Source organism: Peromyscus leucopus, chromosome 13 (genome assembly GCF_004664715.2).
Source record: "Peromyscus leucopus breed LL Stock chromosome 13, UCI_PerLeu_2.1, whole genome shotgun sequence".
In the NCBI taxonomy this organism is placed as follows: domain Eukaryota; kingdom Metazoa; phylum Chordata; class Mammalia; order Rodentia; family Cricetidae; genus Peromyscus; species Peromyscus leucopus.
In genome coordinates this window covers 25,873,938-26,978,310 of record NC_051074.1, presented here as the reverse complement: position 1 = coordinate 26,978,310, position 1,104,373 = coordinate 25,873,938, and the positions used below count along the sequence as shown (strand labels likewise).

The following is a 1,104,373-nucleotide window of genomic DNA, read 5'->3' as shown; positions in this document are numbered from 1 at the left end:
TCTCGGGTCACTTGGTGAGAGTCACCGTTCTGTCTTACTAACTCCAATGCTCACAGTCCTAGAGCCGAGGACTGCAGAAAGCCAAAAAGGCCCACACATTTCCATTTCACGGAATTCAGAATTCAGTAGTCACTGTGGACATGTAAAATCATCTTGCAGTAAGACAATTACTTGGGAAATTTTTCAGAAGGGAGGAAACAGAAGACAAAGATGAACAGGCTGGGGTGTGGGTTGGTGGGAGTCCTGTGTTCAGTCCTCGGTGGGAAGATGAGAGGGAGAACATTACAAGCAATTGTAGATGTACTTAAAGACAGTTGCAGTGGAGACCTAGGGAAGGAGAGAAAGGCAGACTGTTCAAAGCGCTTGAGAGAGGAAGTTCCGTGACAGTGGCATCTATTTTTCCTTCTAGACACGTTGCTCAAAATCCGCATGCGCACTGCTCACTGCTTGGCTTGTAGCTTGGTGCGGCGCTCTGGTCTGCTGTCTCTGGCTGTCCTTTGACTAAGAGCGCTCCTCTCTTCTTTAAAGGAGACAGTGTTCGGCTCAGGTGGACGTGAACGTTGTTCTGCGGTCAGATCAGCATTCGCACTCTGCCAAAGGAGAAATGACTACTACCGCTCCCTGACAGAAGTTGAGAAAAGCCCAAGCTCCCATCCAGGACCATGATGAGTCCCGAGCATTCCATTTAGAACCTCAAAAGTCCCCAGGAAGTGTCACAAAACCAAGGGAATTGTCATGTAGGTAAGGCAAGGCGGAAATCGACACCAGGCCATTTATCCTGTACCTGTTACCCAACAAGCTCTTGTGTTGCTGGCTGAAGGCCAAGATAGGCAGGGAAGACAAGGCCACTGGTCTTGCAAGGCTCAGATTCTAGGCAGAGGCATGATGAATAGCAGCACATAAATACTGTGTGGTGGTAAAGATGGCAGAGCATGGCCAGGCCGGGGTGAGACTCAGGAGACAGCTCTTAAGGCACAGTGGCAGTAATAGGGGAACACGAAGATGCTCTCAACTCAAGGATGTCATCGATGGAGAGCCTAGGAGGGGAATCCCATGGCTTTAGGTAGGGAAATAGCATGGTTTATGTTTGAAAAACTTGTTGCTGTACATAGAATTGAGTGACTGAAGAAGCAAGGCCAGCTAGGGAGCTATAGCCAGCACGCGGAGGAGATGCAGCCACTTGGCTTGGGCCAATGGGGACATGGCTGTCCTTGGCCCCCTGACTAGCTGTGCCTTGTTATGATCGTCTATAAGTCATTACTGCTAAAAAGCAGATTGGAAAGACTTGGTGTAGGGTACCAGGAGGTAGCAAATCAGTGTCCAGTAAATAACCCTTGGTGTTGAATCCAACATCATTCTCTGAGAACTATGTCGATCCTTGGCCATTGGAATGTGTGTGTATAAACCTCTTAAATGGCATGGAGGGGCCTGAGGATGTAGCTCATTGGTAAAGGTCTTGCCTAGTATTTATACATGAAGCCCCAGCTTCCATCTCCAACACCGCATAAAAACAAGAGTGTCAGCTCAGGTCTGTGATCCCAGCACTGGGGTGATCCCAACACTGGGGTGATCCCAACACTGGGGAGGTGAAGGCAGAAGGGTCAGAAGTTCAAGGTCATCTTGGATACATTGTGTTTGAGGCCAGCCTGGGCTACATGAGGCCCTGCCTCAATAAACAAAATGTACTGAGCATTTTTCGATTGTTACAGGAAAGAATAAAATCTACATCAAGCTGTCTTTTTAATTAAGAATTTTTTAATTCATTTTACATATCAACCACAGATCCCCCTCTCTTTCCTCCTCCTGTCCCCCAGCCTTCCCTCCCAAGCACTCCCCCATTCCCTCCTCCCAAGAGGTCAGGTAAGACCTCCCATTGGGAGTCGGCAGAGCCTGGTACATTCAGTTGGGGCAGGTCCAAGCCCCTCCCCCTGCCTCAAGGCTGTGCATGGTGGTGGACTCCAAAATTTGTCTCCTGTCTTTAAGAGTTAATCAAGCATGCTGGAGAGATGGTTAAGAGTGCTTGCTATTCTCATGGAGGAACGGGGTCCCAGCACCCACATCAGGCAGCTCACAGCTGCCTGTAACTCCAGCTTCAGGGGATCCAATACCCACTTTTGGCTTCCGTGGGCATATGTACACACAGACACATAAATAAAGTAAGTCTCAATGAGGAAAAAAGTTAACCCAGAGTCAGTGTGATGTCAAAGGCCTTCAATCCCAGCACTCAGGAGGCAGAAAGGCAGTAGGATTACTTCAAATCCCAGTCCAGCCTGGTCTACATAGCCACTTCCAAGCAAGCCTGGGCTATAGTGAGACCCTATCTCAAACAAACAATGGTTAATCCAATTGGGCAGGTCAATCACTTGTGCCAGGGCAGGTCCACCCTACGCTATGCTGAAGAGGTAGGAGAATAACCATCCCTTCAGTGAGCTACTGTTCTCCTGTCCTGGATGCCCTCCCTCTGCTGCTGCTCATGAGCTGTGGGGAGGCTCTCTTGGGTCTGCCCACTTTTCTCAGTCCTGACTCTCAGAAAGGCTTCTTTTTCTTTTCTTCTGCCTTTCTTTTGGGTGCCGCCAGAACCTAGATGTGCTTTTTCTGGGGCTTTGGGCTTCCTTACTCTTTCTCCAAAGCTGCTCTCTCGGCCACGTGACTGCTAGTCAGCCATGCGGCTCATCTCTGTGCAGTCTTAACCCACACAGCATAGCTTCTCTTTCTCTGCTCCATCCTCTTCCAGGCAGCTGCCGGGGTTTGTTTCTCTTGGGGGTTTTTATTTTAAACCCCAATAAAGTTGTCCTTAAGCTCCCCTATGATCTGTTCTTAAGTCATCTTACTAATGGAACTGAGAACCCCTAGAAGGGACCCGGCTTCTTTGATATCACTCTGTCCTAAGTGTGATAAACAACTGCCTCCAGGAGTGGCCCAGGGAAGTGATGATCAGAAACGATACCACTAGCTTGTTATCCTTGTACAGAAGTTATAAAGGCCTTAGTCATTGCATTTGTTCCCAGGACTCTAGGACATGGGTAATGTAGGCATTGTTAGCTCATTTTATAGGTAAGAATACTGAACTACAGAAGTTACCTGGTTTACTCAACTTTACTCATTAGACAGAGTCTAGCTTCTAAGCTTTTTGACCAAAACATTAAGCCTAAGCCAGGCAGTTTTGGTGCACACCTTTAATCCCAGCACTTGGAGGCAGAGCCAGGCAGATCTCTGTGAGTTCGAGGCCAGCCTGGTCTACAAAGCAAGATCCAGGGCAGGCACCAAAACTACACAGAGAAACCCTGTCTCAAAAAACAAAACAAAACAAAACAAAAAACATTAAGCCTATAATTTCCTAGTTAAATAATTGGTACCTATAGGTCGATCAAGATGCTTTCTGGTTAGAAGGGAGTTAAAATTTCCCTCTACTCTTTAAAACTCAATAACGTGACTAACGGGGTGTCTTAGATAGGTTTCTATTGCTGCGGTGAAGCACATCTCAAGGAGGAAAGTGTTTATTTCACTCATAGTTTCTTATAACAGTTCATCATCAAAAGTAGTGAGGGCTGGAACTAATGCAGGGCAGGAACCTAGAGACTGGAGCTGACGCAAAAGCCATGGAGTGGCGCTGCTTACTGGCTTGCTCATCGTGACTTGCTCAGCCTGTTTTCTTATAGAACCCAGGACCACTATCCCAAGGATAGCACCACCCACAATAGTCTGTGTCCTTCATTAGTCACAATTTAGGAAAATGCTCTACAGCTGGATCTTATGGAGACATTTTCTCAATTGAGATTCCCTTCTTTCCGGTGACTCTAGTGATGTGGGATATTTTATCACACTGTGAAACTCCAAGACTGTGTTAATAAAATTAACCTTGGATCACGGGGTGGAGCCAGTGACTAATTGACAGGAATTAGCCATAGAGAGGAGGGAGAAGCCAGGAGTGTGGATGGAGAGACAGACAGGAAGGAGGAGGGAGGGACTTAGTGATCACGGTCTTTTTGGTTTGGGACAGATGGAAAAATACTCTCTTGCTGGGTCTCTGGTCAAAAGGGAAGGTCAGCTGGTTGCTGCTAGGCTTCTCTGATCTAGCAGGTTTTCACCCCAACATCTGACTCCTGAGTCTTTATTGGTAAATAGAACAACTGAGATTAAAAACAACACTCTAGCTTGTATAAAGTTGACATAAAACTAGGCAGGACATTGGGTTAGATCAACAATAGGAAACGTGTAAAAATCTATCTGCAGGCGCCTTTACGGCCCCACAGGCGACTCAAGGCCAGGTGTTTGTCATCTAGTCCGAATAGGGGCTGAGGCTTGGGAGCGAGCAGCGAGGTGCTGACAGGTTTTTGGAAGGCTGCAGGGAAGAAATCTATGGCGACAAAAATCGTCTTGTTATACAGATAAACTCTCCCAGGGAGCAGCCTCTAGAGGTCACAGGTCACAGCCTGGGGCAGAAGCTGCTCTGGGCTCGGTATGGACCTTTGGTCTCTTTTCCTGGACTCAGATCTTGCCTAGAATGCTTGTTAGGCTTTTTTTTTTTTCCTTTCCCCAGAGCAAACCTCAGCTTGCCTCTGCCTTTTCATGATCTACTCACATTCTTAAGCAGTACACAGCAGGGTATTTATTACTTTTCTGAGCCCTAACATAATCAATATGTACATTACTGTCTAGACTGATAAGTAATTCTATCAATATTATGCCTTACAGGGGGTGGGGAGATGGCTCAGCAGTTAAGAGTGTTTGTAGCTCTTGCAGAAGATCCGGGTTTGCTTCCTGTACCATACAGAAGCTTATAACCAGTTGGGACTCCAGTTCCAAGTGACCCTACTCCCTCTTCTGCCCTCCTTGGGCACCAGATGAACAGATATACATGCAGACAAAACATCCATACGTGTAAGTAAAATAATACTAAATTTTTTATTTTAAAAAAAAGTTATGTCCTACTATAGAAGCACAATCCTTAAAATATGAACATAGGAAGACCTGGTGTGGAGAGATCCCACGAGAATGTAACCTGGGAGACTGGTTGAGGATGTGAGAGTTTATCACATACTTCAGTCTTGAAGAAGGGGTCCTAGGGTTGAAAAATGGTGACACTCACAGATGACACACATCTCCTTTGTCTAAGTGGCTCTTTCTTTTAAAAAGTTGTCAAGTTCAATGGTTTAGAGACAGTAACTGGGAGTGCCACTAGGTGGCACTATTGTTCCTGGTACTGGAGTAAACCAAGCCTTTGCCGGATGATGGCTGCAGTCTTCAGAGTCCCAGGCAGAGTTCTTCACAGAGAACAGGAAATGCATGCATCCACACATTCCAAATTTAAGGGGTAGTTTCTGGGATTCGTTTTTTACAAATACCCATAGCAAGACCCTCCTTCCCACCCTCCCTCCGTCCAGCCAGCCATCATTAATTCACGTATAAATATTTGTTTAGTGATTGGAAAGTTCCAGAATATTCAGCTCTCTCTCTCCATCTCCCTCTCTCCCTCTCTCTCTCTCTCTCTCTCTCTCTCTCTCTCTCTCTCTCTCTCTCTCTGTCTCTCTCTGTCTCTCTCCCTGTCTGTCTCTCTCTCTCTCTCTCTCTCTCTCTCTCTCTCTCTCTCTCTCTCTCTCTCCTCTTTCTGTCTCTCCCTCTCTCTCTCTTTTATGGACTTGCATCAAATTCCTGGCTCAAACTATCCTCTGACCTTACTCTCTCAAGTAGCCGGGGCTTACAGACACCACCTCACTCAGTTCCACTTCCTTGGTCATATGAGCATTTGAACAGGACATTATTGCTGTTATCATGTCTATTTAAGAGAGAGGAAGACTAAGGCTGTAGCCAGCCGAGGTGTATAAAGTTTACTATGACAACACAATTAGCGTATGAGACAGCTTCTTCCTGTTGCTATTCCCTGCCCCATCTCCTGGAACTATCATCAGAATAATAGCAGGAAAATGACAAATGAATGGAAGACTCGAAGCGCTTGGCAAAAGGGGCCTAGAAATATTTTATGGGATGCACATGAGTCGGTAGGTTTAAATATAAGAAATCGTTTGACATACCTTCAGGAAGCCCCCCTAATCCCTCCGGTCTTGCTTCTGCTGTCTTGGGTTCTAGGGGCACAATGCTTCCTTTCAGACCCCACTTCCAAAGGAGCATGATGAAGTCTATTTCCTCCTGGACTTTGGTAGCTAGCACTGCGAAAATACACCCCGAATGCTTTCCTGCGCTCACTTTTCTAATTGTCTCGGGGCAAACTAACTTTGGCTGTGCTGACTATCCATTCTCAAATTATCTTTTTCCATGCTTTGCTTGCCCAGTTCTCACTAATGAAGTTTTTGTTATAGTCAGGTGTTAACTGCAATACAAAAACTGACCCTTCTCTCTGGAAGCAGCATAGCACTGGCCCTTTAGGGTTGGGATGTAGCTGAGTGGTAAAATACTAGGTTAGCATGTCGGGGCTCTGGGTTCAATCACACACACACACACACACACACACACACACACACACACTACTTCTTTGTCTAGTACAGTGTAGTAAATGTCAGCTCTCTTGTTTATTAGCATGAAAGACAGCTGTTGTTGAGCTACAGTGTGTAACACCCCAGGAGGCTGTCAAAGCTAGTTTTTAAAACCTGCCTGCTGGAGAAGGACACTTATTTCCTCTGCAGTCCCATGGCTGGCCTTCATGCTGGTCAGTTACCTCAGCAACACTAAGAACTCAACCAGACTCGTAACAAAGGAAAGCCGTAGATTGGATTTCCATCATAGACCCAGTTTTTGAAATGTCTGTGATATTCCTTGTCCACGCTGGGGGGCAGGGTCCATTTGCTAAAGGCATTTTGGGAGAACAACTCCTACTTCTCAGGGTAGAAGATGAACAGTCCAGTGGCCCCTATTCTCCCTTGTGATGTCATAGCCAGTTGTAGCGGAAGCGTCTCTTGCTCCAGGCTCTTCCTCGGCCCCTGTGCTTTCCACCTTCTCAGTCTATTGGGAGGTGGGATTGGCCTGCCTACCCAACTCCAGAGCTTGGTGGTGGTGGTGGTGGTGGTGGTGGTGGTGGCGGTGGTGGTGATGAAACTATCCTTGAGTTCCACACTTAGGTTGCAAAAAAAAAAAAGTGTTTTCACACCTTTTAGATCTATGTTAATTCTTTTTGTGTGTCTATAACCAAAGTTTCTGAGAGAACAAATCTAAGGAGAAAGGACATGTTTGGAGTCATAGTTTCAGAGAGCTCGCTCTGTGGTTGCTTGGTCCTATACACGGGATAAGAATAGCATGTGGAGAAAAACGTTCACCACATGGTGGGTAGAAAGCAGAGAGCCCTAAGGAGGGACCAAGTATCACCTTCAAATCCACGCCCCAGTGATATGCTTCCTCAAGATACCATATTCTAGAGCTCCTAGAACCTTCCAGAATAGCCCCCACCAGCTGGGAGCCAAGCCTTCATCACAGGAGCCTGTGGGGGACATTGACTATCTGAAAACCAGGACAGAGCCCAAACCTTGAATGTAAGAAAAGACAAGAGCCGGGCGGTGGTGGCGCACGCCTTTAATCCCAGCACTCGGGAGGCAGAGGCAGGCGGATCCCTGTGAGTTCGAGGCCAGCCTGGGCTACCAAGTGAGTTCCAGGAAAGGCGCAAAGCTACACAGAGAAACCCTGTCTCGAAAAAAAAAGAAAAAAAAAAAAAAAAAAAAAAAAAGAAAAGACAAGAATTTCCAAACACGGAGACAAACGGGAAACAGTGCCTGCTTCTGTCTGTATAAAGAGAGCAATCTTAGAAAATCGTTATGCCAGCCAGCTTTAATCAGTGATTCCGAGAAACTCCTCCCAAACCCCAAAGGTTTGTTGTGTCTGAATCTCTTTCCTTCCTCACTTGTGTATGTTAGTTCTTGACTAAAAGAGCACCCGGGGATTTTTTACTTATATTTTTTATTTTGCAACATACTCCTTAAACTGTACCATATTTGGATTTTTTTTTCCCCACCTTGCTCATGAGTTTGTTAAAAGACAACCGGGTCTCCAGTCCCATCTCTCCACAGAACATTAACCCCTTCTGCCTCACGGGCTTGCCGATCAGAGCAGGCAATGCAGACACACCAGCTGTCTAGAAGTCCGTGACGTGCTGCTGAGAGGCGGGAAAGGAGGAGAGGAGGAAGGATGAAGGAAGGGAGAGGGAGGGGACGCAGACGGAGGGGGCACAACCCATGGCTAGTCTGAGATGGCTGCCTTGGGAAGACCTACAGATGGAGCCGGTCCCTCACGGCGGCAGGCTGGGCCAGGGGTGAATGAACGCAAAGACATATGGATGCAATCAAATAGTCACAAAGAGGAAACAGACTGAAATTTTAAAGAAACCACAAATAAGCATTCCTACACTCTCCACAGTTATGAAGACTAGGGGCGCTAGTATCCTTGCTCATCTCCTCCCATATATATTCATTCTCTTAGTATATGGTGTTGGTTGTAAGTCCTCCACATGGCTGTCACCTCCACATGGCTGTCACCTCCACCACTTGGCTACTTGACCAGAATATAATCAGAATGGATCTCAATTTTAAAACTCTTGGTGGCATAGTTTTCTTTGAAAAGATGCTATGGATTTAGAAAATACAAAGACATTGTCCAACTTCCTTCACTGCTGGGCTGAACCCCAGGGATGTAACAAAATGGATTATCTCCTGATGGGTGGCATGCTTCAAGGACGCTCAGTGGGGCTGGCAGATAACAGCGGGGTGGGCTAGGCCAGGCCAAGGGCATCTCCCTCCTTTGGGCTTCCTGTACTACCGAGATCAGAAATGACAGCGAGATATGGAAACCTGTGGCCACATGTTAAAACAGAGTCCAGTTAGAGCCCATATGGCATTGGAGGAGCCGCTGTGTACTATGAATGTTCTCTCTCTCTCTCTGCCATAGCATGCATGTGGATAAGGGGTAAGTTTTCTTCTATCATATGGGTCCAGGGGATCCAACTCAGGTCATCAGATTTTCAATTTAAAAATTTGCAAGTCATGCTTGCATTTCTCAATTTAAAAAAAAAAATTCCATAATCACCCTAACAAAACAACATATTTCACAAGACTAGGTCAGTTTGAAAGACATTCTTTAGAGGAGTTCATCCCTTTACACAGAGCAGTGAAATCTCCTTTCTCACTTCAGTTTGAGGGAAGGAAATGGAGCAGGCCCATGCATTCTGGTTTTACTATTGTGATGTTGAAGTACAGGTGTCCGTGTATGTGCCAGATGGTTCTGGAACAGCATGGGTTTGGAACTCCTGATGGCAAAGCTGGGGAAAACACAGTAAGAATTTGGGGGGGGGGGCGCTGAAAGCCACCTTCCTGACCCTGTCAACGGGACACTTACATGTTTGAAAAGATGTGGACTAAGTAAGGTTGGAGTTTCAGAGTTGAAAATAAACAAGCCGGGCTGGAAGGGTGGCTCAGAGGTTAAGAGCACTGACTCCTCTTCCAGGGGTCCTGAGTTCAATTCCCTGAGTTCAATTCCCAGCACCCACATGGTGGCTCACAGCCACCTGTAATGAGATCTGGCGCCCTCTTCTGGCTTGCAGGCAGGACACTGTATACATAATAAATAAATCTTTAAAAATAAAAATAAAAGAAAGAAAGAAAATAAACAAGCCACGGGAAGATAATCAAGAAGTAGATGGGCGGTGCACCCCCTGGGAGCCACCTCTGCTTACCCGCCTCAGGCACCCAGAACAAGCGGGAAGAGGCTTATTGTAGCTCACGATTCCAGGCTATAGTCAATTATGGCAGGAACTTGAAGCAAATCACGTCATACCCACGATCAACAGCAGAGAGCAATAAACACATGTATGCTTAATGCCTAGCTAGCGTTCACCCCGTACAGTCCAGGACCCCAAACCAGGGATTGCGCCTCCCACTTCCAGGCTGGGTCTTCCCCCATCAGGGAATTCAAACAAGACAGTCCCCCACAGACATGCCCGCAGGACAACCTGGGGTAGACAACCCATCGCTAAGACTTTCTTCCCTGTGTTTCTAGGTGGTATCAAGTTGACGGTCAAAACTAATCATCAGACTGAGTAAATTTAAGATACACAGCAGCAGGAAAAAGAAAGAAATGGCACAGGTGGTCACCCTGAAGAAAGGATGTGAGCCGATGAGAGAGCCGCAGAGTTCCTCCTGATGGTGCGGTCTGCTGTGTCGGGGTGGGGGTGGGGGTGGGGGTGGGGGATGGGGGGTGGGAGGGTGTCAGAGTGGAGGGTAAATAAGGAGTCTCAGCAGACTGACCAACACACAAGCTTCCCTTTCAAAGAAATGGAAAGTCAAGTGGCCTGCGTGCAACTGGTACCTCTCAATCACGCTGAGGTCACATGGGACAAGAATAGCTGTCACCAGTTGGCGTCCGACTTAGGGATGGTCCAGTCGCCATTTTTGTCAGATCTGTAGGGGATCTGTGATTGACTGATGCCTTAGGTTGACTCAGCTCCTTGTCCTTTCTCAACCCTGAGTGGCACTCCCTGTTGCTCTGCTTTATTTAGGTCAGTCAAACATGCTCATGTGAAATGTTTAACCCAAAGGCTTTCTTCTTTCTATTTTCTCTATTTTCTTTCTTGTTGTTGTTGTTTTCCAGACAGGGTTTCTCTGTGTGTAGCCTGGCTGTCCTGGAACTCACTCTGTAGACCAGGCTGGCCTCGAACTCACAGAGATTCGCCTGCCTCTGCCTCCCGAGTGCTGGGATTTTGTATCGTGTGTGTGTGTGTGTGTGTGTGTGTGTGTGTGTGTGTGTGTGTGTGTGTGTGTGTACATATATATTTGAGACAGGGTCTCACTATAAAATCCTTGCTGACCTGGGATTTGCTATATAGACCAGATGGCCTCAAACTCAGAGTTCTATCTGCCTCTACCTTCCAAGTGCTGGGATTAAATGTGTGTGCCACCAACCCCACCTAGTAAGTGTTTGTTTAACATTTATTTTCATGTGTGTCTGTGTGCTTGCACACACCAGTGCATGCTTGTGGCAGTCAGAGGACAACTGTTTTCTTTTTTTCAAAATAATTTATTTAACTTTATTTTATGCACATTGGTGTGAGGGTGTCAGATGTCCTGGAACTGGAGTTACAGACAATTGTGAGCTGGCATGTGGGTGCTGGGAATTGATCCCGGGTCCTCTGGAAGAGCAGCCGATGCTCCTAACCCCTGAGCCATCTCCCCAGTCCTGAGAGAACAACTTTTAAGTGTTGATTCTTTCATCCACCTTGTGGCTTTCAGGGATTAAACTCAGGTGCTTGGACTTGGTAGTGGCGAGTGTCCCACTGAGCCCCCTTGCCAGCCCTTCATTCTGTTAATAAGTATTAAAAGTATTAAAGCAGTTATCTCTAAAAGACAAGGCTTTCTTCCTTTTCAAACATAACCACAAACTATTACTTTATTGTAAAAAAATTATCAGGAATGGGGATATAGTTCAGTGGGAGAGGCCTTGCCTAGTATGGACAAGGCCCCAAGTTCAATGCCCAGTACTACACAAAAAATTAACTGGGGCTGGAGAGATGGCTCAGTAGCAAAGAGTACTTGCTGCTCTTGTGGAAGAACCCAGTTCAGTTCCCAGCACACACATGGGGTGGCTCAAAGATGCCTATAATCCAGATGCAAGGAATTTGATACCCTCTTTTGTCCTCCAAGGACACTTACACATACATATAAATATAATTTTTAAAAATTAACTGTGACGGGGGGCTGGAGAGATGGCTCAGAGGTTAAGAGCACTGCTTGTTCTTCCAAAGGTCCTGAGTTCAATTCCCAGCAACCACATGGTGGCTCACAACCATCTGTAGTGAGATCTGGTGCCCTCTTCTGGCCTGCAGGGGTGTGTGCAGACAGAACACTGTATACATAATAAATAAATAAATCTTTTAAAAAAAATAACTGTGACTGTTGTGGGATATTTGTACATTGTGTGAAGATATATTGCTGTGATTAGTGTAATAAAGAGCTGAATGGCCAATAGCTAGGTATAGGTGGGACTTCTAGGGACAGAAAGGACTCTGGGAAGAGAAAGATGGAGATAACCAGGAGACACAGAGCAAGCAGGATGTGCAGGAAGAGAGGTAACAGTCAGTAATCACATGACATAACATAGATAAATATAAATGGATAATTTAAGTTAAAAGAGCTAGTTAGGAACAAGCCTAAGCTATTGGCTAAGCTTCCATAATTAAAAAGAAGTCTCTATGTCATTATTTGGGAGCTGGTGGGACAAAGAAAGACTCTTTACATGTGACTTCATTTATTTATTGGTTTTTTTGTTTGTTTGGTTTGGTTTGGTTTTTGGTTTTTTTCAAGACAGAATTTCTCTGTGTAGACCTGGCTGTCCTGGAACTAGCTTTGTAGACCAGACTGGCCTCGAACTCAGAGATTTGCCTGCCTCTGCCTCCTGAGTGCTGGGATTAAAGGCATGCATCACCACTGCCCAGCTATTTATTGCATTTTTAACCGATTCACAAGACATAAATGTATATATATGTGTGTGTGTGTGTGTGTGTGTGTGTGTGTGTGTGTGTATCAATGTGGTACCATGTAATTAATGTCTACGTGTATAATGTTCTAGTCAGTTTAAGCATATTTTTTCCTCAACCATTTATAACTTCTTCGTGATAAAAGCATTCAAAATCACCCCTTCCAGCTCTTAGAAATGTCCAGCCTGTGATTGTCATTTATGGCTCTCTGAAATGAAGCCATACTCTAGAGCCAATCTCACTGTGGCTTAGATTTCCATTTTCGTAATGACCGGTGAGGTTGAACATCTTTGTCCATTTATATTTCATCTTTTGAAAAGTGTCTATTTAGAGTGATAAGATTTTTGTTTGTTTGCTAGTGAATATTTGTAGGTCCTTATATATTTCATATATCAAATTTTGTTTCCTTATTTTCCCCCCAACATAATATACCTATTGATTATTTGGGAATTTCATACAATGCACCCCGATCACACCTACTTCCCATTCCCCCCAGGCTCACCCTCCCACTTGTGCACCACCCCCTCAAAAGAAAAAAAGAATATGTTGAGTCCAGTTTGTGTTGTCCATATACTCATTGGGTCATGGTCAAACTCCCAGCTGCCAACCCCTTCCCCACCACACACATCAGAAGTCTTCAAGTGCGAAGAGCTACACTTCAGCACCTTTGTCACAGTTTATAAGGACTCTCTTCAATGGCTTCCTGTACGGACTGTTTCTTCTTTTTTGGGGGGTGTGGTGGCGGTTGTCACAGAAGCCTTCATGTCTCTCATTCTCAGTTATGAATCTGCCATCATTGACACCACCACAAAAGAAGCTCTCCTTGCCCATAAAATCCAGCAGCAGCACGGTTCATGGACTTCCATATGGTTTCCTATAGCTGCATGGACCACGGACCTCAACATGGTTCCCAGTGGCAGCACGGATCATAGCCATCAACATGGCCTCCAACAGGAGAACAGACCATAGACGTCTATTGTTCGAATCTTAGATGGTCTTTAATAAAAAACCCAGAGCCAGATATCAGGGTGAAAGCTGAAAGATCAGAGAAACAGTGCAGCCAGCCACTAGTTCTTACCTCTATGAAATCCTTAGCCTAAAGACAGTGAGTTCCTGTTTCCTCACACCTTACATACCTTTCTGCGGCCTGCCATCACTTCCTGGGATTAAAGGTGTGTGCCACCACTGCCTGACTCTGTTCCCAGTGTGGCCTTGAACTCACAGAGAGATAGGATTAAAGGTGTGTGTCACCACTGTCTGACCTCTATGTCTGATCTAGTGGCTGGCTCTGATCCTCAGGCAAGCTTTATTAGGGTACACAGTATATCATCACCACAGATGTCAACATGGTCTCAGGCATCTATATAGACCATGGACATTGTGGTCCCCCCAGTGGCAACATGGATCACGGCCATCGACGTGGCCTCCAGTGAGAGAATGGACCACAGACACCAACATGGCCTCAGGCAGCAGCATGGACCATGGAGGTCGTTTGAAAAAGCTTAATCCAGAAAATTAACCATTCTTCATCTCAGATATCTCGTTGTTGCTCAGAGCCAGGGCGATGGTGTGGCTGAGCCCCACATTCAGGAGCAGAGGATGCTCGAGCTCCGGGCTGTTGCACACCACCCTACCTCCCTTCTTGGCAATGACACGCTCCTTTGTCCATCTCAGCCATGCTCCCATACCTGTTGTTGCCACCGCCGCTGCCGCGGAGTGTCTGGTTTTGCTGCTCTCCACCACGTTTGATGTGATATCAACTTTTTTAAATGAATTTTTTATTAGTTTTAATTATGTGCACGTGTTAGTCTGCGTGTGGGTATGTGCATGTCAGTGTGGGTGCCTACAGCGCGGTCCAGAAGAGGGTGTCAGAGCCCCTAGAGCTGGAGTTACAGGTGTTTGTGAGCCTCCTGGTGTGGGTGCTGGGAACCGAACTCAGGTCCTCTGCAGGAGCAGTGTGGGCTTCTAACTGCTGAGCCATCACTAGCTCCTTAGACAGCAACTGTCCGTTTGCATTGCCAACATTCCATGCCATTCTGTAGGATATTTCTGCACTTTGATGTTTTCTCTGCCCTGCAAGAGCTTGCTTTGTTGCATGTGTGTATGTGTTTGCATGTGTGTGGGTTCGCATGTGTGTACAGCTGCAGGTATACATGTGTGAACATGTGTATGGATGGATATGTGAAGTTGATGTTATATGTCTTCTTCCATTGCTCTCCACTTCGTTTATTGAGGCAGAGTCTCATTGAACCTGGAGCTCACGGATTCATTCAGCAAGTCTGGCCAGCACTTTGACCCTGTGATTCTCTGTTTTTGCCTCCTGGATGCTGGTGTTACAGGCGGCCACCACACCTGCCTGTATTTTCATGCATTCTGAGCTTAGGAACTCTGACCCTCATGCTTGGTCCCCAGAAGCTTTTTGTTAACTGACTTCTTAATAATACGTGTGTGTCTGTCTGTGTGTGTGTGCGCGCGCGCGCACACACACACACACACACACACACACACAGGCTCTCTCTTGCGTGCTCACAGCTGTGTCTATATATCTGCAAGTATACACGCATATGTGGGCATGTTCAAGTGAGGCCAGAGGACAACCTTAGGAGCTGCCTACCTTTTGTTTTTGAGACAAGGCCTTCCACGGACCTGAAATTTGTCAAGTAGACTAGGCTGGTTCACCAGTGAAACCCTGGGATTCACTAGTCTCTGACTTCAAGGGTTACAAGGGTATGCAACCACACTCAGACTTTTTTTTTTAACATGGGTTCTGTGGGTTGAAAGTCATCAGACTTAGTAGCAAGCACCCTTAACCACTGAGCCATCCCGGTAATCCTCTTTTATTCTTTACACCTCCTTTTCTTACTGTTGCTCTCAATTTTCTTGAACACCTGGTATCTTCTCTGGTTAGAATAATGAGTCTTAAACTTTAAATGACTCACCAATTACCTGGACCTCGTGTTTAAAAAGCAGATTCTGCTTTAGTCAGCTGATGAGGAGTGCTATATAAGATGTGCTTCTGACAAGTCCCCAGGCAACCCTGTAATGGTTCCTTTGTCAACTTGACTACATCTGGAACTAACTAAAACCCATGCAGCTGGGTACATCTGTGAGGAATTTCTTTTCATAATTAAATCATTTGAAGTGGGAAGACCCACTTTTAATTTGGATCTTCTGAGGTGGGAAGATACAACTTTAATCTAGACTTTTTTGCGGTAGGATGATCTACCATTAACCTGGGCCACACCTTCTGCTGGCAGCCTGTATAAAAGACAGGGAAGGAAGCTTGCTCTCTTTGCCTGCTTGCTCCCCTCTCACTGGCAAGTCCGTTCCTTCATTGGAGCATACTTCTGAAGACCAGCTGAGACATCCAGCCTCATGGACTGAACAACTACTGGATTCTTGGACCTTCCATTGATAAACAGCCATTGTTGGACTAGCTAGACCATAGCCTGCAAGTCACTCTAATAAATCCCGTATATATTCATATATATTTCCATACTTATATATATATATATACATGAATATATATATGTATATACACACACACACATACATATATATATTCTATCAATTCGCCCAGTGCTTCTGGTCCATGGATCACAGATTCAGGAAAACTAACTCTAGAGCTTCCTAGAGTCTGGATTTTGATGGTTGTATCCTTAGGGTGTCATGGCTATATCTCTTTGTCCCCTCTGAACTGCTCATTAGATCTTCTACACTGAGTGGAAGCAGCCTTCTCTCATGCCAATTTTGTATTCTCTCACTAGAATGTACAGTAAAAGCAGTGTGAAAGTTTTCACCATTATCTTGGGAGTTCTTGCAATTCTTTGCAGTAGTCCTTCTGGACATAAAATTTAGGCCCAGGATTTCGGGACACAGTTCAGTGACTGAGCATGTGCTTAGTTTATATGCAAGGCACCAAGTTTGAGCTCCAGTACTTCAAAAAGAAAAACAGTTAAAACTAAAAATAAATTTGAATTTAAATCTATAACAATTATATTCCATATAAATAATTTTTAGGTCAATGAGAGAATATATCTAGTGTTTGTAACATTAGAAGGCGGGTCAGTATGACCTGGAAGAAGACTTATTGTGGGTTAAAGACAAAAGCAGATGCTGCCATAAGCTTTGCTGGGGTTGAAGGAGGAGTCCTTGGGCAGGGGATGGGGACAAGAGAGTGCTGGCTGCTACATTGGGGGCGGAGACTGTGGAGGTCAACTGTATACAGTAATTATCCTAAGCCTTCCAAAATCTTCTTCACCTGCGTACTTGGCAGGCCTGTGAAAGACTGAGTCCTGCTCTAACCACCTCCCCACGCCCCACCAAAATCAGACTTTCTGGAGAAAACCCTGGACTGTGCTTGGCAAATGTTCCTTAGAAGCCCTGCTGCAGGATATCCAGAAACCACTGACTCACATCCATCCCACACAGTGTTCCGGTCTGCAGCTCACACTCATACGTGGTGGACACTCGCTCTTCGCAAGCATGAGCTCATTTACTGGTGGAGTCGTGAACACACCCAAGAGAATGAAACACTCTGGGGGTGTTTGGCCTACACAGCACCATTCATACTGTGATTGTGCTGCATTTTCAGATTCGTGAGAGAAACTCAGAGGCCAAGCTCTGAAGAAATTGGATCTTGAACAAGAAAAATGGAAACAGAGTCGTAAATGATTTATAAGGGTCAGTGTTTGGCTTTCAGTCATAAACCCGGGCCAAGGAAGAGGAGGAAGAGGAAGGAGGGTGGGACGGGATGACAGAAGAACGTATGAACCCTGTGAAGCCAATGGCCAGAGCTAGGACACCATGCATGAAGCCAGGGCTTCTGATCTCCTCCTAGGCCTGGCTATCTCACATGGTCCAGCTGTTTGCCCCAAACCACAGCTTGGTTGTGCTTATTACCTTCATGCAGGCATTGTTCATTCAGAAGGTACCCATTGCCTTTAAGGATTTAATGGAAGCTTCCTGCTTAGAATTTGGCCTATTTCCCCTTTCCAGGTGCACACGCCCCTTCATACTCCCAGCATGGACTCCTCCTCAGCTCCAACACTCTTTACTTTCTTCTCATCTAGCCCTATTGCGAGTGCCCACCACAACATGCATGTGAAGACCAGAGGACAACTTTCAGGAGTTGCTTCTCTTCTCCTGTATCAGTTCCAGAATTAAATGTAGGTCATAGGGCTTAGCAGCAAGCATCTTAACGTGCTGAGCCATATCACTGAGCCTTAAAAAATTTTAAGCCTAATTGTTATCCCCAGAAAAAACGCAGAAGATATTAGTTCACCTCTCAGAGGGGTCCCCTGGCTGCTGGCTGTTGTGACCCATAGCAAATTTGTCACCTCATGTCTGGATCCTTACAGACACTCAAGACTTGCCAGTTCTTTTTCTTCAAGGCATGTTGACAAATATTCTGCCTTGGAACACTTTATATCATTAAATGTGAAGTCTTTTTTTTTTTTTTATTTTAAAAAATGTGTTGAGGAATAGGACCAGAGCGATAAGAGGAAATGAATTACACAATCAATGAGTTAAATCAACCCTTTCCCTGCCTTTCCATATTATTTAGACAAATGAGCTTTTTATATATGACAGGTACAGACTTGGGACACGTGGATAGATATTGGAGGATGATCTTGTGGTGGCTGTCCTTGTTCCAAAGTGTAACTGACTAAGTGTCACTACCTGATGTAAGAGTTGCTTCATGTAAGAGTTGTCACAAGGACATTTCAGAAGGTCTGCTGCTCTTAATTGCAAGTTTAAAAGGGCAAATACACCGGGATTTAGAGCACAAGCCTTTAATCTCAGCACTCAGGAGAGATAAGTGGATCTCTGTAAATTTGAGGCCAGTCTACATGCCTACATAGCAAGTTCCAGGCCAAGCAGCCAGGATCACACAGTGAGACATTGCCCCGCCCCCCCCCCAAAAAAAGCCACATGACACAGGAATAAGTATTTGGTACAGAGCAGCAAGCTTTTGTCTGTTGGCTTGTTTAGTGGCACTGGGGATGGAACCGGAGGTCTTGTGCCCTACAGCTGAGCACTGTCCCCAGCTCCCATGCTGCAAACTTTATAATTTCATTCAGGGAAGAAGTGTTCTTTGACTTTGTTTTTATTTATTTATTTATTTATTTATTTATTTATTTATTTATTTATTTATTTTTGGTTTTTCGAGACAGGGTTTCTCTTGTGTAGCTTTGCACCTTTCCTGGAACTCACTTGGTAGCCCAGGCTGGCCTCGAACTCACAGAGATCCGCCTGGCTCTGCCTCCCGAGTGCTGGGACTAAAGGCGTGCGCCACCACCGCCCGGCATTTGACTTTGTTTTTAAGTAATAAATAGGGCCAGAGATGTGGATCTGTGGGTAGAGTGTTTGCCTAGTGTGGGGAAAGCCCTGGGTTCCATCCCCAGTACAAAGTGTACTGGAAGGGGTAAGTGGGTGGGAGTTTGGGGGTGAGGTAGGTGGGTAAGGGGTGTCTCTAACAGGGTTTGCTGTGCACCTCCTCTTTTGTTCACTTAATTTAACAGAATGTTTTGTGACCTGGCTCTAAAGTGTTTCATCTTATCCTCTTCAAAAGTCCCTAAAAATAACATGGGATGTTAAGTTGGGAGGACAAATTCGGGAGAATAACAAAGCCCATGCCCCCTCTATTTTAAGGCAGATTTTACATGGATTCCTGGCTGGCCTTGAACTCACAGAGACCTACCTGCCCCTGCCTCCTGAGTGCTGTGATTAACGACATGAGCCACAACGTCCAGCATGAAGAACCTGTAGCTTTAGTGCCTCCTGTGTTCTTCTGGTGGAATCTGACCTGTGATGAGTCTCAGCTGTCTGATGACATATGCATTTTCTTTGGTGTCTGCTGGGAGGTGGCATGTAGTGAGTGTGAGCATGTGTGTGCACATGTGTACAGAGGCTAGAAACTAGCATCAGATGTCATCTTTCATCATCCTTACCTTGTTTGTTTGTTTGTTTGTTTTTGAGACTGAGTGTTTCACTGAACCTGAAGATCTTCAATTTGGCTAGGCCAGCTGGCCTACGAGCTTCAGGGAACTACATGCCTCTGCCCATCCAGTGCTGGGGTCTCAGGTGACTGCCACCATGATAAGCTTTTTACTTGGGTTCTGGGGGTGTGAACTCAGGTCTGTATGCTTGTATGGATAGTGCTTTACAGACTGAGCCATCTGGTCAACCTGAGCTAAAAGTTGATTAGTGGCTTTTTACTAAGAAGGGGCCGACCTGTCATGGCTATGTTGCTAGCTATTTCTTAGCTCCTAACTGAGCTCATGCTGTGTGTTTTTCTCCTTAGGCAGCTGTCTCCTAATATATATATATATATATATTCAAACTGGTCTATAATAGCAGTCTAGATCATTTGAAAATCTTGCTTGGCATGAATAATAAATAATAAGAAGTGTTATAAGTGGCATTGATGGAACTTTTCCAATGATAGCCTGACTTGAGTTCCTGTAGAGTGCTACTCCTCCATGCCCCCGCCTTCCTCTGTTTTAATAGACACTTGTGCTGTAGGTGTTCATAATTGCCTCCTCAAATATCATCTTGAGTCCAGTCTCCAGGGCCTTCATTCCATGCCTGTTTCCCAGTTCCTTTACTAACTACTGTTGGGTAACAGCCTGAAATGTCACTGACATAGTTGTTTAGTTTCCTGGGAGGGCGGGGAGGCTGTGTGGGCGTGTGTGTGTGTGTGTGTGTGTGTGTGTGTGTGTGTGTGTGTTTCAATCCAACTATTGGATATATAGAGGCAGGCAGAGATTTTTGTCAGAAAAATGTGTCATGGTATTAGCACTTGTTTTTTTTAATTATTGTTTTAAATCACTTATTTATTTACTTACAGTCATGTGCCGTGGCTCATATTCGAAGGCCAGAGGATAACTTGCTGGTGTCAGTTCTCTCCTTCCATCGTATGGGTTCTGAAGATGGGATCCATATTGTTAGTTCTGGCAGCTAGTGCCTTCACCCTCTGAGATATCATGCCAGCCATGGCAAGTGGCTCCCATGTAAAATCCTGCCATGGTCAAGAGGGGTGAGCTCTGCTCTTTGCTTCACTGTGTCACAGAAACCCCGACTTAAACAGGAAATCAGACGGAATCAGAAATCGTGAGTGTGGCACCAGTTGACTAATGTGAGCTTTGCCACGGTCCTTCTTTCTCATGGGAGTCTCCCACTCCTGTGAGCTTCAGAACCGGAGGGGATTCTGCCCTGTGATGGTTCCAGGTCTCTGCAGCTAGGCTGCTCAACATCAGCCTCTTGTCTGCTATCTCTCTCCTCCCGGGTGTCTTGGTTAGGGTTTTATTGCTGTGACCACAGCAACATTTAACTGGGGCTGGCTTACAGTCCAGAGGTTTAGTTCCATTATTGCCATGGCAGGAAGCATGCAGGCAGATGTGGTGCTAGAGAGATAGCTGAGAGTTCAACATCTGGATCTGCAGGCAGCAGGACGTGAACTGCCTTGAGCTTCTGAGACTTCAAAGCCCACCCCCTAATGACACACCTCCCCCAACAAGGCCACACCTCCTAATACAAACACATGAGTCTATGGGGGCCATTCCCATTCAAACCACCACCCTGGGTGACACCATGTTTTGTCATTCTAAGGCAGCAGTTCTTAACCTTCCTAATGCTGCGACCCTTTAATACAGCTCCTCACGTTGTGGTGACACCCGCCCCCCCCAGCCATAAAATTACTTTTGTTGCTACCCTATAACTATAATTTTGGTACTGTTAGGAATCATAATGTAAACACCTGTGTTTTCCAATGGTCTTAGGTGACCCCTGTGAAAGGGTCATTTGACACCCCCAGAAAGAGTCATGACTGGCTGAGAACCACTTTTAAGGGTTTACCACTAAGTGGGGTTTGCTTGGACTGTTCCTAGCACGTGTATTCATTGTTAATCAGTCAAGATACTTGGAGGGGATAGGTTAAAGGACAAGTATGATGTGGTGAGACAGTCGAGACCCAAAGTAAATACTCGTTTTTATTTCTGCTTCTACATTGTGGACATCTGGTGAGGAGCACTAATGTAATGTCACACCCCACCTGACACTGTCTGCTGTGACACAAAATGAAGTTTGTACAGATTGCTTTCGAAGGCTTTGAATCCATGTTCCAACTCTTTGACCATATTGCCAGGTCAGGGCTGCCGTCCGTAGGGGCTGGGCTGTTCTTGCCGTTGCCAACTCCAGACTCCTGAAGGCTGCTTCTCAGTGTCTCCTGATACACCTGTAAGGGATTGGACTGAAATTCTCATTCCCCACAGACAACAGCAGCGGTAGATGGGGTATCCCCATGAAGTTAGCTCATGGCCAAGCTGGAACCCTGAGCTGGGTGTGCCAGGTTAGAAGCTGTCCTTAAGAACACTGATTTGGGACTCTACCCAAATCAGACCTTTGCAAGAAGTTCAAATTCGGGGAATCTTTAAGTTGGTACTTTGGCCCTCTACTAATTCCCCTAAATCTAAACAAAATCCATTCAGGACTTGCCTCCTCAGGGTCTCTATGCTCAAACTCTGCAATCTCCCTGCACTTATACTTTCTTTCTTTTTTAAAAAATAAGCTTATTTTTATTTTATTTATGTGTATAAAGTGTTCGGTCTGCATGTAGGTCTGTGTACCATGTGTATGCAGTACCCATAGAGGCCAGGGGAGGGTGTCAGATCCTCTGGAACTGAAGTTACAGGCAGTTGTGAGCCACCATGTGGGTGTTGGGAACAGAACCCAGGTCTTCTGCAAGAGCAAATGTGCTCTGAAACACTGAGCATCTCTCCAACACCACCCTGCATTTGTTCTTAAATGTCAAATAAGCAGGAATATTCTGAGACACAAGACACACATTTCCGTGACTTTGCAGAGCTACAGACCAATGCTGAGGAAAGGGGATGACGACTAGAACAGGAGGGAAAAGCAGAACTTAGACAAAAAGAAAAAAGTCAAAATCCTTCTCTAATTCATTTCCTCGTTCCACCTCGTTAAGTTTTCTCCAATCTCTAGAGCATGCCAAAAGTTCAAGCATAAATAAATCATAAAGAGATAAGCCTTAGAAAAATTCTTCTTTAAAAGAGATGTATTAAATCTGATATCTTTTGCATAATAGTTTTTAAAAAGAACACGGTGAGCTCAGAAGATAAGAGGTGGTGAGAGGTGTTCTTGAAAGGATAAAATAGATTAAAACACATTTGCCCCCCTTTGCTTAAGCAGCCTTGCTCTGCATGGCTTTTATTTTAACAATAAAAGGGCCCGGGAGATGGTGGGTAAACTTGACAACCTGAGTTCAATCTAGGATCCACCAGGAGAAAGGGGAGGACACAGTCCTGCAAGTTGTCCTCTGACTTCCACCTGCACACGCCCACATAGACTCTCTCTCTCTCTCTCTCTCTCTCTCTCTCTCTCTCTCTCTCTCTCTCTCTCTTTCACACACACACACACACACACACACACACACACACACACACACACACACACTCACAGATGAGTAAAAATAGAATAAGAATAAAAAAATAAATTTTTTGTGTTAAAGTCCAGGATAGTAGCCACCTCTGTTGTGTATTTATTCTGAGTGGCACAGGAAGTCTGCTGGGTGCTTGATCTGGGTAGAGGCCAAGGCCTGGTATGAGGTGTTTGTGTGTGTGAAGATTTGAGCTGAACACTGTGACTCAGCACATTACTAAATGCAAGTTACACTTCAACAAATAAGACTTGGAAATGAGTGAAGGGTTTACTGACCTCCATTTATTAAGGAGTCCATTTCTAGTTGCCCTGGGGCAGTGGTATGATTTTCACAACAGGGTTTCTCTGTGTAGCCCTAGCTGTTCTGGAACTCACTCTGTAGACTAGGCTAGCCTCAGAGATCTGCCTCCCTTTGCCTCCCAAGAGCTGGGATTAAAGTCATATGCTGCCATGCCTAGCTGATCTCAATTTTCTTATGAAGGTCTCAACTTGTACATTATGAGACTCTAACAGTTTGGATTTGATCAACTCATTTGAATGTATCAGACATTTGACTGTGCTCATTGAGTGAGGTAATCTTTTTTTTTTTTTAAGAAAAAACAAGAAATATAGATGGTTGCTGGGCAGTAGTGGTGTATGCCTTTAATCCTAGCAGTTGGGAGACAGAGGCAGACAGATCTCTGTGAGTTCAAGGCCAGCCTTGTCTACAAACTGAGTTCCAGAACAGTCAGAGCTACACAGAGAAAACTGCTGTGCGATGTCTTTCTGTATATTGTGAATATGTATTGCTCTTACTGGTTGATAAATAAAACTGCATTGGCCTATGGCAGGGTAGGATGGAGCCAGGCAGGAAAATCCAAGAGAGATGGTGGGAGGAGAAAGGAAAGTGAAGCACAGGCTGCCAGCCACTGCCAGGAGAAGCAAGATGTAAAGTACCGGTAAGCCACAAGTCACGTGGCAAAGTATAGATTGATAGAAATGGGTTAATTTAAGATATAAAAGCTAGCTAGCAAGAAGCCTGCCATGGCCATAGTTTAAAAATAATATAAGCCTCTATGGGTTTATTTGAGTCTGAGTGGCTGCGGGACAGGGTAGGACACAGGAAAACTTCCAACTACAGAAACCCTGCCTGGGGAGGAAAAAAACCAGAAAGAAAAAAAAAGGAAAGAAAAAGAAAAAGATGGTAGAACTATCTCAAGCAGTACAAAAAGGTATTGCTATGGTTTGAATCTGAGCTGTCTGTCACAGACTTGTGTCTTGTTTCTTGGCTGGTGGCACTATTGGATAGGTTGTGGAACCTTCAAGAGGTGGGGTTTATCTGGCAGAAGCAGGTCACTGGGTATGGGTCTTACTATGTAGCTCTGGATGTCCTGGAACTCGCTCTGCAGACCAGGCTGGCCTTGAACTCACAGAGATCTGCCTGCCTCTGCCTCCCAAGTGCCGGGACTAAAGGTGTGTACTGCCATTCTTGGCTGGTTATGAAATTTTCAAGAGATGTGGTTTTGCTGGCAAAAGTGGGTTGATTTCAGGAATGTCTTGAAGGTTATGGCCAAGCCCTACTTATGGCCTGAGCTCTCTGATTCCTGATATGTGGAGACATGAGGAAGCTACACCACAATTTATTTGACTGATTCCCAAATAAGCATGCTTGGGGTGACTTCTAAAACATTATTATTAATAATGTTTTTTTCTGTATATGAGTACTCTACTTGCATATATGCCTGCATGACAGAAGAGGGCATTGGATCCCACTATAGATGGTTGTGAGCCACCATGTGGTTGCTGGGAATTGAACTCAGGACCTCTGGAAGAGCAGTCAGTGCTCTTAGCTACTGCGCCATCTCTCCAGCCCTATTATTAATGCTTAATGAACATCTTTATGCTTACAGTAAGGCATGCTTTTGTAATGACATCCCATTTATAAGTCACAGTAGAACTAGTGAATCAAATAATAAGTACATTTTAAATTTTGGTAGAGTTTGTTTCATTATCCCTCTGTTGTAGTTAGCCTCAAGTGTTGGTATAATAGAGCCTAGAGTCATCTCAGAAGAAAGCCTCCGTTGAGGAATTGCCCAGCTCAGCTCAGTCTGTGGACATTTCTGTTGGGGACTGTCTTGACTATTAAGTGATGCAGAATGGTCCAGACCATGTGGGTGGCACCATCCCTCAGCAGGTGGTCCTAGGCTATCTAAGAAGGCTAGGTATGTATGGGTCTGTGAGTGAGTCAGAAAGTAAGGCTGCAAGCATCATTTCTCTATGGTTCCTGCCTTGAGTTCCTGCCCTGACTTCTCTTGATAACGGGCTGTGACCTGGAAGTGTAAGCCGAGTTGCTTTTGATTAGAGTATTTTATCACAGCAAGGAAAAAGTCAAACTAGAACACATTCCAAAGAGCTTGTCAGTTTATCATCCTACTGATCATGTATCAAAGGGCTTATTCTCTTCTCCTATTGCCAGTGCTGGGCATGATCAATCTTTTACATTTCTTGTTAATAACAGATAAGTTATTGGTGAGGGGCGGGTCTTAAGATCACAGTTACATGGTGTAAGACTTGGCTCCTACTGTATCCCCTTGCATTTGGCCTGACAGAGCAGCTCCTCTCCTCCCTGTCTGCCTAGTGTTCTCATTATTGGTTTATCAATCAGCTTGTTCCATGATAACTTGGATGTTTAACAATTAACCGATTTGCTTCTGCGACTCAAGAAAATCACAACTCACCTTAACCTTGGCTTCACATTTTAGTGCTGTGTTTTGTTTAATGAAATTTCCCCTAACGGGTACATCCTCTGTGACTGAACTGATGTTAAAGAGAACACTATGCACACTTCGTTGGATGTTTGGTTCATGAGAGGATCCCTGAGCGAGTGGGTAAAAGGGGAAAAACAGGCCATGCTCTACAGAACGCGAACAGTTTCCTTGGATGATCTCATGGTGGACTTTTCCTCTGATCTGGTTCCATTCATCCTAACAGCAACCTGCTAATCCTTCCAGAAGGGCAGAGTGCATTACCTTTCTTTAAACTGCTTCAGGCAGAAATGTCATAGTTGAATATCAACTAAGTTCTGTTATGTATCCGGCTTCCCCGACTACCATGAGCAGATCGTGTAGGAACATGTTTATTTACAGCCATAGGTGATAAATATAAAACACCCCCCCCATTAGAACATACCTAAAATGCAGTGTCAGACTTTTAAAACTGATCACACAAGGTACTGGGAATGTAGCTCAATTAGGTGAAGGCTTACCTAGCATTTGTAATGACTGGACTCAGGTCCAAATGCTGCATAAAACTGAATGTTGCATGTATGCCTGCAATCACAGTACTTGGGAGATGCAAGCAGGAGAATCAGAGGTTCAAGGTCATCCTCAGCTATGTTGCTAGTTTGAGGTTAACCTGAGCTACATGAGAGCCAGTCTAAATAAACAAATTAAAAAAATAATAATAACTATACACGACCTATTTCACTATTCCCATAAGGAAACGCTAATGATCACTAGCTATCTTTGCAATTGGTCATTAAGCTACAAAAATCAGTATCTATCGCCAGGAATAAATCTTCAGAGTTTGCTTACTTTTGTTGTATTTGTTGTATATTGTTGAGTATTTGTTGCCCAAGCCCTCTAAAAAGTAGCTGGGGGTATTATCTTAGGGTTTCTATTGCTCTGAAGAGACACCATGACCACGGCAACTCTTATAAAGGAAAACATTTAATTGGAGCTGGCTTACAATTTCAGAGGATTAATCCATTCTCATCATGGCAGGGAGCATGGTGGCATGTGCAGGCATGGTGCTGGAGAAGTAGCTGAGAGTTCGACCTCCAAATGCTCAGGCAGCAGGAAGAGAGGAACATTGGGCCTGGCTTTGTAGGCCCAGAAACCCAAAGCCAATCCCTAGAGACACACTTCTGTAGGAGAATATTCTAAGGTATGTTACTTTTGTTTATGTTGCATTTGTATAACTCTGTGAAGCTGTGTTACTGTGCCTGTCTAACATACCTGATGGTCTAATAAAAAGCTGAACAGCCAATAGTGAGGCAGGAGAAAAAAATAGATGGGGCTGGCAGGCAGAGAGAATATATAGAAGGAGAAAACTGGGAAGAGGATCGAGCTAGCAGCCAGAGTAGGAGAACTCCAGGGTCCAGCTACCCAGCTGCATAGCAAGCCACAGAGTAAGAGTAAGATTTATAGAAGAAAGGGAACAGGAAAAGCCCAGAGGCAAAAGGTAGATGGGGATAAGTTAAGTAAAGCTAGCAAGAAAGAAGCCAAGCTAAGGCCAGGCATTTATAAGTAAGAATAAGCCTCCATGTGTGGTTTATTTGGGAGCTGGGCAGCGCCCCCCCCCAAAAAAAAGAGTAAAAAAACACCACCAACACATTTCATCCAATAAGGTCATACCCCCTAATCTCTCTCAAGTAGTACCATTCCAAGCATATTGATGACCATGCATGCAAATATATGAGCCTATGGGGGTCATTCTTATTCAAACCACCACAGGGAAGAAAGGGTTTATTTGATTTCCATGTCCATCATCAATCAAGGAATGCCCGGGCAGGAACTCAAGCAGGAACCTGGAGGTAGGAACCAAACCAGAGACCATGGAGGAATGCTGCTTACTGGCTTGCCCTCATGGTTTGCTCTCCATGGCTTAGTTGACCTGCTTTCTTCTACAACCCAGAACCAGCTGCTCAAAGGTGGCACAATTCACGGTGTTCTGGTCCCTTCCACATTAATCATTTATCAAGAAAATGGCCCACAGACCTGCCCACAGGCAGTATGATGGAGGCATTTTCTCAGCAGAGGTTTCCATCCTTCACAGATGACCTGAGCTTATGGCACATTGACAAAAACTAAGCAGTGCATGTGCACCTACAATACAGAGACTCCTCAGTGTACAGCAAAGCTATGCTCTTATAATCCCATTGTATATTTAAAGTATCAAAAATGTATTTACCACCTGAGCATTGTGGAGCAGGCCTGTGATACCAATATTTGGAAGGCTAAAAGCAGGTGAATCATGAATTCCAGGCCAGCCTGGACTACACAGGGAGACTATCTCACCAAAACAAACCATTTTTTTGAGACATCCCCCCCCTTCACTGTCCTTTGCATAACATAGGGCAGGGTGGGCATGTGTTTACTATACCTAACTATTAAATAGCATAGCTTAGATTAGCCTACCTTAAACATGTCAGAACACGTACAGCAGCTTCCAGGTGGGCACTGCAGTTTTCTACTGCTTACTGTTAGGCAAGAAAAAGATAAAATTCAAAATGCCAAGCACAGCTCCCCCAGGACATCCATTTCCCTTTTTCTTTTATGTATATGGCTGTTTTTACGGTGTATATTTCTGTGCATCACTTGTATGCCTGGTACCAAGGAAGCCAGAAGAGGGAGTTGGGTCCTCTGGAACTTGATTAACGGATTGTCTGGTGGGAATGGAACTTAGGTCCTCTGGAAGAACAGCCAGTGCTCTAACCTCGCCGGGGTCGCCTCTCCACCTCCTGTGTTTTTCTTTTGCTCTATTGAAATGTTGAAAAGTAACAAGTTAAACTATCACAAATTACTTTACATGCTAAAACCACGGGGGGAAATATATGCTTCACGAAACATGGATGTACTTTGCTTTATCCCTCCCATTAACTACAATGCTAATCCCTAAGGACAATACATAAGACACAGAGCGAAACTCTGACATGTAGAGAGAAAAGGCAGGCAGCAAGGGACCTTGAGATACAGGGAAGAAGACAGTGACTCCCTAGGCTTGCCTCTGCCTCCTCCGGCCAATGCCCTGAGGAAGCCAGCAACCCGGAAGTTCCAACTGACACAGACAAAACAACAGAGCCTGCTCTCTCTAGACAAGGGCTCCAGGGAAGGGCCACCTAGCCACCGACTCTACCCTAACACCACGCTTATCTGCAAAACCAGATGTGGAGCTTAGCTCTCTCCAACTGTGACAAGAGCCCCAAATACCCGACCTGGTTGTCGTCAGAGAATACCCACTAGGGAGTCAGGACTCTTGCTTGTGGAAGCACCTCTGTCACCCTCTGTTGTCAGCAGAGATCCTCTTGGGGCGTGAGTGAGACACTCACATTCAAGAGGGTGGTTCCAGAGGATATTTTTGTGATGCCCCACAACTCCCTTCACTGTTCAGCAGAAATGAGAAGTCTGACATCCTCTTCTGGACTTCATGGGCACTCACATATAAATGGCATACATTCAAACAAATATGTACATAAGTAAAAAATAAATCATTTTTTAAAAGAGTTTAAGACCAGCCTGGACTATTTAGCAAGACCTTGTTTCAAAAAACAAAACAGGTTGGAGAGTTGGTTCAGTGATTAAGAGCATTTCTTGCTGTTGCAAAGGACCTGGGTTCGATTCCCAGGCCCCACATGGAGGCTTACTACCTCCTTGAGCAGCACCACACACGAATGTGGCACACAGATACATGCTGGCAAAACACTCATACATATAAAATAGTAAAAATGAATCTAAAAAATAAGACAAAAAACAAACCAAAGAAACAGGGTGGTGGTGGCACACGCCTTTGATCCCAGCAATCAGGAGGCAGAGGCAGATAGATGGATCTCTGAGTTTGAGGCCAGGCTGGTCTATAGAGCAAGATCAATGAAAGCCAGGGAGGGCTACACAGAGAAACCATGTCTTAAAAAAAAAAAACAAAAAAAACCTGAAATCCTCCAAACACAAAAAACCCAAGAGAAAGAAAGAGAGAAAAATGAAATTTAAAGCAGAAATCAATGAAAAAAAAAAAACAACAAAAAAAACAGGAAATTAATATAGGAAATCAACCAAAGAAATAGCTGAAAATATAAATAAAATCAAGATGTCTCTATTCAGCCTGACTGGGTGGGGCTGGAGGAAACAAGCAAACAGTGAGACCACCCCATGTCATCAAAAGGCTAATTAAGAACTTCTGCCAGGACTATAGTGATAGACAACTCAGTGGTTAAGAGCACTGCCTATTTTTCCAGGGGGCCTGGGTTTGGTTCGGAGGCCCCTCATGGTGGTTCATAACCATCTGTAACTCCAGCTCCAAGGGATCTGACACCCTCTTCTGACTGCCACAGGTATTGGGCACATACGTGATGCACATACATAAAATTAAATTGGAAATAGCCCGATTGCTCACACAGCATACCCTACCATAATTCATTCAATCTAAAACAGATATGTTGTTTGAATCTTAGATGGTCTTATAAAAAAAAAAAAAAAACTTGGAGCCAGATATTGGGGTGAAAGCTGAAAGATCAGAGACGCAGAGCAAGCCACAGTCAACCTATTACCTCACCAACTCCACAAATTTTCTGACTGAAATCCTCCGAGTCCTCACCTGAAAGGATCTCAGCTGAACTGCTTTAGTTCCTGTTTCCTCACGCTTTATATATTTTCTTCACCCAGCCATGTCACTTCCAGGGATTAAAGGCGTGTGTGCTTCCCAGTATTGGGATTAAGGGTGTGTGCCACCACTGTCTGGCCTCTATGTCTAATCTAGTGGCTGGCTCTGTCCTCCCATCCCCAGGCAAGTTTATTAGGGTACACAATATATTATTGCTACACATGTAACATTGTAAGAGATTGGTATTGGCTCAGGACCAAGTTCTCAGCACAAAGGAGATTTATTTACCCCAGAGGGACAGAGGGCAGGGATAAGGGACGAAGACAGAGGATAGAGGAAGAGGAAGAAGGGGAAGGGGACAAGAGGGGAGGGAAGGGGTATTTGTCCTGGAGGGGGACAAAGGACTGCCTCTGGATAGAGAGAGAGAGACCTAGCCCATAGGAAAATGGCGGTTCATAAAGATAAAAGGAGACCCACCTCCCCCCCACCCCACCCCCACCCCCGTCACCACCACCACCACCTTAGGATGAAGTGTTTCATTTTAATTGGACAGGTTAATTAGGCGAGCCAAAGGGGGCTTTTGATTGCTGGACTTCAATACTTTGATAGCTAGACCTTGGTGGTCTCCAGAGCAGTGGCCAAATAAGGGAACAGGCCTTGGTGGCTAACTTTTGGGATGTAATCTATGAGCTTTTAGCAAGGCAGAGGGAATGAAAGAGAATGGCCAGACCTACCAGAACCATGCTCACCATGCTCAAGTTGGCTAGAGCTCCTGCATTGAAATTGAATTTGTATTTTATATTTTTGGTTGTGAGCCTTTAACACCTGAGCTATCCCTCCAGCCCGAATTTATATTTTGAAACTCCCAGAAAAGGGATTCATCAGGACCAGACGATTTTACTAAAAGGATTTGCCAAATGTTAAAATAATTAACACTACTTCTACACAGCTTCCAGAAGGTAGAGAAGCACAGTGCTTTAATGTGCAAAGCTGGTGTTGCCTTAATGCTGAAGCCAAAGACAGAAGCAAAACAAATACCCACCGACCAAACAGAGAGCCTTCTGCTCAGTACTGCTCGTGAACAGAAAAGTGAGAGCCTTCAACGAAACACCAGAGAGTGGAATTTAACAATAGATGCTGACAACAGGAAAAAGTCGAGGGAAAAGCAATCCATGGAATTAAACGTTCCACAAGGGCAGGTGAGGGACCTCAAGATTACGGAGTGCTAAAATGTTGCAGACCAGAGCCAAATGATCTTGGGCCATTTTTTTTTTCCAGTCCCTTTCATTGCCTTCCCATGTCTGACCTAACATCCTGTCACTATCAAAAATCTTTAAAATGTAATTTATGATATTTTTGAGACAGAGTCCTGCTATGTAGCCTCAGCTGACTTGGAGATTTTGATGCAGACCAAGCTGGCCTCCAACTCACCGAGATGCCGCATCTTAGAATGTCGTCAGGTAGCAGCTAAAACCCGCAGGTGATGCTCCCCATTTTTCCTCATGCGGCTTTGCTGTAGTGGCCCATCTGAGGCTCCTGCCAATGTGTTTGATAAGTGCTTTGATTTATGATTCTCTTCGTTCTGCAACTAATAAAATCTCAGGTAACTGTGGGGTGTAGTAGCGCACACCTTTAATCCCAGCACTCGGGAGGCAGAAGCAGGCGGATCTCTATGAGTTCAAGGCCAGCCTGGTTTACACAGTGAGTTCCAGAACAGTCAGGGATACATAGTGAGACCCTGCCCTACCCCCAACAACAACAACAACAACCAACCAACCAAACATCTCAGGTAACCACTTCCACAGTGGAATATGGAATTTGAGGCGACAGGAATGTGCGTTCCTGGATCATGATCACTCATATTTGGCTCTAAAATAAACTATCTTTTATTGTGTTTTTGTATTCAGAATATGAAGAATTGGACGCAAAAGACTAGATACTGTATAATTTTATTTATATGAAAATTTGGAATAAACAAGACTAAAGTATATTTTTAAGGATGAACAGTTAAGTGGAAACAGACTGAAGCAAAGCATAGATGTGGTTTCCATAAAAGTAAAAAAAAATGGCTATTTCTAGTATGGGCCAGGGGTATTATATAGGTATAGAATATAGTGAGACAGGAATTGGGTGCTGGCAGGATTTTATTTCTTACGGTCATGGGCAGCTTTTGTTATATATTTATATTTTGTGTGCTTCTCTGTATATAGTTGCATTTCTTCTTAAACATTTTATTACATGATATTTATTTATGTATTTATTTACTCTGTGTGTGTGCATGTGTGTACATTCATGTTGAGGAGCATCCCGAAATGCTGGTATGAAGGTCAGAGAGCAATTTGCAGGAGTCAGTCCTTTCCTTCTGCCTGGAGGTCCCAGGAATTGAGCTCAGGTTGTCAGTATGTAAGAGTTTAGTCCATTATCATCATGGTGGGGAGCATGGCAGCATGCAGGCAGATGTGGTGCTGGAGGAGTAGCCAAGAGTCTTGAAGGTAACAGGAAGTCATCTTAAACAATGGGTGGTGTCCTGAGCATGGGAAACCTCAAAGCCCGCCCCCACTATGACACACTTCCTTCAACAAGGCCATACCCACTCCAACAAAGCCACACCTCCAAATAGTGCCACTCCCTCTAAGATTATGGGGGCCAATTACACTTAAACTACCACAGCCAACTATCAAAATTCACTATCACAGATGCAGAAATAAGTTTTGCTCAGGATTTTGAAGTGAGGTATAACTCTTCAGTGAAGATTTTTCACATGCTATTCCAAAGCCTAGAGGAAAAGTCTAGGCTGCAGATGGAGATATGGAAGACATTAGGGTATAAACTGTTGATGCCTATGACTCTTCCCAAGAAGTAGGACATACCCCTTCAGGCTAATTAAATATAAGGTCCTCTATGAAAACCCCACTGATACTCACTTTCAACACTAACTAGCCTTTCTCCAGCGATTCTACAGTTGTTTGGAAGTAGCTTTTCTATAGCCTTTCCATACAATAATGTTATTTATTTACATGCCTGTCTTACCCAGCAAAATGCGAAGTAACCTGAGTTGGGATTGTATCTTACACTTCCTAAGTGTAGTGCTTTGGATGAGAAATGTCCCCTAGAGGCACATGTACATGAACAGAGTCCCTAGAAAGTGACGCTGTTTAGGGCAGTTATGGAATCTATAAGGTGGGAAGCCTTGATGGACAAAGTCATTCCTGAGGGCAGGGCTCAAGGGCCGACTTCCTGCTTGCTCTCTCTGCTTCCTGTGTATAGTTGAGATGTGATCTATCAACTGCTGCCTGCTGCTGCTGCTGCTGCTACATTGTCCCCATAGTTATAGACATCTAGCCCTCTGGAACTGTGAGCCAAAATAAACTAAACCTTCCTTAAGCTGCTTTGGTCACGGTGTTTTATCACAACAACAACAACAAAGAAAAAGCAAACAAGACTCTAATTCACTCGTAACGAGTGCAGATACAATAGGAGATTGAATAAACAAATGAGGAAATGAATAACTCAAACCTTAGACAGGTAAACACAAAAACACCTAAAAACGTGAAAACCCCTATGTATTTATGCTAAAATCTTATTGGTAGGATATTTCTTTTAAAGTATTTTATTTTATAGTTTAATTATGTGCATGTGCGTTTGGGATGGGGGTATTAAAATTCTGTACATGTGCACCTGAGGAAGCCAGAGGCATCAGATCCAGCTAGAGCTGCAGTTACACTGATCTGAACCACCTGATGTCGGTGCTGGGGCCAGAACTCAGGTCCTCTGCAAGAGCAGCATGCGCTGTGACTGCTGAACCATCTGCCCAAGTAGACTAAAACTTGAAAACAGTTCAGTATGTGATAAACATAAGACTGAAAAGAATGTTTTCTATAAATATGTTTTCCACCCTTCATCTGGACTTACGTCTGTCTAGAGACTATTTCTAAATACATAAATTTATCTTTGTGGTATTTGGACCAGGGGAGATTTTGCAAGTTATATTTGGAAGAGGCCCAGTTGTATGGCTTGAGTAGCTAGTAAAAGAAAAAGAAAGGAGCAGACAATGCCTTGAGATCTTGCGACTTACAAAGTTTAATGGATTTTTCTTTTTGACCCACTCAATAAGGGATTGCATATAAATTAGTTAAATAGCTTCAGGCACCTCTTCGACTATCTTAGGAAGTTAAGAAAATCCTCTAAAACCTTTGATTTTTATACCAGTGTACTTTATTTAATCCAATAAAGCAAAATTAATTTATTTAGACTTTAGAAGAGTCAGTGTAAGGACTTAAACACTATGCCCAGAGGCTACCCTATAATTTTAGTTTCCCAGCCTTTCGGCGAGTGAAGAAAACAGCTGTGTTTACCCATTTGTGGCTGACAAGATCCATTTGTTGGTACTGTGCTATCAAAGTTGCTTTTAGAAATGCAAAATCTGGCAGTAATTTAATTTCAAATTATCCCGTGTGCCTGAATGGATCATCAGAGGGAACACTGCCAGTTTTGAAGGGCTACTGAAGGTACTAAAATATTCATCAGACTAGAAGACTGCCAAGAGCTTCAGGAGTCCAACCGCTCCCTCCGATGACCCAACAGACCGAAGAGGTGGGGAACGTGCACAAGATGAGAATGTTAGTTGCTTAGATACCTTGGTTGAAATCTGAACTGTTGAAATTAAATGGAGAGTAGCTCACCCCACCCAAGGTTAGGAGCGGATGAGAAAGTGTCCTTCTAAATCAAACAAAACTGTGACTGGTCCTGCGGTCCCTATCACTGCGCAGTTAGCCAGACTTGACCAGAGGGTTGCACAAACAGAGAACCTGGTGAGGATTCTAAAGACTGCTTTAGAAGTATTGCCGTTTATAAAAGCACTGGGCTCCTGAATCACACATCCATTCAACACATAAAGGTTAAGTGTTGTGGTTGCTAATGTAACTGTTGCCGTGGGTGGTCTCTTTAATTAGCAACAGGAATAAGGAGGGCTGGGTGAGACTGGAGAAAACTTCCAACTACACCGCACAGTGTAGTTTACTGTCCATGATAATACTCGTAACTCCTGCCTCTTCCCATCCCAAACTAGTGTCCCCTTTGTGCTCCCTGGTCTTACAATATGCTCTTTAGATTTATTTAAAGTGTATGTGCGCATGTGCACGTGCTCACACACACGTATTTGCACACACACACACACACACACGCTCACACCAATGCACACATGCACATGGGCCTGTAGAGACCACAAGTGGGCACCTGATCCCTTGGAGCTGGAGTAACAGGTGGTTGTGAGCCATCAGACATGAATACTGGGACCTGAATTCCAGCCCCACCCCCAGAAGAGCAGCAAGCACTCCTAATGACTGAGTCATCTCTCCAACCCCCCCCCATATTCCCTTTTAAATATTTGAGTCTTAGATCAGTGATTCTCAATTATTTTTTCTCTCTACACAGGGTCTTACTATGTTGTCCTTCAACTTAAATTTTCCTGCTCACTGTCCTGAGTGGGGATTACAAGTATATACCCCCATGTCCATTCCATTGACTTCTAACCCAACTGGACTGTTAGACTCCCACATGAGAAGTTTTTAGACCTGCAGTGGGAGCCACCCTTAGAGATTCTAACTCAAATCCTCAGGGAGAGGTCCAAGCATGATAAGATTTTTTTTTTTTTTTAAATCTGCATGTGGATTGCTTGAGATCCCAGCCTCTACGGCAGACCTTGCAGTGTAGACCAAAGGCTGAGATACTGAGGCTGGGGGACATCCAGCGTTAGATCCAACTGCTGAGCTGCACTCCCCAAACATCTCTGTAGTCCAGTGTGACACTCTGGGAATAACAATCACTAAAATAGCTCTGCACACAGCATTGCTGCAAGATACTTCTGTAGACCTTTTCTTCCATCCTCATCACAATGGTATTTACCAAACGCTAAAAATACCATCTTTTCAGTTAAAGAAACTGCTACTAAAGCCCTGTGTGACTACTCCAGATTTGCAGCAATTCTGTAAGAAGTGCAAACTCTCAGGTCAAGGAAGTTGCCCAAAGACGTGTGGCTAGAAGCACATGGAGTCCAGCTCTGCCCTCATCTAAATGTTCAGGAAGCATTGTCTATTGGATTTAAATGACATCCTGTGCCAGCGAGACTGCGTTGTCTGCAGATGAAGAAGACCACAACTCTGAGCCATACAGACAATAAAGACGTGCGTTATTTTCCATGCAAGGTGTCCAAGGCTAGGGTTGGCTCAGGGGTTAAAGTGTAAAGACTCTGTCCTTCTGAGTGAGTGGGGTCCCCTCACTGGGTGGTCACCGCTCATCACACCCAGACGCAACCACTGCTCCTTTTCTAGGGGATGAAATGAGAGCTGGAGGCCTGCGGGGATTTGGATGAGAAATATCCCCATTAAGTGAATGTATTTGAACATTCGGTCCTCAGTTGCTGTTTGAGTTGTTGGAGGTGAAACCTTGTTGGAAAAAGCGCATCGTTGGCTATGGGCCTTAAAGTTGTATAGCCTGACTTCCTGTTCTCTTCCTCTGTTTTCTGATTGTGGATGAGAATGTGATCAACCAGCTTTCCATTCCCGTCGCCATGCCGTCTCTGCCTGTTGCTGTGTCTTGCCCACTGTGAAGAACTGTATCCATCTGGAACTTTGAACCAAAATAAACCTGTTTCTCTTCTAAGCTTCATGAAAAGCTCACCGCTATTCCCATCCCCCCAATAAGGGCATGTTTGAGTTCTCAGAATCCTTTCCTGGCAGTTCACCCTTTTAATAGTTCACCCCAGAAATCTATGTGAAACATATGGTGTTAGTTACCCTCACCTATTGTCTGTAGGGAAAAGATTGAATTAATTAAGTTAATTAATTAAAAATAAAGCTTTTGTGGTGCTAAAGATTGACTCCAAGGCCTTGCATATGCAGGCAAGGAATCTACCACTGAACTATGTCCTCAGCCCTAAAATGTTTTAATTTTACTAATACACCATATACTAAAGTACAAATCTTACAACTCAATGCCTTCTTAGGCTTTTAAGTTCTGTTTATTAATTCTGTTTTTATAAGCCCAATAGACTCAGTAACTATTTTAGGGAGGCCTTTGTTTTAGTTTGTTTTGAGAAAGTTCAACGGGCCTTGAGCTTTCAACCTTCCTATCCCAGCCTCCTGCATGCCGGGATTGTATGTGTACTCGACCATACCAGTCTGAAGAGATGCTGGGATTGTATGTGTACTCTACCATACCAGTCTGAAGAGATTCTGGGATTATATGTGTACTCTACCATACCCAGTCTGAAGAGATGCTGGGATTGTATGTGTACTCTACCATACCTAGTCTGAAGTGATACTGGGATTATATGTGTACTCTACCATACCAATCTGAAGAGATACTGGGATTATATGTATACTCTACCATACCAGTCTGAAGAGATGCTGGGATTATATGTGTAACTCTACCATACCAGTCTGAAGAGGTGCTGGGATTATATATGTACTCTACCATAGCCAGTCTGAAGAGATTCTGGGATTATATGTGTAATCTACCATACCTAGTCTGAAGAGAATGTTGATCAAAGCTTGGTCCTATTTGTAAGCAAAATTAAATATTTTAAGAGCTTTTATATTTTACTTATTAGTATATGTCTGATTTTATTACATAGTATCATAAATCAAAGCTTCCTGAGCACTAAGTCATTCTAAATCTGATATATTAAATCCCACTTACAATAATTTGGACGTGAAGTTCTCTTAAATTCTTCATTCCTGAATATGAACTTGAATATACCTAGATCAATTATCTCAATGGACACTTGCACATTTGCAAAGCACCTATTCTAATATGTCAATCATACTCAAACACACCAATTTTTTAAATTAATTTTTTAATCAAGGAATTTTTTATTCATTTTACGTACCAACTAAAGATTCTCCTCTCTTCCCTCCTCCCACCCTTCCAGTCTTCTCTCCCCCAACCCACCCCCATTCACTCCTCCAACAAGGTATGGCCTCCCATTGGGAGTCAGCAGAGCCTGGCACATTCAGTAGAGGCAGGTCCAAGCCCCCTCCCCTACATCAAGGCTGTGCAAGGTATCCCACCATAGGTAGTAGGCTCCAAAATAGATCCTGATCCTACTGCCAGGGAGCCCCTTAAGCAGATCAAGCTACACAACTGTTTTGACTATACAGAAGGCCTAGTCCAGTCCCATGGAGACTCCACAGCAGTTGATTTAAAGTTCATGAGTTCCCACTAGTTTGGTTTGGTTGTCTCTGTAGGTCTCTCCATCATGATTTTGATGTCCCTTGCTCATAGAATCCCTCTTGTCTCTCATCAGTTGGCCTCCCATAGCTCTGCCTGGTGCTTGGCTATGGATCTCTGCATCTGCTTCCATCAGTTATTGGATGAAGGCTCTACAATGACAGGGTATTCACCGATCTGATTACTGGTGTAAGCCAGTTCAGGCACCCTCTCCGCTATTGCTAGTAGAATAAGGTGGGGTCATCCTTGGGGATTCCTGGCAACTTCCCTAGCACCCAGTTTCTTTCTATCCCCATGATATCTCCCTCTATCATGGTATGTCTTTCATTGCTCTCCCACTCCGTCCCTGTTCCAGCTCGACCATCCCCTTCCCTTATGTTCTCATCCCCCATCCCCTACCCACCATTGCCCACCCCATCCTCAGTTTACTCATGAAGATCTCATCTATTTCTCATTCCTAGGGTGGTCCATGCATCCCTCTTTAGTGTCCTCCTTGTTTCCTAGCTTCTCTGGAGCCATGGGTGGTAGACAGGTTATCCTTTGCTTTGCATCTGATATCCACTTATGAGTGAGTACATACCATGTTTGTCCTTCTGGGTCTGGGTTACCTCACTCAGGATGATATTTTCTAGTTCCATCTATTTGCCTGCAGATTTCATAGTCATTGTTTTTTTTTACTGCTAAATAGTACTCCATTGTGTATATGTACCACATTTTCTTTATCCAGTCTTTGGTTGAAGGGCATCTAGGTTGTTTTCAGGTTCTGGCTACTATGAATAATGCTGCTATGAGCATAGCTGTGCATGTGCCCTTGTGGTATGATTGAGCATTCCTTGGGTATATTCCCAAGAGTGGTATAGCTGGGTTTTGAAGAAGATTGATTCCCAATTTTCTGAGAAACTGCCATTGTTTCTATTGTATGGAACAATTTGAAGAGTATTGGTATGAGCTCTTCTTTGAAATCTGGTAGAATTCTGCACTGAAACCATCTGATCCCGTTTTGTTTTTTTGTTTGTTTTTTTGGTTGGGAGACTTTTAATGACTCTTTCTGTTTTCTTAGGGGTTATAGGTCTATTTATATTGTTTATCTGGTCTTGGTTTAATTTTAGTATGTGGTACCTATCCAGAGAATTGTCCATTTCTTTTAGATTTTCCAGTTTTGTAGAGAACAGGTTTTTGAAGTATGACTGATGATTCTCTGCATTTTCTCATTGTCTGTTGTTATGTCTCCCTTTTCTTTTTTTTTTTTTTTTTTTTTTTTTTTTTTTTTTTTGGTTTTTCGAGACAGGGTTTCTCTGTGTAGCTTTGCGCCTTTCCTGGGACTCACTTGGTAGCCCAGGCTGGCCTCGAACTCACAGAGATCCGCCTGGCTCAGCCTCCTGAATGCTGGAATTAAAGGAGTGCGCCACCACCGCCCGGCTCCCTTTTCATTTCTGATTTTGTTAATTTGAATGTTCTCTCTATGCCTTTTTGTTAGTTTGGATAAAGGCTTGTCTATCTTGTTGATTTCCTCAAAGAACCAACTCTTTGTTTCATTGATTCTTTGTATTGTTTTCGTTTCTATTTTATTGATTTCAGCTCTCAATTTGATTATTTCCTGGTGTCTATTCATCCTGGGTGAGTTTGCTTTTTTTTTGTTGTTGTTGTTGTTCTAGAGCTTTCAGGTGTGCTGTTAAGTCACTAGTGTGAGATTTCTCCAGCTTCTTTATGTGGGCATTTAGTGCTATGAATTTTCCTCTTAGCACTGCTTTCAGAGTGTCCCATAAGTTTGGGTATGTTGTACATTCATTTTCATTGAATTCTAAGAAGTCTTTAATTTCTTTCTTTATTTAACCCATTGGTGATTCAGTTGAGCATTATTTAGTTTCCATGAGATTGTAGGCTTTCTGTAACTTTTGTTGTTATTGAAATCTAACTTTAAGCCATGGTGGTCCGATAAAATACAGGAGGTTATTCCAATTTATTTTGTATCTGTTGAGATTTGCTTTGTGGCCAAGTATGTGGTCGATTTTATAGAAGGTTCCATGGGGTGCTGAGAAGAAGGTATATTCTTTTGTGTTAGGGTGGAATGTTCTGTAGTTATCTATTAAGTCCATTTGAGTCTGTTAGATAGATCCCTTATTTCTCTGTTAAGTTTCTGTCTGGCAGATCTGTTCATTGGTGAGAGTGGAGTGTTGAAGTCTCCTACTACTAGTTTATGGGGTTTGATTGTGATTTAAGCTTCAGTAATGTTTCTTTTACATATGTGGGTGCCCTTGCATTTGGGGCATAAATGTTCAGAATTGAGACTTCACCTTGATGGATTTTTCCCGTGATGAATATGTAATGTCCTTCCTGATCTCTTTTGACTGATTTTAGTTTAAAGTCTATTTTGCAAACACAACAATTTTTATAACACAGAGTATTTACAAATTCCTTGACCCCCAAATGCAAATGCAATTTGGTTTAGTTCCATCATATTGTGCTGAGGTTATAAGTAAGAGACTTCCCAGTCGTCCTGCCAATCTCCCATGTAATTATGGCTTGAGGTTGTACAGCCAGCAAAGGTTCCAGCCAGGATGCTAACTGAAGTCCTTGGTGACTAGTGAATGCCATTTGTAGTTGCTAAGTCAATTCTTCTTAATTGAAGGAGGAGGATGTGGTGTAACTCAAGACTGAGACCCTTCTGATCCTCCTGCCAAGACTCTGTTTCTTCTGCATCACTTTGTTGGGCTTTTTGCATTTCTCTGCTGCTGTGGAATAATCCTCTTGTACACTGTAAAGATTTATCACTCGAATTGGTTTAATAAAAGGCTGATTGGCCAGTAGCCAGGCAGGAAATATAGATGGGGCAACCAAACTAAGGATGATGGGAAGGAGAAGGGTGGAGTCAGAGAGTTGCCATCAAACTCAGAGAAGCAGGATGAGAATGCTATCTGCATCCCACACCTTAAATCAGACCTCGATCAAGCAATAGGAGGAGAAAACAAATGGCACAGAGTGAGCATGCTGCCTGTCCAGCTGAAAGGGGAATTGATACACTCGTGGGTCACACAGTGAGTGATAGAGAATGCTCTTCCTAGCTGGGTGGCAGTGGTGCACGCCTTTAATCCCAGCACTCGGGAGGCAGAGCCAGGCGGATCTCTGTGAGTTCGAGGCCAGCCTGGGCTACCAAGTGAGTCCCAGGAAAGGTGCAAAGCTACACAGAGAAACCCTGTCTCGAAAAAGGAGAAGGAGAAGGAGAAGAGGAAGGAAGGAAGGAAGGAAGGGAGGAAGGAAGGAAGGAAGGAAGACCTTCCTGTGTGTGCTTCTAATCTATCTTCACTAAAATGGAGTGGAAGCGTAGGACTTGAGGTATACCAACCAGGTTACCCTTACCTGATGAGGCTTTTTAAAACTGTCCATGCTCAGCACCTGCCACTGGGCAGGCTGAACATCCACCATTATGCTGAGGACCCGAGAAGTCACAAACGACCTCTGTTGTTTGAGGCAGGATCCATCCCAGATGCCCCTGTACACCTCCTCCCCTAATCCAGTGGTTCAGAGTTTTTGCCAGGATGAGCATTTCATTCATCTTGATAGCCAAACACTAGAGAGGGAGGGACACGAGGCCAGAAGTTCAAGGTCATCCTCAGCTACCTATGGAGTTCTAGACCCTGTGTCAAAAATGCAAACAAACCCAAAGCAAAGAAACCAAACTAAAAGGTATAAACCAGGCGGGAAAGTCCAGATGTTTCCTCAGAAAGTTTCTGTCTTGGGGATGCCTGTGGGGACCTGACGACTCAGCGGTCCAGTCCTGGAAAGTCTTGATTGGATCGAGAGACTCCTGGGAGGTTAGGGAAGCCCATTTCTGGGTGCGTCGGTGTGGGCATCTCCAGGGATGACTGGCATGTGGGTCAGAAATTGAGGGAAAACCTTCTCTGAATGGAGCTAGCACCACCCAACATGCTGGAGGCCTGAATGGAACAGGAGGATGCCTGCCAGTGGAGGCCTGTCTGTCTCTGCCTCCTGTCCATCATGAGATGAGGCACTTTGTTCCATCATACACGCCATCTCCGCCATGAAGTTCCATCTCGTCACACAAAGGCCCAGAGGCAATAGAACCAAGTGGCCGTGGACTAAAGAGCCAAAATAAATCTCGCCTCCTTTATTTACCTTTTTCAGGTAATTTGTCAGAGTAATGGATATCAACACGTCTTTGACATATTAGCGCTATGTTTTAGAGCCTCAGATTAAATTGTCCCCAATTGCTTAGTGCTGTAATAATATCATGTAGGGGAGAAAGAGAAGAATACAGGACAAATTCTAAGGGTCTTGCCTGGACACCCTGTCCTGGTGGCCAGAACAGAACCATCGCTCCGTAGCTTGGGTGCCTCCACACTTCTGAGTCTCGTGTGTCCTTGTTACCCAGAAAAACGATCACATTCAAAAGGGTTGCTTTCTCTCCCCTCATATCTTTCTTTGTGACTCACAGAAAAAAGCCTGTGGATTTTTTTTTTTTTCCCAAGCGTCCGTCCCTGTAAACAATGTATTTTCGCCTCCAAGAACAGCTGCCTTCTCTCAGAATTTTCCCTTGCTTGAATGTCTGGTCCCCAGCTGGGGCTGCTGCTTTTAGGGGGATGTAGAACCTTTGGTATGTGACAGGCAGGGTCCGCTAGGAGCCCTTGGGAGGCCGCATCCACTTGAAGATCTAGCCTAGGTCTGCCTCCCTGACTGGCTGTCACCGAGCCACTCTGTGCACCCTCCCCTCACCACTGAGCTGCTCTGCCACGCCGCCCCCTCACGCAACCATGGTGAGCGTTTTGCCGCAGCAGTAAGAACTGTAATACACTGCCCATGCTGTCTCTCGCCTGGCCCAGGTGTTGGAAACAATACCAGAAAGGAAGGATAAAAGTCTCGCTTGCTAAGGCACTTCCCCTTACACAGCTCGCACCTCCCAGTGGGAGACAGTGGACAATCCACGGACCGAACGCCAAAGAAAGTGCTTTTGAATGAAAACTATTCTAAGGGTTGAAACTCCAGCCAAAGATATTCAAAGCAGAATTTGGAAGTGAGGCACTAAGTCTGTTCCCCAAGTCTGGAGCAGCGTGTGGTATTATTCCTCCAGTCCACCGTGAAGAGACCCCAGGACGAAGAAAAGAAGAAGTCATCAGGTTCACATAGCTTTATACACACACACACACACACACACACACACGCACGCACGCACGCACGCACGCACGCACGCACGCACGCTAGTCTTGCCACTAACTAAGCCACAGGAGGGCCAGGCTTATTCCTCTGGGCCGACCCCTCGCCCCAAAGGGCTGCCAGTGCCAGCAAACAGACAGGTCACCAGTAGAACTTGAATTCGGGGTGAATAATGAATACATTTTCTTTTTAAGAACGCCCCCATTGTTATTTGATTGAAATTTAACAAGCCGTCCTGTGTTTTATCTGGCAACCCTTCTCCCAGCACTTAAAAAAAAAGGGGGGGGGGGATCAGTATAGTAGAGTTAGAGTAAACTTGGAGAAGCCATGGAGGTCAGGCACGTAACTCAACAGGGAGGGCACACCTAGCATGTGTAAGGCTGTGGTCTTGGCTCCGGCACTGCACATGCACAAGAAGAAAGATGGCTGTGAGGTGGAGCGGGGCACTTGAACTTGACTGACTTCCATCAGGCTGAGTTCCGACAGCCGTGCAAAGGGGTGGGTTCGCTGGTCGATTTCTCCCCTGGTTGAAACAACCGTGGAAAGTGTGTAAGAACGGCAGGAAGAACAGTGAGCAGAAAGGAGGTGCAGCTTTGCTGTGCCCGACTAATTGTCTGACGTTCTCCTTTGTCCACCTCTGAACTCAGACCCTGGCGAAAATCACTCACATTTTTCCTATGTGGCGGCATAGCTGAAGAGGAACTACACAGAAGAGGGCCGGGAGGAGGGTTTGCATGTGCCCGAGTGACAAGTCGGAACAAAATCGGAGCTTTCTATTTTAACACCCACATTTATTGAGTGAACACACAATGAGGTGTTTTATGCGTTGCCTCCATCACACACCTGTACGTTGTCTGCCCTGAAGAGTGAGCTGGGAGGATTTGGGGCCACCCAGGTCATCCTTGTGTTTCTTCCCAGCCTCAGACATCTTTCTGAGGGTCAGATTCCTGGTATGTGACCAGGCAGGGCTGGATAAACGTCTAAGGGCTCTTCCTGTTCTTCTGAGTTAGTTGACAGCCCCTTAATGGGCTTTTGTGGGCCACAGGAATTTCATAACTCAGAAAAGAACAAGTCTGCCAGTGTTTTTCGAGTTTCAGCTAGGGGGACGAAGCAGCTTCAGCTTTACAACTGAGGAACATCCATAAAACAGCAAGGGCTGAACTTTATTAGGAGGGGTGTGTGTGTGTGTGTGTGTGTGTATGTGTGTGTGTGTGTGTGTGTGTGTGTGTGTGTGGAGAGAGAGAGAGAGAGAGAGAGAGAGAGAGAGAGAGAGAGAGAGAGAGAGAGAGAGAGAAAGAGAGAGAGAGAGAGAGTCAGTCCAAGGAGCAGTTGTTCAAAGGCTGCTGCCTCCAGGCCTTCACTCTCAAGCCTTCTGGAAAAACATTAACCCCCTTTGAGTCATGACATAGCACATTCATACGTTTAGTCACAAAAGAGTACGAAAGTGTAATGATAAACTTTCTACCCCAACTGTTTAAGCTGGGTCCAAAGATTCTGGAATTTCTTCTCTTTGGGCCATTTCCTGTGGGAGAAATCTGCTTTTCCTTTCTTCCTCACTACCATTGGCTACAGGAGTTCCCCAGGTTTGGGTGTCTCACCCCTGCCAGCAAGATCCTTAAGAAGATGGCTGACCCTGGTTGGGAGCTCATAATTCCTATTTATTTTCTATGAGTATAAGGGAATGTAATAGCTATGTAAATGTGTCGTGTGTGTGTGTGTGTGTGTGTGTGTGTGTGTGTGTCTGTCTGTCTGTGTGTATGTATGTATGTATGTATGTATGTATGTATGTGTACATGCATGTGTGTTTGCAGAGAGAGGCTTACATGTGAGCGTCCAATGTGCCCTTAGATGCCCGATCTCCCCGAGCTGGAGTTAGAGGCAGCTGTGAGCAGCCTGATGTGTGTGCTAGGAACCAAACTTGGGCCCTCTTCAAAAGCAGTTTGTGTTCTTAACTCCTGAGCTGTCTCTGTGTCATTCCCACTCACCCTCATCCCTGCTTTTCTTGAAATTTTTTTCTCTCTCTCTTTTGTTAAATTTCCCAGACCTGGAGTTTTCTTTGTTTGTTTTGGGGGCAGTGCTGAGACAGGGTCTTTCTACGGAGCCCTGGTTGTCCTGGAACTCTATGTAGACCAGATTGACCTTGAACTCACAGAGATCATCAATACAACAGTAAAAATAGCCACTGCCATCCGGAGCATGGCTCATGGGCCTCTTCGTGGTTTCTGTTAGTAGCACAGACCATGAACGGCCCTTGGCTGCTGTAGAGCCACAGACCCAGACCAGGTCCTCAGAGGCAGCCTAGATCATGGACATCAACATGACCTCAAGTAGCAGCACAGGCCACCCACATCAATATGATCCCCCAGTGGCAGCACAGCCCAAGACATCAACATGGTTTCAGGCTGCAGTATAGACCATAAACATCCACATGGCCTTTACCAAACATGGGCCATGGACATCAACACAGACCTGGGCTGCAGCAGGACCATAGACCCACATGTGGCTCTTGGTGGCAGCAGAGATCTGGACATCACCATGGCCTCAGGTGGCAACACAGGACACTTACATCAATATGGCCCCCAGTGGCATCATGGCCCCCAGACATCAACATGGCTTTAGTCAGCAGCATAGACCTCAAATGTCCACATGGATCTCGGGCTTTTTCATGACCTGGGGCAACAGCATGGACCATAGATACCAACATGGCCTCCGGTGGCATCTCAGGCCACGGCGGTGGTCCATTGAGGAGGAGGTCCAATCCAGAAAGTGAACACCATTCCTGATCTCAGGCATTGTTGTCCAGAGGCAAGGCCATGCCTTGGCCAAGCAATGTGTAGTAGGGGGCTGCATCTGTGTAAACTCCAGGCTTCTGCACACTACCTGCTGACCCTACCGGACAACGACATATTCCACTGTGACCTCAGCTCTCTCTTATGCCTGTCACCACCATCGGTCTCCAGTTCTGCCTGTCTCCACAGTGCGCATACCACTCCGTTTTTCTATCTTTCCAACCTCTCCATCATGTATTTGTTCATCGTATTAGCACCCTACCTCATGAGGCAGGGCAGCATGGCTGGCTTCTGCCACTCCAGGCTCTTTTCTTAGGCTCTCCTATAGAGGATATGATGAGACCAAGTTCAAGTCAGTGATGTCAGTGGCCCTAGGAAGTACCTTTGGGAGACTGTCTTCTAATTAAGATTCATTTATTTATTTTTTTTATGTGCATGAGTGTTTTGCCTGTGTGTATGTTTGTGTATCACATGTGTGCAGTGCCCACAGACACCAGAAGAGGGATTGGATCCCCTGAATTGATGGGAACAGGCAGGAACTAACATGTCTGCCTGCAGAGGTGTTTGGCTAATTGCTGTATGCAGTTGCTCATTGAAAGGTGTGTGTGTGTGTGTGTGTGTGTGTGTGTGTGTGTGTGTGTGTGTGTGTACATAATAAGTTTTACCACTGTGGTGGTTTGAAAGAAAAGAGCCCCCAAAGGGAGCGACACTATCAGGAGGCATGGACTTGTTGGAGGAAGTGTGTCACTGTGGGGGTGGGCTCTGAGGTCTTTTTCTCAAACTTCAGTCAGTGTGACAGTCGACTTCCTGTTGTCCCTGAGTCAAGATGTAGGACTCTCAGCTCCAACACCATGTCTGCCTGCATGCCACTGTGCATCCCATCCTGATAATAATAGACCGAACCTCTGAAACTGTGAGTTATCCAAATTAAATGTTTTCTTTGTAAGAGTTGCCATGGTCATGTTGTCTCTTCACAGCAATAAAAACCTAAACCAAGACAACCAGACAGATCTCTGTGTCTTTGAGGTCAGCCTAGTCTACATAGAAAGTTCCAGGCTAGCCAGAGCTCCAAAGAGACACTTTGTCTCAAGTAAATAAATAGATATAAATAAATAAAATACCATGACCAAGAAGGGGTTTATTGGGGCTACTGGTTCCAGAGGGACAGAGTCCATCGCAGTGGGGGAAACATAGCAACAGACCAGGAAGCCTGGCCTGCAGGAGCAGGAAGCTGGCTCATTGCTTTTTTATCAATACACAGGAAGTGAAATGAGGTTATAAATCCTCAAAGCCCACCCACGGTGATTCATTTCCCCCAGTAGGTCTCCACCTCCTAAAGGTTCCACAACCTCCCCAAAACTACACCACCAACCAGGGACTAAATATTCAAATATATGAACATATGAGGGAGATTTCTCATCCATACCACCACGTGTGCAAATATATATGTGTTTGTGTGTATGTGTATATCAAGACGAGTGCATTAGAATGCCTTGTTTCACACTTTAATGTATCTAGTTTTTTTTTTAAAAAAAAAGAGTAAGAAAATAATAGTGATTTCTTTCCAATTTTCTATATGTGTGACATAACAAAAATACATTGAATTTTGTTGATGAAACATTTAAAAAGTCATTTGGTTTTTTAAAAGGAGGTATTTCCCTCCAAACTCTCCTGTGTACCCCAACCCCTTGGCTTCTTTCAATTTTATGTCCTCTTTTTCTTTTTCTTTAGTTGTTGGTGTGTATGTGTGTATGTATGTGGTGTGTGTGTGTATGGTGTGTGTGGTGTGTGTATGCTGTGTGTGTGTGGTGTGTGTATGCTGTGTGTGTGTGTGTGTGAGTGTGTGGTGTGTGTATGGTGTGTGGTGTGTGTGTGGTGTGTGGGTGTAGGGATGTATGGGGGATGTGTGTGTGTGTTCCTAAATAGTACGTGCAGCTTGCTGCTTGCTCTGTTATGATAATTTTACTCCCTTGTCCTTTTAAACTGGGGTTCCCGGAGCAGACACCAGGAAAGGAAGGACCCTGGTGCTGCACTCGCAAGCAGATAAAGGACGCTGATATCTGCCTGCCCCACCGAGGCTCTGTTACAAATGAGCTCAGATTTGGGGAATCTGTGCTAATGCCCAACAGTCAGCACATTCTTGAATAAACGCACAAGAATTCCTTTAATCTTCCATTCAAACCTTCACTGAACTTAGCCAGTGCACAGACCTGCAGGTTGGGCGGGAATCTGGAACGCGTTTGCTCGTCTCCCAGAGTTCTCATGTCCCTGAGTTCTCCGGTTGGACCGTCCTGTGATCACATCTGTTAGTTCTTTGAGGGTGTTGGGCGCCATTAATCTAAGTCAACAGCCAGCCTTGCCCTGGTCTTCCACCCTGAGACACTCCCTTCCCATCTGCCTCCGAGAGGAAACAAAGCCTCATCACCCCTCCTGTCTTATCACAGGCCATCACAGGCATCACACATTTTTTATTTACATTGACTTCTTTTTGTCTTCCCTGGTTCTATCGGGGGGGGGGGGGGGGGGAAGTTGTATTTGCTGTTAAACACATCCTTTATACTAAATTTTCATAGTAGGTCCACCAAACGACAGGATATACTGTCCGGAGCTGTAATGACTCCCATACCAGCTGTAGGACCCATGAACATGATACACTACTTTGCACTATAATAAATACACTAAGGGGCTGGCCATAGGTGTTTAAGCCAATTCCTTTAAGTTTTCAGCTAATCTGGAATCTCTGTCATGTGTCGCACTGTTTCTACAAGTATCACACACTAAACCACAGCTGTGTAATCGCCGTTAAATGGAAGGGCATATTTCTTTCCCTCCACAATTTTCCTGTCAAGTGCACATATCTTCCTACGGCCTAGACTCCGCTCAGGGACTGACTCATCCATCACCTCCCTGAGACCCCAGGCAAGGTCTGTAAAACCTTACACGTTGACCTCTTGCAGGACCGAGCCAACTGGAAACCCATCCTACTCCCCCAAGTCCTTCGAGTTGGTGCTGATGCCGAGGGCTACTGCAGCCAGGGAAGGCCTCTGTCACTTCCCAAACTGCCCAGCACTCACTGCAAGCAACATGGCCTGGGAGGACAGGGCAGGACCTTCTTAAGAGGGCAAAAAGGAAAGAAACTGCTGTGTGCTCTTCTGTCCTTTCTCACCTTCCGCACATCTTTGCAAGAAGATTAATGGAAGAGAGGCTCCTTTCTCACCTCTTTACCTATCTCCTCCATCACCACACACACAAAAGTTCCACTATGTAGTCTAGGCTGGCCTCAAACTTGCAATCTTCTTGCCTCAGTGCTGGGATTGCAGATGTGCACTGTCCCACCCAGGAAAAGGTTCCCTTTCTAGGCTCAACTTAAGGAAATACAAAATGCATTGAGATTTAGACACACACACACACACACACACACACACAGTTTATTTATTTATTTGTTTGTTTGTTTGTTTGTTTGTTTTTGTCAGATTTGATTGCAGGAAACGCTCCAGTGTGATTTACAGTAAACGGCTCTGGAGGTTACTCACACTCACCCCCACTTAAAGTTGGCAGGTTTAATAAGTGAAGGATGACAGAAATGCATCCAAGAGGAACAGAAGCAATGAAATGAGGGGAGTTACTTGCTATTTAGCCTCTGAAGAGCAGAATTCCCCCTTCACCTTTGGATCTGGAGTTCTTTAGAGGGAAAGAGGTTTAGTTAAGTTCCCTTCGTAGCTTTGCGAGAGTTGCAGCCGGAGGGAACAGATTCCCCCCAGCTACGGTCCTTGGAGCTTCACTGCTGCTGGTGTAGCCGTGGAGTTGAAGATGATTCAGACAACTGGGGCTTAAAAGGCAGCACCCATTTAAAAAAAAAGACACGTCTCAGATCGCAGGCGTTATGAATGAAGCTCAATTTTAATAGTTTTCAAGTGTGGAAAAGCAATCCATGTGTACACCCCCCAAAGAGACCCGACACCTGTAAGAGCTCTGGTCTAGGGTACAGTAAGAAAAAGGCTGAGCCCACGTCTACCAGGTTGCTCTGTTCTCACTAGGGAGAAGTGAACCTCAATGAGCCCCTTTTTCCTGAACCACTTGTTCAGTACTTTCCTGGAAACTGTGATTTCCTTTATACAGTTAAGAAAAATTCCTGGAGCTGGGGACATGGTTCAGTCAGTAGCGTTTGCCTGACATGAACAGGCTCTGGTACTCGACTTTAATCCTAGCACTTAAGGGCAAAAAGATCTGAAGTCCAGAGACCTCCTCAGCTACAGTAGGAAGTTTGAAGCCAGCCTGAGTTATGTAAGACCTGTCTAGAGAGAAAGGAAAAGAGAGGGAGGGAGGAAATGAGAGACGTAAGGAGGAAAGAAAAAAGGAAGGAAGAAAATTACCAGGCGTACTCACCAATCTTGAAGAGGGAAAAGATGCACTCTGCATTTAACCAACCATGAATTGAAGCTATTTGAGGGTAAAAATGATTTTTCATTGAATATTTATGGACTTTGGGGTCATTAATCCTTGAGCAATACAGTATAATAATTGCATGGCATTGATATTGCATTCAATATTCTAAGTAATCTGTGTTATTTAAGTAGGGAGGACTGAGTGAGCTACATGCAAATAAAGTGCTATTTTATAAGAGACTTGGCCATCCACAGATGTGGGTATCTGTAGGGGACCTGAAACCATTCCCCTATGAATCCCGAAAGATGGCTAACGTAGGCGATACAAAACCCTGTGTAACTTGAAATCCCGACTTTGTTTGACTTAGAAGATGCCAAGTCTTGTGTTCCTGGCACTGTGGGTGGAGGACTTCCTGTGTGCCAGGACACTAACACAAGATGCATTAGCCCATAGCTTTAGGAATTGCAGATTTCTTGGCACCAGGGGATGATGAATAACACTCTCCACTCCCCTTGACTAATAGAAGCCTCTTCAAATACTTCTGGGCCTCGCCTCTCTCTACCACCTGGTAAGAAGTTAGGCTCTCAGGCGATGCTCACTGAAGTCCTGGTTGGAGCAAGTTGTTTCCATCAACAATGGCTCTGATCTTCTGTGACTTGGCTGCAGACCACCTGGTAAAACGCACTGATGGAGGGGGACTGACCTGTTTATGAAAGACACAGGACATAGCTCATCATACACTAAATGTCATTGACAGATATGAAAATTAGCCGGGGAGATAACTCAGTTGGCAAAGTACTTGTTGGGGAGTCAGGAGGACCCGATTTCAATCCCCATCACCCACATAAAAACAAACAAACAAAAACCAGGTATGGTGGCAGACCCTTGTAATCCCAATACTGTGGAGGTGGAGATATCCCTGGGGTTTGCTGGTCAGACAGCCGAGCTTAGCTGGGGAACATCAGGTCCTAGAAAGAAACCTGGTCTCAGAAAATGAGAGAGAAGTCTCCTGAGGCTGACCCCTGATGTGACACATGTATACAACATGCATGCACACACACATGTTCACGAACACACACATACACACAAAGATGTAACACTCAAAGGTTTTTGAGACAAAACACTGAATCACTGGACAGAAAAAGAGTGATAAAAGACCCACATCTTGCATTTCAATTTCCCCTTAGCAGTTAATCACTGAGGAATGAAACTTTAGAGTCGCATGGTTATTTTTCACTTGTGAGATGCAGCATCGATGGCAGTCACACATTGCTTCACAGAAGGGATGTGTTCTGAGCAATCCGTCACTAGGTGATGTCCCTGTGTAAGCATCACAGAACACGCTTACCTAAACCATTTTCAAAGTCACCAGTCAGTACACTGCAGGGTCTCCATGTCAGGAGCGGCCCATCCTTGACCAAAATGCTGCTGTGCGGTGCATATTTCAATGTCTGATTGGGACAGGAGGAAACAGAATCCCTTAGTGTCCTTCCCTGATTGCTAAGTTCTCACATCTAAAGGGACTGTTCTCTTGTGGCCTTCAATCAGTAGTTTAGAAATGATTTGAGGCACACTTGCTGGGTTTTCATGGGTGGCGATTGCTCAGCAAAGCTTGGGCGCAATCTGCATTTTGAAGTTTGGCCTCGTGCTCCCCAATAGCTTTTTTTTTCAACTCCCCTGACTCAGTTCATATTTCTCCTTTCTGAGCTTCATTCCTATGAGCATCTCCTTCACCCCCAAACTTGGCTGTTGATCAACCTTTCTAGCAGAAAACGTTCTCCTCAGCAGGACCCTGGGTTTGGAGCAGAGCAGAAATTGTCGTCCCCCCCCTCCTACAGAGCTCCGTGTACAGTCATGGTACAAAAACATCTGCTGTGTGAATCCATGAATATATAAATGCAGATGTACAGGCAGCCACGGTACCTTCACTAGGGCAATCGCCTCTCTAGGGGGAAAGAGTCATATGTCACAGAAATACTGCATTTAGATTCAGAAGAAGTGGCCCTCTCCTTCTCAGCATGTAACCTGTAAACCAGTGCCAGCCAATGAAAATGCAGCACAGCTCATAAATGCATGCTAACTACCTGTTTCTATTTAGTAGCTCTAGTTTTCAAAGTAGTAAAGAACAGGTGAAATTAATTTTAAAATGACATTTTATCTAACCCGATGTATCTAGAATATTTTATCACATAATGAATATACACTTAAACACTTAAACTTTTAAGTTTTTATTTACTTAATTTTTTTTTTTAAGAGACGTTCTTACAATATAGTTCTGGCTGGCCCAGAACTTACTGTTTAGACCAGGCTGGCCTCCAATTCACAAAGATCCACCTGAGTGCTGGGATTAAAGATAGGAGTTACTACACCTGGCTGTTATTTTTAATCATGTGTGTGTGTGTGGGGGGGGGGGGTTGTGTGCCTGAATGCAGTGCCAGAGGAGGCCAGAAGGGAGCACCGAGTCCTCTGGTGCTTGAGTTACAGGGGTTTGTCAGCCTCTTGATGCAGGTGTGGGCAATCAAACTCCAGTCCTCTGCGAAAACATCGCCGGCTCTAACCACTGAGCCATCTCTCCGGCTCCCCGATAGACACGGCTTTCATTGTGCCAGGGACTAAACTCAGTGCCTTGTGTGTGTAAACACGTGCTCTACCACTGAGTTACACCCTGGAGTCTGATACGTTACTAATGAGATACTTTGCATTCTCTTCTCATACTGTTTTTCACCCTGATCTGTGGTTCACACTGACACGGCCCCCCACCCCAGCTCAATTAATTTGAGCTAGTTACTAGTTAATAAAACTAGTAACAGCTCACTAGTTACACGCGGCGTGGTTCTGGAGTTGTGTTAGCCACAGACAAAGGCTGATTTCCTTCTTTGTGACTGTGGGATAATACCTACCCCATCAGGTTCTATAAGGATAAAATGAACAATAGAGTGTGGAGGTGGATGGTGGCGTGTGCCTTGAAGGTTTGTTTCTTGCTACGCCTTCAAGAAAGGTTGCCTGGGGCCTCTGCTCACTCCTGCTGCATCTTCTACATTAGGGGAAGCAAAGAAAGTCATTTAGTCACCAAAATGTCAGTGGGAATGGAGAGCTGTAATCCTCCCATGCATGTGCAGAGGGCGGAAAGGAAGAAATATTTGCTGAGCTCATTGGGTTGAAGATACTTTCGCCAGTCTGAATTGGATTTATGTTGTTTTAGTCATGTGGTGGCTAATTTGGTGGTGGGGGTGGGGTGTTGACATGATCAAGCGATGCGTAAAGGTAGAGTGTACTTCACTTCTGGGCGTGTTAGTGAGCGAGTTTCCGGAGAGTGAGCCAACTGAGTGGAAAAGAACTGTGTGGACAAGGCTGGGCCCGGGAAGAAACAGCGATCCTCTCTGAGTTAGCCATCTTCTGCCGCTCTCCATCCTCAGGCTCTAGGAGCCTTGGTCTTTAGGGTCTGGGATTCCCACTAGTGCCCATTGGTGCTTTAGGTCTTTGGCTTCTGCCGGTGGGCTGCATCCTTGCCTCTTGGGTTGAGGCTTCCCGCTTCTTAGATTGAGTCACACTTCTGGCTTCTGGAGTGGAGCTTTTTACATCTGCGGTCTTGCAAGCCAATCCACTAAGTCCAAACACAATTGTAAGTATATACACGATTACTCCTAGGTTCAGACTGTTACAAGAAGAAGCCCGAGTAAGGGCAGGGTCTCATGAATTTCAGGCTGGCCTCAAATTCCTTGTCCTCCTGTGTCTGCCTCCCAAGGGCCAAGATTACAGATGTATACTGTCACACCCAATGCCCAATATCCAAATTTGCCTGAGGTTGGACCCATTTTTAGATGTCAAAGTTCTAGAAGATTCTTTAAAATTTCAATTTCTGCATTACTTTGGATTGAGACTAGGGTTTTAATCTGTTACTAAGTCAATGCACTCTAAGGATCAACTACTATGGGTCTCCTGTCTTACCTGGGGTTTAGCTAACGTACAAGCCCCTCTGATTGTCCACGTCTAGGTCTTTCTTTAGCTCTGAACCTTCTCTGGGGACCCAGAACTAAACTCCTCTTGAGTTTGTTCTTTGTGGGTTTGGGGTTTTTGTTTGTTCCTTTGCTTTGATTCAGTCTTTCTGCAGAGCTCCGGCTGGCCTGGAGCTCCCGATTCTGCTGCTTCCCGGTGGCGGGGATTACAGGCGTGGGCCCACGCACTGCTATTAAACTCATTTGCAGGAGCTCTCTTGTTGCTGCCTGCCTCCTCAGCCTGTACAGAGTGCAGACACTCTCTGCCCCTGCTTGCCCCAGCACCTCCAAAGGCAGGGTTAGGGTGGGACGGATGACTCACACTGGCCTTTTCAAGCTGGGGAATTCAGGTTGGGCCCCAGGGCCACTCTGGAAGGAAGAGCCACAGACAGACAGACAGACCTCCCCCGTTCCGCGTTCCAGTTCCATGGCAGCCCCTAGAACACTGGAGAGTGCTGCCCGCACTGGGGCAGCTCTCTACGTCCATAGCATGTCATCTCATCCCATCAACCCACGGCACAGGTGTACACTGCCTTCCTTGCCTTGCAGGCTGGTGGGGTCCATGAAGATCCCCTCTTGAGTTCTCTCTGTAAAGGCCCGTGCTGACTAGAAGTCATTTCTCATAAAATTCACCTTTATGATGTTTCTTTATCGCATTTAAGGGTCCCAAATAACAAACACAAGATTTTTATAACTTTCTCACTGTACTTTATCAGTGAGGACACTTTATGGAATAAAACCTAAGTATGTAGGTTTCTCGGAGGCTATGACCTGGGCTCCATAAAGTGAGTGTAGACTTCTAATTGTCCTTTCACCTGTGAGATGACCTGACCCAGAGAGCTGAAGGAACTTGTTCAGGGTCATTACATTAAATCTGTTTACTTGAACATGATAATGGAAGCAGCGGGTTTTCTTCCACCCAGGACGCCTGCCTTTGAAGAAATCGTCTCTGTCTCTCAACTCTGCGTGATGACTCTGTGCCTGAGCTGGAGCACCAGCTCTGCAAGTGACCTGGGAGCAAGGGTGCGGGCACCTGTTGTGAGGAGTGTGCATGAAGCTGCATCACATCGCCGGACAGAGCTGATGCAGACTGATTGGTTCGATGTTTCTTTCTGGTGCTCGTTCCTTAGTTGCACTTCTCACTTCCAGTCTCTGCAGGAATATTTCTGGGGATTTAGGACACATCGCTGTTGGGTTTAGAGACTTGGTTCTTTTAAATGGAAAATGAGGTATGAAGCCAGGCACGGTGCACACCTTTAATCCCAGCACTGAGGAAGCAGAGGCACATGGACCTCTGTGAGTTCGAGGCCAGCCTGGTCTACATAGTGAGTTCAAGGACAACTAGGACTACATAGTAAGACCCTGTCTCAAAAACAAGTAAATGTGGGAGTCTGTTGGAGTCAGACCTGCTCTGACCTGCCAAAGTGTTCTTGGGGGAAGGAGAGAGGAATGAGGAAGTATTAAATAGAAATATAGATGTAGACGGAGAGAAAGACAGAGACACAGGATGGCTTTGGGAGGGCCCTGGGTCAATACACAGCTGTCTCGAGGTTTATTCAAAGGGGCTTTTTATACACTACCAAGGGAAGAGGCAAGAGACCTCCCCCTTTCAAGATCAAAGCACAATGTACAGCCAAGTGTAGACCCTTCAAAATACCTGATAACCACACCCATGGTCAAATCATCCTATTATGCAGCCCTGCTGGGTAAAGCAAGCTCAGATTCTCTGACCCTGAGCAAGGTCTTACTAGGGAGCCTCTGTGGGCCCCCACAAATAAATAAGTAAATAGAAGAGGAGATTGCTTGGTTTTAACAACCAAGTCTTACTATCTGTAAATAACATTAATATCTCAGTGTAAATAATACCTGAAAATGAGTCTAATTATGCAACCCCCAAATATACCACTTTGGCAAAAGGATTATTTTGAGCCAAAGACAACTGGGAATCAACAGACCCATCAGCTGGACCTCCCCTTTGTGAAGGTATTTAACAGTAACTTCTCCATTATCTGCTGATCTCACTAGTCCTGCTATGTGCCGTTTTAAACACTTCAAAACATCTTTGTCACTTCCAAAGGACTCCAAACCCATCAAGCAAGTGTCCTCCAGTGCCACCTCCTCCTCTAAACCCTTGGCCACCACAAGTCTGCCCAAAGTCTGCATCAATTTACCGTTCTGGAAAAAATCCCATGAATAGAATCATACAACACATGGCATTTTATGCCTTGCTTCTTTTACTTAGCCTAAAGTTCATTTTGCTACAACAAGTATCAGAACTTCATTAGTTTTGGTGGGCAGATTAATGTTCACACACACACACACACACACACACACACACACACACACACACAAGGGGTCGGGTGCACACGACAGTTGCTTTATCTGTTCATTTGTTGATGAGCATTGACTTCTTTACACACGCTTTTCTCACATCCTGTGTTAATGTGCTGCTGGTTAAATGCTGGATGTTGTATTGCCCTTGCATTCCGGGGATAAAGTCCCGTTGATCATGTTGTTTAATCCTTTCATAGATGGTTGGATTGAGCTTGCTACTTTTTTTGTGGAGGGTTTTTGTACTTTGTTGTTTTACAAGCCAGTTTGAACCTATTGTTTTTTCTTGTGTCCTGGGCACACAGGATCTGACTCAAGGGAATAGTGTAAGGTAGGTAATAGATGTCATGCCTGGAACTGAGTGAGACTGACACATTTTGGAGAGGACAATTCTGCTAGCACAGGTTTAGTCTGACTGCCCTTAATTGCTACAAAACGCTCAGTATCTTAATCATATATTCTTTAAAAAAAATTTTCAGGGTCTAGAGTGACGGCTCAGTGGTTAGGGGTGCTCACTGCTCTTGCAGAAACCCAGGCTCAGTTCCCAGCACCCACAACAAAGGGCTCACAACCTCCTATAACTCCAGTTCCAGGGGACACACAAATTTACACACACACACATACACATAAATAGAAATAAGTAAAATAGTTCAAGTATCTAAATCACTGTTTAAGATTTCCATTTTAATATACTTTTAGCATTTTGCTTTTCTCATAATGAGTGATCATTACAAACCTGTCACCTTTGTAACTGTAGTTCTCTATTTTTCTTGAGGATTGTTGAAATAAATTAGCATTTTTATGACTTTTAATTCCCTTAAAATTGTTTTCTAAAATCGATTGCTGATTTCACATCTGTGTCGGGTACATTGGGATATCACTCCACTAGCCCCTTGTTAAAATTGATTTTTCTCGGGGCTGGAGAGATGGCTCCGAGGTTAAGAGCAGGGACTGCTCTTCCAGAGGTCCTGAGTTCAATTCCCAGCAACCACATGGTGGCTCCCAACCACCTGTAATGAGATCTGGCGCCCCCTTCTGGCCTGCAGTGCAGGCATGCGTGCAGGCAGAACACTACTGTATACATGATAAATAAATAAATTTAAAAAACAAAAAACAAAAACAAAACTGGTTTTTCTCTCCAGGGGACATATTGATGTGGGTGATCTACACTACTTACCTGAGGACAAGTTGATGTCCACGGCCCAGGCTGCCTCTGAGGGCCTAGCCTGGGTCTGTGGTCTGTGCTGTAGCCAGAAACCACGTGGAAGCCCGTGATCCATGCTCCTGCTGACTGCACAGAGCAAGGAGCTACTCCAGCACGATATGGATGACTGCAGACGCACAGCTGAGAACGAGGGGCATAGAAGGCTTCTGTGACAACCCTATCCTCACCCCCCCCCCAAAAAAAAAAACAGTCCCCAAAGGAAGCCACCAAAGAGAAATAGTGTGACGAGGATGTTGAGGTTAGCTCTCCGCACTTCATGGCTTCTTGGGGGTGGTGGGAGGGGAAGGACTCAGCGCTATTTAAGGGGCAGGCCACTGGGATTCCAGAGGACCCGGGTTCAATTCCCGGCAGGCAACGACATGGAGGATCACAACCACCTGTAATGAGATCTGGCGCCCTCTTCTGGCCGGCAGTGCAGGCATGCGTACAGGCAGAACACTGTATACATAATACATACATACATACATACATAAATAAATAAATACATAAATAAATCTTAAAAAAAATCAGAGATCCACCTGCCTCTGTAGGCACCAGGCACACATGTGATATACATACACACAAAACACACAGACAAAACACTTAACAAGATTTAAAATTTAAAAATTTTAATTTAAAATCATATTTTTATTTTTATTTATGCTATGTGTATACAGATTCCTGTGGAGACTGGAAGCATATGTCGAATCCCGTGAAGCCGAGGCTACAAGCAGTTGAGTCCTCTGGGACAGAGGCATGCACTCTTGACTTCTGAGTCATCTCTGTGACCCCCACTTGTAAAAAGCTTTGGACATCTATTTTTATGTGAGTTTATGACAAAACGTAGCTTCTCTGTCAGGTTTCCTGACTGTATCATCTGTTCTCACAAGAACAGTGCCTACTAAGAAGGTGTGTATGTTTTTGATAGTTTGTTTGCTGTAGGTCCCTGGGTGGTCTCGAACTACCAACCTGGCCTCAGACTTGAGTCATTTCTCCTGCCTGTGCTTCCTAAGTGCGAGCATTACCAGCGTGGGCCACCACACCTAGCAAGAAGGGATGCTTTATATCTTGTTGTATTTTCCTGTTCCGTATTGAAACTGTCTTCCTCCATTTGTGATGACCCGAACGCAAACAAACCTCAACAAGGAAAGGCCCCAAACCTCCAGCCTCCCACTCTCTACTGCATAACAGTGGGCAAGTGTTTAATGCCAATGAACCCTTAAACCTGGGCATGAGCGGCGAAAATGGAAACTCTCATTAAGTATATTTAACATACATGCACAATCACGCACAAGAACACACACACAGGCCTGAGGGTGCACCTCAGTGGTAGAGCACATACCAGCATGCATGGTGAGCCCGCGGGTTCAAATATCCCCTCTTGCCGATACACCAAAATGCAAACAAATATTAAAAGTTTAAGTGGATAAGCGTTCTAGATTCACAAACATCTCTGACCAAGATGAACGTTCCAGAGCTCTAAAAAGTTGACCGATATTATGTCTCCAACAAATGTTATTAATCTTGATGGCAGTTTTTTATATTCTTCTAATATCTCTATGCATTAGGGAATCAAAACACTAGTTTGGCAGCACACACCTGAAGTCCAAGCACTCTGGAGGTGGAGGCAAGACTATCAGGAGTTCAAGACCAGCCTTGGCTGCATTAAGAAAAAAGAAAGATAGAAATAAAAACTTTCCCAGTCCCTATTCTTCACAAGAAATGACCCAATTTCTGAAATATTATTGCTCAATGTCCAAACAGACCATGAAAATGAAAAAACAAAGAGTTTACACACAACTGCTCCTGTGACTGAGAACTTAGGCAGCATCTCCCATGAGTCTCATACAGCTGTCACTCCGTGAGCCATAAAACCACAGGGCAACAGAAATAGTTATCTCATGTGTCACAGCCAGTGAGTCATTCAGTTAGATAAACAGCAAGATTCCAGTAGAGGTCACTGCCACTCACTTCAACACCAGAAGGAGGTGGTGATGTTTTAATAGTGTGTGTGTGTGTGTGTGTGTGTGTGCACATGCTCACAAGCGTGCATCCATGTAAATGCAAACTCAGAAGAGGGTGTTGATCCCCTAGAGCTGGAGTCACAGATAAGTGTGAACCACCTAATATGGGTCCTGGGAACACAGCTTGCTTAGGCTCTCAGAATGAGGGGCACGTGCTCTTACCCTCCTGGTAAGGTGTTTTATTTTTATTATGTGTGTTACCCTCCACCCTGTGTGCACACACATGAGTGCTGGCACCTGTGTGGGTCTCAGATCTCCTGGCCTTAGAATCACAGGCAGTTGTGAGTCACCTGATGTGGGTTCTGGGGACTGAACTCAGATGCTGTGGAAGAATAGTCAGTGCTCTTAACCACTGAGCCACCTCTCCAGCCTTGATTTCGTTCTGAAACAAGGTCTCATGTACCCCAGGCCAACCTTAAACTTGTGATGTAGCCAAGCTGGCCTTCGGTTTCTGACCTTCCTTCCTCTATGGACTTCCTAAATGCTGAGATTACTGTTCATCACCATGCCTGGTTTTAAAATCATGAATTGGCTGAGAAGAAAATGTGAATGGCGTGTACTAAGATTGTTTTGAAAACCAATTATTTCTTTCAAGACATCTACTGTATCTCATTACTCTGAATCAATTTTAAGTCTTGTGAACCAATGCTTTATCAAATGTACATAGATTATTTTAAGGATAACATATGACTGATGATAATTTTTTAAATGTAGTGAAATTATTCCTATATATCAATATCATCATTGAAATGGTAGATAGTGGGGTAGATGGGATAAATTATGACAATTCCTACATTATTCAAAAGTGGGGCTTTTTTGCTCTGTGTCTGTGTGTGTGTGTGTGTGTAACTCTGTCCTGTAACTCACTGTGCAGACCAGCCTCCTTGAACTCATAGAGATCTACCTGCCTCTGCCTTTGAAGTGCTGAGATTAAAGGCATGTATCCCAATGAAAGTACTAGTTTGTGAACATAAAATACTTTCTACTAAAACACATTCATTTAAGTGTCATCTCTGCCAAAAAAATAATTAGGGCTCCCTGAACAAATGACTGGTTTTAGGTTAGAAGCAGGCCTGTATCATTATTGTTCCAGGAGGTAAGAATGTGTTCAAACACACATCTGGGGAGCAGTTTGATGGCCCAGTGGGTGGAGGCACCTGCTGCTGAGCTTGATGGCCTGAGTTCAACCCCAGGAATCCATGTGGTAGGAGAAAACTGGTCCCTTTACATACACATGTATTCTGTGGCATAAACATTCCCCATCTCCCCCCACACACAAAGTAAACATAATTAAATTTTTTTAAGTAAATGCCAAATTCTTTAAAAATAACAGAAAATACATAGAACAAGTAAAAAGCAGGGGTCTACAAGAATAGTCTCTGGATGAACAAATTTAGAATGATTTAAGCATGTACCAAACAATAAAAATGAGAACAGTAGCCAGGCATGGTGGAGCACGCCTTGATCCCAAAATTTGGGAGGCAGAGGCAGGCAGATCTCTGGGAGTTTGAGGCCAGCCAGGGCTACATAGTAAGACTCTGTCTGCAAAAAAATTAAAAATAAAATAAAAAACAATAGTTTAAAATTCTGAAGGATGTGTGTTTTAAATCAGGGTTTTGTCTGTGTGATGAAATATCTAAGCAAAATACCTTCTAAAGGAAGATTCTGCCTCATGGCTCCAGAGTTCCCAGAGTTTCCTCCGATCATGGCTAAGAGAACAGGATGGAGCAGAACTGTTCATGTCACGGTGGTCAGGAGTCAGCACTAGCGAGATTTTGTTTTCCGTTCTCAATTTTCCCCATCCATTCTGTCCAGGCCGGCAGCCTGCAGGGTGGTGCCGCCCACTTTCAGAGCAGGCCTCCCCTCTCTTAAAATGTCCTCACAGACACACACAGAGGGACGTTCTACCGATCTCCCAGGGGCCTTCAGTCCCATCAAGTGAACTGTCAAGTTTCAGTATCATCATTTCACAGAAGTGACTGAGTGTCTGCGCTTGTGGTGTCCAAGGTCTTGGGATAAATGGTCCTTTCTGAGGGACATGTGCATTCAAATGGAATAATATAGGAAGCTCACTCTATTTAATATAAGTATAGACTCTACACTCCCAACACAAAGATAAGGCTCCTGGTGGGACATCATTAAAATTAAGTAACAAAAAAAAGATTAAAAGTACTTTCTTTTATTAATTTCATAATACTTTAAAAAAAATCTGAGTCATATTGAATGCTATCTTAGATGTGTTACCTTAAAAAATAAGTAAACCTGTTGGCTATGACTATATTCTATCAGTAATAAATATCCTAATATTGAACTATCTCATAGCTTTTTTTTTTAAATAAAAGATGGCCAGAGACGTATCAGGCTTTCCAATGTTGAATTATCTTATAACTTTTGACATAAAGGAAAAGATGGATAGAGTTATCACGTGATCTGAAATGAAGCAAACAAACATAGTTCACAATTGTACCGGGTGGTTTTGTGTGTCAACTTGACACAAGCTGGAGTCATCAGAGGAAGGAGCCTCAGTTGAGGAAATGCCTCCATGAGATCCAGATGTAGGGCATTTTCTCAATTAGTGATCAATGGGGGAGGGCCAGCCCATGGTGAGTGGGGCCATCCCTGGGCTGGTGGCCCTGGGTTCTATAAGAAGGTGGGCTGAGCAAGCCAGGGGAAGCAAGCCAGTGAGCAGCACTCCTCCGTGGCCTCTGCATCAGCTCCTGCCTCCGGGATCCTGCCCTGTGCTGTGGGATGATCCTCCTGTACACTGTGGGTATGTATTGCTCTCACTGGTTGATAGTAAAGCTGTTTTAGCCTATGACAAGGCAGGATAAGATTAGGTGGAACAGTCAAACTAAGGACTCGGAGGAAGAGGGGTGGAGTCGAGAGAGACTGGAGCCAGCTGCCCAAGAAACAAGATGCCAGAGGACCAGTAAAGCCACAGACCACATGGCAATACATAGATGAATAAAAATGGGTTAATTTAAATGTAAGAGCTAGTTAGTAATAAGCCTGTGCCATCAGCCAAGCATCCTGTAATTAATATCAGTGTTTGTGTGTTTATTTGAGATCGGGCAGACAAGACAAAAAGCACCTCCTCTGATTACAGCCCTGTTTGAGTTCCTGTCCTGACTTCCTTCAGTGATGAACAGCAACGCTGACGTGTAAGCCTAATAAATCCTTTCCTCCCCAACTTGCTCTTTGGTCATGGTGGGTTTCATCACAGCCATAGAAACCCTAAGACAATGTAACATCACATTGCTAATGTATTGTTATGTTATTGTTAATGTAATGAAATCAGGGCCAATGCCTTAAACAGGTACAGTACAGGTGAATATTGATTTTTAATTAAATTTAAATGGAAGCAGAGGAATGAGAATCAGGAGTTCAAGACCAGCCTCAGCTACATAACAAGTTCAAGGCCAATCTGGGTCACAGAATCTCCTCTTAAAAAAAAAAAGAAAGAAAGAAAAGAAAAGAAAAGGAAGGAAGGAAGCAAGCTACATGTACTGGTTGGGAAGCAGAAATAATCCAAAAAAAATTTTAATTAAAAGCTTTGCCGTAAACCAACCTGCTTCTGAAAGGAAACTGCTATTAATTGAGTTAATAAAGATTACACTTCATGTCCCTGGGAAACATAAAAGCCAGAGAAACAGAAATGAACTGTGCACCACACTTTAACAACATTTACCTTTGACAAAAGGCAGAGGCAACAAATAAAACGGGCTGTGGAGGCTACAATAATCTAATAAACCAATTTACAAGGCAGAATGCACATTATCCCCAATGTCAATAGAAAATAGTGATCAGACGCCAGGCTGCCTAAGGAGGAGTGAACTAGCCCAGGCTGGGAAATAACGACAACATTTAAATTATATAGAGTACATTCTCTGACTATAATGCCTCAAGACAGAAATCAGTAATGAGATTTTAAATTCTAACTTTTTAAACGTGTATGGGTGTTTTGCCTGCATGCACATCCATGTGCTAAATGCAGACCTGGTGCACGGTGAGGCCAGAAGAGAACCCTGGGTCCCTTAGAATTGGAGATACAGGCAGTTGTAAGCTGCCATGTATGTGCTGGGAACTGAGTCTGGGTCCTCTGGAAGAGCAGCCAGTGTTCTGTTACATCATTTCTCCAGCACCTGAGATGTCAAAGTCTAAATAACCAGAATTTAGCAATTTAACTACAAATGCACGTGAGCATTAAGTTAAATTGCATGTAGGCAAAACATCCAGATTCTAGTAGTAACTTCCTGCAACCGTTTTCTTCATGCATGGCTATATACTTGCACACACAGATTACAAATTGAGTCCTATTGTGCAGGAAAATGATGAAGAAAGTAACATATAAACTGTTACTAACCTTCATGAATTGACAGAGGTGGAGCTTTAGTGAGCCTGCTATTCTGGAAGAGATGTGATAGTCTCATAAACTCATCACCCCCCCCACCCCCCCCACCCCACCCCCCACTCCCCGCCAGCCCAGCTTTATCATTGTCATAACCACTGAAATTAAGAAAAAGAGCCAGGCGGTGGTGGCACACGCCTTTAATCCCGGCACTCCGGAGGCAGAGGCAGGCGGATCTCTGTGAGTTTGAGGCCAGCCTGGTCTCCAAAGCCAGTTCCAGGAAAGGCGCAAAGCTATACAGAGAAACCCTGTCTTGAAAAACCAAAAAAAAAAAAAAAAGGAAAAGAAAAAAAGAAAAAAAACATTTTCAGGTCATAGTGGTGTACTCCTTTAATCAGAGGGAGGCAGAGGCAGGCAGATCTCTGTGAGTTCAAGGCCAGCCTGGTCTACATAGTAAGTTCCAGGACAGCCAGGGTTATGTGTCCAAAAAAAAGAGAGAAAGGAAAAAAAAGAAAAGAAAAAGAAAGAGAACAATTTGAAGATAGCAAGTACTTTACTCATGAAGTAAATATCAGACGTAGGCATGACAGGTGAAAAACTGAACTAAATCATCCTTCTGACTTCGGATTCCAAAGAGGCCAGGGACTGCGCTTCTGCCTCGCCACGCCCCTTGTGGCTTCACCCTCTTTCCCCATGGCACACCGCAGCAGCGTGTTCTGTAACTGGCAGCCAGTCAGCTGGGGATTTGCTCTCTCCTGGTGACAAAGCCAGGCTGTGCTGTCAGCTTCCGCTCCTGCTGGTAGCTCTCGGTCTCCACTGCTACCAAGGAAACATCCTGCCCCGAGGACCTGAAATTAAGTAGAGGATTGTTGGTTTAGTTGTGACTCATTCTCAGAATTTTCTCCTTCGAAGGTTGAGGCCAGAGGCCTCTACACTGCGCCTTCAAATGAAACACCGGAGAATATATATACACATGTACATGGAACTGATAAAAATCAAAATGAGATGAATGGGAAAACCCTCCATTGCTAATAGTTGAAGTGTTAGTACTTTGTTGCATTTTTTCCTTTATTTTTTGTGTAAACTTCTACAAAGTATTTTTCTTTGCTTATTTTTGAGATAGGGTTTCTCTGTGTAGCTCTGGCAGTCCTGGAACTCACTCTGTAGACCAGGCTGGCTTCGAACTCAGCGATCTGCCTGCCTCTACCTCACAAGCCTGGGATTAAAGGTGTGCGCCACCACTGCCTGGCTCTTCCTACAAAGTTTTAATAAAATAAGGAACAGTTTTAGCTGGACAGTGGTGGCCTTTAATCCTAGCACTCAGAGGCAGGGATAGGTGGATTTCTGTGAGTTCGAGGCCAGCCTGGTCTATAGAGTGAGTTTCAGGACCACCAGAGCTACACAGAGAAACCCTGTCTGGGGGTTTAGGGGGAAAGACCTAAAATTTAAAAGACAAGTTGTCTGAATTATTCCTGCCCTCAGCCTCAATTTCCAGGAACAATTTTTAAGACTTTTATGAGTTCTGTTTTTTCTGGTGACTATAGTGAACAGTTTCCAATTATGTGTCTATGTCTCCCTTACCTCTTAACTAATTTGCATTAACATTTTAAACATTTACATGACGTTCCATAATTACGATTAAGTGTTTTGTGCTTTGGCATTGAATTATTCCTGGATGTTTTAACCAAAACATTTTTAGCCAGTCACTGTGTCTATACTATTTGTTGGAGACTCAGATAGGGACTTGCAGGGAAAATGGAATTCTATGTCACAAAGGCCCTTTCCCTCTTTAGAAGAAATGGTCTCAATACCCTTAGTCCCATAGATGCCTGTGGTGGTTTGAATGAAAATGTCCCCCATAGTTTCGGGCATTTGACACTTGGTCCCCAGATGGTGGTCCTGTTTGGGTATGTTTAGAATGATAGTCTTGTTGGAGGAAGTATGTCCCTGGAGGCAAGCTTTGAGGAATCAAGAACTATATGGCACTCCCTATTAGCCCTTCTTGTTGTTAGATTTTCTTTTACTCTAGCCCCATGTTGGAACACCAAATTGTTGTTGGTTATTTCCACTCTTTTGGGGGGTCTGCCATCCAGCTCCCAAATAAATCACACATGGAGGTTTATTCTTAATTATAAAGCCTTAGCTTGGCTTGTTTCTTGCCTGTAGCTAGAGTTTTCCTGCCTTGCCTACAGTCAGGACAAATCTCTGTCACCCGCCAGTCCCACAGCCACTCAGACCCAACCAAGTAAACACAGAGATTTATATTGCTTACAAACTGTATGGCCATGGCAGGCTTCTTGCTAACTATTCTTATATCTTAAATTAATCCATTTCCATAAATCTATACCTTGCCACGTGGCTCATGGCTTACTGGTGTCTTCACATGCTACTTGTCATGGCGGTGGCTGGCAGTGTCTCCCTCCGCCTTCCTGTTCTTTCTTTTCTCCTCTCTGTTAGTCCCGCCTATACTTCCTGCCTAGCCACTGGCCAATCAGTGTTTTATTTATTGACCAATCAGAGCATTTGACATACAGACCATCCCACAGCACTTGCCAGCTTTTCGTAACTTTAAATTATCCCTTCTACCTTTTGCCTCTGGGCTTTTCTCTTCCTTTTACTTATGTATATTTTACTTTCACTATTACTCTGTGTCTGGCTGTGTGGCTGTGTGGCTGTGTGGCTGGCCCCTAGCATCCTCCTCTCCTTGTTCTCTTGCTCTTTCTTCCTCTTTCTCCTCCCACATTTCTCCTCCTATTTATTCTCTCTGCCTGCCAGCCCTGCCTGTTTCTCTCTCCTGCCTCCCTATTGGCCGTTCAGCTCTTAATTAGAACCATCAGGTGGTTCTAGACAGGCAAAGTAACACAGCTTCACAGAGTTAAACAAATGCAACATAAACAAGTAACACACCTTAAAATAATATTCAACGATACATTCTGCTTTGTATGTGTAGTTCAAGATGTGAGCCTCAACTCTCAGCTTCCAGTTCCAGTGACCATGTCTAGCTACATGCTTCCCAGCTCCCTGTCAAGACGGCGACAGACTTATCCCTCTGGAGCCATAAGCCCCAAATAAAGCCTTCTTTAAATTGACTTGGCCATAGTGTTTTATCCCAGCAGCAGAAAGTAACTAATACGATGCTTTTTCTTGCTTTCTTGTTTTCACAGACTTATTCCAAATCCGCCACTGTTTTTTTTATTAAAAACATAAAATATTAACTTGCCGGACGGTGGTGGCACACGCCTTTAATCCCAGCACTCGGGAGGCAGAGGCAGGCGGATCTCTGTGAGTTCGAGGCCAGCCTGGGCTACCAAGTGAGTTCCAGGAAAAGCTATGCAGAGAAACCCTGTCTCGAAAAACCAAAAAAAAAAAAAAAAAAAAAACCACAAAAAAAACCCATAAAATATTAATTTAATATTAGTGGTTTGGTGGTGCTGGCTGTTGAACCTGGTATCACATGGGATAGGTGAATAACTAACATTATGCCCCCAGCCCTTGTTTATATTTTTTTAATTGCCCTTTTCCTTTTATAGGAAAAAAAAATCCTCATACCAAGTTGAATTTTTGTGATTCCTCATATCAGGAAATACCTCCCCCATCTCTTCTCACTGTGATGCTAGGCAAGGAATAGAAATCAAGCGTCAGGGTTGGGGTGTGGCTCAGTTGGTAGCAAGCTTGTCTAGCGTACACCAGGGCCTGGCGTCAATCCCCGGGACTGAATAAAATGGTGTGGTGATGCACACATGTAATCCCAGTGCTTCCCAGAGAGGAAGATTTCAAGTTCAAAGCCCTTGCTGTATAGTGGATTTGAAGCTATCCTGAGCTACATGAGCTCCTTTCTCCAAAAATGAAAAAACTGTCGAAAATACTTACAAAATCTCCTTAGAAGAAGATGGGGGAGGGTTGGTGAGAAGAAGGAAAGGCTCAAAGGAGATTCTTTCATTAGCTTTGGTTGCCCCTGGGCCCTTGCTCTGGTTATTTATTGTTATTTAACAGTCCTAAACTCGGTGGTCAAAAGCAACACCCATTTTATTATTGCCAATGATTCCATGTGTTTACTGGGTCTGTTGGGCCAGCTCTTAGCTGTATGTGATGTGGGCTGTGGCTGTGTTCATCTGGGCATGTGGCTGGGCGGGGCCGTCTCAGTCACCCCTTCCCATGGCTGCCAGGGACAGAGGCTGGCAGCTGGCCGCTCAGCAGGGCTGTTGGCTGGACACGCACTTGGCCTGTCCGTGTGGCTTGTGCTTTTCACAGCATGGCAGCTGAGTTCCCAATGTCCCCAGAGAAGTAGGCAGACACTGCCAGACCTCCTCTCTTCCAAGCGGGGTCTACAGAGCTTGGGCCTCCCTGGGAAGGCCGCATTGCCTGCCATTGGCCATCTTTGTGGTCCTGAAAAGGCTCCCGTCTCCTCCAGCATCACATTCACCCTGGCTCGGCTTGCTTTCCTGGCTCTGCTGTGCTCTCGCCCTTTCATTGTCTTGGGGTTTTTGTTGGTTTGATTTTTTTTTTTTTTTTTAAATTTTGAATCTTTCATCCATGGAACCTTGAAGAAGGAGAATTATGATCGTCAGGTAGTGGTGTTCTTTTGGGAAGGCTATGGAATCTTTGGGAGGAAGAACCGTACTGGAGGAAGTGGATCACTCAGGGTGGGTCTTGAGACTTAATGGTCCTGCCCACGTTCTGTTTACTTTCTGATTTCTAACACAATGCGGCTCCTGCCACGATGCCTTCCCGCCATGATATGGTGTACCCACATAAAATACAAGCCAAAACAAACCCTTCAGCCCTTAAGCTGTTTGCTGTCAGGTATTTTGTTACAGAGTCCAGAAAGTAACTAAGGGCCAGGCGTGGCATGCATGTCTTTAACAGAAGTACTCAGGAGACGGGGGCAGGTAGATCTTTGATCTTGGTGAGATTGAGCCCAGCCATGCAGCCATGGGTATACAATGATACTCTGGGGTTTTGTTTTGTTTTGGTTTGGTTTTGGTTTTTTATTTTTGCCGTTCCCCCCCCCCCAAGGGGTGAGGGGGAGCTAGTACAGCTACTTATCAAGTAACAATGGGTGTGTTTGCCTCATAGTTTTTGAGATCCAGGTTTAAGACTGGGTGAGTCCACTGCTTTGGGCCTTTGGTGAGGATGGCCAATGGCTGTGCAGCAGAGAGAGACAGCATGGATCAGGTCCCACAACCCCCCTCAGTGGTCTTCTTTCAGTCTCCTAAAGACCTCCCACTAGACCTCACCCGAGGAGTTCACAGCGTCTTCCAAGGCACCATCCTAGGACACCAAGTGCTACCCACATGCCAACCATAGCAGGAGTGTGTCCACCGTCATCATCTAGCGCCAAAGCCTCGGGCTTTTGTGGGTGTGTCCTGGAACTTTTATCTCAGTATATTACTGACCAAGTAGTTTCATACCATGAAATAATACAATTTTTCTGTTTGTTTTTTGAGTTTTGAGACACGGTCACAGTATGTATATTTGGTTGTCCTAGAACTCACTATGTAGACCACACTGGCCCTGAACTCAGAGAGATCCACCTGCCTCTGCCTTCAGAGTGCTAGGATTAAAGGTGTATATATGCCATCACACCTGGCTTTTATTATTATTAGTAGTAGTAGTTTATTTTTATTTTATGTGTGTCTTACAGTTTTTATTGCTGTGAAGAGACACCATGACCAGAGCAACTCTTATAAGAAAAATATTTTAATTGAGGGGGCTCACTTACAGTTTCAGAGGTTCGGTTTATTATCATCATGATGGGGAGCGTGGCAGCATGCAGGCAGATGTGGTCCTTGAACTGAGCATCCTACATCTTGCAGGCAACAGGAAGTAGACTGAGACACTGGACAGTATCCTGAACATAGGAAACCTCAAAACCTGCCCCCATAGTGACACACTTCCTCCAACAAGGTCATACCACTCCAACAAAGCCATACCTCCTAATAGTGCCACTCCCTGTGGGATTATGGGGGTCATAAACAAACTACATTCAAACTGCTACATTGTATGGATGACTTGTTGTAAACTGTCATGTGGGTGCTGGGAACTGGACCCATCTCTCCAGGCACCCAAAATACTCTCTTGCAGACGTCATTAAAATCACAGTATTGAGAAGTAATAGACAATAGATACAACAATGATAACTATTTATCCCTATGTTTGATTGAATAAAATATGTGCTGCTGATTTCTATTATAACTCCTCCAATTGATTAAAAAAAAAAAAAAAGACAGGGTCTTAAAATGTAGCCCTGGCTCATCTGGCATGAGGTTGTAGCCCACACTGGCCTCAAACTCATGGAGGTGTGTGCCACTACACCCAGCTCTCTCTTTTTATTCAGTGAGGGACCAAGCTCATGGTTGCTGCTGCCAGTTGGAGTGGCTATTCTCGCATCAGTTAACCTAATCTTGAAATGCTGGAGCTGATGAAATGGTTCAGAGGGTAAAGGAACTTGCCATGAAGCCTGGTGTCTCTCTCAGTCTACTCCAAGAACCTGCATGGTGGAAGACGACAACTGACTCTTGATCTATAGATTTGCATCGTGGCATGAGGGCAGGACAATACACATACAAACAAACAAACAAATAAATGTAATTTTTTTGTTTTATTTAAGAAATCTAGAGATATAACCCAGAGACTTGTCCCCTGGGTGGTTCTAGACATTATCAGTTTGACAATCAATAATCAATATTGACTTTCAGGATCCTTTTTAAATTTTATTTATTTTTATTTTATGTGCATTGGTGTTTTGCCATGGGTGTCGGGTCCCCTGGAACTGGAGTTACAGACAGTTGTGAGCTGCCATGTGGGTGCTGGTAATTGAACCTGGGTCCTTTGGAAGAACAGTTGGTGCTTTTAACCGCTGGGCCATCTCTCCAGCCCCCTTAATTGGTTATCTTAAGGGGGTCCATTCCAGGACCTATAAAAGACCAAAGACCTCAAATTTTTAATTAAGCCTGCTTTGTTTTCACTTGTTTAAAAACTGGTTTTACTGAGTCCAGATAGAGGGCTCAGCCGTTTAAAGCTCTTGTTGCTCTTCCAGAGGACCTGGGTTGGTTCCCAGCACCTGCATTAGGCACCCCACAGCTGTCCCTAACTCCAGCTCTAGAGATTTGATGCCCTCCTTAGGCATCTGTGGGCACTGAATGCACATAATGCACAGACACACAGGCAGGCCAACACTCATACACACAAAATAAATCTTTCTTTTAAAATTTGGCTTTACTGGGCTGGAGAGATGGCTCAGAGGTTAAGAGCACCAACTGCTCTTCCAGAGGCCCTGAGTTCAATTCCCAGCACCCACACAGTGGCTCACAACTATCTGTAATGAGATCTGGCACCCTCTTCTGTATATATAATAAATAAATAAATAAATCTTTTATAAAAAAATTGGTTTTACCAAGAAGCCAACCGACAAATATACCGTTGGTCTTTGGTCTTTTTAAGAGAACCAGCCACCCAGCTCTCGAATAAATCACACATGAAGGCTTATTATTACTTATAAATGCCCGGCCTTAGCTTGGCTTAGTTTCTAACCAGCTTTTCTTAATCTAAATTAACCTGTCTATCTTTTGCTTCTAGGCTTTTCCTGTTCTCTAACTTCTATAAATCTTACTCTTACTCCATGGCTTGCCGTGTGGCTGGGTGGCTGGCCCCTGGAGTCCTCTTCCTCTGGCTGCTCGATCTTTGCCCCTCCATCGATTTTCTTCCTCTATTTATTCTCTCTGCCTGACAGCCCCGCCTAGCCTTTCTCCTGCCTTGCTATTGGCTGGTTCTTTATTAGACCATCAGGTGTTTTACACAGGCACAGTAACACAGCTTCATAGAGTTAGACAAACGCAACATAAACAAAAGTAACGCACCTTAAAATATTCGACTACACAAATATTTGGTGATTTTTTTTTTCTTTTAACTTCAATTTACCTAAGATGTGAGGGTTTGTGGCATTCTACTCTGCCTCCTCTCTCCACTCCTTCTCTCTCTGGGCCACCCTTCCTACTCTGCTCTCCATCATGAATGGTCACTCCTGTCCAAATTCTCCTTGTATATCAAGAAGTTAAGTTTCCTTTCTTTCAACCTTTATACTATGTGTGGTGGTTTGAAAGAAAATGGTCCCCAAAAGGAGAGGTGTTATTAGGAGGTGTGGCCTTGTTGGAGGAACTGTGTCACTGTGGGGGCGGGCTTTGAGGACTCTTTTGCTTCAGCTGACCTCCTGTTCCTTGCAGGACTCTCAGCTACTCCTCCAGCACCATGTCTGCCTGAACGCCACCATGCTCCCGGCCATGATAATGGACTGAGCTTCTGAAACTGTAAGTGAGCCACTTCAATGTTTTCCTTAAAAGAGTTGCCGAGGCCATGGTGTCTCTTCACAGTAATAGAAACCCTAAGACACCATGGGACTGCAGAAAAGTCTCAGTAGTTAAGAGCATACATTACTCTTGTGGAAGACCCGAGTTCAGTTCCCAGCCCCCACGTTGGGTTGCTCACAGCTGCTTGTACCATCAGTAACTGCTCCAGGGAGATCTGACCCCTCTGGCCTTCATGAGAAACACACACACACACACACACACACACACACACACACACACACACACACACACACACAACTAAACGTAAATCTTTTAAATAATAAAACAAAAAACTCTCACACTCACTAAGCCTGGAGCTGGGGATGAGGTGGGGGTGGGGAACTCCGAACTCAGTTTCTGCCTGTCCAATCTGCTTAACCAAACAAAGGCTTTAGTCACAGGTGAATTCAGGTGCTTAAATGATGTCACCAAGATTGTATTTCCCACTCTTCCTCTCAGGTTTGTTTGTCTCTGTTGCTCTTCGCGTGTTCGCCCCGGTCTTATAAATAGTCTATGATTCATGCTTAGAGAGTGAGACCCCTCCCCAGCTTTCCCAGTGTGTCACACAGCAAATCTCTTGGAAGAAATGTGATTGGACTTGCTTGGGACAATGCCCGGTTGCCCTGTGTAAACATGGCTGGGTTGGCATGATTGGATGGGGCGGATTGTGTAGCCAGTCCCGTGGGGATCATTCAGGATCTGGGAAGGCCAATTCTCTGGAGCAAAGAGGGAGGCTTTGTTGAGAAGACAAAGGCCACAGCTGCCCACACCTCACACTCTTTGGGATGGAAATGTGCCCTGGCAGTATCCCTGCCCTCCTCTGGCTCATGCCTCGGGTTGAGGGTTAGCTGAAGGACCTTTACACTTCAAATGCCTATCGGGATGGGAATGCTGTGAAAAGATGAGGCTGTCTTGTGGCCTGGCTTTTCGTTTCCTTTTTTCCCTTAGTGATTAGAAAGGAGCAACAGTTACAAGTTACTTCATGAAAAGCCCTCGGCTTGTTTTTATTTTGCTTGCCTGTGAGCCACGGCTGAAACTGAAAAGCCTGTGAGAGTAAATAAGAATAGCGGGGAAAGACTAAAGGGGAAAATTACCTCATAAACCCCAGGCTTTCCAAATGAAATCATGGCTGCTGTGGTGACTTCACGCTCAAGGGCTCGGTGAATTACAACAGAACAGGGCAACTGGATGTGCAAAAGTGCTCAGTCAACTGGGTAACGGTGGTCCTGGGGCTAGGGGGATGCTGGGTAACCCAGTGGTCCTGGGGTCAGGGGAATGCTGGGTAACCCGGTGGTCCTGGGGTCAGGGGAATGCTGGGTAACCCGGTGGTCCTGGGGTCAGGGGAATGCTGGGTAACCCAGTGGTGCTGGAGTCAGGGGAATGCCTCGCTTTGAAGCTATTCACAGAAAGCAAAGTGACTGAGTACTGGGGGTCTGCCAGTCACAGTGCTGAGTACTAAGCACAATCATGAGTACTTCGACAGACAGAGTCGGCTTATATCTGATTTTGTGTTGCATGGATCTTTTATTTCCTCCACACGCTCCATTCTTTATGGTAAGTGGTGATTTTTAAAGGTTCTGCTTCCTTTATTTCCATTTGAAGAAGACGTAAAGGTCTGGGGATGTGCCTCAGTTGGTGGAGCGCTTGCCTGGTTTGCACGGAGGCCCAGGTCCCGTCCCCAGCGCGCATAAACCAGGCACGGTGGGACCCTAGAAGTGGAACCAGGAGGCTCAGAAGTCCGAGGGGGTTGGAAAGATGGCTCAGCAGTTGGGAGCAAGTACTGCCCTTGCAGAGGACTCAAGTTCAGCTCCCAGCACCCACATCAGAAGGTTCACAACTGTCTGTAACTCCAGCTCCAGAAGATCTGATTCCTCTGGCTTCCTCTGATACCCATTCTCACATGCACAAACCCACACACAGACACATAAACGTAATTAAAATAATCTTTTAAATGTCTTTTTATAAAGAAATTCAAGGTCATCCTTGGTTATGTAGTGGGTTTAAAGCCAGCCTGCCTGGGACCCATGGTCTAAAAAAAATAAATAGAAAATACAAAATAAAGTTCTATTAGGTTGCATACACTTACGTGACATATAATATCTTGAATCCTTCTAAAAACCCTGAGGTAAGTATGATTATCTTCAATTTAAGAACACTGACTGCTCTTCCAGAGGACTGAGGTTCGAGCCCCAGTACCCATATGGCAGCTCTCAGCAGTTTGCCTCCAGTTCCAGAAAGGAGATTTAAAAGAATTAAAGATCAGTCCAGGAAAGATTAAGGTGTCTCAATGAGACACCTTGTTGGAGAATATTATAACATGTATTACATTTATTTTTGCTGTGGAACATTTGTTTCATGATGCAGAGATGTGTTGCATTCTTTTATGCTGCATTTGTTTAACTCTGTGTTAATAAAGCTGTGTTATTGTGCCTGTCTAAAACACCTCATGGTCTAATAAAGAGCTGAATGGCCAATATTGAGGCAGGAGGGAAAAATAGGTGGGGTAGCCAGGCAGAGAGAATAAATAGAAGGAGAAATCTGGGAGGAGGAGAAGGAGAAGCAAGAGAGATCAAGGAATAAGAAAAGAAGGGGCGGGCCACCCAGCCACCCAGCCAGCCACGGAGTAAGATTGAAAGTAAGATTACAGAAGTAAGAAAAGGAAAAAGCCCAGAGGCAAAAGGTACATAGGATAATTTAAGAAAAGCTGGCAAGAAACAAGCCAAGCTAAGGCTGGGTATTAATAATTAAGAATAAACCTCCATGTGTGATTTATTTGGGAGCTGAGGGGCGGGGCCCCCCAAAGGAGCCAAAAAGAGCAAAAGAGTAAAAACAAAACAAACAAAAAACAGTAACACCTGTACCCATTTCTCACCACACCACATACAGGAAACAACCTCTGTGTGTGTGTCCACAGGTGAATGGACAAAAGGGTGCTACCCACATGCAACAGAGAACTATTCAACACTTGGAAGTCCTGGCAACGTGAGTGAACCTGTCCGTGGAGGAAGCCAGGGTCAGAAGTGCTGCACGGTTTCATTTATATGTGGACAACAGCAGAGTGGAACTCGTAACGGGGAAGTAAATGGTGGTTTCCAGGACCTGGGGCTTGGTGCAGTGGGGAGATGCAGGTCAAGAGGTGTGAGCTTTCAGACGTTGTGTTTGTATAGTGTGTGGAGATGGATAGCTGAGATTGAGGTAATAAAGAGCTGAACGTCCAGTAGCCAGGCAGGAGAGAATAGGTGGGACTTCCGGGGAGAGAGACGGCTGTGGGAAGAGGAGAGCTGGGGAGACACCATCAAGATGTAGGGGAAATAGGACAGGCAGTATGGAGATGAGGAATCGAGCCACATGGCAGAACGGAGATGAAAAAATACAGGTTAAGGTATAAGAGCTAGTTGGAAACAAACGTAGGCTAAAAGCCAAGCTTTCATAATTAATAATAAGTCTCCATGTCATTATTTGCAGGCTGGTAGTCCCGGTGAGAAAGTACTACTATGTTCAGTTATAAGATGAATCGATTCTGGAGATCCAACGTGTAACCCCATGAATGGCACACAGTGGGAAGGTGCTAAGAGAGACCATCTGAAATGCTCTTGATTCGCTAGGAGAGCAAACCTTTTTTTTTAAAAAAAAAATTGTGTTATTTTAAAATATTTATTTTATCTGCATGTGCACACAGGCGCGTGTATGTGTCCGGAATAGGGTGTCAGATCCCCTGGAGCTAGAGTTACAGATGCTTGTGAGCCACCAAAAATGGGCCCTGAGAACAGAACGTGGGTCCTCTGACAGAGTAGCAAGTGCTCTTAACCCTTGATCAGTGTCTCCAGTCATGGTTATTTTTAATTATTTGAATATGTGTATCTGTGAATGTACACATGTTAAGTGCAGATGCCCTCAGAGCCCCAGTCCAGGGGCTGCAGTTATAGGGAAATGTGAGCTATAAGCCATAGAAATTGTTGTTCCATCTGCTAGAGTGAACCTTTTTTTTCTTCCTTCCTTCCTTCCTTCCTTCCTTCCTTCCTTCCTTCCTTCCTTCCTTTCTTTCTTTAGATACGATCTCTCCACATAGCCCTAGATGTCCTGGAGCTCAAGATGTAGACCAAATTGGCCTTAAATTTACAGCGCTCTGCCTGCCCCTGCCTTGAGTGCTAGGATTAAAGGCTTGCTCCACCACACCCAGAGAGTAAATCAGTGTACACAAAGACACACACACAGTTGGAAACAATGTCAGATGACGACTATGTTAATTGGCATAATTTCATGATGTATGTGTATATCAAAACATTATACACCTTAAATATACACACATTTTAGTTGTCAAGTTGGGCTCAATTAACATGGGGTGAGTCTAAACCTAGTGGGGGAGCCCATCTAGGAGGGCAAATCTCCAGTTTTCCCCCCTGCAATGATATCATCTCACTCAAGGCTTTTATTTATACCTATTTTTTTGCCTTCCCTGGGTAAGTGCCTCGTGTGCCATTTCCCAGTTTGACACAGCTTATCTTTGTCCACTGCTGATTCATATCAGCATCTCTGGCTGGTCCTAGATCAGGTAGCTACGCCTGCCCTGACTGATCACCTGTGGGGGAGGCAGGAGGGCAGAGTTCCCTAAATGGTGTGAGTATTCATAAAGGTGACCAGCCTAGCCTTGAACATAGGCACTCCCAAATGCACCATTTTAAATCTATTAATAGCTGGCAGCCGCTGACATTTTAATCACAGGCGGTGCTGGAGAGGAACAATCCAGAGATGAAAGGAGGCATCAGCTAAGTGGTAGCAGGACCTAACTTGAAACATTAAATAACCACCAAGGGTTGAGTTTTCAGTTCTCCTGTAAGCAGCCTGAGGTGGCCTGGGGAAAATGGTTCACTGCTCTCGCAGCTGAGAAAAGCCAACCCAACCAGGCACATTTAGAGGATCAAATCTCCTTGTTCATTCTCTGTTCGTAAAGGTGTCCAAGCCATCAAGGATGTGTCTACCATAAAAGTCACCAAAGACCTGACAGATGTCACTTACAGAAGCAGTGTGAGCCGTGTACCCCGGGGCCAAGTGGGTCTGGTCCCAGAGCCAGTGGACCCAAATGAATGCTGTTTTTTTTTTTTTTTTTTTTAATTACATTTATTTCTGACTCACTGTGTCTCCGACTCTGTGTGTGTGCGCCATGGTGCATGTATAAAGGTCAGAGGACAACTTGCCTTCATGCATGACAATTTGGTTTTCTCTTCCCACCATATGAGTCGTGGGACTTGAACTTAAGCCGTGAGGCTTGGCAGCAGTCACCTTCACTCTCTGAGCCATTTACTTCGCCCACCCAAAAGCTGAACTTTTACTTTATATGCTTAAAATGCAAAGTAATGCTGAACTTGAGGATGTAGACCCTGATGCTCTGGATAATGGGCATCTCCAGAGGAACAAAAGCTGCAGCCATGTGCTGATGACAGAGCTCGGTCAGGCTAGCCCTCCTACATGCTCCCTTGCCTCAGAGATGATCCTCACTGCAAAACAAGGAACACATTGTCTCTGAAACAGAAGAGGAGACTACACAGAAAAAAAAAAAAAAAGATATCCCAGAGGACACCGAGGAGACAAAAACTTATGGCATGGGAATGTATCCAGCACAAAATAAATGCAAATAAACATGAAAAAGGGAGTTATGTTTTCAAAAGATTTTCATAACATGAGACGGGGCTAAAATACACCAAGTGGAAACAAAGGCATGTGTGATAAAATGTCTTCATACATAACGCAGTAAGTGAACTCATCGTGCATTTTAAGTAGGCAGAGGACAATGTCAAGCTAAAAGGAGGAGAGTAGAGGGAATTTGAGAAGCTGGAAAGCAAAAGAAAACAAAAGAAAGAAAAGAAAGAAAGAAAACATAAGTTTCCCCACACTGGTACCAGAGGAGGCAGCAAGATCTCAGGATGAGTACATTACAGGCTCTTGTGTTCTGGGGAAGAAAAACTTGGTAGCAGAGTTAGCATCCTTTGTTGGGTTTTTACAGAGCTGGTTTGTGACTCTGCTGCCTTTGCGAGTAGCTTTCTTTTCTGAGAACATTTCCCCTATTGGCCAGAATCCTGGGCTAGCCATTTAGCTCACAAAGCAGCCCCTGTCTAGATAGTGAGACAGTTCCTCGGCGTTCACCGCAAAAGCTCTGAAACTTGGCACAGAGAAAGCAAACGCTGGACTGTGTGTGATTGCCTCCCTGCAGCAAAAAGACACCAAACAGGTTCAACCTGAAATCGCCCGCAACCTTGCCGGTGCTCACTCCAAAGTCCTGAGATCATTCGACCGGAGCGCCAGCTCTCCACATCTAAGCCTGAAGTAGAGGTTGATGTTCTGGGGTCTACAGCTTACGAATGAGCTCCAGGACACAGGACCTCCTCTGTTTGTCTCTGACTCACACCCACGTGTGTTTCGGTGCTTGGAGGAAGGTTCTTTTTTGTGGATTAGGAAGAAGTAAACTGGTTAGATGAAACCAGGGAGAAAACATTGGGTGCGTGGGAGGGTAGATCACAAGCTTCATATATCAACAAAGCAATCGAATGCACACACACGCTTTGTGACTGACTGTTCAGTGATATCATTGTTTATAAAATAATTTCCTGTCTTCCTCTGTCCCTATCTAGTGAAGGCAAGGGGAACTCCAGAGAAAGCCACGCTGGTGGCATGGAGTCTAGAAACAGATTGGAAGAATGTGAATAAAAACAAAGATGTTTGGCTGGAGAGATGGCTCAGTGGGTAAGAGTATGTACTGCCCTTGCAAAGGACTTGAGTTCAAATCCCAGCACCCGTGCCAGGTGGCCCATAACCCGCAGTAACCCTGGCTCCAGAGAATCAGACACCCGCTTCTGGCTGCCCCAGTGTGGTGGTTTGAATGCTTGGCCCATTGGGAGTGGCTCTGTTAGGAGGTGTGGCCTTGTGGAGTAGGTGTGGCCTTGTGCCACTGTGGAAAGGGGCTTTGAGGTCCCAGATGCTCAAGCTAGGTCTAGTGTCACAGTCACTTCCTGCTGCTTGCAGATCAAGATGTAGATCTCTCAGCTCCTTCTCCAGTCTTGTCTGCCTGCATGCTGCCATGTTTCCTGCCATGACGGTAATGGACTAAATCTCTAAAACTGTAAGCCAGCCCCAATTCAATGTTTTCCTTTATAAGAGTTGCCAAGAGTGTGGTGGCGCATGCCTTTAATCCCAGCACTTGGGAGGTAGAGACAGGCTGATCTCTGTGAGTTGGAGGCCAGCCTGGTCTACAGAGCTAGTTCCAGGACAGCCAGAGTTATTAGACAGAGAAACCCTGTCTCGAAAAGACAAAAAGCAAACAACAACAACAAACAGAGTTGTCGTGGTCATGGTGTCTCGTCACAGCCATAGAATCCCTAACTAAGACACCCAGGCACCTGCACTCACATGCACATACACAGACACACATATACAAAAATAAATATCTTTAAAAAAAGAAAAAGAAAAAAACAACAACTATGCAAGTGTTTTGTAGAAATGCAATAGTGACCGGTGAGCTTGAGTTTCCCTGAAGAAACAGTAAGGAGAAATGGGAAGAGAATGGCCATAGGGTGACCCCAAGGTGCAGTTGTGAAGCACAAGTTTTACATCAAGTCTTCAGAACAGAAGGTCTTCTGCAGTCTGGCATAAGTCTCCCCCAGCTGTATCCTGGGACTATTCAGGCACAGCAATGATTAACGTTATTTATATGGTGCCATTTGCACCTCCAAGGTCCTTACCTTTTTAAAAAAAATAGCTCCCCCCCAAAAAAATAGCTTGTTTAACACTCATAGGAGCACCATGAAATGAACACTGTTGCAGGCTCATTTTACAAATGAAGAAACTGAGGGACTGAACCATTAACTCTTCTGGCGAAGATTGTCACTGATAGTGTCATGCATGATAAAGTAAGGAAATGCGAGCGCTCCCGGGTCCAGCTGTTCCAGTTTTCATACAGACACATCCAGCTGTAGAGCTCACTTAGGATTGTGATAGCTTCGTGTGCCACAGGGTGCCCCGAGTAGGTGTGTTAAGGTGCTTCTGGGGAGATTAGCATTTCAACAGTGCAGGTGGTAAAGCCGATCGCTCTCTCCAGGGCAGCTGGGGATCAGCCTGGCCATCTCGGGCCTGAAGGCCACAAAAGGTGTAAGGAGGGGGAGTCTGATGATGTGGGGGCCTCCGCTCCTTGGGCCCTCAGACTGGGATTAACGTCTCTGGCTGTTTCCCCGCCCTCCCTTACCTTGCTCCCATTTCTCTTCAATGCACAATTTGCAAGAGGATAATGTGTGTGTGTGTGTGTGTGTGTGTGTGTGTGTGTGTGTGTGTGTCTGGGTGTGTGCATGCGTGCGTGGGGTGGGGGAGGGTCCGTTCTCTTCTTCCACCATGTGGGTTCTGGGACAGAACTCAGGATTTCAGGCCAGCACCCTTACCCACTGAGCCACCTTGCCTGCCCTCTCTGATCACTTTCTCTTCCCCCACTTTGAGTCCATCCACTCGCCCTGCATAGGATGGTACTGCTCATGCTGAGGGGCCTTCCCACCCTCAGTTCATTTCTCTGGTGTGCCTCACCAGTCTCCTGGGAAGTTTATAATTCAAACTGGTAAAATTAGCTATCCTGCCATCCATGCATTCAACTCATCCACTGTGGGTTTGAAAGTATTTGAGGGGGACTGGAGAGATGGCTCCTCGCTTAAGAGCACATACCGCTCTTTCTTCCGGAGGACCTGAGCTCAAGTCCCAGCACTTACATCAGGTGGCTCACAAACCACCTGTAACTCCAGGTCCAGGGGCATCTGACTCCTCTGGTCTCTGGGGGCACCTGCACTCACATACACAGACACATCCTTAAGATAATAACAATATATTTTTTAAAGTATTTAAGTCAGATGTTACCTATGATTTTTATCCTTATGCTCAGGGACTAAAGCAGGAGGATGAGGAGTTTGAGGCTGCCCTGAGCTGAATAACAAGCTCCAGTTCCACTCTCTCTCCAAAAACAAGCAACGAACTTATTAAAAAATAGTGGTAGATGCCCTAGAGCAGTGGTTCTCAACCTTCCTAATGCTGGAACCCTTTAATACAGTTCTTTATGTTGTAGTGACCCCAACAATAAAATTATTTTCATTGCTACCTTATAACTGTATGTTTATTATTATTATAAATCATAATGTAAATATCTGATATGTGACCCCGTCCAAGGGTCATGGCCCACAGGTTGAGAACCAATGGAGTGATGATTTGATTAAAAGCATGGGTTGCTCTTATAGAAGACCCTGGTTTGATTTCCAGTGCCCACATGGCAGCTCACACCAATCTGTAACTCCAGTTCCAGGGAATTCAATGTCCCTTTCTGGCCTCTGTAGACACCAGGCATGTACAAGATGCACACACATACATCCATATGCGTAAAATAAAAATAACAATCTTTTAAAAACAGTAAAATCAGGGGTTGGGGATTTAGCTCAGTGGTAAAGCACTTGCCTAGCAAGCGCAAGGCCCTGGGTTTGGTCCTCAGCTCTGGAAAAAAAAAAAAAAACACAGTAAAATCAGCCGGGCGGTGGTGGCGCATGCCTTTAATCCCAGCACTCGGGAGGCAGAGCCAGGTGGAGGATCTCTGTGAGTTCGAGACCAGCCTGGGCTACCAAGTGAGTTCCAGGGAAAGGTACAAAGCTACACAGAGAAACCCTGTCTTGAAAAAACAAAACAAAGCAAAAAAAAAAAATAAAATAAAAAAAACAAACAAACACAAAAACAGTAAAATCATGTTACATTGTCCCTGCTATATACTATGTAGTTAGGCCTATTTATATAGCATTTACTTGTGTTATATACTACAACATATAATATAGAAGTGATTTAATGTATACAGAGACACATGGGAAACACACATGGGACCTGAGCATCTTCAGGTTTGGGTGTGGGTGTGTGGGTCCTGGAATCCAGACCCTGCAAGACCCACGGGTAACTTCATATCTTCTTGGATTTATTTCTCCAGAAAAAAAAAAATCTAATATCCAAATCTTTCCAGGAGTCCAGCAAAACTTTGAGGTCCAGGGAGCAAAAAGATATTATGAATGACTTTGTATTAGAAAAGAGCCCTTTCAGGGACCAATTAGATGGCTCAGAGGGTAAGTAAGGTCACTTGCCACCAAGCCTAACAACCTGAGTTTGATTCTCAGGACCCATATCGTGAAAAGTAGAAACCCAGCTCCCCCCAATTGTCTAAGCACTGTGTGGGACATGCACACCCTGACCCCAGCCGTACATTAAAAAAATCTTTTAGCCCTTGTATTAGTTACTTTCCGATCCCTGTGATCAAACAGCTTCCAGAGAGATAGGAGTCCATCACCACCACCATCATGGAGGGCAAGCATGGCGACTTGGCAGCTGGAGCAGCAAGCCGAGAGCACCCTGGGAACGGCCTGAGCCTCTGAAACCTCAAAGCCCACCCCAAGTGATATACTTCCTCCCAACAAGGACACATGTCATCACTCTCCATCTTGAGACCAAGTTGATAAGTTGGATCCCCAGTCATTCCTCCAATGATGTAGTAGGCCAATCAAGCCGAATTAATAAAATCCAGGTTTAATAAACAGAGCAATGCAACTCCCGGGGGACTCTCGGGGGAGGTAGGCGGGAGCACGAGGTGGAGGCAGGTCTGGTGACCAGGTCTTAAATAGCCTGTAGGAGTGGTCTTGAGCAGCCCTGGGGGAGGAGCTGACCCTTGGCGGGCTTTCTTTGGGGGGGGAGGAGAGAGGTGGGGCCCAGGTAGGGCTTCCACCTAAACATCCCAGACTCCTTGGCTCTATAATGCTGATAGGGCTTCCACCTAAACACAAGTATCAAAATGTCTGAAACTATGGGAAATCTCTCTTTCAAGCCATCACAGCTCCCAACTGGCTTCTATTAATATCCAGCAATATCCGGGGATACATAACAGAATACTCTCACAATTTGCACATCAGAAGAATGCTGTAGAACGAGCTAAGATATCTGGTGTTACAGCAGTGCACATTTAGAGTTCAAAACATTTAAAGATGTGTGTGTGTGTGTGTGTGTGTGTGTGTGTGTGTGTGTGTGTGTGCTTATTCCCTTGAAGCTGGAGTTACAGGTGGTTGTGAGTCACCTGATGTGGGTGCTGCAAGAGCAGTGTGGTGATCTGAAAAGAAATGGCCCCAAAGGGAGTGGCACTATTGTGGGGGGATATTCGATCACACTGTGAACTCGGAGTTCGCATTTTCATTAATTAAATAAAATGAACCTTGGGTCAGGAGGCTGTGTTAGCCACTAGTTGACCCTCCGAAGGCCTCCGGGAGAGGCAGAGAGACACCGGGAGTAGTGGGGTGTGGTTTGGAGTGACACAGACTTTTCTGGTTTGGCAAAGTGGAAGTACAGGTCTTCTGTGGATGCCAGCAAGGAGAAAGGATTGGCTAGTTGCTACTCCGCCTCTCTGAGCTCACAGGTTTCCACCCCAGCCTTTGCATCTTGAGTCTCATTCGTAATTAGAACGATAGAGATTTAGTTAAAGCTACTTTTAGCAGCAACAACAGGGCCAGGGCCTGTGGGAGCAGAATTCTTGCCATGCTGCGACCTGGTTGACCAGGCCACTGCTTGAAGCAGGCTGGGAACTGTGGAATCGCAATTGCTGGCTGAGATAGCAGTAGAGGAAGGCGCAGCCACTGTGCTGATGTTAAAACAACACGCTACTAGGAGGCGTGGCCTTGTTGGAGTAGATGAGGTCTTGTTGAAGGAAATGTGTAGCAGGAATCTTAGAGAGTCTCGTTAATAAAATCAAACCTGAGGCCAGGTATTGGGGTGAACTGGAAGATCAGAGAGCCAGAACAAGCCACAGCTATCTCACCTCGCTGGACCCTCAGCAGCTGGTCTTGCTTCCTCAGACTGGAGGCCTCTGAGTCCTCATCCAGAATGGGTCTCAGCTGAATTGCTGCTCAAAAGCCTGAATGCTTAACCAGGCCAAATGCTTAACCAGCCAAAATGCTTCTAGTTTCTGGTCCTCAGCCTTATATACCTTTCTGCTTTCTATCATCACTCCCTGGGATTAAAGGCTCGGTTTCTGGGATTAAAGGCGTGACGAGTCACCATGCCTGGCTGTATTCTTGAACACATGGATTTCTGCCTCTGGAATGCTAGGATTAAAGGCGTGTGCTACCACTGCCTATCCTCTATGGTTAATATTGTGGCTGTTCTGTCTCTGACCCCAGATAAGTTTATTAGCATGCACAATATTTGGGGGAATACACCCCAGGTAAGTTTATTAGCATGCACAATATTTGGGGGAATACAATACCTCAGAAATGTGTTGCTGTGAGGGTGGGCTTTGAGGTCTCATATATGCTCAAGTCATTCCCAATGTTTCAGATCAGTTCCTGTCACCTGCAAATCAAGATGTAGGACTCTCAGCTACTTCTCCAGCACCATGTCTGTCTGCACACCACCATGTTGTGCCATGATGATAATGGACTGAACCTCTGAAATGTAAGCTATCCCAATGGAATGTTTTCTTTATAAGAGTTGCCGTGGTCATGGTGTCTCTTCACAGCAACAGGAACCCTAACTGAGACAAGCGGCAAGTACTCTTAACCACTGAGCCATCTCTCCAGCCTTTACAGACCACTTTATACGGTGTTTGGTTTTCCTTTCTTCTCTTTTTTTCTTCCTATACTAACCCAGGGTCTTGTGCACGCCAAGGTCATGCCAAGCACATGTTGTTCCACTAAGCTACACCATAGCCCCTACGTCTTCATTACAAATTCTTTCATTTACTCTTCATTAAATCATGGAGGCTGATAACATTCTCCTTCTATGTGTGAAATAGTTCTGAGGGGTCAGGTGACTTGTCCAAGGCCATATGTCAACCCACCACAAAAGCAGGACCAGAATTAGGGACTGTTTCCTGGGTGGGAGAGGCCAGGGAAAGCCTTATTCTTTGGGATCTCTCATACAACCAGTGTGGCCATAAATAACTAAGAAGTGAATGTGGTTGAAAGGTTTTGGTATCAGGAAGAACTAATGTGGTGATGTATTGTGTCCCCGCACCCCAGTAAAATTCATCTGAGGATCAGAGGAAAAAGCCACACTATATAGAAGTCAGGCAATGATAGCACACGCCTTTAATCCTATCACTTGGGAGGCAGGGATCTGTCTGGATCTCTGTGAGTTCAAGGCCACACTGAGTAGCAGAGCCAAGTGTGGTGACACACACCTTTAATGCCAGCACTAACCATAGAGGTCTGGAGGTCTGTACAGACAGACCGGAAGTGACAGGACTGGGCAGGAAGAGGAAGTGATGTAGCTGGGCTGAGAGAGCCAATGAAAGAACAGAAAGGCATATAGGCACGGGTATACAGGAAGTGACTCTCTTTGGAGACTGAGATGTCAGTGAGGTGAGGTTAGCTTGTGGCTTTCCCTATTCCCCTGATCTCTCTCCCCTGATCTCTTTTCACCGCTGTATCTGGCTCCATGTTGTTTCATTTAATAAGACCTTCTAAGATTCGTCTACAAACTTGTAAGTGCCCATTGAAATCTGGAGCGGTGCCTGTACTAGGAGGAAAGAGCTTACAAGAAACGTGTACTTAGTTTAGTGAGTTCTTTTTAAGATTTGTTCATCTTAATGAGTGTGAGTGTTTTGCTTGCGTGAGTGCATGTGTACAACATGCATGTGCCTGGTGCCCTCGGAGGCCAGAAGTGGGCATCAGATCCCCTGGAACTGGAGTTACAGATGGTTGCCCACTGCCATGTCAGTGCTGGGAACTGAAACTTGGTCTTCTTCAAGTGCAACAAATGCTCTCAACCGCTGAGCCCTCTCTCCAGAAAGGCACACCTTTCACCTGGAGATGGTGAACGCTGTTTAACAATGCCTCGTTGTTCGTAGTGTGCCTTCCAGTAACGGGGAAGCGTCTATGTTTTAAACAGAGATTTGCTTTGTTATAGCCCTCAGCTCTCTGCTCCCTCGACCTGACGACCGGCCGTGATAGTGAGAAGGAGGAACTAGGCTCCAGCAACACCAGGGTAGACTAAGAGCAGACAGGAAACACATATGACTGGACCTGAAAGGATGTGACCCAGAAATGCCACCGCTGGCGACCAGTCTCAAGTTTCCATTTTCTTCAGCGTAACACCCTTGGGTTCACTTCAAACCCTGGTAACATCTGTTCAGCGTGGAAGCCTTGCCTTCCTCTGCTTGAGAAATATGGTAGAGGGTTTCACACTGGGTGAGAGGCACAGCAGCCGGCCAAGAAGCAGTTCTGAAACCGCCAGAAGGAAGCATCAGAGAAGCCCCTAGGTGTGGGGCATGGAGGAAGTAGATCACCTTGTGGAAAGAAGCTCACTGAGCCCAGGAGGCTCAGGTTCTTGGGGAGGCTTGATTCCCTGCAGACAAGCAGGACTGGAGTTTATAGGGCTTCCTAGGGCCTTTAAAAGGCAGTGTTTTCGGGGCAGTCATACATATGCTCCTAAGCACCCTTGAAAGCTGGGGGCTGGGAGGGTTCATGTAAAACTCTGGGCTGGAGAAATGGCTCAGCAGTTAAAAGCACTGGCTGCTCTCACAGGGGACCTGAGTTCAGCATCCACATGTTGACTAAAAACCATCTGGAATTCCAGTTCTGGGGGATCTGACACCCTCTGGCCTCCCCAGGCACTGCATTCATGTGGTACATAGACATAAGATGCAAGCAAAACACCCAGACACATTTTAAAAAAAAAGAGAGAAAAGCGTGAACTGCCCTATGTCCTGACAACTAGAAGACCCATACCTGTGGATATCTGAAAAGTGCCCTTAGTTTCCACCTTCGTGTGTCTGTGGATATGTGGGCATAACTGACAGAATATGGAGGGAAATGCAACCACAGAAGTACAACTAGGAGAAAAAGTATTTAGGTGAGCCACATATAAGTGTGCACCAGCAACAGACGAGGCCTTGTGGTGACTTCAGACAGCTGAAAGGGAACCTGTGCTCTAGCCACACAGATCCGGTTTCAGCTGGTGGAATCTAGCTGCTGTTGACCCTCCTTTATATAAAGAAGGGAGTAAGGGTCTGAGCCACCCCCAAACAGCCGTGGTTATTAGCAAGTACGAAATCATCCTTGTATATACTCGATGTCATCTGTCTTCTAGGGAAGGAACTCAGACACAGTGCACATTAGGTACAGCTATGTCATACTGGGTATCTAAGAGTCTCTCAACAGCTATGAGGTATTAACACTGTAAACATTCAGTAACAGTTCTGAAAACTGGCCCTAGAGGAGCCCTGCACCCACCCGAGTCACAGTTTTGATTCAGCTTCTAAGAAAAGGACATTGATGGGGCTGGAGAGATGGCTCAAGTGGTTAAGAGCACTGTCTGCTCTTCCAGAGGACCCGAGTTCAGTTCCCAGCACCCACACAATGGCTCACTACTGTCTATAGCTCCAGTTCTAGAGGACCTGACACCCTCACACGGACATACATGCAGACAAAACACTAATACACATAAAATAAAAAGAGATAAGAAAGAAAAGGGCATTGCTTTGCAAGGACCTTTACATTTTAGAAAGATCTATTTTACCCTTTTACCCATGATGCATTGCCATCCCCTGGAATCGCTTTCACATTCTGTCTCATTGCTATGGGATCCTTTTTTTTTTTTTTGAGACAGAATCTCATATAGCCCAGGCTAGCCTCAACTTCACTATGTTGCCAAGGATAACTTTGAACTTCCTTTTTAAGTAGTTTATTTATGATGATCAGTGACATGTTTGTAGAGGAGAGGGCAAACCAAAACCAAGAGAATTCATAAATACAGGAAAGATTAGGCATATAGGAGGTTCCAAAGAAATATTAAGTTGTGGGTTGGGATATAGTTTGGTGGCAGAGCACTTACTAGTATGAGGCCCTGGGTTCAATCCCTAGCAATGCGTACACACACACACACACACACACACACACACACACACACACACAGTACTTGTATCCTTTAAACCTCAGCTCTTTTGGGTTTTTTTGTTTTTTGTTTTTTTTGAGACAGGGTTTCTCTGTGTAGCCCTGTCTGTTCTGGAACTCACTATGTAGATCAGGCTGGTCTTGAACTCACACAGATCCACCTACCTCTGCCTCTCAAGTCCTCGGATTAAAGGTGTGCATGAGCCACCACCGCCCAGCAACCTCAACTCATTTAAGTAACACAATAAGACAATTTCACGTTGTGATGGTTTGAATGAGCCCCCAAAGCCCATGTATTTGAATACTGGGTCCCCGTTTGGTGGGACTGTCTGGAAGGATTAGGAGGTGTGATCTTGTTGGAGGAAGTGTCTGACTGGGGATCAGCCTTTGTGGTTTCTAAAGTCTCACACCATTCCCACACCAACCACTAAGCCTGGTTGATGGTTTTTTAGCAGCACTCTTACCCCCAAGGAAAAGTCAGGAAACAACAGAAGCCACCGACAAGAGTTTTATCACGACAAGGAGAAAGGGATAGATGTGACCAGGCCTGTGGAAGGACACATGTGAGAAAGAGGGTGAGGGAACACAGGGCCGCCTTATAAAGGCCAGGACACACCTGCACACACAGACCCACGTGGCTGTTCCACGCATGCACATCGACCACGTGGTCATGTCAGCGCGATTATGTGACCACGTAACCATGGGGCATGGGTTATGTGGGACAGAAGACCTGGAAATGAGTAGTCTAAGTGTCCTGCCAGGCATGCACGACCATGGAGGCGTGGTTGGAATTCCTATCACTGGTTAACTTTCTTTTCAATAATTAAAAAAAAAAAAAACTGGATTATAATTGGTATTAAAAGAGAATAAGCTTAAAGTTCAAAGTGTAGAAATGACATTATTTAGACAGAAGCACACATCTGTAAGCTCAGCACTGAGACAGAAGGATTGCCTACAGAGTTTGTGGTCAGTCTAGGTAGGCTAGCCTGGGCTACAGTGTGAGACTCTGTTTTAAAAGAAGCCAAACATGAGCTGGGTGCACCTTTAATCCCAGGACTCAGGAGGCAGAGAGAGGTAGATGGATCTCTGTGAATTCAAGGCCAGCCTGTTCTACACAGTGAGTTTCAGGACAGCCTACACTGAGAAACCCTGTCTCAAAACAAAACAAAACACAAAAGAAGGGGCAGCAGCAGCAGCAAACACAAAAACAAATAAAACATGGTATTTAGTGATTTTTTTTCTCCTGTGACCCTATTAAAATGCTAGTGAAAAAAAAATTAAGAGCACAAGTGAAGGGTAAAGAAGAATTGAAAGAAGCAGAAGGAACCATCAGTTAGTTATCTTAACTTTCCAGTAATTATTTGGAAGTGTGGCTTGTGACACAGTAAGGCTCTCTGGGCAGAGAGGCTTCAGCTGACAGGTCAGTGAAGTGGCCATGCCACTTCATCCAATGTTTAACTTTTCCTCTGGTTCTGTCTCATTTATTCAAAAGCTCTCCTCAAAATAGCAGATTTCCCAGTCTTCCTTCAATGTTTCTATCTAACATGAGGGGATCCCAAAGAAGACACCTGCGGTAGTTTGAATCTAAGTGGACCCCATAAGCTCATAAGGAGTGGCATTATTGGGAGGTGTGGCCTTGTTGGAGGAAGTATGTCACTATGGGGCCAGGCTTTGAGGTTTTCCATGCTCAGGACACGTTCCAGGGAGTCAGTTGACTTCCTGTTACCTCTAAGTCAAGATTTGGACTCTCAGCTCCAGCACGTCTGCCTGCACGCTGCCAGGCTCCTCACCGTGATGATGATGGACTGAACCTCTGAAGCTGTAAGCAGAGCCCCCTCAAATAAATGTTTTCTTTATAAGAGTTGCTGTGGTCATGGTGTCTCTTCACAGCAATAAAAATCTTAAGTAAGAGAAAAGTTGGTACCAGGGACTGAGATGTTGTTGTGATAGGCCTGACCATGCTTTGGTTTGGAGTAATATGTACTTTGGGGACTGGGGTTAGGAAAGCAGTGGAATACTTTAAGCACTGCTTACTGAGACATACTGAATGTGATTTGATGAACTGTGGGGGGCTACCTCAAGAGGTTTTGTTAGCTTTATGTGGCGCTGTTTACCCTTCGAGGAAAGTCATGAGGCACAACAAAACCCACTATGAGAGTTTACTAGAAGGGAGGGACAGGAAAGGGTGTACTTAGGCCTATTTGAGAGACATGTGCAAAAGAGAGGGGAGGGTACGTGGGATTCCCCTTTTATGGACTCCCCCACGCATGCGCATATGGGCCTACATAGCTACGCTACGCATGTGCATGTGCATAGATGACGCGATCATGCTGCGCATGTGACCACGCAGCACACAGCTTATGTAGGACGTTCAGCCCAGGAAATGACTAAGTGTCTCGCCAGTGCATGCGCAGTCATAGGGGCATGGCTAGAATTCCTATTAGATTTCAGAGGAGAAGAATTTTAGTATGTTGCCTAGAAATCATTCTTAGGCTATTTTGGTGAAGGAAGCGGCTGCTTTTTGCCCTTGTCCAAAAAGTTTGCCCGACTAAAGTGAAGAATTTTAGATTAATTCTATTGGCAGAAGAAATCTCAATACAGCCTAATATAGACTCATGTGGTTTTTGGTGGTAACTCTAATTAAACTATATAATGAAAAGGAACTAAAAAGCCTTTAGTTGAGCCAGGTGAGATGGTGCACACCTGTAGTCCCAGCACTCGTGAGGCAGAGGCAGGCAGATCCCACACAGCTAAATTTCCAACTTGTGAAAAGGAATTTAAGAAAAGCTTAGAGCCAGGTGTGGTGGTACACACTTTTAATCCCAGCACTGGGAAAGTAGAGGCTAGTGGATCTCTGAATTTGAGGCCAGCCTGGTCTACAGAGCAAGTTCAAGAACAGCCAAGCGTAGTCAGTGAAGGTGGAAAACAGAAAGCTGGTGAAGATGTAGTTGAATGAGAGGGCCATGTTCCAGCCCCAGCAAGCGGCAGAACTTTGCAGGTTCATCCACGTGGTTCTAGCTTTAGAGTTAAGGATAGAAGAAAAGGATTATGGAAATTGTCTCTGTGGCTAAGGAAAGCTGCTGAGGCCTGGCATGTGTCAGGGGTTCCCTGAATGGAGGCCTGGTAGAAAGGCCATTATGTGAAGTTGAAGTCTAGATTGCCTTGGAGAACTCAAGATGCTAGAGATGCCAGAGTTGTGGGATATTTACTGAGGAGGGCTGCTAACAGGGAGAGGAACCAGCCCAAGGGAAAGAAGTGTGCTGCAGTCAACAAAGCTGAACAGAGTTAGAGATCTGAAGAGCATGTCTATGCAGAGTTAAGAGTTTGCCCAGCTGGCTTTTGGTCTTGCTTTGGTCCAGTATTTCCTCACTGTGCTCCCTCCCCTACATTTTGGAATGGTGATGTACATCCTATGCCATTACATGCTGGAAGTATGTGATCTGCTTTTCAATTTGATTTTACAGTGAATTATAGATCACATGAATCTCAAAAAAGACTTGGAACTTTGAAACAGTGTTGAGACTGCGAAAGACTATGGGGAATTTTGAGGTCAGACTAAATGCATTTCGCATTATGATATTGTTAAAGGTTTATGGGGGCCAGGGAGTAGAATATGGTAGTTTGAATGTATTTGGCTTCCATAAGCTCATAGAGTGGCACTACATGGAGATGTGGCTTTGTTGGAATAGGTGTGACCTTGTTGGAGGACATGTGTCACTGTGCGGGCAGGCTTTGAGGTTTCCTATGCTCAGGATACCACCCAGCGAATCAGTCAACTTCCTGTTGCTACTGAGTCAAGATGTAGGACTCTCAGCTCCAACACCATGTCTGACTGAATGCTGCCATGCTCCTCACCATGATAATAATGGACTGAACCTCTGAAACTGTAAATGAACCCCCGCCGTTAAATGTTTTCATTTATAAGAGTTGCTGTGGTCATGGTGTCTCTTTCACAGCAACAAAAACCTAACTAAAACAACACCATTCTGGAAAACTTTCCAAAATTCCCCAGCAGACATCCTATCCTGTCCCCTGATGGAAACTGAGTCCATGGCATGTCTGAGAATGGGGTCACGCAGCAGAGGTGGGTCATTACCCCACTCACTCATTGCTCTCTCCTTCTTTGCCATGATAAAACTCCCTGAATTACACCTGGACACATGACCAACAGGATAGAAGCATCCCCTCCCAGCCTCCCTTGCACTTCATCATCACGTGACTCCATTCTGGCCAATTAGATGTGATTGGAAAGTTTGGAAGCAAATTGTGGATTGATCCTTTAAATTCTCTGTGCTCTCTGCTGTCTTGCTTCCTCCTGGCCAGCATGAAGGTCTATGGTATAGGTCAGTATCAGTCACTCCCACAGATGACAGAGACCTAAGTAGAAGAAACCCAGGACCCAAATCTCTCTCATCAAGAAATTTCTTTACATGGCTTTCTAGTCTGAAATAAAGTTTGAAATTCTATTTATTTTCAGTCATTATTAAAGCAACATATCCTAATTACTGAGAGGGCCAAGCTTCACATAGATTAGTGGTTCTCAACAAGGTTCCCGCATTACCCGGGTGCTTGTTGGACATGCAAGTCACTGGATTGTACGTCTAGATTAATCAAGTTAGAATGCCTGAGTCTAGTGCAGATACCCATGGTGTCAATAGTCTTCCAGGTCATCCTGTTGCACGCTCAAGTTTAAAAAGCAGGTTACTCATAAGCCCCAGGGGTGAGCTTACTACTATTCTTTTGCTAAATGGACAATGTATCAACCTGCCCTCTGAATTACTCTCTATACCCACAGATTAGTGTGGCTCTCAGAACGGATCAGGGTTTTTTTTGTGCAGTGGACAGTGGTTCATACAGAAACTCACAGCTATGAAAAGTGCAGACCAAGTGTCAGTGGTGTGCATTATTTATTAAGTGGTGCTGTTTACCATACAAGAGAAGACGCAAGGCACAAGAAAACCCACTGTAAGAGTTTATTAAGGGAAGGGAAAGAAGGGGTGTGCATAGGCCTATGGAATGACCATGCAGGAAGAGAGAGAAGGAATAGGTAGAACCCACTTTTATAGATTCCCCCTGACACACACACATGCACATTTGGACTTATGCAGCTATTCCACACATGCGCATAGATTGTGTGTGTTCATGCAGCACACGGATTACATAGGACATTAGTCCCTGGGATGACTAAGCATCTTGCCTGACTACAGGACAGCACATGCTCGGTCATGTAGCTGGGGGTGTGGCTAGAAATTCTAACAGTGTGGTCAGCTACAAATGTAACCTCTGTATCAACAACCCACCAAAGCCTCAGGGACCAGTGCAGAAGACGGGACAGAAGGATTGTAAGTCGAGAGGTTGTGGAGGACCAGAGCGAAACTGTGTCCTCCGAACATGACAAGACCACTCCACTCATAAGCTCTCAGTAGCTGTGGTAGCGCAAGACCAGCACTAGGTCGAGCCAATCATCAGTCTACCACAAAGGGAGGAGGGGCTTGTGGGCCCCACCCCCAACTGAGGAGCTGTTGACAGTGGATGGTTTCTGTAGAAAAGAGAGCCAGTTTTCATGAAGGGTGTGGCTCCTGGAAAGTTGACCATGCTCCAGTAGATGACTCCAAATCCATGAATATTCAGGTGGCACAAACTGTTTTTTTTTTTTTTAAAGGGCACTAGGTGTGTTGACACAAGCCTTTAATACCAGTACTCAAGAAGTAGAGGCAGGTGGATCTCTATGAGTTCAAGGACAGTCTGGACTATATAGTAAGTTCCAGGCTGGCCAAAGCTACATAATGAAACCCTGTCTCAAAATACAAACAAAAATGCGTGCAACAAGTTGGGAAAAGAGCTGTTGGGGTGGATCTAGAAAGAGTTGGGGGGGTGAATATGATCTAAATTCGTTGTATGAAATTCTCAAAGAATTAATAAAAATCATATATAGTTATGCCAATTAACTAGGCATGATGGCACACACCTTTAATCCTAACACTTGGGAGGGAGAAGCAGGCAGGTTTCTGTGAGTTCAAGCACAGCCTGATCTACGTATCAAATTCTAGGACAACCAATACTACATAGAAAGACCCTGTCTCAAATAAAAAAAAAAAAAAAGTCACCAATTAGTCCATGATGGATTCACTTTTTCTCACTAAGAATGTAGATAGGCTTCTAAAGTTTATGGCCACATAGAAACTATGGGGCTTTGTTAGGACAGAATGGAGACTAGCGAGGCTACATTTAGCCTTTGCCTGATATAATCGGTACAGCTCATCTTTTCACCCTCTAGAATCAACACAGAGATAGGTGTTTACCTATGGTTTCAGAACAGAATTGAGAGGTGTTGACCTTTTAAAGTGTTGGTGCCAGGCTGGGTAATAGACATGAAAAGGAGAGGAGAGGACAGAATGGGAAGGGCACTGGTGCTGGGGATGTCTCTCTGTACACTGTGAATATACGTTCTTCCCATTGGTTAACAAATAAGCTGCTTTGGCCTATGGCAAGGCAGTTTAGAGGCAGATGGGAAGGGAGAGAGATAGGAAGAAGAAAGGCAGAGGCAGGGGAGGCGCCAGCTGCCACCAAAGGGGAAGCAAGATGCCAGTAGACTGGTCAAGCCACAGAACACGTGGCAAAACATAGATTAATAGAAATGGGTTAACTTAAGACATAAGAGCTAGCTAGCAAGAGGCCTGCCATAGGCCATACAGTTTGTAATTAATATAAGCCTATGTGTGTTTGCTTGGGTCTGAGCGGCTGTAGGACCAGGCGGGACCGGAGAAACGTTCTGACTACACGTGGGAGCAAAAGAATCTTCCTGCTGTCTCTGAAGGCTGCTAACATAAGCCTGCTGAGATAAGAGTGAACAGGAGAGGCAAACAGGCTCACTGACCAAGTACCCAGTCCTCCAGTGCAGTGTTCTGAATAAGAATAGTCCCCACAGGCTCGTGTGCTTGAATACTTGGTTCCCCAGTTGGAACTGTTTGGTAAGGATTAGGAAGTGAGGATTTGTTGGAGGCGGTGACATAGGTTGCCTTGGCCATGGTGTTTTGTCATGGTGATAGAAAAGTAACTAAGATGCCCAGTGACAGCCAAAAGCTTATTTGCAGGGGAGAGGAGGAGGAGGAAGATGTGAATTTTAGGGGAGATGAATGAGTCTGAAGAAAGGACCACAGCCTGGGTGAAAGTTCATTGTACTCTGGCAGGGCATCAATGGTAGTCATCCCTCCTGCCATGTGTACCGATTTCTCCCAGATGGTGTGATTACCTGGGGAAATTTCACAAGCTGTAGGGCCCCCGGCCCCCCATTTTGGGTAGCTGTTGCCTTGCTTGCCGACCTTGACCAGATGTCCTCCCTATGCTGATTCCCTGCCGGTTTTCCTTCCTCCTGAACGCTCACCGGGGGGGGTTCCTTGTTTGTGTATCCTGCATATTGGGTGTAAACAGCTTAGATGTAAGATTGTAAAACATCAGAACTTCTGCCCTCGGGGGTTCTCCCATTGTGCTGTAAGCCTGTATTTAAGGTTTCCTCCCTCTTTCAATAAACGGCATTCTGCTGAGGCAAATGACCCACTGTCTCTTGTCTCTGTTGTTTGATCCACAGCCCCTCGCTAGGACTTGGTGAATGGGTAGTGGTAGCATGGCCACTACCGCAGCCAGTGAGAAGCCAGGTGCTCTGTTTGGTGTTCAAAGAGGCATTTTGGTGATGCTTGTTATCTGTTGGCATTCAGAACCCCACCCCTTGAGGACCGGTCTTGACCACGTCATTTTATGTAAAGTCCCCTTTAAGAAAAACAAAACCCTTTTTCCAGTGGTGGCACTGCGTGGTGAGGAGCTTTGCGGTCCGAGGGTCGGCTGCTGTCCGTGCCGGTCTCTGGATGCAAGAATAGGGGGCCACAGCTGTGGCTCACTGCAAGGGAAACCGGCTCATCCAGGTGAACCCGGCGTCCCCTGGAGATGATTGAGCCCCTTCTGCTGCTGGGCAAGGAGCGATTTGCTGTAAAGGGTGGTGGTCATGTGGCCCAAATTTATGCTATCCGACAGTCCATCTCCAAAGCCTGGTGTGGACAAGACCTCTAAGAAAGAGATCAAAGATATCCTCATCCAGTATGACAGGACCCTGCTTGTAGCTGATCCCTGTCACTGTGAATCCAAGAGGTTTGGAGGTCCTGTTGCCCGTGCTGGATACCAGAAATCCTACCAATAAGCGCGTCTCAAGGTTCAGAGGTTTACCTTTGCAATAAACATCCCAGGGTAATGTTAAAAAGAAAGGAAGGAAGAAAGGAAGGAAGGAAGGAAGGAAGGAAGGAAGGAAGGAAGGAAGGAAGGAAGGAAGGAAGAGGGAGGGAGGGAGGGAGGGAGGGAGGGAGGGAGGGAGGGAGGGAGGGAGGAAGGAAGAAAGAAAGAAAGACTCTCCCCTCTTTCTCCCTTCTCCTTTTCTCCCTCTCGCCATGAGGTATTGCTTTCTCTCTTTCCCTTTCTTTCTCTCCCTTTCTCCCTTTCTCTCTCTCTCTCTCTCTCCTCTCTATTCCCTCTTTCCTCCCCCTTTAATAATAAAACTTTTCACATGAATGCCGCGTCTGCATGGTGTGAGTAACTTTCCATCGCGACCGCGGCCACCCATGTGCCCCTTGGCTCCACGCACTAAGCCCCCTGTTGGTTTTATTGTGGCACTCTTACCTGCGAGGAAAAGTCACGAGGCACAACAAACCCACTATCAGAGTTTTATTAGGAGGGAGGGAGGGACAGGACAGAATGTGTGGTCAGGCTTGCTGAAAAGACATGTGTGGAGGGTACACGGGACCCACCTTTTATGGACTACCCTGTGCATGTGCACATGGGCCCACATGGTGACTCCACGCATGCACATAGATTACGTGATCACGCTGCACGCAAATTACGTGACAACATAGCGCACGGATTACACAGGACGTTCGGCCTGGTAATGACTAGGCAGAAATGACTGAATGTCTCCGGATCCAGGGCATTCACGATCATGAGGCGGGGTTAGAATTCCTATGGCTCTCACCAGCCATTTTACATAATTGTTTGTTTTTCAACCCCAGCAGTACAGCCTTCAATTAGACAGGAGGAATACACCTTTAAATCTTGATTAACAGTAATCTGAAAGCTGGGAGGTGGTGGTGGCGCATGCCTTTAATCCCAGCCCCGGGAGGCAGAGGCAGGTGGATCTCTGAGTTCAAGGCCAGCCTGATTTGCAGAATGAGTTCCGGGACCGCCAGGGCTACACAGAGAAACTCTTCCTCAAAAAACCAAAAACAAATAAACAAAAAACAAAATAGTAATGTGACATTGCTAAGAAAGTAAACTACAGGTATCCTCAACACACACAGACACACACACACACACTAAGGATGTGAGGAGATGTCTGTTAACTAGTTTGTTTTAACGGTTCCATATTATTTACGTCCATCAAAATATCACATTGTACCTCATAAACATATGCAATCATAATTCACCAATAAAAAGTCAAATTTTTAAAACTGAAAAGAAATGGGGAAGAACAGTGGTAATTTAGTAGTTGGTGTGATAAGAAATGAAGTAATTTGATTGAAAATTATAAATGCAACCAAAACTCAAAATAAGAACAACTATTAGCAGAAGGGCTGAGTATATATAAACTAATCTTTTTGACATTATATTTATTTATTTACTGTGTACATTTGTTGGGGGGGGGCATCATGGACATGTGAGGCTCAGAAGACAACTTGGAGTCAGTTCTCTTCTACTACATGGGGCATGGGGATCGAACCCAGGTCTTCAGGCTTGGTGGTAAGTGTCTTTTATCCTCCAGGCCATCTTGTTGGCCCATATAACTTAAATTTTCATTCCTCATAGCAGGAAGTTATTAGATAATTGCAGAAAATACTGTATCAAGGAGCATCATCCTTGTTAGTACATTATTTAATAAGACAACAACCAGAAGAATAAGAACAGGCAATTAAAATAGAACCCTAGAAACACACAGTAATGCAGTGGGGGGGTGGGGGGCTGGGGGTGGGGGTACTTGTTTTCTTTATTACCCTCTTCTTCCTGCTTGAGTTTTTGTTTAACCTAGGGTGTGTATACACCTGGTTGCTGTCCATAAGGCCTGACAACAATCTATGATAGCTGTACTTCAGTTTCAAATGAAGCTCTAACAAGCAAAACTTAAAAAGATGATACAAAGTAACAGATAGGTAGCAAATGCATAACAAAACATCCCCAGGTGGGGTCCTCACACCACCCTATAGAGGTGATTAAAGTAACCTAATTGGGAGTGGGCCAACCAAGGTAATCATCAAAGTGTGTGGGGGGAGGAGGTGGGGGGCCATTTACAACATCCACCAGAAATAGACTAGGGAAGAATTTGTGTGCAGGAGCTGCGGATTAAGATTCTCTCCAGTGCAGGCATTTTCATTCCACGGGATAAACAGTTGGCTCACTTTTCAGCTGTTCACCAAGCTGCAATGTTTTTAACACCCTTAGCTGTTTTTCTTTCCTACTGTCAGAGCTAGGGAGAGGACAGCCTGGGCCAGAACAGGGAGTTTTGGAAGGCAGCTGGAAATAAACATGCTTGAGGGCTCTGAGGTGTCTCAGTGGGTCAAGTCAGTTGTGCCAAGCCTGATGGCGTGTGCTCCGTCCCTGGAACCCACATGGCTCCAGCAAATTGTCCTCTGATCTCCACACGGATGCCTGTTGCCCAAGTGCCCGTCTCTCCCAGCCTCGCCCCTCATAAAGAAATGAATTTTTTTTTAAAAGTGCATGAGGAGGGCTCCTGGAGTCTGCTTAAGTTGCACATGAAGTACTTATGATGACAGAAATTTTGCTGTCAAATATTTAAAATTAAACCACCAGAGAGAGGCTGTACACAATGTGGGGGATGGATTTTCCAACTCTAAAAGCTTCTCTGCGATGCCCTGCTTTACCCAGAAGCCACCAGAACATCTTTCAGAGCCTCAGCTCCTCCAGTCTCTGGAAGCAGCTTTGAGAGTGACTGAATGGGGCGGGACTTCTGACAAAGGACCCTCGTTCATTGGCATAATCCTCTGGAGAGCCCTGCAGCAACGCCTGTGGCCAAGCCATGGGAACCGGCTGGGGGCAGCCTGGTGGCAGCCTGGTGGCTGTCACCCTCTGTAACATAGCCTCAGTCAGCTGCTTTCTCATTCCAGCAGAGAACACACTGTCTTGAAGAATCATGGATGCTTTTGGCTGGAGAATACTCGTTAGCCACTCTGCTCTGGGCCTGCAGGTGAACATTCACATCCCTGAAGTCATGGATATTTCAACCATCCCTGGCCTCAGCTCTTGTTCAGACCGCTACAGTAGATACAATGTTATGAGAACAACAGGGAAACGTGGTCTGTCTTTTAATTCAGCTGGCATGCTTCCTCTTCACACAGCACCGCTGTCAGTTGTTTTTTTTTTTTTTTTTTTTTTAAACAATATAAATGCTTTATTTAATAGTTGCAGGTCATCATGGGCCAAGTGTTGTCAGTTTTTAAGTCTACTCTGTGCCCCAAAGTAGATGTCAGGATCTCTGCTTTCGGCGACAAATAATCCTGTTGGGAGATGGGCAAGGTTGAAGAAGAGCCCTGCAGCAGGGACGTGCTTTGGAGGTGTTCCTTTGAGTGGGACGTCACATACTCTGATAGACAATTAGGCTCTATTACCTAATTATATAGTAACTCCTTGAAAACAACTGGCCCTCTTAGGACGTTGACCAGGGCTTGATCTGGTTTCTCATCTACTTGACAGGTCTGCAACCGTGAGCAATTCAAGTGACTCCCCTGACTCAGTTTCTTTGGTGATAGTGTCTTCTTCATCTTTACCACAAGACTTAACTAACTGTAAAGCCTTCTGCTTCCCTCTTTACAGGAAGTACTTAAGTGACCCATCCTGTAGCACGGATCTTAACAGGTCTTATTAAGGAAAACAAACCTGGGAGCCAGGTACCGGGGTCAACGCTGGAAGATCAGAGAAGCAGAACAAGCCACAGCTTCCTCACCTCGCCAATTCCTCAGCTGATTCTGTTTGCTCAGACTGGAAGCTGTCTGAGTCCTCATGCAAACAGATCTCAGCTGAACTGCTTCTCGAAAGCCTGAAAGCGTAACCAGCTCTAGTTCCTGGTCCTCACGCTTTATATACCTTTCTGCTTTCTGCCATCACTTCCTAGGATTAAAAACTCACTTCCTGGGATTAAAGGCATGAGCCACCATGCCTGGCTGTTTCCAGTGTGGCTTTAAACTCACAGAGATCCAGATGGATCTCTGCCTCCCAAGTGATAGGATTAAAGGCATGTGTGCCATCATTTTCTGGTCTCTATGTCTATCTAGTGGCTGTTCTGTTCTCTGACCCCAGATAAGTTTATTAGAGTGCACAATATTTTGGAGAACACAATACCACCACATTCACTTTGGAGTTGGTTTATTTCTGTGTTCCCCATTCTTCTCTGTCTCTCAAGCCGACCTCCTAGTCAGCTTGTTAAAACACTCACTCTCTCAGTCTGCTTTGGGGACTAAAGCTTTGCTAGATTCAGGAATTGCAAATAAGAGTCAATTGAGGTATTTAAACTAATTTTTTTTTTTTCATTCTAAAAAAACTTTCTGAGCCAGGCGGTGGTAGCATACACTTTTGATTCCAGTACTCGGAACCCACATGTATGTAAGTGTACCGTGTGAGTCCGTAGTACTATCAGAGGCCAGCAGAGGGATTGGACCTCATGACTGGAGTTACAGATGGCTGTGACCTGCCTGGGAACTGAACTGAGGTCCTCTACAAGAGCAGATAGTGCTCTTAACCGTTGATCCATCTCTCCAGGACCTAGATTTGGTTGCTTTTAGTAATATTTCCATGTCTTCCCATTAATTCAAGCTTATTTCAGAGCAAACATTTGACCCATTCATAATTCACTTGCTACTAGGGCCAACTAATACCTTAATCTGGTTGAGTAAATTACCTTAGATAAAATCCATACTCTATTCCTTAAATTCACTCTCCACCTCTTCCAGGAAAATGGAACTTAGTATGTCCTGGTCAGGCCTGGGATAAAAAACTTCTTGAATGGTACAGTGTCTTGGGTCTCATCTGACCTTTTCCAGCCTCAGAGGTGGCTGCCCCATGTCAGCTTGGGCCGCTGCTTGTCCTGTGGGTGAAACTGGTCTATGAAGTAATTCATGGCTTGGCCAGTGCCTTGCAGACTGGCACCTTCAGTTTGTCTGAACTCATGCCACAGCCACATCCTCCCTCACACAGCAGGCCCCACCAAGTCCCTTCTCTCAAGTCTCTTACCCTTGTCTCCTTGGGACCCCACAAAGTTTCGGTTCTCAAGGCAATCGCCTCTGTGTCTTCTCCAGTCTATGAGACAAGCTTCCGGGCCTGGTGACTTTGAGAAATGATACTGTCTGCCTTGACCATGCTTCATGACCTCATCTCAACCCAGAAAGAGAAGTTGGGAATGGCTGGCTAATTGGTATCCCCTCTCTTCCTTCTGTCTTCAACAACCCTAGGAAGAAGGCCCAGGCTTCTTCCTGTCTGAAAGAGCATTTCCCTTCATCATATCCTCCCTCTCCGGGAGGTGATTATTGCCCTCACCCTAGGATAGAAGGACTCAGGAAACAGAAGTTAGCTTATCATCAGGAAACATAGGGATCTTTCAAAGACGTTGTATCTGTTATAAGGGGGAAAGGGGTGTGTAGGACCACAGTGATTTGCCTCTGATCAGCAAAAGCCAGGGCCTTGTGGGAGAGACTAGCTACAGAGAAGGTGGCAAAGAGCCAGGATACTCTCTGAGCACTGGGTACTCTTGGAGTTGGCTACTAGAATGGTTTCACGGGGCAGGGAAGCCGGTGTCTGCTGTGTGTGGCACGTGGCTCTCTCTGTCCTTGTCCTTGCTCTTGCAGTCAGAAGCACCAGGTAGCCCCACTGATAAAGACTCCCATCCAGGTAGGAGAAGGCTGTAGCCTCATCCTACTCATTTCTAGTTCCCAGAGTCTAGCCAAGGATGTGGTTCATCAAAGACTCACTGGGAATGCCAGCATTGACTGAAGGAACTGATTCTGGCTCTTGCTATTGACTCACCCTTTGACTTGTTGAATTTTGATAAAGTCTGGGTTTTCCTCCATAAAATATGTCTGATCATAAATAAACGGATACTCAGATATTTACAATGTACAACAGTAGGTTTCACATTGCCTTTGTCAGGGGTGGCTAGGGGTTGTCGGAGTCATGGCTAAGGCCTTGAATATGCTAAGGAACTGCCGCATCATTGAGCTTAACCCTAGCTCTTGTTTTCTGAGATTGGGTCTTGCTATGTAAGGTATTGGTAAAAAAACACAAAACACAGGGCTCCAAAAAGGTAGGAACTTTTTCCCCTCCCATGTTACAGTGAAGCTGAATCCAAAGTTAGGCAACAATCCAGAGTCCTCTCCTCTTGTGTTACCTCCAGGTTGGTGTCCTAGCCACATGATAGAAGCTAGCTGACCTCCACATTCTTGCCTATACAAGAGTCCAGTTTCTTTGTCTTTAAAGAAATCACTTGAGTTGGGCAGAGGCAGGTGAGTTCAAGGTGAACTCTGTGAGTTCAAGGCCAGCATGGTCTACAGAGTGAGCTCCAAAGCTACACAGAGAAATCCTGTCTCAAAAAAACAAGAAAGAAAGAAAGAAAGAAAGGAAGGAAGGAAGGAAGGAAGAAAGAAAGAAAGAAAGAAAGAAAGAAAGAAAGAAAGAAAGAAAGAAAGAAAGAAAGAAAAATTACTTGAAAGTCACCCACCTCATTTTCACTCACCACTGGCTTAAATAATCACATGACCACACTGGTTTGCAAGGTGAGAAGGAAGAAGTTGGGGCTGGGAAAATGGCTCAGTTGGTTGTTACGTTTGATCCCTAAAACTCGTGAAATGTCGAGACAGAAATGGGTGGGTCCCTGGACCTTTCTGGCCAGCCAGTCTAGTTGATTTGGTGAGCCCCAGATTTCGTGAGAAATCCTAGCTTGAAAAAGAAGGTGAAGGAGCTGGAGAGATGGCTCATTGCTAGTGTGTCCTTGGCTTTCATGAAGACCAGAGATCAGATCCCCAGTACATAGTAAGTCACAGGAAAGCCCTGTACTGTCAACTCCAAAGGACCTACTGCCCTCTTCTGGGGCATGTATTACACAGTTTATACACATGAGAACATACGTTCACAGAGACACACATGCACAGACACATACACACATAAGTAAAATAAATATTTTTTTAAATAAAAAAATAAGGGTGGGGAGTGATTGAGGAAGGCATTGGATGTTGATCCTATATAGACACAGACATACATACAGACAGACAGACAGACACACACACACACACACACACACACACACACACACACACACACACACAAGCTCTTTAGTCAATATCTGTTGTCACTTTGGGGTTTTTGACAGTGGCCATGTGCTAGAGGAAGAGAAGAGAATGCACACAGAGGGACAAGAACTCTAAAGCAAAGCTCCAACCAGCTACTGCAACGTTAAATCCAACTCCGGTGACTGGGAGAGAGGCGCCCTCCTCATTTGAGGTTCCTCCTCACAAGACCTTTGAAAGATGTGGTACCTGTCCTCCCCACTTCTACCCACCGAAAGGAGAGTGACGGCCCAGACCCAGAAACACACTAATAAGAATACAGTTAGAGGAAGATGAAGACAAGGCAGTCGCTGGCTTACTACAATGGGGAAACATCGTGTGAGCTACATTTATACACATTTCACCCTGGCCATTGCCAAGAATGATGGCCCTAACTCTGCCAAGGATTCTCTCTTGTCCTCTGTGTTTTGTATGTGTTTGTATGTCTTTCTAGAAATTTCTTCCAACAGCCACATCTGGAATGCTGTTAAGGATTCTGCTGCCCTACAGTTCTACTTGGGGCGTGCTAGCTATTGCTTTAAGAGGTAGACTTTGAGTATTAAGGTTCCTCATTCTTTTGTTTTGTTTTTGTTTTTGTGAGGCAGGGTCTCTCTCTATAGCCTTGGCTGTCCAGGAACTCACCATGTGGATCAGGCAGGCCGCAGACTCCTAGCTTCGCAAACCACTCCAGGTTTTCCCCTCCTATCTCTTAAGCATTGCTTAAATGAGCCTATCTCCTGAGGAGTGGTCTCTTAGCCAAGTGACTGACCAGCCCAACTGGATTAACTCTTTTGTTTCAGGCCATTTTGTTCAGTCTCCACCCAGGTCAGAGAAATGGCTTTCCCTAATGCGCCTCCACAGATCCCTGACCAAGCTTTCTGTAACAGGAGACCCAAGTCTTTATTTCTTAGACTCTTTAGCTGCCTGACCTGACCTATGACTCAGTTCTAATTAAGAGGCTGTGGTAAAAATCATAGACCAGGGGCTGGAGAGATGGCTCAGCAGTTAAGGGCACTTGTTGCTCTCCAAAGGACCAGGGTTCGGTTCCCAGCAGCCATGTGGTAGTTCACTACTATCCATAACTTCAGTTTGAGGAGATCCTACAACCTCCTTCTGATCTCCTTAGGCATGAGGCACACACGTGGTGCACATACATATATTTAGGCAAAACATTCATTCATACACATAAAAGAAAATAAATCTAAAAAAAAAATTAAAAAAAAAAAAAAGAATTATAAACCAGGCATGGTGGCATACGCCTTTAATCCCAGTACTCGGGAGGCACAGGCAGGCGGATCTCTGTGAGTTCCAGGCCAGCTCGGTCTGCAGAGCAAGTTCCAGGTCAGCCAGGACTACCTAGATAAACCCTGTGTAAAAAGGAAAAAGAAAAGAAAAAGGAAAAAGATATCTACGAGGTCACTTAGTAACATAAGTTTACAAGCCTCGGTCACATACGTGGCCTGGTTTTGACTGGATTGTTGCTGCGTGGCACAGGCATGCCTTGTTCCTTTCATCCCCACCCATGGCGGAGAAGTTGAGGTAGTGAGAAGTAAGAGCTCAGTGGTGGAGCATTCGCTTAAGGAGTGCGAGGCCTGGGTTTCATCTCTAGAACTGCAGATAAAAAGACGGGGTGAGGGGGGAAGAGCAGCTGGCCAGAGAACAACCATGCAGAGAACACGAGTCTCCAACAAACCCCCGGCTAAGGAGCGGCATGGAAGGCTTATGGTAGATGGAGACATGGAAACAAAATCTTCCAAGCCGTAGCCTAGTTTACATACATACCTCATTGTAACTATTGGTGTTAATCATGATTCTCTCCCCTCAGTGCTGGAGGTCAATCCAGGGCTTGGTTTTTGTTATACTCTACCACTGAGCTGTATCCAGCCCATTTAAAAAAGTGTGTGTGTGTGTGTGTGTCTGTGTCTGTGTGTGTGTCTGTGTGTGTGTCTGTGTGTGTCTGTGTGTGTGTGTGTGCATACACAGTGCCTATGGAGGCCAGAAGAAGCTGTCCAGTCCCGTGGAGCTGGAATTGCAGATAACTGTGAATCATCTGACTCCCTCTTAACAGCTGAGCCATTGCGCTCCACCTGCCCGGTGATCAGTAATCATAACAGCGCCATGTGAACAATAACATGTAGTAAATCTTTACTGCCTGGGGGCTGGAAGTCCAGCTAGTCCTTGCAGGATCTGGGTCAGGAAATGAGGAAGTCACCAGTAAAGGAGGTTGTTTCTATGTCTGTGAGCTGGATGTCTCTAGTGTGACACAGTGAAATAGACATCTGACCTTCATTCCCTGGCATACAACTACGAGAAGAAAAGCCCTTGGACTCGCCAAAGGATAAGAAATAGGGTAGCGCGCTGGTGTCAGCAATAGGGTGAGCTTTTCTCCGGGGAAAAAGATGTCCGTCAGTATCGACAACTTGTTTCATAGACCTGGAAGCAAAAGTAAAGACAGCGATTGTCGGCGAAGGGCAGGACCACACCTAGTGACTGGGACTGTTTCACGATGCCCTTGTCCTCTGTTTAAGTCTAAGCCTATGCCAGGACCCCCAAGATGAGCTTGGGGTAGGAGGGGAGTTGACTACGTCTCTTTGTTTTTTCCCTAACGTAGCAACATGAACTAAATTAGTTTTCCCTTTCACTACTATAAGTTTCTTTACTTGGCTTCCTGAGACAGGTAGCAGCTGAGCCTTGCTGGTTAAGGGCTTCCCAGCTTTGACCCTAACAGCTCTGGGACTGATGCCTCCTCCAGCGAGTATGGAAGGTCATTGTATGGGCTGAGCTCCGATACCAGGGTCCAACATAACTGTTTCCAGAATTTTAGGGTAACAGTACTCGGGCTGCCGCGCCCCCCCACCAACCCCCAACCAGCTGTGCTCACCCAACCCTCTCCTCCCCCGTGGCCGATCAAACAAGACATGGTGGAAGGCAGAGGACGAGTGCAGCCACCTTGCTCTGAGGCGCTGACTGACTGGAGCTTCAGGTTTAAACAGAGGGAGACTAGAGACACAAGAAGTATGTCATTAGAGTCCTGGTCTTGTTGACCTTTGTCGCCCGGGGGACCTAAGTGAGTCCTTGTTGCTTGAGGGGACAGGGGGGGCAGCCTCACCTTCACGGAGAACTGCCCTCTTCTGGGGAAAAGGAGTGCTCTGTCGGGGGCGGGTCTGATGTTTCTAGAATACAAAGGGACACAGGTGGAGAACTTAAGGACAATGACTCATCCTGGTGCCTTCAGCAACAAAAGCAAAGGCGGCCAGCGAGAGTGGGAGGGATTTCACCTGCTCTTCCTCCCCCGGGGCTCAGGGCAGGGGTCACTGCGTTTTAGCGAAAGTGACTTCTAGGTGCCTTGGTTCCACAGCGGACCAAACCAGAGTTGAGCCACTCACTCATCCTCACCCGAACCGAAACCGTAAAGAAGCCGTTTCCCTGACGGACCAGTTTCTCCCTTAAGATCGGAGGTTCCAGTCAGCTCCACAAGGAAGTGCTTTCCAGTCAGCCCTCCCAAAACAGGGATCTGGTCGGACCTGATGGTAATCAGGTGTTCTTGTTTTTCTGTTTCCTTGTTCCCAAACCTCACAAACCCCAGTGTTGTGCAGGGCCCAGGGGAGTGGGGGAAGGGGCTTCTCATGCCTTTCAGGAAAATAGAGACTGTCCCATTCATGAATCTCAAATGAAAGTCAGTTATACCTGTGACTAAATCCATTGTAGTTTTGTTTTTGACAGTACACAGCCTGCAGAAAACCGAATGGGGCAGGGTTCTGGGGTGCGGGGCTTTGGGGGGGGAGGCAGTGCGTCCAGAGAGGGAGAGGCTTTGAACCCTTTCTGATAGAGGACAGAGGATACCAGAAACTTCATATACATTATTTTAGTTGATTACAAGCTCAGAAAATAGCTTTTCTTTTTTTGGAGACAGGGTTTAATGTAGCCCACAAACTCACTACGTAGCCCAGTTTGACCTTGAACTTCCTATCCTTCTGCCTTTGCCTTTCTGATGCAGGTATGTGCTACCAACCTGATTACAGGTATATACTAGCGACCAAACTCTTTTCTTTATAGATGCAAGACAAAAACTACCCACTGAGACACACCCCTAGCCTAGAAGCTCCCCCCACCAACCCAAGTTTGTTCTAGTGTGTGTATATGTGTAGACTAATTTGTGGGAGTTGACTCTCTCCTTCTACCAGGTGAGTTCTGGGGATCTAACTCAGGCGTCAGTCTTGGAGCAGGTACTCATGCCCACTGAGCCATCTCAAATGGGCACTAGTGCCATGTACTTAGTTTTGACAAAGCAATGTCACAAGAGGTCTTTCCAAAGACGTGCTTGCAGAGATATGAAAATGCCTGTGAATGTGATTGTTCACTATAGCACTGTTTATTTTATTTTGTGTTTTGTTTTGTGGTTTTTTTTGTTTGTTTGTTTTTGTTTTTGTTTTGTTTTGTTTGAGACAGGGTTTCTCTGTGTAGCTTTGGAGCCTGTCCTGGAACTCGCTTTGTAGACCAGGCTGGCCTCGAACTCACAGAGATGCGCCTGTCTCTGCCTCCCGAGTGCTGGGATGGACGGTGACAGCACTGTTGATAACTGCAGTCCAAACGTTCAGAGGTAAGAAAGAATTAAACTGTGGTCCGCTGAGGCGGTGGAGTACTGTAACCTCACTGGAAGGAGTGAAGATATTCTAAAGAGACACTCGAGCCCTTTCCTTTAGCTGACAACAGAGACAACAGATCCCAAAGAACTGGAATTTCCCTGGGAATCTTGCCTTAGGAGGACGGTGACGCCTGAGGCCAGCCAGAGGAAGAAGAACTTGTATCCCAGGAAGAAATTCCACAACTGGACTGCTTGTCAACCCACCTTGCAAGACAGATTGGAGCCAAGACAGAGATGGACCGACTGATTTGAGAGGCACACCCTGACCAGGAATACTTAGGTACACAGTCCTCCTGCCCTCTGTTTAAGCCTCAGCTCTGTCAATAACCTGAAGATGGACCTAAGGAGCTATTGGACCTCTTTGTTTATTCCTTTTCCCAATGTAGCTACTTGAATAAATATGCTCTCTCTGTTTCTCACTCTCTGCATTTGGCTTATGGTAGACAGGTGGCCAAGCCTAGCTTATTAGGATTGCCAGGGCCCAGGCTTTGACACTTAAAATTCTGGTAAAATTAATATGCAACTGTAAAAATAAGTAAGACTTCAATACCATGATATAAACATTTTCTAATATAATTTTTCTTATCTTTACTGCCAAAAAATATGGAACCCTAAACACAAATCCAAAATCCAGAACACACACACACACACACACACACACACACACACACATTTTTTATTGTATGTATATTGGTGTCTTGCCCGCAGGTATGTCTGTATGAGGGCATCAGATCCCCTGGGACAGGAGTTACAGACAGCTGTGAGCTGTCATGTGGTTGCTGGGAATAGAACCTGGGTCCTCTGCAAGAGCAGTCAATGCTCTTAACCGCTGAGCCATCTCTCCAGCCCAAACACTCTTTTTTTTTAAGACAAGATCTCATATAGCCCAGACTGGCCTCCAACCCTCTTTGTAGCTGAGCATGACCTTGAATTCATAATCCTCCTGCTTCCAGCAGTGACCTACAGGGTTGGCAGAATCTGTGGGTTTGACAGCTGGGCGAACCTTTCACTTAGTGAAGGCTGCTAAGTTGTGCTAAATGTACAAATGCAAAAGAAAAATTGTAGAGTCAGAAGAATGATGGGGAGGCACAACATGGAATACAAATTAAAAAAAAAAAAACTTCAACGTCTTTCAAAAGAGTCACCATCAGTTGACGAGCATGGAAGGCAGAGTTGACTGAAGTGAGTTTAGGTAGGGGTATTTGATTTTAAACCCTCAGGCCAAAGGGAGGAAACAAACAGGAGTTAATTATCAGTGGCAGGGTTGCTCTCTGCAGGGACCTGCCCGCCACATTCTAGGACTAAGTACTCATTATCGGAGGGAGTGGGAAGCAGGTTTCTCACTGTTAGAAAAGAGAGGCACAGATACCAGAAGTGGGGAATGGAAGGAAGTGGGAAATGGAAGGAAGTGCTGCTGTCCCTGTCGGTGGTGTTGGGCTGAAACTGGAAGTATCAGAATAAATGTTTGCCACACATGCATATTTTATTTTTCAGACTGTTTGGACACAGACTCTTGCCTGTGCAGCCGAAAATGATCTCAAACTCCCAATCCCCGTGCCTCAGTCTTCTAAGTACTGGAATTATAACTGTATACCTCTTTACCATCATACCCTGCTTGAATTCCTGATTTTCAACATATGAAGAAGGTGTGTGTGTGTGTGTGTGTGTTAGCTCTGCTGAGAAACCCAGAGGCCATGATAGCCCAGTTGGAAGGCACCAGCCCAGAGCCCAACTTGGTGTCTAAAAAAAAAACGAGTCCCTTTACCATTGAGGATAGTCAGGACTTGCTGGGTAAATGACCGATTCCAGGGCTTAGGGGCTGGAGCAGGGAAAATGTAACATGCCTCTGGCACATATTGCTGTACAATAAGACAATCTAAGAATGGTAGACATGATAAGGAAACCAGTTTGGGGAACTATTGGCTCCTGGATGCCACTGGGGAAGAGGGAAGCCACCCTGCTCACTCCTGTGCCCACTGGTGGGTCTACCAGTGTCTGTGAGTAGTTCCTTTGCCCAAGGTCGAATGAACCACTGTGATTAAACTCAGTGGGTCACAAAACAAAAAGGCAGGAAGGGGCTGGAGGGATGGCTCAGAGGTGAAGAGCATTCCCTGCGGACCCAGGTTCCCTTCTTAACCCTCACACAGTGGCCCATAGTCATCCTAGCTGTGGTTCCAAGGGATTCAATGCCCTCTTCTGGCCTCTGCGGGTACCAGGCACACAGGGAACACATGCACATGTTCAGGCAAAACACTCGTACACATAACATTTTAAAATCTTAAAAAAAAAAAAAAGACATGAACGCGACAAAAGCATTTGTAGGGAAAAGGAGGGATTGGAGGAGGTAAGAGGAGTTGATGAGAGGGAGGGGAGAATAATCAGAATGCATTGTATATATGAAATTGTCAAAGAATAAATTTAATTAATAGTAAAAACAGTTTGAGGAACTCCCTCTGGGTAAATCTGAACATTTTTACAATGATAATAGGAACGGATTATTAACATACTGAATGAACCAGGATTCCAAACATCCATGCTCCTGTAAGTAAACAAAGCAGTACCAGCTCCTGGAGGGGACGCTCTCCCCACAGCAGGACACAGCAGAAAAATGAAGAAGGGGTGATGGAGTACGGAGGCGCAGGCTGAAGGTTTGAAGGACAGGACAGCCTCCTATTTTGATACATTTGATAGATTTATCAACCACAGAGGTAAAAATAATCCCCATAGTGGAGAGCTTTGGGAGACATCGTCTCAGCCATGTGACCAAGGTTAACAAAGGAAGCCAATGCTGAAATCATTACTTGACACTTTCACTGAGAAGGGCATAAGGTCACTTTTGAAGTGTGACTGTCAAAAATGCACAGCTTCAATCTAAGTGTGAGAAGACGTCAGATGATGCGGAGCTGGAAGGGGAAACTCTAAAACAGCAGGCCTTTACTTTGAAAAAAATGCCAAGGTTATAAAAGACAAATACAAAGTAGCCCAGGTTTAAAAAAAAAAAAAGCCAGAGAAGTTAGACGGTGGTGGAGCATACCTTTAACCCCAGCGCTTGGGAGGCAGAGGCAGGTGGATCTCTGAGTGGAGGCTAGCCTGGGCTACAAAGCAAGTTCCAGGGCAGCCAGAAGAAAGCCTGTCTCAAAGTAAGAAAGGATAAATAGAAGGAAAGAAGAAGGAAGAAAGGAAGGAAGGAAGGAAGGAGGGAAGGAAGGAAGGAAGGAAAGCCAACCAGCCAGAGAGGTTAACCAAACACAACCAATATCTGATCCTCATTTGAATTTAGGAAAGTTTGTTTCTGATAAAGGACGTTATCTGACTGGTAGAGAAATACAAAGGGAAGGTGTGTTAGATAACAGTTTCACAGCAATGTCCATGTCCCAAGTTCGTGACCTAAGGAGATGCCCTTGTTCTTAGGACACACGCTGAGGTCTCCAGGGGCCAATGGGCTATGTATCTGCAACACACTATCATAAAATTCAAGGAAAATAAAATATATACGTGTGAAGGAGGATTGTGTAGGGGGTCCGATGGTTGACAGAACTTGTTTCTTTTCTAGAGGACTCAGGTTCAGTTCCCAGCACTCACATTGGGTGGCTCACAATGGCTTATGATGCCAGCACTACTGGATCGGATGCCCTCTCTTGGCCTCCTCAGGCCTGCCCATGCCTGCACATGCAAATAAACAATACATCTTTTTTAAAGTGAGGAAGAGGAGAAATTCCTCCTTTGGACAGGCTTACTCTAGATATTCATTTCCATTCTTTCTGCTGGCACCCAACACGGCACATGCCTGTTTTGCTCTGATGTTTGGTGTATGCATATACGTCCATGTATGCGTATGTGGAAAACCATGAACCAAACTATAGAATCCGGGTGGTAAAGAGCATATGGGATTTCTTTGTACCATTCGTAAATTTCTCTGTAAGGCTGAAATTATATTAAAGTTAAAAATTATGAGCCAGAGTTCAGGCACGGTGGTGCACATCTTTAATTGTAGTAACCATAAGCAGTGGCAGGTAGAGGATCTCTGTGAGTTCCAGGCCAGCCAGGGCTGTACAGTGAGACCCTGTCTCCAAAGAGTAAAAATTGAAAAAAAAAAACAATTACAGACTAACAGTCTACACTTTGGCATAAGCCTGGCCTGAAGTGGTTTCATTTTCTTATTGACACACGACTCACTACAGAATAAGCAACGGCTATGGTGAATACCACACACAAGTCACACATACAAGGCACAGCCAAGCCTGTATTATTTGTCATTTCTTTCCATTTAATGAAGATGCCCTCCTGAGATGGGGAGATAGCATGATGGGCAAAAGTACTTGGTGCACAAGTCTGACCTGAGTTTAATCCCCAGAACCCACCCCAATGCAGAGGTGTGCGGCTGTCATCCCAGCACGCTTGCGAAGAGATGGAAGATGGAGAATCAGCCCAAAGCCTGTAGACCGCCAGCCTGGAGTTCTCAGTGCAGAAGTAACGGAGAGATTCGGCCCCGGAGTCAAGGTGGAGGGAGAGAAAAGATTGGCGGAAGTTGTACCCCCTCCCGCCTCCGCATGCCTGAAGGACTCCCCTCTCCGTGTGTGGGCGCGCGCGTGTGTGCATGCATGTGGGGGAGGGGCACGGGCGTGCGGGTGTGTTTTACAGAAAAAGGAAGGACGGGTGGGAGAGAGGAAAAATAAAGGCTTTTGTCTTTTTTGAAGCATTTATTATTTTGTTTTTATTTATTTTATTTTTTTGGTTTTTCCGAGACAGGGTTTCTCTGTGTAGCTTTGTGCCTTTCCTGAATCTCGCTCTGTAGCCCAGGCTGGCCTCGAACTCACAGAGATCTGCCTGCCTCTGCTGGGATTTAAGGCGTGCGCTGCTGCTGCCGCCACCGCCGCCCAGCGAAGCATTTATTTGAGGGGTGCTCATGCCCACTTAAACATGAGACAAAAATCGGCTTTTCTTCCCTGATTGCTTCCCGTGGAGCCCTTGGTCACAGTGACTATCCAAGTCCCAGCACAAGAAAAAAAAAATTTTGTTTCATCAACCAAACAACAGAGCAAAACAGAACAAAATGGGCACATAGTGTGTCGGGTGCCCGCAGAAAGAATGGAAACGAGTGTCTAAGAATAAGCCTGTCCAAAGGAGGAATTTTATCTCTTTATTGACCTAATGGGCTACTCGAACTAAAAAGCATGAAAGCACCAACTAAGGACAAAATGTGATTGTTCTCCCCAAAGAAAACGTCTAACCCTAGAAGCAGAAAGCGCCTAGGAAAAGACAATGGCGTGCACGATTCTGGGACTACCCAGCCCTGTCTGTAAGTCATCTTGGCGACAGAGGTCAGCGCTACTCATCAGGCACGCTAGAACGTTCATCATAGATACCGATCCACAAGTGATATGATGTCTGGGATTTATATCAAATAATAAAAGTAAGAAGACAGCTCGATGGTCAACAGCTCTTGGACTGGTCGTGTTGCTCAGTGGGTAGAGCACTCGCACAAAGCCCTGTGTTCGGTTCCTACCTCAGCAGGTAGAGAGCTAGGTGTGATGTTACATGCCTGTGACCCCTGCAGGCCCAGGCAGGAGGACTGTCATGAGTTCAAGGCCAGTGTCTGTCTGGGTTACGTACTGAATTCCCACACCATCCTGAGCTATAGAGTGAAAAAAAGAAAAATAATAAAAAATAAATAAAAGTTTAAAAGCAAACAAAAACACCCTGGAAATGACAAAGTCATTGTATCTGAGATCACTCATCTATCTTTAGGATTTCCTAAAGATAAGATGGATGATTGGCTAGGGAAACGGCTCAGCAGAAGAGGAGGGAAAGATTCCCAGCTCCCACATGGAAACCAGCTATAGCCCCAGTTCCAGAGACCCAAAGTCCTCTTCTGGCCTCCGCGGGCCTCAGGCACACATGTGATACACGGGCATACATGCAGGCGAGACACCCATATACATAAAAAAACAACGTTTCAATTTACAAAAAGGTTTTGGGCTGGAGGGGTGGTTCAGTGGTTCCCTGGCCAAGACTGTACTACTCTTGAAGAGGTTCCAAGTTCAGTTCCCGCAGACATATCTTGGGAGGCTCGTGACTGCCATCTCCGAGGACACCTTCACTCTTGTGCATGTACCCACAGGCAAACACATAAGCACATAATTTAAAAAAAAGAAATGTAACTTACTTAGTAAAGCGCTTGCCTCCCATGCAGGAAGTCCTGAACTTGATCCCTAGTTCCACATTAAAAAGAAATAGGCACAGGTTTGGCGCCCTAGTGCTTGGGAGGTGGAGGCAGGAGGATCAGAAGTTTAAGGCCACCCTCAGCTACCTAGGGAGTGTCAGGCCAGCCTGGGCTACATGAAAATCTGTCTCTGAAGAAAAAGAAAAAAAAAATGAAAAGGATTTCTTCTCTTTCAGAAGAGAACACATGTATGTTATGTACTTTTTAAATATGTTAGAGGGCTTTCAAAATGTAAAACTAAAATGGAATATACCAATCTTTGTACATCAAGTACAGTAAATAGTATATAATAGATGCCAGAGTTTTAAAATCAAGTTTTAAGGTTGAAGTGTAGCTCAATGGTCAGTGTTTGCCTAGCCTCGGGGGACGTCCTGGATTCAGCCCCCAACACTGAATTACAATAAATAAGTAATTAAATAAATATAAAAAAACACACTTATTCACGTAGCTTGGAAGGGAATAAGCATTCCTGTCTTTCAAGAAAATATGAAGGGCTGGATTGCGGTGGTGCACACCTTTGATCCCAACAATCAGGAGCCAGAGGCAGGCGCATCTCTGTGAGTTTGAGGCCAGCCTAGTTTGACAGAGTGAGTTCCAGGACAGCCAGGGCTACACAGAGAAACTCTGTCTTGAAACAACAAAAGGAAAAAAAAAAGGAAAGAAAGAAAAAAATGTGAAGGCATTTCCTTGGCTCCTACAGGACACTCTGTGGAGACAATTGATCACTCTCATTTACACACACATCACTGGACTGGAAAGCCTTCAATTAACTAAGTTTCTGCCTTTGGAGGAGCACACTGACTTACCCTCTCATTAGTTCATTTCTGATGAAAATGACGAAGCCCTGTTTCACACATCATGATGCTCGGTCTAAAGAGATGACAATGTTTTTCATTTTTTTCACATCTGGTCACCGACTCCCAGGCTACGACAGCATTTGTTCTCAGAATAGTTCCCAGTGCCATTAGGGGTTCACAGCGGCTAACGATTAACCACCACGGGCTCTTGGACAGAGAATCTGACCAGAGAGCCTTAAACACAGCAGACCCTCACTTCAGATCTTCGCTCAGGAGATTGTACGGATCGAACACAAGACCCGGACTCATACACTAGTAGAGACTGGTTCGTAACGTGTAATCCATAGGAGGATAACTACTCAGTCGTTACAATGGCATGATGGTATGTTATAGGCCTCACTCCAGCCTTCCGTCTCATGGCACCTCCGGAGGTAGCCACCTTTAATATTTTCTTGAGAATCATTCCAAAATATGCAGGCATTCAAAGATGTTTATGAAAAATGACTTTGTACTGTTTTTACAGTGTGTTCACGTTTGTGTGTACAGTCATGGGCCAGATGGTGTGTTTCATAAGAGTGAACAGCCTTGCCAGGTGTGGTGGGTGGTACACACCTTTAGTCCCAGCACCTGGAAAGACAGAGGAGGATGTATTTCTGTGAGTTCCAGACCAGCCTGGCCTATGTAGTGAGTTCTAGACCACCCAGGAGTACATGGGGTGATCTGTTCTTTAAAAAAAAAAAAAAAAAAAAGTGACCTAGTGACGTCATGCCCATTTTGGATAAGGACACTGCATGATGTCCGCATAATGAAATCACCTAACCACCTGTTTTCAGCAGGTGTTACTATTGTTAATTGATGATCAGGCTGACTTCCTCTACCTTGTGATACATCCACAGCAAATTATGTCTTTCCTCATTTTTTTTTTTTTTTTTGTTATTTGGGTTCTTTTTGTTAATTTTTTTTTTTGTAAACTTCTAACCTGTAGATTCACTTGTCAAACTTTAAATGTATTTGTGTGTGTACACAAGCATGTGCCTGAGGAGGCAGAGGGCATCAGATCCCGTGGAGCTGGACTTCGGTGGTTTTGAGCCTTCTGATAAAGGTGCTAAGAACTGAACCAGGTCCTCTTCTAGCGCAGAAGGGCCCTCGCACTCCCGGTCATCTCCCCAGCCCTCCTCACTTAACAGCAGGTTGTTCTTAGAGCTACGTGAGCTCCTCTTGAACAAAGTCTGTGTCTCCCATGTCTGTAACCATTTACTCTGGCTTTCTTGCATTTGAGAAAATGAACAAACAAAAATGCTTTTTGACAAGGTCTCAAAAAGAAAAAAAGACAAAATAACAAAAAAAGGGGGGGTTGGGGACTTAGCTCAGTGGTAGAGCCCAGGCCCTGGGTTCGGTCCTCAGCTCTGAAGGGAAAAAAAAGTCCACGCTGCCCTAAAGCCCCCTTGCTAGTTTACAGGAGCTGTAACACTGGTTGTCGGTTGAAATACAAAACGGAAAAATAACTTATTTTATGGAATTTGCTTTGAATTTAAGGAGGACTCGGGGAGAGCAAATGTCACATATTCTTCACTGTCGGAACCTCACCGGGAAAAGTTGCCTCTCTCCTCCCGTCTCCCTTCGTGATCCTCAATAGGGCCTTCATAGTAAACCTTGGGCACACTTCCTGTTAATTTTATTCCTAGATTTTTCGACTTATTATAAAATGGTCCACTCTACAGCTTTGGGCAGCAATAATGTGATAAAAACGTGAATGGATTAACCTTCGGTGAGAAGAAAGGACGAAGTTAAAGACTCTTGGGGATGGTTCAGTGGCTGAAAACACTTGCTGTGTACACATGAGGACTCACCCATGTAAAAGCCAGGTATGGTTGTGGGTGCCTGTAACCCCGGAGCTGATGGGTGGATCCAGAGAGCCTGGTTGCAGAACCCTCAAGGTTCAAGTTCAGGAAGGGACCCTGTCTCAAGGGACTAAGGCTAAAAGAGAGAGAGGACGACACTGCTCTGGCTTCCCAACATGAAGCATGTGCACCCCCACCCCCACGTACACACACGGAAAAGTGAACAGAAAAAGCACCTGGGATAAAAAAAATCTAGTAACTTCCAGCATGGAGATCTTGGTGTCTCTGATCTTAGGTCAAACTTGGACCTTCCAGAATGACAGGATTTCCTTGACAGCCAGGCAGTCCATGCCCAATACCTTGTTTTATGTCTTTTAGCTACATCATACTTGAATGTGTTGTTCGAGTTATCTTGGCTTTAAGAAAAATATAATTTGGATATTAAATGAGAGCATTTAAATGTTTCAGAAGCTATGAAGCACAATGAAGATACCAGATGTTGAAAGTAGCCGGGCGGTGGTGGCCCACGTCTTTAATCCCAGCACTCAGGAGGCAGGGGCAGGTCGATCGATCTCTGAGTTGGAGGCCAGCCTGGGCTACAGAGTGAGTTCCAGGACAGCCAGGGCCACACAGGGAAACCCTGTCTCAAAACAAACATGTTGAAAGCAAAGGATAAAGACTGGGCTCAATGAGTTAGTTTTTTTGTCTGTCCCCTAGATTCTGAGGGCCATCATCGTCGGAGGAAAAGCATCGATCTCGTACCAGAGGTGGTAAGAGATTATCTGAGCCGAAAGTGACCATGGCCCGGGGAACCTGAATTTGGGGGGGACCTCAGAGACATGCTCCGCCATGGCGTTGTCACAAACTAAGCTATAAATGAATGCACCAGACACTTTGGGGGGGCTGAAGGGAGGAAGGTTAGAGCAGCACCCGCAAAGTCTCCCACACGGATGGCGTCCGTGGCCGCTGAGTTGGTGGAAGCTGCTGGTCTAAGTCTGTACCTTCTCAAGATTTTTAACTGAGAGTCAAAAGTAGGGTAGGCGATAAATGGCTATGGATGGAACTTGAGATAGATGAGGATAATTTGGCTCTGGATCTGTATCATTCCAACTCTCCCCAACCAGGACGTTTTAATCGGACCACCAGTCCACAGAAACAACACCGTGTGGCTTTTTCAGGGAACTTCTGTCTCCATCACCCAGGTAAATAAAATTGACTTCTACTGTGGGAAAAGAAGGGGGGGAGGGGTTGGGGGTTGTGCTGACTGGTAGAAAGCCACCAAAAACAAACGCAGCCCGGCCGGCTATTTAAATTCATACTTGAAGAGAATTATCCTGATAATGTTGATAAACTCACCCGCAAGATGGCTGACTGGGGTCACCCTCCTGGTGGTGGTGGTGGGGCTTGAAAAGACAATGGTTAGCAGCCAGAGCTCCTCAGACCTGAGATGTGACAAGATGATATTACAGGTCCCCAGTGCGGTGTTTGAAGCCCAGCAGCCTGCATATTTTATAAATAATACCCTTGCTGCTGAGCTGCAAGCAGAAGAGATCCGATGACTAGGTGAGTCAGCCTTCCCCCCCACCCCCCCACCCCGCCGGGCCCAGCACCTGATGGCAATCAAACCTAAGCAGCTGTCCAGATGAAACAAACCCCTCCCTCCATCGTTTGGCAGGCCTGGTACCAATAGTAACAATTACACTTAAACGGCTACCGGCCTCTTCTCTCGGCCTCCCCAAGTCTGTGTCCTTTGAAATCTCCCTGCCTGCTCAGGGTCTGCAGACCGCGACAATTAACTTGTCTTTTTTTCTTTTAAACAACTCTGCTTGGCTTAAGGCACCAAACGGGACTGCGTGTATCGCAAAGAAAATAAAAAAAAATAACAAATACATACTGATGGGGAACGTTTATCGCTAGGTAGTTGAGAGCACAGGGCCACCTCTCGGTTGAACTTCAGCAATTCGATGGAGAGGCGTTTTAAGAATCCAGTAAATAACACGTGGCAACAGCAACTAACCCCAAGTCAATGGAATCAGTGACGCGGAGAAGGCCCCGAGACGTTGAGAGGGACAGAAGTGAAGCTTGTTTTTCTGCGGTGCAGACAGCGGATGTAAAAATACTGCGGGTGTTACGAGCTCGCGTTGGGGGGTCGTCTCCCTGTCCTGGCGCGCTGTGCAGAGCGGGCGCCCAGTCCTGCAGGAATGCCAGGCTCCTAACGAGCTCGGCTCCGGCCTCAGGGGTGGGGTGGGGTGGGGTGGGGTGGGGGAGGGGCACGGCTCCAGCTGATCACAGAATCCGGCCAGCGCGTTCCCGCTTCCTAACGGCCTCGAAATGATTTACACCAGCAGAAGGTGTGCACTGGCGGGGTCCAGCTGGCCTTCGCGTCACGGTGAGTTTTATTCTGCAGTTTTTTTTCCCCTCCCCTCCTCTCCTCCCCCTCCTGGTTTGAAAGCGGCGTCTGCTTCCCTCTCCACCCCTCCCCGCTCGCCCTGTAAAAGTTTGTTTTCAAACCGTCAACCCCGGTTTCCATCTCTGTGGCCGGAGGATCGCCTTCGTGAGCCAGGCATACTTGGGAGAAAAGAAAAGCTACCTTGTGTACATAATGAGAGGCACCGCGTGGCCGCGGATAACCGCCGCCGGGGAAGGAACGTTTCGGCCTCGCGCCGCCGCGGCTGGGTTTAGCCGACCCGAGGCGGGTTCCGTCCAGTGGCCCCGAAGCCACGGTCCCAAGTTAGCAAACAAAGCGACTAAGCAAGCAAGCAGTCACCGCCGGGCCCGGGACGGGACTCCTGCCACTCACACGGCCCAGCTCCTCCTCCTCCTCCTCGCGTCTCTCCTCCCTCCTCTCCGGAGTCCCCCCAACGGATGTGAGCCACCAATCCCAGCCACAAACAACCCTTCAAAAGCAGAGAGAGGCGGCCCTCCAACGGGCGCCCCCTCCCCGCACCACATCAATCCCGCACCCGGGCGGAGCGGCTGAGTCATCGCCAGCCAGGTCCCGGAAAGCGCTGCGCCCCGGGGCGGTGGGTTCTCCCCTGGACACGGTCCTGCAACCGCCTCCTGCGCCGATTTCCGCGTGTGCACTCTGCAAACCACCGGGGGCGCGCGCCGGGTGGGGGTGGCTCTTAAGGTTCCTGCATTACGGGGACGCTTCCCGCAGTTGGTTCATTTGTGGGGGGGAGAAAAACAAACCACCCAAGCTTCTTTAACGCTGCGTTTTTAAACGCGCTCCCCGAGGGGTTGTCTTTGGGAAGGGGGCGCGGCGAAGGCTTGCTTTAATTTCCAACGTCATCGTAAACAGACTCCAAAGTCTAGCGGGTCATCCTGTGGCCGCCTTGGTGTGACTCGGCTTTAACCTTGTTTTCACCGGGATGTCTCCTGCCGGATCTCCACCGAGGTCACAAAACCAGAACAGCCACAGAGCCGAAACTGGAGACAGCCAGCGGCGCTGACGTCGCTGCTCGGCTTATTTACGTTTGGGGTTTTTCTTCTTCTTTTTTTTAAGTAGTGGGGAAAGTCTTCTGTGACATGTGACAGTTGCTTTTTTTTTTTTTTTTTTTTAACAATCGGGCATAAGTGAAAACTAGACCCATAAGTGCGGGCATGCGCATCTTGAAGTCAGCCAAAACAGCATCTGGGTTGTATTTGGGGAGGGGGTTATTCATCGTGGAACTCCTATTGGAGCTCCCCTCGCAAGCAAAATAAACCAATAGGAACGAGTGTGTACTTAATGGCTAGTTTCTGTTTGAAATACTGAAGGGTGGAGGAGGGTATCCTCTGGTGTGGACTGCAGTCCACAAAGTAGACACTGTTTACCGAAACGGACGAGCATGCTCGCTCCGGCGTGATCCCCCCTCTAATATAAAGGCGTAGCTGCGGGGGGGGGGGAGGCGGGGTGGTGGTCGCAGCGGGGCGCAAACTGTGCGCCCCGGGTCATCCTCCAGCCGAGACATTTAAAGAGCATGTGAGCATGACAAGTGTCTCTCCGCAACGTGTTAGATTTCGAAACTGCCTTGCAATCCAATCCGGAACTCAGAGCCCGGGGGAACAGACATTCGCCTAGTATGCCTGTGTCTGTGTCTCATCCTCCCCCCGCACCTCACCCCCCCACCCCCCACACACACCTCCCACTGTCAAGAAAGAGTCCACGCGGAGAAGGGTGCGCCGCGCCGCGCCCGCGTGTCAATGGCAGCTGCGCCTTCTGGAAGAAGTTGGTTCTTGTCCGGAATACTTTTCCTCTGGTGCCCCACCCCTTGAATCAGAAGCCGCTGCCTCTTGCGGCTGGAGCCGGGACAAGTGGAGTTTGGGGCAGCTGTCAAAAACAAGGCTGGGGGTGTCTTTTCTTTCCCGGGGTGGACAAAGGGGGGGTGGGAGGAAGGGGTGTCTTTAACCCTCTCCCCATCTGTTGCAAACTAAAGGCACTCTTCACCCGGGAGGAAAGGCCTCCCTAAGGAGACGCCGGTGTGGCCGCCGAGGGCTGAGGGATGTGGACCGTACTAGTGCTACAGGCAGGCGGGCATGACCCTGTTTGTGGGCTCCGCCACCCCCCGAGAGGGACCGGTGACCGCGGCCCCCCGGACCCGGGCTGTTGAGCTGGAAGGTGCGGGGGAGGGGCAGAGGAGCGGCTGGGCGGGCGGGCGGGGGACTGGGCGGGCGGCTGGGGGCGGAGGCAGGACCTCCTGTACCTTCCCTCTGCTCTCTCACTCTGACAGCGCCGAGGTGCGCGGAGTGGAGCGGGAAACAAAGGAGTTGAGGAGGGAGGGGAGTGAGTTGGGCCAGGGAGAGCCCCCGGCTGGCTGCCAGAAGATCCTGGCTGGAGGAAGCCCAAGTGTCACTTGAATTCCAACCCTGGGAGCCAGCGCCTGGGACCCAAGCACCTTGTTTAGCAATAGTGGCTGGAATACTCTCCTGTAAGTTCCCCGAGCGCCTGTAAAGGAGGATCATCGCCCGCACCCCCCCGCCGCCACTCCGACTGCTGGCCCCTAGGAACCCCAGCTTCACCTCTCGCTGGGACGGGAGTTCCAGAATGAAAAGCAAAAAGGGTAAGGCTGCGGGCGGGCTGTGAGCCCCCGAGGCACCAGTGCGGGACATGTGCGGGCCGCGCCGGAGCGGGGGACACTGACTCGGTGGACTTTTCCGCCCGGTGGCACCCGGGCTTGGAGAGGTGGCCGTTCTCTTTGTTGAGGCTCTGTCTCCAATGGCAGTTGCTGTTCCTTTCCTTCTAGACACAACACGAGGGGCTGTTGTGGGGAGACAGCCTCACCACGCTGCTGGCACGTTGTCAAGAAACACGCTCAGCGCCTTGTTTGTGCGCCTCCAAGTTTCATTGTCTTCGCTGACACCCCATGCTCGGCCCAGCCGCGTGGTTTCTAGTGCTGTTTCTGGGACAGGGTCGTGGGGTGGGTGTTTAAGGAGACCCTCACACCTCGCTTTTCCCTGTGGGGGGTCGTTGGCGCATTCCAGCCGCCTTACCTTTTGTCTAAAAGTTCGGTTCCGGGTGCTCTCACTGCTCACCAGACCCTGGTACTGTTTTTAGGGATGTGTTTTTTTTTTTTTTTTCACTGTCAAAGGAATGTGATCCCGGACCCACACATGGTCTTAGGGTGAGCATAGCCTTGGAAAGCTGGACTTTTAAAATTACTAGCTTCTAAAAGTTTTCCCACGATGAATTTAGGACGGCGTGAGCTGTTAGAATACCAGTACCATGCAGTCAGAATGTGTCCAAGTGTGACAAGCAGGCTTGGTTGTAAGTGCAAAGAGCGAGACTGTCATTGTTTCCACCAAGCTTTACAACTCAAACTTGCCGTCAGTCTGATTTAAAAACAAAATACACAGGGGAGGGGGAAAAAAAAAACCCCGAAAGGTCAAAAGCCTGTGAAGTCCCTTTTGAAGCTAACTTTGGAGTCCCTGACTGGGAGGTCCCTCGAGTGTTCAGCCGTGGACTAGAGTTGGCTTTTCTGTTGTGATTTATGTGGAGTGGTTCAAAACAGAAGTTAATCGCTTGGGGAAGCTGGCGAGGGGAGGGGGGGCGCTGCTGCGCATGCCCAAGAGCTTCCTCGAGTTTGTTACTCCACATTCTTTCAGACCCCGACCGCGGCTGCAGTTCCAACGACTGCAGTTCCAACGGAACACGGTTGCGCTGGCCACCGCCGCACACACACACACCCCTCGGGGTTCCTCCCCGCTCTCTGCCCTGTAGAGTTGTGCCGATGTAGTTCCGTGGGAGACCCTGAAACTACGGAACTCGGGAGCTCATGAAGACCCCGGGTACTTGGTTAAGTAGGCCTCCTTGCCCACCTCCATCCTGGGACAGGGAGAGCCTGGGCGCTTAGAGTTGGGAAGAGTTTGTTTAACTGAGCCCTGGGGAAGGCTTGGGGATCCTCTGCAGAGCCCTGTCACCCTTTGACTGACAGATCTAGACCGGGTGGGAGGCGTCCTGTCCCGACGGCACCTACATGAGGCTGTTTCGGTTTTGAGTGAAAACGCAAAGCTGCGTTTCCGTGGGCGGGGAGGGGGGCTGACTACAAGCCTCCTACTCAGGTACCACCCTCCCGGGTGTCCCCTTCCACGGATGCAAGGTCTGGGGAAAACATCAGAGGTCCCCAGCCCAGGGCGCGTGGGTCCCGCAAGTCAATCCCCAACTCGTGGAAACAATGAACGGTGACGTGTTGGAGGGGAAACTTTGCTGCCGCCGCCTCGGAGCTTCTGGTGGGGAGAGAGCGGAGACTGCGGAGGTTGCCCGGGCTCCTTTCCCTTTTTAGGCTTCCCCCAGCACATGGTCTGGGACGGGGGCAGACCCCCGAGGCTGCAGTGAGCCGCAGCACCGCCCCGTTTCGAGTTCCTTAGGGACCACGGTCCAGCTCAGTTGCTAACTTGAACGGTTAGCAAAGCGGGCTTCAGTCAGGGTTGAAGAACTCCAAAGAACAAAAGCTGCTTGCTCTCTCTCCTCGGGCTCCTCCCTCTCCTGCGAGCCTCCACAGCCCTGCCTCCTCCTGCCGGAGACTACCTGGGAGGGGAGGGCAAGCTTCCCTGTCCTTGGGCCAGGACTGCGTAAACCTGTCCCGCCTATTGTCCGCCGTTGGAAAGTCTGAACATCCTTTCAACTTTGCTTAGAACAAAGACTGGTCTGATAATCAAGTGCCTTCATAGAAAGCCGAGACGGCCCGAAAGAGCTCCAAAAATGGCTTCGGAACAGGCTGGAAGAAGGCTCGCCTGGGAAAACCCCCAAGTGTCCTCGCGGGGGCTCCAAGCCTGTTGAATCAGCTTAGGGCTGCGCTGCGCTGTGGATTTAGGGACTTGGGTGTGAAGTTCCATCCGAGTTACTTGTCCAAAGGGGACACTTGTTAAGTTTGTTTTTTTCTTAAACTTTTCCTTTGATCTTTCCCCCATATTCTTTTTCTGGTCTCCACTAGGGCTCTAAAATCCAAGCTCTCCCACCCACAACCTCGATGTTTCAGGGCTTCAGAAAAAGAAAGTGAAGAAGCAAGATTTGCTTCTTAGAGCCATGGGATCCACAGGCCATCTTGTGGCTTTCTGAACAACATTTCCTTGTATGTGGGTAGAGTAAGAGGCTTGTGATTCTGTCCCACACCCACCCCTCTCCCTCCCCAACCGCATTTTTTTTTTTTTTTCAAAGTGTAAGCAAAGCAAGACTATTGGAAACAAGTCCTGACCGGGAAACTTTTAAAAAGCTCCGTTACAGTAGGAAATGAGTAACGAGGAAAAAAGCCTTTGTTTTTCCAAGTCGAGCCACAATCGGGTCGGGAGGGAGTTTTAATGGAAGCAGCCCTGACAGTAGCAAACGTGGTCTAGCAGAGCTGAACACATCAGCTGGCGCGCCCAGGGCACCGAGTCTCAACTTCCTGTTCCTTCAGCCTTTGTGCATGCTTTGGAAATACTTGTGAAGAGGGCCTTGGCTGGCTCGCTCTCTCCCCCTCCTCCCTCCTTCCCTCCCCTCTCTTCCTCCTTTCCATCCATCCATCCTCCCTTCCTTCCTTTCTTTTTTTTTCTCTCTCAAATGAACAGGGGTGGCAGTTTGATGCGGCCTAACTGAAACCTGTTTTGTGTCCCTAAACCTATTCTGAAAGATCGCCCTTCTTGTCACACCCGAGGGATCAGATCAAAGGCCAGACTTTAGGGGTTTTTTGTTTCAAGCACTTTGTTATTGCCAATTTACAGTTGGGAATTAACTGTTCAATGAGCAAATTTTCACACTTTTCCCCTCCTAGATTTAAAAGGAGGGGGCAGGGAATAGAGTGTCTGGCTTTTCTGAAGTTGGGGGAGTTGTAGCAAATTGCTTTATTCAAATGCTTTTAGTTACCCAATTAACCTGGCATGTTTAAAAGTGAGATTTCCTTGGTTATCAAAGCAAATGTGAAACAGGAACTCATTTATAATCCAAGAGCTTTTTTTTTTTCAAATGGTTTTTCACCCAAATTTCAATATGGGACTTTTAAAATTGCTCAGATTCTGTACAAGGATATCACTTTCGGTTTTAAAATTGCCCTTTCTTTAGACTTTTTCTTTCTCGAAATACTAATTGCATCTTTAGGAAGGGACCTTCAATTGTGTGGCAGTTAAAAATGGAGGGTTCATGTGGTTATTTCTGGCAGTTTGTTAAGCCTTAAGCTACAGTGAATTTGCAAAATCATCTGCCTCTTTTGTTAGAACTTGCTTTTACTTTGTCTTTGTTGGATTTGGGCTTTTCCTGTAGGAATGCCTTCTAGCATCTTCTGCCCCCTGCAGTCCAAAGCTAAAAATGTGTCAACAAAGTCAGTCTGCTCCAGGTTGTAAAAAAAAATTCTTTAAAAATTCATGGAGTTGGTGTATCACTCTGAAGAATATTCTGTTTTTATTTCCTGGATCAGTAAAGGGACTCAATTAAGATTGAATAAAAAGCTATACCAAAGCTTTAAAAATATACATCTTTGAAAACTTTCCCCTCAACCAGAAACACAGTTTCATAGATTATAAAGTTTACTTTGCCCGACTTGTAGGAGTTAACGGCATTTGTTAGATAAAATGTTTTAAAGTTCAAAATATGTTAAAATGTCTGCAAAAGTCAAGCTGGCTTGAATTTTCATTGCACTCTGATTTAAATACTCTGTAGGGTTTGGGAATTCTTAGCATTTCTGATAGGATTAAAGTATTTACCACCAAAATGGCTTCCTTTGTGAGTTGCATATTCAATTTTCTTTTGTCATGTAAGAATTAAAGACTGGGTAGGGTAGCATTCGAAGTTCATATCTAATTGACAGCTTAAGGGAACATCCAAGTATATAAAAATGCACGGTGCTTGTTTTCATAGCGAACCTTTCATGAAAGGAAGAAAATGTACTTATTCACTGGAGTATTGTCTCTAGTTAGCAGTGACCTTAAAGACAGGGTAGTGAGGTACATTCCCGCACTGCCCAGCACTCTTCCTGTTTCGAGTGTGATGACTTACTCCCTTCAAGTGCAATTTGTCTTTTCTAAGCATCATGTTTAAAAAAAAAAGTTATATCTCAGTTGCCAACAGCAAGAAAGACTGGGAATGAAGTGGGTGAGTGTCTACAGTCTGACTACTCCCCAGGCCTTTCTATGGAGACCCTGCCCAGACTGAGAACTTCACACTCCGTGGTTGAGAAAACACAAGGGCATGGAGTAGTCTAAACAAATGAGCTTTGAGATGCTTCCCCTGCTGATACAAGTGAGTGACAGTGGGCCCTTGTCCTTTCTCAGGCATTGTTGCAGCATCCGGCAGTGAGACTGAGGATGAGGACAGCATGGATATTCCCCTGGACCTTTCCTCTTCAGCGGCCTCTGGCAAGAGAAGGAGGAGAGGCAATCTGCCCAAGGAGTCTGTCCAGATCCTGCGGGACTGGCTGTATGAACACAGATACAATGCCTATCCCTCCGAGCAAGAGAAAGCACTGCTCTCCCAGCAAACACACCTGTCCACACTGCAGGTAAGGGGAAAGCCAAAGGTTAGTGCCAGAACTGCACCCCTGTGGTGCCGGAGTTCCACCACCATGGTGTGTCCCTAGCGTACAGATATGCTTTTTTCCCTTACCCTTAGACGGTTGATAGCATTCCTGTGTGTCATTAAGCTCTTCCCTAGCCTCCTAGTCCAGAGAGAGAGAAACAGGATCTTTCCATTTGAAGCTTTATAGTGTGAAAAGCTAATAATTGGCTATTTATAGAGGACAGAAACACTTGACACTCATCTGTCAGGAAGCATTTCCTTCGGTGCCTGAAAGCCCCTGTGCAAGGTGTATTGGAAAGGAGGTTAAACCTTACTCTATTGCCCAGGAAACTGGTTTGATATTTAAACAAGGACAGAACCTCAGTGAGGTAATTCGTGTTATGTCTGTTGACACAGTCATTTGAACTGAGAGAAATCAGTTACTGGGGGGTGTGGCCTCTTTTATACAGGAAAAGCTTCCCTGTAGTTGATTAACTTAAATGCTAGGGCAGTAGGTAGGAGGTTGAAGCAGACTTAAAGGTGAACCTTCCTTAAAGTTATTTGCAAGTATTTGAGATTTTATACCTTTTCCCTGCATCCGTGACACATCCAAAGCAAATTTGTACTTGTGACGGGCTGACTTGGCTTAAATGCCTCGCAATAACTTGTCCGTCCAGAAGCTTTTTCTTTCCTTTCTTTAATCATTTGCTGTTGTTGAGCCCCTGGCATGCTAGGCAAATGTTCTACCATTGATTGAACTGCTTCCTCAGTCTCAGATAAGCCCTTTATGCCTCCTTGAATTCAGAGAGGGAGGTCAGGTAGGCACCCTACATAGGATGTGTTCAGAACCTGTTTGTCAAGTGCACAGGACAAAGTGTTGAAGCAGATCCCTGTGATTTCAGGTCTGTAACTGGTTCATCAACGCCCGCCGCAGGCTCCTCCCTGACATGCTGAGAAAGGATGGCAAAGATCCAAATCAGTTCACGATTTCCCGCCGTGGGGCCAAGATTTCAGAAGCTAGCCCTGTGGAAGCTGCGATGGGCATCAAAAACTTCATGCCAACTCTAGAAGAGAGCCCGTTCCATTCCTGCACAGCTGGACCCAACCCAACCCTAGGGAGGCCAGTGTCTCCCAAGCCTTCCTCCCCGGCATCCATGCTGGCTCGCCCGTCAGTGATCTGCCATACCACTGTGACTGCGTTGAAAGATGGGCCCTTCTCTCTCTGCCAGCCGGTCGGTGTGGGACAGAGCACAGATGTACAGCAAATAACAGCCGGCAACTTTACAGACACCTCTCTCGTGTACCCAGAGGACGCTTGCAAATCTGGACCGAGTCCAAACCCTCAGAGCGGTCTTTTCAACACTCCTCCCCCTACCCCGCCGGACCTCAACCAGGATTTTAGCGGCTTCCAGCTTCTCGTGGATGTTGCACTCAAACGGGCGGCCGAGATGGAGCTCCAGGCCAAACTCACAGCTTAACCCTTTCTCAGACAAAACAGTGCTCCAAAATAGGGTCCTGATGGTCAGGGTGATGGCAAGAGATGCATTATTTTATATATTTTTCTATTAATATTTGCACATGGGATTGCTCATACGAAGCTTCCTGTTACTGAGATGTCTTCAATGGAATACAGTCATTCCAAGAACTACAAACTAAAGCTACTGTAGAAACAAAGGGTTTTCTTTTTAAAAATGTTTCTTGGTAGGTTTTTCATAATGTGAGATGGTTCCCAATATCATGTGATCTTCTCCCCACTCCTTTTTTTGATGTTTTTTTTTTTCAGACTGTGCAATACTTAGAAGCCGTAGTGTCTTTCTATTTCCATGTGGAACAGGATGCCCACATACAGTCTAATGAATAAACATTCAGTTTTTTTTTTTTTAGATTCAAGCAAGTATGAATCTAGTTGTTGGATATCTTTTTTTCATGATGTAATAAAGTATTTTCTTTAAAAGTTATTGCAATGAAGAGTATTTTCTTGAAGGAAGCACTTAGGAACATAGTACACCCATGAGCAGGAAGTTGGGGGCAGAGAGGAGTGTGACTTAGGAGTGTGTCACTGCTTTGAAGAGCTGTGGACAACAAACCAGTATGAATAAACAGGATGTGTGATATTTACTCTTGAGGGGAGGGGGAGCTGGCCCTTCAGTCTCTGCTTGGAGATGAATGGCGAATTGCAGTGAGGTCTCATCGTCCCCTCAGTAATAGGCTGCCGCGGCTTTCAGACAGGCCAATGTTAAGTGAAAGGCTTCAAGCCACTGTTTGTAGGTTAAATTTTCACGAGTAAACAGTACGAGCAATTTTCATACGTCTTTCTAAGGTTTGTTCTGGTGGTAAAGGTGGTATAGGCTTTTGCATGTGAGTGCCGCACTCATTTGTAGAGAAATCACCTTTGATACACTTTGAAAGCATGTTCCAGAACGATAGCATGACCAGGAAAGTACCATCTATGATGACATTCTGAGTTTATTAAACTTTCCAAGGTCATAAGTTTGAAAAAATTGGTGCCACATCCAAGTGGCGTTTGTTGGGATAGGAAATTACTTACAAAGTCGTGTTCTTTTCTCTTGTCGCATGCCACAGAAGCATTCTTACAGAGTCATGCTTAGTGTGGAGTCCCTTTGTTGTTAAAGCCCTGTCCTCTGTATCCCACGGCACCGACTGTCCAAAGTTTGAGGGCGCATCACAGCTTCTGTGTGCCCATTTTAGCCAGTAGCAAATTCTCACACAGTGAAGTTGACCTACGTGAGAAAGCGGCCACTGTAGAAAAAGATACACTCCAACAGTTCCCTTGTAAGTGAAACAGAAAAATCGACGGTGAACACCCAGAAGGGTAACAAGATGAAGGGAAAGTCTGTCAGATGGTTGCCTGACCATAGTACAAATGAAATGAAGGTGGTTAAGGAATTGTGCTTACGTCAAAGCTGGGTCAAAGGTCACTAACTTTGCTTTAAATCTGACCGCCTATCCACGTTAAGGTGTTACTCACATTAAAAGACAGTGAAAAGAACCCCAAAAATATAAAGCTGGGAGGGAGGTAACTCAGGCCTAAAGGGATGCATGAGGTCCTGGCAAAAAAAGAAAAAAAAAAAAAAGGAACAAGGTTAAGTGTCAGTGAGACCCAAAGCCCATGTTTTATGCAGTTTTCCTTATTTGAGATCCTAGTTATCAGTAGCTGATACAGAGTAAACACAAGCCATTATGTTGAAACATGTCATTCAAAAGCTGTCATATCAGCTGGGCATGGTGGCACACCTGTGATCCCAGCACTGAAGAAGCAGGAGAATCCTAAGGTTGAAGCCATCCTGGGCTACTTTTTGTTGTTTTTGTTTTTGGGTTTCTCTGCATGACAGTCTTGGTTGTCCTGGAACTCAGACCAAGCTGGCCTGAAACACACAGAAATCCGCCTACCTCTGCCTCCCAAGTGCTGGGATTAAAGGCATGCGCCACCACTGCCCAGTTACCTGGGCTACTTTTTGAGACCCAGATTTACAACAAAATTATTTATGGGACTGAGGAGTAATTTAGTGTGCAGGGTGCTTGTCTAACGTGCAGACGACCCTGGGTTCTGTCTCCCATGACATAGACTGAGCAAGATGGCACATGAGAGTCAACCCAGTCTATATTCAAAGTTATACTCTGCTACGTGGGTACGTGGGGAACTTGGCCAGCCTGGGCAACTTAAGACCGCGGCCCCCCCGCGGGGGGGGGCCGTCTCAAACTATTTTAAAAACCAAATAGAGAAACAAAACAAATAGAAATGATTCTTCTGCGTCTACTGTTTACGTGGTACAGGTTTTCATTTGTTTACTTTTACCATTTCATTGGGTCTTTAATTTAGTCTGCCTTTGAATCAATGTGTTTGGTCACTTTACACCTAATCTCTTTCCAGCACCATGCCCAACCATCTGTTGATAGATTTGTAGTCTCTCTGTGTGTTTGTTTTTTCCCTCCTTTGTATGACTTCATTTTTGCGTTATTTCAGTTTAATTAGTATTATCTAGTATTTTGTCTTTAGTTTTTTTTGTTGGTTGTCAGTCATGAACTATACTGTTAGTTTATTTGCTGTGTTTTTTGGAGACAGTCACACTAAGTAGACCAGGCTGGCCTTGAACACATAGATATCCACCTGCCTCTGCCTCTGCCTCCCAAGTTCTGGAATCAAAGGCGTGCACCCCTGCACCCAGCTGTACTGCCAGTTTCGAGGGGTTGTTGTGGGGATTACAATGTGCATCTTTAGTTTATTGAAGTCTCTGGTAAGTTCTGTTCACCTAATCTCCCGCTCTGCTTTCCTGTGTCTGTAAACAGGCATCTGTACACAGTGAGCTCGAGGATCCAGATAGAAGTTTTAAAACAAACCAAAACCTTGAGCTTGGTCTGGCTTGGTAGAATATGCCTTTAGTCCTGGCACTAGAGAGGCAGAGGCAGGGGGATCATTGTGAGTTCCAAGCCAGCCAAGGCTGCATAGTGAGACCCACTCTCAAAAGGAGGGAACAAAACATGAGCTTTGTGGGAGACAAAGCATAATAATACTGGTTTAGCATTTCCAGTGTCTTCCATTCTTCCTGTAGATTCAAGTGACGTCTAGTGTCATTCCTTCTAAACTGGAGGATGCTCTCCTACAGGAGTGGAGTGTGAAATGGATCAATTCTCAGCCTCCCCCCGAGAGAATATTTTATTTTTCAGTCAACTGAACATCATTTCACTTCTGTCTTGGAAGGGTACTTTCACTGATGGAGAATTTTAGGTTGGTCTTTGTTTTCCTTTGGCGTGCATAAGGCACAACCTCCATCCCCATTGTTTTGGAGGAGACACTTGCTTCCTTTTGTCTTTTCCATTAATGGAGTGCATTTCCCTGGCTGGGTTGTTTCGCCAGTGGAACCTTGATATGACTAGGTGGGATTTTCTTTTGTTTTCATTCATTTTTGTTTGCTTGCTTTGCCTTGGAGTTCACTGGACATCTTGGATGTATAAATCAGGGAAGTTTCGGCCATTTGTTTTTTGTTTTGTTTAAGACAGGGTTTCTCCTGTAGCCTTGGCTGGCCATTCGTTTTTAAAATACAGCCAGGCAGTGGTGGCGCACGCCTTTAATCCCAGCACTTGGGAGGCAGAGGCAGGCGGATCTCTGTGAATTCGAGGCCAGCCTGGTCTACAGAGCGAGATCCAGGAAAGGTGCAAAGCTACACAGAGAAACCCTGTCTCAAAAAAAAATACATTTTCTATTTTCTTCTCTCCTAAAATGCCAATAAACTTATATTAGATCACCTGAGGTTGCCTTACATGTTTATAAGGTTTATATATTCACTCTATTTCAAATTCAGTAGTTCATCTAATTATCAGCTTACTCTTTGTCTTCAGTCTGCTGTTGGGTCTATCTGGAGTCATTTTGTTATACTACATATAATTTTATATGTATAATATAAAATTTATATATATAAATATATATATTTATATATAGATTCCCATTTGCTAGAAATAGAGCCCAGGGCCTCACCCATGCTCTGCTGGTCCTTCACCATTGAGCTGCCCCAGACTCCCATCTGATGCTTTGTTTTACAAGGTCTCACCTTGTAGACCAGGCTGGCCCTGAACTTGAAGTGATTATCCTGCTTTTGTTTCCTGCACGCTGGTTAAAAAGGAGTCCACCACCACACCCAGCTTTATTCTTGTTTTTGAAAAGTCATGTCCGTTCTATTGTGATCACTGGCTTATTAATTATGTATTAGTCCTGTGTAAGCTCTCTCTCTCCTATTTGTGATGTGTATGTAGGCTGGAGAATGACATTAAGTGTCCTCAATCACTTTCCATTTTATTTACTGAGCAGGGTTTTTTCCTGAACCCGGAACCTCACAGGCACTGCCCTGAGGATCACCAAGCCCGAGTGCTTGGATTACAAGTGGGCTGCTATGCCCACCTAGCTTTTACGGTGGTTGCTGGGGTTCTGAATTTCAGTTCTCACATTTGCATGGCGAAGCTTTATCCAGAGCCATCGTCCTCCGCGTCCCTCACAGGCTATTTATGATTAACAGCCTTAAAGCACTTGTCTGCCAATTGTGATATGTCATGAGAGTTTCTGTTGGCAGCCTTTTACTTCAGTAAGGGGTCAACTTTGGGGGCCAGTAACTTTTTCTTTAACTGTACACCAGACATTGTGGATGGGACATGAGTAATGAGTCAGTTCGATGACATTCCTCTAAAGAATTAATTTTTGTCTTCAGCCAGTTCTCCTGGTTGGATTAAACATCATGTTGTAGCTGAGGTCTGAACCTACTCTTTCTGGAGAGCAGTGCTCTCCCCTACACAGACTGAGACGCCCCTGCCGCTTCAGCATTTCCCAAGATCTTCCTAACTCTTCTCTTTTGTCCACCCCGTCTTTCCACGACATCTTTTAAAAAAAACCATATTTTTAGAATTAACTTACTTTATATCCCTGAGTGTTTTGCCTGCATGGATGTAGATTCTGGATGAGCCCTGGTCCTCTGGAGACCTGAGCCATCATCCCTCCATCCTCTTTCCGTAACATCTGGTGTCCTGACTCCCTAGCCTTAAATTCACCATCCTGCTTCCAAGGCTAGGATTATACAGGCTTGTGCCAGCATGCCTGACTCAATTAAATCTTTGTTAAATATTTTGTTCCTAGTTTGTAATTGTTAACCTTGAATGCCATTAGTCTAGAAAAGACTACATTATTACTGGAAATTAGAATGTTACTGTCCCTTTAAACTCAAAATCAGCGAGGAGAGGAAGGGGTGGGGCTGGGTTGAATATTCCAAGCTGGCTTAGACAAATTCCCCTGTCTCAGACTCTTATTACAGTTGTTCATCACCCCAACCAAGCTTAAATCTTTTTTTTTTCCTTTTTTTTTTAAATTTTTCTTTAATTTATTTTATGTGCACTGGTGTTTTGTCTGCATGTATGTCTGTTTAAGGATGCCAGATCTGAAGTTACAGACAGTTGTGAGCTGCCATGTGGGTGCTGGGAATTGAACCCAAGTCCTCTGGAAAAACAGCCAATGCTCTTAACCGCTGAGCCATCTCTCCAGCCCTTTTTTTTTCTTTTTTAAAGATTTATTTTATAAATAATCTGCCTATATATGCAGTGTCCAAGGGTTTCAGAAAAGGGTGTCGGATCCCCTAGAACTGGAGTTAACAGACAACAGTAAGACACCATGTGGGTGCTGGGAACTGAACTCAGGTCCTCTGCAAGAGCAGCAAGTGCCTGCTGGGCAGTGGTGGTGCACTGCTTTAATCCCAGCACTTGGGAGGCAGAGGCAGGCAGATCTCTGCGAGTTCCAGGACAGGCTCCAAAGCTACACAGAGCTGTCTCAAAAAACTAGGGGGGAAAAAAGGAACAGCAAGTGCCCTTAACTGCTGAGCTGTCTCTCTGGACCCCTTAGATCCTTTATTTTTCTGGGGGGTGGGGGGTGGGATGTTGGTGTTCGGACAGGGTTTCTCTATGTAGCCTTGGCTGTCTTGAAATTCACTATGTAGAATGGGCTGACCTCACACTCTCAGAGTCCGCCTGTCTCTGCTTCTGGGATTAAAGACATGGGCCATGACTCCCGGCCACTTAAGTCACTTCCTTGAATATTAAAATCACCTTGAAAGTTTTAAAAACTATTGTGGCCAGGGGCTGGGAACTTTTTTTTTTTTTTTTTTTTTTAACTTTCTATTGATTATATCTTATAGCTGAGTCTGGGAAACCTCTGCCCTGAATAATTCCTAAATTAGCCTTCGTTTCTTGAGATAGTATTACATGTAGCCTAGATTGGTTTGGCATGGAAGAGACAGGTTCATCCTGAAGTCCCGATTCTCCTGGGTTCCCTCCCTCCTTTTTTTCTCTCTAGTTCTCTTCCGATCCAGTGCTCAGGACCAAACCTGGAGCCTTGTGTTGATTCTGCGGTGTTCTTCTGCTGAGCCCAAGTCCCACACCTTGTTTCTCTCAGGAGTTGTCTGTACTCTTGGGTCTGGCTTGGTAGCACATACTTTTAACCTGGTACTCTGGAGGCAGGGGGAAGAGGCATCTGTGAATTCAAGGCCAACCTGGTTGGATAGTGAATTCCAGGCCAGCCAGGGCAGGGATACACTACAAGAAGCTGTCTATAAAGGGGAAAAAAAGGTTGGCTCTTCTCTTTCCAAGCTACTTTTTAAAATGCACTTTAGACAATAGACAATTTTGAAAAAAAATATATAATTTGATGTAAAATTATTTTGTAACCCAAGTCAGTGTTTTTCCTTTCTTCTTTCCTTCCTTCAACTTCCTTCCTTTCCTTCTTTCCTTCTTTCTTTCTTTCTTTCTTTCTTTCCTTCCTTCCTTCCTTCCTTCCTTCCTTCCTTCCTTCTTTCTTTCTTTCTTTCTTTCTTTCTTTCTTTCTTTCTTTCTTTCTTTCTTTCTTTCGTTTTTCGAGTTTTTCGTGACAGGGTTTCCCTCACTGTCCTAGAACTCCCTCTGTAGACCAGGCTGGCCTCGAATTTAGAGATCCACCTGCTTCTGCCTCCCTAGTGCTGGGATTAAAAGTGTGTGCCACCACTGCCTGGCTAGTTTTTCAATTAAAGTTTCAATATAAATTTGCTATTTGGCACTGGACTCATGAGACAGGATTCACATGGTTGTTACTGCCTAAGAAGCCAAGCCCCTATTAACCCTGAAACCACTGGGAGAAGGTAAACATTCATTTTTATCTGACCCCACCCCCCCAAATGAATATGTATCTCTGGAACGTGGCAAGAGAACAAAAAATAGTATGTAGAGATGGAGTTTTAGATTTTATTAAGCTCATTAACGGGAGAATGTGTTGAGTCTTGACCTCTCAAAATCATGACCTGTAATTAAAAATAGACTGCCCTGTGGGCTGCATTTTATGATTCAGAGGCTGAGAAGAGAATGCTCAACAACTGTGTGGCAGATGAAGGAAAGGAGGTAGCTTAGGCCAGTGGTCACAGCAGCAGAGCCGACAGACAAGGGAGATATGATACATGGACGAGTAAGAATAGCAAGTCTGACAGAGATTTAACAAATGTCAAGGAAAGAGGACTTCTGAATGAAGTGTTTTATAGACACCGATAGCCCGTGCAACCCTGGAGGTAGCGTGTGGGTGACTTGCACATGACTCAGATCCCATGATGGAAATTTACTCAGCTTTAGGAGACTGTTGTAGGCAGACATTTAGCAAACAGCATTTACAGGTAAGTAAAACGAAACCGTGGGGAGGTCTCTGAAGACAATTGTCACCCTAGGAAGCATGACCAGCTTGCTTTCTGCGTTAGAAAAAAAAATTTCAAGCTCCATTTCACTACCTTCAATTTTTTTTAATGTGGTGTGTGTGTGTGTGTGTGTGTGTGTGTGTGTCTGTGTGGGCCACCCCACATATATGGGGATCAGAGGACAAATTGTGGGAGTCAGCTCTTTCTTTCTAATGAAACCTGGGTCATAAGGCTTGGTGAGGAGAGCTTTTACTCACCTACCATCTCACTGGCTCACTATTTATAAATAAAATTACTGAAACTTCAATGTGTTGACATTTGATAACATCATTCTAATTTATGGTATTGGGATAAATTCAGCTCTTGTCTGAAATTACTGCATATACACATATGCCATAATTGATAGGATATATATATCCAAAAGGTATGAATTCTCATATAAATTTTAATGTGAAGTCATAAATTGAAATAAAACAAAGACAGTTGCTATTCTAATTTTGTTTGTCTATTGTCACCTGGCCTAATCATATTTTATTGCTTTAAGTTCTTTCTAATGAATTTCAGTTTGAAATTTGATTTTGTAAAAAGCAGATCTATACTATTGTTTCCCTTTATCTACCTTTCCTAGGGTTTCAGTTACTCACGGCCAAACAAGGACCTAGACTATTACATGGAAAATTCAAGAAATAAGCAACTCATGTTTTAAATTCTGTGCTGTTCTAAGGAGCATGACAAAATCTCGTGCAATCTTACTCTGTGACTCATCTCCCTTTTCTATACAAGGGCTACGAGGCCTGCCTGTCAGTCACTTGGCAGCCACATTACTCACTGAATGGACTCATGGCATCCAGCGCTAGTGTTCATAAGGCAAAGATGCAAGTGTAGTGAGCCATGATGGCAATTAACATATGCCAGAGAGCGGTTTACACAGATCTTTCCGTAAGTGAAAAAGTGAAAGTTCCCAGTAAGGTTAGAAAAAAAATCATATCCTGTAGTTGGTCAGATCTAAGGGAGATCAGATCTACCTGTGACATTGTGAGGAAGGAAACAGAAGTTCATGCTAATTCTGACTGTTTAACCTCAAACTGCACATGGTCCATGACAAGTACTTAGTTAAGATAATGTGTAGTGGGTAGCCATTCCAGCTTTGATCTGGAAGTTCCAACCCCCATTGAGGCTTAGATAACTGTCACGCCTACAAGGCGGGGCCAAGGGAGGACCCTGAAGACCTGAGATCCAGATGCGCTGGCTCTCTTGGTTCCTGGACCCTGGACGCTGGATGTAGACCGAGCAGAGTTCTTTCCCAGATCCTGTTACCTATCCCTTCACTTGTAAGTTACCTCACAAAATAAACCTCCTTTTTAACTACATGGAGTAGCCTTAATAATTTCACCAATATAAAGGGTGATACTTGTGTGCACATGATTTGGAAAAAGCAATTATATGTGATAGGATTGGGTACTATTGGTGATTTGAGGTATCCAACAGGTGTCTTGGAATGTACACACCTCAAGGACACTACTTTAGGATGGCTGCCATTTCATGATGGTTAATTGGCAGTTTTTGACCTCTCCATGATCTGAAAGCAGTCGACTCATACTTCTGATCCTGATGGTTTCCCAGGCTGGTGAGGACACTGTCATGCTGAGCAGCCACGGTGAGTCACAGCTCTCCCTTAGATCATGAGGGTAAACAAATGGTACCTTGATGTGCAGCACTGTATTGATAGACAGGTTTCGGACACAGGTGCTTGGGACGTTCAACACATTATAGCCTAGGTTTATGGCCCCGTCTCAAAAAACAAAAGGTGCTGGAAATGTAGTTGAGTTTGAAGGGCAAGGCCTTGGCTTCCCTCCCCAGTAAGTACAAATAACCAAAACACCACAAAAGAACAAAAAAGATAGGCCATACTAAACTAGATAAGTGGGGGCTGGAGAGATGGCTCAGTGGTTAAGAGCACTGACCTGGGTTCAATCCCCAGCACCCACATGGGAGCTAACTGTTGACTCTAACTCCAGTTCGAAGGGGACCCGACACCCTCTACATACTGGCAAAACACGCATACATATAAATAAAGTAAATCTCTGAACTAAATAAGTGTATTAAATCCCTTTTGGAATTAGAATATTTTCAATTTATAGCAGATTCACCTGGTTGTAATATCACTATAAGTCAAGGAGATAAGTATTACACAGCCAGTGTTTTACCCCCAAGACCATGTGTACAGCAAACTACACAATCCAGAACATCATTTATTTAATATTTTCCAATGAACAATCGATATGTTAATTAGCTCAATCCAATCATTTCACAATTTATACCATAGATCAAGATGCCGCAAAAAAATGGTTTTTTTCCTCACAAGTTTTGTAAGGCCTTTCTAAACTTCAAAATAACTTTTAATTGTAGAATTTTTCTAGTATCTTCTGTAAATCCAGGATAGCAGTGAAATGTCAGATTAAGAGTTGGGGGTGTGGCTCAGTGATCCTGCACTTGCATAGGTCCCAAGCTCAATTCCCAATACTACATATATTAAACGTCGAAACAAAGTCAGATTAATTTATAAGCAATAGTATACTATTTATTGAACACCTTATGTTGCCATTTATTACATTACTGTATTTTATTGAGTACTTTATGGACACGTCGTTTAGACTTCACAGTTTAGTGGGAGGTGTTACTACTGTACAGGGGGAGGAAGCCGACTCCCTTGAGCTTAGCTTGTCTGTGGCAGCTGGCTGTAACTGAGACCTCATTCACAGCGGATTCTGCAGATTCATGCTGTGTGTGCACCGTGCCGGAAATCAAACGACTTGCCGAGAGAAAAACAAAACCAACAAACAAAACCCTACCCTACACTCTCAAAGATTTTGGAGTTGCCTTGGCAAAGATCGTTTACAAATTTTATTTTCTAAACACCTCTATTTTTTTTTTTTTTTTGGTTATCTATCAAATGACCCCCTCTCCATTTCCTTTTGGCCACACCTGCTTCTTGAGCAGACTCTCCGGAGGCACTGATACATCCCCTGGGTTTCCTAAGTCTCATGAACTATGTAGTCTGGCAAAATAAAGTCCCTCACTGCTCTTTGCACTCATCCAACTCAACCGCTCAATACTTTTTCTTTCCTAGGTCTCAGCTCTCTGAGCCCACAACCTTTTTTTCCTCTCAGTAAGTTTCTGTTTTTATTCTGACCCTTTAATTCTACTCACTTTTTCTGTCAATACTGCGGCTTTTAGTAGAGTTGAGACAGCGGTGCATTAGAAGGGCCCCACGAGAGTTTATGATAACGCCGCTCCTCTCTCTCCCAACCCCACCGCATCCACCTACTTTTGAAAAGGGGGATGTGCGTTACTTAGAGCCAGGGGGGGGGCTCAAGTGATGTACAGACCAACTTCAAAAATAAATAAATACCTCCGCGCAAAGAAAACAGACCACGCCTTTCCCCTTCGACCCAGACAGTCCCGGAGCCATCAGCCTGGGCAAGCTTTCTGAAAGGCTCACCTCCGGACAGGATGAGCCGGTTTGCGGCGGGCCGCGCGGCTCTCCGCGGGCAGGTGCTGCGCGCCTCGCCAGCTCCCTGTTAATTTGAGCCCGCCGCCGCCGAGGGACCTTTGATCCGCGCGCTCGCTCGCAGCCTGTAGGCTTCCCGAGCTGGCTCCGGCGACTTCAAAAGAGCTGTAAAGCGGACTGTAATCTCGGCCTTCCTGTTTCTGCGCCTGCCCCCTGGGTGCTCACACAAACGCCCGGCTTCCCACAGGACCATTGTCCTCCGGTCCTGCTCTGTGCAGCCGCGGCAAACCCTGGATGTATGTGCGCGCGCTCTTGCAGGGGGCTGGGCCGCTCTGTGACTCAGATTTCGGGCCAGAGGAGGACCCGGTTCAGGTTCATTTGCTGGGAAGTGGAGGTGGGCATGTTACTACTTGATGCTCGCTGGCCGGAAGCTGGATGTGAAAAGGCATCAGTTTGGGGAACTCTCTACCAGGGAGGAAGCTATTTTAAGTGCAGTGTACTTACTTCTACAGACTGGCAGTGGGCAGAAATTTTGATCCATAAATTACAACAAAACTCCTGACCAACACAGTCAGTCAGTCAGTCAGTCTGTCTGTCTGTCTGTCTACCTATCTACCTACCTACCTCTCTATCCATCCATCCATCCATCCATCCATCCATCCATCCATCCATCCATCCATCCATCCATCCACCCACCTACCTGTCGATCATCTGTATCATCCCTGTGTATTTTTAGACAAAGTTTCCCTTTATAGTCCTAGCTGGCCTCAAACTCTACATCCTCCCTCTCTCTTCTCCACTTCCGGTGGCGCATCCTTTTTCCTCTCGAATATTAGCCCCCACTTGCCTTTGGACGTTCATTCTCTCTCAGGGCCCACATAATTTGGGGTTCTGGGATCTTAACTGTATTTGGGATTAAAAAAAAAATGACTTTTTAAAACTGAACATTGGCCGGGCAGTGGTGGCTCACGCCTTTAATCCCAGCACTCGGGAGGCAGAGCCAGGCGGATCTCTGTGAGTTCGAGGCCAGCCTGGGCTACCAAGTGAGCTCCAGGAAAGGCGCAAAACTACGCAGAGAAACCCTGTCTCGAAAAACCAAAAAAAAAAAAAAAAAACTGAACATTGATTTTGTGTGTCAAGTGGGCATACCTTGGCAAGTGCATAGAGGTCAGAGGACAACTTGAAAGAGTTCTCATCTCCTTTAGGGCACTGAACTCGGGTCCTTGGGCGTGGCAGCAGCAGGTGCGGCTACCTTCGGCTGTCTCCCTGGCCCTGATCTATGGCTTATATTACAATAGCACAGAGGAAAAGGAGAACCAGACTAGCGTGGCTTAAGCAAGCTTTTGGTTGTGTTTTTACAGTACCAGGGCTTAAACTCAGGACTTGACTGGCGTGAGGCAAAGCTTTTCCTGCTGGACTACAATAGAGTCTTCTAAGTAAACTATTTAGAATCTTTGAAAAGCTTGATTTCTTTATCTTCCATTTGGCATTTATTTTTATTTATTTGTTTATTTATTTTTGTTTTTGAGACAAGGTTTCTCTGTGCAACCGCCCTGACTGCCCTGGAACTTGATCTGGAGACTACAATTTGGTATTTAAAACACTATCCCTTTCCCCTACCTACAAAAAAAAAAAAACCACTAAACTTCAAAGTTGTTGAAAAATCATAGAAGGTAAACTGAGGTCTCTTCTGAGTATCCCACCTACGCTGGCCAAAAAGAGAAGGTGAAAGCAAATTAGAGGTTCTGCCATGGAGTGGCCCACCCTTGAGTAATTAAGAACTGGGGTAGGGGGCTGGAGAGATGGCTCAGTGGTTAAAAGCATTGGACCCAAGGACCGGTACCCACACTGCAGCTAACAAGTGACTGTAACATCAGGTCCCAGGGATGCAACGCCGTCTTCTGACCTGTGCACACACATGCAGACAAAAAACTGGTACCCATAGAATAAATACAAGAGCTGGCTTTGATCTGGGGCCAAACTCAGGTAAAGCTCTGGCTTAGCATGTAAAAGGCCCCATGGTAGGTCCCAGCACCAAAAAGGCCCCAAACAAAACACACAAAACCCTTAGCCTGAGAGATGCTGGTCACTCTGTCCTCACTGAAGTAGTCACGGCTCCCTTGAGCTTGTGGCCATCTTTGAGGCCCTCACCCTGCTTCCTCCTAGGAAGTCCTAAGGAGACAGGGAAGTAAGGACAGCTTTGCTGTCAACAGAAACTGGAGAAGGGCAGGCTGGGGGGATGAGCAAATCAGAGCCAGACGCGAGCCAAAAGGCAGAAGCAAGGCCAGCACGCTCGCCCACAGACAAGCAAGAGGAAGCAGGATTTTGGCCCCAATCCAGGGAAGGTCACTGGACAATTTGACGGTTTGCTGCCCGCTCCGTTTTGCACTGAAGAACTTGCGCAGGCCTTTATGCTAGCATTTGGGAGGCAGAGGCAGGCAGATCTCTGTGAACTGAAATCCAGTCTGGTCTAAATAGTGAATTCCAGGACAGCCAGAGCTACATAGGGAGAGACCCTGTCTAGAAACAAACAAAAAATGCAAAAAAAAAAAAAAAGAACTTGCTCTTTGTAACTTCACGTGTGTGTGTGTGTGTGTGTGTGTGTGTGTGTGTGTGTGTGTGTGTTGTCTTAATCTGATTTCTGGTGCTGTGATAAAACACTGGCCAAAACCAATCCGGGGGAGGCAAGGGTTTATTTGGCTTACACTTCCTCATCACAACCCATCTCTAAGGGAAGTGGGGGGGCGGGGAACAGGGACTCAAGGAAGGGCCTTGGAGGTAGGAACTGAAGTAGAGGCCCATGCCCTGCTCCTCCCGGCATGCTCAGCCTGCTCTCTTATGCCACTCAGGACCACCTGGCCAGAGGTGGTACTGCCCACAGTGGGCTGGGCCCCCCTACATCAAGCATTAATAAAGAAAAATGCCCCACAGATGTACCCATAGGCCAATCTGATGGAGGCAATTTTTCAATGGAGGCTCCCCCTTTCCACTAACTTGTGTTGAGTTGACAAAAGCTAACCAGCATAGGAGCAATGATAGGATGTATGTCTTGGGACAAAACCATCAAAAGGACCATTGCAAACTTCAGGGTTGACACCTTAGGGAAAAGAACAATCTATGTTAAAACCTTAAATTTGACAGTCAGGTTTTATGTTTCAGGTGGGAGGGATCAGGGTACAGAAGCGGGGTGCCCTGAAACAGTAGGTAGAGAGGAGTGAAGGGTCAAGGGGAGGTCAGAATAGGGACAGGAAGAGGGGTGTGCTGTGGTCTGGTGGCAGACCTCTGTTCCACAAAACCAGAGATCCAGGCAAGTCCTGCCAAGTACAGGCAAATTGTCCTGTACTGGAGGTAGGAGAGGAAGATCATAAAAGACTACAATGTTTCTTTCTTTTTCCTTTTCTTCCCTTCCTTTCTCCCTCCCTCTCTCCATGCCTTCTTCCCTTCCTTTCTTTCTTAGGTGCTTAGGGATTAAACCCAGGATCTTGTACATCTTATGCACACACCCCACCACTGAGCCACACTCCCAGTCCCCCTAATTTTCTGACACCCAACAGAGCTCCTGTAAAACATGTAGCCAATTGGGGATGGATGGCTTCTGGATTGTACCAATGTAATCTTCCAGCAAGAAACCAGAGGAAGACCTGGAGGCTGGTGAGGAAAGAGCCCCATGACTGCAAGAGATAAAAAGACACAGTCCTAAAGTCAGCACTGGGCAACTGCATCTTCAAAAGGACATCTTACTGGAGAGGGAGCAGCGGGAGAGACAAGGCTGGTCAGAGCCGGAACAACAGCCCAGGTCGGAGGAGGCTGGGTAAGTGTTGGGGTCAGATAAGAATCAAACTCTGAGAAGCCTTGAAACACACCGATGCCCAGAGCTTGCAAGCCACATACCTCGCTTGAACTCTCCAGTACTCATGTCTGCACACAGCCAGCCCTCACCATTTTCTGGAGCCTGCAGATGCCAGTGCAAAATACACATGTAGAGCCCCTGCCTTCCAAAAGGACCACCAGGGCGGGCAAGATGGCTTAGCATGTTAACGTCCTTGCTGCCAATCCTAATCACCTGAGTTTGATCCCCAGGACCCAGGTGGTAGAAGGAGCGGACTTACTTCAAGTAGTCCTCTGACCTCCACATTTACAGAGCGGTATGAGTCCGTTCCACCCTTCACAGATAAATAAATTGTAATTTTGAAAGAGAATCATGGGAGGTATTTAGGTGCTGGGTACATACTTTACAGGTACTTGGATGGCCGAGGAAGGAGACTTAGTTGAGCCCAGGTGTTCAAAGTTAACCTAGACAACACGGCAAGACTCCTGTCTCAAGAAACAAACAAAACAAAACAAATCAAAGCCACAATCAAAATGCAAACAACAAAAGAGGAAGCAAGGGGTCAAGAGTTCAAGGTCACCTTCAGTGGTGCACAGAGTTGGAGGTCAGCTGAAAATACATTTAACCTTGTCTCAGAAACACAAAACAAAGCAAGGTATCCAGGTGTCCTCTTCCCCTCTGGGCTGGCACACTGTGACCTCCACTTACGCTATCCCGTGTGCAGGAAAGAAGATCGACAAACCCATAGCATGGATCCTCTTGGACGCTGCCAGCTTTAAATGGAAACATAAGAGCATTTCATCGTATGCGGAGTCTCCCAAACTACAAACTTCAATTTCACCACTTGTAGGAGCATTTGGCCTCGTACGTACCTCGTTCTTACAAATAGCTGCACCAAGCAGTCAAACTGTTTAGTTTTGCTTTTTTTTTTTTCCCTCTTCTGGTCTTAACCGGCTCATATCTCACTAACACACTCCAAGTCACGCAGAAGGGAGAGTCAGAGGCGTCATGGTGACCCCGTCTTGCCCTTGCCTTCCTGATCATTGTTGGGACAGTCACAGGAGCAGGAAAGAATGTGACCGGGTTCCTTGTTCATTCATGTTTCTCAAATATCAGCTTTGTTTTTTTTTTCTTTCTTCTGCCTTGAATGAAAAGCATTCCCTTTCTGGACTATAACTACCATCTCTGGTTACTCAGGTGCACCTGTAACGGGTTTATCTGACACCCACTCACTGCAAAGCCTCTCATGCACATGTGAGCTGACTTTGGGGTTGTGGCTGCGTGTGGACGAGATATCGAGGAAAATGACAATGTATGGTCAAGGCCTGAGAACCGAGCTGGATGTGTTGCCAAGGGAGACACTGCACACTTGATCCCAGAACTCCATGGACCAGGCCCGTAGGAGTCAGCACACAGTAATGTCGGAACACAGTCCAAGAGCAGAGTCAGGTGAGGAGAATTCAGGGTGCTTGTGAGAAGACTCCAAGAAAACAAGACCAGAAACCCGGCAGTAGCGGTGCAAACACCTTTGATCCCAGCATTCAGGAGGCAGAGGCAGTGGGATCTCTGAGTTCGAGACCAGCCTGGTTCCAGGATAGCCAGGGCTACACAGAGACACCCTGTTTCCAAAAAACGAAACGACCTCAGTTTCTTCAGAATACAGAATTATTTTTGGAATATGTTTTCATGCTCCTCCCAGGTGTAGCGGACAGGAGTGAGTTTATTTCACATTATTTATTACAACTGGCTATTGCTATTTGTTTATATGCCTCTATGGGAAAACATACTTTTGCCGCATGCCGCATGCCGCAGCGTGCAGCCTGGCCACCATGCTCAGCCTTTAAGGGCTCTAGCAGGACTGAATGAACATGGCAAACACAGGCCCAAGCATGGCAAACATGGCACCGATAGGTTTTGCCTTTACCCTGCCACCCTTGCTAAAAACCATTAGATTACATTCCTAAAGCTAGCGGGTAAGGTCTATCCCTTTATTATGCCATGACTCATTCTAGAGACAAAACACTGAGGCCCAACCATTAAAATTCATTCTTTGGCTAACGAGTCCAATCAGGATTTACCAACTCACCCTAGCACAGACTCTCCCTTTTCTCCTTGAAAACCAACAAAAAGTGTTTGATTGCGGCGGCTGCTGCGGTCCACCCTTCCCTCCTTGCTGGAGTAATACTTCTCCTTTGTGCTGAAAATGTGATGTCTGGGTGTGTCCTGTACAGACCCTGAGGGGGCCCAACCGCATGCCACTGCAGCCTGACGGCCTCGAGGACAGGTGATCGTGTACTTCACTCTTCCTAACCCTCGGAATACAAATGGTCTGATGCTCTGAATAAAGCTTGCTGTTGCATGAGACTATCGGGCCTCATTCATAGGCTCCAAGAGGAGACAATTCATGCTTCTGCCATAGACACATCCTGACTCTCCTTCCAAGAGCAAGGGTTTTCCATCTGTAGAAATGTATGGCTTAGGCATACGTTTAGGTCTCAAATCCTGGACAAATCACTGAGGTGCCTATTTTACATATCAAAGCTGACCTGACCTCCAGGTTCTCCCAGCATCCCTCAGTCCCTCCCTGTCACGGGGTAGGTGGTTAGCATACCCTGCCTTCCACTCTGAACTCTCGCAGGGGCTGGGCTGCCCTAACTCTTCCCTATATAATCCAGCCATTTTGGTTACCCACGCCTTTGTGCCTTTGGGCATTCTGGCTGCTGTACCTGGTTCCCCTTCCTTTCCCTTCCACATGGCCCAGTTCAGTCTGGTCACGTCCACCCTGGACTCTCCCAGATGTCCCTGCCTCTACCTGTGCTCCCCCTTTTCTCTATTGAAAGGAATGGTATCGGCTGGGGGGGGGGCCCCAAGACCAAGCAAGTCTCAGCACAAAGGAGACTTAGTTGAACCAGGGGGACAGAGGGCAGGGAATAAGAGACAAAGACAGGAGATAGAGGACACGGGAGAGAGGAAAGGAATATTTGTCCTGGGGGGACAGGGGACTGCCTCTGGATGGAGAGGAGACAGTTGTGGCTCCTAGGAAAACGGCGCTTTATAAAGGTAAAAGGAGAACCTCCCCCACCCCGTGTTAGGTAATGTGGTGTTTCATTTTTTTTAAATTTTTATTTATTTATTTATTATCTATACAGAAGAGGGTGCCAGATCTCATTACAGATGGTTGTGAGCCACCATGTGGTTGCTGGGAGTTGAACTCAGGACCTTTGGAAGAGCAGTCGGTGCTCTTAACCTCTGAGCCATCTCTCCAGCCCCGAGGTGTTTCATTTTAATTGGACAGGTTAATTAGGTAGCCAAAGGGGGCTTTTGATTGCTGGACTTCAATACTTTGGGAGCTGGACCTTGGTAGTCAGCTTCAGGAGGAGGAGGAAGTGGCCAAATAAGGGACTAGACTTGGTGGCTAGCTTTAGGAATGCCATCTAACGGTTCTTAGCAAGGCGGAGGGAGGGGGGGAGGGGCTGCCAGAGCTATGCTTGCCGTGTTCGAGCTGGCTAGAGTCTTTTCATCTCAATTAACTTTCTCCTCCACCAGAACCAGGAGCAGCCATGTCAATTCCTTTTTATTTCTTTTTTTTTCACTCATTTATAAGTACCAATTAAAATTTATTTCATTGTTTCATCGATGTCTAGTGACCTGGCAGCGAACTGGCTGCATCTGAATGATTGTACCACATCTGGTAAGACAGCCTCCCTTGTCCACAGTCCTGTTCCGCGTGTCACCTGCCGCCAACCACAGCCTGAAAATGTTGCCATAGTCCAAGGAAGAATTAAGGTATTTTGAGAGTGTGGCGGCTCACTCCTGTAGCCCAGCATGACGGAAGGTAAAGCCAGAGCCTGGGGCTAACCTGGGCTGTGTAGTAAAATCCTACCTCAACCGTGTCTGTGTACATGGGCAAAAGCCTGAGGCCAACCTGGGCTGTGTATTGAAACCCTACTTCAAAAAAATTTTTTGAGAAAGTTCATATTTACATATATTTTAAAATGATGATTTACTTTGATGATGATGATGATGATTGTTTTTTTTCAAGACAGGGTTTCTCTGTGTAGTTTTGGTGCCTGTCCTGGATCTCGCTCTGTAGCCCAGGCTGGCCTTGAACTCACAGAGATCTGCCTGGCTCTGCCTCCCGAGTGCTGGGATTAAAGGCATGTGCCACCACCGCCTGGCTCCTTTGATTATTTTTAACTCTCTGTCTCTATCTCTGTGTGTGAACATGAACAACACACATTTAGAGATTGGAGGACAGCCCTGAGTCTCAGTCTTCGTCTTTCACTTGGTTTGAGACAGTGTCTTTTGTTGTTTTTCAGCTACATGCTCCAGAGTAACTGGTTGGCAAGCCTCTGAGGACCCTCCTTCCAGCTCCCATCTCCTGGGGATGATGTAATTCTGGGGTCACAGACAACTGTGCTGCGGGCGGGTGTGGTCTGTATGATTTGTGGGGACTGATCGGCCCTCAGTTTGTTCAGCCAATGCTTTTGCACACTGATCTAACCCAAATTGCTGTTGTCTTTGTGTTTATAGGGTTTACCTCTCAGTTAGGCTTTTTCCAGAGAGTCAATAGTACTGACTATATCCAAGATAACTATGGGAGCCCACAGAGGTTTCCTAGTGAGACCTGAGCTTGCTTTACCAGCAGGGCTGCATAAGAGGATGATTGGACCACGGGCCTGGGTACCAGGTGTTTGGAAGGGTCTGCACTTGGCTGTATCTAGCAAGGGGGAGGTCTTTTGCTCCACCCCTTGGCATTGTTATAAATAAAAGTCCTTTGAATAAAGTTCTGGGCCAGTGATCCAGGCCTTCCCGAGGCTATCCTGTCTTTCTGTCTTTCTTCTTCTCAGCTAGACCTATAATTCTACTTAATATTCATTATTCCTCTCTCCTCCTCATAGGAACCCATTAAAAGGTAGGGGCTGGTCCCCCACAGATAAGCGACTGCATGGTCAGCTGCTTTCTAGATCCTGGGATTATATGAAATATAGGAACGTGATTGATAACTGTCATTTAGGTGATTCTTCTTAAAATGCTGACTCTCGCTGGGTGGCGATGGCACCTTTCATCCCAGCACTTGGGAGGCAGAAGCAGGCAGATTCCTATATGAGTTTGAGGCCAGTTTGGTCTACAGAGCAAGTTCCAGAACAGTCAGGGATACACAGAGGAACCCTACCTCCAAAAGCCAAAGGGGGGCGGGCAGGGGAGAAGGCTGATTCACTGTGCCAGGTGACCGACTACAGAAATGTGTATACAACAATTGAGTCACTTTTTACAGCAAAGCATATTTTAGAAAGTCAACAGATACATTCTAACTTGTCAATAGAAATACTTCTACAGCGCTGAGCTTTCTGTTTCTGTGTTTGTACTTTCAGAATGTCATCAAAGAGGCAGACTAATGGAGATGGATGGAAACCTCACTCCACACTGGTGGACTCACGGATGCCCCCCACAGATGCTCCTTAAGTGTATGTAAAAAAAAAAATTATAATTGTGCCCTGGGCCATCAAAAGAGGGTGCGTGCTGCTTCACCTTCTCACAGTGGCTGCGCTTTAAACTACCAGCTGCCCGGCTACTAAGGCCGTAGCCTGGGAGGAATTCTGTTCCTCTAGACAATGGCTTTGTTGCTGCTGCTAAAGGTAGCTTTAACTCAATCTCTATCATTCTAATAAAACCCGAGATTCAAAGACTAGGGTGAAAACCCATGAGCTTAGAAAGTTAGAGCAGCAAGTGGCTAACTTTCTCTCTCAGCTGGCATCCTCAGAAGCCCCCTCCTTCCACAGCACCGCAACTGAAAACCCTACTCTATGTTCCTCCCTGCTACGTCCTGTCAGCTAGTTGCTAACCCCACCTCTCTGAACCCAGATTAAATTTATTTAATTAACACAAATGCAACACATCGTTAAACAAATGCAGCATAAACAAATGTAACACATCTTTGCCTACTTAAACAAATATTCCACAACATTTCCCCCTTTTGGTCTAAATAAAAAGGAAGGTTTTAACTTTAACATAGTAAAACTATATACAATAAGAACAGTTGTCAGGTAAAAATCACATTTTTTTTTTTTTCGAGACAGGGTTTTTCTGTGTAGCTTTGCACCTTTCCTGGAACTCACTTGGTAGCCCAGGCTGGCCTTGAACTCACAGAGATCCGCCTGGCTCTGCCTCCTAAGTGTTGGGATTAAAAGGCATGCGCCACTACCACCCGGCAAAAATCACATTTCTAATATCCCTTTGCATTTGGCAAATTTGGAGAAATCACTCTATTATTGATCCCATCTCGAGGAGTCCAAAGCTCTGTACCCTAATTTACCTTCTATCATAACTAAGTAAAACTGTAACTATAACTATCTAGTCTTCAACTCCATCAAAGTTCCAGAAGGATATAATATTACCTGAGTATACAGGAAGCACAGAGCAAGCAAAACTAAAACTATGGAAATGACAGAGACATCTGGCTGCCTGGACAATCACCCCAGGTTCCTCTGCAATGTTGGGGCGTCCATCTTCAGCAGTCACTTTCCTTTGTGTCCTGGCAGAGTTTTCTATGAAGCAGAAAATTTGAAGGACTGTCCTGCCTTGTCTTGGCCAAGTTTGGCAGTCCTTTTCCTGTGTGTCCCACTTGTCCAGGTTGTACAGCATACTGTCAGCAGTTGAGCAAGGGCAGTTTCTTTCCCAAATGGCTAGCTTTGCCACAGTGAAAGCAAACTCCATATGGAGGTTCGTTGACACACATCATCCTTTTATGAAGTAGATTGGTGCTGTCAGGAGCAGATGTGTCTAACTGTCATGAAAAGCCCTCAGTTAACAAGACATTTTAAATGCCATATTCTGTAGGTCTTTGAAGTGTTTGAAGATCATTTATTTATCTAAAATATATCTCTGTATGATATTGAAAACATGCCTAACATAACTACAAGTTTGACTGTTATAGATGATTAACTACTAACCTACATTTCATAATCATCTCAAATGGTTTATAATAATAGCTTTCAAGGACTAGAACTTTATTTTTTTAGGTGAACTGCATAGGTACAATACTTTAAACAAGAGTATAAATGTATATACATTTATATATGTATGTAGGTTATAATAAAAATAACCTGAAATTTGAATCAATGTAAAAAATCCCTTAAACAAGAGTAGACACACATATATAGAATGTTATAACAAAAATAACCCTAAATTTGCATCAATATACAGAAATCCAAACCAATGTAAAATATTTGAACTTAATAGTTGCTTTTTACTTCAAAGTAGATTCAATAATCTACCCTTTTATCCTATCACTTCTTTATCTCCTTTTCCTTTCCAGAAAAAGATCCTTGAAACTTAACCTCCCTTGCTTAGTTTCTTCCCTTACTATTACCAATAACAATTTGCAATCCACACCCCTAAATGAGGACAAATATCCATAACCCACCAAATGACCAAAAACCACCTACCCCACCTCTTGGAAATGTGGGCATCATGTTTTTAAAATTACTTGCTGCTGTCTGGGAGTGATGGTATCTTTAGAGGACCCTAAGAAAATTGAGATAATGGTCAAGTCCTGAGGGAGCTAGCTGTATCTTTTCTGTTCAGTCTCTGAATAATGGGATAGTTCAAGGCTTATCTAAAGTCCTGGCTAAAGTAGTTTGTAAGGCTAGACCCTCTCAGTTAGCAGCTTTGAAGTTGTCCTGAGCAGTTTGTAGTCTGAAACTGATCTTTGGGTGGTGGTTGTCAGCTTAATGGCATTATCACATCCATAAGGAATCGTCTTTGTGGGGCCCCATCATCTTTTTAGAGACTTCAAAGGTCATTGTTAGGAATGGTTATGGTTCATTGCAGAAAACTTAAACATTGTCAGTTATATGTAGCAGATCTCAGAGAGGTTAAAGGACCAAAATCTGTTAAGTATACCTGGTGTGCACAAATGTAATTTCTAGTTACCTGCTTCAAACTCAAGTCCGAAATCATGTACAAGAAGCTAGGCGAAGCCTATTTCTAGAATTAGTTACTATGACCAGTAATAGCACAACAGGAAGTTTAAACATATATATATATATATATATAAAATCTTATAATTTTAGAGCTAATATTTATACCTTAGAGATTAGTGACAAGAGAGTAGTCCCTAATATTTTTTTTTTTTTCTGTCCCATACCAGGTGGTTCTTCTGACATGGGACAGAGATTTTGGATTTTTCTTTAACAAATATGCTTGGGTTTAGAGAGGGACAGAGCCATGCTCCAACTCCAAAGCCAGCTCCAAATTTTAATTGAATTGGGACCACCAAAGACCATTGCCTTTTATTTTGTAAAGAGTAACAGAAACAACTATTTGGGAAGATTTGTGAAACTTTATCCGGTTGGAAATATGCTATACCATTAGGCCAATTTTACTCCTTTTTGGGACATTTTTCTAAGGATAATTCATCCTTCTTCTTCAGATGTATCATTTGTCCAGTGGTCTTCAGATTCCTTAATTGGATGCTTTCATTCTCCTGGAAAGACAAAAACAAAACCCTTGCCCAACCTTAATTTTGGGGAGTTCCTTTTCTGTCAGATTATATCTTTGTTAAGACAAAATGTTTTATAGCAACAGAAAAAGCGTTACTTTTATTAATAAAAATTATTATTATTATTATTATTATTATTATTATTATTATCAATATCCTCATCAAATGAAAGGCATTTGTTAGTCTTAAAAGTTAGTTTGGATTGAATGACCAAACTGTTTTATGAACTATTGCCTCTCCTCATTACAGAATCAGCCTTTTCAGAACTTAAAGCACTGACCCATTGACATCCTAAATATTTTTAGCCTTGGTCTTTGTTGAATTATAGAAGTTTGCCAAAATACTTGCTTTATGGTTTCTCCTGAAAATCTTGTTTTATCTATTGATGCTTTTCTGGCATTGATAGCAGTATGGGTTTTAACAACAGCATTCAATCTTTTAATTGCTGTGTGGAGGGGTTTCCCCAATGCTGGCAGGGAATGATTGAACCAAATTTGATATTGGGACCCACAGGAGGCCCTTTCAGGGCTTTTCCCTGATGGCAAAGGGTTATTTTGCCTGTCCCTTGTTGATGTGCATTCATTAGTTCAATGCCAGCCTTTTGTCACACCTTTTGCATACTCCAGAAGGCTGGGACCTTCTATTTGGATTATTTCTAGAATAAACATTGTTTCTAGGAGCACCTTGCCTACAATCCCCTTTCAGATGACCTTGTCTACCACAACTAAAACATCTAGCATTTTTATTTTTCTTGATATTTTTAGAAAGCAGTGCTCCTATTAAAATATCACTAGAAGTGTAGGATCCAATATCAACTGTATTTCAGATCTCTTCTTCTATGGGTGTTGATCTTGTCTTTAAAGGCCTAATAACCTTTTGCATTCTAAATTACCATTTTCAAAAGCCAAAGATTCAATTAATATTTGTGCAACATCTAGATCTGATATCATTCTATTTACAGCTGATATGAATCTTTGTTTAAAAAAATCAATGAAAGCTTCTTTTGGGCCTTGTATAATTTTAGTAAACGACCAGTCCTCTTTCTGGATTCTTCAACCCTGTTCCAAGCTTTCAAAGTTGCTACACAGCATTAGAACCAAGGTATGAGCATCAAATATAGCCTGTCATTGCAAATCAGCATACTGACCCTCACTGAGAATTTGGTCTTGGGAAATCTCATGACCTCTAGCCCTACCTCATTGTTCCACAGCTGTAGCTTCCTCTCTCCATCATGGTCTTCATTGTAACTGAGGGCCAGCTTTCAATACTGCTGTAACTACATTCTTCCAGGCTTCTGGAATAATTTTGTTCCTAGTTGCCTATGAATTTAACATTTGTTTTACAAAGGGTAAATGCATACCACATGAAATGACTGTTTCCTTAAATCTTCTCAAATCTAACATTTCTATGGGATTCCAATTAAATTCTTCATAATCTTGGGGCCTCCTATCATCTGGTGATCATTCTTGTATGGTAACTGGATATATTAAGGTTGGTGTTCTAATAACCTTAGGCCACTCCTCTTCAGTTTCATAATGCAATGGTGCAGTAGGTTTTACTCTAGATTCCTCTCTCTGTGTGGACATTTTTCTTATTTTCATTAGTAGGTCTTTCTAAGGCTCGGATCTTACCAATCAAATTACCATATTTGGCACAAATATGAAACCATTTTTTAAAGGAGAAAATAGTAATTACCATCGACATTATGTCAATCCCAACTAGGTCATTTATCCCCTCATTTACATTTTCCATCAAACTATCCATAGTCGCTCTATACAGGGTCCTAGCACCCTGCAATGTGATGCTCCCCATTCTTTTTTTGTTTTTGTTTTTTGTTTTTTTCAAGACAGGGTTTCTCTGTATAGCTTTGTGCCTTTCCTGGAACTCACTTTGTAGACCAGGCTGGCCTCGAACTCACAGAGATCCCGCCTGCCTCTGCCTCCTGAGTGCTGGGATTAAAGGCGTGCGGCACCACCGCCCGGCCCCGTGTTCTTAATGTGGGAAAGAACTCTCCTAAAGGATTTCCCAGGTATCTCACCAAATATACTGCTGACTTATCCCTTTGTCAAGCCCCTCCTGCACTTTCCAAACTCAAGCCTGCTTTCTGGAGTCCTGGCAAGCATCAGCTACCTGCCGTAAATGCTGGATCGGAGAGGCCCAGATCACAACTGCAGCAGAGCCAGCTGGAGTGACCTCTCCATCTTTGTGGTTGTGCCACAGCTGGAGCACCAAAATGCTGTTTTACCTCCACTAAGGTGGCTGCACTTTAAACTCCTAGCGGACCGGCTACTAAGGCCACTAAGACCACAGCCTGGGAGGAACTCTGTTCCCCCAGACAATGGCTCTGTTGCTGCCGCTGAAGGTAGCTTTAACTAAAGCTCTATTGTTTTAATAGAACTCGAGATTCAAAGGCTAAGGTGAAAACCTGCAGAGCTTGGAGAGTTAGACTAACAGCTTGCTACTTTCTCTCTCAGCGGGCATCCCCAGAACCTCTCTCCTTACACACTGCCCCACCTAGAAAAACCCACACTAAACGCCCGCCTCCTGCTTCCTGTCAACCGGTCACTAACCCTGCCTTTCTGAGCCCAGGTTAATTTTATTTAATTAACTCAAATGCGACTCAGCTTGACATAATTAAACACATGCAGCATAAACAAATGTAACACAGCTTTGCCCAGTTAAACAAGTAGTCCACATCAGCTGTGTGTGTGTGTGTGTGTGATAAGCCTTGGCGTAAGGTTGTGAGGGTAGATTCTTCATGTCCATAGTATTCTAGTTCTGACTTGACCCTGCTCTGGCACAAGTTGAAATACAACCTGTGCGGTGAGCTTGTCTTTCTAGTCAGGTCTGTTACCTGCGACTCAGTCAGCTTCCACACGCTGCCATATTTCCTTTAGGTTCAAATACTAAAATTAGAGTTCGAACCTGAGCTGCAGGAAAATATTCCCAGCAACAATGCTGCCTTTGCCCTCCTTGTTAAGCCCTGCCCAGCATCTAATGTAACTGATCTTTCATGCAGAGTTTTGTTCTGCCTCAGTATTGGGGATCAAACTCAGGGCCTCGTGGATGCCAGGCAAGTATTCTTCTGCTGAGCTAAGACCAGCAGGCCTGTGGCAGGTTTTGCAAAGCTGTCCGAGCTAAAAACCACAACAGACAGCAGTTTCTTGTAGCACAAATTCTAATTGGTCTTAATAATTAAAACCTGGAGTCAGATATGGGGGTAAATGCTGAACGATCAGAGAAGAACAGCCAAAGTCATCTCTGACCTCCAGGACTTCTCAGACTGAAAAGGGCCTAGCTGCTGTCTCCTCCCTGCCTTATCACTTTCTCTCTCTGCCCAGCCATATCACTTCCTGTCTGTTGTCTATACAGACCTCCAGACCTCTGTGGTTAGCTAATGGCTAGCTCCACCCTCTGCTTCTCAGGCAAGCTTTATTTGTTAGAGCACAAACAAAATATTAACACGGTTTCTCTGGTGTTCTGGGCACTGGTATTTGCTTCAACAAGATGTTTGTTAGACATGCAGGTGGCCCTTCAGAACAGTCTTCCCACTCAGGATCTGCAGGGTAAGGGGCTAGCCCAAGAGATCATTAGAATGTCTGTGTTGGATAATTGTGATCCCCGGGGCCACTGTAAGCCTGTAGGTCAAGCCTGCTTCGTTCACAAGTGCCTTTACCTACTTCCACCGCTATGTATGGCTTCATGTATCTGTTGCAGTGTTTTGTAAAGGGCAAAATAGTGTGATTATTTTCAGGTTTGTTTGTCCTTTTTGAGACAGAGTCCTGACTGGATAGTATACTTGCAAACCTTTCTTAACCTCCTGAGTGCTGGGATTGCAGGGATTAGGTGAGCTACCGTTTTTCAAATTTTTACATTTCCCCCCTCCCTCTCTCTCCTTCTCTCTCTCTCTCCCTCCCTTTTTTCCTTTCCTTTAAGACAGGGTCTCACTATGTAGCTCTGGCTGTCCTGGAACTCACTATGGCAGCCCTCAAACTCCTGCCTCTGCCTCCCGAGTGCTGGAATTAAAGGCATGCACCCCATGCCTGGCTCAAGGGGTGTTTTGTTTGTTTGTTTGTTTGTTTTTCGAGACAGGGTTCCTCTGTGTAGCTTTGCACCTTTCCTGGAACTCACTCTGTAGCCCAGGCTGGCCTTGAACTCAAAGAGATCCTCCTGCCTCTGCCTCTGGAGTGCTGGCATTAAAGGCGTGCGCCACCACTGCCTGGCGATTTTGTTTTGTTTCTCACTATAAATTTTTAGTTGTTACGTATGAGTGTTTGGCCTGCGTGTATGTATGTACACGCACAGTGTGTATGCCTGGTGCCCAAGGAAGCTAGAGGAGAATATCAGATCTCCTGGAACTGGGGTCACAGTTGGTTGTGAGCCATCCACGCGGGCTCTGGGAATCAAATCTGGGTCACGTGTTCTCAACCACAGAGCCATCGCTCTCCATTCCCACATCTTCAAGTATTATTTGGTTTGTGTCTAACACATCCGTGGCGTATATCCTTTCCTTCTCTCTGTCCACCCCTTCTGAACTATAGAATATAGCTAGGGTATGAGTCATTGGTAGAATGCTTGCCTGGTATGTTAAAGACAAAAATGAAGAGAACCCTAAGAAAGATAAGAAGGAAGGGAGAACAAGAGAGAGAAGGGACACCAGTCCAATTTCAGTGTGGAAGCATAGTCTTTCCAGGTTACATACTGGGATGAGCCACAACCTCTGGCTTCCAACCAGCAAGGGACAGTGAAGACTTCAGGCACAAAGGGCGGCAGCACATGGACACACAGAGGGGTAGGGTGGCTGGGTGGGGTGGGATGGGGTGAAAAGTTTCTGATCATGATGACTACGTCCCAAAAGTCACAGGGTCTGCAAAGGACCCCTTTGGGACAGGAAACCCAGAATTTCTTATCTTATCATCAGGTCTGCGTTAAGAGCGAAGGAGCAATACCTCACCCCAAGCCGGCTTTGAGACAAACATTCTTGGGTTGAACTCCAAATGATTTGAGAGTTTTCAAGGATATCAGAAGTTTACCACCCTCAGACCATTTGTTGGCTATGAACCCAAAAGGACTTGAACTAGTTAAGTACAAGAAGTGTATCGTAAAGACAATGGTCGCCTTCATTCTTTCAGGCCACTTGTGATAGGCAAAGTAGCATGGCCACCATGAGCTCACACTTAGGACTGTGGTGTCTGTGTCTGCAGAATCATCCTGGGAGCACTTTGAGCATAGAAAGGACATTTACACTTTTGGTGTCTCCAAATGGACTGAAAATTTAAAATTCTGGATAACTTGCCCTGGCTCCCCGAAAACCCAGGGAGAGATTTGTATTATTACAGCTGAGATCCTGGGAGCTTGGTAATCTATTGACTTCTTTTCTCTCTCTATTCATTTAAAATGTTGCTGCTAGGTCTGTGGGTTATAGCTCAGTAGTAGAAGGTTTATTTAATAGTTCCCTGTCCTCTGGTCAATCTCCAGCAATATGAAAAAGAAATATTGTTCAGTTTTATGTTTTAATTGCAGAAGTCATATTGAAGTCCTTTCAGTGGAGTTTGGGAGGTCAGGGAAGTGGCTCAGGCAGTCAGTTTGCTTGCTACACAGCATGAGGATTTGGATTGGATCCCCAGCACCCACGTAAAAAGCCATCACACACACACACACACACACACACAGAAGATTAACAATAATTTTAAAAATAACTGCCAAGTGTACAAATTACCATAAGTCTACAAGCCCTCACAGTTCCCAGTTCCCCCCCATCTGAATTCTTAGTCGTCATGTGAGGTGGGTGCCAACAGTCCCGATTTCCTGATGGGTTCACATCTAGGGATAAAATTATACTTATTCTTCTCTTCACTTCTGACTGCTTTGTCCTGGGAATTACAGAAGAAATTGCATTCACATCACAGCCACATTTGCAGAAATTTGTGTGTGTGTGTGTGTGTGTGTGTGTGTGTGTGTGTGTGTGTGTGTGTTCCATTGAAATTCTGCTAGGATATGCCACATCTTTTATTAGTGTGTCTGATCGAGTCCCTCTTGGTCTCAGATTCCTGTTGCTGCTGTGGCTAGAACTCAGAGCACGCCAGCTAGCTCTCTGTGAACTATGTTCCACCTCCTGAATTTACTTTCTGAATGCTTTGTTTCATTGTTTATAAAAGTAGGTGCTACAATGCACAAATACGTGTTTGGCTGAGTGAAAAAATCAATGCAGGCCTTAAAACACTGCATGTCTAGGCTGAAGAGCTTGCTCAGAGGTTAAGAGGTAATGTTGCTCTTATAGAGGACTGGAGTTGGGCTCCACCCATTCACGTCAGGAGGTTCACAACTGCCTGTAACTAACTCCAGCTCCAGGGGATTCAATATCTTCTGGCCTCCAGGGGAGCTGCATTCACATGCACACACACACACACACACACACACACACACACACACACATATATATACATATTTGAAAATAAAATGAAAATCTAAAAGAAAAATACATGTCCATTGGTCTAGAGATATATTCTGCAGATATACTTACATAAATTATATAGAAGTATATCTGCATATAATACATGGTAAAATAATTTTACTTCAATTTACTTAATTTTATTTTATTTGAGACAGGGTCTCTCTATGTATACCTGGCTGTCCTAGAACTCATGGTCCTGGAACTCACTATGTAGGCCACGCCAGCCTCCCATTTACAGAGATCCACCTGCCTCTGCCTCCCAAGTGCTGGGATTAAAGGCGTGCGCCCCGCCTACCTCCGCTAACTTTGGTTTACTTTTGATCACAGCAAATGATGGAAATAGCTCAAAAGTCCAACATAAGAGGACTTAATAGTAGATCATGAACCAAGTTTGGTGATGCATGTCTTTAATCCCAGCACTCGGGACGCAGAGGCAGGCGGATCTCTGAGTTTGAGGGCAGTCTGGTGAATTCCAGGACAGCCAGGGCTACATAGAGAAACCGTGTCTTGAAAAACCAAACAACAACAACAACAACAAAAGTCTATCATGGCTCATGCATAAAAGGGAACACCGTGAAACCGGTCAGGAAAGTAGGTGGGTCACAGTGCTCTGGAATGGAATAAGAGGTTACTAAGTAAAACAGGGGTATGTGGAGTATGCTGCCACAGTCAAAAACCCACAGATGAGTGCTGGAAGGCTATGCACACACTAAACTGTCCAACTGTGTTGACTCGCACATGGAAGAGCTGCAGTGAACAGACGGCCTCATACGGAGCTTACTCTTTCCATCTTGAAATTCTCGTACGTGTTCATTTTTAGCCTTAAAACCACAACTTTGTTCTGCACAAATCACATCCACGAACAAAGGACTCAGTGTCAGCCTGCATTCAAACACACTGTAGGTCCATTTTAAGAATGAGCAACACCCCCCGATCTATTTTCATGTGAAGGGTTACTTTCTCACATCACCATGATTTACAAAGTGTTCAATGTTCATTCAAATTCAGTTTGGAAATCCCATTCTTCTGTGCCGGGCCCCTCCACTGTTTGAGCTTTCGAAACAATTGACCAGACTTTCCACTCTCTGAGATTTCACAGATTCCCCTGCCTATTCATGGCATTCACTGTGGGCACCTACCCAAGACGGGATGCAAAGATGCCAGCTCATATGGAAAGGGCCCTTCAGTCTTTTCGCTCACTACCTTGCTAACGTCAACAAACAGGCTCTGTGTTAGAAGTGGCAGGTTTGGGCTGGAGAGATGGCTCAGCGGTTAAGAGCACTGACTGCTCTTCCAGAGGTCCTGAGTTCAATTCCCAGCACCCACATGGCAGCTAACAACTGTCTGTAACTCCAAGATCCGACACCCTCACACAGACATACATACAGGCAAAACACTAGTGTATATAAAAGAATAATAAATAAAAATTAAAAAAAGTGGCAGGTTCACCAAAATTCCCTGCAGACCAAGCCGCAGAGAAGACAAACAGCGAACCTCTATGCTCCACCCAGTGTAGACAGACTCTTTTTCCCTGAACATGCTGGGAGCTGGGGGGAGAGGGGATGTCTCCCCAAGAAATGTGTTGGGTTAAACTATAAAGGAATCCAAGACAGAATCATTCAAATGATTCATGTATACCTTTGTCCAAGAGCAGCCTTTGGGATCAGCCTCCTTGCTCACTTGGCCACACGACCTCAAACTGTGAAACACTGGAGAGTTTTAGTTTGGAAAGAAAACAATGGGAGAAATCTGGTACCTTTAAGAGTCAGGTATAGCCGGGCGGTGGTGGCGCACGCCTTTAATCCCAGCACTCAGGAGGCAGAGGCAGGCGGATCTCTGTGAGTTCGAGGCCAGCCTGGGCTACCAAGTGAGTTCCAGGAAAGGTGCAAAGCTACACAGAGAAACCCTGTCTCGAAAAAAAAAAAAAAAAAAAAGAGTCAGGTATAGAAGTGAATGCTTTCTATAGCAAGAGGTTCCTCTCTAACAAGACGAGTAACAACTCCACCCCTTTAAGTAGACTAAAATGTTCAGTTAGTAGAACATGTATTTTAAAAGATATACCCATTTCTATTTTATGTGTTCTGCATATGTGTATGTGCGCCTTGTGTGCAGTGCCCTTGGAGGCCAAAAGAAGGTATCAAATCCTATGAGCCTAGTTACAGTTACTAGTTACTAGTGGATTTGTGAGCCACTACCAATGCTGGGAACCAAACCCAGGCCATCTGGAAAATCAGCATGCACTCTTACCCATGATTCCATCTCTGCAGCCCCAGTTAGCAGAATATTTTTTCTTTCTTTCTCTCTCTCTCTTCCTTTCTCTCTCTCTTTCTTTCTTTCTTGGTTTTTTTTTTTTTTTTTTTTTTTTTTTTTTTTTTTTTTTTTTTTTTTTTTTTGAGACAGGGTTTCTCTGTGTAGCTTTGCGCCTTTCCTGGAACTCACTCTTGTAGCCCAGGCTGGCCTTGAACTCACAGAGATCCACCTGCCTCTGCCTCTGGAGTGCTGGGATTTAAAGGCGGCTCAGGATATTTTTATTTTAATCTAAGTAGATGTATTCTTGCCTGGATGGGGCCATATCTAGTATCACCTAACCCCTTCTATCTTCTGCATCATCGAAACTGTTGGTAGGCCTTGCACTCCGAACCCCTAGAAAAAGGCAGTGTCCATCAACCAGTCATCTCACAGTATCTATGAGTGACAGGTTCCAAAGCCTTAGATACCAGAACCTGTGGATGCTCTCATATAAAATGATATAAAATTTGGGCTGGAGAGATGGCTCAGAGGTTAAGAGCATTGACTGCTCTTCCAGAGGTCCTGAGTTCAATTCCCAGCAACCACATGATGGCTCACAACCATCTATAATGAGATCTGATGCCCTTTTCTGGCGTGACATGCAGACAGAACACTGTATACATAGTAAATGAATAAATAAAATAAATCTTTAAAAAAATGATATAAAATTTACACGCCACCTGAGCACATCCTGCTGCGTCCTCGTCTCTGGCTTCTTACAATACAATGGCTATGTAAGAGGTTGTTGTAGTAAATTATTTAGAAAATAATGAAAAGAAACATTTATACATGCTCAGTATAGATACTTTTTTCCAAATATATATGTTAAAAAATATTATTATATTTCTTAATGTGTGTGTGTATGTGTGCCAAGGTTTGTCGGTGGAGATCAGAGGACAACTTGTAGGAGTTGGATCTCTCCTTCCGCCATGTTGGTACTGAGGACTGAATTCAAGTTGTCCGACTTGATGGCAAGCGTTTTTCCCTGCTCAGCTATCTTGCCAGCCCCTCCAAGTACGACTGATTCACAGTTGGCTGAATGTGGGCATGTGGAACCCAGGGGTAAGGAGCGCCGACTGTGAGATCCTAGCTATGCTGGGATGTTTTCTCTGTGGAGTGTTAGCGCCTGAAGCATTCAAGGTGTCAGGGTGTGAGACTACGGAAAACAGGTGTTGTCATTAATGACCTCCTTGAAGAGCCACTGGGAAGACTGCATCCCCCCCCCCCTTGGTATCCGGGGATACAGCGCTCTATCTGCTTCCCTCTCCAAGGTGAAAGTCTCTCAATTGAAGAGTCCTCAGTGAGATCTCAGAAGATGATGCCTGGCGACACCGGTTTACCCATCAGGTTTCCAGGTGGAACTGACATCTGCTGGTCCAAAACAGGGACAAGAAAGAGGAACACTCTCCGTAGGTGATATGGAGAACATTCTGTGCCACTGACAACAGTATATGGTCTGTGATGGGACAGACCTTGGTTTTTGCCATTTATTAAAATGTCCCCTGCTTCCTGCCTTGTTCACTCTAAGTTCAGGCCTTCGCTCCTTTGTTTAGAAGACCTATGGAGCTAATCCCCTGGCCTTTTAACCAAGGCACTGGATGACATCGGGGCTTCCCACTCTTGGGATTTTCACAGGGAAGACTGGTGTACCTGGAGTAGTCCCGCTCTCTCCCCTCAGCTTCGTGGGAGACAATGAGTGACTTAAGGGGAATTTAAGACCGATTTTGCAAACTTAAAAATTAGTTAGAAGCCAAGGAGGGATTTCAGACAGGGTCATCGGTTTCTGTTTGCAAAGGGAATTGATCGGGTCTTGGTTTCGCGGCCAAAAGTCAAGCAGCATATTGAACAAACAAAAGGAAAACTTTAGCACTCAGACACCGTAATTTTAATACACATGTCATTTATTTAAACCATAAAATTCAGTTTATGCTTTCCAAGAGTGGGTTTCAAAGATTTAAAAAAAAAAAAAAGTCATGTGCTTAACAAACTCCCCGCCCCCCCCAATTTCTGTTAAAAAAAAACCAAAACAAAAACAAAACTAAATTACATTTTCCAGGAGGGGTTAGACCCTGACATGGGAAACTGCTTCGCTAAAATAACCTCCTTCTCCCTCTCCTGCATCTCTTTCTCCTCCTCCTGCATCTCTTTCTCCTCCTTCTTCTCATTCTCCTCCTTCTCTTTCTTTTCCTTCATTTTTCTAGGCAGGTTCTCTCCATGTAGCCCAGGCTAGACTTGAATTCTTGATCCTCCTGCCTCCGCCAGAGTTCTTCAACTTCCGATCCCTACATTGGGATTGGCTGGAATGTTTAAGGAGCCTGGATGAGATAAAACTGATGGGTGAGAAGGCAAGAAATGTGAGCAGATTAGGGGAGTAGTGTGTGCTCATCCAGGTCCTGAGACCTTTGTGGCCTCCAGGGATTCGGTCAGTTGATCATTTTGCTTCTCAAGTTTCAACGGCATATTGTGTTATTTGGTGACTGGCACAGAAATCAGAAAAGATGCCTCTCTGTACACTCCTTGCCAAGTCTGCTGCATATAGATGGATGGATTTTGCCGAGAAGCTGGAGGAAACCGGGAAGGAGGTACTGTGGACACAGCTGTCAGACTTTTTCAGTCAGCTGATGAGTGCAAGTCCACTTTGTAAGCATAAAACCCAGGCGAAAGGGACAGTGGTAAATAATTGACCAGCATGAACTATGCAAAGAAGACAGAGGTGGTACTGAAGACACTCAACACAGGCCTGCATTTTAGATTCAAATCCATCCCTTAGTAATTGTGTTGCATTGGTAGGTAATTAAACTGTGACCAAAATTTTTCCCCCTTTCTTCGTGGTACTAAGGATTAGATCCAGGGTCTCACACATGTTAAATACATTCTCTGTCACTGACATACACAGTTTCTATTACTGTGAGGATGGAATAAACACACACACACACACACACACACACACACACAAAGCAGAACGCTGATTTTATCCTTGAGAACTATGTGGGAAACACAATGGGGGACACGCAGGCAAAGAAATCAAAGTGGTTAAAATATGTACGCGTGAGGGGCTTATAGGGTCACTCCTAATCTGTGCCTGTTGGATAACTCGGTGGTAGGAGCCCCTGAATCCAAACTCCAAGCATAGGAGACCGTCAGAATAAAAGACTTCAGTGCTTTAGGTCTGAAATCCTCTAGACAGGATCTACCAGAACCTGTGCAGCCGTGGGTAGGGAGCTTAGTGTGTCATTACAGTAAGAGTGAGAAGGATGATGTGCCCCTTGGTGGCCAAGCTACCCCCTTCCAAAGACAGCCACTTAGATTCTGGAAGACTCGGGGCTTCAGTAAAAACACGCAAGCCTGAAAGCAGTGCATTGATTATTTTATTAATTCCTTCTTTTTACATTATGGGAAACATTCATGTATTTACAGGTTGGTTTTTGTTTTTTGTTTTGTTGGGTTTTTTTTTTGTCCACACACAATCTAGGTAAATAAGCCTATGAAATTCCAATTCAGAAAGCCATAAAAACTTCCCCACCCCTCCATCTGAAGGCTTTCTCAAATGAATCTTTTTTTTTTCCCCAAACCAAAATACTTTTTAAAAATTACATTAGGGAATTCAGATATGCTAATGATTTACATTCCAGTTATTTAAAATATGCATCTAGACATGTTCTTAAAAAAGAAATGGTAAATTCACAAGGATAAGGCTTAAATTAAAGCAGGTACTGCACAGTAAAACATTAAGGGAACATCTATAAATAACAGAAATATATTACAAATAAATTAGCTCTATTTACCATTTCAAATATTAAAAATCTTTAATCCATTTCTTCATCTCTCTTTACAAAAAGGTTATGTGAATTATATGGAAACATCTGCAAAAAATATAATAAATACTTAATTTCTTTGAACGTATTTTTTTTTGTTTGTTTTTGATGAGGGAGACAAATTTCTTTTGTAATCCCCCCCTCCCCCGCCCCAAGAAAATGCCCAACACCTTTATACCAAAGTTAAACAAAATAAGTCATTTTTCAGGGTACATACACTGTTCATTATGAACTAAAAAACATCTCTACAAATTACATCAAAAAGAATAACGCAACAGAGGTTATGCTCACGGATGTTAGTTCCGGGTTCCAGTGGATAATGAGCTGTATTGTGTGTGGGGGGTCATGTCCTAACATCAATAATTAGCTTTTTTTATAAAGTGTTTGTACAGTTTAAACTGTGTTTTTCAGGAAGGCAAAGGTTGTGATGCCCTGCAGGCGTTCAGCTAAAAGATTTAAAATTCTTACCAAAAATAGCTTATGAATATACAAATGCCATTCCCTTAGACAAGATAAATACTATGCCTTCTCTTATCCCTCTTTAAAATATAGCCTGGGCTAAATCAGTTTCCAAAGAAAACACTGTAGGAGAATCTGGAATCACGTTAGAAACTGAACTCTACCTCAGGGCACAGAGCTGTAGCAGTGTGAGTGGGGCTGGAATGGACGCTGCTGCTTCCTGTGAATTCCACGTCTTTCTTGGATGAATGTGACCATGGACTACCCAAGGTGACAGTTGGCCTTACTCCTGCTGCTCCATTGTAAAGAAAAAGCGTGTCTGAGCAAATACTTGAAGCTCAAAAATCTCTGCCCCAGTTTGAGAAAGCACTGACTTTGTCTGCCCTAGTTAAGTTGGTTTTTGTTTTTGTTTTTTTTTTTTAAATAAGTTAGTAGCCCTTTTCTTGTAAACCACAGCAGTAAACATTTGTGCCCTGTTGTTAAAGGTAGCTCAAAGCATCAACAGCTCTGAGAGGTAGCGAATTCTCCAGTGGTTTTCGAATACGTCTGAAAATATTGAAAGTTGCCAGAACCCATCGCTTCTCTTAATTTTGTAAAGAAAATTAAATTAGCACCTGGCTATGAGAGTGTATTTGTTTTTTGTTTTGTTTTGTTTTAAGCATCTCTGGTGCAAGCAGGTTTTTTTTAGACTTTTTTTTTTTTTTAAAGACTTTCATTTTTCAATGGCAAATTTCTAATTCTTTAGGTTGCAAGCTTGCCATAATAGATGCCTGACCCTTTCGGACTGCCGCATTCTGAATGTTTAAACTGCTACAAGTAAGGGCATTTGAAGACTTCAGCAGGCTGCCAGCGCACACAGCCCATCGGCCTCGGACTAAACTACAAGCCAAAGGAAGCCTGGAGTCCAACCAAACACTTGGGTTTCTATCAGCGTGTATGGATACCTACTTTCCTTGCTCCTCATAGCTCTTGGCCCCCCGAGTAATTGGATGACTTCTCTCACTAGCTGGAACTTCAGGATCATAATGACCGCTCTTTGGAAGGAGGCAGCATGTCAAGTGGGGTAGAAAACCTTTTATTTTATTCATTTGATATAGGACAAAAAATCCTGTGCTGGAGGACACGTGAACCCTGTGTTGGAGTGAGAGGAGACCCCTGAAATGTGACGTGCTGGGCTAAACTAGACAGATGTGTAGCATTCAAAGGGGTGGCAGAGAACCGGAACTCTTCTCTGGAAATGGCCTTGCGGTCTTTGAGAAGCAGAAGTGTTCTTACGTGTGTGTGTGTGTGTGTGCATGCGCGTGCGTGCATGTGTGTGTGTGTGTGTGTGTGTGTGTGTGTGAAATCTTAAGTGGGCCCACCCGAATGGACACTAAATTAACAGAGCCAACTCTTTCTCCCCACCCCCACCCCCCATTTAAAAACCACTGCCATGACATTATAATACACAGAGTACAAGAAAAGTTGATAAAACATTTCAGGTCTAAATTTTCTTAATAATAAGATAAATAAATAGATTCCTTATATAGGATCTTAAACCATCGGAGTTTCCTTTGCCTTAACTTTCCTCGTTTTATTGCCTTTCAGAATAGATTAATTTCCCTGAAAGAGCGAATTGACAATCTTCTGCTGATTGAAACATTTGAAGCTGTGATTGATGGAGTACCAGTGAGGCAGTTTGTACAGCTGCGAAGGTACAGACGCAGGGTACCTGCACACTTTGCCCTGCTCCCCTACACACCCAGGCCCCCCCACCCCAGGCCAGCTTCATCCCCCTCTCTTGGTCACCACTGATTCCGACGAGATGGTGTGATTTCTGAGATTAGAAATAAAGCGCTCTGTCTGCTTGTAAAAATAACCGTTTTGGGGGCAAATAAAGGGAATCGGAGCCCTCGTTTCTTTCACGTGGAAGACGGTTAAGTCTCAAAGGATCACCCTGTGTGATACTGGGTTTCTGAAATACCCTATGGTTTTATATTGCTGAGTTCTAGGGACACGCTAGCTTGAAAGAACTGAGGAGGGTGAGTGACCTACAGGGGTCTTTTCTACACAGGTGGGTTTGTTTGTCCCCGAAAAAGAAAGGGTTTGGATGTCTGCATGAGGCTTCAGGACAGGGGAGCGAAGCTCGGTGGAGAAGATGGGCAAAGTGGTCCAGGAAGCGGGGTGGGGCGGCTTGGGGACGGCTCCTGCGAGGTGGACAACTAGGGCCACGACGAGGGTGGCGGTCACTGAGCTCAGAGACGGAGGGGACGGGGAGGCGGCCGCGGGGAGGGCGGCGGGACGGTCCTCGGCGGCGGCGGCGGCGGCGGCGGCGGCGCTCAGAGCCGGGTCTGCGCCTCCGGGATGTAGATCTCGATGCTCTCCGCGCTCTCGGTGGCCGAGTTCTGGCGGACCGACGCGGCGCGCTTGGCGGCCATCAGGCGCTTGCGGGCCTCCTGGCGCTGTGAGCTCTCCAGCGAGCGCTCCCGGATCAGCGGCGCGGGGCCCTTCGCCGGCTTCTTTGGCACTGGAGGAGGGGCCCTTCGCTCCTGATCAAAGCAGAAGGTTCAGGACATTACACAGCTTCTCAGGACAAGCTTGGGAAAGACTGGGATAGGTCAGTAGTTCGAAAACATACACACACACACTTCTGCCTTTTTTTTTTTTTTTAAACCTACGGATGGTTAGTTCTGATCTGCACACTGTATATATGATTTCTCTTCATTGCTCTGGCTTGGGTATTCCAAAGATGCAAGGAAAACAAAAACAAAAACAAAAAAACCAAAATTGACAACATGTAATCTCTTACGCTGAAGGCCGAGGGAGGGTAAAGCTGGATCGCAGAACTAGGTCTTTCCGTAGCAGGGTATGGGCATTCAAAATGCACCCCTGCAAAAGGCTCTCTGAGCCTCACAGTGAGGGTGGCTCTTTCTGCATACTCCAGATTCTTCCTGGTGCTAGGAATGGGCCAGGAGCTCTCAACAGCTACAGAATGATAAATCTGAAGAACTCTAAGATGTATGTCTCTGAGGCACCAGGTAGGAGCTTGGGTTAGAGAGCAAAACCCTCCCTACCCTCTCCCTGCGCCTTCACCCTGCGTCTACCCAGCCTCCTCCTCTATCCATTCCTAAGTAGCCAGATATTATACGATTGCGTTTCTAGGCTTCGATGGTGCCACTGGACTTACACCCTTTTTGCACATCACACAGGAACACACAGCCATAGATCGTAGAGGGTCACTGAGTGGGTAGACTCTGGCATTCCCTACTCTGGGGAAGATTTTTTCCAGCACATCAATCAGTCCCTACGGGTTCCAGCATGCTTGTGAAGGCCCAGAAGACAATCCCAACTTTGATATCAAACGTTGAACACAGGACTGGGAAAGGCCGTCCCTCTTATCAGCAAACTCTGAAATGGTATCAGCTCTTTTCTAATCTACAGCCCCTCATGTCTTTACGATAACCGTACAGGGGGGGGGGGGGGAAGGCATCTAAAACCACAAAGGATGCTTTTAGGAGGAAGATGTTGAGCTTTCAGGCTGTGGAAGGGTCCACACAAACCCCACATTGCCATTTCAATAAAACACCCTGCATCCTTATGAAGTCACACATGAAGTTCATCGTGAAGGTACCGAGTACCCGGCTTAACACTGGCGCCCCTCCCCCCTTGCCAGGGAGAAAGGCAGAGTTCAGCAGTATTGCACTTGGACTTGGCCCACGGTTGTTTAAAGTGGAGCCTGTGTTTCCGAAAGGACAAAAAAGGGAGAAGACAGCGTGCAGTCTCCTGCCACCTCTGTCCCTTCATTATTTGTTTTCCTGTCAGGTTCATGAGGATGAAAAAACTCTGATCATAACCAAAGTGCATTAAAAAAAAACTTAAAAATTAAGCTAATAATTTATTATTAGGTCACATACCAATAAATCACATGCAACAATTTCTTTGCATCACTTCTTCGGGACATTTAAAATCTTCATTGTGGGGTAATGGTATATATTTTTAAAAGTAGGAATATTGGAAACTTTTTAGTCATTTTTCTTTCTTTGCACACTTTATTTTTTTTAACAATAATATTAAAGAATCAGTAGGTGAGAAATTAGATGGAGCAGTACTAAAATTCCAGCGTGTGTACACGTGTGTATACTTAAGACCAATTTGCCAGCAGATAGTTTCACACATAAAGAAAACTAGATGAAGCACAATGTTTGGCTTCTCAAAGTAGAGGCCACACACACACATCAATGGTACCTCAAGCTTGGTTCTAAACCCCCCAGTTGGATGGTCATAGAATTGGAGACAGTGGATAGTAGTAACAGCATTGGACTCCTTATAGATAGTCCTTTGGGACTGGGTATGTCCTGGGTGCCCACTGACCCCATACCCCTAAAAATGATGGGCAACAGTGGATTACTGTTAGCCTGTGATGGGTCAGGAGACCCAAAAGGGCAGGGCTCTCACTGCTGAGGGAATAGCCATCCCTCATTTTCAGAGGTGTATCTTTGACCTCAGATCATAGAAGAACAAAAGTTACTTAAAAAAAAAAACAAAAAAAAAAAACAAACTCATACAGGACAGATCAGCCTGGGAAGGCAGACATTAGATACTTGTAGAAGCCTGATTACTGTAGAATCACAGTAATCAAATATGCAATTATTATAGATTAATTAAAATAATTTAAGTCTTTATTTCTAAACTGTCTCAGGAAGATCCCAGGGAACAATGTCCCCCCAGGCAAATCAAATTTGAAAAATAATTAGAAAAAAAACCAATCCCAACGTTCATGATGACTGTAAGCCTCCTATTTAGAATGGAGAATATTTACGAGATGATTGTCAGCCAGTTACTTCTCAGGTTTTCCTGTGTTTTCTCAGAAACACAGCCTGAGGGTGTAAGGAAGCTGAACTCTTGCTCTATGGAACCAGGCTCTGAAGAGGTCATTTATTTTAGCTTAGAAAGCAAAACTGGAGGCACTTCCTTCCAGGGTCTAAAGTGGTTTAACTTAAAGTTTAATTAACAAGGGAAGAAAAGAAAAAAGAAAGAAAGAAAAAGAAGAGGGGGGAAAGGTAAAGAAAAGCCACATTCCCACTTTCCAATTCACAAAGACAGGTGTTTTTTTTTTCTTCAAAAATATGCCTAAAACATATTACAGATAATATCCCAAGTGATTAGAATGTAAACATTGTCATTACAATGAAATGAATATGATACCAGCTCCATTTCACATTGTAAACAGCAGGACTGGATGCAGAAGCCTATTTAGACTGTCCAGTGTTTGTGCAGGTTTTTAAATGAACCATACAAAATCTACATTGTTCTACCTTCTTGTCAAGAGGATCCATCTGTTTCCAGTTATTGGCCTTTAACTGATGAAGTTCATCAAATTTCATACTAATATTTTCTATGGACAACTGCAGCATGTCCCAAAACCCCGCCAAATCCTGGGAAGTGGGTCTTGGATGAGCATTGGGATTCTGTGCAAAAGAGAGAAAAAAATATTGATGCTTTAGAGGCAATATGACAGCAAGCAGGGCCCAAAAAGGCATTTTCAAACATTTCAAAGAACCCAAGGAGGCTGAGTTCCTTTTGGTTGTTAGATAAGAGATAAAAGTGAGGCTACAAATGGTAATTTTATACATGCCCCCATTCCAGTCTCTGATTTTCAAATGTCAAGGTTGCAAAATTCCTCTGTCCTTACAACAGAATGCTTGTTTCAGTTTGATAAGTGGAGAGAGTCTAAACATTTGAAAATAAATCCCAGTATGTGTTATCTCTTACTGGATGCATTTTAAAACAATGTGTTTAAATGAAAACACTATCTTTGAAAAAAAATTACATATAATTTCATGCCACACAGCTTATTCAGAGAACAGATGAGAATTCTAAAATGAGATTAGTTTTAGGACTCAAGTTGAGCAAAATACTAGAATGCAGAATTGATAAGCAATAAGGAATTTTCAAAGTACTTTGCTTGATGTGGCTTCTTTGATGCTAAAGACTGAGCCCAGAGTTTGTATATTGGAAGCAAATGATCAACCATGGATACACATACCTAGTCCCTGAAACAATTATGTGTTCAGTAATTGAGATGTTACTGATATATATAATAAAGAATCATTTCATCAGATGACCTATTGGAAATTACCTAGTTTTAAATATAGGAAATGTCAGAAAACATTATCTTTACATGTACATATGTATGTTGGTAATAATCCCCTTTTCAGAATAGCAAATATCTTTCAGTGTTTAAGAACTGACTTTTTGCCAACCAGTGGTAGTGTTTGCCTTTAAGCCCAGCACTCAGGAGGCAGAGAGAGGTGTATCTTTGAGTGACAAGGCCAGCCTGGTCTACAGAGTGAGTCCCAGGATGTCCAAAGCTACACAGTGAAACCCTGTCTCGAAAAACCAAACTACCAACAATAACAACAAAACAGCAACAAAAAATTTTTAAAGAATCATTTAAAATTTTTATTATTATCAGTAAGGCATAGTGGTGCATGCCTTTAATCCCAGCACTTGGGAGGCAGAGGCAGGTAGATCTCTCCGAATTCCAGGGCCAGCCTGGTCTACAGAGTGAGTTCCAGGATACCCAGAGTTACATAGTAAGACCCTGTCTAGAAGAAAACTTAAAACAAAACAAAACAAAAACAACAAACAAAAACTATTATTATCTTGTGTGTGTGTGTGAGTGTGTGAGTATGTGCATGTGTGCATGTGTGAGTGTGTGTGCACCCTATAACATGGGTGTGGAGGTCAGAGGACAACTTCATTGAGTTGGCTCTCTCCTTTCACCTTTGTGTGGATTCCAGGAATTGAACTCAGGTCATCAGGCTTGAGAAACAAGCAACACTGAAGCAGGCCGAGAATTGAATTTGGTTGGGTTGTTTGCTTGAGAGCTTGGTGTAATTTAGGCCGGCCTGCAAATCTCCAACCTTCTACCTCAGCCTCCTGAGCGGAAAGACTACCAGAGCACATTATCACATCTGGCTCAAGAGTTGACTTTCTTGGTCTCTGTAATGTGTTATCAAGGTCATTGCCAGTCACCATCTGCAAAAGCAGCTGAAGGCGTTACCGTCAGACAAGAGTCTTCCTTCCCTACTGTGTCAGGGGCTTCTGGCCAGTGCCATTTCTCATTATTTCTTAGGTTTATGAACAACTGTAAATCCCCATGTCCTAGGATGGCTGACACCAGCTTGATTATTCCAAATTAACCCCAAGAAAATGGTTATCATCAGCATTTCAGACCGTGTAGAGGTTGTTGATCATCTGACTGTTTAAAGGTTGGAAACAACATTTGCATCTGCGGATGAGCTAGTGCGACTGGCCTCGTTCAAAATCAATGCAAATGAAGAAGCACTGATGTGTCTAGAGTTCTGAAACTACTCACAGCCATGAGATTCTTCGGAATAAATAAACTTTAGAGTTTTCAAGTGCTAGGTTCAGCATGAAAATCTATTCTAGGGATGAGAGTGAGTGTGGCTTAGTGTTACATGCCCAAGGCCTTGGGTTCAATCTTTAGCACCTACCTAAAACAAATAAAAATAAAATAGATTCGACAAAACATAAAAAAGATTCTAAAGACACTCGAATGAACCAAGGGCGTTCTTTGTAATAGCTTGACATAGTAAACAGCAACTGTTATAGAAGAGCCTCAGGGCGTGTGGTGGCAATATCAATTATCCTACCCCGAGGTAAGCTGAAACAAGAACACCTTAAGTTTGAGGCTACATTGCAAGCAACAAAAGACCAAAAGGGATAAAACAAACAAACCAAAAACAACCCCTCAACATTCAGAATGGTTAGTAGATGTGACAAAGCACTTCTCAATAGTTCATGATTTCACAATGTACTTAGCCTTATCCATAATGGGAAACTAAACAGTTCATAATTTGGAGTGCAGTGACATTTTCTGGGTCACAAGTTTTACTGTTGTTTTAGCACCAGTGAAAGAAATAATACAGATTGAGTGTCTTATCCGAAGCCCTTGGGACCAGATGTCGAGATGTTGGTGTCCATAGGATTTGGAAATGTTTGCCTATCCATAGTGAGATATCTTAGAGACAGAATGCAAGTCTTAATGTGAAATTCATGTACATGTCACATACACCTTGTACACACAGTCTGAAGGTCGTATGTACATTTTTAACGTGCCTGCATTTTGACTGTGACATGTTATATGAGGTCAGATGTGTATTTAGTAGCAATGCTTTGGTGTCCCCAAAGTTTTAGATTTTAGAGAATTTCTGGTTTTGGATTTTTTTGGGTTTGAGCACAGTCACCCTACAGTTCAGCAGCCTAAGCTTATCTAAGTCGTTCCTTAGATGTGCCTAGCTCTGTATCATGGGCAACGTGGTCTTGTCCCCAAAGGAATCTCTTTGCCCCATGTTGTCAAAAAGACAAATGAGGAAATAGAGTGTAAGTATTTCTCTAACTCAGCAGTCATACGAGAGTATGAATCATAAGGTAGTATGGCTGAGTCTAAACCATATCATCTCTGAGATTTGAGGGAGAGTCAGGGGGTGTCCTCCCCCCCCCAGGTTTAGTTATGCTGGAAAAAAAAAACAAATTTCATCCATTCACTGTAAACTTGAGAATCTAGTCTGGAATAAATATGTTTTCAAACTATCTTTTTTTTTCCTAAAAGGAAGAGAAACTAAAGAAAGAACAGCTGTACCTGGCTCTGACTGGCCCTAAAGTCACTTTTAAACACACACACACACACACACACACACACACACACACACACACACACACATTTATTTATCGTGTGTATGTGCTGGGGGTGGTGCCAGGGTAAGTAGGTGGCGGTCAGGTGACAACTGGTAGGAGCTGCTTTTCTCTTTCCATCTTATGGGTACTAGGGACCAAACTTGGGTCATCCTCCAACTTGGCAGCAAGCTCCTTTACCTACTGAGCCATCTTGCTGCCCCTTAGGATCACTTTCCTACAGTTGTAGTGCTAAGCGGAACTACCCATCAGGCCATACTGTTTCCTGGGATGATTCCCTTCTGCAAAGGTGAGGGCAGAATTCACAGCCTGTCTGGGATTTATGGCAATGGAGCCTGAACAGAGGAGGGTTTGATTCTTGACGCTGCTTTTGCCGTGGTCTGGTAGCGAAGTTTCTTAATTTTTTGTGCCCATCTATCCCACCTGGAAGTCATAAAAATAATGCCACCAGTAACTCCAAATGCCCATTCTGAGGAGTTACCCAGGCATCTGTCATGCTCCGTGCTGGACTTGTTCTTCAGAGGCCTGGTTTGAGCAGTACCAATGACCTTCCTCTGTTGCTGTGGTATTACCATAAATAGGGACTTTCTCAAGTGGCCACAGGAGCCACTGTGAGGAATGACAAGATGTCAAAAGCTGGCTTTCATGAACTTGATAATTTCTAGAAATCAGCACACATTAAAAAAAAAAAAAAAAGGCCCATTCTCTCCCCTATAAGCCAATCACCGTTAACTGTGAACATGCCCATTTTTAAGCAGTTTTGGGTTCAGAGTCTATTTGGAAACCCAAACCTTCAGCTCACTGCTTAATTGAACATTAAATTTTATGATTCTGTTTTGCCCTATATGTTCACCATTGTATTTAAATATCTTCTATTTTTTTTAATTTCAACAATAAAAGGGTCAAGAGGGGGGAAAAAGGCATCTGCAATTTTATCTTTAAAATGTGCATAATATTTATGTTCTTTTTGTAGTATACCTGGGAACTTGCTCATCAATTCTGTTTTTACATTTATTCAGTGTGAGGGTGGGTGGGTGAGGGTGGGGTTGGTGCACGTGCCACAGTGTGTGTGTGTGTGTGTGTGTGTGTGTGTGTGTGTGTGTGTGTGTAAGTTGGGCCTCTGTGAGTCCACCACGTGAGTATGCAGATTGAACATCAGGCTTGTCAGCAAGCCCCTTTACCCAGACACCATCTTGCTTGCCCTGGACTAGATTCCTTTGAGGAGAAAACGCAGTACCCAGGACACAGAGTTAAACCTCTGAAGCCCTATCTGGGTCATTTAGATGTCAATCATGTTTTCACTTTCCACACATCAATGAGCTGCTTTTCCTTGGCTTTGTTTTAGAGTCAGCCTGACCAACAACAGTTGTATTAGTGAGGTCACTCTTGGAGGATGGAAGCCTTCTTTACGGCCTCCTTGAAAAGGCTCTTGACCCGTATTTCACCATCAAATTTGCAAATGCTATTGCTGTTATTGCTGCTATTATCCGAAGAGGGTTTTCCTTCCTTTTTTTTTTTTTTTTTTTTTTTTTTTTGTATGTCAGAGGTAGGTGGAGCACTCACTTGTCTCAGGGTGTCTAATCTACATTTTGTGATACCCTCAGCCTCTGGCCTCTGAATTAAAACAAAACTCTGATCAGGAGACACGGTCACTGACAGCTATTTTAGAAAGAGAGTCATGAGCCAAAACAGTTATCTTTGTAACAGTTTTTAGGAAACATCGGTTGCTTCATATTTTAATAAGAATAAGAAAATCAAAAGCATCATACAAAATCCAGGAAAACGGAAAGTTTTCAATACAAAAAAAAAAAAAAATCAGGACATGGAATTTCTGCTTAATTCTGCCCCTAAGATTATTTAAGTGTAGAATAAAGTGGGTTTTTTTTTTTTTGGTCTGTTTTATTTAATGAAAATCGGGAAGCCAGATTCATCTGTTAAAAGACTCCAATACTTGGTTCAATCTGAGTTTTGCTTTGGCTGGGCCAGTCTTGAGGACAAGGTCTCTCTGGGCTGTGCTAGCAAGGAGTCGCGGTGATGTGGATGGTACCTACCAGGTTCTCTTCACACAGTTCTCTGAACTGGTAGAATTTCTGCGCCATGAGAAGTTGGGCGCTGCCCACCGCGGTTCGGATTTTCCCTAGAACTGAAAAGAACAGACACAGAAGTTTACAGGATGCCTCAGCGTTGAGACTTAGTCTGGTCAAGTGAAAAGTTACGCAGTCACGGCTTGGAAAAACAGCACACACCGCGTACCCACACCCTTCCGGGGCTATGAAACCCGGGCTACGTGGTTCAAGTATAAAGTCAACTTGAGAAGCACATGTGTATCGCTCCTGTTTCTTGGGAGAACTGGAGTTTTCCATACTGCACTGTGCTGTACCACAAGGAGAGACAAATAGCGTTCCTTTCATGGTCCCGACAAATGTTACACGTGTTTCCCGGTGTAGTTTTGGGTTTATGGAGTCAGGATCCCAATAATGCTGGCTTGATTTTCTAATTCGGATTTCTAATTCAAACACAAGAGAAGCAATGCTAGCCGGGCGGGAGGAATCTCCTAGTCACCCTAACCAGTCCACAATCCAGCATTTTCCCAGAGCTCAGCCACTGGCGTTTCCTGACGAGCGACTTTGCTAGGGAGTGATAGGGTTCAACCTGTTGCCTAGGGCACAGCAGCCCTGGCTTTCCACTTTGCAGACCTTTCCATATTAATGTTGGTTTGGTGTGGAACCTTCTCCGTAGCAGTAACCGCCTTTGAGTGCCTCTGCAGGGGCCCGGGTCTGAGTGTCCCCAGGGATCCCCCTGAACCCGCGTCCCTTACAGCTGCTCCTGCTGGAGTTCTGCCATGCAGTAAACCGCCCTCCTGTACCTGAGTGGACAGAAACCTCCCACAATGGAAGACTAGAGAGAACTCAGACCCCCTGAGGCTTGGCTAGGCTGGGAATTCTGCCTGGAAGAGACAATATGGGATTCAAGCAATCTCACTGTTGGCTTCCCCGTCTAAAGAATTCACACTCCTTTTCTCAACCACAAGGTCAGGAGAAAACAAAGGAAGCAACGGGCATTGCCCAGGGCTTTCTAGTAATTTGATGTACCGGATTTACAATGCCAGGCTAGACCTGAGTTCATGATGCACACTCTACCTAGGATCTGCTTAAATATTGCAGCATCCACACCTGTAAGTCATAGCATTTCTGAATTCATACGTCCCCAGTCATGCCAGACTGCTTGGGGACACACATTCGTAGCTCTATCAAGTCATAGCAACCCCCTGACTTGATGTTCTAAGCCTTTACGTAGGTAGGCGTGTTTACTTTTTTCCAATGTGCTGGAAATCAGTTGAGTGAGGTTTCTCCTTTTTTATTTTTAACTATCATCATCATCATCATCATCATCATCATCATTTTTAGACAGGGTCTCACTACATAGCCCTGGCTGTCCTGGAACTCACTATGTAGACCGGGCTGCCCTCATACTCACAGAGATCCACCTGCCTCTATCTCCAGAGTGCTGGGACTAAAGGTGTGCGCCACCATGTCCTGCTTGCTATCTATCCTTTTCATGATACCTCAAAGTAAAGTGGAGAGCTTATCTCCACACAGGGTGAGCTTAAAGTTCAGAGGTCAGGCCTCTTGGAGCTACTACAGTGGACAAGTCAAAACTCAGTCATACCCAAATGCCTGTACTATGTCAGACTACCATAAAAGGAATACCCCCTCCTCAAAAGAGAGAGAGAGAGAGAGAGAGAGAGAGAGAGAGAGAGAGAGAGAGAGAGAGAGAGAGAGAGAGAAGAGAAAAAAAGAAAGAGAAAAAGAAAAAAGAGGTCTCCTGTAGCCCAGGATGATCTCCAATTCACAATGTAGGCAGGGATGAATCTGAATTCCTGATCCACCTTGCCTCTACTTCTCCAGTGCAGGGATTATAATTGTATCCCGCCACACCTGGTCAGAAAGTATCACACACTCCTTGAGGAATAATACTAGCAGAAGTTAAGAAGTAAAAAAGCAAAAGGCCAAAAGTTGACTATGAAAGGAGAAAGAGGAGAAAGATACATCTGGCTAATGTTTGGATTCTACTCGGTAATGTCCCAGGTCAAACCTCAATGGGGTAGGAAGCAGAAACCCTTCTGTTGGGTTTTAAGGAATCAAATGAAACACTGGAAAGTTCACAGACAAGCCTACACAGAAGGCATCTTTCCAGGGTCACTCTTGAATTCACTATTGTTCTGCGACAAGGTAGTGATTAACCTTGAAGCAGCTAGCCCGGCGCTCAAGGCCAAAGCCAAGGCCAGCAAAGGGCAGAGGAGCCTGAAAGGAGTTGTGGAATCCAGTCACGGGGATGGGATCTGTGTATTCATTCACTCTGTCAGCAAATATTAGTGAGGGTACCGCACAGCAGGTATAGGACAGTGTTTAGCAAGACAAAGCCCCTGATAGAGAGCACAAGGAAGAGGCAGAGGAGCAGACCCGTTCAGTGGAGGTAGAAAGCACCGAGCGTTCTTCCTGTCTCCTAGAAACGGAAAACAAATGAACAACAAACATACCCTGGGGTTTCAGCTACAACATGCAAGTTGGCTCTGGCTTAAACAGTTTGTCTTGATAGCCACCACTTTATAACACTGCGGCTTTTTATTTAGTGAGTTTATTTACCTCATTAAATCTGTGCACATCATTTATTGTGTGTATGTGTGTGTGTGCACACACATGTGTATCACGGTGCCTGTGTGGAGTTCAGAGGACAACTTGTAAGAGGTGTGTTCTCTCTTTGGGTGGTAAGAGTCCTGTGGGTCCTGAGGATTGAATTCAGGTCGTTAGGCTTGGGAGCAGGCACCTTCAATGCTGAGCTCCCTTTTTATTTATTTATTAATTTTTTGCCACTATTTTTAAATTTGGAAACAAAATTAAAGCACTTTCAGGGACTTGATAATTTTCCATTCAAAGAAAGTGAATATTCATTTATATGCTCTCACCAAAGGAACCGATTTTCTTTTCTTTTCCCCTTCAGATCTTTTCCCCCTTCACAGTCCTATAGGCCAAGTGTGGCTTCTTCCTTCCTGACCCATGCATTCTCCTTCCTCCCCAGAAGAAAGCCGTAGAGTAGACAGAAAGTAGAGAGGGGTTCTTCCAGCATATTACTGATGTCACTGAGGTACCCTCTGGAAAGATAAGAACTAAGAGCCCTTTAAAGTGCACACAAAGGGGCGGCGGCGGTGCACGCCTTTAATCCCAGCACTTGGGAGGCAGAGGCAGGCGGATCTCTGTGAGTTCGAGGCCAGCCTGGGCTACCAAGTGAGCTCCAGGAAAGGCACAAAGCTACACAGAGAAACCCTGTCTCGAAAAACCAAATAAATAAATAAAATAAAATAAAATAAATAAATAAAAATAAAGTGCACACAAAGGGCTGGAAATGGTGGCCATACATTTGATCCCAGCATTTACAGCAGAAGGTGGATCTTGGTGAGTTTGAAGCCAGCCTGGTCTACACAGTAAATTTCAGGATAGCCAGGGTGACACAGTGAGACCCTGTCTCAATAAATAAATATATAATTTATTATTTTTTTTATTTTATGTTCATTGGTGTTTTGTCTACATGTATGTCTGTGTGAGGGTGTCAGAAATCCTGGAACTGGAGCTACAGACAGTTGTGAGCTGCCATGTGGGTGCCAGGCATTGAACCCAGGTCTTCTGGAAGAGCAGCCAATGCTCTTAACTGCTGAGCCATCTCTCCAGCCCCATCAATACATAAATGGGAAAAAAAAAATACACACCGAAGAACACTGGATTTGATCCATCTCACTAACACTGGTTCTAAACGAGATACTGAGGGCTGAAGCAACAGATTTTCTCTGAATGTTCAAATGGGAGGTCTGAAGACTCTGTGGGTCTAGAATGAGTTTTGCTCCGGGCGTTCTGGCTAGTTGACCTAGTTGACCTCCATTACATGCAGGCTCATGTAACTTTTCTAGACTGTCCAACCAATTACGGTGCTATCATCGACACACTGAATGTCCCCGGGAGGCTTATGAATTAAAATGTTGTTCACTAGCCTATGGGGCTACTGGAAGTAGTAGACACTTGGGAAGTGGGGCCTTAGTGGAAGAAACTCAAGCTGCTAGGAGGTACCCGAGAAAGGGACACTGGTACTCCAGTCCTTTCCCCTCTCTCTCACTTCTCAGCTGCCATGAGGTGAGCAGTCTCCTCAGCCATGACCTACTGCGTCACGGAGGGCTCCAGGCAACAAGGTTAAGTGACCATGATTGAACATTTTCTTTTCTTTTTGTTTTGTGTTTTTGTTTATTTTTTTGTTTTGTTTTCCAGACAGGGTTTCTCTGTGTAGCCCTGGCTCTCCTGGGACTCATTCTGGAGACCAGGCTGGCCTCAAACTCACAGAGATCCACCTGCCTCTGCCTTCCCAGTGCTGGGATTAAAGGTGTGTGCCACCACCGCCCGGCTTGTTGTTCCATTTTTAAAAATTGACTTCTTTTTTTATTTTATGTGTATATATGTGTGCCTGAATGTATATATGCACATCATGTGTGTACAGGTACCCGTGGAGGCCGGAATAGGGTATCAGATCTCTTGTTTCCTAGAGTGGGTGTTGGGAATGAATGGAACCTGGGTCCTGTGCAGGAACAGCAAGTGTGCTTAACCACTGAGCCATCTCTCCAGCCCTTGTTTCTTTTTTGTCTTTCTTTTCTGCCCTTTTTAAATTTTTTTAAATTTTGTTTTTAGAGACAGGATCTCTTTTGGTAGTCCTCATGTCCGGAAGCTCGCTCTGTAGACCAGACTGGCTTTGAACTTAGAGAGATTTCCCTGCCTTTGCCCCGAGTATTAGGATTAAAGGTGTGTGCAGTACCATGCCCAGCTCCTTGTTCTATCTTTTCTTTTTTCTTTCTTTCCTCTTCTTCTTTTTTTTTTTTTTTTTTTTTTTTTGGTTTTTCAAGACAGGGTTTCTCTGTGCAGCTTTGTGCCTTTCCTAGAACTTGCTTTGGAGACCAGGCTGGCCTCGAACTCACAGAGATCCGCCTGCCTCTGCCTCCCGAGTGCTGGGATTAAAGGCGAGCGCCACCACCGCCCGGCTTGTTCTATCTTTTCTATCTTTTGAGATAGGGTCTCTCCTTACATTCTGCTCTTTGACTCACTCTATGAATTTGCCTTATTTATTTTATTATTGCTTTGTTTAGAACCAGGGTCTTACCGCATCGCCCAGGTGGTCTCAACTTCCCTAACCCAGCCAGTCCTCCCTACCTCAGTCTCCAGAGCATCTGGGCTCGCAGTTGTGTGTCGCTGCGCCAAGTTTTGAATTTCCCTGCTTTATGCACTTCATGTGAGTAGAAGCATTCAGTGTTTACCTTTCAGTGACGGGCTGATTTCACTTAACAAAGGGCCCTTAAGTCATCCATGTTGTCACACAGGACCTTCTTCTTTTTAGGCTCTCAGTAACATTCCATGGTGTCCATGATTAGCATTTAAAAATCTGTGAGCTGGGCGGTGGTGGCGCACGCCTTCAATCCCAGCACTCGGGAGGCAGAGCCAGGCAGATCTCTGTAAGTTCCAGGCCAGCCTGGTCTACAGAGTGAGTTCCAGGACAGGCACCAAAACAACACAGAGAAACCCTGTCTCGAAAAACAAAACAAACAAACAAACAAATCTGCGGAGTGTCATTACCAACACTTTCTAGAACCAGATGTGGTAGTACATCTTCAGGAGGCTAAGGCAGGAGGATTCTGAGTTTAAGACTATACCAAGCCCCTTAGTGAGACCTTGTCTCAAAATAGAGAAGCAAAGCAAAACCAAACCAAATAGTCACCTTCTAGCCAGTGCCATCGGAGAGCAGGATGGGGTATAAGGAGTCACTGTGGGAATCTGAAGATGAGCACAAAACAGACCTAGTCGCCGTGGCTGAGCGCAAGGTCATGTCAGCTGTGAAGAAAGTGGAGATCTGGGGCTAACTCTATAGAGATGGTTAGAGTAAACTACAAGCCCCGTGTTTTCTTTAAAGACTCAGTGTCATAATGAGAAGCAGAGGAAGACTTCTGTGAGGAGAAGCATCTATGAAAACTATGCTTTGAAACCCCCTGGCTATAATGAATTAAAGACCAAGGCGTTTAGACAAGAGCGGATCTCCTCTTTTCCCACTTGCCTGTGTGGGATATGGTTTTTATTTTGGGAACATAGAGTGGTATACAAGACACAGGAGTAAAAGAATGAGCAATCTCTTTTAACCCTCCAGGGGAATCCATGGCTGCTACAATGAATTTCTGTGTGCTGGTGCCCGTGAGCCAAATCCAAGACCAGTTCCCTTGGGAATATGCCTGGCTTTTTGCTGAGTCAAAATTTCAGGGCTAAAGATATAGCTCATCATGTATGAAGCTCTGGACTCAATCCCTAGCACCTAAAACACAAACAAGTAAACACACATAACAGATGAGCATCCAAACCCTTAAGCACAGCAACCCTAAGTACCTTTCCATATCCCAGGAGAATTAGGTCTCTAGATCTGAAAAGTCAGGAGACTGGCTTCTCTGGCTTCTTTTAATTCCTGTCTTTTCTTTCTTTTTTTCCTTTTCTTCTTTTTTTTTTTTTAATTTAAATTTTAATTTTTGAGGCAGAGTCTTGTTATACAGGCTTGGCTGACTTGAAACTTACTATGTAGCCTGAGCTGGCTTCAGACTCTCAAGAGATCCACCTGCCTCTGCCTCCATGAATCCCAAGTGCTAGGATTGAAGCCACTATGGCTGGCTTGCTCTCAGCTCTGCCCAGTTCCACAGCCACCACACCTCCACATTAGGGCCTCAGACACCGGAAAGAACATACACACAGCCTCAAACTTGTTATGCAGACAGAGACAACCTCCAACTCATGATTCTCCTGCCTGCACCTCCCGGGTGCTAAGGATTATATGAGCCACCCTGCCTGGGTTATGCAAAGCTAGGATTGAACCCAGGGCCTTGTGAACATTAGGTAAACACTCCTACCAACTGAACTACATCCCCAGCCCAAACAAACATTTTTTTTCATGTCATTAGTTTATTTACAATCATATCTAGCATAGGAATTCAAGAGTTTAATCTGTTTCTCATCGATTGCATTTCCTCAACATTCTCCCTAGCTGTTAAAGAGATGAATGAAACATCCCCATTTCTTACTTAGTCACCTAGGAAGAAAGGAGCCACAGATCCAGATCTCTAAGTTCACAGCCGTGATAGCCAGTGACCGCCACCTGTTTTCCACTGGGACTTCCTCACAATGGCTGCCACAAGCACAGAGGTGGTGAACGCTGGACACCCTGGCCTACCTGGTGCTGCTAGAAGCTCTGTAAGGGGTGCAGAAGCGCATGTGGAGGAAATGAATGGCTGCCGCCCCATTGCCCTTCCTCACCACCTTGCTATCTGAATCACAGAGGGGAAGAGGAGAACCACAGACATATTCCTTACACCTTTTATGTAGTCCCGGAAGACTGGAAACTACGGATCACCACGCAGGAGTCGCTCTCCTCTCACGGCGAAGGGACCACCATCAGTGAGCAAGCCAGGGAGAAATTTTCAAATGGCCTGCCATCTCCACTGCAGTGTGTCTACTGGGCTCCTTTCCTCCACCACTTTCCTTGACATACAGGCAGCAGGTTCAAGAACAGGCGGCTTCCTCACTATGTGAATGTTCGTCTTGGGAGCATTTATCACAACTCTTCCTCCTCATTTGCCCTTAAATTCCTAGGCATAGCTGCCTCTGCCATTTGCTCGTCCTTCCAGCTCAGGGTGGCTGTCTGTATATTTGATTTCCAATGAGACAGACCACAAGCTCCTTGACTGCACTGCATGGGTCCACGAACCCACACAATCCCTGAAGGAATTCACTGAAGGAATAAGTTTGGAAATGACTGAATCAGCTATGGACTCTGTCACCCCCAACACACAACACACATACACACACACACACACACACACACACACACACACACACACACACATGCAACAACAACAACAACATTAATAGCAACAGTCTGGACTATATTTTGACTCTTTTCTGTTTTGTCTTACACCTCCCTTTAAGTTACTGTTGAGTAGTTAATTGGCACAGTCTGAGCTAGGCTTATTTATTTATTTATTTATTTAGTTAGTTAGTTAGTTAGTTAGTTTTTTCAAGACAGGGTTTCTCTGTGTAGCTTTGCACCTTTCCTGGATCTCGCTCTGTAGACCAGGCTGGCCTCGAACTCACAAAGATCCGCCTGCCTCTGCCTCCCGAGTGCTGGGATCCCGAGTGCTGGGATTAAAGGCGTGCACCGCCACCCCCCAGCTAGGCTTATTTATTTTTGAGATAAGGTCTCCCTGCATAGCTTTGGCTGTCTTGGAGCTCACTAAGTAGTCCAGGCTGGCCTTGAACTCACAGAGATCCACCTGCCTCTGACTCCTGAGTGCTGGGATTAAAGTCTACCACCACAACTGGCCTCTACTTCACTAGATATCTCAAGTAGCCTTTGAATTTGCCATCCTCCTGCTTCTCTGTCCCAAGTGCTGGGATTACCTTCCTGTCCCTGCACATCCACCCTGAAAGTGTCAGGCCATGTGGGATAGGTTGAACATGTCTGTGGATGAGTTAAATTATCTCATGGGGATGCTCCTCTGTTATGTCCCCATAAGCTCATCCAAAATGGAAAAGGCAGTTAAGTTCCTATCTACTAACCTTTCAATCTTGACAAAGCACCCCTGTGCAGACTCAGTTGCCCCCCTTCCTGACCTAGAAGCTGTTGGGAGCAGGCGGCTGCCACTGTTCACTTTAACTAGAGAGGTTGCTACCAGCATGTGGCCAGGAAAAGGCAAAACTCAGAATCCCGAAGTGGCGTGGAGTGAATGTCTATCACTGGAACACCTGCCGCTGTAAACTAGGGGTTATCTGCACCCAAGTTGGGGCTTCTCCTTAACCATCTGGCTTTCTTCTTTTCATTCTGTAGACTTTTGGGGTGAAGGAGGGGAAGAGTGGGGGAGAATGTGGGCCCATCTTCCTACTTTAAAGCCACGTGGATCTGTCATCATCCCAAATCTGTATGAGGGGCTGGAGAGAAGGTTCAGCGGTTAAGAGTGCTGACTCTTTTTCCAGGGGACCTGAGTTCAATACCTAGCATCCACATGGCAGCTCACACCTGTCTATAACTCCAGTTTCAGGGGACCCCCGACACCCACGGCAAAAACACAAATGCACATAAAAATAAAATAAAATATTAAAAAAAATCTGTATGAGAACGTCCATGTATCGAAGAATGCATCTTTGTGGCAGGTTCTCCAATCTGTGGCCCGGAGGTCACTTCTCATATGCGTACAGATCAGAGGGCTGAACATAAAGCACGTATATTACACACAATTTGCTTTTCCTGACTGTCACTTCCTGTGGTCGAGAACTAGTTTCAGGTTAGTCAGAACTTATAAAACAGACCACATGCTCTCTCTTTGTTTCTCTCTGTCTCTGGCCGTGTGTGTGTGTGTGTGTGTGTGTGTGTGTGTGTGTGTGTGTGTGTGTTGGGATAGGAGAAAGTCTTTTGAAGGCTCACTTTAAAAGTAAGATGAGAACTAAAACTGAAAGCAGCCAGGATGCACCTGCAGCTCCCCATTTAGCCTCGTACCCAGGGCCGATGAATGGCGGGCCTCACAGAGGGCAGCTTTGTCCACCACCTACCAGCCGATGAGCTGTGCAGATTCAGCAGAGGCAGCCCTGGACAGAAACCCAGCGATCACGCCGATAGCTGGTTACAATAACGACCACGCACAGCTTCTGTAACCAAACCGGAGAGCAGGTAGAGCTCACTCACGTAGGGTTTCAGCAGCAGCAGCCTCAAGTTCCCTGCCCAAACTCACAAGCCGTCTGTGGGGGATGCTATCCATCCAGTACCCTGGGTGCTACTGCCGGGTGAAATTAAGGTGGAATGAATCTGCCTCCTGCACAAGCTGTTTATCTGTGTCTTTCGGATAAAGCCTGAAAATTCCACATAGAAGTTGTCCACCATTGAGGAGGCAAAGACAGATTATCAATGACAACACACTGGTACTTTATCCTTGAGCCAATGAAACCTGAGCCTGCTTTTCCCCCCACAGCCGGAGACTGCGTTCCTAGTGAGAAGGGCTCAGTTCCATCTGGTTGGTTCTTTCCCCGGTTAGATAATCCCAGACGTATCCATGTAACATGCCAGCCGCTGTCAAATAGCGCTGAGCCATCTCCCCGGGACAGCTGGTCCACACAAGGGCTGCATTGTCTGAGGAGAGCTGGTATCACTTTCCTTCAAGTGCTCGGGAGACTCTGTCAGCTGCCTTGGCTCGGAGAGAGCCTCGCCCACAGCAGACGGCCATTATTCTGTTATCTGGCCTCAGACCACTACAGACTGGGAGGGTTGAAGACCCGAGTCAAGAATCAAAGTCTTTGTTCTGCCTCGATTTTTATCAGGGGAAGTAATAGCTCCACACACCCAAAGAATGTGTGGTCTGACCCTTCCCAAGCTGCTGGCTTGTTCTCTCTCTTCCCTGGGCTCCAGGTAACCTGGAAAGAGTTGTCCAGTCTGGGAACGCAAAAAAAAAAAAAAAAAAAACTGTTTTGCAGAGGGGAGCCGTCAGAGTTAGGATGATAACTGTTGACCAAAGAAGCACTTACAATGAGATGGGTCTCTCCTTCTCTAGTATAGATGACTCTAACTATGCGCCCCCCAAACGTCTGTTTTGCTTCAAGTCGTAATCCAGCAAACAAATTCCTTACCACACTCTCTTTCCTTTGCTCCCCTCACCCTCTCCTTTCCTCTTCTCTTTCTCTCTCTCTGTTGTGGACGGTGGACATCTGTGTTGTGAACTCAGAAAAATGCCCTACATTCTTATGACAGCTTCAGGGACTGTAGCCTTCGAGGCAGGTGTGCGTGTTGTTGGGAATTTCATCTCAAGACTTGTATAGGACAGGCTAGCTGCCAGCCACTTACCTATAGCCCAAGCTCACCTGTGGGGGTCAGAGGTCAACTTGTAGGCGTGGGTTCTCCCCTTTACCATGTGGTTTCTGGGACTGAATTTAGATTGTCTGGATTCGTGGCAAGTACCTTTGAGTGCTGAGCCATCTCATCCCCTCCTGCCATTTTTAAATGTATACCAGGGAGGCATTAAACCCATGCATCAAACATTTAAAATATTTAAAAATTGGGATAACTCTGAACCTTGTTCCAAACCCCTACCCTATCTAAAATCTAACATAGCTGGTCGGTAAGATTTTAGACAAAAACAAACAAACAAACAAAAAAAACCCCTAACCTAATACCTAATCTGAACCCTAACTGTAACTCTAATAATACTCATCTTAACACTCTGACTAATTATAATCCTAACCCTAACCCTGACCTTAGACCTAACACTTTTTTGTTGTTGTTTTTCGAGACATGGTTTCTCTGTATAGCCCTGGCTATCCTGGAACTCATCTGTAGACCAGGCTGGCCTCACACATAGAGCCTTTCTCTGCCTCCCTAACCCTGAGTCCTGGGGTTAAAGGCATGTGCCACCAGCAAACTTAGCACTTTTCAAAACCCTGACCCTAATATAAACAAACAAACAAACAAATAAATAAATAAAAACAAACAGGCAAACAAAAAGTTGGGATAATTTGGGGACTTCAGAGGAAAACCAGGCGAGTGTTGTATTCAGAATTTCCCTTTCCCTCACTATGTATCTGTGAATGATGGCTATAAATGCCGGGTCTCCTGGGACATTTTTGCTAATTCCTCTTTTTGTTTTCAAGAAAAAGAACATATGAAATGCATACCTTAACTAAAGTGTAGGGGTACTGGACTACAAAAGACACTTACCCTGATCCCTGAAGAGATGTCTTCTTTGCATAGGAAGCAAAGAACACATCATCTGACCTGCACAACCTAGAAGAAGCTGCTTGACTTTTTTTTTTTTTTTTTTTTTTGCTATCCACAGATTAAAACAAACAAGAGTTGGTGGCTTAGAATTCAGCTCTTCTCTGAAAACTGGGGTTGACTTGTTTTCCTCACTGCTCTTCTTTGAAAGAAGAGAAAGAAAGGAACAAGAGAAGAAAGAAGAAAGGTTGAATCAGAAGATTTGGGACACAGTCATCAGAATAGAGGGACAATTGCCAAGGAGCCAGGGGCAAATACGTGTGGCGAGCTTTCCTGAGGGTCTTGCCAAGCAACACACAGTGTCATTATCTTGTCAACTGCTGCGTCTGTCCTGTCACACGCTTCTGTGTTCTGTGACCTCAGACAAGACACCACCAGAGAGCTGTTTGGAGGACAAACAAAACAGCCCCTGTCGTCAAAGGCTCCAGTCCACTCTTGGGGGGGGGGGGGGTAAGGACACAGCAGGTTCTCCTAGGGCTTCTTGCCACAGAAGGCTGGATTCCCACTAACCTGGATTTGCCTCATTTGAAATTGGCAATGTTTTGTGGAGGCACGTTTTAAGTGTTTGTGTGATAAAATTGTATCTTAGAAGCTGGACAGGAACTACAGGGCTCACCCAGCTTTCCACCTGGTTCTCTCACCCCTGCCAAACCTATCCCCTAATCCAAGGAGGCCATATTGCACAAGGGGACGGTCCTTGACACTTTTATTGGAACAAGAACTGCTAGTTACTTGCTGTGATCTGAATGTTCATACCCCTACAAAATTCCATGTTGACACTCTTCACTGAAGAGGGAGCCTAGAAGAGATAATTAGGAGCCAGGCGGTGGTGTGGCATGCCTTTGATCCCAGCACTTGAGAGGCAGAGACAGGCGGATCTCTGAATTCAAGGCCAGCCTGGTATACAGAGTTCCAGGACAGCCACTGCTGTTATACAGAGAAATCTTGTCTCAAAAGAAAAGAAAGGGAGGGAGGGAGGGAGGGAGGGAGGAGGGAGAGAGAGAGAGAGAGAGAAAGAGAGAAAGAAAGAAAGGAAGGAAGGAAGGAAGGAAGGAAGGAAGGAAGAAAGAAAGAAAGAAAGAAAGAAAGAAAGAAAGAAAGAAAGAAAGAAAGAAAGAAAGAAAGAGGAAGGAAGAAAGAAAGCTGGGCGGTGGTGGTGCACGCCTTTAATCCCAGCACTCGGGAGGCAGAGCCAGGTGGATCTTTGTAGTTTGAGGCCAGCCTGGTCTACGGATCGAGATCTAGGAAAGGTGCAAAGCTACACAGAGAAACCCTGTCTCGAAAAACCAAAAAAAAAAAAAAAAAAAAAAAAAAAAAAAAAAGAAAAAAGAAAAAGAAAAAGAAAAAAGAAAGAAAGAAAGAAAAGATGATTAGGTCATAGGGGTGGGATTCTCATGAACAAGATTAGTGACTTCCTGAGGGAGCTTCTGTAACCTTTCTACCACCTGAGAATGCTTCAGGAAGGTTCCATGTGGGCAGCAGAAGGTGGGCCCGGTCAGTGCCTTGATCTGAGACTCCCCAGTCCAGCCTGACCAGATGAAGGCTGTACTTACCAAGTACTTTTTGATTAAGTAGGAAGAAAGTTATTGCTAAGTTAAAAAAACAAAACAAAACACAAGCCTGGAGAGATGGCTCAGTGGTTAACCACATTGGCTGTTGTTGCAGAAGACCTGGGTTTGATTCCCAGCACCCACATGGCGGCTCACAACCAGTCTCAGGGGATTCAACCCCCTCTTCTGGCATCTGAGGGCACCAGGCATGCACATGGTACACAGACATACATGCAGACAAAACACTCATACATGTAAATACATGAATTTTTAAAAAGTTTTATAAGATTAAATATTTCAAAGATTTAAATGTATACTTAATGATTCCATCTTCAATGGTAGAGAGGCTAGATATGTAAAGGAGAATAAGACAAGAATAACTTCTCGCTGGGCTGTGGTGGTGCACACCTTTGATCCCCACAACTCGGGGAGGCAGAGCCAGGCGGATCTCTGTGAGTCTGAGGCCAGCCTGGTCTACAGAGTGATAGCCAAGGCAACAGAGAGAAACCTTGTCTCAAGAAATAAAAACCAAGCCGGGCGTTGGTGGCGCACGCCTTTAATCCCAGCACTTGGGAGGCAGAGCCAGGTGGATCTCTGTGAGTTCGAGGCCAGCCTGGGCTACCAAGTGAGCTCCAGGAAAGGCACAAAGCTACACAGAGAAACCCTGTCTCGAAAAACCAAAAATAAATAAATAAATAAATAAATAAATAAATAAATAAATAAATAAATAAAAACCAGGGCTGGAGAGATGGCTCAGAGGTTAAGAGCACCGACTGCTCTTCCAGAGGTCCTGAGTTCAATTCCCAGCAACCACATGGTAGCTCACAACCATCTGTAATGAGATCTGGCGCCCTCCTCTGTATATATAATAAATAAATAAATCTTAAAAAGAAAGAAAGAAAGAAAGAAAAACCAAAACCAAAAAAACTTCTTGATGGAAACTGTGGCACTCGCCTTTAATCCCAACATTCGGGAGGCAGAAGCAGTTGGATCTCTGTGAGTTCAAGGGCAGACTGGGCTGTGTAAAGAGACACTGTCTCAAAAACCAAAAAAGAAAATGAAAAACTTCTAACTTTATGAAGCTTTCCTCCTGAAACTGAGAATGCAGACTATCATAAAATCAAGTTAGAAGGACCTAAGAGTGGTTAGGCATCCCCGAAATCCTGGCAGCCACGCCCTGTGCACCCTAACAACAAACTCAGCTTGGAACAAAAAATGGTCCAGCTGTTCCTTCAGAGGCACCATTTTGAAATGACCTAGAGTTTGACTCTCTTCCTTTCTTCCTTCTTCTCTCCCTCCCACCCTTTCACTTTTGGGTGGTTTTTTTTTTTTTTTTTTTTTTTTCATTTTTGGTTATTTTTGAAGTTGTATTTTAATTACAACATGTCTCCCTCCCCTTTCTCCCTCTAAACCTCCCATATACCTCTCCCTGCTCTCCTTCAAATTCATGACTTCCTTTTCCATCAACTGTTACTGCATGCACACATGTATATAAATATATATTCCTAAATATAACCTGTTGAGTTCATATAATGTTACTTTCTTTGTGTAGGGTTGAGGTCTTGTGGGCTTTCTTTTCTTTTCTTCCTTTCTTTTATATATATATATATATATATATTTTTAGAGAGTCCCACTGTTCTGTTGGAGTCTCCAGCTTGCTCCTACACGATCCAGAAAGTCCCGCTCCTCTCTCTCCAAGCCCAGCCTGCTCAGAGAGTCTCCACACAAAGGAAAGGCACCAAAGAGCCCGGTCCCGAATTCTTGTGGCTGTTATAGCCCCAACCCTCAAGTTACGAGCTGTCCGAACCCCACCTAAGTGCTCAGCTTTTGACCATACTTGGGCACAAACCGAGCTGTGGCAGACACATCATCACCCCTCACCTACAACCTATAAAATCTCCCTGCTTTAGTCCAGGGGCGTGACTTTTCTGACCTCTATCTCTGGGACTGGAGAATCTGACTCACTGTGTGGGCGGAGAAACTTCTTCTGGGTTTATTATTATTTTATTATTTTATTTTTATATTATTATTATTATTAAGTAAAAAGCCTATTACTCACTATGTAATCTTGGCTGGCCTGAAATTCTCCTTGTAGACCAGGCTGGTTTTGAACTCATAGAGATCATATCTACCCATAGCTCCAGAGTGCTGGGATCAAAGGTGTGCATCACCAGGACCCAGCATGGATCCAATATGTTTTTAAAAGATTTGTTTTTAATTATGTACATGCAAGGCTGTCTCTATGTGGGTAGGTACATGTGAGTGCAAGTGCCCTTAGAGGTCAGAGGTCAGAGACCCCTGGAACCTAGAGTTACAGACAATTGTGGGCAGCCTGATGTGGGTACTGGAAAGAGGATCTAAGAAAACATTATTGTGGGGGCTGGAGAAATGGTTCCATGGTAAGAGCACTGGCTGCTCTTCTAGAGGACCTGGGTTTGACTCCAGACTCACATGGTCCATTACAACGATCTGTAGCCGAGGCCTTCTTCTGGTCTCTTCCATCACATGCACACCTTCTTTGATCATGCATACATTCAGACAAAACCCTCATACACATAGAACAAAAATAAATGTCTTTAAAAAAAGAAAAAAGAAATTGTGAGCTGGATGTGGGGTTATGTACCTGTCATTCCAGCTACTCGGAAAGCTGAGGCAGGAGGATCACTTGAGCCCAGTAGTGGACAATATAGCAGACCCTGTTCCCATTCCCAAAGGAAAATAATTAATTTTGTTAGGAATGACAATGCCCGGTTATGTTTAATTAATGTTTTCGCCATGGTGAACTTCGTAAACAAAGTGACATCAGGTCCAGGTTCTCTCTACTGTGGCAGAAATTAACACCTACAGCAATAGAGAACGAGGTTGGTGGGTGTGGCCTGCTGACCCATTACAGAGGGGAAAAAAAGAAAGGAAAACTGCCTGGATAGATGAAGGCAGTGCACTCGGGAGGTGGCAGAGGCAAGTGGATTTCTGTGAGTTCGAGGCCAGCCTGGTCTACAGAGATAGTTCCAGAACAGCCAGGGCTACACAGAGAAACCCTGTCTCAAAAAAAAAAAAAAAAAAAAAAAAAATAGAGAAAAAAAAAAATAAACCATTTTTATGTATACTTGGGATTTGTTCACTATCAAAGCTAAGTGGTTAAGAAATGAGCACAAAGACTACATACGACAGTATTCTTCTAGATGGTTCCCACACAAAATGAAGCAGGCTTTATGCCTAAATTTCTTTGATTCAAAGCTGTCACCAGGGATGGGGATCTGGGTCGGTTGGTAGAGTGTTGACTTCCCATGGAGGGAGCTGGGGTTCCTAACAGGCTGTGGAGGCACACGCCTATCCTTCCAGCATTTGGAGTGCGGGTGGGAAGGAGGATCAACAGTTTAAGGCCATCTCAGATGCGGCGAGTTAGAGGCTAGCCTGGGATCTGAAAGACCCAATCTTAAAATAGCCACAGCAACAAAGACCTCACCACCACCAAAACAAAACCCCAGTTACTGGGAGAACAAGAAACACAGGAGGTCAGCACAGGACGCCAAACCTTATGCCAATTTCAGAAATCCCGTAAACGTGTAACATGTGGCCCAGACTAAAGGTCTACTATGGCCATACTCTTTTTTTCTTTTCTTTCTTTCTTTTTTTCTTTTCTTTCTTTCTTTCTTTCTTTCTTTCTTTCTTTCTTTCTTTCTTTCTTTCTTTCTTTCTTTCTTTCTTTCTTTCTTTCTTTCTTTCTTTGTTTATTTTTGGATTTTTTTCAAAACAGGGTTTCTTTGTGCAGCCTTGGCTGTCCCGGATCTCACTCTGTAGCCCAGGCTGGCCTCGAACTCACAGAGACCCACCTGCCTCTGCCTCCTGAGTGCTGGGATCAATGGCGCGCACCACCACAGCTGGGCAAGATTTCCGGTTTCCATTAGTGTACAGCTGAGTTAAGTTTGGCCTAAAGCTGCCTCCTACCTAATGTTATGTTTACCCTAACGGATACTTGGTGCATAGGGATAGTAACCTAACTGGATGTGTCAACAGACTGGTTAAAAAAATTAAAAAAAAAAAAAGTTTCGTTTCAATCAATCAGAAGTGGCCAGAGGGGGACTGGGGAGATGGTTCAGCAGTCGAATGCACTTATTGTTTTTGCAGAGAACCTGGGTTTGGTTCCCAGCACCTATTTGGAGGTTATCAATCATTCCTAACTCCAGTACTAGGGGGTTTGATGCTTTCTTCTGACCTCTATGGGTACCAGATATTCATGTGGTACACATGACATGCACAAAGGCAAAGCATTCATACACACAAAAATTAAAAAACAAGTCTTTAACATTTTTTAAAAATTTTATGTACATTGGTGTTTTGCCTGCATGTATGTCTGTCTGTTTGAGGGTGTCAGATCCCATGGAACAGGAACTACAGACAGTTGTGAGCTGTCATGTGGGTGCTGGGAATTGAATTCAAGTCTTCCCAAGGAGCAGTCAGGGCTCCCAACCTCTGAGCCATCTCTCCAGCCATAGATAAAGTCTTCAACCACAACAACAAAAAAAAGACAGTTAGCTGGCCAAGCATGGTGGCACACACCTTTAATTCCATCACCCAGGAGTCAGAAGCAGATGGATCACTGATCACTGTAAACTTGAGGACAACCTGGTCTACATATAAGTTCCAGGCCAGCCAGAGCCATGCAGTGAAGCCCTGTCTCAAAAGGAAAACAAAACAACCAAATAAACTGGGCAGCTGCTCCTGCATGGTGGTGCATGCCTATAACACCATAACTTAGGAGTCTGACACACACCTATAATCCCGGCACCTGGGAGGTAGAAGTGGGAAGATCAAAAATATAAAGTTATCTTTTGCTACTGAGCGCCACGCTAGCCTAGGTTATAAAAAGACCCTGTCTCAAGGAACAAACAGGCTGAAAAATGCAATAAGCAGGTTTTCCATTGGCCTATACATTATTTTAGTATTGTATGTTAATAAGACTAATAAAACTATAAAGATTATAATTACCCAACACATACATATACACACACATTGTGATGGCTATTAGTGTTAATTATCAACCTGACAAAATCTAGACTCATCAACAGGAAGATGAGCCTATATGTATGATTGAGAGATTATGTTAATTATGTTTTAACAGAGGTGGGAAGACCTGCCCACTGCGGATGGCATCATTCCCTGGGCAGGGGATCCTGAGATATACATGAGGAAAAAGCAAGCTGAGCACTAATATGTATATATTTATTATTGTTTTCTCTGGATTGGTGGGACATAATGTGACCAGCTGCTTCAAACTCCTGCTGCCGAGACTTTCCCCTAAAACAGCAGACTGTGAGCTGAAAAAAGCCCTTTCTCCCTCAAATTGCTTGTGTTGTGGATCTTACTACAGGAACAGAAAAGAAACTAAGACATCCATGGACCTTGTGCTGGAAGGAGCCTCAATTAAGAAAACGCCTTCATAAGATCATGTTGTAGGCAAGCCTGTAGGGCATTTTATGAATTAGTGATTGATGGGGGCGGGGGTGTCAGCCCGTTGTGGGTGGTTCCATTCCTGGGCTGGTGATTCTGCGTTCTATAAGAAAGCAGACTGAACAAACCTATGTGGAGCAAGCCAGTAAGCAGCACCTCTCCATGGCCTTTTCATCAGTTCCTGCCTGCAGGTTTCTATCCTGTTTGAGCTCCTGTCTTGAGTTCCTTCAGTGATAAAGAATGATGTGGAAGTGAAAACCAAATAAGCCATTTCCTCACCAACTTGCTTTTGCTGGTGGTGTTTCATCATAGCAAAAGTAACCCTGACTAAGGCAGACCTTAAAACTAGTAATAATAATAATAATAATAATAGTAATAATAACAATAATAATTATTATTTGATTTGTTGAAACAGGGTTTCTCTGTATAGCCCTGGCTGTCCTGGAACTCTGTAGCCCAGGCTGGCCTCAAACTCACAGAGATTCTCCTGTCTCTGTCTCCTGAGTGCTGGGATTAAAGATGTGCATCACCACCACCACCACCACCACCACCACCACCACCACCACCACCACCACCACCACCCAGCTAGTTGGAATTATTTTTAATCCCTTGGGATCAGACACATTTCAAGATCATCTTCGGGGAAGTGGGGATCCTGGGAGAGCGTGAGACCACTGCCATGCTGACCTTGAATGTGTTTAGATAAAGAAGGAAGCTACAGATCTTAGGGATGGAGGGTGTGGCATCTGCTCAGTGGCTTTCTTTTTTATAGTGCAGTGTAGCAGTGTCTGGTCTTTCAATAGAATTGCCCAGCTCTTCCAGGAGTTTGGGTTTGGGGTGTAAAACAGAAGGTTACACAAGCTGAACCGGCGGGAACGCAAACAGGAAAGCCTCCAAATACAAACCCGTGGGGCACGGCCCCCGGCGCAGTCACAGACACGAGTGGCGTCGCTACTTACTGTCCTCGGGGAGGTTGTTCTCCCGCTCTTCTCTCTCCATCTGCTGGCACCAGCCTTCCATGCGGTCTCGCTCTGCCTGGAGAAGCTTCAGGAACCAGTGGCCATCCCGGTGGTACACAGACCTTTGAACAGCCTCCAGAGGGTCTTCTGTGATAGAGTCAATCCAGGGGTCCGGAGGAGGCAGGATGGAGGGGTCAAAATCCGTGTCAAAGTCATCGTCGGCGGCACAGGCATGGTAATGGTTTCCTGAACCCTGGATGCTGACGGTGGATGTGCTGGCATCCCGGGAGAACTGCCTGGCCATTGGGCCGGGACATGAATTGTCCTCTATGGATTCCAGAGAATTTTCCAGGTTGTCATGGAAGTCCAGGTCAGCCTGCACTGCAGTGGTCACGCTGTTGGACCGAGTAAACCTGCGGAAGCTTGGGAGAGAAGGGAGATGAGGATTAGTTCCCGGGTATTCATTGAAATGCAACTACATCCTGTTTGTTTGTGGATCTGACACGGGGTGTTGTCGAATCCTCTCGGTGTTTGGAGGCACAGTTGGGGGGTGACCTTTGAGTTGAATATGCTGGTTGTCACGGGTCTAAATCTTTGTTAAATATGGGATAATAATGCATAGGCAGAGTAATTGTATAGGTAGGACAAAACATAGAGCTACTGAAGTCACTATGATGTCCAGTGTCTGAGTTCTTCCCCAGATCGGGGGCGGCTTTCAGACGGCTACTGGAGAAGCAAAACGTTTCAATTAGATTTCTATGTAATTTGCTAAGAGATGGGGAGGAGAATGCAACCTAGGCTTGATCAAGACTGTCATAATTCCTGCATTTTCCCAGGCACAACTCTTAGGAAGGAAATTTCCTAAAATGCTTGTTAGGTTTCCCTTACAATTAAAACCTTGTTGCTTGGTAAGCATTCACCTGACAGTCCTGTAGGTCCACGTAATAACATGGTTCCAAGTCTTCAGGAGAAAGAATAACTTACAGTTCTAGAGTTCTCCAGGACTACCCTCCTCTGCACCTTTGCTTTGCTTTTCCACAATTATCCATCAAAGGTGGCCAGACTTCTTATTAACAGGTTCAGTTTTGGCATTTCTCTCTCTCTCTCATTTTTTTATTTTTTAATTTTGTTCTTCGAGACAGGGTTTCTTTGTGGAGCCCTGGCTGTCCTAGAACTTCCTCTGTAGACCAGGCTGGCCTGGAACTTACAGAGATCTGTCTGTCTCTACCTCCCAAGTGCTGGGATTAAAGGTGTGCACCACCACTGCCTGGCTAGTTTGGGCATTTCTATATGGATATTCATGGGGACAAGTTTTTTTTTTTTTTTTTTTTTTCTGAGTACCTCTTGCTTACTCTTATAATGAATGTGAGGACATGTGGACTGTCAGAGGGTTGTGATGGATTCAAGTATCAATTTCTCTATATCCCATCAACAACACCTCTTGTTCTCTAGTTGGGGTGTGTGTGTGTGTGTGTGTGTGTGTGTGTGTGTGTGTGTGTGTGTATGGGGGCTGTTGTGTGTGGTGTCCAAGTTTGAAAGTCACGTTAAGAAGTCTCTTTGTGTTAACAAGGAAGGGCAGAAATTCGGGTAAAATGTTCCTTCCAGTGAACACTCACTTCTTGGCTGTTTCTGTATTTCTTCCACTTTGTCCCTAAATGCTAAATGTCACTTCCTGATGCTGAGCTTTCTCACCAGCTGTCTGAGTGTGACTTGGAGGGCATTCATCACCACGGCTGACATATTGGCTGTTCCACTAACACGAAACTGCAGAAATCTTTAGGCGCCTTTCCCCGAGACCTCCGACTACCAGGGGATCATATTTCCAAATTTCCTCATCCCCCTTGTGTTCCAGCAGCTCCCGGGAGAGACCAGTGGCTGACTTTCCCCTGTTTTCAGCCACACGGGGACCTGTCCCACCAGCATTCCTAAGAGCCGTCTCCCGGCTGTGGGCTGGGTAATGTATCCACCTTCTTAAGAAAAATGACTTGGCCGTACATTAATAGAAGTTTGCAGTTTAGCCGCCCAGAAAGAAATCAAAGTTAAGCGAAACGAAAATGGTTTGGGATTAAAAGCGGTGCCTTTGAACTCCAGCAATCCTGCACAAGCTGTGCCTTCTGCACCTCAAAACTGCTCTGTGTCTTTCAAGCGCAGAGGCCCTTGTGGGCGAAGGGCGTGATCAAGCTGTGACGGTGTTAAAGTTGTGGATGCCAAGACAGGAGAGGGTCCGATAAGATTAATCTCTGTGTATGGGGGTAACCCTAACCGCTGGGCCTGAGCTGGCTGCTCCCAGACCCACACTTCCCAGTCCTGAAGCTCCCTTCCTTCCTGCGTGCCCTGCAGGCACGGTGTATAATGATTACAGAGCTGAACAAGGCCAGCCAGTACTCCGGCCTAGGCTGCAGAGAAGCAGCGAAGAGAGACTGGATCAACCAGTGCAGAGGACAAAGCCCTGTGTGTTCGGAAGAGTGAGCGAGCGACAAGTCCCCGACTAGCAGTCCCTGCCGGGGACCTGGTGCCTGAGAAACAAGTGGGTGTTTCTGATGAAAGGACTTCCGATGTTTCTCTATGGAACATGTTACAAATGAACATACGGGTTCCTGTGCTACAGTTTAAAAAAAAAAAAAAAAAAAAAAAAAAAGGAGTGACAGCTAAGCACAATTGCCATCTGCAGTATGTGTGTGTGTGTGTGTGTAAGGGCTCGCTCAGGCTTGAACCCAGGGCCATGCACATGCTAGGCAAGCGCCCGCCTACAGAGCTACACTCCCATCCTGACATCTCTCTGTTAATGGTCTGGACCTGCTTGACCTTCAACTGTTGACATTCAAGTCACGTGGGGTTTTAGGGAGAGTAATTCAGTCATTCCACGGCAGAGCCCCCGAGTCTCTGGTGACCCTCCTTATCTCTCTGTTTGAGTAACAGTTGCCTTTCAGAACTAAATCTGGCCACAAAAGTTGGGAGTACGAATCTCAGGCTGCTCTTTCTTCTTAGGAATCCTCAGCCTTCCCACATAAGCCTTTCACCAAGCTCCTGTCAAGGCTTAGGTGGGATCTGAAAACGCGTTCCTCAGTGCGACACCCATCTTGGTGCTTTGTGAACTGGATCAGAAATGATCAAGACCCAACATAACTCATTATACAAAATTAAAGTAAAAAGGGAAGGGGTGGGAGGTCACGACTCCTCTAAAAATGCACTCTTTAGTCAGAGATTCCAAGTGAAAACGGAACACAGCAGAAAACAGCCGAGACGAAGCCCTCACTCAGAGAACTCCCCGGTCACCATGTGAACAAAGCTAGCGCTGTTCTATCTAGTCTGCAAAGCTGTTCACAGGAAGCATCCATTGCTCATTTGAACTCCGTGGACATCATTTTTTTGCAAGAGATCTCTTTAAGACAAAGAAAAAGGAGCGGGATTCCAACATGAAGACTCTCGCTCCATGCTCATTACAGGAGAGGCACTGGCAGACAAAGGCAGAGGATGGGAAGTAAGAACTATGGGTTAGGTAACACCCAACAGCTTTTGAGAGGGCCCACATGTTACTGGTCTTCTTTTAGGATGAGCTGGGGAGCTGCTGATATCCCTGATGGCTGTCACTACGGGAAAGTTGGTTCTATCTCTTGAAAGGGAAGAACTTGCTTTGCTTCCAGAACTGGAGCTGAGCCAGTCCTTGGCCACTGACTCGAGGTAGCTAACAGAGGTGTGAGAAGTCTCACTAACAATTAAAAAAGTTTATTTTATGCTGGTGGGTGTTTGCTGGTGTGTATGTATGTGTACTACCTGCATGCAGTACCTAAGGAGGCCAGAAGAAGGTGTCGGATCCCTTGGAACAGACAGTGGCTAATACCCAAGTGGGTGCTGGGAAACCAACCCAGGTTCTCTCCAGGAACAGCAAATGCTCTTAACGGCTGAGCCGTCACTTCAGCCCCACTAACACATTTTAACACAGCTTTGGCTAAATGAAAGTCATAGTGAGTTGTTATGGATATCATTCTGAGGTCTTTGATGTAGTTAAAGCTAGATAGTTACAATTTTCCTTAGTTATGATAAAACATAAGTTAGATATAAAACCTTAAACTCACAAATATAAGATAGGATATCTTCTTTAATATTGTAACTGTAATTCTTCCTCAATAATTGTTTTGTTATATGTAATTTTACTATGTTAAAGTTAAAACCTTCCTTTTTTTAAAAAAAAGGGGGGGGGGAGTGCTGTGGATATCACTCTGTATAAATAAAACACTGATTGGCCAGTGGCCAGGCAGGAAGTATAGGCGGGACAAGCAGAGTAGAGAATTCTGAGAAGTGGAAGGCTGAGGGAGGAGACACTGCCAGCCGCCGCCATGACAAGCCGCATGTGAAGATGCCGGTAAGCCACAAGCCACGTGGCAAGGTACAGATTTATAGAAATGGGTTAATTTAAGATATAAGAACAGTTAGCAAGAAGCCTGCCACGGCCATACAGTTTATAAATTATAAGCATCTGTGTGTTTATTTTATAAGTGGGCTGTTGGACCCCCCCAAAAAAACTCCAACTACAGTGAGTTGGTCTTTTTCTCTGTTAATTAAATGATCTTAAAAAAAAAAAAAAAAAACAGGCAAAATGGAAGAAAGAGGAAGAGGGAAGGAAGAAGGGAAAGAAGAAAGGAAGAGAATAAAGGGAAGGGAAAAGAAAGGAAGGAAGGAAGGAAGAAAGGAAGAGAATAAAGGGAAGGAAAAAGAAAGGAAGGAAGGAAGGAAGGAAGGAAGGAAGGAAGGAAGGAAGGAAGGAAAGGAAGGAAGAAAGAAAGGAAAGGAAAGGTTGGGGGTGTGTGGGGGGGTGCCACATGCTTGTGATCCCAGAAATAAGGGCTATAAATCTGAGGCTGGCTTGGATTTAGGTTAAGTTTCAGGCATTTGAAATTTGAACCCCCCAAAAGCCACACCCTTAAAGCTCAGGTGCACAGGTAGGAACTATTTGATTAGGTTACATCATTGTTAAGCAAAGGAAAGAGATTGTGAAGGGTGGATGCTGGCCAGGGAGTTCTTCAAGGAGACAGTGAGAGGTGGGGTGAATCCAGAATTTCTAGGTGGGCAAAACAGGATGTAGCCCTACGCTTAAAGTGACTGTCTCTCTAGGCCCGTCGATTTTGACTTAAAAAAAATTTCTTTTTAGTTGGAATCACTACAAGCCCAAATATTTAGACTCTGGAGTCACTTGGGATCAAAGGAGGACGCTTTATAGTGGCTGTCATTGTGGTCAGAGAACAGCGTGGTTTTTCTATAGCTTGCTCTGTCCAGCTATGAGTCTGCTGTGAGCTCTTTCTTTTGTTTTGAAATACAGGGTCTTGGGATGGGTGAGGTGGCTCACCTGCTACCACCCCGGTGGCCTAAGTTGAACCCCTGGGACCCGTGCAGTGAAGGAGAGAACCAACCGGCTGCTGCAAGCTTTCCTCTGACTGCCACACCTGCATCTGCCCACTGAACAAACAAACATGCAGGTCATGTGCAGCCCAGGCATGTCTCAAGCTTGCTGTGTAGCCCAGGACAACCCTGAACTCCTGATCCTCCTGCCTCCATTTCCCAAATGCTAGGATTACAGGTGTGTGCCACACACCTGCCTCTGAGCCTGTAAGCGTTGCTGTTTGAAGGAAGAAGGGAAGTCTTTGAAACTCAGAACTAGGTTGCCCCTGGAAATGCTAATGAAATAGAGGTGATTTTGATGGAAAACCAAAGGTATAAGAATTCTGTTCATTAACCCAATGGGGGTGATGCGTGTCTTTAAAGCCAACAGAGGCAGGTGGATCTCTGAGTTTGAGGTCAGCCTGGACTACAGGGTGAAATCCAGGACAGCAGGGCTACACAGAGAAACCTTGTCTCATAAAACAAAACAAAACAAAACAAATAAACAAAAAACCAACCAATCAACAACAACAACTGATAAAGAATTCCGTTCTCTGAAGCTTTTGTTTCTGGAGATGGGGAACAGCTCTCCTCACTAGTGGGTAGTGCATTCTTCAATGCCTGTGACTCAGTCTGTATTTGCAGATCTGCTGGAATGGCAGGAGTCATTTGGAAGCATGTTTTATTTTTTTGATAGAAGATCTAATGGTGTAGTTCAAGCTGGTCTCAAATTCATAATCCCCCTGTGTGAGCTGACATCTACCACATCCAGTTCTCAAGTACATTTTAATGCCGGGACATCTTCCTTGTTTATAGTCAGTGAACTCTTGAGGTCTAGGTATCGAGCACAGTGGAAAAGGTGTGGTAGGAGAAGCAGGGAAGGGGCCTCCAGAAGTGGGAGGTCAAGTAAAGCAGAGAATTGTTTTTTTTTTTTTTGGGGGGGGGGGGCGGGAAGTCAAAGTATCTCTCTGTCCCAATTCTCTTCCCACCAACATACAGGAAAAGATGCTGCCTTTCCCTTAAAGTGAGCGCTCACAGTCTAAATTCACAAAGCAGTCACAGTTAACCAAGGGGCATGGTTTGACCCTGTGCTGGATGCCTCATCCTTGGCAGGTGGAACTGCTTTGGGAGTGGTGGAAACTCCAGGAATTGGGGTCCTGCTAGAGGTCAGGGTCATTGGGGGCATGTCACCGAAGGTATTTTTTGTTTCCTCCATTCTCTGATTCCTTTCTGTCGTGAGCTGAAGAACCTCATCACGTGTTCACGCTATAGTGATACGCTGCCTAAGCACATGGGACCAAGAGGCCATGAGAACTGATTCCCCTGAAACCATAACACAAAATACACCTGAAGCTGCTTTCTGAGATATTTTGCTCACAGCAGCACAAATAAACCAGCAGACATAAGTAATGCCGAAAACTGGTTCCAGAAGTGGGGTCACTTCCGTGACTAAAATCTGACCATGTAGTTCTACAGCCCTTGAAACTTGTTTGAAGGAAGAATTTGAAAGAGTATGGACTTGAAACCTAGAGAATCCTCACAATTATCAGAAGAAGAGTCAAACAGGCGATTCTGGTAAAAATTCAGAAGACCAGAATGTTGACAGAAATGTGGACAGTCAACATTTATATCTTGATATTTCAGATGGGAACCAAGATTCTGTTGGGAACTAGACCAGAAGCTCTTCATGGTATACACTAGCAAAGAACTTGTCTATATTTTGTCCTTGTCCCAACTCTTTGTGGAAGCTCGGTAGACTAGTGGCTCATGCTTGTGATCCCAGTACTGAGGAGGTAGGAAGACAGTCACAAGTTCAAGTCTATTCATTAGCCACAAGTTCAGGGCTAGAGAGTAAGATCCTACCTCAATAAAACTAAAAGTATTTGGTTTCTGAAGTCCAGTGTCATTAAAAAGAAGCCAGATGCATTTGCTCTGGGACAATAAGAGAGATATCCTGGAGGACATTTTAGGAATTGACCAGCCCTCAGCCATGGCATATTCAAGAGACAAAAACTGTAGTCATTTGAAAAGTTTTTCCCTTGAGAAGAGAGTGCCTTCACCATATCCTGTTTGCACAGGGCTGCCTCAGAAGTGATTTATTAGGGATTTATTTCACTATGCACAGTCGCCCAGGCACTCCAAACCCAATGTTGCCTTGCTCACAGAGAGAGGCTATGTGGCCTGTGAATGAAAAGGCCACAGAGGTGGGGCTGTTCAAGCCTACTGGAGCTCCATCAGGTCAACATGTTTTAGACATGGAGCTACAGGACTTAGTGTTTGCTCTGTTGGGGTTTTGCTTTGATTTCATGAATCTTTTCTGTATTTTTCCTTAGGATATTATATATTGGAGGCATGTAACCTGCTCATCTATCTATCTGTCTGTCTATCTGTCTGTCTATCTATCTATCTATCTATCTACCTACCTATCCATCCATCTATTTTTGAGACATGGTTTCTTTGTGTAGCTTTGCCTGTCCTGCAACTCGCTCTTTAGACCAGGCTGGCCTTGAACTCACAGAGATCCACCTGCTTCTGCCTCCCAGTGCTGGGATTAAAGGTGTGTACCACTACAGTCCAGGTCAAGTTAACATTAAAAAAAAAATCAGATGGTGTGGTGGTGCATGATTTTAATCCTAGCACTCAGGAGGCAGAAGCAGGAAGACCTCGGTGAGCTCAAGGTCAATCTATCTACAAAGTGAGCTTCAGGACAGCCAACACTACATAGTATGACTCTGTCTCCCCTCTCACCTCCTGCCCAAACAAACAAATGTATTTATTTATTTATTAAAAATGTGTATTACTTTTATTTAATGTGTATATGTGAGTGCCTGCCTGTATGTACGTGCACCATATTTGTGCCTGGTACTCTCAAAGACTGGAAGATGGTGGTGCCACATCTCCTGGAGCTGGAGTCACAGGTAAAGATGCCATGTGGGTGCCGGTGTCCTCTGCAAGAACAGCAGGTGCTCTTTACCACTGAGCTACCTCTCTGCCTTCCCTCCAATAATTAAACAAGCCAGTGAATTAGCTAGTTGGATAGCCACACGAAAAAGAATAATTTTGCAACTTTACCTCATATATATATATATATATACACATATATTAGCTCAAAATGAACCAAAGGTTAAATTAAGATCTAAGGCTATGAGAGTCTTAGAAGAATATATACAGCCAAATCTTGACCTTGGGTTTGGTAATAATTTTTTTAAATTAATTATTAGTTTATTTTTATGTGCATGGGTGTTTTGTCTGCATGTATGTCTGTGTACCACTTCCGTGGCTGGTGCCCAGGGAGGCCAGAAAAGGCCATTGGATCTCCTGGGACTAGCATTACAAATGGTTCTGAGCTGCAATGTCAATGCTAAGAATTAAATCAGGGTTCTCTGGAAGAGCAACCAGTGCTCTTAATTGTAGTGTGTAGGTGTTCTAGCTATGACCTTGAAGCATCTTCCCTAGTGAGGCAGCAGGTAACTGTTACACCTGCCTATGACTTTAAAGTACATGCCCCTGGGGCGTGGCTGCTGTTGGGGGGACCCTTAAGACCTGAGATGTACTTATGAGGCTCTCTCTGTTTCCTTGTGGGACTTGGATACTGGGATGATCTCAGGCAGAAAAACAGCGTGGGACCATGCCTCACCCTTCCAGGATCCTGTAATAATTTCTCTGTTCTGTATCCTGAGTCTTTTTTCTCTAAATAATCCCTTTGCCCTTTAAGCAGACTCCATGGAATGCTAGCAATATTTTCCCCATTATCTGATGCCCCTGAGCCATCTCTCCATCCCCTTGGTAATGGTTTCTTAAGCAGGACACTGAAAATATAAGCAACAGAACAAAGATACAAAGCTGGGCTTTTTCAAAATTAAAAACTCTGGTGCCTCAAATGACCCTATATAGAGAGTGGGAAGCCAGATTATAGAATGTGGGGAAGTGATACATTTTAAATTTGATAAAGATCTGTTGTGTAGAATATGCAAATAATTCTTAAAATATTGACTAACAAAAGAACGAACAACCCAATGTATATATAAAAAAAGGCCAACAACTTGAATACTCTCCAAAGAGATATACAACTGTCCAATAGACACATGAAAAAATAACCAACACCATTTTTCATTAGAGACATTCAAATGAAAGCTCTAACGAGGTACCACTGTACATCTACCAAGAGGGCACAGAAGGAAAGAAAAAGGCATTAACAGTCTCTGAACTCACGATGTAGACCAGGCTGGCCTCAAACTCACAGAGATCCTCTCGCCTCTGTCTCTAGAGTGCTGGGATCAAAGGTGTGTACTAGCTAGCAAGTTGTAGCTTTTAGTTTGTAAACATTTACTTATTTTGTATGTGTATATTACATAGACGTGGTGTGTGCATATGCCCCAGCATGCATATGGAGGTCAGAGGACCACTTATGGACCTCGGTTCTTTCTACCATAGGGGTCCCAGGGATCAAACTCAAGTCTTCAGGCTCTGTAGCTGGTGCTGAGCTATCTGGCGTGAGTTCTCCATAACACAGAGAAAACTTAGGTTGGGATGTTTTTATTATTTTATGTGTATGGGTGTTTTCCCTGCATGTACGCCTTCAGAGATCAGAAGAGGGTATCGGATCCCCTGGGACTGTAGTTACAGCAATTGTGAGCTGCCCACATGAGTGCTGGGAATCGAACCCACGGCTGCCAGCAAGGCCATTGCTCTGACTTGCTGAGCTATCTCTCCAGCCCCTGCTTCTCTTAGTATTAGCTGAATTATTCAATAGTACACAATCCTTATTTAAAAGGACAGTGTAAAGAGAATACGGGCACATACAGACACAGGTGGTTTTTGTTTTTCCAATTACTCTGCTGCCCATCAGTTATAAATTGCTACCACATCACTCTATCTAGGGCTCTGAGTAAATCTGCATAGTCCTTTTATCAGGAAGGCGGTAATCACCTCTCTTTTTGTGTCCACTGCTGGGGTCAGAATCACCAGTGGGTCCCGTAACAAAGGGCAGTTTAAAGTCACTGGGCTAATACAATCATTATTAGGGAAAGGGGCCCCCCTAGGAGTCTCTGGCTTTCTCACCTTAGTCAACAGAAAGGATTACTTTCCCGGAGTTGTTAATTATCAGCTTGAAAAGCCTAGAAGACTTCTTAGGAATTCCTGAGAACAGCCAAAAGGATGGGACAGCCCTAGGAGGCCTTGCACCCAGGACTGAGGAGGAGGCATTGTGTGTGGTGTCTGCTGCTTTGCTAAGAACCCACCCTTCCTGTCAGCAAATTGGATCCTGTGGATCGCGCGCTGCTAGCTGGCCAGCAGAGCCGGGCAGGAACTGGCGGACAGCTGATGTTGACAAAGGTGATGAGTGGTTGGGGAACAGGCTCCTTGCAAAATGACTCAGGGCATTTTATACAAGCGGCCTTTGGACAGCATTCCTCGGTGCATGGTCCCTCCTGGGATGCTGCCCAGGAGAGGGGACCCGGCACATCTGCTATCCACGATAGTCTGAGGATGTCCTAGCTGCCTGCAAATTCTGCGGCATTCCACGCCCCTGCCTCTTCTTGGAGCTGATTTCTGCCTGGTATTATCTTGTTTATGTATCTCTTTATCCATAGCTTATGAACTGTTTAAATTCAGAACTCTGAAGTCTCCTGCTCAGTAAACAGTAGGGTCAGGTGGGTTTTTAGGCTGGTTGTTACCTAAACTGTGACCTTTCAAAAAGGCTAGGAGCCTCCTGGCCTCTTACATACTCAGTTCTTTCTTTCTTCTGGCTCTATTTTCTTCCTTTTCTCACTTTTTGTGAGGTTGCCTCTTCTTATCCATCAGTCTGTTTGGGGAAGGAAGCCTGGATTATCATCAGATATTCAGTGTGAAAACAGCTGCCTCCTCATTAACACCACATAATTGGTGTGTGTGTGTGTGTGTGTGTGTGTGTGTGTGTGTGTGTGTGTGTGTGTGTGTGTCCAGTCATCAGGAAGGAATCTCAACTGCCCAATTTTGCTTTGTAAGACGGTATCTAAATGAACTGCCACCAGCCGAATTATAAAAAGGAATTGTAAGAGAAGATGAAAGCAAGCCCTTTAGTCTGGTAATGGCTTTCTTTCAGAGACTGCCATTGACATCTATGTAAAGGCTTATTTACCGCTCAGAAAGGCCAACTCCAAAGTGGCCTGTGCAGGAATATTCTAGAAGGTTAAGCACTAAAATTACTGTCAGCCCTGCTAGGGGATTAATTAACTTGTTTATTCATTTAGTTGTTTGTGTTTTGAGACAGGGTCTCACTATATAGCCTTGGCTGTCCTGGAGTTCACTATTGTAGCCTAGTCTGGCTTCAATTCACAGAGATCCACCTACTTTGTCTCTAGAATGCTGGGATTCAAGGAGTACACCATCATGCCCAGCACTGTTAATAATTTTTCAAAAAAGTATTAGGAAGGCTCAGCAGTTGAGAGCTCATAATACTCTGCCAGAGGACCCGATTTCCAGTTCCCAGACCCAAGTCAGATGGCTCACAACTCCAGCTCCAGATTGATGGCTCTGGTCTCTGTGTGTATGTGAATGCGTGCGTGCGTGCGTGTGTGTGTGTGTGTGTGTGTGTGTGTGTGCTTGGCTTGTTAAGGTCAGAGGAGACAGCTCTCTCTACTTTTAGGTTGGTTTCAAGGAACTCAGGTCATCAGGTTTATGTGGCAAAGTGCCTTTTCCTATCAAGGCCTATTGCCCTGCATCAGCAGACATTCTTATAGACGGATGAGTATCAGGGTATCAATTTAGGAAGACAGATTGCTTGACTAGGGGGGAAGTTTTGAAGAAAAATGTAAGATTGAGATGATCTTCTCTCTTTCTATTTCTTTCTTTGTTTTTCAAGACAGGGTTTCTCTGTGTAACAGTCCTGGGTGTCCTGAAACTCACTCTGTAGACCAGGCTAGCCTTGAACTCACAGAGATCCGCCTGCTTCTGCCTCTGAAGTGTAGGGCTCAAAACAAGCACCACCACCTACTTGGGGACCTTTTCTTTTTAAATTACTATTTTACTTTATGTGTATGGGTGTTTGGCCTGCATGGATGTCTGTGCACCATGTATGTCCCTGTTGCCCATAAAGGCCAGAGTAGGGCATCAGATCCCCCTGGAAATGGAGTCACAGACTATTGTGAGCTGCCATGTAGGTGCTGGCAACTGAACCCAGGTCCTTCTGAAGAACAACTGGTGCTCTTTACGTCTGAGCCTTCTCTCCAGCCCCTTTCTCTTGTTTTTGAAGAAAAGGTTATACTATTGCTTTTTAAAAAGTTTTGTATTCCTATGTGCATGTGTGTCCCATGTGGACGTCGGAGGACCACGTTTGGAGTCAGCTATTTCTTTGGATCGTGACCTCAGGCTAGGTGTTGGGTTACTTTATGTACCAAGTTATCTCACCAGCCCTGCTCCCTTACACTGTAGTCTTTACAGCTATTCTATGTGGCACTATGCTAGCAAAAGCGAGGAGAGCATTCTAGATGCCAGGCACTGCTCTGAACGTTTTCACATGTCAAAAGACACACCCCGGGACATCCACTGATGTTGACATTACCATCCACCCTCTCTTTCACAATCAGTAAGTGTAAGTTTTGGGAGGAACGGCTTGGAGTTCATAGCAAAATTCTATAAAATGTAGAGTTCCCATGAACCCCCTCTTCATTTAGATATACAGCACCCTATTGTGATTAAATCGCTACCAATCCACAGAAATAGCTTAATGATTATAGGAATTTATTGGGGGGCGGTTAACTCACAATACAGGAAACTCACAATACAGGAAATAGGGATTAAGGCATGGTCCAGCGCTGTTCTCTAGAGAGCTCTGTCCTGATCTGCGCCAACATGCAAGACCAAGAGGTAGCAAAAAGGGGCAAGCATTATGCATCTCAGGTCTTAAAGGGACCTGTCTCAGCCACACCCCAGGGGCAGGTCATAGGCAGGTGTGGCAGTTACTTCTTGCCACACTAGGGGCAGGGCTTTGAGGCCAAAGCTGGAGCAGCTACCCACTAGAGCACCCCTATCAAAATCTTCCACCAGAACGTTATATTTGGGGCAATTGATCCTGAGGTAAAGTTCATTTACACATTGTTTGATTCAATTTCCTAATTATATATACATACATATATATATACATATACACATATACATATATACACATACACACACACACACACACACACACACATATATTGTTTGTTTTTGAGATAAGGTTTCTCTGTGTAGCCCTGGCTGTCCTGGAACTAACTCTTTAGAACAGGCTGGCCTCGAACTCAAAGAGATTCGACTGCCTCTGCCTCCTGACTGTTAGGATTAAAGGTGCGCGCGCCACCGCTGCCCAGCAATTTCCTACTATTTTGTTGGAGATTTGTATGTCTATGTTCATGAGAGACATTTATTTGAAGTTTTCTTATGTTTTGGATTTGGAGAGCACGATCTTGCTGATCTTGTGGGATGAGTTTGGGAACACTCGTGATGCTTCTATATTGTGGAAAAGACAGTAGAAAGTTTCTATAATTTATGTAATGTGGGAGCTACAAATGAAACCCAGTTCCTCTGCAAGAGCAGGTTGCACTCTTCACTTGGAGCCATTCTATCCCTCCCGTCCCTAGGCGAAGCCTCTCTTTATCCCTGATAACATTCATTGATCTGCTGTTGCTGCTTTAACCTAACACAGCTGCTCCTGCATTCTCTCTATGAGTCTTCGAGGGTGGCTCTTTCTCCCTCTTTTTTTTTAGATTCATTTATTTTATTTGCCCACATGTATGTCTGTGCACCATGTGTGTAGTACCCGTGGGAGTCAGAAAAGGGTGTTGGATCTAGAATTGGAATTACAGAGACTTGTGAGTTGCCATGTGGGTGCTAGGCATTGAACCTGACTCCTCTGTAAGAGCAACAAGGGCCCTTAACCCCTGAGCATTAATTAATTAATTTGTTTATTTGCAGGGATGGGGAGGGGAAGGGTCTCACTATCTAACCTTGGCTGGCTTAGAACTCCCTATGTAGGTAGATAAGGCTGGCCTCAACTCATAGAGATCTAGCTGTCTCTAGCTCCTGAACGCTGGAATTAAAGGTCCAGACCATCAGGATATAAGCTCCCTCAAACTTGTTTACATTGGCCTTGAATTTACCCAGTAGCACAGGCAGGCCTTTAACTTGCCATCCACATGAATCAGACCTCCAGGTAGCTGGGATTATTATTGGCCTGTGCCAAATGGCCTGGCTTAACTTTACGAGATGATTTCATAGAGTACAGAAGTCCGAGTTGGTGATGATTTCTCTCCCACCTTAAACACTTAATTCCATCTCTTGTCTGGCATTCTTGGTGATTATTGAATCTGTAGTTTGATGTCTGACATCACTTTGGGACAATTTCTTAGTTGTTCTTGCTTCCAATGCCATTTCTGCCCCCTTCTCCTGGTGTTGCCCTGTGTACACATGTGTACATGTTATGCTTTGTGGTTGTCCTGCTGTGGTCAGATAGTCTGCTGTGTGTTCTCAGCCTTTCTGTCTCCTTGCTTGTGTTTTGGAGATTGACTCAGTCTAGGAGAGAAACAGAGCCAGGCAGTGGTGGCACACACCTCTAATCCCAGTACTTGGGAGTCACATGCCTTTAATCCCAGCACTAGGAAGGAAGTGATATGGCTGGCGGAGAAAGGTGTAAAAGACAAGAGGAGACAGGAACTAAAGGCTTTTCGGCTAGAAGCCCTTTCAGCTTGAGGACTCAGAGGATTTCAGTCAGAGGATTCATGGAGATGGGCTAAGGCGTTGGTGAGGTGAGAAGTGGCTGTGGCTTGTTCCTTTGTCTCTCTGATCTTTTAGCATTTACCCCAATATCTGGCTTGGGGTTTTTTATTATAAGACCTATTAGATTTCATGTAACAGAAGGGCATAGCTCTCTTGTTTAAAACTTGAATATTTTTTAATTGTGTGTGTGTGTGTGTGCTCGAGAGCTGGAGTTTCAGGCAACAGGCCAAGGGTTGTAGGTTCTGAGAACGAAAACTGGATCCCCCATATTCTTTAATCTTAGCTCTGTGGCAACAGGGCATCTGAGCCCATGGGATCATAGAATCTTATTTATTTGTTTGTTTGTTTATTTATTATTTATCTATTTATTTTTGGTTTTTCAAGGCAGGGTTTCTCTGTGTAACAGTCCTGGGTGTCCTGGAACTCACTTTGTAGACCAGAGTAGAATCTTTTTGGGGGGTGGGGGGTGGGGGGCGGTTTAGAGACAGGGTTTCTCTGTGTAGTTCTGGAGCCTATCCTGGAATTCACTCTGTAGACCAGGCTGGCCTCGAACTCACAGAGATCTGCCTGCCTCTGCCTCCCAAGTGCTGGGATTAAAGGCATGCACCACCACTGCCTGGCATAGAATTTTATTTATAAAATGAAAATACTGACATTGGTAGTCTGTTCCAGCAATGGGATTTCGTGATATTATGAAACTCTAAATTTCCCACTTTCTGGACACTAAGATTCTACAGTAAGTTTGCTTTAAACATCAGTGTATATAAAGTTGAGCCATGTGTACTTTAAAAACATTTTTGTAATGTTTATATGTGTGTGTGTGTGTGTGTGTAAGTGCACCTGTACTCCCAAGCACATACCTACACACAGAAAAATACACAATTAAAATAAAATCACATGGCTGGGCATGGTGGTGCACACCTTTAATCCCAGCATTCAGAAGACAGAGGCAGACCAAACTTTGTGCATTGGAGGCCAGCTTGGTTTAGAGTTCCAGGTCAGCCAGGGATACACAGTACAACTCTGTCTTAGCAACAACAACAATGTAATTGCTGTGGATATCGCTCTGTATAAATAAAATGCTGATTAGCCAGTAGCCAGGCAGGAAGTATAGGCGGGACAAGCGGAGAAGAGAATTCTGTGAAGAGGAAGGCTGAGACAGATGCTGCCAACCACTGCCATGAGTACCAACATGTAAGATACTGGTAAGCCACGAGCCATGTGGCAAAGTATAGATTTATAGAAATGGGTTAATTTAAGATAGAAGAACTAGATAACTAGAAGCCTGAGCCACTAGGCCAAACAGTTAAAATAATATAAGAGCCTGTGTGTTTACTTTATAAGTGGGCTACAGGACTGCTGGGCTTGGCTGGAGCTGGAGATACAGTTTATAAGCAATATAAGTCTCTGTGTTTACTCGGTTGGGTCTGAGCAGCTGTAGGGCTGGTGGGTGAGAGAGATTTGTCCTGACTGTCGGCCAGGCAGGACTGGAGAAAACTTCAGCTACACATAATAATAATAATAACAACAACAATAATAAATAAAACTCATATAAAATGGCTGCAAAGTTTTCTGAAGAGGGGCCTTTGGCAGTCCCCTATTTGCATCCAGGGTTCATGTGAACGTGACACTCTTCAGCTACGGCTGTGACCAAAGCTCAAACGGTGTGCTCCCCGGGATCACAGCACAGGAGAGGAGCAGCTAGTGTTGACTGACGCTTTTAAGTACCCCCTAACCTAGTGGAAGGAAGAGCAGGCTTGTCATGGGATGAGCACGTTCACCACCCTGGCCGACCTCCAGACAGGAAGGACAAAAGCTGTGGACTCACCACTTCTCTTCCTCCACTTGGACTCCCACGGACTGGAACTTACTGGGCGCCTTATTCTCCCCCGTTTTCTCGGGCTCTTCAGCATCATCCACCTGAAGAAATCATCAAGCAAACAGAGTTGATCCTTTTCCATGGCCTCACTTGAGAAACAAACGTGCGCTCATCTCAGGTATCTGTGATATGATGGGGATGTTCTGTGATTTATAACCTCACTGATTCACATTTGTGTATTTGATACCAGCAATTATGACATTATTAGCATGCTCTGAGTTTGCTAAGATTTTCTAAAAAGTGTGTGTGTGTGTGTGTGTGTGTGTGTGTGTGTGTGTGTGTGTGTGTGCAAGTGCCTGGGGAGGCCAGAAGAGGGCGATAGATCCTCTGAAACTGGAGTTACAGGCAGTTGTGAGCCACTAGGTCGGTGCTGGAACTGAATCCTCTGCCAAAGCAACAAATGCTCTTAACCACGGAGCCATCTCTTTAGCCCCCAACTCTGCTGATTTTAATAAACTGCAGCTTTACTTACTCCCAAAGCTGACAAACATCTACAATCCCTCTACAGACTTAACAAGCACAGTCACTGTAAGGTAAAAGGGCCAGCCAAAGAAACCCACCCTGGCCCTGAAACCAGAGCCAAAGAAACACACTTTGGTCCTGGAACCAGAGCCAACTCTGCCCCTTGACCAACTGAACACTAAACCAAACAATTCCTGAGCAGGAAAACCAACCAATCCCTGAGAAGAGATCTTCTCCTTGAAAAAACTCTGTCCCTAAGAAGCCCCATAAAAGCACCTCTGCCTGTGGGCTGTCTGTCCTTCTCCATCCTGGCAGAGGCAGCCACTTTTCAGGATTTATCCTTCCCAAATAAATCTCTCTCTCTCTTTTTTTTTTTTTTTTTTTTTTTTGGTTTTTCGAGACAGGGTTTCTCTATGTATCTTTGGTGCCTGTCCTGGATTTCGCTCTGTAAACCAGGCTGGCCTCAAACTCACAGAGATCCTCCTGGCTCTGCCTCCTGAGTGCTGGGATTAAAGGCGTGCACCACCACTGCCCAGCTGTAAATCTCTTTCTTAAAAGAATTTTGGGTGGTGGAGATCTTCCTTTGCCAGCAGGTAGCAGAATCTGGTAGCAGAATCTTTGCTGAGATATTCCCTTAGGGGGTGCTGAGCAAGAAGAATAAGAAGTAACAACTTGTTACTGGAGCCGGAAGAGATTGCTACATTTCTGCAGGGGTTTCCCCTTGAGCAGAGTGAAGCAGAAGCAGATACCTGTGCTGGGACAGTTCCCTTAGGGGAAAAGAACAGAAGAATCAAATACCTCTGCTGGGGAAACTCCCTTAGGCCGGTGGAGCAGAGCTCAGCTGTAAAAGGTCTCTTTTGGAGAGGAGCAGGATTGCTACATCCTGCAGGGAGACCATCCCCCCCACACCCCAGCTTCAGGTATAGCCTGACTTCCCCACAAATCAGGATATCTTCCTCCTCACAGCTGTAGATATCCAGGATACCTTCCTTCACAGCTGTAGATATCCAGGATACCTTCCTTCACAGCTGTAGGTATCCAGGATACCTTCCTTCACAGCTGTAACTCTTGCCGTCACTCATTGGTATCCACAGGAACTGGTTCTAAGATCACCATAGATATCCACAACCAAGAACGCTCAGATCTCTTACATGAGATGATGCAGTACCTGCCTACTACGACACCCATCCGGCCTGTATGTTGCCATATCCAGAGCATTTCTACTTAATACTATTTACATGATGTGCAGAGTTGCATACTGTATAGAATAATGAAAGGGCATTGTCTGCACAGGTTCAATACAGGTCCAATTTTCTAAAGATTTATACTTATTTATGTGTCTCTGTGTGTATACATATATATATGTCATGTGTGCAGCTCCTCATGGGAGCCAGAAGATGGTGTTGAATCTGCTGGAGCTTGTATTAGAGGCAGCTATGAGCCATTCCCCCACTGGGAGTGCTGGGAACCAAACCCAGGTCCTCTGGAAGAGGAGCAAGTTCTCTGAACTACTGAGCTATCTCCCCCGACCCCAGGGGCAGGTTGATCGAGTCTGTGTATACCAAACACACGGATCTAGAGGGGTAACTGTAATTTCTTGTGAGTACTCTATTAGAAGGGAGTGTCACAAACAAATATGTTCTTGGAAGTTCTAAATTGGCAGTGAAGATACAAAAGGGGGGTGGAGAGGTACCTCAGTTGGCAGATTGCTTGCCTAGCACGTGTGTAGCCCTGGGTTGGATCCTTAGCATCACATCAACTGGGTGTGGTGGTGTACATCTGTAATCCCAGCACTTGGGGAGCAGAGGTGGGAGGACCAGAAGTTTAATTTACAGAGCAAGTTGGAGGGCAGCTGATGTGACCTGACACCCTATCTCACCCCACATTGAAGACATAGTAAATGAAAAAGGGTGGGCTGCGGGGCAGTGGTGGCGCACGCCTTTAATCCCAGCACTGGGGAGGCAGAGACAGGTGGATCTCTGTGAGTTCGAGGCCAGCCTGGTCTACAAAGTGAGATCCAAGGTTACACAGAGGAACCCTGTCCTGAAAAAAAATAATAATAACAAAGAAAGAGAGCAAAGGTGGGCTGATGAGATGGCTCAGCAGATAAAACCACATGTTCTGAAGCCTGACAACTGGGATTCAATCTCTAGAAAGAGAGAACCGGCTCCTTCCCACAGCTTGTCCTGACTTCCACAAGCAAGCCATGGCACAAGTAAAGCCCCCCCCCATACACACACACACATACACACACACACACATATGCGTGCACACATGTGCACACACACACAATAAATAAGCAAATGTAATAAAAGAAGAAAATTTAAAGCAAAGTATAGACTATTGTATGCTAAATATCAGGGCAAAACATAAGGAGTAAGTAAAACATGTATTTGCTAGAATATTCACAAAGTATCAGTATATGCAAATATTGAGCGTGTTGAATTCTCTCCAAAAGAGAACTGATAGGCTATTGATCACAACGTGTAGAGGAGTCTTGTCATAATAGTTGGGGCTGGGTGGGTGCTGGAGAGAGAGCTCTGAGGTTAGGAGCACTTTCTACTCTGGCAGGGGATCCATGCACATGGCGGCTCACAACTATCTGTAACGCCAGTTCCAAGGGATCCAGTGTCCTCTTTTTTTTTTTTTTTTTTTTTTTTTTTTTTTTTTTTTTTTTTACCTCTGCAAACTCCTGCATGCACGTGGTGCACAGACATGCACTCAGGCAGAGTCGCATGCAGACGCACATAAAGTAAGTAAACAAAATCTAAACAATGTTTCTAAACAAAGACACATTAGCTATTGAAACGAATATAAAACGAAGAAGGAAAAAGAAAGAACTAAACATTGAGGAAATAAGAGCAAGCTATCATTCCATGGCACTAATTGAGTGCCAGATAGACAGGCAGATATTTGAATCACCATAGCGAAGTGTGTGTAACATAAACTTTCCCACTGTAACCATGGCGATGTGCATGGCTGAGTGGCACTGAGCTGTGCGGTCACCACCAACAGCCACGGCAGCATTGTTCAGCATCCCAGAGACCTGTGTCCGCTCAACAAGCACTCCCGCGGGAATCTAGAGTGTGTATGTCTGTGGTATGGGGCGAGGTGGGGTGCCTGCAGGGGTATTCCTCTGGAGTTTGGAGGACAACTCTCGGGAGTTGGTTCTCAGCTTCTGTCATGGGCTCTGGGACTCCAGCTCAGATGGTCAGGCTTGTACGGCAAGAGCTTTTACCCTCTGAGCCATCTTATGGGCCTGGAATTTAGAGTTTAAAAAACCCCATTCTTGATTTGCCCGGGCAGTGGTGGCACGCGCCTTTAATCCCAGCACTCGGGAGGCAGAGCCAGGCAGATCTCTGTGAGTTTGAGGCCAGCCTGGGCTACCAAGTGAGTTCCAGGAAAGGCTCAATGCTACACAGAGAAACCCTGTCTCGAAAAACCAAAAACCAACCAACCAAACAACAACAAAAAAAACATTCTTGGGTGAGCAAGATGGCTCACTGGGAAAAGGCATGCTGCCAAGCCTGTCAAGCTGAATCAGACCCTGGGGCCCACATAATGCAAGGAGAGAGCCCATTCTTGTAAGTTCTTTTCTGACTTCTACATGTATGCCATGGCGCATATTCCCCCTTCTCCTCTTGTGTATATATATATATATATATATATATATATATATATATATATATATATATATATATGCTAAAAAATTCATTTTTATTTTATGTGCACTGGTGTTTTGCCTGCATGTATGTCTGTGTGAGAGTGTTAGGTCCCCTAGAATTGGAGTTACAGACAGTTGTGAGCCGCCACGTGGGTGATGGGAAATGAACCAGGGTCCTCTGGAAGAGCAGCCATCTTAACCACTGAGTCATCTCTCCAGCCGCCACCGTCCCCCACTCCTCTTCTGCACACACAATAAATAAATTAAAAATCTTCGCTCTTTCCTAGTGCTGGTGATGTATGCCTGTAATCTCATTTGATAGGTAAAGGCAGGAGGGTTAGATCCCTTAGTGATGGAAGGGAAATTTAACTTCCAGCGGGAACCGGGGAATGTGGGCAGGGGGCTGGCTTGCACTCTTGACTCCTACACTGTCATCTGCTCCCAAGATTCAGTGCGGCAAGCTCTTTGGGAGACCCGACCGCTGGCGCCATGGTAACCCAGAGGTTAGAGGAGGGCACCTGACTCCCCTCGATGAGGGAAGGGTTAATGGTACGTTAAAGGTGACCTTGGCAGAATGGTCCATGAAAATACAACAATAGAGTGAAAATTTAGCCATGCCTGGCTTTCGGATGTGCCAAGAGTGGGTTCAGTGCGTCTACGACTCATGGTCTGCTTTGTAGAGGAATGACTACCCAACAGACACCTGCAGACAGCACCAGAGACACGAATGTGTCTTAGGGTCACCCAGACGAGTGTGAAAGACAAAGGACGGGCTGGTGAGATGGCTCAGTGGGTAACACACCTACTGCTAAGCCTTATGACTTGAGTTTGATGCCCAGGACCCGCACGGTAGAAGGAAGAGAATCAAGTCCTGAAAATTGACCTCTGACCTCCACGTGTGTGCATGCGCACACAATAAATAAAATGTGATAAAAAAAGAAAACAAAAAAAACCAGAGCCAGATCAGATGGGTGTTAGTTTAGAAAACTTACAACACAGTCAAACATTTCCATGATATTTCCCCTGTGGAGCATGAGTTGGGAAAAAAGGAAAGAGAGCAAAGAGCTGAGAAGTCTCTGAGCTGGCTGGGTATTTTCATGAAACGCATGATTAAATACCCAACAATGACCCTGAGACTGACCACATTCCTTCCTTGTGATGCTGGGTGAGTTGTTGCTTTCCACATTAGCAGTTGCTTTGCCCTCGGTCTCCTAGGTCTGTGAGTGACGAATCACATTTTGTTCTCAAATGGCACTTCAGCAGGGTCAGGCATCAGGCGACCTGATGATGACCTCCGCAGCACTTGGATAGGCTCTCCACAGCAAATTTTGGTATCGCGCGCGCGCGCGCGCGCAAATCGAACCAGGCAGGCTAAAGCGCATATGTGTGTGATTGTGTGATGTGGATGTGTGATGTACATGTGTAGTACTGAAATATGAGTGTGTGAGTGTTTGAATGTATTGATTGTCTGTATTGTGTAGTGTATTATGGGTGGAGATGTGTGTGTAACATGTCCTGGGTGTTGCATGGATATACTTGTAGATGAGGTTAATTGTAAGAAATGCTGCTAGGGGTATTTTTTTATGTTTGAGTGAGGCAGGTGTGGTGTGAAGTAGTGTGCACTCCGTGAGTATTTAGTGCTATCCTTTTCAACCCTATGTGAGTAATGTTAGTCGTGAGTGCGCATGTGGGTGTGAGGTATGTTGTGTGGTGTAGGTATTATGTAAGATTGTGTGTGAGTGCATGTGAGTTATGTGTATATAATATGTGAGTGTGTGTGAGTGCATGTGGGTGAGTATGTGTGAGTGTATATATATAGTACGTGTTGTGTGTGTGAGAGAGTAGATGAGGGGGTGGTGTGGGGAGAATGTCTGTGAGCATGGGCATGTTGTGTATCCTAAACACTCGCACTGGAGGGGTGAGGGGACAGCTGACGGCAAGGTGTTGGGTCTCCTCACACTCTCACTGACAGGTGTGATACAAATATTTCTGATGTACTGAACTCACACTGGTCACAGGCTTGGCAGAAAGCACCTGGACCAGCACTCAGATTATCTCGCCCCACGCTCTTTTGAATAGAAGACACCAGGAAACAATGCCTTCCAGACACAACAGACTGGCGCACATAGGAACTCGCTGTTCGTCCAGGGCCTGCCTGCATGGTTCTGAAGCCTGATGGGGGGGGCCAGTGCTGAGAGGTGCCCGGAAGCTAGCTCAGTGGAAACAACCACTGGCAAAGGAAAAATTCACTTTCCTCAGTGTCGTACTGTCGCTGGTATTGGTATACAAACCACACTCATAAGCCCAGGCCTCCCAAAAGCCCAGGCACTAAACTAACTTCACTGAGGTTTTGGAGGTTTTTGTCCGTAACGCTTTACTCCTATGGATTTGTCTTCGTTTTTTAAACCTTACATTGTGATGTTTTTCTGATTTTGTATCCTGTGTGGTGAGCTCAGTGTGTGTGATGTGTGTGGTAAGTATTCTACATCTGTATATACTTCTTGTACTTTTCTTTGGCTCTTTTTTTTTTTCAATTTGTTTGTTTTGTCCTGTTTCCGGTTTGTTTATTTCTATTTATTTCTTTTTATGTGCTTGTCTGTTTTCTACTGGGAGAGAAAAAGGCAAGTGGATTTGGGGCAGGGAGGCAGGGAGGATCTGGAGGATTGGGTGAGGGGAAACCATGATCAGAAACACAGTTTGGAAAAAAAAAAAAAACAAAACCAAGAACTACTTTGCAATGAAAAAAAAAGGTTATATTTATTCTCTATTATAATATTATGACGTGTCCGCTTTGCTGCCTGTACCGACCTGTGTGTGCACCGTGTGTAATTACTGCCCCTAAGCGAGGCCAAGAGGGAGTATTGTGATCCCAGTGTATAACTTGGAATTAGGTACTGCTGGTCTGCTGAGTCGCATCGTTATCTAGATGCTGAATTTAAACCAAGGAACCAGACATGTGGTGGACTTACACAAAAGCAGCATAGCTGTGTCACAAATTATAGGCCAGGGATACACCTACTTTGACTCATCTCTCCAGCTCCTGAACTCTTATACTAATGAGAATGTACATGAGAGTGAAAGGTTGCGTTAAAGTTAGGTTATAAAGATAGACCACGCTATTCGGCAGTGTTTTTATTATATTTTCTGTGTTGGTTTTGTTTTGTTGGATTGTGGGTTTTTTAATTTGTGGTTCTCTGTATTTTGGTTTGATTTTGGGTTTTAGAATGGAAGAAATGCATAAACTGTCCCAAATGTCCTTGAACTTGTGACCCTCCTTTGTTTGTTTTTTGAGACAGAACCTTACCATGTTAACCCAGGTTGGCTTTGAACTCACAGAGCCTGGCCTGCCTCCTGTCTCCTAGTGCTGGTTCTAAAGGTCTGTACCGCTGCGCTGGCCTCAGTCTTCAGTTTGCAACCTTGTTGCCTCTGCTTCCTGAGAGCTGAGATTACAGGCATGCACCACACCGCCCCAGCCACACTTTCTGTTACAGCAGCTAAGAAGTACAGATCAAACACTTCATGACTTTGATCCCTTTTTTTTTTTTTTTTTCGATACAGGTTTCTTCTTGTTCTTTGCGCCTTTCCTGGACTTGAAACCAGGCTTGGCCTCGAACTCACAGAGATCCATCTGGCTCTGTCTCCCGAGTGCTGGGATTAAAGGTGTGTGCCACCACCGTCGCTGGGCGACTTTGATCCCATTTAACAAAGTTAAAAAAAAAAAAAAAAAAAAAAAATCCAGCACTAAAATAATTTGAAATTCTGCCCTCACTGCATAGCTATCTCATTTCCAAAGGCAAATGGTGATCTGGAAAAAACAAAACCAAACACACACACACACATACACTCTCTCTGTCTTTCTCTCTCTCTCTTACACACACACACACACACACACACACACAGACATACACACACAGACACAGATACAGACATACACACACACACACACACATACACACAACACAGGAAGTAGTAGCTGGGTTGTGTTTTCAAGGGTACAGGAGCCGTTACCTGTATCCCAATAGACAGGCATCGGTTTTTTCTTAAAGTCTTTCTTCCTGTCCTCAGTGGTGACAGTGGTTATGGTGGTGGTGGTGGTGACAGCAGCATTATTGCCCATGTGTTGACTTGCTGGGCCGTGGATCTGGGCATTTGCGGCCTCGATGGCAGCTGTCAGAGCCTTCATACTGTCCAGACTTTCGGTGGAGTTGCTGAGGCCAGACTGGCTGATCATGTCTCCACGCTGGCCTTGTCCGTCCATGTAGGCCATCCTCAGCGCAGACTCTGTGCTGCTCTGGGCTGTGATAGAAATGAAAGGTTTCGTGGTAGTTCTGGGTGGGACTGGAGGTGGTGTCTTCTTATATGTTGTAATGCAAGATGACACTGAAAGACAGCGAGAACAGAGACACTGTGACTTCTGCAGGGGCTTCGGCATCGGATAGCGTCAGTGACGGCCATTTGGAGATCGGGGCACACGGAACACTCTCAGACACTGAACATGAAAACGAGTTCACGGGCAGAGTTAAGTGAGGTCTTTGATGGGGTCGGGGGAGGTCATAGAGGTACTGCCTATGGGGCTCACACACCACAAAAGCGAGAGAGGAAAAGACTGGAACGCACCCACCTTTGAAAGGGAAGTTATCAAGTGACATGAACTAGGTAGGATTGGTCAACTGCAGAAACTCTCGGGTAGCAAGGGAGAAAGTGAGGGGAAGCTCAGACCAGTACCTACAGCTAATGCCAAACAAAGCAGCCTGTTAAGAGATGCATCTGGTGGCTGGTAATTAACAGAGAAAGAAAGGAGAGGTTGTGAGCGTGTGCAGGCTGATCCTAGTGAGCGTGACAAGCTTGGGCCACGTCAGCCCCCGTAGCGCCCAGAATACACCTGCCAACACTGAGTTCCTCCCCGCCTCTTAATGCCTTTTTTTTCATCCTCTACGGTTCTGTCTGTTTTCCTACCTATCTGCCTTCCCTGCTCTGCCCCTCCCAGCCTTGTTTTCTTTTTTTTTGGATAGGTGCTCACTTTATAAACTTCTGTTCAGAAACTTTGTTTGCTGGGCACAACAACTCACTAAGTGGAACCCCCCCACTCCTGCCCCAACACACACAATATCCCCTCGTTTACCAATGGACTCTGAGCGTCTGAGGGTGTCTTTAATGCCACTCCTAGAAGTGCCAACCTAAGCCTTCCTTTAGGGCGACTTCATCAAGTCAAGTGTCTGAATGCGGTCACCCTAGGCTGCTGTTTGCCCAGGTCCTCTCTGAGGCTCCAGTGGAAGCAGCCCCCAGCCTCCTCTCCTCACATCTGGCCACAGTTTTCAGCATCCTGGAGAACGGCGGCTGCTTCTCGGCTTTCCATCTGTGGCGCACGATTCAGAAAAAGGCAGATTTAAAAAAAAAAAAGTCCAAACAGGACCTTCTGTGAGTAAAGAGCAAGTCCTGGGTCGTTGTTTTCTGAACTCTGTTCCCACCGTCTCTCCATTCTCCTTCCATACTTCCCCATGTATACATGGCTGGTACCTCTGTGGTTAGAGCAAACTCACACAACTCCAACTTGTTGCCTTGGGTCCTCACTACCACTTGGATTATCTCACCTAATAAAATACTTCTGTATTGCCCATGCTTCCCCAGGCCACTGGGGAATAAAATATAATAAATAAATAAATAAATAAATAAATAAATAAATAAATAATCCAATGCTGAATCATAAACAAGAGGGTCCTATTCTGCCATCCTCTCTCTGATGCCCTGTGACTGGAGTAATTTCCTTAACCGTAAAAGAAAGAGTAACAACAGCAATGATGTTTCCCCCAGGGATTGCCTGAGAAGCAAAGGAAGAAGCCATGCATTGTCATGTTACAGTATCACATGCTCAGGAAGAGGATGTGAGTAAATAATATGACGGGGTCTCCTTAGTTATGCGGTCAGATGATCAGCAAATCCTACACGAAACCTTCCACATACGCTCACTGCCAGGATCTCCTTAGGATTTGAACGGTGAATGATAAGCAATTCAGTTCAACTTCCTTGTTTTTTTTTTTTTTTTTTGCTAATGCTCCTGAGAAATAAGTCCAGTAGTAGAAGATCCCACTGGAAGAAGTCCCCAGTGCCTTCAGGGTCAGAGCAAGAGCCTATCTAGACTCGGGTTCAGTCTCCCACTAAGTCATGTAAACCTGGAGGGGACCGCTACATCGTCTCACTCTACTCCTTACCGCTGTGATGCTGCCTCCCACAAGGAGGTCAAGGTAGCAGCTGGGTCTGTGACCCCACTGTCTCAGTCATCCATCTGAAGGCCCAGAGAGGTTCAAGACGGGCGAGCGCCATAATTAGGCTATCCACTCCCACCCGAACCTAATGACATCAGATCAGGACATGACTTCTAAGGCAAGTGTCTACTATGTGAACTCACTATTTCACTCAGAACCTATTCTCAGGACATTCAGCCCACTCATTTTCCAAAGAAACGGAATGATGCTTCCAGGCACACAGTGTCTGCTCTCCTAGGTTATTTATTTACTGCGTCCTCTGAACTTTTCTGCCTTCTCCTTGTTACGCCGATCGTCAAGCTGTCTGTCTGTCTAACGTTGGTTTGACTCCAGAAACTACTAAAATGTTCTCTAAGTAACACGAAACCCCCAGACTGGTGCAGAAGAAAAATCATTTCATGTTCTGTAATATACAGAAAAGGCCCTGCTAGGGTTCCATCCCAACGCAATGGCTGGCTTTGCCTCCTGCAAGGCCCACGAACTTCCCGGGCCAGTCGCAATTTTCCGAGAGTCAGGTCGGACAGGGGCAACACTGGGGACACGCTGCCACAGTTCCTAACTCAAAGGTGATCAGAATTTGAGACTGTCCTACTTTAAGAAAGAGGGTCAGCAGCACTGCTGGGACTTGCTGGCCTCCTGCCTACCTCCATGTTCAGGGAGAGACCCTGTCTCAAAGGAATGAAGTGGAGAGTCATGGAGCAGGCAGGCCAGCCAGTGTCCTCTCTGGCCTCTGTGTATATGGGTAGTTTGTACCTGCAGACACATCTGTGAATACAATACACACAGAGACTGAGATAGACAGATGATAGGTAGATGATAGACAGATGACAGATATGTGATAGATAGATGATAGATGGGAGATAGATAGATAGATGATAGATGGGAGATAGATAAATAGATAGATGACAGATAGATGATAAATATGTGAGAGATAAATAGATGATAGATGGTAGATTAGACGATAGATGATAGAGAGATAGATGATAGTAGATGATAGACAGATGACAGATATGTGATAGATAGATGAAAGATGGTTGATAGATAGATGATAGATGATAGGTAGATGATAGACAGATGATAGATATGTGAGATAGATGATATAGATGGTAGATAGATTATAGATAGATGATAGATAAATAGATGATAGATGGTAGATAGATAGATGATAGATGATATATAAATAGATAGATGATAGATATGTGATAGATAGACAATAGATGGTCGATAGATAAATAGATGATAGATATCAATAGATGATAGATATGTGATAGATAGATGATAGATGATAAGTAGATAAATAGGTGATAGATGATAGATCATAGATGGTAGATAGACGATAGATAAATGATAGATGATAGAGAGGAGAGTCAGAGAGTCAAATCAGGACTTTACAAACAACAGATTCTCATCATTTCAGTCAGATTTTTTTGTTTTTGTTTGTTTTTGTTTTTGTTTTTTCGAGACAGGGTTTCTCTGTGTAGCTTTGCACCTTTCCTGGAGCTCACTTGGTAGCCCGGGCTGGCCTCGAACTCACAGAGATCCGCCTGGCTCTGCCTCCCAAGTGCTGAGATTAAAGGCGTGCGCCACCACCGCCCGGCCCATTTCAGTCAGATTTTTAACACTGACTATTTTTTTTTCTTCTACAGCATCTCTTGTGGATGGGAATGGCCTTGTATTTGCTTTGGGGCCAGCCTTGGACTCTTGATCCTTCTGCTCCAGTGTGCCAGTAGTACAAGTGTGGACTGTGGCTCAAGGTTGTCTACATTCTAAGTGAAACACAGTGCCAGTGTGGCAAGCCTCAGGAGGGGCTGGGCCAGGAGAAGGCTTTCTGGAAGAAGATGTAGACGTCTCTCATTCTGGCCGTCCTCTGTGAGCTCCTCAGCACAGACGGCAGGTGGCCCCTGAATACACACGCAAGCAGGGGCAGGAACACTCTTTGAATTGGTTTCTTTACCCCCCCCCACTAACATTTATTTCAAATTATGTATAGAAGTGTATGGCTGTGCTATAAGTACAGGTGCCTGCAGAGGCCAGAGGCACTGGATGCCCTGGAGCTGGAGTTCCAGGTACTTGTGTCTTTAGATCATGGGTGCTGGGAACCAAATTCAGGTCATTTGTAACAGTACACTGAACCATTTCTCCAGCTACCCCTACCCCCATATCGTTCTCTTAATAAGGCTTTGTTGTTGTTGTTGTTATTTTGAGACAGGGTTTCTCTGTGTAGCCATGGCTGACCTAGAACTTGCTCTGTAGACCTCCTGTGGTTTTTTTTTTTTTTTCTGGCTAAGCTAATGGGTCATGTAGCCATCAAGTCCTATGGGGAAACTGCTTAGCAGTTCTTGCTTACTGTGATTGTAAAAGTTCTTCCTGATATTGTACCTGGCCTCTCTGGAGAGAATGAATGTCTAAAGAGACACGTGTACTCTCCTCTTTGGCTATAGAGTAACCAGAGTATTGAAAGGAAGGCCCCTGAGATGTTAGGGTTCCCCCAGCAATCTCTCTATGGGAGAGCTGAAACCCTTGGCCACCCAGAGGAAGGATTTGTCTCCCTGACAAGGACTGACTGGTTAGCTGACCTTGCAGGGGAGGCCTGGAGCCATTGCTGTCGTGGGCTGGGCACCATACCTTTTGGAACTGCGTATCTCTTGCTTTCTAGTTAACCCTCCACTCATGTCAGGACCCCCAAAAGATGGACTGGTGGAAGTTGCTGGACCTCTTTGTCTCTCTCCCCTACATGGCCACACTGAATGACTCCACTTTTTCACTTTTTACTATCGATTGGTTTACTGAGGATGGGTGGCAAAACCTGACTTCTTGGGGCACAGGCTGTGACCCCTAAGTGCAGTAACAATATAAGAGCAAGCCCCTCGGGGGTTACAATAAAAACATAAGGGAGGGGTCGGGTGAGAGGGCTGTGCAGCTAACAGCACTTGTTGCTCTTGCATAGGACCAGGGTTCAGTTCCCAGCACCCACATGGTAGCTAACACCCATTCCGGAGGACCCAACCCCTCTTCCGGTCTCTGGGGGGGGCACTACACATATGTGATGTGCAGACACATACAGGCAGACACCCATCATATAATGAACAAAACAAAAACCCACCACCTATCTACCTAGCGATACTCAGTCATTCGGACGAGGTGACGGCGCATATTCTCAGCATTGCCAAGGTGGAGGTAGGAGATCGTAAGCCCGTAATGTAGCTCAACAGTGAGTCTGAGCTACATGAGACCCTGTATGAGAAAGAAAACAAAACAAAAACACCCCTCCCCCCAAAGCAGTTATACAGTAGTCAAAGCGTGTTTTTGTATGTAAACACATTATCTTCAGGGACTTTTATTGGTGGCGCTTTTGTGGCGCTAGATCTCGGAACCCACGGCCACAAGCTTGCTCACCAAGTGTTTTGCCCCTGAGCCCCAGCCTGCTACCACCCTGGACTTGTATCTAAGCTGTTATTAAGCAAGTCCCAACCTGTTCAGCCTGAAACCACATGGTAGGAGAGAACCGAGTCCTGCAAGTTGTCCTCTGACCTTCATGTGTGCATGCTAACGCAATTCATGAAAGAAATGAAAATCCAAAACTAACACGGTCCATCCGTGAGATGGCTGAATGGTAAAGAACGCCATCTGCCGGCCCTTACAGCCTGAGTGGGTTCCCAGGACCCCCACGGTGGAAGATGAGAACTGACTCCCAGAAGCTGTTCTCTGTTGTCCACATGCACACCATGGCACGCATGTGCCCATACACATACAGAGACGCGCAAAATAAATAAATGCACAACCACCACCACCACAAAAAGCCAGGCTTGGTGGTTAATGCCAACGCTAGAGAGGCAGGCAGGTCTCTGTAAGGTTGAGGCCATCCTCATCTACACAGTGAGCTCTAGACAAGCCAAAGCTACATAATAAGACCCTGTCTTGAGAAAACAAACAAACAAACAAGCAAATAAATAAATAAAAACAAAAACTCCAAAAATATATAGTCCTGAGTTGTTCATACATGGAAGGAAAGGACCTTGTTCTAAAGGAAGGGCCCAGTTCCTGGGAGTGTACAAACACCCATCAGTCAACTTTCTTTCCCTCTTTTTAAGGTATTTTATTTTATGTGCGTGATTCTTGCCTTCATGTATGTCTACACACCACACCCCTGCCTGTTGTCTGTGGGGATCAGCAGAGTGCCTTGGACACCCTGGTGCCAGAGTTTGGATGGTTGGAAGCCATCATGTGGGTGCTGGGAATTGAACTCACGTCCTCTGCAGATGCTCTGAACCTCTGCCTGACCCATCCTCTCTCCAGCCCCAGATCAGTCCATTTTCAGGGGTGGGAAGATATAGGAATTGTATCAGCATTTGACAGATGGATGAGCTTGTTCAAAGGATTGTGTTTCTCTTAAAAAAATGGAGCTTTCTGAGTGGGTGAAATCTAGAAAAGCATTTTGGGAAGTACAGTCCTATTAAAGGAGGAAGCCACCGGCCACACTGTTTGGTAGCGAGGCTTTGGTAGCGAGGCGTCCCAGAAAAGCATCCTGGCATGGAGGAGGACACAGTGTTAAGAGAGATGTTTGCCGCCACTGTTCCTAGGCAGGGAGCCCGGAGCAGTGTACCTGGCCATGAATTTTAGTGGTCACGCAGTTTACAGTGGTGTGCTCGGGCAGGCAGAACCCCATCTGGTGCCAGGAAAATCTGGTCCTTCACTGGGGAAAAGCACAAACCCGGGAGATAGCAAAGAAGCCAAGATAAAGAGTGAGTAGAGATTTTCCTAATCACAGACGGTAACATTGGACACTGCTAAAAACTTGACAGGGTCTCATGTAGGAGGAAGAGCCCAATGTCTCCTCTCCATTTGATCCATGGAAACACTAATGCTCAAAGCAGGGGATGGCCGTCCTTCTGTCACACAGCTGTTAGATCTCAGAACACTCAGAGGCCCACATTCTATTTCTTTGCCCTTCCTTTTTTCTTTCTTCCTTTTGTTTTTTTTGGTCAGGGTCTCACTATGCAGCTGTCCTGGAACCTGCTATGTAGACCAGGCTGGCCTCAAAACCACAGAGGTCTACCTGCCTCAGCCTCCCGAGTACTGAGATTAAAGGTGTGTGATTTATTTATTTTACATATATGGATATTTTGCTTACATGTATATCTGCACACCAGAAGAGGGCATAGGATCCCATACAGTTATAGACGGTTGTGAGCTGCCCTGTGGGTGCTAGGAATTGAACTTGGGAGTTCTAGAAGAGCAGCCAGTGCTCTTAACTGCTGAGCCATCTCTCCAGCCCTGCCTTTTCTCTCTCTCTCTCTCTCTCTCTCTCTCTCTCTCTCTCTCTCTCTCTCTCTCTTAAAGACAGAGTCTAGGCCAGGCAAGAGACTGGTGGCACATGCCTTTATTCATCTTTATTTTACGTGTATTGGTGTTTTGCCATGGATGTTGTTGGGTCCCCTGGAATGGGAGTTAGAGACATCTGTGAGCTGCCATGTGGGTGCTGGGAATTGAACCCAGGTTCTCTGGGTGAGCAGACAGTGCTCTTAACTGCTGAGCCATCTCTCTAGCCTCCTGGCACATGCCTTTAATTCCAGCATTCAGAGGAAGGCAGACCTCTGAGTGTGAGGCCAGCGTGGTCTACCGAGCAAGTTCCAGGACAGCCAGGGCTACACAGAGAAATCCTATCTCCAAAAAAAAAAAAAAAAAAAAAAAAAAAGTCTCCAAGTAACTGGGGTTGCAGGCACACCAGGCTGAACTAAATCAAAGTTCATGACTCTCTCTTGGGAACCGTTTCAAACTTATTCACTCACTAAACCTATAAGGAGTTCCTGCAAGGTGCAGAGGGCTATACGGGCAGAAATCTCTCCCAGCATTGGGGAGATTGTTTTGTGGAGGTGTCCTGGGGATGAATAAAAATATTTTAAGCCAGGCAGTGGTGACCCACACCTTTAATCCCAGCACTTGGGAGGCAGAGGCAAGAGGATCTCTGTGAGTTTGAGGCTAGCCTGGTCTATAGAGCTAGTGTCAGAATACCCAGGGCTATGCAGAGACCCTCTTGTCTCAGAAAGGCCTGCCTTCAATCCTCAAACTACCAAAATAAAGAAATAAATAATAATAAAATAAAAAAATAAAAGGAGAGAGAATAAAATACCCAAGTATATATAAATGCTAAAAAGTTAACAAAACGTTACAGAAACTCTACCCAACAGACTCCACATGGAAAAGTTACTGCCCTGTTTCAAAAATATTTACAGCTTCCTCCTTTCCAGGCCACCCAGAGAGATAGGGTGGCTTGTGGTGAGAGGCAGGGACCAGGCACGCTGGCCTGCCAGCCCACCTCTGGGAGGTACAGGGCACTACACAGTAGCCTCCCCGAAGTGGTCACGTGAGAATGACTTCCACTCAAGGCATCCTCCACGGAAAACACTTCTCCCTGTCACTGAAGAGAAAAAAAAAAAAAAAGCAAGCGGCTGTTGTGAGTGCCGGGGGGTGGGGAGGAGCTGGTAATAACTCTTGCAGTCATCCACACCCTCGCCAGTTGGTGGTTACCAAGATCCCAGACACTTCCTAATGCCAGACAAATGCCCCAAGCCTCGGCATGTCTGGCTTGGAGATCTATTCAACTGATAGCCCCCGCCTTTCCTAGGGAGAGCCCCACTACCCGGCTAATCAAACAAAACATTGTTCTCAGAAGGCAGAACGAAAGGCTTGTCTCTGGGCCACGACGGCGACGACGACGTTTGGGGTTTATTTAATATCTATATGCTCCCAACTAAAAGGTTGCTACAAAACTTGGGCTTCCTGAGACGAGGTTGTTTTGCACAGAGCGTGCACTGTATAAAAATTCCGGGAGGGGAGGAATCAGAAAGTTAGGAACCATTAAAAAAAAAAAAAAAAAAGCCCCAGGCACTTGATGCCTGGAAATGATGTAAGACGCAGCCACTCCTCTGTTAGACCTACAACCCAACCAAACGGCGCTCACATCCACCGCAGCCGCTCTCCAAATGTCAGCACCAGCGCTGGGCAAAGCTTGAAACCCACCAGGCTTCAGGAAGGTTTGCCATCCACATTTTTCCCCCGAGCACTTTCAGGAACCTGGCAACAGGTAACGTGGCAACCTTTGACTTCTAAAACGGCGAGTGGGATAATTTCAGGGAGCAAATGGATTGTTTCCCAGCCAGCTGCATCTCTCCTACCGCCCCCGCACCCGACTTCCTCCCTCCCCAATCCAAAGTCTGGGAAAACAAACTCAGGGCTGCGGGCTACCCTGCTCTTGGGCGTCCCCTGGTGGCCGAGACCGGAACGACACGCACGTGCTCGGAGCTCCGCGGCAATTCCTGCTGGTAAGTGGCATTGTGGAAGCGGGCTGTTGGCCCTGCGGACTTGTTTCCGGTAAAGAGCTGGAATCCATCCAGAATATCTTCATTTTTTTTTTGTTTTTGTTTTCGAGACTGGGTTTCTCTGTGTGGCCTTAGCTGTCCTGGCACTCACTCTGTAGCCCAGGCTGCCCTAGAACTCAGCCTCTGGCTCCCGAGTGCTAGGATTAAAGGGGTGTACCTCCACGCCCAGCTCCAGAACGTCTTTATTTTTTATCTAAGCACATTAACAATTTTCCCACCTATATGCTGAGTAGACCCTCTGGACTAGGACCTAGAATCAATGAGGGTAAACACTGGGCATTCTGAGAGATGCATGGCAGGTCGCACAGGGCTGTGATTCCTTCCTCCTGAGGCTGATGAGGGAGGATCAGGGTTCAAGACCAGCCTGGGCTCCCTAGTCAGACTCGGTCTTGAAAACGCATCAACAAAAATGGGATTCCTGCTGTGACGACTCCCATTCCCCCCCCCCCCCCATCCCTCGTTTGTCTTAAAGTGTATTCTGCATGCAGACACCTTTTGGGCCTGCAGCGTTCCTAATCAGCCCTGTTGGGTTCCTATCTGCAAGGATTACTGAAGATTTCCACACTGCCAGACCAGCTTCCCAGACAGCAGCCTCCAAGCTCCAGCTACACCCAGGAAAATGCCAGTGGCAGTGTTTTTAGGCCGTCTGATCCGCGCAGACACTGCCCCACCCCTTCTGCTGGGCAGGAATGGAGACCCACCGTTGTGGGCTGCTGTTAGCCCCAGGACCTGGTACTTCTTGGTTCTGCATCTGGAAATGGTACCCGGAAACTGAGAGGTTCAGATCAAAGTAATCGTTCTTTTTCAGAAACTTCCATTAATTAACTAAATTAGAGGACACTGAATGATGCTGGGGGTGGAGGTGTTTCTGTAGAAGGCTCAGGTCCAGGGGTTATGGTCTGAGCCCTGTAATACAGACTTTTAATGAAGTTTGACAGTCAATTAAATAACACTAGAAGCTGAAAAGTTACCATATGTGAAAACAGCCCATGCCTGTAAACCATAGACATTGGAATAGTATTTGCCCAGACCATTTAAGGTCAAAGATTAAAGCTTGGGAGTCTGAGTAAGCATAGTTTGGCCCCTGGCTAATGTGAATGGCAGCCTGTTGAGAGGCCAGGGCACCTGTGTTGAAATCTGGATATTTCAATCTTCAGGCTTACTAATTTCCAAGGCGGGAGTGTTGTTCTCAGTTGGGAATTTGATCTGGACTTCACACTTGATTTTCCCAGCTTTGCTAACAGGTGCTGTTGAGTCATCCGGGCACACAGATGACTGCCCTGGACGTTTCATCACGGCGAAGATTTCATTTCCATTTGCCCCATGACTTTGTGGAGTGATTTCTACCATTGACCCAGATCACTTCCTCTTAGACTTAGGGGATTGTTTTTTGTTTTTTTTTTTTCCTTCTTCAGCATTTGTAATCATGTGTGTGTGTTTTTCAAAATAACGTCCCAGCCTGGCTCACAGGTCTTCCTGAGTTGAATGGACTGTTTACAGAAAGGGAAGATTCAGGGCCCAAGGTCAGGGTTACAGAATTATATAAGGTTTCCTGTTTGGGCAGCTGGTCTACCAACCCTTCAGTTAGGCCGGACTGAGTTTTGATGAAAGACGGCATGCCAGCTGGGTGTGGTGGCATACACCTGTGACTTAGCACGCGGGAATATCAGAAGTCCAAAGTCAGGCCACCCAAAGCTGTGTATAAAAACTCAGAACTACTAGGAGACGAGTGTGGAAATGATGCCAGGAACAAGAAAAGTGATGTCTTTGACATTCTTATCAGCCAGCCAGCTTTCATTTGTCTTCAGATGCTGATTCTCGGCCATTTGGCTGGCTCTATATTCTATCCACTTTTTCTTTTTTCCTGGCCAGATTGAGAGAAGGACATTCACTAAGGAGGTAGGGAGCACACAGCCAGGTATTCTTATCTGTCTCACCCACGGATGACACCGCAGTTCTTAGAACAGGTATGTCACAGTCATGCCATAGTAAATATTTGTCACATGAAAGGATGACTGAGAACAGGAAGACACTTCCTGGAGAAAAAGGAAACGGGACTGTGACAGCAAAGTCATTCTGTGTGGCCTTGGGCCTCCCAGTCCAGCCCTCTCTGGAGCTTCAAGGTCGGCACCTATGGGTTCCACGCACCCTGAATGGAAAGCATCTGCAAGTGCGAACTGAGCCTGCACCGAACACGCACAGACATTTATTTGTTATTCTCTATGTATAGTATAACAACGGTTTGCTTGGTGTACGTCCACACAATCCTAGCATGCAGGAGGCTGAGGCAGGGGGATTGCAAATGGAAAGCCAGCCTGGGCTACAAGTTGAATACTTGTCTCAAAAAACTAACATCTAGCCAGGCAGGTTGGCACACACTTTTAAGCCCAGGACTTGGGAGGGAGAGGCAGGCAGGTCTCTGTGTGAAGCTTCCCCTGTCTACAGAGCAAGTTCTTGGCCATCCAGAGTTACAAAGTGAGACCTGGTCTTAAATATATATATGAGTCTTTATCAGTGTTCTTAGCTGGCATGGGGCAGGCCCTGAGCTTGATGATCTTTAGATCCACCAAAATAAAAAACAATAGTTACAAAGCATTTGTATTAGGTATTGGAAGTAATCTCAAAATGGCTTTCAGTACGTTGTACACAGGTTATGTGCAAATACTGTACGAGAGACTAGAGTAGCTGAGTATTCCTGTAAACATGCAGGGCAAGAGTGTGTTCCAGAATCAACCCTCCAAGGCTACCAAAGGACAACAACATAGTCTGTTGTCGCCAGTACTCACTTCTGTTGGCACGAGTCCAGTGCTGGCCAACTTCGGCTATGAATAGCCAACTTTCTCCATGGAGCTAGTAGCTCAAACCTGTGTCATGAGGTTGAGGTGATTGCTCAGTGGTAGTGCCTGGCATGTTTGAGGTCTGGAGTCCCAGTCCCAGCATCTTCAAAATGAAAAATGTAGTTCCCGCTCTCACCTGTGACTTATCCACCAAACATCCTTTGTTTCTGCTGGGTGTCACACTCAGGTCCTGATTGGCCGCCGAGTGGCCCGGGATGCCGAGCACCCCCTATCTGTGTGAATGTCTTTCTTCCCCTTAGTTCTTTACACTCATCATTACTAGGCTTTTGTCTCCTGTAGCCTAGGCTAGCCTGGAACTCACAATGTAGTTGATGCTGACCCTGAACTCCTGACCCTGCAGCCTCAACTTTCCAAGTGTTGGGATTACAGACATGCCATTGCATCTGCCTTCTCTTCCCAGACCTTTGCTCTTCTGTCTTTACTTATTTGGAAATTTTTCTTATTATTTATTTTATTCATTCATTTGGTAAGGTCTCATGCAGCTTGGGACTTGAGGATAACCTTGAGTTTCTGACCTTCCTGCCTTCACCTTCTAAGGGGGTAGGGTTATAGGTATGGACCACTAAGCCCTTTTTACATAGTATTGGGGACTGAAGCCACTACTTTGTACATGCCAGTCAAGCACTCTATCAATTTAGCTACATCTTCAGTTCCAGATTGAAGATACTTTTATTTATTTTTTTAGGTTGGCATACATGGTTCGGGTTTTATCATGGCATTTCTCCAAGAACCCTTTCTCTACCTCATCTCAAGAGACTTAGCTTAGATTCACGAATACGACAACTAACCCGAATGGAACTCACAAACAGCTACCTGCTTGGTTCTGGTAAACAGACTGCAGCTGACTGGGCTCACCCGAGGCCATAGATGTGGAGAGGATTCCCGTACTGGAGGAGAGTATCAAGCACACGGTATTTGTTTGTGTCCCTTCAGGAAGTGAGGAGCCTGTTTACAAATCAGAATACATTTACATCTAAGGGAGCCCAGGCCTGGTAATTCCTAAGTGACTCGGGTGAGGCTTTATTGGGAGCCCTTGACAGCCCCTCAGCCTAGGCACTGAGAGCAGCCTGGAGAATGTATTGGGAAGCCTTGTACCTTGGAAAACAGGATTTGTGCTTAAGTGAAGAAAGGAAACCCATTTCCCCTTCTTACTGGTTTCTGGAAGGCGGGGTCTGTGGGAGGTGCCAGCAGCCCCAGGCGATGTAGATAAGCTTTTAATTAACCATCTACTTTCTTCCTTCCTCCTAGAAACCCTCCTTTTTCAAAGGGAAAATTATTCTGTTAATCTGTATTGGACTCTGTGGTCCAGAAAGGATGCCTGTTCCTCACCCATACTCAGATAGCATGATCGGCCCTGAGAATGACAAGAGTCTCTCTGCCTGTGTCACTGACAGCTGAGGACACAAATCTAAGAAATTGCTCACGTGACCCTCAGGGCTCTTTCCCACTGTAGGACTATTTAACGTATCCCTCAAAGGCTTCTCTGGTCACCCTCGGGTATAGCTCGGTGGCCGAGCACACGCCTAGCATGTACAGGGATCTATTTCTAGCATGGGAAAAAAGGACAGGAGGAACTGGTGCTTGGCATTTGCCAGATTTCAGTTAAAACCCTTTTGAAGTTAAGATTAAAACTGGTATCAAGTTACTCCCACCTCTCGCCTGCCTGCTCATTGACGGAGTGTTAATGAACCTAAGGCTGTAGCTGGTCTCATTAAATCCCAAAAACAACCCTGCAGAGGAGGGGATGGCCTGCAGATAAAAATGAGGCCAAGAAAGAGGTTGCTTTGCTCTAATTCTCCCAGGACAGAGCTGGCTGGGAAGTTGTTCATCTCCTCACAGACACCTACTTAGTTTTCAAAGACATGCTGCTGTATCTGCTGGTTATGGTGGGTGAACACTTGTAATCCCCGAACTGGAGAGGTAGAGGCAGAAGGATCGGGTTCAAGGCTAGCTTCAGCTACACTGCGATTTCAAGGCCGGCCTGGGCTACACGAGACACTGTCTCAATACAATAATGGCAAAAAGATTCTGCCTTTGGATTTTGGCGAGGGCAGCGCTACCAGAAGCTCATGTTGGAAACTCAGCCAACAATCCCTGGAATGCATGGATCGCAGACAGCTGATATGTAGTGATCCAATACTTGATCGAGGCTCTGAAACTCTTGGTGTAGTCATACTGTTAGCAGTTTCGGAGGCGTCAGGGAATAGCCTGCAGGGGTACCCACTTTCTGTACTGGACCACCCCTAGAAGGTAGTTTGTGTAAAGTTTAATATTTCAGTTTTATTTTGTTTATTTATTTTGAGACAGTGTTTCCCTGTGTAGTTTGTAGCCCTGGCTGTCCTAGAACTCTGAAGACCAGGTTAGTCTTGAAAGAGAGTTGCCTTGCTGGGCGGTGATATCCCACACATTTAGTCCCAGCACTCAGGAAGCAGAGACAGGTGGATCTCTGTGAGTTTGAGGCCAACCTGGTCTACAGAGCGAGTTCCAGGACAGCCAGGGCTACATAGAGAAATCCTTTCTGGGAAAAAAAAAAGAAAAAAACAAAAAAACCCAAACCCAAACGAGATCTGTCTGCCTCTGCTTCCTGAGTACTGGGATTAAAGGCATGAATCATCACACCGAGTTTAGGCTGGTCTGGAACTCCTGATCCTCTTCCCCTGGCTTCTCTGCAGGGCTTACTGGTGTGCAGTCTGGTTTGATAAGAGCGTCTCTCTCGCCTCCCTGTGGAGTTCTGGGTGTCCATTGGTTTACCAGTGCATAGTACCCTGCACATGAGACATACTTGTTAGTTTTTGTTGTAGTGGTAGGGGTTGCCTGGAGGGCCTTTTAACTGTCTTCTTTCCACGGGTTAGGGTGATGTCTGAATAGCAAATGGTACCTCATGCTGTGTTCTTTGAGATAAACATTGCATATCTATAAGGTTGAGCTGTCCGCCCCTACTTCTCCCCCTCCCTACTCCCAGGCCAACTTCATAGACAGCAAAACAAAGTAGCCTTTTTTTTTTTTTTTGGAGTGACAGGAGGGGGGGAGGGTCCACAGTAGGCTCTGTTTCGGGATCTTCTGGCTATAGATTATCTGCATAAGTTCTACACAGTAAACATGGTCTGGAGATCATTTTTAAATGCCCGGCTCTATGCTCTAGTTTAAACTCAGGTAATGACTGAGATAATCATTGTCACACAAGCTTGAATTACAGAATAAACCGAGGTGGGGTACATAGCTTGTGGTATAGCACCTGCCTAGCATATGGGGATCTCCACCCCCTGGCACTGCCAAAACAATCCTTCCAAGCTGATGTGTGGGTAGACAGATATATCAGTGAACCGCACAGGCGACTGATCAAAGACATTTTTATGACCCCAACAGGCCCTGTGCTTACTTCCTGGTGTGGATTATGTTCTTGTTTTTAAAATGAACTATAAAAACGAAGGGCAATAAAATCTTGTTGGGTTTTTTTTTTTTCCTTTTGGATTTCTATTATCGTAGGTCAGATTTTATTAAATGATAGCTTTGGGCTGACAAGATAGCTCAATGGGTAGAACACACTTGCTGCTAAGCCTGATAACCTGAGTTCAATCCTTGGAAACCCCCAGGGCAGGACAAAAAGACCTTTAGCAAGTGACCTCTATGCTTGGTCCCCCCTTTCTCCATAAAGAAATGAATGTAAAAAAAAAAAAAATCCAGAAGGCAACCATGAACATTGAAAAACTCTCCTGAGCATGCTAGAAATCCTTGGTGTTGTGGGTCAGGGGCCTTGACAGAACTGGCTCACGGTGGCGGCTGACTTCTCTCATACCTGGAATGGGAATGCGGAAAAAACCTGCGGCAGGTAAGGGCTAGTGTGGGGATGTAAATTAACTACCAATAAAACCGTGGAGAAGAGAACCTTTTTGATGGCCGCTGCCCCGAGGTTCAGCCCGTTTGAGGTGCTGATAACCTTGTCAGGCCCGAAGATAAAGGCCAGTCTTGTCACCCCGGGCACCTGGCTGAGAGGTAATAAACAGCATAATCTCCCAAGGGTGGACCCGGGCCAAGCTGGGCCTGCGGTAATTACAGCTCTAGAATTGCCATCCTCTTCTGAGGAACGGGGATGGGAAGGGCAGCGAGGAGAGGAGTGGTGGAGGGCAGGAAATTGTGTTTGTTTCTGTCCTTGGATTTACAAGAGAAAGCAAGCCGTTCTCTGGGGTGTGAGAAAAACAGCCAGGGGTTAGGCTCCCCCTCACCCGGGGTTAACTGGCTTGCTGACGTGTCAAGCAGGGAGGCTCAGCTGCTGAGAACAATCCCGGAGACTTTAAGTGGAGCCTTCCCTTCTAAATGTAAATAGCAGAGTCATTGCTTTGCTAAGCGGGGGAAGGAAGTTACCGGAGCACCGAGTGACTCATTTGTCGCCGCCGTTCACCCGGGCTGTTGGAAAAAAAAGTTTACCCAAAGCAAGAAATCGGCTTTAAGTCCCAGCTCTGTAAGGGAATTCCTCTCTGGCGGGATGAATACCATCCACACAAAAGAGCCCCTGTTGACATCTCATTTACAATCTCCCCTAGGACACAGACAAGACCGCCTCAATAAACCCAGTTCAGAAACACCCATTGTTCAAAATCTTCCATTAGCAACAGGCTACCCTCACCCTAAGGCTTTGCAAAAGAAAAGACTGGGGTCGGAGGAAGCCTGGGACTGGGGAACCGAAAAGGCAGGAAAACATCCTTTGAGCCTGGCCGGCCAAGTGTGCATGCGGAATAAAGTTAATGGTATTTCCATATTTTTTTTTTCTTCTAAGAGATGCCTGGGAGAGTCCAAATGAGTGATTGTGAACTCTAAGTTTGATGTCAGCTCTATACAGAAACTTCTGTTAACATGATTGCTAAATAAAGAGACCACACTCTACCTAACTTACCTATTCTCAGGCTTGGGAAACCTGATACTGCCCCAGCAGAGCGCCGCGGAGTCTTTAAGAGGCATTGTTTGCTTCCGAGAAGAACTCAAACCTACTCTTGTCCACAGAGTTCTTGATCACTTCCACCATTTTGGTCCCTCTCTCAGTAAAGCTTGAAAGTTCCTGGAATTATATACTAATGTTCTTTGGATACACTTTAAATTACAGAATACATTTGCATTTACCAAAAACGGAAGTGGGATTTAAAAAACAAACAAGCAAACCCCATTATCTTTACCCTCCTAAGTGACTTTCCAGTTAACACGTCTTGCCCCAAACCCACTGTTCAGGCTAGAATTCTGGCCCTCATCTTTCTGGTCCTCTGCTCTGAGGTCATTCTGGAATCATTCTGTGTCCTGCTTGACCCTTTCTCGGTCTCTAGATCTTTCTATTTATTAACCTGTCTCCGGAGTGTCACAGCCATTTCCTACCTCAGGTTTCTACAGCTCCAGGTTGTGATTTATTAATGAGTCATGAGATCAACGGCGGTGAGTCATGCAGTTTCACTCTTTAGAAAGGAAAACGTTTAAACAGAAAATACCAGAGTGCCTCATGGTTAGGAGAAGTATTGTTGCGTGAAGTGTGTTTGTCCGGATCTGTGTACAGAGTAGGCGACAGGCTGAATGCTGTTGTTTGTCAAAAGTATTTTCTAATTGGTCATCCTGTGGGTCTTGTCCCTGTTTCCAAACTGTTGTGTGTACTTAGAACCACAGTGAAAATGTGGAACATACAGCCTGTCCCTTACAAATGCCCCTCAGAGGAAGGTGTCCCGTCTGGGGTTGAGGAAACTCCTGCTCCCCAATTCTGTAACCTTCAGACCCCTCTTCCTGACCAATCATACTTTAGTTATTCAGGCAATCAAGTTTCCTCACTTTGCCGTGGGATTCCTACTGTGGAGATGCTTCCTTCTCCCTCCTGGTCCAGGAACAGTGAAGGTGTCACCCACCTCCTGGAAGACATCTGCTCTGTCCTTTCAAAGGCCCCTCTCCCTGCTCTTCCGGCCTGACAGAGGAGTTACTGTATCCTGTGATCTTTTCAGTTCCTTCTGAGTTCAAGCCCCCAAGCGGGCATTCCATTAGCAGGTGTGTTGCCTTGAGGGCTGCCTAGGCGAATGGCTCCCTTTCCACCCCACTCTGATCTTGCCTTCCTCTGTAGAGAAGAGGTCTTTTTCTGCCAGAAGTCCCTCCCTCTTCAGGTGAGCTGGTCAGAGCGGATTGGATCTGATATGCAGCCCGAGTGACTAGAGAAAGCCTTCTGCAGGCTGAATGACACACGTCCTCCACAGTCATGGCATTTGTCAGCTGCTGTGGCAACAACAGGGGTGTGTGTGTGGGGGGGGGGGGGAGGAACGACAGTAAGAGGCAACACCCAAGTTCCCTGAGAAGTACAACCTTCAGTCACCCCCAGAACAGACACGGATGGATGTTCCTCTATATTAACTTGTTCTTTCTCTCACTGGGCTTTAACCTCCCAACCCCCAAGGACCGAAAAGTTGATTTTCATCACTCATCTTTCTTGTCCTTGGACCAGGATGAAAGGCTCCTCTACCACTCTACTGATGTCTAGGACAGGCTTGGTGCCTGCAAGCTGATGCAGGTGCAGAGCTGCCACACAGTAAGATGCCCGTAGGAGTAAACTCGAGACCGCTCAAAACCAGCTGGGACCAGCATGGCCAGAGGTGGCAGCTGACTGTCCCTTGTTACGGCGTCTCCATAGCAACAGTCTTGCAAAATTCCTATTGTTACCATCCATCTGGCGCCATGATACATTTCCCAAACGCCATATAAGGACGGAAGAGAGATGTAAACCCTCTTCTAGGAATCCCTACCCTGCCAGCCATGACTTTTAATCTTCCCTATATTATAGGGTGCCTGGTTAGTTTCGAGGGTCGGCCATCAGACTAGCAGTTCCGATGTTCAGTCATCAGACTTGCACCCCCCTCTATTTTTCCTCCCACTTTTGAAATTACTTTGTTTAGCCGGAGTGCAGGGGCCAGGACTGTGAAAAGACACAAAAGCCTTGCTCTCACGCTGGGTGTAGGAGCACTGAGAAGTGGGGACTGGAAGATCAACAGTTCAGAACCGATCTGGGCTACGACATGGCGAATTTGAGGCCCATCTGGGCTTCAGAGGATTGAGAGATGAAGAGACCTTCCCAAGGCCAAATAGCTTTTTAGGAGTAGGAAATTAACGATGTGTAGACTTTAATTAATTGACTTAGGAGTGCTGGGGATTAGATCCAGGGTGTGGGACACGCTAGGCAAGGACTCTACAGCTGGTGGCAAGTGATGGTTCAGCTGGCAAAAGCCCTTGTTCGGTTGGATCCTGGAAGACCTGGTGGAAGGAGACAACACACGCCACCAACTTGACCTCTGACCTCCACAAATTCACTGTGGCACATGTGCATCCTAACAATAGACAATGCAATAAAAATTTAAGAAGCTCTATAAACTGGGCTATATCCCATCTCTCTATAGATTTCAATATTTATGTAAAGACAAGATTCCTTTATGCAGTTCAGGTTGGCCTGGAACTCAAGATACTCTTGCCTCAGGCTCTCAAGGGTCAGGGTTATGGACATACATCACTACATCAGCCCTCTCAAGGTTTTAAAAAGCAAGCTGAAAGGCTGGGGTGATAGCTCAGTGGTAAGAGTTTGCCTGTCGGGCTGGAGAGAAGGCTCAGAGGTTAAGAGCACTGAGTGCTCTTCCAGAGGTCCCGAGTTCAATTCCCAGCAACCACGTGGTGGCTCACAACCATCTGTGATGAGATCTGGTGCCCTCTTCTGGCCTGCAAGCATATATGCAGGCAGAACACTGTATAAATAATAAATAAATAAATAAATAAATAAATAAATAAATAAATAAATGAATGAATAGTTTGCCTGTCATTGTTAAAGACCTAGGTTCAGGCTCTAGTACCAATGGGAAGGGGGGGGGGACCCAGGAAACTGAATACCATTATTGTGTTTATATGAAATAATCCATAATTAATATAATCACTATAATATAGTAAATCAATAAATAACATAATAATTAATACTAATAAATACTATAATTAGTTTATAAAATTAAAGAAAAGATGGGCTCAAAAAACATGTCATGGTGGTGCACACCTGCAATCCCACCACTCCAGAGGCTGAGGCAGGAGGATGGTGACTGTGAGAACTGCTTGGGTTACATAGCCAGTTCCAGGCTAGCCTGGGCTACAGGATGTATACCTATTGGTAGAATAGGCATACCTATTTGTTTACATATTAAATATAATTGTGCCAAAGCAATTGGCAACAATGACAGAACCTGAATATTCTTACTACACACACACACACACACACACACACACACACACACACACACACACACACACACACAGGACAGGGAGGGCAATGAAATCAGTTTTTATTAAAGAGCCAGCTAGACTGGAGAAGATATAGACACTATCATCCTCAAAGTAGAAACTTGAGCACAAAGGGCTTTTATGGAGAAGGGAAGGAGAGAGTCAGGAACTCTAGGCTGAGTGATTGCGTTATCCAGGTCATGCCTATCCTTCTCTTCCCTGGCCAGCGTACGCCGTGGACCTTGACCCTCAGCGCTGGTTCTATAGTCCATTGCACAGATTACTTCTCTGGAAATTACACCCCACAGAACCTTACACGCTGAGTTACTAATGCACAGAACTAAAATAATAACAATAAAGAGTACATTCTGGTGTTAGCTGGCTGTCTTCATATGGTTTGGGGACTAAAAATCTAAAGATTCTGTAGCATTGAGCATCTTAATCACTCAGGTGTGGTTTTAAAACTTAAAAGTGCCAGGCAAAAGGAGGGAGGCAGCCTTGCCAAGGACTGTTTTCAAAGGAATGCCAGCACACACCCAAAAGGAGTGATTTCTCTTTTATATTGTGGGTTATCTAAACCCACACTAGAGAGTAAATAACATAGTCTGACCCTGACCACGGGGAATTCTTTTCTGTTGTAGACATGGGAAGGGAGAAGCAGAGAAGGATCATGTGAACCAAACTTACAGCTTTCTCTCCAAGTGGCTACTGGTCAATGAGCTGGACTTGGTCTGATGACTCAGTTGGCCAATTTTTATTCTAGAATCTTACTGTTTCCCATCAGGAATGAAGTATGAAGGACGCATGAGTTACTGGTCTCAGGTTCTGTCTCTTAACACCACTACCCTACCTCACTCCCACCTCTGCAACCTATACACACACAGAGTGAAGTCTTATACATATTACCTTGAATGTAGGAAGATTTGTAATTTGTAACCAAGACAGTTGGAAGATACACTACATGGCTTGTAATGCCAGAGCAGAACATGCAATGTAAATTCTAGCAGTCCTGTGGTCCTGAGGCCATCCTGCTGTTAGAAAGCCCAGGTCAGCCTGTGAGAAAGATCATGTGGGGAAGCCCTGAGTCTACAAAGTGGGAGAATCTTAGCCCCCAGATGTTCTAGATCCCATTGACTGTAAGATCAAAAGAGACCCTGAACCAGGACTACCCAGCCAAAGCCCTCCCCAAATTCCCGGTTCTCAGTCACTGATAAAATGTTCGCTGTTAATCCCAGCACTCGGGAGGCAGAGGCAGGTGGATCTTTATGAGTTTGAGGCCAGCCTGTTCTACAAAGCCAGATCCAGGAAAGGCACAAAGGTACACAGAGAAACCCTGTCTCGAAAAAAAAAAAGTTCACTGTTGTTTCACATTGCCAAGTTTGAGGTTGAATTGTTACATAGAAATATACACCTTGGGGCTGGAGAGATGGCTCAGAGGTTAAGAGCACTGACTGTTCTTCCAGAGGTCCTGAGTTCAATTCCCGGCAACCACATGGTGGCTCACAACCACCTGTAATGAGATCTGGTGTCCTCGACTGGCATGCAGGCAGAACACTGTATATATAATAAATAAATCTTAAAATATATATATTTTGTAGTCCAAACCTAGTTGCTATGATGGTGCAAGGCAGTGCATGGGTTCCTCCATCTTTTTTTTTTTTTAAATTTAAGATTTATTTATTTATTATACATACAATGTTCTGCCTGCATGTATGCCTGCAGGCCAGAAGAGGGCACCAGATCTCATTACAGATGGTTGTGAGCCACCATGTGGTTGCTGGGAATTGAACTCACGACTTCTGGAAGAGCAGTCAGTGCTCATAACCACTGAGCCATCTGTCCAGCGGGGGGGGGGGAGCATCTTTTATTTTTGCTGAGAATTTGATCTCCTGGATGGAGAATTCCATGGAAAATTACCCAGCTTTATTCTAGGAACCCAAGGTCAAGCTGCTCCAACTAGCTTATCTTAGCTTCTGTTAAAGTGCCTGCTTGTGTAGACCATGCTCCCCCACCCCCATCTCCAGCCAACTACTTAACTTTTGTTGAACTGCTTGTTTGTGCAAAACTTCTCCCTCTAGCTGCCAAGCAAAATACCAGGATATGGTTTTTGTTTTTAAAAACCCCTTATCATAAATACTTGGTTTTACACTTGGGTCCTGAATACCAGAATGTAGTTTTAGCCACGCAGAATAAAGACTTTCAATTGACTATAAACTGTGTTTGAGTGGTCATCTTTGGTGGGCTCCCTGGAACATTTGTGGAAGCCCCAGCGAGATGTCCCAGAGACTGGACCCAGACACTTAGGGGCCTCAGGACCCCCAGAAGCAGGGAAGAGTGTGCCAGTTGGAGACGACTTCTTGGAGAGCCAGCCCTGAGACTATACTCACTGATAGCTGTTAGCTGCCAAGTGCTCTACAGATTACCTGATGCTGCCACCCAAAAGAAGGTAAATCCCAAGTCATCTGGTCTGAACACCTCAGGAGGTGAGTTTGGTCTGTAGGAGGTACCATCTGATTAGGACACAAGAGGGGAGATTGGATGTGACCAAAGAGCCAGTGTTCAGGATCCATGTGATACATCACTGGAATCCCCTGGTCTGTTTGAGTGTCCGAATGTGTGGTAACCACCCCTGGTTGTATTTATTATGTGTCTTTCTGCATGACTCTGTCTCCCTGTGTGTCTCTTGGTGGGTTTCTGTCAGTTTTATTGGTTGGGAAAACATCCAAAATGGAAGGAGGAGTGAGTCATTCTGAGATGGCAGCTGCCACTGCCCCCCCTCCCCCAAATAGTGCAGAATTTCCTGCAGGCTAGGACCATCCGGGTACTTGCACTGTCACACCTGTAGAGGGCAAGAGGTCCTTGTGCACACTGCCAAACACTGGGGACACCAGGGAAAATTAAACATGCAAGCTAGTCTCCTCAAGGGAAGGAAACATTTACCTGTCTTCCCCTGGGAATGCTGGGAATAGATGTAGTTTACGACCTGGTGATCTTTTGCTATCTGAGGGGCCAGGCCTCATCCCAATCATCCTTAGGAGAAATGTCACTTGTAATTTACAACCTAGTTAACTTTTGTGTTATCTTAGGGCCAGGCCAATCCTGACCCTCACAGGCATTATGTTTACCTCAGTCGTTCTCCCTACGCCCTTATCCTGAGGATCATTTCTAAGTCAACAGAACCCACCTTTATGGACATGCCATATGGACTTTGTAGAGAATCTTAAGAGTAAATAAGTCTTAAGCTTTGCTGTACATGCGGGATTGAGTTAATTGTCATCAGGAAACCTCCCCCCCCCAAAAAAAAATTGTGTTGTGCTTAAATTTGTCTAAAATAAACCACCTGGTGTCAGGTTCTAGAAGTGTGAACCAGCCCCAGCTAACTAAGTCTTGTTGAACTGGATCTCCTTCTTGCCTCTTGTGGATGTTTCTCGGTCAGCTGTAGCATTTGTAGAGACTCCCACAGACACCCCCCTTCTGTGGTGGCTGCCTACCAGAGTTGCTACAGAGGTGCCTGTGGCTTCCTGAGCTACAGTGGTGGCCACCATTTTCCCTGAAATAACCGATAGCTTTCTTTGGGGCAAGACCCTCCCCGCTTGGCTTAAGATCTGTGCCCTATTGTGGAGGACTCTCTTTTTGGCCCAGTCAGGTTGCCCAGAGAAACCTAAAACCAACAACCCCCACCCCGCCCTGCCCCTTCCCCCACCCCTACTCCCCCACCCTGCCCCCTTCCCCCACCCCTACCCTCCACCCCGTCCCCTTCCTCAGCACTGTCACAGAATTCCTCCTTGTGGTCTCAGGTCCCCATCCTGGGTCCTGTTCCCTGTGTGGAGGTGGGGAGGGGCCGGGTCTTTCCTCCAGGGGCTCCCTGCCTTCTCAGGAGAGTGCACGCAGGGAGGAGGATGTAGCTCCTGGAGCTGCACACTCTCTTTGCCCCTTCCTCTGCCTGCTCTAAGCCACTGGCGGTGCCTCAGGAAGGAGAAAGTAGTTCCTCCAGTAGCTGCCCTGCCGGTGGGGTGGGGGAGTAGTTCAACTTCTTCCCTGTTCATGGTTTATGTCCCCTTCTCTACCAGTGACATATAATTGGAAGACCCTCAAGTCCTCCATTTTCAGAGAAGCCACAGCTTATCAGCCTGTTGGAAACTCTTTTAAGGCCAGAGAACACTGGATGATCTTTGACTAGACATGATTAGGAGGATTACCAGCTTATCCAAGGTAAGTCCAGCTACTCCAGGACCTGATGAGTTGTGTACTGGGTTTCTGGAAAGGCTGTATGAAACATGTCGGGTATTTACTCCCCTAGACCAGGATGCCTCCAAAGACCAAGAAACCAATATTATTGCCTTTGTCACACAGTTGGCCCCAGACATAAGGTGAAAGCTCCAGAAATTAGAGGGATTTGAAGTGGATGAATAGGTCTCAACTTCTGGAAATTGCTGAGAAAGTTTACAATAGCCAAGATTCAGCTGAAGATGGATGGGGAAACTCTCTGTGTGGTGATCTCTGCACTTAGAGTAACAGACCAAGAGAAAGGGGTAAAAAACTCACCAGTCCAGATCTGTTGGATTTATGGAAAATATCCATAAAGCACCCTGCTCCAGTACGCAGATGACTTCTTCACAGCTACAACCACTAAGCAGGAGTGTGTGTGTGTGTGTGTGTGTGTGTGTGTGTGTGTGTGTGTGTGGTATGCATGTGTGTGTTTGTGGAGTGTGTGGTATGTGTGAGTGTGGCATGTGTGTGTGGTATGTGTGTATATGGAGTATGTGTGGTGCGTGTGTGGTGTGTGTATGTAGTGTTTGTGTGTCTGTGGTGTGTTGTTTGGTATGTGTGTATGTATATGTGGTATGTGTGGAGTATGTGTGGTGTGTGTATGTGGTATGTGTGGCATGTGTGGTATGTGTATGTAATGTGTGTGTGTGTGTGTCTGTGGTGTTTGGTATGTGTGTGTATGCATGTATATATGTAAGGTATGTGGTATTATGTGGTGTGTTATGGGTGTGATATGTGTGTGTGTGTGTGGTATGTGTGTTTGTATGAGTGTGTATAGTTTGTGTATGTATGTGTGTGGTGTGTGTATGAATGTGGTGTGTGTGTATGTGTGTGTGTGGTGTGTTGGGTACATGTGTTCCTATTGGATATACAGTTAAACAGCTTGTTTCAGGATTTATGGTTGCCTTGGAATTTGAGAAGACAAGGCCAGAGTTATTTTTCTCAAGGATGGGCTCAGGAGGGAGAGCATCCACAGTCTCTGCCCTCTTCCCTGTGTCTTCACCTTGTTAGTCAGATTCCATCCTAGTGACAGCCCCACCCTGTGCCGGATCTGTCCCAGCAGGCCAGGCAGAAGGGACATTTCCTCTCAACTGTTCCCTCTCCCTCCTGCCTGATGCAATCACTGCCTGGCTGGTTGGAAAGATACCACACTCACTTTCAACACCCGCATGAGGTCATCCCTTTGGCCCTGGCTTGGAGGCTGGGTCACACAGGCATTGATTTGAATATTTGCACTAGCTGCTTCACGTCAGCTGGGTGATGCCAGGTGCTTAGGCTCCGTGTTCTCATTCATACGGTGGGGCACGCCGAAAGTGCTGCCCTGATGGAGGGTTACATGGGCACTCTCTGAGAAAGCTCTTCTGTGCGAGGCTTAGAGAGGAGAGGTTAACACTATTGTAAGTAGCTATAGTTAGTAACTATTCTTGTACAGGCCAAGACTAGTCCTCAATTCCCAAGCTTCGTATGAATCCATAATCCCTACAGATATATACATAAGGGATCTAATATTCTTTTCTCTCTCTCTTCCCCTCTCCCTTTCTTTCCCCTCTCTTCCTCCTTCTTTTCTGTAATGCTGACCTCCAAAAGCCTTGCACCTGCCAGGCAAACGAGCCACAGCCCCTAACCCTAGAGACTCCGAAGCTCACACATGTATAAAGAAACTCAGTATTAGCAGCTAAAACACATCAGGGCCCCGATGCAGAAGGCCTTGGCTTCCACCTAACGGAGCTTTCTTCAGTAAGGTGGAATGCAACTGGACCTGGGTGGGCAGCCATTGAGACCGACAGTCTCCTCACGACTCACTCCACCCCTCTGACGCCAAGGGTTGGTACTTTTCCTCCCTCTACCTCGGCTGGGCCTCCACCTCACCACGGTGACAGCTGCTGCCACATTCCACGGTTCCAGCAGCGGAATTAAGGCAGGCCGAGGTCTTTCTGGGTGAGGGACAGTGTTTGAGATGAAGCCAATGCCAGTGCTGGGGACAACAGCCTCCTCTGAGTCACCTCTGTTCCCACCTTTCTCAGGACACACAGCGAAGCCTGTTGACCCCTGGCCTGTGTCATAGTGCGTCAGCCTTGGGCTGTCCAGACGGCGGGCTCTCGTAACCTGGTAGCAATAAGCGAGCCAGCCTGCACCCGGGCACCGCCTCCGTGCGTCCTCGACTTTGGGGCTCAGCCTGGCCTGTGCATGTCTTTGTACAGGTCGTTTTTTGTTTCTCTGTCCCCTGGTGGAGGATGAGGGTCTCTGTCCCCTGGTGGAGGATGAGGGTTACTCCAGCTTCCCCACGGATGTTGCAGGGCTCTTCCTCGGCCACCACATGACAGGGATGGGGAAGGAGGACCCTCCCCTGCCTCCCCCCTCCCCCACAAGGACAGCATTCCAGGAAACCGGAAGGGCTGGGCAGGCCTCTGGGATTTCAAAGTTGACAGCTTGGCCCAGCTGGCAGGTTCCATTCTGCTGTGTCATTTTCTCTTGAGCTATAGGGCACTTTTGCAGGAAACTCACCACCCTGACCTCACAGACTTTAAGACTCACCCTCTGCCTTACTAGGAAATAACCTTTTAAATCTTGTGATACTTATTTATTTATCTGTGTGTCTGAGTGTTCTGTCTGCGTGTATGTGTGTGTGCACCATGCGCATGCCTGATGCCCACAGAGGTCGGCAGAGGGCGCTGGATCTCCTGCAGTTACGGAGGTTCTAAGCCACGATGTGGGTGCTGGGAACCCAACCCAGGTCCTCTGCAAGAGCAGCGAATAAACGCTCTTAACCACTGAGCCACCTCTCCGGCCCCCTCGGAAAGTATCTTTAAGGTGACCAGTTCATTTCTTTGTTTCCTTCAGCCCTGTTCTGCTCACTGGATTACTTCCGCTCCGGGGAAGGAAGCTTGCTGCCCTGACTGTAGAATCGAAACTAAAGCCAAATAAAAATGTTTTAAATTGAACGGCAGTTTCCTCATCTGACAGGTTGTTTCCAGTGTTTTGGACGCTGGGACAGTGCTCGAAGACAATGGATACCGCCTGTGTCCTGGCACAGGAGAAAACGATTTTCTAGGGAGTTTCTGGATGGCGGGTTGTGAGTTTCTTCACAATGCCAGGAGATTTTCCCAAGAATGCTTCTATCAAGTTCTACTTCCAGCGGAGGGTGTGGCCGTCCCCGCCACTGTCCCATTCAGTGGTCTGCTGACTGGGAGTAAAGGAATTTCACTGTGGTTTCAATGAACTGTCTGAATTACTGCTGACATGAGTACTTTTCCTTCTTGTTAGTTATTTTTTAATGTGTGTAGGGGGTGTTTGTGTGTGTGTGTGTGGGGGGGGTTTGGTGGGTGTGAGTGTTAGATGCACATGTGTGTGGGTCTGTGCACAACCTGTCCAGATAAGAGGAGGGACCAAAGGAGACATCAAGTATCATCAGAAAGTTGACCTCTGACCTCTACGTACACACCATAGCATGTTTACACACACACACACACACACACACACACACACACACACACACACACACACGCCAACAAACCTCTATGTGACTGGCTGAGGTGGGACATCAGTTTTTCCAGCCTTTGGACTCAGCAGAAACATTGACTTTTCTTGTGTGTGGAGCCTGGAGCTGGTCAGATTAGAACTACCATTACCTCTCCTTTTTTCCCCCAGGCTTTTGGACTCAGAGCCCCACTGTATACTGGCCCACACGGCTTCCCTAGCTGAAGCTGTCTCAGCCTCTAAATGTGTGAGCCAATTCCTTATAGTTTGTCCTCCTCCCTCACACCCTCCCTGCCTCCCTTTCCTCCTCTCTTCTCCTCATGCCTCCTTTCCCTCTCTCTCTCTCTCTCTCTCTCTCTCTCTCTCTCTCTCTCTCTCTCTCTTTCTCTCTCTCTCTCTCTCTCTCTTTCTCTTTCTCTTTGTTTTTTCGAGACAGGGTTTCTCTGTGTATCTTTGCACCTTTCCTGGAACTCACTCTGTAGTCCAGGCGGGCCTCGAACTCACAGAGATCCACCTGGCTCTGCCTCCCGAGTGGTGGGATTAAAGGCATGAGCCACCACCGGCCGCCCCCATCCTTTCTTATCTTCTATCTGTTTCTGCTTCTCTGGAGAATCTGGAGTCCCATCTAACTTCCTTCCCTCATTCCTTCCTTTCTGTCCTCCGGTCTTTGGTCTTTGTCAAAGCAGCTGCTCCCAGACCAGAACCCCTGGTGTGGTGCCGCCCCTTCCCCTCTGTTCTACAGAGTGGCTTCTTAAGGCTGGCCACTGCCCTGTCCTTGTGCCCCCACATCTTATTATCACAGGGTGATTTAAGTCTTGATGCATGATCTTGTCATTTCAGAGTACCTTGAGCTGGGCATGGTAGTTCACTCTTTAACCCCAAAACTCAGGAGGTAGAGGCAGGGAGCAGGGGGCAGGGGGCAGGGAGCAGGGAGCAGGGGCAGGGGGCATGGAGCAGGGGAAGAGGGCAGGGGCAAGGGGCAGTGCAGAGGCAAAGGGCAGAGGCAGGCAGAGCTCTGTGAGTTCAAGGCCAGTTCAGTCTATATAGTGAAACCCTGTCTCAAAAACAAAACAAAACAACCCCAAATCCCCAAAAACCCCCAAAAGAACAACAACAACAGCAACAACAAACCAAGAAGTACTTTGGCTATATTCAGCAAAACTAAACAACAAAAGATAATTAGGCTTTTAATTGAGATCACACTGAACTTATAGGTAAATCTTGGGAAAGCTGACATGTCCATGATTTTGGGTGTTGCCATTGGGATCTGGAGTGTCACAGTCTCTGTGAGCTTAGGTTCCTGGAGGAAGCTGTACCTACATTGACAGTCACAAAGGCTGACTGGAACTCCAGTGACTGGACAGAGAGGTTGGAATGTTGACAATCCGGAGCCAAATACCTTGAGCTACTATCTTACGTAGACCCTTAATTAACCGTTTATTGCCAGTCTGTGTGTGACCTAACATCCTGCCACTATTAGGTAAATTCTTTGGAATGTAAGAACAGACCCTGGCTTCCACCAGCCCTCGAAGCGAAAGAGTGTCATCAGAGAGCATCGGTGTCTGTGGCAGAGGCTGCTCTGTGAAGTGTCCACTTGAGGTGCCCACTGGTGTCCCTTAGAAGTGTTTGATTGATGGCTTTCTTTGTTCTGTCCCTACAAAACTCCAGGAACCTGTTACTGCATTCGAACATGATGTTGGGGGTGACCTAAATGTGTGTTCCCAGACAAGGTCACTTGGGTTTGGCTCCAGAATAAACTCTTTTTTCCTTTTCTGAGATGAGAGCTAAGCTTTTTTTCTCTCTCTATCTCATAGTTAAAGGCAGACTGTGGCGAAATTGGGAGGTGGGATCCAGTGGGGGACATTAGGTCCCTGGGGTACCCTTGAAGGCACAGCAAGACTCCAGTCCCTTTCTTTCTCTCCTGATTTCCTAGTCGCCATGTGTGAACGGATTTGCTCCGGCATGTGCTTCCCATGGTTATTTTCTTTCTTACCACATTTTCCCAAAATTGAACCCAAATGACCATGGACTGAATCTCCAAAACTCTTAATCAAAATAAATCTTTTTTCTTAAAAAAATTTGTTTTATTTTATTTTTATTTATTTATTTATTTTGGTTTTTTGAGACAGGGTTTCTCTGTGTCTGTAGACCAGGCTGGCCTCAAACTCACAGAGATCCGCCTGGCTCTGCCTCCCAAGTGCTGGGATTAAAGGCTTGTGCCACCACCGCCTGGCATTGTTTCATTTTATATGTAGGAGTGTTTTGTCTGCATGTATCACGTGTGTACTTGGTGCCTGTGAGGGCCAGGAGAAGGTGTCAGATACTCCGGAACTGGAGTTACAGATGGCTGTGAGCTGCCATGTGGGTGCTGGTGATTGAACCCAGGTCCTCTGGAACAGCAGTAAGTGCTCTTAACCGCTGAGCCATATATATATATACTTCGAGAGAGTCTCATATAGCCTAGGCTGGCCTCAAACTCACCAAGTAACCAAGGATGACCCCAAGTTTCTAATCCTCTTGCCTCTACTTCCCATGTGCTGGGATTAAAGGTGTGTGCCATCACACCTGCTTTACGATAGTCTGTAAAGAAGTCTTTATAAGGGCTTATTACAGGTTAGGTCCTATATCAGTTTATAACTTCATCTATGACTTATTGTTTGTAAATATAATGTGTAATTAGTTTATTGATTGTGCATTGATGAGATTTTCTATTTTATTTTATTTTATTTTTTGAGATAAGGTTTCTCTTTGTCCTGGAACTCACTCTATAGACCAGGCTAGCCTCAAACTCAGAGATCCACCAACCTGCCTCTGCCTCCCCAGTGCTGGGATTAAAGGTATATGCCACTATGTCCAGCTTTTTATTTTTTTAATTAAATTAATTAAATACAGGGTGTTACTGTGTAGCCCTAGTTGGCTTGGAACTGGCTGTGTGGACTAGGCTAACCTTGAACTCATAGAGGTCTGCCTGCCTCTACCTCCTGAGTACTGGTTTTGAAGTTGTGTACCACCCTGAATGCCTAATTCTAAACATTTTTAACGAATTTTTCTAATTTATTTGTATATTCCTTGACATTCACTTGTACTCATGGTTTGAGGCTAGCCTGGGGCTACACAGCAAGACCCTGTGCTAAAAACCAACACAACACAACCTTCAAATATATCTGCAGTTTTTGACATCCTCTCAGCCTCTCTTTTTTATTTTATTTTTTTAAAGACTTATTTTGTTGTTAATTGTGTGTGTTTGTGGGAGGGTGTGTGCACATGAGTTCAGAGACCCTCAGAGGTCAGAAGTGTTAGAGTCTCTATAGCTGAAGCTGCAGAAGGTTGTGAGCCCCAGAGTGGGGGCTGGGAGCCACCTCTGCAGTCCCATTCTCCTTCGTTTTACTAAAGGCTGAAAGACAGTTTTGGACTTTCCATCTTTTTTTTTTTTTAGATTTATTTATTTATTATGTATAGTGTTCTGTCTGCACGTATCCCTGCAGGCCAGAAGAGGGCACCAGATCTCATTACAGATGGTTGTGAGCCACCATGTGGTTGCTGGGAATTGAACTCAGGACGTTTGGAAGAGCAAGCAGTGCTCTTAACCTCTGAGCCACCTCTCCAGCCCTGGACTTTCCATCTTGATTAAACTCATCGTTGGCTAATCTATTTTATTTGTTTGTTTATGAGGTGCTGGGCATTAAGTCCAAGGTTTCACACATAAGGACAAAGCTTTCTACCTCCCAACTCCATCCTTTACTTCTTCATAGTTCAGTTCATCTCATTCCTCCCCCTTCCTTCATCCCTCCCTTCTACAGTTCTTCTTCTCCCACCGTCCCCTCTTCTGGAGGGAGGGTTACTGGGGGTTGAACCCTGGGCTTCGCACATGCCAAATACACTTCCATCTGAGTTAACAACACTGTGGTGATATATTATGTACCCCAATAAAGCTTACCTGGGGATCAGAGGACAGAGCCAGCCGCTAAAATTAGACATAGAGGTCAGGCAGTGGTGGTACACACTTTTAATCCTATCACTCGGGAGTCAGAGATCCCTCTGGATCTCTGTGAGTTCAAGGCCACACTGGGCTATATGAGAGAAACAGAGCCAGGCAGTGGTGACACATGCCTTTAATCTCAGGAAGTAATATGGCAGGACACAGAAAGGTATATAAGGTGTGAGGAAACAGGAACTCGCTCTCTTGAGGCTGAGGATTTCGTAGAGGTAAACTAGTGGCTGGTTTGATCTGCTTCTCTGATCTTTCAGCTTTTACACCAATATCTGGCTCTGGGTTTTTTTTGTTTTGTTTTGTTTTGTTTTATTAGAAGACCTATGATACGTGTTACAGAACACAATTTCTCATTTCTATGGAATACCCTAACATTGCATGACTAAAACCTAGACATATGTGAATTATATTGGGGATATGGCCTGAATTTCTTCATGAGTTCTCTTGTTTTATTTTACATTCTACTCAGTCATACATTGTGATGTTTATACAACTGTTTATCATAGAGTACTGACTCAAATTATGCTATCATGGTCAGCTGTCACAACATGGTCCAAGAATGGAGTCATGTGAGATTTCTGAGTGCTTGTAAAAAAAAACTCCAAGAAACCAAGACAAGTCTTGTGACCTCAATTTCTTCAAAAACATGGAATTGTTCTTGGATTATGCTTTTGTGCCCCTCCTAGGTGGATCGGATAGGAGTGAATTTACTTCAGATTGTTCTTTACAACTAGCTATTGTTATTTGTTTATATGTCTCTATGGAAAAACCTGTTCTGTTGTGTGCAGCTTGCCTGCTGTGTACGGCTTGCCCATGTGGCTGGACACTTTTACACATGTGACCTCTCTGAACCTTCAGAGTATAAATTGTCTGATGCTCTGAATAAAGCTGGCTGTTGGATAAGACTTTAGTCTGCCTCATTTCTTGGCTCCATTCTCCCAGTTCCCACCGCCAACTGGAGCGGTAAACAGTCAGCCTCATGAGGTGGGGTCATTGGAAATCTACTATATTATATACTACAATGGTTGCCCCGTAATCCTGAGGAATCCTGTCATACAGTTGTCCAGTTAGATCTATTTGGAGGTGTAAAAAGATATAAACTCCAATCCTCACCATACATTAAAATTTTTTATCTGCTACTTTTCTCTAATGCTACATTCTTTTTGAAATAACAGTTATTATTACTGTTTTGTCTTTTAAAAGTTTTACTTATTTTTATTTTATGTGTATGTACACGTTCCTACTTGTGTGTATATGTACCATGTGCATGTGGGTGTCCGAGGAGGTCAGAAGCCCCTGGAACTGGAGTTACTACAGATAATTGTGAACTACCATGTGGGTGCTAAGAATTGAAGCCAGGTCCCCTGGAAGAGCAGCAAGTGCTCTTAACCACTGAGCTATTGCTCCAGTCCAGATTTTGACTTTTTGAGGCTGGGTCTCATGTAGCCCAAGCTGACTTTGAGCTCATTGTGAAACTGAGGCTGACGTTGAATTCCTGATCTTTCTGTTTCCAATTCCCAAGTTATGTGGTTACAGGCATGCACCTCCATGCCTGGTCCAGGCAACTCCCACTCAAGTGCTGGGACCACAGCCATAGCCACAGCCACTGTGTCTGCTCTTCTTGTTCTTTTTTTTTAATCAGAACAACTTAATCTTATTACCTGACAGGAGGCATGCTGGGTTAACACAAGGAAAGAGATACTTTCAGCTTCCATTAGAGCAGTCTGGAATGAAATGTAAGAGTGGGCACGATTACAGAAATCTCCAAGTAAGAGGTGCATGCAATGTCAAAATAATCTTGTTCCTGACCACACAGAAAGCTACATGTACAAATTAGCTCAGAATCTGTCACAACTCTGTCAGTGACTGGGAATTCAACTTCCCTGGCAGTCTTTGTAGGCCTCTCTCCTTCAGGATGCACCCAGCTTGTCACTCATGGCTACAGCAGTGGGTGTAGCCTCCCATGATGAGGACATATGACTGGCTGAGGACAACCTCTCTCTCTGGTGGCCAGGGATGGACTTTCACTGGATTCTCAACCAGAAAAGGCTGTTGTGCCCAGCTTGTGGTCATTATTTGTTTCTCTAAGAACTCCCCCTCTTCTGTTTCTCTGTGTAGCTCTGGCTGTTCTGGAACTCACTCTGTAGACCAGGCTGGCCTCGAACCCATAGAGATCTGCCTGCCTCTGCCTTCCGGGTGCTGGGATTAAAGGCATGTGCCATCACTGCCTGGCTGCTAAGAACCTTCTTATGTTCAACCAGACACAATCCTACAGGGTAACTCTTACACTGAGTGTTGACTTCAAAAATGAAGAAACTGGGCTGGAGGGATGGCTCAAAGGTTAAGAACACCAGCAGCTCTTCCAGAGGTCTTGAGTTCAATTACCAGCAACCACATGGTGGCTCACAGCCATTTATAATGGTATCTGGTACCCTCTTCTGGTGTGTATGAATATATGCAGACAGAACACTGTATACATAATAAGTAAATCTTTAAAAAAAAAAAAAACCCAAAAAACCAAAAAACAAAACGAAGAAACTAGCACTACAGAGGTACACTCCTTTCCCTTATATCTATGTTCAAGCAGCCATTAGTGCTGTGAGCCCAAGCCCCTTCACCCCACAGAGTGTTCTACATGGCACAGACCTTCCAAATCTTGATTGGATTCTCTGCCTCTAAGTTTGAACACTTTCTAATCTATTCTGCTTTTCTCTTCTCTTTTTGAGACAAGGTCTCATGTGTCCTAGTCTGCCCCATCTCCCTGTGTAGTCAAGGATCCTCCTGCCTCCACTTCCAAGTGCTGAGAATACAGGCACATTTCACTGTGCCTGGCTCTGAGTTATTGTTTGAACAGACAAAACAGTCATTTCATTAACTGGTTCAAAAATCTTCAATGGGGTTGACCAGATGGCTCAGTGTATAAAGACACTTGCTGCCAAGTGTCATGACCTGAATTTGATCCCAGGAACCTACATGGTGCAAGGAGAGAACCAACTCCTGGTAAACTGTCTTCTGACCTCCACATGTTAGCCCCACCCCCTACTAAATAAATGTAAACTTTTACTTTTAACAAATTCTCAATGGCCTATTACAGATGGGGTTTAAATTCCTTATTTGGGATCTTTGTAACAGTCTGAGTCTTCTGCCTCTTACTCTTTTCATTTTCACCTTAAATCATTTATGAAATATAGGTTCTCTCTCTCTCTCTCTCTCTCTCTCTCTCTCTCTCTCTCTCTCTCATCATTTATCTACCTAGCATCTCTCAGTTGTCTGTTTTTCTCTCTGTCATCTATTTTTCTGTCTATCCAGTGCATCTCCTTAGCCACCAGGGACACATTCTAAGATCATGACAGGTGCCTGAAGCCTCCACTTAACACAGAGCTCTCTGTACTATGTTTTTGTATGTGTCCCACAGCATTGCTACACAGAACCATGATTAATCTGTCCTTCCTTGTTTTAAGTCCTGCTGCCTCCATTCCATCACCACTCTTGTGCTTTGGAGTCGTCCCTAAGCAAAATAAGGATCGCTTAAAGAGCAGCATTTGGTACCATGCAGTCAATCTGACAACCAAGAGAGCTACTAAGTGAGTAATTCAGTGGCTACTATGTGGCTAATGATGCTACTAACTGGTGGACATGCTGGGCACAGGATGATTCATGTCCGGGTAGGGACAGGGTAAATGAGATGCTATGTGCCTCAGAGCAATGTTCAACTCTGAGCTCATGACTTGTTTATTTCTGGTATTTTCCATGTAATAGTTTTATACTGTGGTTGACTGGGTAAGTGAAAGTGTAGAAAATAAACTCACAGGTAAGTGGGGACTACTGGATTTCCTGCTTCCTGATCTGACATTTGCCAAGTCTTTCTCCGTGTAGATCCAGTGTGTATGTGTGTGTGTGTGTCTTTGTGTGTCTCCCTGAGAGTGTCTGTATGTGTGTGTAATGCATGAATCAAAACCTAGGGCCTCACCCATGCTGGGCAGGCACCCAACGGCTGAGTCACATCCTCATCCTACTACCCTCCCTTTACTTTTTCTCTGTCACTTTTTCTAAGACAGGGGCCTCACTGCAGCCCTGGCCGGCCTGAAGCTCACAAAGATCCGCCCACCTCTCCTGAGTGCTGGGGTTAAAGGCATGAACCACCATGCCTGGCCACCATTTCTTTCTTTATCCTGCCACTTGGCTCTCCTGTAAGGATCCTCTTCCTGGATTACCCACACTGCCTCTGGGCTTTCTCAGTCCTTCGAAGCTGTCTTCTTAGGAGAGTGTATCAGAACCTACACATCTTTATTTTTGTTTATGTTTTTGAGACAAAGTTTGGCCATACAGTCCAGGCTGGCCTTGAACTTGATCCTCCTGCCTCAGACTTCCTTTTGTCCCAGTGCCTGGCAGAACCAATATCTTAATCATCTTTGAAGACAGATACTACAGTGTGCTTGGCTCCATATACATTTTCTCAATTATACTTTTGCACATTTTAAACTCATTCACATGTCTCACGGATGTTGCTGACACTTTCTCCAAGGATAAAATGGACCTGAGAATGTCCCTGATTATTTCACGCACAGGTGGGCCACTCTGCCTTTTACTGTCATGTGTGCTTCAAATTCTGTATTTATGGATATTTTCAGGGGCAGTTAATGAGGAAAAGGCTAACCAAGGAGTTTCATTTCTTGCTAATTTTACAGCTATTTATTTAGTTGTGCGTGTGTGTGTTTGTGTGTGCACTGTGCATGTACGCATGCACGTGTGGTTCAAAGGACAATCTGTAGTTGGTTCTCTCTCTCTACAGTGTAGGTTATGGGGTATTGAACTTAGGTCATCAAGATTGGGGTCGTGCCTTTACCCACAGAGCCACCTCGCTGCTCACTTCTTCCTAATTTTGAACCCTATACTCCAGTAATATAAAATGCAGAAGCTGGGGGCTAGAGATGGAGCTCAGCTGGCACACTGCTTGTCTGGCATGTATGAAGCCCTGGGTTCAATCACCAGCACCCTAAAGCCAGGTATGGTGGGGAACACTTGTAATCCCAGCACTTGGGAGGCAGAGGCAGGTTCTGTGTTTCTTATTTAATAAGACGGTTGGTTACATCTACATGAGACCCTGACTCAAAATAATATTTTTATACTTTTGTTGGATATCACTAGAAAAGTCTCCTTTTCATCTCTCCTTTAGAAATAGGATTACTTTATTGAGTAGAGGTGGCCATACTTTGCTTTTGAGACATTTTCTCATATCTGTGATTTTATTTTACTTTTTTATGATTTATTTATTTTTATTTTATGTCTATGAGTGTTTTGCCTGCATGTATGTTTGTATACCATGTGCATGCCTGGTGTGACAGATGCCAGAAGAGAGCATTGGATCCTCTGGAACTAGGATTACAGATGGTTATGTGTTTGACATGTGGGCTCTGGGAACCAAACCCAGGTCCTCTGCAAGAGCAGCCAGTGCTGAGCCATCTCTCCAGCCCCTATGATTTTATTCTTTCTGAAATATTTTTTTTTTTTTGAGACTAGAGAGATGGCTCAGCAGTAAAGGTGGTTGCAGGCAAGTCTGAAAAATGAATTTGATCTTTGGGATGTCCATGGTGGAAGGAGAGAACCGACTCAGATTAATACATGTACACACACACACACATACACACACACACACACACACACAGTTTGGTTTTTTTTAATTAAGTTTTTCTACTGGGCTAGAGATGTGACTCAGTGGTAGAACATTTGTCTTGCATCTGCAATGTCCTGGCTCTGACCTCCAGACATAGATAGAGATAGGTTGATTGATAGAGCAAGCACCTACATGCTAAACTAGGTACTCAACATTATCTCATTTTATTTAAGCTTCTTAAGCACCTGGAATAGTGTGGCAAAAGTTAGCCACTGGGCAAGAAAGTGCCCTTGCTTCAACTGCTGACAGTATGCTGTCCAAAATGGATAAGCAGGACACAAAAGAAAGGACTGCTGATCCTTGCCAAGACAAGGTAGGAAGGCTCTTTAGAAAATCCTGCTTCACAAATGAGTCTGTCAGATCTGCTAAGCCTGTAGGCCAAAGATGATGCCCCAATGTTGCAGAGAAACCTCAGGTGACTGTCCAGGCACCCAGCTGTTTCTGTCACAACTCACATTTTTTGGAAGTCACTTGTTTGCACTTCCTCCTTACTCAGTTAATATTATTTCCTTCTTGGGTCTCTGAAGGAGTTGAAGATTAGATATAGTTTTCCTTGTTAACAAATTCAGATCAGAAACTCACTAATGAGGTGTAAAGTGTATAAGTTTGAAAGATATCAAAAGATAGTTTTGGTAATGCAAATTAGAATACAAGGTGAACAAAAGATACAATCCTTTGGATTCACAAAGATAGGATAGATAATGGGGTATTTTCCTTTGAATTTGTCAAATGCAAATGGACCAGACATTGTTGATATATTTATTTATACATGTCTGTATATATGGTATATAGTTATTGTACTTATTGTATATAGTTTTTCTTATATTAGTTATAACCTTTTATTACTTTAGACATAAAAAGGAGGAAATGTGGTGACATATTGTATACCCCAATAAAGCTTGCCTGGGGATTAGAGGACAGAGCCAGCCACTAAATTAGACATAGAGGTCAGGCAGTGGTGGCACACACTTTTAATCCTAGCACTAGGGAGGCAGAGATCTATCCAGATCTCTGTGAGTTCAAGGCCATACTGGGAACAGAGCCAGGCATGGTGGCACACGCCTTTAATCCCAGCACTTGAGATCTCATGCCTTTGCTACCAAGTATTTGGGAAGCACACATGCCTCTAACCCCAGCACAAGGAAGGAAATAAGATGGTTGGGCACAAAAAGGTATATAAGGCATGAATAAACAGGAAGTCTTGCTCTTGAGGCTGAGGATTTCATAGCAGTAAGAATATGGCTGGCTTGTTCTGTTTCTCTTTCAGCTTTCACCTCAATACCTGGCCCTGGAATTTTTATTAATAAGACTGTTTAGCAATTTGTGTTACAGAATAGTTAAGTGGATTTGATCCCATTTTACAGATGAGGAAGGTCTGGTTTAGCAAATGTTATAGTTTGGACATGGAGTGTTCCTCTGAGGGGCTCATATGTTGAAGCCCTGGTCTGCAGATTCCGTAGACCCAGTCACTGGGAGGTGAGTAGATTATGGGGATTTGACCTAATTAGTGTATAAATCCCTCAAGGATTTGGGGGTACAACAGCATTAGTGGGGGGTGGTAGAGAGAGGGGGTCGGAGGAAGTGAGTCACAGGATATAATCTGTAAAAAGTCAGTCTTACCCTGGCCCCTTCCTATCACACTCTCTGCTTCCATGAAGTGGACAGCTATTCTCCACTGTGCCCTCCACCATGATGTCCTGCCCTGCTACACACCTAAAAACAACTGAGACAGCCGGGCATGGACCAAATCCTCTGCAAATGTGTGCCCAAAACAAGTCTTTCCTCTTTGAAGTTGTTTCTCTTAGGTATTTGTTGCAGCAACAAAAGAAAACATAAACAATCAAAGCCCATGAACAGAGTATATCACTTTGGAATACAGCACAGGCTCAGAGAAGCCTCCTGCTCTCTCATGTGCTTCCTTCTACTCCAGTGTCTCCAAAACATCGTTGACTTCATCTTTGAGGCCATCTATACAATCCACGGAGGCGCACAGAAGGCTCCAGAGGAGGTGAAACTTGTGTCTGTTCTCTCTTACAGTTGAAAAAGTGCTGTACTCTACAGTGATGGACCCCGGTTCTTTCTGTCTTCAGCTCAGCGTAACGTGGCGCTAACTAGGGCACCCTTGAAAGTCCGCAACTCGAGAACCTTCCACAGCCCACGGGCAGCTGATTTTGCTCGCCACCCACACATGACTGTGAAAGTGCTTTGGCTCTTTATGAAGCCAAATGAAACCCTAGCAGATGTCTCTCCACCCAAGGCAGCATGGACCCAACTAAACAGATGTCCACGGTGGGGAGAGCAGGCAGATCTGTAGACATCTCAGTGGAGTACCCAACACATACGGAGCCAACGATAAATGGCTTCTCCACTTAACTGTAATGGGTGCAATGGAGAGTTTAAGATGTGATTTCTAAGGTCATCCCTAGAAATACATAGTCATACCCAGACCACAGTATTCAGTGGCTCGAGCCAGTATCTAAATTATGGCATAGTCCAAAGTTAACAGGAAGGTCATACTGTAATTTTAGATTGAAAATGTGAAAAGTTTGCTAAATTTGGGAATGAAATCACAGGAGTGGCTTTGACGTCACTGCCAAGTATGATAATTAGGCCACTGTCCCAAAGAACTGTCTTCCCAAGCAACAAATCAGAGTTGGTTGTTAGAAAGTTTTATTTATATAGACAATTTCCAGCAGACCACTAAACTAGATGCACAGATATTAAAACCTGCGCCCTTAAAACATGAAAGGGAAAAGTAAGCCAGTGGGCTGAGGGGCAGACTCCTTCACAGCCCTCTGATTTATACTTGCATTTCCTGCCGTGGGGAAGATGGTGAGGGGCTGGCTACCGAGCTGCGGATGTGCAGACTCTCTTCTGGGTGGTGCTCATGTGTTGCCAGTGCTCAAGGCTGAAGACTTGGCACAGATTTCATGAGCCTGGGATGATAAAATTCCCAGATTTATGAAGTGTTGCTCCCGGAATAGCTTCAGACACATTAACTTTAGTTTTTATTTGTCAAAGTCCACACTTTATGATTTTGTTTAAATTTTAAAGTAAGTGTGTGTGTGTGTGTGTGTGTGTGTGTGTGTGTGCGCGTGTGTGCGTATGTGCGTGCAGGAGTGCCATGGTTCACATATGGAGGTCAGAGGACAACTTGAAGAGTCAGTTCTTTCCCTCTATCATGTAGGTCCCAGGGATTGAACTCATGATATCAGGCTGGGAATAGGCTCCATTACCCATGGAGCCATTTCAGGGGCCTCTATGTTCGTCATTTATGTTTCCATACTTTGAAACATTTATCTGATTTTCCATAACACTGATCATGGGTTATGTCCTAAGTGTGAGTGCCTAAGCCATGTTTCTGCCCCAGGAAAGCAGCTCGACTGAGTGACGATCATGCTGTGATGTTGATGGTCAACTTGACAGGATCCGGAATCCCTGAAGAGACAGGCCTTTGGGTATGCTTGAGATGGGTGATCTAGATTAGATTCATTGAATGAGAATGCTCATTAAATGTGGCAATACCAATCCATGGGCTGGGGTCCCAGACTGAACATAAGGGAGAAAGTGAGCTGGGCCTTCATCCTTGTCTACATCTTGACTGCTGATGGGATGTGACTGCTTTCTCAGCCCTTACTGCCTGTCATGACTTCCCAGCATGATGGCCCTTGAACTTATCACTTAAAGCAAACCCTCCTTTCTTTAAGCTTTTTTTAGCGCGTTTTTTCTTTTCTTTTCTTTCCTTCCTTCTTTCTCTCTCTCTCTCTCTCTCTCTCTCTCTCTCTCTCTCTCTCTCTCTCTCTTTTTTATTTGTTTGAGACAGAGTCTCTTCATGTAGCCTTGGTTGACCTGGAACTCACTCTGTACATTAAGCCCTGGTCTGGAATTCAGAGATCCATCTGCCTCTCTCTGCCTCCCAAGTACCGGGATGAAAGGCATGTGCTACCTACCATGCCTGGCTTTTTGGTCAGATATTCTGCCACAATATCCAGACAAGTCTCTACAAAAGGCAAGGCACAAAGCTCTTTATTCACAGAGACGGGGCTCTTGGTCTGCCATCCGTCTGTCTGACTCTCTCCCTGTCTCTTACTCTGTAGTTCAGGGCCTTGAGTGCAACCATTGTGTAGCCTAGGCTGACTTTGAACTCAGAACAATCTCCCTGGGTTAGCCTCAGAAGTGCTGGGCTTACAGGTGTGAGCCAACACACCCCAGCTAGCCACATTTTTGAGGAAAGGTGACAAATGGTGGCAAGCTCAGGAAGAGTCTGAAAGTACAAACGACTCTGTAATAATAATTAGGACTTCGTTGTACCAGCTTGAAAATTTCCTGCCTTAGAAATGGAAGAGCAGGCAGATGGGGCGGGGGCCGACAATTGATTCCGATTTGAACACCTCACATTTAGATGGTGCCTGGCCCCTGGTATGGCTGTTCCCTTCTGTACAGAGATGCCACATCTCCAGGTAAGGAGTTGCTTCCTTCTGTGTTCTCAAAGCGGAGAGAAGGGGGTGGGGTGGGTTGTTTGGGCCACCTCCGTCCATGGCTTTGCTCAGAATGAGGCAGTCCATGCTCCGCTACAACATGGCCAGTCCTCTGTTTACTAGATCATTGGACTCTGGGAAGAAGAGCGTGAGGTCAGCAGAGAGAAGACAGGAGGGGGATAAAGAGTCCCTTAGCTGTGGGCTAGGCCTGGGGGCACACACCTTTAATCCCAGCACTGAGAAGGCGGTCAGGTAGATCCCTGTGAGTGTGAGGCTGACCAGGGCTACATAGTGAAACCAAATCCTAAAAAAAATAAAATAAAAAAAAGAAAAGAAAAAAGAAAAGAAAAGAGAGCTCCCTGGGTACTCGCTGTAGCCTAGACCACTGCAGATAGCATGCTATGCCTTTCTTTTTCTTTCTTCTCCTCTTCCCTTTCCCCTGTACCTCTACCCCCTCCTCCCTTCTCCCTACCTCTTTCTCTTTCAACAGTGTCTCAATTATCCCAGCTGACCTTAGACTCAGCATATAGCCAAGGATGACCTTGAACTTCGGGTCCTCCTGTCTCTAATTTTGGGGTCACAGAGGCACACCACCATACCCAGCTGTGTGTCCTATGTCTTTCACGTAGTTTTGACAACCGTCCTGAGAAAGAGAAGGCCTGCTTTACGGGTTACTACGGTAAAGGGAATAGCAGTCACCAAACACCCAGTTAGTGGGCGAAAGGCCCAATGCCGAGGGCCTCCATATGGCTGTGACTCAGGAAAAGAGAAACCGAAAAGAACAAAAGCTGTGAAATGTTGTCCGTGGTCCTGCAGAGTTGACTGTACCTGGTACGGGCAAAGCAAGACTGACTACTGGTAGGTGGACTGTGACCTTGATCCTTCTTTCTCCAGTTTCTGCATCACAGGGCCCCATTATTGATAATTCAGATAATCCCAGATTTGGGGAGCTACAATGCTATCTCCATGTCTGTATGTTCTACATTGTGGATTCAATGAACTATGGATTGAATATCTGTCTGTCTATCTATCTATCTATCAATCTATCTATCTATTTATTTTATTTATTTATTTTGGTTTTTTGAGACAGGGTTTCTCTGTGTAGCTTTGCGCCTTTTCCTGGAACTCACTTGGTAGCCCAGGCTGGCCTTGAACTCAGAGAGATCTGCCTGGCTCTGCCTCTCGAGTGCTGGGATTAAAGGCGTGCGCCACCACTGCCGGGCTATTTTTTTGAGACAGTCTCATTATGTAGATCAAGCTTGCCTTAACCTCACAACCTTCCAGTCTCCGTTTACTGAGTACTGGGATTACACTTGGTTTAGTAAAATTCTTTGTCTTCTTTTAGACTTTTACAATTTCATTGTGCACAAGTATGTGTGTGTTTGAGTATATGCCATGGCAAGTGTGTAGAGCTCAGAGGACAGCTTAGGAATCAGAGCACTTTTCTCCTTCTTTCCTGTGGGCCCTGGGATTGAACTCAGGACTTTAGGCTTTGTGGTGAGTGCCTTTACCTAATGGCAATCTTGCCAGCATTGGCCCCATCCCCCACCTTTTTTTTTAATAGTCAGGAGTTTTTGTAGCCCAGGCTAGCTCCAGACTTGCTTTGTAGCTGAGGATGACCTAGAACTCCTGACCCACGTGCCTAGCCTCTTGAGTATTGGGATCACAGATGTGCCCTACCATGTCCATATATATATATAAAATATATAATATAATATATATACAGATAAATTATTTGAGTACTGAATATGTACAGGCATCTTTCTTGTCATTCCCTAAACAACACGGTAGAGTATCTATTTATGAAGCCTTTACATTGTGTTGGGTGTCTTAACTCATCTCTAGCTTTGAAGTATATGGTAGTCCCTGGTAGGAAGTAAGGTATATGGAAATACTGCCCCATTTCATTTCTGAGACTTGAGTATCTGGGAATTTTTGTATCCATGTGGGCCCTGGACTAGGACTCCTGGGTTTACTGACAGGTAAATGTATTTGAAGAATTCTCAACGTAACACTTCCAGAGACACTAATATTCATTTATTTGTGTTTTTATTATTTAGTTATTTTAGTTTTGGGAATTAAACCCAGAATATTAAGTAAGCATTCTGCCCCTGAGCTACACTCTCTGCCTCTGAGATTACTATCTTGTAGGAAAATGTTATCAAGAGGATAATGACATGTTTCTGCAAAAATCCCACGTGCATTTGGTGAGGTGTTCCAGCTTGCAGGCCGCCCTGCAAGGAGGTCGGAGCTGCTGTGCAGAGACGAACTTCTGGCATATTGTTTCCAGTTTCTACAGCGTTCTGTCTCACAGCTGTTCACCTCACTCTGTAGAAGGACGGAGCAGAGGAATGCCTTCCTGGGAGGCAGCTCCACCCCGGCCCTGTTAGCTTTCTGCCTTGAAGGTCTGAAGAGATGTGTTGATTTCTGGTCACATGAGTGACGAAATTTCCCCCTCAACTTTCCACTACAAGTCAGTCCTCAATCGTCTGTCTAGTAATGGGTTTGCCACAGTCTATCATGCCACACTGGCTCCCCTTAAAAAGTAGACACAATGGCCAGAGCAAAAGTCACAATGTAGAAATGATCTATGATCATCTATTTATGATCAAAAATACAATATTTGATAATGTATTGACTGATGGATGTCAATACTGGGAATTGAACCCAAGGCCTCTAGAGTGCTAGGCAGACTCAACCATGGAGTTACACCCTCCATCCTTTAAAAACAACAACAACATGTTTTTATTTTTCAAGGCTGGCATTGAACTTGCAGTACTCTTTGCCTCAGCCTCCCCAGTAGCTAAGATGATAGGCCTATGCTTCCAGTTGAGGCCTTTTAAAATGTTACTTTTATATGGGGAATTCTGGATTTAACGCATGTCATCATAGCTCAGTGACGGGCACATTCTGTGACTGCAGCTCTTCTCCTTACCAGTTACGGCAGACAGGGAACCGAGAGTGTTGTTCATTTAGAATATGGAAGAGGGGGCTGGAAAGATGGCTCAGTGGCTTAGGGCACTTGTTGCTTTTGCGGAGGACCCAGGTTCAATACCCAGCACCGACGTGGTGGCTCAAAACCATCTGTAACTCCAGTTCCAGAGGAGTCAGTGCCCTCTTTTGTCCTTCACGGGCACCGGGCACACATGTGGTGCACGTCTGGACATGCCAGCCAAACACTCATACACATGAAATAAACTTAAAAATCTAAAAATAAATAAATAAATAAAAATTAAAAAAATAAGAAAGAAAATGGAAGTGGAGGCTAGGCTAAGCCAAGCTTTAAGTCTTGTTTATTTTGAGACAGGCCAGGCTGGCCTCAACTTCATTCTGTAGCTGAGGATAAATCTCTTGCTTCCACGTGCTGAGTGCTGGCTTTTCAGGAGCGCATCACCCTGCCCAGTTTATACAGTACCGAGGATGGAACCCAGAACTTTGTGCATGCAAGGCAAGCAGTCTACCAGCTGAGCTACACCCCTGGATTTTAATGATCTTAGCTTTTAAACATGGCTTGTTTATTTATCTTGTGGTGTGGAGGCTTAACGACGGGAGCATGTACATGCTAGCTTCTGCCTCGCTAAACCTATTTTTACCACCCATCCATCCATCCATCCATCCATCCATCCATCCATCCATCCAAGACACAGTTTCTCTGTGTAGCTTTGGCTGTTCTGGAATTCCACTCTATAACCAGGCTGGCCTCCAACTCAGAGGTTTGCTTGCCTCTGCCTTCTAAGTAGAGGGACTGAATGCAAGCACAATCATGCCAGGCTCTTTTACTTGGTTTGTTTGTTGTTTGTTTTTCTAGGCAGGATTTCTAGGTGTAACAGCTCTAGCTATCCTGGAACTCACTCTGTACACCAGGCTGGTCTTGAACTTATAGAGATCCACCTGCCTCTGCCTCCCGAGAGCTGGGATTAAAGGTGTGAGCCACCACCACCTGGCACTGCTATTCTTTAAAAACAACAACAAAAAGCATTTACTTATTGTGCGCGTGTGTATGTGCGTGTGCACATGTGTCATGGTGTGGAAGTGAAGGGCAGAGGACAACTTTGGGGAGAGGGTTCTCTCCTACCATGTAGGTCCGGGAGATTGAACTCGGGTCATCGGGTTTGGAGGCAAGTGTCTTTTACTCACTGAGTCCTTTTGCTGGCCTTGCTTTTACTATTCTTCAGATATCTTTCCTTTTGGTGGCCAAGAATTCATTAACATGCAGAAAACAGCACCCTGAACATGACAGTCCAAAGTCCCCTGTTCTGGTGGGGATTGTATACATCTGTCATCATTGGGAACAAAAAGATATTTACTGTTTTCAAAATTATTATTATTATTATTAATTTGTTATTTTTTTTCAAGACGGGGTTTCCCTGTGCAGCTTTGCACCTTTCCTGGAACTCACTCTGTAGCCCAGGCTGGCCTCGAACTCACAGAGATCCACCTGGCTCTGCCTCCTGAGTGCTGGAATTAAAGGCGTGCGCCACCACTGCCCGGCTTTGTTGTTGCTTCTTGAGACAGAGTCTCATTACATAGACCAGGCTGGACTCAAACTCACAAAGATCCATGGGCCTCTGCCTGCCTTCTGGGTACTGGAATTACCACTATGCGCTACCACACCCAGCAGCAGTAAGAAATTTAATTTTAGATATCTGAATAGGAGGAAGTGGGAAGAAGGGAAAAGAGAAGATTTGAGAATATTCCTGGGCCCAGGGGAGGTTATGGTTAGTGGATCTAAGTTGTTCATTTGCGGAGGCTTGGGTGGAGGCTCTCGCGGCCTCACCCTGACTGCATGAATGAGCACCCAACTCCAGCACCCCCGTGGGAGTTATGATCAAAGTTGAGGGAGAGCTTGGGCTATGTTGTCAAGTGATTTTCTTGAGCAGTTCATTTAAAGTCATGGGACTTTCCCTAAGCGGACTTCTCTTTATCTGGGCTTTAAAAGAATTTTCTGTCATTTTGGAGTTCGGAATTATCACCCATAAAGGCATCAACAAATCACCCTTGAGGGATCTTATCACAGAACATACCTAGTTATCAGCAGTAGCCTGCACCAGCCTGACAAGATGGCTGCCTCACCTTGTCCCTCCAGGCTGCCAGCTCCCAAAATACCCTAACTTGATTGAAACACGAGGTACCACACCAGTACCACAATGGCTGGGAAAGACCCCCGGGCTGGGGCTGGAGTTCCCCTCCCTGAGAAGATAAAGCTACCTAGAGGCTGTCAGGGCGGTTCCGACTCTGGCTGCTTCAGCTCTGACCTGTCTGCCATGCTCCTTGATAAGGCTCATCATCTCTTCCAACTGTGAGAGTGTACCTGTCTGCTCCGCTTTCAGGAGAGAAAATCCCTCCCAAGAGGGATGCTTGTGAGATCCTAATCTGGGATTCTTGCCACGGAAGTTTTTTGCTTTCCACATCACTGCTCCAGTTTGATCTCAGGTGTTGATTCTGGACTTTTCTCTCTTATCCCAATTTTCTTTAGTTTGGAACCTAGCCATTTTTTTTTCTTTTCATTTTAAAATTAAAACACACAGCACACATGTGGAGTCAGAGGAGCTCATTGGTGTCAATTTTCTTCTTCCTCCAGGGGTCAGGGCATCTGAACTCAGGGTCAGGCTTGCCATGACTTTATGTTCTGAGCATCCACTTCTCTCCCTGTCTCCCTCTCCTCTCCCTGTACTGAGATCGAACCCAGGGCCTTGTACATGCTAAGCAAGTACTCCACGGCTCCAAACTCCCCATACTGAGTTTGGAACTATCAGTCTACAATTAAAGGCAAGAGTTAATTAATCAATGTTAATGATAAAATATTATAGTTAAAAATTATTTTTTCCCTGTTCAAATGTTTTTCTTCCTTGAAAAACAAAGCATTAATATGTGTTTCTGTTTAAGTACATATTTAAATCTTCCAAAGAACATTGCACTTTAAAGTTTGCTATTAATACGAAACATTTCCCCTTTGGGCTTACATGAAGCTACACAATGCTGAAGGAGACACAATGTTGTAGAAAATGAAAAGTAGTACACCATATGATGAAATTCTTGGTAGGAAAAAGCAAAAGAACCTCTGTAGATCTTTCTCTGATGATGTCCAAAGTCGTCTCTTTTTTCTTTTGGCGATGAGAATTGGACCCAAGGCCCGATGCACTCTAGGCAAGCCATCTACCTGTAAGTTATACACCCAGCTCCTCCCAAATGTTTTTTTCCTTAAAAAGCAAAGAAAATGAGGACCTACCTAGAATTTTAACGCTACTTTCAGAGTTCTAGGACAATTCAGAAGAGTCATTGTTAAGGAAAAGGAAAGCAGTTTCCTTTTTGACAATAGGCCTCTTCCGTGGACATAGACATATTCCTGGACATGGGGGAAGATCTAGGAAGCCGCCTTGGATACATAACACAGTTGGAAAACAGTAAGGGCGATAATTAACTCGACAATTGATGTTTCGCTGCCCAACAAGAGATTGTAATCTGACATACGTTCCATCGAGCATGCTCAGAAGAGCCTCACAGTCTAGATGCACTGAGAATGCATGCATTGAACGCACTCCCCCACCCCCAACGAACACCCCCCCCAAATTGCGTCTGAACACACACATTTGAACACGACTACAACACAGCATGCTTCTGAGCCTGCAAGCTTCCACAGCTCTCAGCCAGCAAGATGTTCAAGCACAGTAGAAGCCTGCCCTCTAGTGGCCGACACCTCTGAGAACGTCCTGTGACCCCAGGGACTCGGGGAGGGAGGCAACCGCTGCCAGATGTGCTCTGGACAGCTTCCGCTTGCTGTTCTCACTCCCCCCGCCCCCATCTTCAACTTTCTCTGGAGACTATAACTTGGTTTGGGGAGCTGAGAAAGGGTGTGCCATCCATTAGTAACCTCTAGTAGAATAAGGTTTTTAAAGTTATCTAAAGTTCTTGGGTTTCTGACTTTATAGTTAAAAAAAAAAGTTTCCGTATCTTTTTGTTGTGAGTGGAATATTCTGCTTGGGCCAAACAGGCCACGTAAAGACCAGGCTCCAAATTCTTTCATAAATGTTACAATGGCTTAAGGTGATGAATCCTTATCTGTTACTATGCAGAAAGTTAACTGAATCTCTAGGTCCTAATTGCCATTGTCTTCTCTAATATTATTATGTTTTAATGTGTGTCTCTCTATGTGGTGTTTAGGTGGGGACACCTCTGTGTGTGTGTGTGTGTGTGTGTGTGTGTGTGTGTGTGTGTGTGTGTGTGTCTGTGTGTGTGTCTGTGTGTGTAAGGGACCAGAGCAGGTCTTCGATGTCTTCCTCTATTGCTCTCTGTCTTATCGCCTTGGGACAGGGTCTCTGACTGAAAAGGGAGCTCACAATTCTGGCTAGGGTGGCTGGCCATTGAGCGCTCCGATCTGCTACCCCCACCCAGTGTTGGGGTTACACGCATGCGAAGATATGCCCAGCTTTTTGTATGTTGGTGCCCGGGTTCAGGTTCAGGTCCAGGTCTTCATGGTTACAGAGCAAATACTCATATCCTGAGCCATCTCCCAGCTCCAATTCTTCTATTTTCATAGGCATAGAACAGACTGGAGAGGCTTTCTATAAAATCCTTCTTTGATGTGGTCTTGCAGAGGCCTGAAAGCTTTAGGGTGATTAATTTTGCTCATTTCTCTCCTCTGGAGCATATCACCTGAACCCTTTTCCTGATCTTTTGTTTTAATGGTGAGTGAGTGCGTGCGTGCGTGCGTGCGTGCGTGCGTGCGTGCGTGTGTGTGTGTGTGTGTGTGTGTCTAGGACCTGGCACACACTAAGCATGCACCCTGCCACTGAGCTACACCCCAGTCCTCCAGGTGTTTTCTTTAGTATATCAGCATTCTTTATGCTTTCAAGGTCAAAGCACAACCTTCAGATTTGGTTTTGGACTCTGTGGTGGTACTAAACCCACAAAGGGGACTGAGCTTTCTACCCTGGATTTCTTGGCCTCGTGAATGAGTTCCTAAGCTCCTTTCTCATCTCCTAACTTTCAGACTCCAGCCTTCTGAATTCCTCTCTTCCCTTTAAGCCTTTCCTCACCTCTATGAATTGCCTGTTATCTATATCTCCCCGCAAGCTGCAAAACGCATGTGAAATCCATCACTCCCTTTCAGCAGCCTCCCCAGGAAGGATAAAGACAGCTCCAGGGCATGACTGGCACACTCCCAACACACAGGAACACACCCCTGAACAAACAGGAGACTCACAAAAAGAAAATGTCACATTCTGTATGTTTGAACTATACAGACCCTAAGAAGGTGAAAGCATCATTAAAAACAAAACAAAAACAAAAAACCCCCACAAACCCATTAGTCACCATCACGTCAGACAACGAGAGACATTTTGTTATTGTTGTTTTTATAGGGCCTTGCTATCACAGCTCAGGCTGACCAGGAACTAGCCATGTAGCCCAGGCTAGCCTCAAACTCATGACTCTCCCACCTCAGCCTTCTGAGAGCTGGGGTTACAGGAAAGTGATGAGATATTCGTAGCAGTCCCGGGCATTCCTCAGCAAAATGTGCTGCTGTATCATTGATTTCGTATATTCTTTTCTTTCTTTCTTTTCTTTCTTTCTTTCTTTCTTTCTTTCTTTCTTTCTTTCTTTCTTTCTTTCTTTCTTTCTTTCTTTCTTTCTTTCTTTCTTTCTTTCTTTCTATCTTTTAATTGTTTTGTTTTGGTGCCAGGGAAGGGGCCCAGGGCCTTGTATAACAGAGGGAAATCACTACTCATTAACTAGACAACACAAAGTCGGCCCCACGGCATCTTTTGTTTTGTTTATTTTTTTTGAGATAGAGTCTCATGTAGCCTATACTGTTTCCAAACGTTCTATGGATTCTTCTTTTCTCCATTCCCACGTGCTGGGATTACAGGCATGCACCACCATGCTGGGCTTTCTCCACAGCATCTTGTGGCAGACCGTGCGCCCAAGAACTTGCTCTTAGACAGACAAGTGCACTTACTAGCATGGGAGCTGAATGATTCTTCATGCTCCCATGCGTCCCAGGGAAACAGGTCCACTGCGCAGGCACACAGGACCATGGCTCTGCTGGAAACAGGCCACAGACTCTGGACAGGCCTTCACATCCACTCCAGCTCTGGAGCCAGCGGCTCTTCAGGAGTTCTGGATCTGAGGCGACCACACAGGAAATACAGACACACATGTACTCTCATGACGCTGTCCTCAAAGGACCGCTGAGGCCAACATGGAGGCCGAGAGACTTGTGGTACAGCATGACCAGAACGAAGAGAGACACAAGACGAAATGGCGACAGCCAGCACCCGGAACATGGCGTCCAACACCACGGCCACAGAAGCTTGCTAGCCATGGGCCACGCCGTGCAGCCTTGAAGCAAAACTACTGATTTCGTGGTTGTTAAAAAAAACAACAACAAAAAACCAAAAACCCCAAAAAAACGTACCTTCCACAGCAGAACTCAGTTTTATGACACCTTGAATAAAAACAAAAGATGGTAGTTATATAATGGACCCGGGTTACCTTTTTTCCAGTTTTCACATAAGACGAATACATTTCAGGTCTGGATATTTTGCTGTTGTTCTTGTTGTTGAGAAGTTAACTAAACAATTTCAAAAATGAAATACAGAAGCGATCAGCACTTCCTGAATCTTGCTGGGTCTGGGGATCATTTTACACATGTTGGGACAGAACTTGTGTTGAAATATAGAGTAGGCGGTTGAAAACCAAGGCCTGTCTCTCAGCATCCTTCCCTGAACTGGTTGGACAAGAAGCAAACTGTTTCCCCAGTCTTAGGGCTTAACTTTTGCCTTTGCAGGTGAAACCATGAAAAAAAGCCCACTTGGGTATGTCAAGTTGAACATGGAGACAGTAGATATTACCCACGACTGGACTGGTGTTTGTTTCCCCCCCAATTTAAAGGTAAAAATTCTAAAATAAACTAGACCTGGTCAGCAACTTGATTTCAAACAGTCTTTGTACGCCATGGCTATAAACAGATAACGCTCTCCAGTTTCTTTCTAAAATCTTTGTGTATGTGACATATATGTACGTGAAGACAGGGGCACACACTTGGTCAGAGGACAACCTCGTGTGCTGTCCTTGTGTGCCGTCCTTCCCGTCTTCCTAGCTTGAGGTGCCATCTTGCTTTGTGCTGTGTCTATCAAGACAGCTGGCCTGTGCTTGCCGGGATGTTCCTGTCCCTCTGCAGGATGACAACACACTCTACTGAATAAGTTTTCTGTGGATTATGGGGACCTGAATTCTTCAAGCCTCAGGCTTGTACCAGAAGTTCTTTTATCCACTGGGCTATCTATTTTCTAATGTCTGTGCCATCGCTGTGGTCTTTTACATGGTGTCTATAAGCAGCACATGGTTGAAAATGTGCCTTTGTCTTTTAAACTGGAAAGATTTCTGATTTAAATGGAAAGAAGTCTTCTCAATACCACCCAACCCAGCTGGTATCAGCCAACTTGCACACTGCTTTCATGGTGTGCCTGTAAGTAAATATGCTCATTGCTATGTAAATAGTGTGTAGCATTGGATCTACGAAGGATAACGAAGGCACGGTGATCCTAAGGCAACTTCTGTACAGCAACCGATCTTTTCAATGAATGAAGTCTTCTATTAGCACCAGCAATTCAAACCACTAGTATCCTTCCCCAACAAGTCGTATGTTGATTTACACACCAATCTGGCCTTTCTCCAATACATTTAATGTCATTACATCTTTTTTGACCTTAACCCATTCCTCATATACATTGTTTTCATTAGGTTAAAACCTTGTTCAGTTTTGATAACTGTGAACCCTGGTATCGTGAGGAGTCCCGTTGGATGTGGGGTCGGGAAGAGGTATGCAGTAACCACAGCCCACAGCTGTAAATAGCTCCAGGAATAGGAAGTAACAAGTTGTTGTTGGGAATTCCAGGATTTTAGTAATCTGTGACCATTGTCCCAGCAGTGATGGGCACTGAATAAAACACACAGTCAAGCTGAGGGGTGCGGGCCAGTGGTCCAGTCATGAGACCATAGGTAGCTTTAAAACACGGTGTATTGTCTGCCTTTACTTTTGTTTTTAATGTAAACTTATTGAATTATGAGTTCATATAATTTAAATTGTAACAACTGGAAATGCAAGAACTAGAGAGCTGGCTTCTGCAGGCTGCAAGGAGCCAAGCTTCGGATACCACCCTCAAAACTTCAGAGAAGAAAGCTTGCTGAGATTTACGGACATGGTTTTAACTGAATCAAATAAGCCGATTGAAAACAACTGAGCATTTACTATGATTTCATAGGCAGTCTCAGAGCCTCTTAGAACTGCCAGATGCAAGAAATACCTTTACGTCCATTACCCTGGAAGCAATGGTTTGCCCCTTTTGTGGTCAGACAATTAAACCAAGAGGTAGAGTCAGGCCTGAGTGCATATCAATGGCCTGCCATACTGGAACAGTAGGAATTTCACATAGGTTAAAAATGAGCTTTTCTCCCAGTCATATCCCTCACACATTTTAAAATTATTATTCTTGCGTGTATACATGATGTGTGAAGAGTGTGAGCCTGTGTGTGTCAGAGTGTGTGTGTGTGTGTGTGTGTGTGTGTGTGTGTGCGTGTGTGTGTGCAGGTCAGAGGACAGCTCTGTGAATTTAGTTCTCTCCTGCCTTGCGGTGGGTTCCTGGAATGCCAGGAATACACTGCAAGCATCCTTATCCACTGAGCAATCTTGCCCATCCCTCAGTCATATTCCTTTTTGTATGTAACTATGGTATCAGCAAATAAAACCATGTGCACTAATTGTGTGCAGAGACAGTCTGTGTGAAGAACACCTAAACAAATCGTAGGCCTGGAAGTGGCCTTGAGGAGAGCCCCAAAATGCACTCACTGAGAGAAAAAACAACTTTAAGTTAAAAAGCAAACAGTCGCATGATTTTAGAACTTTCATTATGAACATTATTTTCACAGGATCATTAATGAGTTATTAACTTCAAATGGATGTTTCTAATTTTTTAAACAACAAATTAGATTTTTCTCTATTTTAGGGTAGGTATTTATATTGTGAAGAAATTATATTACGGTGGAAATCTCAACTCAACTAAAGCACAATATATGGTTAATAGTAACATATACATGATTATAGAATCACAGAAAAGCATCTTTTCTCTTAAAATGTGCATATTTGAAAGTCTTGGGATATTTAAGAAGTGACTGGTGTTGATGATGTTTTGAAGTACACACAGTGTCTCTGACTCGCAGACACAAGCTAGACATGAGTTGTAAGCAGCCAACATTGACGTTGCCTGGAATTCTGGGTAAGCCACAGCACGTACATGTATGCAGGCACATAGAAGGGAGCCCACCACTCCCCACCGGGTTCACCTCTTCACAGGCTGCAGAAGGCTTTGAACATTAAAAACAAAAATAAAAAGAGACGAAGAGAAGAGAAACCCCACGGTTTCCCCCTGGTTATCTCCTCAGCAAGGCAAACTAGCTAGGTGGAGACCTGAGTGCCGCCCACCCCATCACTGTCCTGAGGGTGGGAGCCAATGGCCAGCCAGATGTGCTTCCTTCCTCAGCTGGCCACTGCCTGCTCTCTCTCTCATATGCCTTTCTTTGGCTGTGTTTGCTTGCTTGTAGTCCTAGGGGTTGAACTAGATGTCATGCATGCGAGGCAATGATTAACCCCAGTGTGAGGACCTCAGCTCTTTGTTCCTTTGGGTGTTGAGATAGAGTTTTATAGGATGAGCAGGCTGGCCTTGGTCCACTCTGTAGTTCATGCAGGTATGGAGTTTATAATCCTCCAGCCTCAGTTTCTAGGACAGTTAAGATTACAGACTCTGTGGCCAGGCCCATCTCCCTTATTACATACATTAATTCTCCCCTATCCCCTTTGGTGTTGAAGATTAAACCCAGGAGCTTCCATACACTAAGTCTACACTTGACCATTGATTTACAACCCCGACCCCCATCCGAAATGATTGATTTCAGTTGTTCTAAAAGAATTCTTAGGAGAAAGGATCAGGTTAGAGCATGCTAAAGTGTGAATGACTAGAGCTCTCTAGGATCCTGCAATGGTATCTCACTGCTGGTGAAATACTAAGCCAGTCTCCAGCCCTAAGACAATCCCTACCTTTCCCTACATCTACTTACTCAACGGTCCTCTCTGTGCTCATCAGTGCTCACCCCTTTCTGCCTGAACCAGCCTTCCTGCTGCTGCACCTGAGCTGTGGAATCTTCCTGTACCTCGTTCTCTTCATTCGGACTCTGCTCCAAGGCCTCTTCCTCTTGGGGACTGCTTTCAGAGAAGCCATAAACCACCCTGTGTGTTAGGCTCTGAGTTGAGTTCTCTCTCTGAAATGCTCCCCTGTGGTCTCTAGCTCACATCTATCTCCCTCAGCAGGCACCAGTACAATGAGAGCTCTCTGTTTCTGGAATGTCTTGCCCAGTAGACTTCCTCACATAAAATGAGCTCCCAGTAAATACCTAATTTTTTTTTTTTAGATAAACTCATGCAGCCCAGTCTGGCCATGAACTCAACATGTAGCTGAGGATGCTCATGCCCTTGTGATCCTCATGCCTCTGTTTGCTGAGTGCTAGGATTACAGGCGAGTACCGCAGTGCCTGCCTAGTAAACACTCACCGAATGAACTGAATGATTATTGCCAAAGTTCCATATTATGGAGCGTCTCAGCTCCAGCAAGTGCATTTTCAGTACATTATTGAATTATGACTCCTACTGAGTGGGACACTCAGAGTTCATTACACTGATTGCTGTCTGTCCATTTCTGCTCAAAGACTGGTCTCTGGGTCGGGAGAGGGTTGTTGGGGGGAAACTGAGGAATGGAGAGAATATATGTAAGTTTTAGTAGACATAAGGTACTTCCCATTGTAATAGTAACAAGATCTTGAAGAAATCAGATTGGCTGGCTACATGTAGCAAGAGTGTGCCCTAATTAGATGCCAAGTAATATTAACGAAGTAGTTTTCTATCCAAGTATTGCGAGAATCTGTAGTTCTCGTCGGCACCATCACCCTGCTCCCACCTGTAGTAGAGGTCATATGATAAGAGGCAGATAAAGAAGGGCTTGAAAGAGTGGCTGGGGTCTCCCGAGGGCCAGGGTCACACAGGTGTGTGCCACCACGCCTGGCTGAGGACTGTTCACTTTTTAATATCCCGATTCTAATTAGCTGCTGTGCTGCAGCTGGCAGGGCCCCTCAGAAGGCCCTCACCCCTTTAGACTCCTTCAGTGGTGTCTCATTACTTTAAAGATAAAGACAAAGAACCTTAATGCAAGCTGCAGAGCCTTCCAGGATGCCACCTCCGGCAGAACAAGAGACAGCTGTGTGTTCTTCCCACACTCATCTACAGAGACGTGGAGCCTCTCCTGGCCCCTGAAGCTACTACGCCGAGTCCTCTGAATATCAGAAGACAGAGGAAGGACCCTCTGCCCACCCTGTGGCCAGCTTCATGAAGCCGATGGTGCCCTCTTCCTGTCTCTTGGGGGTTAGAAACACCAAGCATGCTCTGATGGAGAGGCCTCATGAAGATTCCAATGCATGTGAGTGCCTGAGAGCAGAGGCTGGCGGGATCGTGTTGGTGAGGGGCAAGAGGATGATGGGGAGGAAACCACCACTGGAAACAGGAGAGACATCGACCCTTTTATGTGGTGGGAAGGATTTCCGCCACATTATTCCTCTAGTAGAGAGGAAAACAGACCTAACAAATGCATGGTTTCACTTGTTATTGTGGGGACCAAGCCCAGGGCCTCAGACGTGCTAGGGAAGAAGGGCTCTCCCTCTGAGCTACCCTCAGCCCATAAGATTTCCAAGTTCAGGGCTTAAAATGCCTCTCCCTCACCATTAGAGCCACACACGATGAGTTCCAGGCAAAGAAAGAAGAGCTTAAAAAACAAAGAGCTGTATTTTAAGAAACACGTAGAGGAAACACAAAGGACTTGCAAAGCTAAAATGCAAGAGCAAAATAAAAATATAAAAAAGTAACTATTGGTCCTGTATTTCAAGAGATGGCCATTATGATTTTTTTTTTAAATGAAATCAGAAATATTTAAGCATGTGTCCTCTGGAGTTCCTAAAACCGGGGGGGGGGGGGGCAGAAGACAGTAGGAATCACAAAGGTTCTGCTTCCCAGATCCCCAGCTCCATTTTGAAGAGAACTACAGACATGTCTTGTTTAGCAGACAGATATCTAGTAAGACCCAGCAGAAGGCCACAAAGACCCCAAGTGAGTCAGGAGCCACACCACCGGATGGACAGAGCACATGGTGTGTGTGTGTGTGTGTGTGTGTGTGTGTGTGTGTGTGTGTTCCAATTGCACAGCCATGAGGTAGGCTGAGAAGATTATTCAGCTCCAAGTTTTATTTCCTATGGAAAACAGATAATTCAGAGTATGTGACAAGACTCCTGGTAACTGCGCCTGAGAGCTGTGAAGAATCACTCCCAGGAAGCAGGACTGGGGGCTCCTCAGTTGAAGAATGGTTTTCAGAACTGCTGTGGGACACTGATTACTATGGGGACTCTTCTTCCACTTGGAAGTGCTTGTTCTAACTTGGATAGGAACATCCACTAAAGAAGGGCACATGTGTTGACGGCTTGGTCCCCAATGCAATGCTCAGGGGTGGGATTTGGGAGTGATTGATTGGATCACAGGGAAACTGAGCTAACCAATAAATGAATTAAGCCACCGGTGGACTCATAATTGAGAGGACTGTTGGGAGGTGGTATATGCTGTGGAAAGAGGAGCCTGGTTGCAGGAAGTGGATTGCTGGGGTGTATTTTTGAAAGGTGTGGTGGTTTGGATGAAAATGGCCCTCACAGGCTCATAGGGAGGGGCACTATTAGGAGATATGGCCTTGTTGGAGGAAGCGTGTCATTGGGGGCGGGCTTTGAGGTCTCAGATGCTCAAGCCAGGCCCAGTGTTCCTCTCTTCCTGCCTCTTACAGATCAAGATGGAGAACTCTCAGCTACCTCTCCAGCACCATGACTGCCTGCATGCCACCTTGCTTCCTGTCATGAGGACAATGGACTAAACCTCTGAACTATAAGCCAGCCCCAATGAAATGTTTTCCTTTATAAGAGTTGCTGTGGTCATGGTGTCTCTTCACAGCAATAGAAACTCTAAGACAAAGGGTCTATCTTGTCTCCAACCTCTTCCTTCCTCTGTCTGGCTGCTTTCCCAGCTGCCACGAGGTGAATGCATGATGCTCTCTGCCTTAACACAAATCTATAGTCATGGAGCCAGCAGACCACGGACTGATACCTCTGAAACCCTGAGCCAAACTGAGTTCTCTTCTCAGTTGGTTTGTGCAGGGATGAGATGCTGATCCACAGTGCTCAGTGGATTTTCCTCTTCCTACATCAACAATATCTGTTGTATATGTGCGGCTCATAGACTTTTAGTTCACAAACTTTTGTACATAAATCATACTAGACAACGGGTCAGGGGACTGCCATTGGTACCTCCACCTCCTTTGGATAGCAAATATCTCAAACTTGAGCTTGGGATGGAAGTTATGACATCCTTGAAGGTGTACATTGCTTTACAGAGGATGTAAATACATCATGTGAGGAGGATGAACTGTGACTGCCTTCCCATAGAGAAATGGCATCTTGGTCTTTCCTCTTGAGGTATGTAGGCCCTGTGGCTTCTCTGACCAATATGGAGTAGATGTGAACATTGAATATTTGGGCTTGGACCTTAGGACTTCCTGTCATGAACACACTCTCTGAGAGTCCTAACATGTGAGAGGTCTAGAAACCGCAAGGCTAGAGGTGACACTTAGAACGTCAGTCAGCTTTGAGCCTACGTCCCAGCCATCCAAACCAAGGAGCCAGGCACGTGAATGACACCATCATGGATCCCCTGGTCTAGGCTACCTGCGATGGCTAGCTTTTGTCTCAACCTGACTGGGCCTTGTGGATAGTCACACACTTGGTCAAGCGCTATTTTGGGTGTATACGTGAGGGCTTTTCTGGATGAGGGCTTTGAATTAATGACTGGGTAAACCAGACTGCCCACCCTGATGTAGCTGAGTCTCATCCTGTCTGCCTAAAGGCCTGAACAGAACTAGAAGGTGGACTGTGGGGGAATTCTCCCTCGCTCTGCTGGGACTCTGGTCTCCTGTCTGTAGACACGGGACTGGAATTCACGTTTGTTGCTCACCTGGTAACCAGGTCTCTGGACTTTGAACTATAGTACCATATCTGCCTTTGATTGCAGATCTCGGGACTTCCCAGTCTCCCTCATCAGTGAGTCAGCCTGAAGCACCTTAGCACCCAGCTTCCAGATGCAAACGGGACAGAAGAATCGCTGCTGAATTGGGCCTAAACCCCTCACACAAAACTGTATATTAGATCAATTTTCTGTTGCTGTGGCAGAATACCCGAGAAAACCAGCTTAAAAGGTGGAAGAATTTCTATAGCTCGTGGTTTTAGTTCTCAGTTGCTCTGCTGTATTGCTGTGGGCCTGTGGCAGCATGCTATATCATGGTGGGGACACGGTGGAGGAGGCCTGCTCACCTTAGAGCAGCTGAAAAGGAAGAGGGAGGGAGGAAGGGGGGAATGAGAGACAGAGAGACAGAGACAGAGAGAACAAAAGATGCGTGTGGGGGTGGAGTCCCAGGATCTTCTTCACAGAGTGATCGCGCCCCAAATCACTTCCTAAAGTTCCATCGACTTCTAGTAGAGCCACAGGCGGGCGACTAAGCCTTCACACATGACGTTCTGGGGGGACATTTCAGAGCCTAGTTACAATGCAGAGTCTGTTGATGAGTGACTACGCATCGCAAGGTAATGAGGTTCACGGCACCAGATAAGAAGAGTCAATGCTATCTCATCTTGGGGACCTGACACTTGACTCACCTCCTAGTTTTCCCACACTCCCCCAATGCTAGCTGGAGCTTCCTCTTACTCTTTGTCATCAGTCACTGCCTGCTTCTCCAGAAGTTTCTCCCATACTTCTCCCTTAGTTGCTTCCTTGTGGTGATTCTCCTAGCCGCCCTGAGTCCTTTCCCTTTAGGGCAATCATCTTTGATGATTTGATTTATGCTGGCCCTCACCTCTAGATTGCAAACCTCATGAGAACAGAGAGCGAGACTCCCTTTGATCACTGCTGAATTCCTGGCTTCCGCACCGTGGCTGGACGCAGCAAGTGCTGGATAAATATTTGTTAAGCAGATGAATGAAATTTTTGATGCTGCTGATAAGGACTCGGTCCTCACCACAGCCTTAAGAACGCACCACTATTCTTCTTGCTCATGTGCTGTGCAAAGCTGGACACCCAGCCCCAGGCACTGGGCAAGACTGCGTGACTTATTAATTGCCGGGCTGTGGTCTGTGAGGGCAGCTGAGTACCCCTGGAGACACTATAGGCCCAAGAGAAAGAGCCACGAGAGCCCCTGGGGATGTGTGGGTTTGGCCATGTGTGGGTTTGGGATGCAAGACCGGGGCGGTGTGTGTGCGTGCGTGCATGCGCAATTTGTGCTCTATCCCATTTATGACTTAAGAGGAAATGGAGGGAAGACTTTACTTGAGAGTCTTGGGAAGTCAGTGGCCTTCTTGGGAGTCCTGAGGAGTTAGTGGTGTTTAGACTGTTTGAAGCACTTCTAGAAACCGTTTCTTGCTGGGTCAGAAAAGCTGACCGCCCTGTATCTACAGTAGAAGGAAGCTGGTGCCTCAGGGCCAGGCGAAGCTGCCACCTCCCACAGCAACTGCGCCCAGAATTTTACTCACCCCGCCCTGGGAATGCACCTCAACTTATTGGTCCTCTGGACAAGGAAAATAGTGGCCCCACGGAAAGTAGCTCCCTTACGGTTTATTTTTCATCACTTAACCATCATTGTTTTCATTAGTGAAATAAGTGCAAGTCCTTGTCAGTGTCCTTCTAACTTCCATTTTATAATTTAAAAGTATCTCCCTCACACTCCTCTGTAAGTGGCATCCCTTCCTTCTCTCTCTCTCTCTCTCTCTCTCTCTCTCTCTCTCTCTCTCTCACACACACACACACACACACACACACACAAACACTGGGTAGGGCATGGAATCCAGAGCTTTGACACAAAAACACAGCCCTCACCTCAAAGGGAGTAAGTGTTTATTCTGGAGCCAGATATGAGTGACCATGGTCTAGGGATACCTCCAAAAATACTTCCTTCCAATGTGGCAACAGTTCGATGAAGTTTTGTAGTTACAGAACAAAGAAAGCCAAGATATGACTCTGTTGTTGGACATAAATGCTATTTGATGACATTCTTAGCCTCTGGGTTGGTGGAAGCTAGTGGTCTGTTAGTACATTTTAAAAGGATTTACCTCAGTAGTCACAAGGGTGTTACATCAAACACTGGTGGGCAATGATGGCTATTAAGGGGCTCCAGATCCGAAGCATTACAACTCTCCTCAATCCCAAATTCTAACTAGTCAACGGAGCTTGTAGGTCGGCCTGTCTTCCCATCCTCCTTCCATCCCTCTCTCCCATAATTCTTCTCTTCCTTTTGTTTCTTCGTCTTTTTTTTTTTTTTTTTTGGTTTTTCGAGACAGGGTTTTTCTGTTTCAGAACTCCGGACTCCCAAGAGATCTGCCTACCTCCATCTCCTGCAGGCGCTGGCACACCAGGCTAGCTTTTTGTGTGCTTTAACACAGCGAGACTTATTTACGTATGTTTCCTGGGCACTCAGTTCACATAGGCAGGCTGTCTACCATTGAGTCACACTGGCCAACTGGTTCTGTGGACCTGATTTCATGAAGCAGGTTTAGTATGGCTCTAGCTGGAGACAGGATCACCATCCATCCACCCATGTATAAACCTTGATCTTTTAACAGGAACACACCTCACTGCGTCCGGGACTACCGAGGGCGCGCCTCATTTTCTAACAGACACCTGTCCCGAGACAGTGCCCACTGCCACCTCTGACAGGTGCCCCACCACTCCCCTGGGGTGCACAATCCCGTATCTGTCCCCTTTGAATGTGTAACATTTGAAAGCGCAGGGACAGGAGGCAGATGGAGGCACACCTTTGATCTTTCATCCTTGCGGGTTAAGGGAGGGCAGACACCTGGCAGCTGCGAACCGGGAACAAAACGCTGGCGCTGGCGGGGACCGGAATGACCTGAAACGCTGCCTCGGCCGGCCGGGTCGCAGGGGCAGCCTGATTCTGTGTGCGGGCAGAGAGATTTGGTCCCAAGCAGCTCCCTGAACTGGACTGGGTTGCCATGGACAGGAGCCCGGGAAAGATCCGGCAGCTGCGTTGAACAAAGTCAACAAGGATGCAAAGATTGCAGCTGTGCACCATTGCGGAAGGGCGATTCAGGGAGCTTCTAGAAAGAGTATTTAGAGCGCTCTCTTTCCTTCGCGGAACTCTATGAAGGATTCCACCCTGGCACCAAGATGCCACAAACGCTTGCTTCAAGAACCCGAGTCTTCGGCGGGACTATACTGCCCCCTGCCGCTGATGTGCTGTTATTACGCCATTGCCCGGGAAGCCTGGGCTGTCAATCACACCCATCAACGGCACAGCTTCCGTTTCCCCCCACAGGGTGGGAGACGATCTGTCAGGGCAGGATTGAACCACAGTTTTAAACTCCAAGTCCGATCTGGGAGGGAACTTCGAAATTAAATTCCTTCTTTCCTCACTCTGAGCCGGGTCTTCTGAGATGTTCCAGAAGCTTTGAAGAAAAAGATCGGTCAGCTTCGAATCTGTCAGTTTTTAATGTCATCAGTGGCCACGTGGTTACTGCACTCCCAGCTCTTTTCAGAGTCAACTCAAATGTGGCCTGGGCTGGAAAATCTTTCCTGACATGCCTTCAGCAATTGGCACGTGACAGGCGATGGATGCCCCCTTGCTGTTAAGTTTCCCCATGAGCGCGGAAAGGCAAGAGCAAGGGACATTCTTGATTGGCGTTTGCAGCCAGTGTGGCGAAGCTCTGTTCAGTGAAAAAGTGCTGGTAAAAACCAGCCGTGTATTGTCCACATATCACCGCTCTATTCACAAAAGATGGTTGATCAACCACAATACAGCAACCTGTATTGCAAGGAGGCAGGTTCTGGGGTGAGACAGACAGATGTGTACAGGTGTATGAATGCACAGATGTTTGTGTGTGAAGGGCAGAGGACAACCTCTGGCTTTGTTCTCCCATACCTTCCTTTTTACCCCGAGTCAGGGTCTTTCACTGGCCGGAAGCTCCCACAAGTAGGCTAGTGGTCCAGCAAGCCCCAGAGACTTGGTGGCCCATCTTGCTATTTACGGATGACAAGTGCCCAGATATTTACACGGGTTCTGAGGATCAAACTTGAGGCGAGCATCTTACTGACAGAACCATCTTACCAGCTGGTATTTTTTCAGTGGAATGTTTAGAATAACACAAACCTCGAAAATAGCTTGTTGCAATAGTTGGAAATCCATGAAGCTATTCAGACTTTCTCATGGAGAATGGTCTCCATGAGATCCCTCACTGGTGAGATCACAAATGTTGTTTGGACAGGCATTTCTAGGAGTCAGAGCTGTGTTTCTTAGATTGTTATCCAGTGTTCTCTGGCACCTGGAATAGGGCCTTGAACACACACTCTGCTATTGAGATGTACTGTTGGTCTGCATTAATACTACTCATACAAGCTGCTTGGGCAGCCCATTTTTGGGTCCTCCTCCTCCTCCTCCTCCTCCTCCTCCTCCTCCTCCCTGATGCAGGGACCTGTTACTCTACTTCTCAATAAAACCATGTCTGCTCTTAGGCATTTCTTTTTTTTTTCTCCCTGAGACAGGCTCTTAAGTAGCCTAAGCCTGGCCTCCAGGTCTGCCCAAGGATGACTTTGAACTCCTGATAGCCTTGCCTCTACTGCTCACGCGCTGGGATTACAGGCATTTGTCACTGTGCCCCCCCCTTTTGTTACATGTTTATTCAATGAAACAGTTTCCAGGTGGAAGGCTAACATAGTGTTGGCATGATTCATGATTGGCAAGGGCAAATGTTCTAGCCACTGAGCCACACCTTGGCCATTGCGTAGCATCTCTAAACAAAGGCTGACTAACAGAAGTGTCAGATAACTGTTAAAGATAAATACTCACCGTATTGTAGAATCCCAGTTTTAAGGCAACATGGTTCAGGGTTCTGAACTTTCTAGATGCTTTTCTTTTCTTATTGAGACTATATGCTAATGATATACAATAATGGATTCTGTCTTAGTCACTGTTCTATTTCTGAGAAGAGACACCATGACTAAGGCAACTATTATGAGAGAAAGTATTTAATCGGGGGCTTGCTTACAGTTTCAGAGGTTTAGTTTATTATCATAGCTGGGGGCATGGCAGCAAGCAGGCAGGTGCTGGAGCAGTTGCTGAGAGCTCTACATACTGATCGTAGGCAGAGAGAGAGAGAGAGAGAGAGAGAGAGAGAGAGAGAGAGAGATTGGGATTGACATGGGCTTTTGAAACCTCAAAGCCCACACCCAGTGATGTGACACACTTCTTCCAACAAGGCTATATCTCCTAATCCTTCTAATCCTTTCAAATAGTGCCACTCTGGTTACTAAGTATTCAAGTATATGAGCCTATGTCTATGGAGGTTATTCTTATTTAAACCACCACCTATTCCATTATGATATTTTTAATACTTGTATAGAACATATTTTGGTCATTTTCATATCTTCTCTTACACCCTCCCAATCTTACTCATCCCCTTCCTCTTCCCATCTAGTCTCTCCTCTCTTTTTATTTCTTTATTTTTTTCCATTAGGGTTGATTACAGGAACATGGGCAATAGGCACTGAAGACGGTGTCTCTTGGGGGTCTGGAGAGATGGCTCAGTGGTTAAGAGCACTTGCTGCTCTTGCAGGGGGCCCAGGTTTGGTTCCCAGCATCCACATGGAAGCTCATAATACCTGAACTCCAGCTCCAGGGGATTCAGTGTCTTCTCTTAGCCTCTGTGAGCACCAGGCATGCATGAGGTCAACACTTATACACACAATAGATGAACTTAGGAAGAAAAGAAGAAGGTGTCTTCCCCTCCTCCACCAACCATCAGATGCTGGGAAGATCTCAAGAAGAAGTGATCTCATGAACCTCTCTTCATACATACATAACTTTATTTTGTGTTGCAGCCTTGAAATTTTGCCTCTGTGCTGATGGGAAAATATATACCATTAAAATAAAAAGCTAAAATTTCATTGGTAGACTAAGATAGTCAAAGTGAGACCATTCAAGCATCTTCTGCAAGGTTGCTGTGTATTTGTGACATGTACTGGGCATTGTCAGATTTATACAAAGATGGATCAGGTCAATGATTAGAAGGATGCAAAATTATGCATTTATGGGAGCCGAGAAACATATCCTTTTTCAGGAGGAGACCTGGGCCTTCTAATGAAGCATCCAGTGATGTACATGGATCACGAGTTCTACCCAGCTCACAGAGCACAACATGGCTTCCTTAGAATTCCAGTGCATTCCAGTAAGCCTGTGCTGAGAACTGTCAGCCTGGCCTTCATCCACCACCCTGGAGACAACTCCTCCTGGGGTGGTGTTTCTTTTTCATTTGGCAGAGGAGTTGCAGGAACGATGAGGATGGAAGGTTATGTTCTCTTTACAAATGCAATCTAGCACACAGTTGTAGGATCTTTGTGAGAAATTTCTAAGCAATTTTTTTTTTAAATTTAAAGATTATTATTACTGTTTTTTTTTTAATTTTATGTGTGTTGGTGTTTGGACTGCACGTATGTCTGTGTACCACATGTGTGCTTGGCGCCCAAAGAGGCCAGAAGAGGGTCCCTCGGAAATGGAGCTACAGATGGTGAGCTGCCATGTGAGTGCTAGGAACTGAACGCAGGTCCTCTGGGAGAGTAACGACCGCTGTAAAGACTGAGTCATTTCCCCAGCTCCTCTGAGTAGTTTAAATCTCAGTATCTACAACTAGAAGCCGCAATCCTGATGATACATGCTGATACGAACTGTGTCTCGGAACTGATGCTTGACAGCTGCCCTGTAAAGCAGAACGTACTTGCTTTTGTCCATAAACCAATGAATATCAGCTTTCCCACGACTAAGCACAGGGAGATCAGTTTAGTAAGAACACCCGTGTGACCTGGCAGACATTGTCTAACAGCCCCATTCTTCTTTCTAGGCCTGGGAAGCGGCTGACCAGATGCTGGCTTTCCTGAGCTGGGATTACGTCTAGTTCTGTCTTGGATGCCTTTCCACCAACCCTTCAGGCTCCCATTCTTCCCGCTACTCTGGAGCACTTGAAGGGTCTTCAACTTTCATCTTCCTTCCTGCCCCTGGCGCTCTCTGGGGGAAGAAGCAATTCATTTTCTCCGCCCACACAGCTCACAATTACACGGGACCACAGTGTTTCTTAGCTCCAGTCTTTAGAGCCAATCACAGGATGGACACGATGTGTCTACACATTGAATAGAAGGCCTTCTCAGTGTAGAACCCTTAGGGGCACCCTGATCAATGGCTCATAGTGGGTGTCTGCTAGGTTTGGGTAAATATCCCCATGCCTAGGGCTTTGTCCTAGCCTGGGGCACTGGTGGGACATAATAAAAACTTTAAGAAACAGGACCCATTGGGAGGGTTTGGGTTTTTAGGGGTGTGTGTGTGTGTGTACTGGCTAGTTTTATGTCAATTTGACCAAGCTAGAGTTCTCCGAAAGGAGAAACTTCAATTGAGAAAAGGCCTCCATTAGATCTGACTGCAGGGCATTTTCTTAATTAGGGACTGGTGGGGGAGGGGGACGACCCACCCCATTGTGGGCTGTATCATCCCTGAGCTGGCGGTCCTGGGTTCTATAGAAAAGCAGCAAAGTAGCAAGCCAGTGAGCAGCTCCCCTCCATGGCCTCTCCATCAGTTCCCACCTCCAGGCTCCTGCCCTGCTTAAGTTCCTGCCCTCACTGCCTTTTTTTTTTTTTTTTTTCTTTCAAGACAGGGTTTCTTTGTGTAGCTCTGTCCTGGAACTTGCTCTGTAGCCCAGGCTGGCCTTGAACTCACAGAGATCCACCTGCCTCTGCCTCCCAAGTGCTGGGATTAAAGGTGTGTGCCACCACTGCCGGCCAGCCCTCATGGCTTTTGATGATGAACTGTTACATGGGACTGTGAGTGAAACACACCCTTTCCTCCCCAGGCTGCTTCTGGTCATGGTGTTTTGCCACAGCGACAGTAACCCTAACTATGACAGCGTGTGTGCCCTTAAAGGTGATATTGGTATTATTCTCTCTCTTTCTCATACCCTACCCACAAGGTGAGCAGTTTCTTCCTTATATGATGTGCCACCTCACGGTAGGCCTAAAAGACCTTCAAAGCTGGGAACCCAAATCAATCTTTCTTCTTCCTTTTTTTTTTTTTTTTTTTTTTTTAACCTTTCTTCTTTTTAAGATGACTCATCTTAGATATTTGCTAGAGTAACAGAAAGCCAACTCAATACAAAAAAAAAAAAAAAAAAAAAGAAAACTTGCTAAAGGAAGGAAGGAATTCATAAACTGACAGGTCATGCTCTCCCTGTATTTGGCTGTGTCCAGCTAAAAAGATCACATCACAGGAACTGATCATTTCAGTTGGCAACACAGCCAATTATTTTCATAATGGTAGAAAATAGATTTATTTATTTGTTTGCTTTTTCTAGGCAAGCATTCCCCCCCCCATTAAGCCACACCTGTAGCCCGAGAAAACAGGCTTTTAACTTGCTTTCCATTTAATTTACTTGTTCGTTTGCGTATTTGTGTATCTATCTATCTATCTATCTATCTATCTATCTATCTATCTATCTATCGTCTTTTGAGACAGGGTCTCACTATGTACCTGTTATAGTTTGAATGTAATTGGCCCCCATAAGGTCAAAGGGAGTGGCACTATTAGGAGGTGTGGCTTTGTTGGAGGAAGCAGGTCACTGTGGAGGGAGGCAGGCTTTGAGGTCTCATATGTTCCCAAGCCAGGCCCAGTGCTTCTTCTTGCCTGCAGGATGTAGGACTCTCAGCTACAGCTACAGCACCACGTCTGCCTGCATCCTGCCAGGCTCGCCGCCATGATAATAATGGACTGATCCCCTGAAACTGTAAGCAAGCCACCCCAATTGAATGTTTCCTTTATAAGAGCTGCTGTGGTCATGATGTCTCTTCACAGCTGTAGAACCCCTAACTAAGACACTAGCTCTGAATGACCCAAAACTTGCTCTGTAGACCAGGCTGGCCTTGAACTCACAGAGACTCCCTCTACCTCTGCCTCCTGAGTGCTGGCTTACACTTGCTTTTTTTTAACAAACATTTTCTCTCCCACACTCGTGCGGGATGGAAGGAAGTATGATGTAAGGAAATTGAAGCAAATATAGAATTAATGAAGTCATCCCACTTTTAGACTCTATTTTAAGATGCTCTTTTCTTCATACTCAGCTTGTCGGTTCCCAGTGGAGCAACAAGAATAATTCTCTAAAATCTGGGATCATGTAGCCTCTTTGTTGAAATCAAGAAGTGACTCCGATTTTACTTATTGTAGGAGGTAGATCCTCCCCACCGTCAACCCATGTTAGAGTAGCAATTAAGGCCCATGAAGGGAATAACTAACTGTTTTAAAAGATTAAAAAAATTAGGTTATGAAGACTCTGGCTTTTTCTGAAAGACTTAATCATAATAAAGAAAAGATTTATTGGCTGGGTGGTGGTGGCTCATGCTTTTAATCTCAGCACTCAGGGAGGTAGAGGCAAGCGGATCTCTGTGAGTTCGAGGCCAGTCTGATCTATAGAGCGAGTTCCAGGACAGCCAGGGCTATTACACAGAGAAACCTCGTCTCAGAAAAACAACAAAGTTACTTATTTTTATTTGTGTGATTGTTTTGCCTGCATGTAAGTATGCACATGCCTAGTGCCCTTGAGGTCAGAAGGAGGCATGGGATCCCCTGGAACTGGAGTTACAGTTGTGAGTGCTAAGAGCTGAACCTGGGTTCTCTTGCAGGAGCACCAGTGCTCCTAACCACTGGGCCATCTCTCCAGAACCCTGGAAGACTTTTCTGAATGGGAGGAAACATGACCTACCCAGTGTAGAGCAGACACACAAGAGAATTTGCTTGCTGACTACAAGGTTTCTTTTTTTAAAAGCTAACGAGGACCCCACAATACCAGGGAGCAATGAAAACTTTAGAGAGTGTGCACTGCTAAGCACCTACCTCTTACTCTGTACTGCTTTAGAAGTTGGATGCTGTGCTTCATTTCCTCCCCTCCCTCCCTCCCTCCTCCCTCCCTTCCTCCCTCCCTCCCTCCCTCCCTCCCCTCCCTCCTTCCCTTGCTCTCTCCTCCTCTCTTTCTCCCTTCCTTCCTTCCTCCCTCCCTCCCTCCCTTCCTCCCTCCCTCCCTCCCTCCCTCCCTTTCTTCTTTTTGCATTTTATTTTAGGTGTATGAGTATTTTGCTGGCACGTAATCTGTGCATCACGTGTGTTCTTGGTACCTATCACGGTCAGAAGAAAGCACCAGATCCCTTGGCCCTGGAGTTGTCAGATGCCATGTATTTGCTAGGAACTGAACCTGAGTCAATTACTTGACAGCAACAGGACACTCACAGGATAAACAGGTACGTGCGATGTGCCTGTACGCACATTTATTGGGGACAGTTGCTATCCATCGGGAATGATCACTGATGACTTAGGCTTTAGTTGTGACGGCTTTGCTCTTTCTTCGTCTTTTCTCTTTTAATTTTTGTGGTGCTAGGGATCAATCCAGGGCTTCCTGCATTTGAGGCAATGTTCTACCACTGAGTTATTACCTCCAAGTCCATGATGGAACTCTTTTTTTTTTTTTTTTTGGTTTTCCAAGACAGAGTTTCTCTGTGTAGCTTTGAGCCTTTTCTTGGAACTTACTTGGTAGCCCAGGCTGGCCTCGAACTCACAGAGATCCCCCTGGCTCTGCCTCCCAAGTGCTGGGATTAAAGGCTTGCGCCACCACTGCCCAGCCATGGAACTCTTGATTAACAAGGTTACCACACCTTTACGACAAATGTTGGGTTCTCATTTCCCATCCAGTGGATTTTCACAGTTTTGTTGACTTCCATTCTCTTTTTTAGATTTATTTAATTTACTGTCCATGTATGAGTGTTTTGCCTGCATGTATGTCTGTACATCACATGCATGGCTGGTGCCCTCACCATTGATGGTACCAGATCCCCTGGAACTGGAGTTATAGATGGTTATGAGCCACCACGTGGGTTCTGGGAACCAAACCCAGGTCCTCTATAAGAACAAAAAGTACTCCTGACTACTGACCACTGACCACTCTTCTCTTTTTCCTTGATTCTGTACTTGATGGCTTTCCCAGCAGGGACCAACAGTGAGGTCTCTGAAGGTAGAAAACAGCCTATGTGACAACATTATCGTTCTTTCTCTTGAGGGGATTGGTATCAGCCTTTACTTTTGGAGGAGCACAGCTAGTCTGGCTAGTGTGCATCCAGGCACATGGAGCCTCCCCAGCAATGACCGAGGACAGGCTATCAGGGCAGAGGACTGCTCGAGCATTACAGTATACATAGCCTATGAGAAAGGCCTGTGAATTCAGTGGTGTCCTGGGCTCTTTATAATGATATGGAAGGAATTCACAGGGAGTAAAAACTATTTATAGAATTTTGAGCTTTTCAATAAATGATACGAGATATTCTGTACTTGAAAAATGTAGGCTTTGTGCTAGGTCATTCTGTAATGTAAGTGTTCTAAGCTCATTTGAGGTTGGCTAGTCCAAGCGTTGCTGTTTTGTTGGTTTAATCAAGTTAATTGACACCTTTAGGATGGGGTGGGGCTTGGTTTTGGGAACCCAACTCAGAGTCTCATGCATGATAGGCAAAACCCTGCCACTGGACTCCGTTTCCATTCCCCAAATGCACCTCTGACATAATGTTTTCAAGTTACCATGGGCTATTCTCCCCGCCCCCCATGTTTAGGGATTGAAGTCAGGACTTTGGGAATGCTAGGCACACTCTCTTCTGATGAGCTACACAGCTATTCCTATGAACATTATTTGGTTAAAGACTAGAATTATAACTTTGAGGAGAAGGGTATTTTATATTAAGGGCTACATTTCTGAGTGCTCTAACCGGGGAATTATGGAAGCAGCTAATGTTAGATGAAGTCAGGTGCAGGAAGGTCAACTATATATAAAACGTCAGATCAACTTAGTTTTCCTTATAACAAACAATCCAAGCTAAAAATATAAAAGGGAAACTGTCCTGATACCAACCTATGAAAAGAAATAACTGAAGTCCAGCCTGAGGTTTTATGGAGTAAAAAGATTAAAACTCAGATACTCTCCTAATCTGTCAGAAAAGAAACTATTTTTTCTTCTGTATTAGGGATGATAAAGGATAGATTTTAGTTTGGGAGACTCTACAAAACCAGGGTGAAATAATAGGGGCTTACGTGGGCTAGAAATAAGCAGCTCTTGTTTCCTCCATATGAGGGATGTATAACAACAACGAGACCAGAGAACGGATCATCGTGGAGAGGAAAGGAGGGATCCAGCAAACAATTAAAGAGCACTGAATCACCTCAGAGGTGTCTGTAAGGCTAAAAGACGCAAACTCTGTGGCTATATGACTGAGAAATGGTAGAAGAAACAGGCTGGTAAGGTGGCTCAGCAGCTGTGTGTGCGGGCGTGTGAGAGTGTGTGTGAGAGGAGCGTGAGAGAGGGTGTGAGTCTGTGTGTGAGTTGTGTATGTATGAGGATGTACGTGTGTGAGGGTTTGAGTATGTGTGTGTGTGTGAGGGTATGTGAGAGTGTGTGAGGGTGTGAGGGTATGTGTACGAGGATGTGTGTGAGTGTGAGTATGTGTGTGTGCAAGTGTGTGAGGGAAGAAGTATGTGTGTGTGAGGGTGTGTGTGTGTGAGGATGTGTGTGTGTGTGAGCCTGTGTGTGTGTGTGTGTGTGTGTGAGCCTGTGTGTGTGAGCATGCGTGGTATGTGCTTTACGAGTCTGAGGATCTGATGCCAGAGAACCGACTCCTGAAAAGTTGTTGTCTGACCTCCACACTTTCATGTTTGGCGTGTGTGCACAAACAAACAGACAAACAAACCTAAAATTCTTTAAAAAAAAGTTACATGAAATAAAATTAGCAGTTGGGAGTGAATGTGCTATTGTGACTTCTTACCTGGAATGTGCTTTTTGGAAAACAGCTTACTTTCCAGTTTTTTTTTTTTCCTTCTTGAGACAGGGTCTCACAGTGTAGCTCAGGGTGGCCCCAAATTCATGGCAATCCTCCTGCCTCAGCCTCCTGAGTGCTGACATGAACAGGTGTGAGCCACTCATTTGAGTCCCCAAGATTTATAAATTTTCACCTTCAATGATGTAATCAATGTCACTCACCCAGCGATAACAGGAGGATTAAATAAGGCTATAAACACGAAGGACACAGGATTGACTCTGACATGTTAGGAGTCAATTATCAGTGACTATTATTATTCATGAGTATAAATAACGTGATGCTTAGCCCAGCCGGTCAGATAACTGTTCCATCACCATCATGAAGAATGTAGGTGACAGTCTATAAAACTGCCGTATATATTATAATATGAATAAGCAAGATACTTTAATGGAAGCCATACTGCCTTAATAATTGGTGGATAATGTACCATAAGAAAAGAAATTCAGGAGCCGCCAGGCAGTGGTGGTGCACGCCTTTAATCCCAGCACTCAGGAGGCTGAGGCAGGTGGATCTGTGAGTTCAAGTCTAGTCTACAAATTGAGTTCCAGGACAGCCTAAGTTACATAGAGAAACCCTGTTTCAGGGGGTGGGGTTGGGGAGAAATTTATCCAAGGTTCTGTCACATGCTGAAGAAACTGTCCCCTGTGGTGGGCAGCCATTCCAGCTTTGATCTGGAAGTCCCAACCCCCACTGAGGCTTTGGTAACTGTCACGCCTACAAGGCGGGGCGAAGAGAGGACCCTGAAGACCCGAGATCCGGATGTGCTGGCTCTCTTGGTTCCTGGACCCTAGATGCTGGAGGTAGACTGAGCAGAGTTTTCCAGAGAACACCGCCCGACTGCACCACACCTTTCCCAGACCCTGTAAACTATCCCTTCACTTGTAAGTTACCCCACAAAATAAACCTCCCTTTTAACTATATGGAGTGGCCTTAATAATTTCACCTCTGTGTTAGATCCAAAGCAGCACTCCAAAATGGCAGTGTTGGTGGTTGACAATGTCCTAAACAGAGGGACTTTGGCCGGACAAACAGCAGGATTGTTATTGGGTGAACAAGCCTACAGGTGGGTCTCTGTTTATCAGAAACCTCTTTTAATTTGCCCCAAGGTTCAACTGCATTGGGCAGAGGGCATTTAGTTCCCAGTCAATCCCAACAACCCGTATCAGCTCAAAGACCTCACCCTGCTGACTTGCATAAAATCTCTGGCTCTTCCATCAGCCTGCTCTTCTCTTTCCCCCTGGAGAGATAGCCTTAGCATTTTGATCCCCAATAAACCTTTTGTTTTTCTACCCATGGAGTTGTCTAGTACAGTGGTTTCACTGTGCCCTGGCTTTCACTATGAGCAGTGGAAGAAGGAACAGCCATGCAGTTTGGGGACATCCTCTTTAAAGCAGCTGGAGGCATTCCCTGAGAAAGACTAGGCAGAGCCTAGAGAGATAGGGTTTCTCTTCAGGAGGAAAATTGCTGCAGTTCTAATGGAAGAGACTCTTACTTGGGCTGCATTTATATGAAAAGTTACTATTCACTGTCCACGTCATAGCCAACCTCCAAAGGAGGAAAGACAGCAGCATCTGCCACTTGATAAAATCTGAATGCAATGGAAATTTCCAAAGGATGAATCAGACAAGGAAACTGCAATCACACAGTGTTCTCATGTTGGATATTCTGGTAGCCATAGCAAGAGGTTTGGCATTATCTCTAAAGCACTGATTTTCCCTCTGAGCATTTGAGACAAAAAACAACATTGCTCAGAAGCCTCTGCCACCTTGTAAATATTAACCATCTTCCTTGCTCTTTAATTTAGTTATTATCTTAACAAGGTCTCTATGCAGGTTTAACACATACAGAAAAATGAAATTAAAGCTGGATGCATCAGGAAACCGAGAGAAAGGAAGTGGGGACATAGCAAAATGAGTTTCTTTACTCTTCGGTCTCATGCTGCAAAGCCTCCAATGTTAGGTGAGCACAAACCAAGGAACCAGGAGGTCTCTGTATAACGTCAAATTCTGGCTCCAAGGTCCCTGCCACTACCTGACGACACGTGACAGCAGGTTTAGCATGGGGAAGCTGTGTAAGGGTATTTCTTGGAGGCCTGATCATGTTAGTGAGCTATGAGGCCCGTTTAAAAAGGCATCAGGAAGTCCTAACAGTGACCAAGGAAGTGTAGAGAAAGACTATTCGTGCAATTCTTTTGAAAACTACAGCAAAGCACATTGTCCGTGTTATTATATCTTTTTACTGCTTTTGGTGTTTGTGGCTACACATGCGGTGTGTAAGTGGCGGACCCCAGAGGGCACTAGTGTCTCGTCCTATGTGCTCCACCTTATATTTTGAGACAGGATTTCTCACTCAACACGAAATTCACTGTTTCGTCTAGGTTGTTTGGCCATAGAACTCTTAGGATATGCCTACCTCTGCTCCCCTAACACTGGGGTTCCAGGCACACATGGTCATGCTTGGCTTTTATGTGGGTAGTGCAGATTCGAACTCAGGTCCTCTTGATTGCATGGCAAGTGTACTTATCCACTGGGTCATCTCCCCAGCCCCCTATAGTATTTATTTAAAGAATATGCTAATGATGGTAATAGTATTCCATCTTTTTATTCATTTTAGTAGATTATAGAGCAAATGCAGTATTCCTTTATGTCCATGCTGGAGAGCCCTGAGGGTTTTACATGAAAGTGTTTCTTCTCTGCAGTTTCACTTTTCCCTTGCAGGCCTTCACCAAGGAACCAGAGACTAATTATCTCAGAAGGAACAGACAGCAGGCCAAGATCAAAGAAAATCGCCAGTCAGATTCTAATTCGGTTTACCTCCTACCCGGTGCTCAGGGGTTTGGATCCTCATAGAGCACATGTGCCAGACATTCTATGGAAATCAGAGTAAAGGCTCCAAAGATGTTCAAGGCTTATCCCAGGAACTGTAAATGTCATCTTATCTAGCAAAAGAGACATTGCAGAAGCAATTGAGGGTCTTGAGATGGGGAGAAGATCCTGGATTAGAGGGGTGGACCTAATCTCAATTCAGGGAGCCTCAGCTATGAAGGGAGTGGGGCCAGAGAGCTGGCATCCAAGTAATGCTTCAAGACTCATCCGGCTGTGGCGGGCTTTGAAAATGGAAAGAGGCCATGAGTCTAGGAACTCAGCAGCCTTTAGAAGGTGGGAAGAGCCATGAAAGGGATTCTTCCGAGAGCCTCCAGAAGGAAGGTAGCCCCGTTGCCAAGATGCTTTCAGTCTCCTGGGACTACATCAGACGTCTGACCACTGAATATGCTACGACAATGACGACACCTTTATGCTGTGTCCAGCTACCATTTCCACGGGACTATATCTTACAGTCACAGTGGAAAAGCACCGTGGGCCCCGCTCTCAGACTCACGTTCACTTCGCTGTGCTTCAGATCGTGGATGCCTAGTCAGCATTTTTTTCTCTTGATTATTTAAGAGTTTTCTCTAAATTAATTAAGGGGCTAGGTGTTTTAAGAAGATAAATGATAGGACCAGGGATGCAGTTCAGTTGCTAGAATGTCTTGCCTTGTAAGCGTAAGTGTGTGGGTTTGATACAAGCACCATAAAAGTCCTCTCTCTGACACACACACACACACACACACACACACACACCCCAGAAAGAAAGAAAAGGAGTGTCAATACCAATAACGTCAGCACACACAAGGGACACAGCAGCAAAACTAACTCCCTTTGGTGCGATTCTTCATTAAACGCTTCAGATGCAACATGATGCTGAGAGTATCAGAGCTGACAGGAGATTAAAACGATCAGGAACAAGGAAGAAGATTTACTTTTTGAAATGAGGAATTGGGTTTTTATCTTATACCAGAAATATTATTATTACTGATTGATTCTTTTTTCAGACAGGGTCTCGACTGTGTAGCCTTAGCTGGCCAGGATCAAGCTGGCCTCAAACTTACAGAGATCTGCCGGCCTCAGCCTCCTGAGTGCTGGGATTAAAGATGTGTGCCACCATTCCTGGCTTTCATCTTATTTTATCTAGTTCATTTTATTTTATTTTTTGCAACAGGGTCTCATATAGTCCAGGTTGGCCTTGAAGTTGCGATGTTGCTGCAAGGACTTTGACTTTCTCATCTTCCACCCCTGGAATGCTGAGGTTACAGGCCTGTGCCATCTCGCCTGTATGGATGGAACCCGGGGATGTGTCCAGCCTAGGCACAAGCTCTACCAACTGAGCTACATGTTTGGTCCCTAGAATAGTTCCTAGGCTTTGGACACGTCAGTCCTTGTTAGAAACTGACATAGAATCATCACAATGAAAAAGCACTTTTAAAAACACAAAGTATTTACACTGTAGCTAGGAATCATCAATGGGTGATGAAACTAATAAAGGAAGAAAAAGACTGAGAAGTCAATGCCAAAAATATAAGCAAAACATGTCATTTTAGAAAGTGAAGTCTATCTGTATAAGACTAAAGAAAACCAAGGGCCAACAGACTATTCGAAGAAATTGGGACTAGATAGCAGTTGTGTGACAATAACTGTGATGATCACACTCTTATGAGGTCTTTAAAATGTAGTCGAATGGTTAGACAGAATTATTTCCTTTCTAAAAAGACTGGTTAGTAGTTACAAACTGTAAATTCCTTGGTTCATGCAGAAGCTCCAAGACCTAAAATCAGACGTAGATTTGAGATGCAAAGTAGAAATCCAACATCATGAAGGGAAGCAGAAAGAGAGGGTGGCCTGAGAAGGCATGGACCTCAACCATCTCAAGAAAAGAAAAGGATGAATCTAATGCTGAAAAGCTGTAAAAAGAGAACAGAAGACCATTTCAGAGTTCGTGGAAAGCTGTGGACAGTGTCTCAGAGTAAAGTTTTGGATGTTATTGTTGATCATATTTGCAGTTCTTTCATCAAATTAATTAAAGTCTTAGATTTTAGATATGAAAAAGAAAAGACAAAGCAACATAAAAATAAGAAAGGCCTGCCTTTGGGAAGATGCCAGATGGCTACAGAATGGGCAAAAGGGTGTGAGTGGGAAACATCTGGCATTGGTTGTGTTCCCTGCCACACTTAACATGGTTGCAGAAACTTCAAGGAAGACTGGAGGGAGGCTGCTTCTTCCCTGCAGCCCTTCCCTGGTGTCTGGAGCCTTCCAAGGTCCTTCCTGCTGAAAATTCCTGTTCACTGCTGGGACATGCTAATAAGAAACAGACTACACCACAAACTCTCCATTTAGGGCCTGGGTTTGTTAGCTAGCTTCCACCTCGTCCGGGCTTTCTACTTTTTCCCATACACGATGCTCAATCAATGAATGATGTTTTCATAGGTTCCAGCCTCGGACAGTCTTCACTAAATTAAAAAAAAAATCTTTGAAGCAAATCCTTATTATGGCTCATTACTGTATGATCTGTAAAGTCAGTTCTAGGGTTTCGAGGAAGAATGTAAGTGTATTTATCTTTCTGCTCACATTCAAACCAAATTAGTTCCAAACTCCAGGCTATAAGCGATATCCTTGAACAACAAACCTTTCATCGGCTGGAGCAACGAAGTTAAAAACCTAGCTGATGAATCCGACCTTCTCTGCACTGCACTGGTGATGGAGTTGGGAAATGTAATTTTAGATTTCCCAGCACCAGGGTCAGCTGGCCCTCGTGTGGGTGGCACTCTCAATAATCTTTGTCCTTGTGATTATCAGACAACATGTATCGAGTGTCCTTTGGAAGGATCTTTTTCCTCCTCTAAATGGCACGATTAAGAAGGAAGGTGACCACCATTTCAATGGAAAGCTGATATATGCTGAGAACTGCTACCGACCTCAGCAAACCAAAACACAGGTGATGGACAGAAAGGCTACTTTCTAGGGTCCATGTAAACACACCAGGCTAGTGTGGTGTGATGGATGTTCAAATATGCGCTTTTTTTTTTTTTTGGCCTTGGAAGTCACGTTCTGAGAAACAGAAAAGAATGTCTTGGGTGGGGATGTAGAAAGAAAGAAGGAAGGAAATGAATTTTATAGTTAAAGCAACTTAGAAAATTCTGGAAGAATTAAAAGACAGTTCTTAGAACCTCTAGTCAGGTAATATGCTCCATGACTTGCTAAAAGGTTTATAGCATGGGATGACTGAGATTTTTGTTTGTTTGTTTTTTTGAGACAAGGCTTCTCTGTGTAGCTTTGCGCCTTTCCTGGAACTCACTTGGTAGCCCAGGCTGGCCTCGAACTCACAGAGATCCGCCTGGCTCTGCCTCCCGAGTGCTGGGATTAAAGGCGTGGGCCACCACCGCCTGGCTTTTTTTTTTTTTTTAAATTTGTATCTGGAACACATCATGAAATCCTGGGACACAGTTTGGGAAATGCTCACAAGCATCTCTCCCCACCCCATTTTTTTTTTCTGAGGGGGGATGGAGGAGTAAAATTCCAGTTCTTAAATTCTGGGGAGGACTAGTGGAGACAAGGTCTGGCCTAGGGTTTGAGTGAAGCAGCCCAGAGAAGGAACCATGTACCTTGCTTAGTCTTGGGCAGGACATACATGCAGAGAAGATCAGTATGTGGCCCTCTGTCCCAGGAGCAGAAGGCAGGCTAAGACCCCTCCAAAGAGAGGCCATCTGATCCAGGTCCAGAAGACCTCTACACTTGATGAGCTAAAGATTTACTTGCATTTTATGCCTGTGAGTGACTCTATATATGTCTGTGCATCGTGTATGTGCCTTATGCCCTTGAAGGCCAGAAGAGGGCACTGGATACTCTGGAACTAGAGTTCCAGGTGATTGTGAGCTGTCATGTATGTGCTGGGAACCGAACCTGCGTCCTCTTCAAGGGTAGCCGGTGCTCTTAATCCCTGAGCTGTCTCTCTAGCTCCATTTAAAATTACACTTGTGGGGGTTGGGGATTTAGCTCAGTGGTAGAGCGCTTGCCTAGCAAGCACAAGGCCCTGGGTTTGGGCCTTAGCTCCAAAAACAAATAAAAACAATAATAAATAAAAAATTACACTTGTGTATATGTATGTGTGTGTGTACATGTACGTGTGTGTGTGTGTGTGTGTGTGTGTGTGTGTGTACATGCCACACATGCATGGAGAAGTCGGAGGACAACTTGCAGAAGTCAGTTCTCTCCTTTAAACATATGGTTTCCAGAAACTGAACTGAGGTCATCATCAGGCTTCAGGGCAAGCACCTTTATCTGCCAAGCTGTTTTGTGGGCTCACTATTTGATGAGCTAGTTGGGAATAACATGAGTGGGATGACAGTAAATTACTCAGCTGGGCTGAATGAACGTGATTATGACTTCCAGCATGCAAGCTTTTGGGTTTAGGAGGCTGCATTTGCATTTATGATTGCAGTAATGTAAAGATGAACACTAGTTTTCTGAGAAAAGGAATCATTCATAATTTCACCATGCAACATTTTAAAAAAGGCACTGAAGAATTAGTTCCTATCATGTTTCCTGTAAGGAAGGATGAACAGAAAACTAAAACCAAGCTAATGGTGGTTTGTATTTTCTATTGTCTTTGCCAAAGTTAATACCCCCCCACCCCCACCCCCTGCTTTGCCTTGATCTGTAAGAACCTATCCTTAGGAGAACTTTGAAAAATTTACTAATTATTTTAACATATTATCAAAACAACACCCAAGGAAACAAGCTCCTGGCTGTGTGCACGCTGCCTCTGGGTAATGTAATTTAGCTAGAGATCAAAGGTTAAGTGCCTCTTAGCCAAGGCGAGAGGTAATCATTTCCATTATGTGTATTTTTGGAAGTGTTTTTATTGTTAATACAAAATGAAATGGACATTCCCCCTCCCACGAACCATTAATAGTTGTGAATCTGCATCTTAGAACACATTAGAAGAGGCAATTAGAAAGTTCTCATGGTCTTCAGAGTTCAAATGCAATTTTGTCATTTTAATTAGGAGTTTACTCTTTTACCAGGCGTCCGAGGCTCTTGTACCGAGGTACAGTGAAGTAAAGAGCCATTAGCTCTTCAAGGTCGCTCAGTACTGTTTCCCATTCATTTACCCTGGCAGAGATTCAGCCTGGTAAGTTAATCCTGCTCCTGCAGTCGAGGGCTTCCATGGTTGACCATGATGGACGCCTGTGGAGTTGCTTGCTAAGCACTCGGCATGTTAAAGTCTCCAGTCACTCTCCTGTGTTCTGTGTTCACAGGGAGAGGGGCGTTATCTCTAAGCTACTGTCTCCGACCAACTTCCTCCACCAACTTTCCCCCTTCTCTATTAGGAAATGAAGAAGCAGTGTCCCTGGAATTCCAACCCATTTCTCTAGTCTTAGAGAGCAAGTGGCCGGGCGGATTAAAGAAGGCGGTGGCGGCGGCGGCTGCGGCAGCACACACACGCCTTTAATCCCAGCACTCGGGAGGCAGAGCCAGGCGGATCTCTGTGAGTTCGAGGCCAGCCTGGGCTACCAAGTGAGTTCCAGGAAAGGCGCAAAGCTACACAGAGAAACCCTGTCTTGGAAAAAAGGAAAAAAAAAAAATAAAATAGAGAGCAAGTGGATGAAGTGGGGTTGGGGATGAAGTGGGGTTGGGAGAGGGGCACAACTAGGATCCGGGTCGACAGTTCTGTGTGAATCTTTCGACTCTGGTCATGGTAGTGAAAGTCACACAGTCCAGCTACCATGGAGTCAGCATCTGGGATGGCCATTAAAACCCTTCAGCTCTTCGCTGGAGGGATTTCCGTTCCTCAGTATAAAAGCCACTATGTATCCTTTGCACTGCTAACATCTAGGAATAAATGTGAAGCCAAATGTAGGCTCCAACACTTGATTTTCTTCTTTCCCATGTGCATAAATCTGCGTGTTGGAAAGTGGAAAACATGTAATCGTACTGTACATAGCAGAAAGTAGTTAGGCAATGGGTTTTAGCGTGAGAGCAATCACAGCATAGTTGAATGCCAGTCACATCAGCGGGGCAGGTTCCTGTTCCAGAGAAAAGGGAAACCCAGATAGCCCAGGGCAAGTGACTCACTGCAACCTGGTATATAATTATTCCCAGGGCTGTGATTCCTCTGTGATCCTACAGCTCAAGTCATGGGGCCCCAATACATTCAAACGGGAAGGATTTTCATCCGTGGAAAATGTGTTTATTGAAGATGACAATAGGGAATACATATTGAGGGAGGAGGTCACTGGGTTCATTTGCTTAGGTATCTCAGTGTATGAGCATCTAACATATAGCATTGGTATTGTCTGCATCAGCCGACTTTCTGTGTGTGTGTGTGTGTGTGTGTGTGTGTGTGTGTGTGTGTGTGTAAGTGAGAAAGGATGGACAGCATCTGTGTCTTTCTCAATCTCTCTCTACCCTATTTTATTACAACCTGATGCTTACTGACTTGGCTAGACTGGCTTGCCAGCAAATACCAGGGACCAGTCTATCCCTACCTGCTGAACACTGGGATTACAGGTGTGCACTGCCATGCCTGGCTCCTTATGTGGATTTTGGGGACATGCATTAGGTCCCATGCTTGCATGGGAAGCACTTTGTCCCCCAAACCATCTTCCCAGTGCCTGATGCTGACTTTTTGGAGCATACCAATTGTCCGAGTTCATCAGAGGGGTAAGATTACACCTGCAGGAAAAATAAAATAAATGTTTTCATTCAAGGTGAGCCCACCCTCATCTATTCATTTGGTCATGTCTGTGTGCATGACATTTTGCTCACAGGAGAAGACAGAGTGAGGGGCCTACGGAAGTACTCACGTCTATCCTCACAAATAGATGGGGACTCTGGTCCTTAAAGAGCATGAGAATCAGGACACAGTGTTAGGCAAGGCAGGATTCCAACCACGCTTATGGGGCGAATTCAGTGACAGCTGAGTGAGATGGGATCCCAAGGGACTGGCAATGGTGGAGGACTGTGATTTTTGGCGGAAGAATCCAAGGAAAGAGCCACATGGTCTGGCGTAGAGGAGAGATTGGTGCAGGAGGCCCGGGAAACTGTGTCCAGGAGAGACCGTGGCAGCTTGGTGACGAAGCCACACGCCACATATAGAGCTGTTGTTCATCCTCGGGGGGAAAAAGGGATACTTTCTGTAGGGTGTACGGACAGGTGGATATGGAGAATGATCTCAGGAACCCAAAGCCAGAGGAATCACAAGATGGACGTATGTATGTGTGTGCCTGTGTGTGCGTGTCTGATCTGATAGAAACACAGAGCATTCAGCAAGTGGCTGTTTCAGATTGCAGACGTGTGCCAAGCTGTCAGCATCATGGTATACAGTTCATGTTACTCTTTACACATGACTATGCTGAGACCACCTTGATTATTTTTTGGTTTTTGGTGCTGAGGACTGAACTCAGGTCTCATGCATGCTGATGCACAGGCAGCAGCATCCTATCACAGGGCCAGGTTCTTGTTTTAGGTCTCACATGGCAGGTAGGCTTTACAGTCCTGGGTTGTATATACCTTGCTAGAATGGAGAAGCTTGGGAGAAGTCAAAACTGAGGTTTGTATATTGCCACACTCTTTGTATTTATGCTGGATTGGAAAAGACATTTCCAGCACAGGAAAGAATTGAACCTTAGGTCAAAACTTTTGTTGTTGTTGTTGTTGCTGCTGTTTTGAGACAGGGTCATGCTATGGAGCCCTAAGCTGGCCTTCAACTGTGATCTTCCTGCCTTCTGATTACAGAAACGCATCACTAGCTAGGAGTATGTACTTTTTATACGGTATAAATCAGTAGAGTGAGGCAGGCCATGGGAGCAAATACATCATCCAAGAAGCAGGTACAACCAAGTGGCTGGTATGTAGCATACCATATAGCTATTAGGGCTTATGTAAAGCTCATGGGTGGCAAGAGGATCCAGACTTGAAGGACGCATCTGCTCGACTAGGAGCAGGGACGAATTGGAATCTCTGAGAAGCCAGAGGGGCCTGCTAGCTGGGCCACTACTGCCAGGACTGAGGAGCCAGATGGGCAAGGGAAAGGTTGGCTATGGCTTCTGTGGCTGCTGGATACCGGGCAGCCCACCCAGGAAGCAGGAACATGGGAGAGGGTGGCAGAGGCTAGCAACCCAATTCCTAAGAGCACAAGTTGGGAACGTGGCCTTATATACAGGTCACTGGCCAGGACACACAGAAGCAAGGATTACTGGGTGGGTACTTTTGGTTTTGGGATAGCAGAACACCCCAGGACTTGAGAAGGCGATGGCCTCATAGTGCGGGCTGCTTACAAAACCATTTAAGAAAAGGATTAGGAGGGAGGATGGGGACCCGGGCACCAGATGGTGGATCCAGGTACCATGGCACCAAAGGTTCTTGGCTTCAGACTGCAGAATCTTCAACGTGCTGGGAAGCCTGTGGCTTGGAAACGCTTTGGGAAGGGAGTTTTGGAGTGATCCTGACAAGGGGTCAAACTCCCTGACAGCTGGCAGGCGTTCCTTCACGAGCTTTGAATTTTATTGTACTGACTTTAAACGTTATGGGACAGTATAAGACAGTATAGGAGAAAGGTCGGAGAACATGATCATAATGGCAAGGAAACATGAGAACTACAGATAAATGTGGCTAGGATGAGTAACCGATAGCCAAGTAAGACAGATGCAAATAGCCAGAGTTGCTTAGAGTGGGAGGACACGACAGCCCACCTGATGGCGCAAGAGGAGCGTCAGGATGACGTCGTTCATTGTGAGTGACTGTTTTCCTTTAGCAGGAAGCTCACCAGCTATGGATGCATTCCTTATTTTCTTGGAACCCGTTAATTGCGCGGTAGGAACTTTAGACTGCCTCCTGGCCCGCGTTTGCTCTTTCCCCATGCACATACACATAGCGACCACCAGAGGACGACCTTGCACGCGAGGAAGCCCTTAGCAGAACTCAGGCATCGCCAGCGATTACTGAGCCCTACATTGCACAAATTCCTCCCCACGGTCCCCTTCACGCCTGGCCTCCCATCTGACGGTTCCCCGAGTACCAGGCACGGATCTCTGTGGGCAATGACACAGCCGGGAATATTCTGGCTGCTTTGTAAAACTGTAAGCACCTAGGGACAGATGCCTTTGAGCCGTAAAAGCAGGATGCCAAGCTCACAGAGGTGGTGGTGGCAGCTGATCTGCCCTATTACGTCTCTCTGTTCCCAGAGGCAAGTCTGCAGAGCTCCCTGGAGGGGTCCGTTGGCAAGACTAGGGTTGCCTGGACACACGGCTTCCTCTGCGTGTGTGCATTCTTGTTTTCACATTAAGGAAAATGTTAGTTTCATAACTCAGAGTGAAATGGCCAGTTTGGGAATCCATGGCTAGATTTTCTTTTAAATTTCCTCTAAATAACTCTGAATTAAAAGGTCTGAGAGAGCACTAGGATTTATGACCTCCGCGGCTGACCAGCCTGGGGTCACAGGGACCTTGCCTCGGAAAGCAATGTTGTTCGGGGTTTATCTGAACTGTGTATTACTGAGTTGCTGTCGTGAGATCTGGTGGAATGCCTGTAATTAGGACAAACATCCAGGATTTATTAATATTGGTATTGAATGTCTTTTGGATATTTTGGGTCGTCAACTTGGGTAAAGACAGAAGATAATGAGTACATGCAAATGGGAATTGCCAACGTTTACAGTACTATATTTTGGGATTCTAGAATTGAGGTTATAGAAGACAGAGGTGTGACTCTCTGAAGAACTGTTTTTGTAGTTCACAAAATTCAGGGTGGAATGTGATTAATAAATAGGAGAAAGAAATTCAGATAAAAATATTACATTCATCCATTCATTCATTTAGCATCTGCACATGGGCACCGTGGGGGTGTACCTGTAGAATCCAAAGAACTACTTGTGAGAGCCGGCTCTCTCCTGCCACGTTGGTCCTGGGGATGGAACTCAGGCTTGGTTGCAAGTGCTGTTACCCACTGACTCATGAGCCTCAGTTTTCATCATTTTTTCTTTTTTTTTTTAAGGTGGTAAATGTGGTCCCCATGTATCCAGGCTAGCCTGAAACCATTCTATCTCTCAAGTGCTGGGGACTACAGGCATATATCACCACACTCAACAAAGAAGTTCAGATATTCATTAGAAGAGAAAGACATATAATATGGTAGGGTTCTTTTTTTTTTGAGCCAAACAGATTTGTTGGCATGGCGGCTTCAGCAAGCCATCTGTGGGGCTATCTGAAGAGAATCTAAAATAAATCAAGGGATTAATCCAGTTTATTTTTGGGGAAAGAAACATTTCCAGTGTTTCAGACTGCCCAGTGGGAAACTTCCGGGGGCTTAAACCTGGTCTAGCGTTACTTTGGCCGCACTTAACCAGCCTTGTCTGCTGAAGGAGTTACAGACGGCGTCTTGACAGAGTGAAAAAAACATGGTTCCGGACGTGTCATCTTTCTCTTTACAGCGCAGTCCTTTAACAAGAGACTGCTCAGTCCGCACGTCAGCAAAGGAGGGTTAGAACACAGTTTCGTGGAGGGCCTTCAACGTTAGTACAATTCTATACTTAAAATGACGTATACCCTAGTGCAGTTATTAGGGGTTCCTTGTTTTTCCCCACTTTCAAAAATGCCCTTGTTTGGTTGATAAGTTAAATGGCCACCATGCCCTTATCACCAGTCTCTGAGCCTACAGGAAGATGAGCAGCACAGAGACGACCTTCTGTTCCTAGCCTCAGGAGACTGATGTGCCTAGTACGCACAGGCTGAACTCTTCCCTTTGGCCTGCCTGGAGAGTCCACACACCCACAGCTCCAGAGCAAAGGCAATATGGAGATGGCAGAAGACAGGATGAAATGTTTCTGACCCAAAGTGCTTATAGATAGGTATCACACTCGACATCAGGAATGTCCCCAAAGGCCCCCCTCCTCCATGCTAATGGTTGGCTCCTATTCTATGACACTACTGGGAGAGAGCAGAACCTTTAGGAGATGGGGCCTAAAGGAAGGAAGTTAGGTCATTGGAGGTATGTCTTTGGAGAACATACTGGGATGTCAGTTCCTTCCTGGCTCTCAGTGATCCAGGGTGCCTTGCCCTAACCCTGTGGAGACATAAGGGCGCCTCACCACCACATGCCCTAAAACAATGGGCTAACTGATAATCAATTGCCATCTCTGAAACATGAACCAAATGAAACCTTTCCTCCTTTTAGGCTGATTATTTCAAGTGTTTTGTTAGTGGGAATCTGACTAACCTAGTATAAGAATTAAGGAGACTCTGAAAAACAGAAACACTGGTTCAGAGTACGATGGCAGCGTCCAATGACTAATTGTACATGTGAGATGTAGAAATAATGCCAATGTCTGGTTAAACGACATTTGATCTGGATGTAAAGAGAAACTCAGGAGGTTCAGAAAATAGAGCTGAGACCCTAGTCTGAAACCAAGGCAAAGGAAGCAAGAAATATAGGAACTCAAGCCCTTACTGTACCCTAGTCTCACCGAATTTCTGTAATTTTGGTTACTTGAAGTCAACAGAATATTAACAACATACAATTCAATTCATAAGTTTTTTTTAAATGTGTGTTTTGGTGCTAGGGATGTATTATTTGTCTAAGAACCCATTGCTGTACACCAGTAATCAGTCAGCAATACCAAGTCAAGTCCTTTGGCCTGATAACCTGGAGTTGAGTTCCAACAAAATGCCAGTTGAGCTGAAAATAACCACCAGTCAACAGTGTAAAACCCTGTCATTTATTCAGGAAGTCAGGTAATACCAGGGCTCTGGTCCCTATTCAGTATGCAGAGAGCATGTACATCTGTACTGGGTCCTGCAGGGCTCTGCCATTACATAACAGCCATGCAGAAACTAAGGACTTAGTACATGGCATTGATATGAAGAGGTGGAATTCCCTGCACATGGTACAGACATGAGGAGGTGGGATTCTCTGCAGGTGGCATAGATATGAAGTGGTGGGATTCTCTGCACATAGTATAGATATGAAGAGATGGGATTCCCTGCCAGGCTACAAACACCTGCAGTCATGATTCTTACCATGTTGGGCATCTTAGTCTTGAAGTTTAGTACAAAGCAATGCTCAGTGGTTCCTAGTCTGAGTGGTTAGACAGTACAGTCAACCCTCTGTAGCTACAGGCTCTGTATCCTTTCAACCAAATGAACATGTATTAAAAAACATTTGAGAAAAGTTAATGTTTGTGTTGAACAAGGACAGAAATTTTCTCATCATTATTTGCTGTATTATGTGTCTGTGTGTAGATATGTGTTTATGAGTGTAGATGCCTTCAGAGGCCAGAAGCTCCAGATCCTTTGAAGCTGGAGTTACAGGTGATTTTGAACTGTTGTGAATGCTGGGAATAGAACTCAAGTCCTCTGTAGGGGCAGTATGTGCAGATATCCACTCAGCCATCTCTCCAGCCATTGTTTTATTGCCTAAGCATTAACATAGAGCAACTGCTTACAGAGCATTTGTTTTGTTATTTGCAGTGCTGGGGACGGATCCCAGGGCCTTCTGGATGCAAGCACATGCTCTCTCACTGAACTACATACACCGCTAACTGTACAATATGTATACATTGTATTAGGTACTATTTTGTATTTTAACCATCTAGAGATGCTGGAGTAAGTGTGTAGGTTATATGGTAACAACCACCATTTTATAGAAGGAATTTGGGCACCTGTGGGTTTGGTAGGGAGGTGTGTTTGTGTCTTGAAAACAGAGGGTTGACACTATTTGGTATTCTTCCTTTTATTTCTATATCTGCCAGGCCTAGTGAACACTGGAATCAGAAACAGTATGGGGACAGAGGGGCACTTTCCAGTCTCTGAAATCTAAAGCATCAGTGCAGGTCAGAACTTGGCTTCCTTTCTAAAGTAACACTCAAGCAAAGCATAGATCCAGTAAGAGTGAGCTATCTTTAGCCAGCCTCAGAGAAACCCAGATTACCCGCTGGACTGTGGGAGGGGGCAGTGATTCTTCCTGTGTCATCGAGTTTGGGACACACAGCTGAGAATGTGGACCGATCCATGCTTATCTGTAAATACATATCCAATGGCTCTTCATTTTACAGCAGGAGAGACAAACTGCCATGAACGGAGAGCACTCACATGCTCTCGCACCCCACATTTACAGAAAAGAGAAGACAGAGAAGGCGATATTGAAGACTTGAGGCCCATGCCTGTTTTGGGAAGTCAAAAGGCTCCCCTTCCCTGGTGGATTTCCAGGGGGCTCACCTCACTCCCTTTGTTCTTCCACTTTGCTCCAAGCTCTACCCAGTGCAGGAGGAACATGGTTTTCATTCTATAACCCGCCCCCCCTGCCCTTTTTTGAGACAGGGTCTCACTATGTAGCTCTGGCTGTCTTAGAACTCACAATTTCGACCAAGCAGGCCTCACAGAGATCCACCTGCCTCAGCTGGAGTACTGGAAACTAAAGGCACAAACCACCATGCCCTGGCTCCATGTACATATTTTTAAAATATCTGGTACAGATGCCAGGGTTCTAAGATCCGAGAACACAGCAGTAAGAGACATTCTCTGGATAGGACCACCATGTCAGCTGCATGAGCTTTCGATTTCAGGTAGCAGCAGGAAGAGCCCTGAGGATAAAGAAAGCACCTGAAGGAACAGGAGGCGATGTGGGTGGGATTCCAGGTAGAGCTGGCCGTGGGGGTGTGGGGAGCCAGGAGGAGTCCAGACACAGTAGGCAGCTTTGTTACAGCCTGGGGGCAGGACGGGACAAGCTTGCAGGGTTCAGGAAGGTCAGAATGGCAGCTGGGTGGGTGCCGCCACCGCCCAGGTGAATGGTTACCTGTTGCAGGTGTCCTAGGGAGGAGTACGCTCAGGAAGAGGGCAGGGATGGGCACTCACAGCATCACAGCTGGGGAAGCAGAGCAGGTGAGAGCAACGAGAGGCCAGTACGCTTAAGAGAAGTCCCCAGAAACATGCCAGAAGAGCTCAATGGGATGAGGGGTGTACAAAGGACCCGGCTTGGCAACGGCTTGGCTACAGACATGATTACCGCAGCCCCAGGAAAGGAAGCAAGTACCCCAAGGAGGCATCGCCTGGTTTGCTTGCATCTGATTCCTTATTTAAGAGAGCTGGGGACAATACAAGCCAGAATCAAACCTGGAGCAGATGCCTCTCATACAGTGAGTCCAGCGATTGCCTGCTTTCATCATGGACATGAATCAGCTACCACGAATGATAAGAATCACGTTAAAGAATAACCAGGTGAACCGGCCTGTTCCTGTAATGTTTATGCAGAGTGGATCCGTGGGAACAAAGAGAAAGTGTAGACAAAAGTAAAACACCCACCCACGTGAGACCAGGTGAGACTATTTATACATCAACTACCTGAAAGTGGTCCCAATGACCTGCCCACACAATAGGCTATGTTGACTGTGGCTGGGAATAAGACATAAATCCATCTGATTGTGATCATGTGATTTTTAGGATACAGAGTGAAGAGAAGCTATTGGGAGGGAGGCAGTAAAGGTCAGGCCAGAAAGTTCTCTCTCTCTCTCTCCCTACACCAAAGATCCATATATTGAAGGCTTAACCCCGACCTGAGAGGTGGTCGGCACCTTTAAGAGGAGGGGCTAGTTAGAGGATGCTAGGGTCCTGGTGATGTGGGACTGGGATGCCCCCTTCTTCCTGAGTCTCTTTTCCAGTTGCCGCTTGGTGAATAGACCCCTTCAAATCCTTGCCACAATGTACTATGCTGTTGTTGGCCCAAAGGCCGCAGGGCCATGTGAGTATACATGGAAACAGTCAACCAAAGGAAACCTTTCCACTGATGATGCTGATTGTCTCAGGCATTTTGGTATACTGGGGGAAAGCTGCTACTATAGGAATATATACGAATATATACAAAGGAATACACACACACACACACACACACACACACACACACACACACAAATTCCACTGCCCATGCCCACAGAGTCAACCAAGTACAGATAAAAAAAAAAATACTTGGAAAAAAAATCCCCTTGTATCTGTCCTGAATGTTATTTCCCCAATAATAAGAATGGAAGCACTAAGCCGGGCGGTGGTGGCGCACGCCTTTAATCCCAGCACTTGGGAGGCAGAGCCAGGCGGATCTCTGTGAGTTCGAGGCCAGCCTGGGCTACCAAGTGAGCTCCAGGAAAGGCGCAAAGCTACACAGAGAAACCCTGTCTCGAAAAACCAAAAAAAAAAAAAAAAAAAAAAAAAAAAAAAAAAAGAAAGAAAGAAAAGAATGGAAGCACTACTTGGATAGCTCTGGCATTGTTTTAGGTATCATGAGTAATTCAGACTTAAATGAAAGTGTATGGGAAGGTGTGCATAGCTTATATGTAAATATGATGCCACATTAGGTAAGGGACGTGAGCATGCTCCTTGAGCAGGTGCCTACTGGGGTAGCGTTGGTCCTAGAATCAGTCCCCTATAATACCTAGCGGCCACAGTATATGACATGGGGTCTGAAGAGTCTATGGCTCATTGGTCCTGAGGGAAGGGCAGAGTCAGTTAAGGGAGAGAAGTTCAGTTTCTAACAGGCTCTTCTCTAACCATGAGGCTGCAAAGCCAGGATGAACATTTACCAAATGGGTTTCCGGTCTTTCACACACCCTCAGTTCCTCCTGAAAACAGGCTCATTTTATTTCTGGATTTTTCTAGGACCCCCTAGTTCACAGCAAGGTCTATACTAGAAGACACTGTGGGTGGGGACAGGCCTGGACTCGTGGAGCCTGGGACTATGTTGGCTGTGGGACCTACACTCTCAGCAGCTCACCATCCATAGTTGGATCCTTCTTTCTGTCAGAATCTGTTGTATTTGGGATGGGTCCTTAAGCTCCTGGCCACCTAGAGCTTCCCACGGCAAAGTCTCACCAGGGTCCCCGCTTCTCCTGTTCTGCCTGTTAGTGCCCATGGAGTTCTCCTGACATGTCTGATGGTGTCATTAAACCTTCATATTAAGAGCTGATAGCTGCATGATGTGATTTTTCTCCAACTAGCCAATGGTCTCTGATTTCAGCAGGCTTCCTAAGGGAACTGAAGAAGTCAGATGTGGGCATAGGAAGCAGAATCTTGGAGTCCAGTCAGGCTTACTTAATTTTGAATCAAGACAATTCTACTGAGCCATGGTCTCCTCTCCTTTTCTCCCCACCCACAACTCTAGCCTGCTGGGCTAGTGTTATCCAACTGCAACTGAATGAACCACTGACTGCCTTCTGCAGGACCTGAAAAAGGTAGGGAAAGAGAGGGGCGAGAACAGGTCCCATGGAAGATAGATGGAGTTGAGGGTGTGAACACAGCACTCAGGCAATCGGAAAGAGTTGGAAAGCCAGAGGAAGGTTCGGCTTAAAAGGGGGAGTGAATGAATGTTACGGCAGGTTGCTACTGTCAGAACTGTGAGCATGTGTAATTGTCTCGAGTTGAAATCAGGTATAAATGCTGTTGGGGTGGTAGATCTGGATGGAGCTGTAGTCATCAGCAAGAGGTTGACTTACACTTTTGCTTACACTTCCATTCTTAGAATGAGGACCTTGCTTTGAGCTGCCCCCCTTCCCTATTATAGTCTGGGCTACATAATAAGTATTTGATCGCCCACCATCTGCTGTGGTGTGTGACATCCGTACGATGCTAAGTCATGGTATCTGTGGGAAGCCTGGTGTGCTGCAGATGTTCAGTGGGTGGCCATGGTTTGAATATCTTGCAGAAGGTCCAGAACTGATAGATATTTTAAATCAGTGGTCAGTTACTTGTCTGGATCTATCTTTTAGCCTATGACATATGTGGAAAGAGATAATGAATAATGTGAGAAACCCAAAGATAAAGGCGACTAGGAAGGTGACTGTCCATTTTGAATCATATGGTAACTGAGTGAGCACAGCATCCAGTTCTATGTGGGGATGTCCAGTTCCTGATGATGGTAATGCCTGAAGTAGCTTCTCAGGGGAGAAGCTGATCTGGGTACTACATGTCTGTCAGACCCTCCTTTGTAAAAAAAAAAAAAGAGATTTATTTTATTTTTAATTATGTGTATGTATGTGGGTATGCATGTGAAACTGTGTATGTGAGTGCAGGAGTCTGGAAGGCCAGTGGTGTTGGAGTCTCCTGAAGCTGGAGTTACAGGCAGCTATAAGCCATCTCTCCAGCCCCCTCACCCCCTTTTAAAGATACACAATTTTGATATGTTTGAGGGGAAAGGGCATTGTGTGTCAGTAGTAAATATAATTTGAGTACATCACTTCAGGCCTGCACTTTCCCTGAAGACCCTTGCCCTCTGAAGAGATGGCTCAGCAGTTATGAGAATGTGCTGTTTTTGCAGAGGACCCAAGTTCAGTCCCCAGCACCCACGTTGGGCAGCACACAACTTGATGCGTAGCTGGTGATGCTGGGTAGTGGACTTGCCATGATGTACCGCCCAAAGTAATGAGCCACAGACCATGAACCAAAACAACTCCATTCTCCTTGTAAGTCGATTATCTCAGAAAGCTGTCTGACATAAGGATGGAGGTCCAGGGCTAGCGGTGGATGGAGGTACAGCCCTCAAAGGCAGCTCTGGATGAGAAGACAAATGGATATTAAAGTTAACAGCAAGGCCATGAAGGTCCAGGGGAAACAGACTGGTGTGAAAACCTTCTGTTAGACATGTTCAACATGAGCACACACAGTAGATGTGCTCACAGATTTAAAGGTATCAATGGATATACTGTTTTAAATTTACCAGGTTTTAAAATTAAGCTCACAGGGCTGGGGAAATGGCTTGGAAGGCAGAGTGCCTTCTGGACAAATGAGAGGACCAGAGCTTGGATCCTTAGAACCCAGTGAAAGCTTGGTGTGTTGTGCATGTCTGCAATTCCAGAGTTGGAGGGCAGAGATGTTTGGATACTGGGGCCGGCCAGTTTAGCTGAAATGGTGAGTTATAGGTTTAGTGAGAGACTCCACCTCAAAAACATAAGGTAGAGAAATAAAGAGACAACCACATGTTGACCTGTGACATCATATATGCCTGCATGGACCACTGCACAGATGCATATACCACCCCATCCCCAAATAAAATAATATAAAATTCGGTACCTAACACTGCAGATACACATTCTCTTTGCTTGGACGAAGGCTTCACAGTGCTATTGAAATGACTTATCGTACAAGATTTGGCTGAGAGACATCAGCCATCTGTGTCCTTTTCTGATGAAATGTGAGCCTGTGATTAGAGGGAATGTTATTGCCAATTCTTGGGGTCTTATCCATGCCATGTTATCTCACATAGAGATTTCTGGAAGCACATATATTAGAAATGGGACAACCGTTTAGCATGGCTTTGTTTGTATTTGGCTGCTTTATCCTGATGGTTCACTTGAGCTGTTAGAATGTGTGAGAAATGCCGGCCTAATGCTGTTGAGCTAATCCTGGGAAAGGAGGAAGGAAGCAGGGAGGCAAAGTCAAGAGAGAGGTCTGAGAGGGTGAGGCAGAACAGCTCTAGAGGATGGCGTTGCTTACCCAGGAGCACTGTTCCCCCAGAGCTGTGTGCAGAGATATGCAGGATCCAAGTAAGCACGATCCTGTGTGTTTAATGCTTTGACGTGTCTCACGAACAGAGGTTCCTTAGTGCTGTTTTTAGTGTACATTTATCAACATTGAGTTTTCTTCTTCTGTTTCTGAGCTACATGTCCAGCCGTCGCACGAAGAACAGCAGCAATGGGTTTCCACACTCCCACTCCGCCCTTCACTTTTTCTATTTTCCAAAAAGTCCTCTCTGCGCCACACTGTGGGCATGGCCACAGATCTCTGTAATTGTTCAGGGAGCTTTGTTGGCTGGAACACAGGTAAACCTAAGAGCATGTCTCCGAGAATTTTCCTTTTGTCCGAGCACGAACTACAAAGACACGGATTTATGTTTTCAAGACAGCGTGGGCTGGTTTGATGTAGCTTTCGCCCTTTGTCCCAAGCTCTTCTCCCAGAAGTCACCTGCAGCTGTGGTTTGTAAATGAACTGCTACTGGCATCTAAAGGGAAAAACCTCCCAAATCCACAAAACCTCAACAGCTGGCACTAGGAGAGTCAAGGAGGACAAAGGAAGGCGGTTTTAAAAAGGATTTTTATGCACAGCAGTGCTTACCTCTAACCTCAGCACTTGGGGTGCAGAAGCGGGATGATTTTAAGTTTGAGGCCAGCTTAGGCTTCCTGACAAGACCCTGCCTCAAACCAACAAGACAGAGTTGCTTGTTTCAGCCTTCTCCAAAGAATCTAAAAGCCAAGAGGTCCTAAGAAATGGTTCTATGCATGGGCTCCTGATACTAACTGTATTTCAAGCTTGGCTCCTACTTGCATTCTGTTTATTTATTTATTTTTTTAAAAAAATTATTTATTTATTTATTTATTTATTTATTTATTTATTTATTTATTATTTTTACAGTGTTCTGCCTGCATGTGTCCCTGCAGGCCAGAAGAGGGCGCCAGATCTTATTACAGGTGGTTGTGAGCCACCATGTGGTTGCTGGGAATTGAACTCAGGTCCAGTCAATGATGAGTGAGTGGTTGGCAGGACCACACCTTGACCAGGACCACTTAGATGTGTATATCCTTGATTCTCTATTCAATGTCACTTCTGGACCCTGAAGATGAAGACTGGGGAGTCATTGGATCTCTTGGTTCCTCTTCCCAATGTGGCCACATTGAAGAAAACTTTTTTCTGCTTTCTACTATTAACTAATGTTTTTGATTCATCTTGGAATTCTTATAGTTATGAGAAACAACAAAGCAAGTATCTCTCTTCAGGATGGCTTCAAATACCCTGTCCAGGAACAGAATTCAAGATTCTTCTTCTGGTGTTGTATATTGAACCTAGCTCTTGGAGCAGGCCAAGCATGTTCTCTGCAGACTTTATTTAAGCTGGCAGAATGTGGACACAGACTGATCCTTATAAGGAAATGAATCTATATCTTGACTGCATGGTGGTTATGGGAATCCACACCCATTCCCATCATACCAACATCACTGTCCTACTTTGGTACTACAGAACTACCTGGGCTACATGCTACTCTTGGAGGGAATGAGGATGTTTTAAGGGTCTCTGCACTCTTCGTAATTTCCTATAAACCCACAGTTCTCCTGCCCTCTATTCCTTCTCTTTTGAGATCAAGTCTCTAGATCACTGCTCTAGAACTTGCTTGTCTCCTACTCTCAATCCTCCTGCCTCGGGCCCAGGACTGCTAGGAGTACAGAAATGCATCACCATACCAAGTCCAAGCCACTGTGATGTCCAAATAAAAAGTTTAATACAAAAGATGATAGAAAGAAGTTTTATAATAAAATAATAAAAGCAACCATTTAAAGTCTCATGATCCTCTGGCCACAATTGACATTTTAGAGGGGAGAAAAAAAACTTGCTCTTAAAATGTATTGGGGTGGGCGGGATACAGAAAGTGGATGAAAAAGAAACTCAAGGTTTGTCTTAAAGAGACAGGGTGTCAATCCCACTCAGGAATTTGGATGTCCTTCTGCCCTAACAAGATCTGATCCACCTCCAAATCAGTAACTGGTTAGGCAGACTGATATTATTACTATCGTATGTCTCCTTGAAGTTGTAAAATACTCTAGGCATAAACATTAAATTGTGACAGTGTGTTGTAGTTTTAGAGATAAGTTGGACTAGTTATTATACTCTGTCACTTAGATTAGCAATTATTAGAATTAGTCTTATTAGAATTTGCCGGTCATAATGACAACCAGAAGGAGGAGGTATAAAAACGGTGTGTACAGCAACAGGGCATCAGCAGAGCGAAGAAGCACTTCAGAACACCCTTCAGAGAACAGCCCTTGGTTTATCATTAAAACACATATAACACTCTTTCAGATGCCAATAGGGCAAAGGCCCGGTATGCTCAGTTTGGTCGTCCCTGGTTTCAAACAAGGACACCGAGTATCAAAAAGGCTCTCCTAAAGGGAACTGAAAGCCACCTTGGGAGGAGCAGCCGAAATTCAACACCTCAGGCCTTGATTTCACCACCTGGAGCTCAGCATGCTTAGACCATCAAAGGGGCTTCAGAGAGCTCTTTGATATCGGCATTAATTACAGGTATGGTTCCCAGTTGAGCTCCCTTGGTGTAAACTCATCGTGAATTGGACCAGTCCAATCTAGACTGCCTGCCTGCCTGCCTACCTAGCATCTATCTATCTTTCAGAGTTGAGGAGAAACTTACTTACTTTTAAAGTTATCACAGGAAGTAATGATTTTCCTCTGACATTTCCCACACCCATGTGTCTTTATATTTCATTCTTCATCCCCTCTGCTATGTCCCCCCTTCTCACTTCTTGCTGATCCCTGGTCTAAAGTTTTCTTTTCTCTTTTTGAACCATTTTCTGAGGACTGGGGTTCACACAGTTGGTAGAGTATCTGCCTAGCCTGGGCAAGACCTTAAGTTTGATCCTAAGCACCCTGTAAATGGCGTGCTGTGGAATGTCTGCACTCCTACAATCTAGAGGTTAATCAGGATCAGAAGTTCAAGGTCATCCTCGGCTACATAGTGCCCTGGAGGTCAGCCTCAGCTACACTGAGACCCTGTCCAAAAAAAAGTTTCTTTATGTTAAAATGATGTCTATCAAGTAAAACAGTGAGATTATTATAGGTGCTATATTTTCATATTACTATTTTTTTTTAATTTAGAAAATTTTGTCTGACTAATCGTCACATGGAAGGACCCTAATTTACTAATTTGTGTTCTCTGACCTCTGTAACGGGGTCATCCTGTGTCTTTGCTTTCCAGCTCCATAAAGAGACCTGTCACGGCAGGATTAAATTACCACAGGGCATTTTTTTTTTCTTACTTAGCACCAGGGCCGAGAGACCCTTGTCTTTTTCATCAGCCACACAAAGCAGCATTTGCCACCTGCTTGGTTTCCAGAGCGGCTGGCAGAAACTCCTTTTCCCTCGTCAGTCCCGCCCCCCGACAGAGCTGTGGCTAGACGGGGAATAGACATTTGATCTTCCAATCCATCACACGGGCCACATAATAAAATGTGATAGGGAATTTTAAACCCAGAGGGGGCTTTCTTTTTATAGGCTGTTTCTTCATTCGTTTACATTTCTATTTTTAAACACTTTTAAGCAGCCATTTCACAGGCAAAGCAACATGAGAGACTGTGGCAATAATATGGGGGCAAAATGTTTTCTTTTCTTTTTTTTCCTTTTTGTGTTTTTTTTTTTTTTTTTCAAGACAGGGTGTGACTGTGTAGCTCTGGCTGTCCTGAAACTCACCATGTAAACCAGGCTGGTCACAGAGATCCGCCTGGAACATTTTATGAAAGAGAGGTTTTCAGAACATTTTAAGGAAAATACAGCTTTCAGTGTGGCAGGAGCTAAATTAATATTTATGAGAAGGAAGAATAAGGGAAAATTTCCCGGTCTTCTCATTATAGAAACAGACTTTGTTATTTCAGAGTATATTATACTTTTAAAAAACATTTGTAGACAGTGATAGAAATAATTAGAGAGACTTCATTGTCACATACCACCTATGAGACTTGGCCAAGGTGTGTAAACTCTTAATTTTCTTAAAATTTTAACATTATTATTATTATTATTATTATTATTATTATTATTATTAATGTGTGTGCACGTGTGTAAGTGCCCTGGGGTCTGTGTGGAGCCTAGAGGACAACTTTGTGGAGTCGCCTCTCTGGTTCCATCTCTAAGTGGGTCCGGAGGGTCTAACTCAGACCCTCAGGCTTTCATGTCTTTTTATCGAGCAACTACGTGCTCAGCCATCTGTCCCACCCTTCTTTTTTTTTTAACTGTGTGATGAAGATAATATCACATACATGTCATAGAGTGTTTGTTAGGATATTATGTGGTAATCATGCAGTTGGTTCACCATGCTTGTCAAGTCGTATGTGTGCAAAGGCTAGCTATGATCATCATCGGTAAACTAACGCAGACGGAGAGCTTTGAAATCAAAGCCACGGTAGAGGCATCCGGATGTGTAACGTGCATAATGCTGCCGCACTAATCTTATCTGAGCCTCACCACACTCCCAGTCACCCCAGAAGCCCCATGGGGTCCCCTTCACTATTTGCCCATGACAGTTGTCCCTGGGCAAAGGTGGACCCCTGGCTGGCTGCACAAGGCATGGACACTCCACTCTCAAGAGACGACTTTAGAATAGACAGGTGAGATGAAAATGTCTGGTGTTCTTCAGATTCTAAATTATGCTCATGTCAGCCAGAATGTTTGCACTTTCATGATTTTTTAATACTAGAGAGACTCTCATCTCAAGTGTTCCAAGGACAAAGAGGTGGGGGGAGATAAAGCAAAGCCTTCTAAGGTTTATCAATTTTCTCAGCTATAAAATAGACTAGGCAAGTGGGCTGCCCCAGAAATTTTGCTCTTTTTTTCTTTCTTTTTGCCTAAGTTTCTCAAGGTGTGTGCAGGTAGATGTCCAGCTTTATGTGGAGAGATTCAAGGTCAGAAACGTCATTAGCAGAGAGCAAGGAGCCTGGCCAGGCAATATCCAAACATATATTACTTGATTTTATCTTGAACAGAACACAAAGGGGCTTTGTTCAGAGGCTTCTGTTTGATATCTGGCCGTGTGCTTCTGAACTTTCTCTGGCTGCTTTATTAGATGTTTATTCATTAACTTAGTGCCTGGTAGGGAGAAATAGCTCTGAAATCCAAGACTTCAGTAAGTCTGGTATGAGAAGCTGCATTCTAATCTCACTTTACATACAAAGGAATTCACATTAAATTTATAATCACACAATTTGTAGAGCATCCTGTAGGTGCAAAGGGCTGTTTTTGGAAGTCCTGGCCCTTTTATCCCAATTTTGTGTCCACTTGGAGCCCTAATGCTTGCTGTGGCCACTACCTCCTCCTCCTCCTCTTCCTTCTTCTCTTCCTTTGGAGCAAGGTCTCCTCTGTAGTCCAGTCCAGTCTTGAACTTGTAATCTTCCTGTCTTAGCCTTTGAAGTGCTGAGATTATAGGTATGTTCTACTACTGATTTTTCTTTTTCTTTCTACACACTTATTACCATGTTTCTGTCCTTGATATGTGGCCACCTACAGCTGTGACATCATATTTTATCTGAATATGATGTCATATTCAGGCTATTGGCATCATCAGATGTCAGTCTGGGCTTAGAGGCAGAGGGCCTGTCTAAATGCCAGTTTGCCTAGCTAAAAAGAAAATTCACCTTAAATGCATATCACAGCATTGGTGTATTCTGTAAGAAGTAGGCTTAACCCATCATTGTGCGGAGATGTCAGGGTTTATTTGGGTCACCAAGATCTACTTTTACCAAAAATATTCAGATGAATGAGGCAAGAGTGTTTGTTTTTCTCAGACATGAAGCTAATTATCTCACTTTTTCATTTTCCTTTCCTATCACAGCTCTGATCTTAACTATCAGTGGCTTATATAAAACCTTGGACAGGTTTACACCTGTTGATCAAGCTCTGCCCACCTTCTCCCCTCCCCACTCCCATCCTCTCAGCCTATGCTGTCCACTGCTCTGTTCTCTCCTTCTGTGAAATCCAGCTTCTTTAGACTTCACATATAAGTGAGACCATGTGATGTCCGTCTTTTTATGTCTGGCTTATGTCACTGAACATAGGCAGGAGGGAAAAGTTACAAAGCCCCAGTGCACAGCAGGCTACATGTAACATAATAACAGGTATTGCATACTACAAAATAGGCAGACTACTTCTTTGTGTTTCATTTTTGTTTGGTATCTTTTTTTTAAGTTGTATTTTTCTGTGTTGATAATTTTTAAAATTTTTTTCTTTATTTTATTTTACATACCAACCACAATTTCTCCTCCCTTCTCTCTTCCAGTTCCCTCCTCACATCTCCCTTCTATTCCCCCCCCCCCCATCTACTCCTCTTCCCTCTCCATTCGTATGGGGTAAGGTCTCTCTTTGGCCTCTTCAAGACAGGGTTTCTCTGCAGCCCTGGCTGGCCTGAAGCTTGCTTTGTAGACCAAGCTAGCCTTGAACTCAGAGATCTGCCTGCATCTGCTTCCCAAGTGCTAGGATTAAAGGCGTGCGCCACCATGCCCAGCTCAGAAGAATATTCTTATCACAAAGAAATAATAATTCTTTTTCGGGGGGCTGGAGGTGTGTGTGTGGAAGATACATTGTCACAACCGATGGCATAATATGTATTTGTATCAAAGCATTAGGGAGCATCCTGCAGACAGGGAGAGTTATCAGAAATTCATCTATTGGGTTCACAGTGATCTGGGTGACTGAAGTAGATTATGGGATCAGAGAATACCTGGTTCTCTCATAGGTAAACTAGAAAGTCAGTATCAGCGGAAACATAAAGATAAGTCACTAACTTCCTGATATACTGTGATCTGAGCAGACATATCGGTCCTCACCAGCTCATTGCCTCTAGAAGGTCCCTGGAGCTATTTACAACTGAGCACATCTGCACAGCTCTTCTATGTGGCTCTTTTATGGACTTTTGCTTATGATTTGGTTGACCAAATATGCACAAAGGGCAAGGATGGAAGAGAAAAGATCAATAGAACATCTTGTTGGACATGTTCAGTGTTAAAAATGGACAGATTAAAAAAATCAAAGTCTTAAAAATGACAGAAGTCTTAGAAATAGTAGAAGATGAGAAAAAGGGAGCGTTTCTTCTGGATAGAAGATGTTGAGCCAATATGGAACCTGTTGTGAGCATCCACGAATAAAGAGCAAAGGAAGAGACAGAAGTCTCCATCATGCTTGTAAACCCTGAAGGAGGTTGACCACCATACACGGGGAACCTCAAGAAGGCAAAGTCGCTTCTGATGACTACAGGTGAGTGTTTGCTCTAGAATTCTAGCAAATCCTATGAGAATAGATTCCTACAGGAAATCGGATTTGCTCCAGTGTGAGAAAGAAGCGACTTGTAAAAAACAAAAAAACAAAAACAAACTAGAAATCCTAATATGTTAGTCCTGAGAAAAGGGAAGGAGATGTGGGGGGTGGAGGTGGGGCAGGACAACGGCAGAGAACCTCATGATATAAGTTCCTGATTCCTTTCAGAATCAACAAGTCAATGAAGATAGAGAGACCATGAAACATAATACTGGGATTTCTCACGCTATGCTCTTAAATATCAGATAGATTTGCTCAGCATCCACTATAATGATTTTCTTACTCAAAGTTGTTTGTTTTTCCGTAGTGTTTAGTTAATGTCGAGTTCGATGATTTAGTTAATGATGATGTTTGATGATTGAGAATGAAGCCGACAGCTAGCTGCCTTGTGTGAAAATCTGGCATGGTGTATTTCTCCCTCACCTAGAGTGAATCATAGAGCACGGAGCCTTCCCACCTGGAGAGCTGCAGGTGGCTGCTGCATGCGCTTAGGACAGGGGATGGGGGTGCAGCTGTCTCTGTGGTCTTCACTTGCTGTCCCTGTTCTGGGAGGTCTCACATACACGGCCTGCTGTTAAACACCCTCCCCCAGGGGGGCAACTCAGAGCCTAGGTGGGGCAACCCAGGACACCCTCATAGGCACTACTCATCTCCTAATAGGGTTGCTGGATTCTAGCAAAGACTGCAAAGACTCCAAACACGGCTTCTGTCTCAGTATTTCCTGAGGTAGGTAGGGATCACTGCAAAGGGGCAAGAATCAAATAAACTAGGGGCCTTTAAAGCACCGTGGTCATCAAATACCAGATTAGGCCACAAGGCCAGAATCTTATGTACTGGGAGTTCCTTACAACCAGGCTAAGCCCAGCAGGGTTTGAGACCGGTGGACAATGATACTGACCAAGGGAAAACCTCATGCCACAAAATGCTCCCAATATCAGTCCAGACACCCCACAACCTGCCTATCAGAGTCCCAGCCTTTGAGCCTAGCTGACCGATAGTCACTAACGCTGGAGGTCACACAGCTGAGCAATGAATTAGCCGCTTCCGTCTGGGTTGGCGGAGATAATGCCTCTGGCCTGTGGGTTATGATAACGTTGTCTAGGTGACGTCTCAGAAACTGGGAGACCACTTCTGCTAAAAGCATCAACTCTCTCCCAGAGCCCACAGCTATCTAGTGTATGATTAAGATGGGATAAAAGGCCTGGCATCCTTGTTTCCCTATCACGTCTTTCTCCTTTGTTGCTGCAACCTTTGAGCCAGACTCTCCTCAGCTCTGCATCTAGTCATGTTGATGATTTGAGAAGTGTTTTGTCCAAGACTACAATACAGGGAGAATCTTGTCTACTGCTCTTTGGAGTGGATGTGTTTATCCTGCCCTTCTGCTTTCTTCTTTTTTTATTTAAGAATTCTTTTAGTCATTTTACATACCAACCACTGATCCCCCTCTCATCCCTCCTCTTGCTCCCCAGCCTCCCCCTACCCACCCCACCCCCACCATCCCCTCATCCAAAAGGGTAAGGGTTCCCATGGGGAGCCAGCAAAGCCTGGTACATTCAGCTGAGGCAGGACCAAGCCCCCTTCCCCTGCATCAAGGCTGAGCAAGGCGTCCCACCATAGGTAATGGGATCCAGGAAGCCAGCTCATGCACCAGGGACAGATCCTGATCCCACTGCCCTCAGACAGACCACGCTACACAACTGTCTCCCATAAGCACCCATTCTTGACAGCTCAAGTGTCTACAATCCCTCATCCTTATTATAAGGGCAAAACCACGATGAGGCCAAGACAAAGATGCCAGCAACAGGTGGGACTTAACAGTCCTGAAGATCCTAACAGTCCAATGACTAGTCCCCAAGCCCAGGGTGGACATTTACACAGGACGTTTGTGTCAATAGCAGGAGTAACACAGCAGTTGCAGCTGTAAGTCACTTCCTGATAGTCTGCAAATCCCGAGGGCAGAACGCTTGCACATAAAAAGAGAAAATACCCCCTGAGACCATGCTTATAACCAACTGATGATTACCAAGCCCTAGCCCACACCAAAAATAAATAAATAAATAAACAAATAAAATAAAAAAAATTAATGAACATCTGACACTTCCTTTGTCCAAGCAAACAGCCTGGTCAGCTCTGGGTCATCTGGCTGAAGTCAGCCAGTGAATGGAAGTCCCAACACAGACAGAGCCTTGCGTGTTTTGTTTACAGTGTGTGGTTGAGTCTCATTTTCATTCACAAGACCATGTGACATTTCCACGTCACAAGACCCCAGAGTCCGGCTTCTTTTCCTGTCCAGTATTTGGGGTTCCTTAGACATTACTCACTATTTACCTGGGATTAACTGGGAAGCCTGGATCTTACTTGGCAACCTTATTGTCTGAACTCTGCGGGTCTCCAGAGAGAGGGAGTTGGCAGGGTCGGCAGTGAGTGTCTGCAGAGCTGAGAAGAACTGCCGTGGAGGGTGCAAGTCACAGTCTGTGAGTGACAAAAGCCACAGCAACAGGGCACAGCCAGTCAGAGTCTCCTTGCTACTTTATCTCCACACCTCGCCCTGAGGGGGAGAGGAAAGCTGGAGAGTCTCTCCTTCCAAAGTTCCTCCCAGGCCCCAGTGGGCCATGCTCTGAACTATTTGCATTTAAGGAATAATTTTGGCTGGCAGGCAATGCAATTGTTAGAGCGCGAAGGGCCGGCACCAGGGAAGGGTTGTTTGGAGGATGAGGGTGGGGGATGGGGAACACCAGCAGACACACACACTGATAAGCTGTAGGAGAGAGCAGACCTTCAAAACCACATGTACGGCATGACGTGAAACACACAGAATGTGCTGCGACTGAGTTTTAGAAGACATTATTTTGAACGCTTCACCAATCACCTATATTTCATTAGCATCGTGTGACACTGCTCTCGAGGAATTTCCTACCAAGTATCGAATGTGCTACCTTCGATCTAAACCCTGGTCAGGGTCACGGTGCTGAGCCTGCTGCTGAGCTTTCAGACTAGAAGTATTCTCAGTTTGCCATGGCCAAAATGTCTTTGTTCAGCTTCTATGGGTTTGTACAAACCCTTACCTCAATTGTTTATCTCTCGTTAGCAGAGTTTTAGAGGACTTATCACTCAAGCCTTCAAAAATTCTGGAATGGATAATTACTGTGATTAATTTTTTTTTTTAGACAGGTTTTAGTCTGAAGTGTTTGACTCAGATTCACAATCCTCCTGCCTCAGCGTCCCAGGACTGGAATTACAGGCATGTGTCACCGTGCCAGGTTAATACTGTCATTGATGCCCCTAGCTCTAACACAGAATAATTTGATATCCTGGTGCAGGCATTTCTAGTTTACTTGTCATCATTTATTAATACGATATCCTGGGTGTGGGCGTTTCTAATTTATCCATCATTATTTATCTTGACTCTTAAGTTTGATGGTGTTCTCGTAGAATGACTTTATTGAAGTTAGGCTGAATTCAATCATAAAGTTAAACTCGGCTAAGGTAGAGGGATTTTCTTCTTGGTGCTCAGTTGTTACTTAGTCACACATAGCACAAAGCTGTATTACTATGCGGGTTCTAATGCCATGGAAAATAGTTAAGCTTTCCCATGCTTCTACACCTAAAATCTGCCCGTAAAAATACAGCTTCCTTGCAAAATTATAGTTTAGAGGGAGGAATTGTTTATATATGGCAATGAAATAAATCTGCTTTTTTTTTGTAATAAAACTCAAATGCCTAATCAATGTTACTAGCCTGTCCGTTTTTCTTCTTCTTTTTGAATTTTAACACGATATTTTAGGTCTCTTAGAAGAGTCACACCATGGCCACCTTGGAATAAAAAGGAATCAGTCCGACTCCAAGAGGCAGGTGTTTTTAGTCTCAGCCTAGAGTTTGCTGCTTATGGAGAGCCTGAGTAGGGCAATATCAACAGGATCGTCTCTCCAGGACCATAGCTGTAGCTGTCCCTGTGGATTTTAGCATGGTGATGGACGAAAGAGCATGTGAGTATGACGGGAGGCGTGGGTAGGGTCAAGTAAGGAAACTGTCTTTCTGTGTGGGACACAGGTGGCGTTTTGTTACTGACAGCCATGTGACTACAGCAAAGACACCCAGTTTCCTGGACAGCTGATGTGCAGCTGCGGCCCCAGGGCCCCAGGCTCACTCACCGGTGCTGCTCTGGATGGTCCTCACCGTGGTGGTTGTGCGGGGAGGAGAGGACGACCTCAGCGACACGCACTCGTCGTCCTGGGAGCAGCCCTTCTCGATGGCCCGCACGTAGCTGTGGCTCCGCATGCGGAAACAGCCAGGCATGGGCAGGTCCAGAGCTTCCACCGCCTGCGACTCCAGCTCGCTGAACACTGACTCACACACGGATTCGAACTGTCCGTTCACCTCCATCTCGCTCACCTGCGGGCAGATACACGATGGTAAACGCCTGGCTGGCAGTTCTCCGCCAACATCTCCCTCCCAGTATCTGGAAACTTCATTCCCCAGAAGAGCAGCTTTGGTTATGTATCATTCCAATGTGTATTATTTCCCTTGTGCCACAGATTATAAGTCAATGGCTTGTAGCTGATAATATAATAGATGGCATTTTTTTTTTTAAAGGAAGAGAGCTTTGGGGCTGGGAAGATATCTCAGTATGTAAGAACTCTTGCTTTGCCTGCCAGAGGACCTGAGTTTGAATTCTCAGTATCTATAGTGAAAAGCAGGGTGCCTTAGGGTTTCTATTGCCATAACCATAGCAACTCTTACAAAGAAAAACATTTGAGATGACGGCTTACAGTTTCAGAGGTTCAGTCCATTATCATCAGGGTGGGACATGTCGGCAGGCCGGCAGACATGGTGCTAGAGAGGTAGCTGAGAGTTCTACATCTTGTAGGCAACAGGAAGTGAACCCAGACACTGTGTGTGTGTGTGTGTGTGTGTGTGTGTGTGTGTGTGTATGTGGCTTGAGCATATAAGAGCCCTCAAAGTTCACCCCTACAGTGACACACTTCCTCCAATAAGGCCACACCCACTCCACACACTCCTCCTAATAGTGCCATGACCTTTGGGGGACATTTTCTTTCAAACCACCACACAAAGCATGACTACATGTGCCTGTAACAGAAGCACTGGGCAAAGCACTGGGGGACAGAGACAGGCAAACCCCAACAGCTCATGGGCCAGCAAGCCTAGCCAACCTGGGAGCTCCAATTTCAGTGAGAGACCTTGCTTCAAAATCCAAAGTGGAGAGCAATAGAGGAGGACCCCTACCTCTTGCTCTGGAACACACACCTGCGTACTTTGGTGCATGTACCAAAGGAGAGAGCTTTGTTTCTCGAGCAGTGAGGAAATTCAGAATGGGAAGGAAGCTTTTGCCCAATGCGTTCTTGATAATCCTGTTGACTGTTTCCAGTTAGCTTACTTTAATTTTTGCATTGCTGGGCAAGCATTTCATCACTAGGTTCTGTACTCCTTATTTATAAATGGGAGTCTAAAGAGCCAGTTTATTCATTGGTCATGGTTCATGTATTTCAATGTAACTTTTTAGCAATTGCTATTTTTGTAAACTGTTTTATTTTGCCCTTTGAAGTGACTAGTTCATCAAATAATTTCAAGGTTGACTGGAGCTCACTGAGTGCAGAGTATGGAACATACATTTTTTATTTTATTTTGTTTTGCAAGATATATTCTGTACTAAAATCGGCCAAGCCTAGATATGTCAAAATCATAAAAGCACTATCAAGATTTCAAACTATTTACAGGTTTCACTTTTCATAAAAAAGTTTAATAAACTTTTTTTTTTGAGATAGGAGGTTTTAGGTTTTTAATGTAATCCTGGCTGTCCAAGGACCTTTTAAAGGTCCTTAGCTTTAGGTTTTTAATGTAATCCTGGCTGACCTTGAACTCACAGAGAGCTTCCTGCTTTTGCCTCTGGAGTGTTGGTATTAAAGGTGTGCATCACTAGGCTGGCCTAATCTATAAACTCTTTACAATACATTCATGAAGATCTTTGAAGTAAGACCTTCTTTAAAAAAATCAGATAATCACTAACAACAACAACATGATGCCTTAGGTAGAGGCAGGTGAGTTCAAGGCTACATACTGAGTTCTCTGCCTGTTCCTTTGAGGCAGGGTCTCTCTCTGACTCTAGTACTGGCATTCTCTTAGCTAGGGTGGATACCAGCAAGCCCAGCTATCCTCTTATATTTTTTTCAGTTCAGAGCTGTGGATACAGACATGTGCAGATTGCATGACTTTTTATATGGGTGTTGGGATTCAAAAACTCTGGCCCTTACAATTGAATATCAAGTAGTCATGAATTCTAAGCCATCTCTTTAGCTCTCTGAATCTGTACTTTTTTTAAAAAAAATTGATTATATATATATATATATATATATATATATATATATAGTGTGTGTGTGTGTGTGTGTGTGTGTGTGTGTGTGTGCCACCAGTATGCCTGTGGAAGTCAGAGAACAACTTGATGGACTGGATTCTCTCCTCCTCCTCCTCCTCCTCCTCCTCCTCCTCCTCCTCCTCTTCCTCCTCCTCCTCCACCACCACCACCACCACCACCACCTCCACCACCACCACCACCACCACCACCACCACCACCACCACCACCTCCACCAGCAGTAGCAGCAGCAACAGCACCACCACCACCACTACCACCACCACCACCACCACCAGCAGGTATCAAATTCAGGTTATCAGTCTCGGTGGCAAGCATTTTTACTTGCTGGGTTACCTCTCTAGCTCAGTCACTGAATCAGAATCTGAGTTTAAGGATCTGCAAGGGTTTGTATATTTTATATGTGTTATATGCTCATAACTATTGCTTGTTTGATTTTTTTATATTAATTATTGCTATAACAAATATCACAAAGAAACAGTGAAATATCTATCCTTGTTAAGGTTGCAGACATTAACTTTGGGTGTCTATGTTTCCAGAGGGTTTATGCATCTTCTTTCCTAGTTTTAATAAAATTTGAATCATATAGCAAACATAATTTTGTAACTTGTTTTTTTTTTTTTTTTTTTTTTTTTTTTTTTTTTTTTTTTTTTTTTTGGTTTTTCGAGACAGGGTTTCTCTGTGTAGCTTTGCGCCTTTCCTGGAACTCACTTGGTAGCCCAGGCTGGCCTCGAACTCACAGAGATTCGCCTGGCTCTGCCTCCCGAGTGCTGGGATTAAAGGCGTGCGCCACCACCGCCCGGCTCGTAACTTGTTTTTATTTTACTGAATCATCTAGGCTAAACATACATTCTTAATAGGGTTGTTCTTTTTCTCACACAGATATAGGAAACCAAAGGAAATGAATGTCTAACTTAACAAATAATAATAACCAAACATCCTTGGAAATACTAACAAAATCAAGAATGGACATTCCCAAGCCACCCTATAACCCTCCATGTGCATATCTTAACAACAACCCCATCTCTGATTTCTATTTCATTCAATTTAAAAAGTTTTTTTTTCACCAAAGTATGACTCCCTGGGCCCTACAGATTATTCATTGAAAACAGCCCAATACCTAGGTTTTGAAGGGATCAAAACCTGGGAACTCCTGTATGACACTCTTATGATTAGAGATATCCCCAGCCTCTACTACATCATTAACTTAAAAAATAAGTTACCTTTATGTACATATGTATTTATGTGCATGTATGTGTATGTGTGTTACCTGTAGGGGTGTGTGTGCCAAGGTGTGCATGTGGGAGTCAGTTCTCAGTATATAAGTATCAAATTAGTGTATCTTTAGATTGTACTGTGTTAGGAAGTTTTATTTTAAATGTTATCTGGTTTGTTGTTATCTTGTTTAAATGTTGTTAATGGTTTTTGGCTTGCAATTGGGACACTTTCTTAAGTGGTCTTGAACCTACTTCTGCTGTTTTGTACTTCATCTCTATGTGAAGGGGTATCCTTAGCACAGATGGTGCACACTCTGAAAAACACTGAACAGACTCTGGGTCCTGCTACCAAATGTTCAGCCAGGATTGAGTTCTTTATAGCATCTTTAACATGGCAATTCACTTTCATCTTTAATAAATGGCACAGTCATACATATTTCAAAGAATTGCTTTAAAATAAATTTATGCTTTATCATCAGTAAATTTACATACTTATCTTATATACTTATATATGTGCAGTTGCATAAGAAACTTTTTAAGCATAAAGGGCTCATATATTCAAAAAGTTTAAGAAGTCCACTCGAGTCTAATTCCTTGGTTTATAACATTTCACTTGGGTGCTTCTTCAGAGCCTTTGGTGGATAATGACAATGTGCTTAAATTCAACAGGATTCTTCTACATAGATATATTAATATATACATATAATACTGTATGAGAATAACTCTTACAAAATCATCTCCTTTTAGAAAAGTCAGTGTGCATGGTTGAGTGACTTTGAAGAAGAAACTGTTCTCTGAATGACAACCCTGCAACTGTAATAGGAAGTTTGAAATTGTCTTTAAAGATAATGTGTTATTTGAAAGTTGAATACAGTGCCAGAAAAGTGATGCCATTAGAACTCCATTAAGGATGGGCGTACTTTCTGTTTTTTTTTTTACTTAAGGCCAAATGACTACACTGTGGAATTGCACCACTTGACCCGAAGCCAGCATTAGTCTTTTCCATTCCTGATATCTTACTAAGCTGTCACTGGGCAGTGATGTCCCAAGGAAGGTCATATCCACAGTACAGGGACCTGAAGCAGCCAGCTGTACAGCACAGTGTCCTGCTGGGGGACATGACATGGTCCCTTCTTCTAAACACATTAAAGTTATGGAGTTCATAAATGTGTATAAATTTTTTTTCACAATTTTATTCATTTACTTTTTGAGAAGAGGTTTTACTGTCTAGCTCTGACTGGTTTGGAACTTACAGAGATCCGCTTTCCTCTGCCTCCCGAGTGTGGGATTAAATGCATGTGCCACTACACACAGCTTCACACAGATTTTACATGCACTGATGCGTTCTGTGTGTCAGTCTTGCCTTGATGACCCCACTCTACACTGCGGTAGTTTTAGGACTATGGTGTTGCCAGCGATGTCTACCCTAGGCACAAACCCCTCGAACAACTTTGCAGCTGAAGCATCATTCTTCATCAACATCATCCAGAAAACTGGATGGTACCAACCTAATAGGTTATGAATTTCCAAGGATTCCCTCCTTATGCCCTACTCACCTGCAGATGTCCCCTCTTCTCCTAGTAGACCATCAAGACCAGGATGGGGATGGACCTATGGCCTACACTGCAGCATCTGGCTGTACTTCCCGTTGACCCCATCAATGGTCTGGTGGGTGTGACTACCTTGGCTCCCCTGCCCTCTCAGGTCTCACTGATAATGGCCCATGGCTACGGAAGCTCTGCTGGCTCTCACCTGGCTTATGGTGCTCATGGCTCGCATGTAGCTCTCGTTTCTGGAGCGGAACTTTGGTGATGTGAGCAAGCCTGCAGGGTCAAGGCTGTCCAGGCTTCTGTTGATGGAGACTTCACTTACTGCCCTCAGGTAACTGTGACTCCGGATCTGGAGTTTGGGCGAGTGTTCATTGGAGATCCTGGAAGAGAACAATGGAAGGGTTTGGTGAGTGCTCCCTGAGGTCCTGGGAGAGTCACACTCCACAGAGGGCAGGGATAAGCTGTGGTTACTGTCCATGGTGCAGCACCCTAAACACCAGGACAAACAGTACTGATTTCTACGATTGCTAAAGTCTCACTTGGAGGCTCAGAAGAACAACCTCTTCTTTAGTTTCTATTCTTGTTTTTGTTTACATTGAAATTTGCCCATAAAATTTTATATGCATACACGGAGGTCATAGTGTGATATTTTAGTGTATTATTTTTTCTTTCTGAGATGGGATTTCTCTGTGTAACAACTCTGGCTGTCCTGGAACTCATTCTGTAGACCAGGCTGGCCTCGAACTCACAGAGATCCACCTGGCTCTGCCTCCTGAGTGCTGGGATTAAAGATGTGCTCTGCCGCCACCACCACTGACTGGGTACTGCATGTATTCAATATATAATGATTGGATAAAGATACCTGACATAAGCATAATCTCAAATATTGATCTTTCTTTGTGCTAGGAACATTCAAGGTCCTCTACCCTCACTATTTCAAATGGACATTTTGTTGTTGTTGTCCATAAGCACCTGACTATCCCACATGACATTGGAAGTTATTCTTCCTACTCAACCACACCTATGTATGGCTTCACCATCATGTCTTTATTCCCTACCCATTCCCCCAGGCCTCTGGCATTCTCTTCACTTCTGTGAAGTTGACTTTCTAGGCATTTGCACACAGTGAGGGCAATCAGGGTTTGTCTTTCTGTCCCTGACTTGTTTTACTTAAAATAATACCCTCTGGTTCCATCAACATAACCACAAATGATACTTTTTAGTTCCTTTATAATAGCTGACTAATATTCCATTGTGCATATACACTGTGTTTTCTTTCTTTCTTTCTTTTTTTTCTGGAGCTGAGGATTGAACCCAGGGTCTAGCGCTTGCTAGGCAAGCGCTCTACCACTGAGCTAAATCCCCAACCTCCACACTGTGTTTTCTTTATTCTTCAATTTATGAATTGATGTCTAGGTTGATTCTAGATGTTGGTTACCTTGAATAATGCCACAATAAATATTAGAATGTTGATGTATCCTCAACATACTAATTTTATTTTCTTTGTATATACATAATCAGTGGTGGAATTACTGGGTCATCTGGTAGCTTTATTTTATTGAGGGGCTACCATATTCTGTGATGGCTATATGATTTTAAATTCTCATCAACAGGGTATGAGACACCTCCCCTTTTTTTTTTCAAAAAAAGAAATATTTTTCTCCTTAAAGCAGGGTATAATGAAGCTCAGGTTGGCTCCTAGGTTGCCATGTAACTGAGACTGGCCTTTAACTCATGATTCTCTAGTCTCCACGTCCCAAATGCTAGGATAACAGATGTGTCACTATACCTGGCTTAGAAGAAAACATTGTTTCAGGAAAACATTAAGGTCTGATGACCTTAGAGAACAATTAAAACTCTCCTTAACCATGAAGAATTCTTCATTAACACTCAGACACCCCAAGGAAGAAGAAAATAGCAGTGACTGATCTATTTCAGAATTCTGTCTTTTGTATTTTCCTATGAATGTATTCATTTCCATTTTTTTGTCTTTTCACATTAGTAACAGCAAGTAGGTCTGTATCTATATCTGTCTATACATTAATCAGTCTCTCACTCAATAAGCCAATTATTAATCTAACCTTTAATTCTCTCATATAATTGAGCTTGAACTTCATGAAAATACTGAAATCCTAGCTGCTGAAAATGCACACTTTTCTGAGTCTGATCTATAAAGACAGTGCTCGCCATACTTTGTACCCTATAGATCTGTCCTAGAACGCACTATGACCTTATAAAGTATGAAACTTTCTCATTGATGAAGCCAAGCTAGAGATGGGGAGATGGCTTAGTCGGTCAAGTGTCTTCCAAACAAGCATGGTGCCCAGAGTTTGGATCCCTGGAATCCACATAGAAAGCTAGGCATGATTTACAGTACCAGAAGCTGCTATGTGGGAGAAAAGTTATTCATGGTCTTACCCAGCAGCGGACCTTGCATGCTACAATGCTGACCTCGCCAGACAAGATGTGCCCACTGGTACAATAGTGGCATGCTCCACAGGAGGAAACCATACCTGGTATAATGAACTTGGCCAATGGTCCGTGGTTGGGGAGGTCACAGACCCTGGGGGCAGTTTCCTACAACTGTTATTCCACTAGGTTGTCAAATGGCCTTCTAAATATTTTTGTTTATACCCATAGAGTGATGCTGCTTCCAACGTTAGCCAGAGAAACTTGTCTGTGCAGTGGGCAGCTCTCAACACAGAGACTCTCCTCAACTTGTCAAAGCACTGAGATTAAGTGATTGCTGAATGCTCAGCCCTAAATGGGACATTTTTACTAGACCCGCCTGTGGTGATATTTTATTTGTGCTCAATAAATAAAGCTTACATGGAGATCAGAGGACAAAGCCAGCCACTGTATTAAACATAGAAGTCAGGCAATGGTAGCACATGCCTTTAATCCTAGCAGTAGGGAGGCAGAGATTCATCAGGATCTTTGTGAGTTCAAGGCCACACTAGGAACAGAGCCAGGCATGGTGGCACATGCCTTTAATTCTCGGCACTAGTTAACCATGGAGGGTCTGTAAGGACAGACAGGAAGTGATAGAGTGGGTGAAAAGAAGAAAGTGATGTAGTTGGGCGGAGAGAGGAAGTAAGAGGGCAGGGACAGAAAGGCATATAGGTGTGAAAACACAGGAAGTAGCTCTCTCTGGAGGCTGAGGAGTTGGTGAGGTTGGCTGTGGCTTGTCCTATTCCCCTGATCTCTCAATTTTCACCCCAATATATGGTTCTGAGTTTTTAATTAATAAGACTATTTAGCAATTTGTGTTACACCCCCCCAAGATTTGGTGAACATTGTGGAAAAGGAGGTAGAAAAAAAATGTGTGATCCAGAGGATGGGAAGGAATGCTATGAAATGCTCAGTTCTGGATAGGACACAGCAGCTGCTCTCACAAACTCATAGAGGTTATGATTACCTGCGCAGACCTGAAAAAAAAATCAAGTCAGTGAACATTCTAGTACAGATGGGGGAGGGGCCCAAGAGGCACTATGACTAGCTGGGGAGCTATTGGCAGTTGATGGCTGCTGGGATATGGGGAGCCCTTTTTCTTTAGGATTGTGGCTGTTGGTTGGTTGACCATGTTCCATTGAATGGCCTCGCATACATAAAGCATTCAAATCAGTGATTCAACTATTTGCTAGTGACATTAGAGCACCTGAACACTCCTTTTTGTGAAAACACATTACTGCTATCCATGCAGATCAAAAATAAGAACATTAGAAGCATCTTAAGTAGATTTAACAACAAATAAAAATCAGATTTAGTCAACTCTGGGCCAAAGCTATCTAGAGCTTGTTGCATGAAAATAAATATGAAGGTTCACTGGAAGATAAGTTTATATGCTACCAGGTACATGACAAGGTGGGCAGTCTCACTGGAAACGAGAGAAGTGTTGATTTTAAAAACATGGCACATGTTTTCAAAGCACATCCCTGCACACCATGGGAAGCCAGAACATTCCAAATGTCCTTTAAGTGGCAATGTATGAGACCACACCCGTTCATAAAGATTACATGAGGCTGCTTAATAACAGCTGAAAAACATATTGTGGATAATATCGAATCCCCAGGATTTGATTAGCAGCTGTTTGATTTATCGCTTGTACAGACAAAGAAATGAAAACAGATGTGAGACATCTGTTTTCTGAAGGAAACTGTATTATATTACTATGAGAAAGAATCAATTGTTCTAGAAATCTGTCCAGCAGCTTATCTAGGCAGCTCTCAAGCATGAAGATACCTCTGCCAGGGTATGTGGATATTTTATATGTGTTAATGCTATTCTGGTGATTCACACTGGGTCACTTTTCCATGCCAAGAATTCTACCCAACCAGCAAACTTCAATTCATTTTCTCAAATGTCTTTTTCCAATAATCGTGTTGAGCATTTATAAGCTAAAGTTCACTTCCGCTTAGAACCTGAGCGCATGATGACAAATGCGTTTCCTTGGCTATTTTGCAAAATGACCCAGAGCAATGACATCCCCAACATAAGTGATGATGCCATTGTGTATGGTCATTAGGGCCCCAATGGGAGCTGTGTCTTCAGAAATAGAATATATTCAAAAGGAAGAAACAAAAGTCCGGTTTTTGAAAAGTGTCTGCTGGCTGAGATGCGGAAATGAGGCATTGCTGTGACCATCAGTCACCCCGGCCACTTGTTATAAAATAAGGCATCATTCCAAAATTTAAAAGTGGAAAAAAAAAAAAAAACTCCAGAAGGAACTGAATGGCTCAGTTTTGGTGAATCATTTCTGATAGAAATAACACAACCTTAGCAACCCAAGACACACGAGGAAATGAACTTTATCTTATCTAGAGGGTAGAGGTTGCACCTATGCACACAGGACAGCCTGGGCCTGCACTTCCTGGTGCAGAAGAGCCCAGTAAGAAATGCCAACACGTAGTGTGCCCATTGCCCCCCCCCCCCCCATGACAATGGATCTTCTCGGAAGAGAGGTGTGCACAATCAGAAATGTTAGAGATGGTAATTACTTCTCAGCATTGACCTCTTGAAATGAGACCAGTCTTTTCCCACTGTCCTTCCTGAATCCCTCTGAGACTTATCTTTCTGAAGCCCATAATCACTCAAGTGGGATTTTAGCCTCTCTGGGCCAGAGAACCCTATTCACTTTCACATCCCTAAAGTACAGTCACTTAAGGGACAACCCTTAGGGAAGCTCTGGGGTCGGTCATGAGGCTGTGATTGCAAAGAAGATTCGAGAAGACTCAGACCATGAAGATTCAAATCAATGTCTCAAGAAAGAAAATGATCAACATAGAACTAAGAACATGACCAGATGATTGTTGATGATGATGATGATCATCAATTTTTTCTGCAGAGAAGTAATTCCATGTGATCGTGTCTAATGAGAGTCCCCAAGTGAGGGGATGGGTCACCTGACTGGTCCGTCTGAGCCTTTTATGCTTCTGTTCTTTTTCATCTTGTCTTGACACTGACTCTTACTCTGTCTAGTACATAAAGTGATTCCACACAGAGGCAATGTCTGGCTTTGTTCTATTCTGAAAATGAAGATATTTGGTCTTGGCCATGACACCCTTATCAAAGTGTCCTCACAAATATTCATGGCTTAGATGGGGCTTTGGTTCCTTGGGCTTTAGGGTAGAAGATGGTATGTTAGTGAGTAGCTACACTTGATTACTGGTTTTCGAGACTCTTTTATGAGTTCATCTGCTTCAGTAATACTGAGGTCAACTTTCTTCTCCTCCTCATCCTGCTGTGTATGGTCTATTAGGATCTATCTTTTGATCAAATTGTTACTTGGACCAGTGCCTTTTGAATGATTTCCACCTGACATTTGCTACTATTTATTAAACACCTACGTATTGCTAATATCTCACTATATATAAAGAAACAACTCCTTTAAGAGTCTACATAGTAGACAATTTATTTACTTATTATGAAAATTTGATTTGGAGACGGTCTCATTAAGTATCCAAAGCTAGCCTTGAACTTGAGAACCTTCTGCCTCAGTTTCTCTCATGCTTGTATTATAGGCAGGTGCCACCAAGCACATCTTGTTGAAGGTAATTTAAATAGAACCTTTCTATCTTCTCCATTGTGATTTTTTTGAATAAGAATGGCCCCCATAGGCTCATATAATTGAATGTTTAGTCACCAGGGTGTGGAACTCTTTGATAGGATTAGAAGGATTAGGAAGTGTGGTCTTGTTGGAGGAAGTATGTCACTGGGGTCCTGGGTGGGCTTTGAGATTTCAAAAGTCTATGCCAGGCTGAGTCTCTTTTCTGCCTATGGATCAGGATGTAGCTCCTAGCTCCAGCACCATGTATGCCTGCTGCCATGCTTTTTGCCATGACAATAATGAACTGAACCTCTGAAACTGTAAGCCAGCCCTCAATTAAATGCTGTGGTGACATTTTGTTTGTGATCTAACAAATAAAGCTTGCCTGGAGATTAGAGTGTGGAGCTAGCCACTAGTTAACCATAGAGGCCAGGCAGTGGTGGCATACACCTTTAATCCCAGCACTTGGGAGGAAGAAGCAGGAAGATGAGGAGTTCAAGGCCACCCTGGGCTACACAAAATTGATCCAGTCTAAAAGAGAAACAGAGCCAGGTGGCGTTGGCTCATCCAGCACTTGGGACTCATACCTTTGATCCTAGTACTTGGGAGGTGGAGACAGGAAGTGATATGGTTGGGCAGAGAGAGGAATATAAGGTGGGTGGAGACAGGAACTCAGCCCTCTTTCAGGTTGAGGAGTTGGCGAGGTAAGAAGTGGCTGTGGCTTGCTCCTTTGTTTCTCTGATCTCTCAGCATTTACCCCTCTATTTGGCTCTGGGTTTTTATTATTAAGACCAATTAGAATTCATGCTACAAAGTGCTTTCTTTTATTAGTGTTGCCTTGGTCATGGTATCTCTTAACAGCACTAGGACAGTGACCAAGACCTCCATCTTTATTCCTTTTCCTTCTACTGCTTAGGGACTCCTGTCTGAATGCTCTTTGGTGTTCTTCCTCAAACTTGCCCTTCAATGTTCTACATTTTTTTTAAACTTTAAAAAAAAAATTATCACATGCCATCATACTATTTTCTCTTTTTATTCTACATTATTTCCCCAGACAACATCATCTGACTCTATTACTGAATTTACACTAACCCTTTCTGCATCTGTGTGTAGTGTGTTGCTCTCTCCTAGACCTGGACATTAACCCTGCCATTGGCTACTGTTCCATTTTACCTGATGCTCCGTCATGACTCATCATGACTTCCCAATGAATGCATATCTCTCCCCTCTGGTTCTCTTTCTGTCCCACATTCCAATGAATGCACTAAAACCTATACAACCAAGCAAGTCAGAAACCCAGGCGTTTACTCTGTCTCCTCTTGACTGTCAGAACCCATGTGGTCATGACATGGCCCCAGTCTTCCTTCCTCCATATGTTTACGCCTGGCTTCTCTCCCCACTTCTTCTCCCACCACATGCTCTGTTCAGCCTTTGTCGTGATTCTCCTGACCAGATCCCCTGCCACTAGCGTACACCCTTGAGCCTCTGCCTCTCTTGTTTTTTTCCATTATTCGACACTTTCCAGTTCAGATCTGCCTTTAGAGAGCCTCCTTTACTCTCCCCCAACTGCGTAGAGTCTCTCTCTGTGAATGCCTTCTCTCTTTGTCTGTTGCTTCAGTCTCCCATCTTCATAGCTACTTTTATTTTCAGTTTTACATGCTTTTATACTCTTTTGGTTTTTAAGATCTCAGATGGTAGAATCAGTATTGCATTTATCTCGGTAGATCTCAGACATAGAATCAGTATTGTATTCATCTCGTTCCATGGTGGTATGCTATATGGATATTTCCCCCCTAGAGACAGATTCTCACTATATAGGCCAGGTTATCCTCTAACTTCTGATCTTCAGCCTCCTTACTCAGTGCTGAGAATACAGGCACCACCAGACCCAGTGGAGTTTTAATCTTAAAGTCGCTAATAGGCTAGCTCACAGTTGTATAGAGATTCGGTTATGTCAGGGACTGTATCTGGATGGTCTCATGAAATGGATGACGTAGTGAGCAAACATGGCGTGACATAATTATCATCCTTCTAGACTACCGTTGTCTTCAGAACTTTTCTTCACTTACTGAGATCTCGTAAATGGTTTTTGTTAGTGTAGGCTAACTGCACAGAGCAGATTTCATCATGGCACTTTCATACACACACACAGTCTTTTGGTGATCTCTATCTGGTACTATCTATATGTCCTTCCCCCACTTCAGCTGCTCTTAAACCCTAGTAGTCCTCCTGCTTCATGCCTTAAAAAGATTCTGTCATGTGGAAGAACATGTGTAGTGCTTGTTTCATGAGTCTGGGTTCCTTTGCTTGTCATGAAGACCCTTACTACCATCCATCTTCCCGAACACCACATGACTGTGTTCTTCACTCTGACTGACACTTCATTATGTACATACACCACATGTTCTTTATCCATTCATCCGTTAGTGGGGATCTAGGCTGTTTGACTTGGCTATATGAATAGTGCTCACAAAGGATTTTAAAAACGCTTACGACATAATCCACCCCTAAAAGTCCGTGGTTCACTGGTTCTTAGCATGTTTATAGAATTGAATAAGCATAACCATTATATACACATCATCTAAACATCATTACAGGAATGCTACTGACTGCTCTTGGCCAATAGGTATTTACAGAAGACAGCAGGATTCCTTCATTCCATGCACTTGCATTGCCAGGCATAGAGAATCTTTTCAAACTTGACTCCCTTTGCAATGCCATATTGTTTCTTTAACGTTAATTTTCCTTCTGTTTCACAGAAATGAAAATCCAGAACAGGATCCATTTATCCAATGATCAGCCCCTTCAGAAGAGAAACAGCTTATGTATAAAAGGCAACTTCTCTAGAATAATTAACACATTAAGGAGTGGACTCCTATAGATTCATGCTGTAGTCTTTGCTGCATTTCCTCCATAAATGTTTTGACGTTGTAGATAAATGCCAGCATTAGCTGCTAGACATTCCAACTGTCAAGTGCTATAGACATGTAGACATTCCTATTTCCCAAGGGCCCCAGGGCTCTGGTCAAAGAAAGTGAATGTTTTGGAGAGTCATTTCATTTGCTCTATTAACTTTTCTCTGCAGGAAAAAAAAAAGGACAGATTTAGTTGGAATTATCTGACTGCTCAACTGTGCACACTGCTGGAGAGCCAGAGGCCCAGGATATGTGAAGCCATGTGCTAGACACTGGGATAATTGGCGTAGCTGTAAGATGAGACTCATACAAATCACAAATGTAACACTTTGCACAGCGAACCGTCTCATATACAGAAATTAATAGCAAATGTGAATTCCCCTGTGTTTCAAATGTGCTTCTATTGGTCACATTTAGGTTCTTGTGATTTTCAGAATTCAAATGTTCTCCTCAGACTTTTTTTTTTTTTTTTTAAAGCATCCAGCATTGAATGCAAAGTAACTAAAAGACACCAGCTGTACATATGGCTTGGGTTGGCTGTGGTAGAGAACAGCTGAATTCTGCCTGCTAGAACTCCAGTCTTCAGATTGAGACAAGCACGCAGAAACAACTTCAAGGGGACCTTGGTTAGGCTTTTACCAGTCCAAGGAAGCCACAATAGGAAAAGAAGGCACTCAGCTGGAATGTGGAGGACAAGTGTCGGAGAGAAGGTGACTTTGAGTTAGAACCTGAGTGACAAGATCTCCCTAGGGTAGAGTGGACCGGACACAAGGAATTCCAGACCAGGGGACTGTGGGGCACAGGAGGGCGGGCAGTAGAGTAGCTGATATCCAGAGTGCTGTGCTCTGCAGAGTGAACCAGCGCAGGCGGGAGGGTTATCCATGTGGTAACTGGCAGCTGGCCAGTCTGTGCCATCAAACTGTAGGTTCCCAGAGAGAGCAGCCCCTGGTTGAGGGGATGAAAACGTATGATTGGATTCCCAAGCCCAGCCCGGGCCTGACTCATTTAAGACCTCCTCAAATAATTGTTGAACAGCAAGCGAGGGAGAGGGTGGTCGGGTGCAAAGACCCATTCCGACACTGGGACCAGAGGCCCTGGGAAGCTTTGATGAGGCCATGAAGTGAACCGGAGAACGGAAGGAGAGGTCTATGCAGCAAGTGTGTGGGACTGACTGTGGGCAGGGACTGAAGGTGCTGTCGAGAGCCCTGTCCCTGGACGATGGAAAGCATGTGGTGACACTTTTTCCACTATGAAGAACACAGGTCCAGGGAGATTTGGTTCCCTCTTTGGGAAAAAGAAGTACCCCTTTTTTAACACTTGGATGCACCCAGCAGAGTTTGGGGTTGCTTGAAGATAGAGCAGGGGTTATGCAAGATTTCTTTCCAAAGAACCACATGCAGGATGTGGAAGAGATATATATATATATATATATATATATATATATATATATATATATATCACCCGAAATTACCTTTGCCTTAGTTTGCCTAGGACCAAACTGAGAACTAAATCAATGAAAATAATCCAGCGAGAAATGCTGTGGAGGGCAGTTGTTTTTTTTAACACAAGGAGCTTTACAGTGTGCAGCTTGTTCTAAGAGCTTGGCTCAGCTCTGCATAATTGGCAAACCCGAGACCTTCAATTTAAGGACTGATGGAATCCATAGCATTGGGTGAGCCCCATTTTTCTCGTTTTTAAAGAAATAATAGCAATCTCCACCTTCCAGATGATTTGCTGCGTTATAATCATCTGTCTTTCTCTTACTGTGGAGAAGACACACATCACATAAACTTTACTCTATGAAAGCTCACGTGAACCTGAGTAGGGGGCAGAGGGACTCATGGGAGGGAGAGGGGAGAAGAGAGAGGACAGGAGGTGAGGAGTGGAATAGGTTCAATGAACATTATGTGCATTATGTACAATGAACACCATGTCCTACAATAACATGGACAGTTAATATGCACAGTGAAAAGTTAAAAATCACCATTGTAACCAATTTTTGTGTGTATGTACAGTTCAGTGGCATTAAGTACATTTCTATCGTTGTACAACCATGCACTGTCCCCTTCCAGAACTGCTCTTCCGACTGAGCTGCTGGACGCCAGTACTCCCCAGCCTCCTCCTGTAACCCCTGGCAACCATCATTCCACTCTCTGTCTCTAAATCCAACCACTCTAGGGATCTCTTATAAGTAGAGCAAAAACAGTGTTTTTTTCTTACGACTGGCTCTTGATCTTAGCAATGCCTTCAAAGCTCAGCCACACGAGCACACGATCCCATGTCTGTCTTTCAAGCCTAATACTGTCCTACTGAATACACTTTGTGGATGGACACTCAAGTTGCTCCCCAACTTTCAGGTAGTGTGTAATGCTGCTATGAACATGAGTGTACACATAACTTCTTGAGTCCCTGCTTTCAATATTTTTTGATTATATACCCAGAACTAGGAATCTCTCCTTAACAGAAGTACTTGTTTTTTTTTTTTTTTTTTTTTTTCAATTTCATTTCCTATCAATTTTGCTACCAACACATTGGAGGACCAATGCAATAAAAACAAGCTACCACTTTTCCCCAAGGAACCACTCTTCAGATGATTTATTACAAGTTTTAAGGATATAAAAGTAATATAGTAGTATTTCACAAATGATTATTGTTATGATGAGAAAAAAATACTTCTATTCATGTGGACAGTACATGCATCCCTGGATGCCTGCAGACGATTGGCTGTAGCGTCCCACAGGCACCAGAATCTGCAGATGCTCCTATATAGACACATAAATGTATATATAGCCTCCCTCTCACCTTCGATCACATCTAGATCTTCATAACACCCAGAAAAACAAAAACGCAGTATAAATAGCTGTTCTATTGTACTTTAAAGGAAACAATGATGACAAGAAAAGAAGACTGTGCTTTTTCAGCACAGAAACACTTGAAAAGTATTTCTGATTCACAGCTCATTGAATCTGCATGAAGAACCCATGGATACAGATTGACAACACCATAAATAAAGAGTATACTTTACTGCTCCAGCAAATGAAAAAAAAGTAAAGGAATTAAAACCCGATATAGTATCATCAAAGATAGACATATTGCCATGGTTAAAGCATCCAGAAAAAATAATCCCATCAGTGACTAGAGATTGCTAAGAGGCTGTGAAGAGTTAGTTAATGGACTGGTTACAAGTAAGAATGCCTTATGCACCAGAGAGTAGAAGCCCATGTGGTAATTTTTAGCAGCCAGTAGAGAGTGACCTAAATGCTATTTGGTAATGACTATAGAGAGGCTTTTGCTTCCTAGTTTAGACATGTCAGGAGCTTGTATGGGTTCCTTTGCTTGTCATTGTGACAAAGAACCTGGCCAAAGCACTTATGGACAAAAAAAATTGTTTCACTGTCATGGTGGAAAGGCATGGAGGCAGGAGTGTGAAGCAGGGGTCGGGTCTGTTCACACAGTCAGGAAGCAGAGAGAGATGAGTACTGGAGTGCATGTGCTCGCTTTGATTTGGTCCGGGAGCCCAGCCAATGGAATGGTGATGCCCACATTCAGAGTGGCTTTCTCCGCCTCAGTGAAATCTCTTTGGAAACCTACTGATGATCTGCATGCCCAGAGAGTCATCTCCTAGGCAACTCGAAGTCCTGTCAAATTGACAAGATGAACTACCACAGATATGTTGACATCAGCAAACTGGAAGTTAAAGACTATGTGAAACTATTTTGATAGGTTTGGATGAACTCTTTATACATAAGTTCACTTTATGAACTAAAGATGGACTTGGGAGTAACTCCTTCAATGATGATTTTCTTCTAATCCCCATTGTCAAACCTGTACTCACTACTGGTATGACAAAAGGTCTTGAGGACCACAGGGCATCTGTGTGATGTTCTTCAGTTGTTTGGGCATACTCTCATGTCCTTGCCAAGAACCCTCTCTGAAAGCCATGGGTCTTATGCCAACATCTTCAGGTTCTTAAGGAGCTTGGCGACTCTTCTCCAAAGTTGGCCAAATTTGTTAGTTTGTCTTTCACAGCAGGGCATGCAGAAGCACAGTCAGCCATTCTGACGTGGGCCGACAGGTGCAGAATGTGGGGCAGCCATGACTGTCTATGTTCAGTGGACAATTCTGCTGGCATGCAGTCTGAGGAAGCTGTGGCTTGTATGGCCTGTAATCACACCATTCACCTCTAATAGGCTCCCTTTGGATGTTTAGGTCTTCTTTTTGGGAAGCGATGTTGAGTTACTGCGATTTCTGCACTTTATTCCCGTCAAGTTGAAGTTGATGGCTAACTCTTTCATCTTCATGTAATGTGTGTGTTATACCACTCATAACAGATTTATTTTATTTTTACCTTTACTTATGGGTATGTGTCTGCCATCTATGTCTGGGTGGCTGCAGAGGCCAGAAGAGGGCATCAGATTCCCTGGAGCTGGAGTTATAGGTGGTTGTGAGCTGTCTGACAGACATGGGTACTGGGAACAAAACTCACATCCTCTGGAAGAGCAGTAAGCACTCTTAACCACTGAATAATGGGATGATATTAACAACTGTAAATATTATTATTCCCACTTTCTTGATCAGTTTTCAACCTATGGGTCACAACCACTTTGGGGTTGAATAACCCTTTGTTTAACATCATCAGAAAGCACAGATATTTACACTATGATTCATAACAGTAGCAAAATTGCAGTTATGAAGTAGCAAAATGAAAATAATTTTATAGTTGGGGGTCACTACATCACAAGGAACTGTATTAAAGGGTCATAGCATTAGGAAGGTTGAGAACTACGACTCTAGCTGGAGAAACTGAGGCTGGCAGGTGTGGAAGCTCAGAATTGGAATTCAAGTCTGTGTGACTTTTGTAGTTTTTGCTACCTTTTACCTTCCCATCTATATCTATATCTATATCTATATATCTATATCTATATCTATATCATCTATATCTATCTATCCATCCATCTCTCTCTGAATCTATCATCTATCTATCTATCTATCTATCTATCTATCTATCTATCTATTTGATTATCTATCTATTTGATTATCCATCTCTCTCTCTGACTCTATCTATCTATCTATCTATCTATCTATCTATCTATCTATCTATCTAATTGTCTATCTATCTATATGCATGGCATCTATCTTCTCACCCAGTTGTTGGTACTCTGTTGACTAAGACTGGGCAAATCAGTGATGTTCTGAGTTGCCTCAGTCATCAATAATGCTAGGACTATATGTAACCTAGGACTCATCCCTCCTTTGTCTGCTTTTGATTTTTTCCCCCTGCAAACTTGATATGTGATAGATACACTGTTTCCAACACGGCCCCAAATGCAGCTGCATGCTCCACAGGCCTGGGTCAATCATGTCACAGAAGGAAGTCAAGGCAGTCCTAGTCATCCTTGTCAGTGAACTTGTACTGCTTGCCTAGTTTCTAAGTCAGCACAGCGTAAGTTTAGGTCATTAAACCAGCTCTGGAACATTTATTTTAGGCTGGGTGGTGGTGGTGCAGGCTTTTAATCCCAGCACTCGGGAGGCAGAGGCAGGTGGATCTCTGTGAGTTCCAGGCCAGGCTGGTGTACAAAGTGAGTTCCAGGACAGCCAGGACTGTTGCACAGAAAACACCTGTCTCGAAAAAACTAAACAAAAACAAACAGCAACAAACACAAAAATTCCTTTTAGGATCTCCCAAGACTCATACCAGGTCAGCTCCCTGTAGTTTTTACAACCTTCTCTTTCAGAATCTCAGATAACATTTGTATCTTTATTAATGCTAACCCTGCAATTCCTGCCTTAGTTAGGGTTTCTACTGCTGTGATAAAACTCCGAGACTATGATCACCTTAGGTTTAGTTTTAGCTTACAACTCTCAGGTTACATTCCATTGCTGAGGGAAGTCAGGGCAGGAACTCAAACAGGGCAGAAACCTGGAGGCAGGAACTGATGCAGAGGCCACGGAGGGGTGCTGCTTTCTGCTCGCTTAGCTTGTTTTCTTACAGCACTCAGGGCCATTGCCTTTAGTGGGCTGGGACCTCCCCCATCAATCACTAATTAAGAAAATGGACTACAGACTTGTGTACCGGAAATCTTAATGGAGGCATTTCCCCAAATGACTCTAGCTGTGTCAACCTGTGCCAACACAGCTTCATGTATGTGTGTACATAGTGGGAGCAGCACAGCTTCATATATATGTGCATGGCTGTGTGTGTTGTATGCGTGTTTATTTTCTGACTGTTCTTAATTTCCACTTTCACATAATATTTTTTGACAGCTATATTTTATGTGTGCATACACATACATAAAATACAGATACGAAATCCTCATAGAGGCATACAAACTTTTCTCAAGAAAAACAAATTAAGGGCTGGAGAGATGGCTCAGTGGTTAAGAGCACTGGCTGCTCTTCTAGAAGACCTGGGTTCAATTCCCAGCACCCACATGACAGTTCACAGCTGTCTGTAACTCCAGTTCTAGGGGATCTGATGTCTGACATACATGCAGGCAAAACACCAGTGTACAGGAAATAAAAATAAATAAATTAAAAAAAGAGAAATAAATTATAAGCAATAAAATAATTTAATGTATTGTTTGATTTAAAAATAAAATAGATTCATATTTTAACAATGTTTGTTCTTTTTTACACAAGTGATCCTGGCAATTTTTTTTATGCTAGTGAAATAAACCCTGAGTTTTGTTTCTCAATCTATACTTAAGTGTATCAGTCTAAGTAAGTGAGATATTTAAAATAGCCTTTCGTTTTTAGTTATCTGAAACCTCTTTTAATTTTGAACAGTTTTAGTAAAATTTATGTCATGGTAGAATGACCCTTTATCTATTTAAAGTTGGTCCATGTTACACTTCTAAAAAATACAATTATGCTCTTGAACAAATACCCAACACTGTAGCAAAACCATTCCATGAAATACTCCATACATGGTATTTTCTCATTACACTGTAGGAATGTCATATTTCAGTGTGTGTATCCTGTTCTTCCTGCACTATCACCTGAAATTCTTAGCCAGTCAATGAAGACACTTCAGCTGTTACTATGCTTTTTATTCTCACTTGACAAGTCACGTCTAACCAAGTCGCATGAGAGGGGTAGGCACTCTGAGGCATGTTATAAATGCTGTTTTCCTGTAGAAATCTGAGTAGGCATCCAAGAATTTGTTGTCCCAAAGCGATGGTTCATCCTGCTGGTCCAAAAGGAGTAGAGCCATCTCTCCAGCCCACCCTGTGATCTCATGCTCCTGTCACTGTGACATCCCCATCATAAGGGACCAAACCCAGGAATCATGAAGCAAAGTCAATACTTCCTTCTTAAGTTGCTTTGTGAGGGTATTTCATCCCAGCAACAGGAAACGGAGTGGGTGTAGGTTGCTGACTACCACTGCAAGCACTAGAATAAATAGCCCAGAACACACCATGATCAATTAAGAACATATTGGAAACTAATAAAAAAAGAAACTGTTTCACCAACCCGATCAGGAAATCTTAGCTAATAAATAGATATAAAGAAGAATCAAGTAGACATTTTGGAACTGAAAAAAAAAAGAGTTGAGTAATCTGAGTCTTAGCAGCTGGCCTCAGAAGCAGAATGGAGAGGGTAAAGAGCCAGAGACCTGGAGGACAGAGTGGAGGCAATCACCCAAGCTGCATGACAGACAGAAAATAAACTAAAAAGAAAAGTTTAGAGCTCACAGACCTGTGGGGCCCTCATGTTATTAGACTTCTGGGGGGATAGCTTATGTCCCTCATGGAAAGAGCATCTCAGCAGGAGCAAGAGAGAGTGGGAGAGGCTAACAGAGTAATTAGGGCTACACTATACTGTACACCCACATGACATGGTTAAAAAAGAAAAAAAAATTCAAAAAAGTGGCTGAAAAAGTGTTAAATTTTGACTAAAAGCTCTCTGAGTTTATCAAGACACAAAACTATAGAAATAAGAAACCGAGTAAACTCCAAACAGGACAATCATAGAGCAATCTAAGTCCAGACATCATACTTAACAGCTCTAACCCAAAGACAAAGAAAACATGTTGAAACAGCCAAAGAAAAACGATACCCATCCCCAGGGGAAAACCAATCTGTGTGACACAGACTTGTCCGGTTGCTGTGGGATGGTCTGTATGTCAAATTACTCTGATTGGTCAATAAATAAAACACTGATTGGCCAGTGGCTAGGCAGGAAGTATAGGCGGGACTAACAGAGAGGAGAAAAGAAAGAACAGGAAGGCAGAAGGAGTCACTGCCAGCCGCTGCCATGACAAGCAGTGTGTGAAGATGCTGGTAAGCCATGAGCCACGTGGCAAGGTATAGATTTGTGGAAATGGATTAATTTAAGCTATAAGAACAGTTAGGAAGAAGCCTGGTATGGCCATACAGTTTGTAAGCAATATAAGTCTCTGTGTTTACTTGGTTGGGTCTGAGCGGCTGTGGGACTGGCGGGTGACAAAGATTTGTCCTGACTGTGGGCAAGGCAGGAAAACTCTAGCTACATCCGGTGGAGCTATAGTAATGAGAAGAAGATGCACAGAAATTTTCAAATGCCAACGGAAGAGAACCGTTGCTTCCAATTTTTTATACCCAGAAAATCTATCCTGGGGAATGAATAAGAAGCAAAGACATTCTCAGGCAAAGGAAAGCTAAAAGCTTTTGTCATCAGCAGATCTACTCTGAAAGAATGGCTACAGAATGTACACATTTGATCAACCTCTCCAAACTTGACAGAAAAATAAAGGAGCAGAGGCACACATTACCAACATCGAGAATAAGGCAGGAACTGTCACTCTAGTGTCTATAAACAACGGCAGGTGAAGGAGTATTACAAGCCACTGCGTGGGTGCATGACTGGCTCAGTCTATCAAAATCAGTTCGTGTGATCCACCAGAGTGACAGGACAAAGGAGCACATGACCAAATCAACTGAAATAGAAAATATAGTTGACAGGATTCGGCACCTAGTCACCAAACCCGGGACTATCACTGATCATCCTCCATTTGGTATGGAGCATTGGATACTGTCTGCAGCTCGCAAAACAGCTGGTGGAGAAAGACCGACTCTTGTCTTCCGGATAATGATGAACAAGAGGAGAATGCTGACTCTGTTCTAGTTAACGTAGCGGTGGACTTTCTAGACAGTGTAGTATGGGGATAAAAGGCTCAGTGGTTGAAAGGAAGAAATAAGACAGTCCCCATCTGCAGATAACACCGTGGCCTACAATAGAAAACCCCGAAGACACTACCAAAGACCTCCTAAGTGAATTCGGCAAAGTAACAGGATATAATACAACATGAAAACCGAGTGGAGATATCTAGTTAGGAACACAGAAATTTCCAATAGCTCAAAAGTGAAACACTCAGGTCCAAATCTAACAAAATAAATGCAGGACTATGGGCTGAAACTGTATAATACTGATAAAAAAAATGAAAGCATGAAACAAATGCAAAAGGCTGCTATGCTGATGAGCATGCTTATATCATACTTAACAAACTAGAAATGCCGTTTCCTCATATTGATGTACACAGTCAATGGTACCCCAGTCCACAAAGACTTTTGTCCACAAAGACTGTTTTTTGTTTTTTGTTTTTTTTTTTGAGACAAGGTCTTTCTATTATGTAGCTCTGGCTGTCCTGGAACTCACTCTGTAAACCAGGCTGGCCTCGAACTCACAGAGATCCACCTGCCTCTGCCTCCCATGTGATGAGATTAAAGGCGTATCCCACCATGCCTACCTGCCCATAAAGACTTTTGTAGGCGTAAATAAACTATTTTTATTTTTATTTTTTCCTGGAAGATACAGGAACACAAACAGCAATTTTTTTTTTTTAAAGAATAGTGCGTGAAGGGTTACTCTATTCAAAGACTTGTGCAGGTATAGTCAGTAAGACACACTATGTCATGTCAATAATCAAGACATAGGAATGAGTGGAAGGGAATGAAGAATCCCAGAAGAAACCCACATATGTCTCTAACTGGCCGCCAAAGACAGTGCCAAGGCGGTGTGATAGAGGAAGGACCACCTTTTAAACAATGATGCCAGGTAAGTGCACACAAACGCTGGCAGGGAGGATTTTGACCTAAGTTAAACGACTTATGCAAAAACAGATCCTGGGCTTGGATGGAAAACACTGAAAAAAAGATATTTTTTTTTGAGACAGGGTTTCTCTGTGTAGCCCTGGCTGTCCTGGAACTCGCTCTGTAGACCAAGTTGGCCTGGAATGCACAGAGATCCGCCTGGCTCTGCCTCCTGAGAGGGAGATTATAGGCATGCACCACTACCGCCCGGCTTGAAGAGAATCTTTAAGAAGGAACTCTGAAGAAGATATTTGGGATTCTGAGTGAGATGAAAGATGGTTCTTAGATGTGGCACTAAACACTCATGAAAGGATAGCACTAAACTGGACTTGATAAAACTGAAAACCCTCATCTCGGTGTATGACCTGATCAGAAAGAAGCGGTATACTATACACAAGCTACCCAGCAGGGGAAAGACTCTTTTAAAAGTTACAATTATTAACACATACGAGTTGGCTGGATTAATAGAGCCTTGCTGTGACGTTTGTTTCCATCCACAAACCCGTCATGCTTGGATCATGTGACTCTTCCCACTGCCCCTCCCTTCTCTCCTGGCCCCCGTTCCCAATCTCTAGAAGTCCTTTAGGGGAAATTATTGAAAACCATCATCTCACAGTGGACTAGTATCTGATACCCTCAAAACCCGGTGCTGAGAACACAATTCGATGAAAACATGGGCAAAGTCACGAAGAGACACTTCGCGAATGAGTACAGGAGAAGATACTCAATGACTATTCATTACTACGATGAAAGCAAAATGCAGAGTGAGTCAGAATTACCTCCTTACCACAATAATGGCCGCAACAGATGTGGGTAAAGATTCAAGGAAAGGGAGTCACTCATCAAATGGTAGAACATAAAGTAGTTTCTTAAAAACACTAATGTCCAACCACTATACAACCTACCCCTCATTCTCCTGAATTTTATTGTAGACAAATGATGAACTCTAAACTTTTTACGTGAATGTTTATACTGGTTTGATTTATAAAAGCCCCAAATTGGAAACAGCCTGATGATCTGTCCATGACCGAGGGTTGAACAAACTACAGAATATCTCCAGCATGGAGCAAAGAAAAAAAAAAAAAAAGGAGCAAATTCCAGAAAGTCCCACACCATGTGATTCCTCTTATATAAGAGAGGAAAACAGCATCAAAATGGAGAGCAGATGAGGGAAAGAGGGGGAGAGGACCTGCAGGGGCCACCTGGATGATCCCTGTGGTCATGGAAGAGCTCTGCATGGTTACACGATGTCAGCGCCCTGTTTGTGGAATTCTACCAGTTTCCCAAGCTGGTATAATGGGAGGCAGAATGGGAAATTGGGGAACTGGGGAAAGGGTACATGGCTCTTTTATAACACATGCTATATTTGTAACTCCACGTATCCTACAATATCTTAAGATGAAAATTTGGTTCAGAACAATGTCACTTGCAGACAATCCAGGCATGTCCAATCTGTAGCTACACATGGCTGAGGCTAGCTGTGAATGCAGAAAAACACAAAAATCATAAACTTAGTTAAAACATCACACACAGACACAGACACAGACACACAGACACACACTGACACAGACACAGACACACAGACACAGACACACAGACACAGACACACACACAGACACAGACACACACAGACACAGACACACACACACACACACACACACACGCACACACACACACACACACACACACACACACAAACACACACACACAGACACACACGCACACACACACACACACACACACACACACGCACACACACAAGACTGTACTGGTCCACGTCCACAAGGCCCATTGTGTATATGTTGCATGTAAACTTGGTAAACAACATGGTGTTGCAATGTGGTGGCATAGGTCCGACAGTACAAGCTGCCCAAACACCTCTGATGCTGGTAATTGTGTGCCTAAGAGTGAGTAGAATCATGTTATGCTGCAACGCTTTAAACTTTGGTCCTAGTGAACCAGGGTTTCCCCATGTGTGGCATGGGTGATGCAAATGTGAAGGGTCTCCTTTCACGAGTGGACTCAGGGACCTGATTAGGTCACTCTGCTGACAGTGGCTACTCCATTTCCTTTAAAGAATTGGTCAATACTACTGCAGATGGAAGGCAAGGAAGGTAGGAGGCGAGATTGGTTCCCTGAACACTGCCTCAGCCTTGCCCACGTGACACTGACTTGTTAAGACATAAAGAATGGAGGTGGCCACAGGAAAAGGCATTTGAAATACAACTTCAAAGTAGCTGAATGCACACACATCCATTATTCTTCCCTTCAGCTTTAGCTGTACGAATGCAGCAGTTTTGAAACTCTGAGAAATCAGACCTCATTCATCTGATGAACAACAGAATGGGTTTCCAGGAAATGTGGATAGCTGTCACCTTCACAGATTCTGAACACGAGGTATAACTGCCTGTGATACAAGGCAGAAACGTATTTCAAAGCATTTGTGAGCAAAACAGAAATAGGACCTATTAATATCCTATCACTGGAACCAAAACAGCACTTAAATGACCACATGTACTCTGACTAAATGAATTAAGTATAAGAGAGTAATAATTAGTCTGACTGGCTTTCCCGGTTACGCACTTAGGTGTTGAAAAGATGATTTCTTTTCGCATTTATTAATTCCATGTTGAGGTAAATTATAGTAATTTCTTGTGCTTTGGGTGATAGAGAATGGAAAGATGATTGTCTTAGTCAGGGTTACTATTGCTGCGATGAAACACCATGACCAAAAGCAACTTGTGGAGGAAAGCGTTTATTTTGCTTATAGTTCCACATCACTGTATCACCGAAGGAAATCAGGACAAGAACTTAAAACAAGGCAGGAACCCGGAGGCAGGAGCTGATACAGAGGCCATGGAGGGATGATGCTTACTGGCTTGCTCATCATGGCTTGGCTCAGCTTGCCTTATAGCACCCAGGATCATCTGCCCAGAGGTGACGCCACCCACAATGGGCTGAAACCCCCCCCCCCTGCCATCAATCACTAATTAAGAAAATGCCCTACAGGATTGCCCACAGCCCAGTCTTATGGAAGCATTTTCCCAGGTGAGTGTCCCTCTTCCCAAATGATTTTTAGCTTGTGTCAAGTTGACACAAAACTAGACAAGACAATAACATTCACCTATTCAAGATGGACTAACCTCTTCACTGACAATCACTTGAAGAACCTTTCACGGGCACATGAAGAGGGAAAAACGCTTCTGGTTAAAATGTTCTCGGCTATGGCAGCAACGGAACAGATGGTACATATTCTGCTGCAGGAAATTCCAAGACTGTAAGGAGTAAAGTGCCTGAAACGCAAGTGCAGTGGAGTACTGAGGGGAGACAGGGTTAATAAACATAGCTTCCCTTTCACACGGGGCAGTCTAGACTATAATACTCGCTCTGTTCGTCCCTCTTCTGACCCCGAGAGTCCTTCCTCTTCTGTGGGTGTTTATCGACTGGCCTTTGTCTCTTCTCTAATGAAAGAGGTGCTTATTTTCTATCCTACTCTTCCTGGTGCCCAGTGGAAGCCCGGAGGTGGGGAAAATACTGTAGGTCTAAAGGCAGCCCGAGTGTGTTTCCATGGAGAAGCACTCTGGCCTCCGGGATGTCACTGGAGTGTCAGTTCCGGAGAGCGCCTGCAGGGGGCGATGGATCCCGAGGAATGAGCAGGGGTTTGGAGCAGCCACAGAGGGGCTCTTGAAATTTTACAGTGTTTTTCATTGGGGATTTGATGAAAGAATCGGAGGGCATTAGGAACTTGAGTTTCTGTGATTATGTTTTCTAAGGCTTCCGTTTCTCAGCTGAGGAATTAAGCTATGAAGCTTTGGGTCTAAGAAGCTGATGAGCTGAGTAGATGCGCAGGCTGAGATCTGGTGGCCACCTGCCCGTCACCTCCAGACCTCTACCCAGCCAGCTTTGCTGAAAAGATAAACAGCTAACGATAAAAGAACACCTCAGACTCTCTCCCACTCCCGAATTAGCATTTCCATGATTCAGGCAAAAAAAAAAAAAAAAAAAAAAAAAAAAAAAAAAAAAAAAAAAAGGCTAACAGTCTTCAGAGAAATACACAAATTTGAAGATAGACAGAATTATGAGTGAGTTGCAGTACTTTGCTGTTTTACCATGGGGTCTTATGTAAAAAATGGTAAACAAAGATTTTCTTTCCCTCCCTCCCTCCCTCCCTTCCATCCTTCCTTCCTTCCTCCCTTCCTCCTCCCTCCCTTTTTTATTTCCTTTCTTCCTTCTTGGTAGGGGATCCTGGCTATATCCTTTATCCCTTTTCTTTTTCTTTTTTAAATTTAAATTCGGGCTGGGCAGCTGAGGTGCAAGCCTTTAATCCCAACACTCAGGAGGTAGAGGCAGGTGGATCTCTGTGAGTTTGAGGCCAGCCTGGGCTACAGAGCGAGATCCAGGACAGCTAGGGATACACAGAGAAACCTGGTTGACCTGGCACTCATTATGTAGACCAGGCCAGCCTCAGACCCAGAGAGAGACCCATGAGTGCTAGGATCGAAGGGCACCATGCCTGGCTGTTTCTGTCTTCTTAAGTTTTGTAGTCATAAATGTCTCAGAATTTATTCATTTCTAGATTTTCCAGTTTTAAAAATATGTTTTTCAAGCACTTCCCAAGGATCCTCTGAATTTCATTGGATTCTGTTATAAGTCTTTTCATCCTTAATTTTATTAATTTGGGTCTTCCCTTCCTTTGATTAGTTTGGCTAAGGGTCTGTCAGTCTTTTTTTTTCTTTCCAAAGAGAAGAATTTTGACCCCATTGATTCCGTGTATTGCTCATGCACTCTCTGTTCCGTTAATTTCTGTCCTGAGCGCCATTATTTCTTGTTGTTTAGTATGTTTGAGTTTAGCTGATCCTTGTTTTTCTAGGACATTGAAGTACATGGTTAGGTTATTTGAGATACCCTTGATTTTTATTTATTTGAGATGAGGTCACACGATATAGCTCTGACTGGCCTGGAACTTACAACAGAGACCAGGGCTGGCCTCGAACCCAGGACAATCCATTTATGCTACTACTTTCAGCTATCCTCGACTCAAAAAATTTAATACAATAAAAATTAAAATATAATTATATTTTCTCCTTTTCTTCCCTCCCTCCAGCCTCTGTCAGGCAATCATCCTCCCTTGTTCTTTCTCAAAACCATGTCCTCTTTTTCTTTAGTTACCATTGGTGTGTGTGTGTGGGTTTTCATATTCCTATTTAATTAAAGTACAATTCTGTTGATCAGGACATATACATTGTATGATTTAAATTACACACACACACACACACACACACACACACACACACACACACACACACACACAATGCCTAAATAGATAAATACAGCCTGCACAGTCTGTGTAATGTTATTTGTATATCTATTGTTTCAGGGCTGACCGCCTAGTATTGAATCACCAATTAGGAGGCTCATCCCCGAAGAAGACCATTTCTTCGGCTCTCAGCATTTCTTAGTTGCCCGTAGTTCTTAGTCTATGGAAATATCTTGGTGATATTTCCCCTAGCATGTTAACATTTCAATTGGTGTTATGCTTCTTCAGGTCTTGTGTAGGCAGCCATGTTGTTGAGGTATCACAGGGGTAGCGTCCCTGACGTTCCTCAGAGACACAACCTCACAGCGGCTTTCCTGGTTCTCTGGCTCTTGCAATCTTTCTGCCTCCTCTCTCTTCTACCATGTTCCCTGAGTCTGAGGTGCAGGAGCTGTGTTGTACATGGCTAGCCTTATATCCACAGAGAAGTGCAGCTCTCAACCCTCATGAAAGTAACTTCTCTTTACATCAGAAGGAAACCATTAAAGAAAGCTACCATCAGTCCAAATGCAGAGAACAAGAGATCTTGGGTATCCAGCCCCAACTGTCAGATCTTTCTGACGTTTTTAATGTGAGCACTGGCATGCAGCTCTAACGTTCCTCTTTGAACTGCCTTGTGTGTATTCAGAAAGTTCTGGTAAGTCGTACTTTCATTTTCATTTAATTCTAGAAGTTGTAACATTTCTTCCCTGCTTTCTTCAAAGCCACACTTGTCTATCATCCAACAATGTATTTCTCAGTCTCTATGAGTTTGTGTAGTGTCTGTTATTTTTCTTGCTATCGATTTCTAGTTTTGTTCTTTCGTCTTTGTTTTAAAATGTCTTTTATTTTGCTGTCAATTTTAGATGTTAGCTCTGAGGGATATAGCAATCTTTTTTTTTTTTTTTTTTTTTGGTTTTTTGAGACAGGGTTTCTCCGTGTAGTTTTGGTGCCTGTCCTGGATCTCGCTCTGTAGAACAGGCTGGCCTTGAACTCACAGAGATAGATCCACATGGCTCTGCCTCCCCAGTGCTGGAATTAAAGACGTGTGCCACCACTGCCCAGCAGATATAGCAATCTTGACTGGCAATTATTTACTTTGAAGGCTTGAAATATATTGTTCCTTGCTCTCCTGGCTTTTAGGGTTGCTGATCAAAGAATTGCTGTTATTCTGATGTGTTTGCTCACTTATAGGCGAGTTAGTACTTTTACCGTACAGCTTTTTTTTTTTAAAGTTTTTATTTTGTTTACATGTGTGAAAGAAACCTAAGAAGGTTAAATAACAAATTTGACTATGTTATACTGGATGAGATTGACTAGGCAGAAGGTCTAAGATAGGTGACTGCAGTCATGGTCATATTTGCTGTGAGGGAATCCTGGTTACACAGGCTGAACTGGACCACTGAGCATGTTAGCCTTCTCACCCCATCGCCGTAACCAGGCAAGTTTCTCCATTAATTCAACAAAATATATTGTGTACCAGATCTGTGCCAGGAGGAGCCTGGGAGAGAGTCTCATATACAGAATGAGAGAAGACACACACGAACAGGCCATTAAAATCCTGGGGACAAATATTAGGGTAGTTATTTAACGGGGTTCCTAGAAGAACTCTGTGCTGACAGTTTGGATTGGTGAATTCACTTTCCAGTTTGCTTTTGGAGAAGACAATTAATTAGCTAGAACTATTCTGCTAAACTAACTGCAGTTTTCTTAAATAACTTCTTGCCCCGCTGATAAAAGCCTTGCCAAATTCAGCTTGAACAGATTGGTAAGTGTTATTTATTTTTAAAGGATTTTATTCTGTTCTGGGAGCAGCAAAGGCAGGTGATACGTTAACTCGGGGAGAAGATGGAGGGAGATAGTCTAGGAGTCTCTGCTAATGTTTCCCTGTGCTCGGCAGCCAGATGTTACAAGTTATAAATTGCCAAGTTTAAAAGTCACAGAAAGAATCGAGATACACTTTTCTGTGTTTGGGACTCCAAGCCAAGAAACGAGATTCTGCTGCTTAGTCTTTCTACCCTAAATTAGGCAGTTCCCTCCCCTGCCATGGCCCAGCAGCTGCTGTCCCACCTTCTCCCTCCCACTGATTAGAAACAGTTTCAGCAGCTGTCTGAGGGGAGTGCTGTAGACACTGCCAACCAGGGTTTTAGTGCATCTGTAAAAGCTGTTCAAATAACTCTGTGCCAGAATGTTTCTCTTAGTGAGTACTAGGGTACAAAAATCCAGACTTTCTGTTTAAGTCATAGGAAATGCCTGGTCAATAGTCTAAGACTTCCCTATGCCTAAAGTATTTTCTCCTCCTCCTCCTCCTCCTCCTCCTCCTCATCTCCTCCCCCCCACTCCTCCTGTTAAAAGACAGGGTCTTACTATGTAGCCCTGGATGTCCCAGAATTCACTATGTAGACCAGGCTGGCCTTGAGCCCACAGAGATCCACTTGCCTCTGCCTCCTGAGTTCTGGGATTAAAGGTGTGCATCACTGTGCCCAGCTCTTCTTTTTAAAGAAAGAATTTATTTTAATTTAAATTTATGTGTATGTAGCTGGAGTTTTCTCCAGTCCTGCCCAGCACCATGGACCCTGCAACCACTTACAAAATAATCACTCAGAAACTTATATTAATTAAACTGCTGGGCCATTAGCTCAGGCCTACCACTGACTAGCTCTTTCACTTAACTCAGCCCATTTCTGTTAATCTATATGTCGCCACATGTTCCGTGGCTTTACCTGTTGCCTTTACATGTTGCTCCCTGGAAGGTAGGCTGGCATCTCTCCCCCTGCCTTCCTGTTGCCCCAATTCTCCTCTCTGCTAGTCCCGCCTATACTTCCTGCTTGGCTACTGGCCAATCAACATTGATTTATCAATCAATCAATCATAGCAACATATTTTTACAGCATGTGTATGTGTCTATGTGACTATATGTGCATATGAGTGCCAGTGCCTGCAGAGGCTTGAAGCAGAAGAAGATGGACCCCTTGGAGCTTAGCTGTATCTTCTTAGTGACAAGGTAATCTGTCAGGAAGCATTTGCAGTAGTGAGTAGTAACCAGGAAGTCTAGTACGCCAGAATAGTGAGAAGTCATGCATGCTGTGCTCACCACACAGAATGTCATGGATGGGTAGATGGAATGTCCACATGGTTTCCCCCTCCCCTTCTTTGCTAGACTGAATATCCAACTCATGACTTTGGGCAAGTCAAGAACTTTGGACAAGTGTTCTACTGTGAAGCCACATCCTGATCCCCTTTTGGTGATGTTCTTAGGTGATGTACTTTGGTGATGCATACATGGATGCTCAGTGTAGGCATGTGTGTAGAGGTGAAGCTGTCCATATGTACATATGTGGAGACTGGGAAGTTGACACTGGGTGTCTTCCTCAACTACTTTACACCTTATTTTTTTGAGTCAGGGTCTTTCTCCAAATACAGAGCTCATCCTCTAGCCTAACCTGGCTGGCCAGTAGGCTACAGAGATCTGTCTGCCTCCCAGTGCTGAGGCTATCAGTGCATGCTGCCACAGTTGGCTTTTCCATGGGTGCATGGCTCTGAACTCAGATCCCCATGCATGCACAGCAAGCAGTTTACCCACAGATCCATCCTTAAGCACTGGTGATGTTTAAATGGTTATTTTAGGTGGCAACATCCTTTTAAAACTTATTTAGGATAGTCTCAGTCCAGGATGGTTAAGGAGGTTTCGTTTTTGATGGTTGGAGTTATTCAGTGGAGTCTGGGATGTTTGAGGGGGTTATGTGGTGGAAAGAGACAACTCATCTTGGTAGACAGGCTTGTCTTGAGAATTGCTGACATTCTTCCTGGCTGCCGGTAGGAGAGGCTGATCGTGAGTGGGAAATGATGACAACCAGCCCAAGTGTCCTCTTGGTTTTATCGCCCTAACTTCTTTATAAACCTCTTAAGGGAGGGGGGAGCAGAACACAGGTGATCCAAAAGGGGAGAAGAGAATAACTGGAGAGGAGCATTGAGGGGGAGAGAGATGGGAGGGTAGGGAGAAAGAGGAAGAGGGAGCAGGAGGAGGATACCTAATATTAAGGATGTTTGAAAAAAGCCATATGAAAACTCACTATTTTATAAGATTTCTAGCTATGTGTCTATGTTTATTAATATGAAAGAGCCTAATTCGAGTTACCCTATACAGGGGATAATGCTCCTCCCAGAAGCCACAGATGCCCAATTTAAAAAGCCCAGGACCAGGTGTGGGACACCTTCCTTAGACTTGTTAGTCCAGGGTGCCTCAGAGATCCCAAAACCCTACACCATGTTGCCATTACTATTGGATGCCTATCAGAACTGGACAGCAATACTCTACTGCTGAAGATATCACATATTTTGGCTATAGGCTATGGAAAAATCAAGTTGGTACTGACCAAGAAGCTTTCCTAACAGAAGTGCAGGCTTCCTGGGGGAGAAAAGTCAACAGCAGTTTTACCCAGCTGTGAACCCAACAAGCTACAATGAAGACCAGTGTGTCAGGGTATGGCCATCAGTGCAATAGTGACCTGAATAGTATGAGGGAAACAAAATGCTTTCTGATTGGATATAAGGCCTGATTTGTAGGAGGAAATACGTGAGAAGTCATATATGATGTGCCAAGAACCCATGATTGAGGAGTTCATAGGCCTCAAGGGTGAACCTACTGCTATCATTTTGCTAAATGGACATGGTATCAAATTGCCAACTACATTCCTCTCACTGTACCCCCAGGTTAGTGTAGCTCTCAGACCTCATCACAGAAGCACCTTTGTGGATGGTGACTAACAGAGAAACTCACAGCTAGTCAACATTCAGAGAGCAGTGTGGCATGCTCAGCCGTAAGTAGGGCATCCATACTGCATGCACTCTCTCCCTCCAAGACTCAGGAAACGGTGCAGAAAGAGGGGTGGGAAGATGGTAAGAGTCAGAGGTGGGGGAGAATGCGACCCAAAGCACCCTCTTGATAGGAAAGAACTGTCTCACTCATGGACTCACAGCAGCCATGGCTGGGAGCAAACAATCAAGACAGTCTCCTTTTCACCATGGAGGCGGGAAGGGATCCTGATCCCTCATCCCAAACTTGTGAGTTTATAAAATCATGTGCTTTGACCCTATAACAGTCCCACACACCTGTCTGTTTTTCACTGAAGGTAAGCACAAAAACAGCTTTTCCTAGGTCTCTCTGGGTCTTTTTTTTTCTTTCTGAAGGCTTTTATGTCATATAAGACTTTGATTAAATAAACTCGACACACTTTCCTCTTGTTAACCTGTCTTTTGTTGTATGGGTGTCCATCTTGGGGTGGGAGACATGGCTCAGCAGTTAAGAATGCACCTTCTTCTTTTAGAGCAGCAGCACCTACATCAAGCAACTTCCTGTAACTCCGGTTCCTGCATACAAGTGCAAATATGTGCACACAAACAACAGTGCACACATAGTTTAATAAAATGTATCTCTGAAAAAGAAGAAGCATGCAAGTCATGACCCTTAGTGATGGGAGAGGAAAGGAGTCTCAGGGTTTCTGCCCATTCCTATGCACTTACCAAAATTTATTCTATTGTTGATAGACACTCCTGCTTGGAAGTTACTAAACTAAGGCTGCAATGAATATTTTACACACTTTCGGTGCCTATGTGTGCATATTTCAGTCGTGTCTGTATCTAGAAGTGAAGCTGCCGGTTCTGTGGCCATCTACCCTGGACTCCTGCCATCCTTCTTGATCTTAATTTCAAGCCATTTCTACCCCTGGGTAATTTAGCAGTTATTGAAGCTGTTTATGTGGAAACCAGGCAGGCCATGGCACTGCATGTGATTGCTGCTCACAGCTCCAGGAAGGGGACAGATGTACTGCTGGTGTCAAAGTTCTGGACCCTACACCCTGTGCTCTTCAGAGACACGCTCTTCTGTGTTAATGGCCCTCCCTGGGGTCCAGAGAGCGTGGAAGTCAGAACAAGGAGAGCCATGCCAACGTTCCTGCTGCTTGCCTTGCTGTGAGCCAAAACTGTCACAGGAAGGGATGAGGGGAGGGCTGACGGAAACTAAATATACGAAAGACACCTCAGGGAAATTTGCTTTTTAATAAGCTAATGAAAACACACACACACACACACACACACACACACACACACACACACACACACACACACCAGTTTTGCTCTGACTCATGACACCCCATAGACTCCTGGCCAACCATGATCTCATGTAGGGGGCCGTCTTCTATTATTTTGTCACTGTGGTTGGGACCCAGGGTCTTGCTCATATTAGGCCTATGTTCTATCTCTGAGCTGCACATCCTCTCTCTGTTACATAAGGTGAGTTCTTTCCTCAGAGCGCCCAGTTTGGCTCTTTGTCCCTCCTCCTCCTCTCCGTTTTTGTTTGCTTTTTCTATAGAGTCTTGCTATGGCATCCAAGCTGGCTTGAGACTCACTATGTACCCAAGGCTGGCTTTGAACTCCTGTTGTCCTGCCTCCGCCTCCAAAGTGTTGGGACTGCAGGTGTGCCACCACGCTCCACTCACAGTTAGCTTTGGAAGGTAGCTAAATAGCTTCCCAAAGTAGCACATGAGATTCCCACTGCCCTTCTGGCATTTGCTACAGCTGATACTTGATTGGCTCATATATCATCTTCATATCTTCAAATGCCATAGTTGCTACAATTCTGCAAAGTAAGTTTTATTCTTATAGAGGACCAATGACAGAGAGTTAGAGGCATTTAATTTTGTATGGCCATGGTTAAAACATTCACCATGATGCATGGCAGTGGTCAACTACGTCCTATCAGACCCTGTGGCTGGTGTTGCCAATGTGAACTGCTTCATTGCAATGTTGTAACACAAGTGCTAGTTATCCATTTATCCTTGTTCTTCATGAGTGGGTCTGTTAACATTAACGAAGCTGTTCACAGTCCTCACAGTGAGTGACAGGAAGTGACTGACCTCCAAGCCCAAGCCCAATTCTGTCCCCACCACATTCCTTACTCACGTGGTGTGAAGACGCACAGGCTGAACTCCCATCCTTGGAATCTAGAACAAAATCAGTTTCACTGCTCATTTCCCCAAGACAACTCCACCTCAACTGTGAGTTTTCCTGCCACACCAGGCACACAATGGACGGTCACAGATCTGCCAGGGACAAAGAGGGAAGAGAGTGGAAGGTTCTCCTAATTCTTATCCTGGGTCATTGGCCTCTGAGTGGCAGATTGGGTGACTGAAGATGAAACTCAGGAGGGGCAGGTAAGCCCTCAGGCTTTCTGAAGAAAAGACGTGACCCATTAAAGAGCAAACACTAACCGCGGCAGAGAATGGCTCCCAGTATCACAGGCATCACCAGGAGCTTGCTGCTTCCAGGAGAAGAGACTCTAGAAACCCAGGAGGGTACACTTCTGTCTTGTACGACACACACTAAATGGATCCTCAGAGAGTGAGCCACCTCCCATGCATCCCCATTTCTCATGGTAAAGGGCCACCAACCTGGATGCAGGACACGGGTCTCTGAGGTGAACAAACACATAACAACTCTCCATTCTGTCCCAGTTCTTAGTTCCCGTGCTCGCAGACTCTGGCCACTCTTGGGGACTGTGTCTACTGTCTTTGCTCACTGCAGCCTGCCTTGTACCAATGGCTAGCTTGGTTCTTTGAGCACTGTACCCCAAATATGATGGAAAGGAAATCATCTGACAGTGGCTCAGTGACCATCTCAAAAAGAAATTCATAGGTCATCAGGAAACTGATATCATTTGTGTGTTTGTAAAATAATTTTCAAGGTTCTATACACTAAAACATTAGTATTTAAGTGGCAGTTTGAAGTCTCCACTCACAGATGTGGCTGGGATATTTAGGGAGGATAGGGAAGAAGCTTAAATGGACATCCAGAGAGAAAGCTGAACTTTATAATGAAATCGCCCTTTACAGAGTTGGGCCATTTAAGTATCTGTAGGTGTGCTCCAAAGTTGAAAATTGTAGGAAATACACTGGCACCAAGAAGAGGGGCTAGAGAAGATTCTGTGGTTAAGAAACTTGCTGCTCTTGCAGAGGACTCAAGTTATGTTCCCAGCAGACAACTGCCTATAACTCTGGTTCTTCTGGTACACACACACACACACACACACACACACACACACACACACACACACACCCCACACATATACCACCATAAACACACACACACACACACACACATACACACACACACACATGCACACACACACACACCACACATATACCACCATAAACACACACACACACACACACACACACACACCCTTAAAAAGTAAAATAAGAAAGGAAATGAAGAAGAAAAAATGTAGGTAACTTCATCAAGGCAGAGGTGGTAGAGGAGAACGCATTTGTCACTGAAGAGATGGGATATAGCTTATAGAAAGTTGAACTGGTTTTATCCTCTCTCTCACTGTATGTTGCAAATGCCTTTTCTGTCCTATAAGTGTGATTGTTTAGACATTTTTTACAAGCTCACAAAACTAAGTGGCCCTGTATTTTTATACCTTGATTGAGAAGACTACATAACAAATGAAATGTAATACCAACTTTTGTTTACTCTTTTTTTTATGCTTCAAATAATAAAGACATTTTTAAAAATAAAAAAAGAAAGTTATTTTCCAAAATAAATTTTTTTGGGTCTTGTTAGCTATTATTCCACATTGAACATAAGAAAGCAGAGAAATTCTAAGCCTTTTACATAGATTCTAAGCCTTTTCTTAAATCTTGTTATGTCATCTTCTAAAAAATACAAAAGGGATGCAGCTGTCTCTGCATGCAGATTCTGGGTACTGGGAAAACATATTTCAATTGTGAGGTATTCTAAATTTGTGATAAATTTGAATGGGTCAGAAAGACCTGGGCATCAAAATGTTGAATTTCAGTGTTATTAAGTACTGTTTCTTGCATAATTATACAACTAAACCAGCAATTGGTCCCCAGGCCTTTGGGAAAAGGTTGACTGAAGAAGCTCTTCATCAGACATAAGCACCCTGGAGGGATGGTTATCTTTGGAGATGGGTGGGTGGCTAGTGCATGAAGACATGTCTCTGGAAGGAATCTTCCCAGAGTCTAAAGCCTCTTTCATGTAGTCTTCCATTTTTGCTTTTGGCCAGCTCTCAATTTCACATTGTTAACAATGAGACTTACCCATGAAAAACTTCTGATTAAGGACATTATATCTATAAGATAAAATTTAATTGTGCATATCGGAGTTTTGAACTAATTAGCATTTATGGTGCATATCAAAAGGAGGTCATGGTTCTCATTTTAGCAGATGTAGGAAGGAAAAGATTTTCTGGTGGGAGGTTCTATGTTAGCAATAAGGACAGATTTCTTGCAACAGTGTGTGTGCTGATTACTTGGATGACTGGGGACATCTTCAAAGAATAGTTCAGTGGAGAGAGTGAGAGAGAAGAGAGAGAGATGGATAGATGATAGATAGATAGAAGATAAATAAATAAATATATACATATATATGATAGATAGATAGAAGATAGGTAGATAGATGATAGAAATTTCACAATGGGCTCAAAGAAGAGGCAAACCCTAAAAATTCACGAAAGTAAAAGATGTCAGAGGAAATAAAGTGAGACAGAATAGGCTATGCAATTGTGGGGAAGAATAATGACCCATTATCTAAGGATGATCAGTGGTAAGCAGAGGGGATGAACTGCCCACAGGAGGCAGATCCTGCAATGGAGACATAACTGTACTCAGTTCATAAAGCCTTGTCAATCACTCCTGTCCAAACTGCTCATGTGACACCCACTCAGGAGACCAGTGGTATCCCACCCAGCTTTCCCCCACCTTCACACTTGGTTTAACTTTGAAAGGTCAACTCCCTTGCCTGTTTTAGGTGGTTCCTACCAACCCAGCCAGAGCTGAGCTCCACAATGACTCCTCCCACATTCCCATCTGCACCCTGCTCCTTCCTTGTCTTCTGTCCTCAGCCCCAGGCCTTGGGGCATGCTCTTATTCCTTTCCCCTTTAACTCTTTGCACTGAAGGATTAATCTCCAGAGACAATGTAATCCATTTTTTCACAACAAATAAAAAAAATTCATTGATTTTCACAGACTACAAAATAAAGTTCAAATCTTCAGCAATCCATCCAAGCCCCAAGTAGTCCATTCTTGTCCTCTGGGATGTGACCTAAGCACCTGCTTAGGCTGGACTTCCTGCACTCTGCTGAGTACCACACAGGACAACTGCATGTCTTTCATAAGGTCTGCCTCACTTCTTTGTTCTTACTTTCCTTCATTTTCATCTCCCCTGTATCTTGTATGTCTGTATGGTGTTTTGCCACATTAGAAATCCTAAGACAATTACCTTGTGGTTCTAGAGACGAGAAGTATGAAATTGGTGTCTCTGGTCTAAAACCAAATATTCACAGTATGCTCCTTCCTAGAGGCTGTAGGGAAGAATCTATTTGTTGGCCTTTTCCAGCTTTAAGGCAGCCTACCTTGACCCTTCCCCCATCTTCAAAACTAGTAATGACATTTGAATATGTCATGCTGAACATCTTCCACTTAGAAGGTCCCTTGTATATTCACTGAGCACTTCGGGGGGATTCAAGATTGCATAATACATACACACATACCTATCTACACACACACACACACACACACACACACACACACACACACACACACACTATATTCCACAGCCTGGTTTCAAACTTCTTGGATGAAGTGCTGCCAGCATACCCATCTTAATCTCTATTTTAATTGGCTACTTTAATTTTATCTGCAGCTTAGTTATCCTTTGCCATATAGATAACATATCACAAGTTCTAGTATTGTGCAAGTCTTTGGGATTTGGAAGATAGTTTTTTCTATCAACCACAGGCTCATTCTATATATTTTTCCTTTTTTATATCCATCTGTCAGCATGAAAAGATAGGTATTTATTTATTTTTTTTTTTTCGAGACGGGGTTTCTCTGTGTAGTTTTGGTGCCTGTCCTGGATCTCACTCTGTAGACCAGGCTGGCCTCGAACTCACAGAGATCCACCTGGCTCTGCCTCCTGAGTGCTATGATTAAAGGCGTGCGCCACTACCACCCAGCAGTATTTATTTTTTAATATGTGACTTTTAGAAGTATAATATACCATGCAACACTACATTTCTCTGCAGGACTGTGGGTGGAGGCCAGGGCCCTGCACATGTTTTACAAGTATTCTACCACTGAGCTATACCATCAGTTCCATACATTGCTTTTAATAAATAATTTATCCTATATGTCTACAATAGAAGTTCATTGAGAACGTTCACTGTTCCTGATCATTTCAGAGAATTCCATGGGATAAATGTCTCATTGTTGCTGAAGTCATAGGACATGGAGAAATCAAGTAGGTACTGACCAGGAAGCTTTCATAAGCAACAGATGGTGCTATGTATGCTTGTGGGGGATAAATCCATCAAAAGTCTTACTCTGTTGTGAACCCCGTGAGCTATAATCACTGTCACCATGGCAAGAGATGTCCATGGTGTAACAGTGGCACAAATATTATAGGGGTAACCAACTGCTTCCTGATTGGATTTAAAGCCTATTCCAGAGAAAGAAACATATACCTGGTACTATAAATCTGGCAAAGGACCCGGTCTAGGAGCTCATAGGCCCCAGGGGTAATACTAGTACTATTATTTAGCTAAATGGACCCAGCATTAACCTCCCCTCTAAATTCGTATCTATATACCCACAGAGTATTGGTGCAGCTTTCACACTTTATAGGTTTCTTTGTTCAGTGAAAGGCAGTTAGTGGAGAAACTCACAACTGGTCAAAGTCTAGTGAGTGAGTGTCAGTGGAGTGGTCCACCACAAAGGAGACACTGACATCACTCCTTGTCCACCCAAGGCTCAGGACCATGGCAGAAAAAGGGGCAGAAATGTTATAAGAGCCAGATCAAATGTCTTCTTGACATGACAGGACCACTGTGGTCATAAACTCACAGCAGCTGCAGTTACCTCATAGGATATAGACAAGATCAATTCCACCATGGAGAAAGAAGGGGCTCACAAACCTCCACCACTGAGGAGCTATGGATAGTTGATGGTTTCTGCAGGAGAGTCAAATCTCTACAAGTGTGTGGTCTCGGGTAGGTCAGCCATTCTCCAGTGGAATTTGTACGGTGGAAGGGACTGAACTGACAGGGTGGGAAGGGAGAGCAGTCAGAATGCATTTTGTCCACGTATGAAAAGGCCAAAGAAGAAATGCAATAGAAAGAAATGAAAAGACAACAGATGAAGGTATGAAAGAGTCTTGCAACCATATAACTGACAAAAAAACCTCTTATTTTGGGGCTGGAGAGATGTCTCAGTGGTTAAGAACGTGTACTGCTTAGGTTCCCGGCACTTATGTTGGAAAGTTCACAACTGCCTGTAACTCCAGCTCCAAGGGTTCTGATGCTCTTTTCTGGTCTCTGCAGGTACCTGCACATATATCACACACCTGCACACAGTCACTACATATACACACATAATTAAAAACAAAATAAATTCTTTTAAAAAATACATTGGGGCTTGGAGAGCTGGCTCAGCAGTTAAGAGGTTCTCTGCAAGAGGACTCAGGCTCAATTCCTAGCACATGGCTGCTAACAACTGTCTTAATACCTCCCACCTTAGTTCCAGGTAATCTAATGTCTTTTCTGACTTCTGTGGGCACCAGGCACACATGAGATGCACATACATACATACATACATACATACATACGTACATACATACATACAACCTAATTAAAGATAGGTAAGAGAAGACAGAAGAAGGAACAAGGAGCAGCACATGAAGAGACTCTCAGTATCACTGGCCACAAAAGAAACATAAACCACGACCACCATGAGACACCAATTTACACTAATGAGGTTGGCTGCAACTCAAAAGATAAATACAGACAGCATCACCAGCATGCAGAGACACTGGCATCCCTTTGCGGAGGTGATGTGGAATGAAAGAAGCTTGCGTACCTCAGAAACAATCTGACAGTTTCTCAAGATGTTAAACAAAGTTACTGCCAGCCACACCATCCCCAATCATAACCCCCAGGAGTAATGAGAACATAGGCACATGTGAAAACTTGTCCACGAGGCTTTTCATAGAGGCATAAAATCCAAGTGTCCACCAAGTGATGAACAAATAAAATGTGGTATGTCTTCTGTACAGTGAAGTGTCACTTCCTTATACAAAGAGATCATGTATACATATTACAACCTGGGTTATGCTAAATGAAAGGACCATATATTTGAAATGTTCAGAATAGGCAAATTCATGGAGGTAGACTGGGGGTAATTCAGGGCAGAAGGGAGGGCTAGGGAATAGAACACAACTCTAATAGTTAGGGGGGTCGGTGGTATTGGAAGTGTTCTGAAATTGACTATAGGGGCTGCGATTGCACTAAGACTACTGTGTTGTACTCGTCCTATGGAGAAGTTAAGTAGTGCACCGCATCTCAATAAAAAACATCCTTTATGAAGAGCTACATCCTTTTGAAGTGGCATGGTATGAAAAGAACCCACCCTGTCTCCAGTGGCTTTGCTCATCCATGGACACACACACATACACACACATACACACACACACACACACACACACACATACACACACACACAGGAACAACAGTCATTCCTTTCCTGTGCATGCCAGCAGTTGTTTCTGGAAGGGGGAGACGTGTGGAGGTGGACTGTTGGCTTCAGTATGAAGTGAGTTTGTTCCCAGCCCCTGCGTGGTGGGCTCATTGCCTTCTGTATGCAGATCCGGGGAATCCAACAAGATCTAGTTTCAAATCGTTGAGTGCACATGGTTGAGAGTACATGAAATGACATTGCAGGAACCATTTTAAAGACCAGTGCAGAAACAATCACCCACCTGACCCCCTCTTCCTACGCTTATGTTAAGAGGGACACCAGTTAAGGGAGAATACCAGCTCCCGAAGCACAATGTGCCGCCGGCCTGGGCCCTGGGTTCCTGGAGGCAGCTTGTTGCCTGGTTTTAGGCACCTGAATGGGATATGCTGCCTGGACGACTTCCTCTTGAATTCCCTCAATTGTGGGCCCCTCCCTTAGGTAGAAACAAGCAGAAGCCAGAGGACACACAACCCTATTCTGGGAAAGGCTGTTCCCTTATGGGTTCTCCACTGAAGGGCATGCCACGGGTGGCAGGCTGGCCTGCTTGATTATCTTGCTGTTGTGAAGGATGGGATGCAGACAGTTAGATAGAAGGACTGAGCTCTGGTGTTCTAAGCACAGTGAGTCGACCACGGCTCACAATAACCTGCTACATATTTTATGACATTCCAGCACAGAGGAAATGATAAAGAGATGGCAATTCCAACTACCCCCACTTGACCCCTCTGTGCTGTATGCATTTGTTATTACTGCATCGAACCCTATTAATGGGTGCAATTAATTAATGCATGTCAGTTAAAAAAGCTGAGCCTCCATTTTTTTTCTTCTTTCTTTCTTTTCTTCACTCAAGCTGCTACAGTCCTGGGAGAGATTTGAGACTGCTTTATGTTTCTTAGAAAAATCTATTTTTATTCATACGTTCAGGTGTCCAAATGATGAATTCTCTCTCTCCCAGTCAACGACAACCCACCCACAATGTCAGCGTGTTCCCTGCTTTGGCTCCTTAATGACAGGCCAGATTCCTGCCCAGCTCTGCCGCCTGCCTGCAAGGCTCTGCGGGGCGCCCACACCAAGCTGCTGCTGAGGGGAGGAAGGAGCCTTTTTGGAAGGACCGGTGTGCAGCCAGTGCACTGAGCCTTGGTGTTGAGTTCTGGCCATGCCTGATTTTGCTAAAAAGTGTATCAAGAGCCTCTAACGGTCTACTCGAGAACAAAGCTGATAAAGCTCTATTGTGTTCCGATCTCTTTCAGCGTCGATTTTAGCTGCTCTTGCCAGAGAATGTAACTGTTGGCAAGGGTAGACACGCTAACCTGCTTCACTATGGTAACCATTGTACCATCTGTAGGCACCTCAAGGCATCATGGGGTAAACCTGAGGTATACACAATGCAATGAGTTTTAAAATATACATCATGGCATTAGAAACAAGGAGAGCTGGGAACGTAGCTCAGTTGGCAGAGTGCTTGCGTGGCATGAACAAAGCCCTGGGCTCCATCCCCAGCACCCTGTGAACGAGGTGTGGTGGTTCATGTACTTGGGAGTCACAGGCAGGAGGATTGGAAATTCAAGGTCATCCTTGGCTATGCAGTGAGTTCCAGGCCAACCTGGGCTACATAAGAGACTATTTCAAAAAGAAAGTCATAAATGAGCTGTAGGAGTTGGTGAAGCCCATGGGGCTGCACACAATGGGACTCATGCCCCCATGCTCACCCAGCACAGTCTCTGGCAGCCACTGGCTCTCACTGTTGCTCGTCTGTGCTCTCCTTGTCTGTGCTCTCCTTCTGCGAACAAGCCCTTTCTGACTTTATGGGTGGAAATTCAAGCACTTAGAGCAAGAATCTACCTTACTTTATGGACTGAGCAGTGTCTAATGCTTCCCTTCTTCCATCCTTATGTCTGTACTGTGCTCTTCCCGACAGGAATACTATCAAACCAGAGTTGTATTAGCTCTCTGCTGCTGCTGCCATGACACCATGAATCTGGAGGCTTGCAACACCCACCAGTTAATTCTCATTCTGGAGGCTGCAGGTTGGAAATGGGTCTTTTCGGTTATCTCTGAGTGGTAATCTGGTTCCTGGCCTTTGTAGAGGAGGCCTGTGTTCCTTGGTTTGCAGACCCGGCCTCTATCTTCAAAGTTGGCCACTTAACATCTCCAGTCCTTCCTTCTCTCTCTGACCTCCACTCTGTTGTCTTTTTCTGACTCAGACTCATCTGCCTCCCTTTCCTAAGATCTCTTATGACCACACTGATCCCACCAGGAACTTTAACCATATCTGTAAAGTCTCTCCCCTTTGTCCTGTAAGGAAACACCTTCCCAGGGGCTGGGGATTAAGATGTAAACATCCTTGGTCATCATCCACTTCCCACAGAGGCCTAGAGCTGAGGTGATGAGAAAAATCTGGGGCCAAATGTTTCTACTTATCTCTTACAGTGTGGATGACCACAGTCCCATATTCAATACTAGAAATGGAGACATAGTCACTAAAAATAGACACAAACCCAGAAGAAATGTCAGATGTGTACCATAGTGCTCTTTCCAAGCTGTAGACAAACCAGCTGATGCTTGCTTGATAGGTTTTAGGACATAAATGAGTTCTTAGATTACAGATGTTCGATGTCATGTAAATGTCAGCTTATAAAAAAGCAGAGCATGGGGGCTATATTTCCTACAAAGTCTTAGATTAAAAAACCTTATTATTGTTGTTATTATCTCTGTGAGAGTGTGGGCACATTCATGCCATGTGCTTGTGGACCAGAGGACACTGTTTAGGAGCTCTGGGAATAGAATTCAAGCTGTCATCTTGTCTACCCTTAGATTTTGTGTTGTTGTATGTGGCTGTTAAAGCATCCAATGAGAAAAATGAGTAAAAAAAAAATTACCACAAGACAGACATGAATTAGTAAGCAAATCTCTTACTGAACACTGAAGTTTCCCTAGTGGAAAAGGCTACCAGTGGCTGTGCATCCTTGGGTCATAATTCTTGGGCAGATTTACAGTATTGACATGAGACCCTCTTGTAGGGTGAGCCTTAAATCCAATTAGAAAGCTATCAGTTACCCCCATACCACTATTGCACCAATAGGCATAGTTTGCCGAGTCACTCATGATCATAGCTTGCAGTATTTGCAGCTGGGTAAGTCTGTTGATGACTTCTCTCCTTGCATCCTTGGTCACCCCTTCTAGCACTGTGAAAGCTGTCTGGAAGAGAGGAAGCTTCCCCATCAGTACTGGCATGACTTCTCCATGTCCTGTGACCAAAGTACGTGGTGTCTTCAACAACAGGGGCTTGACAAGAAGTTCTGATTGGCAATCTAGAACAATGACAATAGCCTATATTGGTTTTTGGGGAGACTTGGGGACTCCCTTGATCAACAACTCCAATGTGTATTGCACATACTTGCCCCATCCTTTGTGTTTAATACCTTATGCTTTCTGGGAGGAACAATTTTTGTCTGTGTAGGATAACTCCAATTAACCTTTCTGTTTTTAGATTACATTTCTTAGGAAGCTTATTGAATAGTATGTCTCTAATTTTTTTAAAAAAACATCCTTCATTTTACTTATCCCTCACTATTTGCCTTTTGTCCTGCCTTCCCACCCTCTGCCCACTTAAACTTTCCCCTCATTTTTTCCCTTTCCCCCTTCATATCCCCCATGATCTACAATCCCTCTCCCTTAAGCCCCTTCTCCATGCCCATTGACCAACAATGATACATTTCTTCCTTCCTGGTTTCAACACACACACACACTCCAAATTAAACACTCAACTCTAAATATTTGAAGTTACGTTTCAGACACGAGAGAGAACATTTAATGTTTGTTTTTCTGGGTCTGTTACTGTGTTCTCTGTCTTCATGTCAATTGAACACAAGCTAGAGTGATTTGGGAAGAGAAAACGCAACTTGTGATGATGCTCCCACCAACTTGAGATGATGCTCCCACCAGACTGGCCTGTGCATAAGCCGGTGATGCATCATCTCAACTGGTGATTGATATGGGAGGGCCCAGTCCATCGTGGGTGGTGCCACCCTGGGCAGGTGGTCCTGGAGTGTTTAGAAACCAGGCTGAGCAAACCATGAGGAACAAGCCAGTAAGCAGCACTCCTCTATAGCCTCTGCATCATCTCCTGTTTTCAAGTTCCTGCCTTGACTTCCCTAGATGATGGACTGACTATAAGGTGTAAGATGAATAAACCACTTCCCTCCAAAGGACAAACCAGGAATGACTTAGTAAATCCCTTTCTAAAAACAGAAGTTTTCCCCAGTGGAAAAGGCCCTCAGTGGCTGTGCATCCTTGGGCTTAGACTAGATGATGGCCTGCCCCCAGGGAAGCTGCCGACTGTGAATCTTTGATTCTACTCAGGAAATCTCAGTAGTCACCTGCCATCCGAGGTAAAGACATGAGTCCCTACTGAACAAAGACTCATTTCAAATCTAAGCAAAGGCAATGGGATCTCGGGCTGAACCAGTACTGTTTCTGCTGTGAGCCACATGGTGCCATGCACCTCAGGGCACATGATGTCTTGTGCAGTCACGAAAGTTTAACTTTCTTGAGGAACTCTGGCTTGTCACTCAAGGCCAAAGAACAAAGGAAAACAAAGTTCATCGATGGGGAAAGGAACTAAAACGAGACTAGCTGGAGTATACTGTGCATTTTCACATGACCATAAATGAAGATGGTAGATCAATACCACATTGTGAATTCTGAGGCTAAAAGGGAGAATAGACAGGTTTTTTTTTTCCTTCATGTAACTGATGGATGAGTATTGAATCTAAGCTCAGAAAAATTCTAATCAAACTATGAACATCACACAGTGATATGTCATCTTTTTGGCATAGATATATTATTACATTAAAGTAAACAGGAGGAAGCTGGGCATGGGCCGTGCACATCTTTAGACTCAGCACTCAGGAGGCAGAAGCAGGAAGACCTATAAGTTTAAGGTCAGCCTAATCTACAAAGCAAGTTCCAGACCTGCCAAGGTTATGCTGTAAGGCCCTGTCTCAAAACAACAACAAAAAGCAAGAGGAAAATGAGTTTATATTCAGGATTTTGTTATTTAGCCGAGTCATTAATATAACATTATAAGAACAAATGGGATGCCACCATTTTCTTAATGTCTTTCCTTTCTAATTCTGGTGTTTTTTTTTTTTTTTTTTTTTTTTTTTTTTTTTTTTTTTTTTTTTAAGAAATGACTAGCAGCTCACCCGAAGTTTGATCCCAAACTTCTCCTAGACATGGGCCACCCTGGAAGGGACCAAGGCAGCTCACAGATGCATGGCCTCCCAAGCTGCTTCCTCGCTTCTCAGTTCTTTGGCTTCATCTGAGACACAAGAATTGGGCATGGGACAGGTCCTCAGGTCCCCGTCCAGTTTCTATATTGAAATGTCATCATTTCAGGCAAAGACCATACTGTATGAGAGAAAGTCAGGAAGTTCACTTTTATCTTTTCTTTTTGTTTCTTTGTGTGTGTATATATGTGTGGTATTGGTACATGTGTATATGCAATATGTGTGTATGTATGTGGATGCACATCCACATGTGTGTAGAGGCTTGAAGATGTCATTGGCTGTCTTCTATTTTTAATTGATTTATAGAGCCAGGGTCTTGAAATAAACAAGGAGCTCACTGATTGCTGCTAGTCCAGCTAGTCAGCTTGGCTTGAGGATTCCCCCGTCTCTGGCCTCATCAGTATCAGGATTACAGGTGGCTACCATGCCTGTCCAACTTTTGCATGGGTTCTGAAGACCCAAACTCCAGCCCTCACATTTAGCCACCTTCCCAGCCCAGGAAGGAGCTTTTAAAAGATGATAATAGACGTCTCTAAAACACAATGGAAGCTCAGTGTTTTTGTCTTGCCCGCCCTGTTTAGTCTTTTCAAACCTTGATGACTGGGAAGGTAAGGTGATCATTAACCTGCTCTCCCTTCAGGGATGGAGACAAAGGGAAGCAAGTTATTTCTATCCTACAAGCACAGGCAAGCTGGTAAAATACGAAAGCCTGCTTCTACTGTACAGCACCCCCGTGGATGGCAAACAGCTATGATTAGGTTCATTTGGCAAATGGGAAAATTTGCTCTTTGAGTTAAGTGGCTTTTCAAGGTCATTACAATCTGGCAGAAGCCTCCGACACTCAGCTTTATGAGTCAGATGTGATTCTCACGAGGCTGGGTGTAGCAGTCTTATCTCTGCCATCTTAGAATGACCTTTGCCATAGAATCTAGCCATCAAAAAGGATGGTAACAGAGCCCTTATAAATAGATGGCAAGATGAATTATGAATCAATGTGAAGGGCAAAAAAAAATTCAGAACACAAAATGGTAAGTTCTTTGTGGCTGGGACTACTTAACAGTGTAAAGCAATGGTCAAAATATGGAAAGTTGTGGAAAAAATACAGATCTCGTTCTCAATCCAATCCAGCTTTTCCTTTACTAGAAAGAGTGACATCAGAAAAATGGTGATGACTCAATGAGCATGCTCTGTAATGAGGTCCTCGAAGAAGCAGCTGATGATGAAGAGTTTATTAGAGACGCATTAGAGGGCACAATTAACAGATGTTACTAGCCTATTGACATGGTAGTCAAGGGAGAAAGCAACTGAGATGTGGGAACAGGGAAAATCCTGGGAGACTGAAGATCCCCATGGAGATTAGTTCAACACTGAGGTCTGGTGATTCACCCAGAGGGAGCCAGAAGCCTCTAGGAGATGTGCTGGTCAGGTAGAAGACCTGGTCTGAAGAGGTGAGTTTGAGGGCCAAGGGACAAACAGCTGACAGATGAATCTGCAAGGTTTAGGTGATATTGCCTAAGGAGAGATTATTGAATGAGAAAGATCAAGGTGGGACCACACGACCCATCAGCGTCTAAAGGGACAGTGAGAGAAGGGGCCCTCTGAGAGACAGGTGAGGAAAGGTGGCCCAGGAAAGGAAGGTCTCGTGTAGCTCAATGGAATAGTTTAAGAAGATAGGATTAACAGTGTAAAACATTACAGAAATGTTAAAATGTGTAAGACAAGAAGTCAGAATGATCCCTTGACTGTGGCATTTGTGAAGATGACAGGGATCCAAGAATTAATGAGAAATGAAAAGAGATGACAGTGATCACACACACACACACACACACACACACACACAGCTTAAAGGAATTAAAAATGAGCAACAATAAAAAAGAAATACTAGAGCGTAGTAACCATGTTTACCAGCACTGACAATCTTACACTGTAGAAGCAATGTTTGGGAAATACTGTGAGCAGTGCCTCCTGGTACACAGATCATTCCAGAATCTAAGAAAATTACTTTAGCTTAAATGTGGGCACATGCTTGTCTGGTTAGCTCTTCCTGGCTTTGGAATATCAGCTAAGTTCTCTCAGCTTTCAGTTGGCAAAGTTGCTTTTTGGTCCTCAGAGGACACATTAGGATAGGCAAGAATTTAATTCTTGTCTCTGAAAAGATTGTAGAATGAATTACCTTCTCTTTGTTTAGCTGTAAAATGACTGTTTGAATGGATGACTGGGCCACACCTTTGTATGGAGAGTTTCAAAGTCCCCCTGTGTCTTCCTCTCCTCTGCCCTTCTTCCTGTTCTCCCTCCTTCTCTCCACTCTTCTCCCCTCTCCTTGTCTTCTTTCCCTTCTCAGGTCGTCTTTTCTTTTCCTTCCTTCCTTCCTTCCTTCCTTCCTTCCTTCCTTCCTTCCTTCCTTCCTTCCTTCCTTCTTTCTTTCTTTCTTTCTTTCGTTCTTTCTGTGTGACATGATTTCACTATGTAGCTCAGGCTGGCCTTGAATTCACAGTCCTCCAGGCTCAGCCTCTGGAGTTCAGGGTGCACATCCCCATTCTCAGCTATTTGCTTTCTTCAGTCTCTGAACTGAGCAATCTGGATTTCCCTCTGGTTTCCGTTATCTGATTTACTCAAGCATATTATGAAACACACATCAATTCAGCGGAAAGAGGAGTCCTGCTTGTCTGCTGTTACCTGTGGTATGTCCTTGACAGAGCTCATGGAGATTAGTGTTTGCAACCTCAATGCTACTTTTTCACAGGAGGAAGTTGGGGGAGGTTCCTCTGAAGGACTCATGGAGAAGGTCTCCAGTACTCATCACAGGGGACTGGTGGGTTTTTGATCATCTCAAAGGACTGAACTCACTTTCAGCTCAAGCTAACTCAGTGCCATTTCACAGACAAACACAGAAGCTATTTTTGCTTTATTAAAACCAAGGTACCAACCAGGTCCCTGCAGATGTGGTCTCTGCCTCTTAGAAATGACAGAATCAATTAGTGAAGGGTCATCTCAGCTGTGCGCCATGGGCAAGGCTTCTGGGCTGAGGCGATAAAGACCTGTCAACTGTGATGATGTTCCTGAGAACAGGGGGAGCAGGTGACAGCTCATGAGGATATGAAAAATGATATCCCTCAGAAAAGTAGTTGCAGGAATTGTAATAATCCACTCAACAAATGCCTTGTCCTACACGACTTTCCAAAGCGTGGTATCATTACTAACCCAGATTGGCTCAGTACAACAGATTCCAACATCGAAGGGAGCGTAGGGTAGAATAGCATTTCCTCCCAGAACATCATGCATATATGTTATTACAATGGGGCCACAATACTCAGAGTGGCTTATGGGAAAATGAACTCTAGATTCGCACAGTTGGCTTGAATCCAGGGCTGCTAACATTTTATCTGCATTGCATGGTTTCATTCAGAAGGTGGTGTGTGTGTGTGTGTGTGTGTGTGTGTGTGTGTGTGTGTGTGTGTGTGAGAGAGAGAGAGAGAGAGAGAGAGAGAGAGAGAGAGAGAGAGAGGGAGAGAGAGAGGGAGAGAGAGAGAGAGAGAGGGAGAGAGAATTCTCATTTATGCAAAATGAATAAATATTTACTTAAGAGTCAATGATACTGTGAAAGGTGGTTTCTCAAAAAATTAGGAATCAATCTTCCTCAAGACCTAGCTATATCACTCTTGGGCATATATCCAAGGAATGCTCAATCATACCACAGGGACACATGCTCAACTATGTTCATAGCAGTATTATTTGTAATAGCCAGAACCTGGAAACAACCTGGATGCCCTTTAAATGAAGAATGGATAAAGAAAATGTGGTACATATACACAATGGAGTACTACTCAGCAGAGAAAAACAATGACATCATGAGGTTTGCAGGCAAATGGATGGATCTAGAAAATATCATCCTGAGTGAGGTAACCCAGATTCAGAAAGACAAATATGCTACGTACTCACTCATAAGTGGATAATAGATGTAAAGCAAAGGATAACCAGGCTGCAACCCACAGCTCCAGGGAGGCTAGCTAGTAAGGAAGACCCTAGGAAAGACACAGGGATTGCCCAGTGATGGAGAAATGGATGAGATCTAGATGAGCAAACTGGGGGTGAGGGAGTAATGGGGGGCAAGGGATGGGGGAATGAGAGCTTGGGGGAGCAGGAGGTTTGAGCTGGATAAGGAACAGAGTGGGAGAACAAGGAAAGAGATACCATGATGAATGAAGACACCATGGGAATAGGGAGAATCAGAGTGCTAGGGAGGTCCCCAGGAATCCACGAAGATGACTCCACCATAGACTACTAACAATGGTCAAGAGGGTGCCTGAGCTGACCTACTCTGGTGATCGGATGGCTGAACACCCTAACTGTCATCATAGAACCCTCATCCAGTGACTGATGGAAGCAGATGCAGAGATCCATGACCAGGTCTCAGGCAGAGCTCCAGGAGTCCAGTTGGTGAGAGAGAGGAGGGATTCCATGAGCAAGAGATATTGAGACCATGAATGGAAAAAGTTCAGAGACAACAGCCAAACTAGTAGACACATGAACTGTGGACCAACAGCTGAGGAGCCCCCATGGGACTGGACTAGGCCCTCTGGATAAGCAACACAGTGTTGAGCTTGAACTGTTTAGGGGGCCCACAGGCAGTGGGACTGGGACCTGTCCTTAGTGCATGAGCTGCCTTTTTGGAGCCTGGTGCCTATGCTGAGACACTTTGTACAGCCTTGGTGCAGGGAGGAGGGGCTTGCACCTGCCACAACTGAATGTACCAGGCTCTGCTGACTCCCCAGGGGAGACCTTGCCTTAGAGGAGGTGGGAATGAGGGGTGGGTTGGGGAGGAAAGCTGGGGAATGGGAGGAGGGAGGACAGGGGAATCTGTGGTTGGTATTGTAAAATGAATAGAAAATCTCTTAATAAAAAAAAAAGGAGAAAAAAAAAGTCCATGATAATCATTAGGCAATACGTGATAGTATTCAGATCTATACTTTTCAATGTGGATTAAATCACACCATCCTAGCACAGCAGAAAGGAAACACAGTTTAAAAAGACAAATGAGGAGGGGTAGGGGAGGCGGCTCAGTTGGCAATGTGCTTGCTGTACAATCGTAAGTTCAATCCCCAGAACTGACATTAACATCAATCAATCAATAAATCAAAGCCAGGTGTGGCGGCCTGCTTGCAGTCTCGGTGCTGGGGGTCCTCCAGGCTCACTGGCCCGGCAGCCCACCGTAGCAGTCAAGTTCTAGGGCAATAAGAGACCCTGCCTCAAAGAACAAGGTGGATGGTCCCTGAATGAGTGACACCTGAGGTTGACCTCTGACCTCCGCGACCACGCACACACGTACGTGCCTATCCCCTCTGCACTCTCCCACATGAACGCACATACACGGACATATGTGTACACACATTAAAAGACGAAACACGCAAATTGGAAAATTTTATCATATGGAACAGAAAAGTCACGTTCGATCCCATCTGTTTTCCATTTGCACACACCAAGACTCTTCATCTGGAGCTGGCTGGCGAGTGCTCCGCCCCAGAGCATATTCAACATGGTAGTATCTTCTCCCAGGAGACCCCACCCCCAGCCTCAGAGCTGGTTGGTCCTGGACACTTATGGAGGAGCAACCTTCATGAATGGGGACAAGATACTCCACTTGGATGCCACACTGGTCTCCCTCCTGGGTTCATGTCCAGTGCCACAGCTTTTGTCCTTTCTTTTTTTTTTTTTAACCCCTTCCTCCCTGGAGGCAGGACCTTGCAATTCCACGCAAGGTTTCAGTGTCCACGGTGGACCAGAAGGACCTGGAAGGTTTGGCTAACTGGACAGCCTGTCTCCTCACTGTCTGCAGCTGCCCTCCCACAGCCCAATACCCAGGCCAACACTGGCGAGAGTCCAGACTGAGCCTCAGTTGGCTGAACTGTTGGGATGAGACACTGGGTTGAGTTTATACAGCTCTCTGATCCGCTTAGTCTTACCTGACCCCTTAGCTTAGATTCCTGCCCTGTTTCCTGAACTGAGAGCAGCCTAGGGTGGCCTCTGCCGCTGCTAGTTGTACAGTCTACCCCTGCTATCTTCTCCCCTGGGCACTGGACATTTTTTCAGCTTTCCTCAGGATGGGGGCCACACTTTATCCAGTCCTTAGAAAACGTGTGGGCCCACAGAAGTTCAGGCTTCCTGATTGGGTTCCCAAGGAAGTGTGGTACAGCCAGCACCCTGGGGAGTAAGGTTGGCCAAGGCAGTGAGATGTCTGGACGTAACTAGCATGTAGGTTTCTAGCCCTTTCTTTGTTAGATAGTTAGGTCTGCGCTAGCTCCACATGGCCCACACAGAGGAGCTGCATGTGATCAGAGAGCCAGCTCTGTTTGTCTCCAACACTTTGGCCAGCTTGGTAGTGCCCCACCTACTATTTGCTTTGTCTGGCCTCCAATCCTGCTTAGCCCTTCTTGAGAAGAACATGGAGGACTTAGCTCCTGTTCACTGTCTGGGGACTGGGCTATGGCAGACAACATGACTTTCAGGGAACAGTGCTCTTGCACAGGGATGGTCCATCGGGGCAGGCTAGCCTAAGACGGGTCTGTCCATTCCCAGACTCCACTCTGGTCCTTGCTGGTCTGTTGCTGACATTCAAGCCTAATTCATACCTGACTTATGGTGAAAAAAAAAAAAAAGGGCAGATTTTTGGAAGTTCTGGTCATTGCTTTGTGTGGTCAGATGTTCTGGGGACTGGACCAAAGGAGAGAAGTTTTAGCTTAATAGTTCTAATATCTGGCAGTCCAAAACAGGCTAGGTGCTTAGGTTTGGTAGAGTGGACATTAGTTTTGATATTCATTCTTTTAGAACAGAAGCTTCATAGGGCGGAGATAACTGACTACATCATTTCAAGTCCTAGGACAAAGTTTAGCACCCAGAACACCCTCAGCACGTGATGAACACATGAATGGGTAAGGATGTCATGTACACACAAGTACTTCATCTGTAACTAGATAGGTTCCTTCTCTTCTTTGCTAGGCGGGGTTTGGCTGGCATGGTCCCAGACCATTGATTAGACTGGCTCACCATCACTTCCCCTAGGTGGTGGTTCTTCCACCTTCAATCCTTTTCTACCTGTCAGGAACCAATGGCAGATCAAGGGCCAGTAAGGACACGAGAAACCTGTTACCTGGGACCAAACATAAATAAGAGATTCCTTGTGATTGACAGCATGCATGAGCATGCTACATGTTCAAAGTCCACATTAGTTTTAGCTAGTGATTCTTTTTTATCTTTCTGACTTAAATTTGAAGTGCCAAAAAAAAAAAAAAACCCAACTTGTTTCTGATAGCCTATTGAACACAACTTATGATGATGATAAGTAGCATGGAGCAAGACTACAAATAACTGGAAGTCTCCTGTTCACTTGTCTCTGATGACGTGGCAAGTCCCTCAGTGTGCAAAGGGATCTTCTAATAGTGGACGTTTTGTAGGGTACAGGAAAGGTCGACAGGAAAGAGATCAGGGATTCAAACATCCTCCCTCCCCCTCCCAGCTCACACCAAGGTGTGGCTTGGCCAGCTGCCTCCGGAGGGCAGATTGAAGGAATTGGTAGGTGACTGCTTAATTATCCAGATGGCTGTGTGGCTGTGGGATACAGACCAAGGATTTATGGGCAGAAAGAATGCTGTGGATTCTCAGCGAGGGATCTGGCTGACTTCTAACACGTGGTGAGGGATAAGTGTGTCACTGGCTTCCCCCACATCACTGTCACCTCTGACCACTGCCAGGCTGTTGCATGTTAGTCTCCCACCGTGAAAACGTACACCTTTGTTCCTCTACCACTGTGTCTTAGGGGTTGTAGAATACATCAGTGAGAACTCATTTATTGTGGAAGGTGAAATCCATTTCAGACAATTTCCCTTGTGAGCTGGCCACTTATTTCCAAAGTGGCATGGCTCCAGCATTCAGTGGATAGACATAACACATTCTGGCAAGCAAAAGGAAGGTCATGGGGCCACTTAACGAATGCCAGAAGAAATAGGAAACTTGGATGCCACAAAAAGCCAGGAAAAAGCTTGGCTTGAAATAGAGAAAAGGGGATCCCCAAACTCCTTTCTCCTCTGCCCTTTTTCTCTTCTCTCTTCCTTTTCTCTTTTTGAATATTCATTGTCAAAAATATTTTAAATATTTTCTGATATAAAAGGTAGTGTCCAGCGCTGCCAGCAGGTAACATAAATATGATAAGGGGATTTTCTTACTGGGGGCTAAGGTAGACACATTAAATAAATATATTTTCTCCATTGTGCTCAATTCATCTGTTTATGGTTTGTAGAATACAAATCACCTCAGTGAAGCACAAATGTTCTTTTTTTTCCACATACTAACCAAAATCCACAATGAAACTCAGGATCTTTCTGTGGTATCTCACTGGCATCTGGCAGTGCTACCAGGCTGAACTGTGGGATGACCAGAGCCAAAGGAGTTGGTCAGCCATGGGGAGATTGTCAAAGGCTTCACAGGACTAGGGAGCTAAGAATCATCAGTGCCCAGTGGGTTCTTGCCTATGGAAGCCAGGTTTCCCCAGCAACCTTAGGCAAACATCACCGATACGGATTGCGATGTTGCATCTCTGTGTCTGTCTTGTGCTGTGATGCAGAGACAGAGGGAGAAAAATTAATTTGTTATGAAGGTGGGCATAGCACTGAGAACTCCAGACCCAAGGGTGTCTGGAAAAATCTATCATACCAAATATCTAGAGGAAAGAACTTTCATTTTCTCTTCTTCAAAATCATGTCCCCTACTTTTTTTTTGTACTGGCATTATATTATGGAAAATATACTTACTGGCTGTGGGACTATAATCCAGTTCTGCTCATTATCTAAACTACATGACTTAGATCTTTAATATCCCCCAAAGATCCACTTGGCAAAGTCTTGGTTTCCTATGTAGTACTCCTGGGAGATGGTAGAACCTTTAAGGTGGGGAGGTCAACAGCATACACCCTTCAAGGGGAGATAGGATCCTAGCTCTTTCTTTTCTTCTCCTATGCTGAGTTATTTCACTGTGTGTGCCTACTATGAGATGCCCTGTTTCAAACTTAAAAACAACAGGGCTAATCAAACATGAACTGGAACCCATGAAACTGAGCCAAACATAAACTTTCCCTTTCTATAAACATCTTATTTACAGGCATCACAGGTATTTCCTATAGCAACAGAGAGCTGACTAACACAATCTATCACTGAGGAGCAAATTGTTCTGCATAAAAAGGGTTGTTTATCATCAAGTGAGCAGCAAGCAATAAACCTTTATAACTCCAGAAAGTACACAATCACAACACACGCCTAGCTATTGCCTATGAAGGATGTCGTCTTATACCACAACATTCCATGGACTGGCAGGATTTAGGCAGCATGTTCTGTTAAGAAGCCAGAAACAGAGGGGTCAATGCACCGAGTTCCAGCTTATCCAAGAGATTCGAGGAGCACACAGACCTGTATCACCGGAACCAGATTCACATATATGCTACAGACCCGTAGGTCACAACTGCTGAGCCAGGAAGCCAAGCACTGAACGTAGCATAAGATGAGACCTGTGGAGTCCTCACCAAGCCACCAAAGCACATCCCATCATCAGGGGCCACTGGTACCTGAAAAATACATTGGCTAAAGGTTTCTGCTTCCTAGAATGCACCAGCACTTTCCCTTACAGACAGAAAATGAATGTCAGGTGCCGTGGCACAAACCGTGTTCTCCCCACTTCATGTGTGGAAGCCCTCACATCCAAAAGGATGGGTTTTTGAGATGAGGCTTTTGTGGGGGGGAGTCAGTAATTTTAGATGAGGTCATGGGGGTGGGGCATTTATGATGGGATTAGTGTCCTTGTAAGAAAGATTGCTCAGTGCCTCCTCAACTGCTGGGTTTGTGGAGGGAGAATTCTGCAGGAAGTCTCTCACCAACATCTGACTGTAATGGCCCCTTGATCTCAGACTTCCAACCTTCAGAACTGGGAGAAAGTAAATTTCTTGTGGTTTGAACCACTTTGTCTATGGAGTTTATTATGGAAGTCAAAGCACTCTCCCAAGAGCGGATTGAAGTATAAAAATACAACAGGAGAAGAAAGCCTCCCACCATCCGTCAAAGGCTACAGAGCACACAGCAGTGGATTCTTAATGTTTCACCTCATTTACTGCAGAGGGGCGTGTTTTCCACAAATCAGTAAAATGCAACAGGGATCCAGTGTGTCACAGTGTGTTAGAACAAAGGATCCAGAACATGTTGTCCCACTCCTCTACTCAGAAATTTGGATACTACCATGAAGGATGAGGGGAGCAGAGGAGGTAGCTGGGCTCTGGTGCCTTCTGCCTCAGTTTCCCCTCTCTCTCCTTCTAGAAATGACTGAGTTCCTACAAGCACAGCAAAGATGCCAGGTTAGGCAACAGCTGGCTTCATTTGTCTGTCCGTCAGTCATTGGGACTTGCCTCCTCTTCCCAACAGAGGAGAGGAGCAAGGGGGAGATGGCAGATCTGCAATCAGAGGGGAAAACCGGAGAGGGCTGGAAAGCAGAGCACTTCATGTTCAGCTGTTTAAGCCTCTGGGGTTGACAAGAGAAAGACCTCCATTCTGGAGACAAGGGACAGCGTCAGGGTGGAGCTAGCTTAGTCTAGAAGTGTCCAGTACGGTGAGTTACTGGTCCATGGGGAGGAGATTTACAGGACCAGGGGGCTGTCCATAGCTGTGCCTAGTACATTGTGGTGTGTGTAGGGTCAGGGTGGAGAAGATCTATTCTTTGTAAATAAACACATTCATAGAGTTTTCCAGTTATCCATTTTCGTCTAAGGCTTGTTTTGCATTTTTGTTTTTAATTATGTGCACATCTGTGCATTTGTGTGTGGATTTGTGCATGCGGGTGCAGTGCCCATGGAACTAAGAGGAGGGAATTAGACCCACTGTGTGAGCTGCCCAATGTGGGTGCTGGGAGTCAAATTCTGATCCTCTGCAAGAGCAGTTAACTTAACCCCTTAGCTGCCAAGCTGTCTCAGCCCCACGCTAAGGTTGTTTGTATCAAAGTTAAGTTAAATTTAACTTAATTGGGACACAGACGACACAGTGCATCCTTACAGAGTGTGCTGGATCAACAATTCCACCTTCACCAGCAGGTTTAATTTTCACAAATATTTACAGAAGGATAGGTAAAATTAGTTCAATTTTACAGGTGAAGAAAGATCTGTGAGGAACAGAGGAGCTCATAGAAGGTGGCAGAGTGGAAAGGTCCACCTACGTCCTCACAGCTGTTTTCTCCACTCTTTCAGGGTAACTCCCCTGAGGAACACTTCAGCCTGAGGTCCCCAGTGGACCACAGAAATTGGGATGCTACCATGAAGGGTGAGGGGAGCAGAGGAGGTGGCTGGGCTCTGGTGCCTTCTGCCTCAGTTTCCCCTCTGTCTCCTTCTAGAAACGACTGACAGGACTGAGGGTGACCAGCAGACCCGAATAATAGCAGCCGTTGGCATTCTAGTATACCATTCCAAAAGTAGTGCTCTTTAAAAAAGAAAAAGAGAAAGAAGAGCAGAACCCACTGTTATATGTTTAAAATATTATTTAAAATTTAATGTAGTTACCTCCAGGGCTCAGAGCCTAATCATAGAGGCCAAGACAGAAGAAGCTTGTCAAGCTGTTTCCACAATACCCAGCTCAGCTACTGAAGATGCAGGTGGTTGCTATAGGCAACCACTTAAATAAACCCAGGGAGGTGGGGGGCAGTGAGCATTGAAGAGCACAGGATTTAATGAATTTACCTGACTTTGGGAAAACAAAACAGATGACATGATTTTCCACAAGGGTCGCTACTCCCTCCCTTGAATGTTATCAGGAACTTCTTCTACCCAAGATGAAGGTTTTCCTTCAATCAGCAGGGAAAGAAAGCGAGGAAGCAGAGGGAGTGGGGGGTGGGGATGGGGGTCTTGTCTTCTAAGCAGCTCAGTCTCGAGATCTATAGGAAGGAAAGAAGCTAGAAATCTTCATATTAAAACAAAAAATTTTTAAAGCATTTGATGAAATGTCATCAGGATTGTGAGCTTTAAAGAGGAAAATCATCAGTTACTGGATGAGGGCTCTATGAGGACAGTTAGGGTGTTCAGCCATCCGATCACCAGAGTAGGCCAGCTCAGGCACCCTCTTAACTATTGCCAGTAGTCTATGGTGGGGTCATCTTTGTGGATTTCTGGGAACCTCCCTAGCACTCTGCTTCTCCCTTTTCCCATGGTGTCTTCACTTATGGTATCTCTTTCCTTGATCTCCCATTCTGCTCCCATTCCAGCTTGAACCCTCTGCTCCTCTAAGCTCTCATCCACCATCCCTTGCCCTCCATTATCCCCTCACCCCCAGTTTGCTCATGTAGATCTCATCCATTTCTCCATCACTAGGCGATCCATGAGCCCTTCCTAGGGTCTTCCTTACTAGCTAGCCTCCCTGGAGCTGTGGGTTGCAGTCTGGTTATCCTTTGCTTTATATCTGAAGCAGATGCAGAGATCCATGGCCACATCCTAGGCAGAGCTCCAGGAGTCCAGTTGATAAGAGAGAGGAGGGATTCCATGAGCAAGGGATATCAAGTCCATGACTGGAAAAAGTACAAAGACAACTAGCCAAACTGGTGGAAACGCATGAACTGTGGACCAATAGCTGAGGGGCCCTCATGGTACTGGACTAGGCCCTCTGGATAAGTGAGATAGTTTGTTGAGCTTGAATTGTATAGGGGGCCCCCAGGCAGTGGGATCAGAGCCTGTCCCTAGTGCATGAGCCAGCTTTTTGGACCCTAGTGCCTATGGCGAGATACTTTCCCTAGCCTTTTTGCAGGGAGGAGGGACTTGGACCTGCCTCAACTGAATGTACCAGGCTCTGCTGACTTCCCCATGGGAGTCCTTGCCTTGGAGGAGGTGCAAATAGGGGGTGGGTGGGGGGAAGGCTTGGGAGTGGGAAGAGGGAGGACAGGGGAATCAGTGGTTGATATGTAAAAATGAATAGAAAATCTCTTAATTAAAAAAACCAACCAAACCAAAAAAAAAAAAAATGAGGAAAACCAAGCAACAAATCCAGTGACCATGGTCCCTCAGTTGTTTCCTAGTGATAGATTGTATATGTCTACCCCCAAGTGTCAGGGTCTGAGTCCAGTCCTGCCTTCTGGGAGCAGAAGAGGTAGGCTTTGTGATCAACCTTTCCCATTTTGGTGGCTGGGAACACATCTGGCCTTATATCATGTTTTCTATTTTCCTTTCCTTGTTTTCAAATGACTGAGTGCTTCAAGACCCTAAGCTATAATGTTTATAGCTAATACTTCTTAACTCTTACCTCCTTCCTACACTATCACCCAAGGATTACAGTCCCAAGACCATTTTGATATGTTATCAACACTTCCCTCTTTCCTAAAATTAGGGTTCCTATAATGCTGGATAAAAAGATTCCCTAAAGAGGATACTGGTTACATAAATCGCGGTACCCAGACATAGTGGAGTATCCAGAAATCATTATGTGGTCTGGCACTGGAGAGATGGCTCAATGGTTCAAGTGCTTGTCACAAAAACATTAGAAGTGGAGTTCAGGTCCTTAGAACCCACATAAATTCTGTGTGGGTGTGGAAACATGGCTGAAATTCTAGCTTCCTTTGGAATACAGTGATAGGGACCCTTAGAACAAGCTGGCTGGAGAGACAAGAGCCATAGTGGTGAGATTTGGGTTTGTCTGAGAGACCCTACTTCAATCAATAATGTGGAAGAGGGACTAAGGACGACTCTTGTTATCAGCCTCAGGCCCCCAATGGTCCCCACACATGTGTAACCCAGACATGCAGACATGCACACATACCCATGCACATCACACACATGAAAATAGAGAAAAAACGTGGTCTTGTGAACTTATACACAACATATTTGAGGTATAGGTTGAGGAGAAAAGGGCAAGATGTAGAACAATGTTTCTAAGGAGAGTTTAGACTTGTGCCATATATAATGTATGTGTGTAGTGGGCACATGCATGTAATCCCAACTCATTAGGTGAATGAAAGGAATATTATGAATTTGGGGTCAGCCTGAGCTACACAGCAAGACCTTGTCCCCCCCTGCAAAGAAAAAAGTGCAATATATATGCACAGAACATTTCTAAAAGGTCATATGTGAAACTAAGAATTTTTATGTATAGAGGGTTACTTGTGTCACATAGGATCATAATTCCTGTTTTCTGAGTCTTGTTAGACCTCTTTCATTATTATGTCCCCCAATAGCTACCATCAGCTGACAGGACTCAGTTTTGTAAAGTGGTTCTGTTTAATGAGCAATGCAGTGTTGAGCTTGATGAATGTGGTCAGTGTTATGGCTTGGATCTTAAACATCTCCTAAAGGCCCATATGTGGAGACCTTAGTCACAAGCCTGTGGTGCTGTTGGGTGGTTGGAGGGTGACAAGTATCTTTATAACTCCTACTCTGTGCATCCATGTTGCCCATTTGGTAAGCAGTTTTGTTCTAATGCTACATTCTCCACCATGCTGCTCAGCCTCCCAGACCCCAAAGCAATGGAGCCATTCGACCATGTACCAAAACCTCAGAAGTATGTGGTCTGGCGTTGGAGAGATGGCTCGATGGTTAAAACCATGCGCCCAAACAAACTCTGCCTTTTTATCTTCATATATCAGACGGTTTGTCACAGTGATGAAAAGATGACTGTGTTGGTTAATTTTGATTGACAATGGATGGATCAATAAATACCTAGGGCATCAGTGAATGGAGCCTCTAGATACAGGAGGTTATTGGGTATGGTCGGGGAACAAAAGTAGGGGACATGAGGGAAACATATTAGAATATGTATGAAAATGTAACAATGAAACCCTTATTATGTTTAATTAACATATACTAATAAAACATTAAAAAAACCTTATCTAGCCGGGCGGTGGTGGTGCACGCCTTTAATCCCAGCACTCGGGAGGCAGAGGCAGGCGGATCTCTGTGAGTTCGAGGCCAGCCTGGGCTACCAAGTGAGTTCCAGGAAAGGCGCAAAACTACACAGAGAAACCCTGTCTCGAAAAACCAAAAAAAAAAAAAAAACAAAAAAAACAAAAACCTTATCTAGGTTTATCTGAGATGGTGTTTCCATAGTCAATTAAATCATGAGGGCCTTGACTTGACCGATGGATTCATTCATTGACAGACATTCATAATCTGATGGCATTATTGGGAGGTGAGAAAGGAAGGAGACAGGAGGTCTAGTTATAGGAAGTAGGTTACTGACGGTAGACTTTGGCCTCATATCTTGCCCTGGATCTTTCTGTATTTGGCCCCTCTCTCTGATTTCTGCCCACCATGAGCCCAATCAAAGTCTTCCTCCTTTTGCTTATGCGAGACATTCAGTTCCAGTATCAAGTACAACAGGAATACACTGACTAATAGCCAGCTATGTGCATCTCTAGCTTTTCTCCATCTAAAACTCTGACATCCTGGGGCTGGAGAGATGGCTCAGAGGTTGAGAACACTGACTGCTCTTCCAGAGGTCCTGAGTTCCCAGCAACCACATGGTGGCTCACAACCATCCGTAATGAGATCTGGTGCCCTCTTCTGGCCTGTAGTCATATATGCTGTATACAAAAAAAATAAATAAATGTTTAAAAAAAAAACAAAACTCTGACATACCTCCCTATTAAAAATGCTCTTATTATATTTATTTATTTACTGTGTATGTGCCACAACATATATGTGGAGGTCAGAGAACAGTTTGGGAGAGTAGGTTCTTGCCTTCCATTATGTAGGTCTTGGGGATTGAACCCAGGTTCCCAGGCTTGGCAGCAAGTATCATTGAGCCATGACCTTGAAAATAACCTTTCTTCACCGAGTAAGGAAAGTCAATCAGTGGTTCTCAACTAGCTCTTTAATCTAAGGCTCTGAAGAGACAGGCTTAGGAAAAGCCAAACCTTAAATATCTGTACCATGAACAGAGTAAGAACTTCTTCCCAAGTCTGGTCCAGGGATGACTCAGGTATGGGCGATGTCACATGCAATTGGTAACCTAGATCTATGCCAAGAGCTTTCAGCTCTGCCTTTTCTGGGAAAGAGAAGTGATCCAAAAAACTGGAAGAAGGTTCTAGGATGAAAGGCAAGAACAATGTCCAGATGGTGCAGGCAGTCCCCAGACTGCTTGGGGGTAAATGTCCCCCCACCCCCCGGTTCCATGAGTCATAGAGAGGAAGCAAGTTGGCACAGAAAACAGAGGGCTAGAGCTTAAGACATTGAACAAAGCTGGGCATTGGCTGATAAGGAGAAAGCCCGCGAATCTTTTTGTTAAAGTCAACTCAATTCCTTTTGAGAACATTGGGATCAAACAAGATGTACTGAGAATTCTGAATAGACAGTTATTTGCAACTATTAATCTTGAAAAGAGAGCCATAGAGAAGGAAAATAGTGCTATTTATCAGCATAGATGATCAAGCACCTCTCCTGCTCTTTGGCTTATGTGAATTCCCAAACAAGTTTTTCAAAGTACTGAGCAGTTAGTGTGGACATGGAAGGAGACCTCTCTCCAATTCTAAAAGGACTCATTAATCAGATAGACTCTTAGGGAATCCCCAGATAAACTAAAGGAAATATTCCAATGTTCAAAGTGGATGACAATACTAGGGATGGCTGTGTAGATATTTTTAACATGATAATGCATACCTGACAGACTGAGTTTCCAGCCTCCAGGTGGGCTGGCAGTGCTAAGCAGGGTTGAGAGGAAACAGCTTTTTAGAGAACTACAGATTCTGAAGCATGGGGAGGCTGAAGAATCTGAGAGAATACAACAAAAAGACTTCTGGCAGAAGCTGGATGGCCACTCACCTCAAGGATTGCAGGTGGATGCTACTGTGTGAAACCCTTATTCAACCTACCTTAGGCACGCAGGAATGGTGGTGGCATGGGGACCACATATTCAGCATCTGCTTGGGGCTAATCCTGTGCCAAAAGATGCACAAACATTACTTGTCTTCTACACTAGGGAGAAAGAAATTATAATAGAAAAGGGCATGAGAAGGTTAATTACCTTCACAAATATCTGCCCTTGGAGTTCTTAGGAAGAAGAAATATTGGCCGTGGGAAAATGGTTAAGTTTGAGAGGAAGGTTTAGAAGAATGGAAATATTCATCTACTCTATTCTTTGTTATTTTAAGAATTGGAAATTCACTTACTGGGATAGTAGCACATGACAATGGGGACAATGATGGCAGATAAGCTGTAAGAGCGCATCTTCCATGTTCTCAGGGCTTCACATACATCATCTTGAATCTCCATAATTACTAATCTTATCCCTGAATCATTGATGAGGAAGCCGAGGCATAAAATGGTCAAATAATTCTCCATAGTATGTGCCTTGAAGTGACAGAGAAGTGTTTGAACTGAGGTATCTAGCATCAGAGTCTGGGCTGTGTGCTTGGGTATTTTGTGGAAGGGCAAGGGACAGCAATGGCAGTGTATAGGAGGGAAGAGCATGAAGGAAGACCTTGAGGTGTGGTGACTGCTGCTCACCGAACAGACCCAGTTCTCAATTTCCCAGGCTTATGGTAGTACAGCTCTTCCCCGCCTCTTTGAAATGAGGTGTGGTTGTGTAGCTTGCTCTAGCAGTGAAATGTAAGTCCAAGCTGCGTCCCACTTCTAGGAAATGGTGCTCAGTTTACCACATCCCCTTTGTTACTTGGCAACCGTGGAAGCAGGTGCTAAGGTGGAGCTGCTGCCGTTTGGAGTATGAGAGTGACTACGATAAGTGGAGCAGGAATTAAATTGTGAGCATCTGGGAATTGCTTATCAGCAGAGCCCAGCTTAACCCATTCTTGCTGGGGCATAAGCTGGTATCAGAAATAAGATGTTCCTGTAACAACAAGAATGACAAAAATCTCAAAGTGTATGCCTTGTGGTTTCAGGACTTGGTAGTCATCAGCAAACAATTGTCATTAGAAAGTGTTGATTGATGCTTCCCAGGGAGTGATTTTGTATGCTGTTTTCTACCACCTGGAAGAGAGATGATGTAACAAGTGAACTCATAACACAGTGTTAATAACATATGTTGGTTGCCGTTGGCAACATCTGACAAGCTATTTAATGCTAGGAAAGAAACAAATTCAGAGAAAAAGGAGCTCCTTTTCCAAGTAGCAGCGAAAGAGTAAATCATTTAGACATTTGAGAACTGGAAGAAGGAACTGGTTTGAAACTCACTTACAGAAGGTAAAACAAAACCAGAGGAGCTTTGAATGACCAGGGAATGTGAGACTCACCTCTTGTGGCCAAGTTCCATTCAAGGACATGCCCACCTTTCTCCATTGTTTAACCCTCTGAACAATTCAGAGAAATTAGAAGAAGATACAATTAAGAAGATCCTTTGTTAGAGAAAATCATTAGGAAGAAAAAAGTTAGTAAGTCTGGTTCTCTAACTCTCAATGAGCTGAGAGTCTCTAAGATGGAGGCATGTGGATAAGAAGGCAAACAATCCAAGCATCTATGTGGATCCTGTGAGTATGGTAATCAGGTCGAGGAACTCACTGGAGACAAGTGATAAAAGGGTGTCTGCAGTATTATGGAGCTGTACTAGTCAAGGCACCATGAGATTAGATCAAAAGACGTGTCTCTGGAGGAGTTCTGAAATACCACTTGGGCTCCTAGGAAACAAATGTTCCTTGGACTATGGATATAGTCAAGGAGGATAACAGAAATATCCTTCCAGAGAGGAGGCTCAGAGACATGGAGAACAATAGACAAGAAGTTGCTCCCAGGGAACAGAATTGCAGCTTCATCAAGAAATACTGCTTTTTCCAAAGCAGAGATCCTGCAACATCCTACCCAGCAGTAACGCTGTGGGTCCATGCCTTCTGTGATCCTGTCTCCTCTCCTAGTCAGAGTGTTGATTAGGGATCTTTCTTTTGCTCTTATTTTACAATTATATTAGATATGTAGGAGGCAGGTCATTTGTCCTTTTGAGACTCTATGTCACACAGATACATCTGGACCATGTCTCCTTCTCTGTGGCACACACTATCACACATCTGCCACAGGATATAAAATTTAATGCAGATATTTTTCCCAGAAAAGGATGAGGCTTCTGGATTTCTTCCCATTTGATGGTGAGCATGAATCTATTTTTCTTACAGGACAGAGACCAAGTTAAATGTTTAGAGTTCAGAAGGATGGGCTTTGGTTGTCTTTAGAGCTGGTTGACAGAGAGTGTTTTGTGTTTATGTCCTAGCTTGGGGTCAGGTTGCCAAGCTCTTTGAAATCAGGCATGGTTGTGTCATTATTAGCTTTTGCCAATGGAACTGGAAGGGAGGTGGCTTGTTCCACTTCCAGCTGCAAGTTTTAAACCCTTCTGCTCTGGCTCTGCTTTGGTGAGCTTAAGCTTTTTGCTGCGGAGTATCCACACTTGGTTCAGGGGTAATCATGGTGAGCAGAGTTCTCTAATGACCCCAGGTGAACATATAGTGTGTACAAGAAATCACGTGTAGTTGCTGGAAGTCTGGCTTATCTTCTCTAGCTCAGGCCTAAGGCCTAAAATATAGACTCCAGAATAATCAAGACCTCCCTATGAGTGAAACCTAGGGAATGTGTAGAGGGATGGAAGGAAAGAGCTCAAAGGAGAGTGGCCATTGATGCTTCAGAACGTTCTATTGTGCACAGGCAAAATGAGATTCTGAGGTGAGTTTTTCAGTAGCCTCGTAGAAAGTCTTTGGAAAGACCTAGAACAGAAAGAGAACACCTTGGTTCATTGGAATCATTCAAGTGAGAAATGGTGAAGCCATAAAACTCAAAGACGTTTGAAGCAAACCCCACAATACTTTGTCACTGTATTTTGGACAGTGGCAATTCCACCAATAGAAAGAAAAGATCTAAGAGGAGATGGGTGTATTTAGAGAGCTGAAATGTCATCTCACAAGCTCAGCTTGAAAATGTAGGATTGGCACTCCTGGTAGGAGGACAGTGTAACCCTGTGCTGATGTCTTAGGCTTCTCAGGCTGGACAGATCTTGTGTAGATGTTTTGTTCATCACACTCAAGACTCCGAGGAGTATTGGCAAAAGCCCCCAGGGAAGCATAACACAGCATTTATAAGATTGCTCAGGAAGGCTTCTCTAAGTGTTGGCTTGATCTCTCTTCCTTGTAGGCAACCTGAATTCTGGGCTGTGGTGCTGACTTTCTCCTGTTTGCTACACGGGGGTATAGATGGTCTTGCTCTTCCAAATGCATCATCTGTTAACACACATTTATATAGGCTTTTTCCAAACAGGGTTAGAGGCTGCGTTCTATACGGCTAGCTGGAATTCCTGTTGAAGAAGCTTTTCATCCTGTGTGATGTCCTACTGTCTAAGATGAGGAAAGAGATTTCTCAAAGGATACAAGAAGAAAGCAAAACCAGTAAAACCTGAACTATTCTGATACAATAGCGTCTCATAATAAAAAGTAAAAAAAAAAATACCCCCACATCAAAATTCTCTTCCCTACGCCAAGTAGACTGCTCTGACCAGAAAAAAATTCCCAACAAAACCATTGTTATGATTTGATGTCTTCTTTCCCTGACAATGTGTGCTCATGCATTGGCATCAGTTTCCAAGGGCCTGTGTTAATGGTATCTGGCGTTGAGGATTAGATGAAGTCTTGAGGGTGGGGTCTCCATGGTGGTATTAGTGGCTTAATCAGAAGAGGAAGAAGACTGGAGATAGGATACCTCGTCTTTGCCCATGGTGCCCCTGACATATCTATTCCTGCGACGTTCCCCACCATGTTATGACGAAATAAGAAACTAGATGCTGCACTGGGTGATTGAACTTCCCATCCTCCATAACAGTGAGCCAAAAAAAACTTCTCGTTTTATTTCTTAAAAACTTCCAGTTTTAGTAATTACCCAGTCTGTTGTGCTCAGTTATACCAACAGAAAATGCACTAAGGCATACATCATCACTGATACCTCTAGCCTCTGAATTTTAAGGTTCTTACTTTCTGTTGTGCTAATCTTCTGAATTCTAGTGTGTGTGTGTGTGTGTGTGTGTGTGTGTGTGTGTGTGTGTGAGAGAGAGAGAGAGAGAGAGAGAGAGATCTGGAATATCAGATCTTAATAATGTATTTAGTGCAAGTATTGAAACAAGTATAAATGATTTAAACAGTACAGTTACTGGATAAAAGTTTACTGCATGGGTCAATGAGTAGATTACATGGACACTATCTAATTATAACTAGGGTGCTCTCTTTACCTGGCTACCAGTTACTTCAACAGGTGTATAGGTATTGCACTGAAGGAATGCCAGCCAGCGTACAGGCAAGACATAGAGACTTTAAGGCTCTTTGCAAACAGGGAGTCTTCCTCACTCACAGGGGAGTGGGCAGCATCCTTGACCAGGTCTATCTGGGGGAACAGAGTGTTTGCTGCTAGAATCCTAATCTGAGTTCCTTCCCTGCTCATAGCTCTCTGTCACCCTGGTTTTGTTTACATAGCTCTGTGTAGTCTGTCAAGGATGCAACGCCAGTCTGCAGCCTTCTGAAGAAGGCTCAGTGAGTCTTCTGCCCTTGTCTTCTGTCAATTAACACCTCCTGCACCTCTGATCTTTTGGCCATTTGGTTTTCCTTCCTTCATCTCAGGCCATGCCTGAGGAAGAACATTGTCAAATTCCTTCTAGTCATAAATACATGTCTTCCGCTTATACTTCTGGGTCAGAATTCACCTCACTGAGCCCCTGATACCACCTAGAACCCAGTCTTCATTTTTACTATCTAATTTGAGTTTCTCTTTTCCCTGGGCTATTTACACTCTTTTGACTTTATTTTCCCTTCATTAAAAATCCCCTCATAAACAGTTCACTGTGGTTTTAGTAAGTTGTCCATTCCACCCACTTTACTGTCTTTTCTTCATTAAGCACACAGGCTCGAATCTTAACTCTTACTGTATTTGAGAGTTAACCTTGGACAAATTATTTAGTCTCAGTGAGACTCGGATGACTCTCCTGTAAAAGTACCTAAATCACATGTAAAGAGTTGTGGTGACCAAAATGAAAGTATGTGTGTAAAACTCTTGTGCTCAGTCATGTACTGAGAATTTTGTGAAGATGTAAATATCTGGGCTGGGGAGGTGCTCAGCACTTAAGAGTTCTTGCTGTTCTTCCAGAGTACCTGGATTCAGCTCCCAGAACCCACATTAGGTAGCTCACAACCATCCTTAACTCTGGGTCCAGGGGATCTGATGCCCTCTTGGGGTCTCTGCTGGCATTTACACTCATGTGCACACACCCACACAGACACACATGTATACATTTAATTAAAAATTATTGAAAAGAATCTCAAAGAGATGTAAACATCTTTTTTTTGCTTTCTAATATGTGTATTCAAGCTTCTTTTCACATCCATTTAGCACACACACATGATTCTCTTTTTACTGGTACCAAGGTCATTCCAAGACAGTTCAATCTGTGCAAATTTCCTTCTAATATAGACTTTTTAAAGAGTAACCATATAGTAAGGTATAGGATAGGGTGTGGACCACAATATTCAACAGACTAATGGTATCTGAAGGTGGGCTTTCAAATCCCAGGGAAGGACCAGTTTTTTGAGGCTTTGCCTGGTGGCCAGGGATTGGAGCAGCAGGCTGTTCCTTGTACTGGCTGTTTCCTCTGTTCAGTTACGGCTCATTCCAGCAGGGGTTGAACAGATCTTTGCCTACAAGCAAGTGGTAATTTATCTATGAGCAAGAATGATGCTCCTGTTTTAACATTTCCCCACTGATTATTTTGGAAAGTGAGAAGGGAGTTGGAAAGCCTGGGGACAGTGAAAGCAAGTATTATTGTCACCGAGGATGTAAATTTACAACGTGTAGTGTCTGGTTGTGTTCTTCTGTCCTCCTTATGATTGTATGGAGTGCGAGCTAGTTTATGTCACAGTTCTGCTCTGGGAAAGGTAGGAGAGGAATGGGAAAGAATTCAGGAATAGAATAGAAAGAATGGGAAAAGACAACAAAAGAGCAGAGATACTTCACATACTTAGGACCAAGATGGATTATGTATATTGCTATGTTCTTAAATACGGCTCATATCTTTGGTTAAAAAAAAACAGCAATGCTCCAGTCTCTTCCACCCTCTTCCTTTTCTGGGAAGAGAAACGACATGAAGAACAGTCGGTGGGTAGGAGGGGCATGTGGAGTGTGAGGAACAAGCAGGGACGCAGTGCGTCTAGAAAGAAAAAAGAGACTTAGACAAAGACAAACAAGTCTTTAAGCTCTTGAGATAGACCTTCATTTTAAGGTTGAAGCTGAATACTGGCATTTCTCAAGGCCAATTTACTTGCTAATACTGTTTTCCCTTGTCTTTAAATTGTGAGTAAACATTTTTTTCTTTCTATGCTTCATCCTTATATTTTCTTCATTAATGCCAAGAAGTTCCTCAGAGACCTTGCATGTAGAAGAGCAATGACATCTACAGACAACAGGGGTCATTGAGTCCAGGCTAAGGAAGTCTAATGTTCAACTATCAGTGCTTCGATCTACTAATGCTGGCTGCCACAGCCTAGGTGTGGAGGAGTCAGCTTAGAGCTTCCGTTCATGCTGAAAGCCTGAGATTTGCTCAGAGATGATGAGCCATTGGCCGAAGGGAAAGAGACACTCCACGTTTCACCAAGTACGATGGCTCATCTTCATTGTCATTGTCATCTTGACTGGATTTGGAATCACCTTGGAGGCACAGCTATGGGAATATCTATAAGGCTGTTATCTAACATGAATCTTAAATGGTCTTATTAATAATAATAAAAAACCCAGGGCCAAGATACTGGGGTGAAAGCTGAAACATCAGAGAAACAGAACAAGTCACAAGCAATCTTACCTTGCCAACTCCTGTTTCCATGAATTCTCAGACTGAAAGCCTCTGAGTCCTCACCCAGAAGGGATCTCAGCTGAACTGCCCCAAAGCCTCTAGTGCCTGGTCCTCACACTTTATACACCTTTCTGCTTCCTGCCATCACTTCCTGGGATTAAAGGCATGTGTCCTTCCCAAGCAAAGACATGTGATTTCAAGTTCTGGGATTAAAGGTGTATGCCACCATGCCTGGCTCTGTTTCCAGTGTGGCCTTGAACTCACCGAGATCCAGATGGATCTCTGCCTCCCGAGTAATAGGATTAAAGGTGTGTGTGTGCCACCGCTGTTTGGCCTTTACGTCTAATTTAGTGGCTGTTCTGTACTCTGATCCCCAGATAAGTTTATTAGGGTATACAATATATCAACCACGGCTGTAGTCAGAGGGGTTTAAGGGGAGGAAAGAGCTACCCACACTGAGGGTAATATAATACTACCTCATGGAATGGGCTCCCATTCTGAACAAAAGAGGAAGAGGGGGCCAACTACAGCCCTCTGCTTTATGGACTGTCCAGATGGAAGGAATTCGAGGTGCTGTGAGCGTGGCCATATCTCCTGACTAGGACAGACCGTGCCCTCTCAAACTGTGAACTAAAATGAACTATTTCTCCCATGAGTTGTTTCTTTGTTGTCTATTTGGTCATGACATGAGAATTGTAATTAATTTATCTATCAAAAAGTGAGGAGTTGGGAAATCAATAAAGATGAAGAGGATAAACCATCTGAAATACAGGACTGGACATGAACCCCTTTGAAGTCACATGTTGTCACTCTATGTAAATCGTTAAGAGCCCAGACTGGTCCCACTATAAAGCCAGGGGTCTTCCTCAGTGGTTTTAGAAGCTATTTTCTCCCCCTGGGGAATTTTTTTCACCTAATGCTGAGATTAAGGGATAAAAAAAAATATGAGGAAACTTTAAAGCATTATTTGGTTTGGATTACTGGGTATTTGAACTTAACTTTAGAATATCTCATATTATCATTATTATTATTTGTTGTTGTTGTCATTTTCTTGAGATAGGATCTTATGATATAGGCTTGGCTGGCCTAAAACTCACTGTATAGATCACAGAGTTCTATCTGCCTCTGCCCTCTGACTGCTGGGATTAGTCACGTGTCAACAAACCCAACCTACTTTTAGAATATTTTAAAGGGTAGCTCACTTAGTATCATTTTAGAACATTTCTTCTATAGCATATTTGAGTGAAATAAAATTCAAGACTGGTTTGGGCATGATTTTAACCAACCATTATAGCATTCTGCATTTATAGCTTGGACAACAAACAAAATTATAAAGAATCCAGATAAAAGACCTATGTTCTTTTTCAGAGCTGAACTGCGGGGATGTGTTTTGAAAAAAACTCTAACTCCCAAGCTTCTTCCTTACTTGCCTGAAAATTTATTATTGAATATTCAAGAAGCTTCTTGGGAAAACATTGTAATAATTTTCTTGGGACAATGTCATTACAGGTGCACTGTCAGCTCATCACAGAAGGAGGAGAGGCTAGGGATGAAGTGAAGGGTCAGTGGGGTGACGAGGAAGAGGAACGTGAGAGAGACGGGAGTTACTACGGAGCTTGGAAAGCCCGAAGACGGGCTCCACCGTCAAGTCTTCTCATGGTTTCAGAATGTTCACCTGCCTGTAGGGTTTGTGTGCTGAACACCCAATCACTAACATTAAGGAGCTGACGCATAAACAAATTCTTGAGATGCTTTGTTGCAGGAGTGCTCTCTCCATCTCTGAGGGAAGAGGGGAGTAGAAAGCCTCAGACGAAATGTTGTCCCCGTCCCACTTGACTAATTTTAGTTATCTTGGTTCATGTCTATGATTCATCCCTAAAGCTGTGAATTGTTGAGGAGGAAGGAGGAAAAAAAAATGACTTAAATGTCAAAGAAGTAGGAACATAAATATAGTTTTCTTTTTTGGGGGAACTAGAATTCCAGGATCTGGGTATCATTTTTTTTTTCTTTTGCATGAGGGACTGAAAGCTTCAAACTTCTAGAAAAATAATGACTCCAGTCAAAACACCACCAAGAAATAAGACAGGACTGAGTCCAAATCATGACTCTTTTGACTTTTTCTCCTTCAATACGGTTAAACTAGACATCAGTAAATGATCGTATGTGACTAAGTATGATGGAAACGTAATATGTAGACTGTGGTAATGCATGGGACTCATGAAACAGGACAGGGAGAAATTAATGCTGATAAGTAGACAGAAATAATTGTGGGGAATGTTCATACAGAGAAGAAAGGAACGATTGTACAGTGCTTAGACATTCTCCGGCTCGCTGAGGAATAGGGTTCAACACAGAGAAGGCTTGATGAAACTCTATACTGAGTAATGAAAGACATTTTTTTTTTTAATTTGTGAATAAACTGATTTCCATTTTGAGTTTCCATCAGTCTGGAGACTAGAAATAGCCCTCACTTACTCACACTCAATTTGAGCATTTCACTGACGTCAACATCCTCCTCCAGGAGAGTCTGACCTGTGGTCCATGGACTACATGTGCCTCAGATGAGTGTGCCCCCACCCCCACAAAACCAACCATAAACTTACTTAAAACATTGACATTTTTTGGTGACTCAATTACACGGTTCTTGAGCATGAACTTTGTAGATGACAGCACATCACAATGTCACAAAGCTGGACACACCAGTGAGCAGTCACTATTTGCCTCTTTGAGAGTCTCTTTCTGCTCTTAAAATTTCTGGAGAATAAAAGAATATGGATGTCTAGATATGACCCAGGAAGTTAGTGAATGAGTATTATGTAGAAAGCAAAGGAGAATTAATTTCAAGGGATGTGTTTCTGGGAAGAGTTTTCAGTAGAATGTCCCTAGTGTAAGACAGGGAATGCTGAGTTCACAATCTGCCTGTCTCCTGCCTCCCCAAGGCTTCCTTTGTTATCCTCACAGCCCTTCTCCTGTCTGCTCAGCTCATCTCTGTGCATCGTGGTGAGCAGCAGCAATCATTGTCTGCCGTCACCTAAGGCCCAAGGTGTCACTTAGTTAATGTGTCCAGCATGTCCTGCAGATGACCTGACGGGATGGGGGAGGATGCTGGAGGCTGCCCATTATCACCTCTTCATTTCAGATAAGCTTGAAGGACTAATGTGACTTCTTGCCTTCTGCCTGCCTTCACTTGTCTTTTCACACCATGACTGTGACAATTATTCTCTCTTGTAGAGAGATATTTTAAGGCCTACTCTATCTCTATTTCTATCTATCTATCTATCTATCTATCTATCTATCTATCTATCTATCTATCTATCTATCTATCTATCCACACACACACACACACACACACACACACACACACACACACACACACACACACACGGCCAGGGTTTCTGGCTACCCTCACTTCACAACACTTTGGTTCACCATCTTTTTCTTTTTTTTTTCTCTCACAAAATCAGTTTACTATTTAATTTTTTTTGTGTGTCTCTTGCAGGTGTGTCGAAATTCAACAGAGATTTGTTTCCCTTTTCAAATAAATGTCCACAACCAACTTCCATCCTGCAGTCATGTTGTAGGCTGACTCATATCCCCCAGACAGATACACTGCCAGTATTTGTGAATACTCACAGCAAGAACAGGGTCTTGCAGATTTAATCAAGCTAACATGAGGCTGATTAGGGAGACCCCTAATGCTATGGCTGGTGTCGTGAGAGTGATGTAATGTCAGCCAAGGGATGCCAAGTGCTGCTGGCTTCAACCGGAATCCAGAAGAAACAAGGAAGGCTTGACCTCTGCAGGTTTTGGCAGGTGTACATCCCAACATGTCTAACTTCCTGTGCTAGGAAGCAGTAAATTGGTTGTTTGTGCTGAATTTGTGATGCCAGCCCTGATTAGTAACACACAAAATCAAAGTGAAGGAACACAGGCATGGGAAGGGTAGAAAGAACAGCTTCTCTTTGTGGTTTAGCTAATTAATGTATCAGCACTAATCTCCAATTAAAAAGGCTTCAGAGCAATTCCATATGGTCCCTTGAAAAGGACCCAAGACTAGATTTTCCTGTCTAGTTCCTTATGCCCTTTGTTACTTAAATAATTCTTGTTATAGATTAGTCAGCTGCTTTTCAGTGTCCTTGATCAATAATCTGATTTGTATTTTTACATTTATATCTTAACCCAGCTGCTTTGTCCTTTTCCGCTTTATCTGTCTCTTAATATTTCACTCTGTAACCTAAGGCAAGTGTATGAATAGTAATAGTCACATATATTTTACAAAGAGGGTACTTTAAAAATACTAATTACCCACAATATATCTTTTAGGTCTAAATGGATCTATATTTTAAGGCTCTGATTTACTCTCTATAAACAATATAAAAAATTAGATCTGTTTGAAATAATCAGTGTCTGGGCTGAGTGTGGTGGCAAAGCCTTTAATCCTAGCATTCAGGAGGCAGAGGCAGGCAGATCTCTGTTGAGTTTAGGGTCAGCCTGGACTACACAGTGAGCACCAGGCCAGCCAGGGCAACACAGTGAGACACTGTCTCAAAGAAATAGTTTTAGTTGTTTCCTTTGCAACGTTGTTTTTCTCCAAACAGCACACATATAAAGATTCATACTCACATTTTTCAAAATAAACAAACAAAAACACTTTTAAGGTCTTGCAAACCAAAATATGTATGGAGTCAAAATTCAAACATGCTTATCAAGAACTATCATGCACTACCCAATTTCCCAGCATGATTACATTCTATACAGTTCTCTGACATAAACATCTCAATCACATTACATAATTTTCTGAAAATCCAAGTCTTCCGAGGAAGAATTCCCTTGTATATTTAGTGGCTGAAAAAAAAGTTCCAAACTGGTGTACGTGGGTCTTTTCATTGACCAAATTTTTTTTTCAGAAGCATTCTGATTGCCTTTGGGGGTTAAGTGTATACCTATATTTCCCTGTCTTTGATGACACTGGTATTTACAAGTCAAAGTCAATGTCAAAACCAATAGGCCAGTCATTATACCACTGTATCTGAAGGATGTTTCCTGCTCCACTCCATCTAGTCGTTGGTCGGATCCTAGTGGGGGAGGTGGGGGGTGGCTAAGGGAAGCACAGAGGTAGAATTACTCACTTGAGTGTGGTGAGCTCTGTGAGGGAGGGTTGTGTAGCCTTGAGATAGCTTTCTCTTCTTGCAGCCACCTTGGGAGAAGGCTTGGGGCTGGTGTCTGAGTCCCCGCTGTCCTCATCGCCCATGGCCTTGATGTAGCTGCCGCTTCGCATCCTTCGGCATGGAATCTCATCATCTTTCCCACGAGGTGTGTACCCTGTCCATTCATCTTGGGGAACCTAGTCAGATAGGAAAGAGAAGTTCAGTTTCAATAAAAATGAGCTTTTTAATGTTTTTTTCTTGTCCTTGTCGTTTTTTTTTTTTGTATGACTCTGGAATAGAGATTAATTATCTAACTCATAGACATTAGTTTTTTAATATTCAAGTTTTACTGTAACCATTTTGAAAATAATTTTAACACTTGCACACCCATGTTGCAATCTTAGTCAAGCACGGAGCATCTGGAAAGTGGGAACCCTCTGGCTCTGGTAACTTACACCTCTCAACTTTCTCATACTTATAACAGCTGAGGTGGAAGAATGTGATGGAGAGGAAAGCCATTTGATCTGAACTTTTCATCGACCTGTCTCCATCAGCACTTGGGAGTCGGGGATGTTTTCTGCCTCATCCTGGTTTTCCTGACTTCACAGCTGTACTATCCCGTGTCTGCTCTTTTCTTTCTGACAACTTCTCTGTTCAGTTGTATTTACTCTCCACTCATTCACTCTTTCTGAGCTCTTATTCATTTTTATCTGGTCTCAGAGGATCTGATTAAAGCACCTTTTGGGAGGTTTTCCAGCAATGTTTTCATAATAGCCAATCGCCTTATTTCAGTATTTGTTCTTGCTGGCCTCTCCAGCATGCACACACAACACACACTACGCTTACTAAAAGCATCTCCCTGTTTGCCATCCGGCTTGGCCTACGACTTGGGAGAGTTAGCAGTCAGTTTCTTTCCCCTCAAGTTTTGCTGGATCCTGTTCTGCATTCCTCACTATGGAGTCCACACAGAAGATGCTTCCTCATATTTTCTACAACTATTTGTTAAGCTGAGCAGGGCATTATATATTCTGTTTTACATTTATTACATGATGACATTATTTCCAATTCCTTTTTTTTTTTATTTCAGCAAGAACTCAACCTAGTTCCTGTTTAGCTTCATTCTTCATCCACTGGTGAAAGAAACACATAAAACCCACTGGCTTTATCCTTCAAGAAGTAAAAAGAGCCCACAATGCACTGTACCCTGTATGGGGCTTAATCAAGAGACAAACCAGGGTGAGGCTGATTTTACCACTGACATGCTTACAATAGGGATGAGCAGACGACTACCTCTAAATCAACATGCTTACAAGTTGAGATGCTGTGCCATAATGGGGTATGCACTAAAGAGACACTAGAAGCATGGCCCTAGAAGCATTTCATTTAATGAAAATGGGGGAAAGATAGGGCTCCATTGAACCTGTCAGGTTTGCAATGACAAGATCAAATGAATACATACACATTTATATACATATGCACACACACATATGTATGTATGCATGCATGTATGTATATATGTATGTGTGTTAGGGTCTCATGGGCAGGCCAGTAACTTGCTGTGTAGCCCAAGCTGGCTTGGAACTCTCAGTCTACTTGTCTTAGCCTCCTGCATTCTGGGATTAAAGGTAGGTACCACCATATTCAGGGATAAAACATCAGCTCCTTGCATATTGGGATGGAATATTTAGATGCTAGTCATTCCTGGTTACAGAAAGTGACACAGCAGCTCACCAGCCACGTGTAACCTTGCTAAGCAGTTTGCTCCCAGTGACGTATTTCTATCAGTGTAACTCTGTGCTTTTATTTTCTTTCTGCAATTTTCCTATGAAAAGCTGGGGGTGGTGGTGGCGGTCAGAGAACTGACAAAGGACATGAGGGAAGCCTTGGGATTGAAAAATGCTCAGGTTGTCTCACTCCAGGGAGTCCCCTTGTCCAGGAGTAGCTGGCCAGTGCAAAGTAAACTCAGTGGGTTATTGATTACATTTGTTTTGGCAACTTTTATCTTTTTTCTTGTTTGCTTGCTTTGATATTCCTTTTGGTATGTTGTTTTTAGAAAGAGAGAGAGAGAGAGAGAGAGAGAGAGAGAGAGAGAGAGAGAGAGAGAGATAAAATTGGGTAGGTAGGTAGGATCTGGGAGGAGTTGGGGCAGGGGAAACCTGATCAAAATATATTGTATAAAACATTAAAGAAAAAAATAACACAGGCTGTATCTGGAAAAAAAATCTGGAAAACATAAAAGAGTGCTCCAGTTGAACTTCAAAAATCGGAACGCTTTTAAAAGAAATTGTCTGTAAATTTGAAGCTTAAAAGTGGTAAGAAAATTGTCCAGGATGACTCTTACCTACATTAGACATAGACTTCTAAATTTTATCCACCGTGGAAAGTGAAATTACACATTCACTATCAGAAGCGCTCTTCTCTCCTTAAATCATGGACTTTGCTGTGTAATCAAAATGCCATTGACTGCTAAGAGCCCCTTATCCAGGGGTGGGGCCTTGTGGGCCTCTCCCTGCCCAAGCTGGAGGTAGACTGGCTTGATCATGGGCAGGTATCCAGAGCTGCCGTGAGATCATGAGTGCAATGGCCTTGTCATGTCCAGAAGACACTCATTATTTCTTAGCAGGCTTCCCGAAGCTCTAGCTCTTACAATCTTTCTGTCCCCTCTTCCTGCTTGTTTTCCCAAGCAATGGGGCAGGTGTGCAATACAGACATCCCATTAAAGCCTGAGGATTCTACAGTCGCTTGTTCTCCACACTCTGACCAGTTGTGAATCTCTGCATTAGCTGCCATCTTATGTAAAAAGAAGCATCCCTAACGAGGATGAAGAGGAGGTGAAAAGAGGGTTAAGAGCCAGAGGGGATGGAGGATACCAGAACAAGGCCCTCTGAACTATCCATTGAACTTACAGGACAGAAGCAGCAAACACAGGGCCTACATAGGTTATATATTATAGCTTTCAGTTTAGTGTTTTCATGGGACCCCTTAATATGCGAATGAGTGGGTCTCTGATTCCTGATTCTTGTGCCTGCTCTTGGGGCTCTTTTTCTTCCATTGGTTTGCCTTGACCAACTTCAGTGTGATGGTTTTGTTTTAGCTTACATTTTATTTTGTTATGTTTGTTTGTTATCTCTTAGAAGCCTGTTTTTTTTTTTTTTTTTTTTTTTTTTAATGAGAGACAGAAAGGGAGTGGATTTGGATGGGAGGGGAGGTGGGGAGGAATTGGGAGGAGTAGAGGGAGGAGAAACTGTAATCAAGGTATATTGTATGAGAAAAGAATCTATCTTCAATAAAAGGAGAAAAAGATAACTTTTTGGAAGATAGTGTGATGCTATGTCTACTAAGCAAAATAATAGTAGTAGGTTCACTCCTAGTGCCTATGAACTCCTCAACAATGGGTCCTTGGCCATGTTTCCAGTACAAAGTATGAGTTCTTTCCTTTGGAGTAGGCCTTCAATCCATGCAGAAAGATGCTGGTTACCTCCATACTGTCCATGCTACTATTGTACCAATGGATTTATCTTTCTAGGTGGGTCATTACATTGATGTCTTTTCTTCCCAACCAGTCTGAACAGCACTTTCTGGTACCATAAAAGCTAGTCACCATGGAGGAAGCTCTCAGGTCAATACCAGTGTCATTTCTGTGATCTTTCCTGTGATCAAAGTATGTGCTACCTTCAGGAGTAGGGTCTTCCCATCACAACTTCCACATTGTTATGCTGAGCTCATTGTGTGCAGATACTGTCTAAAGTATGCTCTGTTGGTTTCTTTGATCCATACAGGGAATGGGTGATATTTTTTTCCCCTCATTTTATAATGGAGGGAACTCAGTCTATGGAACTAGGCCACATTATAGGTGTGAAGGGCAGAATCTCAACAGGGCAGTGCCTGAGCCTTACTCTTGGCCAGTATTTGATGGAGATTTTCTTTCTGGGCTGTGCTTTGTTACACCTGTTGAACTGTATAGTTACAGTCCTTGAAACAGTCCTAGTTCATCACATACATTAGTCATTTACCAACCATGCTAGTAGCAATGTAGACTTTTCATTTTTCTAAGCTAAAAGGCCTCAGGATCACCACAGCAACAAGGATTTCTCAGAAAATTATAAATGATGAGAACAATCTTGTTTTTCTTCAGTTGGTAAGTGACTCATCGCACAGATACAATCATGTTCATATCCTCATCATCAGCTTAGCAATTGCATCCTAAAAATTAACAACAAGTCAGGGTCACTTATGACCTGTCCCTAGCCATCTCTCAACCCTGATGTAAGGTTCATAAGCATTGCTTTCTGGAATACATTAGAGATGAATGACAAACTGATTAGCTAATATGCCGATTTCTGTTCAGGTGCTTTGCAAACTTAGCTCGAGGCAGAAACCCAGGCTTCAGGAAAAATAGTCTGCAATCGTTGCTAGGGGAACAGGCTGAGAAGTGTTTAATCTGTATGCCTTTCAATTAATCATTCTTTTCAAATGATAGTGGTGAAAGAATTGTACCAATGTGACTTCCATTGGAGTGGAGCATAAATATTAGCATATTATTCACCTACCTAAAGGCAGCATTACGGCAAGATTTCATATAAAATAACAAAGAAGTTAGTTCTGAAAAAATACAGATGTAGACCCTGGAGAGGAAAAATACCATTGCTGAACTGTTAGGATGAGCAAAATTGCTGTAATTAAGAGCCTGTATGTGAGGTGTATGTGTGTGTGTGTGTGTGTGTGTGTGTGTGTGTGTGTGTGTGCCTAAACCCTTACAAGCAAAAGAGGGACATCTCAGAGGTACATAGTTTTAGAAGGAAGCATACTGTTCTGTAAAGAGTCCAAAGAGTGCAATGCTACCCTTCTTTAGTCAGAAAGAAAAGATAGCTATGAGCTGGTAGCTCCTCCTTTGACCTAGTCAAAGGCTGATGTGCTAGCCTGGGCTTCCCCTTTTCACTCCTAAGTTGAATTTTCATCCCTGAGAAGGCACAGTCCTATGCACATCTACAGATTTTCAGGCAGGCATGAGTTTGCTTCTTCGTTTACTTTTCTAGAAACTCTGCCTAGGGGTAGTTAATGGTTTAGATTTCGGTGATAAGTCTCTAATACCAAGGAGTATCCCTCCCTGTGCTGACTGACATGTGTGGTCTAGACAGGCTTTCAGGTTTGCTTGCGCTGTGTGGCTCACCTCTGTGAGGACAGCCTAGCACTGCAAATAGCCTTCAGACCACCAGGGTTAAAGGGATCCTAGGAGCGCTCTTGTTCCCTTTCCATTGCTTTCTCCCTGGTTGACCTGCTGTTTTGTTTTCTTTTTCTTTTCCTTTTTGGTTTTTCGAGACAGAGTTTCTCTGTGTAGTTTTGGTGACTTTCCTGGAACTCACTCTGTAGACCAGGCTGGCCTTAAACTCACAGAGACCTGCCTGGTTCTGCCTCACAAGTGCTGGGATTAAAGGCGTGTGCCACCACCGCCCGGCCTGCTGTTTCGTTTTCTGCTACTTACATCAACACGTCTCCTTAACTGCTCCCCACAACTGCACAGAAAACTATTTAGGGGAATCTAAAGAGAAGGTTAACCCTGCCCACTATTTGAAAATGGCTATGTTGTTGAAGGTGGGGGCAGTCTCGCGGACTGGAAGTCCTGTTAAATAAAGGGGACAGAGGGGCAAGTGCCTGGGCATTGTTCATGGTGGGACAGCAGGTGGTCCTGCCAGTCTGAACCAGCTCAGGAGGTGGCTGGGCCCAACTACAGAAATAACACACAAAGCAGTCTCCTACAGGTTAAGTTTGTTAATTGTGATAGATCATAAGGAAAGATTATTTGCTTTTTAATGCTTGTGTTTAATCACTAACATTCTAATAGAGAAATTTCTATCTATCTATCTATCTATCTATCATCTATCTATCTATCTATCTATCTATCTATCTATCTATCTAACTATCTATCTATTTTCAAGACAGGGTTTCTCTGTATAACTGTTCTGGCTGTCCTAGAACTTGCTTTGTAGACCAGGCTGGCCTCAGATTTATAGTTATCTACCTACCTCTGCCTCCTGAGTGCTGGGATTAAAGGAGTGTAGCACCACTGCCCCCCACCCCTTTTTAAATGATTTTGAGGTAGGTTTTCATTATTTAGCTCAGTCTAGCCTGAAATCTGCTGTGTAGCCCAGGCTGTCCTCCAACTCACAATCCTTCTGTCTCAGCCTTCCTTTTCAGCGCTGTGATGACTGGCATGTGCCACCACGCCTATCTGAGGGTTTTGATAAAATGAGGGGTTACGTGAGTTTCCCATCTGAAGTCTACAACTGAAGCTGCCTGTCATCACTGAGACATTGAAGGGCTCACCACCACCAACTGGTGACTGTAATCAGATGTTGCCAACAGGGTCCAGAGCTGGAAGCCGACCACTTAAGGGGACATGCTTTTATTTCCTAAGCTTTCCTGCCTCCCGCTCTTATTCTGTTACTGCCGCAAGCAGTTTTAATTGTTTATCTGTCAGCATCACTCAATTCAAACTTACAGAGAGCCGGGAGAGACTGTGACAGATAAGCAGAGAAATAAATGAACAAGATAATTTAGAAAAATAACTGCTGTAGGGAAACCAGATGAGACAACATGACAGGGCGTCTAGAGCGGGCTGGTCTTTACTTGTTTCTCTCTTGTCTGAAAGGGGTGACATTTGAGAACCATCGCAGCCAGCCTTAGGAAGACCTGGGTCCAGCCAGTATAAACTCTATAGCACACAAATAAGCTCGGAGTAACCAAAATCTAGTCGTGAAAAGTGTCAATCTGAGCAGAGAGCACCGAGCAGAGGGGCAGTGATATAAGGAGACACCAGTACATAGAGCCAGGTCACAGCCATCTTATTAGCACATCTCAAATTTTCCTCCAAAGATGAACTCAACCTTCCCAAAGCCCCTTTAAACCATTACAGCTTAAATTAGTTTCTTTTGTGAGATCTACAAACCTGGTCTATTTACTTAGGGGTTTGTGAGCTATAGCTTGGGGACTAAATATGGCTTATGATGTGCTTTTATAAAGAAAGCTTTATTGGAATGCAGTTGTGGCCGGCGATTATATCTCGTCTATGGCTGGTTTTGAGTTACAAGGGCAAAACTGTGTGGGAGTGAGAGGAATTATACAGTCCACGGTGGGTGGGGGAGGGGCTGTCAGAGTCTCATTCTTTGATACTGCAGACACAAAAATAATTGGATATGTTAAACAGGGATGTAAATTCAGAACAGACTGTCTACACTAGCAGTTCCGAGTGACAGTTCCCCATCAGGAAGTACTCCAAAGCTGTTTGTCCTGTTCAGGTGGGTAGGCTTTCCTGGCTTCCCAACGGCCCTATATAATGTCTCTTTGGGTTTAGAAACCTTAGGGTAAAAGAACCCCAGTGGGACCTCATTTCATTCTTTCTTTTTTTATTTTAAGATTTCTTTAAAGAACACTGGTCCTAAGACCTGTATGCTTTATATATATATATATATATATATATATATATATATATATATATATATATAAAAGGGCTCTCCAGGTTGGTATGTGGGGTCAGGGGACTCAAAACAGCTTGTAGTCACCAAGGTGGAAAAGGACTAACAAAGGTGCAAGCATCTCACTGTTTATCTATTTCTAGGGCCTAACATAGTGCCATAATCTATTAAATTTCTGCAAAAATGAGATTTGTCAACACGAGCTTTTACTTACTATACGTGTAACTATGTGTGTAATCACATCTTTGACTCAGTCATCTGTAAAATGGGAACAGCTATCTAAGGAGTTCATGAACTTAAGCACCTTATAAATGTGAGCATAAAGGTTGGAAACATAGCTATATTTTAAGTGTAGCCCGCCATAAATATCTTGGCGATGACAAAGTGACAGTATTTCAGGATGATTTTTTTTGCATATTAGATATTCCAGTACAAGGATATACCTGTGACAGACTATGTAAAAAAAGCATATGCAAAAATACAAGCATTTCTTCTATGGTTAGAACATAGTTCTGCTGAATTGGCCATGGGTACCAAAAGGTATTTATCCATCTTCTAGGCCCTTTGGAAATGGACTGTCTTTTGGTGCTTTTAATTCCTCTCCCATAGGTTTCCTCAAATGAAGTTAAAGGAGCATCATACTGGTTCTGGGAGATCAAAGAAGGAGTACTTTAAAATCTTGCTCATATGGAACCTTGAAAGGTTGCGAGTCAAGGTTACTATGTCCATCTGGACATCACAAACTTCAATGATGTTTTGAGCCTTTATCCTGCTTGGTGAGCAAATTCCCTGCATTTACCTCTCTTTACTTTCCTAAAGTGAGATGCCTTATTTTATCGACTCTAAGATGCCAATGCCGACCTCAGTACACTTTCTTACACTAACAAGAAAGAAACACCATCAATGAACTCTGTTGCTTTAGATTATATGCTGCATCTCAGAAATGATAAATATGTGAAAAATATGGGTCTTAGGATCAATTTACAACTCTTTAAAATATATATGAAAACAAGAAATGAGACAGTAATAATAATGTCCATATTCAGTCACTTGTATTCAGCATTCATCTGTGTTATATGCTTGCAAAAAAGCCTACCTATATGTTCACATAATGTCTATGATTCTGATGGCTAAATTGAATAATGATGAGAGATATTTTTTATACTTTCTGTTATAGTTTGCATCAAATAAAGAGAACAGGGTGCAGAGAGGTTAGTGTTTAGTGTTGTAGAAACCTCCCCCCCCCATTCTCAAGCTGGGTTCTGCTGTTTAGGGTTCAGGATATATTTTCCTTCCATTATTTATAAATGTTTTTTACACACGATTGCCACTTTATGATAATAAACAGAGTACATACTTTAGATTAAAAAAATCCAACTTCATATGATTTAAGGTCAGTTTACAGGAAAAAAATAATACATGAACCATAATTTATATGACTTGGAATAAAAGTGACAAGAATTACTGTTTATGATGTAGGAAGGCTTGTCTATAAAAGACCCTGGCAAAGCACAAGAGTTGGAGACTTTGCTTCAGCAGGCTACAGGTCCTGAGCTGTTATCTGCAACTCGGACAAGTTAGACATTCAGTGCCCATGATGGTCCGATGGCTGAGAGATGAAGCCATGTGCACATCCTTGAGAGTGCAATATCTCAGGATGGGAGTCGGATGGTGAGGTTTGGCGTAATGAAAATGTGTGAGATTTGGGGAAATCTGAGAGCCACAAAAGGAATGAAGACACTTAGAAAGCCCAGACAGCTGAAGTGGAGTGTATGTCCTGAAAATTCACAAGGGTAGGTTGGGCCTTTCCTGGGGAGGTGATGGAATTGGTAGTTGTGGGGCACATAAGGCAGAGTTCTATGCCATCGGGGCCAGAGAGGCTGGAGAAATAACAGGCATTTGGCTGGTCAGATAGACTACAGACAACAAAACAAGGAGATGTAGGGATCAGAGTGGCGCCATTGATAGGCTTACATAACACTCTTGATGTTTTCCAAAGAACAAAAGATTTCAGTGAAGGTTATGGGGTAAATGGTGGTGCTTGGCCTTGGCTGAGGGGGCAATGGAACTAGCCCTTCTGAGCTTTATGACCAAAGGTCAATTGCAGGACAAGAGCTTGTATTTGTGAAAGCAGAGGTGGGGATCTGCTATCTACAGAAAAATCTAACAATTACGGAATAATCTCCCAGGGTCGGGGGCAGCACCATCCAGCAATCCTGTAAAACGGGCATTGCTGTTTCTGTCCTGATCTCAAAAAACCGAGACTCATAAGAGGTGAAATGACTTTCCAAGGTCATCCTAACGAACAAGAGGTTTGCTGTCTGGCACCGAAGCTTTTAACAGCATCACCCAGCCTCTGATGAATCCATCACTACCGAGTGATGAGCAGATAAACTACAAAAAGGAAAAGGAAAAAAAGAGAACGGAGTGCATGCTCCCATTGAACTGCACTTAAAAATGAAATATAACTATTAAAAATAATCACAAATATTATCTTGTCACTAATTTTCTAGCTTTGGTAAAAGAGCAAGTACTTAAAGTAAGTGGGAAGTGAGATGGCCTTTGCATCGGATAGATGGCCTTTGCATCAGTTCTGTGACTCTGCTACCGCTGTTCTCTGCGTTATGGCTCAAACAAAAACCGCCCACTTGCTATGTGTGTGTGTGAGAAGGGGTGTGGCTGGGGGGGGATCAGAAGACTTTCAGGACAGTCACACTGGTCACGGTGACTCTGGAGGCCTCTGAGCATCCCAACAGTGCTCCAGCTTTGGTAGGAAGGCTTGGCTATGGGGACAGCTGCCCGCAGAGATGGCTGCGACGCACTGGCCTTCTAAGCACTTTTAGTGGCTCTCAGATTCCCTACTCACTCTGCTCCTTCGCATCTTCTTGGTGGCTGGGAGAACTGCTTTCCTGCTCCACACAGCTTTCACCTTGACAAATACGACTTGGCTTAAGTGTCCCTGAAGCCTTTTTAGCTTGCTCTTCTCATAGCAAAAGCGGCAGAAGGAAAAAGAGAGCAGGAATAGGAAAATTACAATGACATGATAGGCAGATCCTTAGGCCGTCCGTAAGACTGTCCTCACCCAAGTAGGATTTGATCTCCCTAGCAACCGCCCGTCTTCACGCCTATGGAAGCCCAAGGCTGGAGCGCGACTGAGTTTGCTTCGCTTACAGTTCCCTTTTAAGGGCAAGTGTGAATACCCACCTTGCTTAAAACAGGGGTTATACCCCTTGTTAAAGCGCCCTCTACATGTTCTTAAATGCTCTCAAGAGAAGAGAGCTTGGTGAGCAGTGCTGTGGAACAGAGATCTGTTCACTGAGTGACTCTGTGAGATTATTTTTACCTACACGCATTTATCCTTGTCTGCAGGGGACCTAGCACCATGAAAGTTTCGGGGTAAATATGCCCAAAGCATTTTACAAAACATAGTCTCTGACCTCGAAGAAATTTACAAGTTTTTACTGAGTCAGGAGATTTGGAGGATGGACAAGGAAAAGAGTAAGAATAGCTTTAAAGCATGTCAAACTGAGTTGGGCACTAACTCTTGGGGCAGCTGAATTACCTGGTGTTGGAGTTTGTTCCCATACGCCCTGTTCCCTAGTGGGTGAAACTGTGTTTGTGGGAGTACCCAAAGGCCTCTGGGAGCTACTGGGAAGGGTTATCAAGGTGCCAGATGATGAGAGAAAGGGACCGTTGGGATGAGCCTCTGTGACACCATCAAGATATAGCAGCTGAGATACTGACTTCCAGTTGGCTATACGAAGGGGCAGAAGGGGAAGTGAATATATTTTTTACAGATTTATTTATTTTTATTTTATATGTATGGGTGTTTTGTTTGCATGTATGTCTGTGCACCACTTATGTGCTGAGTGCCTGTAGAGTTACAGATGGTTGTGAGCTGCCATAAGGGTGGCTGGGAATTGAACCCAGGTCCTCTGGAAGAGCCACCTATCCAGGCCCTGAAAAGTGAATATTTATGAGTGGTCTAGTCTGAACTTTGACTGGAGTGGACACCAATGGGGTTTGCTATCTAAACATCACAGTGTGGTCACAAATCACACTGGTTTTGCTTTGGAGAACCTTCCTCCTTTATTTGAGACCCATACATATGTTTTAGAAATGGTTCGGGATTCAGGCCATGCCCATCAATCAGTACATTGCCCTGTTCATTGTACTTTGTTTTATTGCTCTGCTGCAGGGCTGTGTGCATGATCTAAGCCTGTTCAATGCTTGGAATGCTGGGCAAAAATATTTTCTCGTTGATTGAGTAATGCAATAGGGAAGCAGGTAGACTTAGGTCCTGAAGGTAGCCATTTTATAACCACAAATATACGAGCATTTTCTAACATACTGTCAAACCTATGTTGCTCTCAAATCCCATTGCAAAAATGAGAACATCAAGACTTCATGGTATGAAGGGACTTAAATGTTATACATGATAGTCAGATTTCTATTCTCCGTCTACCACATCATCCTGTCTAAACAAGATTCTGACCTTCCCTCCAACAATTCTTCATTAATCATGAGATCAAGAATTAAATTTTCAGGACATATTTTGAATTTTTTTTTAATTTTGAAAACTTTGACAAATAATGACTATTAGATGCTTGGAAGAACCCAAAGAACTTGAAGTAACAGACAGAATGCACCCCACCCAACAATTAAAATTAGCTATAAGATTTAGTGAAATGCAAGGAAAATTCAAAACATTTTAAAAGAGTTCAAAATCAACAGCCCCAGGGTTTGTCTGTGGCAGATAAACTTGTTTCCACTGGCTACAGAAGAGGATAATTTGGAGCCCTTAGTGGTCTCCATGAAGCTGTTTGCTTTTGGGCACATTGAGGGCATAGCCATTGGCTAGGAATGGCCTGCCTGAGCATTGTGTTTTTCCCATCACTGCTACGGTCAGTGGTGGGCTGTGTCTGCCCACCACATCATGTGTGGGTTTTAAGTATAGTCCCTCATTCCAAAATGGAGTTCTCTGAAGAAATCTAGAATTCTTGACCGGGTGTTCGGAAGCAGAGCTGGATCAGAAGTCTTCCTGCTGGGTTTCTGTCGAAACCCAGACACAGACATGTCATTCACCAAAACCAAATTGTGCTGTTTGCTAAAATCTCACAAATCACTCAGCCAGCCCATCAGCTGTCAGTGCTATACACTCGCTCACTATGTGTCTAATTTGTAGGGCGGTGATTCTATTTCTTTGGAACATGAAGCCTGATAAGCATGGGATGAACAAATAGTACAGTTATTTTAAAATGCTTATGAATATAGATGTTTCCCCTTAGAACAGAAAGTCTGATAATCTTGTTAAAATGGTACAAGTTTAGTCCATAAACTATTCAGTCAATCATCTCATATACTAGTAGTTAAACAAAAATTCTGAAATAAATTTCAGAAAATATTTTTCCTTTAGAGCATTTATTTATTAATTTCAAAATATTCTTTCTTTCTTTCTCTCTTTCTTTCTCTCTCTCTTTCTTTCTTTCTTTCTTTCTTCTTTCTTTCTTTCTTTCTTTCTTTCTTTCTTTCTTTCTTTCTTTCTTTCTTTCTCCCTTTCTTCTTTTTTTCGAGACAGGGTTTCTCTGTGTAGCTTTGTGCCTTTCCTGGAACTCACTTGGTAGCCCAGGCTGGCCTCGAACTCACAGAGTGCTGGGATTAAAGGTGTGTGCCACCACTGCCCGGCTCAAAATATTGTTTCTTAAATGAGCCTATAACTAATTATATTTATCAATTATTTACTTAACTTTTTGGCATTACAGACAAGCAAATGAAGGAGAATTTAAGACATTTACAAAGATGTGCATTCTTGGGTTTCATCACCATCCATTGATTACTATGATGGTTATCTTGATGCTTTTATTTATTTTTTTCCCAAGTAACAGTCACAGCACCTAAAAGTATACTGCATTTAACTGGACCACAGTGGAATTTTCCCTTCCTGAATCTATTCATTCTCTATCAATGAAACTGCATGAACCCAGTTCTTGTTATCTATACAGGATAAAGTCATATTTTGGTATCTTTATGTAATAGGTGATACAAAAATTATCACACAGTGACAGTAGCTCTTGAGGATTTGAACTTTGTTCTATTTTGTCACACCTCCTTCAGGCAGCAAGATATCTATAACATGTATGTGCACAGATGGTCTGTTAAACAGCTATTTTTATCACTATTTTATCAGGCTGTTGTAAAGGCTGGGGCTTTGAATAGAGACAGACATGCTCTAGTTTAGAACTCCTTTAGGTTGTCTATTTGGGAATGGCTAAAGTGGCCACAAGAGTAGAATCAGAGATGAAGAATCATCTAAGGATTCTGGTGAAGAGTCAGAAGGTTGTGGCGGAGAGAGGAGAAGATGGATTTCTTAATGGTGAATTGGGTGTGCAGACTGGAAGAAAGGAGGCAAAGATGACCCCAAGAAAGGAGGCGAGGATGGCTTGATCTACTAGAAGGACTGAATTCCTGTTGGCTGAAATGAAGAGGCCCCAAAAGAGTAGATTAGGGGTGGAAGATTCAGTCTGGACTCTCTAAGTCAACATACATAGTGCAGGGACAGCTAGCTGAACAGTCACGCTCACTGGGGTACTGCTCACAATAACCACGTTACAGCATCAGCCTAGGTGTGTGCCAGATGAGTGGACACAAAGAAAGTAGCACATTTACACAGTGGAGTTTTATTCAGCCATGAAGAAGAGTGAAACTATGTTGTTTGCTGGAAAAACAGACCAAGTCAAGATCATCATATTAGGTAAAAGAGTTAAGATTCAGAAAGAAAAACACTTCATGTTTTCTCTCATTTGCAGAGTCTATTATTTATATCAAAACATAAAACTCTCTCTCTCTCTCTCTCTCTCTCTCTCTCTCTCTCTCTGCAAACATATATATCTCTTTTGCATATATATGTGCAAAAGGAAGTCTGGCATAAGGGGATAAACCAGTGGGAAAGTGTGGGAGAAAGGAGACAGAAGAGCATGGGGGTAACTATGGTCAAGGCACATCATATTCTTGAGAAAAACTTTCTTAAGGAACCACAGTACCATGTACAGTGGATACACACAAACGTAAAACAGAAACGTGTCCTTGAGATGCCCGGGAGACATCCAAGAAAAGATGTTGAGGAGGGAGTTGGGCATATAACCATGGTAGGCCAGCAATCTGGGCTGGAAAAAATCCATGTGGACATGTACACAGCACTTACACATCTGAGAATGAGTGATGCCTCTAAGGAGTGAGTGTTAGGAAGAAAGAGAAGTGGCCCAAAAGCAGTGGATAACTCAGTTTTCCTTTCATCTTTGGGAAGGACCCAAGAAGCGGAAATAACAGTGGTTTGTGGACAGCAAGGTGTGCAGCCCTGGAGGCTGAGTAAAGGAAGGATTTGGAAGCCGAAGGATGACCTGCTGCACCCTACCCCCAGCCTTAATCTCCAGGGACACTAGAATAGCAACACCCATCTCCCCTCTTAGTCACTCTCTGCTTTATACAAAAGACTCGCCATTAATTAGCTTTCTTTTCTCAGCGGGAAGTAAACTCGAGAGCATCGCTTTTGTTTTCTTCTTTTTCTCTCTTCAAACTCTTTAACTGCTTTCCACAATAAGAGTGCATCTTACTTTTGGAAACCCAGTGCCCCTACACACATGAAAGAAGGAAGAAAAACTTAGCCTTCTGGCTCCCCAAAACTCTATCTTCTTTTTTATTCTCTTCTATTGTATTCTACTTAATTAAAAATAATGTTGTTTCCGACCTGCTAAATTGATTTCACTAACCGCTAATTCGTCATGACCACAGTATTGAAAAACAGCTTTTCACAGCATCTGTCAGGGCCACATTCTTTATTAATCAGAAAGATAATGTTATTCATCTTTGCTTTTCCCAGTGAACCGTCTGTGAAATCAATGCTCACCACATACTTGTTGAATGAATAGTTTTGAGACCCTAAAGTCACGTTTCTTGAATGCAGCTCTATGGATTTTTGTTGCCTTTACTTTATTGATTGTACCCTGTGTGGAAAACTGTTCCCTCAAAGCTCTTTGTCTAGAGATGATTTGAGTCTTTTTAAATAGCTCCTGAAAGAGCTGGTGAAGACCACCATCCACCAGTGGCGTTACTAATATATACAAAGCCAGGGAAGGCATGCAGACCCATCTGCATACCTTTGCATATTCTTACATTAACCTTTTTGAGTGTGGCCAGTGGTGCTGAAAAAAATTAAGAGCCTGACGAGTTCAATCTCTGAGACCCACACAGTGGAAGGAGAGAACTGGCTCCTGAACGTTATCTTATGACTTCTACGTGCATGCTGTGGTGCATTCCCACCACAAATAAATGCAATAAAGTTTAAAAACATGTCAAATTCAAACCAATTAAGCCCCCTTCACCATCCTATAGTCTAAAGGAAGAGATCTTAATATTTTAGAACAATCTTATTTTTTAATATTGTAATTTTTATAGTGCTTCATGTCAAGATGAAATGTCTGTCACCCTTAGGAATAGGAGGAAAAGCTTCTGTCAATTATCTGTAATTTGAAACAAAAGGTCTGGAGAAAAATGATGAGTACCAACATATCTTAGAATCCTAAAACATCTGATTAGAAGTGATGTGTGATATAACCTGCACATGCAACTCAGTGAAGCTTTACCACAAAAGCCCAGGATGTAGTAAGTTCTCAGTAAGTGTGAACTGAAGTGAAATGCTTCATACAGAATACCTACGAAGAGTCATGAAGGAGATGGAGTGTATTGCTACCATGTTATTCTTCCTCATGCAGCTTGTCATTTACAAGAAGGAATGTGCTACAACAAAGTCCAGATTTTTGGAATCAGGTCAACCTTGGCACAGATCTGACCACCAAACTTGTGATTTTACTTACATGGCCTTCTTCTAACTTCAGGCCTTCAAATATAAAATGAGAATATTGAGACTTACAGGGATATGACTGTAAAGGGTAAAGATAATATAAATATATAATAATTTCCAACACACTAAATAACATGCAGAATGTGCTCATTAAATATGATAACAGAGACATGTCCACCAAATGAAAGCTTGTAGAGTGTTTTGGGGGTGGGAACTGGGAAAAGGTACCAAGCCACGTAGCAAAACATAAATAAGAATTATGGGTTAATTTAAGTGTAAGAGTTAGTCAATAGTTAGCTGAGCTAATGGCCGAAGAGTTTTAATTAATATAAGCCTCTGTGTGTTTACTTGGGTCCAAGTGGCCACAGAGCCTCGGGAGCCAGGTAGGAACAGGATAACTTCAGCTACAAGTGGGCTTGATCCAGAATGTATTTTCATGCGGAAATCATGCAGTAAGGGATTGATAGTTAAATCTTTATGTGGTGGAAGTCTCTAAATCCTATTTAACTCATGATAGAGCTTATCCATAGTGGAATAATGGAATACACAATAAACCCAAGACTTTGAGGCTTGGTGGGGCTGAGGGAGATTGGCAGATGTGGGGGATTCTCCAGAGGCTTGGGTGTGGGGAACGGCAGACTAGTCAGGGCAGAAGAACAGAAGAAAACTCCACATTTGTTTTAAGATGCTGATGTGCATGACTGTGGCAATGGCAAGTCTTAACACCATACAGAGGTCACCTGGATGCTCAGGCAGGAGTGACGCTCACATATTGGGACAGCCTTCCCAGGAAAACCTCAGTTTTGCTCTTAAGGTCGTTCTATTGATCAGATGTGGCCCACCATCCACATTATGGAGGAGCATTACTTTTATGAAAGGTAAACTAATGACTGATTTTATCCATCTCTCTAAAGTTTCTAACATAGCAACATCCACATAAGGGTTTGATTCAATGGCTGGGTACTCTAGCCTCGCCAGGTGGCTATGTGGAAATCACCACCATGGGTGGAGACACAGGCAGAAGGTTCTGGGGCAAAAGGAAGGCTTTGGAGTAGATGTTCAGGTTTGCTGTGCTTGTGAGTTGTACGTGCTCTGTCCATTTTGTGGAGAAGTTATTATTTGGGTTGAAAGCCTACATGTAAATATGATGTTCCCACCTCTAGCTGCTCTGGAGGCCCACAAAATCTTTCCAACATCAAACTTCTGTGGCCTCTTTTGCACCCAGCACCTGGCAGACTGGCCAGTCAAATTCAGTAACAGTTTTTCTTTATTTCTTGTTGACAAATAAACAGGAAGACTTGAAGTTAGTGGAAATATCATGCCAGGTGATATAAATAGGAATCTGAGAGGCCAATCTTTCCCTTAAAATCTATTTTCTAAAAGACCAGTAATTCATGATGCTCCACCTTAATAAACATAAATGCAGAGTTAATCTACAGAAGTCAAGATTTACTCTAAGAACTTGAATCACTGCTTATAAAATACTTATTGCACTTTTAAAAAACCTTTAGCTTAGAAGTCTGCCTCACCCCCAAATCTATTAGCAACCTGGGAGAAGAGATGATGTTGGTGGTCTCACAGACACTGCTATTCATTCCTACAATCCCCATTCCAAGGTGAACAAACCATGAAGTGAAATAAAAGCATTCATGAAGTGTATAACTACCTCAACTGGGTTAGAACTGATTTATTAAATAACTGAGAAGTGAAATACAGGAACTTTTAATCCTGGATTCTCCACCATCAATGATGGGGGAAGAAACCTGACATCCAAGGTGTATGGGTAAATGGGACCTCTGCAGATTATGCTTTGGTGCATAGAGGAGCTGGTATGTGTCCACATGTGGGTATGTAAAGGCAGGAGGGCAGGTAGGAGATCCATAGCCAGCATTCAGAAGAATGGCATCCAAGGGATTGCACATGGATGTTTCCAAGGAGACCGTCAGGTATGCAAAACTACATCTCGCAACAGGGCCAACTGAATGCCAGGTCAAGGGAGCCCTGTGATGGGATCTGGAAAGGACTAGTGAGCAAAAATAAAAGCTGCCATCTCACTCAGCATTTTCCAAAGTACATTTTATTTATCATGGATCCTTGGACATATTTTGCAGAAGTGGTTTCCAAGAAAGGCTGGAGAGACTGACTCTGGGATTGTTTGTTTTATGAAGATTCCAGGACACTTGCTGATAGGAGCATGAATGTGTCACTCAGTCTCACAAACCTTGCTGTTTTTCTTCATGTGACTTCTGTTCACACCATCCCACAGCAAACCCCATCAACTACAAACGAATGCTGATGTATAGAATGTAATTAAAGCTGACATGATGATAAGCAGTAGGATTTAGTCAGACTTCATATGTCCTTTTAGGCCAGTGCATTTTCCACTTAGCCACACCACACATCAATGAGTTATCTATCTACTAAACTCTACAAAGGGGAAAAAAAATCAATGAATACTTATTAATACTTTCAATGATATAGGGCAAAATGTGTTAAGAAGAAGACTCTTGACCAAACCCAATAGTAGGATCATAGAATTTGTGTCAAGCATGTGCCAATATCTGTATTTTCCAAGGTATTAGGGTAAACAAAATGGAGTTATAGAGGCAAGTAGGTATGATGGTTAGTGAAACACAGGTATATGCCTTGCACTTGAGTCCATAAACCTTGAGCACGCCATCAGTTTAAAGAACTGTGTGTATGTGCGTGTGCGTGTGCATGTGTGTGTGTAGGCGGGAGGTAGATGTCAGATGTCTTCTTTACTGCACGCCAGCCTACTTTTTCTGAGACAGGGTCTATCAATGAACCTGGACCTTAACCTATTCTGATTGGGTAAATCTAGCTGGCTAGTAAGCTTCAGCCACCCTCTTGGTTCTGTCTCCTCATTGCTAGGATTATAGATACATGTCAGTATGTTTGGATCTTTCCATGGATGCTGGCAACCCCAACTCAGTCTCTCATCCTTGTTACTGCAGATACTTCACTGCCGGAGCAACTACCCATCCCCTGTGCCAACATTTTGATGGCAAAAATTATGAGGGGGGGGAAGGGCCTATTTATGTTTATAAATGATGATCTCTGGATGTAAGACTAACAGGAGCCTTGCTAATTGCTCGTGTGAGCACACACACACACACACACACACACACACACACACACACACACATGCTATTATTACTTCTCTCTTTGTTATGTCTCCTTCCCACCTCCAATCCCCCCACGGATCCACAGCACACTTTGTACAGAACAGTGATGTTTTTCCCACTTTGGAACTGAACTACCTACAGAGAGCAATACCGCAGGAGCACTTTGAATGAGAGAGGCTTTGTCTTTTCCCCCCCTTTATTGTTTGCTAATGGGTCACACTGGCCCGATGAGGGCTCTCCACATACCCTGCCACCTCCCAGTGGCGGTGCTGGCTGTCTGCAGTTCATATGCTTCACTGCAGAGATGAGTGGGTACTTAACTTCCTACTCAGGTTTGCAAGCGTTTGTTTACAGTAAAAGTCTATGGATTAACAGAAAAGCATTAAGTTAAATTCCATTTATGACATCCCATAATATTGAAAAAAAATCCTTTCTGGGTGGGAATTAGACAAATAACTAGAAAAATACATTTGAGGGGCTAGGAGTGCAGGTCGGTGGTAGAACATGTGCTTTGCATTGTTGGGGAATATTATTTTAAGGTGCGTTGCTTTTGTTTATGTTGCATTTGTTCAACTCTGCGAAGCTGCGTTACTGTGCCTGTGTAAAACACCTGATGGTCTAATAAAGAGGTGAATGGCCAACAGTGAGGCAGGAGAAAGGATAGGTGGGGCTGGCAGGCAGAGAGAGTATATAGAAGAAGAAATCTGGGAAGAGGAGATCTAGGAGCCAGAGAAGGAGGAGGACTCCAGGGGCCAGCTACCCAGCTACCCAGCCACCCAGCTACAGAGTAGGATTTGCAGAAGCAAGAGAACTGGAAAAGCCCAGAGGCAAAAGCTAGATGGGATAATTTAGGTTAAGAAAAGCTGTCAAGAAACAAGCCTAGCTAAGGCTGGGCATGCATAATTAAGAATAAGCCTTCATGTGTGATTTATTTGGGAGCTGGGTGGCTGGCCCTCCAAAAGAGTAAGAAAACCAAACAACAACATTGCATGTCTGAGGCCTCTAGTTTTAACCCCCCCCCCCCAAGGACACATGTTTTCTCTTGGAATGTCCACAGGAAACATTTTTTTCCTGAGAATAAATGAATATATATATATAATTTCATAGTTTCTGTACAAGCTAGATGTAGATGTAATTCTGAACGGACAAATAAAAAAAATAGCTAGACAAATTTCTCAGCATGACTCTAAGAGCTGTGAAACTGTGCATGGTGGAGGCTGTTGCCAGGTGTGAGGGGCAGGCAGTGGGGGCAGCTTCTGTCCAGAGGGACACTGGGGGCTGACCAATGGTAGTTGATTTTCTTTAAAAAAAAAAATACACTTTTATTGAAAAAATTTTTCTCATGCAATATAAAAATTTAAAAATAACCCACAAGAAACACACAAACACAAAATCTGAAACCATAATATACAAGTAAAATGCCAGTGAGAAAAAAGTATGTCCAAATAAAACAATATGGGACAAACACATCTACACAAATGCCATTGAGCTTGTTCAGTGCTGGCCATCTGCTGCTGGGCAGAGGGCCTGGCCTTTAGTGTGGTTTGTATACCCAGTGAGACATCATTAGAGATAACTGATTTTTTCCTTTGCAGCAGCTAATTTTCTTGTCAATTATATTGGAGTCATAATTTTCTGTGAATGAAAGTATAAATTTGTCCTGTGTTTACAAAAGCACATTTTCTTTTGTTCTTATACAATAACCAAAAGGAGAAACTCAAATTTTGTGTGGGAGGTAGCTGAATATCAAGAAGTATTTAAATGGTAAGTCCATAGCACACTTGATCAATAAGAGTCAATGGAAACTGGGACACATGACCAGATTCTTGTGTGGAACATTCTCACAGGCTCCTCTAGGAGGACTGAATCCAGATCTAATTGTAATGCATTTGTTAATTTTAACAAAGATGTAGACCACAGAAGATAGTATGACTAAGTGCTAACATTTTATTGTTGCAGAGATTCAACTAGCAATGTAAAACCATCCTTTTCTAAAGGAGTTGATGATAAAACACACACACACACACACACACACACACACACACACACACACACACACACAAACACACACCAAACATTGATGGTAGGGCTGCATTTATAAAAGCAGTTTCTGCAATTTGTCTAGTTGATTAAGAGGCATAAAGATTTATTTTAAGGCGATCTGTCACAGCACTTCTTTTGTTCTCTAATTTAACAACAATTGAAAAACATTAAAAAATTTAAACATATTGTTAACTGAAATATTGTTATGTAACTTTCTTCTTTCCCTTTCTCATTCCAGCCCTTTCCATGTGTCCTTCCTCTAACCCCTAGGTTGGTCCACTCTCAAGTTCATAGCCTCTTTTTCTTTATTACTATTGTATATATTCAAATATTGGCATAAATATGTATATATGACATAAACATGGAGGTGTTTAAACATAAATGTCTGTATACTCAGACACGCACTGTTTTCTATTTTATTTTATTTTTCCTGTTTTCTATTTTAAATAAGTGGAACTGTATGTTAGAGATGCCCAGTCCCTGGCCTTTCTCCCTCAATAGCATAAACTTACCATAATCACATGACTGCATATTTCAATCCACCTCATTCCTTTTCAAGTTATGAACTCTTCATTGTCTGGTAGAGCTCATTCACTTAACAGATGTTTAGTACCCATTTACCGAGTGCTAAGCATACATCCAGGTATCGGGAACACAGAATCCGGTGAAACCAAATCACCGGCCTCCTGGACAACCCCCCTACCATCTCACACTAACAGAGCACAGAGGTAACATACACAGGGGCACAACACGTGGTCACACGTTTTTCTTGAAGGGAGAAAAATCGCATGGGGCCCAGCCCTAGACGAAGAATTACAAGCAGCTAAGGACTACTGAGAGGGAGAATCAGCTTCTCCCAGGGATTAGAGCCCTGAGTTATCCAATACAAAGTGGTCAGCTCTGAAGCCACATACTACAGCAGAAATGGACACAGCAGGCTCTATTTATATGTTTGTGCATATATACATAGGCACACACCATACACACATATAGGAATGAGCACCACACATTCCACCATAGGACACAGCTGGAAGAAATGCTATTGTTGACATGGAGGAATATGCACAGATGGAAGGTTCTTCACTTTTAACTCTATAGAATTCTTTACTATTTGTTCTTTTCCACAATTAGCACGTGCAACTTTCATGAAAAATTTGAGTTACATAGAAAAACTCTCAACCGACAATTCCTATGTGTCTGTGGACTTAGCATTCAGGTTGTGTTTACATTGTCTCAACCCAAAGGTAAAAACTCCATTAGGTTCAAAGACCCAAGGAAAGGTTGGTTTTCACAGGAAACTAAGGACCCTGAGGTAGAGACCAAGAAATTATTTGCTTCAGAGAATCAACATTATAGAATACATTATAGAATTCCCAATTTCTTCAGCTAGAATTTTATGTCCAAAGCAAAGAGCATTTACATGTGACTGAATGCAGGAACCCATATGCTCCATGGCAGTCTGTACCACTTATTTTCAATGAGATAAAATAGCTTATTTAAACTTTGAATTTCCCTATTGGGTTCAGACGATTCAGCTGTTTATCCAGCAGCACCCTACTTAAAAATAGATAGCATGACATTTGTGGGTGCTTTAAAAAATACCCATTGGAGAGAGGAGCAGAGCGCTCACGCCACACTTACCATTTCTATTATGTAAGAGTGGCGAATTGTTATGAAATGAACGCTTCACAGAAGACAGTCTTCCTCCCAACAATAAAGGAGCCAGTAGCCTTCACTGGCTGTACAAGGGCATGCCAACTGAATATTACTACTTGGTGATTATAATTGATGTCATGAAAATCCACTAATAATATATGGAGATTCTTCTTCTGCCATCCTCCTCGTTACAGACTTTCCACCCATCAATTTATCAACTCCTTACCGAGTGTCTGCTATATGGTAGGTACTGTCAGCTGTAACTGAATATACAGGTGGCACGGAGTATATTTTACAGATCTGTGTAACAAGACTTGCATCAATCTCCCAAATGTAATTGGTATGATTAATATTGATCTTAAGCCTGTGGTCCCACAGTTCCATAGATAACCGGGACAAGCATTAAAATAGGTTGAACTCAAGGGTGTGTTGTCATCAGAAAGACCAAACTGGAGATACACAAGAATCTGAAATACTGAAATCGCGGTTCTGATCCAGCACCACTGCTGATGACAAAGGATAGGGCCACGAGGAAATGAAACCCAAAGTACTTCTTTCCCACCCAGCGTAACACACCGATCTTGGCATCTTACTGATTTTATTTATTAAAAAGATATGCTTTATGAGGAAATTGCATTTGCTTGGTGATATGAAGGAGGAAATCAGGTCTGTGCGAGGAACCTGATGTGGTCTTCCCCGGGCAATGTTTTTTTTTTTTTTTTTATCTCCAGTTTTATCAGCGTTTTCTGAGTACTCATCAAAGCCCGACAGGGTTAGGTCCATCTTCCTTCATCAAGTATGCACTTTACCCCAGGAGCTGTCAGTCACACTACAGGTGGACGGATGGGCCCACTGAGGAGGAAGTGAACTGTTCTACGACTTGAATACTTAGCTTGTTCAAATCAGATTTGCCACCTGCTCCTTCCCAAGGGGAACTGGTGACCTGAGTCCATCCCAGTGAGTGGCCAGGTTAAGGGAAGAGAGTCCTTTATAGCTCGTTTTTCATGGCCCTCTAGAATTTACCCCATAAAGGCAGCTTAAGTGGCCCCCTGCCTGAAACATTGTTTCTCTATTCCTGTTTTCCTTTTCTCAGATTCTGCAAATGCTTTTAATGGTCTTGGTGTCCCCCACTCAGAGCAGGGATTTTGTGTTTTCTTCTCAATAGCATGGTCCACTTCTGAGCACCCTGTGGCATTTTGTAAAAGTGATAAATACTAATGATGAACAACCTAGCAGGCCCTTGGGTCCCCAGGGTTACAGGAGGACTCAGAGTGAGGGGAAGAAACAAAGCCATTTCTAACACAAAGGCAAGAGGTAGCCAGCCTCTCATTAGCTCCAGCTGTTAGATGTGAAAAAGTTTGGTAATAAAATGATGCAGGGATTTTGTGTCGTGGAGCCAAGTGTGCGGAACAGGCTTCCAAGATGTGTTTCCATCTTCTTTCCAATTTGGGGTGTTATGATATAACAGGTTTTTGAAATCCAACCAAATGTTACTTCTTTTCTTCTTCTTCTCTTACGTTTAAACCTGCATTGTAATGAATTATATCTCCCTCTTCAATAATCTAGGCTGTTTACTTCCTATAAACATACGTTTAATTGACTTACTTGTTTAACATTCATTTTCACTTGAAGATGTGAAGATCCTTAGCTGTTTTCTCCCTCTCAGCACCATGTCTAGTCTTACTTGCTCACAACTCAGGTATGAGTACATTAATCTTGGCAAGTGGTGGATACACCTGTTCCTATAATTTATACAAATGTACCCTCATTTTCATAAACAAAGCTTTAAAAAGCTTTGATTTATAAAAATACTTGAAATATAATTGATAATTTCATTTTCAATTTGAGTGTTTTTAGGACCAAACTCTGGACTATGAAAGCCACAGATTGGGATAAAGGCAAACACTAAAAAGTGTTCTTATTAATGAGGCATGGCATCTCCGTATTGTTTATTTTTCTTTAATAAAGCCAAAATAGGTGCATCTACTCATCAATTTTGAATAGAACATGACAAATTTATGTTTTCTAAAAAATATTGTAAAACTTGTTTTTTTTGTCCTATTCTGTTCTCAGTAGGTTAGGTTGATAGAAGGACTTGTTTTCTTTAGACACTTATGGAGGTGCTATGAACATTGTTATTTTCTTCATCCTGTGATAACTATGACTACAGGATACAAATTAGTGCATCAGTGCATCCATTCATTCATCCACATGTATCGAGTCCCTCTTGTATGCCAAGGAGGGTGGGAGCAGAAAACAGTGTTCATGGTCTGATATTTATTCCCAGGAGTCTTTCTGTTCACTAAAAGAAGAGGTGGAATTACTGTAGGAGGAAGGAACCACAGTCAGCCATGTACTGTAAATTGGTTAAAAAAAAATCAAAACATATTTATAGTATTGGCATAGTAACTAGTTCAAGGTCTTCCTTGACTTGAGACTAGAAAGATGGGCCAGATGTTTCCAGCTGGGTAGAAGGAGAAGAAAGGCTGCATGCGGAGACAAGAACATGAGTTTTTTCCAAGCACATATGCAAACTGACTATGATACATGGAGAGCTCACAGGAAACAAAGTTCACTTCAGAACCTTGGGTGTCTCAATAGTACTACTAGACTACATGAACACTATCCAGACTTGTGCTAGCAATAGTCTTGATTTGGTTGAAAGACTTAGAAGGTAATTTTAAGGCCTTCATTCCTTGAGCTGTCTCTGTATCCCTAAGGAGGCACTCTGAACAACAGAAAATGGCTATTTTTCTTGTTTGCTGTTGTTTGTGTCTTTCTGGGATATAGATCATCTTTTTTTCTTTTCTTTCCATTTTGAGGGTTTCTTTCTATAGCCTTGGCTGTCCTGGACCTTACTCTGCAGGCCAGGCTGACTTTGAACTCACAGAGATCCACCTGCCCATGCCTCATAAGTGCTAGGATTAAAGGTGTGCGCCACTACCGACTGGCAATAGGTCCTCTTTTCTAAGATTCCTGATTGTTGCCTAGAGAAATTTCCCCAGACAAAACTTTCTCTTTCCCTGAATAGAACAGGACATTTCACCATTTCCTCAGTCACACTAGGCTGTGACCCTACCCTCATCTACTACTCATGGTTGGCTCTTCTCCACAAGAATTTCCTCATGCTGATGTTCAAGATCTCCACACATGACCTTACCTGCCAATGGATTTTCTCTAGCTGAGGTACAGTGATCCATCCCTTCACACATTCTCTCATGCACTGGCTCTGTAGAGGACCTCTACACCTCAAACCATGACTTCTGTAGTATCATCTATCTTATATTAATGTTCTATTTCCACTTATCAGCTCATTTGGAGAGTCGTCTTTCATTTCTCAAAATGCCGGCAGCCCTATCAGTTTCCTCGGCCGTGGTATCATGTCACCACAAGCCCATCAGCTAGCAAACAACTCACACTTATTCCCTCACAGTTCTGTAGGTCAGAAGTCCAGACAGGTTTATGAGCTGAAAGGCCCATACCAGCAGGGCTGATTGCCCTTTCTTGCCTTTTTAACTGTCTAAAGTGGCATTCCTTGGCTTATGACCTATCTTCAAAACCAAGAGTGGGTCAGCTTTAAATCTCTTTGTACTTCTTGAGTCAAATGGACTTCTGTGGTTGAAAGTCTCTCTACAGGGTCACTTATGAATATGTGTATTTAGGGTCCACCATAGGTTAGACTAATCGCCCCATGAAGATGTAGAATGTAATCACATTTGCAAAGTCCTATTTACCATGAAGATAGCAAACACACTCCCCTAAGATCATGACATGGCCACATTGACTATCGTTCCTCTACTTACTGTGGTCACTCATGTCATCCCTTGACTATTTTGCGCTGATCATCACTTATGATGTAGACACCAGTGACATCTCCATTGCACAGATGAGGAGGCTGGGGCACAGAAACGTTAAATAGCTCAGTCAGCTCACATAGAGGATTTCGAGACACTTGTGCTCCCAAAGCCTTCACTCACGCTCTGCACCGTCTCTCGTGGTCTACGACTATGCTCTTATGCATGTTGATGTTCACAGCAGGGGCTCCAGAGATCAGCATGGTCAACACAAAATGGAAAGTTTCTTAGAAACTGTACACTCTACTCCCCTAGCTGTACTCTTGGGTGTTTCTTCCACAGAGAACACTGCCAATTAGGTGGCTGGGTGGCAACAAGCAACCCTTGGCTTCTCCAATAAGGAGCAGTGGAAGCTCCCTGGTCAGGCTAACATCAGGCTGGGGCTGAAAAACACCGGGGCCTGACTGAGTTTCATCAAAAGGGCTATGGAAAGAGTAATCACAGGGCAAGACCTGTAAAATGATCCCTGCACAAAAGGACAATGGAAATGTAGCAGAAATGTAGAGCTTAGCTGCTTCGTCTGTAGGGAAAGCAAGGAAGGGTGAAAGTTCCTGTAGACGGAGGGGCTGAAGGAGAAAGCACGAGAATAAGGAAAGCCATCACACACAGTAAGGTATTTCCCGACCAACAGTAAGGGAGAACTATACCCAGGGCAGGGCAGACTGCTGGATATCAGAAAGCAAAGGAACACTGGTAGCTAGTGAAAAATTAAGGCTTTTTCTATGACTACAATACATGAAGAATAAGCCCCTTTCTCTCATTCTAAGAAGGCAGCGATGACAGGATGAATAGAAAGAGTCAGCCTTTGGAGTCCAGCACACCGAAGGGCCAGGTTCTTTAATAACAGTGTCATAAATGGCAGTCCTCTCATTTACAGAATGGACAGAAGAACCATCCTGGCTTAATCTTTCCAGGGATGAATAACATCCTGCAGCCCCAGAAGACTACAGGCAATCTCGTTTAGCACTGCAGCTAGATGTTATGTATTTAGATAGATTTTACTGTGTGTGTATGTGTGTGTGTGTGGGGGGGGCGGGGTGATACATTTTAGGCCTCCTGAAGACCTCTCCGCCACCATCGCAAATAAACCAAATCAGATCGAATCAGGAAAAGCCTAGGTTTAATGGGTAAAGCGTTCCTGGGTGATTCCCTGGCCTGGCAGAGAGGAGAAGAGGATGAGACCAGGAAGAACCATGTGTCTGATTCCAGGAATGCGGCTTATATACCCTGCGGGAGTGGTCTTGAGCCTCTCTGGGGGAGGAGCTGTGTTTGGCAGGCTTTGAAGGGGCGGGTTTAGGGAAAGAGATGGGGAGGGGAGTTGAGGTGGATCTTCCACCAGACTCCTTCCAAACATTCCAGACTCTTTGGGTACAGGGATGCCAGGGTGCCAGGGATTGAGGTGGAGCTCCCACCCAAACAGGGGGCAATGTGCTGGATCATGGACCACAGGTACGAATGAGACGAGGCACCAGCTTTTGTGGAACCATTAGGCTGGAGGAAGAGCCAGCCATGAGATGAGCAATTCCATATACAACAGAAAGTTCATGGCAAAGGAGTGATGGACGTTATGAGGACACGATGGAAGAGGGTATCTGTGATGGCTCATCTCCGTTGTCCACAGGACTGGAATTGGAGTTGCCTAACGTGTTTATGTTTCTAGCAAGGTTTCACTGAGGAGGGAAACCCTCCTTAGAGGTGGGTGGCACCATCCTACAGGCTGAATAAAAAGGAGGAAGTGAGCTGGGCACTGGCATTCATTGCCCTGCTTCCCAACCGTGGATGCGATGTGGCCAGCACACTCACACGCCTGCTGCTGTGTCTTCCCCGCCAAAAAACAAAAACAAAAAACAAAAAACAAACAAACAACAACAACAACAACAACAAAAAAAAAAACAACTAAGATAAACTCTTCCTTCACTGGTTTTCTGTCAGGAACTTTGCCACAACAATGAGAAAAGTAACCAATACAGCACTTGATTCCAATCCAGGTCACTCGGGAGGGCTTTCCAGAGGCAATGACATCTCGTCCAAGACTAGAAGGTTGAGAAAGGGGTCAGTATGAAACAGGGGATGAAGAGGATGGAGAAAAGAACCAATGAGGAAGCTAGCTTGTGCAAAGGTCCCGGGTGAGAGGATGTGATGTCTGTAAGCGAGGGAAACAGACCATGATGGCAGAATTGCTGAGTGGATGTGGAAGAAGAAGGAAATGTGTCCCAGTCATGTCATAAGTCAAAGTCATTAAAGAATCTCAGTTTTTTTTTAAATTTTATAATTAATTTAATTTTACATATCGGTCATGGACTCCCCTGTCCTCCCTCCTCCCAGCCCCCAGCCATCCCCCCTAATTCACCCCCCATTCCCACTTCCTCCAAGGCAAGGTCTCCCCTGGGGAGTCAGCCCAGCTTGGTAGATTCAGTTGAGGCAGGTCCAGTCCCCTCCTCCCTACACCAAGGCTGAGCAAAGTGTCTCAGCATAGACCCCAGGTTCCAAACAGCCAGCTCATGCACTAAGGACAGGTCCCGGTCCCACTGCCTGGGGGCCTCCAAAACAGTTCAAGCTAATCAACTGAGTCACTTATCCAGAGGGCCTGATCCCCATAGGGGCTCCTCAGCTATTGGTTCACAGTTTGTGTTTCCACTAATTTGGCTATTTGTCCCTTTGCTTTTTCCAATCATGGTTTCAATATCTCTTGCTCATATAATCCTTCCTCTCTCTCATTGATTGGACTCCTGGAGCTCCACCTGGGGTTTGGCCGTGGATCTCTGCATCTGCTTCCATCAGTCACTGGACTTGGGCATATACCCAAAAAATGCTCAAACATACCATAAAGACACATGCTCAACTACATTCATAGCAGCATTATTTGTAATAGCCAGAACCTGGAAACAACCTAGATGCCCTTCAACTGAAGAATGGATAAAGAAAATGTGGTACATATACACAATGGAGTACTACTCAGCAGAGAAAAACAATGACATCATGAGGTTTGCAGGCAAATGAATGGAACTAGAAAAGCTCATCCTGAATGAGGTAACCCAGACTCAGAAAGACAAACACGGTATGTACTCACTCATAAGTGGATACTAGAAGTAAAACAAAGGATAACCAGACTGCAACTCATAACTCCAGGGCGGCTACCTAGTAAAGAGGACCATAAGAAGGACACATGGATCGCCCAACGACAGAGAAATGGATGAGATCTACATGAGCAAACTGTGGGTGGGTGGGGTAATGGAGGGCAAGGGTCATGGGGAAAGAGAGCTTAGGGGAGTGGGAGGTCCCAGCTGGATCAGGAACCGAGTAGGAGAACAAGGAAAGAGATACCATGATAAATGAAGACCCCATAGGAACAGGAAGAAGCAGAGTGCTAGAGAGGTCCCCAGAAATCCACAAAGATACCTCCACTATAGACTACTGGCAATGGTCGAGAGAGTACCTGAGCTGACCTGCTCTGGTGATTAGGTGGCCGAACACCCTAACTGTCATGATAGAATCTCAGTTTTATCGTGGGGGTAAAGAGGGACCATTCAATGACTCATGTGGTGTGTGTGTGTGTGTGTGTGTGTGTGTGTGTGTGTGTGTGTGTGATGTGACACAGAGAGAATGCACATGTGTAAGAGCCTCACCATGGTGCTCAAGCAGGCCTCAAGTCCACTGGGTGACTGAGGTGACCTTGAACTCATCCTGTCATGGGCCTCTCACTGCTGGAGTTTTGGGGTATTTGCCACCATGTTTGATCCACTGAATGATTTTTCAGCAGAATGTTTAATGATTCTGCATGCATTTCAGGAAGATCACTTGGTTCTAGTTTCCAGAGTGGAGTAGATTGAGGAAAAACTAACAGGAAGATCTCCCACCCCTCCACTCTCAATAATTCAGGCCTGGCAGAGATTGAACTAGGATACTAGGTTATTGGCAGAAGAATGGAGAGAAGTAGACAAGTAAGTTGTTCAGAGTTTGGTGGTTTTTCTCCTCATTCATTCATTCATTCGTTCATTCCTTTCTTATAAATGCCATCGTGACATGGCATGAGAGTAAGGTAAAGGGGAGGAGGTATCTGAGATGTTTCATAATCTGGATTGAAAATGAGGGGCATGGAGAGGAAAGGAACCAGCGAGATGGAGGTGCGGGAGACCAGGAGGGGCTGCGGCATGAATAAGAATGATATACAATGATATCTGTGTATGAAAATCTCATACGGAAACCCATGATCTTACACATTAAAAAGCAATAAAAAAAAGAGAGGTAGGATACAGAGGGCTTTGTATCCTGGTATCCTTGGCTCCCATAGTCTGTGGAAATAAATGAGGCCATATTGACAATAATAACCAAGTCTAGACACATTTTAGTCTCTCCCATCTTTGTTCTCCCTGTGGTTGATTCTCATTGTGCTCAAGAATGGGCTTCACGTGTATTTGGAACAAATCTGTTTGCTGCCTTCTGTCAGGCTGCTTGGCCACAGTGCCAAGAACTTTTTATGATGGTGGACCATCTGTACCAGTGTGCCACCTGATCACCACTGTCTTCAGCTGGTGGCTGCTCCTGGTCGTGTGTGCGCGGGTTTGTGCGCGCGCGCATGTGTGTGTGTGTGTGTGTGTGTGTGTGTGTGTGTGTGTGATGTAGAGGTATTGCTTTTCCTCATTTTCTCTATTACAACACTGAAAGAGTTCATGTTCAACTGTGTAAATAACACATGGCTTCCATGTGGCATGGCCAAAAAATACCCCAAAGGGCAGAGATTTCCATTTCTTATATACGATAGCCACTATAGTGAAAAAAGATTGTACGAGAGGTGCTGACCAGTCTTGCTTATTTTGATCACTGAGCTGGTTTCAGGAAACAACTGTGGACAGGAAGTCTTGGGGTGTATAAGTCTTATTTTGCCAGTGAAAGAAAGTGAATGCCACATTTCAGTGATCACACAGGGTGGTTTTCTACCTCCCACAGCTTTCAGATGGACAGGGGGCAAGCTATGAGCTCTGAATTAGAGACACTTTAGAGAAAAGACAGGGGGAATATTAGGAAAAAGAAGTAAACACAATGCCTGGCATAGCCAAGGAAACTTCAGACAGAGATGAGATGTGAGCAAGAATGTGCAGAAAAGGAGAAAGATAAAAGAAATGTTATTCAAACTCCAAACAAGCCACAGCCTTTGTGCTTTTGACATAGCTCTACACACCGAATATCTGTGAAATTGAACATATTTTAAAACCATGCAATGTGAGTAGGTAACATATGTTGTGTTGCTCTAAAAAATTAACTCTGAGAGACTAAAATTCCATGCCCTTACTAACTAAACCAGCACCTCAAGAGAAGTGCCTAAAACTTGTAGGTGGGCCTTGGGTGGTAGTTTAGGGAGTATTAAGTTACCACTGGTAGATAAACACTTGTGTCCACACTCTTTGAACCTTGTTTATACTTCCAGAGACAACGGAGCCCAGAGTCCACGGTGAGGAAGTGAGAGAGATTGGTATGTAAAGTCATTGCCATGTTTGGAGAATTTCGGTGAACAAAACCTAGGAGCCCCCAGTTCACTTCCCAGGAAAGCCCCCTGTTTTCTTCCTCAGAAAACTAGAGTGGAAAGACGAGACAAGGGGGACGAGAGGAGAGTTCCTTTCTGCTTCTCCATAATTCCCCGTGTACTCTGGCTGTTTATGAGGAGACCTTCTAATACCTTTTGAGGTCACCTACTTTGAGAGACTCGAGTTTGATTTTCAGATGACACAGCAGTGCGATCCCAGAATGCCTACAAACACAAACTCTGGTTATGTTTTCTACCCTTGCCATCCTGATAGACCAGATCACAGTTTATTCTCTATCCTGATAAACCCTTGCTGGTTTCAGGGATTCAAGGAAAGATTCAAACAGAATCAGCCACCCCCCACCCCCACTGCCGCCGTGTTAAACACCAAAAAATAAAATAAAATAAAAAATAAAAAAGTAGAATTGCAAAGTGAAGCCAAACTAGTGACTATTTCTCCACTTCTTGTTTATGAGATATTATAGCCGAGGTTGTGAAAAAAAGTCTCAGATACCATAGCTGCTACTCCCATGAACTACATTTTCCCATATGTACTGAAGTCATTGCAGCAGTGGACAATCAAGGAAGTTACAGACAAATTCCCATTACCACTCCACGGCTCTTTTAAAAATATGCTCTCACAAAATAAAATCCACCTAAACCAATGCTGTGGAGTAATTTTAGCAACTGAAAATTACTACCTTTTCTAGAATAACACATACTTAGAAATGAAGCGATTCAGAAAACAACGTGATGTAGATAGCCTGCTTTCCTGGGAACAAATTTCACTGTCAATTTATATTACATCATGATAAACATCAACAGTCGATGCTTAAATAACTTAGTCAATCATGGCTCAATCTAAATATTTTCCTGCTTAACTAAACTCATTCTGTACCACAGACGATAAAAAGAATATACGACATCATTCTGATTAAAAGCTGTGTTTCTCCCCAGACCCTTTGGTGTCATAAGCAATCATTCCAAGAGGGCACAGTGGGGAAACTCGTTACAAACATTTCACCCCAAATTCACATAAAATTTGAAATTAGCTCCAGTATGTTAAAAGAAAAACTATAGATAAACACAGAAATCAAGCACGAGGAAACTATTTCCTTCCCATCCCTAGCCCAGAATTCTTATTAGCTTACCTTATTAGCCGAGACACCAAACAGGATGTCCTTATGGAAAATTAAGTTCATTATTCATGTCAGCTTTGATTTGGTATATGCAGCTGAGAGCCTCTCACTTCTGCCTATGATTTGCTGAGATAAAGTGTGCGAGTCAGGCAGTAAACACAGGGCTTGGGGGTGGAGGGAGAGCGAGCTGCGATGATACGCTCACAACTCTCCCCTTGCAACTTTCCAGTTTCATTCACACAAAGCTGAAATCAAATCTCCCCGTGGATGATTGTTACTGAGGGGACAACCCAGTCCAGGTATTGAGAGCAGTACTGCGATGGCTAGGCGCTTGGCTCTGTGTGTCACTGTCCTAGCAAAATGACACTGCTCCCCTTCATTATTTTGATGACTTCTGGGGGTATTGATTGACCTTATAGCACATATGGGGGGAATTATATTCGGTCAGAGAGAAGTCCACATGAGGTACTGAGTCCTGCAATTTGCAAACCACAGAATGCCTGCCTGGTTGTATCTCTGTAGCAATGAAAAGCTAGATGCGGTTCCCGACTTTGAGGGTAAGTGTGTATACACACCAAGTGGATAGAACATTCCTATGACAAATACACAGAGACCCTGGGGGTCCAGGAGTAAAATAACAACAGCTACACATTCTCTGCACAGTAATCTCTGCTTCCCCCACCTATTTAGAAAAAAGTGGAAGTGATATTGCCTTATTCATGAATTTTATCTAGAACAAACATTTATTGAAGTTAAGCTTTCTTAATCAAAATCTCCAATCTTAGCAGCAAGAGCATTTCTGGGTTGTCAATAGGCAAGGATAACATGACGGAGCAATGTAAGCAGTCCATTATACCAACCTATATACCCTGTGGGCTGCATGGACCACAGAACACCTATGGATGGGGCTCATGAGGAAATTGTTAGCTTGCTTAAAGCATGAGGTTCGAAGGTGATTTTTTTTTTAACTTGGTCATGAGTGTGAGCATCATAGATGATCATGTCCTTCTGGAATGCCTGGACCTGCCTGGAACTTCAGAGAACAGACTCTTTCACCTTCCTTGTTCTTGGCACCATCTAATGACAAATCTGAGAGTTCTCTGCTGAACTAATGGGTACTGATGCCTTTAATGAGAACGACCAATTTACTTTAAATGTTTAGCAAATGTTAGTATGGGATATCGTTGTTACATCCTTGGACATATTCCAGGAGAAATGAGAGTAAATGTCCAAACAGAAATTTGTATTCAGAGGCTTTCATAGTGCTATATTTACAAAACCCAAAAGGAAGAACATCTCTAGTACCACACTAATGACTAGATAGCACATATACAGTACACTCATAAGAAATGAAGTATTGATACCTATTGTAAATTTGTTGAGTATACCATTTGTAAGAATCCCAATACAAAAGACGTCTTACAGTTCCATTTATAATGAACTGTCCAGCATAGTAGATGCCACAGGCCCAGCACATGGCTGTGTCAGGCTTGAGGTAAGGCATGGAAGGATTCTAGGATTAGAGGGAAGAAAATGCTTTTTTCTTTAAGAATATAGTGAAGGCTACCCAACTTAGAGACTATATTAAAATGATCACACACTTTAAATATGTGAACTTCATGTTTTGTGAATCAAAACTCTATAAGGATGAAAATGGAATCATTGTTCATCTAATGCCTATTGTCACATGAATTATCCATATGTAAACCATCCTGTAAAAGGTAGAAAGAAAGAAGTGAAGAAGGGAAAAAAAAGGTGACTCCAATAAGGAGACTCAAGGACTAGAGAGATGTGGATAGAGCTAAGTAAATATCTATGTGGTATTTCATTGTGTTTCCCCTCCCTCCTCCCCCTTCCTCTCCCCTCCCTCCCTCCCTCCCCTCCTTCCTCCCTCCCTTGCTCCCTCATTCCTTCCTTCTTCCTCCCAGTAGTATGGACTGAATCTAGGGCCTTGAGTACTCTACCACTGGCTCCATCCTGGGTTTTGATAAGATCACATGAAAGTGCAGATGCATGGAGAAAGAAAGCAGGGCCACAAAACTCAATCATGGTGACGTCCGGGTCTAGCTGAAGACAAAAGGAGAAACGCTATGGAAACGGGACTGTTCACTGAGGGTACTAAACTGCTCAGACTAAGGAAATGTGTCCTAAACAGAGGCAATGGATTCAGAATCCAGGAAGAATATGGGTAAGTGTGAGCATCTAGTGTGAACATCTAGTGTGAGCATCTAGTGTGAGTATCTAGGACAGTGGTTTGCCGCCTTCTGAATGCTGCCACCCTTTAATACAGTTCCACATGTTGTGGTGACCCTCAACCATAAAATGTTCTCGCTGCTGCTTCATAACTGTCATTTTGCCACTGTTATATAGTGTAAATATCTGATATGCAGATGGTCTTAGGCAACCCCTGTGAAAGGATCCTTTGACTCTCAAAGAGGGGTCACAACCCACAAGTTGAGAACCACTGATCTAGATGAACTGTGAGAAAAGGACTAAGACACGGCATGAACTGAGGCCTTTAACCATTTTAAAGAGGTCTTTTAAAACATACAACTCGAAATAAGTTAGAAGGAGAGGGCACATCCGAAGGCTTGGTCCAGATGGTATAATGTGAACAGATGAAGAAGGAGGAGGAGGAGGAAGAGGAGGAGGGAGGAAGGGGAGGAAGGAGGGGAAAGACAAAATAGCAAGCTGTCAAACTTATCTTTCTGCTTTTTTTTTTTTTGTCAAAGGTCACAATCTTCACACTGAAAAGAATAGATGAAGGAGCAAGGTAAAGAGAAATTTGAACTTGAGGAACAGTTCTGTTAGATAAATCTTAAGTGTGTCCTTCCTTTTCACAATGCCCATGAACTCGATAACTTAACTTAGGTACTTCAAAGTCAGACGCTTTCTGCTTCCAACTCCAGCCACAGAGTAAACCCTGGGGAATTCCAGAGTTTTCTACTTCAGTGGATGGAGTCACAGTCTTTTAAGTCAGGAACATAAGCAACCTATGGATACTTCACTGAACCTCCACATCCCCTAATCATGGATTTGGAATGTCTGGAAACTATACACTCTCCTCACTACTACTTCCATCATCTTAGTCCTGGTTACCATGCTGTTTTTATTTTTTATTTCTGTTTTATTTATTTACTTTGAGACAGACTCTCACTCTGTAGCCTAGGCTGTCACTAAGTAGCTCAGGCCCTGAACTCTCTACTCTCCCGCGTTGCCTGCGAAATGCTATCCTTTGGACTGCTGTTTGTTCTCTAGTTCCTCTCTCCCTTGCTAGTTCCCTAGTTCTTCTCTTCCCACGCCACACAGAGGCATGTTTTCAGGGTGCAACATCTACATCAACCATACTCTTTCCCCCACTAAACAAAGATATAAAGAGTTAAGTTTGACTTTTGGGGTCTTGAAGAAGTCTTATTTCTCCAGACTCATCTATCAGCTTGGCAATCTAGCTATACTGGATTCTCACTCTTCTGTTCTTCTGCTCAGACAGGATTCCCCAGACTTGTCTTCTCATTTACACCAGTTTTTCATTTTAAACTGATCTCAGGCTGTGTCTTGCTGAATTTCTCATCAATATGCTACAACAGCACTAACCAAAGTGATAGCTAGGGAGAGGTATTTAACCAGTAGCAGAAAGATTAAAGGTCACACAGGTCACTAAATCCTTGGAATGTTCAAGAAGACTTGCTTGGGATTAATCTTTATATTATACTGGCTTGGTACGCCTGACTTTCTGTTGGCCATCCATCTCATTATGGAAGTGTGTGTGTGTGTGTGTGTGTGTGTGTGAGAGAGAGAGAGAGAGAGAGGGGGGGGGGAGATATGCTCTCAAGAAGGTAAGGGGGAACATTCTTGGTTCAGGACCCCAGCCTGATCTGTGTGCCAGATCTTGACGGAGGTTCTGGGTATGGCAGTTGCCTCTACCTCAGAGTTCATGAAAGTCCTTATTCCTATCTGTGGAGCAAGGGTTGCCCAGTTTCAACAACACATTACCAGGGAACCAGAGATGAGTCCTCAGAATGGTTAAGCAACAGTCCCCACAATTTGCATTCCCATGTGGGGTTAATTAATGTTTTTCTCATCACTGCACAAAATGGAGCATGAGCAAGGAGCCATGTTTGTTTCTGGCTATCACTGTGACCTGTGCATTCACCTAGGGCCTAGTATGAGCAACCATTTAGTATTTTTTTGAATGAAGGACAAAGCTATTAAATTGGTAGGGTATGGGGAGTAGGTAATAAGCATAATTGCTACTAGAAAAAAATAATTTAATGCCTGTTATTCTATGTGGAACATCATTGCTAGTATTCTTGTTTATTAATTTGACCTTTTTGTCTCTTTCTCTATTCAGGTTGACTATAGCATCATAAAAGATGCTATTAGTTGAACACATACATTTTCCTTAGGAAGTTAGCATGCACACAGGATGTTGATTAAAATACTTGGAGACTTATTTGAATGAATGACTTTCACAATGTAGATGCTTTTCCTTTTAATATAAATACACTAAGCTTGAAGGTTTTATGCTTAAATTCTAATAAAAAGGGCTTTTGCTAAAAATCAATCCGGGTAATTAAAAAAGATTTTATTTTGCTTATTATGTGTGCACATACCTGTGCGTATGTGTGTGTGTGTGTGTGTGTGTGTGTGTGCATGTGTGTGTGCATGTGTGCATGTGCGCGTGTGCACATGCCATCAGAGGCCAGAAGAGGGCCTCAGAGTCCCCTTGAGCTGGAGATACAGGTGGATGCAAGATACCCAAAGTAGGTGCTGGGACTGAACTCCTCTTCAGAGATATGAGGCACTTTTAACCACTGAGCCATCTTCTCAGCTCTGCAACATGAATAATCTTAAAGACTAGTAAAAGAAATATTGGCAGCAGCAGTAGCAGCAACGACAATGACAACAACAACAACAACAATAATAACAACAACAACAAAACTCCTGAAGATGCTAATATGTCTGAATATTCAAAATTAAATGTCTTATACGTTCAGTGGGAGGTCTCTGGGTATGTAGGGAGAAGAACAGGCTCACTAAGAGGCCAACCAACCTAACTGTGCTTGACTTTATTACAATAAACTTGGTTGATAAATAAATGAATGTACCAAGCTTCCGGGTACAAAATCATCTTCAGAACAACACTCCAGGGTGAAATTATTTCTAAATGTTAATAGGACTGGTTTTCATAGAAACTAAGTTTCCCCACTTTTCTTGGAATCCACTTCGAGCAACAAAAGCAATACAACAACATGAAAGGAAACACTTGCAAAGTACATTTCCAGCAAAGCCAGCAGAGACATCTATAAACTCCCAAGTCAGACTCAGGCATGAAACTAAGGTCTGTAGTTGTAACAACACTGTAAGTAAATAAGAGGCATGGAAGGACCTAGACAGAGAGGATCTAGGAAACCTGTGCCTCCCCAAAGTCTAGGCTTTAACCTAAGTGAGAAATGCTCTGAGAGATGGGGAGTGGAAGAGATGCAGGAAGACAATGGTCAGAAACATTCTAAAAGTGTTTTTCAAAGTGCTGTATGATTTATGCTTCCTACAGCAGGCCACATGTAAGGCCGTCCTTGAAGAAACTGAGGAGAGGCAGAAGCAGGCTTGGTGCTCAGCACCAGAGGAAGGATGCATCATATTATAAAGAAAGATTTTATAAGTGTGTAACACCAGTAACAGAACCTTGATAGCTAGGAACCACTGCGCTCCACTCCCTCCACAGGAATCTTTTCCCAGTTATCTAGAAAAAATCCAACACATTCAAACAGGAGAAACAGAAGGCTAATATGAGCAATTTTCTTGTAAATAATGAAAACTCACCTGGGAAGACATGTCACAAAGAAGAGTAAGTATTTAACCCCAAGGTCCATCATCAGCCAGTTGAGTAGCTAACAAAGCAACTATTTCTATAAAGAAATAGTTTATACACAGTAGAACTATAGGAACCCAGGAAAGAAGGGAGGAACAACAGGATGCCACTAGAAGACTGCTGGAGTGAAACAAGAATCAGCAGACTAAAGGAAAGGAAGTAAATGAGGGGGTAGGAAAGATACAGTTTTCAAAGAAAATAAATGATGTAGAGATGTAAAAGATAACGAAGTATCAGGGAGAAAATGAAATATAGTAAAGATAAACAAAGGATACCCAACATATACATAGCCTTAATCCTTGATACAGAAAGCACAAACAGCAGAATGGAATAATTATCAGAAAACATGATTCAATCAAAAGAGGCCCCATAGGCCTGTAGCCAGAAGTTTTCCTGGTCCCACCTGGCTCGCAGCTGCTCAGACCCAAATAAATACACAGATGCTTATATTAATTAAAACTGTTTGGCCTAATGGGTCAGACTTCTTGCTAGCTAGATCTTACACTTAAATTAACCCATGATTCTTATTTATGTTTAGCCACGTGGCTTGGTACCAGTTCTGCCTTCACATCTTGCTTCTCATGGCGGTGGCAGAGGTGGCGGCTGGCAGTGTCTCCTGACTCAGCCTTCCTCTTCTCAGAATTCTCCTCTCTGCTTATCCCACCTATACTATACTTCCTGCCTGGCTACTGGCCAATCAGCATTTTATTTATCAATCAATCAGAGCAACACATTCACAGCATACAGAAAGACATCCACAGCTTAGGCCCCTACAGAAATGCAGGATATTGACACTGTTCTTGGTTTCCCACCAAAACTTGGTAATAAAGATCCTATTGCTGCAAACACCACATACTTTGGCCACTGGGCTTGGAGAAATCAAGCTGGTCCTGACCTAGCAGCTTCTCCCTTGCTGATTAATGTTGATTGTATCAAGAGGTGCTGGGCAAGCTTCTGGTGGAGGAAAGTCATGAGAATTCTTACCCAGCTGTGAATCATGGGAGGTACAATAAATAATGAATGGCCTAGATGATAGGCCCATTGATACAATAGTGGCATGAACATTATAGGGGTAACCAAGAGCTTTCTGATTGGATGTAAGGACTGCTTTACAGGAGAAAAACTCATGCCTGGTACCATAAATGTGGTCAAGATCACATAGATGGGGAGCACATAGGCCCTAGGAATGAACCTACTACTTTAATCTTGCTATATTCACATAGTATCAAAATGCCTCCTAAATAAATATCTCTGTATCCATTTGAGTACCTTATGCAGCTCTGTCCTCATTTGAGAAGTATCTTTGTACAGTGGATGGCAGTTAATAGAGAAACTCACAACTAGTCAAAGTGCAGAGAACCAGTGATGGTGGGCTCCTCATCCCTAAATGGGACATTCATATCACCCCCAAGGCTCAGTGACCATTGCAAAAGGTGAGGCAGAAAGGATCTAAGATCCAGACATCTGGGACTACTGGGGACAAACAGTGTCTTCTGGACATGATTGGGCTGTTATACTCATGAACTCATGGCAGCTGTGGTCATCTGCAAGAGACCTGTACAAAATCAAGTTAGTTGATATTCCAGAATGGTTGAGGAAGAGGCTCATTAACTCCAGTGCCTAGATGGGAAGTGATTGACAATTGATGAAAGGGAGAATCAGTTTTCTCTAGGGTCCTTTATAGGTTGACCTTGTTCTACTAGGTGGTCCCACATCCATGGGCAACACCAGTTAAACTCAGTGAGCTATAAAAAGGAAAAAAGAGTACACAAAATTCTGAGGAGGGCCTCAGAAGAGGTGATCTGGGGAGAACTGGAAGGGTTGTGGGTGAATCTTATCAGAATACATTGTATACATGCATGAATTATCAAATTATCAAGAATAGGTAAAAATACGTTAAAAACATAAATTCAGAAAACTTCCCCTGGAATAAGAGCCTTAAATGTACCTTGGAAAAGATCTTTGAAGAGTTCAGGCAAATGTATAAAATCAGTTAAAGGGCAGAAAAAGAAGCCAACATCAAACTTAGTCACAGACACTTTTATCCTCAGCACAGAGTGTGACAACATCTAAAAGATAAGAATGAAAGGCAGGAGATTTTCTACTTCATCTGGTCATCTTTCATGTGTCAAAACTCAAATAAAAAGTAAACATAGTGGACATGGGCAATAATTCTCAAATGAACCCTGCTGGTAATTACTTTATTTGTCTCTGTGATAAAATACCTGGGAAAAGCATGTTAGGGAAAGATGTGTTTATTTGAGCTCATGAATTGAGGTGACACAGTCCGTTATGATGGGAGTGAAGAATGGAGGGGAGTAGGAGGTGGCTGGTCATTTTGGGTCCACAGTCAGGAAGCAGAGAGATGAATGCTGGTGTTCCACTTGCTGACTTTTCCCCTCTTTTTAACCAGGGTGGGAACCCAGTTGGGATGGTGCCACTTACATTCATGGTGGGTGTGCTGGCTAGAGCCATCTGAGAGAAAGGAACCCCTTTCATTTGAAAAAAAAAAATGCCTCTATAAGATCTGGCTATACGCAGACAAGCTCATAGGGCATTTTCTTAACTAGTGATTGATAAGGAAGGGCCCAGCCCACTGTAGGTGGTGCCATCCCTGGGCTAGTGGTCCTGGGTTCTATAAGAAAACAAGATGAGCAACCCAATAAGCAGCACCCCTCCATAGCCTCTGCTTCAGCTCCTGCCTCCAGGTCTCTGCATTGGTTTCCCTCAGTGGACTGTGATTCAGGATTTGTAAGCCAAATAGACCCTTTCCTCTCCAAGTTGTTTTTGGTCATGGTGTCTCATCACAGCAGTATGAACATAAACTAAGACAGTGGGTCTTTCCCCCTTGGATAAACTCTCTCAAGGGCTTGCAAATCTAGTCACACTGACAAAGAAGAGGGGCAATCACAAGTCCACACCTGCCAAACTGACACACAGATATAACCTTTAAACCTTAACACTCCATCCTCATCCTAAAAGATTTACGGCCATCTCATAATTCAAAACTCAACTAGATCATTTCCAAGAGATGTCTAAGCTTTCACAGTCCCAAATTTTGTTCAAAAGCTTAATAGTTAAAAGTCTCTTCTGAGACTCAGGCTATTTCTTAACAATGAACCCATGAAATTTAAAAAAAAATCAAGTCACTAATTTTCACATAAAACACTGCTATAGGGGTCGGGCTTTATACAATACCCCACCCAGGACCAACCAACCACAGCTCCTACATGTGTGAGTTTATATGCCGCCTGTTGATATCCCCAGTTTTTCCTCATGGAGCAGAGCCAAATTATCGATACTGTTTTCTGCTCAAAAGTTGGCCTCAAATGGTGTGAGCATCCGGCATTGGTTGATGTTGATCAGACACTGTGGCTGTTATGATTTGTGCTTGATGCCATATGGTATATAAATGGCATGCAGCAGACAACTGACATACTGTGCATACATTGTACAGCGACCTGAGGACTTCTGTAAGCTCTATGCCGATGGCAGTGTCCTTTTCAGAAGACTATACGGCGTCATACGCTTCCAGCCTGGTAGAGATAGACAATTTCCCAGGACTACCATTACATGTTGAGTGAGCTGTCTAGTTTCTTCCTACTGATTTATATATAGGCAAACAAATTAAAATCCACCATGATCAAAAAGTCATCAAGTTCAATGCTGATCTATCATACAAAATAATGAGATTTTCAGTAGATCTTATCTTGGGACGATGTAATGCACTCTTTTGGGTAGTCCAATCGGCACTTTGAGGTTTTGTGAATTAGAAGGAACCTATCTTTTGCTCACTGATGGAAATGTATAGTAATAAGTAATTATTATGGCATGGCCACTAATAAAAACCGCTCATTGATGGAAGTGTATAGTAATAAGTAATTATTACGGCATGACCACTAATAAAAATGATGCCCCGCAGAGGTGAAGGGGGGCCACCAGCACCACAGTGAGCCATGGCCCTGGGTTAGAAACATACACTTTCATGGGCACAGTGACACTTACTAAAGCTAGGAACAGTGCCAGCATTGTGTTAAGCCACACGAGTGTTTAATGCAGAGTACAGAAACATGTCAACACGTTGATGTGAAAAGCAAATGGTCCCAGAAATTTTAACTGAATATAAGACAAGTTGACACAGTTGCCAGACTCCTTAGCAACATGATAGAAATGGGGCAGTCAGAGCCAGAGATTTTTTTCCTACTGGATGCTGTGAAGTTTTGAACCTAACTCAATGTCGTTGGCATCATTATATCAGAAGCTAGAGGGATGCTTTCTTGGGATAGGATGCAGTTTGTCGGGGCGATACTGACAGTGCTTCAAGGTCTACTCTTAAAAAGAACTGCTGAAGGAAGTCTACCCACTGAAGATGGAATATAAGATGCTCAAGGCAAATAGAGGTTTTTATTGAAAGTCTGAGGACTGCCATGCGGAAAGACATTTAGATACATTTTCTATTGTTCTACTAGAGAGGGAGAGTTAGGTGCAAAACAAAGAAGAATCTTATAAAGGCATCCACTCTACAAAGAACAACCGGCACTACTAAGCCAATACATGGATGCAGAAAAGAAATGTGAAACCAATAGGCAAGCTCCCAAAACAACGACAACTCAGAGCAAGAACAAAGTGAGTCGGAGAATGAGAAAAGCACACTAGGTGGAACAAAAAAAAAAAAATACTATTAAAAGTACAGAAGAGGAGAGATGATTCAGCGGTATTAAAAAATTGCCAGTCAAAATAAGGTTGAATGCAGGCCACCGAGGAGTGACCTAATTTTTTTGTTAATTAGATGAGAGAATTGTGATTGCTAAAATTAAGACGAGCAGGAGGAATCCTAGTGAAGAGAGGCCAGAAAAAATAGCTAATGGGTGGGGCATCAGTTATTTCAAATGGAAGACACCGATGCATGATGAGATTTAAACTGCTTATAAGAAAGGGAACCGAGTCCTGCACTGTATTATATGTTACAAGGCTGCTCGAGGGAGGCCTCTGGTACAGAGCAAGAGGAAGAGCGAATTCTTGCTTTAGAAGTGTGCACTCTAGGATAGACAATAGCTGAGACATTTGTGTGGTCTCTGCCTAAAAAAACAGCAAGTAGAAAAATGTCTCTGCATAATAATTATGCAAGCTTGAGATGCTTTAAATTATTTTAGGATACTAAGATTCACTTGTGTTTCTTCCTTAAGATCGACAGATGCTTCCTATTTGGGAATGATAAAAACAGGACAAATTTTTGGCTTTTATTGAAAATGACAAGGCATTATTTATAGTGGAGAAAAACTGTAAAAAATATTTCAAATTGAAAATCACTTATCAATAAATATTATAGTCACAGTGCACTTGCATACTTTAGTATATATATATATATACATATGTGCATGTGTGTATCCACTAAAATGAAAATTATCTTTAAAAATAAGCTTTTGTTAAAATGGCATGAAATGAGTTTCACTCACATCTAATCATCATTTCCTAGCTGTCAAGTTCACGGACGAGGTTTTCCTCCCTTGTCTGACTGGAGCTCTGGTGGTTGACTTTGTTGAAATGTCTATTTCTCGAATTCCTCTTTTCGCCCTGGTGCCATGCTGCTGTCATTTCCTCCCGTGTCAGCTGACTCCTGGCCACTGTGACCAAGAACCTGACACAAACCCCTCCAGGCAGTAGGGCTGATTTTGTTCAGGTTTAGAGGGTCCATGCTGTCATGGTGAGGAAGGGATGAAGGAGAACCTTACATCCTCACAGCAAAGCTCAAATCCTGGTGGCGAGAGGGTGCAGCCCAGGAGGGCTATTACTCTGTGGCTGCATCAGAAGCAGAGATTGAAATGGCAGCAAAGATATGACATCCCTAAGGACTAACCCCCCATTGATATACTTCCTTCTACTTGGTTTTACTTTAAAAGTTTCCAGAACCTTCCAAAATGGCATTACCGTCTGGGAACTAAGTACTCAAATCATAGGCCTGTGAAGACATTGCACATCCAACCACAACCCTCTCATCTTTATGTCCTTTTCATTATTTTCTGTTTATTTGTTGTTTGTGTAGCTCAGAGAGGTGTGTATCAGAAACTGCTCTGTTGTGTGATATTTCGTTTGTGTACTGACAAATAAAGTTTGCTTGGAGTCAGAGGGCAGAGCTAGCCACTAGTTAACCATAGAGGTCTGAAGGTCTGTACAGAGAGGAAATAGGAGGTGATAAAGCAGGTCTGAGACAGGATCTTGGTTCTTTTAGTTGGAGGAATGGAAGAGGTAGGAAGTCACTGGTGGCTGCTCCCCCAATCTTTAAGGTGTTTAACCTTGATATCTGACTCCTGGTTTTAATTGATAAGATTAATTAGCTTCACTGTTCACAACATGACAGATCAGGAAGCAGAGAGAGGGGGTGGAGCTAGAGGTGGGTATAACCTTTTAAAACCCATCCCCAGTAACTCAATCAAATTCTACCAGGTAGGTTCCCTCTCTAAAAGGTTCCACAGTCTCCAAAGATAGTGTGGCCAGTGGGGAGCAAGCATGCCAAGCATGAGCCTTTGAGAGACCTTACACACTCAAACCATAGCAGACACCAAACTGCTAGTGTGAAAAACATTGTGCTTATATATTCCTCGATTTGAGAAAGGGCTCAGTCCTGATAAATCCATGAAAATACTGTAAGCTGAAATTATAACCTGACCTACTGGACATCCCATCCAGCAATGGAGTACCGCTGAAGGAATGATGTCCTCTTATGGCTGACTGGCTAGAGCTACAGCTCACTGCTGCTGTCCAGTATCCAGGGAGAGGACTGCACATATATCTCTCTCACCTGGGAAAAGATCCAAATCTAATCTGGGAATACTGGATGCTTATTGCTTTCACAGGATCATTCAGTGGAAAAATTGTAAGAGAGACTATCATAATTCAGAGCTTGCTTACATTTAAATCCATAGATACTGAAAAAAAATTTCAAGTGATAAGAAGAATTAAAATTTCATTACAAAGCAAAAATGAATAATAAAATTTCAAATGAAAAGAAGATATAAATATGTAACTTAGAGTCAAAGAGGAATGTAGACTTAGCAAAGTCAACCTTGTCTAGCATAATATCCCTGTACTCTACAAAGCTCACTGAAGGTCAGTAGCCAGCACTATTGTAGGACAGTTCTCATAGGAAATGAATACTGTCCATAGATGGAGCAGAAAGTTTGAGTTAATTGTAAGAAGAAAAGTAGGTGAAACTATCACATGCTTATATTTGAAGAAGGGAGACCAATAAAACTTAAATACATTAGAGATTTTCCCATGCATTAAAGTATAGTGTAAGGAAGAGAATACTTAGTAGGTGGCAATATTTAACAGAAACTGACAAGTTAATTGTGAGTCAAAAATAAATGATAGGCAATAATGAACGGCTGCAGTGCATGAATGTATATCCTGTAAGTGCTTTGGTTCCAAATGGTGATTTTTGAATGGAGATGTTGTCAAACTGTGTTAGAATAGTGTTGTTTCAAAATAAAATAACAAACATAAAATCATTGGCCTTTCCATTTCCTCTCTAGATATTTCAGTGACTCTATTAGCTCATGTGTGCTAGATGCATGATTTTATACACCTCTTACCCCAATCTTCAGAAAGGGTGGATGGGATTGTAGCTCAGTGATGAGTATGTGATTAGAACACAAGAGGCACTCGATTTGTCTCCAACCCCAAAAGAATTGTATTAGGTTAAAAATGTATGATGTATTCAGTTGTGTATTCTGTGGCAGGTAGAATAATGGCTCCCCAGATACCCACATTTTATCTAGTGTCTGACCTTACATTGGCACAAACGACTTTGAAGATGTGGTTAGATTAGCGGTTTTAAGATGAGGAGATTATCCTGGATTATTTGAACAGGTCCAATACAGTCACGAGGACCTCTGTAAGTGAAAAGAGGAGGCAAGTCTGAGAAGGGCAGGGCACCAGAGGAGCAGAGGCCAAGGTGAAGTGACTGCTGGCTTTTAAGGTGGAAGTACCAGGAGCCAAGGAGTAGCCCCTACAGGCTTAAAGAGGCAAGGAAATGGATTCTACCCCACAACATTGAGAGTTGGACAGTCTTGCATGTTCAAATTTATTTATTTATTTTGTGCGTGTGCCCATGCATACATGCCACAGTATGCATATGGAGGGCAGAGCACAGCTTCTGAGCATCAGTTCTCTGTTTCCCTTATGTGGATTTCGGGCATTGAATTCAGGTCTTCAGGCGCAGCTTGGCAACACATATCTTTACCCACCGAAACATCTCAATGGCCCCCTACTGATATTTTTATTTTAGCCCAGTGAGACCCACTTTGGACATTGCTGATCTCCAGGACTGTATTATAATGAACTTGTATTGTTTTACAATGGACTGCTATTCAGTCATAAACAAGAATAAATCTAAAATGGGAGGAGAATTGGGAATGGTGGAGAGGGTAGCGAATCTGGTTTGGATTTGGTGTGCACATTACACACCTAGTTGAAATGTCAAACGGAAGGAACTCCATTTATACGCAAACAAAAATAAATTTAAAAAATCTGTGAGTTTTCATTTCTGATTTTTAAAAGTTTTTTAATTTTTTTTTAAATTTTTAAACGTATCTATGTCTGTGAGTGTACACCACATATGTGGGGTTGCCCATGGAGGCAAAAAGAGGACATCAGATCCCCTGGAGCTGGAGTTACAGGCAGGTGTGAGCTACCTGATATGGGTGTTGGAACCAGACTCAGGTCCTCTAGGAGAGGAATATGAGCTCTTAACCACCCAGCCATCTCTCCAGCCCTGGATTTGTAGTGATGAGCAGCAATAAGAAGACAATGCAAATGAGGCAGGATCTCATTTTCTTAAACCCCAGACTAAATGAAATGGTGATCTCTCATGTTAAAGGCAATGTTCTAGAAGTCTGTTTTCTCTCTTCCTAAAATTTGTTTTATGTTTCATGTGTGAATGTGTATTTTATGCATGCAGTGCCTGGGGAGGTTAGGAGAGGGTGTGGACTGGAGTTAACAGACAGTTGTGAGCTGCTGTGAGGGTGTTGACCATGAACCAGGGTCCTCTGGAAGAGCAGCCAGTGCTCTTAATGGATGAGCCATCTCCCTAGCCCCTTATGTCTGTTCTCACTGCCACCACCATGTTTTCAGGGTTGGTAGTAACAGAACTGACTGAGGTATTGTGTAATGTTCTATTTCTAAGACCTGGGCTATGCGTTTTACCCATGTTCATCCATTGAATGTTTTCAACATTACCATGTGATAGGTGTTTTCTTTAACTCCACATTATAGAGGAGAGGACCAGGGAGGAGAGAAGTTATATAACTCCTTCATATAATTAGCAAACACAGAATTTAAACACAATTTCCTGGCCCCCCAAATTGTGCTTGCTTTTCCCGGAACATCATAGCCTTGGACTGTATAGTTTTCAAAGAATGTGGCCTTCATACTAACGCATCATTCAGGTGAAGCTGTTGGCTATTAATGTGGCAGATGAAATTCTGGCTCCCAAATCTTGCTCCATTGAGTTATGCCCTTGAGTAAAAGGGACTTCATACAAGTAACTAATAGCAAATAGTGACCTCAAATAGGGAAGTTAATGGGTTAATCTGGATAGGCACCCATTGTAATCACAGGCATCCTTACAGTAACTGGCTTGTGTTTTGCATATTTTTTTTCACCATGAAATAAAACAATAAGAAGTTTCTTTGGCTGAGGGCAAAGAGTTGGTAGCAGAAGTTGGATTTAAATCAAGGTAAAGATCCCATGTGCTCATGTCAGTCTGGAGATACAGAGACCTTTGTTGCATAATTTACCTGAGCTTCTGGCCCATGAGAATGTCTACCTTTCTGATCTCCTCCATAGCTGATTTCTTTCTTTTCAAAACAAGATTTATTTTTAACCGTGTGTGTGTGTGTGTGTGTGTGTACCTGTGAGTTCAGGTGCCCAGAGTCCTGAAGTTGGCAGCAGATGATGCCTCAGTTAGACTTACAGGCTTTGCAATCACCTGAGTAGTGAGGAAACAAACTAAGGTCCTCTGAGAAAGCAGTATTTACTCTTAACTTCTGAGCCATCTTTCCAGTTCCACATCACTGTTTTTTTATAAGACGCTTGAGTGGGGTTGGCTCCTGAAACAACCACTGTGATGTGTAGTCTATTTCTTCTTATATTTCTCCTTTCTCTGTCTTCTTCACATCTTCTTTGCCATTTGCCTTTCTACTCACTCATCCTTCCACTCATCAATGAACCCACTGACTCACACATAAATGGTATTTGCTAGGTGTGGGGTGTACAAGGCTTACTTCGGGATAAATGAATAATGGGAAAGACTAAAGGCAATTTCCCTCAATAGGCTCCTAAGAAAATGATGCCAAAGTCTTAGAGATAGTTCACCAATGGCTTATTTCATTTCCTCTTACTATGGAAAAATACCCCAACAAAAGCAATTTAGGGGTAGAGGATTTAGTTTAGTTTGCAATTCCAAGTTATAGCCCATCATTGTGGGGAAGTCAGGAGGCAGGAACTTAAACCACATAGTCCTATCCACAGTCTTCAGCAGAGAGAAATTGAGTGTCTTTATGTGATGCTTGTGCTCTGGTGGCTTTCTCTGTTCTCATACGGCTCAGGATCCCCTGCCTAAGGGATGGTGCCACCCACAGTGTGCAGATCTTTCCTTCTCAATTAATGTAATCAAGATAATTCCCTGTAGGCATGCCCATAGGACACATGATCTAGATGATCTCTCACTGAGGCTTTCTTCCCAGGTGAGTCTATGTTGTGTTAAGTTGACAATGAAAACCATCCCTTACAGGAAGAGTTCTCCTTTGCCCTTCCTTCCCTAAAACTCAAGTCTGAATTTATCATCCTTTAAACCTCCATATATTTTGTTCAGAAAATCTTTCCTTTTGTTATACTGATCTATTTAATGTTTCACCATTCTAAGTCCAAGTTCTTTGAATATATTGTTTTACAGAATTTTAAATTCCCTTATCCTCTTAGTTTTAACTCTTGAATATGTGCAGATCCTCATATTTTTGTTACTTGAACTGAACTGATCACTTGAGAAAAGTTCCTTTACAACACATCTCTAATTTTCAACAGATTATCTACGTATTTCAGGAATTATTCACCGCCAACAATACTTTTTAAAAACCTGAACATTCTAGGTTGGTAAAATGGCTCAATGGGTCATAGCTCTTGTCATGTCACCCTGACAATCTGAGTCCCATCCCTGGGTTCCAATAGTGGGAGGAGAACTGACTCCTGAAAGCTGTTCTTTATCCTCCACATACGCATTGGGGCATACATACACCACACCCACACACTTACTGTGTATACACACAAGCTAAGATACAAGGGATTACTTTAATGTCTTCATACACGAGAAGGCTGATATTAATTCAGTTGTGCATTAATTTCAGCTCTGGTCTCCCTAGGGGCTCACAGCTTCTGGCTGGGAACATCTGGATTAGGCGGGTGCTATGTCCTACAGTCTGCACTTGACATTGCCCTCGATTCCTCACTCTTTTTGAGGAAGGATGACTTTAGAAGCCACCAAAAGCATAGTCTGGTCAGTTGTGCTCCGGGCTGTCCCAGCTGTGTGACGGTCACCCCGAGGAAGTTCCCTCTGTGGACAGCTATGTTAGGGAGTCTGACCTCACTGGACCTTTTATTTTCACAGTTTATTTTAGAACTTTATACACAAGTACCATATTCACACCAGTTATTGGTTTACAATGAATTAATTTCCATTACGGTGTTTTCTAAACAAAATGGGGCTTTGTTCTCTGTGGTGTGCTTTTTGAATGCACTTGCTGTCAGTGGCATTTTCCTGACTTCCTAGGGTGAAGCAATCTCTTTTGCTAAGCCCGAAAGATGGCCAAACATGGTTTTGGGGAGCAATATCAGAAATATTTTTTGAAATCTGGTTAGTAAAAAAATGAGGTAAGACACTATGCTTTGACAAATCCCCCCAAAAATTGAACTTCAAACCACATCTTGCCTATTATTGCACAAGATAAGAGTCTACTAGACTTACCTGTAAGTGTAGAGCATTACACTTACAATGCTTAAAATGTTCATTTACAAGAACAACATACTCAAGTGTCATTGATACTCAGGGACCAGTAACACGAAATTTTCAGTGAACAATGGAATGGAAACAGAGTTAAAACTAAACCACTGTCATGGCTAACTCAAACTGAAGGGTTCTTCTAGAGGTTTCTTTTGGTCAAAGGCTGAGCATATGAAGTGGGCAAAAGTGTCTACTGTAAGAGTGTCTTCATAACATGCTATCTGATGGTAGGAGAGGGATTTTGTGCCAATGGCTCTGCTCTGTGACAGGCTGTAGCAGTTCTGACCAAGCAAGGTCAAGCTCTGAATCCTTTTGCCCCTAGATAAAGCTTTTGTAAGTCACAAAATATAATTTACTAATAAACAAAAGAAGTTTTGCAGGCTTGTTTTTTTTGAATGAATAAATAGGATGAGTATTCCAAGTCCAAAGATTCAAAACCCCAAATACTTAAAAAATCTGAATTTTTTGAACATAGAATGCTACAAATGGGAAGTTTCACATGAGGTCATGTGATAGGCTGCAGCAAAAACATAGGCACACTAAATAATAGCATATGAAACTGCCTTCAGTTATGTGTATAGGGTGTATTTAATACATAAATGAATTTTGTGTTTTTATTTGGATTATACCCTAAGAAATATCATTTCATATACATATGCAAAATATCCAAAAACCTATTTAAAAGTCTGAAATCTAAAGCACTTTATGTCCTTAGCATTTTGATAAGGGATATTCAAACTGTATTTTAAATAATTGACTCCTTAAGACCATTCTACAAAGTAAGCTTTTGAAAAACAAAGAAACAAGGTAAGAATGGTTGAGTGCTGTATAGTACATGTAAGAGTCAGGATTTAATCAGGAGTCAGTCAGAATTCAACTCAGCTCTCCTACGAAGGGACAGAGAAGGCTACCAACAAGCTTAGGTTCTTTTGACCATGGAGTCATCACAATAGAACATTACTTTTTCTGATTAAACTCAAATCTACTAGAAACCAAAATCAAAAAAATTAAAAACAAAAAAGAACAATGCTATCCGCTAGAATGTTCTGTTTTGATAAACGTTTCATAGATGTCTTATATAATACAGTGAATACTAGCCACGTGTGGCTATCGAACACTTCAAATGCAGGTACTCATAATATGGAACTCTTCTGCATTTCTTAAATAAAACTGAGCTTTTAAAGAATCACACATGGCCAGTGACTACCATTTGGGGCAACATGGAATTAGATAACCTGGTTTAAAGGGATTCATGGGGTCATCTAATTTAACCACATGGCATGATGTTTTCATCTAGTCTTTTACTATACATTTGTAATAACATGAAAACTTCCACATGACTTGGGATTTGATACCTTTGCTAGAAAAATCACCTAATGCCACATTCTCAGGTGCTGTGATCTGGGGATAAAGTGAGGTTTGGGTAGAATAATAACATATTCATTGTTCTCTGGGGTTATTTGTCAACCTCTGTCTGAGTTCATTTAATGCTTATGACCCTTTAGGTTCCGAGTGTGGCTCTTGAATCCACACAGCCACTGTCTGTGAACACCACAGTGTTATGGTGTAAGTCAGAGGGTATTGTCCCTCACCAACAGTGCTCTGCTGCTGGCCTGGATTCCTTCTCTAGGTCTTGGTCAGACCCACTGCCTCTGGTATCAGCAGTCTGTGTGGGCTCAGGAGCTGCAGTCTCTATGCTTCTCTACAGGCTCTCTGCCTGTGTTCTTTTCCTGGTATCACTGGCTGTCCTTAGACAGTGTCCACAGAGTCATTTGCTTTGGGCTTGGAACCTCGGATACAGATTAGTGTTCCTCTTTGGGAAATTTGTGCATCAGAGGGAAAAAAATACTACATACCATCTTGTAGATTAGAGAAACACATCTTGATTTAAGTTACTTATCCTACCCGCTGAACAACCAGGTTATCTATCTGTTCACTCTTTGACAAACACGTCAGTCCCCTCTCTACTTTTATCTAGCCACCTGTCCCTAGCATTTGGTTTGGGCCAAACAGGTATGGAATAAATCTTGGCTGAATGAAAGATGTTTTTCAGAATGACATTTTTATTAAACTTTCAAATATTTTTTTCATTATACTCTTGAGGACCAGTCATTGCAAAGACTATACACTAGGATAATTGAGCTTTTTTTTTTTTTTTTTTTTTTTTTACCACCAGTGGGAGCCAGGAAATATGCTCTATTCTATTTACTTGTTAATCTAATAACAGCTTCAAAAACATAAATGAGATTGAATTGGCATGGTTTAATTTCAGTAAATTTTTCATTCCTTATAAACTCCTATTAAGCAGATAATTAACATTCTTATATGTGGAACTATTTCATTATAAAATATTGAGATGAGGGAAAGTGGAAGCTGTAGAATATATGAAGACTGTATTCATCATGTCAAATTAACTTCATCTGAGTTTAAACAAACAGAGTATTACATAGGGGTTTGCCAGAGCACTAAATTATTTGCAGCGTGATTCAGATATACAAAGAAAACTCCAGACAAGGTAGGAAGTAGGGCAACAAAGAGTATGTTGACTTCAAGGTCATTAGTGAGCATGACCTATATCCTGATATATTTCAAAGGCTTTACTATTTATTTATTATTTAATATTACTCTATAATATTGATTATTCTAAGGATTTAGCATAAGCTCTGCCTCACATTGGATATTATATGACTCACTACTATACTTCTTTGGGCAGTTAAATGGTATTTTATGGATAGATTTTTGACAAAAATACAGTTTTCTTCAGACCTGGTATGAGTAATTTAATGTATTAAAAAGTTGGTAAACTCCTTAAATACTTAGTCAACATTGTGGGAAATAGGGAGCTTATGCCAGGTAGAATTCTGATTCATGAAACATCTGAAAGATGTTAAAGTCCCACAAAGGTAAGAGCAGACAAAGTATAAAGTCATGTTGATCCATAGAGGAATTGGGTTTGGGGATTTACTTCTGTGAATCTGCTGCTAATAGAAACTAATGTTGCTAAGCACATTGAACTACCAGACAGGGATGATTTGGGCATACGAAACTTCAATAACAAAGTTATGAATACAACCAATTGAGGAGTTTTATTGGCTCAATCATGATGTTTCTTTCTGAAATGAATGAATAGCTGAACAAACAAATCAGTCACAAGAGTTGTGCATAATGGTCCTTTAATGGGTTGAGATGTGGATTTCCAGCTATATGAAATAATACTGTTCTACTGCAATTCAATCTTAAACACATGACTTTCTAAGTGAATTTCATACAGCCCTTGCTTTAAAAAAATGACAAATTTTCCAAACTGGATGGAGCAACACATCCTGTCATACAGGTAGAACTTAGTTTTAATATTCATAGTTAATAATGTCTATTAAGAAAATAAATTCCCGCCGGGCGGTGGTGGCGCACGCCTTTAATCCCAGCACTCGGGAGGCAGAGCCAGGCGGATCTCTGTGAGTTCGAGGCCAGCCTGGGCTACCAAGTGAGTCCCAGGAAAGGCGCAAAGCTACACAGAGAAACCCTGTCTCGAAAAACCAAAAAAAAAAAAAAAAAAAAAAAAAAAAGAAAATAAATTCCCATGAAGAAAAATGATCTTGTAGGAAGACTGAAATAAATGATTACAAACCAGCACCGTGTAGGTGGCATGGAAAGTGAGTAGACTTGGTAATCAAACAGACCAGGGCATGAGTTTCAATCCTGCCACTTAGTAGCAATATAATCTTGAACAAATACATTCCTTCCTTCTTAATAAGACAAGTGTAAGACTAAGTACTCGAGAAACTTCAGAAACAAGAGCAATGGGAGAGCAACAGTTGTCAAACACAGGTCCACAGAGCTGTCTCAGCAAGTCTTAACTCTCCTTTCTATCCCTCTTATTTCCTTCTTCCCCCTTCATCTTCTTATTGTTACCATTGTTCACTATGGTGCTTAGTAACTGTAACTTGACATAACCTGGAAACATCTGGGTAGAGTTTCCATGGGGGACTGTCTATATTGAGTTGGTCTACGGCATACCTGTGGAGGAGTGTCTTCATTTAATTGATGTGGGAAAACCCAGTTAATTGATGTGATTGGCACTGTCCCCTAGGCAAGGACTCCAGAACTATATAAGAAAGAAGAAAATGAGCTGAGCACAAGCCAGCCAGCCAGCCGGTGAGTAATGCATGCATCCTTTTCTTTTTGCTCTGGACTGTGGCTGTGATAGGACTAGCTGTTTGAAGTTTCTGCCTTGTCTTTCCCACAATGATGGATCATGATCTGGAACCGTTAAGCTGCAGTAAACTCTTTCCTCTCATAAATTGCTGTTGGCCAGGGCGTTTGATCACAGCAACAGCAATGAAACCAGAGCTGTCACCACAGCAGCAAGGAGGCTCTGGCATGGAATGGAGATAAAAGGTTATCAATGGAGTGCTATCTAAAGAGCGTTCAGCTTGTGTGTTATGAAAAAAGTCAATTCCTCTTTTTGGGTCACAGCTGAGGACAACAGAATGAAAGTAACATAAGAATTTATGTGCTTGAATGAGAGGGAAAAAAAGAAGGCGTGCTCTAAAAACAATTAAAAAATGATGGAAATAAGTTACTATCTAAGATCAATTACAATGAATACAAACAGCTTAAAATTTCTAATACAAGGACATATAATATCTAAATTGATGAAAAACAAAACAAAAACAAAAACAAAACCTGGACCCAGTCATACAAAGACTTACAAAAGACTGGTTTTACCTATGAGGCTACAGATAGGCGAAATGGATGGAAAAAATGGTAAGAAACAAAAGGAAGTAGACTTAACTGTACCTAGGCAAATAGACTAAATTTTGAAAAGGTAAAAAGAGACAAAAGGTCATTATAGTAAAGGATTTAGCACGAGGATGTAAGAGTTACACATCTATAAAAAATACATGCACCCAAAAGACTAACTGAGAGTGGAACTCCATGACACAGCATCTGGGAGGGCACTGGCCATGATAGAGTGCAAGTATTTGGTGATGAAGCTCTTCTGAGCCATCTATACTATTCACACATGGTTGTAAGAAATAACACAGAGTGGAAAACGGTGGACTGAAAGTGCCGTCTGAATGACTAGATGAAGACAGTTGCCAGGAGGAGAAGGACCAGAGCTACTAGGCCACTGTGCTCCACTGTTTACACCAATGCCCTGACTTGTGAACCAGCATCTGTTGTGCACACCAGTCAGTAAATTTTCCCCAGAAAAGAACCCAGGCTACTGCCACTGTCATGGGGACTGTGACCACCGCAGCCATGCCACCGCGGATCGGTGTTAACAGTTTCTGCTAGTGAACAGCTTGTAGGAAAGCTACTTGGAGATTCAGATAGAAAAGTCTGGGTTGTTAAAAGCTAAACATGGAGAATGGATGAAAGAGCTGCGGAGACTCATGACAGGCTAAGGGGAGGAGAAGCCATACCACCCCAGTGAAAAGAATGTGGCCTAAGGGTACAGAACAGTACCTTCTATTTTATGTTACTGACTATTTTAATTTGTAAACTTTAGTTGCTTAGGGTTTTCTATCTTCTAATTTTTATAGTTATTTAAAATTTTATACTTTATTGTTAGGTTATTATGTTTTAACTTCTATATTGTTGAAAGAAACTTTTATAGCTGTCTTTTTATTTTTCTACATCTACAAATGTTTATACATCTACCATAGCCTCTCTACTATTATCATAACTCCAACCCATTTACTTTTCTTCTTTAAGAAAGCAGAGAATGTCACATAGGTCTTGACATACTGATAGTTGGGATGAATAATTATGTTTGGGTAGGTCTTTCAAACTAAACATCTGTAAAGAAATTTCAGAGATAAACTATACCATAGATCAACTTGTTCTAAGAGATGTCTACTGAATATTCCACCTTGTCAGATAAGGAATAGACATTCTTCTTAGTGACACAGAAATCTTGTCCAAAATGATCACATTAGCAAGTACAAAGATATTAAAAAAATTCCTTGTACCTTATCAGACCACAGTAGAACAAAACTAGAAACCAGCAGCAAAAAAAACCCAACCAAAACCAAACCCAAACCCCAAGCAAAACAAACTGAGAAACTACACAGGAACTTGGAGACTGAGCAATATATATTTGAATGAACAGTGGTTCCTTGATGAAATTGGAGAGAAAATGAAAAATTTCCTAGGATCAAATGAAAATAATAGCACATAGCCAAGGCAGTACCTAAGAGGAAAATTTATAGCTGTAAGCACCCACACCAGAGAGTGATGCACTTTACAGTTTCATAAAACAAGAAGACACCAAAACCAAACCCAGTAGACAATAAGAAATAATAAAGACATGGACTGTAGCTAGAGTTTTCCATTCCTTCCTGGCCCACAGTCAGGACAAATCTCTCTCACCCGCCAGTCCCACAGCCGCTCAGATTCAACCAAGCAAACACACAGAGACCTATATTGCTTACAAACTGTATGGCTGTGGCAGGCTTCTTGTTATCTAGTTCTTATATCTTAAATTAACCCATTTCTATTAATCCATAAGTTGCCACGTGGCTTGTGGCTTACTGGTATCTTTTACATGTTGCTTGTTATGGTGGTGGCTGGCAGCGTCTCCCTGACTCAGCCTTCCGCTTCCCTGAATTTTTCTCTCTCCTTGTCCCACCTATGCTGCCTGCCTGGCTACTGGCCAATCAATGTTTTATTTATTAACCAATCAGAGCAACACACTTAACATACAAAACATCCCACAGCACTGGACAGAAAATAATGAAGCAGAGATTAAAATAATACTACAAAGAGTTAATTAAAAAAAAGAAGTCTTTTGAGAAAAAAAAAACAGAAAACACTTAGCTAAACTAGCACAAAGAGAAGATACAAATTAATGAAATTAGAGGCAAATCAAGTTGTTACAACAGACTCCAGTGAAAGTCAGATCATTAGGAAACATTTGGAAAACATATTTTAAAAAAAAGCTAGAAAACATATAAAAATGGATGAATTTCTAAGCTCGCATGTCCTACTAAAATTTAACCCAGGGGACATAAACAATTTAAACAGATTTGTAACAGTCAATGAGATTGAAACAGTAATAAATAGTCTCCACAAACAGAAGCCAAGGACCACTCAGATTTACTGTTGAATCCTACCAAACTTTTGAGGACAACTTAATACAAATAGTTTTCAAACAGTTTCATAAAAAAGCAAGGGCAGGAACAGAACCAAAGTTACTCTATGAAACAGCATTGCTCTGATACCCAAAACAGGAAAAGACAAAACAAAAAGGAAACTAGAATTTGTATAGATGCAAAAATTCTCAACAAATTTCCCATGAACTAAATTCAAGAACACATTAAGATCACACACTACAATCAAGTTGATTTCATCCCAGGGGTGCGAAGCTGGTTTAATTTATAAAAACCAATAAATGTAACAACATACCATATAAATACACTTAAGGACAAAAGTCGTATGATTTTCTCAGTAGATGTGGGAAAGTTATTTGACAAAATTCAAAATGCTTCCCATGATAAAGTCCTGGAGAAATTAGGAATGGCTAGAAAACATTTCAACAAAACAAAGACTACATTAGACAAACCTATAGCCAATGTTATTATAAGTAGAGGGAACTGAGATCATGTTCTTTATAATCTGGAATGAGACAAGGATGTCCATTGTTTCCATTCTTACTCAATATAGTGCATATCTTCGACTGAGCAGTAAGACAAGAGAAAAATATGAAAAGAATACAAGTAGAGAAGGAAGACATGAAATTATCGCTATTTGTAGACAACATGATTCTATACTTACATGATTCCACATGCTCTACCAGAAAACTTCTAGATCTGGTAAACATACCCAGTAAAATCATAGGATATAAAATCAACTTGTAAAACTCGGTAGCTTTTCTATATACCAAAAGCCAAAGTTGCTGAGAAAAAAAATAGGAAAAAAAGATTACATTTACATTCAAAGAAAGCATCTGGGAATAAGTGCAACTAAGGAGATGGAAGACTGAAAAAAGAAGACACTAGGCAACTTAATGACCATCCTTGTGGCCAGATTGATAGAATTAATATTGTAAAACTGGCTATTGTTTACAAAAGCAATCCTCAGATGCAGTCTTCATCAAAATTCCAGTGGCATTATTAATAACTAGAAAAAAATAGTAAAATTCATACAGAAATGCAAAAGTTCATGACAGCCAAAGAAACACTAAGCCGGAAGAACAGTGTTGGAGGCGCCATAATATCTGACCTACAGTTATACTACAGTGCAAAGACAGCTTGGTGCTGGAACAAAATCAGACATGAGAACAATGAATTAGATCCATATTGCTGGGGATGCTGTGAATGTGTTGCTCTGATTGATTGATAAATAAAACGCTGATTGGCCAGTAGCCAGGCAGGAAGTATAGTATAGACGGGATAAGCAGAGAAGAGAATTCTGGGAACAGGAAGGCAGTCAAGAGTCACCAGTCAGACACGGAGGAAGTGAGATGTAAAGTACCAGTAAGCCACAAGCCACATGGCAAATTATAGATTATTAGAAATGGGTTAATTTAAGATGTAAGATCTAGATAGCAAGAAGCTTGAGCCATTAGGCCAGACAGTTGAAATAATATAAGCATTTGCATGTTTATTTTGGTCTAAGTGGCTGTGGGCCTGGGCAGGACTGGAGATAACTCCAGCAACAAATGGCACCCACCGTGGGGCTCAAACCCACGAACCTGAGATTAAGAGTCTCATGCTCTACTGACTGAGCTCGCCGGGCTATCCTAAAGAAAAAAAAAATCAAAATAGAGCAAAAGCAGGGTTTGGTGGCACACACTAATCTCAGCATTTAGGCAGAGGAGGTGGATCTCTGTGAGTTCAAGGCCAGTCTGAACTACATAATGAGTTACAGGCTAGCCAGGGTTACACAGAGAGACCCTGTGTCAAAACAAACAAACATAGAAAGCAGATCGAAGACTTAAATTTAAATAATGAAGCTACTACAGGAAAACAAATGGAAAACACTTCTCAGTGCAGGCTGGGATAGGAACTTTTGGAATAGGTTCTATTAGCACAGGGTATAACCCCAGGAATTGATAAATAGAATTTCACAAAGTTAGAAAGCTTTGTATAGCAAAGGGAACCAGAACATACAGTTTATAGAGTAGGAGAAAATATTCTCTAGTGGTGTTGCTGGAGGGTTTCTCTCCAGGTTCCACCAAGCCCCACAGTCCCACAATCCATGTATAAAATAATCACTCAGATGCTTATATTACTTATAAACTGTATGGCTATGGCAGGCTTCTTGCTAACTGTTCTTATATCTTAAATTAACCCATTTCTATAAATCTATACCTTACCACATGGCTCGTGGCTTACCGGCATCTTTACATGCTGCTTGTCCTGGCAGTGGCTGGCAGTGTCTCTCCCTCCTTCTTCCTGTTTCCCCAATTCTCCTCTCTCCTTGTCCCGCCTATACTTCCTGCCTGGTCACTGGCCATCAGTGTTTTTTTTATATAGAGCGATATCCACAACATAGTGGTACATCAGATATGACATTAATACCTAAAATATAAGAACTGCAAAAATTAAACAAAACCCCAAACTACTAGTCAAAAGAGTGGGTTAATGGACTGGAGAGGTAATTCTCAAAAGAAGACATGCAAGTGGCTAATACATATTTTAAAAATATTTTGGGGGGATGGCTGAGTAAGCATGAATCTGAGTTCAGTGCCTATGAAAATGCGGTAAATGTCTGTAACCAAAGCTGTAAGCCACGGTGGAGACAGGTGAATTCTAGAAGCTGGTTGCCCAATTTAGCCACATCAAGAGCCATGTTCAGTGAAAAGTCATGACAGTTAACACTGATTGTCAACTTATTGGGATCTGGAGTTACCTGGAAGATAATGCTCTGAGTGTGCCTGTGAGGAATTATGCAAATTTGGTTAGTGTCTGCAAGGTATTCCCTGGATTTCCTTAATAAAAGTAAGAAGAGCCACCTTGGAAGTGGTGGCACCATTGCTGGGGTTAGGGTCCTGGACTAGGTACAAAGGTGAAAGTCAGCTGGACATGGTCATGACCCTTGTTTCTTGGTTGTCCATGCAATGGGACCAGGTGTCTCAAGCTTCTGCCATGGTGACTTCCCCCTCATGATGAACTGTGCCTTTGGATCGTGAGCAAAAGTAAACCCTCCTTTCCCAAGTGGCTTTTGTCAGATAGTTTATCACAACAACCAGACCAATAACTCACACAGACACCCTGACTCAAAAAATAAGAATGACTGAAAAGGGACACCTGATATTTATCTCTGGCCTCTACACACATGAACATAGACATGCACATGTGCACCCATAAAGACAAGTACAACTCTTTCTCTCTCTTCCTCTTCTTCTTTCTTTCTCTCTCTCTCTCTTTAGTTACCAGGGAAATGCAAATTACAACATTACAACTAGTTTGGCAGCCCATCTTACTCCAGTCAGAATGGTCTCATCAAGAAAATAAATGATAATGGGTAGATATATGGAAAGAGAAAACTTTTACCCTTTGTTGGAAGGAGTATAAACTAGTATACCACTATGGAAATAAATGTGGAGGTTTCTCTATAAACTAAAAAAGTAGAATGATCAGATGATCCAGCCATACCACTCCTTAGTATAGACCCAAAGGATTCCATATTCGACTATATTCTCCATTCATGTTTATTCCATTCACAGTAGCAAGTAAATAGAATCATTCTTGATACATATCAACAGATAAATGGTTAATAAAAATGTAGTGCATATATACAATGGAATTGTATTCATCCATAAAGCAAAATGAAATTCTGAAATACACAGGGAAGCAGATGGATCTGGAAATTGTTACATTAAGTGAGGTCACTTAGAAAGACGATACTCTCCTATGCAGATTCTAACTTTAGGTTTTTATGTGTGTATATATGTGGGAATGAGTGTGAGCATGAGTTATGAAACTGGAAAGAGGACCATGAGAGAGGGACAAAGATAGTAAAAAAAAGGGGGGGGCAGGGGAAATGTACATACGTGTGTGTGCTGTGCATGTGTGTACCTGTGACTGGATGTGTGTGAGTGCATGTGCACATGAATATACATGCATGTGGAGGGTGAGGTTGGTATCAAGTGCTTTCCTTGATGGCTTACCACCTTATCCATTGAGCCAGGGTCTTTCATGAACCTGGAGTTCACTGTTTTGACTAGTCTGGCTAATCAGCTTGCTCTGGAGTGTATCCTGCATCTCCTCTGGTGTGTTGGGATTACAGGTGGGCCATCATGTCCACCTGGATTTTTATGCAGGTTGTGTGGATCTGAATTCTGGTCTTCATACTTAGACAGTAAATACCCATTCAGCCATCTCCTTAGCCTCCAAAATATTTTATTTTCTTTTTTTGAGATAAACTTTCACTTTGTAGTCTAAGTTGCCCTGGAACTCACTCTCTAGACCTGACTGACCTCCAACTCACAGAGATCTTCCTGCCTTTGCCTCCTAAGTGCTAGGATTAAAGGTGTGCTTTACCAGTGAATAACTGTTTCTTTGAGGGAGGGAGGTTAATAGAAAACATGTGATGTGATTAGAAGGAGACTACTGTGAGTAGGAAGAGAAGGGCAAAGAGGATCAGCTAAACAAGTTAGGCAAATGCAAACAATTACTTTGTCTGCTAATAAAAGGTAGTAAAATAATATATCCACTCAACATCAGAGCACCTAAATACACAGAACAGATAGTCATAGAAATACAAAGGGTGTGCAGTGTAAGAGCAGCAGGGAACCTCAGCACTCCTCCTTCTGCAATGGTTTTCCAGACAGGAAATCAACAAACATTAGATTTAAGCTGTGTTCCTATGGGGCATTCCATCCAACAACCACAGAACACACACATTTAATTCCATGTGAAACGGTCACCGGGAGAGTTGCTGTTTGGCTTTAAAACAAATCTTAACAATGGTAAGGGATTGCATTCACATTGTCTCTCTTCCCACTACAAAAACTAGAAATAGGTAACAAGAGGAGTCTTAGAAACTTTACGAATAAATTAACACACTTCCAAGTAGCCAATGGGTCAGTGAAGAAATTAAAAGGAAAAGAGAAAAATGTCTTTAGACAAGTGAAAATAGAAGCACACTATTCCAAAATCTGTGGGATGTGTGGTGGTTTGAATGAGGGGGGGGGGTTCTGTTCTGATTTGAAACCTTTGAGGGTTCACAAGCCCATGCTAGATGCAGTTTTGCTCAGTCTCTCCCACTGCCTGGGGATCTGGATGTAAGCTCTCAGCTACTGCTCCAGAGCCTGCCTGCCTGCCTGCCTGCCTGCTCTGATGATCATGGACTAATCCTCTGAATCTGTAAGCAAGCCTCCAATCAAATGCTTCCTTTTATAAGTTGTCTTGGTCATGGTGTCACTTCATAACAACAGAACAGTAGCTAGGACAGGGTGTATCAAAAAGCAGTTCTAGAAAGTAAGACCGAAGCAATAAACATCATCATAAAAAGAAAGATTTCAAGTAAATAACCTAATGCTGGACCTCAAGAAAGTCATAAGACAGGAAAAAAACAGCTCAAACAGTATGAGCAGAAGGAAGGAAATAGTAAAGATCGAAGCAGAAATAGATCAAATACAGACTAGGAAAACAATGCAAGGCCATGAGCTGAAGCAATGACAGATAAGACCAGTAGACGCTTAGCGAGAAGAAGTGAGAAGATTTAAATAAATCCAGAGACTGAACAGAAGCAGAGACAACGCAGCAGACACAATGGAAGCACAAAGGATGGTCGTAGAGTATTGTGATAGTAAGTATTGATTATAAACTTGACAGGATTTATGATTACTGGTAAGACCAACCTCTGCATGCAGTTGTAAGGGATGCTCTTGATTAGATTAATTGAGATTGGAAGACCCACCATACCCTGGCTGGGGGCATAGGCTGTATAAAAAGAAGAATACAAGCTGAATATGAGCATTCTCTACTTTCTACTGGATTGTGGATGCAATCTGAACAGCCACAACTTTCTTACCATGATGGACTGTACCCTGGAACTGCAAGGCAAAATAAGCCCCTCTACCCCTTGTGTTTGTCAGGATATTTTGTCATAACAATAGAAAAAGTAACTGAGACAGTTATTAAAATAATGTGGATAATCCAAGAAGAATTTGATGAATTCCTGGAGACATAACCTATCAAGATTGAATTATAAAGAAATAAAAAATGTATAGTCTAATTACAAGTTGGGTAAATTATTAATAAAAATCTTCCATAAGTAATTATTTTAAATGATAAGAGCCCAATGGTGCCATTGTTGATTACATTCAACATACAAAGAACAACCAATTCTTCTCAAACCATTTCAGTTGAAGACGATGGCGTGTTTTGAAACTCTTCTTATGAAGTACCCAAATTAATCAATCAATGAATAGAACTATAAATCTTTGACATCCTTGAGAAATACAAATGGAAAACTTCTTAACAAAATTCTAGCACATGAAAAACAATAGCCTATTACAGAGATTGGTCATCATGAGAAGGTTTGACTCTTTCCATACATGCAAGGAAGGATGCTTCAATATGTACAAATTCATGACTGTGGTACCAACCCCCCATTAGTAAAATTAGACAGAAACTCTATTATAATTTCAATAGATAAAAACAAAGCAGACTGAAGTCAACACCCCTTCATAATAAAATCTTCTAATAAATTAAGTAAAGAAGGACTACACGTCATGACACCAGGGACTGTGACAGAGCACAGCCACGATACTAAACACGAGGAGCTGGAAGCTGCTCCTTAACATCTGGAGCAAGACAAGGATGCTCATTTTTATCACTTCTATTGACACAGGATTACAATTCCTGGCCAGAGCAACTAGCTGAAAGAAATGATGGTACCCAAATTGGAAAGGAAATACGTTAAATTTGCAGCCGACATAGTCTTATATAGAAAACCTTAGAGATTCCACTAAAAACTGTTAGGTGTAACAAATGAATTCAGTAAGGTTTCAGGGGGAAAAACAACAACAACCACAAACATAAATTAGTGGTGTTTCTGCACAAGATCAGTTAACTATTTAAAAGAGAAATCGAGGAAACAGTTCACTAACAATAGCTAAAGTAATACCCAGGAATAAATTTATGCAAAGAGATAAAATATCCCCTCATTGAGAAACTGAAAAAACACAAATAAATAGAAAGATCTGATGTTTAGTGGATGAGACACATAAATATTGTTTAACACTGTTGCTGCCTAAAGCAATCTGCAGATCCTATGCAACTCCTATCAAAACACTAATAATACTTTTCAAAGAAATAGGATACAGCAATTCTGAAATTTGTGTGGGACCAGAAAAATCCCCAACGCACAAAAGAACAGAGATGGAGGTACAACATTGCCTGGCTTTAAAATGTACACATACATGGAGGTTCGATAAATGATCCCAAACGACAAAGGGGTCAATGAAGAAATTAAAAGGACTATTTTAAATTTTCTTTGGAAAATTTGGGTGAAAATGGAAGCCCAGAGTTCTCGACCTGTGTGGTACGGTGAAAGCTGGGCCATCAAGCAGCACAGTACGGACATGAATACATACACTAGAACAGAAGATCAGTAACAAGCCCAAGAACTTATACATAGCTGGTTTCGACAGAGGATCTAGAAATGGCTACCAGGAAAGATGCTTGAAGAAATGGTCTTGGAAAATGAAAATTCAGATAGAAGAATATAGATCTTTCTCTAAAATTAATTCGAAACGGATTAAAGATCCTAAATGTTATTTGCAAAACTATGAAGTTACTTGAAGAAAACATATCGGGAGGCACCTTTACATTGATCTGGGCAATGACCTTTGTGATATAATCTCAGAAACACAGACAACAAAAGCAGTAAAAGAGAAATGTGATTAAAACTGACTAATAGTAGCCCTCAGAACAGCAAATTAAACATTCAACAGTGCCCAGACAAACCACCAAAAAGGGAGAATGTATTTGCAAACACCCATCTGACAAGTAGTTGGTTTCCAGAATTTGTAAGGAGCTAAAACACTCAAGAGGAAACAGACCCAATAATCCTGTTTGAGAACGAGCAAAAGAGCAATATTTTCAAAAGAAGACATGAAAGAGGCAAAAGATGTTAAAAATGTTCAGCAGCACCAATGATCAGACAAATGCAAACGAAACTGAATATAGGTCTCACCTCACATCTGCTAGAATAGTTATTATCACCAAAAAGGCAACATGATGAGCGTCAGAAAAAGTCAGGAGAAAGCAAACACTACATTTTTGTTGAGGATGTAAATTAGGGTAGCTACCATAAAAAGTATGGGATTTCCTCGAAATATTAAAAGTGAGACTGCCATAGTAGTGTTTCTGCACATGACCAGTAAACCATTTGAACCTTCAACATACAAATTTGTGTGTTGAAGAGAGCTCCTCAAAACAATGATTACTACAGCAATATTCACATTCTCCAAGATGTCCCTCGGCATATAAACCAATAAAGGAAATATGGCAGACATACAATGGCCATAGAGAGAATAAAGCCCTGCCATCTGTGATAACACATGTACGTCTAGACAATACCATGTAAGGTGTAATAGCTCAGGCAGAGAAAGGCTAATGCCTCATCATCTCACACGTCTGTGGAATCTGAAAGAGTTTATTTCATAGGAGTCGTGAGCTGAATGGTGCTTAGCCAACGTGTGAGTGGTTGGGGGGAATGTGGAGGCATTGGTTAATTATAGTTAGAGAAGTACAAATATATGCAGAATAGGTGAACACAGGGACAGAGAGTAGAAAGGCAAGTGAATACTTCTGGCTAGGTGATAGAGGGGGGAGCCTAATGGGGGGGATGGAGTGGAGAATGACTAAATAGTCCTGTAATACCTTCTATGAGAGATAAAGTGTTCTGAAATTGTGTTGATGGTTGGCAATTGTGCGAACACTTAAAACCATCAGGTTATACACATTAAGTTGGAGGATTGTGTGACATGTGGGTTATATCTTATTCACATCTCTGCTATTGGTGTGCTCTCTGGTCTAAAGTTTGAGTAGAGATGAGGTAGATGATCTCCAGGCCCTACACCTTACTGAGGAGCCAATTGGCAGTTGATAGTTGCTGGAGGAAGGCGAATCACTCTCTTTTGAGGATGTAGCCTCTTTTAGAATTCCCATACGCCATGCATGGCCCCATACTCAGGCACATAAAGGCAGCACCAACTGGATTAACTCGGTTATAAAACATTTTTTTTTTAAAATGAAAAAACAATGACCAAGGAAGACACCATGAATGCCACCATTTACAAAGAAATTAGACAGCATCTGACTGGAGTGGAAGAAGCAGGAAATGGGGACAGGGCAGCCTTCCCTGAGCATGCAGGTCACCGAGGTGGTTGGAGGATTCCTCTCATGTGACCAAGGAAGGAGTGTTACCTGTGGGACAGGAGGAGCCAAGGAAGACCTTGCAGTTGCTACTGGTCCCACCACTCTCTATGATGGAGGGGTCTTTCTAGAACTCTATAAATGGATGACTTTGGGTGAGTCTTCTATCTCAAATTGTGCAATAAAATAAAAGGTGAGAAGTGAAAGAGGAGATGAAGCAACAGGAACAGGGAAAGATTCCTGGGCTCCATTCTCATCTCCTTAGAGGTGTGTGTGTGGGAGGGAGAGTTAGCTAGAAGTAGGAGGCAGTAGATTAACCCCACACATTAGATTGGTCAGTCTGTTATTAGCAATATTAGTGAAGGAAGACATTAAGATCTCTCTCAACACAGGGACAGCCTTCCAAGGATTTCCTAATTCCTATGCTGGGAAGCCTGGCGATGGTGATGGTTGTCAGGGCACAGGAGACAAGAGACTTGGCTGGCCAGCTAGTCAAAGATATGTCAGGAAGAACAGATTGGAGGAGACATGAGACCAGTTTCAAATTCCCCACTCAGAGATAGCCACAGGGATTGGTTATTCAGACCTACAAATTGAATCTAAGAAGTAACGGTTGGCTTCAGGGTTATTTTTTTCAAGTAGCATGAATGTCCAAGTACGTATTTGCAAAGCATTAAAATCCATAGGAGACATACTTTATTGCTTGTTTGGTTCGTGAGATCACCTGGCACAAAATAAAATGTTTCTTTTTTTCTGTGCGGTGACCGCACATGTCAAATATGGGAGAGCAACCTACACACCAATTTTCAGCCTATGGATCTGATTTTTCATGAGCCTCACCACACATCCCTCACAGAGAGAGCACTTGTTTCGGGTGGATGTGTTTCACCTTCTTTGTGGAAGCCTCAAAGAGAAGGCAGTACGAAGGGAAAATCAGCTATTTATAGACGTTTTTGACTAAAAGTGTCTGCTCAGCGTGCTATGGAATATTTCCAAGATGTGGGAGAACAGGAAACTATCTAAAAATCAACTGGAAGGCTGGAGGAGTGTTATGGGGGAACAATTCTGCAGGGGAGTCGTTTGCAGAAAGCTCAGGTTTCATTTGCAAACAAATGACAGTTACTTTTCCAGACACTCCAAGTTACAGAGAAGCCAGCTAAACTTCTCCTAGTTAAGGAGAGAAGAGGAGAGGGGGAAATGAACAACCCCATGAATTCTTAAAGTACTGTAAGTAACTGGAACCCTCAAAGGAATTTTAAAGGGGGACACTTCTCTCTAGAGCCGATCCTTGATGGAAGAGTTGCCAGCTAGGTGGATGCCCACAGAACACAGGGCAAGCAGGTGGATTTCTAAGAATAGACTGCAGGTCCCTGTGACCTAACGGTCCTGCTGAGACGAGAGAAGTCTTTGTCATCACTTACCTTTGCTTTTATAACAACAACACAACAAAATGGCAAGGTCATTTGCTTGAGCAAACAATTCCATGAAATTCTGCATGCATCCCATGCACTGTGCTTGCACCGTCTGGGTGGTCACAGGAAGCGAGTGTGGTAGGAAGACTTGAGGCTGACTGCCAAGTGACAGATGGCTGCGAGGAGAGCCTGGGCTTTTGATGGTTCTGTGGAGGAGGAGGAGGAGGTCCTGAGAGGGACCTGCCTTCAGCACATGTTTATTCTTTGGAGTTCTCTAGTCTTAAAAGAACGGTGCACCCGGCTCCAGAGAACGGGAAGGTTAGTTGAGGATCTTGGACGGGAGCAATGGAGGATAACGGCCTAGGACCTGTTGCCGCTCCCCTTCAGCTGTTGTAAAGCTCATACCTGTCTGGTTGCTGTGAAGGAGACACTCCTCAGAGAACTAGTTAAGCCCATAAAGGATATGGCAGAAGGGTGGGTTGAGTTACCTTGGGGACATATCCCACAGTTGTTGCTGTTCGTTAACCTCATCCTGTTGATTGACCAGGTTGCCTGGAGTAAGGCAGTAGGTGGTTGGCAGACCAACACTGTGAAAGTAAATGCAAGGCTCGTGGGAACGAACGCTTGAACAGGCTGGAATTGTGCTCTACCAGCAAATGCCAAGCCATGTGAAAATCCGCTCCACAGAGGCTAAGCTATCTCTGACCTGGCCCTTTGTAGTCCTCTCACTTCTAGTCACCAGCTGCATGTGTTCAGTTGGCACCTGGTAAAGGAAGTTTCCTCATTGTGATTAAGATATACCATTATCGTACATGGGGTAGGGGGAAGTGGGGTGGATAGGGAAGAGGTTTTCCTTGTCCATGAAATCAGGCATGCCTATGTAAGCAAAATAGAAAAGGGAAAAAAAGTGTTATGTTATGATACACCAAACAAAGGAAAGATTCAAAGCATATTCATGGCTGAACACGTATACTTTGGAAACCTTTCACACTATTATTTTATTTGATTGCCTAAATCCTCATTTCTTCCCCCTAGCGCCTGAAGCAAACAAAGTCATATCTTCATGCCCACTTTACGGGTTAAAAAATGGAAGCATTGGGTTGAGAGAGTCCAGTGATGTAGGAAGCCAGTGATAACATCAAAGCTTGGCTGAGCACGTGAAGCCCATGTTTCCATCAGTTAGACTCTACTGCCTCCTACAGGAAAGCACACGAGACACTAAGCCTACAGCTCCCTGGAATTGAGTTACTTGAGGTTCTTGGACAGATTCTATTGAAGTCATTCCAGATGTAGTATGCCATCAGAATCTCTTGGGTTGATGCCAGAAATTGTAGCTAGAGTTTTCCTGCCTTGCCCACAGTCAGGACAAATCTTTGTCACCCGCCAGTCCCACAATCCACTTATAAAATAATCACTCAGACGCTGTGAGAATTGGGGACACTGTTTCCCCAATTCTCCTCTCTCTTTGTCCCGCCTATACTTGCTGCCTGGTCACTGGCCATCAGTGTTTTATTTATATAGAGTGATATCCACAGCAAGAAATCCTCACTTAACAGACACCTTCAATGTACTTCTTGAGCACATGACGTCATGGGAACTACCTCTAAATTGATAGAGGGATATTCAGTGGTATATGACTATTAAAAATGGTTCACTACAGGCTTACATGGGATATGGTTGTGGTCACTTGTCCCCATGTAGATACCATCCTGCCTTGTATCAGGTAGTGTTTCCAACCTTATAGGCAGATCTTTTTCTCAGTCGCCCATCCTCTCAGCCTTTTGTTCTTCCAGGATATTGTTCTCTTAGCTTCTGTGCTGTTACCCTGATTTGATATATTTGCTCTCATTGTCCCAAACATATTATCCTACATATCATTATATGTGTGTATAATTTATATATGCCACATATATGTGTTACACCATGTATCCCTTTGAAACAATAGATAGTTTTTATCCTGATGAAGTGAGGTGAAAGATTCTGACTGCCGAGGCATGGAAGATGCTGGGGAGAAGCATGCCCTCCTCAGAATCCAGATCCTGCACCCTATTAAGATTTGGACCTAGAGATCGCATATCCAAAAGTGCATCTGTCCTGCTCCATTTGCCCTCTTCTGGACCATAGTCCACCCCTGGTAAAGCCATTAGGATGCAGAAAGGCTCAATCTGTAATAGCAGAAATACATCCATTCTGGGGGTGGGAAATAAGAGTTAAAACTATGAGCATGGGGCTTGTCAGATGGCCCAACAGATAAAGGTACTTGCTGTACAAGCTGACAGCCTGAGCTCAACCCCTGGAACCCCTGGAGGAAGGAGAGGACACACACCTGGAAGTTGTCCTCTGATCTCCACCTACATGTGTGGCACATGTGAATTGTGTACACACACACACACACACACACACACACACACACACACACACGAGAATAACAAATAAAATAAAAATACAATACATACTTTGTGACTACAGAGCTACAAATTGCAGAGAATTATTTAGCTGACAAGTATCTTTGTCTCCTATGAGCCTTTTAAAGCACAAACATGTGTCACATGTGACTCTCAGGTCATTCTCGACCTCATTTCCTCCAAAGAATGTATCAGCAAGAATTTGAAAAGAACCTTCGGGCTTTAGCAGAATGTGAGAGAGAGAGAGTGGGGAACGGAGAGAGCACAGGCCATCAGGAAGAAAGATGGCCAGTGGAGGCCTCCTCTGAGACGACAGATCTTGTCAAGGTTTTTCCTTTTGTCATTTGAAAAGAGTAAGCAGAGCTAAATAATTCCAGAAGATTCTTTTATAAGATGGTTGCTACATAAAGTAGCAGGAAGCTGTAGAGTCTAGACTACCAGGAAGAGATTGTGAGTGAGGAGGTTTACGGGATGATGTTCCAACGAGGAGTGTCTGTTAGTCAGAAAATGACAACGTAGAATAAGATGTTAAGCCCCTAGATAGTTAAATCAGGGTATTGGACAATCCTGAAGATATGTATTAAATTGTGGAGCTTCAAAGGCTGCACAGGACAGAAGATTTTTTTTTTTCTTCATGGTTGTTGAATATGTCTTTGAATTAAAAGGACTGACACGGGCTTTGTCCTCACATGAGGGAGTCAGGACATGCCTAGATTAATGATCTGAAATAAGACTGAAAAAGTAAGGTAATGACTTTTTACTTGGATCGATGAAAAAAAGAGGGGCGGGGGGAGGTTCCTTACTTCATAGCTATTCTTCTTCCATGGCTTTTGTGAAGTGGCCCGTTTAAAAGAGATCTGATTTCATCAGAGATCAAAGACATCAAAAGCATGGATGTGTTATGTAGAAGTGTGGGTGCCCAGGTGCGGAGGAGGAGGTGAGGGAGTAGATCCATGCACCTGTGAACACAGGAACACTTACTATGCTTCATAGATAGTTTTTCCATTTCACAAGAGTGTGTTCAGCTTTCCTAATTCATCGAGGATAATGATTAGACATTCTTGAGTTAACAGGAACAGTGCTCTAATATGAGCTTACCTAGAAACCTCAGTGTGTGGCTCAGACACACAAAGTACGGCACAGCATTAAGTTTTAGCAAATGAAGAAAAGCAGTTTTAAAGGTAAACTCTGTATTTTCTTACATTTGTAGGATCAAAGCATCAAAAGAGGTCTTCCCTGTCCATATGGGTAATCTCCAAAAGAATTAAAAAGAGTAGAAATAAGAAATTGGTCCAAAGAAACACAAGGGACACATGATGCCTTCCTGTACACTGTTCTCCCCTTTACCTATTTTGATTGTGTTAACAGGCAAGCTTGACTCATGTCAAGCTCTGTGGTCATGGATCCTAGCAACACATGTTCTTCCAAAATGAGAAAAATGATACTGAGCTTAATTAATTGAAATATTGATTTCACTGAACTCTAACTCACAATGATCCACTAAAAGACACTGAACCCCCTAAATGGAGAAAAATATCACCTTAATTACAAACCAAAGCCAGTGTGGTTTTGTTACTAGCCCAACACACACACACACACACACACACACACACACACACACACACCACACACACACCACACACACACACACACACACACACACACACACACACACATCTGGAACAAGAAACTGATGTATTCTGCCATTCACAATCACCCTGGTAAGTCCCATAATGCCACACGGTCTCAAATGCGCTGGAGTTTAAAGATGATTCTCCAAAAGACATGGTGAGCCTTGAGTTGTCATCTTTAACTGTAATCTACTAAGTGGTTCATAAGGGAGAGTAGAAAAAGAGAAGTCAAGTCCATGGCCACTGAGTGATCCCAGGTTGGATTTCCTCTTTTACACTCTCCTAACCAATGCTGCCTCTTTAATTAGTAGGTTAAAATTCGGTGAGATAAGCAAAAGCACACAGACACCTCCGGCTGTGGCTCACCAGATGCTCTGCGTACGTACTGCTAGCAGTGGTATCAGAACACTGAGTCAACAAGCCAAGAATCATGAGGTCTCCCTTCGGAGCCCCTTCCTATTAACTTGTGATGTCTCTCTCCTACTGCAGAGTCTGCCTGCGCCCCTGATTTCTCAGGGTGCCTCGCTAATTGTTTTTCTCTCCCTATTAGTTAGGTGGAGGCTATAGTGGAAGGACCACAGAGAATCAGAGCAGAGGACAGGGGGCAGCAGAGTGCTCAGGGTCCTGCGGGTGGTCATGGCCTCAACATTCAAAGTTAGCATCCGACAGGAGCAGCCTCACTTCTGTCTCTCTGTGGGAGAGGCATCTCTACTAAGATCAAAAATAAGGAGAGGCTTGTATGAGCCACAAATAAAATGTACTCAAGATCCTTGGCAACACCAATGAAAAATAAAGAAAACTATTAATTAATGTAGTTGATAAGGTTTTTAGACAGGGCAGCCAGGCAACACCACAGTTAGCAGAGTCATAAGCAGAATTGGCAGTTTTATAAAATTCATATAAAATAGTTAAAACTGAATTAGTACAATTTAAATTGTTTTAAGGCAAGAGGAAAGAAAAGAAAAGGAAAAAAAAAAACCCAGCCACAAAAAAACAAAACCAACCAACCAAACAAAAACAAAAACAAAAAACTATCACTGGGCAAAAATGGAAACATTCTTGTGAGAGATTCGAAAAACAAATATACCTGCACTTTTAAATAAAACCCCGGTCCCACATTTGCTAGGAATGCATCTTTAAAGATCTTGTGGTATCTCATGCAAACAACAGACAAAACAAAAACAAAAACCATTCCAAAAAATAAAAAAGATCCCATCATCCACAAATTTAAATTCTGAAAAGGACCAGTAAGTGCTGAAGACTCTTGTTCAGAAAAATGACCGATCACATTCAAATCACCAGCCATTTAACATCCTCCAGCCCCTTAACATGCACTCCAGGAACATGAGAAACAGGATTTTAGGGAGCCTCTGCGCACAATGACTTGTAGACACCTGATGTCTTCACCTGTTTCCCACCATCTGTACATACGTTAGCTTGTTAGCTCTTTCCGACACACTAGGCATTGTTTATAGAGACGGAAAAAAAATAACAAAACAATCAAACTATCCACACACTCTCCCCCTCTTTGCAAAAATCTCTTCCAAACCAACTACTCACATCCATCAAACACAAAGTAATAAAAGAGTTACTTATACCCAAACCTGGTCAGTCCTTCCATTTCTGGAAACTTGCACACAAACTGAAGAAACCCACTCAGCCTTAAAAAGGTCGATCATTTTGCTGTCTACAGCTTCATCTCTGAGAGAGCTGGCTTCCTCGGTCCCTGTCTGTGCTCTCTCGCTCCCTCTGTGTGACTCTCGGCTTCTCTCGGGAGAGGAGAGGGTTCCCTTCCCTTCCCCTTTCCTGTTTCTGCCGCTGGATGAAGGATGAATGCTAAATACACGATTCGAAGGGATTTTTTCCCCCTTTTTCTTAGGTGAACAGTTGGAAATCTAAAAATCTTTCTCTTCTGAATGGCTTAACATGCCACTCACTCAACGCGGAACGTTTATATAAAGAGGCATAAACACAACCAAGAATTCTACTTAAAAGAGAAAAAAGAAAAAGAAAAAGAAAACAACCCTCCTCCCAGCCTATTCTGTTTACTTAACTATTAGCACTTACCCTGAGATGTGCCATAAATGCTCTATTCCAAATGTACAAAAGCCAACCACATCTCAACTGAGAATTAAACAGTTTTAATGTCTTCAAATCCATGCTCCTGCTCCAAGCCCTGATACAGGCAGTCACTGGCAGCGGTACAATAGTTCTCAACAGCAGACATCTGATTCTTGACATTTAAAAATAACAATATTGGGATAAAGGGGGAGCCTTTTTTTTTTTTTTAAAAAAAAATTAACTAAAACAGCTTGTGAGTGAGCACATAGCACCATTGAGTGTATTGACTGGAGTGTACAGTGATTACAAGTGAACCCTGGACAGCCACAGGCGAGACACACACAGACCCCTCACCTCTTACAAAGTCCTGGCAAGGAACTGCATTAAGTTCATGCTGAGTGAAACTCTCCAAAAGCAGAAGGCATTTCAGTATTGGAGTTCTATTATCTAGTGAATACTTATTAACATTAATTAGTGAATTGATTCACTAATTAATATTAATTAGTGAATACTAATTTGGTTTTGAATCAAATTAGGGATTTTGCTTTTCCTTGCACTGGTAGCCTAATTTCACATGTATGTTCTTTTACTGGCATGGACACATCGCAGGTCCAGTGCACACATGAGTTTGATGCAGACTAAGACAAATAATATAACGCACATTTATATCTATGTCTGAAACATATTATAGAACTGGACAGAGCTGGGGTCAGCTGTTGGCTGCCCTGCATAATCTGCATTCTTTGTGTCTCAGTTTTGTCTATAAAGCAAAAGCAAAAAAGAACTTCTTGGGAAGAAGTTGGTGGGGGGGGGCAGAGGTGGAGGGGAATAGAGGATGAATATGACCGGCGTTTGTTAGGCAAATGGACACCCATCTTTGTATGGGAAAGAGTTCTGAAAATAGTTAAAGCAAATATAGTACTTTTCAAAGTTGTTTTGTGTACTAAATGAAATCTAGATGGTTTCTAACCCAGAGACTACGTGAAAGGATTGAGCCTGATGAATGGCAAGATTTCAGACTTTCAAGGGAAAAGACTCGGTTTTGGCTCTTCCTGTTGCTGTGTGCCCTTGGTCAAGTTATTCAACATAGTTTTCGAAGTCTATGTTTTTCCCTCTGTGAAATGCCTTTAAAATTTCAAAGAACAAATTCAGTAACATTTGAGAAGCATCTGCTTTTGGCAAGCGTTTATGAATCGAGAGTTACTGGCCTTCCAACTCCTGGAAATTGCTCTGATTAGTACACCGAAATACTCAATTTATGAATTTGGAAGTGGGTAGAGAGATTACAGCCTTCTAGAACCAAGTATCTCCTTCTCTAGCAGATGAAAGAGGCTCAGGAATCTGAAGGATGGCTCCAGCAATGTTGCTGGTTAGTGGCAAATAGGGAAGACAAGCCTAGTGTTCCTGATTGAGTGGGCTTGTAGGTTGTTGCTCACTAGACCTTGTGATGGTGATGTTAAATATGACCCAATCTGGCTTTAAATCAGCACCTGTAGTCATATTACTAGAAAACAAAACAAAGCAACTCTTTTTCCCCTCCAAATTTGCTTCTACGATGAGTTTATACATGACATTATCCCACAAGAGCTGATGGGAGTTTGTTAATCCTATTTTCTGAGAAGGGTTTCCACAGGATGATGGAGTCTGTGTCTCTCCTTCTAGAACCCAGAGAATTGTTGGAACTCAGGTCTCAGGAGGCATTGCCTACTCTCTCCCTCTTCAGGAATATTCAGTTTTTCTTGTAGCTTTCTTAAATGCATTATTAAAAAAAGAAACTAGCCTATGGAAGGTAAATAATTTGAAAGTAGAGGTTTCTATTCACTGAAGTATGAGATCCATGGACACGACTGTATTAAATCCCACACCTTGATTTTGAACATTTCATTCTGATGTTACTGAAAAACGCTCAAAATGAATATCTTGAAAATGTGCTTCTTCCTCACTTTCCTACTTAGCTTTGGTATGGAGTAGGAATAAGCCCAAATTTCAGTCCTATAACCTCCAGGTCAAAGGTCAAAGTCCCTCACTATTTCAAAGCCTCGGTTTCTTCTCTTGTGAATAAGTCTTACTGCATCCATCTTGAAGATGGAACATGTTCACCACAGTGCCCAGTACACAATGACTCTGTGGTTAATATCCATTTTCTTCTTCCTTTCTCTACCATTGCACACTTTACCACTTTTGAGATTTTGACTTTAAAAGGCATAAAAAAAGAAAAGAAAATTCGAGTGATGGTGGTGCACACCTTTAATCCCAGCACTCAGGAGACAGAGCCAGGTGGATCTCTGTGAGTCTGAGGCCAGCCTGGGCTACAGAGTGAGATCCAGAATAGGCACCAAAGCTACACAGAGAAACCCTGTCTCAAAAAAAAAAAAAAAAAAAAAAAACAACCCAAAGAAAAGAAAAATAAATTTCAGGGAGGAAGAACATAAACTATTGTACAAGTAAAAGTGAGTGTTCTATTACTAACAATGGCTGGTGTTGGATCCATGGACAGCATCCTTCTTAAATCTAATACTTCTAATTTCTCATATCCTACCACCACTTACAATAGCACAGGACATAGCAGTCATTAGTCACAGAGCCTTCTCATAGAAAACATGCCCATTTCTAGGACACCTCTGTCTCCTTACTGAACCTTTCTTCAAGACAATTTTTTTTTTTTATCAGAGTACTTCACTTTCAATACTGGGTAAAATTTATGTGCTTAAATAATTTCTAAATCCTTAGCTTATATCCCTTATAATGGTCATTTCTTTTGAAGAGACTAAGGTTCTATCTAGTCCCATTTCCGACACATGCTGACAGTGTAACCCATTAAGCCTTTATTTGAGTTCACTTCTTTTTTCTACACTAAGTGGGTCAGATGAATCTTTTAGCTGGAACATTATGAATAGTTCTTTGCCGGCATCTATGGATGTGTACCATGTGTGTGCTCGGTGCCTGCAGAGGTCAGAAGTGTGTGTCAGATCTCCTGGAACTGGAGTTACAGATGGTTGAAAACCACTATGCGGGTGCTGGGAACTGAACCTGGATCCTCTGCAAGAGCAGCCAGTGCTCTTAACCACTGAGAAATTTCTCTAGCTTCTTTTGACGCTTATTTATATACAGAACAATCATACAGTGAACTAGGCAGTCCTACTTTTTAAGTAGGAAATACTAACATGTATTTGTGACATGGTAGCTTCTTCTAAAGTTCGGGCATGGGTCTTGTCTTTGCTCAGGACTGCCAGCCTAGGATATTTATTCTCAGGGCTCAGGATAGGTACTCCCAGGAAAGCTGTATTTATCAGAAAGAGTTTAATGAGGGAAAAATGACCACATTCTCACTGGAAGAATTTCTTCTTGTATTTCTTCGGAAGGAGAGAATGGAGATGATTATGGCATGCTGCTTTTAAGGTCTAGTAAAAACTTTCACTGAAAGACAGGGATATCAGGAAAGAAACATAGACAGAGATGCTCTGAAATCGGGGGAAAACCACAAGGGTCATTCTGCAGGGAGCATTGTGTCTCAGGAAGAACAATACTGGGGGGAGGGGAGAGGGAAGGTAGCGCTGCCTGCCCGCGCTGATATTTTTATCCAGGTGAATCTTGTGGAAGGCAGCTGGAGGCAGAAGGGGGGACAGGAGCAGAAGTGGAAAGGGAAGAACAGCCTGCCTTGGAGGCTGTGTGTGGGATTTACATGCTGACACTAATTGTATTTTATGCACCGATGTCTCCCCTTCACCCTCCTCTCCTCTGTTGTCATGGGCTTCTGCAGCTGCGCTTATCAGGTCCCCAAACTGCCTCCTTCTGTCTCCACCTCTGCAGGGTAACATACTGGTTTTCTGTGTTTTGGAAGCGGGGTGGGCTGGGGATAATCACTGCCATAAGGAAGATGTGTACATACTGCCTAATATCTTAAGAGAACTGAGGGAAGCTGGTAGAATGTGCTTCCTTGAATTTTCCCGATAGCTGCCATTACTCACTGAAATAATAAATAATCTGAACAATCTGCTCAAATTCATATAGACAGTTCTGAATAGAGCCAAGACTAGAACCCAGGAGCAAAGACCACACAACCGAGTCAGGAACAATTTCACAGCATCTATCACTGAACATAGATAGTACCTGTAGGTACTGGCAGGACCGCTCTTGTTGACATGCCTCAGACTTCACCATGGCCTGATCCATGTTCACTGAGGCTTTCTGGTAAACCTCTCGGGCTCTGCTCACGGTGAGAGTGGAGGACCAGGCACTCTTCTTCAGAAGAGGGGCATCCAGACTGACGGGCAGGTTAGCACAGGTGGAGCACTTGACGTCATTGTTACTCCGGGAGGCCTTCACCGCCTGCTCGCTGATGGTGTTGTAGGCTTCCATGAAGTACTGTGAAGCAGAGCGGTCAGGGCACCTGCCCATGGTCATCACACCCGATGGCGTGTGGTAGAGGCACATGTCGCCATCCAGGTTGTCATCTGAGCTCCACCAGCTGGGAGAGGTGGGGGAGGCGTTGGAGGCATTGGATCTGGCCTTGGACTCTGAACGCCTCTCCTTGCTCTTGCTGCGCTTGCCATATCTCACAGTTTGCGACTCATCGGGGCTGGCCTTGCCCCCATTGACACTGCCTTTGGATGGCCCCTCCAGGGAATGCGACTTGGTGAAGAGCTTCTGGACCGAGTGGACCAGATGCCGGATGCGGCCGGGGCTATCGCTGCGATGCTCCACAGCGGTGCGCTTGTACTGTAGCGTGTGGTAGCCATCCCGGCTGAGGGGCAGCTGCCTTTCAAACTGATCCAGCAGGTTGGCGGGGATGCGATTTGCCTTGGTGGCCAGTGTGCGTGGCACCAGGGCACTCTCGTCCTTCAGCTCCTGCTGCGAGGTGTAGTGCCTTCGTGGGAAGGTGCTGCTGGCCAGCGGGTCACTGAAGGGTCCCACGCACTCAGCCTGGAAGGAATTCCGCTGGGTGTAGTAGGGATGGTCCGCAGGGTGGTGGTCCACCGGGCTCAGCAGGTACGGCTTGTGGTCTGAGTGGTGCGACAATGAGTCACAGGCCGACTCGCAGGTGATCCCGTGGTGGTGGCTGCGGCTACCCGATAACCCTTTCATCGCTGACTGGAAGCAATCGCAGGGATCATGGGAACCCCGTTAAGTTCCAGACCCGTCTTGGGCAAAGACCTGCGGGGCGAAGAACAAGGCATAAAGTTAGCTCTTTCCTCGGTAGGTGTAAACGGTTCTTTTTGTGGCTCCACACTATTGCTGGGTTTCTGAGGGACCCCAGGCTGTTCCTAAAAGCAGCTTTCGTGCATTATTGGAAAGGTCTTTCTCACCTTTGTAAGGATGGAAGGAACTATGGGACAAGGAAACTGTGAAATGCAATCTTACTGTTGTTTTGTTTTCTGAAACAGATTCTTGCTGCACAGCCCAGGCTGGAGTGCTCAATCCTGCCTCAGCCTGAGAGATGGGATCACGCTGGAGTACTAAAACACTGGGCTGAAATCGTTTCCAAGTTCTTTGACACAGTAACTCTGTTTTCCTTTATGATCCCAGTAGCTCAATGTATCTTTCCCTTGCTTTTCTTCTTTCCATGATTAAAAAAATATATTTTATCATGTTTGGGTGTGGGAGTATGTATATAGGCACACACTGATGTCAGCTGAAGCCAAAGGTATCTTTTGGAGCTGGAGTTACAGGTGGTTGTGAGCTGCCCAAATTCCATCCTGAAAATTGCACTCAGCAGTATTCAACCTCTGGCCCCAACTCTTTCCCTGTTAATCACAATGTGGCATATCTAAAGGGCTAGGTTTCTGTGGAAACCCTGGCACCATGGCAGAGACATAGTTTTGTATTGTGATTTTACAGTATCCACTCCCTAGAACCCAAAGGACTGTTTGTTTTGGTCTTTCCCTGCTGAAGCTCCTTGCAGCCTGGCTTAATGCTTTATCACTTGTACATCTTCCTGTTAGCAACAAGCCATTACTACAGGCACAAAGAAAGCATTCTGTAAAGGGGGGGGGGATTAAAAAAACAAACAAACAAGATGAACAAAAGGAGCCTGTGGCACATTAAATCATTAGGATATGAGTTTGTATCATTCTGTCTGTCATAACTTTCTGTTTGGAATTCTGTAGGAATAATTATAGTACCCAAACATATTAATGTTAATGTTAAATAAATTGTGTATTTACATATTCATGACATTAATGTTAAATACAAGCCTATATATTAATCAGCTGCAGATAGCAAGATGAATAGACCAGAGATATGGGGGAATTTGCCCATGTATTTCTGTTCTCAGAGAGCCAAGTGTCCTGTCAATAGAGTAAGGAAGGAAGTGTACTGGCTGAGTCTCGTATCATGTCTTCTGGTTGCCATGGTTTGGATCCTAAATAACTCGGAAGGTCAGTGTTTTGAGGGCTTGGCTGTCGGCCTGCAGTGTCATTGGTAGGGCATGGATACCTTGGTAGGTGGAGCTTCTGGGGAGGAAGTGAGGTCATTGGGAAATACTGTGATCTAGGCTCCTTCCAGCTCTGCTCTTTTTAATTACTGGCTGCTGTGGGATAAATAGGCTTCCTCTGTCATACGTATCTACCATGATGTGCCACTCTACCACAGGTCCAAATCCACAGGGCTAAGTGGGCTGGCACCTCACCTCTCTAAGAACATGAGCCTAAACAAACCCTCTTTTACTAAGTTGGTTTTCTTGGTTCCTTTGCCATGGTGAAGGAGGGCTAACACACTGGTTTAAGGATTTTGGCTAAATGTTCACAATTGAAAGCAGAATGACCAGAGACTGAAAGGCTCTCGGCCGTAAGGGCCTAAACAGAAGACTCTGGGCCTCAAGATCAACTTAGTCTGCAGGAGATTGAGCTCCTGCAGTTCGCGTAGTGGGAGCTCACACTGAGTTCATGTCTGAGCTCAGGATGTCCCCAAGCTCTGGAAACAGCCTTGTGGCTCCAGCAGGGAACTTTATTTTCTTTTGACTTTAACACAGTGTGCTCTGTAGGACCTGACTGAGGTCATCCTGACAGTTTGCTTAAAACTTAAAAAAAAAGAAGCTTCCTACAGTGTAAAAACTGTCATTTTAAGCATTGTTCTGGAAAGCCAATTCAAAAATGTCATTTCAGATTTTCAAAAATGGAAAGGTAAATGGCTAGTGAACACACAGGGCATGCTAAAATGCACGTACCTGGCCTCATGAAGAAAGACATGGACTTTAGAGAGGTCCAAGCCTGCCTTTTCCAGGGGACACATGGCATTTGCGAGCTCACAACAATGCCAACTGTCTATGTCTACGTCCCCTGAGGCTCCTCACTCATTCTTTTGTTTTCTGTCTGTTGCTGCTCAGGATTGAGCCTGCTGCCTTGAACTTGTTAACTCATCCCTCCCATGTCATGGCTTAAGCATTCAAAACTACTGATGGGAAGTTTTAACCATTGGTCTTTTGAGATTGGGTAGTTTACTAAATTAGGAAGGCAGAGACTCAGCTCATCTATCCAATCCCAAGTACAGTGTAAATACTTAATCATTGATAACGCATGCATGCAGAATTTCTGCCAGTGGTCAGTCCATAGTATGATTCAAGTAGCATCTGTTCAGTGACAATGTGGTCATACAGGGAAGACTGGGGGAGCCATTTCTCAGGCATGAAGGAATCAGCTGTGTCACTGAGGCAGAAGATGGCAGGTGAGCTGTACTCTTGCACTTCTTAGATTTTTTACTTCTGCCTTGCCAAGGATCCTGATGTTCTACCTGCCTGGAAGTTAAAGTCTGGGACCTTTTTCTGGCCCAAAGGATGTCTACACAAAAAATGGTATGTCTGGAGGGGAGAGGGAGGGAGAGAGAGAAAGAGAGAGAGAGAGAGAGAGAGAGAGAGAGAGAGAGAGAGAGAGAGAGAGAGATATGACAGAGAGACAGAGACAGAGACAGACAGGGAGACCCAAAGACACAAGGTTTATGATAGAAGTGGATCAGGAAGAGGCTATAAATAAAATCTTCCACTGAAGAGACACTACTAACAATGGAAATCCTGGGACAATCTTCCTATGAACCCATGATGATGGTATCAGTGGATATGGCAGAAAAGGATCTATAGGGGTTAAATATACGTCTTTAGCAAAGCTACAGCACAAGCTAACTTATGAGAAAGCTTTTGTCTATTAACCAGATTTCATGGAGGGCAGTTTTGGTTTTTCAAATATGGACTTAACTTTAAAGACAGAGCTAAGGAAGCAGCTAGGTGGTAGAGTGCTTGCCGAGCATGAGAGACACCTTGGGTATATTCTCCAGTACCGTGCTAAATATATAAATATAAACAAATAAGCTAAAAAGGGGATAGTCATGGAGGCTTATACTCATGTAATACATTTCAAGACTATGCTGAATTGGTTCTCAACATATAAAGTAACATGAGATGAGGCTTGTCCTCTGAAGCAGATATTTTGTACTAAATGAAATGTGAAATTGGCAAGAGTTGAAGACATGGATTTATTCTAAAATGTTCAATATTATTTCAACCAGGTATTCAATAATCATTTTAATGTGTGAGCAACATTTTATGGAATATGATAGTACCTGAGGACAGACAGAGAAAATGGAGAGTCTTCTTATGACCACCAATGATGAATTACACTACATGATATAACTAACAATAATTTATGTAAATTAAACATACACAGTATGGTATTTACTAAACTTTAAGTGGGCTATTTTAATCACAGTGACAAGAGCCTAAACCTTCCAAGAGGCTAGTGAATTTTATCAGGGCTGACTACAGGAACTCACTTTTCCCTTCTTCTTGCTTGTGAAGGGACATTGAGCTTGGAGTCAGTTCCTATGTCCGGGGTTCTCAACCTGTGGGTCACGACCCTCACAGGGGTTGCACATCAAATATCCCACATATCAGATATTTACATTACAACTCATGAGAGTAGTAAAATTATAGTTATGGGATAGCAATGAAATAATTTTACAGTTGGGAGAGGTCTTCACAACATGAAGAATGGTATTAAAGGGTCACAGCATTAGGAAGGTTGAGAACCCCTGCTCTATGCCATGGTAAGTAAGGTCATAATAATGGCACTGCACTCTCATCAATGCTTTAAAATGCTAAGTCTCTTTTTCTAGTCCAGGTCAAGAGATTATCAGCCTGGCTTTCCCTGTAGAAGATCTTACACTGTCTTTTACCCTCTTTCCATTTTAAAAGGAAAATAGATAAATTTGTGGTTAGAAATTATAGCAACATAGCTGGGCAGTGGTGGCGCACGCCTTTAATCCCAGCACTTGGGAGGCAGAGTCAGACGGATCTTTGTGAGTTCGAGGCCAGCCTGGTCTACAGAATGAGATCCAGGTCAGACACCAAAACTACACAGAGAAACTGTCTTGAACCCCTCCCCCTCAAAATAAGATATTACAGCAGCACACTTGGCCACTTCCTGCTGAGTGAGACAGATGATATAACATCCTAATGTCATTGACCGTGGATAGATAATTGTGGCTGACACCTACCATGGAGATGTTGAGTTCTCTTTTCTCATGCTTCATACCCTCCTTTTTTAGCACACCTCTCTCCATGACTCCTGTTTATTACCCTTCCAATTGATGTTTATAAGTGGCATCCGTGGGCACCACTATCTTCTACCTGTGGTGTGGCCAACAGCATCAATATAAAGCATTAACTGAGCATTGCTCATGTGCAAAATCTAGGGCTTGCTGCTGCTAACATGACCAAATGGTCATTCAGAGAATCCTTCTGGCTGAAGGGGTTATGATCCGCTCAGAAAGACACAAGGCATGAGAAAAGCTAATTCATGACTCTCCTCATTTAATGCATTCTTGGAGAAGGAAGTTGCTAGGGTTTGAATGAGGTTTCAATTGGCTGTAACAATTTCTGAAAATAGAAAGGAGAAACTGCCTCTTTTGCCTTTCTCACTGAGCAAGGCTGTGGAGTGTGGTCAACATGTCTCCGTGAAGGGTTTCTATGGCTACAGTGATTGCATCTAATTCTTTCCTGTTCACTACGACTTCAAAAATTATTCTTTGTTGTTCTCTAGGTTCAATTTTGCCATCAGATCCTACGTGCTGGTGCTTGGCTTGGAGAATTTGTTGCTCTACTGGTGACCGTGATGAGCTTACTGTGACAGGCACATTGTTTTTCACTGAGTCCCTGCACCTGGAGCAGAAGTATTGCTGCACAGATGATGACTGAAGCAAGAATGATTGAGCACTGCAAAGGAAAATCTCTAGGTAGATAATTTATGAGAACCAACGAAACAAACAACCCAACTACACAGTAGAAGATGCTGACGGGGGAAAATGTCCCTCCAAAGCAGGTGATTCCTCATTTCCTTGATTTCATTTTGATTTCTGTGCATGTCTTTATTTAGAGCTGCTTGTTTTGATTTTTCTTCTACACACAGAAGAGTCAACTGAAGGCCTTTCGCCATTTTACTTAGTGAGAGCTGGCAGACATGCAACCACAAACTGTGTCACGAACAACGTGGGAGTCCTGCCTCAGAGAACAGAGAGTGTCATGCTCTGGTGAAGGAAGGCGATGGGAAGAGGCAATCTTTATGAATTCTTTCAGGGTCAAACTATCATTTCTGGCTTTCTTCCATCTGCCTGTGACTTTCTTATACCAGATTATCACATTGAAAGAAGAAGAAATAAAAGGTTCTCACATCAAAAAGAACAACCTAGTCCCTGACTAATGACCACACTTTCCAATGTCCCTTGATGATCATAGGTGACTAATTCTGACTAATGGAATCTAGTTGCTAATGACATGTGCCATTTCTGGAAAAGATCTCAAAAGCAAAGTTCTCTTTCACCCTTCCTCTGGCTGGAACACAGATCTGAGGGCTGGTCAAGCTGTGATCTTATACCATGACATGAATATTACCTATTGAGCATGGGTGGAATACAAAATAAAGGTTCTGGTCCCTGCAGAGTGCCATATCCCCTAGTGTCTTGTTTCCATGAGAGCAAACAGACTTCTGTTTGGTTTGCACCACTGTTCCACTTCCTTGGGAACTTCTGAATGAGATAGAGCATCTGAGGCCCAGTCATGGAGGCCATGAAAGCTATGCCATGATGTAGAGCCATACCTTGCAGGTGATAGCACTTCACTTGAAGATTTAAATGAGCTAGTGGCCCGATCATAGGTGTGCTAAAGATTTCTGTGCTTGTTTCTAGAGAATAAATTTAAGGTGGGGGAACAAGGAGGTCCAAGGGAGCAATTATGAGAGAAGAATGAAGGGGAGGAAGGAACACCCTAAGGGAGCATGGTGATATCCTGGCTAGCAGGGTAGTTCCCCAATTCCTGGTCTCTCAGCCAAATAGGGATGTTCCTACCATAGCCTGAACACATCCTGTACCTTTTCTAGAAAGAACAAAGTACTTCAGGTGGAGGATCCAGCTTTCTCTAGCAAATTTTTTCATCTACTTAAAATAAAACCCGGTTCTATGGGCAGCCTCCAAGCCTGTGAACTAAAGAAGCCTCTTTTTAAAATTAGTACCCAAACTAACATATTTCATTATAGTAACAAAGATAAAATTGTATACTTAAAGGCATACAGACAGGAGTGGAGCCCTTTGAGTACACGCTATGTGAAATACTCCAATTATGTTATTCAAAGCACAATGCTGAGCCATTTCATACATGCAGAATGTACTTTGGCTTTTCATTAACATTAATTGCTATCCTAATCACCTGCGGTTTGATTTTGTGAATGCTTCTTTGAATCAGGGGCATTTCTCTCTCAAAAAGGTTTGATATTGGACAAAAGAACAAAACAAATAGCTGCAACCATCTCCAATTTAGTCACAGTGGGTACCAAATCACAGTCGCCTCACCAAGCTTGCAAAAGGCAGTTTTGCAACAGCTTTTGAGAATCAAATGGTGGGGACGAGTCCTTGAGAAAGGCTGGAGGGCCACTGTTAATATTGCTACAGCCTTGCTGCTGTTTGGGAAAAACATCACAGAGCTTAGCAGAAGATTTTTATGTGGAGACGACTAAGGTCACAAATTGTAATATGCCACACGCATTTGGCATAGACAGGTAATGATGGCTGTCTTTACTCTGAGGAAACCAGGGGGCATACTCTTTGTGGGACTGTTTTCACTGGCTTTCCAGGCTTGATTGTCTCAGCTAAGCCTTATAGATGGATGCGCTGGGAGTGAGACAAGAGAGTGTGATCACCTTGATCTGCAATGGTCAACAAATGCTCTTTTCAGAGGTACTATACAGAAGGGAATGTCTTATCTTTTGGGGTACAGCTGCTTCAGAACATTGACAGGGAAGACTAAAAACCATCAGCATCTACAGAAAAAGTGGAGAAACACTTGCAAGCGACTGCCTCATCAAGAACAAACAGAGAACAATGACAGATTAGAGCTGTTCAATGGGATACAAGCCAGCTGCGATGGAAGACGGGAAAATTGGAGACAATGACAGTTAAAAGCAACACAACAATGCAACTCGGAAAATAGCCTCTGATAAAAATGGAGTTATTTTTGTCTGCATTTCTCATAACTAGCTAAAGAGTCTGGTGAGCCTGTGCTGGCATATTCGAGACAAGCAACTTCACAGTTAGAACACACACACACACACACACACACACACACACACACACACACACACACACCCTCTGAATCATGTTTTCTTTTACTATCTCCTCTTTTAAATGCATCTTCTTGTCTTACCAAGTTTCTTCTACTTTTCTGAGTTCTGAGGCTTCAAAGTGCCTGCAAGTGAGGCCCTTTTGTGATAGTCATTCAGTCGGCAGCTGCACTTGGGAATTTTTCTTCCCCCTCCTCCCAGCATCTGCTGAGGACACCCTGACTGGGTCTGTTGAGGCAATCACCATGTTTCCCGAGCTGACTGGGCAGTTTGAAAACCAAACTCAGGGACATTTGTGCTTAATGGAGGGAGCCAGCTGTTTCCTCTAGAGAATCAAGTGGAAACATTCCCAGTCAGTGGACCTTTGTGAGCTTGGGCAAGGTCAAGGAAAGGAACATCTACGTGGGCACCATAGGATGGAAGAGTTATCTGCTATTTAAGCTATGGGACAGTGAGGCCACTGGGTCTGCAGAAGGAGAGAGTATAAAGAGAGGAATCAGTCTAGAATCTATGTAGCCCTGGGGATAAATAATAGGAAAAATGTCTCCCAAATCTCTTTGGTCTAGGCAGTCAGTTCTGCATTTAAGTGGGCACAATGTGAGTCCTCAGCATCAGCTCCCTTGGGATTGGCCAAGGTGTCTCCACACAAACCCATTTATTGAGCATGATACATTATGGACACTCACTCAGGTTTTATATCCACTCTTGGAAAATGCTCATTGGTGGCCCCCCTCCATGACAAGGAGATGGCAAGATCAGTCATTCTCAGCATCTTCTCACTTTCTTCTGGTGAGTTTGGCTTCCCTGGCTTCTACAATGGTTAATGTTAGTGCGGATCAGACTTCTGACTCCTGAAACCCCGTTCCTTCCATTTCCATCATCGGGGAATTCTCAAAGTGCTCCACTTTTAACCTTTGTTTGTCAAACAACTAAGCTTCTTTTTCACTTTTTTTAAAACCTTGGTACCAATGTTTCTTCTCTTGAGGATTCGTATACTCAACCTTAAATTTCCAACAAACAAATTCATCTCCACTAAACATTCTAGAAACATGTTTGTAGGTAGAGAAGGATGTTGTTTCTGGATTAAAGTCCTAGGATCGAAGTTCTGACAGACAGAAGTGGCCAGCGAGGCTTCAGTCCATATGTCCTTTCAGATTTCTGGCATGAAACCACATCAAACACACATAACTCAAATTATGTATTAAGAAATTACTATTTGCATAGTGTGCGCTGAGCACTGTGAAAGGAATTGAGGTTTGTAACATTGCATTTTCAACACCCCTCTTCCATTTTTTTCTCATATTCCTTTACTCTTGTTCTTCCTGTCTCTGCCAGCTCTCACTGTAGCTTCTTCTATTTCCTCATCTCTTTCCTCTTCTCTAGCCTCACGGCCCAGGAGGCACAGCAGGTCACACATCCTGTCCTCTCTTCTGCTCTATGATTTACTTTCCTGATTCTGGAGAAGAGAAGCCAAAGGCCATGCCCTCATCTTTCTTGTCCTTCCACACAGGCTGCCAAATGTCCCTGTGGGTAGAACTAGTACCAAATCTCAACTCTAGTCTCAAAGCGTATTACAAATACTATCCGAATTATTCTGTTACAGGTATTCTAAATCCTTGAACCCAAATCAATCATTCCTCATTTGTAAGGTCTTGGCTGGAAAAAGAACCAATAAAAGCTAACTGAGTAAAAAGGATTGGGGTTTGTGCCTCCAGTAATCATCTACCAAGAGAACATTTTGAGCTATATATCAGCACATTCCACAGTAAATGTATGTTATCATATCATAGCTAACTATTAAATAATCCTATATGGTAGGAACTCTAACACTCCATATTTACCCAAAGAGGATGTATTCTAAGACCCCGGATAGATGCCTGGAATCTTTGACAGTATTGAACCCTGGATAGGCTGTGGTTTGTCCTATACACACTTGTATAACACACCTGTATAAGTTTAACTTAGAAATTGGGAACAATATAAAACTAACAACCATAAAGTACTATAGTTATTAGTAATTTCAGCATATGTTTCTTTTTCCTTTCATTATTACATCATTAACGTTCATCTTTTCACCTAAAGAAAAATCCTTCTCTTTGGCAAATCAAGATTGCTAGCATTTCTACTCTTTCTCTTTAGGGAATTATTAAAACATATAAAATAAAGATTATGGTTACTAGGATAACTCAAGACCCAATCTGATATCCAAGACAGCTAAGCTACTAAGTGACTAGCAGTCAGGTAGTGCATACAACGTGGATACACTGCATAGAAAGATGACTCATACACCAGGTAGGATGAAGCAGGCAAGAAATTTCAGCGTATCATTCAGGAAAGCAAACAGCATTTAAAACTCACGAATTGTTTATTTCTGAGAACTCCACTCACTATTTCAGGCAGCTGACTATGGAGTAACTGAAATTGTGAAAAGTTAAATTCTGCGTAAGAGGTGGTTATTGTGCTCTTTGGATAAAGAAATAAACTTTCAAAAATTAAATGACTTAACCCCAAATCATGAATTAGTAAATTTTGAATGCAGAATGCTTTCAACTAGTGTGTTATAATAACTATTCTTCCGGGCGGTGGTGGCGCACGCCTTTAATCCCAGCACTCGGGAGGCAGAGCCAGGCGGATCTCTGTGAGTTCGAGGCCAGCCTGGGCTACCAAGTGAGCTCCAGGAAAGGCGCAAAGCTACGCAGAGAAACCCTGTCTCGAAAAACCAAAAAAAAAAAAAAACTATTCTTATCACCTTTAACACACACTCACATAGACACAGACACACACCAGAGATACAGATACACACTCACAGACACAGAGACACACACAAACACACACACACAGACACACATATAGACAGACACATTAAGAGACACAGATACACACTCACAGATACAGAGACAGACACACAAACACACAGAGACACACACAGACATAGACACACACAGACACAGACACACAGAGATACACAAATACTCACAGATACACATTCAGACACAGACACACAGAGACACACAAATACAGACACACATACAGACACACAGAGACACAGATGCACATTCACATAGACACAGAGATACAGAAAAGGAGACACACATAGACACAGACACAGACACACTCAGACACAGAGACACAGATACACACAGATAAACAGACACACACATAGTCTTTGGTAATGCCAACAGCAGACTTATAGTATATTATTCATTATTTGATTATCTCATTCTTAAGCTTTCAATTCTTCCCCTATACCCACAGGGTATAATGTCAATCTTTCAATATGGCCCACAGTAGGCAGCTCCATGATCTGTAACCTGCCCTCCAGACAGTCTTATCTCCTGTCCACCCAGCCCTTCTTATGCTCTGGCAATGCTGCACTCCCTGCTACCCTCCCCAGATGCCACGCTGTGCTCTGCTCTGCATGCCTCTGCAAGACTCATGTCCATTCATCAAGAAAATTCTCATTCCTTCCTCCAAGCAGGTACAAATATAGCCTCCCCCTGAAGCATTACTTGGCTGAAGGAAACATGGAAGTGATAGGCCTTATCTAATTTATCGTTTAGTTGAAAAAAATAAATCACGTAGATGTGACAATCATGGGATAATACAAGTCAGAATCTAATCAAGCACTGAATTGTGTGGTATGTGCTGCACATGTAATGTGGCAAGTCAAAAGCCACATTTGGAAGAAAGAAGATGCAAAAGTTAAGGAGTACTGAGACATCTTCATCTAGAAAAGTCAGAGCAGCACATGATTCTCCGGGCAGCGTGGATGCTTCTGTGTATTTTTAAATCTCATTGCTTCGCCTTTTGTGTGGCTTTGTTGTTTTTCTTTTAGGGACAAGCTCTCATTATGCAGCCATAGCTCTGACTGGTTGGAACTTGCTGTGTAGACCAGACTGACTTCAAATCTGTGGTGATCCTCCTGCCCCTGCTTCCTCCTGCTGGGACTACAGGCATGTACCACAGTGCTTGGTTCCTCTGAAGTTTTCAGGGTTTCCATTTCTACCTTTGGCAAGGTCTTTGATAGTTCTGCAAATGCACTGGCCAGAGCCTCTGAGACCTACAAACCCGACGTCATTTAGTCCTTTTGCTAGGTTCCTTTTAAGGAACTGATTTTGGATGTTAAGCTACTGCTCTCCATTAAGGGCCTTACCCAAAACAGCTACACTTACCACATTTTTTTTTGATATCATGCACCCCAACAAAGAATGCCTTGAATGAGGTACAAGGGGGGAATCCTGTTCGGGTTTTTAGCATTAGTAGACCTGTGTTCTCAGCACCTGCCTTTCGGCTTGGAGATACAGTGCTCCTGTGAGACAAGGGTGTTTCTAGATCAGCCACAGTGGGTTCCCTCAGCTTCAACACCATGAAGGTTATTGGGAAAGTTACGAAAATACAACAATGGTTCTATTACTTTTCTACTTTTAGTCTAGCTGCATTATATTTCCTTAAGCTCTTCTCCTTACTCTATTTGATAATACATACAATCTTACAAGCCACGCAATCCTTCATGGAAATGCACTACACTGGAGCAGCATATCCATGTCTAGGTAGCTCTGTGTTCTTTAACACTAATCTATGTCTTCCCCACTCGGGACACCACATGTTGAATGTAATAGAAGTTGTCAAACAAGAGTGTGCATCAGAACCTGATAGAAGTCCTATTAAGACCCAGCTTGCTGGACCCACTCACACAGTTTATGGGATGGTTCCCAAGAATGAACAAACTCTACGGCAAGGTTTGTACTGGTCCCATAATGACAATGATTGGGGCTGGGAAATGTAACAGTTTGGGTTGGTGAAGCATTCGTTGAATGCAATACGCAGAACATGTGCCTTCTGTGTTTTCTTATTGGATACTATTTCCCCTTTCATCAAGTTCTAGGAATAGCTGCTATCAATTATTTCCCTGCATGCACCTCTCTCTCTGCAGACACGCAGGCATGGGGCGGGGTGCTCACCAGTACTCCTTTACAGTTCTATGGGTAAGCTCCCCCCGCCCCAAATATTGCATGCACTTAGCAAGCATTAGCCAAACACATAATTAGGAGTCTCTTGCATGTGAAACACATTTTACTTATAAATTGTGCTAATTTATAAATGAAACAAGCAGCATCATTCTAGAAACAGTGTATTTGCTGTACAGGTGCCACACCAAGCTGAGGTATGGTGCTAATTGTTGAGTATTGAGCAACAGCTAATGAAGATGGCTAGCACCTACTTTGCTCTCTCATCCATCTACAGTTCCGCCCCCTGCCCCCCATGCTACAGCTGCCTGGAAGAAGCTCATTCATCCTTCCTTAGCCTCCTCAGCAGCGAGTCTCTCCAGTTACAATAGCAATAATTGAGGAAACCATTACAGAAGTTTTTCAATGGCAATAACGAGGAAACCACTGCAGAAAATTTTCTGTACATCTCTGAAGACAGGGACCTTTTGGTTCAAACCCGGCTTCTAGCTCCGTTCTAGAGGATCCAATGCCACTTCCAACCTCCACAGGCTCCTATGTGCACATGGTGCAGGTATATGCAACTCAGGCATGCACATATAAAATACATACATATATTTATATATTTAAAAAGGGCTTCGTTTTCTTTCTCTACACGAGTATCAAGATGAATATCCATCTAAGTAGGTGTATACGCTTCATTTCCAGGCTACATAAATGGTTAGCCTGCAATTTCAGCAGGGATCTAAGCATGAATTACTTGTGATGTGATCAAGTTGAGCACTGAGCATGTAAGTCGGCTAAGAAGCAGCTTCCAAGGGCAATGGCAATGTGAATGGCTGTTGCTAGAGCAAAGCAGTGCTTTTCTGTGTTGAGGAAACCTTTGCCTGCTGAGGAAGTGAACCAAATGATCCGAAGTCTGAGCTGCTCTTAGCCTACCTCTTACTGCCGGTGTGCTGGGTCGAGGCCTGATTGGATTTTACAAAATGTCTTTTCCACTGCCTCAAGCTTTACTCAGCTTCATTTCAGTGTCAGGTATATTTAACTTGGGAAGGAGACTGCTTCTCTGTGCTGCTGCTCACCTTTAGGGACATCCAACCTTCTAACTTGAAAGAGTAATGTTGCTGAGATCCTTGACCATCATCTCTTTTAATTTTCTCATATTTATTTATTTATTTATTGGTTTATGTATATGTTATGGCTTGTTTTGTTTGTGGAGGACAACTCAAAGGAATGAGTCTTCTCCTTGTACTACGTGAGACCTGGGAATTGAACTCAGGTCATCAGGCATGGACTTTATCTTGCTGAGCCATTTCAGTGGCCCCATCACCATTTTAAACATGGTCAGCTTCCTGCATCTTTCCAATGAGGCAATTGCTTTGGAATTATTTAATGTTAGCTTTCCCTCAAAATTTACTTTTGTTCTGAACTTGAGAATTTCTCTGGGTCACTACATGCATGCAAAACCAAAACTAAAGTCAACTAATAAAGCAAATCCCAACAAAGACGTAGAAAAAAAGAGTTTTAGGTATGAAAATGAACTCTGCCAAAAGTGGATAGAAAGTCAGGAGCAAACAGTCACAGTGGGAGACTATATCTTGGAGTCATTAGAGCATTGCTCTGAAGACACCTGCTTCTGTTGTGAAGTTCATCAGAGACCTGAAGTCTACCTAGCAACACAGCTTGTCTTTCCCATCGAGGTAACTCATCATAACGTTTTTTTTTTTTTTTTTGGTTTTTCGAGACAGGGTTTCTCTGTGTAGCTTTGCGCCTTTCCTGGAGCTCACTTGGTAGCCCAGGCTGGCCTCGAACTCACAGAGATCCGCCTGGCTCTGCCTCCCGAGTGCTGGGATTAAAGGCATGCGCCACCACCGCCTGGCTCATCATAATGTTTTATCAATACCTGAGATTGTTGGTTTTTCTCATCAGATTCCATGCAGCTCTTCTCAGGAATTTCTTTGCTATTTCTCTTGTCTGTACTGATTCCTGTACTTTTATAAACCAGGATTCTGGAAATAACATTCTAGCATTTTTAAGCATTATGTTAGTGGAGAACAGTTATTTGTACGTTGCTCTGTCTCTCTTCTAAAGGAGAATCCCTTGGCTGCTTGCCCAATGCTAGTTACAGAGTGAGTGTTCAACTAACACTGAGTGACCCATAAGCCTGTTGGCTCACTTTCAGGTCCCACAAATGAATTAGACTGGTTTCTCCATTTATGAGAGGGAGATTATGTCTTTGTGGCATAGGAGGCTCTATACATGACTAGACTAGCCAGAAGTCAAAGGAATTCAGTCTCAGGAATTCAGTCTCAGCTATCTTCTAACATGGCACAGGTCCTGCCTCAGGATACACTTTTCATGTGGGAGCTGGCAGCAACATAACGGACCAAGGAGAAAGTCATGCAGAAATGATACAAATGTTCCCATGGTGCCTTCCTTGTTTCTCCTCCTGGACAATCTTTCTAATCTCTTAATTGCAGGCTGCTCCGTCTCTGTAAAAAATTGTGTCTATTTCAATCACTATCTTCGTCACCACCACCACCACCACCACCATCACCATCACCACCACCACCACCACCACCACCATCAACTAGATACCTTGTATGGTCAAGCCTCATCCCAACAGGCCCTTACTGATCCATTATCTCTATGGTTACAATCACTATATGACTTACAGTTTTCTTTAGCATACCTCCTCTGCCCCTCCTTTATGATGCTGTGGACAGTATTCATTTCCTCTATATGGGAAATGCTCTTATCTGCCTAGATAATGCTGATTCGTTCTCCAAAACTGTCGCCACCGACCACACTGAGTTCTGAGCATTCCCAATGAGGTTTGGGCAAGTTTCCAATTGTCAGCTGCCTGCTTTCTTGTCATCGTTCTTCCCACTGTGAGTCAGGTTACAGTTAGGGTTGCACTTGCTACTTCATGCCCAGTTCTCTGTTTATCAACAATGAACTTTATAATCTGCTAAAATCATAAAAATGGAACCATGATGAAAAGCTTGAGTTGGTCGGACAGGATTAGTGGCTGTGGGACACATGGGCTCTTCTAAGAGGTGTGCAGCTGACAGGAAAAAGGATCTGGCCTCTGGCCCACAGCCTTCCAGGTCTCACACACGGCAATATTTTGCCACCTACACCATTACTTTATTGTAGGTAGCATTTATGCTCAGCCTAGAAACACTACCCTTTGTTTGATCTTCTTAGAAACTAAAGATGGGCTTTGAGGATTTGGCAATAGGAAGGAAGAACCAAGGGGTGGGAATTAAGGTAACACCCAGAAGTAAGATTTAACTCCTAAACAATAGCGAACAGAGGCAGCAGTCTAATAAGAATGCCTCAACCTCTCAGGTGGCCAGCAGAACCCTAAGTCACTCATGGCACAGTGACATTTTCTAGCTACTCTGTCATATCCGTTGCTGTGCTTGCTTATCTTCCTGCTCAGGCTGTTAGTGAAGTGAACGCAGCTACTCTTGCAGTTTCAGTTCCCTGAACTAAAGCTGTCCTAGAGCAAAGACTTTGAGCATCAGCAACTGCATGAAGTGAGCAGGCTGTCGCCACTGCAGTGAGCATGGTGTTTCCACTGCAATGAGCAGGCTGTCTCCACTGCAGTGAGCATGCTGTCTCTACTGCAGTGAGAAGGCTGTCTCCACTGCAGATCTTTCTCTGTCCAACTAGTTCAGTTAAAGTAGAAACATTGCTGTTCATAGATGATCTGTTTTGAATACCCTTTTAAGTAGATGCACTGCCTTTTAGAAGTAAATAACATTTCTTGATCCCTTGTTCTTATTTTTATGGTTAGCCTTTATCTCAAATGGCAAGGCTAATGGAAGCAATTTTTATTCAATTTCCTTGTAAACAATAAGATCCACAGTAGATGACATGTTTGTTCTACTGCACCTAGATTCTGACTTTCATTTCTGCCTCCCCCTTCCATTCGACTTCCTTATGTACTAGTATCACCTACTTGTAAACATGCCGGGGTGCCCTCCTACTTGGCAATAAAGAGTTGCCTCTGGATATTCCAAAAGCTGGCTCAAGGCTATTACAACAAATGTATCATCTCAAGCTCCCCTGCAGACACCACATGGACAACAGTGGTTCCTGGGCTATCATTGGTCCCTGGTCCCAAGTTCTTTCCCCTCTAAGTGGAAAAGCAGAATCCTCCTCGATGTTGAAAGCCCATCCAGGTCCTCCTGTCCCCATAATGCCTTTCTAGCTCATTCTATAGCAAGATGTCGTCTGTGCTTTAAGCCCTGGCAGCATTTTGCCTGTGAGGGAATATCTGTGTGTATCTTACATTTAGCAAAACCCTTCAACATTTCCTTAGGTACTTGATTCTTCTTTTGGAATGTAGACTCGAGGAAGCTGAGACTCAATTTTCATACCACATGCTACTTTTATTGACCAAGCACCTTGACGATTGGACTAGTAGGTGAATGAAGACGAACTGTAGTGTCATCTCAATTTTACTCCATCTAAATTAAAGGGATTTAGGCTAGATCATAGGTAATTTTTAATAACTAATTTGAAATATTATTAATTTATCTCTGAAAAAGAAATACATTCCCATGGTCAGAGTGGGGCAATTATATTCACATTCTTAGTGGGCACTCAGTTTTGTTGGGTTTGTGCCTTGTGTGCCTTCAGCTGAGGTGACATTGATGTACATACTGAACATTTACAAAGAGATTGCATTCAAACTGCTCTGTATGCCTACATCTAAACAAACACATCACAAATGTGAATAATGAGAGAGAGGTAACTCTTGAGCTCTTCAACGAGAAAGTTATACATTATGTTTTCAGATAACTAAACATTTAAGGAAAGCATCTTTGCAGGGTCCTTCACTTATCTTTTATGAATAGCTTACCAGTTGGATAAATCAGTTTAGGGGAATTGTCAGCATGTGTCTAAACATTTAAAGATATCCAGGGCCCACATGACAGGTATGTTTTCAACTCCACTTTCTGTGTGTTTTCCTTTCTTAATTTCCTTTACTATTTGAGCTAGACTGGATGGCAAGGCTTACTAGAAAGTTGCCATAGAGGAGCTTGTGGGGTCTCTGATCAAAGCTCCCAGACGCATGAGTAAGAGGCAACCAGACTTTCACTCAGGAGGGAGCTGGTGTCTGCAGCACTGAGCGCCATGGGAGAGATTGTTGGGCTTTCTCACTAGGAAAGTGAGATGTAAGAGTTTCTACTGGGAATCTCAAATTTGTATTTGCATTTGGATATTTGATTCTATGCCCTGTGATGCCATTCTATCCCCACTGAATCCTATTTCACTAAAAAAAATAATGCTGGACATGAACACTAAATTATTTCTTGACCTCAGTTTGCAAAACACTATAAATAGCAACTGATGCTACTAGAAAACTCATGTATTACCCGGTCTACACCTACGGTCCAAAGCTGGTTTGGAAGTTGAGTTGCTCACAAAAGACAGGTCTGAGGAGTATTCCAGTTCCCTTGCTTGAATTCTTGAGATTGGAGAGATGGAAACCGAGAAAACCTTCACTTTTGGTATGAGTCAAAATCGTCCTTGGTGAGGGCCTGAGGATGACCTGGGGGAATGAGTGACCTCAGAGACTCTCAGTCCTTGGGTAGGGCATGAGGAAGGTGATGATTCCTGAGCAGGTGCAGAAGTGCTGGAAGCATCTGAGGGAAGTAAGAGCTGGGTGGGGGAACACATGTGTACCCCTTTATCTGAGACCAAAGGCTGCAGTAAGGACCATAGGCATCTTCAACAAATAGAGATTCAGGGGACCTACAGGCTGGCCTCCCTGCCTCTCAGTAGATGTCAATGACAAGGGGAAATGGGAGCAAGCTCCTGTTCCTAAGTCCAGGAGCACAGGCTGTGAAGACAGTCTGTATCAGACATGCTGAGATCACCCGCCTCCCAGAACGACAGAGGACATTCAGTATGACCAAACACTTATCTAAACGACAGAACCCGATAGAGACCTGTGACCCTGTGGACAGACGCAGTATTATGAGTTTACTGGTTTAACTGGAATTGCGGTCTTCAAGTGCTACATGTGCTTTCAGTTGTAGAAGATGTGAAGCGACTACATTCTATGACCTGTCCCTGTGGGTTTTAAACCATCTCTACCTGCACTGAAAGGGTTTGTTGGTGTCTGAAAGCAACAAGCAGTTCCTGCTGTTATTTTTAATGCACACCCAGTGCCAATGTTCCAGGCATTGTACTGACTGAACGCAGAAGCAGACAATTCTCTGTTCGCTTGGCTCACAGGCAAAGGGACAGGAACAGAGTATGCAGAGACAGTGTGGTGAGGGAGAGGGGCATAGTGACAGTGAAAAACGTGACATATTTAGGAAAGATAAGTGATCCCATTATGCATTATTTAGAGGCAGTTGTTATATGGGAATTGAAAACTATGTCTATTCATTATTGACTCAACACCTTGAAAACAGTGCACAGCTAGAGAAGTTTTGTCTCAACTCTGGCTAGCTGGGACTGAGCTTCTCACCAGTTATCTTGAAAAAATACAAATTCCTGACTCCCACTCCTGAAAACTTGAGTTTTGCTTGGCTGTTTATATCATCAAAATGTCTCTGTGATGTCTGATGTATGACTCAGGTCAGCAGTCACTTCTATAGAAAGTCATATATTTTTATTTATTCTACTCCTTTCTTTTATTTTTTGGATTATAATATAATTACATTATTTCCCATTCTCTTTCCTCCTTCCAAACTCTCTCACATATTTCCTCCTTTCTCTCTTTCAAACCATGGACTATTTTCTCATTAATTATTACATGTGTAGACATACATAGTCTTAACATAAAATCAACCTGCTCAGTCAGTATAATGTTACTTGTATGTATATTTTCAGGGCTGACCCTTTGGTATTGGGTCACCAATTAGTGAGCTCTTCCCTGGGGAAGACTGTTTCTCCCACTCTCAGCATTCCTTAGCTGCCTGTAGTTCTTTGTGTAGGGCTGAGGCCCTGCGAGTCTTCCTGTCCACTCTAGCATGTCTATTGCTATCACTGTTTAACTCATATTTCAGCAGTCATATTTTTAAAAAGATTATATATATTTTTTGCTTGCCCTCTTATCACTCTTATGAGGTAATAAATAAAGTATTTTGATATGTCCTCTAACACTTTTTTTTTCCTAATCGGGAAAACATCCTTAAATGTATGATTTGTATTTTCCATCCAATTTGAATTAAGCAGAACATTATTACTAATAAATTACATGAAAAGTCATAAACTTACAAAAGTATATGTGAAACATCAAGATAGGAGAGGCATTCCCTACATCTTGAGTAACAAATGCCGCCTGAGAGCAAAGACCTGTATGTTTCAGCTGAAAAACTAGCTCATAGTAGCAGGAAGCCTTGTCAACTTTGTTCTTCACAGTGCTGGCAACAAGGTAGTTTATGTTGAGGGAACTGTAGCTGAGTTGCAGAAATTGGTACAGACAAAACACATGGTTCAGTACGCAGAGGCAACACTGGTGAGCAAAACCAGGAGACAAGTTTTGTTCAGATTGGAAGATCTAAGACATGGTGGTGATCATCTAATTATTTCCTGGGAGTGTTCACTGCCATGTCAGCCTTTTGCCATAAGAGGCAAAGAGCAATAAAGTAGTTTCTGTACTAAGCAATCAGAACCAGTTGTTGATCTTTCCATGTGAGATTTTCTAATCATAGGCAAATAAGCCCTGTCATATATTAAAACCAGTATCATATTGGCAGATCTTTATCCCCTAAATTCTTGGAGTCAAAACCAAAGATCAGCTGGGCCTGGTGGTGCTCCTTGAGAGGCAAGAGGATATACAGTAAGCTCAAGACCATCCTATGCGGTGAGTAGGACTCTATTGCAAAATTAAAAGTAAAAAGAGGTTAGGGGCTATGGCTCAGTAGTAGAATGCTTACTAAGCATGTGAAGGTTCTAGGTTCAATTCCCAGTGAAACACACACACAACCACACACCCACATAGACAACACACATAGACACAGAGTCAGAGACAGACAGACAGACAGACAGACAGACACACACACACAGAGAGAGAGAGAGAGAGAGAGAGAGAGAGAGAGAGAGAGAGAGAGAGAGAGAGAGAGAGAGAGAGAGAATGAATCACATAAACCAAGAAAGAGCTGGATAGGAAGGCAGTTAGTTTTCAGTCTAACTCAGAATAAATAAGAATGAACAAATGTGGCATGCTAGCCAGTATTCTTAGCTATTCTTAAAGAATAGTTCAAACACTGATTTGGGATGTCTTTCTGTACGCTGTGAATATGTTGCTCTGATTGGTTGATAAATAAAGCTGCATTGGCCTATGGCAGAGTAGGATAAGGTTAGGCAGTAGAAGGGTGGAGTCAGGGGAGAGTCTAGCCTGCCATTGAAGGAGCCACATGCCAGCAGACTGGTAATGCCACACCCACGTGGCAATATATAGATTAATAGAAATGGGCTGAGTTAAGTTCTAAGAGCTAGCTAACAGGAAGCCTGACCCATAGGCCATACAGTTTGTAAATAATATCAGCCTCTGTGTGCTTATTTGGGACCAAGTGGCTGTGGGACGCAGGTGGGAGAGATTCATCAGGACTGTTGAGCAAGGCAGGACTGGAGAAATTTCCAACTACACAGGATGGCAGTTAGGTTTGAGTCTGACTCAGAATAAAGTTAAGATGAACTTTTATATCATATTGTTCTATGGGTCACATTCTGAATGAAGCAAGATGAGCAAGTCACCATGACGTACAGTCTTCTCAAGTTGGTCTAAAAGGGACAGAATGTGTATAAGCATACAGGCTGGAGACGAGAGTCTGACATTACTATCTGGATATTTTCCTGCCTTTTGTTTTTTAAATGATTAATGATAATCATCATTTCTATTCAACTAAGAGAGCACTTAAATAAAACAAAATCTTGTGGCAGTTCACTTTGATAGATGTCTCTTCTTCCTAGCTCTTTCAGTGTTAATAGAGAACAGATAGTCAGTCCATTGAAGAGCAGGGACATGGAAGTCCCAGATCACAGCTGTCCTTCAATGTGTCACACACAGAGGTTGCAGTGTTTGATTTCTGTTGCACACTTGCAAAGGTGCCTTTTTGGTAATTTTATATTTCTGTTTACCAAGAGAATGCTGAACGTATCTATATTAGGGATAGGTGTTGCACACACAAGCTTTTCCTCTTGACTCAATATCATACTGTAGAGTGCTTAACCAGCTCTGAGTTTCCTGGGAGAAATATGTTCCCTCTCCTCCTTTATTATCAGTGTAAATCAGGGTCCACATAGATAAAATTGTAGCTTTCTTGATCTCTGATAGTTCTATTGGGCTCAGTGAGAAATTCTTGGGAGTGATCTCTCCTACATGTGGAGATAGGAAGTCACTGTTGCTGCTTTTTTCATGATTAAAAAGGTATAGGTAATAGTCCATAAGAAAGAACAAATGTGGCATGCTCTCCAGTATTCTTAGCTGTTCTTAAAGAATAGTTAAAACACTGATTTCCAGTGTCCATGCACATTGTCATGTCCTTATTTGAATGCTAACATCTCACAAAGGCAGAGATTAGAGTTTCTATCTTGTACTCAAAGACAGATTTCTCCCCCACATCTCTGTTCTCAAAGAAAAGAAGATAGAACACAATTGCTGATAATTTCTCTGTTAGCAACGTACACTGTAGAATGAGAGGAAATTGAGAGAGAAATGTAGTGACTTAAGACAAAGCATTAAGTGTCATTGAATTTTTGTTTTTAAAAACCAACTATTTACATTTTCAACCATTAAATTATGTTGTTCCCTACAGGCTAAGTTCAAATTGGATAAGCAGAGAGATGAAACAAAAGCCAAGTGTTTGACTCCATGACTTCAGGTGGATGATAGTTTCAAAAATCTTCATAGTGGACTCTAGAACAATCAAAACTAACAATAGCTTCTTGGAATAAGGGCAACATGGGTGACTGTGGGTGACTAGGCATCTTCACCATCTGCTAGTGTTGGCCTACGCAGTTTTGAGAAGTTGATTTGGGAGCTGTATGTGCCTCAAGCCTCAGTGGAGTGACTCACTCTTCTCCTAGATAAAGTAAAAGGTTTGGAGGGATACTCATATTCTAAATATATGAAACTATTGAAGAAATGAGAGTAGGAATCTTTCTGATGACATCAATTGATTATAAAAATGACCACCAATGGAGAGGCTCAGTAGAGATGGGACATGATTGCTTTAATACCTATAAGGACCATTGCTTGTTGGGAATAAAGGGAGTCGTGGTGTTAATCTTGGTTTTGACCCATGAATTGCTTGAGGATGAGGCAGTTAAACACTTCAGAGTTTAGTTTCTCCAGCTGTGAGCTGGAAAAGCTTTAGATGAGCACAATTGGAGCAAACCCATTAGAAAGCTGTGGATGAAAAATGCCTTCAGGTAAACTTGTGTTCTGCTTGGCACCCACAAAGTTCACTAGAAACCTCCTTTGTGCCACACCAAGGACAGTTTGATATGTACTGTCTAATCTTTTAGGATGAAGTATGAAGCTTATGTACATTTGATTATTCCTGGCAGAGTGTTCAGCTAATCAGCCAGCTCTCAATAAATATTTGTTGAATGGACTGATTCTGCATATATTATCTCCTAGAAAAAAATAACCCCCCTTTCTCTGAGGGTGGGTAATAGGGATAAGAAGTAGCAAGTATGCAAAGAAGAGTAAGAGGGATCCTTACTAGCTACTTCTCTATGGAGACACATGTTCCACATATGTACCCACTGACGGGCAGATCATTCAGAATAGCCAAGAAGGCATTTGCTCATTTTTAAGTTGCTTGGTAAATAGAATACTGCTCACTGTGAAGGAACATGTGCTTGCTGGAATGAGCAGCCATAAGCAAATACCATACATTTCAGTTCCACAGCAATGGAGTCTGGGTCTATTTACTAATGAGTTGATTGGTGGCACCTTACCATGTAGTGGGAATTGAAACAAACAAGACCTTCTTCTTATGGAACCACAGAACTTCCCTACCTTCAACTGCAGCTAGGTTGCCAGAGAGGTGAAATGATGATGTCTCTTAAGACCCGAAGGTTCAGCACATGCTGAGGTTAAAAATTTACTTAATATCTACTATGTGACAATGGGTTCAATGGTAATTGTTTCTCAAAGTTGGTTCTTTCTGAACTCACAGCATCAGCATCACTTGAGACCCTCTTTAAATGTAAGTTTTTTGACTCAGACCTATTGAACTAGACACTGTTCATTGCTTCGAGCTGATATGCTGACATTTTAAAGCCATGGATACATGATTTTTAAGTCTGCAATTAACCATTGGACATTTATTCTTCTCAGGACCATTTATATTTTGAAAAGAAAAGATTATTATCTACTTTGCATGGCTATCTGAGCTTTAATAAACCAAAATATGATTTATTATATTCCTAACAACTCTAATGCTATTACCTAATATGTTTTATCATTTGAGGTAGCTCGCAGAGGCTTCTATTCCTAGGCTGGGCAGGTGAGTATGGACAAGTCTCCTTCCTGTGTCTGTTTCTGGGCTTTAAAATTAGTCAGAAATAAGGCTAGACTTTAGGTTGGTTAATGTCTTTTGCTAAATTCAAAGGGCTGGAGATGCCAAGTTGGAGATCTCTATCTCAACATAGTACTTGCTCGATTATTTCTTGGCTTCTTGTGTAAACCTCTTCTCTTTACATTTTATTTGCAATGCTAAGGATCCAACCCAGGGTCTTGTCCTCACTGGATAAGTACTCCATCACTGAAATACACTCTCACCATTCAGTTCTTTTGAGCTAGGGACTTCCTGTATAACCAGGCTAGCCTTGAACTTTCAATTTTGCTGTTTCAGACTCCCTATTATTGCAATTGCAGTCATGCATTACCAAATTCACCTTCAAGTAACTTTTTTGTTTATAAAAAGGTTTCTGCAAATAAAAAAGGATCACACCACAGAACTGGATAACCTTAGGGTTATGCAGCTATGATTCCATAGTCTTCAGTTCCTCTTGTGGTTCTGGGAGGGTTCATTAACAGGAAGCATTACTTGGAATTCTTTGCAGGAATTTTTTTATGGAGCGTTCAGGTAAGTGATAAATATTTCTATTAAACACAGCTTCTATTTAGCACTCAGAATGGCCTATAAAAATGTCTGGATTTTCCTTAGGAGGCACAAATTTACTTTTGTTCTTCCTAGCCTGATTCAAGAATAGAGAAAACAATTGCTCTTTCTATGGCTGGGTGAAAAAGAAATATACATGCTTTTGGACTTGAACCAAAATTCTAAAGTAGGTCAAACCTTAACTGAAAGGAGAAAAATATCTTATGGTTCAAATCCTCATTAGTGTCGCTCCTTAAGCTAAATTTACCTCTTCAGTTAGCCTTCTATTTATGAATATACTGTGACCGAAATGATGTTCTCTCCTTAATCCACTACCATATGGCTTACTTGCCTAAAAGAATGATAATAAAGATGATTTCTTCCCCTAAGAAGAAACCAAAAGAATAGTACTCAAATAAATGACGAATGGGAAACTCGTTGCTAGTGTGAACTGGAAGTGACTACATTTTATTCTTGTAATGTGATGGTTGGTCTTGATTATCAGCTTGATTGGACTGAGAAGAGCCTGGAGGATTAGTGAGGCACACCTCTGGGTATATACTTGCCAGAGTTCTGAGAGAGAAGAGAGAGAGAGAGAGAGAGAGAGAGAGAGAGAGAGAGAGAGAGAGAGAGGGAGAGAGGGAGAGAGAGAGAGAGAGAGAGGACTAAAGGGAGGAGAAGAAACTTGCCTTGAGTGTGGGCAATCTCATCTCACAGGCTGGGGGCCCAAAGGGCCTCAAAGAGAAGAGAAAGTGGTCAGCAAGATGCAGGCATATTTATTTCCCCTCCCTTTCTTCCTCTTATTCTCGTGCCATGAAGCGAAATGCTCTCCTCAACCACACCCTCCCCAAAAGGACAGACCACAACTTCTGAAAGGATATATGAAATAAGGATTCCTCCTCTGTGTTTTCATCACAACCATGCAAAGCTAGACTCCAGCTATCAACTCTACCTTAATTAAAAGTCCTCCCAACTTGGCTGGAGAGATGGTTCACGGTTAAGAGTATTTGCTGCTCCTGTAGAGGACCAGTGTTTGGTTCCCAGCACCCACATGGTGGCTTACAACTGTATGCTGCTGTAGTTCTAGAGGACCTGACACCCCCTTCTGTCCTCCATGGACACTGCATGTTTGTGGAGCATGCACATGTATGTAGTATAAACCATAAACATAAAATGAAAATAAGTAAATCTTTAGAAAAGCCCTTCTAATTGGTACCAAGGTTTCCTCTTTCACCACTCACTGGTAATTGTATTTATTTATCATTTATTTTTGGGAAAATATGTGACATGTAGTCTTAGTGATTTTCCTGTATACATTGATAACTATAGTCTTCACAGCATACAACAGATTTATTCATCACATCTAACAGAACTGTGTTCTTCCACTAACTTCTTCCTACCCATTCCTCCCTTCTTAGGCTCCAAGAACCATTATTTATTTCTTAAGCTTTCCTAGGAATGCAACACTTTTATATACCACATGTAAATGGTCTCATGCAATATGTCTCTTCCTATGCCTGTCTTACTTCACTTAGCATAATGTCCATAATGTTCATTCATGCAAATTCCAGGATTTCCTTTTTTAAAAAAGTTCAATGGTAGCAGTGTGTGTGTGTGTGTGTGTGTGTGTGTGTGTGTACACGTATGTTTCACATTTCTTTTGTCTATACACTGATAGAGCACTTGGTTTCATTTTATTTGGGTATATATGTAGAAGTGGGATTAAATGGATCATATGGGAGCTCTATTATTAGTTTTTTTGAGGAACCACTTTTCCCACAATGGGTGTATTAATTTACATTCTTTTCTACAAGGTACAAAGGTCCCCTTTCTCCACATCTTCATAATATTTACCTTTTAATAAAAATAATAGCTGCCCTTACAGGTGTGAAGTGACTCCTCACTGTGGCTTAGGGTTACATTTCCATGATTCCCATGACTGTTAGGAGTGTTGAGAGCACTTTACCCCTACATGCCCACTGGCCATTTGTATGCCTCTTTTTGGAAACACTCTTTTCGAGTTTTTTGCTCATTTTCTCCTACTTACTAATTTTCTTGCTATTAAGACTATGACTCTTTAAAAACAAAATTTTAATGGTTTTATTATAAGCTGAACTTTGTAAGATCAGAAGTTGTGACAACTATGTACACAAAGAAGGGAGACTAAATCTCCTCAAATTGAGCTTTACTGAGATTTAAAGTTGTGGATGACTTATAAAATGGCGGTTGCCGCAGTGGAGTTTAAGAGGTGCGTGCAGCTGTATTGCATGCGACTTGGAGGGTGCCTGAGGTCAGAAAAGAACAAGACTGGAATGAACTGCAATTGGCGAAGGCATCACAGAGGCAAACTCTAGACACACTGTGAGGTGGAGCTGAGGGGGAGCTGTGCCGGGGCTTCTGGAACCTGCAGTGTTTGCAACTCCAACGTTTGCTTTTGGAGAATAAGGACGGCCAAGAGGACCAGCAGACAAGACAAGGAGTTGGAGCAGCCTCCCGAGCTCCTGCTGAAGTGTCAGCTCCCTCTTGGTGAACATTTCCCAAGTTCTCTTTGTTGGAAGCTCTCTGCAAACCATTTGCTACCTTTCAAAACAGTACACACCAGGAAAAGCTTCGATCTTGGAGACTGAAAATCCTCGAAAATGGAAAATTCCCCACTGACTACCGGGGCAAGATGAGGAACGGCAGGAACGAATACTTTAGAAACCTATACTGAACCTCATTGTAATCTCCCTTGATCAAGTGACAAAATGAAAATCCCCAAAGACGTCGACGGACTAATCTTCCCACACCCAAGGGCTTGATTTGCTCTCTACGTTGGCCACCTCAGAATATGCTCACTCTGCTGCAACCCTGTCTGATGAGTGCCAACTAGCCCGAGGGCAGTGACGCTGGCTGCTTCAGAGACACCCACGGTCACAGCAGCACGTGCCAAATCAGCTTGCATGCCCGTGCCTTCCCAGAGAACAGAGCAGCATATGGAGAGCTTGGGCTCCCGGCCATCTGTCAGGAGTGGGCAGGACAGCGCGTGCAATTCCGATCTGCGCCAGTGCTCAGGAGATAATGATTCCCACAGCAAAGGGTCTGCTGGCCTCAGATAAGGACAGTTTTCACACTGGAAATGGTGAGGAGTCACACAGCACATGGAGCTCGGCCTTAGCTCCGCTCAAAGCTCTCCTGGTCATTACCCATATGGCACTGAAGAGAAGCCATCCTTATTTATGGCTGGTGTGTATGGAGCTTGGACACTCACTCCCAGGCTGTACAACATGACCATCATCACTATTATCGTAAACAACAACAAAACCAACATTTGCTGAAGTACTCCAGGGTAATTCCCTTTTAACTTCCCAAAGCATGTGTGATGAAATCTCTTTATCCAGGGACTCAGACACACAGCTTATTCTTTTCTACTGATACCTGTGCTCCAGACAGTAAGTTAAGAAAATGCCAGTGGGCATTATTTTTTTCCAGAAAACTGGTTTGTGAGTTTTCTAGCATCTGTTTTTTTTTCTTATTGCTTTATATTTTATTTTATTATTTTGAGACAAAGTCTCATGTAGCCTCGGCTGACCTTGAACTTGCTGTGCAGGAAGACCTGGAACTTCTGACCTGCTTCTGCCTTCCAACTGCTAGGATTGTACGTTTTATGGCATGCATGCAATCAAACCCAGGGCTTCATGCCTGTGAGGCAAATACACTCTTATCTGGACTATACGACCAGGTCCTCCAGCACTGTTATTACTACCCATGAATTTGATCTTTTCTTTGAATTTGGTCCAACATCTATAAATGACTGAATGAAATGGTATAAAACATACAATAAACACACAAGGATGGTCCTGTTAACTGGCCTGGTAAAGACAAAGAAAGACATTCCAAGGAAACTCTCATGTCCCCTCACTTGGTTGTCAGATCTATTGGAAACAATGTATTCTCCAAAATTGCATTTCCCCAAGGAAGTTCTAGAGGAAGCCTTTTAAAACCTGGGTCAGCTAGAGGGAAAATTTTCTCCCAGAAAGAGATCTGCAGATTTTCTACCTTGCTGGAGGGTGCAGCCAAAACAGAGAAGAGCCAGTGATGGGCAGGACCACAGCTTGACCAGAACTGCTAAGACATGCATAATTCTGGTTTACATTTAAGCAGCAACCTCATCCCAGGACCCCAGAAAGCAGACTTGGGGAGTTACTGTATCTCTTTGCCCCTTTCCTCATTATGGCCAAACTGAGTAAATCAATCAATCAATCTCTCTCTCTCTCTCTCTCTCTCTCTCTCTCTCTCTCTCTCTCTCCTTTAGTAAGGGTGATCATTATAGTCTTTGAAACTCCTGAATTAGTCCTCCAAAATACCTGTCAACTAGCTAGTTATAAGCAGGATATATTGAAAGATAAGCCTTTCTGCTTCAGACATCCTGTTGATGTTCTTTATATCTACTAATTCACAAAATTGCTAGAAGAATTCAGTATGGTAAGTACCATCAACCATCAACGTCTCTGTTTTACAGATTTTGAACTGTAACATAAAGGGATAAAGTACCTCTCGCCAACTAGCACACTAGGTATATGGTAGGGATGAGGAAGTCCGCAGGGGAAGCCTGGCTACACAGCCTCTGCTTGTCACCATTCCCCACCTCATCTGGGAGCTGACGCTTACAGCAGGGTGTGGGGGAATAAGTTCAGAACCTCATCAGGGGTGAATCTCCCAGACGGAAACTACAAATAGAACATCCACTGGGGAAGGCAGGTGTTTTCATTTTGGGTCCAGAAGTGAGTCAATGGCATTCTGTTCTTGTACCACAGGCAAGACGTTGGAGGAACTGGAGGTCCACCTAAGAGCAGTGACTGAAGCTCCAGGAGCATCATATTCATCTCCTGGGTACTTCCACAACTCTTTATTTGTCTTCAGTTCTGGATGAGTCTCCTAAAATATTTTACATTATATTCTACATATTTTTATGGAGTAATGGTCTGCACTGACATTTGTAAACGTCATTAGACCCGTGCTTAGTAAGTACTCAGGGAATGCTTCACTGAACTGTCATTTCCTCTTAGATAAATTACAGGATAAGAGACTCTTGGGACTAGTGAGATGGCTCAGTGGATAAAGGTGCTTGCTCCCAAACCTGAAAACCTGATTTAATCCCTGGGACCTACATGGAGGAAGGAAGAAAAGAACTGATTCCTGCAAGCTGTCCTCTGACATCCACACATGTCCTGTGGCATACATGCCCCCTGTTCTTGCCCCTAATAAATAAATAACATCTAATTTAAAAAACTGAAAAAGGAGAAAACTTTGGCTTAGACAATTATTGGTCATAGTTTGAGTGATGTTTTTGCTGAAATAATTAATACAGGTTATGTAGTAAATACTCTGCCAGAGTAATAATAGTGATACTATGCCTGCTAATATTTTAAACTGTATATATGACAATATATGAATATTTTATATATATATGTATATATACATATATATATATATATTTAAATTAGTCCTTGTGGGGAGAAGATAAACCTTCAGGCAAACAATATTGTGCCAATAACATGTTTTCTCTTCTAGACTAGGGATGCAGAATGGTGGTGGTGATGAATGCCAAAAGGAGGTTTGGTGGCCCAGGTTTAAGGAGGTAGTGCCATGGTCCCTCCTTCCCAGTCACCATTAGTATTGCAGCGGTAGGAGTGATTTACCAGTTCATGTTTACCGTGAATAAATAGAGATCTGATCGAGAAGGAGGTGCCTGGCATTAGCATTCTCAATGAGGCTGACAGCTGGCTCATTTGCTCTTCTCAGATTCTTTGCAATCATCTCTATTCAAGCTGAGATGCACTGTACCTGCTATTACCAGGCTCCGTGGGTTAGGTGTGTGCTTGTTGTTCTCCTAACATCGTGTCTGTTGCCATGAAAACGAGGCACTCCAGACTCAGGTTTCAAACACATTTTCTGAGCATGGCAGAAAGGAGCATGAAGGACACTTCTAGTGTGAAATGAATAGATCCCTGAATAAGTCATTTAGCCTCGCTGTGTCGTCTATGAAATAAAGAAACTGTGAGATGTTTCCCACGTTTTCTTTAGCCTCTAACAGTTAGGGGAGGAGAGATAGAAACCAACCACTCAAAACAAAACACAGCGATAACAAGGGATAAGTCATAAGACGCCAAATAGGAGTGAATCACAGAACTTCAGATTCTGGAGTGAGAGGTTGTTAGTAAAGCCATTAAACAGGTTTTTTTTTTTTTTTGACTCATTCTCTTCAGTCTTTCTCTGTTGAAAGAATCCTTCCCCGTTTTCATCTGCTTTCTTCTTCTTCTTTCCTTTTGCATTGTTGGGGATTGAAGCCAGACCTCTGGAGAAGCAAGGGCAATGAACTACTACTGAGATACATCTGCAGCCGAAGGAGAGAGCTCTCCCTATGTTACAGACAGCCCTAGGCATTTTCTTTTTATGTAGAGAACATCCTTTAGAGGGTCTGGGGCAGCAAGAGAAAGTGGAAGGAGGAAGCCAACCAGTCGTCTATGACAAGAGGTCAAAGGCATCAGTGACAAAACTTTGGACCAGGGTCGCTGGTGGCCAAGGGCTAGAAAGGGTCAGATGGATGAAAACTGGGATGCTGAAGTGGCTGGGGTGGGGGATGTCATGAAAAAACGTGGCAAACATCAATGATGGACAGCTTGGGACTTGTACACAGAATAGCAGCCAATACCGACTCTCTATAATTTTCTCATGACATAGGAATAGTCTGTTTATGCCAGGCACAAAGGGAGTATGGGCAATTTAAGACACACGCATAAGTGTGACAAGACTATATTAATGGCATTTTAAGAAGGTTCTTAAATTTACACAGAATTGATCAAGAAAGATTGATGGGCTGGGATGTAGTTCAGGGGTAGAGAATTTGTTAGTATGTGCTAGGCTCTTGGTTTAATCCTCAATGCTGTAAGAACATAGAGAAATATTGATGAAGTGGCTTAGACTCCTCTCTGGTACTCAGTTTCATAAGTATGTGGGGTAATTTTAAACTCTTTTTTTTTTTTTTTTTTTTGCATCTGGAAACCACTCAAAATTCACCCATCTGTAGCTCTGTTTGATGGTTCCTGTGGGCAGATCTGTCCCTCTTTCTTAGCAGTAAGGAGGACCCTGAGAGCATCCATACCATCTGGGGTTAGAAGTTTTCATGTGTAAGCTAATGTTTGTTTAGTTTACCACAAAAACACAAAGCAGAGAGATTCCTGATGACTCTGAAAGATAAAGCTGGAAAGGTAGGCTGAGGCTGGATTTTGAATGACTTCAAATTTTGAATTGACTGGATTGGTAAGAGGGAGCTACTGCTAATTTTGCACAAGTTGGGGGCGGGTGGGTTGCGGGGGGGAGACCCTAATTACAATGTTATCTGAACATGCACCGGTCATGAGAGAAGTTAAACTCTTGCTGTCAAATAGCACCGTATTGAAACAAGTGAGATACCGGGTGAAAAGATTGGTAATCCAGAGCGGTTGCATGTTACAATAGCCGGGTACCCTGCTCACTAAATGGCTTCACCTGCCGTGATAGTTAGACGTCCATTGTCAACTTGACTAGATTTAGAATCAGCTAGGAGACATCTCTAGGCATGCTTAGGAGAGAAGACTCACCCTGAATGTGGGTGTGACTAAGGGCTCAGAACGAGCACACAGGGGAAATGGAGAAGATAAAATGAATGCTGGCATCCACTTTCTCTGCTTCCTCATGCACAAAGATCCGCCATGTGCCTTGATGGTTGGTGGCCTCAAGCTGTGGGTTAAAAAAAACAAACAAACCCAAACCCTCCTCCACTTAATCTCTCCTGGTCAGGTATTTGGTCCTAGTGAGAGAGACACTAGTAAATCTATGTCACCTCACTTCCTGTGAGGCGGTACACCAGTTCCACACCAGTACCACCAGCATTCTGTAGAAGAGTGACCAGAAGATCATAAAATAAAGTCAGGGTAAGTGAAAAAGCCAGCCCTGAACCGAAGCTAATGGCACCTTCTAACCTGTGCCACCAGGCAGTTTGGTAGCACCATGTCAATGGTCAAGAAAATGGGTACAAGTGGCACTGGGAAGCTGAGGCTGTCCATTTAGAGACAGTGACCCAGGAGCTGAGAGTTACCTTCCAGATGGATTTTCTGTGTATGTCCTAGAGAAGAAACCTTTCTTTTTACATCAACGATTGTACATGCAAGAGATCATTTAAAACTGCTCTGAGGTAGAGCTGGTAGGAAAGGACAGATGTGTTGTGTTTAGCTCTTTTCACAAGGTCCCTGGCACACTGTAGACCAAGTTACTAGCACACTTACTAGAACTGGGCTGAGTCATCCTACCTCCCTTCAGCTGCCTCTGGCCATGTCCAGTTTATGCTGAGTATCTCGGCCCAGTGCGTATTTAGGGCTGCTTATTGCCACTCTAACTCCTTAGCCTTCTCTTAGGCATGATGATGGCTGTGGAGCTCATACCCAGGTTTGAAGGCTGACTCTGTTTGGCTCTGTATGTGTGATCTTGAAAGTGTTACTAACATCATGAATAAAAAAAATAAAAAAAAACACTAAAAAACTACTAATATCATGAATTAAAACAAACAAAAACAAAAAGGATGAGATCCTACTCAGAAAATAAGAAGACAGTTTTCAAAATTCAATACACATGGCAAAGCTCCTTGGAAGTATCAGAATAGTTCACAGAGATTCATGCAGGTTTTCTTAGGATCACAGCTGTCCAAGCACATGCCATAGTAACTGAACAAATCGTTCGTATGTATGTATGTATGTATGTATATATGTATGTATGTATGCAGACACAGCCACCTTCTCATCTATCTTTGGAGACCCACAAGAGAGATGAGTGACTTCCAGGTCTTGGCTCTACATCAAAAGAGCTCATCCATAGCTACCTTTGGACTTGATGAATTTAAGGTACCCATAGTGGCCCAGCAGGAGAAGACTGTTGTATAGTGGGATACATCCAACTCTTCTGGAGTTTAGAAGAGATATCTGTGGAGACATTTAGGGTTGCAAATTCAAAGCACAGAAGCAGGATCTACTGCCTGAGGGATGACTTATATTTGTTGCGTTTATCGTGTGTGTGTGTGTGTGTGTGTGTGTGTGTGTGTGTGTGTGTGTGTGTTTGCCCATGAGGGTTCACATGCACTACAGCATGTGTAGGGAAGACAGAAAATTACTTGAGGGAGGGGTTCTCTCCTTCCATGTGGATCCTGTGGACCAAACTCAGGTTGTCAGGCTTGGTGGCAATCTTTACTGGTTGAATCATTTTACTGGTACAAAGACCTGGCTTTGAGAGAGAAAAATCAGCTCAATGGCTCACCTCGAAGCATCTGCTGCACAGCAGCAAATACCACAGAGATGACGTTCTAAGAGTAAGACTGAAAACGTCCATTTAATGTGTCAAGTGGGTTCTTTTGTTTAGATTTACTCTAATTAAAAAAGTTCCAAATTGAATAAAGCATAAACTAGAAGATGATAAACAAGGAAACTCATTTTCGGGTCTTTCTAGATGCTCTTCTTCAGATTATGCCGAGGCATGCAAAGTTTTTGAGCCCAGGGAGGAATCCATCAGATTTAGTATCCTAAGTGAAAACTTGAACAGAGTGAGGGGCAGGCAGAGGTTACTTGAATTCTTGGGTATTTAAAATAAAATGCACATGACTTCTCTTTTCTGACCGTAAGGATGAAGGGAAAGCAAATCTCCATTCTTTGAATTCTGCTTTCCAGAATAACCATTGCTAATAATTTATGCATCATTTGGATTCTTTGCAAAGTGTTCCATGACTTGTCTGTGTGACTAGTGTTCTGTAATCTTGGGTCTCTCTGCACATTATCATAGACATTCCATTATACTTTAGTGGTTGTTGTTCAAGCTGCCCTCTGGATTTCTAGGTAAATCAGGATAATTTTGAACTTCTGATCCTTTTGCTTCTATCTCCCCACTGTGGGGACTATAAGTGTGTGTTACTATGCTTATGAGGTGCTGGGAATCAACCACAGGGCTTTGTGCATGCCAGAGAACCAATATCCCAACTGAGCTATAGCCAAGCCCTCAATGGCATCCTTTTTTTTAAATTTCAATTTAATTCCTATTTATTTATTTATTTATTTATTTATTTATTTATTTATATTTTTATATGTGTGAGTGTTTTGCCTGCATGTATAGTAATCTCCTGGGACAGCAGTTACTATTGATTGTGACGCAACATGTGGGTGTTGGATCTTCTGCAAAAGCAGAAAGTGCTCTTAACCTCTGAATCATCTCTCCAGCTCCCAGCTCCATAATGGCATCTTTCTTATGATGATGCATTGTTTCACCCAATACATTTGTCATAATTTAACTGGTCCTTTATGGAGAGCTATTCATTGTTTCTAGCTTTGTGTTATTTGAGTCATTTCTTAATAATGCAACATGTATCTATTTTCATAAATATCCATTTCCATAGGCTAAATAAGTGCATGTAGAGTTATTTCCTTAGGCATAAAATGTTTATCCAGAAAAGCAATGGTTACATTGAGCTCAGAGCCAATGGGGTGAATATATGTTCAGAGACCTTCATCCTCCAGGGCACACAGATCCCAGCAAACCATGGTTGGTTTTCAAAGCTCCAGGTGCAGCAAAAAGAAAATCAATAAAGCACATGTTGCTCTCATGCATTAACAATATTCAGAAAAAGGATCCTAACAGTCCAAGCAACATCTGAGCACTGTACCTGTGCTGTCCTCGGGCTACAGCTCACAATGAAAATCCCACATAGAAAACACTGAGTTTTACTAAGCAGGTTTGCTTCCTTGTTGGGTTACAGGATATGACTTAGAGACGTAGTTTCTATTTTGGCTCAGAATATTTATTGAGGGTGGAGGAGCCCACACTTTTCACTGTTGGAAGGGTAGGCTGCAGAGATCAGTGTGGAGGTCCAAGCCAGGGTTTATGAGTTTTAGCATTGCTGATATTTTGGGTGTAATTCCTTGTTGTAAGAGGATTTCTTACACTTTGTAGGATATTTCGACATGTTCTTGACTTCTACACACAGGAAGTAAGTAGCAACCCTGTTGTAGAATATTATTTTGAGGTGTTTCACTTTGTTTATGCTGTATTTGTTTAACTCTGTGAAGCTGTGTTACTGTGCCTGTCTAAAACACCTGATGGCCTAATAAAGAGCTGAATGGCCAATAGCGAGGCAGGAGAAAGGATGGGCAGGGCTGGCAGGCAGAAAATATTAATAGAAGGAGAAATCTGGGAGAGGAGAGATCTAGGAGCAAGAGAAGGAGGACATTAGGGGCCAGCCACCTAGCTATACAACCAGCAATGGAGTAAGAAAGAAAGGTATAAAGAAAGAGAGAAAGGTAAAAGCCCAGAGGCAAAAGACAGATGGGTTAATTTAAAGTTAAGAAAAGCTGGCAAGAAACAAGCCAAGCTAAGGTCGGGCATTCATAATTAAGAATAAGCCTCTGTGTGTGAGTTGTATAGTAGCTGGGTGGCAAGCCTCCAAAAAGAGCAAAAACAAACAATAATAGAATTCTCCTTCCCTCAAGATATGTCTACACGTATTGCCAAATCTTCCCTGTGACAAAAGTGTCCCCCATGAGGAGAGAATCACTCATCTAAGTTAATGGTCTAGACACATACAGATGCAGATAAGGAGAGACGTATGTTTGTGTGTGCTGGTGTCACTTGTGTGTGCATCATGTTTTTGTTGTAACAAGTACCAAAGATAAATCAAATTAAGATAAGGAAAATTTCATTCCAGCTTATAATTCTGGAGGTTTCACCGTACGATCAATTGGTTGTGCTTCTGTGGTATGGTAAGGCACCATACCATGGCAGGAATGCATTGGGGAAGAGGATTGTTGACTACATTGTTGGGAAGAGAAGGGGGAGGACCCCTTCAAAGAGAGAACTCCAATATCTTAACTTTCTCCCACTAGGTCCTGACAAAGGATTCCCCTCTTCCCAATAGCAATGGCTGGGGACCAAATCTTTGCTACATGAGCCCCTGGGCAGAGGGCATGTAAGGCTCACACTATTGAAACATGCACAAATATGTACATTATACAAATATTTCTTAGCTCTGCCTCAGTACGATCTGATGGTGATCACTCTAGAATCCTGAACTTGGGTTCTAACAATCGTTTATGCCTAGAGATGAGACTCCTTGAAGAAACAGCTTCTTCCTGGATGGGAGCTGGAGAAAGGAAGATGAACAATGCCTTCTTCCACAGGAAAGTAAAGAAAAGCTCAAAAGAGGCAGGTCACATGAGAAAGACTTGGGGTTTGCTTGAAGGTGCACCTCCTACAATATATAATGAGGCAGCTCATTTAGAAAATTTGGGCAACAAAATTAATAAGTTAAAGATATACAGCCTAAAGCTGTAGCTATCATACATATGTGAAGCCTGGGTTCAAACCCCTCAGTATGGTAAAAGGTTCTTGAAGAATACATAGCCAATACTAAATGAATAAAGAAGAATAAATACATGAAAAAGAAAGTTATTTACTATCCAATTATTAATCTTAATAATGAATGTAGATGCAATGAGTTCATTATTAGAAGATTACAGTCTGGTAATTGGTTCAGAGATGTCTAGTCAATGGATGCTGAATGTGGAGGGTAACAGTCTTCACATGAAAGTGTATTTACATTGTACAATTCTTGTGATGCTCTACTGGCTAGTTTTCTGTCAACTTGACACAAGCTAGAGTTACCTGAAAAGAGGGGAACCTCAACTGAGAAAATGCCTCCATAAGATCTGGTTGTAGAGCATTTTCTTTAGTGATTGGTGGGGGAGGGCCCAGCCCATTGTGGGTAGTGCCATCCTTGGACCTGGGTTCTATAAGAAAGCAGGTTGAGCAAGTCATGATGTGCAAGCCAGTGAGCAGTACCCTTCCATGGCCTCTGCATCAGCTCCTGCCTCCAGGAACAAGCCCTGCTTGAGTTCCTGTCTTGACCCCCTTTGATGATGAACTGTGATGTGGAAGCATAAGCTGAGTAGACCCTTTCCTCGCCAAGTTGCTTTGGTCATAGTGTTTCATCAGAACAATAGTAACCCTAAATAAGACAGATACTAATGTCTCAACTGAGGAACATATAATTGTCTTCTTGTGCAAAAGATCTTATTGGAAGATTGAGAGGCAGATGTGTAAATTATGGTACATTACAGACTTGCGTGAACACATATAATCACACTTATCAGCACTAGAGAGCCTGGCAAAATAAATATTTGCTAAGTAAAGGGATGCTGTCTCCCCATTACATGTGATATATGGCTGTTGTATCAACATGAGTCATGAATATGCCACTGTGACATATGAGCAAAGCAGCTGCTGTGGTTTTTCGTTAGCCTAAACAAATGTTTATCATATCAGCTGAGAAGTTTTAAATGTCAGGCCTTCAGCTATCCATGTAATTTAGGATTTAGATGCTGACAAAAATACATTTTTTTTTCACCAGTAAGATAAGGAAGGCAAGTTTGAATTATCCGGATATAGTCAGAGTGTCTTGGTATGAAGTTCTACTATGGTAAATCACCAGGGTTACCAGCATGTGAACTTATTATTATGGAATAGGAATTGTAGCACGATCATTGTACCTTATAGCATTAAGCAACATGAATGTTTTTAAAATACAATGCAGACTCAATTTGACTTGTGTGGACCTATATGCCAATGAAAGCATTCTTCCCTTTTAAAACAGTCTATTTTCTCCAAGGCTGAGCTCTAAAGTAGAAGACCTTGATACTCATCTGCTGGGGAATATTTTCCACTACAAATAGCCAGCATCCATACTGCTTGCAGATTTTCTGTATTCTGTGGAGTTTAATAGATTATACTGCCCACATGGCCCTAACTTTCTTTATCCTTTTTCCTGGCCTTCTGTCTGCACTAGTTTTTTTTTTTCTGATTTTAACCCTAACCCTAGCCATTCTGGACACTCAAGGTAGTTGTGCACCCCCTCTAATGAGAGCAACATCTTTTTGTGTTGATATATTGTGTACCCTAATAAAATTTGCCTGAAGATCAGAGAACAGAACCAGTCACTAGATTTAACATAGATACCAGGCAGTGGTGACACACACCTTTAATCCCAGTACTGGGTAGTACACACACCTTTAATCCCAGGAAGTGATGGCTGGGTGGAGAAAGGTATATAAGGCATGAGGAGACAGGAACTAAAGGCTTTTCAGCAGAAGAGTCCCTTTCAGCTAGAGGCTTTTTCAGCTGGAGCCCTTTTGGCTGAGGAAGCTCATTCGGCTAGAGGTCTATCGGCTGAAGAGTTGGTGAGGTAAGAGGTGGTGGCTGTGACTTGTTCCTTTGTCTCTCTGATCTTTCAGCATTTACCCCAATGTCTGGTACTGGGTTTTTTAATGAAAAGATCATTTAACATTCGAGTTTCATCTTTTGGTTTTTCACTTTCAAGAAGCTCAGTGTGTGGTTTGTGAAATAAGACCCTTGATCATTCCCTCCAGCCATTAAGGTGTCATGTCAGTCTGTAAGCATCCTTGCTTACAAGAGTATTTGAACACAGAGACGTATTTATCTTTCCAGTGGCCATGCTGAAAGTCCGTTTTGTAATTCTCTTTAAAAATACAATGGCCCACATTTACCTGTGGCTTCACGTTCCACAGTTTATGTTGCCAACAGTACACCCCTGTCTGAACATGTTGAGTAAAGAAAGTCCTGAAATAATTCATGAATTTGAAGTTGATGTAGCTTTGAGAAGCATGGTGAAATGTCATGTGGTCTTGCTCCACCATCTGCCTGACCAGTCCCTTCCCCAAGTGTGTTCATTTTGTGTACGGTACCCACCCATAATCACTTAGCTGTCTCAGTTTTCAAGTCAACTGTGGGAAGCACCACAGTGTATATATAAAGGCTCTGTACACTGTGGTTTAAGGTACTCACTGGGGATCTTGGAATATGTCAAGTTATAACCAATTACTATACTTCTGAAGAGCTTTCAAAACAAGAGATGGGAACAAACCACTTTAAGTTATTATTTTCAGAACAGATTAAGAGAAAAAGTAAAAAAAAAAAAGCACTAATAAGAATAAAATAATGATTAGATGATGATGATAATTAGGGTTTTATGTGCCAGGCATAGTTGCAAGGAGTCCAGATGCATTTGATCATATAACCTTGGTAGTGCTGTGTAGGACACACAGGAATCCTTCTCCCTATTACAGAAGAAGAGACTGAGCTAGAGAGAAGGGGCATGTTCTCAGCAAAGCTGCAGGCAAGTCTTAAAACCCAGGCTAAACATAGGCAATCTGGCTACAGGGAGTAGGTCCTCACCCACTCTGCTCAGTTATGCCATGCAGTTTCTACACCAGAAAAAAAAAAAAAAAAAAAAAAAAAAAAAAGATGAGGCCTTTTTTAAAATGGGGTATAATTCCATTTTTAGATGGAAGGAATTTCAGAGAAAAGTGAGGTTGCTTACCTAATCTAAGCAAGACCTTGAAGGTTAATGGGGTGTAACCAATTGTCTTCTTGGATGTGACATGAATTTGAAATGAATGGCAAGTGACCTCCACAGTCCTGGCCATTCCAGCAGGGTCTTTAGGCCACTTCACTGCTTCAGAATGAGAAGACAGAAGCCTTCAATCCTAGGGTTTACAGTTCAAAAGTCAAAGCTACATTTGGGGCTTTCTAATGTAAACACATAGTGAAAGGGCTCTCAGAAGCCACCTCATGTCCAAGTGCGGTGTCTGGAAGACAGCAGGAAGCATGGTTGTCACTCATTCTTTATACATTTCTCTCTGGGGGAGGATAGAGCTATGCAAACATAGTCTATCCATATGGTATGTGTATATGTGTGTTTGTGCACAGATGAGTGTGTGTGTGTGTGTGTGTGTGTGTGTGTGTGTGTGTGTGCATGTGAAGGCCTTGGGAATTGTTCCTCAGGAGCGATCTACCTTGTTTTTTTCAGGCAGGCTCTCTCACTGAATCTGGGGCTTGCTGATTAGAAGAAGCTGGCTGGTCAATAAGCCCCAGGGATCCACCTGCCTCTGCCTCCCCAGGGCTGGTATTAGGAATAAATGCCCCTACTTCTGGAAATTGCCGGAAATAGAACTCAGGTCCTCACAATTGCATGGCAAGCGCTTTATTGAACTGGGCTATCTTCCCAGCCCTTTATATATATATTTTAGTAGTAGAAAAAGGGTTATGAGTCACATTTTTTTTCTCTCTGTTGAACATCAAATTCTGTGCAGTGACTCTTCATTGTCTACCACAAACAAACGGCCCTATGTATTCTACCCAGAATTTTTTTTTTTTTTCAAAAAACTGTGTGAGGGCCCCTCAGCCATTGGTTCATAGCTCATGTGTTTCCATTCGTTTGGCTATTTGTCCCTGTGCTTTATCCAACCTTGGTCTCAACAATTCTTGCTCATATAAACCCTCCTCTTTCTCGCTAATTAGACTCCTGAAGCTCCACCCAGGGCCTAGCTGTGGATCTTTGCATCCATTTCCCTCAGTCATTGGATGGGGTTTCTAGCATGACATTTAGGGTATTTGGCCACTCTATCACCAGAGTAGGTCAGTTCGGACTGTCTCTTGACCATTGCCAGCAGTTTATTGTAGGGGTATCTTTATGGATTTCTGTGGGCCTCTCTAGCACTTTGCTTCTTCCTATTCTCATGTGGTCTTCATTTACCATGGTCTCCTATTCCTTGTTCTCCCTCTCTGTTCTTGATCCAGCTGGGATCTCCTGCTCCCCCAAGCTCTCTTTCCCTCGACCCTCGCCCTTCATTACCCCCACTCATGTCCAGGCTGTTCATGTAGATCTCATCCATTTCTCCATCATTGGGTGACTGGATCAGGCCCTCTGAATAGGTGAGACGGATGATTGGCTTGATCTGTTTGGGAGGCATCCAGGCAGTGGGACTGGGTCCTGTGCTCAGTGCATGAGTTGGCTGTTTGAAACCTGGGACTTATGCAGGGACGCTTGACTCAGCCTGGGAGGAGGGGACTGGACCTGCCTGGACTGAGTCTACCAGGTTGATCTCAGTCCTCGGGGGAGGCTTTGCCCTGGAGGAGGTGGAAATGGGGGGTGGGCTGGGGAGAAGGGGAGGGGGACGGGAGGGGGGAGAACAAGGGAATCCATGGCTGATGTGTAGAACTGAATTGTAAAAATAAAATAAAATTAAATAAAAAAAAAAAAACTGTGTGAGAAACACTCCCTAGACAGGTATTTGCACACCTTCTCCCCTCCCTTAGAATGAACTATCCAGAAGTGGAATTCCTGTGCCAATCTCTGTGGGAACATTCTGGAACTCTGGCTCTTGTCACATTAATTGCAAGTTCACTTTCAGAAGCTTATGAAGCTAGCCATCTCTCCAGCCTTGGTTTTCGAGGATTTTCTGGGCATCACTTTGGCCAGAAGGGAGCAAAACATGGCCAGTTAGTTCTACTGGGGGGAAATGGTGCTCAGCTATTTTAATTTACAACTTATTGATTTTTGTTGAATACGTGAGTTGATGTTTCCCGAGTCACTCCTTTCGTGAATTGTGTGCTTGTGAACACCTCCCTCCTGTTTTCTTATTGATGCATATAAAGCTCGGTCTTAATGATGACAACAATAAGTAGAACAGACGGAGTCGTTACTATATGGCTGGTGCTGTGTTAAAAGCCCCTTTATCTCATATACACAGCAACTCTTTCCCCATGTGGTTTGTGTTTTAAAATACTCTTGTATGAAATCATCACTCCTATTTCTTGAGGCCATTTTTGGAGCAGCCTGTTTTAGAAGCCTGCATTAGTTCATTTTTAGCATTCAACATCTTGAGAGGGGGACTGAGGGGCAGAGCCTGTGTAGGCTGCTCCCGGGGGCGCAGTGTGGTAGTTGTCCGTCATTAACAAGGTGAATGAGTCTCACCCAGATGGTGTCATAGACACAGGTGCTTCCCTGGACACTGTGGCCTCTGGCACAGGTGGTAGCCTTAGAATTAGGTCCCTCTGTTCCTACCTCTTCCAGGAATCTGAAAGGACAGAAGCGTAAAGATCAGCTGAGGGGGCGGGCAGGAGCTGTCTTGTGATGACATTAAAGTGTGTGAAGTGAGCAGGGAACACTTGGATATTTCTTTCTCTAAGCATCTGTAAGCAAATACATAGTACCGCGGTGCAGAAGAACAGCAAGACTTAGCATCCCTCGAAGTACCCTGAAACAGAGACACTGGAGATAGTTTTGGAAATGGCCCACCATGCTGTCACACCTGTGCCAAACTTGTTTAAATGTTCCCCCTCTCAGTATCTGATCAGAGGACTAACTATTTGTCACTACCATTTTCTTTGTTGCCTACCCTTCTTCCAAAGTGACCCTTAGGATGCTTCACGCTTTCTGGAGGCAATCACTATGCAGAGCTTACGGGTTATCCCACGACTTGATCTCTGCCTCTGCCTGCTCATTCAGTCCATGAAGTTTCAACTTGCCACAAACATCCTGTTTGGGGAGCTCACTCTGACTGCACAGCATCTGGCTGGCAGTCACTATGTTGCTTTGCATGATTAGCAAGGACCCAAGCTCCAGGCCTGGGAGGTGGCATTAAACAGAAAAGAACAGCCTTTTCATCAAAGTTGGCTCTGTCCCATTATGCTAATGGAACTCCAGGAAGAAGCTCTTCACATGGCCCTATCCTACACACTTGGAGGGTGTGCCTGGAAATCAGAAGCCACCTGCTTTCTTTTTGAGCACGTAGCCTCTTTGAGGACCAAAGCTGAGGGATGAGAAACTGTTAGAGTCATTTGTAAGGATGGGCATGCCTTGGAATAAATTAGGACACATGTTAAATCTAGATTCCTGGACTCTGTCCCAGATTGTCTCAATAGGACTAGGCAGAACCTGAGAGTCTGTTCGTAATTAAGTTATCAATTGATATTTGATTAATTAATACTTATGTAGGAGGTAATTCTATTGATTGAAATTTATCTGGCATGGGAAATGATGTCTTGGGGCAGAATTTGAATAGCCACTTATTTCAGCCCAAATTATCAGAAGATCCCAACATTGTCCTTCCTATACACCTGAAGAGCAGCTCAATAGTACCGTTATAATAGAGGATTCTTTTAAAATACAAGTTAATTATTGTAACAGTTAAGACCAGTTAAGGAAGACTAGCTTTTTACAAGGTCAGCTGATAAATAAAATCCCCAGCCAGGCATTTGGTAGCTCACATTGGTGGCTTCTTGCTGTGGGATGGTCTGTATGTCAAATTACTCTGATTGGTCAATAAATAAAACACTAATTGGCCAGTGTCTAGGCAGGAAGTATAGGCGGGACTAACAGAGAGGAGAAAAGAAAGAGCAGGAAGGCGGAAAGGAGTCACTGCCAGCTGCTGCCATGACAAGCAGCAAGTGAAGCCGGTATGCCACGAGCCACATGGCAAGGTATAGATTTATGAAAATGGATTAATTTACACTGTAAGAACAGTTAGCAAGAAGCCTGCCATGGCCATACAGTTTGTAAGCAATATAAGTCTCTGTGCTGGGTCTGAGCGGCTGTGGGACTGGCGGGTGACAAAGATTTGTCCTGACTGTGGGCAAGGCAGGAAAACTCTAGCTACAGCTTCTCACAGCACCTTTGCTTCTATTGTGGCTCTTCTCATTGAGTCTTTGCTATGTTGCTAGTCTGTGTCTTCCAGACTCTGCAGGCATGGGCATGTGTCCTTAGTCTCTTCTCTGCATGTTCCTTCCTTCTTCCTTCCTTCTGTGATAGGCCCTGTCACAGAAGTGGAAAGGTTGCCTGAGAGTGTACAGAAGTTACTTAGTAAGGGTGCTTTCTGGACCCATACACGTGGCTGGATCAAAAGCATGTTGATTCCAATTTTGCAAGGCCCACATGAGACAGAGGCTGTCGTGGCATCTTGAGGTTGCTAGGCTAGTGAACAGCTAAGGCCCAGGCCCAGGAATTCATGACATTCCACCTCCCACAGACTGCAGGAGTCAAAAAGTTCTCTTGTGCATTTCTCCCCCGCGGCCCCCCCCCCAGAGTCCCAGCCAATCACATAAACAAAAAGTGCTCGTGTGCATCCTCGGCAGCTCAGTGGCAGATGGGAACAACCCCCACAAGGCTAGTGCCAGAATGAAGTTGTGATATCAGCCCCCAAGAGGGAATGCTGCAGAAACACCCTAGGGAACAGCTCAGGCCCTGCTGTCACCAGGAAGGCAAATCCTCTACTTCCTGTGCTTCCCATGTGACCAAAAGGGGCGTGGCTGATGACAAAGTGAAGTATTGACAGCGAAAAGGGAAGTGCAGACAAGGGCCCCATTTGGAAGAGATAAGTCTTGTGTCTGCCAAGTCTATCTTACAGTTAAAAATAGAATCAAAGGTATGAATTTGAAATAGGAACATGGCCAATACACAAAATTCCTTTAGAAACGGCTCCTCTTATTCCTACACACTCATCCCATAATGATCTGAACACCTCATGCTAGGCACTAACTGGCTAGAAACACATCAACTGCTACACAGATCATTAGAAATCAAATCAGAAGAAAAACATCAGTTCATCTTGGAAAACACACAACTGAGATGTAGCAGGGAAGTCAGGTATGACAGACTGGATGTAGTTTATTCCTACCACAGGAGTTTTCAAAGAGCAGACTCGTGATGGGACTGAAGAAGGAGACAGAAGTTGTATTATGTTGTCCGTGTGGGCTCTCCTTGTTACAGAAACATGTTCAATCTCCTTAGATTCAACTGGGACACATTTGACCTTGGAAGTCAATATTTGATGGAATTGACTTTTTAAATTTCAGAGGCTACGTATGTTCTTTGTGTGACCACCCTCCTTCTTATTCCATTGTGGACTCATTGAACTCAGAGCTCAGGGGGCAAATGAGAGGAAAATTCAGATGGCCTCTACCACTGTGAGGAATATAATCTGGGAGAAAAAAAATGAATGAAACAGTAATCAAATTCATGGAGAGGTCAGATATTGGTCACGACTTAGGTAGTGGAAATGGAACGTTCCATCCATATCTTAACTTCATCTACCCTCAAGACCCTATTTCAACTAAGAAGTTTGAGGATTCTCTTTTCATAATCTTTTTGGTAATTCCATAGTCAATTTAGACATCAAGGTTGATTCATTCAAAATTTGTTAAGGACCAGTCTCTTCCTGGTCCTTGTTATTCATGTCAGTCTTTCTCTCTAGGTTTGCAACTGGGAGCAGGAAAAATAACAGGGCAGCATACATCTGGGCAGAAGTCTACTGCTCAGGACTGCTTTTGTTTATGTTGTAGAAGTCTGGCCCTCAGGGTGGCTGCCTATTGATCTTTTGTGTTTGGTATTCTCTGTGGCAGGGATTAAGGGCATGGTGTGGATGGATCTTGTCTCAGACCCCTTTTCGTTTGCAATCTGTCTTCCATTCATACAGAACTGAGGGACATGACACATGGTAGGGGCCTGACGGATCTTAGTCTTTTAACTTCAGAGGCTGTGGTCTTTCTATGTCACTACCCTCCTTTATGTCCAGTGAACATAAGGCCACAGAATATGTAACGCTGTTGTACCCATCAAGTCACTGTCTTCTAGAAGGAGGAAAAAAATCTTCCCCTTTAGTCCTCTACAGACACCCCAATCTGAAGCTATCAGCAGGTTGCTGTGCTTGCTGATCACTGGAGGCCATTAGAAGCAGTCAAGTGGTCTTTTAAACATTAATTGATGGCTTTGATCCGCCTACTGTATTCAGGAAGCGGCAGCTTTATAAGGAAGGCTGATTCTCTCGGTCGATCTTTCAAGTTAAGCATCAGTTTTGCTTAGTCCCTTTGCCGAGCCTCTCAAAACAAGCGCATTTACTGAGAAGAAACAGTGACACCAGGTGCAGGCATTTATTTCCAGTCATTTGCTTTCATTAGGGACCACAGCCATGATGGTTATCCCAGACCGTGGGAAATTCCCTAAAGGTTCTTGGCCTGAAAAGAATGCTTTTTAAGGCAAGAAACAAGTTGGGAGGCTCCCAAGAGAGAAGGCATGCAGAAGAGACAAGGATGAGACTCTTCAGACTCAGCAGCATTGAGCCACTAGTTCTCCATTCAGTGAATGAATGGCTAAATGTCTAGGGACAGTTACTATATGTTGATGCTGAGGGATGGGTAGAGAGTAATAGAGCAAGAGGGATTGATAAGACCGAAGACTCTAACATTATGCAATAGGCATCATCTCTGACTTCAAAACTCCAACAGATTTATTGATGACATTATAGTTGGACATATACAAAGCAATGCTTTTTAAAATAAAGAGTGATAGCAGACGACAACACAAAGGATCTTTCATGCTATCAAGACCATGATTTACTGGCTGGCAGAAAATGACTGTGTGACAGAGGCACAGCCAGGTCAGGCTGAAGGCAGGACTACGGAGGGGGAATAAAATTTGGGTAACTAGAAGGGACAACGGGTCTCCAGAGTGGTGTCTAGATCAACCTGGCTGAAGTGGGGGCGGTGGGGGGGAATCTTAAAAGATACCTCTTCCATTGCTGAAAACTGTTTACCTTTTGGGCAGTGACTTCACTTTGCTCTGCCCAAGGTTCTTTTAGTCTTGGAAGTTGGAACAAAACATCCCTCTGACAGAATTACTGTTGTGATGGCAACAAGATACCTTTGCCTGGCAGAATACAGGTCCCAAATAGATGCCCAAGTGGAGGAATATGTGAGTCTTTTCATCTTTTACAGATCATTTAAACAAATAAAACACTTCCACGGGCATGGTCTCATTTGGTTCTCACCACAACCTGTGAAATGGATGAGACAGGTATGAAGAATCTCATTTTATAGGTCTTACGAGATTTCAACTCTACCTCGTCGACTTGGGAAGAAAGAGCAAAAGAGTGAAATGGAAAAACACTGTGCTGCTGCCGGAGACTTGAAGGTTAGGGAATGTGTTGGGATTTTATTTCTGTAGCTAATGGGAAGCAGGCAAACAGTCTAGAAGAGAGAAATGAAAGGACAGAAGGACTTAAGAGATGCTAATCTGGAAACAGTGGGCCAATTGGAATGAGAAGGATTTGTTCAAGTCAGCCTCAAAGGTGAGTATTTTGGGTTTTGCTGTGTATAGAAGTATTGGGTTACTGTAACAATTTAGGGCCGGTGATTCAACTAGACAGGATTTCCTCATGACCAATGAGACATGTGCGGTGGTCCATCTGCCGCTCTTTCCTGCCTCTCCCTCCCTTTCAAAGTAATGAAGATGATAATGACAACAGCACAGGCATTATAGTTAGCAGGTGTGCACAACGACAGTGTATTAAAGCTATGTAAATATGGAAAGCTGAATCTCGGGGGCATTCTAGATGAGGACTCTTATGCCCAGTGCTTAGAAAGCAGATTCTAATCTGGTGCTTATTCCAATGACGAAGTCTTTTGCTCAATGTCATTTTTTTTTTTCTGTCAGGGTTTAGGGTGGTGTCTTTCATCAAGATAAAGGGAATGTTTAATTTTTATACAGAACCTACATCATCATCAAACCTCCATCTTGGGTTTCTTTATTCACTCCATTGATGGCATCAACAAAAAGAGCCCGCGCCATCTCTGCCCACTGTCTCGTAGAGTCCTAGTCCATCTTGAAGGAGCACAGCCTGAATCCCTTGGAGACTCATCTACTCACCCACCACAGCGGCTGTTTTTCCTTTGCAAGCCCAACTCTATACAGACAATTCAATACCGGTGGTGTTTCACTTCCCACGAGGTCCGTTCCCCCATGACTCTCTTACCAACTGAATATAGCATGCAACCCCCCTAGCCTACTGAACACCCTAGCTTAGTTACTGTGTCACTGTAGAGTGTGGTTATTTCCTCTTGTGGTCCACTCTGCTGCCTGGGAGTGGAGGCTCACTGCCACTGCCCAGCATCAGGCACAGGCTTAGACAGCACACTGCTAGATGGGGACAGGATCAACATTCAAAATGGAAGGACAGTTTCTGTTGAATGTGGTTATTTTCACACCTTCGTAAGTCAAAATTGTCTCAAGCAAACCATTGACAGTTGGGCACCATCTGGGCTTCCAAGACATATTTCACAATGGTGGGAATCTGCTGCAGGACTCAAGGTTGAGAACAAGGGATGTCAGTCAGAAAACCAGACGTTGGTTTTTGACCTGTCTTTGTCCAACTGACTTCCTGCATGCAATTTGCCTCTTTGTGATAACAACTTCTTTTCCTTCCTTGTAATCATGCTGTTTTTGACTGGTGTTGAACATTTGCTTCCCCCATATATTTAACTTCTAATCATCCAATTCATCTCAGTAGATCCTTCATCAGGAAAGAGAGGTCACTGGGAAAGGAAGTGTTGTCCAACCAAGTACCTTCACATTTTGTATTTATTTAACATCATTTTCAACAACACTGTGATATGGCGATTTGTATTCACATCTACCAGCTGTGGTTTAAATGTCCTCCTCCAAAAGTTTGTTCCTTGGACACTTGAGTCTGAAGTTCATGTGTCAACGGCATTTGGAGACGGGATCTTTTACAAGTAATGAGAGAAGAGAGTAGGGCTTCCAATGAAGGCATTAGAGGTTTTGTAAGAAAATGAGAGACTCACATTAACCATTTGCCTTCCTGTGTGATGACCTGTACTGTTTTACCATGCAGCAGGAAGGTCCTTGTCAAATGTCAGCCATGCTTTTGACTTCCTAGCCTCCAGAACCACAAGTTAAGTAAACCTCTATTCTTTATAAAGCACCCAGTTTCGGGTATTCTGTTATAGTGTTGGAGTAAAAGATTAAGACCCACACTATTTGATTATAAATGCCCCCAAGGTAAAGCTCCATTGTCTGGTTTTATAGAATTTTTTTTTGTCTATTGTAAATGTTTAAGTAGGTTGTTTGAAGGAACAAATGAGTGGATGAATGAGTGAAACACCCATTTATAATACATAAATAGCACTCTAGAAAGTTCTAGCATTCCAGTATCTATAAACTATTCACAAGCTGGAGGCACATATCGGATGATGTGGCAACTGTTGGCTTGCCCAGGATCAAAGAAACAGGAAGGATGACCCACCAGAGATGCTCTTCTTGACATGCTGAAATCCAGGTAAGAAGGGGGGAGATGCACTCATCTTGTGTAGGTGTTGGGAATCGGTCATCTCTGACTCATCGGCTACATTCCTTGGCTCCTGTTAGGATCTACTTTCCAGGGAACTCTCAGAGGAGGCAGAAGGAAGCATGTGATTCAAGGAGGGAATGAGCTCTGCAACGGAAGCTGAAACACATCGTGCCCTGGAGAGGGCAGCTTTTACAACAGTTGCAGGAAGGGAAGAGAATGTTCTAGAGTCATGATGTTACATGTCGTCACTTTGCATCTTTGCAACTCCTGCTTATATAATAGCAATTTACACACCCAGATTTAGACACTCAACATGTCCAGTTCTGAGATGTAGTTAGTGCTAAACTGCAAGTCACCAAATTTGGTGGTGCAAATCAGCTTTGCCCAAAGTAACAGGCTGTAATCACAACATTCACACATCAAAGCTGATATCGTGCATGCACAGGAGACCCCCAACCTATATTTATTGTATATGAGCTTTCAGAAAGGGACACATATCACGGGCTTTGGAATAGACTGCATTCATTATCGTCTGATATTCATTAGGTAAGCCCCAGGAACAGGCTACTTTGGCTTTCTGTGCCTCTGTTTTGGAAACTGTGCTGTGTAGATATAGGACTGTGTATATACAATTGTAAAGAGTTTAGTAGCTAGTATATGATAGCTGTCGCTTCTAAGCTCATTGTGGTTCTGAAACAAAGAATCAGATGTTGGAGCTAAGGCAGGTATGACGATGGTTTATTTCTTAAGACAGTGTCTCACTATGTCAGGCAGGTTGACACCAAACAGTTAATACCTCTGCCTCAGCTTCCTGAGTGCTGAGATCAAAAGACTGCATCATTACACTTGACTAAGGTTCTCATAACAACACAGACATTTTGTGTAGACACAAAAAAGTTCACAATTTGGGACTTATCCAATCACTAGAAATTCTCATTTAATAAAGGATCTTGGAATTCATAGATGACTGTGCAGTATCGGGCAGGGAAGGTAGTTTGAGGGAAAATGCAGCTGGGCAGAGGGAGAAGAAGTGGGTAGACGCCTCTCGGAGAGCTAAGTGATCTTAGGGAGTGGCATTCATGGAAATGTGGAGAATACCATTTTTTGGTAAGGGAAGAGCTGCTGCCAAGCTCTGAGCCTTAAGTATGTGTGATGGGTTTTGGGGTCATGAGAATCCATGCTTCATGGAGGAGGCTTGTTTCTACTTAATTCACCACCATACTTTGGGAAACCAGGAGAACGTCTGGCAGAAAACGTTGGTTCAGTTAATATTCATGGGTGCAGCTAAAGAGGTTAGCACAGGAAGTACACTCAAGAAAGGATGGGTGAAGAGAAGTGAGGATCCATAGGATCAGACCATGTGAGACTCTGGACTCCAAGAGGAGACTTTGGTATCACTGGAAGAATGTCATGAGGCAGACAGAACCTCGGGGTAAACGGATGGTGTGATCTGACTCACATTATAACACTGCCATCCTGGTACCTGGAAAGAATACATCAGAATACATCATAGGGGGACAAGAATGAAAATACAAAGGCCAGGAAGAAGGTAACCTAGATGTATACTGATAGTAAAGGTGATAATGAGGGGTCCAGTTCTAGTCATACCATGTTTGTCACTGATAACTTGGAGGGGGGTGGGATTGGAAGAAGAGCTAAGTCACTCTATGTGGTAATAACCTAGATATACCAATAAAGGGATATATGCTTAAAATATGGGATGGAGCATACATTTAAGAAAAAAGGCCTGAGGACAATTGTGTTCATATATGGTAAAAATAACCATTAAGTCTAATATGTCTTAGAAAGCACATCTCTATATCTGTGGAGGTGATGCTTGTTGTATGATGTCTGTCCCTTGCATCAGATATGGAAAAAGAATTGAGAACAAAAGGGAGTAATAAAATAGAATGGAACAGTGGTGGTCACAATATGCCTTAAAGCAGTGGATATGCTTAGTTCCTGGTTGTTGAGGCTCATGGAAATAAATTCCTCAACTCGAGGTCCCAATGAGCACTTTCTTTATGAGAACTTACATTTATAAAACTTCTTCTTTTTGAAGACTATGTATTCCATAGCCTCCTGAATGGTTCGCAGTGGCCACTGATTCCTAACAGTCACACCATTTGAATCCTTTCTCTTAGTAATAGGGCTAACCTGTAACTCAATGGGATTTCAGAAATGGCCACTGAGGCTATGCCATAAAAGACATTTTGGCTTATGTCTCTGTGGTGGTTTGAAAGAAAATGGCCCCCAGAGGTCCATAGGGAGTAGCACTATTAGGAGGTATGGCCTTGTTGGAGGAGGTGCATCACTAGGTCTTAGAAGCTCAAGACAGTTCACTTCCTGCTGCCTTTGGATCCAGATGTAGAACTCTCAGCTACTTCTCCAGCACCATGTCTTTCTGCATGATGCCATGCTTTCCACCATGACAATGGACTAAACACCCTGAAACTGTAAGAGAGCCCCAATTAAATATTTTCTTTTATAAGAGTTGCCGTGGTCATGGTATCTCTTCACATCAATAGAAACCCTAACTAAGACAATCTCAGTCTCTTGCCCATTTGCTCTGGGGATGCTAGTGGTCATATTGTAAGGACAGTCAAGCAATTCCATGGAGGTCCCCACAGTTAGAAACTGAGGCCTCCTGAGAACAGCTACCATGAATTTTCCAGCCATATGTTTAACCATCTTGGAGTATTCCTATGCACATCTTTGCTACAGCCTCATGAGACACTGGGCCAGAACACCCACATAAGCCATTCCTGATTGGGGTTAATGAATGATTATTGTTGTCTTAAGTTGGCCATTTTGGGGGTAGTTTGTTATGCTAGTTAACTGGAGCCCTTGAAGTCAGTCTTTGAACTCAGAACTGCCTTACTAAGGGGTGTGAAGAAAGGAAAACATTGTTTGTCTTGGATGATTCTTTTCTTCACTAGGCTTCCTTCCCTTCTAAGTGGAGAGGTGTGAAAAGCAATAATTTTAATCAAAATAAGTAACACCTGGTTCAGCTAAAATCAAGTCCTGTGAAATTGGTCCTTACAAAATCAAATGTTGGCACTGCAAGCAACCTTAGAAATACCTTTAAAGAGATTAAGTCTGTCCTAAGATTACACACTGTTTTTCATAAAAAAACATCCTTTCTTATTCATGCAAAATTCTGGAAAATCACCTGGCTTTAAAATTTGTCTGTTTGGTCTTTTCACAGCATCTTAAGAAAAATCTACAGTACATACAATGAGAAGATGAATTTAAGTCAGTGAAATAATGTCTCATTTCCTGACTTTTGTAAGAAATTGAAAATTTTCCACAGCAGGGTGTGTGGGGGGTTGAGAGGTGAGGTGGCACCTAGTCTATTAAAGAACGTGGTTGGAGCAAATGAACCCCTTATTCTTTCATGTGGGGACAACTGCAGACAATGAAGGAGGAGTGGTGTTTTCTTCTTGTTCGACTTATTGTGTATTCGTCTGCTGTATCATTTTCAAAGGACAACAAAATCAAAAGCAGAATGATCAAATTCTAGCAAGTCAGACCATCAGCGATGTAAAAGGAATTTGTGAGACACAAGCGTGATATCTCTGTTGGGCCAACTGTCTGTGCTGTAGAGTGCGGGGTTCACCCCAGGAAGTCAAGGAAGCAAGTCAAGAGTCCAGCAAGTCAACGGAGGAATGATCCCTGGCTTCCAGAGCTCAGGCTGCGGTGTGTGTGAGCATGCTCAGGGGGACGAATGGCCCAAACCGAGATGCTGGTAGCGCCTTGAGGAAAGGAAGGAAGGAAGGGAGGAAAAGAGGACAGGGAGCAGGGAGAGAGGGAGAGATGGAAGGAGGGAGGAGGAGGGATGAGCCCTAAGAACTCAATAAAAAACAGAACGGGTGAGAGGAGAGTAACTGAGCAAAGGCTGATGCCTAGAGTCTAAAGATGGGGAATTCTAGAAAGAGAAAAAGGAAGACTATTTGATGAGAAGTTTGGAAGACTCCCTGGTGTCAGAGCAAGACATGGCCTCTTGTTACAAAGAGCTACCTCCAGCATCACTCCCTCTAATTAACAACAGCGGCTTTTTCAACATAAATAACATTTACTTCTTTTCCAGAAGACATTTAGCATTATGAATGGCGTTCTTTCACAGTTCCAGAGAAAATCCCACATGGTAATGAAGTTTAGCTAAATTTCAGGTCCTTTTCTTTTTTTCTCTTCTTCCTCTTCCTCTTCTTCCTCTTCCTCCTCCTCCTCTTCTTCTTTGCAAGGTTCTCACGAATACCAGGTTGGCCTTGAACTTTCTATGTAACTGAGGATGACCTTGAACTTCTGAGTGCAGATATTACAGGTGTGTGTCACCACGCTTGGTTTCTGGGTGCTGGGGGTTGAACCCAGGGCTCTGTATGTACTAGACAAGCACTCTATCAACTGAGTTTCACCCTCAGGCCTCAGGTATTTCATAAGAGAGAGACAATGTGAGTTTTGGATTTAGACCATGATCCTGTTTCATCTTCATGTTGTGATCTTAAGTAGGCTAGTGGCTCTCAGTGTTTAGATGCTCGCATATGGCTTTGCTATATACAAGGCACTGTAGCCAAGCAGACTCAGTACAGTTCCCCATTGGATTTTTTTAACAACCATCTATGACTGAATGTGTCTCCTGAGGTTTGTGTGCTGGAGATTTGATCCTTAATTCAACAGTGTTGTGAGGTAGGGTCTTCAAGTAGTGATGAGTTCAAGACAGTTCTGCCCTCAAGAATGAATTAATAGTATTATCTTGGGAGTGAGTTTTATACAAGGGAGTTTGGCCTTTCCTTATCCTCTCTTACTTACTGCTTTACTCTGCTGCTTTCTGTCATGGGATAATGCAGAAAGAAGGCTCCTGTCATATGCTGGAATTTCCAACATTCAATTTTTATTTTATTAATGTATACTTGTGTGTGGAGGAACAGTGGTATTATGTACATGTGAAAGCAAGCATCCACAGAGGTCAGAAGAAGGCATTAGATCCCCTGGAATTACAAGTGGTTGTGAACTGTCAAAGGTGGTTGCTGGGAATCAAACTCAGGTCCTCTAGAAGAGCAGTAAGGACTCTTAACTGCAGACTCATCTCTCCAGTCCTGATGCTGGCATCTGCCGAAGGGACTTCCTATCTTCCCGAACATGAAAAATATGTATGCACATTTAATTAAATGTGTTAAATATTCATGTGTAATCATAAACATAACATTTATAATTTATGTAGAGGCATAATAAATTGGCATAACAACACATAGTAAAGAATATTATCCACATTTATATTATTATAAATTAGCCAGTTTGTAGTATTCTGTTATAGTAATGCAAAATAAACTAAGATCACCCCTCTGAGTGTTGTAGTCATTCCAATGTATGAAGAACCTGAGGATAAGAGGTAAAATCTTAAAAAAAAGTATGTGTGTGTGTGTGTGTGTGTGTGTGTGTGTGTGTGTGTGTGTGTACATGCTTGGATGTGCATGTGCAGGAATAAGCGAGCCACAGTATGCCTGTGGAGGTCAGAGGACAACTTTGTGGAGTTGGTTCTCTCCTTCCACCTTTACGTGGGTTCAGAGGGTTGAAGTTGGAAGTCACACTGTCAGGACTGTGCAATCAGCAACCACTTCTACCAGCTGAGCCATCTTGCCAGTCCCAGGTGTTAAAGAAGGGCTGGTGTTTGAAGAAAGCTCCCAACTACAGAAGCTGAACGTTGGCTCTGTTTTGTGATCCCTAATCTGGAGAGGAACACTGCAGAGTATCAATGTTGCAGGAAGGGCTTGGGGGTAGAAGGGAGCGTCTCCACAGATGATGTTGGGCCTTGGAAGTAGGTCCCAGGAAGGATGAACAAATCCGTTAGACCTGAAAGGGTGATGTTCCTTAGGAAAGGGCTGTGCTATCAGCCTCCCCTTGGTCCAAAGACAATGAATGAGAGGCATTCAAGGATGAAGTGCAGAGACTCTTTGCAGCGAGCGAGGCAGCCCAAAGCCAGAGTTGCTGCCTGGCACCATCTGTCCTGGGCTTTTTCTTGCTTAGATGCAGAAATTCACTCTGGCCAGAAACTAAGGCAGAAGACACAATAGATGTCTCTTAAATCAAAACAGTATTCTAAAATCATTTTTGAATTTATTGGTTTTGTAGAAGGCAGCACCCCCTCTCCCCATATCTAAATACTGGTTGTGTTTAGAGTTAGAGGGTGGCACAAGATGCACCAGGTAGTAGGGCTCAGCTGGGGGCCAAGGATGGGAATCAGGAATAGTGACATTTCCTGGCTATTGCTGCCGACACCAGCTCATGATGCAGCTGCTGAAGCGAAGCCACGGGGCTCTCATTTTTCCACCTTCTTCCCATTCACTTCAAACAAAATTGGTGCCTGTGTTCATTCTTGCTCCCATTCAGGTTTCTGTCTCACACCTGCTTCTTCTTATTTAGTTCTCTGAGGTCAATGTTCTGTCTTAAAGTTCACCAGGTCTTATCATCTTCCCTTTCTAAATCTGCGCACCTCTCTCATTTTTCAAGAATCACAGAGACTAAATTGACAAATAGGTAGCTTTGAGAAAGGAATGGGGAAACAGACAAACAAAAGAGCAACAGACTAGACTTGGGGTTTTTGGTGTTTGGAAGCTGGGCTTCACAGAAGGCTGGTTTTCAGGTACTTTGTGGTGAAAGATTATTTGGAATCTGACCTCATCAAAGAGGTTATTCATGCCCAGGTTTGAACAGTGATAAAATAAAAAGGTGGAGATTATCTACTATGAAAGAGATGTGCTCATTCCCGGCCTGGCATGTGAATTCCACTGGCAGGGCTGGCCACAGGATTATGCCTTTTGTAGTTTTGCAGATCAGTAGAACTGGTCAACCCGTGGAAAGGCAGAAGGCAGATAACAACCCACAGTAGGGAATGCTATACACCATGCCTGAGAAAACTTGGCATGGAAAATGAACTCAGATTCAAACCAAATACTCCAGTCTGTTTTTTTTCTTTTCTTCTTCTCCTTTCTAACTGGCTCTATTTGCTAATTTAAAAAGGCAATGCCGGTGGCCAGAACCCATCTTTTCACATGGGTCTGGGTACTTCATATCTCCACAGCATGGCAGTTCTCGGGTTTAGAGCTGTGAACTCTGTCCCTCCTGAATTAGCTGTTAAAGTCATCCTATAGATTCTAAACCCGAATCTTAATATTTAGTAATGTTTTTGATCTCAGGAGAAATTTACAGTAAGTGTATTTAATGTTAATATTTTTTTCTGGCTAAGGATCTTATGGCCTTGGGTATTTTATTCACTTTTATCTCTTGATTATGTTGCTTTCATAATTGGTGTTAAAAGAATAAGAAATAATAACCTTTAGCTACCAGAGTTACCTTTTCCTTGACTGTTATCCGTAAGGATAGCCAGTTATATAACCATGTTCTGTGGATTTCCTCTGATACATGAATGACTAAGTCTGACAACATGGGGGACGGATATGTAATATGAGGCTTGGTTCATTTGCTAACCAAGCTCTTAGTAATTATCAGATCACATAAACCCAAAGACTCAGTAGTATACCAATTTATGTTTCCATAAGAACTGATGAATTAATTAAAGTTAGTATTTTATATATGAAGTCAAACATTAAGAAATTAGCTATCTCCCAAGCCAAATCAAAAATAAATTTGATACACACATGCATATATTTGATAATATATACATATATATGCTTTAATACCTAATTTAATTACTTACATTATAAAACCAGTAGAGGGGGGGTTGAAGGACTTTATTATATCCACAAGAAGTGACAAACTCAATCTTTTATTTTTTTTATTTATTTTTTTGAGACAGGGTTTCTCTGTGTAGCTTTGCGCCTTTCCTGGAACTCACTTGGTAGCCCAAGCTGGCCTCAAACTCACAGAGATCCGCCTGGCTCTGCCTCCTGAGTGCTGGGATTAAAGGCGTGTGCCACCACTGCCCAGGGAAAAACTCAATCTTAAGAAAAGTTATTACTTTTATTTATATGTGTGTGTGTGTGTGTACGCGCGCTCGCATGCGTGTATGTGTGTGTGTGTATGTGTGTGTGTGTGTGTGTGTGTGTGTGTGTGTGTAGATTCTTCCAGAGGCTAGAAGAGAGCATTGGATTTAAATGCTAGAGTTGGAGTTAAAGGCAGTTGTTAGCCTCTGGACATAGGTGCTATGAACTGAAGTCTGGTCCCTTGCAAGAACAGCAAGTGTTCTTAACCATTGAGCTATCTCTCCAGACCCCACACATCCAGTTTTTAAAGCACAGTTTTTCTTAGTGGAATAAAGTTGTTAAATATTGAAAAGTAATCAGACCTGTAATCAAAGTCTTTCTGGAGAGCCCTATCATTTTCTTTATGGCCCTGAAGTTGCTCTTAATTAAAGGTTCTGACTTGTTGCTAATAAAGGATGTCGGAAGCTATCTGAGTCATTGCTAAAATTAACAGAGTTTTTAGTGAAAGGGGAAAAAAAAAACCTAACATGTTGCATTCATTTAATTTGTACTCTGACACGATGCTTTTAGACATCATTGCTTTAATTTGAAGGAATATTTATAGGCTTTTCCTCTCATTTTTAGGAAGAGGTCATTCAGGATGAATGGGCTAATGTTCTTGGTTTATATTTTGAGTGGACTTGCATCTGTGAGAAGGCAGCTGGAGAGTGGGAGGTTGGGTCTCAATGACCTCCTCCTGCAATCTCTATTCCCATGAATTTTTTCCATCCAAGCTGGATCACTGCCATTCGAATTCTGGAAGTACTGGACTTGTGTTTATTGCAATCTGAGGTACTCTCAGGTATCAAATCCAACAGAGGAATCCTAGAAACCAAACTCCTTTTACATCTGCAAACATTTAGCTAATAATTCATGTTTTCAAAGATTTATTATTTTGTTTCATGCATGTATATGTGTTTTGCCTCCAGGAGTGTGAGTGGACCACATGCTTTATGTGGCTCCAACGCCATGTAGCACCCATTTGGAGCCTTGCGGTTCTCATAACCTGGCTGTGGTTCTGAGTTGTGGGAATGTCTTCTCAAGTCCCCAGGTCTCAGGCTAGGGTGGAATGGGATTCTTGATGCAACCTCTGTTTTATCAGCTCTTTCCACAGTCTCTGTAACTAATTTCCTGTTTTAAATTACTTTTGAGTAACAAGACATGGGTTCCATTTTCCTCACAGGATCCTGATTATTATCTTACCATAGATGATTACATTGATGGGAATTCACAAATATATGTATATGAATACACACACACACACACACACACACACACACACACACACACGTGCACGCCCCCCCTCCACATAGTGACAGTGTCTGGTAGGCATCTCTGAAGCTGAGAAATTGCTACAGTGCTGGAACCATCTGTGAACCCTGATGGGTGAGTTCCATGGCTCTTCTGAATCCAGCTTCTGTTTAACACAACTTAAGGAAAATAAACCCTTCAAAGACCACCTTCTCCTTGCCAGGACTGTGTGCTTACTATATTTTCTAACTGTAACATTACAATAGTGAAGAGAATTTTGATAGGTCAGCAGTTTAAAAGATATTCATAGATGTCAATGTAAGTAAGCTATAAGAAACAACAGTAATCCACTGTGTAAAGAATGCAAAGATCAGAGATGACAGAGTAATCCTACCTAGGAAAGAAGGTGCTGGGCTGTCCCACAACTAGAAGCCAAACACTGCCCAGGTGAGAAGTTACCTTATCTGCCCATCATATTTAAAAAACCAATTGTTTCAGGATTAGTAGACCTAGATAGCAACTGAAGAAATCTCATGTATTTCTACATCTGTCCCATATTTATGATGAAATGCAGTTTAACTAGAGCTCACCCAACCTTTCTACACCAGCCAGAAGAAAGTGAGAGGGTGAAAATGTGACCAGCAGTGGTTTAGCAGAGATACCACATTACAGTATAAAGTTAAAAGCATTACCTCACAGGAGTCTGCAAATACAATCAATCATATGCTACGAAAATGATGTTTGGATCCCTGACAGCATGCATTAGAAGGGCAATCAAGTAAGAGCACATCACTTGGTGCTGTACCTATACCCATGGTAGCTTGCACAGGGGTGGATCACCCAAGAGCACTTTTTTTCAGGATGCATTCTCACCATTAAGTCATATATGGCCACACATAAATAAAAATAGTCCTGGAAACTATATACTAAGAAACCATCTGATACAGTTGCTGTGGGATGGTCTGTATGTCAAATTGCTCTGATTGGTCAATAAATAAAACACTGATTGGCCAGTGGCTAGGCAGGAAGTATAGGTGGGACTAACAGAGGAGAAAAGAAAGAACAGGAAGGTGGGAGGAGATGCTGCCAGCCACCGCCATGACAAGAAGCATGTGAAGATGCCGGTAAGCCACAAGCCACGTGGCAAGGTATAGATTTATGGAAATGGATTAATTTAAGATATAAAACAGTTAGCAAGAAGCCTGCCATGGCCATACAGTTTGTAAGCAATATAAGTCTCTGTGTTTACTTGGTTGGGTCTGAGCAGCTGTGGGACTGGCAGGTGATAGAGATTTGTCCTAACTGTGGGCAAGGCAGGAAAACTGTAGCTACATATAGTTGAGTTAGTTTTTTGGTTTTTGTTTTAGAATTCTTACATGGTTGGCATCAAATTCTGGTGTAATGAATTAATTCTTTAGAAACTTTTGGAGAATAGTCCTAAGTATCTTGATACTAATACCCTATTTCTTTACCTTGCTTTGTCTTTATTTTTATTGATTAGGTGTTTGGTCTAACTCTCTGACTGAATGTACTTTCTAATGTACCCACTAAATTCTTGTAGTTCCAGAAACTTTGGCCTCTTACCTTACTGTTACTTTTCTTGATGATTCTGGTTATTAGGTTTATTGAGACATTACAGGCAACATGCTGGTAGAGAGACACGAGGAAATTACAATGATGGAGGGGTGGTTACCAGAGTTGTGCTTCACTCTTGTTAGCCATTAGTCAGCTTGTAAGATGAATTCTAAAGCCATGTGTGGGAGCATTTGACTGAAGTCAATTAACATGACTCAGATCACATCTCGAAATAAATAAAACCTTTCTCCTCTTTCTGGATGCTATTTGCTTGCTGCTTTTATTTTCTAATGCCAGGGGAAAATATCAAGGAGATTACTTTAATCTCCTTAGCTCATTACTGTGCCTCATCACACACAACTCTCTGGTTCCTTGCTCCCAAGATTGCAGCCTTGGAGTGGGCTTGGCTGCTTTGATTCACACATATCCCTCCCCTTGTGATTCACAGTACCCAGGTGCCTGAATAGAGATAAGAGGGAGGCCTCTCCTCTGAAGGCTGACTGACCATGGCCACAAGGCCACAACCTCGGCCTCCTGTCCCAAGAGACTCAGCTGAGAGAGGACACAAAAGAGTACACCGAGGAAAAGAACAAAACTGCCGGAGACGCTCACAGAGTGACAAGACAAACATTGATCATCTAACAGAACATACACTCCTCTGGGAAACTTCAAGGAGACTGGCTCACATAAGGAAAGATGGCTGTCAGGTGAAATGAACATGGGTAATTCTCCAGAATTAAAAAGAATTCTACAGGTAGAACCAGAAAAAATGCAATATAAGTGCAGAAGAGGGAGCTTGTGGGCAAACAAACACGTTGATTAAATTGCCATTAAATTGTTCAGAGGAGGTTGCTGAATATGGTCCTGGTGATGATTTGCCTGCTTACCCGGGGAAGAATTTCACTGTGTAAGCCCTGAAGTTTCTATTAAAGTTAGTTTTTTTTTCTTCTGCCCCAAGAAGTTAGAAGGTTCCCTTTACAACTCTCGGTTGTACACCAGATTTACAACACAGAAGACAATTATTTACAACATGAACTATCTGAAGAAATGACTTTGTCTCAGAATTTCTGAGCAAACTCTTCTGTACACTTGCCCAGCTCCTGAACTGGTTTGCCCTGGTTCTACTCTGGGAATATTTAACGCCTGAACTACTGACGTATACATGAAGATGGTGAGGATGCTCACATGTCCGCTGGTGTGAGGCACCCACTAAAGCTTCTGTGGCACCTCTAGTCTCAGGTCTACCACAAAAGTGGCTGGGGATGCTCTACAGCTTGGAGCTTTTTATTCCTAGCATTGTCCGGTTATACTGAGGAGTGAAGACGATTGTTAGTGTCACTGTTATAAGAAGACACTTTAATTTTTGCTTTTGCTATTCAGAAAACATTGACACTTAATGTTTTTTCTAAACATACCAAAGCTACAGGCGGTTGTTTATCATTTACACATGAAAGGGGTCTTTCATTTCATGGAAGGAAATGGCCCATGTGGAGAAGCCAAAGACTTCAAGAGCCACTCAGGATCTCTTTATACTATCTCCTTAAAAAGATATTATCTTATAATTTTTCTTCGTTTGTGAAAATTGGAATCATGTCCATGTGATGCCTCCAAAGGGACAGAAATAAAAGGCCTCGTGGGACTTCAGAACCCGCTGATATTAAACTGTCAAAACAGGATTTCTGATGTTAAGTGGTGTGAACAGATTGTGTTTAATTGACACATCTGAAGATAAATAATAGGATGAAGGAAGTGGCTGTACTTCAGTGCAAGTTAAACAATACTTTTGCTAAGATGCAAAATAAGAAAAGTATTTCACACTAGAAAGTTCCCATCAACTTTATGGATTTTCAAGGCAAAAACCCTTTATGACTAATTTCTTGAGACACACAGAATTATACTCAAATCAATGGGAAGCTTCAAAGTCTCTGTATGTGAAGGAGATTTTTGAGATGATAAAAAGAAGTGTAAGAACTCCTGTGACTGCTAACAGATGAGATGCTTCTGCTCAGGATGTTGCCTAAGGCAGCCATATTTATTTTTCTACTGAAAATGATACCAGGAACTATGAATGAAATAACCTCTTCCTAAGCACAGGGTATACTGGCAATGAAGACAGTGATCCATGAGAGATGAGATGCTAAAGAGTTAAGCCTGGCCATTACTTCTGCACAGGATAGGATGTTTGCAGGCTGTGATTCAGGGAGAGGAAAAAGGAAGGACTTCTAAGAAGGCAGTGGATTCTGAGTATAACATGCAGAGACGACAAGATGCAGGAAGACAGAGGCAGCTGGCATTCTGGAGCTCAGTACAGAGTACCAATGACATGAGGAGGTATCCATCCAGCTGCAGATGCCTGAGCAGAGAAGGCATATTGGAAAAAAGGCCATTGGAACAGTTTATGAAACGGTTCCTGTTGCTTTTACAGGGTTTTGCTGATCAAAGCAGTCAGAATTCACAGGGTACTGGGTCCAGCACTTAAGAATGTCTTGCCTGATTCAGTAAAGATAACCAACCTTACACTATGTATGGTTTGTATTCATGTAGGAAATCATAAAAGCAAGACTCCTCCAAAAAAAGGTTATTTCCAAAAGTGACTTGATTGTGTCTGAACAAAGTTTAAGAATAGTTATAAAATATGAAACACTCAGCACACAACATTTACAGTATCTGGCCATCCATTAAAAATGTAAGGAGAGGCTGGAGAGATATAAGCATGTACTGCTTTTGCAGAGGGGCTGAGTTTAATTCTAAGCACCTACATGGGGAAAGCTCACAACTGCCTTTAAATCCAGCTGCAGGGTATCCACAAGTATCTGCACTTATATGCACATACCCATACCCATATCCCCCTCCACACATTCATACACATGTGCGTTCACACATATGTACATGCACACACATAGAAACACACAAGCACATAAACACATGCACACACAAATTAAATTAAATTAATCTTAAAAATTAAATAGAGCCAGGCAATGGTGATGTACACTTATAATCCCAACCCTTGGTAGGCTGTGTTAGGAGGATTCTGAGTTTGAAGTTTGAAGTATGTAGTCTAGGCTATACAGTAAGACATTTTCTAAAAACAAAAAACAAAAACAAAAACAAAGCCAACCAACCAACCAACCAACCAACCAAAGAAAGAATATGTAAGTAGAAACAGAGAAGATATTAAAGTGATTCAAATTGAACATCCAGAGAGAAAAATGTGAAAAATGTGTGAGAAATGATAAATGTACAGGATAGAGCTGTTGATAAGTTAGACATGGCTGAAGAAAAGATTAGTGAAACTGAAGACATTAGAAATAGAAACTGTCCAAAAATGAAACAGTAAAATAAAGAAGTATGTCATACATAAACAAGCAATGGTGAGTTACACAACAGCATTAAGCAATCTCCTAGATGTGTATGCTCCCAAAGGAATATAGAAGTTCCCAAAGGGATACAGAAGAAAGAATGGCTAAAATTTGATGGAAACTATACATGTACCAACCCTCACTCAATGAAATTCAGGCATGTGAACTGTAAGGGAAGATGGTTATGTCAAAGAAAACTACACCAAGGCTCAATACAGACAACCTGTCTAAATACAACGCTAAAGGCAAGCCCTTAAAAGTAGCTAGAGAAAGATGTTCTGTACTGAGGAATAGAAGCAAGAACGGTGACCAGAATCTCATAGGAACAAGGCAAGTGAGAAGAACCATCTTCAGATCTACATGAAAAAATACCTTTCAAAATGAAGGTTAGATAAATGTTTTACTTTGTGATAGAGAAAACTGGTCCCCAAGATATCTATGTCTTCATCCACAGGGCTTATGAATATTCACTTTATACAAAGCAGATAAGCTTTGCAGATGAGACTAAGTTACGGTCTGGAGGTGGAGAGATCCCTTTGGATGAACTGTGTGGGCTCAGCGTATTCACAGAGGATATTTAAAGGCTGATGGGAGGGTCCTGAATACAAGATGCTGTCATGTTTGTTTATTGAGCTGCAAGATAAGGAATCCCAGAGGCTTCTAGAAGCTGGGAAGGGCAAGGGAGAGGATCCTGTTCTAGATTATTGAGAAGGATTTCTGCCCTGTTAATGCTGCCATTTTAGCTAAGTGAAGCATGTTTGGGCCATGTGACCTCCATCACCATGGATAATAAATCTTGTTGTTGTGGGAATTTATTACAGTAGTGATAGGAATTCAATACGCTTACCTTCAGAGTATGACATGCATTCATCAGTTCACGGACTCACCAGATTTTACCTGTGTCTTCTTGGATATTTTAAACATCTTGACCTATTTATTAATAACCTCATTTCTCCTTTTTTAAGTATAAGTTAGCCTTGAAAAATTTTGTACCATTTTCCACTTCAAAATTCTTTTCACACACTGAAGCACTGAAATTTGCTTTTTAGTTGACACATAGAAACTGTATGTATTTATACATGCAATAAGCACTGTGTATGATTTTGATAGATATATATGATTTTGATATATATATGATTTTGATATATATTATTTTGATATATATATAAAATAATGTCCAAATCTAGGTAAGTGCATTTCATGAAACTCCCTCTCCCTCTCTTCCTTCCTTCCTTCCTTCCCTCCTTCCTTCCCTCCTTCCTTCCTTCCTTCCTTCCTTCCTTCCTTCCTTCCTCCCTCCCTCCCTCCCTCCCTCCCTCCCTCCCTGTGGTTGTTTAAAAGAAAATGGCCCCCAAAGGATGTGGTACTATTAGGAGGTATAGCCTTGCTGGAGGAAGTGTGTCACTGTGGAGGAGGAAGTGTGTCACTGTGGAGGCGGGCTTTGAGGTCTCTGTCTCAAACTTCCCTCAGTGTGACAGTCAGTGGACTTCCCGTTGCCTGCTAGTTGCAGCACTCTCAGCTCCAGTATCACATCTGCTTACATGCTGCCATGCTTCCCTTCATGATGATAATGGACTGAACCTCTGAAACTGTAAGCCAGCCACCTCAATTAAATGTTTTCCTTTATGAGTGTTGCTTTGGTTGTGATATTTCTTCGCAGCAACAGAAACCCTAAGATGCCCCTCCTTTCCCATCTCTCCTTTCTTCCTTTCATTTCTTCCATTTTATCTTTTTCTTTATTTTTGGTGGTACTGAGCACCATGAACCTAAGACCACTGAGCTATATTCCCCAGCCCTTTTATGATCATTTTATTTTTGGAACAGGGTCTTATTCAGTTGCTTGGGCTGGTCTTGAACTTGTGATCCTCCTGCCTCAGCTTTCCAAGTAGGGCAAGTCACCACATCTCCCTCAGCTACCATTTCTTTGTGATGAAAACGTTTAAAATAATTTATTCTACTTTTTTCGTTTTATAAATATACATTATTATTATCTATAGTCATTCATTATATGGCGCAAGAGATATCAATTAGTAAAAAATGTTTAAAAATTCAGTATGGGGACATGACAATCTTTGCTTGATAGATGTATATTCTCAAAAGAGATCAGCCTGAGATTACTCCACCCTTATATGTTTCAAAATATATCAGATACAATATAGAAGGAATGTTTAGTTCTGATTAGTGGGTAAAGGAAGTAGAAGAGGGGAGACAGCCTCACATTCCAACCAGGTGCTAAGAAAGAATGCAAATTAGCAGAAGCCACAAAGACTACAGTCTGAGTGAGAAGGTCAGGTAGCCAGGAAGTCCTTAGGATCCTCCCAAGAAAACAAATGCAGACTGATAGATAAGGCAAGCACTAGAGTCTACATATGAAAAACTAAGGCCCAAGGTGCTTTAATCTTTAGAGAAACAGCCTTTGTGCCAGGTTTTGTGGTATTTAAGATGTGGGCATTATAAATAGGATGTCGTTCACAGCATTTTCACTCTGACCAGTATCGCCTCCATGCATTTGAGGGTATTTTGACTGACAACTTATCAAGAGGGGTATCCTGGTTTAAAGTCCCAACTTTCTTTTGATTGGGTTTGCCCCATCAGCACTAGGTTCTTCTCAGGTGAGTCCTGTCCTGAGATACTCAGTGGAGTTCTGCAATAGATTGTCTGTAGGGCAGGAAGATGTTAGGTTACCTTATTTTTAAGCCTTGACTTTTACCCTTTCAAACTACAGAAAGCCAAGCCCTGATGATGCTTGCAGCCCAGTGAGGATTTTGTCTGAATACAGATGAAGTCCCGGCACCACCTGGGGTTCTCCTTCAGTGATCACAACTCTTCCCAACCAGATCTGAAGTCATAGTGAATCTTCTATGGCCTATTTCCTTATGTCTATGATGTGTTCACTTTTGTTTTTCAAGAGAGAAACATCCTCCACGCATTATTTTGAGACACAAATTTAACTTGCATATCTTGAAACAATTACAAATGATGTTGTCCTTAATCTCCCACATTTGCCTGAATCACCCAAATGCTCCTTCACCCAATTTCCCTCCAAACTTTTAGACTTCCCTGGACTCTTGGTTAGAGATGTGAATGAGAATCACAAAAGTAACTGAAAAAATTTCTAGGAGTTGAAATTCAAAAGAGGGAAAATCAATGCTAGCAACATATTTTACTTAACCTGCTGTATTAATATAAAAAGCAATATCATTTTAACCTACATAGCATGAATTACTAGTGGATTACGTCATGTGTTCCCTCCCCTGCACACTTGAGTCTTGGAATCCAATGTGCATTTTACACCTATAGCACACTGCATTTGAAATGAGCTTCATTTTGGGTGCTCAGAGGCTGCCCGTGGCAAGTAGTGGCCGTAGGGATCAGTGAGGTTCTCATGCTTCACTTAGCAGTATTCAGGAAACTGCTCCCATACACAGTTCTTTATCTGTAATTTGTGTAACTTTCGAAGGGGTTCTTTTTCTTTGCTTTTACCCATGCCACAGTCTTCCCTTGTATTATAACCTCATTAAGTTCCACCCTCTCAATTTCTTATCCCTGAAAAAGATAAAAGTCAAGGGCTGAGGAGCTGACACCATAGCTCCATAGATAAAGCATTTGCTCTGTAAGCATGATGACATGAGTTCAATCCCCCAGAACCCACAATTAAAGAAAAAAATGCAGGCCATGAATCAGTGTGCTTGGAATCCCAGTGCTGGGGAGGTGGAGACAGGAGGATCCCTGGACTCACTGGCAAATAGGACCAGCAGAAATGTTGAGCTGCAGGTTCAGTGAAAGATGCTGTCTCAAAAACCACAAACAAACAAAACACTGAAAAAGGGTGGAGAGCAACTGAAGACGATGTAGACATCTGTGCTCCATATGCACAAGAATGCATGCACCCATAGACACATATGTGCACGCATGTACACACACACATACACACACACACACACACACTTAAAAAAAGAAAGTATACCCCAGCATATTGATTTTTAAAAATGTCTAGGAATTTTTCTCTGAACTAAAAAAAAAAAAAAAAAAAAAAAAAAAAAAAGCATACCATCAGACACTTGGTAGTGAGGTCATTCATTGACTATCATTTTAATCCCCACATTGCCCCTCCCCCTTTTGGGTTCATCCGATGGAACAAATTACCCAGTTACGTTTTCAGAGAGGATGCCCTTTGGTAAACTGTGCAAAACACTCCTTATACTTTCACAGTAAATTTTAGTTGGGACTGGACACAGACCACTGTTCATTGCCTCTGAGCACGAGGAGAATTGATCCAGTGGCTGTTGGCACTCAAAAAAATCAACCATGGATGAACTATCTAGTCCTGCCTACTCGTTCCTAGCCGAGTCACTTGTGACTGCCTCTCTCTCCAGCACGGAGCCTTTTATGTCGTCCTTCTGTTTGTCCTCACTGTGCCTTCAGTTCAGGGAAAGTTTGTCACTTGTTTACTATTTTCTTCTCCAAGAGTCCTATGTCTTTCCTTCTGGAGCTCCTGGTGGGCAGATGTCTCAGGTTTTAGGATCCTTCATGTACACCTGTCTCAGCTTGTTCCTTCTTTCCATGTATGTTTATGTGCATGGTATTTTCTGGAACATAGATTCTCTTAGCTGTGTTTGTTTTGTTTTAGTCTGAGCATGTGTATTTGTTTTTAGGAATTGAAAACTGGATGGCTCATCTGTGTGTTTTTTTTTTAATTTATTAAGTATTTGAGGAAAATAATTAATGTATTTCATTGTTATAAAATAGCAATGTCTACTGACAGTATTTCCTGAGGGTTAGTTCTTCAGTTGGGTTTGGATTTGCTATTTTCTTGGTTGTCTGTTCATATTAATGGAAGGATTGCAGAACACATTTCTTCATTTCAAATAATCCTGTTAGCCTTCCTATTAATATGCATTCTGACCTCCTCTGTCTCCTGTTAGTAAGAGAGGGAAGGATCGGGGAGAGGCTTAGTTTTGGGGCTGGGAAAGAAATGCCTTCTTCACTGGAGTACTGCCTCCCAGGCCTTGTTAATCTCTACTTCAGAAAGTGTACTCAGAGACACAAACTGGGTCCAAAGCCTCTTTTCATCCCTAAATTTGGATCTGTTTCTCATGAAGATACACTAGCAACAATAGCATTTCCTTTGTTGAGAGAACAGGTCATTAGTCAATGGAAAGTACTATAGCTTCTAGGCTCTTTTGTGCATGAGTGAGATTTTCCAGACTTCCCCCCAAGAGCTTTCTATAATTATGGGTATATTCATTTTAAGGGTCCAGCAGCCTTTCAGCTTCTCTCTCTTTTTCTCGTGTGTGTATGTGTGTGTGTGTGTGTGTGTGTGTGTGTGTGTGTGTGTGTGTGTGTGTGATATGTATGTACTCATGTGGGTATACATGTGCATGCACATTCATGTATGTGGGGAGGTTAGAGTTTGACACTGGGTATTTTCTTTGATCCCTCCACCTCATTTTTTTTTTGAGACAGGGTCTCTCACTGAGCCTGGAACTCATGGATTTGGCTAGGATGGTTGGCCAATAAATTCCAGGGAATTGCCTGTCTCTGCCCCACAATTCTGGCATAACATATATGCACCACCATTTCCAGCTTTTACATGGATGCTGGGGACCAGGCTGAGGCTCTCCTGCTTGGACAGGGGGTGATTTAAGATCTGAGCAATCTCCCCGGCCCCTAATCACTGGGAGCTTTTATCAAGGTGCTCTAGTTTCCCTTTCTGTTGGTGCGATAAAAGAGCCTGATGAAAGAAACTTAAGGGAGGGGCTGATTTTAGCTCATGACTCCTGATTATGGCTCATATTGTGCAGGGGTCACAGTGACAGCATTCCAAAGGAAAACCAGATGTAGACGGCCCCTCATTGAGACTCTCTACTCTGATGATTCTACACCGTGTCAAGTTGACAATTAAAACTACCTTATGGGGGATTCACTCTCTCCTCCTTGTTCCTGGCAATTCCTACTAGATACCACATGAAATCGGGGTTTTTAAGAGGTGACACAAGGGGATGAGAAGGAGAAAGCAAAATCACTGCAACAAGAGGGTTCTGAGTTCTGTGTTTGTTTCCACTGCGATAGACAAGATTTGCTTTCAGGCCTGTGTGTTTATGGAAGATTCTACTAGGAGACTTAACTAACCATGATGGGATGTCTCACATCTTAAGCTCCTAGCCAAAGGGAGATTCCTGTTGTTTTTAATGCTATAGTAAAAGGATTTAAATGGGGGGGGGGGGGGAGACTGCTTTGTAAACAGCTAGGAGGAATGGATTATCGTTCCTTCTTTTCTGTGGCCTAAATTGAGGACACGCAGTGCTGAACCTCACTAAGCCTATAATTACTGTAAATGTTTGAGCTAGGGCCTCAGGTTAACATGTGAACTTCTATAGTTCTTGACCACTTAGAATTATCTGACAGATCTAAATAAAACTGACCAAAGAACTTGGTAAGACCTAGATCAGTGGGAACTTTGCAAGAATTGAGAGGTCATGGTCTCTGTTTTGGTCAGCAGCCATGCACAAACTATTAAGAGTTTTACTAAAATGGGGATCATACTGCTAAATATAATGTGTATACACAGGCACAAAAGAGAAACTGTCATACTTTGTGGCATTTTATAGTGTCCCAAGATCTATCTTTTTAGTCATTTGCATTTCACATCTGAAGTAATTACTATTCAGTTTAGGAGGTGAGGGCATGTATGTAACTCAGTGTTTGGTTGGATGTGGAAATATATAGACCCATTGTATTAAGCTGTGTGTGGTTCCAGGCTACACTGTTTCAGAGAAAATGCCAGCCACATTTATAGAGGGGGTCCAATACATATGAGTTTACCTTCCTTCCTTAGGGCAGTTGTTGGGTACTGATGGTGTGCCAGTACTGTGGAAGGCACCCAGAGTCAGGCATGGTCCCGAGTATCTGTGCTCACAGTGACTTTAACCACTGCAGTTAGGAGCCCCCAAAGGCTCCTGAATCTGACACTCTGGGGGCAGGAGTTTGCAGAAGCTAGTCCATTGATTGTGATGTATGTTTAAGCATGTGTGGTGGTTTGCAAGAAAATGGCCCCCAAAGGGAGCGACACTATTAGGAGGTGTAGTCTTGTAGGAGGAAGTGTGTCATTGTGGAGTCAGGCTTTGAGGTCGCATATATGCTCAAGCTACACCCAGTGTCTCAGACCACTTCCTGTTGCTTGCAAGATATAGGACTCTCAGCTACTTCTACAGCACCATATCTGCCTGCATGCTGCCATGTCCCACCATGATGTTAATGGACTGAATCTCTGAACTGTAAGCTACCTCGCTTAAATGTTTTCCTTTATAGGAGTTGCCATGGTCATGGTGTCTTTTCACAGCAAAAGAAATCCTAACTAAAACAGTGTGTAAACCTCTGCTTGAGAGGGGGAAAGCTTGAACTCCAAATTGTACTAACCCAAAGAGAATATGAACGTCAAGGGAGACTTGGGCAGGTGGCTCAGTAGGTAAAGTGCTTACCACACAGTTATGAGGACCCGAATCCATTCTCTAGAACCTATATAGAAAGCCAGGCATGGTGGTATGTGCTTGTATCCCCAGTGTGCAAGACGCAGAGATGGGTGTATAACTGAGGCTCATTGGCCAGCCAGCTTGGCTGAACAGCAAGTCCTAGGTACCAGTGAGAGATCTTGTCTCAAAAACAATGTGGATGGCTCTTGAGAGCCTGAGGCTGATGTCTAAATACTCCCACACACGTGCACACACCAACACTCCCAACAACTCACCCCCCCCACACACACACACAAATACTGAGGTAATGGCAGTATTTATTGCTCTGTTTCTCCTCTGACAACCGTACTTGATTATTTTGGCTCAAAATATATTTGATTCTACTTTTGGCTTCATATTAAGAGGAACAATTTAATGTTTTTTTGAGCTTCTTTATTTCTGTTACATAAGAGAAGCTGTTGAGGACTTCTGAGAAAGTCACCCAACTGTGCTGCTTGGTCCCAGCATAAACGCACAGAATAAATACGTGGCTTTCAGCTGCATCAGATGCCTGATTCAACTTCCACACCCACGATGTTTCCTTGTTAGCCCCCAGCACATTTTCCAGCAGCTGACTTGGAATGTTCTATTTGACTATTAGATTACCAAAACCAACTTAGAGTCTTCACAGCTAAAACATGTTGTTGCAAAAAATATCTGACAGCCATCCTGATCAAAGTAACTTCTTGACAAGAACCCAGTAAATATGCTCAATTCCTTCACATCTTGTTTCATCAATCATAGTCAGATATTGGCATTAAAACTGTCCCAACCTGAGCTCAAATCCACCAAGACCCCTTCCTCTCCTGATCCTCCTGGGTCATAAGACTTCCATCGGCTGTTAGTGTTTTTCTTTGACTGTTTACATATGCTAAGGAACTTTTTCATCTTAAAAGGCAAAGCTAAATCTTACCTCAATTTCACAGTTTATAGAATCTACTAATCTCAAATTTTTATTTTATGTGATGGAATTTCTTGAATTTATCTAATCTGTTCTCTTCACCCTTCTTAACTGGCCTGCCATGTAGCTCAAAGAAGGCGTCTACTGAGCCTTGCTGCTTAAAATGGCTGACTATAAATATATACTTAAAAATGTGAAAATACAGCAATCTACAAAGATGAACATATGATCCCAGAAGTTTTAAATAGTGAATATGCTCCTGCTTTATTGTGGCTCTTTAAAAGATAAATACTAGTTTGATGAATTTTAGAAAGAACACTGTAACAGTGGATTATCTGAGAACCAGAATTCAATTACATGTGCAAATATTACCTAGAACAAACAGGGATAATTGAAATTCAAGGATAATTTCTTTTCTTTAGACTTTGAATTGTCATACCCAATCAAGTTTCTACTCAGAACAGCCAATGAGTGGTGTTTTGTAAAAGAACTTCATTTCTTCCCTCCCTCCTGTAGTTAAAATAATCAAACTAACTGAATGCTATCGTAATAGGATTTAAATGGGATGGGGGAGGAGACTGCTTTGCAAAGAGACAGGAGGAATGGCTGGTCTTTCCTTCTTTTCTGCGGCCTAAATTGAGGACACACAGCGCTGAACATCACTAAGCTCATAATTACTGCAAATATGTTTGAGCTAGGGCCTCAGGTCAACATGTGAACTTCTAGAGTTCTCGACCACTTAGAATTATCTGGCAGATCCAAGTTAAAACTGGCCAAAGGGTCTTCCTACAGCAGGAAGAGAAATAACTAGGAAATTGGTAACAAAGCATGATTTTTGTTTGGAAGAAAAATGACACCACATTTCCCCTCCAATTTTCTTTTTAAGACACATTTACATGTTATAGGTGGCAAAGGTCTACCAGGGAATGACTAGGAGGGGGAAGTAAGGGAGTATGTTCTAGAAGAGCAATCTAATAATACAAGAGAAGTCACGATTGTTTGTTTTGTTACTATAGAAGAATTGGAAAGAACAAAATGATTTTCAGGGTGGCTTAATTCTCCAGTTCAAAATAGTTTAATATATACGTGCCAGATTTAACAGTACTCCAATATCACAAAGCTATGTTATAAATCCTACTAATGATCATTTACTCCATCCACTCACCCCGTGATTCCCACCTATGAAGAAATGTTGTCACTACTCAGTCCTTTATGAAGACCAAATGACAGAAATGCACAGGAAGATCTCATAAGCTTTTCACAAAACATCCTGCTGAATATTTCCCTTAATTAGTGCTTAGTCTGTTACACCATGGACACAGTCCAGCCATCAGAAAAGAAAGAATGCACGTGTTTTTGCTCTTAAAACAGAAAGACCCACATGGAAAGAAGGGTCCTTTAAAATTAATGAACATTAAGAGATTTCAGATGGGGACATTGCCAAAAAGAAAATGATTGCCCAAAAGCACCATACTCCATCTTTCCTTAAAAAAACATTTAGCCAAACCAGCGCAGATGTAGTCAGGCTTTCGGTTTTATATTTTAGCAGCGAATCTCCACAACTCTATGTGAAATTGAAGTTATTGCCCTTAATAAGAGTGCCAACTCCTTTCTGCCAAGAGATCTGTTTGTGCCAGCTTGTAGCTACTGCACTCAAGCCAAAGATGACGTTTGTTTGATTTTTAATGTGGTGCATGTAAAGCCCTTTCATGTATGGAGCGTGCACAAGAAAATGACTTCAGGAATTGCCTTAAGGCTGCCTTGCCTGTGTTTAGCATGGAAGGTGGCTTGCCAGGAAGCTTGGATGTTTGCTGTGTTATGGTGTGGGTGTTTCATCAGCACTTAATAATGGTGCCAGGTTTAATGTTTGCTGCCGTAGGTAAAGGGAAGGAACATAGTTTTCCCGAGAATAACGAAGCAAGCATATGACAAGAAAGGAAGTGCAGAATTCAGGATGAGTTGCATATTATTCAACTTATGCAATTTCTCCCCTTCTGTGCTTCATGTAATATTATTTCACTGAGTTTTAGTTAACTAAGCATAGCTTTAACCTTAAATCTCATAGGAAATAAATCAGGTGATTTCTTTGATTTTTTTCACCCCCAAAGAGATTTTGCAAAGTATGGCAACTAAAGCCAACCAATTAACAACAGCCACTCCTGCCCAGAATTTTTACTGGAGCTATGAGAGTCAGTCATATGACAATAATAACGAAAAGCCCTCTAAAGAAAGAGGGCCTCAGTCACAAACTCTGTATTTTAACTCCAGTACAACTGACAAGTGCTATCTTACAACAACGTTTTTTGTTACAGCTTGTTAGAAATTGGTACGGGGGCAGGTAGTTGATGGGAAAGCAGGGCTAGACAAGTGGAGAGGTCCATATGTAGAAAATCTGAGAAATGAAGGGAACAAAGGACAGCAGCACCTTCCCCTGTCACTATGGTGAAAAAGAGAGATTTAATACAATTTCCACCGAGTGATCCCTCATTCAAGTCTAAAATAGAGCACCAACATTATCTGATAATTATACCATACTGATAACCTTTGTTACTATTAACATTAAAATACGCAAGTGAATTTTTTTTCTTCAATTTGAGCTGAGATTTCAAGAGCTGATTTTTTTAAAGACAGAATCTCACTCTGAGGCTGGTCAAGGGCTTGAACTCACAGGAAGCCTGCCTTAGTCTCCCAAGGATTGCTTTGCATTAACTTATCACATAACATTCCTTTATTATGTGTTATATTCCTGACTATAATAGATTTATATCCCATCTATAGGAAAAGGTATATCATATTTACATATGCATATACTTGAGACAAATTTCATTTAAAATGTAATAATTTGCTTCTTTATTTTCTTCTGAATTTATTACCATAGTAACGGATGCATGATCCACCATAAGGACTTATAGATTACATTTTGAAAACATATTTCTCCGGGGCTTATTTTTAAGACTCACTCTTCAGCAAGGTGAGTTCCACTGAGGATGAGGTCAGATATTATTGGAACACTCACAGAAAATCCCTGGCTGATAGTTTTTGAGAGTCTCAGGGTTACAAGTTTAGAAAACCTCACTCTTTGAAAGAGTGGTCACGATTAAACCTGGCAAATCTTGCATAAAACTTTCTTTGTTAATCGCTTTGTGAAATCCTGTCTTAATGGATAGTTCCCATTTCATAGTCTCTAAGATTGACGGGCATGGATATTGAGGGACAAAAAAAAAAATCAAATTAAAACTGGAATTTATGTAGTCCTAGAATGTTCTATGTGAACTAGACCTCTAAGAGGTGACTAAGCCAAGGTCCTCCCCCTGGTTTCTTTTTGTTTGTTTGTTTGTGAGACAGGGTTTCTCTGTGTAGCTTTGGAGCCTGTCCTGTCCCCTTGGCTTCTTGTCAGAAGGCCACAAACTGTGACAGGGCAAGGCAGGGCAAGACAGGGCAGAGGCTCCACCATCTTGTATTCTTGCTGAGGCCATTTCAGGTTTAACTAGAATTTGATCTCCTTGATGAAGAATCCTGTGGAAAATTATCCAACTCAAGGACCTGAGGCTAAGAAGCTCCAAGTAACTTACCATAATAACTTCTGTTAAACTACCTGCTTGTACAGACCAACTCCTGCAGCTGCCCAGTGAGATGCCAGGATGAGCTTTTGCCTTTAGAAGTCCCTTGGTCTAAATGCTCAGGCTCTACACATAGATCTGAACACCTGAGTGGCATCCCAGCCAGCTGGAATAAAGACTTTCAACTGGCTATAAACTCTGTCTGTGTGGTCATCTTTGATGGGCTCCCTGTAACTAAACAGCTTGGGTCACTTTACAATGACCGACGGATAAAGAAGTCCCGCAGTGCACAGGTTTTCAACTGTTGAGGATATATATTTGTATTGATGAAGGTTTCTTTGAAAACATTATACCTCACCTTGTTAGTCAGCTTTTGTGTGAGCACATGCATACTGTGACACACTTTGAATACACCACCTCAATGTGCATAGTAAAAATATATCATTGATCAGTTTGCAAGTAAGCTGGCATATAGCTGCATATATATGTATATGTACATACATATACATATTTACACACACACACACATACATACATACATGTATACACTTTCTGTCTCTCTAGTTCTCTTGTTAATTTTATTCTCTGTCTTCTGTCACCTTAGTTATTTGGTGATTGAATGAAGCCATAGTGACTCTGACCCTGGCAGTTCCAGACTTATAACACTGCTTGGAATATGTGTAAAAATGTAAAGACATCTCAGGGAAATTGCCTAGTAAATGGCTATATATGCAGACACTGCCTTAGATAGTTCTAATTAATTTATTTTTAAGTAGCAATTCCCGAGCACCACTAAACAGCAAGGTACTTAGCTGTGACAAGGGCTTGGCTTTCCTGAGGGGCGGAGGAGCACCTTCAGAGCATGGGGTGGTTAAGTTGAGACTGTCTCACAGAGGTTCACGTATTCCAAACACTATGCTATATGGAGAGGCTGTAGAATCCCTGGGAGGTGGGGTCTTGCCGGAGGAGGAAGTGTGTCTCTGAGGGTGGGCTTTGGGCGGTCAGAGTACTTGACCCACTTCCAGTTCACTCTCCCCGCTTCACATTTATGTCTGAGACTATGATCTCTCAGCGTCCTGCTCCCACCACCAACCCTAAGGCTTGTTGCCACACCTCCCAACTGTGAGGACCTCTTATCCCTCCGGAAAGTTGCCTTTGATCATGGTATTTTATCACAGCAACAGAAAAGGAGCTAAGTCAGAGAAGGAGAAGGTGTGAGGGAAGCCATCTTGGCTTTCCAGTGCCCTGGCTTCTGCACCCACAGAAGATGGGCGGTGCTTTCCCCAGCAACAGATGCTGCGGAAGACATTCTCTTGACTTCCGTGTTAATTAGCTCTTACAACACTGTGACAAAATACCTGGCGGACACCTTCCAAAGAAGAAAGGTTTCATGGTTTGAGAAGGTTCAGAAGTCTGTGGTTGCTAAGATCTATGTTCTTGGGCAAAACACAGCAGGAGCATGTGGTGGAGGTTCTTTACCTTGTGGTGAATAAGGAGGAAGGGAAAGAGATCACAGAAAGGGGCCAGGGCAAGGTAGATCTCCCAAGGAAACTCCCTCAGTGCTGGTAAGGGTCCTTTAGTGGCTCTATTCTTCTTTTTATTTTATTTTAAAAACATTTTAAAATTTAACACAACCTCTGCTTACACTAATAACCTTTTGCTAACATTGTATTTATTTAAAGTTATATTAAAGTAGTCGTTATGTTTCACAACCAATATTTCTTTTAAAAGTTGTTTTCACACTAGAACTTGCAAAGCTGATTGTGTTACTCTCCCTGACATGATGTGGCATATTCTGTTTGTTTTTGACTTGGAACTCAGTGGAGTATGCAGCACAGAGTTTGACGGGCAAGGAAGTAGAGAGAGGGCTAGACAGTGGAGGAACAGCACTAGTGAAATTTTAGGAGGAGGCTTGCACGGGGAGTATGCAGGAAGGGTGAGAATAACGTGGCTGTCTGGGTGAGATGGCTGCCTCCAGTCAGAACGGGAAATAGGAAGAGTGAGAAGGGGGTTGGGTGAGGAGGGCACTGGTCCATCAGGAGGTGACAGTGCACAGACTCGGTCGGACAAGTCTGGGGTTGCTGGAGGTGGCAGGACCCGGGATCCACAGCCTGTGAGTGGGATATCAGCTAGAGAAGGGGGGCTTTGACAAATGCACAAACAGCAGGTAGGGAGCTGGGCCCAGGAACAAGGCCCGGAAGTGCTTACCGGCATCATGGTAGTCTCTGTGGAGATGAGGTGGTTTCTCATCTCTCCAGGATAGTTTTGTGCAGTGTGGGATTTCATGTGTGCAGGGGAAGGGTCTCTTCCTCACTTCTAGAAGAACTATGAGCTTTGTGTCTTATGTGTGCACTGTCACATACCTTTCTTACCTTTCTCTGAAAAAAATACAGGCACAGCAATTTTTACCTCATAGTTCTTTCTCTGGGGTCCAGATTGTATGGCGGGTGCTTGATTTTATTCACTTATCTCACTACTTTAAAAATTACTTATTTTTAATTGGCAACAAAAAAGTGTACATATTTATGGTGTATGCTATATTTTGAAATATGTTAGGTATTATGGGATGGCTAAATGAAGCTAGCTAGTGTAGGCGGCATCTCACATTTAACATCTATTTTCTTCTTAGCTCTCAAGTGCAGAGTGTGTCATCACTAATTATGATCTTTATGTATAGGCAGCAAATCTTTTGAACGTATATTTGTAAGGGCATTATATTGTTATTTTAATTCAATTTTTATTCTGCCTTATCTGGAACAGAGTCTTGCTTTTCAGCCCAGGCTAGCCTCAAACTTACAATCCTCCTGCCCGAGACTCCATAATGTGCCACCAGACTCTTCAAGACAAGATCATGGCTCTTTTGAATGCAGACTTTCTTTTTTAAATGATGTTCAATTAGTAGATACACTCAAATAGTGGACTTCAATAGACATGCTTAATAACCAATGTAGAAAATGAGCATTCTCAGCTACCAGAGTTTACTCAAGACTTATTTACATAAAAAGGAAAATGAAGAGGCTTAGGTTCACTAGGAAAGCTGAATATATGACTAAACTTACAAAAGAACATAAACTAAGCAAAGAACAGTTAACATCACAATTAATATTAACATCATGACCTTCTTCACAACATACTATCCTCTGTTTTAAAAGAGGAATTTGCAAGAATCAGAACAAGGAAAACTCACTAGCTCACTCTAAAATCTCTAAGGTTTTTTGAAGGCAGAGCCAGCCGCAGCCGGGAAGGGTTAGTGCTGGAGGTCTGCAGGCAGAAGCTACTATAGTGACAGTAGTTCACTGAAACACGACCAGTGAACCTAGAGCTGGGATCTGAAGTAGAGACAGAAAAAGATAAACGATCTGGACCTTAGAACATAGAGAAAGTCACCAAGAGTCTTATTTGGTCAGAAATCATAGAAAGAAGGGAGAAAAAAACACTCGTGGGGAGAGTAGAAAAAAATAAGATATTTCATAGCATGAGAAAACTTCTGTGTTTAGTCTTTGGAAACAAATGAATCAGAACATCCTCAGACAGAACCTATGGTGTCGTAACCATTGTTCATTATGGTTCCCACCTCACATGGCAAAGGCCTATTTTATTAGCACTAAAACATTACCTCTAAATGTTACTCTCCTTTCATGTCACTGATGCTCCTTAGCTTATCTGGTACAGATAGATACATGCATGTGCTTTGTCTGGGGGCATTTCTAACAATGTACAAAGTGGACTTCCTAATGCTAAAAATTGACAAGATCTGGATTTGGCCAATAACTTTGTCATGCCACTCACTAAACCATGTGAGCTGTTTCCTTGGGCCAGATCTCGGAGAATGTCAGGTCTGGTTCCACTCAAGGTGGGTAGGGAGAAGGTGGTCAACTGAATGCAAGCTACTGGTTATTTGCTTTCATCCAACCTTGAATGTCCATTGTCTTCTCATTTATGAGTTTCCCTACTCTCTATTATGGGTTGCAGTGTGCGGCATTCCCTGTCCAATTCACCTTTAAGCCCTAGTACTCCAGAATGTAGCTATGTTTGGAAACATGGCCTTTAAAGAGGTAATTATGGTAAGATAAGGTGATGTAAGCGGGCTCTATTGCAATTTTGTTGTCCTTAGAAGAAGAGGAGCTTCGGCTGGTGATATCGTTCTGTTGGTAGAGTGCTTATCTAGCGTGAACGAAGCTCTGGGCCCATCCCCAGCACTGCATGGATTAGGTTTGGTGGCACAGACCTAGAATCCCAGCAGGAAGGTGAGTTTAGTGTCATCCTTAGTTGCACAACAAGTTGAAGGACAGCCTAGGCTACATGAGACCGACCGGGTCTCAATAAAAAAAGAAAAAAAGATGATGAAGAAGTGAGAGAGGAAATGGAAGGAGTTAGGTCACAGACAAATGCAAAATGAAAGGTTGCTGGCTAGCTAAAGAGAGAAGTTTCAGAAGAAGTGAGCCCTAGTGATACCTTGATTTTGAACTTCTAGCCTCTAGGTTATGGAAAGGTAGTGCTTTCTTGTTTATTCTACCCATCCTGTAGTACTTTGTTAGTGACTAAACATTTTGAAGACAAGTGGTCTTCAGGAGTCTCCCTCTATTCAGCATCCCATGCCTCAACACTTGTAGGCATGTTATCACTTTAGTCACCCCATAATTCCCCTGTACAAGGCTGTGTGACTAAATTACCAAGTTTTTATTTACCCACCAAGTCTTCAGGTGCCTAGGAATCGGTTTCACTTGTCTGTCTTGAGGCCACTCTGCTTAGTGTGTCTGTAACAGCTCTTGGTCTGATGACATAGTCACTCATGACACATTGGGTCACCTGGACTGGAAACTGTGAAGCTGCTAAATTGTACTTTCTCCATGTTTCTCACAGCCAACCAATCATTACCTTTCTTTGTTGCAACTTCATTTTCTGTCCTTAGCCTTCTTTTTCTTCTTCTTCTTTTTTTTATGCTTCCATTTTGGTTGGCTCCTAGTGCACCTATTTCCTAGGGTGGTCTACAGTGAATTTCTCATCCGCCCTCCTGCCTCTGACTTGACCCACTGTTGTGCACAATGCACTTAACTACAAACCAGTTTCAGCTTCAAAGGCCCTTTATTGCCCAAAGCACAACTTGGAAGGTTGAATATGATTTGGTTCCTGATCACCCTCATTACCCATGATCACAACGTTCCCTCCATTATCTACTGATGTTGGCCATGCTTTTGTGTTCTGTCCAGGGACACTCTCTTATTTCCACCTCAGTGATTTTGCTCAAATCATTTTCCCTTCTTGTGAATCTCTTCCTTTTACCAACCTTACCCATTTTTGAAAGGCAATTTCCTGTCTAAATCCCCTAGGAACCTTCCTTCAGAGTCTTCATGGGTCTGAGTCCACAGGGCTCTATAACATACCCTGTCTTCCAGCTCATCTTGAGTCACATGGGCTCTCTGTTACACGTGGTACCCTAGGGAAGCTCCCTGTATCTCTGGCTCCAGTCATGACCAGCTCTGTCTCCTTTTCAGGGGAACTGCAATACTGCTTACACTTCCATTTAAAGCTCTCTTTGGAATCTTTTTTTTTTTTAAAAAACAAAAACAAAAAACAAGAAACCTCAAAGGCATAAGGTCTTATTCATAGTTAATTGAAAAGTAACTACTAAATTATAAGCAAATAAAAAAGTCATGCCAATTATAATGCATGGCCTTCACAGGATTGCCATTTTAAGGTTCACTTTTGTTTGAGCTCCATTTTGGGGGGCATGTGACATTACAATCTAACTTTCCTCCCAGATTTTACTCCTTAAATGCTAAGCTTTTGTCTTTTAAAAAACTCCATGTAGGACTGTGCATCAAGAGGAACTCTAAATGTTTCCTATCAATATGAGATATATGTAGGTTCAGGAGGATAAGCTCATTTAATAGTTAGCTGATAAATCTGAAGGATGAGTTTACCATTTGGTGGAATTTTTGTTTGTTTGTTTTGTTTAAATAAATATGGAAACATCTGCTTTTGGATTTTAGGGAGACTTTTTTCTTTACATTTTTACAGACTTGAAAAACAGTTGCGTGCCATTAATATTCCAGTGTGAGTCACCGCTCCACCAAATAGCTGGTTGGCGCTAGCCAAATGCTCTTTAAGTTCCACTTCAGGGAGGGCTCACTCCTGTCCCCACCCTCCCCACTAGGTCCAGAGAAATGACATGTAAAACTTTTTCTGGAGTATTCTGGAGGTTCAGTTCTGGCTTTGACACAGAAAAATCTAAAAGACACCGGGAAGACATCAGGAGGTCACTGTAGATGACAGTATTTGCTTGTGTGCACTTTGGTGGTCCCCCGACACACTCATCTGCTTGCCAGCCATTCCTATCTGTGCAGGGACAGCTCCAGAACATTCTCCCTCATATTCAAGTCCATCTACCAGCTCTTCCATTTGGTATACCCTGCGGCCTTTGGGCTTGTTTCATGTTCTGTCACTATCTGCCATACAGGCACAGAATCTGCATGAAGAACCATCTGCACTTACTCATTTCAGTAAACATAAGGGGATGCTGAGTATTCTTGGTAAAGATGGAGACACAGATCAATCCTTATAACCCACAACTTTCTGCTATTGCTTCTAAGTCTTCATATTATTCTGAGTGACACACAAGCCCTGGGCTGTCGATTCCTTTTCCAAGCATTCTCAATTGTCTATGATCACTTGGGTTTAAAAAAACTTGTCCAGCCAGGCAGTGGTAGCACAGGCCGTTAATCCCAGCACTTGGGAGGCAGTGGCAGGCAGATCTCTGTGAGTTTGAGGTCAGCCTGGTCTACAGAGTGAGTTTCAGGACAGATAGGGCTACACAGAGAAACCCTGTCTCAAAAAAAAAAAAAAAAAAAACAAACAAACAAAAAACCAAACAACAAAAGAATATCCAAACCTAACAGAACCATTTAGCATAGACAAACTCATTCACAGTGATAGAAATTTGGTTTGCTTTTTTCTCTCTGAGCTAAGTAGGGTGACTCACCGTGATCTCCCTTATTCATGGTCAAGAGCATTAGATGGCTCTCACTTCTGGAGGACGATAAATACACATATGGTTTCAAAGAGCCCAGAGAACTTTAATTTCTAGGAAGACCAAGTAAGAAGAAGCAGATACAGGTTTCCGTTTCCCTTGAGAGTCTAGCTATTCTCAGCAGAATTCCAAGCCAGTGTGGACCTTTCCAGCCTCCACAAGACATGTTCAGATGCCCAGAGCTGACATTTAGCTGGTATGCATCCTTACAACTGCACCTTATGAATTCATCAGCTGTTAAAATAACTCTTATCCACACTGGTGCTTAGCCATGGTTGTCACCCACATGGCTCCCCAGTTCCCTTACCCTGGTTCCCTATTCTCATAAAAACACACTGTGACTTAACACTTGAGAATTCAGTTCAGATCCAGATGGCTCACCTGGACCAGGCCCTGTTACTTATTGGTTACTGTCTTATAGTTACATCTTACGTCTCACAGTATCAGTTATCCCACAGCAGTCTGACAGTGTTAGCTTTGAAACAAGAGTATCTAGGATGTTATTTTCCTGGCTGCCAGAGTCATCTCCGCAGAAGCTTGCTGTTAAATGGAAACCCGACCCCTGCAGGCTGAGTCCCAGCTTATCAGCAGCCTCCTCCTTGAAGTCCATACTATATTTTTATAGGAATGATTTTGGAAATGGATTTCTCTGCTTCAAAACACAACACACACACACACACACACACACACACACACACACACACACACACACACGAAAAATACAGGCTTAAATGCCTACTAATCTTTCTCCCTATTTTAAAAGCTTTAAAATCCAATTATAACCATAATTATAAAAAAAATGGCATGTATATACGAATGGCAAATAAATTATATTGGACCTACTCCAAGTCCAAGCTAGGCACTGTATGAGTGCTTTACAATATAAACTTATTTAACCCACAGGATAACACTATGACTTGATTTAATCATTATTGCAATTATTATAGTCAAAAGGAGAGTACAGTCAGCTATATTTATTTTCACCTCAATTTTCTTAGATATATTTCAAGTTATAATTTATTCAAACCTAATATTCACATAATGATTATTTAATGAAATGTAAGTCACAGTATTGTCTTCCTTAGGTACCCTAATTATGAATTTCAAAGCATACTTTATAGAACATTTTGCCTTTAGCTTTGGGACTTCGTGCTAAAAGTGAAGACTGAGTAGCAAAAGTAGCTATGTACTTTCTTTATGGTTTCTACCAGTTTTCTTTTTATTTTCAGTCTTTAATATGGGCATAGGTCTGGGTAGTTTAGAACTCTGCTCAGACATTTTCTGAGCATGAAGTGACTGCATGTGGCTAGCTGGCATAAAACCCTCGTACAAATATGAGCACAAAGTTCTTCAGCACTGTTCTTTTCATGTGGGTCTGATGGAGAGGTGGGCAGGTCCATGTCTGTCCCTGCCATCCTGCACAGCAGTATCACTTGCACCTTGGTCCCTCAGCATCCTGCACAGCATCACTTGCACCATGGGTCCCTCAGCATCCTGCACAGCATCACTTGCACCATGGGTCCCTCAGCATCCTGCACAGCATCATTTGCACCTTGGTTTTTCAGCATCCTGCACAGCATCACTTGCACCATGGTCCCTCAGCATCCTGTATAGCATCACTGGCACCATGGTTCCTCAGCATCTGTAATGATTCTGTCTCCATGGCCCCATCCATGTACTTCTGGGTGGGAGAAGAGTATTTGGCCAAGCCCAATTTAAGTCTTTGCTGTTGGAGAGTGCATTTGTCTCTCAATGAGTCTACAAGAGCTGGGAAACAGAGACGTGAGCACACAGACCTTCATGGAAGTAGGAGAGAGGGATCTCTGGGGTTCCTGTTTTGGTAAAACGAACAAGCCTCTGGAAGGCCTCCACTGATTCCTGTAGCCTCATTGGGCTTGAAGAGGGCTTACTGGTGCAGTCTCCAGAGCTGGGTTCCAGTGGAAGGAGAGGAAGATTTCCTGACCATGGTGGTCCTCTCGGGGTACACAGATGGCTTGTCATGGACAAGCAATGAATTCAAACAAGATATGCGGGTCAGCCATGGGAGTTCTTGCAGCATTAATCATCCATCCTAGACTTCATCACCTCTCTCGTTCCAAAGCAAACATCAACTTGCCATAGTCCTGATTTTAACATTTAAAAAAACCAATCTCCCAAACAAACAAAAACTCATTCCTCCTACCTTTAAAGTGCTAGCCCCTTCCAAGCTTTGATGGTTTTTACTTGATGTCTTGTTCAACGATCTCAATGAAAACCCAAGTGATCAGAATTAAATAAAATCCTTACGTGTTTGTATTTGCATATCTTTATTTCTCTGTATTTCTGGTAGGGGAGTAGAATGAGAAGAAAGCAAGGGAGACTGTTGGTTTCCATAGCACTCAAAGCCTCTGTGCTTCCTCAGGAATCTGGGACATGACCCAGTGGGAGTGTTGGGAATCTGGGGGTGGGGTTCTGGAAATCACATCTCAGGAGATGCAGGTGGCCCCGCCTACTCCCCCGGGGGCCAGTGGTGGCAGACTCAAGCTCCTGGACTCTCTTCTGAAGGCTTTTCACCTCGGTGGCCTGGGAGTCCTAGAGACTATTTCTGGCGGGTATCACCCTTCTCCCAGAGCTATGCCTGATGGGGTTCTGGGGGCTGGAAACACAATGCCTGTGTCACATATTTCTACTTTGATATGCTAATATCCCACCTACCCCAGACTGAGACCCTAATAACTCCTCTGACCCTTTTACTCACAAAAGAAAACTGTGCTACAGGCAGCGTTTCCAGCAGCACATTCACCCATTACATTATAACAACTTAGACTCTTTTCTTTCAGTCCTGGCTTGACATTATTCTGTACTGGAGACCATGCAACATGCATTTTTGGGGGTGGGTGGGTGGGTGGATATTCCTAAAAATGACAAATGGAAGAAATTTTATCTTGGCAACTTGGCTTTCATATCACAGAGTAGCTCTCTCCTCTGACAGCTAACCTTACCACACAGTTGTATAAAGCACGGCCTGGGTCGATAGTCACCCACGGGCTGTGTTTCTCTGGAAGAATCTATTTCACTTGTTCTCAGCCATATTGGTGGCCTCTCTGGGACAAAGCTGCCCCATGAGGGTGGTGCCAAAGGAGAAGCCCATCCCTGTGTGCCAGCCATTTGGATAGCTAGCTGGCAGGAATCACGCAGACAGGGAAGAAGAAGGAAAGAGTGTTTGGAAGCACAAGACAGACAAAGTTTGTCTTGAGTCAGGAGATTCTTAGAGAAGAGAAAAGTAACAACATTTTATTTACTTAATAAGTTTTAGGGCAGTGTACATTTTCTGAAGGGAAGTTTTTAATCCATGGCTGTTTTTTTTTTTTTTTTTTTTTTTTTTTTTTTCCCACGTGGAGTGCTTTTAATGACAATCAGTTTCAGAGAAAATTCAGGAAGGGAATGGGGAAGCTAGGGAGTAACACTTGATGAAGCATTGAGAGCATTTGCAAACAGAAGCTTGAATTAACCATAAAGAAGGCGAGATTGCGATGGCCTAGGCTGGACTGACTAATTTAGGAGGTGCTCTAGCATCAACGGGCATCGAACCCACTTAAACGATGGTCATCTGATGCTGAGAAGATGCCCCACATTTTTATGGGATAGCAGGTATTTCCCTTTGAACCACAGAAAAGCCATCAGACATGACACAGGGAAGAAAAGGCCTAGCATTTCCATGGAAGACCTTCCTTAAAGGGTCACTTCCCTGGGCTTTGGTGAAGAACTGGAGAAAGAAATAGACACACAAGGAGAGACTTCTAGGGGTCTCCAACATCAAGGGGCTGTTCTTCCCCATGGCTACAACCACCACCTGGTTCTCTGCCGGTCTCTTGCTCCCAGTGGCCAAGGTCAGGCCCTGGCTGAGGCAGAGCAGGGGAGGAGGTAGATCTGAATGCTTCTGCCTCAGCTCCTCCCATTGTTGGTTCTGGCAGTGGTTCCATCCTGAGGACACCATAGCTGTGCTTCTCAAAGAACTAACCAGCTTCTTGGCTGTCCCTTCATGCCCATGGTGGTGACAGCTTCCTCCTGTCCTATGAGGGCACTCCAGCCTCCCCTATTACTTTCTTTTCAGCCTGTCCACTATTGTGAAAACAGCCCCTGGTTTAAATTCATTGCAGCTTTCTTGCCACAGAATTCTGGCTGATATAGTGGAACCAACATTATCTCAAACCTGATCGAAACTCCAAGGAATTGAGATTGTGAGTTGCACAAACATGGATCCAAATTGCCTCTCTGTATAGGAGAGCAAACCACTTATTATTTATGAAATACTAAGAGAATAGCTATAGAAATTCCAGGTACAAAAGAACCAAAGAAATGAATCAGAATCAGTAGGATTAATGGTACTAATCACATATTTTCATAATCACCCCACCGCCTGCTGCTAATGACACATTCCGAACAGACTTCAAGAAGTAAATCACGAGCACCGTGTGGAATGAGGAATTAGAATTTAAGTAGGTCAAAGCTGAGTTCAGAACACAGCTCATGCAGTAATCACAGAGTCTACTTTTTAAAAGAAAAAAAAGGATGTGTTGTTTGCACATTAGAAGATTCACTGCATATTAAGAAGGTTCTTGGACACAGTTGGATGAGTTGAGCGTACAAATGCTGACCTTATCACCATTTATAAAGTACCTATGGTCTCTGCCCAACACTATACGATCTACCAAAAAATCACTGTTGACAGAATATTATGCTTTTAAAACGAACTAAAAAAAATAGAGGAGAATGGTGGTACACTTTCACCAGCATTAGGAAGCTGAAGCAGGAGGATGGACAAACTGGAGGCCAGTCTAGGTTCCACTGTAAGATACTGTCTCAAAATCAAAACAATAGTAAAAACAGACAAAAACCCAAAGCAAATAAACAAACACAAATGGGCAAAATATAATTTTAGAAAATGTAAATGAGTTTTTATAGCTTTTGATTTTTAGTTTCGACATTTTAGTTTCTGTTCCTTTTTATTTTTTATTTTTGTAGGTAGTGGGCTAGCATCCAAGCTGATTATTTAGTATATTTTTTTGAATTGGAATTAAACTGAGTTGAGTAGAATTAAGAATGGAGAGAAAGAAAGCTGAAGGCTGAGAATAGAAACTATTCTCAAATACTATCAAGAGTGACAGAGCCGTCAAGGTGCATTAAAAAACCGGCGAATACAAGAGAAAAAAATGAGGTAGCAACTAGATACTATTTCTGCACAGACAAGAAATTGCTACTTAAAAAAACCCCAAAACAAAACAACAACAAAACAAAACAAAAACAGCAACAACAACAAAAACACCTCCCCAAAAACATCCCCCCCCCCAAAAAAAAAAAACCATAAAACCCCCAAAAACCCATGTCTCCCATTTCTCTTTTGGGGGAACAGAAAGAATAGTTAGAAAGACATTTCTAGAAAACGATTGTGGATGAGTTCAGAATTTGAGCCAAGTGTCCTTTCAACAGGTGATGGATATCACAAACTGCCCATGTAACTTCAGAAATCAGCTTTCTGCTACCACACATTTGGTGTAATTTTCCAATCCCTGGAGAGCGTAGGGCTAACACCACTGCCCCCTAGTGTTCGCTCATGTTGTTGCAATGTGAGTAAAGATTTAAACTTATTTCCAACACAAAAGTTATCAATGCACCTAGCATTAGACATGACATAGTGAAGTCAAGTCTGCATGATCTTAATTCTAAGATTTTATAGTGTAAGGTTTCTGCTGAGGAAGGAAGACTACTGTGTGTCACAGGCCAGCCTAGACTATATAGAAAGAGACACTGCCCCAAGAAACCAAAAATACAATACAATGAAATAAAGTAAAATAAAATACATTTCAGGGCTTCCTAAAGTGTAGATTTTTCTTGTCTAACAGTTTAGACTTTGCTTCTGGGTGTTATTAATCAAGTCCCTCTGTCTAATACTTTTTCCTGCAAGTTGTGGTTAGAACAGACCAGGGCTATCCAACAGGAATACAATATGAAACACAAATGTAACTTAAAAATTGTAATGAGTACTTTAAAATTAGCCTTCATAATATACTTATTTTCCTAGTATATACTATTATATGAGTAATTAGATGCTATTGAAAGACATCCTTTTTCCCCCTGTTATATAGTACTTTACATTGCAACTTGGCCTGCCATTAGATCTACTGTGGCTACTGTGGGCAGACATCTGTGTCTGGTACTGATTGAATAGTCCAGACCTAGAGATGTAGATTCATTTTCTCTCTCTCTTTCTTTCTTTCTTTCTTTCTTTCTTTCTTTCTTTCTTTCTTTCTTTCTTTCTTTCTTTCTTTCTTTCCTTCCTTCCTTCCCATGCCCATCACTAGTGCTGTATTCTGTTTTGAAGTGGGTATCTTTATAGCCTTTTTGTGACATTGGTGGTCATTGGCTATAAGTGTCTACATCCAATATATCTTTAAAGGTCTCAAAATGGTGGTATAACTTTAACATAGTGTCTTCATTTGTTGGATGGAACACTTTCACAAAGAGAAACATCACATCAGATTCCTTGGTTACTTGAGGTAGTTTGTATGAAGGCAGATTCAGTGTTTGATTTCCTTCACTTGCTTGATTTGAAAAGCATTTTTATTTCCTAGTAACTTTTCCAAGCACAGTAACAGTATTTTATTTTTTACAGTATTATCAGAGATTAATAAATTTTAAGACATTTGTTGGGCTTTGATCTATTGCAGTTGTGCTATTTGTTATTTTCAAAATTTCCCATCTCCTGCCCCTGAGAGTTCAGTACCAGGTCACCTATGCCAGCTACCCCAGACTCCGGTTCCTTTCCACAGACCTGCAGTCCACCACTCTTCAAGGAATATTTGTCAAGCCTGAGAGGGAAGGCACTGGGCAGAGACCGAGGTCTCATGGTGAGAAAGAATTTAATCACCTTGTGAAAATTTAATCACCTTCTTAATCTTTTTGAGAACCAAAAAATAGGAAACACTTATTGAATAAAACAACCTTCATGAATTCAGGATACTTCCTGTTCAAACATTTTTTTTTAAACTATATGCTCTTTTCTTTTATCAAATTTCAGTTTTCCAATGAAGACTATTTACTCACTTCATCTGTTACACACACACACACCCACCATGAGACTAAATCCAAAGACACCCCAAGGGGCATGATGATCACAACGGTAAGCTCACAATTCCTTGCAGTTGTGTTTGACTTAAGGATAACATTCAGCTCAGGATATGCATGACACCTGTGATGTGAAGTCTCCTGTGCCACCTACTGGAAGACAGGCATAGTTGTCTAGCTTTACTGTTGATGTTTACAGACTGCTTGGAATTTATTTTTGCTTCACGATGATGTGAAGTTTTATGCGGCTCTAAAGTCAAATTCACAAGATGAATCTTGTGCTTATCTCTCTCTCCTTTTTCTGGCTCCTTCCTCTGCCTGGGGGCACAGTTTTATTTTTAAAGGCTGTGACATCCTTCCATTAATATATTAATTGACTGCTATATAACATTAGTTTCTATCTGTGAGCTTTACTCACCTTCATGAGATAAACAACAGCATATTTTACAGACCCTTGTCTGCCTAGAAAAGTTAGTAGATATTATTATTTCAAGCAGAGAAAAGTTTACTGCCTGTATGGTAACTTGACATGGCAGATTTGACTTTGCATTAGGCACTCTGAAAATTAATTTTTGAAAACAGGTGGACTAAAGGGAATTTAACATTGGAGTCATAAGCTGCAATTTTAAACATATGCCTGTTACAAGCTTCTGTACAGACAGGATGGCTGTCCACAGAGATCTACAGCAGCTCTGTTTCTGCACCCACCACTGTCCTTCCATGGCGTGAGAGATGCTGAGCTACAGATCACCCTGAGATCTACAGCTCCCCTTTCTCCTTTTGTTAGGATGTGTTTACTAACACAGTAGTCTCCCTGTATCTATGATTCCTTTTCTGTTAATTCATTACCCACAGTCAAACATGGGCCATAAACATTAAATGGAAAATTCTCAAAATAAACTTCCTAGGTTTAAAATTAGGTATTATTCTAAATGCTATAATTAAAAATAACCCCTTGTGTTGTCTGGTTCCATCCAGTCAGTGACATGAGTCATCCTTTACTATAGGTTATAGGTTATTTATACTGTACATGCTACTTGCCTCATCACAGCAGAGAAAGGAGAGAGATAAATAAATATGGATACAATGTTGTATTCTGCTCTATAATTAACCTTTTACTATGTTTAGCTCATGGGCTCAGCTTTTTTTATTGTTTCCTTTTAAATTTTTTTATTTATTCATTTTTATTGAAAATAGATTATTCTCTCATACAATACATCCTGAGCACAGTTCCCCTCCCTCTACTCTTTCCAGCCACCCTCCCTCTAATTTCACCTCTCCCCTAGTTCCACTGCCCCTCTGTTTCCTCTTCAGAAAGAGCAGGCCTCCAAGAGAAGACAGCCAAACAGGACAAAACAAGATACAAGGCAAAAACCTGCCTTGAGGCTGGACAAGGCAAACCAATAGAAAAGAGTCCCAAGAGCAGGCAAAAGAGTCAGAGATACACCCACTCCCACAGTTAGGAGTTCCACAAAAACACTCAGATAACAGCCATAACATATATGCAGAAGGAACTTGCTGCTTCAGCTCTGGGAGCTCAGGTGAGCTCTGCTTAGTTAATTTGATGGGCCAATTCCTCCTGGTGTCCTCCATGTCTTTTGACCACAACAATCTTTCCTCCCCCTCTTCTGTGGGGTTCCCAATCTCCTAGGGGAGGGACCCAAAGAAGACCTCCAGTTTAGACTCTGTCTGCATAATGTTTGGCTGTTGAGTCTCTGCACAGGATCCCATCAGCTGCCGGAGGAAGCCTCTCTGATAACAACTGGACAAGGTACTAATCCTAGGTTTCTGGGCAACTTTATCATTGGTATGCATACAGAAGACAACAAGGTACATCAAGACTTTGGTGTTGCTCATGGATTGAGCAAGGGCCTTGGAATGTAGCCCCATGGCTAAAGGAAACTCCTCCCTGGCCTTATTTTCAGATGTGTCCTGGCTCCCTTTTTCTTCTTCCACATCTAACCTAGCTTCTTTATGTCTCTGCTCCTAAACCATTTTCCTGCTCAGTGTGGGCTTTATTTCCAGTAGCTACTTCTCAACACAAGGAATAGCCAGAGGAGTCCTGTGCTGAGTCCTGTTTAAGTGTCTATTGAGATTGGGCTACTCCAGTCCACTTGGGCTCTCCATGTCCACCCACACACTGGAGCGAGAGAGACTCCCCAGGTTTCAGGTACTCCCCCCAGACTGACTGACGAAGCTTTGTGGTGACGGCTTTTGATGACTTGAGTTTCTCTGTCTTCCGGTGCAAACAGGAGGCCCTCTGCTTTCTTTCAGCCTTCTGTAACACATTTTGAAAACCATTCATGCCTTATTATCACTAATAGCTTGTGCAACCCACACATTTTTTATTTTAAAAATCACATTTGGTTCTAAGGGATGCAATTTCTTTGTCATAGAGCTGGCCATGGGGTTTTGTTTTTTGTTGTTCTAGTTGCTATTTTTGCACAGAGTGGTTGAGTAAAGTAAAAATTTTTGTCACCCTGGCACTGTTTTGCATATGAAGCAATCTAACCCAGAGTCTTTTTGTCATTAGTATCTGTGTACCGGTTTCCCTCTAGCATGTTCTCTGAGGCACTTCAAATGCCCTCCCATTTACAGCCAGTGATAGTCTATTAAACCATCAAAAATATAACCTAAAAGTGGATTTCACACTCTTAGCCTACCAGTCAGCTTAGTGACCTCTTCCTTAAAGCACAGAGTACTAATTTTAACCTACAGTTAGACAAACTCATTACAGAGAAAATCCACTTTATAATAAAATGCTGAGTATGCCATATAATTTAATGAATACTGACTGTATGGGAAGCAAAGCCCAGATGAAAGCATAGACATGCCATGTCCACTCAAATTGGGTTTTATACAAGTACATACATGTAGTTAAGAATATTTTTAGAGTTAGGAGGGGGAGGCTGCAGAGGCAGGAGGAGGGAAGAGGAGGATCTTTGATTGGTATATAAAATGAATAAAAAAATTCTTAATAAAAAGGGAAAATTCTAAAAAAAAGCATAGACATGCATTTGCAATACCACAAAATTTAAAAATCATAACCCAAGTGTATAATCCATCTGTATATTGGTTAAGCAATGTGGTGTTGGGATAATCTTCTTGTACACTGTGTGAAGATGTGTCTCTGTCCTTTCTCATCTGCTTGATTGGTTATGATAGGCAGGACTTCCAGGGAGAGATTAAAAACTCTGGGAAAGAACTTGAGTATGGGAGATTTGCCAGCCAGCCAAAGAGGAAGTTAGATGTATGGTACTGAGGAGAAGTAACCAGTCATGTCTCAGAATGTAAATTAATATAAATGGGTTAAAAGAAGTTTTAGGAACTAGTTGGGAACAAGTCTAAGCTAAGACCAAGTTTTCATAATTAATGAAAAGTCTCCATGTCATTGCTCAGCAGCTGGCAGTCCAAAGAAAGACTTGCAACAAACATTTGGTGTCTAATGTGGAGGCATGTATATCTAAGCACAGGACATGAGAAAGCTGAGAAAATTCCCAGCATATGGAGGTGAGGCTCTTTTAAGAGGCCCTGCTGTGTAGCCAAACACTTGAGTAAGGCCTGTGAGCAGCTGGCAAGACACTAGGTAGACACACCTGCTACCTAGGTAAAGATACTCAGAGGTGGTCTGCTTCTTTAAGGCTTGGCTCACCCGGTCATAAATGGCTGTAGGTACATAAAAGCCAGGTTCCAGACCAAGAAACTCTCTGAACAGGTACAGTATGCTTGAAAATGTGCTTAGGTGCTGAAGAAAGAAAAGAAAATGGGTACATACAGTCATAAAAATAGTTTGAAAATAATAAAGTGAAGTTCTTATAGAGAAAGGAAAGTAATATAAAGAGAATATTACTTTCATGTAAGGAGAGGAAATACCATAACACAGGATGTTTGGACCCTATATAGTGCTTTATGAAGTTAAAAATTTTTAAATGCTAATGAGAAAAAACAACAGCTGCTGAGAGACATTGGATTGTGGGGAAAAAACCCTGCTGAATTAAACCATCCTATGTATTTTAAGGATGTCTTAACTTCGGAATGGAAGTCAGGAAATGTGTTGTGTTGGGTGAGAGGTTATGCTTTAGTTTCTATAGGAAACGAAAAGCCATGGATTTCTTCAAAATCAGTAAGGATCAGATTTGACCAGGGGAGACCTTCTGAAAATCTTGGCTATAGACCTGAAGGAAAAAACCAAGAAAAAGTACAGGACAGGTGACCTATATGCTGGGAACAGTTCTGAGTTGGATGAGACATGATAAATCTTGTTGGCTACAGAGGCCTCATGACTGTTTGGTTATGCAGTCCAAAAAGACTGATAAAGTTGACAGATGCTGTTTGCCTGCTTAAAGATAGAACAGAGAATCATCTTTAGCTGACTTGTGCACACTATACATTCCATCCTTGGGTTAATGCAGATACTTATGTTACCTTTAAAAATTTGTACGTTTTCAGAACAAAAGGACCAGACACCACTGAAGACAAGACAAGTAGCCCAGGTGATCTAGCCTCCCAGAATACCTTTGTTGCATTTTCTTGGAAATCTGCATCCAGGAAAATGTCAAAATGGCTAGCTAAGATGATCCAGCCTCACATAGACTACTCCAGCCAGGATTTCAGGTAAGCCCTGCACTTTCCCAGCACACAGAGACTGGACAACAAATGATACAGCTAGTTCTCCCAAGGCTTGACCATTATCCTAATTTTCTCAGGATCTCCTAAAGATGCCATCATCCCCAGAAAGCATTTTAAGGCACTATGCCCCCATTCCCAAGTGGTGGCGTGGGTGGCTTTTGGCTGTTTAGTGGGTATGGATGTTTGTCGTTGTTGAGGGGGGTTGGTTGCAAGTTGTTACTGGTCATAGTCAGGGAAAAAAACTAAAGAGATTAGATTCGGGGATCTCTTTCTTTTTTTTTCTTTGCTCAGTCTTTCTCTCTCCTATCTAATGTTGGAGAAAGAGGGGGAATGTGGGATGAAAAGAAAAAAGGGGGATATAAGAATGAGAGGGTAAAAAGGTAGATTATTGAATCTACTTTTAAACTAAAAAGAACTATGAGTCTGTAGTTGGAAGTTTTCTCTGGGTCCTGCCAACCTCCCCCCCCCCCCCCCGCTGCAGTCCTGTGGCCTGCTTATAAAATAATCACTCAGAAGCTTATATTAATTAAAACTGTAAATCTGTTCAGCCATTAGCTCTGGCTTCCTACTGACTAGCTCTTACACTTAAACTTAGCCCACTTTTGTTAATTTATATGTTGTCATGTTTTCCATGGCTTTACCTGTGTGCCATTACATGTGGCTTCCCAGATGGTGGATGGCATCTCCTAACTCTTTCACTTCCCAGAATTCTCCTTGTCTATTTATCCCACCTATACTTCCTGCCTGGCTACTGGCCAATCAGCATTTTATTAAACCAGGGTACAAAAGCATTATCCCACAGTACAAGTCTCAAATATTTTACATTGGTATAGATTTTTGTATATTGATACAAATTTAAGGTTATTTTTGTTACAACATACTGTATACATGTTTCTACTCTTGTTTAAGGTATTGTATCTATGCAACTCATTTAAAAATGTAAAGTTCTGGTTCTTGAAAGCTACTATTACAAACTGTTTAGGAAAATTAAGAAATGCAAGTTAGTAGTTAGTCACCTACAATAATTAAACTTGTAGTAAGGGTTTAGATGTAGACAGAAACAAGCTTTATTTAGCTCATGTTATGTTTTCAAGGTTAAACAGAGATATATTTTTGTTTCTTTCTTTTTTTGGGGGGGTTTCAAGACAGGGTTTCTCTGTGTAGCCTTTCCTGGAACTCACTTGGTAGTCCAGGCTGGCCTTGAACTCACAGAGATCCGCCTGGCTCTGCCTCCCGAGTGCTGGGATTAAAGGCGTGCACCAGCACTGCCCGGCTGAGATATATTTTTGATAGCTAGGTGGTCTTCAAATACTTCAGAGATCTACAGAATATGGCACTTAAGACGTTTTAATAACATAAGGCTTTTCCTGACAGTAAGAAGTGTCTGTTCCTGCCAGCACTAATCTACTTCAAATAATATGATGGGCATTGAAGGACCTCTATATGGAGTTTACTTCAAATGTGGCAAAGCTAACCACTGGGCAAGAAACTTCCCTTTCCTTGACGATTGATGGTATGTTGTCCAAGTTGGACAAGCAGGACACAAAGGAAGTTGACTGCTAAACTTTGCCAAGACAAGGTAGGCCAGTCCTTCAAAATTCCTGCCTCACAGAAAAGTCTGTCAGATATTCTAGGCCTGCAGGCCAAAGATGGATGCTCCAATGTTGCAGAGAAACCTTGGGTGACTGGCCAGGCAGCTAGATGTCTTTGTCATTTATATAGTTTTGGAAGTTGCTTGCTCTGCACTTCCTGTTTACTCAGGTAATATTTTATCCTTCTTAGGTCTCTGATGGGATTGAAGATAGTTATAATCTTACAGTTTTTCTTGTTACCAAATTCAGAAATGAAACTCACAGAAAAGATAAAAAGTTTATAAAGGTTGAGAGACATAAAAGCTTAAGTTGTTTATCTAAGAAAATGTTTTAAGGTCCAAAAAGATATTTTTAGGTTGGTAATACAAGTTATGATAGAAAGTGATTTAGGTACAAAGCTTTGGACTCACCAAGATAGGACAGATAATAGAGTACTTTCTTCAAAGTTGCTAAATACAAATGAACTAGACACTGTGAATGTAATTCTTACCTGATAATTGTTCTTATTATACATAGTTTATTGATGTTAGAGAAAGAGCCCCAGTTTCTAGAATAAAAAGCCTCAAAGTTTTGGTAATGTGGTTCAAAGGTTATCAAAAATCAAAGAACAGATGGTTGAAAATAGAACTTAAAGATAATTTCTGAGGAGTCCGCAGAAACTCCAGTGTGCAGGTCATATTAGTAACATAAGGCCATATCATAAATAATTTACATATAGGCATATAACAACTAAGTAGACATTCCCTATCTAAGTTTGTTACCACATCGATACCAGAACAATAGATAATTCTACAGTTATGAGCTTTCTGTGTTTTCTGTGTTTCAGATACCATTTCTTCTATAACTGAAGAAAGAACACAGTAATCGAAGTCACCCAAATTCAGTCCATTGTTATGGTATTAACATTTTAAAATATATTGTTAACATACTATTGTATGTTATAATATAATTTTTCTGCTCATGCCTCTTAAATATGGCAGGACACACGATGGCAAAGCGCAGCTATGGAGACAGCAGGGCATTCCCCAACCCTCCTCCCCACTTCTTCCCTCCCCAGTGGTCACTTCTTATTTACTGACTGTACCTAGTCTTTTTCTCATAGATGCTAATGTTATCTAGTCCTTGTACAAGTTCAGGTTGGCAAACAAAAGGAAAAACAAAAAGAAAAAGATCTCCAAGAGTTGGAAAAGGTGTCAGTAGGAAGAGAATAGTTCTTGTTTGATTTCTGCCACACTATATAATAAGCAGGCTTTTTGGCTCTCTTCCCAATGCAATTAAATCAACCTGAGACAATTCCCATGTTCCCTGTACATGACTGACAAGCACTTTACCACTGAGCTCCATCCCCAAACCTGAAGCACATCTTTAATGTAATTCTGTTAGATCAGAGACTGGAGAAATGGGACAGTTTTGATTCTGGAAAAGTTACTGTGCGTTTACTATCCCTCTCTGTTGTGGCTGCAAGAAAAGTCAGTTTGGGTCCCTGATTACTTTTAGATGGAAGAGAGCATGCTGGTGTGTGTGTGTGTGTGTGTGTGTGTGTGTGTGTGTGTGTGTGTGTTTATATGTGGTGAGTGTAAGTGTGGTATGTGTGTATGTGTGGTGTGTATGTGGTGTGTGTGTGTGTGTGTATGTGGTATATATGTCTGTGTATGGGGTATGTGTGGTGAGTGTGTGTATGTGTGGTATGTGTATATGAGTGGTGTATGTGTATGTGTGGTGTGTGTATATGTGTATGTGCTGCGTGTGTATATATGACGTGTATGTATGTGTGATTTGTGTATGTATGGTATGTGTGGTATGTGCATATGTGTGGTGTGTGTGTATGTGGTGTGTGTGTGTATGTGGTGTGTATGTCTGTGTATGGGGTATGTGTAGTGAGTGTATGTATGTATGGTATGTGTATATGTGTGGTATGTGTATACGTGTGGTATATATGTGGTGTGTGTGTGTGTGTGTGTGTTGGGTAAGAGGTGGAGTAGGAGCTGGCAGCTAACTGAATTCTGGGAGTACATCTTCCTACCCTGTTGCTTTTCTGTTTTCGCTGAGGATGGCTGGCCTCACAGGCCCATTCTTCCCACACTGTTCCCCACTTGAACTTACTGTTCTCAGCGTCTTTGTCATTCAACAGGAGTTCTCTGAAGCCGACACAGGGGCCTTCAAGTGACATTCAGCGGTTCCCAGAGCAGATGTAACCTGTCAGAAGCACAGTTCATACTTTAGTCTGCTTGTCACATGCCAATACAACATGAAGCATTGACAAAGTTTCCAGGATTGAGGTGGAGGAGCCCCACAAGCCATCTCTACACATTTCCCTTGCATACTTTGATCCATTTTTATCATGCCTTTTACCCAGTAAGTCTGAAAGTGAACTCACCACTCCCCTCAAAACTTTCATCCTTTTAAATTTGGTTATTTTGCTTTGGTGAAACTCTGTTTTCCTGTTCCAGCCCTGCTTTCCAGATTTCATGTCATATATAATTACTTAAGCATTTAGTGAACAGTTTTTATTTATTTATTTATTTATTTATTTATTTATTTATTTATTTATTTAAGTTCATTGTGTGTCACAGTACTGGGCACCCTGGGGTGAGGGTAGTGGATATCATCTAGTCCTCAGGAATTTTAAATCTAGTGGGCTCTTGTTTGTGTCCTGTCTTCTTCCTATCCCACCTTCTAGGCACACATCTATCTTTGTAGCCATCCCCATGAATCCCTCTGGCAGGGAGCCTGTCCTCCTGCCAGGCCACAGCCAACAAGTGCTCAGCTCCTTCCCGTGGTCTGACGTTCACTCTGTAGTTCACCTGTGCACTGTCTGTCCCACACTACGGCTTCCCGATCCTCGGACTGCATCAAGATCCATTAGGAATTTGGGGGACGGTCTATTTATTTCTGACATAGATGCTTAGGAACCTGCCTGTGGAACATTTCCATGGGTTTCTGATGTGCAGCCAGGCTGCAAAAATCATTTCTCTCTCTTCACTTTTCCTAGCTGTAGTCAATAGTCAGAACGTCACACTCTTTGGAACTGTTGCCTCCACTTAGCCTACCACAGTCTCTCCCCTTAGGGGAGTTTTAAAATCTTGATGTAATCCCTAAGGGCTAAGGCCATGGCTCATTCCCCTTTGCTTTTCCCAAGGAGCAAGATCTGCTTATTGAAAGAACAGCCCACCTTTAGCAATGACTTCCCCTCAACCCTTAGTCTCAGGGCTTCAAGCAGCCTCCTTCTTAGGTAAACAATGAATGAAGAGAACCACAGAATTCAGCTATGGCCTCCTTTGTTATTTTATTTCTGGTCACACTTATCTTTGCATATTCTTTGTAAATGATTCTCTGCACATTCACTGAGACAAGAGAGTACAGCGAGTCTGCTTTCTTTCCTAGCGTATCAGACTATGTGCTATGTATAACAGATCTTCAACATGCTCTTATTGAGTATGCCACCTTCTTCCATCTACAAAGTCGGGAATAGTGGTTGAATCTTATTTTTCTTCTTCTTTCATCTCTTCTTCCTCCCCAGCCATGAACGTATCTCTAAATTTAAGGATTCATGTGGCTAGACTTAATCCATTGAGATGATGTAGAATGACCTTCTCACTTTCAAGTCACCTTGCTAAAATCCATCACCCATATCACTGTTCCTTTGTTGTTATGTGATGTTACATATTATAACTCTGGAAGGAATCATTCTTAATTTCCATTTTTATAGATGAAGACACTGAGGCACAAAAAATTTAATTAACTTGTTTCTAATTCAGAGCTAGAGAACATCAGAGCTAGCAACTAGCCCAGTAGCTGGACCTAGGATTCACGCAATTATCTGTCTGTCTGTCTATCTATCTATCTATCTATCTATCTAATTAATTAATTGTGTGTGTGTGTGTGTGTGTGTGTGTGTGTGTGTGTGTGTGTGTACACCAGAGCACATATGCAGAGGTCAGAACATAGCTTTTGGAGTTGGTTCTCTATTTCTACCCTGGGGTACCAGGGATTGGACTGAGGTCATCAGGCTTGATAGCAACTGTCCTTACTGATTGGTCCATCTCACCAGCTTAACTTCCACTCATATATAGACTTTCTTCTGAAAGGGTTTGCTGAGTCTTTCTCCAGATTTTTTTCTTGAAATCAGAATCCTCCTGGAAATGACTCTTGAACAGGCTTAGACTATATTGTTAATGTTGAAGCACTTTACAGTGAAAAAAGTGTATCTGCCAATGCCACTTAGTCAATTCACCAAGTAGGAGGCCATCTTGTGATTAGTTCTACTTCACAGATTAAAAAAAAAAACAGTAATCAAACATTGAGAAACTGAAGTGGCTCCTTCAAGAAACATTGTTAATAAGGAGCACAAGTTGGGGTAACCTTTAAAGGAGTCTATGGGCTCCAGAATTTATACTCCTTTATTTGTTTTATTGATTTCCTTTAAAAAACTATTTTATCTTTAACCTTGCATGCATGCATACACAGGAGAGGCACACAAGTGCCTGTGCAGGCCAGAAGGTGTTGGATCTCTTGGAGCAAGAGTTACTGGTGGTCGTGAGCACCTGATGTAGGTGCTGAGAACAGAACTCAGGTCCTCCTCAATACATGCTCCCAACTGCTGAGTCATCTCTTTAGTCCCGTTTATTACTTTTTAAAATCCCCTTTCTTTACTATGAAGTATGAGTGCTGTGGATATCGCTCTATATAAATAAAACACTGATTGGCCAATAGCCAGACAGGGATATAGGCGGGACTAACAGAGAGGAGAATTGAGGGAACAGGAAGGCAGAGGGAGACTGCCTGAAGCCGCTGCCAGGACAAGCAAGATGTAAGGTACCAGTAAGCCACGAGCCATGTGGCAAAGTATAGATTAATAGAAATGGGCTAAATATAAGAGTAAGAGCTAGACAATGATAGGCCTGAGCTAATGGCCAAGCAGTTTAAATAATGTAAGCGTCTGTGTGTTTATTTTATAAGTGGGCTCCAGAACTGGCAGGCTTGGTGGGAAATCTCTCCTGCTACATATGAGAATAAAACGTTTTCTCAAAGGAAAAACTATTGTTTACATATTGCTTTGCTATTGAGCCAGTATGTGGTAACTTGTCTTAAGAATTTAGATAAAGTCAGCCCTGTGTCTCTGGGTGCCACATCCTCAGATGCAATGTCCAAAATCACATATGATCTGAGGATGCAGAGTTTCTTTATTCCTGTCTTTAATACAGAAACAATGCTGAGTTGCAGATATTTATGTTATATTAGACATTATAAGTCACTTAAGATATGACATGGAGAATATAAGAGAATGTATGTATGTAAGCCAGATGTAAACACTCCATCATAAAACAAAGGAATGACCTCCATCATCATTCACACTCTCTCCTTCCTGTTCCCAGGGAGACACTGCTCCCACCAACTAGTGTCACATTCATTTGGTTCCTTGATGAGAACAGAGATTTGGGGTTTGTGCTGCTGCTGCCAAGGTTGCTGTGGATGTTTACCTCAGGGGGTCCTGAGAGGTAAATGTTCCTACCTACACATGCCTGGTGTGTAGAAGGAAACCTTACACAACTACTGTATTAATTACTTGGATCCCAGTCAGCATTCACACAGGAGCTCATGTCAAATAAATCAGCCCTTCCCTCACACCATTGTAAATCTGTTTTCCACTCTTTTGTGGGTTACAGTGACTTCTTTTCTGCTCTTGCTTTGGCCCTTGGCAAGCTAAGAATTCAAACTGGTAAGGTATATTTTACTTGCTTACTAGTCACATAAAATGTTTTCTAAATATGAAATCAGTCACTAACAAGTCCTTCGGAATGGTTTCCTCTCACCAGACCTCGAACTGTTAGGGGTTGCTATAGCAACAACACAATTACTATGCCCAACTCTTGTGTAAAATATACACCAACTTGTCATCTACAAAAATCACACACCTATTTTTATTTCCCAATGAAATTTAAACAAAAGTACTTATCTCCACAGAATCCTAATTTAATTTTTGTTGCTCTGATTAAAATATCTGACAAAAAGCAACTTAGGAGAGAAAGGATCTGGCCAGCTCCCAATTGCAGTTTACAGTCCATTGCTGAGGGGCGGGGCGGTCAAAGCAGGAACTCTAGCAGCTAGTCACATCACACCCACAGACAAGGGCAGAGAGAAATGAACCCAGGCAGTTTTAATTGTTCTCTTGCTTGCTTCCTCACAACTAGCCATCTCTACCCTGACACTGTTAAGGATCCCCTGCTTAGTGAACAGTGATGCCCACAATGGGCTGAGTTTTCCTTTATCAGTTAACAGCCAAGACAGTCTGCCATAGGCATGTCCACAGGCTAATCTTATCCTGATTACAGAAAAAGGAGGTGGAAAGAGTGTAAAGAGCCAGAGGGGATGGAGGACACCAGGAGAACAAGGCCCTCTAAGTCAGCTGAGCCAAAATCACAGGAACTCATAGAGACAGAAGCAGCAAGCACAGGGCTGACATGGGTCTGCAGCCAGTCCTCTGTGTATGCATTATAGCTTTCAGTTTAGTGTTTTTAATGGGGCTCCTGAGTGTGTGAACGAGTGGGTCTCTGATTCTTGTGCCCTCTGTTGGGTCCATTTTTACTTCTGTTAGTCTGCCTAGTCCAACTTTGATATGATGGTTTTCGTTTTTATCTTATTATATTTTATTATTTATTAACAAAGAGAAGATAAATGTCAGTACACCACGGACCAAGAAAAATTTTAGTTGAGGCAAAGTGTAAGTATTTTCACACAACCAAACACTAAAAGAATCTGCCAGAAGCAGAAAGCAATTCAGTGAATTTCTTAAGTGGACGGAAGTTGACACTGGATCAAACAAAGACCAGATATATCTAGGAGAGAAGACACAGCAATGGCAAATATGAAAACACACCATGGTGTGTGTGTGTGTGTGTGTGTGTGTGTGTGTGTGTGTGTGTGAGAGAGAGAGAGAGAGAGAGAGAGAGAGAGAGAGAGAGAGATTGAACTTCTCAAAAGAATAACAAATGGTCATAAAAATTATGACATGGAAAAGAACTTCTTGTCAAACCCTGGCATCAAAAAAAAATCTTTGCTTCACTAAAGAGTGCTATATGTTCAGGGTAAAATATGAATGTCAGCGTATACAGGTTTCCTTTGACGTTCAGGAAAACTTAGTAACTATTCAGGAAACTAAACATTAAACTAAACTTTAAACATTCAGGAAAACTAACTATATTCACTGACACATAATTTATTGTACAGTGACACCAATTTTTAATATCTTCATCTATCTATCTATCTATCTATCTGTCTGTCTGTCTGTCTGTCTGTCTATCTGTCACCTCACTGAGGCAGGAATCTCCATCAGCCATTGAAAATCTTTGGTAGAAAAAAAGTGGAATATATAAAAATAAACAAATATTTTTGTAATATTTGTCAATATTTGAAGTCTCCCATGGCAAAACAAAAGATACTGTGATTTCTGAAAACATTAATCAATTTTATAACAGGATGATTGAAGAGTTGACTGAACCTTCTCATCTCCTGGAGTGACCGGAACACCTTGCCAAGTATGACTGAACCAAGTTTTTTCTCTAAAGTCAGATATTTAGCTTTTAATTTCTATACACTTAAATAACTACAGAAAGAACATGACACTTAAAGAACATACAATCAGTATAAATTCACATTGGTTTTCAGAATTCCTTCACTTTTAATAGACACAAATGATTAGCTCAAATAATTTCCCCAAACAAGTCCCACGGCCCAGTTAAGATGGCTGCCAGAGACATTCCCCCCTTCCCCCGCCCCGCCCCCTTCACTGTCAACCTCTCCTCACCCTCATGAGATTTTTTTTTAGTCTGTTTAAGCCAAAAATTGTATTTCAGTGTTTGAAATAAAAACAACCACATAGTCTAAGCAAAAAATGTAAGTCAGTCACATGGTCTTGAGAATGAGATAGAATATTCAAAAGCATTTCCAGGCAGAAATCCAGAAATCTGTTTCACATCATCTCTCTTTCCTTCCCTCAGCCCCAACTCTTCTCCCACGAGGTAGTATAGATGAGACAGTGGGCCATAGCCAGGAGTTAAGGCAAGGACAGGGTCTGTTTTGTTCTCTGGTCCATGCCAAGTGTGTTGAACACGCTTTTGAATGGATAAGGTGATCAACTAATATTTGATAATGGATGCCGAGAAAGAAAGTAGTATAGTCTAGGACTCAATACACTTATTTCTCCTGGAGTTTGGGAATAACAATGATTACTTTTTATAAGAAGTGGAAGGGACTCCTTAGTTTTCCATCACAGGAAAGGTGCTAGATCTTCCTTTTCTTCAAGAAATTTCCAACAAAATAAACCCACAAATCTAAAGGCACACAGCCCTGGGGGACATTGTGCTGGCAGCTGTGGGCACACTGCTTTGAAAGCCAAGGGTAAATGTAGCTGATACCGGAAGGAGAGTCATTCTGATGTAACCTCTGTCTCCTGCCAGGTCCTTCTGGGGTTGGGGGTGGGTTCTCTCCTCTCCCTGCAATCTAAGTGGAAGGAAGTATATTCCATTTGTGTTCTAGACACAAAGGGTGGTGGAGCAATGGGTTTCCGGTGATCAGTGCTCACTCTGTGAATGGGTGAAACACTCAGAGAAGGTTACTTTAATGTGTGATGTGAGAAAGTTGGGAGGAATCCCACAGAAACACTGCTGGAGCAGCTAAGGACTCAGTTTACTTTTCAAAAGAAACAACTGTCATGTATCGGTTAATAAATGAAACAAACAAACAAACAAACAAACAACCTAGGGTTTTATCATTCAAGGCACTGTGAATTCACTCATGGAGAATCAACCCAAGCTAATTGTAAGGGTTTTGTTTGTAAACGCCAGATAGTTTGTTCTTGCTTGAATTCCTGGTAACTGATAAGCACTGAATATTTTAGAGATCAAATTATATTGTTTTTCTGGATACTTGCTGAGCTAATGGATGCAGTGATTACAGGGACCCAGAAGACCACCTCTGACAGTTGATGCCCTGTGGCTCTCTCGAGTCTTGGGTTGCCATCCTGGAGAGTTTTGCTTAGAATATGAAGATTTGTGGAACATGCCTGTGGAAAACAATTGCTGTATTGGGGGAAGAAGGATTCAGGGGAAGGAAATGTTGGTCTCTCCATCTGGATAATCCTTCAGATTGATGGACACAGAGGCTGGTCCTCTGTATTCCTGTCAGTGATTAGTCATTCAACGTGGGTTGTTCTACAGAGAAAGCATACCCTTGTATGAAGTCACCACCATAAACAAATGGCTCACAGAGGGATACAGTTGACAGCTCCAATCACAATGGCTAATGAAATGGGGACCTTGGTCATAATGGGGGTATTGGGTGCCTACTCAAACTGGCTAAGTTGAACAATAACTACTCCAGAAAGAACATTTTTTTGTGTAACCTGCACTTAATGTAAAGGACATTCAGTAAGTATTTGTTGAGCTATTGAATAGTTATTATGAGGGAAGAATGATAAGTAAGTGATATAAAGTTCATCAGAAGGGATTTTAAAAGAGGTCAAATTATACCAAATGATAGTAAGCCAAACTGGTCCACATCTCCAAGTTATGGCATCTGTTTTATGATGCTGGCATTTGATTTACTCATTAAAATTATTAGAGTCTGAATCTACTAAGCTGTGGGCAAACATAGCAGGAAAGACCCCAAAGGGGCTATGATCTGAAGCTAAACATCCAATACCCCCACTCCCTGCCAAAGGGCAACCGCTTCTACTATATAAGGGTGTGGTGGAAAGCCTTAGAACTTTAAAAAGGCAACTATTACTTTACGGGGAAGCAGGAAAGGACTGAAAAGCAGCACTGATTGAATCTTTCCAAAGTCAATAACTCTTCCTGCCAGAAGCCATTTAACTATGAAAATCACCCAAGTTTCGTGCAAAGGCCAAATCTAAGCATAGTCTGTCCTATTCAATTAAGGATCCGGCTCCTCCTCCAAGCATTTGGAAATACCTTACAGCCAGCAATTTAATCACAAAAACATTTCCCCAAAGTTACAAATTCCTGCAGTAGATGGAGTTACAGAAAATAGGGACTTGCATGGTAATGCCAAAGATGTGTCACCTTCGCCCAGTGTCTTGAACCAAGGTAGGCTCTATCTAGCTTTTAAGAATTTCTATCCCTAAAGATTTATATGGTTAAAGGCATGGATAAATATTTAATGTATTTAGAAGATGGTATTGTTATTCAAATGAGAAAAAAATCTGTCTTAAATAGTTTTTTCACTGCTTATTCTGAAGTGGCATTTTTCAGATGTGTCCATCCCACAATCATTTAATGTCTTTGTCTACAAGGGATGAATGCATGTCAGTTCATGAATCTGAACATACTGGTATCTCAGGAGTGTTTTTAGATTAGAGTAATCAGGTCATTTGGGGGATTCGTTGCTCTGATGATGAGGTTATTTAAAAAGATGCTTCTGCCGTGTTGTAAGATCAGCTGTTACCCAGGATCAGTGACTATACTTCCCCAGGGAACGTAGGCACATGCCCACACACTGACACTCACACGTCTCCGGAAGCTTGAAATCCTACCACCAGCAAATTACATACCCTTTGTATAAGATTAGCTCTTTCCACAGTTGCCTGGTAAGATATTCCTAAACAGGGTGTCATTAAGGTGACGGAGAGGCATGGGCTCTACAGCTGCTTCCTTCCCACTTCTTACAGTGGAGAGAAAGAGTACTTACTAAATTTTGCCCAGAGACCCGCCTCATGCATGACTCAACACTGAGAGACATTACAGAATATCTACATAATTAAAATGGTAATGGAGAATTTAATAATATACAATCATATTTACCAATTACTAGTATAAAAAAAGAATGAAGTTCTTTGGTTCAGGAGTGAAAGTGAATGCTATACCTTGCACAGTTGATCCCCAATAATTATTTTTTGCCACCCCCCACAATGATTGCTAGTAACCTGGACTCTGCTTTCAATGAAAGAATCACCAAATTTCCAAATAAAAACATTTATTTTTTCACGCAATCATAAATGAACTAAGTGCCTGGCTAAGCCTTGTCCTTATTCCATCTTTATTTAAAAGGGATTTTATATCTGGACTCATTTTCTAGAAGATCTAATGCCCATAAAACAAGGCAAAAACTACCCTGGTCTCCCGTGGCAATGGGACCAACTTGCTGGCCTAAGTCCACCTTATATATCAGTTATTTTCTACCAAGTAGGAAAGCATCAGCATGTTTTCAGGGCTTAAGTCTTATCTCCCTGAGTAATAATACAGTTTCTAAGTGTTATATTTCTACAGATTTTATTGAATCCTTATTAGATGCTAGGGATCAGGAGGCCCTGGAATGAACTTTATGTCAATCTGCCCTTCAATTGCTGCTGACCAGAACACATTTGTTAAAGTTTATTTTCTCTGTCTAAGTGAGAGCAACTACCCTTTAAAACTAAAAAAAAAATCGGTCATTCAGGCTCGGCTTCCATGAAAATTTTCAAATAGACTTGATGTTTTTTCTGTGTTATCCACACCTGTTCTTAATCTGATTTTGCCTCAACTGTTAAATATTTAGAAAAAATTTATGAAGTATGCACCTCAGAGAAGCAAATTTAAAATGATCAAAGACTTGTGTTTACAGCATTCTATCCTGCCCATGCATGGAACGTTCCTGTTTAGTTCATGTTACTTGGATTTTTTTCCTTTTATTTTCTGCCCCACATCCCACAGTTCTTTCCCAATACATTTGCTTTTATACTATATTTACAATATGTTCTGATGTCTACCTTCTACACACAAACACACATAGCTTTGAGAATTTGTCACCGAGTGTGTTGAATGTACATCCACGTAGCATATATTTCTGCTTATAACATTTTTCTGTTCAGTGCTAGTTTTGAAGTTCTGTACACATTTAACATACTCCTAACCTCCTGCTTCATGTACTCCATCGTGTGCTCTACTAGTCACACACTGGCAAATCTTCTAACAGTGGCAGCCTTGGTGCACACAGCAGCACACGTCTTTTCCTCGAGCTCCTAGTGTTTGATAGAGAATAGCACCAGTAGTAGAAAGGCTAGAGGACTGAGTCCACATATTTAATGTCACAGATCTGGGGAGAATGTTTTCTACCTATGTGAAAGCACCCTCCAGGGTCTCAATGTCTTGATATCTTCACCAGCATTTGCTTTCATGTAATGCTTTAATCTTTGCCGACCTGAAGATTATATCGACACTTCGTTGATGCTTTGTGAACTGGATGATACTTTCCTGATTTCTAGTAGGTTGAGTACATTTTCACATCTGCTCTTTTTACCTGGGCCTTTCTTCTATGAAAGACCTAGCCACAGAGGTGGAGACATTTCCTAGCTCCTTCTCCTTTCTTCTTCATTTTCTTCCAGAAAACCAGCCACATGGAACATCTTTTCACTGTCAAAAGCCTTTCATACTTGGCAACCTTAGGATTACCTGAAGCCCATAAACCTTTCTTTCCTGCCTTGGTGTTTAGGAAACTTATGGCTCTATTCAACATGGAACCAGATATTCAGGGAGAATATTGTATTCTACTCTTTGGAACTAATTTTTTTATTTCAAATTTATACTGACCTTATTTTTAATATCCCACTTGCCAGAACTTAATTCAAAAGACGTTTTGAGAAGGAGTCATGCACAAATGAATCAATAAGAGTATTTTCCCCCAGAATGTGCCCTTTTATTTTAAATTGGTCTTTCTAGAACCAAACATGTTTCAACACACCTGAGAATCACAAAGGGTTTTTAGAACTATAAGGCTGTAGATGTTATCTGGTCAAATCACATACCTTCCCAGTAAGAATTAGAAGACACCCAGAACTCTCTAGGGGACACAGCACCACCCAAACTGGAATTTACTTGTGCCAAATTTAAGACTTTTTTCTTATTATTTTCAACTCTTTTTTTTTTTTTGAAGAAATGAAGTACAAATATGGGTGGTGCATGCCTTAAAACACACTGAGGTTGGCTGAGCAAAATACTTGGTGTCTTCCTAACTTCACATAAGAGATTCTCGTGTACTAAGTGATGAACTGATCTATATTCAAGGGTGTCAGCCATAAAAGAGACAGTGACAGGAGAGTAACAATCACAAAGTGTCACTGAACGAACCAGGAAATAGACCCCATCAGAGGTCAACCATGTGAGCCTCTCTTTTCGGATCTCCCATACCTGTGTCATGTGATACATGCAAGGATTCAGTCAGTACAACCATTTCACTAACAGGCAACAGTAGTTTAGTGCAGAAAAGTGACCAGCTGAGGTGATACAACAGAGTGATGTACTTCTGTGATCGGAAGACAAAGACTGTTTTTAGTCTATTTTTAGTTCACAGCGTTGTCACTTTGAGCAGAAAAAAAAAATCAGGCTGAAGTTTCCTGTGACCCCACCCCCACCCCCAAGCCTTTCTCTCTCTAAATGAGTCTCCAGCTGGAATTGACCTTGACCCTTTGGTCTCCCACCTCTCTCTCCCAAGTGCTGGGGTTACAGGTGTGCGCCACAAGTTGGACTGAATCTCAACTTTCTAAGGTTGATGTTTTTCTATCTGAATTCTGTTTCCTGCTGATAATTACAACATTTTGAAAATAATTCAAGCCATATATGTATGTGACATTTTCTGAATATTTTACATGACCATGAAGGGATTCTTCAGGTTGACATTTACAAATGCCAAGTAAATCATTGGAAGTATTTTTGGAAAATGGTAACTCTGATTTGAAACAATTTCTCACTACACCAAGGGCTGTCTCATCTGTAAAACTGCCAAACTCAGGTAGTCATAGGATAATTAGATCATAACCTGGCTTCACTTAAGGAGATTGAATCCAAATGTCAGAATATTGCTTGCTCTTGCCAGGCTTATGGTAGCGATAGCTTGATGTCAAAGCATGATGGATTCTTGAGACTGTGGCAGTGGCTCCATTCATACACTGTGAAGAAGGATGTCAAGATGACTGCTCTTGACCTCTGACCTCTGCCATTTACATATGTAACATGACCACACCCTAATCAGACTAGGTTGAATGAAGTTCAAGATGTATTAGAAAAAGGTTTCTAAATTGTTGAAAATCATGTTAGAGGTCAATTAAGGGACTAAGAAAATCAATAAACGTCCCCTCTTTGAACTATGCATTCATTCTGAAGTGTGTGTGTGTGTGTGTGTGTGTGTAAGAGAGAGATTGAGAGAGAGAGATATTAAGAAGTGCTTTGCTATGTCAAGAATATGAGGAGGTTCCTATCTTCTGTTTCTTCTTAGGAATTCAAGTTGGGAACACACATTTAACCCCAGCATGGGGAGGCAGAGCCAGGTGGATCTCTGTGACTTCAAGGCTAGCCTGGTCTACAGAGCGAGATCCAGGACAGGCCCCAAAACTACACAGAGAAACCCTGTCTCAAAAAAAAAAAAAAAATCAGTGAATATTCAGCACATCCTACACAAGAATCCAGGGCAGAATACTTAGGTCTCAGATTACACTGCTAAGAAATATCTGGGGGTAAGGTCAGAAATGTACTGGACGAGAACAGTCAAAAGAATGAGAATTTTCTAGTCAACCGTCCTTCAGGAGACAGAGCTCTGAGGTGGAACAATCATTTCCAGTTCTTGAGATGAAGAAGAGCACCAGGAGGCCGTCACACCATTAGACAGCTCCCCTTCAGTAGTGCTCAGTTTCCTCTTCATGTTTTTTTACTCACACAACAAGATTATTTGCCAGAAGGAAGACAGCAAAAGCCATTTTCTTAGTCGTAGTCTTGGTAGACAGCAAACCAACGAACGAACAAATAAACAAACACGAAGTACTGAAAGTTGGTGTTTGGTTCTTGAGTCAGCCCGTGAGTTTTGTTACTTTCCAAGGTCTGGGCACCAACTGCCATGAACACATGAATTATATGGATGAGTTCTCTTAGCCCCACAGTGAGCCTTATCCTGAATAATCCATCTATCACTGCAAGCACAGAAAAGAGAGCTTCCTGGGTCCCGTGTGTCCCAGTTCCGCTCCGGCCACTGCACTCTTCATGGATTCGGTCTTAGTCCATCATATATGCAGTTTTGCAGTTTGAACTAACCATTCACAGAATGGAAATGTTTAAAAAAAAAAACCTGCATCTGCACCAAATGAATTCATTTTCTTGTTGCCATTCCTTGTACTATACAATACAGTACGATTTGCACAGTATTTCAACTGCATTAGGTATTAATAATCTAAAGGTGATTTTGGACTATCAGGAGCACTTGCATAGCCTGTGTACAAATGCTATGCCACTTCCCAGAAAAGAACTGAGAATCAGCAGATTTAGGTACCTTTGTGGGTCCTAGAACCAATCTGCTATGGAGATGAGGTTTGACTACATTAACTAAAGTAGGAAAATCTGTAGCTAAAAATGGACATAGTATTAAACTGCCCTCTAAATTCCTATCTCTCGACCCATACATTAATGCAGCTCTCAGACCTTATTGAGAATACTCATTTGCAGTAGGTAGTGGTTAATGTACAAATCAACCGCCGGCCCAAGTACAAGAATAAATGTCAGTGGAATGGTCATCCACAAATGGGACATCTGTATCGTATCTTACCCCAAGGCTATGGGACCATCCTGGAAGAGGGAGTAGAAAGATCATTAGAGCCAGAAGTCAAGAAGGACTGGACCTAAACAGTGTCCTCTAGACATGACAGGACCACTATTCTTATGAACTCACAACCATGGTGGTTCCCTGTAACAAAATCAAGCCAGTCAATGTTCTAGCATGGAGGTAGAGGGGCTCATGAGCTCCCAACTATAATCGAGGAGTTATTGGCAGTTGCTGGTTTCTGGGGGAGAAGGTGTCAGTTTTCTCGAAGGAGGTGGTCCTTGGTAGGTTGACTATGCTCTAGTGGATAGTCACAAAACCACTAGTGTGTGGGTAGCACGAAACAGGCTCAGTAGGTTATTAAAAACCAGGAGGACACGAAGCTGGGAAGGGGTAGGGAAAGGAACGGGGATCTGTGAGGAGTGGGCAGTGGATACAATCAAAATGCATTGTATGAAATTCTCAAAGAACTGATAAAATTATTGTATTTTTTTAAAGAAAATTATCTGCATCTGGGCAATGGGAGTCAGCATTCTTCCTTGGAAAAGTCCTTTCGGAGGTCTTCATCATGGACCAGCATATATATGATGAATTATACAGTGTTTCAGATCCCCATTTAAAAACAGGAATTAGAATATACGGTAGTAAGATTAAATAAAGTACTTCCTCAGCTAGCCAGAGTGTGGACCACACAAAGTACTAAGTTCCCTCATTGTCTCTTCTTTGAGGAGAAAGTAAATTCCACAAAGTTAGGATAATAAGGTGCACTTGATGCATAAAAATGTAACTCACATGAGCTCAGCTTAGAATTCATGGATGCAAAACCTGGAGATAGTAAAATCTAAGACAGCAGACCCCAAGGCGATGCAGACTCAGGTGGTTTGCTTTCAAGCTCAGGAGACCTCGAGTAATAAACGACCTTGAATTTGATTTCCCTCTTTTGGAACTTAAGTAGTATGAGATGGCAGCATCTTCCCCAGATGGTCCTCTGTCAGCCAATCACCACATTCTATCTACCTCAGTGAAAACATAAAGGGGGAAAACACTTCAGAAGAATAATAGGGATTTTTTTTTTTTTTGCTAGAAAGCTGTGAAGCGGTAACATAGAAAATTCTAGAAATAAACTCCAAATTACTATGAAGAATCTAAAACCTCAATTCTTCTTCGTTTTACCAATGAAGCACTGTTAATCTAAGATTGTGTCTATATAAATTTTAAACCACCCTAACATGTAAATACATAGTGAACTATCTATCTATCTATCTATCTATCTATCTGTCTGTCTGTCTGTCTGTCTGTCTGTCTGTCTGTCTCTCTCTCTCTCTCTCTCTCTCTCTCTCTCCCTTTCTCCCTCCCTCCCTCTCTCTCCCTGTCTGTCTGTCTGTCTGCCTGCCTGTCTGTATATATTGAAGCAAAGGAGACAGTATATGTCTCTCTCTCTCTCTCTCTCTCTCTCTCTCTCTCTATATATATATATATATATATATATATATATATATATATATATCTGTATATAACTTAAAATATTTTTCAAGAATTTATGCAGTGGTTCATAGATATACTCATGTTGTAAGAGTGCACATGTTGATGAGGTATCTTCTTCAATTGCACTTCCACCTTTATGTTTTGAGACAGGGTCTCTCTCTGAAACAGGAGCTCACTGATTGGCAGAAAGCCTCGTCAGCAGCTCCAGAGATCTTCCTATCTTGGCCCCATGCCCCAGAGTGCTGGGGTTACTGCCTTGAGTCTCTGAGCCTAGCTTTTAGCATGGGCTCTGGAGATCTTAAATCTGGTCCTCATCTCTTGTGCAGCATGTGCTTTACTGACTGATTGACTCATCTCCCCAGCCCCAGATATCTGCAACTATATGTTGTATCACTGTGCAAAACCGTTATGAGGAAATACAAAAGCAAGTGGAGCAAGTGTTGAAATGATGGAGCATACCAGACAAACAATGTCGCATGTGATCAATAGTGGACAAACACAGTGTTGCATGTGATCAATAGTTTTACTCTACCGTGAAGAGTGTCACCTGTAGTGTGCATCCTTGTCACATATGTCACTCTGCTTCACACTACTGATTAGTTTCTGAGGATGAGGTGTTGGCGAGATTAGATTTTTCAGATTACAGAAATATAACATTTAGGGAATGAATCCTTCTTTGTAAGCATGTGTATTTGAAACTTCTCTTTAGTGTAGCTAGTATTCCCCTGCTTTGCCAATCCAATGTGTTAAGTACTATTGAATCTCTCTTCTCTCACTGTCTCATTCTCTCTTTCTTAATAATTTTTAGATCGCTGTGTTACAAAACAAATTTCTTAAACTTATCCCTTCTGTTTATGCTTTGTATCCTTTGACTAATATCTCCAAGATTCCCCATATTCCACCCCCAAACCCTGGTATTTATCATTCCACCCTTTGTTTCTGTAGATTCCACCTGCAAGTAATAGCAATGGGATTTGCCTTTCTAAAGTGCCCGGCTTCTTCCATACAGCACAATTCTAGGTTTTTCAATGTCACAGATAAGTATTTTTTTTCTTTTCAAACTCTGAACAATCTCCCTCCCCCACCCCGTGTGAATGCAATCACATTTTATTTATTCATTCCATTTATTAATTGGCACTTAGTCTGACTCCATGCCTTGGTTATTGTGTTACAATGAACATGAGAGTGAAGATAATTCTTGGAAATAGTGGCATTATTTATTTATTTATTTATTTTTGTTACTTGTCGGGTGGAGATTGTTGGAGATTATAGAAGTTCTATGTTTGATCTGTGGGGAACTTCCATACTGTTTTTGATAATGGTAACAGTAATTTATATTGCTAGTATATGTGTACGGGGGCTCTGTCCTCTAGAGGCATCTAACCCATGTTTAGTGACTCCATTATCTCTGAACAGATTTCAATGTTCTTTCTAATAGGTGAGGCGTGCCACTAATGCTGAGTGCTTGGTACTTGTCATTGATCCCACCTTTGATCTAAGTGTGTCCTGCTCTGCCTGACGGAAGAATTTCCCTCATTTGTCATCTTCTTGACAAGATGCTCCCAGGAGGTCCTGTTTAAATCTGATGACCCCCCTCCACACCTCCTCACTCTGGTTTCCTTTGCTCTGATTCAGTCTCTTCTCTGTAGCGCTCACCACCCTCCAACACTCTCCACTTAAAACTAATTGTACACTATTTCTTCTTTTGCCCCTCATACTGGAATGTAAACTCTATGAAAAAAAAAAGACTTTAGTTCCTGTCTTGTGTTTTTTAAGTCTGAAATAAAAAAAAAAATCTGTGTCACTAGTGGCAGAATCAGGGCAAATTATAGGCTTTCAATGAGTATTTGTGTAATGCATCACTCTGTGACTAACACTGGACAAACATTTGATCTCTGTATGAGGGAGGTATCACAACAGTGTCCTTCTCATCCAGATTTAGTTTTCTTGTTCTCAGTCATCTGCAGGCAACTGTAGCCCAGATATACAGAATAGAACATTCTAGGGAGAAAGTCCTAATTGGTGCTGGCAAGAAGGCTCAGTGATGAAAAGCACTGGCTGTTTCCCCAGAGAACTTAAGTTGGGTTCATAATGCCCATGTTGAGCTGTTCACAACTGCCTGTAACTTGAGCTCCAGGGGATCTGATACCCTCTTTTGATCTCTATGGGCACACACACACACACACACACACACACACACACACGCACACACACACACACACACACACATCTTGAAAGCTCACAAGCTTTAAATCAATTTGAGTACTGTATGCTGTTGCAAATACTTGGTTATTATTGTTGTACATCTACTTTGTGCCTAATTAACAAATTAAGCTTTATCTTAGCCATGTGTGCATAGGAGAAAAGCATATGCATGGCGGCAGATTCTCTGGCTTCAGGTATCTGTTTGACACTTTGGAATGTGTCCCCAAGGAAGCTGGGAGGGACCACTGTGTAACATTCAGCAATAAATTGATTCATCAGCTAATTTATTTCCTGTTGTAATTGCTGAACAAAATCTTCTGGTTAAACACAAAACAAAGCAAAGTTTTAGCTGGTTGATCTTTAGCAAAAGATCAGGTACCAAATATCATACATGTTGCAGACAGATACATTGCTCTCAAACCACTGACAGCATTGGTGGCCATACCATCAATGAAACCACATTTTTACTTACAATGGTGACCTACTTATGAAAACCCATTTATGTGTGCACCCATGGAGCACACAGTCTGCCCCACCCAGGTTCTTTCTTGATCAGTAGGGAACCGAAGAAGTCCTTTCAAAGCCTACTGGTGGGAAACCCAAAACATTGTTTGTCAAAGAACCACTTGTAGAAATCTCAAAGGTTTTGGGGTCTTTTGAAGAGCAATTTTCAGCAAGGAATATAAAAGAACTTTACAACAGTGAGTTTCAGAGGAGGATGAGTCTGTGAGGAATTGATTTGAAAGCAGTGATAATTTAATGGACTGTAGATACTCCTTAGAGTTTTTATAGTGGGTGGTAACTGGAAGCATCCTGACTCATTAAGGAAATTGTGAAGTAATTTGCTGCCTAGAAAGCACTGCTTCATTTAAAATGATCACCATGAAGACTGCAGAGCAAGTGAGAAAAGTTGTATGAAATAACATTAAATTATTCACATATACAAAACCACATGTGGTAGCTGTGGCCATGCAAAATATGCGATGCTGTCTAAAGACTATTATGAGTAGTGAGAAAAGGATTCATTTTCTGTATTTTTACAGTTTTGAAATGAAATATTGTAAGGGATAAAGTACTAGAACAAAACATTGATCATGGTGCATAAGTGATAGTTTACCAAAGATACCTCAAGGTAGTCTGCTTCAGATGGAAGATAATTACTGACAGCTTCAGATGGTCATTGGAAGAAGATTTTTCTCTCCAGATCTTCAGGGGAGAAGCTGTGTCATTCTCAAACAAAGGGACATTCAATCACATAACATTTGAGCCCTGTTGAGGATTCAAGATATATCACTTAATTAAAAAGCTCTGAAATGTTATGGAGAGAAACAAATGATTCAATGAGGCTTGGTTGAATTTTCCCTAGTATTATTCTGCCATCTGCCATTTTATTTTTCCTAGTCTGACCACTGATCTCCCGAGGAGCTCACTGCAAACTGTGGAGAACAGGGCAGCAAGCCCACATGGGCAGCAAGCACAGTACTCCTATGAGCTGTTGAACAAAAGAAAGGAAGACATTGAGTGATGTGAATCACACAACACTTTGTGTTTGAAGGCAGTCAAGGCAGACTGACCTTAAATAAAGTGTTGAGTCAGTCTGTAAAGTGTGAAAAGAGAGGCATTAAGTAGGGACCATTCATAGAGACCTTCCGTAGTTGGGCTGAGTCACATATAGAAGCAGGTACATGTATGTCATTCTGCCTGGAAATAAGCCACTTAGAAATGAGAGTCTTAGGACTTAGGAGAATGGAGCTAGAAGTAACAAGAAGAATTTCAAACCCCTGTGTTCCTATGATACCCTGCACTGCTCACTATTAGGGAATTACTTTCTTAGTGATGATTCTCAGTAAAGTGTGAGCTCCTGGGTCTATCCTCTTAGCCTATAAACTTCTTGAGTTAGATCAGTGGTTCTCAACCTTCCTAATGCTGTGACCCGTTAATACAGTTCCTTATGTTGTAGTGATCCTCTACCATAAAATTATTTTTGTTGCTACTTCATAACTGTAATTTGCTACTGTTACAAATCATAATGTGGATAGCTGTGTTTTCTGATGGTCTTAGGCAGCCCCTGTGAAAGGATCATTTGACCCTCAAAGGGGTTGAGACCCACAAGTTGAGAATCACTGACTCAGGTCATGGTGGTCATCTTTGTGTCTGCAATGGCTGGAACAGATTTGGTGTTGGATAGATGAAAGCACATTAGTGATAGAATTGCTGAATGGCTGAGTGAATTAATGCTCTTGTATTTTACAAGAGCGTTGGAGCAGATGAAGTCAACATTCTTCCCAAGTGCAGGTATTAAGTAAAACAAGCCTTCGATAACTTCCTGTACTATGATTAGACAAAAAAGTACATGTATAGTACTGTCCAGCCTTTCCCTAATATCTTCTCTGTTTATTAAAGTTATATGTAGTCTTAATTTCATCATATATAAAATACTCATACATAGATTACCAAGTTTGGCACACCAAACCATTGTCTTTAGGGAATTCTGGGTCCAGGACACAGATTGGACAGAGATTTTCCAGTAGCCACAGAGGACTCCACAAAACAGTAGTAGAAAAATTCTTTAGTTTCTCCTACTGACAGACTCATGTGGTACTAAGATTCTTGCACAAATATTTTCATTACCAAATTATATTATTGTTCCTTAGTCATTTGGGTAAAAAAATATTTTCTCTTATTTTGTACTTTCATGATTAATATGGAACATAAGCATTTTTGTGGTGTTTCTGGGTGTTTCAAGTGAACTACATCCCCATAACCATAAACTATGTTTCATATACTACTTGTCATGAATTAATTTAGGCCAAGATATATTTAACCATATCAAAATATCACTGGAGTATAAAAACACAAGTCATCAGTATAATGTGTTCAATTCTGTTGCCTTAGTCTAAGTAAAAGCATGTGCTAAAAGTATTCCTGAATGTGGTTGTCAGTCTATGCAGCTTTTGAAAAGATGACTTCTGGTATTACTGGTTTCATAGTCCTCTTCAAGAGGGGGTGAAAAGTTAGACACCTTTCCAGTAGAAATGGTCAACTTTCTGGGCAAATGATCCTTGCTTCAAGAAAACATTACTTTGTCCACTTTTGTCAGCAAATCTGCCCTCACTAACCCTACCTGCTTGGCAACAGCCATCGAGTTTATAGGACCATTACCATGACCTCTGTGACCATGGGGAATTATCTAAGGAGCGAGTATGCTGTGACTGTGACAAATTTCGCATCACAGAGATGACCAACTTTCAAAGGTTGCCAACTCACCCTCAGTGCTAGGCTCTGCGCTGCACCATAATTCTCCCACTGCTTAAAACACACACACACACACACACACACACACACACACACACACTGCTTAAAACACACACACACACACACACACACACACACACACACACACACACAGGAGTCTTCTGTTGTCAGGTAGCAAGATCATGATTAAAGTGGACATGACTATCATGGCCTAATTGTAAATCGTTAACTATTGACTTCTGTGACATAGCACATCCTGTTGCCTTCTTAGAAAACTGAATGGCATAGACAGTGTTTGAGTAAAGGAGAATACGCAGAGCTATGTAGGTATTAGTTAGGATACTTTCAACATTTCCCCCTCTATGTCCACTGCAACACGATATATATGTTACCTTAAAGACCATAGATCCTCGTTATTATTTTTTTTTCAATAATAACCTACCTACTTATAAAAACAATGAGCATGATAAGAAAATACATTGTTATGATAGTTTCAACAGATTAAAAGGGCACAAAAGAAACATTAAAAAAATCATTATATTTTCTCCATCCAGATAAAACTTTAATGTGAAAAGAATCCAGCAAAACATCCCATTTCAAATGCCTTTATAAATATATAGTAAATATAAATACTTTATTCATTTGGTTCATAACCTCTACAAAGATTACCTTAATTCAATATAGTTAAATTTGAAGAAGTATAGGTAAGAATCCCATGTTGCTTGATCAATAGATTAACACTTTACAAATGAGCATGTTGCCAAAAGCAATTCTGAGATTCAATATAATTCTCACCAAAATTTGACAGATATTCTTTTTTTTTCTTTTCTTTTTATTAAGAGATTTTCTATTCATTTTACATATCAACCACGGATTCCCCTGTCCTCCCTCCTCCCACCTCCCAGCTTCCCCCCCTCCCCAACCCACCCCCATTCCCACCTCCTCTAAGGCAAGGTCTTCCCTGGGGAGTCAGCAGAGCATGGTACATTCAGTTGAGGCAGGGCCAATCCCCTCCCCTCCTATTATTTTCAAGCCATATTTGTCATGAACAATTAAGTGCTCCTAAAAGACATACATTTGCTTTTATTGAAGAAAAATGCCATTGACAAGGCAATGCATATTTCCACCTAGACTCAGAAGTAGTTTGTTTTCTTGTTTATGCTGCATCAGAGTAATTTTCAATTATTAAGCTTGAAAACAATCTTTTTTTTTTCTTTTTCTTTAAAGACCAATGTAATGAGCTGAGCACCAGTGGAGAGCAGGCTGTGGTTGACCAGGGCAGAGATGAGCCAGCCCTGCCATCTAGAGTCATACAATCTAGGAGAAATCAGTCAGAGTCTTGCTGATTAGTCTACCTCAGATTAAGGTAAAACATGGGCGGCGGCGGCGGCGGGGGGTGGGGGGGTGCGGGGCTGGGGTGGGGTGGGGTGGTGATATTTAGAGCTTCTCACTCAGCCTGGGGCTACTGGCGCCTGACACGGGGCTGCCAGGGGCAAGATACTGAAGGGCAGGAAACATCTAGACAGCATGGGGCCAGAGGAATGCCCAGAGTGCAGGCCTCAGAGGCAGTGGTGGGAGGCAGTTGCTACGTTGTGAGTCAAGCCCCATTACAACCTGGATCTCTCACAGGATGTCTCTGCCTGGCCACAGCATCCCCCCAGGAGAGGATTCCCAACGCACCCTGGCAAAAGGCTTCAAACCGTGAGGCAGCTAGGCTCTGTTTGAAGGAGAAGATCTTCAGCCTAGAAGGATTTGCTGTGGTCCATTAGGGAGGTTGTGGCCATGATGGGGCAGGTGCTCTGAGAAGGTCCATGCTCAAGAAACTGTTGGCCAAATCAAGGTCTCCCATGGGGAATATGGGGATGCGGGGCAGCTTGGGAGAGAGGGCTGGAGTGGATTCCAGAGAAACGTTCTGCTAATTTTCTTCCCTTTTTTATTTAATTAATTAATTGTTATTATTATTTTTTAGGTTACCAGAAGCAGTGCAAGACCATTAAAAGCAGGAGGCAGGCTTTAAAGCTGGTGAAAAACTTCTTGCCAATCCGAGCCTACAACTGTGGAATCAAGGCTAGGGAAGAAGGAAGGGGATGGGCTGAGGAGTCAAGATAATCTTCCCTGAATTAGTGACTGTCTTTGCACCCCTGGAGGACAGTTTTGCTATTTGTGTTAGGTTTTAATAGGAATCTATAAAATACAGCCTCTTTTGTGCTTCTGCAGGTAAACACGACTTGAGGAATCATTAGGAGCACTAATCACCCCTTCATCATAAGATTAAAGTCACAGGGAAAGAGCGCCGGCCGCATGGTTCAATCTCTGCACACCTCACCTGCGGTCTGTTCAGCACGGCCAATTGTATGAGGTTGTAGTACAGATCTGGGGCATTTTCTAAAGTTCCACGTGCTGAAGGATCGAGTTCCAGCCTAACCAGTTGGTGGAGGCATCTTTAGACGGTGTGAACAAGCAGAAGGGAGTTGGACCATTGGAGGTCTCCACGGAAGCAGGTGCTGGTTGATTTCTTCTTTCTCCTCGTCTTTGTAAAATCCTGGCTGCTGTGAACAGGCACCGACATGCACGCTCACCATCTGTGCTGTCCTGCCTGCCTCAGGACCAGAGAATCCAGGCAAAGTGTTCATTGAAACTTTCTCAAGCTGGAGCCAACACAGACCTTCCCTCTTCAAAGACTGACTGTTCCATTGTTTCTTCCAGTGAGGTATATTAAGTCCCATGAAGTTAAGGATTTAATTTTTATGATTTAAATGAAATTTCAACAGATTCACAAAACGTAGTACTTTTATGCATTCATGAGGTAACTAATAGGCAATGCTTCAATACATATATATTATATAATGCTTAAACTACATTAAACACATCTCCTCAACCATTTATCATTTTTATTTTTTTATTTTTTTTAAAAAACATTTTTCTTTTCTTTTTTTTAAAGATTTCTTTCTTTATTTTATTTTTTATGTGTACAGTGTTCTGTCGGCATCTATGCCTGTAGGCCAGAAGAGGGCACCAGATCTCATTACGGATGGTTGTGAGCCACCATGTGGTTGCTGGGAATTGAACTCAGGACCTCTGGAAGAGCAGCTAGTGCTCTTAACCTCTGAGCCATCTCTCCAGCCCACTATTTAGCTTTTTTTTTTTTTTTTTTTTTTTTTTTGGTTTTTTCGAGACAGGGTTTCTCTATGTAGCTTTGCGCCTTTCCTGGAACTCACTTGGTAGCCCAGGCTGGCCTCGAACTCACAGAGATCCACCTGCCTCTGCCTCCCGAGTGCTGGGATTAAAGGCGTGCGCCACCACCGCCCGGCACTATTTATCATTTTTATAGCAAAATGTTTAAAATCCTTTCTGCTAGTCTTTGGAAGCCCAGAGTGCTTTGTTATTAAGTGTGGCGCTCGACCATGTGGTCACACACTAGGGCTTCTCTTTCTTCATTCACTGTAACTTCATTCCCATGGATCAGCCCTTTCCAGTTCCTCTCCACCTCCAGTTATTGCCAACTATACTATTCCTGTTATCATCCACATGGCCATTTCATGTGCGTTTTGCCAGCAGCATTTCAGGAAGTCTAACTTCTGTGAACAGTACTCCTTCACAGTGATTTTTCTCTTTATTGTCACATTTTGCCTACGTCTCCCACCTTCAGTGATCTTGCAGAAACATTTCATAGAATTCAGTTATCTGCTCTTAATATTGCACCTATGATTTACAAAATGCAATTGGAAGAACATTATTTCTACTACCTATAGACATTTCAGCTTACCTTTCTCAGTCAGCCATGGGATGAAAGTACATTTTTCTTTACATCCACAGAGAAAAGAATGCTCACTAAGTCTCAAGTTATATGGTATTAGACATAGTGTTAGAAATATGGACATGCCAATGAATAAAAGAATAAAAATCAATTGCTGTGTTCTGAGGAATGTTTCACATTACAGAGCTGTGGATAGAAAAAAAAAATTAAAAAATACCTTCTGGGATGAAGACCCAAAAGCCAATCATCTATTAACTCCTCTGAAAATTACATTTTAGGTGAAGAGAGACAATATACATTCACTTTAGTAGGTTCTGGGCTTTCAGAGTGTTCCAGAAATAAATCTATTGAGCTCAGAACACCAGGAAATTGCCACTTACACACTTAAAAAGCTTTCATGCTGCCACCCAGACACCTACTCATTTGACATTGTATTGGTTGCTAATGGTTTCTGGCTAAGGAATTGATTCTCTTTGTTTTAATCAGGAATGATAACCTCTTTGCAGCTCAATCATAGGCTGCCAGCTCCTTGCATTCCAAAATGCTGTCCTTGGTTCTGCACTAGCTGAGAAGTCCGACAGTCTCATTTTGCTGACAGTGGGCTCAGTGTTACAGTCCATACACCCACCTCTTTGACACCATGGACAGGCCACCAGGGAAAGGCAAAATCAGTTATTTGTTTTTTCACTTACAGAAGAGTAAGCCAGATATCTCTCACAGCAGTAGTTCTATGTGAAAATTCTATGATTATTTTTAGTGGGAGCTGGAGATGCCTGAGACAGGCTTGTCCTTGAACTACCAATCCTTCTGCCTCCTAAGTGCTGGGATTTCTGGCACATGCCACCACATCTGGCATTATGACAGCTTCCCAAACATTTTTATTAAGCAGATTAAATACCACAGTACCAACCAAGTCCTTGATAGGAAGTTATATTAGAAAGAAAACAGCTGGCTGTTGAGGCAAGTATCTATGAAAAGCAGATGTTTTCTAATTGGGAACCAGGTGTGAGGAGGGTATGGAAATCAGTCTTAGCAAAAGAACCGTGGATCTGAAGATCAGCCATTGGGAGAGATCACGGAGAGCATTTAATTACAATTCCCACTTTTAAAACGGAGAGATTGAATCTTCACAGGATTAAATAGAAACATAAAACATACATATTTTTCTTTTAACCAGAGATTTTCCGCAATGGCCCTTTCCCAAACATTGAAAGCTTATTGAAGTTGTGGTTTCCTTTTTTAAACCATGAATACTTGTTCTCTGGACCCCTCTAGAAGGCACCAGGATGTCTCTCAGGAGACATTCTCACCATCGCCTGCATCCCTCACATTTACTCTAAATACTTTTGCAAGAGAACTCTGAGCTTGTCAAGATGGCACAAAGAATGCTCATCCTGTTTGTTCCCTCGGTGGAGGTTTACAGACTGCAGCTGCGCACCATCCAATTGGTTATGATTTAAGGATTTTTTTTTTTCTTTTTAGAGGTAAAGTCGGGGAAAGAAGGAGATGCGCATACATTGCATGCTCAGGAAGGAAGAAGAAAAGCAAAATTCAGGCTGGAATCCATTATCAAAATAAACCTTGAACGGTGAGTGCTCCCCAGTAAACAACAATGGCCATGCTTCGACCTGAACACCCAGTACAAACTCCAGCACTCTGGCCTTAATATGGGTAGACTGATTCACAATGGCCTGTTCATATTCACTTTCTACATCATCATAGAATTAACGAGTTTTCTCGTGGCATTTTCATACATGAGTGTCATTGTACCTTGTGCTCCATTGGTCCCCTCTCCCACTACCCCCTCCCTGTTGCCCTTACTCCCCTCTGGTCAGTTCCTTTCTTCCTCTGGTTTCTTTCTTTTTAAAAATTGTCTGAGAACTCCACACACACAAATAATGTGTTTTGAGCAAATCTGTATCCCTCTCTCCACCTTCCAGTTCTTCCTCTGTTTTCCCCACCCCTTTTCCCTCCCAACTTCATGGGCTCTCTCTCTCTCTTTTCCTCCCTCTCTTCCCCCTCCTTCCCTCTCCTTTTCTCTAAACCACTGGGTGCATTTAGTGTTGCTTGTATGTTCATGGACATGGGGCCATCTACTGGAGCATAGGCAGCCTCTTAAGACACACGTCCTTCAAAACCTGACTCTACCTTCCTCAGCAGCCATCAACTGCCAATAGCTCCTCAGATAGGGGCCGGATGTCATGCTTAGACCTTGACTGGCTAGATCCTGCTCACAACTTTTGCAAGTAGTCCTAGGGTCTGTGAGTCCCTGTGTGCAATAGCACTATCATGTCTGGCAAGGACTGTTTCAAAGCAGGCATCTGATCCATTTGGCTCTTAGAACCTTTCTGCTGCCTCTTAGGCAATGATGCCCAAGCCTTGTGGGAAGAGGGTATGAAGATGTCCTGATGCTCTCTACTTTCTTATCTTATGTATTCTATTACTTTCTCCTAGCCATCCCTTAAGATCTCTTCTTCTTCCTCACAATCCCTTTGCTAGATCAAACTGCCTTTAAACGATGAATCACTTGTCCTAGTAGACAGCAGAGTTGTAGAGATAGAGTGAGAGGGTTATAACTGATCCACTTTTCCTGGCTGGACACCCAGGCGTGAGCAAGCTGTGTCACATTCACACTGCCTTGGATGGAACCACCTGCTGCCACACCTTTCCTTGATCTAATAGACTCAAACCAAGACTCCAAGTAAATACTTTCTCCTTCATGTTACTTCTTGTCAGGATGTGGTCATAGAAACAAGAAAAGTAATCAACACTGTCATAACTTATTACTCCCTTGTTGCAATGTTAGATATTAATATACAAATAAATCAAAGCAATAACAAAATGAGAAGAATTAATATTTTAAACCCTGGTGCTATTTTCTGTGCATTTGCCTCACTGAATCTCACAGAATCATGAAGATAATTTGATGAATCTCTTTGCAACATTGCAAATGGTTGTAGTTACTATTCAAGGTGGTCAATTTAGTGTCAACATTACCTAGACACTGAATGTGCAACAAAAGTCTGGAAACGTGCTTTTGTTTGTATTGCCTGCTTTCCACTAGTCTAGACAAGAGCTTTCTAGTGAAGGACTTCCAATTCAGGTCAGACTTTTAATTTTTAATTGCTCAATTAAATGAATGCTGAGAAAATACAGAACAGAGTCAAATATCAACAGCAAAGCTGTCAGAACAAGGAGGGAATGTATTTCTGGTTCTCATCATCATCATCATCAGCTCTGTGGACCTGCAGTCTGATAGTGATGAAGTACAGTAGGTATGAGCAAATCTCTGCTCTGAGCTTAGAAGGCATTCAACGCACTGACAGTCATTCTGTTTGGGCTCTAATTTTAATCGACCAGTTTTTGACTGTGTGACCTTGAAAGTCTGTTAACTCTTCTGTGACTCTGTTTTCCTTACTGTTTCTTCAAATGCAGCTGTAAAGGTTGAAGAAGGTATTGACCATAGAAGTTAGATGGCTATGCAGTAACAGTAACTGTTGGCTTCTACAATTACAGTCATTATGAGGTTGGACTTCAATTCTTGAAAAATATAATGTACTAAGGTGGAAATGAAGTTTTAGTCTAATCCAGGATGACTTTTTCTTACACAGTTCTCAGAACATTTTATTCATGACAAGGTCTATTTGTCAGTTTAGGATCAGAGAGATTTCTATCTTTGCTCAAATACAGAAAGGAAACACGGCCCCTTTTCACAAAGCACGAAGAATCAGTAACTCTGTAGATAGTTTCTTTTCACGTTTTCCCTCCTCCCATTACAAATCTCAACAGGATAGAAAGATCTGAGTGACTTGACCCTTTTGTCTGCCACACTGGTTTGGTAAAAGTTGAGCTCAGCAGCAAATTGTCCAGAAGAGGGGGTGCAGGAAGAAAAACAACAGCAGCAGCAGCAGCAACAACAACACTTAACATAATAAAGAACATATAAAGTTATGGAGAGGTCAATAATAAGGGCAAATACTGGAAATCTTAGTTTGAATTAACTATGGCCAGGGGTGAAAATGTGGAATGACAGAAACACTTTTATGGAAAATATTTCTTTCCTTCCATTGGGTCATAGAAATGAAGAGAGCCAATTTCTCCTAAGGGCATGTCCCTTTTAATAAGAGCGGCAGAAGAATGAAAGATTTCTATAATTGATGTACTACACACTTTTAGATTCTCATTTCTTTCCATAATTCTAGGTTGGACAGGTTTGGGTTGTGAGTTTGATAATGTAAAATGATAGTCATTTGGAAGGTTTGCAAAAATCAAATGTGCCAAATAGCTTGGCTAATGGTAGTAATAATCTCTTTTTCATGCCCATAAAACATCACTGACTTCAAATCTGCGGTTGCATAAAAACACTTAAGAATTTTCTAAATTTCTTCAAGTACTGTATTTTATATTTGCCAGTACTCTAGTTTTGTAGAGTTTTGGCCAGCAAGGCTCAAATTCTCCATCTTTCTGTTTGTTTCTGGTCAAGACTGCCTCAGGGGGTTGTATCATGAAATGTTATGGAAGACAGAGGTGTGGAGATAGCCCCAGGCTCTCAGCAATTGATTACTGAATCAAACATCAATGCAGGCTCTGCTGTGAAGGAACTGAGCATTTGAAGTCCCAGACAAGGGATGCTAAGCCAACATAATCCCCTCTGGCGGAGAAGGATGTACTTTAAAGTTTAGAAAAGGAGAAGCAGAGGTTGGGGTGGTTGGCTTCAAGATGAATGGAGTCACCTCCAATGAATGTGGTGCAAACCCTGGTGGACATCTGGAAAGGAAATGAACTTCAGAATTTAAGGGCACACAGAAGAGCCCAGGCGAGTGGGCACCTTGATTGCAGCCCTGTGCCACGTGGCCACATCTGCCTGGCTCCTGACCCACAGAAGGTAGATATCATAGTCATGATGTGTTAGCTTGTGGCAAACTGTTATTCTGTGATAGAAACCTTAATATTTCTTTAAACAATTGAAACGCTCAAAATTTCCTTAAAGACCATCCTATTTGTTATAAATCTAGAGAATTTCAACACAACATATAATTGAGAATGAATGGCAGAACATAGGATAATTTTTCTCCTCTAAAAAAAGATTTATTTATATTATTTTTCTGTCCATACCAAATCTAAACTTCAGTTTTTCTCTTGACTCTGGAAGCAGAGGGAAGGGTAGATCTCTGCAGGAGTTTCATTTTTCATTACTGTAGCAATATTTATACATACTTAATTTCTACCGGAAATATTTATTGCAAATATAATTTCTATACTCCGCACAGGGAATACAATTGAATCTAATTAGTGAAGAACATTTGCATAGGCAGCCATGGTGAACTTGATGCAACTATAGCAAGATGACAAATCTGAAATTAATCATCAAATGTCTGACATTAAAACAGTAATTTGTCAGGGCAGAAGCATATGAGTCAGCTCAGTAACTAATCCCATGGTTTCTGGGCAAATCTCTTTCTGTATTCTGATGAGCACTAGCACATGTTTAAACTAAAACTTCTCCAGCAACCAAGACTGTATTTGTCTTGGTGCCCAGGGAGGGAATATTCCTGTAGAGATTTCAAAACAATGATGGATTTTTATGTCACCTATATCTGATTCCCCCCTCTTTCATCTCTGAGTCTTGTCTTTGAAAGATAGATCCATTTCATTGATTACACTTTAGCATGCCCAGCTTCATTTATTAAGCCAAAGCAGCCACATCGACCAAGCATTCACGAACCACTGATCTGATTTATAACAGCCATACAAGTGCTTTGTTTTTCTGTTCAAGGATGACGGAAAACCAGGACCAGCCAAACTCGGTGGAAAATTACGAGGGGAGAGGAGGAAGAGGGAAGGGAGCGGGAAGAAGCAGAGGAAGTGCGGATTTAGATGCCTGGTGTTGCGAGAGTTCCTAATTTATAAGTTTCTCAAGTGTTAGCAAATGAAAACTAAGTCGGGAAATTGGATAAAATATATGAATGGATATTGAGGTGGGTAAATGTCACCACTGTGCACTTAAAAAGTTAGTACTAAATACAAGTTGACAATGTAGAAGAGTTCTTCCACTCTCAGTATTGAAAATAGAAAATAAAAGGCTAGCAACGAAGACATTTAACAGGCACATTGGCCAAAGGGACAGAAATATATAGAGGAAGTAAAAATGAGAAGTGCACATTTCTCTGACAAAGTAGAACCCTTTAAAAATTACTCAGAATACAAAGTACTTTTTATAGAAGACAACATGAAAGCAGAAAGAAAAAAATAATGTGGTAAATATGTGTTACTTAGCTTCATATCACTACAACAAAATACCAGACATAACCAAGTTCTAAAGGTGAAAATGCTATTTTGACTCGAAGTTTTGGAGATTACTGTCTATGACCAATAGTCCCATCGTTTAGGCTATGAAGAATCAACATGGTGGTGTTAGTATACAGTGGAACACAATTTTCACCTGATAGCCAAGAAGCAAGAGAGAGAGAGAGAGAGAGAGAGAGAGAGAGAGAGAGAGAGAGAGAGAGAGAGAGAAAGGTACCAGTGTTCCACAATCTCCACTGATTTATGACTCTCCATAATCCAACAATGCCTTAAGACTTACCAGTTAGTTGCCACATCCTCTCATAGACCCACACTTAGTCCAGGCTTTCAGCACATGGCCCTTTGGTGGGTCACTCAAGATTCAATCTGCCACACAATATTTACGAAAGCATGGGTTTTCATCCTAGAGGGGTCAATGACTTCACCTAATGCTAGTTTGGGGATAGGCACAGTGGCTGTTTCTCAAGAGTAAACCAGCTTTTTCTAAATGGTGTTCATGGCCTCTTAGAAAATGGGTAGGTTTTTTTTTTTTTTTTTATCTAAGTTGTTCTATTTACCAATAAAGACTAGGGAGTCAGATATTGGGGGAAAACCTGCTAGATCAGAGAAGCCAAGAACCAACCAGTTGACCTTCCTTTTTGGTTGGAGAACCAGCAAAAGAGCATCTCGCCTTCTGTCCTAAACCAAAAAAGCCCCTGATTCTCTAAGTCCCTCCCTGCTCCTTCCTGTGTGTCTCTCTATCCATACTCCTGGTTTCTCCCTCCTTTCTATGGCGAATTCCTGTCAACTAGTAACTGGCTCTACCCTCTGATCCAAGCTTAATTTTATTAACACAGTCTTGGGGTTTTGTATTCCTTTAATCCTAGCACTCAGGAGGCAGAGGCAGGTGGATCTCTGTGAGTTTGAGGCCAGCCTGGTCTACAGAGCTAGTTCTAGGACAGCCAGGGCTATGCAGAGAAACCCTGTCTTGAATCCCCCCTTGAAAAAAAAATAGAAACCTTAGGGATTTGGGGGCTTTTTTTGGTTTGGGACAAGTGGAGAGATGCTTTTCTTGCTAGGTCTCTGGTCAAAAGGGAAGGTCTACTGGTTGCTTCTTGGCTTCTCTGCTCTAGCAGGTTTTCACCTCAATGTCTGACTCCTGAGTCTTTATTGGAAAATAAAACTACTTAGATTAAAAACAAAGTAGCTGGACTTTCTTTGGACCACCAGCTCCCAAATAATGACATGAAGACTTCTTATTAATTATGAAAGCTTGGTCTTATGATTTAACTTAGACTGTTTATATTAATCTACATCCTTTCATGTGGCTCGTTACCTCTCCTCCACGATTTGCTCCATGTCTTGCTGGCAAATCCACTTCTCTTCTTCCCAGAGTTCTTATCTCTGCCCTGAAGTCCTGCCTATCCTTTCCTGCCTAACTATTGGCCCCAGCTCTTTATTAAACCAATCAGAAGATGCCTTGGCAGAGACATCTTCACAGTGTACAAAAAGACCATCTCATAACAGGTAGGGTCACTTCCAACTTTAAAAGCACAAGAAACATCCCCCATACCATACCGTACAATAAACACTTCAACACAGGACGCCACTGAAGATCAACAGGTACACGTGCACTAAACATAAAATTCCAGGCTGACCCTCAGGAGAATTCGGCCCCCACACACTTTCTAAGAGTTGCTAAGTTTTGTTGATCAGATTTGGGAAACAATACCCACCCCCCCTTCCCACCAAGAAAATGACACACAGCAATAGAAAATAAATACACATTTACAGGTGTGAGTAAATGCACCTTATTATAACGACCAATCCATGTTTACCCCCTCAGTAAGCATTAGCTCTTTGTCTTGAGAGAATATTCTGTTTCCATGTTGATACTATCTGGAGGTAGCCATGTGTATCCCGTATTGACCCAACTGGTCTGCTGTTCTTCTGCTGTCTTTGGTCTCAAGAAACACTGCAGAGACTCCTTTGTAGTTATGCCAATCATTTAAAAAGTCGCATTAGCTCAGTGGTACAGCACTTGCCTAGCATGTCCAAGATCCAGGTTTGATCTCCAGCACCAGAAATAACAACAAACTGTTTTATATGCGACCAAGGCAACAGGACATAGAACTAGCAACCCCTTGGTACTCTGAAAATGCCCTCCATCCCTGGCTTCTAATATGCACACTTACCTAAATCTGAATTGTAGAATATCACATTTAAAAAAATACATTTTTTTTTTTTTTTTTTAGTATTGTAATCATCTTACTCCTCCCATTTAGTAGCTCGGTAAACTATTAATTACAACTGTCTGGTTGCTTATGCCACATACAACATTTTACTGCCTTTTGGCTCCCTTCAAAAGGCTAGTCTGAAGTTTTTAAGCTTTCAAAAAATACCACCTCGAACAGTAACTAAGAATAGTAATGACTTCACAGGAGCCAAATTTACATTACAAGCCTTAGAATTAGAAGATTCTAGAAGAAAACCAGCCTTCCGTAGCCTGCATGTCGCCACCTAGAGTCCGTCTACCTGTTTGTTATACAGGGGAGCCAACTGAACACAACTGACCCAAAGCTGATTATTTGCAAATTGTGATAGAGAAAGTCATAGCTAGTTTTGTTTTTGTAAATATTAACACCTGTTGGTTGGTCCTAAGTTTTCCAGCGCATCCAAGTAGGTGCCTTGGATCTGTGGTTCAGAAGCTCAAGGCTGTGAAAACAGCACCTCACTGCAGCTCTGCAGAGAAGACGCAGCAGCACTACAGAAACACCAGCAGGCTGGAGCATAAACTCCACAATGTTGGACTAGGATGCTAATGGCCTTTTGGCTTTTGCTTCCAGGGGGCTGATCTTGGACCAACAGGCTTTCTCTGTTTTACAGTAAATTGTATTTTCAGCCTCTTCTAACAACTTCACTGTTCTACTTCCAGGAGAAAATGAAAGTCAAATCTGCCTTACAACCTTTGGAACATCCCCAACAGGACATCCCCATTGTTTATGTGGATATTTTAAGTACCGCTCCCCCAACCCCAGGGGCGGGGTTCCTGTCTTTGTGAGACATCCTCAAGCCGTGTCTTCCAGAGAATAAAATGGACTGTTTCAGTATCATAACAAATGTATAGTAGCCTAGGAACCTGCACATATCCAAAAATGGAGTAAATAGTCGTCAGTTATCAAAGCATTCCTATCCAGAAAGGAATGATATAACTATATCGTATGTATCATACGTATATCATATGTAAGGATATACTAAGGTGAATGCTTTGAGGTTTGAATTACAAGCACACGTTGTGCTGCTTGATGCTGCGTCTTCATGGCCAAGCTTTATGCAGGCCCGCTGAGAGCAACAGCAGACACAAGAACATTCTGGCCCTGGGTATGAAATGAAGAGTCTTTAGTTACGAACCTGAACGCAAAAGATTCATGTATTGAGAGACAGTGACAAACTAAGTGTCCGAGTGACCTAGGTGCCAGTGGCTGTTGATTATCAATGTTGTCACTTTCAGCTCATTTCTGGCAGTTGCCTGAAGATATGCAATGCCTGAGGAGAAACCCTTGGCCAAGCGCATTTACCCACATTGACAGTGGAGTTTTGACACAGTGCATCCGTCCTCTTATTGACTATGAAATGGTTCTTCTATTACATCATTGAGGTTTGGTAAGGGACCGAGGCTTCCATTTAGCTGAATGTGGTAGCATATGATTATACCCCCTGAACATGGGAGGAAGATTCATGGTTCTAGGCCAGCCTGAGCTATATAGTAAGTTCAAGGCCAGCCTGAGCTACATAGAGATTACCTGGTTTAAAACAGGAACCAAACAAAACCCCCAAAAATTAAAGCCAAATAATAACAAACAAGGGCTGAGGATATAGCTCAGTGATAGAATATGTCTTTATCATTACATAAGGTCCTGGGTTCAATCCCTAGCATCCTCTTAAGAGATTGCTCTTCCCAGTATCCTATGTATATCTGAATAGATCTAGGAAATTAATAAAATGTACAAGTGTGAACTACATCATCCGCAGAGTCTGTAAACGCTCTTTATTTGGCCACTTTCAAGAAATTCACTGATCCTGGAAGAAACATAATCACTCAGATTTAAGATGAAGAATCAAAACAGCAATCTATGCCATCAGAACCCATTCTTGACATTTCAAAGTAATGAAATTCAAATTTTGCCTTTTATACTTTTCTTATACCATATTGATTCCAAATGACTCGGAGTTTCTCACAGCATGACGAAGCACGGAGCATTCTGCTTGCCAGATCTTTTTTTGGTCAGAAGTGGGATCTACCCTGATGGGCCTGTCTGTCAAACCATGCCCACTTGCTCATGAAGTATAATAATCAAAGCCAGACTTCAGACTGATTGGAGATTTCTTTTCTCCATTTCTCTGACAGTTGTATAAATCTTAGAACATATATGGAACCAAAGAAGATAAGAAATTGTCCTGTCTGATTGGGGCTTCTGCTGGGTCAGTCCTGAGCATCCAGAGGGCAGGAAAACAATTTTGCACGTCAGGGTCAGCAGTTATTGAGAGGTTGATGATTCATTGTCAAGTTGCTGTCAGTAGGGAGAGGGTGCAAAGACGCATTTACCACAATTCCTAGGCTAATGGAGTCCATCCTAACTAGGGGTAGATGGCCTCTCTCTCCTGCTCCCATTCAGCTGAGCCACCTCTCCTGGTTGACATGCCTGAAACTTCTTTTCTTCTGAGCTTCCCTGTGAGTCCAGCCTTCCACTGCATCCTTGGTTGTCAAAACTACGCTCCAATCCTACTAGGTTTTAATTTACTAGGTCAGGACCATATCTCCATCTCCTTTGGACATTCTATTTCTGAGGAGCTGATAACTCCTTCTTCTGAAAGGTGGGGCATCTGCCCTGGTACTCTGTGAGAGTTTATCTTTTGCTAAGGCCAAAGCCTTGTCTTGCTCTTAAATGTTCGAATCTTTAGCCCGCCACCTGAGGTAAGGCTTCTTAGATGTGGAATGTCTTCTGGGCTCTCCCAGGGAGGGCCCTGCACACTGTGCAGTTTTTCCCTTGATGACCAGGGACTAGGACTGGGTTTTAACAGTTTCCTAGATGGTGGTCAAAACTGTTCATGAGGAGTTTATTACTTATGATCGAAATACTTGACAGAAGCAACATAAGGCATGGGCATTTTATTTGAGGTCACAGTTTGGGGGTACCATGTACCACAGTGGAGAAGTCATGTGGCAAAGGCACAGGGAAAATGGGCACATTGAATTTATAGTTGGGTGCAGAGAGGTGAATGCTGGTGCTTGGCTTGTTTTCACCTTCTTATTCAGTTCAGGAACCTGGCCCATGGGATGAATCTTTCTGTTCACATTTATAATGGGTCTTCCTACTTCAACTGAACTGAACTGAAAACTCTCTCAGATGTGTTCAGAGATGTATCTCCAAGGTTATTATTCTAGATCCTATCTAGTCAGCATTCAATATAAACCATCATAAGGGGATTCTGTCCCCATCCACCCACCCACCCATCTCTCTACCATTTCCATTTATTTATTCTTCATTCACTTTTAGTTTAGTACTATAGACACAATGTGCCCTAAGATAGGTCTAGTCTATGTTCTGGAAGAAGATACACACACACACACACACACACACACACACACACAATTACAATCAAGCACAATAGCTCTCCCATACATCTGCCTGAGAAGGTGGTCCTATGTAGTTCTCGTACATTCTGTCTCCACCTCTGTCTGTGCTCATACGGCTACATTCTGTGGAGTCCAAAAAACCTAGTATTTTCAACTTTTTAAAAATGAACTCCTTGGAAAATACTATCATGTAAAGTGCATTATAGTATAAGAATATCTACACAACAACTCCTTAGGTTTTATGAATTTTACAATGTACAAATGCTGTTATTCATAGATGCTATTCCATATTCAGAACCTAGCTGTAAGATTCATGCAAGGTAGCTTCTATTTTTATTTTATGGAAAAGAAATGAAGATTCATGCAATTAGAGTAGGTTTAGTTACTGAAAGGAAAAACAAGCTGTGTCATCGATACCATGAGATTCTATGTACTTTATAAGTACTTGAGGGAAACAAATATAGTTTCTAAAAGTCTTAGTAATGGCACTTCCTGTTATTGGTGTCTGTTTTTGAAAAACAGATTTATGCTTATCGGATAGCCTGGTATGCCACCTGCTCCAAAGAAATGGAAAAGACAAGCATGAAACTCTAAAGTGTTGATTTATTGTCCATTACACATTTACTGCCTCAATCTAGGAATTTAGGAGGAGAGTTAGGGGAAAGGAAACCACTTGTTTTTCTTTGAAAGATGTGAGATCATTTCTAAACCCTGACAAAACAGCAGGAAGCTCCGGAACATTTTTCAAAGAACACTTAGTGACTTTGATGCGCAGCTGAAGCTCCAGCGTGGCATTTTCCTCCCATCACACTATGCAGATATCTCGTTCTTTTGTCATCTGTTGTCTCTAGTTGGGCTCATCAGAATTTGTTCTCCTGTGTCGTTTGTTGTTTTAGCCAAGTTTACTGATTTCATTTTCATGTCTTCAAATCAACCTCATTTCTTAAGGCCACCTAGCAGAGTAAGTTGTTAGATGTTGAAGTACCAGTAAAAACTTGCTGTTCAGCATTATGTTTCCCATTTACCCTCTATCTATAGTGGATTTTTAAAAGTATGGTGTTGAACATCACAAAATTAAAGCTTAAATTTGGGATTTTTGCATTTCTATGTGGATTCCATATTTCAAAGTAATTTTAGAATGTCTTGACTATGTTAAAGCAAGGACATGGTATACACCTAAGAAATCATTTTATGGCTTTGTATTTGTGTGTGTGTGTGTGTGTGTGTGTGTGTGTGTGTGTATGTGTGTGTGCATTTTAAGATGTGATCTCTCAGCTTCCTCATCTGACCACCTGCTGCCATGCCTCCCCATCATGATTGGCTCTCTTTCTGAAACTGTTAGCTAAAGTCAACACTTTTGGTCATGGTGTTTTATCACAGCGATACAAAGCAAACTAGAACACAGGCAAGCACTACACTGATGAAGGTATCTCTGGAGTCCCTAGCTTCATAGTTATTTAGTTTTCCTAAGCACAGAACACTCTGATAACTATGGAGATTGTGTCCATAGGAAGCTGTGGCCATCACCTCATTAGTTCTGTATCACTGTCAATTGGTTTTGTCTGATACTTTTATAGAATGGAATGTGTCTCCCTAGTGGTTCTCACTTGCTCTCTAAGCTCTTAGGTCTGTGTAATTGTTGTCTGGGTGCTGTTCTGAGTAGTAATATCATGAACTTGTCAAGCCCCACAAGGGATGCTGTGCTGATAACTAAGAAAAAATACATAAAATCTCTAATGATTCAGGCTCTTTTTAAACTAGTCCCCCCCCCTCAAAATTTTAATTGCAAACCTTTCAAGATGGGAAAGAAAGTCATTGATCTATATTTAAAGAGTGCATATTTCTTCAAAGCTGAAAAGAATAACAAATCTGTATGGCTTAATCACAGTTTGTGTAGGAACTCTGGAAAGAACTGTTGCTGGGCAGTGGTGGCGCACGCTTTAATCTAGCACTCGGAGCAGAGCCAGGGGATCTCTGTGAGTTGAGCAGCCTGGCTACAAGTGAGTTCAGGAAAGCGCAAAGCTACACAGAGAAACCCGGTCTCGAAAAAAAAAAAAAAAAAAAAAAAAAAAAAAGAACTGTCGACAATCCTTGAGTATAAATCTTGACTACACAGTGGTGAGCACATTGGGATAAAGAGGTACAATCATTGCTCTAAGAAGAGTGGAAAACATTAGAATTAATAAACCAAAAGTTCTCTGGAACTCCACTCTCTCCAACTGTTCCAAGGATTACAAGGAAAGGACAAGAACAGGCAAGCATGCTCTTAAGTCCTCACGCAACATCATGCTTCCCGTGGACCAGAGCATTTATAGTGTGGCTCAGTTGTCAAGTGCTAGATCAAATCCATTGTATCATTTCTACTTTTATTACATTTTAATTATGTTTTACTGAAGGAAAATGAACATATATTTGAGGACTGGATTTGGAAAACATACACTTAAAGTGGCAGTCCACGGAAGTCTTGGATCAGAACTTATTTATTGAAGGATGAAATTGATATAACATAGTCATGAATACAGAATGAAGCGGTGCCATTGCTTCTTTGTCCATCAGGGAGGGATGGGGAAAGGTATGGACCAGGTCACTGAGCCAGGGCATCAGGAAGCCTTTCTCCATCTAAGGGAGCCTTGGGACTCATCCCCCTCCATTCTTAAAGCTTCACATAGCCTCTGAGAAGGCCACGTCCATCGGGCCAACCCCCTCCATTCCATTGGTCGTTAGACTGAATGGTCAAATTCCCACAACACACACTTTTTGAATGGATAAGAAAAAAAATCTTACTTTTTATATTGATGTGGTAGGCACTCAACTTGGGTGAAACTTTTTGACTTCAAGCTTTCAGTATTTATTCAGAGGTATTGATTTATGGGCATTGTGAACATAAAGTTGATTGGAACTTGTTAGTGGGAAATAAAATCTAGCAGGTGCTGGTTAAATAAGACCAAACATCTGAGGGACTAGGAATAAGTCTGGTCCCTGATCATAAGCCATGATCAAGGAAGCTGGTGAGGGGAAATGGTCCCTGAGTCATTGTGGAACACAAGCAAATAGGTTTCATCAGAATGAGTTTTTCCAAGTTCACCATAGGAGGGATAAGAGGCCAGGACTGCACACTGGCTACTCATGTTTCTTCTCAGCAAAGGCAAGATGCTTTGGGTCATATTTTACTGGCCCACTAGAATAATCCAATATCCAAATTCTGTGGTTACATTTATTTAAAGGGCACTGGGAATATAATTCTACTGTGTAATCTGAGGGAGAGCTGGTAATATTCAGTGAATGGCTCTGAGGTGGCTACAGAGCGATAAGATATGTGTGTGCTACTCAAGTGTCCTTAATGCCATCAGGCTTGCTGGTTACATGGCTCATGATAAAAGTACAAGTATTAGTTACATTGTCATAAGTAAGAAGGTTGAGATATGCAGTTGGATGCATCAGGGGCTGATTCAGTGCTAATCAAAGACTGACAAAAAGGAAGAGGGACAAGAAAAGGTTGATTGCTTTCATATTAAAGGTAGATCTATATTCGTGTGATATGTTAGTTCAAGCCTGCAATGAAGCAGATGCTGAAGAGGAGATGAAACATGAAGGAGATGAATGGGAAGGACACAAGAGAAGGTAGAAAGGGCATATAGAATATATGTGCCCATCCATAGGAGAAGAAGGTGAGAGTAGAAGTCTCTGGCTGCAAGGCAGGCTGGGAATTCTGACAAATGGTCTGTATGACAGTCTTCTGAAGGTGGTCCTTCAGTTTACTGGATGAGCTTGTCTTTGTATTTCTGATATTCTTAGTTACTGGTTGAAAACATCACACGATGGACATATAACTTGGCATAAATATGGGTGTAGAACCAGATTGACCAACAGATGCTCCCCAGACAGCTACTTTTCTGCCAGCAGAAGATTCAAGTGGTCTACTGCTGTCATGGTTTTTTAGAACCTATCAATTCACTCATATGTAGGAATACATATGTAGGTGTGTGTGTGTGTGTGTGTGTGTGTGTGTGTGTGTGTGTGAATATGTACATTTCATTGGAAATGTTCAGGATACATCAGCTAAAAAAACAAATAGGAAATGAGTTATACAATATGAGTAACTGTGGAATCTGAACAGAAGTCTGTAGGTAGTATACATAATTGTAAGAGCAGAATTCTACAGGGAAGGAGTTAAAGGGGTGTGGGTGGGGATGGGGAAACAGCCAGGCATGGACTGTACAGCAATGTCACCAAAACAGTGTGCCATTCACTCTCCTGCAAGTATCCAACACTGGCATTTGCTATAGTCTGTGAGGACTTGTGTTTTGCCTTTATTATTCAGAAAGAACTCTATGTATCAAGAAGAAACAATGGGAAGACTTTTATATGATTGGTTAAGACTATATTGTGTAGTAAGGATGGGTTTTATTTATCTGAAACATTTCAGAAAATCGAGGATTTTAAAAACTCAATTTCAAATCTAGTCCTTTCTTACACAGTTTCTCCCATCTGGAATATCCTCAAGGATATAAAACTTACCCAGGCTCTCAATGTTTACCATGAGCATTTCAACATTTTGTTCCTCTTGATCTGATATTCTATGGAAGTTATCTGCTATGATGCAATTTAATATACAGATTCTGCCTCATGTTTTCCCCATAATTGATCTTTATTTTAATTAAATAATAGTATCATATTGTACCCACATATATATGTTGTTTCCACAGCAGCATATTTATCTTCATGTTATTATGTCTTTTATGGTTATTATCTGATACACTGTGGGTATGACAATTCTTTTTTTTTTTATTGAATCATTGCTTTCTTAATGGAACATAGGTTGCACGAGGGCAGGATTAGTTGTTTGTTCCTGTAGGCTTTTATAAAAGTTTCTCAATCAGTAGATGCTTAATAAATACTGAATTAGTCAATGATGTTTTTTGTGTTTGGTACACATTTTAAATTATATATTGTGGTATGTATTTATGTATGTTATATGTCTGACATATACAAATGCTGTGCATTTGTATGTATGTGCAATGTATGTATTGTATGTATCATATGTATGTATATATGTTTTTGAATATTTATTTCATTTTTGTGTATGTGTGTGTGGGCATATATGCGCATGAGTGGAGGTGCCAATGGAGGTCAGAAGCACCAGATATCCCTGGAGTTGGAGTCATAGGTGTTTATGAGCCAATCATCATGGATGTTGGAACTGAAATTGGGTCCTCTGTAAGAACAGTGTCACACTCTTAACTGCTGAGCCATCTCTACAGACCCTTTTTATGTTTTTAAATCAGGATTTTAATCTTCTCATTTTTTTCAGATTTAAAATAGTAACAATATCATGAGATGATTTACAGATATTGATAAAGGATGTTCAACTACATTTGTTAGTGAATTTTATTATAGTATTCACAGTTCAAATTACCACAGAAGAATTTTGTAGTGACTATGGTATAGGAACATGAATAAAAAAGTATGATTATTTATGTAGTCTTGGCCTGGAGGGAAGGAGCTTGGCTAGTTGGTCCTTGCTCTATAGCACCATCTGCTGTGCATATGTAAAAACAACAGTGAACACGTCAAACTAGATCTAGAGAACTGACCTCAGAAGCTACCTGATCCAACTACAGTTGTACATGTTAAAAAAACAGCAAAGATGAGAGGAAGTGAGTTCCCCGCCAGCTTGTCATATCACTTGTTTTTAGCAGAGCGGAACACAGAAGAGCTATGTGGGGTAAGGATGTGAGTTCCGGAGTCAGGTTTAGTTTTGCATTTCATGCATGGCCTCCAACGCCTTTTGAGAGCTGGCAATATTTACCTTGTATGATTGCTGCGAGACTATCCACGTCACCTGGCAAACAGCACGCCTGATTATGCTTAGGAAATAGAATGTGAGCCCTTCCACAGTAAAGGCATTTTTATTCCAAAATTATCCACAGTACGTGGTGTGTAAAGCATTTGGTTCATACTGTTTACATAAGAAGTACATCTTGAATAAATGGAAGATCACAAAGGAGGGGAATTGAGGTGTTTCATATATCTATTCCAGTTATACTGAAAACTGTGTACTGTGGATAGATGAACCCGTTTGTAAAGTGCAAGTAATGCTGATCAATTTATCTCTTCATTTGCTTCTCGGGGGCTCCTAATTGGTGACCATGCTAGGGAGTTTCATGCAAATCATAACTCACAGGTCTAATGTTTTAGAACATTAGCATCTATTGCTTTTGATTCAAGCTCAGTTTTCCAAAAAAGAAAGAAAGAAAGAAAAAACCTAATTCTGTGTCTTCTACCCTTATTTCTTTTGCAGCTAAATATCAGACTTCTTCAGTCCCTTCATGTAAACCACATGTTTATACCAAAGCAATCTCTGAAAGGAGAGTATCTGCCTTGGAGAATCTAGGTGCGGAGAATTTACATGAAAACTACTTATAAAGATGAGCGTTTTATATAATAACACTTGCAAAATATTACATGATAGCTATAAAGTGTTTTCTCATTTTTCCAAAGTTGATAGTAATCAGAAAACAATAACAACAACAACAACAACAACAAAACCCCATAACTCACTCACAGCCAGGGACGAACAATCTAGGTTTTTAAAGAGCTTGGGCCACTGGTAGCAAAGAAAGACACAAAAATGAAAGAATGGCAGTGGATGGAGGTTGAGAGGAGCTGCAGACACCACAATGTGAGATGTCATTCCTGATGATATTTTTTTTTTCTTTTTTTGAGACAGGATTTCTCTGTGTAGCTTTAGAGCCTGTCCTGGATCTCACTTTGTAGACCAGGCTGGACTCGAACTCACAGAGATTCGCCTGGCTCTGCCTCCTGAGTGCTGGGATTAAAGGTGTGCGCCACCACTGCCTGCTCTGATGATATTTTTTTAAAGATACAAATGATACCATTTTGCAGAACCTCCTTGGCTTCTTCATAGAGTCTACACTGAAGCTGATGCTTCACCTAAGAACACAAGAAGCAGAAGAGTGCTGGGGAAGGGGAATGAATGGTGGAAAGTGACCACACCATGGGATCCTGTCTCATAAAAAAAAAAAGAAAAGAAAAGAAAAAGAAACGAAGCATCAAAAGCTAGCCTCACATCAGGTTGGGAATGACTGTGAGGTTATACTACTTTCTGTCTCCATTCAACTGAGATTGCCTTTAAGGCCCTCCTATCTTATAGCGATGTGATAGTTTTTTTTGAGAGAGGGTATCACTATGCAGCTGTATCAGCTAGGAAATTCACTCTGTAGACCAGGCTGGCCTTAAATTCACAGAGGTCCACCTGCTTCTGATTCCCAAATGCTGAGATTAAAGGTGTGTGCCACTGTCCATGGCAAATGTGACTTACAAAACTTCAGCCATAAGGGATATTGAGTAAATTATTATTTTTCCAAATCCAGATGTTTAATTGTTTGCTGTTAGGCACAATTTTATAACCTTAAATTCAAATATTTGGCATGTTCTATTATGAAATTTTTGAGTTACAGATTAAATAAACTCTCTCTCTCTCTCTCTCTCTCTCTCTCTCTCTCTCTCTCTCTGTCTCAAATGCTTAACTGAAGTGCTTATTGGAAAAGCAAAGTCACTGAACAACGCTTGGTGTTTATTTGAAATTTTTTTCAGAAAATATTAACATAGCTATCATCACATAAGGAGTCAACAGAATGAACATCAAAATGATATACCTTGTAATTATTTAAATATCTCATGATAAATTGCCAATTTTCTACTTCAAATGCTCCATAATTCGCTCTAATGATTTTAAGAGCAACTAGCCAAATCTCAGTCCTTTGGGTGCAGTGATAACTCTGAGATTCCCCAGAACTGTGTGTCATCCAGTTCCTGCTATATTAGGAGAATGGCATTGCCGCCACCACATCCTGAGAGCATCGCTGCCCCTGGAAATGTCCCATCCTTCTAGTATGTACTCTTCCATAATGTACAGTAATGGTGCTGCATTGAAATCCCTGTGCAACAAGATGGTCTTGACATCATCCTTAGCCCTGAAGGATGGCTCTGGCTGTCTGCACTGTTTTAAGAGAGAAGAGGGGGAGGCGATGGCAGCCTCCTTCTTCGAGAACTGTCATTATGATTTTTTCTCCCACATTTCCTGTTACAGAGAGAATTTCAAGTTGGTCAGTTCCAAATCCCCATTCTCACATTGCCTATCACAGGCTCCATAGCTGCACTGCAGAAGAACTCCGGTTGCAATGAAAATCGCTTCCTCCACTCAAAAGCATTCATTCCTTCATCCAGAATATACAGGATGTGTTCACATATGTGTACTACAGCTTTAATTACCTGCTGCTTCCTGAAGCTGCCTTGTCAAGACTGAGGACATATGTTTTGCCTCTCTGCAGCACACAGGCCAGAACAGTGGAGAGTGACTACCAAGAAGTGACATGGTGGTTGTCTGCACCTTCAGCATTGTGCAGGGGAGACTCAAGCTTTGACTTGCATATAGCCTTCCAAGAATTCTAAGGAGCTTCATTGTTTAGTGGCACAGAACAGGAGACCTTGACTGTTGGTATTGAAATGTGACAGTTGGGAGTGGTGAGGCATTCTTCTCTGTGTATTTTTTCCTGATCACTTTCTGGGTTAATGATGTTATAAATCACAGTCATTTTTATTGTCAGCACCACCACCGCTATTACTTTTATAGCTGCTTCTACTGCTCAGAATTATAGGTAAAAATTAACTCATCTAACTCAATAGCCTTGTGAGAGAAGTTTTACTATTATATTTTGATTCGATAGATGAAGAGGCCAGAGCCAGAGAATTCAAGTCAATTATAGATAGTCATAGAGTTGGGGGTGCTGGAGTCCAAACTTGGGCCCCGGAGTAAGAGTGTTTCTGTCCCAAATCTATATTCCCCTGTTAAGAATGGTCACCAAAGGCAAGTGTCCTAGCTCCACATAACTGTAGTTTCCTATTCATGGGCAAATGTCATATGACAATGGTCATACACCAAGAATGAAGATGGGTTGAGGATAAAGGGCTCAGGTGAACTTGGTGGCAAACATTGGCAACCCTAGGGTATGCTCTGCAACCTGTGTTGTCATGTACTGATGCATGATTAGGAGGCTTTTAAAAAAATCTGGGCTGGAGAGATGGCCAGAGGTAAGAGCATGCTTGTTCTTAAGTCTGAGTTCAATTAGAAACATTGTCACAACCATCTTAGTAGATCTGGTGCTCTTTGCTGCAGGTGTGTGCAGACAGAACACTGTATACATAATAAATAATTAAAAATCTTTAAAAAAAAAAAATCTATGATCACTTGCCTAGCAAGTGCAAGGCCCTGGGTTCGGTCCTCAGCTCAAAAAAAAAAAAAAAAAAAAAAGAGTGATAATTTCTCGCCTGGTAGTGGTGGCACATGCCTTTAATCCCAGCACTCAGGAGGCAGAGCCAGGTAGATCTTTGTGAGTTCGAGGCCAGCTTGGTCTACAGAGTGAGTTCCAGGAAAGGCACAAAGCTACACAGAGAAACCCTGTCTCAAAAAAAAAAAAAAAAAAAAAAAAAAAAAAAAAATCTATGATCAAATTTAAATAAACGAATGAAGCCCAGTGTTTGGGAAATCTGTATTTCTGATGTAAAACAGATTTAAGGTAAAAACAAGCAAGCAAGCAAGCACAAAAACTACCTAAATGTCAAAAACACTGATATTTATATAAGAGGAAAAGTGGAGTTTCAAGTTCCTCCATTAGAGCTGGGGGGGATGGCTCAGCAGGTTACATTGCTTGTACAGAAATCTCCTGCGTTAAGTTCTGTTGGTGGAATTCACATGTGTCAAGTCAGATGCTGTGGTGTCTTTCTGTTCACTGGCCAGCTTTCCTGGAGTATGCAACATGGCAGAGCAGCAAGCAGAGTGTGTCTCAATGAAATGGAAGGAGAGAACTGATTCCCTAGGTTGTTCTCTGAACTCTACATCCACTCAGTGGAGTGTATACACAGAGACAGACAGACACACATACACACTTATACAAGCATACACACAGGCACACATACACAGACACACACACAGGCACATACACACAGACATACACAGACACATACACAGATACACAGACCAACAGACACACAAAACACATACACAGGCATATACACAAAGACACACACAGACAGACATTGACAGACAGACACACATATAAGCAAATAATAATAAAATAATTTAAAAAATGAGTGTCCACTTTGATCAGAAGAGAAATAGAATATTAAAAACAGTCTGCTGTCATCAGAATGCAATGCTTTTCCAGCACAGAGTGACTTCCTTTTCAGGCTCCAACTTCACAGCAAAGTCAGTTACCTTTAGGCGATGCTCTCTGAGGATAATGAAGGATGAAAGAGATGGAAACACATCTAAAAATCCCCACCAAAATGTTTCAATGTGGAGTTAGTTCAGAATGACCTTCTTTTAGAAACAGATATCTAAGCAAAGAAGTTCTTAATGTTATTTTATGTTTTGGTTTTGTAAGACAGGATCTTACTATGTAGCGTTGGTATTCTGAAACTCACTTTGTAGATCAGGCTGGCCACAAACTAACAGAGGTCTGCCTGCCTCTGCCTCCCAAGCGCTGGAATTAAAGGTGTGTGCCACTACTGCTCGGCCAAAGAGGTTCTTTACAGAGTGAGCCAAGTAGATAGAAATTCTAGTAATTTCCTAGGGAGAATTTTTTTTCAGCATGAGATAGTAAAAAATAGGAAAGACTGTCTTCATCCTTGACTATAATATTATATGCCTCTAGACACCAGCAGTCACTTCATTTAGGAAATTCTTGGCGAAAAGAGCTGATAAAATCCTGATCATCTGTAGCACAGATTTTCTTAGTTTACAAATCAAACACAATGGTCAACTAACTCAGGAAGACTTTAGGAGCCGAAATGAAGGTCAAAGGCATGAAATGAGGTTTGTGTTTTCAACAAAAGCACACAGAGAAGAACAAGGCACAGGAGAACACTTGTCACAACTTACCTGTGGACAGATAATCCAACTGTAAGGAATGGATCTGATGCTCTAAAATGTTTAAATATTTATTGAGAAATTGAGAAACATGAGGAAGGTTGATGACAGAATACTTCATGCACAATAGGAGCTGGTAGATATGGTAGATATATACAGATGGAATACCAGAGGTGTGCACATATCCATCTCTGGGCCAGGATCACATTTTTTTTTTTTTTGCCAGACTATTGGATGGATACAAATGTTAAGAATCTCTGCACCTCTAATACTTTATGTAGGCATGTGGTCAAGGCTCCCAAGGTGCAGCAAGGTTTCCTGACTTACATGTTGATGGAAATAGCCATTTACATTATGTAGGATGGGAGAAGGGTCGATCTGTTATATCAGAAATAAACCTGCTACTGGTGCTCAGGATGAGCAGGCCTCTGAAATTTCAGCATGACTTTCAGAAAATCATTTTATGGTCAGTCTTGATTTTGGAAGCCAAATCAATGCCCAAAAGTTAGGAAATGGTTAAGATATACGGTAGAGACAAAGTTTAACTACTGATATTATACTAAGTCTGAAGGGATTTCAGAAAGCATTTTATTTAAAGTGGTACATGACAACTAATCCACAATCATGAGACTCCATCAATGCCCTCCATCCCTCACCCAACAACTTCAACATTCAGTTTTCTGAAAGTGTCAGGTAGGAGCTGTCTGTATTATCATACTTATTTTCTTGTCTTGTCCTCTAACTAGCTGGACATGCATGTCTTCACTGTGGCACAAAGACAGCTTTATTCTGCACACAGTCAGCCCTCAGAAAGTGTTCACTGAATACCTGGATGAATTCATCCCTGACATGCATGGCACAAATCAGAAGATTAAAATTCCCAGTCACTCCTAAAGAAACTGCTTTCATGCCCAGACTATTTTCCATGTTTTCCATTAATCCAACCTTCTGAAGGTCAAAGCCTTAGCATCATTAGTTTTCTTGACAACAAAATGACTGGAACCTTTTCATTTGAGAACAACTAAAATTTACCAATGGAATTTCTCCTCTTGTTGACTTCATAGGACAGCTACTTGACATTAAACAGCCTTCTTAGTGCCATTGTGTTAAAATAATAACAATACTAAAATGATTACAGTAGTTTCTCCAGATTGGATTTTTTTGTTTTTAAAACCATATGGTGTTGGTGAGTAATAGCGGAAAAAATCTCTGAACACTTTAATAATGATTGCTAATTCCAGTCCTCTGGCATATGATGGGGCTTACCCTCCTTAACTGTTTTAAAAAAAGGAATACTTAAGAAGCAAGTGAAAAATATTTTCCTTTTCTCCTTACAAAACACAGAAAATGAAATACCCTCAAGCAGCTACAATAGAAAATGTGTGGGATTGTCAATGATTAATTATTTGAATGCACCTGTCCTTTCTTATGGCTATACTTACGGAAGAAAAATGAGGCTGGGCTCTCATTTAGTTTAAGTACACTGTACTTTTTTGTATTAAGGGATTTTTTAAATTCATTTTATATACCAATCACAGATCCCTCTCTCCTCCCTTCCCTCTGGTCTTTCCATCCTAACCCACCCTCCAGTCTCTCCTCCAACAAGGCAAAGTCTCCCATGGGGAGTCTGCAGAGCCTGGTACATTCAGTAGTGGTGTACATCAAGGCAATGCAAGGTATTCCACACCATAGGTAGTGGGCTCCAAAAAGCCAGCTCATGCACCAGGGATAGATTCTGATCCTACTGCCAGGGGGGGGGGGGCACTTAAGCAGATCAAGTTACACAACTGTCTTGATTATGCAGAGGACCTAGTCCAGTCCCATGGAGGCTCCACAGCAGTTGGTCTAAAGTTCATGAGTTCACACTAGTTTGGTTTAGTTGTCTCTGTAGGCTTCTCTATCATGATCTTGATACCCCTTGCTCATAGAATTCCTCTTCTCTCTCTTCAGCTGAATTTGTTGGTGCTTGTCCTGGTGCTTGGCTTTAGATCTCTGTATCTGCTTCCATCAGTTACTGGATGAAGGCTCTATGATGACAGTTAGGGTACTCACTGATATGATTGCTGGCATAAGCCAGTTCAGGCACCCTCTCCACTGTTGCTAGTTGTCTAAGCTGGGGTCATTCTTGTGGAGGGAACCTCCCAGCACCTGGCCTCTTCCCATCCCCATGATGTCTCCCTCCATCATGGTATCTCCCTCACTGTTTCCCCACTGCATTCCGCTCAGCTGGTCTCTCATGTTCTCATCTCCCATACCCCACCTTCCATTAACCCCCTTCACCCATCCCTAGTTTACTCCAATAGATCTCCTCTATTTCCCCTTCCAGTGTAATCCATGCATCCCTCTTAGGGTCCTCCTTGTTAGCTAGCTTCTCTGGAGCTGTGGGTTGTAGTCTGATTATTCTTTGCTTTATATGTAGTATCCACTTGTGAGTGAGTACATACCATGTTTGTCCTTCTGAGTCTGGGTTACCCCACTCAGGATGATATTTTCTAGTTCCATCCATTTGCATGCACATTTCATGTCCTTATTTTTTACTGCTGAATAGTACTCCATTGTGTATATGTATCACATTTTCTTTATCTGTTCTTTGGTTGAGTGGCATCTAGGTTGTTTCTAGGTTCTGGCTATTATAAATAATGCTGATATGAACATAGTTGAACATGTGTCCTTGTGGTATGATTGAGCATTCCTTGGGTATATGCCCAAGAGTGGTATCATTGGATCTTGTGGAAAACTGATTCCCAGTTTTCTGAGAAACTGCCATACTGATTTCCAAAGTGGCTGTACAAGTTTGCACTCCCACCAACAGTGGAGTGTTCCCCTTGTTCTGCATCCTCTCCAACATAAGCTGTCTTCATTGTCTTTGATCTTAGCCATTCTGACATGTATAAGATAGTATCTCAGAGTCATTCGAGATTCTTCTGTTGAGAATTCTCTGTTTAGCTCTGTAGCCTGGACTGCAAGGTATTTTAATGTCTAGTTTCTTGAGTTCTTTATATATTTTGGAGTTCAGCCCTCTGTCAGATGTGAGGTTGGTAAAAATCTTTTCCCATTATGTAGGTTGTCTTTTTGTCTTATTTACCATGTCCTTTGCCTTACAGAAGTTTCTCAGTTCCAGTAGGTCCCATTTCTTATTTTTTGCTCTCAGTGTCTGTGCTACTGGTGTTATATTTAGGTAATGGTCTCTTGTAGCAATGCATTCAAGACTACTTCCTACTTTCTCTTCTGTCAGGTTCAGTGCAGCTGGATTTATATTGAGGTCTTTGATCCACTTGGACTTGAGTTTTGTGCATGGTGATAGATATGGATTTATTTGCAGTCTTCTACATGCTGACATCCAGTTATGCCAGCACCATTTGTTGAAGATGCTTTCTCTTTTCCATTGTATAGTTTTGCCTTCTTTGTCAAAAATCAGGTGTTTATAGGTATGTGGATTAATGTCAGGGTCTTCAATTCAATTCCATTTGTCCACATATTTTAAATGCCAATAACAAGGTGTTTTAATTACTATAGTTCTATAGTAGAGCTTGAGGTCAGAGATGGTGATGCCTCCAGAGGTGGCTTTATTGTACAGGATTGTTTTAGCTATCCTGGATTTTTTGTTTTTCTATATGAAGTTGAGTATTGTTATTTCCATGTCTGTCAAGAATTGTGTTGGGATTTTGATGGGGATAGCATTGAATCTGTAGATTGCTTTAGGCAACATAGCCATTTTTACTATGTTAATCATATCTATCCATGAGCATGGGAGAGCTTTCCATTTTCTGATATTTTCTTCAATTTCTTTCTTCAGAGACTTAAAGTTCTTGTCATACAGGTCTTTCACTTGCTTAGTTAGAGTTACCTCAATGCATTTTATATTATTTGTGGCTATTATAAAGAGTGATGTTTCTCTGATTTCTTTCTCAGCTCATTTATCATTTGTATATAGGAGAGCTACTGATTTTTTGAGTTATTCTTGTATCCTGCCACATTACTGAAGGTGTTTATCAGTTGTTGGAGTTCCCTGGAGGAACTTTTGGGGTCACTTATGTATACTATCATATCATCTGCAAATAGTGAAAGTTTGACTTCTTTCTTTCCAAGTTGTATCCCCTTGATTTCCTTTTGTTGTTTTATTGCTCTAGCTAGTACTGTATTGAATAGATATGGGGAGAGTAGACAGTCTTGTCTTGTTCCTGGTTTTAGTGAGATTGCTTTGAATTTCTCTCCATTTAATTTGATATTGGCAGTTGGCTTGCTGTAGATTGCCTTTATTATGTTTAGGCATGTTCCTTGTATTCCTGATCTCTCCAAGACCTTGATTATGAAGTGGTGTTGGATTTTGTCAAAGGCTTTTCAGCATCTAATGAGATGATCATGTGGGTTTTTTCTCTTTCAGTTGGTTTATATGGTATATTGATAGATTTTTGTATGTTGAACCATCCTTGCATCTCTGGGATAAAGCCTATTTGGTCACAGTGGATGATTTTTTTTTGATGTGTTCTTGGATTCGGTTTGCCAGTATTTTATTGAGTTTTTTGCATCAATATTCATAAGGGAAATTGGTCTGTAATTATCTTTCTTTGCTGCATCTTTGTGTGGTTTGGGTATCAGGGTAACTGTGTTTCACAAAGAGAGTTTGGTAATGTTCCTTCTGTTTCTATTGTGTGGAGCAATTTCAAGAATATTGGTATTAGCTCTTCTTTAAAATTGTGGTAGACTTCTGTATTGAAACCATCTGGTCCTGGGCTTTTTTTGGTTGGGAGACTTTTAATGCCTATTTCTATTCCCTTAGGGGTTATAGGTCTACTTAAATTGTTTATCTGGTTTTGATTAATTTTAGTATGTGGTACCTATCCTGAAAGTTGTCCATTTCTTTTAGATTTTCCAATTTTTTGAGTACAAGTTTTTTTAAGTATGACCTGATAAGTCTCTGGATTTCTTTGTTGTCTGTTGTTATGTCTCCCTTTTCATTTCTGATTTTGTTAATTTGAATGTTCTCTCTCTGCCTGTTGGTTGGTTTGGGGCTTGTCTATCTTGTTTATTTTCTCAAAGAACCAACTCTTTTTTTCATTGATTCTTTGTATTGTTCTCTTTGTTTCTATTTTATTGATTTCAGCCCTCAATTTGATTATTTCCTGGTCTCTCTCTATTCCTCCTACGTGAATTTGCTTCTTTTTGTTCTAGAGCTTTTAGGTGTGCTGTTAAGTCATAGTGTGAGATTTTTCCAACTTTTTTTTTTTTTTTTTTTCGAGGTTTCTCTGTGTAGTTTGCTTCTGAGCTCATTGGTAGCAGTGCTCGATCACAGATCGTGGCTTGCTCCGAGTGCTGATTAGGAGTGCGCACCCGCCTTTTCCAACTTTTTTATGTGGGCATTTAGTGCTATGAATTTTCCTCTTAGCACTGCTTTTATAGTGTCCCATAAGTTTGGGTATGTTGTACATTCATTTTCATTGAATTCTAGGAAGTCTTTAATTTCTTTGACTCATTGGTGATACAGTTCAGTATTATTTAGTTTCCATGAGATTGAGGCTTTCTGTAATTTTTGTTGTTATTGAAACCTAGCTTTAAGCTGTGGTTGTCTGACAAAATACAGCAGGTTATTCCAACTTTCTTTGTATCTGTTGAGATTTGCTTTGTGACCGAGTATGTGGTTGATTTTAAAGAAGGTTCCATGGGGTGCTGAGATGAAGGTATATTCTTTTGTGTTAGGGTGGAATGTTCTGTAGTTATCTATTAAGTCCATTTGAGTCATAACATCTGTTAGATCCCTTATTTCTCTGTTAAGTGTCTGTCTGGCAGATCTGTTCTTTGGTGATAGTAGGGTGTTGAAGTCGTCCACTGTTAGTGTGTGGAGTTTGATGTGTGATTTAAGCTTTAGTAATGTTCCTTTTACATATGTGGGTGCCCTTGTATTTGGGGCATAAATGTTCAGAATTGAAACTTATTCTTGGTGTATTTTTCCTGTGATGAATATGTAATAACCTTCCCAATCTCTTTTGATTGATTTTAGCTTGAAGTCTATTTTGTTAGATATTAAGATAGCTATACCAGCTTGCTTCTTAAGTCCATTTGATTGGAAAGTCTTTCCCATACCTTCTATTCTGAGGTAGTGTCTGTCTTTGAAGTTGAGGTATGTTTCTGTATGCAGCAGAAGGATGGATCCTGTTTTCATATCCATTCTGTTAGCCTGTGTCTTTTTATAGGCGAATTAAGTCCATTGATATTAAGGGATATGAATGACCAGTGATTGTTAATTCCTGTTGTCTTTTGGTGGTAGTAGATGCGTATTTCCCTTCTTTTGGATTTGCTGCTGTGGGGTTATCTATTGCCTGTGTTTTCATGGGTACACCTAACTTCCTTAGGTTGGAGTTTTCCTTCTAGTGCTTTCTGTAGGGCTGGATTTGTAGACAGGTATTGTTTAAATCTGGTTTTGTCTTGGAATGTCATGTTCATTCCATCTATGGTGACTGAAGTTTTGCTGGATATAGTAGTTTGAGCTGGCATCCTTGGTCTCTTAGTGTCTGCATTATATCTGTCCAGGACCTTCTGGCTTTCAGAGTCTCCACTGAGAAGTTGGGTGTTATTCTGATGGGTGTGCCTTTATACATCACTTGGCCTTTTTCCTTTGCTGCTCTTAATATTCTTTCTTTATTCTGTATGTTTAGTGGTTTAATTATTATGACCTTTTTTTTGGGGGGGGGTCTAGTCTATTTGGTGTTCAATAAGCTTCTTGTATCTTCATAGGTATTTCCTTCTTTAAGTTGGGAAAGTTTTCTTCTATGATTTTGTTGAATATATTTTCAATGTCTTTGAGTTGGTATTCTTCTATCCCTATTATTCTTAGATTTGGCCTTTTCATAGTGTCCCAGATTTCCTGGACATTTTCTGTTATGACTTTTTTGGCTTTAGTGTTTTCTTTGACTGATGAATCAATTTCTGCTATTGTATCCTTCATACCAGAGATTCTCTCTTCCATGTCTTGTATTCTGTTGGTTATACTTGCATCTGTAGTTCCTGTTCATTTACTCATATTTTCTATTTCCAGCATTCCCTCTGTTTGTGTCTTCTTCATTGCTTCTACTTTAATTTTCAGGTCTTGAATTGTTTCCTTCACCTATTTAATTGCTTTTTCTTGGTTTTCTTGGCTTTCTATAAGGGATTTATTGATTTCTTCCAATTTTTTGTTTGGTTTTTTCCCTCAATTTCTTTTCTTCCCCTCAAGTTATTTAAGGGAATTTTCATTTCCTCTTTGAAGGGCTCTATCATCTTCATAAAGTTATTTTTAAGGTTTCTTTCTTCTGCTTATTCTATGTTGTAATGTTCAGGTCTTGATGCTGTAGAACTGCTAGGTTCTGGTGGTGCCATATTGCTCTTTATGTTGTTTTGTGTATTTTTGCACTGACGTCTACCCATCTCTTCTTCCAATAGGTGCAAGAGGTGCCCATGTCTGAGGAGCTGCTCTTGGTCTGATCTGTGCTTGCTGTGTTTGTGTCTCAAGGGGCCACTCTGTGTCCAATTGTAGCTCTTGGTCTAATTGGAGCTGGTGAATTCTGTGTCTCAGGGAGCTGTTCTCGATCCAATCAGAGCCGGGGAATTCTGTGTCTCAGGAAGCTGTTGAGGTCTCAGGGGTATGTGAGGATTTTGGGAATGGTATGGGTCTTGTAGGCTGCAGGGTCTGATGGAAGGTTTTTGTGGGGAGACTGCCCAAAGGAATCTTTCCTGCTGGCCGGCAACTGGGGCAGTGATGGGTGGGGGTTCCCTGGGCACAGGTTGTACCCCAGAGCCTAGGGGCAGGATTCTCTGGGTGGAAGAATCACTCACCTCTTGGTCTAACCAGAGTTGGCAGATTCTGTGTCTCAGGAAGCCCCTGAGGTTGCAGAGGGATGTGAGGATTTGGGGTCTTGTAGATTTACAGGGTCCGATGGGAGGTTTTGGTGAGTGAGCCTGCCTGCAGGAGTCTTCCCTGCTGGCTGGCAACTCAAGCACACTGCTCTTGAGATACAAAAGAGTGGGTAACAAAGACCTCACTGAACAATCTGTAGATACAGCTCGTTTTGTCTAGCCTTTTTCTGCTAAAAAACAATAAGCATGGAATGCTATTTAATTTTCTGGAATGTAAGTATTAATAGTGGCAGGGTGTGACATAACTTTAATATTTCTTTTCTGAGATTGTCAAGCACGGTGACTCATGTTAGAGCTGTGCATTGTTCAGCTCTGTTGAATGCGACTTGAGTTTATCCTGCTCTATAGGACACATGCTGATTATTTAAAGAATGAAAGTTGTTATTTCAATCAGAATCTTTTGTTCTTAGTCTCACAATGGAGATTATTGTCATTCATGAAACCTACCACAGCTCTTGGGTTACTTTGAGCTCCTGGACTTGCATTTCTTCCTGTCCCTTGGCTCCTTTCTCTCCATGCCTACTGAATATTTACTGCTCTGTTTTCCAAGAAGTCTCCCTTCCTCTCTCACCACCCTACAGACAGCCCTTTTGCCTCCAGCATCTCCTCAAAATGAGTACAGCACAGGACTTGTATGTTCTCATTGGCAGATCACTGTACTTCTCTTGAAATATGTCATTTTTAATGGTCTCCTTAGAGACACACCATGTTTTATTTTATTAAAAATTTTTATGTGTAAAGGAAAGGAGCTCATGGTAATTGGTAAATTCAATTGAATGTGGCATAAGCTTGGTGGAATGGAGATATAACAAAGACGCAATAAAAATCTTTATTTACCAAGGCATTCAAAACACATCCATACTTTATAAGGATGGAGGTAATAAAGTAGTGAAAAATCCAGAAGAAAACCTTAATGCATGAGAACCTGCCTTTTTGGAAACAAAGGGTTTGTGCCCCGTGTCTGGAGCCTGTTATTACTGAAGCCTGTGTCTTCATTTCTGCAGTCACCCTGTTGTTCCCTTCTCCACAGAGTTTAACAGGATTGATGACATGGCTAGCTTGTTTGTCTCCTGTGCATGGGTAAACCCCATGTGAGGGTAGGGCAGTGGTCACTTTGTTTGGGAGATTTCCAGCAAGAATGGATTGCATTAATACACGAAGAGATTAGCTCCACCCCCTGCTACACAGTAGTCCTGGTTAAAAGGTCAGATTTTTATCCATTATTTGCCATCAAAAAGTATAATTAATATAAGTATATTAAGAGGATGGATTACATAAGAGTTAAGTATCCAGTAAGCTCTCTTTCTCCTTCCTCTCTCTTCTCTCTCTCTCTTTTTCTCTCTCTTGTGTGTGCGTTTGTGTATGTGTGTTTGTGTGTATGACATACATATGACACACATACACACACATAGAAAGAGGGGTAGGGGAGTCAGAGTCTGAGAAAGAGAGAGGGAGAAAAGAAAAAAGAAAGTTTGGAATATTCTGTGTAGAGAACAGCCATGTTTGAAATCATTCTCAGTCATATTGAGCTTCCTAAATCTTAACAAAGATCCCAGGTAAAGTAACCACTTAGAAGTACGTAAGTCCCAAAGCCCAATGTAAATTTAAACTAGCTATTAGATCATCTTTAGGCTGTGGGGCAGAAAGTGCTTGGTACTCACAAGCTCTGAATCATAGGGAGGACCACTTTACATAACAGGAGTTTAAACACGTGTAAAGAGAGGGCCTGCTGAAACCGGCCATGAAATGTGGTCCAGACATGGAGGTCAAAAGTGCTCAGGAGTATCATGGAGTTCTCAAGGTTAGATAGTTCTTTGAGTCCTTGAGAAGCCAGATGCTATTCTGGGTACACAGCACTATGATTACTTTTAGTTGTGAACCTGTCACAATCTAGAATCACCTGGAAGAGAGTCTCAATGAGGGATCCTTAGTCCTCAACAACAACACTGGGCTGTTGGTAAGCCAATGGGAAACTGTCCTTGATTCTGTTCATTGATGTGGAAAGACTTGCCTATTGTGGGTGGCCCCATTCCCCGGGTTTGAGTCCTAGATGGTATTAAACTAGAGAAAACTAGCTGAACAGCAGTATGCATGGGTATACTCTGCTCTTTAAAAAAATATTCTTTTCCCAGACAATATAATCTGAATACAACTTCGTCTATACTCCTCCCAATTCCTCCCCACCACCCTTCCTATCCATATCTGCTCCCTTTCTGTCTCTCATTAGAAAAGAACAGGTTTCTAAGAGACAACAACCAAACATAACAAAATAAAATATAAGATAAAATGAAAACCATCACATTGAAGTTGGACAAGACAAACCAACGGGAAAAATAAAAGCCCCAAGAGGAGAAGGCACAAGAATCAGGGACCCACTCACCCACACATTCAGGAGTCTCATAAAAGTATTAAACTGAAAGCTATAGTGTATACCCAGAGGACCTAGTGCAGACCCGTGCAGGCCCTGTGATCACTGTTTCAGTCTCTGTGAGTTCATAGGAACTTTGTTCAGTTGTTTTAGAGGGTCTCGCTCCTCTGTTGTTCTCCATCCTCTCTCCCCTACTCCTTCTGCTTCCTCTTCCATGGGGTTCCCTGAGCTCTGGGAGAGGAATCTGATGGTCTCTCTCTGCTTTTGACTGTGAATCCAGCTGTCTTGCTTTCCCAATAATGATGGACTGTGACTTAGAATGGTGAGCCAATAGAATTCTCTTGTTTTGTCAGAGTATTTTAACACAGCCACAAGAAAGAAAACTAGACACACGCTTCCTAACGAACCAAATTCTTTCCCAGGGAGATGCATTTGTAGAGCTTCCGGGACAGGGATGTAGCTCTGTCCATAAAGTGCTTACCTTTCAAGCAGGAGGACCTGAGTTTGATCCAATGTCCCATGGTGTGGTTTGTGCTAGTAAGCCCAGCACTGGTGAGGTAGAGAGAGGAGGAGATCTAGGGCTTATTGATCAGCTAGTCTAACCTAACTGTGTGCTCTAGGCCAATGGGAGACCCTGTTTCAAAGACAGTTGATAACATCCTGAGAATGACACCCCAGGTTATCATGCCTACACACACACACACACACACCACACACACACACACACACACACATCACCATTATTAAAAATTCAGAGACTTGCCAGAGTTAGGATGAACTCTTAGCTAGCCTATTTATATATCATTCTAAAAAGTTATTAGAATTAAACTAACATATGAGGATATTAAAGTTGCCAATAACTAAGACAGGCAGGACCCAAACTGCCTAAAGCCAGAGGAATTGCTTTGATGTATGTTTGTTCTGTACACATCAGAATCTCCAGTTCTCATAAAGTTCTCTGTATTCATTCTTAAACGGAAATAACTGAATGAGATCTAGGGATGCAGCTCAGTAGGACAGTGTTCGCTTGGCATGCATGAGGCCTTATTTCAATTCAGTACCACAAGAAAAGATGATGACCACACACAAAACCAGCAGCCTCTAATCCCACTCTAAATCCAGGAATGGACCCATAAACTGATATTTTTAATGGCACCTCAAAGTTTTCATGTAAAAAGATTGTTGACTACCCCTAGGGTAGTGGAAAGGGTAAATGAGAAGCCTGGCACTGGATGCTTTGTACATTGGATGGGATGAACTCTTCAAAAATTCTTTCAGATGAAAATAAACTATATAAAGTGGTGTATAAACACAGATATTAGAGTTAGCACCACAGGTTCACAAAGCAAGGCTGTCTGTTCCAGAAATACCTTCACAGTCTATATACCTGGTCCCCAGCATTTCTTGTAGGGAAGAATGGAGGACATAACAGAGGAAGGTGGGCAGTATGGATGGGTATACAAGAGTCATGTTTCCTTGAAAATCAAGACCTTTTAGGTAACACAGCCTTGCCATATCTATGTTTATTAAGTAGGGATAATGATACAGAAATCCCAGAGTAGTTCTCATGTGGAATAGATTGCAGCCTTCAATTTTATGGCCATCATTATATTCTTCTCTATAATGTATTACTTCTCTAAATGTATTAAAATGTGAGAAAACTCCATGACCAAGGCAACTTATAGAAGAAATAATTTATTTTGGGCTTATGGTTCCAGAGGGTTAGGGTCCATAATGGTAGAGACAGCAGGCAGCAGACATGGGAGCTAGAGCTGGAAGCTGAGAGCTCACATGTCAAGCAAGAAACGAAGAGTGTACTAGACATAGTACATGATTTTTGAATCCTCAAAGCCCATATCCATTGATACCATTATCCCATCAAGGCCACACTTCTTAATCCTCAGACACCAACTATGGACCAAGTATTTAGATGCCCATCGGTTATGGGGGACATCTCATTCGGACCATCACAGGCACCTTTGACTGTTTTACAGTGATTCTTATTCAGAAAGCTTAGGTAATAAATGTGGTTTGAAATGCTCAAGACTGACAGCATTTGGAATCAGCCTTGACTCACAAGTGGTGAATGATGAGAGTATCAGTTTCCCACATAAATTCAAAGCAAACAAAACTTATGGCACAAATTTGAGCTACTATATATTGACGTGTGTGTGTGTGTGTGTGTGTGTGTGTGTGTGCATGCATTTGAGTGTGAAGTTCTTGCCATGCACATCAAGGAACTGACCTCTGCCTTTTTAAGGTTCACTTTATCTAAATCCAGGTTTATCTTGAGGCAGTCGGGGAAGAAATCATGCGTTTGTAGTAGAATCGTAGGTGAGAAACAGATCTGTCTGGATAAGGGGAGAAACAAGCAGCAGAAAGCAGGTTGTGTTCTGTCCCTGGCACTTGTGGGAACTCACCACCCCCCTCAGCTCCCATCTGTTCCCACAAGGATAAGACATCACATGAGTGTGGCCAAGCAACTTCAATGTAGGTGACAATCCTTGGCTTGCTAACAATGAGATTTCTGGTTCCCTTCCAGAGTCTCTGACTTCAGTGAACCCCCCAAACAGAGCCAGGATTCTGTAGCTGCCTCCAATGAGTCTTTTGAGGCAGTGGCTCCAAAGCCATGAACAGGCAGGCATACCTCTCATGATACGTTTCTGCGATGCTTTGACTCGGAGCATTAAAGTGTCTGTCCATCAAATTCTTTCTTAGGCTCAGAAACAAGATAAAGTTAGTAATGTGAACCGCCTAGGAACTGTTTCTTATCTCCCTTTGCTAGGTAGTTTCCAATTGTAAAGAACATTTCAAATTCCATTTTGTTGAATTATAAGCACTTTATGGCACCATGCTTCCATTTGCTAGGAATTTGAAAAAAGGGAGCAATAGAATATAAGTTCCTCTTTGTAGCTAAAAATAGATACACTGTAGTGCTTTGCCTCCATAAAATGGGCTTGGAGGGAATACGCCTTAATTTTAAATCCAATTTTTCTACACCACACAGTGGCTCTTCATGAGACCTGATTAATGATAACAGGAATTACACAAATTTCCCCCTTTTGTGGAGATGGAGGAAACGTGTTTGGGAATATTGAAAGACACTAATTTATTGAGTACAGGGTATCAACACTATATTGGATTTTTTTCAAATGTTACTTAAACACGTCTTTTTCTGAAGGCAATGCTGGAAGCCACTGACTGACATTGGAGGCAAATGTACGAGCACTGAGCCACTGAGCTACACATCCACTTTTTTTTTTTTTTTTTAGACAGGGTTTCTCTGTGGTACAGCCTTGGATGCCCTGGAAGTCACTCTGTAAACCAGGCTGGCCTTGAATTCACAGAGATCCACTTGCTCTGCCTCCTGAGTGCTGGGATTAAAGTTGTGCACCACCACTGCCCAGCTACTTTTTAAAGCATTTGTTATATTTATTTGTTGTGTGTGCATGTGTGTGTGTGTGTGTGTGTGTGTGTGTGTTTGTGTGTGTGTGTGTGTGTGTGTGTATGGATGGATGTGTATATGTATGGATGTGTGTGTATACATATGGATGTGTGTGTGTGTGTGTGTATGGATGTGTGTGTATATGTATGGATGTGTGTGTATACATATGTATGTGTGTGTGTGTGTATACATATGGATGTGTGTGTATGTTGTGTGTATGGATGTGTGTGTATATGTGTGGATGTGTGTGTATACATATGGATGTGTGTGTGTGTGTGTGTATGTGTGTTTGTGTGTGTGTATGGATGTGTCTGTGTGTGTCCCCAAGCACTCTTCTACTTTCCTTTTCCTCTGCCTTTTGGTCAGGGTGATTATTACCACAACAGGTAGGAGACTAGGCCACCCCTAATCTATGCACACACCTCCTTTCCTAGTAATTTATTCCCTGGCACTGGGAATCGAGCACTCATGCTATGAATTTGGATACTGTACATTTTTCTTTATTTTAATTTATTCTAAAGTTTTAGTTTAATGAAATTGATTCTATATCACATTCTGTTTAACAACTTTTCTACTATTAAAATTTTAGACTTATTCTTGAGGCAGTCTCAAAAATACCCTAGTATTAGGAGCAAACGTGGGTATTTATGAGTATTTATGAATATCTGAGTATCAGTCACCTGACACAGATCCAGAAGCAAAGTCTCTGATTTTCTACCTTTCCTCCCTTCCTCCCTACAACAGGGCAAGTGATACACCCAAAATGTCCACCCTACGGCCAGAGGGAAGGGACACCCTTGTCTCTGAAGATACAGAGAGGCACGGAAGACTGAACCCACGGCCCTGACTAAGTGGCCTGCATCCCGGCAGTGACCACACAATTGCACCCTTTGACCAGATGCTCCTTCTCCATAACTTCCCACTTTATCATCAAACTTAGTGTAAAATGCGCTTGGTGCCCATTGTGTTAGGCCTAACATTCCATATGGAGAGTCCATGCCAGATAAGATCTATGAATATAATACATGTGCATCAATTCTGCCAATCCATCTTTTTTAGTTTTATTTTTGGACCCATGCAGGGATGCTAAGACAATAAAGAGAAGTCTTTTATCCCTCCCTCCCTCCTCCTTCCCTTCTTTCTTTTTCTCCCCCTGCCCCCAATCCTGTTTATTACTCCTCATTCCAACTCCCTCCTTTCCTTCTTTCCTTGACTGACTGAGACCGGGTTTCATGTAGTCCAGGCAAGGTTGAGATGTAGCGGAGGATGATACTGAACTGCTGCTCCTGCCTTCACCTCCCAAATTCTGAAATTACAGGTGTAAGCCACCACATCCAGCTAAAACTTGTTTATGATTGACTCTAAATCAAGCAGAACCTGTCCCCCAAAGCAGGCATCAATTAAATCCAGGATGGTGAGTGGTGGGGGCATACCACACACTCCACCTGTCAAGTCTATGAATGAGGAGGGTTTCTGCACTCCTGGGTCACTCACAAATTGTCCTGTACTGCTCTCTTTACACCATATGAGAATTATTAAGTTAGGTCATGCCGTTTCTGTGCAATTGAGTAGTGAAATTAAACTAGAAGATGAAAAGGGAGAGGATAATACCATTTGCAACATCTTCCCAAATGCCAGCCTCTTTACAAATCAAGAAGTTAACTATTTACCACATAGATAAGTCAGCAGGACAGAAAAAAATGTGGGTGGTCATGGGTTTTGGTTATTTCCAGAGGTGGTGATTATTTGCATCAGCCTCCCATTCACTTCTAGGCTAATTAGCGGCTTTTGTCTTCATTGAAGAATCCGTTTCCTTTGTTTAATTCAGCAAGCCCAGCTTACATCAAGCAGCTATGCAGGCAAACTCCATCTTTTACCACAAGAGGAACCTGGTAAGCATTACAGCAAGACTACCAGTTCTTACCTGCATCTAAATCTGTGATTGCTAGACAGTAATTTTTAGAAATAGGTTTAGTGACAGAAATTAGCCGAGAGTCAAAGCTTCTCCTTGTCACTGTCTGTCTTACAAACTCTTCAAGTCTGTGCTCCTTTCGTGTTTTCAGATCCCTGGGCTTCCTGCCAGCTCATCCCTATGTGACTTCAGTCCTTGCCCCTAAGGAGAACAGAATGGATTTTTACACTCTAAACAGGGATGACTTTCCCTAGATAACCAAAGAAGGTAATGTCTGGTCTGGTCCAACCATCAGAAATGGCCATGCTACAATTTCCTTTGACCTACCCCTCTCTCTTGATAACTTTTCAGGGAGTTTTCCTACTTTTGTTAGGATTCTATAGTGTATCTGCTTGGCTTCCTGTGGGAAGCTCTTTTAGAAGAGACTGTTTGTGGTGGTTTGAATAAGAATGGCCCCCCAAAGCTCATATATTTGAATGCTTAGTCATCAGGGATTTGCACTATTTGAGAAGGATTAGGAAGTGTGGCCTTGTTGGAGGAAGTGTGTCTCTGGGGTGGGCTCTGAGGTTTTAAAAAGCCCATGCTAGCCCCAGTTTTTTCCTCCCTCTCTCTACCTGTGATTAGGATGTAGCTCTCAACTACTTCTTCAGTACCATTCCTGACATGCCTATTGCCATACTCCCTGCCATGATGATAATGGACTAAATCTCTGAAACTGTAAGCAAGCCTTCAATTAAATGCTCTCTTTTAAAAGAGTTGCCTTGGTTATGATGTCTCTTCAGAGCTATAGAACAGTGGCTAAGGCACAGTTGATTTTGCTATCAAGTCAGTTTAAGGCTTTGATGACATAAATGAAAATTATACCGGGCAGAGGCGGGAAACTAGGACCATTTATGCTTCTGTGTATTTGAAAGATGGCAGAATGCTCATCACTCTATTCACTCCTTTACTCTGGGCCAAATATAAGTGACCCTGGCCAAGGAACAGGAACATGGCTACCTCAAACAGGTTTTCAATGTGGAATTGGTCATAGTCAAAAAACAAACAAACAAAAAAGAGTCATAAATCAAGGTATTTACCCAGCATACTGCTGGCAGTATCAAAAACAAGGGAACTCTGCTGAGTCTTAGATGTTACCTGAGCACATTTGCAGCTTTTGTGTTGGTGGAAGCTAGAGGTCTGCTAAGAGTACATTCCAAAGATAGTACCTGGTAGTTGAAAAGATCTTAGCTTATATGCAGAAGGTAAACATTAAGTGGCAACTAGAGATACTGAAGGGAGTCCAAGATATGTTTTTTTTTTAGCTTTGGGTCTGAAAGATCTAACTCTCTAGTCTTGAAGTTGTAATTAATGAACTCTTCAATGTAGATGTGGCTTTTTTTTTTTCAGTGAACTTCAGTTTATAGTGATTTAACTGAAAAATGTTCAGGGATCTATTATTTTTTAAAATGACTTAATACTGTGTAGCATGTTCTTAATTATGTTAAATGTGTGAATGTTTATTTTGTGGCCCATAACACAACCTATGTTTGTTGAATGTTCCACTTAGAAACAGTTGATAAACTAATATTGCTGGGTTGAGAGTTCTGTGAATGTCAGGTTGGATCGTCTGCCTGTGGTGACTAAAGTGTCTATATTCTTGCTGACTTCAGGTTTGTTCTATTAATTACTTGTGAGAAGAACTGAATTTCTCAAATATAAGCATGGATTTGTTTATATCTCCACTTGGTTCTCTCAGATTTTGCTTTATGTATTTTGAGGATGGGTTGTTAAATGCATATATCTTTAGGATTGGTAACTTCCCTTGAGGAATTGTCCCTGTCATTGACATTATCATGAAATGCCAGTGTTCCCTGGGACCTGTTAATACTCTGATTCTGAAGTCTGTGTCACCTGATGCCTATATAGCCAATTCAGGTTTCTTTTGGTTGGCATTTGCATGGAATTTCCATGTCATGTGTGTTTATGTACATCTACTCTTAACCTTTTTCTTCAAATAGAGAATTGGTTTCATGCAGAGAATTAAATTTTAATTTTTTTCAATTACTGACCAACAAAATATTTGGTTTTTTATTTTTGTGGTTTGAGGAGAATGTATGGTCTACAAAAGAATCAAATTAAGTCATAGGAATGTAGAGAAGGTTATATTATATTCATATTGGTCTGTTGTTGCCTATAAAACCACGATGCCTTTTCTATTTTGTCTAAAAAGCCTACATCTATTTCTTGTGTGTTGTGAAATGTCCTTTCAGAGACAGGCTTTATCTTCTGCTGAAGCACTCTATCCTTTCTTCAGGTTTCTAGATTCTTTTTCACAAATTTCATTCCTTTTATCCTTGAATGGAGAAAGACCAAGGGAACCAACCTATGGTCTATGAAAAAACCACTTTCACATTTCTTTAGAGTGCTGTTAGCTCTGCTCACTTAGCATCACAGTGGGAAACAGCTTGAAAGGTCACAGTCTCCAACCTCTTCCTGGTGTGTAATAGGTGTTTTAAGAATGTGTGATCGCCTTTAGTATAAACTTCAGACTATATATGGGTTAGCATGCTGACCTGTCAGTTATTTCCTACCAATGCTGACCAGGTTCATTTACTTTTTCTGTATTTCAGTTTACTTATGAATAAAACTCAGGAAACAGTGACACCTCACAAACTTGTGAAATTAAGTGAATTATAGTAATGAAAGAGTTTAGAATAGTGATGCCCTTGCTATCATCATTCCCTTAGAGAACTCCCCGAGTTCATAATCTAGCTCGTGCTATGATTTGACCACAGATTACAGTAGAGCTTCAGCTGTCTTCCTTGCGGTGGTGTAAAGGGGAAATGTGCCCGATAGACAGACTCACACCTGTGAGCACTCGATCCTTAGCTGGTGGCACTGTTGGGGAAGCTAGGGAACTGGAGGAAGTTTGTTGTTGGGGGTGGTCATTGGGGGTTGACAGCCTCACTCCACCTCTAGTCTGCTCTCTTGGCTTCTTGTGTGAGAAATGTGCTGAGTTTCCTCCCTGCCTCTGCTGCCCCACCCTCTGTGTCATATGGACTTGCCTCTGGTGCCGGAAGTTAAAATAAACCCTTTCTACTAGAAGTTGCTTTTGGTGCTGCCAATTTTTTTCACAGCAACAAAAAGTGTCTGGAACATTATTCCAATGCACAGAAACCTTTTTACACACCCATATTAAAAAAAACCCAACATGAAGGTCAAACTTTTCTGATATTCAGAGAATTCTAGGACAGGTTGAGCATCTGAAAATCTGACTCCCATATGCTCCAAAGTCCAAACAGCTTTTTTGTGTCACCATGACACCACGAATTCAAAAGTCAACACAAATCCGTGTGTGTGATGGGCTACACTTCCAATGCAACTGAAAATCAGAGTAAATAAAAACACAAATTTATTTAGCTTCTGTGTATATGGTGTTTATGAAACATAAATGAGTTTTGTATTAGATGTGAATCACACCTTCAAGATACCTCGCACATTATGGAACTTCATCCTCACTCACATCTATTGCTTTGTTACCCATTGGGTGGAGTTTTGTTGTTTCATGAGTTTGTGCTGCTCCTCTCTGTCCAGAGTCTTCCTTATTTCTATGAACACCAATCATCTTTCTTATTTATATATATTGATATATACCATCTCATCTCAATTCTACCTTTTTCAGTATCTCAACCACCATTGCACCTTACGATTATGATGTCATCTCCTGATCTTTCAAATACCACTGCCCATTGTTAGGAGCTGCAGTGTCCCAGCTAAAACATATGATACTTTGTGTAGCAGATGCAGTGACTCTCTTCCTCTGACTCCAGGCTTCTCACAGGCAGGAATTTAAGCTGATTTATATGTATATTTCCCAGAGTTACAGCAACAGACCTTTTATGTAGAGAGGATTCAATAGTTGGTTATTGATCTAAATTCAACTAAGATATAGAAGCTCTAGCTAAGAATAATGGTACACTGACATTTCTTGGCTATACCTTTAAAGCATGATACAGGACATTATTCTTGTTAAAAAAAAAACAAAAGTTTAAAATATTTCAACAAAAATTTAGATAGGTGTATTTCCTCAAGACTCATTGAACATCAATAAATACAATGACATGTTTTCCTCAAAGGAAGATGTCAACATTAATCATTTAGCATTACCTCAAGGCTCAATATATAATCAGTGGCTACTATAGATTTGATATCAAGAACCAAAGAAGCAAAAACTCTAAGAAGCCCAGAATATTTAAGTTAGGAAACATGGCAGAAAGTTTTGCCTTCACACTGTAAATCCATCAGCAAACACTTATGATGTCACCTAGTGATGTCAAATAGAAGAAAAGTCTTCAATACCCAAGACATAAGGGAGCTGGTGAACTGGGAAATGACTTTCCTAGTGAGGGGCAGCAGTAGTTAGGATTGGACTTCAGTTAGGAGTCAGAAGGAAACAAGAGGTGCAGATATGTTAGAAAAAGTACATATAAAGCATGGAGAATAACCAGCAGATAGAGATAGAGATAGATAAGTAGGTAGGCAGACAGACAGACAGACAGAAAGATAAACAGAGGTTTGAGAAACTACAATATTTTAATTCTAAGAAAGGGAGATAATTACCAAAATACAGAAGTATGGAAAACTGAGGTGAAAATATTAGGGATGGTTGGGCCAAGAACAGTGAGAAAAAAGCAATGTGACAAACAGAAAATAGTTCAGACTCAAATACCCACAGCATTCATGGTTCTTTACAGTTTTTCATTGTTTTGTTTGATGACACCAGAGAGCCTGTGATGTTCAGAGAACGGAAGTAATTTCCTAATATACCAAGTGGAGCAGTGTGCACGTGAAGTCTGATCACTTACGGGAGCTGGGTCTGTATAAGCCATCTTTGGGTTGGCACCACAGTTGTTTGAACTGCCAGCGCTGTACATTATTTCAACTCCTCTTAAGCTGCTTTCCCCATCCATGCCTATCTTCTACATTTACAGTGGGAATGAAAAGATAAAAAGTGCTTAGAATAACTGACATGCAATAAAAACTTCAATAAATTGTTACTCAATATACTGCTTCAACACTAGAGCTGCCCCATGGAGCCTCGGACTTGAAATTAGAGGTCAGGCTTTATGTTCTGCCAGGACACATATTTTATCTATGCTAATGACCACATATGTAAAGCCAACCTATAGTTAAATCCTTCAGAAACTGATATTTTTGGTACCCAGTTTGTCCAGCTACGTTAACTCCTCAGCAGAACTCTATGCAGGATTTTCACTTATTTCTTTGTTGGAGTTTAAGTGTTTTCTTAGAATGCTGTACTCTTTATAATATGACGATATCTACACAGATTGTAGCCTCATCCTCATTCAGAAACCCCAAGATTCATTGGATATTTCATGGCATATAAGGTTTACTTGAGTCTATGAAATGATTATTCTATTATAAGCATTTTTGTGATCTTGATAATTATTTAAAAAATTTAAAATTATTATTCACACCTTATTTTTTTGAGAATTTCCTACTTTTGTACTGTGTTCATATTATTTATGGTCCTCCCTCTTCCCACAAACTCCTCTTGTGCCTCCCCTACTCCTCAAATTAATAACTTCTTTTAAAATTGTTGTCATATATGAACACACACGCACACCTACATATGCATACACACACAGAGACACACCATACACACAGACACATCACACACACACACACACACACAACACACACACACACACACACACACACACACACACACACATCCAAAACCTACTGAGCCCATTTAATGTATGTATATGCGTTACAGGATGGCCACATGGAATTGTATAACTTATCAGGGAGCTCAGCTTTGGACAAGACTGATTCTCTTCTTATCAGCAATTAATTGCCTGTAGCTCTACATCTAGATATGGGGTCCTGTGAGATTTCCCCCAACTATATTCGCTTGTCAACTGGTGTTGTCACCATGCAGATCTTGTTTTAGGTGGCTATATTTTGAGATTTCATGGGTGCAGCTTTCTTGTCATATAGAAAAGACACTGTCTGGTGCAGTATAGCATGAGCAGAGCAGTGGATTTGTGGTTCGAGCATGTCCGTGAGTTCAAAAGCCAAAGCTACCAGGGAACTGTCTTACAATGAGCCTGGTACAGAATTATGCTGTAGTATAAACCATGATAACTACTAGTAGCTGGTGAGGTCATGGACCTTAGAGGAAAACCTACTGCTGCCACATTAAAGACTAGTGTGGTTTCTAACCCCATTCTATCAACTTACCCTTCTACCCAAGGTAAGAATAGTTTTCACCTCATCAAAGAAGCTTCTCTTTACAGTGGATAGAGACTTGCAGAAGTCCACATATGGTCACAGGGCAGGGAACAGCAGACTGTGAGGAGCCTAACTCAGCTGACACATCTACAATGCAACCACTACATCTAAGACTAGGGAACATCAGGGAAAATGGTAACAGAATGACTACATGAACTTGGTAATCCTTTTAAGACTTCATTCGTGGAGAAAAAAAAATAGAAGCAAGCTTATTCATTCTTCTGTATTTATAAATGAGAGCTTCTTAATGCTTGAATCAAGATAATCAGAGGGGCCACAGATGTTGATGGGCCACCTTAAGTTATCAGGTTCATAACTACAAGAAGCTGGTCTGCTAAGACACGAAGTTGAGGAGGGCAGCTGCACATCTTCATGGCTCCCCATCTGTTTCATCATGAGTCAATCCTGAGAGCTTCATGGTCCTGTCTGCATTTGGTGTCTCTGAGTCTGGAGTTACCCCACATCCTCACAGGTGAGGCTGGGCTTCAGGGGCAGGTTTCATGGCTTCTTCTCTGCCAGTCTCTTCTCATCTCTCTCTCTCTCTCTCTCTCTCTCTCTCTCTCTCTCTCTCTCTCTCTCTCTCTCTCTCTCTCTTCAAGATAATTGCATTTTAATATCAAGACATTATAATTAAATGCTACTAGTATTTAAACTATAGAACAAACAGTAAATAAAAGTCTCCCTTGCAGATTGCATTTCTTTCTTCATTTTGGAATTATTTATATCCTTTGCTCAAATCTGTTGTTAGGTCATTTGTTCCCTTATTTACATAAAGCTATTCCTTCCAGGTTTGCGCTGTTAGTTCTGTGTCTTTGATTTGCAAACACCTGGGTCCAATGTTAACTTGTTTTTCACCTGCGTTTATGTGGCTTATAAATAGTGAGGATTTGAAATGTTGATGATGTCAATTTGTAGACTTTGTTTTCCCTTTATGCCTTCTGGATTTATCTTCTGTTTTTTCAGGAAAGTTGTTCTTTCTCATAAAATATAAATATGTTTTTGTCTATTGATTGTTTAGCTTTACTTTTTCCACACTTTAAAGACTAGGACATTCATTTATATGCTGATAAAAATCAAAATTACATTAAAAGAGGAACATGAAATGTCTTGCTTCTAGCGCTGGCTTTATTGCCCCTTGTTACTATATTTAACTAGGTTCTTGCTTATTTTTCTAGTATTTCCTAATGCAAATACATATTTTAGAGAAGCATATAAATATGATATACATTAATATACTGTATATTTATAAGTGCTTATGTACTTGTGAATGTATATAAATACTGTCCTTGGGGTTTTGGTCTCAGAAACCCCTTAAGATGCCCCAATCCCAGATGCTCAAATGACCCTTCCAGAGCATTATGTAATATTTTCTCATGTATTTTAATCTTGTCTAAATTAATTATAATACTTAATATAACATAAATACTGTGCAAATATTTGTTATATTGTCCTGTGTAGGGGATGGTGAAAAGGTCCATGCATGTTCCCTACAGATGCGCCCACAGTGGACCTAAGTACATTTAAGCCCACGGTTTGTTGAATTCATAGATGTGGAAGCCACAGATATGAAGGGGCAACTGTGCACACAGTTTTTTTCTTTATTAAGACATTCTTTATTCATTTTTACATACCGCCCACAGATTCTCCCCTCTTTCCTTCCTCCCACTCCCCCAGCTTCGCCCCCCCCCTCGTTCCCTCCTCCAAAAAGGCAAGGCCTCCCATAGGGAGTCAGCAAAGCCTGGTACATTCAGTTGAGGCAGGTCCAGGCCCCTCCCACTGCATCACGGCTGTAAAAGGTATCCTACCACAGGTAATGGGCTCCAAAAAGCCAGCTTGTGTGCATACAGTTTTAATACACAAAAGATTACTTTAGTAATCTCATTTACCAGTATACTTGGAACTTCGAAAATAATCAGATGTAAGAATCAATATTTACATTAATAGATATCCCTTCCTTTCCTTCCTTCCTTCCTTCCTTCCTTCCTTCCTTCCTTCCTTCCTTCCTTCCTTCCCTCCCTTCTTTCTTTCCCTTTGCTTTCCCTCCCTCCTCCCCACGTTTCTCTGTTCTGAAGAATTCCTTCAGTGAAAAATTATCTTTTTTGGGCCAGTGTCTACTACCTGATTGGGGAAATGGCAACATATTAATTACTTCTTTCATTGCTTTGACCAAATTCCTGACAAAGCAACTTAACAGAGGAAGGATTCATTCTGTTTCCTGGTTTGTGGATGCATCTATCATGGCAGGGAAGGCATGAAAGCAGGTTCCATGGATGTGGAGACATGTAGCTGGGACTCCTCTCACATCTTAATAAACCAGGAATCAGAGAAAAGAGGATGTCTTTGTTCAGATGGCTTCCTCATTTCCTTATTTTTATTCAGTCCATGAGATGGTGCTACCCAGATCCAAGTCAGGACTTCACCCCATGATGCTCTGTGGAGATGCCTTCAGAAACACATCCAAAGGTGTGCCTCATTGTTACACGATAAACACATGCACTGGAATGTGCCTGTAATTTTATACAGATCAAACATTCTTAATCTAAACTCCTATGTGCTCCAATCCAAAAGTTTCTGAGCATTGATATGGTGCGACAAATAGAAATTCTCCACCTAACATCATGTGACAGGCCACAGAGAAGGTGCATGGACACAAAATTAAATTACCAATGAAATCACCTTTAGGCCAAGAAAATAACATGCACACGAAACATAAATGAGTTTTATGCCCCAGAGCTTCCACCACATCCCTAGGATGCCTCATTATACATATTATAGACATTCAGAAATTCAAACAAAATTTAAAACTCAAAAATATTTCTGTTCCAAAGTATTGCAGGTAAAGCTTACTCAGCTTGCACTTTGTGTTAGAGAGAACCATGCTTTTTTTTTTCATTTTAGGTGTTAAGTACACATGAATATACAATTTGCCTATTAATAAGTACTCAAATATCTGCCATTCAGCTAACATTAATGTAATCAAGGAGCATCTTGTATGACCCTTCCCAAGTGTGACTACTGATTTATTCATTTTTGTTCTTGTGTGTGAGTATACCTGATAAGTTTTGCTCTTCTGCGTTTGGGCATTTGGCATTCCTGTTTTTTTTTTTTTTTTTTTTTTTTTTTTTTTTTTTTGTTCCTTTCTATTATCATTGTGTGCCTATGAGCCTTCTCCTGTAGGTCTCCTGACATACTTCACAGGGGTGTCAATAAGTCATCCTACGATGGCAATGCTGAGTCCAAGGGCAAAAGCAGAGGTTGCCAGTTGTCTACCAAAATCCATTTCTCCTTCCTCACATGTGAGTGTCCAACTAGGTCATGTTCTCCAGGTTTATTTTCAGTCAGACGCAGCTTTGTGACCAAGTTCTTACCAATGGACTCTACCAGATGCCTGTTCCCTGGTATTAGAGCCTCAAGGCAGCAGTCATCTCCTCCATGCTTCCATCTCTTGCCCAAAAGCTAAAACCCAGCCCTGGTGGTAAGGATCTGGATGGCTGTGAGGATAAAAGACACTGACTAATATAGATTGGGATGCAAGAGGAAAACAGACCTCTTCCCTTTTAAGCTAGTGTGTGTGTGTGTGTGTGTGTGTGTGTGTGTGTGTGTGTGTGTGTGTGTGTGTTGTTATGGTAGCCTGGGCTTGCAGCCCTTGACTCGGGAGGAACACATGCCAAGATTCTCTGAAGGATGCTATGTTCCTATCTAAACCCTTTGAACTGAATGACACTTTCAACAGTGCATCAAGTATGTTTCTGTGGTTCTCACACCAGCTCTGACACCTCTCCGATTCTATTCAGTTTGGCTGACATCTACATTAACTTGCCACAAAAGGAACCGCCATAACACTAGAGTAGCTGGAAGAGGAGCAATACATGTTTGAGGTAGTGGACATGCATTTGATAAGTTTACAATGTCCACATGCTTCAAAACATCACAGTATATTCTATATCTTCAGTGATAATGAATCAAACAAAAAATAAAACTTAAAAAAGAACATTTTTTGGGCTGGAGAGATGGCTCAGAGGTTAAGAACACTGGCTTTCTTCAAGGTCAGATTCAATTCCAACAACCCATTGGCTCACAACCACTGTAATGAGTTCTGGTGCCCTCTACTGGCTTGCAGGGATATATACAGGCAGAACATATTATAAAAACAATAAAAAATATAAAAAAAAGAACATAATTTTCAACAACAAAAAGAAACCAGTGGAAATGCCTGAGATTGGATCATATCTACTCATAGAATTTGTGCAAATGTGTAACACACACACACACACACACACACACACACACACACACACACTTCCTGAGGCTAAGTGCTGTGACTTTAAAATAATATGCTTATATAAAAGGTGCCTATATACAATGTGTGGATACATACATGGCATGTGACTCACAAAGACTGTGTTATATTGAGGAATGTACTTAGTGTTCTAAAATAAGGCCCAGCTGTCAGTAGTGGACAGATGTTCCGCAGGGGCCATCCATCTCCAGCGACCCAAGAGTGGATGAAGCAAAGCACAGATCCAGCAAGGGCCATCAGGCACCCAGCCTTAGCTCGTGATCTGGTGTGATGAGCTTTTCCTCCAGCTCTGACATGATGCAGGGAGGCGGACAAGGGAATACCCAGTGTCACACATATTTGTGAGTTTTAGAAATTATTTCTTGGGAAAAGGAGTACCAACAAAACCTAACAAAATGTGAGGTGAAATACTATTCTAATTTCAGAGTTAGAAAGATCATTTTCAATGAAACAGTAAATTTAGACTATACTTCAAAATTGTATATATTTTTGATGCTTTAGGCAATGTTGTCTAGAGTTATACAAATTGATCACTTATTTCATGATTAAAACAGCCATTTTAATCTAGCCTTTGAATACATAAGTGATAAAAAAATATATTATTTTTTAAAATACATTACAATCTATTCCTGAAAATTTATATAGCCTCTGTAGTCCTAATACCCAGAATTTTGGAAAGGGACAGAAGTTATCTTTTTCTTCTTTGGGACAGGGTTTCTCTGTGTAGCCCTGACTCTTCTGGAACCCACTTTATGGACCATGCTGGGCTCGAACTCACAGGTCTGTCTGCTGCTGCCTCCTGAGTGTTGGTATTGAAGGCATGAGTCACCATACCTGGCAACAGAAGCCATCTTAAGGCTTGAGTGTGAAGTGTCCCACTGAAGGCCATTTACCAGCATATGATACTACTGGGAAGTGCTGGCACATTTAGGACATGGGGCCTGGTGGGATGATGTTGGGTCACTGATGCTTTCATGGGAATACTGGGACCCTGGGGCTTTCTTCTCTATTTTGCTTCCTGGTTATCATGAAGTAATTAATATTACTGTATACACTCCCCACTGTGATGTCTATTATGGTCCCAAAACAATGGAGGCAAGGGCATGGATAGAAACCTCTGAAACTGTGAGCCAAAATATACTTTTTTTTCAACTGTTCATCTCAGGTATTTTGTCATAGCAACAGCAAACTAACATAAGCCATTAAAGAAAAAAAAAACCTATGTAGTTAAAGCATAGCTTTCCCCTGTCCCTAAAGCAGTAGCAGATGGTTGTTTGCTTGGTGATAATATCGATAGTGATGTAAGGGGCTCCAGCTGTCATGATGGCAGCAGCCAGGAACTAGGTGGGGATGAAGCTTAAACACCAGCCTGGACTGAAAAGCCCCAAGCACAATTGAAGCCAGACACAGGCTGCATTTGACAGGCTGCAACGATGATCCAAGGCTGGACTGCCCTAATGAGACTGTCAGTGGATAACAATGGGACAGTCACAGACAAACTTCACAGATTTCAGCCACTGGAAACACACAGGAGTACCTGGTACAGACTATCCTGTAGCACCCTCTAGATGTTGGATTATCTACCACTGCCATGGAAACCAAGGCAATAAACTGTGAACACTTTTGGCAGCATGGGTCTCTCCTCTCTCTTCCAGGTTTGACAGTTCTCTCCTGGTTGGTCGTAGTTTATGACTCATTTGCAGACGAACACCCCCAACCCAACAGGGCCCACCCAACTGTACAAAAATGATCGTGTACAGATTTTTCATCAGTCCAGCTTCCAGCTGATGTCGCCTGCTCCTCAGCTGGCTCTTGACCACTCCTGCTCTCTTTAGAGGTGGAAGCCAGAAGTCTTCAGACTCCAGCTCTGAGCCTAAGTCCAAATCTCAGCCAGGGGCTTGGCTCTCAGAGTTTTGTTAGAGAGGAGAGACCCACAAGGGACAGGCTCTGTGAAGACCTTTCCAGGCAGAGGAACTTGCTCTGAGAGACACCGGTGCCTTGAGGTCCATCATTCTTGCCTCAGTTTGTGAGAGCTGCTGCTCCAGCTACAAACAGGGAGACCCACGCAGTGCACCTTCCTTTCAGTCAAGCTTGCTCTTTGACAATTTGTAAATGTACATAACAAATTCTGATCGTTTCCATCCTTCTGTTCTCATTTTCTTCCTCCTACCAACCTCCCCTCTTCCCTGACAATCTCCTTTCTTAGATTGATGATGTTTGGTTTTGTCTTGTGATTCATTTAGTTCCACTGGGCGTCACTGGTGTATGAAACTGAAGGCAATGACTCCTTCAGCCCCTTGGGACCTGAGACAGGGGACACACAGCATTGCTACTCTTATTGGTGATCTCTTTGCTGTGCAAGGTCTGCTCCAGGGTGGCACCTGAAGACCCTGTGAAAGCTGCAAGCTGTGACACTTGCTGATACCCTCTTGGTGGGCACTCTGAAGCCTGCTGAGAGTGTAGAGATCCCAATGCTACCCACCTCTCTCAAGAGGTTGGCATTCTGTTGCCATTGGCCTGTTCAAGTTCCCATGTTCAAGTTAAAATTGTTCCCAGGTGGCAAACAGAAGCTTGTCTGGTGTGTTTTTTCACTCCCTGTTTGTCCATTCCATTCTTTAAACAATTACTGTTATTTTATTCTATGTGTGTGTGGTTTTGTCTATATGGATGTGCACCATGTCTGTGTCTGTGGAGGTCAGGAGAGGTGTCAGATAACTTGGGTCTGGAGTTACAGGCAGTTTGGATCCATCATGTGGATGCTGGGATTGAGTCTGTGTCCTTTGGAAGAGACGCTGGTGCTCTTAACCCCTGAACCAAATCTTCAGCTGCTGCCCACTCTATTCTTGAAGAGAGGTTAAGACAATAACTCACCGTAAGAATTGACTGTCTCCATGTGTAACAGACAGAGACATATTCTCATCACCTCAGCTCAGAGGACAAAGAGGAATGGCATGAACATCATCTGCTGTATTGAGCAGCTTTCTGTCACTCTGACAACATAGTGATGAGGAGACTAGACCACTAGCCAAGTTTCCCTTAGCACATGGTTCCAGAGGTTGTAGGTCGTGATAAGTGAGCTCTACCATGAGGCCCATAGTGAGGCCAAACTCAACTACATTGGGGAGTGTGCTGGAACAAGGCTGGCTACTTTATGGCAGTTGAGAAGCAGAGAGAGAGAGGGGCAGGGTGTCAAGGAGAGAGAGAGAGAATGCAGTGTCAGGGTTCCCTCCCAGACATGTCTGTCCCCCATAGACTAAAGTTTTTCCCACAGACCCTATCTCCAAAGGATCCACCATTGTAAAATAGTGGGTTGTGTAATAGTGTTACAAGCTAGAGACCAAGCCTTCAACATGGGGCTCTTGGGGGGATATCTAACACACTAACCTCAGCACCTACAATACCACAACATGACTGCCATGGCTCTAGGTCCTACAGACTCTCAGATCACTCCTGAGATCTCCCTGACAAGCTTGTCTTCCGGGAGCTCATCCCTCTTGTCACTCTTTGCCTGGGTGTCTACGGCTGAGACCAAGACTACCCTATCTGCTGTGACATCTGCCATCCCCGCACATGCCACCTTTCCACACCCTGCTGGTATTGGAGGAGGCTGAGAAGAGGATCTAGGAGTAGCATAAATTTCATTTGTCTTCAGGAATTTTCAAGATTGCTTTTGCATTTCATGTAGCTGTTTGTCTGCCGGCCAGGAAATGGGCTGGCAGTACTTGTCTTCAGCCGACAGAGGGAACAGGGGATCCGAAAGTCATGTATTTGGTAAAGTACTGCTTGTCTTCACAGACAAAACTCAAAACAAAACCTACCTGCTTTCCCTTCATACACACACACACACACACACACACACACACACACACACACAGAGAGAGAGAGAGAGAGAGAGAGAGAGAGAGAGAGAGAGAGAGAGAGAGAGAGTCAGTTTTGAAACATATTTAGTGGGATTTTTAAGACCAGAAGACATATTTAACAAGTTACATGGAAATCTTTCCAGATATACCCACAGCAAGGTGGGAATACAAAAGCAAGATACAAACTGGTCCTGACTGCTGTCACATCATCACTGTTTGGTCAGCTCTTAGATCCAGACGTTATCACTCCCAGAAAGGAACGGGCAGGAGTGTTTTGATGTAGCTGTTGGCTGCTAGTGAACACTCTAATCACATCCCAATTATTTTAAGGTAAATTGCACAAGCTTCCCCCCCTACACACTCTGGTCTCTGAAACTTCAAAAGAAGAACATGAAAGAAAGCCACACAGGCCTTTTAAAATCAAGTATTTGTTTTAAAATTGCCTAGCTAAAACACAGCGCCACTTGATTACAATTGCCTCTTTGCTGAAGCAAAACACACACCGCGCTCAAATTCTCTTTCAGCCTCCCTCTGGAAAGGATGGGGAGATTGCTGCGGTGAGGAATGTAATTCACAATCCAGCCTTGTTATGGGGTCTGACACTCCCATTAGGCTTAAATGGAACCACACAGTGAATTTTCCACAAGCTAAATTTACTAGGGAAAAGCATTTCCAAGATATCTGCTTTCTAGCAGAAGCCCGGGGGTCCCGAGTGATCTACGGAGGAACCATAGCTCCCTTATCCACGTCTGGGTCCACTCCCACCCCAGTTTGCTTCCTCTTCATGGCCCTACATGGATTAGCACAACTTGTGCTTTGCCATGATAAGTAAAGGGATTTCAGTGCTGGTTGCCAGGGAGATGAAATTTAGTTTGTAGTGATAGGGGCATGATGCTGAGTAAATGAACAAATGAAAAGACACCAGACAATACACACACTAACAACGGGAGAATTCTGTGCGAGGAGAATTATTTCTCAATAGCGCTACTAAAAACAAAGGGTTTCTCTCTCTTGGACAACAACAGCAAACTCATGTAATGGCATATGACTCTTGATCTCACCTATCCAATGTGATTTGACTGTTTCTTCCTTTTAACTTTTTAAGGCTTCTATTTGGTGTCTATGTTGGTTTTACTATTTTTCTCAAGCCCTGGAAAGAAAGGGAACAGGAAACACCGTAGTATGCCGACTACATCCTTTTTTTAAGTTTTCATCAGGGTCCTGAGGTTTGAGGGACAGCCTTCTCATGCAACCCTCTAAAGACCAAATCATGTCTGTGGATTAGGAAAGGATTCATCAGGAAATTTGCTATGAAGGAAGCTGAGGAAGCAGCACATGCAGGAAGCTTCCTGTCATCCGCTCTCATCCCCTCTTTTCTGAGTCTGGTCATGGAAACTGAAATTTTCTTTGGTTACTATGGATGTTATACCTATTAGGTTACATATACTATAAACCAAAAGAAAAACAAAAGCTTTGGCTCTCATTTTGAAAATCTGTATTTCAAGATGCAGAGAAGAAAGGAAATACTCCAACTGAACTTTCTAACACAGCAGTTGTGAGTGTCCGAATTTCCAGGGAGATTAGCAATTACGTGGTCATCTCATGTTATTTTCTTACCCCAATAAACCTTTTCTTCTCTCTATGTTCTCTCCATCTGTCAAATCTATCAAATTCTTTTAATGTTGTTTATTTTTTTGAACATCATACATGAGCACTGTATCTACATCATTCCCATCACTTTCTCCTCTCCTAATTCTTTCCTCATCAATGGCCAGTTCCTTAATTATTACTGCTATAAACTCAATGATATGATAGGTATGCTTTAAGCAATTTCTCTTTTAAACTAGTTTAAAGAAGAACAACAGTTTCAACCATACCATCTTCAGAAAATTGTCTACATAAATACTTTTGTCAGTATTCCTGACTCCCCCGCCCACACACATTGGGGATTAGAAATGTGATTTTCTTTGAGTATGAAAATCTTCTTAACCAGGCCCAACCTTACTTAGCTTCCAAGATTAGAAGAGGTGAGGCACATGCCAGGGTTGTGTGGCTCAAGATTTCCATGAGTCAGGTCAACAAACCACTTTTTAAAACCTTGGACTGTTCCTGTTTTGCCTTCCTTGTCACAGACAGGATTTGTCTAGATTCTTGCTCGATGTTTTCCAGTCTCTGCATTGTGGCTGTATCACCTGCACATGGCCTCGGTTGTTAAGCAGAGGTCACCTGTTAATATTCTCAAGTTCTCTCTGCAGCGATGAGTCATTTTCCCGCTGGTATGTGTCCAGTGGTGGATTTCTCCGTTTCTTAGTTGGAGCTGACTGAACCTCTTGGATACATAAGTCATGAAACTTAAGAGGTTTTCACTGTGTCCTTAAACATTTTTTCCTTCCTTGCCCTGGCTTCCTGGCACTCCTCTATATGTTTCCAGGCATGATGAATGAGGTCCCACATTTTTCTAAACAATGTTCATTTTTTCTCACCTTTTTGTTGTTACATAACTATAATCTTGGCAGATTTTTTTTGAAGTTCTCTGTCTTTTGGGAGCTCAGATTTCCTGTTGAGTTTATCTAGTCATGTGCTCAAAAGAAGTCTGTCTTTTTTGTTTGTTTTTCACTTAATTCATGCATCTTATTCTTCAGACATGATCTCCATTAGTCCATTGACAATGTTTATGGTAACTGCTTTGATGGCTTGGTCTGCTGGAATAGCCATTTAGACTCTTTCAAAAGGAATTTCCTAAACTGAACATGTTTATATCCACCTGTGATCCCTGCATTCAGGAGACTGAGGCAGGAAGATCAGGACTTTCAGACAAGCCTGGGCTACATAAGTGAGTTAGAGGCAAGTCTGGGCTATGTGAGACTCTGTCTTTTAAAAGAAGGTATTTCCTGCCCTTGGGTATTTATTCTGCTGGCGGGTCTGGTACAGGTGGAACTTATATGCTAATGTACCTACTTTCAGTACCTCAGAATACAACCATATATGTAGACAGGGTCTTTAAGGAGGTAACTAAGGAAACATGAGGTGACTGACTTGGGTCTCTAGACCAGTAAGGTACAAAAGGAAGACCACATGAAGATGTTTGAGGATGTGAACAAGATAAGCATACAGGTTCCCTAAGGAAACAGTTCTGCTGGCATTTTGGTCTTGGAATGATAGTATCCAGAATTTTAAGGAAACAATTTCTGTTCTTTAAAGCACTTAGTCTTGGGAACTTTGTAATGGCATATCTAGAAGACCAGTGCAGGGTCATACCTCCCTGTTTCTTTACATGTCTTTAATTTTTGTTGAAAACCTTGCTTTTTTTTTTTTTGCATAATACAGTATAACAGATCCATTCCCCTGTTCTCTATTCTGTTGGTTTGGCAGTGTTGTCCTTATAGTTTATGTGTTCAGTGGCTAGAGGCCCATCCACTAACCCTAGTAGGTAGATTCTTGCTTACAGGCTTATATCTTTTTTTGACCCAGTGTTTTGATATGTAGTCCAAGCTGTCCTGGAACTCATGATCTGCTTGTCTCTGCTGGCCAAGTGCTAGCATTACTGCTATCCTCCACAACACCCAGCTTGTTCCTATCTTGATGTCTGGCTACCTAGAGATTTATCCTTGGTCAGCACACTGGGCATGCACTGTAGTTTGATCTATACATGGTTTACTGGCCATTATCACAGTTTAAATAGTTTCTGTATTCACTCCACCTCTTGTCAGGGAGTACTAGCCTGGATTTCCCCTTTTCACTACTAAGTTGAATTTGCATTTCCCCCTACGATCAGCTCTGGGAAGGCACAGTGCTATGCACATCTACAGACTTTCAGGCAGGCATGAGTTTACTTCTTCATTTTTCTTTCCTGGAAACTGCTGCCAGCTAGGAGCAGCTAATGCTTTAGATTTCGGTGATAAGTCTCTTAACATCAGGAGCATCCTGCCCTATGCTGACTGACACGTGTGTGTGTGGTCTAGACAGGCTTTCAGGTTTGCTCCTACTGTGTTCTGGTTCACCTCTGTGAGGACAGCCTAGCACTGCAAACAGCCTTCAGACCACCAGGGCCACAGTGGTCCTAGGAGCGCTCTTGTTTTTCCTTTCCATTGCTCTCTCCCTGGATGACCTGCTGTTTCATTTTTCTGCTGCTTACATCAAGAAGCCTTGAGTGGCCCCTTAATTGCTCCCCACCAAGATGTTCACTGCTTTTGACAATGTCCTTGGGCATGGAGTTCTCCATGCTCTAAATAAAGTGAGTTCCCTCTGGCAGAGCTCTGATGTTTATCCTTGAGACCCATCTCCTTTCCTAGACATCATCTCTCCTCTCTGTACCACTGCCCAGTGCTGGGAGCAGGCCTTAGAGGCTTGCTTTTCCCAGAAGGAGTCTCTGATGTTTGTGTGTGTGTGTGTGTGTGTGTGTGTGTGTGTGTGTGTGTGTGTGTGTGTGTGTGTGTGTGTGTGTGTGTGGTCTGTTTTCTTGGTATCCTTTCTGAAGGTGAAACCTTGGTGTCAGTAACCTGGGAGAGGGTGACCAGGCCTCTATATTCTTGAGATGTTATTCCTAGGGAGAACTTATATCTTACAAATGTGGGTGAGTTGAAGGAAAGGAGAAACACAATGTCTTTTTTTTTTTTTTTATCCCTGCCCGGAATGGAATGGGGCTGAAAGGCAGGAGGAATAATGGCAGTCCTTCATTCCCAAGGTGAACCTACTGCGCCTGTCAGAAAGCTGAAGAAGATGGGAAAAGCCACACCCTCCCAATGCCCCTGTAGGGGTGAATGCACCTCACAGCTCCCTAAGTATTGCTCCTCTATACATGTGTTTAGGACTAACATGTGGTGGTATTGTGTTCCCCAAAATATTGTGCACCCTAGTAACTAACCTCTTGGGATTGAGTAATGTATCAGCAGGCTCATCCCTGGAGTGGATTGAACCCCTCTGTCTCAGCATCTATTAATTGCCTGTAGCTCTTCATTTAGGGGTAGGGCCAGAGTCATGCCTTCTTTCTGATGCTGTTGACATGACAGCAACACTGTGCTATCACTGGAAAATAGCCCCATTGTTCCCTGCAATATGACAACCCAGGGCCTTTACTTCTAACTTTCACTAGGGAAAGTATCTAGGGGGTTGGAAGTGTAGGCCAAAAGTACAGCACTTGCCCAACACATGTGAAAAATTGGGTTCATTCCCTATAAGGGGATGGGGAGCTGTCTTAAAAAAAAAACCATACTTATTTTCTGTCTGGAGTAGTAGGACATCATCCCATAGAAGTTTGTATCATAATTAATCTGGAAATTATTTCTTTGCATATTTCAATTTGGTAACAGCATGATGAAATTTGTGCTTTCGGTAAGACTGTCTATGAAATAAGACATCATCCTACATATAAATGTATCCAGTGGTAAAATTCCTTGACATCTGCACTTTTCTTTATTGGATACAATTTTAATTATTTAATTTGGTACTGAATTTTAACTATTTCTCTTTGAGATTTAAAAAACGCCATTGTAGGGGAAAACACCCACAAAACACAACCTTTTAACAGCGGGTGTGTGTGTGGCTGAGTTAAAAAAAGAGACTGTACTCAATTACACTTGTCATTTAATTTGAAAAGTCCCTTTAAACCAACCACTATTTTGAAGGTGAATATTTATCATGTCTGAAAGCTAATGAAGATTAATTATAATGCTATTTATTGAGACCTTTAAAAATCTGTCCACTATTTGAAAAACACCTATGAAATTAAGGCCCAATTGCTCAGATATTCATGTTTGCAGGTGTTAAAAAGAGCACTGAGATGCTACTAAATACATTACATGTTCAATTAAATCGTTACAGGTCATCAGAGGCATCAGTCTGGTGGAAAGGCTGGAATTGGAAGATTTGTCCTAAGGAGACAGACAGCAGGATTCTGTATCTAATCCAACCCATGACAGAAAGGAATTGTACATCCCTCTTGGCTTTCCAGAATCCCCGTCCACAGCTTAATCTTGGTTTGAACCACCTAGACATCACTGGCAGGCATAAATCTGCAGTATCAGTAGCATCCTGACAGACAGGTAAAATCAAGATTAGTGTTCAGGGCAGCTGGGTCTCAATATTTCTCTTGACAAGAGGCAAGATCAGAAAATGGTAAGAGTAATCGCCCACTGTTTCCACTGTGCCTTTTTCTTCTGAATTCAAAGAGCAGGGCCATGCAGACAACTCATCCCAGTGTTTGCCCGTCTCCTTTACTCTGCTTCCTTTGCTTTTGGGGTTTAGATTAATAAATGTTATTATTGAAAACTCCTTCTTTCTCCCCTTCTCCCTTATGGCACATGGGAGGTGAGAGGTAGGTAGCTTAGGTAGCAGCCTAAGTAGGTAGCTGGTGCAGAAGGAAGCTGCAAGTTTTAGTTACTGGGAAGGTCACATCCAGGCTCCTTCTCTCCCTATATCCCAGGTGCAAGGATTCTAGGGGTTAAGAGGATAAAGTTGACTGCTAATTTGAATGTAGGCAAAGGAAGCCATATGTCCAGTGGGAGGGAGAGGCCTACAGAAGGCCCATTCTGTAGACCCTGCCTGTTTGTATAAGGAAGTTCGGCAGGAAGAAGAAAGGAAGGTCCATAAAAGCATGTTTATTACAATACACTCAGAAGTTAGGACAGAAATGATGGTCTGGCAGGAAGAGCTGAAAAATAACTCTCCTCCCCAGTGCTCACTTCCTTATCACCCTAAGTGTCCAACTGGGCAGAGCAGTTAGAAATGCTGATCTGCTCTTTTATCTTTACGGAGGTACCTGGGGCTGCTGACTGAGCAGACAGAGGCCGAAAGAGCTAGGACAACTTGGCTACACCTTGGCCAGCAACTACTCTGTGCTTAGAAAAACTGAGGCCCATAGCCCCTTCTCCCACACTCTGCATCTGACCTCAACTTCCCACAGAGATTTTGAGCAAAACAGAATACTGTTCACGACAGGGGATCTTTGTTGATGACATCCCCATGGAAATCCTGTGAGGAGACAGTGTTATTGGGGAAAGTGTTTGGATAAGTCTTCTGTCTTGAAAAGCAGGAAGATATCTCTTATCAACTTCAAATCACTCTGAATAATATATTTTGATGTGTCAAAACATAAAAGAACATCACAGTAGATGGCCTCAGACTCTGACATAATGGCGGGTCAGTGGCTCTGACTCACCAGGTTCAGAACAGCTTTTGATCCAGGCAGAGCTTGGATCTATGCTGACACCATCCTGGGCTCATTTTGAAATAGTGGTAAATCCCTTCACCATAATATATTTCACCAACTCATTAATCATCATTAAAGGCAATTCATTCAGTCCCTTGTACTTTTCTATCAACAAAGAAGGTTGATGTACTTGGCATTTCTCTCCAGCATCCAGAGTTTATGGAAATCACATTATTTCCTGGCTGGAAGCAAAAATGAAAAAAAAAAAAAAAAAAAAAAAAAAAAGCTATGCATCTGTCCCAGAGTTCCATCCCTTGTCAAAACCAGCAGACACTTTAATGGATTTTCTTGAAGACCATCTATGACTAGTCAGAATTAATAGGCAACACAAACATTAGGTCTAGGTTGGTGGTCAGATGTCCTAGCTTAAGCACAGCAGTCAGTGGACGTAAGTGGCAGAGGGGGATGGGCCTTGAGGGTTAGTATACAGAAACAAGGTAAAGGATTAGTCACTATAGATATAGGGTGCAGAAACATATGTCGGAGATTCATTCATTTACTGAAAAAATTGAAATCTTGCATGTAGTACCAGGCATTCTGTTATTCATGGGAGGCCTGTAGACTAGTGGAAGTAGGCGACAGATACACATTTAGACAACTGTAATACACAGTAGTGCATGTTTGAAATATGTGACAGTCCTTCTGATGTATAGAGAAAGGGCATGGAGCATCATATCTCAGGGGTAATAGGAGAGACCACAGGAGACCCAAAGGAGAATAGATGCCTGAGACAAGTCCTGTCAGATGCAGAGAAATTCATCAGAGGAAAGGTACAGAAGGCTAGTTTCACCTTGCTATGGATTGCTGAGATCCAAGCAGGCCTGGTGTCTAGCAGTACAGACAGGGCATAGCAGAGTCTCAAGAGGCAGCATTTCATGTACGTGGTTGGCCGGGAAAAGTGTGCTAATCCCAGCAAAGCTGAGCTGTGGACAATCATAAAGCAAACAGTCCAGAAGTGAAACAGTTTAGCACATGGGACCCGAATTCTCATCACAGGGATGTTGAAAAAGTGGACCAAAGATAGTAAAACAGTGAGAGCAGATGCTGACTACCCCATTTCTTAGCTAAGGGTTGCTGTTCTGCATATCTTAGTCTGGAACCAAGAACCATTCCAAAGCAGAGTGTGGAGTTATGGCCACAAGGCAAACGCTTACAAACCTCTACAGGGCCAGTGTGACTGAGGCTACATGACCGGGGCCACAGAGGACAGGGGACAGGCGTCAGCAATGAAGGAAATGAGGACACAAGCTGGAGTTGGCAGGAGCTGATGAGGGAGGCAGTTTTCTGACCTAGTTCTGGCTTTCATTTTTGTTTCCTGTGTGGAAGGAATCAATCCCAGCACAGCTGGTCCAGGCTCAGAGATGGAAGCTTGCGATCCGAAGCACCTGGCTGGCGGAGCCTGTGCTGAGCAGGGACCCAGCTGTAGTTCTGTAAAGTGAGTCCTCCCATGGGTCAGCTTGGGACAGCATATTGCAAAATAAATAAAAGCCCCCACAAAGAGGGAGACAGTGGATTTCTCTACCATTATTAAACACCCTTTCTCTGAGATGACTTTGTAGTGCCCCTAAGTATAGCAGTAGGGATCTCAGCATCACACAGACTCATTTGCTCACAATTACACAGGGATAACGTCCATGTTCACATCTCCCAGGAAAATGCAAAGCTCACTTATAATCCATCTCAGAGTTAACCTGTTAGATGCCATTCGCAAATGCACCCTTTAAAAATACGGCATGGCACACTCGTAAGATTCCCTTATCTATTTGCTTTAATTATATAGATGCCCAAATGGAGCAGGGTGTGTGTGTGTGTGTGTGTGTGTGTGTGTGTGTGTGTGTGTGTGTGTGTGTTAGATAAATAGATATTTACATGCATCTTGCTGTGTTGTTGATTATTTCTATGTTTCTAATATGAAGATGCAATTTTAGAGCACTTTTTAAGGGAATTACAGCTGCTTTAAAATCCTAAAATGGCTTTTCCTCTGACTTGTCACCAGTTTGCTGGGCTCTTCCAGCACCATCCTTTTTACTCTAAAGGTAACCATCATGTGATGCTGAAAGATTTAAAAAAAAAATCTAAATCTCAGAAACCCAGATATATAGCTATCAAAGCAAATTTTCAAAGGCAACTTTTGAAAAGGATAAAACCTCTTGAGGTAGCTGTCCTGGATTGATGCCACCCTCTTCTTCTGAGGGAAATAGGAACATCCTTGAAGAAAGAGCCCAAAGTGGCATGATACAATCTCTAGAAAATACATTTCTGTAACTTTCATTCTTTCTACACTTGGAGCACCAAACTTGTCCATTCTACCTTAAGGATAGAAATTGGCATGACAATAGGTTTAGATTCCTGGTGATCTGGTTCAGAATACTGCAGTATCCATAGGAATTTCCAAGGAATAATTGTTGAAGAACAGGAGGAAGCCACCAAAGTGGCACTGACGTGTAAGATGGCAATTCTGACCAGCAACAGGCACCCTGCAGCCTCAAGCTTATTCAAAGCCATGCATCTCCCCACACATGCTTCACAGCATGGGATGTAGTTGTGTACCACAGAAAATAGATTGGTGGTCTATAGAACTTTGCAAAAGGATGAGTACTCTTTCCACAAGGAAAAAGATCATTATTTTGTATTTTCCTCTCAATATAACAGGGCATTTTCTACTGCTATAATGCACATTTGGAATGACGATAAAAGGCCCATGCAGTAAAGACTGAGACCCAAGACTGTGGTGCTGATTGGAAAAAGGTAGAGTATATACTAGGTGGGGCCTAATGAGGGCATGTTCTCAGTGGGAATGTACTCTTGAAGGTGAGATAGGAACCTGAGAGCCTTCCTTTTTCCCTCTACTTACCAGTCATGTGATGGACAGGTGTGTTTACCATACATACATTCCTGACCACGATGTACCAGAGTGCATTGGCCAATAAACAGTCAGTCCAACTAAAGTAGACGAGACCTCTCAGGAATAAAAGGCAAACAGATTCTCAAGCCTTCATTCAGGCCTGTTATCTATTAAAGTAAAGTAGAGTCTCTTACTTGTTCACAACAATAGAGATGTGTCCAGCCCCTTTCCCGTCACTCTTCCTCATTCTTCCATAAGGAAGGAAACCTGCCAAGGTGGTACCTCACTGTTTCCAAAGATGAAGTAGTTACTGATCTCTGTCTCACATGAGGATGGCATTTATTAAAAGATGAAAAGGAGACTTTACAATTTTTCTTTTTGCCTATGTTCCTATTTTTCTTCTTGCCTGTGTTCCTACCTCTGGGGAGGCCTTGGCAGGAGGATTGTGAATGTGAGGCTAGCTTGGGCTACGTAGCAAGATCATGTCAAAAAAATAAAAAGAAGAAAGAACACTCTAAACAATACAAAAGAACCACCCTCGTGTCCTTATGACTAAAGGAAAAATGACCAGACCTGTACTACTCCAGCAATCCAATACATGGGTATATTCAGTCATCCTATACAGGCAAATGCTCTTCTCTGCCTTTCCTTGAACCTTTTATTTATTTCAACTGAAGATTTTAATCTGAAAAGCTCATCCACTCCTTTACTATAGATTTATGGAGACATAAATCATGGAGACAAGATTCCTTGTGTAGGACAGCAAATCCTCCCAAACTGTGAATTAAAATGAACTTTATTTTCTCACTCAGTTGATTGTCTCAGGTATTTACTACAGTGACAGCAGCTGACCAACACAACTTTCTGTCATAACTAGTCACCCTTCGTGTGACAATGTGATGGGGTACACATAAAGATAACAGGGAAAAGAGAAGCCAGAAAAAAGAAAGGTAAAGAAAGCAAAAGAAAGATTTCAACTTTGGAGAATGGATAGTAGAACAATACATTTGGGGATCATTTACTCATTAGCACATCCATGAAATAAAAATGTTAGTCAATGTCAAGAATCCATGGGATTGCTAACTCGTGAGTCAGTAGGATTGGTTGCTCAGAATTAAACACGTTATCTAAGAAACACAACTGAACCTAGTAGTGAGGATCACATAATTGCTTCAAAAACAGAACTAGATATTACAATATTACTTACTGCTAATATTTATCCTGATGTAATAGTGAATTAAGACTTCTAAAGATAAGAGCTAAAAGTCAGAAAAATTTAAAGCTACAATCCCAGCTACATGTTTATTTTCTTGGCTTATTCACTTAACTTCAACCATCTAGTCACTGTGACAAGAAATGTATAGAAAACTCTTTTTACATGCCTTAAACGATATATATATATAAAAAAAAAACCACTCAACTGTCAAGAGAAATCATTGAATACAATAGTCTACAGTAAGGCTGGGGTTTTTCAAAAGCATTTTGAATTTGAGATAAGCCTTGTTTTTAATGGAATTTCCTTCCCTTTGTGAGCTACATAATATTTTCCCTCAAGAATGCCACTGAGTTCATCGAAAGCATTCCATGTCACTACAGGCAATTATCTACCTCCCGTAACTGCTGATTTCACATGTGAAAATATGATTACATACTTACCATTTATATGCCATTTCCTGTCTTCTAAATGCATTATAAGACTCTCATGCTATTCAAATGAGTGAAGCAAAAACAGCTGGATAGGAACCACCGCAACTAAGGACGGAGTCCGTATAAAGATAAGTGGGTTCTTACAGGGTAAAGCTGGCATGACAACCAGGAAATGGACGCATGATGTTGGCAAAGACCCCAAGTTATTTCACAAAACTTCCTCAGCCAGGCGGCATCTAGCAAGGGGAGGGTGAAACAAATGCTTGAGGTCATAGTCAATGATCAAGTTAGAAACAGATGCAAGACCTGACAATGTGGCCATAGCGGACTAGGGCATTTTAGTGATCCCAGCTGAATTAAAATGGAATTAAGTGTTGAGAAACACTGGGAAGTGGCTTTTCCCCAAATGTCCACCAGTTTTCCACTGAAACACTGTACTCAGCACTGTAGAATAAATTCAGGGTAAATTCCTAACACAAAGAGCCTACAGAGCGAGCAGGCTTCTTTGGCTTTGGTAACAGAGGGAGAAGGAAGAAGCATTTGCAGTCAATGACCATCCTTAAGCATAGGTGTGTCTCCAAAACTAGTTAATTGATCTCTGAAGAAAGGCTACAGAAATGTGACAGCTCAATTACTGCCCATTGCAAGCTGCTCAAGAAAGTGAGGATGTCCTCTTATAAGTCCCACAGAAGGAAACACTGTCAGCATGGTATACGTAGTTGCAGGTAGAATGAAATTGTTAGAGAATCTGAGTTTAAGGGAACCTGAGTTTAAGGGGAACCCATAGTAAGCTTTTGATTCTCAGTCCAAATTAAAGTACTGAATACACAAGCTTGCAAGTGTACAACACACACACACACACACACACACACACACACACACACACACACAATGGAGTGGGCAAGCACACAGCTATCAGGAGCACCATATATGGTAGTCTCATTATTCTGTCTCTGATATGTTTTAACAATATGATCATTCTGTGTAACACTGGGCATTCCATCATCATGACCATGCAGATGGTGGGAACAGTCTTGTCTAGGCATGAGATCACCCCACCTGGGGTCCACCCTGCTCATAGGTGAGCCTGCATTCTAGCAGACAGCATCTCCTGGGACAAGCAGGAGTGGAGCCAATTTCCCCAAGTCCTCTAGACTAGTAAGATGAGAAGGACAGACAGGAGGCAGTGGACACTTTAAACTTGGTCTGACAGCTTCATCTGAACACTGTGCCAGGAGTAAGCATTGATGCTGGTTTTCTCAGGGACATGGGCTCCATGGGGTTCAACACCAGCTCTTCTCCGACTAGACTGTGATTTGGTTGTCTTCCTTAAATTGTTCTTTGTAGTATAACAAACACATCGGCTGTGGGATGATCCTTCTGTAGGCTGTGATTATGTATTATTTTCATTGGTTAATAATAAAGCTGTTTAGCCAATAGGCAAGGCAGGATAAATTTAGGCAGGTCAATCAAACTGAGGACTGCGATAAAGATGGGCGGAGTTGAGAGAGACACAAGGTAGCAACCCATGAAACAAGATGCCAGAAGACCGGTAAAGCCATGGACCACATGGCAATATATAGATGAATAGAAATGGGTTAATTTAGTGGGCAAGAGCTAGTTAATAATAAGCCTGGGCTAATGGCAGAGCATTTTGTAATTAACATAAGCTTTTGTGTGTTCGTTTGGGACTGGGTAGTCGGGACAGAAAAATTTTGCCTCCATTTATACACGTCTATAATATAATCTTTCAAGTGCTTTGATCTTGGCATTCACATGCTATAATCAGTACTGTCTTGAACTATTTATAGGATAGCTAAATAGGACCTTCTGGGCCTCACTTAAAGGGTGGTCAAAATGCTTTATTCATATTTTTTTCCCCTGAGAAAAATGGTAGCACACACATCCAACTATCTAATTACTGTGTCCAAACTTTCCCAAGCATTGGGAGTTTAATTCTTAGTGGGCATCACTTTTATAACAGGAGCACCGGACTTGCCATTAGTCATTCATGTTATTAATGAAGTTACATGTGCTCTAAAGAATGGTCCCAAGTATGTAACAGATGGCTGGCTCCTATTTTCCAAATTTTCTGACTGAGTCAGTTTCAGTCACATTGCTGACACATGTACATCCATGTCACTCTAACTTAGGGGCACATAAACACAGTACCTGGGATAACTTATTCACTGACATGGAATCAATTAGGGAGTGGACACACAATGGCTTCACTCACTAAGTTAGACAAAAGTTCTTAAGGAGTATGAATACCTATTAAGATCTCCTGCCATTTCAATACTTTTGGGACACCTATATTTGGTATTTTTTTGTTAAGTACCTGACAAATTAGAAACTAGAAAAGGCAGTGGGGACATGGCCAGACTCAATTCAGCCAAGAGCACAGTACTCATTCCCATCACTCAGGCACATACAAAACCTAAGTGTGGACTAGTGACGAGCCAGCAAAGTGTCAGGGAGGGGCTCAGGAGACTCATAGGCCAAGGAAGCCAGTTCTGACATTTAGCAAAGGCTTGATGGAGGATATGAGAGGCAGGAAGAAGACCTGGGAGTATCTAGCAGGAGTAGCAAGAAACTGGCCTTTTGTAAAAACTTGAAGGGAGCCACTCACCTGGTTGTCTAGGAGGCAGCCAGGGGAAGGATGATGGGACAAGGTGGAGAAGGACAGGTTTGGAGATGGTTTTACTGGAGGGGTTATCTACATACAATTTAATTTTTAAAATCATTAATATATGCAACACTAGTAATTATCTTCACTAGTCATAACTATTTTCCTGTGTATCTTTTAAGAAGCCCATTATTGATATAACTAAGGCACCTCAATCCCAGGGAAAATTCAGGCATTTGACTTCCTGAAGAAAGAAATAAAAAGCCCTTATTTTTTCCTGGTTAACCAGCTTTAGGAAGTAAAACGTATATATACATTTGTTTTTAATGGAGGGGGCAATTGCTAAATGTTAGGATAGTCAAGCTCTTCGTGTACTCCTTTTGTATTCATACCATTCAGGCTACCACAATCGTGTCAATAATTCTGTGCCCCATAGTATGATGGCTACTTTTATGTCAACTTGATATAAGCTAGAGGAGGAGGGAGGATATAATCAGAGAGGAGGGATCCTCAATTGACAAAGTGCCTCTCCATAAGAACAGGCTATAGGCAAAGCCTATAGTGCATTTTATTAATTAGTGATTTATCTGGAGACCCCAGCCCATTGTGAGTGGGGACACTCCTGGGCAGGTGGTCCTGGATTCTAAAAGAAAGCAAGCTAAGCAAGTAGTATGGAGCAAGATGGGAAGCAGCACTCTTCCATGGCCTCTGTTCCTGCCCTGTTTGAACCTGTCCTGACATCCTTCAGTGATGAATAGTGATGAAGCTTAAGCCAAATAAACCTTTTCCTCCTGAAGTTGCTCTGGTCATGGTATTTCATCATCGCCATAGTAACCCTAACTAGGTTATATTTATTTACAGAAATAAATATCAGCAGTGGTACTGCTGTGACAGACCCGACCGTGTTGATTTTGGGGGAGGATTGTAGAAGGATTTGGGATCTTTGGGCTAGAACAGCCATTGAGTGTTGAGAGTTAATAAATCAGCAGTGATTAAGAAAAGACCAGTGTCATTGAGGTGAAACCTGGGAAGTGTTTCCTCAGTTTCAGCACACAGAAGCTGTGTACCAGAGATGACCAAGGTTGTGCCTCTCACTGGCATCTGAATTTGGTAGCCTAAGAATCACCTAGGTGATGACAGTTTTGAAGGCATGGAAAGGTGAAGCCCAGGTTGGCCTAGAACTTCTTATCCTGTGCCTCTGCCTTCTTCAGTAAATTCTACTGGCGAGTGCCACCACAGCCAGAGCAGCTGAGGCTTGGCACTGTGAGGTCACTAGAGGTCTCTCATGGTGAAGGTGCAGTCTCAGTTGAAGTTAAAGACTAACAATTAAAGGGGTGGTGAAGAGAAGTTGAGGCTGGCATCATGAAGAGAGCCCAGGAGAGGCCATTGGTAAAAGTACAGCCCAGTTGCATCAGAAGACTCCAGCATTTTGGAGGTGGCAGTACCATGGGATGGCCATCAAGAACAGCAGTAGTGGTAGAGTGGAGCTGGCCTGAGCTCAGAAGGAAGTTGTGTGTGCTGCAGAGGGCAGAGCCAGAAAAGTGGCCCAAGCCCCTTGGAGGAGCCCAGATGATCGTGACTGAATCCCAGATATTGAGCAATGAATTATTTATACTGTTGGAGTTTTATTTTGTTTAGATTGTGACTGTTCCCTGATTCTTCCCTCTTGAAATAAGAAAGTATTTATTTTTGATTTTACAGGAGTCCACAGTTGAGTAACTTTAAACTTAAAGAAAAAAAGAGATTTAAGAGTTTTATAGAGACTTTGTATTTTAAAAGAGAATGGATATTTTTAAGATATTAACTTTTAAAGTGTTTGAATTGCCAAGGCTGTGGGACTTTTTAAGCTTGCAAGATGTTTTATACTGTGATGTCTTTATTGATATATGATCTTGGGGAAGAACAAGAAAGGAACAGTTGTGGCTTAACAGTGATGTGTTCTGTGTGTCAAGTGGACAGGTCGTGCTGGCTAGTTTTATGTCAACTTGACACAAGCTAGAGTTATCTGAGAGGTGAGCCTCAATTAAGAAAATGCCTTCATAAGATTGGGCTATAGGCGAGCCTGTAGGGCATTTTCTTAACCAGTGATTGATGCGAGAGGGTCCAGCCCATTGTGGGTGGTGCCATTCCTGGATGAGCGGTCCTGGGTTCTATAAGAAAGCAGGTTGAGCAAGTCATGAAGAACAAGTCAGGAAGAAGCTTTCCTCCATGGCCTCTGCTTCAGCTCCTGCCTCCAGGCTCCTGCCCTGCTTGACTTCCTGTTCTGACTGCCTTCAGTGATGAAGAGTGATTGTGAAGCTTGAGTCAAATATATCTTTACTCTGGAAGTTGCTTTAGTCGTGGTATTTCATCACAGCAATAGTAACCCTAACTAGGACACGTGATGAATGTATTAAGAAATAAATGAAATGAAGACAAACACATGAACTGCAATATTTTGGGGCACAGATTGACAGACATTTTCTCAAAATGTCAGATAATAGTGATTTAGTCTTTCTTGACACTATTGTCTCTCCTACCACCACCTTATTTAGCCTTTTCAGATAAAACAAAGAGCCACAGATAATATGATGCACTTGTGATGTGTTTAACTAAATATTCTTTATCAATAAAAAAAAAACGGGGAGTCAGATATCCAGATAAGAACCTGAATGATCAGAGAAGTGGCAGAGAAGTGACCAGTGACCTCCGATCTCTTCCATTCCTCCATCCAAAAGGCTGGGATCCTCTCCAAGCCCCACCTTACTACTTCCTGTCTTTCTATCTGTCCTCAGTCCTCCAAAACTTCTATGGTTAATTTTGGTCAGCTAATGCTTAGCTCTGCCCTCTGACTGAAAGCAAACTTTATTGTTAGAATGCGCTCAAAATATCACACAACACACTTGTGTTGAAATACTTGTTCACATGACCCCCGGCTTCAGCTTCCCAGTAACACAAATAAATAACAGCAAAAACAAAAAGAAAAACAAAAACTAAAAAGCAAAAAACCAATTGCCACATAAGAGAGTAGGTATGTCTGTGCCTCAGAAAAACTTTATCTATGACAACAGGAGATAGGCCCTATAGGAGATAATATTTGCTGACCTTTGTTTAGAGGAACAGAAGCTAATACAAAAATAGTACCTAAATGAACAATTCTGATAATAATATAAAGCAAATTTCTAAAATGTAGGCAAGAAAAGAAAGAGTATAGTGAATCCTACAGGATTGCATTGGCTAGCTATTCAAATACTATACTAGCCATAGGTTCGTTGCTAAATGGTATTATAAAAAAACAACAACAAAAAATCACTATCTCTACAGATGCTATGCAAATGTTAGAGGAATATTTGTCAAAGATTTTATTTTTAAAATGCTGTGTGAATGTTTCTGGCATGAGGTAGCAAGTTGGCACAGATAATCCAAAATTCTCATCCAAATCTAAAATTCTAAGACTCCAAAATTTAAATTACAATAGTCGATAATATATGATAACACTTCAAAAGCAGCTGAAATAGAATTTTATGTCTTCTTTTTCCCTGTTTTTGCAGATTTTAGAATGCTGATTCTTGAAACCTGGCAGCTCAGACAATAACTGACTGTTTCCTAGGCACTTTGCAATTGCTTTCTTTTAATTGGGGATAAATTGGTACAGCATATAAAATCTGAAAAATAATAATGGATGCTTTAGGCAACTCATTTTTAAAAAACTTAAAATGACTCAACTGGCATTAAGACATGTTTCCTTTCATACATCAGCCAGTAAATATCTTGAGTGAGTACTCATACAGTGCAGTCATTAAGTACACATTCATTTACCACCTATTAGGTCCAAAAAAAGTACCTGATCTATAGCAGACTATATGCTGCTCATTCATTAATTAAGTGTCTGAACAGAAATTGCCTGGGCTCAAATCTTAGTCTTGTGAACTTGGGGAGAAATTACTGAACCTTTCTGTGTCTTCTTTGCTGATTGGAAAATCAGAATACAAAATAGTACTTCATTAAGTATTATAAAAATATAATTAGATGCTATTTACAAAACACTACCTCTTCCATGGCCAAATTCTAAGAAAGATAATGTTGGTAAAATTATTTTTATTTGCATCTTCTCTTTATTAGGTGGGTATTTAAGTAGAAATATCATGTGTTTCTAGGGCAGAAATGGTCCTTTGCCAAAGCATGGTGTCCTACTGATTACGAGATAAGGCAAAATCCACTTAACATTCTACCAGAAGGCATCTTGCACTCAAAATGGAAAAGGAGCCGGGCGGTGGTGGCGCACGCCTTTAATCCCAGCACTCGGGAGGCAGAGCCAGGCGGATCTCTGTGAGTTCAAGGCTTACCTGGGCTACCAAGTGAGTTCCAGGAAAGGCGCAAAGCTACACAGAGAAACCCTGTCTTGAAAAACAAAAACAAAACAAAACAAAACAAAACAAAAAAAAAAATGGAAAAGGAAAACAAAGTGAAATGAAAATGTTTGGTTGAGTAGAGCGAGTAGCTTTATCTACTCTGGAAATAGTCATTGGTGGGAATGGTGAGGGTGACATTAGGTTGAAAAGCATTAACATTAAACAAAAACAAAACTAAAAATTCTTGGGAGTTTTGCCGGGCGGTGGTGGCGCACGCCTTTAATCCCAGCACTCGGGAGGCAGAGCCAGGCGGATCTCTGTGAGTTCGAGGCCAGCCTGGGCTACCAAGTGAGTTCCAGGAAAGGCGCAAAGCTACACAGAGAAACCCTGTCTCGAAAAACAAAAAACAAAAAACAAAAAACAAAAAACAAAAAAAAAATTCCTGGGAGTTTTAAATTGTTTTGATAAGCAGTTTAAACAGATGTAGCAATCAATGTGTCATTATACATTTACTGAGCATTTACTAAACCCCAGGTCTTGATAAACAGAAGGTATTTCAGATACAACTTAGAGAGGAAGCTCTCATCACGGATAGGAGCCACACCTCCCTCATCTGGAACATGTGAATGGAGTACCTCAACAAGATCTTGTGGGTCAGATGGGTCACTGCATGATGCTCAGCAACAGAATGTGTGGCAACACCCTAAGTCTTGGATAGAGGACCTTCAATAGAGGTCATAAACTTGTGAGAGGGTTTCTCTAGGCAGGTGGCCATGCAAAACTGACCTGACAGAGGTATGTGAAGTAGAGATATTAAGTAACATCGTGCCTTTTGGAGAGGGTAGCTCCCAAGACTGAGGGAACCTGACAAGCTCTTGAGGGTGACACAGACATACTTCCAACCAGGAGGTGCCAGGATCTCAGCAGATCCAAATTCCAAGAAACATTCACCATACGTTGATCAGAAGAACTACTTGGTAAAAAAGAATCTAGCCACATGTTTTCCTAGTCCTATCTTTGAAATTCCTGAGTAAATGTTTGCCCATTGAGGATAATTAATTGAACCTTTCACAGTCCATTATAATCTACCCAGATGTATCTCTTGGAGTCGGGTCGTCATTGTCTCTTATACTCAGACATACAATCTTGTGACATAATGCTACTGGTTTAGGTTTTGGAGTTAAACTTTCCTAGTTAGGTTACATTTTCTAAAACTCTCTCAAGACCAGTTTTTTGCATTTGTAAAACAGGAATGGTCACAGCACCTACTGTCTGAATCTGTCACAAAGACAAAGGGAAACAGAACACTTAGCATAGTATCTGACACATAAGAATTAGGCAAATACTACTGTTACAAATACACCATCCCATCACTGGGCATATATAATAAAGGAAATAATTATGTTAAGTAGATATGTGGGCTCGCATTCATTGCAGCTCTATTCGTAATAGCTGGGAAATGAAAACAATGCACCTGTCTATCAAATGATGAATACATTAAAAATGTGGTCCTTGAACTCAATGGAATATCATTCATTCATAAAAAATATTAAACCATGTTATTTATGACAATTGGATGTACCTAGAGATCACTAAGTAGGGGAAAAAAGGCACAAGAGGAGATCCACAGGGTCTTGCCCATATATGCAATATAATGACATTGATCTCAGAGCTACAAAGAGGAGGTGAGTCAGGGGAAGAGGTTGATCACCAGGCACTAAATTACAACCAGATGGAAGCAAAAGCCTCTAGGGTATCACTGCATAGAGCAGTGATGACAAATAATGATTACATGGTGTACGTTTCAAAATATCTAGAAGGACTTAAAATAATTTTACCACAGACATGACAGGTGACTGAAAATATAAATGCATTTAACCTGATTTTGACATTACGCAATGTACACACACACACACACACACACACACACACACACACACACACACACACATCACATGTTGCATGTGACCCCAGATGTATGTTAAGCTTTCCTATCTTTGTGTACTAGTTAAAATTAAAGTGACATCTCTGCACTGGTATTTGGGAGAGGTTTATACAAAAACAGCTTGCAAAATGAAACTGTGGAGAGAGCCTACCAGGAGGCCCAGATAGGGTATTTATGAAGTGGCTGAGGCATGAGGAAGGGATCTGATCCAGAGGCTGACAGGGGGAGGGGTCTGAGTGGACCAGAAAACATAAACAAGACCTAGTGATGGCCTGAGAAGAAGGTGGGACTGAAATAAGGGACAAGTTAACAGTGATCCCAATATTCTAACTTTGAAACAGCAGTGATCCTTCAAACAGATCAGTTAGGGTCACCGAGTTTTGCAATTAATAATTATACAATTTAGAAGATAGATGCCACCTTTGAAAGACAGAACTTTCCAAGCTTAAATTTATGATAAGATCATATTAGTTGAAATTCCTAGTTTGTGGATTGGGATGTAGCTCAGAGACAGCACATTCAAAGCTCTAGACTCAATCATTAGCATCCCAATAATAAAGTAAAATGAAATCCCCATCCTGATTCTCAAACTTCCTTTTCAGCCTATAAACTCTTTTCACCCTACATTCCACAAAATACTCCATCTCTGTGCATCTTTGTATCCACCCAGGTATTTCCATCTCCATTCCCCTACAGGATGATCTTTCCCTGAGGTCAGGACTCAACTCTCTGCTTCGACTATTTGTCTTGTGGGATGGGCAGCTGGGCTAGGTCTTGCCTTCCTTTTCATATCCCATTAGGCCTCAGAACTTCAGTATTCCTGCCTAAATCACCTTCTTTCATATCACAATTACAAAAAATTTCCACAGCTAATTGGGAATGGCAACAACTCAATGTCCTTTGACTGCCAAATGGATAATGAAAATGTGGTCATATACACAGTGGAATACTATTCAACTGTAAAGAAAAATGAGATTTGGAGGTAAATGGATGGAACTAGGAAAGGTTATACTGAAAGGGGAAAGAGAGGAAGAGGAGGGGAAAACAGCACTAAGGATGTTTGAAAGGGCCATAAGAAATCATATTATTTTAATTTACCTAAAATTATATATAATACATAGAAGTGAAAACACATATATGTATAGTTTAAATTGAGTTATGCCATTTGAGCTGATAATGGCTCCCAAGAGCCATAGACTAGCTACCAAAAACCCCAGTACCAGGCATGAGAAATCACCTTTTGGGTTGTTTATCAGGGCTGCCCAAGAAATTCCTAGAACAACATAGGCTATTGCTGCTGTCCTTGGTTTCCTTCCAGAAGTTGAAGGTAAGTCCTTATTGTTGAAGACACCACATACTTCATACAAGGACTCAGAGGATTTGAGCTGGATATGATGTGAAAGCCTCCTCCTAGAGGACTAATTTTTATCACCCAGACAGGTTCTATGCAAGCAAGAAGAAAGCAACCAACAGTTGTACCCAGCTATGATGTCTATGAACTGCAACAATAACTAGCATTGTAAGATATCCCAAAAGATGCAATAGTAGTACCCATATCTTGGCTGCAAACAACAACCATGTAGTTGGACTTAAGATCCATCATCCATCAATAGAAGATCATTCCTGAAACTAGAAACCTAGCGAACTCCCTAGGGCTTGTGAAGTCATGGATCTTAGAGGAAAACCCACTGCCATCAATTTACCAGACCAGAATAACTCCTAAATGGAATTCTAAATGCTTATCCTTAAGCCAATGGATAAGTGTATCTCTCAGTCCTTATCAAAGAAGCTTCTCTTTGTAGCAGATGAGGACCATTACAGAAAACCCCAACTGTTCGAAAGCAGAGAACAGCTGACCATGGAGTGTCCAGCCCTTGCATCTAGGCTCAGGGAACATAGATGAAGAGCGGGTGGCAAGATTTTAAGAGACAGAGGACCAGGAAGCCTGCTGTGAGGTTTTGTCTCCAAGAAATGACATGGACACTACACCAACCATACCTCAACCATATGGTTGCCTAAACAAGACCTGATCAAGAACAATACCAACAGACATGCTATTGTGGGAGGGAGAAATCTCATGGCGCCCCACCCCCATATACAGAATGACAGATATCCAAGGACTATTAAGAAAGGAAGAATTAATCATTTCCGGGGATGAACCTCTGACTGAGTAACAGTAACAATTAAAGAAAAGAGGCCAGGGCTGGAGAGATGGCTCAGTGGTGAAGAGCACTGGCTGCTCTTCCAGGGGATCTGGGTTCAAAGCCCAGCACCCATATGTCAGCTCACAACTGTCTGTTACTCTAGTTCCAAGGGGTCTAACACCCTCACCCAGACATACATGCAGACAAAACATCAATGTGCATTAGATACATAAATAAGTAAATAAATAAATAATGAAAAAAAAGAAAGAGGCCATTTATTTAAGAGGGAGAGAGGAGGGTTGTGGAAGAGGTTGAAGGGAGGAAATGGAAAGGGGGAAATGAAGTAATAATATTTTAATTAAAAACCCCATTTCCGAACCTGGGGCTTATGTAGGGACACTTTGCTCAGCCTGGGAGGAGGGGACTGGACTTGCCTGGACTGAATCTACCAGGTTGAGCTGAATCCCCAGGGGAGTTTTTGCCCTGCTGGAGATGGGAATGGGGGTGGGCTGGGAGGAAGGCGGGGTGGGGATGGGGGTTAGGGAGTGGGGTTGGAGTAGGAAGGGGGAGGACAGGGGAATCCATGGCTGATATGTAAAATTAAATTAAATTATAAAAACAAAACAAAACAACAATAACAACAAAAACCCATTTCCACAGCTAGAAACAGGTTTAAGTGAAAAATGATGATCATATACTTAAAAAGAAGCAGTAATTTTGAAGTCCAAAAAGGGTATTTTTTTTTTTTTAAACCAATGTCTATGTTACTTACTGGTAATGTTTCTTAAATGAAAATGGTTCAAAATTTTTGAAACCTTTCTCAAATCCCTCATGAAATACCTTCTTATGTGTAACATTTGTTGGTTCCCAAAGAATATTTAAATGAATGCCTAACGAAGAAGCACCACTCTACATGGCAGGTCAAAGTTCTTGGATCTCTTATTACTTAGGACCCAAGGAGTCTGAACAGGAAAGGGGTCTTGCCAGGGCAATGGATGTTTCCTAGGTGACATAATTAGAGGAAGGACACTGCTGAAAACATGGGTGACACCGGCAATATGCTGTCCTTGTCAGTCCATGGGACACGCTCCTGGAGAGCAAAGCACCCCCGCTCTAAATGAGGACTCTTCTGCGGGTCTGGATAGAGTCAGCAGCAGCATCACCGACGTCACTATCAACCGTCTGCAGGAGCAAACCCCAGCCCTTACATGGACATTCAGTAGTGCAGCTGGAAACCTAACTGACTCCCACATTGTGTCTAGTCAATTTTCTGTTGCTGTAATAAGCACCATGGGCAAAAGCAACTTAGGGAGAACAGGACTTATTTCAGCTTACTCGTTACAGTCCCTCTTCAAGGGAACTCAAGGCAGGACCCTCAGGGACAGGAACTGAAGCAGAGACCATGGAGGAATGCTGTATACTGGCTTCCTTCCTCTGTTCCTGCTCAGTCAGCTTTCTTTCTTTCTTTCTTTCTTTCTTTCTTTCTTTCTTTCTTTCTTTCTTTCTTTCTTTCTTTCTTTCTTTCTTTCTTTCTTTCTCTCTCTCTCTCTCTCTCTCTCTCTCTCTCTCTCTCTCTCTCTCTCTCTCTTTCTTCGAGACAGGGTTTCTCTGTGTAGCTTTGCACCTTTCCTGGAACTCACTCTGTAGACCAGGCTGGCCTTGAACTCACAGAGATCCACCTGCCTCTGCCTCCCGAGTGCTGGGATTAAAGGTGTGCACCACCACCGCCCGGCCAGCTTTCTTATAAAATGCAGAACCTTGGTTCTCCCATACCAATCATCAGTTGCAGGCTAGGCTTATCTACATAGGGAGTTCAAGGACAGCCAGGGCAGCACAGAAATTGTCTAAAAAAGTTTCCAATTATTTGAAATGTCAGAGAGATGTACCCTGCAGATCCAAACTAAGTTTTGTCCAAATTGTAGGTGATTTGATTTTTCAGTTCCCAGATTGCATTGGAAGGGTAAGAAATGCCAGTGCTTAAGTTAGTTATTTAGCATAGTAACACCATTTATCCAAATTTAGCTTTTAATGAATATGGTCGGTTGGGGGGAAATCCCTAGCATATGCTGAGGATACACAAAAATGAAATAAATTCTGCCAGCAAACCTGTTTTCTTTTTTTCTGATTATTCTTGGCATGTTGTATCCATGGTATGCAATGAGCCTGGTTTCTGTGTATTCTCACAGGTAAGCAAAGACCTATAAGCATTGAACTGCAATAAAGTCTATTATAGTTTGTTTAAAAACAAATTATCCAGTCATATAATATAATGCCTTTATAGATCATGAATAATTGGTATAGTGAAAAAGCTACTCTAGTGGGCAATATTAGGTTGTTTAAATAAATAATATCACCATTTAAATCACACACTGTATCTGTTATCTTTCTATGCTCTATCTCCCTCATTCTATTTATTTATCATTTATCTGTGGATCATCTACATGTTTTAATCTATCAATCTGCCTATCTATCTACTGTCTATCTACTATCTATCTTTATCCTATAAACCTTGAGGCATCCTCATCAGTGGGATTTTCATATTGATGTCAGAGACATGACAAACATAATGCACAACATCCCATAATTAGATTTTAGTTTCTTACAACTGTCTGGATCAATCAATCTCTTCAGAGAGCACAGTGGTTTTCAGCTTCTAAATTATTCCTGACATAAAAAGGGACAGATGACTAAACAGTAAGATTTACCTTCAAACATTCACTTACAGCAAATTTATAGGATACTGAAATTGAAAAAAAAAAAAACCAACCTGTGCTGAGGTTGAAATATTACAACAAAGCTTCATTTGTTGTCTGTTAAGTAGGCCACTCTGAATTTCTGATGACAAAGTATTAGGGCTATCCTATGTCGGAGTGACAATTCAACCTCAAGAACACCAGGAAAACAGAAACATGTTCAACATGAGCACGGATGTTTCAGCAAATGAATCTTCTATTGACCAAAATTTGATTTCTTTTGCTTCTGGAGATGGAGCTGCATCTGGCAAATTGGCTATGAAAATGAACTTTTTATTTTGCGAAATAAAAAAGAAACAACTGCGTGTATAACTGTAATCAGATCTAAATTCTAAGCATATGGGCATTTATTTAGGATGATTCTCGGTGATTTGTAGAACCTCTAGGTTAGTTTTTCCCAAAGGTGTAGGTAGATTACAAGAGAGAACATAGGAGGCAACTTGCAGACTTTATACTCAAAGATGAAGGAGTCCTTTGTTTTCTTTTAGGGAGTGGATGGAGGGGAATGTAGGGTCTCTTCTAAGGAGCTCTGTTTGGTCTGGAACTTGCTAGGTAGCCCTGACTGGCCTTGGACTCCTGATCCTTCTGTGTTGGCCTACCAAGTGTTGAGACAGCACCTCTATGTCCCAATGAAGGAATCACTCTTGAGGTAAAGGCTATGGCTTTCTCCCTTTACTCACTAGCAGTGGGAATGGTCAGAGACATCCCTTCTACATGAAAATGTGTGTTGGATTCTTACATTAGCCTCTCAAGACTCACACAACTAAATTATGGATACATTTTTATAAGCTGTGTTCATCTTTTAAAGTCTCAAGCAAAACTGTCCTTAGCCCCATGGAAGAGAATGAAACATTAACTCATCCCTGAAGCCTTACTTAGGGTTTACTCAGCTTTGAGATCTGAACAGGCTGTTAAAACTATGCATGTTTAGCTCCCACCAAGTTCTGTTTTCTTCTTCTTTTTTTAAATATTATCCCTGGTTTTCAAAACAACCTTACAAGTAATAATCATAACCACAATTATAATAGTAATAATGAAATACAGAACTCAACATACAGGTAGAGATATTTAAGTATGTAAAATGGAATATTTTCTAAGGGTAGCCATGTGGTAAGTGAAAAAGTTGAGTGTTGAACTCAGGTCTTTTTAAATCTTAAACCTTGCCTTTTACACTCTTATCTCCAACTGTGTGCAGTTAATGGGCCACTTTGTCTAGCTTTGCATAGATTGTAGAGATTTGAATTCTGGGCCTCATGTTTATGTGGCAAGCAATTTAACCAATGGGGCATCCCCCAGCACTGCCCTAAACTCTCCTATTTCTAATTGAGAGAACAAATCTGGGACTCTGCCAGGTTAACACACCCGTGAAATAACAAAGCTGAAGTTAGTATTTTTACACTTTAATTAACTTTTAAGCTTTAACATTAGGGATGACATAAAATGAAATTACTATTTTTTCCACTACTAAAATGAATTATGAAATACACTTTTAAAGATACATTTTCAAAAATTCGTGTTCATCATCCACTATGGTTAAGTATGATAATATGTAATTGTAAGCATTTTCAATTTTAATTGAAATTATTTCCAATTAAATTACTGGGTCTATTTTCAAGTTTAATGCACAATAGAATATATAGGAACAAAAATATGTTTTAAAACTTCCAGAATAAAATTCACACTGAGCTTTGAAAGTAGGTTTTAGGCCCACTATCTAGAATAAGTCAAAGAGAGGGCAGAAAATAGACAGTACAGACAGTTACTTTAGCAAACAAAGTGGAATAAATTTACCAAGCCAATCACAGTCTGAAAAATGCAGATAAAGATGCAGGGAGAAAACATGCAACGTTGATCATGAACACATTTCAATGCAAGAAACCAGAAAGCGCTTTTGTCCTTGGTGTGAATAAACATTCAGACCATGCCGCAGCTGCAAAATTGAAACTCAAGGAAGACACATTTACAAAGGAATTTATTAAATTGATGTGATTTCCCGGTCTCACACATCCAGTGGCTCTTTCATAAAGTAAAATGTACAATTTGTCTTGATAAAAATGACATTTCTCTCATTGTATTCAACCAGATAGCAAAAAATCTTTCATGAAGAGCCGTGCTTATTAAAGAGCTGGGGATACCCAGCAGCTTAGGCTCTGAATAGACAGAGCTCATCCTCTATTAACATACCCTCTGTGTTGAGTATCCTTTATAAAGAAGATTCCAAGCAAAGGAAACCTGTCTTTCTCTGTATAATATGTCACAGAGATTTCTTTGTAAGAAGTCACTTGTTGCTGAGTCCATCCATCCATCCATCCATCCATCCATCCATCCATCCATCCATCCATCCATCCATCCATTCATCCATCCATCCATCCACCCATCCATTCATCCATACATTCAGTATTTTTGAATCTCCAAAGTCTTTATAATATGCAGTAGGGGACAGAAAATATATCTGTGAACTTATTATTCAAAATTTTATGATATTAAGATCTTCTTTCAGGGTTGGAGCAACAGCTCAGAGGTTAAGGGAGCTTACTGCTCTTGCAGAAGACCTGGGTTTGGTTCCTATCACCCACCTAGCTGCTTACAACTATCTATAACTCCAGTTCCAGGGGATATGACACCCTCTTCTGGCCTCCATGGGCACTGCACTGATAAGGTGCAAAAATGTATCATCAGCAGGCACACACTCATACACATAAAATAAATATAAATCAATCGTTTAGAAAAGTAATCTCATGTATTTTCATTTTTGAGTCAATTTCTCACTTTGTAGCACTGGCTCCTGGCTTGGAACACTCTATGTAGACCAGCTTGGCTTTGAACTAGGAGACCCACCTGCCACTGCACCTCGAGTATTGAGATTAAAGGCATGGACCACCATGCCCAGTTATTAAATGCCAATCCATCCCATGACTCAGATCCTGTCTGAAGCTAATACAACTCTCCACAGTGTGAGCTGGCAAGGAAGTCCATTCTCTGTCTAGCTCCAACTGTAGCATGATCATTATAGCACTATCCTGGATCATTCTATTTTTAGAGCTGTTCCAAGTCAGGTCTTAGGACAAACAGGTTAGCCTCCTCTCAAAGCTTGTTAAAAATGAGCATCTGGACCTCATCTGCACTCATCTATGCTTAACAACCACAAGCCAATGGAGGCTTTACAAACCACAGATACTACTTTCTAGGTGAGACCAGGGGGGAGTGACGTCAACAAAGAAAAATAAGTTGGTAAACTGAGTGGCAGGTTTTACATTTCTGACTTAGCCGTTTGTATGACAATGACGTGGTGAATCTGAGCTAAAACCCAATGTAATCAGAACTTTCACTTCAGAAGACTCAGGAAACTATAGAGCAGAAACCCAGGGAGAGGTGATTGTAACCTCAGTAAGGAGGCAGAATTTGCCAAGTCTCACAGTCTCTGGGGGACATTCACTCTGTTTGCATCTTGTGCTTAGGATAAGATTCGTTCTGAGCATGCCTACCTACCATCGGTGAAGTCTTTAATAACTCAGGGTCTGGATTTGTTTCCTCTTTCAGTATTTCTGCCTGGCCATCTGCTACAATTTCCCTGACATCCCTGGTATCATTGCAATAGTTGCGATGTTTGCTATGGTCTGCTTGTGATATATTTAATGGCTGCTCCTTTCTAGTCACAACATCTAGTGTTATTTTACAGATTATAATAAAACACTGTTTTTCTCCAACTTTATTTTATTGTTTAACATTCTAATGTTAAAAAAAAGTAAGGAGCAAGGGGCTGTGAGATGGCCCCTTTATACTAAATATGACAGAATGAGAGAGAACTGATTCCCGAGAGAGAGAGAGAGAGAGAGAGAGAGAGAGAGAGAGAGAGAGAGAGAGAGAGAAAGAGAGAGAGAATATAATTGCCTGAACACTCTCCTCAAACTGAACAATACCCAGTAAGTAACTGCGAAAGTACTATTAAATGTTATTATGTTATACTTTGTAACTCTTCCTAAAATGCTCACCACACTTTGAAACCTAATGTGTATTTTTTCTTAAAAAACAAACAAACAACAACAACAACAACAAAAAAACAAAACAAAAACCACTGTATGCCAAGATGCACTTCTCATTTCAGGCACAGCTCTATTGGTAATAGCTCATTTGGAAACAGCTCACCTTGGCTCCATGTACTTGGACAGGACTTGAAAACATGAAGCACTTTCATCCCCGATGCTCCACTTGGGAGAATAATGACCAGTTTCAAAATCAAGCAAAAGGGGGTATAACCAAGTCTGTGATTGGCTGAATACTGACCTCTGGACCACTTGCTAATACAGCCACAGCTTTTGGGGATAGACGTTTCTGCTCCTCACTGGATTTTCTTTGCCTTTATAATGTCAGTCTCCATGGATAACTAGATCTTCTGCCTCTTGCCTCAGGTGCTGCTAACAGTCTGGAACTACGGGGCAGTTCATGCCCTCAGTGGAAGTCCCAGAGAGTGAGTGATACTCCTACTGTACCCATTTCAGGCGAAACTCCCAGACAGCATCCAAACCTCCATGGGAGGAGGGGGAAGAGTTAAGTTCCCATGACTCCCGGGGCAGATTTGTTAGCCCACCTGTGTTCTTACCCACACTGACTCACTCTACGCTTCTGTCTATTTCATTATTTCATTTTATTTTTTCGAGACAGATCTTACTATGTCATTCAGTCTAGACTCAATCTTATTATCCTCCTGCCTTGGCGGAACATTACATCATGTACTAGTAAGAAGGCCCAGCCATTCCCCATCTTGATTTGTGAGATCATCTTCCCAGTGAACAGCCTTTTTCAAAGTCCTGGTCTTTGTTGCACAAGTAACCAAAACAGGAAGGTAGCTCACTAGTATACTCAGCACTATTAACCCTTCTGATCTGCTCTTACTCATGCAATGCACTTAACTCAGACATTCTACAGTCTTTCTTTCCCTCCTAACAGAGCACAGGATGAAAGGAAGAGAATGGAGATCGGGCCCCGGGCTTCAGCATTTCCACTGCCTTCCTTACCAGACTTAGATCACAGTGGACATGCCTGGGCTAGTAAGTGTGCATTTATACAGCATGAAAAGAAAATTGAAAGTGGATGCCATGTCATCTATTTCTCCCATTCGACAATTAACCTCACATCCAGTATTTTTGCCCTGAGACCCCTGGAAACCACATTTGCCTGACCTGACTTTCCACATTGACAACAATGATTACCACACATGTGAACATCTTGGTCAAAATCTGTACAGGAAACCAAGGAGTTAAACATAGACTTTAAATTCAGCAGTCTATAAATAGCTCTGGAATTGTAAGGTAGAAATATATTACGCTATTAAAAGAGAAAAGTTTCTTCATACAGTGCATCTTAAGCGGACATTGTAGAAGGGGGTGATATAAGGGGATGAGGTTCTACCTTTGATGATCATTCTTCCATTTTTCCTGCTTCCAGCACAGGAGATCCAAGCTTCAGGTTGCTGCTGTTGTTGATATTGTTAACCAGATGTCACTCTTGATATGTGATGTTCGACTGCTCTGAAAGATAACAAATGCAATAATTAGACCCGATGACTCATTTGAAACCGAAACACACTGAGGACTGATCTCCTAAAAATGACACCAGCAGCCATTAAATCCAATGATGTGAGACGCAGAGCTGCATAGGAAATCTACGTGGTGGTTCTTGTGATGATATTTTTTAATGCACCTCAGAAAATCAAATCAACCAGAAAATAAAAAAAAAATTCTGCCATCATTATAAACAGATCTGATATTCTACAAAATGCTTGTCCATAACTATCACTTATATTCTCTTTAAAAAGTAATAAAGAGAGGTGGGAAGAGATGACTCAGTGGTTAAAAGCACATCCTGCTTTTGTAGATGGCCTGACTTCAGTTCCCAGTGTACCTCCCACATCTGAAGACTGATAGCCGTCTGTAATACTAGCTCCAGGGATCTGATCCCTCTGGCCTCTGCAGGCACCTGCACTCATACACACAGAACTGTCCCCCACCCCTGCAACACACGCAACTGCACATTATAAATATAAATCTTTAAAAAGTAATAAGGTACAAATATCGAAAATAAGGTACAGCAAATAAGGTACAGCATATGCATGAGACTGCAGTCATTTCCTGGCAACTACATGTTTTATTAATACCACAACTAACCAGCTGTGGTGAAAAGGGAGTAGAAATGGTCGTTATTCCCACTGTGGTCTCTTTGACTTCACAGCAGGGTCCAACATGGCATACTATTCCTCAGTATGCCACCGTGGGCTTGGTGATGCCTAAGCCGAGCCATTTACAGGATTGCCAAGGATGCTTTCTTAGACTCTGACAAAACAGAAATCATATCTGGGCCACATCGTGGGAGGAGGGAGGTTGCCTGAGATCATATCACATGCTGTGTGGAGCCGTGATTCTCCTCTGTCCAGGTCGCAGAAGGCAGGGCTCACCACACAAATGACCTGATGTTTCAAAAGAGCTAGGGGACACCAATGGCTGCTCCTGTTTGTTGTTGTTCAAAGCAAAATAATTCTGTATGCCTTGGTAGCATATAGGAGTTTTTTTTTTTTTTTAGAAGAGAATGGGGAAAGTAAATTTAAGCAATAAGAAATGTAGCCAGATTCGCAATGAGACTACTGTTTTAATCTAATTATTATAAGAGTCCTTTAACAGAGACTTCATACTTCAGAACAGGGATTTAGGGTCGTGGAGGTGATCTGTTTTGATTATTTTTTTCAGAATTGCCAAAGGCAAAACTATATGCCAGGGCTTCTGTCTAGGAGCCAGCTACCAAGTAACATTGGGCTTTCATTTCCAAAATGAACACTAGATAGTCAAAAAGATCATAGATGACATCATCTTATTATTATTTTGAGGCTGGCCAAGCTGACAAGTATTAGCAAAACTGTTGGTAGTGGCAATCGAGATCAATAGTAACACAACCACCCTGATTATTTACACAGAACTTGACAAAGCACCCTGGGAATATAATGAATCATATATATTGCATTTCTTTATCCTAGAGAAGACAAAATCAGACTCCATTATAAGTTTTGATTTAAAGACTTGAAGCCTTGATTTATGAACTATTATCCTGTGTATTCTCAATGTTCCAGGAAATCAAAGTCTGAGGAAAATGTCTTCCCATATATGTGAGGACTAAACTTAAAAGATAATGAATAAATTCTGATTTTTAAAACAACGAGCTCGACTGCTTATCTATTCATGAATATTTATGGAGACTTTATTTTGTACTAAATAGAGTCTAAATATTCAACTAAATAGTGCTGTTGATTTAAAAAGTAGAGAGATGATGTAATTCCTTAAAAAAGATACCAGAATATGAACAAAAAATAAGTTTCATTACAAACAGATCATCGTAAAAGTTACAAAATTATTAGGTAAACATCTGTTTTGAACAGTAAAAGGGATCTTAAATGCTTACTCATGTAAAGTGTAGTGGATCCCAAATATAGTTGCCTATCATTGTGACCTGGAAATCTTAAAATGCAAATTACAGAGTTGTGGAATTTCACTTTTAGTCAAATAGTTTGAGACAGCATATTATTATGTTACCCAGCTGGCCTTGAACTCCTGAGCTCAATCACCCTCTGTGTCAGTCCCCTGGGTAGCTGGGGCTGCAGGCACATGCCATCATTCCTTGCTGTGCTTGGCCATCCTAACTATGACATTTGCGGACTTTGAAAGTGCCCCCAGTTGATTCCACCACCAGGCATGCTGCTCCCAGGCATGCTGCTGGTTCTTCACCACCTTCATTATACAGATGAGGAAAGAGCCCAGAGGACTGACTCGCTCCAGGCATTTGCTGCTTGTGGACAGAACTCAGCCTAGAACGCAGAACTGTTTCTCTGGTACGTTCACCTTTTTGCTACCCCAAGAAGCCCTATTTCCCCCCTCCCTCCAAAAAATATTGTTTTGGTTCAGTAGCAATATTTAGCCCCTATATTCTAGAAAAAGAAGAGCAAAAGAACAACTATAGTTAGAAGATCCACGTAGATTTTTCTCGTTGATATCTATATTGACTTTACACATATTTACTGGAATTTTAACATCACTTGTTTGCTTCAGTGGTTCATCTTGCATTATTACAGTGTCCTTTTTCTAGATATAGCTAGTTTGGGGGATGTTTGCCAAACTCCCTTCTCTGGGGTCTACCCAATACTGGTAATTCTCTCATCAAGGGCACCATCTGTCAGTTGTTTGGACATTACTTGCTCCTGGCCATTGTCAGTTGGGCCAGGAAGAGCGGCTCACCCAAAGAGGACAAGGACACTGTGGCCACAGTAGGCATGGTGGCATCAGCTTGTAACACAAGCACTGAGAAGACTGAGGCGGGACAGAGAGCACATTTCAGGCTAGCCTGGGCTTCATCTGGAAACTCACTCAAAAGACCAAACAGGGGAAAAACAAAGCAAAACAAAGCAAGCAAAACCTATCATCAAATGAGTATGCAAGTAATAAATAATTGCAGCCTGGGTCAGGTTTAAAAAGTGATGGGCAGGACTTTGTCACCTTGTCCCCTACAGGCAGAGACTACAAATATTGGTGGACTGTGGAGAAAGATTGCAGAAGACAGACTGTAGGAGTCAGTAGAAGAAACTCCTGCGATCATATGTCTCCCACTTCTTCTCCATGTCTTTTCTTGTGATTTCCCTGCACTGAAATATCTGTGGGATATTTCTGCAACAAAGTCTATTACATTGTTTTAAAATTAATTTTCTGGATTACTCAGTGGATTTTTTTTTCGTTAACTCTGGTGTCAGAGTTTAAACTAGTATGCCTCATACCCATTCATTTCGCAGAAGTTACTCTGTAAGCCGATCATTTCCAGTTTTTAAAAAGGTTATTTAAAAATATTGCCTGAGGGTATGGAAGGGGAAATGCAATCTGTATATGCATTAGATTTTATGGAATGCCTGTATTTTAGTAAAATGTATTTCTGAAGAGATCAAGGAGGCCCAGCTGAAGAACTTCCTCAGTCCCACTGTCTCCTACAGGCTCTCTCACTTGCCAGAGTAACGAGGTCTCTCAGGAATACCTGTTGACGGACCTCAGGCTAATACATACGCTCACCCCTCGCCCACTCATGCATTCACTCACCTACACCATTCCACAAAGATGTATTATCATACCCCAGACACTGCTAGAATGTGGAAACACACCAGGGGACCTTTCATTTTAGTGGAGTTGAGTAAGCAGCAAAGACATAACAAGTAGGATGAAGTGGTAAACTGGCACGTCAGTGCCTAGTCGGCTTGTCATGGAGGTGGTGGGGTACCTGACCCTGGAATGAGGGAGGCAGGTATGGGCTAGGTTTGTAATGCAATTAGCACAGGAAACTGGTAATATTCTTTTTACTCACCGAAGATGATTATATAGAGAGGCAAACAATGCATGCAAAGCATCATATTTTGTGTGCACAGGAGCTCATGAACATTAATTTCTTTATTTTAGGCACTTATTTAATTTTTTGAGTTATTTAATAATTGAGTTTATCTGTGAAAAACTTCTACAAGTCATAACAAAAAGCTCTATTTTACATTTTGTCGGTTCTTTTTAAAACATGAGGAAAATAATCTGCTGGTAAATTAGTAACAGGATTCAATAAATCATAAATGCAATTTATAGGGAGCTAAGTGAATTTTACTTTAGACAAGAGGTGAACAAAAATCTAAGGAAAAATAAAAGAAATTAGTCTAGGAATCTGAAAAGTTTTCCAACTTCTACTAAATCTTGCTCACTCCCATATCTCTTTAAATGCATGTGTTGTTTATTTGATAGTCTCTGATGTACATGTACTTCATTTAACAATGATCAATTGACATTTATGATACCAAATGTGAACTATGCGAGAGATGAACAATATAACTATAGATCTAATAACAGTCCAAGAACATATATGTGCCTAAGGTCACAGTCTCTAACAGCCCTGACAAGAATTCTTTAAAAGACTATAATCCTTTGCTGTACAGAAGCATTGTCATTTCATGAGGTCCCGGTTGTCAAATTACTGGCCTTCTTCCTGGGCAACTAGAATACTTCTTGATAAATTTTTTCCCATACCTGTGTCTTATAGATGCTGTCTACATTGTCTTCTAGTGGTTTCTGTGGTATAAATACCTCTTTCACTGAATAAATACTAAACTAGAATCTGTCTATGTTCAAGTCTTCTTTACAGGTGAAGTCTTTGAGACTACAAAGATGAAACCACATTTCTTAGGCCACAATTAATCAATGACAAATGTAGGACTAGTCCTTGGGTCTTTTTTCTCCCTTCATAACTGTCCTGATCCTCAGATAATTTCTCTTAAGTTTGTTTTCAGTCAAGTGCCTCTTTTATAGAATAATAGCATCATATCTTGAAAATCTTATATTTTATCTAAAAATTTCACTTGCATTTTACAATAAAGTCCACAAAAAAATAGGTTTGCTTGAAGACATATTAAATTACCTATTTGCCTGGTGGTCCCCTCAGCCTGTCCCTTCTGGAACAACAAAAACTTCAGATAATTTCTGCATTTTGTGAATTCTCATCTGTCCGAGTCAGTGTTAGATCATGCAATAAAAAAGAAAGTCCATCTAGTTTTTAGTTTTGGTTTGCAAACCAAATTGCTAAGCGATTCTTCAAGTGTGGATAAGAAACATCAAAGTGAGGCTGGCTTCCAGGATGTGTATCCTGTCGGTTTAAAAAGGCTCGCACTTCATTTAAAGTAAACCAGTGCATTGGGCAAACACCAGTAGGACTGGACTGTGCTAGGTTACATACTACACATGTCTGTAGCCATCCCTTACTGCCTTGCTTCACATTCACTCTGCAGTATGGGGCATCTGATGGGCATCCAATGGAGGTGAGTGAGATTCAGTGGGGGGAGCTGAGCAAGTCTGTTGTATCTATGACCAAGCACAGAAACTGCTAGCCCAAAGGAGCCTGCTCTCATTGGAGACCAGAATTCCCTCAAATTAGGAAGAGGGCAATAGCATTCTGAGAAATAGGCCTGTGATACCTTCTTCCTATCATATACTTTCCTTGTTTCATCCAACCACAGACTGAAGATGATGGGAAAATTGAGCAAAGGGGAGAAAAAGGATGCATGATTCTTTTTTCTTGCAACCAGTCTACTCTTAAGTAAGCCAGTGGAAGGTAGATTTGAGAATGTTCACACATTTGGGAGTGTCACAAGGACAGGTGAGGAAGGTCTAGGCTGCATTTTCACTGTTGTTGTAAGAACAAAACACATATACATGGCCCATGAGATTAAAACATGGACATATTTATGATTCTGTAAGAGAATATTAGGTGTTATACATGCATTGCACCATACAAAGGCAAATGGTATAAAATTCATGCCAATAATTTACGCTGTTGACTTTTGTTTTCACTTAGAAAAACACAAAATGATATGGTGCCAATCTGATATATCAAGGGAGCTGGCAGAAGAAAGGCTTGTATATTAGTCCTTTTGTGGCCCCTTGTACCTGCTTTCTGAACAAAGGGCCTGTATTTTCATTTTGCCCCTGACCCTGCAAATTACAGGGCCATTAACACTCCCCCTGCTGTAATGAACTGGCACAGACCATAGCAGGTGCTTCGGGCATTCACTCAGAGTTTCAATATTAAATATGGGAGTTTTGGAAATGATTCATCAATGCCTATTATTCCAGTGCAAGTACAAACTAAATCGACTTAGTTTCTGTTCTCTTTTTAGTGTCTTCCCCTGGTTTACCAAGTGATTACTCTGATAGCAGACCAAATTTCCCTAATGTGAAACAACTCCCTTCAGAAGTTCTCCAGCTAATTTCTAATTTAGCTTATCATGGGGGAATGTCTCTCTGTATGCTGTGAATATGTGTTGCTCTAATGGGTTGATAAATAAGACCGTTTGGTCTATGGCAAGGCAGCTTAGAGGCAGGTGGGAAATTCAAAGAGAGAGACAGGAAGAAGGTGGGGAGAGATTCAGGTAAGCCGCCCAAGGAGCACCATGTAATGGATGCAGGTAGCCCAAGGAGCATCATGTAATGGGATGCAGGTAAAGCCACGGAACATGTGGCAATACATAGATTAATAGTTATGGGCTCATTTAAGATATAAGAGCTAGCTAGCAAAAAGCTTGAGCCATGGCCATGTAGTTATAATTAATATAAGCCTCTGTGTGTTTACTTGGGGAACACAAGTGGGAAAGATTTGTCCTGACTGCCAGCAGGCCAGGACACAGGAAATTTTATGACTACATATGATGCCAAAATGTGGGGCAAGAGTTTCCACCTAAAACCTGAAAAAGCTTTAAAAAAAAAAAGATTCTAAAACAGAGCTAAAAATAGCTTACTAGTTGTCTCTCTCAGGCCAGCTTCAGCCTGTGGGCTTGACCTACTCTATGGCAGGTTCATGGTGTGCGGCTTGACCTGCAGCATAGAGGATTCCTGTCACTGTACACAGAGGTGTCTTCAAGCCACACATTACGCTGAGTGGTGGATTTAGCCTTTGCTAGTATAGACAAAAAGAAATATTTCTGGGCTACATGCTACTTTGACAGAAGTATAGACCCACATCTATGTTCCAGAGTCAGCGGACAGCTGAGATGGGTGGAGTCAGCAGTCAGGCTGCTGCTTCAGTACTAACCACTGTAGTTTAAAGCAATAGATTCACAATAAGGCAGATTCATATGGAATAAGACTTTAAATGGTTTACAGTGTATGTAAAAATGTACATAGGCTTGGAAGAGAGAAGAAAATGAATATAGACAGTTATATAAATAAATAGCTTTAAAAAATAAAGTCTTTAAAGAGACAGTAAAGGTAATATAAAAAATAAGCCATGTAAAGATGGATATTACACAGAGAATCTGGATTGTGTTGTCTTTGATATTTTTAACTGCAGAAAGACACTTGATTGCAAAGGCCACTCAGTTAAACCAATATGTATATGCATATTTAAAGATATCTTGACTTCAAAACTTGGATATAAGGATATGTTGCTTTGGAAAGGAGCCTCTGCTTTTGTTTCCACAGGAAGCAAGAGGCTATGGATTTGTTCCAGGTTAAGATGGATCAGGTTTGATCAAGCCAGACCTCCTGAACCTTAACAGATGGTAGCTATCAACAAAGGTTATAGTCAGTCTTCCCAGGACTTGACCATTATCTCAAATTTTCTCAGGATCCCCATAAGATTATCAGCAGGAAGTAGCCTAGAACACTATGCCCACATTCCCCAAAACTGGATTATGAATGTTTGTCTTTGTTCAGGTTGTTGGTTACAAATTGTTATTGGTCGTAGTCAATATCTTTCTAAAAGAAGAAAGGGGGATATGACATGGAAAAATAGGGTATAGATATGATAGAATAAAAAGGTGGATTGTTGAACCTACTTTTAAAGAATAATTTGTTTAAAATGTTTTACATTGGTATAGATTTCAGTTTATTGATACAAATTTAAAGTTAATTTTGTTGTACTGTATGTATATTTTTACTGTTGTTTAAGGTATTATGTTTGTATAGCTTATTTAAAATTGTAATGTATAATTAAGAAATACAAATCAATAATTAGTCATCTATGATAGTCAAACTTATAGTCACGTCCCTTAACTTTTCTAGGTACACACAGATATATTTCAGTTAGGTAGGTAGTCTTTAAACACTTCAAAGCCCTACAGAATATAGCATTTAAACTGTTTTAAAAACTTAAGACTTTCTGGACAATAAGACATGTCTGCTCCTGGAAGCACCAATTACTTCAAGAAAGATGATAGGCATTAAAGACACTCCATATGGAATTTATCTTCTTCTTGGCAAAAAAAAGTAAAAATTGGACAAGAAACTGTTCTTTCCTGGACTGCTTGACAAAATGTTGTATCAACTAGACATGCAGGACCCATAGGAAGGTGACCACTGAACTTTGCAAGACGAGATGGTCCTTCAGTTTCCTACTACACAGAAGAAACTGCCAGACATTCTACAGGACACAGAGAAAAGTAACTGAGAGACTAGGCCTGTAGGCTGAAGAATGGATGCCCCAACATTGCAGAAGAACTTTGGGTAACTGTCAAGGTAGTCAGTTATTTCCAGAATTTCCAGAACTTTGGGAGTTGCTTACAATACATTTCCTATTTACTTAGATATTATTATATCCTTCTGGGGTCTTTGATGTAGTTGAAGACTAGATAGTTATAATTATGGTTTTCCTTGGTTATCATAAGAGAAATGGTAGATACTTTAGACTCAGAAATATAGGATAGATGATAAAATATTTTCTTTAATTTTGCCAAATACAAATAGACTAGATATTATAACTGTAATTCTTGCTTGATAACTGTTTTGTTATATGTAATTTTACTATATTAAAGTTTAAACCTTCCTTTTAAACAGAAAGAAAAGGGTAAATGCTGGGTGATGTCACTCTGTATGCTGTGAATGTGTTGCTCTGATTGATTGATAAGTAAAATGCTGCTTGGCCAGTAGCCAGGCAGGAAGTACAGGTGGGATAGGCAGACAAGGAGAATTCTAGGAAGAGGAAGGCTGAGTCAGGAGTCACCAGCCAGACACGGAGGAAGCAAGATGTGAAGGCAAAACTGAGAAAAGGTACCAAGCCATGTGGCTAAACATAAATAAGAATTATGGGTTAATTTAAACATAAGACCTAGTCAGTATTAAGCCTAAGCTAATGGCCATACAGTTTATAAGTAATATAAACCTGTGTGTTTACATAGGTCTGAGTGGCTGCAGGACCAGGCAGGACACAGGAAAACTTAAAGCTACATGCTTAAATCTTCCTTTTAAAACCCCATGGCCTTCAAGGTGACATATTCAGAAACAGACATAAAAGAAAGTTACTCTAATGAGTGAATAATGGAGATACCTGATACTCTCGAGGGATATTCACATCTTAAAAAGTGTATTCCAAACTCACTGAATTATACACACCAAAGGTATGTGTTGTTCCCTGCACCAGCCAAACCTCAATAAAAGGTTTTTAAGAATTAGTTAGACCTTGAGAACAGAGAGGGAGAACAAGGAATAGGAGACCATAGTAAATGAAGACCACATGAGTATAGGAAGAAGCAAAGTGCTAGAGAGGCCCACAGAAATCCACAAAGATACTCCCACAATAGACTGCTGGCAACAGTCGAGAGACAGCCTGAATTGACCTACTCTGGTGATGGGATGGCCAAACACCCTAATTGTCGTGCTAGAAACCCTGTCCAATGACTGAGGGAACTGGATGCAGAGATCCATGGCTAGGCCCTGGGTGGAGCTCTGGGAGTCCAATTAGCGAGAAAGAGGAGGGTTTATATGAGCAAGAATTGTTGAGACTAAGGTTGGATAAAGCACAGGGACAAATAGCTAAACGAATGGAAACACATGGAACTATGAACCAATGGCTGTGGGGCCCCCAACTGGATCAGACCCTCTGAATGGGTGAGACAGTCAATTGGCTTGATCTGTTTGGGTGGCATCCAGGCAGTCGGACTGGGTCCTGTGCTCATTGCATGAGTTGGCTGTCTGAAACCTGGGGCTTATGCAGGGTCACTTGGCTCGGCCTGGGAGGAGGGGACTGGACCTACCAGGTTGATCTTAGTCCCTGGGGGAGGCTTTGCCCTGGAGGAGGTGGGAATGAGGAGTAGGCCGGGGGAAGGGGAGTGGGGCGGGAAGGGGGGAGAACAAGGGAATCTGTGGCTGATATGTAGAACTGAATTGTATTGTAAAATAAAATTAAATTTAAAAAAATAGTTAGACCTAAGTGACTTTGATGTGTAAAGATATTCTTGTGTATGTCTACACGTGTATGCTGTGCATATATGCAAGCACATTCGCGTGTGTGTGGGTATACCTGTGTGTGGCGAGCAGGTGCACTTGTGTGTGCATGCATGTGGAGGCCCGAGGCTGTGGAGTTTTCCTGGATCACTCTCCACCTTATTTTACTGAGTCAGGGTCTTTCAGATGAACCAATACCCCTCGAGAGTTGGCTTTTATGGGTAGCTTCCTAGCCAGCTTGCTGGGGGAGTTCCCTCTATCTTTTCCCTCATTTGCTGTGATCGCAGGCAGCTTGCCACACCCACTGGGCATTTATATGAGTGCTAAGGATCTGAAGTCCAGTCTTCATGCTTGCAAGGCCAGCATGTCACTCGCTGAGTCGCTACCCTAGCTAGAAATAATATTTTAAAAGTGGGGTAGGTGGGAACCATTGAGAGGCCCTTCTGCATCAATCCACTTTCAGGGACAGGTGGTTGTCTCTTTCCAAACCATGGAAATGTTAAAAAAAAAAAATGAACTAACATGTGTTTAAACATATCTCAAAATTTCCTGCTAATTGAAAATGGCTTATTTATCATCTGGCATATAGGCTTATTTCCTGTCTCATTAAAGTAGTCTGATTAGACATACTCCTTTAAAGTGAATAAAAAAAAAATCTCTAGACTCTCAGAATATATGTAGCCAATCAGACAAGTCCCATTACTGTTCATTCATTGAGTGCTCTACATGTCTTTGATCATGACTTCCCTGGATGAGCTTGGCATACACAATAAGGATGGGTTCAGTATGAAATGCTTACTATGGTGCCAGACATTGCTCTCGACACAGTGCACTGGTGACCTGGAGTTCACGGTCCCCTGGAGATAGCTGTTATTATCACTGACATTTTATAGGAGTCAGGGTGACACAGATGGTAAGAAACCGGCCAACTTGCAACAGAGAGAAGACGTCTCAATTTCACTGTTCAGTATTTGTCACAGGACAAATGTTACGACTTACTCTTCACGAATCATTTCCACCCACTTATCTAATACCTTTATGCCCACCTGACTGTCCAGCTTACAAAACTTACCATGTCCCAGGAGCTTTAATTGAATCACTTCATTTAGGTGTTAATATCATCATCCCATTTTACAGAAGCCAAAATCAAGGCACAAAGAGATTAAAATGTCTGGCCAAAGACTCCCACAAAATCTTAGAGCCGAGATTTACTCTAGTCCTTTGTATCATTATTTCCTATTTCATTCTGCTTCAGATTTAGTTTCCTTTATTCTTAAAAGTCAGTTTTCCACGCCAAAAATAGAGAAGAGCCTTATTAGTGTTTGAATCAAGTTGGTGACTAGTTCAAGTACCAGAGCCAAATTTTCAGTTGCCAGAGAGAGCAGAGTCTTATTTGTAAGCCTGCATATGCCAGCTGGCAAAGCCGGCCCCGTGACCACCAACTGTAACTCTGCTCTCAGCCAGCTACGTCCTGAACTCCTACAGCTCAACACTGGTGAATCAGTGAATTGGGCCCTTTAGACTATGGGTTGACGTTGACTGTTCATCAATACAATCTGTTCATGTCACAGAGAGCTGGTAGGAACAACAGAAAGGAGTAAAGTGACAAAGTGTATATACACACAGCTAATGCCGAGCAGGGCTGGGACGGTCTCTGACATTGCCTGACAGGGAATCCGGGTCCTGTAAAACAAGGGTAGCCTGCAGGGTTATTTCTTTTTCACAGTCTCTAAAGAAAGGTAGTCCTCTACTCAATGAATGCCATGTGGCTACTATGTGTTCAATGCTCTCCCAGGTGTTAGAGGTGGGGTAGCAGATGGCAAAGACAACTTTCTGCCTTCACTAGGATTTATACCCTGGCGTCATCATGGTAAAAAGCAGTAAGTTGTAAAGTAGTAACGTATTGTGAATTATGTTTCTTTTAATTTAGCGCCTGGTTCTGGATGACCCAAAGCTATGATGCCTCAGAGTTGTTTAGTGTATAGGTGAGGCCAATGTTAGGTGTCTGAGTGAAGGAAGGACCATCTAGACAGCCAGTAATGGAGGGTTTTTGTGAGTCAATAGGGTGAGTGGAGAATTCAACGTGGGTGGGTCTGTCCAACCAGCAGAGGGCCTGACTGGTAAAAAGCAGTTGGTTGGCTCTCTTCGAGTGGGCACACTCCTTCTCCTGCTCTGGGACATCACAGCTCCAGGCCCTTTGACCTGTGAACTCCAGAACACACAGTAGATATATCTGGGTTATTAGGGTTTTGGTCTCCAACTGAGAATAACCCCCTGTTATCCCTGGCACCAAATTACCCTTCCAGCCTCCAAGGGTCCCCAACTTGCACATACTTCTCCATCATCTGTAAGTCAGTTTCCTAAGGAATACCCTCCTCTTCCCTCTCCCCTCTCGGTTCTGGCTCTGCAGGATGCTGGCTAGAATAGTATTTCTATAGTTTTGCACAGATAATCATAACCCACACATTACAGCTGAAGGAACCATAGGGATCAATAAATAGTGATCTGGGGATTACAGAGGGGGCCAATGGGAAGAGAGAGACAGGGTCTTGCTTTTAAGAATAAAATAAAGTCATGAAGATTCTAGAGCTTAAGATGTTAAGTTACTTTAGGCAGACCTAACATTTTAACATGATCTTTTATTCTGTGAAAAAAAAAAAAACCTTCTCCAGAGCTGCTGTGCTAAGCCAATTATAACAATAATTAAGTAAATAATCTGAAATCCCCAAATTCCAATTAAAATGTCTCAAATTGATTTACATAGTCTTTAAAACTGTCATATAACTGATTTTATAAAAACATGTCCAGTGTTAGAGAAATAATAATAAAATGTAAATTGACACACAATCTCTTCCTCCTCCCAGTCATTATCAAAATGAAGTTATAAAATTAAGAGTTTGGTCACTAAGGCTGGTCTGAATAAAAGCAACTACCCTATAGCCATTTAATGATGAAAAACAAAAGTCCCACATCTTAAAGTGCTCTATTAAGCTTATTAAGCATAGTAACTTATGGTGTCAATTTATACAATGATCTGCAGCAACTAGAGATTTTCAGTATAATATTGTGATATCTGAGTTAATCACACAGTGTACATTACTTTTCTTCAAATGTTAATGCTTTAGTCAGAGTCTGTCATTCAATAACTCCATAACAAACAGGGACCACTGATGGATGGTTCCCTGAAGAGTGCCACCAAAGGCCAGCAGAATACCCTCACTCATTTCCAGCCATGGAAAAGCATTTGGAACCATAATATACATGAATATATCACAACAAAGCTGTAATAAATTTTGTTGGAAATCCATAACCCTTCACCCTTGCTGTAAGCTTGCCTGAATGTTAAGTTGCTGAAGATATGCCTTCAAGTAACTTCTACACTGTGCTCTTCAGAAGTGTATTTTCATCTATCACGAATTCCTTATTTACTGCTTTTGTGGGGTACATGTCCATGTAAAATGGTCCTACTCAGAAAAGGCAACCAACTATTAGTGACTTTAAAGCAATTATCCAAAACAAAGTGGAGAAGTGACTTTTTAGGGAGCTGATTCGTGTGGTGAAAACACAACATAAGCCATAGCAAACGCGAGCAATGAGCTTTGTTGCGACTCAGTCTATGTAGTTTCCTCCTGGCTCACAGCTGCAGAAATGCTGGTCTAGGCTGTAGACACACTTCCTTCCTGGTGTGGATGCACTTCCTTCCTGCTATGGATGTACTTCCTTCCTGGTGTGGACGCACTTCCTTCCTGGTGTGGGCACACTTGCTTCCTGGTGTCAATGTCATCATACAAACTCTCTGTCTTCCAACACACAGGGCAATACTGCTGCCGACAAGAAAATGAGCTGAGATGGTCCGTTCCAGGAGCCAGAACTATAGACAGGAACATGGGAGTTCTTTGACTTCTTTGTTACCACCACAGTTGGGAAACTTAGGGCCATGTTCAGAGGGGGCTATGAAGGGGTCCACCCTGTCTCCTGTATTTCCTGGTTTGCTGTGGCCACTTTCCAATTTTATTACTTTTTTCAGGTATTATTTAAATTTTTCTTGAATAAAATTCTAATCTCTGACAAGCTTAGCTCCGTAAGCCTCTTGGTCTCTGCAGATCTGAGGCTCATGAGAGGCATCCCAAGCCTGGCCAGGAGGTTCCATTCAATACCAGCCCCAGGAGAACAAAGGAAAGACACTAGAGAATAAACCTCCCCTGGAGTCATATTAGCTAAAACAGGATAGAACCCTGCTTGCTAACCCTGAATAGTGAGACCAGGTGCCCAAATCAGAGAGTTAAATACAGAGGTCCTTGATTTAACAAAGAGTCCAGGATATAGTTTACAACAACAAAAAAAAAAACAAAACTCCCAAACCTGTTGGTACAAAAATCAGTAAAATCATAACTTGAATGAGGATGGACATGGGATAACCCTATGTTCTAGTTAGAGTTATTATTGCTGCGATGAAACATCATGACCAAAGCAACTTGGAGAGGAAAAAGATTTATTTTGCTTACACTTCATTATCACTGTTCATCGCTGAAGTAGATCAGGACAGGAACTCAAACAGTGTAGGAACCTGGAGGCAGGAGCTGATGCAGAGGCCAGGTGGGGTGCAGCTTACTGGCTTGCTCCCCCATGGCTTGCTCAGCCTGCTTTCTTACAGAACCCAGGACCACTAGCCCAGAGATGGCCCCACCCCTCATGGACTGGGCCCTTTCCATTCATCACTAATTAAGAAAATGCATACAGGCTTGCCTCCAGCCTGATGCTCCCTCCTCTTGGATGACTCTAGCTTGGGTCAAGTTGACATACAACTTGCCAGGACACCCCCATATTGAGATGAACCAAATGATGAATTATGCAACCAAGATTTTTAAGCTGTGGTCCTAACACCATTTCATCAATTACAAATTCTCTTGAAATAAAGGGAAAACAATCCACTCAACAAATCATTAAGAAGAAATTTACATGGAAATTGTGGACATAAAAATAAAATAAATTTTAAAAATTAAAAAAAGGGAATATTGGTGGATGAATATGAGTGGAGGGGACAGAATGAGCACACGGGAAGAGATATCAGCTGCAGTCATCACATCTGAGGAGCAAAGAGGAAAATTGATTCATTTAATAGTGAACTGAGAGAGGCCTCAAGGACATACAGGATCAAAGAAAACTCAACCTGTATATCATCAAATTCTCAAGCTAGGAGGAAGGTGGTACTGGAAAACTTTCAAAGAATAATGGATGTACATGTCACCAGATGGTGATACAAGCATTCATACATCCATGACCTTAAGGAAACTACAGATAAGACACACCCAAAGAACTCTATACAATGAAACATTATACTTAAACTTCTGAAAGAGATGGACAAGAAAAATATTTTGAGAATACGCAGAGAAAAACAATCATTTCTCCAGAAGGACACTGATGGAAAGAATTTCATGTGAAACCATAAACACCAGGGGGAATTGGAAGAATGTTCATCAGGAAACAACAGAGAAGAGCTCTAATTGCTACATCTACAATTAGCAAGACTCTTCCTTGGGAAAGGGAGCAGAAACCCTTCTACCAAGGAAAATTAAAAGTATTGGAGGAGCTGGGGGAAGAGAAACTGCAATCAGAGTATATTATATGAAAATAAAAGAAAATATCTGTCAACTATACTACAATGGAAAACTAGAAATATCTGTCAACTATCAAAACAAACCTAAAAACTGGTTAAATGAAGTTTTTTTTTTTTAAATAAAGGAATAAGAAAGACATACAAATAAAATACAAAAGTGAGAACCATAAGACAAGATAGGCCATGAGCTTAGGAGAAAACCACATGCTGTTATTTGTCTAAAGAAGCACAACACTAATGTGACCCCTAATGACATTCTGCCATACCCATGGACCAGTGCCTCTCTTAGCCATCACCAGTGACTCTGCTTCTTGCAGTTGATGGGGACTAATGCAGAGAACCACAACCGGACAGTTTTCAGAGTGAGAAATTTTGGATCCTTAGTCCTAAATAAGATGTATTCACCACCACCACGACTCAGGGCTCAGGGCTCAGGGGCCATGTGGAAAAAGAAGCAGGAAGATTGTAAGAGCCAGAGGGATGGAGGACACTAAGGGAACAGCGTCTTCCAGAGACAACAGGACTGATTTACTTATGAACAGCAACTTGCAAAGGAAAAATTAGCTTTTGTCCATGGAGTCTCCCTGGGTATATTAACCACACTTCAGGGTAGGCTTCATGCCCAGCAGTAGGTGAACCAAACGAAATGAACTCAATGGTATAATGGTATTTCTGTATCCTTTTTGTCTCCCATTGCTTTGTTTGGGCATTTTTCCCTTAGTACTCTTTTGCTTGTATATTATATTTTTCTATTTTGTGTTTTTGTGGGTTTTGTTTGTTTTTGTGTATTTCTTGTGATTCTTTTGTTTCTTCGTGTGTTTTCTAAAGACAGGACGCATGAGAGAGAGAGAAAAGGTATGGAGTTGGCTGGTAGGGAAGAACTGGGAGGGCCTAGCGAGGGGAAAGCATGACCAGAATACATTGCATGAAATTTCCTTTAAAAAAAAAATCAGATGTTGTAACTGTAAAGAAAAGATAGAAGAATTTTGACATATATGAAACAAAGAGCAAAAAAAGCAGCTGAGATGTGGGATAAAATAACTCTATTACTTATAAATGCTTTCATTTTAATTAAAATGGAGCAAAGGTCAACAATAATAAAAATATACAAATAGTTAATGAAAAAAAGCTGTATATGATCCCTCCACCTGGAAGGAGGAATTATGGGTACCTGGAGTTCAAGGCCATCCTCAGCTACATACATAACTGAGTTTGAGACCAGTCTGGGATATGAGAGACTCTATTTCAACAACCAGAAACAAAACAACTGCCCAATAAACACAGGAGAAGATATGTGATACCATTAAATAAGGGAAATGCAAACTGAAACCATAATATGCTGTCACCTACCTCATGCACTTTCACTTCGATGTTTTGAATATGAAAAGGAACAGGAAGAAAACAATGTATTTCAAAGAAGTAGAGAAACTGAGTTTCTTTAGAGTTGCTAGTGAGAATGCACAGTGGTACACTGAGGTATCATTTGATGCAGACTTTCTGCTTCTTAATATAAACCCCAAAGAACTGAAAGTGCAGACTCATGCTGGACACATTAATGTTCATGGTCACCTTAATTCACAATAGCCAATGGGCAGAAAACAGCTCATGTGTCCATATGCACAAACAGTTAAAATGCGAGACAAACATACAGATCAGTATTTCCCAGCCTTATGAAAATTCTGACAATGCTATAATCCTAAAAACTGCATAAGTTATGTTAAATGAGATTTTTAAAAAATACTCAAGAAAGGACAGATGTTGCATGATTTCACAAAGGTGAGCTTTTTGGAACAGGAACTCATTGTTACCAGGACCTGGGAAGGTGGTGGATGTGCTATTGCTAATTGGATAGAACTTCTGTTTGTGATGACAAAAGATTACAGAAATGGACAGTGTGAAGGATCTTCAGCAGGTTCATGTGTTTGAGCACTTGGTTCCAGCAGGGGGCGCTGTGGTTTTGAGATTGTAGAACACAGAGGCGAGTCTTAGTTGGCACAAATGGGTCAGTGGCGGTGGACCTTGACTTACAACTCAAAGTCATGGTCAAACTCAGAAAGTCTCTAGACTCTTATTTTAAAACATCGAAACAACCCACTCACTCCTACCTTACTAACACTGGACTGTCAGAATCCAAGAAGGCAGCGCTCTGAGAGTGACAGCAGACCAACTGTTAGGGACAACTGCCACCACATCTGGTTAGGATATTTTAGAGTGGGAAGGAAAAAGGACAAGAGAGGACACGTGTGAACACTCTACATGTTCTCAAACAGACCCAACAGGATTTGGTTTTTCAACTGAGTGCTAGACATTGAAGAGAGAGGCTGAGAAGTCCTGCAAGGCTCTTAGCCTTAGAAATAGATTAATGAAGCCTTTAATCCAAGCACTTAGGAGGCAGGGGCAGGTAGGCAGATCTCTGTGAGTTCAAGGCCAGCCTGGTCTGCCTGGTCTACAGAGTGAGTTCCAGGACAGCCAAAGCTACACGGAGAAACCCTGTCTCAAAAAAAAAAAAAAAAAAAAAGAAAGAAAGAAAAAAAACAAAGAGAAAGAAAAGAAGTAGACTAATGGAGTGTGTTTTACCTTGCCAAAAAATACTGAGAATGAAAAAGTTCCTGGTATTTAGGAAATTCAATTGTTAGGGTTGGATATATTACATTTATTAATGGTCTATTAAATATCCATGTGATGATGAATAGCAAGCAGGGATTATTGTTACTGTTTTGAGAAAATGCCTGGAGAAACCTGGGGATGGGGATGGAGCCACATGGAAGTCACAGGTATAGCCCAGGCAAGAATACAATAGCATCCAAGATAACATGTCTGGAATGGTGGAGGGACACAACAGAGCTGAGTGTAACTTGATCCTTTGGACAAGACATATGGAGAGGATTCACAAACTGCTCCACAAGTTCTGGTCCCACCCCAGGGCAAAGTCGAGCCAAACGTAGAAGAAGTGAATCAGAGTGGGGGAAGATGGATGAGGCTGTACAGCTTAACCTAATCTACGGATGCAAATGAGATTAACTTCATTATTTAAGCAAGAACAGAATTAGATACTGCCCTCTCAGATATTTCCCACAAAAAGAGCAATTTAAGCCATTTTGTAAAGAGTTGAAAAAGAATCTTGTAGTCAGTCAGTCTTTTTTATTGCTTTGCTTATTTCCTTTCAGGGCAAATAGAGGATTGGGGGAAGGATGCAGCATTGTACCTTTGCTATTCTTCTTAATGTTTCTTGTTTAAGATTTAAATATGCGTCAGACTGCCGGGGTTTGGCAGGACCTGGAGAGAAAACTCCAGCTACAAATGGTACCCAATGGCTTGAGTTTCTACCTTAAATCTGAAAATATTTAACAAGCAATTCAAAACGGAGCAAAAAACAGCTTCCTAGCTGTCTCTCTCAAGTTAGTGGCAGCCTGTGGGTTTGAGCTACTATGGCGGGTTCCTGGTATGCATTTGACCAGCAGTATGACAGGAATGAGGAGTCTACAAGTGGCACATTACACTGCTGCATGGTGGATTTAGCCTTTGCTAGTTAAAAAAAAAATTTCTGGGCTATACGCTACTTTGATAAAACTGCTTCTGATAGTTGATGGTACACATGGCTCCAGACCCAGAGCTGGTGGTAAACTTACCACAGCCATGTTGAAGAGCTGAGGTGGGTGGAGCAACCAGCCAAAGCTGCTATTTTAGCCCTAGTAATGCTACAGTTTAAAACAATAGATTCACAATAGGACAGATTCAGATGGAACAAGACTTTGAATGCAAGAGTAAGAGCTACACAATGGTAGGTCTGAGCTAATGGCTGAACAGTTTAAATAATATAAGCATCTTTATGCTTATTTTATAAATGGGCTTGGCAGGACCTAGAGAGAAAAACTCTAACTACACATACCAGCACCTTGTATAGTCTCATGAACTGGACATGAAAATTATTTTTGTTCTAAAGTCTTCTTCAGTTATCCTTTTTCATCTAGCATGAGAAGAACCTTATCTTTTTATTAGAAAATATAGTATATCTATCTGTCTATCTATCTATCTATCTATCTATCTATCTATCTATCTATCTATCTATCTATCTGCCACAAGACTGAAAATCTTACTTAAACAATTGCCTGAAATTAATGCTAACTCTATTCTGTGTAAATCACAGGCATGCAGTATGCTAATTGTGAAAGATGGAATGTGTTTGTAGAAGGGGGAATTATCGAAATGAAAAAAAAAAAAACCTCAATAGGAAATCAGGAATAAATGGTTCAGGAGATGGTACAATTATTTTCTAAAATAAATTCTATTAAAGAAATGTCATATTTGCCTATAAACCTACCTTTCAGTGTTATTTGACCTGAGGAGTACAAATGCCATAGGAGAAAGATGATTATAAATCTGATCATTATGTGTCTCTAAGTAATCAAATCTCAACTGCCCAGCACTAAGCCAGCTTACTCACATTCCCTTCACGAGCCCACTTCTGATGGGTTTATCTGGAGAAGTTACAAACTGGTGTCCTGTCTGTTTAAACAGCTTAGTGACTAAGCAGTGGGGTACAGGATCTCCTGGATTTGTCTTACAAAGGTTATTTCTCTTGGCACTCATGAGAGAGCAGCATTTATGGAAGATGAACCCCAAACGTCAGCAATCGTGTTGATTATGACAACTGTCATTAAAGTTACCTAGATATGGCCACCTCCAATTTGAAATGATCTCTCTGCTTAGAGTCGCTGCATAGATGATAGCATTCATCCTTTTTCATTTCTCCAAATCTCATGACTTAAGAGTTGTATGCCTTGCACACAGACAAGTTTCTAAATATATCTCTATTTCAATTCTGCATGCTCTTATAGACATGTGTGTTTTCTCTACAGGCCATTTGAGTTTTTAGTGTTTCCTGAGAAGATAAGTAATGGAATCCTTTTATATCTAATTTCAGCTCTTTCAAAGCTGATCAACATTATTGAGACTACCCTTCAAATTAAAATAAAATAGCATGATTCAACATAGAAAAATGTCAACTGCTGAATATAAGGGCTCTGAAATAACCAATCATAGTCTGGCAAACACTCAAGGCATCCCCCATAGCAACAGAGCTGAGGGCATAGCAACCACAGCTGCTTCAGCACAGGAAAATTAGAAGAAATATTCTTGGAGAAAAGCATAATTCGTGTTCAAGTCATGGAAGTTACTTTGCTTTCACAAAGGGCACTGAGCGTGAATGTGTTAAATGATACAATGCCTTACTGGTAGAAGATGTTGTAGTGCAAGACGAAAGCCACTTTGACTACAACACTCTGGGACAAGTGCTCCAAAGCTAAAACTTCCCAAACTGTTCTGCCGTAGACTGATAGGTTTTCTGCAATGTTAGAGAACAATCAACTATTTAATTATTTTTTCAATGATAAAAGGTTTCCCACTGTTTGAAAGGATCACTTGAAAGTAAAATTTACTGAAGCTATGAATCCACTTCATTAGCTCTTGAAGAAGGTTAAGATCCATGATGTACTGCTTCGATGAAGATAAATATTTTTACATTGATTGAAATAAAAGCCTGTAGAATTAGGATATGAAGCCTATGAACTGAATACTTACATTATGATGGACATGTATCAAGAAAGACATTTTTAGAGGTTTGGAGACTCAAATCCTTTTCCTTGGTATCAAAGATCAATGTCACTTGATACACGAAGTGACAGTCTAATTCTTTGGAGGAGGAACTCAGATAAAGACCAGTGCTTCTCTGAGGTTTGAGGATAATGGCATCCTGAGGGGAACAGGATGCCTGAAGATGGGATAACACGAGCTGGATGATCCAAGAGGAGTATGCACTTGGAAACAGGCTATATCATCACACTAACTTCATCCACATGGATTTCAAGGATTCTGCTAGAATACTGTGAACAGGCATCCATGCTGTTTTACCTAAAATCTGTATGCTTATAATGAGTCAAGATGTCAGGGAAGTGGATCAATTCCTTTATTAGTGTGCTCCTGGAATGGACCTACACATTCATTTCACATAAGGTAAAATTCCCTTAGTTTTTGTTGTTTAGTAGTGGTAGCTCTAACTTTAGTTGGTTGGCTACTATGCTGGGTGTTTGAGATTCCAGTATAGCCATGAGCTTTTCTCAGGGTGAGCCCTTAACTATAAAAACCACGTTCGTAAGAACTGTTAGCCAGGAGCCCAGCTGAAGGAGTTAAAAAAGCAAAGTTAATATATTTGGAGGCTTGCCCAGAACTATAGACATTGATGGATTGGGTCTTTGTTTTAAGGTTACCTGTATAACTTTCTAATTATTAACCCTGTGTTATAAGTTTTAAGTCAACTTCTGTTACCGATTTTATAGGTTTTTAAACCATATTCAATAAATTTATAATCCCTAATGCAGAGAAAATTTATATAATAGTCTTACAAATTTTGAGATGAGGTTTACATCTTAGCAAAAGTTTTAGGCAGTTGAATGAAACCAGTGGTTTAATTTTCATAGCTTCTCTGCCTTGCTCTTTTTGTTTTTCCTTATCACAAAGCCAGGTGAATCGCCTGACACAGGACAGAAACTTTGCAACTTCCAGAGCTAGTTTTTCAATACAGCAGAACAGCATAAAACAACAATTTCAATATGACCCATTCCCAAAGACACTGGAATCCCTGCTGTTAAACTGAATTCAGTGACCAGAAAGAAAATTTGAGCCTTGGATATCAAAGTAGCCATGGCAAGTGGCAGTGGTGGATTTGGGTCTAGACTGGGGGAGTATACAATACTGCCCACGGTGGCATGCTGGGAGTTGGGGTTGTCCCAGCCTGGCAGCATGGGAGTGGTGGCTTGGCCCAGCTTCTAAGTTCACCTGTAACTGCAGAAGATTAATTGGGGCACAAAAACACATGCAGGGAGCAGAGACAGCAAAAACGAAACTAATACACAGAGCACAGGCTAGTGAAAAGTCCAGTTTACTAGTCTTATTACCCATATTGTTTGTCTGTTTCAGTTACTGAGTCAGAACACACAAAGACTGGCAAAACCCAGAAGACACAGAGCAAAAGTAACAATGGAGACAATGACAACAACAACTGGATTCATTTAGAGGTTCACCAGTTTGTCCAAAGACATTCTGTAATAAATAGGAAGATTTTTCTCAATTGCCTCCAGCACAAACCAGGTACCAAGAACCCACCAGGGGCCTCCTAAGTGTCATGTTTCCCTAGTTCAGTTAGGCCAGGCCTCTCTGATTTCTGTCTCAGTTCCTGGTTATGCCTGTCATCCCATACTGGGACTATGCAATCTACTGGCTCCCAGTATTATGGACTGTCCCCAGGGTTTCTGAGCTCTGTTGTGTAGCTTAGGCAGTGAAACCCTGCCAATGGATGCTTAGGTGCTGGGCCCCTCTGATTTCTCAGCTCCTGGTCTCAACAGAGCCCAGGGTCCCAAGGCAAGTCAGAAAAAGAACTGGTGGCTCTGGCCAAACTCCCAAGTAACCAGAGATAACCAGATGGGTCATGTGACATCTCACTTGATGTCCTTGAGAAGGAAATGTTGGAGCTCGTCAGACTCCTCCATGTCCCCAGATCGGGATCCCATAGAACCAGATGTCACAGAAAAAGTTAAAACATTTCTATGCCTTATTGTAGGAGACCTTCATAAAAAAGTACTCACTGTTTTTCTTTCTTTCTTTCTTTCTTTCTTTCTTTCTTTCTTTCTTTCTTTCTTTCTTTCTTTCTTTCTTTCTCTCTCTCTCTCTCTCTCTCTCTCTCTCTCTCTCTCTCTCTCTCTCTCCCTCCCTCCCTTCCTTCTTTCCTTTCTTTCTTTTTTTGATATTGCCATTCACCTCAGGGCCTTGGAATGTCTCCAAGTTGCATACCCTCAGAGAACCACTATTCAGTCCTGGAGTGCTAGAGGGAAGGGTACAGCTTCTGAATTTCTAAATTTGTGTTGGAGTGGGGGTGGTGGTGGTGGTCTTGATCTTTCTGGGGCCTTCAAATGTTAATACAATGATTCGAGGAAAAAGACCACAGACTCAAATCATCATGGCCAAATTAATTAAAGCAAGCAACTAATTAAAGATAGGGTTCAAGAGGTCAGCCTTGATGTGAGGAAGACAAAGTTTTTATAGCTCAGGGGTAGGAGGTTTCCAAATGGGGGATTTGGTGGGCAAAATAGGTGAGGTTATAGGAGCAGAACACAAGCGTGACAAGTTAGTCATAACAACCTCCTGAAACAAAGATGTGATTGCAAGGTGGTCGTCACAAGGTAGTCATAACAGCCTTTTGAAACAAAGCAAAGCGGGGTGTGGGGGGGGAGAGGGGGGGGTGCAAGATGGTTATAACAACTTTTTGAGACAAAGACATGGTTGCAACTTCCAGGAACAGGCAGTACAGAACCATTTGTAGTTATGGTTACAAGTGGTTACATAGCCCAATCCTTGAGAAATGGAGGTTTAATCATAAACAGGAATGAAACTAATTTGTCTTTAAGATGGCTTTTAAGACTAAGATGGAGGCTGGCTGGTTCATCATGTTCTAAACTGAATGCGAAATCTGTTTAACATTTTAAAGTAAAACTTAAGTCAGTAATTCAAAGACCAACTTTTAAAAATCAAATGTTCTACTAGTCTAATCTAAAGATATACTAATCTGATACATGCTAAAGAATGGTGGTAGGGAAATTGCATTAATTAAACCACTGTACTTCTATAAGAACAGAAAACTTTCCATGTGCTGTAAAAATACTGCTATTTATAACAGAAAAGATCTCGAACCTAGGCTGAGTGTTTGTAGGGGTGCTTTTGTGTAGCACAGCGGCATGCAAAGTTCATAGTACGTGTGCTGTGTGCTGAGCATCAAGGCTGTAGTCATGCCACACGATGCAATATGGATGAGTGCAGCCAGAGTCATCTTACATTCATGACATGCTTGATTTTGAATTAATTTCGGATCATTGTTTATTCAAAAATGTTTACTATTGCAAACATTTTTTGCAAGCCCCACATCCCCCTGTAAGACCTTCCATGGAGGGTCATGACTCACCACTTAAGAACCCATGCTTTAGAAGATGCAATAAAAATTACAAGCAGAGAGGAACTAACAAGTGCAGCATGCTACCAGCTGCAGAAGAAAACAAATTCTACTACCATAGGCCATGGCTACATTCCTTTAACTTCTTGGAGGCTGTGTCTACAAAGAGTCACAGGTTGGGAAAAGGGGTGCTCTTGAGTAGAGATCAACAGATAACCAAATCCATGGGGAATAGAGCCCAAAGGTACCTTTGGACATGGGCTGCAATCAATCATTCTGTTCTTATTGTTTAATTCAGGATCCAAAGTTTTATAACAGGTTCTGGATCTCTTGATGACAAGACCCAGTTATGTGAGACCATAAAGTGGTGCTATATGTGGAGCCATAAGCCATAGTAACAGAAGTCATTACGGTATTCCACTTGCTACCCAGATATTTGACCACTGCAGGACATTTGACCACTGGAGAAGGGAACAAGACATGCCTTTCTGGCAGTTCTACAAGGAGACAGTCTTCCATCTTCTTAGTGCTGTGCTGCCCAGTCCTACGGATTTCGTTTAATGTCGTTGCTTCTCTATCTACAGCCAAAGCAATAGCCACACTTGTAAGGCACAATTGGGAACCTAAATGCCAGCAAAGCAGCTGGTTCTTTTAGAGAATTGACAAAGTTATTATTTATTGGATAGACCTGTTATTTTTTCCTAACCTTCAAGTTGGCAGGGATTATGGGATGTAAAAATGTTGCTATGCAGTGAGTGAGAGGTCATCACTGTTCATGGGGATTATCTGAAGGTACAATGCATTCTGCTAAAGAACACCAGAGACTTAACAACTGTCAAAGTAACACCCTTCACAAGGGTTCTTCACTATTCTATGAAATATGCAGAGCTGGTTCTGCTTAAGTTAAAATTCTTAGTATAAAATCACCATTAATATGTTTATTATTTTCTCATTGATAGTGCTCACTGAGTTCTGGACATTTTGGCAATCATGCCACAGTAATTACAGAAGACATCATTTCCATTCTGTAAATGCCAGAGGAACTGAGGGATGGGGGATTTTGTTGAAGGTCACACTGCTGCAATTGCCAGTACACTATTCTAAGCCATAATATATAGGCTCCATTTCAATCTCAAATCCTCTCAACTATCCTATGCAGTTTAAATACTCAGTAATTTTATCAAAGAATTGAAACTTCAGTGATTCTAAAATTCTTTCAACAGCTCCATCAAACACATATTTGGCCATTTATTAAATCATTCTTTTAAAAAATATCTTTCTTTGCATCCACTCCAAGCCAACATACTATACAAAGCATTTGATTTATTCATTAAGCGAGCATACTGGTTGTTTTAATATATTTAAACCTTAGTAATTAGTACCTGAAAATGGAAACAGCAATTTTAAAAGGTTTTTTTTTTCATCCTTAAGAGCTTTAAAATTTCATTGCAGACAGTGGTTTAGTTCTTGTTCTATTATGCATGTTCACCTATTGTTTATACCAGTCCTGGAGATAATATATTATATTGATATTATAATTAAGAAAACTGAACCTCATACAGCATAGGACCAGAGACCAAGATGAGACACCAACTGTGACAGAAGCAGATCCAAGTCTTGTATGAAACCTAGCCCATACTCCGAACTAGTATGCTATCTTCCAAATCATATGCAAATAGGAAGGGTTATATGAATGATACCAGCAGACTGTGCCAGGTGGTTATCACTGAGAAGAACAGTTTCTAGCAGGATTAACACCAGGCAATTGCACAAAGGAGTATCTTTAGAGGACAGAGAGGTTTTAGGTAGGAGAAAACTAAGGAGATGCCACACCTGAAGGGTGCAGGCCCATACTTGGGGGTGCAAGCAGAGCTGTGTAGTCAGTAGACTTTCCAAGGGATAGGGGTATGGGCTGTGAATACTAAATAGAATATAGAATAAAAATCCTGGAGACAGCCATCGGTGTGATTTCTAATTTGGTCACCTGTGACTGAGTACCCTTGGGGATGCATTTCACTTTCTGGGTATCAGTATTCATATTTGAAAGTTGAGTATGACGGCCCTGACTTTGGAAATTGTTTTGCAAGTGATGCAGAGTTGTTGGTCATATGTCCTGCACACATGGTGGCCCTCATAAGCATGTCTTCTATTCTGAGCTAAGGAATTTGGGTTTTACTAAGCAAGCAACGGGGAATCTTCAAACAACAGAATAATCCATACCTTGCACTTCCTTACTGAATACATGTGTATTCTAAAGATAAGTTTCCTTCTCACACATCTGTGGTGATCAGTGTTGCCAACTTGACAGGATTACCAGAGAGATGGGCCTCTGGGTATGTCTTTGGGGGATTATCTTAATTACAATAATTTACACGAGAAGACCCATCTTAATTGCAGCATGACCATCCCCTGGGCAGAGAATCCTTACCATATAAAAGGAGAAATCAAGCTATACATTGGTATTCACACATTCATTGCCCTTTGTTTTTGGACTGTGAACGCCATGTGACCAACTCTGTCAAGCTTTGATTTCCCTTTCATGCGTGACTGTACCTTGAACTATGACATCAAACACACCTTCTCTTACTAAGCTGCTGTTGTCATGAAATTTTATCACAGCATCAGGAAAAGAAACTAGGTCAATAACGTGTATTTCATAACATGGCTCTCTCCCATTGTAGCTGAGAGGCTTGTCTGGTTTCCCACTGTCCACAGAACAAAGCAGAAATGTCTTCTTCTGTGTACCATCATTTTCTGCTTCAGCTGCTCAGAGTGCCGCAGGGCAGGATGACCAATGTACCCTTGTGTGTCTGGACTGCACAGGACACTGAGAGAGTATTCACCCTCCCTCAAACACATCATACTTTCTTACATTTCTGTGTATTTAGATTTGCTCTTTGTACTGCTTTAACAGGGATTGTAAGCCTTTTAAGACATACCTCAATGGCAGTACCACAGCCAGTTGCTGAAATCGGAGGAGATGGCTCCTATAGGAGAACTATCACAGAGCGTGACAGATTAGGGTGAGTTGCTAAAGGTTTGTCTAAAACCATTTATTTGGAATATATTTAAAAGTTGCAAGAGACTACGCATACATCCTTTGCAAAGCGCCAGTTGGTAATTATGTGGCTGCTTTGCTCCATCACTTACATTCTCTGGACCACATGTCTACCCAAGCAGTCTACATGTGCCCATCTGAACCTCATGTGCCAAGCACAGCGAGAAGCCTCTCCTAAGCTGGAGGCGTTTCTGGATACTAGTCTTTAGAAAAGCACTTTTGGGGAAGTTAAAAACATTCTTTTTTATTTTATTTTTTTTTTATTTTACAATACTATTCAGTTCTACATAACAGCCACAGATTCCCTTGTTCTCCCCCTTCCTGCCTCCCTCCCCTTCCCCCCAGCCACAACTGGATCAGGCCCTCTGAATAGGTGAGCCAGTTGATTGGCTTGATCTGTTTGGGAGGCATCTAGGCAGTGGTACCAGGTCCTGGGCTCGTTGCATGAGATAGCTGTTTGAAACCTGGGACTTATACAGGGACACTTGGCTCAATCTGGGAGGAAGGGACTGGACCTGCCTGGACTGAGTCTATCAGGTCGATCTAAAAACATTCTTAGTACTGCTTTTGGACAATGGCAGTTACAGGGTTGTCTAGAAAGAAACCCGAGGCTACCCTGTGGGTGGGTCTAAAGGAAGAACTTCAGTGAATGGGCAGGAAGAGCTGATAGATTTGAGTGAAAAGTAATATTGTATTATTCCATGGGCTAGACAGAGAATTTCACATTTCCTTAACAATTTGACTCAAATTAGTAAGATTATTAGTGGCTAGGAATTTTGTGCTTACACTTCTTTTAGAAAACAAAGGCCTTCTATCAAATTCATAAGTGGAATATTTAAATTAAGTCTCTGTTCTCTAAAGAAAAAGGGCCCTGCTTATATGATAGATTCATTTCCTGGCAGAATTACACTGGGTGAGTGAGTAGCATCTGAAAATAAGCTTGCCTCCTGAAGCTTTGGGAACCTGCTCTCAATTATCATTGAAATGTCACCAGAGAGGCATTGAGAGAGTTTTTGATAAGATACAAACTATCAAACTGGATCCAACTGCTACTGGGAGGCGCTTTTAATTTCACAGTTGGTTGACATATATATTATGGTGGTATAAAGGAGAGAGGAGCAGTGATCACCTCTGATGGCAGAATAAACGTCAACACATGAGAAGTACCTTCTATCACTTTACTTATGATCTGATCTTACAGAATCTCACAGACCCATTTTGCAACATCATTCTTAGTATATCTGAACAAATAGCAACCTTTAATTTACTATGTTGTTCCCTGGTTGAAATCCCTTTAGGTCTCCCTTGTAAAAAGTATCTAGTATATTCTCCTCTCATTTTTTTCATTTGGGTCAAATTCACCCATTGTTTCAATAAACAAACCTATCAACAGCCTGCCATTGGTGTAAATAATGCTCTGTTTACACTGAGAACATTGTATCAATACTGAGCATGAACAAAAGGGTGTTCTGATAATTAAAAGAAACAGCAAGAACACATGTATGTTCTAGTCTGAATTCTGTGTGTATCCAGTAAAGGGGAAGACAGTTAGGGATTGACAAAACCTCATATATGGGCTTAATTACAGAGTGAGGTGCTGAGGCATACGGTTACAAGCTGGGGGCATGATGCCTCTCTTTTCACAGCAGAGCGCTGTGGAGATTTGCTTGTAGACTAAAGTTGGCCACGGAGAAAATGCACACACCACAGAAACAGCTGTAGATCTTTCTCCGAAAGCTAGTGAAGGACATCAGAAGACGCCACTTCAAAGCTTGCCTCTGCCACGCAAGTGGTTGAGCTAGGCGGAAGGTAACCCGGAAGATACAAGGAGCTCAGCATCTTTCCTCTGGCCTTCTCAAAGCAGGACACAGCTTAACAAGTGCAATGACAAGCCGCAGAGAGCTTTAGATAGGAGGGACCAGGAGATGGCACCAGAGGGATCTCCATCAGCATTAGTCACTCACTGGACTTTGTCTTTCAGTCAACTCCCAGTCAGGTACCTCCTCTAGAGACTCAAATTCACTTGTCATTGTTCTAAAAACAAACTGGCCTTTGTTGAGAATGCCATGTATGCCGGAATTAGTGCCACTTTTCTGAAATTATACTCATTCTCTGGGGCCTGCCATGCAGCTATGAAATAGGTCTGCTAATAAACACGGTTTTCTTTTTTCTTTTTTAATTCTTGTTAAACTGTTTTATGGAATAGGGTTCCCTTTCCATTAAGAACTCGGGAGTTAATAAAAATGATCATCACTGAACTGGTTACGAAATGCCACCTGGTGCACCGCCACCTATAAGGACCTTTGGGTTGTGGTTATGGTTTACTAAGGGTGGGATGATGAATAGGCGGTAAATGAAATTTAAAAGTGTTGTCCTTGGTATGCACAAGTTTAAATCAGAAAAAAAAAATCCCAGGCCAGAGAAGGGGAATTAGACACAAAACCCCACATCTAACCAAGAAGCTATTTGCATTTGATATCTTCTGGAAAAGGGGAAAAAGTTCCTTTTCTCCAATGGAGTGCCACTGGGTATAGAAACCATGCCTTCCAGGGTAGGCATCATGCCAAGGAGTAGTGGCCAAGACAAAACAAACTCTATGGGTTTTTTATTCTGTACTTTTTGTCTCATTGGGTTTTTTGTTTGTTTTGATTTTTATTTATTTTTACTTGAGAGAGAGGGGGGAGAGGGAGAGAGGGAGAGAGGGAGGGAGGGAGGGAAAGAGAGAGAGTTGTGTGGGGAGGGAGGTGAGGGAGGTGAGAGGAACTGGGAATTGTTGAGGGAGATAAAGGAATTAGATCATAATAAATTGCATGAAAAAAGTAAAATCTGGAAAAATAGTGTGTCTGTATTGAGGCTACTGTCTGGATGGTTAATCAAAATGACTTGAAGGTTAATTACTTGGATTTACTTCATAAATACAAAAAGGAGAATGGTGTTTGGGGAAGCTTGTAGACAAGGAGGGACAGAGTTCAGATAAAGTCAATCATAGTTACATTCCTCAAATATAGCAATCATAAATAGATCTCTATTGGGTGGCTGACAGTTAAAAAAAAACAAACTGTTAATGTAGGCTATTCAAAACAAACAAAAAATTCTTTTAAAAAACAACTTAAATAAAACCCTTGGTATCTTAAATATACAAACCTAATTGAAGGCCATCAATTCTTCTTTCTCATAACTTGATGTCTACCAAGCAAGCAGTTTTCATTAATGGCACTCTTTAATACACTAGTCCAATTAGAGTGCAAAATAGACTGACCACGGATGGATTCATTGTGGTAGGCCAAGGGAGTCAATAGCTATAAAGAAGAAGGATTTATCAAGAGTTCATAAATTAATGAGCATGAGCAGATTAAAGAGAAATCCCCACATACATTATTTATATATGTCCATCCATGCCCACCTATCTGTTTGTCTTTCTGTCTGTCTATCTGTTTACCCATATACAACCTTCAAATGAAAGTTGAAGTCCTATTTCTGACACAGACAGACCTATAGTAATTTGTGTACTATTGTGTCACTTTCCTGTGCTTTATTCTTTTTTCCTTAGGCTCCATAATTCTCATTTGGCACAGATTTCATGACCACTCATGCACTCTTCTGTGCAGACACATGGAATGCAACATTTGTGTTAAAACGAGAAGTCCTTGGTACCGCCATTCAGGTTTCCATAGCGGGTATCAAATAACCTATACACAGGATTCCCACAGTCATATCTTTAGCCACAGCAAGCCTAAGTCATTCTTATAAATGGATTCTGTCTCTAATCTCCCAGCAAGAGTAGAAAACACTGTATTCTTTTTAATATCGGTGATGGTCTAAGAAGTCATTTCCTCTTACTTTTCCAGAAAGCTTTCACAGTAAGGCAGAGAAACCCGAGGGCATTTTCTTGTCTTGCTGTAGAGAGTGACAGCACAGAATGTGCACAAATGCCCACGCAGAAAAGTTAATAATATTCTACGAGGCAACTATTTTTAGACTGATAGAACTGGTTTACGCAGAGCAGGGCTGTGCTGCACAAGAGAGGAAAATTCTTTAAATGTTAGAAATAATTGTGGATAAACTTTAAGAGAAAAAGCAACCTTTCCTTTTCCCACAGTGAGTTTATAATAATTAAGTGAATTCAAAGTCTCAGCCACTTGGCACAGCTTTTTAATTGCTCATATTGATCATGACCTAAATTAGCTTCTGCACAGTTCATGGAGCAGCATTAGGCACTTGAACTAAAACCCTCGGGGGAGAGCACAGTCCACAGCCATCCTAGCATTACCAAGGGTGGAATAATTATTTACATTTATTAATGTACACAAAAAGAACTTTTTGTTGGTAGACCAGATAATCAATTCTTTACCAGCTAATGCATTAATAAATACTGTTATAAGGGTCAGGGATTCTTCATTGTGGCTTTGGTAGATGATAACTTTGGTTAATCAAGAGAGGAAAAGATCACTCTCTCTCTCATTACACATATAGAGCCTAATCTATCCAGTCAATTGGGGTTGTACATAGCCTTCAAAAATAGGCATGCAGACTCATTCAACAATGATGTTGTAAGCATTGGTAAGCCTACAGAGAGCAAAAAAACCCACATAACCAGTGACTTTCTGCTTGGGTAAAAGTCGAAAGCCTATTGCTCTTTCTTCTTTTAATAAGGAAGTAAAATCAGTATGCTTCTTGCTTTTGTTAGAAACAGAACATATTTTCCAGATAAAATACTGATTCTTGGAGGTTCACAATACCTGGGTAAACTTCCATAAGTGATGTTTTAATAGGTAGATGTTTCTCTCCACTCTAAGCCAGGTTCAAAAGACCTAATGTCATGGGGCCTAAAACACATATGCCCAGGTAAACAACTCCATGTGTACAGACAAACAAGTGTCCAACTGAATTACACGTTTTATGATTTCACATTTTTGCATGGTTAATTTGCCTCACAAATCATTAACTATATGCACACAAGATCTATTTTGTCAGAAGTAAAAAAAAAAATGCAGTTTTATGAACGTCTTCTGTTCTCAATGAACTTTTGAAAGTAGGGTCTGCTTCTCATAAATGACAATGTATTTGAAAGACAAAAATACTTAAGAAATTGTTTCCTTATAATTTCTGTTTTTTTTTTTTTTTTTGGGTTTTTGAGACAGAGTTTTTCTGTGTAGCTTTGCGCCTTTCTTGGAACTCACTTGGTAGCCAAGGCTGGCCTTGAACTCACAGAGATCCGCCTGCCTCGGCCTCCAGAGTGCTGAGATTAAAGGCATGTGCCACCACTGCCCGGCAATTTCTGGTTATTTTATAATATTTATTTTAATATGACCTGTAGAGTTGCACTTTTTCTTATTTTCTATTTTGTGAACTAGGCAATATATTTTTTGATATATATTTTAAGACACTATTAAAATTTCAATTTTTTTTAACTTGATCTCTATGTTTTGTGCGCTCAAATAAAACCCCATGTTATGTAGGCAGAGTTTCTTTGTCTCAGGTAATTCTCCCAAACAACGACACAGAAACTTCTTATTAATTATAAATGCTTGGTCAATAGCCCAGGCTTGTTACTAGCTAACTCTTACAACTTAAACTAACCCATTTATATTAATCCACATCTTGACACGTGGTACTACCTCTCTTTCATCTCACAGCTCCTGTTTCATCTCCACATTGGCTTTTGACTCTTCTGACTCTGCCCTTCTTCTTCACAGTATCTTTAGTTTGCTTCTCCTGCCTAACCTTATCCTGTCCAGCTATTGACCAGTCAGCTTCTTTATTAAACCAATCACAGCAACATATATTTACACAGTGTACAGGAATATTTCACAATATTATTTTATACATATTGATACACTGATTCCAAGGTTTATATGAAAGACAAGGGTGATAGTGAGGAATCTTGGCTGTCACACTGATTGGATCTGGAACTTAGAGATGAACTGCTGGGCACACATGCAAAAGATTTTCTTGATCAAGTTAACTGATGTAGGAAGACCTAATCTAAATGGGATGACACCTTTGAAATTGAAGCCCAGATAGAAGGTCTGAGAGGGGGAAAAAAAGAGGCTTTTATTTCCTTTTCAACCTTATTGGCACATTTGTTTACCATGTTGGCAAGTTCATTCACCCTGTTGCTTCTGCTGTTGCATCCCTATGTTAATATAGGTATCCAGTGTCTTCAGGATTCCAATGTTAACTGAAGATTTGTGGCTCCCAGAAATGTTCAATGCCTTAGGAACCATGTTGGAACCGTGAGGCATCCGGCCTCATGGACTGAGCAGCTATACAGATTCCCAGCTTCTCCAGTGTCAAGCCATTTATTGTTAGACTACCCAGACTGGACCATGTAAGCCAAACCAAACAATCACCTTTTAATATATTCATCCTACCCCTTCTGTTCCTCCAGAGAACTAATACAGCAAGAGAACCAGAGTTGACACCACATAATGTTAAAGAAGAAGAAGCATGTACAAGGCTGGACTTCAAGTTTATTGTAAAACTACAGTGAACACTGTAGTATTTGAGACAGAACAGACTAATAAATCAATTGGAGTGAACTATACCCACACAAATAAAGCCAATTTATCTTTGACAAACTAGCAAAGGCAATTTCTTTGGGAAAAAAAGGACAGTTTCTTCAACAAATAGAGCTGAAAAAATTGGACCGTCATAAGGAAAATTCAGTCAGATCTTACTAGGCACAGGAATTGTTATGCAGTCCTGTAAGGATGTGTAGTCACTTTAGAAGATACTCTTTGTTACATACAAAGGTACCCATGGCAATTATATTCCAAGAAACCTACTAGATGAGTTAAAAACATGCCTACACAAAATCTGTACATGAATATGATTTATAGCAATTTTATTTATATTTTTTAATACTGAAAGCAATCAAGATGCCTTTCCACAGATAAATGGATAAACAAACTGTTGTATACTCAGAAAATGAAATATAATTCAGTTATGCAAAGGGATAAATAAGCCATCACGCTATCCATTCAGACACAAATAAAAATGACACAGAGGAGTAAGATTTTAGTTTTAAATAAAACAGAGTTAGTCTTAAAAAGCACGTACCTATGGTTTCAACCACGTACTATCCTGGTAAAGGAACAGTAAAATGATGGAGAGAGCTAGTTGATTATTGAGTGTCAGCAATCCAGCTGTAAACAGACAGGGATGACAAAGCACAGGGCGATTTGGGAGACAGCAAAGCTTCTGTAAGATATTATAAGAGTAGATACATGACACTACATATCTGCCAAAGCCTTATAATATACAACAGAGTCAGCACTAATGCGAATTATAAACTGCAATTAAAAATTAATGAATACATGTGGGCTCACATGGCTGCAAAATGCCAATAATGGGTTAAAGTACTCACAGGAAGAGAGACTCTGTCAGGACTCTACTTCATGCATAACTTTTCTGTACATGTCAAAAGGATAGACAAAACAGAGTTTACTTTATAAAGCAAATATTGCTGAACCTTTCATATGATTTTTTTAAGATTGGTATTCAGATTTGAAACTACAGGAAATAGTAGTTTTCTCTATATATAACGTCTAAGGAATGAAGTTTTCTTTTCTCTAAGCAAACAGTTTGGGAGTCAAGGTTGGTAGCTCATGCTTCTAATACAGCACTAGAGAAGTAGAAGAAGCTAGATCTCTGTGAATCCAAAAGTAGTCTGTTCTACATAACGAGTTTCAGGTCAACCAGAACTACACAGTGAGACCTTTTCTCAAGAACAAACAAACGAAAACAGTTTGGGACAGGAATTTAGTTCACTGATAGAATGTTTGCCTAACATGTTTGAAGACTTGGGTTCAAGTTTTCACAAAACCCAAGAAAAAAAATTCATGCATAATAGTCTATTATTTTGTGATTAAAGTTTATGTAAAAAGAGTTACTTTGACTTGTAACATTTAAAAATAGTTTACTCTTATGTGAGATACATTAAATAAGAACACAGTGGCTTAAAGATTATAATATATTAATTTAGAAATGGGAAGTATCTAGAAAAATATCCATATCCTCTATTTAAACATTCTTACCCTCTTAACAAAAGTTACAATTTCCTTTTTTTCTTCATGGATATATATTTGAAATTGACATTTTAATTAAAAAATTCTTTTAGTTACATTAAGCATATCAAAATAAGTTTGATATAATGATAGACAAGATTCACATTTGCCTTCAGTTTTCCATTTATTTCTACAGTTTTCATGATTGCCACATGGATTTTGTGATTATTCTGGGACCTGAAAAATCCCAGTATATTCTCAAGTGTATTCTTTCTACCTAAGATTTGAAAGTCTTCATCTAAGCTTTACTTCAAAAATAAATCCTGAACAGCCAAGGATGAAAACTAGCTATACTTTTAGTTAGAATCCTCCAAGTGCCTGTAGTATATACATAAGAACTAATTATATCTTAAAAATATATCTATCCCCCTCATCTCCTCTACCCTTTCCTTCCCTGAGTACCAAATCTCTTCCAAGGGCATTCCCAAGAGCCTCCAAAAAGTTCCCTGTTTCCATGCTTCCTTTTTAAAATGCATTTCTCACAGCATCACCATAGTGATCTCCCTTTAGCACCATCTGATAATCTCACACTTGTGCTTAGCTCCTTCAAAGGCAGCAGATAATATTTTCTTCACTCTTCTGAGCTTATTCACCTTCTGTGCAACTTCTATGGAAGCATGTCCTGAGTTCCCCACCTTGTGTGTCTCAGGACATTGCCATTCTTCCAGTGGACTCTTTGAACTGCAGCACAGAGCAATCTGTAGCAATGTGCTCACACACACTGACCCTGCTGTGGGAGGTGATCCCTTTGGACATATAAACTTGCATATGGCTTCTAGGTTCAGTATTAATTTTTTTTTTTTTTTTGGTTTTTTCGAGACAGGGTTTCTCTGTGTAGCTTTGCGCCTTTCTTGGGACTCACTTGTAGCCAGGCTGCCTCGAACTCACAAAGATCCGCCTGCCTCTGCCTCCCAAGTGCTGGGATTAAAGGCGTGCGCCACCACGCCCGGCCAGTATTAATTTCTTGAATGACAAAATTACCACCAAGCAGAACCAGATGTGAAATGGGGACTTGAGATGAAGAGATGACATAGAGGAAAGGGGGTATGATTAACTTAGATAATACACAGGCAAAGAAATAATGAATTTAGTTTGAGACATCATTTTTCAATAATGAATTTAGTTTGATACATCATTTTTCTTCCCTGGCCATCAAAAAACTCTTATTTAACTATCTTAAGTCTGAGAGAGGAAACTGTGATCCACAGCATATTCTCCCATTATCCACAGAAACATATTTGTCATCTTCCACACCAATACTTGATTTACATTTTTAATTCTGTGATGAAGATGTATCTCAATGATACAGCACTTTCCTACTACACTGGAGATTATGGGTTTGGTCCTAAGAGAGAGAAGAGGAGAGGAGAGGAGGAGGAGGAGGAGAAAGAGGAGGAGGAAAGAGGAGGAGGAGGAGAAAGAGGGGGGAAGAGGAGGAGAAGGAAGAGAGGAGGGAAAGGAGGATGAAGAGGAGGGGGAGGAGGAAGAGGGAGAGGAGGAGGGAGAGAAGGGAGAGGAGGAGGGATAAGAGGAGGGAGAGGGGGAGGAGGAAGAGGAGCAGGAAAAGGAGGAGAAAGAGGAAAAGGAGAAAGAGGAGGAGGAAGAGGAGGAAGAAGAGGGAGAGAAAGAGGAGGAAAAGGAGGAGGAGGAGAAGAGGAGGAGGAGGAGGAAGAAGAAGAAGACGGGGATGATTTGAATGGGAAATAACCCCAATTGGCTCATAGGTTGGTCCATAGTTGGCTTTCTTTAGAAAGGTTGTGGAACTTTTGTGGGTGGAGCTTTGCTGATGGAAGTGGGTGACTGGGAGGAAGGCCTTATGGTTTTATAGCCCTGTCACACTTCCTGGTGCTTCTGCTCTCTGAGTGCATGTTCAATAGGAACAGCCAGATGCCTGCTTCCCGGCTCTTCTCTTCCTCAGTCCCCTTCTGCTGCCATGTCTTGTGTAGAACGTTCCACTCAAACATTTGAGTTTCCTTCTTTAAATTGTCAAGTATTTGGTCATGGCAACAAGACAATTATGTGAAGGAAGGAAGGAAGGAAGGAAGGAAGGAAGGAGGAAGGGAAGGGAGGGGAGGGAGGGGGGGGGAGGGGGGGGGGGGGGGGGGGGGGGGGGGGGAGGGGGGGGGGGGGGGGGGAAGGGAGAGGAAGGGAAGGGACTGATTTTTCCATTCTATTCTAAAGACATTGATAAACGTATTGACTAGAGAAAAAGCACATACATCAAGCCTTTAGACAAACAGTCATGGTTTGCCCCCACACATCTTTAAGGCGGGTACCAGAAGCACAGCACTCGGACAGTGACTGCAACTTGTTTTCTTACAAACACAGACTCAGCTCCTAGTGGGATTAGTACACACTTCATTCAACAGAAGCACTAGTGATTGCTACCATATGCTTATCCTACACGCCCATGCTGTCAGCAACCAGCACTGTGGCAAACACGGCAAAGGTAACATCTTTGGATCTTTCCAACTTCTAAGACAGTTGTGACACCTTTAGTTGCTCCTGAGAGCAAGTAACATTGAAGCTAAGAGAAAGTAGTCAGTTGAGATGTAGGGGAAGAAAATCCCATTAAAATGCAGAGTAAGTCTCCCCTAGTTGGGACAATAGGGGAAAATGAGGCCATGTGGCTGTTGCTGACCAGAGAGGAGGTTAAAGCTGTAGAAGACACCAAATCATTGTCAGACTCAAGATACTAACAACCTTTTCTTCCTCTGACGTTTGCCCAAAACCAGAGCATGAGTCTCTCTTGATAAATTTGTTTCCTTCTGAGTATCCTACAGTCCTTCTCTTAAGTCTCTTCTCCTCTCAACTCTCACACTTAAATATAAAAATGTATTATTACTTCTTAAGAGACCTCATGTTTCTTAATTAATAACTCATTTCTTTACTTTATAATTCCCTCACGTTGCTTCATTAAAAAAAAAAATGGAGAGCTGACAGAGTTAACTAGTACGGGAAGAAAGGTAAGACAGGAATTAGCGTCTCATTTAAGGGAGGCATTTATATTCTGAATTCCCGGAAGAGATAATACCTTAGTCTGCCTATTTATAAGGGGTGAATAGAAAACTGCACAACACAGGAGACTTTATCTCCCTTAGTGGAATGTCATGCTTGTTATTTGTGTAGACTGTCTGCACTGATGAGTCAGCCACCAGGAGGGACGCTGATCAGTCACTGCTATTGAATCTATTAGGAATCCCCATGAGATTCATTAAGGATGCCACTGTCACCAAGCTCTTTACCACCACAATACAGCTTCTCTGGAGCATGATGCAGACAAATGGCTGCATTGGATGAGGGCCTGGCTGGGATTTCAGGACTGGGGCATGGCCAGCTCTGGCTAGAATTCATATTTGATCTCATTTTAAAATATGTTTCTGTTATAGTTTCCAAATTATGCATAAATTATTGAAACTGGGTCAAAACTAAAATCAACAGCTAAGTAGAGTTAATAATGCATGACGACTTTGCAATCATCCCATCCAAATACACTGAAACTGAGTCCACATTCCAGCTCTGTGAAAACTGCCCAAGAGTCTTCAATGGCTTATGGGGAAAATGAGTCAAATACGAGGCAGAAACCAATTTCCATGCAGGAGTTCAGGACAGACTGACATAACAGTCAAGATGGTGGGTCGGCTTTATGGGTGTGGTGAAGAGGCTCCCTGGTAGAGACAGCTCTACCCTGTGTAATTTTATATATGGATATGCTCGGGGGGGGGGGGGATATGACTCTGAAGACTCTGAAGATACTGGTTAAGGACATGAAAACAGTAATGGAATTTGAGGTAGAAATTAAGAGAAACAAAGCATGCCCTCTTGTACGCAGCCACTCTGCCTCTTCTGTTCTGAGAATGTTTTCAAAATACTGGTGAAGTGAACCCAATGCATCCATTTAAAAAAACTTTGCATGACTTAGGGTCAAATGCTAACGTAAAAATTTGGAAATTTAATAAAAAATATAGATGGAGGAAAGATTGATTAATTAGTAACTCATTTTTAAGAATATGTTTCCTTGTCCCACCTTTTTTCAAAGATTGAAATTGAAACAAATTCTGGGACTTTTTTGTTACTGAAAAAGGCTAAAATAAAAACGTATGTTCTAATAAAATCACTAGCTTTGCTTCAGGTTAAAAAATATCATTTTTAATAATTTTTAATAATTACCACTTGGGTTATTAAATTGAAGACAAAAACAGTCTTCAAGTTATTTAGAACATGCTTCAATAAAGATTTCTTATTGAAATGTTTGTATGAATATCCATCTATTGACATGTGTGCTTGTGTTTGTTTTTTTTTAAATCAGCCTCATGTGACACCCAATGCTTCCCAGGTTTATAAATTACTTTGAACCAGCTGGGTGGTGGTGGCGCACGCCTTTAATCCCAGCACTGGGGAGGCAGAGTCAGGCAGATCTCTGTGAGTTTGAGGTCAGCCTGGGCTACCAAGTGAAAAGCTGCAAAGCTACACAGAGAAACCCTGCCTCAAAAAACCAAAAAAAAAAAAAAAAAAAAAAAAAAAAAATTTTGAACCAAAATCCAGCAATGAAAACTGTACACACAATTATTTTAAATTCTAATTCAGTCTTTATAGTTAAAAAATTTTAAAGGTATATGCATGTTTTTTTTTATTTTTTAAAGTTATATGCAATTTTAAATGTAAAAATGCTATACTATTTAGTTGAGTTTATAGGGGTATTTTCCTTTGGTATTACTTGTTGTAGAATATTATTTTAAGATGTATTAAATTTGTTTATACTGTGGAACATTTGTTTAATGATGCAAAGATGTGTTGCATTCTTTTATGTTGCATTTGTTTAACTCTGTGAAGCTGTGTTACTTTGTCTATCTAAAACACCTAGTGGTCTAATAAAGAGCTGAATGGCCAACAGCAAGGCAGGAGAAAGGATAGGTGGGGCTGGCAGGCAGAGAGAACAAATAGAAGGAGAATTCTGGGAGGAAAAGAAGAAAAAGTAAGAGAACAAGTAGAGAAGGACACTAGGGGCCTTTGCCATCCAATTCTATTTGGCCTTCTTGCTTTCATTTAGCAATGATAAATGTGTGTATGTGTATGTGGGGCACTTGAGTGCCACCTGTTGCAATAAAGAATTTCATCATCATAAGGTCAGATGCAAAAAAAAATGTTTTGTAGAATGAGGTCTTGTCATCCCATGGGTCTTGTGGGTCCTGGGTTCCTACAAGTGTTGCTCCACAGAGGTCTATCTATAGCAACAGGTGCTGTTGCCTTTATTTAAGACTACTTTTGTAAGGAGTCTTTCATTCATTACAGCAGTTGACATATTAAAACCTGAAGGATTTGCGGTCCTGAAGACAAGCCTTAAGAATAAGAAAACAGGGACACTGGAAATCCACAGTGCTGGTCTGTTATTGTGGGCTGGAAAGCTGGTACTCACACAGCAAATAGTGGGCGAATGAAAACCTCCATGGGATCACTGCCTTGACCCAGTGCTGCATTCATCGTCTGACACTGGGCACCGACGACTTCTAGGGTCCACCAAGGTACAGGCTCAGGAGTGTGTCTACTTTCCTTGACCTCACATAAAGGAGACACAGCAAAGAGCCATGCTCACATGTATGATCTACTACAAACTGAAAGGGGGCCATGAGAAGTGGCGGGCCCGGGAATGTAGGCCAGGAAGTTGACCTTGCCTAGTTAAAGCTCAGATTTCCACAAAAATCATTTAGAGAATGAAAGGGAAGTTTTTGGCTTCCAACTTAAAAAAAATGTTGATTGTCACATGACCTTTACTGGCAGTTTCATTTTTATTCATTTGTTAAAAAAAAAAAAAATCCACCACATGTTTACTACACCAGCACCTCTACCCAACATACAGATCTAAATGTGGCATGGTCTCCACTTTTGGCTGTTGGGACTAAAGGATGTGTTCCTATGGTCACAAAAGGATCGACTGTGATCTGATAAAGGAAGAAATACCAGCCAGCGGATGCACAGGAGGAAGGTGTGAATAATCCTGAAGGTGAAGTTGCTTTGCCAGGTGCCTAGGAAACTATCTCTGTGTTTAAATACGAACCTTGTTCCTGGCTGGTGCCGTGCACTATTTACTATCTCAGTCACTGCTTCTCCTTCATGCAGATACACATCATGCATGGACATACATGCCCTTTGGCAAGAACGTGGTAGAGTGATTGGTACAGAAAATGTCAATTAAGGAGAAATTACAGAAGAAGGAGCAAGAAGGAGCAGCAGCTCTTCCAGAACGGGCTCCTCCAAATGTGGAGGACTAAGATCATATGCATTTGTGCAGAGGGGCAGAGGTAGAACATGCCACAAAATGTTGGGGAAGAGGGCATGTTGGTAAACTCGGTTATAGGGCCTTGGGAAGAGATGCACAAGAAAGGTTGTGGAGAAACCAGCTGATTATAAAGTACTGAGGTTTAGACGTGGAAGACAGTGAGTTTCCATGTAATTTCTGTCAGTGCCAAGGAGTGATGCCCAGGTCCGTATGCGAGAGACACAAGGTGGAAGCAGTGGCAAGTGGCAGGTGATGTAGGAAAGGCCCTGATGTTTTGTAGCCTGGACTCCATGTGATGGCTATTCTTGGTTGTTAACATGACTACATCTGAAATTAACCAAACCCCAAGCAGTTGGGTACACCTGTGGGGTATTTTTCTTTATTGAACAATTTGAAGTGGGAAGACCTACCCTAAATCAGGATCTTTTGAGGTGGGAAGATCTGCTTTAAATCTGGGCCACACCTTCTGGTGGCAGCTTGTAAAGAGGGCAAGGAAGAAGGAAGCATTTGCTCTTTACCTGCTTGCCTTCGCTCTTGCTGGCAAGTTCATCCCTTCACTGGTATTACAGCCTACATCTTTGAGATTCTTGTATATAAGGAGGCTAGCTAGCTGAGACATCCACTCCTGTGGATTGAACAACTACTAGATTCTTGGACTTTCCATCGGGAGACAGCCATTGTTGGAATAGGCTGACCATAACCTGTAAGGCCTCTCATAAAACACACACACACACACAACACACACACACACACACACACACACACACTTATGCATGTATACACACATATACATATATAAATTTTATAAATTCTGTTCCTCTAGATAATCATGACTAACACAACTACTAAGCACATGTAGCATTTTAAATGAGATATGACAAAAAGCATGCCTAGATGAGGAGGAGATTCTGGGTCCCACATAAGACATCTAGACTTCACAGCATGTCTATCAAGGATGGGATTTCTAAGGAAGGTTAGAATACAAAGTCTTGGAGTCACTTATGACCAGGTTTACTTAAAACTCACAGACACCAGAGCTTATCTAAGAGATGTGGTTGAGTAAGACAAGGAGTCTGCACTTGATTTTCAGTCCCCATAATTGCTGTAAACATACAAAGATGGAAAAAATGGAAGAGTAGACATTAAAACCTGTTCTTAAGTTTCCAAGAGAAGCTCATGGTCTACTCAAGATATGACACATATCTGCAAAGAGAACCAGAACCCAATGGGATCCCAAGAAATGGTGTTGCTGATAAAAGCTAAGAGCTGTGTTCTCACAAATGCCACACTCCTGTGTATTTCTCTATTTCATTAAGTACCACGATACCTCCACTAAATAACAGTGGATACCGTAAGCAGACATATTTAAATAATTCAAAACAGTATTATGTTTGTCATTGTTAATGTTATAAAAGCTTGGAACTCTCAAAAAGTGAAGTCATTTAATTAAATAGAAAGAGTTGGCCAGGAACACCAGGTGACTCTCAAGTTACTGGACTATAGTAAGAGTTTCCAATTTTACAGTTTACAACATTCCGTCTTCCTGATATGACTTAATTTGCTGGATCTTTAACAAGAGCAAGGATAAGAGATTCGTGTTATTTGGCTTCAAACTATATAATTCACCTTTGTCCTGAAATGCCTTCTACATGCACCTCAAAAGACAGGTGATGGGTTTTCAACGATATATTTAAAAGTAATTACATTCTAACAGCTCCATTTGAACTTACACTAGAACGGCGAGCAAACATTGGTTCAAGGAAGAAGCCGGCATCTCAGGGGAGCACGTCTCAGTGCCCAGAAATCCCAAGATAGGGTATGTCTGGGGAGACAAGCGTTTCTCCATTAAATGGCCTTATTCCTTGCCTCTCCTGCTTTTGATAGGTAATCAATGGTGACAGGAGCATTTGTGGATATAAAATGAAAAAACATTGACAACCAGTCTAAGCTGTGTGCAAGCTGCTGAAGGCAGCATTATAGACTCACTACATCCAGCCCAGTACCCCCACCCCCTTAGGTAGGTATGAATTTTTAGCTTTTCTTGCCTGCATTCAGACATCTCCTGAGAAAAGCAAATGGAAATGATTACAAACATGTTATCATCATGGTTCCAATAATTTTAGTATGCACTTCAAAACTTTTTAAACATGTGAATGGAGGATGATTCCAGCAATCCACAGCTTCCCAGTTGATTATTTCATCCCAGTTGATTATTTTGAATGTAGACGTGTGCATGGTTGACATACCTGTGGGTAGTAGTGTGTGAGTGTGCACGCACATACATGTATCTGTCTCCAAGTTGACATCAGGTGTCTTATTCAATTGCTTTCTACTTTATTGACTGAGGCAGTCTTGCTTTGATCTTGGAGCTGTTTGACTAGTCTAATGATCCAGGATTCCTTATCCCCACCTGCCCAGCACCCGGATTCCTAGAGGGACTCCATGCCTGGCCACCTTTTATGGTCTAGGGATCCAGAAACAGTCGTCAGACTTGAATGGCAAACACTTTACCACTGTATTACTTCCCCAGTCCCAATTACAAACATTTTTGTGTTCTGACTCAGTGGCACATATCATAATACCTGTGGTTGCTGTATAGGTCACAAGTGGAGTTAGTTGGTGAATTAAGATGATGAGATAAATTATCCTGGGCTTATTCATGGTGTGCCCCAGTAGTGCTAATGCCATCTGATGTGGGAGAACTGGGGTAGGGAGTTTCTAATTAACTACAACCTTACAACCATCACATTTCCATGGAGAGGCTCTGTCTCCCAGAACTTCTCACAGAAACCAGGCTTTGTGGAAAGTCGTTTGGTGAGGAAAGTATTTTAATGGATTAGTGTTAGGACCAGGTTTCAGAGATAGGGGAGAAATGATTTTGCTAATTCTCAGAGGTCTCTTTTTCTATCTGAAAATGATAGTTCTCTGCACATTATAATGAGGACATAGCAGCTTCATTATGGGAGGAAGCAGTTTTTCCAAGAATTTTACAGGTAGTTAAGTAGCACCATGATGATGTGACTAGAAGTACTCAAACTTCCAGATACTCTTCATTGTCAAAGTTATATAATCAGGTGCATCCACTCAAACACAGCTGGCAATTAATACCATAATTGTGTTTCTTTTAGTCATTTTTTTCATAACTAATTTTTAATACTTTATAATGGATATTCAATTTGCATCTGTGTCTATTTATTTATTTGTAAGTATTACAAGTATTTTCTGTTTATATCCATCCTCCATCAGCCACCATCTTCAATAGTTAAATAATATATTACATGTATATATCATATTTCACATTTAGTTTTTCTATATTGTTCTGAAATACAGTAATACACACCCACAATATTTTTGTATATTGAAATATTTCTGTGGGATCAATTTGTATGTATGAAATTCTCAATAATAATAAAATAAAATACCATTTTAAAAAGAAATATTACTTCTCATATTAATAATTATATGTTTTTATGACTTCTGTAGAACAAGTACACCAGTTCTTCAGATACTATTTAGAATAGTACCAATTCCACTCATGTTGTACTTTAGCAGATAATCAGCTTTAATTCTGGTTTTCTGTATGTGTGTATGTGTGTGCATGTATGTGTGTATGTGTGTGTTTATATGTGTGTATGTATGTATGTGTGTGTTTGTATGTGTGTATATATGTGTGTGTATGCATGTATGTATGTATGTATGTATGTATGTGTGTGTATATGTGTGTGTGTGTGTGTGTGTGTGTGTGCATGTGTGTCTAGACATCAATGTCTAATGCCTTCCTCAATTATGCTCCACCTTATTTTTGAGACAGGGTCTCTCACTGAGTCTGGAGCCCAGAGATTCAGCTACAGTAGCTAGACAGAAAGCCCAAGGCATCTTCTGCTTCTGTCTTTCCAGGGTGAGGATTACATGAGCATAGCATCATGCTTCACTTTGGATGCATGTGCTGTGGACCAGCTCAGGTCTTTTGACTTGCACTTAAAAAGATAAGAATCTAGACTCAAGCTGTGTTAAAAAGTAAATTATAAGGTTGAAAAACTTCTCACATTTGTTTAATGACTAGGACTCCTGTTTTGTGAGTTATCCATGGCCACATCTGAGCTATAGGCTATTACTTTGGTTTTGTCATTCAATTACTGCAATCTAGGTACATAATAAGCATGCTGGCAGTATTTTGCTATATAACTTCATGTATGGAGAATTTTGATACCCAGACAAACTTTTATGATAAATGTGTACATTTTTCTTATAATTTCGAGAAACTTATTTTTTGCTTTATCATTCAGTAAGTTGATAATGTCTTTGAATGCTCTCTAAAGACAAAGTTACTTTTAACTAAAAAATTAGATTTATTTCGAGCATGCATGTGTGTAGGCGTGTGTGTGTGTGTGTGTGTGTGTGTGTGTGTGTGTGTGTGTGTGTAAAGTATGTGCCATGGTGCATGTGGACGTCACAGGATGACTTACAGGAGTCAGTTCTTTTCTAGCCCACATTGAAGCTGGATCTTACTCAGGATGACAGACTTGGCATGCACCATTGCCTCCTGAGCCATCTCACTGGTCTGCGGATGGTTTCACTGACTTTATCAGAGTTTTTTGATACCTAATTATTCTCATACCATATATTGGAACATTTTTCTCCTCCTCCGAAACTTGTGATAAAGCTTCTAGGATAAATACTCTCTGAAAATATCAGAACCTATTTTTGGCTAATAAATCTATCCTTCCTTATAATTCCTTTTGTGCAAATATCTTGCAGAACTCACCCTTCTCCTGAACTTTCTCGCTCATTTTTTCTATGTTTGTATACCTTTCTCCAGATCTCTGACACACTCTAGGAATATTTGGTTGCGTTATTAAAAAGAGACTCTTGAAGTTTCTATTACCATTGCAATAAACCTGTCAAATCATAGAGAACTGACATACATACAGTGTCAGATTTTTCAGCCTATTCTCAGGTCATGTAGGAAATTTTTATTAAAATAAATGCAATGTATATTTATACAATTTTGCTGCTGTAGATAAATTTTCTCCACTTTATGTATTTAAAAAATAATCATAAATTACAATTGTTTGTAATTTACCAACATTGTATGAATTAGTCTTTTTGAGTTGATTCTTTTTTTTTTTAATCTAAAAAGTGCATAGTAACATCACAGTGAGGCAATGCTATATCCAACTGTTTTAATGCTTACAGCTCCTTCATCTTTTACTTACTCCCATGGCCAGAAGTTTCAAAGCAGTACCAATAATTTAGGTGAGACTGTTATTTTTATTTTTGCAATCACATAGTGTGTGTGTGTGTGTGTGTGTGTGTGTGTGTGTGTGTGTGTGTGTATGTGTAGGTACAGCTGACGGTTAGAGGGTAACCTAGACAATTGTTCCTCAGCATTCTTTTTGAGATAGTCTCTCACTGTCCTGTAACTTGACATCTGGCTGCCCTGCAAACTCTAGGGATTGCCCTGTCTCTGCTCCTGCAGATCTATGACTGTAAGGATATACTACCACTGTGAATTCTGTAGACAGAACTTAGGCCATGAGCTCATTAGTCCAGAGGTATGTTATAATTGCTTATCTTTAGTACAGGTTGAAATCAGGGTGATTTTGATTTTGAAGTGTAAGGAAGAAGTGTGGTGATGGTCCCTTTGGTGGCATTACATCATCTTCACCGCATGTCTGCTCATCTGACATAAAGCATTTACTGCAGAGCGTCCCCAGGAGGTATGAAATTCATTAAGCTTGAAGGTCTTGGACAAGTAATTATCCTCACAACTTAGGCCGTGAATCTGATCTGACAAATCCCTCTATTAGCTTTACAACACAATTTGACTAAGAAGGACAGGCCATGTCCTGTAGAAAGATGAATTGCAGTTAAAGCTGATAGCGATAAGAACAACATGACAACCTGGGAGATATTGGAAAATACTTATAATTGTGTATAATAAAACAAAAGCAAGCACAGATTTGTACTTAATGGTGAATGTCTAAAATGCATTATATAACTGTCTATATGGCTTTGTCTGTGTGGAACAATAATAATTAAAGAAAAAGAGGCCATGGATTTAGGAAGGAGGAAGGGGTATGGGAGGGGCTTGAAGGAGGAGAGGAAGGAGGAGATGACATAGACACAGCACATACACATGAAATTAAAAAATAAATTAAAAACTCTGTTAACCATGATTACATTAAAACAAGCAAGCAAGCAAAACAACACACTGTCACACTGATATTCTCCAGTATTCATTCTTGTATTTTTTTTTAGGGCTCAGGAAACTGGTTTCAACTTTCCTGAGTGCTCCAAGGTTGCACCTAGCAGTTGAAAGGGTAGTTTTCAGAAGGAAGTTACCAGTTGAACTACCATGATACAAAATGACCGTTAGAGGGTAACCTAGGGGAACCTTTGGGAATGGCTTTCTAATCTCTCAAAGTAACAATTGAATAAAAAGCAATTGTGTGGGCATCCATTCTACAGCTCCAGATATACATCCACCAAAATCTCCCAGTTGTCAGCAGTACAATAAGACAATGTAGTTATGTGTGTCACAGTAGGCCAGATTCCTGAAACACAGGGGTGTAACTTGAGTTGTATTGTCACCGTCTAGCTGAAAGATCCTAGAATGTGGTACTCACAGAGCAATAAAATGTAACAAGTCCACGGCAACACTGACAGGTTAAAATCTTATCTATGTGCACACTGCAGATGTATCTATTACTGCAATCTAACTCTTCTATACTGAACAAACATTTGATAGATTGATCATCAGGTAAGTAATGCCATATTTTAGGAGGTACATATGAACACAGGCAATTTTCATCTCCAAATTGGTCTTTAAAGTCATTCTATTCAAATATGAAACTGTTACAAAAGGGTGTTATCTTTACTAATATTGCTTTATTTATGTGTGTGTAGGTTTATGCACATATGAGTGCTGGTGCCAGTGGAGGCCAGAAGAAAACATAGGATGCTCCAGAGCTGGAGTAAAAAGCAGCTGTGTGCTATCTCAGGTGGGTGCTAGGAAATAACTTTGGTCCTCTGGAAGAGCAGCAAGCACTCTTAACAGTGCTTTGTGCAAGAGCTTGGCACAGCAGTTATTTTAATGCACAAATCTGATATAAAATTCTCTTTGGTTGCAAATACATATCCCCGAAATACCCATGAAATATGTTCTGGGTTGTATGTCTAGCTTGATATTAGAATACATGCATAATACGTGCAAAGCTGTGTTCTGTCTCCAGTATTCCCCAATCCAATTTCTAAACTCTCATTCATCATGAGGGAATAGCTTTAGTACAGGAAGAATGCGATTCTCCTCCTTAAATACAGAAACTGTAATCAAACTATTGTTAAAAGAAATCTCTTTTTGTCATAACTCTAAATTTTATAATTTTATTTGTTTTAGTTTTCCATTGGTATATAATTCACTGCATGTGGTTTTGGGTTAGAAAAGGACACTTTTATATAAATGTATGATATACTTTGGGCATATTTGACCCTGCCATACCATACTTTTCACGAGCTTTTACTTACTTCAACATGTTTAAAAGTCGTTAGGTTTCTTAAGGTTTAGAAATTTCCAGGGATTATAAATTTAATGGCAATAGACTCATCATTCAGTAAATCCAGATATAAACACCCTTCCCTACTTTTCTCCTCCCCTCAAACATGTGCTCTATCTACTCAGCCAGATCTACATGGGAGGTTCTGATGGGTGTGATCAGGATTAAGAAGTTCCCAGGCCAGCATATGCAGAATCATGCATATCTAACCACAACGTCTCTCATGTTGGGTGGTGAACATTGTGCACACAGATGCTTGAGTACACAGTAGGGCTACCACTATACAAAAGGAGGACAGAAAACATGAAGAAGAGGCATCTGGGCTAATGCTTCATTTCCTTCTTAGAATTGCTGCCCTCCCCCCACCCATTACAAGTTCACAAACACAAGAGACTTTGAATTCATGAATACTTCTAGATTGACTATCAACCGCCACACAGTCCATAATTAGAAATCTGATTGACTATGACCCTCATAATCAAAACAGAAAGTAACAAAAACCCATTCATTATGCATTCCCTTCCCACAACACTCCACTCTGTTTAATAGCTGCAACTCATTCAGCTGTCTGTGCATAATAGTGTCAATGAAACTAGTTGAATAGGTGCTGAGGAGAACATTTTTCTAGACAACTTTTAAATAGATAGCAATATTAGCAGCCTCAAAAACACAACAGATTGCTCTGCATCCCATAAAAAATCAGGGCAAGGAGGTGGCTCTCTTCACTTCCCAGTAAGCTCAATGGTGGGACCCTTTCCAAGATAACTCCATGAGCAAGAGGGCATTTTCCCAGGGAACATTTAAATCACTGGGATTATAAAACAGTTATAAGACTGGCTGTATCTGGCAATTTTAACCAACAGGGTTGTCTTTTTTCCTACTACAGTGCATCCCTTTAAAAGTGTCCATCCCCCTCACCAGCAATTTCACAATGGAAAACCCAGGCAAAGTGTTTTATTCTTGTTTAACCTTGAAAGATATATGATGTACTCAATGGGCAATCTATTACTTAATTAGTTTTAAGAGATTTGACATCAAACAGGAACACATTTGAAATATAAATGAAGCAAGAGCTGAAAGGATTCAATTTAGAATTGCAAAAGGAAATGCTGATGTCCTATGAAGGTCAACCTCGACTTCTCTCTCTAAGTACTCTGAAAAGACACATACACTGGAGTTTACAGTGGTGGTAATGGTGGGTGAACCTTCCCTACCTCTTTATTATTTCTTATTACCTTTTGTAATTTATTTGAAAAAAAAAAGTGCTTTTATTTTCGTTGACCTGTTTGTTTTGTTTTGGCTTTCTGTTTTGAGATGGGGATTTGTAGACAGATTTTTAGACAGTCTTATTAAATAAGATCCCAATACAGGGGTTAGAGATCAGAGAAATAGGAATAGCCACCAACTAACCTTAGCTCACCATGCCACTGCAGCTTAAGAGAGTTAGATTATTTATTTATTTATTTATTTGCCTACCTGCCCACCTGTATCTTTATTGTCTTGTTGTTTTGTCTTTTTAATGGCTTTTAGTCTAGCCATCTCACTTTTTTGTCACTGTTTGTCTGTACAGACCTCTAGGTTTCTATGGTTGGTACTGGGATTAAAAGCATGTGTCACCATGCTTGGCTGTGTCCTTGAACGCACAGAGACTCTGCCATGTGATCAGATTAAGGGTGTGTGCTACCACCTCTTGACTTTTGCTGATGGCTGGCTATGAACTCTGATCTCTAGGCAAACTTTATTTATTAACACACAAATAAAATACCACCACATTTTAGCACAAATAAAATATCACCACATTTTCCCATTTTTTTGTAATAAAAATAAAAAATAATAAAAAAGTTATAATTAATTTAAGAAAAACTGTATTTATAACTGTAATTCTTGCTTGATTACTGTTTTGTTATATGGAATTTTACTATGTTAAAGTTAAACCCTTCCTTTTTGATTAGACACTAAAGGGGAGGTGCTGTGGGATGTTTTGTATGCTGTGAATATGTGTTGCTCTGATTGGTTGATAAATAAAAAGCTGACTGGCCAGTAGCCAGGCAGGAAGTATAGGTGGGGTAAATAGTCAAGGAGAATTCTGGGAATAGGAAGACTGAGTTAGGAGACGCCATGCCACCATCCAGGGAGCAGCATGTAATGGCACACAAGTAAAGCCACAGAACACGTGGCAACATATAGATGAACAGAAATGGGCTGAGTTCAAATGTAAGAACTAGTCAGTGGTAGGCCTTAGCTAATGGCCATGCAGTTATAATTAATATAAGCTTCTGAGTGATTATTTTATAAGTGGCTACGGGGTCCGTGGGACTGGGTAGGACAGGAGAAAACTTCAGCTACAATAGGGTGTGCCTAGTCTGGCCTTAAACTCATGATCCTCCTATCTCATCCTCCCAAGAGCTGCAATTACAGGTTTGGGTCATCATTAAGTTGAATTTATTTTGGAGTTTAACCTAACTCATTCCCCGCCAGAGGTATTTGCTAATGTAGTAATTTTGAAACCTGCTTTTTGGCTGTTTAATGGGGAAAATTAGATCAGCAATAAAACCTAGTGGCTTGAGAGAAAATGAGAGAGAGAGAGAGAGAGAGAGAGAGAGAGAGAGAGAGAGAGAGAGAGAGAGAGAGAACTGTTGTTATGGGAACCCCTATAGGGATGTGACAGATGCTAAGAGATAGCTTTTAAGAAGCCACATTGAACATGGCCTTGTAGGGTTTGCAGAGCTTTTGAAAGACAGAAAAATATATTACATACCTGCCACAAGCCAACACACATACAAAGGAAGCCGGATGAGAGGCCAGGTGGAGTTCCAGGGAGATGATGAGTATGTGGGAGTCTATCCCAACTGACAGGACAGGAGATGTGGAGTGTAAAGATCTTAAGTACCACACCATAGTTTGGATATTTTCTCTTGACATGTAATATGCATTATAGTGGTCACTATCCACAAGCAGCCACTTCAATTTCAATTAAAAATAAATACAGGGAAAAAAATTTTCAGTTACCCAGTTTCACTGGCCACCGTTCAAGTGCTCAGTAGCCCCCAGAGACAAATGGCTACAGTACTGGGCAAGACAGATACAGGATGTTCCCAAAGTCACTGAAAATGCCAATAAACTATGCTCCATCAAGTATGGATGAGCCACATCCAACTGCTTACTATAAAGCAAAAGCCTGATTTGGTGGAGATTATTCTCAGTTAAGAAGGCTAATTCCCAACATGTAAAGGCTTTGCATGGAAATGATTGGGACTGGATGCATGGGGCCAATAAAAAGCCACTGTGTAGACTGAACCAAAGACAGTGCTGTTGAAACCAGAATGGCTTGACTAGGCAGAAAAGAGAATCCCCTCCCCCCCACAACAGAAAGAGAAAGTTCCCTGTTGTAGACTTCAGATGGTGGAATCCAGGTGGGGGTGCCTTCAGTGGGAGACATGAGAGGAAACTGGGGGCTGGAGAAGAGGCGGCTTTATCTTTGACCTGTTTAATTTGAGACTTCAGCTGGAGACTTCAAGAAGAGGTTTGGGTCAGGAGGTCTCAAAAGTAATTTCTAGTCACTCTTTTTTTTTCCTTTTGCAGTTGATTTCCTGTCTCATCTGTCCCAAGACACACTGTGAGATATGACTTTATTTCTAAAGTCTTCAAATCAGATTAAACAGTAAAGGAGAACTGAGGCTGAAATTGGTGAAAAGGACAGCGTAGCCTGAGTGCCAGGCTTCTGAACTTCATTTTACTCCCTGTAAAATGTCAATAGGACAGAATCATACCGGCTAAGAGTACTAGCAAGTGGCCTGTGCTCCTTCATGTCATCCAGGTCCTAGAATATCTGAGGATCAGTGATGTCCTCAGAGTGAACAACTCCTCAGTTTAGAGGAAAAAGGAGCTATGGCTTCTAGTCTTTAATACAGTCGTCTGTGCATAACCTACATCAGCATGTGTTTAACAGAGAGTTCTTTCACACTATGGTTAATGTCACTTCATAATGACCTCCCATCTCTTTCCCACTCTCTTTATTCTTTTTCTCCCTCCCACTGAAACCTGCCTTTGACAATCCTTCAGTTTTAGTCATCTCACCTACTCTTTGTCTTCTATTGATTGCTTCACAAAGAAAACAGATATACTCCAATTCCAAGTTGACAGTTCCCTTCATCCATATCCATCAACTTCCTGTTTATTTCATAGGAAGTAATCCTTGCTAAGGGCTTGATTTACAAACAGGAAGTCACAGAAGGAAGAAATAAAAGAGAAGAACAAAAAAAAAAAAGGTCATAGAAGGCAACACAAATGATTAATGATACAGAAGGGCACAATTTAGATGTAATTTCCTTGCATCAGCAGTCAAATTGCTATGCTTAAATATTAATCCCAAAGAGTCAGGAAAGACCAAGAATTGAAGATACAGAAAAAACTGATGAGTAAGTCTCCTAAGAATCTAGAGAAGATAGTGTGAAAGTGAAGGTACTGGGTGGCCCTGATATAGCAGAAGGGTTATTGACAAAGCAAAGTGAGCAAGACCGTGGATCAGGGAGGAACGATCACTCAAATAGAACCCTCCAGGATCCACGTGGGATAGCCACCATGTTTTCTTGCAGTGGGCTTCAGCTTGACTTCCTATTCACTTTACTCTATATAAACCATGATTTCAGGTGTGCTTGGGAGATACAAAGCCCAGGCTCACAAGCTCAACATCCTTCTCTTCCTCAGTGTGACACTTCTAGTCTTTGAAAACCACAACCACTTACCTTTCATGTAGGATTCTCTGTATTTTAGACCTAAACCCAGGATTTGTATTTCTGTTTAGGGACATGCTTGTACTAGTTTGAATGCTTGCTTAGTGTTCTAAGCTTTCTTTTTCAAATCATTGATGTGTCCTAAATTGTTAGTTGTCTACCAAAAACACCCCTCCCCCCCTTTTTTTTTTTTACAAAAACAACAAGCATGCTACCATTTCTAAATGATGATACCAGATTTCCATGTCAGCTCAAGCACCTACACTCTTCCCTGACCCCAAGGATCCTCGTCTGTAAAATATTTTTCATTTTCAGTGAAAGGCCAACTGCACAGAGAAAATTTCTATGCAATTAAATTTTAAGGTGAAAATTGACCTGCTTATTCTTAATGCAACAAAGGAGAAATAAAAAATAAAATCTTTGCTCTTTGCCATTATGATTTTTTGGACAGGTTGTTCACACCTTATGAGCAGGCTCTTTCAGAAGTTCACTTGAAAATTGTGTATTTTGGAACATAGAACATAATTTCCATGGAATAATATGACAGGACATCTCATAAAAGCAAACTTAACACACTTGAAACACCGCAAACCTGCATGAAATAATAGAAAATAGCATATGGAATCCAGATCTGTTTTCCTCTTACACTGTCACTATTGGAGTTCATATAAAGCCTGATAACTCGCCTTCTAAGCCATTGCTGGAGACTGAGCCATGGGTGATGTTGGATGTTTGTTTTGGTTTATTTCCATTATGCTGGTAACATATCACTGGATTCAGGATGGAAGAGAACAGTCAATGGGGGACATTCTGACGATAGCCCGAGGGTACTGGATCAGGAACAGATGGTTAAATAGCTATTGAGCCAAGGGATACATTTTTGTTTTCCTCCACTATAGGACTTCAGATAATCACAATGTCCATTTCTCTCACTAAAACTAAGAGGCACACAGCTGGAGGGAGAAAAAATGAGAAAAGGAGAGTACTGAGAGAGCCAGGGAATGAGAGCCTGGGGAAGGAGCTAACCATCTAACCATGAACTCAAGAGGAAGCTAAAATGGCGCTGACATAGGCACCAAGTTCCTTATCTTTAGAGAAGTGGAGAGCTAGCACCCCCTAGATCGTAGCAACAATTACTGGCAATTAAGTTGCTAGGCAATGGAAGAGGGGACATGAACTGTTCTCAAGTAAGGAGGAAAGGGCTGCTCTCTCTATCACAGGGAAGAGGATGAAAGGCTAAGCCAATAAACTGGTGCTGAGGATGTAGCTCAACCACGAACTTACCCCACCCTTGTATCAGGCCGAAGATCCGAGGCTCCCTTTGCTGCGTTACTTGAGAGAGACAGGGTTTGGTTGATAGCAATGGTGAGTCATCACAATCTGCCTGGAATCTGCCAAGAGGCAAGGACAGGAGCCACAGAAAGAGACCAGAGGAAGCAAACTAAATTTATGCTTGCCAGAAGATGAATGTCATAAGGACAGACGCCATTTTTCACCTAAGTGAGTGATACTCGTGTAAGTCAGAACGGTGTTCAATACTGCCAAGTGCGTGGCTAGATGAGCCATGTGATCAGTGTTGCAAAACACTCTTTTTAATGAGCCTTCCAGGCTGAGTAATTGAAATTGATATAGCTATTGGCTGTTTGAAGCATGCAATCCTATATTGATTTAATAAAATAAAAAGAATTGTGTATTTATGATGGCAACTTCATATCAAACTTAGATACCTTTTTTGGAGGGTCAAAATGCATATAAATAAATACATTGTAAAACAGGACACTACATTAGTACTTACAAATAGAAATGTAATTTATAAAGTTTAATCAAATGAAACTTTTATGAGTACATACATACCTGATCTGTTAGGAGTGAATGTAGTGATGGATAAGAAGATGTAGCTCCTGCCTTGCAGGAAGAGAAGACACAGCACAAATGAGGAAAAGAGGGAAATGCTATCTCTTTTGAGGTAGGCTGTGATAGGATAAACTGAGGTTGCTGTAGCATCAACCATAAGATGAGGAGTAGTTTCTATTATAAGCGATTTCTAAGAGGTCCAACACCTAGAGCCTGGACCAAACCATGTAAGGAGTGGTAGAAAGCAGTCTTTCTAGGGTGGCTTTAGATCCAGAGCATCATCTGTATTCTCATTAAATCATCAGTCTCATTAAGTTAATCACGGTAACTTTTTATCCTTTCTTATTCTCAAGTAATGATTATGAGTGTAAGTGTGCTGGGGTTTTGGGGGAAAATTGTCTTGTGGTTAAAAAAGGGAGAAGAGGATCAAGAACCTTGCTTTGCCTTTTGGATGCTGCCTGGCTGGACACTTGGAGTTTTTGCTACGAGCCTGAGAATGAAGCACCACCACAGAGAAGGGCTAAGCTCAGACCCCCACAAAGGACCAATCTAAAGCCAGAATATACATGCATTTTTTCAAACCTCTCTGAACCTTTTTGTGTAAGGCAGTAATATCACTGTCACTGTTTTGCGGAACATATTCTGTCTGTTGTTATGAAAAATGTCCAAGCAGGTGGGCGGTGGTGGTGCACGCCTTTAATCCCAGCACTCAGGAGGCACAGCCAGGTGGATCTCTGTGAGTTCAAAGCCAGCCTGGTCTACAGAGTGAGTTCGAGGACAGGCACCAAAACTACACAGAGAAACCCTGTCTCAAACCCCTCCCCCCTCAAAAAAATTGTCCAAGCTATAAACAGAAAGAATATTCTTAAAGGAGAAAAGTAGAACTGTCCCCTCTACACAGAAAATGTTATCCTCTACCTTCTGGTAATCAAGGAAAAACAAAACAAAACAAAACAAAACAAAACAAAACAAAACAAAACAACACAGCTACTTTAGAAACAACGGTCTTTTAGAAAAGTTGCTTTGAATACAGATGAAAAGGAGAATGTGTAACAGGTCCAGGGACAACACAACCAATCAGGAATTTTTTGGGGTAACAAAGGTAAGATGATACTTTTCTTGGGGTATTGGCAGAGGGAGACAGAGAGATGTGGACAGGAGCAGATTTCAGCTTAGCGCCACTGGAAAAGGAGAGACTGAAGATCCAAAGCCTAAGTTGATCTCCATCCTGCCGGAGTTCACTGCTCAGCAGTGTCAGAAGGAAGATAGCTTCAGCAGCAATAGGTGAGTACAAAATGGTCACTCAGTTAATGCTACTATATCCTCACTCAGTTAATGCTGCTATACCCTCACTCAGTTAATGCTACTACACCCTCACTCAGTTAATGCTGCTACATCCTCACTCAGTTAATGCTACTATGTCCTCACTCAGTTAATGCTGCTACATCCTCACTCAGTTAATGCTACTATGTCCTCACTCAGTTAATGCTGCCACACCCTCACTCAGTTAACAATGCTGCACCCTCACTCAGTTAATACTGCTACACCCTCACTCAGTTAATGATGCTACATTGTCAGTGAGAGGACATTTCAGTGCCTGAAAGAGAACAGATGAGATCTAAGAGAAAAAAGGGCACAAGATATTTCATATGGACACTTCCAGGCCTTTCACTACCCCACAATTCATTGCAATTTTACTTGAGCTCTACTCCATTTACACTACTCTTCTTGAGCCTTCAACAGCTTTAGAAGTGACTTTAAATGACCCCAACTTAGCTTAATCCATTCTCTTCAGTGGTCTTTGAGATTAAAATTCGGTTAATGAGAGAACTTTCCCTGCCCCCACCCCCAGATTTGGTTAACTACTCTTTCATGGAGTTCCATGGCCTGCTCCATGTCATGTCTGTAAAAATTTTCAAGGTAATTCATGATCTGCCTGTCTTTCATTAGAATCCCAAGGGGTTCACCATACACTTCACTTTCCTGTGTATGGCAATTACCAGATATTAGGCAAGTTTCTGGTAGATACATGACTGAGAAAAATAATCATATGGCAATGATCAGAGACATTAGGCTCAAAATGAAGAGTGACCGGTGATGGAAGAGGAAATACTGGGGTGTAGCTGACACAGTGTGACTGAAACATTTTCCTTTGCTTTAAACTGATACCGTGACACTATTGATTGGACTCAAGTGTTATCACTAAAACCCTCTATATACCACAGCTAGCTAAAAGGGATGCAAACAGACCTGACACTCTCTCGGGATTTTTACTGCTTTGTCTGATACAATTTTAACTGCACATGCGGTATGCCCCAGGACAATGAGCCAGAGAAATCATAAAAAAAATGTAGCAGATCATTTTTAATGATCTGACAGCCTATCAGAGAGTAAACATAAAATTCCAGAGCTGAATGGACAAGGTGCTTTTTCTCTTCTTTTTTTAACATCTGTGGTTTCCATATAGAAAATAACCTCATCACAGCTGAGATGTAGAAGTTTCCTGGGTTTGTGAGTCTATCTCCTGATGTATGAAGAGTCCTACCACTGGTTGAGTTTAGCACTTTCATCTACATGTAAGACTACTGAGCTCAGGAGAGCTTGGTGACAGGAAAACTCCAGGCACTGAGGACAGTGCTCCCAGCAGTGACTCTACAGAAGGACGGAATCCAACTTGAAGGTGAAAGATACTGGGATTTTAATAAATATGTAAGAATCTACTTTTGAACTTAGAGGTAGAAATTCCTCTCCTGACCGCCATACTGAGGTGAGAGGGTGGGATGGAGCCACGATCTCAGAACAGTCACCACAATCAACCTCAGATGTTTTCCAGAGCTGTGGTGACAAGCAGCTGCAGGGGGGGGGGGTGGGGGTAGGGGGGAGGTTAGGCTGAGGGGTGAGTTTTACTGGTACCAGTCATAAGCAGCTTGTAAAGAATAAGCACCAGCTCTTCATCACTAAGTACAAAATGAAAGGGATGGGCCATATGATGCTCGTGATTGACAGGGACTAGGGATGCACTGCCTCTTCCTATTACTAAACGTGGGGAGTGCCGAAGAGTTTGTTTAGTCTTCATTGTTGGTGGGTTCTTCCATTTAAACCTGGGAAAAGTCAGCCTTGTTTTTTTTCCAGCGACAGACTATGATGTCGGTTGATGCACCCTGCGAGCCCAGGGACATCTGTGTCCGTTTATGTGTTTTCCTTGTGGAATATTCTAGATCCTGCCAGCAGAATTAGCACAGACAGGCAGAAATGTTATTTGAAGGTCTAGAGGGAAGCCTAGTGCCTCCTGCACCTTATCCAGAAAAAAACCAGAGATCATATCACACGTTTTTGTAGAAAAAACAGAGGGTCTTGAGATGAGGATGAAACAGTGGCCTCTGGCACACGGCTGACTCTCTGCAGGTGAGTCAGAGGACCATACTCTACAGTAACAACATAAATCTTGAATTAATGAGGCTTTTTCAGCTGGGGAGAATTCAAACATCTTGTTCTATTTGAGCAGCCCTTACACACTTACAATATGTGTCTAGTGTAGGTTTCTAAAATTGTTCTCATTTACCACAGTGTGTGTGACCTGCTTTCTTCCTGCATATCTCATCTCATCTCTCTCTCTCTCTCTCTCTCTCTCTCTCTCTCTCTCTCTCTCTCAATTAATAGGGATAGCCCAAGTAGGAAAACCTTTTCTCTACAGTATTATAACCTGCACAGGTTAAATTGTACATCACTGAACTGTGACAGAAAGACAGGCAGGCAGGCAATGGACTGCTTAATATATAGCTCTAGCAGGAGGGATGAGAGACATCAGGTCATGGAACACTATGAGTTTGTGATGCCTCTCACTGAGCCTTAAATACCACCAGGGACATTTGTGCCCTGCAGTCCTACCTCTTCATCAATAACTCCTGACTGACAGATACTTCTATTAATCTGGACATGTGGGGATGCAGATGATTTGTAGGCCCCTTGAACAGGACTAATAATTATGCCACATAATGGGGCTTTTTTGTGAAATCATCTAAATGTTGTCACATGTTTTTAATAAAAACATCCATGTTACAAATATTCTAGTTCATCTGGAGTCAATGTATAAGATGTACCAATTATCTTTGTGTGGTTGTAGTGCTGGGCAGTTGAACCTAGGGCCTCATGTATGCCAGACAAATGTACCACCTCTAAGCTGTATTCCCAGCACTATAAATTAGTTTTGAATATAAATATCCCACTCCACTTTGGGCAACCTTGGTACCAGGAGGAGGGGCTTGGATCTGCCTCTACTGAATGTACCAGGCTCTGCTGATTCCCTTTGGGAGACCTTGCCTTGGAGGAGATGGGAATGGGGGTGGGTTGTGGGGGAAGGCTGGGGGGCAGGAGGAGGGAGGACAGGGGCATCCGTGGTTGGTATGTAAAATGAATAGAAAATCTCTTAATAATAAAAAAGACATCCCATTCTTAGGGCAGGAGAGATGATTTGGTGTTAAGAGAATGTACATCTCTTGGAGAAGACCCAACTTTGTTTTCCAACACTCATGTTGGGCTGCTTATGACCTGACCACCTATAACTCCAGCTCTAGGGGATTTGATGTTCCTTTCTGGCCTTCTTGAGTCCTGCACTCATGTGCTAAACTCCCAGTACACACACACACACACACACACAGAGAGAGAGAGAGAGAGAGAGAGAGAGAGAGAGAGAGAGAGAGAGAGAGAGACATACACATATTCACATAATTAAATGTAAAAATCCATTATGGATATCACATTTAGTATAACATTGATTTTAATGTTCAAACATTTTCCAACAAGGTACAATAATTTAGCATAATTAATGAAGATGGTAATCACATTTCTTGTGAGAAAACCAGATTACAAGAGATTCATAGGTAAAGAAGAAACTAAGTTATATTTATATTATTTTATAAGGTAGTTTTTCATTCTCCTGTGTATTAATGTATATATATTATATGTATATATTGTATGTATATATAATATACATATATAATATGCATATAATAACCATATTTAGGATATTAATTTCAGCACTGAAATAGGATTTTGAGGAATACAGGTTAAACTGATATATTCTCTGCTAATCCCTTGAAGCATATTCCAGAGAAAATAAGGGTCAACACATGAATGCTGGTCATAAGAAATTTTCTCTGTGAGCTAGAGGCAACAGAGGAGCACTGAGTCTGTAGGAGGGGAGCAATGACTCTATCATCAGGATTAGCTGGGAAAGTGACTGGAGGTCCAGCTGGAGGGACACTACCAAATTTAGGCAAGACATGCTGCTTGGCAGGTGTTTGAACTGATACTGATGGAAGAGAACAACACTAAGAGGAGAAACACTGGGGAAGTGTGCCGAGTCTCTAAAGCACATCCTTGAGCTGTAACAAGGGGGCATCATTGTCAAGCTGCCACTCTGAACAGAAGATGACACCCTTCACAGATGTGGAACCCTGTGAGGAGACAGGTCTGCTCCTTGGAAATGCGGAGATAAAGTGACATATACTGGAAATGTCAATGGGGGAAATCCTGGTATATTTGAGTGGAAGCTACAGAGACACAAAGACTAATCATGCTAAGAAGTGTAGAAGAGCGTGGGCATGGCCACCCTACCACAGGGCAAGGGTGATGAAAGTAATAAGGCAAAACAGGAACAAACGTTAAGTTTCCGGTATTTGGAACCAACAAGAATTGAACTGTGACAGAAAGGCAGGTGGCAGGCAATGCGCTGCTTCATGCTCAGTGCTGACAGGAAGGGCAGAGGACACTGAGCTCCAAATGTCACCGAACATGATGCTTTTGTAGCGCCACCTGATGAACCATGAATAACACCAGAGCCATTTACGTCTTTCAGCACAGCCTCTCCGTCATTAACTCCCAGCTGACAGCTTCTGAACAAGTAGATTGGAAAACATCCAGATAAGTTAGAGGAAAAGCAAGGGGTGGTGTAAAGATGAGGGCATGGTTGACAGGATCTGTCCATTCAGAATCCACTTAGGAAGATTTCCTGAAATGGGACTAAGGGCTCGTCTCGGATCTTGGCCAAGGAAGTGTCCATGAGAGCACATTACCCTGCATTGAGTAGTTGCAACAGACGAGAAGGCCAGAAAGTGCATAAGACATGGCTCCCAAGGAGCCTCCCTGCAAAGACTGAAAAGTAAGACAGAGGGAAAAAGGAGGGCTGTGGATCTTTATTCTTGAAGATAGAAACATTTTAATATTATAAGAAAGAGCAAAAAAGGAAAGGAAAGCAGTGGGATCATCACTAAGTGGCAAGGTAAACTGATGAACAGAGAGGCAAGGGAAGATGGGAAGTGGATCACTGGACTGTGGATAGAGCAAGGTGTGAGGGAGGAAGAGGCGAGGCTTTGCATTGGTATTATTCAGGCTAAAGCCTTGTGTTTCTGGTTTTCTTCACAGCGAAGCCCATATTTCCTATTCCTTCAGCAAGACTGACTGGAACGTTATCTTATACTGGCCCTGTGACAATCACACAGTGAACATAGCGGTCAACTGAACAGGGTCCTTCGCTATGAGGAAGGGACTGTGTGGGAGGTATGGTGGAAGCAGAGGGTGTACCATACCCCCAGTCATCCAAGATCATCTGGGATAATCTTAACACAAACTCACAGTTTGCTGTGGGTCCAGAAGAGCCCTGTGTGCTTTTCTGTTTCTTAGACATGAAAATCAATTTAAAATAGCTTACCTTCTCTAATACAATTACAAAAACGGTATCTCCTGAGCATTGCCCACCATGTGGTTCCAGTAGCTACCAGACCAGGAAGGTCACCGGAATTCATTAGCCTTAGCAGTGAACTGCATTCTGACCTTGGTCTAATCAGGACAATTTTCTACTCTAGAGAACATGATTAATTATCTGGTTCATTTAGAGAGGCAAACCCAACAGAAGAAGCAAACAACAATAAAACAAAAAATGTGTGCCATTTCCTTTTTGTTATCAGGACTTTCACGCATTTCTTGATAAAGTGTGTCTTCCCTTCGGTCAACAACATGCAATAAAATGAGGATGACATTGGAGACCTGCAAATAATTAAGGAAACACACATGCAACCTTTAGGTTAGTTCATCAGTGAAACTGGAATGATTTTCCTGTAAAGGTCTACTGTATTCTCAAATGTATTTACTACACTGTATTTTGTGCTGGTTTTTCTTTCAATAGGAAGAAACAAAATTTTGTGCTATATTGAATATGCCAGATCAAGAAAGTGATAACCTTGTCTTAAAATACTGAAATTATGTCAGACATACTAATTACTTTTACTGTACAAATTTAAATAGCACTGTTAACTACTGGAAAAATACTTCAACCTGAAGACTCAATGCACTTCTCTAGATATTCATAAACAGTTATTATAACAAATTTGCCAATAAAAGCTGTGCATGACAATGTGCCACAGGATGCAGCATGTGCCTTGCTCTCCATTATCTCTGTCCACATTTAAACACAGATTTTATATGACTCCCAAGATTTTCGAGAGAAGGAGTGAATGTGTTCACCAACAGATAAGGGGCAGACAGTCTCATATTTTCAGCAATTCAGGTTCCTCTCCTGTGATGAACATTCCCATCAGATTTCTACACTGTTTTTGCTGCGTTGATTCACCAAATGAAACCCAATACTGAATACTCTTAGAAGGACAGCAGCCATTGCCCCATTCTGCAGTCAGTGTTGCCTGCTTGTGTGACCAAGGAGGGGACAGTCTTTCCCCTTTCATTACAACAGATGGGCTCATTTACCAGCCAAAGCAAAGAGGGTCAGCATTAATTTGGGGCATCCTCTCTGTGCCAAAGACACTGGTACATTTTTTTTTTTAAACTACTCAAGTATTCGCTTGTCTGGTGTATTTAAAATAAGCTTGGTGCTGTTCTCATGGCAAACGTAGCTGCCACATCCTGGCAACCTGGCTGTTCCTAACCCAGGTGCTTCTTTTGTCCTGCCAAAAGCTGGAGCAGGAACAGGTTTGGGAAGGAAGACAGATCTGGAAAACCCAATGAACAAGGTCAACAGTTACTTCAGGGAAGAGGCAAAAACAGGCAACTATGAAGCAATTTTAGAATGTGCAAATATATCTCATCCTTGCAATTTAGCATTCTTCCAATTGATTTTAATGGCTGCTCTCTAGAACTGTCTTCCTGTTTACCCTTTATTTATACTCATAGTCAAAGCACTTAGATGGCATTCTGAATGCCTAGGAAGATGGTGATCATGCCACACAAAAACACACATGTATGATTTTTTAAAGCATCAATAAATATCTATTAGCTTCATAAAACAATGAACAAGTCTTCAGACTAATACTCAGAATAAATGTCTCTTTCATAGAGTTAAATTAGATTGTTTGTTTTTACCAGAAGTTATTTTTAGCATAATTTTAATTTGCCTGAAAAAAATGAGTAGAAAATATATTTCAGTAATCTCTTTGGTCACCAACGAATGGGGGATATTTATTGTAAATAATAAGCCACTTTGATATTTTAACTAAGGTCCAAAGTCTATGTGAAGGTTCATCTTTGTGCTGTACAGTTCTATTGATTTGATTTTAATAAGTATAGCGTTATATTCCATCATTATATGAGTTTAATTTTCCTAAGTATTAACTACATCCCATCTGTCCACCCTCCCTTCTCCCTCACTGGACTCCTGGTAGCCAACAGCTTTTCTTACTGTCTATGTTATATTTTTGTTTTGTTTTGTTTCTTTTTTTCAGAATGTAATATACTTGGGATTATTCAGTACACAACCTTTTTAGACTCACTTCTTTTATTGAGCAACGGGCATGCAATATTCTTCCATGTCTTTTTGAGGCATGGTTGCTCATTCCTTTTTAGAGGTGAAGTATACCCAACGGTAATTATGTAACACAGTTTGCTAATCCATTCACTCACTGAAGGGAATCATGATTGCTTTCAAGTTTTACCAAATATGAACAAGGCTGCTATAAACACACATGGCCATTGTGTGTGCAGGTAAGTTCTCAACTGATTTGCACAAGAACTTGGGAATTTGACTCTTGGAACAAAACAGTTATATTTTAAAGAAATGGTCAAAATATTTTCCAAGGTGATCACACCATTTTGCATTCTCATCAGCAACAAATGAGAATTTCTTCCATTCTATATATTGGTGGCATTTGGCATTGTCTGTCTTTTTGTATTTTAGTAGGTTTATAGTAGCGTCTTGTTTTACTTCACTGTTCTATAGTCACACACATGCCCAAAAAACTCTGATTATTTTATCTTTGTATGCTACCTTGTTATCTGTGTGTCTTTTTGTGGTGAGGTGTATGTTCAGACTTCTCCTCTTTTAAAATTTGATTACTTTTTTTTATTGTAGAATGTTCATATTTTTAGTCCCAAGTACTTTATCAGATATGTATCTTACAAATATTTTCTTCTTGTGTCTAGCTTTTCTTTCCACTCTTATAACTGTACTTATTGTAGATAAGTTTTAATTAGAAGACTAAAATATAAGATTTTCCTTTCATGGACTTTCTTTTGGGATTATATTCACTAAAAGTGAGATCACCTAGACTTTTCTCTATGTTATTGTATAGTTTTATAGTTTTCAGATTACCATGTTGGTTTATTTATTTTAATTTAACTTTTTGTACTTTCATCTGCCTTTGAGAACATATTTTTATCATATTCTTTCCCTTCCCATAACTCTTACCAAATCCTTTACCATCTTCCCTACCCATCTAATTTCATGTTTTTTCTCTCTTTTAAAAAGGAAAAGAGAGCCAGGCAGCAGTGGCACATGCCTTTAATCCAAGCACTCAGGAGGCAGAGCCAGGCGGATCTCTGTGAGTTCAAGGCCAACTTGGGCTACAGAGTAAGTCCCAGGAAAGGTGTGAAGCTACACAGAGAAACCCTGTCTCGAAAAACCAAAAAAAAAAAAAAAAAAAAAAAAAAGAAAAAGAAACCCCAAGCCAAACACACACACACACACACACACACACACACACACACACACACACACACAAAGAAAACTCCCCAAAAATGAAGTCCATTTTGTGTTGGCCAACTACTGATTATCTTTGGGTCTTCCCTGGAGTGTAGCTCATATACTTAGTGTCACTCAACTGAAGAAAACTGATTTTTTCACTCCCAGCAGCTATCAATTGCAATGAGCTTCTTAGCTTCTTAGTTGGGGGGGGCACTTTATGCTCTGGACTCCTAATGACATACTGCTACACCTGTTGATCAGTATATCACTCAACCTCCATCAAAGAAGTTTCTTGTAGTAGATGGGAATTAACACCGACAGTTCGAAACTCTGCAGCACTCAGTGCTAAATGGAATGTCTTTATCATCCCCTTCTTCTCAAGGCTCAAAATCTATGTGGAAGAAGTTACAGAAAGATTTTAAGAGCCAGAGGTGGTGGACAACTCCAAGGAAATAGTGTTTTCCAGGCACAGAAAGAACTTATGAACTTATTATGCACATATGAACTTAGAGAGATAGTGACAGCATGAACAAGTCCTGTTAAAGCTCCAGCCAGACAAAATTCCAGCACAGATTTTAATTTAAAAGTATTAATGGTACAAAATCAGCCTAGAATTTTTCATGTGGTTACCCAGTTGTTCAAGCAGAATTTGTTAAAATATCAATCTTTGCTCCGTTGAATTGTCTTTGCCTCTTTTGACAAAGATCAGTTGATTTCATTTGCTTGAGATTACTTTTGGCCTCTTTGCTTATTTAATTGATTTCTTTTTCTATTCTCCCAGCATCCTGTTTAATTACTAGAGCTTTCAGTAAGCTTACATGACTACCAGTCACTAGCCTCCCTGCTGTCCTCTCTATGCCTTTCTGTGTTGCAGTAGTAGTCTATTGACTACTCTGGTATTTTACTTTTTCATATGAACTTCAGATTCATTTGGTAAACATTTATAGTATGACTTGCTTGGATGTTTTTACTGGAATGGTGCCAAATCTATTGATTGTATCCATAAGAACTGACATGCTAATTATAGGAATTAACTCATATAAATAGCCTATTCTAGTCTGTATTTATTGAGATATTCTACATTTTTAAAATCAGTGTTTGTAATTTTCTTTATGTGGACATATAAATGTATATATTTAAATGTAGTCAAGTGTTTCAAATATTTACAGGTAATATATATGATATCTTAGCATTAGTTTCAAGTTTTCTCAGTTCATTGATGAAATAGAGAAACAATACCAAAGCCTTTAACCCTGTTTTCCCCAGTTTCAAACTAATTGCTGAGTAGACCCAGCTTTGATTTTCCCAGTTCTATGAAGGAAGGTATTTTATGTAGGTCAGCCCACAAGTAAAGAACACAAACTTTTAGTTTTTCTCAACATATATATATATATATATATATATATATATATATATATATTTAAGTTTTATATGTTTAATTTCTTAGTGCATTATCTAGGACTTCCAGTACAGTGTTAAATATTAGTGGTTTGAAGAAAGGTACTTGCTTTGTGTTCAATCTTAGTAGAGAAGTATCTAGTTTCTTATCATTAAGCATGGTGCTGTGTATGTTATTTGTAATTCTTTAGCAAGCTGAAATTATCTCTAAGCCTAGTTTGACACTGCTGTATTTTTAAAAACACTCCTTTTAGTTTTTCATGTAAGGGTAGATGGAAAACCACTGGCTGCATGTCATATCTTGGCAGGACATTATCCTTGTTACCAGGAACTGCGGGTGTTCAGATCAGTATTTATTTATCAGTGATGCTAGCACCTGCAGATGGTCTTTTCTTCTATGACAGTGACCGTTATTAGCACATAAGTAATTAGCTTATGTAACCTCTCAGCCACTGTGCTCAAACCACCTATTCACCTACTTTTACTTCTGCACTCACATTCCAAAGTTTGTCATCATTCTAAACTTTCTTAAGAACCAAATTGTTAATAATAAATAACTCATTACCTCTGTCTCCTCCTTTCTGGGCTTCTAAGTCCATTGGCTTCACTTTTCATTCACCAGAGTCTCTGGTCTAATCTATTTTCCTTCTACGGCATCAGATTTTTCTCAGACAATTTTATCCAATCCATGGTTTTATTTTCTTCCACTTATTAGGCAATATTCAAATTTATATATCCAAACTCCTCCTTAGTTTCTAAGATAGCAAAGTTCTGACTTTATGTCATTATTCAAATACCTTAAGACACATTGTGTTCAACATTCCCCAATGTAATGTTGTTAACACTCAGCTCTTAACTCTTTGCTGCTATTTCTTCTTCTTCTTCTTCTTCTTCTTCTTCTTCTTCTTCTTCTTCTTCTTCTTCTTCTTCTTCTTCTTCCTCTTCCTCTTCTCTTCCTCTTCCTCTCCTCTTCTCCTCCTCCCTTTCCCCTTCCCCTTCCCCTTCCCCTTCCCCTCCTCCTCCTCCTCCTTCTCCTTCTTAATGGATGCTATTTAGTATGTTTTGGAATATTGGTATTTAGTTTATTTTCACTTATTTCTACATAAGCTCTTTATGCCAGACTCCAGGACCATTTAGAACCTTACTTTACTTGATGTAGAACAATCTGGAAGTCTAAGCATGATAAAATACAAAATAATTTGCAACCACACACATGATAGTGGAAGCTCATATTAATACATGATGTTAAAAATACAAAGAAGTAGTTGTTTCAGATGGTTGACAACAGTCAGACAGTTAACCTGCTAACAGTACAATGGAAGCCAGAAGTCAATGAAATAATAATATACTTAAGAGGCTGTATGATAAAACAACCATCTTATAACTGTATACTCTATTGATAACAAACCAACATGAAGAACCTTTTTATATAATTAAAACTGAAGACTTCCTATATATTTGTAATAGCTTTCTACAAAGAATTATTAAACATATATTCTAGATTACATTTAATTGGTCCTGGTTAAAAACTAACATGTGAGAGTAATAAGATGCAGAACCATGGCACAATAAAGAATAAACCTAGAAAAGCCTTTACTAGACAAAATAAAAACTGTGTTAAACTTAGGGATGCTAAAATGGAGAAGATAAACAAATGGACATAACTGACAATTGGTACAAACAAAAATAAAAATAAAAATCAAAGAACTGATGAGCACACACTCAGGATGCTGTTTCTCTCTTACTTTTAAACAGTTCAATATTATTTTTCATGTATTACTGATGTTTTATAAATTGTAACTTTCATAATTAATTTTTAACAAAAATAAATATGTAATTTCTTATATCCATAATTATGAAACATGTTTACATAAGCGGAAAAGTTGTATTTCCCTAGAGGGTAAGACTGGCTTAGCTTGCTGTTCTTTGTATTTATTTACTTGGAGAAATGTTCCTAGAACCGATCCACTAGGTAAAGACATACCATGCTTCTGAAATCAACTCTAAATTCTCATGTCAGAAATGCACATTTTTCTGAAGTTGTAATCCTAACAATTGTTTTTCTGTCATGTACTTCTACAGCATGAGACTTCACTATTCCCAATCCATACAGAGGACAGAGAAACAATCCTAAAATCCTGTTTGTACTCAGGTCTCATAGAGCTAGTCAAGTGAGGAAGAGGGTCTGTAGTAAAGGTTTTGATCATGATAATTCAATGCTTAGCTATATTTTCACAACAGCTTTATGTAACTAGATAAATACTTGATTTAATTCTAATACAACTTGGGGAATTTTAGCCATAGTAATGGGATTGAGCACAGTGAACTACTGAACACTAAAAATCAGCCACGTAGAATGTGTCCGTGGTCCTGAAGATGGTTTCCCTAGGATTTGCTTCATTGTTTAGTTAATATGCATGTAAATTAACATCACATTTATCTAACAGGTATGTTTTTAATTGCTTGTTTCTTCTGAAATAGATTGTCTCCTGAAAGGAAGCATGCATTACATTCAGAAATACTGAAAGTATTCAATTTATGTCAATCTTTGGACAAAATCTCAAACATCTTCAAAACCTTATATCTAAGCACATTCTAAATACAGCTTACAAAAAATGAATTCCATATAGTGAGGTATTTTATTATGAAGAATTAGTTTATATTATCTCTATTTCCAAAATTACTTTCCATATTTATACATTCTGTCTATGAGGCCATGGCAGTCAGCTTCTAGCACACTGCCAAACTAACTAGCTTCTACTTGATTGCCCGTGGACTCAGACTGTATCTTTAGAGGAGCAGGAGATTATCAGGCAGGACAAAAGGGAAACTGGAACACTTTCTTCCTCTTCCTGAACTGACCAAAGTATCAGGATACAGTTCAATATTTCAAAGACTCCTACTCTCACTGGGTGATCTATTTTGGGAGTTTCCAGTCCTCTCTGGGCTCATCTTCGTTTTAGTTCATTTTACAGGAAAGTAACATACTCCAGCTATTGCTATCTCTGGCTAGATTCAGAGAAAGAGAGAGCTGATATAGAAAGCACCCAAATCACAAGTTACTATATAAGAAGTGAGTAAAAAAAAATTGTCTCTAAGACATACAAACTAGTATAGATAAGAGATACGTACTATGGATAGAAATAGATTTTTGTTTGGTCACTGTTCAATCCCCAGTATCTAGCCCGTGTGTTCATCCCTAGTTGTACATGTTAATACATACTGGTGTTAAGTATGTATTACATACTTACTGGTGTATATATTAAGACTGTATGCAGGTTCATTTTAACAATTAATTTGACACAAATTAAAATCACCTTGGAAGATAGTCTGAATGAGGAAAAACCTAGATCAAGTGGGTCTGTGTGCCTGGGTGACTGTCTTGATTGTTAATTGATCTAGGAAGACATTGCCTACTGTGGACAGCACCTTTCCCTCAGCAGAGTATCCTTGAATGGTATATGGGAATAGAAAACTATATGAGAGCAAAAAACAAGCGCTGATATCATTACTCCCTCTTTGTTCTTGTCTGTGGATGTGATCAGCAGAAATGATAATAGAACACTACATAAATTAAATATTTATGATTTCATAATTTAAAGGGTACTATGAAATCAGCTAATCATTTTAGAATGAAACATTAGTAAAATAAAGAATTTCTTTTGTCCCATTTAGACTCATTAATTTTATAAATAGGAAAAATGAGCACAAAATACACAGCATGCCCCAAGAATTTCTGCCATTCACCACAGAAATAGACAGTCATCAGAAGGTGCAACCTTGCTGTAGACAAAACAAAATGACAAAACTTATGTGGTGTCTTTTTCTATGAGTAGGTCTAAAAGTACTTGTCATGCAAGTCCAAAGACCCGAGTTTGATCCTTGGGACCCATGACAAGATGGACATTCTCGGTTGTCAACTTGACTACATTTGGAATCAACTACAATCCAAAAATGAAGGTCACATCTGTGAGGGATTTTTACTTAATCTGAAGTCTTGAAGGTCCACTTCCAATTTGGATTGAGGTAGGAAGACATGTCTTTAATCCAGATCTTGAGATGGGACAACACACCTCTAATCTGGGGTACATCTTTTGCTGGAAGCCTCTATAAGGACATGGAAAAAGGAAGCTTTGTTTGCTCTTTCTCTGCTTGCTCTTGTCTAGCAAGTTCATCCTTTTACTGGCATTCACTCCCACTGACTTCTTTGTGATTCTGCATCTACTGAAGACTAGCTGAGACATCCAGCATATATATATATATATATATATATGGTGTTTAATATATATAAAACACATATATAAATATACACATATATGTATATATGTGGTGGATACATATATATGTACGTACATACCTACATATATGGGGGAGTTCATTCTATAAGTTCTGTTACCCTGACTATACACATGGTAAAAGGAACTTCTGAAAGTTATGACCTCTACTGGAGAGAGAAGGGCACAAAGAAAGTGGAAACACTGGAGAAAGTATTTCAGCTTCTTTTTGATAAGTTAAAGTTGCTCATCATTTCTTCCCTTCCATAATAATTTTAGTATAAGAAAATATATCAAAACATGATACTTTCCTTTTATTATAACTGTACTACATGAGAATTCAAAAATCGTTTTGAAAACCAAGATGTGATTAGACCCCAAATGTCCCAATTTTCATCCCTGACTCAACTTGACAAAAACTCCAAATATATATAAAAAACCATATGAAAGACTTCTCCAGGTAAAGATACATGGAACTTCTTTTCTTGGTTTAGTTTTTTTGTCTGCCGTAGTTGGAAGCTCAAATAGACATGACCTCTAGTCATTGGTATAGGTTGCTACAGTTGGTTGTTAACATGACCGAATCTGGAATCAACCAAAGTGCAAACGGCTCATTATTGCCATGAGGGACTTTCTTGATCCTATTATATGTAGTGGGAAGAACAACCTTCTGGTTGCAGCACAGATTAAAGGAGAGGGAAGAGGGAAACTTGCACGTGCTTGCCTGCCATCACTCCTGCTGGCAAGTCAACCTATCGGGTACTGCAGCATTCCTTCACTGATACTAGAACAGCCTTCTTCATGCTTCCAACATAGACTGAAGATCAACATCTCTCCATGAACCCTGCAGATCTTCAGTACCAGATAGGGACTGCAGAGACATCCAGCCTCATGGCCTGCACCAGCAGAATTTTACCCCATTAGTGTAAGACAGCTATTGTTGGACTAAGCCAACCTAATAAATTTCGTGAATATATATATATAATGTCACATATAACTTACCTTATATAATATATTGTATCTTTTATATATTCAGTCTATCAGTTCTGTTCCTTTAGATAATTTTGACTGATACAATAGTCTCTAATAAATACTAATAATGGTATCAAAACTGTCTTAAAGCACTGGAGAGTTTTCCAGATAGACTACTGATACAGTAAGAAATTACATTGGTAGTACTGAAATTCAACTTTTAGTTAGCCATTACACACATGCTTTAGAGCCAGCCGATGGAGTGCTCTTAGAGCAACAATTTTAATAAGCTCATTCCAAGGTTGGTGGTAACCAAGCCAAGCTTCTGAGTCAATGCAGAGGTAATGTACACTTCCAGTGTCCCTGAATAGTCTCCAACCTATCCAAATTCCATCATAAGCTCATTCGTCTTCTCTTCACACCACAGTGATTTTCTTTGAAAAATTATTCACCATTTTAACTTTGATAGAAAAGCTATATCAGTGGGAAATAGTTTGTGTAACACAGTTATCAAAATAGTACTTCTTGGAACTTTCTTTTAGAAAACATATATTCTCTTAGTTGAATAACAGGCAAACAAATTCAGCAGCAGTTTGAAAACTAGAGTCATTATGTAAGTAGAAAAGTAGTTCCATCACCACTTCTCATTGTGTCCTTTTATTCTCATGGTAACTTGGCTAAATGCCGACATTCTCCATGTTCTTTTATAGTTCATAAAGATGAGACTAAACAAAGAATTCAGAAGTAAGATAAAAGTGTGTAGCAGAGAATCAAGTGCATGTAGATCCTAACACTATTATTTTAGTGTCCCTTCTCCCTCCTTCCCTTCTCCTCCCCTCCCTTCCTCCACTCTCTCCCACCCTCCCCTATTTTTATATAAGATTAAAATAGAAAATATAAAATATCAAAGCCAGTTTTTCCTCATTTGTGAATAATTCCCCCACCTGTACCACAGGTCAGTACTGTCTCCTTTGGTGTGGGACTGCAAACAATTTCTACCTCCTTTATAACATTTATACTGTGAAACCTGTCTTTTAGTTCCATCAAAGCACCTATTCTGTCCTTTGATGAAGCATTTCATAAAATTATAAAGCATGACACATTCATCTTATTCCCTCATGGTGGCCACTACATAGTGGGCCATACCTATCCATTTTATTAAATGGATTAAACTTTATTAAACTGAGTTTATAGAACATCCTTTCTTTTAAAAAAAATCCCAAATTGCACATAGTCACTGTATAAAACTGGGGAGGCAAGGAAAAAAAACACTCAAGGGAAAGGAAAGGAACTTGGCTATCAAGACAGTTTCTATTCCTTTTCCATGTAGAAAATGGAAATTAAGTCTTGGAGCAGTGCAGCTACCCAATAGTGTGGCTCAGCACCAGCACTTTGCTTGGTGTCTCCAAGTGCTTAGAAGCAGAAGCAGAAAGAGAAAAGTTGGTGGGATGGGGACACAGCTCAGTGGAACAGGGCTTGGCTAACATGCAGCAGGCTTGAGGGTGGGGAAGAGGCAGAAGGAGGGAAGGAGGGATGGAGAGAAGACAAGGAAGAGAAGGAAAAAGGAGGGAGGGAAGGGACACACACACACACACACACACACACACACACAGAAAAAGAGAGTCAGAGAGACAGGAAGAGACAGACACACAGGGAGAGAACATATGAGTTCTTGGTTGGATTTAATTTAGGACCAGGCCACGCTGATCCCTTACCAGGTAGGAAGGGAACTTATCCAAAACAGGCTGTATATCTGATTTCTTTTTTTTTTTTTTTTAAAAAATGCATGATTAGCAATTCCAGTTCTGTTTGAGAAAGAAGATAATAAGAACAAGAGAAGATTGAATAAGAATGGCTTCCAGTCAACTCTCAAATTGCTACATATAGAATTGCTTGGGCAATGGTAAGTTTCAAAGGCTGCCAGGATGAACCTGTTGCTGACATGAGCTGGGAGTGAAGGGTCACGATTATGACATCACTGTCCATGGCAGTCGCCCATGACAAGACAAGAGGAGGAAGCAGAGAATTGCAGCCTGAGGAATTTCCAAATGTGAGGAGGCAGGTGGTGGTGACCCATGGTGAGGTGATCCCTGAGAGTAGGAGGAGAACAGCATCATGTACACCACAGAGGAAGAACTGCTTCTGTCTGACCACGAAATAATGGCTGCTCTGCTTAGGGAGCGATTGTCCATAAATGATCTAAGTCACATTGTGCAGCTGCTGATAGATCTCAGCACTGTGTGCAATAATGGATTCAATAATGTCTTAGCATGTGATGTCTTCTCTTTCTCATCTGAATTCATCAAATTCCTTTATTATTCTGAGAACTGAAGGACAATTCGAAGTTATGTGTATCAGCATGGACACTCTTACACCTTACCTTTTTTTTTTTTTTTTTTGCTGTTCTTTCATTTTTTCTGCAGCAAAACATGGGGATTTCCTTGATTACTGCTCTGTTAGTCACAACTATGGATTTTAGGATGTTTCCTGGGTTCAGATCTTGCATTAGCCAAAGGTTGGACTTAGGTAAGACATTGGAAGTTTCTTGTCTAAGACTGCAAATGAGGAATAAAACCTCCCTGCCTGGGGATTCCACCAGTAATGCATAAAAAGGCACTCCCATATGGACTGACTCATAGAAGAACTAAGGCAGAGTTAGACTTCATCCGAAGTCCAATAATAAAGCACTTTAGGCATCTAAAGCTTTCTTTATTGGACATTCCAATACAATGCACGTCATGGAGGGAATCTCAAGAAAATGGCAAGACTAAACACTGGCAATGTACAGTAGGGTTTTTCTCTTCCTCAGGAATTCGTTGCCGTCTGAGCCACTGAAGCACAGGAGAGCTAGTGTTCTTAAATTCAGGTTAAATGGGGCTCCCTAACCCAGGCAGCATGTCACACCTCAGACGCTTGAAACGTTCCCATTTCCCTTCTCTTAAATGAGTTGCATTAATGTTTTTTTTTCTTTTTTTAAATTTTATTTTATAATTTTTAATTTTAATGTTTTAATGTAGTGCACTTAACTCTCAGGTTGAGCATTGATATCTACCTTAGAAGCAACAGTTCTTACTACCTAAATGAAAGCAGTGCTTTTTTTTTCTGAACTGCCAATATCTGATACATACACTCCTGCTAGTCTCTAGGACATTAAACAGAATTTGTTTTGATACATTTCCACAATTTCCATTTAACAAACAAGCACAGAACAGTTTACATTTTATCCTTTGGTTTCTTTTTACATTATTTATTTATTGTATTTTGTGTGGGGGTGGGGCATGTGTGCTGCGGCACATGTACGGAGGCCAGAGGAAAATTTAAGGAGTTGATTCTCTCCTCTTAGTATGTGGAGCCTGGGGATCAAATTCAGGTCTTTGGGCTTAGCAGCAAATGCCTTTACCTGCCATGACTCCTTAAAGGCTCCACACTGAACAGTTTGAAGTGATGTACTCAGGGGCGTAATTTAGCATGGGAAACCAACATTCTTCTGCCATTGGAAATTACATCATCTGCGGCCTCTACTTCTCCCGATCTAGGCAGAGTCACCTGTGGCATTAGTCAAGACTAAGTTAACACTATGGAAGTTCCCAAGGGGTACTGCTGAAGGCTATTAAGTGCCGCTGTTAGTTTGGAGGAAGCCCTAATGAGGGAAATGCTATGGGGACTTCACTAACCCTGAGCTCACTTCATGAACAAGCGATATTTGAAGCTACAGTCCTTGACTATAATCTGTGGGAAACAGATTTGTAGACCCTGCATTGGAAGCTCATTAAACCTATAACGAAATACACAGATTTATCTACTGTCTCTTTGAAAAATATCTGTGTAGCTCAGTGGCTCTCCAACTGTGAGGTGACTGGATTTCTCAGCCTCTGATGATTATATGTTCTACTCTGTGGATTTGTTATAAAGACAAATAATACTATAAATGTAAAGCATGATCATTCTCAGCACTGAGCATTCACAAGCAGCCAGGTAGCCTTTCCAATTATAGGCAAGGAACCGTGGCTTATATTCATTACTCTCACATATTAGGAGTCTTGTGTGATGTTTTATTCCAGTATGATGTGATGCTAAGGAGAAACTGGAAGCGGATAAAATACAACAATCTGCCGATAAGCACTAGGAGATTCTTGTCGTTCAGCATGAAGATGAAGTAACAGATGGAAGTGAAATGTTATATACGGAATATGTGCTGATAAATGATCATTTCTCTACCACAATTACTTGCTTTAAAAGCGTTGACTGCAAAACCATACATCATGAGAGGGCAGCATAAAGCACTAAACATGACTTGGATATAGCTCACTCAAAATTTTTGGTCTACGGTTTCTTCACCTACGTGGGTCAGAACCAGGTGAGATGGTCTTTAGGTAAGGAGATGGCAATGTTATTTTGATGATTGTATAAAGTCACTGAAGAGCACAATGCTGTAGCTGGTAGCTGGACACACACCAGAGCTCTTTCCTCATCTGCTACAGGACAAAATTCTTCCTCTTATCACATTTCCTTCTATTTGTGGAAATTCATCTGCTTCTCTCTACAAAGTACTTACCAGGATTTTTTATAACAAATGTCAACATTTTGTTTATAAAAAGCATTAAAAAGACATAATGAAGGGCTGAGAAGATGGCTCATGGCTCAATGGATAAATTACTTGTTAAGCAAACACAAGGACCTGAGTTTGGATCCCCCAGCCTACATAAAAACTTTATGTGATGATATATATATATCAGTAGCCCCACTACTAGGGCAGGTGGCAGAGACAGGAGGGTCTTGGGGGTTGCTGGCCAGCCGTGAGCTCCAGGTTTAGTGAGAGGCTGCTTCCAAATCCCTGATATCTGAAACTGGATACCTGACATCAACCTCTGGTGTCCATGCATGCATACACAGGCAAACACAATCCACCCCCATGTTTGCAGCATGTGCATACCAACACACACAAACCACACAAAAGGTAGTTAAGAGTGACTGGCTCACTCAGTGGGTACATGCTTGGATGTTTTTTTTTTTTTTTTTTAGATGTTTTGTTTGTTACAATATAGAAAGTCACGAGATGTTAGATGTGATGCCTATCTAGGTAAATGTCCTAGTTAGTATGATGGAACACCATGACCAGAAGCAAATTGAAGAGGAAAGGATTTATTCAGCTTACACTTCTACATCATAGTTCATCACTGAAGGATGTCAGGAGAGGAACTCGAACAGGGCAGGAACCTGAAGGTAGTATCTGACACAGAGGCCATGGAGGAGTGCCGCTTACTGGATTGCTTATTGTGGCTCAGTCAGCCTGCTTTCTTATTGACATAGAACTATCAGCCCAAGGATGGCACCTCCCACAATGGGCTGGGATCTCCCCTATTAAGAAAATGCCTTAGAGCTGGTTCATATGGAGCATTTTGCCAACTGAACTTTTCTTCTTTCAGACTACTTTAGCCTGTGTCAAGTTGACATAAAAAAAAATAGCCAGTGCAATAAACATATGGAATGAAAGCAGTGTCCACATAAATGCTAACAGTAGCTACTTATAGGGCTATACTATTATGAAGATGTTATTTATAGATTTACTAGATAAACTTTATACCGTGCATAATATAATTTGATGATATAAAATAAAGCTATAATGGACACTAGTTTTGTGAGAAGCTCCAGCTACTAAATTTCACATTTCTTCTGGGAGTTTTTGATAGATGTTTCCACTCACCTGTTACTCTTCCCTGTGGTAAAAAGGGTGACATTTTGGATGTGACAGGAGGAAGAAGTGGAGTCTGCTTAGCCCAGCACCTGTCCCTTCTTTGTTTTGGGCTTGACTGATAGTGATGAGGCCACATGCTGGTCCACTTGCTGCCATTTGGTCACGGGTCTCCTGGGGTGTGCTGGAGTTCACCAGCTGCTGCAGTATCTGTCTCATTAAGAGGTGAAGCCTGACAAGCCCAGATGGCTACCATTCCAACACTGCATTCTCCAGTCAGCTTGATGGTGCCTCAAACAGGTGACATTGTCATCTCCTCCCCCCTTCTCCTGTGCGTGCCCATTTTTGCAGTATGTATAGATGTGCATGACAAATTCAAGGGACTTGGGGAGAAGCTGTTAATTACTGTTTCTCAAAACACCTCAGCAGATACTTATTTTCTCATATTTTTGTTGATTGCTAGTACTCATTTCCCTTCCTAACAGGACACCTGGTTCTTGGGGTGGGGGCTGTTCTTCCCCTTTAGCAGATAGAATCTCAGTGAGATTTTAGATACTGAATGCTCAATGAATCCCTGGAAGCTTCTGGTTGGGAATTTGAATTAAAGGGAGCAAACCAAACCAGTATGGATGGTTGGAGTCAATAGCTTTTCTCTGTGGTTAAAGAGGAAGAGCCTACTTGAGCACCCAAGAGCAGGTGTTCACACCCCTAAGAGCCCTGCTGTGTCCAGACATCTATCATGTCTGAGATGGGCACTGGCTTAGTTTACTCTCTGTCGCTGTGAAAAAGAACCATAAACAATGGAAACTTGTGGGAAGAAATGGTTTTCCACATCACAGTTTATCACCAAGGGAAATAAGGCTAAGGACTCAAGCAGGAATCTAGAGGCAGGAACTGAAGCAGAGGCCATGGAGCAATACTGCTTACTGAACTGCTCTTTCCTAGTTCTTTCAGTCTTCATTCTTATACATACAGGACCACCTGCCCAGCGATGGCAGTGCCTAGAGAGGGCTGGGCCCTTTTCTTATCAACTATCAATCAAGAATATGTCCCAGAGGCCTGCCTTGCCTACAGACTGTCTGATGGAGGCATTTTCTCAATGGATGTCCCCTCTTCTCGGATGACTCTAGCTTGTGTCAATGGCAGAACGTCAACCAGGATGGACATTTTTCTACAGACTTGTCACTTTTCCCAAGCTCACTCTCAAACAGTCCTTATCTGTGTACACTACCCACAGTTTTTATCTGTAGCACATCTGACCAGTCACCAGCTGGGAGGGAAAGAAAAAGAAGCAACTGGTACCCAAGTTACGAGCTGACTGAAATTCAACATGGACAAATGGCTCCAGTGACTGCATGATTTAAACTAAGTTATGGTGACACAAATCACTTTTCAATTATTTTATATCACCCACCATGCCTGAAACAGAATGAATTACTGTGAGTTGTAAAGCTATAATGGAATTATTATGATGCAATCTTGTTATACATACAAAGTAAAAAACTCATTTGGATATTTTACCTGTGAAAACAGTCTGCAGATGCCATATGCCATGTGAAGCATTGCTCTGACAGTATACCCCTGTCTGTGAAGCAATTCTCATCATCTGTGAGTGAGAGGGACCACTTTCTTCACAGATTATGAGTTAAACAGGATGATACCTATGGAAGTTCTTATGAGACTCCCCTCCATTAACTATGATCCAAGTGTAAGGAAGAGACATTACAAACTATTTCCTATTCAAACCAAAGATCGATTTTAGGCCCCTTTAAAGCAACATTTGAAAGGTTAAGATTTGAAGTCACCTAGATCATCAGAAGAATAAATCTAGCTTGGTAAGTCAATCTGACAACTTTCTGGCAATATTTTGATGAAGCACATTTTCTTTTAATTAAACAGAAGCAGAAAGACTTCTTAGCATTAAAATATCTTAAAATTATGCAAATAGACAGGTGTGGTTTTGAGAAATGTTACTTCCTTTTCTAGGATTAATTTTTGGCACACTTCCTTAAAAAGAATGGATTATTTACTGAGAAGGTTCATTGAATAAAAAAAAAAACAGGAATGATAGAAGGCAATAGATATTATATATTTATAGTATCACTGTTGTTAGTACTAATCAAACTATGCAATGGCTATATTTTTAGTCCACTGAAAGCAAATGAGTTGGCAATGGAGCACTTAACTCAAAATGCTAGAAATGGGTACTATTTCAAGTAAAGGTCGCACAAGGGCAATCTTCAGTTCCCCTGCATCTAAATTATATGGCATTATTTTTCAAGAGAAGATTTGTGAAATGAATTCATTTATTGGATGACAATTTCTTGAGTATGTAGAGTAGGGATGAACGCCACTGACAAACTTGCCTTATAATTTTCATGAACATAGCTTAGATGATTTCACTAAGAATACAGAAGGCAACAAGAGCCAATGTTGTGCACTATACAATTTTGTAGAATGCTGTGGCAGCACAGTGTTTATTGTATTGGTGTCTCTGAGGGTGAGACTCAATTCAGGTCATTACCAGGAAGAATGACCAAAATAGCAACTGAGAGAATGCACCCCATTTATACACAGTCTTTAAATTTTTGGACTGGTACATATGTTTCTACATATTTATGAAGAACAATATGATGTTTTCAGTCATGTATATCACAGGTAATGATGGATACAGTATAATTAAGTGTTGAACAAGTTGTCAGTGTCAACAAGTATAAAATGTATAAAAGTCCATCCTTTGTTCTACTTAAATCCAAAATGAATTATCCTTTTGAAAAATCAAATTGGTGTATTCCTTTTGAAGGCCAAGTCTTTAATTCAAGGAATTGCAGTAAAAAGAAAGTTCTTCATTTGGAAATGTTAGAGCACAGAGTACTGCAAACAATTTCACCTGCTGAGACCTTCAGCTTGTCATCTACAGTTAGTTGTTCCACATGCTGTCGGAAGATCCCTGAGAAATATAAGAAGGCAGGTCTTCTTGTCTCTTTGTGTGTGTGTGTAGTGTCACAAAGTGGCTTGCTGCTTTATGTTACCTCACCAACCGGACTGCTTAAACAAGACTGTAGGACACACTACCAACAGACACACTGACATGGAAGGGGGAGGTCTCATCTCACAGGGTCCACGTATAGACAAAGGACTTCAGGCAGCTAAGCACTGATGAGAGCTGGAGAAATGGTCCTCTCCAGCGATGAGCCCCCTAATTTACTATCCAGTATCAAAGTGGTCATCCATGAAATCATATACATGCAAAACAATAAACAGACTGAACCGACTATATTTATATTGTATTTATATATTTAGGCATATATATAAAACATATATAATACATGTATAATATATAAGATATCTGTGCACACATCAGTAACAACTAAAGAAAAGGAAGTCATGATTTCAAGATCTACTAAGAGAGGGATACATAGGAAGGGTGGGAGGGAGAAATGGGGAAGGGGAAATAATGTAATTATATTTTAATAAAAAATTAGACTAAATACTAATTTAAAAAACTAGTCTCATGCTATAAACCATTATCACACATTGAAGTGATATGAGTGGGTGGAAGACTCTAAGAGTCCAGGCAGACTTGTAGTACCTCAACATCCATTTCCTCAAATATTCTATTTAACAAACTATACAGCCCTCCTTGTGAATGTGTGTACCCAGGGGTATTTTCAGTCACAGAGTCTAAATTAATACTTATTTAGAAGGTTAAAAGGTGAGATCGTTGGTCATCTGGGTGGGCTCAACTATGGAAACGTAATTTTCAGTATAGTGAAGTATCATAGATCCTCTGAGGGTTGGAGCAACCACTGAATACTTCTTCCTATCTTTTATCTTCTTTCTGCACATTCAGTTTATTTAAATCTCTCTTTCATCTTCTTAGTCCTTCAGGCATGTCAAATTTGCCCTCCAAAGAGACAGTTCCTCTTTCTGTGCTTCATTCCTGCTGAAAATTCTCGGCTAAGCACGTCTGTCCTGAAATGTAAACTAGTTATGGAGCAACTGGTTTTCAGCAGGCAAGGCCATCTTGGCAAATAGACTCTTTGTTTCGATCATACAGGATTTTTATGTATTTTTCAGTGAAAAATGTGTGCAGTTTTCTCATGTGTAGTTTTCCCTAAGGCCCTTACAATGAGTTTTATTCCATCTGGACTTAAGTGAAATCTCGAAGCCATCCTTTCCAGTGTAAATTAGCCCCGGCTGTAACAAATTTACCACCAGACAACATATAAGTTAAATAAACATATTATCTTAGAAAAATCAAGAATTGAAATGAATATAAAATTCTGAGTTCATGTTATTTGAAAATATGTTCCTAAAAATCAATATTCTACTACTAACAAATCTCTTGAAATTAAGATTTTCTGGTATAGCAATATTTATAAAACTAGACTGAAAACTTTGATTAAAAAGAGACTAATCTGATTCTCTTCCTATGTGTGACTAAATATGAAAATGTAACAAATAGACTGAAACCACATGTCTTAGCATGAGTTACATAATAAGGCCTCCATGGTATTTCCAGTTATAATTGAGAGAAATAGCATTTTTCCCCCTAATGTAAACTGAATTGCTAAGAACTTTAGAATTTTGAGGGTGGTTTATTAGAAATTCGTACAAGTTCCATATTTCTTTCAAGGAGCAAATTCTGGCCTGCTCCTCAGTTCCATGTGGTTCACATGAAATCATGTAAACTTACACAATTTCATTTGGCTCCATGATGACGAAGCATACTAAGTACAACACAAGACGTGGATGCCCTTTGACCTCACTGTCGTTAGACCCACCAGTCACCTCCACTCCACACTCCATGCTCAGGGGATGTACTAAAGGGAGAGAATGCAAAGGCCTTTTCATCTTTCCTTTAACTCGGGCAGTTCATCCTAGGTTTATTAAATGCCAATGCAATGCAACCCAGACTCTGGCTCCAACTGTATTCATTGTACAAATTTGGCTCCGTGGCTCGTTATTTCTTTTTGGAATTCAGCATTTTTGACACCACAGTCTCTTGTCAAGTTCCATCTATATACACAAATATTTACAGATTGATAGCCAAATGCAGCATTTGAGAAAAAATGTGGCAATTTATTGAGTCTGTTTTATTTCACTTAATTTCATTGAAAATTAATGATTTTTCAGTCTCACCCATTTTCATGGAAATGCCATGGTTTTATTTTTCTTCAAGGTTGAATAAAATCCCTTGTATTTTGTACTGTATGACTTTTATCCATTTATTTATTGACGGACATCTAGGAAAGCTCCATTTTATGACTATGTAAGAATCTCTGTGATATATTGCCTGAGGCTCCTTAAAACACATACCTAGGGATGGTACACCCGAGCTGTATGGTAGGTAGTTCTATTTTTGTTTTTTGAAAAAGCACCATACTGACTTCCATGATGGCCACACCAGTTCACATTCTCAACAGCAGTGAAAGTGAATTACCAGGAACTAATTAGAAAAAAAATACCACTTACAATAAATTAAAAATGAAAACAAAAACAAAACAAAAATCTATGTAGGAACTGACCCAACCAAAGAGGTGAGAGGCATTTATAGTGAAGCTTTAAGAAATTGAATAGGATTTTAGAAAACAGGGAGATTTTATATTTAGGGGTTAGCAAAATCAATATTGTGAACATTACCAAATGTACTTTATAGATTAAACACAACCCTCATTAAAATTCTAATTATATTCATTCGAGAACTAGAAACAATCCTAAAGTTCATATGGAAGCACAAAGGTCCTGAACATCCAAAGTAGTCATAAGCAGAGAGAAGAAAGTACTTGATCTCAAATTATACTGTGGATCAACAGTAACAAAAATAACAGGGTCTTGGCCCCCAAATGGACAAGTAGACCAATGGTATAGAATAGTGATATGAACTTACAAAGATTCAGCTATCTAATTTGAAAAGGTGTCAAAAATACATTGGAAAAAAGATAAAGCATGTTGTAAAAAAAAAAAAACCCCTAGATATTCTCATGTGGAAAAATGGAAATAGATCCATTTTTCCTAATGGCCAAGAAAAAGGTCAATTAAAAATTCTCAAGGACCTTAATACAGTATCTAAAACTGAAATTCCTAGGGGAAATTGATAAAACACTTTTAAGATATAGGTTTCAGCAAGGGCTTTCTGAAAAGAACTCAAATTCTACAGGAAATGACTCCCCAAAGGAACAAACAGGATTACATGAAATTGAGAAATTACATGTATAGGAAGTGAAACAACCATCAGAATTCTGAGATGGCTGAGAATTGAGAACCACGTCCTGCTATTCATCAGATAAGGAGTGAATATCTAGAACGTATAAAGAATAACAAAAATTAAATATTTATCTGCAGTTCTAGCAAGTTCCCAGATGGTGCTGGTGTGGTTATTTGGAAGGTATACTAGACCTACGGCACCAAAGCGTGAACCACTCAGTGATTTTCATAGGCTATTTTCCTTCTGCAGCAGTTACGGTGGTGAAATTTGACTGTGAATCCATAGATAAAATTAACATAAAGCACACTGCACCAGCTCAGCACACAGTTCTTAGAAACAATGGTTTCATACAAAATGTAAGTGCATGATGAATTATACAGAGCTTGCAAAGAGATAAATCTTTGTTAAATGAATGAATAAAGAAAATGAAATAATTTAGCTTCAATTTAAAACAAATAAAAATGCAAAATTGAGCAGTACTGGTCGTAGGATTTGTGATGCTACTAACAAAAAATATGACACTTACCTTCTTTTTATTTTATTGTCTAAAATACTCATTTTGAGGGATTGCCACTACATTACTACACATGTAATCTCATGAATATTTTGGAATACTATCCAGGCAATAGTTGTACTAGCATATTGACTAGCCAATGATATCCTTCTAGGAGTTCTTTCTTGATGTAACTATTTTAAAATACATCTTAAAACTTTTTATCTAGTAAATAAATATTGCATATATACTGTATAAAGTTTGTTGGAGTATCTACATATAGTGCAATAGCTAAACCAAACTGCCCTCACAGTTATTTATCTGGTTTTACATTTGCCATTATGTAAAAAAGATACATTTTGATTCCTTGAAACCATAAGATGACAGACAGGGATACCTGATAGCATGATAGCATTTCCTTTATCCTTACCAATTTCAGTACTGCATGGTTCTATGGCTTGGTTGCTTTTGTTTGTATGTTTGTTTACTTGTTTTGCAGAAAGTATCTTCCAATAACACTAAAATATACTCTAATTCTTTGTTTAGGAAAATTACAAACTTCATGGTAAGTCATACAAATATGTATAGGATTTGTTATTATGATTTATCTTCCTACATGGACATTGTATCAAACTGCCCTTTAAATTACTATACCCATACCCATAGATTAGCGTGACTCTCAGACCTCATCAAAGAAGTTTCTTTGTGTAGTAGATGGTGGTTAACAGAGAGACTCACAACTAGCCAAGGTGTAGAGAGTAAGTGATGGTGGAGTCCTCAGCCACAAACAGGACATCTACATCATACCCCACCCAGGCTCAGAGAACATCATGGAAGAGGGATCGGAAATACTGTAAGAGCCAGAGGTCTGGAGGGACCAAAGTTAAACAGTATCTTCTGGACATGAAGCAACCATAGTTGCTTTGAATTTGTTAGTATATTGGCCCTGTATAGCTGCCTGTACAAGGCCTGCCGGAGATAAAGCCAGTTAATATTCTACCATAGAAGGAAGGCTCAGTACCTCTACCCCTAAGTGAGGAACTAATTACAGTTAATGGCCTCTAGGGGAGGCAGAGCCAGTTTTTTCAGAGGTTTGGCTCCCAGCAGGTTGACTATGTTCCATTAGATGGCCCCACACTCATGAGTTTATGGGCAGTACAAATTGGACTCCATGGGTTATTATTAAAAAGGGGTACATGAAGTTTAGAGGATGTAGTGTTGGGAGTTGATCTGGGAGGATTCAGGGGGAAGGATAGGGAGTATAAATGACCAAGTGTATTTTATTGCATACACACACACACACACACACACACAGATGAAATTCTCAAGAAATTATAAAAAATATTTCCAGATAGATAGTTCTGAAAGGAACGAAATCCACAAATGCTTGGTTACTACATGGGATTGGGGTAGGCTTCCCCTTATAAATTGAAAATTAGAAAGCAATTTTTCCTTCAAAGAACAGTCATGCTTTCTTTTGAGAAAAGGCAAAACAAAGTGTTCTTTGCTTTATTCTCATAAAAAAACATTGTTTTCAGAGACATTAGGACACTACACCAGAAGAAAAAGTGAAGGATGGAAGGAGATGCCTATTCCAGGAATTAAGAACAGGATAAAGGCTAGAGGTACTGTTCAAATATGTCACCAGCCATCCTCAACAGGGACTGAAGGCAGTCGTGTGGTAAGGACTTGAGGGGAGACACAGGATAATGTTCAGCAATACAACTGTATCGGGCCCACAAGCAGAGCCAATGATTTGGCATAGTTTGTGATACACAACTTAAAGACTTTATGTTTCAACTTCCCCATCTGCAAAATGGGTGTTAGTTCTTTTCTCATAGAAATTGTCTGGTCACTAAACTGGGAGGGCATCTAAATATGCCCTGAAACAGCAACTTTATGCAATTGTCAAGGCACTCAGAGGTATTTGACAAGTACCAAATACTAGGTACTAGAAGAGCTGTGCCCTTTTGACTGATTGCCAGATTCTTCCAAGATTACACAATGCTGGGGCATCATGAGAAGAGAATTCATCTCACTGGACAAAGTGTTTTCTATCAGTGATCCTGTCACATGAAGAGCTAATTAAAGGTCACTTTATGGTGCATACTAGGGTTGACATTTTTCTCTCAAATCCACAATAGCACCAATAAGTTTGATTATCCAGTTTTTTTTCTGGATGGATGATTCTACATTATGGCTAAAAGGTAAGTGATGTTTAAATGATCCTTAAGAACTGAAGCCTACACTTTGGAATATTTTCTCCTTACATCTGTATTTCAAATGATTTAGATCTTTACAAAGTTCATAGGAATAAAATGATCGCCCACATGCCATCACCTGACTTTCACTATTTGTGACTATTTTGTTCATCCTTGTAATCTTTTTTCCTGCACCATTTGAAGTTGAGTTTTGAGCATCTTAATGTTTTCCTGCTAAATGTTAGCATGCCAATTTGTACAATTTACCCATTTACTTTTCATGAGTGGTACCTGGTTACTATAGCAAATTGTGTAGCACATATTTTGGAATAAATGTTTTAGATATGACAGAATAATCAAAAATGTAAGTCCCTACATTAATGACAGGGGAATTGGCAATGACAACAAAACAGATGATGCTGGCCATTCCTTTTGATCCCATACTCTATAATAGTCATGCTCATATCACCTTCAGTATACTACAGACATTAAAAGGATAAAAGATGTAGGGTGAAATTACTCTTGGTTCATAGGCAATAATGGAATCTAAACCCTGTGAGGCTCAATTACATCATCTACTGTCATCCAGTGTCTTGGCAAGTATATATATATATATATATATATATATATATATATATATATATCATGAGGGTGTACTCTATTTTAGGTGAACTGTTCTCGTAAGATAGCAGGTGTCTAGTAATGCATTTTCTATAGTATATGAAATTCAGCAAACCATTCATTCTCATTCTTGGTATAAATGCATTAAGGTTAAGTTATATAAAATTACATTACAGGTTAGAGAGATTTAATATCAGCAATTTCATATTGCTCAACCTAGAATTTACCATAGCTGTTATACAGTACCATGTGTAGCTACTACTGCAATCACTCAAAACATTATCTCAACATCAAAAGTTGTGTAGATTCATATCTGTGATGAGGAAGGTAGTTGGAAGGATACACTACATTCCTGAAGAGAATACAGCAATTACCAAATCTATGAAGTCTCACTGTGCTCTGATACCTTGTGGATGTATATCTTGTGAATGTATATTTCATGGTGTGTTAAAACAATGACTTGAAGCCTAAGAAAGACATGTGCCCTGTTTCAGAAGCTTATGTTCTAACAAGATTTTCTGGCATCTTTATTTAGTGAAGTCAGGGATTTTACAGAAAGAAAAGCAAAGCTTGCTGTTTCTGCAGCCTTGCTGCTCCATTTTTAATGCAATAAAACAAACATTTCAATATCTCCACAGCGTTAGCAGGAGCAAGCCTAGTTTTCCTCGTAAGCAATAGGCCTAGATTATCGAATGAGCAGCCAAAGCCAAGACACAGCAGCGCAGAGATCACCCAGACTCCCCAAGCAATTCAGTGACCTTCCAGCAGGAAATCATGATGTATCATCAGAACTTGCTTGGGCAGCATCGCTTTGCCAAGATGCATTCAGCTTCCTTTTAAGTAAGATTTGATTTTGGTGCTATTTCAGGCAAGGCGAGGAAGGAGCATTTCTGTCAATGAAGGGCAAACATTCTTTTATTAACATGATCAACCCAAATGCTGTAGAGAAGACTGAGACCTGAAGGCAGGGCTCTGGTTCACCGATGCCTCCTGTGCAAGGCTCTACTGCAGGATGTCATCATAGGGTGTGGGAACACTTCTCATGACTCTCAGGTCGCTAAGATTCAAGTGCTGCCACTGTCTGTCTGTCTGTCTGTCTGTCTGTCTGTCTAACTATCATATAGTATATTATCTGGTAAGAACAGCATAAAAGAATTAGAAAAACATAATGAAATATAATTAGGTTTATGAAATTCTTGGCATAGATACTAGAAAATATCCTCATTTTTTTTCAATCTCTGTTGGAGAAAATCCTAGCAGTTGCTATTTTGAGCAGGCCAAATAAATTTTATTTAGAATTTCTAGAACCAAGATACCTGATGATTTTTAAATGATAACAGACTGTGTGCTAAATGCATTATTACCATTTGTATTCATGTGGATAACTCCAAAACATATATTCTCAATTTAAAGGAAATACTTCTACTATTTCAAACCATTCCACCCTGCTATAAAATAACTGGTAGTTAGTCTCTATTACCAGTGTTCTGCTTTACAGTGTTGTGGCTTTTCTTCATTGAAAATTTTCCTCCTTGTTTGTTTTAAAAGCGGACCATGTTTCTTAAGCATCCAGAGTTTGGGAAGGTTTTCATGAATGAAATGTTACTATTGTATCTACCCAGAACATCACCTGACATCTGTTCTAGTCTCTAGGGTCCAAAGACTCCACAGATGACAGACCACAAGCTCTCACTGCAAGGAGATGTTCAAGCCTGCTTATGAACAGAGTGGTCAGGAGAGGCTACTGTGTTTAAGCTCAGACTGAAGGGCAGAGGGCTTTCCAGGACTCCTTTCCACTCCCACCTCCGCCCCCTATGCATCTCCATGCTATTTGGGGTTTTACTCTTAAGGAAGTTACTTGGAATAGGAAACAGGATCCTGTCAGTGTATCACAGGATAAAGCAAGCGAGGCAAGGACGCCAGTGATGTAAGAGGCCCATTATAGACAGTGACATGGTAGTTCCTTTAAAAGTCTCAGTGACATCTGTGAACTCATTTTACTTTGATTCTCCCTTTAGGACAGACTACAGAGGAGAGAGAAGAATCAATTTATTATAATATAGAATTTCAAAGTTGTGAAGGCCTATAAGATATGACATCTTATCCAAGATGTCCCAGCATTCTGTGGGTCTCTTAGAAAACTTCCTTATATTAAAATTTGTACCTGAATTGCAGTAGTAGTAACAGTATTAGTCATTTAGGGGAATGACAAAGATGATAAAAAAAATAGGAAAAGGAGGAGAGAAATGAAACAGTGCAGTAGTGTCCCTGTAATTTTCTGCAGGGTTTATGTTTAAGACTCACAGTGGGTGTCTGAAACTTCATGCCATCAATGCATACATACATTTACACATACATATACACATAATTTTTCTTATACATCCATACCTATAGTAAAGTTGAATTTATAAATTAGACATGGTAAGAGATTGAAAATAAGATCTTACAATAACCTAGAACAAGTTTAATTATATACTGCAATAAAAATTATACAAGTATTATGTTTTCATGCACTGTATAACTTCTGTTTCACATATCCAAATTGACAGCATAGCTACTCATTTGCTTTGGAACCATTGCTAAGTAAAATGCAGGTTACTTAAATACACACACTTGCAACCCATGACTATTGATCTGATAACTGAGATCATTACCAAGTGTCTAACAGGCAGGTAGCATATACAGTATGGATATGCTGGGCAGAGAGATTAGCCTTTGGCTCAGAATTCCACCATACTACTGAGAAAGGGATACAATTTAAATACTTGAATAATGTTTTTGGACCTTTCCATTTAATTATTTTGGGATGGTTGACTATGTGAAAGGTTGGGTAACTGGGACTCCCTTATGTAACAATAATTATAACTTAATAATAGTCTCATTAATTCTAATGTTTACTGTAAACCATTACTATTTGTTTGGCACTGCAATGGGGATTTTCCCACGCGTTAAGTCTGAGACACATGCTAAATTATGCATTATACTATTACTGACGGAAAGGAACAGAGGCTAAGAAATTTGGCTCATTTAACCTAGGTGCTCAGGAAGGTAACCAGAATTAAAACTTGCATATGTTGGCCTTGGGTTTTTTTTTTTGTTGTTTGTTTGTTTGTTTGTTTTTGGTTTTAAGAATGACAATATATTCCCTTAACTCTTTGCCTCTTTACTGTGAAAACTATCCTTAGAATGTTATCCCATTTATTTATTTACACAAGAAATTTAGGAGATAAAGATAATTGTCTCAAAAGGATTAGATTCTTTCCTAAGGTAAGTAGATACAATTGCTGATCTCTAACTGAAGTTGCCACTCTTGGTTTTTTTCTTACCACTAAACTCTCCATTAACTGAGAACTCAGTACATACTGAGATCTAATATCTATTACACTAGTGGGAAGCAAAGTAAATCATTTAAATTTCTTGGGGTTTAACACAGGAGTTGGGGAGACAGAAGGGGAAGAGGAACTGGGTATGTTGGTGAAAGCTGCCTTAAATGGGAGTGCTGGATCCTGTCTCTCTGGCCCTTCACTTGAAGCTGAAGCTACAAACTGGTTCTGCCTCTTCCAAAGCATATCTTGTGTTTAACTCTACACTAATGAGGTAACTACGGAAAATGAGGAAACAAAGACCAATGTCTTTAAAAGCCACAGGGAACTATCACCTCCACAGTGAGACAGAGGGCAAAGGCAGCGGCTAGGACCGTATCTTCAATTTCTCTGCAGTATTTATGTCTTGGAGTCCGGTATGTGTTTTATTTCACTGGATAAGGGTTTGCTTTATCCTGAAGCCAAACTTTCTAGACTTGCCTATTATTTCCCTCCCTGCAAGTCTGGTTTGCAAATGGCCCTCCCCTTTAAATAATTGCCTGTTACATCACTTTTTTTTTTTTATAGAGGTTGCTGAATCTGTTGAATAATTCAAGAGAAGAGTTAAGATACTTAGATACCCTTAACATGAATGAGAGGAAAAATACAACAGAAAAAATACAAAACATACTGAACTTCAGTCTTATCTATCAGGTTCCTAGCTTGTCACCTCCACCTGGATGTCGACTATGATTTTCAAGCTTATAGATGTCTTCTCATGTTCTCTTCTTTGTCATTTGCCCTCAACAGGGCGATACAATCCTTTGAAAGTCAAGCAAACTATGCCACACTTTTCATTAAATGTCTTAAGAGGACTCCTTTTTACTCAATAAGCCAAACTCATCACAGTATATATACTGTGTCTCTTCATAGTGAGGTGCCCCTTTGTTTCAGGCATACCCATGAGTCCCGCTGCCTTAGTACATTGGTCTACTCTGTGTGCACCATCTCAGCCTGCAACATGTCCATATCCAGAGACTGCGGTGCATTGAAGGCCCAGCTATGTAACACAAATTCTAAAACGGTCTTTTAATAAATGACCCGGAGCAGATATTGAGGTAGATGCTGAAAGGTCAGACAGACAAATGTCTCCCTGCCACGTCTAAATTCCTCTGAGTCCCCACCCAAAAGGCTCCAGCCGAAAAAGCCTCTAGCTGAAAGGGACGCTTCTGCCAATAATCCTTTAGTTCCTGTCTCCTCACACCTTATATACCATTTTCCATGCAGCCATCACTTCCTGGGATTAAAGGTGTGTGCCATCACTGCCTGGCTCTGTTTTCTCTCCTAGACTGAGTCAATCTCACATAGTTCAGGGTAGCTTTGAACTCACAGAGATACAGACAGATCTCTGCCTCCCGAGTGCTAGGATTAAAGGTGTGTGCCACCACTGTCTGATATCGATGTTTAATCTAGTGGCTTGTTTTGTCTGTCTGATCTTCAGGCAAATTTTATTAGGGTACACAATATATTACCACACAGCTATGTAGAGGTGCCCTGCTCAGTGACATGGAGCACCCTTCTCCCATCTATGGAAATCCCAACCTGCTCCACTTGCCCTCGCTGCTTTAATTCTTTCTATTCTGCTTACAACCATATAGTACACATATGTGCATAAAATAATATCTCATTCCTCACTGAATATTATCTCTAGGCTATTAAATGGAGATGAGTGTTAGTCTGTTTTGTTCATAACTTATTTCAAAGCAGAGAACACTGTCTGGCATGAGTAAGGGCTCAATGCAGATTTCTGAATGAGTCAATAATGAGTAGAATTCTATCTTGTAAAATACAGAAAAAAAAGTCCTGGGTATGCAACTAAATGTGTACCTAGCTATTTGGGGATGATAAAGAGTGTACCAAATTCAATGGCTTGGCATGATTGAATGTTCTGGCAAGGAAAAAAAAAACAAGTGAAATATGGCCTATGCATATGAGATATTCCTAGACAAGGAAGCAGGCATCACCGCTCCTTTGTGGTAGTCCAGTGGGATTTCAGTAATGACGGATGGTAAAGTTGTTTCCCAGTTTCAGCTCCTCCATATCGGCATGCTGCTAAGGAACACTTCTTTGTCTGTCCTTCTGTGCCATTACCCACAATCACACCTAACAGTCTCCAGCCACAGATTCAGACAGGCTACTTCACATCCCTATACCTCTTCAGAGAGCAGAACCTACATTTCTCTAAACCATTCATATTTGTGAACCTAGCACATGCTGCTCTAGGCCGGCTCTGCAGAAGCCAGCCCAGAGATACTTTCTCCCTTATCCCTGGATCTTCCTTTGCCCTTGGCCAACAGCAGTTACATAAGAGAAAGCAGCCTAACCTTGGTGTTGATAATTTGTGCTAAGCATACTTCTGCTTTTGGTACCACACAGCTATTACTCTATCCTCTGGGCAGTTAACAGATCAAAAAATACTCTCGTTGGCTGCCAGGTCACACATTCTCTGTACCTGAGAAAGCCCTGATTCCAGCAAGGTGGACACACACTGCGAAAGGTTGTTCTATGGTTTTATGTATCATATTTCATTAATTTCTAAAGACTATTTTTTCCAACTTGGGAACCTTCTCATGCCTGTTACCAGTGTTTTTAAGCAAGATTTTTACTGAAAAAAATGACTTCAAATTAGGAGAAAGGCTGTCTTAATATCAATTCTATGTAATTTCCCATGTGAAGTAGAGCGAAAATATGCCTCTTATATCTAACAGATTCTGACAGGTAAAGCTGGCCTATACAACAAGACTTCAAAATGAAACACCATTGCATAAATTACTTGCTTAAAAGCACATTCCCATGATGCAGAAAAAATTAAACACTATGGTTTGGAAAGTTTACAACAATACAACCTGAGTCAGCAACTATGAGCAATATATTGAATCTAAAATATATGTGTGAATACATACACACACAAATACACACATACACATGTTGAAAACAGGCAGAATCCTCCCCACTTCTGGTGGAAGGAGAGCATAAACCCATGAGAACTTGCCGATGTAAAATCTAAATGGGCTCAGGAGACAGTTGAACTGGTGTTAAAACATATTAACACTTCACAGAAACACAGAAATAAAAGGGTCTTTAAGTTCTCACAGCTTCCAGAGAAACAAGAGACAGATAGAGACACAAAGAGAATATCTTTCTCTTTTAAAATCTTCATATATATTTAAATTACTTGCTTTTGTCTCACAAAATTCTCTAGATGTGGCTTGTGTAACTTTTTAAGCTAGAATATCTGTCATGTTTACTTAGTCTAAGAACTTGACTTTCAGAGGGGGATGTCATGCCCAGAGAAAATATAGTGAGCAATGTACAGCTTGACCACAGAAGCCCTAACCTCTGCCCTACAGTCCATCTCTAGTAACCAGTATCAGGCACAATGGACTTGTTATTGAGTCCATGGGAAGTCACAGAAGTTGCCAAGAGTTAAGAAAGTCTCTAAGAACTTGGGGTCTCATTTAACAGATCAGTCAATGGATTAGAGCTCAGTCAACTTAAAATCCAGTGAAAAACAGAGAATGTCAAACATAGTTTTTATTTGTAAGACAAAATAAGATTAAATGAAAACATCTGGTGTCACCAGCATGAAGCATGGCTAAAATCCCTGCCCTGGTGGCTGTTGCGTAGGCAGAATAGGGACATCTGGGTGACCCTCAGCTACACGAGTTCAAGGCTAATGCGAGCTGCATGATTTATGGCATAATTTATTCCCAAATCATTATTTCTGGAGCCTCTCTAAGACTTCACATTTAATTTTGGGAGGGTTGTAGAGTCACTGCTTATCTACTACCCCAGGCTCCAAGTCTTTCCTTCATCGTGTTCTCTGTGAGTTCTCAGAATCACCTACAAGCAAAAAGATTGTATCTGATTGTATCCTGAAATGGGACTTCCTATGTCAATCCAAGCAAGGAGTAGCCTTCAGGGAGGGGGGCAGCTACTTGTGCCACCAGGGAAGGATTACTTCTTTCAGGGACTGCTCTGAGAGCCGGGGAACTTTCCATAGGAGGGCGGTATTTGTGGAGCTTCCAAATCCTCTCCTTCTGTCACTCTGAGATTGAGAGTGTGCAAACCAAGACTCTTCATTTCGACTTCTGTATGGATGAGCCTGGCATTAGAGTGAAATGAACTAAATTAAATCCCTCCCAGTCCTGATGCAGTGAGCTGAGAAGAGTGTGTGAGGTTCAGGTTCATGATGGCTTCCCTGTATTCTTGGACTGAAGAAAGGAGAGAGGACAGCTTGTCTCTCCACACAGCATTATCTCTAAACTTCTCTGTTTTACACAAAAGATGGCCCACCTCTCTTGCAGCAGTAGGTATTTAAAACATTTGTGATTTCCCTTTAAACAAATATTCAAGAAAAGAAAAGCAGAATATCCAAAACAAACAAAACATCTAGCTTTTCCTTCATTCCCCAAATAATAGATTTTTCAGAATTCAAATGCAGATAAAACATTTACTGATGACGAGATAAGGGAACATTGCCAAAGATATCAGTGTGATTTATCACCTCAGAGCTGAATTCACAGATCACAATGGCCTTGCCAATAAGCACAAGCCACCTTTTTTCTTAAACAAAGTCACATTTTTTTTTTTCTTATTTTCAAGAAATTTGGAAGCAGAATGCTTTCAGGACATTTAGAGACCGATCTTTTTATTCAAAGTACCGTGGCCTAATGCTGTTGGTTGGTATTTGAAATTCCTGGGGGAGAATAAATGCAGGCTACTGATGCAGCATAAAGTGGATGAAGCCAGCACACTCACCAACTTGCTCTGCTTTTGAGCAAATACCAAAGGAGCACTCTTTTCTCAGGAAAAGTCATAAAGGCGGGGGGCGGGGGACACCCAAGAGATACATTAGCGTATCATGAGGTAGGGTTCTGTGGCCAATCACCTTCACCAATTTCATTTCCACTAGTCTTTTACAGGATGATCATGTATGTATTGAACTGACTTTAGATTTAAAAAAAAAAAACAAACATTAAAAAGCATTCTGTTTTTAAACACATGCTGTGTGGTTAAAGCTATGATGGCTACATCTATACTCAACATGCACACATTACTTTCCTGCATAATTCCCTGAACAACAATTATTTACATATCATTTACATTGTGCCAGGTGCTACACAGGGTGATAATACAGTATGCATATGATGCTCCCAAAGACAAGTTTCAGTGAGAAAAAGAAAATGATATTGGAAAAAAAAATTCTAACATAGCAAATGACATCCCCTATTTTCATAACTCCTACTGAAGAACACACCCCAATTTCCAAGGTAATCATTCATTTTGGCCCTAGTTACAGATAACTTTGGGGCAGAATGAACATAAGTACCTGTTCAACCCCCAAAAGGTTTTGTCAAGAAAAGACTAAATTATTTTTGGGAGTCAGCCAATTTCTACCATTGGCTTTCTAATGTTGGTGCCTGTCCACCACATCCAGGGGAAGCCTTCCTGTCTCAGCTTTTCTGAAATATGTGTGCTTTAGAGTACATGGAAACTAGAAGCTGTAGATATTATCTCGCCTTCCCTTGTTTCTACGCCCTCCGGACACTTGTGCTACACATTAACATTGAACCTCAGCACAGAGTTTTCCCATCTTGCTTCAAGAGAAGCAGGGCAGGAATGGAGAACAAGAAGGAAGATACCGCTCGTTCCCGGCACATGTTTCCTGGGAAGTTTTCTTCTCATGATCTAAATTGGGAATCCCGATTCTTAGACAAGACTGTCTTCTCTACATGCCCCAGCATCGGTATCCTATATTGAGTATATGATGTATTTGTAGACTCAGTTACCATGAAACAAATGCAAATTGAAATTTTGGGGCTGTGAGACTAATTAGGGATGAACAACTGATCCGAGCTGCCCTACATATAATGGCATTCATGTCCAGTGAAAGCTCATGGCCATCCAGTTTGTAAGGAGAAAATGGACAGCCCCAAATTTAATTTTGAGACTCTCCACAGTTGGTATGTGGGTCAAGTCTAGTACTGATATTTTTATCATATTCAATCAGGTTTTACACAAGACATCACTCTTACCATAAAGAATCTTGTCCTGCATTTGGGAACACTACCCTAAATCTAAAAATAATGCTTTCAACCACAGAATTTTTATATCATCTTGAAACCATGAAGCCATGGTTTGAGAGCAAGAAGCAGAGAAGCACAGGAAGTTCCACCTGTCTGTTTAGTCTGCCCAAGTTTATGAAAATTTAGGGAAAGTTGAGATGAAGATTTTTTTTTCCCCATTTGACTCTACGTCTATCATTCAGAAAAATACAGTCAAAGATAGGGGAAATGTGACATGAAGTAGCTTCCTTGTTGAGGAAATTCAGCCACACCAACCAGGAAATAGAGTGACAATCTGTACTCTGTGGAGTGGAATTCAGAAAAAAAAAAACAGTCTAGGAAAAAATGCTGAGGACACAAAGAATTAGCACAGTGGACCAGTGAGGACACCAATCAGATCAAAGCAGAGAAGACACACTGGGGCAGAGTGGAGCATGATGTGGCAGCTTAGTTAGATTCAAGCATGCTAGATCAAAACAGCACTAGCATTTAGACTTGACACACTGTGGAGCAGGGTATGTGTTCAGGCTCCTCTCTCCTTTAGATTGCCCATCATGATGGACTGCAGCAAACTGCGAAGAGAGAGTAGAAACAAGCCAACAAATGAATGAACACAGCACTTGTTTCCATCAGTCTCCAGCCTCAAGTTTTTGAGCTCTTAATGTTTTCTTTTACTCAGCAGAACAATGCCTTTCTGTCACCTTGCAGAGGAAAGTGTGCCTTCTCTCAACTCTTCTTTTAACCCCATCAGGGCCATGTGTGCATGTCTATGTGTAAGCATGCATGCATTTGTGCCTGTGTGTGTGTATGTGTGTGTGTGTGTGTGTGTGTGTAACTATAGCAGTTAATCTCCATTGTTAGTGACTCACAAATACAAAGACTATCTTTCCACTACTGTTTGATACCTCAAGCTGAGGCCATTCCTTATTAAATCATAGTTTATATCTTCAAGACTAAAAAAATTGAATAATTATTTAAACATATAATGAAGTAATATAAAACAATATTTCTCCAAATATACTAACTATACACCTTATTTTTACTTTTGCAAAAAATAATACGAACAATCAAGTTTAATGTAAAATATTAGAGACTTCTTAAAGTGGAAAATTTCAACTAACTCTAAGGAAATATGAAAATTTCAGGTAAACATGTGGATCTAGAAAAGATTATATTAATAAGGAAACAGAGACAAGGGCTGTATATTCTCTCTCATCCATGGTTCCTAAATCCAAATGATCAGATGTGAGAATACAACATAGAATAGCAACCAAGAAAGTATAAAGGGATCACGCATGTATATATGTGTGTGGGGATGGTTGGGAAGGAAATAGCAGGATACAGGTGAAATTTCAATCATGATTTAGTTTCTTTGGCAAAGGAATTAAACATCAGTAGTTTGATTATGTGCAAGGAAAAGGACTGTGTGAAGCTCAGAGTTCTGACATCTCATGGCCACAAACACACATGGAGATGCTAATCCAAGTAGAATTGCTGACTCTCTGCATTACCAAATACACATCATCTGATGTACGGCTCTCCTGGCCAGCCCTGTGGCAACAACCAATCAAAAGCTATATTGGTAATGAAAATCATACTGCTACAGTAGTCCTGCTTCACCTGGACCTGTTTTACTTCATTAGATTGTAAGATCTGCTGAGACACACTCAACTCAATTTTCTTCAGGAGAAATACATATACATATCAAATTTTATTCAACTGTGACTCTTTAGAGGGCAAAACCATGTATATGGGGGCTATGGGATGCATACACACACATATATTCTCCATACCTTAGAGTTCTACCTCTTTAGATTGAACCAACTTTAGATCAGAAATACCAGTAAAAGGTTAGGGAGATGGCCCATTTGGGAAGTGCTTGCCATATAAGCATGAGGGTATAAGATCAGATCCCCAGAACCAACATAAATTGCCTGGGGAGTATGGTGACTACCCGTACACCCAGCCCCATGAGACACAGTCAAGGGTGGGCCTCCAGATCACACTGCCGAGCAAGAGTGGCCATGCTGCTGATCTCTGACCTTGCCTCCATCTGGAGACGGTTTCCAGCATCCACCATGCAATGTGCTTGTGTGCATCACCCCCAGACATGTGTCCCACATGTATGCATAGATATACACATCAACACATGAAAACTGAGAAGGAAGAAATATCCATGAATCATATTCTTTTGTTACAGGTGCTATGTAGTTAGCACTCAGACAGTTATGTTGGTTATGTCTGGACTCAACATGTATTGATGCTTTTTCTTGTCATAATTCCCAAACCATAGAGGTCAAATTATTTACATAGCATTTGAACGGTATTTGGAACTGTATGTAATCTATGGATGATTTAAGGTATACACACAATGTACATTGGCTATATGCAAATATTGAGCACTGTGTGTAAAAGACTTAGCCATCCTGGATTTAGGCATCTGTGGGTTTCTGGAACAATATTCACTCTCTCCTTCCCTCCCTCCCTCCCTCCCTCCCTCCCTCCCTCCATCCCTCCTTCCCTCCCTCCCTCCATCCATCCATCCGCTGTCTCCCTCTCTCACAAATGCAGAGACACATCATCTATATGTGCTATATATATGTGTGTGTATATATATATATATATATGTATATATGGTATACATATATATGTATACACACACACAAACATGACTATAGCCAACTTGGGTTTACCTCTTCCTGTTATATAACTATATAATAATGTATCTCTTTAAAAAAGTGGAATGTACAGTAAAGATAGTTGACTTTTTGTTTTCTCTCTGTGATTCTGGATTCCTCAGTAGTAGGAGACACAGGAATGTGATCTTATCAAGAAGGTAAAGGCACCTACAAAGGAGAAGGGATGAAGTGTTGGGTCCCATCCTATCACCAAGCACTGTCATCACTCACAGTTCCACTGGCTCTGGCTGAGAGAAGAGACAGAAATGACACATTCTGGAGAGCTCTAGTGTGTACTGTCCCTCAATGAGAAAGACTCCTATGGAAAGTAGAATAAGAGGTTAGCTCTGTTCGGACTTTTCAGAACCATTACAAATCTTTGGAGCAGGCCAGACTCTGAACTGCTGGAGTATGCAGAAGACTTTCATGAGCTACAGTAAGGACATGAAATATTAAGTGAATGGTGTGTAGATGCCTAGTGCATCCATGCGGTAGGATAGGCCACTGACTTGGGCTGCCAAAGGTACTTAGTTGAGCCCTTAGGTTAAGTTCTTAGGCCTACAGTGTGGGAATGACCATATATATCAGTGTACACACTACCTTATAGCTAAATAAAAATAAACTGTTACAATGCTAGAATTGTAACAAAAACTTTTTTTTAAAACATGCTCTTCGAAGGAACTGGCCAGGTAATGTTACATCTATCAGTCAACCCTCTCCCCCTAGAAATTTATGAAATCTGCCTACAGAAGCAGAGCTATTCTGACTGCTTCATTTCCTGTTCCCCGTTAAGCCAGAGTCAAGACATGACAGGAGTCACACATAAGCATCCCAAATCCCTGTCAGTTTCTGTCAATAAAAAGCAAGGCTTTGGTAGGACAACTATGTAACTCAAGCAATGGATAATGATCACCTCAGTCTCAGGTTAGGGGTTGGCCTCCAGAAATCCTCTATGACAGCCAAGGATAAAGACTTTTTTTTTTTTAAAAAAAAAATGTAACTGCCAATGTGACATTTTAGTGAATGACCCTTTCCAAATTTCCTATTCTGAAAGGCGAGATTTTTAATGTGGGTTACCAATCTATTTTATATTTGGTTTCTCCTACAACCAAGTATACTGTTTCGTACTGCTATTAAATATGTACACATTGGAAAAATACAATGGTGGACAAAAAGTGTGATTATGTATGTTTTTCAACCCAAATGTAAAAAAAAAAACAGAAACATCTTAGTTAAATTGGAAAAGTAAAATAAATATAACATTAAAATAGTGCACATTGAAAATAAATTATACTGTGATGTGGAAAATTAACAAATGTAATTAATTTTACCTCTCAACTAACAATTGATTATAGAAACACATTCCTCATAGTAGTATGTGCTGACATGCAGCGACCACCAAGAAAGGAACATGTAGGTGGAGAGGGTGCTCCATGCTCCTAAATGTGTGGCCTCTCCTAGTCTTTGGACATGAATTAAAACCTTGGGGTCTGAAGTCTTGTGATCTTTGAAAGGAAGAATCCTGGCGGGCTGTCCTTGTCCTCATTTCTTCAAAGTGTTACAAATTCTATAAAACATTGATCACTCAGCTGCTTCTCATCTTAGAAATGTTGCCAAGCAGACATGCCTGTGTGTGCTTTTACAGGCTGTAAGCCACTAAGTGTCTTTATATATTTGAATATGCCCTATGTACTGAGGAATTTACCATTCTTGGATTTGTTCTGAAGAGTCCTTGGCATAGAAGTTGATTTTAAGGACAGGGCAATCTGTGGCCGATATGTAAAATTAAATCAAATTATAAAATAAAAAAAAAATTTAAAAAAAGATTTGTAATAAACCTCACCTTCTGGAGGGTATGAAGGAAGCAAACAGATGGGGAAATGCTGTGGTGGGGAGAAAGTCAGGAGGACAGAAAAGAAAATGAAGAGAGAAAAGAAACAGGACCTTCATGTGTATAAGTACAGAATGCAGAGAAAACAAGGAGAAATACACACTGGCATTTTTCTTTGAGGCGCGCGCGCGCGCGCGTGTGTGTGTGTGTGTGTGTGTGTGTGTGTGTGTGTGTGTGTGTGTGTGTATCTGTGTGCAAGTGCATGTAGAGGCCAAAGACATATATCAAGTGTCTTCCCAATTTCTCTCTACTTATCGCGGGGGGGGGGGGGGGGCCCCCCCCCAGGGTGGTGGTGGTGGTGGTGGTGGTGGTGCAGAACCTCTTACAGAACCTTGAGCTCATCAATTTGCTTAGCTGTTTAATGGGATCTATGGGTCCTCCTACCTCCCAGCACCAGGATTTATAGGTACGCCAAATCACCTGGCTTTTTTTTTCTTTTTGATATGGGCATAGGGGATCAAACTCAGGTCCTTGTGCTTGCTGATCAAGCTATATGACTGGGCCACTTCCTTAACTCCTTGGGGTATCTCTAAAAATGTCATTTGGAAAGCAACAAAGTATGTATGTGACTTAAAAATAAACCACTGGATATGTTGGGGTGCAGAGGAAAAGGGTTGATCAAGATAATTCAGTTACCCCTGGTAAATAGGTAGACAGAAGGCAGACCCGAATTTATGTATCTCGTGGTTGTATTTGCAAAGAGGAGGAATGTGAGCTTTAGAAAGTAAACAATATCTTAGGCATTTCAACAATCCCTTGAGATTCCCTGGGCTGGGCAATGACCTAAATGTCATGAGATGGTGTAACGGTCCATACTCAGCAGCAAGGTGAGTAAATTTGGGTAGACAGAATCAACAAAAGCAAGACAGAACACAGACAATAACAACAAGAACCTCCGTGCATCACTGAAATAGAAAATAGAAAAAAAAGCTGGTTAACAGAACCAGCTCTCCTCTAGGCTTACTGCTATCTTTTATTATTCTATTTTGTGCATTAAATTCTCATTACTTTCTCTCTCTCTCTCTCTCTCTCTCTCTCTCTCTCTCTCTCTCTCTCTCTCTCTCTCTCCTTTTTCTGGTGTACAATATTGAAGACAAGTACCTTCTTTAATGAGGCATTGTTTTAATATAGTAAAATATTAAAGAGGATCTTAGCTTGAAAGTCAAGGAACTAGTATATTTCATTTCACCATCATGGAAATTGAAATCAAGGAGCTTTTATTTTGTGGCTGATTGCATGTAATAATGTTTCTAGCTTTGCCTAAAATAAACAAGTTAACATTATCTTCTTTAATTGCAAGGAGCTAAGATTATGTTATGTGTTAAAGGTAAACTGAAAACAAACTTAAAACATAAAGATTTTATTTGCACAAACATGAATTAGTGCTCCACTTAGGAAACACAGAGCCAGGCCTTTTTCTTTTAAATATAAGCAAAACCAAGAATGTATAGGATTGGTTTCAATTCTGTGATCACCTTGCTTTGGTCCTCCTTATAGTATAATGTATACTGCATACTATATGATCTTCTTTCTTGTATAATGTATGTTGGTTGATGTCTCCAGCTGGTAGCCTATTTTAATTTTCTTTAATAAAACATTGATTATAAACTGCTTACATTTACTATGATTTGCTTGTAAATCATGCAGGGCAAAGGCCACCTGTGAGAGCTAAATGTCTTCATGTGCTCAAGGATGGTGCATACCAGTTCTCTTCACCAACATCATACAACCACAGTACAAGCCCTCTCATATCTATCTATCTATCTATCTATCTATCTATCTATCTATCTATCTATCTATCTATCTATCTATCTAATGTATATGCTAATATTTCTCTTCTGGAAGTGCCCTTCTGTTTTATGTCTTCATCAGATGTTTTCTCCTCATCTTTAATACTAGCTCAAAATCATCTACTCAAGAAAATATTCTTTAAATATTTTCTGGTTTCACCTTTTTTTCCATGCCAAGTCCTTGTCTCCTGCCCACATTTTATAGAATATAGTGACCTAAATGATCCATTTCTGTCTTCTGTTACAGGCAAGATTCTGTCTACACAGAATGTGGCTATGAACAAATATTTACTCAGATGAGAATATTGATGTTTCTAAATGTCCACCCAGTGGAAAGGTACATAAGTCACAGTGTCGACAGACTTTTGCTAAACACCAGACATTGAATCATAATGATCTAAGACATCTAATGCGAGAAGAATGAGAAGTGAGTAGGGAGACCTAAAACAGAACCACATCTTAATCACTTTATCTGCTTAAAGACGGAACAGGAACCCTAGCAGAACTGAAGGGCAGACCCACACAATCCTTTCAATAAATATGAAAAGTTTCAACAAAATACAGCATGCCTTCGTGATGAAACTGCAGAAACTAGAAAGAGAAGGGATGAAACCCAACAGGGTGGAAGTGTGTGGAACAAACCTATACCCAACATTTGCCAAAATTGAGGCCAGATTCCCTAGATCTCATACGAGATAAAGGTGCCCACAGTTCTTACTCTACTTAAGTATAGTATTTGAAGTCTTAGCTACAATAATAAGACAAGGTAAATTTATAGAAGGGATACAAACAATGGAATAAGTTAAATTATACCTATTTAAGAGCAACATGGCCCTATGTTTAAAAGATCTTAATGTTTCCATCAGAAAATGCTTATTACTTATAAATGATTGTATCTAAGTAGCAGAATAAAGACCAGTGTATAAAAATAAGCAGTTCTTCTACATGCTGATAAAGAACTCACCAGGAGAGCAGTCAGGAAAAAAAAAATCCCATTCACATTAGCTTTAGGAAAAACACTTAGGGATAAACTTAACAAGGAGGCGAAACATCTCTGCAATGAAAGTTAGAATCACTGAAGAGAGCAATGAAAGAGAACATTAGAGGGTGGTAAGAGTCCTCTCTCCCCTGTAATCATGTATTAGAAGAATGAATATTGGAGAAATGGTTGTATTACTGAAAGCTCTCAATAGATACAATGCAAACACCATCAAAATCTCAATGATATTTTTTCACAGAACTATAAAACAATTAAAAAATCCATATGGAGGCACAAAAAGATAGCTTATACAACCATAAATAGAAAGATTAATGCTGGGGATGTGAAGACACCTAATCTCAAATTATACTGCAGGGCTACAAGGAGAGAAAATCATAGGATTGAGGTAAAAACAGACATGCAGACTGACAGAATGTAGCCAGAAATAAAGTTACATAGCCATAACCAGGAAAACTGGTGATGCACCTGCAGAAGAATAGAACTTGATGCATATTCTTCACCTTGCACAGAATCCATTCAGAATGGATATAAAATCCTTACAGAAGACCTGAAACCTCAAAGATGCTCCCAAGTAGCCAAGGCAAAACACTTCGTCATGCAGGCACAGGTAAGGTGTATGGTGATATTTTCTTTGTGCTCTAACAGATAAAACTTATCTGGGGATCAGAGGACAGAGCCAGCCACTAGGTTAGACATCGAGGCCGGACAGTGGTGGCACACACCTTTAATCCTATCACTCGAGAGGCAGAGATCTGTCTGGATCTCTGTGAGTTTAAGGCCACATTGGGCACAGAGCCAGCACACACCTTTAGCCCTAGCACTTGAGATCGCATGTCTTTGCTTGGGAAGGACACACACCTTTAATCCCGGGAAGTGATGGCAGGAAGCAGAAAGCTATATAAGGAGTGAGGACCAGGAACTAGAGGCTTTTAAGCAGCTCAACTGAGACACTTTTGGAGAGGACTCAAGAGACTTTCAGTCTGAGGAAACAGGATCGGCTTAGGAGTTGGTGAGGTGAAGTTGGCTGTGGCTTGTTCTGTCTCTCTGATCTTTTTACCCCAATATCTGACTCTGGATTTTTTTTTTTATTAATAAGACCATTTAGCAATTTGTCTTACAAAGGTGATTCTGAGAATGACCTCAGACAGACAGGAAACAATGTCAAGTATTGACAAGTAAGCTTACATGAAGTGAAAAGGCTTCTGCAGAGCAAGGGGAGAATATCACCAGGCATACAGACAACCTACAAAATAGGGGGAAACTCTTCACTAGTCACACATTTGAGAGGGAGTGCATATCTAGAATACAAAAAGAACTATAAAAAATTAAACATCAGAAGAAATCATCTGATCAACAAATGGATTAATGAAGCAAATAAACAGTTTTAAAGATGAAACACAAATGGAAAACAATGAAAACAATGCTTGACATCCCCAGCCAGCAGGAAAACACAATTTAAAACTGCTATGAGCCGGGCGTTGGTGGTGCACACCTTTAATCCCAGCACTCGGGAGGCAGAGCCAGGCGGATCTCTATGAGTTCAAGGTCAGCCTGGGCTACCAAGTGAGTCCCAGGAAAGGCGCAAAGCTACACAGAGAAACCCTGTCTCAAAAAACCAAAAAAAAAAAAAAAAAAAAAAAACCTGCTATGAGATCCCATCTCACTGCATTCAGAATGAGGACCATCAGGAAAACACACAGCCTATGTGTTAAGGATGTGGGAAAGGAGCCCTCATACACAGCCTGTGGGAGTACACACTGGCACAGCCACTGTGGAAATCAGCATGGGGTTTTTCAAAACACTAAAACCAGAATGTCCACATGTCCCAGCTACCCAGTCCTTGTATACATGCACAAAACCACTAAATCAACACACCACACAGATGCTTGCACATCCATGTTTATTGCTTCACTATTCACAATGACCAGGGATCAGCTCTCACCTAGAGGTATACCATGATGTGCCACCCTATATACAATGGCACTGTATTCATCCCCTGGAAAAAATGATATTTTTTTCCTCTAAGTGGAAATTCAGGAAATTTTCCTGAAGGAATATTTTTCAGGAAAATGGATAGATCTGGAAATGATGAAATTAAGCACAATAGTACAGCAAATCAAACTCAGAAAGACAAATTTAAAACTACATATATGCAATTGTACATATATATATATATATATATGGTATAATGTCTCTCTGTGTATGTGTGTGTATGTGAGTGTGTGTGTGTATGTAAGTGTGTGTGTGTGTGTGTGTGTGTGTGTGTGTGTGTGTGAGAGAGAGAGAGAGAGAGAGAGAGAGAGAGAGAGAGAGAGAGAGAGAGAGAGAGTTATAAAACTGGGAAGAGGATTATGAAAGGAGAGGATGTGGTCTCAGGCAGGGAATGAGTTTGTGAGGGAAACCATGATATAAAGCAGCAAAGGGAACTATCTGAATAGAGGGAATAAACCACCCAGAGGGGATGGTAGGGATAGGGGGAAGGGAAGGCAGTAGAGTTAGGAAATTCATTAGAAAAAAGTATGATGACTCAAGACAATGACATGGTGAAACCCATTGCTTTGTATGTTGACTTAGTAAAGTAATAACAGAAGAAGAATGGAAGAGGTGGAGTGGGGGGCTGGGGCAGGGGAGAAGAAAGCCAAGTAAAGAGGTTGGTTCACCATCAGGAAAAGTACCAGAAGCACAAAGAAGAAATGCCGCCAAGACTGGGAGCCATGTTAGCACATTTCTAAGCATTTCCCCAAGACCTAGATTCTGCCAGCTACCTCTTTGCAGGTTCAAGCCATGGGAATCATTCTCTTCTTTAAATAGCACTATACCATGACACAAAACTCTTGATACAGAGTATCAGGCCATAGACAGAAAACAGACTACAAAAATGAACTAGAGTTTTTCATTTATTCCCTACTTCCCTTAGTTAAAGAAGAACAGCTTGCCCTTGGCTGGTCCCCTCTGCTGTGTACCTGCATGGGAGTGTGTGCATGCAAGCAAGCAATGGGTGTGCCCATCTAAGTGGCTCACACCATCAGATATCTCTTAGGAGGAAGTATCAAAACTTGCAATGTGTTACTGCATTATCCTGAAGACATCGGAAACATGGTAGGTAGCACAGGTAAGTGAGGTAAATACCTTTCATACTGAAGCCATTTGAGTAACGTCTTACAAGAAGACCAGAATAAAACTGACGTTTAAGTGGCCTGTTGGTCCGGGCAACACAGGCAATCTGTGTCAATGCCCTCAAGGGCACATCAATCTACAGTTCGGTCATCCTTCATCCTAAGACTCCAACAGGTGTCTGCAGCTCTATATAGTAGTGATCTCTCCATATACGGTATTTTTCTTTTCTTGCCTACTTATGATTCATAAATTAAGTATAGGAAGAAATGATTAAAAATAGTACAAAAATAAAAACAGAACAGTTAAAACAATAAGTCCTGGGACTAGTGACCATCTTTTGTACCTATGTGATCACTAAGGAATCTGCTAAGTAACTAGTGTGCAGGTAGCATATATAGCATGGATCCATTGACCATAGGGAATATTCCCAGAATCATGAATGATTTCATCTTGCCATGTAAAGTCCACACTCTTTAAAGCTTATGAATTATTTATGGAGTTTTCCACGTGGTAGAAAATGGTCAACCATAGGTAACTGAAATTCTGGAAAGTAAAGCTGCAGATAAAGGAAGATTCATGTAACTTAGTATGTCAGGAGCACAGCAAAGTGGTGACCAGCTTATACTCTGTGCCCAGTCTTCCCAGTTCTCATCAGCTTCCAGTCACACATAGCTGTGTGTCTCTGTGAAAACTAATTTTGGTGGGCTTCAGTTTCTACATCTATGCAATTGCTATGCCATTACCTATTGGTGTATTTTTTTTTTTAAAAAAAAGATTTGTATTGTTCGGTCCTATACGGTTCTAAAAAAGATGCCAGAGCATGGCAAGACATACTAATTCAGTTCATGGCTATCAATAAAGTAAAACCCTATTGCTTACTAATTACTTTTGAATTGCTGGGCTAGAATTAAAAGTTGTGGAATGATGATCTTAAAATGGTCCCTACATTCAATCCCTTCCCTTTAAGTATTTCATTTTAAGCACGAGGCCTTAACTCACAGAGTTGAGACAATGTAGTAGTGTGATAATGAGCAAACATGTAAAGTAAGCTTCTACTAGCTTACACTTGCTCCTACTCCAAGCTACCAAACACATTCCATACTGTACACAAAGCTATGCTCTTCCCTGTTGGTCACTAACTGAACTCAAAGGCAGCAGACAGAGAAGATGAGCTGTTTTTGAGGGGCATGGGATAGGTCAGCAACTCCCAGAAAGGTAGCTAAGAGAGTTATTGTGTATCAACTTGAGGATCTGGTCTAAGCACCCAGCTACTGCTCCAGTGCCATGCCTGCCTGTCTTCTGCCATGCTCCCTGTGTGATGGCCATGGACTAACACTCTAAAACTGTAAGCACTCCCCGAATAAACCCTTTCCTCTATAAGTTGTCTTGGTCATGGGGTATCTTTGTAACAATAAAAAATAAATAACTAAGATCTCATTCCTCTACAATGATTTTAATCACTGAAAATACAATTATGCCTACATGAAATTTTAATAAATTGTTGCGTTATCTAAATAAAATGATCTGATTTTGCTTTGAGACAAGATGTGTAGGTGAGGCTATGCTGGAACTCTGTATGTAACCAGGCTAGCCATGAACCATCAATCTTTCATTATCAGCTTCCCAAGCACTGGCATTGAAGGCATGCATCACTGTGCCTGAATTTTATAATAATTTCAAAGTAAAACTAGATTTTGGATATCAAGGAAACAAAATATTTTATAAATATTCTAAAATCTTATAACCTTAAAAACAGATGGCCAATAAAGGCAAAAAATTCACTCAGAGATTATTCTTCTTTCCTTAGGAATGTGAGTTCAGGAGAATAGAGCTGATGATGTGTCTGCTCATTTTAAGTCAATGCCTAGAAATTAAACATTCATACATTAAGTAAATGAATAAATGAGTAATTGCTCAATTCTGGTTCTCAATTCTTAGGTTATGAAAAGGAGGGAGGAAGGTTATGTTTAACATCATCTTTTCTCTTTTGAATACTTTACATCGATTGTCATCCTGAATATGAAAGCACATGAACAAATGACACAATTTAAAAATGTTTCCCCTGAAAACAAACACTCCTTGATCAGTAAAGGCTGTCTGATTAATATTTAGTTCATGACTATAATGAAGGTAAATGTTTTTTATAAGTCAGTTTCTGTACATACGCATCATACATGAAGATATTTTCTCAGAATTCTCTTAGTTGTAAGTAGTTATGTAAATAGGTCATATGTGGTTTGTTAAATTATAGTCTAGGCAAAATCAATCATAAATTGGAAAGCCCAAATTTCAAGCTGTGAGTCCCAGGAGTCTGGGTAACCCTTGTGCCTGTGAACCACAATAGCAGGGGTACGAAGCGATTCACACACTGAAGCCATTCCAAGGAGCAGTTTGCTGTCTAGTCCACACACTGGGGAATCCCCTTCTGCTAGGCCACCAGATGTGTGAGCTAGGCTCAGCTCCCATGCTGAGGTCCTATTTTGAGAGTCAATCTGGTCAGAGGAAAGGCTTCACACTGCTGTTCTCCTATCAGTATTGTGTAAGACTTGCTTGGGTCCTGATCTCATTCTGAGCTGTGAGATTACCAACCCTGAACCTGAACGTGGTTCATAAAATTGATTCCACTCCTGCATTCACCTTCAACGCTGTATTTTCTGTTGCTTCTTCATGCAGTCTAGACACTGTCCCATCTGGCTGCTAAGAATCTTTAGGACTTTCAAAAAACTTGTTCAGTTTGCAACTTCAACTTTTCAACAGCAAAGACGGTATTTTCATGGGAGTTTAGGCTAATCCACCAGATTTAGACTGAATGGACTGGTCCTTAGTGACCTTGAGCTGAATTAAAAAAAAACAAAAAACAAAAACAACAACAAAAAAACAACAACAAAAAAACCCAAAACTGAGCTTTCAAGACCTTACAGATGGTTCTAGAAACACGTGTCTACCAGAAGCAAACTGGAGGCTTTTCAAGGGCACCAGCTTGACTCTTTCTCCAAGAGTACAAAGCTGCCACATCCTGGGGAAAAACCAAATGGAAGGCACAGAGGCAGCGTTCTTCCCAGTTCAGGCTTCGTTTTCCTCTGCATTCTCTCTCAATGTGTCTGTCCATTGTTTTGCTAGTGTAAACTTTACCTACCAGCTTCTCTCAGCTGCTTCCTTTCCAGGATGCCTCTACCAAAACTCTCCCAGAGAATGAGATTTCTGGGAATGCTTTTTTAACAAATATTTTTTATCAACTCTTTGAGAATTTTATTCAATGTATTTTGAATGTTTCTGGGAACTATTCATCAGGTTACGACAGCTGACACTAAATTGTTCAGTTGATGAACTCACCTAACAGGCTTTTTAACCCCAGTAACATCACAGAATCTGAGATTTGTAGATAAAAAAAAATTCTGATATGAGAGAAATTTTTATTTTAGCTGATTTGGCAAAATTAATTAATTTTAAAAAATGCAGCATTAGAGGATGGAGACGTAGTCCTTGCCTACCAAGCACAATGCTCTAGGTTTGTTCCTCCACACTACAAACAATAACAACAACAGCAACAACAAATCAAATGAATAAATAAGAAAAACAGCAAAGATAATTTCCAGGAAAGACTGTAGGCTAGAAGCTGTTTCCATGTGACTCAGCTAAGACTCAGAATAACAACACAAAAGCAAATAATTCTATCCAAAGAGAGGAAGACCAACAGAATACTACAAAATGTAAAAATGAGGTTAAAAAAGCAAAGGCTAGAGCTCTAACACTGTGGCTCCTTTACTGGGGAGAGGAAGCTTAAGACTCCATCAAAAGGTAAGCCAGATAACTACTGACTGCTGGGAGAAGGAGAAATCACCTCTCCCAGGGATGAGCCCCTTTACTGACTGTACAATGTAGTGCCCTGAAACCATACAAACAAGCAATTAAAAACAGGTTCCCAGAGGAACCCATATGGTGTAACAGTTATTTTCCTATTGGATGATTCATGCCAGTGAGGAAGACTGACCAATGCAGATGTACAGTAATCTTTGACCCTCTAGTCCCAGAAGTGAAATTCTGTTGATCCCATAAGATCAGTCATGTATGAGTGATGATGCTTTAGTCAGTCCAACACTGGAACAAATATATAAAATGAAGTCTCCCCAAGACTAGGACTAATGATGCTGAACAATCCCATGGCCAGTGAGGTAGACTTCATTGTGCTGGGGGGCAATGTATCACTCATGATTTCATGATTATACTGGTGTGAGAAGTCTACTACAACGCCAGTCAGAAAAAAGCAAATAACTTTTACTGGGTTAGACAATTACAATAATGTTGACTACTAGTTCTGAGAGCACTTCCAGGTATAAAAATGTGTATCATGAAACAGTATGATATACCATGCTGGCAGCAACTACAGATGGTCCTTCTATACTGTGTCTCCTCACTGCATCAGGGAGCAGTGTTATGGCTGACCTCCATCATCTAGGGTGAGATAAAGAGTTCTCTATATATCCACAATGACAAAATCACCTACCACACTTCTAAGAACAAACACTGCTGTTAAACTACCAAGACTTGGTACAGGGATACACATACACATGAATGTCAAGAAGGTAGGCTAACAAAGACCTTCTTAGAGGTACTCTCACATGGAAGGCCACCCATCATTATCTCTTTACAATTAGCTCCAAACTTATTACCTTTAGAAGAGTGGAGGGGACTTAAAAAAAATACAATTCACTTGATGTTGGTATATATGTAACTGTTGAAATAGGAAAGCTTCAATTTGAATGATAGTTTTACAACTTTTAAAAATGAATAGCGCATTTTTAAATATTATGTAACAGCATGTGCAGGTTGAAAGCATAACTAGCAGAAAGAATGAATGAAGGAGAAAGGAAGACGCGGCCATTGGTAGAAGCGAGTGTTTGTTTGATGCTGATGCAGATATCAGGATAGTGATGCATCCCCTTGTTCTTACTGTACCAGTCCTAATTCAATCCCCTCTTTTTTTCTCCTCAGACTACCAAATTACCTTTCTGTCCTCTAGTTTTAGTAGCAAGAGGTGTTTAGATAGCTACAGCCACAGTCTTGTGATGACAATTGAATCTGTGTAGTTTGCACTGAAATACGGCCACAGTGTTAAGTTTCTACAAGAATATTTGACACTAAAATTTAAAACTATGACTTTGAGAATGAAAAAAATGACTGAGACTTGGAATATTCCATAAGCAGCTATTCTTGTTTTAAAGGTAATATATCTCATGTGTCTGCTGCATGCCATCAAAAACAAGCATAATCAAAGTATTTAATGCATTTCAAGATCATGGCAGGGTCCATTTGAAGAAGTGACAGATGACAGAGGAGATGCACAATGTGAATAAAAATGACATTTAAAGTCTTCTTGAATTCAGTGCTGTGCTGAAGTTATAAGATCTGGATCAAACATGCTCTCCTTCAAAGGCCTAAGTGTCAAAGCTTTGGTCACCAGTCTATGGAGGCAGCAGAACTTTTAGTGTATGGAGCCAAGTGGCAGGAAATTAGATCACTGGGAGTGAGCTCTTGCTGAAGACATGAAATCCCAGTGCTATGCCTCTGTCTCATGTCCCAGATGACAAGCAGTGAACAGCTCTCTTGCTGATGCTAACACGATATACCATGATATATCCAGCCCAACGCAGCATAACCAAGTGACAATGGATGGAAGACCTTGAAACTATGAGTCACCTTTACCAACCCCCCTTGATTTAGTTATTCTCAGGCATTTTGTCATAGTGAGAAAAAGCAGACTAAACTACTTGCTTCTTACTGACAGAGAAGGAATTCTTTGGAGATGGTTTAACAAGCTATTTAGTAATGACAAAAACAGAGACCAGACTGACAGATTATTTAAAAAAAATTGGTGAATCAGAATAGTCTGTTTTATAACATTAGGACATCCTTTCAGAGATAAGGAGGCCTGCTGCTATTTGTTGCATTCCTGCCTAGTTGCAGTAGAGTACCATAGGCAGCGTATCCAGCCTTGGCTTTTCTACATGTCTACTTTGCCTCTGCTTAATGTTGATTAAAATGTTGGCTCCTTCAGTGTAGAAATAAATTCTGTTTGGGAAACAAAGTAACAGCACCATTCTTATTCTAATTGCATTTTCACCCCAAAGCAAAGCCATCTGAAAGGTACATTAACATAATTTGTGGATCTTATTACCAGTAGGAAGTTAACAACAGCAAATGAGTCAAGTTAAGCACTGGGCAGCCTGAATATTCAGCAAAGGTGACCACATACACAGAATGTGCTAGGCCTAACCATGAATGCTGCATGGAAAACTTATTTTATCTCCCCCAACTCTTTAGTTTTAGAAATTCCTTCTCTCCACAGCTGCTCCATTTATCACTCTAATGATTCATGGGGAAATCCATGCTCTTTGGGATATGATTCTTATGATTTCATATTCAAACAGTCTTAACTGTTCTAAGACCCAGGATTGGGGCTGGTCAAATAGATCACATTAAAGATACTTGGAGGGCATGCCTGGGACACCAAATGTGATCCTCAGAGCCCATGTAAATGTGAAAGGAAAGCACCAACTCTCCAAAGTTGTCCTCCGAACTCCACGAGAGCACGGCACCACGCACTACCATTGGGCACTCACGGATATATTGCTGGGGATATGTCTTTCTGTATGCTGTGAATGTGTGTTGCTCTGATTTGGTTGATAAATAAAATGCTGATTGGCCAGTAGCCAGGCAGGAAGTATAGTATAGGCGGGATAAGCAGAGAGGAGAATTCTGGGAACAAGAAGGCTGAGTCAGGAGTTGCCAGTCAGACACAGAGGAAGTAAGATGTGAAGACAGAACTGAGAAAAGGCACCAAGCCATGTGGCTAAACATAAATAAGAATTATGGTTTAAGTGTAAGAGCAACTTAATAGTTATCTTGAGCTAACGGCTAAGCAGTTTTAATATAAGCCTCTGTGCGTTTATATGGGTCTGAGTTGCTGTAGGACTGGCAGGTGAGAGAGATTTGTCCTGACCATGGGCCAGATGGAATATAGGAAAATCATCAGCTACAGCATATAATAATGGCTGTCTATAAATATTCAGTGTTAAAACTCAGTTTCAGAAAATCTGTCAGAGTGTCTTCCCGTAAAGCACCAACTCTCCTTATTATTTGGAATCTTCATTTCAGGGAAGAGACAGAACACATTATTATTATTATTATTATTATCATCATCATCATCATCATCATCATCATTATTAATTTTTGGTTTTTGAGACAAGTTTTCTTTGTGTAGCCCTGGATATACCAGAACATGTTCTGCCAACCATACTGGCCTTGACCTCACAAGATACCCCTGCCTCTGTCTCTCAAGTACTGGGATTAAAGTCCTGTGCCACCACTGCCCAGCAGGAAGGCACCATTACTTTAAGCTCATTACTTAACAACAAACAGAGGCAACCTCATGAACTCAGGGATCCTCCTTGACTCCACCTCCTTCAATGATGCTATTTGTTTTTGTCGTGCTTGCAGCTATGGCCATTTTAAAGTAAAATGTGAAACAAAACCTCCCTTTGCTGTTACTCCAAAGACATTGCTCTGAGGAAGAAACTTCCAGCTAATCCCATCAGGCTGGTCCCCAAATCCCAAAGGGAATCACTTTGGAGGCATTTAAAATATGTGGTACAGAGCAAATGACAATAATTTTCAGAATAATAATTTGCTGAGGAATTAATATTCCACCAGAATATTCCATATTGACTGTTTTACCACACAAAGCTACTAACTTAAGATTTTGAATGTATTTCTTCTTAAGAGATGCTTTTATGGAAAATAAATAGCACACCTGGAAGTCTCCAGTGGATCTCTCCTCTCAAAGTTGGGGGAACCCTGTAGAAGAGGAGGAGGAAAGAATGTAGGAGTCAGAGGAAATGGTGGACACCAGGAGAACACTGGCCACTAAAACAACTAAACAGGGCACCTACGGGCTCACAGAGACTGAATCAGCAGTCACAAGGCCTACATGCATCTGCGGCAGGTCCTTTACATATATGTTATGGTTTTTTGCCTGGTATTTTTGTGGGACTCCTAACAGTGGGAGTGGTTGTGTCTCTGACTCTTTTAGCGGCTCTTGAACCCTTTTCCTCCTATTGGGTTGCTTTGTCCAGCCCTTAATATGAGGGCTTTTGCCTTGTCTTACTTATCTTGTTATCTTGTTTTGTCCTGATTGGTTGTTGTCTCTTGGAGGCTTGCTCTTTTCTGAAGATGGAGGGCAGGAGTGGGTGTGGGGGAGAGGGAGCAGTTGGGACGAGTGGAGGGAGAGGAAACTGTGGTTGGGATGCACTGTATGAGAGAAGAATCTATTTTCAGTTAAATTAAAAACAAGAAAATAAAGAGCACTTTAAAACTTACGTGAAAAAGGGAGGATTAATGATTTTTCTTTTTTAATGAAATAGTTATCTTTTAGATTATTTACTAAATTGGAAAACTCAAGACACCAAACTCTCTGCCTACACCTTCCCAAATTAGGGCTTCCGAAAGCTCTGACAGAAATTTCATGCCTATTTCCATCAGAATAAATGTTAATTCAGTAATCAGAAGCTTTTCATAAGCTCAGTTTTCAAAAGCTCCCAGAACCCTTTTCAATAGAACGACAGCTATGTGCTCTGTGTGGGCGCATCTCTGTTGCTGTGCGTAGATGTTGACATGCACCTTACATGGTCTGCAAGGTGAACTGTTCTTGCTCACTGCCGCTTTTTCTTGTTTTATTCCTTCACTCTTTGAGCAACAATTTTCATAGGGGAATTTTCCATTCCCTGTGGATGGTTTTCTGAGTCTAAGACACAGGAATTCACAGGCAGCCTTTTCTCTTGTCCACTGATTGAAAATGTCATTCTTCTTGAAAACATGTAGAGAGTGGTTCAAAGTCTTCAGGGGAATTCTACCCTCCCTCCTTCCTTCCATCACTTCCTTATTTTTTTATTGGCAACTTCTCCAAGCTTCTTCAACACTAGAGTCATTTGGGAAGATTTTCAAACAATTCAATCTCAGAACCAAGCCAAGGCCAATCTCTAGAAATCATGGTTTTATTGTCTGGACAGGGGGCCTAGGGACTACTGTGAAACCCTGATTAGATACCTCTACTTAAGAAATTTACTTGGTAGCCCAGGCTGGCCTCAAACTCACAAAGATCCTCCTGCCTCTGCCTCCCGAGTGCTGGGATTAAAGGCGTGCGCCACCACCGCCCGGCATTGAGATCTTATTTTTTATAATGCTATATAATTTCCCATATATGAATTGGCAAGTATTAGGACAACTTTAGAGGGAACATCATCTTTATAATGAATTTGAGAATTATTGTTATGAATGGAAGAATTCTCCAGATCATAGAGACTTAACTTATGAATGGCCAGCTATTAATGTTTAAGCAAACCTTTCTAGTAAACATTATATATGTTTACATCATGAAGAAAATAGAGTAGTATTTCCTCTGTATCATTGGGGGATTGATTTTAGGACTACCACGGGTTCTAAAACCCATGGATACTTAACTACTTCTATAAAATGGAATATAACCTGTGCAGGCCCTCCTGTGCACATTAAATAATCTCTATATCACTTGTAGTATCTAAAACAATATGAGTGCACTATAAACAACTGTTATATTGGTTAGGGAATATTGATAAGGGGCAATGTCAGTACATGTTTATTTGGTATATTAACTTCCGTTTGTGGTTGGTTATGGATGCAAAGAGCTAACTATATATTAAGCGTGATTTAATCTTGGTGTTTCCTTCATATGATCAGGGTCAATGTCTATGACTACATTACCCTGTTTGCTATGATATTTTAGGCACATCCACTAAATGATGTGAAAGTTCTCAAGGTTTCTGGAGGTAGTGACACTTAATGTCCTGACTCCATGATTAATTCTTAGTGCCTTACATGACTTCATCCACTAATTTTCCATTGCTTTTGCCCTTCCTGCCTCTACCACCATGATGTCAGTATTGATTATGCTGAGATGACTTAATAAAACCTGGAAGGACTTGGAAATAGAAAAAACAGGTAATTATGCATATTAAATTAAGCACCATCAATGATGCATATACTTCTTCAGGTTCTCTGTGAAAACAGATATCTTCCCTATAGAATAAAGAACATAGATATTGTCAATTTCCCCAGTGGAGTTCTTCAGTCATTTCTTCCTTTTCTTCATGAATGTACTAAGGACAATTTAGGCTGGCAGAATTTTATTGCTAGGCAAGTAGGGTATTCATATATTGAAAACCTACACTACTTAGAAAATCAGTTAGAATAAGAGAATGGCTAGAGTGTCCACATACTGAGGAGATGCTTATGTGCTGTCCTCCATGAACATACACTCACCTCTTCCAATGACAGGGAGGTCAGGAGCCTGCAGGGAACAATTCCAATGCATGATACAAATATGAAAGCAGCTAGGAGTAAGCCAACAGGGACTAGGTGGGCTCTAGAGACGACATCCCATAAACGGCAGGACTTCACAGTGTTTCCAACTAGAGGTGCCCGGGGTGGCCACAAAAGTAATACCAGATGAAACTGTGGTATGAAGAGCTTGTTTACCCAAGAATGTCGTGACAATATTCTTACGTTATAATGCTTCATTGGGAACATACATCAAAGCAGAATGACTAACTTTTAGCAGAGAATACCTACAAGGTAACATATTTCCATCTTTCTCTAGCTGCTAAGCAGTGAGGAAATGAACAGTCTAGTGTTAGAAGGTAAGTCAGAGACCCCCAAGGCAAAGAAATGGTGTGACTGTTTTGAAAATAGTGTTTCCTTCTTGATTTTCATTTGGGAGCTCATGAAATGTATAGAACATATTTCAATTTTATGATAGCAGATCAATACATAATAACACTATATCGTTAATATAGTGTTAATGGTAATAAATGGTGTTGATAATATTGTTATACTAAAATATATATTCATGCCATTTTAATGGCATAATTATTTACCTACTTAGAGTGAGTACAACTGTTTCTGAAGATCTCTTACCCATAAACTGCCACAAGAGAAGCGCATTCATTATATTTAGAAGAATATGGATTCAAAAATCCATAAGGAGGCTATGGAGAAGGCTCAGTCAATAAATTGCCTGCCTTGAAAGCATAAGGACTTGAGTTCGATTTCAAATAGACACTAAATATCTAATTGTGGTTTTAATTTGCATTTCCCTGATAACTAATGATATTGACTATCTTATCTTGGGTTTATAGGCCACTTGTCAACTTGCTTGGGAGAAATAACTTCTCCAATTTTTGTGTTTTATTATTAAATTTTAAATGGTTTGCTTTGGAATATGAAAAAGAAAACCTCTTAAAATTTTCAAAATTCTTTTGTATTTTGTGATTTGGTTTACACCTAACTGATGGTGTCCATGGAGGTACAAATTTTCTATTTTTGTTAAAATTTAATTAAATGTTGTTTGAAAAGAGTTACTGTTTTAGTGTTTGGGGCATTCACAAAAATCCTTTGCAAAATTTAGTAACATAGTTTTATCATGATTATTTGTTATCATAGTTTCAGTTGTTATACTTTTTAAAATCCTTTTTTAAATTCCCTTTTATTAAAAATAGATTTCTTTCTCATACAATATATCCTGATTATAGTTTTCCCCACCTCTACTCCTTCCAGTTCCGCTCCCCTCCCCCTCCCCTCTGGACCCACTCCCTTCTGTCTCTCATTAGAAAAGAACAGGCTTCTAAGAGACGACAACTAAACATCCTATATAAACAAGGGAAGGCTTCGACTTCATCCAGTTTGTTGGTGTTTAACTGCTCCTATTCCTGCCACACGATGTTTATGATTTCTATAAATCAACCTTTCTAATTTTAGTAGTTTGAGATTCCTTCTTTTTCTTGATAAGGACAAGGTTTGGAACTTTTTCTGACTTTTGCTATCAACCATATTTTAGAGTTACAAATATGTTAATCTTTTTTTGTATGTCACCAATTCATTTGAAAAAAAAATCTTTATTCAGTTACTTTCTTTCTTTTAGATTTAGTTAATTTTCCCCAACCATCATTACCTTAGGGCAGGGGAAGAAGCTGTTGATTTCACATTTTCCTCTTGTTAAACATAGGCCTTTATAGTCCTTCATTCCATCTAAGTGATAGTTCATCTGCATTTTGCTTCTCTGTGTCCTCTTCACTTGTATCCTATTCAGCATATTTTCTGATTTCCCTTTGACTTATTTATTAACCCATTAAATATTTACAGTATCTGGTATAATTTCCATGTATTGTGAATTACCCAGTGTTACTCCACATGGGGCACAAAGAACATTTGTCTGCATTATTTCTCTTTAAAGTTACTGAGGTTTGCTTTGTGGCCAAGGACACAGTTGATTCTAGAAGAGTTCTATTACCTGTCCCCATAGGCAGTCATCCGTGGGAAACACTCAACCACCATTGAGTATTTGAACACAGCTCTCTGTGGTTAATGGGTTTAAATGATGTTTACTTGATCATAAGAAGCATTAAATTAACAAAATAACTTCGTTAGTAATATACAACTAGACAATGTACTATCTAGCAAATATTACAGGTTCTTGATTATTTCTCCTCCAGGACCAAAACCTTCTGATTACTTAAGACCAACAAAATTGTATGATGAAACTAAATAATGTCTTGAAATTTAATATGGAAATCTTGCAAAGACTTGCCCCAACTATAAAATCTAATTTTTAAAACTGGTAAATTAATCTCATAATACACTATGTCCAATCTCTACGTGCTAGACTTTAATGTTTGTAAATGTGAGTTAATACAGGTAGCATTAAAACATGTTCATGGATATTAGATTCTTCATTATTTTAATTGTAGATATCTGGTCCCCTTATGTCTCCAATGCACAGTGTGTGCACTCTACCCCAGTTGCACTGGCCACCTTAAGAATACTCCCAGTTCGCCGGGCGGGGGCGCCGCGGCGGGTGGCGCACGCCTTAATCCAGCACTTGGAGCAGAGCCAGGCGATCTCTGTATTCGAGCCAGCCTGGCTACCAAGTGATTCCAGAAAGCGCAAAGCTACACAGAAAACCTGTCTGAAAAAAAAAAAAAAAAAAAAAAAAAAAAAAAAAGAATACTCCCAGTTCCACTCCAGGTTTCCCACCTCCAGGAACATACTTGCCACAGACACCCGTGTGAAGAATTCTCTAACTTCCTGTAAGCCTTTGTCCAAATGTATTCTTTACTACTAAATGCTGGCTCTGTATATCTCCATATTCTTAATACTTTGAAATCCTGTCACCAAAACAATGGAAGGATTTTCCCTTTTGATGTAGGTGTTTTGATTGCTTTTCATGTAGCTGATACAGAAGACTATGTAACATGGGCACATTCTGATGGGGGCCAGGGTGCAGTGCAAGCCTTCATGATTCAGCAATGCTGAGGCTTCTACAGGAAAGACATGGAGTTTCCAAGTTTTCCTTATAGACTCCTTAATTTTTATTTGTAATTAAATTTTGAACATAGAAAATAATTCTCTTCTCTCTCTCTCTCTCTCTCTCTCTCTCTCTCTCTCTCTCTCTCTCTGTGTGTGTGTGTGTGTGTGTGTGTGTGTGTGTGTGTGTGTGTAATTCTCTACACATCAATTGGCTATGTTCCTTTTTTGATCATTTTTGGGTGTCATGGTTACTCTGAACTCAAGGTGTGTTAGTACATTTTCTAAAAGTAAGAATAGTTTGTGTAGGCTTTATGTGTGGGAAGATATATGTCATATGTTCAATGAAAGATGTCTAAAGGATTAGTATATGAGACATAAAATATTTCTTTCCTACATTAAAGGGAACTTTCCCAGAAGACACCTTATATAAAAAGTAACTGGGCTTGTTACATTTTTCCTCTTTGGGCTACTTAGTGTTAATTATTTTGTAGGCTGTTATCACTTATTATTTTAACTCAGAATTTCCAGATATATTAAAGTGACAGAAAGTAATGAGGAGAAGACAAACTGCTCTTTTTTAATTTATTTTTTTTCATTTTACATACTAAGCACAGATGCCCCTCTCATTCCTCCTCCCACTCTGCCCCCCGCCCCGTCCCTGCCTCCCCTTCCCAACCTACCTTCTATCCCTTCCTCCAAAAGGGTGGGGCCTCCCATGGGGAGTCAGCAAAGCCTGGTACATTCAGTTGAGCAGGACCAAGCCCCTTCCCTTTCCATCAAGGCTAAGCAAGGCATCTGTGGGCTCCAAAAAGCCAGCTCATGCTCCATGGATAGATCCTGATCCGACTGCCAGGGGCCCCTCAAACAGACCAAGCTACACAATTGTGTCCTATATGCAGAGGGCTTAGTCCAGTCCCGTTCAGGTTCCACAATTGTCGGACTAAAGTTTGTGAGTTCCTACGAGCTCCCCTTAACCTAAGAATGGGTAAAGAAAATGTGGTACATATACACAAGGAGTATTACTCAGCTGTAAAAATCAATGACATCATGAAATTTGCAAGCAAATGGATGGAACAAGAAAATATCTGGAGTGAGGTAACCAAGACTCAGAAAGACAAACATGTATGTACTCACTCATAAGTGGATACTAGAGGTAAAGCAAAAGATAATCAGACTACAAACCACAGCTCCAGGGAGGCTAGGAAACAAGAAGGACCCTAAGAGGGACACATATGGATCACCCTGGGAAGGGGAAACAGATGAGATCTTCTGAGTAAACTGGTAAACTGGGGGGGGGGGCAAAATAGAAGGGAGGGAATCAGGGATGAGAATATGAGGGAATGGGATGGTGGAGCTGGGGAAGGGATGGAGTGGGAGAACAATGAAAGAGATATCTTGATAGAGAGAGACATTATAGGGTAAGGGAGAAACCTGGTGCTAGGGAAATTCCCAGGAATCCACAAGGATGATCCCAACTTGGACTACTAGTAATAGTGGAGTTGATGCCTGAAGTGGCCTACCCTGTAATCAGATTGGTGAACACCCGGTCATCATCGAGCCTTCATCTAGTAACTGATGGAAGAAGATGCAGAGACCCACATCCAAGCACCAGGCCAAGCTCCGGGAGTCCAGTCAAAGAGAGGGAAGAGGGATTATATGAGCAAGGGGGGGACAAGATCATGATGGGGAAGCCTACAGAGACAATTGGGGACAAACTGACCTTGCCTTATGCATTTGGTTGTGTGACTTGTGGTTGCTCAGCCACAAGTCATTCAGTTCCTTTCTGCAAAGAGTTTTGGGCCTTGGAGATAGGCCATTTGCTGATACTCTGCTGCAGTTCAGAAATGATTCCTCTTTAAACTAAAGACGCACCTTCAAGGCTTCTCTGACCCACTGAAGCCACTTTTTGCATACTTTCTTTGTTTTCGCAAACATAAGAATGGGGCCCTCTCTCAAAATCCCTTACCTAAGTCTGGCTGCTCCACATGGAACTCATTTGATTAAGTTTCCTCGCCATGATCTCATTAAAAACTAAAAGTCAACTCAATTCTGGAGGTAACCCTACATCCAATGCACAGATGAACTTTGTTCTGGGTTCTTGTTTGTCTGTTCCTTGGGCCCATTTGTGTCCCCAAGCCTCCTTCGTTCTTCCTTAGAAATCACTTCCTCTCTCCAGTTCTCCCTCTGTGGTAAGGGCATGTCTAAGCTTTAAATTCATTGACTCATGAGGAGCTCACCTTCATCTGACGCCTCTATGAAGGTAATGATCTCACACATCTTTTCCCCCATAGCCTGGCTATTGTCAGTTTGTTTTAGTAGATCAATCACTGAACCATTAGAGGGTAAAGGGACAGTTCCCTTTCTACAGCTCCCACTGGAAGGCCTTTTCCCAGCTTCTCATCCTCTAAGAGCTCAAACAGAGCTGATGACTGGGCAAAGCTTGTTTGGCCTCTGTGAAGAGAGGAAATGGCCCTTCCTGTCTCTTTAACATTCTCTTCAGCTACACTGCATTAGGTAACAGCATTCTCTTTTTGAATGCACAGATGTAGTTAGATGTGGTAGTGTATGCTGAGGCAGGAGGATCCTGAATTCAAGACCAGACAAACAAACCAATCCACAGATTTAAAATTGCCTTGTCAAAGGGGTTAAATATGTACATGAGAAGGTTCTTTTCCCATCAGTATAATGCTTTTTATTCTCAAGGGTTTACATTTAGGAAGCATTAATATCCTCAGAAGCAAAACAAAACAAACAACAACAAAACCCCAAACCAAAAAAACAAATAAAAACAAATCAAACAAAAAAAAAACCAAACCAAACAAACAAACAACTACCTTTGTCTGTTCCTCACACAAAAAAAGTACTCTTTATCATGTGCGAGGCCATAAACACAGGACAGTCATCTTGTTGGTTTGGACAAGCTGGAATCCTGCAGGGGAGCAGCCACTTGCAAATGCAATGGAGAAGAGCAGGAAGGAGAACCTGAGGAACCAGCTTCATGGTAGGAAGTGCAGACCTGAATGTAAGTCCTTAGCGCATTTTAGTAGCTACGTAAGTATTGAAACTCACTTAAAAGTTTCTTCCATGAAATGGAGAGCTTGTTATTGAGCTGTTGACATATATGAGTGCATCATAAAATGAAATTGTTTAAATAGTTATGCAGCATTATTTTATCACATTTCGTGAAGAAAGTAGTAAAAAGAAAAGTAACAGTGGCATCTATTCTTATTGGCCAACACCATGGCCTGGGGCACTGAAGATACATCAAATAACTCATGTTTGACTTGAGTATTTAGATGAAGTAAAGAAAGTCTTACTTTTTCCAATGAGAAAGACTATGTGGGTTTTATAAAATAAAATTTTGATTAAACTTGGCTCTAGTGATAAAATGTATGAGTAAAATCCAGACATAATTATAGATAGAACAAATTATTTTATCTGTCTGTATCTCTCAACAAGCCTGTGAGTTCTGATATATTTAACTGTAACAATGACTTAAATGTGTTGAATATCTTAAATATATCTAAGAGAATGTTAAATAATTTACTATTTTTAATCAAATTTAGCAATTTAACAATGATTTAAAGATTCACATAAATTAAATACATCAACTCAGTATCTGGTGTTGTTTCATCTTACTACCTTGAAAATCTGAGTTCCATGCATGACTTTTTTTTTTAAACAAAAAAACCTTCATCTATTTACTAAAAAGTCATTGTGTCTTTATGTTCTGAGTTTCTTTACAGCTATAACAGAAAATAGTTGCTGTTTTTAGGAGTTTAATTTTCCTATGATATTACTAAAATTATTCAGGAATTTATAATTTTTAATGGATTCTTTAAAATGTGGCATATTAGTTATTGGTGCCTATTTAACATAATGCGTATTTCACATCTGTCATGATGAAAAACATTCTAGTATTATATAAGCATATTTTAAGATTAAGAAAAAGCATGTGTGAGTCTTGCCAAGCTTTCAAAACACCAATTAATTAAGATGCGACATTAAACCATCAGGGTCTCAAGTGACAATTATTCCTTCATTCATCTAACAAGTATTTACTGAGGACAATTGCAGCTCTGTTTCTAGCGTGTCAAAAACATCAAAGAGCAAAACATCAACTCTCCTCTTTCATGGCCCCATGCAAAACAAAAGAAATCAAAGCACAGTGTGAATGAATTAGTGTTGGAAAGTGTAGGACTTGTAGACGCCCGACTACCCCTTCCTGATTGCAAGTCATCAGATATGGGTGTGATAGATATGTATGAGTTAGAAAAAAAAATCCTTGTCTTCTTCCTCAGATGTCAGGGATATTCCCACAGTTCCACACTGACCCCTCTTTTAACTCCATATTCTCACCCTTGTTTATGAAGACTAATTTACAATAACTCATCAATTACTGGCAAGCCTCTGTAACCAATGACCACATTATATACTTGTGGACTTCATAGTATGAGGCACAGAGAACTGATGTAAAATGCTTAGTGTCTGATTATGTCTGATGAGTTCTCAGAAAATTTTATGCCGTTTTATTAACTTATTCCTCTGAATTTTCCATGAGTCCATTTTTCTCTTTCTTTGTGTTCTTAATAGAAATATAAATTTATTTCTAACCCAAAAACTGACGTTGGGTATATCTTGAGATAGCTTTTATTTTATTATTTAATTGTTCTTTTTTTTACATTTTTAAACAGTGTATTTTATATCTTGAGATATCTGATGTGAAACAATTATGGCAGCTAATTTTAGAATGAGCTAACCGCCTAATGCTCTCCTTTAATATTTCACCAGTTGGTGTTCCAATCAAGTCAGACTCATTGAACAGAAGCATTTCATATGCATGTATATGTGTGTGTAAAACAGGGTCTTATTTTTCCATTTACACTAGCCTAGAATTCACTATATAACTCAAGACGACATTGGATTTGCAACAATTTTTCTGCCTCAGCCTCCTGTGTGCTGGGACTCTATCACTGAGCCACTATATTAGTTATTTGTTTTACTGTTGGGACAAATTATACTACAAAGCTACTTAAAGATGTATGGGCTTCTGAGAGAGGTCACAGTAGCAGGAATTTGGGCAGCTGGTCATATAGCAGTAGCCAAGAAGCAGAGGGTATTGAATGCTAACTGTTTACTCTACTTTCTCCATTTAATTTATGTCAGGACACAACCACCACACTGCCCATAAATGATACTCTTTCCATTCAAAGTGAGTATCCATACTTCAAATTAACTTAATATAGAAACTACCTCAAATGCATGTGTTCCAAGTGAACCTAGATCCTGTCAAATAGACAGTCACTATTAACCATCACAACCAGCATGCCCAAATATTTATGAATATGCATGAGTATGTGGATATTGTAAGGCACCTATTGTTGTGCAATATAAAAGTTGGAGATGTATTAAAGTCTCACAGTTGTGGATTTTTAAATTCATTTAGGTTAGAACTCCTTAAAGTATACACAGGATTTGTATTGGCATTGGTCATACTGTCATAATTAGCCTTCTTTATGTTGACCACAATGCTTTTTTGCTGCTTTCCATGTCACTAGTTGAAAAGAGGAGAGCCATTTCTCTGTAGGGTATGTGTTTAAGACTTTTCTGAAAGTTACAAACCTCAGTTCTTATTTTCTTAAGATTACTACATAGAGACACCTGTGTATAGAAAATACATGTAAATATAAAAATACACATATGCCTATATTCAGTTGCTATATTTATGATTCTGTGTATCACAGAAAAGATTTCTTCTGAGTCGAACAGATGAAACAAGATGGTTTAGCTGGGCATGGTAGCTGACACCTGCAATCCCAAGACTCAAGAAGCTGCAAGCCTGAGATACAGAGTGATGCCAAATCCACTTTAAAAATACAAAAAAGGTAGTCTATTTGATGAACTCTAAAAAAAAAAAACATCCTATTTATTATAAATGATTTGTCATTACAAAGATTCTGAAATTTTATATCAATATTCCAGAAGGAGTAAGCAGTGATGGCACATGCTTTTAATCCCAATCAGGAGATTAAGGCAGAAGGATTATAAATTTTGAGGTCAGCCTTACAAAAAGCAATCCCTAAAGACAGAAATGAAAATCAATATAAATGAACAGTGTTCTTCACTGCTGTAAGGTATGTTTTTTAAAATAAAATAAAAATAAACAACTAAGGAAGTAAAACAAACCAGGAGTTATAGGACATACTTTTAATCCCAACTCTCCAAAGACAAGGGCAGAGACAGGCAGATTTCTGTGAGTTAGTTTTAGACCAACTAGACCTCCACAGTGAGATCCTGTCTCAAACAACAACAAAATAAAGAGACCTTTGTAACAAGACAAATGACTCTTGATTATACAGACACAATGGACAGGAACCTAAAGGTGACAAAGTCTCCTTAATCCAGCTTCAGGAAGACAAAAATGGCAGATGTGTGCCAGCACTAAGGCAATGTTCAGGAAGCTCCCGAGTTCCCTTCCAACTTGATTGAGCAACACATCTGGGGCAGACTCTAAACTGTCATTCTCCCAGTGAAGAGTGAAACGCCTTTGATCTCAGAGGAAGTTTTTGATGGGAAATGTATCTTCATCAGTTAAGGGAGCTTTGCTTAGATTCTACATGTAAGAGAAGGGTTCTCTTATGTGGGCAACAGCTGAGGACTCCTGGGGGTAAAACAGAGAAGAAACAGAGAACATGTCCTCCTTCTCCTCAGCAGCACACCTCTGACCTGGAGTTCAATCTTAAAAGTATGGATTTGACAACAGCAAGTAAGTCCAGGAAATGTGACATAAATTGGCAAGCTTCCCAATGAATGGTCTGGATGGTCTCCTCTCAGGTTTATCATCTGCCAACAGTTTAATTTCAAAAACAGCAGAATGTCCCGTGTGTCAAGTTCAGTCACGTGGGACCTGGGAAGTTTGTTCTGACATTTTATCACATGAAAACATGACAGAGTCAGTGTGACAAGCTATAAGGAGTGTGACGTGGACTTGCCATGGGTTTACTGCTTGTGTAGTTGTCACGGGGAGTTAATGATCTCTTGGGATGCAGAAAGGATAGCGTGACCACAATAGAGAGTAATAACCTCTCTGATCTCTTGGTAACTTAGACTTTGACATAATGGGCTGATGTCTGAGTCAGTTCTCAAACAAACATCGATAACTAAAATATTTTTGGAGTAAAGTAAGTGCTCCTGAAAGCTTGTGATATAAGGGATGAAAAGAAGAAGTTACCATATAAAATGGGAGACTTGGGAATTATTTGTGACTTAATATATTTTAAGAGGTTTTATGTAACAAAAAGACTGGAGTTACTCTGACATCTTGAACTAGCATTAACATAATCGTTAATCAGTGACTACTAACAGGTAGGTAAAGGGCTATGGAAAACAAATATGAAATAGAAAGGGCCAATATCTGACAATATTAGGGAAAATAATGTCCTTATTTCTATGTGGTCTTTTATTAATAACAACTGGAGGACAGATTTAAGTCAGAGGGGAAAAAATCATCTTCATCTTGAGAGTTGGCAATGTAAGTTTGAAAAGAAAAAGCAGTTTGGGGCAAAGAATCTTTTTGATACAAAATCCACATGATCATGAATAGATAATTCATATACAGACTTCCCAAGATGTTATCCAGGTACTTGAATGAAATTTAACTTAAGGAAATCAATAGAAAAAAAATGTTACCTTTAACAAAACTGATCATACGTTTTATTTCCAACAGCATGGTCATAGTGTAACTGCCGAGTAAATATGCTTTTGTCGGATGAAGGAAATATGGTTCCTGATTGACACATCAATGGACAAAGGCTTGGATGCAAGAATAAAGGAACACACAAAGGGACCAAACGTGGTATTCAAAGGCACTTGGTGAGAGGTCGGTTCCAAGGAAAGACCAAGTGCGGCCATCTATACAGAGAGAAACCCCACAGCACAGGCCCAATTCCCTCCTGTGTCTGGAGTCATCAGCTGAGTGCCAGCCAGGCTAGAAGAGGGTTAGGCTAGAAGGCACACAGGAAACACAGCATAAAAAACGGGAGGGGGAATCAGGTGGTTAGTGAAGTGTCTCCCTAACATATACTTATCAATATGAAGACCTTGAATCTTGGCACAGAAGTTACAATTTAGTGTCTATGAACCTGGAGGGGAGGTTGAGTATTTTACCTTTGTAGGTATCGGTCTCATGGGTTCCACTGTAGCCTTTCCCATGTGTAGTAGCAGGATTCATGCATATGATGTCAAAGTTTGTATTCTTAAGTCTTACAAGTGAACTACTGGGGCTACTTCTGATACCCAGTTGGCTGCCTTAGAAGTTCGGCACTTAAAATGAGGAGATGGATTCAGATCACAGGTTTTGCCCAGTGACAGACTCATAGGTGCCATGTTCTGGTTTTTACGTCATGAGTCCTGATCATGGCTACCTATAGCATAGACAACTGGAGGAAAAATTACTACTAAACAGAGTGGGAGGAAGGAAATCTTAGGTGTTTCCTGTGTGAGTAAATATAGAAGAACTCAGTGACATTGCCATTGATCAGAAGGAATGAGGAAATTAAAACTTGCGCACCTGAGAATATCCTTCTGTCTACATCTCAGAGACGTGAGTCAAGCAGAATGGGACCAAGGAAGTGAAATGTCTATCAGAACAGAAGTAAGAAGTGATGGAAACAATGGGACAATGTAGTGGAGTTGAAAGACAAGAAGAAAGTGTTCTTAGAGAGAAAGACAATGCAAGTCAGGGTGGACAGGCTTCTAAGGGATAAAAACCAGGAGGGCATTTGCTCTCAGAACTTTTAGGGTAGCCCAGGTGGAAATGGCCTGATGTGTAAAGGATGATTAACATGCCCGACTCATAGGGGAAATGTATTAAACTGCCAAAAGATAACCGAGTCAATCTGGAGTGCAACACTTTTGTATCCTCCACGGAGGGGCAATGCATGAGTGTAGACAGAGTGTGGAAGAAAAATATCAATACTGAGAGGCCTAAAGGAAAGGGCAGATGACTGAGCCAGGGCAGGAAGTAGCAGAGACAGGGCCCTGTTAAGCAGTGGGGTAAGAACATCACATGAACAGACCTGAAAGTGATCCCACAGCTGAGAACGTCTGAAAGGAACAAAAAAACCATCCTTCACGACAGAGAGTCAAAATGGATTGATTACTCCTTAGCCTGGGGTCTTCAAGTTGAGTGAAAACAAACATCTAAGGGTCAGGGTTCATTAGGACACACACTGCAAATAGTCTCAGTTAATGGCTTAGTTAGGCTTTGGAGAATGACTGCACTGCTTGGAGGCCTTCAAGAAGCTCAGCAAGAGAAGAAGACGGTATCAGGCACTTGTCACAGAACAGTGTGGTGAGGCCAGGTGGGGAGTACAGAAGGAAATGAAGGACTGGAGAACAGATGTTTCTGTCAGGTATCCACAAATTAAGTAGTGAGGTCAGCCATGATGCTAAGGATACCTAAAGGGAAAACAGAGGCAGGGGCACCAGCTCTTATGGAATCACCATCTTAGAAGACAGCAGAAAGCACACAAAACAAAGGAGAATATCCTAAGTATAGAAGAACATCAAATATTGGGACAGATGCTGAAGAACAGTGTGTTAGCTATTATGTCAAACTGAAGAGTGAAGAGATGAACTATATGGACATTCAGAAATCTATCCTCTACGTGCTTGAAGGTCCTCAGATGCTAAGTCATGAAAATTGGCCTGTTCAAAGGGCAGAGCATTCTGTGAGCAAAGGTAGTAGTGGCCATCACAATACAGTCTCAGCCTTGGGGTACTGGGGAGAACTGAGTCAGATCAGGAAGTTAAGGTTGCCACCTTGATGTGGGATGTCTTTCCGTATGCTGTGAACTTGTGTTGCTCCCATTGGTTAATAAATAAAGCTGTTTTGGTCTATGGCAAGGCAGGAAAGAGCTAGGCGGGAAATCCAAGCAGAGATATAGGAGAAGAAGGGTGGAGTCTGGAGGACACCAGCCAGCCACCCAAGGAGCAACATGCCAGCAGACCAGTAATGCCATGGCCATGAGGCAATACATAGATTAATAGAAGTGGATTAACTTAAGATGTAAGAGCTAGCTGGTAATAAGCCTGAGCCATTGGCCAAACATTATTTTACAAGTGGCTATGGGACTGGGTGGGATGTAGAAAAGCCTCTGGCTACACTACTCAGTAAGTATTAAAGCAAAAAAGAAAAGAAAAAGTAAGGCAACATCATTTAAATTGCTGATAAACTCACCTCTATTCCCTCTTTTCCATAATTGGTGACTGATACATGGGCTATTGTGTATCAATTCTGCATATACCAATTATGGGATATATGCTATAGTCCTAGGGATGGGTCTATGCTTCTAAAAGTTTATGGGTGGCCCAGTACTGTAACGATTTCCTATATTCCATGGTTCTTGAAGAAAAAAAAGTAAAATGAAGGAGTGATACACACATGGTAAAGTAATTTAAATATAGAATGCTCTAGAAGACACTTCAACATCTTTGCACTTGCTGTTCAATTCACCATCTGCCTCAGACCAAGTAGGGTATGAGAAGCTAGGTTCTATCCATCAGTGTTACTAGAATTTAATCCTCACATCAGATTTCACTTTTAACTTAAATTTCTATTGGGAAGGATTAATGAATGATCCAAGGAGACCCATTCAGGTCTTCTGTAGCTTCTGATGCATGTACCTTCTCTCAAGGGAGACTCCATGTGAAACTTTTCTTGTCTTACTCTACTACATTAAGAGTCTGAGTTTAATGTAACACCATGGAAGAAGCCAAATTGTGGTAGGATGTGTTCTTGAGAACCCTAAACACAGCTCTGTTCTGACCCGTTTCAGAGTCTTCTGAGGGTAAGGTGTTCATAGCAAGAAACACTAAAGACCTGGGCAAATCTAACATGAGTAAGTGTTCACTAAGTAGAATTGTGTGTGTGTGTGTGTGTGTGTGTGTGTGTGTGTGTGTGTGTACAAATGGGAGTGTGTATGATGAAAGTACTGGTGATAACATGGGGCAATATGGCCCACAATGCATAAACTGCGTGACTGTGCTAATTCTGCTTATAACCTATATGAAAAGCCAAAGGTCAAACTTGATTCCTCAGCTGTTGAAATGTTCTTTACAAACATGCAAAGATTATCAATGAAGTGAGGGGTAGGAACATGGATATTTCTTTCAGTAGACCATAGAAGTAATGAAACTGACTTTTAGGAGGGTTCTATTAAAAAGGGGGAAGGAGCTGGAGCGATGGCTCAGCAGTTAAGAGCATTGGTTGCTCTTCCCCTGGACCCAGGTTCAGTTCCTAGTACCCACATGGTGGCTCACAACCATCTGTAGCTCCAGTTTCCAAGGGATGCAGCACTCTCTGCTGGCCTCCATTAGCACCAGGCACATATGTTACACAGATACACATGCAGGCAAACCACTCATACACATAAAAATAAAATAAATGAAGATAAAAAAATTTAAAAAGAGGAGATGAATTAATCTAGTTTTAAAGCTCTATTAAGTGACAAGAACTCTGCCCTAAAATTAAGACTTTAAATTCCTTTTAGTCAATGTGCACTCATGAAGAATAAACTTATTTCATAATCCAGATTTTATATAATTACAAGTTATTAGAAATAACCTGTATACCCAAATACAGCAGAAAATTTCCATTTCCTTTCAAGGTTTATCTCTGAGACTCTTTATCTTTTCTATACATTCTACTCACCTCACCTTATTCTGATATGACATTGTATGAAACAGGAAAGTAATATCAGAAGTTACTTTTGGCAAATCACATGTATCTCATAACTTTTTCCACTTCATTCTCCTGCAAAAGCAGATCTTTATTTCACTATTTTCCCTTCAATATATTCTGATCACACTTTCTCCTACCCCAACTCATCCCACATCCTCCTACCCCCTTCCCAGCCAACTATGTATTCTTTCTATCTCTATGTGAACACTTTCTATCTACTTAGAAAACAAAAGGTAAACAGAGACACAGAGACTCAAAATACAAGAAATTTACACAGAAGAAAATACCCACAAAAACACTAAATTGGAAACCATAATATACAAGCAAGACTTATAAAAGAGGGAAAAAATGCTCAGACAATGAAGTATGAGACAAAATGTCTACAAGAATACCAGTGAGTTCATATTGTGCTAGCTAATCAACTGCTGGGATGGGACCTATCCTCAGAGATCTTACATATCTGCTCTTGTAACTGTTCTTACCAGAAAAGGTAAGGGATGGCCAATTCCAATCATGTTATTTTTTTTTACTAGCTAATATTTGTAGGAACTGTCCAAGTTATCTTTTGCTGTCAACTTGACACATAGAGTTTCTGAGAAATGGAGAACCTCAGCTGAGGCTTTATCTAAATCAGATTGGTCTATGGCTCATCTTGATTGATGAGGGAGGCACTAGCCCACTGTGGGCAGCACTATTCCTAGGTAAGACAGCTTGGGCTGAATGAGAAAGCTATAAGACCATAGTTCTGGGAGTGACCTAGTAAGTCACATTCCTTTTGTGGTTTTCGCTGAAATACCTGCCTTGAGTTCCTACACTGACTTCCTTCAATGATGGACTGTGATGTGTGATCCTAATTGGTCTTATCAATAAAAATCTAGAGTCAGATACTGAGGATGAAAGCTGAAAGATCAGAGAAGCAGAGCAGCCAGCCATCAGAAAGTTCTTAACTCTGTGAAATCTCAGACCTAATGGGAGAATCCCATCTCTATGAATCCTCAGACTGAATGGGCTGGATCCTGTCCCTAGGAATCTTCCAAATGAATGGGTCTGAGGTCCTGTTCCTACCTGCCTTTATATTCCTATCTCCACCTCCCTAGGGCTGGATGTGATTAAAGTTATGTGCCACCACTGCCTGGCCTCTATGGTTAACTAGTGGCTAGCTCTGCCCTCTGATCTCCAGGTAAGCTTTATTTGTCAGAACACAAACAAAATATCATACAACAGGACTATGACCTGGAAGTGTAAGCCAAATGAACCCTCTCCTCCCCAAGCTGCTTTTGGACATGGTGTTTATCACAACAGAAAAGAAACTAGAACCAGTGCCAAGTACACATGTTCCAAAAATCAGTGGATAAATAAGATATTAGGAGAAGTGCTTGTTGTTGGAAATTAATTCAGGGGAATATGTTCTGCAGGTACAACCTAAAGAATATGAACATCAGGGCTGAACATTTTGTGAAAATGATTTTAGCTGACCTAATCCATAAAGTCAAATTTCCCGCTCTTCTTTCTAGGCTAGCAAGAGACAATGGCCAAGTCGGCTTCTGTGCAGAGGAAACCACAGACCATGTGACAGAGAAGGCAGGCAGCCTCTGTTAGGTTCTTCATGGCCACCGTAGGGCTGACGTTCAGTCTGTCATGACCAACTTTTATAACTCGCGAAAGCCTGCCAGAGTAGGAATGCTGCTGAGAGTCCCAAGGGTGACCATGTAAGTTACAAATTGAAATTCAAGAAAACCAAAACAGAGGGGGAGCAGGTCACACGTTTGAGCTGTCAGTCAACAATCACCAGGTGCTCAGGGTTACCACTCACCGGTGATGCTTTGTCTTAATATCAAATAATGAGTGTCACAAGAACAAAGGCAGAGATTTCCTATAATATAAATAGAAAAAATGAAAGGTGCATGTCTTCTATATTACACACTCATTACAAATTCAATCATTAATAAACTTTTTAGAAGCATAATGCAACAAATTGCCCTTTAGGGAGTGATCAGAATGTTTTGTGTTTCTGTTAAAAGGAGAATGAATACTTGACAATAGAAACTGAGATGTAGGTTTACATTATTAAATTTTTAAAGTCAAAAACTCAGTAAAAGAGGAGCAGACAGACACAGGAATCAGGATTTCATTTCAGAACAACTATTGCCTATTGAGCTAAGGTGGTGGACACTGAAAATAAAAAGAATGTGAAAGGATTAGTCATGGCATTGTATGTATGTATGTATGTATATATGTATGTATGAGCGTGTATGATGGCATTGGTGGCCATAAAACACATGGGCTATTACTCTGAGTCCTCTGGAAGATAATATAAATGGAAACAAACTTCTCATAGAATAGACATCAAGACTCATTGTATATGCGGAAAGGAGAAAATGCCTCTGCACAAACCAATACAGAGTTCAGGCACTGACACAGCTTTGTTGAGGGGAGGGGTAACCTTGTAAAGTGCTAGATTTTCTTGTTTGGTATCATGGGTGTGGTTTTGTTCAATTATAAAAAAAACTATTTCTTTTCTGATTCGATATTCACCTAAGCACGCTATTTGGTTTGTCACAACAAAACAGTTCAATGGCCTGAAAATCAGTTTTCCAAATTTCAATTCTTACCAGGTATTGTGTGTGTGTGTGGGGGGGGTGGCATTTGCCCACATTTTTGCATTTTACACACACACACACACACACACACACACACACACACACACACACACGCACACATGTTCACATTTAATGCTAAAGAGGTTTCTGTGTTGATATTTGAAGCTACCAAGAGAGATATAACAGGACATAAAAATGAAGCAGTCATATTAGCCACAATGAGGTACCTATACCACCCACTCTAATGCTCAGGGAACGCTGAAGAAGACATGGCGGTGCATATGTAAGAGCTGGACGCAGGATGAATGAAAGATTATGAAAAGCCATCATCTGACTTGTTAGAACTATTGTGATAAATTCTCCCATCCACCTGCTCTGCACCCACACATTGCCAGACCCATCAACAACCAGTCAAAGAAAGGTTATCAGTGTATTCTGTGAGGGTACAGGGATCAGGTACTTCAGGTGTTCATCACCTGCTGAGCTGACCAGCCTCCCACTGACAGGATCAAACCAGTATTCACACAAGTGGCCCTGGTCAATTTTTTTGTTAATTTTATTTATTTTTATTTTACAATACTATTCAGTTCTACATAAGAGCCACAGATTCCCTTGTTCTCTCCCTTCCTGCCCCCCTCCCCTTCCCCCCAGCACACCCCCCGTTCCCACCTCCTCCAGATCAAGGTCTTCCCTGAGGACTGGGATCAACCTGATAGACTCAGTCCAGGCAGGTCCAGTCCCCTCCTCCCAGATTGAGCCAAGCATCCCTGCATAAGTCCCAGGTTTCAAACAGCTAACTCATGCAACGAGCCCAGGTCCTAGTACCACTGCCTAGATGCCTCCCAAACAGAGATATAAAACAAAATGAATAGACATAAATGCAAGAGAGATATTTAAGGTAAAAGAAGAGGGTGGGCATGGGGATAACAAGATGGCAGGTAACTGTGGCCTGCATGCAAAGCAAACATGTGGAATTGTTGAAATGATAATAAAAATTTAAAAAGCACTACTAGTTTGCTTTTATGAAAACCATTGTAAATGAATGTTCTCAACCTGTTTGCTGCCAATTGTGGATTCAATATTCAAAGTAGAGCAACATAAGTAATTTAGCTGAATGACCAACTATCAAAAAATAGTCTAGAATTTTTAGAAATGGATACTCTGAAAAGCATCCTCTTTGTCACTGTTTCAATTATATTTATATATAAACATTATTTATATTATATATTCAATATATACTGCTTTAAAAAAAAGAGACAGTAGTAAAAAGCCAAAAAAATTACCCATTATGATAATGTTCATTAATTACCATCATTCCCACTTTCCTTTTTTAAACAGATGCTTGCATTTATAAGTGGTGTGTGTGTGTGTGTGTGTGTGTGTGTGTGTGTGTGCATTTAAATGAGATTATTAGACCACATTTTAGCAAGGTTCTTAATGTAGTAAGATTATGAACATTTTCTTCTTAAAACACTACATTACACAGTTCATCTTTGTCCATACTATAATATGCATTGCTAATTTCTTCTTAATTAAAATGAGAGGAAGAAGATAAATTACAAATATTGCTTTTTGATGACATCTTTAGGGTAACATTTTCCTTACAACTTATGAATTAATATAATTTAAGGAACGTGGCTTGGAGTTTAAACACACACATGCAGATACACAGACACACACACCAACACACATATTTCCTTAAAAGTAAAATTAGTCAGGCAAATTTTAATTTCAAGGACAGTGTTTCCTTCTTGCTAAAAAATGGAAACCATGGAAGGGAGCACTGTTTTAGAAAGCTGGTCAAGAATGGCATGGGACAGGAACAAACATGGCAGAGAAGATGCTCGAGTCCCAGACAACAGAGAACAGTGGTTCTCTGCAGCCCATCTCCAACCCACGCTTTCCTTCCCCCATGCTTCTCCCTCCACCCACCAGTCCCCCACCAAAGAGAGAATTCAAGATTTTAAGAACAAGAAAAATCATTTCAAAATAACATTCCCTACTTCCTATTTACTTAATTTACTTTGAGGTTAGGAGACTTTCTGCCCACCTGGGAGAGAGCAACTGAGAAGTTTATGGGGGGAAAAGTTACACTTTATCAGAATGGATATACCTATAAACTAATAGTCTACTGTGGGGGGGGAGTTACGCTTTAGCACAGTGGATACACCAGTAAACTAAATATCTATCTTCAGGGACAAATCAAGTACAGGCCTTAAACTTGATGTCATTAGAATTATTTATTCCCATCCTATTTCCATCTCAAGCTATATAAATCCCATGGTTTAAAAGAAGCACAACATTGAAGCTTTTCTTATTCTCCCTCTCTTTATTTCTATCTGGGACATAACTTGTCTTCATCTGTGGATCAAGAATTGACTTTGATATGACTTTCACAGCTTTTCTTTTCTTTATCAATCCATTCTAAACAACTTTCCATAGCCTACTTCCTCTTCACTCTTCTGAAAATATCCACTAATAAAGCCAAACTATAGACATTCTTTCCAGATCTAACCACATCTCCAGTGTCACATGCCCAGGGAGAATGTCTTCCAGGATATTTAACACTTACCCAGCTAGCTGCAATGAGAACGCCTCATATGAGCTTTGTGACAGCATTTGCTGGGCCAAGTTAGCGTTGAGTGGGAAGACACAGGGCCTAATTGTGGCATTCAGTGGTGAGGTGTCAAAACACTTGGAATCCTTTAATTCTGTCCCTACGCCCCCAAAATATGGCTCCAGAAAGAACAACGCTGAGTCCTAGCTACCACCACACTACAGTTGCTTATTTGGTAATATGTGTGGTTCCCAGTGGAGTAATATGGTCCTATGCCTTGTTTTAACATGAATATCAATAAAAATTGTCAATGTTGAATTGAATTTTGCCTCCAGATTTGCAAGCATGCCCTGGTTCTCTATTGGAGCAGTGATTGAGTAGATCAGGAAGTGAGACAATGAAATTTCTAGCAGTGTTTGGGTGTAGGGACAGAATAGTAACAAAGACAAATGAATGGATGAAAAAAAAGATGGTGGTCAAGGGCCTCCAATACTAAATGAGCTAGAACTCTGCCGTATAGAAGTTTCCTCTGAGATTAAAACCTTCCATTTTGGAGGGAAGCTAGTGAAGACACTGCATGTTAGAAATGAGGTGATACAACACGATGTTGTAAGGGGAAGTTAAGTATTTCATCCTAATGGGGAAGCTTGTAAAGTCCAGGAAGTAAGCAATTCAAAGACCTGAGGAAGTTCCTGAAACTGACCAGATACACAAGGCCCCACCCTTTATAAGCACACATAAATGGGAAGGATGCTGAAAGACAAAGTGATGTGTCTGGAAGAAGCAGAGATCAATCTAGCTGCCTGGAAGAGACTCAGAGCAACTGAGACACCTGAAAAGGACACTCTACAACCTGTTGAGCTGCCTGAGGGTTGTTTGTTATCCTCCAGGTTTTTAGCTTTTGTGAGCTGTCTCCATCCTGGGGTGGGTTTTGGTGATGCAGCTGTCTGTGAGTCATCTTCTGCTGCTGTAAGTAATCCCTCATCCATAGTCCCATAACCAATTACAATAAAACTCATTGATTCATCAAGATGGACTTGGGAGGTATCTGCTTTTTGTTCTGTCATTGGTTCCCTTTCTGGGGTGAGTGAATGCTTGTTGATAGCTTCCCAGGAGTCATACTACGTGGTTCTACAATTGTCTAGCTCTGTGGCCCAAGGTGAATTATATATTCTCTAGTCTCCTATTTAGTTATCTGTAAACTGGGCATGAAAACAAGCTCTTATTACTGTTTATAAAATCAAGTAAAGTAAGGAAAGTGTTCAGCAGAGTATAAACCACAAGTGCGTCCTCAATAAATATTAACATCTTACCACTTTCTAAGAGACCTCATTCTATGCATGTTAAGAAAGGCTCTTATTGGCTACATGTAGATAGGAATGAATCAAATAATGAGTCAATAGTCAATGTCTTTTTAGAACATCCTATAAGCTAGGCACTGGCTTCACTGAAGTATAAAATTTTAATGATAGGGAAACAGACTGATGGGAGTATAACAGGATAAAGATCAGTAAGGAGAAAATAACATCCACTATTATCACTTCATGATTTTGTCTCTTAGCAAACACACAACACTGAAAGCACCATCCATGATGACAGTCACATGTTTTGATTTTGCTGGAACTTGCCTTATTAAGACTTGATGTAACACTTTTCTCTACCTTTCCACTAACTGTAAATCCTCAAAAACAGACTATGTCTCTTGTACCAATAATTGCACCCAAATCTTGGCATCCAAATTGGCCTCTTCAGGAGATAAATGTTCATCTTTTAGGGATTGCAACTTTATCTCAGGTAAAACAATGCACTAGATGGGTCGAATGTATAGGATCAGAAGGACAGAGGGAAAAACTGAAGCCATATGTGGATAATATAGCAATGAATTTATGGGGATATAATTTGTTACAGCAATGGAATACTCAGATTAACATTCCTCCAATCTCAGAAACAAACCATAAACCAACATACATTTCTGGGAACAATATTACAAGGTATTATACAGCACAGTCACTGACCTTTCGGTTGTACATAAACAGGGCATGACAGCTGCTGATCCATCAAAGGTATCAACAGCCCTACCTTTAAAATGGGTAACTGACAAACCTGTCTGGGTGGAACAATGGCCTTTGACATCAGAAAAATTATAGTCCTTAGAACAGCTGGTACAGGAGCAGCTAAATGCTCAACATATTGAAGAATTGACCAATATTTGAAATTCTCCTGTATTTGTTATTAAAAAGAAATCTGGAAAATGGAGAATGTTGACAGACTTGAGAGCCATAAATAAAGCAATTAAGCCAATGGACTCTCTAGAGCATGAAATTCCCAGGCCTTCTCTGTTATCTAAAGGCTGGTCTAATATAGTCTATTATTGATTTAATTGATTTGATAATAGACTATAATTTATTATTATTATTATTATATTATCTATTATTGATTTAAAAGACTGTTTATTCACTATACCTTTAGAAAAAAAGGATAGGGAAAAATTTGTTTTCATGGTGCCTACTTATAATAATTCTCAACCTGTTAAGAGATATCAATGGAAGGTTCTCCAAAAAGGGATGATAAACAGCCTCACCCTGTGCCAATATTTTGTGTGTCAGACAGCCATTGAAAAATTTGTGTACAGTTTCCTCAATCTATAATTTACCATTTTATGGATGATATTTTACTAGCTGATTCAAATGTATATATTTTAGAAAAAAAATGTTTGAAAAAGTAAAGAAATTTTTGCCATGTTAGAGATTACAAATTGCTCCTGAAAAATTACCAAAAGGAGGTTATATTAATTACCTAGGATATAAAATAGATTTACAAAAAATTCAACCCCAACAGGTACAAATCAGGAAAGATTAATTGCGGACTCTTAATGACTTTCCAAAATTGCTGGGAGTTATTAACTGGGTAAGGCTCACAGTTGGATGAGCAAATGAAGATTTGAGCAATTTGTTTCAAATCTTAAAAGGTGACAAGGACTTAAATAGTCCCAGAGAATTATCAGTTGAAGCTGAGAGAGAATTAACTTTGGTAGAAAAGAAATTACAGAATGCACATATGGATCACTTGGATCAGGAGCTTGATTGCATTTTGGCTATTTTACCCTCTATGCATTTCCCTATGGGGATCTTAATGCAGAGGGAAGATATTATCCTAGAATGGATCTTTTTACCACATAAACAGAGTAAAAAATTAAAAAAATTATGTGGAAAAGGCATGTGAGTTGATTTTAAAATGAAAATTAAGACTTCATCAATTGACAGGAAAAGACACAAAAGAAATTGTAGTACCTTTTCCTAATGCTGAAATTTCCTTTTTATAAGCAGAAAATGAACACAGGCAAAGAGCTTGCAGTAATTTTTTTTTAGAAATATTAACAAGTATCCCAAAAGTAAGAAACCTCAATCTATAAAAAGAACTGGTTGGGTCCTTCCTCACATAGTATAAGGAACACCCACATCTGGAGTGCCTACATTCCATACTCATGCAAATAAATCAGGAAAGGCAGGTTATAAATCAGGTAATTTAAGTAAAGTGTCTCAAAGCCCTTATGATTCTGTCCAAAAGTCAGAATTATATGCTATTCTCATGGTATTATTTGATTTCAGAAGCTCTCAATATTGTTACTAACTCTCACTACACAGAAGGAGTTACTTTACATTTTGAATCCACTGAACTTATTCCTGAAGATTCAGAATTAACTTCACTATTTATACAATTACAGGAAATAGTCAGAAATAGGAATCATCCCATTTTATATATAATATATATATAATCACAGATATATAATATATAATATATAATCACAGATATCTACCTATCAATCTATCTATCTATCTGACATATCTGATCCCATATGGTTCTGCCAAGCCCTCTAGCACGTGGTAATGATGAAATTGATCAGTTGCTAGTAGGAAATGTACAGGAGGCCTCAGAATTTCATAAATAACACCATGTCAATAACAAGGGTTTAAAAAAGAACTTTTCCATCACTCAGCAACAAGCCAAAAAAATTGTAACAAAACGTCCTACTTGTTCGTTGTATAATCAAACTCCACTACCTGCAGGAAGTAACCCAAAGGGTACTCAAAAAATGAAATTTGGCACATGGATGTGTTTCATTTTGTGGAGTTTGGAAAATTAAAATATGTACATCAGACCACAGATACATATTCAGGATTTCAATGCACAACTGTTTTGAGTTCTGAAAAGGCTAATTCTGTAATTACACATCTGTTAGAAGTCATGGCCATCATGGGAATACCTGTACAAATTAAGACTGACAATGCTCCAGCATATGTCTCTAGTAAAATGAAACAGTGTTTTGTATCTTATAACATAAAGCATATTACAGGTATATCATACAGTCCTATAGGGAAAGCAGTTGTGGAAAGATCTAATCACACTTTAAAAGAAATGCTTAGAAGCAGAAAGGAGTAATTAAAAACACCAGAGATAGATGCATAATGCTTTGTTAACTTTAAATTTTCTAAATGCTAATGAGAAAGGAACAACAGCTTCGGAAAGACATTGAAGAGTAGAAAAAAAAAAAGACTGAATTAAATCAGCCTGTTTACTTCAAAGATGTGCTGACCTCAGAATGGAAACCAGAATATGTGTTACATTGGGGAAGGGGTTTTGTTTCCACAGGAGACAGAAAAGCTATGGATACCATCAAAATTAATAAGGATTTGAATCCAACAGTAGAAACCTCTTGATCAGAAGAAGTGATAATTCATGAACCGAGGTGGGAATTCAACCTGTCAAGAGTAAAAACTCACCAAATTAGGATTGTGGCAGGGTTCTGTTTTTGTCTTTATAGGAAAATAAAATATCCATCTTAAAGAAGTCAAAGACCTTTAGAAAAAGAAATCTAAAGAAGAAGGGAGAACTATCTGGAAAAAAATTACCAAAAAGAGGGATAATCTGGCCTAATAGTATAAGATACTTTCTACAGGGTGAAAATTTCATAAACCTTTCAAAATGTCTGCTTTTGCTGTTTTGTACAGACATGTTAAACAGGTAGTCATTATGTAGTCCAGACTCAATGAAAAACTAAAGCTGGCCTTGGAGTTGGAGTGTGGCTCTCTCTTCTAAACTCAAGCAAGTTGTTAAAAGAAAATTTAGAGTCTCTGTCTCATATCAGAAGAGCTACTTGGTATGGGACAGAAGAAAAGCAAGATCCAGGGACCGTTGTCACAAATCTCTTACCCCTCAAATTTATTTTGACTCTTTAAAACTATTCTTTAGGTATAGTACTATCTCAAAATGAAAACATTATGTTTTGATATTAATGATGTTTAAGTTTTCTACAGTGAACAATAAAATTTCCTGACAGCGATCTCTGAAATCCCAAAAAGATGATGGGGCCCTACAATGATGATTCTACCTCAATTGTAGTAATGCCATTAAGCCCATAAACACCACCCAAAGATTGACTTTGGACTATACAAACTGCTCAGGACAATTCCAAGGTGGGTAGCTGAGATGGTCTAACCTCATATACCACTCCAGCCCGAACTTCAGATAAGCTCTACCTTCTGAGACTTAACTGTTGCTTTGGTTTTTACAGGGTCCCCTAGAGATACTGTCACCATCCAGCAGCAGGAAACAATTCTAAGAATATGACGCTTATTTTCCCAATAGGTGGAGTGGATGGTTTTTTTTTTTTTTTCTCAGGGTTATGGAAAATTGTCGTCATAAAGAGCGGTTGGTTATAAACTGTTATAGGATAGGGGCTGAACAAAAGAGATTAGTCTAAGGGATTTCATTTGGAATAGAAAAAGAGGGGGTGGATACGCTTGGATAAAAATGTATTATTAAATCCACTTACAAACTAAAAAAGCAACTATCAGTTTTAAATAATTTATGTTGGTATGGATTTTTTATATTGATACAAATTCAAGGTTATTTTTTATTATACTGTGTATATGTTTCTACTTCTGTTTAAGATATTTTTGTATATTGATACAAATTTAGGTTAATTTTGTTATAATGTATATATGTTTCCACTCCCTTCTAAGATATTTTTGTATATTTTACAAAATTGGAGGTTATTGTCCTTGTACTGTACATCTGTTTCTAATTTTATTTAAATTATTGCCTATACAGGTTCCACCTATACAGCTTGTTTATTTATACATTACAAAGTTATATTCCTTAAAAGCAATATAGGAAAATAAAGATATAAAGGTTATTAGTCACCCATAATTATGAAACTTAAAGTCATGTTAGTTAGATCTTTCTAGATATATAGAGATATGTTTCAAATGGATAGGTAATCTTCAAACACTTCAAAGACATACAGAATATGGTATTTAAATATTTCAATAACTTAGAATTTGTTTTTTGACCTGAGACTTGTCTGTTCCTGGTGTCACCAATCTACTTCTAAGAGGATGCTGGGCACAGAAGACACTCCACATGGAGTTTGCTTTCCTTGTGGCAAAAACTGGCTTTAAGGCAAGAACTACCTTTGCCTCAACTGCAGACAGTAAATATGCTATCCAATCTGGACAAGCAAGAAAAGTGACTGCCGAACTTTGCCAAGACAGGGTAGGATAGTCCTTCAAATTTCCTGCTTGTGAAAAAGGTCTGTCAGTGATTCTAGGCCTGTAAGCCAAAGATGGATGCCACATTGTTGCAGAGGAAACTTGGGTGACTGTCCAGGCAGCCAGCTGTTTTGTCATTTTTTACATTTTTGGAAATTGCTTGCTTATACTTCTTCTTACTCGGGTAATATTATTTCCTTCTTGGGTCTTGAATTGGGTTGAAGACCAGACAGTTACAGTTAAAGTTCTCCTGAATCTTAGCCAAGGATATGCTAGGTATAAAACTTAGATTCTTCAGAAAAGGACAACTATTGGAGTAATCTCCATAAATTTGCCAATAACCTATGGTCTGGACATCTAGAATGTGTTCCTTACTTGATAATTGTTCTTATTATATGTAGTTTCATTTTTGTTTAAGTTATTATCTTTTCTTTTTTCTGGACAATACTTGGTAATAGATCTTATTGTATATAGTTTTATTATGCTAGGATTAGAACCTTCCTTCTTAATTAGACAAAAAGGGGGAAATGTTACAGGGATTCTGATGCTGGTCCTCTAGCTAATTGTAAGGAACAGTTTGGTGCAAATGGCAAAGCCTTTATTTGGGTACTTGACCCAAATAAAATGGGGGGCCAGGAGATGCTCAGGCCTCTTGGAAGGGGAAGTGGCCAGCAGCTAGCCATGGGAAAAGGGTAGCTTAGCTAGGTTCCTCATTCCCCTTGGGAAATAAGAAAGTGGTTGCAGCAGTAGAGGAGAGCTGGACCCCCATTGGGAACAGCAGAGCTGCTTGTGATACAGCTGGATTCCTCATTTGTCTTGTAATTATTGTGCATAATTTTGCCTATTAATATTAATAAAAGGTAACACATTCCCCAGACTTCCTTCTTTAATTCAGAGCCCTAAGTTTATGTATACAAGTACAACATGCACATGCACACACACACACACACACACACACACACACACACGGATCAGGGGGTGATGATCTGGCTCCACTGAGAAAGGCCACAAATTAAAAAAAAAAGAGAGAAAGCCTAGAGATGAGGAGATAAACTGAACATCATGCAGACCGTATGCTTCCAATAACAGAATTAAAGGACAATTTGTCGACTTTTTAAAGTCTGAAGTTCAGTTGAGGTTGTTGTCCTACAATCGTGAGTCATCTTACAGTCAGATCCAAGTTGTGTTGTCTTCTAAACCCTGTCATTAAAGTCACTTTCAGCTTGACTGCCTTGATTAATAGCACTGTGATGTCTACATTCTCTGTTGGAGAGAACATTTTGTGTTCAAAAGTCGTTCTTTACCTTTTGATCTTGACAACTTCAGTCAGCATCTACAGAATAAATAACCACTTGGAAGCAAATTCCTGAGACCAGGCACTCTCCATAGGATATAACATTTTCATTTCTTTTCCTCTCATTTGTGAACTGAAGTGGCAGGGCAGGTGGCCTCTGATCAAGTCACTCCCCTGTGCCTGGCAAAGAAGCCACTTCCTGCATAGACCTGGGATGGATTTTAACTTCCAGCATCTTTAATCACTCAACTGCATTTCCTCATAGTGGCACACCATCTAGATGTACTTTTCTAGGCTTGAACAACTATCCTGGTTGAACCTGATGTGTAGTCCATCTCATCTGGTGGTTAATAAATTTCTGTGTTACTCTAGAGTTATAAAGATGATGCTACAACAATCCTTTGCTAATGTCAGCTAGTATTATCATTTCTGAGCACCTCAATTTTAAGAGGCACACTAGGAAAAGTTCTGCAGCAACAACATTGGCAAGATATCTAATTTTAATAATTAGGAAACTGAGGCTTAAACAAGAAGGGGTTATCTGTAACATAAAATGCTAACAACATGGCAGAGGAAGGATCCTTATTAGTTGACTTGAAGATTCCCCTTTTCCTCAACCTGTACCATGACCTAGAGAAAGTATATTAGTGCCCAATAGTATCTAATGCAAGACTATCTCCATATATGACAAACAATGCTGAAGTATAATTTATACCTAAGAAAATGATCAAAAGTTCATTATTAAAACTCAACAAGTGAAAAAAAATATTTAATCCAAACCTAAAACCATTAGTATTTTAACATTTCCAGATTCACAGCTTGGAAACAATAAATTATCCCTGGCTATTTTCAAATTCATCAAGGTGGAGAATGGGAGAGATTGTAGTCAAAGTTCTTTCCTCTCTGCACTCTGGAGAGGATATGCCCCTCTCTTTTCCTGTAGCTCTCTATATATCTCTCTCTCTGCTTCCTTTTGCTTTTCTTGTTTCTACATGTTGGTTTGTCTATCCATAAATGTGTTGAAACTATGTCCAACTAACCTATTTGCAAGATAATCTGAATTTCAAATTAACAATAGATGTTCTCAAAGTGGGTTCACATACTGGCAACTGAGTTTTACCTAATACCTTGTTAGAGAAACGGAGTTTTCAGGCAGATCTGCTAAGTCTTAGATTCAACCAGAGGCTCAGCAACTAATACTTTAGTAAACCATTCAATAAGTTCTGCTGTGCAGTAAAACTTATGAACACTACCATGACTTTCATTTATACAGTTCTAGAAATAGCTTTCCATGGATGGTACCATGTTGGCATAGATTCATTTAGAAAATGCAGTAGATCCTCGAAATGATTTTCTAGTTCTGGGAAGATACTATTTCTAGCTATTGGAGATTTTTGTTCAAACATTCCTAATACAGTGCAAATTCTACATTCATGACCAAGGTTCAGTATAACTCTCAGGGTTTGTTCAATGCCAAGTTCTTTATTACTTAGTTCAAGTAAAAATAGTAACCAATATTGAGCATCCAGGAAAATAGAAAGTTCATTTTGTCATAAAATATGATCAAATAACTTGAAATACATCTTTTTTTGAAAAATATGTAATAATCTATTCTATTTTTTAAAAAAATATTGTATGTGTGTGTGAGTGGGTGGGTGCAAGTGTGCTCTGGCACAAATACTGAAATGAAAGGATAACTCTCAGTCTTCAGGTTTGTGCAGAAAGTGCTTGTACCTGGGAAGCCATCTTGCCAGCCCTAATTATCAGTGTTTCTCAAATGGTCCTTATCCATCATAAAATTATACAGCACTTAAATAAATAATGAAAATATTAAGAACTACTTAACATATGTTTTGTGTTCATCCCTGTAACATGTCACAAAAAAGCAAGTAAAGAAAACAAAACAAACTCGTGTCTTCCCTGCCGCATACTTAGTGTAGTTGTTCAGCACCTTGATGACCCTAAGAACGTGTCACCTGCTTCCTTTGGTCATCACTTTGTATGTGATGGAGTTGTGAGCGTCAGTTATCTATCCTGGCACCTCAGTCTTTCTGCTGTTCCTTTGAGATGGCTCGCTCTCCTACTCCCAAAGGTAGGTGCTTTTTGTTATTTAATTCTATAGGCAAAGGTTACCTTCTTCTTTTCTTCTTCTTTTTTTTTTTTTGATGAAACCAATCCAAAGATACTTGATTTAATTATTTATCCTTCTCAGTTGTTCTCTTTAGAATTCTATGACTGTCCAAATGTGACGTGAACAAGTATACATGCCAAAGTGGACAGAGAAAACCCTACAAGGCCTGAACACTACATAAAGAACTTAGACCACTGAGGAACACTGGGGGCGGGGGAAGTAGTTTTTCCAGTGGAACAGCACAGCAATTGGTTGTCCAGTGCCCAAAGATCAGCACTGAAAGCATGCATACAACTAATATTATACAGATTGAAAGGTTCTATTTAGGAATATATGTGCATATACAAATATATATGAATATATATATAATTAATTAATGAAATAAGAGGTCATTACTTTGAAGGAGAGGTGGGGAGGGAATATTAGATGATTTAGAGAAAGAAAAGATGAAGGGAGAAATGTTGGAATTATATAACAGTAAAATAAAGAATTTTTATCATAAATTGATAAATTACAGCAATGGAATTATAAGATATGAAGTAACTATATTATGATTTGTAAATATAATGCAGAATAGTCAAATCAAGTGAATTAACATATGTATCCCCTCAAGTACCAATGATTTTTGTGGTAACAACATTTTATATTTAGTATTAATAGTTTTGAAATATAAAACACTCTATTTTTAAATATATCCACCATGCCGTGCAACAGATTTTAAAAAATACTTAATCCTTGTACATTACTACTGTTTTTTACTGTTCGGTAACATCTCTTCCTTCATCCACACACCAGCCACTGATGACCATTCTACTTTCCATTGTTGGAAGTTCATTACTTTAAATTCCACCCAGAAGCAAGAACTATGCCTGGCTACTTTCTCTTCTCATAATGATTTGCAGGTCTCTTCATGTAACTACAAATGACAAGTTTTTCTTTATTTTTAAGTTTTAGGAATATTCTATTAAATATACATAACCTGTTTTCCTTATTCATTCATCAACTGAGAGACAGCTCTGTGTGGTTGGGACCCTCTGTTCACTCACCAGCTGGGTCTACAGAGACAACAGACACCAGACTGGCCCATTACATCACTTCCTGACAGAGATCTCCTGAGCTTCAACTATAGAAGAACAATGTACTTTGGCTTTATGAATGTAAGAGATATATTATCTATTTTATTCCAGTACATTCTAAAGTATATTAGAGTTGGGAAATCCCAGTGGGCTTGGGATACCATGTCCATTCTGAAAAGTCCCAGTTTGTTATTCCATTCTTGGCAATCTTTGTGCATTTGGTTTTGAATAATGTTGAAAAAAAATGATGTTTATGATAAAAAGAAACAAAACCAACATATTTTGTTACAAAGTTACAAGTATTTTATCTAGTTCCCAACTGAGAATTCAAATTTTCCTCTATTCAACATATTTAGTAAATAGTTATTGATCTTAATATTCCCATTTTTGTTGAATTAAGTATAATTATAAGTAACTGGGAATAATCAGTTAGGGGGCACAGGAAACAGGTAGCTTTGTGGGTATTAAGTTCCTGTTTATGGGCACTTATGACTACACAGATGGCAGATAGGCACACTCAGTTTGGAAGAATGTAACTAGCTGCTGATTTCCTCTCACTGTTATGATCGTGTACCCCCTTAATATTGCTTAAGTTTGTCTGAAGAAATCTACTCCAAAGTTATCATCATTGTTCCTTTCAAGTAAGGAATTAATAGAAGTGTAGTCACTGTGAATGCTGCCAACACAATTCATTTCAATTTCTCTCTTGCACTACAGATTTCCCTCTTTGCCTACTCCATCTTCCTTTGACATTATTAAACAAATATACTTGCTTAATACATGTTAAATATATATTTCTGTTTTTCTTATATGACTCTGAGCTCCAAAAGATCATGATCTGAGTATTTATAGTGACTGGGGATGAGTTAGTGATAGAGACGGAAGAGAGACAAGCTAAGGATAAGAATGAACATTAACAGTAACAAGAAAGCCATTGGTCACACCGAGTCCCTAAAGCTACAAGCTTCATTGGTATATATCCCATGTAATCCTCTCAGCAATGTTCTGAGTCAAGTAATTCTGCTGTTCTACCATATCAATGATCAAATCATGCTCAGAGACAATCAATAACATTCTCTACCCTAGGGAACTTTTTGTTGGAGATACTTTTTACTTATTTTTTTTTTTTACTTAAAAAGCTATGGTTTAAATATATTACCTATCAATTGCAGTGGTAAAACAAAGCCAATAACATAAAAACATTATAGTAAAATAGCACAAACCACACATGAAATTCAGAAGAAGGTATAGGGAAATTGGTAGAATAATCTTTTTTAACTCCTAGGAACTTTAAATTGTACTTTGGGGCAAGCTACTAAGTACAATGACATCAATGTCATGAATGAGGCCACTCCTGGAATGTCAATCCCCCCACCAGAGAAAAATTTCAAAGAGCAAACAGATTGATGGTGATACATTTTATATCTAGAAAAATGATAGATGTCTGAAGACTGTTACATTGGACTTCATGATGATAATTACAGAAGGTTTGAGTGAGGAAATCTCGTCGGTAACTTATTGGTATGTCAACTATCCCACGGCCCAAAGAAAGTAGGTACAGCCACGGAGAGAAAGCCTGTGTAAAGCGCCCACATTCATGGGTTCCCTTAGCAGGGTTGTAGGAAAGCGGGCTACAAGTACAGTCACTGAGAGAAAGCCCATCCGAAGAGCTCAGACTCCTAGCTTTACTTTGTCAAACAATCCTGCCACTGTTCCTCCAAAACATGTGATGTCTGACATTAGTAGGATATGGAAAGAATAATAAGAGAAAAAGCGGGAGAAAGAGTGAGGGGGAACAGGGGGAAGAAAGTGAAGAAAACAGACAGACACCTTACAAAATTACACGGTTTTAAATTGTTTCTACAAATTGTATATTCAAAAACAAGTATTAAATTTATAATTTGCCTCCAAAACCTCTTTGTGGTATTTGGTATGTTTGATTCAAATTATACTTGTCACCTAAAAACAGGATGTGAATTATCTACCCAAAGGTAATTTAAGTAATCTTCCTGAGAATTTTTCAGGTTTGTTAACTTTGTTTATTTCAGACGAGATGATTGCTTATATTTTTGTTATAAAAAAGGCATAACAATTCTCTATAGACTTTTGCATTTTTCTTTCTCAATAACATGCTAATTTGAACTTTAAAAGTCATTTAATCTAATGTCAGAGTTGACTTTCAAGAAATGCAAATATTGAGGATCAAAAGTTTAATGTCAATTAAAAGAAATCATGCTATGGACATTCAAATTTATGCAGTGAGCCCTTCTTTGAGCAACAAGTCCTTGAGAAGGTGCTCTGTGTTCAGAAGAGACCCTGCACCCTGCTCTCCTGGATGGATTCCATGTGTAAATACAAAAGCCATCCAATAATTTTAGAAATTGTAAGATATTCCAGAAGGCTTCATTGTCCATTTGCTTAGTTACCAATTGCCAGGCAGCAAATTCCTACTGCTCCTTACATGACACCAACCAAACACTCTTTATTCTGAAAGAGCCTCTTAAATTTGATCTCTGACTTCTACTTTTTATATACTCTGGCCTGTTTATTTTACAACAAAAAATATTTTTTCCTCATATACACACTCATGGGGTCACTATTTTTAAGCCTTACTCAATACAGTAAGGCTTAAATCTAGTCTAGGATGCCATACAACATCTTAGACATATGTTATCTCATTTACATAGAAAATAACACCACTCTGCTATAGCTATTTCTTTTTTGTTTGTTTTGTTTTTAACACTCAGGGAAATTATTTTCCAAGAGGAAGAACTGGCAAATAGAAAGGTCAGGTTCCAAACCTGCTGCTGCATTGTAACCATAGCTTTCTGCCCAGTGGCTTCCACAAGTAGCCAGCAGAAGGGTCACATTTCCTATTTGCAGTCAATCCCAAACTTTAACACAAGTTATAGTGCGAATTCTAATTGGCCTTAATAAAAAAAAACCTGGAGCCAGATATTGGGTTAAATACTGAAAGATCAAAAAGACAAAGGAGCAAACCACAGCCACCTCTCACCTTGCCAACTCCTCAGCCTGAAAGGGGGTGAGCGTCTGTCTCCTCCCACCTTATATTCCTCTTTCTGCCCAGCCTTATCACTTCCTGTGTCCACTTCTCTAGTGCTAGGATTAAAGGCATGAGCCTCCCAAGTACTAAGATCAAAGGCAGGAGATCCCAAGTGCTGGGATTAACGATATGTGCCACCACTACTTGGCTTCTACCATTAACAAGTGGCTAGCTCTGCACTCTGATCTCTAGGTAAACTTTATTAGAGCACAAACAAAATATCACCACAACAAGTTGACTATCAAGGCAGTTATTCTCACACAAGTCTAAGGAAACTAAATAAAGAAAGAAAATAAGATCGCCGCACACCTGACTAGTGGTCAGGCGATAAGGGACTGACTCTTCTGCCCAAGAGTCTAAGAGAGTTTCCTGACCACTGTGCTCTGAACTTCTGCTTGGCATTTAAATCTGCATGACAACCAAACACTTGCAGTGACCTGCAGCTACTCAACTATCCCAATCCCACCCAACCAGTTGACAATTGTGTGTTTAGAGCTGCACAAAATGTAGCTACATGACAGACATATGGAAAGGTGAGCAGAACCTACTGTCTCTGCTCTTCAAAGTCATTCACATGATTTAGGCAATAGTCTTTATAACCAGTGGCATTTTAAGTTTAATGGATGATAAAGTTAGCAAGAAGGCTGTGTGCATCAAATCAGTGTTCTATTTTTGCACCGTCCCTGTACCCTGATCTGTCTCATTATATCAGGGCACAGAAAAACCCTAAAAGCTCTCATCAGACTGTCAATAAAAACAAAGAACCAACCTTGCTATACCTGAAAATAGATCCTAAACATATTATCAGTTTCTGTTCACAAATAAAATGGTTTGAATTTGTGCAAATAGTAATAGATCAGGATTAAAACTTAAGCAAAAAGGAAATTAGTAGAGAGGGGGAAACTTAAGAAATGGCATCAATTTCTATATGAAGACCCTATGTCACGCCCTAATTTCCCTCAACCAAAGGAATTTTGATCACACACATTCTGTGCCAAACAAAATTTGAACTCCACCTCTTCAAAATTCCAGCCAGCTGAAATAAGTTATTGAACAGTGAAGCCTGTGAAACTCCAGCTTCTTAATGACACAGAACAAGATGGGGAAGAATAATTGCTTCATTCCTAACAGGTGAGTTGAAAGGTGACTGTCAACTGCTCATTATAGCATCTAAATCTGATAAGTAAAATTGGCGCAATACAGAAATAATATATCCAGAAGGATTCCAAGGCTGAGAAGCCATCCCCTTAGTTGCAAGTATCCAATATATGACAATATGCCTGGCTTCATTTTCAATTCAGAACTTAGTTACCAATATACATTTTAGTAACAGTGTTGTTTGTGGGTGTTCACACTGTCATACCACATCAGGCTCTGGGTCTGAAGGGGAAAGTTACATCATAGCTCATGTATATTGTTGGCCTGAAAACCATTTTGGGAAACAGTGTGCTACTCAATGGCTGACAAAAGGCCTTAGTCACTACACAATCATGCAGACCTGAGTTAAGATCCCAGCACACATGTAAAAGGCTGAGTGTGGTCGTAGGCAGCTATAATACTGACTGTGTAGAAGACAGACACAGGAGGATACCTGGGGCCACTGGTCTACTGGTCTTGCTCAGTCAACTCCAAGTTCACTGAGACCCTGTCTCATAAAATAAGGTGCACATATCCCTACAAACGAGTGGCTATACACAAAACACATGCATACAGCATACACACACACACACACACACACACACACACACACACACACACACACACAAACGAGAGAGAGAGAGAGAGAGAGAGAGAGAGAGAGAGAGAGAGAGAGAGAGAGAGAGAGAGAGAGAGAGAGAGAGAGAAATGAGAGGCAGAGACAGAGACACAGAGACACGGAGACAGAGAATACTTTCACTAAATGCATGACAGACTATACCCAATACTGAATACTGTGGACCCGGCAAAAAAGTTTGAAAGTGCTGAAACAGGTCTAATAGCAAGAGGGTGTAGAATTTGCATTGAGTTTTGCTGATCAGATCAGATTTGTGTATAAAACACAAGAAGAATGAGGGACAGGAAGAGAAAGGTCAACTCTGTGAAGTTAGGCATAATTAAGAACTTCCTCTGAAAGCTACCTTCCTCCTTTGGCCAAACTTAACAGTAGGAACGAGACAAAGGGGAATCATTTCACTTGTGCCCAATGTTTTCAAGATTAGTGGCCAGTTAAAAATTAATTACAAACGCCACAATAACAACACAAGTGCCAGGAAATACTACTCTGGATTCACAGAAATGAAGTCAAGTTCTTACCTGAGAAGTATCCTGCTCTTGGCCCTAGGACAAGTGACCTCATTCTAAGCTTAAGATTTAATTTATTTATTTTTTTATTTATAGGATGGACTCAGCATGACTCTATTCCTAGGAATTTTGAAAATAATGTCCATAATATCTTTATCCCCTTTCTTTTCTCAGAGTTTCTTCTTCGTTTGGAGAGTGGTCACCTACTACACCTCTAATACAATGTGGGCAGTTTTCCACGCCTGGCAGACTTGCCCCTGTAGTGATGGAAATCAAGTCTAAAAATAGCACTACAATTCCTCTAATACACATTGGAGGATTAAATGTTCTGGGGTTTATTCATAATTTTGAAAACTAAATAGCATTAGAATAAACACTTTAGTGAAATTACATACAACAGTTTAAGCAAAAATAATAATAATTCACAAACTAGACAGAAGTCAAAGCCTGTTTATAATATACTCTTTTTCACCAGGTTCTATGAGTTCTTTCAGGTCAAGAATCATCTTCCTTTATTTGTATCCTTGTTTCCTTGCTTCACATGTAATGATGCACTCAGTGCACTAAGAACATGAGATACTTTTCCAGAAACTGTAACAGAGATGTCATCCTACCCTTACCGCTACAGCATAAACACTTTCCATAGCTCCAAAGAGCTCTTTCATTCTTGTTTCTATGATTCTCCAAATCACTTTCAAATGTGACAGGCTTCCTGTCCTGGTTGTTCTCATTACCTAAACAATTCTCCAGTTTTTAGATGCCTTGAAGAACTCACTAGTGCTTCCCTCTATTGGATTGGATGCTTTTACATATCCTGTTTAGTCCACAAAGTGAACATCTATGCTCACATAATGTTGGCTCCTTTTGCCCTTTGAAGCCCAGCTCCAAAGGCAAAAACAACTTTAAAAATTCTGCCACATGAAACTAAGGAAGCCTAGGTGTGACTCAACACACAACCCATAGAGCAGACCCACACATCATACTTGAGAAGGATGTGTTTTCCCTTCAAGCAAAGTCATCTGTAACCAATGCCACTGGCTACTAACTGAAGCTTAACTAGTCAGCATTTTACTGCATACAGCTAAACTTTGGCAAAGGCAAAATCTTTTCAGCCTTTGATTCATAAAACCTCCTAATTTATACACCAACTTCACTGTTTTAGAGTGCCCATGAGGATAATTACAGTGGCTGTCTCAGCCATGTCTGCTTTATTTAGATAATAAGCCTAAAAGGCCAGGGGTGCCTTTGCAGTTTCTAACTATAGCACTGACTACAAGACACTGAGCATTTGTGAAACAGTAATACCAGGTTTGCATCTTTCTGTTGCATCCTTTGGAACAGTCCAGGGGCTATATTAGAGTCAAGTAATGTTTACTTTTGCTTGGGATTTCAATATTGATTCCAGCTCTAGAAATTATAGGGCATTAGTATATTATATCGAATTTTCCCTTCTCGAACAATTTTAGAAATGTCTTTCTGGTATTTAATTCAACATCTGAATCTAGACATGAGTTTCTCTACATCTAATGTCAATCATCTCATTAAAATGCTCTCAAAGGGTTTACTGGGTAGAAGAATGTATGAGGGGATGTTTGTGATTTATGTATAAAAACAGAAGTGCTTTAAAATTTTATTTACTATTTCCCAGATGAGAAGTTGCAATGTCTAACATGTGCACAGGTCTAGAATTTGAACATGTTCTAATCACTATCTTACTCAAAGATTATATAGTAAGAAAACACTCCTGGACCAAACACCAGGTGAAGACAAATAAATGTAATTGCAGTATTCTCCCAACAGACTTGTTTTATTTATCATATATTTATTGCATATTTTGTGTTACAGTCATATCTGTACTAATGTGCATATTTTTCTAGTTGCTTCTACTTTTTGTTATAATCTGAATTATTTCTTGGTATGATAAGGTGCTTGGGAAACTTGTTTAGGAAAAATAGAAGTCATTTGCTATGTACACTTTTGGTGATATCTTCATGCACAAAAATGTGTCTGACTAACACAATAAACTCACTTCAGCTGTGCTTTCCTGTACCACGCCATCACTTCACCTAGTGGGCCCTCTTCTGAAGGCTTGCAAAAAAAGACCTTTTTCCTGACTGAAAAAAAAAAAAAATGCTCATAATGTTCTCTGTGAGTTGTGTTCAACCATCCAACAACTCACATTCCTCAGAATATTCATGGTGATTGTTCTATATTAACAAACATATAGGGGGGAAAAGGAACATTTGTAGCAGTAGAATGTGGTATCTGTGAAAGAGGAAAGGACACATACACCAGGGAAGTGAAGAGAGAGATCTGGGGGATGGGCCTCCAGGGAAGGTGTGACCTTAGATAATGTGGTCCCGGTTGTGATAACACAGAAGAACAGTGACTAGAAAGCTGAAGGAAGGGAGAGGGCCAGCTAAGGAGTTGCACAAGGCGTCTTATCAGCTGAGAATATCTTTACCACTTAAAACTATAGCAACAAAACTTGTTCTAATGAGTGGAAACACATGAATGTGGTCTGAAGAAAATGGGCTGTTCTTCCAGGGTAACAACTTTCATTGGAAAAAACACAAAGAGAGGGTGGCAGAGGGAGGGCAAGATGGTGGTCTCTGACTCAAAAGCAAACTCTGGCCTTTCAGTGTCCTGAAATAAGAAAAGCTCAGCAGGTCATCCTCTGAACAAAAAGAGGGATATGGGCTCCTAAGAAAGTGAGTAGAACAGAGACACTGTTGAAATGGAGTCATTAGCTGCTCAATAAGTTGGAGAAGAAAAGGTAAGAAGAAAGCCCTCACCAGAGCTTACCACTTTAAGAACACCTAGTGAGCAAGCAAAGGGCGCACTGAACATGAAAACTAACTGTGAGTGAGACAAGTCCAGATTCCTGCTCTTCAAACCTGAGGACAGACAAAGCTGGGTCTCTGGGGACAAAGGAGAGTGGTGAAGGAATGTCAGGGAGTCAGAAGAGCCCTCATCCCTCAGCAGGGTCCAAGGATAACCCAGTAACTCCAGAAGTCAGAGCCAGAAATCTCTGAGTAGAGATTCTGATGCGCCACACAGAGAAGAGAGAGAGGGTAAGTGTGAGCGACACAGACCCAGGCTCTTCCTGCAGACAGACATATAACAAGACCCAGGGATTTGCAAAGAGAAGGAAAATGTAGAACCTGGTTTTTCAAATCTCTCATTTTCATGTACATTCTGAACAGTTTTGTATCCTATTAATCTGGAGTAAGGTAAGTCAGACCCTGAAGCCTGAAAACTCTGAGTGCACAGCACAGGGTACAGCTTGCTAATGTACCACAATCCAAGAAGGAGGGTTTAGAACCCAGCGATAATGCCTCTGCCAACTTAAAATGATTTTATGAACCTCTGTATTCTCCATAATTGTGAATGCTATTTTTGTTCATATTTATTCCTTGAATTCCTTTAACATTTCTTTATTCAAAGCTGCCTTCTAAGTATAAACTTGCCTGGCTTTAGAGCTTCAGAGAACTTCGGCCACTATAGTTAAGTAAGGAATTGGGTATAAGTGAGGTAACATCTTTCCTTCAAAATACAGCTTTATAAAATGTAAGAGTGAAGCTTGTTGCCCTTCTTCTCACCACCAGATCACAGCCCAGTGCCTGGGTAGATGAGGCATGTAATACACATTCCCAAATGAGTCAATGAGAACATCCAGAAGATGTTCAGTTTCAGAAGGACTATGGCACCAAATGTGGCTTCTCGTTCAGTGCGATGCTGCACCTGGACATTGGGAAGTCAGAGAAGCAGCAAGGAGCCAAGAAGGCAGTTTATGGATTGACAGGTCAGACATGGCACCTCCACCCTGTCTGGTGGAGACAGTCTTAGGAATCTCAGCACGTGTCCTATATATATCATTTTGTGCCACACACATGGACCTAGGATAAAGTTTAATTTATGTACCAGACATAGGAAGAATGAACAATGGACAGCAACAGCAGCAATTTTAACAATATACTGTACTAAAACTTATGTAAATGCTGCTTCTCTGTTTCTCTTTTAAAATACTACACTTTCTCCTTTTTGCCTAAAGGAGCACATCACATTTTGCCTCCTCTTACCATGATGTACGATAGACCAGTGTCACTTATTTTGTGATTTTTGGACCATGGCTAAGTAAGCTTAACTTGGCCACAAATATTGTGACTCCAGGACAAACAATCTGGTAACAATGGTGGCTTTTATGTAAATTGCGGATGGGTAGTATATATGACATAGACATGCTACACAAAGGGATGATTCATGCCCCTGGGAGGACACAATAGATGACTCTAGATTTCAACACACTACTTAAAATAGGATGCAATGGAAAACTTATGGATTGTTTACTTTGGGAACATTTTAAGACAAACAACTATCTAATTAGACTTTAGACCCACTTAACAAGAGTGGGTTTCCAGTGCGTTTCCATGGTATCCTGGATATCATGCCTAGGACTGAAAATGTTGCTTACTACTCAGTGATGATGCAGTCATGATTATTGGAGGAAAATTTACAACTACTAGTTTACTAAAGCATCATAATCCCTAACAGTTACCTATAAACATTTGTTCTTATACCCAAAGGTAAGTGTAGTTATCACCCCACATCAAGGAAACTTCTCTTTGCAACAGGAGGAAAAATTAACAAAACAAACAAACCAAAAACCCCACAATCAATCTAAAGGCAGAGATTCCTAATGGATACATTTACAAAAGCACTCCTGTATCTAAAGCTCAGAGGTCACTCTGGAAGAAGGAGTGAAAAGATGGTTAGGGCCAGAGGATGAAGGAGTTTATGTAAGACTGTGTTTCCTAGTAATATCAGATGCTATACCCACAAAGTCTCCCCAACATGACTGTCCATACATGAGCTGAACAAGGATGACATCAATGGATATGCCAAACTGGATGGAGAAAAGTTGATGAGACCTCAGCTGTGCACAAAGAACTACAGGTAATTGAGGAAAGCTGGGAGCAGGAGAGGTGGTCTTCCAGGGAAAAGCACACACACCCATTGGTTGTCCAGAGCCAAACAGCCCTGAGAACAAGTAATAATATAAAGACTGCACAGACTATATTTAGGAATATATATGTATATACAAATACACATATAAATACAATAACAAATAGTGAAAAAAGTGGCCATGAATTTGAAGGAGAGCAGAGTAGTTGGGTCTTGGGGAGGTTCCGAGGGAGGAAAACAAAGGGATAAATGTTGTAATTAAATAATAATTTTAAAAATTGATAAAAGATATTTGTTGTAGGAACTCGATCCTTTCAGCCAATCTTGTCTGGGTATGTGACTGGATAAGAACTGAGGGGGAGGGCCCTGCTCTCTCTCTCTCTCTCTCTCTCTCTCTCTCTCTCTCTCTCTCTCTCTCTCTCTCTCTCTGCGACATGGAAGGTTTCTTGATGCCATGGTTAGGTGAGCTGGGGTGGACCTTTCCCCATCCTTTTCTGGTAGACAAGGAGGCAGCTGTGCCGCTTCATTCTGTATTTGTGAGTGTTATTCCCATTCCACCCCTTAATAAATTATTGACCAGACTCTGTGGATTCTCACTTTAGATATTCAGCATGTAGTTGACCACAGGGAAAAGAAATTGTAAAACACGAACTTCTGTCTAAGCAGAAATACTGTTCTCAAAGTCTAAAGATAGGAGGAAAATGTACTATTGTCAAATGATTAAAAGGTTTCTGCATTTACAGTGAGATAGTGTGAGAAATGGTCATCTGAAAAGCAATAGTTCTATTTTTCCAAATATGGAGTGATATTAATTATTAAAATTTATTACTCATTGCACTAAAATATAATCCACATGTAGCCATTAAGTTAATAATGTGAAGTAATATTTGTGAACACAGGGTGCTGGAGTCAGATGTCTGGAGTGGTACCCTGTTCTTGAGCTGGACAGGTGACTTCAACTCAGTTTCTCAATCAGCGAGAGTGGGACGGTAACTGCAAAATAAACCCTAGAGTTGTGAGAATGTAATTAAATTACAGAGATAAAGCATTGATAACAGTTCCTGGCAGACAGTAATAAGCTGTCTACCCTTGTTCTTCATATCTACATAATTTTAATTAACAATAGATAGGAGGCAGACGTCCATGGCAAAAACTTAGACATTTCTAAGTGAGCTAAAATCTTAGTTGCCATAAAAATATTCCTTGGGGCCTGTCAATTGTCTCTGCCTGTTAATTAACTTCTTATATGTCTGTGATCACTCTAATTATTTTGATTATAGCAGTTTTAAAATTGTAAATTACCTGAAAGATTTTATAGAAATAGACAAATAAGTTATAGGCGTTTAGTTATTATCTATAGAATGATAATTATCATGCTTATAATCACCAAATTCACTCCAATTAAACATTTCAAATGTATATGAAGGTCAACAATTATTAAAATGAAATGATTTTTAGACTTAAATTAATGAAAGTTAATTCAGGTTCCAGTTGTTCACAAAAAATTGACAAAATTATATAAACCTTTGAAATAAACTTGATATGCATTCAAATTTTTCAGCTCTAACATTTTCATGACAAGCCAGAGCGACTTTTGACTCCGAAGAGTAAGTTAAGAAGTACAAGATTTAGATACCATAAGTGTTCAATAAAATTAAATTGAATGCTCTAACCTCCATACATGTGCTCTGACATGATGCAAATCAGAAAAGACTGGACAGAGATGATAACAAGGTGGAAGCATTATTCTAATTTTATTGAAATGCCTGGGCACATGTATTGAAATATCATATTGTATCCTTAAATATGCACAGTTATGATTTGCTAATAGATATCTTATATATTTAGTGATATGGACATGTTAACACTCTGATTTGAACATCACACAATTATATACATATGCCAAAGTTGAGATTAAAATAATTTTTCAAATAAAAAAATAATTAAATTGAATGAATGGCTGAGGTGATTATATTTCTCAGCTGATGGGATGATCAAAGCAGCTCTTGGAAAGACTGAGATTCGTCACTATTAAATATATTAACAGTAATGATGTTCATATACCTAATATACACACAGACAGAAAATAAGGCAGGCATATAAGGTGAACTGAGAGTACAATTTTAAAGTTGGCTTCTGTTGTGATCTAGGATTTCTATTCTGCCAGTTGAAAACATGGAAGATTAAGGAAGATGGGAGTGTAGTTCCTATGCTCACCTGGACCTGCCATGCAGATCATCCCATCTGTATAGTTTTCATTAGCTTTGGACCACTAATTTTAACTATCCTCCTTATTATACAGCATTGTGCTCTCTGAGGGTAAAAAAATAAAAAAGTAAAAATAAAAAAAACCCACACCCTCACATGGGTACCATATGAAATAACTATGCACTGCTTAACGTTTATGTTGGATGTGAAAAACATCTCATTTCTATTTACTATGCACAGATGTATGATACAGGAAACAGGGGGGCTCTTATCTTGCTCCCTATGGTGTGGTAACTTGCTGGTACAGGTTTGATGGGGTGGATGGAAGTTAGTCAGGGACAGGTTGGCACAGTGATAATCAGCAACCCTGCCTAAGCATGACACGTGACAGTCAGTCATATTGGGAGCAAGCCTGGAAAACCTTAGTTGGCCGTCTATGCTATAACTGCTCTGAAGGACTTTGCTACACAGGAGGGGCCCTGAGGACCATAGATGGTGCTGACAATAATAAAGCCACTGCAGAATCTCTCTGTACAATGATTGCCACAGCCCAACTGAGGGTTCAAGACTCAGCCTAAAATTTAGGCCTCAAATCACATTGTTGTACCCTCTCGGGGCCTTAATTGTTACCAAGTTTTCAGGCTTTTGTAGCCTTATGCCACAATTTGATCACTGGATCCACGATTTCTACACACCATGTCTATATCGCTGCTGAGTCCACCACTTGGTTTACAACAGGAACATCAACTCATGACTACTGGCCCTTTCTAGAAATCAAGGGATATCACCATGCTTTCCTATCAGAAATCCATCTCCCAACTCTACCATCCCGACCTTATGACCTACACCCACATCTACCAGCAAGGTGCACAAAGGAGACAACCTAGCTATGAGACACTGGGTATACACGTCACGTGTCTGTTTAATAGTAGACCAAATCTGAAAGACATCTGGAATAAAAAGATATTCCTGTGACCTTTCCTATTTCGTCCATGTGCTCCTTCTCATACCAGTGATCTTGGGTGCCTTGCCATGCTGCTCTCCCACCTGCTGGGAGACCTACTCATTACTTGCTGTCAGAACTGTTACAGACATGCCCAGCTGCTTATATAATTCCTCATCTGTTACCATCTTTCCCAAAAGCTCACTGAGCTGGACTTGTTAATGGTTTGCTCTTATGTAATAACATCTGACAGGTCAAGACTAATTATGTCATGACAGAAACATGTAATTCTGTGACAGGTTTTAGGGTATTATAGCATGAGTTACCTTCCAGAGTTTACTTGGTGTGGTTCATTGGTCTCTATGGTAGTGAAGGCATCTATCTATTCCTTGTTCTATTTTCTGTTCCTAACGTTGGGTGTAAAAAGATTAGAAAAAAAAATGCTTCCTAGTGTTCCAAGGTGACCCGTTCATGAATTGAAGATCCAGGAAAGCTAAGAGGCTTCCAATCCTTGCTCTGGAGATGTTTCTGCCCTGTGTCATGCTTCTTCTCCAAGATCTTAAGCGGAATCTAGGCTAGGGAGAAAGATGAAGGGCAGACATAGAATTAGAATTCCCTGCCCCAAATGATCAAATATAACTTGAATAGTTGCTGTGCTTCAAAAAGTGCAGAAGAAGGAACAGATATAGAAAGAACTGGAAGTTTTCTGTTAAAAGTCATATTTTTCTACCATGAGAAAGTGATCTTAACAAAGAAAAATATCCCATAATGCCCAGATATGGTCCTTGGCTTGAACACTTTCAAGGATTCTTTAACTTCAGAAAAAAAAAAAAAAAAAAAAAAACTAAACGTTACTCTGCTTGACCACGTTAACTTGAAAGAAAAGTCAGGGTTTTTCTACTGCTGGATACAGTATCATTAATACGCTTTTATACAGAATAAGAATTATTAAGATGTGAATTGTTGAACCATGAAATGCATGGCATCAGAAACAGTAGGAAATCTGAAATCTGTAATAGGATATTAAAATCAAAGCCCAGGTGAAGTGCATGCTGAATACTGAATGGAATATTAAGCCAATTCTCAATTTGAGTCTCCATGTGCATAGCATAGCACTGCTTCCTGTGTCCAAGAGAAGCAGCAGCAGAGAACACAAAAGCTTCTCTGGAGATGTGGGAGTTACATATTACAGTAAAGAACGTTGGGAAGAACAAGGTCTTCTTTATTTTTGAAAATGTCATTTTGGGGTTGGTGAGATGATTAAAAGCAACCTGCCTCCAAGAATATGACCTGAGTTAGATGCTCTAGACCATGCGATGGAAGGAGAGAACCAGCTCCTTCAAGTTGTTCCCTGACTTTCACACATGTGGCCATATATGAGCATTTGCACTCAGTGTCCCTCACATTCATATACACACTCACACATACTTACATGCACAATTAATTAGTTTGTAAATGCTATTTTAATTTCCACCTTAATTAAGAATAGACTTCTTTTAAAAATCAATGGAAGTCTCAAGCCACTGTATTCTAATTTTTACAAAACTACAGTGGGCTTACATACTTAAATAAAGGCATTTCATGAAAAAAAAATCAACTTTTATGATTCCCTTCTTAAAGTCTCATATGCTTTTTGTTACTACTATCAAAACCATTTCACAGGGTTTCTGACTGAGATAATGGGGACAGCATGGATTACAGCTAAGAAGAGAAGTTCTAGAGATCTATCACATATCACAAAAAGCATAGTTAGTAGCAACATGTATTTGTTACTAACAAATAAAAAATGTATTCATGCTTAAATTTTAGTGGGTGCCTAATACTGCAGAAAGTATTGAAACTAAAAGGCAAATTAGTCCATATTGTACACTGGGGGATCAAACAGATAAAATTAGCACACAATACAAGCTCTACTAGAGACCATATGTCAACAATAGTGAGTTCCTTGTAGTATAAGACAATTTAAAACTTGTAGGTTATTATCATAACACTAGGGAAGGTTGGAAGCAGTTCAACTGGGTCCTGATGATTTGATAAAATCTGACAGAGCCCAGGCAGAGAACAGAATTCTTGAAAAGGTTCAAGCACATTTGCTGTGCTCTGGACTGAGTGTTTCACAGGACAACGTGAAAGTGTGAATGAGGGACACTGTGGAGATGGGACTCATTGACCGTCTGTTGTTTAATCCTCATGAGGCTTACACCATTTCCAAACAGCAAACTAACACCATACCTTTACAAATGGGATGCAGCAGCAGGTGGACTGCTTTCCCCCACATCTCCCCGTACATGCTGACCTTTCTTTCACTCTGTTCTGAGGAAGACTCATGCTCCGCTCCTCAGTTCGCAGTCCCAACTCCCAGAGACGACCCCTCAGTTCCTTCTCCCTCAAAACTCCCCTCATCTTACCTTTATTACTAATACAATTTTTGTTAGAATTAGTTATTAGAGGCTCATTAAACACTAGAAGAGTCATCTCAAAAATATTATATGAACACCATGGAAGGCTCTAGGGGCCTGCTTTGAAATAAGGTAGTCATAAAAAACACAGAGTCCTGTGATGTGTAACTGCTAGTGTTTCCACCTGCCTACCTCTCACTAGTTGGACAGTTACTCAATCATTCCAGCTACTGGGCTGATGGGAGTGACCAGCACAAGACCAGATGCACAAGATACCTTGAGTGCCCAGCTTCCCTCCCCTCAGTAGATGCTTCAAACTGAATAAGGCAAATGTAACTATTTTTTAAAAAACTTTTTTAAACCAAATGGATTTGTTTTTTATTATAGTTCAATAAATGATGTTTTCACCATGCTCTCATGAATTATAAGTCTCTTTTGAACACACCCCATATTAAATAAAAAATGTCTTTTCAGTGAAGTTAGTAGCAAAAGAGAGTAGGACGTGAAACCAGAAAGCCAATGGGAGACAAGTCAAGCGTGGAACCACATAAATAATGCCTGAGCTCTTTTGCCATCTACTCTCTTATAAACATAATCAAAAGCACACATTTTTATTCACTCTTGCCCTCATGGGCAACTTAAAGTTGTCCTTTTTAAGTTTTAAGAACAACTATGGCAAAGACACTACTTATGATTTCATCCACACATATGATAACATACCTGCGGAAAGAAAACTCAACAATGGCAAAGAATTACTTGTGTTTTTTGTTTTTTGTTTTTGTTTTTTTTTTGATGTCTAAAGGAAGGGAAAATTCATCAAAGACCATAGTTACCCTCAAAACTTCTGGTATTAGGAAACTCAATGAAGCCTTGTTAGAGGCTAACCTTTGAACAACCTTCAGAACACTCTGAATTCCAGAATTTCAGGGCTCAAAGCAGTCACTGTTCAGAACATGGCACTAGATATAATTGAAAAGTATATTCATTAAATTTGCCACAATTCATAAAAAGAAGTATTTTTCCAGACATTGCCATCAGTCACATTTCTATTATTGCTTCATCTGAAGATGATGCAGTCAAGTATGGATAATAAAAACATCATTTTCAATTTGCAGGATCAAGATGAGGGATTCTTTCATGTTGTCAACACTTAATATTCAATATAAATTTATAAATACCTGAGTTTAATATTAACAGAAAGTGAAGTGGTGGGGATAATTTACACAGGCTCAACCTGTGCTAGTCATAAGAAATGTTACATAATTAATAGCATTATGATACACTGTCATTATCATTTTGCCACATTTATGGGCTTCATGCTCACAGCTGACAGCACTCAATTATTGATGAGGAGATGTAAATACAGAACATTATGCAGTAACTTCATCTCTAAGGATAGAGGCATTCTGTCATTTATCCTTTAGTTCACAAAATGGCAAAGCAGCTCCTTACAGAACTGGATAGCGTACCTATAGCAACTTCAGTTTAAAAGTATCCTGGCCCATCTCAATACCACATTTACCTTAAAATTCAACTGACAGAATCCGTGGAGACATGAAGCTTTCAAGCAGTCCTGGAAACTAAACCAGTAGAGCACCCAGAATACACACTGATTCAGTTCAATAAGAAAAAAACAAAACAAAACAGAAAGAATCCAGAAAATGTTATGCGAACTTTCTATATTTTATCACCGAGAACCTGGCTTTAGTCTATGCACTGTGTGATACGATGAGGAGGTAACAGTGGAGACAAATGCAAGAAGCCCAATGTCATCTACAGCAAAAAGAATCATGCTGGAGATAGCATACGACCGCATTTCAAACTCCAGTGCAAAGAGCCAGTCATCTGAAGAGCTGGGTGCTGGTACTGCAACAGATGTGTTGAATAACGGAGAAAGAAACTGAGCCCAGAATGGAACCACGTTTTTTTTTTTTTTTTTTTTTTTTTTTTTTTTTTTTTTTTTTTTTTTTTTTTTGTCAACTGCTTTTCAACACAGTTCATCAAGGACACACAAGGTGAAAAGCACAGTGCCTTCAATAAACCACTTCAGAAATACTGAGTGTCTATTTGCACAAAGAGGAACTGGTTCCTGTTTGCTGTTTTTTCTTTTTATTAACTTGAAAAATATTTCATACAATATACAGTGGGCATATTCCTTTGCACACACCACACCTAACCTTTTCTGCTCACATTAGTTCCCTCTTATTACCCTAGCAGACTTTTGTCTAACTTTATGTCATATATGCATATATTATTTTATGAATTAATGTCAAAATCTAAGAAAAACAAAGGTGGAAAAACATACAAAATTTGTTTTCTTAAGACAAAAATAATTTACTTAATATTATAACATTCAGTTGCATCTGTTTTCTGCAAATAGCACACTTTAATGAACAGTATAGTTCTTAAAGTACTTTGTTCTTGACTGAAAAAGTTTTATTTCATAAATATATGCACATATACACTTATATCTCACATTTTCTTTTCCCATTCTTCAGGTGTTAGACACCTCGATTAGTTAAAAAAAACTTAGCTATTATTAATTGTGTTGCAGTTGACATTGATGAATAATTATCTCTGTAATATATTGACTTGGAGGCCTTTGGATAAATATTCTAGAATGGTATAGTTGAGTTGCACAGCAGATTTACTGTTTGTTTTTTGAGAAACCTCAAAAGCAGTTGACAAAAAACAAATTTTGTATGTTTTTCCACCTTGACTACTTTACGGTTCTCACTGGTTGTGTGTAAGGGTTCACTTTTTTGTCATACTTTACAGCTTTTGATGTCATTTGTTCTAAATGATTAACAGTATGAGTGTGGTATGATGTGTATCTTTTCTGAATTTGATGTTTTAACAACTGTGCTCTGGACCTTGCATATGCTCAGGAAGTTCTCTATTGCTGAGCTATACCCAGGCTAAGTTGTACTATTTTGATAGCTAGTGAGGTTGAACATTTTCTCCTCTGTTTACTGACCATTTATATTTCATCTTTTGAAAACTGTCAGCTCTTTCCATTAGTCTTATTAAGATGTTTGATTTCTTTTTTGTTTAGTTCTCTGATTTCTTAGGCAAAGCTTTTCATATAAAACTGACCCCCAAATGTATTACAGATTTAATGTAAAATCTGAGACTATAAAGAAAAACTAGAAAAGAAAATACAGGACTTCTTCAAGGCATTGCTCTAGGCAAGTTTTTGTTTACATGACTCCCCCAGACATAACTAACAAGAGTGAAAAATTGGCAAGTGGGAAAACTGGAAAGCCATCGAACAGCAAATGAAACAATAAAGAAACAACCTATAGGCTCAGAAAATATGTTAAGATGACAAATACATGGCTAAATCAAAAAACGTGTAAGAAATTCAACTCAAAGAAAAAATCGATTGGTTAAAAATTAGACAAAGAACTTCAAATAAAAAATTTCAGAATAAGACATATGAATGGCCAACAGGCTTATGAAAAAATGGTGTTCAATAGCTACCAGGAAAACACAACTTTAAACAACATGGAATATCACTTCTCACTTGTTAGACTAACTGTTACCAAACCCCAAAGTTCCATGTTGATGAAGATATGCAGATAAAGGAACCCTTGAGAGATGCTGGGGGGAATATAAGTTGTTCTAGTTTGATTTACGTTGCTATTCTAAAACAAGTGACTGAAAGCAACTCTTGGAGGAAAAGGTATATTGTGCTTACAGCTCCAGGTCACACTTTATCCTTGAGGCAAGTCATGATAAGAATCATGGGGGAACATTGCTTGCTGGCTCACCCCTGACACTGGATCATGCTCAGCTAGCTTTCTTATACAGCCCAGTTCCAACTGCCTAGGGATGGTACCAACCAGAGTGGGCCAAATCAGTTGGCAATCAAGAAAACCCTTTGTAGACATAGTCATTGGCAATTTGATCTGGGAAATCATTCAATCAAGACTCTCTCCTCAATTGGCTCAAGTTGACAGCTGAAGTTAACTAGACCATAATTTAATAAAGTTGTTATTTATAATAATAGAAGGTTTTTTAAAAAGTAAAAACAGAATTACGATATGATCCAGTAAATATACTACTGGATATATAGCTTAAGGAACTGAAAAATGAGTTAGTTGAAAACAAGCACACACTTCCATATTCTTCACAGCGGGGTTGACAAAAGCAAAAATGTGGACCTAGATTAAGTATTAAACAAGCAATGAACGAACAAAGAAAATGTAGCATGTATACATAATGAAAGAGGATTTAACCTTAAGAACAAATGGAATTTTGTATTTGAGACACCCAGAATGGGTCTCAAGAAGATTAGAATAAGTGAAATGAGTCAGCTAGAGAGGAGGACTCATATGGGAAAGTTAAAAACCTAAAATATTAAGGAGTAAAAAACAGAACTGTAGGCAGCAAAGGCTCAGCATTGGCGATAAGGGCTAGGGTGAAGGTGATTTGAGGAAAGCATGTCTTCTTAAACTTGGAGGATACATTTCAGGCCTTGAGTAGTCTAAGATGAAGGATGGCATCACATTCTATATATACTATGTTTTCTGCTTCTGTACTTACAGAACAATTATCAATTATAGTTTATAAACTAGACATAGTGGGAAATAACAACTATGAAAAAAATTAACATCTTTGGAACTTGATTCTGTCAAGATATTTTACTGTGCTGGACTCATTCTTCTTGTGATGATATGAGATGAACTAGTATTGGTGTGAGAAGAGGAAGCCAGGTGAACTGACACAGGATATTCATCTGCTGTTAGTATACTATTAGTCTACTACTGATGTGATGGATCATCAAGCAGGTGGTGTATAAAACATAGATACACAGCACAAAGGACAATTCATATCCTAGGTAGGAGAAGAAAACTCAACAATATAAGAGTTCTTAGTGCCATACAGAATGACATACAATTTAAAATGTATAAACTCCTTACTTATACAACTCTACATTTAATATTTTTCACACCACAGTTGTTTGTAATTGAGACCAGAGAAAGTGAAATCATAGATAAAAGAGAGCTATAGTCCTTCTGTATAAGTGCTTAGTATACATGTTCATAAACTCTTCTGTCCTTCTCTGGTCAATGACTTTAAGGTGCATAGAATAATAAGAAAAATTTTCCTCCAAAATTATTTTGAGATACATGTATGCTATCCTGTGAATCAGTAATCTGCTTCATTTTGTGGTGAACAGCATTTCACTACACTGAATTTTAACACTGTAAATCCAAGGGTCTTTCTTATTTTTGAAAACTATAAAGCAAACTTCCAGGAACATTATATATTTTGTATAAATGTATGTTTCCATTTCCCTTGGAGAGATACCCAGCAGTGTGGTTTATGTGCCACATGATACTACCTTCCTAGACAAGAAACTAAAACTGATTTCAAAGATGCTGTCGCACTGTGTATTCTACCCACCATGCTTGCACTTTCCAGTTGATCCCCAGCCCCATCAGCATCTGTCAGTCTACATCCCAGTGAATATGAAATGGTGTTTCATGGCAATTCCCATTCACGATCTGTCATGACAAACTGTGCTGAGCATCTATTCACCTACTTCCTAGTTATTCACACACCATGAGTGATGAGGATCTTCAAATCATTTGCACACATATACTGTTCTAAACCAGATTGTCTAATTAAATTGTAAGAGTTCTCACAAATTTTTATGTAATTTTTATCTCTGAGTCTATGCTGTCTATGTCTGTTGTTTGTGTTTTCATTTTATAAGTAGTACAGATTTAAGAACTATGACCTGGTGTGAGCTAGGTTTGAGTCTGATATAAGATAATGATCAAGACTGATTTTTTTTTTTTACCAAATGAGATATCCAATTCTCACCATTTGTGAAATAGCATAGTACTCATAAACTGAAATATATTTGATGTTTTATAAAAAATCAATTGATTGTATCTGAGGACCTACTAGATTTTTCTATTGTTCTACATAAATATTCATCTTTAAATATCACAGTTTTGACTACTGTTTTACTTGATTTTATAGCACTGTAATAAGACTTCAAATTAAACATTATACATTCTCCAATTTTTATTTATCTTTAAAATTGATTTGATTTAAAAATGAGTTATCATGTATACATTATATATATTCATCAATCTATAAACATATATTGTACAATTTTTGCTGAGATCATATTGAAACAGTTGACCACTTTAAAGATAATGAAAGCTTAGAAACACCAAGCTTTTAGATCTATTAATAGGTAATTAGGCATTAGGTTCCTTGGAGGTGGAGTTACAGACAGACTGACATGGACACTAGGTACTGAATTCAAGTCCTCTAGAAGAGCAGCAAGTGACCTTAACCACTAAGCAATAACTTGGGCCACTAATTTTTATAATCCTATGTGTATGAGTGTTTTGACTGCATGCGTATAAGCATATTCCATATATTCAGTGTCCCTGGGCTAGAAGAGGGCATTGGGTCCTAGTGGAACTGATGGTTGTTGGCCAACCTCATCTCCCCTGTAAGAGCAGTAAGTGCTCTTAACTATTGGGCCATCTCTCTAGCTCCTGCATGTTATGATTTTATCTGATTATAAATGGCATTTTGTTTTCATATCTAATTATTATTAGAAAAGAATAATATTTCTCTGTAGTTTTCATTTAGCCTCATGTCCTTGGTTTTGGTAGCAGAATAAAACACAACATTAAACATCTAACTACCTCCTCTTTTATTTTCTGAAATGCTGCCTGTAGGATTGGCTGTAGCTAGAGTTTTCCTGCCTTGCCCACAGTCAGGACAAATCTCCATTACATGCCAGTCCCACAGCTGCTCAGACCCAACCAAGTAAACACAGAGACTTATATTGCTTACAAACTGTATGGCTGTGGCAGGCTTCTTGTTAACTGTTCTTATAACTTAAATTAATCCATTTCCATAAATCTATACCTTGCCACATGGCTCATGGCTTACCGGCATCTTCACATGCTGCTTGTCATGGTGGCGGCTGGCAGTGACCCTTTTGCCTTCCTGTTCTTTCTTTTCTCCTGTTAGTCCCGCCTATGCTTCCTGCCTGGCCACTGGTCAATCAGTGTTTTATTTATTGACCAATCAGAGCAATTTGACATACAAACCATCCCACAGCAATTGGCAATTTTTTTTGTTTGTTTTTGACTGAGCTCGGAGATTTTATAAAATTAATTGAAATCTGTAGTACATGGGCTTTTCATTGCTTACCAATTTCATCATGATGGAGTTTTATTTGTTTTTCAAAAACACTGTCCATTTAACTTTGTCAGATTTACTGGCTTGCTGATATTCAGTGTTCTCTCACTGTGTGTGTGTGTGTGTGTGTGTGTGTGTGTGTGTGTGTGTGTGTGTGTGTGTTTATTCCTGTGAATTCTGTTGTGATACCTGTCTTGATGTATCCATTTGTTTCTTCTTTAAATTCTGACCAGTAGTGCGGCTGAGGAATTTTCAGCTGCATAGACTCCTCACAAGAACTGCCTCCTGTCCGACTAAACTTTTGCTGCTTTTTTGCTTCTGTTTAACCTAGTTCTTGATTTATGTTCACTGTCTCCTTGCTTCTGCTCACTATGAGTTTTTGGTTTTTGCTACATAGTATTTTAGGTACATATTTAGGTCACTGGATAACTTAAAAAAAATTTTAACGTAAGCATCCCATGCACAAATATAGCCTCTATTACACAGTCACATGCTATCATTTTGCTTGGTAGTGATTTCATCTTTAGTCCATTCAAAAATACTTGCTAACTGTTCTCTCTCTCTCTCTCTCTCTCTCTCTCTCTCTCTCTCTCTCTCTCTCTCTATCTATCTATATATATATATATATGTGTGTGTGTGTGTGTGTGTGTGTGTGTGTGTGTATTGTTCAACCCATAAGCAGTTGTAAAATTTCAAGATGCTGCTGCTCTATAACCACTTTCTACTAGTTCCTCTGGGTCACAGATCACACTTTGAACAAATACACTCCTCTTTAATTTATTGAGATCTGTCTCATGTCCTGGAATATGTTCTCTCTTTCTGTGTATTCTAGATGTTTGCACTCTGTTGGTTGGAGTTGCATTCAAGCAGATCATTTTGGTTCATGGTTTATTTGAGTCTTGTATATATTTAGCATTTTTTTCTACTTGTTCCTTCAGTTATTAGGTCTGGTGTGTTGAACTTTCAGCTTATCATTTCTCTTCTGAGTTCCATCAAGTTTTGCTCACTGGGTTGTGGCACTCTGCCATTAGACACAAACACATTTAGGACTGCTGTATCCTCTTGATGAATTGACTTTTTTTTTTTTATCATTATGAAATGTCTCTGTTTTCCCCGATATCCTTCCTTGTGCTGAGATCCATCTAGCCATTCTAGTTTTTTTTTTTTTTTTTTGATGAATCCTGGCATGTATACTAATTTCCATCTTTTTATTTTTAGTATCTTGCTCAAACAAGTCACAGGCTGGGATCCCTCTGCCTCTCTACTCACTTACACCCCATTCCCTTCACAGGCCTTTATAGATCAGTGAATTACAACTCTGAGGCTCACAACAGGAACTGAGAAAATACCACAGTCTCTGTCTTTTTCTCTATTAATAAGTCCTTTTTACTTGAGGACAAAAAAAAAGCCAACAACAACAACAACAATAAACCCAGATTTCCCTGTAGACCCATCTTTCCATCTCTCCATGGGAAACCATCACATTCTGGATCCGTAGGCTCTCTCTGTTTTGTGTTTGTTTCCTCTTTAGGGGAGCAGATCTGCGCTCTGCCTAGAACACATTCCCCTAGTAATTTTCGTTGTGAGCATTTAACTGGATATTGCAGGCATTCAGAAGCGATAGCCCTCCATTGGCTTCCCCTTTCCAGAGACATTTACTCAACACTTGCCAGATGCCAGACACCAAGCTCCATCCTGACAAAAAAATCACAAATCTAAAGATACTGGTGGCTACACTTAGGGAGTAAACTTCATCGTGAAAGACAATCATCTCCCCCATGAACATGTGCAACTGCGTCCTACGAGAAGTTCAATAACGAAAATGAGCACAGAGCGATGAAGAGCCACAGTGGAAACTGACAAGGTTATAAGGAGGACTTTGCTGAGGAAGAACTCGTTGACCAAGATCTGAGAGTAGCTGCTACCCAAACAGTCTGTATTCGGTGGTTACCAAAAGCTTATCATTGAATTTTAGTTCATACATGTGTACTGTTAACAGGAAAAGTTATGGCAATTTTGATTTGCTATAGCATAATTAATTAGTTACAACAACTCTCAAATTGGCATCGTCTTGTCAGATAGTTATAAATAATAAAATTATCGGTTTATGATTTCAATAGAAAGGAATGGTATGTTTTACACTATGAGACAGAAGAGCTAAAAAAGAGACATTGTCATTTCTCTCTCTCTCTCTCTCTATCTATCTCTCTCTCTCTCTCTCTTTCGGTTCCTAACTTTTAATATGCAAACACATTTTAATGGCTGAAGAGATTGTTTTAGAGAAAACAGCAAATAAGAAATACTTATATTTCAAAACTGCACTTGCTAAGTTTTCTCCAAATACGGTCATGCAATTCATCTCTTTCTTTAATGTAGAGGAGAGGTAGACTCAATGACCATAAAAAGGGGTATTTGAAACCTCACCTTTTCATCTTGGGGCATGTACTGCAATGGCCTGGTTTGTAGGTAACTTGTAATCCAGTAGGACTAAATCATGGTCTCACAAATTCTATCACATTTGATGTAAAGTCCGGCTTTTTATATTTAAGCCCCGTTTCCCTGCTGGCATCTTAGCTGTGCTGAATTTAATGACTGTGTTCTTCACCTCTAATTTTTTTTTCTACTCATAAAATCCTATTTTTAAAATATGAACTTAAAACTAAAGTCTTCTAACTAAACTTCTAAATCTTTTTCAAAGTTTACCTTTTAGCAAAGTGTAGTGGTCCAAGCCTAGTAATGTTCAACCATAGTTTTCCATCTTCCTCCTTGTTGCAAATGGATTGGTTTCATCTCCTGTATCAATTGGCACTTGTTTGGTAAACCACTCTTGCGTCCAATAACTTAATGTAATGTTCATTTAGATTGCTCCAGATTCTGTCAAGTAGTTTTGTGGCCTGAGTTTGGGTTCACAAACCCAGCAAAAACTAGCTTGGGCTTTTGAAGGGCATTTGAGGGTCAAACAGGTCTCCTGGAACAGATGTTCTTGTGGACAGATCTGGAAGTTGTCTAGTGATTAGGTCACATGCCCTTCACCATCTTGGCTACATGACACTGGGTCCTAAAACAGTCAAAGGGCAGTCTCCATTGTGCAAGTATGCTCTACGAATGTTCCATTGGCCAAAGCAAACCCCTTTGAGAAATGCTCTATCAATATATAGAGTAATAAATTTTGTATGACTTTTGTGTGTATTTTACATAGATTATGTCATCAGATGAACAGAAATAAAAACCCAAACCAATAATAATTTTCTTTGATTTCCCCCATCACTGCCACCCATATCTAAAAGGTAGCCCAACCTGAATACAAAAATGAGATATTTGCATTTGTGTTCACCTGATGCCTTAGTATCTGTGACAAGAAATCAATTGACCTTTTGTGGTAGCATTTTAAAAGCGTTTATATATGAGTTTATCAAAAGAAATGGGATGGCTCAAGCTTGTGTTTGGCACACCTTAAAAAAAGGAATTACCATGGATTCTGGCCTACTTTGCTTCTACAAGAGGATCTGACTGTTGTTAGAATAACCTGTAATTTATATATTCTTTGCATGACTATTAAAATTGAATATGAATTTATATATCATTCTAGGCAGTTTATGTATCGAGATCATAATACTGTTCAAAACAAGTCTTTGGTTGAAGAATTTCTGTTTGCATTATAGATCAAATGGCTACAGTTAGGTTGAATAAAGCAGTACACAGTTAATGCATAAAGGAAAAAAATCTGGTCGACTAAGCAATAAACATCTCAGCAGGCAAAATTCCTAAACAGTAAGAATGTCCAAAATAGGAACAGAGAGACTTCTGTGGTTGGCTTCAAAGGCATCCTAGAGAGCAAAAAGAAAAATGTACTCAAAAGTCAGAGTGATAAAACTGTTCTTTCACTCTGCCTTTCATAACACTGAATGAGCCAAACACCAGGAGCTACCCCTGGGCCTTCAGCAATGAACTTAGCGTTGTACAAAATAAAGTTAATAGAACTTGTTAATTCGGAATTTAGTTGTTCAGAAAGCCAAACAGCCTCACCATACCAGAAAGGCCTGCTTTAACTGGACTTCAATTATTGGAGTTAAATATTTGTTGGGAATTGGGACTGGTATGAGAAGTCTTACAGCTTTACCTGGCTCTGCAGAGCAACACAAAGACCATAAAGCAATAGTGACTGAAGGACAAAGTTTATCTCGGAGCGATATGCCAAAGCCCAGTTCTGTGTATTTACTATTGGATCTCCAGATAATGGCCTCCCCATCCACAAATCCAGTGATACTCACTTCTCTTTTGCTGATTTTCTGACAAAAGCAACTTCAGGAGAGAAGGCTGTCTTCTAGAGTATAGCAGAGGAAGCAAGCAAACATGGGCTTGGAGAACTGGCCATACTACATCTGTAGTGGAAAAAGAGAACTACAGAAACCTACAGCTGCTCAGCTTTCTCCCTTGATTTGGTCCAGAATCCAAGTCAAAGAGTAGGGTTACAGTGGTGGTTCTCCCCATACCAATTAAAGCTATACATAAAACCCTCACAGGAACACCCAGAGGCCTGTCTCCCAGATGATTGTAGATTTTGTGAAGTCGATAATTAACAATAATCATCACACACACCAACTATATATCTATAATATTTGAAAAATTACATAGCATTATTAATTTCCTGTAAGAGTATGGCCCCTGATTGGTTAAACATGCTCTAGTGGATGACCACACAATAGAGTACATAGGCGACATTAATGGCATATACTGGGCTAAAAATGGGAGTACACAAAGTTGGAAGGGTGTGGAATGGGGTAGATCTTGAAGAAGATAGGGAAGGGGTGAAAATGCTCAAAAGACAATGACTGAAATTATCAAAGAATTAATAAAACCATAAAAAGGAATACAGACTTTTCTTGTCATTGTTCCCTAAATAACACACCGCAACAACTATTGATATTGTGTTATGCAATATAAGTAATCTAGACATGACTACGAATACCTACCCACAAGGATTGAGTAGGTTTGATACAAACACTGCACTGTTTTATATAAGGAATACCAACATCTAAAGGTCTGGAGATTGAAAGTGTATCTTGGAACCAGAACCCATGGATACTAAGGGATGAGACTGTATACAAAACTTGAGTAATGTAAAAACCAAAAATCAGAATTACTCATTTTCTATTTTAAGTCCTCAAAACCCAAATACTCTGGAACGTTTGGTGCAAAGTGTACTTTAAAAGAAGAAATTAGCAATTGAAATGCTATGGTGTTTTGAAATATGTAAATGCCCTTGGGCTTTTGAATTAAAATTCTATCAGTATCTTATCACATGCAGGTATTTAAAGTATACATATGCTGGTGAATCATTTGTGATATTTTCATCATTTATAACTGTAACTATTGGTTGGTTTCTACTTCCACTTGGGGAACAAGCGGATGTATCAAGAGATGAGTTTTCTCTTTCCACCAATTTAAACCATATGTAAACTATGTACATCCCAGTATGTTGATGAGCAGGTGCTGGTGAGAATATCCCACCTCACACCTTTCTCCTTAGGTACTTTAGCCACATATCTGCATTAAAATGAGTTTATGTCGGTTTCACAGAGCACTTTGTTCTCATTGCTACTTCCTGAACTGTGTAGAAACAATTGATACCAAGGAAACCAATCAGATATTTTTCAGGAATCTACTACAGTCCAAGGAGAGTCTGAGTTAGCTCTTCTGATGATATATTATCAACTCAATGGGACCTAGGATCACCTAGAAGACAAACATCTGAGCACATCTGTGAGTGAGTTTCTAGATTGGGTTAGATGACGTTGGATGACCTACCCTAAATATAGGTGGGACTATTCCATGATTTGGGGACTTGGCCTGAATAAAGAGAGTGAGCTTAAAACCAGGAACCATGGTACTTCCTAAGGATGTAATGTGACCAGCTGCCACCTTGCTTTCCCACCTTAATGGATCAACCTATGATCCAATAAATCCATCGTTCCTCAAATTCCTTTTGTTACATGTTTTTTGTATTTTGATGGAAATGGGGAAAGCAGTTTACATAGCTCTAGATGATCAGTCTGGAACGTCTACAGAAATTATACTTTGGGGGCCACTGAGCTGTAAAAGGTAGGTAAAGGTAGAAAGATGGAGATCAAATAGAATCACTGAAAGAGTAAAAGAGGCAGCATGTCGACCTCAGAGACATTTAGTCAAAGAGAGTGCAGCTACCCTGTGGGCTGGTAATATATTTTATGTAAGATTGTCCAATTATCATACCAAAGGACCTATGTTCCTAAAAACAAAATGATCTTAAAATACCATTTTTTTTTTGCATTAGAGCAAGGTCAATGGATAATTTAAAATATAACGTCCACTTTCCTTTGTTTTACATTTTACAGTAATACCAACAGTTGATCTGGACAAAGCAGATTGAAGGAATAACTGCAGCGATTTTTTTTTCCTTTTTGCTCTCAGATCATAAATACCTTCAGGTTAAGATACAATCTAAAACATATTACCATCATGGTATGTAGAAAGACAGAAAGTGGTAATGATACATGACAAACAGAAAGGCTAATGGTTACCTACATTATAGTTCACAGAATTAAAAACTATTGCAAAGACAACTATAAGAAGAACTCATCTATTGACTGGACTGGGTGGTAGCTGGTAGTTTTTCTAGTTAGTCACAAGTGACATTTAGCTTCTAATGCACAGGCTGTTAGAATGAATGATTCTTATAGAGTGTCAGAGTTTAAATATTATCCTAGGAAATGTATGCTTATAATTGTCTTCGCAATAGTTTTCATTTCTATGAACTGCAACAGTTAAAAGTTACATATGTAGACCTAAAACATAATTAGGAAAATCCAAAATGAGCGAGTCAAATTGCCTATGTTCCTTATACCCACATCTTCACCTATTACCCAGTAGGGATGAAAAGCTTCCCAGTGTTGTACTTTATATTGTTCATTCTACGGTATCTTTTACCAGTGGCTATATGGTATATATATTCTATGTCTATCATGTCAAACTTTCTCTTTTTTAATAGAGTTTTTGAAATTATCTGTGTTTAAAAACCAATATATTTAAAAATAGTTGAAAACTATGAAATTAAACATAGTTTTTGTCCTTCTTTTAAAATTCTTAAAATAATAGACAGTGACCAGGAAAAGGAACAATTTCCTCACTGTGTTTAGGATCTGTTGTGAAGTCCCAACAGTCTCAATGAATCCTCATTACATGAGAGTAACAATCACAGAATTATCTGGATATGAAACGTAAAACATTGTCTGTTAGTATTCACTTTAACAGTGGCTTGTTAAATGACCCTTTGCATGTGCACCAGATTATACTTCTCCACAACTCATTCAAAGCAGTATTTATTGAGTACCTATTATTCTCAAGGACTGAGGCTAGTACTAAGAATACCAACATAGCAGATCAGAAAGGGTCTCTCTAGAAATTCACAAGGAAATTGTAAATTAATGTTTGCATCATTTAAAATGACAGCATGATAGGAGAGGCAGGAGTTGAATGAATAAGATGTTAAATCATCTTAGATCAGGGAGATCAGCACTTCTTAATACAAGGAAGGAGAATATTTTCATATATTACTATGCAAATGTAGTATTTCCTCATATAGTCCCGTATGCCTCATTTTATAGGTCACTAAGGCACTGATTAAGTGCCTTATTATTTTTATTATATATAAATAGCCTCAAGTTGAAAGCAGGGTTTGGAAAATGTCTTACCTGATTGCATACTTAAAATTTCTGTGACAAAACTCATTACACATGCTCAACAGTTTATGCACACTGGGTGTCCAACTACTGAAGACAGAACATTCATTTAACATTCTGCAGACCAATGGCTATGGTGGTTACTCTTAACTGTTATTTACTGGGATGAGAAAATGCTAGGACATTAGTAAGGCACTTGTCTGGGGTGGTCTATGATGCTGTTTACAGAGAGAATTGGGTGAGTGGGGATCTAATCTAATGAACACACTTATCTTTAATGAATGAGAGATAACTGAAAAGTATAAGATAGGCCCAAATTAAAGGAAGTAAAACACTAGCATCAGTTATTGGGAGTCATGTCTTGGCCTCACCTCTTCCTATAGTTCCCTTTTTCTCTGTTTCTATTGTTCTCCACCACACTGTTTCAGTCATGGTAGACTATGAAACTGTAAACCAAACAAATATTTCTCATATAAGTTTCTCTTCTGCTTCATCTGCGCTGCTTTCCACAAGTATTTGGTCGCAGTGATACAAAACACTAATACAGAGTTCTCTAATGATGGACATGAGAAGGAAGGTGTGGTAACTACAAAAGAGCCTGGAATTCAGGCTCAAACAAGCCTGGGTTTTGACCCCAGCCCCATAAATTACCATCTACTTCACTGACCTTAATAATTGGGGACAAGTTTTCATTTGTTCCTAAATGTTTCCTGCTAGAAACATAAAATAAAAAAACAATAAAATAATATAGTTCATGCAGAAAATCTGGTAGCTCATCAATTCTGTATAACCTTTGGGTTTTTTTTGTTTTTATTTTTGTTTTTGTTGTAGAAAGCATTCTTTATATCATTCCACCATGTAACAGGAGATGAGGAAGAACTAGAGGGAACTGGAGGTCAGTATACGTCAGGCTTATTGTACAATGCTCTGTTGCCATGAAATATGCAAGAGGACTCTACCGTCCCTGTTTTGAGGTACTGATCCCTGTCTGCCCATCTATATGATGAGGCAAGCTGTGTGGAGACCTGAGGGGCTCAGGTAAAGATAGTTGTTCTCCTAGAAGAAAAAGCACTCTTCCCACATGTCCTTGGGCCATCAAAATATCAATGTGAGCAACAATCATTGAAGACTTAAATGTCACCCAGACATCTCTTCTCAGTGGGCTTTGGAGGACACAATAGCTCCAGTGAAAGAGATCTTCAGTTTGGTGGAGGGGCACTCCACCAAACTACCTTGCCTTGGTGGTACGTGCTAATTACTAAATCCTGCTCTGGGTGGATGTCTAGGCCTGACTATGGTTCTCTATATTTCACAATCTCTTCTCATAATAAATACATTACTGCGTCCTAGTATACCATAAACTATATTTATCAGATCTACTAAAATCACAGACTTTATAAAAATTATTCGTTGTTTAAAATTCCACTGGCACAAGCCAGACATAGTGGCACACATCTGTCGTCATAGCACTTAGGAGGCAGAAGTTGTTGGGTCTCTGTGAGGTCAAAGTCAGCCTGGTGTACACAGTGAGTCTCAGGCCAGCTACGGCTTCATAGTTAGACTCTGGTTCAAAAACAAAGCAAAACCAACAACAAAAAACACACCCCCACACCAACCCCAAATTTCACAGACTTCTGCATATTATTGGTTTTTAGGCAGTTAACATTATGATCCCTTATGGCTTTTTAAGACATTCCTACTGTTCTTTCAGCTCCCTCTCTCTTCAGCATTCACCTAGCTTCCCTTTATCTAATTGGAAGCCCATTCTTATTTTTCACAGTTCTTCAATCAGATCACTTGTATCCTTCTCTATTGTTTCTCTACAGACTAACATACCAATGGTCCTGTTTCATTTTCATGGTTTCTACAGTTATTACAGAATATGTACTCACATTTAAAGATTTCGAGTTAGGAGGCTCCAATGAGAGGAAACGTGGGTGTTCATCTTTCTGGGTCTGACTTGGCTCACTCAATATAATATTTTAGAGCCACATCCATTTAACTGAAAATTCCATTTTTTCTTAACAACTGGATAGTATTCTATAGTGTATTGGTACCACATTTTTATTAGCCATTTGTCCATTGAGGGACATTGGTGTTGTTTCCATTTCCTGGCTATTGTGCAAAGAGAAGCAATGAACATGATGGAATAAAATGTCAAGTCCTTTAGGCATATGCTAAGGAATGGTATAGCCGGGTGATATGAAAGGTATATCTTTAGCTTTTTGGGAATTCTCCACATTGATTTCCATAGCACCTCACCAGTTTGTGATCCAACAAATAGTGAATGAAGAGTCTCCTTTTCCCTGCACACCTCCAGCATCTGTTGTATGTATTCCCTTGATCTTTGCCATCCCGACTGAGGTAAGATGAAATCTCAAAATCGTTTTGGTTTGCATTTCCCTAATTTCTACATTAGGGAAATGGGATTTCCACATTTCAGGGATAAATCCAGCTTGGTCACAGTGGATAATAGTTTTGATGTATGTCTGCATTCTGTTTCCAAGAATTTATATTTTCTTCTTTTGTAAACTTTCTGTTCGGGTCCAAGGACAATTCTTTTAACGGATCATGTTTTATATGTTTATTATATATTCTGGATAATAATCCTCTGTTAGATGTCTAGATGGCAAGGATTCTCATTTTGTGGACTTCTCCTTCATCTGGTTTAATTGCTTCTTTAGTCCTGCAGAAGCTTGTAAGCATAATGAAGTTCCATTTGTCAATGGTTGGTTTTAATTCTTGGGGAGAGTCCTATTCAGGAAGTCTTTCCCTATATATCCAGTAAAAAACTGCCTATGTTCTCTTCTAGAAGTTATAGTGCTTCAGGTTTCACATTCAGGTCTTTGATCCTCTTGGAGTTGGTTCGTATTCAAGGTAATAGTTAAGGCTCTAATTTCATTCTTCTGCCTGTGGACATCGGGTTTTACAAGTGCCATTTTTGAAGATGCTTTCTTTTCTCCAGAGTATGTTTTTAGGAATCTTTGTTAAGTATCAAATGTCTGAAAGTATGTGTACTCATGTTTATGTCTTCACTTTTGTCCCATTGGTTGACAGTCTGATTTTTGTGCAAGCACTATATTGTTTTTTTATTACTATGGTTTTATAATACTTCTGAAGATCTAAAATGGTAATTCTTACAGCATTGTTTGGCTTTTCAGAATTGTTTTAACTATTCAGGTCTTTTGTAGTTCTGAATGAATTTTAAGGTAGAGTTTTTCACCCAATTTCTTCAAAGAATGACATGGGAATTTTGATTGGGACTGCACTGAATTGGTAAACAGCTTTTAGCAGAATGCTCATTTTCACAATATTAATTCTACCAATCCATGGGCATGAGATATCTTTCTATTTTCTAGTATCCTTATCTATCTCTTCCTTCAGAGACTTAAAGTTTTCATTGTTAAGGCCATTCACTTCCTTGGTTAAGTTTATTTCTAGATATTTTATTTTCATTGAGGCTATTATGAATGGAAGTGTGTCCATAATATCTTTCTCTGTATGACTGTTGTCGGTTTAAAAGAAAAAGCATTTATCTTTGCAAGCTGATTCTGTATCCTGCCACATTGCTGAATCTGTTTACCATATCTAGAAGTTTTCTGGTAGAATTTTTGAACTCTCTAATGTATAGTATCATAACATCTGAAAATGTTTCTTATTTCTCTATTTGTATCCCTTTAATTTATATACATTAAATATCTGTCTCTTGCTATATTGCTTCATCTAGTGTTTCAAGCACAGTATTAAAAAGAGGTGGGGACGTTGGATAGCCCTAGTCATTGTTGACTTCAGTGGGATTGCATCAAGTTCCTCTCCATTCAGTTTGATGATGTTAGCTGTGCAATTTTCATATATAACTCTTATTATGTTTAGGTATACTTCCTCTAACCTTATATTCTCTAGGTCTGTTTATTGTGAAGGGATGTTGGATTATATCAAAGGCTTTTTCTACATCTATTGAGATGGCCATGTGAATTTTGTCTTTAAATTCATTAATATGGTTTATTACATTTATTGACTTTTATATATTGACCCACTCCTGAAATTTCAGGATAAAGCCAACTTGGTTATGGTGGATAATCATTTTGATATATGTCTGTATGCAGTGCTCCAGGCTCTTGTGGCTTTCAAAGTTTCTATTGAGAAATCAAAATCAGGTATCATTCTGATGTATTTTCCTTTATATGCGACTCGCTTTTTCCTCCTCTTGCAGCTTTCAATACACTTTCTTGGTTATGCATGCTAAATGTTTTAACTATAATATGCTGTGGGAATTTTCTTTTCTGCTCTTGTCCATTTGATGTTCTGTGTGCTACTTAGGTCTTTATGTGTGCTTTTCCTTACTTAGAAGTTTTCTCCTAGGATCATGTTGAAGATCTAGTCCATGCCAATGACTTGGGACTCTTCTCCTTTATCTTTGCCTGTAATTTGTAGGGTTTTTTTTTTTTTTCATAGTGTCCCACATTTCTTGGGTGTTCCTCTCCTCCACTGAAAAACTTCATAATGTTGTTAACTCTGTCTAGATCCTCTACTTTATCTTTTAGTCCTGATTGTCTTCTGCTCTAATTGCAAGCTTTTCCCCTGAATTTTCTAGTTCGGCTATTGAGTTTTTAATTCTGGCTTCATTTCACCTTGAATCCTCTTCAATGTTTCCTTTTTAAGACATAGATTGCCCTCTTCATTTCTATCAGTCTATGTTTGTGTTTTCTTGGGCATCACTCAGGTGTTTATTCTCTGTATGTTCTTTCTCCTTAATCTCAATGAGCTGCTTCTTTGTGTCTTCTTCAAACAATTTAATTCTTTGATAAAGATTATGTTTTTTTTTTAAATTATGTGTCCTGCCATTCATTTAAGTAATTCTCATTGGTCAACATTTATACAAAACTGGTAGATTTTGGAGGGGAGATATTGGCTAGATCTTTCATGTTGTATGTATTTTTTTTTTTTTTTTTTTTTTTTTGGCCAGGAGATCTGGGCATGTGGACTTCTCTTTTTACTTCTGTGTCTGATATGAACCAAGCTGGTTACAACAGAAGAGAGGATGTGCAGGTGGGATTTAAAAGGTTTCAGTAGAGTGAAGCCAGGTAGATGGAAGGAAATGGGCTGGTGTGCAGGATGTGAGTCTTGTTTCATCCAAGCCTCGAGTGTGGGGGTAGATAACTGGGTATAGAGGTTGTATATGACATGAAAGTGCCCTCTGGGGTAGGGGACATTCATGGCAGTTCCTAGCAAAAGCCTTGAGATTGATTGAAGTACAATTAGTCTGAGTGGCCAAACTAATCTGAGGGCATTGGATGTATGATCTAGAGTAGATATGGTAGACTAGGGAATGTGTGTAAATAGGAGGGTCAAGCAACTCATCAGGATGACCATGAAAAATGATGTGAAAGATCTGGTTGGGTGGAGAGGTTGGATCACTTTTAACTTCTTAATAAGAAAACTGGATTATCATCAATAAACATAAAAGCAATCAGTACCAATATTGAATGAATATGGACTCAGTAAAAGGGCATAATAATTTAATGGGGTCTAAAACTTGTATTAACCATCAATATAAAACGTTTTGTTTCCTCTGTAGAATCAGAAAATTACTTGATTTTTTTCTCCTCAGAAGATACAGTAGAATGTCCTAAAAGTCATCAAGTTTGATGAAGTTTTGCCTTAGACCCCTTTCAGCCTTACCCTCCCCCTCTACTCTTCTCCAGGAACAAGACAAATAGTTCTCATAGATAAGAAGAAACAAGAGAGAAAGTATATGAATTTGGGCCCTGGTATTTGAACAAATATCATTAACATACTCTGTCAAATATAAAAGTCCAGAAGATTCAGTTTAGACCTTATGTGGGAGGAAAAACTTGTCTCAGAATCTTTCATAGAGAAATAAAATGGACACTATGCTACAATGTTGTAATGAAGCTTTGGAATTGATCGAGATTACACTTTTGCATTCTCACCCCTTGTATCTCTCTATCTCTCTTTTTGTCTCTCTCTCTGTCTCTCTCCATTTCTTGGTGGCATGACTTTAAGAAAGTCACTTTATTTCTCATGTCCGGTTAAAATAATCCTACAGCAGACTCACATCATCTCCTGAATTGATTAACTCCATATGAATTTCCCTCTCCAGTCCCTAGAATTAAAACAGACCTACAAGTCAATATCTGGCAATATGCTAATCTCAGCACATAGCTTGTGTTGAGTCCCTAACCTGGCAGTGAGTGTGTTTAGAAATGTTAATTGTGGGATCCCCTAATACTTGGTATTACTAGTAAACTAACAGTAAGCCCCAAAATCTTTTAATTAAATTGGTCATCTATATTTTAGGGACATAAAAAAACTATATTTAATAATACAAATAGAAAAATATACTCTAAAAGTTTTTACATTTTAAACATAGGTAAATAAGTATTTTACACACATAAAATAAATATACTTAAGTTTTCCCCACGAAAGTAGCTTATAACTTTGTAAGTTTGTGCAGATGGTCTTACGGAACCTCATTGTCTACACTGAAAGAGCATATGGTCTATTTCTATATGCTTCATTGAAATAACTTAATTACATTGCTCCTGTCAAAAAATCTGGCTTAGTTCCAGATCATATAAAAAGGTGAATTAGCACTACTGAAGAACACTATATTTAATGCTAGATAAGTCATAAATCTTGGGACACATCTTAGGAGATAGGTATATCATTCTTATGACTGCTTGTTCCTGTAACTAACTTTAATAATGTACTGGAAACAAATATGCAATATTGAATGGAGGAAAAAAACCTATAAAACATGATTTTGTTGTTTCCAAAAATGCCTGTTACTCAGTTCTGCATGATACGTGTCAGATTCAAGCATGAGATGTGAACTCAAAATTTTTGGTTTCCTAAAACTCATCTGTTGTGGCAAATCATAAGCCAAATGGGAGCTGACATTAAGGTTAGAATATCGAGCCAGATTCTAAGGATTCAAGACCATGTAGACAAAATTGAGTGTCAAGTTAGACCATTAGAGGAAGGGTAGTGTACTGTGGTGCATCATGGTTACTGACTGTTTATGACTTTGAAGGCTGAGTCAGTTTTCACAAAGTTCTAAATAAGAATGGAACTGGAAAAATCTTCTCTTAAGAATCAAAGTGCAAGGTGACTTAAAAAAAATCAATGTTTTATAATTTCCTTTGGAAATGATAACATTTGGAAGCTTATAAGTAGTTTTCCATAGAGATGATTTAGTAGCATCACAAGAGGAGATTTTTGCTTAAACTAAACATACTGCATTAAGGGTCTAAATGATGATGAAGCATCATGTTTCAAAAGCTAAATTAAAAACATTGTTTGCTTTCAGTTTCACTAGGCTAGCAACAACTTCTAGGCAATTGTGACACACATGTAATGTGAGACTAGCCTGAGCTACATGAGACCCTATTGCAGTAGAACCAAGTAGACTGACCACATCAGCAATCACAGCAAAGGCAGCTGAACATGTGCTAAAGAATAATTATAATAATGATGATAGTAAAATTCATTGTGGCTAAGCTGAATTTGTTAACTCTGTGGCATGTGCTGTGGGCTGTAGCATTTACTATTCATGATAATTGGGACAAAGAGTCTGCTGTTCTTGTTTCAAAGACAAGAGGATGTAGAAAAGTTAGATACTCTGTTCAATAAATCAAGATGCTAGAAGTCACAGGAATGATGATAAAATTTAAACTATAATAATCTTCAGACATGTTTTTTATCAGATTTAAAACTCACAGATCTATCCTGGAGAACTCTAGTAATGTGGTCCAACTGAGACTGGCTATGTGAGTAAGGAAAATGCAACATAATAGAGTTTTCAGATGAGAATCTTGTGCTCATAGAAAAAATTGCACAAGATCAAGATCAATCAGCCTAAAAACATCATTTCAAACATGTATACATTGGCTTAGTAAAATAATGCCTATTTATTGAATACTCATTGAGTAACAGATCTACTATTAGACCTATACTTATAAATTAGTTAATTAATTTTCAAAACTACCCCAGAAGTTATGCCCAAAAGGTACCAGGGTCAGAATTCAAACTATAATCTTTGATCTGTTTCTAGAATATTTCTTAGACACTGTGTTGTGAACAGTGACATTTGCACACCTTCAACCTCCCAGATCCCATTTTCTAGGTCATTCTTACTAGTAAACTTTGGGGAAGTAAGTTCCTTACTATCGTCCAAAAATATATGAAAAGTTGCTAGACACTGTAGATGAATGTGAACCTCAGGAGATTGTCTCCATCTACAAAGTCAGTTGATTTTTGTTTTATGTCTCAGACGCACTGATTTAGATCTCAAGTCTCAGCTATGAGAGGTGAATAACCTGTGTACTTGAGAAGAAAACCCTTTGGATGGTTTCCATGTCCCAACACCTGTCTACTCATTGGTTTCATGCTATGAGCCATCAATTTTTTTTTTTTTTTTGATCCCTGGGCTTCTGTTCTCAGGAAGCCACAGTGTGTCTAGAAAATGCAGAGCCATCCTTATTCATCTTCACCTTCTCCCCCAGGAATCCTGCAGGAAAGACTCCTGCTCTACCATCTGGTTCCACCTCAGTCTTTTCCAAGCCCCAACTCTCTGATAGTTAACCTGATAGGCATATCTGGCAATTTTATGTATTATAACAGAATACGTCAAGCCTGCAGGAAGAAACTTTAGAATAAATTACAGGTACTAGCAATACAAGGAGGGAAACCCAGGCAGGAAAGAATTTGCATATAGCTAATTAAAACACACACATTTTCATCATAGCCAATTTTAAAGAAATTGCTTTCCCATTTTACAACGATTGAATTTACAGAGGTAACACCAACATAGACTGCAGCAACTATGGGTTTTATTAAACTATACATTTTTACAAGGAAGACTGATTGATAGGAAACTCTACTTACATTAAATGTTAACTCCATTACTTTATGTATGCTCTACTTATTTATGCACAACACCTTCAAACAGATCAACTTTTGCTTGACTACTGATAAAGATATCAATCAAGGTATCAGTGATTTTTTTTTTAGATGGACCTTTCCAATCAATAAAAAAAAATTGAACTCCTTCAGAACATATCATCATGTCATGAAATAGCAAAGGTATTTTTATACTCTTACCAGTCTTGGTGAGACTAATGAAGTCCCCTCTAGAAGACTCTGTTAATTTGGAGTTATATCTGAGCAAACTGGATGTGTGCTGGTCTTCTGAAGAATGTGTCCCAGGAAAAGGTATGTGTTGTCCTCACTAGAAGTGGTCCAATTGTACACTCACACTTTTCTGAAACAGAGAAGGAGGTAAAGAAAAATAAGAATTGGGATCTGTTCAAAGAGCTCCACAGCTATCCTTTAACATTACCTGTACTCATTTATCCACATAGTGGGTGGAGCTTAACTTTTTTATTTTTTGCACTCTTACAGTTTTTATTTTGTAATTTTTGAAATTATAATACAATTACATCATTTATATATTACATTTCCTCACTCCAAACCTTCCCTATGCTCTTCCTTGCTCTCTCGTGACCCCTCTTTCCATTAACTGTTAGTAGATAGATGCACATATGCATTTCTGTATACATCCTTAAATATGACTTGCTCTTTCTGTATATTATCCAAAATAATCAAACTGCAGAATTGTAGAGCCCAGTCCTAAAGGATATATCTACACAACTACTCCTGTATCTTATCTTTTAACAAATAGGGTAGTGAAGCCAACAATGCTGTGTGTTTTACATGTTAATTAAAAATAAAGTATCAATAATTCCAAGATTCTCAATAAATTCATTACGCCTCAGATACTAGTGAACTCTATACTTGTTGTTCCCTTCCATACTCAACCTACATTCAGTTTCTATATTAGACAAAGTAAGAGTTTAAAAATAACTATTGTAATAGAGTCATTATGACAGAATCATGTCATAATGAAGCAAAACTTCCAGTATCACTTCTCTTGAGCATTGGGCCATGATTATGTAAAAGAAGGGTCGCTTGTGCCACAACATCATGAAACTAGATACGCTATGGTTTACGAGGAACCAAAAATTGGGTATCATATACAACACGGATTATCTGGCCAAAGGAATAATCCACACTCATGAAGAATGGATCAAGATCACATGATATTTCATTATGCTATTCAGAACAGGGTATAATTTAAACTTATGAAATATTAATTTCTGGAATTTTCTATTTAATATTTTAGTCTTTGAGCAGCCATGAGTAGCTGAAACTGAATAAAAAGTACAAGTATGAATAAGAGGAGGATACTGTGTGTTGTAATAAAGAGTGGGGTCTTCAGGTCGTTGGGTCAGGGTTCCTATGATTTTGTGACAGTAAAGCCACATACATGACCTCTGGGAAAACTGCATATTCTGTGCAGATACTTGTGAAACAACAAAACTAAGCTGCCCCAAGTCAAGCTCTTTACAATATTCAACGAATCCTTACTATACCTGTCTGTAACTCAGACGCTCCCTCCTCCCTTCCTTCTTCCTTTCTTTCTGTGTCTCTCTCTTTTCCTCTTCTCTTCTCTGTCTCTCTCTGCCTTTCTGTTCCTCTGTCTCTGTACATCTCTCTCTCTTACTGTCTGTCTCTCTATCCTTCTGTGTCTCTGTCCTTATGTCTCTGTGTCTCTCTCTGTTGTTCTATCCCTCTGTCTTTCTGTCCCTCTGTGTCTCTGTCCCCTCTTCTGTCCCTCTATCTCTCTGCCTTTCTGTCCCTCTATCTCTGTATGTCTTTCTCTCACACACTGTCTGTCTGTCTCTGTCTTTCTGTGTCTCTGTCCCTCTGTCTCTGTCTCTGTTGTACTGTTCCTCTGTCTTGCTGTCCCTTTGTCTCTATCTCTGTCTTTCTGTCCCTCTGTTTCTCTCTCTCTCTCTCTCTCTCTCTCTCTCTCTCTCTCTCTCTCTCTCTCTCTCTGTGTGTGTGTGTGTGTGTGTGTGTGTGTGTGTCCTGTTGTTGCTTAAAACCTATAAAGGAAGAAAGAGGTACTGCTATTTACTGATCATATAATACAAAGCCTTTAGTTAGTGATTTGTAGAAGTCTACTCAGTACTTATAAGAGAAGAGACATTTTTATTTCTATTTTACAAACAAAACTATGAATCAGTAAATTTAGAATGTGTCAAAGTCAGAAGACAAGAAAACAACAGATCTGGGACTTCAACCATGCCTGTTGGACTATCAAGGTTCAGGCTATTCCTGGCCTCTCTCTTTGCTCTATTCCTACATACTCCCTACTTGTAAAATTGTTTCTTGTTTGCTTGGTTGGTTGGGGTTTGTTGTTGTTGTTTTGGTTTTTTGTTTGTTTGTTTTATGTTGTTGTTCTTTGGTTTAGTTTAGCTTAGTTTTGTTTAGAGACAGGTTTTGCTAAGTAACACTTGCTGGTCTTGAACTTGGAATTGTCCAGCCTCCCTCCAGAACTGGGATTACAGGCGTGTTCCACAATGCCTGACTATGGAATCTTCCATACTTGACAGAAATACACTATTTTTTTAAAAGTGAATTAATTTCCATGAAAATAATTGCTTGCTTGAATCAAATATATTACATTATTTATGTAAATAAATTAAATATTTTCTAGGATGAAACAAATGTCTAAAGTAAAAAATTGAATTTCCAGCTAAATATGAAAGAATGCATACAGGAGGAAACAACAAAGACAAAAATAGAAAAGAAAAGTAAATCAGAAAAACAGAACTCAAAAATCAACACCTTGGTTGCTTAAAAAGTAACTTTAACAAAATAAACAAAACATCAAACTGAACAGAAAAAAAAATTAGAGGGCAAAACTATAAAGAAAATGAGAAGTTACATAGGAACTAACTTTTGAAAAAAGAAATGAAGTAAAATTATGAGAAACCAAAAACATGCAGGTAAAATGAACAATTTTCAAGAGAAATGCAGACAAATTGAATTGGTAATCAAGAGGCAGAGCTATTTGAACCTATGGGTAACATGAACCAGAAAATAACAATATTACCTCAAATATTAAAATAATCAGTACAATAACATATAAAATTACATTCAGAAATTCACAGCTATTTTGTACCTTGGATTACAAATTAGTCACACTTAAGAATCTGAGAAAGAATGGAGCTAAGCTAAGTAATTTTCATAAATATTCCCAAGACCACATATGTTTAATGAACAATAAGGAAACCTGTACATACATGTGGTACTCTAGCTAAAGATTTACTTTTCATAGTGGTAGGAAAGTGTAAGTGTGAAGGTTCTTTATGGAACATTTGAGGGCTGTGCAATTGATTAAATATATTGATGACAAAGCAGAGAAGTTTCTCAGTCTGAACAAAGCAGTTATGAGAAGAGATCAAACACTTTGATGTAGCACATACCACTTTGAGAATGCTCCAGGAAAACACTTTACAATGCAGGCAAGACAGGAATAAATGCAAAATACTTTACAATGTAGGGATTGGCAAAGAATTCTGAATTGAACACCAGTAGCACAATAAATAATAATAAAAATTATCAATGGGGATTGCACAGGAAACTGGGAGAGACCACCTATAGAATGGGAGAAATTTTGTGACCACCACACATTTGATAGAGGATTAATTGATCTGCTTAAGGCCCCCTGACCCCCAGCAGCGGAATCAGGACCCATACCTAGGACATGAGCAGGCTTTTTGGAGCCCACTGCCTATGGTGGGACACTTTATACAGCCTTGGTGCAGGGGGAGGTGCTTGGACCTGCCTCAACTGAGTGTACCAGGCTCTGCTGACACTCTACAGGAGGCCTTGCCTTGGAGGAGGTGGGAATTGGGGGTGGGATGGGAGGAGAACTAGGGGTTGAGAGGAGGGAGGGGAGGGGATCTGTGGTTGGTATGTAAAATGAATACAAAATTTCTTAATAACAAAAATATATTTTAAAAAAGAAAGGGGAGAGCCGGGCGTTGGTGGCGCACGCCTTTAATCCCAGCACTCGGGAGGCAGAGCCAGGTGGATCTCTGTGAGTTCGAGGCCAGCCTGGGCTACCAAGTGAGTCCCAGGAAAGGCGCAAAGCTACATAGAGAAACCCTGTCTCAAAAAACCAAAAAAAAAAAAAAAAAAAAAAAAAAAAAAGAAAGGGGAGCTGGGTGGTGGTGGTGCACGCCTTTAATCCCAGCACTCAGGAGGCAGAGGCAGGTGGATCTCTATGAGTTCGAGGCCAGCCTGGTCTCCAAAGCGAGTTCCAGGAAAGGCACAAAGCTACACAGAGAAACCCTGTCTCGAAAAACCAAAAAAAAAAAAAAAAAAAAAAAAAAAAAAAAAAAAAAAAAAAAGAAAAGAAAGAAAGAAAAAAAAGAAAGGGGAAAGAAGAGAAAATCATGAACTTGCAGTTTCTCTTCACAAGCTAATTAAACCCTAAAAAACAAACAAACAAACAAACAAAACAAATCACATAAAATCTCCAAAACTCAAGTACCCAACCCCCCAAACACACAAACAAAAAGTGGGCAAATCAACTGGATAGTTCTCAAAAGACATACATGTAACCAGTAAGTGTATAAAAATGCTCAACACATTTTACCACCCTGGAAATTCAAGTCAAAATTACAGTGATATACTACCTCATCCTGTCAGAATGGCTATGATCAAGAAAACAAAGAATAAATGCTGGTCAGTATATGGGGAAAAGAAGCTTTATGCATTGTCATAGGAATATCATATGTTAGTACAGCCATTGTAAACATCAGTATGGAGTTTCCGCCAAAATAAAAAATAAATAAATAAAATAAAAAAATTCAAAAAGCTACGTATGATACAGCTACTCCACTGCCGGGCATACAGTTAGAGGAACCTTAGTTGCCATTCCTCAGAGATACAAACATTCCAATGTTTGGCACTGTTCGTAATCATGAGGTTACAGAATCAGCTGCAGTGTCCATCAGTGAACAAAACTCTAAGATCTATCTATCTACCTATCTATCTATCTATCTATCTATCTATCTATCTATCTATCATCAATCTATCTAGCTACTCTCTCCCTCCCTAATAGAGTCTTATTTAGTCATAAAGATGAAGACATTCTGTCATTTAGAAAAAAAAATAGATGGATCTGGTTAGCATCAAATTAATCAAATAAGCCAGACTTAGAATGACAATTATGCTTTTGTAAATCAATAACCATATATATGAAAGTCAATGTTAATATTTGGGAAGAGCTAGGCAACCATCAGGAGAGGGGAGAGTTGACAAGAGAGAAGTTAATGAGGGAAGAATGTGAGCAAAGAAATGACACATATGAAAATGTCATAATACAACATAATTTTGTACAATAACTATAGTCTAAAGATATTCTTAAAGCAGTGACATGTAATAAAAGGGAACTTTTTAGAAAGAAGGCATCAGTAAGACACTACTGTGCATCTTTATGTGAGCAGAAAGACATGAATTAGATACCATTGTGTGCTTCTCTGTGTATATCAATGATGACACACTTCCTCTCCAAGTCAGTGGCAACAGAGCAAGGAGCACATTTACTATCCAGACTTTGTTTTCCAATGATTGGTCCTCAGCAAAAATAATCCAGGATCTCAGAGGAAATAGTTGATTTGGGGAAGGGTATGGACATGAACAAGAATAGAAAAAACAAGATGAGAGAATACAAGATCTTGTGCTGCTAAGTAAACAGAAACTCAAGGGTCAATTACGTGTCATAGGGACACAGGACCCAACCTGAGAGTGTTCATAATGGCTCAATCCAGAGCAGTGTGAGCAGAATAAAATAAATAACCGTCAGCTGTTCTACAGATAAGTAATCAACTGAATAAGTGAGAATGAACTAACTCATTCTCACAGTAGAATTCACTTGAAAAGGCACAGAAAGAATAATGGGAAAAGAAAATAACATTGGCAGAAACACTATCAACTGTTTTGAAGGCAAGAATCATTCCTGGGTGTTAAAAGTAGTGAGAGAAAATAGGATACTGGATAGTCCGGGCAGCCTTCCCGCAAGACACTTAGTAGCTAATAGAGAAAGAAAGGTGTAAATTGACAGTGAAGAAATGGCATAAACCACAGCAACCAAGTGAGCAAATTTCACCTCACAGGGCATCAAATTCAACCTCCTGGAAGAAGTCACACCTTGGCTTCCGTGATATTCAGACAAAGAACTAAGAGTCTGAATGTAGTCAGAAAGGAAAAACTTTACAAAGCAATTGAGTGGACAGTCTCCAAAGCAACTAGCGGACATGCTTATAAAGAAAGCATCAAGGTTAAAAAGGAAAAAGTCTGGGGGCCAGTCTCTAAGTCAAAGGAGGATGGAGCCATGAGAAGGAATGAAAAACATGAGCTGGCCAAGAAATACAACAAGTGCATCATAGTTCCAACATTTGAAGCAGGTTATAAATAACATCAATATCCATGATTTTTTAATTATATCTTAGTTATGTAAGGTGTTGACATTTGGGGAAGGTGCTAAGTTTGTGGAAATTGTGTCATTTTAAAAGATACTTTATAGATCTTAAATAAATGCAATCACATTTCTATTGCAGAATTACAAAATGTCAGAACTTCCTGAGGATATCTAATCCAGTTTCCAACCAGTTAGTTTGACATCTCTTAAATTAGAATCATTCTTAAATTTTTATGTAGAGTCCCACTTTTCTACATATCATCCTGAGTCCTCTTGGAGGCTTCACAGTCTACTGGGGAAAATAACTGAATCTATCACTGACAAATGAATGTGGGTTCCAGTACCACTTTCAACCAACATAATCTAGGTGTAACTCTCTTTCTTGCCCAAAAGACTTGTACGACAGCATCTTAACATGAACAGATACCAACACGTGGATTCTTTAATTCTGAAAGGTAATACCACATCTAGGGCAAAAAAGGAACAAAAAAAAATCTTCATTAATTTTCATGGGAATTAATATAAACAAATTATAATTTGATTGTTCAAATGTGTTCCAGTTGGCTAAAATGTTTACTTATTCATTCCTTTTCACCATCTGTCAGGTAAATGAGTTATTACTGTGCACACACAGAGTCATTTAAACCATAGATCATAGAACCAAATGAAGGTGCCATGGTATAACCATTTGAACAACCACATTTCCCTCAAACTTTTAACAGCATTTGGTGATATACACGTATTTCTGCAGAGAATTCTCTTCTGAACTATAGTCTATCCATGCAATAAATCAAGTTTTTAGTTCCACTGACTTTAACGGCTGTCATTACAAATTCTTCAAATTATAGGTTTGATCTAATTCCTGCATCATTAGAATACAGGGAGTTGCATGCCATTATTTTACTAGTTAACATTCTTCAGGAGACAGTGGAATGAATGTAGGCCACTCTGTAGAAATATTGATGACTGAAATCACAGCCTTCACACGCACTGACAGCAGCACAATCAAATCTGCTCCATTATTTTAGGCATTTAGCAAGAATTCTGAGGTTATTGCAAGCAATCTGTAAAGCAAAGAGCAGAAAAGTGTATCGGCTCATCATGGGAAGAAAGCTCTAACGTCTCAGGCAGTCACCAGTTCAGGCTTTATGATTCTCTGGCGGTGATGTAATCACCAGGGAGGAATATTAGCAAGAATTACATAAACCTCTCTTCACCAATTGTCAGCTTGTACACTGTAGATTAAGTACTGCCACAGGCTTCTAGTGGTTGGCAACTCAAGCTGTGGAAAATGTCACAGGGCCTTGCTAGTCACTAGCTGTGCTCCATAGAGCAGAAAATTAAGCCTGGCATATTTGGGGGAGGAGTCTTCTGGTCTGTAAGAATTCATAAAAATAGCCATATGGATAGAACCCAGGGTCACATTTGTAAGTTCTTAATAGTTTTGCCATAATTTCATTACACATGCTAAAATCTTAGCTCATCTGCCTCAAAGCCTAGCTAATGTTTACTTGAAAGAATACATTTCCTCTTCTAATTGAGAGGATATATAAAGAGCACAAACAATATTTTTGTATCTATGGCACATCAAAATATACTGGATAAAATCAGCATCCACCACAGCATTTTGCCTTCAATTGCTCAATTACTCTGCTTCCTCTTGAATAAGTATTAAGTCTGAACAGATAATCATTTGTCAAAGTATTAGAGTTCCATCATGAATAAATTAGATTCGTTGCACAACGGCAATCCTACAAACAGAATCATTAATCTAAGTAACACCAGGCTGAAGTTTATTGTTTATTTTATGTGTTTAGTTTGAATTATGTTTAGCTTTCAAATGAATACTTTCTGTAGTAACACATTCACTTAGGCATTTTTGAAACATTTAGATGCATTTTTTTTCTCCTGTTGCAGCAACATACAGTTTTGTCAGACGGGCTAGACCTTATCTGTGAATGTGGAATAAAAACTGTGGTATTGAAATGTTCAACAAAAGGAGACCATTAGAGAAAAATGCCATATTGTTCCTAGAAAAGTTCATGCAGCTCAGGGAACGGCATCAAGCTATTTACTTCAGTCAGGGATTTCATCAAAATAAGGTTAAGTCCTTCCTCTCCCAATCCAGTTTTCTTATTTTACTGCGGCTTTTGTTGGGTGAACCATACAGTCGAGAGTAGAATGAGGGATCTAAAGTCTCTCAGGGTAGGCTAGGTGTTAGGCAAACAGAGAGAAAGCAGGTTCTCAAAAGAGGGAGCTCAAAACATTCACAAGCTAACAGTTCATCGAGCCCCTCAACTGTCGGCCACTGCTCCACTGTAAAGAAAGGAGAGGACAGCTTGGGGCTTGCAAGTCTTAGGCCAAAGATGAACCAATAACGGCTTCGAACTGGCTGCAAGACCAGAGTAAACTGACAGTATCAACACAGTGCTTTCTGGCACTAAAAGCAAAAGGCTAAAATCCATAGCAATAGAGACTGATTGCTGTTGCTCTTTTCAGGTCCAAAGCTAACACAGACTAAAAGGCAAATGTCATGTTAATAAATCCAGTCAGTTACCTCTTAAATACTAATGAGCTTTTGGCCATACAGAATACCCTGAATACAAAGTTAAAACTTAGAGTAGTAGACTCTGATTAATAATTTTTCCTTGTTTAGCCCAAGCAAGCAGAGAACAGTTGTCACTCTAGAGGCTCACCGTATTCTGGGTAGAAAACAGTTTTGTTTTGTTTTTAATATTTAACTCAATAAAAGGCTCAATGGACAAAGGCTTGAGGCAAATGGTTCTCTCTCCTAACCTTTCCCTTTGTCCTTTCTTGCAAGGCATGGTACCCCTGCTCTAAACTCTGCTTTCATTAAAACTTTCCTTAGCCTTTACACTGTTTTCCATTTATCCCTTTGTCTAGGAAGATGCTCCAGGGATGGGATTTCTAAACTGAAGTTGAGTCCTTAACCCAAAGATGGAGGTGATTTCCTGGTTCCCAAGTGGCAATTCTATCGCCAATGTAGAAAGGTCCATTTTATTATCCATGCAAAGAATTCCTGACCTCAGAGAAAACTCACACATCCTCCTTCCCTTACCACCTTACCCTCCATGCTTTTGCAAACTCAACCTTGATTCTCCTCACCAGGTCCTGAAGAGGCCACCTCTGCCTCCCTAAAGTCCTATTGATCAAGCTCATAGCATTTGCTTACTACCTGCTCTGTGAATGTTACTCTCTTGTCTGCAGCACAGAATGCCCCATGGTCCTTGCTTATTTGTTTTATCAAGTAGCCTCCAGTATATGACATTTACTTCTCTTACTCATCTATCTGTTCCCGACATCTTGTCTTTTCCATAAGCTGCTGCATTTAAATTAAGAAAAGCTAGCTATTAAACACAGCCTTGTCCTCACTGTTCCCTGGGGTGCATACACTCACAACCAATGTTTCACGGGAAATGCTTGGGCTTTATTCCCATCTGACTTATTGCTTTTCTGCCAATGGTTTTTCTGTTTGTGACCCTCCATGATTTTCATACACAAGGGCACAGGTAGCTTATGAGATCCTGAACATTGTACAATAAAGCACTAACACCCTATGCGGGTATGGTGGGCATGCACCGAGATTATCAGTGCTCCTCATGTTTTTTCACAAAGTTTTCTGGACAGAACTGCAGATAAAGATGTACACAACCATGTCAGTCATCTCATGTGACACAGCAATCCCTGGAGCAAACATTTCTGCTGTCTGCAATGCCTTTGCTTTGACTGATGTGCCATAGATTGGGAGCTGAAAGAACTGAACATGTGTGTCACCACCCACAGAACATGTAGCTGCTTACATCACACTTTACTCTGTCTTATTCTACATTTCTCCATAGGTGCCAAGAGAGACATTGGCTCTTGATAAAGGCTTCCCACTGATAATGGCCAGCCAGCCAGCCACAGCTCCTGAAGGACCATTCTGCCCAGGTTGACCTGTAGAAAACTGCAGTCATCTCTGAGACTAAGCCCTGTAGTAAGCAAAACATCGGTAGTGAATGCACCCCCTGGCTCCCAAGATTTGGTGACTCCACGTGGCTGGCAGCTTTTTTTTGGTTTTCTCCAATATAAGTTAAGTTCTGTTTCCTTGTATGAAACCCTCTGTGGCCTTTTGTATTTTGGCTAGTTTTTTTTCTTATAAACAAATTTGGCTGACAGAAACAAAATGCTTTCGGACAAAGAATTTTTATTGTAGAAACATGGAACTCCTGAAAGAGTACAAGGAATATTACATGGTGTGTGTGTGTGTGTGTGTGTGTGTGTGTGTGTGTGTGTACCACTTTGATACAGTAATAGCTTAGATGTTTCCCAAGGGCATTATGGTGAGCCAGTGGTCAGACTGCAAAGACAACACAGTATATCTGCAACTCCTGAATCTAAAATTGTGCATGGCTGGGCATTGTCACTCATGCGTTTATCCCTGTACCCAGCAGGTAGAGGCAGGCAGATTTCTATGTGCTTGAGACTAGCCTAGACTACAGTGAGACCTTGTCAAGAACTATAGAGATAGAGGACACATTAGAAGTTGCCAGATCTTAGGGATGGAAGGTATATGGTTTTAAAAAGACAGCACAGAGAACCATATAATTATGGAAAAGGTTGGGATCTTAATTGTGTAGGTAGTCACACAAATCTGTACTTGTGGGTAAGCAGAACACACACATAAGCAATTGAGCATCTGGGTTTCATCACAACCCCTGTGAATACCAAGGCCCACTTCCTGTTTGACATTTTACTACTGAATTAAATAAGAACTCCATATACATTGCATATATGCATATATTTGCAACTTCCTACGAATCCATAATTTCAAAGAAAAAGGCTACAAAATTAAGTTATCTTTCCTTGATTTCCCAAGCTTACCTAGCTTCTGTATGATGCTTTTCATACACACTTTTTACAGCAATCTGTGAACCAAAGTTCTACGTGCTGCCTCCCAACCATGCTGGTGATCCTGCCTAAAGTCTGCTGCATTCACCTTCTGACCCATCCATCGATTCTAAGGTGACTACATCCACATTCTTAAGTTCAGGGTCCAGCAGCCTGGCCCACATTTGACAAAAGTAGTCATACTCCAGTTTGTGAGGCTCTTTTCACTTAATGGACCATCGTGGGTATTTCTAATTTCTATTATGAGGCCCTTCTCTGTTTTATTTTCAGGTTCTTCTTAATTTGTCAATCATTTTCCTAAGGTTAAAAACTACGCCCTCAAACTTCCAAACATGTGTCTCTAGTCCAAGTAGTTATTTCTAATTTTAGAATTTTAATGAATATGTATCCACCTGTATTCTATGATAAACACCATGATAAACAACAATAACAACTTAGGGCAGGAAAGGGCTTATTTCATTTTACACTTCCAAGTGACAGTCCACCATGAAGGGAAACCAGGGTACTAATTGTCTTGCTTGCTCTCTGGTTCATTCTTAACTAGATTTCCTATAGAGCCCAGGATCACCTGCACAGAGGTAACATCATCCACAGTGCACTGGGCTCATGCACAATAATCGGTCATCAAGACAATTCTTTCCAGACAAGACCACATACCAATCTGATCTTGGAAATGCTTCTTCTACCAAGACTCCCTCCTCAAGTAACTCCAGGCTGTATCAAGTTGACGGCTGAAGATAACTAGGACCAATACTCTCTATGTAGTTGATTAAGTTACATCTTTCATTTAATATGTCCCAACTAAAATCCTGACAGCACACAAAACATGTATTTTCCAGGATTTTTATCTATGTCAACATTAAAACACCTTTATATGTCTAGTAAAACAAGTCAAAATATTGTTATTTTCTCCTATCACATTCAATCTACTCTGTTGCTTCTTTCAAAAATAATCCTGAATATTCCACTACTTTGATTTTCATCATCCCATTTTTGTCCACAAATATTTTTAGTCTGAGTTCTTGAAACAGGTTTTAATATCTCTCCTCTGTCCTCACTGTTGTGTGGAAGATCAACACTCAAATGTCCCTTATAAGTGACAAGTTACAGTATCATTTCCTCCCAAACAGACTTGTCTTCTGCTTCTTTTGTTACTTTTAATATTTCAGCCATTAGTACAAACCTGTTTGGTGTACTCTAATCTCCCTGGTCTTTCTAGAACATGCCACAGACCTCTGTGTCCCTTATCTTCCAACATGAAGATATGAAGGGACAGCTTCCCTGTCTTGTTGTTCAGGTGCTCGAGTGACAGCCCTGTAGATGTGACATTATCACTCCATGCGCTGTATCGCAATTTCCTCTGAACTGAAGTGTGTGACTGGAGAGAGAAGGGAAGCGCAAGGGCCTTGGGAAATAAACCCCACAAGTCCAGGAAAGCAGGAACTTACAAGATTCACACACACACACACACACACACACATGCTGATGTGAACGAACACACAAACACACACACAAAGTACTCACAAACATACTCACATGAATACACACACTCCACACCACACACACTCACAAATACTACATACACATACCACACACCTATACACATATCACACACATACCATACACATACATGCACACACATATACATATATCACACACACATACATACTCATACACACGTTCTCTCTCTCTTTCACACACACACACACACACACACACACATACACACACACAAAGCCATACTCACTCACTCACTCACTCACTCACTCACTCACTTACTCACTCACTCACTCATGTGTTCCATAAGAGGTTCTCAATTTCAAGGAAGAGGGGACTTTGGAGAGGAGGTCTCAGACCGGTTACCGTCTAGTTCTGCAGTGAGATCCAGGGGTGCAGCTCACCCCTACTGCGATGACCTTTTCCTGCTACTGCTGCCTTTGTGTCGCCCACGCACCTCTAAGGAACCGCTTACCAATACTTCTTTAAGTCTCCACAAACAACAACAACAACAAAACACCAAGTAGTGCTTCGGTGGACTTGTTAGTTCATCTGTTGGTCCCTATCTGAGATGAGCAGACATTTGTTCGCATCGCCTATGGAAGTCTCACACAATTCCTTACCATTCTCCACGGGACTCAAAAACCACAGCTGTATGGCTAGGTATGTAGGTAGATAGGTAGATAGACAGACAGTCAGACAGACAGAGATTGTGAGATATGATATGACATGAATAGAGTTGATCAATAAGTAGGTAGGTGGATACTAAATGGACATTAAGATAGATGAAAAATCAGTAGGTAGATATATAATAGGTCTAGATAGGATCTGAACATTTCTCAATGTGTAATTCATGAGTGAAGGATTGGTCCCCATTTTGACACTGCTGTATGTGGCAGGGCTTTGGAATTAAGTTGTAGGTGTTTGAGTACTGAGAGGATGCTGTTGAGAAGTGGTCCATAGGAGAAGGCACATGAAGCCTCTATCTCTCCCTCTGAGCCCTGTCTCTCCTCCTGATTCCAGATGTAGTAACTTGGTCATGGATTCGTCCTGCCTAATATAATACACTCTAAGTCCGTCCATTTTCTTGCAAATTTTTAACTTCATTTTATATTTTAGAAATGGGTGGTGTAATTTTATATGTATGCCCATTTTTTCTTATCCATTTGTTTGTTGATAGACAACTAGGTTGATTCCAATGCTTTGCTATGGTGAATAAAGCAGCAATAAACATGGGTGCTTGTTGGTAGGGTGATTGCTTTCCTAGTTCTTATTCTGATGGACTTTTGGGATTGGTGGTAGATAAGTGTGTAAAATATATTTGATACTGAAAGTTAAAATGTATTGTGAAGCTCCATAGCTTCCATTTTGAATACCTCTTCTAACTATATAAAAGTTCAGTGAGTTACATCTTTGAGTATAGGCTTTGGATAGGGTTAATTTTCTTGTGTTTTAACTTATTTTTAGGAATTTTATAATAAGTATTTTAAAATTTAAAAAATACAAGATGCCACTTCTAGCTGTGCCAGTAAGTAAAGTAGCCAAACAGGAGGGTCTCCTGAGGTGAGTGCAACCATTGAGCTGTTTGGACTTTGAACTTACAAAGCCATGAACTGAATAAATTTCTCACTTTGTAATTGGCTATGTGGGGTAGATATTTGTAGTGATATAAACTATAATCACCTGGCACCTTCTCAGTGGTGATGCTGATGTTTCTGACTCTATTTATCTTTGTGCATATATGTGTCTGTGGATAATTCGTGTGTGTGTGACTAATTATCTATTTTTTTGTGAGTATGAGTGTCTGTGAGTTACATATATATGCAGAACTGATATATATATATATATATATGTGTGTGTGTGTGTGTGTGTGTGTGTGTGTGTGTGTGTATGTGTGTGTATGACCAGTATATATGGTTATATATATATTAATCACACAAATGTATACCATTTATTCCTTATTATGCATAGATTCCTATTAGAATATAATCCTCATAGAATAGGGAGTTTTGTCTGTTTTTTAATTTCTATATTTCTGGTATAAAAATCATCCCTAGAATATATATAAAGTTGTAGATAACTATAAAAATACATTATTTAACAAGTTATACAAGTAATCCTCTACTTCTAAAGAAGAATAGCTGAGTGACATATACATGGAGAATTCTAGGAAACCTTAGAGAAACACTTCTGTTCTGTGGCTGCTAAGGTCAGAGCAGCTGATGTTTTCCTACCCACAAGGTCTCTAAGTCACACTATCTCTCCAAAGATCAGTAAAGAGGTGAGTCAGTTCTGCAGAGGCTCCTTATTCCACAGATTCTATGCAGCAAAGGACTAAAGAAACACAGCTTCCGATTTCCACTCATCCCTGGTAAAGTGTTAGTAGATTGCAAACATCTGTACATGTGGCTTCTTGGAGCTGAAGCTTGTCATTCAAGGGTTTAACTAATGAGAGGAATGAAATAAAGAGGTGTCCATTCAATCCTTCTACAAATGTTTATTACAGGGCCTCCAGGAAGTAGCACCCTTTTAGACCTAAGGAATAAACTAGGTATCAAACACACACACACACACACACACACACACACACACACACACACACAATTAGTATTCTCAAGCTGGAGAGGAACAAATAGCAATCCATGCAAACAAATTAGGAACAATATAATTTTAGATAATGATAAAACTGGATGATAAATGAAAGATACAAGTTGGTTGATAGTGTAATTGTCTACTCAAGAGCTCATGGAATCTTCTCTGCAGGCCACCTTCTAGTCCACAAATTTTTACCAAATACCAATAATTGTAACAATTTTTTTTGTATCTTATCAGGTCCAACAATATATTCTCCAAGTTTGCTGAATAAATCAAGGAGGAAATTAAAAATTCCTAGAATAAAATGAAAATAAAAACACAACATAATCTTTGGGATACAACTAAACCAGTTCTGGAGGAAAATTTTTATAGCTTAAGTGCACATTAAAAAAAGAGTGATCCCATCCTAGTTTGCTTTCTATTTGCTGCAACAATAAACATTATGACGAGAAACACAGAGAGAAAGGGGTTTATTTAGCTTAGATATCCATGTCACAGCCTATCATCTAGGAAAGACAGGCAGAAACACAAACAGAACAGAAACTGGAAGCAGCAGCTTAGGCAGAGGCCATGGGAAAATGCTGCTTACCCTCTTGCTTCCCATAGTTTGCTCAGTTTACTTTCTTATTATAAACCCTAGGGGTGGCACTACCCACAAAGGGGTGTGTCCTCTCATATCACATACACTAGCCCACAGGTCAGTCAGGTGGAGACATTTTCTTAATTGAGTTTCTCTTCTCCCAGACAACTCGAGCTCCAGTAGAGAAAACTCACCAGCTCAGAGCTCAAATAAAGAAATCAATGATAGACTTCAAAGTCTTATAACTCAAGTCAAACCCAAAACATAGGCAGCAAGGAATAATAAAAGGTCGTGGCAAATTTAATGCACTGCTCACTAAAAAAAATGATGTATAGTTGGTCAACTCAATAAAACATTGGCTCATTGGAATTCAAGCAAGCTTGATAAAAATCCTAGCCAAAGTATCAAAAAAAGAGAGACGCTCCAAATTAATACAATTAGAGACAAATAATATGCAGGTTACTCAAGATTACAATGATCCAGAGGGTAATTAAGGAATGCTTTGAAAACTTTTATTTTGCAACACCAAATATATATATATATATGACAAATTCAAAGGCACACATGACTTACAAAAATTAAATTAAGGAGCTAAAATTAAATTATACATATTCATAATGAGCAATAATAAATTCTTCTCACAAAGAAAAGTTGAAGACAGAATGGATACACTTTCCAATTCCAGAAAATCTTACAGCAATCCACCTTAAACTCTCCTATAAAGTAGTTGTGGATAAAACCACCAAAGTCAGTTCAAAGGCAGCATTATTCTCCTACTGAAGCCAAATAAGGACACAACAAGAAAGCTACAGCTCAATATCCATGACCATAAACACAAATATTCTCGCTATCGGCTAATTTCCTTCATTAACATAGATGCAAGAATTCTTAATACTTGCAAGCCAAATTTAAGAATATATTAGACGATAACATACCATGACGAAGTTGATTTTATCCCAGCGATACAAGATTGGTTCAACACTTATAAATCAACAAATGTAACAGCCCACATAAATAGATTTAAGAACAAGTACCACATGATCCTCTCAGTAGAGACAGCATTTCATTACCCCTCATGATCAAAACCTTGAAGACACTAGGGATAGAAATTGCTAATCTCAACACAGCACAGGCTGAATATCACTATCTACTATCAACATGGTATTAAGTGGAGACAAATTTTCAAGCATTTTCATCTGAAACAGAGAATGAAATGAGGGTGTCCACTCTCTGCTTTCGTTCTGGATAGTGTATAAGAATTACGAGTAATGAAATAAAATACATAAAAGAGATAGAAATAGGAAAGTAAGAATAAAGGCGTGGCTCTATTTGTAGATGATATAATCTGATACTTAGAGGACTTTCAACTCTCTCAAGCAATCTGAGACTCACAGCCCACTTTCAACAAAGTAGAAAGGTTGAAACCACATACATCTTTCTCAATGATCTTGCTTGGAACAGAACTTGGAAAATCAGATTTATAATGGCTTCTGAAAAATGCCTAGAAATAAAATAAAACAAGAAAGTGAGACCTCTGCAATGAAAACTTTAAAACACTGAAGAAGAAATTAGAAGTCAGAAAGACCTCCCAACCTGAGATATTATGAAAATGATGATAGTATTGGAGGCCTACAGATTGAGTGTGATACCCACCCAAATTCCTACAATAGTCTACACAAAATTAGGGAAAGAGTCCTAAAACTCTTACAGAAGCACAAAAGACATAAAAAAAACCAGAGTAATCTAAAGTAGAAGGAGTAATACAGGCTGCATCCTAGTACTTGATCTCGAACCACAGAGCAGAGAAAGAGCAATGGAAAAGCAAGACATCTGCACTAACACAGGAGACATGTAGTTCATGGGAACGGAAGAGGACAAAGGATTGAAACTTAGGCACAGATACCTACATTTTGACAGAGCTGTCAAGGTATATGTTAAAAAAAAAAAAAAGAACAGGCTCAGAGGCCCTAATGTTATACCTGGAACCTTAAATGTAAGGACAACATTTTAATACATAAGCACAGGCAAGTTCCATTACAGCACAGGAAATAATGCCAAGAATTGAAAAGTTCTTTTTTGACTTCAAATATTTGACATCAAAAGAACTGCTGCCCAACAAAATGGTAAACCCATACATACGTATACACATGATCGATGCTAAACGATTCAATGGATCTTAGACACATATGTGTATGTATAAAAATAATTACTAAAGAAGAAATAGAAGAGATAGCCAACACGAGGGAAAAAAAATGTTTGCTAACTACAGCTTGGACATGGGACTGACATTCAAAATATATAAGTTAAGTGAACTCGTGAACTAGAGAGAATTTTCAAGAAATGCAATGGCCAAAACTATTGAAAACCTACTCAATATCCTAAACCATTTGGGAAATGCAAATTCAAGCAACCTTGAAGCTTCCTCTCACCCTAATCAGAGTGTTTCCATTGAGAGAGCAAATGCACGAAACACTGGAGAAGACGTGGGGAAAGAGAGACCTTTACTGCTGATGGGACTATACAGTCATGCAGGTAGTTCTCAAAAAAAAAGACAAAAAATACTGAAAAATAGAACTACTCAATGATCAGCCTTATCAGTCTTGGGTATAAACTCAAAGACCTTGAGATCAGTCTACCACAGAGGTACTCACATACCTGTGTGACTGTTACAGTATTCATAACAGCTAAGAAATAAAACCAGATGAAATGTCTACCAATAAGTGAGTGGATAAAGAAAATGTGCATATACACAATGGAACATTATTCATCAGTAAAGAAAAAGGAAATCATGTCATTTTTGGGAAAACATAAGGAACTGGAGAACATTATTTAAGTAAAAGATCCCGAAAGACAAGTACCACATGTCCTCTCACATGCAGAATCCAGGTAGAAATTCAGAGGTGGATGTATGAACATGGGTGTGTGCTTCTGCCACCCGCCGCCATGACAAGCAGCATGTGAAGATGCCAATAAGCCACGAGCCATGTGGCAAGAAAGCCAGAGGCTATGGATTTGTTCCAGATTAAGATACATCAGGTTTGACGAGTCAAGACCCCCTGAAAGGTCTCCAGTGACACCATGGCCCAGATGATCCAACATCCAGAACGGTTTCAAGGCAACTGGCTTAGACAATACAGCCTCACGGACTATACCAAAAGCCTAAAATTTTCTTTGTGTCCCCATAAGATGCAGTGCCCCCCTTCCAGCAGGAAGTAGTAAGAGAAGCTATGCCCAAACTCCCAAATATACCAAGCTGGCTTTGGAGATGGAATTGGCTCACTCCCTCTCTAAACCCAGGCATATTGCTAAATTAAAAGGTTAAGAGATTAAAAAAAAAAAAAAAAGCAGAAGAGGACCACCTGGGTAAGGAAGAGATTTTAAGAAGGAGGGGTGACGGGCAGAAAAAGGAAGCTGCCCTACTTTGCTTTCTGTTGCTGTGATAGCCTGATCAAGAGCAACCTGGGGAGGAAAGGACTTATTTCAGCTTATAAATTAGAGCTTACCACAGAGAGAAGCCAGGACAGGAACCAGGAGGCAGGAACTGAGGCAGAGACCACAGAGGAACACTGCTTTCTGGCTTGTTTACTCTGGCTTGCTCAGCTATCTTTCTTATACAACCCAGGCCCACCTATTCAGAAATGGTACCACCCACAGTGGGCTAGGCCCTCCCACATCAAGCAGCAATCAAGAAAACGCTTTCACAGGCCAATCAGATGGATTCAATTCTTTCACTGAGATCCCCTCTCTTCCCAGGTGACTCTAGTTTTCCTCAAGTTGATGAAACTATTCAATATAGGAGAACTATTTGGGGATAATAAAGAGGGGAATGGGAAAGACAGTGGAGGAGGGGAATGAAGAAGAACAAATTATAATGATACATCTGTATGACATAATGTATGCTAATTAAAATTTAAAATAAACAAAGCTTAAGTTGTTTACACTACCTCGGTATTGTGAACAGAGCCACAATGAACAGGCTATATCTCTATAATAGGATATTGACTTCTTTGAGTATCTGCCAAGAAGTGATAAAGCTGGATCGTATGGCATATCTACTTTTAGCTTTTTGAGAATTCTCACCTTGATTTCCACAGTCACTGCACCAGTTTGCAATCCTACCAACAGTGAATGAAGTTTCCTCTTTCTCTTAACCCTCACCAGCATCGGTAAGTTGTTGGTCTTTTGGTCTTAGTCATTCTGACTGGCAAGGCCCTACCCCTAGATGAAAAGCTACAGGCAATTAATGGTTGCTGAGAGAGAGAGAGAGAGAGAGAGAGAGAGAGAGAGAGAGAGAGAGAGAGAGAGAGAGAGAGAGAGTTTTCTCTAGGGATGAGCTCCCTTTCCTGATAGGTTATCCAATTTCAATTGGTCATCAATTATCACACACACACACACACACACAAGCGAATAAATGAACACTAAATGAACTCAATGGGTTTCGTGTGTGTGTGAATGTGTAACTATAATTAATAAAGAAGAAGAGATTATGAATTTAAGAAGAAGTAGGGGACCAGCACACGCCTTTAATTCTAGCACTGGGGAGGCAGAGGTAGGAGGTTCTCTGTGAGCTTGAGGTCATTGAAATACCCTCCCCAAAAAAGAAGAAGTAGGGGAGGAACCAGATTAAAGAGGAGAAAGTGGAAATCATGCAAATACTGTACTCACACATGCAAAAAAATTTTAAAGTATACTTCAAGTGTAAATAAAGACAGTATTTATTTTAGTTATGTAGATGATATGGGTATTCTGGAGGATACATACCACTGTAGAAGGAAATTGAGTCCAAGATTAGCTTGAGTCTGTTATTGAGACATTGTTGTAAAGCAACAACAATAATTCTGATATCATCCAAGAACAAGAGAAAGAAAAGTCCTCGAGAGAAGGATAATGGGCTTCTAGGGACTAGTGAGGCCTGAGTGAGAAAGAGACCACAGGTCAGTGTGTTGGCAGCCCCAGCTACAGATGAGGGAGTTGGCAGAAGTGAACACAGAGATGGAAAACCCACTCAACCCTGAGATCCCACGTGAGGAGGCCATGCTTCATTCTCAGCATCAAAATATTTTTAAATAGGGTCTATTAGTACAGGAATTACAAAGCAAAAAAAAGAGAAATCCAGAGTTCAAAGGGGGAAATAAAACAAATAAATAAAATCCAGCAGAGGGGCACCCCAGCATTCTTGAAATATTAGAAGAAAAAATAGTAAACTTGAACAAAGTGAAATAGAAAGTATATAATCTTAAGAGGGAAAAATCATCCATCATCCAGTGCAGAGAGAGAGAGAGACAGAGACAGAGACAGAGACAGAGAGAGATGGAGAGAGACAGAGAGAGACAGAGAGAGACAGAGAGAGACAGAGGGGAGAACATTTTCTGAAGAAATGATGGCTGGGAACGTCTTAAATTATAATTTAAAATATTACACATCCAAAAACCTCAAAGGCTTCCCAAGAGGATAAACAGAAGAGAAGTAGTCTGGACAGTTTTCAATGCTGAGGTCTCATGCACTGAACTTGAATCCCAACTGGCCTGCACAAAGAGGATGAGAATGTATCTGGCAGTGGTGCTTAGAGGTGCAGCCTTTGAGGAATGATTGGTGTTAGATAAGGTCAGTATGGTAGAGTGCTCATGGTTGAGTCCTGTTGGCTTCATTCACAGAGGACTTGAAAGACCCTCACACATATGAATTCCCCATCTCTTGATACCACTATACAAGCAATACAGGGAAGATAAGATGAGCACCTTAGATTGTACATCTCCAGAACCATGAGATAAATCAAACCTTTACTTTATAAAATTATCCTGCTCAGATATGCCAGTATAATAACAAAGCAAGAGTAATATACTTAGGAACATCATAACACTTTTCTGAAATTCTAAGAAAAAGGTAATATTGTGAAAGACATAAAAATTACTAATTATATACAGGGGAGAAAGATGTAACAGACTATTTATTTCTTATCAGAAATAACACATATCCAGAGTGTGGGCTAGAATCTACTAACGGAGAGTTTCACATTCAGCAAAATTATTATTATTATTATTATTATTATTATTATTATTATTTTCTTTTTAAAATGAAGGTACGGGCTGGAAAGATGGTTCAGCAGTTAAAAACACTTTCTGCTTTTCCATCAGATACAATTTTGGATTTCATCACCCTGCAACTCCAGTTCTGGGAGACCTATCACCCTTTCTGGACTCTACAGGAACCTGAGCACACATGCCATACACACATTGACAAACCCATATTTACATAAGTAAAAGTAAAAATAAGTTGAAAAGTAAAAGTAAAAATAAGTTGAAGATTAGTAAAGGACATCCACAGGTAATTGCTGAGTATGGTAGCACACACTTTTAAACTCAGCACTCAGATGCAGACACAGGAAGATCATTGTGAGTTTGAGTCCAACCTGGTCTACATAGTGGGAACCAGGCTATCCCAAGCTCCATAGTGAGACTTGTCTAAAAAGAAAGCCAACGAGTCAACAAACACAATACAGCAACGTAAAACGATATTCACAAGTAAAATATACTGAGATAGTTAATCACAACAGACTGATCCTAAAAGAACTACTGACAGAGTTATTTGGGCTGAAAGAATATAATAGCAGATATTAGCTCAAATGCACAAAAGAAAACTAAGAAAAACTGGAAAGGAATATATTACTATATCATTATCCTCAACCATTTCAAAAACATCTGCATAAAATAAGACTTTAAGAGCTCTGCTGCTGGTTTTATGACTGATAAAGCTGTAAAGGAAAGGCAGCCATGGCCAGGCAGTGTAGCATACACCTTTAATCCCAGTACTCTGGAGGCAGAGGCAGGGGGATCTCTGAGTTCCAGGTCAGCCTGTTCTACAAAGAGAGTTCCCGAACAGGCAATGCTGGTACACAGAGAAAGCCTGTCTTGAAAAAAAATCACACACACACACACACACACACACACACACACACACACACAAAATTAAGGCAGTCACAATACAAGGAGAAAGAAATGTAGTTATATTCCCAAGAATATTTTTGCTGGAATTAAATTAATATTAATGTGAAGAAGACTGGTAAATTGAGGTGTATATTGTAAGTTCTAACACTATGATGCTAAGAATAGCATAATTAAGTTGTAAAGAAAGTAACAAAACATGAACATGCTACACTGCAAAACCTTTAGGGACAAGAAATCAAAAAAAGCCTAAGAGGAAGAGAACAAAGAAAATAAAGAAATAGCAAAATGGGGAACACAAATGTGATAGTTTGAGTGAGAATGTCCCGCATAGGCTCATACAGTTGAATTCTTCATCCCCAGTTGGTGGAACTGTTTGGGGAGATTAGGAGGTGTGGCCTTGTTGGGAGGAGTAATGTCACTTGAAGGGGTGGTTTTGGTGTTTCAAAAGCCCAAATCATTCCCAGTTAGCTCTCTCTGCTTCTTGTGTGTGGATCAGATGTGTTCCAGGGCTATTCCTGCTGCCTTCTGCCTTGCTCCCCATCCTGAAGACTGTGGATTATAACCTTCTGGAACAGAATGCTTTCTGCTGTCTTTTATAAATTGCTGTGGACCTTTTGTCAAGCAGTAGAGAAGTATGCAAAAATGACAATCCAAGTATATCAACAACTATATGGAACTAATTATTAAAACAAATAAATTTAAGAATTAAAATCAGTGATCTTAAGTCTTTGTGATTTTGACACATTCTGAACAAGGTATTAAGGTAGAACTTTAGAAAACAAATTAGACAGGACCCAATCACATGGCACGGGCTTTATATGTAAAGGACAAAGAGGACAGAAGTGAACAAGGATGAAATCCTGCATCAACTGTAGCCACGAAACAACTGGAGTGGTTAAGCAAAGAAATATCAGACCCCCTGGGCGAGCAAGAAGTCTCAACTGATAAATGTTCTTCTTGCCAAACCTGATGTTTGTTCCCCAGCACCAGTGTTGTGGAAAGAGAAGACTGACACCCACAAGCTGTCCTCTGACACACAGATATTCTGGAATATGTATGTGTGTAAGCACAATCACACACACACACACACACACACACACACACACGAGAGAGAAAGAGAGAGAGAGACAGAGACAGAGACAGAGAAAGACAGAGAGAAATTATTAAAAACAAAAAAGTTTTTACTAGAGACAAAAAGGAACGTTTTATTAAGGTAAAAAATCAATTCAAAGAAACACATAAAAATAAAATACACTACTGCCAGCAAGTCTTTAAAATACATGAATCAAAGTAACAGAACTAAAATGAGGAACTTCTCTCAAGAACAACAGTAAGAAACCTCAGTGCATCAGTTTCAGTGACTGGTGGAACTAGACAGAGAATCAACTCTGAAGAAGACTTGGATGAGATTGTCTACTAACTGGATTAACTCACATTTACAGAACAGTCTAACTCACAAGGCAACATAGACATCAAAATATACTAAGCCCTATGTTAAATATTATAAATATAGGAGAATAATCATCATACTACATAAGTACTATAATGAATACAATGTAATAAAATTGGGAATCTGCAACACAAAAATTTTGGGAAATCTATAAATATGTGGTAATCAATACATCTCCAGAGCAACTGATTCGAAGGTAACATATCAGAAGTATCAGAATGTATAGCTATCCATAGCCTGATGACGAAGATAAATTCCAGGAAACACGTCATTTGATGAATCCATCATTGTGCAAGTACTATTACTTGTCTTTATACAAACCAAGGCAATAAGCCTGACTTCTAGGATGAACAGAATAGCCACTGTTGTGCATATGGTTCACATGAATATGACACACACCATATCAAGTTTTACAAGGTAACACAAAAGCATTAGTAAGAGAGAAGATGGATCTTTGCAGACCACTGTTGGGAAAGAAGGATGATGTAGGACTAGCATCCAAAGCTTACACCCAAAATACTAGGAAGAGTAACTCAACCAGAACCAACAGATTCTATTATTACCAAGAGCAACAGAAAAGGAATCTACAGAGACAAAGAACAGACTACTGATTTCCTGGTGCTTGGCATGGGGTGGAGGGGATACTATAAAGAGGCTATAGTTATCCTTGGGGACAAATAATTTTCTACATGTGGGTTGGAAGGGGAAATGTACTTACATGTACTTAAAACCATTAAGTTATACAACTAAAGTGAATAGATTTAACTGTATAAATTTACACCTGAATAAGGTCTCTGAAACATAATGACTTCATTGGCAATGGAAAACACATAAATGAAGTTCAATGCTACTAAATCTAACTATTCTAGTGCTAAGCACAAGCATGGGTTTAAAACTTTTAAGTATTTATTTGTTCCTGAATTTTAACTTTTTATAATCAATATATTTCTTTCTAAGTCCCTATATTAAAAATTGGATGCTCACATTAACAGATGCAGTCTTAATTTTTAAAATTATTTAACTTAATATGTGACATTTACCATTAAGATACCAAGTCAGCTCATAGCTCCATATTCCTACAGTGATATAGATACCGTGGGAATGATACATTTCCTAATCATATGAACATGTCTCATCTCATTAACAAGAGTCCATTGTACAATAATTATGTACAGACAGATTTAAACTGCTCTGACTGAAAACTGACCTTTTGATCTCCACTCTTACAATATTATAAAAGCTATGTGAGAATTTGTCACACTGCTGCTGATGGAGGAAGGGGGTGGGACTTGTTTTCTTTCCCAGCAGCTGCCTAAGGAAAAAAAAAAAGCCAGTGGAGATTGTACTAATATAGCACACTGGCATTTTCTGTGCTGACCTAAATTATAAAGGACTGGCTTCAAGACCATCAGGCAAACTAATTTTAAACACTAATTACATCTCACACCTAATATGGTGAGCTGCTCTGAAGCTACCATGCAGATGCGTTACAGGAACTGGCACAGTATAATTCAGAAGGATTAGTGGACATGTGATTTTCAGAAATATTGAAACAGTAAACCAATCACTATCAAATCATAGCTGGATTTGATTTATTGTTTTAACTTTTGAAATGTATCCATCATGAACATTGTCCTAACTTAATCGATTTCATCCTATCTTACCAAGTAAGCTTTCTCCCACAGTAAAAAAAAAAAAAAAAAAAAAAAAAATTGCAACGTTCCCTAAACCCAATGCCTGAATTACTGAGAAATCAAGTTATTCCATTAAAAGACAGCAGTTCTCTTAAATCTTCCACCTCAAAATGATGTGCAAAATATAAGGAACATAGAAATAGAAAAATTCCTCCTTCAAGAATTTAGGCAGTTTTTGAAAAGGTATTTCTGTGTTAGTATCCAGTTACACATTTTACTCAAAAATTTTTCAGTAATAGAATTAAATGACTCTTGATTTACTGATATCTATTTATAAAATACACACAAACACATGAGTGAGTGATTGTGTGTGTGTGTGTGTGTGTGTGTGTGTGTGTGTGTGTGTGTGTGTTTCAATGTCCTTTCAAACAAAGATCAACACAAACAGTGGTACAGGGTGAATGCTTCATCCCATAATTCATGGGCTGGAACCCTGACATTTGAAGCCATATATTAATGGCATTTAGAGGTAGCTGCAGAGAGTTAATGAGGGTTAGATGAGGTCATGAAGATGATATCCATATATATGGATATCAGCCCTCTGTCAGATGTGGGGTTGGTGAAGACCTTTTCTCATTCTGTAGGCTGTCGCTTTGCCTTATTGACTGTATCCTTTGCTCTACAAAAGCTTCTCAGTTTCAAGAGGTCCCATTGATTGATTGTTTCTCTCAATGTCTGTGCTACTGGTGTTATATTTAGGAAGTGATCTCCTATGCCAATGCTTTCAAGACTACTTCCTACTTTGCCTTCTGTCAGGTTCAGAGTAACTGGATTTATGTTGAGGTCTTTGATCCACTTGGACTTAAGTTTTGTGCATGGTAACAGATATGGATCTATTTGCAGCCTTCATAGATAAATAGATAGAAGATAGATGATAGATAGATAGATAGATAGATAGATAGATAGATAGATAGATAGATAGATAGATAGATAGATGATGGGTGGAGGGGCAGACGGATAGAAGATGAACACACAATACAAGCAATATTTCTCTCATAGGGAAGTATACCAGCTGTCCAACAGCTGACACTGGTCAGTGACAGGCAGTTAATTGTTTTTACAGTGGGAAACAGATTCAGATAAGGGAAAACACATCTTTAAGATCACAGTAACCTCTGACAGAAGAGGCAGGAACATAATCCTGTACCCAGGATGCACTGCTTGGGTGAAATGATTCCTCCTTTCTTGTTACCTAATGTCCAACATGTGTGAATGCAAACATATATACATAACTGAAAACACACATGTCTGGAAATTCCCATATGTGCGTGGTTCATAAGAAGTCATGTAACTAGCAAACACTCAAGCTGGTATTTTGCCATGTGTGGTGCACATGCCTGTACTTCCTTAGGAGAAAGGGAGATGGGGAAAGGTGGATCTTAAGTTTGAAGCCAGGCTAGGCAATATACGGAAACCCCACACTCAAACATCAAACTGAAACAAAAATTATATAATAACATTTTGTCTTCTGTTTTGTTTGTAGATGATAAAAATTATCAGGCTTCAAAGTATAACCTCAAGCAGGAGCTAGAAATCATCATGTAGTTCCAACTACTCACGAGCTGAGGCAAGAAGATTGCATAAGCCAGTTCAAGATCAGTCAGGGGAACACAGTGAAACTATCATCTCAAAAAAAGAAGGTAGGGGTTATCTTTAGATATTTTCCTAATTAGCCACAAATTTTATTTTATTCTTTCATCAACACAAATAATCTACCGCTGTTTGCCCTTGAATTCCAGTATCAATCTAAGGACCCCATCCTGCCATTTTTACACTTCAATTTAAACAAGACAGGTGCAATGGTAAGCACTGTGGCAAATGCCACACCAGCTCCACCACATCTGATGGAGAGATAGCTCTAAACCCTGGACCAGAGTGGAAAGACTCAGGAGTCTGTGGAGGAGGCTGGAGGACCACAGCTGGTATAACTGTCAGCAACAACTATTAGGAAGAATTCCTAGCGAGGCCCAAACCTACTGCAGAAAGTGAAGTTGGAAAGGAGAAAACCTTAGAAAGAGAAGGGAGAATGATACTCTAGGCAACACAGCTAGAGCAAGGCTGTCTATGGGCACAAAGGACCAGGGGAATGATGCGGGCTTGAGGAGAGCATGGACATCCTGTGACTGGACTGTTCTTCCAGAGGTGAAAGTAGGGAACATTAGCAAAGGCCTGAATATTAAGTATGAAGACACAGTCAGAGATGGAACAATAAAGCAAAGACAAGCGCTTGAGTTTAAGATAAAGGTACAGGCAGTCATTCCCCTTTATTCACATGATCCAAAATTCCAGTGGGTACCAAATGTCACAGGTGGTACCAAAACTTTTGTATGCTATATTTGTCTGCTTATCTATCTATCTATCTATCTATCTATCTATCTATCTATCTATCTATCTATCTATCATGTTTATGTTTATATGCATGTATATATGTAGGTAACTATCCATATGCACATATATATGTATATATGAATATATGTATGTAATATTGATCATCTGTCATCTATTTATATGTATTTATCTATGTATATATGTATGTATGTATCCAACTATCCATATATATCTCTATGTACATATGCATATATATGTATCTATACTTGTACATACATATGTGTGTATGTTTATGCACATATGCATATATATGTATGCTATGGGATGTTTTTCTGTATGCTGTGAATATATGTCACTCTGATTGGTTGATAAATAAAGCTGTTTTGGCCTATGGCAAGGGAGCTTAGAGGCAGGTGGAAAATGCAAAGAGGGAGACAGGAAGAAGAAAGGACAGGAAGAGAAGCCAGCCATCGCCAAAGGAGAAGCAAGATGCCAACAGACCAGTAAAGCCACAGTCATTTGGCAAAATATAGATTAACAAAAATGGGTTAAGTTATAGGAGCTAGCTAGCAAGAAGCCTGCCATAGGCCATGCAATTGGTAATTAATATAAGCCTCTGAGTAGTTATTTTATAAATGGCTGTGGGTCTGTGGGCTGGGTGGGACCAGAGAAACCTTCTGGCTACATATGTATGTATCTACCTATCATTGATCATCTATGTATTTATCTTTCTATGTATATATGCATGTACACATTTGTTTATCTATCCATTTATATATGTGTATGAACATATATGTATGTATATATATGTATGTATGTATGTATGTATGTATGTGTCTGTTGTCTATGTATTTATCTATCCATGTATATGTGTGTATGTTTATGTATATATGTATATGTATGTACCTATAATCTATTTATCTATCTATTCATGTATATGTATAAATATATGTGTGTGCATGTTTATGTATATGTGTATATGTATGTATCTACCATCTATATATCTATCTATCCATATATATATGTGCATATTTGTGTATGCATGTATTTATCATCTATCTTACTGTAATGTGTACATAGGTTTTTATACTATCCACACTGACTCTAGGTAATGAAACCTTGGATGAGATGAGCACTATATTGAGACTGCTGGGATGAGTTGGGTTAGAGAAACATCTCAGAAGCTACACTTGGAGTTGGAGGAAAGATGGACGGGAGTGGAGAAGCAGCCATCGTTTCTACTACACTAGAGAGTGAAAACAGATCAAGGGTTGGGGGGCACTGGGAGGGAGATGATAACATCATCATTATGAGCTTCAAGTGGAATATCCAGACGTGGATTCTCTTTCATCTATTGAATGTCTTAGCCTGGAGTTCATGAAGGACATGAGAATGAAGATGGGCACTTGGTCATGAGCACAAGTCCTCAGAACCATTGTTCGGGGGAAGGTCAGGCAGCAATAAGGCAGGTTTTAAAGTGAAAGCAATTCTCATTGATTTTTCCTCTTGTCCAAATATTTTACCAACATCATCTACCTGATTATGCTTTAGGATTAAACAGTACTAATAGCTAATTACAGTCTCATCTCCCTAAAGAGAAAAGTGAAGCCAGCTTGACACCTCACCTCATCTAGGGGAATGTGGGTGTAGATAGGAAATGAAAGTTGCCTTGAAGTAAAGGCTTTTTATTCCTCACCCCACTCATTCCATGTTCTCTGATTTTGCTGGAAATAAATGCATACATGTGCATTTTTTTTGTTTTGTTTTTCAAAATTAACACAGACCTAAGCTATCCATCCAAAGCCATGAATAACAAACAGTAAAGGAAACAGAATGTAAAGGAGGCATACACTTACAATGTCAGCATTCAGGAGGCAGAAGCAGGAAGATTGTGAATCTGAGACCATCATGGGCTATATAACAAGTTCAAGGCTAGCCTAGACTGCCTAAGAAGACCTTGTCTCATAATTTAATTAACGAATTAATTAATCATTATCCCTATCCTCTGAGGACAAAAAAGCCATTTATATTTGTAGTAACATTTTAATTCCAAACAAAGGTCTTACTTTGGCAATACAACAAGGCAACACACACAGCGATGAACCAACTGGAACAAAAGAAGACTCAAAAAATGGCAGTCTTGTTGGCAAAGCCACCGAAGAAGATCAGCTGTCTTAGTCCTTCAGTGGATAGTCCATTGCCTCGGCCACACTGGTATACCTTTCAGTTCAGTCCAGCCAAGCAACAGTCAGTTCACCAGAAGTAAGTAAGAAAAGAAGTTGTTACAAAGTCCTGTATAGCTGATCAAAGGCAAGACTCAGAGGAGCAACTGGAGAGAACAAGGCACAGTGAAATGGGGACCTCTGCCAGGCGGGAGCAGCACAGTAGGAGTCCTGCCAGGTCTTTGCATCTTGGTTTTAAGGTTTCCACGTATTTGCCAATCCATAAAATAATGACTAGGTCACAACACACGTGCTTTGATGTAAACAGGCAACTCTCTCAAGTTAAAATGGTGGATGTGGAAGACTTACCTTACACTTACTTACCTTCAAAGGTTACTTGCTCTGCTGCCTTGTGCTAAACTATTAAAGCGACTTGGTCCCTTCTATTCTAAATCTGATTATTTCATTCAATGTGATTATAGTAGCTAACACTAAAAAAAATGTTTCTTCTTTTGTTTTTGGCCCGAATAGACATAAATGACTGTCTTTGACTAAAATCTCAATCTTTTGTATTTCATTATCATAAAATTTAGTATGTGTATTAAACAATTAATCTGAGTCTTTAATCATTGTCTATTAAAATGGAACTTTATTCATCTTTGCTGTTAGGAACAAAACTGAAGCAATGCTACAAATACATGGAGCCTTTACCAGAGAGTAAATATATGGTATTTGGGACTAAAGGGAGTTTAAATGGTGAACAGGGAAATTCTATTTCCTGAATTCATTATTTCCCTTTTCTGTCGAAAGCCAGCAACTTTTGAAGTAGACTAAGTTCTTAATAGAACCTAGCATCACGAGAGTCTAATTCATAGCCAGGTGCTGTCATGACAACTTCCTCTCAGAGATGTTGATGCCTAACTTAAAAAAACAATGCATCTCTCTAAAGATGGAGTATTAAGACAAGGCTGATTCTCGGTTTTAGAAAACAACCTCCTATTTTAAATCACACTACAGCACGCGCATATGTCAGCAGTTAAGCTGAACTCAAACACATATTTTACACCCATGTAATATCATTGCACCTAATAAACAGAGAGTTGTGAGATTAGGCGGGTGTAGTTCAATAGAAATATAATACTATGGCTTACTTACTGAGGGGCTTATGATTATAGATCATGGGCATATTTACGATGTGATATGAAATGACTCAAAGTGAACTGCAGCTTGGCATACCCCTTTGTGAAAATTGTTACACTAGAAGAGTGTTCAATTTCAGTGCCCCCCCCCAAATTTGGAATATCTGCATATATTTGATGAGATTTCATGGGGATGGGACTCAAGTCAAAACACACAATCCACTTAAGTCTCATAAACACCTTAAGTATATAGACATATATGAACTGGAAGGAATTTTACACAATGTAACTATTTTGTTAACAAAATAAAGTTTTCATGGTGAGGAATTTTCCATGGGTGGCACCATATCATTGCACAAAGGTTCCCATTTCAGAGCACTCCATATGTTAGATTCCTAGATGAGAAATACCTATCTACCCAGAAGTAGGTGGTAAAACAGTAAATTTACTCTACTAGAGGCTCTGAAAAAAGAAAAGGGATAGTCTGAAGCTTTTAAACAACATAAATACCAGGGAATTTTAAGGACAGCAAAAACAGTAGTTGTCTTTATAGTTTTAAGTAAACAGGGACATTTCCCCCAAGAAAACTGGTCACAGAAATGACCCAAACTGAGACATAACCCTAACATTGTTATTCAACTGTAAAAGTAAGATGTCCAGGAAAACAGGCAAAAAGACATAGCTGTAAATGGAAAGCTCCTGGGACCAGCTGAGCACTAAACACAGATCACTGCTCACAGGGCAATGAAATGATGCTTGCAAGATTCGTTTTAAAGTATAAAAAAACAGAATATAAAGGCTATACTCTTCCAAGATGCCATGGAGATTAATAAAAACAACATGCCAACCTTTATTATTTTGCAGAAACAGTGATGTTTCCTGTGGGCATTTGTGACTGGAGCATCTAGAATTATCCAAAAGAGAAATGTAAAACCTAAATCCAGAAATGGCATTGAATCTATTTAATAGTCATGAAGTGAGATTGAGAAAATACTCTTATTTAAACATTGATCATATTTAGGAAATTATAATACCATTCTAATGAGATACAACTAATAGCAATGTTTAAATTTAGTGTAACTATAAACATTCATTTGGAAATATAGGGAATGACCATTTTTTAAATTTCTATTAATAAAGGTCTGAATAGAAAAGTTAAATTTTCACTTTTTCTTTTAGTTATTTTGAGGACTGATTGCTTTTCAAATAAACAGCAATTTATGTATAAGCCACAACAAGGCAAGTCAATTCACATAATTTGGTGATAAAATTCCAAAATTAAGCTGTATCAGGGCTCTTGAGGAAGTGTGCTCTCCTCTCCTTATTAGACATAATTTTCAGTGATTTGATAACTTTCATCTAAGCTTTCCAAAGATGTTTTACTGAAATATTAATAAATGTATGCACATGAGGATTCAGAAGAATGTCAGACCTCATCCAAAATTCATTCATAGAGTACTGTTTAGATTAAGTGGATTAAATTAACCTGAAACTTCCAATCTTATTGATTCATTTCACCCACTTCAAGCTCAACAGGAATAGAGGTCTAAAGTAGCATTCAGTCACATGTTAACCTTACATGCCACACATTCCCCATTTGCTCACACCCTGACACCTGAGTGTGTACAACTCCAAAGCCTGTTGTTTCCTATGTGATAGTAAGTTTCTGAACGGAGAATGACCAAGTGAATTAGAGGCTGGGCTCTCCTGCCAGGCGGCATCCTAAGCACTGTTTGAGCCCTGAGAGCTTTCATGACCAACCAGTCTTCAATGTCATGATAAAAGAGTGGTGTTTCCCCTTTATTTTCCTCTCCACTACAAATCCTTAACTTCATGTTGACAGGCACACACTGTATCATGGCTCTTGAAGCTCAGACTGATTCTAGTGTCTTATACAACATGTGGTATCCCAAGATCGATATGCAGAAAGTCCAGAATGAGTAAGAAGTCAAAGAATAAAGTATTTTCAAATACATTGTGATTTTTAGAGTTAAATGTTATCATTGCTTGAGGAAATCCTTATTTGCAGTAAATATTTAAGACTACTTGTAAAGTCCATTACTTATAGGTTAGATGACTTTTTTCTCTTCAGCTAAAACTCACAGTTTATAAATGCTCTTGTATGAAAACCTGGCAAATATAGCTGGCTTTAATTTCAAATACATTTTTCTTTGACACATAAATGAAAATGGCAAATCTGCAGGTTCTTCTTTCAAAAGATAGGAAGGCAAACTGAAAACACTGAATTATATTTAATCATAGAAAGTATCAAATAGCTACCAAAAGCCACCATAAGCATAAATAATGCTTGGCATATGTAGTGGCAATATTTCAAATACAGTACGAGGGCCAAGGCAATAACCAGCTGTTCATGTCACTGTGTTCTCCTACGCAACTTACTAAAATTGTTTTGCAGTATAACCAGTAATTACTGTTGGCACATACTCAAGATCCATAGCTGGTATCTTCAACCTCAAGAGCTTTCCATCTGATTACATTTCCCATAATGTAAAACCAGAGCTCCTTTAGTGGAATCTATGTAGAAAGAGCCAAACCCTCTGCCCTCCCTTCTTCTGATTTATCCCATATACCCTGCCACAAGTACAAATGGCATTTGATTTACAGGGGATGCTCCTTCAAAGAGAGGCAACTTTACTACAATGATACCATCCTCCGCCCTGTTCCCATCTCAGGACTGTCACCTTTGTTGATTCTTTTGAATACAGAGTCATTGATTTAAGAAATATTAGTTCTAGTTGACATATCACTATGTCAACAGGAAAATATCTAAGTCAGAAGATAATAAAAAGGCCATTCGTCTTGAAAAGGCAATCTAACCAGAAAGTCAGGGCACCTGAAGCATGGCACTTGGTCAGAAATCCTTTTAATTGGTTGCATTTCCTCTACTGAATCCTTGGCAGAAGCAAAACAGATACATTTAACAGGCTCATTAAGTGTTTATTATTACACACACAGCGAAGTGCCTGGATTTCAGGTGCTTGCACCTGACACTATTCATCAGGGAACTAGGAACCTTAATCCATAACCTTCCAGAGCACGCTGAAAATATGGCTAGACTGTGAGTATGTTATATTACCTGGAGCAAGTAAACTAAATTCTGGCAGGCGATAGTGACCAGGTAGGACAAATAGTTAGATATCGTTTACATATAGGACTTTTAAGGATCTGTGGCCCTGCTATGCAACCCAAGAACTTCCAGGAGGTCAGGTGAATGTCCCAAATCTCTCTTACACAACCCAGAATCTTGCAAACTTGAATGGACACACACACATGCACAAGCTTGAAGACACACATTCTATTGAATACATGAATGCATATGTGAGGTGGTATTGTGTTCCCCAAAATATTGTGCACCCTAATAAACTTGTCTGGGGTCAGAGACAGAACAGCCACTAGATACAAAGGCTAGAAAATGGTGGCACTCACACTTTTAATCCTAGCACTCCAGAGGTAGAAATCCCTCTGGATCTCTGTGAGTTCAAGGCTACATTGGAAACGGTCAGGCATGGTGACACATGAAGTGAGCCTTTAATCCCAAGGGGTGGTGGTAGAAAGCAGAAAGGTATATAAGGCATTAGGATCAGAAACTAGAAGCCTTTGGCTGGTTAAGCTTTCAGGCTTCTAGCTGCACAGTTCAGCTGAGAGTCATTCGGATATGAGGACACTGAGGCTTCCAGTCTGAGGAAACAAGATCAGCTGAGAAGTTGGCCAGGTGAGGTTAGCTGTGGCTTGTTCTGGTTCTCTGATCTTCCAGTTCACCCCAATACCTGGCTCAGGTTTGATTTTATTAATAAGACTCTTTAATATTCCTGCTACACATATGCACATGAACATACACATGTGCACACACACAATAAAAAAAATATACAGAGTTAAGGAATAGGTGTTTGTGGATGGTGCTCCCTCAAAAACTAAAGAGGAAAAGAAGGAGCCAATGATTCATTCACCTTTTAAAAAAAGGGAAGGAATATTTGCTACCTTTTTAATCAATGTAAGAAGAGAATTATGATCAAAATAGCAAAGAGCTTGAATATTCCCCTTTGTTTATTAATTCTGAGTTAATTTTCTCATGGAAATACATTGCTTCCAGATGTCAGGTATTTAGAAGAGCTCAAACTCCTTCAGTCTTTGGCCATAATTTTCTAGTAAATAAGAAGTTGAGTTTCATTGGAATGGGTAACACCCATTTCTTTTGGGAGGATAGAGTTCTGTTTAAGAGGACAACCTTCAGCCTTGGAGTTTAAATGACCTTGATCTTTAATCACTCATAGAAAAGTATTTTACATCATTTTTATATGGTGGCATGTAAATTATTACTTTCTTATGAATATTTAATCTACACCATTGAGTTAATAAAACACTGTCAAAAGATATCAAGAAAATAAAACTGGTGAAGGAACAAAAAACAAGCAATTTCTATATTGTTGATGGTAGTACACACTGCTACTGGTTTTTAGTAAGGCTACTTTGTTGTATTGAGCAAAATCTATGGAGCATGTACCTTTGATCCACAAATTCTATAGTTCTATTTAAAACCTTCACATATAAACATAGTTGTGTATCCATAAAGGTATGAATAAATATGTTGGTTATTACACTATTAAAGGAAAATTTCTTTAACTTTTACTGATCATGTACTCATGAGAGTAGCTACATTAAATACATATTATAGTATGATATGAACTTCATTTATATATACCTTAGTAGGCATGAGGTTCAATTCCAGGATCCTGTGAAGATTCACAAGCTTCAAATATAAAACAGCAGGTAACTGCATATATAACTGACATCCTTCTGTCTAGGTAAAGTGACATATAGGTAACTTCTGATATCTGCTATAATAGAAATATAATTTAAATAGCTCTTATGCTATATTATTTAAGGAACAATGATGAGAAAAATTAAGTCTGCATACATTCAGTACAGACCAATTTTATTTCCTAAAACTATTTATCTGTGCTGAACTCACAGGTACCCTCTTCTTATCATGAGAACTAGTGTGTGTGTGTGTGTGTGTGTGTGTGTGTGTGTGTGTGTTAAAGTCTAGAAGGACATGATGAACTACGATCATCTATAGGGAAGAAATATAAAATGGTGTGGAGGTAGGATGAGGAGGCCAGGCAAGAGGTAAAAACAGAGACATTTGTGTTTAGCACTTTATGTTTACATCTGGCTTGGCTGTTTGAATGCTATATTATGAATACGAGGTGAACACTGTTCAACTATCGGCTTTAAAGGTAAGTTTGAAGAAGCGACATAGAAAACTTTTAACCTTTTAATGATAAAATCATGAACAATAATTAAAATCAAGTAACTAACAAGAGAATACTCAAACTGGGGTGGGCTTGGTAGTCCCACATTGTTGGTAAACTGTTTGATACTTTGAAGAAAATGAGATCCTTTTCTAGGACTGTTAGGAAAGAGGAAATGGAAGGAAAAAAGAGGAATAGAATAGAGTTGAAGGGAGGCTTGACAGGGTAATAGTGCATTATATGAACATATGCAATTGTCACAGGGAAGCCTACCAACTTGTAAAATTACTGAATGATAGTAATTATACTAAAGAGTTAACCTTGCATAAATGTACAGTCTGGATTTTAATGAAATCAATAAAATAAAACCCAGTACCTGGCATGCTTATAGACTGAGTAGGAGGTAAGAAAGCACCCTACTCCGTGTGGAAGTACCTAAGACACTTAGTGCATGACATGTATATAACATGGACTCTACAAAATACTCTACCCTCCTGTAGTTCAATTCATTAACCTGAAACCATCAGATGATTTTTTATTTCTTTTTCTTCTGCATCATAGATCTGGCCCTCTAACACCTTGGCTGTCTCAAAATTCCATAAACCTCAGTCTAGTTAACACATTCATCGTCACTGTTTATGATGATGGCTAATGAACTTGGTACCCATATCAGACAACACCCTCTATATTGAGAAGTCATTGACAGCTACGTACCCTACCCTCCACCCACAGAAAGAATGAGCCTATCTCTCTCCACTTCCATAAGATGAGGTCTATTGTCCTCTATTCAACCTCTTACTGATAGGTGAAGCAGGTCAAATTGCCTCTTAAGGGTTTAACCAAAATTACCATAGGCCCTAAGACTGAATCAATGGCCGATGTTCCTTAGGACTAGGAAATCATACAAAAGAAAAAAACAAAAACCAGACCAAAACAAAACAAAAAAACATAGATGTCCATGTACTATATGTACTGTGTATATGATAAATGTATTAGATGGGTGGCAAATGGATGATAGGTGCTTAGATAAGTAGGTAACAGATGATGGATGACAGAAGATACAATTTTTAAGGGCTGGGTATCTAACTCAGAGGTAGAGTGCTGTTACAGCATGTGCAAGGCTCTTGGTCCAAGCACTAGCATTGTAAAACCAAACAAATGAAGAAATAAAAACAACAGATATATGTGAATTGCACAATCACCCAAAAAGCCTGCAGGCTTAGATGATCGGAGCAGTACATGCCTATAATTCTAGCAATGGGGAGGCTGAGGGAGGAAGATTGTGACTAGAAGCCAGCCTGAGATCTACATACTGAGACCCTGCCAAAAATACTAGAAATGAAAGAATAATCTGAGGCCTAGCAGAACTTTTAAAGGGCAAAACAGAATCATATGATGGTCAATGCACAGAAGCTATGGGAACATAATTTGAAAATGACAGTCCACAGGCAGTATTTCATATATCTGATAAATCAAAATCTTTCAACAATAATGTCCCATAGAGTAAAGTCCCTGGATTAGTAGTGATAATTATCTTTCTGTTGTTTCATACATATGATCTCTCATGGTCTTTTGCACTTTCTAACACTTCATTTTGTTTCTCATCCTTATTCTTCCACATTCTAACAGGAGGTACTAATGACGGCAGTAAAAGTTTTCTGTTTCCTCATCCTTTGGCACTTCGCTTGCCCTGCTCACTGATGTCTAAGTCCACTTTTAGATCTGTAAAGCCCAACCAACATCACATCTTTTATGAAGTCTGAGCAGTCTCTCCCTACTTGATGTGTCTAGACACCTTTCTTTCTATACCCTTCTAAAACACGATTCTAATCATTCTCATCTCACCAGTGGAGAAGAAAGACCAAGACGCCAGGCTTTGCCATCTGTCCACTTGCCAACATACATCACTGAACTTCAGTTTCCCCATGGATATGATGAGTATAAGTGTAGGTGTTACCTCTTAGGCTTACAGTACATTCAAATATGAAGTAATTAATAAAGCCTAGCCATTATCAAATTGTAATTTTATTTTATATTATAGTTGTTAAGACTTGTTTTTATGTTTTGAATTTTTCCTCAAAGGAGAACTCATTAAAATGACTATGAGAAAAGAATTAACCATGTTGCTAGTAAAACCACAGCACTGTGCTGCTTTCAAAGTATTAGTTAGTGGTAACTTCTTATAAAAGTTCTTGAATGAAGATTAACAGGACCACAGAAATAAACTTGGACGAGACAGCTGCAGGCAAGCATCACCAAGTAACAATGAGAATTGTGTTGTTAAAGTATTGTGCAATGTGAACATCAGAGTGTACTTACACTATAGTGTCACTGGGTGAGGAATTTCATGCAACCAAAATTGTATACACAGTATGTGGTCCACTGAGAAGCCACTTCCTAGTATAGCTACAACACAATCTAAGAGACATCCTCTCTTTTGTAGATTTCCAGAATTTATCTCATGGATTTAAATAAAATATTTGATAGTCATCAAGAATAAGAATGCCAATTCATATTTGGAAAAGAGTACACAAAATTATTTTTTCAATAAAAATCACTTTTATTTTTCACATGCTACCTTATATGTATAGAAATCTCATATAGCGCCTGATACATAATAGAATTTTATTAAAGGACACTGAATGCATCTCTCCTCAAGCTAATTAAAACCAAACAAAACTGACTTTATTCTTCAACAAAAGATTATTTCAAAACTAAGGCAACTGAGTACCTTGCAAACCAAGGAACATGCATAGGGAAAACTAGTTTTACAGAAACTCTGATTAGAATTCATAGAGGATTCCTGGCCATTTCTTTCCACCATGTGATCTTGTCTAATAAGAGGTCAAGTGGCAGATCTGCTGCTAACCAAGTTTAACAAAGAAATCTGAGGTTAATTAGCTCATTTCTTATTCTTACACAGGCTAAACATCCTACGAATGACTGAATCATCTTCTTGATAGAATAAAAGCACAAACAAAAAATTAAACTCTTACCTAGGGAAAAATGTTCTTCTATTCATCTAATGGAAAGGTCATTACAGCTACAATTATAAGTTTTAAAATTCAACCACATTGCAAGTCTGTTGACTAATGAGTCAAATATTATGCACTTGATCTCAAAATATTCAATAATTAACAAGATTTTCATGGTCTTCATTAGCATCCATTTTCATTTTCTTTTAAATTAAATTTCGATAATAGAATACTAATGACACTGAGATGGCAGATACCTTGTTTAATGTCAAGAGAATTTACTAGAATTAGAGTTAAGTGACCTGGCTTCTGAATCTATTAACCCTTAAACAAATTGTGTATGCCACAGTACAAACGTCAACACTTCTAGTCACAAAACACAATGATACTCCAAAGGAATATTTACTTATGAGGGCTGAGTGGAATTGTTTTTGGACTATAGAGTATAGAATAAAAAAGCTCAAATATCATAGATCATTTTCTTTTCTTTTTTTTTATCCATATAACATGACATTTTTATGACATGATTTGTATGTCCTCTTTGCCATCCAAATGGCGCAGACCTCTATACTGGGATGCTGGCCGTCAACCCATTTCCTCTCAGACCTGCTTTATGGGCACACTGAAACCATGAGTTTGAGGAGCACAGCCACTTCATTAGCTTCCATATAATAAATCAAGCAACTCTGGACCTGTCTCCTTGAGGTCAGTAGAAAGGAAGTGAACACAAAACACAGTTCAGTCCTCTAAAACAGTACTCAAAAGTCAAGACATATCCACACACCACATTTAAGCCATCAAGTGGCAATTACCCTTGCAGCAACAGTCAATTTGCGGCCTTAGTTAACAGTTTGGGGGCCTCCTACAAGGTCACGTACTAACGACAGAGTCGAATGTGTCTTGCAGTGTTAGTTCACACAAAGAATGTAAGACACGAGGAGTCTGCCCTACCTGAGCTCACCATCCAAGAATTTTTCCTTTTTTTTGTGGTGTAGGGAAGGCATTTCAAAAGCTAAATGTTCATGATAAATATTGTTTATAAATTCAAAGCATCCTCTTCTAACCAGGAAAGCTAAAACATAAAGTTAACATATTGAAATAAGTTCAGTGTCTCCAACAAAGCTGAAATCCTTGTGACTAAGATTATCTATCTGTTAACTATTTTTATTTTCTTTAGAATCACCACAGCCCACTTTGATAAAACAAAACAGTAGCACCAACTAACTGATAGTCAAATACAAGTCTTTGTCATCAAAGGAATTTTATTCTTTCCTCTCTGAAAAACAGTGTGTAATCTGTTTTGGTTTTCTTTCTAACCTAGGACCACCTCCACATATGGTACTTGATACATTTCCTTATACTAAAGTAACTATTACTGAAGGTTAAAGATGGCAGATCAGGGGGAATGTATTGCTGACTTCACAAGTGTAGCCTTCTTGGTTTGGGCTATAAGAAAATAAGCATAAATCTGGCTAATTGATTCATTGAACCTGTAAACTTGAAGAAAGCAAACTTTCCCAGTAACTGATATAAGAAATGAGAACATATCCAATGAGCTATTGGTTCATCTAACATTTTTGCTTTCAAGTTCTTATGTGCCCTATCCCTGTTCTCGCCATTTTCTTTATCTTTGTTGCTGATTTCCAACTCCACTGTGGCTGTTATCCATCCCTGCTGCCTGGAATAGTGCCTCGTTGCCATAGAAATAATCACTTTAAAAAACAATACAGTGCAATAAAATAAGTAATAATGAAAGCTTAGGCAGCCTGTACTGCAGCCAAGAAGGGAAGACAAAGTCAGAAATAGAACTTAGCTTAGACTCACGAACATTAACTAGACCAGTAGACTTCACTTTTTTTAAAAAAAAAATCATTTTCATTTCCAGATACATTCTACAAATGATAACGGGCAGCATGCAGACAGAGGATACTGAAGTAACAGTAGACAATGAAACACTTCTATGGCTGTATATGGTGTACACCCAGAATGTTCAAGAAAGTTAGTTCTAACAATGCCATCCTCAACTTCCTTAAAAAATCTATGTTAAACAGAAACTGACATCACATTGGGTATTAGTTTCTCATTCAATCCCAGTTATGTTATTGAAACAGCCACTCTGTCCACATCTTAACAAAAAGTCTCTCTTTTGTTCATCACGTCTGACTTACAGATACACAGAATTGTTGGTTATGACAAGGAAAGATGTACCACACCATAAGCAAATTAATTCATTATAATTATAAACAAGTGAGTTAATTAAGAGTCACTGGAATGAGCAATATGGATCTTGCACAACTACAAGGTGGGCTGTTTCAGTAACAGAAATATGTTCAATATATTCATCATCCAGAAACTTGTAAAACCAAAATACACATAAATATAATACAACAGCAAGTCAACTTTGACTTTACATTTTATTTTCATAACTTTAGTGGTGAATAACCCCATATTGATTTTAGAGCAATGTAGACAATGTAGAAAAGAGTTCAGATGTACAGACCCTGGATTGACAATAATATTATATTGCTGTTCAAATGTTTTCTTCTTTTGGCAGAGGTAGGAACTTCTTAGTCTTCACAAGAAATCCTATGGAAGCTTTCCAGGCACAGAGAAGCAAAGGCGATGCACAGAATGATGGGCAGGATGTTAACTGCCTCGAGGACAGGAAGAGAACACTGCTGTTGGTAGATAAAGTGTCTTGAAAGCTGAGGGTCATTTCCTCAAAAGTATTTAAGTGCATTTGTGACCAGATAAGTACCCAGGGGTGACTTCAATGATGGATATGACCTCTTTGGGACTTGAAAACCCCTTTAGGAGGCACATCGTCCACTGGGCACAGCAAATTACTAAATGGAGCTGCAGTTCATCATAGTTAATATTACATTAGCAATATGGGGGGAAAAGATGACAGTGATTGAGCATTTTTAAATCAGTCCCTGGATGAGCTAATGAATATCCCCAAGGTCAAAGATCTGGCTAAGAGTCAATGGAGATGGAAATAGGACAGTCTGTGTAGGAATATTCCCAGGACCTCAGAGTAAAAAGGACAGCACAAGAGCATATCACTGAAGAAGGGGCCTGTGAACAGTCACTAGCAGCCATCAGACAATGACTGTCTGAGAGAAAACACTCTGTGAAAGGCCTAGGAACCAATAGAAGAATATTTCAAGAAAGTATGCTGGATGGAGGCGATACCAGTGAAGGCGAAGGAAATGAGGCAAGGAAAGAAAAGTAGCAAAGCATCAAAGCAGCATAATAAGGATAATCAGGATATAAAAATCTGTGGGGCAAGTGTTTGGAGTAAGAGAGGACTGTTTCCTCAATAATACTCATGGATAAATAAAACTAAACTACCTTCCTAGCAAGCCTGGAAATAAGACTAGATTTTACTTAGCATGGGAAGTACGCTGTTCCTCCTTAATATTTATTGAACACCCACTGTGTTCTAAGTACATAAGTGTTCATTGGAATGGCAATAAAAGTGGTAGGAACAGATGATGAGCTTAGAATGGAGAAATGATGGGGCAAGGTTGAGTGGAAAGGTAGGTGATTTTAATCAGTCAAGGGACACTTACTGATCCTGTAATACAAGGACACCTACAAGGCATTTAGTTAGCTTATTTGGGGTGAGACAATGATTTCCATTGTGTAATTAGGAAGTAAGAGGTATTTGAGTGCAAATAAAACAAAATGATGATTCTGAAGTGTCATTGAAAGCAAAGGTGATGTAGTTAGTGAAAACAATTCTGAGATTATAATTACCAAACCAAGTTTTCGTCAACGATGACCCATGTGTATGAAAATGGCTCCCTAAGGTTGCATAGCCTAGTGACACTGTATCCATCAAGATCTGTATAAGGGAATGCCATGATGTTTACACAAGACCAGAACTGCTTAACAGTACAGTTGTTAGAGTCTATGTCTACATATAAGGAAAGCATGACTGTAAGTGATCAGGTAGTGATGTATGTCATATGTTATGCTCGGGCAGCTGGACCATTTCTCAACTTAACACCTAAGGAGAGGAACTGGATCAGCAATGATGGATACCAAAGCAGGTGAGAACATCAAGGTGAATGGAGAGGTCTCTGTAAGACAAGAGGGGGTTCTGAAACAAAAGAAAGCAATGCTGTGTCCATGAACAAGAGGTCTAGACATAGTAAAGCAAAGGAATGAAATCAATAGATGACATGGAAATGGAGAATTCTATAATGAATCTCAAATTTCTAATTAGAGAACAGTGAGACGAATGTTTAAGAAGGAGGGGGCTCTGACCTAGTTTTTGGGCATGTGTCCATGGGGTATTGAGTTGAGACTGTGCAAAATGTACTCTAAGAACCTAAGACAATCCTAAACCTGACACATACCTATGAATTCTTGGTGAAGATTCAGTGCCTGGAGTCATGTGAGAAGATGAGTTTTCCTAGTGAGAACCAGAAGTTCAGAAATAAAACCTTGGGGTGAAGATCATTTAAATAGTGTGAAAAGGGCATATAAACAGCTGGAGAAATATAATATTGTAATTACTGGCAGATAATTTGCCTAAGTTTTCTTAGATAAAGTTCTTACTAACTTCAAACATCCCATTAACTGGAAAATGACCTCATACCACCACTTAGCTATTAGCTTAATCAATAACAGACTTAACACAATTTGTTAGATGATCATGTGATAATACACATATATATGTATCAAGAAGCACCTGAAGAATTATGGAATATCATTTTGCACCCTCAGGACAGAAAATAGTTAGGTATTGGGTTTTAGAAAAGTTGGAACCCTTGTATTGTATTAATGGGAATACAAAATGATGTTGCCACCACAGAACATACTAGAGCACTTAGTGCCTCAAAACATAGAAAACAATCTAATAATCCCACTTGATGATATGTATTCAAAAGAAATAAAAGTGCTTATCTATATCCCAGATGCATATCTATATCCATAGCTGCATCACAACCAAAGTTCAAGCTTAGAAGTAAAGCAAACATGAATGATGAAGAAATAAATTATGACACACAATGGATTAGTATCCAGCCCTGAAAAGCAAATACTTTCTGACACCAACTATTGCACAGAAGAACCCTGAGGGTGCCTTCCGAAGACAAACAAACATGAAGAATACACTGTGATTCTATCATATAGTGTCTCCACCTTGGTCAGAGCCAGAGTAACAAAGATTAGAGTATTGGTTACAAGTTCCAGTTTTTCAGGTTACCTGGAGATGTGTTGAGTGTGTTTAACATCCTCAGCACTATACAAAAACTGATTATGATGATAAATTTTAGGTCGCATGTGTTTTACTGCAATCATTTTTTAATTTAGAATATTTTTGAGATTGTCATTCATGACTAAAAAACTTTATAAAGCAACTCCAACCAGACTTACAACAGTTTTTCTTTGACTGATTGAACACCTGTAATTTTCTTCTTTTTGATCATGCAATATCCAAAATTACTACAATGAGATGTTTACTTTTGTAGTCAAACAGAAATCACTAAAACACATTCGTCTTGACGAGCTAACATAGCCAGCTTGAACATGGATATTTGGAATGCTTTCAGAGTTGGCTACATTAGCGTTTTCTTATTCTATGCATCATGAGTCTGCCATAAATAAACAACAAATATCCACTACAACCCACACTGGATAGCACAATACATAAAGAATGGTGCATACAGGGTTGGAGAGAGAGCTCAGGGGTTAGGAGAATTTATTGCCTTTCCAGAGAACCAGAGTTGAGTTCCCAATACTTATGTCAGGCAGCTCTTGTAACTCCAGATTCAGGGAACACACCACCTTTGACCTCCATGCGCACCTGCACCCATGTGCTCACACCCATACACAGATATTCACACACACACATACATACACACACACACACACACACACACACACACACACACAATTCAAAAGAATAAAAATAAAATTTTAAATACTTAAAAACAATGATGTATACTGTAACTTCTACGGATAAATACTACTCATTATCACTGGAAGCTAAGTACATGTAAGATGCCATACTGCTTCCAGAATATATGATATCAACACATGTGTTGTTATGATAGAATGTACTGTTCTGTTTTCTCTTTAATGAAACAAGATGTCTGTCCGTAGTCTGCTGGCCAACATGTAACAACAAGTGATAAGGCCTTCTTTTTTCATTAATGAATAAAACTTAATTTTAGAACAGTTTTAGGGTCAGTAAAAATAGAGAAAAAATTATAAATTCCCCATAGCTGCTGTCTCTACATGTATGCAACAGCCCTGCCACTGACTTACCCTCCCTCAGTGGTACTCAATAACTTAACAAGTCACCAATATCCTTGTCCACACAGTTCACACCAGGGGTCATTCTTGGTGTCCTTGTTCCACAGGTACACATATCCATTGTAGTTTCATCAAAATAGTGTTCCTGTGTAAAATACTCTACACTTTGACATTCATCTTCACCTTACCTCATCACCCCTGGCAATCCCAGACCTTTTTTGTGTTCCTGATGTTGACTCACACTATTTTTAGTTTTCATACTGACTGCTTTTATTTGCCATAAAATATTGATTTGTTTCCTGCTCAGAGTTATGAAGCCTGCTAGCTTTCCTTCTTGTCTTACTGAATAATATTCCGTTACCTGGATATACCAGAGCTATTTATTATATCTCCGTTTGTCACTGAGATTTCTTAGTTTCTCCAAGTTTTGGTAATTTGAATAAAACTTCTAGATAAGCAGCCTGTGTGGCTGTGGAGCCCCTTTCAGTAAATCTTCATGATCTCTCTCATATTCGTGGTTCCTCCTGACTCTCCACTTTCTCTGCCCTCCTCTGAGAGGGCTTACCACAGGCAGCTCCATCATCCTGCACACACACTCTGAGGCAAAGTATCCTGGCATAGAGCTAGTAGTGGTCCAAGAAAGACAGGGGAGGAGGGCTTTTTCCATGAACAACATGATTCGTTACCTCGTCACATTTAGTCTGTCCCAGCTGAGAGTTGATCGTATCATGTTTCTTCTTTGAATGTGGATTTTCCTTTGAATCAGATAAATGACCCCTTAGAAAAGCCTGTCCGTCTATGTCAACAATCCAGCATGTTTCTCAATAAATTTGCTGGTCTTGAGATTGCTCTTTCAGACAGACACAAGCAGTAAGCAAGTGTCTTCTGTGATTATGAAGTTATGCTGAAATACTGTCTCCATCTTTCCTCATTCAAGAAAAGTGGCAGTCCTTGGGCTAAGGGTGTGCTTTAATAAATCTTCTTTCACCTCTGCCTTTGGACCAGCCAGTCTTCCTTACATTCTCAGGATACAAAGTCTTCTGAATCAGGAGTCTCATTTATCTACTTTGCCACCACAGAGTCAGTTTGTTAGATATTTCCTTGATATTCCCAATACTCATATTGGTTGCAACCAAGAGCTGACAGTCATCATTCTTATGCTAAAGATCCCACTAGCTTGAATAAAGAACAAAAGCAGCCATACAGCCCTGCAATACCTTTTAATTACAGCTTGCAATATAAATAAACTGGTCCTTCCTAATAGTCACAATATTTAGGTTTGCTCAAGCAAAGCCACTGATTGCATTCTGTCTCACAGTCAAGTGACCTCTACCCTTTGCTAAAGTGTGCCTCAGGTAACCTGTTCTCATACTGAATAGCCACCCAGTGACACAAGGGGGTTCTGTCTGCACCAGATCAGTGGGTCACTCTAGCAGAAGTGGCTACTGGCTTTGGGTCTACACATCTATATATTGCTTTGAAAGCGACCCTATTAATTTGATAATAATAAATAAATAACATAAATGTGTGTTCTAACTTTTATTTGAGGTAGGTGATCAGAAGCCCCCATGACCTTTAAAAAAATGTAGATTTATAGGAATGTTAAGGAAGCATCGTCAATTTCAGAAATAAAGAACTGCAATTTGGATATAAGGAATAAAAGAAGCCCTGAACATGTCCCATGAGGAGAAGCAAGGAAAGGACTTTTTGTGGAAGAATTCCATTGTTGTCTAAAGCAGTTCCTGAACTTTATCTTACCCACTGTGAGTCCCCACGTCCCCTAATACCACAAGATGTAGGAGGTCTACCACTCATGTTGTGGAATGAACACGAGAGTAGTTACATGGCTGAGTAAGGCTGTGTGACCAGCTTTCCACACACATGACACAAGACAGAAAAAGTAAGCTACTGTGATTCTGTGAGCCGCAGAGTGTTTCCATTTGCTGGATGACACACATTTTATTGCTGCTAAGAAATGGGTGAAATTTTAATGGGTCAGAAAAGACAAGCAGCAGCTGTTGTTGGCTTGGTTGCTTGTTGTTTGCTTACCCACATATTTCAGTGTTAATTTTCCAGTTTCTAGCTTTCAATTTTTTGAGTCTCATGTGCATTTTTAGTGTTTTGATACAAATGCATGTTGTAGAAGCAATACTACAGAAACTATCCTGTATTTGGAATTATTTAGCTGAGGTTACATTTTCTCCTGCCACCATATAAAATAAAAAAGAGAAGAGAAAATCCTAATGGACAATAACTTTTACTTAATATTACCATGTTTCATTTTATATTTCTGTAATTCTCTCTCTTTAAAAAAAATGGGAGGTGATATTGCTCTCTCTTGGGTCAAAAGCAATCAAGATAAACTCATTTAAAATAAAAACAGCAGGTTTAAAAAAAATAAGATTTTAGCCTACTTTTACAATGATCAATTTAGTGTCTATTTCATAAAAAAAAAAAAAAAAAAAAAAAAAAAACCTCAGCACATACTTACAATTCGTGCTGATGGTTTCCTTTCTAGTCCAGGGAATCTGCTGGGCAGACAGCAGCTCTATGAACACTTGCCATTAATTAACAAGTAGGAATGGATACAGGGCAGATAAGACAGTGACTACTTCTGCATATGAAGACAAATTCAAAGTATATTTTGAGAGTCAAATAATACTACTCTTAAATGTAGCTGGAGTTTTCTCTCCGAGTCCTGCCAAGCCCCGGCAGTCCGACAGCCCACTTATAAAATAAACACACAGACTCTTATATTATTTAAACTGTTTGGCCTAATGGCTCACGCTTCTTGTTATCTGTTCTTATATCTTAAATTAACCCATTTCTATAAAACTATACCTTGCCACATGGTTCATGGCTTACCAGTATCTTACATGTTGGTATCCATGGCCGTGGCTGGTAGCATCTTCTGACTCAGCTTTCTATCTCCCAGCATTCTCCTCTCTGCTTGTCCTGCCTATACCTCCTGCCTGGCTACTGGCCAATGAGTGTTTTACTTCTTAACCAATCAGAGCAACACATTTAACATACAGAACATCCCACAGCACTCAAATACCAAGAAACTACGTGAAAACATTTACAGGCAAATGCTCAGCTAACACTGAAAGCATGAACAGAAATTACTATGATTGTTTTAACCATCAGGATAAAGTCAAATTAAGGATCTCTTGGAAAATCAGAGTCCCTTAGGCAGACTCAGGGACCCACTGTACATCCCCAAATATACATTCTATATAGCCTAGATAAATGGTCCAGCCACCCTGGGCTTAACTCAAATAGACTAACATATTCATTCGCCACAGTCTACAGGCACGGGAATATTCAGAGGAATTGCTTTGTATGTGTAAAAGATGCTCAGTGAGTCTCTTCTAGGTTGTTTTGTCTTCAGTGCTCAGTAAGAGAATGAAAAGACGATGCTAAATTCCACTTTTAAGGAAGAAGAGAATTAAGCAAAAGAGAAGATGGATTTTGCTTCCATATAAAAATCCATCTACAAAGTCCATACCACAACAAGACCCCTGGTCTTCACTTGGGGAAATGAATATGATCAACACAAGCTGGTAGTAGCATCAGCCAACAAATGCCCCCATGGGGGAAAGTAAGAACTCATACTGGAGTCTGAAAATGCAAAAGAGGCCTAAAGGGAAGAAGAAAGAAGAAATTCCTTATCCTCTGCCCAATCTGAGCCAGTGGGTTCATCTTCCAGTGAGGTGAAGAGAGTCTACAGACTGAGGGGCAGAGCTTTGTTCTGTGAATTAAGTGGCCCTAGCTGATTGTTTCTAAAACTGATATTGCATAATGTGCTGTCTGGCTCATTAGAATATATATCACATGTACAACTTTTCAAGTGAGAAAATAACCAAAAGGGACAGGAAAATCAATCCTGGAAAAAAAACAAAAACAGTTGAGTCATATTGCCAACTCTGCCACTCTATCTAGCAAACCCTGACTCTGACCTCATAGCTGTTGACCAGCTTCCATGACCAAGAACAGTAAAGTTCCTCATTCTTCTCTCATAAATACATAAATAAGTAGTGTCTATAACAGTACTTACTGTATAACAATTTAATAATCTTAGCTGTTCGTAGTAATTTCCTCAACAGCATGACTTCTAAATCATTAGAAGGCTCAGTTTTAGTCTTAGCAACTTGGATACCAAAGTCAAACTTTATACAGTTGTAAAAGTATTCATCCCTCAGGTTCTGTGATCCACAAGGACAACAAATTCTAGGATACTCAATCTCTTATATAAAACAAAACGATAACTGTGTGGCCGTTTGAATGATAATGGCCCCCATAGACTCACATATTTGAATACATGATCCCAGTTGGTGGAACTGTTTGAGAAGGATTAGGAGGTGTGGCCTTGTTGGACGGGGTGTGTCACTGGGGGTGGGTTTGAGGTTCAAAATACCTGGGCTATTCCCAGTTATCTTTCTCTTGTTTCCTACTTGCAGATTCAGATGTGAGCTCACAGCTGTTCTTGCCACCATCACTCTACTCCACCAACTGGAATTTGACCCTCTGAAACCATAAGCCCAATTAAACGTTTTATTTTATAAATTGCCTTGGTCATGATTTTTGTTACTGGAATAAAAAAGTAGCAAAAACAACAACAACAAAATAAAAACCAGCCAACAACCTGCAAATAACTAACTGACTAATTGACATCATCCCACATATTTAAATCATAGATTATTCAAAATGCCAACTATGGTGAAAATGTTTTGCAAATAGCTTTTGTATTGAGCAACAATGACAAGAAAAAACATTTACATATTCAATTTGTGCACATTTTTTGTCCAAATACTTTTATCCAAAATAGGTTGACTCCATGGTCATGTAATATACAGAAGCAGAAAGGCAATGACACTCATTCTTACACAAACCATTTAGAGTTATCAAATTCTCTACACAGTAACATTTTGGATTTCTGATTTATTAGGTCTATGTACTTAGAAGCCACAGACTGCATCAAATTACTAGTTAGTACCTGTACTCCCTTTCTTTGAATGAACATTGACTTTAAATTATTCACAGGGATATTTTGTATTATACCAGAATATTCTGAGCTCCCAAATCATGTTTTCTTGGATCTATCTTTTGCCTTTGGTTACACAGAGGGAGCCATACCACATATGTAAGCCACAAGTTAATGTCTTGGAGCTGAAATTATTAGAACTTAAATTAATAACTTCATTATTACATTTCTATAGACTAAATTTTAAGACACAAAAGAATAAACAGTGATTTTCATAGCACAATTTATCATATTTTAAGAGCCAGTAGTATTTTTAATTGAGTTAATTAGCTAGAGATAAAGTTGTCTAAATTTTTTTTTCCTAGATATTTTTTACCTGGTTTTTAAGAAGATTTTAGAGTCAATTATGCTATTTAACAAATCATTCATCAATATTTTAATTTACTGTGTACTTTTGTTTTCAATATATAATGACCTCTTAAGTTGTAAATTTTAAACAGAGAGTAGAGCAGCATATTCTCAAATATGTGTTATTCCTGCCAGGTAAGTTTTGGAACTATATATATATATATATTTTAAAGTCAACATGGATGTATACAAACTCTTAATGAGTGCTCAGAACTACCAAGCATATAAAACCACATTGAGAGTTAAAAGCCCAAGAGATCAGAGCAGTAGCTGAGAGGTGAGCTTACCCTTTGCTGCCGCTGCTGTCCTTCCTCTCAGCAAGAGTGCTACTTCCTATGTATCTGTCTTTTTATAGACTTTCTGTTCTGCCTTCTCATTGGCTGTAAACCCAACCACATGACCTCCTTGTCACTGCCCATCTATACAGACCTCCAGGTCTTCTATGGTTGGTATTGAGATTAAAGGTGTGTGTCTCTGTGCTGGCTGTATCTTTGAACACACAGAGATCTGCCGAGCTCTGCCTCGCAAGTGCTGGGAGTAAAGGCATACACCACCACTGCCCAGCTTCTGCTATGGCTTGCTATTAGCTCTGACCCCCAGGCAACTTTATTTATTAACATACAAATAAAACCACATTTCAGTACAAATAAAATATCACCATAATGCTCCAATGCAGGTATCCTAATCTGAAATCACACAAACCTGCTCTGGCTCTATTCTGCTCGGACTGTTCACCACCCTTAAGTGTGGCAAGCTGGTGATGTCTGTTCACTTAGCAGTCATCACAGAAAATATGTTGAAACTGTTGGGAGACAATTCTGGGGATGGGAACTGAAAGGATTATTGCTGCTAATAAAAGATAAATACATGAACCACTCCACAAACACCGGCTAGTGGCATAATGGAAAGAAAATAATGTCCTGCTTTCATCTGTGATACATCCATTTTCTGTGTGTCCACTGGGCCAAAGACAAGGCACTAAATCGCAAAACAGGAGAATCTTTACGTTTTAGCCATCTAAGACATCCAGTCTATTACAGACCAAATGGGGCTTATTTTAAAGACTCTTAGGAAAGAGTCATTTCAAAACATCCTTTGACAGTCCAAGTGTCAAATTGAAAAAAAAAAAAAAAAAGACAAAAAAAATTCACTTTTGATCAAAAACTTGCACCAAAATGAATTACTATGTCTACATTGCACATGAGTTTAGTATTCTATAATGACAAGAAATTCCTAAAATAACATAAATAATAAATTAGATATACTGGCTGTTTAGATTTTTATTTTGTGTTTTTAGCTTATGTTAATTATATTTAGCCATAAATAAATAAACCACCCAGCAAAACCAGTATTGTTTCATTTTACAGTGATGAAATTGAAGAGCAGAAAGCTAATCTGTTCATAGTTAATCTGGTAACAAACAGAAAATCAAAAGCATAAACACAATAACTGACATTTTTATTTTTATTTTTTGGTTTTTGTTGTTGCTTTTTGGTTAGTTCTGGTCCTTGTTGTTTGAGATGATGCCCCCGCTGTGCTTACCCACACTGCTCTCCTGGCTCCCCAGATCAACCCATCATTCTGCATCAGTGCTGGGAGCAGTGGGGTTGCCTTTTAAGGGTTTAAATTTTGACAATTTTATAATGTCCTAGGAAACAATTATTCCCCAATTTCCACAGAAATCTTTTGTTGAAACTGTTAGAAATGAAGCCAGGAATCTGCCTCAGTCCAATTAATCCTAAAGTATATGATGCTTAATATTTTTCTTTTAAATTATAGGTGTAGAGGCAAGCTTTCTTAAGTGAGGCAGGTAGAAAAAGCAGGTACTCTTGGAGAGAGACAGCCATTAGAAAAGGGGAAGAGAAGAAAACCTCTCCAATTATTCCATAAGTGCCCCCACGTTTTCCAAGGCATGCTTTTTTCCTTTGCTTCCTAACAATGTGTGTGAGTGCCACCTAATTACCATGCATGCTAAGTGGCAACCTGGGTTAGGTAAAAGGCTTGATCTGTCAAGTTTGAAAGCATTCCTTAGCAAAGCCTTGAACCGAGAAAGGCAACAAGGATACCAGCAAGAGGGGATCAGAAGAGCAGTGTGCACCATGCCCATAGGCAGTGAAGCCCCCTGTCCTTGGGTTATTTAGAGCTAAAGGAGATAGATTGTGAAAAATAAATGTTGATTTTGGCTAGGGAAAAGCTGCCCTGAATTGTTCTATTAAAAATATTGAAGGTTTGACCTCTATGAAATATAAAGGACAGTCCTTTTCTTGTTATTATTACAGAAAAAGGACAGAACAAGTTATTCAACCTGCTGCTACCACATCTGCTAATGGGCAGGTGTTGGCTGGGTGCTTCTGGGAAAGTTTGTGTCCTAGACACCCTGATCTGAGCCCAGAGAATCAAACTGTCAGGTGGGCCATCACTGTGCCCTTGGCATATTTTCATGCATCTCCACTACTAAATCTAAGGGACTTGAGATAAGTTCAGGAGACATACACAGAATGCTTAACTGAGGCTCCACCAGCATGAGCCACATGAATACAAGGGAAGATACTGCAGAAAGGAAGTCAATAGAAGACACAAGAGTTGGTGGCTGCATCCCATACAAGTCATGACATAATGAAGTGGGACTTTAAACAGGAATCAGGGGCTGGAGAGACAGCTCAATGGGTAAAGGCACCAGCTGCCAAGACTGACAACCTGAGTTTGGTCCCCAGAGTCCCATGTACTGAGGGAAGAGAACCAACTCCCACAAGTCATCCTCTGTCCTCTACAGGCACATCATGGAACATACACACTAAATACATAAATCCAATAAATGGAACGAAGTCAGTGAAATGGGCTAGGACAAGTATGAAGGTCTAGAGACATAATAGGTTCTAGGAGGAAAATACAATGCTATCCAGTTTTCATGTGTGAGGACATCAGACTTGACCAGGTACAACATGCTTACCAATGTGAGAAATCTAATATGGAGGCTTTGTCTAAGGTCTCACTTAATGAAAGCACAGGACTGCATAGCTTCATTGTAACTGGCAATGAAATTTATGGATGGCTACATGTGAGGACTCAGAAACCACCCCAAAGCAGGAGAAATGAAACTTCAGAACACACCCACATCAGTACAGCAGATCACCAGCTTCACCTCTGTGATTCCAATTCTGTAATTACGAGGTGACATGATACTCCACATTTTTAATAAGTCTTTCTGTGTGACAACCTGAAACACATCTAGTCCCAAACATTTCTGGATTAAGCACAGTCAACCAATGTGCCCTTTGATTCTACAGTCTGCTACTCACTAAATGATATTATTATATACAAGTTATTTAACATATATATTCAGTTTCCTCAGTGATATCATGCTGATAAAGATGACCTCATGAGTTATGTGGGAGGATTAAATAGGAAGATACATACAACTGAGAAGTATCAGGCTTATTAAATGACTCATGTTGGTTAATGTTGGAAAAAAAAAACCTGAAGAAATATTCTTGGGGAACAACTGATGCTTGATGGGTGATGTCTTTCTGTACACTGTGAATATGTGTTGCTCTAATTGGTTGATAAATAAAGTTATTTGGCCCATGGCAAGGCAGCTTAGAGGCAGGTGGGAAATCCAAACAGAGAGACAGGAAGAAGGTGGGGAGAGATGCTAGCCACCACCAAAGGAGAAGCAACATGCCAACAGACTGGTAAAGCCACAGAAGACATGGCAAAACATAGATTAATAGGAGAAGGGAGGACAGGGGGATCCGTAGCTGATATGTAAAATGAATAGAAAAATCTCTTAATAAAGAAAAAAAAGAAATGGGTTAATTTAAAATATAAGAGCTAGCTGGCAAGAGGCCTGTCACAGACTGTACAGTTTGTGAGTAATATAAGCCTCTGTGTGTTTAATTGGGTCTGAGCAGCTGTGGGACTGGGCAGGACATAGGAAAACTTCCAGCCTCAGATGCACTTCAAATGTTCAAACATTTCCTGTAAGAAGCTTTGTTGTTAGCTGCCACAATATAACACAAATAACAATATGGAGACTTCTTATTTATTATGAAAACTTAGCCATAGCTTAGGTTTGTCCTATTAGCTCTGATAAATTAATTCATTTATATTAATCTATGTTTTGCCTCAAGGTTTGTTATCTTTCTTTCATTCTATATGTCTGACTCCCTCCATTTCTCCTTGGCATCTGATGTGCACCTAGTTTAATCTCCTACTTCCTCTCTCTCTCTGCCTAGAAGTCCTATCTATACCTCCTGCCTACCTATTAGCCTTCAGCTTTTTGTTACACCAATCACAGCAATACATTTTCATAACAGTGTACAAATATCCCACAACAATTTTCTTTTCTTTACCTCAGTCTGTATATGCCTGGAAAACTTACTAGATGGAGAGAGCTAAGGTCCTTGTTTACAAGTTCAAACACAAATGAGTTCATACATTAGGTCCTTAAAATAGGGTAAAATCTTCCCAATGATTCCACAGTGTAGGCACGATTAGACAGAAAGCAAAAATCAACGCATACACACACCATCATTGATGTCAATGAACCATGTCCATGTGGTCAATGATCACAGTTCCCAAGCTCCATTTCATTTGTAGGTCGAGTTAAACCAAGTCGTAGTCCACAAACATTTCCAGTCAAAAAATGGGCTCAATAATACCCAAGTTGATATGTGCAAACTGGTTGGGTTGCAAGAGAAATATGTATCCTTAAATTTCACCTTTGCATTTTTCTAATTAATTTTTTTTTGCAAAAAAAAATCATAATTTTTCCTGGATACACCAAAAAGAAGTTAGATGCCTTGGGATGTTCTATATGCCCTGAATATGTTTTGCTCTGATTCATAAATAAAATGTTGATTGGCCAGTAGCCTGGTAGGAAGTATAGGCAGGTTAAGCAGACAAGGAGAATTCTGGGAAGAGGAAGGCTGAGTCAGGAGACACCGTTCTGCCAATCAAGGAGCAGCATGTAATGGCACACAGGTAAAGCCATGGAACATGTGGCAACATAGAGATTAACAGAAATGGGCTGAATTTAAGTTTAAGAGCTAGTCAGTGGTAGGACTGAGCTAATGGCCAAGAAGTTTTAATTACTATAAGCCTCTGTGTGTTTACTTGGGTCTGAGTGGCTACAGACTGGGCAGGACACAGGAAAACTTTCAGCTACAGTTAGCTATGACTAGTGATCCAAGAAATTGCTGAGTGAATGTATATTGTTGATATGGTCACAGCCATGTCAAGAACCAATGCCTCAGACCCATGGGAAACTGGCAAATCTTTCCTCATACAAGCCAGGCACTTAAAATGTTTTAATAACTTAGAATTTTTTTCTTTTTTTATGACTATGAGACATATCGGCTCCTGGCAGCACCAATAAACTTCAGAGAAGATATGGGCATTGAAGAAACTGCATATGGAGTTAACTTTCAATGTGACAAAAGTTAACCACTGGGCAACAAAATGCCCTCACATCAATTGCTGATAAACAGGACAAAATGGACAGGCAGGACACACACACACACAAAGACTACCGATTCTTGCCAAGATAAGTGTGGTTCTGGCTTTAGCAACAGGCATCCTCTGAGGCCAGGACAAAATAGCTCCATCATTGAAGTGGCTTTTGCAATCCAGAAAAGTTACAGTGCCCCTTTCTTCAAAGGCAACTGAACAGGCAATGGATTGATGGCTTCTGGTGTGCAGTGGAACAGTAGCTGAAATAGTTATTCTTGAAAGAATAAGTAGTCTAACTGAGTCTAACCTCTCAATGGTAGACTGGCATTTAATAAAAGAGATGAAGCCACCCACAAGCCAAGAAGAATGGACAGCTGAATTCCAAAAACACCAACAATTTCCAGAATTTAAAATCCTGAATAATGCAGGACACTGGTGGAATTCAGGTTTATCAGGTACATGGACTACTCTCACTGAATGTGAGGTCGAACTGTAGGCCTCGTGTGCATCCTACTTCACGAATGAATCTGTCAGTTATGCTAAGCCTATAGGCTGAATATGATGCCCCAATACTGTAGAGGAACCTCGGGTGACTGTCCAGGCAGCTGGCTGTTTCTGTCAACTCACATGTTTTTGAAAGCCGCTTGCTTGCACTTCCTATTTTACTAGGTAATATTATTTCCTTCTTGGATCTCTGAGGGAGTTGAAGATTAGATAGTTATAGTTAGTTGAAAATTAGATAGTTATAGTTACAGTTAGTTGAGGATTAAATAGTTATAGTTTTCCTTGTTAAGAATTTCAGAAAAGAAACTCACTAAAGAGGTGTAAATATATAAATTTGAAAGACATTACAAGATACTTCTCTGTTAGTAATATGTTAGGAATAGAAAGTGATTCAGGTATATTTTAGACTTACCAAAATAGGATAAATAATGGAATATTTTCTCTGAGTTTTTCAAATGCAAATGGACTAGACATTGTTGAGGTATTTATTGCTTGTATATATTGTATACAGCTATTGTACTGATTTTATATAGTTTTTCTTATATTAGTTATAACTTTTTTATTTTTATTAGAATAAAAAGGGGAAATGTGGTAATATATTATTTGTGCTGAAATGTGATATTTTATTTAGTAGTAAAGTTTGCCTGGAGATCAGGGGTTACAGCAAGCCATAAACAGAAGTCAGGTGGCAGTAGCACATGCCCTTAATCCGATCACATGCCAGGCAGAGTCTCAGTGTGGTCAAGGACACAGCCAAGTGTGGTGACACATGCCTTTAATCCCAGTACCAACCATAGAGACCTGGTAGTCTGTATAGATAGGCAGTGATGAGGAAGTGATTTGGCTGGGCTTAGAGCCAATGAGAATGCAGAACAAGAAGGCAATAAAAGCACAGGTTAGACAGGAAGAAGCTCTTTCTTGGGAAGCTACAGCATGGTGGTAAGAAAAGGTAGTCAGTGGCTCTTCGCTATTTTTCTGATCTTTTTGGCTATTACCCTGTATTTGGCTCTGTGTTTCTTATTTAATAAGACTGTTTAGAAATTCGTCTACAATTTGACTTTCCGGTTATATTCCATAACCAAGGGAAGGCAAACTAGGATCTCAAAGTAGAAACCTGAAGGCAGGAACCAAAACAGAGATAATGGATTGGTGCTGCTTACTGGCTAGCTCCCCATGGTTTGCTCAGTCTCCTTTCTGGTGCACCTAGGAACACCTCCTCAGGGGGAACATAACTCGCAGTGAGAGTGGACAACCCATGTCAACTATTAAACAAGAAAATACCCCCACAGTTGTGCTTGCCCAAAGACATTCTGATGGAGACTTCTCCTCACCAAACACAATTTGCTTTGGAGAGTAGGACTGTGCCATTGCAAAGCCCTGTTTTCTAAAGTTATTATTCAAAAGACCTGAATTAATTTAAATTGTTTTGTAAAATGAGAAATCAGAGAGAGTCAAAGGAAGGTTGCTTTATAATGATTGATGTGGGCTAGTTGAAAATTCTGTAGCCATCTGTAGATAAGGTCTGGCTTATTTTCTCATCATGCCTCGCACCGAAATCTCTGCCTCCAAAGGTCATAATTTAGAATATTTACAGGGCAGGACAGCCTTGATGGAGATTATATAGATTTATAGGTGTCACTATCTCCAGCAGAACCACAGAATTGAACATTTTCACTTAATATTATATTGCAAGATAATGGCTGAATATGTCAGATAAGGAAAATATTGCTACTATACCCTGACTATGAGTAATATCATATTGTTTCATTTGCAATATTAGGAATTAAACATAGGCCCTTGCACATGTTTACCACTGAGACATATTCCCAGTCTTCATTTTACATTGTTATTTTGAGACAGGATCTTACTAAGTTGAACTTGATGATCTCCTGCTTCAGTATCCAGAGAAGCAAGAACAGGCCTGCACTACAAGAACCAGCATAGTATCAGATTTAAAAGGTCCCACCATTTCTTTTTCTCCTGCAAAGTATTACAAACTGAAGATTTACTGCCAAAATTAACCAGTATCGGGTACTAGTCATCTTGATTTGGAAACACTGGCCAGTTTTAGAATTGCAATACAACAACATGTTTTTTAGTCTGAGCTCCATTAATATTTTAAAACTTCCTTTTCTACACATGCCACTCATAGGCAAAGAATGATGCTCAATGCCTGTTGAAAAATGGAGACTCAATCTACCTTCTACATGGGTTGTCCAAATCCAAGTAGTTAGCCCTAGACACATGTAGATACAAGCAAAGCTACATGGACTCAACAGGTTATATATAAATGTATGCATATCTATGTTGTATGACATTTTGTTTATGTTCTGACAAATAAAGCTTGTCTGGAGATCAGAGGGCAGAGCTAACCACTAGTTAACCATAGTGGTGGCACACACCTTTAATCCCAGCACTTGGGAGGAGGAAGCAGGAAGATCAGGAGTTCAAGGCCACCCTGGGCTACACCGGATTGATCCAGTCTAAAAGAGAAACAGAGCAGGGTGTGGTAGTGCATGGTTTTGATCCCAGAATATGAGAGACTCAAGCTTTTGATCCCAGCACATGGAAGGCTCCTATCTTTAATCCCAGCACTAGGGAGGTGGAGACAGGAATATAAGATGGGAGATAGGACCTCACCCTCATTCAGTTTGAGGATTCTGAGTGGCTAAGAACTGACTGTGGCTCCTTTGCTTCTCTGATCTTTCAGCTTTCACCCTAATATCTGACTCTGGGTTTTTATTTAATAAGACTAGGATAATGCTTCATATCTATATACATACACATATCTATATACATGTAGCAATAATACTTAAAGAAGAGATTATGAATTTGGAAGGTGGTACATAGGGTAGGAGAAATTATAGTGGGAAAGGGGAGGTGGGAGCTATGTAGACACTGTGCTTATGTGTGAAGATCTCAATAATAAAACCATTAAACCAAAAATATGTCCTTTTCATGTGTGAATAGCTGCTCATTCATGTGGACTCAGAAAGTGTGACAGTTCTGTAGTCTATGATCAACATAGTAAAGTTCAACCAAAAAGGTCCTTCCTGTGTGACTAACTACTTGGTAAGACTTGTAACATATAGACCGAATTCTTAAGATTCAGAGATGTGTGATGTGACCAAGACAATAGCAATTCTTGTTGAGATCAGACAATTGTTTTATTTTGCAAACTCAGTTTCCCAACAGTGTTTAATGCAACTCACTGTTGAAAGAAAGCAGGTATGTTATGTAGGTAACTGAAAATTCCCTAAGGAAGTAATGTGTACAGAGCAGGCAGCCTCTCACGAGGCATGCTGTAAAACAGAAAATTCAGATGATAGAGTTGCCTTCCCATGTCACATTTATATACCTGACAAATTTGAAATTTTGTTTGGAAAAATGTGTCAGTCAAATAACTAAATACGTTTTTTTTTTCTTCCATTTTTAAGTGGGGAGATTTGTCCTAACTTCCATATATGTTTCTTCAGTGTTGTTTTAAAAGCTACATTTTTCTAATGGAAATAGCCTGTCCTGTTCCACCACCCCCCAATTTCTTCTCTTTTTCTCTTTTCCCTTGCAGAACGCTACCAGTAGAAAGCCTTTGGGTATTTTCAGGAACAATAAGAAACTCTGAGGAAACTATATAAATGCATATTAGGCTCCACAATACTAAAGATAACTGGGTACCATTTCTCCTCCCTGACCCCTTGTTCATTTTGACATCCCCCCCACACACACACACACTTTTGCTTAATTCATTTGTCGCCTCATTTGTTTTCTGGTCATTGGCGTGTAGATCTCCCCAATACCAGACAGACCCCCCCCTCTGCTGCCCTGCACTTACATTAGGACCTGGAGAGCTGCAGATGGTCAGTATTGAGTGAGGAGGCTCTATGGCAACCATAAAAGTCACAGGGCATTAGGAAGGAGAGACGGGGAGCATCCGATTGGGAATAGGGTGTTCTGTAACCAATGGCTACTCACTCCTCTTCATTTCTCTCAGAAGAAATAGGGAGCATTTTCATTAATGAATGGAGGTACACAAAATAGCATTTAGTTTCATTAGATAATTAAAAGTATACTAGTGTTAAATTCCAAACACATTAGGAGTTTCTTCCTGTGAAACCAATTTTTTTCTTAATAATTATTTAATTAACAAAGGTAGCCTATTTCAAGCACACATGAACTGTTGTGGCTACACAACAAGAAAATATGGAATGAAAGCAAGAAGTTAGAATAAACTATACACAGGCTTAAATTCCCTAACTGAAAAATAAAAAATGCAAAATTGTTCAAAATTCAAAGTTTTTGGATGTCGACATATCGCCACAAGTGAAAAATTTCAAGTCATGCAATTAATCTTTATCTACAGAAAAATATTCTATGAAGCTACCCGCAGGATGTAAGGTATGGAAAAAATGCAAATCAGGTTCATCTGTCAACATGGCTCCCAACTCTAAGATAAATCACCACTGCTTGCAAGATAATGTATCAAAATCAGAACATCTTTCAAATAAAAAAATTTTGTCTCAGAGATTTTCATAAAGGGTATGTATGTAATATCCAAGACAGAACATCTAAGTCATGAGTTGACCGCAACAAACATAATATTACACAGACCTGAGCAAAAGCCTGCCTGTGCATACACTGCTGTGAGGTGTTGCTTTTATATTAAAATAGATCTACTGAGTTACAAGAGACTGTGGATTTCCATTCCACATAACTTTTTCATGGTCTTGCTTTAAGTTATTTATATTAGTTAATTTATCAATTTTAAAAAAACTCAGAGCCTTTCACATGCTTTAAAATACTGGAGGCAAAACACTCTACCATATTAGCCACAATCCATGCACAGTCAAATTATTCAAATAAAAAAATCAAAAGAAATTTTCAAAAACTGAAATCAAAGGAAGCACATGATGTGGAAATACTGAAAGTGCTGCAAAATGTAATGAAGTCACTGAAAATTCTTGCAGGAAAAAAAGTGCCCTCTCCCCCACCCTTTACACACACACACATCACACAGAGGCCAATCATAAAAGGTATCCTCTACCTTATGAATAAAGAAAAAGACAAGCAGGACTTCTCTCTATGCCTTCTAATGTTCTCAAAAGAACAACAGAAATAACAATTGGCCAGAATCATATAATCATATCCATAAAAGTGTATCACATGAACTGAGCAGATTGTATTTATATATTTAGGAACACACACACACACACACACACACACACACACACACACACACACGCACAAACTCATACATGTACACGCACAAGCATACACAATTAAAGAACAAGAGATCAGAGGTGATGAATTTGCAAGGAAATGGGAAGAGGGGATGGAGCAGTGCATGGGAGGGGTTGGAGGCAGGAAGCGAAATAGGGAAATGATGTAATTATGTTTTAATTTAAAAATTAAAAATAGAAGTAACTGTATTCTACCAGTCCTTTGAGCAAATAAGATAGAGAATAACCTTGGTGAAGAATGGTTCCTTCATTATACAATAAAAGACCCAAGAATAATAGAGTTCTACTTAAGATTAAGTGCATTCAATTACACACAGTTGGAAAAACATTAACAATTGCAAGTGAGGTTTCAGCACTTGGATCAGTTAGTGGCTGAAAAGGAAAAGGGCATTTCTGTATTAATTATAAACCAGGGCTCAAAACCGCACTTACATCAGCACCTCGGACAGGGCTGTGTCAAGGCAGGAATGCCCATGCCTGACCTGTTGGTCAAGGTGCCCCAATCCAGGGGCAGGTGCTTGTTCTCTTTCCCTCTGCTAGAAAACTTTTTTATGTTTTGTTTTGGTTTAGTTTGGTTTTTAGGACAAATAGATTTACAACACATATAATATCTTCTCTGGAATGTTGCTTTAGTCAGGTCAATTCATGTAAACTGTCACCATGAAGTATTAGGGTAAGGGCTCCTAAAGAAGCCATAGTTCTCTAATTTTGGTGCTGTATGCAATTCTAAAACAAAAAGAGTTCAGTCTTGATATTTATGTCGATTGGTGTTGTCATTATTTGGGTCTTGTGTAGGCAGCCATGCTGTGTTAATTATTGTTAGCTCTGAAATCAAATACATACAAGCAATGCTAAATAGACTCAGCAGGATATATATATGCATATACATTTGTGTGTGTAACATAACCAAAGAAAAAGAGGCCATGAATTTGCGAGGGAGTAAAGGGAGCCACAGAAAAGTTTGGAGGGAAGAGATAAATGATATAAGTATATGTTAATTAAAAAATTTAAAAAGAGAAAAACATTAAGCCCTCAATATTTCTCAACAAATGTGCTGACTTCTGAGAACACACACACATACACATAGGGAGGAGTCAATAGACAATGGAAAGTAGATAGATAGATAGATAGATAGATAGATACATACATACATACATACATACATACATACATAGATGATAGATGATAGGTAGACAGATGATAGGTAGGTAGATAGATAGATAGATAGATAGATAGATAGATAGATAGATACATACATACATACATACATACATACATACATACATACATAGATGATAGATGATAGGCAGACAGATAGATGATAGATAGATAGATAGATAGATAGATAGATAGATAGATAGATAGATGGAATAATAGATGACACAGATATTGGAACGTATACACTGATGAAAGTAGATGCTGGGAGGACACAACAGCTCACATCTGAATTGTCACAATGCCACATGTCATACAAAGTGGTTTACATTGTTGTTCATCTAACTGGTTGATCTTGAACACTATTTTGGGACAGAGATTGATCCCAGAAATTGGCTTCAAACACTAGAAGTAATGATGTCACTAACAGGGAATCCAAGCTAGACTTGAATAATACACTAACCATAAGGTAAGGCCTGAGAACTGAGAAAACAGGAGCAACCCCAGCATAAGGCTTCCCTCTGCAGTTGCACAACTAACACATGCCAATTAAAAACTTTAAATAGAAAAATAAACTAATAATTCCTGATCTCAATGAAGCAAAGACTAGAACAGACAGAAACAACAAGCACCATAGGAATGAAACAGAGATACAGACTTCAGGTGCTCAACTCAGAGAGCAAGAGCTGGTAAGAGGAGACATGTTGATATGCAAGTGTGACATCAAACATTCAAGAGATAAACTTGAGATAATATCAGACACTCCCTTTGATAGTTCTTGAGAACAAAATCAGAGCTAGTGGAACTTTTGACCATTTGCTACGAAGCCTTCTGTAGTTACAAGACAGCTTTGATCTCTGAAACAAGTCTGTGTAGTTGAGGGGTACGGATCCTTTATAGCTGAGAACATGGAAGTCAGCAGAGAGGCAGAGAATTCACAAGGCTGTGCTGCCAGAAAAAAATGAGCATCTTCCCACCAGGTGGGAAGAGAAGCTGTGGGTTAGCAAATGTCCTTTATCAGCCAATAGTATAAAGTTAGGGCAGAATACTAGAGATAGGTGAGCCATAGACTCAGGTGGGGGCTAGCAGCCCAGTTACCATCAGCCTATAGTAGTTCAAGTACATAATCGACAGATGGAGATAAGGGGGGACTGACTGGTATTGAGATCAGAATAAACCTTGCAATGGTCAAAACAAAGAAGATATAAAATAATGACCTTATGAAATGATGTAAAGAGAATTTAGCTAAAAGATGGAGAGACATATCCTTTGGTTTTGTTACTGGATGCCCCCAAAGACTCATATACTAAAGAGATCATCCACAGGCTGGTCCTAATGAGATGTTGTGGCATCTTAAGAAGTAGGACCTCATGGGAAGCTGATAGATCATTGTGTGTATTACCCAAGGGGGACTATAGTTATTGTCAATGAGATAATATCTCCTGCTCCATTCCATACTTCCTCTATAATGTGCTGGCCTCACTACAGGTCCAAAGCTGTGGAGCTGTAATTCAAAAGCAAACTTTTCTCTTTATAAAATTATTTTCTCAGGTGTTCATAATAAGCACAGAACACTGAGTAACAACAATATTTCTGAAATGTTATCTTACATTGATAATTTGGACAAAATGCAAGTTTTGTGGTCTTTTTCCAAAAAGTTCATGAGTTGATAGTCATCAGGATCTTGGCTTTAAAATTGTATTGTCTTACCACACCAAGTTAATTTGCATGCTAGAACCACAGGCCTAGTTGTTTTACGTAAGAAGGTGGCTTACTCTATGTAATTCTAGCTCTTGAAGAATGACAGTTAAATTTCCTACTGCTTTAGCAACTCAAATTGTACCAACCAGAAAAAAATAATGGACAAAACACAATTTAGTTTAAAGTAAAATATGCAATGTTTTCGCCAAGATGGAAATTTTAGTTCCAGTTCTTTGAGAGTACTCAGAGACTGCTTGAGCTTGTCTTTAAAATGTAAAAAGATGCCATCTTTATGCAACTAAATTAAATACCTTCTATCTAGACAAACACTAGATAAGGAAATATACGGGAGTATGGGTCTGATATTTGTAGATTGGGTGGCTCTACACAGAATCTCTGTTACTAGTCTTCATTACCTCATAAGTAAAATAGCAACAACACAATTCAACCCAAAGAACAAAGCATTGGGATTAGGATCAGCTATTTTCAGCTCCCTGGACAAATAACTCACTTATTCATGAAACTAAAAATCATCCCAACAGGTGTGCACAAATATCTGTTGTGCAACTGTCTTATAGCAGATATTTTAATGGACTCTGGAAGCATGTGGATGAATGTACAACAAGCTTTGACCAAGAACTAAAAGTTCAGTGATACAAGCAATTCTATAGTCAAGTTATATTGACTATATTGATGATATTATGGTAGGTAACAGCAGTGATGGGTGGAAAGATGAGTAGCATAAAATAAATTAAAGCCATGAAATAATGACCATTTTGTTTCCTTATAATTAATGGGCTGACTAGTCTTGGCTAAACAGTTTTTCTTTTCTATGTGATACTGGATGGGGTCATCTGAGGATTTCCTGGTATGAAATAGCCACACTACGGTCCTTCCTGTGACTAGCATTGGATTCTGGATACTCATGCAGAATTGCAGTCAATTATCAATTGTGTGTCCTCTCCATGTGGCTTGGGCTCTTCATAACAAGGTGACTGAGTGCTAAGAGGAGAAGGAGAAAGCTTCCAGTTCTCTAATGGGTTCAAGAGTGTGAGACCGAAACTACCGCTCTTGCCACAACTAGACATGGCCAGCTCCAGCTGTACCCAGACTCAAGGGAAACAGATAATCTCTATTACTCTTTTTTCTTCCTCTATATTCTTACTAAAAACTTTTTTTCATACAATATAGTTTGATCATGTTTGCCCCTACTCAACTCCCCCGAGGTCCTTCTTCCCTCTCTCTCTCTACAAATCCATCTCTCTCTCCCCCTTCTCTCTTTCTTTCTCATAAACCACAAAAGTGAAAATGAAAACAAAACAATAAGACAAAAAATTGCCCAAACAAAACAAATGTAACAAAAGTCCACAAAAACAACAACAACCAAACACAGAGTTTGTTTTGTGTTGGCCAACTACTCCTGGGCATGGGGTCTGCCCTGGAATGTGGTTGGTACACCCAGTGACACTCTATTGTCAAAAAACCGATTTTTCCCTTTTTAACTGGTATCAGTTGCAGATAGCTTCTTGGTTAGGGTTGAGACCCCTACTTCCTCTCTCAATTCTGGGACCTCATCTGGCTTGAACCTGTGCAGGTCTTGTGCAAGCTGCCACAGTCCCTATGAATTCATAGGAGTATCAGTCCTGCTGTGTCTGGATCATACTGTTTCCTTGGAGTCATCCATCTCTTTTGGCTTTTACAGTCTTCAAACCCTAGCATGGAACTGTTCTTCAAGGAGAGCATTGAGACACTTGGCAAGCTGAAATATGATGGATGATCTCCACTATGGAAAAGATGAGATTCCTCCCAATGGAAACTGACTCACATTCTGTATATATGCCTCCTGTACTCTCCAGGAATCTATAACATCACTACCATGGAATTATAAAGTGTATGATCCACCAGGACAGGGCCATACAACACATGATTGTTTTGTTTTTAGGAAGGAACAAGTAATTTACTTTGAAAATAAATTTAGAAGATAAAAAGTATATATTAGCTGGAAAAAACAGAGATTTACAGTCATCTATCACATGACAAATATATTTTTTCACAGTATGCCATATCAAATCATTTGCCAAAAACCTTTGCTGGTACTTCTATATTAAACCAATCAGTAACTGGTTCTTATCTCTGAAATCCTCCCCAAACCCATGTAAACACATAGACAAAATATGCCAAATGAGTTGCTTATCTTTTCATGATTATGATATTTATGTCATTTTATACTCATATAAACGTTCTAGCACAGTAACGCTTCAGTGCTTAATAAATATTGGCATGTATTTTGTATTAAATATGTGCTTACATGTCAGATTCTACAAGACATGAGCTCTTAAGGCAATAATAAAGTATTTCTTCCACCACTTTACTACTACAACACAAGAGCACTGCATCCATATATAGAAAGCCCTTATTAAACAAAGACAACATGGATGAATTTGATGTAAAAACTGAATGTAGGGGTGTGTGTCTCAGTGGCAGAGCTTTCTCCTGGCATCTGCAAGATCATAGTCAAGTATAGGTTATTTTTCACATGTCAAGAGAATACTAACTTTCTTAATTCTGTATAGTCTATACAAGATTACATTGTCATTGGATTCAAGAATGAAGGGTAACTTCTAACTCTATACTATAAAGTGCCCCCCCATGTAAGCGATGAGAGAGAGAGAGAGAGAGAGAGAGAGAGAGAGAGAGAGAGAGAGAGAGAGAGAGAGAATGTGTATTGGGTGGCTTCTTCTATTGGTCTCCATTTTTAGATTATATTATAATTACATTACACTCTCCTTCACTTTCCTTCCTTTAAATCCCCCATATATCTCTCCTTGCTCTTTTTTTCAAATTCATGGCCACTTTTTCACTAATTATTGTTACATGCATATATGTATGTACATATATACTTCTAAATGCATAAATACTGCCTACACAGTTTGTATAATGTTACTTGCATATATGTTTTCCAAGCTGACCATTTGGTATTGGATAGTCAGTTGGTGTCCTCTTCCCTAGGGAAGACTATTTCTCTTGCTCTTAGCCTACCTACTTGCTTATATTTCCTTGTGTTTAGCCAGAGCCTCCTGGACATTCCTCCATCCACACTAGCAAGACCATTGCTATTGTCCCTGGCCCATGTTTAGGCAGTCATTGTGATGAGACTTTATCATCACAGTGTTTGACATTTCGAGCAGACACAATCTCAGAGTAAATCCCCTCTCACAATCTTTCTGCCTCCTCTCACAATTGTATTGTAGATGTAGCCATTGGGACTAGGCTCCACACTCTGAATTTTGACTGGTTGTTTCTGTAATGGTCTCCATCTGTTGCGAAGAGAAGTTCCCTTAATGAGGAGTGAGGACTACACTTCTCTGTGGGTATATGGACAACTATTTAGAATGTATTTAGGGGTAATGCTGGTTTAGTGAAGCGGTGGTTGTAGGTTCTCCTTCAAGGCCCATGACTTTAATATCCCCGTGTGGTTGGCTAGTTTCCTAGTATTAGGCATGGTTTCTCTCCTCTTGAGCAATCTTAAGTCCAATTAGAGATATATTGGTTACTGCCAAAGTATGCATGCCACAACTACACCCCTAGGGTTATTGTTCTGTGATGGTCCTTGTTGCGATTCATAGGTGTCACAGTTGGGTAGGACTTATCTACCCCCTTTGGAAGCTTGCATGGTGCCTTCTGGTATCATAAAAACTAGTCCTCAGGAAGGAGGCTTTTAGGTCATTTACAACTCAGAGACCTGTGTGCTGTGCAACACATTACTTTTGACTAGGGCACTGCCTTTATCAAAGGATCTGTGAGATAGGGTATATAACTATATAGAGTCATGGGTCCTATCACATGTCGCCAATTGCAATATGCTAGTTTGACCAAGAGACTGGTTGAAGTTTAAAAGTTATAATGAAGTAGAAAATAGTTAATCAGCATAGGGATCCTGGCGACCAAGCAGGTAGGTGAGCTACAGTGGGGGATAAGTTCGAGGCCCTGATTTTTCCTTCAGTGATGAAACAGGCAGTGTCTGGCTCGCTTGTCCACATGGGCCACAGAATTCTAGAATTCTAAATGGAATTATAAGTGGACTTTGAAACAACTGCATCTCAATTCAACTTTTTCTGTTGATAAAACCACCTTTCTTCATTCAACATAGGGATACACCAAGAGAAGGTAGCCTTCCTAGGTATCACCCACCACTGAGGTATCAGGTCTAGGGAAGCCGATCTGAGTCAAAACAAAAGAACACTTATAGTCTCTTTGCACTGAAGTCTGAATGCAGACAGAAATAAAATATGTTAGGTTTAAGGGCAGCTTTCCTTTATAAGAAGAAGATAATTTCTTGAGTGGGAGGGTAAGAAAGCTTTTTGAAAAAAATGATATTGTATTTCTTATCTGGATGCGGCTGACAGAGATGCAATCACCTAGAAATCCATCACACTGGGCACTTACAATTATGGTGTTACTGCATTTATTTATTATATGGGTCAAGAATATAAGTTTTGTATCTCATAATCTTCCTTATGACTCAGAGGTGACTTCACTTCCAAGGTGACATGGCTCATGGATATGAATATGAGTTACCACCTTCTATTCCTGAGCTCTGAACCCCACAGACTGTGTTCAGAGATGGACTCAGATACTGATCCTTGTGTGAATCTTAAGAAATTCAAATCATTTCCTTAGGGTTTATTTTTTGATGTTGTTTGTCTCCAGTATGAATAAAAAGATTATTACATGCAAATGTTTATATTAATAAAAAATGCTTTTAAAGAACCCAAGGTGATCTTTGGATAGTATATATAATCATTCATAATACATTGATTAATTATGAAAATATGAGATACTAAAGTTGTGTACAGGACATGTTCTTGAAACTGCTTTTAAATTTTATATGAAATTGTATGTTTAATTTTATTCACAAAAATAAACGTTACCTGGTTCATGAGCTTTCTCTACCTGATGTGTTTAGCTGTCACCCTTCATTAAAGCAGCTTCCCATTGAAGCAGACAGAGGCCATCACAGAGACCCACAACTGGTCAAAACACAGAGAACAGCTCATCATGGAATGTCCAGTCCCAGTGGATACATAGAGGCCTTCCGAGAGACCCACATTTGGTCAAAATACAGAGATCAGCTCATCATGGAATGTCCAGTCCCAGTGGATACATCTCAACACAACTTCTGCACCTAAGTCTCAGGAAAACATCATGGAAGACTGAGCAGAAAGATTGTAAGAGCCAGAGGCCCTAGATGTCTGGTACGAGAGTGTGTCTCCTAGCAATGAAAGGGAGGCTACATGCCTGGAATCTCAAAAATATGTCTGCCTAAACAAGACCTGAAGAAGGAAACATCAAAGACATGCTAATGTGGAAGGGGGAAAGGGGAAGATCTCTCATAATGCCCTACTCCTACACAAACACCACGGACAACTGACCTGAGAGAGAGGGTAGATTAGGCTGTCAGAGAGGAAACTCCTAATTGTATCCAATACTAAATGACCAGCAAGCAAACCATGTCCACACAAGCAACACTAAGTAGTCTCAGCAGGCTGTGTTTATATATTTGTTCGTGTGTGTGTGTGTGTGTGTGTGTGTGTGTGTGTGTGTGTGTGTAATAATAGAGAAAGAGAGACCATGAGCTTGAGCTGGAGTTAGGAAGGATTAGGAGATGGTTTGGAAGTAGAGGACACAGGAGAGATTGAAGAGAGTAAAAGAAAAGGAAGAAATGATGTAATTATATTTTAGCTAAAATAAAAATAACATAAATGTATTATTTTGATAGGAGTATACAGAATTATATATTATATAATATACTGTACATAAATACAATTATTATGACAAATACTGACTCTGTTGCAGGAATACTGATAAGTAAATACTACATTTTCTTTCAACAATATGTAGTTTCACAGTGTCAAATAAACACAGGCTATAAAATACTGTCACTTTTATACATGAATTTTGAGTAAACAACATCAGTTGGCCCAGATTGCTTTTCATTTGAATTCATACTTCTTCATTTCTACAGTAAGGGAGATGATACTTATTCTAAGGGTGTTTTGTGATACTATAGGAAAAAAATTTATGTTTACAATATTAAGTCAATCCAAAAATATACTTCCCATACCTCTTGCTTCTGGCCAAGAATAGATGTTTACACATGGCTTCTGAGATTAGAAGGATAACCTATAGCCAATGAATGGTTTTCAAAGGCATCTTAACTCGAGTGCCAAGTGTCATGAAACCTTCCTGATCAGCACAGGGTTGTGGATAATATATTCCTCGGCTTTGATAAGTGAGATACACAAACAGTATGGGAACAGAAAGTACGACTAAAGTCATAGTGCCGTGTTTTGGAAAGCTTTACTAATTAGCATTTATAAGTTAAGGGAGTCATGGTGATTTAGCAAATGTAATGTTATGCAATGTTTTATAAAATATAAGCGATAAAATATTACACTATTTGTAATATTGAAAGCTATTTTATTGCCTGCCTCATAAAATAAGGGTTCAAAAATGAAAATTTTTACAAGAACGTTTACTTGCAATAAATCAGGCGGAAGATTTACAAAGCTAATCAGGACATAATTTGGCATACTGAATTGCCTTTTAGCAACAAATTTAACTCAAGTTTCCAAGAACAAAAATTTAAAAGTATTTCTGGTTCAATCATATTCTATCTCTGCAAAAATCAGCCTGGTAGGATGTAAATGGGATAGATTTTGCATTTTGTCTGATAGAGACTCAAAAAATAAGCTGTCACTTATTAACTCTGTGACATGAAAGCAGAATGGAAAATAGGAAAAGAAAGGGACTAGACAAAGGAAGGAGGAAGATGGGGATAGAAGAGGAGGTGTGGGGGTAAATATGACCAAGTTACATTGTAGATTTGTAATTGTGTTTATGAAACCCATCACTACGTACAGTTAATATATGCTGATGATTAATCACTATCATTTAATAACCTTGCATCCTGAACTAAACCTGGGTCTTCTGCAGGAGCAGAAAGTGTTTGTAACCACTGAGCCATTGAAGCTTTGTTTTTGTAATCGCTATGAACCTCGGTGTTTCCATCTGTCTAATGGGCTTATCGCTTCTTTCATATTGTAACTATGAAGAACAGCTAATGTCAGTAAAAAGCACAGAACACACTTAAATATAGCAGAAGTTCAATGAAAGGGTAACTATTTATAGCCTGACACTTGCATGGTGACATATCGTTGGGTTCCCACGAAGTGATTTAGTTTCAATTCCATGAACCTTGTCAATTCTTTTTCTTTCTCTCTCTGATTTAATCACTTTACACACTCTCTGCAAAATATAAACATGTAGCCCTATCCACTACATTTATAATGTTCAGTAAACACATTACAATATGCAAGCCTTGGCCCTTGTACCTTGTACCTTGCCAAGTATTCTGGCTAGAGGATATTTTATACTTCAGAACCTAAATGTGTAGTGACAGATAAATATATCATAAAATTCCACAAAGGTGCAATGGCCTTTAGGGAGGCATAAAGATTACATGTACACCACATAATATAATACTGTCTGTACTGTCATTATCTACTGCCCTGTGTCATGGCTGTGTGTCCTTTGTGGATAGATTATAGTAGCTCCAACTTCCACAGAAGAGCTTATGCCAAGGTAAGACAGTAAGGAGCCATTAATATGAGTTATGCTACATTAAAAGAGAGAAGACCAAAATGGTCCAGTTTTACTAATAATAGACTTTAAACTTTGAATACCTCTTATTTATGAAAAATTTAAAAATACACATTGATATCAATAACCTTTTATTTCAAGTAAAAACTTGACTGGAAGACATTTATAGGGCACACACTGTTCACTTCAAGAAGCATACAACAGGCTTGATTAATTAATGTCTCTGAAATACTTAGAAGTATATATAACTTGCCTGTAGGTATAGACCTAATTAGCTCTATTTTGAATGCCAAAGGTAGTCATGAATTAACTTTCTAGACAATGTATCTTAGTTTTCTTTTGCTATGCTAAAAGGTCAAGACTGAAAACAACTTGGACAGCAAAGGGTTTAATTCACATTACCTAATTAGCCTATCACAGGGAAGCCAGGGCAAGAACTCAGGGTAGGGACCTCAAGGAGGAAAGTAAAGCAGACGCCATAGAGAGACACTGCTTACTGGCTTGTTCCCCATAGTTTGTTTAGCCTACTTTCTTAGACCACTTGCCCAGGGGTGGCACTACCTCTACCCCTGTACCCCGAGTCTCCACACATCAATCACTAATTAAGAAAATGCCATACAGAGTTTCCTCTACAAAATCTTACGAAGATTTTCTCAATTCAGAGTTCCTCTTTCCAGTGTTCTAGCTTATGTCAAGTTGACATAAAACTACCCAGCACACAATCCAATATTCCAAACAACCTTACAGCAACCAAGGCTATACATACTACATGCTCAGGAAAAGTGCTTGTGTCTTACCAAGCTTCTAGTCTACCAAGAACAGAATGCAAGTACCAGGACTTACATGGCCAGGCAGACCTAGGTTCAAATGTTGGTTCAGCCATTTACTAGATCCACTTCTGTTGTTTTTCTCTTTCCTACAGTATGAGATCATGGTGAGCAATATTTTCCTCTAGACTTTCACAACTAGACACCACTAAGAACAGATGAGCTAGGATGAAGACCTAGAGTCTTGGGTGAACTTCCTAGGGATCCAAGACATTGGAGGACTCCCCATCTCTTAGTGCTCTCAGGTGATCTTTCCAGAAGCTAACAGGATTGTTGAAAAAGAATTTAAGGTGCCACAAAGGGTGTCAATCTGTGAGAACAAAGCACATGATACTGCAAGGGTAGAAGACTCAGCCAGAAAGTTCCTACAGAAGGAAAATTGGGTAGAAAGGCAGCTAACACCATCACACTGGGGATGAACAAGACAAAAGGAGATAAACAGCAAGCAAAAAGGTGGGAGACATCTTGGGCTTGGAAATAAGATGAGGAGAAGGCAAAACCAGAAACAAGAAATCAAATCCCAAATCTTAGGCTAAAGTGTCTGCCTGACCATGCAGCTACCTAAGAGTAGCACAGCACATCTGACCACGGCCACTTCGTGTTGCCATGCTGATGTCTTCCCATTGGAAAGGACTGTGAAAAACTGTTTGTTGGAGGAATCTAAAGTTCAGGGCAAAAGAAAAACCTCATGCTGAGAAGAGACCAAACATTCAAAGGAAACAAAATTAAAATACTTCTATAACCTACACCAATCCTAAACACAAAGTAGCTCAAAAAGATTTTGAAGTCTATGCTAGACTAAGGGCAATCATAGTAACTGAAAACTAATCCCCACCAAAAAATTACACCTAACCCAACTTTAATCAGATTTACTGGAAACCCTACAGTAAGTGCTTAACATAAGGATTGGCATGACGACTCCTAGGTCTTACAACTCTTTATCTCAATCTCTTATTGGAGTATACTGTGTGTCTAATATTTGACAACAGAAAAATCATGAGACATAATGAGATTAAAAAAAAAAACCTCAAACAATGGGGAGAAGATGACAGCCACCAGAGATACTCCCGGTAGACACACACACACACACACACACACACACACACACACACACACACAATCCACAGAAGCAGACTCAATTATGACACTGATGTTGCAACTACCTCACAGAAAAATTAAAATAACTAATAATTAGTATACCGAAGGATCAGTAGAGAAAAGTGATGACTTACAAAATCAGATGGGGAAGTACAGGAGAAAGGAGTAAGCAGGTAAATATCAAATGAAAATTCTAGAATTTTACGAAAAAAATGTAATATGGATGAAGAATCCTTTGACGGATTCGTCTGCAGACTCAACACAGCAAAAGAAAGACACCCTAGCAGAAACTAGTAACTGGAAATACAGAAGGAAATGTATGAAGACACCAGAGGGCATCCAAGAGTGCTGGGAGAAGACCCAATCATTTTACATTGCAACTGGAATCCCTAACGGAGAATGGGTTCAAGGGCAGAACACAGATTTGAAGAATAGCTAAGATCTTCCCCAAATTAAAGACACACACTAAACTTCATGTTCAAAGGACTCAGGGATCACTTGGTAGAATAAAAAGCAAATAGAAGACACACTCTCCCAGCACTTGACCTGGTCCTCTGGCTCTTATAATATTTCTACCCCCATTTCATGTTTCCTGCATCTTAGGTGTAGGGGTTGTATTGTAGATGCATCACTTGGGTTGTGCTGTGGATGCATCATCTGGGTTGTGTTGTAGATGCACCATCTGTGACATGCTGTAATGCATCATTTGGGTTGTGCTGTAGATGCATCATCTTGGTTGTGTTATAGATGCATCACCTGGATTTTGTTGTAGATGCATCACTTGGGTTGTGTTGTAGATGAATCATTTACTACAATTCATGGTCAGCCGTAGTAAAGGTAGAAAAAAACTCACAAATAAAATCATTAGGTATACCATATTCAACTGATGAAAATAAAAGATAAAGAGGAAACTATGTAGGCACTTAGGGAAAAAAGATAACTTACATGCACAAGGATAAGGAATAATGGCACCAGACTGGTAGCCATGAGACAATGGTGAAGTGAAAAAATTTAAGCCAGAATTCTGTATCTGGTGAAAATGTCTGTTGAAAATACAAAAATAAATATTTCTCAAGGGAAAAACTGAGATAACTCACTGAAGTCCTAATCTATAAGAAATAATAAGGAAAATTCTCAGGGAGAAAGGACATGATAGAACACAGAAACCTGAACATATGCAAAGAAATAAATGACAGGGAAATGGAATCCCTGAAGGTCCTGGTTGGTTTATCTTAACACAACTCGACACAAGCTAGAGTGATCTGGGAAAAGGAACTCCAATTGAGAAAATGCCTCTATCCAATGGCTTGTGGACAAACTTGTGGTACATTTTCTTGATTGCTTATTGATGTGGGAGTGCCCATCTTGCCGGAAGCAGTGCCATTTCTGTGCATTTGGTCCTGGGTTCTATAAGAAAGCAAGCTGAGCAAACCTTGGGGAGTAAGCCAGTAAGCAGTGTTCCCTCATGGCCTCTGCACCAGTTCCTGCTTCTAGGTTCCTTCCTTGAATTCTTACCCTGACTTCCTTCAGTGATGGGAGTTGTAAGACAAAAGTAAGTCTTTTCTCTTCCAGTCACTTTGGTGATGGTGTTTTACCAGAACAATAAATCCTAAGATAACGAACACAAGCTAAAATTAATTTTTGTTATAATTTTTCTTGAATAACTGACTCCATATCTCATGTACCCCCACATACACACCATGCACACATGCATACACAGATGATAATGGTAGTGGTGATGATAGCTAACTTTAAAAATAAAAATAAAATCATGATCCTAATGCACCTCGTCCAAAAAAGTACACTATAAAAAATAGAGGTTGATTAAAAGTAAATGGCCAGGAGGATATACTATGGAAGCACAAACCCCAAGAGCCCCAGCTGCAGTCAAGGTACTGTTAGCAGTAAAACAGGCCTTGGAAGAAGAAATATTATTAATGATAAAAAGGGCAGTATGATTTTAAAGACTGATTCTTTGAGGAAACACAACCATCCTAAGTTCCTATGGATATTAACACTGGAGGCTCAAAAAAGAATTGGAAAAAAATGTACCCTTTTATAAGAAAGTGGCAGATCATGTGTACAGCACATCCATAAGCACATAGACCTGCCCTGTGCCACTCACCAGTAACCTGGTTTGCTTTCTGTCGATGCGATAAAAAACATTCTGACCAAAAGCATCTTGGGGAGGAAAGGGTTAATTTGTTGCCCTTCTAGCTGACATTGATTCCATCATTGAGGGAAATCGGGTCAGGCATTCAATCAGAAACTGAAGCAGAAACCATGGAGAAGCTCTACTTGATAGTTTATGCTTAGTAGATTTCCTTAGATGGCCCAGGACCACTTGCCCAAAGAATAGCAACATCCATGGTGGGCTGGATTCTTCTACAACAATAGTAATCAAGAAAATTCCTTATACACATGCCAAAAGACCAACCTGATCCAGGCAATGCCTCAGTTGAGGTTTCTCCTTTCAAACTGACTCTCACCTGTGTCAAGTTCAAAGTCCAGGTTAAACAGGACAACCAATCTTGACACATTGTGGTTTGGAAAACACACTTCCATTAAGAGGGAAAATGCACAGTCTTTTCAACTGTACAAGGAACACATGTCAACACAGGCTATGTTGTGACATAGGAAAATCCTTAACATTTTAAAATGATAAAAATACAGTTTATTCCCTTACTCACCTATGAAATGGAGAGGAAAAAAAATCTCATGGAAAGAGTAAAAGTATCTTTATCCCAAAGTGTCATAGATAGACTTGATTTGATATGTTAATACTCTTGACCTATCCAGGAAGTAACTGTGTGAGTCTGTATCCTAGCTGTGGGATGTTAGGAAGAAATGAATGTGAAGTCAATCAGTGCCTGGTCACATATGAAGCCTTGTGTAAGCTCACGTGAAGACAAAGCCTGTGTTGTGAATCAAAGCTCTGGGATCTGAGCTGAGCGTAGTGAAAGAACCAGGCGCATATTAAAGAGCAAGAGGGATTCTTGAATAAGTGCTATTGTTTGGCTTTTTTTTATGGGTTTATTTTGGTAGGGTCTCACACATGCTAGGCTCACACTCTACCAATAACTGATCCCCAGTATCTTTGTTTCTGCTCTTTGTTTTGAGATAGGGTATTGTTACATTGCCTAGGCTGATGTTTGTAGTGGGTAGCCATTCCAGCTTGGATCTGGAAGTTCCAACCCCCATTGAGACTCTGGCAACTGTCACGCCTACGAGGCGGGGCCAAAGGAGGCGTCTGGAGACCCGAGACCTGGATGGGCGAGTGCTCTCTCTGTTCCTGGACCCTAGACGGTGGAGGTTGACTGAGCAGAGCTCCAGAGAACACCGCTGGACTGCGATACACCTTTCCCAGACCCCCGCAATCTACCTATTCCTTCATTTGTAAGTCACCCACTAAATAAATCTTCCTTTTAACTACGCCTCTCTTGGCCCCGCCTCGTAGGCGTGACAGTTGCCAGAGTCTCAATGGGGGTTGGAACTTCCAGATCCAAACTGGAATGGCTACCCACTACAGATGTTGAATTTATCATCCTTCTACCCCAAATCTCCAAATCCCTGTGATTATATGCCTGTGCCAGCAAACCTGACTGATACTGATAATTATCAAGATTATGGGTCAGCTTTTTCCCTTTGAGCTATTTATTATATACCACAGTCTCGTCCCCTGTCTCCCTGCCTTATCCATGGGAGATCTGACCCCAGATTCCTAGTGGCTTCATGAAACTTCTGATAGTACCAAACCTTACATAGACTACGTTTCCCCCCAAAATGCTATAGTAGAGTCTAACATAAATTAGACATAATAAAATAGTGTAATTATAGCATAGTACTACTTTTAAAATTGCTAGACTCATTACTGTTGTATGATGGGTCCATTTATTAAGTAAAAGAAGGATTGGTTGAACACCAGCCCATCAAATACCAGTCTATCTAATAACATAAGTGGCTACTGACAAGGGGGCAGCTTATACAGAGTGGACACACTGAACTGAGATGAATCATGCCCCAGGTGGGTGGAGCAGGTGGTGCAAGACTTCATCACTATTCAGAGTGACTCACAATTTAAAACTCACGAGTTATTTCTGGAATTTTCTATTTAATATTTTCAGGCTGCAGGTGATCGCAGAAAGCAAGATGATGGGTGTAACTGCATCTCTTTAAAAATCTCAAAATCTCTGTATCTCTGTAATGATTTCCTTAGGCAAGCATAATGCTCTACCATAAATTTGGTGACTTAAACTACATAAATTGACTCTAGAGGCTAGAAATTAAAAATAAAGGTATTAACAAGGCCACCCTCACTTGGAAGTCTCCAGGTAAGATTCCATTCCTTTCCCTTCTCAGTTGCTGATGGTCCTCAGCATTCCTTGTACTATGGTGTCTGTTCCATCTTCCTGTCTATCTCTTCCCATAGTTTCTACTTCTTTATCCTCACTCCTATCCTCACTGGACCTTCTTCCCCATGTATCAAATTTTATTATTGTTGTTGTTGTTTCTCTAGAAGGAAAGATGCTAGCACTTAGCTAGCACACAGATAACCTAGAATAATTCAGTATAAATTCCTCCCCTCTTGATCATTAGCTTTGTCATATAAGGTGATGGCCACACATGTGTGGTCTTTGGTGACACTGATGGATGAGAATGTCAGAATCTATATAGATCTTCTGCATGGTCATTATTCTGCCAACTAAAGGCACTCTATCTGAAAGTTAAAATGTTTAAGTCATTGTTAGTAAGTCTAGAGGCAGAAAGGTATCCCACATACTGTTTGCAATTAACTTAGCATGCTTTGCACTGTAATGATCTTGCAAAGTCAAACAGAAGCCTAAAATTGTGTTTATGGCATTAAATACTTCAAATACAACTTTAGCACTCTATTACAAGCAAGACTTGATTCATGCTGGGCGGTGGTGGCGTACGCCTTTAATCCCAGAACTTGGGAGGCAGAGCCACGTGGATCACTGTGAGTTCGAGGCCAACCTGGTCTACAGAGCAAGATCCAGGACAGAAACCAAAACTACGCCGAGAAACCCTGTCTCGAAAAACCAAAAAAAAAAAAAAAACACTTGATTCATATGTGAATATGTGGATATGTCCATCACTCTTTTTATGTTTGAAACGAAAATCAGGATCAAACCTAAAAGACTAATAATAGATGTCTAAATAGTTTTGAAATTACACACACATACCCCAACACCCTCAATGATATAGATCCTGCTTGGGAACATAATTTCATATTTATCATCCTATAAAAGGATTCATAATAACATTAAAATAAATTATAAAATACTATATATGCTATGGCCATGTTTAAGGGGGAAAATGTAATGTATCTAAAATAATCTTGGGAGTTGCAGAGTCTAATATCTGTAGGATCACTGAAGCTTGATTTTGTCCTTGATTTTGAATTTTTCTTCAATGACCTTATTTATAATACTCTTATAAGAGTAAAACCTACATTTATTTGTCAAACACAGTAAGTTTTCCTTCAATATATTCACAATCCTCAAAATTTTACAGTTGGTTCTAAGTTACCAGTCAATTATTTTCTGTTGAGATAAAGAGGAAAACTTTATCAAAACGAGTATGAAAAAAAAGATCAAACAAATGTGACTTAAAATATTACAAAGTCCAGATACAAATCCATGTGAAGCATTTATAAAAAATATTAATGCTAGCATTAGTTATTTATGTCTTGGTGACTAAGTAAAATATCCTTTAATCACCGAGTATAATAAACACTCATTATTTAAGGAAAAGCTAGTCTGTAACTGTAAAGACAGCCTGGAAGCCACTTAAAAGTAAATGAAGTGTGCCTGATAAACAGGACTGTGGATGAACCACATCTACAGAGTTAAATTATATGCATAAATTATGAAACTTTATTGTTTTTGGAAGAGATCTAATCATATTAAGCAGCACGATTAGTGCTGTTCTTTTCTACAAAGTATTTCAGCACTTAATTTGATTTATATTTTAGTCATCAAATAATGGTGTTTCATATACTACCAATACACAGTACATTTTATAGCTCAAACCTAAAAAAAAAAAATCATGAAACTGCATTTTGCTACCATTAAATGTGATCCACTAGTTCTGCTGAAAGCAATAAATGTTCGCTTCCAGTGGTATTTGCTTCCTCACCTGGAAAATTGATTAATCAAAGAATGTCCTCTTAAAGCTTTATGGAGAATTTTATGTGGCTCATCATAAAATGAATAATGGGAACTTCAGAAGCAGAAACTTTGTATTCATATAAGGTGAGAAACAGTGCTCAATTAATCTACCAAGTATGAAATTCATATGATGTTAAATTTTCGTTACTTCACTCTGGGAAAGCTAGACAACTAAGTGCAAGGAATTTTGCAGCAAATTAAATTAATGATCCTCAAAATGTTGTCAATTGTAATTTTCAACTTAAATTAAATTAAATTATAAAATAAATAAATAAATAATTTTCAACTTTTTACAGTCATCATAAATTATCAAACAGAATTTTGCCAAATTGATGTTTATAAAAAAAATCTCATAAATCTTTTCCAATACCTGATTTTTTTAAAAAAAAAAATCTCAGATATATTTATTCTAACTTTTGTCATTCAGAGAATTAGCCCATGGAAGGACTCTCTTCTAATGCAGAATATAACCATGAGACAATCATTTCAATTTTATCTCTTCTTAAGAGTCTTAAAGGTTCCAATCCAAAGACATACCCAAAAAGGTGGTACACTTAGAGAATCCTGAGGGTATGAGAAAAACAGGTCAGATGTGGTCAGGCTAAACTATTACTAAGGCCTGGGACTATAAAAGCTGAGACTCTGAAGTCAACACATTTTACTAGTTGTTTGGTGGATCTATAAGACAATGTGGTATGATCCTTGGTGGTCAAACATCTTAACAGCCTTTATCTGCTTTCCAACTTTTAACTTAATAAAACATCCATGCTGACAATGTGTAAGGGACCCAAATCTCAGGATCCTAAATTTCTTGTTCAAGTTTCAACAAAGCTTAGATATCAAAGAATATTTTCCAGAATTATTACCTCCTGTTTTATGACTGTGATGCCATCTTTTTGGTTCTTTTAGAATGAAAAAGTGAATGTTAATATATGTTTGTAAAATGTACCTCCTATGGAAAGATGACACAAGATGACCATAGTTGCTGAGATCAAGGGAATTTATTATTTTGAAGGATAAAAATGGTAATTTATACTGCCTTCACTTAAAACTGTGTTTTGTTGTTCAAATCATCTGGGGATGCCTTTAGACTGTGACCATATACTCAGCGACTTTTTCCCAGTGGGAATCTTATTCAAGTCACTGCAATATTGGAAAATGTGGAGTTATCATCACAAATTGCAATAGGAAAAAAAGAAGAGTTTGCCTAAGTATTTATTATTAGAAATGGTATTTCCTTTTTTCAATGTTTGCAGAAAGGAGGAAGGTACAAATGTTGATGATGGTGAAACTCATTACATTTACATCTCATTTTACAAAACGAATATATTGCTAGATTCCTTGAGCTGCACACACACAACACTTACTACTGTTGTTTGTTCTATTGGAAGAGACTTCTTTTACATCTAAAACAGTTGTTTTTTTTTTAACCTCACTGCATCTCTAACACCCAGTGCATCCCAAACTCTACACAAAATTCCAGAAAAATCAAACAGCTATGTACTTTATGGCAAGCTGAAGTCTGACGGGTACTCTTTAACCTTTTCACAGTTATTTCTGCAAGTTCAAAGTTGACAAAGTATCTGAAAACCATCAGAATACTAAGTTTTTGGAAAATGCTTCCACAAATGATCACCACAAGAGCTTTAGATGACTCATAGACCAAAATAACACACTGCAGATTAGCTTTTGAAATCCAATTATAAAACTGTTTATTCTGGCCGCAACACCATGCTGAAGTTGGACACTGGTGACTAATCAAACTCATGTGCTTACTGGGGCCATAGTTGAAGTGGTACTGAGGTGCAGGAAGGTGTCAGATTCATTTCCCAGGGTCTGGTTTGATGGCACAATATGACAGGGCACACTGAATTACAGCCCCACCAACAACAGAATACAACCTCTCCAGAGATACTAGCAGGCCTGTTCAGAGACAGACAGGACATATTGCATTGCTTTCAAAAAATGAAAAAAAAAATCTCCCTTTAGTTTTCATCCCAGACTGTTTTTCTTAGAATTGATGTACAATAACTATAGAAATGTACGGTGTGAAGTACAGTGTTGGCATGTGATTCAAGTCAGGGAAACTACCATACCTGCAGGGGCTGGAAGGACTTAACATTTCCTTGTGGTGAAACACTCTAAATCCTCTTTCTGTCTACTTTGAAATTTACCATGTTATTGATATCTGGATTACCCTATTGTGCTATTCACCACCAAAACTTATTTCCTCTGTATTTAACTTTATAACCGATGCCCAACCTCCCATCATCATCCCATCTCACTATCCTCCCAAAACCACCATTCTACTACTCTCAACTTTTGTGAGAGGTGAAGCTTCCAGATTTCATGATCTAAAACCATGAATAGGACTTGCCCTATAGTGCCTGGCTTGTTTTTACTGAATGTCATGTCTTCCGTGTTCATATAGTTGTCAAAGGGAAAAACGGCTACATTTTATTGCTGAAACAGAATTGTGCATATATCATGTTTTCATAATACATTATCTTGTGAATAACCCCACAAGAAACACAACAAGCATGCAGCTGTCTCTTTTCTGTGACACTTGCACTTCCTTCGGGTATACACCCTTTTAGAAGTGGGATTGCTGGGCACTGCAGTAGTTTTGTTCTTAATATCTTGAAAGATTTCCACATTTTTTTATAATGTGTGCATTAATTTACAATGTGAAGGAATTCCCTTTTTCCCCAGACATATTTGGATTTATACACTCCTATATCTGCTGAACATCTGCCAGAGGCTAGGCATTGTGCCAGAGGCTGGTGACACAAGAGTGACAAAACCAAGCATGACCTTCACGGAGCTTAAACAAGACAGACTGAAGAGAGGGCAGAAAGCATCAGCATTACCCTACATCTTACCTTGCTCCCTGCAAAATCTAGCAAAACTATACAAAGGTTTCATAGCTGCGCCCATAAAGCCCCTATTAGTGTTCCTCTGGTGCCATCTAATTGGATCGGCCTTTTCTCCTGCAGTAACAGCAAGTCTCTACATCAGAGATACCTGTATAACTTCCTCTGACCCCTAGCTAGCTGCTTAGTGATTTGCATTGACTAAATATTTTCCCCATAAAGCAGGTAAGGCCAAATTCCCTTCCAGTTATAAGCAATGGCAAAAGGACGTTCCTAGGGAAGCTGCAAAGACAAAAGGTAGAAATTCTCCTAGAAGGGCTTCTATTGAGTGTCTTGCTACTCACAGAACCATGGTACTAAGTGCATCTCACATGCCCCAGAATGATTCTGTCTCATAAACCTGCTTCCCCCAATCCTACCCTCATGCTCTCAATGCATGTAAGAAATCAACTGGGCTTGGTCTGAGGCCACCGTAGGAGAAGATGTTCTGTACGGGAGGTCTTTCCACTGTAGTTTTGATAAGCAATCTGTAAGTCCTATCTTTTTCATGTTCTGTGTATAAAATGCAAAAAAGCCCTTTTAAAATGTCAACTGTGTTTTTTTTTTCATCCTTTTCATTCGTTACTATGTTCTGCCCATGCCCTTGTACCAAGAAACAGATTTATTCATTTAGAAGAACTGTTGTAGTCACACAGGATTTCAAGGGGAAAAAAATTGCTTCATGCTGACTTCAAAAAAAAATAAGAATGCTGGGACTGAACCAAGTGTGGTGAGATTCAGGAAATCCCAATATTCAGGAGAGTGAGGCATGAATATTGTTGAGTTTGAGCCTATCCTGGGCTAAATAGTAAGACCTCATCTCAAAAGAGGAGGGAAAGAAAGAATGCTAAATCTGAAGCTAGACTCACATGTCTGTATCATCTCTCTACTCATTCCACAAGCTACTTCTGGTAGGATCTTCAACAACTCAGTGTTTTGGTATCGGTATCTATAAAACAGGGGACACAAACATTATTCTATCATAGCTTTACCATAAGAATTAAATGGTAACAAAAAATGCCATTATCAAGACAACACATGCCTAGAACAAAATAGGACATCAGTAAATGAGAAACATTATTAAATTATCATTTTCCTTTTGCTAATGACTTATCTCCTCAATTGGATATGAAATCATATAAAACCAATCAAATGGTATGGGGCACCTTATAGAATAGAAAAGAACAGTCACCAGGATGGAGACAAATAACAATGAAAGGAGAAATATATTGAGTTTTGTATTAAGCACAAGAAATTAATAACAAACCAATATTGAGATAAGATTATGAAATTTTGATGTTGGAAGTGTTAGAGGTTTTTACATTAGTAGAAATTGAATGGCTTATCATACCAAGTTTTGTGTTTTGCCATTCGCTGGGAATGTTGTATGAAAATGAAATGAAAACAAGGCAAGAAAGTTTCAGAGTTTTATCATCCTGTAAACGTAAGTACAAGGTGAGCCACAGACATAGTCGGAGATTAATTAACCAAATGGAGCAGAGAGACTGCCTTTCCGAGCTGGTGATATCACACTGGGCAAAGCCACACGCAGAGGAAATGAAGAGTAAATGGGGACAGAGCAACAAGCAGATGGGTTGATTCCACCTTGGGAGAAGTTGGAGTTGAGGGGAATTATGCAATAAAGGACAGGAGGCAGAGGGGCACTGTGACAATGAATGTGAACATCACATCTCGACACTAAAACTCCAGAAGCATAAATTAAATGGGTGTTTGGAAACCCAAATTACCTCAGACCTTCTGTTGGGCTTCAGAGAGTAGACAGGGAAACCTTGGGTTGGTAAACACCTCTTCAGGGACCATTCATAATTCTCCTTGGCTACTTCCAATGCTCACAGCTTGAAGTCTAGATTCTGCCTTTTGCTGCCATGAAGAGGACAGAATCTAACTCATGGGAACAGGGTGGGTCTATGTTCAGACAAAACCAAACCAAACCAAAAATCAGCAGCTACTTTCATCCATTGCTTTGAGATGCACCAGCGAGGCATAGGTTGGAGTTATGTTAGAGGAGAAATACTAATCCCCAAGTAGATATTAAAATCAACTGGTTCCCAAACCTTACCCCCCTCCAATAACTGATCATTGACAGCTTGATGTCTATATTAGAATGATAAAGTTTGAACTGACCCCATTATGTCAATGCTCAGTATCTCTTTGCAACATAGCTTCATAAGACAAAATGATCTTTATGGTCTAACTTGAATGTGAGATAATCAGATTGGTGATCACAGGGGGATAGGGATATTAATTTTCCATTTGTAGGTGCTTATTAGGTTTTAACTAAAACATGTTCTGCTTGTCCAAATGTGCTCATCTATCCTCCCCAACAAGCTACTTCTTTATTTAATATATTTGTTTATTTACTTATTTATTTACTTAGTGATGTTGAGGCTCAAAGCCAGGGCCTTGAGCATGCTAGGCAAGCACCCCAGCACTTAGCCAAACCCCTAACTCTAGTAACTTATTTTCAAAGCAAAGTAGCCTTCCTTGTATCAGTCAAGAGTAAGGACAGCTTCTGTGATTTTTTTGAACATCACCCCATATTAATATGGGAAGGTGACATTATTGTATCAGAACCCACTGGGGCAGAAAACAACCTATAATGCCTATGGCACATCATTAGCATCATTAAATGTCATCAACCAAACAGAGCCATGGTGCTTTCCAGCCAGCCCCCTGAAACATATTTTAATTGTAAAACTCCCACAACAGTTCAAGGAGTTACAGTGCTGCTGTTTCTATCAATCTCCTTAGCATCATCCATTCAGGTTACTATAGGATTCCATCCTGCATCATTTATACAGACACACGGAGTCATTTCCATCTCTCTGTATTCTCTTCTAGAATGAGTTAAAATGGCAGGGAAAAAAATCAATAGCTATGCATAAATTGGACTTCATTTAATTAATTCAAGATTATCATTAATTAGTGATGAGCATGAAGGTGTTATTGCTGAATTCAGCAACAACCATCACGCTGAATGTGTAAAAACACCACTCTAGTTACAAAAAGCATTGGGATTTCTGTATGTAAATGTGTTGGGTTTGTTTTTTTTTTTTTTTTTTTTTTTTTTTTGTAATTATTTTGCCTGAAGTGAATACAATGTCCTGATTTTTGTATCTTCATATAACATTGTAAGTGGATATCTTATAGAACAATCTTAGTCCCTAAATCACAATTAAAACAATAACAACAACAATATTTGAATGCCAGTGTCAGCCCACCAGATTGGCAAAAAATAAGAGGGCTGGTGACGCTCAGTGTTGGCAAGCACTTAGAACACTAGGGACTCACACTGTACTCTTTAGAGTTGAAATTGGCACAGTCAATTCATGAACACGTAGTCAGTCTTCTGAATCTAGCACTCTCCACAGCCCAGTCTCCTGTACATACAGCATGTCATGAAATATGTAGAAGAATGCATGTGGCAGTCTGCTCATTAGTAGGAAAAATAAAGGAAAGAAGGAATTCTCAAACGAATATACAAAATGAGAGAATAGATGAAAAGCATTGTGTATCTTAGTCTGCTATAGATAGACCACTTAAATGTATTCGCATATGCACCACAACACACTGATATCAAAGCATACAGTTACAGCAGGAAAGCAAGTCTCAGAATACATTTTTTTTCAGAATACATTTTGATATTTTAAGAAAGTTCAAACATAAGCAGCACTTACCCCAAACCTGGGCAACAGAGTACTTACAAATAAAGAAAACATCAACAAAAATACAAAATATTTAGAGAATGGTCATAAAGTTTAGGAGAGATCACAATGTCCTTGAGAGGGGCCTGAGGTTTGGATGTCAAGAAGTCCTGAGCATTGTTCATGATGTTCTATCTGCAGATGGATGCTATGTTTAGGAATTTGTTGAGATGCTGTGCTTTCTATTGCTAGCATACACGGAAGTGTTACAATGTTTTAAGATGTATCATGTAAGTGGTTAAGTTACCCACTTGTGCTGGCTGCTTTTCCAGAGAACCTAAGTTTAGCTTCCAGCATCTACATTAGGAGGCTCACAACTACCCGTAACACCAGTTCCAGATCTGTTACCCTCTTCTGGCCTCCATGTATATGTGTCCCTTCCATAAATCATGGTAACAAAATGAAAAATAAAAAAATGGATCAATTCATCTTGTCATGATTCCAAACTATCTCCTAAATATCTGTTTCTAGCCATAGACAGATGCGACTCTCGGTTTTAATCAGAGAAGCTTGTCATTGCAATGAACAGTGGGGACAATTGAATACTCAGCCATGAACAGGACATTGTTTACACCCCCCCCCCACTCTGAGACTCAGAGAACATCACAGAAGAGGGAAGAGGAGATCATTTAAGAACCATAAAATAGAGAGAAGTACTATGAAACACCATGTTGTGAGCCTGGCCCAGCCAGTTCAGTCATGAGCTCACGGCGGCAGTGACCTCACAAGAGTGAGCCTGTCAATAGTCATTCATGGATTCTGAGGGCACTTGGGGCCCTGCCCCCTCCCTGCTGAACTATTGGCAGTGATGGATTCTGGAGAGGGTTAGTCACTGTCTTCAGCTGTATACTCAATGAAAATTTCCAAATTCATGGTCACCAAGACAATCCTGGTTAAAATGGGTGAGAATCGAAAACAAGACATGAAATGTACAGAAGGGAATTTTGGAGGATAATAGGAATGGGAGGGAAATCAGAGAGGAGGATGGGTTATAGTAAGCAGAATACACTTTTTTATTTTTAATGCTATTTATTACTATTGTGTGGTTTATGATGTATTGGGGGGGGTGAGATCCAGAGGACAACTTTGTGAATAGAGTTCTCTCCTTCCAATTTTATGTGGGTTCCAGGATCAAACTGAGGTCCTCAACCTGTACAGTAATCGCTTTATCCACTGAGACATCCAGCTGGCCCAGAAACACAGAGAATGCATTTTATATATGTCTCAATTTGTCAAAGAACCAAATTAATAAGATGCATTTTAAAGCCATCTTGGAAGGGCTCACTAAGATTTCTTCTTGGATTCCTCATAGTATGACCTATTCATTGTGCTGGGAATCTGACCATAAGGGAGAATCATGCTTGCTATGAACTCAGACTACGGTAAATTTTAGGCTTGTGAATCAATATTTATTGGAGTCTGTTGACAGCTGTTATAAATTAGCATCTTCTGTACTAACATTTTTTTCACCTGACTCCATCATTTGCAGTCTATGTATCTAAATTAAACAATTATGTTTGGGGAAGTTATTTTGATATGAACTTTATTCAAATAATGCTTTAAGAATAGAAGTCTCTTCTGGAAAAGGGCAACAAAGAATGTGCAAGTCAGAACTGTCCCCAACTGGATGAAATGCTGCCTTGGCTCAAAGGAGGTAAGCACATTAATAAATGTTTAAAAATCATCATTGCTTTTGTCTTGAATCAACAGCATTCTGCTTCAAGCAAAGTGATGCCAGTCAACGAGTAGCTAGCTGTTTTTTGTGTTTGTTCATTTAGCCTGTGAGATGAGACTGTTAACAATTAAGACACTCTGCATTGTAAACAAATGTCATAATGTGTTCTCTTATTGTCTTTGTGTAGAAAATCACCTACTACATAAAACAACATTTGTACCAATGAACACCTCTGCTTCCTTAGAATAGTAATAGTGTGATTTATAGTTGATACTAATGCCCAAAAATGTAGCACCTTGGACCCAAGTTATTCTTAGGTTAAGTAAAAAAAGCAATATATATATTGGAATTCTCTAATTGTGTAGAAACCACTTTTGTTTCAGAACCATTATTTAGCTTTACCAGTGTTGACATCCTACACTCTAGTCCACCATAGAGATTTTCATGCTACTCATTGCTACTGTATTTACAACAGCAAGGAAATGGAACTAAGCTACATGTCCACCAACAAATGGATGGATAATGAAATGTGATACATATACAGTATGGACTATCATTCAGATGTAAAGAAAATGAAATTTTCAGGAAAATTGATGGACTCAAAATATATTAAGTGAGGTGGCCTAAACCTCATATGTTGTCCCTCCTATGTGAATCCTACACGATCATGTATACACATATATATGTAAACACATGTATGTGTAGGCATACTGTAAGATTTAGAAAAGGGATCGAGAAAGGGCAATGCCAGATAGATGTAAGGAAGGGTGGAATGCAGGCAAAAGGGCACCAGAGTATTTTAAGAACACCTAAAGCTATTGTTCTTCTACTTTCAATGCTGTGGGCTTCTTTTTTGTTTCAGATAAGGGATTAAGACAAAGTGTAGAAAGCCTCAGTCATGGTTTCAGAATGGCCATTCTAACTGTTTAGAAGTTCAGTGAGAGGTACAGAGTTTGGACTAAGACAAGTGTGTACTTGGATGGCTTTCTGAATTTAGCTGCACAGTGCCTTTACCAATAGGATCATCACAGCATCACAATGCAGTAATTTAAAAAACAAATTTATTTTAAAGAACGCTTTTTTTAGAGTGTGTGTGTGTGTGTGTGTGTGTGTGTGTGTGTGTGTGTGTGTATACACACAATGTGCCCTCACCTGTATGTCAGGTGTATGCAGGTGCCTGTGGAGTCCAGAAGAGAGTGTCAAATCTCCTAGAGCTCCTATTACAGGCCATTGAGAGAGCCTGATGTGGGTGCTGAGGATGGAGCTTCGAACCTCTGGAGCAGTAGCAAGCACTAACTACTGAGCATTCTCACCAGCCCACTTTTAAAGCAATTTTTGAGGAGCAAAAGTAAAGTCATAATTTCTAAGTGATAGAACTTATCAAAACATTGGAAGATTATGCTGGACACAGCAGTAATAAGATGACAATGTTAAATTACATCAAAACTGAGAACGTGCTATAATTGGAAATCAATAGCTAGATGATATTTCCTTCAATTAAGTAATATAACCAGAACATTTTACTATTAAAAATGATTTCCATAAACGCATGAGCCAATAACTTTATCTACAATCAGTATTTAATAGTTGCTAAATTAATAATATTTGCCATTCCTAATGATGAATTTCATTAGAAAAATCATCCAGGGTCTGGGACAGGTCTCATAATTTAAAAGCACTAGCCACTAAGCATGACCATCTCAGCTCAGTCCCCCAGACCACCATGATGGAATGAGAGAACTGACTCCCAAAAGTTGCCTTCTGACCTCCATGCATGCATCATGGCAAGAGCACACACACAAAAAAAATACATAGAAATAAAATAAATATATGAATATGACTTTTAAAATTAAAAAAATTACTAATAGCTCCCATTTAAGAGTGGGTCAGCCAGGAGAGTAGAGGGAAAGAGAAGGAGAAAGACGATATGATTATACTTCAAACTGAAAAAGACAAGAAGGTGAAACAAGATATTCAAATAAACTTGGTAGTTTTAAGTTTTTTTTTTTTTTTGGTTGTAAGCCTAGCCTTTAACAGCTGAGCCATCTCTCCAGCCCTTAAGTTTTAAAAGTGTGTCTTCTGTATAGAAAGCGATCAGAGTATCACAATCAAACTAATGAAGACATCCACCAACTCATAGTTAGTATACTCACAATAAAGATCATTAGGATCTGCTCTGCTGCTCCAGGGAGATAGAGCTGTGGGTAAAGGTGCCTTACTGCTGAGCCCGATGGCCTGAGTTTGATTGCCAAGACTGACACGGTGGAAGGAGAGAATCAATTGCCCATGCAAGATGGGCAGTCTTCAAAGGTCGCATATGCGAATTAATTAATTAATTAAGAAATTTTAAAACTACCATCTACTCTCTTTAATGGTTTTCAAGTAAACCATGTGTTATTATCAACTCTAGTCACCACTGTACACAGCTCTCTAAAGCATATTCCTCCAAACTAAACTTTGGCAGGCTTTGACCATCTACTTATGGCATGCTCCTTCGCCCCCCCCCCCCAAATCCAAGAAACTATTTTTGTTATTCAACAAAGCTTTGGAGTCTCCTATCTGATATGAAACCCAATTCTCAAAAACAGGCCCTCGGAAGATTACACCAACAATCATATATTCCTTTTCCCTCCTTTTTCTTTTTCTTTATTCCTCTCTCACACAATACATCCTGACTGCAGCATCCCCTCTCTCCACCTCTCCTCATCCCCCCTCCCCACTCAGATTCACCACTTCTCCATTTCCCTTCAGAAAAGAGCAGGCCTCCTAGGTATATCAATCGAACACGGCCCAACAAGATACAATAAGACTAGGCACAAACCCTCCTATCAAGGCTGGATGAGCCAACCCAGTATGAGGAAAAGGGTCTCAAAGGCAGGCAAAAAAAAAAAAGTCAGAAACATCCCAGCTCCCATTGTTAGGAGTCCCACAACAACATATAAGCTAACAACCATAACATTTATACTGAGGACTTAGGGCAGACTCACAGGCTCCATGATTGTCAGTTCAGTCTCTGTGAGCCCCTATAAGGCCTGCTTATTGATCCAGTCGGTCATGTTCTTCTGATGTCCTAGACCCCTCTGGTGACTACATCCCTTCCTCCTGTCTTCTGTAGGGTTCCCTGAGCTCCACCCAATGTTTGGCTGTGGGTCATCTGATTTTTTTTTTAATTGAAAATTACTGAGGAGATTGCTCAGTTGGTCATATTTGCTGAGCAAGTGTGTGGACATGAATTTAATACCACAGACCTACCTCATAACACCAGGATGGTTGTGCATTAGTCATCTCAGTGCTGGGCGGGTAGAGACATGAGGATTCCTGGGGCTTGCTGGACAACAAGTCTAGCAGAATCAACCAGCTACGGTAAGAGATCTTATCTCAAAAACATCCAATACGGACAGCAAGTGGGAAAGACACCTGCTGTTGACCTTCAGCCTCCACACACGTGCATGTGCACATGGACACATGCATCTGTGTGCACACACACAAACACAAACTGTGGAGCTACTTGACTATATCATGTCAGTCTCCTTTCTTGAGTTCTGCCATCCAAGGATTGATGTTTTTTTCAGAAGCCACACAAAGTGGGGTTTCCCTCTGGGATTTCTATAGAGGCAGGGAAGGAAAAAAATGTCCACATGATTCAAGCTATGATTTGACCTTTGAGCCTAAGTGGTGTGTGGTGTTACACAAGCGAAGAGACATGTAGCTGGTATTAGAAGGTCTCCTGACCCTGGTGTCGACATCTTGGGAGTTGGTTTGAGTGATGGTGGCTGAGTCACTCGGTTCCTTTAAGCCTCAACTTGCTCATCTGTAATAAAGTACCGGGAATGGACTAATGCTCTTTGGGAACATGTTCTGTCCCAGTTTAATATAAGTCTACCCAATTTAAATTTACTCTTGGGAGCTTTTGTTTGTTCTAATAATTAGCTATTCACAGAAGTGGCCAATAGAAGTCAGTGACTCAAACAAAACTTCTAAAATCCACTTAATTTTTACAGGATTTTTAAAGAGATTGAAGGGACATTAAAGAACACAACTATTTCACTTTTTTATTATTAGGATACTAAGCATTTTCTAGCCAACAAGACACAACAGTCCTCATGGAACTTAAACTCATAAAAAAAATTGAAAGAACAATTATAAAAGATTATTGGAAGGTTTGAGGCAATGATACACTCACACTCAGACTCACTGGATGATTAGTAGTTTCCTGTTGGACATTCAGAGGCAGAAACTTTATACACAAACACTTGTCTCTCCTGTTTCCTTCTTTAGTCACTTCAAGGACATTCTTACATCACATAAGATGAGTCCTAGAGAAAACCTAATATATCCATCTTACATAGTGTGTACATACGTATATGTGTGTGTTTGTGTGTATGTGTATGTGTATGTTGAATGTATGTGTGTGTTGGATGTATATATGTATATGTTTGTATGTATGTATGTATATGTAGATGTGTGTATATGTGTTTATGTATGTGTATGTATGTGTATATGTGTGCATACGTGTGTATGTATGTGTGTGCATGTGTGTGTGTATGTGTGTATGTGTGTATATATGTGTATGTATGTGTGCATATGTGTGTATGTTTGTGTGTGTGTGTATGTTTGTGTGTGTGTGTGTGTAGAATGTTTTGAGATGTACTCTGGGCAATTTTCAAGTCCATGATATTTCATGTGCTTTTAAGATGCATTTATCATTTTTCACTTATTTATTGATTGTTGGGGGTGGGGGCTCACTCAAACCATGGTGTACATGTAGAGGTTAGAGGACAACTTGTTGGAGTTAGGTCTTCCCTTCCATCGTGTGCGTTCAGGGGATCAAACTTAGGCTGTCAGGCTTGGCAGAAAGCTCCTCTACCCACTGAGCCCCTTACAAAATTCTAAAATGATGTGTTGCTGTGTAATGAACAAAATCAAACTCTTCAATACATGTGCCAGAGTTCCTTGGCCATCACATCCAACCAGAAATCCTAGAGCCCAGCTTCACAAACTCCTCACTGTGATCTAGCCAAGTTCTTCTGCTGACTCAGCCTTTAAGCCTGTTCCTCTGTTCATACTCCTCCATGAAAACGCAATCTAAAGGCCACTTCTTAGTAAAGACTTTTGTGTTTATACTGTCATAAATTAAAACTTGCTCCATGCTCCCCAGGCACGCTACCTCTATAAACCAACATTTTATTCTGTAAGACATCAGACTTTAATGTAGATATGTCTCTCACAAGAACAAGATGCCCTGTCTGAATCTGTGAATCTGCAAGCGTGATCTATGATCACTAAGGCTGGAGTGAGTTGACACCAAAAGCCCAATCCACTACATTTTCTGTTCTCTTGCTATATTGATTGAGTTCTGCTTTATTTTCTGAGCTTTTATTTCTAATTCTTTTTCTCCTTGGATTTGCTCAAATTATAACAGCATCTCTATTTCTTCCCTTGTGCTCCAGGGCCTCCATCACCTTGTTCACCCATCTTGGATCCCACATCCTTCATGTCTGTTCTAACATTATCCTCCAGTGTACTTAACTATCAACTCCTCTGGAGGAAGACGCTGCATCTCCTGGCCCTAGAAAATGTTCTTTCTTCTGTAAGGAGGTCATGGAGAGATAACAGAGCAGAAAAGGCAGCAACATTTTATACCAAGAATATATGAAATACTTCTGGAACCAGCAGAGATTATCTTCTCAGGGAAAGCCAGGCTGTCCTTAAACGTATTTAGTTGTCTATCCCGTAGAAAATGAAGCAAGGACATCCTGAAGAGAGGACGCAAAGGTGGTGAGACACAGAGAGGAACATAGTACTATTTAGGAAATGATGGGTAAAACAGCCAGAAGTACAAAACCCCATCACATTAAGTGATGCCAAGAGTTAAGGCTGCAAAATTGCATTCTACCAAGTTACAGGAAAATCCCAATGCCGTGCATGCTACAAACTTCAAACTTTATCTCATAGATCACAGAAGGTTAGACAACAAATGATTCAATTTGGGAACTGGAATAAACTTTTTCAAAGTGATTTATGGAATATAACTTCAAAATACAGTTTGGAGGAGGATAAAATTGAACGGTGAGTGCTAAGGTTCTCCCAAATTTGAAGGGCAATAAGGATATTAAAGGCATCCAGTAGGCAAGGAATTTCTGAGACATAGAAAGTTCATCTGAGAGAAAGCAGGCATTTAGTCAATAAAATCTGATGAGTTGATGTGGGGAAGTACAGATGTAGGCTTTTTCTCTACTGCTTCTGGCTTAAGCAATTGTAAAAATAATGGGTAAGAAATAGAAACCAGCCATGTTGAATGCTGGCAGAAAATTCTCAATAGTGAAAATAATACAGCACAGCAACATGCAAAGGAAAGAAATGGGAGCCAGGAAAGACAATTCTTAGATAGACCTTGGGAAGGAGAGGGGTAAACAGAGATGTATACATGAAAACAGATTTGGAAGAGGCAGCAGCATTCAGAGCTCAACCCTCGTACCCAGTCATGGTACATGGGGAGGGAACAGTCATGTAAAATTACCATGATTTAATAGTATCCATAACTTGACTTGGGAAAGACGCTTTTGTGCACTTGAGTGCAACTGCTCCAGATGTTCTAAGAACTCCTAACTTTTTAATCCCAGTAATAAAACCATTCTGCCAAAAGGTAATGCGGGAGAGAGGAGAACCACTCAGGTTCTGAATTCTTTCTTTCATATGGACACAAGCTTAGGTAGTAACTGATGAAGTCCTTTTTGGACTCAGTAAGACCTCTTCCTGAAAGCATGCTGAATTTTCTCTTTATATTCAGTCATAACAGTGATGTCACCACAGTTTTAATGGAAACTTTGAAGACATATTATTGCACCTGTGAGTTGATACATGGTGAACTTAGACCCTAAGAAAAAGCATATTACAGGCCCCAGAAAGCTGTTATTAGCAACATAATGTTAGGAAGGTGGTGAGCACCACATAAATCGACTTAAAAGGCCATGAGAAGAGCCATGATCCTATCCCACCATTTATAGTCCTTTGATACCCCAATCTTCACCTGTGATCTATCTGCTCAGTTGAATGAGCTCTTCTTGCCTCCCACGGTTCCCTATAACCCTTCACTTCCCTGCTGCTTGATGGTGGACCCCTTATTCTACCTATTCAATAAGAGTGAGGTCACTGAAACAAGGATGGAGTCATTTCCAATAATAAATATCCAGTGCTTGTGAAGAACCAGCATAATAACAAAACTCAGGCTTAAACTCAACATCTCACGGTCAACTTCTTCAACTAGCAATCATATAAAACATGTACAGTTATTATCATAAGCAATGAAGTTAAACCATTGAGCTCTGTTACCTCATATCCATTCTTTGAATAATTATTAAGAAGTATTTGACAAGTACTAAGAATCTGTACACTAGACAGAGTGAGAAGAATGTGAATGATAGATTGGTTGAAACAGATTTACAAGTGATAGTTAGTTACATTAACAAGAAAGAAACAGTCATGTGAAGAGGAATGGAGACTCATCAAAGGACCAAACTTCCAGGAGAAGGACCTCAGATAATACTACCAAATCTTAGTTATCCTTGCATCCACCATGCCTAACTTGGGAATGTTGGATTTTCATTACACAATTTCTAATAAAACATTTTTACTTATGTACATGCAATTCAGGACACACTAATCTTGAGAATATAATCAATGTAAATATGTTGAACTTGACTTTAAACACAGGGCATGCTATGATTTAAGTATGGTAAAGCATTTGATCCCATAGTTCTTGTCTCCAACAAAACAATGCATTATTATTAGCACGTTACTTTTAATAGTACCTGGAAGATACAAATTTTATTCTGTGTCAGGACTGCACGGTGATTCAAAACAACACAACAGCATTAGAAATAACCTTCACAAAATCTTAGCAAGAAATATTGAAGACGTTTAACTCACAAGATGCATTTTCATCTGTGACGTCACCGTGACAGTAAAAACATTACAAAGAACATGTTTCTGTGACTCCATCTCCACTGCAGCTTCTGCTAATGTACGTGAGCAAAATATCTTGTACCAATGTTTATGTGTGTAGGGATGCTTACATATTCAATTTCCCCCTAAGAAATTAAAGTTTAAAATAAACTACAGTATCATTGTAGTATTTTATAGACAAGTTGAATAATACTTCCTCTCCAGTAGAATAGCGATGCTGATTTGCCAATGTCTATTTAAAGAGATTGATGTTTTAATTTCACCAGCCTGAACTGCAAAGGAGCCTAGAGATAAGCGGCATGCAGTTTTCAGGTATGTGTTAGAAGAGCGATTGAACACCTTTTGCTTTTCCTTGCTAGGGAAGTCCTTATCTGATCCTTGTAGAGGTTGTTCCAAGCCCATTAATTATGTCCTCAAAACTATGTCTTTACTGCAGGCGAAACCTCTGTGTCCCTTTGTCGTTGTGGCCCTTACTTACTTACTCTCTCAAACAGATTGCCCCACGGGAAGCAGGGAGCTGAAGTTCTTTACAGCTGACAGATCCTTCCCTGGAAAGAAGACACCAGTCTTCTCCAAAACAAGCAGATGGTCATGCCCCTGGAAGTTTCCAAAGAGATTCACCTCTATCACGCAGGATTTCTCTAACAAATGGGAAGATATACAGAGAAAGAAGACAAGGCAAATGCAACCTAATTATGTCCTTTGTTCTTGATGTCATCAAAATAGCCCGTGTCTGAAAATAAGCCACTAAAGCAAGGACTAGTCAAAAACTAAGAGGGAAATTAAAAATAATAAATGACATTTTTAAGTGGCATTAAAGACAAAGTGACTTCACCTTTAAATTAAGCGCTTGGGATTTTGGCATTTGTGTTGGTTCATGATCATTGTCAACCTGGCTGGATTTGGAATCACCCATGAGAAACACCCCTGAGGGTACCTAAAAGGACATTTCCAGAGAGGTTTAAGGGAGAAAGGAAAGCCCACCTTGAATGTGGGTGGTACCAATCTATGCATCATGGGTACTGACTGAGTAAAAATGAACACCAACAGACCAGGCTGGCTCTCTCTTTCCTGCTGTCCTCAGACGTGAGGAATCCCACCTGCAGGCTACTGCTGCCACCAACTCTGACATACCTTCCCTGCCATGGCAGATGGTACCCTCTTACCTGTGAGCCAAAGGAATTATTTCTTCAGCAACATTGCTTTCTGTCAGTTATTTGATTACAGAGACAAGAAAGTAACTAGTAACAGCATTTCAGTAGAAGTAATTTCATTTCCACTATGTTCTCCACATACGTACGGCAACGGATGGAGGAAACTAAGGAGAAACTGAAGCACCACTTTAAAATTGTCCAAATAACCGCCTGCTGGGCCATCCAAGCTTCAAAGTGGAATAACTTAAACTAAGAAGAAGATATGTATTTCCAGCAGCTAGAAACTCATTACTGATAGCTATCAATTTTGCAATATGATAACCTTTTTGATTTCCTTTTTTTTTCTTTTTCATTTCAGTCTACATTTCTGAGATGTCATTCAAAACTGGGCAATGGGCTAGGCATCTGGGGAGCATAGATCCTGTTACAGATCCCAGTTCAATTTATCAACTTCATTGGTGAAAGTTCTGAAATCCAAGCACATATTCAGTAAACTATATCACTTTCTACATAAGGCTAATATAAAGATAAAAAACAATTACTGGTTTAATGGGCTGTAGTGTCTAATGCATATCCAACAAAATATAATGTCTATTATCATGTTGAAATACAAGTTTGTAGGAAATTTCTCCTATGCTATAATTAATGATCTATTGGGATATTAAAAACCAAAATGCAATCATCTCTCTGTGCATTCCTTTGATCACTGAACTTTGGTAGCAAATGTAAAAAGATGAGTTCCCAGCAAGTCTGGACTACCCAGTAAAGTCCAACCTAAGTTTCCAAGAGAGATGCGGCAAAGGGTCTCCATGGTAGAAGAAGCTAGTGGTAGAAATGTGCCGAGTGTGCAAGGACCTAAGACCAGTCCCAGCACTTAAAAACAAAAGAACATGAATAGTAGGAGAAAACAGAACTGCAGATACAGTGGTTGGCACTCCACCTGAGGGCATGTCTACTATTGCAAAAAGAGAATGGGACAAAATAACAATGCCACCAATGAGAGAATCGCATATGTCCTGGAGAACCTTCTAGAACTCTAAAGCTAGGACATGTCTAGTGAAGGTCTGAATTTAAGAAGAGAGGAACCAAAGTTCATGTTTTCATATAATAAGTACTCGAATCCCTGCCAATTTCATTTATTTTTCCATAGCTGTAAGAAGTCTGGATCTGTTGTGGTTACATCTGTTGAGATTACACCTGTAATCTCAGAATTCAGAATGCTGATGCAGGGGACAGCTGGTTAAAGTAAAGCCAGGGCTGCATAATAAGACTGTATATCAAAAATAAAATGCAAAGTCATGGCACTGCATTTCTTCCTATCCAGTATAAACACCACAGCTCTGCAGGGGCCCAATTTACATCTTTTGTTACTCTTATTCAAGGCTAAAGTAAAAGAATTCAGACTAGTGAATCACAGAAAGTATCCATTGAAAAGATTATTGTTAGTTGAATAAAAAAAAAAGAAGTGATGAAGAAATGAATCAACAATGGTTATCAAAGAGGAAGCATCTTCAAAACATAAAATAATAGGAAAAGAAAGATTGAGCAAACAGTGCCTAAGATACTACCCATGACTCTATTGCTCATAGATAACCCTGAGACACTGTGGTTGTGGGAGCAGAAAGACTAAGGGGACATCAATGCTTTGGTCTGTCCATGGCTCTCACTCAGTTCTGGTAGTAGACAATGGAAATCACGTCTGGACAATTTGAGAGGTCAGAGCATCACACTGTAGTCAAAAGTTTTCCTCTGTCCCACTGAGTCCCGCAGCCACTTGGACCCAAGTAACCACAGAGGCTTATATTACTTATTAACTCTATGGCCTAATGGCTCAGGCTTCTTGCTAGCTAGCTCTTTTATCTTTAATTAACCAATTTCTATTTATCTATGTTTTGCCACATGGCCGTGGCTTACCAGTACTTTCACATCTTGTTTCTCCTGGCAGTAGCTGGCGTCTCTTCTCTGCCTGTGCCTCTCCTTTCCCTCTTTTTCTTTTCTAAAAGAGAATACTTAGTCCAAACTTTTCTTCCACCCCCAACCCTATAACCATTATCCATAGCCCTGAGTAACATGAAACCTTTGGAAGAAATAGTGTCGTTTTCTTAGGATTGCTGACTGCTATTTAGGGGGTGATGGTATCTCTGCGGGGTCCTGTAAGAAAGAAAGCTCAGATAGTTAGGTCTCAGTTGGACTAATTGTGGATTCTGAAATCACACAGGGACAATCACTGGCCAAGCCTGGGTGATCCACATTCCACAGAAGACGTTGGGGCAACTGACCACAGTCACAGGTTAAAATGGATTTTTTTTTCATAAATGTTTGACTTTCATTGGTGCATTTCCTAGATGATGTGTCAAAAAGAGTCTGGGAGCAGTTACATTAGAAGCTGCTACCATCTGGAAGCAGAGTCTCAGAGAGGAAGAATTACTCAATCTAAATCCACTCAGCTTTTGTGGGTCCATGGAAATCTTAAGATAGTTTTCCTATTTCTGTGAAGAATAAGATGGAGGTTTTTATTAGGATTGCATGGTGTCTGTAAATAAATTTTTGGTAAAGTGGCATTTTCACAATATTAAATCTACCAATCCATGAGGATAGGATATCTTTCTATTTTCTAGAATATTTATATAACTCTTTCTTCAAAGGGTTAAAGTTTTCATCGCGGGGGTGGGAAGTGGGGAGAATCTGGGAGGAGATGGGGAAGGAAACCATGATGAAAATATATTATATGAAAAAAATTATTTCAATGACAACTATAAAACCTACTAAAGTTGTTGCCATTGTATTGGCCATTCACTTCCCATGGTTAAGTTTATTTCTAGATATTTTATTTTCTTTGAGGCTATTGTGAATGGGAGTTTACCCATGATCTCTTTCTCTGTATGTTGATTATTGGGATACAGAAAAGCTATTGATCTGTGCAAGTTAATTCTGTATCTTGCCACATTGCTCAATTTGTTTGTCATTTCTAAAAGTTTTCTAGAGAATTTTGGAGATCTCTAATGTTGTATGCAAGTAGGGATAGCTTGACTTCTTCTTTTCCAATTTGAATACCTTTAATTTCCTTCTCTTTGCAATCACAATACTGGAAAGTAGCAGGAGTAGTGAAAAGCCCTGTCTCATGCCTGACTTCAGTGGGATTGCTTCAAGATTTCCTCCATGTAGGATGATGTTGGCTGTGGGTTTCTTGTATTTAGCTTTTATTGTGTTGAAGTATGTTCCCTCTAGTTCAAATTCTCCAGGGCTCTAATCAGGAAGGCATGTGGTATTTTGTCAAAGGCTTTTTCTGCATGTATTGAGATAATCAAGTGATTTTCCCCTTTAAGTTTATTTATGTGGTTTATTACATTTATTAACTTGCATGCGTTGAACCATCCCTATGTTTCAGAGATAAGATCAACTTGGCCACAGTGTATAATCTTTTTTTATGTATCTTTGTATTGTGTTTGCAAGTATCTTGTTGAGTATTTCTGAGTCTACGTTCATCACAGTTACTGGCCTGCAGCTTCTTTTTGCTGATAGTGTTTCTTCACCTGATATGGGTATTAGAGTACTAGAAGCTTCATGGAAGGAATATGGGAATGCTCCTTCTGTTTGTCATCAACTTATTCTTTTCCTTTACCTCCTCCATTTTCTTGTTTAAGAAGGATTGATTGGCTATAGATCTTTGAATGTCTGGTAGAATTCTGCTGTGAGTCAATCTGGCCCTGGACTTATTTTTTTTTAAGCTTGAATGCTTTTATTGCTATTTTGATCTCCTCATTAGGTACAGGTCTGTTTAGGCTGTTGATTTCTTGATTTAATTTTGGCAGTTTGGATGAATCTAGAAACACATCCATTTCTTTTAGGCCTTCCAATTTAAAAGAATACAACTTTTTAAGTATTCCTTACATTATTCTGAATCGCCCAAAAAACTCAACATTCTGACATTCTGTTTCATAGATACTTGCTCAGTCCTGTTCATTGCTGCATTATATTCATAATAGGTAGGTAATGGAAACAATATAAATGTTCTTCAACCAGTGAGTGCATAATAAAAATGTAATACCTATACACCATGGAATACTATTCAGCTGTAAAGAAAAATGAAATCATGAACTTTGTAGGTAAATGGGTGGAACTAGAAAAGATCATACTTAGTGAAGTGACCCAGATCCAGAAAGACAAACAATGAATGTGCTCTCTCATCAGAACCTCCTAGCTCCAAGTCTTCAGATGTGAGTATACATCCTGGAGTAACTGCAGAAATCAGGAAGGTAAAGGGGACCGTTTAGGGTCTGAGGTGGGGGATCAATAGGGAGTGGAATAGCAGGGAACAATTGTTCTGAAGGGGAAATGAGAAGAACAGGAACCCTCTAATGAGGGACAGGGAGGGAGATAAAAACAGAAACAGGAAGGAGGATAAAATAACAGTCAGGATTCTGAAAAAGTCATATAGAATCATACTATTAACTATTCACCTAAAATGTACATAATATGTGTAAGTTGGTGTGTAAATAAATGTACATATTTTAAATGGAAATTCCCATCTAGGCTGGCAATGCTACCTCTAAGAGCCATAGACCGCCTAACAAAATCTCAATACCAGGCATGAGAAGCCCTCTTCTGAGTCGTTGGTCAGGGTTTTCCAGTGTTTCCCAAAACATTGTAGGCTGCTGATATTGCACTTGGTTGCCCTACAGAAGCAGAAAGCAAGTCCCTATTTCTGAAGATACAAAGCACTTCAGGCACAGTGCCCAAAGGGCTCTGGGATGGAACTGACCTGAAAGCTTCAACCGTGAGAACTAGCTTTCATGGAAACAGAAGAAACCATGTAATCCTCCAAAGGAGGGAAGCAACCCACAGTCCTATGTATCTATGGTGCCCATGTAACACAATGATGACCAGCACGACACAAGAACACTGCTGGTACAGTGGTGGCACACACACACACACACACACATATATAAATATATAATATGTATACACACACACACACACACACACACACACACACACACACACACACACCTTGGTGGTAATTAACAGCTCTCTGAGAGAGACTGAATCACCAACCACAGAAACTCCTCTTTGCCACAGATGGAAACCATTAAAGCAAACTACAACCAATCAAAATGCAGAGTTGTGAAGCACAGTCCCAAGGGATGCATCTACAATACAACTCCTGTACCTAAGGGTCAGGGGTCACTGAAGAAGAGGGGATGGAGAGACTGTAAGAGCCAGAGGATGGGGAGTTTTCTGTGAGACTGTGTCTCCTGGGAAGGGCACAAGCTATACCCATCAAGTAGCTGCAGTTGATATGATTGCCTGCCCATGTGCTGAATGAGGGCAATAGACATGTGAGCACAGATGTCGGAAAGCCCAGGAGGCCTCAAACCTACACAAATAGCTACAAGTAACTAATAAACACTGAGAGCAGTTGAAACAGTCTTCCCCAGGGATAAGCACACCTACTAGGTCTCCAATAACAAATAGTCAGTCCTGAAAACATACATAGGAGTGATATAATTCAGACTGAGTGGTCTGTACTCTTATATTTAGGAGTATGCTTGCATGTCATATATATATGACAACAATTAATGAAAAAAGAGACCATGAATTTAAAAGAGAGCAAGGAGAGCTGTATGGAAGGATTTGGGGGGCGGGGAATGGGAAGGGAAAAAAGGTTATAATTACATGATAATCTGAAAAATAAAAAAATTAAAAGTGAATAAACTCTTCAGCTTATCAATGCATGATGGAAACAACCCTTTAGTGTTACACCCATCTGACCTCTACAGAGAATGCAAGCTACTCTGTGAATGCCAACATCTCTGCCCTAACAGGATCTCTGGAATAATAAATACACAAGAAACTTTTTTTTTAATTCTATGAGATTCTAAATGTAAGCAACAAATATTTAGTGTATGGGTTACTACAACAATGATGTCCCAAATAAATATAGCTTCCTATAATGTTTTCTTTGCCAGAAATAAAAGCAGTAGGTTTTCCCTCTATACAATCCATGGCAAGTTCTTACTTGCCTTGTTGGATAGTTTGAGCTATAGAGCTCTGTCTCTAAGAAGAGAAACTGAGCTGATTGAGCATGGGACCATGGGGGACGTGGGGGTAGTAGACAATCCTGTCTGGCTGAGCAAGCGAAGGCAATCAGAGCATGGTGCCTTCTACCCATCCAGGAACTACGTGTCAAACAGGACAATCTCCTCCATAGAAATCAAGACACAATGGCCCCCTCCTTCTAGTTCTCTCCATTCCCCATATCTCATCTCACCTTAGGAAATACACACTCTAATAGAAGGAATTAGAATTTACACTTTGAGTGTTGCTCCAGATGCACAGAACCTTTCTCTGAGACTATCTTCTCAGTAACAAAGTTAAATCTTCCTTAGGGAGAAAGTGACATCTGACTTGCATTGTCATCTCCTCACATCAGATGGTCCAATGTCAGATAGGCTTGGGGCTGTGGGCACTGCCCTGTGGATTCAGCACCTACAGCCAGCAAGGGACACAGGAAACCAACAACCTGACTAAGTACAGAGACCATGATGCTCAGTGAACACTAGCTCTTACTGAATTGCCCACCAAGTCATGGTTGCAGTCATTGGCTAATAAAGGAGTGTGGAATAGTCAGATCCAGGTGTTTTTAGCAGGCTTCTAGTAGGAGAAGAAAGGCATTTCACAACTGGACCAGTCATTTTTAAGTTCTTTACTCATTATCACTTTGATGCAGAAAGATGGCTAGCAAGTTAGTGCCTGTGAATAAAATATACCATTAAGAACATGTTTTAATTGCTCACCATGGGTCCAGCTTTGAACTAGATACTTTCTACAGGTTGGCTTATTTAATCCTTTCAAATACATTGAATCTAAGTTTAATGATCCTCATTTTTCAGATGAGAAAACTGGGCTCAATGAAATTAGCTTGCACAAAATCCTGTTGTTAAAGGGACCAGCATAGTGAATCATGCTCGTACAGAGATGTGGCATTTTCCACAAGCAGACGCAGAAACAGTGGCTTGTGCCAAGAATCTGCTGACCTGCCTCTAATGAACATCTCAAATTTTATCATTTCAGAAACTGGGGTCTAATTCTTCCTTACTTATAGGAGATACTCAATCATCTTAAATATTACAACCAAGTATAGCTTAGTTACTCCAAACATGTTCACTATTTCAAATCCTAGTATATTCCAGTCATGTTCCTATTTATTTCCAATAACTCCAGAGTCCAAATTCCCACTTAGCCCATGTCATCTCCAATAACTGATTACCAATCATCAAGAAAGCAGCTGTTACCCACTAAACTCACTCTGTTAGATAGTGGGCTCAGGCCTAAGAGAGATGCAAAAATACCTAAATTAATTTATCACGGAGGGAGCTTAACATCCAGTGTATTCACATATGTAAGTCATAAAATAAATGATCCAGTTAAATACTAATGGAATTAAGAAGAGAGTTAGTCCTCAGCTGTAAGGGCCATAAATGTTTCATATGAGATGTAATATTTGTCTGGGCTCTAAAATAAGCATTTTAAAAGAAACATTTGCTCATGGCCATGTAATCCACATAGAAGAATGGGCAAAGAGAGAGAGATTCAATTCTAACTCCCCTTGGCATGGTCTGGGGGAATCAGGTGCCATCGTTTGTCAAACAGGAAGAAAAAAATATATGAAGAGCACAGAACAAAATAAGGAAGACAATGGCCAATGGCAAAGTCTTAGCCAGCAGGGTGTCACTGTGGAGACATTTAATACAAAGGACTAATTAAGAAGTGGGGTTAAGTAACAAAGCCACCCCAGTATGCCCCACTGCCCATGTTCCACTGATACATTTGAAGGCACTCCATGCACAGCACATGCTTGGAGCTGGGATAGATGAGTGAGGAGTAAGAATGAATGTGCTTTTCTGTGTTCCTGGAGTCTCATGAAGACTTCAGAAAAAAAATGAATCTTGCAAGGTCTGCTGATGTCAGCCTGTGATCCCAGGACTTGGTTGTGAGGCTGGAGCCAGCCTGGGATACATTGTGAAACCCTACATCACAGGTATGGCAGAAAAGAGGAAGGAAGGAAGAGTGAAACAGAGGGAGGGAGAAAAGGGGAAGGAAAGAGGAAGGGAGGGAGAAAAGAACAGCAAAGAGACTTTAGGAGCAAGAAATCTTGCTTAGAAGCTTCTGTACATTCCAGGCATAAAATGAAGTCTTGATGTTTGACTACATCAGAATTCATAAAAAAAATCCAATAATCTCACTCCAACTAAATGAGGAATAAATTAAGAGCAAGACAAGGTTACACCTCGTTCACGTGGGATGTATAGTCAAAGGCTTTCTAGAGTAACCGCACAGGTTGAAATCTGGAAGTACTCAATGGGAAAGCACAGCTCCAGTGGTTGGGAGAGGGGAAAGGAGAGCTTCCTCCTTACTTCAGACTCTGAGAAGCTTCCCTAAGTGACCCACAGCAAGGAATGATGAAACACATCGTGTAAAACTTAAAGAAACATTGTACCACAAGACACCATCAAAATAAAAAAAAAAAATAAAAAAAACAAAACCAAGCCACTAGCTGAGTGAAGGCTGCTGAAATTCACAATACTGAGAGAGAAAACATCTGGCAACCAGAATATCTAAATCAATGAGTTTAAATCAACAACAGTGAGAGAGTAGATATTATGTGTGAAAAAAAGGAACCATCCCCCAACCAAGCCAAAATGTCAATAAGAAAGAAAAACTGGCCAACATTCCTAGCAGTCTCCGGGAACAAATTCATGATACAATGAGATACTATCTCACATTCACAAGATGAGCAAAATACAAATGCATCACCAAATGTTGGCAAGGATGTGGGACAAAAGGACCTCCTAAGGATTGTTGGTTGGAATATAAATGATGAGATGCTACCAGGTAATCAGACATCATCTGCCAAGTGTGCAGGTATGATGCCCTCCTCTTGAAACTGCTCTCCTGAGGACCTCTCCTTTGTTAGCATAAGCTAACAGCACCAGAATGTTAAGAGCAGCCTTGTCTGGAAGCAGCATAAACTCCCATCAAGAAAAGATTAGCATATTAATCATGATGTAGCTATTGACCAGAATGTTATGGAACAGTAAAAACACACAAACTGAACCTGGACATAACACATTTCTGGGCAAGAAAAGAGAACTGAGGAATACAAAGAGCATGACATTATTTTTATGGATCCTAAAATCCAGACTATGTTGTTTGGATATGTATGTGTACACGGTAAAGCACACAGGACACAAGGGAAAGGCAAGGACACAATATGGCCTACAGAGTACCAGTGAGGGGAGATATATTTGGAAAATATCACCAGCACACACAACACTGTATAAATGAGCTACTTCATAATCTGGGTGGTAGGCATAAGGCATTTATTACAATGTTATTTAATTTTTAGATGACATCAAAGTACTTAATTATAATTTTAGTAATATGGAACTGAAAACAGTATGACTCAGACATAAGAGAAAATAGTCAAATATTACTAGAAAAAAATTACATTTTCTCACAGACCTACCTCCCTAGACTCATCCATCATTCAAAAAGTGTCCCTAAGACATTGGTCTAGTTCTAGGAGATGGCTTGTCTACTATCAAGTGACCCCATCTTTCAAGCATTGTCTATTTGGAATAGTTGAGTGGCTCCTGGAAAGTCTAAACATTCCTGTACAAGCATTCATCCCTCTATGGTAGGTCTCTATCAGTAAAGTCACCATCCTCCAGAATCAAGTTCATCGGTACAAGGATCAAATGTCCCCCAGACCAGGAACAAGCATTGCCACAATAATGTAGACATCTTACTGAGTCTGCAAGTACTGCTTCCTTTGACTTAATTCTTACCAATCCATGAAGCTTCTGTTTAAGATTTTCTTCCTTAGGAAGTAACCCATAATACTTTGATTCTTTGATAAGTCCCACACATACACTGGTGTTTAAAGTAAATACAATAAATATGATTGGTGGTCCCTTATATTTGAACAGTTGGTTTTATTCTATAACCCAATATACTATTACTAATTATTCCCTACATCTTTTTTGTTTGTTTTTGTGACAGGTTCTCACTCTATATAGCCCAGGTTAGCTGAAATCCACTATATTGTCAAGACTGACCTTGAATTCACAGCAATCCTCCTACTTCAGCCTCACAATATTTTCCGTGTTTTAATCTTATATTCTTGATCGCATTTTATGCTGTTCCATGATTTTGAAATACATCTTTCACTTCTGTATTCTCCATTGTACTAAGTACCCAAGAGATACAACATATATTTTGATTTCCTCATTATTAGAAACAATATATAATTACCAAATATCTGATAGCTATTGTGCGGATCTTGGAGGACTCTAATCATCTACTTTAAGTCACTGACATATGCATGTAAATTTAGCTATTCTAGTTGATAAGATCAGCTATACAAACACAGGTCATGCCCACACTGACCCTCATCATTCCTTATGGAACAATGAAGGCTAAACTGTGGACCTGACATCTACAACAGTTTACAGTTGGCCTGTCAGCGGACCTAGGAAGCTAGTCTGTCTCTCCACGGCTTTCAAATACTCCAGAAGTAGCAGCTGGGGAGGAACAAACTCTTATGTCTGGTAAAATAAATAAATAAAAATGTGTGCCTTTAATCCCAGCACTCGGGAGGCAGAGCCAGGTGGATCTTTGGGATTTCGAGGCCAGCCTGGTCTACAGAGCAAAATCCAGGACAGGCACCAAAGTTACACAGAGAAGCCATGTCTCGAAGAAACAAAACAAAACAAAACAAAATTTATTGGATAAATACTTAGAAGGCTACACTGCCACTAAGTTTGAGAAGTTAGATTAAAAAACGATCCATAAAGGGAGCATCACAGTTTGTGCTGAGTGCCTACGTAACATTCAGCCTGAAGAAAGTCAGCTGAAGCACTACATTTGTCTCTCACTCTGTGATATGATTTTCATTCTTTCTATCCCCATGCTGGTTTGCTTTCTGTTGCTGTGACCAAACACTATCAGAAGAAACATCTTGGGGAGGAAAGAGTGTGGTGATATATTGTGTCCCCCAAAATATTGTGCACCCTGATAAAACTTATCTGAGGACCAAAGGAAAAAGCTCGCCACCATATTGAACATAGTAGTCAGGCAATGGTAGTACATGCCTTTAATCCTATCACTCGAGAGGCAGAGATCCATCTGGATCTCTGTGAGTTCAAGGCCACACTGGGAACAGAGTCAGGCATGGTGACACATGCCTTTAATCCCAGCACTAACCATAGAGGTCTGGAGGTCTGTATACAGATAGACAGGAAGTGACAGGGCTGGGCAGGAAGAAGTGATGTAGCTGGGCTGAGAGAGCCAGTGAGAGAACAGAACAGAAAGGCATATAGGTGTGGTTATACAGGAAGTAGGTAGCTCTTTGGAGACTGAGGTATCTGTAAGGTGAGGTTGGCTGTGGCTTTTCCTATTCCTCTGATCTCTCAAGTTTTTACCCCAATACCTGGCTCCAGGTTTTTTATTTATAAGACCATTTAGCAAGCCAGGCGGTGGTGGCGCACGCCTTTAATCCCAGAACTTGGGAGGCAGAGCCAGGTGGATCTCTGGATTTCGAGGCCAGCCTGGTCTACAGAGTGAGATCCAGGACAGGGCACCAAAACTACACAGAGAAACCCTGTCTCGAACCCCCCCCACAAAAAAAAGACCATTTAGTTATTCATGTTACAAAAGAGTTTATCTGCCTTATAGTTCCATGTCATGCTCCATCACTGAGGGAAGTCGGGGCAGGAACTCAAGTAGGAATCCTGGAGGCAGGAACTGAACCAGAGATCGACCATACAGGAGACTTGCTTCTCAGCTCACATTCAACCACATTCCTCCTAACTCCCAGGACCACCTGCCCAGGAGTGACACCACCACCGTGTAACCATCGAGGAAGTGCCACAAAGATTTGCCTGAAGGTCAATTGAATGGAGGCACTTCCCCAACTGAGGCGACCCCAGTTTGCGTCATCCATCTTGACATCTGATGAGGGCAGCTTCCAATGAACCTTGACTTCCCTTCCATATGCAAACCTTACACTAGCCACTGTCTCTGTTATCTCCTGAGCTTCTGGTCTCCAGGAGGCTGACAGGAACAGGAACAGAAAATCACACATTAAAATGAGGCACAGGCAGAGCAGGTTCTCCAAGGGGGGTGGCGGGAAAGGAGATTTGAAAGGTGAGGCAAAAAAGAAATGGAGTGGGTAAGCTATTGGGAAGTTCACTGTGCGTAAGGAGGACGGAGAGAAATGGGAGTTTTTATTGGATCTAGAATCTTACCTTTTTTCATAAAAAAAAAGACTGCAGGCCCCTAGCTGGAAAAGATAGCATGATGATAACATTTTGGTCACTCTGGGATCATCTGTCTCTCTCAAAGTTACTATCCGAGTAAGCCTAGGACTAAACAATGCAGAATCTGATCCTGCAAGGCAGGCTAGGAGAAAACAAAGACATCCTACCCTTCAAAGTTACTATCTCTGTACAGCTGGAACACAGCTCTGCACTCACTCACTCATTTATTCAATTATTCAACTGTTCACACAGCTGGTATACATTGGCCAATTACTGGGTACCCTGCACTATGCTGTTCATTGATCGTATTGATAAGCATGCTCTATTTAGCTCTTGAGGTCACAGGAAGCACAGTGTTCTGTAGGGGAAGGCTGTCATCCAATCATACCATCACCAGATCACACGTCCTTATTAACTGGAAAAGGACCGTGAAGAGGCTACAAAGCCATCAAACTGTATCTGGCTGGAGAGCTTCACTAATTAAATGACTATGCAGTCGGGGTGTAAGAAAGAAGAAACCATGTCCTAGGAAGAGAGGGAAAAGACTCCTCATCACAGTTCACACAAGCTACAGAATCAAGGGAGCTCCCTCTGAATTGCCCAGGAGTTCACACAGCAGAGTTCCAAACATGGCAGGGCTTCCTGATTCCCCCAGCTGCCCTCCACAATGAAAGTGGAAAACACACCCGTGCTTGGAGAAATGAGAAGGTTGCCCTGCATTCTGGGGGAAATGGCGTTGAAGGAGATGAGTGCGTCCTGCTTTCCTCCTAGTTCATCATGTGGTGAATCCCATCAAAGAGGCGTTGTCTGCAGAGTCTGGGGCAAGATCAAAATGCCATTTTTCCTCACAAACTGCAGCATGTGTTCTTGTAAAGAAATCTGGGTGATATCCAGCAGGCAAATTTCTAGTCCTGAAATAGACTTCACACTGAGTTTCCACTGAAATTGAAAGCAAGATAGAAAGGGTCTCCAGGGAAAGGGCGATAATCCTGAGGTTGGGGGGGGGGGGTTAATACCAATCTGCCCATCCCCTACTCAAAAGCACTTGCCAGAGGTAAAAGAACTAACAGGAAAGTTTCTCTAGTAGATGTTTTCAAATTAGCTAAAACCATGCTACAGAGTAAGGCGGCAGAGCTGGAGATGTGCCCAGAGAGACCTTCTCATAAGCCGCCTGAGGGAGCCCTTTAAATGTCTCTGAACAGTCTTGGTGCTGAGATTCTGACTCAAGGCCAGGGAGATGAGGCGATCACAGCGCAATCCCTCCTTTTCCAATCACTTAACCATGGCTTCCACATGCTCATCGCGATGTTGAATACTAAGGAAACCTGGCAAGGTTGGGCAGCTCCAAATGACACACTTCATAGCTTGGCTTTGTGTAGTTGCTTACGAATCTGACAAGAAACACCAAGAGAAGACAGACAAATTGTCGGTGACAACAGACGCGAGTTATAAGCGAATATGGAAATGCATGGTTTCATCTCTGGCAAATTCTAGGAAGAGGGAGGAGGGTGAGTTTACATTTTCCTTGTGTATTCAGGGCATTGCTATCTAGTTTGTAACCAAATGTAAAACAGGCAGTCACATCCCAGGCACACTGGCTTCTGTCAGAACTAAGTATCAGATAGAGTGTCTGGTATACACCAGTTTTCCTAACTGGGTTATCACTTGTTTCCCAGTATTATTAACTTCTGTAAGAGGGAGAAGATGATAGATAGATATCAGGGAAATTTTAAGTTATTTAAAGATGAAAACATTCACTCAGCCCTACCATCTATGAGAATGAAGGCTGGGAAATAGTTGGGTCAGCATTTCTGTACAAGACCAGCTTCTCAGAAATCACGGGTAATGAGCAGTGGGACCCAAAGGATGGCCATTCACTATTCAGACTCCCTGACCTGCACACCCACTTTCTTGTTCTTCTTTTTTTTTTTTTTTTTTTTTTTTTTTTTTTTTTTTTTTTTTTGAGACAGGGTTTCTCTGTGTAGTTTTGCGCCTTTCTGGAGCTCACTTGTAGCCAGCTGGCTCGAACTCACAGCGATCGCTGGCTCTGCTCCGAGTGCTGGATTAAAGGCGTGCGCCACCACGGCCCGGCTCTTGTTCTTCTTAATCCGGTTTGCTGTGGAAGTTTGTACACCGCACAGCAGCAGGCAAGGAAGCCATGAGTACAAACTACACAACTAAATGGATATGGATTGAAGAAAAGTGTCTTGAATGCCATGCCACCAGCCCCGTGTGGTTGTTTAAAGAGGATGTGAGGAGGCTGCTTATAAACCTTCTTTTTGTGGAGAATGTTTTAGGTCTTCCTAGTAACAAATATTGGACTGGCAGAGACAAAATCTAGGAAAAGCAACCTTCCCCAGCACTGAAAAATAATCAGGCTGCAAAGTCTCCCATGAATTGAAACCATGAAGGGGTACTCTAACCATTCTTTTCTTGGAAAACAAAACTGAAAGCTCTTAGGATTTTCTAGGAATAAAAGAAAGCCCAAGACATGGGGTGTTTTTCAACCCCCAATGTTCTCAGCAGCACAAAAACTTTCTAGAGTGTTAGCAAAATGCCTTCTTATGATAACAGTCATCTAATTTTTAAAAAGATTCATATTTTTAATTGTGGATATGTGCACTTAGGTGCACATACCCAGAGAGTCCAGAAGAGGGCACTGAAGTCTATGGATCTGGAGTTAGAGACAATTGTGGGCTGCTCAATGGGGTGCTGTTAACTAACTACAGTCCTTTACAAGAGCTGTAGGTGCTCTTACCCTAATATTTTTAAACACACAACAAGCCAACATATAATAAGGATGAATTATAATTATGGGAGGTCAGTACTGAGGTTTTCAAAATCCTAATTAGCCTTCTCATTTTAATGTGAATTTTAAGGAAAAACCAACCTGTCAATGCAAAGAGAAAAAAAATAATTCACAGCCACATCATTCCCTTACATCAGGAAAAGTGAAGTTTCTAAAGAAATGGAATCTTCGTGAAGTCCTCCAGTTGGAAGCCTCCCTAAGTAGAAACTAATTCTTTCCCCTCTGATAAAGGCTAGAATGGTAGAGGTATATGCTCCACCCATGACCTTGGGCTATACAGCCTGAAGGAGGTGGTGCTTCTGGCCATCATACATGACCTCTTATAAAGAGGGGAGCCAGGTGGTCACATGGTCCTTTCTCCCATACATTTATTTATTTATTTATTTATTTATTTGTTTGTTTGTTTGTTTTTATCCCGGCGTGATCATACTCTGGACGACCTGGGAGTTAAACCCAGTTCCTCTTAAACTGAACCCGGTTCCTCTGGAATTGAACTTGGTTTCTCTGGAACATCAGTCAGTGCTCTTAACTGATGAGCCACCTCTCTCCTGATTTTCAATAGGTCACGTACGTACGTACGACAGCAAGAAAAAAATGGATGAGAATGATCACTAAAGAGACACAATATGAGTTTGAGTTGATTACACAAATTTCACTATAGAAAGGTTTTACTTTTTCCTCTACATTAGAAAGTATTATGTGAAACAAAAACAGTGAAAACTCTATTTCGACAAGAGTTTCCTGAAAGAAAGAAAAAAAATGATGGTGCATCTCTCTATCAAACAGTAGCCACGGTGCCACTGTGTTGTCCAACAACCTCCCATCTCGGTGGTGTTAATTTTATATGAAATATCAGCCTTGATGGCTACTTGGAACAAAGGTATACACTGAAGAGATCTAGGTGCACACAGTTTCTGTCCCTAAGTCTGGATTCAGTAAGAAATTGAAAACATCAGAGTCTGGTAAGCAGAACATGTAGGTTTGTGGTATTTCTCTGCATAATACTTTGAGGTCCTCTTTCCGCTTGCTTTGAATAATTGCTCAAGTGATTCATCGTGTTTTCAGTCCTGCTAGAATAAAATGAATCTGGAGGGGGACAGGAGAGGTGGTGAACCATTCGAGTCGCCACAGGGAAAGCTTATGCATGTGTCATTCCCACTCAGCACACACCGGCTTGAATATAATTTGCAAAGTGTTGTCAGAAAAGTACTTCGTGGTCTTTTAAAACATCTGTTAACTAGTTCATTTTGCCAACATTTTTGTTGCCTGCATTTATTTTTTTCATACAAATATACAATATGTCTTGGTCATCCATCTCCCACTCCCTCCCTATGTTGTCTACATTTTATTTAACAGCGAATCTTAGAATAACGGAGAAAGAGGAATGCAGATGTAGTTTTTGAAACTTAGCCTACATTTACAAATGTTTTCTCGTGGGAAGTTACATGTTCTCTTAAGCAAATCACTCAATTTAAAGAAAAGAAAATCACAGAATTTTAGACCTAGAAGTTGGAATAAATGTCTTACAGCAGTGGTCCCAGCAACTTTAAGCTGAACCATCAAATCCAAATAAAATGAAGAAGCAATCTACGGACACCAGATTTCTAACAGCTTCATTTCCAAAGTTGGGATTTCCTAGGCCCAAAGGTAGCTTTTAAATTCCAGCACTTAAATTCTGAACATGTTATACAGTTTTGTTTTGTTTTTTTAATGTATTCAATTTCCTTTTACACAACGTAAACAAAGACAACTTTCCTCTGGTGTTGTCTGAACCGGAACAGTTGCATCATCCCTTGCCTGCCTGTCATTTCCATCTGACTTGAACTAAACAGTATTGCTAGCTACACGAAATGATGGGGACCAATAGCAAGACGTTTCCTGAAACTGAAATTGTGATATAAATAACTGTTAAGAAAAAAAAAAAGCTGTTCATGACAGTACCTCTGATTTAAAACAAACAGAAACAAACCAACCAACGAGAAACTGAGAGAGGGGGGCTGCAAGTTGTTTGCATTTGCCCTAAATTCCTTTCCTGGGTTCTGAATTCTAAGCATGTCCTCATCCATATTAGAATGACCCATTACCACCTTCTACGAAGTCATTCATGAAGACCACAAAAGCTAAAGATCTGTCTGTCATTGTGACTTTTATTATCCATCTTGTAATGCTGTTGTAACTTCACTTGCTAGGCCAGGAGGCGTGATCGATCCGCTGCCTTGCAGAGCTCAGAATCAGTTTCTCCATGTCTCTTCTAGAGAGGAGTGAAGAGAGTCTCTCCTGGTCCATAAAAGAGGTAACCTCTCGTCCCACAGAGACCCGGTCCTCCTAGCTTTGCCACCTGCAACCCCTTCCTTCCCCGTCCCTATGCCCTCCCCTTCTCAGACAGAAAATTCCGCAGCGCTCCAGGCCAGGCAAGGGGTGAGCAGGCATCCTGAGCCAGCACGGCGCTCGCCTGGCACAGGCGCTCAGTGTCTCTGGAGCGGGCACCCGGGCCACGGCCGCCCCTTCCCACGACCTCGGGGGCATCATGAAGTCGGGAACTGCTTGCCTTCCGCGGGTCCTGAATGCAAGGTCTTCATCATCGCCACGCGGAACCATTAAGGTCCCTCCCGCAGCTGCAGCCGCCCCTCTGTGAAAGTGCAATTTGTTATCTGGCCCAGCTTGGAGCAAGGAGAGGCGCTCGCTCCTCCCGGCTCCAGCGCGACTCATTTGGTCCTTTGAAGACAGGCTCTGACCGCCGGCCACGCGATTCGCGGGCAGTTGGCCTCAGTGACTCTCCGGTGACCCCCCCCCCCCGGACCCTGTCCTCTGTGTGCGTCTCTCTGTGCCACTGTCTTTGTGTCTCTCTTTCTCTGTCTTTTCCCCCCTTCTTCCACACACGGGGAAGGAGTCGCTCTTCACAACCAATGCCAAAAATGTCACACTGTCACACACACACACACACACACACACACACACACACACACACACACAAAGAGTGCAACAACTTGCTTTGCAAAGGACTCGGGAGCTCATGCTGAAGTCTCCTGCAGTGAGCAGCAGCCCTTGCCTGCAAGGTGCTGAACCCGGTGTGAATTTGGCTGGAGACGTTAGACACACGGGACCTAGGTTCTTGTCCCCTCCCCTCCCCCTCCAGGGGACCCAGTCTCAGTTAAAAATCTGTCCCTTCTGGAACACCCCAGGGAGCTTTGAGGATCCTATGCCTGGGAAAGGGTACGCTGGCCCCGGGGATCCCGAGGTCACCACCGGGACCAGACGTGCACCCTGGGCAGGAGTCAGGGAATTGAGAGTGCCGGCCAATGGCCAGCAGAGACAGCCCCGCAGTCCCTAGGATGCTAGGGCAGCCGCGACCTCGGAGCGGGAGGTGAGCAGGAGCCACCCAGCGCGCCACCGCCGCCGCCGCCGCCGCCGCGCACGCCCCAGCCCCGCCGTGCAGCCCGGCATTACCTTGCCGCTGCCCGCAGTCCGGGACTCGCTGGTGGCGTCGGTCTGTCTGTGTCCGTCCGTCCGTCCCACGAGCGAGGGCCAGAGCGGGCCCCGGGGCCCCGGGGACGCCTCTCAGCGAGGTGAAGGCAAGGAGCCTAGCCGGGCGCCGAGGTGGCTGCAGCCGCTCACACCGCGGGTCCTACCGCTCCCCGCCGGCGGCGGAAGGTGTCTGCGAGGCCGCGTCCTCGCGATTGCGGCGCCCGGAGCGCAACGCTCGCCTCTGGCGCGGAGGCTGAGCGCCGGGACGCAGCAGCGGGCAGGGGCGGCGAGGCTGGGCTGGTCACCCGCCCCTGGGTGCATGTTAATACGGCGGGGAGGAGGAGTCCCGCGCTTCCTCCGCCCAACCACCGGAGCCGGCGGGCGGGCGGCGGCCGCGGCCCGAAGCCAGGCGCTCCCACCCGCCCCGCTTACTACGGAGTGGCCACTGGCCTTGGCCCTGGCCCAGGCACGTGTGTCCCGGGCCGCGGGGAGGCGCCGGCGGCTCCCGGAGGGTGCGCTCTGGTCCGCTCAGCCTCCGGTGGCAAGTACGTCCGCGCCTCACCGGGAGCGGACTCCAGCATCCCAGCCTGGAGCCCAGAGGCGGCCACCCGCTAGTGGGCGTGACCTATCCGTCCCCTTGCGCAGCGTCTTTGGGGGGAAGTAAACTTCCGCTCCTTTCTGCCCAGCGCTGGCTCCTTACTCTGCCATTCTAAGTGGAGAGAGCAGAACTCAGTACTACAGGGTCGGTCGGTCCATCCACGAGACCCGGTCTGTGGGCAAACGGTTATTGGAGAGCTCTCCTCTCCATCCTCGGAGCCCACCATAGAAGTAACCACTTAGGAAGAGACATACAGTGGAAAGGCTCGGATTCACACATCACAGAGGACTTCAAACCTAGCCGGAATACTCAAGACTGTTCTTCCTTGGCCACTCAGTTTCTTGTCTTTTCAACAACAGCTCTTGGGCAGGTTATATGGTTTAGATTAGACGATACATTTTGCATTCGTTCACTGTTTTAATTCAAGAAAAGGAAAGAAATTCTATTCCATCTGCCCTCTGATCTCAGCAAAAACCCACCCTCTGCCCCTTGGTAGATACTGAACACTACCACTTCGTGGATACACCATTAAGCTCTGAAAGTAGGATGGACCCACCAGCATCACAGAAGGACCAGGATAATAATGTAAACAGGTTAACTGAGAAGTAAGAAAGAAAAAAAAAAAAAGACCAAGTCAATCAATTAAGAACGCGCCAAGTTGCTGTTCTACTCAATACTACACTAGGCATTAAGTATGACACTCAGGATCAACACTAACATGCTAAAATGGTTAATTGTGGTTAATCACCATCTTCCTGTTTACTTCCACCCCCAAAAAGAAATGGCATGTTCACAGAGAAAGCCCTTTTGTTCTTCGGCTCCCGGGGAGAACATTCTGATGAAAAGTATATAATCTTCTTTATGTAATTGTACCCAGAAAGTTATAACATAAGATTTAGCATCTGTTTTGTGTGCTATCTAATTATAAATATTAATAGAATATCCTTTTTAAAGAAAACACTTCTAAAAATGCATAGAAGTGAAAAGCAGTTTCCATAAAAATATGACTCAGACAAATAATCTCCACAATTTCACTAAGTGATTTTCCACTAAAGACAGAGAGAAAATAATTAAGCTACTAAATAGAGGTAAACTCTTAGCATTCTAACATATCCCCAGACAATTCAAGAATGACAATGTGGGGGATGCCTGTGCTTCTTATCCGGCTTCATGAAGAGGCCAATGCAAACAGTCTTCATAAGTTGGAAAGGGGAACTCCAGGGCTTTTACAGGCTTCTAAATATGTTGGATCCACACATATTTTTCATATAAGTACCGCACGCTAACCGATTGGGCCACTGGAGCTCCCACACATATTTTTCAAACGATGCCACATATTAAAGAAAATATTCATAATTGTTAAGCCCTAACATGAATTATATGGCTTTAATGAAGAAAATAACTTGCTAGAAACCAAAATTCTTTTATTTATTATTGAAAATAGATTTTTTTCATGCAATATATTCTATATAGCTCAGTGGTAGAGCATTTGATTTCAGGAACCAAACTTCTTATAGGAGAATAATAATATCTGTATGATACTACTTTTGTGAGGCTCTTCTGACTGTGATAGAAGCCAAATATGACTAACATAAGTGAAAGTTGTTCATCAGAAAGATAGTGAAAACTTCCAAAATTAAAGAACGAGCTCAAAACCAGTGTTATTAGCAAGCAGGAGATGAGGGGATGCTCACAGGGGAGGAACCAGGAAAGCTACGAAAAGTTTAGTTGGTTGTTATAGAGTCAAAAAAGAAAGAAAACCCATGATTGTTTCTACTCTCCTACTGCTGGACCAAGACTTAGCATTATTGGCTTGAGTATATGACCAGCCAGGCTTCATATAGGCACTAACTATACAACTATGTAACTATATAAATATATATATGTATGTATATATATATATATGTATATATATATATATATATATGTATATATATATAACCACAAGGGGACACAGATGAGGACTCAATGTTCACAATTTAAGGCAGGTACATGGATTCACCAGTCTTTGAGAAATACATGTGATTGCAAATAGATAATTCATCAAAATAAGGTAAAAATTCAAAAGAAGGAGAATTAGATATTAAGATTTTTTAAAAAAAGGATAAATGTCTAGTTCATTGACTGGCTATTGAATTTACATTATCACATATTATATATGTGAATAACATATAATTTACATTATATATATATGTAGATGTAACCAACCGTCTTATTAAATAAGAAACACAACCAATGTAAAAGAGAAAACCAAGAGGTCAGAGCTCAGAGCTAAAATCTCACCCTTCCTCCTGCAGTGATCCTAACTCTCCGAAAGAGACCTATTTCCTTCCTGTGTGTATGTCTTTTCATAGTCTTTTTGTTCTGCATTCTCATTGGTTGTAAACCCAAACACGTGACTGCCTCATCACTGTCTGTATGTACAACCCCCCAGGTCTTAAAGACATATGCCTCCAATGCTGGCTGTATCCCTGAACACACAGAGATCTACCTAGCTCTTCTACTAAGTGCTAGGATTAAAGGCGTGTGCCACCACCGCCACACTCTTTCTATGGCTCTAATAGCTCTGACCCCTGGGCAACTTTATTTATTAACATATAATCAAAATCACATTTCAGTACAATTAGAATACCACCACACATATATTCTTACAGTTACTTTGAAACAAATAATATTTTATAAGGAAAACTGATACCATTTCTTTTTTGTTGTTGTCCATATGCTTTTATTTATTTGACTTTTAAAATGTTACTTAATAGCTACCATATGAATAATTATTTATATAAGCAGAATATAAGCAGTATACAAGTCAGAGCTAGTCAGCTGCTAATCCCAGTGTGTTAATTGAATAATGCATGAAAAAGATGTCCGAGTCATAATCCTTGGCACCAGTCAATGATGCCTTCTGTGGGAAAATGAACTTCACAAGATTAAATTAAAAATCTTGAGACAGAAAACTTATCACCCTACTCCTTGGAGTCTTTCTGACGGCAAGGGTCCTTATCAGAGGGAGAGGGGCAAGAAAAGCAAAAAGAAGCAAGGAAAGGCAGGATTCTACACTCTGTGCACTCTGAAGATGGAGAAAGACAGCCATGAGGAATGCAGGTTTCTGTGAGATAAAAACCAGTAAGGGAACAGCTTTCCCCAGCAGCCTCTAGAGGAAGAATGCTAGGATCTCGATTTTAGCCCATTTAACCTGACATCAGACTTTTGTTCTCCAGAGTCATAGGATGATAGTTTGACATGTCTTCTAGCCATTGAGCGTGGAGTCATCATTAATAGTTGACAGAGACAAGTCATATAGACCTTTCACCTAGCCCCATGCTCATGTTCCTGAAGATGCACTATTGTTAGTGGGTTGTGTGAGAATGCTTTAACCAAGTAAGACACTAGGAAGGTACATCCACTTCTGGAGAAGCTTGCTCACTGTTGGCTAAGTCAGTAAGCATGATGATAAGAACAGGGCATTTGAAACCACAGGTAGACATGTTTCCTGTCACAGAGTTTCTCATTTTTTACTAAAGCAAAATAGACACATTCTGCCTTGGCCATGACATACCAGAGCAGGTGAAAATACAGGTAAACAAGTAGTGAAGGACGAACCTAAAGGCCTGTTTGAAAAGTACACATGAAAGATATGCATTTATTTTAATTGGGCATTCTCATATGTTTTCCTAGTTTCAAATAATGATGATTTCTACATCCAGCTCTTCAGCTTTTACATCTCCACTAGCTTTAGGATTTGTAAATCCCCAAACCTGCTTACAAAGGAAGAGCAGAATTAGAGGAGTCACCAGCCAGATGGAGAATAAGTCAGACATAAAAAATGGGATAGAGTTAAAAGCTATGAGCCTTGGGGCAGCACATAGATGAATATAAATGGTTTAAGTTACAAGCACTAGTTAGTAACAAGCCTGAGCTATTGGCCAAGCATTTATAATAAAAAAAATCCACTTGAAATTTCCAGACACCCCAGACTTAATAGATCAAAGTTAACACATAATCTACTCTTCCCCTCCATTCAAATTTATTTCTCTTCCTGGCAATGGGTGTAGCACAGAGGTAAAGCCTAGCATTTATGAGGTCTGTCATTCAAAACAGTAGTAAAAATAAAAAAGACTTCTTGTATTCACCAATGGCAATATCATCCAGCAAATCAGCATTACAGAAACCTGTAAATTAGTTAGACTTCCATACACACAAATCTGCTTCAATCTACAGCTGCTGCTGACCTCTCCCACCATCTAAATAGGTCTCAAATTCATCTTCTATTTCCATTTCTAGTATACAGACCTATTGGGCTTCTATAATCTCCCCTCTAGGTTATTGTAACATCTATCTTTAATCTGGATTACTATAATATCTCTTTTCTTTAATCTAGATTTGCCTTTTCTTCAAAAAGAATGATAGTACTTTTAAAAATATATTAAAACTGCAACTTTGATCATGTGATTGTACCACTTTAAAGTCTTTAATAGTCAGTTATCTATATAAAGTATCAACCTTCATCATGATGCACATAGTCTCCACATACTTGTTTCTTCCTTCTTATTTGGTCTTTACTTTCATGGTTTGTGCATTTTCTTTCACAAATGAAACTGCTCTCTACAGTACCATTTATGTGATGTGTTCTGTGATACATGTGTAACTATCTCAAATTTTCTCACTGGAATGTTCTGTCTTTTCATTGTTGTGTAAATATTTATTGCAAGAGTGCATTCAACTAAATCTCTTTCCCAAATTATTGGGTTGGATCAAATGTTGCTAATGCTGACCTTGCCTATCACATATTAAATAGTTCAGGTATCTGGGTTATGTTTTTGAGATTATGTCCCTGTTTAGATCACCAAAAATTAGCCAGCACTTGTCTTTCCACAGACCGTCAATACATATTTGACGGTAATGGTTTTGAGAATATTTTACTATGTCAGCATATGTTTTAATGAGACTTAATAGACATCCATGTAATGTAGTAAATTTAAAAAAACCCATCCCATTAACATGTTCAGGAAATGAGTATCCAATCTTTAGGTTTGAGTATATAAAGTAGAGAAAGGGAATGAATCAGGAAAAAGAACAAGGTCAGTGGGGAAGAAGAAGGAACTCTAAGGAGGAGATATTTATTAGGACACAGATGCTATGAAATGGGAAAGGGGGGAAGGAAGAAACTCAACCGGCAAGGGAAGCAGGAGGGTAATGAAGATGAAGAGGGAAGAAAGATATATAATATATATAATATATATATATATTATGTAATATAGATGAAGAGGGAAGAAGTATGTATAATATATATAATATGTAATATAGATGAAGAGGGAAGGAGAGATAAATGACACTAAGGATATTTGAAAAGTCCATAAGGAAACATCCTTTTAATTATTTTTAAGGTTGCTAAAAACACACATATATGTATATATTTTATATACAATGTATTTACTTATATTCATTATTTATATTAAATGGAGTTACCTCACATGCAGTGAGAATGTTCACACTCCTTCCCCGACTCCAGGAACCATAGGCTATCTGAAGAAGAAACCTGTGCCAAGCAAGAGAGACACCTCTCCTTAGAGTTATTGATCAAGGGATCCACAAGACTCCCAAAACATGATAGGCTATTGTCATCCCCTTGGGTGTTTCATAGAACTTGAAGGTAAGACTACTGCTTAAGACATCACATACTTTGGTCTTGAGATTTGGGGAATCACACTGATGCTGACTTGGAAAACTCCTCTCTGAGGGGAAGATCTCATATTCTCAAGCTGCCAGAGGAAAAACACTATTGACAAGTCTACCTAGCTGTAAAGCCTGAAAACCATACTACAAGATACTTTCAGTGGAGCAGTAGTGGAACTGTTATCTTGGGGTTAAAATAGCTGCCTCATTGGAATTAAGTCCCCAGTAGGGAGTAACTCATTCCTGGTACTATATATGTAGCAACGAATTATAGTTGGAAAGGTCATAGACCCTAGAGGAAAACCTACTACTGAGATTTTCCTAAATTAATATAATCTCTAACTGTATTCTAAATATTTATCCTAACCTTCATGCATAAGTATACTTCTGCCTGTAACAGACAGAGGTTACCACAGAGATCCAAAACAAGGCAAAAAGTTATCATGGTATGCCAAGCTCTAATTGGGGTATTTACTACAAACACCACCCCTATGTCAAAGCTCCAACTGGGACATTTACCACAAACACCACCCCTATTTCAAAGCTAAGGGAACATCACAAAAGGAGGGAAGAAACATTGCAAGAAGCAAAGGACAAGAATGAAGGCTGGAAGATAGTGTCTTCTAGAGAGGGCAGGGATGCTGCACTCATAAAGATTCAGCAAAATGTTTGCCTGGACAAGACCACACCTGTGAACAGGCTAGAGTGGATGTGGAAAAAACTTAAGTAGGTCCCATCATTAAATAAAATGCTACAATTAGTCAATGGCTGCTGAGGGAAGGAGAATCCGTTTCCTCTGGGGACAAGCCCCTAGGTAGCTGTCCTAATCTTACATGGATAGCTCCAAACAAGCATACATATGAGAGCAACACTCACTGGACTCTGTAGGTTCTGTAAAAATAATAATTATAGAAGAAATGGTCAAGAATTTGAGAGAAGTGGAGCAACATGGAGTTGGGGGAGAGGTGGAAATGATGTAAACATGGTATACTCATGAATACAATTCCAAAATAATTAAAATAAAAGCTTAAAAAAGAAAGCATGAACCTCTTTTTTCCATAATAAATAACAAAAATAGCAAAAGCAAGCCCAAAACTTGAAGAGAACCAGACGCAGAAACTCGGTCCAGATTTTCCTTTTAATAGACAGTCCAGTGAAATGCAATTATCTTTTTAGACTCAAGTGCTTTTCAGTGAGTCTTTTGGCTTTATGTTTCATTTATTGCTTTATGAAGATAGTAAAAATATTTATAGAATTGTTAATGCTGAAATGCAATGGATGGCCTTCTGCTCTACACATTCATCTATCCTGCCATTCTCATTGGTGGATCCGTCGATGGCTTTGTTCTGAGAAAAGTGGGAAGCGGTTTGGTTTTCTCAGGAAAAGAGAACTTTTAGTTTCTATTTCCTTGATTTCTATGTATAATTTTAGAATAGTAATAACAGGGTTTCAAAATTTTCATCAGAGAGTTGGTTATGTTAGCACAAACTTGCGATCCTAATCTCAGAAAGCTGAGGCAGGAGGAGACTAAACTGGGGTCAGACTGAACTGCATAGAGAATCTCTGTCTCCAACCAACCAACCAACCAACCAGCCAGCCAGGCAGGCAGCCAGGCAGCCAACTAGCCAGCCAGCCAGCCAACCAGCCAGCCAGCCAGCCAGCCAGCCAGCCAGTCAGCAACCAACCAACCAACCAACCAACCAACCAACCAACCAACCAACCAACCAAGTACATTCTCCCAATTTGGAAACTTTGATGGTATTACTATGTCTTGATTTTTCCTTTTTTTCTTACTTCCACTCTCAAATTGTGCCCAAATAGGAACTGAGACCATTCGTGAACATGAGATCTCAGAAGGTAATGGTCCTGGACCTTGGGAGTTACAGCCATAACCACGAGGAAAGAAGCAGAACCCAAGACTGGATAGAAGGCAAGCTAAGAAAAATAGTTACCAAAACCAAAGAACATGGGACTTTTACGATGTAAGATCCACTAAGCCTATACTTCAAACCCTTGTTTCTGTACTTCCATCTGAAAGAAATGCAGAGATTTCCGTTTTAGCACCACAGAACAACAGAGGTCTCTTCCCCACAGGGCTAGCGGTGTCTCACCCAGTCCAAAGTCAGATTTAGTCATACACTGTGGACGCACTTGGTAGAGTAAGTTTCATTACTAGTTGTAACTGGATTCCATGTAAGAATTCAGAAGCCAGAAATATGAAGTCTGCTGAGACTCTTTCTTCACTCGTACTGCCACATCCTATTAGCCACCAAATTTTATTAGTTTTCTAAAACAATTATTTATGCCTTAAATCTTGAATAAATTTTCTCTCTTCTTCAAGATAACATTGAAAATCTTAGATATGACATGCAAAGTCATGTACAGTCCTCATTAAATTATCAAAATAATTCACTTGAGTGGAATCACTGCACATTTTGGACTGAAGTGGAAACTTAATTAAAATCATTTTAACACACTGGAAACAACAATTTCTGATAAGAAAATAATCAAGGTATCCTTGAAAAGTTACTTTAAAAAATAGAATGTTTAGCACATAAAGTTACCAGCAAAAGAGTGAAAGAGAAAAAAACAGACACCCTTATAATTAGCGAAATTAAACTAACATAATATTGTAAACATTTGAAGATGGAGCATATTCCATAGTTTTATGTCAAGGAACTATAATATTTAACAATTCTGCTTTAAGCTTTTTAATTTAGGGAGATGTTTAATCCACTGAAGAGATCTTATAATGTTGTAGTATTCTAATTTCCCCAGAGACATAAATGTTTCCCACAGACTACATTAAGTAAGATTTGCCAAAAATAAATAAAAGCATCAGGATTTGACCTTTGATTTCTCTGTGCAATACACACAGACAGCTGAAGGAGCAATATTATTAATATTATTTATTAATGATTTGTTATTTAATAATAATAATAAATATTATTAATAATATTCTGCTTTCACATTATATTTAATTTGACTTCTTGTCTTTTTTAACTTCAGTTCACATTTATGTTCGTCATGTTAGGTGGATTTATTCATAATCTGTCAGAGGAGATGTATTTTAAACATGACCCTCAGTAGAGATAATCCAAATTAAGGAGAATTCATATGCAAGCGACCAAAAATCAGCATAGGCCAACAATAAGACCATCCATGAGCAATGCACACTCGCCTGTTACTTGATGCTGTTTACACCGTGGTACAAAGGAGGTTTAAGGAAAGCCCCTCTTATCAGTGAATGTGGGTATAGCTCAGGGGAAACAAGCGACTTCCCCGTGCTCGCATAAAAAGATGGATAAGAGAAACATGGAGACTTCTGTAAATAAACCACACTCTCCTAAGAGTCGCATTCTTTAGATCTACATCTGTCAGAAGATATATCTAGAATCCTCAGAAGCATCACACCCAGGCATGCATTTTAATATTAATATAGATGCTAACACACTCTTAAGACATTTTTTTTTTTTTTCAAAACGTGGGGATATACTCAAGTCTGACACACTAGTAAGACTGAAGTAGATTTCTTAGGGATTATTTGGGATTCTGTCTCTATTATGCATACTTCTTTTTTAAACTAATCACAGCAGTTTTTATTTATTCTATTTGATACTAGGGGACTTGTATGGAAAAGAGTAAGGGATGTCTTCAAATTCTCCATTCTAAAGGAGAAATTAAAGATTAAAATTGACAAGGCTAGAAAATGACTCGGTGGTGGGTAAAGTGTCTTATCTGCCACCCTCTTGTAAGCATGAAGGCCTGAGTTGGGATTCCTGTCAACCATGTAAACAGCAGAGTAGTAGCAGCATTTATAATCTCAGCTTTTGTGGGGTTGGGGTGGGTGGAGACAGATGGATTCCTGAGGCTCTTTAGACAGACTGCCTAGCCAAATGAGTGAACTGAATGATCTCCAGGCTCAGCAAGAGACAGTCTCAAGAAATAAGGGGGAGTATGGTCAATGGGCACATTCAGCACTGACCTCTGACCTACACACACACGCACACACACACACACACACACACACACACACACACACACACACACATTATACCCACAGAAACAAATATATATTTGATGAAATGTGAAGAAAGTAACATTGGTAAAATGCATCTTACAATGCTGGTTGTTAGTATTCCAAAAAATCATTTCTGCTGCTCATGTCCACAATGATGGTGATTATTACACTTAAGACTCCTTTGAGCATTCATTAGATCTTCATCATACAGGGAATGTAGCAGGAGTGTGCTAGCTCTCCAATCAACTGAAGTTCAGCTACTTCTCGGGCACACAAGTAATGTGCTTTCCCAACCTATGTGTACTTATGCACATTTAGCTGTGTTCTATGGTTATAAACGTAGAGTAAGGATTTGAGGTTTAGCAGTTCAATAGTAGAGAAAATTCAAGGCAGTGAAGAAAAGAAAGTATTTGAGAGTGTCTACTACATAACTAATCTTGCATAGACAGTTTTATTTATTCTATTGGAAGATGGATGCTTGAGTTAAAATAGTTCCCTGGGACCTACCATCGGGAAGTGGCAGAGTTGAACTTTGCCCCAGGGCTATTGATTTCAGAGGTTGCCATTCACACCTTTCATGTAATACATGGCCAACTTCTAACACCAGGGGTAGGATGGTAATCTGCGTATGGTAAACTCTAAAATGTGTTTTGTTTACTGGAAATTTAACAATTTTCATTTAATTAACCTTCTGACGATGAAGAAAATTATCTCTGTAAAAAGATTCTGTGACTTGACTCTTATTTCTTATCATCACCTCCATTTCATCTATGTTGTTACAAATGACCCAATTTAATTACTTATTATGGTTAAAGAATAGATTTGTGTGTTTTTTCCTTAAGGGAACATTAAGTGTTTGAGAAGACTGATATATTTATTCTTCTTTAAGTATTATATAATATACACATGTATTGAAACAACATATGGCACCCATAAACATATATAATTATTTTGCTTCTGTGTTTTAATTTTTAAAAAGAGGCCATGAATTTCAAAGAGAGCAGAGGGGTAAAAGGGAGGGCCTAGAGGGAAGAAAGGGAGAGGGAAATGATGTAATTATACTGTAATCACAAAAAATAAAATAAAAAAGAGGAAAATCTGAATTTAAAATAACAAAAAGATTCTAACGGATATTATCACAGTAAAGTCCATTACATTTTAAAGACCACTATCTGGTCCCTGCTCCTTCCTTGGCCTATTACTAGTTAGTCTTAGGCACCTAGCATAAGCAAGATTGAGACCAGCAACATAGACTTACACTCCTTGCAATTATTTGAAAACATTAAGTTAAGATGGAGCCTCCTGCCTTTATGGGTGATAACATCCTTCCATCCTTTATGGGTGATAACATCCAAGTGAAGGATAATGAGTTGGCTCCTAAGAGTACCTCAGAGGAACCTTAGTGTTTTCTTAGATACTCTGTAGACATGTGGCAAGAGATTTGGCTTAGATTTGTGAATATTTTGTTTTTAGTGCTCAGCTCTTAATGTGTGGTTCACAATATAACAGCTTTGACTCTGGTCATTAATACAACACTCGATTCTTTGAGAAACAAGGTCAAGTTATTGAAGTATGGAAGTACTGTTTCTGTCCTCTGCCTACACTATACACAACAGCCACAGCTCATGAAACCATGCCATCTGCTTGCTTGAGCTGCATGTACTTGGCTGTGAGGGGACTAGCAATAAGAAACCTCAGACACTGAGGTATGTTCACCAAGGACTGGGGGCACAAAAATAAATCATAACGAGAATCCCAGAGTCACACGTCATTGAGGCACCAACAAAAGAACAAAAACCAAACATTTAAAGAGATATATTCTTTAGAGCTTTTTTTTCAATGAAGCTGTGGAAAGGGGTCCACTTGCTTGTTCTCTGAACCGATAAAAAAAAAGTGCAGGGGAAAAGAACAGGAAAAAAATTACTAGAAGAGGAAAACAGAAAAAAAAAGGTGGTGGTGGTGGTGGTGGTGGTGATGGTGGTGGTGGTGGTGGTGAAGGCCTTTCTGGTCTGGAAAAAATCTTATTAAGAAGGAAACAAATGTCAACAACGGGGACACACAATTCTCACAGAACATTATTTCTGAGTTGACCTTGGGTTGGAGAAAAACTAAATGTGTAAATGTGGCTAGTCATTAAAACTAAGTTAAAATCATTTTGGCAGGTTTTTTTTTCCCTCTCTTTTCTTTCCTTGCCTTTAGATTTTCTTTTATTTTTTAAAGTACTTTTTGCTGCTGTGATGAAATACCATCACTGAAAGCAATTTAAGGAAGAAAGAATTTGGTTTGGATTATGGTTCCTAAGGGCTGGAGTCCACAGCACCAGGCATAGCATGGCAGTGTCTGGTGGGATTGGGAAGCTGGTAGATGTGGTGATATTTGATTTGTGCTGAAATGTGATATTTGTATTTAATAAATAAAGTTTGCCTGGAGATCAGAGGTCATAGCAAGCCATAAACAGAAGTCAGGCTTCTGGTAGCACGTGCCCTTAATCTGGTCACATGGCAGGCTGAGTCTCTGTATGTTCAAGGACACAACCAAACATGGTGACACATGCCTTTAATCCCAGTACCAACCATAGAGACCTGGAGGTCTGTATAGACAGGCAGTGATGAGGAAGTGATGTGGCTGGTCTTAGAGCCAATGAGAAGGCAGAATAGGAAGGCAACAAAAGCTCTCTCTTGGGAAGTTACGGCGTGGTGGTAAGCTAAGGTTAGTCAGTGGCTCTTCTCTGTTTCTCTGATCTCTTCAGCTATTACCCCTGTATTTGGCTCTGTATTTCTTATTTAATAAGACTGTTTAGAAATTCGTCAACAGTTAGATCCCATTTTACCTGAACACAGGAAAAACAGAATGAGGACAGAGAGTGGAGGAAGGTGATCAACCCTCAAAGGCCATCCCCCAGTTTCTTACTCCCTCTGCACCTCTTGAAGGTTCCATAACATCTCCCAAACAGTGCCACCAGCTGAAGATCAAGTGTTCAAATGCATGAGCCTATGGGGGACATTTCTCATTCAAACCAGAACAATGGGGCCATTTAACAACAAAGAAACCCTTTGAGACAGTAGAAAAGAGCACAATTTCAATTTTAAAACAGCCCCCAAAGCACACTACTTCTTATAGTGTTCTTTTGTACAGACTATCTGATGGCTCCAATTCAATTAAAAAAACTACTTAATTTATCATCAAGAATAAATGTGTGAAATATGAAATTAATGTTTGAAATTGTACAGTATTATCAAATGTCTATTTTTTTAGAAACCTTTGACTCTTATCTTTGCAGTTATCGCCCCATAGACAAGCAATGAACCCTTTGCAACCTGACCTTAGACCTCAGACTTCCTAGAGAAGTTAATTTTTTTTTTTAAAAAGGAAGGGTCAAGAGTTAAGCTTCATATATATTCCAGACTAGAGTGCAAATGTAGCTGGACCCTGGGAGGCTATCCGGTCTCCATCCCATCTTTGTTTTTAGTACTCCTCAAGTGACACTCAGGCACACAGTAAGTTCTTTGTCTCCCATCTGGTGAACTCCACTGGTGGTCTCTCCACGGATAACGTGGATTGGTCTCTGCCCGTGGCATATTGCATGCTAATTTGAAACTTCTGGCATCTCACTCCCTTTTGTTGATGCTGCTGTTATTTCAAACACTGCTGTAGGTGTGTTTAGGGGGAGGGATTTTCCTTTCGAAGCTAGTGATTATTTCTTTTACTTTTTTCTTCTAGAAAAGTGCTCTATGAGGGGCGGGAGAGACAGCTCAAAGGTTAAGAGCACTAGTTGCTGTTGCAGAGGATCCAGGTTCAGTTCCCATCACCCATGTGGTGCTTCAGAATCATCTGCAACTCCAGTTGCAAGGGATCCAATGCCTTCTGCACCTGCATACTCACATACCAATAATAATAATAATAATAATAATAATAATAATAATACATCTAATGAAACTAAAATTAAAAGTGCTCTATAATTTATAAAAGATAATGAAGTAAAGCATGAGGATATGAGAGGCAGGAAAAGAAGAAGAGAAGGCTGTTCATTTGTGAGAGGTCCTCATGTTTGTCATGGGGGAACTCTGGTATGGAAGAATCTTAAAATGAAAACTGGAATTAAAGTTTGAGATAGAAACAAGTCAATGATTGAAAGTTTTCACGAGTTTATCTATGAAGCTGGAATTATCAATACACTTGCTTACCATACACTTGGTCCATAAATGAGGCCACATTGGACCACACCACAGTGCCTTGTCTTGTGTTAAATAAGAGATCAGTGAATTCAGTTGTTCCTTGCTGCCTGACTCTCACCACGCTTACCTAGTCAAAGACTGCCTCACTGTGCTCCTCAGCTATATCTCACAGCTTTAGAGAGCCAAGAACTGACCTCAGACCAGGTCCTGTCAAGTATTCTCATGTTCCTACTCCATCTGCAAAATGCCAGAATAATGAGTGATACATGCCAGGACAGTATCAGGTAAACAAGTTGTTCTAACTCTCTTGCAGAGCATGGCTGGGTTTCCTTAGGGAAGATACCATGAAGTTCCTTCCGTCATTTTGATATCTAAGCAGCAATTATAACTTGTGGGATTTCAATTTTGTCTGATCATTTGTTTAGTTCCCTCTCTCTTCTCTGTTCCTCCTAATGTGTTGTATATGTTAGTTCAGCTCTTCCTAGAATCCGTTTAGGCTGTAGTGTGTTTGGTTGGAAAGTTGTATCTATTGATGTCACCAATGAGTATCTTCTGCATTAGATTAAAGCGTCTCAAACAAGGCCATGCCATCAAGTTTTAAGCCACTGCTAAAGAGAATATGCAAGTACTTTCTGAAGAAAAAATACTATTTCTTAAACTAAGAATTATGTATTACTTCTAAAATTGCAACTGTGTGGAGTATGGGGAGATGGGTTCATGATAGCAATGTATCCTGTTCTTCCAGAGGAACCTGGTTCAGCTCCCAGTACCCTTGTTAGGTGGCTCACAACCCTTGTAATTACAATGCCAGGGCACTGGACCCTATAATCAGCCACATATAGGTAGTGTGCACATGCACGTACACACACACACACACACACACACACACACACACACACACACACACACACTGCTCCCCTCAAGAGCCATAAACTATCTAACAGTAACCTAGTGCCAGGCATGGGTCATCTCTCTTGGAGTTGTTGGTCAGGGGAACCCAAGAGACTCCAAAAACAGCATTCACTAGTGCTGTTGTTCTTTATTGCTTTCAAGAAATTGAAAGCAAGGCCCTATTACTGAAGATACTGTCTACTTTGGACACAGGACATGAAAAAATGGAGCTGGAATTAACCTGGAAGCCTGCTCTCCAAGGATTAACTCTTAGAGTATCTGAAGTTTCCATGTAAGGTGCCATGGGAGAAACTCAGTCAGTAGTCCTACCCAGCTGTAAAGCCTAAAGACCACAACAATGCCCATCACAAAATACTTCTGATGGTGCAACAATAGCACTTATGTTTGGAGTAAGCCAAAGCTGTCTAATTGGACTTAATGCCCAGCAAATAGGAGGAGGAGAAAGAGGAGGAGGAGGACGACGACGACGACGACGACGAGGAGGAGGACGAGGAGGACGAGGAGGAGGAAATTCATGCCTTATATTGTAAAACTAGCCCACTACCTGTGATTGGTCAGGTCACAGACCCTGGAGAGAACCTGCTATTGCCACTTTCCTAAATCAGTATAATTTCTAACTTCATTCTAAATACTGACCCCTAGACCCATTGATAAGAGTAGCTTTCACTACTCATCAAAGACATTTCTTTTTGCAGCAAAGAGAGATCACAGAAAGCTACAACTGGTCAAAATGCAGAGAACAACAGACCATGGGGTTCCCAACCCCAGTAGTTACATATAAAATAACCCATACACCTAAGGCTCAGGGACCATCACACAAGACGGGGTGGGAAGAGTATAACATCCAGAGGACCATGATGTGTGCTGTGAGATGATGCTGTCTTCTGTATATGACAGGGAAGCTATATCCAGAAAAGTGTAAATAATATGGCTGCCTAAGCAAGACCTGAAAATTGGCAACACCGTTTGACATCCAACACATATGGGGCTAAAAATTTCACAAGGCCCCTCTCTCTTCCCTAGATGAAGAGCTGTAGGAAATCAATGTCCGCTGAGACTAAGAGATCCAGTCTTCTCCAGGGATGAGCCCACTGATAGGTCTAATGCCAGGATAAACGCAACACTAAGTGGACTCAGTAGGATGTGTGTGTGTGTGTGTGTGTGTGTGTACTTCTGTACTATATACATAGTATATATGTACACATATATGTATATTTATAAATGTAATAATAACAATTAAAGAAAATGATCGTGACTTTGAGAGGAAGTTGGGGGAGGCACAGGTGAGATTGTAGAAGAACAGAGAGCTGGGAATGATGTAAATACAATTCTCATGTGTGAAATTCTCAAAAGAAAATTTTCAAAAGAAAGAAACATGGATCTCAAAACTATAAAACCCTCTAGAAGAAAATCCAGGAGAAAGTCTTGAGGACTTTATTTTGGATTGAGACTTGTTAATATCTTACTTCAGGCACTGAAGACTTCAGCAAAATTGTTTCCTCTGTGTCAGACATTACTAAGCCAATGAAAACCCAAAGAACAGGCTTGGAGCAAATGTTTTGTATAACAAATAGCTGATCAGGGTGCTGTATCTCGCAACCATGAAGAAAATTCAAACCCAATAATAAGAAAGATAATGCCCAATTACAAAGAGGTTGTAATATATGAACAGACATTTTGCTAAAGATACACAGATGGTAAATTAGCCCACAAATAAAAATGCAAGATCATTAGTCATCAGAGAAATGAGGATTAAAATCATGATGTGATGCCAGGAGAATATTTAAGACTTAAAACAATGAAGAATATAAATGCTGAGGAGGAAACGAAGGGACTGGAAATACCATCCACGGCTGGCAGGAATAAAGTGTGGCAGTCTTTGGAAAGGAAGTAGTTGTTTCATTTATGTTCAAGAAACTTTTCCCAGACTTCTTCCTGTGTAAAAACCTATGTTCACCTAACATATATGAGAATGTTTACCACTACTACATTTCAACTTGTCCAAAACTTGAAATGACTTCTTTCCAATCTAGTGAATGTATAACCACATCTCCATACAGTGGAATATTACTCAGTAATGAGATAAAACCAATGACTCGCTCAGAACATGTGGGTCCTAAATGTATTCTGCTAAAGAAACAAGGATAGTTGTAAAACTCTCGCCAATTATTCTGTTTATGTGATAAGTCTATGAGCCCCAAATGGCACCACAATTCTACAACCTCAGCACTTCAGAGTCCAAAGCCAGAGTAAGTTTGAGGCCAGCCTGGCTACTAGCAAATGTGAATTTAGCCTGGGCTGCAAGTGAGACCCTGTCTCAAAAACAAAACAAAACAAAACAAACAAAAACCAAGCAAACAAACAAACAAGCCTCCGTTAGAGCAGCGGTTCTCAACTTCCTAGTGCTGTGACCCTTTAATACAGTTCCTCATGTTGTGGTGACCACTCCAACCATAAAATCATTTTTTGTTGCTGCTTCATAACTGTAATTTTGTTACAGTTATGAAAGTAAACAGTTGTATTTCCAGATAGTTTTAGGCAAACCCTGTGAAAGGGTCATTCACCCTCCAGAAGGGTCATGACCCACAGGTTGAGAACCACCCTGTAGAATGAATGCACTAGATGTTGTCGGGAAAATTGAAACATTTGGCTCAAAGGATACAGGAAAACACTGTGTACAGGAGAATAAAATCTTGTATTTAAAAAAAAATACTTTTTGTCTATACTTTCTCACCTCTTATCATTTTCATCTTTATCATTTTCCACTAAAAGTTTTATGCATTTGACACTGTCATGTTTATACACAATGTACTGTGAGCACATTCAACATTCACTACCCTCTAGTTTTGGTGCCTGTCCTGGATCTCGCTCTGTAGACCAGGCTGGCCTCGAACTCCACAGAGATCGGCCTGGCTCTGCCTCCCGAGTGCTGGGATTAAAGGCGTGTGCCACCACCACCCAGCTCACCACCCTCTTTTACCCTCCCCTCACACTGCCCCCTCACTCTTTCCAGCTAGTCCCCCTCTTCCCCTCCCTTCTTTCTTTTCATTTTCTCTTCCCTCTTCCCTCTACTATTCCCACCTCTTCTCCTCCTCTCCCATTCCTTCTCTTCTCCTTTCCCCCTCCCTTTCCCTCTTCCTTTTTTTTTTTATTCCTGTCCTGTGCAGGCAGTTACAGATTCTGTGCCTCAGGGCTTACAACGCTGATGTCAGATGTAGAAGATAGCACCCCATTAAATTCTCCATCATCATCATCCATCAAGCTTATTACAGAGAACTGGTAAGAAATATGAATATGTCCAGAGTAGGGCAATGAATGGTGCAGAAAGTGGAATCCAGACCATAGAAACAGTTCGATCACAGGAAAACATCAGCCTAGACGATGAGGAAATGTTCATCCCGCGTCATTAGTGCCACCTACATCATTCAACAGGTGCTTCTGAAAAGACCAAATGTGTTGTGTATAAAACAATTGTCTACTTAGGGCTGATGGTTTTCTTCTGTGATAGACCTTTTTACATATAAATATGTCACATCAATGGAGATTTTTGTTGTTACTTTTTCTTTTTTTTTTTGGTCTTTATGGGGATCTATCCTTTTGAGGGGCCTCGAGCATGATTGCTTTTGCCTTGGGATACTTGTTAGTGAATCAAACTATACAAAAGGCATTAGAAATTCTCAGTAGGTAAACTTTCTGCGAAAAAATGATACACCAAAGCCAGATACACCAAAAAAAATGATACACCACCTTGCTCCACACAATGTTATCCAAACTAACTTCTCAGAAAGGTCTTCACCTAAAATAAAGGCATTTGCTTGGTGCTGGTACTTCCATTGTCTTGTCTTGTATCTAGATAGCTATTTTGTGAGCCTAGCCTTTAATGGCTGAGCCATCCCCCCATCCCTAGATAAGTACCTTGTAATGAAGACTCTTTCCAGTGATCTCTTGATGTATCCACAAGGCATCACTCTTCTTAGCAAGTAAAAGCCTGGACCCAACAGCAGAGTGCTCTTCAGAAGCTCTAAGGATAGAAAACAGAAAAGTGGTGTAAGTTTTCACCAGCTGGTCAGGTCATATTGTACATTTATTTTGATGTTTAAAGAAGGGTGATAATAAACATGAGGACATTTTAAGCAAGAAAAAAAATAAGATTAGTCTGGTAACAGAGTTTAAAGATATTCAGCCACTAGGGTAGAAAGTCATCTAGTATTTCATATTAGCAGTGGAATAAAAAGGATGTGTGATTTGTATCTTAACTGCATATAGATGTCTATTTCAATAACAAGGTGCAAGGACATCAGTGTAAGGTTCTGGATTCTTTGACAAGGTTACTGTTTTATCACTAAGATGACAAATGCAGGAACAGGGATCTGCCCAGGAGAAGAAAAACTGCTCTCTTGAGTCTATGTTCTATCTTCATGGCTGTTGGAATCCAGGAGCTAAAATCAGGGAACATCTGACATTCCAGACTGATATCTTCAACTACCCTATCTTGAGGATATTTGGGCTCTGTTACTAGAAATGTGAGAAGCTACACTTATAAAGTCTTACCAACATGACTGCATAAACATTAGCTGAACAAGGACAACAGCAGTAGACATGCTAAGAGGGATGGCCAAAAGTCCAGGAGGCCTCAACAGTACCCAAGGACAACAGACAGCTAAGGAACAGCAGGAAAAATAGTCTTCTCCATGGAAGAGCACACCAACTGGTTATCCAATAATACTAAATGGCAGCCCTGAAAACACATATACAAGTAAGATTATACAGACTGAGGAGGTTATGTTCATATTACATATATGGAAATATATATGCTGTACGTATATGCATACAATGACAATGAAAAATAGACCATGAATTTGCAAAAGTACAAAGAAAATTATATGGGAGGGTTTGGAGCAAGGAAAGGGAAGGGTAAATGATATATGTCTGCTACAATCTCAAAATTCAGAATAAAAGAAACAGAAATTCCAACCTTATCATGAGTAGTTATTTGAAAGACCTTAGGTAAATTTCTTCATTATTTCCTAGGCCTACACATGGCCTAGACTCTACTCCTCTGTCCCTTTCAAAGTCTTTGATTTGGTCTGAGGATTTGAGGCCATCCTTTGGCACATAAACAGATGCATCTGAAATCCAAAGAAGCCAGTTTTTAAAATCAAGCTTTCATCTAGATTCTATGCCCTACCACTGGTAGCAAAAACATAAGATAATAGAAAGATACTTGGCATAAGATTGGTACTCATTTGACGTGATTATATAGTGTTATTATACCCAAACGATATTTCCTTGAAAATAACATTTAAAGAGTTTTTATGCAAAAAATCCACAGTAGAAAAATTATTAAATTTTGATTGCTTAACATAAAACTGAGGAGAAATTAATGGAATGATTATATGCTGTCTGTCCTTCCTCAGAAGAATTTTCACTGTTTGTAAACAGAAGTGATACAGGCTTGGGAACAACTTTGTTGCCACTGGGTATACTATATACTTATTTTACAATTCACCATGTTCCCCAAATCATAAGTTCATTAACTTGAATAAGGTTATCTTCTATGTCCCAGCAACTCCTGAGGCACACAGTGTCTACTTGGGGGAATTCATCTCAGTTTATTTAAGTGTGGATAGTCAAACTGTCAGGATGAGCACTCAAATTGGTGGTGCTGTTCACGTAAAACCTGCTTTCCATATCTGGCTTGTGACTTATTTTGCATCACAAATGATTGTATTAGTTGTTTTGTATTTCATGAACGTGTCTTTGTTAATTTAAAATAACATGCAGTTGTAATTTGTACACCTTTTATCCATAAACAGTTTAACATTCCCCAACAGAGCAAATCACTTGAAACAAATGAGAAATGTGAAGTACAAACAAGATATTTTATTTAAAACAGTGTGTGCGTTTTCCTTCTTAATTTGTATGCAGTTTTGTTTAGATTCTCTCAGATGTGATTGGCCTGAGGTCCTCTTGACTGAACTTGACCCTCCTCTACCTGCCTGACAGTGTTGTTGACTCTAAGCATTTGTGTACTTTTAGCTGCCTACAAATGATGACTTTCTCTTTCCTCTAATCTGGGTTATTACCTGAGTTATTGCATTCACATGTCCTTTTTACCTCTAGCCTGGAATATCTCCTCTTTTACACGGGACGATTCTGCATCTTCTCCATGCCTCCCATTCCATCAGACTTCTTTATATTCCAGTAGCTCACTTTTCGTCTGCACTTGACCATGGATACCCTTCCAGTTGAAAGGCTAAATGGCAGGTTATTTTTCTTTTAAGACCAAAGGCTGAGATTCTAAAACACAATGGTAATTTTATTATAAAATTGAATTAACAGACAACACCACCAATCATACCAAGCTGATAGTTGATAAATGCATCCTGCCTTAGTTACTGTTCTATTGCTGTGAAGAGACACTATGACCAAGGAAACTTATAGAAGAATTAACTGGGGGCTTGCGTACATTTTTCAGAGAGTGAGTCCATGATCATCATGGTGGAAAGCATAGCAGCAGGCCAGTAGGCATGGTGCTGGAGCAGTAGCTGAGAGCTTGCTTCTTATTTTTAAGTTAGAAGCAGAGAGAGAGAGAAGAGGGAGGGAGGGAGAGAGGGAGGGAGGGAGAGAGGGAGGAAGAAGGAGGGAGGGAGAGAAAGAGAGAGAGAGAGACAGAGAGAGACTAACTGGGAATGGCATGGCATGGGCATTTGAAAACTCAAAGTCCACTCCCAGTGACTCATCTCCTCTAACAAGGCCACACCTCCTAATCATTCCCAAAACAATCCCACAAACTGGGCAACAAGCATTCAAATACATGAGGCTGAGAGGCAGGCCCATTCTTGTTTAAACCACCATACATCTGACGATAAGATTCATTCTTTGATATCAAATTAACAACACAATAAAGTGAGTCATGCACTATTTTGGATCCCAGGTTTATGCAAAAGATGCATTATTTACCGGCTAGGCTTTTTGCCAAGCAGACATAAACTAGAGTCTTCTGAGAGGAGGGGACCTCAAGAGAGATAACGCCCCACATAGGACCAGCCTTTAGGCATGCCTGTGGGCGGTTCCTTCATTAATGATTGACACGAGAGGGACCAGTCCACTGCAGGCTGTGCCACCCCGGTGCAGTTGGTCCTGGGGTATATAAGAAAGCAAACTAAGGACCAGAAGCCCAACTGCACCGGGGTGGCACAGCCTGCAGTGGGCTGGTCCCTCTCGTGTCAATCATTAATCAAGGAACCGCCCACAGGAAGGGGAGGAAGCAGCAGAGAGCTAGGGAGGCCCACGGAGATCCACAAAGATACCCCCACAAAAGACTGCTGGCAATGGACGAGAGACGGCAGGAACTGACCTACTCCGGTGATGGGATGGCCAGACACCCTGTTAGTTGTGCCATAAACCCCATCCAAGGAAGGTCTGAGGAATCTGGATGCAGACATCCACAGCTGGGCCCCTGGTGGAGCACTGGGAGTCTAATTAGTGAGAAAGAAGAGGGTTTATATGAGCGAGAATTGTTGAAGCCAGGGTTGGATAAAGCACAGGGACAAATAACCAAATGAATGGAAGCACAAGATCTATGAACCAAAGGCTGAGGGGCCCCAACTGGATCAGGCCCCCTGAACGGGTGAGACAGTCATTTGGCTTGATCTGTTTGGGAGGCAGCCGTGTGTTGGTGCCGGGTCCTGGGCTTGCTGCATGAGTTGGCTGTTTGAATCCTGGGACCTATGCAGGGACACTTGGCTTGGTCTGGGAGGGGGGACTGGTCCTGGCTGGACTGAGTCTACCAGGTCGATCCCGGTCCTTGGGGGAGACCTTGATCTGGAGAGGTGGGAATGGGGGATGGGGTGGGGGGGAGGGGGAGGGGGGGTGAGAGTGGGAGAACAGGGGAATCTGTGGCTATTATGTTGAACTAAATGATGTTGTAAAATAAATTTACTTAATAAAAAAAAAAAAAAAAAAAAAAAAAAGAAAGCAAACTAAGCAAGCCCTGGAGAGGTAAGCAGCATTCCTTCATGCCCCTCCTTCAGTTTCTGCCCCCAAGTTTCTGTCTTGACTTCTCTTCTTAGCGGACAACTGTAAACTGAAAGAAATCTTTATCCTCAAGTTGCTTTGGGCGACAGTGTTTTACCACAGCCATGGAAACCCTAAGACAAAACCCATTACCAGGTTGTGGGACTTTGCTGAAACAGACCTGACCATGTGTTTTGGGGAGGATTACGGAAGGGGCTACAAAAGCCGTGGAGTGTTCAGAGCCTAAGTAGATATTGTGGGAATTTAGAAGATAATGCTGAGAGCACTGCAGACATGGAGGCCTGCTTGTAAAGCATCAGCGAGAAGCAAAGACTCGATCAAGGTCAGTTATGTGATGTTTTGAATTAAAAACAACTAGAATGAAACCGTTGTTTTGCTGTGACAGTGGCCGTCAGCCACAGCTGAGAAATTAGTGGTAAAGAGAGACCAGCATCATTTTCAGTGAAAAATGTCTGTATTTCCTCAGGATCAGCACTCAGAAGCTGTGGTCCAGAGTGGGGTAGAGCTGCATCTCATTCTGGCAGAACTTGGTATATTATAAGCATCTCTCAGGTGGTACTGGCTTTGATGGCATAAAGGGGTCATGGAGAACACCTGATGCTTGGTACTATGTAGTAGGACTGGAGTCCCTGGAGAGAGGCGGGGAGAGACCACTATTGAGGCTGCTGCTGCTGTTACAGTAGAAGAACCCCAGGATGGAAGGGGTCATGGAAAGAAGTTCAGGCAGCAGAGTCAGTGTCCCTGAAGAGAGAGCAGGAGAGGCTATTAGTGAAAGTGAAGCTATGTTGGTTTCCTCATATAAATGACAGATGCTCTCAATGGCACCTAGCATGGTGAATCCTTTCCAGGAGGTTTGGGGTTTCTGTTTTCCTCTGTCCATCAGAACAATCACTAATGCAGTGCTTCTTAAATAATGAGACTTGACATTTGAAATTACCCCTGCATCCGCGGGCTGCAGAACAACTGTTATGTGAACAGTACTATTAACAACATTAATCTTGCTGTACATCTCTCTACCAGAGCTCCTGGGTAACCAGGTATATTGTCAACGACAGTAATATTTTGAAGAGAATCTTTTTTTTTTTCCTCTGAGCAGTTCAATCTCAACAGGGGGCTTAAAATATTCAGCAAACCATGTAGTAAACAGATGTGCTGTCTCTGGGCTTTGTTGCTCCATTTATAGAGCAGAGGCAGGGGAGATTAGGGTAATTCTTAAGGGCCTGGATTAGGGATGGTGAATGAGCATAGACTTCAACTTAAAGTTACCAGCTTCATTAGCTTCAGACAAGTCAGTCTGTACTCTGGAGCTCTGAAGCCAAGCATTGACTCTCCCTCGGTTATGGAATCTGATACTGCATCCTCCGAGGATGCTGGTAAGGTCTTATTCCCTGCAAAGGGGTCTTTGTTGCTTGTTCCCCTGCTGATGGATCCTCTGGAGGGAGTCATTATGTTCAGCACACACTTCAACAGGGAGGACCTTATGCTCTATCTCCCCAGGACCCTGTGTGTGCACAAAGTACTTGGAAGTTTTCCTTTCAAATCTGTGTTTTTTGTGTCTATGTATTATTAATTCATCTGTATATAATAGCATAAATTCATGCTGATTGTAACTAAAAAATAATTTGAGCTATAATCCCAATCTTACTTTATTCATTTTGTAGCTCAAAAATTTCAGTCAATGGAGATTTAAGGAAGCCTTTTTCCTTCCTTCCTCCCTTCCTTCCTTCCTTCCTTCATCTTTCCCTCCTTCCCTTCCTCCCTCCCTTCTTTTCTTCCTTCCTCCCTCCCTTCCTCCCTCTTTCCTTCCTTTCTTTCTTTTTTTCTTCCTGCCTGCCTGTCTCTCATGCTCCCCCTCTCCCTCCTCCTTTCTTTTTTTTTCAGTACTTCTTTGTTTTACAAAATATAAAATATTCAAAGCTTACCTGTAGTCTGGGAATCAACTGTTTCTCCAGTGAAGAAAGTGTACTATTTAACTCATAACAATCCTAGGTAATTTGTTTTTCTGGTTTAATCCAGCACAATCATTTATTATCTATTTATTAAAATTTGACCTTCAAGGCTCAGGGATTGTGGTGGCTGTTCTTGTTTGTCAATCTGACTCCATCTGGACCAAAAACTCAAAACATGGAGGGCATAACTGTGAGGGTTTTTTTTTTGTTTGTTTGTTTGTTTTTGCTTAATTTGAAATAAGAAGATTCACTTCTAATCTGGATCTTTAAGTTAGAAAGACACACTTTTAATCCAGATTTTTCGAGCTGGGAAAAGACAAGCCTCTAATATGGATCTAGAGGTAGAAAGACACACCTTTAACCTGGGCTCCACCTTCTGCTGTGAGTTTATATAAGGACATAGAAGAAGGAAGCTTTTGCTCTTTGCCTGTTTGACTTTGCCTTGCTAGCACATCCATTCCTTCACTGGCGTTAGAGCCTACTTCTTCAGGGTTCTACTGAAGACTGGCTGACACATACATACAGCCTGTGGACTGAGCAACTTCTGGATTCTTGGAATTTGCATTTACAGCCAGCCATTGTTGGACTAGCTGGACCACAACCTGTGAGTTGTTCTAATAAATCCTTTCTATGTATATCTGTACCTATCTATCTGTCTGTCTGTCTATCTATCTATCTATCTATCTATCTATCTATCTATCTATCTGCCGATAGATTCATTCTACAGAACCCTGACTAATACAGGGATCTATGCAGATGAGGACTTGAAAAGATTGTAAGAGCCAGTGGTGGTGGACTGTTTCAAGGAAAAAGCATATTCTAGACACAACAGGGCTAAGGCAATATAAACTTAGAGACTACGACAGTTTGCACAAAACTTGCACAAATTTAAGACATAAAATCCCACCCGTAGCCAGAATCTATTTGTACCTGATAGCTGCTCAGAGGGAGAAAAATAATTTTCTTCAATGGAGTGGTATTGGATATACTGCTATATATTTTAATGAGCCTTGCACATTACATTTATAAAGTAGCAATTCATTGCTTAGGTCTATCTATGGTATTGATTTATCACCAATCTAATCAGTATTACTTCTATTCACATTTTTAATCTCTCTATGTGGCCATACTTATATTTTTCTTATTCTTCATACATGACAGGATTAATGTATAATAAAATAAAATAGTAAAGAAAAATACCAATAATGGGTCTCATTCCAACTTACAATCATATGCTATTATGCATTTTAAAATATAACCAGTGACTATCAACCTCCAGAAGTGATGATTTAAAGTATGATCAGAAAAAAAATCTACAGTGTGATTACAAATGAAATACTTACTAATTCTTGAGAAAAACCCACATTATTTACAATGTTCTGTTTGTACAATACGATAGAAGAATTTTTTGTTTTATTAATTAATGTTTCCCAGCCCATTCACAGTTTCCCCTCCCTACCTCTTCACCTCACAATTCCTGCCCCCAACCTCACCTTTCCTGGACCATGCCCTCCTCTTTGTCTTCAGAAAAGGGCAAGTCTCCCATGGATATCAGCCAGCCGCTGTCATATCAGGTTGCAGTGAAACTAGGTACCTCCTCTCCTATTATGGCAAGATGAAGCAACCCAGTATGAGGAAAGGGTCCCCAAAGCAGGTAACAGAGTCAAAGACAGCCCTAGCTCCCACTGTTAGGAGTCCCACAAAAAGCTCAAGCTACACATCTGTGACAGATGTGCAGAGGGCCTAGGTCAGTCCCATACAAACTCTCTCCGTTCAGTCTCTCTGAGCCCCTTTGAGCCCAGGTTAGTTGATTCTGTGGGTTTTCCTGCAGTGTCCTGGGCCCTTCTGGCTCCTATAATTCTTCCTCCCCTTTTCCACAGGATTCCCTGAGGCCTGCCTAATGTTTGGCTGTGGGACTTTGTATCTGTTTCCATCATTTGTTAGATAAAGCCTCCCTAATGACAATTGGGCTAGGCAGTGGTCTATGAGTACAGCAGAATATCATTTCATTGGCTTTTTTTCTAGCCAGTCATATTTGGCTCTATCCTAGGTCTCTGGACTGTCCAGACTCTGGGTCCTGGCCCTCCAGGAAGTGTCAGCGGTGGGCTCCCTCTCATGGTAGAGGTCTCAAGCTGGACCAGTCATTGGTTGACCACTCCCATAAACTCTGCATCACATTTACCCTACCCAGCACATCTTGTAGGCAGGGGAAATTGTAGGTCAAAGCTTGTGTGCCTGGGTTGGGGTCCCAATCCCTCTACCAGAAGTCTTGCCCATTTATGGGATATGGCTGGTTCAAGCTCTGTATCTCCCATTGCTAAGAGTCTTACCTAGGATCACCCTCATAAATTCCCGGGAGTTTCCATTGCACTAGGTTTCTAGCTCATCCCAGAGATGCCCCTGATTCCACTTGTCTTTCTCAGTACTTTCTCCCTCCATCCTAGCTCAACCTGATCGCTCCTGTTCCCATGTCCACCTCTCATCCAGATCCCTCCCCCCATCCACTTATGATTTCTCAGAAAATCGGGAATTGACCTACTTCAAGACCCAGTTATACCATTCCTGGGCATATACCCAAAGAATGCTCTACCATACCACAAGGACACTTGCTCAATTATGTTGTTCATAAATATCCAGAAACGGGAAACAACCTAGATGTCCATAAACTGAAGAATGGATAAAGAACATGTAGTACATTTATACAATGGAGTATTATTCATCTGTTAAAAATGACAAATTATAAAATTTCCTAGCAAATGGATGGAACTAGAAAAGATCATCTTGAGTAAGGTAACTCAGACGCAGAAAAATAAACATGGTATGTACTCACTTATAGGTGGATATTAGCCATAAAGTCAAGGATAACCATGCCATACTTCACAGACTTAAAAAAGCTAAGTAGCAAGGAAGGCTTATGGGAGGATACATGAATCTTACTGTGAATGGTAGATAGACAATATTTTTAACCTACAGAATGGGGTCATCACTGGGTCAGCCTGAAATCCCAGGAGAACCAGCCTTCCTTCCTTCCTTCCTTCCTTCTTCCTTCCTTCCTTCCTTCCTTCCTTCCTCTCTCCATCCCTCTCTCCCTTCCTTCCTTTCTTTGCTCCTTTCCTCCTTCCTTCTTTCCTTGATAAGAAATTGAGACTATGCTTTAACACAAACTCTTTTCTGTCCATTTACTGCAGTGTAACAAATGACTCCAAGTACATGTTTAAGACACCGTATCATTTGAACACAGAGTGTGGAGTAATCAATCTGAACCTGACCTAAAGAGCTCTTCCATGAGGACTAGCTAACACAGTACCAAAAGATGCCATGCAAGCAGTCAAGGGAGAAAAGTAACAAATAATCCTACACATCTTGGATTCTATGAAACACAACAATGACCAGAAATGCAAGATATCTGCAAAGATGCAATAATGTCACTTATAACCAACAGTTGTCTAATTCAACTTAAGGCTCATTCAATAGGAGGGAACTCGTATGTGGTTCAATTACCCATGACTGGTTAAGCTATGGACTCTAGAGGATAACCTAGGGCTACCACCTCCTCAAAATTTACAACCATTAATTCTATCCTTAATCTTATAACCATAAATATGTGTAGCTCTAGACACTTGTCAACGGAAAAGGCCATCACAGAAAGACACAGCTTATCTGAATACAAAGAGCCACTGAACATGTCCAATGCCAAATGATAGAGCTACAAGCAACTTCTATACTTAAGGCACCACAGACGAGGGGACAGGAAGATCGCAGGAATCAGAGGACCAGGATATCTTCTATGAGACTGTCTACATTGACCAGAAAAGTTGAACGCATGAACTCAGAACAGTATATTTACCTAAACAAGTGCTGAATAATGACAACACCAGTTGACATATCAACTTAGATGGGACAAATCTCACAATTCCCCACTCCAAGATACAGAGAGACAGGCAAATGAGGACTGCTAAGAGAAGGAAAATCAGACCTCCACACCCCAAATAAGCCTCCTAATTGGTTATCCAATACCAAATGGTCAACTCTAAATATGTACACACACACACACACACACACACACACACACACACGCACGCAAATACATATATATGCATATATATATATATACACACACACATATAAGGAACATACATACACACATATTTATACATATATACAGGGAGCACTGAACGGACTCAGGAGGTTTTACTCATATATGAATATCAATAAATGTTAATAATAAATTTGAGAGGCATGGGTGGAACATGGGATGCACTGGGAAAGAAAAGGAAATAAAGTAAATAGTGTGCATATATAAAGATTCCTTTTTAAATGAAAAGGAAAAAAACTTGTGCTTCTCATAGCTCTAGTTGACCCAGTTGGCTAACTGTTTTGGTCTCATACCAGGTACATGTTACTTTTACTCTTCTGAGATTGGAATCTCCAAGATCTCTTTATCTGTATGGATGGTGCTTTGGCAAGGATAGCTGGATCCTAGACACAGCTGAGGACTGGGAAGGCTTGATTTTGTTCTCTATCTGTGTGGTCTCAGAATTCTAGTCATCCCTTGACTTCCTATACCATCTCTACTTATTGTTTCTGGCAAATGAGTGATATTTCTCAACTGATGCTTTAGAGCTAAGTAATAGAGTTAGATGTGATTAAGTTTTCATAAGAACTAAATTTAGAAACATCACTTCTGCCACATGGCATTAAAATAAATCGCAGGACTGGTTTCCTGCTGATCCAGCCTAACAGCTCCCTCAGGGGAGGTGGTGAGAAGGCTCAGTGTCAACAGCGCAGACACCAGGAGTCAGTTGAAGGCAAACAGCAGACTCATTTATTCAATAATGGGGAAGGCCCTTATATAGCCTCCTCCCAGAACCCAAGCTGTGTCCCAATCTGGTGGCATTGCATGGTTGTCCCTCATAGGCTGGGCTCAATCAGAAACTCTGACAACACCTGTTGCTAGTCCCCCAGGCAGACTCCAGGTTGGCTCATAATGAAGTATGCTATGTGCATGCCTTGGCAACTGGTCTGAACCAATTTGCTCAACCCTATGGGCTTGTCCTACTATAGTTTCCATTCAAAAGAGCAACAGCATAAACAATAAGAAAGTTCCTTGAGAAATCTTTTTGGACACTGGCTATCACACATGTTGTTTGGAAGACATTATTTATTGGACAATGGTTGTCTTCATTAGCTAAATTTTATTTTGCTTATTCAGAGGCATGTGTCTTATTATTTTGGAAACATTATCTTTGCTGTATTAATATTGTGTTATGTACTTATCTAAAATCACCAAAACTGAGATAAATAGTCAGGACAGTTTCAATTGTAAAATGCAGCACATAATTCTTAAACTACTATATTTTGGTGATTTTCATATATTAATGAATTGTTTTTCTTGTTTTTACTTAAAGTGCTACTAACACTTCATATTGTAGTCAAAATAGTATCATTTCTAAGAAACAATGTAATAAAATAAGTAAGTTCAAACAGATTGTCAGAGCATTCTTCAGAAGTTAAGGGCATTTCAGTCTAAAGACATAAGGAAATGATGTCTATTGCATAAGAAAAAAGTAGGAGCCAGGCGGTGGTGGTGCATACCTTTAAGCCTAGCACTTGGGAGGCAGAGGCAGGTGGATCTCTGTGAGTTCGAGACCAGACTAGTCTATATATAGAGTTCCAGGACAAGCTCCAAAGCTACACAGAAATACCCTGTCTTGAAAAACAAAAAAAAAAATAAAATAAAATAAAAATAAAGTAGGAAGTATTTAATGACTATAACTTGTTAATTTATAGTAAAGAGATGCCTATTTTTATAAATAAATGTGATAGGCCAGAAAATGCCCAAGGGCCACTTATTCTGCTATGTAAAATAAATTATCATTTTAAATATGCTTCACAGAGAGGGTATGCTAGGTAACAGAGAGTTAAAATTTTAACATGCCCTGAATGCCTATAATTAAGTTTCACTGAAAGTGACTTTTTGTAAATAAATTTGTCAAGTAATCTATTACTTTTGTAAAATATTTTTTTCTGTTTATCTTGTATTGATAATATTGACTAAAATATTTTAAGCCACTGATAGATATAAATATCAAGTGTATCAAGATGCTCTTTCTTAAAAAATCAAGCTATTTATAATAGGATGCTAAACAGGTACTTTAAATTATGTATAGTTGTATGTTTAAATGTCTCTGGTTTGAATATTTCACATGATTTTACTCTTTTCAATGGAGAATGTCTTGTGGGATGGTTTTAGTACACTACAAAGAAGAAAATAATTTTTGTGCTGAGATAGACTCAGTTTCTAATGCTGACCTTGGGGCCTTCTAATGGAGGGAGCAGTGTTGGAAACAAAAGGTGGTTGTGGTGGTTTGAATAGGAACGGCCCCCATAGACCCATGTGTTTGAGCGTTTGGGCCATAGGGAGCAGCACTATTAGGAGGTGTGCCCTTATTTGAATGGGCATGGGCTTGTTGGAGGAATTGAGTCACTGTGGAGGTGGCTTTGATATCTCCTATGCTCAAGCCACCCCCAGTGTAGCACACAGTCTCCTGCTGCCTGTGGATCAAGATGTAGAACTCTCAGCTCCTTCTCCAGTACCATGTCTGCCTGCATGCCACCATGTCGTGCCATGATGATAATGAACTAAACTTCTGAAACTGCAAGCCAGCCCCAGTGAAATGGTTTCCTTTATAAGAGTTGCTGTGTGGTCATGGCATTTCTTCACAGCAATAGAAACCCTGACTGAGACAGTGATCTTCATTTCAAAGTGCTGAGATTCCTTAAAATTTCTTCAATCATTGGGTGGATAGTTTTAGTGGTGACTGTCAAAATATAGTGGAAAAGATTAGCAATGAATGTGAAGGTGTGGTTTTGTCTATTCTAGATTCTTATAAATAAATGTGAAAGCAATAAATTGAGGAAGGAACTGCTCATCAAAAAAGAAACAGAACCAATGATTTGAAAATCCTACTTATTTACCTAGATTTCCCTGGTAAAACGGCCAAGTGATATCTGAGTAATGTTTTTCAGAAAAGGTCAGCAACACAATTTATGGATCCAATCAGCCATTTCATTAGAAAAACACTGTTGACTTGGATCATGGGAGATGTGACGGAGAATACACTAAGTGAGGACAGCAACTCTGCTTATCCAGACACAAACTTGGTGGCAACCACTGAGAGAAAGCTTGGGATTCCCAATGTCTCATCAGAAGCATAATGGGCTTGGGCTAGGAGAGGATACATTTCAGAGGACCATGTGAAGACTCCAAGGGCAGACATCTGCATAATAACACCGAGTGGAGTTATCTAAACAAAAGCCTAGGACCAAGAACAGGCGTCTATCATCAAAAACTGGAGAGCAAGCTTGAACTCCACAGCATCTCCTTTTTACACTCAGTTCCCCATGAACTGGAAGGGAATATTTCCTTTTCAAGCCACCCGCTTGGTGGTAAATTGTTATGAAAACCCTAAGAAATGAACATGGGAAGTCTAGTGAATGTGAAGAGTGCTAACTGCTTTAGAGAAATAGATGTTTATCTGTGAGCTATTTTTAAAATGCCCAAACTAATGAACACCTAGTTAGTAGCCAAACTATCTTCTCACTGGACACCATTAAGGAGAATCAGAAATCTAGAGACCACTTGAAGTTATTTCATTAGCATTGTGTGTGATGATGACCATTGTAAGAAATTTACATTTTATTCCTTCCCAAAATTTAGGTTTCTCAAAATAAGTCTGACCACATAGGATGTGTCTCTTCTACTTTATTCTTTTCTGTTACAATAAAGCTGACTGTGAATATCCAAATCAATCTTAAGACTCAATCACAGAAATTGTTGTGTATGGAAAGCATGGCTAGAGAACCCTTTCTCGCTCCACTATCCAAAGTAGCATTTTATTAAATTATGCTTCTTTCGTGTGCTTATTTTAATATTTTAGGCTTTCATTGAAAAAAATGAAGACTATTCATCAAAATGGCATTTTATGCATGATGCCTTCCCTAATAATTTGACATATGCCAATGAATTTGCTTATTTGTTATAGAAAGATAACATGAGATTTCTTCACCTGCCTAATTATTTGTGGATAAACCTTGCCATTTTCATTATGATAAAGTAGATAAGACAGAAGATAACCAATGCTGTATTGATGCAGCACATCTGTAGCAAAGACTCAGGTCTTGTTCATCAGAACAGAGGGAAAATCCCATTGAAGTCAGGAAGGACTTGCCCTGGCTTCTAGACAGCAATGATTGGTGATGGCAGGACACCGGTAGTGATCTACTCATTAACTATGGATGTTACCATGGACACAAGTGCAGTACAGCAAATCATGAGTGGGGAAAAAAAAGAAAATGATATAAACCAAGAATAGTTTCTCGGCATATAGGACACATTTAAGAATTTCACTGTCTTAACATTTTCTTACGGGGTTTTCACTTTTTTTTAGACAAAGGCACCCAGTTCTGCTGAAGCGAAGCTCACAGGTCCTTATAGTAGAAGTGAAAAGGAAAGATGCCGATCTGAATTCTACTAACAGCTATTTCTGTTCTAGTCTATTTTTGATTATTGCTTTTGATCACTTTGTGAAGCCCTTTATACTAACAAGAAAAATTAAAAGATACGTGGGTTGTCCTTCAGATTAAGCAATGTCACAGCCTTTCAATGCTATAGGTAACATATGCTACAGTGGACAGTGGAAAAGTAGCTTTTTATTAAATTATGCTTCTTTCGTGGAAGAAAGCCACAACCCAACTCTTAAATAAATTGTTTCAAATGCAAATGGTTATTTGTATCTACTTTCAAATGTTACACTCATTCAGGCATCCATATGTTTACTTCTTTTGTATATCAATTATGATATGAAGGGATAAGGAAATTATCATATAAATGTGGGTATTTGCATGTCATAGTTGTATATTTTCTGTCATATTTGGAGACACTGACAGGGAAATATTCATATTATTATTTTCACCAATAATGTATGTATTATGAGAGAAGATATGTTCATGGTGTAGTTCTCTGTAAAAAGAAATTACAACATCAGTTAACAGACCATGTTATCACACAAGGCTATATCAAAAAAGAACCAGGTAGTTATGTAGGTAGGGGTGTGTGTGTGTGTGTGTGTGTGTGTGTGTGTGTGTGTGTGTGTGTGTTATGTACTGGCTTATTCAATTGTGGGAGGTAATGAAGTAGTATCTATAATACTTTTATTTGCTCATTAATCACTAGATTGTGGAATGCGTGAAACAGGGAGGTAGAAAAGACACTGACACTAAGATGCAGCTGATGAAAAGCTTCACAGAATCTATTAGCATAAGCCAGAAACTCACCAGGATCAAATGAGAAAAAAAGAACAATTCCCATGAGTGTGTGCCCTCCTGTTGTAGGTCATGGATATGACAGTATCCTGTTGAAACCACTGTCCTGGTGGGGCAGCTAAGCTGTGCCTATAGAGGCAAGGAGTCAGAGGAGCTGGAGAGAGAGGCAGGTCCAAGAGAAGCTGGAGCAACTTCAGAGCTAGCTGCTGCTTTGTACAGAGGAAGTGTGTTAGTAGAGAAGCGATAAGTTTAAATCACACACATTGGCCACTACCCTTTCTTTGTTGTGTTGATGTAACCAACCGTCTTATTAAATAAGAAACACAGAAACAATGTAAAAGAGAAAGCCAAGAGGTCAGAGCTCAGAGCTAAAATCTCACCCTTCCTCCTGCTGTGTCCCAGCTTCCCGAAAGAGAGCTATTTCCTTGTGTGTCAGTCATTTCAAAGTCATTCTGTCTTCTCATTGGTTGTAAACCCAAACACGTGACTGCCTCGTCACTGTCTGAATGTACAGCCCTCTAGGTTAAAGGCGTATGTCTCCAATGCTGGCTGTATCCCTGAACACACAGAGATCTATGGGATTAAAGGCGTGTGCCACCACCGCCATGCTCTTTCTATGGCTCTAATAGCTCTGACCCCCGGGCAACTTTATTTATAAACATACAATCAAAATCACATTTCAGTACCATTAGAATACTACCACATTGTTGTTTTGTTTTTCAACAATGAGAGAATAAATCTAATAACAAGAAAGTCTCAGAAAATAAGTAGGAGCATTGTTTTTGTTTTGTTTTGTTTTTTACTACATTTTGAGGTTGGAGGCTGACTACACACCTTGGTGGGACTTCTGAACAACACCACCTGCCTTGAGCCTCCCATACAGCACAGCTGAGGAATGGCTTTTCCTTGGGAGCAGAGCATGCCAACAGCAAAGGCACCCACTGGCGTTAAATCCTATCAGGCACTTACTTTCCAACTACAGATCATATAAGCACCTCACTTATGGCCACATTTGTGCCTCAGCTGCCTTTTTTTCTCTTTTTTTTTTTTTTTTTTTTTTTTTTTTTTTTTTTTTTTTTTTTTTTGAGACAGGGTTTCTCTGTGTAGCTTTGCTCCTATCCTGGATCTCACTCTGTAGACCAGGCTGGCCTCAAACTCACAGAGATCTGTCTGGCTCTGCTTAAAGGCATGTGTCACCACCGCCCAGCTCAGTTGCCTTTTCTAAACGATTTAAATTACTTTGGTCTTGGCATTCTGGTACTCACTTCTGTAATCTTAGCACTCTTGAGGCTAAGGGAGAAGGACCATGAGTTGGGATTAGCCTGGTTTACATAGTGTGACCTTAGCTTTAAATTTTTCTTGCCTATATTCTTTTAGCCCTTCACAAATTTCAGTGATAGTTATCAAGCAGAGGACATTTGCTCTGCAGCAGGCTTAGCTATGGCCTCATCTCATCCTTAAACTTCCCATGAGGCAGTCTGTAAATAACCTAAGTTTACAGAAGAGAAACACAGCTACAGAGAGCTTAATAAACATAGACGATACTATAGCACAAAATCACAGGCCAAACAGGAGTGAGGGTTGGGCTATCAGGCATTGAGCTTAGTCCCTGAGTCCCTAAGTCACATGTATTTCTACAACCCACAGGTTAGACATTTGTGTTTCATATAAACACTCATCACATCTTTTTTATCTCTGAAAATTTCATACATGTATACAATGTATCTTAATCATACACCTCCCATTTCTTCCCTCTGACTCGTGTACCCCACCAGACATCTCCCTCACAACTTCAGGTGCTTTTTAAAATAACTTACTGAGTTCAATTGGCACCACCCATATATGCATGGCTATGGAAACATCACTAGGGCATGGGCGGTCTATCAGTAGCCACAACCCAGCAAAAGTTACATGATGTGGGATGTCTTTCTGTATGCTATGAATATGTGTTGCTCTCATTGGTTGATGAGTAAAGCTGCTTTGGCCTATGGCAAGGCAGGATAGAGTCAGGTGAGAAATCCAAACAGAGATACAGGGAGAAGAAGGGTGGAGTCTGGGAGACACCATCGAGCTGCCCAAGGAACAACATGCCAGCAGACTGGTAACACCAGAGCCACATAGCAATACTTAGATTGATAGAAATGGGTTAATTTAAGTGTAAGAGCTAGCTAATAATAAGCCTGAGCCATTGGCCAAACACTTATAATTAATATTAAGCATCTGAGTGGTTGTTTGGGAACTGGCAGGCAGGAGAGAAACCTCTGATCACAGTGACTCTCCCAGAGAAGCCCTCAACTGGTAGTCACTCTGCAGTTGGAGGTGGGGCCTTGAGAAGCCCTCCATGCACCATGCTGTAATTTCTAACATGTTTGATCTTGTGCAGGTAACATGGCTGCCGTGAGTTCATGAGTGCAAAGGCTGTGTTCTGTCCAGAGGACGGCATTCCATATCACCCCTTCCCAGTGCTGCCTTTACAAGCATGCATCTCCATGCTGTGTGTGTGTGTGTGTGTGTGTGTGTGTGTGTGTGTGTGTGTGTGTGTGTGTAGGGTTAAACTCAGGTCCGGATATTTGTGTGAGAAGCACTTTGTCGTCGCCCCAGCCACCTAAAAAGCATTTTCAAGTTGTGATATTACCAAAGGCCTAATTTTCCACCTTCTTTAAATTCTGTAACTGACTCTTAATTTTTGTAGCTCATCCTATTGGCCTTGCCATGTTCTTTTGTAGTTATTAGCAGATCCGTGTCGGTATTTTTACACATTATCATAGAACTTAAGGGCATATCATCTCAGTCTGGTATGGGAATTGTATAAGGAGGCAGTGTATTCATTAAAGTGGTTGAGACAATATCATATCAACTCCAACCATAAAGCAAAATCATAATGTTTGCTGTATTGCAGTCTTAAATTAGTTTGTGCTGATTAGCTCCGTGCTTGTCACAGGTGACTAACACAGTGTAAAGCAGGTCAGCACATACACTCCTGCATGTTGCCGATGCCCCACTTACTTATCTTCCATGACTAAGTCATGTCCCATGAGCTCTTTACCACTGACCAGGAAGATGCTCCCACTACACTCTTGGATTCTACAATGGTGAGTTATATTAGTCTTTTTTTCTTTATAAATTATCTAGCCTCGGATATTTTATTATAGGAACAGAAAATGACTATGATGGAGTCCCTGTATAAATTCAAAAATGGAGATGTCAGGGTGGGAAGTGAACTATTTCAAATATTGAGCTGAGGAGGAAAGCTAAATCATTTTAAAATATGAAGCCAAAGTGAAAAGACACTGTACTGTGGCATCATACATATTGCAGGAAGGGGCACTTGCAGAGAATCAGGAAAAGAGATTAAAGAATACAGATCAGTCTCCCAAGTTGCTGAGAATTCAACCAAATGGGATTTCTTTTAAAGGAAGTGGTCTTCAGTGTCAAATACTATATTAAAATCAAGTGAAATGATGACCCAATCGCATCCATGGGAAAAAGCAATATAAAGGTTGTTTATAATGTTAACATGTGTCCTTAGGTCCCTCTGGGTAAAGATCAGCTTAAATCGTTTTTCTTTAGTGACAGAAATGGAAATGAAAAAGTGAAATCAGTAACCGTTCAAGGAGTTTGATAGTAAATGGGAAGGGCACAGAGGGGCTTGTGTGGAAAGGGCTGTTTGTTGTTATTAGAGATACGGGAGTGTGTTTAGAAGCTGTTACCAAGAATACACAGCCAGGGTTCTTAGGGAGAGGGCACTCCAAAGGTCAGGCTTTGATTCACGGCATTTGCTATGCCACAGGAACAAGGTGATGTTTTCTGCTCATTTACCAAACCAACTCATTTGGGAGCTGTGATACTTACATGCTGACAACTGACATTTTGAGAAAACAGGAATATTTTGCGTCTCATTTTCTCTCGGGTAGCATTATTGCCCAAATTAAAAGACTCAGATATGATCTATGTTAAACACAGAGACTATAGACGAGGTTCCCTGTTGACTTGAGCTCATTGGCTTTGAGGCTCTTCCATGGTTATAAAATAGCTATTTGGCTATGGCTGGCCATCAACATTAGCACAAGAAAATGAAAAGGAATGGGCCGGAGTCCTGAATGTGGGCTGAGCTGGATGTTACTGTTCCTTCCTCTGGTAGTATCAATGTGTGATTCATGGAACCATGAAGTAAGAACAGGGGGATTAATCCCAGGGCATCTCTAAATCGGTCATCTCGGGGCAGCAAAGCATGGCATTACTATTTCTGCTAACGGATCATGACAGATCTTGCTTTCAATGTCTTATACTCAGTGCTTTGAATCTATCCTTCATTTTCATTTCTCTTATAACTTATAAACTAGACATAGGCTTTGAAATTACTTTTAGATAATACTTAATGTTCTTTTTCAAGTTTCAAATGCAACATATGCTCATTACAGTAATTTTATGGTAACAAAACATGGAGACAAAAATTAAAATGTTACTCATTTCAAATACTTACAGACAAATGCTAATTCCACTATATTACCAGTATTTTAATTTTGTATATAATTGTATATAAAAATTATTTCACAATTGACTCATAAATAATTGATCCAAATACCCTATTCCATTTTAAAAATAACATTATTTTATGTATTTTCTCTATAATTACAACATACAGCAACAAGTATATAATAGCATATATGTTGAATATTGTATTCAATAACAAGTATTTGTAAATAAAATATTCATTTATTATATATATTAATAATAAAATATTAATATATGAGCAGTATATTTTAAATATTGTTGTTCATTCAGATACCCAGGAGTGTTATAAAAAATACACTAGGTTGTTTCGTTTTCCCCAGTTAGGGTAGGTAGATCTATACTAAGGCAGCCATTAAACTACATGTCCTCACAGAATTAATTGTCTCACCACTTAAATTCCTACCATCCACATAAGTAATCTCTGTTGCTCGCTTTTTAAATGTAAATTTGAGGTTATTCTCTGCATTTTAAGATCTTTGCTAATTTGAATAGGAACAATCATTGTTTTAATTTACACTTCTTTGTTTAGAACAATCCTTGAATTTGTGCTGGTAGCCTCTGCCCTGTGCTGTCTAGCATGACTCCTGGGTGGAGCCTGTCATTGTGTCTCCCATGCTCCCAGGAAAGTTCTGTGGGTTTGATTTTCTTTTTCTGTGAATTGACTATGTGTTTTGTTCCTTATCCAATCATTTGCTAATTTTTAAAATTGTTCATACTACAGTATCCACATTTTTCTCTAGTAATATCACAAAGTTATTTGTATCTCATATATGTAAACCTGTACTCCCTGGGAATTAAGCTAGAGCAATTATGTTTTTGGTTTCTCTCAAAACCGTGAGTGATTAAACAAAGGAAGTTTAGAGCAGTAAGGGAGTAGAGAGTACATTTCATTTGGTGCCTTGCTTCATTATAACAGGTAAGATTTATACCCAGCATGGGGTGCAGAATGAGAAGCAGTTCTGAGCAGCGAGGCACGATGCGAGAGCCAGACAACGACTCTACTCGCTGTAAACAAGCTACAGTTTGTCTTCGTTATGAAATTTCGGGCTGTCAAGCATAAAGCATACATATTCAAAAATGGTAAGTGGTGGTGAGATTGTTCCTCACCTTGAATGAGAAATTAGCCTTGCATAAAGGGGAGAGAATAGAAAGACCAACCCAAGGGAAGATATATGAAGAGTAAAGTCAGAGAGGTTGTAATATATACGATAAAACTTTTACAAGGGGTTTGTGGATGTATATAGTGTATATAGTACTATATACAATTTTGGAAGGTGCTCTGGATACAAATGTATCTGATGCAGCTTTTGTCTTCAGCTGAAATAAATGGAAAATTTACCTGGTTGTATTGGTTTGTTTTCCATTATTGTAACAAAATACTTTAAGTTAGGTAATTTTTAATCCAAGAAGTTTATTTTGCTGACAGAGTTGGAGGCTAAAAGTCTAAGGTAGCCTCAACAATAAGGTCTCTGACAAGACTCCCTTGATCAGGTCACAGGACCACAGTTGTCATCCTAGGAGCACATGCTAACAAAAGAGATCACATGGTAAGGCAAGAAGGAGGGAGGGAGGGAGGACCGGTCAGGTCTGTTCTTTCTATAACAACCCTTTCAGCAGAATTAACTTAGCGTCCCGCAACACTGACAGTGACACTCTTGTATCTAATGACTTCAGGAACTCACCGTGGAAAGTCCTACCACCTCAACATCATCATACTAAGGAGAAGTTTCCAGCAGTTGGTCCTGTGTGGGGTACAGTCACAAGACCTAAACATGAGCACTAATCTGGTGTGAAAAGTCAACATTTTAACTAATTAGGCCCTATGGCAAAGTGAATAATTATTTGTGTCTTTGTAAGACTCAGAAAAGAATTCACAGGCATTGTGAGAAAGAATAATTTTCTCATCGGAAAGCTAACTGAAAAAGAACGCTGGCTGAGCAGAAGTGAGTAGGAGGCATCGTTGGAACTGAGGAGACCATAAAGGTAAAAAAGCACACAGTGGGAAATAACGTGATGTGTGTGTGTCCCCCACCACTACGCAACAATGCCACCACAGACACACTGGCTTAAATAAAACACGGCACATGCCTTGGCTCACAGTTTGTGTGGGATGAGAGCTGGGGGAGGCTCACTGGAACTCTCTGCTTCAGGCTTTCCATCTTAGAGGCCAGCGAGTTGTAGATCTCATCAGAAACTTGACTCAGGAAAGATGTATTTCTAAGCTTACCCAGGCTGGGGCAGAATCCACTCATCTATTGCTACCAGCCTGCTTAACCAGATTCACCACAACCAGGGGCCTTTACAGTTCTTCTCGTAGGTATTTCTGCAACATTTCTATCAAGCCAGCGAGGAGGAATGTTCCTCTGCTGGATAAATGTCCTATTTCTGTAGAATGTGTAGAATAATTATATACATGGAATCACATCATGGATACTTGTTTTATAACTACAATGCTCATCCATATATATGAGAAAGTTCTTAGATGGACGAGAGGTAGCCACATGTGATAAATGATAAAAAGAAATTCAACTTTTTAAACATAAAGTGATAGCCTTGAAGGGCATTAAACATTTTATGTCAACATATAGTTTGTAAATATATATATATGTATATATATAATATATATATATATAAAGTATAGTAATATATTCTGATTTGTGCTTTAGAAATTTTATTCCAATAGTAATAGATGGATGAATTTCATGACTGTAAGGTTATTTAGGAAACCACTTAAGTCTAGACTGAAACAACATGAGTCAATTCCCTTAAACATTTATTAAAATCATTGAGAATAAACAGGCCTTGGTGACACAGAAAACAGCAAGTAGAAACTGTATTGATGTTTATAAACTGAGAGTCAGTTTCCTTAAAGATATTTGCCAGGCTGATTTACCAATGTCGTGGTCTTAGGAGGAGCTGTGGTACCTTCAAATGTATCTGGAACAATGCCCCTAATTTCATTCACTATCCTTCTTAGAAATATGGAGTGTAAGCCATAGAATGTGGATAGGAATCAGTGAACACTCCAAATATTTTAAAACAGGATAGAGTACAGCAAAACAAAGCAAGAAAGAAATCTGGCTTGACCTAAGCATGTACTGAGCTCCATCGGTGAACCAGTTCACGTATGTACTATATCAAATCACCCAAATTTAAATTTATTGATCTATACATAGTAATTTTGGGGCACATTATGAATTTGTAATAAAGGGGTGGTATGCTAAAGTGAGTGTTCACTAGAGAAAAGCTTACCAGAAAAATGACAGATGAATTAAAAGGATATTTGGAATTTGCAAGACCATGTACATTGTTTATAGCTGTGAGATGCTGCTGGTGCTGGTGTTGGTGGTGATAGGGAATAAATTTAAACATCCCTGTAAAGAAGAAATAATGACTAAACACATACAAAAGATTTAACAAATAGAAGTGTTTAAAAACTTAGAGGAGCCGGGCGGTGTTGGTGCACGCCTTTAATCCCAGCACTCGGGAGGCAGAGGCAGGCAGATCTCTGAGTTAGAAGCCAGCCTGGTCTACAGAGTGAGTTCCAGGAAAGGCGCAAAGCTACACAGAGAGACCCTGTCTTGAAAAACCAAAACCAAACCAAACAAAACAAAAAAACAAAAAAAAAAAAACAAAACAACAACAAAAAACCCTTAAAAGAACATGCTGATGCCAGGGTTTATTTCTATCATTTTATATAGATGTACATCCATAAAGTCAGTCTGGAGTCCAAAATAGTATGTAGGATATATAAATAAGGTAAAGGCAAAGTCAGAGCAAGAGTCAGGAAGCAGCCCCCAAAGACAGAGCAAGATTGGGCCAAAAGTACCTTTGCATTTTTTGTTCTTGTTTTATTATGTGCCTTCTTCAAAAATTTCCTCAAAAATATACTGGTTTTGCAATAGAAAAAAATTAAAAGGAACACACCCAAAGTTCTAATTGTTATCAAAACATTTCCCTGTATTTTCTCAAATTAAGAAACATGGTCATTAAAATATAATTAGGATGTTTACATATCCAGTAGAGGCACGCTTAGCTTCCTGCTGACCAATCTTCCTATTGAGATCAGCTATAATTGCTGGAGATGAAAAACAAATGTCAGCATCAAAAAGCCAACCAGGCAGCAAAAACTTGAAATGTTAAAAATCCTACAAGCACCAGCTTTTAACCCGGTCATTTGTCAAATAACATGGGAAGCTAAAAGCTGAGTGCTGATCCCATAGTCTTATTGTCTTGACATACAGAAACTGAAGTACAGGGCCTAATAAGAATGAGATTTTTGCTCTCCATACTTTCCTCCCACTTCTGTCCTATGCCCCCCAGGTCTCTCTCTCTCTCTCTCTCTCTCTCTCTCTCTCTCTCTCTCTCTCTCTCTCTCTCTCTCTCTCTCTCTGCGCATCTCCAGCAGATCACACAGATCTTCTTCTCCAACATTTCTCCTGATGCATCCCTTTGTCTCAACCCCCAACTCCAACAGGATTTACTGGGAACTTTCTCACCAAACCTATCAGAGAGGTGAGCAGCCCAGTGAAGTAGGTAGGCCATCAACTTCAGATCTTAACTCTACCTCCTTTCCTTCAAATCCAATCCCCTAATCCCAGCTCTGTAGCATAATATTTGCTGTGGCCTCCCCTTACTCTCTGCCCCATTCCCAGGGGAATAAGTAGATCCTGGTAGAACACCCTACTGTGGACTCCCTCAACTCTCCCCTTCTAGCTCATCCCCACTCTTAAGTATTAGTTTCCAATACCTAGAAATACATTGTACCTGGAAACCCCAGTGGCCACACCTAGAAGTATCCCAGAAGATACAGCTATCACACTCTCCTAAGAACCAGAGAGAGTAACAGAACACCCATAAAACAAAACACCCATCCAACAAAGACAAAGCCAGCTATCAACACCTGGAATTACAATAATCTCAAACACAGATGCCTGGACACCAGTGATAGGCACAATCAATAACAATCAGGACAATATACCCACACTATAGCCCAGCAACCCTACTATAGCAGGCCCTGAGAAATGCAACATTGCTGAAGCAAAAGACAAGGACCTTAAAATAGTCTTGGAGTGATAAGTCCCTTAAAGAAATTTATGAAAACATAAAGAAAGGGTGGAAGGGATTGAAGAAAATAGTTAAATAGCTGAAAGTAGAAATAGAATCAATAAAGAAAACCCAAACTAGGGAAATCTGGCAATTAAAACTTAGGCACTCAAACAGGAACTTCAGAGGCAAGCCTCATCAACAGAATGCAAGAGATAGAAGAGAATCTTGGGCACTGAAGACAAGATAGAAGAAATGGAGACCTCAGTCAAAGAAATGTTCAACCTAAAAAACTCCAGGCACAAAAAAAAAATCCAGGAAATTTATGACATAATGAAAAGGACAAATCTAAGAATAAAGCAGGAATAGAAGGAGAAGAAACCCAGGTCAAAGGCACAGAAAATATTTTCAACTGTATCTTTGAAGAAAATTGCCCAAATCTAAAGAAGTAGGTGCCTAATCAGGTACAAGAAACATACAGAACACCAAATAGACTGGAGCAGGAAAAAAAATTGAAATGTCATTCTGGTGGATTTTTCCTTTGATGAGTATGTAGTGTCCTCTACCTCTTCTTTTTGGTTTGAAGTCTTTCTTTCTACATCTATTGTGATTAAAAGTTTTGCTGGGATTTCATCTTATAGCTGTCAGAATGGCTGAGATAAAAAACACACATGACAGCTCATGCAGAGGAATATGTAGAGTTAGGAGAATATTTATCCATTGATGGTAGAAGTGTAAACTTGTACAGCCACTGTGGATAGGAGTGTGGTGGTTCTTCAGAAAGGTGGGAATTGATCTACCTCAAGACTCAGCTATACAACACTGGGGCATACACCCAAAGGATGCTTCATCCTACGACAGACACACTTGCTCAAAAATGTTCACTTCTGTTCTATCCATAATAGTCACGAACTGGAAACAAAATAGATGCATGTCAAAGAATGAATGGACAAATAAAATGTGGTACATTTATATAATGTGATATGAGTCCATCATTTAAAAAATAAAAACACGAAATTCACAGATAAATGGATGGAACTAGAGAAAGTCATCCTGAGTGAGGAAATCCAGACCCAGAAAGACAAATACGATATGTATTTGCTGATTTGTGGATGGTAGCTCTTAAGTCAAAGATAAGCAAGCCACAATCTATAGAAACACAGAGGTTAGGGATAGAGTAAAAGAGTAGGAAAGAGGGACAGATACTAAGACGGGGAAAAATAATAGGCAGTTAGGAAGGGGTTGGCTGGAATGGGAGGGTCAAATGGAAAAAAGGAAAGAAGAGGGAGACGAATTAGGGAATATTGGGAGGGATAGCTAAATTAATGGCCATTTGAGGGGTTGAATGAAAATCTAATACAGGATAAACATTATAAATTGTAGGTATATATGAAAATGATCTAAGTGAAATCACCCAATCATGGGAGACACAGAGCCCCAACTTGACATGTCTCATCACCAAATGAAGTTTCAGTACTAGGAATGGGCTAGGCCAAAGGAGTCCCATGGGAATCCCCAAACGACCCATGCCATTGCAAAGGCTAAAGCTTGCTCCACAAACTGAGGGCCAGGTTCTATTGCTGAAAATAACACCTGTACAACTCAATGAACATGGAGAAGTTGAGATGGTTCCTACCTAGAGCCTTCGCTGATACTAGCTAGTGTTCTTGTCTCTTTTGTAACAGACTATGCATGCTACCAAAGGAGAAATGTCAACCTGTCTAAAAAAACCCTTTGATCTACAATGGTTACTGCCTGCAAGACACACTAGGGAATTGATGGCACAAAGCTTGTGGGAGTAACTAACCAATGTGTGATTGGATTTAAGGTCCACTCCATGAAATGGAACCCATACCTGACTCTGCTTGGGTGATCAAGAACCTGAAACTAGATAGGTCAGGAACCCAAGGGAAAACCAAATATTACTGTTCTAAAAAAAATGTGGCAATAAAATGACTACTAATGACAGTCTGCTATACTCATAGATCAGTGCCTTGGTTGGCCATCATCAGAGAAGCTTCCTCCTGCAGCAGATGGGAACAAATATAGGGACCCACATCCAGAGATGAGAGACTTTTGAACACTCAGCCTTGGATGGGATATCTCTATTAAATCCCTTCTTTCCAAGCTCAGGGAAAGCTGCAGAAGAGAAGCAGAAAGAGTGTAAGATCCAGAAGGGATGGAGGACACCAAGGAAACAAGGTCTAAACACAGCAGGCCTAATGCTCATATGAATTCATAGAGATTGAGGCAGCATGCACAGGGCCTGCACTGGTCTGCACTAGATGGGGTCCTAGAGCTGAAAGGAAAAGTGGACACATGCCCCCTCCCTAACCTAGAATCTATCTCCAATTGATAATCACTTACAAATAGAGTATTAGTTGCCTCCATTTAATCTCACTGGCAAAACATACTCTTAAGGGTAGACCACACACCAGAAATAAATGGCCCACAGAAAACAAACTAAGTGGTACCTTAAAGGTTTCTTGTCTCATAGCGTCGATGTCAGGGAGTGCCTCTTATTTTATTTTTACTTTACATCTATCTATCTATCTATCTATCTATCTATCTATCTATCTATCTATCTATCATATATCCAGCTATCTATTTATTTATTTTCACCCTACAGGTTTTGTGAATATATTATGGCTTCTATTTTTATGCTTTAATAGGATTCCTGAATTGACGAAGGAGTGAGTCTCTGCATCTATATCTGTTTCTTAGGTCTTTTCTTGGGATATTTTCCCTCTGTTTGTTTTGTCCTGATTTGTTTGTTTTTTTTTTTTAACTTACTTTATTATTATGCCTTAGATATTTGTTTGTTTTCTAATGAGAGACAGAGGGGTGGATCCAGATGAGAGGGGAGGAAAAAGGAGGAGCAGAGAGAGGGGAAACCATAATCCTATTACAGTGTGTGAAAAAAATCTGTTTTCAATAAAATGGGGGAAAAGGAGAATTTTCCTGTCAGAATCTTTGACGAGCTAGCTACATGAACTCCAGTAATAGAATTGAACTACAGTTAATACCACTTTTTCTCAGGCCTCAAGCATACCATAGCCTCAACATAGTCTCTGAATGTGTGAATGCTGTGTGAATGCGGTCTTTCTCCACATACATGCTTGACAGAAGTAAAAGCAAATGGTAGGATATCACCTCAGCCAGCACCTAAAGTCATCTTTACTGTTATTCATTCACAATGTCAAGTATTCCATTAAAAATGACTAGAAATATTAGTAAATAAGGCCACGTGAGCCAAGAGAGAAAAAGAAAAAGGAGTGAGGGAAAGAAAAGAGAGTGACTGAGGAGAGGGGAAAGACTAAGGAAGAGAACCTCAGGAGTTTCAGACAATAGGATCATTACACATGAATTTTTAAGTCAGGAAACTAGGCAAATATTGTACGAAGAACAAACCAACCAACAAACAAAAAACTAAAAAAAGGGCCAAGTAAAGTTATGGCATTCAAAATATAAAACTAAAGAAATCACCAAAATATAAAATATAGCTGAAGACAAAAAAATTAGTAGAGTAGAAAATGGGTCAGAATACCATGCCCAAACAGAAGTACCTACAGAGAAAAGAAATTTAAACCATTGTGAGACACATAACTCTAATGCCCAACAGTTGAATTTCACAAAGCAGAGGAGAGACTCAAACAAGAGTGTTGTGTGATTCGACGTGGGAAGGTGGTTCCCAAAACAGATAAAACATCACCTGCATGCTAGAGATACGAAACGTATCTTAACCTCAGTAAAGCAAAGGAAATAGCAAGAAGGTATAGCCAGGTAACGTGTTGGAAAACCCAAGGCAAAGAAAACTCTTAAACACAAGAAGACTAAAGTCATCTTGCTTTCAAGGCCCCTGAATAAGTGTCATGACTGGCCTCTCAACTAAAATAAAGGAGAATAATAATTAAGTTACATTTTAAAATGCTGACAGTATATACTTTGCTGGCTTAAAACTTAAATAAATTTTACCTAGTAAAAATTTCAGAACAAAAAGATAGTAAAGACATTTTCGAACAAAGGAAGAGCGAAAGAATTCGTCACTAGCTTGTCTATGTAAAAGGAAATAAAACAGAAAGAATAATGAAGACAGAATGGAAAAGCTCCAGATGGAAGCATGAAAACACAAGAAGCAGGAAAGTAACAATAGAAGACCAAACAGGTTTGGAAATAAATGCCAACAGTGCATTTACAAAATCACCCCTCTCCCAGTTCAAACTCCTGTCCCAGCACCTTCACGTGGTGCCATTCCATTAGATGAAGGAATGAAACTTCCATTAGATGAAAGAATGAAGAACATTGGAGCGGAACATGTCACAGAATTCTGTAACTGTAAGAGACAAGACTGATACATTCTAGTAGTTTACAACTAGATTTCGTCAAAGTACAGTTTGAAATCAGCAAAGCAAGGCTCCATGGGAGAAGACACTAAAATATGCAAAACTCAGCAAAATAATAAAACAGAGATAATGAAAGGAACGGACAGAAAAATGAAGTTATTCCCCAAAGTAGATTCCAAGCAGCCATTAGACATGGAGAATTGAGAAACTGCATGAGCCATCAGGGAACTGATATTTTTCCATATTAGCTACAGTAGAAAATACTGATAATATGGAATAGTGAACAAAAAAGTTGGTATAAATGCAGCAATATTTAAGCTTTTTTAGAGGCTCATATTGGCAAGCCACGCTCCTGGGAGCTGCTGAAGCAAGTAGACTAGAAATTTGAGATTAGTCTGGTCTGCATAGACATGACTGTTTAAAAAAATAAAAAAGCAGAAGTTTGCCAACAGGCAAACAACTACACTGTTTACAAATAATGAGTATAATATAGAATCTCCATTGAAAATATCCTATGAGTTCTACAGACAGATTGTTCAAAGACATTTGAAGGATGAGAAGCAAAGACATATGGTGATTGATTTTAACTTAAACCTCAGACACTTTATCTTTCAAAAAACATTGTTTTCTAGCGGTCCTTATTTTTCAAATATGCTGTAAACAAGACAGAACTGCATCAATTCTTCCTGGGATATTTATCATCTGTTCACTTTAAGATCACTCTCCAATAAGCAACTTGAGTAATTGCTTTATGACTAACAATATGTATTAGTTAAGGCTGTGAAAAGAAAGTAACATTTAAAACATATGCAAAATAATTTTTGCATCTATAGGCTTTATGTATATGTATATATACATATAATCTACTCATGAATAATTCTTATATTAAAATCAACATGCCTCATTAGCTTCTCCCAACACAATGAGTTTAATACAATTAATATCACTGTTTCATATACCAAGAACTGGGAACTGTCAGATCTGGGGGCCCTGCTCACAGGCTTAGCACACAGATTTCTAACAGTTTGTCTTCAGAATCCACATTCTTTTCTACTACATATGATGGCATTTCAGGAAAGAGCTCATTCATATTTTTATATATATAATACAAAATTAAATTTATAAGGCAATGAGCTTTTTTGTGGGTGGGGGGTTCTTTGAGACATGGTTTCTCTGTGTAACAGCCCAAGCTGTCCTGCAACTCACTTTGTAGACCAGGCTGGTCATGAACTCACAGAAATCTGCCTGCCTCTGGCTCCCTAGTGCTGGGATTAAAGATGTGTGCCACCATTGCCCCTCTGCAATGAACATTTTTGATTGCTCTATTTGCAATACATAAAGTTGTAAGACAAGAAAGCAAAGAGTGAATCTGATACATTAAAAGATGGAGTTTTAAGACATATAATAGGTTAATGTTTACTAAAGAATTATCCAATGCCTTGGGTATATTCGTAAGTAAACAAGAACTTAGCATAGGGCTGTAGAGTAGACTCTGTGGTTAAGAGCACTTGCTGCTCTTTCAGAGGACCAGAGTTTAATTCACATCACCCACATGTCAGCTTGTCCCTTTCTGCAACTCCAGTGTCAGGGATCTGGTACCTTCTTCTGGATCTGCAAGTACCAAGCATGGGCATGGGGTACATATACCCATTCAGGCAAACACTCATACACATAATATAAAAGTCAATGAATCTTTAAAATAAAGAGAATATAGCAGAGAATAAGGCAGATGACTGAATAAGGGACACATATGTATTAAACTGAGCAACAGGCAAAACATCTGAGTTCCAGGAATCTCTTCCTTTGAAATGAAATGTGCATGAGTGAAGGATTCCTGTTGTTTGAATGATTGTCCAGGAACTTCCACAAGGTTTGTGATCGACAGAAAACTTATTGTATAATACTGTATTGAACAGTATTGTGTTTCCTGATTTTTTTCTTGTTTTTCCTTCTTTGTTTTTTAAGAGAGAGAAAAAGAACATGAATTTGGAAAGGTAGGGAGGATCTGGGTGAAATTGGGGGAGGGGAAAGCACAGTCAAATACATTATATAAAAAAATGTTTTCAAAATACATGAAATATGCCCACAGGGGCCTCTAAAATGTGATGCTCGCCTGTACCTCCAGTCCCAGGCTCCTTCTCTTATAGCCTTCTCTATATCCTTATCCTGCCCACACTTGTCATGTTGTTAGGAATCAAGCACTCATACGCTCCATGGTTCTCACAGATGCTCTGTCTTTTCCCTGTTATGCCCTTGGCCACCTCACTCCGTTTTCTCACTTTTTAAAATTATTTTATTATTTTATGTGTATGGATGTTTTGCCTGCCTATCATGTCTGTGCACCACATGCACTCAATGTGTACAGAGGCCAGAAGTTGGTGATGGATCTCCTGGAACTGGTGTTGCAGATGGTTGTGAGATACATAGAGGTGCCTGGACTAGCAGTCCAGGTCCTATGGAAAAGCTTCCAGTGCTCTTAACCACTGAGTCTTTTCTCCATTCCCTTTATTTGTTCATTTTTTTTATTACTCATCTCTCAGCTCCATTCTCAGTTCAGGTCTTCAAACACGTGGCATCTGCCTCTTGATACTGACCTCTGCCTTGGTCTAATTGCAACTGTAGATCTGTAACTGCTTATAGGATGACCGCATGTTTATCTCTGTCTTACTGGCTTTTAAAGTCTATGAAGGTAGAAATTTGGAGTTTGTTTTGTTCAACCATTTAATTCCTTGTATCTGGCACAGAGCTGGGGATTCAGTAATCATGTGCTAGAAATATACTGAAAGAAAGAATAAATGAACTCATGAATGATTCAGTGAACAAAAAGTCTATAGTGTCCAATATTACTACTGAACATCTTAACTGTTTCACTGATTGATGTGAAAGTTGTGAAGGAAGACTGCTGCTCTTCATCACCACCAAGGAGATTACTAATGTGTTCTCTCACCTACTATGAAGCAAAGAATTTTAAAGACTCTTTAACAAATTTTATTTTCTTCCTTTTTCTCTATTCAGAATAGTAGAACAGTGGTGTGGGGTTGGGGGGTGGATAGCAATAGAACTTAACAGGAGCTTAAAAGTTAAGAAGCCAAGAATAATAGTCTAAAAGTTACTCTCTTGACTTCATCAACATTCAACCAATTGCTCTGTTTTCTAATAAAACACATGCAGTGCACATAAATATAGGGCCCTGGTATTAAAAGTAGCTTTATATAGTTAGGCACTCATCATCAACGACAATCCACAAATTTAGTGAAAAGATTTGTTATAATTTATGGATATGAAATGATACCACTTTGGAAGTTAGAAGAGATTCTTCAATAAAACATAATGGAGACAGATCAGCATATTTTAGGCATTAAAGCAATTTCAGAAGTACTTGTAGTATTTTAGGAACTTAGTCTTCTTGTCTGAATAATCATTAATATTATAAAAAAGAAATGTGAACAAACCGTGGTACTTTCCATAATGACTCACAATGACATCTGTTGAATGAGCTAATTAAGCATGTAGCAATTTTATCTCCATATGCCTTAAAATGTTTTACCCTTGTATTCAATATTGATGTAGGCACTGTTTGGGCTATTGCGGGCAATAAAATGCAGATAATGTACATTTTTATTGCTTAATCTTAAATATTTGAGCAAGTTTTTATAGCATAGGACTTGGCAAAGCAAGTATAAAACACTAGACTGTTAAATTGTTACTTGGTTCATCCTCTGATCATTTGATCTTTGTAAAGCACAAAGAAGTAACCAAGGATACATTCCAAGCTCAAGTTAACAGCAGTTGGCTTGGGTACTTAAAAGCGACAAACATTGAAAAGGCCTAGGGCAGAAATGTCAGAGTGTACTGGAATTTGCAGAGAGACAATGGCAGTATGGTGAGGCTTCTTAGGCTGGGCAGAAGTCTAAGAGGGGTTTTACCTATCAGAAATCACACCAAGGTTGCCTAGAATGTCCTGCAAAAGTACTCTAGTAAGACAGACAAACAAGCCACTTGCTGAGCCTTATGAATATACAACAAGACCCACACTCATGCCAAAGTTTAGTAAGAGCAGCATGAAGCATCTCAGAGCAATCCAAGCTGAAGGAGTAATTGCTGAAAATTTCCCAGATCAAAATTATACTTCAAGTACAGAACAGAATGAGTCAAGATAAATGGATGCACAGACATAGAGTGGTGAAGTTGTAGAACACAGAGAAACGACAAAACCCAAGAGGTGGCCAGAGCATCACTGGCCATGCAGTGTCTAGTTAAACCAGTGCACAAACACAAGCAAAACCAGATGCTGCAAGACAATGGGATGATACAGTTAAAGCATCGTTAAAGGAAAACCAGATAGATAGATAGATAGATAGATAGATAGATAGATAGATAGATAGACAAGCTGCTGCTCTTGGGTAAAGAAACAGTGCAGAATTTTTATGACTACAATTACTGGAAGAATTTGTCACCCACACAGACTCTCATTAAGAGAACTGTTAAATGTATACTTGAGCAACAAGAAAACGGAACAAAGGAAGAAGCAGTAAGGGTGGGGGATTATAGAACCAAATGCTAGTTCTGCAGCTGACTAACTACCAGGAAATTTTGTTAAGTATTAACTATAAACCTTAGAGAAAAACATATAATTTAAGCATTTGACATTGTTTGTTTACACAACGCCATACACATACAAACAGCAAACGTAGACAAAGTAGGTTTTATTTAGGTTTTGTGCATACATATATATATATTTATACATGTAAATACATGTATATAAAATATAAATATATATACATGTATATAAAAATAATCAAAGAGCACTGTCAATTTGAAAGCAAGTGAAATAAGAGCAGTTGGTGGGAGAGTATTGGGGAGGGGATTGAGAGAAGAAATGTTAAGTAAGAAAATGATCCAATTCATTTTTAATTTAAAATGTATTAAAAATACAATCATAAGTTGGGATTGGATTCTTTAAAAGTTCCAAAATTTTTTCCCCAAGTTTGAGACAGAAGAAGAAAATTGAATGAGTTTAGACTTTTTGAAGAAAGCAGTTAAGGGTAGAAGTGATAAATACTATATATGTTTAAAACAAAAGAGGTGTTGATGGAGTAAATTATATTTACAAATATAACAATATTATAGCAGCTAAGTACATCATATATCTGCCTTTTGACTAAAGTCAAAAATAGTATCTGTTGTTATTATTTAATAGTAGCCACATACTAAAAAATGTAAAATAGAAGATGACAAAAAGAGAAACTAAATGATTAAAGTAAATCTATTTCAAATATCAGAACTGTAAATATATTTATATTAAAACATGATTTCCATGTTGAAAATATCTTCTATAGTGCTTAAGACAGAAGCACCCACACAAAAATCACAGAGAAATGTTTAAAATGAAAAATCAGAAAAAGAAAACATGGTTGTAGTTATCCTAAAGGAAATAATGTTTTCATAATTTTAACTCAAATTCAGAAATACAAAAGTAATAAAAGTGATAAACCCAATGATATAAATATTTCCACATTAAAAAACAACATGAAGTCTAATGATAGACACAAATCCAAGAAAAATAATTGCACCATGCACCACAGAAGGGTATTAAGAATCGACATGGACTATCAATCTACAAGCTTATTTACCTTAGGGTAACATACCACACACAGATATCTGAAAGGATGGTTTTATAGCTCAGAGCTCTCTATAGAGTGAAAATTTCTCTGAAGTGAAAATTCAAGTATCAAAACATCCATAAAAAAGCATTACTATATATCAATACTGCAAAAAATTACATAATAGATTAATTTGATCTTTCAATTTTCTTGCATATTCACACATCTCCCCACATATTTTATACAGATTATATATATGCACTTATTACATAACTTTCGAACTGTGTTTGAATTGTATCACTCTCTTTCAACCTGTTTTTTATCCTTGCCAATTAGTTCTGACAGTCTCATCCATATTCTTTCATGAAAATCAAATTTATTCATTTCTATTGCTCTTAAATATCCTGTTAGAGTCTGGTAATAATGAATCTTCATTTTCCTAGACCTTGGCCACAAATGACTTGCAAAATAAACTAAAAACGTAGACTCTGCATTTTCAACTCTTTTTCTGTTGTCTTCTTTTGAATGAAAACAAAGGCAATTTCCATTATCTTTGGGCCTCCAGAAATCCACTCTAGCATTATTAGGCAGATGTGCTTCACAAAAATATGAATGGAGTCACTCTTGGTGGGCAGTTATTTCATTCCCAGTCATTGTTCCAGTGTGCAATGTGAAGTGTGAAGCAAAAATTCCCCCAGCTATGGTAAACTCCATCTTGACTCTTTGCTTCTGACATTGGTCTTGCACATTACAAACTCAAGCAGCTATCCAGATGCATACCGTGGAAATTGTTGCTGGTGCATCTTCAATTCAAAGGCATCACTTGTGCAAGCACCTCTGAGGGAAAACTAAAGGGAGGTCTTTAACTGCAAGGCAGAGTTTGGTGGAATAATTCATTCTTTTGAGAATTGATACTGCAAATTCTATTATTGATCTTTGCATAGTACTCAGTGGCCACTAATTCCATTTGGGGAAACTTTCCTTTACATTGTCAGTTCTTAATCACTTGATCTATAAAATTACTTGATCAAAACTAAATAATTGTCTAGTCTTTCGAAAAACATGTATTTCAGTATGGAATACCTCATAGTCCCAAAGGAGATTTGGGATTCTCATTTTTAATCAAGGGAGGGGGTATTAATTTATAAAAATATAAAGGGGAGAACCATAACTTCACCATATAGATTTCCCTGTACTGACCAGTCATTACATGTTGTTGATAAGTTAGTTATATTGGTTATCACTGAGATCTCTGTCCAGACTTCCTTTGTTCTGATTCCTTATAATTACTATTGAAAGAATTCAAATGGCACACAGACAGTGGTGTCAAAGGTAGGTCACATTTATTGCAGAGTTAAAAGAAGCATCCTCAAATAGTAAGAATGGACAATGTACAAAGGGACCATGTGCTAATCTGCATTTTAGGTGGGCTTTATATTATTTCTAGAGTTCCCAGAACAACCATCTTTTCCTGGGGAACTTTGTTCTGTCCATGTGATTGGCAGGTTCATGTGGATTGAATCCTACAGAAGAGTACATTGGTACATTCTAGTCCTTCATAAGAAAGCTTTTTGATTTATGGGAATCATATACAACACCTTAGGGCACCAGAGCCAAATTTAGATAATTACCTATCAACGACCTTCTGGATTATTCAGGATGTCATGTCTCCTCTTAGGGTTAGAGATAGGGCTCAGGTTGCATTCATCTGAATAGTAATTAGAGCCTGAGATCCAATCTTGTATTAAGTACTCCTGACTATGAGGGAGGAACCTATATCCATCAAGCCTCCTGCTATCTAATAGCTGCCTGACATGCATTATTATATATTATCCATTGAGATAAAGTAATCATATAGCTGCCTTCCTCTTGCTTTTGTTGAATTTTTCATATGACAGAAGAGGATGCAATTTAATGAAACCAGAGTGGCATAGCACAAAAGATTTCCATGCAATTTTGTTTAGAGTCATCACTTCAATAAACAAAGGTAGAGATTTCAATATATCCAAGAGTACCTGTGTTGATCTATGATTAAAAATTAGCCAATAGAAGAATAGTGACTCATGCCTTTACTGTGGTGCTCAGGAGGATGAGGCTGTATCAATTAGTTAGAGGTCAATCTGGACTACATAGCAAAATCTTTAAATAAATAAATAACTTAGGACCAGATATTTTAGTAAAATATATTATTTATTTTATATGCTTTATACTACCTAGAAAAAAATCTTGGAATATTTTCCAAATGTGCTATTTCCATAACTTATTTTTACTGTTTTCTCTATAGTGACTACTATGTAGTTAAAAAATGGAGCTTAAAATTTAATTTTTTTTTTTTTTTTGGTTTTTCGAGACAGGGTTTCTCTGTGTAGCTTTGCTCCTTTCCTGGAGCTCAACTTGGTAGCACCAGGCTGGCCTCGAACTCACAGAGATCCACCTGGCTCTGCCTCCCAGAGTGCATGGGATATAAAGGCGTGCGCCACCAACGCCCGGCCTAAAAATTTAATTTTTAAGTAAAATGCTTATAACTTTTCAAAACTTCCAAAAATCCAGCATCAGCTGTTGTGTCTCCTGTAATCCTTAAAGCACTGGCATAAAAAAATGGAAGGTCATACAAGGAAAGTAAAATGCCATCGCTAGGTAAACCCAACATGGCATACGAGAGACGATAATCAACAATAATTATCAGTTTCCTACCATGAATGCTTAAAGAGCAATTGCAGAAGAGCGAACCCCAGAAGTCACCCAGATTACAGGACTTCTAGGAAAATGTAGCGAGTGAGCATTGAGCAAATGACTAGTTCCCCATAATGACTGCTCTATGTGTATGTCCTTTGCCCCCTGGTTTGAAGTTTTCTCAGCTTTCACGTTGAATTCACCAAGTGATGCTTCCAGTCAGTCAGTAGAAGGAGTCTCAGCACATTCATCCACAGCCCAACACCATTGTCAAAGACCCGCATGCGGACATTTGTTTTTCATAGTTTGGGAGGCTGAGAAATCCAAGATCAAGTTGCTCAATTTGTTTCTTCATGAGGACTCTCTTCTTGAACTTGCAAGCCCCAAACAGCCTTCTCACATGGTGCAGAAGGGAGCTATAGTTTCTCTTTCTTTACAAGGGCATGGAGTCTATCATAGGGACTCAACTCTTAGGATCCCATTCAAACCGCACTACATCCCAAAGGACCCACCTCCTCTTATCTTCATATTGGATATAAGGCTTCGACATACGACTTGAGCAAGGACAGAGTCACCTGCTTTATAACAGAAGATAAAATAAATGTCAGCAAAGGCCAGATTCAAGGAGTAAATAGGCTCTCAAATATATTTCCTTTCAGTCTTACTTCATATACCTCTCTTAAGGTCTGATGAGCCTGCTGGAGGCTTATAAGGGACAGGTAGAGGAAACAGTCATACCAGTCACTGACATTTCAGCCCTGACCATCTTAGGTCAGCTAAACCTTGGGCAAACTCCTGACAGTACATTAGAGATTCCAGATAAGACCAAGTGAGTCAAGTCTCCATAGCTGAACCCCCAAAATGTCCTCATGAAAACTAACCCATGGCCACTGTGTTTTAATCCACTTAGTCGTGGAGTGTCATGTTAACAAAGCAATAGCTGATACTACACACATCTTCAGGAGGCAGTCAATTTTTCTTTTGGGTTAAACATTTGAAGCATGTGAGTTGTTCAGTTTCTGGGCTATAACTCTACAATTTAGCTTCTCTTAGATAATAATCTGTAACTGGCATGCCAGGATGAAATTGGTGTCTAAAGATCTAAGTTCTAATCCAAAGTCAAGTAAAAACAGGTAAAATTTTCACTTCAGAAATTAAGGTCATAGCACACACTCCAGGGCCAACCTAAAGGAACATTATTATCACAATTTACAAAAAAGGAGAATGAACTTCAGAGGAACTGGTATTGTTTCCAACATAACAAAGGAAGTCGACGGCAGAGACTATCCTTTGATGACAGTTTTCTCTCTTCAGAAATAGCCTCCAGCTGCTAGCCTGCTCAAATCAGCAGAGACAGCAAATGGGAGCTGAAGCTTGGAGTGGAGATGGAAGTGTGGGCTTTGCATGAACTGACCCTGAGCTGGAAGAGGAGAACGCCTGGTTGCTGGTGACCAGTACTGAGATCTTCAACATGCCACATGATTTTGTCACTAGAAGGTTTGTAGATGTAATTCTGAATGGTTTTATTAAACAAGAAACACAGAGCCAAATGCAGAGTTAAAATCCCAGAGATCAGAGAACAGTAGCCAAAAGCTGAGACTACCTTCTTACCACTCACTGCCGCTGCCGTCCTTCCCCTGAGAAAGAGACCTAATTCCTGTGTGTCTGTCTTTTTATTGACTTTCTGTTCTGCCTTCTCATTGGTTGCAAACCCAACCACATGACCTCCTTGTCATTGCCTGTCTATACAGACCTCCAGGTCTCTCTGGTTGGTATTGAGATTAAAAGCGTGTGTCTCCAAGCTGGCTATGTCCTTGAACACACAGACTCTGCCTGCCTTGTGATCAGATTAAAGGCGTGCACCACCACCACTCGGCTTCTGCTAAATGGCTTGCTATTAGCTCTGACCCCCAGGCAACTTTATTTATTAACATACAAATAAAATCACATTCAGCACAAATAAAATATCACCATAAAGGTTGAACCTAAAACTTTGCATGTGTGAAATTCTAAGAAGAGGCCCAACCTCCATGGATGGCTGCTGTGTGAAACTTCCCCTTGAGGGAATTTGCAGTTCACTGCTTCCCACCTTGCCATGTAGATTCTAACTTAGACGAATGATATGACTATCTTGTCCATTATTATTTATGTGTTGCTTCTTGTCAATATTATGGAAGGAAGTTTTTAAAATTTGTTTCCTGTCTTCTACATAGCATATCTTCACTTGGTTCTTATCAAATGAAAGAAAATAAACTAAAGCTGCAAAGTTAGTGGGGATGAATATTGAGCCATATATATATATGAATTCAAGCTCATTTTAAACTCTGCTGTTTCAAATAATTGATAATATTGCCTATTTTATGGAACCAATGGCATCCTTTGTTTCACTTCTGGAAATAAAAGACCATCATGTTCTCTTGTCCATATCAACACATAAACCACATTTTATTTACCCTATTACTGTTTCTTTCTAAAATGTGACTTTCCTGTGGCTAACCTCATCACAGAAAGGGTGTTCACTTAGGACTCTTACAAGGCACTGACTCTATTCACAAGCCCCCCACCTAATGCTGAGTGTCTTCCAAATGTTCCACTCCCCATCACCCAGGGAGTAAGAGTAGTATTTCAGCAAATGGACTGTGGAGAGATATAGAATTTGGTCGAAGCGAGCCTTCAGACCTTGGTCTGAAGTATTTTAGTTCCAGAGCCTGAACTAAGACAAATATTAAGTTGAATAAAGGGATAATCACAGGTAAAGTGTGCAAAGATCTTGCATTTCTTATGATAAATGTAAAGCTACTCCTTGGTTTTTAAATCTGCTAGATTAGTATGTATGTAAAATATCTAGAGAGTATATTTTTAAAACTCAGTGAACAATGTGTATAACTTCTCTGCCCATGGAAGGGACAAAAAAGGACAAATTAAATTTAAAAAGCAAAAAAAATACAATTTGATATTAATGCAAATAAAAATGCAAAAAAGTAACAAACACATCAAAGGACAAATAGAAAATACATTGAAATGTACTTTGTATGTGGGAGGGATGTTAATTGTGGCCAAAGGGCAGATGACAGTGTATTATGTTTCCCTGAAATAACCACAGCAATATTCCTGGTCTAATGTGCTCTTACAGAACTGTGGCAATCCCTTACTAAGTAGAATGGGGAGGAGGCTGTGTGGACAGCTTGACAAACAGAATGTGGCAGGCATAGCAAAGTATGACTTTCAATGTTGAATCACAGAAGGTGAGTCAGCTTACAGTTAGCTTCTTTCTGTAGGGAAACTTATTATTGGAGTTATGCTTCAAAGAAACTGAGAGCCAGTGGAATATAGATAGAATGAGAGAGTAAAGTTTTAATGCTTAAATTGGAGAACATTAGCTTGTGATCTGAGGCACCTACAGAAAAGTGGCCTGTTCCTCTAACCACAGGAGTTGGGGTGAAGCCAAGAAGACCCCTGAGACTTTCTCACCAGCAAGTTATGCTGTAAAAGTAAACTCCTGACCTAGTTATAGGAGGACATTCATCTATCAACCTATGGTTTCCACACGTGCTTATATGAGCAAGTGTGTGTGTGTGTGTGTGTGTGTGTGTGTGTGTGTGTGCATGCATTCATGCACACACACACACACATACATGAGCACACACACAGGCACACACAAATGAGTGCACACACACACACACACACACACACACACACACACACACACACACACACAAACCTGTATCAAATTGAGAGGCTAGATATTGTGCTATGGATGACAAACCAAGCTAAACACTCAGCCTACAATGTCAAGACAGGCATGTGAGTGACTAGGACTGCAGATGATTCTAGTTTTAGTGTTTTATTGTTCTTTATACAGGACCTGCTCACTGGAGATACAACGTGAAATAAGCATTGCCAACAGCTGAAGACACTGAGTTTGGGCTGACTGATCATGCAGTAATAGATCCTAACTAAGTCAGCTGCTCTTTGGTCTACAGAGGAAGAGATTAAGTTTCTTCTCCATTGGTTTATTCAGACATGTAGTGATCCTTGGCATTCTGCCATTTATGACTAAACTTCAAATCCCTGGCTTATCACGAGTTGCTTGAATAAATTAAATGATTCAAGATCAAACATGCTAATAACATCCCCTGCCTTTATATTACTGAAGTCTCATGGTATGTCAGTCTTCTCTGAACTCTGTAGCAGTGTTATCCACTTGGGCTCACTCAGGGCAATGTTGTGCAGAATCACTGCCCATAGGGACCTGACTGTTTGATATGTAGAAGAGTCAATGCACTCAGGGCTTCCTTCAATCCAGGACCTTCCTTGGCACAGGCTGCTGTCTCTCAAGCAGTCAGTTTTACCCAACTCTGAACAAAGCCCCACAAGGTCCCCCCGGGGTTAGGCTCATGGTCTGACTGCCTTGCTTGCACGAGGCAGTAAGTTCCATTCCTGTGGTGATAGTGATGATATATTGTATACTCTAATAAACTTTGCCTGAGGATCAGAGGACAGAGTCAGTCACTAGATTAGACATAGAGGCCAGACAGTGGTAGCACACACCCTTAATCCTATCACTCCGGAGGCAGAGATCCAGTCTGGTTCTCTGTGAGTTCAAGGTCACACTTGGAACAGAGCCAGGCAGTGATGGCACACACCTTTAATCCTAGTACTGGGAAGCACACATGCCTTTAATCCCAGGAAGTGACATGGCTGGGTGGAGAAAAATATATAAGGTGTGAGGAGACAGAAACTAAGGCAGTTCAGTTGAGATGCTTTTGGGTGAGGACTCAGAGGCTTTTAGTCTGAGGAAACAGGATTGGCTGAGGAGTTGGCAAGGTGAGGTTGGCTGTGGCTTGCTCTGCTTCTCTGATCTTTCAGCTTTCAGCCCAATATCTGGCTCTGGTTTTATTATTATTATTATTATTATTATTATTATTATTATACTACTACTACTATTATTACTACTGCTACTACTATTATAAGAACATTTAACATTCAAACAACACTTGGGTAGATGGGGATCTACTCAAGTCCATTCTAGCCATTGCAGCTGTAGTAAAAAATGACTAAATAATTCATCAAAACTTGATGATGCCATTAAGAGAGCGGAAGAGCTGATACTGCTTACCTGTTTGAAAATATATCAGGCTTAAATGTTGAGGGCTGGAAAGATTAAAGTACTTGTTATACTAAGGAAGAAGAACACATTTATTAAAACAACAAAAGGGGTGGATGAAAACAAAAGGAAGAAATTGGGTGGACTTGTATAGTCTTAGAATGATTTATACTATAAAAACGGATTTTGGCTGGGCGTTGGTGGTGCACACCTTTAATCTCAGCACTCGGAAGGCAGAGCCAGGTGGATCTCTGTGAGTGCAAGGCCAGCCTGGACTACCAAGTGAGTTCCAGGAAAGGCACAAAGCTACACAGAGAAACCCTGTCTCAAAAAAACAAACAAAAAAAAATGGATTTTGGCCAGGTGGTGGTGGTGCATGCCTTTAATCCTAATCCTAGGGACCAGAGCCAGGCATGAGTTTGAGGGCAGCCTGGTCTACAGAGAGAGATCCAGGACAGGCACCAAATTACACAGATAAACCCTGTCTTAAAACAAACAAACAACAACAACAAAAAAAACCCAAACAGATATTATTGAAACACAGAGATTAAAATCTTGGAGCAACGGTTTTCTTGGATGGAAGGAAACATTGCTGATATGTTCTCTCTACAGCAGTTGTTCCCTCTAGACACTGATTGTAATACAGTCCATTACAACCTTGAACACAGCTACTAGTAAAAGATACAAAGGAGTTCTGAGACAATTCTGAACATTAGAGGAAAAATGAAGATAGTATTTTGCTGTGAATTCTACTTAACTCCCTGTGGCTCCCTAAGGAAACCTCAAGTACAAGCCCAAACACTTCTAGGTAGCCTAAGAAAACTCATTATTGTTGAGATGCACATTTTTGCATAGCTTATTCTATTTAAAGCATGGCAAATTCCACAGAACTTAAAGTAATGTCATCTTGCTGAAGATACCACACACTTCAGACACAAGTCTGGGAGGATGCAGCTGGGACTGACCTGTAAGCCTCTTCCCTGAGCACTAATACACATAGTATTGGAAGGTGCTGTGCAGGCTACCAAAGGGGAAAAACAATTAACAGTTCTACTAGGAACCACAGCAATGGCCAGCAGGGCAAGATAAGTCAAGGTACAATAGTGGCACTTATAGCTTAACTGTAATCAATAATTACTTAATTAAACTTAAGGCTTAATCGATAGGAGGAAATTCATGCCTAATACTGTAAATCCACCCAACTATCCATGGCTGATGAGCTCATATAAGCTAAGAAGAACCTACTACTTACCACTTTCCTTTACCAGTATAATTCCCAACTGCAGCTTTCTAAATATACCTTTATATCCACAGGTATGTATAGCTCTCATCCTGCATCAGATAAACTTCTTTTTTTTTTTCATCACAACTGGTCAAAATGCAGAGAACAACTGACCAGAGGTGTCCATTCCCAATAGACAATATCTATAACACAACCCCTACACCTAAGGCTTAGGGAACATCATGGAAGAGAAAGCCGAAAGACTGAAAGAGCCAGAAGACCAGGCTGTGTTCTTCAAGATGGTGTCTTCTATATATGACTATGGTGATATTGTGCTCCCCAAAATATTGTGCACCCTAATAAACTTATTTGGGGTCAGAGAACAGAACAGCCTCTAGATAGACATAGAGGCCAGAAAATGGTGGCACACACGCCTTTAGTCCTTTCACTTGGGAGGCAGAGATCCATCTGGATCTCTGTGAGTTTAAAGCCACACTGTAAACAATCAGGCATGGTGACTCACGCCTTAGATCCCAAGAAGTGAGCCTTTAATCTCAGGAAGTGATGGCAGAAAGCAGAAAGGTATATAAGACCTGGAAACCAGGAATTAGGGCTGGTTAAGCTTTTAGGCTTTTAGCAGTTCGGCTGAGATTCATTCTGGATGAGGCCTCAGAGGCTTCCAGTCTGAGGAAACAGGATCAGCTGAGAAATTGGCAAGGTGAGGCAGCTGTGGCTTGCTCTGCATCTCTGATCTTCCAGCATTCACCCCGATACCTGGCCTTGGGTTTGATTTTATTAATAAGACTCTTTAAGATTCTTGCTACATATGACAGGAGCAGCATCTATGAAATCGCAACAATATAGTCACCTAAACAAGGCCTCCATGACAACAACATCGATTGATATGCCCATGTAGATGGGGGATGTAACAGAGTCCTGCCCTCAGGTGGAGAGCAAAGGTTGCTGAGAGAAGGAAAATTCATCTTCCCTAGAGCACAGGGAGAGTTGGAAGGGAGACAGGATGGGGTGGCAAAGACAAAAAATGAAGAACTCACATATGAAATACTCAAAAATATGAAAATTTTAAGACATGAATCAAGAAGTCATACCCATTGTTTTAAGTGTCAGGGATGTGTCACTTACCTTCAGGGAAGTCACTGTCTCTGAAGGAAGAAACATCAACAGGTAATGAGTATCGAGTAACTAATGTAGAGGGCACAGAGGGAAAGTGAGCTGAGTGGACAGTGTGTCGGGAGGCAGCTGGGTATGAGGCCGCAGTGTCCTCAGCCCAAAGCATTGTTAACGTGACAGGACATGGGGTGCTCGGGGTCTTCAGTGTGGCATTTGTTTACCACTGACTTAGTTAGGGATTTCTGTGGCTGTGAAGAGACACCATGACCACAGCAACCCTTATAAAGAAAACATTGAAATGGGGTGGCTCTCTTACAGTTCAAGAGGTTCAGTCCATTATCATCATGGTGGGGAGCATGGCAACATGCAGGCAGACCTGGCGCTGGCTAAATCTTGATTTGAAGGCAACAGGAAGTCAACTGAGACAATGAGTGGCATCCTGCACATAGGAAACCTCAAAATCTGCCCTGACGGTGACACACTTCTTCTAAACAAGGCCATGCACACTCGCACAAAGCCACACCTCCTAATAGTGTCCCTCCCTATGAGATTATAGGGGCCAATTACATTCAAACTACCACAACCCACATGGTGCTCCATGCAAGAGCTAATCACATGTTTCTGCCTCTGCAATTTAGACACAAAAGATGTGAAGCTGCAGACTTTTAAAACACACATTTATGAGATTTATTTATTTCAGGCCCTCATTCGGACTATCATCAACCAGGATTGCCTTTTGTGGCATGTGCTGGAAACTTCAGGACAACAGCTAAAACTAGAAATGAAAATGCTTTAGTTAAGTCATACAGCACAGTGTATGTGTTGTTTGGAGTCCAGACCTGAGGTCTCCAGTCCAGGAGCCAAGCTCCCAGGTCTCCTCTCAGCTTTGCCAGATGGGTTACAAGGCAGCTGCTCTCCCCCAGTCTTTGCTTAAAGTTCTACACAGGGAGATAGGGAAATTTCTCTCCCCATCAGAGAAGCCTAGGAAGCCTCACTTAGTACAATTCCCTTCTGTCTTTGTCCTTAACGTGGCTACATGGCATGGCTATATAACTGAAAGTAGTTTCCATATAATGGTAAGTAGCTGCAACAATACATCTAACTTTATGGTTTGAAAACTCATCTAAAAACTCCAAGAAACACAATAACATTCTTTTATGCACTGCTGGGGATGTTGTTCTCTATGCTGTGAATGTGTGTTGCTCTGATTTGGTTGATAAATAAAATGCTGATTGGCCAGTAGCCAGGCAGGAAGTATAGTATAGGTGGGATAAGCAGAGAGGAGAATTCTGGGAACAGGAAGGCTGAGTCAGGAGTCACCAGCCAGACACAGAGGAAGCAAGATGTGAAGGCAGAACTGAGAAAAGGTACCAAGCCACATGGCTAAACATACATAAGAATTATGGGTTAGTTTAAATGTAAGAGCTAATCAGTGGTAGGCCTGAGCTAACAGCTGAGCAGTTTTAATTAATATAAGCCTCTGTGTGTTTACTTGGGTCCAAGTGGCTGCAGTGCCATTGGAGCCAGGCAGGACCAGGAAAGCTTCAGCTATAATGCACAAAACTACTCTGATGAGAAACAAAGGGATATAACTCAATGCTGTCCATGGAGATGTGTGAAAAATGGGACAGTGCTGCTGCTCAGTGGCAAGGGGTGATAAGAAGGCTCAATATTTATAATCCAGCAGTTGTGGTGAAGTACTACATGAAATTAGGACATAGAATATGGCTGCCAAAATGCAGAGTGTGAAATTTTCAAATCTATATTAAGAGATACCCCTCATTGGGCAGTGTTCTAAATAAAAGGTTAACCCACCCACCTACCTACACACACACACACACACACACACACACACACACACACACACTCATACATACCCATACACACTTGCATACACACAAGTATACACATCTTCATTTTTAGGAAGATGATGAAGATTTTGTTTCTTTTTTATATTTTTAATGGATGGTTTTTTTTGAGACTCTGATCTGGGAGAGGTCACCTTCCAAAGGAAGAGTACAACAACTGGTTGCCAAGTTGTCAGACCTGAAAACTTGCACACTAGCAACATTATGGTTATCTGTAGGAATATATATTAGGAATATATATGTTTACACATATATGTATACAATAACAAGTAGTGAAATAAGAGGCCATGGATTTGAAGGCAATCAGGGAGGAGTAGATGGGAGGGCTTGGAAGGAGGAAAGAGGAGGGAGAAATGTTGTAATTATATTGTAATTCCACAAATTAAAAAAAAGCCAAGAAATTAATAAAAAATTGGCCTCTACATGGGGACATTCTAGAGAAGAAGACTTGAGAACTGCTTCCTCTTTTCGTGGTAGCCAGGAAACAGAGAGAGAACAAAAGTGGGGCCCAGAACAAACCACACCCTTTAAGGGTAGCCCTTCCAGTAGCCCACTTGCTATAACTGGGCCACAGTGACCCAATGACCCACATCTTCCAAAGTTTCTATAACCTTCCAATAGTCTGTTAAGATGTAGATCTACCCGTGATTAATTCTTGGATAGGATGAAAGCCATAATCCAGTCATCTCCCAAATGCCCTACCTGTGTACATCTCAGTACTGGGGCTTAAACCTTCAACATATGACCTTTGGTGGGTATTCATTTATGCTCCAAACTGTAGCATTATGCCTCTGTTATAAAATAGGCCATATCCAACTTTCCCAGCTGTCTTAATAATATCATCACCAGTTGACTTTATTTGTATTTTCATTTTGATGCCAGATCCTGTGAAGAATCATTGTCATCTTTCTTTTGTCCTCCTTAGTGCACAGGAATAATTGGAACTTTTTGTTCTGATTTTTTAATGACATTTGTCCCTCTATAACACTGCATATTCTAGATTTTCACAGAATAAGAAGCCCAGCCAAGGATCAATTCACTGCTATAAAATTCCATAGTGTTTAATGAAATCATATACTTGCTTAGAAAAATATATCAAGAGTGTAATAAAAGAGTATGACAATATAGAGAAATAAAAGTAGAAGTATTTTAAAATAAATTCCATGTGTAAAAGAAAAAAGTGATTCTACAGAAAATAAAATAGTATATTAGCCAAAATAAAGGAATCTGGAAATGCTTAAGTGGAAATTCAAACAAAGAACAATATTGTTAGTTAGTTTAGACACCAATGAAAGGAACACAAGATAACGAGATATGGGAAAAGCTTACACAGAATGCTGTATGGAATGGTGAGCAGGCAGGATATTTAGGCAGCTAAGCAACACTGTGGGTAAGCAGAACAGACTCTATGCACCTGAAATCAGTTTCATAAGAAACCATGACTGAGTGAAGAGCAAAACAGAGATACCCAAGTGATGTTCCCTGTGGGAATTTCAGGAAACCGAGCATGGACAGTACCCTGAGTGGATCCAAAGGGAACATACATTCCTTACAAGTAAATAGCTATAGTTTTAGACAACACGCTCAATGATAACTTTTCATAATAATATATGAAGCTGGGAGCATCAGTAGAACTGGGGAACACTTCTGGAGCATTAGTGTCCAACAGAGCAGGGATGAAAAATGAAAACCAACAAGATCTCTACCCTTGGGTCAAAAATCTGTTTGTTTTTTTCCCCCTTCCGAGGAGAACAAATAATCATTTTGGAGAAGTCATCTGAAGTACCCAATGATAATCATGGTAAATGTTTATATGGCCTGCCATTTTATAGGGTTGGAATAAGCAAACAAAAGCCTCTGAGCTCTAAAGCTACTTTGGTCTTTGTGTTTTATGTAGCAAGAAAGATGTTATTTGTATTCTAAATAGTATACAATGGATAGAGATTTATACTTATGTCAGTATACAGAGCAATAGCATTGCAAGATATTAATAAAGCATACATGTATGTCAAATGTTCACATCAAATTTAAAGTCCTTGAAAGTCAACTGTACCATGATTTTGTTGCCACCTTCAAATCACTGATCATGCCCATTATTGTCATCATGAGGGACAATACAGCTTTTATCATATAGGATGGGAAAATATGTAGCATTCACATATTGAACATATTTCTTGTTGGTTGTTTTGCTCTTTTGGGGAGCTCACCACCCAGCTCCCAAATAAATCACACAAGAGGCTTATTTATAATTATAAATGCCTGGCCTCAGCTTGGTGCTGTGGGATGGTCTGTATGTCAAATTGCTCTGATTGGTCAATAAATAAAACACTGATTGGCCAGTGGCTAGGCAGGAAGTATAGGCGGAACTAACAGAGAGGAGAAAAGAAAGAACAGGAAGGCAGAAAGAGTCACTACCAGCTGCCACCACGACAAGCAGCATGTGAAGATGCTGGTAAGCCATGAGCCACGTGGCAAGGTATAGATTTATGGAAATGGATTAATTTAAGCTATAAGAACAGTTAGCAAGAAGCCTGCCACAGCCATACAGTTGTAAGCAATGTAAGTCTCTGTGTTTACTTGGTTTGGTCTGAACAGCTGTGGGACTGGTGGGTGACAAAGATTTGTCCAGACTTTGGGCAAGGCAGGAAAACTCTAGTTACAGCTTGGCTTGTTTCTTGCCAGATTTTCTTACCTTTAAATTATCCCATCTATCTTTTGCCTCTGGGCTTTTTCCTTTTCTTACTTCTGTATATCTTACTTTCACTCTTACTTCATGGCTGGCTGTGTGGTTATGTGGCTATGTGGCTGTGTGGCTGTGTGGCTGTGTGGCTGAGTGGCTGGGTGGCTGGGTGGCTGGCCCCTAGTGTCCTCCTCTCCTTGTTCTCTTGCTCCTTCTTCTTCTCCTCCTTTCAGATTTCTCCTTCTATTTATTATATCTGCCTGCCAGCCCTGCCTATCCTTTCTCCTGCCTTGCTATTGGCCATTCAGTTCTTTATTTGACCAATCAGGTGTTTTAGGCAAAGTAACACAGCTTCACAGAGTTAAACAAATGCAACATAAAAGAATGCCACACATCTTTGCATCATCATGTTCCATAGCATAAACAAATAAAACAAAATCATAAAATATTTTACAACAATATTAAATGTGCTCTAACATATATGATCATTCAAAAATGAATGAGTTTATGGTGAGGCTAAGTCAAAGTTACAGGAATCTCTTCTCTACAGTAAAACAGTAACCAATAACTGCAGGAGGGGAAAGTTAGAAAGCCCCCATTTTGCTGGCATTATTGCAATAAATGATTCAGGTAAGAGTGATAATTCAGTGCTGACCCTGTCTGCTGAGAAGTGTCTGGGAAATAAGACATATTTGTTCTCCAGGCGTAGCTTCATAGATTATTTATTAGAAAAGGAGCATGGAAGCTAATGTGTGATATGATCTGTAGGGCAGACATTCCCAGAGACAATACTCTTATATCACAGAGACAGAGACATCATGAGTCTCCTCACTGTGACACCCAGAGAAGCACAAGCTCCATGGACAGTGGCATCTTCTTGAGAAGTTGAGCGTGAATCTAGAGCCTAGGTACAGAAACAAAGAATGAATCAGACAAATTCAAATTGAAGGGTATAGATCTGGGGATGCTATTATGACTTTGAAAGCAATATCATAAAGGACAAAGAAAAGAAATGCAGAGATTTCTCCGGATTAAGAGAGAAAAAAGTTGCCGGGCGGTGGTGGCGCACGCCTTTAATCCCAGCACTCGGGAGGCAGAGCCAGGCGGATCTCTGTGAGTTCGAGGCCAACCTGGGCTACCAAGTGAGCTCCAGGAAAGGCGCAAAGCTACACAGAGAAACCCTGTCTCGAAAAACCAAAAAAAAACCAAAAAAAAAAAAAAAAAAAAAAAAAAAGAGAGAAAAAAGTGACAATAACAGATGTCAATTCAACATTGGGTTCTGGATCAAAATGATCACCAAAACATCTATAAAGTATTATTAGAATGGCTTATGAATACTGAATAATATGACCTATATATTATATAATACGCTAGGTACTTTAGAATAGTAGAAGGGCTTGGTTCTGAAATGCCACCCAAAATGATTGTGCAGCAGTGCTCAGTGGTGGTGGTGAGTGTGGGGAAAGTTATTGGACCACGAGAGCTCTGATCTCAGGAGTGGATTAATTCACAATATATTCATATCTTAATGAGTTGTTGGGATGTGTGGAAACTTCAGGAGTTTCAGCCTAGATGGGGAAAGTAGTTCATGAGGAGGCTGTCTTAAAAGGGTATGTTTTGTCCCTGGGCCTCACCTTTTTTCCTCTGCCTGTTTCTGGACATCATGATGTAAGCAGCTGGGTTCCATATTCTTCCCTGTCCTGACACAGGTCCTCAGTAATTAGCCTAAAATAGACTAAACAGCTGAAGGTGCAAGCTAAAAGTAACCTTTTCTACTCTTAGATATTTTTCTCAAGTATTTTGTCACAGGTATAGAAAATTGATCACTACACATGTAAGTGGTGAAACCCCAAAATATTATCTTGGTACTGAAGTAATACAGGCACCGGTACTCACTTTCAATAAACTACCCACAGATATATTGAAACATGAAGATGGAGAGATACTCTTTAGGGCTGAAAGGGAAGAATGCCTGAGCCTAGGTGAGTAAGTAATATCCATTCTACTATTCCAGAACATTTTCTTACCAGATGAAGTTTATCCAAATACAAGTTGTGGGAATCTGACTGTGCAATTTAACCTTTTGTTTCTTGTAACATTTCATATTTTTAGTTTTGTAAAAATTTCCAAAAATAGACAAGGCTCCTAGGAATATAACCTTGTACAGTAATAATAATTATGTTCTTATAGCTGATCATTTGCTACGTCAGATACCTCAGTAAACACCCTAAGGAGTATGTCATTTCCCCTTCAAACTATAATCAGTTCTACCTTTCATGTCAAAATCCTGGGATTCAGAGAGCAGATGCCCACCTGCCCACTCAGCATAATCCAGCACATCACATGGCTCTGGAGTCAATACTTCTGTTGGTATCATTTGCGTAGGAACTGTGTGCACTTAAAGCTTGCAATGGATACTTGTCTGGGGAAAGGTGCATAACAATGAAATAAGACTTCAAAGGAAATGAAACAAATGTACAAGTATGCTGAAAACTAAAAATAAAATTATTTTCAGAAATGGTTAAAAAATTTTACAAAGATTAAGATAAAAAACAAAACAAAACAACAAAAACCCCACCATATTTCACATATATTCCAATATCTTAACATTTCTGAGAATCTTTGTCTCTATTACTGCTTGTGTCCTATTATAATTTCCTTGCCCATCTTAATTAAAGTAGATTAAAAATAAAATGAGAATGAATCAGACTATTGTGACCATGGCATGAAGTCAAATTCCCTGAAGATCTTGTATTAGTTGATGAGTTTTCTTTGAATGGTTTTTTTCCCTCTGTTCTTTGAAATGACAATACATCCTCACACAATGCCTTAAAGTTATTTTGATAATTAAGCTAGATAACCTTTGTGCTGCTCCATTAAGATGGCATGAAATGATTTTTTTTTCTAGATAGTTTAGTTGCTGCAGATGGAATCGACAGGAACAGACAGCAATGTAGCCATTAGGCTTAAGGCACAATGAGGGCTTAATACCAAGTGTCGGAGGAAAAGCTTTGAAAACATTTGCTTTAGGAGAACAGATTTACCACTGGCAGAAAATGCTTCTTCCTTATGCATCCAAAGAAAACCCCCGTTCATCCTTACACATCCAAAGAGAACCCCCGGAGTATTTCTTTAAGCCTAAGAGAACAACATCATGTAATTTATAGAAAATTATTCACCTAATATGCCCTCCCTCAAAGATGAACACCTTGACCATTCATTTGTGTATTCATGTATTGTCTTAACTGAGGTTTTTGTTCTACCATGACCAAAAGCAATATGGTGAGGAAAAGATTTATTTTCCTCTTAACACTTCCACAGCACCGTCCATCATCAAAGGAAGTCATGGCAAAAACTCAAGGTCAGAACCTGGGGTCAGGAACTGAGTCAGAAACCATGGAGGAATGCTGCTTACTAGCTTGTTCCCCATGGCTTGCTCTGCCTATTTTCTTATATACCCCCCAAATACCTGTCCAGTCCAGATTGTGAGTGTGTTTGGACAAATGGGATAGAAAATCCATTGAATGCTTAGTGTTTATTGTGTCATTATTTGAGGGCTTAAGAGGTAGGAATTCATAAAGAGATGAAAAAAAATGGAGGTCCAACTTGTGAAGTTTCTGAGGCAAGTGAAGATTCTATCAGAACCATTTGTATGATATTCTGAATTAAAGCTTTGGTTGGCTGGTGCTGAAGAATCAACTGTAATTAAAAGAGGCTACCATCATTGTGGCAAAACAATCTAGTAAACATTTCTTCAGGGACAGTACACAAAAAACTGTCGTCCAAAGGCAGGCAAGGCTGTATGTACCTCATGCCGGCAGCCACACTTGGTAAAGTGTAAGTTTCTCAGGTAGTTCAGATTTTGATGGTATGAAGGGGCCATGGAGAGCATCTGAGGCCTGGCACTGTGAGAGGCCTCAGTTGGAGTGCAAGGCACCATATTGAAGGGATAGAATTGGAGGCTTGGAACTATATGGCAGGGTCAGAGACCTAGAACACACACAGCCCAGGAGTGGTTGCTGGTGAAGATGCAGCCCAGTTTCAGTGGAGATCCCAGAATTTTGGAAATGCCAGTACCAGGGGATGACAAGTAAGGACAGCAGTAGCTGTGCAGTGAAGCTGGCCTGAGAAGTGATGTATGTGTGCTGGGAGCAGCAGACCTGGGGAAGTAGAGCGCTTAGGCCCTTTGAAACCCGGAAGATCGTGAGTGAGTCTAAGACATAAAACAATCGCTATTTACAGTGTTGGAGTTGTATTTATTTTCATTGGACTGTGACTGTTACCTGATTCTTCCCTCTTAGGGAAAGAAGTATTTAATTTGTTTTTGATTGTACAGAAACCCACAGTTAAAAGACTTGGAATATTTTAAAGAGGGTTTGGATTTTTAAAGAGATCTTAGACTTTTAAGTGATGAAGGTTTTAGAGACTGTAGGACTTTTAAAGTTATACTTTGCATACATTGTGATATTGATAGGAGATCTTGGGGATGAACACAAAGGGAAGGGTTATGGTTTAATAAGCAGTGTGTTTTGTGTTGAGTTGCCAAGGTGTCAGTTAATTTTTGTCAACTTTGCACAAATCTAGACATACATGGAAAGAGAAAATCTTAACTGATAAAATACCACTATAAGATTGACTTGCAGGGCATTCTGATAGTGAAGAAATTAAGACCAACAATTCATAAATGAGACCTCATGAAGTCACACTCTTCTGTGCATTAAAAAACAGCATCATTTGAACAAAACAGCAAGCTGCAAAATGGAAAAAAAAAAACCTCACCAATTATATGTCAGACAGAGGTTTAGTGACTAGAATATACAAAGAATTTTTGAGAAGTCTGTTTAGATCTATACTCCATTTTTAAATTGGGTTACTTGTTTACATGATGTTTAGTTTCTAAAAATTATTTATATATTCTAGAGAAAATGCTCTAACTAGACATTAGAATCCCCAGTGTAAGGAAAAATATAAAATAGTAAGTCTCCATATTTTGATATTCTCTTGGATTTTCTACTTTGCCTTCTCTCTGACATTCAGCAAAGATTACATTTCTTTTGTCACCAATGGGTGGAAATATGACTTTTATTCCACCCTCGGAATTTGTCCATACATATAACCAACAGGTTGGGGTAAATAAGGAAGATATACACCTAGGCTCAGTGGCTGCAAGAATAACTCTAAGTTGTTTATTAGAGTTTTCCAGGCTACTTCACAGAGACTGTGTCTTCACAGAGTTGCCCACAATGCTGAAACCCATAACATAGCTTATAAAAGAATAGAACTCCTTCATGTAAATGGGAAACAAGATTCTATTATCTTCCTTTATAGGCCCAGACAACAGAAGCCTCTGCCATTTACCTACAAAATTGAGAAAATGCACATAGTGATCTCAGAAGCTTGCTATAAGATTGAAATAATGTAATACACACAAAACAGCTTGAAAAAAAATGCCACCAGAGAACATAAGCAAGTATGGCTTAGCAGTATTCAAGACAAAACATAAGGGGTTCAGTTCTATCTGTGACCCCTTTAAAACTTTTTAAATTGTGTGTGTGTATAAGTCAGTGGACTATTTACTGGAGTCAGTAGTCAGTTATCCCCTCTTCTACCATATGGGTACCCAGAATTCACCAGGCAATCACTCTTACCCACTGAGCCGTCTTACTTGCCCAGAATTCACACATTTTCTATTACTCCAACAGCAAACATTAAATTAATGGCGTCACAAAAAGAGGACTGTAACTGGAAGGTTCCTCTGGTCCCATCCAGTCCCACAGTTCCTCTGCTGCTTATAAAATAATCATTCAGAGGCTTAATATTATTTACCAATTGCATGGCCTATGGTTCAAGCTTCTTGCTAGCTAGCTCTTATAACCTAACCCATTTCTACTAATCTATAAGTTGCCATGTGGCCGTGGCATTACCGGTCTGCTGGCATTTTGCTGCTCCTTCCAGAGTGGTAGCTGGCATGTCTCTCTCTCCTCTCCATATATCTACTTGCATTTCCCACCTGCCTCTAAGCTGCGTTGCCATAGGCCAATGCAGCTTTATTTATCACCAATCAGAGCTACACATATTCACAGCATACAGAAAGACATCCCACAGCACTTCCCCTTTTCTGCCTAATCAAAAAGGAAGGGTTTTAACTTTATCATAGTAAAATTACATATCATAGAACAGTTATCAAGCAGGAATTACAGTTATAATATCTAGTCTATTTGTATTTGGCAAAATTAAAGAAAATATTCTATCTATCCTATATTTGTGAGTCTAAGGTTTCATATCTAATTTATCTTTTATCATAACCAAGGAAAATTATAACTATTTAGTATTCAACTACATCAAAGACCCCAGAAGGATATAATGTTACCTAAGTAAGCAGGAAGTGCATTATAAGCAACTTCCAAAAATCTAGAAATGACAGATGAGCATATGTTCCACATGAGTAGAGATGGCCTGTTCAGTTCTACAGAAGGCCTTGAGATGGGGTGGAGGCACTGAGGCACACTGCAAGGATGATTTAGTAAATATTATTTGTATTTCTTTCCTTTTGTTTAAGATTCCTTTTTATTACTTGTAATCATACACATATGTGGGTAGGTGTGCACCTGAGTCCAGGTAATGTAATAGCCCCGTGTGCTGGATGTACAGGTAGTTAGTTGTGAGAAGCCCAGCATGGATACTGAGAACCAAACTTGGTTCCTCTGCAAGATCAGAAAACACTCTTTACCACTCACTGACTCCAGGAATTTTGTTTCTGAAAGATTAGAATCGGACCCTTCTGACTTCTCTCTTCTCTTTCTCTAGGATGCTTTCACGTGTGAATTTATCCCATGTATTTAATATATGCTATGATGTAGTTACTTTGTTCCCTCATAAATTACATACACATAAAGTCAGAGAATCTGTATGTATGTTTGCTATGTCAATATCAGTTACATTGAATAAGGTGATCATAAACTATAAATGAATATAACTACATTAATTATAAACTTAAAAACCTTGTAAATATATTTGTAAATTAATAGTTTTGTTTGTTTTTTTCTATTTTTGTAAAGAAGGAAACATGAGGAATTATTTATTTATTTGTTTATTTATTTATTTATTTGAGTCAGGTTTTCATGTTGTCCAGGCTGGCACTGAACTTGCTGTGTTGTCAAGGGTGGCCTTGAATTCTTGATTCCCCTGCCTCAATCTCTCAAATTTTTGGATTAGTGACATATGCTATCACACCAGGCTTTAACACTACATTTTTTAAAATGTATTTTAATCTATGGTTCAGCTTGAAATATATGCTTCTTTTACCTGGGAGTAAATTTAGGGGATAGGTTAGGTCTCTGTGGCTGCTGAGTGTTACAAGCCCAATGCCACATATCCTTAGCAGATTAACTGCCCCTCTCTTGAGCCACAGACAACTGTTCATTTACTTTCTGCTTTTTATGGACTTGCTCAATGTGGGCATGGCCCTGTGAATGAACTCAGGATGCAGCCTTTTGTGACTGACTTCTTCCACATGACATAACATTTTCACATTTCATCTAAGCAGTACTTTACTTCATTATTTACTGTAGTTTTGATTCTGAGTGTCTCCTAGAGGCCCATTCATTAAAGGTTTGGTCTCCAGTTTGACACTCTTGGTAGATGGTAGGATATTTAAGAAGTGAGACCTGTGTTAGAAATGCTGCTCATGCAGACAACATAGTCTGTTCCCAGCACCCACGCAGGGTGGATCACAGCAACCCATAACTACAGCCCCAGAGGACCCAGATCCATCAACATCTTCTGTCTTTTCCTTCCCTGAGCCCCAGCACACATGTGGTTCACAGAAACTCAAGAAGGCACGTGCATATACATACACATCATACACATATACACATACACATTATACATATACACAAATAAATACCATACACATACATACACATCATACACATAAACACACACATACACACATACATACACACACACATACACATCATACACATACATACACATCATATGCATAAACACACATACACATATACATCATACACATACACAATACACATCATACACATACACATATACACCATACACATACATCATACAAATCCATACACATACACATGAACACACACATACACATACATAAACATACATACACACATACACATTATACATATCATTCACATTATATACATCCGTAGCAGGCTTTTTGGGACTGTTAACCCCCAAACCACGACACAGATACTCATTATTAATTATTAATGCTTGACCTTAGGTTAGGCTTATTTCTAATTAACTTTTTTTAACTTAAATTAACCCATTTCTATCAATCTATGTGCTTCCCTGAGGCTTGTTTACCTCATCTATGTACTGTCCATCCTGCTTTCCTGCTTCTTCCATGTCTGGCGGGCTGCCCCCTGGCTGGCTGGCTCCCTTTTGTTTCTCTCTGCCCACCAGCCCTGCCTATTCCTCTACTGCCTAGCCACTGGTTGTTCAGCTTTTTCTTAGACCAATCAGGAGCCTTAGGCAGGCAAGGTGAAACAGCAACACATTTAAACAAATGCAACACTTCTTTACATAGTTAAACAATTATTCTGCAACACAAACACATATAACACATCTTAACTTAGTTAACAAATATTCTATTCCACAACACACATCACACTACACATACACATGCACACATATACATACACATACAAAAATACACAATGAAGGAACATGTAGGAGGAGATCTTGGGTCATAGAGAGAGTGCAAGTGTGCCTCTGAAGGAGACTGTGAGGCACTGATCTCTTCTTTGTTTTTGTTATCAGCCAGGAGGTGAATACTGCTTTTTTACACACCCATCGCTGCAAAGCAACACCTCAACACAGACCTCAAAACTGAATGGCGGATCAATCTCAGCTAAACTTCCTAAACTTTGAGGCAAAATAAACCATTACTTTAAAATGTTTAGCTAAGATATTTTGTGAAGGCAACAGAGGCACAACTAACTTGAGTATGTGGATATACCACATTTTGTTGATATATATTCGTGGGCTGAACAGGTTGTTTGGTAATTTTCAGATATTTTCCAAATGTTGATATATATATATATATATATATATATATATATGTATATATATATGTATATATATTCGTATATAAGATGTTACATGGATGTTGTTTTAAGTTCTCTTGTGTATACATCTAGCAGACTGTTGGATCAGTGGGAAACCCATGTTTAACATTTTAGTGAACTGTCCTTCTGATTTCTAGATTTCCAGAATCATTTAGTATTCTTATCAAGAGCATCTATTTCAAATTCCACACATTCTAACCAAAACTTGTTATTAACTAGCCCCAGAGATGTGGTATAAAGTAATATCCTGGTTTTGATTTTATTCCCTAATTAGTGACATCAGATACATTTACGTATTCTAATTGGTCATTCATATGACAGCTTTGGAACAAAAGGAGATTAGTACCATCCACCCATATTTAATTGAGTTACTTATCATTCATTACTGAGTTGTAAGACATCTTCACAGGCTGTGGTTACATGACTCTTTTCCAATTAGTGTCCAGTGGGGATTCCTTGCTTTTTGGACTGATTCTTTGCATCACAAAAACTTTTAATTTTTTGACATGCTAGTTACTTTTACTTCCCTTATGTGTTTTGAGTGTCATAGCTTGAAGCCATTTCTAATCTGAGGTCACAAAGATTCATGTCTGTGTTTCCATCAAAGAGTCTTATGCAGCAGTACTAACATGTACCTCCGTGGTCCCTTTCAAATTAATTTTGTCCACGGTAAGAAAGGTCTAATGCTGCCACTTGCAAGGGCAGAGACAGTTGTTCTAATTCTGTTTGTTGGAGAGACCTTTTCCCTGTTAGATTCTCTTAGGTGCCTCATCCAAATTTAAGTAATGAGGACTGATTTTTGGAATCCGAATTTCCCATTGATTGATATGCCAATCCATATTCATTTTGAGCTCCTACAACTTGTATTAGGCATGGCCTTTAGAGAGCACAGTCTGTATGTTTCAGATGAGTGGCAATACAGCAGAAGGATTGACCTTTTCTGGGGGTTTTAACAAGTCATCAGTTGATATCTGCGTGTGGTAACTTTCAATCGACTTGAAGAGGATGATTAAAAAAAAGTGTCCTAGCCTTTTAATTCTGACATGCCATTATTACCACAAGAGTGTCTAAACTCTGTGACACAAACAGCCTAACCCAAGGTCAGACAGGAAAACTGCTCAGTGTTTGGGGACTTGTTTTTCTGTTATGTAACCATTTCTTGCCTATAACACTCTTCTATGTTCTTGTCAACTCCATTCCTGAATGTAGGTGACAAAGTTAAATTTATAAGAATAGAAACTCTGTTTTTTTTTAAACTGAAAAAAAAAAAGCCTATTGTGACATTTTAGCTTTTATAGTCTGTATTATGTAAGGTTAAAAAACAAGAATGCAACATGATAATGTTATCAAAACAAGTGGACTGTGTATGGCATTATATTAATCATAATTACTGAGTACAGGTGTTGTCCCGTTCTATGTATACATGGTATCGTTTTACTTTTGTCAAGAAAGGGAAAGATGCACATTATAATGTCTATTCTAAGAAGAGACTAGCAGAGCACAGATAGATAAATCCTCTAACCAAAGCACAGAAGTAGAAAGTTCTGATATCAGGATTTAAACTCAGACACAGTAAACTCCAGAACCCACAGCTTGCTCACCAAGGAGGGCAGCAGTGCCACTCTCATTACAGGAGTGAAGAAAAATGTGTCCCTGAATGTTTGATATCATGCAGTTTCCGAGCCTTAGCACATGGTTATTCATGCTGAACACTTGCACAAATCAAAGATTATCAGTTATATCATGCAGATAGGGCTAAAATGTTTCAATCCATTGTCATCACAATAGCCCTATGAGTACTTGCAGATACTCATTATGCACATCTCAAAATCCAATGTATCAACTTTGAGATAAGATTCTAAATTCTTATGTAACTGCATTGAATCCAGGTGAGCAGACTCCAATTTCTCATCAAGAAGTCTCCACATTGACATGTATATTGGTGGTGTCCTCATTCAGCTCATGTTTGGGCAGTCATAATGATTAGACTTTATGGGTGGAGCTTCTGACATTCCTAGGAGACACAATCTCACAGCAAACTCCATGATCCTCTGACACTTAAAATTTTCTGCTTCCTCTTTGGTATCTTAGGAATATGAGAATAGGAGAAATAGATTATCCAATACCAAGTAAGCCTAAAAACATAGGTACAAGTAACATTATATGGACTGAGCAGAAAGAGGTCATTAATTTGAAAAAAAGAGCAAAGAGGGGTATGCAGGAGGGTTTGGAGGGAGGAAAGGGAAGGGAGAAACATTGTCATTATATTATAACCTCTAAATTAAATGAATAAATTTAGAGAGTCGTCTCCATGTCTAGTACAATCAGGCTCATATGTCATGACCTACATCATGTTCTGATATCTGTGACATTAGTTGACTTTGTAAGTCTTTTTTTAATAGCAGGGCTCACTTTGTGATGTCCAAGTTGATGGATTGTGACAACTGGACATAGTCACATCCCTATCACCCTAGTATTTTGCAGAAAACTTCCATTCAGGTTTTCCAATGATTCTGATTTGCCCAGAAGAACAAGGACTCTTGGAACACAGGCTTTTCAGTTCAAAGACAAAACAGTCATGAAACAAGAAGATGAACAGCCAGTCAATTTCTATTATCCTTCTTCTATCATCCTAAAGTTTCCTTCTGAAACTCTCGCAGAGTCAGTCCCTTCCCCAGACTTCACTGTGTGGTGATCACACACCTGTTTTCTCATCTAAGCTCTTTGTTTTTTCCAGAATGCCATATAATAGATCATGCAACACATAGCTTCATGTCCAGCTCTATTTCCTATGCTTTTCGATGGATTTATGAAAGGTTATTAGAGTTGGGCAGTGGTGGCACATGCTTTTAATCCCAGCACTCAGGAAGCAGAGGCTGGCAGATCTCTGCAAGTTTGAGGCCAGCTTGGTCTACAAAGTGAACTCCAGGACAGCCAAGCCTATTACACAGAGAAATTCTTATCTTGAAAAACAAAGACAAAAAGAAAAAGAAAATGAAAACCAAAACAAAAATCCAAAACAAAATAAGGTTATGAGTTTGTATTAATTCCATTTTTTCTTTGTTGGAGTGGTGGGAAATATTATCCTCTCTAGCTATGTCCATTTTTTTAGTTGAAATAAATCACCTACCTTTTGAAGGGAAGAAAAAAAAACTTGAACAATGTTATAATCAAATAGTGGCATAAATTTATGAGTTTGTTATGTAATAAGAGTAGATTAAGCCGGGCGGTGGTGGCGCACGCCTTTAATCCCAGCACTCGGGAGGCAGAGCCAGGTGGATCTCTGTGAGTTCGAGGCCAGCCTGGGCTACCAAGTGAGCTCCAGGAAAGGCGCAAAGCTATGCAGAGAAACCCTGTCTCGAAAAACCAAAAAAAAAAAAAAAAAAGAGTAGATTAAATGCATGTAATGGTCAGACTTTTCCCAAAGATGGTTCCAGGAAAGGGAAAGATCATAACAAAATGAATATGTGAAAATGTTCAAAATTGTAGAGAACACCAAATGCAGACGTAAAGAACTACTTACACTCTATGAAGACAATAGTCCTTTTATGACCATCTGGGGTTAAAAAAAATCATTTTAAGAAGTTCTCTGCTGGCTGTTATTGTACTCTGGTATCACCAATTAAAGGCCAACATCTCATGGAAAGTGGACAATTGGCGTCGTAATTCTTTTTACAGTGCTGTGAGGAATGAATGCTTGACAACTTTTGTTTCCTAACGGACTCATCTTCTAACAGTAATCATAAAATTATTACTCTGCAATCTTGCAAATGATTACAAGTTATTGAAAGGAAAAGGCGCCCAGCTTCATTGGTGCACAGTCAGGGAGTTCCAGTGTTAACAGAAGGCAGGTGTGAGCATGGGAAGCCTTTCTTCACACCAGCAGACCTGAATTTTGTCCTCTGTACACTACATTCTCCTTGCAGGTTTAATAATACGAAGGCAAATTTTGTTCCTCCCAAAATATTGCCACTCACCACATGGCTCATTTCTTTATTCTCATGTTTATACCTCCCTTACTAGACATAAGAAGAATATTATATCAGTATTTAAAGGACAGATTGTATTCTGCATAATATTAAGAAAGGGAAGTGACAATACTGTATACCACAAGCCTTTAACTTCCAGAAATCAACACAGACACAGACACACACACACACACACACACACATACACACACACACATACAAACATGCACAGACACATACACACATACTCACACACATGCACACACATCCACTTCGTTAACAATATAAGAAGCACACAAAATCCTAAGTTTGTGCTGGTGAGAGGATGGTGGGGCATCTCTCTCCATTGTCTTTGGATGCTTAAAGTCTAACACACATGTGAGAGACTAACACAAGACTTTAAACAATGCACACAGTCATTCACTCAAAACAAATATGAACTGTATATGTCATACAGTTTATTTGAAAACAATATAAATATTTGCTTGCCGGAATCAGCATAAAATCAGACTCAAGAGGCTTCAAAAGTTGCTAACCTGCAAGATATTTAAAAGCTGGGGGCAGGGGGGCTGAACAAAGCAGGTCTACCTGAAAAGCATGCACGTCACACCTCCTCAACTCACCCTCAGAAATCATCTGTGCTAGCATAAATATCCCAAGTATGCTTTGTTACCTATCTATTCTTTCCTTTACCATTAAAACAACCTGAGATCATTGAATGGTATAAATAAAGGTTAATTTTGGTTTTGTTTCATAAGTCTATGGCTGGGAAGAATTGGCCCTGTGGCTCTGAGCTTATTGAAAGGCCACAGAGCCTGGCTGGAACACATGCTAGAGCAATGCTGATCAACTCATGGTTAGGAGTTAAAGTGATGAAGAGGAAGACACAGGGGTCCCCAATATCCTTTTATAGTGTGTCTCCAGTATCCTAAAGTCTTCCCATGATGCCCTACCTCCTAGTGTTTCTACACTTTCTTGAGTTCCAGACTAAGGATCAATCCTTTAATACCTGGGTGCTTAAAAGACACTCAAATGTTGATCTATAGCACGTTATTAAACATTTCAAGGCCCACTGTAAGGCAGAAGGTTCTTACTCTCATTCTCCATGTAATCATGATGCTATGTGTTCATATGGCTGCCTGGAAGCAGGGACTATATTCCATGCCCCATCTTACAGCTCTTTGTGGGTATGTGTGGACAAATTTTGGTCAGTGAAGCATAGGTCAAAGGGTGGGACTTTTGGGAAGATCATTAAGGGGGCAAAAACCTGGTTTCCCTGCCTCTTGCCCTTTTTTGTTGCTTAGAGAACAGGAGCAAAGGTAAGGTCAGCTAACCTTTCTGATGAAAGAGATCTGCCTAAGTAAGTAAAGCAGAAACACACACACACACACACACACACACACACACACACACACACAAATAAGACTCTAAGACACTTATGAGACAGCAAATACAGCGCTACCCCAGATAGTCTTTCTCCAAGGTGATGTCATGTGAATGAGAAATAAACTTGTGTTTTCTAAAGACAACTTTATCTTGGGCTGAAACAAATCCTAAAAATATTCTAAAATTGTATTAGACTATTATGCTATTTTGTTTGTTTATGTGCAGTGAATGTGTGAATACATTAGCTGAGTGAAAAATAATTTAATTTATATTATATTTACAAGACATTCTGAATATATCTGTGATTTTTGAACTAGTCTATTAAAAAAATGACTCTTAGGAGAGTCAGTCCTTAGTGACCCAACATACTCTGTGACCTGTATCAGTTACTTGAAAAGCCTCAAAGGGAGCCTCGAGCTTCCGAGATAACAAGCCCACCTATTCATCTGCTCACATATGAGATGCAACCTCTCCTTCCCCTGGCTGCTCCATGGACTTCCATGTTGACAGTCACCCCCATAACAATGTGAGTGATTTTCTTCATGAAATCTTTTAGTATGCATCAGGACTGATTTCATTTCTCTGACTCAACCTTGACTGAAATATTCTGAAATTAAAAAGAATAAAAATGGAACGAAAAATGATTGGGAGGGGGATGAAAATTCTATGAAGAAATTAAGCTATGATCTTTCTGTCATAATTATGTCAAAGATCCGAATAAGGATATATCTGTACCTTTTTCCTTCCTTATGTACACCTTAGGAGATTTCCCATTTTCCAAACAGTCACTCTGTTGGCTTTTGTTTTTCCAGTCTTCTTTCTGAGATGACATCATCCCACAACATTTAATCAAATTAGCTTTATTCAAGTTACTCAATTATAACCAAAGTTAGTGGGAAAAGTTCATTTTGATTTATGAAGGAGTATTTGTAACAGATCATATGCCCCCTTTTTGATCCTGCTACTTCACAAATTTGAACTAGTTTCTGTTTCTCTATTTGCTTATTTACTTCCTTATTTTTTAAGAGTCTGTTAATGGCCTGTGATTCCCAGCAACTGACTCTGTAATTGATCTTTTTCATCATTTCTTGACATTTTCCTAGGAACTATGTTTGTCTCTGTTTATGTTCTTTGTTCTAATAGGTAAGAGAATAGGTTGCAAAATTTTAGCCTTGAGGTCAGTAAACTGAAGTTTTGTGTATACTGTTTATCTGAAAATCACTGGGTACATTCATCTCCTAGGATCTGCATTGTTCTGGTGTTGTTAAATGATTTGAGGATGGTAAATAGCCAGTGACAAGACGGTCTTCATTGGAATGAGGGAATTTTCATGGATAGGATTTTCCAAGAGTGAATTTTGGAATATATATAAATGGAAATATTTTAGGTAAAAAATAAATGTTCATAGTCAAGCTATTTTGGAGCATAGTCATTGTAATGTAGAACTTCTCCAACCCTTAACATGCTGACACCACGCATGCATTGAATGACACCATGAATGACCCAAAGACATATACCAGGAATGACCAGAAATAAGGCCAGCATATGGCATTTCACACTCCACAGGACTCAGATGTGACAATTTTCACCAGGTAAGCTATTGATAGTGTGTTATAAAGTGGAATCACCTTTCTTTCAAGAGCTTGACTCCTACCAGTATCTGAACTATAAAGCCAGTGATTATCTTATAAAATTACTTTAAGGAACATAACAGAGATACTGAGAATTGACAGTTCACTAGACATAGTTTATAATGTGACATTGAACATACTTGATGATAGATACCACATGCTACATCTGAAAAAATGAACTTGAGGTTGGAGAGATTTTACCCCTGCTTCTAAACACGACTGATTCTTTGCTTCTGTGTTCCCCAACACCCACGGTATGTTGCAACTGTCATTAATATTTCACTACTCCTTTGAACAAACTTGCATGACTTCTCACACGTGGGCAGACATTTTCCAGGTTTTAAAACACTGGCTCTGCTATAGTTTGAACAACTGAAAAATTCCTGCAAGAACTTGCTCCTGGCTTTTAAAATTTGATAGTTCTGCCTTAGCACTAAGAAAGTGGGCCACAGATTAGACCATCTTTGTGCATCTTTGTGGAACACAGTGATAAACTGCCCAAAGTTAACATGACCTTTAGCATTTATGTGACGAGCACATGGTCCACGTCTTTCTCTTCCATTTGATTTCTCAGACAACATCTTTAGCAAACACTTTCTATTTGCTGTGATGACTACATAAGTTAAAGATGTATCTGTCAAATAATATTGGTACGCACACATTTAGCACACCAGGCTGGAATAGGAGTGCTCGAGAACATATGAGTTATCATTTCTCATTGTTGAAGTCTTAACAGAAGTCTGTAGAGAAAGCAAAGGAGAGTGGAGTTAATATGAGAAAGTCTTAGATGGATTTGGAAAAGAGAATTAAAGCAGAATACAGTTTAAAATTTTCCTATAAAGAGTTGATTTTCCTCTTTATTCAATTCATAGGTTTTAATAGGTTTCTACCTACAGTTTCAAAACAATACAGTTTTCAATTTCCAATATTCTAGAGCCAAACTTATGATATGAGTCATAAGTTAGGATATGAGTCATGTAGATTAAACACAAACATAGATATTGAAAAAAATTAAGTTTGATTTTTTAAGTCTAAAAATGGATTAACTTATTTAAATAACTTTCCTGATTTTGTATAAAATAGCTATTAATATACATTAAGGCAAAATGCACCTCTAAAAGCAATGTAAGCCACTTGCAAACTATCTTATATTGTCTCCTTAGTTTTCTATGTTTTTTTTTCTGAGTGGTGCATTACAAAAATAATTATATGATATTTAAAATATAAAACATAACTGTTTTTAAAAAACAGTGGGAAAAATAACATTATTGTTCCCCCTTTTTCCTCCTTTCTTTCCTGTCTTAGTTTCTTCCTTCCTCCATGTGACTACTTACTACTTTTTAAAAAGACAGGCATTCTGTATTTCTCAGCAGCTGGGTAAAATCTATAAGGTTCTCCCCCACAGCATTTACTCCAAGAGCAAACGATGTGTCAAAAGAAGGAAGCATAGGCAGCTAATGGAACAGATAAAGTCCCCAGTGAGTCCCATCACTTTTAAATAATACCGAAGAAAACTCTCTTCTCTGTATCTTTCTTTTCACACATCAAAGATGCTTCTCATTCTGCTCCACTCAAACTTAACAGAGAAATCATGTAAACCCTCCCCAAGGTCCGTGTGCCCAGCTCTCTCCTCCTGCCTCATTTTCTCACATTGCTGAAAGACCCTGAGTATAGAGGACAAAAGAATAAGATCACAGGATGTGAAAAGGTAGAAATGAGATTGTGCCTGGGGAAGTATGAATTTTCAATCATCATCTTCAATATCTGATATCTGAAGTATACTTTGTATATCCAGGGACTATTTCAGAATTATCTCTCTCCATTCACTCACCACCATCTTGTGTCCACTCTTTCCATGGTTGATGTTTATGAGATAATTTATGCACCATGAAATATTTTTCCTAATTTGCAAGTCACATTTTAATTGGGTGTACATTTGCTTTACTTACTTGGATCATAGTCACTTAAGAATTTTCAATTTTTCCTCAGTTACCTAATTGTATGTGGTTTGTATTTTCTATTTCCAAGTTGAAAGACAAACTCTTGTGTGTTAAGTCTGGTGCTTTTTTCTACCTTGTTATTATCTTAGTGTTTCAGTCCATGCCTTGCTTATAACGATGTCAGTTTACGGTTTTTCCAGCACTTTGAATGCACTTGAAATGATTGGAAACACTGTTTACTTAGAGTTTTCGCAGGGCATGAACTATACTAGAGGATGTAATTTTCTCTATTTTATCTACTTTTGTTATGAATAAGTAAGATAACTTGAGAATATTTATTTAGTTCCTATGCTCTTAAGAAGCCTAACCTACTTAGGAATTACTTTTCTTAAATGTTTGAATGAGTTTACTGTAAATCAGTTCTAGCTCTCCAAATGTTACTTGGAGCATTCAGCTTTTTTGACTTCCCCTCTTCTCACTGCTTGTTTTTCTTACCTCTCTGCTATAAAGCATGGCCTTATAATTCATTTTAAATGGAACGAGAAACTGTAGAGAGAAAAAAAGAAACTGTAGAAAAGAAGGGGAAAAGTTTCAACCAGGATAGAGACAGCACTTTAAAAACCAGCAAAACATCAGAAGAGGCATCAATGCCTGGAAATCCTCACAAACAGGCTTGTTCTCTCCACTACTCCATCAACTGTTCACTACGTTGTCTTTCTAGTATGTACCCTATAGCCAACAAGTTAAAAAAAACAAACCAACAGATAGGGTTTATTTGAACCACTAAGTTAAAAGTATCTTTGGTTCAGTACCTCAACCTGAATATCACTTATAGCAAGCATCCCACACACTATGAAGGCCCTCCAGAATGTTCAGCTCAAAGCAATTTGACTCATTCACATACAGCCATTCACAACAGCTCTGTTCATTCACTATGCCCTACCAAGTTCCCATCCCATCTGAAAATTAGAGCAACTCAGCCATGCAAATTAGCACAAAAGTAGCTATTCACTAAATAGATCCCTGGTGGCTTTAAAGAGTACAGATAGTTTCTAAAACTACCTAACCAAGCCTGTTCAAAGTTTAAGCCCTGGAAGGGCCTGGCTCACTATAGACTAGTACTCCAAGTTTTTAAGTTTTAAGAATAGTTATGTAAGTTACTGGGCAAGAATGACAAGGAATTTTAAATCAACTTGTTCAATTTAAGTAATACTAATTGAATGATCAATGTGGAGGTGGCACTGACTTAGTCTACCTCTCCTGTCCAGGAGCGAATAAGCATTTCCATCCCGGGGCTAGATTACAAAATGGAGAACTGTAGGAGGTTTGCAGACAGGGAGTAGCAGGCATCTTGGGATACTTACTCTCCATGCCCACTCTTGAATGAAAGGGAAGACTTAGGAAAAGAGCCCAGAAGACCAGCTCCAGCATCACCCTAGGACAAGGGTTTATTCCATGTCTCACAGTGATGACGCTCCAGTACTGTAGTAGTGACAGCTTGGCTTATGACATTTGATGGTACCAGGGATATTCTTCTACTGTCTTGATAGAGATTCTCACAAGAGTCTGGTAAGCTAAAATCACTTCTTTGTATCATTTTATGAATTTACTTAATTTATTATACACCTAGAGATAGTTTGCACTTAAAATTCCAGCATCCGATTGCTCCAGGCAAGTAGAATGATCATGCTCTACAAGTGAAAAATTTAGACATGTTGCCTGATGAGTTCTGAATACGTGGAGACAGTGAAACAGGTAATTTGAAATGGAGATAGTCCCAGAAAAATCTGCATATAAAATCATCACGGCAATTTCCAACTTGCGATAGTATTGAGCCACTATATTTAAAACCTAGCTAAAATAAGAGAACCTACTCTTGAATTAAAATTAATACAGGTATTGCTTATCATCATTTAATTCTGGAATGTTACCTGGTAGCTATATTTTGTGAGACATTTTACAGAGACAAGTGGTTGATTACTTGCTTCAATAAGATCGATGTTACTCTTTCAAACAAGTGTAATTGATGTTACATTAAATGGGCTCCCAGGGGGCACAGTGGATATTGTAGGACAGTGGATGTCATAAAGTGCCTTTGGAAGATTTTGTACACCATGAGCTTCTATGGTGAGACTAGGCTATAGAATTACCCAGGGACAGTAGCATTTTGTAAAATATGGGGGTGGGGGGCGGGTAAATGCCTTAGCTAGAATTCTGTAGCAGAGTTTTTCTATTTAATGCTCATCAGGAACCTACACATCTCTAAACTTCTCTTTCTGAGGAAAAAAGAAAATGTTTCAGTGCAAAACTGTAGCAAGAACAATAAGAGATTCCCGGAGAGAGCCCAGCTTGAGAAGCACTATTCTCTGAGGTCTGGCAGGTTACTGCTGATCATCCCTGGTAGGGAACGAGAGACTGAACAACCACGAGGAGGCTGTCCTTATAAGTGTGACTGTGTAGGAAAGATCCTCTTGCTGATATGGGCTTTTATTTGGTAACCATGATGTTAAGCATTTTGTGGTGGCTTTGTTTAGGCATGCATATAATGTGTTTTGACTCCCCATCCCTCTCATCCAATTCTTCCTTCCTGCATCTCCCACCACCACCTCTTTCCCCTCCCAGTCTCAGCTGTTCTTTCCCTTTTCTCTAAACCAACTCCATCCACTTAATGGTCCCTGTATGTGTTATGTGTTAGATCATCAACTGGAGCAGGGACAGCCCCTCGAGGGGCTGACTTCCTGAAGACAACTGACTCTCCCTCCCCAGTAGCCATCCCTTCTACCAGCTCTTCAGCTAGGATTGGTACTTCCCGAGACCTCCTCATCCATGCTGGGATTTGGGCTGGCTTCATATTGTGCAGTTACTCCTCAAGCCATCAGAACGATTACGAATGTATTTGTTCAACCACTCTATCATGTCTAATGACACTGGACACTGTTTTGGTGCAGACATCCACTGCCTCTGGCTCTTAAAATCTTTCCACCCTCCTTCCAAGATGATCCTGGACTTGGCAGGGTTAGGGAAGAAATAGTCATTCCATTTATAGCTGAGCACTCCGAGATCTTATTTTCTGCATCTTGACTAATTATCTCTATATTAATCATCATTTACTGTGAAAATAAGCTCCTCCGGTGAGCGTTGGTAGATGCACTAATCTGTGGACATAAAGACAAGAATTTCAAAAACGAAAACAGAGAATATGCACCTGACCTTCAAGTAAAAGATTCAAGCACTCAGAGAATGAACACAGAAACACAGAATGATCCATTGTTTTGGCATATTTGACCCAATTTTTGCCTTTCAGGAAAGTTTATAGGGCTCAAAAGAAAGGTTCTGTTTTTAGAATTAGCATTCTGGTTCATTTCCCACTGTTGATTAGATTGGAATCAAGTGTTTTAGTACTGTTTAGTTCTTCCCCGAGTCTACAGGCTATGTTCTGTACGTATTCCAGAACAGTGATTGCTGCCATGCTTACAGACATTATCTCTTCGCCCTGCTGTATCACAAGGATATGACCAGGGTGATTCTGTTCCAACGCCCTTTTTACTTTGGGATCCATATTAAAGTTAAGGCTAAACATGATGAAATGTTATGATCACTTAAATTGGCTAATTTTCTTCCATTCCCCAAAGAGCTCTTCTTGAAACATTACTTAGAAATAATTTACTTTCCTGTGAAGCAGTCCTATTTAAAGTGTGAGGTTCAATAGCTTGTAGTCTATTAGGTCTGTGGAACCACTATTACAATTCTGGCCTGTTTTCATAACCTCTAAATGAAATCCTATAACCTTAGTGACCATTCACTTCCACCTTAAAGCAACTACTAGTTGATATTCAGATGTGTAGACTTCATAACATCTGTAGCCTTTGTGATTGACTTTACCTGGTGTCATATTTTCAGGAATTATCCATATTAATCAGTTATTAGAATTTAGTTTAGTTTAATTTAATTAGACATCTATTTACCGTTGGTTTATGGCTATCATCGATAATGCTGTCAGCCACGCATATTCATGCATAAGCTTTTCTAAGGATTTATTTTGTAGTTTTTAATGATGCCTATGTGTGTGAGCAAGCATGTGTCCATGAGTGCAGGTGTCTGTGGAGGCCAGGGTCATCTGATCCCCCTGGGGCTAGAGTTACAAGGAGCCACCAGATGTATGTGTTGGGAAACAAACTTAGGTCTTCTGCAAGAGCAGCGAACATTCTTTAACCATGGAGCTATTGTTTCCAAATAAATCCATTTATTTATTCTGAGACAGGGTCTCACTACACAGCCATGGTTGGCCTGGAGCTTACTATGTAGACTAGACTGTCCTCAAACTCACAAAGATCCACTAGCCCTTGTCTCTCTGTTGTTGCAATTAAAGGCATGTGCTACCATGCATAGCACAAAGTCTGCCTCTGTGTGTGTGTGTGTGTGTGTGTGTGTGTGTGTGTGTATTGTTGTTGTTGTTGCTGAGCACATATGTATGCACATCCATGAAGAGGCCAAAGAGGTATTTTGAGTGTCCATCACTCTCCTGTTCTTTGAGACAGAATCTCTCACTGAATCTGTAGGTGTATGATGACAAGCAAGCTCCAGCAATCCTCCTGTCCCTGCCTACTAAAGCAGTAGGGTCTTAGGTGCAGGGAGCCATGCTAAGGTTTTTACAGGAGTGCTAGGGATTCAGACCACCCTGCTTATGCATGGAGCACTCTTACCCAATGAGCCATTCTATAAGCCCCTCTTATAAATGTGTCCTTGGGTAAATGTGTCCAAGTAGGATTATAGGCATATAAGGTAACTCTGCATTCAATATTCAGTGAATTTCTAGATCATGTTCTAAAGGAGCCAGAGCATTTTCTATTCTCATTAGCGGCATCGGAGAGTTTAAGTTTCTCTGCATTCTCACTCATGCTTGTTTCAATTGGCCTTTGATTTTTATTCAGCCTGTCCTTAACGCACATGAGTGGAAGTTCATTGCCATATTGACAGCATCTACCTGGTAAGGAATGACACTGATCATCTTTTCACATAGATCATGGTTATCTATAGTGTATTTTAATATCCTCTGTCCAGTTTTCATGGGCATGATTTTCTTTTTATAACCCGCAGAATCCTGCAATGCCCTCTGATGTCCTTTATTCCACGGCTTCTTGTTTTCCCCTTTAAAAAGTAGTTGAGCCAGAAGTAAAGGCCTTTCTAGAACTTTTGTTTTCATGCGCTAAGCTTCTGCCTTTCTGGGGAGCATCAGAGATTTTATTGCCTTCCTCAAGGCTCCATGTCATGACTAAATAAACCCGACACAATTCTCTTCTGCACTAGTAGTTAGAGTTTTCCAACCAGAACTGTTTTTATGGATCCCTAGGGGGCCAGCTAACAGAGAATTGCAATGACTTGGAGAGCTAGGTGAGTTCCTAAAGAGATTACAAAATTTTAGTATTTCTTCCACATTCTTCCAATGACAATATAGTTTTTGCACTGACTTTAGAAGTCTGCCCTGTAAGTTTTGTATTCAGACAGAGAATAGTTCACTTTACAAACCCAACAAAGTTATTTTAATAATATGCGAGCATTCATTTTCCTGAGATTACTATGTGCTTGGTGCCTTTGCAAACTAACTTTATAATATAGGTTAATTTTTTACAACAATTTTTACATGTGAAATATATCATTCAAAAATATAAGAAATTGAAAAAACTATCAGTAATTATATATTCTAAAATACCATTCTCAGTATTTAATGAGTAAATAACAAAATAAATAAGAAAATGTAAGCAAGAACAAACAAATGAAATAATTAAAGAAATATGCAAAATTAACAATTATTCCAGAGATCACTCTTCAAGCACCAATGAGAAAGCCTAGAGTTCTTTTTCTCAAGGTCTGGGGGTGCGGCTCAGATGTACAGAGGCTATCTAGCATGCAGAAAAATACCAGATCTGGTCCTCAGCACTCTGAAACAAAATTTCAGAATGTTTCTTCCTGCCAAGAGCACATTTTAGCTGGGCAGGGTTGTGTGGTCTGGCGACTGCTCACTTGGAAAGACTTAGTACAGTGGAATCACAGTCTCAAGGCAGAATGTTCCAGGCTAGCTAGAGCTGCATAGCAAGACTCACCTCAATGTGTGTGTGTGTGTGTGTGTGTGTGTGTGTGTGTGTGTGTGTGTGTGTGTGATATGTCTGTATGCATAATCTTCTCCATTCAGAAGGCTAATAATAACTTTACTTACCTTCCAAATAATCAATTCATTTCTTTTTTCTTCTATTTTTTATTTTTTAATTTTATAATTTAACTTAATTTTACATATCAGCCATGGATTCCCCTGTCCTCCCTTTCTCCCCCCACCCGCCTTCCCCCAGCTCACCCCCCATTCTCATCTTCTCCAGGGCAAAGACTCCCCTGGGGATTCAGTTCAACCTGATATATTCAACCAGGCAGGTCCAGTCCCTTCCTTCCAGGCTGAGCAAAGTATCCCTGTATAAGCCCCAGGTTCCAAACAGCCAGCTCATGCACTAAGGACAGGTCCCAGTCCCACTGCCTGGGTGCCTCCCAAACAGTTCAAGCTAGTCAACTGTCTCACTTATCCAGAGGGCCTGATCCAGTTGGGGGCTCATTTCTTTTAAGACAGAATTACAGATATGTCATCAGGAATAAAGAGTGACCCTTAGATAACTGGAAACCCCGTTATCACATAGGTCTGACTTTCCCCTCATCTGACTCTCTGAACACCAGCCATCATCATCCAGTTTTTAGAGCAATGCATGAAGCTGTTTTACACTAAAACCCTCACCTGCTTTCCTATCAGACATTGAGGTAAGTTTCTGTTTTTATTTAAAGGCATTAGCACCAAGAAACCTAGGGAAAGGCACACACTCATCCCACAGAAACTCTCCCAAGAGTTCCTCAAAGGATGCCTGTGGCAGAGAGTAATAATACAGAAACAAGAGTCTTGGCACTCTCCTGTAGTTTTATACCAAGTCTCTCCCCATCTCCAATTAACTGAGCAAGAACATGTGGGCTGCACTTGTGGACTAATTAACCTCTGAATTTCCTAAAACAAAACTCCTGAGAGGTATGAGAGAAAGACAACCAGGATAGAGAGCAAGTCAATTTGATTTTCTAAGGGATTCCGTGGGCAAGCCAAGCAAGCAGACGATGAGTAGAAAATAAGAGAACTACTCTGTTGTCCTGATTTTAGGAAGGAATGAAAGAATTCAGTGTTTACATGTCCTTTTTATGAAGGAGCTTGTTTCCATCCACGCCCAGCCATATCTACCTGCCATGAAAATTGAGACACAGTATCACAAAGGATTAGCCATGTGTCTTATTAAAATTCAGTACACGTCAAGAGCTGAGTATGTAGCTCAGAGCGTTTGCCCATCACATACAAAGCCTTGAGTTTGAGCCCCAGAATTTCAGGGAAAAAAATCGCTGAGCTGTTATTTCTACCAAGGAGCTTGAAAAATCATCTAGATAAAAGAAGCCTGAGCATGGCAGTCTAAGTAATCATCATCATTGTTTAGATGATTAGTGTGTTCTTAACTTTTACAGAAAAAAAGTAAGAGTGAACACCAGAAAAAGAATAATTAATTTGTCTCCAGTATAACTGGACTAAACACATAGTTTATAAAATGGGTAAAAAATAATTGAAATGACGGAAGGAAAGAAAATGGTTGCCTCTGGGCAGCCTTAAGTTCTGAAGAGGACAGTGAGCCTGATGTTTTTCCATATAGATATTTCAATTTAATCTGTTTATTGCTTAACTTTGATGAGATTTAAAAAAAAAAAAAACCAAAGGTGAATAAACACACATACACATAAAACCACCAGCCATAATTCAGGCAAATTGCTTCCACTTATCTCTAATGACCCCTGATAATAGCACCCATGTCTCTAAAAATTCTCTAGGGAATGCTAAATTCTAAGCCCTGATGCTATTTTGAAAACAGAATTGTCGAAAACCTTATCTTGTCACATGTAACTCAGTCCTCAGCATTTCCTCATCAAGCATTCGCCGAGGGTTTGAGGCGTTTATGGTGATGCACAGTTGATTTAGGTGACCATCAGTTAAAGCTTCAGATCTCCTTCTGCAGTGATTTCCAGCCAGGTCTGTGGGGCTAGGCTGAGAAGCCCCAGGAAGGAGACAGGAAGAGTCAAGAAGCCAGTGCAGTGCCAGCAATACCTGGACTGTGCCAGCACAGCCTGACAACCTCATGGTGCTCCCATGTAACGGGCAGCTGACCACCCCTCATACCACTCCTTCCCTCTCCTAAGTACAATCTGCCCCCTTCCACCCTTCACTGTCCTCTAGTGCTCAGTCCGTCCTCCCTCCATTCTTCACAGTACGTTTAAGATCAGGGTTTTGATTTGGGTACATGTCTGCTCTCAGGGATTTCTCATACCTTTAGAATAAAGCCAAGGCTCTCTAAATAGCATTCTCTGAATGTTTCCATGTGCTCTTGCTACTGCTGGGAATACTGTGTGACCACTGCGCCCTCCCCCTGCATCCCATGCCTTTGGATCAGTTAGTTCAGTCCTGTTGTCTTGTTTAGCTGTCAGCTCAATATCAGCTCCTCTGGGAATCCATCTCACACTCTCTAACCCTCGGGAGGGGTCCTACATGTGTCCCAGTCACCTTCTTTGTTCCCAGGAACTGTACGGGGCACATGGCTGTGCTTCTTTCCAATGTGTTTGTCATTTTCGTGCCAGGAGCAGATGCCAAGGGTGTCTTCGGTGTCTTGTATGTGGTAGATTCTTTAGGATAAGTGAATAAATTGTGTTGATTCTGGTTGTTTTTAACTTTTTTCTCTATAGTTAATAAAAATTGGTTTATCTCCAGAATGACATAGAATAATCCCTATTTTCTAAAAAAAAAAAAAAAAAACTTCACATCTATGAGAGTCATTGCTACTCCCTGTCTTTACATCCTCTATAATCTGGGTTGAACACTGACAATTTTTAATTGTCAAAGAAATATATATGTGAACTTGAGGGAACAAAGTATCTTTTTGCCCACATGACATTGGAAAAATTAACACACACACACACACACACACACACACACACACACACACACACACTGAATGAAGCATTATAAAGGATACAAGCAATATCAAGGCATGTGACCCAACTGCAGGACACAGTGTGTTTGTTATTCATTATAGTGACAGACCATGGATCAGAGAATTTAAAGAGTATAATCATGAAATTTTTAATTCTGTACAATAGTACAGCATACCATTTATTACTCTCCTGCAATAGTCCAGGGCAGAGAACAATCTTAGCACACATCTGTACAAGTAAGTTCCATTGATTTGTGAATTAATGCTCTTAGCACCATTCTAGGAAATCATGGAATAAAAAGCCAGGAAATTTCGCCTTTGGGGAGGTTTCTCCACATGGGAAAATAAACCAAAAAGGAAGGCATTTCTCCTCTAAAAGTGTAGAAAAGCCAGACTTTCCCATACTGTTTTATGAAAAGAATTTGTATAACTTGGGTAGAGAAAATATTTTTCCATTACTACTTTTATTTTTTAGTTTTTAATTTTATGTCAAATATTCATACATGATTGATTACATATAAACATACTATTAATATCCACTATTTGTAATACCCTACACTGTACTACTAAACTACTCTTTATTCACTATTGACTTCAGCGTTATATAACTATGCATTTGTTAAGAGTTCTGTCTTCATTAAAGTATGTGGTTGTAGTTTTCAAGGCAAATGATACAAAATCCTGCAGCTGGTCCTTGGAAACTTCTAACTGGGAAGAAATTGGGCTAACAGGGATGTTATTCTAGTGCCTGATGGTCCAAAGATGAACCAGGTGCTATTGCTCAAGGTCACAAAAATATAATGTATAGTATATCTATTGCTTTTTATTCTGATGTTTAGTTGAATTTGCATGCCTTTTGAGTAGCAAGCTGTGTTCAGTTAGAGATGTTCCCTTAATTATAGTACCATGAGAAACAAATTTTGGTTGAATAGTTTCCTTTCCTTATTATAAACAATATCCCATAATCACTTCAGTGTTTGAGTCTTTCTAGAAAAAGCCTTCGCTGAGCACTTTATAGCCAGTGGATATGTTACACTTCAGAGCTAACTCAGTTTCTTTATTTCCTCTTGTACAAATCTGTCAGTGAGGAGAGGAAATGATCATGAGGTTCATTCGAGGATCATAACATTCCAAGTGAGGCGGTGACAGTATTGCTTTGTCATCTTCAGCTTATATTTGCTGCTACTGAACAAACAAAATTATACTACTTTTATCGTTCAATGCCGGAAAGTTTATGGGCACATCTTAAAAAAGCATTATGCTTTAGAAACATTAATATATGATGGGATCTAACTTAATTCCACTTATTTCTCTTTTCCTCTCCTTTAAAAAGTTATTAAATTTCATCCTTTGGCAATTTCACATATGTATAATATATTCTGGTTGCTTCCACCCCCACCTTGTCTCAGCTCCCTCACCACCCTGCACAGTCCCCTTCCCTACTCATCTTGTTCCCACCATCTTTCTGTTCTTGTTTTGTCCTTCTAGTTTTGACCAGGGCCTTTTGTGTAGCCATGGAATTAGAACTATCTGCTGGGACCTGTGGCATACAAATGAGGAATCTGATTCCTCTTCTCCCAGATTTTATCAGTAATCTGTAGTTCAGTATCAAGGCTTGGGGCTCCATGAGCCTCTCCCCTTATCATGACTGATTGTCAAGAGGGCCTGTCTTTCAGAGGCCCAGTTCAAGTAATTGTAATTACTATGAGTCCGTGGTTACACCAGCTGTGTTTTGTCGAGAGAAGGGGATTTCACTGCCCTTCTCTCTGTCTTCTGGGTCTTACATTCTTTCAGTCTCCTCTTCTGCAATGTTCCCTGAGTCTTCCTTTGAGGGGGATATAAATAACTTGTTTAAGGATAAGCCCTCATCTGTCACTTGCTCTTAGAACTTAGGGCAGCCATGAACCTCTGCATTCACTGCAAATAGAAGCTTCTCTGATTAGGGTGGAGAATAGCGTTTGTCTAAGAGTAAAAACAATACATGTTTAGAAAGCAGTTTGACAGTATGTATATTTAGCTATCATCAGTACTAATGATCCTTAAAGCACCCATGTCTTCCTGAGGCATGAATTTTTAACCAGGCTTACAGCACCAGGATGAGACCTCTTCACAGGTGTCAAATTCAAACAGAGAGCGCTTGGTTATCTCTATGACAGCCATGCCACTTTTGCACACGTGGGCCCACAGGTTGGTGTGGTTCATGGAACTCAATGATGAGTGGGACAGCGATGTCATTCCCATCTCAGCAGTCTGCAGGACATCTTAAAGCACTTTGGCATCTAGCCACCAGGAAGGAGATTCTCAGCTCAATTCCAGCTTGAATTCTCTGTATCTTGTAGCCATGGTGTGTGGTGTCTGTGACAATAAAGTCTTATCATTCCCTTCTGGTAGACAACCAAAAAGAAAGATGACACCCTGCTGTGGGGTATGCTCTTTGGGCCTTCCTGACTAAAACTCATGCAGAGGTATCCCACACTGGGCATGAGGACTTTTGTTTGGCATTTCTGCCACTTGGAGCAGCAACATCATGTAGCCATATGGGGTATTTCTCTCCAAACTTTTCAGTGTAATTTTTAATTTGGTTTAGAAGGAAGGTAATGGGTTTCTATGTGACTTTATCACACCCTCTTCATTTTGGTTTATTTTCTTTCCCTTGTCACCCATCAACCCCATCTCCTAACCATTCCCTTTTTACCTTGGTAGACCCTTCTCTACTTTAATTTTACTTACATTCAACTATCAGTCTCCTGTAAGGCTTAATTTCAGATTTCTATTTTCGTTCAAAATTAGCTCATCTACTACAGACCTCAAATACATATTATGTTCTTAAAAACTAATCAAGGCTCACTGACAGTTTTCTCACTGGAGTTATAACAGAGAATTTTATGTTATTTCAAGGTAGCCTGATCTTCTTATATCTATTTTTAAGTTTCTCAGGGTTTTCATGTAAAAATGTAAAATTCTTCCTCTGGAATGTTTGGTTATTCTTTTGTAACAGCATTCTGGAAGTTAAAAAAAATTAATCTGCCCTTTGTCCATGAGCCCAGTGGTCATCATTGTTAACAAGAATTTGGCCCCTCTCTGTGTAGGAGCTGCCTCAACCGGTGCTTTAGTGGATGCTGTATTATCATATGGCGTTCCTTTAAAACACAAAGTTAAGGTGCGCAAAGGCTAAGGATGGAAAGTCAGCCCTAGCATTACCACAGTGTAGAGCTGCTAGGCAGAATGTGGGTTGGAGCAGCTACAGATACAGAGAAGCAGAGCACAGCTGAACCAGCCACCACCACTCTGCAATCATGTTGTTTTTCTCCAATGGGATGGCAACAGAGCATCCTGCTCCCCTCTGGGGGAGCAGTCACACTATGCTCAAGCTCTGGCTCCAGGTGTCTGTGTGCCCTAAAATGCTCATAACATTGCATTCTACATGGCCTGATCTCACAATGATGTTGTGATTATGGAACGCAACCAAAACTTCACTTTGGATTCTTTTCTATTGCTCATCCATGCATATATGCATTTCACCTGCTTCTAGCATACTATCAGACAACTGGTCTGCAAGTTTACTCCATGATTTGTTCCTTTACTTCTTTTGTAGTCTGTAACCTATGTCCTCTTTGGCACACACACCTCCTTAGCAGGGAAGCATCACTGCTGTTAGAGAGAAGCCATCCAGGGTACTAAGTCATGTATTCTTCACTGAGGAGGAATATTTGAGAATATGCTCTTAGTTTTATCCCTGACACTTTAATCTGGAGTTGTAGAAAAGCTGAGAGACACTGTAACACTCAAGGAGATTTAGCAAGGGCATACATGAAAAATAAATACAGAATTCCTAAGAAACTGGTTTCTTCTATGCTTCAGAAATACTTCATTACAACCAAACACTGATACAAGAACTTCTTACTAGATCCATACAGTGGATGGGTTGCCTCGGTATGCTGACAGTGTTTCTAATATCTTCCCTGTTTCAACATTTACTCCAGACTCAGAGACAGTTTCCACTCACACTGAACATCTGCTTTGGGCTGCAGGACACTTAGGTGCCTTTTCACAAACTGTCAAGATGATTTTTCTTTTGGAATCAAAACAAAGATGTGAGACCTTCAACAGGGATGAGTTAATCATTCCTTCCCCCTTGAGGAAAGTGAAGTGTGATTGACCACAGTTGTTTTGTGCTTCATTGTGCTTCGGGTGGCCTTTGAAAACACTGCACAGAATGTAGATTCATGGAGCTGGGGCACTATGTATCTGACTCGGTCAGTTACATATGGAAGTCTGAAAGAGGCGTTTATAAGCTTACGTGTTTCCTACATGCACTGTGATCTAGGATTTTCAAACTACTATTTTAAAAAGACAAATGCTTTGCAACAGGCAGAACGGACCCAGCTCTGGCTTTGCCATTTGGTTTTAATGCTTTCTCTAACTTTATGAGCCACGTTTTATTTTATCTTTTTATTTTATTTTAGGAATAGATTCTCACTATAAATCCCAGGCTGCCCTTGAACTTGCTATGTAGGCAACTTAGGCCTGGAACTCATGATTTCCCTGTCTGAGCCTCCCAAGTACTGGGACTATAGGCATACACATATTGGCTCTCAGTCTATTCTATGATTTGTGACTGCTGATGAATCTAATTGGCAGGATGCCCATATAGCATTACAAGGTCTTGGTTTGATTTCTAGGACTTTAGACACTGGTCATAGTGGCACATACTTATAACACGAACACTAAGGAAGTGGAGGCAGGGAGATAAGAAGTCCAACAGAGCTGTGTCCACTATACGGATCCATATATTGGAATGCTAACCTCATAATCTTAGTCAGATTTCCACTATTTTGACAAATCATCTGAGATAATCAAATTAAAAAGAGGAAAGGATTACTTTGTCTGAGAGCTCTAGAGGTTCTGGCCCATTGCTTTGGGGCTTATGGAGAGGCAGCATATGTTAGAGCGAATGTGATGAGTTAACTCCTTCAATCCAGACTGGCTGGGAAGCAAAAGAGAGGCTGAAACATCAAGATCCCCTTCTAGGAGACACTATCTCTGACAATGTTCTCCCAATAGCTCCCAGGACTCAAATGTTCCCAATAACACCATGAGTCACTGATCTTTGAGCCTGGGTAGTAATGCTCATCCAAAGTGTAGCACCCAGTGATAGCTTAAGAAATTAATTCTTTGGCAGAGATCACATGGATTAGAATTCTCATGAATGGAACAGTGTCCTAGCAAAAGAAGTCTTAAAGAGCCACCTCACCCATGAACTGTGTGAAGACACAGAGAATAAATCAGGAAACATCACCAGACACAGATCTGCTGGTACTGTGACCTCAGAAATCAGCCCATTCAGCTGTGAGAAGTAAGTTTCTGTTGTTTGGGCTGTCCACTCTATGGCACTTTATGATCAAAGTGTGAACTAACATAGACTATTCATTCAACCGGTGTCTTTCACTTAATGTTGTGTCTTTAAAATTTGTTCATGCATTTCTGAAGTATACTTATGATACTATATAATCCAGATTTGAACATGGGGCATAGTATTTTATCTTTTCTATTATTGCTGAACACTTGACTGTTTCTTGTTGAATCCATCCTGAAGTCTTTTACTCTGGATAGTCTTTGGATATAACCTGGTAACTGCAAGTAAAAGTTTCTTTGGGGGTACAAAACTATCAATGGAAAAGGTCACATGGCTCTCTGGAGTCAGTTAGCTCTGTTAAGCTTTTAAAGAGGTTTTACAAGACTATGCCCCATCAAGAATACATGAAAGTCTTAGCTGCTCCATTTCTTTGCCAACCCTTGGTATTGTCAGACCTTCTGGTTTTTACCAAGGTGGTCAGTTCATACTGGCATCAACTGCCATGTCACAGTCATTGTTACTTTAAAAATGGACTTCCTGGAATGAAGAGGTTTGATACTTTAGCATCTCTGTTGTGGGATATTTGTATACTGTGAAGATGTATTGCTGTAATTGGTGTAATAAAAAGCTGAATGGCCAATAGCTAGGCAGGAGAGATAGGTGGGATTTCTGGGCAGAGAGAGAATGCTGAGAAGAAGGTGGAGTCAGTAGCCAGATTGAGGAAGCAGGATGGGCAGTACAGAGTAAATATAACTGAGCCATGTTAAAAAAGTATATAGATTGAAATACATAGGTTAATTTAAACTATAAGAACTAGTTAAGAAAAAGCCTATGCTAAGGTCAAGCTTTCATAATTAATAATAAGTTTTTATGTCATTTTTTGAGCTGGTGGTCCAAAAGAAAATTCATCTACACACCTCTGCTAGAAGTCATGATATCTTATTTAATTTCCTACTTGGGTGATGAGCTATTTGTATGAGACAAAATTGGTTTTGCTTCCTTATTGATTTTGGGGATATTTTCACGTTCTTAGTACTGTCTTTATCTTGGTTATGTATTAAAATATATTTTTCACAAGCTGTATATTTCTTTTAAACTCTGATGGGATTATAGTTAAAAATTTAATATAGTAAAATTTATCAATTTTTCTGTTGTGGTTAATGCTTTCAGATATTTCTAATATCTTCTACCTAGAGATTATAATGCCATTCTATGTCATATTACAGTAGCTTTATTGTTTTGATTTTCATATTCAAGTCAACTATAAACATCAATTGGTTTGTGTGTAGGCAAGCAGTGTGGTAGAAGTTAGTTCATTATTTTACCGTGGAGAGCCATACACTCAAACATTTTCCCAAGACCCCCCACTTCGCATAATTTCTTTGTCTTAAGCCAAATGTCCTTATGTGCTCATGTCTGCTTCTACTCTTTCTCTCCTGATGCATCTGTCTCGTTTGCTATATTAAGATTACATTTTTTTACTTCCAGAATTTAATGCTATATCTTAGTGTCAGGATTTGCAAGTTTTTTCTCCCATCAGCTTTTAGGAGAGTTTCTTTGCTATTTTATGATGTCACAATACTTCAATCACATTGCAGGACAAGCTCGCTAAGTTTCACTCAAAATAAAACAAAACAGAATAGTCCAGAGTTTTTTAAGAAGTCCAAACTTGATTAAATTGAATAGAATCTGTACATTGACCATCAAAGGTTTGACAACACCTACATGGCTCATCATTCTCCCCATTTCTTTGAGTATTTCGTGTGTGTGTGTGTGTGTGTGTGTGTGTGTGTGTGTGTGTGTGTGTGTGAGAGAGAGAGAGAGAGAGAGAGTGAGAGAGAGAGAGAGAAAGAGAGAAAGAGAGAGAGATATGATGATGATGATGATGATGATGATGATGATGCAGAACATGAGTAGAGATCAGAGGACAACCTCAAATGTTGGTTCTCATGTACCTTGTTTGAGACACGGCTTCTTTCTTGGTATCCCACTATGTACATCAGGCTATCTGGTCTAGGAATTTCTTGAGATTCTCCTGCCCCTGCCTCCCCTATTCTCTACACAGAAGTAATGAGATTATCAGAGGCCTGTGCTGTGTGTCTGGCTTCTTACGTGGGTCTTGAGGGTTTGATCTTAGGTCCTCACAGTTGCACAGCAAGGACTTTTACAAGCCAAGCCATTTCCCTTGCCTAAGATGTTATATTCTGATAGTTAAAAATTAGTTTAAAAGATACAATAAGAACTGATTTTCAGGGTTATTTTTATGTGTTAAGTAAGATTACTTATATATAGCACTTGGTACATATAGTTGAAAAATGGCAGCTTATTAAACCACCAGTTTGAAGAGGTAAAGTATTGAGATCATAAGTACCACTTATAAGTACTCGTAAGCACCCCTCACTACCCACTGAAGACAGTGTTTTCTGCAGGTACAGAGAGGAAGATACCAAGCTTTGGAGAACACAGAAGTATTACCTTTGTAGGTGCTTACAGAAGATAGAAATTTCAGAATGAAACAGTCTATTAATATATGTACTTGATCACCTTCTCTATGAAATAAATGGTTTAAAAAGAAGAAAAAAGGAAAAAAAAGAAGGAAAATATAAGTATAACCTCAGAGTGACCGAAATATGTGAATCTAGTAAGTTATTTGTGATATATCCCAGCTATTTTGAAAGACAGCTGGCATTATGAAAGTAAGTGTCATGCTTTAATGGCCCAACCCCAAGGTATCCATAAAGGTGAGTATTAAGGAACCAGGCAGGGTAGGACTGTGAATGCAGGCCATGTGGCTGGGCTCCTGCCTCCCCCCATGCATACCACTTTGTTCTTCCTGGGGATCCTTTGATTTGCCAGGACAAAGAGAAGGTAGGAGATGACCTAGTTGGAGTAGGGAATAGGAAGAGAGTTCCTAGCATGGAATGAAGATTATGAAGATTCTTTTTCCTCCTGTATAGGTGATCTAGGGACAGGGATGTTTGTTGTGCTGAGAGCGGGCAGATCTTCAAAAGAACAAAGAGGATACAGAGGTGGAGGCTTCTATGCCAGGCTGGATGTGAGGTTTCTGGTGGCTCTTTTTTGTATGTTCTCCCTTTTGCAACCAGCAGATTGCAGAAGCAACACTGGCTTCCAACATCCACTCCTTCCTTGTATCTCTCCATCTTTTACATTTCTTTAAGGTGATGCATTTCTAATGCTTTGAGACATTTTGGAAGGTAACTATGAGTCTCTGCCTCAACTTTGTGATTAGTGACTATGTTACATGAAGCCTTCACACACCCAACCTTCAGTAGAGACCAAACCTAAGATTATGAAAAAACAAAGTTAATTTACACCATGCAGAGGTGATCTACTCCATGCAATGGTATACTTGTGAGACTAAACGTACAACCAGTGACCTTCATACATTTCTCAAATTAGACCTGGAATTTACTGTTGTGTTCTATCTCACTGCCTCTCAAGCCCTTAAACACAGCATCCCTAAGTCACATCCGGGTGCTTTCTTCCCATACACATTCCTTTCTCATTTTTCCTTATTTTTGCTCCACTGCTTGAGATCATCATTTGAAATTCACGTTTGATTCTGGCTGCTCACATAAAGCCATTCTGAGCCCCATTAAATCTTTGCTCTATAGCTTAGTAATAAACCTCTTCCCAGCATATCTCACCTTGACAAAGCATTCCTGTCTTGCCTTTATAGATCCATCTCCTGGTTTACTGACTTTCAGTATTCCCTTGTCTCACTAATCAATTGCATGTACACTTACAGCTTATTCATATTAAAACTCATTACCATTACTTTCTCTCCGTCATCCCTTACTCCATGGCTGAAAACGCTAGGTTATTCAGTCAAACAGCAGATGCACAGTAAGCTAGACAGCCGGATCGAAGAGGCTTGAGTGAATAGGCCGCTGACACAAAGCATACTTAAATTCTATGCCGTGAGTCAGCCTAGAACCCTGGGATCCTCTGCGAATGCCCACCACTGGGAAATGACCAAGGGCTCTTTCACATGCACAAAGGAAATCCAGCACACCACAGAACTCAACTGCCAAAGAACAGGATTTGGGAGCCAAATTTTAATATTAAAAGTTATTTTATGATACCTGAAAACATTTTTTTTTTCTGAGACAGGGTTTCTCTGTGTAGTTTTGGAGCCTGTCCTGGACCTCACTCTGTAGACCAGGCTGGCCTTGAACTCATAGAGATCTGCCTGCCTCTGCCTCCCAAGTGCTGGGATTAAAGGCGTGTGACACCGCCGCCCTGTCTAAATATTTTTGTCGCTGTATCTGGCAAATGACATGCCGTTGTTTAAATAAGTGTACAGGGAGGCCACGTTTTAAAATGCCATCCTAAAATTTTTTGTTAAGAGATGATTATTGAGAGTTCAGGTTATCTTTTCAGATCATTTTCTATGAATAGCTCATTTACCCCCATGTATCAATATGTGTATTAGCATACTTTATTCTCTAAATAATATACTATAGACAACTTTCTAAGTAAATAAACATAAATTTACATTACATTTTATTTTTTATGTTGCTGTCAAGGATGGATTTTCTTGTGCAATGTTTTGATTAAAAGAAAATACGAAAATCTTAGTGTACCTCAAGGTTATCTAGCTCTAGTTATCCCTAATACTATGGCCTCTATCGATGTAGAAATAGCCCCAATTTTCCTTACCCTCTTGAAATTCCCCAGTCAATACATTTCTCTCATGAATTTGACCTCCAGTCCACTGTTATGTGCCATAGAACAGCAAATTCATTTAACAAATAAACCACCTTTTATGTAGCTCATCTCTCTAGTTCTTCATTAACAGATTCAAAAACATTTCAAACCACCTGCGACTGAAATATTGTAGAATAGGACTGGTTAGTGTTTGTCCTTTTCATGTGGAAACTGGAACCTCCTGTTTATTTGCCTTTCCTGCTTTTAACACACAATAGAATGCAGCTGTTTGCCTCATACTTGAAGAAGCATCAAGAATGAGCCTCAACCTGACCTAATAGAAGGAGGCTGCTTTGATAAAATGATCAACAATTTGGGAAGTAGAAATAATAGGTCTGCAAGATTTGTTAGTATAATGAAGAGATTTTACAGGCAGAAAATGTCTCTCGAAATCTACAAGGGAAATGCTCATCCAG

General features: G+C 41.5%; 3 protein-coding genes, 2 long non-coding RNA genes and 1 pseudogene across 9 annotated transcripts; 4 read left to right on the top strand and 2 right to left on the bottom strand.

Annotated features, from left to right (window-relative positions):
- The first annotated feature begins 60,413 nt into the window (after positions 1-60,413).
- LOC119088944 lies at positions 60,414-76,677 on the top strand. Its single transcript, XR_005092705.1, has 3 exons — positions 60,414-60,579; positions 63,477-63,571; positions 76,018-76,677. It is a non-coding gene; the product is annotated as an uncharacterized LOC119088944 (long non-coding RNA).
- A 19,979-nt stretch (positions 76,678-96,656) lies between these two features.
- Positions 96,657-97,223, top strand: LOC114696398 (annotated as a pseudogene).
- A 19,146-nt stretch (positions 97,224-116,369) lies between these two features.
- On the bottom strand, positions 116,370-120,165 carry LOC119088897. Of its 3 annotated transcripts, none has more exons than XR_005092648.1 (4): positions 119,792-120,165; positions 119,254-119,339; positions 117,907-118,313; positions 116,370-116,683 (listed from the first exon to the last, which is right to left on the bottom strand). It is a non-coding gene; the product is annotated as an uncharacterized LOC119088897 (long non-coding RNA). The 3 variants fall into 3 exon arrangements; XR_005092649.1 differs by lacking the exon at positions 116,370-116,683 and having other exon boundaries at positions 117,409-118,033; positions 118,134-118,313; XR_005092647.1 differs by lacking the exon at positions 116,370-116,683 and having other exon boundaries at positions 117,409-118,313.
- A 4-nt stretch (positions 120,166-120,169) lies between these two features.
- On the top strand, positions 120,170-129,798 carry Tgif1 (TGFB induced factor homeobox 1). 3 transcript variants are annotated; one of them, XM_037210184.1, is made up of 4 exons: positions 122,279-122,497; positions 122,610-122,939; positions 127,618-127,844; positions 128,743-129,798. In XM_037210184.1, the coding sequence occupies exons 2-4, from the start codon at positions 122,924-122,926 to the stop codon at positions 129,316-129,318; spliced, it is 819 nt and encodes a 272-aa protein (XP_037066079.1). In that variant the 5' UTR covers positions 122,279-122,497; positions 122,610-122,923; the 3' UTR covers positions 129,319-129,798. The 3 variants fall into 3 exon arrangements, with proteins under 3 accessions (XP_028729904.1, XP_037066079.1, XP_028729905.1); XM_028874071.2 differs by lacking the exons at positions 122,279-122,497; positions 122,610-122,939 and adding an exon at positions 120,170-120,286; XM_028874072.2 differs by lacking the exon at positions 122,279-122,497 and having other exon boundaries at positions 122,575-122,939.
- A 35,177-nt stretch (positions 129,799-164,975) lies between these two features.
- Positions 164,976-998,495, bottom strand: Dlgap1 (DLG associated protein 1). The gene is given in 16 exon segments (XM_028874057.2): positions 164,976-168,431; positions 171,198-171,350; positions 176,655-176,746; positions 196,439-196,860; positions 213,375-213,466; positions 221,560-221,589; positions 221,591-221,931; positions 273,621-273,650; positions 327,188-327,428; positions 332,391-332,568; positions 404,330-404,544; positions 483,925-484,968; positions 583,089-583,181; positions 691,117-691,235; positions 880,607-880,766; positions 997,891-998,495. Coding segments are annotated over 12 exon segments (2,979 nt in total). The 5' UTR covers positions 484,900-484,968; positions 583,089-583,181; positions 691,117-691,235; positions 880,607-880,766; positions 997,891-998,495; the 3' UTR covers positions 164,976-168,221.
- Positions 230,213-233,531, top strand: LOC119088933. The gene is made up of 2 exons (XM_037210459.1): positions 230,213-231,136; positions 231,738-233,531. The coding sequence occupies exons 1-2, from the start codon at positions 230,707-230,709 to the stop codon at positions 231,911-231,913; spliced, it is 606 nt and encodes a 201-aa protein (XP_037066354.1). The 5' UTR covers positions 230,213-230,706; the 3' UTR covers positions 231,914-233,531.
- Positions 998,496-1,104,373: the final 105,878 nt, after the last annotated feature.

Bases quoted from the DNA above. Each gene is read 5' to 3' on its own strand.
- Tgif1 (XM_028874071.2), top strand. From the start codon at position 120,229: ATGATTTACACCAGCAGAAGGTGTGCACTGGCGGGGTCCAGCTGGCCT. The intron at 120,287-127,617 runs GTGAGTTTTATT...GTCCTTTCTCAG, and splicing joins CAGCTGGCCTTCGCGTCACG to GCATTGTTGCAGCATCCGGC. The intron at 127,845-128,742 runs GTAAGGGGAAAG...CTGTGATTTCAG, and splicing joins CACACCTGTCCACACTGCAG to GTCTGTAACTGGTTCATCAA.
- LOC119088933 (XM_037210459.1), top strand. From the start codon at position 230,707: ATGCCTGGAAATGATGTAAGACGCAGCCACTCCTCTGTTAGACCTACA. The intron at 231,137-231,737 runs GTAAGTGGCATT...CCTATCTGCAAG, and splicing joins CTCCGCGGCAATTCCTGCTG to GATTACTGAAGATTTCCACA.